Raw genomic sequence first — 1153433 nt, forward strand, 5'->3', positions numbered from 1 at the left:
GCGCTCCCCAGCTTTGCTTCAGCGGTGGCCAGGGTGGGCTCCTGGTACCCAGCGGGGGAACCTTTACGGGGTGCGCGATGGTGCACCCCAATGCTACTTCTCTTGGGGGCAGCCCCCGGGACCTGACCCACCCCGGGGGCACATTCAAGACTGGTGGCGGAACCTCACGTGCTTCATCGTTCGTCTTCTTGGAGGTCAAAGGTAGCCTACCTTCTGGGGGGCAAATCTCAGCCCCCAGGGGCCCGATCTTGGTGATCTTGGCCTCTTTTAGCTCATGGTGGCGCTCTCCAGCCACTAGGAGCACTCTCTTTCTACCTCTGGTTTCTGGGCCCACCCACACCTTGTGAGTCAGTAAGCTCAGGCAGGTCGCCTAGAGTGGCAATGTCCTCTCAGGGACACCATCAACCTCGACTATGGGAACTTCAGGGACTGATTTTCCATGCCCCTTACCCCCTCTTTCTTGTCAGTTTAACTGGACAATTGTTCCAGGCTTCAGACACCCTTTACTCCCTTGGTGAGCAGACATGGACTGTGTGACCATACAGACCCACTCAGGCAATCCCAAAATCTCCAAGTGTGACTTGAGATCTACCCAGGGGCGGTTTCTCCATTAGGGCTCAGGGGCTACGCCCCTCTGAAATTCCTACACATTTACATAAAAACATATGATATAGATTGATTTATTTAGAGATTCGATTGCATCTCTAAATAAATCAATGTATTTAAGTCAGGGCTGGGCTGTCTGTTTTAGGCTGCCTGCCCGCCTCACTCTGAAGCCAGACGGAACCCAGGCACTGCAGTAAATCAACTTTCAGAACTGTGATGCAGGACGCAGAGGGTTTTCTGTTTTGAAGCCCTTCATTGCCATTGTGGTGTATGGTTGTGTGCACTCTGTAGGCCAGTGTCGCAATCAGTGTCACGGTTTTATGCGTCTGAGACTTCATCCCTGCATTATTTCAGATGTCCGACCTTCAAAGGCATAGATCCCACCCGTTCATCATACTTGAGAGTGGATGCAAGCACGTCTGATCTGGTGCCTTGTTCTCTGTAATGGTAAGTGTTTGCAAGGTAATGTTGTGTTATGTATATTGTGCTGAGACCCCTCATCGTACTAACCTCCCACACTGTCACAAATTACAAGCACAGCGAGGGCCGACTACCCTTGCGTGTTGCTGCACCCCATATTAAATTTATTGGTTTAACTAGAGCATCAGGAGTGCACCCCCTCACATTCATTCATTTCAACCTCCCACACTGTGACACCCAAGGCCCTCATTCCAGATCACTCGCTCCTTTAGAAGTGGAGCTGCTGTATTTGTTCTGCCGTGAAATGGATCCAAATAATGAGTAGGGTTCCTGTTCCCTTGCAAAGTTGATCCAAATGTCTGAGTCCATCAAGGCAAGAAATATGTACTTACAGTGTACAGTTCTCTGATATTTCATTAAAACTGTGTCTTCATGCCCCTAAGTTAACACTGATGACAAAAACATGGATTGACTTGCAACTAATGAATGTTAAAAAAGTTAAGGGAATGCATTTTGCCGATTTTGTTCCTCTCTTATTTCACATGCTTTACTTAATCTTGCATCCCCAAAAGTTAGCTATTTCATAATTTTGTTGTTTATCTGTGTTTTTTTCTGTGCATTCTTTGAGGCTTGAGCCATGCCAGCTGTTTATAAGGGGCTTTGATTGAGCACGCAGGTGCTAAGGCTGAAGCCAAACTAAGTGTGTGTAAGTGGATTGGCTTCTCTGCATAGCACACAGAACAATGTTTATGTATTCCATTTGCAACTGAAAATCTGTGGACATTTGTGTGAAGGGCGTGCACAGATGTCAACATATTTGCAAGTCAGAAGTAAGAGGAGTGCAATGCATGTTGGGGTGGTGAAGAGACAGAGATGCGAGGAAGTGCATTCGGGAAAGAATGAAAAGAGGATGCTGAAGAGGAAAGAGAGGTCGTTGAAGATGTGCAGATGGACAACGTATGCAGAAAAAAAGAGGATACATATATAACATAAAGCACACATAACAGAAGGCCAAAACTCCTTCCACCGGCCTCAATGATATTTATTTCACAGACTCACAGTTTCAGAATTGAAACATTTCCAATGTTAATTATGTATGACAAATTGTTGTTACTCATTTATCCTAAACAGCTAACACCCGTTGACAAAGTCAATCGTACTGACAGGCTTTAAATGTATGTCAGTTGTTGTTAGAAATAGCCCTTTTTGCAGGGTTATCCCCAAACGTTTTGCTTCTTCCTCCTATTTTTTCCTGACTTGTTTGTGTTGGTTTAAGGACTCTGTGCTCTTTACCACTGCTAATCAGTGCTAAAGTGCATATGCTCTTTGTGTAAATTGTGTTATGGATTGGTGTTTCCATGATTGGATATTTGATTTACTTGTTAGTCCATAGTAAAGTGCACTGAGTGTGCCAGGGCCTGTAAATCAAATGCTACTAGTGGGCCTGAAGCACTGATTGTGCCACCCATGTGAGTAGCCCAGAAAAGGTAACTCAGGCATGCCATTGCAGATTCTGCATGTAGTTTGTAACTGTCATGTCGACATGGCCAGTGCACACACTTGCCAGTCCCTAACCTTCCCTTTTCTTACATGTCAGGCACCCCTAAGGTAGACCCAAGGTACCCCTGCGGGCAGGGTGCAGCGTATGTGAAAGGTAGGACATGACCTGGTGTGTGTGGCATGTTCTGATAGTGAATTACAGTCCATTTCATTTTTCACTATTGCAAGGCTAGCTGTTCCCCATAGGACAGAATGGGAAGTTTGTTTATAACATCTTATAAACATAATGGGCCCTGGGAACTAGGTAGGAAAATAACATTTAGTATGCCTGAACTAAGAATCTAAGGGTGCATCTTTTAATGAAGGTGATATTTACATTCTGTGTTTGAAGATACCACTTTTAGAAAGTAGTTTTTATTTTTTGCTCAGTCACCCCGTGTGCCTCTGCTGGAATGTGGATTGCCTGTCTGGGGTTTTGGATGACAGAAGTCTGGGGAGCAGGAGTGGCTCAAAATAGTCTAGGTAGGGTCAGGAAAGGGATGAAAAGACCTGGGCTGCAATGGGGGAAGGGGGAGGAGATTTCCTTGCACCTCAAAGGGCCTGGTCTGCCTCTGACAATGCTGTCTCTACCTCCTGCCAGGAATTCATACCAGAGAAGGCTAGACTTGTTCTGGCTGGGCACAGACACTCTCTGCCTAACAGATCAAAGCATTTTGGGATATAAATATTGGAGCCCAGACCCCTGAACTTTAGAACTCTTTTGGATCAAGAAGAAGAGCTGGAGAAGCTGTGAGGAGGGACTACAAGTTTGCTGTGTGCTTTGCTGTGTTGGCCTGCAGTGGCTGCTTCTGTCTTGGGCAGTGAAAGGACTGCACTGAACTTTCTGAAATCTACTTTTGTGAGTTTCTCCAAGGGCTTGAGGTAGAGCTTGCCCCTTGTTCAAGACGTCTCACGAACAGCAAAGACTTCAAGCTCTTCTGCCCTCAGCACTGGGGACTGTGTGTTTTGTGCTGCAACAGAAGAAAAGCAACTTAATGACATCTATGATACCACTGCGGACTACATGCCCGGAAGGCACTGCAGAGGGCACCGTCGCAACATTGCAACGCCGCACCACGACCCTGGTCTCACCGACGATACCTACTGACGCCGCCACCGAGCCGCTGCTTGCACCGCGACCTGTGGGCACCGCCTCACTTCACGACAATGCCTTGGTATCCCTGACGATGCGGCTCCACGCCAAAATCAATGCCACTGTGTGCACTATGATTTAAGGGCACCGCTCGTAAAGATACACAACGCACTGCCCTCATCCGACTCCGGCGCCATCATCTCCAGCTCGTCAGCCGACGACAGCGCTTCAGCAACAACAACATCGCTGCTTGCACAGTGACCTGCCAGCACCGTGACGAGCACCACCCTCATTTTGCACCGCGAACCTGGTCTCACCGACTACGCCTGCTGCAACCGCCACCAAGCCACTGCTCGAACCACGACCTGAGGGCAACTGCACGCCGCACTGCTGCACTGCGCATCGCAACACATGACGCCTGCCAATGCCAGCGGTCCTAACTCCATCAGAGAGGAGATCGACCTGCAACGCGTGTGAATTTCAGGGCCCCGACGACTCCTGCACCGACCTCCGGAACCGACGCCTGCGGACGCCGTGTTTTCGGAAGCTCAACAAAAGGTCATCGATGCCCTGCATTTCTAAAAGGTACTGTTTGTGGGTCTTCCTGACACTGTAGTTGGTCCGCAACGCTGCGGTCAGCCAGAACTGTTTGGATTTGTTTGTTCACACCGCCGTGATAACCCTGGGCAGAGCTATCGACATCAAGGAACTATTTTTAAAGCATATTTTGATAAGTGAAGATTTTGAAGTACTGTATTGTGGATTTGTAGCGTTTTTGGTCTTGTCTTAAGTATATAAAAATATTGAATATTTTTCTAAACTGGTGTGGTGTCCTTTTGTAGTGCTTACACTATTTTAATGTTGGTTACACTGCCTCTAAGATATGCCTGACTGCTCGTGCCAATCTTCCAAGGGGGCGAGCAGGGTTTTTTTAAGGAGTGTAACTCCCTTATCCTGACTAGAGTGGTGGTTTCTGCCTGGGTTTGGCACATGCCCTAGCCCACCCTAAATCACATTTCTAACAGTTGTTGTGTCATTTATCTGGATACAAATACTTCTAAGAGAGAAACCAAAATACCAGTCAGGTGGCACACTATGGGAACCACAGAAATGTATTAGACATGTTCCTTTATAGAGAGCCCCCACTTTTTTCATCCCAATTAAAGACCTATCTGCACATATTTCTATTTGACTGGTTGAACCCAGCAGCTGTGGGTGCTACTCGAAGTCTGGTTAGGGCATATTTTTCCAAAGTTAACGCTGTATGCAGTGCAAGAGACTGGGCAAGCATACATTTTAAAGGGCTAAAGTTGTCATGCTGTACAATTGACACATAGCAGTAACTGTTGGACATATTAATGCAGGAAGATATGGGGCAGTTTTTAATGTGTTTAATATTTCAAGACGATAGGTTCCTACTGCTTTAAAAGCGTTGCTTTATTGCTACGTTGATTTGCTTTAAAATGCACCAATTGCAAATCTTTTTTTCATTTCTTTCTTTGGAGAGAGACTCATCGTGGACCCCAGGTTTGTCCATTGAACTTGTTCACAATGCACGCTATATAAAAGTCATGCCCAACATTTATGCCCACCACTTTCAAATGTCACCAGCCACCACTGGCTTTGCCTCCCTCCAGGCAGTGCGCTCCAGGTCATTGCCTAACCTACAATCTACAGCCATGGCAGGACTTTTAGCTACTTTCAGGGAACCTGAGACCCCCCCACTCAAAGGGAACTAGAGCCACTGCTAGATGGCTCTCACGATTGTCTGCAACTATGGCTGGAATGTGTTTGAAATGACCTGTTCTGGAGACACCAGCTGACTCTTGACAATAGTCATACTCGTTCCTTTGTCCATCAGAACCTCCACCCGTTGTCCATTGATTGTGACCCACTGATTATACTTGAAAGCATTAACTGGCATGTGAACTTTTGACACCTCTTCCTTATCCCCCATGGAAAATAGGTTCACCTCTTTCTGCTCCCCAAAGCTAACTGGGACTACCTCCTCTCCAAGCGCTACATTCGTCAACCCTGGTGTCCATCCACTGGGAGAGGCTGTGCCCTCTTGGGACTTTTGGAGTTGCCTTTGGAGTGCCCATAGTTGTAACACTCAGTATATTGGGGCACAAACCTCCCTGTCTTGTGATCAAAGAACAGTTTCTTCTTAGGATCAGAGTGGGACACATTACCACTATTCTCTTAGGAATTATTTTTGGGCCCTAGAAGAACTCTTTATTTTTAAGTCCCCCCCTACCCTCTGGTTCGAACCCTGACAATCTTTGTGGAAGTCCTCACGATAATGTCTTGGACACCTTGGTATTAACTGAAAGGCCCGCCTCAACAGCAAGCTTCCTGGGGTCTATTTTTCGGACCTATTTTTTGCTAGTATTAGGATTTTGTGCACTTTACCCCTGCTGCCCAATGCGAAAGTGCTTGAGCTTTCCCCCCTAAACATGTAATATTTATTCATCCCTCAATTGGCATATTTAATGTACTTATAAGTCCCCAGTAAAGTGGTACCCCTTGTACCCAGGGGCTGTAAATTAAATGCTATTAGTGGGCATGCAGCCCTGATTGTGCCACCCACTTAAGTAAACCTTTATCCATGTGCCAGGCCTTTCACTGCAGAACCTGTGTGTGCAGGTTTACACTGCCATGTCAACCTGGCAAAATAAGCATTTTGCCAGGCACAAAACGTACCTTTTAAAACATGTTTGTCACCCCTAAGATATGCCCTGGACAATCCAGAGGGCAAGGTGAAATGTATTTAGATTGCAGCACATGTACTTTTAAATGTTAAATGCCCTAGTAGTCAAAAACTCCTAAAGTCTCTTTTCACTACAGCAAGGCCCATCTCTCCCATACAATAACATTGAGATTACCTTATTACATTTTGTAAGTGGTAATTCCAAATGGGAATGTGTAAGACCCCCAAGTCTGCTGTTTCTGGAATCCTAACTTGAAATTCTGACTTCTGGTGAATTCAGATTTTAATTTATCATTCTGGGAATGTCAATTTTAGAAAGTTGGCATTTTCCTACTTTAGCCATTTGGTGCCTGCTGCCTGTCTCTGATCACATGTCTGGGGTGGGTGACAGTTGGGCTTTGTGTATTCCCCTTAGACAGCCACACACAATGGGAGCTTAGGCGAACTTGATGGGCCATTCTGGCAGGATGGGAGGAAGAAGCTGGACCCAGCCTCACTTATACCTAAATATGATGTGGCGTGTCTCCATAAAAAGGCTGCATACCCCCTGTAGTGAATCTGGAGCCTGGGTAAGAAGGGAGGACCTCTCTGCACTTCAAAGACATGTCTTTGAAGTCTCATCCACTTGAGAGGCACAACTGGGTATGAGTACTGGACCTGACACTACAACTTGTGCAGACATCTGGATCTGTGAAGATTCTGCCAGGAACGACTGCTGTGCTGCTGAAACGGCTGCAACTCATCTGGACTGCTGGTTTGCTGTACTCCTGCTTTACTCTGCTGACCTGCTGCCCTCTTTCCTGGGTGAGGGGACTGCATCACTTGAACCATGAGTGAACCCAAGGGCTCATTGGCTGGTCTCCTGATCTGAAGTCTCAGGAACAAAAAAGACTTCCAACACACCTGGTTCTGTACCTAAGACTCTGCCATCTGTGAGTCTACCCTGCCAAATTGTGCCACCCCAATCCTAACCCTTGGAAGTAGTTCTACGGTTTTACTCCAGCAGTGCATCATACCGGACACATCCTCTGTTGAGTGATGCATCCCTGTGCAGAACTGATGCACCTCCTCTGCTGAGCGGCGCATCTTCGAACAGCACCAAAGCATAGCAGCTGTTGCATGAATTAGACCCATTGCAAAAGACTCGCATTGCTGCTGCAACACACATCTAAGACCGACACATCGCATTCATAACCAACACTGCACAATACTTTCCTGGCACCAACTCCTTGCATCTTTCAGTGACAGCAACTTCGACCATAACACTAAACCTCCACATTGAGGCTACACTACTCTTCGGAACTGACGCATTGTCTCCTCTGTGCCTCGCAACCTCGACACAGGCCTTCAGATCGCAAGCTCCGTTGACAGGATTCTCGGTGCCAGTGCATCAGGACTTCGCACCGCAGCCTCATCACATTTCTGAACAAACGCATTGCCTATGCATGCAATGCATCTTCTTTGCAGATCCATACAAGCACTCCCCAACCAGGATTAAGGTACTTTGATTCAGTGAGCCTCACTACATCCCTGTAGCTGGCTCGTTCTCTATCGTAGTCAGCTTGAGATATCAGAAATATCGCTTTTTGCTTCTAAGCACTATTTTTTACTATAAGCATTAAAATTCATTATCTCAAGTTCTACTTATTGGATTTTTGTTGGATTGGTCTTCTTTTATTTATAAAACTAAGCTCTGTTTTTATACCCTGGTGTGGAATCTGTATCTAAAGTGTTGCATTAATGCTTTCAACATTGTCTATCAACTTAAGCTTTACTGCTCTGTGCCAAGCTACCAGAGGGTGAGCACAGGTTAATTTAGGGTGTGCGTGTGCCTTACCCTGACTAGGATTGAAGTTACTGCTTGACCAGGGCTTATACTTCCGTCAACCAGGAACCAAATTGCTGACAACTTTATACAGTTGACGGTATGGTTAGAAATTGTGATACTTTTAGCAAAACAGATTTCAATGCAGTGTTTGCATGGAATAATCAAGTGTTTACAAATATAAAACGTTTCCCTTGTTGAACCCTCTGTCAATACTGTGGGCAATGACAAATATGCATCTGGCTTGATATTTAGGGAGAGGGTTGGCTAAGTAAGGACACTATCGTACATGTAATGTATGTTAACTTAAACTGGTTCCTCTCTTCTATGAATTAATTGAACATTATTGTATTCAGAATTAGTTACTATCATGCCTTGGAATTATCACACCATCGCTATTCACACAATGTCAGGAATTACCCCAATGAAGCCTTGGTAAACATTGTGCTAGGGCAGGCACTATAATGTCATGCATTTCTGCAATATGTCATGAATTAGTACCTTGATGGAGGGGCTAGCATTACAGTAGGTTTGGGTGCAGAGACTGCTCAACACATGTTGAGCATTACCACAATATTGAAATGGATGTACATATGCCAATAACTACCACTATAGAGTCATGATCAGTGTCATAAATTTGCCCTTTCTGCAGGATACCCCAGATTTTTTTACTTCTGTTGCTGAACAATTTTTTCATTAGCCATACCACTCTGGGCACTTTTACCACCATTAACCAGTGGTTAAGTGCTTGTGCTCTCCTATCTAAACATGTTAAAATTGGTCTGATTGGCACTGATAATTTACTTGTAAGTCCCTAGTACATGATTCCACATGTACCTACGTCCTGTAAATTAAATGCTAGGAGTGGGCCGCAGCACTAATTGTACAATCTATTAAAGTAGCACTGTCTAACATGTCTCCAAGCCTCGTGGACGTGGCGTGGAGCCCTCTTTGGCCACAGCCTTCTGCCTTGCCCTATGAGAATTTTGGACTTTCATTCCAAGGACTATGTCAGTAGGTAAAACGTTTCATGGGGATGGGCCTGGCCCCCGTATTCGACGTGTGCTTCATCATGGTCGGCCTTAACTTTTGACTTTGTCTGAGTCAAGTGCAACCATATGACTACAGAAACGTTTAACAATTTTTAGCACTATTTTGAACTTTAAATACTTATAACTTTGATTTTACTTATTCAATTTTTTTGTTGTCATTTTATTTATTACAATATTCTTAATATTTATGAATTGTTTGTTTTTTTTTGCTTTGTGCTTCACTTTATTACTGTAATAGTACTTCATAAATATTTTACACTTTGCCTCTTAGTTAAGCCTGAATGCTTGTATGCCAGGCCACCAAAGGGTTAAGCACTGTTTTATTTTGTGGCTTTTGTAGCTCACCCTGACAGAGACTGAGATTATTATTTGATGTGGGTTCTTGCTCTCCTCAACTAAAACTCCAATTTGTTAAAATCAGCATTACGCAAGAGATAATCACCATCCTACTATGGAGCGCATCAACCAAGGAAATACACATGTTGCCAATAAATACCATTAGTGTGTCGGGCCCAGCATTTTACCAATGGGTACATCATGCCATTGATGTCCAAATGTTGCCAAGAGAAACCACCATCATGTCAAGGCCAGAATTTTACCAGAGGTAGACAATGGGCACAATGTAATGCATGCCTGCAAGTTGCAAGAAAATGCTACCACTACGCAAGGACCTAATTTTCCCAGAGGTGGGATATGGGCATCAGAAAAGGGGGTGGTGATGAACAGAGTGTCTGAATTAAGCAGACCACTCTTACCCAGTCCAAAGATCAGGGCTTGATCCATCACCGTTCTTTATCTCACTGCCCCATCCCAGCTCAGAACCTGGCTATATGCAAATTAGTCTGTCCCTGGCCCAGTGCATCATGGGAACAGGGCAGACCAAACTACCAAGCCAATTCTTCACCAGAAAGGAGACAAGCTACCGGGGACCGGTTTCTGGCATTTCAGCCTCTTCGGCCCGGCTTGCTTGAATCCTGATGGAGCAGTGAGAAAGGGACTCATGTCTGAGTATACCCTGCCACACCTATAGTGGCCAAAAACGATACAGAAAAGGGGGTGGTGATGAACAGAGTGTCTGAATTAAGCAGACCACTCTTACCCAGTCCAAAGATCAGGGCTTGATCCATCACCGTTCTTTATCTCACTGCCCCATCCCAGCTCAGAACCTGGCTATATGCAAATTAGTCTGTCCCTGGCCCAGTGCATCATGGGAACAGGGCAGACCAAACTACCAAGCCAATTCTTCACCAGAAAGGAGACAAGCTACCGGGGACCGGTTTCTGGCATTTCAGCCTCTTCGGCCCGGCTTGCTTGAATCCTGATGGAGCAGTGAGAAAGGGACTCATGTCTGAGTATACCCTGCCACACCTATAGTGGCCAAAAACGATACAGAAAAGGGGGTGGTGATGAACAGAGTGTCTGAATTAAGCAGACCACTCTTACCCAGTCCAAAGATCAGGGCTTGATCCATCACCGTTCTTTATCTCACTGCCCCATCCCAGCTCAGAACCTGGCTATATGCAAATTAGTCTGTCCCTGGCCCAGTGCATCATGGGAACAGGGCAGACCAAACTACCAAGCCAATTCTTCACCAGAAAGGAGACAAGCTACCGGGGACCGGTTTCTGGCATTTCAGCCTCTTCGGCCCGGCTTGCTTGAATCCTGATGGAGCAGTGAGAAAGGGACTCATGTCTGAGTATACCCTGCCACACCTATAGTGGCCAAAAACGATACAGAAAAGGGGGTGGTGATGAACAGAGTGTCTGAATTAAGCAGACCACTCTTACCCAGTCCAAAGATCAGGGCTTGATCCATCACCGTTCTTTATCTCACTGCCCCATCCCAGCTCAGAACCTGGCTATATGCAAATTAGTCTGTCCCTGGCCCAGTGCATCATGGGAACAGGGCAGACCAAACTACCAAGCCAATTCTTCACCAGAAAGGAGACAAGCTACCGGGGACCGGTTTCTGGCATTTCAGCCTCTTCGGCCCGGCTTGCTTGAATCCTGATGGAGCAGTGAGAAAGGGACTCATGTCTGAGTATACCCTGCCACACCTATAGTGGCCAAAAACGATACAGAAAAGGGGGTGGTGATGAACAGAGTGTCTGAATTAAGCAGACCACTCTTACCCAGTCCAAAGATCAGGGCTTGATCCATCACCGTTCTTTATCTCACTGCCCCATCCCAGCTCAGAACCTGGCTATATGCAAATTAGTCTGTCCCTGGCCCAGTGCATCATGGGAACAGGGCAGACCAAACTACCAAGCCAATTCTTCACCAGAAAGGAGACAAGCTACCGGGGACCGGTTTCTGGCATTTCAGCCTCTTCGGCCCGGCTTGCTTGAATCCTGATGGAGCAGTGAGAAAGGGACTCATGTCTGAGTATACCCTGCCACACCTATAGTGGCCAAAAACGATACAGAAAAGGGGGTGGTGATGAACAGAGTGTCTGAATTAAGCAGACCACTCTTACCCAGTCCAAAGATCAGGGCTTGATCCATCACCGTTCTTTATCTCACTGCCCCATCCCAGCTCAGAACCTGGCTATATGCAAATTAGTCTGTCCCTGGCCCAGTGCATCATGGGAACAGGGCAGACCAAACTACCAAGCCAATTCTTCACCAGAAAGGAGACAAGCTACCGGGGACCGGTTTCTGGCATTTCAGCCTCTTCGGCCCGGCTTGCTTGAATCCTGATGGAGCAGTGAGAAAGGGACTCATGTCTGAGTATACCCTGCCACACCTATAGTGGCCAAAAACGATACGGAAAAGGGGGTGGTGATGAACAGAGTGTCTGAATTAAGCAGACCACTCTTACCCAGTCCAAAGATCAGGGCTTGATCCATCACCGTTCTTTATCTCACTGCCCCATCCCAGCTCAGAACCTGGCTATATGCAAATTAGTCTGTCCCTGGCCCAGTGCATCATGGGAACAGGGCAGACCAAACTACCAAGCCAATTCTTCACCAGAAAGGAGACAAGCTACCGGGGACCGGTTTCTGGCATTTCAGCCTCTTCGGCCCGGCTTGCTTGAATCCTGATGGAGCAGTGAGAAAGGGACTCATGTCTGAGTATACCCTGCCACACCTATAGTGGCCAAAAACGATACAGAAAAGGGGGTGGTGATGAACAGAGTGTCTGAATTAAGCAGACCACTCTTACCCAGTCCAAAGATCAGGGCTTGATCCATCACCGTTCTTTATCTCACTGCCCCATCCCAGCTCAGAACCTGGCTATATGCAAATTAGTCTGTCCCTGGCCCAGTGCATCATGGGAACAGGGCAGACCAAACTACCAAGCCAATTCTTCACCAGAAAGGAGACAAGCTACCGTGGAAGGGTATACTCAGATGTGAGTCCCTTGCTCATTGCACCATCAGGATTCAAGCAAGCCGGGCCGACGACGGCTGAAATGCCAGAAACCGGTCCCTGGAAGCTTATTTCCTTCCCAGTATAAGAATTGGCTTGGTAGTTTGGTTTGCCCTGTTCCCATCATGCACTGGGACAGGAACAGACTAATTTGCATATAGCCAGGTTCTGAGCTGGGATGGTGCAGTGAGCTAAAAAACGGTGATGGATCAAGCCCTGATCTTTGGACTGGGTAAGAGTGGTCTGCTTAATTCAGACACTCTGTTCATCACCACCCCCTTTTCTGAATCATTTTGTCCACCATAAGCGTGGAAGGGTATACTCAGATGTGAGTCCCTTGCTCATTGCACCATCAGGATTCAAGCAAGCCGGGCCGACGACGGCTGAAATGCCAGAAACCGGTCCCCGGAAGCTTATTTCCTTCCCAGTATAAGAATTGGCTTGGTAGTTTGGTTTGCCCTGTTCCCATCATGCACTGGGACAGGAACAGACTAATTTGCATATAGCCAGGTTCTGAGCTGGGATGGTGCAGTGAGCTAAAAAACGGTGATGGATCAAGCCCTGATCTTTGGACTGGGTAAGAGTGGTCTGCTTAATTCAGACACTCTGTTCATCACCACCCCCTTTTCTGAATCTTTTCGGGATATGGGCATCACCCTATGATTGCTAGCAAGTTACTGAAGATTACCACCATTATGCAAGGGCCTGCCTTTTATCAAGGGCGGGCAATGGGCATTGTGCCATGGATTCCCACACGTGTTTAAGAATTACCACCATTAGAGGAGGGAGGGGCAGATGATAGCATCTCAGATGGCCATAGAGAGAGGGTAAAAACCAATGTTTGGAGGAAAGGTGCAATCAAGAGTGCTTACTGGGAGCAGGCGTGCCAGATGGGGTGTTATATGAGTGAGTACCTTCTGCTGCAGGACGAGGGAGCCACAAGAAGTGCTTGGGTTGCCCAGAAAATAGGGAAATGTGACCATCCACTGGTCGTGGGGCCTCTCGGGAAAGGAGTATTATTTCTGCAAGTATGAGAGTCTCTGGAGTGGAAACAACTTCCCTGGCTGCCAACAGCTTCCCTTATGCATTTTACTAGTATGAAAGCAATTCTGTAAAACACTGTTACTTTCCCATTGTAAACATATCTATTTTGAGGTGTGCAAATAGTGTCCATTAGCTGAAATATCAGCCTTTGATGGAACTCTACTGGAGAAAGTCTGGACATTGAAACTCACACCCTTGACAGCCTTAGTGCTGAGGACCTGATTGTTAGTGTTGAGGAGGCTGGCCACCCCATGGGAGTAGCATTTGATAAAGGACCAGGAAGTTCATTTATTGATTGTTTAAATTCGGAGGAGGGACAAATGTATCCTGATAACACAAGTCCATCCACCCCTTCTCCTTGGGGGTAATTTCCTAGTTTAAGGCCGGCTAGTCCCCCTACTAGCCCTGAGCCAATTATGACTGTGTTCATAGGAATGGTACATTAATTTCATGGAACATAGCAGGTTTGGGCACTAAGATATCCTCGCCTGATTGGTTATCATTCATTAGCCAATTTGATGTTTGTCTCTTTCAGGAGACCTAGGCGTCTGAACCACAGTTTAGCTCCGGATATCTAAATTTTTTTGCCCCGACAATCAAGGGGGGCAAGGGCCGTCCGATGGGTGGCCTAACTATTTGGGTGCGCCATCAACTCCCTTTGACTGTTAAAGAACTGACTTCAGGGAGTAATGATATTCAGGTCCTAAGACTTGACTTAGGTCCTACGGGTTATTTGGACCTTTATAATGTTTATGCAAGCCGTTGTAAAAAGTTGGAACGCAAATGGCGGCAGACTTATGATTCTGAGTCTAAAACTATTTACAAGTCAGCTCAAAAAAAATGTCAAAAATTAAAACGGTCCAGTAAGAGAAAATTTTTTGCCCAACAAATTAAGAATGCAGATAACTCTACTAAAACCCTTTTTAATATTGTAAAGGACTTTGTTAATCCCCCAGCCATGGTGTTTCAGAGTACCCCCAGCCAGTTCTTATGCAATGGTTTATCGGACTACTTTCAGGATAAAATCATTATTATAACATCTTCATTCACTCCTGTTATGGCCCCCCCTATTTCTAGTGACCCTGATCTACAGAAAGTGTCACTGATTTCCTTCAAAGAGCTTACTATTGAGACTGCATTGAGTCTGCTTGTCCAGTGCAAATCTGGGTCTCCTTTAGATCCTGTTCCAGCTAAGGTGATGGGCAATCTGGCTCCTCTATTGATCAGCCCACTCCTCTCTATTTGGAACACATCGTTATGCACTGGCCAATTTCCGACTGTATGGAAGCAGGCAATGCTAGTCCCAATTTTGAAGAAAGCAGACGCTGATCCTGCGCAATTTGGTAATTATCGTCCAATTTCTCTCCTTCCTAAACCGGCTAAAATCCTGGAAAAGGCTGTCCAGAAACAATTGGCTGATTATTTAGAAACCAACCAATTGTTACATGACTCGCAGTCTGGATTTAGAACTGGTTTCAGTACCGAGACCGCTCTTCTAGAGGTGTCGGAGACGATTCGTGAGTGTGTGGATAGGGGCGAGGAGGCCATGTTGGTCCTCCTCGACCTATCTGCCGCTTTCGATACGGTGTCCCACGAGATACTGTTGGATCGTCTGGGTCAGACTGGAATGGGAGGCTCGGTATTGACTTGGATTAGATCCTTTCTCAAAGGACGGACTCAGAAGGTCTTTCTTAGACCTTTTAAATCAGAGGGTAAACCTCTACTTTGCAGCGTGCCTCAGGGCTCAGCTTTGAGCCCTTTGTTTTTTAATGTTTATCTTGCACCGTTGGCGAAGGTGGTGGAATCTTGGGGGGTCAGAGTGATCTCTTATGCTGATGATACTCAGCTTGTGTTTTCATTTAGAGATCACTCTGACATCAATTTTACCAATTTTCGCCATTGTCTCAGCAATATCTGCTCCTGGATGACTGCTAATCATCTTAGACTTAACACTGATAAGACGGAGGTCTTATTTTTTAATCAAAAATCCTCGCTGCCTGCCATTCAGTGGTGGCCCACTGTGCTTAATCCTCCTCCTATCCCAGTCCAAACAGTTCGAAATTTGGGCTTTCAATTTGATAATGCACTATCCTGCAAATCACAAATTAATAAGGTTACGGCAGCTTGCTTTGGAAAACTGCGCATGATTAGAAAGATTTTTCCGTACCTCCCGCTGGATTCTCGCAGAACCATCATTCATGCCCTGATCACCTCACACCTTCATTACACCAACAGTCTTTATGCAGGTGCCCCCTTGTATCAAATTGAACGCATGCAGATTGTACAAAATGCGGCGGCGAGATTGATTGGCAATATTCCTTACCGCCACTCGGTCGCATCCTATCGAAGGAAGCTACATTGGCTTCCCATTGCCCGTCGCATTCAGTTCAAGGTTCTGATTTTTGCTTTTCGGGCCCTCAATGGGCTGTGCCCGGGATACTTGAGAGAGAGGCTCAAACTGTCCCAGTCGGTTAGATCTCTGAGGTCGAACAACTTGCGCCTCCTGGTTGTCCCTCGCTTTCGCCGTTCCAGAATTGGTGGCAGAGCGTTTGGCATAATGACCGCTAAGCTCTGGAACAGCCTCCCATTGGATCTTAGGTTCATTTCCTCTGAATCACTGTTCCGGAGCAAATTGAAAACCTGGTTGTTCACTATCCCTTAAGTGTCTTTCTTCCTTTCTAGCCTGCAGTCTACAGAGCCGGGACACCCCCGTCGGGGTTGTTCGTGTGCTTTACAAGCTTCAAATAATAATAATAATAATAAGGGGAGTTCGAGGGGGAAAGTCTCAGGTTATAGCGGCCTTGGATTCCCTCATTGAGCATCATTCGGCAGCCAACAATGTGATTGTTGTGGGTGACTTAAACACAACCTTCGAGACCCTGGCTGCTCCCGAATGGAATCTTACAGATGAGGATGAGGATAACAAGTGTCGGGTGCCCATGTTAGACCTGAAACCCGTTAGGAAGTGGACAGAGGTTATCGTTCAGATCAACTCTGTCTGCTACGAGAGGGGACTTAGGGTACTTAATGGTAGGACTCCGAAGGACAGGGCTGGGGCTGTAACATTCAGCAACGGGCGCAGTAAAGGTCGAATAGACTATGTCCTCTGTGGCCTGAGGCTCTGGCATACAATACTCAATATGATGGTTGTCCCTCGTATAGAAAGCGATCATAACCCTCTGTGTGTTACCCATAAGTGGTGGAAGGAAGATGCCCCCCACCCTGTATTGTGCCCCCCAAATATTGTTTCTTTTAATGACATGAGGCGACTCAACTGGGCACGTATAGCACCTAAGAAGGAGGTACTGAATCAAACAACTTAGGAAGTTGAGTGTTTTGGAGACGCTAGAGCAAGTTAATGTCTCAGGTGCTGATTGGAATAGGGTAACCCCAATCCATGATACTTTGTTTGAATCTATTAGTGCCTATTTCCTGGCCGCTACTAAATCCAAGACTAACGCGACTCCCAAACCGCTACGGTGGTACAATGAGGATTGTAAGAGAGCAAGAAAATCCTTGAGTGAGGCTATTAGGGCTGGAAATTTAGCAGCTGTCCGCCATGGAAGACAGGCGTATAAAAAAGCTATCTCCAATGCCAAGAACTTATGGGACGAGCTCCACTGGCAGGAGCTAAAAGAAGCTAGTGGTAATAAGAATTCCAGATTATTCTGGAATATTATTAAGTGGGGTAGAGGGGGCCACTCTGATCAGCCTGAAAATTTTGTTTTCCAGGAAGGGTGGGTGAACTACTTTAAACCGCAGTACGCCCGTAACCCTTTAGCAAGGCAAATGGAAGTCCCTAGTGAAGGACTGGACTTTTAAGTACCAGCGGTGCCAGGGGACAACACCTGAAACCTTCGTAGGATACCTGTTCGGCGCACAAGTGACAGAGACACGGGACACTTCCTTCGGCATCAAAGATCAGCGTTTATTACTGCAGGGATGCAAAAGTCATGGGAAGTACAACAGAGTGTAGGTTCCAAGAGCTTGCTTCAAATTGCAAATGTGCGTCGCTCCTTTTATACACATTTTCAGCATTCAATAACGTAACGAACAAAAGGTTACAACTCAGTTCCCACAATAAACTTAAAAGGCTTCATTCATGGTGTCGGAAACCCGGAACATAATCACAGTAACATTTGTCGGTTCCCAACTGTAAAAGCACATTATCCTGCTGCTATGCACATTCCACTCTAGTTGTAAAAGGACGAGAGTAAGAGACAGGAACAGGTGCAAGGAAGTCAGACAACAGAAGGAGAAGGTGTGATGTATTCCTATAGGTTCTGTATCGATCCCCCTATTCCTGACCCTATTCTGGTTAGCAAACTAACAAGTTAACTAGCAGCCATCCCATGAGGCAGAAAACCCCCATGATGCAGGAACCGTTATCTGATAAAGCCACACTACGGCACAGGAACGTGTTATCTGATTAGGTCATAACGCTTGCCATCTAATTAGACAAGCGATATTCCTCCAGCCCCTGATAAGGCATACGGAGTTCTCAAAACAAATCAAACCTATGACAGACCTGGGAAAAACCCTGCGGCCATTGTTTTGATTTCACCGAGAACTTCAGCAAAAGAATGTGCTAACGACCTGGTCGTATGACATCTTTATTGACGTATCTATGTCCATCCTTACGTCAATCTCGGCACCTTAAAGGTATAAATATTACCGATATTGCCCTATGCAAACACACGCGGTGGTGACGAGGACGGAGCAGCCAGACTTGCCGAAGCCCAGAGCAGAGCAGACCCCGCTGGCGCAGCCCCGCCTTCTTGACGCGCTGAGATCGAGCAGCTGCCTATTTCTCCTGCCGAGAAATCCAGCTCCGGCGTTTCCGGGTAGCCCTCGCAGGCAGCCTGGAATATCGATACCAGAGACGAGAGATACCATCACTCATTCATCCTAACTTCCAGGTACAGAACTGAATAACCCCTCGCAGAGAATTCTTTAGTCAGTCACTTGGCAAAAACAAACTTAACTTAAACTGTAACTTTCTATTCCGGCCCACGTATTAGGCTTAGGTCAGGTACACGGGGTAGGCGTATCTAGAAACACCAGTTGAGTACATTTAGTCAAATGTATATGTGTATGTAATATATTTTATTCATTTTAAACCTTCATATGGCTTAGAAACCATATCAATGTTTTTACAGTATTATTTTATACTTCTGCTTCTAATGTATGCACTTTACTTAACTATAAATATTGCAATAATATCGATCCATTTCTCTTGTATGAGAAAAGAGACTGATCAATAAATAACATCTTTTATTGAACACGCCCGTCTCTTCCTTTTCTCTACAATCTGATGAGACTAAGAATGCACGTACTGACTGAGTAAAATAAATTGCCTTTTGTTCACACGACTCTTGAGATACACTCTTGATTAGGGGAGAGCAAAGTTGTCATGTTCTATGGTTGTCAGAAACTAAATCCCTTCTTGTCTAATCAGGGAAGTTAATTCCTTCCTGAACATTCGAGAAAGTTTCTAGTGAACTCTGAGCTAGCTGGCAAACCCAAAACTTTAAGTCTAATATCGACAGTAGTAGACCTAGTTAACGTCGGGTCTAGGCCTATACTATTGAAGGTATTATTCCAATGCGCAGAGCCTATTGGGATAATAGGAACTACACTACATGGCGCCCAACTCGTTTGGAAGGGCGATAAAACTAACGTAAGACATTTAGAGTAACTCAGTCGTGCTTTCTCACTCAGACCCCTTTTCCCCATAATACTCCAAAGACGTCTGGAGTGGGTGAAAGGTAAATATCCGCCAGACCTCGCAGGAGGGAACTCCTATGTATGGTTCTTGGTTTAGTCAACGTTGAAGGATACACTGTTCCAAAATATTGTGCATCTAATCTTTGTTTCCATAAGAAACCTGATCTGCAAACAAACAAAATAACCTTCTGGACAGTACAATGTCAGACAGTGAAGGAGAAAGAGAGGCAGTTAGATTAGCAGATGAAATAGCAGCAGCTGATACTGCACTACAAGATGCAGACCCGGAGATAATACTCATCCCGGTCATTAAAAGAAAATCTATAACCTTAAAACTTATAGAAAACGGACTGACACCTAGAGGTGGTACAGTCATATTCGTAATTGAGGCACACGAATATCGGCAGACAGAGGTATACTATTCATGGATACATTTTCCAGCAGCAAATGCTGTAACAAAGTACTTCCACTATTACAAAATAGAGGAACCTCCTGAAATGTACACTCCTTTCGAGGAGGTGGAAGTACCACTTAAATTTCAAGAGCATTTGCTCTTATTTAATGGCGCCCTAAAACACAATAATCACATCACCAGGCTCGGTCCTTTAGGTAGACCAGGAGCAACGTGGCCGGTCCTAGCCGGATACACACCACATCCAGACATCAATGGGATGTCTGTAGCAGAGCTGTTAACACAGCTAAAACAATTAATAAAAATACATAGACAATTAGTCCAATATGTGATGCGGACTTCAACAATTCAGCCAGCAATTAAAATTCCACAGCTGACCCCTCACCAGGGGAACACAAATAAAATTACACCACAGAACATACAATCCTGCCTAGGTAAAGTACCGGCTAAACGGGAACAAATACCATTCTGGTTGGCACAAAAAATCACCCAAATAGAGGCGGTGTTTCCTGACACCACCCCGTTAGAAAAACACAGGATTCTGACTATCTGTCTTCCAATGGGAATCGCACCACACATTGAGGACTGTGACACTTGGGGTACAGTCTTTGCTTCCATCTACACAAAAACGCACCGTGTTCCATCCATTTCGGTAATACCAGATGTGCTAAAACAAATTCAAGATGAATATGGTCCAGAACCCGCTTTAACTCTTGGTATGAAATTACTAAAAGACTTCAAGCAGGTCTCGGCTATATTATTAGTCAACATAAAGGGAGAAGCAGCAAACGTGGCGATCCGCCAGAGGTTAAAGGAGACAGATATAGCAGACCAACCAGCTGAAATTGCCAGAATCATAGAAAAATCCTATGAGGAACTAGGTAGAGATAGTTTAGGTGGAATACCAGTAAAACCACAACTGATTGAAAGTCCTGAAAAAATATTTTTTAATAATAATTCAACATCACAGAAAAAGAGCTGGGATGGAAACAAACAATCCAATCCTAAAGAAAAGAAATTCCAGTCAAGAGGAAGGTCTCCTAGGCGAAGAGAAAAATCTCCGAACCAAAGACACAGGTCACCCCAGAGTGACCCCTCTGGGAAAAGATATAACCTTAGAAATAGGGATAATATAAAAAAGCCTGATAGATATCAAGACATTGATATACGTCCCTCTCAATCTTTTCAGACTTCCTCGCAGAAATCGGAAAGAAGAGGACGATCAGAACAAAGAGAAGAGCACGCCAAGTCCAAAGACAAGGAACCTGCTCAGCAAAAAAAGAAATTACAATTTCCAAAAAAGAAGGTAGCCAGTATCAAGGTAGTTAACAATGCCAAGAATACTGAGGACACAACTGAAAAACGGAGAATGGGCTCAGACAATGCTAGACAGCGCAGCAGAAGTGAGCATAGCTCGCAAAGTCCTTATGAATCATCTGGAGACAGTGGACACAAATGAATATCTTCAAGTGGAAACTGCAGACACCAGAATTAGCAAACCTCACAAAATATATGAAATAACATTACGTATAGAGGGGGATAAGACTAGAAAAATAAGGGGACTATTTTGGGATAATCTCTCCAAGGGCTATGACATCCTTCTAGCTGAAAAAGACTGGCCACCAGAGTTTGTCAGGGAGTGCCCTCATGGCGAAGAAATAATTATGCCTGCCTTCTCAAATCACATCCCAATTCATAAAAAATATACACTTGCTAGAAAGTGGGCAGTAGCTCTAGCTCCTGCTTTATATAAAAATCACGTAGGATGGGATGAGGACTCTCCTCCTCACAAAATCCAGTTAAAATCACAACCTACTGCACAGAGACAGTACCCAATTAAGCAAGAAGCTAAAAAACAGGTAAAAGAAATTCTAGATCAGCTAGAATACCAGGGGGTGATTGAAACTTGCACCTCACAAATGAACAACCCTTTGTTTCCGGTCTCCAAACCAGACAATTCATATCGTCTAGTTTTGGATTACCGACACCTTAACTCATGTTGCAAAACTTTTGCAGTGCAAAACTCGCATAGTGCTGCACTAATGAATAACATAGTGCGCAAAAAATACAAAACAACATTAGACATCTCTAATGGATTCTTTTGTCAAAACATAGCACCAGAGAGCAGATATTTGTCTGCATTCTCAATAAATGGCACTCAAAAGCAATTCTGTCGGTTAGCCCAGGGGTACAAGAACAGCCCGGGAGTATTCTCAGCGAGAGTAACAGAATTACTACAAACATATGACGACGAAGCATTATCGTATGTCGACGACATATACTTAACAGATGATGACTTGGAGACTCACTTGAAGAGAGTGAACACCATAATACTTGGGTTCGCAGCAGAGGGTTACAAATTCAACTTTAAAAAATCCAGAATTGCCCATCTGACAGTCCTGTTCTTAGGATATGAATTATCAAGTGAAGGCAAAAGCCTGGCTGACAATTTTCTAGAGAAATGTGCCGTACTCCAAGCACCTAGAACACTAAAAAACCTACAGTCAATTCTAGGCTTCCTAAATTTCGGAAGAACATACATTGCAAATTACGCAGAAAGGGTCAAACCCCTTTATGATCTAATAAAACCAGATTTTAAAAGAGCCAATTGGACTCAAATACACACAGAGATTTTGAGATCCTTACAAACAGACATGCTAATTAAAACAAAATTAGAAACACGTGATAACACACGCAATCTTGTGATTCGAGTCATCCCAGGGAGATGCGGATTCACATACCTGACCTCTAATGAGGGAGAAAAGGTACCAATTGCATTCAAATCACACTTGTACACAGAAGCTGAACAGAGATTCAGCATTAAAGAAAAAATTGTTCATGCAGTTCAAACCGCAATAGCTAGAGAAAAAGATCAAGCAGACGGTAGACGTATCACAGTCAGAACAGCAGAATCAGCCTTTGAGGCATTAACAACACCATGTAATTTACCAACAACAACATTGATTCCGGAATGGATACAATGGGTGAATTCCATTTCAACGGACAAAGTATACTACTACTTTGATCCAGAACTAGAGGAATTAAAAAATCTAGAATATGAAAGAACATTCCCTCTGCCAATCGACATTCTGCCCTTACGACACTACGCTTGTGTAATCTATACAGACGGACATGCTCAACCCTCCGTTTGGGGAGAACAAGCATACAACCCCACATGTGAGATTACAAAAGAAGTGTGGCGCGGAGGTAAACTAAAACCTCTATTAACAAAAACACACCCAGTAGAAACTAATTCAGAACAACAGACTGAAATAATAGCATTGAAAATGGCGCTAGATAATGCGGATCGCGAATTCCCGACACTTATAGTGTCCGATTCATATTACTGCGTCAAATCATATAACAACGATTTGCAGACATGGATTCAAAACGGTTACAAAGATGACATAGATGCCACAATAAAGCAGAAACTGCTTTGGGAACAAATAGCTCTTTTACAAAAAGAACTACCAAAGACTCACGTGACACACTCACTGAGTCATCAGCGTGATGGCGTTCACGTTGCAGGGAATTCATTGGCTGAGACAGCCACAGCGGTAGCAACTAATTCGGCTTCCGTAGTTCGAAAAAAGCGTACAGTGAAGTATATTGACGGTGAAACAGTGCTGGCGGTGAAAACGTCATTAAAAGGCGACTGCTCAGCGCTACCGATCAACTATCCACTCAATTATACATACATAATCGATGCAAACTCCGTCCCTTTTGCTCGAATCCCTGGAGTGGGGGATAGAGTGATTCCAAACATGGACAGGAGAAACTTGTTAATCGCAGACGCACATATGGGCGAGGGTCTCAGACACCTCAAACTAAAAGATTCTCTGGAAGAATTACAATCACGGTACTGGTGGCCAGGCATGAGCCTGCACCACACCATGTTTGTGAAAAACTGCCCAAACTGCAACAGAAATCGCAGTGGGGAGAGAAACAGTGTAATACCTCGTCGTTTCACTCCAGAAAAAATCAAGAGTAAAAAGCAAGGCTTGCGATTAACATATACAGGCTAGTTTCCACTTATAATGTAGCTCACCAGCACTCGGCTGACGTCTGGACTGTTATACAAAGATTTGCGAGTCTAAATGGCATATACGCTAAGAGCATGCTACGTTTGATCATTGTTTTCACTCTAGCCTTCCAGCCTGATGGGAAACATGACCAAATGAGCATAGCACAGCGGGAATCTTCTCACTTCCTTCCTGAGGGATACGGGATGGTGTGTAAAGAAAAAACCAAGGCATAAAGCAATCTATAACGGAAAGGATATTAGGTTCGGGAGCTGGGTGGGTCAAACATCTAATAAGTGTCCAACGTAGTCTAAATAACTTGCCAAGAAATTCTCTGAAGGGATTCAGTCCGTACGAATTATTATTTGGAACTAGGATGTTAATCTCTGACCTTGACAGTCAAACTTCAGTGGTGAAGGAAAAAAGCTTTGATATCAAAGACCGTTTGGCTATTTTGCAGGACTTAAATGAAACAAGAAAAGACCTGAGCAACATAAAGTTGAAACAACAGCCAACAACCACTGAAGAACCACCACCTGTCCCAGCAAGACCTGTCTGGATTCCAAAAGTCGGGGATCTAGTCAGAGAAAAGATCGCGGTAAAGAAGGAATTTGGGCCTTCTTACAGAAAAGCAGTTCCTGTCTTGTCTGTCAACGGGACAAGATCAGTTGTACTACCGCCGCTTGCTGGTAAAAAGGAGAACCGAGTTGTATCCATCGACCTGGTAAAACCACAATCATGTGGCCGATAACAAATAGTAGGCCAAGTGGACTCCCCATAAGTAGCAGAACACCAAGGTTTGCTACCAGTACAGAGGTCCTAACAAAGAGGCTAATCACATTCAAAACGCCTACAGAAGAACAACAAGGACTATGCAACAATGCAATGGAACTTAGACCTCTGAAAACCCAAATAAAAACATTTAGCAGAGACACACCAATCTACAATGAAGTACCAAATGATAATGCAAGAAACATTAATCCTGAAGCAATTGGAACTATTGACAGAACTGCATCCGGCTACTTCATAAACTTCGATGATTCCTCTGAAGGCTTCACTGAATCAAAGACACAGCCATCATCAAAAACCTTTAAAGATAAAGTTAAAGTACTTTTGAAACAACTGAAAGAAACATATCTGATTTCTCCATGGATCGAATTTTGGGTGGGTTTTGGTGCATTTATCCTCATACTTTGGCTCATCATGATACTAACTTTGGGACGCTTCGTTGAGGGAAAATATGCTAAAATGGACACAGCAAGTCAGAAAATCAACTTGATCCTCAAACCACACACATCTTCACACGTCGAGAAAAGAGAACTTTCTTCAGTCAACTTCACAGCCAATCCTATACCGGGTGGGGTAGCATGGGACAACACTGACTACGAAATCTATGGTCCGGTTGAAATCCTGAAATATCCACACCAAATTAAGATCTCATTGAGTGACTTTGTAAAACCAAGCTCATTTGCTGATGATTGGGACTTCGAAAGCATTAATAATATGATGTCTGACTTAGTAATGTCTGCTAAATTTACCAAACATGATTATTTGCAGGGTTCTACAAATTATGATAGTATGTATTGCTACAACCACTATGGTAACCATTTTTTACATAGATCTGCACAACCTAGAAATGTTTTAAATTATAATCAATGGGAACATTGTGCAACCCCTCCAAAAGGAAGCTCAAGAACCGTTTACGACAAATATTCATACTTTTCAGGTTTTAACATAAGTAATGCTGAAACATTTTATTTCAAATTGTCAAACAAGACAGGGATGAAGACCATGATAACCAACACAAAATTGATATATTCAGACTCATTCTTTGAACAAATGAATACTTTTGGTTTTGATTATTGGGACAAAAATGTTGAATTGAAAAGTGTTTGGGGTACAAAAGAATGGCAAGTACAGGGTATAGAATCTTTGTTTAGAGCCTGCATGATCCCAGAACAAATTATATTTTTAAATGACACTGTTCAACAAACCACCTGTCTTGGCCTAGCCAAAATCAAAGACTTAAATAAACCGTCTATTCCAAAACCAACAATGAACAGCAATAGTTCTACAGATGAAGAGATAGACGTAAATTATGTATTTAACCAAAACAGAACACATCCAGATTGGAAACAGTGGTTGATCTGGCCCACAGATACTAATAACTGTCAAGACAGATTCCTGAACAAAACACAGGGGTTCAAAATGACCAGGCCAGACCCTAGATATCCCCAAAGACATCACCCAGGGATAATAACCACCTACAGTGTGGGCAAATTATGCCTTCAATGGCTACAAACTTCCACACTGGCAGAAATTAAGCAACACCTAACTTTACTTACTGATGGTGCTGACTTGCGTGATTTCCCTATGGGACCACGCAAACAGCGTCAAAAGCGTTTCATAGCAGCCTCTGTATATGCAGCATACAATGAGGCCTGGAAGGTTACTCAAATTGAGACAGCAGAGAGAATACGGGAAATTGACCGTATTAATTTGGAAAAATCACTTTCTGTAGTGGACAATGGGTTAATGACTCTGTCCTCCAGAATTTTTTCTTTGGACAGCATTGTGTCTTCAGCAATCAACATATTATCGCAAGACTTACTGTTATTACAACACGGTCAGTCCCAATTGCGTTCTATTGTACAGCTTGGCTGGACGTTACAAAATCTGCGTTCAGGCTATGTGCCTTGGCGTTTAATCAACACAACGTCACTATTCCATATCTTTAACCTTACTGATAGACAAATCAGTATGGCCCAGAAGGGTGCTGATTATACAATCCTGAGCATTGAGAAACTTGAGAGATTACCAGTGACAATGTCAGAACGACCTGTCAGTGAATGGATAATACATGGGATAATAAATATTCCAATATCAACCTTCAGGTTTCAATACTGCCAAAAATATATACAGGCTGGCATGTACGAAAAATTGGGAAAAGGGTACATAAAAACAACATGGAACTTGCCCTATTCACATGCATGTGTCAGTAATAAAGGACAGAAAGTGTTTCTTAGTGGCAATAATTGTGCAATGTCACTAAGCGGTACACTTCTGTGTAACGGAATTAGTTTGCATGGAGCCTGTGAAGGGAACTCAAATAACCTTTCATGTCACCAGCAAGGCGCACCTGCAACAGAGATTGAACCATTCTTTCAAAGACTCTATAATGGGAGTTACATTCTAATTGTAGATCGCAGATGTTGTAGTCTTATGCCCGGGACTCCTTATCTCGTAACTACGACTGCGAAGGTCAAGTGCTGTGGACACTCATTGTTCCCCAGCTCCTTTCCAGACAGGGAGGCAAGGGCATGGCCCAACTTGAAAATTACTTCTATTTGAATAGATACTTTAAGCAGAATGAAAACAGTGCTTCTTCAGACGCCGACAAGGCTCACGTCATCAAAAGAAACGTATGATCTCCAAGTCGCAAGGACGACTGCAGAGATATATTCATTGTTATCAACTAATTCCCCCATACATTTCGCAGAAATCCTGAATGAAATCTTAAATATTTCTGATACCAATGGAGTCTCAAAAGTATTTAAGACAGTATTTTCGATGGCATTAACACCATTCAAAGCCATACTGGGTATTTTTCCAGATTTCGTCCATTCGATTTTTGGCGGACTTCCCCTCATTTTAGGACTGATTGCAGGAATCCTATTCCTAGTCCTTATATTTCGTTATGGCAAACCATGTTACAGACAAAACACCTGCGACAAGGGAAGAAACAATCCTAGCCATTGGATACCGGGACCGGATATCAAAAATCCTGGGACTATCCCGGCTTAGAGACCTGAACATGACTTGGTTTCTATCATTTCGACCAATGTGGCAGCGATGTGTTTTACCTGTATTAACGTGCCTGCTATGCGGAGAAGAATGCGTGTTAGACACCTGTCTGACGCTACAATCGGATGCGCCAATGGATGCAGAAACATTGTTGAGTCCAACAAAGGCTCACGCTTTGTGCTGCCCTCAAAGGCTACCAATCCTGATGACGGCATTCGTGGAAGCTTCACCACTACGATTAAGGGGTAGTGAAGTTCAAGATGAAAGCGGCATCGATCAGGTACGACCTTCTGTCAGCAATCCAAATCAGAATGTCAATGGAGACAATCATGCGCACGAATGCATGGTTACACCTATTTCCGAGTTAGTGGAACTCTCCCAGGAAGCTGTTGACAACTTTTTCGAAAGCCTAAATGATATGATGTTCTCACCAGAGCAGAACTAGAGACTTTTGAACAAGCCCGTACACAGCGTTCCCTGAATTTGGCCTTCAACTTTAATAATAAAGTCACATGAACAATTTTCTCTCCAGTTCACGGACAGCAATTTTTTCAGCAGCCCCAAAATATTTTTGCATATTTTTCGGGACACTATCTTCTGCTTAAAGTAAGAACTATTATTAGAGAACTAAAATTTCTTAATTTAGATAGCTTATAGACATTAGCTGCCCGCTGGTATGTTCATAGTTATTATTATTCTGTGATGAATTGGTCTCGAACCTTTTTTCTGTATTAAGAGCCATTTCATGTGTAAATTTTCATATACAAAATAGCAATAATGTATACAAATGCGTGATTACTTTAGCATTATTCTACAGCTTGAGTGCATACTATACATATGGCTGCATTTTTCCGTATATTTGATAATTTCAAGATGCATTTATGTATTTTGGGGTGGTAAGGTATACACAATACTCTACAGTATGTTTTACTATGCATAGATTAGTAAATATGTCCATAGTTAGCATGGAGTGGGTGTGATGTATTCCTATAGGTTCTGTATCGATCCCCCTATTCCTGACCCTATTCTGGTTAGCAAACTAACAAGTTAACTAGCAGCCATCCCATGAGGCAGAAAACCCCCATGATGCAGGAACCGTTATCTGATAAAGCCACACTACGGCACAGGAACGTGTTATCTGATTAGGTCATAACGCTTGCCATCTAATTAGACAAGCGATATTCCTCCAGCCCCTGATAAGGCATACGGAGTTCTCAAAACAAATCAAACCTATGACAGACCTGGGAAAAACCCTGCGGCCATTGTTTTGATTTCACCGAGAACTTCAGCAAAAGAATGTGCTAACGACCTGGTCGTATGACATCTTTATTGACGTATCTATGTCCATCCTTACGTCAATCTCGGCACCTTAAAGGTATAAATATTACCGATATTGCCCTATGCAAACACACGCGGTGGTGACGAGGACGGAGCAGCCAGACTTGCCGAAGCCCAGAGCAGAGCAGACCCCGCTGGCGCAGCCCCGCCTTCTTGACGCGCTGAGATCGAGCAGCTGCCTATTTCTCCTGCCGAGAAATCCAGCTCCGGCGTTTCCGGGTAGCCCTCGCAGGCAGCCTGGAATATCGAGACCAGAGACGAGAGATACCATCACTCATTCATCCTAACTTCCAGGTACAGAACTGAATAACCCCTCGCAGAGAATTCTTTAGTCAGTCACTTGGCAAAAACAAACTTAACTTAAACTGTAACTTTCTATTCCCGCCCACGTATTAGGCTTAGGTCAGGTACACGGGGTAGGCGTATCTAGAAACACCAGTTGAGTACATTTAGTCAAATGTATATGTGTATGTAATATATTTTATTCATTTTAAACCTTCATATGGCTTAGAAACCATATCAATGTTTTTACAGTATTATTTTATACTTCTTCTTCTAATGTATGCACTTTACTTAACTATAAGTATTGCAATAATATCGATCCATTTCTCTTGTATGAGAAAAGAGACTGATCAATAAATAACATCTTTTATTGAACACGCCCGTCTCTTCCTTTTCTCTACAATCTGATGAGACTAAGAATGCACGTACTGACTGAGTAAAATAAATTGCCTTTTGTTCACACGACTCTCGAGATACACTCTTGATTAGGGGAGAGCAAAGTTGTCATGTTCTATGGTTGTCAGAAACTAAATCCCTTCTTGTCTAATCAGGGAAGTTAATTCCTTCCTGAACATTCGAGAAAGTTTCTAGTGAACTCTGAGCTAGCTGGCAAACCCAAAACTTTAAGTCTAATATCGACAGTAGTAGACCTAGTTAACGTCTGGTCTAGGCCTATACTATTGAAGGTATTATTCCAATGCGCAGAGCCTATTGGGATAATAGGAACTACACTACAAAGGAGTGTGGAGGTTGTATCGGAAGCGTAATCCCAGGATCAAAGGATTCGAGCCGAGCGCATGCAAGGCTGAAACAATAGGCCAACGTGGGAAGATTACCCAGCTGCGGAGACATCTGTCTCTGTCGTGTCATCCCCCAGTCTTGGGAATCACAGGGTCATGAGGCGGACATTTGTCTGTTCGCTGACTACGTGAGGGCAAGAGACAAAATGGATGCCGTATCTAAAATGGAACCCGAGGGTAAAAATGAAGAAACCTGTAAATAAGACGAACCCTTCTAAGTAGCGTAGCGAAAATGCGTACACCTATTAATCTCATCATTTACGGTTCATAGATACCACCCTCGCTAGCATCGTAACGGTTCTCATTGCTCCTCAGACGCTCCTTTTGCCCTCATGTAGGCAAGCACTAGTCGGAATCATAATCAATTTCGATATTCATCAGATCATTCAAGTGTTGCTGGTACATCATCTTATTCATTAATGTCTCGCCGGTAACAGATGGCCTTCTTATACACGTTGTAGCACAAAGGGCACATAAGGCAGGACCACACTGCACACAAAGACAACACGTGAACAGAAACGTCACAACAACCCCTATAATCATCAGAATTTTCCAACCCCAAGTTGACATCAGACCCCAAAACCATCCTAGAAGCGTCCAATCTCCCTCGTCCACGTGTATGGACTCTGAGATTTTATGCAACTTCGAGATGACTTGGTAAACCGTTGGAGCGTCATCAGGTATGAAAATGCAGCAGCTCGAATGGATGACCTTGCACACACCACCTCTGTCTGCTAGTACTACGTCTAGAACCATACGGTTCTGCAGCGTCATAAGCCTATCCGCTTGAAGCTCTGCTGTCAGATTGCCAAGGGCGCTTGCAGTTATGTTAGCAGTTGCTTCCACTACACGAGTTAACTGTCTCAGATTCCTGCTATTGACCATAGGGCCCCAAAACGGTAGGAAACCCTTAAAGAAATCTCCTGCTTCTTGACCGGCAGTATCTTCTTTACGAATGACACCTCTCACAACTCTAGTTTTGTGATAATCTGAGGCAACAGTGAAAGTCGGAGGCAAAAGATTCGCGATATAGCAGGTACCAGAGAAGTCATGAGGTAACCACGTATATGCGCGATCATAACATACAAAATAGGTACCCTTGGCAGTCAGAAAGACAGGGGAAGAGAGCATTGGTAAAACGTAAGTATCAACACAAGCACTCTTCCCAAGCTGAGCTCTCGGATTGCGACCAAGACCTTGCAGACAGAAATGACCGAGATGAGGTACGATCCAGATTGGAGATGAGCTTTTAAACTGCCTATCATTCACTGATGTACTATACTCGACCTCACTCAGATCCTTATAAGCTCGCACCTCTTCCTCTGGGATAAGTGTTGCGTCAAAAATATCTCTATTTAAATCTGCAATGGCTATCGCCAAAGACTTGTGGTACGGGCCAGGACCAAGGTCTGCAGAGAGAGGCTCTCGATGGGGGTAGGAATCTAGTGCACTACGGAACATGGTCTGGAATGCTCGAGCTGACCCCTGGGGGCTATAAGGAAGGACAAAATACGGAATACCCTTATCCATGGTATGTGGCATTAACCCACATACCCAACAATTGGTAGTGTTCATCACTAACTGATGCTGATGTAGAAGTTGAACAAAAGAATTGTTCATAAATTCCGCACGTCTGACCTGTTCATGTTGGGGCAGAAGATGAAAGGAATGTGGGGGCATAGTGGAAACAGAAGTTAAATCAAGAGAAGGAGGAGTAGGTAAAGTAGAAGGCAGCAATGATTGAAAACCAAAATATACTCCACCCACCAGCAGCATAGAAACAGTTAGGAACAACATAAAAACCTGTAACAAAAAACATTTTTTTCGAAATGTCTTGTGCAGTTTGGATCTTTGCGCCACCATTTTCTCAATTTCCAACAGCTTAGAAGGCTCCATCTTCTAAAAACCGTCCATGACGTTCTTGACGCACTTCGTTCTGAGTAGCGATTATCAATCCCCAGGAGTTCCCAGAAATCGACAAAAGTAATCGACCTAGTGTCAGATACCTGCTAAACAGGAGGAAGTACCCGCACTGCCTTACGGTTAACCCAGATGAAAAGGTTTTTAATCAAGAGTTCGTTGAATTCAATATACGCCTCCTAGCTGTAAGGAAAAAGGTACACAATATATATATATATATATATATATATATATATATATATGTAATGTCCACAATTTTTATGGCAACAATAGAGGTGATGTAGATTCAAAAAAATAAAAAAACAGAATTTATTAGTCTGTTAGCGCGGTCGAAGAAAGTATCGACTTCTTCCGGGGCGAGTCTGCTCTTCAAACAGTGGATCAGACGGCAAAGGAGTGTTCGATTGTTCACGCAATTGTTCAGAACTTGAACTCTCCAATGTTGCTGAAAGAGGGTTAACTCCGGATGGTTCACCAGGGGTGTCGGGTCTTACTGTGTTATCTCCTACGAGCTGCGCGTCACTAAACGGCACGTAATTTAGAGGGACGTAAGTTTCAGACGAGCCGAATCCTTTTCTGATCCAACTATCTGCTGGCAATGGGAGCGGAATTTTCTTGGTGTGGGTGGCATGCACCCAATGTTTTCTCCCTTCCAGCCGAACCGCAGTCCTCGTTGCCAGCAACACCTGGTAAGGTCCCACGAACCTTGGCTCAAGATTTCGTTTTTGTCCAAAGTTGCGGGTAAGAACCCAATCACCTGGTTGGAGCCGATGACCAGGACCCTCTGTTTGTGTCGGTAGAGCCTCAAAGACCTGTTGATGAATCAAACTCAATTTAGCAGTCAGATCATAGAGATAGTCAATTAACATTGGATATTCAAGTCTGTCAAATTCTTTAGGCCTCGGAACTCCCCAAATGTTCGCAGGACGGCCGAACACAATCTCATATGGGCTGAGCCCTACTCGAGAGTGCACAGTCGCTCTGGTCGATAAGAGAGCTAAAGGCAAAGCGTCGGGCCATGATAGACCAGTCGTTGCCTGGATTTTGGCAAGTTTCAGTTTCAGAGTGCCATTATATCTTTCCATAAAACCCGCAGACTGAGGATGATTAGCACTATGAAACTTCTGATTTATGCCAAGACCACGACATACACTCTTCATTACACTTCCCACAAAGTCACTTCCGTTATCTGACCATACAATCCGCGGCATTCCATACCTGGGGAAATATTCTTTGAGTAGAACCTTTGCTGTGGACAGGGCAGTATTATCCTTTAGGGGGTAAGCCTCAATCCATCTGGAGAACGCACAAACTACAACCAAGACGAACTTCAAATTATTGCATCTCTCCATGTGGATAAAGTCTAACTGAATAATTTCAAAGGGACATGTGGGAGGAGCAAAATGACCACGTGGAGTGGGGGTGCCCTTGCCGGGATTATACATCAAACATACCATGCAATTTTTAACCACTCTCTCCGCACATTTAGTAATTCCATCATTCTTCCATACGGGCGACAGCAACTTACATATGCCTTTCGTATTAATGTGTGATGTACCATGAGCCATAGTAACAACAGCAAGCACGTATGCATCTGGTAACATCCATCTCTGCTTTTCCGACAAATCAACCCAACATCCATTCTCGTCTAACTTTCCCGTACTTTCTTTCCACTGAGTCTTTTCCATCTCAGTAGCTTCATCCTGTATCTTCTTCACACTCTCAACTGTGTCCTCACACATACTAGTCTCCGCTGGCCATCTTACTGAATTCGCAACGTACATTCGATTTGTCAGATCTCTAGCCGTCTCCTTCGCAATCTCATCCGCAAACGCATTACCGCGACCAACATCATCCGTCACCTTCCGATGCGCACTACATTTGATTATTGCCACCTCTTTAGGCAATGTAAGTGCGTCCAAAAGGTCATTCACTAGCTGTCCGTGTTAAATCTTCGTACCATGCGACGTCAAAAATCCTCTTTCTCTCCACAATCGACCAAAACTATGCGCCACACCAAAAGCATACTGGCTGTCTGTAAACACATTCACCCGCTTCCCTCTGGATAACACACACGCTCTCGTCAAGGCGATCAACTCAGCCGCTTGGGCCGAATTCTGACTCAATCTCGCAGATTCCACAACCGTACTCAATGTTACTACAGCATACGCAGTCGTCACATCACCATTTGGTAACTTAAAACATGAACCATCCACATACAAGGTACCATCGGGATCTACCAATGGAGTGTTTTTCAGGTCAATACGACCCTTCGTCTCTTCTTCACTTCTCAAATAGCAATCATGTGGTGTTACATCACTTAATTCCATGTCGATCGGCAACAACGTTGCTGGATTCAACACATTACACCGTGTTATCCGTATGTGACTTGCCAATAACGTCAACTCATATCCGGACAACCTTGCGCTCGTCAAATGTTGAGTTTTCGTTCGGTTCAAGAGAGTGTCGACTGCATGCGGGACCATCACCGTGAGCATATTATCCATGACCAGACCTGCGGACTGTCGAATGGACGCCGCAGCTGCCGCTGTTGCTCTCAAACAACTCGGCAAGGCTCTAGCTACTGGGTCTAAGGTCGAAGAAAAATATGCGCATGGGCGCTCTTTGTCGCCAAATTGTTGTGTCAGAACACTCAACGCACAACCGTCCCTCTCGTGAACATAAAGTGTGAACGGCTTATTGTAATCAGGAGTACCCAACACAGGAGCCGAACACAACGCATCACGCAATTCAGAAAAACTTTTCTGACACTCTTCAGTCCATGGCAAAGGAGATGAAACATCCTTGCACGTAAGGGCTATCAATGGTTTCGCTGACAATGAAAAATTTGGAATCCATTGTCTGCAGTATGACGTAATACCTAGAAAGGCACGTACATCTCTCTGAGTCTTTGGCACAGTCATTCGAGCAATCGCTGCAATTCTCTCTGGGGTCAACCTTCTCCCATCCTTTGACAGTAAGTGACCTAAGTAGGTTACTTCTTGACAACAATATTGTAGCTTAGAAGGTGACACCTTGTGATGTAAGTCACATAGGTGCTGCCACAATGATACTGTAGCGGTTTTGCAAATAGCCTCTGTATCAGCTGCCACTAATAGGTCGTCAACGTATTGAACTAAGGCTGCGCCTGTCGGCAACACAAATGCATCAAGCTGACTTTTAAGTGCTTGGCTATAGATCGATGGACTCTCACAGTAGCCCTGTGGTGCGCGTTTAAATCTAAAACTGCGACCACCCAGTGAAAATCCGAATAGGTCTCTGCTTTCCTCAGCGATCGGAATACTAAAGAAAGCATTCTTTAGGTCGATTACCGTGAACCAGGAGGCAGAAGCCGGAATCAGGGTCAACAAAGCCGTGATGTCAGGCACCACAGGCAACTGGGGAATCACGATTTTATTTACTTCTCGTAAATCAATTACAAAGCGGTATACAGGAGGTTTAGTTGGATCGGTGCGTTTCAAAATCGGTAACACAGGACTATTACACACATTGCCTCGAGTTTCTTCAATGACATCTTTTTCGATCAGGTCATAAATGATCGCTAATAGTGCTTGCTCACCATCAAAAGAGATACGATACTGTGGTATACGTGGGAAACGCACGTTCGATTTCAACTGAACCACATAAGGTGGGATGTTCAATAAGCCTACATCATTGGGGCCCGTAGCCCATAACGATGCAGGAAGGGAACTCAATTCCGGTGGGAACTTATCAATTGATAAGTACATAGGAGAGATCGCTCTCTGACCTAATGTAAGCTCCACTCCCGCAGGAGAGCAGTACAAAGTCGCATATAACCGTTTTAACAAATCCAAGCCCAAAAGATTCTCACCACAACCAGTAGATAAAATCAATGGGGCCTCTAGCTCATGAGGACCAATCGTAAGGGACAAAGGGCTAGACACAGGATTGCTAACAGGGGCGCCAGAGAATCCAATGGAAACATTTGTTAAGCCGGACAAAGGTGCGCCAGGGAGTTTCGAATGCATGATGGAACTTTTCGTTGCACCAGTGTCTAACAGAAAAGGCTCAACTACGCCAGATGTAGCAACTGCGACGTAAGGCCCACTCTGATCAACCGGAACTGATACTACTCCCTCTCTCTGTCGGTGGCTGTCCTAGTAGTGGTTACCTGCATCAATCTCATGTTCGACGTAATACTCGTCCACATGATACTGTGCTGATTTATCGGACCTCGCATTTCGTTGGTCAAAATAATTATTTGCGTCTGATGGGGTATGAGGGCGCTCATGATTTTGATTTTGAGGGGCACCGCGGCCTCTACCTCGGGGTGCTTGTTGAGGACCACCACGACCCCCTCGTGCCGACACACCGTTAAGCCTGTCACGCAAAGCTGGGCAATCATATTTTATATGGCCCTCTCTTCTACAATATGCACACTGATTATACCCAAGCGTAGATCTAAAGTCGGAGAAGTCAGATCGTGACTGCATCCTGGAAGATTGTAATTGTGGTCGATATTGCTGTTGAGAATCATTTTGATTTGAACGTGGAGGATACGCTTGCTGTAACAGAACCTTCGTTTTAAGCTCCTTCGTTTTAAGCTCCTTCGTTTTCTTGTCTGAACGATCACTTTCTTCCTTTTCCCTATTCTCATAGTATTGAGCTGTCGCTAATATTTGAGCAGTAGTTGAAACCGCCCAAGCACTTTCTGAATTTTTCAATTTGTTGCATAGCTCAGGCAACAAATTCAATACAAATTTATCAACAAATAACCGTTGGCCTCCCTCGGTGCCTATATCCTGACCACTATGATCGACAAATGCCTCTTCGAATGTGGTAAAGAAATCGGAGACACTCTCGTCCTTCTTTTGCTTACAAGCTGCTAATTTATCCCAATTTAACTTCATCGCTGGCATGAGCGTTTTCATAAGTGTAATGATTTTCTGAGGCAGCTCCGTAATTAACTGCTCAGGCTTAGCCCCACCAACTTGTCGTCCATCTGCCGCTACTAGTGTAGCCCAGTCACCACCTAACTCAACTAAATGATTCTCTTGGCGAATTTTCGCCCAAATCGGTTGTGGTACGACTTTGCCAAACAACATGTCGATGTCCGCAAGATTCATAACAGTAGCGTCTACCAGTTGAGACAACTCCTTATAATAACCTGCCGGATTCTTGCGTGGATCAGGTAAAGATTGTTTCACCTGCAAAACTTCTGATCGCTTCCATGGGAGGTGTATCCAAACTCTCTGAAAGTATGGCGGAATCACAGGATTCGCTTGCGGGTCACCTGGCATGTACACTGGCGGAACCTCTCTCATAGGATACTGACCAGAGTTCGTTTTCTGAGTATCGCAATCGTCCTCAAACGACACTCGAGAAAACACTGTGTGCCGTAAGGCTAATAATCGCTCTAATGCACGTCGTACATCTCCACCTACAATCATGCCGTTCGAAAATTGACTCTGAAGTTCAGTCATATCGGGCGGTACATTATCTAAATCATCATTATACCATTCTTCTCTCAAAAAGTTACACATTTCTTCAAACACAAATCTCTGAGTGGGCTCATTAAACTGAGAAAACGTATCAAAGACCACGCGCGGCGGGTAGTTAGCAGGGTGTCTTATCCATCTACGCGCCATAGTTACCAATGTGGCACTCTCCCTTCCACCAGGGATTTGACTGCGCCTCTGAGGAGTTTCAGAGACATCGGGTCGAAATAACGATCCAGAAAGTGGGGAGTAAAGAGTAGCGACAGTATTAGGGATACGATTACGAACAGAAGGAGAAAAAAGAACAGGAGCAACAACATTAGAAGTGAACCGAGGGGCAGCAGAGGTAGCCGGGACGGCTGAGGTAACAGGAACAATTGACTGAGGAGGTACAGGCAAAGGAGCAGTAGGAATAGGACCAGGTGGTAGGACAAACGCAGGACCAACAACAGGCTGACAAGCAGCCGCTGGAACTACAGGAGGAACTACAGGAGGAGCTACAGGAGGAACTACAGGGGGAACTACAGGGGCTGTAGCACCCTGTGCATAAGGAGGTGGCGATTTCATCAAATACGCTAACAGAGGATCCTCCTTCGAGTCCTCTTCTGTCTTATCAAGACTAGTTGATAATACCGGATAACATTTGTCTATTCTCATGTGATGTAGTCTAGTAGAAACTTCTATTTCTTTTTCTTCTTTATCTCGCTGACATTGTTGTACAACTTGCATTATCGGGACGATACCTTCTTTACGATTCTTTTTAAGCTGTTTGATTTCTTTCTGTTTGGCCTCTTTACGCCACAACCGAAGGGAATCAAACATAGCTGGCCTAGCTTTCTTCTTAAATAATTTAGTTTCTAGGTTATCTAAAATCTCCATTTCAAAACTTCCGTGTGGTGGCCAACTAAGGACACCATCCTTTCTCGTATAACGGACCCAACAGTCACTATATATAATAGGGCCCAACACCATGTCGACTATAGAGCTCATATATCGGAGTTCCAGCTGGAGGTATCGAACACGAGTCCTCCAACCGGGAATCCTTGTTGCAACATTTGAAGAAACCAATGAAACCACTACGGCTAGGCATCATGCACACTAACCAAGTATCAAACTTCAAGGGTTACCAAAGTACTAAATCTTCGTGAAAGACAAAACCCTCGGTTTTTGGCAATTGCAACTGTCAAATAACAACTAAGGACCAACAACTAAGCACCACAAATGCAATGGAACCATGCAAACAACTAAGCACCAACAACTAAGGACTGGGAGCAACCCACAAATACTTAACTGAGAGCTCAATGGCGTCACCAGGAAGGCCCGTCTATCGTCTCGCCATACAAAGGACTACGCCAGGCACCAAAACAGGTCGACAGTCAGAGCATCGATCCGTTGCAGCCGTCAGGAGGCGGGAAACTTCGCGGGAAAAATCTTTGGACCACTTATTTCGACAACAGGATCGATGAAGCGGGGTGCACCTTTTCCTCGGAGATTTCACACGAAGTTCCTCGCAATCGTCAGGATTTGGACCGGTACCGCTGATGTCGCCCCGTGTTGGGCGCCAACTGAAGGACTGGACTTTTAAGTACCAGCGGTGCCAGGGGACAACACCTGAAACCTTCGTAGGATACCTGTTCGGCGCTCAAGTGACAGAGACACGGGACACTTCCTTCGGCGTCAAAGATCAGCGTTTATTACTGCAGGGATGCAAAAGTCATGGGAAGTACAACAGAGTGTAGGTTCCAAGAGCCTGCTTCAAATTGCAAATGTGCGTCGCTCCTTTTATACACATTTTCAGCATTCAATAACGTAACGAACAAAAGGTTACAACTCAGTTCCCACAATAAACTTAAAAGGCTTCATTCATGGTGTCGGAAACCCGGAACATAATCACAGTAACATTTGTCGGTTCCCAACTGTAAAAGCACATTATCCTGCTGCTATGCACATTCCACTCTAGTTGTAAAAGGACGAGAGTAAGAGACAGGAACAGGTGCAAGGAAGTCAGACAACAGAAGGAGAAGGAGTGTGGAGGTTGTATCGGAAGCGTAATCCCAGGATCAAAGGATTCGAGCCGAGCGCATGCAAGGCTGAAACAATAGGCCAACGTGGGAAGATTACCCAGCTGCGGAGACATCTGTCTCTGTCGTGTCATCCCCCAGTCTTGGGAATCACAGGGTCATGAGGCGGACATTTGTCTGTTCGCTGACTACGTGAGGGCAAGAGACAAAATGGATGCCGTGTCTAAAATGGAACCCGAGGGTAAAAATGAAGAAACCTGTAAATAAGACGAACCCTTCTAAGTAGCGTAGCGAAAATGCGTACACCTATTAATCTCGTCATTTACGGTTCATAGATACCACCCTCGCTAGCATCGTAACGGTTCTCATTGCTCCTCACTAGATTTATTTATTTCATAGATGATGCTTTTAGTGATGCTGATGTATTAGCTGCTCCTAACGCAGTGGCAGGAGGGAGAGCTCCGGGTCCGGGTGGCGTCCCTGCTGATGTTTTTTTATACGATAAGCTACGATGGGGCAGATATATCCAGTTGGTGGCGAATGCAATAGCAAAAGGAGCCCCGGTCCCGGATTCTTGGAAAGGGGCGGTAATAATTCCTGTGTACAAGAAAGGCGACAGAACATAACCAGGAAATTATAGGCCTATTAGCCTAATCGACACAATTCAAAAAGTAATTGGGAGGATGACCCTGAACAAAATCTTGGATTGGGCTGAGGGGAATAGTGTGTTGTCCCCGTTTCAAGCTGGCTTCCGTGAGTACATTAGCACAATTGATCAAGTCTTCCGGTTTATTCTTATTTATTGGAACACTGTGTGTCTAGGCAAGGGCAGCCTTTATGCTGCCTTTGTCGACCTTCGTGCAGCTTTGATCTTGTCCCCTGTGTACAGTTATGGGCCACACTTAAGAAACTGGGTCTCTCTCTGAAGCTATTTTGACCGTGGTTATGAGGCTACACGAGGCAAATCATGCCAAAATCCAATGGGGGGCCAGGGCAGGGTCACCGCCCAATTCCCGGTTGAACATGGGGTGCGGCAGGGCTGCGCCATGGCCCCAACTTTATTTTCCTTGTACATCAATGGCATTGTTGATTACTTGCTACCAGTTAACACAGATGCCCCTACCTTAGCCGGTGTTAAAATTCTGATTTTAATGTTTGCGGATGACACGTTAATTGTCTCTAAAACCCCAAGTGACCTTAGTTATTTTTGAAGAGTTTTGCATAGCGCGAGGGCTTGAAGTTACCGTGACCAAGACCAAATTGATGACTTTTAATCCGCATCCTAGTTTTAAGGGGAAATTTTATATGAATGGGAAACCCCTTGAAATGGTCAATGACTTTACTTATCTGGGTGTCCATTTAGGAAAGGATCTCAAATGGGATCATCATATAGATTTAGCCGTTCTCAAGCATCACCAGATTGCAGGAGCATTAAGCTTGGAGCACAAAAAGTCGTTAACTAAACCAATTAAGCCTGTCCTCCAAATTTATGAGTGTAAAGCCGTTAGCTCTGCGCTATATGGCGCAGAATTATGGGGGTTTGAGACGACGGCTCCTCCGACACTCTCAGAAAATAAATTCTTTCATACCATCACTAGTCTTCCCCAGAGCACACCCTTACTCCCCCTGAGATACGACCTGGGCAGGAAGGCTATTGCAGATATCACCTAGCTACGCCCTAATGTGTACTGGCGTAGGTTATGGACGACGCCTGAGCTCTCTGACTATGCTGCTGTGTTTATGGATGTTATTAAATCTGATTCCTACCATAAGATCCAGTGGCTAAGGCATCTTAAGGATAGCCTGGTTGCTCTGGGCACGCAAACACTGTGGGAAAGTCCAGATGAAGCCACATTTCCATCTAAGAATCTTATAAAGGAGAACTACTGGGAGCAGGCCACATATCGTGACTGGAGCGACACTGACTCATCATCCATGGCGGGGGTCTTCCGAGGGGCAAAGCTTACACCCAGGCTCGAACCCTACTGGGATACTATCATCAAGCCTGGGGATAGGAAGCTGTATTTCCAACTCAGAGCGGTCTCACTGCCCCTGAAGTCAATGACCTCTAGGTGATCTGCTGAGAGTGCTAACGTTTGCCCGGCCTGTGGCAGACAAAGGGAAACGATTGCTCACCTTCTCTTTGCCTGCCCTGCATATGCAACCCTGAGGCGTGTTTGGCTCACTCCAATGTGTAAACTATTGGGTACCAATAGAAGCTCCGAAGCTGAAAGGCTGATATGCACTAGCCCTTTGCCAGTTATCTCAATAGCAGTAGCGAAACACCTAGGATGGGTGTGGGCCTTAAGGCAGAAATCATAAAGGGGATAGTTGATGGCTTACTTTGCATATGTTTAGTCTATTGCTAAATCTTGGTACCATATCAATTGATTTTAGTTTGATCTTAATAATTTTATCGTTTGGCTAAATGTTTTTAACTTTAATGAAATTTTAAACTATTCCATGTTCCTTAAATCATGTATACTGGAACCAAATTATGCTGATCATGTTGTTTTTTTAACTTAGTATTGTGTAACTCTGGAACTTTTGTTTCCATTATGAATGTTTTGCTATGCTTTTCTGAGTCTTTCTTGAATAAAGCTATTTGAATCGGAATCGGAATATTACCTCTATCTCCCCCAACATACCGGTGAGCTCTAGGGTACATTTTGTCCATTCACTGTACTGCACAATTACAGTTTCATGACATATACTATTATGGCAGAAAAATGTTATCCTGTTTTTATGTCATCTCAATGCAAAACTATTACAGGTTTCATGGGATGCAGTGGCTTGATCCTTTCAAATGTATATGCCTTGCTATGCCCCATGCTTTGACTGTTGTAAGGGTATAGTGGATCCTACTTGCCTGACTCAGTCTCCTGTACTGGTGACGTTGGTAGAGTGGATCATGGCTCTATTCCTGGGGCTTGGGCTGAGGCCACTTAGTCTTCCATTGTAGAGCCACAGCCAAGGAAATCAAGAGCTCTCTTTGCTGCTGTGAACAGGTGGAAATTTGCATTTCACCTAGAGTCTGACTAGGCTGGGAGGGTATTGGCCTGGTGGTGTTGTGTGTCCCGGCACCACTGGAACTCTGGAGCTCTGGTGTTGGAGTTTGGGTCCTCCTGCTGACTTCTTTTTCTGTGGGTTAGCCCCTCTGATGGAAGTCTGCAATTCAAACTGAGGTCATTGTGAGACTGATGCTACTGTCACTTCTCTCTGATTTCATATTGTGCAGCTGTTGCAGTCACCAACCTATAATCACCATCAATATTCCAACATGAAGATGACCATTTTGATTTGATGAAATGCTCTGTCCTTGTGGTGAGCCCTTACCATAGTAACTGAAGTAGGGCTTCCTTCACCTAAAACATTGCCAACAGCCTTGGGGCATCTGCTCAATAATAAAGATAATAAATGACCTATGGTACTGTTTTTGTTTTTATTGAATGGCACTCCTTGCAAGGCTGACCCAAGAAGAATCATAAAATGACCCTTGCGTTGCTTCATACTATCCTTTCTTAACAAAAGAATGAATTTTCTTCTGAAAGACTTCACACATCCTTTTCAGGAATTTACTTGGCCCGTTTTCAGCTAATTTATTTTGGTTCAATTCGTTTAACTATTGTCTGTTTCATGTTTATTTGCTATTTTCTGTTTGTTTGCTCCCACAAATCTAGACTTATTAGTAGATATTCTACTACTCATTAGTTGAGGCACTTTTATGGTGTACCTGTAGTCTAGCTCTCTATCCTAGCTGTGGGTGTATGCTATAGATACTTGAGTACTACACATCTTTAGCAACTTACAGTTTCTCTATGAAATCGCCCATTCTCACAGCCCCCTTCTCCCATTTTTTTCTCATACTTTATCCTCCATTTACTGTTGGACTTGGCCTTTTTTGCAGGGTCATCACTGAACTTTTTGCCTTCCTCCTGGTATTTTTTCTGACCTGGTGTTGGTGGTTTTGGAACTCTGGACACTTTATCACTGCTGTCCAGTTTGTGCTCTCCATGTAAAGTGTGTGTACAGTGTGTGTACTCTCTATGGTAAATGTGGTAAGAGTGGTCTACACCTGTTTGGGGTATTTAATTTACCAATCAGTCCCTTGTAAAGTGGTATCTCATATACCCAGGGCCAGTAAATTAAATGCTACTGGTGGGCTTGCAGCGCTGCTTGCACCACCCACCAAAGTAGCCTTTCAAACTTGTCTAAGGACTCTGCCATTGTAGGGCCTGCGCGCACAGTTTACTGCTGCTGTGACGTGGCACATGAAGTGGGTGCCACTTCTGTGACTCCCCTTTAACTGAATATCAGTCCCCCCAAAGGTAGGCTCTTGCTAGCCCATGGGCAGGGTGCAATGCAGGTAAAAGGTAGGACATGTGCCTTAACTGTGTGGCATGTCCCGCTAGTGACAACCAGCCATTTTGGTTTCACACTACTGTGAGGCTGCCCTCTCATAGGACTGCATTGGGGATTCCCTGATATGTGTTTCAGTGGTAATTCCTAACATGAGAGGAGTAGCATGGTCAGGTTTGGTATGTTTGGAATAGTGGTAACAAATGCTGCGTAATGGTGTTTGTAGATTTATTATCACTATTTTAGAAATGCCACTTTTAGAAGTGGGCATTTCTGTTCTCCATGTGTCTTTGTGTCTGCCTGTTGTGTATTACATGTTTGTCTCTGGATGACAGGGGATGGGGAGGTGCAGTGGCTCCAGAGGGGCTGGGTGAGTCAGTGCTAGGCTGAATAGGCCAATCTGCATTTGGAGTAGTGGGAGGAGTGGCACCAGGACATGAATAGAACTGTGCCTGCCTTCCACAATGCTGACTCCTTCCTCTGTGGTTTGTCTGAGGCCAGAGCGTACACTAGCAAAGGAGATTGTGGTGCACTGTAAATATGTTTTCAAGTGCCCCCAGAACTGGTTTAGACCGGGCACAAAGCCCTGTGCCAGGGCAGAACAAAGACTTGCATGAGTATAAGTATTGGGGCTATGACCCCATAAAAGTGTGCTCACGATGGACTGAAGCGGAAGTGCTGCCAGAGGACTGCTGGACACCAGGAGGTACTGCTCCCAGGGACTACCTGCTGCCTGCTGGGTAGATTAGAGGACTGACCCTCTGCTATGAGCCCCTGCATGCTGGCCTGCCTGGGCCCTGTCCTCTGCCTTTGCCAATTCCTGGGTAAGGAGTGCTGCCTGCTCCCTGGCTGTGTCAGGTGGTTGGAGACAGGCTAAGCGCTGTTTTTCCCCCTCCCCTGTGAGGAGGTGTCAGTCAGCATGGCGCTCCTATTTTTCGGTGTGCTGCAAAGAGCGGTGACTCCACCCCAGAAGCGTGTGGGGTACTCTCCAGTTTTGGGCTTATGGTTTTGCAGAGGAGAGACCAAAACCAATGGAGACTTTGCTCCGTGTCTGTGCCCGTGAACTGGAAGACAGGCAGCAAGAGCCTTACCTTGGGAAGGCCCAGGCAGAGAAAGAAAGCCGGAACAGGAAGACAGGCAAAGATTGCCTGGTTGCGGGCAGGGCCAGGCAGAAGGTGGAGCCCGTGCCTTGCGGGCTCTAGGTCCCAAGATCACAAGAGGAGAAGAAACAGAGCCTTGCTAGCTCCACTCCATAGCTCCCCGCCCCGCCCCCCCACCTGGTAGGAGAGGCGGGTCCCCACTGATCCCCGGACACAGTGAGAAGATGGAGCCTCGCAGGCTCGCTGGACCCAAAGGACAGACCGGAGCCTCGCTGACTCCCTGCCGTGACTGCCCGCCTATTTCCCAGTTACCTGAGGAGAAGAGAGGCCCTGCTGAGTGGGGCCTGTACAGCGCACAGTTGGCACCTGGGTATGCTTTAAGCTAAACACCCAGATCACAGGTAGCTGCAAACGATGAGGAGAAGCCCCGTGAGGGGGGCTTATAAGGCACATTGTTGGTGTCTGCTTGTTTTCACAGGTGCCCCACCAGATCGCGGGCAGCTGCAACATCGGGGACATTTGGTGTCTACAGAGAGATACGGGTGAGTTGCACCCTTGCCCCTTTTTAGTTCAGGCCTGTTGGGGCCAGTACTCTGCTGCATCGGCAGCCAGGAGGCCAGTTTAAAGGGTGCATGCTAGTAGAGCCCTGACTTTTGGACAGAGGGCATTGCGGGGAAGCCCAAGGCGGGCCCCCAAGGTTAAGGCCAGTTGCCCTGATGGTCACCCTATGTGTAGGTGGGGCCTGTTGCGATAAGGTGGTGTAGGATCACCTATGGGGCAGTGTATGCCAAATGCGTTCATGCTGAATGCAATGTGACCAGTAGTTACTGGTTGTTTTTGCTACTTGTGAGCTGTGATATGACGAATGTGGCCCAATTGGGGGAAACATCCTTTACAGCGAAACTTTTACAACGCAGTGCCTTTACGACGCAACTTTTACAACGCAAACCATTACAACGCATTGCGCTGGGAGGCGCTCTAGGATAGGGAATAGGTTTAATGTACTATCCAACACCTTCCCTACTATCCACGGGGACGGGAGTTGGAATAGTAAATTAAACTATTCACTATCCAGCGCCCCAAAGCACTATGTGTTGTAATGGTATGCGTTGTAAAACTTGCGATGTAAAGGTAGGCGTTGTAAAAGTATGCGTTGTAACGTCATACATCCCCCAATTGGCCCTGTAAGTGTATATAATCCCTGTAAAGTCATACCTAGTGCCAGGTGGCACCGTGTACATATGTGATTGCGTTCTAATGTGTTCTCTGAGTAATAAAAGGGCTATTTTTGATATAACCTTGAGTGGAGTTTCTTTTGTGGTGTGCCTAGTGTGTCGCTGCTGTGTGAGTGTGTTGCACAAACGCTGTACACATGGTCTCTTGGATAAGCCTGACTGCTCTGCCAAGCTACCAAGGGGGTAAGCAGGGGTTATCTTTGGTGTGTAACTTACTTGCCCTGACTAGAGTGGTGGTTTCTGCCTGGCTTAGGCGCATGCCCTAGCCAACCAGAAATCCCATTGATAACACATACCCATCCACATACCTCTCCTCAAAACAATTGTCAAAGGGAAACCTTAATTCCTTCAAAATTATCTCCTCCCCAACGTATTTAAATATGCAGCCATAAATTATATACATAGTATCTTCAAAGAGTTATTGTGAACATTTATTATTGACCAACATTATTGTCCCCATAAAGGGAGCCTTAAAAGTGACTTTTCTCAAACAGAGCACTGATTTATCGGTGGAAACCCTCAATAATGACCTGCAATTCAACATCTTCTAAGTATGAAATATAACTGCTTCTCTCCCTCTTTTTAGAGATGGCAACCTCCATCATTAACAATGGTTCAAGAATGGTTCAATCATCCAATGAGAACCTTGCCATATTTCACTCTCACTTTCATTCCCTCTTCTGTACATAATATGACCTTAAGTTCATTGCTACATCTCTAATAAATCAGTCCCATCAATCTTCGATCTATGGTTTCTCTGCTTATGCTCTCTTTGTCATCTGTCCACCCTACATAATACCCTTTCTGGGGTGACTAGAAACCGAGAAGTGACTAAAACCCTTAGTTTCCATTGCTGAGGGGTTCACGTTGTCCCCCACTATTGATTACACCCCTGAAAGCTCTCATTTTTGAAGGTTTAAACATTATATATTGCTCCTTCTTCCTCTCAACTGCTCATAACACTCACCCCCTTATGACAGAATCATGCACACCATCATAGTGTTTCCCTCAGGAATACCCTACCACATACACACCTTGCACCTCTGTGTCCTCTTCTCTCTCGAAGCCCACACTGTGACCTTTATTTTCTCTGTGTGACTAAGTTGAGATCACTCTCGATTCCTCCTCCAGATCTTCCTGTCTTCTCCCACACCCCAAAATCTCTCGCTTTTCCTTCTTCAGCCTTTTACTTCCTTTCTCTTAGATGCTTACCCCTTAACTGAAGGTTTGTTGACCTCCTTCTCCTGATCTTCATTTATCTTTCTTTTCTTCACTGCAAACCTTTTCCTCCTACCACATTCACTAACCTATCCTAATCTTCTCCTTTGGATTTCACTTCACAACCCAGCTGCAGATTGCTCATCTAGTTCTGGGAGAGTGAACCAGAATAATGCTTGATTGCTACTGAGGATTATCCTGTCTCTCTTACATCTTTCATTTGAGTTCTTCTGGCGCAAATTCTCTTTCTCTTGATCATAGCCTGAATTTAGATTTGTTTCCTACTGCAAACCTCTTTGAGTCTATCTTTTTTATCTTTGGATGGTGAGGTTATAACCAAGAAGATCATTCAGCTAGCCCACACCATCACCAGTCCCAGTCTCAATATCTGCCCCCATCTAACCACAATTTAAAAATGTGTGATTCTAGTATGGGATGTAGGTTGGCAATGTGACCTAGGAATAAGCCTGACTCTCGCCCAGTTAGACCACGGTCCTCCCTCTCTGAGGTTGATATTTGTGAATTCCATGAAAGTTATGGCATCATACCCCCTGGACCAAGAGTCTCCCATTTAACCTGTTCCCACTCTCATGGTTTACTGACCTATTTGCCTAAAACATTTGCCTAAGAAAGCATATCCCAGCAATCTCTTCATAATCCCTACTCGACCACTAGCTTCTCCTTTCTTTATATTGAATCCTGCATAATTATCAGTTAGCTGTTACACACAGATTGATAGTGACTGATACCATCATCTTTTCAAATCTTGAGCTCCTTTTTAAACTGAAATTAAACTACAAAGAACCTTCTGTACTTCTTTCTCTGGCCATATTACTCCATTGTTAGACATGATGTTTAAGACAGGCGTATGAACACAATCACTATTATTCTCAAAAGTTCGATTGAACGTAAAATGATTTGCATGGATCAGTATCCTTACCTATAGTTCCTGCTTTAGGAAATATCTTGAGAAAAAGCTCCCACCATTAGAATATACACCACCTACCACTTATTCTTGGTGGACGGTATTGACTACTTTACTAATCAGCTTCTACTTTTGGGGGTGGAACATGTTCCTGTGCAACCTTAATCTCCACTGGGTTGATAACAAAGATGCATCAGTCAATTTACTCTCCATCGCCCTGCAGCTCAACAATCTTCTATGACATTAGTGCAAACCCACTCACAATAATGGCACCATTCTGGATCTTTTCATCTCTAAGGTTACACTGGTGACAACTGATAAACCTATTAACGTACACAGGCCGATCACCTCTTGATTCCATTCATAGAGCCTATGTCTCATTGCAAAAATTTGACTGATAAAAAAAGGAGGTTATGTGTTTTTGTGAAATGAAAATTATTATTATTGACCTCATGACCTCTAGGGTTATAAACCCTTTTCCTCCAATCTGCCCTAACCAAGATGTCAGACCCTCTGCAAATAATTACACTTGTTGTATGAACGGCTTGGTTGACCAACTAGCACCTCTGAAACAGAAAGGGAAGCGGCCAAAATCATCTGTGCCATGGTTCTAGAGAACAGATGGCAACATCACCCTCAATCTTTAATCTAATACAGTTCAGGACAGCCAGGGGAAACTGCAAGAAACAATTGTTTACAGCAAAGTCCACACATTTTAAACCTCTGTTAGATAATGCCAATAAGTGTTCAAAACTCCTCTTTGATATTGTTAAATGACATAATAATCCTTCACCAACTTTCACATTCAATTACCCAAAATTTAAATATGAAAACTTTGTGCACATCTTTGATGACAAAGTAAAGTCTACTTAGTGTTCCCTTCCTACAAATTCAGCTGCTACCTTTGTATTAAACATCATCTCTAAAGTTCAGTGGAAATGGTCCCGCTTTACAGAAGTCTCTGAAAATGCTCTTCCCAGCACAATTGCGAGCCTGAAAACTATAAACCACTTCACTGATGCAGAGTGTAGCAGCAACACTAAGGAAAAGTCCTGTCTGATTTTACCCTACTGGACCTTGTTAATCAATTCATCTCTCTGACAAGGTACATTCCCTCATTGCCTCAAAATCAGCCAGGGATCACACCTGAAGAAATCTTCGATGCATGCTAATGATCTCAATCATGTTTTGCTCTCTAGCCACCCTTTCTTTATTGTTTTAATACATCTTTATTCAGTTTTTGTTTTTTACAAACACTCCTACTGGCACCAGACCAATTGGCAAAATATACAAAATGAGAGAACCCAACAACCCACATTACAGTAATCATGTTACTAGTGTGTTATCACATTTAAATTATATTAGGTACACATTCCTAGACATATTACAATGTTATATGTAAACCTAATATAATAACATATACTCAAAACTAAGCAAACCATAAGACCTTCAAGATGTACCTTTTCTTTTACCTGAACAGGGTGTACAACATGTCATGTGTTACTTGGGGCCCGCTCCTACCTCCCAAAGTATTGGTCCCTGCCATCAGCACTCTACCATTACTCCATGCCTCTAAATATGACAAATACAATCGAACCAAGCATTTCTACAATAGTCATTCACCGCCACTGAGCAGGCTTTTCCTACCTCATTGCTGCAACAGTATCTACTCTCTCAACTATACTTATCTACCAAAGCTGCAATGCACTGATAAGCCCCTGCCTACTGGTTAAGAGCCTCAATTCAGGGTCTCACATCTGATTTTGCTTCTAATCTCACAATATATGTACCCCATACAAATTCCACAGACGTCTTACCATATGTCAAGCTATGAAACTAATCGCAGCCAGCTCAGCCATTGCCAATTTCAAAAAGTCATAAAGCCATACACCCACCCGAGGGGCTGTCACAGATTATCACCCAATTGTAATGCAGCATTTGTAGAGTATGAAAGGCAGGTCTGTAAATTGGTGCTCAAGCTTTTTTTTGTTTTACCTAGGCATTAACCCAAGTATTCAAAGTTGTGGATCCTTGCTCAGCTCTCTCCCAATTATGTCTGACACCTCCTTAAGAACTTCTTCCAATGGTTGTGATATAACTCGGCACTCCCGGGCCATGTGAAAAAATGGGTATCCTGCTTGAGTAGATGCCTCCAATAAATGTGCCATATATGCCTTAGGGTAAGCTAAGACTGATGTGGGGAATTAAACTCTGTGAATATCAGTCTGGGTTACGGGACACGTTTTGGGCACATTTTTTGTTTGCTATTCCTTGCTTCTCTGACACTTCCAAATTCATACAGGTAGTCCATCTAGTTTTGACCCCTGGGCCAAGGTGTTACAACTGCTTGTGTAAGGCAGTTTACAGCTCCAACACCGCTTTTCTCCCTTCTCCAGTAAGCATTTCAGAATTGTCCCATTTACAGGTTCATCTTGCCTTCATATGATACGGGCTAAACATGTCAGCACATTAGTCTCTGAAAATTGACCATGCCCTACTCTATATTTATCCTGGAAAGTGTAAAGACTACGCTGGTCGTACATATCCATAAGTCTAGTCACTTTGCTTCAGTTGACTGTTGTTTACCATATGTCCCCGCTACGTGTCAAAAACCTGGAACTGCCCACAAAATCTGAGGCATATGGCGTTGGCCTCTAGGCAGCACAAACCTGTAGTAGCAAAGCTTGGCTACATTAGCCAGCCTATTCAGGCTTAGCTCAACCAATACAAGTGTCAACAGCCATTCCAATATACCTTTGTGGTCCGGTGTGTTAGTCTGTTCTGCCTTTTCGGGATTGTCTCCTGCTCCCAAACACCTAGGTCTACACTTTCTAAAAAGGTGTTAGAAAGTAGTTCCTCTTCTCAGCTGTCGCAACATATTATTGTCAATGACCTGGTTGTTAATTGGTAAAATTATAGGGGTTGCAACCATAAAAAGGTTTCTTCTATTTACCAAATTCATTTTGTAATGATGCCAGTGACAGATTTATTAGTAAATTCACAGAGGAGACCCTTTTAGAGGGTCCCCTAAAAACCTACCAAGCCTTGGTGTGGTTCCTGACTGGTTTCCGACAGTCTGTCACCATCAGACATGTTTCTGACATCATGGGGTGAAAGCCCACACTCTAGAGAGGACAGAGACAAAGCCTGCTCTGGGCAGAGGTGCTGCACACCTCCTATAGGACAAGATGGCCTTCATGGGCAGGAAGCTTCCAAGGCCATGCCACCTTTGAAATCCAACCAAGGAGCCTCCACCAGATACTGGAGGAGCCCAAAACCCCCCTTTCCTACTTCACTTTTGGCAAGTTGAAAGGGGGGGAAACTAGTGAGACTATGAGGTGGGCCCATCTTCAGCCTTCACAGCCCCTAAGGTGGGGCAGGCAAGGTGAACCCCACTTTTCACTTACCACTATCTTTAAGATGGGGAAAATAGCCTATCAGAGTAAGGCATATGCCCACCCCCCACGCGGGATAAGCATATAGAGGGTGTAGTCACCCTACAGGTAAGCAGCCCATTGGCCATTACCTGGCTCCCCCTCAACAACCCCGAAATTTAGTATTTAGGTGGCTCCCCGAGACCTTGACTTCAGATTCCACCGACCTAAAGAAGACAAAAGAAGAAGATATGCTGCTGACCCAGTGACTGAGGCCTTCTGCAGAAGAAACCAATGCCAAACCCTGGGATATGCAAAAAGACTCCACAACTGTGGTCGGCCATCCCTACCTGAAACCTGTGGAGCCACCAAGAACCTCAGAGCCCTGATAGCCTTGGCCAAATGCCTGGGACCTCCCTGTGGACTAGTGGTACTAGTCCCCTGCACACCACTGGCAAAGACTATCACATGGTGAAGACCAGCATGGACTTTGTTGATGCAATTCGCCTTGTCAACCAAAAGTTGCAGCAGCCAAGGCTCTTTGGTCACCAGTACAGTGGCTGACGCCTTCCATGCATCCACCAGCCAGAGGGATCCTCACAGTACCTGCGACCTACGCTGGAAACAGTCAGCTCCTGTGAGCCTGTACCTGCTTTCTGGTGGCATCAACTGTGTGAAATCAGCAACTTGGTCACAACTGCACTGACTGCAATGAACTACCCTCACTGCATCTGTAGCTGAATGCTGCCTATGAAAAACAAACTCTGTATCCCAAGACCTCCGGCACCTCCGATCCAGGTAACCCAGAACTGCCTGCTGTGCCCAAGCCCTGGGACTTCCAAAATTCACTCTGACTCCCCTAGAGTACTCATTCATTCATTATTTTTTATCGTTTGATTGATTAAAATCATTACAATTCCCCCCCGATGTACATAAAAATCATGGTAGGAATAGCATTACATTTGTAAAATACCCCTGATTTTAACACAATACCGTTGGTATTTAACAAAACTACAATTACTTTTCATTAAAACTCATGTACAGGTATTTCTGCTTGCAGAGTCATTCTCCGAACTTAAAACCCTAATAATTCTTTGATTTATTTGATGTATTCGCTCCCCGTCTTCTGAATAAAAACACAGAAGACGGACTATCTGTTTAACAGCACGTTACAACTCCAGTAGGGGCTACGATTTAAAACTTAGAACAACATACATAAAAATATGGGGACCCTTTAGGAGAAACAATCATATTGATGCAGCCCCAGTGTTCAAGACTATAATGTTCTTTGCCATCTATTAGCGGCCTGCGGCTAGACGTGGATTAGCATGCTGACCGCTTGTTAATATGATGGGTTGACTGTTGAGTGGCAACTTCGATCCTACTTATTTTGTTTGCTCTCCGTCAGCTTTTTATATGAGTCTTCTGACTGTTGTTATATATTTGACCCCCCGGCAAGCCAAGATGATGGACGAGCCCTCCAGCCAGCATATCACCGCTTGCCTGTTTGAAGGAATGTTCAAGTCATTAAAGCTAAGTTTTAAATGCTGTCTCCTCTTTTCCAGGACTGCTGGACAGGCACATAATAGGTGGATTAAGTTTTCTGATTTAAAACCACAAAGTCGACAATTCGCAGATAGAAAATACTTTTTCCAGGTTGGATGCAGGTCTTTTGAGTCGTGCACAACCATTTGGAAGTTTGTAAAGCTCTGTTTTAACTGCAAGCTGAAGTGAGCAGATAGATAAGCTTGGGGCCTTGGGGTTCTATACGAGTTGATGACAGTCCACCCGTGCCGGCGCTTGATAACTGCTTTTTTGTCAGCCAGCAAGGATTTCTTTTTAACTGCAGCATTTGCAGCTTTGCCGAAGTTTTCTCTATCATCCCCGTTTTCGTAAAACTGTTTGAAGTTCCAGCTCTGTCAAAGATGTTATCAGGAAGCTGCCCCATGAGTTTGGTGTTCCTACGTTCATCTGGTCCCTGATTTCGTCACAGCATAATCTGTTCAATGTGTCTGAGTTAGAGAAGCGGAATTTGTGACAAAGTTTGACAAAGCCGCTCTTTCCCTGGAATTTCTTGTGCTGGAGGCCGAATTCCAGTCGAACCTGAGAGGGAGAGGCAGATTTTGGCAGCTCAAAGTCAGCCTTGTAAATCCTTGTCTGGAGCTCATTCAATAAGTTTGCTTTGTTACCGCACCAGGTGACTAAACCATATGAAAGGCTGGGCTGGATTTGGGTGGCCATAACTTTTAGCAGATGACTGTGGTTCGGGCAATCCAATTTTTTACGAAGTAGTCTGTACGCGTAAATTAATGATTGGGCTTTAGCTTTTAGTGCCAATTTTTGTTCCTTATGGGATGCACACTGGCCAATTATTATGCCAAGATATTTATATGAGCAATGCTCTTCCACAATCGCCCCTTTAGCCGACCATTTGAACTTGGTTTTTTTGGGATCCACTAAATGGATAATTTTTTTTTTCTTTGTTTAGCTCCAGTTGTTCCTGATCCAGGTAGATTACTAGATTGTTTATAGAACTCTGTAAGCCAATTGGAGTTTGGCTAAAAAAAAACAATGTCGTCTGCGTATTGTACGATGGCAATGGACTCATTAGCAATATTCGGGGGGTGACAATCGGCTTTTTCGATATATGATGCAATGTCTGAAAGAAACAAATTAAATAGGCTAGGAGCTAAAACGCATCCTTGTTTCAAGCCTCGCTGCGTGTGAATGCTTGGGGTTGTGATGTACCCGTTGCCAGCTTTACTCTAGCCCAGGTATCCGTGTATTAGGTAGGTATAGCGTTAAGCATTGCTCTTGGCAAGCCCCAAGTCTTGAGTTTCTTCCAAAGGTGACTCCTTCTTACTCTATCGAATGCGGATTTGATATCCACGAAACATACGAATAGTCGGTATTTCTTTTTTTAAGCTTTTTCAATAAAAGTGCTAGGATTGCCAAGTTGGTTGTGGTGCCCATCCCTTGACTAAAACGTCTGGAACTTGGGGATTATGTTCTTCTCCTCCATCCAGTCTTGGAGCTGGGCTAACAGGCAAGAAGCGTAAAGCTTATCCTCCACGTCTATCAATGAGATCCGTCTGTAGTTACCCGGTTTACGGTGGTCCCCCTTTTTAAATATGGGGTGGATAATGTTCCCTTTCCAGGAAGCCGGGACATTGGACTGTGTGTAGATCTCATTGAAGACGGGAGTAAGGTGGGAGGACCAAAAGTCTGGATCGTTCTGAAAGATAGCATTTGGAAGGCCATTTTAACCTGCCGCTCCCTCGGTGTTGAGTTTTAGTATAAAAGCTCTTAGTTCCTTAGCGTTGGTCAGGTTGTTCAGCTCATTGCTAAATGTCTCTGGACTTGTTACTCTGCCTTCCGCATGTTCCGGGTCGGGAGCCGATTGGGTTGCTTCTTGATCAAGCTGCTGCCCAATTGGCCGTTCTACAGGGCCAGTTACTGTGTTGCTGTACAAGGTTTTCACGTGGTGAACCCACGTTTCTTGACCGATTCCCGCTTCTTGCTGTAATGTTGGGTCAGATGACAATTTATTTATTATGCCCCAGAAGTCGCTGCTGTAGGGCTTTTTACTTGTGGTCAATAATTGTATCCAGATTGCCCCCTTGTACTCAATTTTCGCGTTCCTCAGGTTCCTCCTGTAATTGCTCCTCGGTTGGCACAGCTTCCATTTTTCTTTTTTTTCCCCATTTTTGATGCTCGTGGATGTAGTCGCACTTCTCTTGTAAGCCCTCTTTTTTGTTCTCTTAGCTCGTGATTGAACCAGGGCTCTCTTTTGGTCGCCGTCCTTGAAGTGCAACCCCGTGTGGCTGGGAATCTTTGGACTAATAACTCGGCCAGCTGTTCCCAAGTTTTGACACAATCGGCTTCTGCTCGCAGGCCCTGTTTGCCCAAGAATTCCCTAACTGTCTCCTGTATGGCTTGTGGCACCACTCCCAGCCATTTTAATTTTCAAGGTTGAACTTTTCAGGGTATTGCACTGTGGATTTAATTTTTTGGGCAAGCTTTACTTTGATGTTCATTCTTACGGTAAGAGGAAGATGATCACTTTCGACTTGTGGTGTGATTTTGAAAGTGTCGATTTGTGAGAGCAGATTGTTGCTGATGATGGTGAAGTCTATCGTTGAAGATAATTTTCCGCTCAAGAATGTGGCTGCCGCAGGAATGTCACCCGGAGTTTTCCCTTTCAGGATTGTCAGACCGAGAGATTCTAGTTCGTTCACTAGCGTTCTGGCTCCCAGATAATCTTGCCTTTTACTTTCGTGCAGGGTACTGGCTATAAGATTGCAATTAAAGTCACCTGAAAGAAATATTTGACAGTGCTGATGACTTTTCTTCATTGATTTTATTAAGTTCGTTAGAATTGTGTATATTTCATTCTGACTTCCCTAGAGTAGAAGTTCCCCTCAAATCTGGGTGACTGGTTTAACCCTAAACTCTATGGCAGACTGTTGCTTCCAGTGACCACGACAGTAAATGTTTTGGCCTGATGGTAGTTACTGCTGTTGCTTAAAACCCATAAACATTTATGTCTTGAACTGCATTTGTTTAACCCCTTCGGTGCTGGTGACGGAACCGCTCCGTCACCAGCGTCGGTTGAGCTGTGCTGGTGACGGAGCGGTTCCGTCATGGCCCGCCCAGCTCGATAGAACGCTCATGCGTGGCACGAATTCCGCGCCTGCGCTGAGCGTTCTATTGAGCGGGGCGGGCCGTGACGGAACCGCTCCGTCACGAGCACAGCTCAACCGACGCTCGTGACGGAGCGGCTCCGTCACGAGCATGCGGCCGCCGTGCGGCCGCGAAAATTCGTCAGCACTGCGGCGGAATAGCCGCCGCAGTGAAGCGGTTAAAACTGTGACAGTTTTTACAGTTTTGGATATAGATAGATCCTAAGGAATTTTTTCAGAATAACCGTTTTTGATATGTTATGTCATTTCATTAATTGGACACAATTGATTGTTATTGTTTTATTGTAACATGAAGGATATTAGAATTCATATAACGAGTTCTGTACAAGAGTTACTTTATGTATAAGATTTTAAAAATATATGCAGAAGCACTTTTTGTAATCTATTTTTGACAGAATGCAATTGTGATGTCATATCCAGTTTTTAATGTAGTAAGGATATTTAATTGTTGCTAAAGAATAAAATGTCTATATATATACATTCAACTCTTTCATGTGATATCTGCTTTTCCATTGCTTTGGTTTATAATTACAGTAATTGTATGTTCACTTGTTTTTACTGCTTTTTATTGGTTTTATCATAAAATTGGTCCTTTTTTGGAACTCACAGAACCGTGGGTTCCAGACTACAGGTTGGTTCTTTTCACTACTGTTTCGTAAATAATATCTCTTATGGTTAGTTTATTGTATAAGTGAAAGGGGAATTTGTTAGTGTTGTTTGACAACAAATGCTTAGCACTACCCTCTGATAAGCCTAACTGCTCGCCTACACTACCTCAAAAAGAGCACTAGAATGATCTGCCTTTATCTGTGCACACCTATTCAGGATCAACTGGACTCTCTGCATAGTGTACTTTATTTGAGTACACTACAAAGAGAGCCAGCTTCCTACAATTGGCATTAAAAAAGGAACTGAAAGGTCTCCCATTTCAAAGACACTTTAAAGACATGTCCTACTTTGCTCTACTTTTGCTCTCTATTTTCCTGATGCTGTGAATTGCCTATACTGTTTTATGTGCGAGTTCCCTTCTGAACCGCGTACAAGGCTTTATTTTCTACTATGTCACATATTGGTTGCTCCTTACTTTGACAGGATACGGTTATCTCCTATCGGTAACTGTACAGCGTTGAGTCCTAGTGGTTGTCCTTGTCACTCACTGTTAGGAAAACGCAGAGGCAGGTAGTTGTGCTGAATATTCATATTCTGTTATTGACATTTATAGATAATGTGGAATCCTGAGAAGCAGACCACCCCAATCTTCTATTGTCCACCTCCTCAACCTGAAAACCTAATTTCTCCTCTCTAAACTACACCCTTCCAGCCCTTTCTCTGTTGGGCAATTTTTCACTGGTCACTTGTCCAGAGTGGGTTTGTAACTGCTTGCCTCCCTCCGGGTCCTAGCGCCCCATTCATCATATTGTTTACTTATATTTCATGTTGTAATATTGTTACCTCTGTATGGTTTTAATTGTAAATTGTTCTAATACATTTTTGGCCATGCCTACACAACATAGGAATCCCAGAACACACCCAGATGCTCCTTCCTGACTCAAACAACCCAACCAGTCGGCTTGGCACCATACACCTCAGACACATGCAGACTCTTTTTGTGGAGTTTCTCAGGGATTATCCCTGAGCCCAACTCTCTTCAAGTAATACATGATCCTTTGAGCCAGCATTATCCGCTATCATGACATCAATGTCCTCGCCTATGCTGATGACACCAAACTCATTCTCTCCCTCATGGACAAGACACGTAGTAGCCAGATGAAGTTCAATGCCTGCATGACTAAAATCGCCCTCTGGATGGAGCACAACTGTTGAATGCTGAACACCACATGATTTTCGAGAGGAGCACTTCACTGTGAGACTCCACCTGGTGGGCAACAGGGCTAAGACTGACATCCACATCCACCACCAAAGCCAAGAATCCTAGGATCATCATCAACAGCAAACTCGACATGACTGCACAAGTCAACACCATCACCAGGCTCATGCTTCCATATCCTGAAGATGCTGAGGAAGATTTTCAAATGGTTCCCAATCAGCCCCTGGAAAACTGACACACATGCCCTGGTCACAAGCAAGCTGGAGTACGAGAACACCCTCTATGCCAGAATCAACAAAAAACTCATCAGAAGGCTGCAGACCATTCAGAACTTGGTGGCCAGAATCACTCCCAACTTACAATGCTGCACTCACATCACACTACACCTGAAAGAACTCTACGGACTACTGAGGTGCCGGGTTTTTAGGAACCCGGTGGTGCCAGGGGATAACACCCGAAGACCTCTGAGTTCTCCCTTGTTCCGGACCACAGAAACAATGAGTCTTCTAGTCGCAGTCAGAGATCAAGTTTTATTGGTAGCTACCAAGTAACACGTGTCCTAGAAGCACGACAAACACGGGTCATGTATTCTCAGGAGACTGTACGTGTTCGTTCTTACAGAACCAGCCTTCTCCTTTTATACAGAAATAATGGCTTCAAGCAAGAATTCTTGAGTTTATGATATGGCTGTAAACATATTTCTGCAATAATACAAAGTGCGGAGTCATGTAAGCAAGCCCACATTTTAGATGTCCAGTTCGTGATAGATTACCCAGCAAGATCCGGGACTCCCATCAGATATCGATGAAACACCAATAAAGGCAGGTACCACCCAGTCATAAAACTGGCCATAAACAAGGAATATGGACAGGTGCATGTTTGTAGAAAGCATGTTCTGTATGGGGTGAATGGTTTGCGGAATGTTATGTGTCGATGTTATCGTATTCGGCCACTGGGCGAGGAGCTGCCCAAACAGGTTTGGCTAAAGGCAATGGAGTCAGTTGGGACAGGTCAGGGGGAAGTCAGGGAAGGTGGACGTGTCCCTTTGGATCAAGCTCGACCTTTAATTGACTTAACATGAGGGCAAGACGTAAGATGGATGCCGTTCACAAAATGGAGTCTAAGGGATTGGGACGGAAACTACGATTTAGGGGTGTTGGCAACCCTCGATTGGGACGCAAATACATAGGAATGATGTCCTAATCATTATCGGTTCATGGACACTAAATTCGTCATGGTACGTTGATATTTTGTGACATGGGTATTGGACCTCGATATTGGGATAACAATAGGGTCCAGATTTTCAGAACCACAGACCCTCCTTTTGCCCTTATGTAAGGCAATAACTCATGTTAATCCGAGTCCAAATCTGTATGAAGGAATTCGTGGAGATGCTGCTGTAACATCATTCTGTTGCTCAGTTCGTCCCTTGACACAGGCTTCCGTACACATGAAGTAGCACAGAGGCCACAGAGTGCAGGAGCGCACTGTACACATAGGCAGAACATAAACAGAAGTGTTAAGATCATCCCAATGAAGATCAGTGCTTTCCATCCCCAGGCAGCGATCAGTCCCCAGAACCACCCTAGCAAGGACCAATCCCCTTTCTCAACGTGAAGGGAACCAGATATTTCATGTAGTTTAGAGATGGCCTGGTATACTGTCGGCGCATTATCAGGGATGAATATGCAACAACTGGATTGGATGACTCTACACACACCACCACGATCGGCGAGTATGATATCAAGGGCAATTCGGTTCTGAAGGGTCATAAGTCGATCCGACTGAAGCTCGGTTGTCAAATTGCCAAGTGCTCCGGCCGTTGTAGTCACGGCGGATTCAACTATCCTTGCTAACTGGCGAATATTCCTGCTGTTCACCATAGGCCCCCAAAATGGCAGAAAACCTTTTGCGAAGTCAGCGAATTCCTGACCCGCGGTGTCGTCTTTACTCACGACACCTCTAGCTGTCCTTGTCCGATGGTAATCTGCTCGGGCCGTGTAGGTGGGAGGCAGCAGAAATGAGATGAAACACGTGCCTGAGAAGTCAGGGGGTAACCATGTATAGGCTTGGTCGTGGCAGACGAAATACGTGCCTTTGGCTGCTAAGAGTATAGGGGAAGTTCGGGAGGCGAACACGTATGTTTCTGTGCAAATGCTCTTTCCTAACTGTGCTGTGGGATCCCTACCAATACCTTGTAAACATAAGTGACCTCGGTGGGGCACTATCCAAACTGGGCGGGATTTCTTTGCTGCTTGGCTCTTGATCAGGTAAACGCCATGTTTGGTTACGTTCCAACGAGTGTATGGAGTCAGTTCATCTTTGGGGATAGTCAGATATGTGTCGATATCCCTACTCATATTTCTTATCCCTGCTATTAGTGCCTTGTTACTGGAATCGCTCTCAGTGGAACGGGTCGGGTATGGTTCTAGGGCGAATAGGAACATGGTCTGAAAAGCCCACAGAGAACCATAATAACTAAATGGCAGGATGAAGTATGGGATACCCTTATCAGTCGTGTGCGGCATGAGTCCGCATATCCAACAGTTTGATGTGTTCATTATAGACTGGTGTTGGTGTAGGAGTTGGATGAAAGAGTTATTTACAAATACGAGTCTTCTGGCAGACTCGTGTTCAGGTAGAGGGTGAAAAGAGTGTGGGGAGAGAGTGGGAGGAGGCGTTGGCAGAGTGTCATTTGAGAATAGGGAAACTCGAAATACGAATAGAGCATAACCAATCAAAAGCATCACAGTGCTACACAGCATTAGAACACATATTATTAAAAATCTTCTCTTGGACAGTATAGTACACAATTGTTTTTCAAAGTTCGTAGGTTTGACAGGTCTCTCTACCCTTGGAAACTCCATCCTCTACTTGCTGCCCGCGGTGGTAGGTTGATTCTGCCAGGGAGTGCGCTCCGTTCAGTCCGGGGTGACTCCCTCGGACCAACCAGAACCGTGGACCTAAAACTTCCTTGGTTGCACTCCCCACACTTCAACCGCGACCCTAGCAGGAACCGGATGGCGGTTCGAAAATCAAAAATGAGCTAGTTCCCTGGGACGAGAGAGCTGGAAGATCAAAAAATATTTCTTGGGGGAAAATGGAAATCACATTAGATCAAGTTTTATTAGTCTCTGGGGCTAGATCTCAGGTCGTACCGTCGCTTCTCAGGTACGGTGTGGTCTTTAAACAATGTCTCAGGTTCGGTAGTGTCCAACTGCATAGACGGTGACACAAGTCCTTGCAAAATACGATCACTCTCCTTTTCGGTACCAGTCTCCTTTAAACGTGCATCGCTGAAAGGGATGAAACGAGGTACGGATTCAGTCTCAGAGTCGGCAAGTCCTTTATCGACCCACCGGTCGTATGGAAGGGGCAGAGGGACCAGTTTGCAATGGGTCCCATGCACCCAGTTCTTTTTGCTGTCCACCCGAACAGCTGACCTCGTGGAAAGAAGCACCAAATACGGTCCGGTCCACCTCGGCTGTCCGTTGCTGGTGCGCTGGAAGTTTCGCACCAAGACCCACGTGCCGGGTTTGATTGTATGACCTGGATCGTCAGAGGCTGGCGGAGAGGAACTGTGAACCTGTTGGTGTAAAACACGCAATTTAGCTGTCAATTCGCACAAATAATCAAGCAGTACGGGGTGTTCTATTTCACGGAGTTTCTTTGGTCTTGGCACGCCCCAGACGTTGGCTGGGCCGCCAAACACTATCTCGTGGGGGCTAAGACCTAATCTGGAATGGACAGTCATCCTAGTTGACAAGAGTGCTAGGGGCAAGGCGTCAGGCCATTTAAGACCCGTACTGGCTTGGATCTTGGCTAGCTTGAGTTTCAATGTGCCATTGTAGCACTCTACTAATCCAGCTGATTGGGGGTGATTTGCAGCGTGGAATTTCTGGTGTATGCCTAGACACTCACACACTCTCTTCATCACTCGTCCTATGAATTCACTTCCATTATCACTCCAGACAATTCTAGGCATACCGAATCTCGGGAAGAACTCTTTGACAAGAGCTTTGGCAGTTGTCAAAGCGGTATTGTCTTTAAGGGGGTACGCTTCCACCCACCTTGAAAAGGCGCAAACAACAACGAACACATACTTTAGATTGTTGCACCTCTCCATGTGGATGAAATCGAGCTGCAAAACCTCGAACGGATACGTAGGAGGCGCAAAATGACCAGCTGGAGTTGGAGTTCCTTTACCGGGATTGTGTTTTAGGCATATCATACAGTTTCTGACCACATTTTCTGCATATTTTGGGATATTGCTATTCTGCCATACTGGGGCCAATAGCTTACATATTCCTTTCGAACTGATGTGTGCCATGCCGTGAGCCATTGTTACTACTGCAAGTACGTATGCATTAGGTAGTAGCCATCGCTGGTGTTCCGATAATTCGACCCAACAACCATTCGTATCCAATCTACCCTTACTTTCTCTCCACTCATTCAACTCATTCTCAGTTGCCTCAGCTTGTATAGATTTCACGCTTTCAATGGTGTCCTCACACATTCCCACATCAGCAATACATCTAGCGGGACCCGCAACATACATTCGACTCATCGTGTTCCTTGCGGTCTCTTTCGCAACCTCGTCTGCAAATGCATTCCCGCGGCCAACATCGTCTTGAATTTTCTTGTGTGCACTGCATTTCATAATGGCAACTTGTAGTGGCATGGTCAGTGACTCAAGGAGCTCATTAACTAGCTGATCATGTTGTATCTTTGCACCATGTGATGTAAGGAAGCCACGTTCACGCCATAATCTCCCAAAACTGTGAGCCACGCCAAAGGCGTATTGGCTGTCCGTGTACACATTCACTCGCTTTCCTTTTGCTAACACGCATGCTCTGGTAAGTGCAATAATTTCCGCAGCTTGTGCAGAGTTATGGGAAATACGTGCGGTCTCTATAATGGTGTGTAATGTTGTTACGGCATATGCGGCAGTCGTATCACCATTCGGTAACTTGAAACATGAACCATCAACCCATAAAGTATCGTTGCATTCAGGAAGGAGAGTGTCCTGTAAGTCTACTCTCCCTTTTGTCTCTTCTTCTGTCTTGAAGCAGCAGTCATGTTTATCAATCTTGTCTGTGTCTGTTTCTGTCAGGATGGGTAATAGCGTAGCAGGGTTGAGTGTATCACACCTCTTTATGTGTATGTGACTTGCTAGCAGTGTAAGTTCGTAACTGGATGGTCGAGCGCTAGTAAGGTGTTGTGTCTTTGTCCTGTTTAGCAAAATGTCTACTGCATGTGGAACCATAACAATCAGAGTATTATTCATGACTAATCCAGCAGACTGTCGAATGCAGACAGCTGCTGCGGCGGTGGCTCTCAGACAACTTGGTAGTGCCTTAGCCACAGGATCTAGAATTGCCGAAAAATACGCGCATGGGCGCTGTTTGTCCCCAAAGTGTTGTGTTAGGACTGATAATGCACAGCCTTCCTTCTCATGGACATATAATGTGAAAGGCTTACTGTAGTTGGGGTTTCCCAACACAGGAGCCGAACACAATGCATCACGCAACTTGTGGAAACTCGTCTGACAATCTTCAGACCAGGGCATAGGATTGGGCGTATCTTTACGGAGTAGTGCCAGCAAGGGTTTAGCTAGTAGTGAGAAATTCGGTATCCATTGTCTACAGTACGATGTAATGCCCAAAAAGGCTCGAACTTCTCTCTGTGTCTTTGGGGCACTCAGTTCTGCAATTGCCTGTATTCTTTCTGGTGTCAGTCTCCTTCCCTCCTTCGACAAGATGTGACCTAAGTAGGTTACTTCTTGTCGGCAAAATTGTAGTTTGGAAAGAGATACTTTGTGCTTCATGTCACATAAGTGACGTAATAATGACAATGTAGCTCGCTTGCAAATTTCCTTAGTGTCTGCGGCGATCAGCAGATCGTCGACATACTGAATCAGAGTCGAACCATCTGGTAGAATAATCGTGTCCAGTTGTGTTTTCAGGGCCTGACTGAATATTGATGGGCTTTCGTAGTAGCCTTGAGGAGCGCACTTGAAGCGGAAGCTTCGTCCTCCTAAATTGAAGCCGAAAATGTCTCTACTCTCCTCGGCAATCGGGATGCTGAAGAAAGCGTTCTTCAGGTCAATCACCGAGAACCAATTTGCTGAAGCTGGAACCATTGTCAATAAAGCAGTAATGTCGGGGACAACTGGAAACTGTGAAATAACTACCTTGTTCACTTCTCTGAGGTCGATCACGAACCTGTATGCAGGCGGTTGTGAATGATCAGTGCGTTTTAAGACGGGCAAAACCGGACTGTTACAGACATTTCCTGTCGTTTCTTTGATGACGTCTTTATCAATCAAATCATAAACAATTTTCAACAATGCTTTTTCGCATTCGCTAGATATTTTGTATTGGGGAATACGTGGCAACCTAACGTCGGCTTTCAAGGTTATGACATATGGTGTTATCTCCAAACGACCTACATCATTAGAACCATTAGCCCAAAGTATATCAGGAAGTGACAATAATTCAGTTGGAATATTTTCCTTTGACAAATACATCGAAGAAATGACCTTCTTACCTAAAGTAAGTTGTACTCCCGAGGGAGAACAGTACAAGGTCGCATATAACCTTTTTAGTAAATCCAAACCTAACAAATTTTCACCACAACCTGTTGTCAAAATGAGGGGTGCTTCTAATTCGCATGGGCCAACAGAAAGGGATATAGGACTAGAGATCGGGTTTCTAACAGGGGCGCCAGAGAAACCTACTGAGACATTCATTTCGCCAGACAAAGGTGCGCCAGGAAGTTTCGAGTGCATAATAGAACTTTTTGTAGCACCAGTATCCAGCAGAAATGGCTCTGACACTCCTGAGGTAATCACCTCGACATAAGGTCCATTCTGATCTACCGGAACTGAGACAACTCCCTCTCTTTGTCCATGGCTGTCCTAGCAATCATTACCCTCATTTTCGTGTTCAGCGTAATAGTCGTCAGCATAGTACTGAGCTGACTTAGACGATGAATTATTCTGTTGGTCAAAGCTATTCATGGACTTCTGAGGCGGAAAAGAAATTGCATTCTGAGTGAAATTTCCACGGCCTCTACCTCTAGGGGCATGCTGTACACCTCTTCCCCTTACACCTTGAGCACCGTTTAAACGTCGCGCAAGAGCCGGACAATTACCTTTAAAATGACCCTCTTCCTTGCAATACGCACATTGATTCGGGCCATATGTAGGACGCTGATGGGAAAACTCGTTACCTTGCGCGTTCCTCGAATACTGCTGCCGTGGTTGATAGTCGGGCTGACTAGCCGTGCGAGGCGGATAGGCCTGCTGGAGGAGAACCTTAGTTTTCAAATCTTTCGTCTTTTTATCTGCCTTGTCTAGCTCGTCTTTACGCCTATTTTCATAGTACTGGGCTGTAGCTAAAATCTGCGCTGACGTAGAGACAGCCCAAGCACTCTCAGAGTCTTTTAGTTTATTACATAGTTCAGGGAGCAAATTATGTACGAACTTGTCCACAAACAATCTTTGGCCACCCTCGGTAGCCATATCTTGACCACTGTGGTCGGTGAATGTTTCCTCAAATCTCGTGAAAAAGTCATACACATTCTCATCTTTCTTTTGTTTACATGCTGATAGCTTGTCCCAATTTACGCGTACTTCAGGCATTATTGTCTTCATGTACGCTATAATTCTACCGGGAAGTTCAGCTATTAACGGCTCAGGTTTGAAACCACCGACTTGTCTAGCATCTGTAGTCGCAATGTTCGCCCATGAGTCACCTAGTTCCTGATCGTGATCCGTATGACGTATCTTGCTCCATAAAGGATGTGGAACAACGTTCCCAAATAACATGTCTACATCCGCTAAATTCATTATACATGAGCTTGCAGTTTGCGATAACTCCTTATAATACCCAGTTGGGTTTTTACGAGGGTCAGGTAGTGACTGCTTGAGTGCTAATACTTCCGATCTTTTCCATGGGACATGTACCCATACACGCTGGAAATGGGCAGAATTGGTGGATTAGCATTCGCATCACCTTCCCTCCAAACTGGAGGAACCTCTCTCATGGGGTACTGTCTCGCTCTTTTCCCACTAGACGTACCACATTCAGACGATGACCCAGAGTTACCACCTGTACTTCGATATGATAATAATACCTCAACTGCTTTGTCGACATCGGGACCTACAATCATGCCTTCCCCAAATTTAAATCGTACATTACACAACTCTCGAGCGTTGCTCTCTTGACCATTATCTTCCAAATCCTCACACAGAAAAACACACATCTGTTCAAAAACATATCTTTGCGTCGGTTCATACCATTGACGGGAGACGTTCATAACGGACTCTACATCATATCTGGCTGTATCCAGAGCCCAATTCCGTGCTAACTTATTCAGGGATTCCCTCTCTTGATAATCAGGCATTTGGCTTCGTAACTGTCTTTGTCCCGTATTAGGGGTCGTTTTAGGCGACCGAAACAGTAGTGAAGGAATGTTAGTAACAATGCTGGCCGTTTTATGCCAGACGGAAGGTGAAAGCAGAGGAATAACTGGTGGCAGAACAGAGTCACGCAAAGCAGAAACAGAAGCATTCGCAGAACTAGTATCAGAAGAAATAGAAGGTGCGCTAGGCGAAGTTGTAGAAGGAACAGTAGGAGAAGTAGATGTGACTGGTGAGCCTTGAGGAGGCTGCACTAGAGAAATAGAAGCCAGCTGAAGAGTAGCTGGTGAGTGCTGTAGAGGAGCTGGTATAACAGCTACCAGAGGTGCAACTAAAGGTTGCGGAGGTGCTGTGGCATTTTGCGCATAGGGTGGTGGCGAACTTAGCAAATGCGCCATTAATGGATCTTTTTCACGCTCTTTTACTGTCTCTTGCTGAAGAGATGGTAAAACAGGATAGCATTTATCTATTGCCATTTTACGTTGCCTGTGCAACTGCTCACTTATTCGATCCTCTTCGTTGTCTTTAAATTTTATCACGGCTTGCATTACTGAAATACCTCTTTCCCTCTTATTCTTCTTTTCTAATTTAATTTCCTTTTGTTTGGCCTCTTTACGCCATAAGCGGAAAGAGTCAAACATCGCCGGTCGGGCTTTCTTCTTGAACAGTTTGACCTCTAGGTTATCTAAAACTTCTGAGTCGAAACTACAATATTGGGGCCATTTTAAAACACCATCCTTACGGGTGTATTTTATCCACACTTCATTATATGTGATAGGACCTACGCCATGTTTTACATAGAGCTCATACGTTGGAGTTCCAATTGGAGGAACCGGACAAGAATCCTCTAATCGGGAGTCCTTATTATAACCAAGACAAAACAAGTTTCCAAGTCTGCTTAAACCAGGCATCTTCGCTCACTAGTCTAGCTTCAAACTTCAAAGGTTTATCTATTACGATATTTCTCGTGAAAACACGAGTCCTTCGGCTTTGGGGCTTGCAAGTACCAAATCAAGTCGTATCTCAAGGATACCAAAAACTAAGGACAAACTAAGGACTTGGAGACGCTCCACTTATACTTAACTGAAGTATTTGAAGATCGGTGACGTCGCTAGAAGACTCGTCTATCGTTTCGCTCTACCAAGGATCACTGGGTCCAAAACAAGGCGATAGTCAGGGCAGCAGTCCTTAGTAGCCGTCGGGACGCGGGGAACCTCGCAGCAAAGACCTTCGGAACCACGTCGACATACAGGGGTCGCTGAAGTGGCTGGCCGCCCTCCGGAATTTTCACACGAAGCTCCTCACGAACATCTGGCTTGGACCGTCGCCGCTTGATATCGCCCCGAGTTGGGCGCCAACTGAGGTGCCGGGTTTTTAGGAACCCTGTGGTGCCAGGGGATAACACCCGAAGACCTCTGAGTTCTCCCTTGTTCCGGACCACAGAAACAATGAGTCTTCTAGTCGCAGTCAGAGATCAAGTTTTATTGGTAGCTACCAAGTAACACGTGTCCTAGAAGCACGACAAACACGGGTCATGTATTCTCAGGAGACTGTACGTGTTCGTTCTTACAGAACCAGCCTTCTCCTTTTATACAGAAATAATGGCTTCAAGCAAGAATTCTTGAGTTTATGATATGGCTGTAAACATATTTCTGCAATAATGCAAAGTGCGGAGTCATGTAAGCAAGCCCACATTTTAGATGTCCAGTTAGTGATAGATTACCCAGCAAGATCCGGGACTCCCATCAGATATCGATGAAACACCAATAAAGGCAGGTACCACCCAGTCATAAAACTGGCCATAAACAAGGAATATGGACAGGTGCATGTTTGTAGAAAGCATGTTCTGTATGGGGTGAATGGTTTGCGGAATGTTATGTGTCGATGTTATCGTATTCGGCCACTGGGCGAGGAGCTGCCCAAACAGGTTTGGCTAAAGGCAATGGAGTCAGTTGGGACAGGTCAGGGGGAAGTCAGGGAAGGTGGACGTGTCCCTTTGGATCAAGCTCGACCTTTAATTGACTTAACATGAGGGCAAGACGTAAGATGGATGCCGTTCACAAAATGGAGTCTAAGGGATTGGGACGGAAACTACGATTTAGGGGTGTTGGCAACCCTCGATTGTGACGCAAATACATAGGAATGATATCCTAATCATTATCGGTTCATGGACACTAAATTCGTCATGGTACGTTGATATTTTGTGACACGGGTATTGGACCTCGATATTGGGATAACAATAGGGTCCAGATTTTCAGAACCACACTCCCCGTACACAATCAAGCAAAATTCAGACTCCACACCCACACTTTCAAGGCACCACATAACACTAGTCCAGCATGCCTCAACAATTGCATCTGCTTTCACAAACATTCCATACACTGGAGTTAAGTAAGAAGAAGCAAAAACTGGCTTCGTGAGTAGCCCTATTAAATCCCATGTTTGGCTTTGATTCAAACCTGCTGAGCGCCAGCATACCCACCTGGGTATGCTGGCGCTCTAAAAATCTGCCTAACATAACATTTTTGTGCCCCTATGAAACTGCATCAATAAATAAACAATACAATGAATGTGTCCTAGGCTGACTGTATGCAAGTGCATTACTAGACATCATGCTGCATATTCCTTCAATCACTGCAACCAGCCACCACACCATCAACATTGGCAATGCATTTTCTGGTGCTATAAGGCTTGAGTGACAGCAGAAAGAGAGGGCTCCAGGTTGTCGGTTTTAGCATCAACCATTCTACTCCAGGTTACAATTGGATGTTGCAAGCTGCTGCATATTCATGAGGAGCCTAGGATGAGGGGGGGTGGCTCAGACCTCCCGCCCGTCACGCTGTAAAGGAAAAGGGGGAGGGAGCAGAGGAGCAGAGGGGGAGGGGAGATATTGCTGCTCAGCGGCACCAGTTCATTTTGCAGTATATTGTCTTGTCAGGAACATACGGGAGGGGAGAATAATTTCCCAGGAGTAAAACAGCTGTAGCAATTGACCTTCATCCGGAGGATAATAACGAGCACTGGCAGCTTTTCGTTTTGACGCGCCCATTGTACATTCCAAACAAAAGTTTGGGGGCTTCCGGGTGCGGTTTCCATCGCTGGTGCAATCACATTCCTTCAATGAAAAGCTATTCCATCTGCAGTCCCCTTTGCTTAGGCGGTCGGGGGAATCCAATGTGTGTCTGAAGTCAGCTGCGTGAAGTGGTCGTCCCCTGTGCACACCTCCCTGCCACCGAGCTCATTCTAGAGGGAGGTAAAGGGCTTTTGTGGGGCAGCTCCTACCCGGCCCCCTCTCAGCGGGTGTCCTCCAGGCAGCTCTTTGAAGCATCGGCTCGAACGGGACTTCAGCGCGTGCTGCTGCTCTGCGCTAGGACGCCTCGGAGCGTGTGTAGCCACGCCGAGGACAGCCCCTGACTGAATGCAATGGTAAGTCACTTTTTTAAGTAAAATCTGAAATACATTTTTAAAGCATTATTTCTATAGGCTGGGAAAAGTGTGTGTGCGCCAATATTGTCGCGGTGTGTATAGCCACAATACTGAATATTTTGCTGGGATGTACATTGAGGTGTGCCGCATTATCAGTTACTATGGGAATATTACAGGATGCGAAATCCTATAACATAACGGAACGTACACGACGGACAGGCTGCTAGAAATTGCAGGGATGAGAGGATGGGTTCGTAATTCTCGTCTTACCCGGAGAGATCGGCGCGATGCTCGGTTTGCTGATCTCACCGCAGAGCGGCGCGTGTTTAAGGATGGGGATCACGTCTGGCACAGGCAATATGTCTGGTAAATAACCAACAACCGCTAATGGTTCTGCGCTGCTATTCGAGGCCAGCGTGCTTCTCTGCAGCTGGAGCGCGGCAGGGCGGCTCGTATCTCGGCCAAAGGAGGCTCCTCTGGACTTACCCGGGATAGAATAAGAGGCACGCGCCCCTTCACACACGTACTCACGCACTCTCTCAGTCTCACACACACTCACGCACTCTCTCACACACACTCATGCGCGCGCACTCTTTCGCTCCCGTCACACACGCACACCTACAGACACGCACACACGCTATATTTGAGTATACAATAATGCATTGTATTTAATGACAACTGTACGACCCGGGGCTGCAAACCCCATTCGCCCATCCCCCTGTTCGTTTTTTGTCAGTGCTTGACAGGATGTAATGATTTAGCCTACATGTTCAAGACAAGCCACGTGTGACAGGCACTTTAATAGGCGTAGCGCTCTGATTGACAGCCTAGTGTTTTACGTGCTGGTGACTAGTAAAATGCAAATGATGAAAACACTGAGCTGGGAACACCGCGCTGACAAAATGTATTTCTACAGAAAAAAACGTGCGTCCTTTTAATTATCTCATTCGGGGCACAGTTCCCATCATAACCCTACGCGTTTCAGTCGACTTGTCGCCCATGGGAAGGAGCTGTCCTTCCTCAGAGCATGTCTGTGCGCTTTGACGGATGAAATTCCATGTGGGTTTTTGCAGATCCGATGTGCAATCAAAACATTGTTCACTCGAATGAGGAGGGCGCACAGAGCAGGTAGGATAGCTTGGCAGGCTGAGCAATACCTTGACAGACAAATTTACAGCCCAAAGACCATAGACTGGAGAACAACTGGGCAGTCTTAGTCTGTCATCCTTTTAATGTTTAGTGCCACCAGTTGGGGAATGACAAGACTGTTGCTGCTGGCAAGAGTGCTTTGTGATTTAACGCTCACCCCAGACGTCAGTTATAATCTCTAGATATAGAATTTGAATCATAGCAAAGTCAATTCTGGCCTCATTCTTCCAAAATGAGAACATTGGGTACCATCACATTGTGTAGTATTAACTCCTGCTATTTACAGCGCTTAGCAACAGCCTCGCTGTGGTATGAAGCAATATATTTGAAACACGTTATTACTGAGTCCTAAAGAGACAATTCAGTTGGTGGTGTGCTTACACCTATTTGAGCTAATAGTCAAGCTTATCTTTAAGATGCAGACTATAGGATCCCGGCTGAGCAAATTATGCAGTTTATACAGTAATGTATATACATCTCAATTATGTTCATTTTTGTATGCATTTTATATTTGCACTGTTTTCACACCAGTCAATTTCTTGCATATATCAATGTTACCAACAACATAAAACGCTATAGAGCAATAATGCACAATTTAAACTGTGCAGTTAAAAACAAATAATACTTTGAGCACTGGGTTGCACATTTGCAAAACTTCGTTTGTCAGCAGTTTCCACAGGATTGGGCCATGCGCGGATTGTTGAGACACAAAGAATCCCACACATCATGGCAATTTTTGGGCCTTATCCAGGCCTCAGTTGTGTTTTAGGTGTACACTGCCCAGCACAATGTTACATCTGCCTTCACAGTGGAGAAAAGTCTGTCTGTCACAAGTGTGCCAGCGAATAAAAATTGGCATCATCACAAATGTTGTGGAAGTGGTGACGTAATCTATTTAAAACCACATGGCATAGGCCAGATTAGATTCATCATGCTGATTTTGTTGTTTGGTATCCTTTCAATCCATGTGCATTCTGTATTTGAAACCTGTTAAAAAAATGTCCACTTCCATTAGTTGTCTTTTATTGATTGCCTTGCAGAACACAGGGCACTGGATACAAGAGAATACAAAATAGTCATTGATTTATGGTGTCCAAGATGTTATATTTATTCGACAAACTCGTAACTAAGTAATTTACACCCGTTTCAGATTTTTTGTACTGAGCTTGCCTTTGAAAATATCTTAAGGGGTGTATATAAATATGTGACTGACATCTCCCAATGAAATACAAAATAAACGTCCTACTGAGTATGGCCAACACCATGTGATGTATGCGTTTCGTTTTTATTTGTTCTTAAGTACTTGCATTCGCCTAAACACGAGGTTCACATCAAATGTGATTTTTTTTTTATTTATGATACAGAAAGCCCTGAATCTCACCCATCTGTGTTTACTTTAATTAATGGCTCTACGGAACATCCCTAAACAGACAGGTAAAGAGAGAAAAACACAGAAGTGTCAAGCATTTACCGAGAGACTAGCATAATGTACCATAAAGGAGGAAAACCGACAGAGACTCATGATGAAGTGCAAAACACAGGGAAAGGTCGAGAAGGAATAAAAGGAGAAGGGTGAAAAGATTAGCGATTAGGAACAGTAGGGACAACATGTTGAATCAAGAAGACACCAGAAGAAAGATGTGGATAAATACAGAGATAGAAACACAGAGATAGGAGACTGAAAACTAGAGCTAGTGATGTAGATGTCGTAAAAAGAAGGGGAATGAAATAAACAAAGACACAAACACACCCTGATGCATAGATATGAACAGATGGCCAAACGACATCTGAGTGAAAGACAGAACACCAGAAAAAGAAAGACATAAGGAAAGCAGAAGCATGAAGACAGCGATATAAACAAAGCATGGGCATCGTGAGCAGAAAGACACAGAAAATGATATTGTGAGAAAAAAAGCAGACAAGGAAAGACAGAGATACCAATCCTACACCACAAGACAAGTACAAATACCGAAAGACGAAAAATAACTGGAGACAGACAGATATTGGGAACGGGTGATGTGACACGCAGCTGGTCAGCTGCTCGGAAGCAGTAAATTACAAGGAGAAGCACGGTTATGTATAGATTGACGCAGTTAGTGATCAATAGGAGGACAATTCAACTTACACATAAGAAGGCGAACATTTAAAAAGATGTAGAGAACAGACACGCATGTAAATAGAGAACTGTAATGCTTACAAGAAGAACGATTAGGCATGGCAAAACAGATATCATGATTCACGTATAGAGGAAGTGAGTTAGATGAATGGCAACAGCAACCTATCACTGATGAAAGTATATATCTAGATGAATGAGTGGAATTATTCAGATGTAGTTAGTACAATGAATTGTTGTGCTATATCAGAGTATCTATTCCGCATAACCGTTCTTCCTCAGTGGCATTTAACTCTTTAAAGAATCACATTGTGTACACAGTGTTGCTTCAATACACGTCTATGCCCGCTCTTATATTTATACATATCCATCATGTCAACATATGTTCATTATAAGGCACACCGCAAAAACCTCGCCCGGGATTGTTGCAAAAATTAAATATCCTCAGTACTTAATTTGTGGTGATAGTTGCAACTGGTAGACACCGGCGCTCTTTTTTGGGGGATCAGGAATTATTTTTCAATATGAGACTTTCATCATCGCAAGAGAGAGGAAGGCAGAAAATGGGAAAAGGAAGAAAAGAAAGATAGGAAAACTGAGACAAATGGGGAAAGCAGGCCATCATATTGATTGGGCAAGAGTGAGATGGAGACAGGAAGTGTAGGGTGGTGGAAGAAAGAGATATGATGTTGACTGGAGACCAGGCAGCCTTGGTATCCAGTGAAATGCTGGCATCCGGCAGAAGCTTTGACGGGCTCCTAAGAAACATTTTTGGCCCCTACAATTACAAATTGTACACTGAATATTCCCATGACATTCGTAAGTAGATTCATTAATTGTCGGAAAACGACCTGTAACGGTGTGCAAACGTTTTCATATAATGAATCCTGGAGTCCAGTATATTGTTAAATGTTGTTTTATTCAGCTGTCTCATTTGCATAATCCTTACTTTTTAGCACCTGAGGTCAATCTTATTGCAATGGCACCTGTTCAGTATTCACTACTGTTGATTTTAGCAACGCAATGGCAATTAGAGAATTATTCCCAGTGTATTGGTATATTACTTTAAACGTTCTGACCACTATAATGTGAATTTTAGGTTAGTGTTTCCTCTGTCTTCAAAATAAGTGAAGCATTTTAATGATTGGCAATGACATGAGTTCTGCATTTGAGCTGTGGTTGCAGGGGCATCCACGGGCACTCATTTTTGGGATCAACACTTATTTTTCATCTATAGACATTGATCAAGAGGAAGAGAAATACGGGAAAACAGTCATAAAGGGAGAAAGTGTGGATGAAAAAGAACCTGTAAGAGTGAAATAAAGAGGCAGGGAGGGTCTGGTGGTGGATTACAGAGACATGATGAGGAATTAAGACTACGAAGTCTTGGTATTCTACACCCTGACCTTCGATAGCGTTGGATACGGGCTTCTGATTAAAAACGTTGGGCCCCAAACCTATTCTTTTATAAATTAAGCACTGAACGAAATGGTTGTTGCTAATTTTATCTCCAAATTGAACTAAGTTAGATGTCTTTAGGCTTATGTCTTCCACCTAATTAAACTCTGTATACAAAAGCAGGTTATTGCTTGTTGAATGAGTATCCTAGTAAAGGCTTGAAATTAAGTCAACTTGGTTATCACACACATCGCTTAACAGGTTGGTTACATCTTGCTTTTATGAACAGGTCCATCTTGTTTACAAGAGAAACATGTCATTTTAGTCTGCCTTTATGATTGTCCCTCGCTAATGCCTAGAGCAATATTGGCTAGCCACGAAAAGCCTAGAGATTGAGTTGACTCCGGATTTTGACTGAATCGCAGGAGTCCAATAGGTTCAAATGTCTCGCAGCTCTGTGGACTTACACAACCATTGCAGGGAACTGTTGAGACCTCATGGCCATAGGTCTGAATCATGGTGGTTACACCCAACTTTTTGTTCTTCAGAGGAGGATACAATCAGGATGATCTCTGCAAATACTCGTATTGCGTTTATTTCACTCCAGCCAATAGGGACAACTTTGAAGAGGAGGTACTACAGTTGTACTTCCTACTTCATTCATGTATGACGTGGAATGCTAACTAAAAGAGCTGCAAAGGCAATCCACAGCATTTTTGCAACATCTTATGGAGCTGCTCAGTTCTGACTGGTGGTTGTTGCACGGAGACCTGTTACAGCTGTTGCCATAGACAATAATGGGTATTTTGGTTAGTCAACGTTCATTGGACCGTGGTAACTTACTAGCTATTATAAACAAGCATTGATAATGCCCGTTGGTTAGATGATTGCAATCAAACGCTGTCGAAAGAAAAACGCAAATTGCCTACTGCAGTGCAAAATAATTAAAAAACAAGGATTGTTTGCAAATACAAATCATTGCCGAGATAAAGAATTAAATGCGTGATGGCAAAAGGAACTTTGTTGATGCAAAATACTCCCTCATGCATTCCAGCAGCGGCAGAAGGATACACACAAACAGTAAATAGAAAGAAGGTGGGACTAAAATACCTCTCAGGCCTGCGCAAAGATGTGAATGGCAATGTCTTAACTCAAGTAACGAAGGATCCTACACTAAAAAAGTAAATGGCTAAAGAAGGGTGTACCAAAGCCCGCTGGACTATGTGTAAAATACTGTATAGTGTCCATGAATTACACGAGCGCCAGTACACGTCAAACCTAAAAACTAGGTAAAAACCATGCTGCAAGCCAGAGTTATGCACTTGTACCTTCTGCATCCTCTCTGATCGCCTCTGCCAAAGCAGTGACCTACAGGCTACTCCACTCTTGTAGATGAAATATGTACAGTTTGTATTTTAACCATGTGCACTACATACATTGCATTACATTCCACAAAATGTGCAATATTGAAAAATATCTCTTCGGTACAAAATGACAGTAAAATTGTTTTTTCCTATATTGTCTGCAAACATCTTGATACCTTTGCAGAATACATTGCAACAAATGATCCGTAGTGAATGCTTTGAGAATGCTGGCAGTTCACTAGTAAAAGTCGCTATTTCTGTCTTCGCCCGTGACCTTTGATCTTTGCCATGTGAGCGATCTGACCTTTAGGGCACCTGCAAATCACGCTGTAAAATAAGAAAATACATTAGAAACGTCTTGGATGTTACTTTACACAGATTAAAAGCGTGAAGATATTACATTGATTTTAGTCCCTTAGTGGACTTGCTCCTTCCACAGGGAAGCGCCATCTGGTAGCTGCCGCTGCTGTCCCCATCAGCTGGTGCTGGTGCTACTGACTCAGAGGTCAGGAGTTCAAGGCCCTCCTCCACCTCCAGGCTCATGCCCACGCCTCTTCCCTGATGGTTCAGTGGTAGAGCTTCACTGCTCTGCTGCCTGACTGCCCTGCTGTTCCTCTTTCTGCTGTTTTTGTCCCTCTTACTTTTCTGCCTCTGCCTTTGGCTTTGTGTTTTATTCTTTGTTTCTTTGCTCTTATTTTTTTTAGCTCCTTTTTTCCTGTCCTCTCCCTCGTTGCTGCTGTGATCCCCTGCAACCCGCCCACCTCCAGTGTCCATTCCCGCTCCGCATTTCCCACCTCCCAGCTGTCCAGCTTCCTGCAGGGCTACTTAATGGTGGCCGCTCCGCGGTGAAAGTGCAGTCCACTATCCCTTAGTAGACTTGCTCCTTCCACAGTGCACCCCCGTCTGGTAGCTTCTGCTGCTGTCCCCATCTGCTGCTGCTACTGACCCAGAGGTCAGGAGTTTGAGGCCCTCCTTCACCTGCAGGCTCCTTCCTGCACCTCATCCCTCATGGTCCAGTGGTAGAGCATCACTACTCTGTTGCTTGACTGCCCCCCTGTCTCTCTTTCTGCTATTTCTGCCCCTCTTGCTTTTCAGCCTCTGCCTTTTGGCTTTGTTTTTGTTTTTTTATTCTTTGCTTCTTTGCTCTTATTCTTTTTAGCTCCTTTTTTCCTGTCCTCTCCCTTGATGCCGCCGTGATCCCTCGTAGCCCTGCCCAACTCCAGTGTGTATTCCTGCATCCGTATTTCCCACCTCCCACCTGTCCAGCCCAAACACAGCACTACTTATTGGTGGCTGTGCCAAAGGCAAGCCCGTCTGCACCCGTTCACGCCTGGACCGCGCCCATCACCAGGGACCCTGCTTCTTGGATGCTCTACAGCTGCGACACCAGCAACCTCCTCATCCTCAACCCTGGACCCCATGTCGCCTGCCATCAAGCATCACCAAACAATACTCTCAGACCCTTCGCCTGCCGAAACTGCAACCACACCTTCTGTCACATCAACACACCAACTATGCTCGCCACTCAGCCGACCAACAGCACACCTGTCCAGCTCAACTGCATTCTTCTCAACGTGCGGTCCCTCCACAAACATGCCACAGAAATCTGTGATCTCCTCTATGCCACCTCTCCTCACATTGCCTTCTTCACAGAAACTTGGACCAACACCTGCTTCAGACTGAACATCGCCATCGGCATTCCAGACGGCTACAAAATCACCCACAAGGACCGCCCCAACTGCCCAGGAAGAGGCATCGCAATCATCCACAAAAGCACGCTCCGACTGACCACGCACTCTAACAACCCAACGGCAACCATGGAACACCTCCACTTCCAGATCCGGACCAACCCCAATACCACCCTTCGTCGCACTATCGTCTACAGGCTCCCGGCCTGACCCTCCTTCACCGACACCATCATAGACCTCATCGCACTCCAAGCTCCCGTTTCCACCAACTACATCCTACTCAGAGATTTCAACTTCCACCTGGACAACCCCAGTGACCAGAACATGACCTCCCTCCTGGAGAACCTTGCCAAGGTCCAACTCAAGTAGCTAGTCACCACATCGACCCACATCTGGATACACGTTCGACCCCGTCTTCTTCGACAGTGGGAACATCAACTACAGCTACACCACCAAACTCTCCAGGACTGACCATCATTGCGTACATCTCGCCTTCACCATGCCCACCGTACACCACCATCACCATCGCCCCCCATTCGCAGCTTGATCAAGGCCACAGAATAACTGCTTGTCAATACTCTCAGTACAACCACTCTGCCACCGCCTAAGGACTCCAACACCGCAGCACCCAATCTCCACCTATGCTTCTCCAAATGTGCCGACACTCTGGCACCCCTCAAGAAAAGACCAGGCAAACAACACTCCAAGATGGCCCCCTGGTTCACTCCCGCCCTCCACGAGTTCAGATGCACCTGAAGATGTTTCGAGAAGAGATGGAGGCACAACAATACCCCGGAAACTCACACTACCTTCAAATCTGCAGTCAACACACTCCACCTACTCCTGAAAACTGCTAAGAAAAAGGCCCTCCAAGACAGATTCAACACCAACACACACAAAACAGCAAATAACTCTTCACCATCATCAAGGAGTTCATCAGGCCCAGCAGCGAGACCACAGATGTGCTACCCTCCCAAATCCTTTGCAACAAACTCGGCACCTTCTACCACCAAAAGATCAGGAAAATCTACGACTGCTTCGACGCCCTAGACCTGGCCACCATGCACGCCACCATTGCACACAACCAAGCTGCACCCCAACAGACTGTGTCTGCTGGACCCCGCTCACAACAGAGGACACACTCAAGATCATGAAGAGCATTGGCTCAGGTGCCCCAAATGATCCCTGCCCTTACCACATCTTTCACAGAGCAACCGCCGCCAATGCCACCCAGCTTCACCGCACCATCAACTACTCCATTGAAACCGCCAGCTTCCCGAAGTCTGGAAACACATCAAGAGCAACCCCCTGCTGAAGAAACCATTCTCAGACCCGACAGACCTTAAGAACTTCAGACCAATCTCACTCCCCCTTCCCAGCCAATGTCATAGAGAAGGCCATCAACACCCAATTCTCAGAGTTCATGGAAGTTCAACACGTCCTGGACACCTCCCAATCTGGCTTCCGAAGCATCCACAGCACAGAGACAGCACTCCTCGCTGCCACAGTTGACATCCACTCCCTCCTCAATTGGGGCGAGATCACAGCCCTCATCCTACTAGACCTCTCGACTGCCTAAGATATCAACTCCCACCGCACCCTAATCACAAGACTCCATGACACCAGCACCCGCACCGCACCCGCACCCGCACCCGCAACAAGGCTTTGGCTTGATCCACTCATTCTTCACCGGCGGGACCCAGCGAGTCGGACTACCACCATTCCTCTCAGAACCCACAGAGATCAGTTGTGGAGTACCCACAGGTTCCTCCCTTAGCCCCACCCTCTTCAACCTCCACACAGCCCCTGTTGCAGCCATCATAGAAGCCAAATACTCAGCATCATCTCCTATGTCGACAACACCCAGCTGATCCTCTCTCTCATCAAAGAACCCACAACCACCAGAACGAACTTCCACAGTGGAATCAAGGCTGTTGCTACCGGGATGAAAGACAACTGTCTCAAGCTCAACTCGGACAAGACGGAAGTACGTATCTTGGGACCCACCCCTTCAGCCTGGGATGACTCCTGGTGGCCAGATGCTCTGGGATCTCCCCTACCATGACAGACCATGCGCACAACCTCAGCATCATACTGGACTCATCACTCACTATGAACCACCAAATCAAGGCAGTTTCCTCAGTCTGCTTCCACACGCTTCACCTGCTTCGAAAGAAATTCAGATGGAACTCCACAGAATCCAGAAAGAAGGTCAGCCATGCAGTCATCACCAGCAGATTCGACTACTACTTTCAAAGCATAGTGACAAAAAAAAAGTACAAAAAAATAAAGCGCTATGACGCATTGACCTTGTCATAGTACCTTTATTTACTTTCAGCCATGTACAACCTGATGAAAAATGCATTCACAAAAACAAACAGCTCTTGCCTATGCAAGAGCTATTTGGCTGTGTCAGCAGGTTTTTGTTTTTGTTTGTGGTGGGGCGTGACAAGATGAGCAAGCAACATTGGATGGGAAGTGGGGAAGGGATAGAAAGAGGGCCAAGGCCTAAAGGAAGGAGAGTGGGACAAGCAAGCAATACAAAGGTGAGGCAAGCAAGACCATGGATGGCAGGAGTAGAGAGGGAGAACGCAACACCATGGAGAGTGGGAGGAGGGTGGGAGGGGGACGGTTCAATCATTTACAGGGGCGAGAGGGAGCAAGCAACATCAGGACAGCAGCGACGGGTCGGAGGGAAATGGGGCAAACAAGGACACAGAGCGGATTGGGGGAGTTGGACTGCATGCTCCACCAATGGACAAGACAAATTGAGACAGTGAGGCATTAGGAAGCAATGACAAATGACAAGCAAGGATAGGAGAGTGAAGTTGAAGCCAACAAATGGTAAGCAACGGGGATCTATGATGTTACAACGCGTTATTTTACAACGCAGACCGTTACATCGCATTTTTTACAACGCAGGATCCATTACAACGCATGGCATTACAACGCATGGCATTACATCGCAGATGCTATTACAACGCATGGCATTACATCGTAAGTATAGGTAAGTATACCTTTTTAAAAAAAATGTAATTATTTTAATTTAATTAAATTATTTTAATCAAAATAATAGTAATTATTTATTTAAATTAATTTTAATAAAAAATGTAATTAATTTTATTTAATTAATTTAATTAATTTAATTTAATTTAAATATTTTTTGATTGTAATTAAAATAAATTATTTAAAATAATGTATTTAATTTAATTATTTTAATTAAGAAATGTAATTAATATAATATAATTATTTTTATTTAACTTAAAAACACCCCTGTACCCCAAAACCCAAACCCTGCCCTGAAACCTAAAAACACCCCTGTACCCCAAAACCCAAACCCTACCCTGAAACCTAAAAACACCCCTGTACCCCAAAACCCAAACCCTACCCTGAAACCTAAAAACACCCCTGTACCCCAAAACCCAAACCCTACCCTGAAACCTAAAAACACCCCTGTACCCCAAAACCCAAACCTGAAACCTAAAAACACCCCTGTACCCCAAAACCCAAACCCTGCCCTAAAACCTCAGTACACCTATACATATACTCCTATACTCATATTTATTTAAAAAATTACTTAAATTAATAAATGTAATTTATAATATTTAAAAACATAAATAAATATTTTTATTTATTTTTATTTATAATTAATATTAATTAAATCATTTATATAATATTAAATAAAATTAAAATAAATTATATACTTACCAATACTTACGATGTAATGGTATGCGTTGTAATAGCATCTGCGATGTAATGCCATGCGTTGTAATGCCATGCGTTGTAATGGATCCTGCGTTGTAATAGCTGCGTTGTAACAGCATTACGACGTAAAAGTTGCGTTGTAAGTGATACACACCAAGCAACGGGCATGCTCTTAGCTCTGTTTAAAGTTTTATTTTTATTTTAAGAAAAAATGGCTAAAAACATAAATATTTTCTTAGTCTCAAAAAGCACAGTTAGTTGTCCCTGGCACTGAGGCAACTAAGCACACAGGACATTGATCATTCGGCTCGGAAATAAAGATTCAGACGCTGATCTTCATGATGGTTGCTTGAGACAATTAATTCCTCCCTAGCAGGCCTGATGAATGGGATCGGTATGAGCAGAACTGAGAATTTGCAACTTCCTGGGTTACACCATATATTCTGAGTATAATTTTCTGTGAAAGTCTTTGAAGTTGTGACATTGAGAGATCCCTTGTAGAACCTTTGAGTTTCGTATCAGGGTTGCTACCATTTTGTTTGTCCTGATAAAGACTCCCAGTGAAGTGGATTTAAGGGGCGAAATTTCAATATATTGCACTGTTGAATATCATTTTGTGATTTCAAAAAAACTGAACATTCAACAGTGTTAATTTGTTCTTATGTCACGTGTGCACCAATTATCACTTTTGTCACTACTCACTTGCACTGTGCCGCAATCTAGAGTGCCTACCTGTTGTTCTATTATTGTACCATGACATAAAGAATATATTTGCCCTAGTATAACTGAATGCATGTTTGCTTATCTCAATTTATTTTGTGTTGCCAGGAGTGTCTAGGCTTAAACCTCTTTCCAAGGGAATCTTTGAATCTTGATATTCAGTATAGTGTAGTTGGCAGAAGGCAAACACTTTGCGAATGTCAACCTGGGCAGACTGGCCTGTAAAGAAAGAGGGAGGTTTCCTGGCAGGTTAGTGTCTCTGAAGTTCCAGTAGATCACTGTTAGAGTTGAACACATTTGGTGCCCTTGACATAGCCTTTAATTCTTCTTTTGAATTCAGTACAATGACTACCACATTTTTAATTATGAGTATTTCGTTGGTCTTTAGCAAGTGAGAAGCCTTGAAGTTTCTTTGGTTAGTCCCAAATTATAATATATCCCTCTTGTGAAAACACTCACGTATTGTCACATCAATATGCTCTTCTTTTTAAAGGGAAACACTCATACATTTATCATCCATAACACTGTCTACACAGTAAATCCTGTTTGATGCAAAATTGTGTCTTTTTATTACATTAAATGAATCCTCAACTCATAAAAATATACTCATTACAATGATGTATAACAAAAAATTCTAAAATCGCATCAGAGCGAATATTTTAAAACATTATTTACAATCTATATATAATCACATCACTTTAAGGCACAACCTTCTATAATTGTGTAAGAACAATATTAGTTATTTTCTATATTTGTGTACTAGCAAAATGTCATAATTTACATAAAGAGAAACATTCCATTACTAATTGTCCCCTGACAGTATAAAGCAGACAATATCACAACGTATCAATGTGATTTTAGATTATTTTGTGATACATCTTTGTAATGAGTATATTTTTATGCATCGAGGATTCATTTAATGTAAGAAAAAGAGACATTCTTGCATCAAACAGGATTCAGTGTGTAGACAGAGTTATGGATGATAAATGTATGAATCTTTCCCTCTAAAAAGAAGAGCATATTGATGTGACAATACGTGAGTGTTTCACGAGAGTGATTTATTATTGTTAATGAATTTTGAACCCTATCCCTTTTGTTAGAAGGGTACTTCTCTCATTATTGTATATTCCCACATAAGCCTTCTGTCCATATGTGTGCAAGACACACTGAAATCTAACAGTTGTTTTTTAAACATCATACAAGGGCTAATTTGTTGGTAACCAGAAAAGCACAGGTCTTCTTTTAAGAGATACAAAACAATGGAATAGATTGCAGCAGGATGATTAAATAAATACGAATCTGCATTAATAAATCAAAAATAAAGGAAGTAGAAATGGATACCAACTATGAAGAACAGCTTGAATGAATACAAAATAAAACCCTTTTTGATTTATTTATGAATCTCTGATCATTGCATCTCACTCATTGAACTTACAAAGTTTGTGTTTAACTATAATTGTATACAGGACCAGAGGCTGTTGTCCTGTAATTCTTTTTGAAGTCAATGTCTAACCCTTTGGAAAACCTCTGTCCCCTCCCCTTTTGAATCTCAGGCCATGATTATAAGTGGGCTGGAGTTTTCCAACCACTGCATAAATCCTTGTTTGCTCAAGGGTGGACATTTCGAGCTGTGTTAAGTTTGCTACACCCTGTAATTACCGGGTGCAATAAAGTCACCAACTTTAGTTAAATTTTGGCAGATCACACCAGATGAATTTCAATTCCAGGGAGTTTGATTTTAACAGATGGAAAAAAATTCATTAACTATTCCAGGGCCCTTACTGTTGATTCGGCACTTCTGAAGAACATACACTAGGAGAGAACTTTTTAGGAAAAGTTAGGCCCACACACCACTGTGCCCAGCAGACCTGTTTGAGGTAACAATGGTGAAGTGGCACCATAGCAATGTCATTCTCTGCATAAAGAGGCAAGGATTCCTGAAGGATTGCCACTAATTTGAACTTCCCCTGTGAAGAAAGGATATTGTGATTACCCCTATAGAACTCGGATATTAAGATAGTTAGCTTCTTGATATGTTTTGGATTGTAATGTACTTTCCAACACTCACATGTGAGTGATGTTTGGCGGTGGATTCTGCCTGAGTGGGAAACACACTGATGAACTGGTGACAGACAGTGCCAAGGAAGGTTAGACCCATTCACGTGGGGGCATGCCCAATTCACATAGCACCCACCATTCCAGTCTGCTGGTGTTCTGATTCTTACGGGAATTATAACAATGGTAAGAGATAAGAAACACCCTCCAGAATTAGATCAGCGATTTGCCAGCCTAAATGTGAACACTGTTGAAGTGAGCACTAGCCACTCTCCATGAAACTGTCAGCAGTGTGGAGAGCTATATCTAACTTCATATCCGCAGTCCAGTGAGTGAAAGAGAATTCCTGCATCACACCATATAGCTCATACAAATACAATACAAAGTTACTAGTCAGGCTTGTCCCGACAAAACCACGAATAATAATTCTGCTCTTATCCACCCACATACACTACTAACAAAAGCTGTCCCAAAATGCTCATTATTCAAAGTCGCCCCAACATCCCCTCCTGTGAACTTGCCTGCAGACTGCCACCCGTATGTTGCTGTCCTTATAAATGTACCCACCCTGAAGGCTGATCAAAATGAATCTCCTCAAGCCTTAAAAAATAAAACGTTGCATTGGCTAGAGTCCAACAGACCCCTTCCGAGGGGCCTTGATGGATCAAATATAGGAGTCAGAAGGGTGGGTTAGGTGGGCTATGGTCACAAGTACTTGGAAGGAGACTGTGTGGTGGTCAATTTTAGGGATAGTAGAGTAGCACAAACCATTTGCAAATATAAACCTAATCCCGGGGGGCTGGGAATTGGCATAGTGGACCTAATCTTTTTTTACCCAAGATCAGTCACTCCCCCGATTGGCCGAGAATTCGGCAGGGTTCGGAGCAATAGCTCTGCCTATTCCGAATTTCCCGCTAATCCACAATTCCATCCTTAGGCAGTCTGGCCATCGCCTGGATGGAGACCCCCGGGTTATTGAACCGACGGCATCGTTGGGGAAGTCCTCGGAGTTGGTAACTCAGGTGATGTCACTGAGCTGAGAGGGCCGACCATTGACTATGATTATGGTACATTCCCTCCTAGTATAATAGTCCCCACTCCGATACAAGAGAGTAATCAGCTTCTCGGGAAGGAAGGTGGGGTTGGTAGCCTAATGACTCAGGACCTGTTGGAGGGGGGAGGAGCCCTGGACTCTGGTGGTGACCCAGTTGTGGCGGATCCAGTCCTTAGGATTTTCAGCTGGAACATCGCAGGAATCTGGGGTTGCTTGACTGGAACGCTCTTGTTGAAGGATATTCCATCTGTATATTCCAGGAGACGTGGGGCAAGGAGCCCTGCCATAAGGTGGGATATTCATCCCACTTTGTTCCAGCTGTCCCCCCTTTGTCAGGGAGGGGTCGCCCTTCGGGGGGTCTCCTCATTTGGGTTGCTATCTCCCTAGATTGTAGGGTGGAGGAGCACCCCACAAACTCACCTGATATCCTAAACATCACGTTGAAGGATTCGCGGGGATTTCTTCTCCTAGACATCTTTAAGATCTATGCTAGAGGCACTAGGGGAGGCGTACAATCACCCACCATCGCTCTTTTGGAAGATCTCCTTAGGCAGCGGCCAAAAAAATCATGCATTTTGGTGGCGGGTGATCTAAATTGTACGCTCGAGCCCCTAGGCCTTGACGACATCCTAGGCATAGAAGAGGAGGATTCGAGAAAGGGGATTCCGGCCCTGGCTCTGCCCCCCATTAAAAGGTGGTCACAAGTGGCGTTGCAGATCAACACCCTCAATATGGAATTTGACCTAAGGGCGGTCAATGGGAGGTCTAAATCTGACTTGACTGGTGCACACACTTATAACAGGCCCAATCATACGTCTAGAATAGACTATATTCTTCTTGACGTATGCTCATGGAGCACCCTGAGGGATATGGAGATTATTCAGACCATTGAGAGTGACCACAATCTTCTCTCTCTTGTCTTATCCCCTGAGTGGCTCAAGGGCAAGGCTGATTTACAATCATTGTCGGCAGTCAACTCTCAGATGGCCAGTGTATCTAACTGTGGGAGGCGACTGAAGTGGGCCAAGCTCGTCCTATCTGTTGAGAAAGTCACAGCCATAGGGGCTCTGCTGGCTGCTGCTCAGAATAATCTAGGCTCATTGTCTCATGCATATGAAGAGGCCACACAGATTTTTTGTGATCTAACTAGGGCCCTAAGTAAGCTTTTTATCTCACCTAATAGTTCCTCCGGTGCTACCAACAGGTCTAAACCCATGAACAGACATGGATGGTTTACAACAAAATGCAGGACCATGAGAAAAGCCTTGATAGGGGCAGTTAAATCTAAGTCCCAACTAGCAATTAGGACAGCAAGGAAGGATTACTCCCACACCTTAAGGGCAGCGAAAAAGGAGTGGGAGGAGAAGTTCTGGGAAGACCTTTTGGTAGCAAGTAAGGGAAAGGATGCAAGGGGCTTTTGGAGTTTGGTTAGAACTAGGAACAGGCCAGATGTATCGCTGGTTACGTGTAACATCCCCGCCCAGATCTGGTACAACCACTTTGAGGCCCTGTATTCTCAACCTGAAGGGGACCTTAGTGAGTCTTTTTCCTTGGAGGAAGTTGTAATCGTTAGTGGCAGTGATGACTTTACCGCAAGGGAGGTGGAGGCCGTAATTAAGTCCCTGGTCCCACTAAAAGCAGCTGGGCCGGATGGGATACCAGGTGACTTGCTATGAGCCGACCCCAAGGAATGGGGACAACTGGTCGCCACGCTACTTAATGCAATCGTGAGGGGCGCATTAGTACCTGATTCCTGGAAGGGGGCGGAGGTTGTCCCGATATTCAAAAAGGGGTGTCAGGATAGCCCCGCTAATTATAGGCCCATTAGCTTGATCGACTCTTCCCAAAAGGTGGTTGGGAAGGTGATTTTGGGGAGGGTCCTTCAATGGGCTGATGACCATAAGATACTGTCTGACTTTCAGGCGGGATTCCGTTCAGGTACTGGGACGATCGAACAGGCCTTCAGGCTGATGCTCCTGTATTGGAAGGTGGTGGTGCTGGGCAAGGGCAGTCTTTATCTGGCCTTTATTGACCTGAAGACTGCCTTTGACCTAGTACCCAGGGAGGAGCTATCGAGGGTTCTGCAAGGGCTGGGGCTGCCCCCCTACATCCTGTCGCTTTTGATTAAACTTCATACAGACAATTATGCACAGGTGCGGTGGGGCACGAATGGGGAGAAAACCAATAGGATCCCGGTGTGTAGGGGTGTCCGCCAGGGATGTGTGTTAGCTCCCACACTATTCTCATTGTATGTGAATGGTGTGGTAGAGCACCTCCTTAAATAACCAGCAGATGCTCCATCCCTGGCGGGCACTCGGATCCCCACCCTGCTCTTTGCCGACGATACCCTTCTCATCGCAAAGACACCTCAGGGTCACCAAAAGCTCCTCAACCGCTTCCAGGAGTTCTGCTCTCTTAGGGGCTTGACGATCAATGTAGATAAGACCAAATTCCTGACCATGAACCCTCCTAAAAAGATAGGGCCTCTCCCGGTTCTAAATACTGTTTCCCTGGAGAGGGTCTGCGAGTTTGATTATTTGGGGATCCGCCTTAGTAATTCCATGAGCTGGACCCCACATATTCAAAAGATGTTGCTCAGCCACAAAAGGGTGACTGGCGTCCTACTCAGGGAACATCGCTCATCCTCTAAACATTGCATTTCCCCGGTTATAGACATTTACAAAGCTAGAGGGGTTACTGCCGCCCTGTACGGGGCGGAGTTGTGGGGCACCTCAAACCTTGAGGTATTAGCTAAGGCGGAAAGTAAATTCCTGAAAGAACTTATGGCTCTCCCATTGAGCACACCCACAGTCCCGGTGCTTCTCGACTTGGGCTGCAGACCAATTGCGGACCAGGCGCAGCTCCGGCCCTTGCTCTTGTGGGCTCGCTTGTGGAGGGTCCCCGAGCTAGCCTCTTATGGAGAAGCGTGGCTCAGTGGTTAGAGGCGGCAGACCCGGAAGCTGAGATCGACCGTGGACCAGGGTTCGATTCCCCGCCTCGGCGGGTCTTGGGCTCAAAATTCCACGGACTCGACAATTCTCGCTCTGGTGCCTACTCAACTCACGGGGTCACACTCTGCGACTCTGGGCAATAGCTTGCTTAATCTCCACTACGGCCCCTCGCGGCGGGATGCCTCGCTTTCACCTTGTGGACACCCTGCTGGGGTTTCTCACAGGGGAATACCAGGACGGGTTCCCTAAGCAAGCGCCGGGACGCTTACGGGCAGCTGTGCGCTTTACAAGTCCAACACATTTACATTTACACATTTACATTTACATATGCAGCAGGCCTGTCTGAGGTGATTGCAATGGAGGGATGGCATTGAATAAAATGGCTAAGGGATGTTAAGACTCTATTGGGGGAGCTGGGGCTGGATGATTCCTGGGCTACTCGTTCCGCTCCTCCCAAAGCCACCCTGAAGAAACTATACTGGAAGTGGGTATCTTCCAAACTCATTGGCAATCCTCGACACTGCAATTCAACCGCAGCATTCCTAAGAATCAAAGATGTGGTTGCATACGAGCCTTATATGGACCTCATCTCTATTCCACTGGACAGGGCTCTCTACTTTAAGCTTAGAGTGGGTACCTTACTTCTAGGCAACTTGGTGTCCAAGTGGAAATCATCTTCCCAGTCCTCGCCCTTCTGTGCTCTGTGTTCGACACGGGTGGAGACAGTGGCACACATTTATTTTGAATGCCCAGACTATTGTGCTCCAAGGAGGTGCTGGCTCACACCATTGTGCAGACTTTTAAGTACGCGACAGCATTCGGTGGCCCTCCGCATCTTATTGACTGATACATCGTCCCCCATTGTCTGTGGTGTTACAAAATTTTTAAAATGGGCATGGGTGATTTGTTCGAAAAGGCTTTCCATTTCAATTTAATCCCCTTTTAATTATTTATTGTAACTGTTTCGATTGTTTTATTCTTTTAAATCATAATGCATTTTATCTTTGGCCTTGAGAATGTCTTTTCTATTGTATGTATTGCTTTTAAGATATTTATGTATCGAAATAAAGCATATATCACTCACTCACAATACAAAGGTGTATAATGCAAGTGCACTGGATAACAAGTTGTTGAACTAGCCATATATGAATTTAAAATGTAAATTGTTGGTAATGTTTTCCTGCATGAAATTGTGCTAAAATTATTAAAACAGTTTCAAAATACTTAGCCACAGAGTTGACAATTATTGGGCACCTAGAAAAATAGGAGGGCAATGCATCTGGGGTCTTGCCATAGATAGAGAGTGCAGAATGGGCATGTCTTGTCTGGCTATGATGGTGGGCGCTTCATGAACGAGCTCCGTACCATCTCAGTCTATCCTCCTTTTATCCTGCCGTCAACCTCTCATCATTTTTACCAGGCTGGCCTTCTCCTTTCCCTGCATCTGTCTGTGTGTATAGTGGTGATCGCCCGACCTCTGGCAGTAACGTGAGCACTAGAAACATTCGAGCCACTGCTGGGGACTGCTGAGATGGCTTGGGCCCTGCAAGTCGTGCGGGTGGCAGGTGTGGTCCCCCTAGGGCTGCAATCAGTGTCTTCTTCTGTGCTGTTCTGGTGGTCAGTTGCCACCTCTACGACCTGCCCTAGAAGCAACACCCACTAATCTGATGAGGAAGTGAATCAGCATGAGATGTGTTCCCCGGCAAGCCCTGAGTTGTGACTGTGGCACTAGATTGGCCATTTTGCAGCTGCTGCAGTCTCACACTGCATTGCTGCCTGCTCTACTTTCCTGCATAACCACGACGGCAGCTGCAGGCTCTGTTTGCGATTACCCGGCCAGAAGGAGAGTGCTGGCTAGGCAGTGCTGCTGGTTACCTTTCCCCTGATCTCCTGATTCTCAGCGGCAGCAACCTGGGCCCTCATGTGGGTCCTGCTGGATGGTGACCCGTGCATCCTCGATCAATTATGACCAGTGGTAGTAAAAACTACCCCCTCCCTGGAATGGCCTGAACGTCCGGCTTTCTGCTTAATCACAGGGGGCAAGCAGATGGAGGCGGTGGGCAGACTGATGTGGTGGCCCACCTAGCTCACACCATTTCATGGACGCTCACACTGCTCTCTGCCCAGTTCAGGCCTCCCATCACCATACTCCTGTCCAATCAGGGCACAGCCTCGCTCAGACTGGTGGAAGATTGAGTGCATTTCAGCTGCGGTGCTCTTGTGGCTGCCTCCTGTAATATGGCCTGATCCAGACTGTTTTGCCCGCAGATACGGGGCTGCGCATGCTGCCGCTAATAGGACTGCTACATGGCACTGGCAAGAGGACCCTTCATGTGCTGATTGAACCTCTTTCAAAAGACGGCTGATTCAACCCAACTGCATTATCTAGCATCACTACTTTGTGATGCTGCAGCCTGACTGCTGTAGTTACAGGGTGTTTTGTCATTAGAACTGCCTTTCCGCAACTCTCATATCTAGAGTGTTCAGTCTGGATTGTATTCTGCTACTCAAGTGGGGCCTCTCGTGCTGCCATGTCAATGGGATTTTTGAGGCACTGAAAAACAGGTCCTGATTGAGACATTGACTGTTTTCCTGTTCAGCAAGTACTTCGGATGTCATTGACACAGGTTGCCTTCATACCAGTACTTATGACACATCTTCTTGTTCCTCCACAATTCCTGGACAGGCGGCCAGCTGTGCTGATACACAACAGCAACCCTCTCCTCCTGCATCCATTTGGGACAAGCTAGACATTGTTCTGGTGGTGGTTGAGCAGATCCGAGCTTCCTTGGAAAGAATGCCAGCATCATTGTAAAGTATGGTAGACACGGTGATGACAGATCTTACACTACTGCACACGTACCATCGCACGTTGGCTGATATGGTTCACCAAATGACCAGTCCCTCATGGACATCCAACCAGGGACGTGCAAGACGGACCTCGGCGGATCAGGTGCACTTCCTGATGTGGTCTGCTGAAGATGCTGAGGGCCGCTCACAACGGAACAATGTCCAAATCACTGGCCTTCCGGAAGGAGTGGAGGGGTCTGATGCTGTTACTTATGTGAAACGCTGGTTGAGGGAAATACTATCATCGGGGTTCTTCTCCCAGTTCTTCTCAGGGGAGTGTGCCTATCGCATCACAGCATGGTGAACGCCACCTGGATCTTGCACTCCAGTACTGAGAAAAGGATCCTATACTGCTTGAAAACATAAGCTTTGCGAAATAATAGATGAAAATACTCATGTTATGCTTTTTCCAGATTACACAGAAGCAGTACAGGAGCACAAACACTCCTTTCTTGCCATGAAATGCCACCTGCAAGAGTTGGATAATACTTACTCACTTCTATTGCCAATATGACTATGGGTTGTTTCCTATGGCAAATTACATTTTTTGACCTTATCAAAGATACTTGGGACTGGCTTGAATCCTTAGGACAGCGGACTGTCAGTCAGATCTCCTGGGGTAGTATGACAAATCACAAGCTGCCCGCTCTTTCCCAGCAGTGCTGTAGGTCCTGCTCATGCTGTTCTGTCTGGCTCAGGAAAAAATCTGGATCTGGCGCAGGTCATTAAGGAGAGGGGGCAGGCTTTACAGATTGCAGCCACAATTTGGGAGACTACTCAAGGATCAGAACTGGATGATGACTCAGTCAAATCTATTAGTGATGATGGTTCCTCAACTACCTGGTCCTCTGGGGTGGGATTGAACCCCCAGCCTGATGTGACCCCAGAAATAGCAGAATACATTATTTGATTGCCCCACTGTGCTCCTAGTTATTCTTGATACATTGTGATGTAATTGTTTACCGCAATATGCTCCTATGACTTTTTCTTCTTCACAGCCCTCTATTGGTAGATAGCATCCCACCCCGCTTCTATTGGGGGGCATTGTGATGTGTTCATGTTCCTCTATGCAGCTTGTGCACGTTTCTGGCAGGGGGCACTTCCATAGGTTAACCCACACTCATCCTAGCCATTGCAGGTTACCTTCCCATCAGCTGTTGTGACAGACCCCCCCATCTTTCTGATTCCGTTGCCTGTTTAGTTGTTAAGTAGTTTGGGTGGTGATCTGTTGTTACTCTACTCTTATGGAACTCATAGTTTTTTTTATCAAGGGTAGTTTTATTCATACTTGTTGTGTTTATTCACATCCCAGCTCACCATCTGGTATATCTATCCCCCTGAAATACCACAGGCCCACTCATATAAAAATACATAAAGAGGTTTTATGCTGCACCCTCCCTCACCATTCTCATGACACACTTTAATGTAATTACTTGGAATGTGTGGGAAATGTCACTTCCCTGTCCCCACTTGGTGCCTACAGGCGGCAGCGTTGGAGGACCCTCCATTGAGCCTCTCTCTGCACATTTATTGAGAACTATTTCAAACACAATTCTGACACTGCCTCCACCAAATTAATAGAATGGGACGCATTTAATGTGTTCATCCGAGGTCAATGCTTAGGGATGCAGTGGAATATAAGGTGTATGTTTACTAAAGATACGTCTACTATTGAACATAATCTTTTAGAGTATGAAATGCAGGTGGCACCCAACACCTTCTCTAAGCACCGACTGGCTGACATGTGCCGCAAACATGCTGGTTTGCTGGAAAGACGGCACTGCCTCATCTATGCCGCTCACTCTGCCCATACACATGCCACAGCTGATGAAACTGGTCGGTTACTAGTTTGGCTTATCTGACAGGACCAGCCTAGACACCCCATGGAGGTTCTCTGCACTGCCGCAGATACCCTTCTCAGCACCCAGCAAGTGATCCGTGATGAATTCACACACCATTACATGCTCATATAGCTCAGCCTCAGACGTTAGCCATGATCATTTTAACTCCTTCTTCTCTACAATATTGATGCCTTGCATTTCCCCTATTCAGTGTATGGCATTAGACAAACCCATTACACAGATTGAGGTCCAGGAGGCAATGTGAGCAAAAGCAATAGGCAAGGCCCCAGGCACAGACTGCTTATCTGCTGAGTTTCATGGAGATGTACGAGGAGGGCTTATCTCTTGACAACCTCCTTGTTTCTCAGAGAGGCCACCCTTATATTCCTCCCTAAACTAAATAAAGATCCTCTTTTATCGGGATCATACAGACACCTGGCCCTACTTAACACTGACTTTGAGACTTTGGCTAATATCATTGCAGATTGGTTGGCGCCGGTAGCCGCAAACTTAGTGCACTTTGACCAGAATGGGTTTGTCCCAGCCGCAACACTTCTTTGAATTTGCATTGCGTTTTCTGTGTCATCACTTATTCTAGACAACAATGGCCACATGCTGGCTGTATGGTCTTGGATCTGGAAAAGGCATTTGACTCGCTGGAGTGGTCCTACATTTTTAACGTGTTGCCTTGCTATGGAATCGGCCTCTGATTTCTCTCACTGGTATGACTGCTGTATGTCCGTCCACTGCTCAAAGTCAAAACAGGACCTCTTATAGCAGCTCCGGTTAACCTGGAGGGGCACCAGACAAGGCTGTCCTCTATTGCTTTTACTTTTCCCTGTTAGCAATTGAGCTGTTAGTGGTGGCACTTCTTGGTCAGGCTCAACTTGTATTCTTTTTTGGAAGATAAAGAACAAGTACCCAAGGAAAGGCACTAGTGTTAGGGCTCCATACAGCACTGAATATAAAACAATACCATACACCTACCTGGAAGTAGACTTCACCCCAAAAAGTGATGACTTGATAACATGAGGAGACTTGACCTCTCAGTATCTCTGTCCATTGGGGTTGCCGATACTGGGTACCAGTAACTCTAGAGGATGGAGTTACTGGGGGTTACAAAAAGGACCTTGAGGGTCTCCTTAGAAATGGGGAATTACTGGGGGAATTGATAACTCCGGGTTTTGGTAATTCTTCTAAACTCTATATGTGTAACAATATCGATCCATGGTGCTCCTGGGGTCTCAATATTCCAGTGTGACTGGTGACTCTTCTTACTGGCCCCAGTGGAATTCATAGGTCACTTGCAGTGAGGGCCTAAGTTGCTCTCTCCCACTGACACTGACAGATCAGTGAGATTTTTACATGACAATTATTCTACTACATATTAAGAACAATCCTAAATCTAAAGACCAAGCCTTCACCCCAGTAAACTATTTTAATATAAATAAATAGGCATATTCTGGACTTTCCAGTCCATTTTAATGCATGCCACTTCCAGTGTGACTAAAGAGTACAATGGTTCAGGGTTGGCCTTACTAAGTCCAGAGCAAGAACTATATATCTATATGTAACCCAGGTGGGGAGGAAGGTGCATTCAATTTAAGCTAGACACTTAATCAAAATGGGAGCAGGATTGTAGGGAAACATATATGGTTTATTTTCCATTTATACACATTGGTATTCAAGAATACGGTCAGGTGCTCACATAAGTGGGAAGGTGCGTATTGTGACTAAGTGAAGGTGAAATAAGAAAACATAACATCACATTGACAACACAAAGGAACTCCGAATAAATGTGTACAATAGAAGCAGTTCCTGTCGTAAGGGTTGACGGCTTTTCGATCTTTTAGTTAGTTAAGATCATCCTCAGGACAAAAAGTGAGCAATCTGAAATCTCCCTTTGGGGGTCAAACAAATGAGGGAGGAAAAAGATATGCCTGGGGATATGGATTTGTATATACTCCTAGAAGGCAACATGGTGGTGCTGTTTCCAGATAAGTAGCGGGAATGTTGCGCACATATATTAATCTAAAGGTCTACAGGTTCCATTCACTGCATCTCTGCCGCCGCAGATGAAGTGAATGCAGCGCATAGACCTGGAAGGTGATTAGATGGCTCTGCTCACCGCGATTAAGTCCCGGTATTGAAGTTTCACTAATTCTGTACGAGCCTAAATGTACTGTTCATCTGATTGGAACCCACATTTAAAGGAAACCTGTAAACCTCTAGATTAATATACGTGTGCAACATTCCCGCTACTTATCTTGAAACAGCACCACTGTGCTGCCTCCTAGGAGTATATACGAATCCATATCCCCGGGCATGAGGTTGAACGCCACCACATGAAGGACCAAGACTCATCCTTTTTCCTCCCTCATTCCTTCGACCCCCAAATAGAGTTTTCAGATTGCTCACTTTTTGTCCTGAAGATGATCTTAACTAACTAAAAGATCGAAACACCGTTGACTCTTACAACAGGAACCCCTTCTATTTTACATATTTATTCGGAGTTCCTTTGTGTTGTCAATGTGATGTTATGTTTTCTTATTTCACCTTCACTTAGTCACAATACGCACCTTTCCACTTATGTGAGCCCATGAGCGTATTCTTGAATACCAATGTGTATAAATGGAAAATAAACCATATATGTTTCCCTACAATCCTGCTCCCATTTTGATTAAGTGTCTAGCTTAAATTGAATGCACCCTTCTCCCCACCCGGGTTACATATAGATATATAGTTCTTACTCTGGACCTAGTAAGGCCAACCCTGAACCATTGTACTCTTTAAACACATTATAACACCAGGTTCGCATTTCGGGGTACGCTTGTTCTCCTACACTACTTCCAGTGTGACGACATTGTTATTCAGTGTTAGTTTTCCTTAATTGATCACCTCTGAAGGGTGAATGGTGTAAATGTTGTACACTCCAGAGGAGGTGGGTTAGTTTGCGATTTTATAATATAATTGTGGGGTCCAGACATTAAGTGTAAAAAAAAGCTATATTTAAGTCTGACGACTTTTAAAAATTGACCTGTGCTACCTGCATAGAAAACAACCCCAAAGCAGATTCATTTATTTACGTACTAAGCACTATTAACCCCTCCCATGCTCGTGATGGAACCGTTCCGTCACGAGCCTCGGGTGGGCTGCGCTGGTGACCGAACGGTTCCATCACGGCCCGCTCGCCGCGTCTGCGCGGCGTGAATTCTGCGCCTACGCTGAAGGTTCTATTAGGCGGGCGGGGCCATGATGGAACCGTTCCGTCATAAGCACAGCTCACCCGCGGGCCGTGACGGAGCGGTTCTGTCACGAGCACGGGTCCGCTTCGCGGCCCCGCCTCCCCCTTAGCGCTGCGGCGGAATAGCCGCCGCAGCGAAGGGGTTAATGGCCCCATTGCCATATAACTGTTCACGTGTTATTTCTCAGATTTAATGATCTTATTTTTGGCCTCAGACCAGCAAGGGAGAGCATTTCTAAAAGGGCGGTATCGTCGTTGTGTTTACCGGTCTGATATCTCATGTTTTGAACTAATTTAGGGCAGATTAGCACCTGCTTTCTCTTCCAGATAAGATCACAAGAGTCCTTGTATAGCGCTTCTTCCCCATTTGTTAACGGAAAAACTTCACACCGCACTTTATGGTTGTAAGTGTGTAACATGAAATTGGACTGCGCCAGCATCTTTTCTAGCATTTGTCATTTTGACACACCGTAATTTAGGTTTACGACCCATTCTTTAAATCTTTAAATTCAGAGGCGAAGCATTATTTACCTTTTCTCTATCAGCAAATTAAATCAATATATATTCACTCTGCTTATCTGCTTTTTTCATGCTTAATTTCCTAATTTCAGAGGATCGATAGTTCTGAATAAATACAGTCGCCAAAGAAAGGTGAGAGCGGGAAACAGTCAGAAAGAAGTGAACAGTAAATCTGTGTTGAAATAAAACGTCATTGCCCACTGGAAACTGTGACGCAGTTTGAAAACCCATTGAAATATTTTGGGAAATGTAAAAGTAAAACGATGCCAATTAAATGTACCTTGGCATGGAAATAATTACTTGTAGACTGCTATTTAAATGGCAAATTCCAGTGGAAATTTAAAAGGCTTGGACGCAACACTTCTTTGAAACACTTTCTTTCTAAATCGAAACAATATCTCTCTCAGGCAGTCAGTATAACAATCTGTAAAAGAACAGGTATTGTTTGAAAAATTCAGATTGTTCTACAGCACCTAATAATGATATTCATAGGAATTTATAAAAAGGAAACGGAAAATTGTGCGTAAAATATAATGCGTATTGTGTTTCGTTTCAAACAAAAAACAAAACAGCTTTCCTTGTGGGAGATGCGTTCTAGCACAATATTCTCACATCACACCATAAGCACTGCCAATAAAACTGGGAATTAATGAACAGGCTCGGCGAACGATTGTTAAATCATGTTGAGTGATGCTTGGACTTGAAAAAATCTCATCCCTTCACTTCTACATTTCTGAATGCTCTAAACAGGTCTCCTCAACGATTATCTCATGCCCCATTGATAAGGGACGTTAAGCTCGTTCTGACCCATGCTCCCAACTACAAAAGCCACACCGCCACTTTTACACAAGGCCAACTCTCCATAAGCCAAGTTAAGAAGTCAATGTTAGGCTTCCACCGTTAGAGAACTCAAACTTGCAAGAAAAGGTCAGAAACATGGGGCCTCATTTATGAAAAGTGACGCATCACTGCGTGAAAACAGCGATGCATCACTTTTCATTGCGCCCTCCTTGTGACACCAATGATGCGTCAAATATACAGTATGTCGCATCATTGCGCAAGGAGTTTTTATTTAATATATATATATTATATATTATATATATTATATATATATATTATATATATATATATAATAAAATAATATAATATTAAAAGATATATATAATAATATAAATATATAATAATATAAAAAGTATTTCTGACGTATCTGTATGGCGCAAAAGTGACGCATTGCTGGAGTGTGTCACAAAAGTGATGCAACTCCAGCAATGTGTCCTTTCACATGGGATGTGCCTGCGCCAGTCTTACGCTTGCTGTGAGGCAGGTGTAAGAAATTGACGCATTTGTGTCCTAGAAGTGGCGCAGTGAAATCTTATAGATTTCACAGCGTCACTTCTATGACCCTTTCTTGCGTCAGAACGCCCACCCTGCATACATTATACCTGGTGCAGGTATAATGTAGCGCAGGGGTTTACTAAGTGACGCATCTACCTAGATGCGTCACTTTGTAAATATGATGCAACAAGGCACATTTTTTACGCTGCTGGTGCGTCACAAAAAGTGACGCACCGGCAGCGTAAAAGTGATGCACGGCCTCATAAATGAGGTCCTTGGGCTTTTTGTTAGGAAACGAGGAGCACCCCAACGGTAAAATCCTCTATTGCCTGAAACCCTTGCACCATTTCTGCTTGTACACAATGTTGAATTGTCCGCTCCTCTTTATGAATTGCTCTTAATTCTGATGGGACTGGTTCAGCTGTTACTGGCCACATTAGATTTATAAGATTCTCTGTGTTCCCACCGATCAGCCGAAATCTCTGTGCGAAAATTTAGGAAAATATTAGAAATAACTGGTTGATATGGACCCTGGAAATGCCAGAATCAACCACTAATTATTTATTTCTAAGTGGACCCTCAGGACCTAAATCATAACGGCCAAATTATTTCCCACCTAAAATGTTACCAATTTTCCCGGTATTGGTAGCACTGTGTGTAAAGAACATCTAGGCCATCTTCTGGCCCACTCCTACTGATGGTTTAGAAATCTCTGCAGTCACTCTGCATGCAATATCAAACAACACACACATCCTTTTTTTTTCTTATTCATTCCTCTGTGAATTTATTGCACTTTTATACATTTCACTGTTTGAAATCTGTGAAATGGAGGATTGCTGGTGGCACTTTGTTAGTGAGTGTAGGAACATGCCTGGAGTTAAGATGGCACTGCTTTGTGACTCATTATATTGGGTTCATGTAACAATTTCAATTTATACCTCAGCTCAAATGAGAAGGTTCAAGGGCAAGGGAATTTTAGGATCATTTCTGTTTGTTGGTCGGATCCATGTCTCTTTTTACATTAGAGATGTTTTTTAGACTAAGCATTAATTTATATGCTGACCCTCTTGGTTTGATCACAGAGAGAGGGGCACTGATTTGTGGAATACATACTTTTTGCATACACATGTTCTCTGGAGATAAAAATTCTGGTGACACTGGCCAGAAGACTCAGGAGCAGGAGAAATAATTTATGGTATGATTTAATGGAATGCGAATTGGCATAGTAACTATATCAGTTTCAGGGTCAAGTCTAATTAAAGTTGATGTTCTTGAAGAACATATGATTGACATTTCAGGGTCTGAATATGTCCTTACCAAAAATAGAATGAAACCCTTAGGGCTGTTTTAGTATCTTGGAGATTTTGGTGTGATATTGGGATCTAATAAATGGGCAAGAGTAAGATTTAATTTACATAACCTTGATGTTTTTTTTAGGTACATGTATCAAGAAATTGGAAGAAGGAGGGTAATTAAATCTTTAGCATATTAGTTTGAGTGCACATGCAGGTAAATATTTTTTTTTATTTATGTAGTGACAAAGATAGGTAATATATCAATAGTATGGATTGAATCAAAGTGTCAATAATATTAAATTAACTCTAAACATACATAGAGATAGAATTGTAAACATTTATCAGACATGTGATAACATACAGAAGAGTTACTTTTTTTACCTTTCTCTCGAAGAGCTCAAGCGAAGTGCTGTTAAGAATTTAGTTTATTCTGATTAACCTTGAGTTTAATATTAATAAATATATGAGTATTGCAATTTTTAATTTTACATGATGCCCGTATGGAAATAGGAATTTCTCCGTTCTAGGAGCTGAGTGATTAAACTGCTGCAGTGCATTTGGTTTGTGAAAAATAATCTTGTTAATGTTTTATTTTACTCTGCAAATATATGATGAAATTTGGCACTGTGATTATGAGATACCTTAAAAAATTGAAATCCAATCACTAAATGTTTTTTATCCTGCAGAAGGTGTAGTTATTTAGTTGACTCACCTAATCGTGAAATAATTTTTTTATCCACAATTGGCTTTGCATTATTCTCATTTAATGATGGATATATTCATATTTGTGTAACAACAAATTTGATGATGTGGTCAGAAATCTAAAGAGTTTATAATCTGTCTTATATTCTTCCATTGGTATTCACAAAAAAAGGAGTATGTTTTTGCAGATCTCTTTGATGTATTTGATTGTGTATGTGTTTTATGTTTCTATCTTTATAATTTTTTTAAATAAATGGATGTATTTAGTTACAAAAAGGGAACATGTATCAGTGGCGGCTCACCGAGGGAGTGTTGCGGGGCGATGGTGCGGGGGAGGGGCAGGGTGGGGGGTTAGTAGACTCGGACATATGACGGAACAGAGTAAAGCAAGTAAATAAATAAATAAAACTATTTACCTTGCACGCGCTGCATCGCCGAGTTGGCAGTAAATAAATTCCCAATTTTAGGTTTCACCTGCACAGTGCTTGCGCTGTGCTTGAGAAATCAATTCTTTTTAATATAAACATAAAATAGACTTACATCCTGCCTCCTCTCTTTCCTGGCTTCTCATTGGTTCCTGTGCATGCCCCTTACCTTGCCTTCATTTCTATTGGCAGTAGCATGTGTTCCTGCATTTACCAATGCTTGTTCCTCTCTGCTTCTCTTGTCAGTTTCTTACCACCAAAATACTGTTAACATCCACTCTGGTGAAACTATATTTTCACGAAGTTTTGCATTTTACTCTTGCAGAATATTTATATAACAATTTATCACCCAGAGAGGTAAAGTGATTTGCATAGAATCACAGGATGTTGCGCTGCGCTAACGAGACTTGAACGGGGATCCCTGTCTCTCGAGTCCACAGCTCTGGCCACTGCACCACATCCTCTCCACTCCCGTGCTATCTGTCAGGGAGCTCTTTCCTTCTCCATGACAATGATTGATGAAAACAATTCTTTATTCATTACATAGGTGAAACGATGCATAACCACTGCTTGTTTCTTTTACTTTTCAGTTATCCTAGTTCGAAGGCGCATGTATGGCCTATGCCTCATATTGATTTTTGCTTTACAATGTCTCATTTTAAAACATATAAATTGACATATTAGCATTTATACAGTTGTATTTCTTGGTGTCATTTTAAAGCATAGATGGATTACTAAGCCAAAGTGTGATATTGCTCTTGAAAGCTGTAATTGTTTTGCATCTACGGACTGTATCAAAGCAAGAAATATATACTCAAGGCTAGCTACACCTCTTTTAGGGGACAGGATTTAGACCTTGGGACCATACTTTTAAACCAAAATAAGCCATACAAGAAGCGTTAAATGAAAAAGTTGTTTAGCTGTTTTTCATGTGATTACCCTGACATAGCCAGGATGATCTGTGTACCTTTAGCAGAAATGAATACCAGCCGCGGCCCGTGCAGGTAGGAGCGGTGGGGGTGGGGGCCAGATGTGGGGGTATTTCGACAGACGACGAGGGAACCCTAATTAATTATTTATTTAATTTTCTCTCGTGGTCGTCTGTTGAATCTTTCTCCAACCCTGCCCCACCGGACCACTGATCTTACCTGCACAGGCCGCTTCTGATTAAAACATGGTCCTGTCATTTGCAGAGATGATATAACTTGGATGCCACCCTGTGTAGTTGTAAATGTAAAGATAAAGACATAAGGCTCAATCATCAAAGCATTTTGTGCACCAGATGATCATTTAGGCATGTATTGGTTTGGTATGGGGACTGTGGGCAATTCTGTCTGGGGCACCTAAAAAAGGCAGGTAGGAAACCACAAGCTCACACATTGTAGGTTATTTACATCTCTCTTTCATCTATGTGCTCTCAGTTAGTCCAGTTAAAGGCTGGAGTTCGGATTGGAGCAAGTGTGTTGTAAGGGTGGAGTGAGATCGAGCTATCCCATATTTAGTTGGAGTTGCAGAAGAAGATACAAGGACAAGGTTTGCTAAGGGTTGATTTGTTTCACAGTGTCAGCTTTATAACATATGGTGATCTACAGTCTTCTTAAGAGTATGACAATCACGTTATCTCCAATATGGACACGTGCTTAAGTTGGGTAGAGACTGATAGAATACCTTTCCTGAAATCCCAGTGATGTCAGAAACATGAATCACAGTCCTTGGTTTGAATACCGAGAGCATTGTAATTGTACAACTGTATGAAACACCTGAGAAAGATACAAGAAAGAAGGTACTTTCAGTGTGATGTAAATTGGAAATAGACATTGGGAGTCGTATCTCAGACAAGGACTAGTCGAAGGAATGGAGTGGTATCTCTGTGGCTTCCATCAATACCTGTGGTATATACTGCCCAAGGCATACCTCACTCCACTGGAATACATATGTAAAGCTTTTGGCATGGTGGCTAATGCTGGATTCTTCCACCTACTCTCGAAATGCCCAAGAGCTGTGAACTTCTGGAACTAAGTGATAGACACATTTTCTAAGTCTCTTGAACTATAGTTAAATAGCACACTGTTGTGAATGCTTGTTGTGATCATTTCTCACGTGTACTAAATCCAAGATTCAAAAGGAAAGCAGTAGTGTTCACATTGCCAAAACACAGACTTGGGATCAAATGGCTTGGTGCTGAAGCATCAGAGAGGAGGACAGGCAGAGGGATTCAGCGAAGGAACTGTAGCAGAGGAAATAGGCATGAGGATAGTCAGAAAAGAGGATCAGGTAAGAGGAGGATTGGAATGACTGGAGAGCACTTGTGAAAGTTTTGTTACACTGACTTTCCTGGGTAGACTCAGCCTTGAGCACATTGGGATGTGTGATTGTACCAGTGGAGTGTACAGCCATATGGACTGAGAGATTGATTTACAATTCCAAAACTCATTGCACAATTCAAATGATTGTATATGCTCGGTGAAATGAGACTAAATAGACCTACTGATTTCTCTGAAACCAGTCCATATATGATTGGGGATCGTCCCTCTCCCTTGTTTACGGTGCCTCTTACCATGGCTCGCCCCACAGTCCTGGTGCTCTTACACTATATCTGTTATGTGTTGCTCTCCAGCGATATGTACTCTAGGTTAACCTAGCTGAATTCTATTGCATTCATGTACATGGTGCTTTGATATGGTGCAATCTTGTAACTTTGCTATGCAATTTTGTTCAATAAAGGCTTTTGAAAACTAAAAAAAAACAACTATATATATATATATATATATATATATATATATATATATATATATATATATATATTTTATGATTGGAGATACTTATTGATTTCATTCTGTACTTGGCATTGTTTAAGAAGTTCCATGTTATTAACTTTATGGCTTATACCCATTCATAATAACTTTAATCAAATCTTTTTATCGATCCATAAAAGTACATAAGATAAAAGAAAAACATCATACATATAGTTAAAAGAGAACTTAATGTCAATTGATACAGCAAAATACATGAAAATGACTCATCTTACGTGGAATTAAGACTTATTCAATGTTAATTCAAACTTCATTTATATAAATCATCTTATTTCCTTACATTTTAATAATTATTTCAGCCTAAAATCATCTTTCAATTGATTTCGTAGACTAGGTTGTCTAACGATGCAAGCGATTTCCTTCTTGGTATAGCCCTGCTTATAGTCCAGTGGCAGCTCGGCAAGCTAATTCATTGACAAGAGTACAAATACATTTCATGGCATCATTGTAAAAGAAAAGTTTCTTTGCCATAAAAATTGGCCGTAAAAATATTCTACTTATGCCTCGACACAACTTACAGAACAGCATAAAATTCATTGTGGATTGGATGGCTTTCCCATCACATGGGCATCTATCAACTATTTTCTGCCATCTTTCATGCTTTGGAAAAGCCACCAGTTCATGGACAGTGCCCAAACGTAACCTGGACAGGTAAAATCTGTCCTGTCCTGATTTGTGACTATGACTAAATAGTCAGGTAGACCAGACAGGTTTATACTAGCCATATATCTTAATACTCTTGATTTTTTCTCATCGCTACTAGTTCTTTGTTTCTCCATGTAAATCTTTTTAATTACATTTTTGCCATATTGCAAAATACCTCCGGGGTTTTTCACTGATAGGTCTTTATCAATTTTCTTCATCAGCTTATCCATATATGCTAGCCATGGGATTTTATTAAAATATTCCAGTGCTAGGCAATCCTTTATTATGTCCCTGGTGCACTTTGGCCCCTCCTTGCACCAGATGTTATGCCAAGAGCATAAAGCTCTTACTTGTATTAAATCGGTAAGATACGGTGCATCCAATTCTTTGTGTAGGAGGTATACAGATGTAGAGCTTAATAAAGCCAGCACACGGCAGAAAAAAGAGTTTTCACAGGATTGTAGTATATGTATACTGGCGTTACCCCATACTACAGAGCCATAAGTTGCTACATATATTTTAAGCATATCGCAAATAGGTTTTCTGCCTATCTTGTTGCAAAATCTAAAGATCGCCTCTATGGTTCTAATACATTTAAGTCTTGACTGGTCTATATGAGGCCCCCAATTACTGTTACAGGAGAATAAAATGCCTACAAAGAGAAACGTTAGACTTCTGTTAACTTAGGTTCCCTCACATCACATGGCTTATACATATGTATGTAAGTTGTTAACATTTAGGTTTCTCAATAAAAACAAATATAAAAAATGAGTAGGAGGGAAAGGAGCTGCTCCATGGGAAAAAGTGTTTGCCCATAGAAAATGTAATAAACACATTGTCAAAATCACATATATGTCACCCTAACACAAGTAGAATTTTCCAAATTGTACAAAATCTACATGAGTAAATTAATGCTTTGGAGTCCTCCGTTTGGCTATGCTGTTGAACCTCTATACTGAACCATTATATATGGAGTAATTACATACGGAATCACTATATGATACCTTTCTATGCAATCTGTACATTGAATTGTTGAGAATTTTGTTGGAGAAGGCAAGGGTTGCCACACATCAATGACATTCTAAACTACCTGAAGACCTTGTCTATTAAAGACATCCAAACATTTAAAAAATGCATATTAAATGGTGGATATCATTAAACCACCTGAAGGAATCGAGAGAAAACAGAATACACCCAGAACATGACACTAAAGTTAACAAATATTAGCTTGCTGAACTATAGCTCAAATATTAGCTTGCTGAACTATAGCATTCACATGCCAAGGGAATTAACCTTAGTGACCAACAAGAGAATCACGGGGCGGGAATTAACCTTAGTGACCAACAAGAGAATCACGGGGCCTGATTCACTAAGGGCCTCTGCCCTCGTGGTGGAGGCCCCGCAGGTGTGGCAGGGGCCCAGTACTTATGGTGGGTCCTGCACATTGCAGTTTCTCATTGTGGAGGTCCCATGGCTGCGGGACCTCCACCACAAGTACGCAGGCTCTTTCTGAATCCAGCACTGAAATTCTCTTGCTGGTCAATGAGGTTAAATCTCTTGGTATGTGTATAGGCTCCGATTTATCATGGTTTACTTGACAAGTAGCATTTAAAGCAGGAGTCTCATTACATTGTGTGAAAAAATCACATCCTTCCACCATACTGATTTCTGGCAAGTTATCCAGGCCTTAGAATTACCCATATGTGTCTGGCGGGCTCAATTTAGGCAGGCACGCCTTTTTCCTTACTAACACCCATAAAGCAGTCGCACAGTCTGCAAGAAGGCATTTCTGGCACCAAAACAATAAAACCATATCGCACCAGTGCTCAAAACCCTTCTTCTCTGGCCCCCATTAAAAGAGAGTATGACGTTTAAACCGGGCAGCATTATCTAGAAAGCACTACACCTTTACCAACCCAAATACCGTTGCAGTGCCATCTAACTAGCTGTTGCTTGCAAAAACCTACAGAGCTTGCAGAGTTATACTCTGTAATGAGGTATTTTTCTCTCTTCCTTCTCTTTTTAAAGAACAACCAGCACCTCCTATCCCAGACTTTTTTTTATCTGAAGCTCCTCTTTTTCTCTAGAGTACTTCAATTTCCCTTCCCCCTGAGCATCTTATTTCACATTTATTTTTATATTTCTTCCTTAGATATCTCATTTAACTCATAGTTTTGTCTTCATTTTCAATTAAATGAAATGTTACATAGTTAAATATAACTCATGTTGTTTCACTTTAACCGATGCATGACGTCTCCTTCTTCTGTGGCTGGAACGCAGATACTTTCGAGTTGAGTGCCTTTTACAAGCATTTACATTTGCAATGCAAGAGGTCTCGGTATTGTGAGATTTTGAGCTATTGGCATTGTAAATGACAATGCCTTTTATTTTTGTGTTTAAATAAACCTGCAATAATAAAAGGCTATCAGCTAGATTCATCATTATCCTGTTTTGCGAGTCCTTAATAGCGATTCATAAGGAATCGCTATTAAGGACTTGCAAAACGGGATTCATGTAGGAATTGCAAAACATTTTGCGATTCCTACATCTTCAATCAATCAATCAATCAATCAATCAAGGCATTTATAGAGCGCACTACTCACCCGGAGGGTCTCAAGGCGCTAGGGGGGGGGGTGGGGTGCCGCTACTGCTCGAACAGCCAGGTCTTGAGCTTCTTCCTGAAGGAGAGGTGGTCTTGGGTCAGGCGAAGGTCGGTCGGGAGGGTGTTCCAGGTCTTGGCGGCCAGGTAGGAGAAGGACCTTCCTCCTGTTGTCGCTCTTCGGATGCGGGGGACGGCGGCGAGGGCGTGGTTGGTCGATCGGAGGTGGCGTTTGGGAGCGTAGAAGTTGAGGCGGTTGTTCAGGTAGCTCGGGCCTTGGTCGTGTAGGGCTTTGTGTGCGTGGGTGAGGAGACGGAAGGTGATTCTCTTGTTGACGGGGAGCCAGTGCAGGTCTCTCAGATGTCCGGAGATGTGGCTGCGTCGGGGGATGTCGAGGATGAGTCTGGCTGAGGCGCTCTGGATCCGCTGGAGTCTCTTCTGGAGCTTGGCGGTGGTTCCGGCGTAGAGGGCGTTGCCGTAGTCCAGTCGGCTGGTGACGAGGGCCTGGGTGACCGTCTTCCTGGTCTCGGTGGGGATCCACCGGAAGATCTTCCGTAGCATGCGCAGGATGTTGAAACAGGACGCGGAGACGGCGTTGACTTGTCTGGTCATGGAGAGGGAGGAGTCCAGGATGAAGCCCAGGTTGCGTGCGTGGTCTGTCGGTTTGGGTGCGGTGCCCAGGGCGGGGGGCCACCAGGAGTCGTCCCAGGCGGAGGGCGAGGAGCCTAGGATGAGGACTTCCATCTTGTCTGAGTTCAGTTTCAGGCGGCTGGTCGTCATCCACTCGGCTACGTCTTTCATCCCTTCGTGGAGGTTGGTTCTGGCGGCGGCGGGGTCGTTGGTCAGGGAGAGGATCAGCTGGGTGTCGTCGGCGTAGGAGATGATGTTGAGGTTGTGTTGGCGTGCGATGGCCGCAAGGGGGCTCATGTAGACGTTGAAGAGGGTGGGGCTGAGCGAGGAGCCCTGAGGAACGCCGCAGATGACTTCCGTGGCTGCAGATCTGAACGGTGGCAGGCGTACTCTCTGTGTCCTTCCAGCGAGGAAGGAGATGATCCACTCCAGAGCCTTTTCCTGGATTCCGATGTTGCTGAGGCGCTGCACTAGGGTGCGGTGGCAAACAGTGTTGAACGCCGCAGAGAGGTCTAGGAGGATGAGGGCTGCTGTTTCACCGTTGTCCAGCAGGGCTCGGATGTCATCGGTGGCAGCGATGAGGGCGGTCTCGGTTCTGTGGTTGGCTCGGAAGCCAGACTGTGAGGGGTCGAGGGATCCATTCGTCTCGAGGAAGGCGGCCAGCTGCTTGTTGACGGTCTTCTCGATGACTTTGGCTGGAAACGGGAGGAGCGAGATGGGGCGGTAATTCTTGAGTTCGGTGGGGTCCGCTGTTGGTTTCTTTAGTAGAGCGCTGATTTCGGCGTGCTTCCAGCTCTCAGGGAAGGTGGCGGTGTCGAAGGAGGTGTTGATGATGTCCCGCAGGTGGGGTGCGATGACAGCGTCGGCCTTGTTGAAGACGTGGTGAGGGCAGGGGTCTGTCGGAGATCCGGAGTGGATACAGTTCATCGTGCAGATGGTGTCTTCTGTGTTGATCTGGGTCCAGGCGCTGAGGGTGGTGGTGGGGGGCGTTGGTGCGGTCGTGGGGAGCGTTGTTTGTGGGCTGAAGCTGTTGTGTATGTCAGCGATCTTGTTGTGGAAGTAGGAGGCGAGGGAGTTGCAGAGGTCTTGCGACGGGGTGATGTCGTTGATTCCGGCGTTGGGGTTGGAGAGCTCTTTCACGATGTTGAAGAGTTCCTTGCAGTTGTGTGCGTTGTTGTCCAGCCGGTCCTTGAATGCTGATTTCTTGGTGGCGTGGATCAGTTGATGGTGCTTCCGGGTGGCGAGCTTGAGGGTGGTCATGTTGTCCGGTGTTGGCTCCCTTCTCCAGGCTTTCTCGAGGGCTCGGCAGTACTTCTTGGAGCTCTTGAGTTCGTCGGTGAACCATGGGGCCTTCTTGCTGCCGGGTCTGCTAGGCGGGGTCCTCAGTGGGGCGAGGTCGTCTGCGCAGTTGCTGATCCACTTTGTGAGGTTGTCGGCGGCCTGGCTGGGGTTCGCTGAGCTGGCGGGAGGGTGTTGGCTCAGGGAAGTGGCGAGCTGGTCTGCTGTGATCTTGTTCCAGTTTCTTCGAGCAACCTGTTGCTGGTGGTGGTGGATCGTGGATCTTCTGAAGGTGAAGTGGACGCAGCTGTGGTCCGTCCAGTGGAGTCCGGTGGCGTGGCTGAAGACGATGTCCTTGCTGGAAGAGAAGACAGCGTCGAGTGTGTGTCCGGCGAAGTGGGTGGGGGTGGTCACCAGCTGCTTGAGTCCGAGGATGGCGAGGTTGTCAAGCAGGGTGGTGGTGTTGTGGTCGTTGTTGTTCTCCAGGTGGAAGTTGATGTCCCCCAGGAGGATGAAGTCAGCGGAGGGGAGGGCGTGCGGGCTGATGAAGTCGGCGATGTCTTCGCTGAATTGTGTGCGTGGTCCCGGGGGTCGGTAGATGAGGGTGCCTCTGAGGGTGGTTTTGGGGTCCGTGTGGATCTGGAAGTGCAGGGGTTCGGCGGTTGTCAGGGTGTCGTCGGTGTTGGTCGCGATGCGGATGGTGTCTCTGTAGATGATGGCGATGCCTCCTCCAGTCTGGTTGCCACGGTCTCTTCGGGTGATCTTGTAGCCCTCTGGGATGGCGATGGCGATGTCGGGCGCTGAGGAGTCGTTCATCCAGGTTTCCGTGAGGAAGGCGACGTCAGGAGCTGTGGTGTCGAGGAGGTTCCAGAGTTCGATGGCGTGTCTGTGGACGGAGCGGGTGTTGAGTAGGATGCACTTGAGGTGGTTGCTGCTGGTGTTCGGCTTGGCGGGCGCTGGTGCGGGGCAGGTCCGGATGCAGGTGAACTTGCAGGCGTGGCAGCTGAAGGGTCCGTGGGTTCGTCTCGGGGTGGCTCGGTAGCATCCCGGGATTCGGCCGGTGTTGAGTGCGTTGAGGGTGGCGGCGTCCTACGTCCGGCGGGGGCCAGGGGTCTTGGCCCTGGGCGCGGTCCAGGCGCGGACGGGCGCAGATGGGCTTACCTTTGGCGCACCTTCGGCGCTCAGTCGGTGCTCCCGCTGCGCGCGTCCGCTGCGCGGTCGCTCTAGGGGCGTCATAAAAAGGGAGCCGGTCGGGAGGGTCTGCGGGAGGGCGGGAGCCAATCGGCTGGCGGGGGGGCGGGGCCGCGGGCTAGGGTGGCGGGAAAATCTGGCGCGGCCTCGGCGGGCCTTGGGTGGCTGGGGTGGCGGGAAAATCTGGCACGGCCTCGGCGGGCCTCGGGTGGCTGGGGTGGCGGGAGGCTGGAGTGCTCGGCGGCCCTCGGTGGCTGGGGCTGAGCAGGCAGGCACAGGAGCGTGGGGGTGACCAGGCCAGGAGGCGCAGTGGGCACTCCCTGGCTCTGGTCGGGCTCCCCTTAAAAAGGGAGCCGGTCGGGAGGGTCTGCGGGAGGGCGGGAGCGGGAGCCAATCGGCTGGCGGGGGGGCGGGGCCGCGGGCTAGGGCGGCGGGAAAATCTGGCGCGGCCTCGGCGGGCCTCGGGTGGCTGGGGTGGCGGGAAAATCTGGCGCGGCCTCGGCGGGCCTCGGGTGGCTGGGGTGGCGGGAGGCTGGAGTGCTCGGCGGCCCTCGGTGGCTGGGGCTGAGCAGGCAGGCACAGGAGCGTAGGGGTGACCAGGCCAGGAGGCGCAGTGGTCTTCCTTATTTGCGATTAGCAAATTGCTAATCGTAAATAAGGATGCGATTTCAAGGGTGCCAGGGGTGTCCAAAGGACACCCTGTAGCACCCCTGAAAAGCAAATGTACACAGGTGTTGCGCACACACATGTCCAAAGGACATGTGTGTGTGTAACATGCAACTGAGAAAAATGCACTAAAGTGCTTTTTTCTATTTTTTCGCTATTTACCACGAAGTCAGACTCCGTGGTAATTAGCGGCCAGAAATTGCAAATTCGCAATTTGAAAATGGTTAATGAATTGCATTTAAGGAATCTCAAATTGAGATTCCTTAAATGCAATTCCTCGCAAATATGCGATTTCGCAAATAGCGATTTTTGCATTTGGGATGATGAATCCCAAATGCAAAAATTGCGCTCGCAAAGGGCCAGATTCTGCGAATCTGGCCCTTTGCGAGCCGATTTTTCGTTCATGAATCTAGCTGATTGTCTTTTAAAATACAAATAGGTCAAAGTTTCTAAAATGCAAGACCTATTGCATTGCAAATGCTTGTTGTTTACAAGCACCCCATGCTGCGCTCCCACGTTAATAGAGGCCACACCACTTTCTTTAGACCAACCATGTCTAAAGAAAGGTCTGTGGCTGCTATTAAAGTGAAAGCGCACATGACGTGCTGAGTGTTACAGGAAAGCATCTATTGCCTGCAGTAGGAGAGACTCATTAAAGAAAATAGAGCTTACAGACTAAATAAGACTACTGTGTAACAACTGAAGTAAAAGGGCCAGTCCTCATGGGAGGTTAAACATGAAGACAAGGCGGTACTAAGGAGGGACTATTAAGCCTATTATTGTATCAGAAGCCAGCATTTACGAAGGACAATGACACAAGCCAAGGACAAATATGGGCCGAGAGTGGGTGGGGCTTCAAGTACAGACTCCAATACAGAATGCCTTGCAGAGCAGCGCATGCGCTGCCCAGGCTCAGCCTAAAAATACTACTGGATATGGATGACTGCTGTACATTTCCCTGAATGTACATGGTGAGTTTTGGGAATTCTAAAAAATCTGCAATCTGATCCATATGCAGGGCCACTGCAATTATGCAACAAGAGAGGGTCATATTATCCACAAGGGTTGACTAAATTATGCAATATGAAACAGCAATTTGTCTTATTGTAACATTATTCACTGATTTGTCATTTGTATTCATGTAAAATTGTCTGGCCAAAAGTTTCACCTCATTAGTTCCAGTTTAACACCCAAATACAGTAAAAAGCAACTGAAAGCTGAGCAGTCAAACTTTGCTAAGGGTCTTCAACTGTGTAGCAACATGTGTAACTCTGTTTCTTTATAACTTTTGAAGTTTTTGTTAAATTCTGCAAATGAGGTATCAGATTATGAGGCAATAAAGGCACATATATAATTATATGGAAAACACAGCAATCACAAAATTGTTTCATTTTTAGTTATCCTGTTAACACGTAGGAGTATAGCTGTCAGAGTAAATCTAACACTTTAAATTTGGCCCTTTTATGAATCATGATTTTTAAAAGTTGCTTTATGTATGGAAGCTAATGGAGAATGTAAGTAGGCATTGGTGCATTATTACCATGCCCACAATTTAAAAGGCGAACACGTTGGAACCGGTTGTGGTTCCAAACAAACTGCACAGCCTTTTTCAACTGAATGAATCAAATCAATTCCATTTTCCGATTTTTTCTTCGTTTTAACTCCATGTTTTCTCCCTTTGCTTTTTCTCCCTGTTCCGTTTATTCCATGTATTTTTCAATTCATTTTATCCATTCCATAACCATGCCAAGCTCTTCAGATAAACGAAAAGGACACCAAATAGTTCCACTTGATACGTCTTTATTTTAGAAAAAAACCAATGCATTTCGGGAAGCCATCTTCCCTTCGTCAGAGGTATCTACAATGCAAGGTTGAAAAATTAAAAAAGTATTCATAGAGACTGCCATCAGCATAAATAATACTTTCAGACATCTAACATGAACCTGAAGACATTTGCTTAACAAACTCATTCCTACTAAGTACTCCCTTCTTGCTGAACCACATGAATTAATCCTTACTTTGTACCCCAGGGCTCAGTGTTATCCCCTTAAATCCTTGGTGGGCCGCGAGTACTTTCCATTAAAACCTCCTGTGTCCTTTTGTTATCTTCCCCACCTGCGCCTATAACATTACATCATGCTACCCTCTCTAAATTCAATAATGTGCAGTAGGTTTACCGTAACATGGATGCTGTATTTCACATTGAAGACCCGAATTCACGTCTTATATAACACATTCCCAAAGCTGAAATGCGTTCCAGATCTTTACATGTCCTGCTTCATAGTGCAAATCACAAATTTAGAAAGAACCAATCCCTTTCTTATTCTCAATAATAAGGAATTAAGAGAAAGAAAAGAAAAAAGAAAAGAGGGAAGCCAAAAGGGGAGGAGGTTTGGGGGGAGTACAAGAATTTTTTAGAAAAATATAAATCAAAGAACTATCAATCATCAATTTTGAAAAAATTACAAAAAATGTATTATAAAATGATACGCTCAATAAATATTTGCTGGTTTATAGAAATGCAAACCATATATACAAGAAAACCAAACAAGTGGCAAACAGATTTTGTGTTCTAAAAGAAGGGATGCAACATATACAGTGATTATGTGCCCTCTAAAATTCATCAGCCACATAAGCGTCGACGGCGTTTCAACTGCTGTCAGGAGTTGCGGTCATCATCAGGACAGAGACAGTTGGAATGTCCTGGACTTTTGCGGCGTTTGGATGCGAAAGACACGGGCTTACAGATTTATCGCTAACTGTACTGCTCCGGAATCTCTTGGACGGACGATTTAGTCTCCCTCCCATTAGACATTTTTACGACAGGAAGAACTAACGCTACTTTCCTGGTCACGCATTTGACTTTTAACCAATTACCGGAATTAATTTGTGATCACATCGAGAACCTACTGGAACACTTGGTTCAGCATTTCCAATATAGACTTTTTAACGTTCATTCCAACTGTCTCTGTCCTGATGATGAACGCAACTCCTGACAGCGGTTGAAACGCTGTCGACGCTTATGTGACTGATGAATTTTAGAGGGCACATAATCACTGTATATGCTGTATCCCTTCTTTTAGAACACAAAATCTGTTTGCCACTTGTTTGGTTTTCTTGTATATATGGTTTGCATTTCTATAAACCAGCAAATATTTATTGAGCGTATCATTTTATAATAAATGTTGTGACATTTTTTCAAAATTGATGATTGATAGTTCTTTGATTTATATTTTTCAAAAAAATTCTTGTACTCCCCCCCCAACCCCCCCTCCCCTTTTGGCTTCCCTCTTTTCTTTTTTCTTTTCTTTCTCTTAATTCCTTATTATTGAGAATAAGAAAGGCATTGGTTCTTTCTAAATTTGTGATTTGTTTTGTGCTTCCTGAACTGTTGTTAGGAATATTCATTTACTACCCCTGGTTCAGGTCGATGGGTTGCCTCTGTTGATGTTAACTGCTTCATAGTGCTCCACCACACGAACCGTGTGCACTGTCTCTAACCTACTCCCTTATTAAACACCCCTCCCCTTCCCCACAGGTGTTCATACTCATGTGTGTTTTTCCTTTACGTTCGAAAACGGACTAAACTCTTTTAATGTTTCATATCCATTCCACTATCAACAGCACTACATCCCACAATGCAACTTCCATCACTTCCTCAAGCCCCAATTCTCAGGTAATCAAAGATAACTAAGACAACAACATAATCAATATATGAAACATCTTGCAGTTTGTTACACCAATGTAGAATGAATTTGAATCGCATTATAGTTGCTTTGGTAACCAATTTACTGTCTGCCACTCAAAGTCCTGCGTTTCTCTTCGTAAAATGCCAATGTCAGTCTTTGATGTCCAAAAAAAACCTCTGCTCCTTCCCTATAATTCACATGGTCATTGATATTTATCATACATGCTTTGTTGTGTTTTTAAACTCATCATCCTCAATATTTACTCAAGGGTGCAAAATCACCAATTATAGGCGGAAAGTCAATTCAATGAAAACAAGAGGTGGTGAACTGCACACCTATTTTCTCCATGCATTTCTTCTTTGTCCGCTCCAGAACTGTAGAGGCGTGCAAGTTTGCTCCACACTCCGCCCCACTGCGCTATTTAAAAGGGGCATCTCCCCCTAACCTTCTGCTGATTGGCTCATCAAATCTTTATACACATATAGGACATGTATTGCATATTTTCTGCATTCTCTTCCTTCTTTGGTTCTCCTCTTTTTTGTCTCTCTTTCTCTTTCTTCTTTTGTTGTACTTCCTTTTTCCCTTTTCTTTTTTACACATTATAAAACATAAAATGCAATTTTGGGAGGGCAGAATTATGATATTATCTTAATAGGTTAATTGTATACTTTATCTCTTCCTTATATTAATACTATTTCTTGTAGGTACTTTTTTTTAATTACTCTATTTCATAACCTTGGAATTTCATTTTAAAAAGAAATTCTGTACATCCGTATTACACTTTAATAAAGCTTTTATTAAACTAAAAAATAAATCTTGATATACAAATTATCTCTTTCATCCTGCCATTTGTTGTATACCTAATCAAGAGCATTGATTAGCTCAATGCATCTTTCATCGCAATCTATTAATGCCTCTTCTGAAGAAGTGGGATAGACAGTCAGACTCTTATATGGTCTGTGCCCCTTCACAGATACACCAGGCCATGCATGTATCTGGCTTAGTAATTATTAATTAGAAAGTGTAACTAAAAACATCTGAGTCAGGAAGTTCACACTGCAAACATTTTATTCCAACATCCAGGGGCACAAATATGACTGGGGAAAAACTTGGGGCCGTTATCATGATGGGCTGCGCTTGCTCAGCACAGAGCCACCTGCCTCTTTTTAGGTCTTGTCCTTTACCATTCCGAAGGAATGGGAAATGGCGAGAATTCAAGTGCTCGAACTGATTGTCAAACCACCGCTTTTTTTGTGGCGTTTTCTTCGAGTGCACGTACAGGCACGCGCTTTTGGCCCATACACTTTCATGGCCATCTGTTCCTGTTCCTCAATGTCCCTCCCACCCTTCGTTTGATCTTGCCGCGAGTTCAAGCTAATGGCCCTCCCCCAGCACAGAGCGCGCATCGCGGCCGCACAGCACATCAAAGGGCTTCTCCCAGCGTGTGCTGTGCGGCTTCTCCTCCCCTAATTATGTGGCCGGCCGTACTTGTGTTTCCTGGCCGCTTCCCGGCCGCTCTTGTATTTAATTAGCAGCAGCAGCATTTCTCCTGCACCAGGCCACATCAAAGGCTCTGTGCCACTTTCACCCACACAGCAACACTTACAGACACGCAACGCCACTCACACCCACGCAAGCCCACTATCATCCACGCAACACCACACTCACCCACGCAACGCCACTCACCCAAGCAACACCACTCACACACGCAACCCCACTCATCCACGCAACCCCGCTCATCCACGCAACACCACTCATCTAAGCAACCCCACTCATCCACGCAACGCCACTCATCCACGCAACGCCACTCATCCATGCAACGCCACTCACACATGCAATGCCACTCACCCACGCAACACCACTCACCCACGCAATCCCACTCATCCACGCAACGCCACTCATCCACGCAACGCCACTCATCCACGCAACGCCACTCACACATGCAACGCCACTCACCCACGCAACGCCACTCACCCACGCAACACCACTCACCCATGCAACGCCACTCACCCACGCAACGCCGCTCACTCACGCAACGCCACTCACCCACGCAATGCCACTCACCCACGCAACGCCACTCACACACGCAACGCCACTCACACACGCAACGCCACTCACACACGCAACGCCACTCACACGCGCAACCCCACTCACACTCGCAACGCCACTCACACGCGCAACGCCACTCACACGCGCAACGCCACTCACACACGCAATGCCACTCACACACGCAACGCCACTCACACACGCAACGCCACTCACACACGCAATGCAACACCACTCACACGCGCAACGCCACTCACACGCGCAACGCCACTCACGGACGCAACGCCACTCACGCACGCAATGCCACTCACGCACGCAACGCCACTCACGCACACAACGCCACTCACGCACGCAACGCCACTCACACACACAACGCCATTCACACACGCAACGCCACTCACACGCGCAACGCCACTCACACGCGCAACGCCACTCACACGCGCAACGCAACGCCACTCACACACGCAACGCCACTCACATGCGCAACGCCACTCACACACGCAACGCCACTCACGCACGCAATGCCACTCACGCATGCAACGCCACTCACGCACGCAACGCCACTCACACACGCAACGCCACTCACACACGCAACGCCACTCACACGCGCAACGCCACTCACACGCGCAACGCCACTCACACGCGCAACGCCACTCACACGCGCAACGCCACTCACACGCGCAACGCCACTCGCACGTGCAACGCCACTCGCACACGCAACGCCACACACACATGCAACGCCACTCACACACGCAATGCCACTCACACACGCAACACCACTCGCACACGCAACACCACTCGCACACGCAACGCCACTCGCACACGCAACGCCACTGACACACGCAACGCCACTGACACACGCAACGCCACTCACACAGGCAACGCCACTCACACAGGCAACGCCACTCACACACGCAACACCACTCACACACGCAACGCCACTCACACATTGTGGGTGCAGATTGTGGGTGCAGATTGTGGGTGCAGATTGTGGGTGCAGATTCAGAGAAAACTCAGCAGCACCACCACCATTGCAATGCAATAGGACTCGTTTTAACGCAAATTTAAGCTATAGGCCTTGTAAATGGCAAAGCCTTTTATTTATGTTCCAAAAACCAGAACGCAAAAATAAAGGGCATAATCATTTACAATGCTAATAGTTCAGACTCGCGTTATTACTAGACCTATTGCATTTTCAATGCTTGCTTTATGTTCCAGCTGTGTGTAAAATTAATTAATTTAAGCTGAGTTCATCCATTATTTTAGACAGCACAACTCAGTAACAGAAAGAGGCAAATGGCGCTCGGGGTTTCAGAGCTGCACTTCCTGAAAATCAAGCCATAACTCGGAGAAACATCGGTGACATTAATTTAATTTATAAACTGCAAGCTCATTAAAGTAGGGTCTGGGCGCTCTGCTGAGACAGCGCAGCCCTTCTTGATATGGCCCCCTGCATGTTTTTTAGTAAACTCATCATGGGAAAGAAACCCAAGTACAGCAAGTCCAAAGAAGATTATCAATTGAGATGAGAGCCCGACGCCTTTAGTTTGAAGGCTTTGCTTAGTGAATGCTTACGATTACAGGTCTCTGTTAAAGTATCCATGAATGGAACTAATTATGATATTAATTGTGGTAAACTGTTTTGACATTTACCCTGTTCAGTTGAGTCAGTGACAATCATCTGCGCCCATTTACAATTGCTAATTACAATGTACACATGTTACTTGTTTAAAGATCCTTAAAGGTACAGAGGACCTTTAACCTGTAAACGTTATGAGCCACGGATGTTAACACAGGTACTATGCATCGCCCTCTCCTCTTTGATAAATCGTCATGACTGTGCTAGGCACTTGGAGCCATATTATGACCCTGTTTGCATCCCTCTTGCACCACACAACATGGTGCAAAAGTGACGCAAACCTTAAATCATAATTTTAAAGTGATGCAAAGCCACTTTGCATGGCTGAAAGTGGCTCCAAAAATATAGAGTAACGCCCCTCAGCACAGGTCAAATCGCAGAGTTGCGCTTCTCTGCCACATGTGGTTGAGTGGATGTTCCTATGCAACTCCCATGGTTTTTAATGCATTCCGAGATTTAAAAGCCCTTGTAAACTTAGAAATGCACCAAAAACACACACCTACCCGGGAGAGGCATAACAAGAAGAAATTTCTTTATTTCTCCTTGTTTTTTCATAGTTATAAGCCTGCTACATTCTGCAGCATGCCTAGAAAGCGGGTTTGCGTTAAGGGTTTAGTTTATTATGCGTGATTAATAAAAACTGTTGCATACATGTATCAATTCAAATTCATTGACACTATGCGAAGCAGAATAAAAACACTGTTTAAAACCATCGTAAAATGCAACGTATAAATAATTCATGTTTTAGGGCCTTTGCATCTCATCAAATTTAAAGTGCTTGTGCATCGAAAGGTGGACTAACAGGAATCTTGACAAGTTGTGCAACAGTAAGACCATGGCTCAGCTATGTTGTTATTCAATGTCTGTTTGCAAAGTGCATTTAAGACTCTCTGCCACTATGTCAAATAATTGTGTACGTCGGCAGTTTAGCTGTGTTTTCACTGGGTAAAAGCACAGCTTTACTGCCTGCCTGCAGTTCCTAATGCCGCTTTTTTTTTTAGCATTGGTCGACGTAAGGTGCATCTTATTGGTTGGGGCAGATGCAGATGACTTGTACAAGGTCTTCATTTCCTTTTTTGCATAGGTGACAGGTCTGCTCTCCTGGTCTCCTCTTCCAGGGTGGCAGGTGCGGAAGAATTGGTAAGATGCCAAAGCGAAGCATTAGGAATTTTTCTTTGATCCTCATTTTAACTCTTGTTTTTAGGTAAAATTGCGGTTTAAGGACTTTGTAGTCACTGAGCACTGTCCAGCCATGAGCTCTTTTGGCCAGTGTTTCCTTATCTTCCATAATGGATACCATTCTTGTTGCTATTGTTACAATTTTTTTAAATCTCTGGTGATCTTTAGGGGTTGCCCAGAGGTTGGTCAGTCCCAATCGTTTTAGGGAGTCGAACAAGTACTCTCTTGCGGGTGATTTTCCACGGCATGACAGCTCGTTCCAAAGGTTCGAATTTAAGGATCCTGACTCAACGCCTCTGATCTTCTGCCAGCTTTTTATTTATGCACCCCTCCTTTCCACCGATTGTTTTTTTTGGCTATATATGACACATAGTTTAGTAGATGGAAAATTGCTCAGTACTTGTTAGCAATTGCTTTGTCCAAGGTCACAGCGTCTTTTCCTTGCATTGATTCGCTCCCATGCGTTAGCACTGGTTGTAGTTTCGCTCATATCACCTGTAATGAGGGATCTAGGGTTAGGTCTGGCAACACTTTTCTCAGAGGCTTCATTGCTAAATAGCTCGTTGTATCCTTCCTGTGCAGAGTCTCTAGTTGAGGTCTGTATGAGCCTGTGCTATCCAACAAAACTCCAAGGTATTTATAGTTTGTAGCCTGGTCTAAGCAATGCCCATCCAAGCACTTTTTCCTCTTATGATATTTTACTTTCATAATTTTTGTTTTCTGTAGATTTATATCTAGGGCATTGCATTTCGAGAAGCTATTAGTGGTTTTTAAAAGATGTTGCAGGCCAAGAGGGGTCCAACTTAATAGCACCAGGTCATCTACGTATAACTGGTTGGGCAGCAATGTGTTCCCCAGTTTCGGGAAATGCGGTGTACTCTTGTCCAATTCCCCGGGGAGGTCGGCCAGGAAAAGATTAAAGAGCAGGGGTGCTGAACGCACACTTGCTTTAACCCTTTGGAGTTGGTAATTCACCTTGAGAGGTGCGTCCATGCTCCTAGTTTAATCCTGACCCAGGTGTTAGTGTGTAGCAGTATCAGCTATTTTAAAAGGGGATTCTGTATCCCCCATTCTTCCCATTTCTGCCATAGTAATAGCGAGTACCTTGCTACTTTAGCCACATCCGTCCAAAGAGCTAGTGCCTTGGTATTGGTAGTGGTTCTTTGTCCTCAACAAAACCTTGTTTGGTTTATGGAGATGATGGAATTTTCCGAGGCCCATAATGTTAGTTCTTCCAGGATTATTCCTGCATAATACTTACCGTCTATGTCAATTAAGGCAACAAGTCGGTACTTGTTTGGAACACTCCTATCACCCTGTTTGAAAAGTGGGCTAATCGTTGATTCTTTCCATGACTCTGGGATTATTTCTGTCCTCTGTATATCCTTAAAGACTGGGGCTAGTGCTTTGCTCCAGTATTCTGTGTCGTGCTTGTACAGTATTGGTGGAATTCTGTTCAGGCCGGGAGCTTCTTCTAGCCTCCCCTTGGCTATTTATGTCATGATCTGTGTTGTGGTTATTGCACAGCGGTCCTCGTTATTATTCGATGAAGGTTCGGGGCCTGCTACCACTTTTTATGAAGTCTCTCACAAAGGAGATAGCGCATTATTTTCAGCGTATTCCAATAGTGATAATATAGCGGGGAGTAGTATTTATAAACAGCCCAACCTTATGTCGTATGGAATCATCCTCATAGAGTGAGCAGAACTATCTTGCGGTTAAGATTAAATTTGCTTCCCTTACAAATAATAACAGGGGCGTGGGAGGGTCTCCCTAGACAAGATAGACTCTGTCACTTATGTGGAAGCTGTGTGCAGGATCTAAATCCTGTTTTATTTGTCTGCCCACCCTACATCCCTCACGTCGTTTTTTGAAACCGCTGTTCTTAAAATATAACATTGCCACTGCTGAGAAGGCTCGACATTTTCCTATGGCACCCCCTTCTGAGCCAGTTTGTTTGAAAGTTGTTGTTTTTAAGCAATTTATGAATATATTTTAGAGAAGGATTATGTTGCTCCATGTAGATGTAGTTGGTAACATAGGGCTCCTTTTGGACAAAAACACAATACATTTTTTAAGTAGACCTCTTTTTTATAGTTCTTCTACTTTATAGCTGAAATTATTGGGGTATTCAATGCTGCAACATTTCTTGCACTGACCAAATTATGGTGGTATCCTAAAGGTATTATAAAATTGGTGCTGTAATTCCGCTTTTGCATAGTGTGCATACTGTGTGCGAGTCGCCCCCCCCACCAAAATCATATGGCCACATAAAAAGACATGAAGCAGGTTGTTGTCGTTCACTGCGTAGTCTTTTATTAAATTTTTAAAGCAGTGTTATTAATCCTTTATTCATTTGATCACGGTACATGACCATTTCTTCCAGGCAAAGGTAAACACAATATTATTTACAATCCAATCATGGCCATACCTCTTCGTCATGGCTCCCTGTGCTTGTTGTGCCAGCAGGCCCCAACTCACACTGTTTCAGTTGTAACTTTCTGTGCTAGTCCTCCTCCCAGAGAGAGGCACTACCACCGGGGACAGCTTCCACCTTGGCCCCACCGTACCGGGGTATAACCCCCTACAATGTTCTTAAACATACACACCGGCATCTTGGGCATCTTGGGTAGGGCAGGAGAGTCCAGGACCACCAGCAGGTCAGTCCCCCCTCCCGCCATTCCAGAGCCCCACAATGAATGCTTGCCCTGTCCAGGGTCAGCCAGTCCAGGCCAAAAGGAAGTCCACACCCTTTTCTTGCCTGGGACCCCGCCATTCTCGTCCTTGTTTGTAGGGATGGGTGGGTGGGTAATTCATCACTGGTCTGCTGCCTCCTCTCTGATGACGTTGCGCTCGCGTGGGCACGCCTCACCTTCTACCTCCCTGTCCCCTTTCTACTTTGGGGACATCTATTCTGGCTCCCGCACGGGATGCCACTAAGGGCACCCCGCCCCTAGGTGCAGGTGGCACCGCTCATTTTCAAAACTTTGTATGTTGTTAGGAATTCCAACGCTCATGATGAAATATTTTTCGTTTTGGAATAATGCACGTGTCTAGTCTTTATATGCAAATTGAACAATAATTATTTTGGGCCAAATCTACTCCTTGACTATAATTATAATCAGAATTTCTTGAGGTTTTTTTAATTTGTTGATATGCTTGAGCACTTGTACTTTCTTCATCTTTTTGCTGCTATTTATAGTGTACTGTATTTAGAATTGTTACTTTCTGTAATCCAATCATTGCTGCACAATATTCTTTTTTATAAAAATGTATTTACAATGTTCTATATCACATAGTTCAAGCTGTGAAATAATTTAATGGCACAATTTGTCTTGTTCAGGCCTAGCTAGTTTTAGTATCTAAAAGGATTCATGAAATTGAATTTTCGTTTGCAATTCTGCCTTTTCCTCTTGTACGCAACTATGAATTTTGCATTGTTTTACGAAAAATTGTAATATGCAATGTTTTTTGTCTCATTTTAGCTTGTTTTTAAGAGTCGGTTGATGTCTGTGTATATTTTTATGTGGAACTCTTTGGAGCTCCAAATAATAATAAAATTCAATTGAATTGCAATTGAAAAATTCAATTGGAAATCCTTGTACCTCTCTAGAAAGAGGAAAAAGCCTCTCAGGATTGTTTTAGTGCAGGAATGCGCCCTTCGTGCACAAAAACAATTCTGCTTACCACACAGGGACAATTGCACCATGGCGCAAGTGTGCCTGCATTGGCACTATGTTGCCAAAACGGCACCAGCGAAAGGCAAAGGGACAGGAATACGCCGTATTGAATAAATACGGCACATTCCTGCCCTTCCCCTGTCACGCAGCTCAGCAGGGTGACTTTATACGCTGCCCTGCACCTCAAAACTCTTAAATATGCTCCTTAAATTCCTAGACTTTCCTCATTAGGGCTCATGTATGTTTTTTAAGGGACGTTGATGGACAATTTAATGTATCAGATTTGAAGGCAACAGAACATGAAATCACCATTTCTATGAATGTAGGATGACCAGACGTCCCGGATTTGCCTGGACAGTCACTGTTTTTCGTCAGCAGTCCCGGCAGATTTCAGGAAATTAGGTTTATGTTCCCTGTTTTTAGAGAGTGTCATCTGAAAACGGTGGGAGGTATCTTTTTATATTTTGCAAAGCATGGATAGTTAGAAGCTGTTATAAGAAAGCAATTTAATTAACAGGCATGCTACTGGCTTTAAAAATGGCATTTTCCTGTATGTTCTTACGGCCTCTTCTGTAATTTTCTGCTAAGGAGCACTGTCATTCTGTGTGCTGGGTTCAAGTAAAATTGTAGTCCTTCTTCTATTTGTGGGAGATGTCCCGGTTTTTGGCTTTAAAACAGCCGCGGCCGGTAGGGGGAGTACCGGCCAGGCGGTGGCGTGGGGAGGGGGGGTAGTAATGTATGAATTACGGATTTAAACAGGTAAGTAAACATAAAAACAAAAAAAACGAATTTCGTTGCACACACTGCATCGCATTTGTGACGCAGTGTGTGCAACGAAATTCTTTTTATTTATTTTTATGTTTACTTACCTGTTTAAATCCGTAATCCATACATTACTACCCCCCACCCTGCACCTCCCCCTCCCTACGTCACCGCCCGGCCGGTACTCCCACTACCGGCCGCGGATGCTTTAAAATTCTGGTCACCCTACATAAATGGTTAACTGAGCACCTTTATCTCAATACATGCTACTAAAAGCATCGAACATCAGGGCCGGACTGGCTACCGGGCAGTTGTGTGTGCTGCCGAGCAGGGGGATGATTTCCTTGATGGGGACCTGTGTGTGCAAAACGTAATTCGCTTTTTTTATTTCAAAGCGCACGCAGGTCCCCATCAACGAAATAAGCCCACACCACAGAGAAATTAGCCCCCAGCTGGGCAGCACACACAACTGCCCGGTAGCCAGTCCGGCCCTGTCGAACATCATCTTCTGGAAACATTTAGTTTTAGCGATGATGGTCGCGCGAGATGTGCCCTGTTTATTAATGAGAGCTAGGCAGGCGTTGTACTAGATTAAGTGGACCGATATGGCCTTTAGGGATGCGTTTGCGATGATGAATTAAAAACCTTCCATTGAGAGTATTGTTCAGGCCGAGGCTTGCGGACCTCCTTTAAATGAAAACTGCGAGGAAAACTGTGTCCTGTCATTTAATCAGAATTAAATGGCGTTTCGCGGAGCATTTGTGGTGAGGCTAAAAGTCCTAATGTTCTGTTCTCCCGGGAAGGCGTTTTGCCATCATTAGCGAAGCAGGCAGAACGTAAAAACATGCTACTGAAATAGACGAACGCCATTACAGAAACCAGGCGCCTTCGGTCGACCATGTGAACGCATATTCATTTAAAAGCTTTTTTTCAAAAGAAATCCAGCCTGTTGCTGTCTCATGCTTTTAAATGGTCGATCTGCGTTTATGAACAATGTGACTACATTTGGATAAGGACACGTACAATTTGCCTCAAAACATGTTTGCTTGACTTAAAGTCAGAGTGCTAGGAATATTTCTTATGGACAATCCTACATACAGAAAAGAAACGCGCACATATATACATTTTGAAGAAATATGTACATTTTCGGCAATGGGATTTTGTTGAGAAAAACCATTAAAAAAACAAATTATTGCTTTTTGAATCTGGTCGTTTGTTGTTTTATCGTTATCGTAAGAAATGTAAACAATTGCAATGGATTCTATCAGTTTTGCTGCATGAATTCACCTTTTACACAACCCACTACGACAAGTCACTAGCAAAAATAATAGGAACACGTTCTGTTAATACATTGATGTAACACAACCCCAGTGCCAAATTTATGGAGGTGTTGGGCGCCAGCATTCCTTTCTGGGGACCTGCCTGGGCTTGCTCTTCTTTCTCATTAGACTGTGACAGGGAGTGCAACATGATACAAAAGGTAAAAAAGATGGAATAAAAATAAGCATTCGTGATATTCATCAAACATTAAACCTGGCAAATCCCCCAAGGGCCACAGAAGAAACATTTGATCCCCTGCACTCTTTTTTCTTGTTAGAAATTCAGTACTACCTACTCTCAATACGTGGTCAATAGGAACCATATCTCAAAACCTGTAATGGTCGCCTGCATTGTTTATACATTTTCGGCAGTAACTGTACTAGTTCGTTTAATACCTTCTGCTGCTCTTCAAGCCATCCCTGGATTCCCAAAATCTTGCCATTTTATTTTTGCCGTGTCTCTAGAACACGTTATTTGGGATTCTTGATTCGTATTATGTGGGGATTATGGATGTATTTATTTATTTATTCGTTTGTCACTGTAGAAGTTCACCTGTGCTCAATTAGGTACTGACCTTTCACAAAATAATCATGCACCTTGGTTTTTGTATCCGTAAACATATCTACTTGGGATCTTAATATATGAGATGTGAGTATCACTATCTACAAATGTTCTTCTTTCAGCAAGTATATCATTGTTCCCTTTGTCTCTATTAGTTTCCCTACTCTTTTAATTTGTGTGCCAACACTTAAGCATTCATAAGTAAATCTTTTTCTTTTGAATCCCTTAGTTTTTTTAATTCTTCTACATGAGGACATACACAATGACTCTTTAAGCATACCTGAACATATTATCTGTGCTCACATTTCTCTGTGACTCCAGTTCAGTAAAGTCTTCATGAATTAATATTTCTTTAAACTGTTTCCTAGTTGCGTTCCTTCATTCTTTCTTAGTAGGTCAAAGACTCCCCTTGATTATTTTATCTACAACCTTCAGGTCGTTTTTATTTTGTACTGCTATCACTCTCTTGTTTCTCAAGATTTCTTTCTAGCAGTATGTAGGGTATAAAATGTGAAATTCGTATCTGTGTAACACAAGACTGGTGTGGTGTCCTTATATTGGAAGCTTCTATAGGGAAATGTTAGAAGCCAAGGTATATGAATCGATAGTTTTTTAATGTAAAGAAACCTTATATTTGTCTCCTACTAAGAATGCCAATTCCAAGAATTGGACGAGGTGGGCTCACTCCGGTAATGTGACATGCTTCATTATAGGCCACCACTTCCCACCCTGATAGGATACTGCCACCAGGGCGATCTATATCTCGGGTTGGGATATCCCAAGGGAGTTATTAGATATTCTTAACTTTTTCTGGATAGCAAGAGTCCAGTTACTAACTAAAAATACCTCAGGGTATACCACAAAGTATCCTTTTATTACTGTGGTACCTGGGTAGCGATAGAAGGATTACCATGAGGTAATGGTGGGGTATAGAGACGGATATTATGATCCTTGCCTATCCCTGGTTTCAACCAACATGTTTCTGCGCTCTCCTAATGGCCTAACAGGTCTTGGGCATTCATCAGGGTTAGTAACTGAGCACGTATCCTATCAAAAAGAGAAGGTAAAATGGGTTTGAGTAAAAATAGAGAGGACCAACCTCTCTGAGGTTAAACATCTAATTTAGATATCTATATGACTGGTAGTTGGCTGTTGGTAAGGGGACAGGTAGGATCCAAGAGGGCACCACTCCTTGACAAGTGTGTGACTATAGGAGGTACCCCCCCCCCCGCAGCAGACCATGAAGGAAATAGCCAGCAGGATATAGATATCTAAATCAGCTCCCTAGTAAAGCAAACTATATGTGCCCAGGGCCTGTAACTAAAATGCTACTAGTGGGACTACATGACCGATTGTGCCACTCACTTATGTAGACCTTTTAAACATGTCTTCAGCCTGCCATTGTGGAGCCATTGTGTGCATTTTTAACCTGCCATGTCAACCTGGGAAAATAAACCTTTTGCCGGACCCAAACCTTCCTTTTTAAGACATATAAGTCACCCCTAAGGTAGACCGTGGATAGCCCAATGGCAGGGGGCAGTGTATTAAAAATTTGGAATGTACTTGAAAGATCTGCTAGATGTGAAAAACTCTTAAAACATGTTTCACTACTGATAGGCCTATATCTCCCATAAACTAACATTGGAGTTACCTTATTACATATTTTAAGTGTAATTTCCAAATGGGACAAGATTCAGTTCATGCTTGGTGTCTCTGGAACAGTAATTTATAATCTTAATTGAAGGTGAAATTGGATTTTAGATTACTGTTCTGAAATGTTTCTTGCCTCAGCCATTTAGTTCCCACACCCTGTCTCTGATCACATAACTGGGTGTAGTTGGCAGTTGGGCTTTGTGTATTACTCCTAGTCACCCACACACAATGGAAGGTTGGGTGAGGAGGGATGGGCCATCACATGCAGGATGGAAGGAGGAGCTGGATCCAGCCTCACTTGCACCCGAATAGGTTGTGCCCTCTCTACACACAAACATCTGCGTACCCCTTGTAGTGAGTCTGGAGCCAAGCTCAGGAAGGTAGGGAATCTTCACTTCAAAGGCATGCCTCTAGAAGCTTCTCCCCACTTCAAAGGAACAGTTGTGTATACACTAAGAACCTCAGACAGCAACTCTTCAGTACACTTCTGGACAAGTGGATACTCTGAATTAAGAAGGATTGATGTACTGCTAAAAGGGTTGCCACTCTGCTGGACTGCTCCTCTAAAGGAACTACTGTCCTGCCACGCTGACCTGCCGCCTTCTGCCCTCTTGTCTAGGGAAGAAGAATTGGACCTTCAACTTCATCTTGAAGCCAGGACCCCCGAGTGACTCAGAGGGCTAGTCTGCTGGCCTCCTGATCTGAGCCTCAGGGACATAAAAGGCTCCACAATAGCTCCTGGACCCATCTTCAGTGAGTTTGTGACCCCCAAGTGGTGCCTTTAAGGTCCGGGACCCTTGGGTGGCTCACAAGCTCTGGAAATAAAGCTTTTGTGCTCTTTTTGATTGTGAACTGGCCTTGATTGTGAACCATACCACTTGTATCAAAATTTAGCGCAGGCCACCACCAGCCCATCTCTTCACACAGCTAGCATCATTTACTCATGAAGGACTGCCAATGCAAAGAACCAGTCTGCCCATCAATTCTGACCACCCTGCACCTCATCCCATGTCGATCACCACCCATGATGCTCTCCTTGTCCCCTGCAACCCTCTACAATGTGAATGGGACTCTTGGCACAAAACTTGAGAAGGTAAAACTTCAGCGGAACTGATATGGGACAGTATATGACCAATTCTTCTTCGTTATTGCTCTTCATCCACGGGCCTGTTAATATGTCATTGACATTTTTCTTCAAACCAGTACCTATTACAGCAAGGAACAATGGATCAGCCTATTTCAGTCATTGGCTAACTTCACTGTGAATGAAAGCATTCTGCCCTTAGTTCAGGGACTACAATGACAAAACATGCTTTTTGAGACCCCCCCAAAATGTGCTTTCAGCCCATGTGTTTTTTTGGATTGACAAGGGCCCACTTCTTCCTCAACATAAAATGTAGCAAAAACCATGACAGAATAAAATAGGCATTACAAAAGCCAAAGGATGTCAGCCAAGACCAGACCCTTTGTCTTTTCCAACATTTGCTATTTTTTGTAACACAGTCTCTGTTCTGGTTGTTAGAAGAGTACTGATCTGGAATCCAAGGTAACAATTCAGAAACAGCTGTGAGTAGTGATCTTCTCTATGTGTCTTGTTCAGTTTCAACTATTCAATGTAAACTATTGCCTCATACACAAGATCTCAAACAAAAACTGCCTGGTTAACACATATCTCAACAGAACCTTAAATGGTGATTTTTAGCATCCTCTTTAGCCCAGTTCAGGATATTGTATTTTTTTTTTACTCTCTTTGTAACGGTGATGTCTTAGAGCACTTTCCGCACTCAAAATAAGATATTGTAAATGACAACTGATCTGAGGAATTGGTTTTATTTTTTGAATATTTTCATCAGTCTTACACCTTTCAACCAAGAGGTACAGTTTGGCAAAGCAAGAAAGATTTAAGATTATTCTTGGCTTTATGTTTAGTCAGCCTTGATTTGAGAGACTTCACCACACTAGTATACAATTATGAGATAGCTCTACCCATACTGCAAAACCTCATTACTGTTTTATCCATGTAACTGTTGAACAGTTTTTGCACTTCAAATCACGTATTGCTTGTTTAAGCATAGAGCTTGGAAGGCTACCAAACTCGAGGTTACTTTGGGGAGAACTTAGCTGATCACTGTCTGTGATTAGCCGAGTCCAGTCATTGTTTAAAATCAAGTACAATATGTTTAGTGTTTCAGGATCTCTTCCACTTCTTTCTCCAAGTGTTACATTGTTATGTACTGTGGGTTCAGACAGGAAACATTTCAATGGGGCATAAGATTCAAATTTGATCTTTAAACTGTGTTAGATCATGAAATTCTTGTCTACTGCTGTGTAAGTTGTGCCTTAAAAACATTCAAAATGCAAGAACATTTAGGGTCTTTTCAATTGGAAACAAAGAAATATATATATTTTTTTAATGCAGTTAAAATTTCTGCATACCATATTCTATGTTGAGATCTCACGTTTTCCAGCAATTTACTTGGTGCTCCTGGGCATGTCAAAAATTACTTCATGGATGTCTCTTCTTGCCCTCAAAAAGTGAAGATTGTTGGGGAAAAAGCTGGTATCACTCACACCTGACGTACAAGGATAACAACTTATTTTAAGGAATTTGCGGCACCCTATAACTGAAATAAATATAATTTTAATATGATGTGCTTGTTTATGAACTGGTTGTGTGTGTGTGTGTGTGTATGCCTCTGTGTGTGTCTGTGTATGTGCATGCTTGTTTGCGTGTGTGGCCCTTCTCTCCTTTATGTTGGTAATCTTGGGTACTGTTATCCCGTTTGCTGCTTTCTGAAGGCAGATGAATTGAGCTATGACTGAGGTCCCTTGACTGAGCTGCTAATTAACTTAGTAGCTGAGCTCAGCACAGACTTTTACCAGCAATGAAAATTACAAGCTTCAGAACCTCCTGAAAGAAAACAGTGATTTCTCTTTCCCCAATGGTAGAATTAGCACATGGGAACCGAAGTTCTAATGTTAGAAACTGGGTTCCTTTTTGACTGGGGTGTGAGCCCCGGTCAAGCAGTAACCACAATCCTAGTCAGGGTAAGGCACTGCCAATTCCCAATATATAGAATCCCTATCTACAAACAGGTAAGTAATACAATATTGAATCCAAGATATAGAATGCTAAAATATAGTTAACTAAAATATCGAATTTTTTAATGTATTAAAAATAATATAAAAGTAATTAAATATTAAAAACAATTAAATAAAACATACTTAAAATAATGTAAAAAAGCTTAAAATGTAAAAATAATGAATGTAATATAAGAAAAGTAAAGATTTTGTTGCTTAGTGAGAGTGTAAAAATTACTATTCCCACTCCAAAGAGTGCAACAGTAGGGTAAGCGTTGGATAGCGGGAGGGTAAAAATTATTATTCCCACTCCAAAGAGTGCAACAGTAGGGAAAGCGTTGGATAGCGTAGGGGTAAAAATTACTATTCCCACTCCAGTGAGGGCAACAGTAGGGAAAGCATTGGATAGCGTAGGGGTAAAAATTACTATTCCCACTCCAGTGAGTGCAACAGTAAGGAAAACGTTGGATAGCGAAGGGGTAAAAATTACAATTCCCACTCCAAAAAGTGCGACAGTAGGGAAAGCGTTGGAAAGCGAGAGGGTAAAAATTACTATTCCCACTCCAGTGAGTGCAACAGTAGGGAAAGCGTTGGATAGCGTAGGGGTAAAAATTACTATTCCCACTCCAGTGAGTGCAACAGTAGGGAAAACGTTGGACAGCGTAGGGGCAAAAATTACTATTCCCACTCCAAAGAGTGCAACAGTAGGGAAAGCGTTGGATAGCTGGAGGGTAAAAATTACTATTCCCACTCCAGAGAGTGCAACAGTAGGGAAAGCGTTGGCTAGCGGGAGGGTAAAAATTTACTATTCCCACTCCAGTGAGTGCAACAGTAGGGAAAACATTGGATAGCGTAGGGGTAAAAAATACTATTCCCACTCCTGAGAGTGCAACAGTAGGGAAAGTAATGATTTAATATTAAAAGACGATTAGATTAATTATCAATAATAATAAAATAAAATAAAATAACATTACCACTTAATAAAAAATAATTACCAATTAAATAAATAATTACCAATTCATACAAAAAATTACCAATTAATAATTAATTATCAATTAATTATCAATACATATCAATAAAAATAAATATTTACTTTATTACAATTAAATTAATTCCCACCCTATTCCCCGATAAACCCACAACCCACTCCAAATAACAAATAATACAATTAACATAGTTATCAATTAATCAATTATTAAAAATTAATTACCAATTAAAAAAATAATTACCAATTAGTAAAAATTATGACACATCAATAATGAATTATCAAGCAAATAATTACCAATACATATAATAAAAAATAAATATTAACCTTATTACAATTAAATTACTTCCCACCATACATAATTATCAATGAATCAATTAATAAAAATTAATTACCAATTAATACAAATTAATTACCAAGTGATAACATTAATTGCCTATGAATACAAATGAATTATCAATTAATAATTAATTATAAATCAATTAATTATCAATACATATAAATAAAAAATAATATTTAATTTACTATAATTAAATTACTTCCCACCCTATTCCCCTATAAACCCATAACCCACTATGGAATTAAATTACACAAAAATTAAATGACATAACATTCATTACTTTAAAAAAATTAAACATGCATTGCTAAATTATTCCATAATTTTAACACATATACTACCATACATAACACACAAAAAAATGTATATTATGGCAATTGATATTTTAAATTTGATATTATGGAAATCGATATTTCCTACCCCAAATTCGATATTCTGACTAACTAGATTTTGGTAATTAGATATTCTGTCCTATTTATATTTTGGAGTCGATATTCTGTCCTGTCTATATTTTGGATTCTATATTTTGGTCGACACCATCACATTTATCACAGACACATAGCTAAATAAATCCTCACAGCCACTCATGGACACACTAGTCCCACTGGGATACTCAATCATCAATAAAGACAGGAAGGACCCCCACGGCGGAGGCAGCACCATTATTCACAAAAACAACATCAACGTGGGTGAAACAGACAACTTCAACTACAACTCATTTGAATATTTGAGCACCACCATAAGGATGAAACACAATACAAATGTGATTTATCATCTCATTTACCACCCTCCTGGCAGCGCACTCTACTTTGGTAGCTACCTTGCAGATCTGATAATACACTGCACACTTAAATGTGCCAATAACATCATCCTAGGGGACCTAAACCTTCACTGGAATGACAATAGCAATACTCTTATCCAATACTTAAATGACCTCTTACTCTCTAAGGACCTCTTCCAGTACTGCAAAGGTCAAATCCTCAACAAAGGCTCAACCCTGGATGCTATCGTAGCCCAGGTAGAAACACTAACTATTGGCAATATCCTCCTTGTTGACTGGTCAGACCACCACATCATTCTGTTCCATAGCAAAAAAGCATTTTACCACCCAACATGCACACAAAAAAAACCTTCAATGGGCGAGAAACATTAGACGAATTCCCCTTCCAGACATCGAATGAAGAACGGAATCACTCCATCCCCCTAATCAGAAAACCTTCAACAAAGAATCCCACTGCCCTTTACAACCCAACAATGCTCTCCATACTGAACCAAGTAGCTTCTATGAAACTGAAAAGGGTGGGAAATACACCATTGAGAGCCTGGTTCAATAAATACCTAAACACTGATGGAAGACAGTTTAGTACAGGAGAAAGACTCTGGCGGACAAATCCATCCACAACCCACCTTCATCAATTCAGGAAAGAATGCAGAAACTACAAAAAGCACATCACGAAAGAAAAAGCAACCTTCTTCGGCAATGGCCTAGATAAGGCTATTACCGCCCACAGAGTTTTGTAATATCATCAAACATCAACTCTCCAAACCACCCCAAAAAGAATGGTGTGCCAACTTCACCAACTTCTTCAAAGATAAAATCACGAAGATTGAGTTCTCCCTTGAAGTTCTTAACTAGCCAACAAATGAGAAACTTTGAACTTCCTTTCCTTTCCTTGGCCTTCCTGTCAACAAACTCTCCGAAAGACAACAGGTGTAATAACATCTAATGGCCTCACACAACTCTTAGAAGTTGGAAGGTATTCAACCCACTCTTAGAGGCAGACATTTCTGCACTACTGGCTATGTTCAAACCACCCTCATTCCTGGTGGCCCCTCTCCCAGCCTCCCTTGCAAAAGAATTCAACCACACCCTAAACCCCACCTGGACTTAAATTATAAACAGCTCCTTGATGACTAGAGTGCTGCCAGATTGCCTCAGCTTGGTCAAGTCATGCCACTGCTTCAAATACCGGGAGCAGACCCTAACGATCTCAATAATTTCAGACACATCTCCAATCTCTCCTTCCCAGCCAAAATTCTAGAGAGATGTGTTCTCTCGCAACTAAACCAATACATAGGCAAAACAATCTCCTGAACCCTATTCAATCAGGCTTTAGAAGGGAATGTAGCACAGAAACAACTATTCTAAACATAGTAGATGACCTGCACAAATCACTGGATGTAGACCGATGCTGCCTGGTCATGCTCCAAGACCTTTCGGGAGCCTTTGACACGGTCAACTACAAGCTTCTCCTGGACTCCCTCCAAAAAAAGATTGGCACGAATGAGGTGGCCCTACACTGGTTCACATCTTTTTTACAGAACTGATCTCAACAAATAAAAATAAGCAATCTGATCTCTGACACAACAGCTATTACCTGGGGTGTCCCTCTTCTCACCTGCATTGTTCAATATTTACATGGAGCTCCTCGCAGTTATTCTCAACCATGCTAATATCCGCTTCAGTCTATACACAGATGACACCCAGCTCTGCATAGATATCTTCTCACTAGAGGACATACACCAGCTACATGCCACCCCCAAAAAAGTACAATAGTGTCTATCCCGCCACCACCCAAAACTCAAACAAGATAAGACAGAAAGTCTTCTCATATCAAAGACAGAGCAGTACTCCCAGATGCTAGAATGGATAAACTCCATAAATGCTCTAAATTGCAATCTAGCCCAGCTGATTCCATCAAATTTGTAGGAATCACACTGGACCCCAAACTGATCATGAAAGATCATATAAAGAATAATGCGAAGAATGCCTTCTACAACCTGAAACATCTGAACAAAAGTAAGTCCTACCTACCACTGAATTATCAGAAAACCGCCACACAAACACTGCAGCTGTCCAGGTTAGACTATGGGAATGCCACCCTCACAGGCACGACAAACAAAAGCCCATATTGCACCCCTGAGATCCACTCTCAACTCAGTAGCAAAAATGGTCACAGGAATCCAAAACTATGACCATATCACCCCTGCACTGATATATCTGAATTGGCTCCCAATTGAAGCTTATAGTAGCTTCAGAACTGCTTGTCTAACACACAAAGCCCTTCACACTGGGAAACCAGCCTAGCTCACCTCTAAACTCAAGAAGGCAGGCCAGACTAGAAAACTAAGAAGCTCAAACACTCTACTTCTCATTCCGCCTAACGCCCACAAACAAAAAACCCTAACGTGCTCCATTCTGAGCAATGCCCCTAAAATCTGGAATTCCATTCCAATACACATCAGGATGAACCCCTCCTTTATGAGCTTCAAGAGGGAGCTAAAGGATCTTCTCCTCAACCAACGTCCCAACCAGCAGAACATTCCCCACACACGTCCCAGTCCCTTCGACTGCTATTTTTCTTCCTATCTTTTGTTTATACTCCGATATGTTTTGATTCAATTCAGCTGTAATGATTATACAAGTGATCTGTTTGAACATGTGTCAATGTAAAGTGCTCTGATCCCCTCGGGTCTTGCCAGTGCTATATAAAATTCTTAAATAAAAAAAAATAAAAAAATCCCACTGTTTAAGCTATCCGTTTCTTCTGTGTTGGTTAACTGTTACACTGCATACCTTTGATTTAGACATTCAACATGCTCTTGTGAGATGTATGTTCATGCCATTTACAAATAGCTCATTAACTATACTACTGAAACCATCTGCTGTGAAAAATGTAATTTCTCTTCTTTACATTTTTTTCTCAACTAATTTGGAAAATGTACTTTCTGTTGTTTTCTTTTACAACGCCCTTGAAGAGCAATTGATGAAACTGTTAATTGCGATTGCTTCCTGTCAAGGGCAATAATAGCCCCTAATGTCCTAGCTGCAATTACGAGCCTGAAATAAAGGCAAGGGTGAATGTGAGAGGAAATAGTAGCTAATTGCCATCAACACCTAGCTGCATTAGGGAAATAAGGTATTTAACATGTTTTGCTCCCAAATACAGATTCGCTCTACCCGTTTCTTCTTCATGACTCTCCTCCAAAGTTTAACTAAATTTAGGCTCACATCTGATTTGAAAGTCAGCATTCTATGCTATTTTATTGACTAAGCCAACCTAAGCACTAGATGTTGGATTCAAAATAAGCCTCAGTCTTCTGTATTAGAGGCATTAACAGTTGCTATTGCCACCTGCTGTGGATATTAATCAGTGGTAATTGCCCATCTAGCAGTAGGAAATAAAGATCATTCCACATCTCGAATATGTGTAGCGGAAGTTTTCCCTAAGTAATGTTTCTGTTATTGTTATTATTTCCTGATATTTAGCCACATTTAACGCCAAGGATAACCCCCTGTGGTTGGTGGGTAATTCTACTTCTACACGCATGGATTAGGCAACATATGAAAACAGTATTAATCCCTTTGCAGTACGAAAATAAAAGTGCTCTTAATAGAAGTTGTTTCCACAGAAAGAGCAGGCATAGGGGAAAGATTAAAACACGAAATACTCAACATATCAATCAAGCTGGACAAAGCAAGGGGTTAGCCATACCAAGCACAAAGGTCGGGGGTTTGAGCAGGCATGAGCTCTGGAAGAAGAACATCTTGAATAGAAGGGAAGATGGATGGTTGGCAGCTATTCTGGTTTCCCGCCAAACCACTTTAACATGCATATCATAGATTGTGGCAGGCTTGTTGTATCTTCAAACATGGCAAAACAAACAAGCATGGCTTTTCCCACAGATATACAGCTGACGTGGCTATAATTCTTTAAATAAATATGTTTATTTTTGGCTGGGTCTGGAAGGCATACCACATTTTCAATGACAAGCTAACGTTTCTGATGAGCTTTCCCAAGCAGCCTGTCTCACATCTGGGACATCAAATCAGGCTCTAAGGGTATCCACACAAGATGAAATATGTTACTGCAATGCTGCATCAGTGGATGAGGCATACAACATAATCTTGTGCTAGGATTGTCCAAAATAGTCAAATTCCGCTCGTTACCCACAATGCCACACATCTCCCTTTTGGAATACCTCAAATAATGTATAAAGGAGAATTTCACTGCAGGTGTTTAGGCAGGGTTCCACACAATTGAACGACAATGTATGCGCCCTTACATGAACCACGGAAAATGGATTGTCTTTTTACATTTACAAAATAAAAATAGGCTTTTTTGTTGCTTACACCAATGGTGCACATGTTATCGACTATAGAAGGATGAAAGCGTCTGAAACTACAACAGCGTGCTGCAAACATATCTATGCAGCAGGTGTTCAACCTCCTGAGCTAATTGGTCAGTAGACCGGAGGCGTCATCAGCTCTCCAATACTTAAGAAAAAGTGTGTTTTTCAAATCAAGAAAAGAAGACGTTTGCTTATTTATTGATATATCAGTTTTCCAATTAGAGTCAGAAGGAGGGAGGGTGAGAAAAACATATATGTTCAGAGAAAGAAGGAGAGAACGGAGTGCGAGTAGGAATATGCATGGGGGTAGAGAGGGATGGCGAGAGAAAGAGACAGAGAGAGACTCAGTAAGCACCCCCCAAACCAGGCCACTCTCATTGGTATCCATTATGATGAAGGCTCCCTGTTTTCCGTTTTTACTGATTTTTATGGATAAATACAGACAGAAAACCATTTACTTTCCTGTCTGTATTTATTTTTAGCTGTGGATAAAAACTGAAATTTTAGTTGTTTTTGAGAGATTCTAAATGCTGTCAACCATCGCTGCCAGGCCAATAGCTGTGTGGATTGACAGGTAAGGGGGTTTAAAAAAAGGACTTTATAGTAAGGAGCCTTAAACAGCGGTTTCAGTTTAAAAATTGCATGTTTTCTTATAAGTGCGTAGCTTATCATCTGAGTGTGGATATCATTGAAACCTGTCAGGCATTGAGGCACGGGTGTACATTATCTGGTTAAATAAATGCAGAAATATATACATTCCAGTTACATCTTTTCACAAAACTTAAAATAAATATGCATAAATACAGATAAAATGAGCTGAAAATAATTATGGATAAATACAGACTGAAATGTAAAAAAGCCATAAAACCGGGTGCCCTCATTATGATGCCTAATGAGCCACTGTTTGACACACACATAAGTACTAAATTCAAAGCAAGACTCTTTGCAAATTTCATACTGAAGAGCCTTGCTTTGCTAAAAATAGATAAGCATAAAACTTATTGTTGCAACAGAGTTAATTAGTTGTACGCATATATTCCCTCTGCCTCCTGCAATGCTTTTGAACCTATTTCTTCATATTCAATAAAAATTCACAGGGGATGCAATTGCAGTCTATTTTTTGGTCTAAAAAAGAAAAGACATTTTCTATTTTATTATTTTCCGCATTCAGCAAGGAGGGAGGATCCCATCACTTTTAATGGGACAATAATAACATGGAGATATTCTTAATTTGTTGTTGGTTTGCAAACTCTTTTGTTCATTTGCATCATCACCAGTCACCAATGTGGGTTATATATTGTAATTTAAGAGAAATTTAACAAGGACAAATGCTTCTCATTCACCCGCTGACATGAAACTAATGATGGTTTTCCTACTAGTTGAAAGCATATGTATTTCGTAAGCAGTCATGAGAACGTCCAGAGGAACAAGTGTAAACGTTTTGGGACTTCTGCTGAAAATCTAATAAACATTTCTTATAAACAAACCACGAACAAAAGAACAGAATTTATGTCGAAAGAACTATTTCCCATTCAAAGTTCTATTTTTAGCACTTCACATATGTTTTACATACATTTGTTTTTCCACTGTGATTCATAGATTACTGCAAGTATAATAAGTCAGTTGCTGATTGAAAATGTAATTGCACCACAGCCTCATGTAGGTTAGCGTTCGCTGTCTTATTTTAAATATTCACAGCGGAAAGGCAGCGTTCCCCTATTCTAATTATTTGCAACGGTGTTGTACTATTTTACTCACAATTAAATTCAACATAAAAAGTGTCCTAACGGGTACACAATGCTGCACTTCAGCTGGGAGTGGATACAATTTAAATCTTACCTGTTACATTTTGTAAACGTTGACAAACGTTAAAGTTAGCAAATGTTGCAAAGTCTTTTCAAACATGCACAGGGGAGGAATACAGGCTGCTGCAGCCTGTGCGGTGCAGGGGCCCAGCAGCCGCGGTCGGAATCGGGAGTACCTGCCGGGCGGTGGCGTGGGGAGGGGGGTAGTAAACTATGGAATACGGAGGTTTACCGTGTAAGGTTATTTGCAACAGTGTTGTACTATTTTAATCACATTTAAATTCAACATAAAAAGTGTCCTAATGGGTACACAATGCTGCACTTCAGCTGGGAGTGGATGCAATTTAAATCTTACCTATGGATTACGGAGGTTTACAGGTAAGTAAACATATAAATAAATAAAACAAATTTAGTTGCGTGCACTGCTTCGCATTTGGGGATGCAGTGCAGTCTGTATGAGTGTAGTGTGAGTAATGTGCCTATATGAGTACAGAGTGAGTGAGGACGCTGGATTAGTAAAGGGTGAGCGGTGTGCCTTTATCAGTGCAGGGTGAGCAGTGTGCCTGTATGAGTGCAGGGTGAGAAGTGTGCCCGGATGAGTACTGGGTGAATAATGCTCCCACAAAGTTGAGTTCGTGCAGAGATATATTTCTGCAAAACTAACGTTTGCTGATTTTTTTCTCAAAAATATTAACTTCCCAGAGTTTTCAGAGGAGGATATTTGCAACTTTGCACACTGTTCCTGTCAAAATATGAGCTCAGTTTTTAAGCCTCACTAACTTTCAGTCACAGAACAAAGTACTCTGTGTGGCACTACATCATTTCTGCTACAAAATGAATTTCTAAGTGAGTAATAGATCCTGTGCCAATTTCTATAAAGGTTAGCATGCACTTTTTCTCCATTTTTTGTTTGAAGCCTTGCTTGTGCTTGTTTGGGAGTTGGGGTATAAGTCTGGACGATACATTTGCTATAAGTGCAAATCCTGGAACCTAGGGCCGAAACATTTTCTGGCTGTCCATATTCCAAGAAAACAAGAATATCAATCGCTTACCCGCAAAAATGCTACATTTCTTGTATAATGTTACATACATTAGCGGTCGGTGGTGGGAGTAGCCGGGCGGTGACGTGGGGAGGGGGAAGGCCAGGGTGGGGGTAGTAATCTATGGATTACGGAGGATTACAGGTAAGTAAACATATAAATAACTAAAGCGAATTCCGTTGTGTGCACTGCATCGCATTTGGGGATGCACTGCATGCAACAAAATTTGTTTTATTTATTTATCTGTTTACTTACCTGTAATCCTCCGTAATCAGTATGAGTGCTTGCTAAGTGTTGGCCAATGATGGAGGTGGATTAGGGCCACTGGAATTATGTGATTCTGTGGCAGCGACATTTTCCACATAGTTGGGGGTTTACTGCATCTGCCATACATTCCATCATCTACTGCATTTCTGAAGAAGTCCAAATACAAGATTGTCTCAATGGCATGCAGCAAGGGGCATTATTCACATGATTCTGCCCAAATGCAAAATCATTTGACATCCATATTGACTCTAACACAACACTCAAAACTATCAATGCAAGTAACCGAGCCAGAAGTGTACCAAACTTCAGAACCACCACAAAAGCATTGTTCTCTCCTCTCTTAACATCAGGCTACTCACAGGAGTCCAGCATTCAGTTCTACAAAAACTAAGAGCATCAATCACCATGCAGTCTGCCCCACCAAGTGGGTCAATAAATGTAGTCATTCAGCTCCCATCCTGAAATACATACACTGGCTTCCACTTCAAGTACTCAGTATCTTCCCAACCTACTGCAGCATATGCAAAGCAGAAGTAGATCATGACATCCCACCTGACTGAAGAATTTCTCAGCCCTGGGTCATCACAGGAAGCCAGACTTACCCCATTACAGTTGCCATTCACAGAAGGCCTGAAGATTTTCAAGGAACTTCTAATAAAGTGATGCAGGTCATCATCATCCTTCCTTCCGGGGTGATTAAAATTAAATTCCCCACCAGCTATTTACACCATCTTGAATCTCAGAGTTTTTGCGCTCTAGTGCCTGAGTCTACAGCTCTTCATTGGTCCCCTATAGGTTTGCACTACATGAATGTCTACACTTAAACATCCTTGTACACTCTCACAGTGGTCTGCAGCAAGCGAAGGTGAAACACAAAAGGCGCACTAAGCATTTTCTCAAATTTATAAGGACTATATGGAAGTCAAAGAGACATGTAAACCGTAGGGACACTCATTAAAAAAGGCAAAATTGACTAGTGAAAGAGAAGAATATTCTTCAATGAGTAAACAAACAATTCCCACATTCACTCTTAAAAAACAATGACTCCAAATTCCGAAATCATGTCAAGTATGGGCGAGAGTGAAGAGTATACCTGAAAAGCTTCACCAACAACCACCACAAACAAATAATGCTACATAGAAATTGAGTGGGTCCTCTCGTAAGAGTGTTTTTCCCAACAGACCTGCAGTGAAGCAAGACAATTACCAACTGACAATGAATAAAAGCAAGTGAAAGTGAGGAACTGGGTCCGGGCTCTGTGGAAAAAAAGAAGCATTGGTCACTCATGAATATGTGAAACGCCCAAATTGGAACATCAGATTGCAAATGCATATCTAAATACTGCAGACACAAAGATGAACAGTAGTGATAATACAAGGGTGTAGTTAGTAAGAACCAGCAAATGACATTTGCACAAAATCTAACAAATTGCATTCTGAATATTCACATTTATCATTAGAAGAGAACACCCCTGTTCGGTCCCAAATATTTGCTCTGGGGAAAATGTAAAAAGGCATTGACAGAGAATTCTGAATTAATGGCACAAAGTAGTCACAGTGTGAATATATATATAATGTTCGTTCAAATATGCAATTGACGTGTGAGCAAAACAAATCTGTTTATAAATCGACCTGATAACAAAGCAAGCCATTTATACAAAAAATGCATTTATTTTTAGCAAAGAAGGATGATCCATGGAAAAAAGAAATGAATACTAATTCACATATCTAATCTGGTTTAAACAATTCCCACAATTCGAATTGTGGCAAATTAGTGCATTTTCTATTTATTTGATATGATTTGCAATTCGCCTCAGCAAATAAAGCACAACTAATCAAATGACTGAATTCAAAATTGGATGAGAACCACAGGAAGACAACATTTCAAAGACTAGACACTCTCAGTGTAGTTAAATGATCAGGAATGAAAGAAGAGGTTCCTAGTTAGGAATGATATTACATTCAGTTCATGCATATGACTAAGGCAGAGAACTCTGGCCCAGGAACAAAACGGTGAAGGCGACTGCTGCTCTTTCAAACCAATTGTGTGTGCAGGATGAGTGAAGTGTAAGTCTGGGGAAAGTCGCTTTGAAAATAAATCCATTAAAATGCTTCTCTGAAAGCTTAAGGCGTCAAGTCTGAGTTCAGTGCACTCCCTCCCTATCCTCCATTTGCTCTACTTTGTACTTTCAAAATGAAAGCATGAGTGCATTTTTCAAACACATGCACTATCAGAAAATAGACTAAACTGTTAATTATGTGGTAGCAAGGTGGAGACATCATGGCGGAATGTTCGTGCTTGCTCAAGCTTAGAACTGAAAACGTTTTGCTATGATGAGAAAGAGAAAGTTGTTTGGTGGTGACTCTTGGCATGTCATATTTACATTTTTGAGATACTAGCTAACCCGGAATAACGATATAGATGACCGAACGTGGCCAGGGTCACATGGGTATATTTTAATACAAATCTGATTTTTGTATGGTACAATGTACTTGTCATTTGTGTTCTGTATATATGTGAAATGTCTACAGTTATTATGTTACAGTGGTAAAAGTAGTTTGTCTGGTGGGAAATTTCGATTTTAAAAAAACGAAACAAAAAAAAAGAATTGACTCATATGATACTTCTCATAATTTGCAGCTTTGACTTTTCCTATTCTGACTATTAACTCAAGGTGAAGTTTGATTCAGCTACTAGGAAAATAACGTCACATTTTATTGACAAATGGTGATTCGCATACCTACAACTACTCAAAACAATGATGTATCAAATGGTACAAAGTAATTTCTAAGATGTGAAACAGAACTTTGATTTGTGATAAGACCAGGCAAGCGAACATGATTGCCCGTGGAGTTTTTTGTTTTTTGGGGAGAAGACAGCTGTGGAAGAGTTCTGCCTAAAGCAAAAACAGCAGCCCAGAAGAGGACTTCTGGCAAATAGTAAATAGAAAAGCATAGCATAAGGGGGTGGAAAAGAAAATGGGTGGATGTAAGTTTATGTGTGGGATCATATTTGTCCAAAGAGATACCCCAAAAGGTAAACCAGAAGAGATGTTGTTTCATTCTACGTACCAAGTCAGGTATGGTTAATACAGCCAGGGCCCGTGCAGGTAAAAGCGGCCGGGCCGTGTGAGGGAGATTCTGAAGGACGTCAAACTCCCCCCTCACCTGCCCCACCACCCCACGTCTCTTACCTGCACAGGTCACGGCTAGGTTACTAAGCTATTCGAGTAAGCAGACACTCACACTCATAAGACCAAGAACTAGATATTTCAGAGTAGAACCATATTACATATTTTATTATTACACACATTTTTGTTTGTGAAGAAGCCTATGGCCTGGTATAGGAGAGACAGAGATAGAGGGATATTGTACTACAGTAAACCTCTTTCCAGAGCACCTGTGGGCTAGATCTAACACACTCAGTAGAACCAATGTATGTCTACTGTTGTCGTGGTTAAATGCTTAGAAGCTTACTCCATGTAAAACAAAACATTAATGTACTAAGTAAAAACATTTACATCAGAATAAATGGCCCAACCAAGTTAAAACAAATACTGACAAAAAAAAATAGCTCTGACTTTTGGCTGCCAGCTTTTTACCTTTAACGAACTTTACAAAAGCTGCCCTTACACTGGTGGGGACCTAGGCATACAGCTTATACACAAAAACGTTGTTCATCTAGAACTTATTAAAACAATTTGTTATTTGGCATTGAGATAATTCAATGCATACAATTAATGTAAGGAAAACATAAATGAAGTCTAGACATGCAATGTTTTTTAATCTGCACGAAGAGAAGGAACATGCAAAAAATAGTTACTCAGGACAGCACAAGGTTTATATACAATTCTGAAGTGATAGAGAGAAAGACACATGTTTGGTGTATCCCAGTGGGAAGACACATATAAGTGAACAATTAGTTAATCTGTTCAGCAATAAGAGCTTTCCAATGTGTTTCTGTATTACACATAACTATTGTCCCTTTTGAAAGGCAGATTAATTAAGCCAAATACATTTGTCTGCAGTAGTATCAACGGCATTTCAAAACCGTATGTAGTATTTAGTTCTCATCAGGACATGTAGATTACAGGGACACCTAGATGATTGATATGCCTTTCATATGGCCACACTTCACCAAAAATACCCTCTCATAAGGCATTCAGGGCAGGATTTCAAGCCTGCCATAAATTGGCCTATGATTCCCCTTCTCCTCCAAAGTTACCAGTACTGTGGGGCACTGGTAACTCAGCAGGCCATATAAAACAACTCAGCATTTCATAGTTTAGGCAATAACATGCAGGAATCAATATGTATGTGCCATTACTGTCCTGAAAGGTATCATGGGGACACTTGGAATGTGGCCCAGAACAGTTTGGGACACAGAAATAGTTGGACCTAAGACAAGTAATGATAGGAAATTACTTAGGTCTATGGGTGTGATGTACAAAACCATTTTCAAATGTAAACATACATTTACAGGCAAAGATAGCTCTGCCAGGTATTCACAAAATGATGTCTTGAAGGTGTAAATGCATCTACTACTGCATATTTGTTTACCACATCTGTGTACAATTATGCAGCAGTAAACTCTATTCAAGGAACTGTAAATAGATGAGTGGTTTGTCTGGTTAGATTGTGAGCATTTGTAAACTCCTCTCTTAACATTTTCACATTGGAAAAGGGCAGACATTTGCTCCAAATCCCCTTGGTGGAAGGGGGAATGCTGAATCAATCATATGTTTCTGGTATCGATAGTGCGTACAACAAACAAGAGTAGATTAGCTTTTAGCTGCATTCATATTTTGCATATGGATTTATCTTAAGTGTTCTCCAGCCCCCTGGTTGGAGCAGGGGGTCACAGATACTGCTTCCTCGTGGAAGAAAACTGTTCAGCTCACCACTGCTAGAATGGGAACCTTTTCTCTCAGCACTCTTGTATACCACTGGCATGCACTGATGTGGAGTTGGATTAGTCCTTAATAGAAAGGGAAAAAGATGGCAGCGCCCATCGTAAAAAGCGACATATCCTACCGCCACATGCCCACAAATCAATCTTGCAGGGATTCTCCAGACTCATCTCCCATGGAGTGTCTATGTTGAGCTGCTCGGTGCCAAGACTGCAGCAAGAGGCGCTGTTTATCAAGCTGTGATGGTGAAGTGATAGTGAGGTGATCTCGTCCCTCATGCATGCCATAGGAGAATGCCTGTTTCCAAGCTGGCTGGCATCAAGACAGTATCCTATTGATAGGATCCCCACGCCACTTGAACTCACCACAATATGCCCAATTGCAACGCAAGAGTTTAATTTCCAATATACTGCACACCTGACTCTTGGTAGGTGAGCTTTTCCATGACATCTTGATCACCTCCTGTGTTCTAATTCAGGAACCATTCAACTCGGTGCCTAACCCTAAAAGGGCCTCTTTGGCTTCAGTATGCAGCTTCTAGATGCTTCCAAACCTCAATTACATGGTGTTGCCCATGAGGCAGTGTAGCGGTACTACTTGAGTAAATATCAGCCTCCTAAAACACCTCCTAATACCTGCATCCTAAATACCATTTGAGTCACATTGGAAGAGCACTCGGAGTAAGCACTAGGAGCCACTGGGTGCTTCGGGGAGCATTGGGAGCCTTAAGTGAGGATGAGGCTCTGATGTGTTGAGGGAGCCCTGGGAGCACTAGAAGCCACTGGGGGCCCCTCCAACAGTGTCATGGTTGGGCTCCTGTGGATCCACACTCCAGTTTAAATCTCCTCAAGCTAATATCCTGGCAAACTATACACATACCCGTCCAGCCTGCTCGCACTATATTACAAAAACATTTTTTTTAAAAAGCACAATTATTTTGCTGTCTGCAACGCAAGATGGTTGTATACAATTGTTTTCATATTATGACATTATATAAGTATAAGAATTTGGATAAGAGGTAGTGATGTCTAGTTAGAATCATTTTGCTTTGCTTAATACACAACCAATAACTACCCTCCAGTGACCATAATCGTATGGATCTGCCAGTCTGTTCAGATCACTCTTTGATGACTGATGCATGGTGAACTGCTATACTACATTTCACAATCCATTGGGAAGCAGACATTACAGAAGAACTGCAACCCTTTGTTTAGCCATGCTGAATAGCTATAGTGTAGGCACACAGTTTGTACTGCAAAAAATAAAAATAACTCTCAATTATTATTATGTCTGTGTGGCTCTGTGCAAATTCTGGAATACCACTTACTGTGTGCCTGCACCATACAAAACATAATTTGAGTTGTAGATGGAGGTCTGTGCCCATTAATCAGAAGTGATGAAAAGAATAATAATTTCCAAAACTCATGTTCTGTTGTGCTTAGTAGGCAGAATAGGCCATTTTAATTGTTTAAGCAAAGTGGTCTTCTTGTTCCGGGACCGCAGAGACCACTGTCCTTAAATTCCTTAAAGGAAGCTGTAGGACTGCAAATTAGACACTTTGCCTTGAGAAAGCCCTCGGCCAATCGGCCATCAGGTGAAACACGTGTCAACTGTTTCTTTCGTGTGATTTCACTGTTGAAAAGCTGCAATTCAAATGGCATGTTCTGCCTACTAAGCAGACAAGGTTGTAGTAGGGTTTAAAGGCATGTGTGTTGGTGCTAGGCAGCCTGATATCTTAAATGAGATGGTGCCTCCCTGCTCTCTGCATCTCATGTAATGCAGTGCAGAAACTTTGGTCACTGCGTTGCATTGTATCACACCTTTGTAAATCTGGGCCTCACTCTCCACTGTCCAAGAGGTGCCACACAATTAGTATACTCTCTATGCCGCCCTTTGAGAGGGCACATGATAAATCCCATGGACCCTTCATGCGTTCACATTTGCACCTTTTCTAAGGTGGTTCCCTGGCACTCCTACAGAGACATGACATAGGAGCCCTCTTCAGTTCCTCTGGCAGATCATGCTGTTAATGTCCATGCAGCTAAATCCTTCACCCTACCTCCTGAGCCAGCATCCAAATGCCCCAGGAGGCATTTAATGCAGTATTTGACTGCACCCACAACTGTGGGCACCTTCAGAACCTGGCTGAATGGTCATGAATATTATCTGGGACAAAAAGCAATAACAAACATTCAATGCAGCCATGCATCTGTTGTTTTCAGTGCCTGCAACAACTCAGGAAGTTAGCAGATGTGATTTTGGGTATGGAATATGACGCATGGCCCATAGCTGGGTGCACCTTGTAGGACACTGAAAACGTGCCTCTCTACCCAGGGCTGGCTTTAGCGCTGGTAGTGACCAGTGCAACAATGTTTGTTGGCACCCTCTAATAACCACATTGGCCAACAATTCCCTCACTCCCACCCTTTAACAGTGCCCCTTAAGTCTCCATAATCACTCTTTCTCAGATGCATTTAATTATTTTTTATAGTGACACTCATACCAGTGTAGGATGGCAGAGCACTTTACATCACACACACTACACAGAGACAACTAATCATAGGTGTGCAAATCAGTGTATAGGAAAGGTTAGGTAAGACAGGACTAGAAGGTGTTGTAGTCCTGTCATCCATACTGGTAGACAGTATAGAATAATAGTGCTTGGTCTGGAGAAGCGCAAACTCAGAATTTAAAACGAAACTCCGTGGTTGGGGGTGCTCTTTAATAATCAGAATTGATTTATATCCAAATGAACCCTTTTTTCCAACATTAGGATAATGAAAGACTGGGATAAAATTCATAATGCTCTAATCTGTACCTTGTAGTTTGGATGCAGCTATTTGATGACGGTTGGTAGCTCATTGTTCTATTTTAGGATTTTAACTTAAAATCTGCAAGTAACAAAAGGATCTCTCAAACATAATGCAGTAACCTATTGAGCGATTTAGATTGTATGCCCTTTGTGATCTGCATGGTACACGTTCTATTTAGCAGGCATATTAACCTACTGCGCTACGTTACCATGGGTCAAAACTTCCACGAGACAAACCTCCAATCTCTCTGACATTTTTATTGTTGCCTGAAAATTGCTGGAGGCCAGTAAGACAGCAACAGCTGCTTTTCAAACCATAATATACTTGCAAACAAGACGCCCCCACTCTAAGTCACACCTGGTGCGGTCGCACCTGTCGCACCGTCCTAATTACCCACCTATTTACATTTCAGTTGTGCTTTGTTCATATTGCATGTTTTGCCACATTCAGATTCTGCAAACTGAAGAACAAACTTCTCCATGCTCATTGGGAAAGTTGTGGACAGATTGCAGTTCATGCTGTTCTAAAGTATTACTTTTGAAATGCAAAATAGTTAAAGTTTAAAAATGTACTTTGTCATTGAGTTGCTTGACTTAGATCTGGAACATGCTTGATTGATTCAAGGGTCTGCGGTGCTTTGCTTTCTTCTGCCCTGTTTTGAGAAATGGTTAAGTTACATGAAGGCAATTTACAGAATTTAACAATAGAGGACTCAACTGTAGTTCAGTTGCATCGATTGTAACATATTTTGCGAGTCAAAGTGGTTTTAAAAGATCTTGATATATAATTTTTTAATGGACTGAACTGTTTTCTGAATAGATTACGTTGCTACTTGCTTTGTTTTGTGAAAATTAATCAGGTTAATAATTTTTTAGAAGGGATAAAAATATCAAAGAGTTTTTCTGTGAAAAATAGTCATTATTTATAACCTCTGAAGATCCTGAATTCATTGCCTCCCAAAAGTGCTTGGAATATTGTCTCTTTATCGCTATGCCTGTACAGAGCGAGGGGGCATATTTATTCCTTTTTCATGCAATGCAGTCCAGAAAACCAAATTAGCCCTGCTGCGTTGCACAATGGGAAAAACACAGTGCAAAGCTATATCTAGTATAATTGACCCACAGTTGCTGGCATCCCCTGCACTGGGGCACTAAAAGACTGCCTTGCATGTCATAACACCTCACAGAGGTCAGGGAGGGCTGTCTAGCATAGGATTTAAACTAGAAGCATTCTCATCCAGCACAAAATCCTCTGTTTAGACATACATAGATGGATCCCATGTCCTAGATGTGTGCTGTGCACTTGAGCATGCATGCAAAGTCTGTTTTCTTTGAGAAATGAAAAGATATTGCCATGTAAGCCCCTGTAAGAAAACCGGGCTTTTTGCAGATGTCCCCCCACTTTTTTCCCCATTTTGACTACTAGATTCTGGTTTTCGACTCTAACAGTGCACTAAAGCCTGCCAACCAGGCTCCAGTGCCAGTTGTCCCTTCCTAAAACTGACAAGTGTAATTGGTTTTTCCAATTGACGGCGATCATGCCTCCCTTGTAAGTTCCTTGTAGGTGGTACTGTTGTACCCAGGACATGGGTAGTAAACGGGTACTAAGGGTTTGCTGCATTGGTTGTGCCACCCTGAGTGACCCAGGTAAACAGATAAAAGCAGGCCAGCCATTGCAGACTGCAGGAACAGTGTTCACTGCTCCATTTAAACGTTGTCCTCACCATGTGTGACAGGGTCACAGCACTGCTCTTAAGTATATGCCAGTCACCCTTATAGAAGGTCTTTTGTCCCCATGAGGCAGGGTGAAATATATTTAGAGTGTAGACATGTAAGTGCAAGCTTATACATCTCTATAGTAGTGGCTTTTACCATTTAAGTACGCTATATGTGATAAGCGGTCTATGAGCTAACATGGGACTTGCACCCAGGCATACTCGGGTTGCTAGCTCCATTATAGGACCACCTAAATATGTTGAGTTTGGTGTCAAACAACATGCCTTTTCTCCCCTGACAAAAATCTGGCACCAAGGAAAGACTGCCATATACCAAGGTGGCTACCTAGTGGTTGCTCACCTGGACACCCTAGCTGGCATGTGCTTTGGCTGGCAAGTCCAGGTTTGCCAGACTCCCCTGGATTGGTGGGACCTGTACCCTGTAAAGTGTAGGTAAAATGACTCTCTGCATCTAAACAATCACTTACCATCGGGCCCTCCGAGGGATCACCCAAAAGTAAAAGGGGAAGTGCATTCTGTGAGTTGTAGTCGTGTTTTACTGAATCTTCAAGCCACTGCCGCACTCCCTCAGACCGCAAGACGTTGAAGTTCCTTTTCATTACTTCTACAGCTATCAACACTTGTTGCTTTCCAGTCAGCTAACTGACCCCTTACATCAACACTACATTCATAGGGCACTTCACAATACCTGTGACTGACATCAGCAACAACCTTGGTGTGGTGAATTTCCATCCCTTTTCTGGTGGCTTCTTCCCTATGGTAAAACCAGCTTGGGAACAAATCTGATTTAAAGACCACTGACAGCCAGGACAACCACTGCACCTGGACTCCATGGGCCAGGTAAAATTTAATTGACTGCTGATCCTTGGTCTTGGCACCCCAAGAACCTCTACCCTGCAAGGATATAATATAACACGACCCCTAAGTGACCGATTGTCACTAGCAGATGTTCCTTTTGACCGCAATGTTAAATGTCTGCACTGTTTAATGACCTTATTTTCTAATGCTTTGAAAATACATAACTCCAATTATATGTATGCTATTTAGTTTTTTTTGGTGTCCAAATTTACATAACAATATACTTTAATTTTTAAAAATTGGTGTTATATATTTCTCGAGTCTTGTCAATTCCTTATGAACCCTTATTCTACAGTGAAATACTTAAATGTCCCTCAAGTAGTGCCTGACTGCTCTTTGCCACACAACCAAAATTGAGCTAGGGATTATTGTTGTGAATCCAAGGATCATCTTTGAGGCATTGTGATAATATTGCATGATAAGAGCACTCACCCATACCACTTAATATTCCACGTTCCTACAGCTCATACTACAAGGAGGCATTTGTTTTGACGCAAAGGCTGGCCTGGCTATTTTAATAGATCAGGCTTTCTGTCAAAACAATAGGGATGTTTGCACTGATTGCACAATGCAGAACACTTAGAAAGAGGAAACAATTAGGAGAAATAAAGATATTTCCACTCATTGCCCCTACATGGGAAGGCATAGCATTGAGGCCAATTGCTAGGTTTACCTGTCTTAGTAAATCTAGGAATGTGCCAAAATCCATAGAGATGCGTGGGAACACCTACTACACTCCATCCATAGAACACCTTCCCTGTGCAGAGCAATACAAGGCAGTGACTTGCAATGTCTTGGCCACTTCAGATTTATCTAGCCACGCAGGGCCAAGCATGGCGATCTTGCGTTGCGTATTTAAATCTCATTCTAGGTTTTATGTGACCCTGTGTTGTGTTGCATGGCTCTTGTGTGACACAAAACCTGGATCAATATGGCCCCTAATGTTTATTGATGACATCTCTTATGCTATTAAGCGTGGAGAAGTGTGGCTCAATGGTTAGAGCGGTAGACCCTGATGCAGAGGTCTAGCCCGGGACCAGGGAGCCTCGGCGGGTCTTGGGCTAAAAAAAAAAATTCCACGGACCTGATAATTCTCGCCTCGGTGCCTATTCCAATCATGGAGTCCCACTCTGCAACTCTCGGCAATAGCTTGCTTAATCTCCACAACGGCCCCGACAACGCTAAGGATGCCTGGCCTCCACCTTGGGGGTGCCCAGGAGTGAACACCTCACAGGGAAAGCCAGGATGGGTTCCACAGCGGTATTTGTACAAGCGCCTTGAGACCCTTGCGGGTGAGTAGTGCGCTATACAGGTATCAATTTACATTTACATTAAGAGAGTAGTAATTCTGGTCCAAATTAAGGGGCTCATTAGCGGACGGACCTGCGTCTGTCCGCCACCCTAGAGGAGGAGGGACCGTCCGCAGGGGCAGCGGCGGTCCCTCCAGTGCAATTAGGATGTGACCGCCAACCTGGCGGTCACATCCTCAATATTTAACATTGCGGCGGGTGCTGCTTGAAGCAGCACCCGCCGTAAGGTTAAATATGCATGCTTAGCATTTGCATGCACAAAGCGGCAGGTACCGCGCGGTGCCTGCCGTTTCGTGCACGCAAATGCAGGGGGGTACCATAGGTGCCCCCCATGTGCACCCCCAACCCCCCCCCACTCACCCTGGGGGCCCGCAATGGGCCCCCAAAGAATTCACCGTATGCCTTTCCACGGCGGAGAATCCGCCGCGAAAAGGCATCTGTTTTTTACCATCCTAATATGGCTGGCGGTGTCTGATAGACACCGCCAGCCATGTTAGAGCTTTTCCGCCGCGGTCGGAAGGCGACCGCGGCGGAAAAGCTGCGGACCGATTTTGAGACCCACCGCCATCCTAATTTGGCGGTGGGTCTTTTGTGCCTCCCCAGCAGTTTTCCCGCATCCTTTGTTTGTAAATTGTGTAATTTAAATATAACTACAATGCAAAATTGTTTCAACTGTTAATACAATATAAAAAGTCAGTATGAATATCATCGTCAGTCTCGAGATATAGGGCCTGATTACAATGTCAGGTGGACCGCCACCGACAGGCCATCAGTGGCGGTCCGCCTGACAGCTCGGGCAGCGTTCTAACCACAGGTCAGCAGGCGGGGGGAATGACAGCCACCTCCGACAGGCTCAAGGAGCCTGTCGTGAGTGGCGGCAATCGAAGCCTACTCCCTACAATGGAGGCGGTGCCTGGAGAGGCACCACCATAGGGATTAGGATGTCAGTTTCTGACAACCTTTTCATGGTGGTCCGACCTCCATGGAAAGACTGTTGGAAACTGACTTTGGGGGCCACTAGCAGGGCCTCCATCCCCCGTAGGCCTCTGCGATGTTGGCTTGGGGGCATATATGGTGCCCCCCCAAACATCCATGCACCTTGTGCCAGGCACCACATGGTGCCTGGCACACACTGCATGGATGTTTAAAAACATGCCTTTTACTGTTGCGATTTGTGCTATGGCCCTTTTCGGGGCCGCAGCATAATCAACAATAGAAAAAGGGATGTTTACAACTGCCTGCATGACGGTCGTATCACAATTGAGCTGTCGATGTCGCCAACCCCTTGTCGATTGGTCTCGAGCCCGAAACAATGGGACCGCCATCTTAATGAGGCCCATAGATTCAGTAGCAAAATAAGCATTCTGTCAGTTTGAACATAACATCAATTTCAAGCATAATAGTGGCCCTCTACATAGACAATTTCATCTAGCTTTATATATTTAAAGCGTATAACTCGCGTGGTTTCACAGTGTACTGATGGTATGTACACTGTGCAAAAAGTGCTGAAAACCATGGATATAAATTAAAGAAATAAATAAAGTCTCCATTTTGACAGCCTTCTTTGAATCAGCAGAATGCTAAGGTTGAACCTGAGCACATTTGTGTTTTTTACTTTCTGGAAGATTTCGTAATAGTTTGAAAGTATATTACATTCAAATATTAATTAGTTTTAAGTTGCTACAGAAGTATATGATTTTTGTTTAAACATGCGTCGTATTTCATTGATTAATGTATATTTTTATAGAGTTTCTCTATTGATAGTGGTTTGGAAAAAGTCAGGAGTGATTTTGCTTTCTCATCAAGAACACAAGCACTTACCTCTCAATTGCACTTTGTGGCTCACAGTTCAAGAGTTGGAGGCAAAGTATTTTTCTGATAGATTATGTTCGGACAGAGATGGTTTTGTAATTTCCATTCCTAAGCTGTCACATACCCCCTTAATGAATCTCAGCACATGCACATTTAATGATTCATTAAATTAATTATAGGGAAGCATCATTGCTAGAATGGGGATAGGTTTTTCAGGATCAACAGGAAAATCTTATATGATTGCGAAGATACATTTATGCGAATGATTACGGATAAATTGGGTGCTGATCATGCAAACCGAGTAACAATCATGGTAAAATATATTTCTGAAGTCTTCACAAGTGAGAAAAATGACGGGCAGAATATAAAAGTAGAAAATGAAAGGGAGTCAGATTAATGTTGTATGATTTATGGAAGCATCTGATTGTGTTAGGTATAAATTATATGCTGAAGTTTGACAAAACGTGTTAAAAATGTAAATCAGAGAATACAAAATCAGGGAACCAATGTCCCTTGCAAGGTATGAAGACAAGAAACTTTTATGTAAAGTGGAGGATATTTTCTTCTAAACGTGGTACATAATAGAATTCAAATGCAGAGTGCACAAAACATCATTCTGTTGCCCTATACATTTCTAGACAATTTCTGATAAATTAGCAATTTCTATCATGTTCTAAGAGAAATATAACAGCTTCATCTTGACAAAAAACTCTTCAGTTTGAGTATCTGACCCAATATCACAGATGTAAAAACAATGCCGAATTGCTTTCACAAGGATGGCCCCCAGAGCCAAGTTAGGAACAAAATGCATGACTCTCCACCATCACAATGAGTTTTGTCTATAAATGTTCTGTATGGGAAAACAAGAGTAGTTCAATTTTCTTCTGAAAACAAGAATACAAGATTTACAGGTGTTAACATTTCATGTAACTTCCACCTGCATGCTTTCTGTTCTCATCTCCTCAACAAAATGTCCACAATTCACAAAGGAAAGTTTGCGTGTGTTGATCTTCAGACTTGTAGATTTACTCCTACACCTAGGTTTAAATCTCTACTTCTTTTCTATTTAACATTTCTGATTGGAGAATTACATCTAGATGTAGACTTAAGATGCATTCTGGATTTGTATCCACCTTTTTGTGGAGATCTTCACCATTGAGGCAGGAATCTCCTTAAATGAAAATATAGGAAAACAATAAAATTCATTATTTTATTTTGTTCAACATAAACATTAATCCAATTAAAAATAAAAATGTAATATAATTTGTATCAAATAATATTAACCTAGGAATTTTTAAAGAAACAGTATAAGATTCTACCTCATATAACTAATGTGCTATTCATGTAATCTTTGTGTGGTATTGTGTGGTATTGTGCTTTATTACATTTCTTTAACAGTGCTAGGTCCCCTTTATTCCATGATGTGTTGGCACTTCCCTCCCTCTTGATTCTATTTGAGAATGTTATGGTTCAAATTTTACTGTTAAGGCCAAGCAGGTGGCTGAAGTGTATTCCTGTGGCTGGAGTTCTTTTATGCTGATACTTAAGATGGCCTCCTGCTCCTCTTTCTTCTCACCATACTGTTTGAGTGAAGAACCTAAAACCTTTGAAACACTTTTTTGTGGTTGTGTGTTTATGCCCCTGAAATTGTAGGCCCTATTCACAAACTACGGTTTTTAATCTTAAAGTCATACTACAGTACTAAAACTCAGGTACTACAAAATGGAATTCACAAACATGCAGCTGGAGACCTTTACCCCTGTCCCTCCTACTTCTGGGCAGAAATTAACTCCATGATGACAGAGACCTCCGCACACCTAGGTCTACAATTTATTGGAAAATGTTGGATGTAACAGTGGCAGTGGTAGGACAATGGGGAATAATTTCTACTAAATGGGAGGAGTTTAAGGAAATTTAAAGGGGGGAGTCATGAGGGAAATGCTGATTTAAAACACACACTCACAAAAGACTAAAACAGTTGCAATTCAAAAAATACACTTCTAAAGTTACCACAGGTCAAAAGGTGTCAAAGAGGCTCTAGCCCAGTCTTGGAGTAAATCAGGCCCTACACAACACCATCGCCTCATACTGCAACACTTTTCCATGGAAAACAATGAAGGGAGAGATTTGAACAAACACCCCTTAGGAACTAATGTTAAATAAATTACATTAACTTGACATTAAATATTTTATATATGTTTAGATAATATCACTTTTACATAATGATTGAATTACTTTGTTATAAGATAATATTGCTGATCTTTATTAAAAAAAATTAACTTTTAAACCTTTTTCATGAAATGAAACACACTTTCATTAATTGAAACTTAAACAATGATTAAAAGCAGGGAAATTACCAGTCAACATTTGCACTCCCTTTCAATACTCTTGGCTGATAATGAGCAACTTCCAACAAAACCGCACCCTGTGATATCACTATTGCACTGCACTTCTGCACTGCTTTGCTTGCGATAGGATGATATTTTTCCTTAATTATGCAATTGAATTCATTAAGTCAATTTCCTAAAACTATTTCAAATAAAACAATTTTTTTTTTTTAAATACTTCATTATGCAGTGATGAAAAACAGTAAAACATGTTTAGAGGCATCAATCCCATGTGGGTTATAGTGGCAGATCACTTTCCATGCATGAACAGGAAAACTCATTGTACCCTTTGTTAACTGATTGATAGAGAATCTGCTGTTGATTTCCATATTACATTCATAATATATATCACAATGCCAACCAAGCGATACAGTAACCTTAGTTATGTGACACTCCCAGCCTTTGCATGTGTTGTTAAGGAATATACACTGCTCCCAAATGCTGTATTATTGTTTAATGCCCATTCACATTCTTTGCATTGGTTACTGTGCATATAAAGAATCATGGTTTTGGTTTTGAAACTATATTTTTGTGTTGCTACTATGGATAAGAATGCTATAAATCATCTGCCTTTTATTCTTAACAGTTTGCAGCATTTGACTGTACGGTTTTCACAATGTATACTCTATAAGCCAGAGTTCATTAGGAGAATTTTTCTTTAATTGTATGTCTTTGCGTGTTCATGTATTGAAATAAAAGGTTTGGAGTTCAAACATTTCACACACTGCATCTTCTGTAAATTAAAGAACTGCTACCTTTTGCTATAAGAGATCTCAGCAACATCAGATAACATTATTGGCAGCTGATGTGGGCTATTCTCAAGGTTAAAAGGCCTTCCTGGGTTTTAGGCCTAGACTGCAAAATAGCCTATAATGAGGGAGCAGGACTTTAATGGCCAGTGTAGCCGGATGCAGAAGTCTGTAATGCTTTCTCAGTTACCCCCCACTGAGGGTAGAATGTTGTAAATTAAATAGGGAGAGACTGAAATATCTATTGCAGCTGTTATTGGCCCTTTGCAACTCCGATGTCTATAGTAGAACTTCCATCAATCCCATGTTATGAATTTAATGATATTAATCAGAAAACTACTCTTCTGGTCCAGTTGAAGCTTTCCTGATCCATTTGTCAAATTCCTGTGTACACTTTGGGTGACAGGATATGGGTATGTTTAGTGCAATATGCACAATTATTTAAAACAAATAAAGACAACATCAGTGTTTTTAAAAACTTTAAGAATATTTAATTTGAATTCCTCTGTAACATTGATCCAAACACATAGCTGAAGAGTGCAGTATTATTTTCCCCTTAGAAAGGGGAGACGTGAACTGAGACAATGATAAATCTATATCTAAAAAAATATTACACCATGTAAGATCAAAAGGAGGGTGACACAGGTGGTGCCGGTATATTATATTAGCTAGCTTTGATACAATCAATAAAAATATTGCTAAAATTTTAACTGGTACAAAGCCCAAAGGTACCGGGACCACCTGTGGGTGGTTCAATAGGGAATGTACTAAATCCCTTCAAAAATTAAAAGCTGCCCTCAATTGTAAACCTAGAGATAGGTAAGCAGTCAGGGCCCTAAGGAGGAACTATACAATTCACCTGAAGGCCAGGAAACAGGAATTAAGGGAAGAAGCCTGGGACAACCTGACTAAGGCCGTAGATCTTAGGGATACTAAGTTATTCTGGGCCACGGTCAATAGTCCATTTCTCCAGAAGGATGAATCCCCGGTACTGTCTGCCCAGGTGAGCGAGGAACAGTGGGTGGCCCATTTTTCTAGCATCTTTAACCCCGATGGATTAGACGCAGGGAGCGAAAGGGATGTTGTGGCTGACACCCCCTTACCCCTTAATATCACAGTCACCGAGGTGGACATGACCATTCGGTGTAGTAAGGGGGGGAAGGCACCGGGCCCCGATAGGGTACCCGTGGACCTTTATAAAGCCGAGGTATCCCTTTGGAGTCCATTTTTGACCAAGGTGTTTAATGCAGCAGCAACGACCTCTGCCACACAGGTCTGGGGGGAGTCCATTATTATCCCTATCTATAAAAAAGGAGAGAGAGGAGAGGCAAAAAACTATCGCCCTATCTCACTCCTTACTGCCTCCCTTAAAATCATGAGTAGGGTATTATTGAGCCGTTTGGAGGACTGGGTTGAAGAAAAGGGTATCCTTGCGGACTCCCAGTTTGGTTTCCGCAAGGGGTTAGGCACAATAGAACAATGCATAAACCTGGACCTCATCATAGGCAAATATACACGCGCTAAGCAAGGCTCACTGTTCCTATGTTTTGCGGACCTCTCCAGCGCCTTTGATTTGGTTGACCATGGTCTTCTGTGGTCAACTCTGCTGGATATGGGCGCCCCACGGGAAATTATTTATTTTCTGGCACAATTGTATAGGAAGCTATCAGCAAAGATACGTTATGGGCAACTGGGTGAGTGTTCCCCTAATATCCCTGTAGGCTCTGGTATCAGGCAGGGATGTGTCCTTGCCCCTCTTCTTTTCTTCCTTTTTATTAATTCCATTGAGTCCGAATTACGTGCTGTCAGTGCTGATGCGCCGACTGTCGACGGCATATCTATCCCGGTACTGCTCTATGCTGACGACACGGTCTTACTTTCTAGAACCCCCGTTGGGTTGCAGAGACTCATGGATAAATTTGTAGATTTTATCAATGGGAGAAAATTAAAAATTAACAATTCAAAAACTTTTATTATGGCCTGTGGCAAGAAAGTCAAAAATTTAAGACCTTTTACAGTTATGGATCAAATAATACAAGTGGTGGACAAATTTTGCTATTTAGGTATTACATTTAATAGTGGGGGCATATGGGCGTCTGAAATGACTAATGTAAGAGCTAAAATGGGCAAGTGTGCCTTTGGTATTTTTAAGTTTGCTTCCAAGCTAGGCTCCAGGCGTATATCCGACATGTTGTATTTATATCGTCATAAATGTGTTGCCTTGGCACTCTATGGTTCAGGGGTATGGGGCCACTGTAATCATAATATGCTTCAGGTGGAGGAAAATAAATTTGTTAAAAAGCTTCTTTGCTTACCACCCTCTGCCTCAACCAACCTGATCCACCAGGAGGTTGGTCTGGAATATCTTTCCTATCTAATAAGCCTAAAACCACTTTTGGTGTGGAGATCTATTTGGTTCAAGGAGCAGACAGGGTTTACAAGAAAGATTATTCTAGATTGTCTCCACATGGACAAGTGTTCCCGTATCCCCTGGCTTAATTACATTATCCGTGTATTTAAGGATGTCTTCAAACTGCATGTCTGTGATAATCCATCTAGAGTTATAGACATCCCTAAGAAAGAACTTAAACAAGTTTTTATGAGGGCTAGGACCCTAAAGCGTAATGTTGCCATTTCTCAGTACTCTACACATGTCTTTTATGATAAGTATAACATGATGGAACCGGGTTTCGCAGGATACCTTAAAATGGTTTCCATTCGCTCTCATCAATATGTATTGACAAGATTGCGGATGGGGACCGTTCATACGCTTGTTGCATGCCCGTATATTAAGACTCACACTATTGCCCCTTGCCCATGTGACGGGACTTCAAAGCAAAGCACGGAGCATTTTTTATTGATATGCCCATTTTATCTTCATCTTCGTAAAACCTATCTGAAACCACTTTTTAAAAGATATAATGTATCCACTATTAAATCTGCCATGAGGCTTTTATTTGCACTTGATTCGCAGGATATTTGTTTTTTTACTGCTATATTTATTTTAAAGTCGGTACACTTGAGGAAAAATATGTCCTTTGTCACATGAGTTTTTATAAATCAATTGCATTTTATATGTATTTTATTGTATCATGTATGTATGTACTTTTATGATTATTGTCAACAAATGATTGAATAAAGTTTTTGAATTGAATTGACAACATCAGTGTTTTTAAAAACTTTAAGAATATTTGTTTTGAATTCCTCTGTAACATTGATCCAAACACATAGCTGAAGAGTGCAGTATTATTTTCCCCTTAGAAAGGGGAGACGTGAACTGAGACAATGATAAATCTATATCTAAAAAAATATTACACCATGTAAGATCAAAAGGAGGGTGAATAAAAGGTGCACAAAAGCGTACAACAATCTAAGTTGTTGAATACATACTGCACATTGTGAGCTCTGTTGCAAGTAAACTAAATAGGAGCAGACAATATGCTCCAGTTGGTTGGAAATATTTTTCTGATACAAAATATTAGAGTTGTTGTCAGGAATCGAGGTTGAGGGTCCGAGGATACACAGGGGGTACCGAGCCCTATTGTAGTAACTACGGTCTTTCACCACTAGTGTAGTATGGCTAACATACTATGGTGCCTCTTTCCGGGAACTGAGTATCCCTTTGTAGCACTTTACACTCAGGGTAACAAGGTAGAGCAGTCCAAAGCTTACTCAGGGGAGGTGTTGTGGGCTAGAGACCTAGCACTCAGACATGCAAAAAGAAAGCACTTAATAAATTGCAGACTAAGCAGTGCCTTTTCTTTTAAAATGTAAAAGCATTTCATTAAACACACTAATAAAAACTATGTACACAAGAGGGAATGTGTATGGTGGTGGTGGCACCATCTAAAGGGTCACCCATCCAAAGTGTAGTTTGCAAATAGAGAGCAACGAACTCCAATGGGTGCAAAATATATCCTACTGGCGGTTGCCAGTAGTTAGTTATAGTTGGGACCTAATTTGTATTAAAAAGGCGTTTTTCAGTTGCTTATATGTTTGGTGCAGGTTGACGAATCTTCATGAACATTTCCCCAAAAATGTGACTCTCTGCTGTCTGGAAGGTATTGGGGTGATCAGTGAAGTGGCGGCCGAGAAATAGGGAGGGGCCAAAAACAGGTCTTCCACATGTTAATTCTCGTAGAGTTTTGAACACTACCGCCTAAACTGCTGGACAGAATTACACTAAATTTGGCAGAAAGCTGAAAAGCAAATTTGTATATATAGAGAAGTGGATCCTCTGCAGATCTTCCTGCGGGGGATCCACAGATTCATTTGCCAAAGCAAAGTACTGATTGGCTGGCTGCACCTTCACAGAAAGTTGCTGCAGTCGTTTTGTTTGTCGGGAAACAGTCCCAGGGGATAAAAAGTTGTTTGCATATTGAATGAAGGGTCAGGTGAGAGGTTTCTTGACCTCTTGTGCATGTTATAAAAGGGGACTGATGCATGTGTCATCGAGTCAGGAATGTGGAGTAGTGTGACTCACTGGTTAGAGGCGGCAGGCCTGAGAGCAGAAGTCAGCCCGGGACCAGGGTTCAATTCCCGACGCCGCAGGGTCGTGGACCTTGGTCAGCGGACTCGATAATTCTCGCTTCGGTGCTTACTATAATCAGGGGTTCCACTCGGCAACTCTGGGCATTAGCTTGCCTAATCTCCACAACGGCCCCACCAATTCCAGGGATGCCTGGCTCCACCTTGGGGACTCCCAGCAAGGGACCATCCCACAGGGAAAGCCAGGACGGGTTCCCCAGAGTTATACAGCGCCGGGACGCCCCGTTGCTGGGGCAGCTGTGCGCTTTACAAGTATACTACATTTACATTTACATTTAAATGTGAAAAAACCTTTTTGCCACTCGTGAAATCCACTGATCCCCAGCAAGTCTCAGCATGGCCCCCATGTAACTCTAGAGTATATATATATATATATATATATATATATTACCTACTGGCGGTCGCCAGTAGGTAGTTATAGTTAGGATTGGCTACCATAGGAAATCCGCAACATTCTATTGGGAATAACTCTGGCGCCGGTTGAGGAATTTGTGTGTAATTTTCCAAAATTTTGGCCAGCTCCGCTCCGCTCCTTCCCTGGAAGTTTCGGGGGGATTCGTGAAGTGGGGGCTGAGAAAAAAGGGGGGTCCCAAAACGTGTTCTCCCCATGTTAATTTCCATAGGACGGTCTGTCAAGTCTAGAGCCCGAACCGCTAAACGGAATTACGCCAAACTTGGCAAAATTGTAAGAACTGGTACGAAGATGTGCCTTTGCTATATTTGGGGAAAATTGCTGCAGTGGTTTTTTTGAAAATGAACTTCAAAAACACATATATATCTATAGGTGCTCTCCAAGCACTCACAGGTGCGCGTACCGGGGAGCGCACCCGGTGCGCTACGGGAGTGCGCGAGCGGAAAGCTGATTGGCTCTCGGGTGTCTGTCAACATTCTAAACAGTCCGAAGAGTCCGCCCTCTTGTGTCTCGGTAGAATTGAGACACAAGAGGTGAAAAAGAAAGGGGGAAATAATTAAAAGGTGGCAGGGTAGATGCCCCCTGACCCCCTAGGTTTTCAGAGGGGGGCCTAGAAGGACTCTGACGGCAATTTTTTTTTAAAAAATTGTAATTTTCGAGGGGTAAGCGCTGGGTGCGTTCCCAGGTGTGCTCTCCAGTACGCGCACCCTGAGCGCACCACGGGGAAAAATAGTGTAAAAAAATAGAGTAAAAAAATAAAGTAGAGTGTTTAGAGGTAAGTTAGCTCTAAAAAGAGCTGTTGTGTTATGTTGGTGTTTTTTGTACCTACAAGTAGGTACCAATGCAGAGTCTTATATTCAAGAGGAAAACTCTATTCCCCTCATCTGTAAAATGCACACCATCTCTCCTATACATGCCTTGCATGTTGTAACGCAAGTTGTTGTGGTAAATGGAACCCATACCATAGTCTCTGAGGAAAGCAGAAACAGTTTTATTTACATGTTTCCTTGCTTTCTCAATCTGTGGACAAAATTGTTTGGACCAGTTCCATTTCTGCCTTTGGCATTTATTAGAAAATACCAAGGCAGTTTTTGGAAAAAGTGACATCAATTGCCCAAAGATGTCCTTTAAAAGCATTTCCAGATCTACCCCAGTCAAAGTGCCTAGGTCATTTCCACCACAGTGCACAATTATAAGGTCAGGGTGTGGTAAATGCATAAAGGATTTTACCAATGGTATCAATTGGTGACTCCTCAATCCTCTCTGTCCAATCCATACAATGTCCACATTTGGTAAATCAAGGTTGTAAATACCTCTGTTAGCTGCGTATTTTTGACTCCAGTGGACATAGCTATGACCCACAAACCAGACTTTTTGCATGTTGAAGGTAGATGTGCTTCTAGTCAGATGAATTGTGGAAAGGAAATGGCAGTTTGATTATGAAAAAAAGTGGTTGGGAATCAGTGCAGTTGAATAACCAGAAATGATTGGAGCTTTCTTAAAAATCTCCACTGAAAATTAGGCTGCATGCTTTTTTTTTGTAAGAAGTCTTTTCAATGGTTGAGAAAAAGTAATTTAAAGAAACATTGCATTTCATTAGCTAGTAGATTGAGAGGTCAAAAAGCCTTGATGGATTTTTTTGCAACATAGTATGATGAACTTGTGGACTGTGTGCTGGTTTAAGAAGGTGTTACCATGGTTACTTGGTGAATGAGCACTGGGGGATGGGTGAATGTTATGTGAGTTTCAACGTCTTGAAATGTACAACCAATTAAAATGTGCAGTTTGGTTTTGAATTTGTGTGGGAACAATTTTAATCGGTTAGGTACAAGAATATGGGTCTGAAATGAGAAAGAATATATGCCATTATTCTTTTCTTCCTCTCTCTTCCCATCCTTTGCTCTTTCACTGTTTTCCCTTCCCTTACTGTCCTTACTCCACTTCACTAATTCCTTCTCTTACTCCCTCTGTCCTCTTACTTCTACACTCCTCTTACCTCATTCTCTCTCTGTTAGCCTCATTCTCTCTTACCCCTTAGTCTGTCACTCCTCTTCTATCACACTCACTCCCTATAGCACAGCCACACTCCCTCACTTATGTTTCTTTCCTCTCTCACTCAGGGCCTCATTTATGAGAAATGACGCATCGCTGCGTGACAGCAGCGATGCATCACTTCTCAGTGCGCTCTCCTTGCGACATTCCTGATGCATCATATTTAATGTATGACGCATCATGTCGCAAGGAGTTACAGATACGTCAGTATTTCTGACGTATCTGTAAGCGCAAAAGTGATGCATTGCTGGAGTGTGTCACAAAAGTGACGCAACTCCAGCAATGCATCCTTTCACATGGGGCCAGCCCCATGTGAAAGGGCCTGCGTCATCTTACGCCTGCTGTGAGGCAGGCGCAAGATTTTGACGCAACGGTGTCCTAAAAGTGACGCAGTGAAATCTCATAGATTTCGCTGCGTCACTTCTACGACCCTTCCTTGCGTCAATATGCCCCCTTTGCATACATTACACCTGGCGCAGGTATAATGTGGCGCAGGGGTTTACAAAGTGAAGCATCTACCTAGATGCGTCATTTTGTAAATATGACTCAACAAGGTGCATTTTTTACAGCACTGGTGCGTCACAAAAAGTGACGCACCAGCGGCGTAAAAGTGACGCATGGCCTCATAAATGAGCCCTACAGTCTTCTACTCTCACTTTTTCTTTCACTTTCTCTGTCTCTTCACTCCCTTACTCACCTTGTCTCACACTCAATTGTCTTTGTCCAGCCTGTATCTCCACTCTTTCCTAAACATCACTGCTCTTTTCTTACCCTTCCACACCCCCGTTCCTTTACCACATTTTCTTCACTTATCCTCATTCCCCATGTTCACTCTCCTTCTCCTCACTCTCCTTCCCCACACTCACCTTCTTTCAGTCCCCCTACTTCACTTCCCTTCCCCTCTCGTCCCTTTCTTTGCTTTCTCACTCATTTTCTTCTCCTCTCTCACTGCACTCCACTTCAGTTACTCTTTTTCATTTTTTTAAGAATACAGCTCTTTTTTGAGAATTGGAGGTAGTTCTAAAAAGAACTTTTTTTTTTCTTCTTTTTTCGTTTTTTTCAACAAAAACAAAAACAGGGAATGGCAAACTGCTCAACAGGAGCAACAAAAAAAATCAAAATTAGGGCTGGGGACAGCAGCGGTGGTTCTCTATTGCTCGAACAATGTTCATAACACTTTCTTCCCCATAACAAAGTAGTTGATCACAATGTTTGCATTTTATTGTGGCTTCATTAAAAACAGGCTGAATATTTGGGATCAGCTGTTCTGGTTGCCCCCTCACCGATACAGTTGCTTCTCCAGTTGAAGTAGAAGCACCATCCCTTGGAGCCTCTCGTGCCAGAGCCCTGACACTCTCCCGGGCATAGTTCTGGGGATGCCGGCGTTGAACATGGCGAATCATAGTTGAGTTTCCGAAACTTTACTTCCTTGTGGGGTCTCCTCGGGAAAGTACAGTTTGGCAGATTTTGCATTCAACTTTTGGTGCATTTACTTTTTTATTTCCCTCAGGTATAGAAAAAAAATTCCAAATAAAATGTTCTTTCACCTTCGGCTGAGGAGGCTCTCCATTAATGAAACCATCTGAATCCTCACTGCTGCTGGATGGTCTGGCAGCCATTCTATCCAGAAATTGTTAGCACAGAAAAAAAGAGGTCTTGCTCTCACCAAAGTGAAAGAAGTGAAGGAGAAGGGTGGGGTTTTCATTAGTTGTAAAAAAAACTGTTAACAACCAATGAAAAGAGTTATTTTAGGGTCACATGACTTGACAAGCTTACGCTGCGCGCACCGGAGCGCTTCCGGGGGCGCTTAAGCAGCGCGAACGTAGGCGCTTCCGGGGGCGCTTACGCGGCGCGCCTGAGTGACGTTTTGGTAGCTTTACGGAAATGCAAAATCATTTTCATTCGGAAAATCAAAAATACTACTTTTATAAGCATGGTACTGAATGTCTTGCATTATTGTTTAGTTTTCATACATATTTTCTTTTACGAACGCAGAAATAGCGCTCTCGGGAGAGCTTATCGGTGCGTGCACCCTGAGCGCTCCAAGTCAAAATGATACGGGTAAGCTTACCGGTGCGCGCACCCTGAGCGCACCAGGAGAAAATGATAAAAAAAAGAAAAATACAGTGAACAAATAATTAAAAAATAATAATAATAATTATAATTAATAGTTATAAAAAACAGCTAATGAAAAAAAATTAATTGTAGGTAACAAAATCGATATACAAAGGAATTAACTTTTTAAAAAACTATGAAATTCACTGAAAAAACCATAGGTTTCACAAACGTTATAGTTAGGAATTAGCATTTAAAAAACCTTTGAAATTCACTGAAAAAACCATAGGTTTCACACTCGTTATAGTTAGGAATTAGCATTTAAAAAACCTTTGAAATTCACTAAAAAAAACATAGGTTTCACAATCGTTATAGTTAGGAATTAGCATTCAAAAAGCCTTTGAAATTCACTGAAAAAACCATAGGTTTCACACCAGTTATAGTTAGCTGAACATTTTACTCATACAAAACCATTGAAATTCCCACGTTATATTTAGTTGGACTCACTATAACTCTCGCGCCCGCAATCCACTGCTGATGATGTCACATATTACATCATTCATGACATGGTCAGTGACATCACTGATGACATCACTGATGACATCTCAAATGACATCACTGATGACATCACTGATTACATCATCCATGTGATAATGCGATGCACCTCCTCACACTCTAATCTAATCTTTTATACATCCAGTGCTCAATACAGACTACGATTCCTGAAACCATTGACACAGCAATACCACTTACTATATACACACTGACTGATTCATAAGTCTACACACACATCCACTCATTCACTCATACGATCACTCATACATACAGTCACTCATCAATACAACGCTATCATATGCACTCATACACCTATACCAGTGATAGAAGTGGGCGGGGACGGAAGGGCACGGCGTGCCCCTACTTCTAATAAATTGTTCAGTCTGTTCCCCTACTTCTTGCTTTCAAAAAAGCATCCCGGGACGGCAAGAATAGTCCAACTTTAAAATGATAACTTTTTTCTTTCCGCTTCCAGGGGCTGCTCGCACTTCTCTTTTGTACTCCAGAGGCTGCAGCAGCCCCCGACCCCCCTGAGCTCGCACAGACGAGGGCAGGCCATTGTCTTTCCGATTGAGGCAGATTAGCCCCTTTAGAATGACAATGCGCCCGCCCTCTGCCTTTAACATATCAAGTGCCCCTGAGATCGGTGTTGGTGATTAGAGAGGAGCTTTCCCCAAGCAGAGTACTGTGGGGAACTTGACACCTTTGTCAATGTTGTACACAGAGTGAAGTGAACTGGGCAGGAGCAACCACAGTGACCAGACAGAAGAGGTGACAGGAAAGGAGAGGTACTAGGGCAGGAGAGATGTCGGGGCATGAGAATTGACAGGGCAGGAGAGGTGACGGGGCAGGGGAGGTGACGGGCACGAGAGGTGACGGGGCAGGGGAGGTGACGGGGCAGGAGAGGTGACGGGGCAGGGGAGGTGACGGGGCAGGAGAGGTGACGGGGCAGGGGAGGTGACGGGGCTGGGGAGGTGACGGGCACGAGAGGTGACGGGGCAGGGGAGGTGACGGGGCAGGGGAGGTGACGGGGCAGGGGAGGTGACGGGGCAGGGGAGGTGACGGGCACGAGAGGTGACGGGGCAGGGGAGGTGACGGGGCAGGGGAGGTGATGGGGCAGGAGAGGTGACGGGGCAGGAGTGGTGACGGGGCAGGAGAGGTGACGGGGCAGGAGAGGTGATGGGGCAGGAGAAGTGACGGGGCAGGAGAAGTGACAGGGCATGAGCTAGAGCAGTAACCGGGCATGAGCGGTGAAAGGACAGGAGCGGTGCAAGGGCAGGAGCGGTGAACAGGGCAGGAGCGGTGAACAGGGCAGGAGTGGTGAACAGGGCAGGAGCGGTGAACAGGGCAGGAGCGGTGAACAGGGCAGGAGCAGGGAACAGGGCAGGAGCAGGGAACAGGACAGGGGCAGTGAACGAGGCAGGAGCAGTGACGAGGCAGGAGCGGTGATGGGGCAGGAGCGGTGACGGGGCAGGAGAGGTGACGGGGCAAGAGAGGTGACGGGGCAGGAGAGGTGACGGGGCAGGAGAGGTGACGGGGCAGGAGAGGTGACGGGGCAGGAGAGGTGACAGGGCAGGAGAGGTGACTGGGCAGGAGAGGTGATGGGGCAGGAGAGGTGACGGGGCAGGAGAGGTGACGGGGCAGGGAAGGTGACGGGGCAGGGGAGGTGATGGGGCAGGAGAGGTGATGGGGCAGGAGAAGTTACGGGGCAGGAGAAGTGACGGGGCATGAGCTAGAGCAGTAACCGGGCGTGATCGGTGAAAGGACAGGAGCTGTGAAAGGACAGGAGCGGTGAAAGGGCAGGAGCGGTGAACAGGGCAGGAGCGGTGAACAGGGCAGGAGCGGTGAACAGGGCAGGAGCGGTGAACAGGGCAGGGGCGGTGAACAGGGCAGGGGAGGTGAACAGGGCAGGAGCGGTGAACAGGGCAGGAGCGGTGAACAGGGCAGGAGAAGGGAACAGGGCAGGAGAAGGGAACAGGGCAGGAGAAGGGAACAGGGCACGAGAAGGGAACAGGCCAGTAGAAGTGACGGGCCAGTAGAAGTGACGGGCCAGGAGAAGTGACGGGCCAGGAGAAGGGAGGGGCCAGGAGAAGGGAGGGGGCAGGGGAATTGACGAAGCAGGAGTGTTGATCGAGCATGAGAAGGAGTACTGACTGGACTGGAGCAGTGAAAGGGCAGGAGCAGGCGTTTCCCAGGTCGACCGGAAGGGTAGGGGGCCAGTTTAGTTTGGGGGGACCGGTTTTGTACAAGTGCAGGATTTTTAAAAACACAGCAAAGTTCTTTGTATATTCAGCAGGTTTCGGTCAACAATACAAGTGCCAAGATAACTTTGGTGATCAATGTACCTGCTGGAGAGAGATGGGAGCATGTTTTGTCTAGTGGCTGTTTTACTCATCTAAGGTAGTGCAGAGTGGTAATATGCCTGCTGCAAAGAACATGTACCATGCATATCAAAGAGCAATATGTTATGTGCATAGTTCAATGGGTACTGCTTTGTGTTCACTTCCCGAATGAAAGGACACTTGAATAAATATGGCCTGGCAGTTCGGGCTGGACTGTTAACATTGGGCGCAGGATCAAGACTGATTTGCATATGGCTCGGTCCAAACTGGAATGTCATGGTGAGCAAAAAACGATGGATTTAAGCCCAGATCTCTGAACTGGGGTGAGTGTATGACATTGTTCTGCCTTCTGTCCATCAATTGTTCTTTTTGCAGTTGTCACCCCGAGTGGGACAGGTACGCTCAGACAATAGTCCTGTGCTCTCCATGCCACTGGAATCAAGCTATCCTGGTTGATTAGGGCTGAAAGCCCGAAACCGGTCCTAGGATACTTGATTCCGGTCCACGGAGGACCTGGCCTGGCAGTTCGGGCTGGACTGTTCTCATTGGGTGCAGTATCAAGACTGATTTGCAAATGGCTGGGTCCAAACTGGAATGGCATGGTGAGCAAAGAAACAATGGATTTAGGCCCAAATCTCTGTACTGGGGTGAATGTATGATATTGTTCTGGATTCTGTCCACCAGTTGTTCCTTTTTCTATATTATGATTGAGCAGCTAGCTGGCTGACATGAATATGAAGGAGCCTTTGTGGGTTTCCTTGAGTCTAGATTCTCCTGAAGAGTCCCTTTCTCTTCTGAGCCTTGCTTAACACGTGTACATAAGGAGCCCTGTATTCATGACCTCCATGTTTGAGACAAAAAATAATCATGGATTTCTGAACAATGAGAGTAAAAGCATTAAGGTAACATGTTGTTCCTGCTTATATTTCACATGCTTTACATAAACCTGTATTCCCTATGCGTGTTTGCTTTTTCCTGAATTAAACCTCACATAAACATATCCATTCTTTTAATTAAATAATGTTATAAGCTGTAACTGGTCAGTGAAATGCTAAACGTACAAAAAATTGGTATGTTTTGCTATTTCTAGCCACACCCCTGACTCCGCCCACTGATTCAATCTTCGGTCATTCCCGCCCCCTGATTCTCCACCCACAGTTCCCCTACTTTTGTTTTCCCACTTCGACCACTGACCTATACAGACATTCACACTGTCACACATCCATGGAGTTACTCTCTAATCTACTCAGTAATGAAAATAAACAATCACACTCCCATTTCCTCATCTATACAGTTATACACACATAACCTTACTTATTCAAACATATACTAACACATACTTACTCTCTTTTACAATCACTGATACGAGTACACATTGATCCATACAGTCACTTACGCAATCACAGGCTCTCATGTATAGTCATTGATATATGCCAACTGTCACATGCACTGTTTTTTACATATGTACTTACTTGGACATGTAGCACTGAGAAATCCATTCACTCACCAACACACCCATGCACACAGTCAACTGCACATACAGCTGTTTCCACATGTACTCTTGAACCCAAACACCAAGTGAATCAACTTCTCACACATCTATGCACAGAGTCACACACCTCCCAGCCACTACCACACCCACTCACCCTTACATACAAATACTTGGGCAACCAATCAATAACCCATATAGCCAGTCATATAGCTACTAATCAACACATGCAGCAGCTTACACAACAACAGACATAATGATGGACACATTCGGACAGTTTAGTCACTAACCTATGCATTTAGTAAGACACATTTAATCACTCACTCATACAGTCAGTTACGCACCTACTAAATCCTTCATGCAGACACTCATGCATACACTCATTCTTCAATATGTAAAACATATTTTAACTTTATAGGAACACACATTCACTGGATGATGTCATTAGTGATGTCATCAGTGATGTCATTTGAGATGTCATCAGTGATGTCATCAGTGATGTCACTGACCATGTCATGAATGATGAAATATGTGACATCATCAGCAGTGGATTGCAGGCGTGCGAGTTATAGTGAGTCCAACTAACTATAACGTGGGAATTTCAATGGTTTTGTATGAGTAAAATGTTCAGCTAACTATAACTGGTGTGAAACCTATGGTTTTTTCAGTGATTTTCAAAGGTTTTTTAAATGCTAATTCCTAACTATAACGATTGTGAAACCTATGTTTTTTTTAGTGAATATATATATATATATATATATATACAGGCTCCAAACTTTGTTCCCATACCCAGCCGGGTTGGGAAACTTCAGAAAACAGCACTCCCGGGCTCAAAAAGATGCAGCAGTAGTTTTTTATTATTTCTTAAGCAAACGCGTTTCGGGACAGCGTCCCTTCGTCAGTGGTTCAACATTGTGTACTACGCAGCGCCATTTTTTAAAAACCACAATTGGTCATTGAAATGAACAACGGACTCAACATGTTAATCAAAGCGGCAGCGCCATCTTGGAATGGTAAATACAATCACAAAATAGACAATAGCAAGCATTATTTACATATACTTTTCAGCTACCGTCTCGCGCTGTTGTTTTAAACATTTGACACTAATTAGGCCGTGTATCGGCCTTGACTCTCGCTGTCATTTCTTACATTTCTATATTTCCGGGGTGTTTTCCTGATGGGGCCAGGCTTGGAAACTGAAAAATTATTCGTCACAAAATTGACGGGCATGGTTTTATCCATGTCAGAAAAGGATAGATACCTTATAATCTTGCCGTGGATCGGCAATTGCAGCACAAACGGCTGCATTATCAGTAACACTGGTCTGGTCCCATTCATGGTTTACCCCCCCGCTTCCAACCAATTAAAATTCACACCTTTAAACAGACAATTACGAACCCACCACCCACAGCAACACCAATTATTTCATAATCCTGTATAGTCTCAATTCATCACAGTTACTAGGTCATATATAGTTTCCTTTGTTGATCAATAACTCATCCTAGATGAGTTGCCATCTCTTCCCCCATGTTTAAGCCTCCAGGTGCCTTAGTTTCAAGATCAATGATGTAACGTGACTCGAGTCGTCTGAGAGTTAAAAGCCTGTTTCCACCTCTTGCATTTTCTGGGACACAGTCCAAACAGAAAAATCTCAATAGGTCCCTATTGCTGTTGTGTTTAATTGCAAAATGGCGGGCAACAGGATAGGAAAAATCCTTATTCATGATGGCTCTCATGTGTTCTAATACTCTGAGTTTTACGGGATTGATCGTGCTGCCAACATACCTCAGTTATATATCACATGAAAAAATGCCACCCCACCTTACTTTTGAACTCTTACTGATAAGCAACACATAAATCTTAGTTAGACATGTGCGGTATATTTATTTACCTCTTTTTTAAATGTTTTTGGAAGACAATCTTTAGTCATATGTCAGAGTAAAAAACACAACATATATAATATATATACACAACAATTTGACAATTAAACAAAAGAAAAGAAACCACTACTACACAAACAATGCAAGTTACTATATACAATCACTATACACAACAACACATATAATTCTACTACCACTCGTTCCAAAAGGCAAGTGACAATCCCTTGCCTAAATAGCCATAAATGAATTGAATTGAATGGAACAATAGTGGAAAAACACAGTTAGAAGGAGATTTCAAGCCTCATTATTTCTGTGGTTCAATAATTATTATTAAAGGGTTTTTAAACTCCTTCTTTGCCGACGCGTTTCGAACTCCATACAGCTGTTATGGGTTCTCTTCAGGGCCTTGTCACTTCTATCTTCACTGTAGCCAGTTGGGGTGTTCCTATCTCTGTGGTTGGATTTAGCGAGCTGCAATCTTCAGTATCGTTTTGGGGTCCGGCCTGGGGCGTCTCCCTATGGTGCGGGGTTGTTTAGACCTTATGACGCACCCCGCTTGCTTCGGGGACGGTTTCAATTTCCGCCTCGCTGGAGATGTATGTCACCGTGCGCACAGCGCACTTGAGTCTGTGTAATGCCTCCGGTAGCAATTATGTCCCCCTCGCTCGTGATCTTAATCTTGCGCTCTGTCTCCGGGCGCCTGTTTGGCAGCAGCCTTCGCTCGTCAGTTCTCCGGTAACTGTCGAGCGAAGGCTGCTGCCAAACAGGCGCCCGGAGACAGAGCGCAAGATTAAGATCACGAGCGAGGGGGACATAATTGCTACCGGAGGCATTACACAGACTCAAGTGCGCTGTGCGCACGGTGACATACATCTCCAGCGAGGCGGAAATTGAAACCGTCCCCGAAGTAAGCGGGGTGCGTCATAAGGTCTAAACAACCCCGCACCATAGGGAGACGCCCCAGGCCGGACCCCAAAACGATACTGAAGATTGCAGCTCGCTAAATCCAACCACAGAGATAGGAACACCCCAACTGGCTACAGTGAAGATAGAAGTGACAAGGCCCTGAAGAGAACCCATAACAGCTGTATGGAGTTCGAAACGCGTCGGCAAAGAAGGAGTTTAAAAACCCTTTAATAATAATTATTGAACCACAGAAATAATGAGGCTTGAAATCTCCTTCTAACTGTGTTTTTCCACTATTGTTCCATTCAATTCAATTCATTTATGGCTATTTAGGCAAGGGATTGTCACTTGCCTTTTGGAACGAGTGGTAGTAGAATTATATGTGTTGTTGTGTATAGTGATTGTATATAGTAACTTGCATTGTTTGTGTAGTAGTGGTTTCTTTTCTTTTGTTTAATTGTCAAATTGTTGTGTATATATATTATATATGTTGTGTTTTTTACTCTGACATATGACTAAAGATTGTCTTCCAAAAACATTTAAAAAAGAGGTAAATAAATATACCGCACATGTCTAACTAAGATTTATGTGTTGCTTATCAGTAAGAGTTCAAAAGTAAGGTGGGGTGGCATTTTTTCATGTGATATATAATTTATATGGTCCAGCCAGCCCCACTGTTCTATGGGCCTAACTCCTTTACATTCAAAAAAAAAAAAAAAAACATACCTCAGTTGGCAGGGACACATGAGGCAATATACAGCGTGGTCTGTCAGACAAGTCATAAACTTACTAATCTTCCTTCCATTATGATATCCTCTTACTTGGTAGACAAGTGTGCGTTTGCTAAAGGCACAGGCTTTGCACTTTCCACATGGAAAGAAACCCTTTGCATCTCTTAAAGTGCCCTTAGTATTTCGTACAGGTTCCAGATGGCTATGTACCATAACATCTTTTAAGGATCTGGCTTTTCTAAAAGTCAGCTGTGGGGTCAGAGGTATATCTGGCCCCACTATGTGGTCAGTTTTTAGAATATGCCAGTGCTTAGTCATAATTGCTCTGAGTTTCGCAGAATCTGCCGAATAGGTAGTGACCATACGAAATTTCCCATCAGCAGTGGATCTTTTTTTCTTTGTAAACAGAGAGTTACGTGGCAGTTCCTTAACACGGTTGAGAGTGTTAAGTAAAAGATTTAGTTTGTAACCTCTCTCAACAAATCTGTCTATACTATCAGAGACCGCTAGGTTGAAGTCTTCCTCATGGGTACAATTCCTTTTTAACCTGAGGAATTCCCCATAGGGGATACTGTTAATCAACTTGCGGGGGTGGCTGCTGGTTGCAAACAGGACACTGTTGCCCGCAGTGGGCTTGCGGTAAAGGGAAGTTGAAATTTTTCCATCCTTCACGGTCACCTGCAAGTCCAAATAATTGACTCGAGTTTCACTAATGTCCCAGAAAATTTGAGATTGCAGATATTATGATTTAGCAGTTCGACATACATCTTAAGTTCATTGATAGACCCATTCCATATTAGGAACAGGTCGTCAATGTACCTGTACCATTTCACCACTTTGTTGGTCCATGTGGCATTAGCTGGTCCCCAGGCTTCCTGCTCCTCCCACCAGCCCACGAATAAATTTGCGTAGCTGGGGGCGAAGCAGGAACCCATCGCAGTACCCGACTGCTGCCTATACAGAGTCTCCTGGAAAAGAAAAATGTTATTGTGTAAGCAAAAGCTAACCAGTTCTAATAACATTTCATTATGTATTGCATATTTTAATGGCTTTTTTCTCAGGAAATAATCTATGGCTTGCAGTCCCTGTCTATGCTCGATGCATGTGTACAAGCTTGTTATGTCGAGCGTTGCCATCACATAGGTAGATTGCCATGTCACAGTTTCAATCTTTTCTATGAAGTCCGTCGTATCTCGTATATAAGACTTCAAACCTAGAACGAACTCGAACAGATAATGGTCCAAAAATTTGGAGAGGTTTTCTGTCAGTCCACCAATGGAGGAAATGATTGGCCTTCCCGGGGGTGTGTTAATGTTCTTATGAACTTTTGGTAAATGATAAAATGTTGGTAAAATGGGATTAGAGTTCTTCAAAAACATATATTCCTCCAATTCCAACATTTGTTTACAATGCCATTTCCTCAAAAGTTCATGTAAAGTCTCGATACTGGAAAGATATTCTTTCTTGTCAATCTCCATATAACAATGAGCATCATGTAGTTGGCGTTTCGCTTCATCCACATATTTCTCCCTTGACATAATCACGATATTCCCCCCTTTGTCTGAGGGTTTACAGATAATCGATTTGTCTTCAGCTAGGGTCTTTATTGCCATTCTCTGTTTCTTAGTGATATTGTAATCTGCAATTTGTCCTTTGTTAGTTGTTCTCATGGCCATCAAATCCTTGATGACAGCATCAGAGAATGTGTCAATAGCATCTATTGGGATTTGGGGTACAAACTTAGATGGTGGTTTGTATCCACTGTTGGGAACTTCCTGGTCAACACCAACATGCGCCAATCTCTGAGAATGCTAGTGCTACAGATGATTCAGGATCATCAGATATATTAGTTTCATGTGAATTGATAAATAGTGTACAAATGCAAAATGACAATATGTCTCAAGTATGAATGTAAAAACTGAATAGAGGTGACAATTTCGTGGACCAATGATTGGAATCATGTGCAAACAGCAGTCAACAAACCCAACACTTCACAGACACCAGATTAAAAAAAAACAGTCAAACCAAAAGTTTAGTAAAACCAGTTAAAATCCAGTAAAAGTTAAGCTAAAAATCTGCCTAAAAACTATTTCCACTTGACTAAAACCTCAATCCATAAGACAGTCATTAAATATAATTGTCATCATAATAACAAGAGCTAAGCAGCAAATACAGAGATTCCAAAATTCATACAAATTCATAAGAAGTTGTATAAATAGTCTCCTGTGTTCAGACCATTCAGCATTTTGGTATCTAGCTGAACAATATACTGACTTTCCAGTTGTAATGTTTTCTCTCTGTTACCTCCTCTGATAGATTTAGGCACAGCATCTATAACAAAATAACTTAAATCATTGAGATTGTTTTGATGTACTAGTTTGAAATGCCGCTCCACTGGGTAACTGGAGTCCGTGTTAACAATCGCACGTAGGTGCTGCAAAATGCGATTAAACACCTAGGGGCGGATTTATGTTGGGAATGCGCCACGTTTGCGTCACGTGGCGCATCCCTACGACCCATTTACAACGTGACGCATCTAGGCAGTTGCGTCACGTTGTAAAGCCCTGCGCCACTTGTGGGCGTTCCGGCGACAGGGTGGGCGTTCCGGGGCAGGTGCGCCTCGCAAAAGTGGCTGAGTGAAATCTATAAGATTTCACTCAGTCACTTTCAGGCCAATGCTGCGTCAAAACCCTGCGCCTGCTTGAAGAAGGCGTAGGTCTTGACGCAGCATTGTAAAGATGGGGCACCCCCGAGCCTTGCTGGAGCTGCGTCGCGCTTGCGACGCAACTCCAGCAATGCGCCACCTTTACGGCACAGATGCGTCACACTTCTGTGGCGTTTTTGCCCCATGGTGCTCCGCATTGTAAATGCGGCGCACCATGGGTGGCGGAGCAGCGGCGCAAAATAACTGGCGCATCCCTGGGGATGCGCCAGTTATCATAAATCTGCCCCTTAGAGGTTTGTGCTGCCTATGTATTTTAACTAAACACACAAACAATTTTTTGTGTGTTTACCACAATAGGGTCCAGCCCTCCCTCAGCCCTGTCAAGGACCTATCTCCTTTTGTGCGCAATTCAGAGCGGATATCATATCCGCGAGAGGTATAGGGGCACAAACGTAGACTTATAGCGCTGAAGGATCATAGATCCTTCGAATAGCATGGCAGATAAAGATACACTCTCTTTCAGTGAGAGTCATATCCAGTCTCTCATTGCCTCTTCACCGTTCGGCTCTATTTCTTTAAGTACCACTGCAAAGCAACAGAACGAGTCTGAAAAATTGACAAGACTTTGCAAAAAACACGTGAGAACCGAACTTCACGGTTACTTCCTATTAAAACATCTGCAGGGTGGAACCATCCCCTGGGGACTCCAGGTAAAGAACACACCTGTGATTTTTGTGGACGACGCTGAATACAAAAAAGGATTCAGCTATATTAACACTAAATGTAGCCGAGACTTGATGGTTCACACCATCGAGACGGCGCAGAGGTTATGCACAAAAGAATTGGAGGAAATAGAGGAGTTGACAAAAGCCATAGCTGACAACCCGGCAGTCACTGACGCCAAGACTCTTCTTAACAAAATCCAAAAGGACATCCAGGTTTTCAAGGATATCACGATCAATATTAAAAGTCTCAAATACGGAAGGATAGTAAATCCTTTAAAATAGAACAAGTGTATCCTTTCCTAAAAGAGGATTACTATATCCAGGTTGAGTCACGCAGAGCATTGTACGCTTACCAAGGCAGATCCAGAAACCACTTTACCACCTTCTCTGAGACTTGGTCATCAGATTCATCAGACCCAGACTCAAGAGGCAATAATTCACGCAAACAGGTCTCTTTTTTAGAGAGGGGCCAGCAGGGAAGAGCAAAATCCAAAGCCCCTTTGGCAAATGCGAACACGCAAACGTTTCTACCAATCCTGAATAAACCCAACGTGGTGGTTAATCTATCCGATCGGGTATTGACAAGACATGAAGAATCCTTATTGAATTTAGGCTTAAAATTTGTTCCTTGTAAACGAACGGATTTTACCAAACTGAAAATAGAAACCTTAGACTTTTGCAGGAAATTAAGGCTCAAAGCCTTCTTTTTCAATCAACCAACCTCCGATAATACAGAGACAACAGGGCTGAGGAACAAATCTAAATTTGTTCCATATCAAAATATTCCGAAGCAGATACAAGCGTTTGAGCAGATCATGCTCTCTTCTATTAACAAAATGGAAAGAACTAAGGGATATGTGCCTCCAAACATCAGTAAGGGAGAGCTACATGCAATACAAAGTCTTAAGGAAGACCCCACCCTTGTCATAAAGCAGGCAGACAAGGGGTGAGCGGTCGTGATCTGGCCTCTTGACAAATATGTCGCTGAAGGACTAAAACAGGTCAACAATACCACTTGGTATCGAGCTCTAAATGAGGATCCTACGAAGCAGATCCAAGGATTGATCACTGAAGTGTCAATACAAGGAAAAGAAGAAGGTTTTTTGGGCAGTAAAGAATTTGAATTTTTGAATAAAAAATTTCCGCGAGTACCGGTATTATACTTACTCCCCAAGATACATAAAAACCTAGCCGAACCACCAGGGCGCCCGATTGTGTCGGGCTGCGACTCCTGTTTGGAGCCAATATCCAAATACGTGGATTTCTTTTTAAAGCCTTTTTTGACGGAGGTAAAATCGTATCTCAGAGATACTACCGATTTCTTAACGAAGGTGGAAGGAATCAATTTTGACCCATCTAAACACATAATGGCAACCATGGACGTTACGTCCCTTTACACACAAATTCCTCAAGAAGAAGCATTAGAGGTAATTGAGTTGTTTTTAGACAAAAGGGAAAGGCCACATAGGGTGCCTACTGCATTCATTCTAAAACTTGCAGCGATAGCATTAAAGAAGAACTATTTTACATTCAATGATCGGTTCTATATGCAAGTCAAGGGCACTGCCATGGGGTGTCCTTATGCTCCAGAAATGGCAGTGCTCTACATGGCCCAGTATGAGTCCTTGTTTGTAGAGAATAATAATCCATACAAGGACAATATCATACAATGGTGGCGTTACATAGACAACGTCTGGCTCCTGTGGCCGGGGAGCCAGACCGAGCTCTTGGCGTTTCATGACTGGATTAACAGCAGACATAGTGACATTAAATTCTCTTGAGAATGACATTTTTAGACGTTGAGGTTACCTGCTAGGATGGAAAACTGAAAACATCCTTATATAAGAAACCGACCGACAAAAATACTATTTTACACCACAAAAGCTACCACCCCAGAAGCCTGAAGGCCAATTTGCCATACGGGCAAATGTTACGTATCCGGAGAAATTGCTCCAAGATAGGGGACTATGACCATCATGCCCAGGTCTTCTGTAATGAGATGATCCATAGAGGGTACCCACGAAAGCTCTTGAAGAATTCGTATAAAAGGGCTAGGTTTACCCCCTCGGGAAACCTTACTACAAACCAAGGAGAAGAAGGAATTAGACCGATTAGTATGCGTTACCTCCTTTGGGCCTGACACGCATAAGCTTAGACAAGCGGTCCTCAAAAATTGGCACCTATTGGAAGACTTGGAATGCCCTTTTCCGCGCCCCATTTTCGCATATAAGAAAAATCAGAGTTTGGGACAACAAATTGTGAGAGCGGATCTCCCGAAGTCCCAACCAAAACATGATCTTCTCGCGTTATGGGACATGAAACCAATAGAAGGACACCATCGGTGTGGTAATTGTGTTTCATGCGGCAGTACTATCGAAGGAAACAAGTTCCAACACCAAGGGGTTAAGTGGAAACACCTTGGTTTCTCGAACTGTAAAACCAAAAACGTAATTTACGTAATCATCTGCCCTTGCCGCAGGATTTACAAAGGCAAAACAAACCAGCAGGTTAACCTCCGAATAGGACAACACAGATTGAGGATCAAAAACAAAATACTTACAGCCCCTATGGTGGAACATTTTGTGGAAATGTCACATAATGAGAATGATTTTAGGTGGTCTGTCCTTCACACAATGAGTAACGTACACCGCTCCGCTGACATTGAGAGGATGCTACTTGAGAAGGAAGCATACCTCATTTTGAAATTCAACTGTACAACGACTGGCTTAAACAATATGTCAGAATTGTCAAGAATATGAGACTTTGCGTCATACTGCCTGGGTTTCTCTGCTAAGACTGAAAGAATCTGTTAGCAACCACGCAATATTAAAAAGAATTTTTGATTAAAATTGCGCGAATTAACATCTAATTGTTATAATACTTTTGCTAATGACACACACCTGCCGCCCATTTTGAAACATTTGGGGCAAATTTTAGAACCCTTACTTGCAACCCATGTACATGTTTTTAAGGTGTTTTGAAAAAACACACTACAATTCCCACAATACATTTGTCTGAACAGTAGTTCTTTTATACTTTGGCAATATGGCCGTCGGCTTCACAAACGAGCAGCGAGCGACTGAGAAGCAACGCTTAGACGTGGCAGAAACAAAGAGACTGCAGAAGCAGGTAATGTCACACACACGGCCGCGCGGGCTGCTTTTTAGTTCATTACAAGTCCATAAACCGCGAGATATCTGACAATTCGTTTCTCCTTTCAGAGAACGATTGATTCTTTGTTATTATCGGAACACGCGAGTACTAAAAGGAAGGCGACTCCGATATACTTACAGCCCCGGACGGGGCGGATAGACGGGGGGTGAGAGGCGGTGCCTCGTTCCTCAATAACACAGGTATGTGAGCCTTCGGTACCTGCTGCCAAAGTTGAACGAATTGCTTTGTGATCATTTTTAAAAAAAATACCTGTGGACTTACAAGTGTATTGCCCAAACAGGTATACGTGGCAACATTTAATGGAAAGACGAAGCAGTTGACCACGACCAAAACGGTGTGCACTACAGGTACGATAAGTAGATTATGCATACTAGGACCTTGAGTTTCATTAAAATAAAATGGGTTGGTAAAAGCAGGTTATGTGTCGTTTTATTAGGATTAAAAGCAAAAGAAAAAGAAAAGACATTCCTCCGCCCCTCCTTGCATCGCAAGATTGCTCAGATTAAGGTATGAATTCCTTAAATACAATATGAGGTTGACATAATGCCCCACGACTATGTCCTGTAAATGTGGACAATTTGTTGTTCATTTCCCAGATTTTTTTGCGTGGAAAAAGTTGTCCCAGTTGAAGACCTGAAGGAAGGATTGTCTCCATTAAAATCATTTCAGGTCAACTACATAGCAACATACAGGTTGTGGAAAAGTAAATTTTGCCATGTTCTGTGTCTCTACGTGTCATCCGTCATATGTTATGCGTGCATGACCAATATGCGTATGTTATTCCCCATGTCCGATTCAAGACGCAATTACAGTTGTGTCCTCCTCTAGTATGCCAGTTTCCAGTCCTCGTGAATACTACGAATATCAGGCCTATGTAAAGCTACGTTGCCACGTTTCTCAGTGTGCACGTTATTTCATTATAAAGTCCCCGTTTCTAGGCCTCAAAAGGGCCTGGACACCAGATTCAGCTCCTGTCTCCTGAAGCCTTGCTGAGGAGCGATCCAGCCCCCACCTGTATCCTCGACCTTCCACTTACTTCCTGCCTCGCAGTGCCCGGTGCAGCTTGGCTCTGCCTCTGAGTCTGCCAAGACTATGTTATGATTCCAGTTATCAGTTTAGTCCTCCTTCTCTGCATTCCTAAGCTACTGAACTACATCAATAGTTTCCGTCATTGTCTAGCCTATGCGGCTCCATGTTAAGAGAAATACTGTATTTAATGGTCATTTAATATTCTTCATCACGCACTATATGTAGAATAAATGCATGCTCCAGTCTTAGAGTCAGTTAGCTTTTCCCCTCATGACTTCTAGTTTATATCAACATGTTCCCTAAACATCAGATACTAGATAGGGTTTAGGTACATGTCGCTCCGACCCTCCAGACTTTAGTCTCTGCTCCTAGCACAGAGTTCATAGCCCCCAGCTTCTCCTCGTAACACGTCATTGCCAGTTTGCGCGCACCACCAGGTTAGAGGTCCCGGCTCCTTAGGTAGCCCCCTCCTATGTTTCCGCCCATTTATGACATATTCTGTTACGTTTGCATCACATGTCTATGTATACGCCCTGTTACACCTCCTTCTCACCCTTATCTTTCGCGACTGCTACGCGTCACGCCTTCTGCTCCACCCACTGCTACGCCTACTGCAATGTAATGCTATGTGTTTGCGTTATGTATATATGCTCATGTATTGTTATTAAAAGTCAGCGCGCTCATCCCAGACCCAGCCCCAGCAGCTGCTGGGCCCTGTCATCCTATTCCTATGCAGGTTGTCCTGTTCCTGTCCTTATGCTGTATTAAACCTGCAAAAACTCCCACTACCTCGAATCTTGACTCTTATTTATTGAGCTATCTGTTATGATATATGTCTAGTCAAAAATAGGGTATTATTTATTTATTTACCACATAATGGCGCCCGAACAGGGACTTGCCCTTTCCCCACGCGTCGGTGAAGCCACGCCGACCCCCTGACCCTCTGCAGTCGTGACGGAACTCTTCTGCGCAGTGGCAGATATTTCTGCTCAAGTATCCCTCAAGCCCACGGAGGAGACGGAGGAGGCGGTCCAGCATCCAGACGAGACGGTGGAGGAACGCGGCGAGTCTCGACCAGAGCCCAAGCCAAGAGTCCAAGGTCCGAGGTATCCGGAGGTCCACCCGTAACTGAAGTCCGAAGTCCGAAGTTCGTCGTCGTAGCAGTCCAGTCCAGTCCGAGGCCTTCCGTTCTTGCTGCCCGGTGAGTACCGTTACTGGGGTGGTATCTAGACAGGGTCAATTTAATTGACTCTGGTCTGTGGGTTGGTGGTACACAGTCCCACAAACGAAGTGTCCACTTCGGTGGATGCGGGTCCTGACGTGTCTCTTTAAGAGACCGGTAAGTTTCGTACTGTTTCAGCAGTGCATCTAGTTTCTGTTCTAGTCAGTTCTGTTCTCGAGAAATTTCAAGTATTTTCAGGTGGTATTCTGTTCGAACTGTTATTCATAATGTTCTTCATGTATTTTAATGTTGTGGTATGAGTGCGACGTGATTTCGTGTTTTCATTGTGTATTGTATTATGTCCAGATTATAGTCCAGTCATGCCGCTCTTCTCAAAATTACGTCAGTTAAAAACTAGAAAGGGTCTGCTGGAAGCAGCAGTTCCCGTCCCGCCCAGGGACAGTCCAGGTCACTTTATGTATCAGAAGCATGGCATAAGCGCCATATTGTATCTAGATTTATGGGTAGAGTATACCAAACAGTTAGAAGAAAAGTATAGATGGCCCGTATCGGGTACATGGGATGCCGAATGCATCATGCGAGTAGAAGAAGCATTATGGAAAAAGAAAGCCAGACAGTCACAGAAAGATGCCATCGAGTTATGGCGCAAAGAAGCTCATAAAAGAACCGAAAAAGAAATCAGAAAGACAGAACTAAGTAGAGAATCCCAAGAACGAGCCCAAGAAAGAGAATTAATCAAGATAGGTGAACGAGTTAGAACTGAGCAATCAGACAGACAGAGGAATGCCCTCATTAAGGGTATGTATCCTCTTCTTGCTGAGGGCTTGCCAAAAGCGACCCCAGAGGCATCCAGTAATTTCCCGCCACCATTAGTTCCGACCAAGCTACGTCACAAACCGACCGCAGCTGATATTTTTATTTCGTCCTATCTGGACGACACAGTCCCCGAATATGCAAATCCTGTTCGCGCTCCGCCAGTCCCTGTAAATCAGGTAATTCCTGCTCCTCCAGACACCGGGGTGCCCTTAACAGCCCCCCCGGGTCAGCCCGCCATACAAGTCCAGCCCACGTTACAATTACCGACCCTGCCAGGACGAAAAGCATCAGTTGATGATTCTAGTTTAGGGGCCGCAGGAGGAGGTCTTCCTCAAACCCCGCCGCCATACAAGCGTTTATCAGCACTCGAATTACATGCTCAAGCATCACAGCGTACTCCTAAAAGTAATAAGTCTGTTGCAGAGATCAGGCAAACCCTTGGCGAATGTGTCTATGACCCAGTTCCAGGCGAGTTTAATATGGTTTTATATTCCGTACGCGTAAGGAGAGTGACCGAGTATCTAGTCACCCTGCCGAATATGAAAGAAGATCTAGACAGGATATATCGTTTCATCCGTACAGGGGATGACCCACAAAGTATTAGTGATGCCATGTCTCAAAGGAAAGCCGAGATTCAGCGCATGATATTAAAGTTCTTAATTAACTGTCTAATAAGAGAACAGGATTACCCGTCTAAAGACCCGGAAGAAATGAAAACTCTGACAAAGTGGAGTGATAATATAGCCGAAGGAAAGCACAATACCATTGGTGCCATGGAAAGTATGTACAAGAAAATCCGTAGAGAGATAATAAAGATACACGAACAGCGTAAAGCAGCACAAGTAAGCGAGAAAGAAAGTACCTCTGATCCTGAAGAGGAAGACGACGAGAATACCGCCAGAATAGCGTATGTAGGAAAATCTAGATTTCCAGATCGCCATTTACGTCTAGAACACAAGTCTACTTTCCATCATTCAGCACCAGAACAAGGTTCCCTAGAACAAGTATTTCAAGCTACCGATCACATTCTGAAATCACGAATCGGTTATAGTGAGTTAAGTACTATGCATGAACAGGAACTAGTCCGATCAGCAGTCAGATGGATTACTGATTCTAGCACTTTTCCAGACGAAATAGTGGCACAAATGTTTCTGAAAATGCCCCCAGCCGAGCAGCGACTGGTGGGTATGTATATGATTCAGCACCTCATTACTCTGTATGAGGGTCAACATTCTGATCCAGGCCCGTTACATGATATCTTGAACGAGTTACTCCAGTACAAATGGAGAGGCCTAGGTACCGATTTAATTAGTGTCATTCTAGAACAGCGCCACAAATATAGAACATTCTTAAACCCGCATTTTGTTCATGTCTCACCCCCAGAAAGTAAATCATTCTACATAGACAGACAGAATCCGTTACGAGAAGTCCACCCAGTCAGAGGAGCGGGTGGCGAAATGCAGCGAGTGTTTGTATACACTCCAATCACAAAGATGGAACTCCTCGAAATGAAGAAATTAATTCCCTGTCATGACAAAGATCCAGCAGGGTTCCATAGAGAATTAAAAGACATGCTCCGTATGGGAGAATACACTTACCCAGATATCATTAAAATGTTAAAGGTTCTGCTGCCCGCAGGGGTGTATGAAAAGCTAAAGGAAAAAGAATGGGAGGTGGGAGAGAAAAAGATAGATTGGGCAGTCCTAGAAGCAGAAGATAAGATACGTGTACCAGGTACTGGTCTTGGAGAGAAATGTAAAGAATTACCAGAATTATTAATTCAAGTTTTACCCAGATTATTAACAACGAGAAAAGAAGACTGGGATGCAATCTCAGCCTGTAAACAGAAACAAGATGAAGATATTAGTGATTTTTATTCTAGGTTTGAAAAGTGCTTTAGTATCAACAGTGGTCTCAAGACAAGTAGTGAGTCATACCCTCACCTTTTCGTTACCAAATTAGTCGAGAATTCAAGTCCACCAATTAAAAACCGAGTTCTGAAAGTCGAAAGTACCTGGCAAGCAAATACTCCGTCCCAGATGCTCCAGATGCTCCAGTACCACCAGAATAGAATCAGGGAAGAGCAAGAACACGAGAGAAAACGTATGAAAGACACGAAAATGAAAGTACTAGTTGCACAATCTGTTCCTCAAGACAGTCAAAAGAGGGGTCCGAATCAAGTCAGTCATCCTGCAGCTCCCGTTAAAGGGAACTGCAATTATTGTAAACAGCCAGGTCATTTTATAAATGAGTGTGCAGTTCTGAAACACAACATAGCTACTGGTAAGACTAAAGAAAGACCACGTCCGCCTAGACAGGAACAAGTTTCACAGATTCCTCAGCCACAGAATGCACAACAGACAGTTACAGTACCGCAGCCTATTGCTGCAACACAGCATGTTACATCGCAGATGTACCAGTATGCACAGTCTGAGTATCCAGAGTACCAGCCATATTCATGAAACAGCCTAGAGAGGGAGGTAGGCTTGCCTCTCATCGAGATACCTGTAGATCAAGAAGGTCCCTATGTTCACAGTCAAGTATTAGGGAAAGACAGAAAGTTTTTGATTGATACAGGGGCAAGTAGGACCACAATTAGTCATGCCGAAGTTCCAGGGGCTCCGCTCTCAGGCTCAAGAAATGTTTCCCTTGGATTTTCAGGAAAGCCTATCGTTAATGAGATTTCAAAGCCAGTCACTCTAGAAGTAGGTCCATTGTCCCGCACTACTGATCTGTTACTTACTAAGTCATGTCCAGAAAATCTATTAGGCATTAAAACACTGAAAGAGTTAGGTGCAGTTATATGTTGTTCCCCAGAGGGAATACGATTGTTCCTACGTGACTTTAAGGGTCACTATGTATTACGAGATTTTGATTCTAGACTGTCTAAAGTTCCGCAGCATTTAGGGGCGCAAGGTCCAACTGATGTAGGTTACATGCAAATCACACCCCATCGTGTGACTCTCAAACCAGGTGTAGTGTTACCACGAATCAGGCAGTATAGATTGCCACCTGAGGCTGTAGCAGCCTTATCCAAAATTATAGACGAGCTCATGGCTCAAGGAGTAGTTGTAGAAACTGACTCCAATGTATGTAACTCTCCGATCATTCCAGTCATGAAACGTACTGATCCAAATGCACCCCCAGTATATCGATTAGTGATTGATTTACGGGAACTTAATAAATGTATTATTCCGCAGTACCCAGTTGTCCCAGATATCTCTTCCCTGTTAACTGCTATTGATTCCGAAGCCACGTTCTTCACTGTCATAGACCTCAAGAACGCATTTTTTAGTGTTCCCATCCATCCAGACAGCCAGTTTCTTTTCGGATTTTGTTTAAATGGAAGGAGCTATATGTTTACACGAGCTCCTCAAGGTTTCACAGAAAGCCCTAGTATTTACAGTCAAGCACTTAAGAGACAACTAGATAATATTCACATGCCAACTGACACTGCCCTGCTCCAGTATGTCGATGATCTACTGATCACAGCCCGTTCTGAACGTGACTGCGAGCGAGCGTCACTGACGGTTCTGTATTTCCTAGCCGAGAAGGGGCACAAGGTGTCCCCTTCGAAGCTTCAATTCTGTGTCCAGCAAGTGGTCTACTTAGGACACTTACTGTCCAAGAGGGGTAGGCAGTTGACACCAGACCGTATCCAGTTAATAGTGAGTCTTCCTCAGCCCAGGACCCAGAAGGAGGTACGTGCCTTTATCGGCCTTACTTCTTATTGTAGACAATGGATTCCCCAGTATGCATTTCTAGCCAAGCAACTGATACAGTTAACGACACAGGAGGCAGCCGTATCGACTGTTCTCCCTTGGACATCTGAACATACACTTAGTTTCAACGAGTTAAAGAAAGCCCTATGCCAAGCTCCAGTTCTAGCTACACCGAACTACAGTAAGCCTTTTACACTTTTCGTTACTGAACGTGAAGGTACAGCATTATCTGTTCTTACACAAGATCAAGCAGGACAATACAAGCCCTGTGCTTATTTTTCGAGCACACTAGATCCAGTCGCCCAGGCTCTGCCTGCGTGCCTCAAGTCAGTTGCAGCCACAGCACTAGCTATCAGACAAAGTGATTCCATAGTCTTAGGACACTCCTTGACAGTACAAGTCCCACACTCCGTGGAAGTTCTTTTAAACCGAACACAAACACAGCACTTGACAATTGCACGTTTAACAGGTTATGAATTGACACTGTTCCAGCCACACATAGATATTAGACGCTGCAACATCCTGAATCCTGCTACACTGTTACCATCAGTTAGTTCAAATCCTGCCGCACACGACTGTGTGGAAGTAGTCAACATTACGACAAAGCCAAGACAAGACCTGACAGACATTCCGTTACCAGATCCTGACCTGACACTTTATGTGGATGGTTCATGTATGAGAACTAGTACAGGAGAACTAGTCGCCGCGTATGCAGTGACTACTGACACCGAAGTTATTGAAACACACCGTATTGATACCCTGTCCGCTCAAGCAGCAGAGCTAGTTGCTCTGACACAAGCCTGTATACACGCCAAGAACCTGAAAGTTAATGTTTACACAGATTCACGTTACGCATTTGGAGTTGTACACGACTTTGGAGTGCTCTGGCAGGAGAGAGGTTTCATGACCTCTCATGGAACCAAGATTCAGCATGGTCTCCTTATCCAAGCTCTGTTAGATGCAATACATTTACCGACATCTATCGCTATCATGAAATGCAAAGCACATACGAAAGTCACTGACATTATTTCTCAAGGTAATGATCTAGCAGATCGCACAGCCAAGTTTACAGCACAGACTCTAGACAGTCCAGTTAACATGACACACACTCCAGATCTGACTACATGTATGACAGTTAAGGACCCTACTCAAGATGTCATAGATATCCAGTTACATGCTACTCCCGATGAAACCAAGAAGTGGTCTGAACAAGGAGGGGTCCAGACAGATCAAGGATGGGTGACGAAGGGTAGGACCACATGGTTTCTCCCCGACTCTATGGTTCAAGTCATCATTAATACCGCACATAGTCCAGCACATTTAGGAGAAAAAGCTATGTTAGACAGTATCCAGAACATTTGGTTCAACAAGCATTTACGAGCTGCAGCCAAGCAGAAAGTCCGTACCTGTATGATATGTTGTCAGTTTAATCCAGGTAAAAGTGTCCCGGTGGAACAAGGTGGTTTCCAGCCTCCTGACCACCCTTTTGAGGTCCTCCAGATGGATTATATTCAGATGGAGCGATGTCGAGGTTTCAAGTATGTTCTTGTAGTTGTATGCGCTTTGTCCAGATGGACAGAAGCATATCCAGTCCCAGATTACACAGCCGCGACCACTGCCAAGCAGTTGGTTCGTGAGTTTTTCCCTCGATATGGACTCCCTAGAGTCGTATATTCTGATAACGGTCAGCCATTCTCATCTGAGTTGATGAAGCACGTTTCCCTGTTGTTAGGGTACCAGTGGAAGTTTCATTGTGTACGCCATCCTGAAGCAGCCGGTCTAGTCGAGAGACATAATCAGACTCTGAAAATTCGAATTGCCAAAATATGTAAAGATAAGGGTGTGGACTGGCTAGTAGCTCTGCCAGTCGCTTTGTTTTATATGCGCATGGTCGCACATTCCAGATCAGGTCTGTCCCCGTATGAGGTCGTATTCGGCCGCCCCCCTAACATGTGGGGTACTCCTAGACCCCGAAGTATTACTGATGTTTCATGTAATATGCTGACAGATTACCTAGCTTCCTTGATGTCTGCCCTCAACTCATGTCGTTCACAGGTTGCCGCCACATTTCCAGACAATACCGAGGTGGCACCGCATGAAATCGTTCCAGGTTCGATGGTGCTCGTACGTAACTTCGACAGATCAAGTCCGCTGGAGCCACGTTGGAAGGAGCCCCGTCAGGTCCTCCTCACCACCCGTACAGCTGTGAAATTGGAAGGACGCCGCGGCTGGGTGCACCTTTCGCACGTCAAGAAATTCTACGGATTGAAACCGGTCTCCAAGAACATTTCCCAGGATATCAAAACTTGTCAAAACATTGTTTCTAAGGACTGTCCCGCAAATGACATTGACACAACCCCTCCCCTGTTAGAGAAAACTCCGCAACAGGAGTATAAACAGAAATTAAGGTCTAGTAAAATAAGTCAGCCAGTTTGATTGTCTAAGTCCTCCCCTAGGTGAAACGGTTAGACTGTTTCTGACATGTATAAAATAGACCCCCATAGTGAGAGAGTCAGTCAAAACTCAATCCGATGTATCGTTTTTCTAAGTTTCATATTATTTCTCAGCCTTTTGATTTCCTGCACTAGTTACGCATTTTTCCTGTGTTTTCCAGTTCCTCATGTAAATAAGCCTTCTAATGTTACAGTAGAGCACACGTTTAGTGATCTGCCTCCTCACGAATATTCATACCGCCTCTCTATGCGTAACAATACATTTATCCGCATGTTGCATTATTCACATCAAACCAGCAATGCCACTAATTGTTGGGTGTGTGGTCGACTGCCCCCTTTCCAGACGTCAAAGGGAGTTCTGCCACTTTTTCCTTATCCTTTTTCACATAATGGTTCGTGTGGAGCATGGTCCACGTTAACGTCATCCTTAACAGATATGTCTTTTCTTAACAGCACATGTTTCCCAGACAAGCAAGGTTTCCCCCACAGAACAGGTTTAGATCTAGAAAATGAAGTGTATAATTTAGGTAACTATTCTTCGAATTTCATGGTCCTGAATGTTCAGTCTGATACTACTCCAGACTCACCTGCTATTTCAGTATTACCAGTCAAAGGCGAATTATGTGTCCGTAATTATGGTTCTGTACACGTAGGACATAGTGATTGTACTACTATTATCCAGTATAGTGACAGTGGGAAATCTATTTTTAAAGCTTCACGTCATTCTTATTTTGTTTGTGGTCAAACTGCATATGTTCGTCTGCCCCTCGATTGGGAGGGAACCTGTTACATTGCCTTCCTACTGCCACCTGTTTTCCTAGCCCCACCTGACTACCATAGGAATTCCTTCCTAGTACATACTAGACACAAGAGAAACCTCCCGATTGTCGATTATACTGAAACTGCTGCAGAGCAATTCATTGATATTGATAAAGGTGTGTTCCCTTATTTAGGTACAGTTGTAAACAGTAAGCTAATCCGTAGGTTAACAAGAACCCTTGAAGCTGTAGTAGATGAGACTGCCTCCGCTCTAGGTAACTTAACCGAAGAGCAATCCTTTATGAGAATTGTTGTGCTCCAGAATCGTCTCGTCCTTGACGTCATATTGGCCGATAGGGGCGGGGCCTGTAGAGTCATCGGATCCAGTTGTTGCATTTTCATTCCAAATAACGCGCCGTCTGTTTATTCAGCTATAACCAGACTTCATAAAATTGCCCATCTATTACACCAGGATCCAGGCACCTGGACATGGTCCGGTTGGTTCTGGAATATAATTTCCGTCTGGGGATGGAAAGTCCTGTCCTTTCTAGGTATCGCAGTAGCGATCATATTCAGCTGCTGCCTCTGTATACAATGTGGCCCTGCGATTTGCGGCATGTGTGCTACCTCTTGTATTCCTAGTCCCAAGCCCCGTTCTAAATCCCGTTCCAAGACAATTCGAGATGAACAAATGGTACTGTATGAAATGATAGATGGTATCATGAATATTGATGTTTCCTGATGGAAACGTAGTGACAAGGAGGGAATGTGGAAAAGTAAATTTTGCCATGTTCTGTGTCTCTACGTGTCATCCATCATATGTTATGCGTGCATGACCAATATGCGTATGTTATTCCCCATGTCCGATTCAAGACGCAATTACAGTTGTGTCCTCCTCTAGTATGCCAGTTTCCAGTCCTCGTGAATACTACGAATATCAGGCCTATGTAAAGCTACGTTGCCACGTTTCTCAGTGTGCACGTTATTTCATTATAAAGTCCCCGTTTCTAGGCCTCAAAAGGGCCTGGACACCAGATTCAGCTCCTGTCTCCTGAAGCCTTGCTGAGGAGCGATCCAGCCCCCACCTGTATCCTCGACCTTCCACTTACTTCCTGCCTCGCAGTGCCCGGTGCAGCTTGGCTCTGCCTCTGAGTCTGCCAAGACTATGTTATGATTCCAGTTATCAGTTTAGTCCTCCTTCTCTGCATTCCTAAGCTACTGAACTACATCAATAGTTTCCGTCATTGTCTAGCCTATGCGGCTCCATGTTAAGAGAAATACTGTATTTAATGGTCATTTAATATTCTTCATCACGCACTATATGTAGAATAAATGCATGCTCCAGTCTTAGAGTCAGTTAGCTTTTCCCCTCATGACTTCTAGTTTATATCAACATGTTCCCTAAACATCAGATACTAGATAGGGTTTAGGTACATGTCGCTCCGACCCTCCAGACTTTAGTCTCTGCTCCTAGCACAGAGTTCATAGCCCCCAGCTTCTCCTCGTAACACGTCATTGCCAGTTTGCGCGCACCACCAGGTTAGAGGTCCCAGCTCCTTAGGTAGCCCCCTCCTATGTTTCCGCCCATTTATGACATATTCTGTTACGTTTGCATCACATGTCTATGTATACGCCCTGTTACACCTCCTTCTCACCCTTATCTTTCGCGACTGCTACGCGTCACGCCTTCTGCTCCACCCACTGCTACGCCTACTGCAATGTAATGCTATGTGTTTGCGTTATGTATATATGCTCATGTATTGTTATTAAAAGTCAGCGCGCTCATCCCAGACCCAGCCCCAGCAGCTGCTGGGCCCTGTCATCCTATTCCTATGCAGGTTGTCCTGTTCCTGTCCTTATGCTGTATTAAACCTGCAAAAACTCCCACTACCTCGAATCTTGACTCTTATTTATTGAGCTATCTGTTATGATATATGTCTAGTCAAAAATAGGGTATTATTTATTTATTTACCACAAGGTACATTTATCCCTTATCCGAACGGTGGTATTTTAGAAAAGAGGCCAATAGGTTGTATTAAAACTTTGGTTTTTTTGCATCCTAACAGAGAAATAATAGAGCCCTGATGATGGTTTGGACATTAATGGCCCAAACTTGAAACGCGTCAGCAAATCCAGCAAGAGCTAACTGTAACATTTAGTGTGTCTTAAGATAACGGTGATATATGCATTTCTTGCTCTTGTGATGAAGTAACTCTTTCCATGTTTTGAATTTGGATCAATGAAATGGTTTAATGTAATGTAAAATTGTTGCATTGCAATCTGTATGATTCGTTGGATGCAATATTGATGTTATTTTCTTTGGACATTTTTATAATATGTTTTGTGTTAGTTGGTAATGTAGTAAGATTGTTAGTAATTGTGTATATTGTGTATTCTCTTTCTGCCATTTGAAATAATTTTTGTATGAAAGAATATGATTAATAGGTATAAATAAATATACCGGACCAGATTCAATGAATTTTCATTTGGTCCCTAACTAAAAGTAAATTGAGAAGGGGCAATTTTTTGTGTGTTTACTACAATAGGGTCCAGCCCTCCCTCAGCCCCGTCAAGGACCTATCTCCTTTTGTGCGCTATGTATTTTAACTGGCACGTACATTCTAAAACATAAACAGCAAAGTCAGTTTTGCATGTAAATAATCCTTTGATTTTGCATGGACTGGGGGAGAAGGCCTCATAAAATTCCGATTTGTTTACTCCAAACATTCACGCACCTCTGGACTGGGTTCAACCAGGGCATCCCTCATAGAAGGAGCCCGTCTGAACGTGATGGCAGGTAAATCTTCCAGTTCTGGTGCTAACATGATGTCAGATTTGAGAATCGGCCAGTACTTATTAATGATGTGTCTGACCTTTCTATGGTGACAACTATAAGTAGTTATTAATCTGACTGGTACTTTCTCAATATTGGGCTCCCTGCGTGCGGATTAAGGATTGACTCTATCTTCTCTATGAGTCACCGCTACATTGTGATGGTTGTGTACTTTGGATAAGGCTGTTTCTAAATCCACCATATGGTAGCCTCTTGCTAGGAATCTCTGTACAGATTCATTTAAACAAATAGTTAAATCATTTTCACTGCTGCATATTCTTTTTATTCTTAAAAATTCTCCATAAGGGATGATCTTGATAAGGTACCTGGGGTGTGTGCTACTGGCATGAAGAGTCGAATTCCCAGCAGTGGCTTTCCTGTGTAATCTGATATGTATGGTATTATCCTTGATATATACCTCCACATCTAGGAATTCGACCCTTTCTCTGCTGACATTGGCCGTGAATTCCAGATTAAGTGTGTTGTCATTGATGGCGTCGACGAACATCTGTGCCGATTCAGCAGATCCCTGCCAAACTACACAGACATCGTCGATGAAACTCCATCATTCAACAATATTCTCCATAAACAAACCTCCTTGGATGTGGCGAAGAACATGCTCCTCCCACCAGCCTACATGTAAACATGCGTAGCTGGGGGAGAAGCATGCCCCCATAGCCACGCCCCAGAGTTGCTGATGTACCTCCTTGTTGAAAAGAAAGTAATTGTTGGTCAAACAAATGCGTATCTGGGGCAACGACATCTTATTATGCTCAATAAATTTGACATCTCTGTTAGAAAGATACTGTTGGACTGCTTTATAAAGGGAGCATATGTCCATTACAATAAAACAATATGACTTATTCCAGGTGGTCTCCCTAATTTTTTTTTTTAAATTACCGGTATCTTTAATATAAGAAGGAAGGCTCTCTACAAATCCTCTGAGGAAAAAGTCCACATATTTAGACATAGACTCTAGTAGTTCTCGCTGTGCAGATATAAGGGGTCGTCCTGGCACTGGATTACTTTGTTTGTGTACTTTAGGTATGAAGCACAATGTGGGTGTAATAGGGTGGTTGGTCTTTAAAAAAATATATTCATCTTTGTTGATTAGTCCCACCCTCTTCCACTGTGCCAGTTCCTTGAATACTAGGTCTTTTACAACTTTTAACTGATAAAAAGAGGCCTTCCTATAGCAAGAAGAGTCACTACGGTGTCTAATGGCCTCTTTCATGTATGCCTCATGGGGCCAAAGAACAATGTTACCCCCCTTGTAAGCATTGTTAACAATTATGTTGTTGTGGTCTTTTTTTTTCATAAGTTTAGAGTATTGTTGTTCACCATAACTTCTATGCTTGTTTTTTACCATTACATTTCTATTCAACGTTTTCAAATCATCAACAACACAGCCACTGAAAATGTCAATGGCATCCCGTGGCATAACTGGAATGAATGTAGATGGTGGATGAAACGGACAGGTGGCTGAACTAGAAGTGGCAAACCCCATCTCATTCAGCTCTTCTTGAGTGATGCCCCCGGTTCCTTCTCCGTGTCCCGCCAATGAATAGATGTCTTGTAATGTAGATACATCAGATACTTGCAACTGAACACTTGGTCGATTTTCAGCACCAATTGCAGTAGCTGTATTATTAGCTCTATTCAGTTTATGAAATTTGAAAAGTTTCAATTTGCGAATAAACGTAAAAATGTCAACTCTCGACTGTACATATTTTAATCCTGATTTGGGCCAGAATGAAAGTCCTAAAGCCAAATGTTGAGTTTCAGCTGTATCCAGGTCTAAATCTGTTAAGTTGATCAACGTAATATTTGTAGTGAGATCAAGTGCTGCAACTACTCCGGTAGAGGATTCCCCCTGCCTTTCTTCCCCCTCCAATTGCCTCTTGCGCCTGCACCTCTGTTTGCGACGCTCATTGCTTTGGATCCTTTTGGTTTCTGTGGCACTCTTGGTCTGAGGGTGTGTCTCCGGTCCTCTATGATAAACCCCAACTCCTCTGATGGGGTAAAGTTTATGGTTTGTGCTATTTCTTCATTGGTTTGCCCACTACTGTCTGATTCCATACTGCTTGTAATTGAGCTCCCATCAGAATCAGACAGAACAGCGTTGTCTTGAATATGTGTTTGTAATGTTAGAACTTTAGAGCCCAGCGCTGGTCTTTTGACTGATTCGAATTTTTTTGAGAAAGGGAAAATTCTACCTGACTCATAGTCTTTCTTGTCTCTGGCAAACTTGTATACTTTTCGCTCTTTGATAACACTCTCATGTTTGTCCAGTCGTTTGTGTATGTCTTCTTTACCCTTTTTAATTACATCTTGTTGATCCATTGTACTTAATTCTTGATTTATTGAGTCTATTTGTCTCACAATCTCAGCTCTAACTATTTCAGCGTATTTCACTAAAATACAAACCATATTCATTGAGGCATCCAAATTGTTAGTAGCCCATTCTTGTAACATCAGGTGGTTGGGGTTCTCTAATGATGGTACGATTAGAACTCGCAACCCCCTGGGAACTCTACCTTCTTCCTGATATTTCTCTAAATATTTCTTCTCCCACCATTGGGTGAGTTCCGTACGTTGCAGCTTTTCCAACTTTTTTAATAAAGATTTTACATCCTTTAGTTTGTCCCCTACGTTTGTAACAATGTCTCTTTTATTGCCGCCGTTGTCTGTGAAATTTAACAATAGTGCATCAGCCGCTGCCTCGCGGTCACGGAGCACGTCAGCTGCTGCCGCCATTAAAGCGATAATTCTTGGAAACTGATTTCGCAGTTGTGCGCGTGAAGCCGAGTATGCTGTTTGCCTGACTCGCGCTAGATATGTTTATGCTGATAACTTTTCACCCGTGTTTGACCAAGAGAGTGTAAACAGTATTGCTGCATACGCGGCTCACCTGGGATCGTCCCGTTAGCTCGGTCAGTCCTCCGACCTCACGATGCCTCCGTGCCATCTCCCGTGGATACGCCGCAGCAGCCAGTTCCTGTTCTCTACACGTGAATGCGGGGGGCTGGCTCTCCTTTACTCCTTCTGTGTACACCACAAGACCGCCGATGCAGTAACTGCCATAATGAACCAGCTGCTTGCGAAAAGGGGTCAGTTTGAAGACGGTCACATCAGAAACTGTCGAATTTTAATTGTATCCACAATCCTGACAATCAACAACGCATGCTCCTATTATCTTCAGGATTAGCGTTATCAGGAACGAACCACCACACAGCAGGTAATCTTTCAGTGCTTTATTTCACCAAGATAGCAGACATGATGCGTTTACACCGGGAACGACCACGCATGTGATTATATCCTATTGATTTAAACATATGCTCCTCCTCAACAATCGTGGAGGTGAACAACAGACTATGCATTGTTGAAAATCTGTAGACAACATACATAACTTGAAAATCCATTCGTAGGTACTTGTTGTTGAATCAATTCAATTTGTACACATATTGAATATATATATATATATATATATATATATATATATATATTATAATGTGTATGCAATTCAATGACTGAATATATATATATATATATAAATATATATATATATATATATATGTATATATATATATATATATATATATATATATATATATATATATTCACTGAAAAAAACATAGGTTATAGACCATATATAGTTAGGAATTCGCATTTACAAAACCTTGAAAATTCACTGAAAAAACCATAGGTTATAGACCATATATAGTTAGGAATTAGCATTTACAAAACCTTGAAAATTCACTGAAAAAACCATAGGTTATAGACCATATATCGTTAGGAATTAGCATTTAAAAAACCTTATTTTACTCACACAAAACCATTGAAATTCCATATATAGTTAGTTGCACTAACTATATATCGCGCACCCGCAATCCACTGCTGATGATGTCACATATTACATCATTCATGACATGGTCAGTGACATCACTGATGACATCACTGATGACATCTCAAATGACATCACTGATGACATCACTGATGACAACATCCAGTGACTGTATGTTTCTGTAAAGTTAAAATGTGTCTTACATATTGAAGAATGAGTGGAAGTATAAGTGTCTGGACAAAGGATTTAGTAGGTGCATGACTGAATGTATGAGTGAGTGATTAAATGTGTCTCACTGAGTGCATGGGTTAGTGACTAAACTGTCTTAATTTGTGCATCATTATGTCTGTTGTTCTGTAAACTGCTGCATGTGTTGATCAGTAGCTATATGATTAACTATATGGGTTACTGATTGATTGTCCAAGTATTTGTATGGGAGACTGAGTGTGTGTGTGGCTGGCTGGGGGGTGTGTGACTCTGTGCAGATCAATGTGTACTTGTATCAATGATTGTATAAGAAGGTAAGTATGTGTTAGTATATGTTTGAAAATGTAAGGTGCTCTATGTTTAACTGTATAGACAAGAAAATGGAAGTGTCATTGATTCTTTACAGGACTGACTAGGTGTGTGAGTAACTCCATGGATGAGTGGCAGAGTGTGAGTGTCTGTATAGGTGTATGAGTGCATATGATAGTGTTGTAAAGATGAGTGATTGTATGTATGAATGATTGTATGGGTGAATGAGTGAATGTGTGTGTAGACGTAGGAATCAGTGAGTGCGTATGTAGTAACTAGTATTGGTGTGTCAATGGTTTCAAAAATTATACTCTGTATTTAACACTGGGTGAAACAGAGGTTATATTAAAATGTGAGGAGATGCATTGTATTGTCACATGAATGATATCATCAGTGATGTGGTCATTGATGTCAAATGAGATGTCATCAGTGATGTCATCAGTGATGTCATTTGAGATGGCATCAGTGATGTCATCAGTGATGTCACTGACCATGTCATGAATGATGTAATATGTGACATCATCAGCAGTGGATTGCGGGTGCGCGATATATAGTTAGTGCAACTAACTATATATGGAATTTCAATGGTTTTGTGTGAGTAAAATAAGGTTTTTTAAATGCTAATTCCTAACGATATATGGTCTATAACCTATGGTTTTTTCAGTGAATTTTCAAGGTTTTGTAAATGCTAATTCCTAACTATATATGGTCTATAACCTATGGTTTTTTCAGTGAATTTTCAAGGTTTTGTAAATGCTAATTCCTAACTATATATGGTTTATAACCTATGGTTTTTTCAGTGAATTTCAATGGTTTTTTAATAGCAAATATCATAAGCTGTCGAATGTCAAGTACGTGGTAAGTAAAAACATTTTCGTGTTTATGCACACTGATCTGCTTTGAATGCTGCCCCCCCCTCATTTCTATTAGGAGTACTCTCTCTTTGCAGATAGTGAAGGGTAGTTAACGCAGGCCTTTGCCCCCGTTGTAATTCGTCGTGCCTGCTTCTCTCTCCATTTGATTGATTGTTCTCTTTGGTTCATTCTCTATTTACAAACAAGCACAGAGTCGCAATACTCTGTTTAGTCTTTGCAGATAGCGAAAAATTGTGTAAAAAAACAAAAGGAATCGAGCAAAATCAGTAGGCCACTAATGGGATCTCTTTTTGACCTCACTAAAATAGAAACATTAGGAACAACCTGTTGAAAATAGCAATGTGTATGTACATAAGCGGCGTTCATTTGTGTTCACAGTACCCCTTGTTGATTGTTTGAATCGAGCATTGAATTGTTCGAAGTTGGTTCTCTTAAGGATCTTCTCTGCCTGCAAACGAGGAAGAATAGGAATATTCTCTCTCCCTTTGCAGATAGTGAAGGGTAGGTAACGCAAACCTTTAACACGTCGTGCCTATTTCGTTCCTCATTGATTGATTGTTTGCCCGAACATTGACTGTTTGGGAATTGGTTCTTTTTGGAGGTATTCCCTGTTTGCAAATAAACGTAGGAAAATCTTTGCAAGTAGTGAAAGGGTAGGTAATGCGGACCTTTCTCCCCCGTTGTAATCTGTCATGCCTATCTACTCCCCACTGATTGATGCACCTGTTTCACCCGGACCATTTACTAGAGATAGGTCATCTGGCCCGACCAGAGTGCACCCCTAGTGAAAAGGACATATGCAATAATAACGAAGTGATCACTGTATCCTGTTAACAGAAACTTTAGCATGAAACAACCTGGAAAGAAAGGAATAGGAAAACGAAAATCAGTAGGCCACTAATGAACTTTTTATTAAATAACAAACAAAGAAACGATAACAATACGTAATGATAAAACCTATTATTGTCCTAGAAACAAGAAACGTTAGAAGTAAGCCCGTAATAAGAAACCTGAAAACAGTAAGAGAAACCAAGTGTGACATTGCAACAGCCACAAGGCAACGAGGCTTCATCGCCCCTCACTGCCCCAAAACGTGTCTGTCCCACCACCTGCCACGGCCAAATAACGGCAAACTGGGAAAGATACAAGTCAGCAGACATCCGCCCCATTCTGGAAACTTCCAAAGTGCAACAGGTTTCCGGCTACGCCCAGCCGGAAGCAACACATATAAGGCGGGTCCTGCTGCCAACCGTCGGCCAGGAGATCATCACGTAGGGGGTAGCCGGAGGAGAGGCCGAGGCCAGCGGGACCCGGCCAGGGGGATTGACAACACTGGAGAGTTGAGTTGCAGGGGGGGAATGTCTATGTCCTCGACCCTCCCCTCTCTCTCCCAGTCCGGCCGCGGTGGCACTTGAGAGTTGCAGGTTGTCCCCCCACTCTCTCTCCCGGTCCGGCCACCAACGGCCGGGGGCTGGGGCCGACGGGATCCGGCTGCAGCCGATGAGCCAAGGAACCCGTTCATGGGGCCAGAGCAAAGGGCGTCCGGCCGCCATCCACCGGAAGTCCGGCCCAAAGACGGACGGGACATTTCTTCTTTCTTTTATAATGGCTGCGACAACACTGGGGGGGGATGTCTTGCACATGCCTCCGACCCCCCCCCCCTCGTCCTCATCGCCTGGTCCGGCCATAACAAATGTCAAGCGAGACGCCGTGGGGTGCACTGGGTGGGAGAGACGGTGCGAACAGGCCTCTCCCGCCTCCCCAGGTGGAGGCTTCCCAGCTGCACCCTCAGCGCTCCAGGCGCCCGGAAAAGGGTTCTTCCACTGTGGCGATGCTGCAACGTCTCGCCCGGCAGGGTGGAGCCCGTCCGCTCATTTGACCCCGCGATCGCCAGTAGCTACCGAACTCTCAAAATGGCGGTCGACCTGGCAAGAGCGGGCCCAGCATAAAGAAATGGCCCGGTCACTGGTTGACTCCACCACCGTAGTCCTCCACGACCTTGAAGATTCTAGAGGAGCCGCGGGAGTCCCCGACCCCCGCAGACACCCCCGATGGGGAATGACTGCCATGATCGCCCGTGGAGTGACGAAACTGTAGCCGGGGGACGCCGGCGCTCCCATGCTGGCGCCAGCCTCAGTTTGAATGACTAGAATCCTGCAGACCTCAGTTCCGGTGAAAGCACAGTGTGACCCGGTAGGAAAAATTGTTGCACCCCCTCCCCTTTTTGACTGATGGTTCAAACCACCGATCCTTTCCTTTGCCCTTTTAACGGAACTTTGGACTGCCTCCACCCGCCCCCCCCCCCGCGGCGCCCCACGCCGTTATTTGCTGGGCGGCAACTTACTAGACATCACCTTCGTGCCACCCAGATTTCAGCGCATTCTGCTGCCTTGGAACTATTGGCACAACAGACCGCTACTGACAACCCACCCCCCGGGACGCCCCACGCCGGATACCCAAATCAGTGTGGCACCCAGGCAACATCTTCTGAATTTTCATAATTTGAAAGAACTAATAACATGTCCTCATCAGGAATTTCCTCTTCAATCATCTCATCAGGAATCTCCTCATGAAAAGTCTGCAATGATGATTCTTGTAACTCTATGGTCTCCACACATTCGATAAATCAGCCATCAAGAGATTGATCAAAAAAATCATTCAAGTCATCTCCTCCTTGTGAGAATATTTCATTATTGGTGCTGTCAATTTCATTAAATGTAGTGGATAATTCAAAAGAAATTGCCACGGTCTCTTCATTGTTTAAATGTTTTTACTGTTTTTGTTTTGTTGTATATATTTATAAGTTATTAAAGTTTTATATTCCTACTACTTTGTTGGAGTGCTATATATTTTTAATGTGACACATAATTGTAAAAACTTTGATGTACAAAGAGTCATCCCTGCAATCTTCCGCTTCAGGCTCGGTCCCCTCCCCAATCACAATACAGGATGGTTTTCAGATAGTAGGAACGCGTGTGGTTTGACGGATCTCATCGGGTGTGGGCCTTGATCTACTATAACTCCTTTGAAGAGGGGTGATTCTTTACAGCTGGGGCCATAAACTACATCTGCAGGGCTAGCTGATAGCCTGGACAATCGGACACAGAGGAAGAGGAGTGTCAGAGGGTGCGGTAGTGAATAGGGCGAAAGGGAGGTGTCGGGCGGGCACAGAGTGTGATTCTCAGGGAAGAGCAGCGCAGATGGGGGGAGGTTTATTGCCGATGCATAAGACAGAGAGCGGGGGTGACCAGTGCCTGGGAAAGATGCTTGCGATGGTGGGGAGCCATGCTACGGATCAACAGCGTGCAGAGAGTGGGTCTGGTCAAGGCATCTAAAATGGCTGCCGTGCACGACAATAGTGTGGCATTTCAAAAAAGGCAAGATGGCGCAGACAATGTTTTTCAACACTTCCTCATTTCCTTCGAATCGAACGTTAACAGACGTTGGTGCATATTACCAAAGTTAAGCGATATTTATCGCTAACGATGCTTAGCAACAAATTTTTTACCGCTAAGCATCGTCAGAAATTATTGCAGATAAACCTTGCTATTATCAAGGTTTATCGCAAATGCGATAAAAAACTGCCGCAATGCATGAATATCGCTAAAAAGTCAGCGATATTCATGCATTACCGAGCTAATGCTCTTAGCCATGTTATCCACCTCCCATTGGATAACGTGGCTAAGAACTGCTCAGGGCAGGTGTTAGTTTTTGGAGATATTCGCTCTTGGCGCGAATATCTCCAAAAGTTGGTAATAGGAGATAGATATCTTGCATGTTGTAATGCAAGTTATTGTGGTATATGGAACTCATACCATAATCTCTCAGGAAAACAGAAACTGATCCTTTTGGGACCGCCTGAGAAGGCCTAGGGGGTGAGGGGTACTCTACTTTGCCCCTTTTTCACGTTCCGAACTATTTTATTTTACTCTCTTCTGTAATTACACAAAATGGCAGCGATAAGATGCATCAGAGACAGACAGTGAGAGAAAGGAGGCCGGAGATGAAGAAGAGATGTCAAATACACATTGGAGATAATATAGTGGGAGAAGGGAAGTAAATATAAGTAAACTTACCATGTAACATAAAAATGTTGCACTCTATACTATAAGTCTCATTTTATACTACAATCACTTCGCTACAACCTCATAAATTAAAAATAAAAATGAATAATGTCTCAAACAATTTTTGATTTCTAAATATAAATTTATTCTTCTGAATTTTCAAAATTTGAAAGAACTAGTAACATGTCCTCATCAGGAATTTCCTCTTCAATCATCTCATCAGGAATCTCCTCATGAAAAGTCTGCAATGATGATTCTTGTAACTCTATGGTCTCCAAACATTCGATAAATTCGCCATCAAGAGATTGATCAAAAAAATCATTCAAGTCATCTCCTCCTTGTGAGAATACTTAATTATTGGTGCTGTCAATTTCAATAAATGTAGTGGATAATTCAAAAGAAATTGCCACGGTCTCTTCATTGTGAGCCATTTTATTTTGAAATTGCTTGCTGCAAATTGCAGAAAAAAATAATCACTTTCATTTATCGTTTTTAGTAATACATAATATAAAACTAACTTTATCAAGTATTTAGTATAACAGAAGGACTGTAAATAAATAACAGAAAACATTTTTCAAATTATCTTAAAGTGTACAACATAGTTCCCCTTACAAATTAACAACTCACCTTTTTAAAAGTAGGAGAAGTGTTAGTACTGTGTAAATCAAACACCAGAAATTGAGCACCAAAAATTCCTCACAAATGTACCTCAGACAGTAGTATCACAAAATGGCTGTGGTTTCCTCTCATTTTAGATATATACATAACCAATTAACTTTTATCACACACAAATACAAAACCAAAGTAACATTTTAATTGGTTCTAAATTTCAACACTTTCAAATGTGTTTTCCCCATGCAATTTTCCATAGGACATTGAGATACGTCTACAGCCTGAATGGCTGAACGGAATTACACCAAACTTGGCAAAATGGTACATCAAACCTAAGAGGTCAGGGAGGATCTACTATGCCCCCTTATGGTCATTTGCCCCTTCGCTTTGGCCTCCTCTTGTCTCTCGATCCTACCGAGAGACAAGATGGCGGCCGCTACGGACTGTTTGGAATGTTTACAGACGCCAGGGAACCAATCAGCTTCGCAAAGCTCCGTAACGCGAAAAGTACGCGAAGCGGAGCGCTGTTACAGATATATATCTTTTTTTGAACGTTAATTTCTCAAAATCCACTGGAGCACATATATTGAGACCTAGCAAAGGCACATCGGGCTACCAGTCCCTAATATTTTGCCAAGTTTCGTGCAAATCCATTCAGCCGTTCGATTATTATTATTTTTATTTTTTTTTGCCCCGCGGGGCCCTTTTAAAACCTCCACATCAAACCTAGGGGGTCAGGGAGGATCTACTATGCCCCCTTATGGTCATTTGCCCCTTCGCTTTGGCCTCCTCTTGTCTCTCGATCCTACCGAGAGACAAGATGGCGGCCGCTACGGACTGTTTGGAATGTTTACAGACGCTGGAGCACCAATCAGCTTCGCTTCACAAAGCTCCGTAACGCGAAAAGTACGCGAACTGGAGCGCTGCCCGGTCCGCTGTTACAGATATATTTCTTTTTTTGAACGTTAATTTCTCAAAATCCACTGCAGCACATATATTGAGACCTAGCAAAGGCACATCGGGCTACCAGTCCCTACAATTTTGCCAAGTTTCGTGCAAATCCATTCAGCCGTTCGGGCTAAAAGTGAGGCCAACCGCCCTATGGAAAACTCAATGTTAAAAACACGTTTTGGGACCCCCCTTTTTTCTCAGCCCCCCCTTGACAAACCCCCCCCAAATTTTCAGTGGCTGCTCAGAAACAAAATGTTCCATTTTCCTGAAAATTTCAGCCAATTCCGTCCACAAACGCCAAAGTTATTAGACATAGAATTTTCAAAAATCCCATAGAGAAAAAATCCTAACTATATATACCTACTGGCGACCAGTAGGTAATATATATATATATATATATATATATATAAACACTTCAGCTCCTCTCGGCTCTCACAGCGTCTCGCAGCAGGCAAGCGACCGCACGCGCCGGCAAACGAGGGAGACGGACCACCAGGTACAGCAGAATGTTGTTTTATTGAGTTTACACAGAGAACAGCTACGCGTTTCGGGCCAAGTCCCACTTGTTCACACTGCAACGTCAATAAATTCACTCGCTTTTTTTATGTGATTGCAATTAGTGAACACACCTACTCCCAGTGACATCATTGATCACATGAGTATAGAAAGTAAAGACGTACTAAAACATTGTGCAATAGCGAGTATTTTGTCGTTATCTAACAGGATAAATCCATTTGATAAAACGCACTAGTTCTTCCCTTAAGGAAATATATACATTTATATATAGATAAATAGACATAGAGTATCGTCCTATATATGTGTTAATACAATTGATTGTTATACCCGCAATCATTGTGATACTACCCGTTTAAATACGAGCACATCTTAATATATTCTAATAGACAAAACTCAATGTTTATTAAAAAAATCTTCAAATGTATGTATGTCTAAAATGACATGTGCAAAACCAGCAAAGCAGCAATAGAATTTAAAGTGCAATAAGACTGTGCGGATATATGTGCAAAGAAGGCAAAAAAGTGTGCATACTGTAAACATCAAGAAGTATATCCATATTGATATCAGCAGTTTCTCAGGTCCCTGAGATAAACTTTCATCCAATTATATGAACCCTATTCACTTCTTAAAAACAGAATATCAAAAATTATTATTATTAAGGTTAAAATCATCAAAATATAAATAACTATCAATATATACAAAAAACTGTATATAAAAAGTATATGAAAGTGTACGAAAAGTGTAAGGAAAAGTTGTCAAGAATTCATCTATATATACAAATTGTTGGTCAATGTCAGTACCAAAAATTTCTAGAAAAAGGTCATTATGCAATAGGATAACAAAATCAATACATGGTTGAAATAATTAGCTAAGATCAATATAAATAAACATATATAAATAAATATATAAATATATATAAAAATATATATAAATATATACATCAATGTATAAACTGAGAGAACCAAGTACATATACAATGTACAACAACTGGAGAATGTATACTCAATAATAGGGATCCTAACTATTGAGAAAGTTGTGTACTGTATATATATATATGTTTTAAACGTCCTCCATTTTACCAAAGGCCCTCAACCCTGCAGGGCAGTATCTGTAAACAGGAACGGAGAATGCTGTTGTAATGGGTTTCACCAGGAAAGAACATTCAGAGCCGAACTCCGACTTAAATCCAAACTTTATTTGTCTACGCTGCAGCATTTAAACTAATCTTCGCTTGCTTACATGTTTCAGCATTATCACAGCCTTGTTCACAGGTGAGTGGCTTTGTATATTCCCAGTGGTCATGTGGCCCATAGTATTGACTACACGCTCCAGAATGCACCATATTTGCATATTATCATAACGTGACATTCTACTTAATTTCATTATACTTAATAGCGTGCTTCTATAAAGTCACGAAAAGTAATGTCATTTCTTGGGGTACACACTGTTATATATACATATTTTTTTTATCACCAACTTCTGGGTAACAGGAATGCTGCCCGGTGCTTAACAGTCTCAGTTATTTGTCTCCACCAGTATATTAAATCTAATACATAAACTACATTTGCAGAATGTTTACCAACATAAGACAGTAAACATTCTCTTAGTAATTTCTTTTGTTATTCTTTATTCTTGTTCTTTCGATGCATCATGATTTTACAGCAAAACTGCGGACAGCTAACACGTGTTTCGCACGTATTCGCACTTCTTCAGGGCCTAATGTTTCTGTTCTTTTCAAGTAATTAAACTTTTTGAATATGAAATCTTTCAATTCTGATAATACTCTATTTTTCTACATGGTGGCTATGTAGCACTTTTCCAATTTTACTTCTTGTAGATCTACTCTGCTCCTCTCATCTGGTTGACTTTATATTCTCAGATGAAGTATCTGCAGTGTACCTTTTATTTACCTTTGTCTGCTGCTTCTATTTTCACTTTCCAACTTAGATCCACTCCCTTTATTCCAGCTCATATTTGCGGTCCCCTTGATATGGGATACCCCGTTTGTTTCCGTCCAGTCTATTCGTCAGTCGGGTCAAAATTCAGGGAATGTAGTCCTTTGTTAATTTGATTGAGAATGTCAATGTAAATGAGAATGGTGGTTCGCGCACCATACCGTGAACAAGGTGAAAGCCAAAATGCGTTGGTACGAGGCAACATTACAATAATATATATAAGAAGCATCTTGGAGTTTCTTGATAATCTCTTGATTAAGGGGATAGCATGGTGGATGTTTGGGGCTACTGGAGCACGACCAGGACCGCAGCACTGCTCAACCCTTGGTCTCCGGATCTATTTTGATATATATACATATATATACATATAAATATAAATATATATATATATATATATATATATATATATATATATATATATATATATATATATATATATATATATATATATATATATAATCCAAAAAGTTGTCCACTATTGAAGACGCACACAAATTCACGCGGCACCCCCAACTACCAGCAGGATCCATACCCGGGAAGCATTCCTGGACAATCAGATAAGCCCTACGCATTTCGGAGCTCCTGCTCCTTTTTCACGGGCTGTCCAAGTGAAACGGCAGTTTGCAAGCAAAATACAAGCCACGTAATTGATTGCTTAAAAGCCCTCAGATGGGAATCACTCGTTAGCCTCCTGGGACTTGTAGTTCTTGCATACCAGATTTACCATAGCATAGGTTCTGCCATAACACAACGTCATTCATGATATTTAAAAGCCTTCCAATAGGCCTCCAAACATGCTGCCGGTTTTAGTATTAATGTCCAAACCGGTTTTTCTGTCACATTCGATTACAGTGAATCCGTAATCCACAGTCCACACTTCCTTTTGGTGGCGGTGCCGTCTTCCCTGCTTGGACGGCCCGAATAAATCATCCCAAAAGTTGTCCACTATTGAAGATGAAACAGTACAAAAATCTTTTGGGTTGATTAAAAGTTTCAGACGATTACTAATATTTTTAAATCCCTTGTGTTCAGCACCATCACCACCTATCCACACTCAATCAATCACAAACTCCGGAACCCTACTAAACAATTACAATATCCAAATATAGTAATGCAGGGAAGTGCATTAAAAAGATTTTTTTTTAAAATAATTTCATAGACCAAGATTCCATAAAGGTCATGGAATCGACAATCAGATCACAATACATTAAACACACAAAATAAAATACATATTAAATTGAGAGACACAAACAACTTAAAAGTGCAAACCATTAATCACATCCTATTTTGGTTGTTTTACATGGACGTCCTTCAATTTTTTGCTAATGTGTCCATAACTCCTATCCGCTATTGAACATTAACAAATTCCTTGAATACCACCACACAGAAACCCAAAGGCGTTGAAGCGTTTTGGTGGTATTTTCTTGATGTGAACCACCTTCTTCAAGACAAAGAGTATATAACGGTCTCTCTTGTATTAAAAATCCTGCTCGGTTGGCAAAGCCCACTATAATGGAATGTTTTGGTGGCGAGGTCAATCCTATACCTCCCTTAAAACTTGATTCTTATAGGGCATCCACGGTTTCATTTAAAATAGATAAACAATGGTGTTGGAGAGGATCTGTAGACCCCTTAGGTCAAGTGTTTAGCCTCTGCAGTATTCTTCACTTCTTATGGGACCTTACTGCTTCCAAATGGACTTGCGTGGTTCCTCCGAGCTTGGATAGTACGACCGTCATGGTGCGAATCTTGACTTTCTTTTCTTTGAGATACCCTTCTTCAGAACTACAATTGCATTTAGCATGTAGTAGTTCACCAAATGGTCTGCTTTGTACAAGACTTCTGGGATGTGCACTTAATGCACTAAGCAGACTGTTCCCGCAGTACTTTTGTAGAGCAGTTTGGTACAGATCATGTTTTCCTTGGTTTCAACCATGATGTCAAGAAATTCTAATTTATTCTTACTCATGTGTTCTCTAAGTGCCAGGTTATACACATTGATGTTCAATTTGGCTACAAAGGCATTGGCAAAGTCTAAATCACCATCCCAGATAACAAAAATGTCATCTATGAAGCGCAGCCACAGGGCACAATGATCGTATTCCACCAATTGGGAGACCACCTGCTCCTTCCACCAGCCCATGACCAGGTTGGCATAGCTGGGGGCGAAGCAGGTGCCCATGGCTGTGCCCTGTGACTGGCGATAGATGACATCATTGAATGGAAAAAAATATTTTTTAAACAGAACTCAATCATGGCCAAAATCATTTCTGAGTGCCCCAATAAAGAGACTGATCTAGATCTCAGAAAATGTCTGATGGCTCTTAAGCCAAAGTCATGTTTTATGCACGTGTACAAGTTGCACATGCCCAAGGTCAACAAAGTGTAGTTGGACTCCCAATGGATCCCATCTATAATTGTTAAAAAGTGGTTGGTGTCTCATAAATATGAAGGTAAATCGACCACATTGGGTGTTAAATAGTGGTCAATGAATCTAGACGTGTTCTCTAATAAAGAGCCTATTGAAGAGACAATGGGCCTCCCTGTAAGGCCTGCAGCAATAGTTTATATTGTACCAGCTTGAACATCAGTAGCTGCAAAAGAGAGTTGGTGATTAAGAAGACGTTAACATGCAACACAATGTATTGTGTTTATGCTCTAGTATGTCCTTGTAATAAGGCATATATAGGAAGCACCATCCATCGGGCAAAAAAACGAGTATTAGAACATGTCAGGGCAATCCGCCATAACAACCGACAATATCCTGTGGCCCGACACTTCTTTGAGAATCATATGCAAAATGAAAAGTATCTAAAATGGTGGTAATCGTTTGTGTGTAGGCCAATGTTCGTGGAGGGAACAGATTGTTAACTCTACGGAAATTGGAGTCCAGATATATAACTGATTTGGATACTATGTCTCCAATGGGATTGAATTCGAATGAAGAATTATCTGTACATCTGCACAACTAAAATGATGCTATTAACTGTCATACAATTGGTAACGGTATTATTTTAATGGTTTTTAATCTCTTTCACTTTTAGGTGTTTTTTTGCACTTATGTCACATGGGGCCTCAAGATACATTGATTTATGCCCACTAGGGCGTAATTGTATTTGATATGCTATGCGAGTAATTCATAATGATCATGAATACTGCCACAGGGATTTGCACAGACTATGCAGACACTTTAATGGACACATTGGAGAATGCAATGGAGATCTTGCCCACTTGGGCTATTGGACTTAGAACTAGCAGACTAGAGACAGTAGTCTATAATCATATTATTGTCAGGCACATTATGACTTGACTAATAAGATTTGCAGGATATGTCCATGAATAGAGTGATATTTGTAAATATGTGGTACACACCATGACTATTTTGTTTATTATGAATTTATTTGTGTAAATATTTAATTTTGCCCCACAACTTGCAGACATTTTGCTAATATGCATTGAAATTATCTATGAAAAGTTGGCTGCCACTTTTTGATGTATTCACTTAACACTATTGTCTGTCTTCTATGTTCACATTGCTGGAAAAAACTTTATAAAAAAAAAATTAGCAAGAAACGCCTGTCACCTAGCGTGAACAAGGCGTAAAGCTAAAATGCGTTGCTGTGTGTGTGGCTGAATAAATCAATTGGCTACTAAACGAATCCTGAGTGTGTCCGTATATCTTCTGGATAACTGGAGTTGGGGCTTGAAATAATACAGGGTTGCTGGTACCCTGGTTACGGACCGCCCTAGTAGTCAGCGTCGTCACGACCGGAATCTTTGTGGCGTGATATATATATATATATATATATATACATCCACGAAGGGAAAATATCTACCAAATTGTTTAGAAAACCCACAGCGGCAAATACGGTGCTTCATGCATCAAGTTTTCATCCTGTTAATTTAAAAAGAAGTATTCCTTATGGAGAATGTATTCAAACTAAATGTAATTGTAGTAAAGAATCACAGACCAAGGCAGAACTTAAGAATCTCGAAGATAGATTCAGATATAGAGGCTACCCTGGAGAATGGATAGGGGCAGCAATTTTGAAAGTTGACAAATTAAAAAGAGAGGAAATTTTATTCGGGGCTCCGCAAAAGAAAAGTACAGACAAAACTAACCAATGCAGACTAATCACCAAATATAGTTTGCAGCAAGGGAGATTGAGAAGTATTCTGAATCGCCACTGGCATTTGATTAAGAGTGATTCGGTTCTGGGTAAAATTGTTCCACGTAAACCAGAGATAATGTTTCGGTGTGTGAAGTCTTTCAGGCAGGCTCTTGTTAAAAAATACAGTGGGGTCTGATCAACGACGTGACTCTCGTGGCAGGCAGCGGTTAATACACAGGAGAACGGAGCTAACATGTATATATATATATATATATATATATATATATATATATATATATATATATATATATTCACTGAAAAAACCATAGGTTATAGACCATATATAGTTAGGAATTAGCATTTACAAAACCTTGAAAATTCACTGAAAACACCATAGGTTATAGACCATATATAGTTAGGAATTAGCATTTACAAAACCTTGAAAATTCACTGAAAAAACCATAGGTTATAGACCATATATCGTTAGGAATTAGCATTTAAAAAACCTTATTTTACTCACACAAAACCATTGAAATTTCATATATAGTTAGTTGCACTAACTATATATCGCGCACCCGCAATCCACTGCTGATGATGTCACATATTACATCATTCATGACATGGTCAGTGACATCACTGATGACATCACTGATGACATCTCAAATGACATCACTGATGACATCACTGATGACAACATCCAGTGACTGTATGTTTCTGTAAAGATAAAATGTGTCTTACATATTGAAGAATGAGTGGAAGTATAAGTGTCTGGACAAAGGATTTAGTAGGTGCATGGCTGAATGTATGAGTGAGTGATTAAATGTGTCTCACTGAGTGCATGGGTTAGTGACTAAACTGTCTTAATTTGTGCATCATTATGTCTGTTGTTCTGTAAACTGCTGCATGTGTTGATCAGTAGCTATATGATTAACTATATGGGTTACTGATTGATTGTCCAAGTATTTGTATGGGAGACTGAGTGTGTGTGTGGCTGGCTGGGAGGTGTGTGACTCTGTGCAGATCAATGTGTACTTGTATCAATGATTGTATAAGAAGGTAAGTATGTGTTAGTATATGTTTGAAAATGTAAGGTGCTCTATGTTTAACTGTATAGACAAGAAAATGGAAGTGTCATTGATTCTTTACAGGACTGACTAGGTGTGTGAGTAACTCCATGGATGAGTGGCAGACTGTGAGTGTCTGTATAGGTGTATGAGTGCATATGATAGTGTTGTAAAGATGAGTGATTGTATGTATGAATGATTGTATGGGTGAATGAGTGAAGGTGTGTGTAGACGTAGGAATCAGTGAGTGCGTATGTAGTAACTAGTATTGGTGTGTCAATGGTTTCAAAAATTATACTCTGTATTTAACACTGGGTGAAACAGAGGTTATATTAAAATGTGAGGAGATGCATTGTATTGTCACATGAATGATATCATCAGTGATGTGGTCATTGATGTCAAATGAGATGTCATCAGTGATGTCATTTGAGATGTCATCAGTGATGTCATCAGTGATGTCACTGACCATGTCATGAATGATGTAATATGTGACATCATCAGCAGTGGATTGCGGGTGCGCGATATATAGTTAGTGCAACTAACTATATATGGAATTTCAATGGTTTTGTGTGAGTAAAATAAGGTTTTTTAAATGCTAATTCCTAACGATATATGGTCTATAACCTATGGTTTTTTCAGTGAATTTTCAAGGTTTTGTAAATGCTAATTCCTAACTATATATGGTCTATAACCTATGGTTTTTTCAGTGAATTTCAATGGTTTTTTAATAGCAAATATCATAAGCTGTCGAATGTCAAGTACGTGGTAAGTAAAAACATTTTCGTGTTTATGCACACTGATCTGCTTTGAATGCTGCCCCCCCCCCCTCATTTCTATTAGGAGTACTCTCTCTTTGCAGATAGTGAAAGGTAGTTAACGCAGGCCTTTGCCCCCGTTCTAATCCGTCGTGCCTGCTTCTCTCTCCATTTGATTGATTGTTCTCTTTGGTTCATTCTCTATTTACAAACAAGCACAGAGTCGCAATACTCTGTTTAGTCTTTGCAGATACCGAAAAATCGTGTAAAAAAACAAAAGGAATCGAGCAAAATCAGTAGGCCACTAATGGGATCTCTTTTTGACCTCGCTAAAATAGAAACATTAGGAACAACCTGTTGAAAATAGCAATGTGTATGTACATAAGCGGCGTTCATTTGTGTTCACAGTACCCCTTGCTGATTGTTTGAATCGAGCATTGAATTGTTCGAAGTTGGTTCTCTTAAGGATCTTCTCTGCCTGCAAACGAGGAAGAATAGGAATATTCTCTCTCCCTTTGCAGATAGTGAAGGGTAGGTAACGCAAACCTTTAACACGTCGTGCCTATTTCGTTCCTCATTGATTGATTGTTTGCCCGAACATTGACTGTTTGGGAATTGGTTCTTTTTGGAGGTATTCCCTGTTTGCAAATAAACGTAGGAAAATCTTTGCAAGTAGTGAAAGGGTACGTAATGCGGACCTTTCTCCCCCGTTGTAATCTGTCATGCCTATCTACTCCCCACTGATTGATGCACCTGTTTCACCCGGACCATTTACTAGAGATAGGTCATCTGGCCCGACCAGAGAGCACCCCTAGTGAAAAGGACATATGCAATAATAACGAAGTGATCACTGTATCCTGTTAACAGAAACTTTAGCATGAAACAACCTGGAAAGAAAAGAATAGGAAAACGAAAATCAGTAGGCCACTGATGAACTTTTTATTAAATAACAAACAAAGAAACGATAACAATACATAATGATAAAACCTATTATTGTCCTAGAAACAAGAAACGTTAGAAGTAAGCCCGTAATAAGAAACCTGAAAACATCGCCCCTCACTGCCCCAAAACGTGTCTGTCCCACCGCCTGCCACGGCCAAATAACGGCAAACTGGGAAAGATACAAGTCAGCAGACATCCGCCCCATTCTAGAAACTTCCAAAGTGCAACAGGTTTTCGGCTATGCCCAGCTGGAAGCAACACATATAAGGCGGGTCCTGCTGCCAACCGTCGGCCAGGAGATCATCACGTAGGGTGTAGCCGGAGGAGAGGCCGAGGCCAGCGGGACCCGGCCAGGGGGATTGACAACACTGGAGAGTTTTAGGGGGGGGGAATGTCCGTGTCCTCGACCCTCCCCTCTCTCTCCCAGTCCGGCCGCGGTGGCCCTTGAGAGTTGCAGGTTGTCCTCCCACAATCTCTCCCGGTCCGGCCACCAACAGCCGGGGGCTGGGGCCGACGGGATCCGGCTGCAGCCGATGAGCCAAGGAACCCGTTCATGGGGCCAGAGCAAAGGGCGCGCGGCCGCCAACCGCCGGAAGCCCGGCCCGAAGACGGACGGGACATTTCTTCTTTCTTGTATAATTGCTGCAACAACCCTGGGGGGGGGATGTCTTGCACATGCCTCCGACCCCCCCTCCCCCTCTCGTCCTCATCGCCTGGTCCGGCCATAACAAATCTCAAGCGAGACGCCGTGGGGTGCACTGGGAGGGAGAGACGGTGCGAACAGGCCTCTCCCGCCTCCCCAGGTGGAGGCTTCCCAGCTGCACCCTCAGCGCTCCAGGCGCCCGGAAAAGGGTTCTTCCACTGTGGCGATGCTGCAACGTCTCGCCCGGCAGGGTGGAGCCCGTCCGCTCATTTGACCCCGCGATCGCCAGTAGCTACCGAACTCTCAAAATGGCGGTCGACCTGGCAAGAGCGGGCCCAGCATAAAGAAATGGCCCGGTCACTGGTTGACTCCACCACCGTAGTCCTCCACGACCTTGAAGATTCTAGAGGAGCCGCGGGAGTCCCCGACCCCCGCAGACACCCCCGATGGGGAATGACTGCCATGATCGCCCGTGGAGTGACGAAACTGTAGCCGCGGGACGTCGGCGCTCCCATGCTGGCGCCAGCCTCAGTTTGAATGACTAGAATCCTGCAGACCTCAGTTCCGGTGAAAGCACAGTGTGACCCGGTAGGAAAAATTGTTGCACCCCCTCCCCTTTTTGACTGATGGTTCAAACCACCGATCCTTTCCTTTGCCCTTTTAACGGAACTTTGGACTGCCTCCCCCCCCCCCGCGGCGCCCCACGCCGTTATTTGCTGGGCGGCAACTTACTAGACATCACCTTCGTGACATCCAGATTTCAGCGCGTTCTGCTGCCTTGGAACTATTCGCACAACAGACCGCTACTGACAACCCACCCCCCGGGACGCCCCACGCCGGATACCCAAATCAGTGCGGCACCCAGGCAACATCTTCTGAATTTTCATAATTTGAAAGAACTAGTAACATGTCCTCATCAGGAATTTCCTCTTCAATCATCTCATCAGGAATTTCCTCATGAAAAGTCTGCAATGATGATTCTTGTAACTCTATGGTCTCCAAACATTCGATAAATTCGCCATCAAGACATTGATCAAAAAAATCATTCAAGTCATCTCCTCCTTGTGAGAATATTTCATTATTGGTGCTGTCAGTTTCAATAAATGTAGTGGATAATTCAAAAGAAATTGCCACGGTCTCTTCGTTGTTTAAATGTTTTTACTGTTTTTGTTTTGTTGTATATATTTATAAGTTATTAAAGTTTTATATTCCTACTACTTTGTTGGAGTGCTATATATTTTTAATGTGACACATAATTGTAAAAACTTTGATGTACAAAGAGTCATCCCTGGAATCTTCCGCTTCAGGCTCGGTCCCCTCCCCAATCACAATACAGGATGGTTTTCAGATAGTAGAAACGCGTGTGGTGTGACGGATCTCATCGGGTGTGGGCCTTGATCTACTATAACTCCTTTGAAGAGGGGTGATTCTTTACAGCTGGGGCCATAAACTACATCTGCAGGGCTAGCTGATAGCCTAGGACCGGCCTGGACAATCGGACACAGAGGAAGAGGAGTGTCAGAGGGTGCGGTAGTGAATAGGGCGAAAGGGAGGTGTCGGGCGGGGACTGAGTGTGATTCTCAGGGAAGAGCAGCGCAGATGGGGAGAGGTTTATTGCCCATGCATAAGACAGAGAGCGGGGGTGACCAGTGCCTGGGGAAGATGCTTGCGAGGGTGGGGAGCCATGCTACGAATCGACAGCGTGCAGAGAGTGGGTCTGGTCAAGGCATCTAAAATGGCTGCCGTGCACGACAAAAGTGTGGCATTTCAAAAAAGGCAAGATGGCGCAGACAATGTTTTTCAACACTTCCTCATTTCCTTCGAATCGAACGTTAACAGACGTTGGTGCATATTACCAAAGTTAAGCGATATTTATCGCTAACGATGCTTAGCAACGAATTTTTTACCGCTAAGCATCGTCAGAAATTATCGAAGATAAACCTTGCTATTATCAAGGTTTATCGCAAATGCGATAAAAAACGGCCGCAATGCATGAATATCGCTAAAAAGTCAGCGATATTCATGCATTACCGAGCTAATGCTCTTAGCCATGTTATCCACCTCCCATTGGATAACATGGCTAAGAACTGCTCAGGGCAGGTGTTAGTTTTTGGAGATATTCGCGCTTAGCGCGAATATCTCCAAAAGTTGGTAATAGGAGATAGATATCTTGCATGTTGTAATGCAAGTTATTGTGGTATATGGAACTCATACCATAATCTCTCAGGAAAGCAGAAACTGATCCTTTTGGGACCGCCTGAGAAGGCCTAGGGGGTGAGGGGTACTCTACTTTGCCCCCTTTTCACGTTCCGAACTATTTTATTTTACTCTCTTCTGTAATTACACAAAATGGCAGCGATAAGATGCATCAGAGACAGACAGTGAGAGAAAGGAGGCCGGAGATGAAGAAGAGATGTCAAATACACATTGGAGATAATATAGTGGGAGAAGGGAAGTAAATATGAGTAAACTTACCATGTAACATAAAAATGTTGCACTCTATACTATAAGTCTCATTTTATACTACAATCACTTCGCTACAACCTCATAAATTAAAAATAAAAATGAATAATGTCTCAAACAATTTTTGATTTCTAAATATAAATTTATTCTTCTGAATTTTCAAAATTTGAAAGAACTAGTAACATGTCCTCATCAGGAATTTCCTCTTCAATCATCTCATGTGGAATCTCCTCATGAAAAGTCTGCAATGATGATTCTTGTAACTCTATGGTCTCCAAACATTCGATAAATTCGCCATCAAGAGATTGATCAAAAAAATCATTCAAGTCATCTCCTCCTTGTGAGAATATTTCATTATTGGTGCTGTCAATTTCAATAAATGTAGTGGATAATTCAAAAGAAATTGCCACGGTCTCTTCATTGTGAGACATTTTATTTTGAAATTGCTTGCTGTAAATTGCAGAAAAAAATAATCACTTTCATTTATCGTTTTTAGTAAGACATAATATAAAACTAACTTTATCAAGTATTTAGTATAACAGAAGGACTGTAAATAAATAACAGAAAACATTTTTCAAATTATCTTCAAGTGTACAACATAGTTCCCCTTACAAATTAACAACTCACCTTTTTAAAAGTAGGAGAAGTGTTAGTACTGTGTAAATCAAACACCAGAAATTGACCACCAAAAATTCCTCACAAATGTACCTCAGACAGTAGTATCACAAAATGGCTGTGGTTTCCTCTCATTTTAGATATATACATAACCAATTAACTTTCATCACACAGAAATACAAAACCAAAGTAACATTTTAATTGGTTCTAAATTTCAACACTTTCAAATGTGTTTTCCCCATGCAATTTTCCATAGGACATTTAGATATGTCTACAGCCTGAATGGCTGAACGGAATTACACCAAACTTGGCAAAATGGTACATCAAACCTAAGAGGTCAGGGAGGATCTACTATGCCCCCTTATGGTCATTTGCCCCTTCGCTTTGGCCTCCTCTTGTCTCTCGATCCTACCGAGAGACAAGATGGCGGCCGCTACGGACTATTTGGAATGTTTACAGACGCCGGAGAACCAATCAGCTTCGCTTCACAAAGCTCCGTAACGCGAAAAGTACGCGAACTGGAGCGCTGCCCGGTCCGCTGTTACAGATATATATCTTTTTTTGAACGTTAATTTCTCAAAATCCACTGGAGCACATATATTGAGACCTAGCAAAGGCACATCGGGCTACCAGTCCCTACAATTTTGCCAAGTTTCGTGCAAATCCATTCAGCCGTTCGGGCTAAAAGTGAGGCCAACCGCCCTATGGAAAACTCAATGTTAAAAACACGTTTTGGGACCCCCCTTTTTTCTCGGCCCCCCCTTGACGAACCCCCCCCCCCAAATTTTCAGGGGCTGCTCAGAAACAAAATGTTCAATTTTCCTGAAAATTTCAGCCAATTCCGTCTACAAACGCCAAAGTTATTAGACATAGAATTTTCAAAAATCCCATAGAGAAAAAATCCTAACTATATATACCTACTGGCGACCGCCAGTAGGTAATATATATATATATATGTATATATGTTCACTGAAAAAAACCTTTTAAACTAAAAAAACAACAGTAATGTAACAGTTATAGCTAAATTTAGTAACCGCACTCGCCATGCTCAGTGATGTAATTAATGATGTCATTTGAGATGTCATCTGTGATGTTATCAATGTCATAATAAAATATGGCGTGAGTGCTGTAATATGTTAGATCATATGTCATCAGCAGTGCATATTAAGTGAGCAAGTTATAGTTATGTTTTAATGTAAAGTAAGATATTTTTGCCATACCTAACTATACTGTCCGGTTAACATCTGTTTTCTACAGTGAATTTCTAGGGTTTTTGTAACTTAAAGAAATATCCTCTTTTCACCCCCCCCCCCCAAATGTGATCGACCTCCCTGTGCGGGGTTGGCCAGAAGGCCAGGGTGGTGGCTAGGACCTGTGCCAAAACAACTTGTGGGTGCCCAACCTTCCATTGTGTGCAGCATGGGGATGGTTACAGGGCCTGGCCTGCACCAAGGGTCACCCACCCCACGTTTATTAAATTTTTTTTTTTATCCCACTGGACTGTTGCAGACGAAGTGTTCAAACTGGCTCCCGCAAAAGCCCGGTGGGATTGTGATAATTCCCCAAAATTGTTTTGGCAAATTTTGCACCAGGGTCGTCTCCCAAGGTCTCCCCCACAAAGTACAGGAGTTCAGTCTACCCCTACCTTGCCCCCTTGTACTTTATTTTTTTTTATTTTCAGGCTCAAGGCCAAGTTTCCTCGTCTTGGCTTCATTATTTATTTTCATGTTGGGGCCAGTCAATCAAGGAGAGACCTCCTGCAGGACTTGTGGGACCTTCTCACTCCAGCTTAAGCGAGGCAGCCAATGGTAAAAAAGCCCCATCAACCAATCAAAACAGTTGATTATTTGAAGTTGTGTGTCTAGGGCACGACAGCAGACCCAACCGTTCAAACATCGATACATTTTTTACTTTAATTTCTCAAAAACAAATTAACTGATTTACACCAAATCACAACAAGCACACTGTATGGGTAAAGATTTAGCTCTATGCTCTATTTGATGTTTTTCTTTTCAGCTGTTTTGGCTGTAGTGCTGTTAAAGAATTCCGATGGCATTTGCAGGAGGAAATAGCATTTTGAGACCCTTTTTTCTCTACCTCCAATTACAGTATCACCACACAATTTTCCAGGAAGGAGCTGAGGTGGATAAACATTTTTGTTTGGACATTTTGTAAAGATGAATTAAGGGGTGCCAAAGTTAGCTAAACATTTATATAGCAAGATGGTATCCTTGTATGTAATGGAGAGGTGCACTCGTGCAGCTGGTGCCAGGCGGGAAGGCGCACCATCCCTTCCAATTTATTTTCTCCCAATAAAGCAAGGTCGCTGCACCCCAAAAACATTTCAGCAAGAACTCTTATTGTACCCCAATATGGCTACTCCGATGCGTTTTGACCTTACCTGTCTTTTTCACAGTAGGGAGTCTTTATATCTTTTTCTTTTATATCTTAGGTCTTTCTTGCCTCTAATGTGCCATTCTGGGGCATGTTTTACCCACAAAAGCAATATATACAATTTGAAAGAAACAACCCAACTTGAGAAACATGTTGTACAGGACCCTATCAAATACTGACATTTTTATTATGACACGAATCATTAATTTAAAATTAATGTATAGTGGGGGGTTGAACCCTGCATACTTCCTACATTTTATTTATATATTTTCGAAGCAAACTGTTTTATAATACAAGATTTAACTTCCCACACCATTTCTTTAACCCTGAAAATCTCTTACTCTGCAATTCTCTGAACCTTAAAGTCCCTCTACTTTCGGTATCCACTACCCATTTCTGATCTCTGAAATACAGATAATGCTTCTTTTCCCTACCCATCAATGAACCCTAAATATCCTATAGTACTTCTGTTTACTACCATTCCAAATCCCTAACCACCACCCATCCCTAAACCATATAAACTCTTTACTATCCCATACACTACCCATCCCTGAACACTTTCAAATTAATTGAATATACATTAAAAAATACATTTAAATTCTAACATAAGTATTAATCACCTTACAATAATATTATGCATGCTTAGTTAAATTATACAGTTATATAAAATGGTTTTCAAACAATTTAATAATTGTAAATATATTTACCTAAGATGTAAATGTCTCCTAATGTAAAGGCATGAAATCCTAACTTCGATGTAAAAACTTGTGATGTAACTTCAGTGATATAAACACCCATGATGTAATGTCTGCAAAAAAGGCTGCACACTGCTGTAACTCTGTTACAACACAAATCAGAATGTAGAACTTTGCAGTCATTATGACTACTCTGCAATTTGTCTCAGGTAAATTTCAGCAGGTGAAACCTACAAAAATTTACGGGAGAAAATGCCTTGTATATACTGATAAAAGTGGAATTTGATGTAGTGAGCACAAAACGTCTCAATGTTGTGCTCCTATTCCTTAGGTAAAATGGGGCTCATAATGTATTTGCTACATGCAAAAAAGATCTCATCACCTGATGTTGATATTTACCGGATGCGGTAAATACCTCATCAACATCTTATAATTGGGCCTGCAATGCTTAGCAACTCCCAGTAGCGGCTCGTGGAGGGAGTGCTGTGGGGCGGCAGGGCGGGGCTGGGGAGGAGCAGGGTGGGGGGTAGTAAACTGTGGAATATGGACAAACAGAGGTAAGTAAACAAATAAATAAATAAAACACATTTTGTTGTAGCACGCGCAATTAAATTTGTTTTCATTATTTCTTTGTTTACTTACCTCTGTTTGGCCGTATTCCGTAGTTTACTACCCCCTACCCTGCCTCTCTCCCATCCTGCCCCACCGCCCTGCAGCACTTCCTCCACGGACCGCTCCTGGCTACTCCTAGTGCTCTGTGGATCTGTTTAAGATTGAAGGAGACCATAACAACTGAATAGAATCTACAGGAAATAGCAAATCTAGAGGCTTTAGCACACGTCCTTCATCGACAACCTTAAGTTGATTTTTGGGGACAGGGTCTACCGGACACTTACTTGGTACCCTAACACATCCTGAATATTCATTTTTGATCAATGGATCAAGATCTATATCTGTATATCGAAAGTGGTGTTTAGATCTGCAGCAAAACTCTCACAATATAGATCTCCTGTACGCACTTTATGTTTATTCTCTCTACTGTCTCTGTGATACGGTCCCTTACAAGGTACTATGGCTCCTTCTTCAATGGCTGTTTTAAAAACAAATTCTATCGGCCTAGTGTCTACCTACAGTGGAGTAACATTATCTTCCAGCCCTGATGGTGCCGGGGTTCCTGAGCATCAGGGGCCCCCAAAGGCACTATGCACAGGTGGCATCTGTGAGTTATTGAATTGGCTTGGTCTGGACCATGAGGGGCCCCCCTCTATGTACTTTGCAGGGGGCTCCCTCAAATTTCGTTACACCACTGCTCTTTGCTGTCTCTGCGATGCATTCTCTTGTCTACTACCATTGCTCCGCTTTCTATGGCTGTTTTTAAAAATGTTTTCTATCGGCCTAATGTCTACCTGCAGGGGCATATCATGATCTCCGGCAGCCCAGATGATCCGGACCCTGAGCTCCAAGGCCCCTCTCCAGCGCTGTGCACGAGTGGTGGTGAGTGCTTGCAATATTCAACACTCCGTCCATCATCCCCTTTGGTTTTGCTTTGTTTGCCCTAAATTGCCCTAAATGAGCAAGGGCCCAGACTTGGGTCACTTGCTCATTTTGCCTTGGGATTCAAGCTAACCTGGCTGATGACAACTGAGCCAGAAACCGGTCCCAGGATGCTTGTTTACGGTCCAGGGAAGACATGGCTTGGCAGTTCGGGCTGGACTGTTCCCATGAGGCACAGGGTCTGACTAATTTGCATATGGCCATGTCTGAAATGGGGTTGCGAGTGAGCTAACGAATGATGATGGATTAAACACAGATCAGTTGACTGGAGGTGAGTGCTCGCAATGTTCAACACTCCGTCCATCATCCCCTTTGGTTTTCCCCTGGCCTGATACCTCCTGACTGCGTACAGAACATGACCCTCCCCTCTATGTACTTTGCAGGGGGGGCCCCCTCAGGTTTCCTTACACCACTGTCTATCTGAATACTAGAAGCGGGGAGAGGATGTGGTCTAACAGCTAGGGTGGTTGTCCCAAAAGCTGGGGGACCGGGTTCGAGTTTCTGCAATGACGCTCAACATCCAGTGAATCTTGGCAAGTCACTTAATCTCCCCATGCCTAACAAAAAAAAATATGAATGTGTAAAGCAACCGGTGCTTATGTAAAGCGCTCTGATACCTGATCCTTTCGGGTCAAGTTCGCACTATATAAAACTACGACAAAAAAAACAAAAAACAGACAAAGGTGACATTTTCGGATATATAACAAAAATAAAACAAGTATTGTGAGCGCAAAAACATTAAGAATTCAGGATTCTATAGAACAATGAAGTAAAGAACATGCGAAAGCAGTTATTTTGATGTGAGACATGTTTTTATCGTCAACACACAAGAGAACGATTAGGGATTCATGCCTCTGGCAGAAACCAGGCGAATATTAAGATATATAAAAAAAAACATTTAATGCATCGCTCATTAGATGGCTTACACAGCTTGATTTTTACTCACTTTAATACGCATTGCTGAATTAAAATTAAGCTCAGGCGGGTTGAAGAGTATTGCACATTGTTCACACAATCAGTCATTAGAACCCCATTATAAGGTACTTTTCTCACTTCAATTTCCATTCGCACAAGTGCTCTAGAGATAGAAGCTTACACATCAACAGAATACTAATTAACCCTGTACATTTATTTTGTCTGCCGCAATCGCACATCAAATGCATGCCATGAACGTAAACAATAAAGTATAACTTCTGTAGTTTTACAGTCCAGACAGTTGGAGCAACGCTCATTAAATTAAGTAAATATTGAAGCAGCAAAAAATAAAGACATAAGAATTCTGTATACATGCCCGTATGTATTTTCATTAGTAAAATGGTGTTCTACAAAAAAGACTAATAGATAGCTGATGCCCAATATTATGATTTTTTTTAGAACTTTTCTTTGAATTTTGGATTTAATGAGGTAGAATAGCATTTTTCCGAATTGAACTGATGTGCACAGTGAACGAACAGCGCATAAGACAAAGCAGGCGGTGTTGCATGAAGCTATGTGGTTGACGGTAATGCAAATTAAGTGTTCAGCCAAAACAACGAGGCGCTGCATCTATTAATACAATACACACATTCCTTATAAATCAAAACAAAAGTAGTGGGAGGGCAGGGGAAGAAGACATCCTTTACATATTTCTGAGAAGGCTATGCATGTTAAAATGACTTGATCGCAGGTTATTAGCTATAAATAAGAGAATCTGTAAATAAGACCCACATTTATAATTATCATATTTCTTCCCTTTTTAAAAGATATTTTAGCATACATTATGCCTTGATTGGCATCAGCGAAATGGTAGAATTCTTTGAGCTAAGGGCACCCATATAACCTCATTGAGTTGTACAATGACATTTTGCCATCAATCTCTTAGCTGAGGTGGAATGATCTAAGTAAGTTCTTAAGATACAATTGGTTGGAAACCAATTATTGGCATAAAGAAAGCAGATAGTAAACTTCAGATTTGTAAAGCTTTAGGTCATAATGGTAAGCTTGTATTGTACTGTACTACGTTGATAAATGTCTCCATGGCAATATTTGTCACCGGGTAAGCAGTAACAGCGGGTCTGATTGCCTCCGCGGTATCGCAGCATCTCCTACTTGCACATATGTAAAGAACTGGCTGAACAGTTTCAGAGACACACATATCTAAACTTTCCTGCATACTAACCTATCAGTATGCAGGGGCCACACGTTCCTCATTTATTGCTGCAACTCTTATGCAGTGCCACAGTTTGGTTTGGTATTCCCTCCCTTCATCCTCACTGAAATGACTTGGAGTACAGTGGTTAATTAAGAAGAAGTAGTTTATTTAATCAACAACCCCAGGAGCATTCAAGGACTAACTTCCTCAGCATCTGTGCATCTCTGATCTGCTCCCTGGATTCCACACTCTGGAATCCAGTGAGCACAGTGACCATGAGACAATGACGTCATTGCTAAGATACAACACTCACCACACACCAATACCATTTTGTGAGGGAGGCTTGTTAGTTCCTCAGTTGCAAGCAAACTTAAATAAAAAATAAATGTAGATTATTGCAATGTTCTAATGTAGGAATATCTTCTCTTCTGCATTTATGTACCTACAGGCAGTATCTTCTGAGAGGGGCTGTCTGTGTCCCATTAAAGGTTCAACAGTCTTACTGAAATTATAGTAATTTGAAAGTATATTGTCCATGCTGAAAAGTGGCAGAAGTGATTGATAAAAAGTACTGCAGTTCCCCATTAAACATACAGCAGTCCTGCTCAGAAATGCTAGCATTTCCCATTAAAATTATCACAGCTCTGAGGTGTCAAAATTATAGTAGTACTGATAGAGCGCGCGAGGCCACCCGACCAATAGTTTTCGCCGTTTCCGGCTTCAGGGCCCATATACTTTTCAAATCACCATATACATCGATCGGGTGACTTCACGAGCTCTACCAAGTTGGTGTGTGTGTGTTCCCTGCTACCAATTTTCGGTGCACCCGACTTACCATCCACCGATGCGGGTGCCTAATGACCACAATGAATCAGGGAGCTAGCTGTAAAGGAAAGGCAGCAAAATACAAACCCAACCAATAACATTCAAATACTGTTTAAATGACCACGGACAACTGGAAGTTTTAAAATGTTTATCTAAAGTTCATTATTTTCTTGCATGAGGTACAATAAAACAAGGCAATCAATAACCAAGATAACGTAAATCACATAAGCATAAAGAAATAATGACAGAGTAATCATCAAAGTACTAATAAAATGTAACGAGAAAAGATACTATGCAAGTCAGTATTATCTAAACAGGGATAGCCTAAGTGTGAGTGACTATAGGAGAGCTTATAATGAATAACACGCTTCACTTAAGGTGAAGGGGCCTTTGAACAATCTAGGCAACGAAGTTCTAGACCATATCAGGAAATGACACACTGCTATGCAAAATATAATTTCTAACAAATGAGAAGACATAGGAATAAACTTATGGAAAAATATAAATGACTTTCAATAGTTGCAGAAAGACATGGAAAATATCACATATGCAATGTTGAACTTTATTAAAGCAAAAGTTAGAAATTCAGAAGGTGCAAGAATTTCAAGAGGTTCAGAGCAATATTTACCTAGAAAGGTGTGGAAACCAAACCCTGGCCACGGGTCAGTTAAGGACAGGAAACCCTCAAGGAAGGATACCCCTCAAAGGACAGCAGGTGCAGAATGGACACCCAGGATAGGACAGGATACCCTCGGAATAGGAATCAGGACAGGACCCTCAGGACAGGACAGCAAACCCTCAGGACAGGACCCTCTTCAGGACAGGACCGGAACCCACAGTTCGGAAGCAACGCCTGCGCTCCACCCGCTCTGCAGCTATCGATCAAGACCCCGATTGGGTCAGCGAACTCCCAGCTAAGTGCTTTGCCAGCACTTTAAGGTTCAGTAGAACCTCAGTCTATGGTCAAATTCGGACAGAGTGCTTCGCAGCGCTCTGTATCTTCAGTCACCTATTGAGTGCGTTGGGTCAGTGACAGGTCAGCTAAACCAGACAAGTCGGACGGTTCACTAGGTGAACCCAGGGTAGATATACAGTTTGGGGACAGTGCACCACCCCCCAATGTTGCAAAGTGTCAGAATCCCTCAATTTGGATTGGTCCTAAGGTAGGATTTGGGTAACACACCAATCACAATACACGATTTGAAGCCTTCATTAACATATTTGGGTACCGCCTAGCAGGTTTGGGGTTCTCATGAGAACTGTGCAGGAAATTAACATTGTAACACATGAGGAGCAACATTCGCCGTTCTCGTAGCGCAGAGGTGGCTTTCCCAGGCGCATCTTGACTGTGGCTGCCAGCTGGCTGAGTTCCACTGTCCAAAGTGGCCACTTTTCAATGCTCCCTGGTCATGCGCAGAAGAGACCGTCAATATGGCTCCCAATCAGTTTGGACCCCCATTCCCCGCGGTACATGAAAAGTAAGCGAAAACAAATTAATACATAATAATGTCATTATGAAAACACATCACAGGGTTTGTACCTTTAACTCATCATCAAGAAATAAACTTATTGCATCTAAATGTTAGCTACATTGATACGGACACAAGAGCAGTGGCACGAGCAGTACCACATGATAAGCACAGCTATGAATTACGCATGCGCATAACTTTCCCTCCACTTCTGCAGACGCGTCAGGACACGTGAGTGTGGCTGACGCATGCGCAGTAACTAAAATACAAGCGGCGGCCATTTTTATAAACACGGATTAAAGTAGTTAGGAATACACATAGGCAAGCGTCATAAACTTTACTCAAACTTAATATAAATGTTAGTAAGACGTACATTTATTACCTTGTTATACATAAACGAGGTTCTTGACTTCGGCAAGCCGCAAAATATGCGAAGCTTTGCTTCATCAATCCCCTCTTTGATGATATTTACTATCATCACAAATTATAATGGAACCAGATGCCAACTTTCTTTCATACTTTATAAAGTTCTATTTCTTCCAGCAGCCGTTCTAACTTTTCTCTCTCAGTTTTAGCAGGGTGAGAAGTCTTCACCTTTTTGTATATTTGATCATTCACCTCCTCTAATTCAATCTCATCCACACTTCGTTTCACTCCTCTTGCATTTACCTCGTGCTTTTTGGTGCGCTTGCGGCATTTACAGCATAAGAAAATGGAAAATATAATAAGACCTATAATACCAATTGGCATCAGAATTTTGAATAATAAGCTTTTACCTATGCTAGCAAGCCAATGACCTACATTTGAGAGACCATCTACCAGTCTCTTCCAGGCACTATCAACCTCGAGTGGTTTGAGTTCCTTTGCCAAATTAGTAATGTTTTTCACATATCTTTTGATCTGTACACTTTTATCCGGAATATAAGTGCAACAATGTTGCGCCTTCAACATCCGGCAGACTCCGCCCTCTTTCGCTAATAAGGTGTCAAGAGCAAGTCGATTTTGTAAAACCATTGATCTGATCGCAACCATTTCGGTATTGACCAGCAGAAATCCATGAGCCGTTTCAGTAGACAGCACATCTACTATAGTAGACAATTTGCAAATTCTGTGAGTGTTCAGAACCACTCCCACTCCAGGTATCAGTGCACTGAAAATACTACCCATAATTTCACCTATACTTTCTCTTTTACTACGCACTAAGCCAGTGTTTCCCAAACTGTGGTCCACGGACCCCCAGGGGTCCGTGACACATTCCCAGGGGGTCCGCAGGCAACAGTTTTAAAAGCACAGAAAAGTTTCTTGTATAATTAGCAGCTTTCCAGCAGCAATAAAAGTGTCAAGATAAAGCCAGTGATTATTGTACCTGCTGGAGCGTGAGGAGAGTTTTGTTTAGTGGCAGCTTTGACTTCATTAATGTAGCACAGAGGGTTAATGTGCCTACTGTAAAGAACGTGTAACATGCATTTTAAAAAGCAGCATTTTATGTGCATAAGTTCGTGGTGACTGCTTTTGTCACAGAGATTCTTTTGTTACTGTGCACTTCATAAGTGACAATCGTAATGTAGCAGAGGGACCTATAAACTGTCATCAAAGAGCTGCTTGCAAACTGCATGGTACCAGTTAGTAACTTTTGTTTTTTCCCAGTTATTCATTATCTTGATGCTGCTAAAAAGATTTATTTGGGTGGAAATACATTTTAATGTTAAAGTCAGTGCTAGCCACTGTGTTATGTTCTGAATCCTGAGTTTGTGCTTTTTCTGACCAAGCACTCTTTAAACATTTTATATACACACTGTTTTACATGTACGATTCAATGTCTCTATATGTGTGTGATGTAAAGTGCTCTGACATCCTACAATGGTATGAGAGATGCTATAAAACAAATGAAATACATGTGACAGAGGGGCTATTACTTCAATATAAAATACTAAGGGCCAGATGGACGATCCGTTTTTACATGCGTGAACGGGTTCGTGAACCCGCTTTCACATGCAAAAACGTATTGGGCCATGTACATTGCCTATTTTGCGAGTCGCAATTTGTTTGCGACTCGCTAAATAGGTTTTGCAACTTGCTATTTGGAAGGGGCATTCCCTATTTGGAAGGGGCATTCCCTTCCAAATAGCGAGTCTTAAAACCATGTACAAATGTTTTGCGGTCGCAAAACACTCGCAATTACCACTTACTTCAAGTAGATGGTAATGCATTTGCAAATGGGAAGGGGTCCCCAGAGGACCCCTTCCCCTTTGCAAATGCATGCAAAATTATTTTTTAAGGGCAGGCAGTGGTCCCAGGGACCTCTGCCTGCCCTTAGAAAATGAAACAAAAACGTTTCATTTTCTTTTTTTTTTAAATGCATGGTAAATGGGCTGCATTTTTTTTAAACTGCTTTATTTAAAAGCAGTCCCAGACATGGTGGCCTGCAGAGCCCAGCAGGCACCATACCTAGGAGGGCTGGCATTCCCAAATTGCGAGAAGCTCATTAATATTAATGAACCTCGCAATTTGCGACCCCATTGGGAATCCGAAACAGTGTTAAACACACTGTTGCACATTTCATTTTGCGACTCGCAATTTGCCACTCGCAATGTGTCGCCAATTGCGAGGCGCTAAATGAAATGGTTGTACTTCTGGCCCCAAAATCCTTAGGGGCAGATTTACAAGCCCCTTGCTCCTCTTTTACGCCACCGTTGCGTCACTTTCGTGATGCAGCGGTGACGCAAAAGATGCGCTATGGTGCAGGGTATTTACAACGTGACGCATCTGAGAATTGCGCCACATTGTAAAGCCCTGCGCCAAAAAGAGGCATTCCGGCACAGGAACGCCTCCTAAAAGCGGCTGAGTGAAATGTACAAGATTTCACTCAGTCACTTTGGGGCCCATGCTGTGTCAAAACCCTGCGCCTGCTTGAAGCAGGCGTAAGGATTGATGCAGCATTAACAAGATTCGGCCCCCAGAGCATTGCTGGAGCTGTGTCGCGCTTGCGACGCAACTCCAGCAATGGGCCACCTTTACGGCACAGATGCGTCATGCATCTGTGATTTTTTGCCCCATGAGGCACAGCATTGTAAATGCGGCGCATCAATGGTGGCGGAGGCATGGCGCACAATAAGTGGCGCATCCCTGCTGATATGCATGGATGCGTCACTTATTGTAAATCTGCCCCTAAGTACTTTGAGTATTTGTTTTGTGTGCACAAGTGTGTGTATTTTTTTCAAATTACTGTTTTAATATTTGAAATTTAACTCATACAAATTGCTTGGGGGTCCCCGGCTTCCAGTGGTGACTCAATGGGGGTCCTGAGGAGTCAAAAGTTTGGGAACCACTGCACTAAGCCATTAGTATCTTCATTGCTTCCAGCTTTTCCATTCACATGGTATATTTTCGGGAAGACAATGCCAAAGTAGCAGCTCCCATACCAGTGATCCGGCAATTTGAAATAAGCCTTGTCCCCACAAATATAATAAATTCCAGGAAACACAGGCTCTGACCCATTTTTGAAACCCCAACCTCCAATTACCTTGTAATTATGTTCGCATTCACTGGAACCAATGAAAACATTATTATAATAGCTAGTCTTCTCGCGGTGAAGACATAGCTTGCCTTTCTTTTCAAAATCCAGCAACAGAGCAGGACCCGCTCCACCAGATGAGGTGCCTTCCATGTTCTCTGCCCACTTTGGCTTTTTCTGACTTTCGTCATTAGCCTTCTTTTGAATTTTAATTCTCCTTTTCTCTGCCATGTTCAGGAACATCTTTTCCTGCTCACGCAAAGAACAAGTCAAGTTATCTCTGTGTGCGTCTGCTATGTCAATGTTACCTATAGTCAGAAAGTAGTCTCCCATATATCTTATGGTGTCAGTTTTGGTATGTACAGGATTCAAGTTCCCACGTATAGGAAGTTCAGAAAAGATCACGTCATTGTTAGAGTAATAGTACTGTAACGGTCCTCTTTTATAGAATAAACTAGCTAAAATGCTACAGGAGATTCCATATGTCAATGGCAGATGATGGTATGTCACGCCCTCAGCCACCGAAGTAGGTAGCTTCATGCAGACATAGCAATCTTCAATTTCCATAGTCTCTACATAGTGTATTAACAAGTTTGCGAAAACATTTAAGTGTGTCCTGTTCTTCATTCCATGATAATGTAGTCCTCCCTCATCTGATGCTTCTAAGTTCTGTTTTGTTTGTCTCAAAGCTCTTTCATGTCGTGCTACACTCTGTGTTGTTAGCTCCTCATTGTCAGTATTTACAACTTCAGTAGGGACAATGTTAGTATCTTTACTTACAGCAAAGGGAATGAAAATTGTTAATCCTATCCAGATAACTATCAGTACTACTACACTACATATACACACTTTGCAACACGTCTTAAAACGGCTGCAACTAGGTCTACCATTCACTGTTGAATCAGACATTTTGGCTCAGAAGGAGTCTCTCGAACCCCTCTTTTTGGCTTTACACAATTAGCTTACTTTGTGCAAATTCACGGTGGTTCGTCCTCCTCTTCAGCTGAGTACTCTGGGACGGGTTCTCCGTCGCTCACGTCAGTTATATCAAGATCTTCAAGTTCCTCCAAAACCAGTGTCCATTCAGGAGATTTGTACTTTTTGTTTTGTCTTTTTATTCGCTCACTCCTTCTTTTGGAAGAGTCTTCTTCTTGCTCTGCTATTCGAGCACTTCTTCTTGCTTCTGCACGTTTTTCTTCCACTGTCTTTATCCTTAGTCTCAATCTTTTTACAAACCTAGGCTCAAGGTTGTTTCTTTTCTTTAGTCTCTTAGTTGGTACTTGGACTTCACTATCTTTTCTTATTCTCTTGTTCTCTTTATCTTGTGGTAATTCTTCTCCACTTTCTTCTCCTACTTCCCTTATCTGACTAGTTCCAGGGCTAGCATCAAATTCTTCTGCCTGGTTGCTAATCTGGCCTTGTTCAGGAATATTTTGTTTTTGGCTTTCGATTGTCTCTGTTTCTGTTTCTGTTTCCTGAACCCGTTCTTTTAACCCTCTCTGATCCTGTTCAAGCACTTCGATCTCTTGATTTTCTTCTGCTCGAACTATCACTCTATTTCTAGTCTCTCCCTTATCTGCATCAGGTGTTAGCGGTGGTGTATCGAATACCTGCTCTGTCCCTGTCTGACCTTCTCCTTCCTCAGTTTTGATGTGAATCTCAAGCGGCTGAGGTTCTTCGCCTGTGCCTTGCTTTTCCTGACTAGTCCACTCTCTACCTTCACTAAGTCGTTCTCTTGTTCTGATAGGATCTTCGGTCAGATCAATCATCGGTATCCATTCTTCTGGCCATATGCTTGGCAGCTCGTCTTCAGCTACTCCTGGCTCAGTTTCCTGGACCTCTTCCAAAGGCTGGATTCTTGGCAGTTCGTAGTCAACTACTCCTGGGCCAACGTCTGCTGTTCCTGCAACCTGACTGGTGCTGGGCTGCTCGTTGTCAGTTGCTTCTGGTCTGGCTCCTTCAGGGTCCTCTGCTGGTTGCCCTTCTTCTTCAAATCCTCTGTCTGGTAATACCTTCTGGGTGTGTCCAGCGTGGATCCACTGGGGAACACCTGCGACTTTCACTGCAGTGGTTGTTACCAGGATTACTTGGCGTTTCTTTCCCCACCTTGGTGCCAGACAGCTTGATCGAGTGTGCTTCTTTATTTTGACCCAGTCTCCTGGAACCAAGCTGTGGAGAGGAGTCGTTGGATTGAGGATGCCGTCGTCTCCAATCTGGCGAGAGATAGAACGCACTTGGTCACCCAATCTTCTGCAGTATTCAAGCACTAAATCATCAGTAATACTCAACAGTTTGCTTCCTGGCACCCATGCTTGTCTCATCACTCTTCCCATAATGATTTCATGGGGACTTAGGCCTGTCTTGCGGTCGGGAACACTTCTCAGTCCCATCAGGACCAGGGGCAGGGCCTTCACCCAGGTCATGCCAGTTGCATCAGTCAGCTTTGCTAGTCTGTTTTTGATAGTTCCATTTACTTGTTCCACTATTCCAGAAGCCTCTGGGTGGTATGCACAATGGAGTTTCTGCCTTATTCCAAAGGCCTTACACAGTTCAGCCAGTATTTCATTCTGGAAATGTCCACCCTTATCTGATTCAATAATGTATGGTATTCCGAATCTAGGTATCAGTTCTTTTAGTAAACACTTCGCTACTGTCAGTGCGTCACTTTGAGGAGTAGGGTAAGCTTCTACCCCTTTTGAAAATACGCAAACAATGACAAGGACATATCGTTTCCCTTCACAACGGGGCATGGTGATGAAATCAGTCTGTATCCTTATAAAGGGACCCCCTGATCTCCCAATCCTGCTCAGTTCAACCATTGTCCTCTTGCCTGGGTTCATCTGTTGACATGACAGGCACCTCTGGCAGAGGGACTCTGCTACCTTCCTGAACTTTTTACTGTACCAAGTCTGTTGAAATACCAGAATCATGGCATCCCTACCAATGTGTGATCCTTCATGTATTAATCTTGCCATTGTGCCAAGCAAGTGTCGGGGTAACACAGGCATACCAGTTGGGCCCAAAATCACACCATCCACACGTCTCGGTCTACACCCCTCCTCCTTCCATTTCTCTCTTTCTTGCCAAGGAGCCGATTCCTGCCACTCTCTCACTTCATCCCACGTAGGCACTTCTTCAAACACCTGAAGCTGGCAGCTGGTTCCTGGCCCCCCTCGTTTTGGATTTACAATATACCGATCTTTGGCACACCATTGGGCCACTCGGTCAGCATAATCGTTTCCCAGTGATACTCTGTCCATGCTCCTTTGATGAGCAGCACATTTTACCACTGCCAGTTCCTTGGGCAACTGGATGGCCTCTAAAAGGTCATGAACAACCTTTGCATTCCGAATGGGAGTACCAGAGGAAGTCATGAATTCTCTCTGCAGCCACAATTGGCCAAAGTCATGCACAACACCATAACAGTACTGACTGTCAGTATACACTGTTATGCGTAAGTCCTTCCCAATTTTGCAAGCCTTTATCATGGCTATCAATTCGGCTACTTGTGCAGACTTGATGTTATATAGGTAACCTGCTTCTTCAATTTTGGTGAAAGACACTACTGCATAAGCAGCACTCAAGCCTCCTAGTTCATGTCTTAGACAGGAACCATCCACAAATAGTTCTTTATCATGCTCAGGCAATGGTACTTCTTTTATGTCTGGGCGTGGCTTAGTACTGAACTCTGTCAGGTCAATACAATCATGTTCATCATCATCCCCACCTTCTATTTCCAAGGGGTCGGGGAGTAAGGTGGCAGGGTTCAGAATACCGCACCTAACAATGCTTACATTTGCTGCACCCACAAGAATCCTCTCGTATTTAGTCAGCCGACTAGGGGTGAGATACTGTGTTTTAGTTCTGGTCAATAGAATTACCACTCCATGTGAAACATACACGGTCACAGGATGTCCCATGACAATGGACTCACTCTGTTCCAAACTTGCACAGGTAGCAGCTACTGCTTTCAGACAGCCTGGTAACCCAGCAGCTACTGGGTCCAATGTGGCAGAGAAATAAGCCACAGGCCTTCTGGTCGTGCCATGTTCTTGAGTCAGGACTGACAATGCGCAATTATCGCGAGTGTCACAGAAAAGGGCAAACTCTTTGGAATAATCTGGCATTCCCAACGCAGGGGCTGTACACAGACAGTTTTTCAGTCTTGTGAAAGCCATTAGACTTTCATCGTCCCACTCTACAACATCTGGCATTCCTCTCGTGGTCATTTTTATCAAGGGCCTGGCTAAGGCTGCAAATCCCAGAATCCACTGTCTGCAGTACCCTAATACCCCCAGGAACATTCTGACATCTTTTTGAGTACGGGGCAACTGCATCTTTTGAATTATTCTCACTCTTTCTGATGTGACTTTTCTGACACCCTTTTCTATCTGGTGTCCTAGATATTTTACTGATTTCGCACAGAACTGTAGTTTGTCAGGGGCCACTTTATGCCCTTTCTCACACAGATGATTTAGGAGGGCAATGGTGTCAACTACACAGTCCCTGTGACTTTTAGACGCCAGTAGAAGGTCGTCTATGTACTGTACTAACACAGAGTTCCCAGGTAAGATCAAAGTCTCTAGACATTTTTTCAAGATCTGATTAAAGATAGAGGGGCTCTCTGTATACCCTTGAGGGACCCGGTTCCAACAATACACGTGACCCTCGAAGGCAAATGAGAAAAGAAATTTGCTGTCGGGGTGCAGGGGTATCGAAAAGAATGCATGACATAAATCAATCACAGTGAACCATTCAGCATCCCAAGGAATCTGGTACAATATCACTGCAGGGTTTGGGACAATAGGGCAGCAAGGAACTACAATTTTGTTAACCTTTCTCAGGTCCTGCACTACCCTATACTTGCCACTAGGCTTTTTGATGCCCATAATCGGTGAGTTGCATGGGCTGCTCATCACTTCCTGTATGATGTCTCCTTCTAATAATTTTTGTATTTCCAGAGTGACACCTGCTTTCACTTCAGCATTCATTCGGTAGGGCCTAGTGTTAGGATATACTGCATTGTCCTTGATGGCTATCTGTATGGGGTCCACATCTTTCATCAACCCCACATCCTTTCCAGTGAAATCCCACACCTCTGGCTTTACGGCTTCCTGTAGTTCTTGGGGCAAGTCCTGCAGGGTCAATCTTTTAATTTCTGAGTCAGGTCTAAGTAACAATAATTTATAAATGCCATCTTCATCTGGGGTCTGTATTTCCACACCTTTTGGTGTGCAAAAGATGGTACAGTTCATTTTGCACAGCAAATCACGACCCAGTAGATTCACTGGACTGGTGTCACAGACGACAAATCTATGCATCTGTTTAAAATTTCCAATTGAAATCTCCATTGGTTCGGTAACAGGAGTACTAATCAATTGATTAGATACACCCACTACTTGGATATTTTCTCCCGAGAGGGGTAGGTTTGGAACGTCCACTGTTCTTACAGTAGAACGGGTAGCGCCAGTGTCCAACAGAAAGGTGACATCATTTCCGTCAACCTTTCCTTCAATATATGGTCCAGACTGGTCTACCGGCAAGGAAGCGCCAAGTACGCACTCCTCGTCCTCCCCTCTCAGGCCCCGTCAGTCCTGATCATTACAAAGGAAGGTATCATTCAGCAGATACTGCGAAGTTGCTGTATTTCTGTTCTCCCCGCTTTCCCAAACCTCTATCTCTTCATCTTCTGCCTGTCTTCCCCTGTATACCTGCTTGGGTGCTCGAGGCACCTGAACTGTTTTTACCTGGGGTTGAGTCTTTCTTGGTCTTTCTTTCTGCGTCTGTGGAGTTAAATCAGGAGTTTTTTCATTAATATCTACTAATTGGGGACACTCGTTTCGCCAGTGTCCAATTTCGCCGCACTGATGGCAGGGAAATTTCTTCATAGCCTCTTCCCTGCTAAATTTGGGCCGGGGCTTTCCTCCACCCCCTCCCCCAGGACCTTTGTTCTCAGCACTTTTAACCATGTTACTCAATTGTTTTTCCTGCTGTTCTGCGAGCTTCACCTGAGCCCACATCACCTTTTCCTTGAGGGCCTTTTTCTTTTCTGCCATCTCGTCCTCGCAGTACTTAGCGTACCGCAGGACCTCATCCATTTTCTTAGTATGCCAACAAATTTTATTATCTTTTATCCACTGACAAATTTCAGGTCTTAAACCATTTACAAACCTGTAAATAAAGTGCGTCATATCCTTCAGGTCGATGTTATCAATACCGCTGTAGGTTTTAAATACCTGCAATAACCTCTCATAGAAGGAGTGCACTGTCTCGTCCCTTTCCTGTGTTGTTCTATCTATTTTTGTCCAATCAGTTTCCTTTGCGGGCACCTTTTCTTTCAAATGCTGAATTACCTGCTCATATTTTCGCATGACATCCTTTGATGGCTCCCCAGTTTCCTTGTTTCTGGGATACTCCTCACTGGGCCAGTCTATGGCTATTTTACACTGGGTCCATAAATCTACTGGAACCACAATGTCGAAAAACCCATCCAGGTCTTTCCACAGACATTTCTGTACCTTCACGAACCTTTACACCTGCCTGTACCAGTCAACTGGTTTCTCTCGTAATTTTGGAAAATCGTTCGTGAAGGACACAATATCCTGCCTAGACCAGGGGACATGCACATATTTCCCTCCTGGAACTTCGCGCATGGGGCATAACTGCTCAGGTTTTTCTACCTCTCTTAAAGCAAACTCAGGAGTCACTTGTCGGGAGCGAACCTCTTCCCTCTTTTTCGCCCACCTGCTTCTCCATCTTTCCACATCTCCCCATTTCTGCAGTACCCCCATTAATTCTTTAATCTGCAACTTCTTCCCTGCCACATTCAGGTGTTCTATATCTTTGTCTGAGAAGTCTGCTCTGTACGGTTTCTGTAAGGGCTTGGATTTTGAGATATCTACCCCCATACTAACTGCTGTTTCGGTCAGTTTTTCGTGGAGCACTCTAGTGTTCCTTGTAAAGCTTTTACATATGAACGACAATTCTTCTTCAGCGTAGGTATTCAATCGATCCAACCCCACATTTCCTGCCATTAATTCTTCTATTTCAACCCTCAGCTTGTAGAGGTCTAAAGGTTTTGTTTGCGGAGTCTGCTTCTCTAATTCACGACTCCAACTCTCAATTTCATCCGGAGTTACCAGAGAGACATTCCTAGTACCTGTTGCTGTCTCTAATTTAATTTCTTTTGTATTAAAAGGGTTATGCCTCTGCTGTATTCCCTTTCCAGTCTGTTTGTTTGGCAATTCCAAAAACGCAACTTCAGACTCGCACTCACTGGACTGATCATCTATGATGATCGGTTCCTGTCTCGGGGCTGCCATGACTGGGGTCATAACTGGAGTAATCGGATTTCCCTGACCATTTCCGTATAACGGGACCACCGGTCCAATAGTTACTGGAATAGTCAATGCCTCAGGACTGGTATTTAACTGGGAAATTTTCTGAATTATTTCTGTTCTTTGTCTAGCTAGAGCCTCTTGCTCCTTTTCCACTAGTACCCTTCTTAAAGTTGTGTCATGTAATATCTGTGGGGTCAATGGAGGAGTAAAACTCGGGGCAGTAGGATGCGTTTCACTTGGTCCTCCCCCATAATTAGGTTTCGGGAATAAAGTTCCAGTATTAAAGGACCTGCGCTCTTCTCCATATGGAGGTTGAACAAAAGGCAGTCCTGAATTCGATGGTTTCTCTTCGCTTTCATACAAGGGTCTGGGAAAAAAGATTTTCGTACGTGAATATTTTTCTTCCTGGCTTGCGGGCACTTTGGGATATATATCCCTTGTTTCCGTCGGTTCGGGTTTTTCAGGATAGGGCAATACTTGACCACCCCCTCCCAGTCCCAGGGACCTGTCTTCTTCCTTTAGGAAGTGGCGTCGGGGAACATCTCCTACACTGGAAGGTCGGGTTCCCTCATTGTAAGGTGGCGGACTTCTGGTACAGATGTCATCTATTAGTTCATCATCTGAATCCCCCAGGGCCCCCCAATGCTTACATTTTTCAGTACTTTTCTCACCCGCTCCAATGTTATGACATGCCGGCATCATGGGAAACAGACCCTCAACAATCATGCTCTGCCTCCACTGTTTCATCCTTTTATCCCTGGATTCCTGTTTCTGCCTGGGGTACCACTTGGTCAAACCCTTGTCCATTCGGGGTCTTTCTCTTTCAAAAGCCTCAATCTCCCATTCCTCTAATGCCTCATACTGCGTTAGTCTCGGTCTGGGATGCAGTTCATTCATTCGGGTTCTTAAATTAAATAAGATCCTACCATTGAAAGTACCATCCAACGGAAAAGCCAATACTCCGTCATCTTTTGTGTACTTCACCCAATTCTCCAACCACACACAGGTATTGTACCCTCGGTCAAACATCATGAATGAGGCGGGAGTGTTGGGTGCTGGGACAAGAACACCTTCCCTAGATTTAATCGGTTTGTCCGTTTTAAAATAATTTTTCACCTTACTTACAAGGGACATTTTTCTCTTGGTTCCGTACATAATATCGTATCTATTAGTCTTCCACTGATCCCTTTCAAACCCTAGGTGCCTTGGATCAGGTCGAGTTCCTGTAGTCTGCGAGTGCCACATACGACTTCTGCGCTAAACTTTGTTTACAAACTACCTCCAATCAGAACGCGCTTCAGAAATTCGTGCAACCAATGGGTGCGCGACACTAAATAAGCTCCGCCAATGGGTGCGCGGCCCCTTCGTGAGACAGTTCCCACGCTCCGGCGCTCACCCCTCCTTTACAATTCCAGCTCCGCTACCCGCCCGCTGCTTCTACCAATCCTAGCGCGGCACAGAGTGACGTCAGAGGTGCTTCGCGACTGACTCCCTCCCTTCACAAGGTAACGGAAACTTTCTTTCTTTTAAAGTGCTCAGTGCTTGGTTATTTTACAACAAATACACATTCGCCACAGTGCTCAAGTGTCTAGACAGAGAAAGAATTGTTTTACTGCAAGTAAACTACTTCCATTTACTTTTCACGCGCTGCGGGCAGATCTCTTCCGCCTACCCTTCACTCTAGCATCGGTGAACCTGTTATTCCCCTAAACTCATCCACTTCTTTCCGGGATATATTCCGAGTTTAAGGTTTCTCAGCGGACCCCTCTGCTTTCACGCTAGCTCCGAGGAACCTGCTACTCTTCCGATGTGACCCTTACTAGGTTACGCCACTATGGGAATTTTGCCAATGAACCCCGTTACTGTCATTTATTCACACATGTATTCAGAAAACCTTAGTTAGTGCTTCCCGGTTATCCTAACCTGCACCTAACTTTCCTCGAACCTGTGACCTCAGGACAATGGATTCTATTCACCACTTGCCCTTTCAATTCCCCGGGGAGTTCGGACAACAAGAAACAATACGGTTTACAAATGCATGGATTAGTACATATAACAATATAATAACAAGAATAATAACAATACAAAAATTCATGAGTTTCAGCAGCGTATTCACAAGAGAGTGATCAGTTCCCTCAGAACAGCCGCTCTTATAGCAGCATTAATATAATAGCAGCTTCCGACTTAACTAGTCCAACTAATCCCTGCCTTACTCTCAACTAGTCCCTAACCATCCTCTAGCTACCAGAAAACTGATAGAGCGCGCGAGGCCACCCGACCAATAGTTTTCGCCGTTTCCGGCTTCAGGGCCCATATACTTTTCAAATCACCATATACATCGATTGGGTGACTTCACGAGCTCTACCAAGTTGGTGTGTGTGTGTTCCCTGCTACCAATTTTCGGTGCACCCGACTTACCATCCACCGATGCGGGTGCCTAATGACCACAATGAATCAGGGAGCTAGCTGTAAAGGAAAGGCAGCAAAATACAAACCCAACCAATAACATTCAAATACTGTTTAAATGACCACGGACAACTGGAAGTTTTAAAATGTTTATCTAAAGTTCATTATTTTCTTGCATGAGGTACAATAAAACAAGGCAATCAATAACCAAGATAACGTAAATCACATAAGCATAAAGAAATAATGACAGAGTAATCATCAAAGTACTAATAAAATGTAACGAGAAAAGATACTATGCAAGTCAGTATTATCTAAACAGGGATAGCCTAAGTGTGAGTGACTATAGGAGAGCTTATAATGAATAACACGCTTCACTTAAGGTGAAGGGGCCTTTGAACAATCTAGGCAACGAAGTTCTAGACCATATCAGGAAATGACACACTGCTATGCAAAATATAATTTCTAACAAATGAGAAGACATAGGAATAAACTTATGGAAAAATATAAATGACTTTCAATAGTTGCAGAAAGACATGGAAAATATCACATATGCAATGTTGAACTTTATTAAAGCAAAAGTTAGAAATTCAGAAGGTGCAAGAATTTCAAGAGGTTCAGAGCAATATTTACCTAGAAAGGTGTGGAAACCAAACCCTGGCCACGGGTCAGTTAAGGACAGGAAACCCTCAAGGAAGGATACCCCTCAAAGGACAGCAGGTGCAGAATGGACACCCAGGATAGGACAGGATACCCTCGGAATAGGAATCAGGACAGGACCCTCAGGACAGGACAGCAAACCCTCAGGACAGGACCCTCTTCAGGACAGGACCGGAACCCACAGTTCGGAAGCAACGCCTGCGCTCCACCCGCTCTGCAGCTATCGATCAAGACCCCGATTGGGTCAGCGAACTCCCAGCTAAGTGCTTTGCCAGCACTTTAAGGTTCAGTAGAACCTCAGTCTATGGTCAAATTCGGACAGAGTGCTTCGCAGCGCTCTGTATCTTCAGTCACCTATTGAGTGCGTTGGGTCAGTGACAGGTCAGCTAAACCAGACAAGTCGGACGGTTCACTAGGTGAACCCAGGGTAGATATACAGTTTGGGGACAGTGCACCACCCCCCAATGTTGCAAAGTGTCAGAATCCCTCAATTTGGATTGGTCCTAAGGTAGGATTTGGGTAACACACCAATCACAATACACGATTTGAAGCCTTCATTAACATATTTGGGTACCGCCTAGCAGGTTTGGGGTTCTCATGAGAACTGTGCAGGAAATTAACATTGTAACACATGAGGAGCAACATTCGCCGTTCTCGTAGCGCAGAGGTGGCTTTCCCAGGCGCATCTTGACTGTGGCTGCCAGCTGGCTGAGTTCCACTGTCCAAAGTGGCCACTTTTCAATGCTCCCTGGTCATGCGCAGAAGAGACCGTCAATATGGCTCCCAATCAGTTTGGACCCCCATTCCCCGCGGTACATGAAAAGTAAGCGAAAACAAATTAATACATAATAATGTCATTATGAAAACACATCACAGGGTTTGTACCTTTAACTCATCATCAAGAAATAAACTTATTGCATCTAAATGTTAGCTACATTGATACGGACACAAGAGCAGTGGCACGAGCAGTACCACATGATAAGCACAGCTATGAATTACGCATGCGCATAACTTTCCCTCCACTTCTGCAGACGCGTCAGGACACGTGAGTGTGGCTGACGCATGCGCAGTAACTAAAATACAAGCGGCGGCCATTTTTATAAACACGGATTAAAGTAGTTAGGAATACACATAGGCAAGCGTCATAAACTTTACTCAAACTTAATATAAATGTTAGTAAGACGTACATTTATTACCTTGTTATACATAAACGAGGTTCTTGACTTCGGCAAGCCGCAAAATATGCGAAGCTTTGCTTCATCAGTACTCCAATATTTCTTCTTCCTTATACAGTCCTTATTCTCAGTTTCCCCTTTAGAAGTGTATTCCCTTTAGCCCCTTCGCCTCTTAAAACTCATTTTCGCCTCCTTCATCAACCTCATCAGTCATACTCTTCAATATTGCATGTATACAGACACAACGGGAGGCTGGCACCGCTGTAATTTATGAATGCATGGTAAATGTTATTGCTTATATGGGAGCAATATTGAACGACATCAGAGGCTTACATTTCCTGTACTTTTCTTTTTTTTGTTTGTGCAATGATTAGCCTGAAAGCAAATACAGTTGCAAAAAAACTTTCGGTGGTGGGTAGAAATTTCAAAAGTTTGTTTTGCGGAATTAAATAAGCATTAAACAATAAAATGTGACATTTTGAAAGATTTATTTTGCTCTACCTTGAGTGAAAATTGAACACCGGAGCATATCCTGCATTCAAAATACAGCCGCTCTCTGCACAAGCAAGGGGACTGGTTCCAGCAGAAAACGTTTATCACACGTCTGTTCTGCTTGAACCAGTCTGCCGCTGAAATAGATGTGAAATTTTGAAGTCACAAAATCCACACAATTCTACACATTTTATATACTGTGAAATGTTCAAAGTTCGTAAATTTCAGAGGCATAATCATTTCACACAGGCCTAGAGGTGGGACAAGGTGAAGACGATTGGAAGCCGAGATGCAAGGTGTAAGTGGACACCTGGATGTGTCATGTAAAAAAGGGAATTCACACCATATGAGCTACCCTGTTTTGGGTCAGCTGCAAGCTATGTATGGGCACATATAAAAGCTTCAGACACATTTCATTCCTATATCAAAATGGGAGAAAACCACTGCATGAGTAGAAATGGTTTTGTGGCATTTTAGGAAGATGGGAAAACTGGTGACAACCTCTAACAATGGGAGTGGTCGGCATAGCCATTGTAGCATGAGCTTTTGCACTTTTCAAAATTTTCAATGCGGTTTTGCTGATCATTTCGGAGAGATGGCATATATCACAAGATCGCATTATCATACCAAAGAATCATGGGCTCTAGGGCACATCAAAGCTCTGAAGAATGAAACCATATTTTTTTTAAAGTCATTTCTTTAGTATGAGTTATTTGGTGTACTGTGGGTCTAGTTCAAATGAGTAGCAAAGCACTTCTTCAAAGAATGCGTTATTGTAGCCTGGACAGTAAAAAACTGTAGCACTTCATATGGAAACATTTGTGGTGTGTAGGGGCAAGGGGTCTGCAGTGGTCCTGTTGATATTTTACTACAGAAACCAGTTTGTATGTGTGTGTGTAAATGCAGTGCCCAAACATTTTCTGAAGACTCCACATTAAGGGGCCGATTATGATCGCGGACGGACTTGAGTCCGTCCGCGATCACTGAGGATGAGGGAACGTCCGCATGGGCTGCGGCGTTCCCTCCTGTGCTATTAGGATGTGACCGCCAGGGTGGTATTTTTAACATTGCGGCGGGTGCAGCTTCAAGCTGCACCCGCAGCAATGTTAAAAATGCACGCATTGCATTTGTATGTAGAAAGTGGCAGGCACAGCGCGGTGCCTGCCGCTTTCTGCATACAAATGCAGGGGGGTACCATAGGTACCCCCATGTGCACCCCCCACCCCCCTTCCCCTAGGGGGCCCGCAACGGGCCCCTGCAGTGAAGATCCGTATGCTTTTCAACGGTGCTAAACCCGCCGCGGAAAAGCATATCTTGGCACCAATCCTAATATGGCGGACGGTGTCTGAGAGACACCGCCACCATATTAGAGCTTTTCCGCCGCGGTTGTAAGCCAACTGCGGCGGAAAAGCGGCGGACGGAAACCAGGAACCACCAGCCATCCTAATGTGGCGGTGGGTCTTTGGTGGGTCCGCTGCGGTTTTTCCGCATCCTCCGGGCCGGCGGTGGCTTCCGCCGGCCCGGAGGATGCGGAAATTCCGCAATCATAATAGGCCCCTTAGTACTACATTGCTGAGTTGTAGAATAACAAGACTATATAGTCTTCATTCTACCTCCTGCCTCTTTCTTCTCCCACTCTACAGTTCCTGCCTCTTTATCTCAGTCTCGCAGGTTCTCTTCAGCCTAGTTTTCTGCCTTTGTCTCTGTATTCTTTTTTTTATCTTCCTCAGTCTTTTTCCCTTGAAGTTCCCATCCTCAAAAATGAGTGCCAGTGTCTGCGACCTTCGTCCAGCAGCATAAATGAAGTCATGGGAATAAAAAATTGTCCAGTTCTAGACAACACGTTCCAGTGTTGTTTTTCACACCAATTTTAATCTATCACATATATTTCCATATGTTACTCGCATTCACAATTTGAGCCCTAGCAAGATAATATGACATGTTCTATTTATCTCAACAATACAAGTGGGTGCTTGGTCTGTCTCTAATCTTTTGATAATGTATGAAAACCAACCGACCATGCAATATACAACCCCTGTCAAATTAAAAGGCTGTTTGCTGGCTGTACAGACACTTTGATCAACACTGACATCTTGCTTTCGTAGGCAACACATTGATTTGGAACTATTTTCGAATGGCTTTGTCCATTTTCAGAGTATTTACTGATTTTAATTATGATGTATAATATTCTCAAATATATGCTATTTTATGTTTTTCTTTTTCAATAATAGAAGCTTATATAATTCTTCATGCCACCCTTTTGCTATTTCTTAACTCCAAAGTTATCAGATATTACTAACACTCAATACTATGGTATTCAATTCACTGATCTTGCAAGGATGGAAGGCTGAATCTACGTTGGCAGTAATTAAACTTGTGACAGTCAGACCACTATAGAGGTCACCTGCAAGCATTTACATCACAGACTTGTAACCATAAAGTCACAGATAACTTTAAGGAATGTATTGTTTCCTGTTCTTTCAATAATGTGCTCATATAAAAAGACTAATAGACTGATTAAAGTGATAATAAATCGAAGCCTCAAAAAGTTAATTTTTCATTTTTTTTTAAATGGAATAGTATTTTTCATTATGTGATAGATAATTGATGGTTCATTGTTTCCCTTTTATTAAGAGTTAGTGAAGCCGATATCATTATATGTAATTTTCATGTGTTTCTTCATGATTCTCTTTATAAATAAATATATATATTTTTTGCACTCTAATTTAATAATGTTTTGTAGTAAGTGTTCAAAGGTTTTACTAATTTAATAGGATTTGTATTCATTTATTCAATACTTTTTATGTTAAACACTTTCCCTACTGTTGTTTAGACTGTATTTCCAACAGTAAATTTAACCCATCTGAAGTCCAACACTTTACTTACTGTTGCTGAGACTGAAGAGGGACTCGTAAATGTAGCACATTTGAAGTCCAACACTTTGCCTACTATCACTTAGACTGGAGCGGGACAAGTAAATGCAGCCCCTCTGAAGTCAAACACTATCCTTACTGTTACACTGACTGGAGTAGAAAAAGTCCAATCCAATCCAAAAATTCTTTATTTCGGCCATTTGAGACCATAAAAGATACAATAAAAACATATAAAACACATGCAAACATACAATATAAAAAGAATGCAAGGAAGCAAAGGACTAATTAATTCAGTGCATATAAGAATCTGGGAAACTAAAGGCCCATTTAACTACAGTTCATTACAGTTCATTGCACATTTAGAGGTTAAAGGTTACCCTTTCAGTATTTTTCCCCTTATCTGCCACATAGCCATTAGATACTTGGCAACAGCAAAAATAATATAGTGCAGGGTACTTGTCTTCAGAATTCTGTATGATTGTAGATGGTTCCTGAAGCCCAAATTCCTACACAGTGGAACTAGCCAGTACTTTCTTGGTCTATTGTAAGCAGGGCAAAAAAACAGCACGTGTAGTTCGTCCTCCACGTTCGTGCTGCACCCAGGACAGAGTTTATCGTCCAGCGTTGTCCATTTGCTTGTAAAGGCTTTAAGGGGCAATGTGCCAAACCTCCACTGGATAAAAAGTTTCCTTGCAGTGATTGGGAAAATGATATCCATATATCCTTCGAAGTAAAAAGAACTTTTGGTGACCAGAAATTGTTCAGTAAGGGTGCCGTTTTTTGAAGCACACACAAGCAAAGTTAGGCTCTTGTCCTTGAAAGTCTTAGTGAGCATTTTGCGGGACACCCCTAGACAACCTCTTTCAGGATCATCCCACAGATCAGCCAGCCCCAGTCGATAGAATTCTCGTTTTACGTATGCCACCCATGGAATTCTGTCAGAACAATTAAGACTAAGAACGTGCTTCAGATCTTGCCTGTAGTGGGAGAGTTCACTAGTAGACCAAAGCCTATGCCAAAACCTCAGTGGCTTTAGAGCCAATTCATCCCCTATTGAGGGGAGCCCCAAATCTAATCTCAGTGGTAGCAGGGGTGTACCTTGTGGTAGAGCCAACAAACGTCTAAGGAAGTTGTTTTCCACCTTGACAAGTTCTGTCCTGACATTATGACCCCACAGCTCACCACCATAGGATGAAGCTGCTCTGGCTTGGGTTTTATACATCTCCAAGGCTGGACTAACTGGTTTGAAGGTTGATGAATTCGAGACCTTCAGAATTGCCCCCACCATTTGGGATAACTTTAAATGGGATCTTGCTATCTGTGGACCCCAGGATAGATTTTCGTGTAGGGCTACCCCCAAATACTGGAACGTTCTAACCCTTTCCAGCCTATCGGATCACAGGATTGGATTGGGCCTAGTTGTTGTCGAGGGATTGAATACCATGAATTTGGTTTTTTCTGCGTTGATCTCAAGGCCATGCGCCCTGCAGAAACCCCCAAACCCATCCAGTATCCGTTGGATCCCCATCGGGGATTTGGAGAGCAGGAGGGTATCATCGGCAAACATAATTGCCGGTACCCTCCTGCCTGCCAACCTCGGGGCATCGTTGTTCCTGACATTGTCAAGGTAAGATATTACACCGTTAACAAAGAGGCAAAACAGGGTCGATGCGAGGACACAACGCTGTCTTACCCTCCTGAGAACTGGAAATCTAGATGACAGCGCCCCCTCCCTCCCGCACCTGACCTGGGCAAAATTTCCATCATGGAGCCTGATTATTGCCTGTAGTAGCTGTGGAGGAACACCTAGCTCCCTGAGCACCGCCCATAGTTTCTTGCGTGGTACCAAGTCAAATGCGGACCTCAGGTCCACGAACACCATGTACAGACTCCCCCTCTCGATCCCCACCGTTTTCCAGTAGAGAAGGACGAGGCGAAAAATCTGGTCCATGGTGGACGTGTTCTTCCTGAAGCCCGCCTGGAGGGGACTAAGGATCGCATTGTCCTCCATCCAGTCCAGGAGGTGGTCCAGCAGAAGACGGGCAAAGAGTTTTTGAGGTACATCTATAAGGCTGATCGGCCTGTAGTTGGCTGGGAGCAGAGGAGAGCCCTTTTTAAAAATCGGTACTATCTCTGCCCCCAGCCAAGTACAGGGGATCTCCATCCCTCTTAAAATAGAGTTGAAAATAATGAGCAAATAGGGACCCCAGAAAAAGCAAATCTACCCCCCACCCAGCAAAGTCAACTCTTTTCGCTGCTGTTGCTTAGACTAGAGTAGGAATTGTATATTTAATATTCTTTCATATCAAAAATCTTATTTTCTTTTACTAATTTAATCGTTTTTTTTATTCATGTATGTAATACTTTTTATGTCAAACACATTCCCTGCTGTTGTTTAGACTGGAGTGGGAATAGTCAACCTAATCCCTCTGAAGTCGAACACTTTCTCTATTGTTGAATAGGCTGGAGTAGGAATGCCACATTTTACCCTTCAAAAGTCCAAAACTTAACCCTACCGTTCTCCTGACTGAAGTAGAAATAGTAATACTAACTTGTCCAAAGTCCAGCGCTTTCCCTACTATTGCTTAGACTGGAGTGGGAAAAGTAAATGTAACTCCTCCAAAGTCCAACACTTTCCCCACTGTGCATACCTTGGAGTGAAAATAGTATAGTTAATATTCAAAGATTCCAATAGTTTTCCAAGTATTGGTTTGATTTTATAGTATTGTTTGTTTGTTTTTTATATTATTTGTTTTTATTTCTAATTGGTATATTTTATTCTGGAATTGTTTATATTTTTATGGTTGTTTTTTGTGGTTGTATCAAATATTTTAATATATTATGTTATACTACATACAAATATATACATATACACACACACACACATACATATATATATATATATATAGACAGAAAAACACACATATATAATTGTGAGTTTATATGCTATATAGACATATACTGTATTACATTTTAGTGGAATTTGTTTAATTTCCATCAAATTACATTTATATATTAAAATATTTAACATTTACTATTCGAAACTCTATAACAAAATTCTATATGTTTGTATGTTTTTGAATGAGATTAGTGGCAACAATATTTTTTCTCTAAATTTTGGTAATCACCATTAAAAGTATAAGAACACAATATTATGGTATATTATATTTTTGGCATAATATTCTTGTCTACATTATTGTTTACCATGAAATTGTGTTGATCCTTTTCTAAACTGTCCAACTTGATTTTTAAGTTGCTCAAAGGAACAGCCCCTGTGCTCATGTATTTAAGGGAAAACTTTCAGGGTATCTTCTGGTAAGAGGGTTTCAATCAGGCAAATAATCATTACAGAGTACTTGAATAACCAGTCTCCATGGAAGAACACCCCATAGGCTGTCTGCATTTACACTCAAACCTGGCACTTACTGCTGGAAGATATGAAACGGCTGCTTACCGTTCTGAGATTCAGAAATGTAGTAACAACCTGTGTTGTTCAAGATATAAATCGCCATTAAGTGTCACAACTTGGTGATCTGTGAGGAAACTTTTAGTTCAGTGCTGCTTTTAGCCCATGGATTTTGTGCTGTGCACTTAAGATAAGATAACAAAAAGAAAGGTGTTTTTAGGTGTCTGTGTTTGGACTACAACTGTCCATAGCTACGTATGAGGAAGGCACAAAAGAAGCAATACTCTCTAGATTCCCTTCCACCAGCATGTGAATCTTCCAGTTTTGCTACTCATCATCATCATAGTTTATTTCAAATTAATATATATTTGTAATGGCATTTCTGCTTTTGATATTTTAGTATCCAAAATACTTTGGAACATAAAGATTCAAATTCCTAATCATAATTCAAAAAAACACATTTCTTTACAGTTTTGTAAACAAGTTTTCCAGGGTTGCCAAGAGCTTGATGTCATATTAAATGAGCTCCCAATAAAATGTATTTAACTTCTGCAATATTAATTTCTTCTGGGATAACGTCTGGACAACAAAAGTGAAGAGGTTCAGTAATGATAAATTTGAGATTGGTGTATATCTCCATCTACCCTCCAGAAAACAACTAAGTTTCCACCAATACTATCTTTCCACAAATTCATATTTCTCCTTTGATAATTAAATTAGATTTGCCTGCCCTCCTGTAATGTTTTTCATCACCACTGATTATTAACAATAATTAAAAGCTGCCTCACATATCTAAACATTTTTGGAAAACCCAGATACGATTGCAAGAAGCACAGACTAATTGAAAAACTTTTTCCCATTAAATATTTTGGGGCATATTCTCAAGGATTTATCGCAAAGTTATCAGCACTTTATCGCAGCCAAAGTGGCGATAAATGTATCGCCCATTCACAAGCTGGTGCTAACAGCCAAAATCATCAGTTTACCTGTGATAGCAGCCGCAAAAAACATCGCCACAGATGACCCTGGCAACTAACTCTAATAAGATGCAGAGTAGGCGTTCCCATTCAAAAAGTTGCGAAAACACCACTTCACAACATTCTCAATGACCAGCCAGATGGGCGATAGGATCCCAAAACAGTTGATAAGGCGCATTAGCAGCAGGGATTTAACACCTGCTCTTACCTGGTGTAAAGTCGGATGACAACCTGCACCATAAAAGGGAGCCCAGCCCAGAGCAACCAGAATAACAACAGATGCCATGGAGCTACTGATCATGCAGCTCAGAGCCCCAATAAAGCCACAACACCTACCGCCACCACCCCCAGGCCCGCAAACCCTCCCTGGATCTGCCCTGCACCCCCCTGCACTACCACATAGGCAGCGCAGACAAAGACATCGGACCTTCAGAAAATGCACCAGCCTCACAGACCTAACACCAGAGGATGTCATTGCCCACTACAGGCTCAAAAGGACAGCCATCCTCCGCCTCCTGAACATCATTGTCCGCAGGCTGATGGTACCAACACAGCAGACAACCAACATCCCTACACAGACAAAGCTGCTGTCTTTGCTGCATCTGGTTGCCTCTGGTACGTTCCAATCAACAACTGCCAGAGTCGGAGGAGTCTCACAGTCAGCCCTATCAAAGTTCCTCCCAACTGTCTTGGATGCCATCATCAGCTTGGTACCCCAGCACCTTCACTTCCCCCACACTGCGCAGGAACAGTTGGAGACCAAGCAAGGCTTCTACGCCATTGCTGGCTTCCCGCACGTGTTGGGGCAATTGACTGCACACATGTCCTACTTGTGCCCCCTGCGGACTCTGCACACAATTACCACAACAGAAAGCACACACATTCTATCAATGTGCAGGCAATAGTGGACCACCGGGGATGCTTCATCAATATCGTCGCCAACTACCCAGACAGTGTGTATGATTCCTACCTCATCCGACAGTCCGTCATCAACAGGTGCTTCCAGGATGGCACCTACGGTAATGCTCTGCTCATTGGTAAGTACCAAATGAACACACCACACACCCCAACTCCACAATCATGCATCTCACAACTCTGGTAATGCACACGTTACAAACTCACATACAACATGCCAAACAACATACCCACCCACCAGACACGACAGCAAAACTTACTGTAGTAACCTGGGCTTGTCATGTACATGAGCCATCAACTGCACGGCACCTCAGCCACACAATAGCAGATTGTGGGGAGAGGTGGGAATCAGGCATGTGCGAAGGAGGTAAGTGACCCATGAATGAGAATGTACACAATGGCAAGTGTGGCGTGGATGTGCTGACCAGAGTGCAGTATGCAGACCACACCCATATTCATGTCGACATACACTGCTGGTGTTTGGAGTGTAGTGGACAGTGGATGCAGCCATGTTACCCCAGGCAGTGGGGAAGATCTTGGAAATGTAGCTTGTTACATCCCCCCTGTAAGCATGAGCGGAATGGGCTTGTCCCGGAGTACGCCGAGCCAGCCTAGGGGTGTGAATAAAAAGCACGTAGCTCTGGGGGTGGTTCTTTTCTGGAATGGCCAACATGTCTGCCAGGGCGGCACCTCTCACCCTGCCACAAGGCCTACGCTTTGAGCGGTGTTGCCTGCAATAATGTGCGCCAGCTGCACCCCGGGCCACTGGTCCCCGAACCCATCATGCCCGCCCCTGCGCACCCAGGCCTCACTTCTCACCTGCCGACACTGGCATATGTCAAAGAGGGCCCACCACATGCCAGTGCAAGCTCCAAGCCCGAGGCCTGCGACCTTGGCAGCCTCCTCAGACCATCGCTGGCCTCCGCAACGCAGGTCCCCAGCACTCCTTACTCGTTGACGTACTCCACCACTGCCTCCGGCCTACACTACGGTCAAGTAGGTCACACATTTGGAACTGAGTCTTGATATCCTGATGGCCGAGTTCATATGTTAATGGGACGTTTGATACCACTGTACTCCCTTTGATATGGTGCTATCAATTCTGTGCATAGCATTCCAACCACACATGTCTGTGGTCCATTGCTGACTACTGCCTTCAGCCCACACTGCGGTGCAGTAGGTCACACATTTGGAACTGAGTCTTGATTTCTAAATGGTAGAGTTCATATCATTGTACGCAAGGAGAGTAGTAAGAGGAATATGTGTTTCAGTCCGGAAGAAAAAAGATCATTGTTACGGACGTGATCGAACACTACCAAGAACTGCTCTGGTGTCACTAACTCTGTGCATCGCAAGCCAACAACACGTGGTTGTGTGTGTCCCTGCTGGCCGCTACCTACGGCCTACACTGCAGTTGAGTAGGTCACACATTTGGAACTGAGTCTTGATTTATTTATGGCAGAGTTTATAGCATTTTACAGGCCTCATTGCAGACTGCATACCCTTTCAGCTCCGGTGCCACTAAGTCTGTGCCCCGACATTCATGGACACTCTCTGGTTGAACATTGGTGGTGTCTTAGTCTATGGCCTGGGGGTTGTCCTCATCATCATGTAGCTGATACTGACTTGGTGGTAAACATGATTCTGTAGCATTCCACTCCTCCCTTTTCCTGTTTCTGCTTGATTCTGCCCTCTGCATCATGCCCTGGAAGGACACCTTCTACTGTCCCCCGCAACCCTCCGCGACATCCAACTTTGACATCGATGACGACCCGCTCAGCTCGCGTGGCCTACCTCAGTGCACATCAAGTCACCGTCCCGTGGCGGTGTGCCTGTGCCGGCCGCAGTGCATTCAGGGCCACTAACTCTGTGCAGCTCAAGTAATGGGCCCTTGCTGTTTGAACTTTGAACTTCAGATTCTCTGATCACTGTTGTAGTTGTTGCCAGCACAACCAGCCCCTGAGGGGTGGCTTACACTCACCCCACACCCATCCAGCACAGGTGTCACTGGACATGTGACCCTGTCAATAAAATGGGCCGGGCGCACGTGCCCATAGCCAGTCCCACAAACTATCTGAGTGTGGCTGTGTGGTCATTATGTATGCATGAGGGCCCCGGGACATACCACATTACATTGTGCTGTGTACAGCGGACGCAACCATGTCACCTCAGGCAGTGGGGTAGACATGGGCCATGTAGCTATGACGAACCCCCCTGTGAGCGATAGCGGAGTGGACTTGCGTACGACAGTCCAGCGTAGGGGTGTGTTTAATCAACCCGGGGCTCTGGGCATTGTTAAGTTTTGGCCTAGCCAAGGAAGTAACTAATGCATGTGTCTCTGTTGTAGTGTCTGCGCCACCCGTCCTGCAATGGGCAATGTTGCTACGTAGCATGCCCCCGGAGTGTGGGCTCAGCTGAAGGGGTAAATGAAGGAGTGCTAGACCGCTCGGGGTCAGGGATCATACATGCCAACTGTTGTGTGTGTCGCTATTACCGCAGCATAAGCCAAAGGTCTACCCTCAACCGCATGGCGAGATCAGCCAGGCATGAACTCTACATCTGTGTCCGCCCTATCCTTACCATAGGCCTACACACATGTGGCCACCCACCTTCAACACCACTGTGTTGTTGTCAGGCTTGTGGAAATGCGCAGACAGGCATGACAATGGTGTGCAGTAGGAGTGCAAGTGATGCAACTGTGCTACGCACAATAGTAAATAGGCCCGGGGGGATGGAGGAGCAGCAATTAGGCTACGTAATACACATTGATGCTGTACATTTGCTGCAAGCAGTACATGTCAAACAGGAGTCACAAAGTCACACATATCACACACCAATGTACCAGTGTGCCTGCCAACACATCATGCAGAACTAACTATTGACTCATGTCTCTCTACACTGTCACAGGTGATCAAGGATATGCACTGTGGGCTTGGATGATGACACCCCTCTGAGCCCCGAGTACACAGGCCTAGAGGCAGTACAATGCGGCCCACAAATGCACCAGGGGCTTCGTGGAATGCATATTTGGCGTGTTGAAGTCACGTTTCAGGTTCCTGGACATCAAAGGTGGAAGGCTCCTGTACAGCACAGACATTGTGTGCAAGATGATCGTTGCATGTTGTGCATTGCACAACATATGTGTACGCACCAATGCCCCATGGATACACGTGCCAGATGCCCCAGACGATGATGAGGAAGATAAGGCAGGTGGACCACATCCCACTGCAGCTGTAGCAGGAATAGCCCATAGGAGCACCATCATTGACAATTTCTTCACATGAGCATGTCACATTGTCACAGTCCTTAGCAGTCATGGGACAGTACAAAATTACAACAGGCACAGCATGTGCAAATAAATGCATTTCAAGACACATTCCCTGAGTGCATGTCACTCATCTGTACAAGCACATCACTCAGACAAGTGTAAGTGTGACATGTAGTGCTAACAATTTCATAATTTGATAATAGATGGTGGGTGTGTCACCTCTGTACAGAGAGGCTGATTAGGGTGTCACATATTTGCAATGCCAGTTCTGTGTGTCACAGATAGTACGGAATCCCACTCTTCTTCGTTTCACATGTGTCCCAAATCATTACATATAGGCTGTCATTTGTGACCTACAAGTGACAACAGGGCTTCTTTTGGGGTCAAATATGTACCACCATGATGCAGGGATGCACCCTGTGACTCAAGTCCCACAACATGAGCAACATGTATGTAAGGGGGAGTCACTGCCCCTACATTTGTCCATGCTTTCATACTTGATTGATCATAGACATGACACATCTGTGTGCAGGAGGTGTTGATTGTCCCTCTGCAATGTGAAGGGGAGATGCGGTTTCACAGTGTGTTCCATGTATGTTTCTGCATTGGCGCAATTTACATGCAGACTGAATGTCAATGTACATTGTGCCTGTGAGGAAATGCCTATTTGATGTGGGACAATGGATATTTGTTCTACATCACCGATGTGGGGTTGTACTCGTACATTGTCATCTCATAATTTTTTTCTTTGCTTTAATGGTGCATTTTCCCGCATGATGCATGGGAATTGCAGGCCTATCACTGGTTATCGCTGATTTTTGTATTGTGGTTTGGGACATCAATGCTTTTTTTGCGTTCATGTTTTGCATTTTTGCGGCGGCGCGTTGATTTTAACGCAGTCATTTGACGCATTATCGTGAGACTATCGCATGCTATCGCCGCGTTGAGAATACGTTAACACAGCATTATTTTCCCATGATAGACTGCAATGTGAAGAGTTGCGTTAAGCTAATTTTGCGATAATTATCACACGTTCTTGAGAATATCCCCCTTTGACTAGTATTTCTGTCTCCAGATCTTTTCAAAGTGTATACCTTCAGTATGATCTTTCTTATGTCATATTTTTGTGTAATATTTTTCTACATTCGACTCATGGAACCATTTCATGGAGCAACGACATTCCTGATTTTCTTTTAAAATATGTTTAATTTTCTTTGTAGTCTGTGGGAGCTACAGCTGGAACTGAACATGTCTACCTCACAAAGCCATTTGAGTTTGTATCGTAGTGTACAAGAGTAAATAACAATATTTATGAGTACGAGATTTTCACAAAAATATATAATGTACTCATAAATCCCTTAGCTCCAGTGAATAATAACCTTTACCAAATAACATTTCAGAGGAGTATTTCCACCCAAGGAGTGGGAAATGAGTATTTCAGGGTGTGTTAAGAGTTGAAATTTGTCAATGCCCGCACACCTCAGTTTGTGGTGATTTAAAATCTTCCCTTTCCACGGTGGAAGGGAAATGGAACACCTCAAGACTTTGTGGGAGTAAGGGCAAGGGGTTTCTCCACAAAGAAAGAAACAAATATGCCATGCCACAGTAGCTTACCAGACTCTGAAAGAATAAGGTGCTCAGTTCCCCATCAAAGATATGTCAACACATTAAAAAAAAATGTATATATATATACACACACACACACACAAATATATATGCTTAGCGAGAGTATTCCCATAAAAGATCCGGTCACATCCACCATGCAGGGCTGGTGCGGTGTAACGAATACGGGTTGTGTATAATTTCAAACAAATACGCCTCCCCAACAGCAAAGAAAGCACGAAACCGCACTCAATGTCTCAATGTCAAATGGATTCATTGCGTCAACGGGTTTCGACCTGAAAGGGTCTTTGTCACAGCCATGGCTATTATATATATATATATTCACATGAGATTCTCAGGAGTATGCTTAGTAACATGTAAATGTTTAAAACTTTCTAGAGGTATACACCTGGGAAGGTTAGTGGATCAAAAATTGCTCAAAATCTGCATCCATGAGGAAGTATAACTGGTGTTCTGATTTTTTTTGTCTTGATTCCAGCAAAATATATGCTCATGTTATGATTACAATAAATAAGCAATATTACAAGCCAAAGTCAGATTCTTCCCAGTACCAGGGCAGCTAATGAGCTGCTTGTAAGTTGCCACACATAGATCCCCCGTGCAGCTTTTCTGGCGTTTTCTTTGTTTTTTATTTTCGTTAGTCTGCAGGAAAAGAGAAAATCAATCTTCTGCAGAAATAAAAGACAAATAAATAATGCGCGCAGGATATTGATTCCTAAGACTGCTGGGAGGTGAGAAATATTGTGTGGATTTTTAAAATGAGGCATTGTGTGGAAAAGGACTCGGTTGCTCGTGTTCACTAATGACCTCAAACGCTGGCTTGGCTGCCGCCACCGCTGCTTTACTTGTACACAGAATGCTTTTAATGAACCAATTCACATTTTCCTGCTTGGCGGTGAATGTCAGAAAGGGCATTTACGTGTCCTCTGCTGTGCAAATGTTATCTATCTCATTATTTGATAAAACTTCAGAAAGCCAGTTAAGAAATAATTGGATTCGGTACCAGAGTAGAGATAGGGCAAAATGAGTTTGTGCAATTTTTTGTCATGGATTATTTGTTGGAATTTAGACAGACGTCGCACCATCCGAAAAGTTCTTATATGTTTTTGTTTTACAACATTTTGAATAAAAATATAAAGCAAGTCAATGTGTCATTGGAAAAAGGACATACAACAAAAGGATTATTCACAAGGCCTTTTTGTACCCTTTGGACAACATGATCAATCAATCAGTAGATTTGTAGAGCGGTAATTGTCACCTGTGAGGTATCCAGGCGCTGTTTTTAACCCTTCTACATTACTGTGCTACTCGAGCATTGATTTCTGAATACAACCGCAGTCTGGAGTCAAATCGAGAACAATGGTAGCTTGGGCAAAAAGTCGTTTATTCACGTTCGTACCTCCATTTTCATACAGGCAGCCACGTTTCTGTGAGTTATATGCCTAATCGTTCATTTGTGCACATTGTATTTGTAATACATATATAATTTTAACGAGGTTCTTGCTAATATGCCCCTGTATTTCTAAAATGTTTCAACATTTCCCTGTGATAAAGATGGGTGGTCCAGGGCTGGCTCGTGCCAGATTCGAATCTAATGTCTGTGTGGGGCCTAAGTCCCCTCTGACTGACAAGGCTAACCAGAGTTGAGCATCGCAAACTTTGATTTGTGCTTCACATTTCTTTCATTCTTCCCATGCCGTTATCTGACCTTGCAGAAATGAAATGCCCCCCCCCAGCGGATCAGCCTCCTGCCTCCCTTTACCCTTTTCTCAGACTGGTACAGAACCACCACTGTCAGATGAAACGATGACCTGAGGAAGCAGTCTCCTTCGAAGAGTGAAAGTCTAATCCTTGGCAGAGTTTGTTAACTTCTAAGCATGGTTTAGTCCTTTTTGCTACTGATCTTTCCCTTACTCATACCAGATGCTAAAACCCTTCAAAACTACTTACAACTCTCATTATTGACTCAACCTAGAAATAGTATTGTAATTGTTATGTATGTGATTTTAGCTCTTTCATCTCAGAAAACAAAGGCAAAGGTCTGTCGCTTGGGAAGATGGGAAGGGAAAAAGAAAGATCCCTAACTCAAACACGTTTCAGTTCTTTCTGGAACATACCTTTCAATTACTCATCCCAGAGGCTTAGATGCCAGAATATCTACTATGCTTCTATAGAACCACAAAAATATCACATCAAAAATGTAGCTAGTATGTATATATATATTCAGAGAGAGAGAGAACCTGAGATGGAGAGAGGGAGAAAGAAAGACATACAGATATATAGATAGATAGAGAGACAGCCAGACTGACAGGCAGATATATAGATAGATAGACAGACAGGCAGAAAGACAGACAGACAGACAGAAAGATAGACAGATAGACAGATAGATAGATACATAGATAAACAGATGCTGCTACCAAACCTTCTCAGTAGAGCTTATCTCAGCAGAATCTTCATGCATGTTTGCATAAAGTTGCCATCTGTATCTATATCCCCTGCTTGCATAAGTATTCATTCTATATTTGCTAAGAAAACGAATCTAGCTTGGGAGTCATCATGTAGCTATTTCTGAGCTAGTGGGGTTGAAACATGATGACTATACACTTTCTGCACCCAAGCACACAAGGTTTTGTATATGCCAAGGCATTGGTGCATTCCACCCTAACCTTTGAGTGTCAATGACAAATCAGGGCAAGATAGTAGCCAATGATCCCATCTGAGAGATCATGGGCTCAAAAGAGCATATTAGAGCAATGTAGGCTCCCACCACTAAAGTTGACCTAAGTGTAAACTAGGAATGAAATGGACCTTTTAGAGCCCCTTTGTGAATGCAAACGACTTAACAAGATTCGTCAAAGGTGACAAAAATGATATTTTTGCAGGTAACATTTATGCAGCACACCCTACATTTTGTCACTTGCAAGATTCTCAAAATATTTCACTGTTTCATTAACACAACAGTTATTTTGATGAGAGGGCTTGTGCGTTGGATCTAAGGGGCTATATATGAGTTCGGAGTCTTTTCTAGTCCCTGCAAAAACCTTTGCTTTTGTCTGAATTGAAATTGTGTGTAATGTGGAGTTTACTGCACCAGGATGTTCCTGGATGCAAAGGAATCCACGCGTCCGCCAGTTTCCTTAGGTATATTTTTATAGGTCCAATCTGCTTACATGCAAGTGGAAATCCTAACAAATACCGGGATAAATGGATTTGATAAAAAAGCACCAACTACACATGTTATTCCCTATTTTTAAGAGAAACCTTCTAACAGGTGGAATTTATGACAAACAATAAATTCATAGCCCCCAGTATCAGATTTTATCGAGTCTGATAAGTATTGCCTATACCTCTAGGACACACATTATCATGGCCGTTGGGTCAAGCCAGAAAACCGACTCCACTCTAAATTGGCTGTCAAATTAACCTTTTTGACTTTTCCACCTCTACTCTGCACGACTGTGCGTACAGTATGTTTTGCTGTTGCTGCATGAGAAATTATGTTAATAGACCAATCATATTATGCATCACAAATCGTATGACAACACCCTTAAATACTTGGTGATTTATTATGTTATTTTCCATATTTCTCAAACTATCGTTTAAGTCTGACCGTTTCAATGCCATTTTATTTATCTCTGCTGTTTTTAGCCAGGCTACAATTCGGAGTGATATGAGATTACACTTGTGTCAGTGCTGATAGGATTTTATTGACGTGTTTTCCTACCATCTGATTGCTTTCCTGTTTTTTTGTATCTAGAGCTGTGAGCTGGGGATTCAAGATATCTTTCATTGGTCTTCGTGGATGTGAATGAACTGTATGGAAAAGTCCCCGTTCCTGAACAACAACTGACTCTCTCCCGTGAGAAGATGGCCGCCACCACAACGCGTTCCCTCGTCGCTTTTCTCCTGTTCCATCTGGTAAGCAGGCAGAATAAAATCCTCCATTCGCCCTTGACTGTTAATCAATGACATTTAACCTTTGGATAGGGTGGGGGGAAATGAACCACTTTTCTTTCAGTTGCCAGTTGTTACTTTAGAATTGACATCATCGACCTGTGCACTGCTCCATGTTTTTGGCTCCAAATGGCATTTAAAACATCTGACTTGTGTGCTTCTTTCGACATGCACTGTACAGCAGGTTTTGTCTTCAGCCTGCAGGCAGAAGCAAGCAGTCAATAAGTAATACTGAGATGTTGCTTCGAACATGTAACATGTAGAAATTTCCAAAATGGGGGCGCAAAATGAATGTGACATTGTGCAATATAACTGGAGCTCGTGTAAAGCAGTAATATATATTCGGTCACGTTTTCTCAAAATTAAACTGCAAACAAAAAAAATGTAGTACCAACCAGGCAGGGCCTGGCGGATGAGCAAGCGCACGGTAAGTGGTTTTATTTATTTTATTTTCCCTATCCCGTCGTATGTCGACTCCCTCCCGCCTCACCGCTCTTACCTGTACTGGCAGTGCCTGGTATAAACAGATAATAAAAATAATTGCCAAAGCCAATAGGTCTGGGTGTTTAATTCTGCAAACCATTTTCTTTCTATATATAAATATGTATGTACACAAGTTGCAGTTATCATGGCTAAGGTCAGTATTTTAAGTGGCCCACAGTTTGGTGCGATTATTATCAACCCAGATAAATAATGGTACCTGAATGATCGGAATGCATTGAATGTGATGAATTGCAACTATTACAAGTTTTCCCCAATAATGGGGAATAACATGTGGAATTTGGTATTATCCACACTTAACTCCTCAGGTCCCTGCAATTACTTGGCATTTTTCCCCCATGTTAAACTCAGATGGGTTTGAACTGCGGAATTTAACAGAGTATGCAAACTTTATCACATCCGGTAATTATTGCGTGTGACAACATTCCCATAACTCCGAAATCTAATATTTCACAAACATGAATTGGAAATCAGTAGACCACCCGTAATGAGGTCCTATGTATGCCTGGTCCACTGATTAACTGATATGCACTACGGATATTTATTTTGTTCCCTGAACTAGCAGGGATTATATACATACTCAAAAATCCACAATTAGTTCTGTTTCATTACGTGTAAAGCAAATCTCCCTTTCGATTGAGCTATATTGTGTGAAATGTGAGATAGGTATTTCTTAACATGACTGGTAAATGTTTACTTAAATAGGGCAGGCACTTCTCACAAGTCTAGCCCATGCACTTGTTAATAGATAGTGCTTGTTCAAGACAAGAGAGTGCAGAATCACCGAGCTATGCGCAAAGGTTACTAGGATCTGGGCCCCAATCATAAAACTCTGGGCCAAGATCATATAGGTACGGTTTAAGAGCACACAGTGCTGGGACTTGGTCACACACCACTTAGCCACAGATAAGCAGCATTGGATCAAGATCATACAGCACTTTTCCAAGATCTCACTACACCGAGTTATGGGTATATAGTGCTGGGCCAGGATCACAGTGTTAGGACACTACCTCAAAGTTCTTTCCTAAATAACACAGAAGCGGGCCAAGCTCGCTCAGTGCACGTTCAAATCCACACAGTGCAAGCCCGGTTTCACCCAGTGTGTGGCTATTTCAAAAAGCACTGGTCAGATATCTCACAGCGCTGAGACAAAATCATGCAGTAGTGACACCATTTCCCATGATGCTGATCCAGTATCACACAATGCTGGGGTAAAATCCCATAGTCTTGAGAGGATGTGGAAAACTCCAGAGCTCGGGACCCAGGTTTAAGTCTCTGCGCCGGCTCAACGTCCTGTGATTCAGGGCAAAAGACTTAGGGGCACATTACCAAGCTATAGCGATAACTATCGCTAAGCTTGGTTAGCGTCCAAAATTATAACGCCGAGCTTCGCCTATTTTTATTGCTTAGGAGCCTGGATATTATCAAGGTTTATCTCCTAAGCGATAAAAATCGGCCGAAATGCATGAATATCGCTGAGAAGTCAGCGATATTCATGCATTACCGAGCAAATGCTCTTAGCCATGTTATCCACCTACCATTGGATAACATGGCTAAGAACTGCTCTGGGCAGGCGTTAGCTTTTGGAGATAATCGCGCTTAGCGCGATTATTTCCAAAAGTTGGTAATAGGGGATAGCAATGTTAGGGACTGTTTCCAGTCGCTAACATCTTGGCACGCCCACTTTGCATGTCATTAGCGATAATTATCGCCGACATGCAAAGTTGGCCCTTAAATGCCCGCTATCGCCTATTAGCTGTCGCTAACTGGTGTTAGCGACAGCTAGGTAATAGGGCGATAAAATTATCGCCGCTTTAGCGGGAAAAATTCCCGCTAAAGCGGTGATAAGGCCCTTGGTAATATGCCCCTTAGTTTCTCTGAGCACATGGACAGCACCTAGATAATCTCACAGGTGATAAATAGCGCTATACAAATCCACAAGTAAAATGTATCAGTCTCAATCTGTCTAATTTGTCCTGAAAGTCTTGTGATATAGAAATAAAGGTTCATTTTGGGTTTTAAATACGACGGACTGCATGGTTGTGGAAAGGCGGGATTTCAACTCTAGAGTTTGTTTACTATTCTCCAGAATCCCGTCACAGGTCGACTGGACCTTTTTACCTGTCATAGAGTGTATTTAGGAAATCTAGGCACAACCAATCAATTCAATTTCAAGATACCCAATTGCTTTCCCCAAGAACCACTGACTAAGGACTGAATTTAAAAGGTTTATTACATAACCAAAAACAACTGAAGATACAGGCACCTCAGCAAGAGGTTCAAAAGATAAACAGGCACTAATACAAACATAATCCTACGGAAAAGTCTCAAGCGACTAAGGAATAACACGAGGATCAATTCCAGAATCATCAGACTAAACAGAATTGCTATAACCTGTGATCTGGTATGCACTGGAAAAAACATAAATTCAGATTAGTCTGTCCCTACACTATACTACGTGACATCCCTACTCAACAACAGCCCAATCCTAACCAAAGGTGTCAGCAGTGGAGACTTCCAAAGAAGTTCACCACTTCTCCCTTAAACTAGAAACTCCATCACCACAGCTAAGCTCCTTGCCCAAGCAATCGCTCTCTCTAGCTCCTCAGCCCATCTGTTCTGCCTCCACCCTCGGGGTGCTGTCCCTAATACCAAACCCCACAAAGTGAATGACATGCCTTCAGGTACGCCCCTCTAGGAGGTGCTGGGTTTCTGGAAATTTCCAGCATGGCGCTGGTCCATCCTTGTCCGTTCAAACGTCTTTGGGTCCCAGACTCTTCATCCTTTCAAGTTGCTTCTCTGAATTCCTGGTCTACTCCTCCATGTCTGAGTCTAACATCCTAACGCTCATACACAATGGGCCCTTCTACTCTACTATCTGCTTGATGATGCGCCTGCAAAGAAATACACGCAAATAGCCTACAGTCTACAAATGTTGCAACATTTTCTAATAGCTCTTTTATAAATTGTTTCTACAGTTTTAAATGTTAAACAAGGCATTTTCAACCAGGCCTGCACCAATTCTATGAACTAGGCCTCTGCTTGAGTTATAGGCCCAACATTTTACATTAGCACTTCTTCTCGTTTCACTAGGCCTCCAACCTTAACAGCAAATGCATTTTCTAATTTAAGCTAATTATCGAATACATAAGCACCATTATACATTTGATTAAAGCAGCCTCTATATGCACAATAGTGCTTCGTTAAAACACACATCTCATTAGTAAAAGACTTCATTTCAGTAACATTTTCTATGTTAATCAACAAGTGTGGATTCACAATTCAGTTAGTTCTCTACCCTTCATTGCATCTAAACATGGTTAAAGGTCCTCTATATTTCGGGCGCTGACTACTTGTACATATGATGCACCCCTACAAATTTCACTGTAAATGGCGCTCTCTCAGTTCCCCCCTTTGATGACCCGTGTCATCACCACCCTCACATCATCCTCAGGGCAAGAACTAAGTTAAACAGAGCTTGTGGCCATTTTCCCTCTCTTGAGCATTTCCAATGCTCTCAAGCTGCAGTATTGATTGTCTTGCAGCCTTTCCATTCGCATCTCTTGCGCTCTCATTGATCTCGCCAATCTATTTGACTTATACCACTTGTACATTCTCACTAAACCCCATAAGGCAATCACACATGCCACTGCTATGATGAGGGGTTTCAGTACAAATCCAAGGAAACCCTTCCCTAGGTTGGCAAACCAGTTTCCAACCTTCACAAATCCCTTGCCAACCGTCTCCCACGCATTCTCTTGGGTCAAGTCCTCAATCTCATAATGGATTGCAGTAATGTTGCTTATATATTTCTCCAGATCCTTAGAGTTGTCTGGGATATAAGTGCAGCACTCCTGAACCTTCAAACGTTTACAGACTCCGCCCTCTTTTGCTAGGATGACGTCTAGGGCAAGCCGGTTCTGTAAAACCATTGTCCTTATCGACAACATCTCACCCTCAACCAACACTAATGACTTGGCTGTATTCATTGACAGTTCATCCACCACAGTTGCCAACCGCCTTATCTTGATGTCATTCAAAATGACTCCCAACATAGGTATCGCCGCTCCAAACACATCTCCAACGATTGCTCCAGCACTCTCTCCTCGCTTTACCCTTCTCTGGGACCCTCCCTCCAAGAGAGCAAAATCCTCAGTATGGTAAATCTTGGGAAAGATAATTGCTAGGTAACACGTTCCGTACCACTTCTCTGGCAATCTCACATACGCATTCTTTCCACAGACAAAATATACAGTAGGGATCACCTGCACCACGCTCCTCAAGAAATCCTTAGTATAATACTCCAATGTGAAGGTGTGCTCACATGTAGTATGACCTACATAGATGTTCTCATAATATGTCTGTGGTCTGTGTAGGCACAGCTTCCCCTTCTGTACCTCATCTAGAGCTATTGGACCATAACTCCCTCTTGACTTGTGCTTCTTCTCTTCTTCCGTCCAATCTACCTTTCCTTGTCCTGAATCTCGCAACTGTTTTTGCTTCGTGTACCTATCTTCCACCTGCTCAATGAACTTCTTCTCTACGTCTGACAATGAACAAGTCAAATTGTGTCGGTGTGCATACGGGGTGTCTAGCTCTTGTGTGGGGATGAAAAAATATCCCAGTCTGTCTTCTGATTTATAATAGTCCGACTTATTCAAGTGCTTGTAGTTAGGGACTTCTGGTAACACTGCATCATAATTGGAAAAATAATATTAAAAATGATTCCGCCCATATAATATGCTAATCAACAAACTACATGAAATTCCGTATGTCAACGGAAGGTGATGGTATCTAATACCCTCGTCTACTGAAGCGGGCAGTTGCATACACACATAACAGTCCTTCGCATCCATCGCATCAATGTATTCATACAACAGCTTTGCATATGCATTCTGCCCAAAATTTCCTTTAGACAGATCTGTATGTAACCTACGAATTTCTGCAGCCAGCAAGGCCTTCTCTCTTCTTTCTCTTTCTTCCTTCTGGCTAGGGGTGGTAGGTGTCGGTGTCCCCTCAGCCTTCTCTACTTGTTCGTGTGGTGCAAAATAGGAAACTGAAACTACTATAACTATAAGGAGGATCACTCCTGCTAAAAGGGTGCCTACTATGCACTTAGCTCTACGATTCGGGTTTCCAGGCGCCATGGCTTCAGCACAAGGTAGTTCGTTCTCGGAAAGCACCCAAAGTCTCTTTCTCTGTTATTCGAGTCTCTTGAACCACATCTGGTAGCCGAAGTCCCGTTTCAGTTCTCCTTTTGCTTCAATCAACAGACAGCCCTAACCCTTCTCCGTCCTCTGTGGAAAGTCCCTAAATTTCTTCTTCTTCCACTCGGCTCTAGGTTAGTTCGACAGCTATTTACAACAGTCTTTCAAAAATCTTTACAACAATCTCTCAAAAGTCTTTAATAATCTATGATGATACTTGATCCGATTGCCTGCAACACATAGTCTAAAAGTTCCATGCGGAGCACAACTTCATCATAGACTGGCATGTCCGGAACAAAGGTAGGAAAAATCAGTCTATCCAGGAGTAAATCACGTATCTTGCTTAGGAGAGGGGGATTAGGAATGGTGAGTGTCAGTATACCTTCTATTTCAAGTCCAGGTACCAACAGCATCACTTCCAGCTTAACATTGGGGATTGTGCTGGTCACCGCCACTGACCTCACCCTCCCGGACCTCAATACGCCTGGCATTTGTAAACGGGTAGGTCCACTCAGGAGTGGCGTATCTTTGACAAGGTACTCTCACCCTCCTTGATCTTCTCGGACCTCCTTGCTCAAGTTCTGGTTCTCCCACTTCTGGATCTGATTCTTCGGACACAGGGGCAAGCTCTCTTTCGGAAGCCAATCTCACATTCATTCACCTCCACCTCTCGGGCCAACAGGCCTCTGCATTTCTTGCTCTTCTGCTTCTCGTTCGCACTCCCTGTTCTTCTCCACTGTCGGCCTCTTCTGCACTCAGATCACCTTCTTCGCCACTTCCTCCTTCTGAGGCAGACTCGGTGTCACTGTCGTCGAAGCTGTTTCCTGCTTGATCAGGGGAGTCCCCAACTTCCACCGGCACCCCCACAGCTCGACTTGTCCCCTCTGACGAATCTTCCTCTTCTTCGTTATTGTTTTCGTCTACGAGAGGAGCTGTTCCTTCCAAGGGTGCTGGAACTCGTCGAGTGTGAGAAGCATGGATCCAGGTTGGCAGTCCACCAACATTTACAGACGTTGTTGTCACCAAGATAACTTGGAAAGGTCCTCTCCAGCGCACATCCAGGCAGCTTTTCCTGACGTGTTTCCGCACCAAGACCCAGTCACCTGGGCACAGGTCGTGACAAAGGTCGCTAGAAGCCGGGATCTCAGCAGCCTGCACCTGAAGGGACACAGAACGGATGACATCAGAAAGTCCCCTGCAGTAGTCTAGAATCAGATCATCTGTGATATTCAACAATGCAGTGGTAGGGATAGATGGTAGTCTCATAGCCCTCCCCATCAGTACTTCATGAGGTGAGAGCCCTGTCCTCCTGTCTGGGGTACTACGCATACTCATTAGTACCAACGGCAGTGCATCGGGCCACTTCAGAGACGTGGATGAGCACACCTTTGCCATTCGGGCTTTCAGAGTTCCATTTATTTGCTCCACTATGCCAGAAGCCTCTGGACGATAGCTACAATGCAGTCTCTGATCAATGTTCAGGGCAGAGCAGAGCATCTTCACAACTTCGCTATTAAAGTGCTTTCCTCGGTCCGATTCCAAAGACGTCGGAACCCCGAATCGAGGCACTAGCTCCCTCAACAACAGCTTTGCTACTGTGAGTGTGTCGCACCTACGAGTGGGATATGCCTCAACCCACCTGGAGAACACACACACGATCACCAAGACATACCTCAAGCTGTTGCACCTCGGCATTTCAATGAAATCCAGCTGCATCCTATAGAAAGGTCCACCGGACCTCCCAATGTGACTCAAAGTGACTGGTGTTCTTTTCCCCACATTTATCTGTTGACATGTCACACATCTCTGGCATACTGCTTCTGCAGCCTGTCTGAATTTGGGATTGTAGCACGTTTGCCTGAAAACTCGCATCATCGCATCTCTTCCCAGATGCACAGGACCATGTATCTGTCGTGCCATGGAACTCACCAGCTCGTTCGGCAACACAGCTCTTCCATCAGCCGAAACCCACATGTCCAAATCTCCCTTGACACATCCAGCTAATTCCCACACTCTTTTCTCATGTTCTGACGCCTGACCCTGCATATTCTTCAATTCCTCCCATGTGTCAGCCACCTCAAGCATCATGCTTAACTCGGTTCTTTCCTTTGGCCCTTCGACAGTTTGTTCAGTGAAGGAGTATCCCTGCTCTGCACAATAACGTGCAACTTCATCAGCATAGCGATTCCCCATTGACCTGAAATCGGTGCCTTTGGTATGAGCTGTACATTTTACTACCGCTATTTCTGCTGGACCCTGCAAAGCCTCCAGCAGTAACCTGATGAATTCTCCTTTTCTGATTGGGGAACCCGCTGATGTCATGTATCCCCTTTGAGACCACAACTGTCCGAAGTAATGAACAGCTCCAAACCCATATTGGCTGTCAGTGAATATGGTTATCCGAATCCCATTGGCTGCCAGACAGGCACGCGTCAATGCAATTATCTCAGCCACCTGCGCGGAGTGTACTCCTTCCAGGCAGGCGGCTTCAATTATTCCAGAAATAGTACAGACAGCAAATGCTAATCTCAACTGACCAGAATTGTCTCTTACACATGAGCCATCCACAAAGTAAATTTCATCAGGGTCTGTCAATGGCACATCAACAATATCCGGCCTAGGTTTGGTGCACAGTTCAGTTACATCAAGACAATCATGGTCTTCCCAATCATCTTCAATATCATTTGGCAGTGGCAACAAAGTAGCAGGATTCAAGACAGAGCACCTCCTGAGAGTCACATTCTCCGCAACAAGTATAACCTGCTCGTAGCGTGTGAGTCTATTGTTGGTCAAGTGCTGCGTCTTGGTCCTGGTCATCAACAATTCCATAGAATGAGGTACATGCACTGTCAGTGGATATCCCATCACAATACTTTCACATCTTTCAATGCTGACACCTGTTGCAGCAATGGATTTGAGACATCCGGGCAACGCTGCGGCTACTGGGTCTAAGGTAGCCGAAAAGTAAGCAACTGGTCTACGGACTCCTCCATGATCCTGCACTAAAACTGCCAAAGCACATCCCTCTCTCTCACAGCAGAACAATGCAAATGATTTGTTGTAATCGGGCATTCCCAGAGCCGGAGCACGACACAAGTCCTCTCTCAACTCAAGGAAAGCCATCATACAGTCTGTGTCCCAGGGTACCGGATCACTCACGTCCTTGTGTGTCAGTTTCTGCAGTGGTTTTGCTTTCAGGGAAAAGTTAGCAATCCATTGTGGACAGTAGCCAACCATGCCTAGGAACATTCTAACTTCCCTTTGAGTCGAGGGCACAGTCATCCTCATGATCGTCTCAATCCTATCAGGCGACACCTTCCTCTTTCCCTTCTCAATTCTGTGACCCAGATACTGCACTTCAGACAGGCAGTACTGTAACTTGTTAGGTGATACCTTGTGTCCATTCTCTCCCAAATGGTTCAACAAGGCAATGGTGTTAATCCTACAAGCGTCTTCGGTGTCTGACGCAACAAGGAGGTCGTCTATGTACTGTACGAGGACTGAGTTCTGCGGCAGTACCAGACTCTCAAGATTCCTTTTCAACAATTGATTAAAGATCGATGGGCTCTCTGTATACCCTTGGGGGATACGGCACCATGTTAAGATGCGACTCTCTATTTTGAACGCAAAAAGAAATTGGCTTTCCTCATGCAGTGGGATAGAAAAGAAAGCTTGACACAAATCTATCACAGAAAACCATTCAGCTTGGAACGGTATTTGAAACAGTATTACTGATGGATTCGGTACCACGGGACAACATGGAACAACTATGTTGTTAATCTTTCGTAGATCCTGCACTATCCTAAACTTCCCACTTGGCTTCTGCAAACCCATTATCGGAGAGTTACAGGGACTGCCCATAACCTCCTTCAGAATCCCTTGTCTAATCATGGACTCAATCACGGGTTTTATACCTGCAAGTGTCTCTGGGGTCAACTTGTACTGGGGTGTTCTCGGGAAGTCAGCATTCGGTTTTACTTGAATTCTGACAGGCTCTACTCCTTTGATCAGTCCGATCTCCTCCCCCGTAAAGTCCCACACCTCCGGTGAGACCGAATCTCTCAAATCCCAAGGGAGTTCCTCCACAGTTATGGCAGGGTACAGTTCAATGCACACATGCGTGTTTGCAACCTTAAAATCAGCATCGTCATCATTAGTCTGCAATTCTACTCCCTTGGGGGTACAATAGATGGTGCAATTGAGTTTACACAAAAGATCTCTTCCTAGCAAACATACGGGACTGGAATCGCACACTACAAACTGGTGTCTATCTCTGAAACTTCCGATCTTCACAGGGACTGGCTCAGTCAGGGGGTTTGTCATCCTTCTATTTGCTACTCCTACCACTTGAATAGTCTGTCCTGAAAGGGGCAAATTGGGGACCACCGCAGACCGCACAGTAGATCTGGAAGCACCAGTATCAACCAAGAAGGTGGTGGGATGTCCGTCTATGTCAGCCTCTACAAAGGGTCCCCTCTGATCTACCTCCAGTACTGCTCCAAGAGTACAACCCTCTTCCCCATCCAGGTACCGTCCCGTCACTGGGTCATAATAGTAACACTCGTCTCCTTCGACTATGAAAGGCATCTGCTTGTAAACCTTGTTCCCTGCTGAAATCTTCGGTGGCTGGGGAACCGGAGCCCTAGGGGCTGACGTCCCCCCTTTTGTCATCTGGGGCTTAGTTACTGTCACCTTCCGTACCGGAGGGGCTTCAACTTCCCCCTCCTCCTCCTCCTGTACCTGATTGTCAGGATTATGGAGGCACTCGCGTCTCCAATGCCCGACCTCATGACACTGATGGCACTTGGTCGTCTTTTTCAGGGTCGCTATATCTATCCTAGGTCTCGGACCTTCTTCATTGTCCCTTTTCTGTCCCCCTGACTTCCTCCCCAAGGTGCCATTGCCTGACTGACCCTGTCCTCCCGCTTGCATCTGGACTAACATCAGTTTATCCTTAAGCTTCCTTGTCTTCGAGTCTATCTCATCACTGCAGTACCTCGCATACCTCAAAATCTCATCTAGAGGCTTGTTTTGCCAACAGATCAAATGTTGCTGTATCATGAGGCAGATATCAGGCCTCAATCCCAGCACAAACTTGGATACGAACTGTCCCATATCCTTCGGATCCATCACATCTAATCCGCTGTACTGCTTGAAAATCAGTAATAGCCTCTCATAGTACTCATGCACCGTCTCTTTTGGTTCCTGCCTGGTACGATCTATCTTCACCCAATCGATGTCTTGTGGTGGTACTTTAGTTTTTAACCACGTGATCGCTTGTTCGTACTTCGCCATCACCCTAGGTGACGGTCCATTCGTGGCAGAATCTCGTTCTGGCTCTGCCGTGGGCCATTCAACACTAACCTTACATGCTATCCACAGATCTCCTGGAACCACAATGTCAAACAGTGTGTTTAAATCAATCCACAGTACCGTTGAGATTTTAACGAACCTCTCTACCTATTTGTACCATTCCACTGGACTCTCGCGCAACTTTGGGAAGGTGTTTGTAAAGGCAGCCAGATCTCCCCTGCTCCAGGGTACATGTACATATCCCCCATGAGCCACCTCCCGCAAGGGGTACGCTTCGGCATGCATCAACCCTCCTCCCGGGGATGTCTCAATAACACTCCGTCTAACAGTCTTTTTCTTTGACCACCTTTCCTCCCATTTCTCCAACTGGGACCATGTTCGGATTCCCATTATCAGCTCCCTAATGTGGATTTTTAATCCGATCACCCTCTTTTCTTCTAAGTCTTGATCTGAGTACTGTAACCTGTGGCCACCCTGTAGGGCTTTAGTTTTTGTCAAATCTACCATATACTTGTTCGCTAATTCAGAGAGTTTCTCATGAGCTGTCCTAGCCTTCCGAGTGACATCTTTTGCCACAAACAACAGCTCATCTGGTTCGTAATGTTCAATCCTTTCTAGTGGCAATGTACCTTCCACTATCTCCTCCACTTCTGACTTTAGTCTCAGCACATCTAACCTTCTTGCCTTTATTGCCGCCCTCAATGTGCCTTGGTTAGAAGTTTCCTTAGAGTCCCTCCCGCCACAGTCCTGACTCTCTCTTCTGTTCTCTTCAGGTGTGTTAGGGGGAACCCTTCTATGTTCGCAACCCTCACAGTCCCACTCCTGTCTACTGTCTCCGGAAGTGTGGTGGGACGCCCCTCTACTTCCCACACTTCCTCGTTCCCATTCCTGCCTGCTTTCGCTAGCTGCGCAGTGAGAACCCATCCTATTCTCCTCATTCCCAGACCCAAACACATTTTTCGATCTGTCACTCTGAGTGTCTACTATCGTCTCCCAAGTTCTCAAATCTGGCCTTAATTCCCTCATCGACCTCGGCCTCGGTCCTCTCAGATCCATTGATCCCCTCCAACCCCCTCTTTCTTCCGAAGAGTCTGCCGATGCTACCAAAGGGGTGCTCCATTCTACGGGTCTGGGTAATGTCTTCCACCCATCAGCCACATTAGTTCTGTCTTCGCTGGCACTCCTCTCGCTCCCCTTCCGTGGTGGACTCTCACCTTGTGCCTGTTCTGGATTATACACTGATACTATGGGACCTATGGTAACAGGTACTGCAAGGGCATCCGGCAGTTTCTGAGAATGGACACCCTCTTCCACCGAACTTTCTGTACTGTAAACCTTCCCACTACTCTCGTCACTGGGGAGGATGGGGGTGCCTTTTCTCCCTTTTCCGGGGTATACTTGTCCCCTGGGGTGTTCCATCCGTTCCCCATTGGGACCCCAACGTCCCCGACGGGTGCTTCCCAGTCCCTTGTCGATGCTGGCGTCCCCTCTAGCTCAGGATTGTATGGGGGTGGTCTTTCTGACAACAGTCTCTCTATCAGGCTGTCGTCTGTCTCACTATCCTCATCCTCGGTACTCTTCTTCTGCCCATCCCCTGCACTTTCCCGCAACGGATACAACCTATCCCCTTCAATGGTCTGTACCCTCCATCTCTTGGCCATGGCATCCCATCTCGCATCTTGGACCGCCCTTACCGATCGTTTCACTCTTTCTTGTCGCCTATCTCTGTTCCTGTCGTGGGCTGCCCTGATCCATGCATTTAGCGCTTCAAACTGTGTTGGTCTGGGCAAAGGTCGCAATGCAGCCATAATCGCTTTCAACTGGTATAACACTTCTAATCTAAACGTTCCATATTTAGGAAATGTCAATTCTTCGTTTCCGTCTGTCATCTTACACCAATTATCAAGCCACAATATGGTATGCAACCCAACATTTGTTGCCATATAATAAGCTGGAGTATCCTCGGGTGGAGCCTCCTCCCCACCCCGAGGTTGTATCATCTTTTCGCCTTTGAAACAATTCCGCAACACTTTAAAACATTTCATGATGAAACCCACAACGTTTCCTTGTTTACAACACTCGTTGTACTTCCTGATGACAATCCACCAATCCCAGCTCGGCTTCACGCGAACCGCCCTATCCCAGCGCGGCTCCTTCTGATGTCACTCGCCTCCGTTTCGCAGCAGTTCCCCTCCTCTCTCCGATGTCTCACTGGTCACGCATGCGTCCCAATCATACACTAGAAATGATCGCTTCTGACCAAACGACCACTTCCTTGACTGTACGGCCACAGTCTAACTGTAATTGTCACCAAACCTGCAAATGTCTGTCCTGAGCGAACGGACAATCAACTGATAGGTTACAAACACACGGCAACTTCCGACCAGCGTCCGTTACCCACGCACTCACACATTCGTTCCCCCTATCTCGGTCCTTTGGGCGATCAATGGTACCTCATGACCCCCTTTCACAATGGTCGACAATTACTTTGGGTGTTCGATACACCCGAACCACTTAAACTCCCCTTTAGCTTAAGATTTCCTCCGGTTGCGCGCGCTCACAACCTGATCTCCTTTCACACTACAGGCATTCAACTCCGCAAGACATTACAACACAATGACACAACATAGCACCGCAATCTACCAACGCATGACCCTTTTCATACTCACTCTCCTCCGACCTGCTGCTCTCTGCCGCACTGTTACTCTCCGTTAGTTTCCATGGAACGCCATCCTCCGTCCGCGACTTTCTGGACACTCTTCATTTTAATCTCTATGGGCCTCGGGAAATCTCAACCTACTTCTAGATTACCCTTACTCCAGAAGGTAAACCAACCATCCTCTGCTACCAACTGGAAAGGCGGGATTTCAACTCTAGAGTTTGTTTACTATTCTCCAGAATCCCGTCACAGGTCGACTGGACCTTTTTACCTATCATAGAGTGTATTTAGGAAATCTAGGCACAACCAATCAATTCAATTTCAAGATACCCAATTGCTTTCCCCAAGAACCACTGACTAAGGACTGAATTTAAAAGGTTTATTACATAACCAGAAACAACTGAAGATACAGGCACCTCAGCAAGAGGTTCAAAAGATAAACAGGCACTAATACAAACATAATCCTACGGAAAAGTCTCAAGCGACTAATGAATAATACGAGGATCAATTCCAGAATCATCAGACTAAACAGAATTGCTATAACCTGTGATCTGGTATGCATTGGAAAAAACATAAATTCAGATTAGTCTGTCCCTACACTATACTACGTGACATCCCTACTCAACAACAGCCCAATCCTAACCAAAGGAGTCAGCAGTGGAGACTTCCAAAGAAGTTCACCACTTCTCCCTTAAACTAGAAACTCCATCACCACAGCTAAGCTCCTTGCCCAAGCAATCGCTCTCTCTAGCTCCTCAGCCCATCTGTTCTGCCTCCACCCTCGGGGTGCTGTCCCTAATACCAAACCCCACAAAGTGAATGACACGCCTTCAGGTACGCCCCTCTAGGAGGTGCTGGGTTTCTGGAAATTTCCAGCATGGCGCTGGTCAATCCTTGTCCGTTCAAACGTCCTTGGGTCCCAGACTCTTCATCCTTTCAAGTTGCTTCTCTGAATTTCTGGTCTACTCCTCCATGTCTGAGTCTAACATCCTAACGCTCATACACAATGGGCCCTTCTACTCTACTATCTGCTTGATGATGCGCCTGCAAAGAAATACACGCAAATAGCCTACAGTCTACAAATGTTGCAACATTTTCTAAAAGCTCTTTTATAAATCGTTTCTACAGTTTTAAATGTTAAACAAGGCATTTTCAACCAGGCCTGCACCAATTCTATGAACTAGGCCTCTGCTTGAGTTATAGGCCCAACATTTTACATTAGCACTTCTTCTCGTTTCACTAGGCCTCCAACCTTAACAGCAAATGCATTTTCTAATTTAAGCTAATTATCAAATACATAAGCACCATTATACATTTGATTAAAGCAGCCTCTATATGCACAATAGTGCTTCGTTAAAACACACATCTCATTAGTAAAAGACTTCATTTCAGTAACATTTTCTATGTTAATCAACAAGTGTGGATTCGCAATTCAGTTAGTTCTCTACCCTTCATTGCATCTAAACATGATTAAAGGTCCTCTATATTTCGGGCGCTGACTACTTGTACATATGATGCACCCCTACAAATTTCACTGTAAATGGCGCTCTCTCAGTTGTGTCATGGAGTTACCGGTTTCTGTACTCCCTTTCTTCCAAAGACCCTCTCTATGACAAGCCCTAGGCACAAACATTATCTAACCAGTAAATGTTCTAGGATATGAAACTAAAGTGACTTAAGAAACTGGACAGAAAATTATACATAGTTGTTTTGAACTTTGCTCCCTCTCCATTTTCCGCTGGCATTAACATTTTAAAATCAACAGAAAGCATGGACATGTTTACATCGCTGTTAACGATAATCCGCTGCTTTCTGGTTCCATACCACACGAGGGTCCCGATAACTAAAAATGTTTTAATGTAATTATCTGTACCTGAATGATGACGTTTTCATTATGGTGGTATGTTCCACTCTTTTTATGATTTTAACAGATCAAATAAAAGTATTTTATACTGGAGTTACCGCTTCCACCTAACCATTAAAAAAGTAAAAAGTTTATATCATCAAAAGAGGGTTCCACATTAAATCTGATTTTCAAACGTGTCACAGCCTACACATGTAAAAAAGTCTTTTGCCACAAATGTCATTTCGTTGGTGAGAAATTCAATGTGCAACTCTGCCCTTCTTCATGAGGGTGACATCACCAAATTCTTGGTGTAGTAGATAGGCCTGGGAGCAAGGACGCAGGCACGGGAAGCACATCACTGTCTAGGGTATTGTCTTGTACTTCTCTCTTCACTCAAGATGGATGAAACTGATCATGAAGAGCAGAACTGGTAGGGCTGGGCTACAGTTGTGTCACCTATGTCAGCTATACTGTTTTTTTGACAGCAGTTTTTCCACTATAACTACTAGCAATAATAATAATTATAACAATAACCATAATAATAATACAATCATCATAGTAATGATCATAACAATAAAAAAAACTGTTTGTATGAAAGATATTGATAAAGGTTTTGATAATTGTTGCGTGCAAATTCAACAATGGCATAAAGAATGGTTAGGCAGTTCTTTATTTTGTTCATATTCAGTACCAACTTGAAATTACAGATTTCAACTCCAGGATACCCTTGCGGGTGATAGTGCGCTTCACAAAAACACATAACATAAACGATGGAAGAGGTACACATGACGCATTAATATACTTGCCACAAAATGTTTACTGTGACATACAATTTGTACCCACTTTTTAGAATATGTCAAGTTAAAGTTCTTAAACATATTTTTTGCAATCCTGTTGAGTTGTGATGCTTGTACATTTACACAAGATTATGATTTTTTTGTTGTGCACTAGCCCCTTATGGAAAGTCTGAAAAATTGATTTCACAGGGCTGTTGACATGTCTTGAGCACATTTCTGAATTTTCAGGTATTCATAAAGAATTCCAGGAACATTTAAGGATTTTGTGGCACTTATCGATGTTATGGAGTACTCCAGCATATAGTATGCATTTTTTCGGGATTTTCCTTTAGGTAAATAATTATGGAAGTAAAAATATGATGTAAGAGTTCTGTTGCACACGTGGGGGCATATTTACAATAGAAGTGGCAGAGTACAGCGTTAGCCTCCTTGGCTTAATGCTGCCCTCTGCCACTTCTAAAACTTAGGGCGTCACTATATTTCCAAGAATATGGTGCTGCCCTGCGTTTCCCCCTGCGCTGGCACTAAATTTAGCAGCCTAGCACCAACGCAGGCACCCTTGCACTATGGTGCAAGGGTGTCTGCATTGCCGGGGAAGATTGTTTATGTGCAGGATGATGTGACTTCCTGCACATAAACGATCTCTAAATGGCATTTTGTATCTTCTATGTGTGCAGCTTCATGCAGCACACATAGAAGTTGCAAAACATCATTTTCTTAATGATTGTTTATGTACAAGAAGGGATACCTTCCTGCAAATAATCAATTAATGGCGTTTTGTTGTTTCCATGTGTACTGCACAATGCAGCAAACATGGAACCAGCAAAACCGAGGAGTATTTAAAAAAAATTCGTTGTTGTGCCAGGGTAAGACCAGGTTTTTCCTGGTCTTAATTTTCATGCTGCCCCATATATATATGCCACCCTTGTAAATATGGGACAGCATCAAAAAATCAATGGGTGTTGCGGTGGAATGCATACCACAACACCCATTGCCTGACCCTTTCACGTGAAATATAGCGTCAAAAGGTGCCTTATTTACAAGGCAGCATTAAGCCATGGCTTAATGCTGCCTTGTAAATAAGGAAAAGCCCCCTAGCCCTATCGCCACAACAACATCGTGAAAAGTGACATTGTGGTGAAAATAGGGGCTTGTAAATATGCTCTGTAATCTCTTGTGGCCACAGGAAAAATATTTTTCCTGGCAGAGAAACACTTTCCACAACACACACAATAAATATATATGGGTGTTCCCTCCTCATGCCTACCCTTGGAACACACTTACGACTGCCTTTGACAGGAGAACATTTACATATGATTCGATTCCAGGGTACAAAACGACCTGAAACAGGTATTTGAGTGCCCAGAGACATATATGTTTGTGGGTGTCCACTCAAATTCGGAACGTTCCCACAGAAAATGCCCTTAACCCTGCCTCATATCTGAGTTTGAAATTTGGCAATTCTCCATACTCACAAAATATTCACAATTTAAATGCACTTTCCGAATAAAACATTCCCCCAATTCTGATTTTGTAAATGAAAGTCGGAATTAATGTTGCAAAATCGCAACTATTGTGAGTAACAAGGTTATACTCAAGTGCACTCAATGATTTGTGAATCAGGCCTCCTCTTGTTGGAGGCTGAGTTAAACTATTGTGCTGCAGATCTTCAAATTTTTAATAACATTAATATTAATATTAATATTTTAGAATAACTCTCATTAACACATGGTTTAATTGTGCTGTATGATCTTCAACTAACAAGGACAAAAGAGACAACACAACTAGCTTCAGTTAGCAATCAGCCATGTGTTTTATTGTTTACATAGGCCAAGAGGTCCAGAGTACCACAGCGTGTCCTCCAAAGGCAGGGCTGTAGATCTGAAATGTCCTCACCTGTGTGGGTTTGTAATAGCAAAATGAATGTCCTACTGTGAAATATAATTTTGAAACAGGTGCACTAAAAATGGGACAAATCCAACACAAGGTTTTTGAACAGTGCCCACTGCTAGGGACATAGTGTGCTGACCCAGTGGCAAACAGTGAAGAATAATCAAGGCTTGTGTGATATTCTGACAAGGGTTTGTCTTATTGTATTTTGGATGAAGTGCATCCACTGTTGACATTAGATTTTGCAGTCAATAAAGGGCTATTTTCTATCCATTTGCTGCTTCATGCCCTCAACCTCCTTTCCCATTCCTTCTTTCCTGCCAACTGCTCTCTTTATTAAAATATTGGCCCTCGAAGCGTCGGCTTGGTCCCAAACCCCCTCACGCTAAGTCTGCCACTGTATCATTTGGTGGCCACCTTTACATGGTTTTTAAACCATTCCAATATCCCATCTGTGTACACACATGCATATGTGAGAACATATGTGCACTAGACATCTTCAAATGTTTTTTTTCTAATCCTTTACACAAAAAACACTGCAAGAGGGCCAACTGGCATGCACACAAATGCACGGTGGCTAACTGGAGAAAATGTATCGGAAAAGACAATATGTCTGTGTTGGACCTAAAGTTGTCAGGTCATCTAGGGTAGCCTGGCCTAGGGTAAGACAATCTCTAATAGAGGCACATGTGTGAAGGTTGCACACCACCCAGCAGTAACTCAAGGAAATTCCACTCAAAAATGACGCCACACCAATCTTTGTGGAAAAATATGGTTTGCTTTATAAAAATAGAATGGTTTCTCCATATATTTTCTTTTATGACTACACCACTATTTCTCCTTATATTTCTTCTTACTTAACCCCTTCGACGCTCATGACGAGCCCAGCTCGTCATGGAGTTTCCATTGATTTCAATGGAAATTGCATTAAAGATCTAAAATAGCCTTAGCATCCAAGTGGTTAATTTCACAGGTATCATTTCACATTTCTTTTTGTATATCCTTAAACAGTACAGGAAAATTGCATTTATCAGTGACTTTATCAATTACTATCAGTCTGCATAAAGATCCCACAATTCAGTTTACCAGCATTAATGTACGTTACATGGGTTTTCAGAAGCAGAGGCTCGCCACCTTACAAGCTCAAGTAGAACCGGAACCTTCAGAGTAGATAAACTCCAGTTATCCCCCTGATTACAACCACAAGGTGGGACGGTTAATAACCCCCCACTCTGCTACTCCGTGTAGATTCTTCTCTAAACCTGCCACAAGGAGATTTGTGTATTATTACCACTTAAACAACACTCCAGATCAGTTTTAATCCGACCGGGTTCCTTATGGAAGTCTTGAAGACACTTGATAGATGTAGTTCACTCTAGCGTGGTAGACCACAAGGTATCGCTCCTCGGCCCTTCGATCCCAAGGTCTCCAAACTCTTCCCCCTACACCCCCTCCTTACTTCGTATCGCTGGGCCTCCTGGACCAAAGTTCCGGTTCGCCAGGGGAGGGAAGTTCGGTGTGCTACAGCCCGCTATTTGACCCTCTTCACCCGCTAATCCAGCCCCAGGTGGTGAGAGCTGATGCGAGGAGAACAGGCCACACAAGCTGAAGGGAGCCGGCGCTTGCCTCACGCCCGGTTCCTCCCTAGACGCTGTCTCCGCCTTCGTTAAAGAAGGCAACCTTACTGGGCATGCGCGAGGGGGGGGTGGTGACTCTCGGATAGAGCCTGCTCAGCTCCGGGGTTCCGCCTTCATCGACAGTTCAGCCGGGAGTTCCTTTAGCCCTCCACTGGACCTGCGTGGCGCACAGGACGCCTTCACTTCTCTGGGGCCGCCCGCCTACTCACGCTGGTTACCGCTTCGCACTTCCGAGCATGCGCGGAGACCAGCGTCTCTTATCTCCTACTCCAGCACAGCCGCTCCGCTGAAATCCCTTGCCTCCGCCTCACAGAATCTTCAACTGATGCAGGGAGTCTCACTGCCCCCTTCTCGGGGGTCCGGTAGGCAAATCAAAGGGAAAGGGTTTTACCCAGTTCGCAGCGAGGCTTAAGGCGAGCAGAGGCCCGAGGATCTCAACAAGGGGGGGGGGGGCAACTGAAACCTCTGAGCTGCCTCACTCAGATAACAAGGTCCCACCAGAGGGTTTAGTTAAAGGCAAAGGGGGGAACGACTACCAGAAGAGGCTGTCAAACTTTCTGTGAAACTAACTTCTCTCTGTGCGTCCACCTCCCCTCACCACCACCTCACTCCTCTCACTCTCTAAACTACACAAAATGGCTTCCTGACCTCTGCCCTTATATAGCCTGTCTACACAGGGTCCAGTAGAGTCCAGAAGGTTCTGGAAGGCTCCAATGTTAATCTATGGGGGCATTCTAGGGACTGGCAGTTGTGACAGTTGGTAGCCACCATTTTGTAGATCCAGGTGAATTCCTGTCAGGAAAGACGCCTAGGCCTAAGGTGAAGAACTGTGAGGGTAAAAGAGCATCTATCCCCCAGGCCAACACCATAAAAATAGTCCAGTGGACACAAAAAGATAGAAAGGGAATGAGGGGCAAAAAGGGGACAAAATAAATAATTAATAGGAGGGACTACCCAAAGGCAGACAGGTCTAACAGTCTGCTTCCCAGTGTCATTGGCACGACATTTCTGCTTTGCCAATACTTATATACTTTATTTTAGCTTATTTCAATCATTGTTTTTCATTGAAAAGAGTATTCTAGTTTATTTTACATCTGGTACTTTTGATTGTATTGTATATTTGCATCCGAAAGATTTTGAGCAGAAGCTTGGTTAGCTAGGTTGCCACTCAAATAAAGCACAACTGACACACATTCCCTGTTTGAGGTTCCTTTTATCTTTAATTTATTTAGAATGTGTGTACAATATTGAAATATCATATCCATGTTATCAGTTTTGGTCTGGAACATTTTATTGCAATTTGCTATTTTTTCACTAGGTCATGAAAATTAAGCTTTGCTATATTTTTGGTAGGAACGGGGGTGCTACCAGCCTCTTGCCAATATAAAAGAAAACATTATCTGAAATCAATATTTTTGGGTCCTACAAAGCCTACATTGTTATAGTGGTCCCAGGCCCTGAAGAGAACTACTTACTGTAAGAATGTGCTCCTTGGGAAAGTGCAGAAAGCCATCTTTCACAGTAAAGATAGCATATGGGTGAACTGGGATGGTCCATTGCCACACGTTGTATGCAGTAGTGGGTGGAAGAAAAATGAATGGCACAGCAGCAGAATAATGAATGAAGAGGACTGGCTATAAGCTCCAATAAGTATGTTATATTTGTATACTTTTAGTAACAATTAAAGTGGCTAACACCAGATTTAAAAATAGAAACTGCCTGCAAGGGTGAAGATATCTGAAATGCGTTAAACACAATGCAAGATCTGTCAAACTGGAGATTTGAGTATCAACATTCCACATTATTTTCCTTGCATTTATGATGCTATGCTTTTACCGATAATGGTAGGCCTCGTTCCTATAAGCTGCACTGCAAGTAACACAAACTTGAATTTTTAATACACTGACTCAAGCTATTATCCAGAAAGCAATAAAGTGTTTATTAATTATTAATGACCATTACATTATTTACAAATATCAATTTAATATGAAGCTCTAAATGGTTTATTGTTAAATGAATTTGGATAAATGTGCCATAGGGAGCAGTGAACACTTTACAGCTCCCCGTGGTCTCGCTGTTCTATTTTTGAGGAATGTATAGCTACATATGTTTTATACAATGAGTTTTCTTGGTTGCATTTTAAAGGTATATGACCAGGCTTGATGGAATGTGTTTGACAAGGCACCGAATATCTGTGTGCATTATATATCTTGACTTGTGTGAATGTGTTTTGATTATGTACGTTCTACAGCTCTGTGTCTGGTTACGTTTTCAGGACACAAAATTAAGATAAGAGCACGACATTATTAAAGTAATATGTGAACACATGGAGTGGGCATTGGGGAATTGGTGAAGCAATGAGCGCATTGATGAGAGACACCACCTTTCAATTGAAGACACAGATTAATTTAATTTAAAGACTTCCTGATGCATCAGTTTGGTGCAAAACCTCCAAATTCTGCACACAACACCTTGGGTACATTTATGCAAGGCTTTGGACTTTATGTATCTTGAAAAAATATAAACTTACTTGGATTTAAGATCTACCACTGACCATGGACAGACTTTTCACCAACAGCGCTGAGACTCTTAGGTGTATGTGGGAATAATAGTTATTCACTACTTTAAACTAACTATTGATTTCCACATTTCATACATCTGCAGAAATTGCCACTTAAGCGCCATTTATTACGTTTATAAATGAATGGCTCTATGTTGCCTTTAATTTACTGATCCCACTAAAGATGTGAAGCATACATTTCAGAGTGTTCACTTTTAAGTGGTACAAAAAGGATGAAATCCTACCCACAGTTACCAATCTCTCTCCGGAAATTCAAAGATGGAATAGGCACAATCTAACATTAAAGAAGTGGTAACTACAACATCTTAAGTTGTGTAAGTCATCTGTTAGGAAGAGTAAAAAAAAATCCTATAGCTGAAAGTGACTTAGTGTTAGACCTGTCAGCCTCAGGGTGGTCTTCACCCCAAAATGTTGCCTCTCCTCCTCCATTTTGCTTTAACTATTTTTGTTGGCGTTAGGACACTGTGCACTTTAACACTGCTAACCAGTGCGAATGTGCTGGTATTACTCCACTAAAAAATTGTACAATTGGCCAATACACAATTGGATTTTTTAATTTACTTGTACGTCCCTGATAAAGTGGCACTACAATTGCCCAGCACCTGTAAATTAAATGCTACCAGTGCAGTGGGCCTGCAGCACTGGCGGTGCCACACATTTAAGTAACACTGTAAAACATGTCTCAGGCCTACCATTGTTACCCCGAAACCGGTCCGAGGATACTTTTTTTGGTCCAGGGAGGACCTGGCCTGGCAGTCCGGGCTGGACTGTTCCCATGAGGCACAGGGTCAAGACTGGTTTGTATATGGCTGGGTCCAAACTGGGGTGGCGAATTGAGCTGAAAACCAATGATGTATTCAACCCAGATCTGTGGCTAGGGGGGAGTGTCTGAAAAGTTTCAGCACTCTGTCCATCATCTGCTTGTGTTTGCCAGGCCTACCATTACAACCTGAAGGCAGTTTTAAACTGCCATGTAGACTTGGCATTTAAACATCTTTGCCAAGCCTTAAAACCACTTTATTGCATATAATTCACCCCTAAAGTAGGCCCAAGGTAGCCCATAGGGTAGGGGGCTGTGTAATAAAAAGGTTGGATATGTACTCTTTAGTTTTACATGTCCTGGTGGTGAAACACTCCTAAATTAATTTTTTCACTACTGTGAGGCATACCTCTCCCATAGGATAGGATTGGGGATTCCTTATTAGATTTAATAAGCTATAATTTTCAATTGGGAGTTGGCAGCTATGTCATGTTTGGTGTCTATGAAATTGTATTGATAAACCCTCTTTAATGGTAAAGTTTGATTTTTCATTAATATGTTTGAAAATGCCACTTTTAAAGAGTTGGCACTTTCCTGTCCTTAGCCCCTTTGTGCCTGTAGTCTGTCTTGGGTCTCATGACCTCAGACACCAACTCTTCATTAAACGGCTGGACCTGTAGATACACTGTCAGCACGAAGGGCTGCTGTGCTGCTACAAGGACTGCCACTCTGCTGGACTGCTGCTGGACTAAGTAATTAGGGGTAAGCAACATATACATTAGCACCAAAGTGCACAGGAAGGTACAGGTGCTAGGGGGTTGGACCCTTGCATCTGCACCTTCCATGGCACATTGTCTCATCATGGCACATAGACCGCAAGATCCTCGTGGTTCCACAATTGGATACTGCGCCCATCCTACTATCGACCATGCAATCCCCCAGATCCTGATATCCAACCCAGACCGACGGTGTCGCCTGATCTCCACCCTTTTGTGACTTACACTGGATCGCGCACAAGTGTCGGTCCATGAGCCCCCTTTTGCCATGCAAGACTCATCCTTACCAGGATCCACATTGTGAATCCTATCTGAAGGCATTTTTTTCAGGCATTGTCCTGATGATGATCCCATTACCCAGTAAAGGGATCAAAACGTCATTGACTCCGGCATGTGCTGCGTATGTTGCCTTGGAAGCATGTAGGGGGAGGCAAGTGCCTGATGTTGTGCATATGACTAGACACAACTAGGCATGTTATTGCTGTAGCTGATAACATGTCAGTCCAGTGACCTAGCTCGGTGGTGTCTGGCCATCCCTGCCATATCCCCTTGCACGTTGGAGGATCGATCAAACCCAAATAATATTAAACCCCAGAAATGCCTATCAAAGAAACACTGGGTTACACCCACCCAGGGTCTATTTAATGTAAAGTGCAGGGTAACATAAAAGAGGAGCAAGCAGGCATTAGTCATCAGAGTGGCCGCTCTGAGAATGTGGTTGTTAGCTATGCAAGGGAGGTCGATACTCAAGGATTGCAACAATTGCTGGAAGGGGGGGTGAAGGTTGTGAAAGAACTGTGGGGTGTATAGGATTTTTGAGGGGGGATTCTCGACCCAAATGATATTGTACCTGCGGTGTCAAAAGAGTTTGACAGTGCACCAATGGTATACAGTTATCATCTCTATCCTAGCCTAGATGCACATGGAGATCTGACTCATGGTTGAGGCCTCCAGGGATCTTTCTCTGTAGTTGTATAATGTATTCAGATTCCAGGCCTCGCAGATGACGTTCCCAATCTCCTCCACGTGCTGAAGCTGGAACCCTGTCAATACCAAAGTATGCGATTTTAGTACTGATTTCAGTGACATTGCAAGGCATTAAGTCAGTGTTTTGCCAAAGTGTAAGACATATCACAATTTCTGATTGCGCGTAAATGTTCTAGGATGCGCTTCTTTACAGGGAAAATAGTGCTCCCCACTTAGCTTAGGCCACAAATGCAAGTTAAAACATAAACAACAAAATCAGTGTTACAGTTGATAAAATTGTATATCCTCCCAGATTTGCCATTAGGATGATTGTATGTTTTCACCTTCGTTCTGCTGCTGCCGGCCTTACACCACCTACATTTGTGGAAACCTGATAGTTCCCTCAACCAGGTACCCTGTGTCTTGTTCTTCAGTGGGAGATGGCCATGTACAAGCATGTCCTTTAAGGAGTTGCACTTCCTGTATGTAATATGTGGTGTGGGGCTGACCAGTTTGCCTATTACCACATCGTTCTTTAGTAGGTGCCAGTGTTTGTGCACTATCTTCTGTACAGCTTGTAAGGCATGGTTGAAAGTGGTAATTAGTCTAACTTCCTGTTTGACCCTGACTTTCAATTTGGGAACAAGGGGGCTATTCCTGTCCCTCTTGGCGGCTTTCTCTGAAGCTATTCTGATGTTTGTACCGGTATACACCCTAGCTTTAAAACGGCCATGCATGTTCTTTTTCCTTTCTATTTTAGGCCTCAGTGGAGCTGCAGTTGCGCTTTACCCTCAGGAGTTCTCCATAAGGGATGCTTCCCTTGAGGCTGTCAGGGTGATGACTATGGGCATGCATTATGCTATTCCCTGAGGTAGGCTTTCTATACAGCCTGGTGTGCAGTGTTTCACCTTTGGCCTCCACCAGGATGTCTAGAAACTCGATAGTATTAGTTTGGGTCTTGCTGGTAAACATGAGGTTTAAGTTGTTCTCAGACAGACATATGATAAAACTGTCCAAATCTTCCTGTGGACCATCCCTTATCAGAAAAATATTGTCTATGTAGGGGTTCCACAGGACGAGATTATTTATGTAGGTTTAATTCCCACTGTGCCACAGGTGCTCGGCCTCCCACTACCCCATGAACAGACATGCGTAGCTAGGAGCGAAGCAACTTCCCATGGCAGTCCCAGTGTACCAATAATCGTCAAAGAGGAAACAATTGTTGTGTAGGCAAAAATGCAACATTTTCATTAAAAGCATGATATGGTCATACATGGCCAGGGGCCAGTCTCTGAGGTAATGCTTGCATGCCTCAAGTACCAAGTTGTGATCAATACAAGTATATAAGGAAACTACATCTACTGTAGCAAGAATATATGAATCCTTCCATGGAATCTCCTGTATCTTTGAATGGAAATTCATAGTATGTCTACAATAAGAGGGCAAATTGAGGACATATGGGCAAAGAAAGTAATCCAAATAAATCGAGGTGTTCTCTAAAAGGCTCTGATTTGCCAAAATTAAAGGTCTGCCTGGAGGATCTGTGAGATGTTTATGCAACTTGAATAGCATGTAGAATACTGGGATCACTGATTTCTTCACCAAGAGAAAGAGAAATTCATTTTGGCTCAACATTTCTTTCTGGCGCCAATCGCTTAGTAAGTTGTGATACTCCTGTACTGTTTTGCTGTATTTGGATAAACTAGACCTCAGATAGCAACCTGAGAATTCCGGTTGCCGCTTGGCCTCTGTTCAATATTTATTTATTTCTCAGAGGACCACATTGCCATCTTATCCGAGGGTTTGATCACAAAGGTTGCCGCTTGTTTCAAGGGCTGTAGCCCTGCTCTTTGTGCTGGTGTTAAGTTTCTAGCAAAATTATTACTATGTTTCTTCCAGAGTTCCAAGAAATCCACTAAGATAGCTTCATGATACGTATCAATCCCATCATGCAGGGTCACAGGATTAAATTTGGATCTAGGTTTGAAATAATTTCTGGATTTTTTATCTATCACCATATCCATACTGACCAATAGTTCTCGATCTGTTGCCCAGTTTCTGGCTCCCGCCTCCATCTCCCTTAGGGTGGCAAGCCTTTCAATGTCGCCAATGGAGAGTACAGCTTGTGAGGGGTCTGCAGCGATATCTGGTTGAGAGGCACCAGATAAAGCTCTGCTCTGCTTGAGGGTGTGAATTTTTAAAAGTTTCAATTTTCTCATTAAAAGAAAAAGGTCAATACGAGTTTTGGCAAAGTCAAAATTAGCACTGGGGCAAAAGGACAGGCCTAGTTCCAAGACAGACCATTCTTCTGGGGTAATCACATGGGGGGAAAGGTTAACAATAGAAAGGTTTGGTTGCTCACCCATCATTTTTTGCGTTTTTAACACCATGTGCCTCTCCCATGTGGCGTCTCGTTGTTTCTGGCTTTCGCTGCCTCTCCTGATCCTTCTTTTTCTTGTTCTTTGCATTTTCCTCTTCCTAGCGGTGGTTTTTTCTTCCAGCTGAGGCTCAGTTGTATAAAATGGTACTCCTCAAGGGTCGTAAAAGGTCTCGGACTGAACTCGATGCTCCTTGTCGTTCCTCATCATCTGAAGGTGCCGTGGAGCTTGATCCTGAGGTCTCCGATTCTTGTACTCATAAGGCTTCAATCTTTTTGTAGTCCTTCCTCACTCAGTCGTATTTGCGACCAAATGTAAGGCTGTGTCCTTGCGCATAATCATTCCTTCCCATACAAATTTACAGCATTTCCTTGCTTTAATCCCATCTTCATATTTGGTCAGTCTGCTCTCCATGCCTTTGATAAAGTTAATTACTTCATCTTGGGATGCATGTTTCATCAGTACTGCACAAAACGTTTTCAGTTCCTCTCCAATTTGCTGTAGTTCAGTTGCAGCATATTTAGATAACAGCCCCAACAATTGCTTGCAGGTAGCTGCCATCGGCGGAGAACATTCTTCCAACAGTTTGGGACTCAGGTTCTGGTACGTGGGGGTCACAAGAATTCTTAATCCTCTTGGGACACGTCCCACTTCTATGTAATTATCCAGCGATATGACCTCCCAACTCCGGTTGATCTCTTTCTTGCACAGCTTTTCCAGTCTGTATAGTTCCTGTTTCAAAGATTTATTTTCTCCACCTTCCACTGCTTTACCCCTCGTTGTCAATAGGTGAGGCTCTCCATCCATTTCTGTGAAGAGTCATTTTGCAACTTCCAGCCTCCTTCGTATCGCCTCACACACACTCCCCATGTATGTTCTCAACACAATGCTTCATGCGCTGCTGCTCATTCCTCCATACCCAGTCCTCACCAAAATACAAATCCTCTTCCGCACTCAGAGCCGAGCACCGCTGTGTTCGGTCGAGATAAGGACCACCCCTGCCTTTATCGTTGGTTAGTATGCTGGAGCTTTAAAGGTTGCTGTGCAGCCCAAAACCGGGTGATCGCCAGCCGCATTCAGACCCGGGGAGGGGTTTGTATGCACCAGCGGCACCCAGAAGACACTTGCTTTGCGTTACCTTGTATAAAAGTCCCAAACCAGGAATTCCTTCCGGGAAGTGGAAACGGCGGCGGGAATCGGGAAAGATGAAGTCTGAGAAACAAAGTCCTGCCTTCCTTCCGATCACATCTACCTGGCGGGATTGGTGCAGGCAGGCGGGCACTGGACCTGCTGTAATATCCAAATATCCTCATGTCGCAAGATCGTAAGCAGGAGTTGCACTCAGGATTCAAATAGTCCATAGTATTTATTGACTGATGTGTTTCAAAAGCACAGTCTTTGTCAAAAGTCATACATTGACCCGGAAGTGGCAGTGACCTTATAAAGCATTTCCTGTGTGGTAATAAACATAAAAGAAATATGCACTGGAATTGGTACGTGTTGCATGTGCTTGCTTCCAAGGCAACATACGCAGTGTGCTCCGCACATGGGAGACGTACCAATTCTAGCAATAGCTCTGTTTGCCATTTACCAATTCCAGTACTACCTCTGGTTGCCATTTGGCAACACGTGGACCGTTTCTTTAACAAAAAGTACCCGTTTGTTATGAAATATTTGTTGCACTTGAATTAATTAACTCAAATTTTGAATGTTTACCATTTGTAGCATTTTGACAATCATGTATGCTAATCATAAGTTGCGAGTCTTTTTTCTGTTTAAACGGACACGCTCCTGCAGTGCATATTTCTTAAAACGATTTGGCGATGCAGCGCGCGCAACAAAATGTGGTTTTTTTTATACTTTTGCTTACTCTAATTGTCTGTAATCCGTAGTTTACTACTCCCCGCCCTGCCCCTCCCCCGCCCCAAGTCAGTGCCCGGAAGCTCTCCCACCACGTGCCGCTACTGGATGCCAGACATGGTGCCACGCAGTGACAGGCATTTTTTCAAAGCTTACCTGGTCACCTTTCAGTTGCTGATTCTTGATTCATGAGTTACACAAGTAATAATAAGGTTAAGCATTTGCTTAGAAAGTATTACTGTGTGTTAAAATGATAAATAAAAAGTGTGACATATTGTAACTTATCCTTTGCCTCTTTTTCATTAGATAATTAAGTCAGCCATGCCATATAATTTGGTTCTCCATTGCCGCATTATACTAGTGGTCCTAGCAATGACTGACAATATGAGAGAAAACAAAAGGAATAGCAGATTTGTGTACCTTAAAAATTAGTGTGGACTTGAAAACAGATTGTTTTCTGTGAGTAATTGATGTGTAGAAATCAGTAAATCGGAAACATGAGTTACTTAGTTATAATGAATATTAACGTGCACCTTCTGCTGTTTAGAGCAAACCCTTGCTACATTTCATAATACTATGACCTTGAAAAAACGAGTGATTTTGGAAAGTTGCACTTTTATGTCATTATTTAAGCCCAACATTAAAACATATTTTAGCTTGCTATCATACTTACATATGCTTTCAAGAATAAATTGTTCAATTTCATCCTCCTCCTTCTGACCCAGTACTTTCAACTCATGCGGTGTGAAAATGGGATTTCAGTCACACGATATGGCACAGCAGTGTCAATTTCAGTGTAATTTTTTCATTTTTTTTACCTGACTGGACCTTATCAGGCGCTCTTCAACAGACTGTGAAATAAAAGGATAATCAATCATCCGTGTTGTCACATACGAAATCAAAGTTTATCTATTTTGCAGCAGTGCTTTTGATAAATCTGATAAATAATGGTGTCTGCCAAGCATGAAAAACATTTGTGTTTTGATTGTCTTAGAGGTAGAACTCCATTGATGCAGCTCTACTTTAACGAGATTCAATATCACATTTAAAATGAAGTAAAAGGAAAAAAAGCCACTGGAGGATGAGCAGAGCCGAATATGTAGTTAACACATGCAAGTTTATACAGTGTTTTCTATGGAAAGTAGTTTGTAATTTTCAGGATTCCTGCTACATCTGTTACTAGGGTGAATCTCCTATTTAGATACTCAGCCTCGTTAGTTTGTTTTTTTTATCACTGAAAAGGAATGGTCCACTAAATAAACTAAGGTAACATTTAAACTGTTTTAAAGCCCAATCTGTTCTAACCTGAATTCTAAAATTTGAAGAATTGTCTGCTTCTAATATTTTGAGCATTTACATTGTACAGCATCGTAAAATCTGTTGCTATATAATGCTTTGACCAAGAGTGCCCATATGTTTTTCTGAGCCTTCAAAGTTAACCGGGGTCAATGCAGCTCCACCCTGTACAGAATGAAATGTATATCACTCTTTATCCCAAAATAGAGGCTGGAATTACTGAATGGCTTCCAATCTCACTATATCACCTGACATCGTTAGAGAAGATGAAATGGCCCTCATCAAATCGGTTGGATTAAACTGTAACTCATAATAGGGGCACAATAAAGCCAAAAAGTCGCTTGAGCAATATAATCCAAACACAACTTCGAAATGATCTTTTTTTTAATGTATTTTAAATAGCACAAACTAGATACATCAGACCCTTTTACTTGAGTACCGGTGTTGTTACATGAGGACACATCAATTTTTAAGGCACAGGGTGATTAAGTGATTTGCCTGGAATCACATAATGTTGAGCTTCGTTGCCAAGACTGTAACCCTGTCCCCCAGCTGGGAGGTTGGCCGGTCTAGCCGTAATGCTACATCCTCTCCCATTAACAGAACAAATACTGTGGTGATTGTAAAACTGTATCCTCAATCCTGCATTGCCAAACTGACCAAGTGGAAATTGGGCCCAAGCTACTTGGTCGCCATGTATGGGCATTCCCACAGGAGAGCCAGTGTCTTTCTGTGTCACTGAGTTCCGTTATATTTCCCTTGTGCAAAAGGGGCTTCTTACATGAGAGACAATTATCCCTCTGAGCCAACCTAGTCAGCAGTCTTTCCCACCAGGCCTGGAATCACAATATCAGAGCATCTATGTTCATGGGAAGGAGTCCTTGTTTGAAGACTATTGTACTCCTAAATGGGCTATCGGAGCAGCTGAAATTAAGGCAGATTTTAGAGTAGAGAATGGGAATGTATGACGTTACAACGCTTACATTTACAATGCATGCCTTTACAACGCAGTTTTTATATCGCAACATCCTTTACAACGCATTCTTTTACATAGCATGCCATTACATTGCATTTTCTGAAACTACATATACAACGCATTCCATTACATTGCATTATACCTTTACAACGCATACCATTACAATGCATACCATTACCTTGCATTTAGGGTAAGTGTTGGATGGTATGGGGTATTAATTACTATTGTAACTCCAGTGAGTGCAACAGTAGGGTAAGTGTTGGATAGTGTAGGGGTAAAAATTACTATTCTAACTCCAGTGAGTGCAACAGTAGGGTAAGTGTTTGATAGTGTAGGGATAAAATTACTCTTCTAACTCCAGTGAGTGCAACAGTAGGGTAAGTATCGGATAGTGTAAGGGTACTATGCATTGTAATGGTATGCGTTGTAATGACTTGCAGTGTAATGCCTGCGTTGTAGAGACATGCATTGTAATGACTTGCATTGTAGTGACATGCAATGTAATGGCTGCGTTGTAATGACATGTCATATAAAAGATGTTGCGATGTAATGACTGCTATGTAAAGGTAGTGCGATGTAATGACTGCGTTGTAAAGGTTGTTTCCCGGGGAATGGCCTTCTGTAGGGGTGTAGGGCCCCACCATCTGACAAAGCCAGCCTCATGACCATGGCAGGAGCCTGAAAGCCTGATGTCATTTAAGTGGAGAAGACCCTAAAGTCGCAAAGGCTGACTTGCAATTCAACATGTGTAAGGGTAGTGTTGCACTACTGTGTCATCCTCCGTCTTACATGTAAAGCTTGTAGTAGTAGAAATCTTGCATTTGTATCCAGCTGTGCCTGTAAGACTTATAGATCGAAGCCTAATAGAGCCTCTCAGCCTACACTGCCCGTTCACACTTCCAGCAGCATAGGAAGAGGGGTGCGATGGGTGAGGGCCGCCACGGGTGTCATCACTGTAGGGAGGTGACAAAATAAGAGAAATATGTGTTTTTCAAATAAAAATTAATATTTTGGGCTCATAACACTTTTCTTGGGAAAACTAAAAATATTTAACCCTTTAAGTGCTGCGCACGTTCAGCGGACATCGCGTGCACTACCTCGGTAGTGCTGCGCACATCCGCTTAACGTCGCGGCCCGCGCAATAGAACGTTCTGCACCAGCGCGGAACGTTCAGCGCAGCGGAGGGGTTAAAACGAGTGGTACGCAGCACAGAAAATACCAGAAAAGCAAAGCTTTAAGTATCTTATTTTTCTTGCTTTTAATAATTTCAATGTGGTGAATGACAAGAAATGTTACCACCTGACCTTGGTATGCCACTGCACACTTCACCTCTAACCCCATCCTTCAACTTCTTATTATAAATTGGGGTGGGGTCCAACAATGTAGACCACAAACCAACCTGTGTTGAAACGGGAACGGTGGTGTCAGAGCTGGCTGAAAGCTTTTTTTTTATTTTAGTGTACTTTCCCCATGCCAATTTCCTGACTGTCCCGGAGCGCAGGGAACAGGATCCTCTAGAGAACGAAAATGTCCAAGTGGGAGTGAGGACAGAATGGACAAATTAATATAAAGAATGAAAAGAGATAGGTTTGGCAGGCAGCATGAATCAGTAAAGTATCTACCAAAACCTCCATGAACTTGAACCCATTCTTTTTTTAAACTTAAGCCAAGCCAGTACGTAAATCAACTATTGGCAAAGACAATACGTCTAGTTTTAAAACAATATTTTTTGCTTGTGCTGTTGAATTAAAGCCAGACCACATACTTATGAATGTTTGTGATGTATGTCACTTGTACAAGCAACATTAAAAAGACAAGTTAGCTTGATTATTATTATTTGATCTGGTCTTTAGGAGGTTATGCTTGAATGTGTCTCTAGTAACGTACTTAAATGCCTTCATTTCCTATGCTGCAAAGTAAAATAAATCATTACTTGAATTTAAATTTTAATGCAATTACCTAAACGATTTAATGTCACAAAAAGAGTGATTATTTATTGTAGTTTTAAGATTTGAAATAGTCTCTTGTGCATTTCATTACCAGCACTTCCTATGGGTTTGAAAGAAACATCCGGTTGCATACGGGGAAAGATGTTTACTCCTCTACAGCACCCTCCATCTAAATGTTCTTAGAGAGTGACAACATTCCTGGTAGACAGCTGCACTCTCAAGCCAGACTTATCGAGACGCAGTTCACGTATAATAATAGAACAAAGCTTTAATGAGGGTTCGCTGGGGGTCACCGTCTTCACATTCCAAGAGATCAAACCATGTGTTTACGCATGAGAGCGATGGAAAACAATTCAAAATGCCGGCAGCGTGACTCAGTGAGTTAAACAGTTGCAGCTAACAGGTGTTGTGATCTGCATGGCATCGGTTTGAATTACAGCATTGACGCTTCTGCCGCCTACACTTCCGCCGTCAGAAAATAGAGTGCCAGCGAATGGATTAGGAGGCTTCTATATCTAACCTGCTGCTGCTCCAGAACAGCGAGGTACACGTGTTACCTTCATTCACTTAGGGAAAGGACGAAATAATAAAAAATAAAAAAACACATGGTAGCCTGGTCTTTCAGAAACCGAGGTCCTCGAGCAAGGTGGCAAAAAAGCAGCATGTTGCTGAAACTCGAAACTCAAAAAGGATAGACATGAGACTAGGGGGCATATTTACAAGGGGATATAGCCACCAGAAAGTCTCTTTTAGTGACATTCTGTTGGCGATATGCCCTTCTCCTTATTTACAAAGCAGCGTCAAGCCACTTAACATGGTTTAACACCCCCTTGTAAATAAGGCCCCTTTACACGCTTCACTTAGCGGTACACATAGAAATAGCAAATGGCCTTTATATATTGTTTATGTGCAGGAAGTTGTCCAATCCTGCACATGAACAACTACCCCTGCAGCGCGGGTTCCCTTTCAACATGGCGCAAGGGTGCCTGCGCAGGCACTAGGGTGCATTTTTAGTGCCAACACTAGGGGAAACGCAGAGGTGCGCCGTATTTATGTAAATACGGCACACACCTGCGTTTAAAAAATGTAGGAGCGTGGAGTTACCAATTTTGGAGCAACACAGCGCTTCGACATTTTATTGTAAATATCCCCCAGGTGCCTTAAAACTAAATTTTGTGAATCTGTGAAGATCGGATTCCCATTTCATTGCCACACAACCCTTAGTTGTATTAGTACACTCAGTGTGTTCACAGATTGTTTCATGGAGCTGTGAGTAACAAGCCGATCAATGGGTTGGGTTCACATTCAGCATTTTATCATGCTGAAATTGATCAAATAAGTGCCATTAAGTGAGTTGCAAATTTTAGTATTTTGTACCATGTAAGCAGCAATAAATACGCCGGGGGAGGTCCAGCCGCGGCCAGTAGTGGGAGTCCCGGCCAGGCGGTGACGTGGGGAGGGGGAGGGGTAGGGTGGGGGCTAGTAATGTATGGAATCCGGACCTTAACAGGTAAGTAAACATACAAAGAAATGAGACGAATTTTGTTGCGCGCACTGCATCACCAAATGCGATGCAGTGCACGCAACAAAATTTTTTTATTTATTTTTATGTTTACTTACCTGTTAAGGTCCGGATTCCATACATTACTACCCCCCACCCTGCCCTCCCCCTCCCAATGTCACCGCCCGGCCGGTACTCCCACTACCGGCCGTAGCTGGGGAGGTACATAGACAAAGTGGCCAAATTCATTGATATTACTAAAAATGATTTCAGTTTTAGGCCTCGCATAGAAATAGCTTAAATAAGAAAAAACATATATACATGAAAGGGCTTTGGGTAAGACTACTTCATCATTCCGCTGCATTTTTCTTCAGACCACCATAACACACAGCAAGGGGTCAACCTACATCATCCCTTGATGACTTGCCCTGTGAGTGATGGGTTTAGCTTGCTCACCAGTGCCCATCCGCCTAACAAAATAGCACTTCAGTGCCAGGGCTAGTGAACGTATTCGTTAATTCACCAATGTATTTTTCTTTCCATTCTTTCTTATTTATTTTTGGCATGTTTGTCTGTGTAAACAGTAATTCAGTCAATAGCATCTCCTTTTTGCATCAATAAGAGTTGTATGTTCCTGTGATGTGCATTAACACTAAACTAAGTTTCTATACCTGTGATAAGTCCACATTTCTGATTGGAAGCACCTATAATCTTCTATTAAAATATATGTATGAATAATTTATTTTTGAATGTAACCTTTTCACTGCAATCATTTGGCCACAGTGTTTGGAGAGCAGCATAACGTCTTTTTCCCCCTTTTTAATATTGCGGCAAATGACTCCCAATTACCCCCATCCCCTGCAATTAAAATATATTTGGCTTGTCTCTGGCCATACAGATCAGTATAGCGTTTCTATGCTGAAGAGAGAGGTGACGTTGAATTGTTAACATCAATGCATGATCTAAGCCTCAATTATCTTCTATGCCAAATAAGAAGCGGTCTTGAAAAGTATGGTCATGTGACTATAATTGTCAATGCTACCAAGTATGAATGTTTCCAAAAGGGGACAATTCATGGATATTTACCCAGTGTGATTAATTCTCCAGGCACGATTCACAAAGAGCCTCCACAGTTGTGGCGGAGGCTCCGCACTCAGGGCGGAATCACCACAATGAAAAACTACAGTGCGGAGGTCCCGTCCCGAGTGCGGATACTCTGCTACGACTGCGGGGGCTCCTTGTGAAACGGGCACTCCGTCCACCGCAGTGAGAAACTGCAGTACAGAGGTTTCGTCTCAAGTGAGGATACTCAGCCACGACTGCGGGGGCTCTTTGTGAATCGGGCACTCCGTCCACCGCAGTGAGAAACTGCAGTGTGGAGGGTTGTCTCGAGTGCGGATACTCAGCCACGACTGTGGGGGCTCTATGTGAATCGGTCACTCCGTCCAACCCAATAAAAAAACTGCAGTGCGGAAGTTTCGTCCCGAGTGCAAATACTCAGCCACAACTGCGGGGGTTATTTGTGAAACGGCCACTCCGTCCACCGCAATGAGGGACTGCAGTGCGGAGTTTTTATCTCGAGTGCAGATACTCAGCCACAACTGCGGGGCTCTTTGTGAATCGGCACTCCGTCCACCAGAATGTGAAACTGCACTGTGGAGGGTTCGTCTCGAGTGCGGATACTCAGCCACGACTGCGGGGGCTCTATGTGAATCGGTCACTCCGTCCACCGCAATGAGAAACTGCAGTGTGGAGGGTTCGTCTCAAGAGCGGATACTCAGCCATGACTGGGGGGGCTCTATGTGAATTGGTCACTTCGTCCGCGCAATAAAGAAACCGCAGTGGGGAGGTTTTATCCCGAGTGCGCATACTCGGAAACGACTGCGGGGGCTCTTTGTGAATCGGTCACTCCGTCCACCGCAATGAGAAACTGCAGTGTGGAGGGTTCGTCTCAAGAGCGGATACTCAGCCACGACTGGGGGGGGCTCTATGTGAATTGGTCACTCCGTCCGCGCAATAAAGAAACCGCAGTGGGGAGGTTTTATCCCGAGTGCGCATACTCGGAAACGACTGCGGGGGCTCTTTGTGAAACGGGCACTCCGTCCACCGCAATGAGAAACTGCAGTGTGGAGGGTTCGTCTCAAGAGCGGATACTCAGCCACGACTGGGGGGGCTCTATGTGAAATGGTCACTCCGTCCGCGCAATAAAGAAACCGCAGTGGGGAGGTTTTATCCCGAGTGCGCATACTCGGAAACGACTGCGGGGGCTCTTTGTGAATCGGTCACTCCGTCCACCGCAATGAGAAACTGCAGTGTGGAGGGTTCGTCTCAAGAGCGGATACTCAGCCACGACTGGGGGGGCTCTATGTGAATTGGTCACTCCGTCCGCGCAATAAAGAAACCGCAGTGGGGAGGTTTTATCCCGAGTGCGCATACTCGGAAACGACTGCGGGGGCTCTTTGTGAAACGGGCACTCCGTCCACCGCAATGAGAAACTGCAGTGTGGAGGGTTCGTCTCAAGTGCGGATACTCAGCCACGACTATGGGGGCTCTATGTGAATTGGTCACTCCGTACGCGCAATAAAGAAACAGCAGTGGGGAGGTTTTATCCCGAGTGCGCATACTCGGAAACGACTGCGGGGGCTCTTTGTGAAACGGGCACTCCGTCCACCGCAATGAGAAACTGCAGTGTGGAGGGTTCGTCTCAAGTGCGGATACTCAGCCACGACTGGGGGGGCTCTATGTGAATTGGTCACTCCGTCCGCGCAATAAAGAAACCGCAGTGGGGAGGTTTTATCCCGAGTGCGCATACTCGGAAACGACTGCGGGGGCTCTTTGTGAAACGGGCACTCCGTCCACCGCAATGAGAAACTGCAGTGTGGAGGGTTCGTCTCAAGTGCGGATACTCAGCCACGACTGCGGGGCCTCTTTGTGGATCGGGCACTCCGTATTTTTTCAGACAATTTATGGTCAGGCCAAAACCTTATAGAGTTCCCTCAGTAGGTCTGTGCAAAGCACACTGATATTGTCAGACACTTGGCCCTATTGTGTGCACCGAGGGATATTTGAGCAGCATATTAATGTATATTATTGCCACATCTTGTCAAAAGACGGCAGCATGCTGGCATATAATTTTCAAGATTCTTCTAGAAGAGTATTTTGTCACAGAGTCAATCTCACGGGATATTCGGTGGCACAGGAATAGTGATTGCCATTATTTCTTCCAGCACTGTAAACTGTTTTCTTTTTTTTCCTGTCAGGCACAAGAATTTATGTTGATTATTCTATGGGGGCAAAATATATCATAGAACAACAAAAATGTACTTATTACTGGCGAGGGATGATGCTCCTGTTTAGACTTTAGAAATATTACTTCATGTCATGAACTGAGCTCTCTAAAAAGCCTACAGGGTTTTATCCAGCACATTTGAAAACTTCGACTGTGTCTAAACCGAGGGTATTCTCATTTTTCGAAACATTTCCGGGAAAAAGCAGCACCTCTATTACCCTATTGTAAATGAGTGTCTAACTTGTTGCCCTTTCACGCCCTGACTACTGTGCCAGAGTGCCAATAATGGCGAAGATGAACGTATTTTCGCTGAGATGTTTATTTTTCCATTTAAACAGCAACGAAAGAAAGAAAACGGGTCAATTGAGGAGGCCCGCAGCCATCTTAAAACTGACTCTGTAACAAATATTTTTACATGTGCTATAAAATTGCAATTTCAGTGTACAGCTCGGTAATAGAAGTTAAAAAAAATTTGTCTGTAGCTTTCTCTGCTTCATACCTTTTCCCATCATCTAAGAACAGTAGAGCATTTCAAGACATTAGGCCGTTTTGTTGTCCAATCTTAACCTGTCTCACTCAATTCTGTGCATCCATTTCTCTAACCAGTCCTTTCCATGCATCACGGTGGCAATCGAGAATGCACCCAGAACGGTCTCAATATGTGTGTGAGAAAGATCTACATAATGGATTTTGCAATAGCAAAAGCAGAAATATTCCATTTTGAAGACTTTTCTTATATCAAAATCAAACATGCTTAGTTATGCTGGAAAGATGGCTCAGTGAATTAATCGTGCACCATCGACTTATGCTGTGATCTAGAAGGTATGGGTTTAAATAATGGCTGGTGCCAAAAATGCAAATCTCTCACTTTCTGGGGGGCCTTGAGTGAAGGACTCGGCAGGTAACTTGAATTATGGTAGAGATCCCACCACTGTCTGGCCCAGAGACACATTGCGAAGAGCCTAAAGGCGTCAATGAGTCCACTGGGTCCACAAAGACTTCTTTCACTCTTGTTATCTATGCCACTGGGATGGTAGGGCCACAAGAAATATAAAATAAAAACAGGAGAGGCATTGAAGGAGTGGGTGTGTTCACCAGGCAGAGTCACAACATCGTTCAACTGCACCTATACTTTTCATGGGTGGCTCTACTCCAGTCTCTGATGAGAGCAAGAGAAGGTTTCTACCTGATGTTTGTGGACTGGCTAAGGGCTTCCACATAAACAAGTTCAGAAGCAGCTGTGTGACAGGGGAGCAGGGCATCAGCTAGAAATCCAGTCATGCTCCTGGACGACAGGAGATGGGTAGCATTCGACTCCACATTCTGGAATCAAAATGCAGATCCAAAACTGTTTAGCAAGCTAGAGCTTATTTTCTCAGATTCATTGTGTTGGCAACTGATCACTGATAATTAAACATTCACGAACAATGAAGTCGACCAGTCCTAGAGAAGGCTTTACAGTACACAATCATTCTAATATTCGCAAAAGCCTACTGAAGCATTGCTCTATAGCATGTTCACCAACATCACATATACACAAAATAGGCCTCTAGCCATTTGACAGTTTATAAGAGTAGACCAAGCTAGAAGGTCACCTGTGTTAGCGAGTGCCACTCCAGAAACTGAGGAGAGGGTGTGGCACAACTGCCAGAGCTGCCGACTTTGCAGCTGGGGAACCAGATTGGAGTCTCGGCATCTGCTGAACAATACGTGATTCTGGACAAATCACTGAATCTCCCCGTGCCAACAAAAAAATAAATGTTTCTTTGTGCAATGTAACTGGTATTCATGTAAAGTGATCCAGTGCCTTCCAGTCGAGTTCGTGCTACATACAACTGCAAAAAATAAATAAAGTAAACATAGGAAGGGCTTGTGTAATAGGTATAAAGGGGGCTACTCCCTTGCAAATATAGGATGAAGAATTGAATTTAGGATCCCCCTCTCGGGGTACAACCATATGGTCGTTCTGATGTACATCAATTTATAATTGGAGGTGTTCCTCAAGATGAAAGGGCCCTTAGCTGTACCCAAAGACCAAAAAAGCAGGGGATCTTTCAGGGACAAAGGGAAAATGGAAGGGATGGAACCAGGCCCGGACTGGCCGTTGCGGGCACCGGGCAATCCCCCGGTGCGCCGCATGGGTTGGGCCCGGTTTTGGGCCCCGGGGGCCGATTTTGCTACAGGGCCGATTTTGCAGCACAGCTGCAAAATCGGCCTTGTAACAAAATCGGCAGAAAACCGACCCCAGCAAAGAGCTCGGTCGGGCCGGCCGAGCACTTTGCCAGGGCCGGTTTTGGTTCTCAGTCCGGCCCTGGATGGAACAGTTATCAGAGACTTTCGTCCTTGTGTATACACAAAGAAATATTTGCAGATTGACAAACTAGCTTAGTATTCAAAAGATAATTGTTGTATTCTGAATGGAGACACTGGTAAAAAGAAGAACATGTGTGAAACCCCAACCGTGGCTTCAGAAGTCCCTATATCATTGGGATGGAGTATGATAGGATACGTACAGTTTTTTTTGTCTGCACAATTTCCCTGTTTCTTTGTCGGATTTTGGATAACATTTTGTTAATGATTACATTCTTGGAGTACAGATGGATCAGTACTGATGCCTCCAGAGATGTTTCCTAATATGTTTCCTCATGATTGGACCACTGATGAAGTGCATTAGAGCACTGAAGCTAAATATAACATCCGGAGTTTATGCATTTCATTGCCAAAGATCAATACGGCTATTGTTTCTGAAAGATGTAGTGTTAACGTATGCAGAACTGTACTTGGATAGATTTTAGTTTGGAGCACTATTGTTTCTGAAAGATGCAGTGTTAATGTATGCAGAACTGTACTTGGATAGATTTTAGTTTGGTGCACAGAATTTGACATTTATGTCAAATAAGAAATTAAGCTAATGATTGGGGGCGGAACCCTACTCAAACAACAACTACAAACCTTGTCAGGGTGAACCACCAAAGTCACTAAATTAATCTGTGCTTAACCAGCTGGTAGCTTGGCACAAAAGCACTCAGGCTTAACTTAGAGGCAATGTCTAAAATATTTATGCAGCACACAAACAGTACTAAAGTGAAAATGCAACACAAGAAAATTTCCACACCAATTTAGAAATATAGAGTAAAATTTAATAAATTAGTATATACCAAAATGACAAATAACCAATCAGTAGATCCAAGGATATGCAATTTCAAAGATTTACGGTAAGTATAGCGCCACAAGCATAAAGCGCCACTCACGGTTTTGTGGTCGTGCCAGACCAAGTGAAAGTCATAAGTTTAGGCCGAACGCCTTGGCGCAAGGGCCAGATACAGGAACCAGGTTAGTTCAGCTGAAAGAGTTCTCAAAGTTTGGCGTGAAGAGTAGTTTGCAGTGGAGGAGGCTGTGAGGACCAGGGAGAGGTCACTGATGGCCGTTGCTGTAGCATGACGAGCAGACCGCGCATCATGGACGGTACTTACTGGAGCTTTGTATTGCCGGTCACTGTGGGTTGCTGATTCTGTAGAGCGAAGTGCAGATCTCGCGTTGACACTGAAACAAGGAGAGTTAGGTTCCCTGGAGCTTTGCATTGGCATTTGATGTGGGCAGCAAGATCTCCTCATGAACCGGCCTGTTCGTTATCAAGAAGAGCCAAAAACTTCAGGATTTCTCATATGTGGTTAGAGTACTGCACTTTGATGCCAACCTAGGGCAGAGGACTTGGGGGCCTGTATATATCAGCCAATTACCAGTGACACATTTTATTGGTAGTACTGCAGAACACAGGCCATATATTATATATCTTAAAGTATTTTTACTAAAATTCTCAGACTTTGTAACTTATTGGCTTCCCTGATCTCTTACTTATTATTGCAATATCGTAGCCTATACTCATAGATTTACACTGGGCTTTGTAACGTGGTTATAATGTAGGAGAAGTCTGTTTCAATTTAGCATCAAGTAGTGTATTATTTAAGGACATAAGGGGTTCACAAACACTCATTTAATGGACATGTGCTGCTGATAGAAAAAAAACGTTTCTTGTGTGAGAGAGCAAAGTTGGTGGTCTGCTGCTCTTTGCAGGCCGACGTCACTACATTTCTAGCTATTCGCAGATGGTTCCAAATTGGTCATTTTGCAACACCATGCAAATGTGCAATTTGTGGCTCAGCATATTAGTACACAGGTCCAAAGTTCTCATGCCTTTCTGCTCTTGGGAAACAGTTGTGGGCCCTTTAATACTGAGGAATCCCTCAAATTACAAATTGGTGCACCTCAGGGTGGGCATTTTGGTGGATATTTGAAATATTGGGTATTGTTTAAACCTTTTCAAGTAAGATCGATGTTCAGATTCGTTATAATGCCGCAACTCTCTCTTTCACCCATGTTCTAAGGTCATCAAGGAGCAGGCTTGCATATATCTTGGCGCCAGTGTCGATTAGAGTAATGAACCAATAGTGACGGGGTCTGATTTGGAACCTTCTTTAAAGATAGGTTGGATAATGGAGCATCTCCAAGAGTCTGGGATGGTGTTAGCTGTTAGTATTTAAACAGTGGAGTTAGTATCTCGGACCATAGTGCAGGCTTGGAGGTAAACAGAGCAGTGGGTAACCCACTGGAGCCAGGAGCACCATCTTTCCGCAGTCATCTGAGTTTGATGATACAGCGTTCTTCCATGTTCCTAGTAATTAAGGGAAAAGATGATGCATTGAAGGAATGACTTGTGTTCTGAGACAATGGCGGTTTGCTTAGCAGTGTGCTGAGAGGCAATGAGCATGTCGAGTGTGTGGAGAAGTGAGCCGTAAGGAATGAGGCCCCCATGGGTTCAGAGATGTTCTCGTTAACAAATCATCTGGGACCTAATGTGGCAAAGTTGATTAGTGACCAGAATTGTTTTGAGTTTTTTTCCTTGCTAGTTGTTAGCAGTTGCATCCAGAAGACCTTGCTTTGTTCCTTTCTGACACGCCAAATAGCTTCCCTGAACAGCGATCTTGCTTTGCTCAGGCTGTGTCTGGCTGAGATTGAGGACGGTTGCTTTACAAAGGATCATATTTTGCAATTAACTTTTCTTTTAAGCGACTTCAGGTTTTCTGTCAGTCTGAGTTTAGTTGAAGGTTGGTTACCAGGGTTGAAGCGTGATGGTGGTTTGCCTTGGAATTCCAGCAGGATTTGTTCGATGAGGTCAAGCCACTGTGAGATGGGTGTGCTGCCTTCTAGTAATACATTCTTTGTTAGGTCTTTTATCTGTGTTGATATTTCTTGACCAATTTCATGGTCCCATTTTAGCCATTTTAGATTTTCTGTCCCCACACCAAAGCTGGTGTGTGGGGCTGCCCCCAATTTCTAGGGAGTTACATTGAAGTAGATGTTTTGTGGCCGGAGGTCACTATCTAAGGGTTTGCCTAGGAAAAAAATCTCTGATGTACTTAAAAAGGCTGGCTGAGCACAGACTGAAGTCCATATAGGAGATGGAGTTACCCACAGTCTTTGTCCAACTGGGTGGGGAATCACTCTGAAAGCAGCCATTGACAAGACTCAGGTCCAGTGCATAGCATTTATTTAGGAAGATGTCTGCAGTGGTGTTCCACCGAGGGTTTGGGGGAAGATTTTGCATTATGAGGTCATACAGTGTCCAGAATGTTGGCCTTGTGACCAATCGCCGCACCAAAAAGATTTGTGTTGAAGACACCTGATATTATGTTTCCTGATAAGTGGTCTAGTTTGAGATCTGTTAGCATTAGTGTGAGGTCTTTCAGTGTCTCCCTTTTCCTTGATTTGCAAGGGTTGATGTAAAAATTGACGATCAGAAGCAGAAGAGCTTTGCGGTGGTCAAGAATGTTTAGACAGAGTGCTTCGGCCCAGGGGTCTTTGAGTGCTATTTCTTCTGATGTATATTGCAGCAATGTTGAGACATAGATGCAAAGGCCACCCTTAGGATGGCCGTACCTGTTGGTTTTAATTGCCATTTTTGGAACTCTTTGAAACCTGTTAGAGGGACTGTTGATTCGGCCTAGGTCCAAGTCCTTCCAAGGTGTTAGAGGTTCATCATTGTCGATTTTTTGTTGGATCCCCTGGAGGGCCCAGGAGCTTAGGGTGAGATTTGCCTTAGGTGGTTGCTGCCGATCCACAGTTGTACTGGTTTTTCAGTTGCTTGTTCTGGTATGTAGGGCGGTTGAGAGGCAACCCCAATTGGCATGGGGTGCCATTTTCCTGGTACAATCGTGTCCTCTAGGCCGGGTTTCATTGTTCGATCGTCGGGTCCCTAGGTGAGCAGTGCAGGTAAAGCAGTGGGTGTTTTTAGGCTCTGAGAGCCTTGGGTACTTTTTAAGATTGAGTATGTTGGCTGAGCGAGCTGGTGCAGGAAGGCTAGTGTGTAACTCTTGGTCCCAGCTTATTCTATTTTTATACCCCAACTTTCAAAGACTAGTCTCTTTCCGTTCTGCCCATGAGGGCGAACGGAAAGAGACCTGGGTAGCTTCTGGCTCTTGAACTCGCTGCGGTTCAAGGAATTTAATTGCCAACATGTCTGATGATGTTCTGTCCTTGAGATTCAGAATTGACTGAAACAGGAGGATCAGGTTACCCCTGCTCAGGAGGTCATGGGCCCCCATTGTATGATATTCCGCGATGAAGACAAGCTTGGTCGACCCGGTGTTGACTGACATGGTGGTGATTATGTCTTCGGTCCCACTGCATTGTGTTGGGGGATCCTCTCATTAATTTGGCCCCCATATTCCTCTCTACCAAGGGTTTGCTTGGGTCATTCGTGTTGTTGGCTAGAGTCGTCACGTTCCCAGCTGTTGAGGTCTCTAGTCTTCCCATTGGTTTGAATATGAGAGTCTGAGGATTTTGATGAATCATGTATTGTTTTGCTGCAACGTGCCCTGTTGAAACTTTCTAAATTCGTGCTTGAGAGGTTTCCAGTTTTGCAGCCAGTCATGTTAATAACGGGAAACTGGTTTGAGTCAAGGTTTGAGTTGGTCAGTCAGTCTGTGTAGGTTGTCATGGGCACAAACAGGGAATAGTGATCTCTTGGGCCATAGATGGAGCTTAGTCCGTGGGCTGCTCGTACTCAAGTATTGGAAGCCGGTTGTTGCCATGGCCAGCCACCTCTGCTTGATGTCGTTGTTCGGCTTGTAGGTTCTGTGCAGACTGGTCCAATAGTTGCAAGATTGAAGATGAGTCTGTTGTATTTGTCTTTTTGTCCCGACTTTGAAGTCCTTGGTCTGGTTTTGTTTTGGTAAAGATAGAGTACAGCCGTTCCTGCTTTGCTGGTCGAAGCGCTTTTTGGATTTTCTTCCTTTGCTTCTTTACCCATTTACGAGAATGTATACTTAGTCTGGCTGGCCGAACGGGTTTAGTGGTTGAGGTAGGTCAGAAGAATGAGGATACAGTTGCGGTCTTATGGACTGGGCAGGAGAGCCAACTACTATGCCTGATTCATCAACATCAGCTCCTGTCGTGGACTGATTTCGTGGTGTTGGGGAGTGTTTTAGAGCTCTCTGCACTTTATCCTGTTCCTTGGTGCAGGACTAAGAGTGTGGGCCTTCTCTGTGCCGTTGGTAGCAGGGAGTTGCGATTTAAGTTCTTGCAGTAGGGTTTATATAGCTTGTGGTAGAGAGGCCAGCTTATTTATAACTGGAGAGCACAGGCAGTCACCTCTCTTTGTAGTCTCGAGAGGGTTGTCCGAATCCACTGTGTTTTGTGCTCACTTTATCAGTTTGTTCAAGACATCTAATTTGCAGTCTATGCCCCTGATAAGTATTGCTAGGGAGCCAAGAATGTCCAGTTTGGCATTGAGCTTGTCTGAGTGGTAGGATAGTGCTGCAGACATGGCGTGGATCGTACTCAACAAGGAGATCCATACGTCGCTTACTTGTGGTACTGTAGTTTGGTTCAATGATGTAGAGCAGTGGTCTTCGGTAGTGGTGTCTAGCCTTGTTGAAGGGCCATTGGTTCTTGAGGTTGATTGGTCTTGGCATCAATAGCCTATTACAAAATAAGCTTCTTCAAGGGGGATTGATGCGGATTAGGGGATCCTAATGGGTATGAGTAATGAGTTAAGATGGGGGCTCCTGAGTGCGATTGTTGACTATTCCCCTTATGTGCCTCATATGCTCTCACTCCTTCCCATGCTGGGGTCTGATTTGCAATTACATGACCGCCTGTACAGCCCAGTTCCGGTCTCCTGCACATCCAAGGTTCTAACTTTACAATTGCCTGAAACTACTGGGCTGACTTGGCTAGGCATGGAGGTTTTGTTGCGTTTAAGCTGAAGCTGCAGTCTAAGTGAATGTGGCCTGAATTGTACCAGGACGTGCAGCCTGACAGAACTGTAAGTCTGCTGATGGAGCTATAGATACAGTTGATAGTATCCCCGTGGATCCTGGGAGGCTGATTAATAACAGTCAGTCCTCATTGATAGACTGTTAGATTGAGTTCCCGGCTGAATGTTTGACATGGGTACAGTTAGACAGGCACACAACGATATGCTCGAGTCTTGCTTCAATGACTGAGAGTGGATACTACTTTGAGTGGCTGGTGGCCGATCCACTGTGGGGTCAGATTGATCAAGAGTTGATGCTGAGATTAAGCCGGGTGTCAGCACCAGGGCTGCTAGTGAAGCCGGGGTCAGTATGGTCAGTGTGGTAGCCTGTGTGATATCTCCTACGGAATTCGCAGTTACGATCTTTGAGTTCCCAGCTAGAGCTTGGGTTATTGAAAGTTGGAAAAAGTCAGTGATCCTTAATCTATAGGCAAGCTAAGAATCGTCTGGTTGACTGCCTGGAGGAATGGCCAGAGACTCTGGAGAGCAGAAAGTTGCGGGTCAGGTTGTTTCTCCTGGTTTACGTCATGGTTTCTGCCTGTCTCTGAATCAGACTGGGTCTTCCGGCTCTTCCGACGCTTGGTTTATGTTGAATCTGCGGTGTTGACCATTGCCCTTTTCGGTCTTAGGATATTTTTTTCCCACCATTCTCCTTCCTTACAGTGGGAACTCGGTCCTTGGCAGAGTTTCGGTGATTGTGTGTGCCATCCAGGTCCGTCCATCTAATGGGAACATCTGCAGACCAGCTGAGTGTCAGGGCTGGAGGTGGTGCGGATTGTGTTGGTACTGCTGCTGAGGTTCTATTTCTGTATTTTTTTAAGAATGGTGTCTGGTGCTGTACAGGTTTTTTTTTTTTTGGTTTCAACTTTGGGGATATATCCTGCTGCGTCTTTCTGTATCTCTGGCCCTATCTAGGCCTCTTCTGCTGCTAGAATGTTCCGCAGATCTGCACATCTCTAGTGCCCATGGAAGAATTCTGGAGTTCTGTTGCCCACGAGCCTTGTGCCTGGTTGCCTTGTACCTCTGTTCTGCCCAGTTCTATTCTGCTCTGCCCCCTGTCCCCCCACACCCCCCAGGCCCTGGCACCCTGAGTTTTGTGACCCTCTGTGGGCTAGGGTAAGGTCTGGTGTTTGCATTAGTGTGGTGCTTGTGGTTTCAGTTCTGCTCCCTGTCCTTCCCTCAACCAGTCTCCAGCACTACCTCCCTACCTCCATCCTCTGGATCCTCCTGAACCTCTAGGTTTCTATTTTGCATCCTCCTGTCTGGTAGGTGAGGATGTGAGATGCCGGAGAGGAGGATGATGGAGGGGCAGAGGGCAATGTATCCCTTATTTCCCTAGTGCTCCCTTGTGCTCCTGGGGCTCTTGCTCTTGGAGCTTTGTAGGCCGTGATTGTTATGCTGTCCTGAGCTGGGGCCAAGCAGAGGCAAGTGGGGCCTCCAGGTGGAGCAGAAGGCTGCACCCGGAACTACCCGGGCTGCCTCCATGTCACGCCAGGGCCTCTCCCAGCAGCCGCTGCAGCCCGCGTGGTAAGAAGATCCGAATCCAAATAAAGCTGGAAACAGGATTTATTGTAAAATGATAGCATCACCAAAGGACATCCAGCCGTAACGCAACCCAGCTTCCAACTGCCCACAGAACAACACGGCATGGACCCAGAGCTGAACCGAGGTCCGTGCCAATAATAAATATATAATAACAGGTTACTTACCAACATAACAACGTGGTTTTCAGTCTCACAGTGTCTTACAGTGACTGTGCTCGGTCAAGCTGATGGTAGCGGGCAACACGGGGTCGGAACTCCCTGGTGTTGAGGGTGTGGCGACATCCCACCCAACGGGTCGCCAACTCGCTGCTTTGCCGTGCCTCCCGTGTGTCTCTGCATCACATCGCTTTGTTCGCTTTTCTGGAAGGAGAATGCTCAATCACAGGTTTATAGGAGTTATGAAATTGTAACTTTTTAGGTAGAAATAGCACCAAGAATCACAAATTGCCTATGATAGTCATTGTTTGCGCTACAACAGGATCTAAGAGTAATTTTGTCATGTGGAGGTATTAGGACTGGTGAAGAAATGCCATCTTTACATGCTCAGGTTCTTAAGTTGCCTTCTCTCCCCTTAAACATCATGGAATTGGACACATATTAATTTGCGTGCACACACAGGATAACATTCCTTGAACTTAGTTTGCTTACAATACCACTTCGTAGGTACCATATCAGAACATCTTGAACACTCTGCACAAGGGCTAAGTTCAGCAAGCAAAATGTTGGTATTTGTTTTTGACGACACTGCGACTGAGCTATCACAGTAGAATAAACTATAGCTGCCTGACTGGGGCTTCGACATGCTGTCCAACTCTACATTAAGACGGGCACCTTGCTGACATCTACCCACAGTTAATGGGGAGTTAGACCACCTGACAGAGATTTGCCAGATCCACCTACCTTAGACATGATAGGGTAGAATGCACTAGGCTAGGTAGGAGTACACTATGTTACAGTGATTGTATGCCATCATATAGTTTCCTGTAATCAGCAAAATGGTTGAATTATTCACCATTCTTGTAATGGTAATCTCAATATTCTGTTCCCTTCTATTACTCCCAACCCCCCAGAGTAACTTATGATGCCACTACTCTCCTCGCCCTCAACCCCGGACGCACCCCACTTTGCCGCGAAGCTACCCCAGGACGTACCCACGGCCCATTCTCCTGCCTCTCCTGTAAGTTCAACTGCGTCAGGACCCTCACCAAACACACTTCCTCCATACACAGCTCCGAACCCAACAACTTGAAATGCATCCTACTGAACACCCGCTCGGTCCACAGACATGCAACCGAACTCTGGGACCTAATCGACACTACATCACCTGACATCGCCTTCCTTACTGAAACTTGGATGAATGCATCTTCTGCCCCCGACATCGCCATAGCCATACCGGACACTTACAAGATCATTCGAAAAGACCGCACCAATAAAAAAACTGGAGGAGGCATCGCCATCGTCCATAGAAACACCATCAAAATTACAACCAGCTCCGACGCCAATCTCGCAACCGCCGAACACCTCCACTTTCAGATCCACACCGACCCCAGGACCACACTCAGAGGAACCCTCATTTACAGGCCCCCAGGCACCCGATCTCAATTCAGCGACGACATCACTGACTTCGTCAGCCCGCACGCCCTCGCCTCCGAGAACTACATTCTTCTAGGAGACCTCAACTACCACCTTGACAACATTCTCGACAACAACACCACCACCCTTCTGGACAACCTGTCCAATCTCGGACTCAAACAACTTGTTGACACCCCCACCCACATAGCCGGTCACACGCTCGACCCTATCTTCACCTCCAGCAAGCACATCTCCTTCGATCATACTACAGCCCTCCACTGGACAGATCACAGCTGTGTTCACTTCAGCTACAAAACAACCCGGACCCACAACCGTCCACAACCCATTCCACAAAGAAAATGGAACAAAATCACCACCGAACAACTCCTCACATCACTCAACCAAAACACTCCCACCCTGGCAACGGACCCAGACCTAGCGGCCACCAACCTCAGGCAATGGATTACCCACAGTGCAGACGAACTAGCACCCCTGAAAAAACACCAGTCGAAATTATCCAGCAAAAAAGCTCCCTGGTTCAATGATGACCTTAAAAAATCCAAGAAGACATGCCGCACCCTGGAGAAGAATTGGAGAAAAGAACCAACCTCAGACAACATGGCCTCCCTCAAGACAGCCACCCGCAAACACCACCAACTGATCCGATCCACCAAGAAATCAGCACTGAAGGACCGTCTCGACAACAATTCTCATAACAGCAAGGAACTCTTCAATATCGTCAAAGAATTCACCAACCCTCCCGCAGCATCCAACGACATCACTAACTCCCAAGACCTCTGCAATGCGCTATCCTCCTTCTCCTACAACAAAATTGCCGACATCCACAACAGCTTCAAGAACACTCCCAATGACCAACTCACCCCACCCCCTTCAGATCCCACCCCTCCAACTAACTCCCTCAACTCCTGGAACCCAATCACCATTGAAGACACCATTCGCCTCATGAACTCAATCCACTCTGGCTCACCTTCTGACCCCTGCCCCCACTACATCTTCAACAAAGCTGACTCCATCATCGCTCCCCAACTCCGCGATGTCATCAACTGCTCCTTCGACTCCGCCACCTTTCCAGAAATATGGAAACACGCCGAACTTAGCGCCCTTCTGAAAAAACCAACAGCAGACCCCTCAGATCTGAAAAACTACCGACCCATTTCCCTCCTCCCTTTCCCGGCCAAAGTCATCGAGAAAGCCGTCAATAGCCAACTAGCAGCCTTCCTTGAATCCAACAACTCCCTAGATCCCTCACAGAACGGCTTTCGAGCTAAACACAGCACGGAAACCGCCCTCATTGCAGCGACCGACGACATCCGAGCACTCCTGGACAACGGTGAAACAGTGGCCCTCATTCTACTCGACCTCTCCACCGCCTTCGACACTGTCTGTCACAACACCCTCATACAACGCCTCAACAACATCGGCATACAAGGAAAAGCCTTGGACTGGATCATCTCATTCCTAGCCGGGAGAACACAGAGAGTCCGACTCCCCCCATTCTACTCAGAGCCCACCGAAGTCATCTGCGGCGTACCTCAAGGCTCCTCACTCAGTCCCACCCTCTTCAACGTCTACATGAGTCCCCTCGCCTCCATCGCACGTCAACACAACCTCAACATCATCTCCTACGCCGACGACACCCAGCTAATCCTTTCCCTCACCAAAGACCCCAACACCGCCAAAAACAACCTTCACGAAGGCATGAAAGAAGTAGCCGAATGGATGAAACAGAGCCGCTTAAAACTCAACTCAGACAAGACGGAGGTGCTCATCCTAGGATCCTCCCCCTCAGCTTGGGACGACTCCTGGTGGCCTTCCGCTTTGGGATCTGCGCCCACACCCACAGACCATGCACGTAACCTTGGCTTCATTCTAGACTCCTCCCTCTCAATGTCCAGACAAGTCAACGCCGTATCGTCCTCCTGCTTCAACGTCCTCCGCATTCTCAAAAAGATCTTCCGCTGGATCCCCCTCGAAACAAGAAAGACTGTCACCCATGCTCTGGTCACGAGTCGACTGGACTATGGCAACTCACTCTACGCAGGAATTACAACAAAATTGCAGAAAAAGCTCCAGCGCATCCAAAACGCATCAGTGAGACTCATATTAGACATCCCGCGCCAAGAGCACATCACCGGTCACTTAAAAAACCTCCACTGGCTCCCCGTCAACAAAAGAATTACTTTCCGCCTTCTTACCCACGCACACAAGGCCCTTTATAATCTTGGACCCGAATGCCTCAACACCCGACTATCCTTCTACTATCCCACCCGCCAACTAAGATCATCCAATCAAGCCCTCGCCGCAGTCCCGCGCATCCGAAAAACCACCATGGGTGGCAGATCCTTCTCCTTCCTGGCAGCCAAGACCTGGAACTCACTCCCCACACACCTCCGCCTTACTCAGAATCACATCTCCTTCAGAAAAGAACTGAAAACATGGCTATTCGATAAAAAGTAAACCCCCCCCCCCCCAAGCGCCTTGAGACCCTCTGGGTGAGTAGTGCGCTTTATAAATGCATGAACTTGAACTTGAACTATTGCAACACCCATATTTTAATCAAGAATCACAATGCTGCAATAAATATTAAGACTGCAGGTTCTGTATTTCTTTTATATCTCTTTGGGTATGAATATGTGGCTGAGTGAAAGGGTTCTAGATCTGTTACCACGATTTCCTTGGGGAATCAGGTTGTCGTGTTCAGAGGTTGCACATCCATTTGTTATCCTGTAAGATTAGGGGTAGAGATAATGCACTATGAGCTAGCAGGAATATAGGTCAACATACCCTGAGGGTTGCTCAGAATCAGTCTTGCACCAGTCCGACATTTATGTTTTCCAACAAACGCAGTTTTACTTGAGAAAGTACAAGCTGTACAACAATTTGATGCTAACTACGATGGAGTGCGCATCGGATACACTAACTAGGTTTTCCTGGTGTAAGAATTTACCATGTGAATTTAGCTCTTTAGGTCCCAATCCACCACAGAAGCAACTTCCAACACCCATTCAGACCTCATGGGAGGCACTTAGACACTCACATGGTGTCAGGCAGAGGGAAACAGGAGAGTCCAGTCGAGGTCCAGTTCCCACGGGTCAGCAGGGGAGTTGCAAGAAAAGGCCTCTTGTAGCTTGTTCTGTCCCTGTAGCTTCAACAGAAGGTCAGCCTTATGACCCTTTAGACTACTTTGTACACTGGACTTGTGGCAACTGGACCTTAACTGGTCTCTCCTGTTTGCCTCTGCCTGACACCATATGTGTGTCCAAGTGGATTGAGACCTGAAGAGCTAAAGTCATGTGGTAAAATCTTTCACCAGACAAACCTAGTTAGAGTATCCTATGCACAATCATAATAATAATACTTTATTTGATTTAAAAAAAAAATCATAAAAGGGTGGACTAACCACCATGCAAGCGGTATTTACATCATAAAACAACACAAGATAAACTTTAAATCAAGTTAAAATTATTATCAAGCTCTACAAAGGTAGCGGAAAGAAGGTCTAAAAGGAAAAGATTAAACAAATGGTGTGAGTTCTTGCTTGGGACGCGTTAATTTTGACACTTGATAAAAGGAACAAGTTTAAATGAGTAATGATTATACAAACAAAAGGGCTAGTTATTTTTTCCATATAATAGAAAAAGACAGCCGTTTGGCGAAAAGGGAGGGGGGTGGAAGGGTCTGTTGTCTGCCAAGGCCTGGTCTATTGTCCAGAGACCTCTGTTGGTGGTGCCCTTTTTTCCAGCTCTATGGCGGCGAGGTTCAAAAATTTTATGGTTTTACATGAGAGTTCTATCCAAGAACCGCTTAGGCATCTTATCACCGCCGCCCTGCAAGTTCTCACCTGGGCTTCTCTTAAGAGAGATCGAAGAAGCAATTTTCTTAGATTTTGAAGAGCCGGGCATATGCATATGAGATGCAGTAGAGACTCTGCGCCATTGCCACAGAGGCGGCAATCGGGAGTTGCCCACAGCCGTAGCCATTTGGGAGTGAGGTCTTTGGACGAGAAGTAACCCAGCCTTAAAAGGCTTAATTTCCTTTTATAATGGTCCCTGAAACGTTCTTTCAAATAATCCTGTGGTTTTAGGTAGGTATATGACGGCAAAACGATCCAGGCATGGTTTTTACCAGCCACTGCTGCTTTGTCCATGAATAGTGATGATTGTTTGACTGCTTTCTTGATTATCAGTTTGAAGGCGGAATATGTCATGGGCAAACGCCAAGATTCTTCTAGTTTTAGTGCCTCCAAAGCTTGCCTCAAGATCTTGTATGTTGAGTCTGGTAGCCCGGCCTGTTTTTCGACTTCTAACCAGCATAGATGGGCCAGGGATTCGTCTTCTGCGTCCCTCATACGCCAATAATATTTGGCGAATGCTCCTTGTCTTGCTGGGAGCTGGTTAGTGAGACCGTAGTGAGACCGAACTCCAAACGAATTTGGGCTTGCGAGATATGTCTCGGAATTGCAAAAAGAGATTTGAACAGCCTAGATTGGGCGAGATTTAACGCTGTGGCGTCCCGGATTGCCAGTAGTTCAGAGCCGTATGTCAGTGATGGCAGAAATTTGGCGGCTACGATGTTAAGGATGTGGCCGGTGGAATGACCTTTTAATTGCTTTTGAACAGTTTTAAAAGCAAATTGGAGCTGCTTTGCTTTGGATTCCCCCTGTTCTAGATGCTGTTTAAACTTTAAGCGGTGGTCCAGTAAAATGCCCAGGTATTTATAATGATTTGCCTGGATTAAAGGGGTAGAATTTATCCTCCAGACGAAAGATTTTTTTTTTTTTCCGGAGCCACCGAAGCATATGATGTTAGTTTTCTTTAGATTTATAATCAGTTTTGCATTCCTATGCACAATCAGTGCTTCTGCCGACTGGTGACATTTAACTTACAGGCCATGGGTAGCCTGTGGGTACCATATACTAGGGACTTATAGATAAGCTAAATATGCCACTTTCATCAGATTGAAATGAGGAGCACAGGCACTTTACCTCTGGTTAGCAGGGGTAAAGGCAGAGAGTTCCGTAAAGGCAGAGAGTTCTACAGCCAGCAAAAATAGGGGTCAGCAAAAGTACAACAAATTCAGGGCAACCCTCCAGAAAGGACAAATTTCCAACACAGTCTTTGTGCAAATTGCACAACCTTTTGTTTGAGAATAGTTCTTTGTACATCAGGCATGTAACTTTAGTTGAGTTTTCAAACTTGACAGAAAACTAAAATTAGGCTTTGAAATGTCAGCGAAGCATATGTTAGAACACTACCAGAGACCATCCTGGAGGCAAAGATTAGTTACAGGGATATATTTCCACACATCTGGTAGTATTCCACATTAGGGGAATTCAACTTGATAGTTCCCCTCCCCATAGTTCCAATTTTTGAGGCATTGGTAACTCTAGGCACAAGAAATACTTCTTAGTATGAGATTTTGGGCAACAACATGCAGGAAATAGTTTATCCATACTGATTCCTCATGTTTAACTCCAGTGTTTTCTCCAGACATCTTGGCTGCTTTCAGCAGTTGAGATCTACTGAGAAAGTATCAAAATGTATAATCCCTATGAGGATGGTAACTACTGGTACTGGCCTCATTGGGATTACCGGGGGCACTCACAATGAGGCCATCAACATTTGAACCTGTCTGCTTATTGTACAAAAAATGTATAAAAGGCTATTTGTAAGGGAGTTAAAAAGGTGTTGTGAAGTTCACGGTGGGCTTATAGGCTGGTTCTGCTTGTCAACCTCCAGCTCTTATTTATGAGTACAGAACAACAAGAGTTGTTAGATTGAGACTCAGTAATCTAAATTATGAGATTACCTGATATGAGAGGCACCCTTTGTGCCAGTGTCATCTTAATGATTTTAGTCCCTTTTGGAAAGACATGTTTTAGGGGTCCCTTTTTGACAACTTTGTATTTTAATATTTAAGTTAAGCCCCATGACGCCAAACAATATTGAAAAATACGTTAAAGTATGAGATAAAGAAATCCACACATGTGGAACAGAGATTACGTTCACTTTCCCAGGGTCTCCTTGGAAAATGGGTCTCTGGGCTAATGCCCACTTTGCCCATGCCTTAAAACGTCTCTGCTCTGTGGCTGGGTGTTGTGTTACCACTTGGAGGAAATAATTTTAGAAGATGAAACATGACACTCTAGATTATTACCTATAAATCAAAAATATAAATATCTTGGAATTATTAGTAGTAAATATTTGTATACTGTATTATGGCATTTGGGGTTTAATGTTGCTGACTAGCCAACACGCTTTTCACTCAGGCTCTGTGTGCCCAACAGAAACTGAGCAATCTGGAAATTCTTAATGTATAATTAGGACAATAAATTTGGGGGTCTGTGCATGTATAGACAAACAAAATGCCTCTTTGACTTGCATATCAGAATGCCAAGCAGTGGTTCCGAGACTCAATCAGGACCCGGTATTATAATTCTGGTAGTTCCCATAAAGGATGATCACGCAGACAAGAAATGCCCAGTTTATCAAGGCTGATGTATTCATATCTCTTTAATGCCATACTCACTTCATGATAATTCAAAAATTCAATAGCAGTTACTGCATAATTACACTAACATAGATGATTGATTCATTGAACATGCCACTAATCCTTTCATACTCTTACACCCAGCACTTGGATTTACCTTATTGTTTTCCCAATTCTATTATAAGAATTCATGGAGCACGCACCCAAGATGGTGGATCAAAAAATACCATATGTTCAAAACCCCCCAGTTTAAGCAGTAAACTGGGGGGTTTGGGCCCCATACTTGGACATGTGTACCCTAAAACACCTGGAGTCAGAGCTATACACTTAGAATTATAGATTCACAGTGCAAGTGTAGAATATGGACTGCCCATAGACCTTCATCACCCATCGCCTTGAAGGAAGCTTGAAGATGTAAGGCAAAGACACTTTTTTCAAAAGAAGAGTTCAGTAAACTCCTGAGCTGACAACACTGAAATAAGAGAAGAGCCTGGAGTGAAGGGAAGCAGAGATTAGACATAATTTTTGGGAGAAAATGTTGTTTGGGAGCAGTTAAAAAACTAATGACATACATATTATTCAGAAAATGAAGCACAATTTGTGGAATATTTATGTGGATGGACAATCTTTTTTCCAAAGCATCTTGATATAGAAATGTGCATGGCATGGAGGACATCACGTATCAGCAGGAAGCATAATGGAGTATTTGAAGCGTCTTATTTGTTAGGTAAAGTAAACTTAAATTGTGTAAAGAGAATTAAGTTGCAGTTGCAGCCAGCATTATTCGCGGGTGGGGGGAGGGGTCACACGGGGAGGGTCGCGAGGGGAGGAGGGTGGATGTAAATACAATAGTTTTTTAAAAAACATACTTGTCAGCCGGCCAAATTCTGCGTTTTCATTACAGCAGTAGCTCCGACTCCGGCCCCGGCTCCTGCTCTCCTCTCTTACCCCCTGCAGGAACAGAAAGCAGGCAGCCTCCCTGTCCTCCCCTAAGTCAATCACAATGCTGCAATAGCAGCGTTGTGGTTGGTGGAGACGCCGCCCAGCAAGGCGCCTATGGGGAGGCCATTTTCTCCATGTAGGCTGCATTACAGCCTACATGGAGAAAGGGCAGAGTGCACTAAACTAGTTTGGGCGGCTACAGATGGCCAACCAAATCAATCATGCTCACTCAGGTGTGGGCACACCACTCCTTTCCCGCCCAGCCCTGCTCATGGAGCAGGTCCGCCCACCCACCTGCCCGCAACCAAACGCTTCTATCAGTGGGGTGAAGCTCCTCCTCCCTAGTGGAGGAGCTGCCCCTGTTAAGTTGACATGGTACAAAGGCACAATAATTCAGAGTGCCAAGATAAATGACCATCAAAAAGTCAGGGTTAGGACTTTAACCCAATCCTCCCAGTTTCTCAGAATCTCCATCATGTTATGATATATGTCACATTATCAACTGATCTTGTTCTGTTTGACTATGTCCCAGCCTTCCTAGCCTACCAGTTTGCCCTATTTTCATTATAGTTCTGAATTTCCCTGTAGGCCTAAGGATAGCTGACTGCATAACAAACAGAGTAGCTTGAAAGGTATATAAGACTTCATTTCAAGAAAAGAGAGATGTTTTTGAGGAATATATAAATTTGCTAAGTAGACTGTTTTGCTGTGTAACACTTTCAGCCAGTCTTGGGCTTTTCAGCAAAAGCTCCTTGCTTACTGGGATTTTTAAACTCATATGTGTGATACTAAAGGAAACATTTATCAGTTTCTGCGAAACCTAATCACTCCTACACTCACCCTACCATCACTCAGGATGTTGCCAGTCCTCCCCCCACCACCTCTGGGGAGGTCCTCACTCTATCTTAATCACTCTTCGCCTTTAGATGATCACAGAGAGGCTCTGTGCCCAGTTGATGTGCCCCAACCCCCTAGACCCCTGATTCAGAAGGTAAGAGACATTTCAGGTGCACTAGGTGCACAGTTACCCGTTCCTAGATTGGAGAGATACCAGTGTGATCTAATCCTCGCCTTCAATGAATTATCCCTCTTCCCTTTCCCCTCTCCCCACACCTTATACTATGCTGGAGGCCGGGCTAATGCCCTCCACCAACGACGTGCTCCAACCCTCTAGACCCCCAACTCAGAAGATGAGAGACTTTTCGGGTTCACTCGGCGCACAGCTAACCAGTCTGATTCTATCCGATCCCCATGTGACCTACTGTAACTGCCGTCAACAAAGGATCCCTTTCCCTCATTTCTCTCCCCACGCCTTACATGGTGCTGGAGTCCGGTCAAATGCCCTCCACCGACCATAATTGGTCAAACCCACTCATTCCGGTTTGGACTGTACCTAACCCTCAGCTCAATGGTCATTCCACCCATGCTAATGCTCCAAATTCGATATCTAAAGGCCATGGAACACTGCTAGTCCCAAATGATCAACCCCCTCCCCAGGAACTATTTACCATCACCATGGACGTCAAGGGCTCACAACGAGGCCCCTCTTCCCCGCTCGCTTCCCCACACTCCCTCTACCCCTTTCCCAACACCCAGACTTGGTTGCGTGCCTGAATGATATATCTCTCCACTTGCACCTTCTCACTACTGAACTACATGACCTGAAAGCCCTCTCAAATGATCTTTTCCCAGTGATCAGCTCTTTCCTCACCTCTGCAAGTCCGCCCAGTGGCTCCCGTAGGGTTAGAGATTGCATGGGCCAGCTTTTAGCCCCTTCCGTCTCGAAAACCATACCCCTACCTAATGCCCCCTCCCGCCCCAGAAAATACGAATCCTACTTGGCATCGAATGATCTCAATGAGCTTCACAACTCTTACTCTACTAGGTCCAACTCCAACATGATCACACCGAGACAAATACAAACCATCCATTCTAACTCGAACAGAGAACCTCCTCGCAATCCTACAATCATCAATAAAGACAACCTCACTAGAGTGAACCTCATCCAGACTCCCTCCCCCTGAATCTGTTACGACTTAAATGTGTATTACTCAAATGAAGGTCAGCCAGCAAACACGCCTCTGATATCTTCCACCTCATCCAACACAATGATTTAGACATTGTCATCCTCACTGAAACTTGGCTAAATCCCGCCTCCACTCCTATCTTAGACATCCTAGTACCTCCTACTCATGACACACTTAGGCTAGACAGAGCTCGGAAGCTGGAGGGTGGCATAGCCTCTCGATTTCTCACTTGGAGTCCTCTACGCCTTCCTCCTGTAATACCTTTGTCTCAGTATCTCGAATAATAACCTGCTGGTTTGCAACCTTCACACCTTTTATCTCGAAAGGGCCGACCATCACATTGGATTCTATTACCCCTTGCGATTGGTCCCACCACCACTGCATCCTCTTTTATATTAAAAGGGAGGTGTCAATGAGGAAGGTTCAACCAATGAAATCAAAGATCTGGAAAAGGGACCTCAGATCAATAAACTCAGATGAACTAGCTGGCCACTGTAAATCTGCCCTCTCCTCCCAAGCCGACTTGGTTGAGGTTCAGTCCCTCACCGACTCCTACAACTCGACCATCTCCAACATCAGGATAACATTGCACCACTCTAACAAAAAAATGCCTCAAGAAAAATATCCAAACTGTGGTACAATGACAATTTAAACACAGAAAGCCCCAACCTTAGGGCGGCTGAACATTCCTGGAGATCCAAACCCTCCTCAGACCAACTAAAACTCCTCAGAGATGTTAGGAGCCCCTACAACAAACAAATCAAGAGCGCTAAGGCAGACTACTTCAGAAACCAACTTGATCAAGCTGCTAACCGCCCCAAGACACTTTTTGAATTGGTCAAACAGCAATCAGTTGTAGGTCCAAACAACCCTGACTCTGGAGGGAGCCCACCCTCATGAGACGAACTTGCTGCTTTCTTCACTGAGAAATCAAGACTTATCACCATTGACCTCGCCTCTAAGAAGGCTCTACTTCCATCCTCTGGGTTCGCACCACCCCTTGATCTCTTGGAAAAGCGCAATCCTATCAGCCTGAACACCAAGAACAATTTGTTATGGGGCACCTTTACCCCACTCAGTGAAAAAGGTATCAACAAGATTCTTCAGAATATCAACCCATCTAACCACTTCAGTGACCCGTTGCCCCCGACCATCTTCAAAGAAATCATGAATGTACTCATCCCCACCTGGACAAGGATTGTTAATGCTTCTCTATCACAAGGCACGATCCCTGACTTCCTAAAAGCAGCTCAGGATTCACCTACACTAAAAAAATTAACACCAACAAAACTGACCTCAATAACTTCCGCCCTATCTCCAACATCCCCACCCTAGCCAAACTCCTAGAAAAATGTGTACAATCCCAACTTTGTGCTCACATAGAGAATTTCCAACTCTTAGACCAGCATCAATCTGGCTTCCGGAAGGGGCACAGCACTGAATCGGCTCTCACTCATGTTATAGATGACATTTTAAAAATGCTTGACCAAAATGAATCCTGCCTCCTGATCCTCTTTGACCTTTCCTCCGCATTTGACATGGTTAACCACGACAACCTCCTAGCCATTTTGAAGAATAGGATGGGTTTCCCTGGTCAGGTGTTACAATGATTCTCGTCCTTCTTCCGCCACAGATCACACAGAGAAAAGGCAAACCACTCTCTCTCCCAGCCCTCTCCAGTACTCATGGGTGTCCCCCAAGGGTCCACCCTATCTCCTAGCCTCTTCAACCTTTTCTTGGAGCCATTAGCTAATTCACTAAATTCCATGAACATTCTCTTCCATATGTATGCGGACGATACACAACTCTATTTGAAAATCTCATCCCTAGATAACATCATCTCATTCAACACTACCCTAACTTCTACTCAAAATTGGTTAACTGAGAACCATCTCCTGCTTAACACATCCAAAACTGAATTCCTGCTCATCTCTCCTCCGAACCACATCCCCAAGCCAGACCTTTGGCTGAATCACCTCACTACTTTCAACTGCACCCCTCTCATCATAGACTCAGCAAAATCTCTCAGAATCAACCTGGACAAGCACCTGAATATGAAAAATCATATCAGCAATGTGTGTAAGGGAGCTAACCACTTGATGAGAACACTTAGAAACCTCAAACTATTCCTTCCACAAACTGATTTCAAGCAAGTGGTCCAAGCGCTTGTCTTGCCGAGGCTAGACTATGGCAGTGCTACGCTCTGTGGCCTTTCCCAAATATACCCTGGCTGCACTAAGGGCATCACTGGACGTGGCAGCTAGATTGGGTACAGGCACCAAAAGAAATGAGCACATATCCCCAGTCCTAAAATCTCGTAAATGGTTACCCTACGAAGCTCGAATTCAGTTAAAGATTGCCGTTCTGGCGCACAAAGCCCGTCACTTTAAAACTCCCAGGTACCTAGCGGAAAAGCTTGAATTATCCTCTGGCTGTAGAGCCTCAAGAAGCGCTAACACTTTCCTCTTGAAATCACTCATCCTTAGCAAAAAGAGAACTTGTCACTGAGCCTTCTCTGGCGCTGCCCCAAAATATGTAATTCTCTTCCTCCGGAAGTACGCAGAATCTCCTCAACTACTGCTTTCAAACTGGAAGCCAAAAGATTCCTAATGAATACATTCTTACCTTAATTGGGCTAGGTTCACCTGCTCGAAGTCATTGATCCTACAACCATTCTACCATCATTTGATACTACTCTTGTTTACAGCATAGTGTGCCCCCCTTCGCAGACCCCTATATACATGTTTATTGTATTACTCTCCGTGACTCAATTGTCCTGTAATTATGCGATCGTTCTTGTTTCTTTTTCTTACTTGATATCGATATTGCATTTATGTCCTTCCTTCCACTCTATTGTAAAGCGCTCTGATATCCTTCGGGATCTTGTTCGTGCTATATAAAATGTTATATATAAATAAAATTACACATTCCAGATTGCCAGGTGTCTTTAGCTAATAAGCCCGCGATGGTTATATAAAAATGCTGTGTCAACACAGTCCCTGACTTGACATTCACACTTTATCATGGCTTCGGTAACTGTTTTGTAATGTACCTAGAATCGTCCCACATACCCTCTCTTGAATTAGTCCTTAGACAGCTAGCCCACTTTCTGCTGCAGAATGGGTTCCATGAGTGCTAACTGCCACAGGCCTGAGCTGTCTCTCTCTTGTATAGAGGACTGTGAGGTTCCTGTAATTGCTGCTGTTGGAATCTGGCCTAATACCATCAACACACCTACAAACTTGCAATCAATTAAGTAAAATAGAGACCTACTCACTTTGTTATTGCTTGTTTATTTGGATTCTCTGGGCCTAATTTACAAAGGTAAATGTATACCTAGGGCCTGATTACGTCAGGTGGACTCACGTTAGCCCGACATCGCCGTGGTCTTGGGATCGACCAATCTCCAGTCGGTGGTCCCGACACTGCCATTACAATGTGAGTACACATAGTGCGGTCGCATACTCCCATCTCTATGGGAGCTTGTGCTGAGGTGTAAACCGGCTCAAGGTGCCTGCCACACAGTGCAGGGATTAACAGAGGGGCACTTGGAGACCATGGAGGAATGGGGGGCCCTGCTAGGGGCACAAAAGTCGCTTTTTGACAGGCTTCCCATGCAGGAAATTCCAACATGGAAAGCCTGTCGGAAACCGCCATTGTAATCCCAACAGCCCAACCACCATCCTCAGCGATTACGTTGGGGCCTCCGATTGGCTTACGGGCTCCTTGAGCCCGTTGGAAATCAAGCTGGAACGACCGTCCGGTTTCAGTTCTGACTGCCTACATTTTTAGGCCGTCGGAATTGAATCCGGAGATGTCGATCGGAGGCTTTCTGACCGACATCATGATCAGACCCCTCGTGTAAATTTATGTTTGTTTGCTGTTCAAAAACGGGTTTTCGAGCACTATATGTACGAGTGCAGAGTCTCCGCACACAAAAATACCTACGATTTTCTTTTCCAAGGCTCCGCACTCATAAGGATACTACTCGCAAATCCCTTTGTAAATAGCAAGCATAAACTTACACAAAAAGTTAAGTTTACCTTCGTGACAAAAGCCCTTTGTCTTTTCCCTTAATTGCCTTTCTGTTATTTGTCCTTTGATCCATTTGCTAGTGAGTAATACAAAGCACAGTTCACCTGACAGGCACCAACTATTTAATATGAGGCTGCAGGTATGTGAAAGAAAATGCATAAACATGTAGAACTGTATTTTTATAAGACAAATCCTCAAGAATTGTTTTTCCATGTTTCTCAAACCTATTAAAAGAGGTAGTCTTTGAGTGCAAAGGTGGTGTGAAATAGCTATATTTACACAGTTTTACTATGATTCAATGTTCTTCACACCTCCACTACTGATGCTTCAAGATCCCTGAAACATATTTGGAATACCTGAAATTGTCAATGCCCATTTTTATTGCAATAATGATAAAACTATGAGGTGGATTTACGAATATTGAATGCATTGCAGCACTGCAATCACATTTCCTGTGCTTTGTTGTGCAAGGGGAAAACACAGCACATAGCCATATCGATTAGATAACCAGACCAGGCTTTGTGTGAAAAATTTGAAGAAGGCACGAACAAGGAGAAAGGTTTTCATCTCTCCAAGCATTTCATACATTGCATGTGCTTGCACTGAAAGGCACCAGTGGCTTAAAGCAAAGTGATAGCCCCCTACAAAATGTGACAAAGCTGTCAATTGTATGTTCATGAAACTTTGTATACCTAATGTCGCAGCGCTCTTGTAAATAACACACCGACACAGGAGTATACTTCTTGCTTCCTTCTTTATTCCCTGCCAGCCTCACACTGACTTACAAACTAGAAAGTTCCTGTGATCTCACTTCCGCTTCCTGCTTGCCTGTCCTGTACCAGACGAAGGTCAGGCGGGACGATGCTACATCTCCCCTGTTTTACAAAGTCTCACTTCCTCTATATCTCCTCGACCAAACGTCGAGGTTTCCTTATCAGACGTTGCGGCCATTCTCTGTGTCTTGGTGCTGGACTGTGGTGATTTGTGATTTCCACCGTTCGCATGGGACTGTGGTGGTTTTGGTCACTGTTGTCACTCTGATTGGAGGAGTCACTTGAGGGTAGATTTGGCACGGTCTCATGGCCGCCGCGCCGGTTGCACTTTCTGAAGTGTGAGATGTTCCTCGTTATTTGCTTGTGGTCAGTTCTGGCTGTGACCATGGTTCCTTTCCTCTTGGTGACTTGCATGGGAGTGTCAAGGTATCGACTGTCTGCTTTGGCTCGCCGATCACTTCGCACTATCACCCAGTCTCCTTCTTGTATGTTAGAGTCTTTGGTGTGTCTGCGTTGATCAGCATATGTCTTCATTCTGTGCTTCTTGGTGTGATCGATGTCCACGAGGGTGTTGTGATCAACCGTGACATTTCGTTGTTGAGGAGTGTCGTTCAGCATGGGCAGTCTTGTTCGAGGTGTTCTTCCTAGCATTACAGTGGCTGGGCACTGATCAGTGGTGTTGTGCGGCGTGTTTCGATACGCTCTTAGTACTTCATTTAATGTCTGTTGGATGTCTCGGTGAGTCAGTTCTGCTTGCTGAATTGCCCTCTTTAGTGTCCCCATAAATCGCTCCACCATGCCATTTGCCTGTGGCCACAGCGGAGTGATTTTCTGGTGTTTGAAGTTGAGATGGGTTGCAAAGTTTGTGAACTCATGGCCGTTGAAGGGAGGTCCATTGTCTGTCTTTACTCGCAGTGGGATGCCCCAAGCTGCAAATATCTCATCAAGCACTGGGATCACTGTCGTTGCTCGAGTAGATGATATTAGTTGTGCGAATGGGAAACGGGAGTATTCATCCATGGCAACAATGATATACTGTCCTGATTGTAGTGGGCCGAAGAAGTCGACCGCAATTTGTTGCCATACTCCGTCCGGCAGTTCTGACATTTGTAACGGTGCTGGCGGTTCTTCCCGGCTGACTACTTGGCACGTGATGCAGTCTTTCAGGGTTGTCTCTACCATGTAATCAAGGGTGGGGAACCAGACTCGTTCTCTCAGAGCTTTCTTGGTTGCGTTGATGCCTCTGTGTCCTTCATGTGCCAGGTTGATGACCCCTTGGCGCAGTTTAAGTGGAATTACGATTCTCCCCCCTCTTAAAAGGAGACCGTTGTCACTGATGGAGAGTTCTTCGCGTACCCGTTGGAATGCGGCCAAATCCTGTCGAAGTTGAGCTGAGTCAGAGGAGGACTGTTTTATGTCCCTCCAGGAGTTTGCGCGAATGCGGGTCATCACGGCTTGGACGAGGGGGTCAAGGGCGGATGCCTCCTGGATGGCCTCCACAGGAACAGTGGGAGGACATGCTGCGTCGACAACAAAATGGAGATATTCGTCAGCCACAGAAAGTGCAGAACGGGCACCTGCCAGCGGATGCCTCGACATGAAGTCGGCTGGGTTTTCAGCTTTCCCAGGTTTGTGGATGATGGAGAAGACGTAGTCTTGGAGGCGCAGGCCCCACCGCTCAATGCGTGGTGGCATTTTTGCATTGGGGTTACCAAAAATTGTAATGAGTGCCTGATGGTCCGTGATGATCGTAAAATGCTTTCCATAGACAAATAGGTGAAAGTGTTCGCACGCCCACACCACAGCTAGGCTTTCTTTCTCCGGTTGGGAGTACGCTTTTTCAGTATCCGTTAGATTGCGGCTTGCGTAAGCGATGATGTGTCGCTGGTCTGAGTCTTCGCGCTATTGGGCTAGAATGGCACCCAGGCCCACTGGACTGGCGTCTACCGTGATTTCAGTTTTCTTTTTCGTGTCGAAGTACGCTAAGTTGATGGCGGACCCCACAGCTTATTTGATCACGGAGAATGCGTGCTGGCATGCGTCCGTCCATTCGAATGGCTGACCTTGGCGGGTGAGTTCCCGCAACGGGTAGCTGATCGTGGCGTAGTCGCGGATGTAGCGCGCGCAATAGCTTGCCATGCCAAGGAAGGAGCGTAGGTCTGTGACATCTCGGGGCTTCTGAGTGTCGGCCAGGGCTGCTACCTTCTCGGGGTCTGGTCTCATGCCCTCCTTCGAGAAGATGTGTCCATAAAATTTTAAGGTGTCTTTGTGGAATTCACACTTGCTGGCATTAAGTGTTAGGTTTGCGGGCATCAGTGCGTGACAGACTCTGTCCAGGGCCGTGTCATGTTCCGTTTGGTCCTTCCCAAATACCAGCAGATCGTCACTGTAATTGAAGGCATTTGGGATGCCTTGGATGACTCGCCTGATGGCCTCCTGGAAGATCTCGGCGGCCGAGGAAATGCCAAAGTTCAGGCGTTTGTAGCGGAATAGGCCTTGATGCGTGGTAAAAGTCGTAATATATCTCGACTTGTCGTGGAGCTCCAGCTGGTGGTAACCTTTATTAAGGTCGAGTTTGGAGAATACTGTGGCGCCATTTAGTTTGGTAATCATGTCACTGATATGTGGCCCAGGATGGCGTTCTCGCTCGATGGCGGTGTTGGGTGCACGCATGTCGACACATAGCCTGACTTTGTTGTCTTGCCCCTTTTTAGGGACTACCACGACTGGCGATACCCAAGGGGTGGGTCCCGTCGTGCGCTCTATGATGTCCGTTCGGAGGAGATCTTGGAGTTCGTCATCAACGGCTTTTTGTAGATGAAATGGCACCTTCCTATGATGTTGAGCGATGGGCGTCACATTTTCATTTATGTGGAGTTTTACTTTGAAGTGGTTAAGCTTCCCGAGTCCTTTGAATAAGTTGGGGAATTTCGCAACGATGTCAGGAGTGTCCTCTGTCATGTAGAGGAGTTCTACGAGTTTGAGTCTCTCTGCTGTGGGTAGACTGAGTAGACAGTCTGCCAGATCTGGTCCTTCCACTACATGGATGTAGGCGTCAATTGTCCGGTCCTTGAACGTGAGTGTGGTGCGGAAGCGGCCTAGACAAGGCAGTGGCTTTCGTGACATCCACGTAAATACGCGGGCGGCTGCTGGTTCCAATTTGGGCTTGTGTTTCATATTTTGATGTTCTAAAGCACAGATATAGTTCAAAGAGGCTCCAGAGTCCAGAACAAATTTCGCTGGGTGGTCACCAATCAGGATGTCGAGTTTTGGATATCGCTTCAGTCGGTCCGGGTCTGCGACCATACATATGTACTCATCACGATCTGGGGCTGTTACCATACATATGTATTCATCACTGTCTTGTGACGAGGGAGTGCGCGATGGCGATTCACTGGAGGTGTCTCTGCGTGACCGATAGGAGTCTGTCACTTGACGCCTGGTGCGGTGACCACTTCCGGAGCGACCTCTTGAGTGGTGTGAGTAGACTGACTGAGTGCTGGAGTTGGATGAGCTAGATGACCGTCTTCCCCTCTCTTTTATGGCTCGGGCGTGATGACGTGGCTCATGTCCTTTGGTCGATGATCTGTGACTTGGTTGTTTGACTTGACATGCAATCTCAAAGTGATTGTCTCTTCCACAACGGTGGCATCGTTGCCCGATTGCTGGGCATTGTCCTGAGTGCGGGTAGTCCTGTCCGCATCTATAGCAGGTGGGCGTGGCTTTTGCGGACCTCGTGTGTCGCGAGCTTCGACGTGAGGGCTGAGACCTGTGAGATTTTGATGTGGACTTGGTGCTCTTGGAGGACCTATGTGCCTGAATGCACAGAGCGTGGTCTTTGTGATCCGATGATTTATGTGTCCCCATCCGCTTCGCGTAGTCCTCCGCCTGGTCATTAATTCTTGTCAGTTCCTCAATTTCTTCTAGGGTATACGGCTTTTTTAGGAGTCTCCGGCGCAAGGTTTCAGATGAGCAGCCGTCAATGATGCGGAGTCTCAAGGCATCTTCCGTTTTGAAATTGTCGAAGTCGCAGTATCGTGCAAGTCTTCGTATGCGCATGATGAAGGCGCTCATGCATTCGTCTTTCTCCTGCATGGCACGGTTGAACGTGTGACGCTCATAATCTACGTTGCGTTTGTGGAGAAAGCGTCTGTCAAGGGCAGCTTTGGTTTCATCATAGGTAGCTGTTGCAGCGTTGGGTAGTTCTTTGATGATTTGTGCAATGTCTGGACCAATCAGATTTCTCAGGGCCACAAGTTTTTGCTTATTGTCTTGCACTAGGGAGCCAACCATATAATCTTCAAAATCTTCACTCCAAGTTTTCCACGATGGGCCCATACTGTTGCCCGGGGTCAGTGGTAGTGGCTGTGGTTGGCGCATGAATGAGGCTCCAATGGGGTTGTTCGCCATTGTGGGCACGTTGGTTGGAGAAGCTGGGCCTCCTGTACTGGGAGTTGGGCTTCCTGACCTTGCCGCGCCTGATGTATTGGGAGCTGAGCTAGCAGTGTCTGAGGAGCTATCAGGGCCCTGATTGGACATCTGCGAATGATTTGCTCTCAGTGGCTCTGACTGGGTTCATGAGACGCTGTTCAGGCTGTATTTGCGTGTTTCTGGCTTCACGCTGTATTTTATATATTTGTTTGTAGCTCCTTGAGCTTCTCTCTGGCTTGGCTGCTGCCTATTGTTGATGTTTCCCCCAGAGCCGAGTGGCGCCTGACTTCAAGATGGCCGCCATGGAGGGTGCGTGGTTCTGCCTGTAGGCGGGCGCCTGACTTCAAAATGGCCGCCGCGCGGGACAGTATGCCTCGTGTCTCGGTCCTGGGGCGGTGCAGGCTGTGCGCGTGAGGGAAACAGCGGGGTTTGAACTCACCCTCGCTCCACGCGCTGTATCTGGCTCTGGCTCCTCACTTCTTGGCCGCTCTGGGGATCGGGCACTGCTCTCTGGTGCCGCGCGGGCCCGACTGCACACTTCTGGGAGCACGCGGTGAGTGCGCTCTGACACACGTGTCTCTCTCTCCTCAGGCAGCGGTCGGGGTTGCTTGGGGCGCTGTCCTGTCACACGCGCTCTCGCTTCTTCGCGCTTTATTCTCCTGGGCAGCGGCGGTGAGCGCTTCACTCGGGCAGCAGTCTGGTGCCTCGTGGCTTTGGCGGACTTTGGTCTCCGCTGCAGGGTTCGGTGGTCGGCCACGTTGGGTGGCTGAGCGATGAGCTGCTTGTGGGTGTTTATAGACATCCCATCCTCGTCGCCATTCTCGCAGCGCTCTTGTAAATAACACACCGACACAGGAGTATACTTCTTGCTTCCTTCTTTATTCCCTGCCAGCCTCACACTGACTTACAAACTAGAAACTTCCTGTGATCTCACTTCCGCTTCCTGCTTGCCTGTCCTGTACCAGACGAAGGTCAGGCGGGACGATGCTACATCTAATAGGCATTTACCTTTGTCATTTGCTATTCTTTGTCGTTTAATTAATATGTGTTTCAAATAATACAGGCAATATAACTACGTATTTTAATCTGTGCAGAACAAGTACCTTCATTAATGTTAATGAGTGCATGAATGAATATTGTATTTATAGAGCGCACAATCACTCAGACAAGAGCATCCTTGCGCTACTCAAACAACAATTCCTCCATGAAAAAGGACAAGAACAGTACAAAAGGGGGGGGGGGCGGAGTCGCAAAGGGGAGGCAGGAAGGGATACAAATATCTACATGCCTATACCCAACTATATTAAAGAGTGGTACAGACGCAAGGGACAGCCAAGTCTTCCGATTGTTTTTAAAGCTAACTCTGTTCTCCGAAGTGGTCCTGGAATTTGGTTCCAGGAATATGATTGTTCTATCTTTTGTTGCTGAAGAAAGGCCCAATAAAAAGTATTCAAACCTGGAAAAAGTGTACCAGCGCAGGGGATGGAAGAAGCAGCAGGCCATTATAGTAAATATGGCCTTGGGCTGCTTTCGTCCTCTTGCCCAACGCAGCAACTTTGATTGCCGAGCTAAAAATAATAAATCTGCCCCATGGTGTTTTTAATATCCAGCCTCGTGCCTGCTTCAAGTGGAGACGGAATAAGCAAGGCGCTGTGTTATTTTTCGCTTCGATAATCTTAATATCTTTCTTTGACTTGAAGGCTTGTGTGGCAGTTCTTTTTCTGCGCTTCGGGCCATTCAAACACGGCATCGATTTTCCCTGTGCTGGTGAGGCGGATCGCTGTGTTTATTAGCCGCCCCCTTCTGCGTCCATGCAAGAATCCGCCATTATAGTGCCAGGCATAGATCACTGACCTGATGGGGCAATCCAAGGAGAAGAAAGTCAGGCAAATGAAACACACCACCCAAAAACACATTCTGCGTTTTTTTCGTTTTTTTGCACCTAAGGATAGCGAACAAGCAGCTATTGAATATTGACTACACACAGGCCTGGCACCATTGCTAAGTTTTCGTCTGATTAAAAGGTCAATAAGTTCCATCAGTCACTGAAAAATCCCTGGATGCTTGAGACAAGTCCTTTCATTGCCCTTAAAGTGTGGGAACATAATTAAACAGGCTAACATTATAAATACACCCCCGAGCTATACTTAGCTTTTGGTAATATTTATATTACATTCTTGGGAGGTTTCCCTCCTCCGTCAGCCCTACAGACTGGTATAACATGGTGTAACGTGCCTTTGAAACCGCGCGCGACATTTTTTCATTAAAAAAAATGCCCTTCCCACCGCATTTTCTAGGCATCAATGTCTGCGCGGCCCCTTGGGTTGAAACAAGTGATATTAAAGCCAAATCCCCCTTGGGCCTGGCACATCTTCGAGGGCTGGGAGGGCAGCCAGTCTCCCTAATTGGCTCTTGCTTTGAAGAGCATTAGCTATTGTCTATCGAGGGAGGACTAGCCGAGCTCTCCTGTTTTGCCCAATCCTCGCTACTTTTGGAGCATGAGAATTTCACCTCTAAAACGTTCCCAGTCTGTTTTTGAGGCAGCAGACACAAGGGACGTGGCCTTAGATACCGCTGAGAAAAGAACCACATTCAGCGGGAACATGCCGAAGTGCCACACATTCGGGGACCAGATTACAAAAGCGAAAAAACAGGGGCATTCCACAAAAACAGAAATGAGATAACAATTTTAAATTGACTAAGGAGTGCAGACTGCTCTCATCAACAGAGAAATCACAGCTAGTAAGTTGCTAAAAGGTAATTACATGCTACTTTTACATGTAGTATCATCTCTGTTATCTAACTTACTTTCTGCTAGGGGTTGCTAATTATTATGCACTTAAACACATGAAAACTCACCCTTCAATCTGTTAAATCGCCCACCCCCTCTGAAAATCCGGACTGATCGGAACAACTGTTCATTCACTCTAAACTGAATGTCGCTGAACACTACCAGCTTGCTGTATTCATTTAGTCATGTTGATGGTATTGTGGATTGTGCTGTAGAGTTCCCATGATTTATCGGTAATGGAATACAGGTATACGTGTCTGTCTCGATATGCGCATAGGTAGCTTTGTCTGCTTTTGTTGGTTTCCAGTAAAACCCTCAATGGACTTCCTTACCCTCAATGGATGTTGGGTGACAAAGAGTTACTATATGTGATGTTTTGTGATTGTGCAGCTGTGCTTACAAATGTTAACTGGATACTGCACAGGCCTTTTGATTGATTGAAGTGCACGTATTGACATATCATGAATAAATGAATGAATGTATTGCACAGTTACTTAAAACCATAACAAATATTATCAGCATTGTTGGACTTGGCCCTTTTTTGCAGGGTCATGCCAGAACTTTTTTCCTTTCTCCTGTATTTTTTCTGACCTGTTGTCGGTGGTTTTATGACTCTGGGCACTTTATCACTGCTGTTCAGTGCTAAAGTGCATGTGCTCTCTATGGTGAACTTGGTAAGATTTGTCTACAACTGTTTGGCATATTTAATTTACCTGTCAGTCCCTAGTACAGTGGTATCTCGTATACCCAGGGCCAGTAAATAAAAGCTATTGGTGGGCTTGCAGCGCTGCTTGTGCCACCCACCAAAGTAGCCTTTCAAACCTGTCCCAGGCTTCTGCCACTATAGGGCCTGTGCGCGCAGTTACTGTCACTGTGACGTGGCACATAAAGTGGTTGCAACATCTGTGACTCCCCTCTTACTACATATCAGTCACCCCTAAGGTAGGCTCTAACTATCCCTATGGGCAGGGTGTGGTGTAGGTAAAAGGTAGGACATGTGCTTTAACTGTGTGGCATGTCCTGGTAGTGGCAAACAGCCTATTTAGTTTCTCACTGTGCGAGGCTGCATTGGGGTTGGGGATAGGTGCTTCAGTGGTAATTCCTGACATCAGAGGGGTAGCGTGATCAATTTTGGTATGTTTGGAATAGTGGTGATACATTTTGTATATTGGTGTTTGAAGATTTATTATTACTATTTTAGAAATGCCACTTTTAGAAGTAAGGCAAAACCTAAGGGTGTCTCTTTTAGAAGTAGGCATTTCTGTGTGCTATTTGTCTTGGTGCTTGCCTGTTGTTTTTTGACTGTCTGGCCATGGATTGACAGGGGCTGGAGAGGTGCATTGGCTCCAGAGAGTCTAGATGAGTCAGCACTAGGCTGAATGGGCCTGGTCTGCATTTGGAGTGGTGGGAGGAGTTGCACCTGCACCCAAATAGGGCTGTACCTGCCGTCCACAATGATGGCTCCACCCCCTGTGGTGTGTCTAGGGCCAGGGCTTACACTAACTATGGAGGTTGTTGTGCACTTACAAAGTGCCCCCCACAACTAGTTTGGAATGGCCTCAGAGCCTGTGCTGGGGGGAATAAAGACTGTAGGACTATAAGTACTCGGGCTGTGACCCCATGTTTTTTGAGCTTGCTTGGAACTGAGACGCAGGCTCACTCACTAAAAGTGCTGCTGGAGACACAGCAGATACAATGTTCGGGCAGGAGCCCACCCGCATTCATGTGCCAGGGCGAAGTCACAGCTCGTTGCTGCTACACCCAGAAGCCAGGAGTGATGGTGCCTGGTTGTGGGCAGGGCCGCCAGGAGCAAGTGAGCTGGAGCCTCGTGCACTCCTGTGGCCACAGGAAGGAAGTCAGGACCTCCACCGCTGTCCCGCGTTGCTGTGTGGGTGGGGTGGTCATCGAAATGAAAGTCCGGTGGCTGTTGCCTGGTTGTGGGTGGGGCTCATGGCCACAATCTGTCCAGTGGAGATGGGAAGCCGATGGATGCTTTGCTCCGTGAAGGAAGACCACCCCTTGGAATCCTGACTCACCCAGAGTTTGGGAGAGTCCGGGCATTGCGGGCAGCTTTACCTTTGCGTGGGGACCAAGTGAGGTCTTCTCGCGCTTGGGGGCATTGCTCTGCCCTTTTCGTTGACATTGCAGGCATTAACCCGACCTCAGGGGCACGAGACCGGGAGAGGTCTCCAATGTATTGGGCTGGCCAGCAGCTGCAACGGGTAAGTCGCTGCAGCTGCCGAATTGTGTACACTGCTGGGGGGCTTTTCTTGTTCATGTGGGCATAAAGTCTCTAAGGTGTGCACCGGGCCAGTGGTTGCTTTGGGGCATGGTGGACTACAGTTATACTGGGCTGTGTTAGTCCCGAATGTAAGTATGCTGTGGTGTTATGTCTACTGTGGGCATGATGCTCCTAATGGGAGCATGATGTATTTATGATGTGTGCCCAGTGGAAAGGGCACTAAGGTGTACTGATGAATATACGCCTATTGGGCTATACTAAGCACCATTGTGATGTTTATGCCTAGGAGGTGCTCATGATATGTGTACTGCAAGTGTTTACTTTGGTGCTCTGGCGCTGATACTTTTGCCTATGCTAAGTGTAATCCTGCAAGTATCTACTGGGGATGCTAAATGTTTATGACAGTGGCCCAATTGGCCAACGATTTATGTAATCCCTGTAAAGTCATGACAAGTGCCTGGTGACACAGTGTATATATGTGATGGTGTTCTAATGTGCTTTATGGATAATGCAAAGGCTATTTATTATATAACCTTGTGTGGAGTTTCTTTTGTGGTGTGTCTAGTGTGTCACTGCTGTGTGAGTGTGTTGCTCAAACGCTTTACACATTGCCTCTGGGATAAGCCGGACTGCTCTGCCAAGCTTCCAAATGGGTGAGCAGGGGTTATCTTCAGTGTGTAACTTCCTTGCCCTGACTAGAGTGGTGTAGTCCCTGTAAAGTCATGACAAGTGCCTGGTGACACAGTGTATATATGTGATGGTGTTCTAATGTGCTTTAGGGATAACACAAATGCAATTTGTTATATAACCTTGTGTGGAGTTTCTTTTGTGGTGTGCCTAGTGTGTCACTGCTGTGTGAGTGTGTTGCACAAACGCTTTACATGTTGCCTCTGGGATAAGCCGGACTGCTCTGCCAAGCTTCCAAAGGGGTGAGCAGGGTTATTTTCAGTGTCTAACTTCCTTGCCCTGACTAGAGTGGTGGTTTCTGACCATAAAATTGAACAGTACAATTATCAGTGGCTTTTAGCAAATTAGTGCCCTGGTCGAAAAATGTTTAAAAGCCAAGTAGTTTTGAGTTTTAAGATTGCGATTCAACTAAATTTATTGTTATCAATAACTTAGGTCCCAAATTTGAGTATGGCAGCCTGGGCACTGGAGGAGGAGTGTGGCTCACTGATTAGAGCGGCAGACCCTGATGCAGAGGTCTGGCCCGGGACCAGGGTTCAATTCCCGACGCGGCAGGGTCCTGAGCCCAAAATGTCCATGGACTCGATAATTCTTGCCTCGGTGCCTATTCTAATCATGGGGTCCCACGCTGCAACTCTGGGCAATAGTTGCTTAATCTCCACTATGGCGGCCCACCCGCTGCGGGATGCCTGGCTTTCACCCTGGGGATACCCAGTAGGGGTTATCTCACAGGGAAAAGCCAGGACGGGTTCCCAAGGCAAGCGCCTTGATGCCTTCGGGTGATACGTGCGCTATATAAGTCGCAATACACTCTGTCACAAACACAATGGAGAACTCTGCCTGTCAAACTCTCTGTTCCCCCACTTCATGGTGAGATGGGGGGACCTTACGCATTCTGTGGATGGAGCACCATGTTGGCTGAGTGAACAGAACAATTCACGGATGGTCTGATTGAGTAGGGGTCATTGGAGGATGGATATTGCACTGCCTGCCCTATTTAGGCTGGGCAGTGTAATATCTTTTTTTTTATCTGTCAATCACCAGCAGGAAAAACTTGGCATTGAGGGAGAAGGAAAAAACAATTATGACCCTGGTAGAAGAGTCCCAGAGGTTGGAAATTTGTTTCTGAAAATCAAAAATATGTAAACATTTTGATGGATGGCCAATAACACTGGCAGTGACCAGACACCACACATTTAGTAAATTGTAAGGAGCTGTGATGGTAGTTCCTTTCACTGCACAGAGATGATAGTTTGGCTGGCAGTCATCTTTAAATATGGCAGACGGTTTACTATCAGGAGGAGGAATTATTATCCTCCACCATTCTAACAGGTGCTACTCCATCCTTCAAACCTCAAATCAGGCTCTTAGTCGAATAGTCACTTCAGGGATGTAGAAAGGAGATACAGTAATTATGCTGGATCATGTCATAAATGTCTGATTTCACTCTACCTGCAAGTGCAATCTGGTTCATTCACAATATTTCATGAAGTTAACCATTGCCGCTAAGGTTTGCTTGGTCATACCAATTTCTAATATTATCCAACAAAGTTTTATTTAGTCAGGTAAGGTGAAAAGATCCCTGGGCAAGGTCCAACCAGTAAACAAATGTTTCAATATTAATATTATATATTGAAATATATAAATTACAGAATGGCAGTTGCCAATCTGTAGTTATAGTTAGGATTCCCGGAAATAGGAATTTCTTAGATTTTTGCTTGCTAATAACTTTGTCACCATTTGATGAATCTCCCAAAAACTGCAGGTCTAGTCTGTTTTTCTACATTGGCAGAAATAAAACGTTTTGTACTGATTAGTTAAGGGGATGCAAAGAATAAGGGGGGCCAGTAGCAAGCTTTTCCCGCAATGCATTGACCATAGACATTTGTATCACACCTAGTGGCATAATGGTTGAACGGCTTTACATGAAATTTGGTAGTAATGTAGATTATGGTGTGGAAAGGGTCCTTTTTGGTATTTAATCTGAATTGCTTCAGTAGTTTTTAAGTTATAAGGGACAAAATTGTAGTAAAATACTGGGCCGCGTTATACCATGGTACCTTCATACATGACAAAACACAAAATTATTAACAGCCCTTACAAAATAAAAAGGTCGCCATATTGTTTACAGCACACTTAGTGTTTGTTCTGAGATTTTATGAGAAACATAGATTCTTACTGTTTTTAACTATATTTAGCAAGAAAAGAGGCACTTTAGAAAAAGGTGAAAAAAATGGGAAAGTATTTTTATTGTTATATATGTTTTTAAAAAGTTTACTTAACACCATAGCAATTCCTCAAACTATCGAAGAAATTATATGGTACATACAAAGTAAAAAAGAAAAATGCATACAACAAAAGAAACTCTAGGACACACCACTCCACTCTACGACACTCTAATTCACTCTTCCCCACAACACTCCACTCTACAACACTCATCTCCACTCTACGTCACTTCAGCCACTGAACTCTGCAACATGCCACTCCACTCTATGGCAAGATATGGATCTCCGCTCTATGACACTCCACTGAATGTAACTCCAAGCCAAGTGGCACAACACTACACGACACACCACTCCACTCTATGACCGGCACTCCACTCTCCAACATGCCACTCCACCCTACGCCACTCCAGTCTACGTAATTCCACTCTAAAGTAGCCTACAACGTACCACTCTATAACACACCACTCTACAGTACTCAATGACACACCCTCCACTTTACGCCACTCCACTCTATGCTATGACACTCTAAGTCACAACACTCTTCGCCACTTCACTCGACACCACTCTACTATGTACTCTGTGCCAGTTCACTGTGCTTCACTCTATGATGCTTTACGCCACTCTATTATACTCTACGCCCCCCACTCTATGACACACTACTGGACTCTATGCCACTCCACTCTACAACACTCTACTCCACTTTATGACACTATACAACACTTACGCAACTCCCTCTATGCCACGCCACCCAACTTTTCTCAACTCTATGGTACACTACTCCTTTCTACTACACTACTTCACTTAATTCCGGCACACTCCATGGTACTCTATGCCACTCAACTCTATGATGACTGTACAAGACTCTACTCCAATTTATGTCACTCCTCTCCTCAACACTCTATTCTACTCTATGTCACTCAACTGTACTCCACTCTATGACACTTCACAACACTCCACTCTACCACACTCTACAACAGTCCGCTCTATGACGCTCCAGATTCCGACACCCCAATCTATGCCTCTCCACTCTAAGAACCTCTATGTTATCCTGCTACTCTAATCTACTCAACTCTACGACATGCCACTCCACTCTAAGCTGCTCACCTTGACAACACTCTTCTCCACTCTATGCTCTCTACTGTATGCCACCCTACGACACACCATTCCTCTCCACTCTTTGACACTCCACTCCTCTCCACTCTTTGAAATGTTACTCTATGACACGTCACTTCTGTCTATGACACTCCACTATACTGTACAACACTCCAAGCCATTCCACTCTACGATACATCACTCCACTCTAAGACTCACAACTCCACTCTATGAAATACCTATACACTTTACACCTCTCCACTCTACACCCCTCCATTCAAAAACACTCCAACTTACATCAGTCTATGACACGTCACGTCACTCCACTCTACTCTACACCATGCCACTCTACTGTAAGCCACTCTGCTCTACTGTACGACATGCCACTCCACTCTATGATATTCCACTCCACTCTACAACACTCCACTTCACTTTCATTGCCACTCATCTTTGCAACACACCACTCCACTCTACAGCATACCACTTCACTCCTCTTTACAACAGCCCACTCCACTCTATGACATGCTACTTCACTCTATGATGCTCCACTCTATGCTTCTCCATTGTAAGACACTCTACGACATGCCACTCTATGACACGCCAATCCACTTTACTCTACGACATGTCAATCCTCTCTGGGCCATTCCACTCTACTTTATGTCATGGCATGCCATTCTATGACACACCAGCTCCACTCTACAACACTCCATTCCACTCTACGACACTCCATGCCACTCCACTTCATAATACTGAACTCCACTCTACACCACTTCACTCTATTCCACTCCATTCTATGTACAACACTCTACCCCACAACACTCTATGCCACAACACTCTACGACATACCACACTATGACACGTCACTCCACTCTTCTCTACAGCATGTCACTCTATTGTATGCCACTCCACTCTACTGTATGACATGGCACTCCAATTTATGGCATGCTACTACACTCTATGATGCTCCACTTCACTCTACAACACTCCATGCCACTCCTATCTACAACACGCCACTCCACTCTACAACACACCTCTCCACTCTACAACAGCCCACTCCACTGTACGGCATGGCACCTCACTCTACACCACTCCACTCTATGCCCCTCCACTGTAAGATACTCTACGACATGCCACTGTATGGCACACCACTTCACTTTACACTACAGCACGTCACACCACTCTGCGCTATTCCACTCTAGTCTACACTCCACTCCACTCTATGACACTCCACTCCACTCTATGACACTCCACCACATTCCATGCCACTCCATTCTATGTTGTGTGACTCTTCTCTACACCACTTAACTCTACTCCACTCCAATTTATGCAAAACACTCTGTGCCACAACACTCTATGCCACAACCCTCTACGCCAAGACACTCTATGACACAACGCTCTATGACACAACTCTCTACACCACTCCACTCTACACCACTTGACTTTACACAGTAACACTCTATGCCTCAACACCGTATGCCACAACACTCTACGCCACAACAATGTATGCCACAACACTCTACGAGACGACACTACTTTATGGCACTCCACTCAATGCCACTCCACTCTACTCCACTTTGCAACATTCTACTTCACTCTACTTTACTCTACACCTCTCCACCCTTCTCCACTCTGTACCAGTCCACTCTACAACACTGTACTCCACTCTACAATTCTCTACTCTACTCTATGTCTCTCTAGGATGTCATGGGGATGAGCCTTGCATTTATACTGTGTTAAGTTGGCATGAGCTTATTAGAAGTTTAAACGCCATTTTTCCTTTCTGCTGCCTTTGCACACGGCACACATTATTATAAATGTTTAGAGTTTAGCAGAGTGTTTTGCTTCACCCAAGAATAATGTTTTTCTATATTAGCAGCCTTGCTTGGTAAGCTTTGTCTGATCAGTGAGCGCCGAGGCCTTCAAGGTTATTTCAACACTGGGGTTGTTGTTCGGACTGATCAGCGCACGTTCTAGACATAACATATATGCAGCTGTGGCCACCTCTGATTTTGGCGCGTTTAATAATGCACTGCAAAGGCATGATAACACACTTGGAGAACATTTGCATGCAGAGAGCGGGTGCAGAAACTGATGTGATCCATTTCTGCTAGGACCAGAGGTATGGGGCCGCCCTTGTAATCCCAAGAGACCTTCTGGAGATATAAAATAACCTACTAGCAAGAGAGGGTGAGAGATAGGTGTATTCTAACCTGTTTCAATTTAGCATTGTAACATGCTTTCTCCCTTTGTATTTTATGGAATAGTAACTATGCTGATAATCTTGTTGCTTATAATATGTCTGCTTGTATTAGCTAAAATACTGCACGTGAGAACACGGCATTAGAAATAAATATTTCAAACTTGCTCGTGTCTCCTTTTACTCCCTGTTTTGGACTGGTATGAGAGTATAACGAAAGAGTGTTCATGTGTTCCACATTGCCTGAGGTATTCTAAGTTCCATGTTCTGGGTTGTCTAATCATTGGGGTTATGGAAGAACCAATGAGACACTGATTGTTAGTCTGGTAGGGGATTTTGGCTACTAAGGTGAGTTTTGGCACACCCTAATTCACTGAGGTTCCAAGTCTCTATTCAAAGTTCTGTATAGGAGCAGAATCCCTGCTACAAGGACACTCTACTCCACTGCACGATAGTCTGTGCAATTCCGTCTACCTCACTCCACAGCACATTACTCCACTCCCCTCTATAACACACTACCCCACTCCAATACTCCACTTTATGCCACTCCGTTCTACACTACTCTATGCCACTCGATTCAAGGACACTGTGTACCAATCCAATCTACCACACTCCACTCCTCTCTATGCCACTCCTTGCCACTCCACTCTACGAGTATGCCACTCCACCCCACCACACTCTCCACTGCACTCTGCGCCACACCACTCCACTCTGATGCACCACTCCACCATCATGTAGTTCCTACCAATCCATAGGATCTGCGCATTGTTTGGACAGTTCCCCATCTGTACATGGCAAGGTCCCAGGGAATGGGGTCCCCTTCGCTGAAATTGACCCGTGGACCTCCCCTAAAGTATATATATTTTTAAACAAAGGCCAGGCCCCGGGAAATAGAGTCCCTGGGGCAAAACTGGCCCAGAGTAGGGAGGTCCCGTGGCCCCTCTTCCAGAGTAAATTAAATCGGACACTTTCCATAGGAAAAGCATTTTTATGTTTCTTATAACTTTGGCCCCATATGACGAATCTCCACAAAACTTTGTAATGAGGTGTTACTTTTTGACTAGTTTGTTCATGGAAAATTTCGGGGTTATCCGTCAAGCAGGGCTGATAAAAAGTGGGGTCCCAAAATGCTAAATCCTCGTGCATTTTCCATTGACTTTTTTAAGAAGGTCTACAGTGAAAACTGCTGAAAGGAATTACACCAAATTTGGGAGGAAGCTAGATCTTGGTCCGCATATTGTGCTTTTTGTGATTTGGGTGTTAATCCATTCAGTAGTTTTTGAGAAGTTAAGGTTAAACAAACATAGATATCTGGACTGTTGTGTCCGCAAGAGGCTTAAGACACTCTCACCAGAGTGCCAGTTTAAAAATGGAGAGTTATGATTGACACAGGGATTTTTTTTCCCTTTGGGCTAATTTGTTACCACACGTGTCGGACTGTTGGGACAGAAAAGTCCCCTGTTTGCTAAGAGACATGTTTCCCTTTCCTGAATCCTTAATGCTGATTTTTTTGTTATAGGCAAACACGGATCATGCTTGTGCTCCATAACATTGGCCTGTCTCATGGATTGCGGTCTTGTTGGACCAGGAGAAGCACCGAAAGTGCTGCCCTCATAGTGATGAAAGGTTACCGCCTTCACCAGGAGTTTAGCAGCACAAATGCAGTGGTGCCAGCATACCATCTGGAAATCAGAAGTGCCCTTTGTCACTGGAGTGAGGCCTACAGGCTCACTCCCCATTTAAAAACGTACACTGCTATGCGCGTAGTCCATCTCTGGCCTACATCGGGTATATCTGTAAGGCCATGCATGATGGAAACATGTGCTGAGTGCAAGTGTGCTCGCAAGAAGAACACTACACAAGGGGTGAAGTGTGGTACAGTACCAGCATGGTAAATGTGTGTATGCTGGAAGTGTGTGTTTTTAGAATAACAAAATCTGGTACAATATAGTAAGGCTGCAATAGTGAAGTGCGTGTGTGCACTGAATGTGTTTGCTGCATGTAGTTATACTTGTGGTGGCATAATACCTGCGATAACAGTGCTGTGCAGTAAGTGTGCTGTGGATCTACACTGAGTGCAAGTGTGCCTTCACTGGTACATTACATGGAGGACCTTGGGTTCCATTTTGGGAAGACCAGGCCCACCTGGTGGAAATCATGAGAAGTACAGGAATCCCTCCAGACAGCTTTGTGCATTGCTGCATTCATGTAAGCTGGGAAGGAATGCACTTGAGGATGGAGGAGCCAGGCTTGCTCAGTAAATTGTAATGGGCTCTTTGATTTAATGATAGATCACAGGGAAGAGGCATGTACACATCTCAGGAAGAGAGATTGGGTTGATAAGGGAATTATAAAGAATAGGGCTGGGAGCCCATGATTAACCTTTTGATGCACATATCACAATGGCTGACAGGCAGGTGGGAACTCTGTTCACTCACATGGATCTTGTTGTGGGTTAATCAGCTTTGGAGTCCTGCCTGCTGTGACTGACATCCTCCAGGAGGAAAAATAAAGTGGAAAGATGTCCATTTAAGAGAAGACAAACCACAACATAAAAATTCAAAGACTCAGATACTAAATTACATTTTGAGTCTGGCAAAGGTCTAAAATTAGGGGAGTTTGAGACTCCAAACTTTTTCTTCTGCTGAGCAGCCAGACAGGCTGTGTGAAGAGGACAACCTCTGCAAGACTTCTGCTTGTGACCAGGACCACTTCATGGAGAAGATTTTTATATAGCCCCACCAGACGGCGTAAGGGCTTCACTTGTTTGTGCAAAAACTATCACATTGAAATTAGACATTTTTTACAGCATAATTTTAATTAGGGTTTCCTTTATTTCAGTGAATAAAACAGAAATTATAATGTTTGATATTTTTTGGCTACGTATCTATTTTAGATATTAAAACGAGTGTTGTGACTTATCAATAGAAAAACACTGACAGTAGAAAGTAGAGATTTGAAAGAAATGCATTTTTTTCATTGCATCGGTTCATGACTCAGAGTAAAATATCTGCAAGGGTTTAATTCTTGAAAAGAAACTCTTGGACAATCTAATATAAAATGATCCTGAGGGGGCTGTAAAATGATTTGAGATAAAGGAAATAAAACAGAAGAGACCTGTTACAGAACATCTTAATGTTTTAATATACTCCAGAGCAGATGGCATATTGTACTGGAAGAATTGATTCTGGGCAATAATGTGATATTCCTATGAGAGACAAATGTGCATATTTTACAGCACTTCTCCAGGCTGTATATCTATTGCTGAAGGCTTGTACATATTCTCTTTGAGTCAACAGTACATACGTGTGTTGCCACTCACTAGTTTAGAGCTGATCAGCAAATAAATTGTATTCAGGGACAATTTATTTTATCGTCCTTGTTATTGGTCAGAAAGATGCGATACAGCAAAGACCATGATTCTGTGGGTAAAACTTTGGAGAATTTAGAGCGTATCACATAAAGCAAGCTCTAGAAGTGCTATGTTAAGGCTCAGTCTCTGTCTCATTGTTGGGATGACTAGGGTCTTAAGCAGTTGAAGAGCTAGAGCAGCACTATTTTACCACCTTAGACACAGTGGCAGAGCCTGAGGACCATGGGCCCTAGTGCAGGCAATGAAACTGGACCCCCAGTCGGTATTAAAATACTGCTATGAATGAGGGTCAGCGCACTCGTCACACCCCTGGACACTAGTGGTATCACTGCACCTCCCTACTACACTAATGTAATTTATGGGCAATTCCTCATACTCATCATTCCTTGTCACCATCCTACCTCCCCCACTCTCCTCTCATATCCACCCATTTAACGCTCTCCTCTCTGTCCACTTTCTCAGTCTCTCTCTTTCTAGCCTTCTGTGTCTTACTCATTATCATCTCCTTCTTTCTTTACTTCAGGCTCCTTTCTCTTTCCCACTTTACTCATCCTTACCTCATTTCTCTCATTCACTCAATCTTATTTTCTTCTCCCATTCTGTCACCTTTTCTTGCCCTCCTTTGCGGTCTTTCACCCTCTCCTTTTCTTTCATCCTTTTGCCCTCTCTTCTCTATTGTTTCCTTATCCTCTACTCCCCTGGCCCCTTGCCCCTTAAAAGTAAACACAGCCAAACCTGTGGCATGCAGTGGGTCTAAAAATTATCAGAACAGGCAGCCTCTGAAAGGACAGCTAGTAAAGGGCAGACGGGATCCTCTCCCACCGCGCCTTCCACCCTGGCAGAGAGAGAATCATGGAAATTCATGCATGTAATGTTGGAACAAAATTGAGGATATAGAACATCTAATATGCTCCTTCACCAAATTAAAAGATGAAAGGGTAGGCCTACTAAAAATCCCATTTCAACGAACGAGGGATTCGAACCCGGGAACAGGCTGTGATTGCTTGCTTCGATCCCAAGGACCCGCAGTTAGATGGGAAGTTAGTAATGTTCCAGTTATTAGCGGCATCTAAGCAAGGATCAGCGGCACCCTGAGCAATTGCAAAATCTGTACAGGACTTTAGCCTTCATAACGGCAACCTGTGAGTACAGACATTGAACTCCAGTACAACGCGAATAAGGGCCTCTCTTATACCAGAGAACCCTCAGTTTTTAGAAACGTATTTTAACCTGTTTTAATATATATGGCATTTACAAATGTGTATTTTTATAAGGGTTTTAACTAATCAAAAACAATAAATTTACTTTACTCCCACCTCTGAGCCCCAGTACAATGCACCAGCTGCACCAATGGTAGCTACGCCCCAGTTGTAAATGGATGTTTGTCATAGGAGCATTACAGGTATGTGTTGCTTTAGCCTGGAAATACAGCAGCAAATGGTAACATATCGAAAATAAATATCAGAACACAACGATAACATGCAAAAAAAACACACCAACACAAAGTATGGCAAGTCACATCTCAACAAAACAGTCAAATCAGAAAGTGACAACTCCGTACAGCACTAAAAAAAATCCTATTCCAATCATGCAGCACAATAAGTGCCCAACCACATCACTATCAGAAAACAATGCCGAAAAATAAACGTGTACAACTGGTTTTCTCACACACTACCACCTCTAGAATCCTCTGTTCATGACACAGTGGCAAGAGGTGGTTTGCACCGAACACTGACTTAACTTACCACCAAGAACATCGAATGAAAAGGGGGGGCCCTCGGCCCCCCCGCACGCATGGCGGCGCGGCGACCGCCTCACCTCCTCTCCCCCTCGGTCCTTCGACGGTGGGGGCGTGCCCTGGGGCGCGGCCCACCGCCGATTGGCCGGCGCCCCTCCTGACCCGGATTCAATGGACTGGTTCCGGGTCGGGGGGGGCGGGCGATAGGAGGGGCCACCCGGCCCCTCGGGAATAAGAGGTGGGGAGCGCCCAGGAGACCCCCTTGTCCCTGGACGCTCCCTCGCTGAACGCTGTGCCCCGCGTTCGGGGCTTCTTTGTTTTATTGATTTTTTCCCGTTTTTCTCTTGCAGGTTGTTGGGGTCGGCGCCGTGGACAAACGAGCCGCGTGGAGCCAGCAGTATCGGCAAGAGGAGCCGCGGCATCGCCTTTTCGGCGTCGGGACGGCGTGAGGAGACTCCGTCGGGGAACTCGTGGCGCCGGTGTAGGTGCAGGCAAGAGCGGCTGAGGAGAGTTGTGCGGGCCGCCCCAGGCTCATCGAGGTATGGTGCGGGGTGGGTTTTTCAGGGACGGTGCATCGGCCAGCCAGTGGGTTTGGTGAGCAGCCGGTTGCGGGGGATATCCGGCTGATCTTAAAGACCGGAAAAAACAGGGCTAGAGGAGCTCCAGCACGGCGCATGCATAAGATATTGCTGGAGCATTTATTTATAACAATAAGGAGCGGGCAGTTTGTTGTGTATCATCTGTTCCCTTGATTCGCGCCTTCCGGTTTCCCGCGCTTGTAGTCACAGGCCGGGGCGGGGACGGTATACTGAGCAAGGAGGTGAAGCAGGGTCGACCAGGGCAGGACCTGGATGGGAGACCCCATTTCGAGTTTAAATCGGTAATAAGAAGAGAAAGAATTGCAATTTGTAACAAAAGTGAATGGGTTCTTACAATTATTAGAGAACGTTAATTGATGTTTATAGATAGCTAATTGTTTTCCAGGGGGGGCGCCTGTGCTTACTTTGAGATGCACGCTACACTGCAGTGTGTTCTTTATAATTCATTGTATTAGGTGTGACACAAAGTGGGCAATTTCCTGAAAGCAAGGTGACAATTTTGAAAGTTTTTCACCAATGTATATAAGTGCTTTGACAATTTGGAAAGATTGTCACCAATATATATAAGTGCTTTATTGGGCATATCCCTACAGTCATTGTGAATAAGTGCAGGTACGGGTTCAGAATTGTCCTGGCCTTCGAAAGAGTGTTATTTTGAATGTCGCGTGTACACGGTGATAACATAATTGTTTAAATTCCAGGCAATTTAACGACATTATCGGGGCCATTCACTAGCGGACAGGACGTAAGAGCATCCAGCACGCAAAGGGGTGTGGACCGGAGCCGCAGACTGTTATCGCAGGCGAGGACAAAGGACTGGTCGGTAAGAGGGGTACGGGGGGCTAGCACTCATCGCTCCTGGTGGCCGCCGGGTGGGTCTACATTAGGTTTACTCACCCCCTTACATAAGCGGACAAGCCGCTAGTGTTGCGGTCGCCGTTGCATGGTGCTGAAAGCCCCCTGGTGACCCTCCATCAGAAAGGTACACACAGTTGCCCGGTTGGGAACTAAGTAGGCAGCGGGTGTTTTTTGGGGTAAGCGTCATGCCAGGTCCAAGGGGTGGAAAAAGGGGGTCCAACATGGAGGCTATGATGCGGGCTATGATGCGGGAGATGAGCGACATTAAACAACAGCTAGGACAAATTAAGGAGCGGGAAGCTCGGTTGGAGGACAGAGAGGGCGAGGCACCGGGCCCGTCCGGGAGACCGATCCGCAAGAGGGTGGCACCAGTGCCAAGAGGGGAATTTGTCACCCCGCAAGGGAAACCTAGGTCCAAGAGACCCAAGGAGGCGGTCCCCACCCCAGGCCCAGTGGATCCGTTACCCGCCGCACCGCCAGCGGTGGTCCCACCCCCGCATGTGCCTACACCCATTGCCCCTGTGGTGCCGGTGCCGGCAGGTCAACCAGTAGACGCTGGGTCTGCTCCCGCACCGGTGCCCACTATCCCGGGTACAGGCGGGCCACACCCGGCGCCCGCCCTGCCAGCTGTGCCAGGACCACTGGGCATAACCCCAGTGGTACCTGTTGTCCCGGGGGGTAATATAGAGTCAATGCCACCCGAATTGTTGTCTCAGTTAACGGCCATGATGCCATGGCTCCAAAAAGGGGGAGCCTTCCCGAATTCTGCAGACCATGCGGCAGAGGCGGCAAGGTTTGTAGAAAAAATCAGATCGGCACCGGTCGCCGACAGTGTTGCATTGCCAATTTCTTCTCCCCTTGCAGGTCCAAGTGTTCCCCAGCTGGACGGAGTAAAAGGGCAGCCGCCCCCGGTGCCCGCACTTGGTAAGGAAGTGGCATTGCCGCTCTTGGGGGACGGTGTGATACCTTCCAGGAGCGAAAATTTAGCTCAGCATGTGTCTTTAGCTGTGAAAGAAATGATTTGGGCTGATAAATACGTGTACATTTATTCTTTATTGTTGGATAATAGGGAAATGGAGCAGGCAAAAGCACTGAAAGAGTGGATGCTCCCAAGTGAATGGAGGGCGCAGTGTACTAGATTCAGGGTTGAGGAAAATCTCAATAATTGGATGCAAGCATGGGCTGTTTTCACTGCAGTTAAGGCTGAGCGTCCTCCAGATCTGCAGGCTGCATTGGCTTGCTACTCGAGCAGGATTGTGGGGTGGAGTCAACAGTATTCTGGGGAAGCATGGAAGGGTTATGATGTCAACTTTAGGAAGGCATTGGAATTCAATAGATCATTGCCATGGGACTCGGTAGATTCCATGGCTTGGCACAAACAGTTCTCTGACACTGCACCCCCCCCTCAGTTCGGTGCGGTCAAGGCGTTCACTAGACCGCAGCAGCCCTTTCGGCCCCCCCAAACGAGTGAAATACCTGGGAAATTTAGGGCAGGTGGGCCAGAGAAGAAAGGGGTGTGCTGGGATTTTAATAGGCGTACCTGCGCAAGGGCCGCGTGTAAGTTTAGGCATGCATGTTCCTCCTGTGGGCACCCCTCTCATCCAGAAACTACCTGTAGGTCCAAGCAAGGTAACACAGGACAGAGGGGTAGGGGAAAGCCATTATAAGTCAGACAGGTTACGCCCCCCCACTCCAGTGGATGTGGTGGCAATGATTCCATTGTTGAACAGATACCCTGACCACAAAGCGGCCACCCTACTCCAGGAAGGTTTTTCTAAAGGTTTTAGGATCCCGGCCGGGGGATACACAGGCAGTGCGCACTGTAGAAATCAATTATCAGTCAAACACAATCCGGCTGTTGTGGCCGCCAAAATTGACAAAGAGCTTTCCTTAGGCAGGATAACTGGCCCTTTTCCCGCAGTGCCAGTACCCAATTTTGTGTGTTCCCCACTGGGAGTTGTCCCCAAGAAAGAGAAGGGGCAATTCAGATTGATTCATAACCTGTCAGCGCCAAAGGGGGCGTCACTGAATGATGCCATTGACGAAGGTATCTGTAGTGTTAAGTACGCCTCTTTTGATCAGGCTGTTACCTTATTGCAGGCCACTGGACCCGGGGCGCTGTTGGCGAAATCAGACATAGAATCCGCCTTCCGCCTCCTCCCAGTCCACCCGGCGGACCAGCATCTTTTAGGTTTCACCTTTAGGGATAGGTTCTACATGGACAAATGCATGCCTATGGGTTGTTCTATTTCTTGCGCCTACTTTGATGTTTAGTTCATTTCTCGAATGGGCCATGAGACAAGTGACGGGCCATCAAAGGGTCATGCATTACTTAGATGATTTCCTCTTCCTCGGTACAGCGGGTTCTCAGGAGTGCGCACTGGCATTGCAGGAATTTTGCGTGCTCATGCGGGCTTTTGGGGTCCCGCTTGCGCCCGGGAAGACGGTGGGCCCGACCACCTGCTTGGAATTTCTGGGCATCGAGATTGACTCAATGGAGAGATGTTTTAGACTACCCAGGGACAAGGTGTGCAAATTCAAGGCATCGCTACAGTTATGCCTCCGGAAGGAGAAGGTCACTTTGCAGCAATTACAGGAGGTGGTAGGGCAACTGAATTTCGCACTAAGAATCATCCCAATGGCTCGCCCCTTCTCTCGCTCCATCGCGCACGCGATGAAGGGGCTGAGGGAAAAACACCACCGCACGCGCCTATCGTCTGAAATTCGCCAGGATATGCTTATTTGGATGGCATTCCTGGAGGATTTTAACGGTAGAGTGGTCTGGCCCGACCCGCTCACGACATCAGCGGAGTTGGGACTATGGACTGATGCGGCCGGTAGTGTGGGCTTTGGTGCCATCCTAGGGAATAGGTGGGTCGCTCAACAATGGCCAGAAGAATGGAACACATGGGGTTTGCTCGGCAACATTGGCTTCCTGGAACTTTTTCCAATATGGGTGGCACTGATGGTTTGGCCCGAACACCTATGTAACCAATCAGTGGTGTTTTGGTCAGATAACATGACAGTGGTGGAATGTATCAATCAGCAGGGGGCGCGGTGTCCTTTCATACTTCGTCTGATCAAAGAAATTGTTCTGCGGTGCCTTAAACTGAATACTAATTTTAGAGCCAAACATGTCCCTGGTGTTTTAAACAATGCTGCTGACTCCCTTTCTCGCTTCAAAATGCAGGTTTTCAGGGAACATCTCCCCACAGCAGACCCCTCGCCAGCACACTTCCCAGCAGTACTTTGGCAGATTGGTGCCCCAGATTACAGGACCTCGTGGTCGCTAGCCTAGCCCCCAGGACCAAGACGGCTTACGAAGGGGCGTTTCTGTCTTATTGTTCTTTCTTGGGGCCACAGTGGGAAGTGCTTTGGGCGAAGGAGGATGGGTTTGCAGCCTATTTAGAATGGATGCACAAAGAGGGGCGCTCAGTGGCAGCGGCGACCAGACATAGGGCAGCAGTGTCATTCTTCGCTCAAGCTAGGGGCTTCAGGGATCCCACTAATACCTTTATGATACGCAAGGCTTTAAGGGGATGGCGCCGTATTCAGGGACACCAGAAGGATAAGAGGAAGCCCATGGGGTTGGCCCGGCTAACAGCCTTACTGGGCACGCTGGAGGTTGTTTGTAACTCGGAGTGGGAAGTGCTTCTTTTTAAGGCGGCATTCTCCCTGGCATTTTATGGGGCGCTGAGAATTAGTGAACTTGTGGCAGGATCCAAGTCTGACATATTAGGTGGCTTGCAGAAGGCTGGGGTGACGATAAGGGGTGACACCATGTGGGTGATTATCCAGAAATCAAAGACCGATCAAGAAGCTAGGGGTCACACCATAGTTCTGCAACGGGCACCCGCCAACCCGTGCTGCCCGGTGAGGCACGTAGAAGCACTCATGGGACGGATGGTCGGTTCAGCAGGCAGGGCGTTGCTCTGTCACGCCGACGGGAGCCCCTTGACCAGGTATCAATTCAGGAGAGTGTTCGAAATAGGGGTTACAAAAGCAGGTCTTGATCCTAGAGATTTTGGATCTCATTCCTTCAGGATTGGGGCAGCAACTGAGGCGGTGGCGGGGGGCCTCCCGGTGGAAAGAGTGAAGACAATTGGAAGGTGGTCATCAGACTGCTATAAACGTTATGTTCGGATTGACATGCTATGATTACTTGTCACTCACGCTTGGTCTCTTTCCGCTCTCTTACAGTTTCTCAGACCTGTTACGCAGGGGAGGAATTTGTCGTCGGGCACCGCCAAGATTCATCGGCACGGAGCGGCGAACAGGAAACAACAAAGAACAATGTCTGGATTGTCGGTCATTCATATGTGAAGCGAGCGGAATGTGTATTCCTGTCAGGTGATAAGAAAGAAAGGGCGGCACAACTAGGGTTGAATATCACGTTCTTTGGCAGAGGTGGGTTGTGTCTTCACGAGTTTAGGGGTTTCTTCCAAGGGCTGTTAGCACGCCAGCGGTCTCCACCGTCAGTGGTGATACTTCACCTTGGGGAGAACGACTTGGCAACACTGGGCAGGCGCATCTTGATTGAAGAGATTATCTCAACAGCGGGTTGGATAGCTAGGACCTGCCCCGGGTGCACGCTAGTATGGTCACAACTCATACCTCGACTTCAGTGGCGGGGGGGTCATTCGGTCAGGGCGTTGAATCACTCGGTAAAGAGGATCCACACACGGTTGGATAGGTTGTTTCGAACCCCCGTGTTACAGTCAATACCTCATGGGTGCATCTGGGGTCACAAGTATTACTTGAAGGACGGGGTTCATTTGACAGAAGAGGGTAATGTCCTATGGTCTGACAATATCTGGGCTTGGCTAGAGGGCTGGGATAGGAGGAGTGTGTCCTTAGGCAGGGGATAGAGGGGGAGGCCAGATCGTCGGTTAACAATACTGGCCTGTGGCGGTAAGGTCATTATCGGTGAGCACATATTTGAGGTCTGAGGGGGCGGGCATCATCCTATGGAGGTTCCCGCCCGGGGGGAGGGGCCTGCGGGCCACTCCCAGTACTCCAGGGGCAAGGTAATATGCAAAGGAGCGCGGGTAGGAGTAGTTCACGCTTTCCTTAGGCTGGTAGCCACCCCGCGCGCGTGGACTCATGACGCCACCGGCGCAGAGTAAGGGCCCTCCTTTAGTGGGTAAATGGAGTTTGGGGCGTAGACCGGGCAATTCCCGGGGTAACACTGCGCATGCGCACTTCTAGGGGGAAGGCGCAGCTTGTAGGACCTGACACCGGTAGTGACCCTGCCATATGGCCAGAAATGTACAAAAATCAAGGTAGGATGTTTAGTTTAAGCTAGGAACAACTTGTATTAGAGTTTTGTTAAGGTCAGGCTCTCAAACTTGTTGATAACAATTGTATAACTGAATGTCCTGCTGATTTTTGTATTCATTGTTGATTATGCAATTAAAACCTTTTTTAATTTCATACTTTAATAAATACGGCCGGGCGACTAGCGCCCGCCTTCCAAAAAGTAAAACACGTCTCGTGTCCACGTTCCTGGGTGTTGGGTGCCGGATTGGGGGGGAGGCGGCAGCTAGTCGCTGACCATGTGAAAAGGGGGGGCCCTCGGCCCCCCCGCACGCATGGCGGCGCGGCGACCGCCTCACCTCCTCTCCCCCTCGGTCCTTCGACGGTGGGGGCGTGCCCTGGGGCGCGGCCCACCGCCGATTGGCCGGCGCCCCTCCTGACCCGGATTCAATGGACTGGTTCCGGGTCGGGGGGGGCGGGCGATAGGAGGGGCCACCCGGCCCCTCGGGAATAAGAGGTGGGGAGCGCCCAGGAGACCCCCTTGTCCCTGGACGCTCCCTCGCTGAACGCTGTGCCCCGCGTTCGGGGCTTCTTTGTTTCCCACCCACCATCCCTTGGTACAAAGTTTAAGCAGCATTAGGTCCGGTTTAATGGTAAGTTTCAAAGGTATGGACCGTGGTAGAGAGTAGGCTGTTGTTGTATTTTGTGATCTGTTGTTAGGACTTTTTCCCCTTTGTAGAAAAGTGATGTGTGAAGTGAACTGTATTTGAAGATATGTGTCTTTAGGCCTTTTTTCCCTTTGTAGCTATACGTTGATATTGGAATTTTGAGTAACATGAGTGAACCAAACTGTAATGTTATGCCATGTGTCGTTAGGCCTTTTTTCCCCTTTTAGCTATGCGTGGATACTGTTATTTATTAGCCAGTGTAGTTGTCCTTTAGAATTTTTCCATAGGTCGTCGTATTTATTAGGTATGGGACATGCGGTAAGGTCATTATCGGTGAGCACATATTTGAGGTCTGAGGGGGCGGGCATCATCCTATGGAGGTTCCCGCCCGGGGGGAGGGGCCTGCGGGCCACTCCCAGTACTCCAGGGGCAAGGTAATATGCAAAGGAGCGCGGGTAGGAGTAGTTCACGCTTTCCTTAGGCTGGTAGCCACCCCGCGCGCGTGGACTCATGACGCCACCGGCGCAGAGTAAGGGCCCTCCTTTAGTGGGTAAATGGAGTTTGGGGCGTAGACCGGGCAATTCCCGGGGTAACACTGCGCATGCGCACTTCTAGGGGGAAGGCGCAGCTTGTAGGACCTGACACCGGTAGTGACCCTGCCATATGGCCAGAAATGTACAAAAATCAAGGTAGGATGTTTAGTTTAAGCTAGGAACAACTTGTATTAGAGTTTTGTTAAGGTCAGGCTCTCAAACTTGTTGATAACAATTGTATAACTGAATGTCCTGCTGATTTTTGTATTCATTGTTGATTATGCAATTAAAACCTTTTTTAATTTCATACTTTAATAAATACGGCCGGGCGACTAGCGCCCGCCTTCCAAAAAGTAAAACACGTCTCGTGTCCACGTTCCTGGGTGTTGGGTGCCGGATTGGGGGGGAGGCGGCAGCTAGTCGCTGACCATGTAGCGCCGGTAAAAGATATTTGTGATCCAGCCCCGTATGTTAGTACTGTTTGCATACCTGTGGTGAAAACAATACAAAAAAGAATAGAATATGTATATTTTCAACAATAGACAAAGTTCAAAAGTGGTATAATTCTCTTGCATGAACATCTGATTCTTTATATACATAAAAAATGTCTTACTTTTCTGTCCGTAGGCTATTTTTTTAATATCTATAAATAAAAAAACTAGAAATGTTTATTACTTTCCTATCACCAGTCTAGCTTGAAAATCTGTTTGATATTCTCATGATGTAATGTACTCTTCAAGTTCTTATGTATGTTGCCTTAATCGACTCTGTTAATCAGCTCTCATATTCAACCTATTACTTTTTGAAAATAATAAAAGCATGACAATTGTTTGATGGGTCTGCACTAAATTGCTTCCCACGTGTACCTATACATACATATTTACACAAGGTATCGTGATGTCCATTTCTAATTAACACATATCTACTTGCAATTTGTATGAAATATAAAAAACGTAGGCATTGCAAAATATTTGTGAATTGCATTTCTGACTACTGATCTGTGATAATGAAACGGCGAGGACAATAAGATTTTCTTTTTTATGATCCACAAGTATTAGCAGGATTTCTGTTAGGCGTGTACTATGAACATCATAAGCACTGACTGCACACATTGCCTTTTAACCTGATCTATACCCATTTTATTCCATTAGTGTGCCTTTTGCTTTAAAACATAGATTCTTTTAGTGTAATCCGTTCCTTCCTCCAAGTGTGCTTGCTGTAAATGCAAGAGGTGGCATTTCTGTCAAAGACTCCGCCATTGCAAGCTGATTGGAATTGGCTTTTAAGCCCTTACCCTTTAAAACTGCATGAAGTGCTTTAAATTATAGTAATTTGATCTCCATTTAGACCAGACGACTGGCACACAATCATATGCTGCTTCAGGACTCTCGTGGAGGGATTTAGTCAGCTGTCATTGCTGTAAGGCGTTTGGCCTCCATTGAACATATTAATTAGTGATCAGATTGTTCTTTCAACAAGCAACCTTTTTCAGAATGCACCATGAAACAGCAGGGAAATACACCACTTGTTAATCATGCAAAAGCATTTTTTTCCACCACAATGGGAAACCTAGAACATTTGCCAATCGAAATAGCTTGTCATATTCAAACCTTTGTTTAAAATGTTCTCTTGTGAAGTACAAATAATCGAAAGGTGTCATTTTAAACGAGAGTAGTGTGAAAAATATGTTTTTCAGCAGCCACCCACCACCTTAGTTGAGGGGGAGGGGGTTCCTGTGTTTGAAGCAGGGACCTACGTCCCTTTTTGAACACCCCAGCCGCTTCCCTTCCATCTTCTACGATTGGGCGGCTAGTGGTATGCTTGGGGGCGACCAATCTGGTGCGCCCCCCCTTTTTGCAGGCTTGAGGGGGGATCCTGCCCCCGGGAGGCGTTCGACATGGCCTCCTATCGGGTCCGGCTATGCCTCTCCTGGTCCATGTTTCTTCCTCGAGGCTTTAAGAAGGTTTTAGGTACACACATTCTGTGTGCTATGCTCCCTTGAGTTGCAGGATAGGAAACAGGCCATACCACCTTTCTTGCCTGTTCACTTTAGCTTCATGGCAAACCAGTCATACATAAAAGCACCGTGTGAGTACTTAGTTGCAAATGGAAGGCCAGCCTAACAGGTTCCTCACCGACTTCCTGTGGACTCCTATTGGTTTGCATTAGAAGTGTATGATAGAGCTTAAGGAGTTAGACTTTTAAAGAGTGGGTGGAATAGGAAGCTTAGATTCTGCTCTGGTGCAGCTATGATATCCTGGCCATGGCACCACCATGCAAGCTCTATTTTATACCAAGAATAAATCTACACATAGTGAAAAGGGTCAGGCACAAGGAATGCTGTTCTTTATGCAAAATAGCCATATTTCTGATTATGCATAAAACATCATTGCTGACTTCTCAATACTTACAGAAACGACTATCATGGATGTTGATAGACTAGACATCAGTTTTCTCAACCTATAACTACAAATTTTCTGTGCAAGATACTTCTCTTAATAACTTGTTAGCTCCTGTATAGGGCCCTCATTATAAGTTATCTGATGAATTCAGATATATTCAGTAAACCCTCTTACTTGCAACAAAATTAAGGTGATGGATCGAATGCTTCAATTAATCTCAGCCACTGGCAATTGCTCGGGCCGCATGCCACTCCATTGTTTTTTCACCAATCATGTCACCTCAGTTTAGAGCCAGCCATATGCAAATCAGTCTTGACCCCCCCGTCATGGGAACAGTCCAGCCTGAACTGTCCGGCCTCGACCAGAATGCAAGCAACCCATGACCGGTTTCACCTTCATTAGGGCTCTTCAGCCAGGTATAACTTGGTTCCACTGGCACAGTGAGCCCAGGGCCCACATCTGACCATACCCAGAACATTTAGGGAGTCAATTGCAAAAACAACAAGGTGATGGACAGATTACCTGAATTAATCTCTGCCACGGGCAGTCACTTGGGCCACATCCCAATCCATCATTATTTGCCCACCATGTGTGGACCCACCGTTATGCAAATCAGACTTGACCCTGTCAGCCTAAACTGTCGGGCAACGTCCTTCCTGAACCAGAACACAAGTAACCCAGAACAGGTTTCGCCAGTGCTTAATTTGTGCCAGTGTTTTCCGTGCTCTCCACCAGCACTTATTTGTACGCACCAGCACCTATTAATGAGAATCCACCACATGGTGACACTGTGTGTGTAATTTTTAAGCAAAGTTTATTAGTGGAGCATTTAACTGTTTAATTTATCCTAAAAATGATCATACTCAAACTTTAATCTGAAGTTTAAAGTGACATATGGGTTGCACCAACTGCAGTGGACCCATGAGAAATACCTAGGGCTCCAGGCACTTATTTGTTTTTCAAATTAAGCACTGGATTTCTCCCTTATTAGTGTTCTTCAACCAGTTATTGCTTGGGTCCACTGGCACAGCGAGCCGGGTCCCATGTCCAGCAGTGCAGCAGCCCGTGCAGGTAAGAGTGGTGGTGCGGTGGGTCCAGGGGGGGGGGGATTTCGATAGACGACCATGAGGGAAAATGAAATAAATAATTCATTTCCCCTTGCTATTGTCTGTCGAACCACGCTCCCCCCCCCCACACACACACACAACCAGGCCTCACTGCCCACTGCTCTTGTCTCGGCAATCCCAGGGCACTTATGGCGTCAAATCCAAAAGCAACAACGTGATGATTGGAATGCTTGAACTAATCTCAGCCACTGGCAATTGTTGAGGCCAAAATAACGTTAACTACAATAAAATACTTATACTTACCAAAATAATATCAGTGTTTTGGTCCCCAGTATTTTGGTAGTTAATGTTTTTGCACTTTACATTTTACAGATGTAAAGTCAATACTTTTGTTAACATAATTTTACAATGACATGTTTGTGCCACACTATTTCATGGTCGATATTTAGTTATTCAATTCCCTAACATTTAATGAGATTCCAAAGCTTACTTTATTTTGGCAAAGCATCTGTCCCCTTCCATAGAATGTTCAGTAACTTAATGTAGACAATAAAAACAACTAATAGATTTAAAGAGCAAGATACTCATTTGACCCTTGGCCCGTATCCATGCCTGGCAATGTAACTCTGCTTATTGAAATGCATACAAACCCCTTCTTTTCTTTCAAAAAGATTAGTGATGCTTCAAAGAAAAAAATATATTTTCTACAAATGTGCTAATTTATTGTGTGTTTTATGGGAATCTCGATGGATATGACAACATCCCAGATTCTTATCATGGGAAAGAACATATTATCTGCTATGTGAGTTATAATATATCTTTATTCATCTTTGTATACATCTCTTCTAATTGAATCATTATGTATCCTATGGGATACAGTCCTGATATGGGCATCACATTACCCTAGGGAACTAACCTTGGATTTAGAGTGCTATGTAAACAAATCTGCAAGTGTTTGTATTGACAGCATAACATAATGTTTTCGCTATCTATTTGGTCAATGCTATGACTACTATACTGCTTGTTGTAGCCTCCAATGATGTCTTCATGATACAATATTGTAGAATTACTTCTCTCTATAACCAGTACAATGTAAAAATTTGCAGTAACTCAGTTACCATAATTGCTACTCATTCCATGAGTCTCTAAGAGCTCAGCAGAAACTGCTCCCAGTCTGAAAATCAGAAATGCTATCACATTTTAACTCCTTGAGTGCTCATGACGAGGTCAGCTCGTCATGAACTACGGCGCTCCGGTGCTCATGACGAGCTGAGCTCGTCATGACCGCGCCCGTTACATGGAACACTCGCATGCTGGGCTGATTCCCTTGCTGTGCTGAGCATTCCATTGGAACGGGCGTGGTCATGAGGAGCTCAGTTCGTCATGGGCACCGGAGCGCCGTAGCTCATGACGAGCTGACCTCGTCATGAGCACCGGGGCGCTGTACGTGCCCCCGCCCCCCCCAGCACAGCGGGGGAAATGGCCCCGCACGGAAGCGGTTAAGATAATGTTTGATTATCAGTAACTCCAGGAAACCCGATTGTTATGGATTCCATGGAACCATTTGCACAGATGAAAATGGCAACAAGCAGAAATGTCATGCCAATGTGCATTTGTACTTGCTAACATTTTCCCTGCGGAATAAAACCCTTCTTTAAACCACTCAAGAATTTGGAGTAGTTAAGCTGCTATCCCAAACCAGAAACAGATTTACTCCTGCCTTCAAATCTTTTCAGAATAAAAAACCTATGGGACATATTTATCAATAAGTAACGCAGCACAGTCAGTCTTCTTGCTGCACTGCATTACAGGGAAATAAGGAATTGCAAAATTTGCGATTCCTTATTTTGTGATTGCATTTAGGGAATCGCAATTTTTGCGATTCCTTACATGCAATGTAACAAGGCAAAATATTTTGCTAAGTGGCCTTAAATAATCAAGTTGTTGGTTGTGCACAGACGTTTTAGTACTATTTAAACTGTTGTAGCGTGCCACAGAGGTCTCACCTCGTCGTTTTTGAGGTGTTGAAATCAAAACATCACTATTGCGTCCCTTCCAATTGAGGGGCGGCCCTCTGGGCGCAACTGAAAATAATTGATCGCAAGTGCGACTTCTTCAATTTGATATGGATGATAACATTTCCGTATTCAATCATGTGGGATGGAAGTATACAATTTTTTCACGTCGATGGTGCAAAGCCATACTTCTTGGTCTTCTAAGAGTGTCACTTGAGCCATTTTTTTCAGGAAATCGGTGGTGTCTTGAATGTACGATGAAGCTTTGATCACAAAATCTTTCATATATTTCAGATCTTTATTAATCAGATGAAATGTTTGAACTTGTTTTTGCTATTGATTAATCTGAAAGTGGGTCCTCATAATGTGAATTGATTTACAGATTCCCCTGACGAAGTGCCACAAGGCACGAAATGCATTGGGATTTTGGAATTTGGGATTTTGGAATTTTGCGAAATCTGAAATATATGAATTGAAATTGTATGTGATGTACAACAATACAATTTAATACTTGAAGAATATGGAATAAATACTTGATTTACAATCAAGCCCGAATGTAATGGTATGATTGAATACGGAAATTTGATCATCCATATCAAATTGAAGAAGTCGCACTTGCGATCAATTATTTTCAGTTGCGCCCAGAGGGCCGCCCCTCAATTGGAAGGGACGCAATAGTGATGTTCTAAATGGCCTTAAGGAATCGCAAATTACCACCAACTTCTAGTTGGTGGGAAGTTGTGAATTCCTTGAAAAATGCAAATGTTTGCATTTTTCAAAGTGCCATGTGACGCACATACATGCCCTTAGGGCATGTATGTGCACCACATGTGCACCTAAGCTTATTTCAGGGGTGCAACAGGGTGTCCTTTGGACACCCCTGCACCCTTGAAATTATTCTCAATTTGCGATTAGAAAATTGCGAATCGCAAATTGAGAGAAAATTCCCATTCCTTTCTATGGGCCTCCTGGCCCATAGAAATGGATGGGAAAGTATTCCTTAATTGCGAGTTCGCAATTTGCGAATTCGCAATTAAGGAATATCAAGAAATCGCTAAAAAATTGCATTTTTCTTGATACATACCATTTTGCGATTCTGAAATAGCGATTTCTTAAAAATCGCTATTAAAGAATCGCAAAATGGTTCCTTGATACATATGGCCCATGGTAATTGAAACCTGGGTTCAACACCTGATATCTATGGCACAGAGCAGATAAGCCTAATTTATGAAAGTGTATGAAGGATTTTGAAGTACCAAACAGCAGGGGTTTAAGGGGGATTCAGACAATGATCTCTTTGTATTGTTCGGTCCTGCAGAGACTTCTCCTTACCCCAACCAATACCTTCCATCACCACACTGTAGCATTCCTCGCTCACTGACATTTGCCACTTGCTTTGTGCAAGTTGTTAAGGACAGCAGAACAGGACCTTGATTTGACAGAATGATATGGGGTAGAGCACCTGACATGGACACATCTGCATGATGTTCCTCATTCTGAATAAAATAACATATGAAGTCTGTTATTTAGACATCGGGCCCAGTGAGGCTTTTCATTTTCAGACTTTGACTGTTTTCCGGAACTGGAAATCAGATTTCCTCAGTGAGGCAAAGCTGTTGGCTGTAGCTGAAAGGGGGTTCAACATCATAGAATGCCAGTCAGCGTTGGGCCCGCTGAATTGGATTTGATACTGCAGAGAAGGTAGTTGCAGAGAAGTCAGGTCCACCAGTGATGCACCCTTGCTAGATAAGCTGACAGGTTGGCTCTGGTCCCACAACAGTTCTGCTTGCAAAACTTTAGATGGAAGGTTCTAAGTCCCAGGCTTGTAGGTTGAGACAGGAGGAGTACACTCTAACACCAGGATAGGATTCCAGGAACTCAGGAACAGCACTTGGGATCAGGGTTTACTCCAACAGTAGCCATCAGCAGGGTCCAGGGCAGGTCCAATCGAAATTAGTTAGCTGGAATCTTCCAGGGAAGTGGGCTTCTTGCAACTTTAGACCTTAGGGTTCTCCTCAAAGGTCACAGCAATATGTGCAGTCCTTCTTCTGTCTTCCACAGGTACAGTAGGGTTCTAAAGAGGGTGCTCTGTGGTGCCACATTTATGCTTGGAACTAGCTTGTGAATGGGTGGGGGTTGACTCCTGACTCCTCTCTGACCAACAGGGAAAAGTTCCCAGTGGTAAACCTATCCCCTTTTGCACCATTTCCTGTGTGACCAACTGCAATTAATCCCACAGTGCCCCTCTTTGCCTAAAACAATGATGACAGCACCTTTATTCCCCTGTGCAGAGCTGGTGTTCCCACCTTAGAGTTGTAGCCAGGAAAATTAGAAACCTCAGCACTATGGTCACTGAAAGCTGGTTCTGAGGGCAGCTCCCCCTTCCACTGGGCTGGTGCTTGATTATCTAGGGGAAGAAAGGAAGGGGGCAGGCCTAGGTATTATCTACATCTGCCTGTAACAGGGCAGGCCTCTTTGAAGAAAGCGAAGTTCCTTGGCACTGCCCTGCTGGTCACCCTCCCCACACCCAAGGACTTTGACAGCTCTGAGACCAAGTTCAAAACTCAGTCAGCCAGAAAACTTTATTTTGCATCCGTTAAAATGCATAAAAATACAACAAAAATAAAAACACACTTTTTGATACTCGATCAACATTACTAATATCCATACATGTAGGATAACATTGTGGTTAATTAAACACACTTCACTATAAACAAGCATTTACAATGCAACGGTCTCGCCTTTGCAAAAGTAGAGCTATTGGCATTGTAAGTGACAACATTTTTATTTATGTGTTGGTTTTAAAAACAGATAAATAAATGGCATTGTCATTTACAATGCCAATAGCTTAATCTCTCGCAAATACCACACACAAACACACAGACCCACACACACACACACACACAGACCCACACACACACAGACACCCACACACACACAGAGCACCACACACACACACACACACACACACACACACACACACACACACAGCCACACACAAACACACACAGAGCCACACACACAGAACCACACACACACACACACACACACACAGCCACACACACACACACACACACACACAGCCACACACAGAGAGCCACACACACAGAGCCACACACACACACAGAACCACACACACAGAGCCACACATACACCGACACAGAGCCTCACACACACCCACAGAGCTACACACACAGAGCCACACACACAGAGCCACACACACACACAGAACCACACACAGAGAGCCACACACACAGAGAGCCACACACACAGAGAGCCACACACACACACACAGACACACAGAGCCACACACACACACGGAGCCAGGGCTTTGCTGTAGAAGCACGGTCTGCTTTCACTTTCTCCCGTTGTGAAAGCTTTCTCATCTTTATGGAACACATGGCCTCATAAAAATGAGGATCCTTTTGCGACGGGAGGTGCACAAATGCAATTGTCTTTGTACCAAGGAGGCCAGGCCACACAACCTTCAAGAAAACGCAGTGCTTCGCGTTTGGGGTAGCGGGCTGGGTGTTGAAGCTGCAGAGGCCTTCCAGAGCTCCCCGAGGCCCTCCCCCCCGGGGCCTATACAATTCATGCCTGCCCTGGAGTCCATGGCCCATCCCTCCCAGGTCAATGCGACCACTTTAGATGAAAAAAGCGGGGGGGAGGAGGGGGCGGTGTGCAGCGCTGCTGAGGTCTCACCGCGCCGGAGGCCCACACCCACCTCAATCAAATCCTAAAGTAGAGGGCCTGATCGAATCGGTCCGGAGGCCCACCCCCAACCTAATGTTAAAACAAAATCACTATGCGGCCTTCTCAAATAGTGCCTGCCTTTTCTGAGGCTGTGGACCACTCATCTCGGGTCAACACGACTGCGTTAGATGTACAAAAAAAAAAGGGGGGGGTGCAACGCTGCTGAGGCCTCACCGCGCCGAAGGGCCATTCCCACCTCAATACAGATACAAAATTGTTGGGCCTGATTGAATCAAACCTTCCCAGGAGGCCGTGTTACCCCTTCAAAACAATTGCACACACTGCTCTCACTCGATCCAAACCCCATACCAAATTAACTAATCCACATTCGGGGGCCTCACTCGGTTCAGGCCATCCCTGCTGGTTAACTCCGTTACTAACAATCCAATACTGGTGCAACCACAAGCTCGCGAGGGGTGTAAGGGGGGGGGAGAAGATACGGGGTACACTGCAGGGAGGGGGAGATGGGGTACACCACAAGTGGGGGGAATGGGGTACAGCGCAAGCGCTACACCACGACAAGGAAATGACAGGCAGCGTCACGGTGGGTTAAAGCCTTTTACGAAAACTCGGGGGCCTGATGAAGTCGGGCCTGCCTTGAGGCCACATCGCATAACACGGCAAGAAAACCTTACTACCTGGACAAGAATTAAAAACATCCGAAAGCCAAAAGAACCTGGTATCGCTGAGGGAAGCACCCAGCCCACCGGACTAAACCTGTTTTGTCAATATGTGACAATCACACACGGAGCCAGGGCTTTGCTGTAGAAGCACGTTCTGCTTTCACTTCCTTCCGTCGTGAAAGCTTTCTCATCTTTATGGGGCCATGTGTTTGAAGCACAACGCCTCATAAAGATAAGGATCCTTTTGCGACGGGAGGAAGTCAAGGAGCCCAGTCTGAAAAGGACGGGGATTAGAGAGAAAGAAGGACGTCACTAGGACCTCTTCTCCAATGGCTGGCCACCGTTTAGGACGCCAGCCAATGGAAAAGAGGGGCGGGGCTTAACCTCGCTAGTGAAACTCTCTCTACATCATTAAATCTCGCCAGCTCGACTGTGCATGTGCGCAGTCTTTCGCAGGCCGAGACCTAAAAATATACAATAAAACCATGCTCAAATATACCTCCTATTTAGGCTTAAAGAATTATTCATCTATGTCTAATCTCATGTGGACTCAGTTCTATAATTAATATGACCATGTATTTCTCACGATTCCAAAAGCTGGATATTAATTGTGGGTCAGCCTCAAGGATCACAAGCATAGTAAAAATAAACAGAGTTTTAGAGCTGCCCAGAGGAATGATAACAATAAGACATACATGGACATCTTCCAAATGCTATATAAAAATGATCACTATCTATCTTCTTGATCCTGACTCTCTAAATTATATCAGTGGGTCCTTATTTTCCTGCAGGCCAGCTCAGCCCTCAATATAACGATGTATATACTATAAGTTTTGAATCTGATTTCGGCAGACTAGGAAGAGCACTACCATCCTTTAGGATTAGCTTAATCCTTAAGATTGGGTAGCCTCTTTAAACACAACTTGAACTATTCATAATAATTCAAGGCCATTTCTAATGTGGCACTATCTTTTAGTCCCAGGGCATTCTTGTCCTGATGAGACCCTCACATCACAAGCAGAGTTGAAACGTTGTTGACAACATTAAAAGGTTATTCCATATAGTGAAGCTCCAGAACAATCTCATTGATCTTCCCTTCATTGAAAATCGAATAATTGGACATCCCTTTTTAAATACCAATAACTGTTTCCTTTGTCCAAGTCACTTTATTGTCACACATTTTTAGGTTATGGTTTCTTTACTAAAGATTCTCTTTATCACTCTCTTCTTCTCTTCTCAAGAATATCACTCACCAAAAATGTTGTGAAGAAAAATCAAAATATATGTATAAAATATGTAAATAAACCATTTATAATTTTCTCTTTTTTTTGGATTACAAGAATAAAAACTTGATTCAGCTAAATCGAGTTAAAAGAAAGTAAATTGTTGAGGCTACTTCTTACTGTTGCATAAACCATTTCGAGACAGACGCGCTCTATGTCATTTTTCCTGATTCATTCAACACAGAAACTACCTGTGATAAGTATTTAATTGTTACTAAAAATGAGTTCCATGTGAACCAAGTTTGCATGGACATAAGGGTTCCTCTTGTTGTTTTGATAACATTAATTGTGTAGTGATATATGTGGCCTTCGTCGACTTGAAAGCAGCTTTCGACATGGTCCCTAGGGCAGACCTATGGAGGACACTAAATAACATGGGCGTCCCCGGAAACATTCTACAGCTACGAATTAGACTGCATGAGAACAACTATGCACAAGTCAGATGGGGACCTAATGGGGAGCTCAGTGGGAAATAAATATATCAAAAGGGGTTAGGCAAGGGTGCGTTCTGGCACCCACCCTATTCTCCCTTTATGTTAACGATATCCCTGACACCCTTTTGGGCTGCGAGCATGACTCTCCCAAATTGTGTGGTGAAGCCGTTCCGGCATTGTTATTTGCAGATGACACGATTTTAATCTCTCAGACACCTAGAGGACTTCAGAATCTTTTAAATAAATTTAATTTGTATTGCCATGACAAGAAATTAGAAATTAATTCCTCAAAAACGAAGGTCATGACAATTAATCCCCATAAGGGTTTTAACAAGGTTTTTAAAATAAATGATGAAATTATTGAAGAAGTCCCCAATTTTAAATACCTTGGTATCATTTTAGATAGTAAATTAACATGGAAATCACAACTTGAAAATGCTAAATTGAGGCTGACCCAAAACCAGTTTCCGATTGTAAAAAAACATAGGAACAGTCACTTTAAAGCTGTCTCTCCGGCCATTGAACTGTTCAAAGGCAAAGTACAATCATCTTGCCTGTACGGGGCGGACCTTTGGGGTTATGCACTGAAGGATACTTTCTTAGTACGCGAGAACTCCTTCATCAGACAGCTCCTAGGTGTACCGGGCTCCACACCATTGACTCCCGCTTTGTGGGACCTAAATTTTCGACGCACTGATGACTATGCCTCCCTTCGCCCGCTGCTCTATTGGGTTCGTTTGTGGTCCACAGAGGAGCTGGTGGATTATAGAGAAGCATTGAGGGAGATAATGGCTATAAAAAATACTACCTATTTGCCATGGTTAGTGTACGTCGAAAAATGGTTTGGGAAATTGGGCCTGAGTAATTTTTGGTTTGACCCTGAATTGCTAACCAATTCTTCAAAAAAACTCCTGAAACAAAGGTATTGGGAGTTTATAAATGATTCCGTGTTAACCAAACCCAACATAGGAACTTTGACCTCAAAATTTTTCGAAATAAAAATGACTATGCAATTGGAGCCTTTTTTGGATGAAATTTATCCCCCGTTTGCCAAGAGTCTATATCTAAAATTCAGGTATGGCATTTTACAAACGAGGGCCATGACAGCCAAATGGCATTGTAATAAGAGTGCAAACGAGAATATTGACTCTAACTTATGTGAGCTCTGTGAAATGGGGTTGAAAGAGGATGAATCCCATGTATTATTTATATGCCCTGCTTATTCTAGCGCAAGGAAAAAATGGTTAAAGCCTATATGCAAATTGATAGGCTTTCACCAAGTTGAGGTTGGGCTTAGAGTATTCAAGGGTGATACCTCACAACCAATAGTGTTTAGCTTGAGTCGTTTCCTCTTATGTGTAGCCCTGATTAGAAAGAGAAAAGGTTTTAAAATCTAATTCTACTTACCCTCACATGGATTACTGGTGGCTAGAACAGTATCCGCATGTTAAGCACATGAGGAAAATAGAACTGGTCTCACATTGCCACCATGCCCGACTCGGTAACACCTTTTACCACCAGGCTCCAATATGTAAGAGATGCCCTTATTGCCCTACGCTCGCCCCACCCTATTAGTTGTAGCTATGCTCAGATGGGGACCATTCCATTCTTACCGTGTAGAGCTTGTTCTTCCGGTCACAATTCAGTGGCCGTGAAATCTGTCCTTTCCATGGCTTTACTAAACTGCCGGTCTTTACCGAGCCACGCCATTGAAATTAATTCACTCATTTTAGATCACGAGCTCGACGTGCTGTTTCTCACTGAGACCTGGCTCTCCCCCAGCTCTGGCCCGGACATGGTCAGAGCACTCCCCCCAGGCTTTCACATACTCCATCTTGATAGACCTAAAGGGAGGGGAGGAGGAATTGCAGTCCTCTACAGAGACACGCTTGCGTGTAAGATTCAGAACGGAGGGGTGACGGACTGTGAAAGCTTACAGTTCTCCCTTCGGCTGTCACCTACAGTATCTTTGGTAGGCCTGCTGATTTATCGCCCGCCCGGACCCTTGGGTAGCTTCCCTAACTCTCTCCTGGAAATCACTACACTTCTTGCCTCCTCAACTGCCAACTTTGTGGTTCTCGGGGATTTTAATATCCATCTCGAGGACCCCACTAATGTTGCAGGAATCGATCTGCTTGATGATCTTAAATCTTTCGGAATCAATTTGGCCAACTCGGGCGCGACCCATGAGAAAGGCCATTTGCTTGATCCCTTTCTCTCCAACCTGGACCATCTTACTCCTTCTCCGGCTCTTGCCCTACCTTGGACAGACCACTTTTTGGTGACCGCGTCATGGCAATTCAACAGCCGAGCTGTGGTGGTCCCACGAGTTCACACCCTAGAGAGAGCCTGGTCGAGGCTCCCAGTTGACATCTGGGCGGCACATTTGGAGGCCACGCAGCCCCCTCAGGGTGATAACCCGATTGTCGCTGATGCGAATTTCCATACCTGGCTCGTGGACTCTTTGGACACTCTTCTACCCAAAAAGAAACAACTTATGAGGGGGAAGAGAGTGGGTTCTGCACCTTGGTATTCTTCAGAATTAAGAACCTTGAGGAAAGGTTGCAAGAGACTGGAGCGGTCCTGGAGGAGAGACTGGAGTGAGGCGTGTCGTAAAGAATATCGCGTGGCGCTGAGTAGGTATAAATCCGCTATTCGGGTGGCAAAATCAGGATTCTTTGAAGAGCGCATTGGCTCTGCGGCCAACTCTTCTAAAGAGTCATTCAGGGTCATTAAGGAGTTACTTAGTGTCCCTGATCCTCTGGTTTTCCACGAGGACCCCCGCAAAAAATGCACAGAACTGGCCTCGTTCTTTAAAAGTAAAATCGACAATATATTAGCCTCCCTTCCCCGGCTAGGTGAGGTCTCCTCTTTGGAGGACAACTCCAGCTCTCAACTTAAGTTGCAAGCGGTGGAGCTGGCCTCCCTTGGTCCGGTTACTAAGGAGGAAGTCTTGGCAGTTCTGAGGTCTATGAAGAGTGGCTCCCCGAAAGACCCAGCACCTATTAAATATCTTAAACAGGTGTCATCTACCATCGTCGGCCCTGTGACGGATTTGATAAACCTGTCTCTCGCCCATGGGGTAGTTCCCCCTAGTTGGAAAGGGGCGGTGGTTAAGGCTCTTTTGAAAAAGCCTAACCTCGACCCCGCCGATCTCGCCAACTTTCGGCCAATCTCCTTGCTGCCGGGTATCAGTAAGGTGGCGGAGAAGCTGGTGAACAGCCGCCTTTCGAACTTCTTGGAAGCCAATTCCCTTCTGGGCGATTCCCAAACGGGTTTTCGCCCTGGTCAGGGGACTGACACCGCCCTACTGGCGGTCGTGGAGAATGCGAGGAGCATGCTGGATTCGGGGGGATCAGTGGCAGTGATCCTCCTGGACCTCAGCGCTGCTTTTGATACCGTGGACCATCTGGTGCTTCTCCAACGGCTGTCGGGGGTGGGGGTCACGGGTCTGGCCCTCAAATGGTTCGCTTCCTTCTTGGAAGGTCGTACATTTGAGGTGTGGGAAGGCCAGGAAAAATCATCGTTAACCCCTCTCCAGTGCGGTGTGCCACAGGGCTCTTCAGTGAGCCCTACTTTATTCAACGTTTACATGGCCCCCCTGGAGAGTGTGGTTCGGCCGCTGGGTATTAAAATCATCAGTTATGCTGATGATACTCAGCTGGTGGTCGGCCTTTCCCAGTCGGCGCACCATCCCGACCGGCTGCACTCATGTCTTGAAAAGATCTACACGTGGATGTGCAGCTCAGCCCTAAAGTTAAATGGCTCCAAGACGGAACTGATGCTGCTGGGGAACTCTTCCCCATCTTTGTCCCCCAGCAGCTGGCCAGACTGTCTGGGTCCGATGCCTCCCCCCAAGCAGGAGATCAAGAGCTTGGGGGTATGGCTGGAGCAGGACCTATCGTTTAAAACCCACGCCAAAAAGACTGCTGGCGTGTGCTTTGGCCTGCTCCGCTCAGCCCAGAAGATCTTGCCCTTGCTCCCAGTGGCCACTCGAAGGCTCCTCATCCAGGGACTTATCATCTCGCGGCTGGATTTCAGCAATGCGCTATTCCTGGGCGCACCCGAGTCTACCCTGAACAGACTGCAGCATGTGCAGAACGCGGCTGCTAGGCTTTTGACGGGTCTCCCTAGGCGTCAATCTGCCCGTCCAGCGTTGAGGGCATTGCACTGGCTCCCTGTGAGGGACAGGGTGAAATTCAAGTCACTCTGCATTGCCCACAAAGTTCTGCACGGAGTCGGTCCACCCATTCTGGATGAGATGGTCCAGCCCTACAAGGCCTCTCGTTCACTTCGCTCTGACCACCAACATCTCCTTCAGGTTGGCAGGGTGAAAAAGGCAAGAACTGGTGGCAGAAGGTTCTCAATAAATGTGGCTTCCTTGTGGAACTCATTGCCCTTACATCTGCGCTCGGAGGCTAGTCTTCTTCGCTTCCGTAAGCTTTTAAAAACTTTTTTGTTTTCCGTTTAATCCTTGCATCTTTTTAGTAGTGTTATGTTCTGGTAAGCGCTGGGATGCCTATTGGTAACCAGGCGCTATACAAAACTCAGAATAATAATAATAATAATTATACGCTAAAGTACTGCTGTTTTTACTGATCCTGGTGCTTCTTTTAAACTATATTTATTCCATTATGTTATACTTTTTATTCAATAAGTGATCCCGCTAGATGAGACAGGCCGACTGTAATGTATTGTCTTCCATTTGAAAAACATCCTTGGGACATGTAAATACTTTTTCCTTCTTTCATGTTACAAGAATCATGTGCTGCTATCTGTCTTCAAATCTAACTGTGATTTTGCATTTGTTGTATTTTTTAAATGTATTGTATCTTATAAGGTTTTTAACCGAATAAAGATTGAAATTGAATTGATTCAATGCAAGAGCGAATGATATTGCTCCTTCCATCAATAGGTGGTTTAGTTTTTTTTGTTATATTGTCCCTTTCATGTTAAAACTGACACCTTATTCTTCTGATATTATTGATACACCTACTCTAATTCCAATATTACTACTACTGTCATTTTCTAGATGTCAGACAGCAGTGGCGGCTGGTGACATTTGAAATTGGTAGGGCGTAAAAGTTGCGGATGAGACGCGTTGCGAGTGTGCAAAGCGAGCGTGAACGTCATAAGAGGGTGGGGGAGATTATCCCGAGAAAAAAGAGTGCAAATGGTGCATTTTTCAAAGACCATTTGACAAAGCAATGCAAAACGGTTTATAAAGCAATTGTGAAAGTGTAGACATACATACTATAGTTGACATCACCCGACAGGGCACAGGCCAATTGCTAAAACAGTAGTTAAACACTGCTCCATGCATTCCGTCAGTCACTCTTGAACTCGTTATTTTTAGAGCTGAACTATGTCTACGATATTTGTTAATTTTTTATTCATCATCTCAAACTACCTTTCAGCTGGGATATGCAAGTATCCAGTCTCTGAAAAATTAAAAGCTGGACAGACTAGAACAGAGACATTGGCAGGCATTCATTCTTTGCAAGGAAACTGATATGTTTGGACAACAAGGAGACTCTGAGATAAACGTTAACCTGTTAACCTCTTTGTGTGGCCATACCCTGGGGAGTATACATGAAAAAGCCTCCGTCCAAACCCAAAAATAACTGGAAAGTAACACTCTACAAAACACACAGACCATAGCATACAACCCCCCAAAGGCAACAACTTATCCACGAGGCCATATCTCCAGATTCTCCCTTTGTTATGATGCCCCCGGGGCCCAAAAAGGGCCTCGTGTCTATGTTCCTGCTTATCTCTGCGTGCAGCCATTAAGAGGATTCACAGGCGGCATTTCCACTACACCGCGCTTCTTTTATGGCCAGCACTGCAAACAACAGATATTACTAGTATTACCCAATTTAATGCAACTCACTATGACAACCTATCCTGTTGCTCCTCGTCTCTAATTCAATTTCAAAATACCTTATCAGTGCTCCCTTTGTATTTCCGAATCACTTGAAATAATCACACCATATGCTACATCTCGGGTGACCTTTCCCCTTAAGAAGTGAACATATCGTGGTGATCTTTTTGAACTGTAAACATTTTAAATCATTCTTTTAGTTTTCTGATTTTGAATCATTTTTATTCATAATTTTCATTTTACAGTTTCCTTCGTGTTTATCGTGTAATTTGTTATCAGTAGACTTCGACATTAACAAGTACACTAGTAATCCAACTCGTTTCGAAAGAAAAGTTCCATCATCAGAGGCACATTATCCTGCACTTTTCCCATTGCTGAGAATTATTATAAATAAAAGGTGTTACTATAAGGAGGCAAGGATGAGTTGGTCGGTCTTTACTGTGATTCAAATTGGTGACCTGCAGATCGAACGCGGCAGCATTGAATCATGAATAGACTGACCCGTGACCCCTCTTCCCGGCTACTTAAAAACGACGACCTGAGGGGATGAGGGGGGAGGCGGGAGGGGTTTGGAAACAAACAAAATATATATAAAATAAAAGTAAACTTACAATCGATCGGAGACTCCGTCCCGACTCCCGCCGTCCTGGTTCAAGTCCTGCAGGCAGCACGTCATCAGGAAGGCGGCGCGGCAGGCAGCCTCCCTCCCCTCCACCGCCTCGTTCTTGATTGGTGCGGCCGGCTGCCCCAGGCTACGTCACTTTCTCTCTGTATGCCGCTGCTGCAGCATACAGAGAGAACAGGGAGAGTGAGTGGATGGTGTTACTCGAGGGCAGGGGGGAGTGGCTTGGGGGAGTGGCTTTCCCACTGTTGTGTTGATACTGTCTGTTTGGGCAGCCTCAGGCTGCCCAAACAGTCAGTATTAACAACAGTGGGCAAGCCACTCCCCCCTGCCCTCGAGTAACTCTAAACCAGGAAGTTCTTCTTTCTCGCCGTGTGAGAAGGCAGAAACAAACGGTAGTTATATTAAGGCAATAACTACCATTTGTTTCTGTCTTCTCGCACGGCGAGAAAGCAGGGGGGCGGCACCCAAACGCCCCCATGGAGGAGCCGTCACTGTCAGACAGAGAGGTCCCCCTTTATACAGAAGAATACATAGCCAAAGTTATCAGTGGACCATCACTCTTTTCATCAAATAGTTCTGCTATCTCTACCATTACCAAACAAGTGATTCTTGAGAAATTAGAACAAGCAAAGAAAAAGCATGTACGCACAGAGTATGCTAAAAGAATATCTAAAGACTACTATTATACAGAATGTGTTAGGAATTTTTAAAGGGGCTTCAGTCATATTTCCACAACGTGTTCCAGGCACTGGATGGTGCTAGGAATAGAGATCTCACTCGAACATAGTAAGAGAGATACAAGAAATAGAAGAGCTAGAAAAGGAATTACTGGGATGTGATAACCTTGAAGAAGCTAACAACTCACTCAAAAAGCTTAACAAAACAATCAGTAAATTCAAAACTTTCGAACTAAAGAAAAAAGCAGACAAGATCCAGAAAGATATTAACAACTTCACCAAACAGAAGGCATAACCATACTTACATGAAGAATATTACTCGCAAGCACAACCAACAAGGAAAAATATTACCTTGGGTAGATACAAAAATAATAAATTGGTCATCTTTTCAGAGTCATCAGCAGACTCCAACTCCTCTGACGAATCAGAGGAAGGCACACGTTTCGGCTCGGGTAATCCCACACAAATCGGTTTTTTAGGCCAGAGAGGGAGGGGCAACAAACGGAACCAGAGCAGGGCATGAAACCAATTTGCGGGAGAGAGATAGACACGCAGAAAATACCGGTACAGAGGGACAGTAGAACACATAGAGAACAACTCTAGTTCTCCCCGGTGTATTCCCATCTTCAATCTCTCAAGACGTGAGCTCAATACAAATGAGATCCCTCCTAAGTAAGCGCTTATCTATCGTAATAACACAAAAAGCAGATTTCTTCAGAATCCAATTAGAGCTTTATAAATTTTTCAGAACCATGCTATGAAAACACTTTTTTTCAGAAAAGGAATGTACACCCTCTCTTTCAGTCTCTAATTTAAAACCCAAGTCCACATTTATACCACCTGTTGGACTTGGCCCTTTTTGGCTAAAGTTCCCCAAACTTTTTGCTTTCCCCTAGACCTTTTTTTCTAACATGGTGTTGCCAACTTAAAAAGATTTAGGGCCATTTTTATCACATCACTAATGAAGTGTAGGCCATCTTCAATATGGCAGATGAAATTCAAGCAAGCGCGAGGGGCAGATAGTAATCTTTTACAAAAAGAGTCCTCCACACGCTGCAGCTCTCCAACTTCTAACATACCCCAAATTGCCTCCCTGTATGTAGCAATAGCTTTTGTCTTGGCCAAATATATCTTCAGCATTTCCGGGATAGGTCTTGAGCCTAATTTTTTGGCATGTACTGGTGGGGCTCTTGGACTCAGCCGTGGGTGTCAGTTGCAGAGGTGGTTGACTTTGTGGTTCCGCAAGCAGAGCACTTGCTCTGTACAGTTGATTTTCTTCTGGACAGGTCTGCTGTCTACGGGAGATCAGAAGTCTTTGTAGAAGGCACGCAGTCGTCCTAGGGTTCTGGAGGTTTCTGGGATGCAGGATGAGTTGCTCTCCTGTATCAGGGTCATTTAGGGCTGCAGACAGGCTGGCAGGGTTGGAGCCAAGTCAGTTAGTGTCTTCAGTCTTTGCTGCTGCATGGCTCTGCTTTGTCCTCTTCTTCGTAGGTTGTTGGCAATTTGAGGATTAAGGAAGTGTACCACTAAATACTCAATTTAGGGGTGTTACAGGGGCTAGAAGGTAGTATCTAATGGGCTGCTTAACTTTAGGGTGACTAAATCCATTGTATGTTCACTCCCTCTGAGCATAGGGCATACCCCTAACCCTATTGTCCTCCAAAACAATTTAGAGGATTTTCAGTTCAGGGAACCTTAGGGTTTGTCCTGGCTGAGAGGGGGCACACCCCTCTTGTCTACTAATGTTCCAGCTATCATTGCTGCCAAAAATGGGGCTTGGTCAGGAGAGCAGTCATCTTGACTAGCTGGTGAGGCCCTGGTCATTATACCAAAGGATGGGAAGCCTTTGAGGCTCACCGCCTTTCTATGCTGTTCCTGTTCGGGGTTAGGTGTGAAGCACCTCTACCAGTAGCAGACTTTGTTCCTGACCCACGAGTGCAAAAGGCTCTCACCTCAGGGGGTCAGAAACATGTCTAGAGGTAGCAGGTCTGTAAGGACCAGTCAGGCACACACTAAGAAATTGGTAGGATTTCAGGGGGCACCTCTGAGATGCCATCTGAGTGCATTTCTTTAAAAACCCAACACTGGCATCAATCTGGGTTTATTAAGCTGAAATGTTTGGTGCAAACATCTTGGAATTCAGTTAAGCCATCATGGAGCTGTGGAACTCGTGATGACAAACTCCCAGCCCATGTACTCAGTATATCTTCACTTTGCACGTATAATGTCTAAGAATGAACTTAATACTATAGCAACATATCTCTTCATACAGTTATGCCCTCATTCGAGGTATAGTGCACCCTGCCTCGGGCTGTAAGGCCTGCTGTATGGGTGACTTACCTATGCCTCTTGCAGTGCTGGTAGGCCTGGCACTCATGGATGTGTGTCAGGTGGGCTCCAATTTTATCTACACCAAAACATGCAGGCTGCAGTGGCAGTGTACCTTTGCCTGTTGAGGGGTCTCTTAGGGTGGCACAATACATGCTGCAGCCCTTAGAGACCCTCTCTGGTCATAAGGCTCTTGGTAACACAAGTGCCTTTTACTAGGGACTTATAAGTGAGCCAGAGGTGTGCCAATTGTGGAAACAATGGTACAGTTTTGGGAAAGAACACAGACACTGGGAACTGGTTAGCAGGAACCCAGTGCACACTCTGTCAAAAAGCATCAGAGTCAGGCAAAAAGTGGGAGGTACTGCAACAGAAATCCACTTTCTTCCGAAGGTTACAAGTGTATTCAAATCCACGTGTGTACGTTTTTATGTGCATGAAAATGAGTTAAACTTACTGAATGAAAGGATATCTAAACAATGCTAATCTTTCCAAAATGAACTCTGAACAACAGAGCAAATGTTGGTGTGCCTGTGCTCTTTCTTAGGATCTACCATTACAGCATATGGAAACCATTGTGGTATGCACCTTCTATGGGTCTAGCTTCCAAGTAAGACACTGCAAAGAATGCAAGCAGCTGTGTCACCCATCACTCAGTATGTGGATGTGCCCTGGATTTCGGTCACTGCGTGTGGAGTTTAATATGGTCATTAGCAGATGAAACAAAATAGTATCTTTCTCTTCTCAAAGATCATGTAGACCTTTTTTGTTTTTACCACAAGTGCTCCTGCACTGTAAATACAACACAAGTGGTACATTTACAGTATCACTGTCCACGTAAGCGGGACCTTAGTTTGCAAAATGTGTTTGAAATGCTGCACACTGTGGCTGAGTGCAAACAGACACATGCAATGCATTTTATGTGTTAATTGATTACTAGTGATCCACATTGCAGAAGCAGTAGTAGTAAGCAGCAAACAACTTGTTTCTTATTGCCACTCTCTTGAAAAATTGCCTTCCTAAATTATTGGGCTTTAGTCAATTGTTATTTGTATAACATGCGTATCAACAAGTTCGTTACTAACAAGAATCCTTGGGTAGAAACCCCTGCACTCACTTTCTTTGTTTCCTATGAAGTCTTGAACAATGCCAATGCTTCAACAAACTTTAACGTGCACAATAACTTTTCTGCTGGATCATTAGGACCGGACCAAAACCCGACCTCTAGAAAGTATATCCCAGAGAAGCTTCAACCAACTTTACCCTCTGAAAGAGCACAGCTCGTTAAGCCGCTACTAGACAGAATTAATACAATAAAAAAAAAACATAAAATAAAAAATGCAGTGTATGCCGAAGGGCCTGCCCTTCACTTCAACCACTCCCAATTGTGAGCTGGTTTGCCCAACTATGGCACAAATAGATCCAGCTATTTTTTTTTATAGTCTTCAACCCGCACTCTTGTCATGGTGGCCACAGCCATTGTGCTGCCATGGTCTTTTCTTTCACACCTAATCAACTTCATTCTCTCGCCATTTCTTTCACTATGCTCATCTCCCAGTGGTTTTATATCACCATGTAGCCATCCACAGCGATAAACATTTATTTTCTATCCCAAGAAAAATAATACATAATGGGAGACAAATGGGGCCTACACACAGAAATTTTGGTTTTCATTGAAATGTACTCATTTACTTACTCTTGCACAGGATTTTGACTCTGCCACAAAACGTCTAGCTCCCTGTTAATAAAACTGCAAAGAGGGTACAGGCCTTTCTGTATGTACTAATTGTATATAACTATTCCCTGAACTTTCCCATTTTAGATGTTTTGGGGCTAATTTAAAAGGTTTTTAAGAGTATGTGAAGGAGTACTATAGGAGTACCTTTCAGGCTTGGACCAGCCCATTGGGCAATCAGGCAGTGCCCAATGGGCTGGTCAGACAAGTCAGTGTGTGGGTCTTTTTTTGGGCTGCTTGTGGGCATGTTAGGTTAACTTCACTGTTGATTTCCCAGGTATTAAAACAAATATTGGCTGCAGCAAGCATACACGTATGCAGTCTTCCATACTTTGCAAAACACTCATGCAGCAAGTCGGTTCAGAACTGGGCCGATTTGCAACCAATAGCCTCTTTTTTAGCTTTATAAGTCGCTAATGGGGCCACTTTTATTTTGGAGTCGGATCATATTTTCTGATCCAGTCCGACCCTGATACATTTTATATACTCCAAGATGCCTTTGTTAATATGCCCCTTTATCTTAGTCTGGTCACCAACCCACATTGTCCTATCGCTCGCCTTTCGCCTATTAAGAACACATTCACGCATAATCTTGTGAAAAAGGCTTTTTTTTAGCTTTATTCATCACATAAGGCTGATTGTAAAACAAAACATTTATGACAAGAGTAAAAGTAACGTCAACATTTTTTTTTAACGGCACAGATACCATTTTTAAAAAAAAGCATTTGTATATTCATCTCGCAAACGCATATCTATCAGCTTTTCGAAAATATTTAACGCATTTTTATTTTCCTGTTATTCAAGTTGGTGGACGCTATATTGGCAGAAACCAAGCAAAAGGCAGAACAGCTAAAAATAAAAGCAAATAAAGGAAGCCTGAATGTAAGCTAGTGCATGCATCCGAACAAGGCAGCACATGATTGAGTGAAGTCAACAGTTCGCCTTCAGTGCAAATTACTGTTATTTCCCTTTGTTGAGAGTGTTTCTTGTTTCCTGCCAGAACACAAGCTAAGAACAGCACGATTTTCAGACAAAAAGCACAGTCTTGCTGCTGCCTGTCATCGGTGGATCATCCATTTTATTATATTCAGTCTTTGCTCTCTATTCCACCCTCAACAGAATCTTCATTTTAAAACCGCGCTTGACATTGCACATACATTGGATTTAGTTATGTTTTAAAAGAAGTGTGATTTTTTGTTAATGATAGTCATAATGATCACATAGAACATTCTCTGTAATATTTCAGTCTTCTAGTTTTGGGTGATGAAATTTAAAGTCTATAGTGTCTATTTTGTATTACTTGTTTTTGCAATGTTTATATTGTATAGAATGGCAAATATGTGGCATTTACAATTCCGGTGACCACAATTATGTGTATTAGAATGACAGAATATAAAAACAGATTGTAATCGTATGTCCCAATAAAAAGCATTCATAATAAAAAAAAATTATATACAATTAATTCATGCAATAAAGCTGTAACAATTACAATCTACATAAACAACTACAGACTGAACCCACTTAAGAAAATAGCCCCCTTCTCTTTTTTAGGCATTTAACTAGGCCTGTGTGGAGTTCTGTTATGTGGAACTCCACGAAGTGCCAAAAAAAGTCTCTAGCGGGCTCCACACAGTTATGCAAGCGGCAGAGTGCGGTAAGGCTCCCTGCTTGTGCTGATTTTTAGCAGTGGGTGTTTGTCCCGCACTGTAAAATCAGCGCAAATGGCACCATGCGCAGTGCAAGAGGGCACTGCTTCTTTCTGTCGCTTGAGTAAGATGTTCTACTTGAGTGGTAGCTTCATCAAAGCGAGCAGCAGGTTTCTCAATGCAAGCGGTCTGGCTGGCCAGGACACCCTGTACCCAGAAATCACACTGGGAGGTGGTCTAGCATTTCATGTTCCTCGCTCACCATCGCCAATTTAACATTCGCGAGCCGCGCAAGAGGAAAATTTCTGTTCCGTGCTGCTTTGCCGGTTCTCTCACTCGTTCAGGACTTTTTTGTTCTGTGTTTAAATCTTTCAGATGTTTTAGTCTTTGCCATTTTAGTTATTGGCTACACATTTTTCTTTTCAATATTCTTAAAATAATCTCAAATTCTCTTTGTTATTTATCTTTTTTCATTCAACCTATTCCAATTCCAATAAGTAAATAAGCAATGAACAGTTTCAAATCTATTTATAACCCACAAAGCATTTCACATTTCCCTGACAGGCACATAGTTCAATTATCAATATAAATTTACCACATGGTATGAATAGTAAAAGGGAACTATTTAGTAATATTAGCTAGCCTTCGAAAATAAATTCTTAGAATTATTTTTAAAAATGCTCCACACAAAAAAATCTAAGAATCAATGTTATTGTTGCCAACTCTGTTATTTCTATGATTATATATTTGTTACAAACAACTCCTTACTATGCCTATGCAGCTGGTCTCAGCGCACTTCCCAACTCCACCTACCTACCCCAATCTCACAACAGCTCTCGTCCATGCGTTGGACACACCAACAGAGGGTGGGTGGCACCAGGCACCGCAAACTAGAGCAGGAACTGAGAATGGGTGGGTCGAATCAAAACAAGTTGCGGAGGGCTGCAAACATATTATGAGGCTGTATGATACTATAGAAAAGTATAGAGGGTGGAACACAATGTTTGTCGGCTGGAGTACTAATTCATTGGTTGTAAACTCAGCAGGCAAGCAGCTGAAAGTCAAGCTGGAGAGGTGCAAGCACATCCAACAATCTTGACAATCCTTGAAGCTATTCAGGGAACATACAGAGTCATGCACGGTGGTTGGAGTCATGGTAGGACTAGTGCAGGTGTAAGGACAGATTTAAAAGTACCAAGGTGAAATCAAGCAATAAAGGGCAAAGAGACTGCAAGCCCCAACTGCCCATTTACATCTGTGTCCTACTGAAGCCTTTAGCAGTCCCTTTCTGCCCAAGCTCCAATTCTCGCTATAGTTTTAGAGTACAATGCGCCCTCATGTCCAGAGAGGATACGGGACACATTTTGCGTTAAAAGGCAGTGCATGCGCTCGCACAATTTCACATAAAGTTGCCAAAATTTCACATACTTACACAAAAGCATATTACTCACATTTTGCACACCCCAAAATTGTCACTAGGGCCCACTAACATAGGAGGACAAGCATTTGCAATGCAATAGGTTTTGCATTAACGAGAGTTTAAGCTATTGACAATGCAATACCTTAAACTCGCGCAAATGTGAGACCTATTGCATTTTCAAATATTTGTTTTACTAGAGCCCATGTGGCGCTTTCACATTTATGGAGGCCCCGCCACTTTCTTTAGACAAGTTGCGTCTAAAGAAAGGGGCGTGTACTACATTGAAGTAAAACCATGGCATGAGCGCTTTGACCAAAAAAAAGCATCAAGTTGAAGAACAGATTTTTCGGGGGAAAAACACACATGCTGCGCTTTCACTATAATGCCAGCCACATACCTTTCTTTAGAAGTGGTTTGTGTAAAGAAGGGATGCTACCTCCATAAATGTGAAAGCACTGCATGGTCACTAGTTAACAAAATAAATAAATAAATACATAAGCGCGGCCCCTAAATGCGGACCACGCTGGTAAAATAAATACATTTAAAAACACGGCTGCTATATTTAAAGCAGACCACCATTAGTAAAAATGTCAATAAAGGCGCGCTGCTAATACAAGGTAGTGGGTGGAATAGGGGAAGAATATTAAATAAAATAGTGCTCACTGACCTTCAAAGCAGACCATATAAGAACACCAGTAAAAGGTCCAGTCGTTATGGGTGGTAACAAATGCAGACATGACGGTGCCAAGGAGGAGGGACTAGCTAGCCTAATAACCACTCAGAAGCCATCGTTTATGAAGGACAATGACACAAGCCAATGAAAAATATGGGCACAGAGTGGGCAGGGCTTCAAAGCCATACTCCAAAACTGCATGCCTCACAACAGCGCATGCGCTGCCCAGGCTGGATTTAAAAAAACACCTCATATATTGCCATAGTTTCTGGAAATTTCACGTATATTTCTGGAGATTCCTTTGAAAATTCCATTCTTGAATGTCAATACACAAATTAGATTATTATGTCCTATAATATGTCAAACTATCTGTTCTATTCTTCATTGTAAGCACAGTGGGAAAAATCCCTGAAATAAGCATAGTTTCAATAGCAGCAGTACACAGAATCCTACCACCATCTAACCATGTTCTAGTCAAATCTGTAATGACACCCAACTTGTAGAGCAAGATAGGAGGTATGAAAGGCTGGATAACTCTCGTCCTTTTTAGTTGCTGCTTCTAATTGTATCTTGAATTGGCTCGTACCTAGTTCTAAGGATCATTCAATTGTTCAAAAAACAAGGATGAGGTCTTAGCTCCAATCAACAGCTTGATGAAAACACTGCTCTTTTTTAGACAAGTTTAGCATCTCCTTTAGGCTAACAATGGGCTTTCTCTCACTGTATTAAATGCGATTTCTGTGTCATTGCCTTTCCAGTTAATTTGCTTTCAACCTCGTGTATTTCTGAGCTGTATTGTTGTTTTGGCTAGTTTTTGCAAATTTTTCGACAAATATTTTCTGGGAGGAATGCTTTGCAATTCATTCCAATCTAATAAGGTCGAGCAAGAGCGTCTTCAAATAAACCATTTTATGTTTGCCGTTCAAATTGTTTAGGATTTGTGGTAGCTTGGCCAAAGCTCACATCAAGGTTGTGGAATCTCTCTTGCCTAGCCTAGTACTCTGATTACCTATCCAATGCCATCCCAGTGATAGCATATAAGGGAACAAGCGAACAGGGAGATACATTGATTTACCATGTATCATAGAATGTCCGTCAAGGGGTAAAGTCTGGCTCCAGAATCAAGCCAATGAACTCTAATGTGCATCACCCTGCATATCAAACACTCATTTTGATTTGTTTATATTTTTTCACAGATTGCAACAGTTACAGCAATGCATTTAGACTGCATCTTTAAAAGGGAGGAAGAAGCATGTCGTGAAAAAATACTGATGGAAACTGCTTCCTTGAATGATTCGTTTGAAGGTAGGCTTCTGTTTAATCAGATTGGCTCTTTTTATTTAAATAGACAAATCAGTACTATGACGTTTAACTGTTTCAAGGAGTATGATCCCTTATTAAATAAATCACATTATGTACAGCATACATCAGCTGATGAAATGAAAAGGACACTTCATTACATCATCAAGCAAAAATGTAAACTGCAGATAAAACATCCTGGTCGTGGCATATTCATATACAGTATTTTTGGATGAACTAGCAAAGACCATTATTATGAACCTGTGTAGAAACAACAAGAGAGGAAGGGATCAGGGACACTCCTATACCCCAGTCAAAATATCAGTTAAACAACAAAGGAGTGACTCAAACAAAATAGAATGAAACGTAAAAAGGAGCACGTGAATGTGTGAAGAAAAAAAGAAGAAGAAGAAAAATCACAGTGATTTTTTATATAAAACCCTCACTCACCCAACTATTGGGTGACAATAGTTGGGTGAGTGAGGGTTTTATATAAAAAATCACTGTGATTTTTCTTCTTCTTCTTTTTTTCTTCACACATTCACGTGCTCCTTTTTACGTTTCATTCTATTTTGTTTGAGTCACTCCTTTGTTGTTTAACTGACATTATTATGAACCTGCCATTAAATGGACAGTGTGAAAAAAATGTCTTTAATCCCGGGTTACTGTATATGTTTGCTGACAGCTAAATTACAAACATCTGCTATATTTACCAAGCTATATATTTGTGATAACTGCTTAAACTGCACACCTCCAAACAAGTCTTAGAGATGTTGCTGCCAGCTTTTACATAATTATTAGGGAATTAGCAATGGAAACAATGGCTCAGATTTACTATGATTTTGCATCAAGGTTGTGTCACTTTTGCGGTGCAGCCCCGATGCAAAATCATGTTTGGTGTTTGGTATTTACAAAGCCACACAAAGGCACTGCGCGTGATTTAACCGCATGCGTGCGGCCGTTTTTCCCGCGGTATGCGGCATTTTTAGAATTACCGCGTTACATGACGAGCTCAGCTCGTCATCAGCACACGGTAGGTAACGCTGATGACGAGCTGAGCTTGTCATCAGCATGGAAGGGGTTAATAAATACAAAGTAATGCAACACAGTATATAGTGAAGCCTTGCATTACTTTTCACCAGGTAGAGCATTACATGGGTGGAGCATGGACATTCACAAGCATGTACCAATGTATTTTGATGTTTGCATCAAAACCTTGCGCTTACCCAACAGAGGAATAAGGAGGCAAAATAGCTTTATTTGTCCTTTTTGCAGGTTTATCTCGTTACTTTTTTTCCTTTTGCCTCCTATTTTTCTGAACCTCTTTTTATTGGCTGTAGGACTCTGGGCGCTTTACCACTGATAATCAGTGCTAAAGTGTATATGCCCTGTGTAAATTCTAATTATGATTGGTTCTCCATGATTGGCATATTTGATTTACTGATAAGTCCCTTGTAAAGTGCACTGTGTGTCCCCAGGGCCTGTAAATCAAATGCTACTAGTGGACCTGAAGCATTGGTTGTGCCACCCACTTGAGTGGCCCTGTAAATTTGTCTAAGGTCTGCCATTGCAGTGTCAGTGAGTGCAGTTTTAAACTGCCATGTCGTCCTGGGAACCCACTTGCCAGGTCCTAACCTTCCCTTTTACTCAGGTAAGGCATCCCTAAGGTAGGCCCAGGTACCCCCATGGGCAGGGTGCAGTGTATGTGAAAGGTAGGACATGTACTGGTGGATTTTACATGTCCTGATAAAGAAATACTGCCAATTTCGTTTTTCACTTTTGCAAGGTCTAGCTCTTCCTTAGGCTATCATTGGAGCTGCCTTTTAACATTTTATTAGTGCAACTTTCAAATGCGAACAGCTAGAGATTTGTAGTTTGGGCTCTCTGATCTCAGAATTTAGAAACACATCTTTTAATTGAGGTGATTTTTAAATTGCATGTTTGAAAATACCCTTTTAGAAAGTGGGCATTTTCTTGTTTTACCATACTGTGCCTCTGGCTGCCTGTAGAATCAACGTCTAGTTTAGACTGACAGAGGCCTGTTTGTGCAGTCACTCTAGACAGTCACACAAAGGGGGTTGAGGTTTGCCCTGCATATCCTAATTGCCTGTCACCAGGCTGATGGGTCTTCCTGAGCCAGAGTGGTGAGAGTAGTTGGCACTGACACCTGAATACGGTTATGCCTGGACGTTCATATTGCTGTCCTTATCCCCCGGGAGTGTGTCTGGAGCTACGATTGGGCAAGGCAGAATTTGTGCACTACAAAACTGTCCTTTGAAGAATGCCTACTTCAAAGGCCAAAAGGGGAATAAGTATGGGTCCTAAAACCCCAGACTTTTAGAATACTCCTGGATCAACTTCTGAGAAGGAGAAGAGCTGAAGAGCTGTGAGGAGGAGTAGTGGCCCTTCGCAGTGTGTTACTTTGCTCGGTTGGCATGCAGTTGCTGCTTTTGATTTGTAGAGGAAAAGGACTGGACATTTGCTTTGTATCCTGCTTGTGAAGTTTCTCAAGAGCTTGTGTGTGCTTGACTCCCATTAAGAAGTCTCAGGGACAGCAAATACTTCACCTGCAGCATCTCTGAAATGCAGGGAGTTCCGACCTGCCAAGTGTTGCCCATTCCAGTTGAGGGCCCTTGGAAGTTGTTGCTGCTGCAAGGATCTACTGGAAACCATCAAAAAAGCTGCATTACCCTTCCAGTGCCTGTTTTTATGATGCAACACCACCATGTGGGGGACATTTCCACACACAATTGGCCTGTGGCTGAAGAAATCGACGCAGCACCTGCCCATGGCTGAAGAAACGGCTGCATCCCGAGTTCAGAGCACCAGTCTCCAAAGTCCAAGACCACTGCACTGATTCGGACACAGGCCCTGCTGTGCAGCTGACAAGATTGATGCAACGTGGGACGGCAGCTGAAGAAACTGCCTCAGCGCCTGTTTACCACCAGCAGATCATTCTCCAGCACTTTCAGATTTCCCCGTATCGCACATGTACACCACGTAGCTCTGACGCATTATCCACAATCCAGAACCATCTTGGAATTGACACCTCACTTCCCCCTACATTCTGGATTCGATGCAACACTGCAGCAGATCTGATGTATCACCTCCCTGTGCACTCAGGAACCAATGCATCACTGTGTTTTTCGCCTCTTCCCTCCTCTGCAGCTGTTTTTCCTTTGTGTATTTTGATACATCTAAGGTAATGTGTGTAAAATAACAACATCCATAGAGTTTTGTGGACAGAATTGCTTGAAACCTTTTGAAAGTCATATTTTGAGTTGCATATGTTGGAGTTTTGTCGTTTTGTTTGGTTTAGGTAAAGATACTGTGTTTTTTTAAACTGGTGTGTTGTCCCTTTGTAGTGTTTTCACTGTGTTACTGTGTGTGTTATGTAAAAATATGTTACACATTTCCTCTGAGATACGCCTGACTGCTTGTGCCAAGCTACCAAGGGGGTGAGCAGTTTTTATCTGGGTGTGTAACTCCCTTATCCTGACTAGAAGGAAGGGTCCCTACATGGACATGATGTATACCACTGCCAACTAGAGACCTCCGTTTCTATCATTCCTGATTACTTCATCTTTCTGTGTGTGCTGCATTCTGCAGCATACATAGAAATAGCAATATGTCTCTAAGCACTGTTTTTGTGCAGGAAGGTTGCTGTTCCTACACAAAAACATTCCCTATAACGCGGATAAACTTGCACTAAGGTGCAAGGGTGCCCGTGTTGGCCCTAGGCAGCACATAATGTGCAACCGCAAGGAGAGAGCAGAAATGATCCATAACTTTGTAAATATTGAGCATTTCTTCTCTCTCCCCTTCACAAAAAGCAGAGCAGCTGGTTTCCTGGCTGTGCCACATTTTGTGATATAATAGTATATGTGCCCCAATGTGCCGAGTGGTTATTCAAATTACCAAGATGATAAGCAAACACAGTGCAAATAATTATTGGTATCTTTCCTGCCAAATCACAGCGGGGCTATAGCCACTTAATCAGACATGCTTTTCAACAGTTTTTGCATATTTTGCAGAAAAATATATGCCTTGTGTTTGTAATGCAAGTCACAAATATGGTACCATGTACATTCCAAAGATAGGTCTCAGTTCATCTTAGCATAATGCATTTTCTTTCGGTTCTTTTGTTTCAGAGGCTCTTTTGTTTATGTATACCTCCCTTTGGTGAAATGCAAATATAAATGAAGAACATTTAAAAGCTTGAATTTGCACTTGAACTTGTAGGAACTCTTAGCAATTAGATTTTCAGACTATAGAAGATCCCTGCTTTTACATCCTATTGGTGATGTGGAGAAAGCTTGTCAGGCGGGTATTGTGGTTGCTGCTGTTCAGATTCTAATGATGAAATAAGCTATCCAAAGGAATTTCTTTAAAGAACGTTTTTATTTATTTAAGGGTTTCAATAGAATAACTGCATTTTCAGAGGGAAGAAAAGTGTATTGTAAAAGACAAAAGGACTGATTTCGAGTTTGGCAGACGAGTACTTGGTCACAAAATTGACGGATATCCCATCTGCCTCATTACAAGTGCATTGTATCTTAATACTCTTGTAATAAGGCGGACTGGATGTCTGCCACATTAGTGATATACTTCTCTGCCAGCATTTTGCACTGCAGGCTTTAGAGGCAGGCACTCAATGTTAGAAAACACACTCCACACTTTGACCCCTCATTGAAAGAACACTATATTTCAAGGACGTTAGTCCTACTTGCTTTGACCTATCACAGCTTGGTTGAGATTCTGGTCTCTGTTGTTTAACAATATAGGGAGCACTCTGCATTCCCCTTGCGCCTGGTTTGATTGCAACATTATGCAAGCACTACAAGGGGCTGGTTGGGGGTTGAACAGACAGACCTCTTTGATGGGTAGCTTAAAGTCCTTGGGGATACTGAGAGCCCTCTACATTTCTTTCACATGTGAGTTGATTGCAACGTTGGACGGCTGCTACACAAGAAGACCACACAATTAACCTTTCTCTTGAGACTTTGGTGCAACCTATATCAGGCACGTGGGGTGGTTGGTTGTGACGTAATATCACATGCTTCAGTCTTCGGCTCTTGAGTACAGAGGTAGGCAGATTTTCTATGGCCTATCACAGCTCCATAAGGAATTGATTAATGGTTCTAGAGAGGACAGAAAGTACTAACAACCAGTTGAATACCACATTAAGGGAAATGTAATTCTGGAAGTCGAGTAGAAGAATTGTTTGGGGCGAGCCCACAACACAATCCGCTTGAGGCATCTGAGTCCGACATTCAGTAACACGAATGAGCATTCTAAATTTTATTTGCCCTTGATTTGATTACAACATTGTGATAAAGTCATATTTAAGGTACACAGACCTGATTGGTGTGACTTAAAATTGCTTACTTGAGGCTTTAGTGCTTGATTAAGGGAGAATATACTACATTTCACACACACCTGATCTGATTACGTATTCATGGAATGGAGAATGTAGAAAAGGGGTAAGCAGGCTCTTTTGTTATGCTATGAAAGACCTTTTATAATGCTTTTGGTTTACGACACTTATTGCACAGACACCATTGAACACTTGGCTTTCTCTTGCTTGGGATGATTGCTGGTTAACTTTGAAGGTGGTTGGGCTAGTACAGGTCTTGAATTGGCAGAGAGTGAGAAAAGCAAACACATTCCTTTAGAGAAGTTAGGGAATCACCCAACACACAGAAACAGGGCTAAATGATGTATTCTACAGAACAACTTTGTGACAAATTAGCTAAAATGTAAATGCTTTGCAGTTAAATGTTAAAATGTTACAACACCTTTGTGGTGAACCAAGCAAGCTTCTATCTCCAAGGACACGTTAGGGCTCACCCTCCTCTGGAAAGCTTTGCAGAAGCCAAGGCGGAAGCTCTTAAATAATGGTGTAAGACCTGTATGCATCATGGGAAAATAAAACATCTGACTATGGAAAGTCTTTGTTCACATCATTCTTTGCATCAAATACTGTGCGCCCGATTCACAGAACTAACTTAAGACAAAATCCTAAACTTACTTTCATTTTGGTATTCACAGTAGGCACTTACTCATTTTGGTATTCACAGAAGGCACTTTCTCATTTCGGTATTCACAGAAGTTAGGAGTCCTAACTTTAGGACTTCTAAATGCCTTCTGTGAATACCGAAAGTCTTAAAGTTAGGATTTTTCTCAGTTTAAGAGTAGTAAAGTTAGGACTCCTAACTTTAGGACTCCTAAATGCCTCTGTGAATACCGAAAGTCTTAAAGTTAGGATTTTTCTCAGTTTAGGAGTAGTAAAGTTAGGACTCCTAACTTTAGGACTCCTGACCTGAGAAAAATCCTAACTTTAAGACTTAAAGTTAGGATTTTTCTCAGTTTAGGAGTAGTTAAGTTAGGACTCCTAACTTTAGGACTCCTGAACAGAGAAAAATCCTAACTCGGTATTCACAGAAGGTATTTAGGAGTCCTAAAGTTAGGACTCCTAACTTCTGTGAATACCAAAATGAGTAAATGCCGTCTGTGAATACCAAAATGAGTAACTGCCTTCTGTGAATACCAAAATGGTAGTAAGTTTAGGATTTTGTCTTAAGTTAGTTCTGTGAATTGGGCCCAATGACTGAGAATCAACAGAACTATTCAAATTCTACATGTTCAACTGCTTAAACTGTACCGTATTAGATACAAGACACATTTACATCTATCTTGCATGCTCAGAATCAGTAATATCATAGAAAGGTTTTAGTATGGATGATGAAATGTCAACCAGAGCTGTATGGGGTCTCGGGTACTAAGAAGTATAAGGAATCCACATCCGCAAAATGTCTGCTGGAGTTAGTATGCACTACACTTTAAATATCAGCTTTAAATATATTTATCATCTGCCTCCATTTTGTGAAAAAACATACTGCCATTATCTGAAATTCAGATATTACACAGTCGTAATACAGAAGTTTCATTTATTAACCATTCAGTCTGCATTTATATAGTGCAGCACCGTCACCTCTAGGGATATCTGGGCGCTGAACAATTAATCTCAAATATTGCATGCAGAACTTGTCATTTTCATGCAAAAGTGTATTTTTGTCTCGAAATGATGGATTTTCATAATAAATGCATGTCTGGTCTACAAATATCAGCTTATCATTTTCATTAACCACTCGACTTTATAATAATAATCTTTATTGCATGATTAATTAAAATCTTTGCAATTACTCAGTAAAACAAGAAGGAAGCTGTAATGTGAATATAACAATTTTGCGAGCAATTAAAAAACACTTTTAGAAAAATTTTAAAAACAAGAAAAAGAAGCAGTGCAGCTAGTACGGTACTGTCCGTTAATAGAAACGGTCCTTCGCGATCAGTAGTGACTTTAGTTATCAGAAGAAAATCGTCTTAGATTGCGAAAACTAGTCACAGTAGTTCAAGTTTAGTTACTGGCCTCTTGGTTTAGGGCCGTATTGACTATTTTCATAAAGCGCACTAGCCTGCTGGCTAGTTGAATGTCTTCTCCCTTGAAGCTCATCAGCAGGGCTTGTCTGCAAGTGCGCACACGTCTTTGATTCCAGAGCTGTGTTAGTAGGTTTTTTCGGGCGCTATCTAGAGCTTTACAGCTACACAGCAGGTGCAGGACATCCTCCTTTGCGTTATCACAGAGCCTACACTCAGGATTACAGTCCAGTCGCATCCAGGGGGGGAGATGAACTTTGGATGGTATTACCCCCATCCTCAACCGTAAAAAGTCTTCCTTCGCCTTCTTTGAAAAGCCGGTACAGAGATATGGCTGTGGTGAGGCGCTGGTGTAGCCTTGAATCACAAACCACCCATGGGACCTCTTGGTTAGTGCTGCTTTGTCCTCTTCCAACGAGATTGTTTTCACAGATTTGTTGACAAGGCGCTTGAAGCAATTGTGAGTACAACTCGAGACCCAAAGATCTTTTAGCACCAGGGAGTCAATGGCTGCTTGGAGGTACACCATTGCGGGCGAGTCCTTGTTTGTTTCCATCTCTTTCCAGAGATGAGCATTCAGGGAGTCTGTTTCAGCGTTCTTTACTTTGTACCAGCATTTTACGTATGCGCCTTTACGTGCAATTTGCTGCTTCTGTAGGCCAAACTCGAGCCTAAGCTGTGCTGGGGAGGTGTATGGAGGGAGCGTGAATAGTATTCACAATGTTTTGCTGACCACGTTGTCTAAGATGATCTCGTCCTTCCCTCTCATACATTCACTACCATATGTTATTGACAGCAGCAGTTTCGCACGAAATAAGTCTAGCAAGGGGGTTAAGTTTGGGCCCGTTATTTTGTTTTTGATGCTTTTTAATGCGATGGCCAGTGAAGTCCCTCTGTTCCTTATTGCTGTTTCTTGTCGCTTGAAGGAGCCATTTGAATCAAAAATTATGCCCAAATACTTATATTCTTGAACTATTTCCATTTTGTTCTCCTGAAGGGTCCATTGGAATATTTGCTTTTTTGATTTTTGATTTAGTGCCATCACCTTCGATTTTTCCGTGTTTACACGTAACCCGTTCTTTCCGGCAAATTTGCTTGTGGTGTTGATGAGGTGTTGCAAGCCTACTGGTGTTTGACTGATTAGTATCAAGTCGTCCGCGTATAGTAGGTTAGACAGCGTAAAACCCCCTAGCTTTGGGGCATGGTGGTTGCAGTTATCTAGATCTTTGGAGAGGTCGGACATAAAAAGGTTGAACAGGGACGGTGCGAGAACGCACCCCTGTTTCAGCCCTTTAGTAGTTGGTATTTCTTTGGACAGACGGTTGCCGGCCCCCAGTTTTACTTGGATCCAGGTATCTGTATGTAGTAACATCAGTAGTTTCAGCAATTTGGGGTCCACTCCCCACCTTGAGAGTTTTGCCCATAATTTTCCTCTATCAATGCTGTCAAATGCAGCTGAAAAGTCGATGTAACACACATATAGTGGCTTTTTCTGTTTGATAGTGGCATCTATCAGCAAGGAGAGGGCTAGGATGTTTGTCGTGGTTCCCAGATTTTTTTGAAAGCCGGTCTGATTTATGGGGATCAGTTTTTTGCGTGACGCCCATGCTGTTAGTTCTTCCAAGAGAAGCCCCGAGAAGTATTTAGCGTCTATATCTATAAGGGCTATAAGCCTATAATTCTTTGCCTCGTTCTTGTTGCCCTTTTTGTAGATTGGGGCAATTACTGAACCCCTCCAGGAGGATGGGAGTTGTTCGGTCCTCCAGGTTTCCACAAAAAGGGGAAGCAATTGTTCAGCCCAGTAAGTTGGATCTTGCTTATAGAGGATGGGAGGAATTCCATTTGGACCTGGAGCTCCATCCTTCCGGCCTTTTGCGATTCGACCCTTTAACTGGGCGGTTGAGCCTGGGAAGTTGGACTCTTCGACTAGAGTCTTTGGAGCCCTCAGATTTGCCTGACAAAATTTAGAGCTTTGTTGGTTTTTGCATTGGCCTTCGTCATTAAAGTGTTTGAACAGAAAATCTGCCCACGTGTCCTCAGTGATGTAGGAATTCACGCCGTGGGCGTTCGGATTCTCTATTTGATTGATAGTTTTCCAGAATCTTGCACTGTTGTTTTTTGAATCATACAGCAGTTTGGCCCATGTTTGTTCAGTGGACTCCTGCTGACACTCGACTTGTTCTACACTTTCTTCTGACACATAAGGACATATTTTGTATTTTATTCGCATTGATCATGAATTTCCCATATCTTGGACTTCCATCAATTGCCAGGATTTTAACCTCCATTTTGGCAGAAAAAGTCACAATTATGTTAAGAATAGTCACAAAAAGGTTGCAGAGGTTTGTACCAGGGCTACCAATGGGCATCAGAAAGCCATCTTTAAGAACAACCACAATTTGTCATTGCTGGACTAATATTATGATTGGAAATTCAAGAAGATTGTCAAGAATGGCCGGAATATGTTAAGTTTGGCCCAATATTATGCTAGGGATGGCAGTGGTTAATTTATAAAATAAAAAGTGCCGGGGTTCCCCTCAGAAGGCAGCGCTAACAGGAGAAATCTGCTGGTGCAAACTGCCTCCTGACGAAAGCACTGGCACTTATTATTCTGGGGAGGACTTAGATTAATGGCTAAAGCTGCCGATTTCGGAGCTGAGGAACCGGGCTTGAGTCTCGTTGTGCCTCAACATATTGTGATTTTGTGGAAAATCACGCCTTCCAAATGAGTGTGTCCTTATCTGGTGCTAGGATTAGGTGCCGGTGCTGAGCATCGGAAAGTACCTGCTCAAATTAAGCCCTGAGGGATAGCTAAAATGTCAAGAATGCCCTAATAAGTCAAAAACGAGTATCGACTGTGGTATGGTTAGCGAGAATGTTGCCCACAATATGTCACCGAAGGGGCCCTTATATGACAGGAATAGCCAGAATATAGCCCAAAAATGTAATTATGTGTAAAGGGTGGGTCACTATTTTGTCAGACATAGCCAAAATGCTGTCAGAAATGCCCACTGTGTGTCAGTTATTAACTACTTTCGTACTATGAATATCTGGAATGTCATGAGAAATCCCAACACTGCATCACATTTGGGCCACTGTCATGGTTTGAATAATCAAAATGGCTTGAATTATACCCTGAATATCTCATGGGTTACCCACAGGTATGCCGGGAATAGCCAGAATTATGCCAAAAATGTCTGCCACATCTGAAGGATATGCAACAATTACTCGAGGGACTGCCAGCATTTTGTCAATCAGGCCTACAATTAGGCCAGGGGTAGACACAATGTTATTAAGGAGTTTGATGCTCTTGAGCTAGGTTTGCATCGTTCTGAAACTCAGGTCACACTTTACAAAACCCAATACACACAAATACATGTATACATTCAAATCAAGTAAAATCACATTTGTTAGTTATTGTAAGTTTAGGGCACCACTGAACCAATGTGAGCCCCTGCCCATACTTCAGTGTTCAATCCTAAACCTCCCACAATGACAAACACAGGCACTCTCATGTATGAACACTCAAACATGCAGAGAACTACAAGTTCTCACATTCACACAAACACATATATAAACACAGAGTCAGATTTACTTAGGGCTTGTGTTGCCTTGGGTTGACTTGGCTCTGTGTGGCACTCTCATGTTAAACATACTCAAACACGTAGAAAACTACATGTGCTTGAATTCACACAAACACACATATAAACTCCGGGCCAGATTTGCTTAGGGCTTTAGTTGCCTTGGGACGACTTGTCTTGAATGGATTAGTAAATCCAAAATAATGAAAGTCAGTGGATATCACTGCCTTGCGTTACCATGCGGCAGGAAGGCATTCCATAGATGAATTACCAGCATTCCCACGCATTCACCCGTGGATTTTGGTGCATTTCCAGACTTACAAAGGTTTGTAAACCTGTGATTGCGTTAAAATTGTACGCCTCTCAGACTAAGGTGTAAGAAGAAGAAATATTTGTATTTCTACTCATTACTTCCTTTTTCTATATGTGATGCATTTAGCATCACACTTGGAAAAACGAAAATGTTTTTTAGTATTGTTTTTAAGGCTGGAAGGTGTTCCTTCCTGCACAAAAACAATCCTACTGGTAATACAGGCACCATTGCACCATGGTGCAAGGGTGCCTGCATTGAGGCTAGGCAGCACACAGTGCACCAGTGCAAGGAGACAGCAGAAATGCACCGTATATTTGTAAAATATGTCGGATTTCTGTTGTCTCCTTTACAAGCAACGCAGCACACAAGTTGCCTTACTGCGCTGCATTACATAAAATGTTAGTAGATCTGGCCCACAGTCTTTTATTTACCCCTTCTGTGTTACCTTCCAGTAGCACTGCAGGTAGTTCCCCTCTGTACTGAAGACAGGTTGCATCAGGAATTTGCAGCACCAGGGTCAAGAATGGCTACCTTTTATACATTCAACAAGTACATCACTGGACACCATATAAAATATGCTTATGTTTCCTGTGCCTCATGCTGAATGGAAAGATATCTTTACTTAAAACCCAAATCCAGCAATAGATTATGCACAAATAGTTAATGGGCTGGAAGATGGTAAATTAAGTATTTCAAATATTATTTAGATGTATGGGTTTTAAGACTTTTCCAGAATAAATGCAGTTTTAAATTGAATTTGCGAAGCTTAAGGAGATGGTCCCAAATACTTGATAACAAAAGAGAAAGCTTGGGTCAACATTTTAGATTTTCTAGTTTTTGTGATTTCTTGGAATGAGCGTGATTTGCTTCTAGTGTTTAACTTGCCTATTGCAAAGTGGAGATAGCCTCTTAGACAGTGAGCACTAAAGGATGTGGGCACTCATTTATTCCTTTATAACCTAATTGCAAAGCAAGATTTCTCAGTGAGGAAATGTTATCAGCCCCTACACACATCGTCTAACTTGGGAACAAAACAAAAATGATGGCCGCTGCATCTTCGGGGTCCGGTCGAGGGTAGATGCAGGTACACAGCGGGTGCCGAGCGTCGAGGGCGGTGTGCCAATTACGTTCCCACCCCCCTCCTGTGACCCATGGTGCGAATTCTTAACACCAGGAAAGTGCAGAAACCCTTAAGCTGGAAGCCTCCTAAACCAGGAGTAATTAGGAAGACATTCTCCCCTTCCTAATTTTTTTGCACTTTTCACCTTTTTGCTAATTTTCACTTTCACGCCTCTAGGTAAGGGTGGGCCTTAGCACATCCATTCCACCAGGGTTTAGCACACGCAGAGTCCTGATGAATGCCAGGTAAAATCACACCGTTTCGTGGCTGAAACATGTCGATTGATATTTAGGAAACTACCACTCAACTAATTGTGGACAAATTTCCAACACATAATTTTTTATAAACCTATCCTTAGTGATCATTAAAATAAAGTTAATTTTGATACACTACGGACTGTTTTTTAACCATCCACCACTAGTTTCTTTTCTTTGCACAACACTGCCTGAACTCCGCAGTAAATCTGGCGTTGCAGCACACCAAAGAGACATTCGGTCTCTTTGGTGGGGCCCGATGATGAAGCATGTCATCACTAGGTGGTGAGTGAGGGCTTTCTTTAACGCCTTAAGTGAAGCCGTCTATTTGCTCCTTCTTGTGGTCGAAAATAACCATTGGACACTCTTTTTTTGTTTATTCGCTGCATGATTAACCATGACCTCAAAGAACATCTTGCCTAATATATAGTTCATCTGCTTGCAAAGGTGAGGAAGAAGGTTATATCACCCAATGCTTATTAATATATGTATAAACTTTGCTTATAATTATTATTAGCCTGATTGACTCATAATACCAGGGGTGGCATTATACATGCGGCACATTTTCTTTCAATGCGCTGGGTTCACCTTTTAAAAGGTGCGTCCAGCTCAGTTAAGAAAAATGCACCCTATTATGATAAATGCAATGACCTGGGGCAGCTACACGCTTGTGCTGCCCTGGGAGCAGTGCATTCATGTGAAAAACAGAGCAGCTGCTTTGAAGCTGCTCCGTGTTTTCACAGTGCAGACGGCAACTCGCCTGCACTTTGCAGGGGGATTAGAGATCCCCTTTCAGACGGGTGCAGTCAGTGACTCCATAGGACACCCAGGGTTGCACTGACACACTCTAATTGCTCCTCCTGAGAGCTTCTTTGCCTCTGCACCCGTGTCTGTAATACGGCAAGGGCACAGAGGGATTCTCTCATTTCCATGAGGCATGCCCCCATGCAAATGAGAAAACGCCCCTGAAGCTATTACTGGCGCTTTATGCGCTCTAGCGCTATCGGTATTACAGAAGGGGCCGCACAAGTTTCTATGGCCCTTCTGTAATATCAAAGCACAAATGCCTGTTGTGCAGCTGGGGTACGTAGTGTAATACAGCCCCAAGGTTGTCCGCAGAGTTTGGTTTTCTTCCCTAAAAGCTAGTAATATTAGTAATCCTCGGACTTCAGTGCCATAGGAAACAGAGTAAATATACTCACTTCCATGGGGAGCTGGTGGGATTTGAAAATGAAGGGGTGCCTCTCATGCGCTTTTAACATGCAGGAGTTTTTTTACTTTAGTACATTCATTAATTTACCTATACTCAGAGGCATTTATTAACAGTTTTTATAAATCGGTCTCAATATAGTGATATAAACGGCTGTCCTAAAGTGAAACACTCCTGCATGTTAAAAGAATACAAGAGACTTTTAAGTGTGTGACTTCAGGACACACACATACAGAACTGGCATATTTAAACTAGCTTTTGTGTATGCTTTTAACATGCAGGAGTGTTTCACTTCAGTACATGAGTTACTATCACTATACTGAGAGTAATTTATTAGAACTGTTAACAAATACCTCTGGATATAGTGATATGAATGGATGTACTACAGTGAAACACCCCGGTATGTTAAAAGCACACAAAGGTAACACTTTTAAATACTATAATTACGTGCTATAAAAAGATACTCTGTGCATGCTAAAACATGTGCAGTGCATCTGCTTAGAGTATGCATGTGGCTCAAGCTCACACAGTCTCATAACTCTGTGACCTCAAGCCTGAAGGAGCAGGGTTCCATCTTCTAGATCAGCTCTGGAACCTCAGGTCGAAGGTACTTTTTGTCAGCATGAACGCTTGAAGGGGAGAGAAATCATTAGCCAATCAATCCTTACAGTTCCAATTTACCATGACTCCTAAGAATCACAGACTCCCAATTAAGCTTAGTTAGTTTATTACAAAGTCAAGAACAGCTGGACGTACAGGTATCTCAAGGTGAGGGTGTAGAAATGCATTGGAACTAATTCAAAGCCAAATCTATGGATGAAATTAATGATTAGTTCGAGAATCAGGATGCAAAGGATAACTAAGCAGACATCGAGATTACTCTTCATTGGAAGTTCGTGGGTATAAAGCATCAGTCTGTTCCTACAATACCACTAGCATGATATCCCTACATAGCATTTCCCAAGGAAGATCTATTAAGGTGTCAGCATGTGAAACCTTCCTAAATAGTCTCTTCACATTAGATGGGTCAAGTAGCATAAAGCTACAGACCTCGTTATGAGATACTCTCTCTCCCAAGGCAAGGCAGAATTCCCCGGACACTTTCCCTATCTTTGATACATCGATACCACAGTAGTATCCCAAGATGCATTGTAGCATCACACCATCCAGTCAAGCCCCCTCCTCGTAGGTGATTTTCCATTAGGCAGCGATGTGCCCAGGCGAGATGACCTTGCGAGATGACCTTGATTCCCAAGCTTTCTCCAATGAGAAAGTACAACAGTTCTCTATTATCAGTATCAACACTCAATGTATCCTCTTCTCCCCTAGCCTTGCTCCTAAAACAAAGACATTATTCTAACTAACAAGGATGAATTTTCCATCTGCAACAGAAACATGAGAAAGAACAGATCCAACATTCACGTGAAATATGCCTACTAAATCTAATGTGAGATCTTCCAGGGAAAATGCATTTCAGACTACAAAAATCTGAAAACATAAGAGAATAACACACAGACTTCATAAAATTACACATAGAATCAACACTTTTACTTAGCTCTTTTAAATTAACACGTTACATAGGCACACGAAATATGTGTATAATTGTCAGCAGCATGTACCAAATTTTACACGTTAATGCTTTCAGCTAAACAAATCTAGTTTCAACGGTCAAGCTTCATTGAAATTATCCCTAACATCACCTTTCACGTTATTACAGTACATGTTCTACTGTCTCACGTTAATACGACAAAGGATTATATGAGGGCGCCAACTACTCATGAGTATGATGTACCCTTACAAGTGAAAGAGCAAAATGTGCGCTACATCAAGCCACATGCCCTCAATCCTTCACAGACTGCAAGCAACAACTTTTCCCAACACGCCACGGGTGATGAGTTAGGAAAGGGGGTTGCTTGTGGCCTGTGAAATAATTGACAGGCAGTCCTGGGAATGCAGAGCGTATGCCCTAGATGCCCGGGATTGCTTACAAATATGATGCTGCTACACTTCATGAATGGGAGGTCTCTTTAGACGCTCGAACATTGCAGGACAGGGCTGGCACTAGGTCAGCCCTCAGCCTGCTGAGGGTTGACCAAGTTGAAGACTTGGCTTTTTGCAAATTAACGTAACCTAAATATCCACCCCTGGAATTTTGGCTCTTCCTCCGTTATGAGCGCCTAGACGCCCACGGGCATTAACGCGCCATATAAATCTTTCTCACATCACATCACATCAAATATTGAAAAAGAGCACAGGTGTCCCTCTCGGTAGTGCCTGGCTGCCTGATTCTTGTCTCAGCAAGTACAAGAGGCTGCCAGCCACTGAAGGCAGCACTTGGCATGGGCTTAAAGCCCTTGTTTTAATTTAAAATAGCAACTTATGTGGATGGTAATTGCTCTTCCCAATTACTATCCACATAACTATAAAACCGATGTGGGCTGCACCATGGAGCCCTCTCGTGGCAGCCGCTGTAGCTTGCTGCTGTAAATATCAAACATATATTTTAGTGGCTTGTTAAACAGCCTAGATGCAACATTAGAAACAACTACTGAGTTTGTACGAACCTGATCCATTTTGAAAGAAGTGAATCTGTCTATCAAATTGAATTATCAAAAATTATTCCTAGATATGATTAGGCCTGAACTTTCTATGAGATGTAATTTTGTATGGAATACTTTCTAAAACCCATGGTCTTAGGGGCAATATTCAGGCCATGATTATTGGCATGGTTAATGTCTAACCCATGGTCATCCACAACTGATATGTAGCTACCAATCAAGTTATTGACTCCGGCATCATTGGTTTATAAAGAAACAGCAATGGTCTTTATGTCTAACTGAGGGGTATCCTGTCCCTGTCTCATCACAAAAACCATCAGATAGTGTGTATATAAGGTAAAAAGGCCGGACTACCAAAATGTACCCCTGAGGAAACCCTTAGCAAGTTCGAAACTATCACAGCACTCTCCTCCAGGTCCAAGTCTAACTTTGAAAAATGTAAGTGCATCTGATAGAGAAAATCAATGATTGCAGGATCCTACACCATGGTGGCAAGCATAGCCCACAACTTGGAACAATTTGCTTGCACAAAGGCTAAGCTGAGGTCCATAAAGGCACGATGCAAGGATTTTTTTGTCTTTTGGACAACAGTATATATACTTACCTGCAAGTGCACATTCAGACATTGCTCAATATTCTCCAAACCAGTTCTAAAACAATAGCTGGTGTCAACAAAAATACATTTTCCTTATGCCAGAATTTGAATTCTAAACATTTTATCTCGATCGCTATATTGATGATAAAATCAATCTATGAAATTGGCTGATAACAATGAGGATTCCCCTTTACCCTTCCCATAAATCAGAGTAATATATTGAGTCAAAAAGGCCAAAATATCAAAGTTACTGGTGAAATTAGAAAAAACCTTGCAACAATCAAGGCCTACACATCTAAATTATTATCAAAATGGTCCACACTGACACTGTTAGCCAGATGTAGAAGTCTAAAATAAAGAATAAACAAATAATACCAACTGTCTGTCAGCACATAAAATGAATAGAATTTATTATAGTGCAAATACGTGCAGCATGGAGACAGTCAGCATAGCGTCCAAAGAGGTGACGTTTCTGACAGATTTTATTGATGCAAACCACAAAAGGAAAGAGCATCCTAATGCATGTAACACAAATTAAGCATTGAATATTTGTCCAATCAGAGGAGGCCTAAGCTGCATTATACCTTTCATGGTCCGAGATATATTGTTGCTGACCATATGTCCTGAGTACGTGTCAACTTTGGGACTTTCCGCTCTAGTAGACTGTATTAGCCTTAGTACTTTTCCATAAAAATAATTGCAATATCATAGCAGGCAGCAGGACTATTTCTAAATATGATGTGCTGAAAACTCTTGTGGCTAAGCTAGCACCCAGTGCTGTTCTAATGTACTTCTTGAGCAAAGCTTGTGTTACGAGAACAGCTTTATTTCTGAGCCATGGAAAAGTACATGGGGCAGATTTACTAGCTCCTTGCGCCACCAGTGCGCCCCTTTTGGGATGCACCGGCGGCGCATTTTTGTGCCCCAGATTTACAAGGACAGCAAAAGCCACCCTGTGTGATTTTCCTGTTCTTGTAAATATGGCCCCTTTGCTCGCAGCACTTTGCGTGAAATGGGCATTCCATGGGTGTTGCTGTGGGTGTTCCCACACAACACCCATGGAACCCGACACATTTCCAGATTTATGAGAAATTGTGAATCTGGAAATGCGCCAGAACGCTACGCCTCCTCAGGGGAGATGCAACGAGGAGAAATGCATTTATTTCTCCTTGTTTTTCCCTCTTTCTATGCGTGCTCCATTCCGCAGCACACATAGAAAGAGGAAATTACCTCTGGTGATTGTTTATGTGCAGGAAGGGAATCCCTTTCTGCACATAAACATTCTCCCCACGATGCAGGCGTCCTTGCACCAGCGCATGGCAACAGTTTGTGGGCCAGCGCAGGGTAAAGCACAGAGATGAGACAAATTGTTGTAAATATGTGACATCGCTGTGCTTTGAAAGTTGCTCAGTGCGGTGCAGCAAAATGGCTTGCGGCACGCACTGAGTCACTTTCCTTGTAAATCTGTCCCCAAGTATTTGTCTGATGATTCCATGTCAACTTTGCGAGGGCCTGAAAACTTAAGCATTTGGTATCAACTGAGAAAAGATGGTTTCCACACTGATACTTTCTCAAAGGACTTTAAACTGATGATTTTAAATAACTTCCACTATACAGAAAAAGATTTAGGCCTCAGATAGAAGGGTGTATTCCAAGCAGAAACTGCAGAGTTATACATACACCTGAAATGAAATAGGGAATTAAAAACAGTAACATGCTGTTTTCTAAGCTTCTCTACATTGAATACGTTCCACTTAATTTGGGGGCAAATACTTTCGGGGGACAGTGTAAATTGTGACTATACAGAAAGCAGTAGCATTCAAATTATTTACAGGCCCTTTAATTAGGCTATTTAGTCCCTGAAACTTTAAGGAGTTTAGACAAAAACACCAATATTAGTTAAATAGTGTTAAAGCTGCTGGAATCCTTAAGGCGTGAGATAATATGATGTTTTGTGAGATCCTCCAATGGTTTCAAAACTATGGGCCCAATCTATAAGCTGGAGGAGAGGGAACTCTGTAGCAATGGCAATGAAGTTAACTGCCCACCAACAAATTGTCCGCCCAATTAAAATTTCGGTGGACCATAGTTTGACAACTGTGGAAACTACTCCATCGCCACCATAGTCAAACTTCTCCGGTGGCCTGACAGAGTAAGGGCCATCGCTTTTGTGACTGCATGTCCACTCACCTAATTTAGATAGGCATTTGTTCAACCATTTTGTAATGCCAGTCGCCACCAGTAAAAACCTGCCAGTAAGGCACAGTGAAAAGTGCTCAATGCCCCCCCTGCCATGGGAGGAAAATCCCATGGTGAGAAGGCATAGTTATTTTTAGTTTTCACAAAGAAAATCCAACTTTGAGATTTTCTTTTGAAAATAAAAAAAACATTGTAAGTTTGATATATGGCTCTGTCACGTTGACGGAGCTGTACGTTAAACTCACAATGCATTGATTGCCAGTAACCGCCATGACTGCGGTTCCTGTCATTGCTTGAGATTGTCTCATGGGCCAGCCGACATTTCAATATTTGGTGACAGCGCCTCCTTCAGGGAGTCATAGTAATTTACGTCATTGCCCTGGCGAAGAATGAGCCATCCACCAAAAACTAAATTGTGCCCTATGTCTGGGTTAATCAGTTCCCACCACATCCTCAATCTGCCATTTTAATCATTTAATTGCATGAAATAAATTTACTTCCTTGATTTGCAGACTTGCATAACTGGAGGACTGCAGTTAAAGAACTGTGAGCACTGAAGTCACTCGAAAGAATAGTAGTGTCAGTTATACACTCCACAAGATCACAAGGAACTGAGATATATTGATTAATACTCCACCAGCCTTAAGCAATTAATGTTGGAGGGGGTACACGAAGCAATAAATTCTCATTAGCATCCATAAGATTCCATTTAACAACCAAATCAAAGAGGATCTCTTCTTGACTAACTGTGCAAGAAGGCAAAGTGTTTACTGAAACTACATAGATGTCATTTATAGATTCAAAACTATTGCTCTATCTACCTTTTATCCATTAAAATCACCAGTAACAATGATGGAAAGATCCTTCTCATTCTATTACTTGACAGAAACGGTTGTTTTCTCTTTTAGGCATGATAACTTTCCAGGTTTGACTACTCTATTGAGCTGAAATTATTGTTATAAAAATTATTTGAAATTGGTCTATGGTCATTCCTAAACTCTAAAGTGAGAGTTTATATCTTTGACATCCCTGCAGGTAGGGCGCTAATTATGCAGTTAAGGGAAATCATCACCCACATAATAAATCCACCTTCTGCACATCATGATGAAGTGGGTATAAAAGATAAACAGAAAGAAAAAAACAGCTAGATGATCTTCAGTAGTCACCGAACACTCCTTCTGTAAAATGATTTTATACTATTTGACACAATAAATCCATTCTTTCTCCAATATTGTCTAGCAGATACCAGCAATGTTCTAAGAAATCACTCTAAAAATGCTGTAATCGGACTCATTAAAAAGCTCAATAAAAGCAGAACATTTTCAATTGAGTGCCACATCAACAAAATGTTGATGTAGGATCATATCATGAGAAACTGACAAATTTTGCAACAATCATTAGATTCCAAGGATTCCAAAGGGGAAACCCTATTTTAGAGAGGACATGAATCAGGGGGGATAAGAATGACTGCTGTGAATGAGTTCTGATCTGTGTTACTTATAAAGTGAAAAGTAAAAACATTTATATTGGACCTTCTTGTAAGTAGGCTGTTTATTGCTAACAGCAGATGAATGAGCAGCACTTATTTACCAGGTAGATACAATCCATATCAGCCGTAACAACAAATCACTTCCAAGTGAAAACAATCATGAAAAAAACACTGGGGTTGGCTGTGTTAGAATGCTCAATTAAAGAAAGTATTTGATCCAAAATGCACACCTAATTACTGGTGTCATGATCTGCATTAATATGTAATTAAATCGGAATATTATCATTAGCAGCCCCCTCAGGTCATTCTTGAAACTTTCCAGTCATCAAAGAGGATTTATGATTCTTACATGTTGATCTTGCAGGAGAAGGAAAGAATCCTTCTTCTTTTTACCCTGTTGCTAAAAGAAGTCAAAAGAAAATGTGATACTCAAAAGTCCAAAAAGGGAGCAAGGATGCCAGTAAAGGGGACAAACCACCCTCTTCCCTCATCTGCGGGGCCTTAGATGGCCTCTCTTTTGGTCTGGAATTTGCACAAGTGACACTACCTGCACACGACCCATGGAGTGGGAGAGATAGCCACCTTTTTGTCATGGCAATGGGGGCTGTTTTTGGGACAGGCTGTCATTGCATTGGGTAATTCTTGTTTTTTGACTCCTTCTTCAGCCCAGAAATGGAACTGTGCCTCAAAATCTAATCTCTAATTCTCCTCATGTGTCATGTGATGAAAGGCAGGCTCAACCAGAATCCTCTCTTTGTAAAACATTGGACCTTTCTGAAAAAATTTACAAATTCGGAAGTGTAAACTGAAGTGTGTTCCTGCCCTCTTCTTATTTAATATTTATATGGATTGTACATCTAAGTATTGACACCAACAATATTGTGATAAAAGCATATCAAGGAAAGAACATTGATGGACAAAATATCAAAAGTTAAATATTTGCTTTTCCTTCCCATATCTACGTACCTTGAAGATGTATGGCGTTGAGGCAATGGACAGAAAGGACAAGGGCAAGTGCATGTTTGAGCCTGTTCGGGATTGGTCAGGACTAGGGCCAGAAATGGTGTCCAATTTCATATACACCAGGACCCACCCTACCCCGTCCACAACCAGAATAACACACTCACAGCACATGTACGCTACTCATTTACTACAAACTAACTCTACATAAAGTTCAATGTCTCAGAACTCACTACAAAGCTCCAGAAATCAAACCTACACCCCTTCTTTTCCAGCAACCACACATTTGCACCATCACCTACAAACAGAACACAACTCTATCCTATACCACTCACCAATCCACTTATCACTAACACAACCCAAATCCACACCATACTTAACTATATCCCATACAGACACACTACCTGCTCTAATTACTCCTAACAGACCCCTTTTTGTCACTAACAAACCTAAACTCAGCCTTCCATCATTTATCCCACCAGCACCCTCCTCTTCTTTCTACCACAATAACTCAACCACACAACACTTACACTCCATTGCACCACACATATTACCTCTTGCAGTAATCAACTTACAGACAAACACTCTTAAATCTAGTTCATCCCCTTAATTCTAGTTCATCACCTCTTACACACAACATGCACTCTACTCACAAACAGTTCACCACCCCTTTACCTTACAACTCCCTCTCACAAACAATACTATAAAAAACAAATCTATCTCATAAAACAAATACATCAGTTCCTCATTTCACTACTCCTCAAATCCAAAACATAACACGCACACCAGCACAACAAAATCTCTCACATGCAACACCTTCTAATACTTTCCATCACAAACTGCAAACATACACACACCTTTAAGACTACACAAATGAACACAATCCAATGCCAAGCTTTCTCTCTTCCCCCACACCTAAAACATATACAGCAACACAACAAATCTCTTTTAACCACCTCTCATCCAATAGACAATTTAGAACCTTACTACATGACCCACATGCTGCATCATCATGACTAACTCGTACACCTTTTGCCATAAACAGATGCTAACAAAATAAGCAAGATGCCACAACTCACAACTTTGCTTCTCCATGTCTACTGCACAAGGTTTTGCTACAAAAACAAAACAGCGCACCAACTCACTCTCAACCACTGTCTCTTCCACCTACACATGCAGACCCATCAAAATGCCTTCTTTGTCTGCTGGACGAGGAACACGATACAGAACAGCTACGTGATTACTATCCTACTATCCTCATGCAGCTAATATTAACACTAAGAACACACCTGCTACAAACCCACAAACTACTCCTCACTCGTCTACCAAACAAAGTCACACTATCGCCAATGCACATTCTCTAAACTATCTACTAATAAATGTTTGACCGCTCTCTAAAACAAATATCACATCTACGACCTTCTCACTGACGCAAAACCTGATATACTATTCATAACTGAATCACTGTTGGGAGATGATAAGTCTCCAGTTTGTCATGAAGCTGTTCCTCTAGGCTATCAAACTATCATGCAAAATCGGATAGGCAAAAGGAGTGGTGGGCTAGCTGTTGTGTTCAGACAAACATTACATATCCCTAAAGCTGACAACGTCCCTATAAAAGATTATGTGGCCCTTTTCACCAGATGCACTCCTGCGCAATCTTCTTCCTACTGTAACTTCCTGCTCCTTTCTAGACCTCCACCAAGCACTGCCACATTTCCAGACACACTCTCAGACACGGTTTCAAACCTGATAACACTACACTCCAACCTATTCATTCTGGGTGACCTCAACATTTTGTTTGACAAACCCAAAAGTTTGCATCCAAAAACAATCATCACTGGCCTAGACGCACTGAACCTGCATCAGATCATCCACAAATTCACACCCATCGCTGGACACATCCTAGATGTCATTTTTGCTAATACAGAACTAGTTCCCTTTCAAACAATGACTCCAGTCACAATCAAGCCAATGGTCAGACCACCATTGGCTTGCTTTGCAACATAAAAGAACACAAGGCGATGCACCTAAAACCCCCTTACGTGGATCCATCTATCAACTGTGGAACAAACTCAATTTGAAACACTTAAAAACACAACTAACATCCAGTTCAGATCTAGACAAAATAAATTCTGTTCAAAAACTATATGAATGGCTACAGGAAGCTTTTGATATCCTAATACCACTAGAAATGACAAAACAGAACAAAAGAAAACAAGCACCTTGAAGAAATACAGAGATAAAAAAGATAAACAACAAATTAGAAAGCTGCAACGTGCCTGGCTCAAAACAAACACTGATCAAGACAAACTTCACCTACAGAGACTTAACAGATTATACAAGTCCGCTATCAAAAAAGCTAAGAAAAGGTACTATTCAGACAGCATTCATAATGATAAATGTGCAAATCAAGAATTCTCAATGAATTTCATAAATCAAATTGCCTAAAAGGGACTCATATTTAAAAACAAAGACATAGCACCAGCACCTACCCTTTTCCAAAAATAACAATCCAAGAATACTCTAACCCAGCCTCTCCGTTCCTTCCAATACATTTCACACGATTAATTTATGAACCGGGTCAAAGCAAGCAGGCCTGCCGGCTGCCCTTCTGACCTGTGTCCACCATAAACCTACAAGACAACCTCTACTGCCTTACCAGTGAGAAGAATCATTAACAATTCTTTAACAACTAGAATATCTCAAAAAGTCATACATACACCATTACTGAAGAAAACCACTTGGACCCGCTGAACCCTTAAAACTCCAGACCAATTGCAAATGGACCTTTACTGGGCAAACTGATTGAAAGGGCAATATTTGCCCAGATGTCACAATTCATTGAAAATAATGCCATACTTTAAGACCTCCAAGTTTGATTCCATCCAGGAAGAGGCAAAGACTCTGCACTTGTTGCCATCTTGGATGACCTGAAGAACACAGTTGACCGCAACAGGGTTGCTGTGCTACTTCTCTTGGACCTCTCTGCTGCCTTTGACATGGTTGACCATGGCACTCTGACACAAACACTCAACCTAGTCGGCATAGAGGGGACTGCTCTAGACTGGATCAGATCCTACCTTCACAACAGGACTAATGTAATCTGTACCTCCCCCGTTCTCGTCCAAACCGTACTTTACAAAATCTGGGGTCCCTCAAGGCTTTATCATCTCGCCAATGCTTTTCAACATCTACATGAAGTCATTACCGGCACTGATCTATCAATTTAACCTCACGACGTGCTATAACAGATTACACACAAATATTTCTTCAGCTGGATTGCCACAAAGACATTAGAAACTCAGCAATTTTCAGTTGTCTCAGAGCCGTGGATCAATGGATGACATGGAACCATCGTAAATGGAATACTTCCAAAACGGAAATACTAATGTGTGACGGTTGGAAAAATTATAACCCACTCGCTGCCTGGCCTGATGACCTAGGAACACCGCCTAAAGTATCGAAGGAAGTGAGAAACCTCGAAATGACCATGGACTCTGAGCTTTCAATGAATGCCCAAGTGGACAAACAAGCAAAGATCAAACTTTGTTACCATAAAAACTCTGGGACGAATCTTCCCCCATCTGGGATATCTGCACAAGGTCCAGGCTACCATCTTTCTTGTTCTGTCCAGATTCGATTACACCAATAGCCTCTACAATTGATCACCTTTAATGACTATACCACAACAGATTGTGAACTCGGCTGCCAGACTACTCTTACATATAAAGCCAAAAGACCACATCTCCCCCGCCTTGAAAGCCCTGCATTGGTTACCGGTTGCCAGAAGATCCAAGTTCAAGCTACTTTGTAACACCCACAAAGTGGTACATGGACCGGGACCGCTCTTCATCAGGAATAAAATTACCAAAGACATTCAACAAAGGAACCTCCACTCTATAGTAGCACTATGCCTCAAAATCCCAAAGTACAAGAAAAAAAATCATGGGTGGCAAATTCTTCTCTGGTCAATCAGCCAAGCCATGGAACTCTTGACCCTGACATAAGATCCACGGATAACCACCTTATCTTCAGAAAACTACTCAGGAATTGACTCTTCTCCACATAACCACCATATGCAAACAGAAATATGCAGCATATCCCTCTTTATATGAGCATTTATTCGGACTATAAATATGTACCTATATATGTGTATTGCTTTTTAGAAATGTATATAGTAATTATTTTTTTAGAAATATAGATATTCGTTAGTTCTGTTTAATAAATGTGCATATTACTGATAGATATATTAGGCTATGTTTTTAACATGTATATAAGTGAATGCATACATAAGTAAATCCTTTATCATAACTATTTATCTACAAATGCTTCACTATTGAACTATAAAAAATTTTTTAAAAAACAAATAAATTAATTTCAATTACAACAACACTTGAAAGCCAGTTAATAAATGCATCTTTAATCTACATATACTACCTTCCTCATGCAAATATATACCTTTCATCTACTTACGTATCTATATATTTATTACTTTTCTTCTAATTCAGCATATTCATTGCACTACCCTATTTCTCACCCGATATCGCTCTCAGTATGACCTCTATCTCATCTCTCTGACTCATCTCAAACCTCATTCTACTACTATTTCCAATACACTACCCTATTTCTCACCCTATACCTTTATCAATATATTCTCTTCCTCCACTCTCTCATTCTTCCCAAATCCCATACCACTACTATGATCCCCAAAATAAACCTTTCTAGACGCTTCCCTCCGCTACCTCTCTTTGCATCACCTTATACATCTTTTACTATTCAGATCTCACAAACAAGTCTTTGTGAACCCTTACCTTTGACTCCTCACACTGTACCTCCCTTTTACTTATCCCAAGCCCCCTCCTACTGTTATGAAAGGAAAAAAAAAGACTCTACACCCTTACCTCTTCTATCCCTCCTTCCATCTTTGATCACTCCACTATTATTAGTCAATCCAAAAAAACAGAATAACATGTCCACCACTCAAATTAAGGTTATATTCCCATATACTAACTCCCCTCCACTTCCCCTTTACACGCCCCAATCCCCCTCCCACGGCTATAAACTAACACAAAAAAAATCTAGAACCTTATCCCTCCACTATTACTTTTCAATCCAAATACCAGACTAACATGTCCACCACTCAAATTAATCAAGTGCATATTTCCCTATAGTAATTACCAATAATCCTGTTTGGGTTCTGGAGTAGCGTGCTACTCATTGAAAAGCACTTCAACACCTCATCAGAGGTAGCAAGCGCTATATAAATGCAAACCTTTTTCCTCTTCTATCCCTCCTCTATCCTTCTCAATTAAAAAAACTGACTAACTTATCCACCACCTAAATTACTTTCATATTTCACTATACTAATTCACCACTGAACCTTATCTGTTCCAGAGTACTGGGCTACTCGCCAAAAAAGCGTTTCAACACCTCATCAGGAATAGCAAGCGCTATACAAATGCAAACCTTTTACTTCTTTTATCTCTTCACAATCCAAATAACTGACTAACATAACTACCACTCAAATTATTTTCAAATTTGACTATACTAATTCACCACTACTCCTTTATGGGTTCCGGAGTAGCGTGTTACTCTCAAATAAAGCTCTTCGATGCCTTGTTAGGGGTTGTAAGCGTTATATAAATTTAATTACATTGTATGTACCACGTAGGTACATATATGTGGAGTTAGGTATAGAAACTCTAGACTTACCAACCTGTCGATATATTTTTTCAATATTTTGTCCTCGATATTCTGTCCCATCGATATTGTTCGTTTGATATTCAGGGGGCACACCTTTATGCATTAGATTTGACTGCTCTGTTGACGAAAATCAGACTGAACTCAGGAAGATTTTTTGCTCATTAGAATATTCTTTTGGTTCCAGGAATTTGTTTCACTGGCGACAGGCAATATGGCAGTAACAATTCAACATACAACCAATGCAAAAACACTATTTGCACTAACTGGCAGGCATGAGAACACAATGTTTTACCAATTTATGTTTGCTAAGGTCGAATCAAACCTAGGGCTAAATTGCCCAGCACCTGTTGCGAAACTGTGCCACTAATGCAATGTATTTGAACTGGACTTCCGGAGCTGTCTGTTTGAATTGCCTACATGTGCCCATTAAAGTATATGCAATTGCTGTACTGAGAGTGTGAGAAAATAAACGAGTTTTTGTTTTAATATTATTGTATTTTTAAGTACCTTTTCATTTATGATTAGCTTTTCAGTGTATATTTCATTTGAAAGTATAATTATTGTTAATCCAGCAGCTATTTAGGGTACAGTGAAGAGGAGTTCTCATGATGTGATAGATGTAGTGTACCACCTGGCCTAGCCAGGCAGGGTGATGCCACCCCAGTATCTTCTGTCATATCTGGGTCCAGCGCGCAAACACGAGGTGCAAACAATAAGCAATGAGTTGATTATTATTTGTGTTAGGTACGTGTTGCATTATTTTAATAAAAAAATAGCATTTTTTTAATTAAATAAGTGTCTTTTTTTAATGTAAATTATTTGCGTCCACCTTCATAATGCACTTGCTTTGTTTGGAAAGTGGGTAGTAAACAGCGAGCATCTAGCCTCCTCTTTCTGCCGTGCACATACTACTGTATACTTTGCTGGAAAAACTCACCCTCCACGCGCACTCCCGAAGAGCAAGATGGGTACGCGGTATGAACATTTTCTTCCCAACGCTTGGCACATGTAAGCAGCAAGCAGCCTCCCACGACGTGATTTGTCACAATTCCTTATTAAGTATTATACCCTCGGCGCCATTGTGTGGCTGCGCGTGAAAGGATTTCAAAGCGAATCTCCCGTGGAGCTGTTCGTGTTTCCCTGACCACTGCTCTTGTTTCCTCTTCAGCTGCAAGCTGCATTCAACCCTCCAGGATCCTTGCTTGATTCTTTTCTGCTGTTTTTCTCACAACATGCCAACTCCTGTCCCCTTTGGCATTTCAAATCCGCCCAGCGAGCGCGAGGGCGCAGTGTCTCGCGCTCAGCGCATACGTGACATGGCGGAGGACCAATTCATAAAGCAGGATGGCAGTGTTTTTCTGCCTCTTTCATTTGGAAGGAACATTCTGCTCTTGTAATGTGAAACTTCTCACACTTTCTTACAAGAAATACTCATGATAACAAGCTACTCAAAGCATTTGAGGGTAAATCGTTTGGACCTATCCTTTCATAATGGATGTTATCTAGGAAGGCGGTGAATTTGTGGCAAAAAACTGCGTTTTTTTCCACAGAGAAAAGTATCTAATTTTATTTTTGGTTTTATCTACAACACCGACTGAAATTTCAGGCTCAGATTTCCTAACTTTTTTGTGGGCAAGTCACGCAAGGTCACACACAGTGGGCCCAGTCAATGCAAGGGTGTGTGCTGTCAAGCGCAAAAGGTATACGGCGCTGAAAAGGTGCCCAACAGAGGCATATGTTTGCTCTTTGCATTTCTACCCTAGGAACAAAACATTTGCTAAGGTTTTATAATGGAATACCTTTTGATATGCCCACTGGAGCCTTGGGTGGTAGTTCTTATGGGTATTACCACCCTTTTTAGCACTAGCACCATCTAGGAGTTGAGCACAAATTGTGCTGGTTTCGTTGTTATCCCAGGCACTTATCAAGTTTTAGCTGGTGGTAACTGCTCATGCAGAAGTAAAAAAATGATGGTTAGCCTGCGCAAATGATCACAAAAATATTTTGCGCATGTTGCTTCCTAAGTTTTATCGGCCAGATTCATCAATGTCCCGTTTTGCGAGTCCTAAATAGCGATTATTAACGCCTTCGAGGCTGATGACGAGCTCAGCTCGTCATGAGCGTTACCTGCCGTGCGCTTATGACGAGCTGAGCTCGTCATGAACCGCGGGGTTTTCAAAACCGCCGCGCACAGCGGGAAAAGCCGCCGCAGCGATGCGGTTAAGGAATCGCTATTAAAGACTCGCAAAACGGGATTCATGTAGAAATCGCAAAAAAAATTGCGATTTCTACAGCTTCCTTATTTGCAATTATCAAATTGCTAATCGCAAATAAGGATGCGATTTCAAGGGTGCCAGGGGTGTCCAAAGGACACCCTGTAGCACCCCTGAAATGAAAATGTAGACTGATGTTGCGCACACACATGTCCAAAAGACATGTGTGTGTGTAACATACAACTTAGAAAAATGCACTAAAGTGCATTTTTCTACGTTTTCGCTATTTACCACGAAGTCAGACTTCGCGGTAAATAGCGGCCAAAAATTGCGAATTCGCAATTCTGAAATGGCTCATGAATAGCATTTAAGGAATATCTAATTGAGATTCCTTAAATGCGATCGCAATTTGATAAATCGCAATTATTTGCGATTTTTCAAATTGCGAGTTCATGAACCATTGATGAATCTCAAATGCCATTTTTGCGGGCGCAAACGGCCGAATTTTGCGATTCGCACCGTTTGCGCTCGCAAAAATGCTTGATAAATCTACCTGTAAGTGCCCAGTTGAAATTTGAAATGCACTGATGTATTTTTGAGTCTGACAAAACAGCACCCTAAAGGACCCCTTTAATAGGTCATCTGTGTGTGCCAAAAGCCATAAAAGTGACATCGTGAGACTGCATTAATAAAATATGAACATGTATGGCTTATATAAGGATCATTAAATCCTTCTGTCTGCCAGCCTTCATATGAGACTTTATCCCCATTTGCAAGCTGGGCGTTATATTCTGATCCCTGTGCAAACAGAAGTTTGCACCTGCATTGTAATCTATATCGATTGATAATTATCACACTCCACTACGCTTCCCTAATACTTGTCCGGAGGAAAAATCTGCTGAAATTGATCAGGGGATTTCCTGGTACAAAAGGCGAAACATGTGGAATATTTTATGTTACAAACTGAGGGGGGGATTTAACAATTCTCCCCGCAACGCAACGCAAGGCAACGCAACGCAGCCCAGCCCAGCCTTCAGCAAGGCTGAGATGCATTGCACAACAGGGAGGGAGCAGGAGAGTGCCATATCTTCAAAGATATGGCTCTCTCCTCCCCTTTCCCTTGCGCCGGCACTGATTACAGCTGCCGTTCACCACGCACACACCTTAGCGCCATAGCGCTAGGGTGTGTGAGACTAGCATAGGTTTTGTACAGGAAGGGTACGACGTTCAATGCCTGCTGCACAATGCAGCATGCATGCAAAGTGGGAAAAAGAAGGGGAAATGAAAGCATTTCTCCTTCCTTGCGCCTAGTTTAAAAAGGTGCAGTTTTCCCACGCTAAACCCATTGTACTGTTTTCAGTAAATTGGGTTTAGCGTGAGAAAGCTTGGGTGGTTGCATGGGAACGCCCATGCTCCACCCTTGGTACGCCCCCATGGCGCAAAGTAATGCGAAGCAGCGCTATGTACTGCTTGGCATTACTTCTACGTTATTTTCAGCGCTAATCAAGTTTAGCGCTGGAAAGTTGATCAGGAAAAAAAGATTTTGCGCCTCTTCGCTTCACTTTTGTGTTACAAACACAGCGCAAAGTCTTAGTTAATCTATCCCTGAGTCTGCAAGTTATTCCTCAAAATATCAGAACAGGGGGTATCTACCACACCCAGAAAATACCTCAGCGTGGTCCAATGCACTTTACTGGGTGTGGTCAATACCTCCTCTTCTGATAATCTAAAGTGGACCCTATACAATATATTGTCACTATATTCCCCCTTGCTCTCAATTCCTGTTTTCTTAGGTAAACTGAAAGGCAATTGTGAAATAGTGTGCTCTTCTTTGCTTAACAACATTTGCTGGTATGTTGATCCTCATATTCTCTGAAAAATGATTAGGCTGCCATAATAGTGTGCCTGGTCCAAATGGCATAACACAGGATATTTACAAAGAAAATCCCCAGTTTTGGGTGACAAATCTACCACTCTTTTTAATTATGTTTCCATCTCAGGTACAATTCTAACCGACTGGCGTGGCTGTATATTAAATCCAATCTTTAAAGGTATTGATAGGTCCACACCAGAAACTTACTGCCTAACAGCCTTTTTGGATGCAGAAGAAAAATATTTTGCATCAGCTCTACTGGCTGAACTAACCTCCTGGCCCCTCACAAATAACATAATTCCTCTAAATCAAACAGAGTTTATGAGGGGGTTGGGGACAATAAGGAATATTTTGGCGTTGGCGCTTATAATTGATCCACTGAAAAAAAACAAAGCAATCTCTACATCTATGTTTTGAATTGGCTTTTGATTGTGTTGATCACGGGAAATGATGGTCAGCTCGTCAAATGGGACATCCCCCATCCCTTTTGAGAGGGATATAACAACTGTATACCCATACCTGTATCCCAATAAAAGTAGGCAATGGTACTCGTGTTTCGGTAAACAGTCATAATATCGATTCCAAAATATAGAATGGACATAATATCGAAGTAAAAATATAGAATGGACAAAATATCGAATGGACACAATATAGTGGTTAAAAATATCGAATTTAAGGTAAGTAATATCGATTTTCAAAATATAGAAGTCAAAATATCGAAGTATACAATATAGGCATTAAATATATCGATTTTTTAATAATATCAATTTTTTTAAAGTGTTTTGTATGTTAGTATATGTGTGAAAAGTGTATATTAATTTTTGTAATGTATGTTTAATGTATTTTAAGTAATTAATTTTATGTTATTTAATTTTTGCGTAATTTAATTCTGTAGCGGGTTGTGGGTTTATAGGGGAATAGGCTGGGGAGTAATTTAATTGTAATTAATTAAATATTTGTATTTACTAATTGGTATTCATTTTGAATTTATTGTTATTTTATAATTGGTAATTAATTTGTATTAATTGCCAATTAATTTGTATTAATTGATTAATTGTTAATTATGTTAATTTTCTAAATGTATTTTCTGTAGCGGGTTGTGGGTTTATAGGGGAATAGGGTGGAAAATAATTTAATTGTAATTAAGTAAATAATTTTTTTCATTTATTGGTATTGATTTTTAATTTATTGTTAATTAATTTTTAATTGGTAATTAATTTCTATTAATTGGCAATTAATTTTTATTATTTAGTAATTATTTTGTATTAATTAAATATTTGATAATTATGATAATTGTATTAATGTATTTTCTGTAGTGGGATGAGGGTTTATAGGGGAATAGGGTGGGAAGTAATGTAATTGTAATTAATTACATATTAAAAATACTTTTTGTGTATTGATAATTAACTTACTGTTAATTTTTAATTGGTATTAACTTTTATTAATAATTAGTTTTTGTTATTGAAAATTAATTAGTTGTTAAATAATTATGAATAGGTTATTAATTTCAATTAATGTTTTATTGGTATTGATATTTAATTTATTTTTAATAATATATTAAATCATTACTTTCCCTGCTGTTAAACTCACTGGAGTGGGAATAGTAATTTTCACCCTCCCGCTATCCAACGCTTTCCCTACTGTTGCACTCTCTGGAGTGGGAATAGTATTTTTTACCCCTACGCTATCCAACGCTTTCCCTACTATTGCACTCTCTGGAGGGGAATAGTGATTTTTACCCCTACGCTATCGAAAGCTTTCCCTACTGTTGCACTATCTGGAGTGGGAATAGTAATTTTCACACTCCCGCTATCCAACGCTTTCCCTACTGTTGCACTCTCTGGAGTGGGAATAGTATTTTTTACCCCTATGCTATCCAACGCTTTCACTACTGTTGCACTCTCTGGAGTGGGATTAGTAATTTTTACCCCTACGCTATCCAATGCTTTCCCTACTGTTGTACTCTCTGGAGTGGAAATAGTAATTTTTACCCTTCCAATATCCAACGCTTTCCCTACTGTTGCACTCTCTGGAGTGGGAATGGTAATTTTTACCCCTACGCTATCCAACGCTTTCCCTACTGTTGCACGCTCTGGAGTTGGAATAGTAATTTTTACCCTCCTGCTATCCAACGCTTTCCCTACTGTTGCACTCTCTGGAGTGGGAATAGTAATTTTTACCCTTATGCTATCCAACGCTTTCCCTACTGTTGTACTCACTGGAGTGGGAATAGTATTTTTTACCCCTACGCTATCCAACGCTTCCCCTACTGTTGCACTCTCTGGAGTGGGAATAGTAATTTTTACCCCTACGCTATCCAACGCTTTCCCTACTGTTGCACTCTCTAGAGTGGAAATAGTATTTTTTACCCCTACACTATCCAACGCTTTCCCTACTGTTGCACTCACTGGAGTGGGAATAGTATTTTTTTGCCCTCCCGCTATCCAACGCTTTCCCTACTGTTGCACTCTCTGGAGTGGGAATAGTAATTTTTACCCTTACGCTATCCAACGCTTTCCCTACTGTTGCACTCACTGGAGTGGGAATAGTATTTTTTACCCCTACGCTATCCAACGCTTTCCCTACTGTTGCACTCTCTGGAGTGGGAATAGTAATTTTTACCCCTACGCTATCCAACGCTTTCCCTACTGTTGCACTCTCTGGAGTGGGAATAGTAATTTTTACCCCTACGCTATCCAACGCTTTCCCTACTGTTGCACTCACTGGAGTGGGAATAGTATTTTTTCACCCCTACGCTATCCAACGCTTTCCCTACTGTTGCACTCACTGGAGTGGTAATATTAAATGTTACCCTCCTGCTATCCTACGGTAAAATATTGTACATTTTTTATTAATAACTTAAATTAATTATATCTTAATTTTAAGGTTATTTGAGTATTTTTAAGTATGTTTTAGTTAATTATATTTATTATTTCATTAATTTAAATTACTTTTAAGACATTTAAAAAAATTCGATATTTTGACTGACTATATTTTTTACAGACTATATTTTGGATTCGATATTTTTATACTTACCTGTTTGTAGATAGGAATTCGATATTTTGGCATTCTATATTTTTGTGACGATATTTTGGTAAGTCTATATTTTGTCATTCTATATTATGTCAGTGATCCCGTGTTTCAAGGAAAGCATGGACACATCAAGGCCTCAAACAGGGTTGTGTAGTAGCACCGTTTCTCTTTAACCACTTTCTAGAAGACCTAACAAAGCCTCTTGATCAGATAAATTGTTACCCCCTTTGGTTGCACTACGTTTTAGTAATCTATTAAATGCAGATGGCGTGCTCCTTTGATTGGACTATAGTACCTTATGGATGCTTTTTTTCAATATGCTTGTGAAAATATGCTGGAAATGGACAGAAACAAGACTAAAGTTATGGTAATTTTGGTCAGTAACTTTCACTCCCAAAACTGGTCTCGAAATGGGCAGCTTCTTGACTTTGACTTATTTTTGACCCCAACCTAGTGATTAACTAAGCCACCATACAATGGCCTACACTAATTCATAAATGTACAACGTATTAGTAGCTACAGGAAACAGAATTAGTGGCCATTCTGAGCTTCATGGAGCTAGATCCTTGAAGGAAACTCTGAGAACTTTACTACTCCGTTCAAAAATATGACCTCTTTAACTATATTCATGACAAGGAAGCCAGTACTATTTAAAGAAGAACTCAAATCTTGAAAGCATTCTCATTTTAATTCATGTCTTCATGTCAAAGCAAAATTGAGCTAAGGATCCCCAGCTATACAAGTCATCTCCACTGGTACCTACAAATGATGGGACTGTATCTGTTATTTTTTTCTATGTACGGAGGTGCACCTAAAGAATCATGCTTCCCATTATGGAGCAACTGGATCTTCTACACGATGGTTGGGGGAAACATGTGCCCAATGTACTGAATTTCAGATAAAGCCCATCAAGTCGATAATTTTCACAATTTAAACATTCTTTATTTTTATTATGATGAATGCTTTTCTGTATCCGAATCCTAAAAATAATTATGATCCAGACATGAACCACAGCTAAATCAAGACTTTGGAAAATTTTCCAATATTTTAACTTGGATGGAATGCTGCACAATTCATCATAAAAGGAAATAGCACATGACATTTCCATATGGTTGAGTTTGCTTGGGGGGGAGTTTCTTCTGAGAGGGATTGTTCACAAAAGGAAAAGCGGACACGAGGTCTTCCTACTAGATGGCTGCGATTGACTCTTGCTTTACGTCCTTTAATCTCTCATGGTTAACGCCGCCCGGCCTCCGGGATGTGGGCACACGGGCTCTGTAACGAGATGCTAGGAGATTGGTACGTAGCAGCCACTACGTTTGGAACTGTAAAAGGTGAATACATGTAACTTTTATATTGTCTGCAATAAAAATATATTTAAAAAAAAATAAAAAATGGTTGAGTTTGCTTACATGCTGTGTTTGTAATGCAGCCACTCTTTCGGGCATCAATTAGATGGGCACTTTATAACACGTTTCATTTGGACCAATGTCCTGAAGGGATATTTAGCTGCATTAGATGATTAGAATTGTTTTGGGGAAATGCATGTTTAGCAGAATAATTGCAGTCTTAGCCTTTAAAAAGACAGGGCACCTGTAGTAATAAATATACACAGAAATGTTTTCGGACATATACACATCAAAACTGCAGGTGTGAGGTAGCCCTCAGCAGTGAAACCGAGACAATCTGTGAATGGGTGACATGTAAATAAAAACAAGCCGGTTGCAAAACAGTTGCTGTGTATCAAGCAAATTTGATGCTAATTCATCACTGTATTTTGCATTTGGATACTTTACTCCACATATCTAAGGGTATCATTAAGTTAGCAACTTAAAGGCTTACCCTTTGGTGAAAGGTAGACCAACTCTATAATACACCTGGGTAAGAGATGATGGTGCCTTAGTATTGCCAAAACTTGACCTCTAGACATTAAGCAACTCATCTAAAGAATAGGGGTGACGATACATTACAAGTAGCCTTGGTCATTGGACTAAAGCTGAAGAGCCCCAGCAAAATCCTTTTTCCTCTCAGGTGGTTCTGTCATTCTAGATCTGGCAGGTTGAATTGCCTTCGTTCATCCCGTGTCATAGGGAATTCACACAGTATATTCTTGACAATCCTTGACAAGGTGAAGGTAGACTACACAGTGGCCCCTGAAGTCTCCATGTAAACCGCATATGTGAAAAACTTGAATCTACAGTCTGGTAAGCAATTTGATGTGGAAATGCATGATGTTCTCCCACCCCGGCCTGCTGCTAGAGCCTAAGTTCTCCAGCCAACTAGAGAGTAGTGTAACAATTCCTATGTTGATTTTGGATCTTCATTTTATACTTATAGAACAAAGTATGATCTTGAAATGTATAAATGAAATCCTGTATTTCCTTCAGACACTTTAGTCAAATATAATTGTATCTCTGGCATGATTGTACACATTGCATTCTCCTCAGCCACATGTTTTGAAAGCCTTCTCCTTAATACGTATTCTCATTTTCACCATGAGACAGGAGCAGTACTTTTCAAATGGTTCAATATCATTTTTGTCACCATGATTTATATAGCCCTGCCCTGACTACAAAATTATTTGCAAAGAATGCACCAATCATTCTGATGGTGACCTTGCTATTATCTATAAAGATACATTATACAGTTCCACGTCCAACACTAATAGTTTCGAAGAGCTAATTTATTTTTCCATCCTTTAAGGCCCACATTTCCCACAGCAGTTCTCTTGCTAGGTTTGCAGTACTCCAAATATTGAAGTCAACAAATTATAGGATTCCAGGTGACTTCAGTATGTACATAGACTGCTCAAAGAATCAATTTATTCAGCTAAATATCTTTCCTCTCTCCATCCTAAGCCTTCAGTTACTAGTTAATCTTCTAACCCACTCAGCAGCAGTGGCGTAATGAAACTTGAGGGGGGCTCCCCTGCAAAGTACATGCAGGGGGACCCCCACACTCCAGACCCAGTCTAGAGCTTTCAAGCCAGGGACCTCCCAGTGCCAAAGTGGGCCCCCGGAGCTCGGGGGCAGCGAGGCCTTTTATTACGCCACTGCTCAGGAGGCCATGGAGTCAATCCCATTTTTATTCCGAATTCCTTTATCACTGTCACAGCTCCCCTTCCTGCCCTCTGGTCAGATCATCATAGGGTGCCTTTTAAAATTTCTCTCCTGTCTTTTCTACGGGTTCTCTCTTATGTCTCATGCAGACGATTGGCTCTTTTCAGGGCAATATGGATAACACCTCTGAACGATTCAATGTCTGTCAGCAGTTGCACACTTAATGAATAACAACACTCACAAACATAATGACAAAACTGGGATTTTCATAATAGGAACTCACTCTTCCCTCTGGTCCGCTCAGTGACCACCCCTAGGTTTGGGTCTCCTGACGTCGCCTTCAGATTATATATTAAGAATTTAGGGTTCAATTTTTTTGAGAGCTATTTTTTCTTTCTTAATAAACTTATCCTCTGCTTCCCATCAACTGATGAAAATCAGTTGTTCAGGCTATTGTCATGTCTTGTATTGACGGTTGTAATTCCTTATATTTTGATCTTCTCAAAAGCTTTTTAAAAACTTTAGCTCATTCACAATTCTGCTTCTAGACTTTTTTCGAGTCTGCCAGAATGCCTGCAATATTTTCCCATCTTAGCAGTCTTCAACAGCTACCCCTAGCTGAGCTTATTTTATTCAACACACTCTGCTTAGATTACTATACACTAGATAATTCAGGCCATTCTGTATTTCAACACTGTCTTGTTCCTTACACTCCACCTAGGGTTCTCCGCTCTGTTTCAGCTCATTTTGGCAGAGTCTCTATATCTTCAGGGTAGTCACCCCTTTTTGTACCTGTTTACTAAATGGAAATTTGATCTGTCTAGCAAGTCATCCTGACAAAATCTATATCTTTTTCTGTAAATAGTTCAAGGTCTGGATGTTTAGAAAGCTTATTCAGCTAGCTGCCTATTCTCTTGAATCCCAGCACCAAAACACCCTCTTAGGATAGCAGAGTGCTCTATCAATTGTCATTGATTAATTGACTTATTCATTAAAAAAATTATTTCAGCAAAATTGACACAAATTAAGCTCCTACATCTACCAAAGCCAGATCCTTGCCGATCATAGTCAGAACCTTGCCTGGCATGCAGTAACTCTATTTTAAATCCACTTTAAATCTTCTTGGGAAACAAAGTTACAATCCATTGGAGCAAGCAAATTGTGCAGAGAAAGTGTGATCAAAAAAGTAAGCTAACTTCCTTCCGGGATGGATCTGTTATAGGTAGGAATTCTGAAGCCAATTACAAAACTAAAAAATGGCTAATAATGAACTTAACACTCACTATCCCCTTAAGGAAGAGAAGATCTCAAATGAATAAGACAGTAAAAATGGTTTACTGGCAAGTATCTAAGGCCAGTGCAATCAAACTTTGTTAAAGTTTTGTTCAAATCATCTGGGTCTGAACGTAAAAACACCTAGAAAAATGTTTTCATCAGTACATGAAATTGAGAAAACTCTTGTATTTGCTTCCTTTGTTTGAGACACCTCTCATTTTATAGCTTGAACAGTGGGAGCAAATAGGGTAATTTCCAATCTCCACCCACAGTGAATATTCGGAGGATTAATAATGATATGCAATTGGCAGAATTTGTGTCACCAACTACAAGACCTTGCAAGAACTATTCAAAGCATTAATAGATTCAATCCTGAAAAATAGAAAATATTCATTAAACAATACATCAGTTTCCTACTTATAGTCACTACACTGAAACATAACAAAGTATGAAAAAAGCAACCACTAAAAAGCAAAGAATAGCTAATCTTCTTTATCACAATGTCCAATAATCAATTTAATGATCCCCTTAATTGAGGCAAACAATCAGGTTCCCAAAGTTATGTCCATCTAAACTAACGTACAATTTTTTTTACAACATTATGTGTGGATCAAAATATGAGGAGGGTGACCAAGCAGTCATAAATGGAAGATATACTGCTTAACTATTGTTTGTTTAAATCTTCTATAGTGTGTACTAAGAAAGGAATAGAATCTACAAAAGGCAACACTGATACAGCCAACTCTTTAGCCCAGCACCGAAACCTAATGCCCCACCTTAAAATTACATTGGTGAAAGCCCTCTATGACAAAAAATATTGTGTGGGTGAATCATTAAACTAGTATCATAACACACACCACCCAGGTCTTCTTCTGCCCTCCAGCCCAGCTTCTCTATTTCACTCTGGGACAGTGATGCTGTCTGCTCTAAATGCCATTTCTTTACTGCTCTCTGCATTTACTGCCTTCTGGAGTGCTGCAATCAAGGGTTCAGTTCTATATCAATTTGTTGTAAATCTGATTCTCAAAACAATGATTTGCTCCATGTAAAGGTATTTGATGTAATCCCCGTTCTTGGGCAAAATGTAATCTCTGATTGCCAGTATGTCACCTCCAATCCTAAAATGTCTGACCATCATTCATTGCCTTTAAATGAGCTAAATACTGATGACTTAAGAAGAAGCTTGTGTTTCTGTAGCGAATGGAGGGAGATCAGTAAGGCATCTTGGGTCCATTGTTCCCGGAATCTCTCCCACTCTAGTAGAGGATGAATACATAAAATGTAATGGGCTAGCCGGTGCACTTAATGGTGCCCATCCATCTGTTTGTGATTTAAAGCCCCCGTGTTAGCAATAACATAAAAGTGGTTGCCTGGAACGCTGTTGGCCTAATCAATACCTCAGAGAAAATAAAAAAAAATTTAATCAGCTTAAAGGCAAATAAGATCTGCATTCAGGAAACCTGGTGTGCTTCTGATTTTTTGTGTGATGGCTATTTTGTTTTAAGTTTTAATGTTCTCCCTTCTATGAAAAGACATTCAAAAAGTAGGGATAGCTATTCTGTTGAGTAATGAGGTAATATTGACATATAATATCTTTAATGGCCCCTCTAATTTCTTCCAGGTTAGTTCCAATAGTTCTAATAGTAGACAGGGGTGTGAGACTAGTAGTGGTGAATGCTTATATTCCCCCAGACAAAAGCTACAATAACATGCTTTTTGACATATCCTCTTTCTCAACAAACATTGGGAACAGTGAGTGGGATCCTCAAGGTCTGTTGGTTGGAGGCTTAAACTGTAAAGTATTCAACAACTCCATTAATTGTTTCTCTGACACAGAAAAAGAAGCTGCATTTAAAATTTCCGCCTTTACTTTTTCAACCCAACTAGAGAAATTATTAAAGAGGGCTTTCACTTCTAAGTGATTTAGGAAAGAATGATTATGTGATTTTAAATGATAAATTTACTCAGGATTCTCCAGCTCAATATACTCACAAATCCCCCCAGGGAACATCTATCATTGATTATAGTATTGTTTCCTACACTACTGTTACATTTTTGAGAGATCTGAAAGTTGTTGTTTCCCCATGTAGTGGCCATATATTACTTGTTTTTTCCCCTAGAATTCAGCCTGTCCCTTGAAGGGCCATGGAAATGAGATGGAATACCCCCTAAATTTGATAAAAAATTCAGGCAGGATGCAGTGGCCCCCTTCTATAATCTCCAATTGAAATAGCTACTTGAGGGGGTTGTCCATGACGTAGACCTTTGGAATATGGACATCCTTAACTTCTATTCCCAATCTATGAAACAGATTGTAAAGGATGACCGACCGATACACCCCAAGTACTCTCGTAAAGGGCTTCGTCAACCATTACTTTCCCTGAACAGGAAAATTAACAGATTGACTCGAGTGCAGTTTGTTTTCTTTTTGAGGGAAAGAGACAGACTTATTTCCTTATTGAAGAGAAGAAGGAGGCATTTGAAGGCTGGTCTTAGAAAGCAGAATGTCAACTGACAGCTTCAATGAAAAATGCTAGAAATGTATGGGCCATCATTGCAGATTGTTGTGGTTCTAAGGTGAGATCTCATTGATCTCTTAATCTTGAGGACATTTCGAGACATCTTATTCTCTCATTATAATCAGAGATCTCAGAAGTACAAATTCAATTCAAAGATCCATCTGCTGATTGTAAGATGGTAACTGATAGCTATGGTCCCCCACTCGGTTGGTGAAATTGAGTCCTCAATCAGTGCACTGTAGTCCTCGGGCACAACGAGCCCTGACGAGGTTCCAATTTCAGTTATTAAACAAGAGGCCACCCTCTCGGTAATAATTCTTCAAGCAGTTTTTGAATATTGTTACAATCATCTGCTAATTACTGTCAAATCACCCTCTTAGATGCAGTTGGCAAAGTCTTTACCAAGTGCCTATTAAAACACATTACTTCCTGAGTAGAGGGCTGTAATAACATCCTGTTGCAACAAAACGGCTTCAGGAAATACCAAGGCATGTTAAACAATATTTCTGCTTTGTAGCTCATTAATGAAAACTATGTAACGATCATGGGCTCCTCAGTATATGCTGCATTTACAAACTTCTTCACAGCCTTTGATAAGGTTGATCATCCAACACTGTGGAAGAAGTTACTTAAACCCAGCATTCAAGCAACTTTGCTATATTTAATTATTGCTTTGCACTCTTCAACCTGGTGTAAAATTCTGATGGGAGGTGATTGGGCCCTATCCATGGATTTTAACTACAAAAGAATGGTCTGAAGCAAGGATGTTTACTTGCTCCTTTGCTATTTACATTATATATATATGCACAACATTTCCAGCTTCATATCGAAAGGCATTGGTTTTCCACCAAGTATTGGAGATTGCTCTTTAACAGGTCTGCTTTATGCAGATAATATTGTACTCTTCAATCTTTCTCTGAAAGTTCTAAACAGCCGCTTTGAGGCTTTCCAACAATATGCCAAATATTATGCTTTCAGGGGGAAAAGCATGTAAACATATTAACTTCTCCTGGCACCTGGGCTCTCAAAAACTAGAAAGGGTTAAATTATATCGCTTTCCAGGGAAAAGTATGTCTAGCTCCGACATCGATTCTGATCATATATCAAACAATGGGGTTAAAGCTCTGACTCAAGCCAAAGACTTAGGTGCTTTTTTAATGCAGGAGGTAAAAGAAAATGTTCCCATCTTCTCACTGTATATCAGGCCAAGCGCCCTTCCACCTTATTTTATAAGGTGGAGCTAGATGTGGCAGCCTGGGCTTTTTGGATAAGACCGACAGCTAAATTCTAAGATGTCTGTCCACATGCAATCGCTTAGCCATGACCGGCGCTTTAAGACGTTTGGGATGAAAAGTTATTTTGCACAAGGATTGGTAGGAGTGATATGATAAGCTTCTTGTCTGATACCGAAGCGATGTTTCATCACTAAGGCAAATTATATTAAAGGAGATTTTTGATTTGAAGAGAGAGAAGACGCTATTTTAAAAAAAATTAAGTACACACTGGAGCAACTGGAGTTCGATCGAAATGTATCTTCAAGCCAACTAAAAGCATGCCTAAAACATGTTTCTATAAATTTAAGTTAACGCCTGGAAAATTGATTTGTGTAGTCAAAAATAGAGATATGCAGTTTTAGTAAATTCCGCCATTACATAAAGTCCGCAGCTATACTTGGCATACAATTTGCCGCAGGGAGTTAGGTGTTTTTGAACTTTATTAAGATTGGACAGGCTTCCATTAAATGTTTTAACTTCTAAATGGTATGGTATTTCAAAGGTTTGTAATCTATGTCAAAATGGGATCCAGGATCTGAAACATGTCCTATTTGTCTGTCCAACACGGTTGTTATGGCAACAAGGTGGCAGAGACCTCTTTTTCTGAAGTTTTGAATACGAACTACAGCAGAGGCTCTTCAAATGTTATATAATACTCATAATGAAATGTTTTGCTTCCAAGTTTTGAACTTTAAAAAATCTTTTTTATATTTGTACTGAACATTTTAATGTGAATCTCCGTGCTTCTGATCTGCTAATTTTTGACGGTCTAAATTGTGGGTAGCAGCATAATTTGTTTTTAAAATCTATTTCTTACGTGTTTTGTATTTGTATGTTTTTGCTATATGTGGACCTCCTAGGGTTTCCAAAACATGAAATAAAAATTTTAATAAACCCTTACTGTTTCGAGGGTCACACACATAACAATTGTGTTGTTAACACTCACCCAATTCTACAAAGAAAAAAGAAGATTGGCCTATTAAAGCTACAGAAGGGGATACGCCAAATGAATATCCATTTAAAAGATAAAATACCACATTGAAGTCCATATAATTAAATAAACCAGATTCCCTTACAAAAAGATTATGTTTTCGAAGAAGAGGGCATGCTTATTATTAAGCTCTATATTTTTGTTACATATATCAAATAAATAATGAGTTTCTTCCTGTATACAGTTTAGACGTTGATTCAATTACAATCAGGCATTTGTCAGTAAAATATTCACATTAGTGCACCACAGTTAAACAACAATAAATTAATGTATGCTCATAATTTACTTCCAACTTCTAATGAATCAATAAGGTGTTCACTGTAACTACCACCACCATGTAAACATCTGTGCTAATCACAAAGTATAAAAAACAGAGAAATTAAAAGCTACAATTCAAAATACACCAGAGAAGGTTAAGAAACTGAAAAAAAATTATTTGGCACCCAATAATTGTTATAATGTCTTTGTGCCAAGATCAAAAGTCCTACCAAAGGGTATGCAAATGTGTAAGGCTGAGGTAAACTAAAGAAAACAACTCCTGTCCTCCCCTGGTGGCGACTGGAGGCGCGTGGGCAGTCGTGTGGTGGCCGGATCCTTCCAGCTCATCGTTTGGGGCCCTACGATCGCCCGGCCGGAGGAGGGCTGCGAAGCTGGGACCCACAGTTTGGTGACTCCCAAAGCGGTATCCTGGTGAGGCGATACTTCGTGAGGGCTCGGGGGCAGGTCGGCCCTCGTGCGCAGGTACCGTGCTGGGACCCGAGAGGTCGGGGAGGCACTGGACACCCTTGCAGTGCGCAGTTGGGGGTGATCTGAGGCCCGATGGTGTGCCAGAATTGGGGGGCGCCCTCATAGTTGGTGGAGGCCTTGGGGGCCCTGGACTGGTTCTGCATGGAGCAGCGCCTACAGTACTGGACATTCGGCATGTGATTTGTTGCCCATGGAGTGTGGCATTTGGAGGTGGTGGCGGAGGAGGCCCCCAACGACAACTTGTTGACCGGAGGCGGAGAGATCCTGAGGACAGAGGCCTGCGGTGAGGCCAGGTCTGAGTGTCGGAAGGCGCGGTTTGGTGGCTGGGCCTGGCACACCTACTCCGGAGACAGTCGGCTCCTGAGAGGGGCCCATGACTATAGTGGCAGCCCTGCCAGTGGAGCAGTGGGGCTTGGAGTGTTGGCCTCTGGTGTTGCGAGGGACCTGGAACCGGCTACAGAGGGGTGATCCTACAATCCGACCCATCCGGAGGTCGAGCAGTGTGGGCCCTGGTCGACGGACCGTTTGCGCTGGTGAGTGCCCCAAGGTGCCGGCCGAGATGACACGTGGTGGGAGCGGAGGGAGTATCACGAAGTATGGCCCATAGACAAGTATATGGAGCCAAATGGAGGGGCCGGGGCAGCGGGGGGACTCCCAAACCCTGGTCCTGATAATGCAACGCTGCTGGCTACTATAAATCAATCCCGGGATGCTCTCGATGCCAAAATTGGGGCTGCGGAGGCGGACGTTACCCTGCTGCGCCAAGATCTGCGCAATGCAGTAGCCCGCATCACAGAAGCCGAAACAAGGATATCGGGGGTAGAGGACGATGTGACGACCCTGAAGCGGAAAGTTGCCAACATGGAGAGTGTGCAAAAGAGTCTGGCGCTTTGGGCTGAGGAGGTGGAAGGCCGGGCCCGACGGAACAACCTGCGCTTTGTGGGACTCCCGGAGGGTTGCAATATGGAGACATTTTTGACGCAATGGCTGACGAGCTGGCTCCCTCCGGACTCCCTCTCAATTTGCTGTATCATTGAGTGGGCGCACAGGGCCCTGATCCAGAGGCCGCCGGTTGGGTCCCACCCCAGGCCGGTAATTGCCAAATTATTGAACTATCATGACCGGGACACTATCTTACAACAGGCACGGGCAAAGGAACCTCTCCTTTATGAGAACCAGCGGATACATATCTTTCCTGACTATACAAGGATGGTGCAACAGCAGCGCCAATCATTTATGGCGGCCAAGGCTCGGCTGCGGGATCTCAAGCTTCCATACGCTCTCCTGTATCTGGCCCGTCTGAGAGTGGTATTCCAGGCTCGCACACACTTCTTTGATTCTCCTGAAGAGGTTTTCCAATGGACCGACGAGACAGTGAAGGTGCGGGCCCATACCCCGCCGGGCCTAGACTCCGATGCCGGGCAAAGTTGAGAACAGTCGCGGACGGCCCGAGGGTCGAGGAATAGGGGGAACTGGCTCTCCAGGTCCCAGAAACGCTCAGACTCAAGGGGGGCGGAGGGGGGCTCTAAGAGTGCTGCAGATCCTCCTATAGTTGCACCCTGACTACCGGTCCAGTGGGTACAGAGAACACGGCTATGCTGGGGTATTGCACTGCTCTGTCTCCTTCGGCCGGGGCCAGATTGTTGTTGCTATAGTGGAGTACCTGGCCAGGACGGACTGTGAAAGTATGTGGTGAAGTATTATCTGTGGTTTGCGGGGTGGATGGGAATAGGGGGGCGGGCTCTACCCCTGGTTGGGTTTTGTTGAGGGGGAGGTTAGAGGATGGGTTGCGAGGGGGGATCTATTGGTGGGGCTGGGCCTGGGTCCTCTGTTTTGGACCCTGGGCTACCTACGCCACGATAGGTACTTCAATGTTCTTGAGGTATGGGGTTGGGAACCGGGAGTTGGGGGGGGCAGTTTGTTGGTGCACAAGGGGGGGTGGATTGGGGGGGGTCACACGACACTAGAGGCGTCTCCTTAGTTGTTATGCATGCATGTGTGGTGCTCAGTGCGAGGGCATTTCCCTTTGTGGTTCATTGATGGGGGTGCAGAAGCTAATGTGAGTGGTGTCGGGGCTTCCCTTCACATCCTCAGCTGGAATGTGAGGGGTATGCTGGATCAAATTAAGAGGGGCGCTGTGTTGCGACAGGCCAAGGGAGAGCGCGCAGATATTTTACTGCTGCAGGAAACTCATCTGATGGGTAACAAAACCCTTTGTTTACAGCGCTTTGGCTATCAGCAAGTCTTTCATGCAGGATTTACTAGAGGCTCCCGGGGGGTGGCCATATTAGTGCATCTCAGGCTCATGTACGTCCACCTCACCCAGTGGGCAGATCCACAGGGCAGATACATATTTATTAGAGGTACGATTGGGGAGGAGACCTTTGTGTTTGGCAGCGTGTGTGCCCCACCCCCTCTGCAATGGTCCTTGATAGAAAAGTTGTTCACACTTTGGGCCGACATTCCCGAGTCATTGGCAGTGGTGGGAGGAGATTGGAATGACGTCATGGATGGCCTGGTGGATAGGTGCAGGCCGGGGGGAGGTCGGGGGCCTGCAGTAGCTACTAGGCTGGGGGGTATGGTTACCAACTTAGATTAAATAGATACGTGGAGGTATCTGCACGCGACTCAGCGGGATTACACTTATGTTTCAGCAGTCCATAACTCCTTCTCCAGGTTGGATTATATTTTTGTACCTCGAACAGTTATAGGCAGGGTAGGTTCGGCGGCCATTCTGCCACGGGGACTATCCGACCATTCGCCGGTGTGTATAGCGTTCCAGCTGGGTAGGGCGAGGCAGCCGGTGGCGCCTGTCCACCTGGCACCTCCACAAGGAGGATTATCAGAAACGCATGAGGGAGGCCATTACCCACTTTTCGACTGATAACTTTGGATTGGTGCCGGCGGCTGGGACGGTGTGGGAGGCCCTGAAGCGCACGCTGCGGGTAGTGGACATTGGGTGGTGTGCGGCTGTGCTCAGACAGCGTAGGGTAGACTTGCAGCGCGTCGAGGCAGAGGTAGAGTCCCTGGAGCGGCGCTGTAGTGCGGGGGGAGAGAGTCAGATGGTGGCACTACTTCTTCTAGCTCAGCAATCCTATTCGTCGCTGCTCCTAGACGAGGCTCGCCAGGTTTGGCTGGCGACGCGCAGTAGAATTTATCAGTGGGGGGACAAGCCTGGAACAATGCTGCATCGACTTTGTCAGGGCACATTCCAGGCTCAGACTTTGCCGGGGCTTCTGGATGTCGCTGGGGGCCCACTTATGGACCCAAGGCTTCTGACCGAGAGCTTCGCATCCTTCTATGCGGATCAATATGCCCTGAATGAGTGCCTCCCAGTGGAGATGGTAGAAAAGTTTATAGCGGACCTGCTGCCCCGGGCGGTGACGGACGAGGTCAGGGAGGATCTCGAGCTTCCACTGACAATGGAGGAGCTGGGGAAGGCCTTAGGTGAATTGAATACCGGGAAAGCTCCAGGACCAAATGGGTTTCCCAGCGAGTTCTTCAAGAAATACCACACTCAATTGGGCGTGCATTACAAGGCAGCATTGGAGGAGGCACGGGACCGGGGCCGCCTCCCTGCAGATTAGAGGCATGCCGAAATAGTGGTGTTCCAGAAACCGGACAGGCCGCCAGACCAGCATGCTTCGCATAGGCCGATCTCCCTATTAAATGTTGCGGCAAAAATGTTGGCCAAAGAGCTGGCCAATCGTCTTTTGCCCCATATTTCGGGCCTCGTCCACCCTGATCAGGCTGTGTTCATGCCTCATAGGGCCACTAGGCATAACATCCATAGGGCGCATGTGGCGGTGGCGGCGGTCCGGGGCCTCGCGGTGCAGCCGGCTCTTCTCCTAGCCGATATTGATAGGACCTTCGACTCCCTAAGTTGGGTCTATTTATTTGCGCTGCTGCCCCGGCTAAACTTGGGGCCTCGTTTCCTGTCCTACCTACGGCTGCTCTACACGGATCTGACGGCTTCAGTGAGAGTGGCGGGTGCCATTTCTACTAAATTTGCAATCGGGCGGGGAACCAGGCAGGGCTGTCCTCTCTCGCCGTATCTATTTGCTTTGGCAATGGAGCCGCTGGCGGCCTGGGTCCACATGGACGCACAGCTTAGTGGCTTTGAGTGGGAGTTGGGTCCAGCTGACAGAATAGCCCTATACGCAGATGACGTCTTGTTCTTTCTTACTAACCTAAATAGGTCCGGGCCTCTTATTCTTGAAATAATGCAGATCTTTGGTGAGACCTCTGGCCTGTACCTAAATCCTCGTAAATCGACGCTATGGATGCTGGGGGACCGGGCCGGAGTGGGCGACCGGGCTTCGGCGCTGCAGGTGGCGGTTGGAGGTATTAAATATCTGGGAGTGTTTCTGTCCGAGGTCCCTGCTGTCTCCTGGGAGCGCAATATGGTACCGGTCTGGGATAGGGTCCGGACTGACATGAAGACTTGGTCCCGTATGCCTCTCACTATATACGGCAGGTCTGCCATGTTTAAAATGGTGGCACTCCCCCGATTACTCTACCAACTACAGAATCATCCCTATCCTATATCTCCCCAGTGGTTTCGCCAAGTTAATTCAGCGCTGGGATGATTCCTTTGGGAGGGAGGTGTGGTGCAGGTGGCGTTGCGGACATGTTTTCTTTCAACGTACTGTGGGGGTCTAGCGTCCACGGATGTCCTGTCGTACTATCAGGCCTCTCATCTCCTTGTTCTAAATGACTGGTGGTACGGGGACAGGGGTGACCCAGCATACGCCCTGGAATGCCATCTGATGGGGAACAACTCTTTACATCAGATACTATATGCGGCACACCTTCGCAGGGGGCTGCCGCTGGCAACTCAGCAGGTATTCCAGGTTTGGAGGCAGACATTGCGTCGTATGGGATGGTGGGGCAAACTGACTGCGGAAACCCCGCTGTGGCAGAATGGACGTTATCCGGCTCTGGAGTCCCTTCGGCGGTTCAGGGGTTGGGATGACATCGGGATCTCGAGGTTAGGGAATGTCATGTTGGGCACTACGCTTAAATCCTTTCAGGACCTCCAAACGGAATATGGTATGCCCCGGTCCCAATTTTTCCAATATTTGCAATTCCGTCACGCTTACACCAAGTCTGGTGGGTTTGGATCCCCTCCCAGAGTTTAGTCCCATGGAGGCCAAGGTCTTCATGGGAGACTTAGGGGAAAAAAATATATCACGCATCTACCAGACTCTCACCACACATTGCTCCTCGACACTACAGAAGCTTAGGGAGTCGTGGGAAGGGGATGTTGGGGCATTAGAGGAGGAGGATTGGCGGGAGGCACTGGAGGCCCCTAGAGGTGCGGCGATAGCAATGAGATTGAGGCTTATTCAATTTAAATATCTCCACAGAATTTATTATACTAGGGAGTGTTTGTGGAAGGCAGGTCTTATTGCGAGCCCGAACTGTCTGAGATGTGGTGGGGAGGTGGGGACACTGCTTCACACGGTGTGGAACTGCACCTCACTGGATATATTCTGGAGAGGAGTGTGGGGTTGTCTGGCAGAGGTTGTGGGGTGGGAACTCCCGCGTACGGCACGACTGGGTTTGCTACATGTGATTGAGGGGGTTTTGGGGAATAGGTACAAGAGGCTTTTATTGGTCTTAGGCTTGACCCTCGCTAAGCGGGATATTGCAAAAGCTTGGAAGGATCCCCGAGCTCCTTCTGTTCCGGTGTGGAAGAAGGGGTTGGACTTCTGCATGGGTTAGGAGCGGCCTATTTTTGAGGCCCGGGGCTGCCCGCGTAAACACTATCGGATTTGGAAGAGGTGGGCCGACTACATGGGCTTGTGGCTGGACCCTCGGGTAGAGCGAGTGGTTACAGTGGGGAATGTGTGCTGAGCCATAACTACGGATGTATAGATGGTACTGGCCTGAGACACCAAGTGTTGACCAAGGGGGACGGGGTTGTGTGACCAGGGGGGGTTCCAGGGAAGGGGGGTTGGGGGGGAGGGGTGGGAAGGGGGGAATTTCACTGTGTTCAGTTTGATATTGTTTCCGTATAAAATGTTGTACAGATTGCTATGACAATGATGCTTTGTATTACTTGGCGGCTACCTTCGACATGCGGGGGGTCGTGATATATGTGCAATCTATCAAATAAAATCTGTTTTAAAAAAAAATTACACACAGCTCATAGGGACTCTGTTTTAACTTTTCTTCTTTATTCATAATTGCATGATTCCATATAATCAATTGTAACATTAAATGTTCATACTTTGCATATCAATTCTCGCCCCCAAAAAAATATAAATGCATGAAACACAGGTCACAGGAATAACTGAAATGTCTCATTATAAAAACACACTGACACAGCAAAGATTAATGATTGTTTAGACAATGTCAATGTGCGGCCATTTTGTTAGTGATAAAGTCACAGATGTTAGTATGGGAATTAGAAAGTGCTACCATTGTCTGCACCAGTTGGGGTATCAAATTCAACTGAGAAGTGTGTTATGTGTTTGTGACAAGTTTCAGTAATGTTGATCAAAAGTACTTCTTAAGAAAGCATGTCATGGCAATATTTTTAGGGCATATACTTAGGGGGGAGATTTACCAAATCTCCATGCAATGCAGCGCAGCCCTGCGCGAGACTGTGGTGCATTGCGTGACAGGAAGGAGCAGGAGAGTGCCATATTTTCAAAGATATGGCTCTCTCCTTCCCTTTCCCTTGCGCCGGCACTGATTACAGCTGCCGTGTGCCACCCACACACCTTAGCGCTGTAGTGCTAGGGTGCGTGTGTGAGTCCAGCCTAGGTTTTGTACAGCAAGGGTACCCTTCCTGTACAGAATACTATGCCTAGACACGAGGGAAAGCTTTTTTAAATGTGTATGCCTGCTGCACAGTGCAGCACGCATGCAAAGTCGGAAAAGGAAGGAGAAATGAAAGCAATTGTACTTCCTTGCTCCTAGTTTAAAACGGCACACTTTTCTCACGCTAAACCCAATCTACTGTATTTAGTAAATTGGGTTTAGCATGAAAAACCTTGGGTGGTTGCATGGGAATGCCCATGCACCACCCTTGGTATGCCCCTTGGCGCAAAGTAATGCAAGCAGCGCAATGCGCTGCTTCACATTACTTTTACTTTATTTCCAGTGCTAAACAAGTTTAGCGCTGTAAGGTAAATTAGAAAAAACTATTTTGCGCCGTTTTGCGTCACTTTTGTGATCGAAACACAGCGCAAAATCTTAGTAAATCTCCCCCTTAATGTGTTTTGATTTTGTTGAGAGCACATCAATTAACATGATGATATGTTGAAGGCAAATATTTATAAACTAGCTTACCCGTCGCGCGTTGCTGCGATCTCCGAAGAATGGAAATTCAAGGAAACTCGTTATGATAACATTCAATTTACATTGTGTCATTTTTATTGAAACGTATTCATTTTAATATGGACAACATTTAAAAGTGTCTTTTTAATTCTATTTATTTATTCGAGTGCTTGTGGATACACGATTTTTTGTTTTTCCGTCTTGTGCGTACATCAGTATTCAAAAGATTATGAGGGCCCTTGGGGCCCGATATTTTAAAAAAATTTATGCCAGAAACCTTCCCGGGAGTGTACTCAACAACTTCCCAAAGTTTCCTGGCGATCGGATGAATGCTGTTTTAATTCTATTTATTTATTCGAATGCTTGTGGATACACAATTTTTTGTTTTTCCGTCTTGTGCATACATCAGTATTCGAAAGATTATGAGGGCCCTGGGGGGCCGATATTTAAAACAAATTTATGCCAGAAACCTTTGCAGGAGTGTACTCAACAACTTCCCAAAGTTTCCTGGCGATCGGATGAATGCTGTTTTAATTCTATTTATTTATTTGAGTGCTTGTGGACACACAATTTTTTGTTTTTCCGTCTTGTGCGTACATCAGTATTCGAAAAAAAGATTATGAGGGCCCTAGGGGGGGCCAATATTTAAAAAAATATTATGCCAGAAACCTTCGGGGGAGTGTACTCAACAACTTCCCAAAGTTTCATGGCGATCGGATGAATGGCGTAGTAATGTATAAAGGACAAACAGACAGACAGACAGACATACATTCGTTTTTATATATATAGATATAGGGGAGACTGTACTTTGCAATCACATGCATGCAGTTAAGTTTACATCAATTGATCATATTGTGACAGTGTTATGCGAGACTCATATTCAAGACAATGAAGTTAATTAGCAAATCGAAATATTTTAAAAGTGTGATTTATGCGGGCCGTGGATATTTATTTATTATAGTCATGCGCTATTGGTATGCCCACACTGGGCATTTGTGTGCATCTCTATACTTAAACCTTCGCAGATATGTTGTACGGTCATGTCTGGAGTCCATCTGGCCCATAATTGATTGATATTAGAATAGATGTCTTATTGTTTTTCGTACAGTACCCACATCCCAGGTGGGTATTAGAACTGGACATTGTTGCCCTGTCATAAAAACGTTGGTTGAAGCTGTCTTGGCCCTAAAGGGCTTGGATCCCGTGTTGGAGGGGAATTACACCTTAGTTGTCTGAAAATACCTCCCAAAAACGTCTTTTAAAGGTACTTTAACACAAGTTCATCAACATGACAATTAAAATAAACACGATTACTACTATTTCGTACTAAGTGAATTGAAATGAGGCTTCTTTCAAAGTTGGAGTAAATTCAATGATTAATTAATGTACCCAGAACAACATTTCAGGTTCTTATGCTTAATCTTGTTCCGTCTTCACTCCTTGGCCCTGGGTCAGGTCTAGAACAATTTAGATAATCTTTCATGGCATTTAAGTTGGAACATAAGTGATGTTGTTAAATGAGCAGGTCTCTGAGCTTGCGGCCTCCATTTCCAGGAACACTGGGTGAGTTCTGTCTTCCTGACGTCCTGAAATGATTAGCTTTGCCACGCTTATTAATACAGTAACTAGTAATTTCGAATCTCTCAAAATAAAGATAATTCATCCAGGGAATCGCCGTGCAGCTGCATATCACGCTGAGAACAATCCTCTGCTGAAGAATAATTTAAAGTTAGAAAATGTGCATGAGCTTCAAATCATACACTGCACCTGCTGTTACCCGAAAGAATTAGATTGCTAAATGAGATACAATCAAGGCACACCAATCAAAATGTGATTTTCTCACTTAACTGCAGCTACCGCATCCTATTAATCTCAGTGCAGCTGCAACTAAATGGCAGAAACAAGGCTGTGGTGCAATTGTCCTGAATACCACCTACTGGGACCCACAGTGACTGAGCTTAACACAGAATAGTTGGCATGGGTTTCTTAGTGTTCCCGATGAGCGTAGGGAGCGGCTTGTCGGATTATAATATTGGTGGTATAAGTCCATAAATGCTAATGCTTGTATATTGAGGGCCCAGATTTACAAAGACTTTGTATCTGGTCTGTGCTATGTTTTAATGCAAACTTGACACAAAGTGTTCGGTTGGCTTTTAAAATCCAACGCAAATTGCGATTCACATTGGATTGTAACCACAAGTGTTAGACCTAGCATCTCTGCTGTTGTTTCCCCTGTCTTTTTGGCTTCTGCATCCTGTATTTTTGACTGTATGATGGCCGTCATTTTGTTGAAGTTTGAACTCTGGGCACTTTACCACTGCTGTTCCGTACTAAAGTGCACGTGCTCCTTGTGATGTTTTGTTATCCATGATTGGCATATTTGATTTACTGGTAAGTCCCTAGCAGGGTGCACTGTGTGTGCCCCCGGGCCTGTACATGAAACGCTACTCGTGGTCCTGCAACACTGATTGTGCCACCCACATGAGTAGCCCTGCAAACATGTCTCAGGCCAGCCATTGCAGAGTATGCAAGCGCAGTTTTAAACTGACATGTCAACCTGGCAAGTGCACCCAGTTGCCAGGCCCAAACCTTCCCTTTTATTACATGTAGGGCACCTCTAAGGTAGGCCTATGGTAGCCCCTTGGGAAGGGTGCTGTGTATGTGAAGGTTATGACATGCACATGTATGTTTTACATGTCCTGATAGTGAAATACTACTAATCTTTTTTTCACTATTGCAAGGACTACCTCTCCCATACGTTATCATTGGAACTGCCTTATAACATCTTACAAGTGTAACTTTCATTTGGGAAGAGATAGAGATTTGGAGTTTGGGTTCCTTGAACCCATCATTTAAAAACACATTCTTTCTGTGAAGGTGGTTTTTCAATAGTGTGTTTGAAAATGCCACTTTTAGAAATTGGGCATGTTCTTGCTTTACCATCCTGTGCATCTTCCTGCCTGTGGAATCCATGTCTGGTTTAGACTAACAGTTGGACTGTTTATGCATCCCCTCTAGACAGTCACACAAAAGAAGCTGAGGTGTGGCGTGCATATCCTGATTGCCCATCACCAGGCTGATGGACCTTCCTGAGCTAGAGTGGTAGGAGGAGTTGCCACTGACACCTGAATAGGGCTGTGCCTGTCCTCTCACAATACTGTCTCCCCCCTCCTCCCCCTCTAGTGTGTCTGGAGCCAGGACAGGGCAAGGCAGGATATGTGCACTACAAAGACTATACCTTGAAGTATGCCTATTTCAAAGGCAAAATGGGATAGCATTGAACCTGCATTTCTAGAAGGCTTCTGGACTGAAGACTTTGCTGTGATGTTTTTCTGGGTTGGCCTGCAGTTGTTGCTTTTGTCTGTGAGCAGTGAAAGAACTGGACTTTGCTTTCTGGAAGTCAACTTCCCAAGTTTTCCGAGGGCTTATGTGTGCTCGCCTCCTGTTGGAAGTCTCAGGGTCATTAAAAGCTTCATCTGCAGCTCCCCTGAACTCCTCTGCTGGGAGTTCTGACCTGCCAAGTGGTGCTAACTCCAGTTCTGGGCCTTCTGAGGTGTTTTTGCTGCTTCAAGAGTCGAAAATCCACACGTCGCCCTTCAAAGCCATTTTTTGCGCCGCAATTTTGCCATACGGTTGAAAACCAACGCATCACCGTGGTGTGGCTGAAAAATCGATGAAGAACGAGTAAATGGCTGGAAGTACTGTGGCAGCCCGACTACAGAGCACAGTGTCTCTGACATCCGAGACCCCCACTCTGACTATGATGCAGGCCCCGCTGTATGGCTGAAGGAATTGAGGCATTATCTGCCCACGGCTGGAAGAATCGACGCAGCACCTGTATTTCTGCCGCATCGACCCAGCGCGCCTGGATTTTTCACACAGCAGAACTGACTCTCCATTCCCTTGGTACTCAAGAATCAAAGCATTGCTGTGTTTTTTAATGCTTCCCTCATTCGCGGCGGTTTTTCATCTTGGATTTTGATGTATCAAAAGTACTTTGTGCTAAAATCAACACATCCATAGAGCTCTATTGACTGAATTGCTTAAACATTTAAAAAGTAATATCTGGAGTTTTATTGTTTAGGTCTTGGTATTGTTTATCTAAAGATTCGTTATTTTTCTAAACTGGTGTGGTGTACTTTTGTATTGTTTTGACTGTGTTACGGTGTGCTTTATAAACAAATACTTTACTCATAGCCTCTGAGATAAGCTAGACTGCTTGTGCCAAACTATCAAGAGGGTGAGCAAGGGTTATTTTGGGTGTGTAACATTCATGCCCATACTAGTAGGAAGGGTCCCTGCTTGGACAAGGTGCATACCAATGCCAACTAGAGTTCCCCATTTCTAACAACAAGTTACACAATGCTGCCCAGTGCATTACTTTGTGTCAGGAGGGCGTTCCATGGTTGAGGCATTAGCGTTCCCATGCGGGTACCCATCGGTTTTGACAAAAATCCCTATCTACAAAGTTTTGTAGACCGGGATTTGCACCAACATTTTTTTTAGTTTGTGTGCTGCATTCTACAGCACACAATCAAAGGGCGAAATGTCTTAATGCAGAGTCTTTGAACAGGAAGTGAACCATTCTTGCACAAAAACTAGGCTCACCACATCAGACACCCGTGATCTATGGCATGGGGGTGTCTGCCTTTGCACATGGTAGCATTAACTGTGCCAGCCCAGGGAGAGAGCAGAACAACTCACATCTTAATAAATATGGTACTGTTCTGATCACTCTTGTTCACAGTAAAAAGCACAGCAACTTTACTTGCTGCACAGCATTGAATGATTCCTTTGTAAATCTTATCCTGAATTTTTGATCACTGGAAAGTTCAAATACTCAGTGCTGTATCATGGCCATCACATTCAGCTACCTTACTGTCATGAGAGGGTGCAAAGTTCTAACACATAGTCTCAAAAAAGCTTTTTGTGTAGGGCAAAGCAGGACAAGAATGGAAAATATTTCATTTTCTCTTAGGTTTGAACATTTTTGGTCTGGGACTGGTCAGTGTCTAGTTGGCCAATTGTTTTAAACCTTAAATCAAATTGTGACAGTTATATTGCATACCACCTAGTAATGATTTGCCTTTAATTGCTTAGAGAGAACAGAGGAAGGTTTGCTAATGATTTTTTGCAAAAAGCTATGGACTAGTTGACCCACGAATCTACAAAACAGAAATGTTTCAAGGTTACGAAGATGAATATGTATTCGATGAATTTACTTATAATTAATTAAAGAAGAAATGAGATGCATATTTGTTAGCCGTTTTGAAAATCCAGTGGATTTAACTTTTTTGGGTGATTGTCAGGCCCAAACGTAAATGCAAATAATATACGAATTGCAGCAAGCAGGTTACATCGTTTTATGGACCAGATATATGCACAGATTTTCACAGCGAAATGTATGACTTTTTTTATGAGACAGAACATGGGTGTTTTAATGGAACAGCAAGACGTGCTTGGTTATACAATTTCAGTGGCACTTTATTTTATGTCTTCACCTTTGAAATGTTCCTGGTAAGACAAAATGGAGAAAAGAAACTGATAGAAGTTTCTGCAATAACATTTGATTGATAGTTTAGTGCCTTCCCCAGCCTGGGTACTCTCTAATGTCAACCCCACACACAGAGGTTAGTAAAGCATGTCTTTAGTCTTCTGTGTTTAACCACAAACTGAACATTCTAAACCTGCAATCACTCCACCACGCTCTAATGCTTACGTCACATTTTTAAGGAGTCCATCAGAAGCCAAAAGGGTTCCGTCATTGCTACCTCACAAAACAAGACAGACAATCAGACAGACAATTTGTTTAGATTGGAGAAGAGATGGATCAGGCAGGATTTAATCAGAACGCCTTTGTATGAACAGAAAAGGTCAAATGATCTCCCTTCTATATATTATTCCTATCCTGCTGGATAAGTCTCTTTCAGAAGTATATGTTCTTCTCTTTTGGGAACATTCTCCTGTAGCACTTGTGGAGTCCTGGCAAAAATATGTTTTCTTTTTATCCAACCAAGTGAAAATCATAGTATTAATATCTCATTGATGAAAAGTTGAATCAACCTACCATGATCAGCAAGTTATACACAGATGTCTGTAGAAGGCACATTAATCCACAGAACTGTCGTGCCTGGAGACATTCTACTACAATTCACCTTTATTTGGATATCCAGACTAAGGATTTGGCCCAATTATATTTCAGAAAATTCACCCCAGAAAATACTCAACATGAGCGTCCCCTTAACATCCTTGTTATTTCCATAGATTACAATTACATAGGGTTGAGAATAACGAGGATTATAGGGTTTTGGGGGAATAACATAGAGGAATCTGTGTTTTTATGCCAATTCCTGCATAATTCCCCACTGTCACAAAGTGATATTTTGAATGCTTTCCGCAGCGGATGTCTGTGGTTGAAAAAACAATAATTGTGACTGAGATGGCCCTTTAACTCCCATTAGGGTCCATCAGAATGTACATCGTAATCGTAATGAGCTCATGGAAAGTCAATTTGCTAGGCCTATGGATTCGAACAAGGTTCCAATCCTGATGGCCCTATTATTCTGGAAGGCAATACCACACCTGAAAAATATGGTTTGTGTCCTGCATGCCTTGCTATGAAACATATTCTTTCATCTTAGTGCCTTACATTACCTACCGAACTAATAGGTTCTTGATTTTGAATCTTTGTGCCATATACATATAGCACTCCAAATATCTACCCCTACTTTCTTGCAGCAGGTCAATCAAGATATTCTTCTTCCTCTACACTCTGTTGCTCAGGTTTGCTTCTTCCTTCATTTCCTCTGATTAGGTGGGCTTCCCACTGAGCCTTTAAGTCCCGGAAGGTTCTACTGGCACCCTTTATGATTATTGTCTCCCGTATTCACTTCAGAAAAACACTTAGAAATTGGTCCTTTACTAAATCTCTCTCAAATTGAGCCATGAACAGACTTACATGTGTGAGGTCCAGCACTTGGATGTCCGATTTGAGGTCACTGATAGCACTTTAAAAAATGACACTTTTATGTGGCACGAAGGAAATTATACTTGGTACCAATGCAAAGCACTTTGAGTTTTAGACAATGTAGTTGTGCAGTGAGGCGACATGAGCGAGTGGTGCCATGTAGATGTTGAACAATTTTTGGCTGAGGGAGGATGCTTGGGGTACATCGCAGATGATCTTGTGGCTTTGGATCGGAAAGGGGGAGGCGGATGCTCTGGGTTCTGCCGGAGAGGAAGGAGGTGGTCCAGTCCAGTGCTTTGTCTCAGATCCCAGCGTTGTGGAGGCGTGTGCGTAAGGTGCGGTTGCAGACAGTGTCGAAGGCAGCTGACAGGTCCAGGAGGATGAGGGCCGTGGTTTCGCCATTGTCCAGTAGGATCCTGATGTCATCAGTGCGTCGATGAGGACAGTTTCGGTGCTGTGGTTGCTGCGGAACCCGCACTATGATGGATCAAGGATGCTGTTCTCCTCGAGGTAGTGGGTCAGTTGTCTGTTGACGGACTTCTCGATGACCTTCACTGGGAACAGGAGCAGGGAGAAGGGTCAGAAGTTCTTTAGGTCCTTGGGATCCGCCTTGGGTGTTTTGAGTAAGGTGTTGATCTCGGCGTGCTTCTAGCTTTCTGGGAAGGTCACGGTCTCGAAGGAGATGTTGATGGCCTTGCAGAGATGGGGTGCAATGGTGGAGCTGGCCTTGTTGCAGATGTTGTGTGGGCCTGGGTCTGACGGAGAGCCGGAGTCGATGGTGCTCATGATTTTGATGATGTCGTCTTTGTTTATGTTGGTCCACGTGAGCAGGGGATCGGTGAGGATGGTGGCCGTGAGGTCGGAGGTCTCAGTGATTGTCGGGGTGGTCAGGGTGTTGAAGTTGTCGTGGATGTCAGCAATCTTTCAATGGAAGAAGTTAGTGAGGGCGTTGCACAGGTCTTGCGAAGGTGGGATGTCGTTGGTGTTGGAGCTGGGGTTGGAGTGCTGCTTCACAATGTTGAAGAGCTCTTTGCTGTCGTGTGCGTTGTTGTCTAGGCGGTCTTTGAAGGAGGCCCTTTAGGGGATCTGATGGCATTCTTGTGGGACTCGTGGCTGTCCAGTGTCTGTTTGCGTGCCATTTCTTCTCTAGTTTTTGGCAGGTTTGCTTGGATGCCTGGAGGTCCGTGGTAAACCCACTGGCTTTCTTGTTGGTGTGTCTGTTGGAGGGTTTCTTGAGTGGGGCGAGGCTGTTGGCTCAGTTGTTGATCGATTGTCTAAGGTTGCGGGCGACGGTGTCGAGGTTGGTGGGGTTGATGGATGGGCTTCGGGTGAGGGTGGTGTTTAGCTGGTCTTCAGGGACTTTGCTGCAGAATCGGCGAGGGGTCTGTTGAATGCGGTGGTGCGTGGTGGGTTTCCGGAAGGTGAAGTGGATGCAGCGATGGTCGGTCCAGTGGAGTTCGGTGGTGTAACTGAAGGAGACGTGGGAGCTTGCGGAGAAGATGTGGTCAAGGTGTGGCCGGCAGAGTGGGTGGATGTTGTGACGAGCTGTCTGAGTCCGATGTTGGTGAGGTGGTGGAGTTGGTGTCGTTGTTGTTCTCGAGGTGAAAGTTCAGGTCCCAGAGGAGGATGTAGTCTGTGGAGACGAGGGCGTGCGTACTGACGAAGTCGGCGATGGCATTGCTGAACTGTGGCTGTGGTCCGGGGGGGTCTGTAGATGAGGGTTCCTCTGAGGGTGGTGTTGGGATCAGTGTGGTTCTGGAAGTGCAGATGTTTGGCGGTGATTAGGGTGTCGTCGGTGCTGGTCGAGACTTTGGGGGTGTTCCTGTGGATGATGGTGATTCCTCCTCCTGTTCCGTTGGTGCGGTCCCTGCGGGTGATATTGTAGCCGTTCGGGATGGCTATGGCGATGTCGGCTGCTGAGGAGGAGTTTAACCAGGTTTCTGTCAGGAAGGCGAGGTCTGGGTAGGTGGAGTCGAGGAGGTCCCAAAGTTCGATAGAGTGATTCCTGGCGGAGCGGGTGTTGAGTAGAATGCATCTGAGGTAGTTGGGTCCTTTCTCGGTGGGTGGTTTGGTGGCTCAGAGGCTGGTGAAGCTGCAGCCCCGGCAAGAGAAGGGTCCTTGGGTTCGCTTCGGGGCGGCCAGGAAGCAGGTGTTTGATCGTCCGGCGTTCAGTGCATGGAGGGTGCTGGCATCATAGCGGACAAGGGCGTTGTGGCGTTCACGGGGCCAGGGGTTTAGCGCTGGGCACAATCCAGGCGTGGGCGGGCACAGATGGGCTTGCCTTAGCGGCATTCCAGCTGAGCCATAAGAAGGGGAGGTGGGAGGGAGGAGCAGCTAGGAGGTGGGAGCAGACGAATGAGCGAGCAGGGACGCAGCGGCGGGAAAAACGGGAGGGGGAACGGCGAGGGATACAGAAGGCAAAAGGGCACAGGACACAGCAATAGTACAAGAGGGAAAGGAAGAATAAGACAATAAGACCTATAAAACAATTAAAAACAAATTACAATACAAAACACAAGAAAGAGCAAAACCTATGACCTACCACTGGCCACCAGGGAGAGGCGCAGGTGGGCCTGTGGGTGGCGGAGGGCCTCAAACTCTTGTCAGCAGCGGCAGCTGGGGCTCAGGACACGGGCACACAGGTGGTACTACGCGGTGTGGGGAGCGACCTACCTGTAAAAGGGTCAAGGGTCGCTTGTTATGATTAATGTGCACATGTTATTTAATATGCAGATCACATTTTGCTAATAAATATGTTAACTATGCAAGTGTAAATGTAAGCTCTCCAAATTCCCCCCTCTGGTGACTAGAATAGTGATCACACCAAACAGAAATGGATCTCCAAGGAATACTTAATCTGTGTGCTGAGTCGTCGATCTTACCTTTTGAGTTTTGCAACTCCTTTATTTCATTGTATGCCTTACTCTTTCTCTCTTCCATTTCTAGTTCCTCTTTCCTTTGCCTTTCTTCACATTTTGTTCTTCCTTTCAGACATCTAAAGCACTTATACAAAGCAAATAGGCAAATCAAGCAAATACTATACAAATAGGTCTTAAAATAACACCTAAAGGTCCATTTCTAATGGTTCCAAACCAACTACCTATAGCTGAAACTACTTTCCCTAAAGGTCATAAATCACTAGATGCTTCAAATGTTCTAATTCAGGTTTCAGATCATAAATGGTCTTTACAAATTCTTCTATTTCATGGCTCTTATCCAGCATATAAGAACAACAATGCTGTACCTTTCTCTGTCAACAATATGTCTAAAGATAGTCAGTCTTGCAAAACCATAGATCTAATAGCTATGAATCTGTATCTGCTTCCAATAAAGCACCTGATCATTTGGTATTGTGTCCACTTCTGTAGAAAGCTTTCTAATATTCTCATCATTTAGGACTTCTCCTATGGGGGAATAATAGCAACAAAAAAATCTCACGCTAATTGAGATCCTTCATTACTACTATGTCTAGGTCTGTAAGATGGATTCATCTTTAAGGCTTCTAAAATTATATGATACATTTTTGGAGATACTGAAGCTAAGTAACAAGTACCTTTCCAATCAGCAGGCATGGAAATAGGCATCCTGTCTGCAAGCAAAATATACTCCGGGGATGACTGGTTGTTTTCCAATTAATATTTGAACAGGCCCTCCAAGAACTTTGAAAGTGTGTTCACATCCTTTTTGGCACACTAGCTGTCCCAATGGTGGGCAACATCTTTCTTGATGGCCAGCTTCTTTCCTTCGACCGCCTAGTTAACAACTTCACTCTTTCCAGGGGTCAGTTTATACAGTATCACCGGATATGACACAACCTTCATAGCCAATGGTCTGTAATGGACAGTGAACCTCCCACACATACCGTTCAGACTTTATTCACTATGAGGACGGGATGCTGCCTCATCATATGGCTCTAGAGAGTTATAGGGGATCACACAGGAGCCCGCTTACATCCTTCCGAGACAAATGGGATACGGATATAGGCAGGGAGCTCCATGATTCTGGATGGATTAGAGCCCTCGTATTCCAACACAAAGTCTCCCATAAGGCCCAGTTTAAGAGCATACAGTTTGCTATACTCCATATAGCATACCTCACACCACATCAACTTAACAAGTTTTTCCCATGTCCCACCTCAAAGGCCTGCGCTACCAGGAGTTCTCTGCGGGTTTTTAACACATGCTCTGTTCCTGCCCTGATCTCTCACAGTACTGGTAAGCTATTCACAGTACACTTTACGAGGGGACGGAACACCCAGACATGCCAACTTGGGAAGCCTGCGCCTTGGTATTGTAATAAAAAAATAGAAGCATGTAGTGGCCAGGGCATACTTTCAGAATTAGCTTTACTCTTTTCTAAGTGCGCTATTACCTTTATTTGGTGGACCTCTCAGACTCCCAGATTGGGATCGTGGCATGGAGGTGTGCAGCAGTGGGGATGGGTCGAAAGTGAGGTACTACACCTTACAAAGGTTTGGTGCATCCATAGGTGGCCGATCTCCCTGACATGAGATGCCCTTCTTGAGCATTTCCTCACCCTTACTAAGGAAGACACATTATTTCCATGAGCCATGTTCTGTGCTCCACTTGTGCTGTGCCTCCCTCTTCCCTGACGGAGCCCCAGCAACACTCCCTCCTCCTCCCCATATCCAGTGAATCTGTTGTTTCCCCTCAATCCTGTCACTGCTCGCCTGGTCAGCCCTATTGATTCCTTGTGCCTAGACATTGTTTTCACCCTATCACCAACAACACCTTGGTCTTCAACTCCTACCCGTTCTCTGTCTACCTTCTTTAATACAGTTTTAACGCAAGCTATGCTTTGTGGAAATTCTCTGCTGCCCCTTTGTACATCTTGCTCAGTCAAAATGTTTGCTGCCATCTGTTGTTAAGCTCAATAAAAATACTTGTTGAAAGAAAATCAGGTCTTGGCTTGATGCACAAATCTGTGACATCGAGACTGTCATGTTCAACTTCTCCCCTATCAATTTCATTTTCAGGCATTGGTAACAGTGTAGCTGGACAGAAAGTCTGACACCTCTTCAAAGTAACATTTTCAGCAGTTATTATCAATTGTTCTTACTTTGTGGGCCTGCTATTTGTCACGCACTGCTTGTGTGTTAACAAATGGTCCACCGAGTGTGGTACCATTACTGTAAGAGCAAGTCCCATGATTATACTCTTGCTTCTCTTTAATATTGACACCTAATGCCGCAACCACTTTCAGACAACTGGGCAGTCCTGTGGCTACAGGGTCAAAGGATGGCCGGCAAGTAAGCCATGAATCTTCGAGAGTCTCCATGTAACTGGGTAAGTGCTGAAAGAGTATAGCCCTCCCTCTCAATGCAAAACAAAGTACACATTTTACTGTAGTCAGGCATTCCTAGTACTGGGGCACTACAGAGACTTTTTCTCAGCTCTAAGAATACTTTTAAGTGTTCGTTAGTCCATAGAAGTGGATCCCCTCTGTGTATTAGTCTCAGTCAAGATTTAGCTATTGGGGAAAAGTTGGGTAACCATTGCCTGCAGTAGCCCACCATTCCCAAATACATTCTGACTTCTGTCTGCATTTTAGGTGGATTCATTTTCAGAATAGCAGTTATTCTCTCTTGCGACACCTTCCTTTCTACTTTCTCGATGTGATGTGTTTGCTCTTGGAGCTTGATTCTCATCAAACCTGGGATCACCCATGTTCTGTGAGTGTATTGGAGCTAGTGGGGCTTTCATTACTGGGGATTGTGACTGATTTGGGGTTAGTATGTGCTGGACCAGGACATTTTGCATTTGTGTCTGATTAACATGCTTCATTTTCCCATCACTGACTACTCTATTTGGGTTCTGACAACACATACTCTTCCAATGTCCAAGCTTGGTAAAATAATGACAGGTTGTTGACCGCTTCGACATCGCAATATCTACACTAAAATTCGGATCAACCAGAACACCTTGACTTCTACCTTGTGGAATACCATTCCCCCCTTGCACCATTTGACCTCTGCTCTGATAACCAACATCTTGCATTCCACTAACATTTCCCATATACATCTGATTTTGAAAATCTTTCTGCACCAGCTTCATCTGGGCAAGCATGAACTTTTCCTTAAGTCTCTTCTTCATCTCGTGCTCATCATTGCAGTACTTATCATACCTCAAAATCTCATCCGAAGGCTTAGTCAGCCAAAAAATCACATTCTGTTTTACATGCATACTGATCTCTGAGTGAAACCCAAGAACGAACTGTGATGCATAGCTTCTCATATATCCCCTTTCAAGGTTTTCTTTACCACTGTGATGTTTAAACACCTGCTACAACCATTCATATTAGCCATGCACTAATTATGTAGATTCATGAGTCATTCTATTAATCTTCAGCCAATCAATATCCCTTACCAGGACATTTCCTTTCAAGAAACTAAAAACCTCATCATATTTCATCACTGTAGGAGATGATCCACGAGTACATGAATCCCTTGGTGGTTCTTCATGTGACCATTGTATAGCTATTTTACATTCAGTCCATAAATCTCTCTGTACTACAATGTCAAAAAGGGTATTAAAGTCTGTTCACAAATCCTTCGAGATCTTAAAACATCTGTCAACCTGGGTGTTACCTTGGGCAGGTTTTTCTCGCAAGTTAGGGAAATTCTTCGTAAATGTTGTAAGATCACTTCAATTCCATGACTCATGGAAATGCCCTCCACCTGGTATCTCTCTTATAAGGATAGTTTGAGTTTTGTCTATGTCTGGAGGTGCTAGAGGTGGTTTACTATTCACCACTAAACTATCTGATTGCTTCTTTTTCTTTTACTCCTTATTTGCCCACTTGCTCTCTAACCAGACAAAATTACTCCTTTTTCGATTCATTTAACCAATTCAGCAATATTCAACTTAATTTCCAAAGACCACACAGTAATAATCGCTTCATCAACTAATTCTGCTTGGACGTTTTTCTGCAAGGGAAGACTTTTAGAAAGATCCCCATCATATTTTCCTGCTAAGTCTGATAATTTCTCATGTGTTGTAGCTGCACACCTAGGGATTTCTTTACTCATACATAGCAGCTTGTGTTCTTGGCTTTGATTCATATGTGAAATATTTAAACATCCCCTAATGATTTCTTCCAATTTCACCTTCAACGTTGGCACATCTAAGGGTCTAGTTTGAGTTTGAATCACTGATGGTGACTCAATCTCATATGTCCCTCTATTCTTGGTAGACTCCTCAAACCATGGAGGCAAAATGTAACTATCAAAATATTCCATCCCACTGTGGGCAATTTTTTCTCCCAGGGATTGTATGTTCTGCGGTGAGCTCCAAGCAACAACTGTTAATTCTGCGATGCTGGGATGAATCTTTTTGTGGCCACTCTACATACAGCTCTTGGGATGGCAGGAATCAGAGCAAGAGTTGAGGGTGTATATGCAATGGGAATAGCTAACATCTGAGTTAATATGACTTGTGACATTGGTGCATAACAGACACAACAGGGGCAGAAACATTGAGGGCAACTACAGTAGTAGCTGTATCAGTAGGTGCAACTACAATCAAAAGGGTTGGAAGTGGTCCTTCAGTTTGAATCTTATTCAGATCAACAGGAACTGTTGCAACAGTACCACTACTAGCAGTAGTTTTGCTCTGTGCGGAGGCAACATAAGTTGGTGGACATGAGGCCAGAAAAGCATCTAAGAGATCATCACTGGAATCCCTATCAGTCTTATACCTTTCTGCTTCATTAGCATGTTCATTTCCTTGCTTTCTTTCATTTTAAACTTCTCTATCATTAATGTGGGGGTACATTCTAGCTCCCTCAACTATGCATTTTGTACAATTATGCTGTTCTTCTTCCTATTTTGCATCAACATAATTACATACTACACTTACCTCTATTCTGGTACTTCTCTTTCTCATTTGCATGTGTTCCCAAACATTTGAAGTCTCATACTGTGCTGGTCGAGGTGATGGTTTTATTTCATACAATATTACCCTCATATTTTCAATATTTCCCAAATTAAATGTTCCATATTGCAGAAATTTCAATGTTCCTTCGTTCTGTTGATTCGGTGCCATTGACAAAGCCTTGAACACATGTGAAGCACTACATTTGTCACCATGTAATGACCTGGCATACCTTCCAAATCAGCTTCCACGCCTTCACGGACAGAAACTTGCACATCAGCCTTCATTGAATATTTAAGGGCTCTAAAACACCTCATGATTATAATGACTTAGCAAAATGAACACATCTTAATTTAAATATGTAGAGTATTAGTCTGCATCACAATGCAATACAGATTGATGCCCGCACCCAAGTGCAATCCTTTTCTCCATGGACCTATCACAGAGCGACACTTGATGACACATCAACCAATTCCAGCGTGACACTTCACATGCAAACTGACCAATTGCAGCATGGTACTCTATGACACAATCCTCACTCCTCAGAGTGGTTTACCATCCTTTAGAATTTTCCTGTTCCTCAATGTTTCGCAAGCACTACAGCAAGCACAGTGAACAAATAACTTGTGTCTGCGCCACTAATAAATTCAAAGTAATCATGCACACACAAATTAGCTGGAAATAACACATTCCAACTTACACACACACACACACAGATTAAATCATGACCATCAGGGAATTACCCTGACTAATGTGACTTACCCTTTGCGCAATAGTATCTACTAGCCCACATTCTCTAGTCTTATTATTCATTTATATACCCCAGGATCTTGGACTGCTGTGAGCCAGGATAACAACTTAAACCTATCAGAATCAGACTCATATGCACTCCTACACAATTAAGTCATGAATATCACCACAACACAAATCACACAACTTTGACAAAACCCGGTAAGCTCAACATAAACAATCGCAGCACAGAGCCCTATTAATATTCACACTTCCACCACTGCAAATGCCTTCAGAACCGCCAAAGCACACCAATCTTCAAGTTGTGCCAGGGACTTTAGGTATATGGGCTATTTTGGGCTGGAGCAAGGTCCAATTGAAATTTTGATTATCTGGACTCTCTAGCTCCTTTTCATCTGCGACAACACCATCGCTCTGCTACCACTGAATGGATTAGAGGTGCTTAAACCTCAAACATCTGGAAAAAAATCACCATACAAACCTTGCCACTAGTCATGTAAACCTTTTGTAGTTGAGAAGGAGAGGAAGTTAGGAGCGATCATTTGCATACATTTGCATAAGAGTGAAAACCAACTGGGCTCCCAGGAAATGTCAATGAGATTTTAAGAGAGTTTTGAGGGTTTTATTAACAAATTTAGGGCCTGATTTAGATCTTGGTGGATGGGTTACTCCATCACAACTGTGACGGACATCCCGTATGCCAAAATATAGCTCCCATAGGATATAAAGGGATTTATATTTCGGGCGATGGCACATCCGAAACAGATGCGATGGATTAACCTATCCGCCAGGATCTAAATCAGGCTCTTAGTCAGGTTAAAGTAATTGAAAATCAGATGTTTACATTCCAATCATTATACTTACAAAGTTAAGGTGTCAAAAAGCAGATATTTTAGCTGAATTGGAACATGACAGGAGCAAAAATTATATAAAGAATACAGAATATCCGGAAAGTGTGTTCTATAAGGGAAGTTCCTGAATCTAAATTAAGGAAGGATAGATCAGAATGGGGATTTGAAGCGGGTAAATAAGGTAAGGTATGAGCTTCAGAAAAACAAATCGAGGTTTCTAATGAGGGAACAGAAATGCCTAGGCATGAAGCCCTTGCATAAAGACAGTGGAGATCAGCAGGGGCAAGAAGAGTCTTCTCAGCTTGAAGTCAGTAAGCATCTCCCCTACATAATCTAAGGAACACATACTATCATAAATCAACACAACTCATGTTTGCAATATCACAGCTTGTTCCTACTCTACAAAGCCGATCATCTCCTCTGCACTCTGCGAGCAGGTAAACTTCCTTTGTTTTCGTGTTACTACAATGGTCCATGCATGGTTATGTCCTTGAATTGTTACACTGGACAGAATATAGGGTACAGACAGCTCTTCCCACGAATCTCCCTTCCTGGCATCTTCTCCTCGTTCTGACGGGAATCTCCCTTTCAGTCTTCTAATACTGAATAAAACAATGTTTTACTAACTAATAGAAGGCCTTTGGAAAAATACAATGATGGGAAGAAAACATAATATGCAAATAAACCACAAACAGAGAAAAATGTGCAATACTCTTTCCTATATTCTGTCAATACGACATTCAAAATGGCTTTAATATTAGGCTAACTTAATCCATTACAACATGTTAACTAATGTGCTCCTTATAATAGCTAAGTGTGGTCACCTACTAAAAACGATATGATGAATGTGCAGATGTTATTTGATAATGCAGATGACATTTTGCTAATAAATGCCTTCACTATACAAGTGTAAATGTAAGCTCTCCCAAGAGCTTGTGCTTGGTCACAGGCAGCATGTGTAGGTGAAGCCGGTATTGCCAACTCTGATTTTTTCAGCCTCAAAGTATCGAGTTTAATGTATTGTTAAATCTCCCAAGCTGATGCTTTCTGATGTTTGAATGGAATGATTGAATGAATAGATGAATTAATGGTGGAACTTTTAGAGCACCTGCTACTACAGTATCCCTGCACCAGACCAGAGGCAGGAGACCAACTTAGGGGCATATTATCAAGGGATTTATCTCCGCTTTTTTGGCTTTAAAAGCCAAGAAAGCGGAGATAAAATTATCTCCCTATTACCTAGCTGTCGCTAACACCAGTTAGCGACAGCCAGTAGGAGATAGCGACCATCTTGGGCCCCGCTTTGCATATCAGAGAAATGTATCACTAATGACATGCAAAGTGGGCGTGCCAAGATGTTAGCGACTGGAAACAGTCGCTAACATCGCTATCTCCTATTACCAACTTTTGGAGATATTCGCGCTAAGTGCTAATATCTGCAATAGCTAACAACTGCCCTGAGCAGTTCTTAGTCATGTTATCCAATGGGAGGTGGATAACATGGCTAAGAGCATTTGCTCGGTAATGCATGAATATCGCTGACTTTTCAGCGACATTCATGCATTTCGGCCGATTTTTATCGCTTAGGAGATAAACCTTGATAATATCAAGGCTCCTAAGCAATAAAAATCGTCGCTACACGGCGATAAAATTATTGCCGCTAAGCCAACCTAGCGATAATTATCGCTAGTTGTTGGTAATATGCCCCTTAGTCCTTGAAAAGGTGGGTTTTCAGATGTTTACGAAAGGTGGTAAAGTCCTTGATGCTTCTCATGGATAGAGGGAGGGTATTCCATGATGAAATCAAACCATTTTCAAAAACCATTTGCGGCCAGATCGTGTACATTCCACTGCTTTTGGACAATTTGCCATTGCATCTGGAACATTTTGCAACGGTGAAAGGCAATTTTGCAGTTCCATTCTCACCAATGACCAGCGCAAAAGCTTGATTTGCTGTCACTGACCAATGTAGAAACAACATTTTGCACCATTCAGTCAGTACAACGGCGGTGCAATGACTGGTGTACAAGTGCAAAATTGATTGGCATGGCATTAGTGTAAAATTGCTCGTCATTGATGTAATTGATATGATTTTGTCTCCTAGTTCAAAAGGGTTGCAAGGACAAACCCCTATGTTTATCTTGAGAAGGATGGATACAAGTTTAACATTGCTCAGCATTGATGCAGTAAATGTGATTGTGTCTCCTCGTTCAAAAAGGTAGGCAAGGACAAACCACTATGCTTATCTTGGGAAGGATGGATAAAGCAGTAAATAATTTACATTTTACACTTATAGGTAGCTTTAATATTATCAAGGTGGGGGTTAGTAAAATTACTACACCTCTTGTGTATTTCAAATTGCCTACTATATGGTTCAAGAAAATAAACTCTACATGCATTAGTTGTATATGGGACTTAAACGCCCTAGAAGAGTAATTACATATTTCAGATTACCTCTAGCTAAAGGCGGTCTTGCAATTTCCAACTTTAGGTTTCATTTTTTTCTGCTATGATTTATATTATACGTATTTACTTGTGAGCCAACATCTTGAAGATCCCAGGCCACAGGTATTGCCGTCAAATTATAAATTAAGTTTAGGTAAAGCCACCAACAGCTTTTCTCTCAATTTGATAGAACACTGCCAGTTTAAGAAAGTACTGGTTCACTAGTCCGCAGTGCCATTAAAATAATAAACATCTCGGCCAAAATGTTTAATATTGTTTCATATATGTATTATACTTTCCTTTGGACCTTGTCATTAACCTTGCTTATTTTGCGAGAATCATATACGAAGTCCTGGGACAGTGACGGCATCAAATGTCCTGGTGATATGTGGGACCAAACAATAATGGGCTCAATATTTGACTTTAAGAGAGGTTTGGGTTATCAAAATAATAGTTTCATTAATATCTTTATATTTAAAATTGTATCAAAAAATATCTATACTAATAGTAACCTATCTTTTATGATTTCTTTTAAATAGCTTGTTTTAAATCTAGCAAACGAAAAATCTGACATTTTTGCAAAATATTTTTAGCAACCGCAACCATGTCAGATGACTTAAAGGCTCAGGCAACAAAATGTACATTATATTAAAATCAAATATTCACATTTCCTAATTAAGTGAAGCAATTAAACAAGGACATTTTGTTATTATTTTCCTCAAACCTGAAAATGCTAAACTACAAGACCATATGTAATATTTATTATACACTGCAAAAACTATCTTTTGGGGGGTGCAGAACAAATCATAATCGTCGGTGCTGGTTAATTACATCGGACAGATATGCTTAAGTTTGCCAGGTGCCCCAAACTGCAAGCTTATTGGTGGGCAGTTTGGGGGTTTCTTGGCAGTCTAATAAATCTACATATTGAGGGAACCCCCTAAATAATAATGCTAGGGCCTGGGATGCGATCGATAATGTAGTCAAAGATATATCCACATTTCGTAAGAGGATTTTTATTGCTATTGTCACAACCTCCATCTGCATTGCAGTATGCTGGCTGGATACAGATCCACCAACATTTTCACAAAGGCTGTTTGTCTTGATAGCTTATACATTGAACATGCTTTACATAAATGTAAGGTTAAAGCCACTTGCAAAAGGGAATCCTTATATTTAACAGATGAACTCAAAGTTAAGTTGCTTTCTGCGCCTTGCCAGGAGCCTGGTGAAATGGTTCTGTTCTCTACTATCACTGAATTTAGTCAGGTTCTTTGCATCAATAGATGAATGGACTTCACACACAGCTAAATTGTGCAGACACAGTTTTCACCTTAGAAGTAAGCACAGTCTGTACATTTTCTTCATTTTTTTACAAGACCGGAAAACAATATAAACAAAGATTGACTTGTTGGACTCCACCTGCCAGACAGCATGCTTCGGAGAAAAAATAACAGATAAATACATGACTATAATCAGGCTAGATGTCTTGATGGCCCATGATGCGGAGTATCACTAAAAGAGCTAATAATGATAGCTATCTTCCGTGCTTCAGCCATGGCCGACAACAAGTCTGAGTCTATATCTAGTGCAGAAAAAACACCATTTTGATAAGTATCTATTAAATTGCTATTCTCTCCAGAAATAAGTAGGTCTATTCTAAAGGCCCATTTCAGCTATTCCGTTCAAAAAGTATGTTACATGTTGGCTTTTAGACATAGGTTTTTGCTGCGCACTTTGGGCCTGATTCACAAAGGTAACAAACACATTTGAGTATGTTTACACTTTTGAATACATTTACTGTTTTTTCGGTATTTACAAACTCCGAGTGTAAGTCATTACTAAAAAAAATAATAGTAAGCCTAACACTACACATGGCCAACCATGGTACTGCAAGACTCTCCCATAGAAAATATTGGATGTATGGACTTAAAATAAAACACCATAAGAAATTATGTTCAATTAAATTATTGAAAATAGTTACAAATATAAATGAATATAATGTTAAACATATATGCAAATAGTATATATTTATTATTTCATTATACAATATTTGAATAACCTATAAAAAATAATTTAACAATATATTTTAAAATAAAATCATTAAATTGATTGTCCCTAATACAATGCAACAGAAATGTCGCGCTGATTTACAGCTTTCAGATAGCCCTGCTCAAATGACACCATACATTCTAATGGCACGGGCAATTTCTACATGAAAATTAAGCTTCATAAATGCGCCATGACATATAAAGTAATATTGCACATGTTAAAAGACACAGGGCCTTATTTATGAAAGCCTTGCGCCACCGGTGTGTCACTTTTTCCCATGTTAAAAGTGACGCACCGGCGGCGCAAGGCCTTCATAAATAAGGCCCACAATGTTTAGTCTGATATAATGTTACCCTGCTGTGTTGTGCAATTTATGTTTTTATATGGTTGTACTCTGTAGGGTTTAGTTATTGCCACAGATACTATATATTTTTTATCGGATTATTGGTATTCGATTTGGCATTCATATTTGCTATTCTTTCATTTGAGGACTTTACCTTGTAAGTTTGTGAAAATAAGTTCTTGCGTAAATGTGATTTTTCTATTTTTATTTTTTTCACTCTGAGGGAAGCATACTCTGGTTTAATTTCTTAATGGTAACTGAATTGCCAAAAGGCATCCGAAGTAACATAAGTAATATAAACAAAGGAAATTCTGCATTATAGATCATGGGAAGTCTCACTCTAACTAAACAAAAGAATTTCTGTATGCTAGTAAGCCAATCAGATTGGCCACTTCACTTCGGTGACAATATCAATAATAAAAATATCTCCAGTGGGACGATACAGAGGGCTGTATCAAAAGACAGTTCCACGAGGTCGGATACCCCTTTGTCAAAGGCCCCTAAAGTTAATGTGCTGCTGCGGAGAATAAAATAATGGAAGAAGCCTTGAAGTCAATCCTACTGATGATGCACCTCAGGCGAGCAGGTTGGTTCTGGTCTGCTCCTGGTTCTCAGAGCAGTTTCTGGTCAGAATTTTTCACAGTGTGCAGTTTTGGGATTTGGCCATCTGAACACCTTTAGCACCACAACCAAGGGTCCGGGACTGGTGGTCACCTCTTCAGGGTCCAGGACTCATTCATGCTGGGTTCAGATGCAGGTTCAAGATGGTGGGAGCTTTTGATGTCCCTGTGGCTCTGAACAGGAAGGCAACAAACTAGGCTGTGCAGTCACTCTGGTAGTCCTGGATGCAGGTGAATATATAGGACTCAACAGAAGGGTTGGCCTCTGAGGGTTCAAGGCAGGCTCCAGGCAGCACAACATTCAGGTACAGCAGCCATCTGGCAGTGTGCACAATAGGTCACAGCAGCAGGCAGTCCTAAGAGAGTCTTTCCACAGGTCCAGTATTGATCTGAAGAGTGAGTCTGAATGTCCTATTTTTTATACCCTGGTGCCCTTTGTTGGAACTGGCACTTTTTGTAGGGTTATCCCCAAACCGTTTTGCCTTCCTCCTGTATTTTTACTGACCTGTATTGTTGGTTTTATGGCTCTGGGCACATTACCACTGTTGATCAGAGCTAAAGTGCATGTGCTATCACATGTAAACTCGGTAAGATTGGTATACACCTGTTTGGCATATTTAATTTGCCTGTAAGTCTCATGTACAGTGGTATCCTATACACCCAGGGCCTGTAAATAAATGCTATGAGTAGGCCTGCTGCATTGCTTACGCCACCAACAGAAGTAGCCTTTCAAACCTGTTTCCGGCCTCTGCCACTGCAGGGCCTGCGTGCGCAGTTTACTGCCACAGGGACATGGCATTCAAAGTGTTATCCATGTCTGAAACGCACCATTTACTACATATAGGTCACCCATATAGTACACCCTAAGTAAAAGTTAGGACATGTACCTTTGTTGAGTGCCATGTTCTGGTAGTGAAATACAGCCTATTTGGTTTCTCACTGCTGTGAGGCTGCCGTCTCATAGGCTTTCATTGGAAATTACCTGGTATGTGTTTCAGTGGTAATTTCTCATACAAAGGGGGTTGCAAGGAATAGTGGTGATAAATCCTGCTTGTTGATGAAAGCGGATTTGTTGTTACTATTTTAGAAATGAAACATTTAGAATTGGGCATTTCTGTGTGCTTATGACACTTTGTGCCCGGCCTGGTTGTGTATTCAATGTCTGGTTTTGAAGTGACAGGGGCTGAGGATGTGCATTCACTGTAGACAGTCACAAGGGGGGTTGAGGCGTGTCCTGCCTTTCCTGGGTGACTAATAGTTGGGCTGAATAGGCCTTGTCTGCATTTAGAGTTGTGGGAGGGGTTTCACTAGCACTTGAATAAGGCTGTGTCTGCCTTTTACAATGCTGTCTACGCCCCCCTGTAGTGTGTCTGGAGCCAGGGCTGGGGTTGACTGACTTTGGTAGTATAAGAACAGGGGTTGTGACCCCATGATTTTAGACACTGCATGGGATTTATAACCAGAAGACTGCTGGACTGCCAGGAGGTACCGCCATAGGACTGAAATACACTGTTGTACTGATATGCTGTCCTGAGATAAGGACTGCTACTTTGCTCTGAGGACCCTTGTGCTGGCCTGCCTGTCTGCAACTTTCTGGTGTGTCCCAGTGCTCTCAAGGAGTGCTGTTATGCCCCTTGCCTCTGTAAACGCTAGCGCCTGGTGAGTGCTTAATCTTCTCTTTATTTTGGTTGCAGGAGCTTAGAGTGGGTGAGCTCTCTTTGTTTTGACATTAGAAAGACCGTGCAGCCATCCTGCTACCCCCGTGGCTGTGCCTACTTCAGCGTCAGCATTGGGAGTACAGCGTTTTTCCCCCTGTTGCGAAGTGGCTTGGGAGAAGTGCTGGGGTAGCTGCTGGTGGCGTCCCTCAGGAGCGGAGGAGGCTGCGTTGTCTACGAAGGTGCCCCTCCACAAGAGGCCCTGGGTTGAGTGTCTCGGGCCATGCCTCTCTACTTCATTTATGCAGCATGAGTGCACCATGAACAGATGTCTCAGCGAGATGCACAGCTCCACCTTGTTGGTCTGACAACCCAACATGCTTTGAGTGCGCATTTCCCCAGAACAGGGCAAGAACTCGATGGAAGACCCGACCATCTGGATCGTGCCAGTGTTGGACCACAGATGTCCAAGAGAGGTCCCCTGCACCAGCAACCAACAGGGTTTTGATCGCCCCCCGCAATCCCCAAGATCGTTACATGACTCGGGAGCTTGTGTGTGGAGTTGTGGGACATTCCCCTCAATGAGACAGTTTATTTGTTGATCCTGGACCAGGATCACGGTGTAGGACCATACTCTCCCTGAGGAAGGGGCCTGTTTAGTCCAAGAGTAGCAAGCCCTTCCCCCTCCCTTTTTCCAGTAGTGAGGAGGGTGGCGCTTGAGCAGCAGCTCTGATGAGTGGTCTCGGGCAGCTGCCTTTTGACATACCTTGGGGCATTTTGCCTAAATGCTGCAATATGATGCAAGACCTCGACAGAGGCCCCCACTTCATGCATTAAGGAACTTCACAAGTTTACCAAAGGAACTTCATGATAGTACTGTATTCCTCAGAGTAGGCACGCAGCTCTTCTACACCGCCGACACCTTAGCACCACTGAAAAAACGTCAAAACAAACCTGGCAGCAAGAAGGCCTCATGGTTCAACGATGATCTTAAGAAATCCAAGAAACTCTGCCGCTCCCTTGAAAAGGCCTGGAAAAAAGACCCAACCACCAGCACCAAGGACGCCTTCAAAAGCGCCACCCGCACTCACCACCAACTGATCCGAAAAGCCAAGAAAACAGCATTCAAGGATCGACTTGACAACAACGCCCACAACAGCAAGGAACTTTTCAACATCGTCAAGGAATTTTCCAACCCCTCGGCCAACTCCAACGACATCACCCCCTCTCAAACCCTCTGCGACTCCCTAGCCTCTTTCTTCCACAACAAGATTGCAAACATCCACAACAGCTTTGACAACCAACCCGGAAACCAACCCACCCCACCATCTGCTGACCATCTTCCCCCCGTAAACACCCTTAACGCCTGGAACCCAATCTCCACTGAGGAAACCATCCGCCTGATGAATTCCATCCACTCTGGATCCCCCACAGACCCATGCCCTCACCACATCTTCAACAAAGCAGACTCCGTCATAGCACCGCACCTCCGAGACGTCATCAACTGCTCCTTCAACTCCGCTACCTTCCCAGAAGACTGGAAACACGCTGAACTCACCGCCCTTCTGAAAAAACCAACAGCGGACCCCACCGAACTCAAAAATTACCGCCCCATCTCGCTTCTTCCATTCCCGGCCAAAGTCATCGAGAAAGCCGTCAACAACCAGCTCGCCGCCTTCCTCGAAGCCAACAAATCCCTCGACCCCTCACAATCTGGCTTCCGAGCAAAACACAGCACTGAGACCGCCCTCATCGCAGCAACAGACGACATTCGAACTCTACTGGACAATGGAGACACAGTCGCCCTCATCCTCCTCGACCTCTCTGCAGCATTCGACACGGTCTGCCACAACACCCTTCTACAACGCCTCAATAACATCGGAATCCAAGGAAAAGCACTTGAATGGATCACCTCGTTCCTCACCGGAAGAACCCAGAGAGTCCGCCTTCCTCCATTCAAGTCCGAGGCCTCTGAAGTCATCTGCGGCCTACCTCAAGGATCCTCACTCAGTCCCACCCTCTTCAACGTATACATGAGCCCCCTCGCGGCCATCGCCCGCCAACACAACCTCAACATCATCTCTTACGTGGATGACACTCAACTGATCCTTTCTCCCACCAATGACCCCAGCACCGCCAAAACCAACCTACACGAAGGAATGAAAGAAGTCGCAGAATGGATGAAACAAAGCCGTCTGAAACTGAACTCAGACAAAACAGAAGTCCTCATCTTAGGTACATCCCCCTCTGCTTGGGACGACTCCTGGTGGCCGGAAGCCCTCGGAAAAGCACCCATCCCGACAGACCACGCACGGAACCTTGGCGTCATCCTGGATTCTTCACTCTCAATGAACAGACAAGTCAGCGCCGTATCCTCTTCCTGCTTCAACATTCTTCGCATGCTCAGAAAAACATTTCGCTGGATCCCCTCCGAAACAAGGAAAACAGTCACCCACGCTCTGGTCACGAGCCGACTGGACTACGGAAACACCCTCTACGCAGGTACCACCGCTAAACTCCAGAAGAAACTCCAACGAATCCAAAACGCCTCAGCCAGGCTCATATTAGACATCCCACGCAACGAACACATCTCTGGTCACCTTAAAGACCTCCACTGGCTACCCGTCAATAAGAGGATCACTTTCCGACTGCTTACCCACGCACACAAATCACTCTACGACATCGGACCAGATTGCCTCAACTCTCGACTGTCCTTCTACACCCCCTCCCGCCAACTACGTTCTTCCAGCCAAGCCTTCGCCACTGTACCTCGCATCAACAAGACCACCATGGGAGGCAGATCCTTTTCATATCTGGCTGCTAAAACATGGAACTCACTCCCCGCTTACCTTCGCCTCACCCAGAACCACCTAGCGTTCAGAAAGCAGCTTAAAACGTGGATATTTGACAAATAATCCTCCTCCCCTTCCTAAGCGCCTTGAAACCCTCTGGGTATGTAGTGCGCTATACAAATTTTATGACTTGACTATGACTTGACATGGTGCTCAGGAAATTACTGTATAGCCTGTTATGGGGGAGCAGGAGCGCTGGGCCCAAAGTTAAATGTAATATGTGGTGATTCCCATGTTTTGGTTATCTGCTGCACTGTATGCCCTGCCATAATTATGCAGATTGTTGGGGTAATTTGCATGCTCAGGCATGGACAGTAGTGATAATTCAAGTTCCAATACAAGCTGTATTTGTGTGTCCATGGGGTTATGTCATTCTTACCTTGCAGTCACAGGGTAACGAGTGTTCTTTCAGGATGTACATTATATGCACAGTGATGGTATGGTCTTGATGACGTGTGCAACATATAAGTATTTACTTTATGCACTAATTGTGATGTTATGGCAAATGGCTAGTGGCCAAGTCATTTTTTGATCAATGTGATGTCATGACAATTTCTTAATTGGCAAAGTGATTTATGTGATTGTGGTCTAAGGTGTTTTATGTGAAATGCAAAATATATTTTTATATAACCTTGTGTGGAGTCTCTCTTATGGTGTGCCTAGTGTGTCATCATTGTGTAAGTGTGTTGCGCAAACGCTTTACACATTGCATCTGGGATAAACCTGTCTGCTTTGCCAAGCTACCAAGGGGGTGAGCAGGATTTATCTTGTGTGTGTAACTCAATTATCCTGACTAGAGTGATTGGTTCTGCCTGGCTTAGGTGCATACCCGAGCTAACCAGAAACCCCATTTCTAGCACCCTTCTTCTGGAAAGTGGGAGAAGCTTTCTTAAAAGGTTTTTTGAAGTGCATGGAATTTCCTGATTGCACTGTCCTGGCTTCAAGCCAGCTGCAGTGACAATGCAGGGTCATTAGACCATTTTGTGAAGGCAGAGCACAGGCTATTCAGTTGTATGTGGGCTGTACTCAGCTCTGCACAACACATCCTGCCAGCAGATTGCCCATTGATGCACACCTAATCCCTCTACTGTGTCTATCTGCAAGGAATCCACAAACTCTGTTAGCTACACCAAGTTGTGTGCCCCAAGACACACTGCGGGCATAAAGGGCTAAGGGTAGGAAAATGCCAACTTTCTCTATACCATCTTCAAAAGGGGTTGCGCCCTTATCAGTCAGTAAGGCTGAGCCACTGGTTACTCAAACACCTCAAAATTGCCGGTACTGAGTTAACTCCTACACTACCCTATTTTCCTTCATGACCACTATATTCAATAACAAAGATCACCATTTAGTCTTTTAAATCATTAATCATAACACCTTTTTGGTAGAAATTGGCATTCACAAAAGAACAGTGTTGGAAATGGCCCTTTTTGCAGGGTTATCCCCAAACTTTTTGCTGCTTCCTCCCTTGTTTTTCCTGACCTGTGGTTGTTGGCAAAAGGACTCTGGGCACTTTACCACTTCTGATCAGTGCTAAAGTGCATATGCTCTCTGTATAAATTGTTATTGGTTATCCATGTTTGGCATATTTGTGTTACCAGGAAGTCCCTAGTAAAGTGCATTGAGTGTTCCAGGGCTGGTGATTCAAATGCTACTAGTGGGCCTGAAGCACTGATTCTTCCACCCACATGAGTAGCCCTAAAATAGTGTCTCAGGCATGCCATCGGGGTGCCTGTGTGCAGTTGCTAACTGACATTCTGACCTGACCAGGGTCCACACTGGCCAGGCCTAACCCTTCCCTTTATGTACACATTGGACACCCCTATGGAAGGCCCTAGGTATGCCCCTGGGCAGGGTGAAGTGTATGTGAAAGGTAGAGCATGTACTAGTGTGGGTGAAGAGAAGTAAATAATACCCTGGTTTTAACCAGTGCAGCATTGTTAGGTTGCTTTGCCCATTGAGCAAGGAGTGCATAGTTATTTGTACAGTGTGTAATAAGTATTACCTCCTTTTGGATGGAAGCATTCTTGATGGTCAGAGAGTGAAATGTTTCATTTTATGAAGTCAGAGATCTGAATGAAGAAAGCTCTTTGAACATGTTTTGCTAAGAATGGATGATTGGACATCTGGAATGATATGCTGGGTCAAAGTTATTTTTCTTGATAAATGGTCATATGTCAGGGTTTTGAGAATGGAGGGGAAGGTGCCTGAAAGTAGAAGTTGGTGAGCTTGTCTCTTGCTATGGGGGAAACATTACTGGAGAATAGGATGCCCTTGAAGATTTGCGCCTGGCAAGTGACTGGCCGGGAGTCAGATGAACCGCTTGCCTTGACTGATTTCTTGAATTGGGACTCTGAGAGTTATTTAAATTATGGTGTAACTGAATAGGCAAACAAAGGTTTATGTGAAGGATCTGTTGGGGGGATTATCCAACACAGGTGTCATATAGACAACAATTGAACGTCAAAGAGTATCTGATCAGTACTACAGAAAAAGTTTTCTGTTTGTTTAAAGACGTATTGTATTGTATGTATTCAGAGTCGACTTTAGTGCATTGCAACCAGTGCAGTCACACCTGGCCCTGACCTCTATGGGTGTTGTGCCCAGAAATAACATATGGGTTTGAAAGCGCCCGTTGTAGAGTTTCTTCTGTGTACAGCACCTTTCAGGCAACAATAAAATGTCAAGATAACTCTGATGATTAGTGTTCATGCTGGAGAGAGATTAGCATGTTGTCCAGTGCCAGTTCTGATGCCTCATAAAGTAGCACTGAGGGTTAATATGCCTGCTGCAAATAACTTGTACCATGCAGATCACAAAATTGTATTTTATGTGTTTAGCTCAGTAGAATACTGCTTTTGTCACATAAATCTTTTTGTTACTTGCACTTTACAATTCTATTATAGCACAGTGACCTGTGAACTGTCATCAACGATCTGCATGTGAACTGCTTGGTACACGTTAGAAAGTTATGTTATATATTTCACTATTCTAATGTTGCTGAAAAAGGTTTGTTTGGGTAGATATACATTCTTATTAGTGAAGCCAACCCCAACCACTGTGCTACATTTTTAATCCTGCTTTTCTGCTTTTCTACAAACACTGTTAAAATATACCACCTACTGGTATGGATGAAAGTACACCACTTACTAATATGGATGACGTGATTCATAAACCTTGTATCCTCATTATCTTATGGAACATTTCCTATAAACTGATTTACACACTTGTGATTCATTGTCTCTGTATAATGTGTGTGTGACATAAAGTGCTGTGACATCCTATGCTGGTAGGAGTAGGGTTCTAGTAAGATAACGGTCATTTTGAACGCTTCTCTCTTACTGACATCTTTTTTACACATCAATGCTAACATGCACTAGAGCATTAAGACTTGTATGCGATATTAAAATATGAAACTATGGGTGAATATCTGTCAATGACAGGATTGTATTCCACCAGACATCATAAACGAGAGAAAACTCGAGTTATGGATTATTTCCTATGGATCAATCAATCACAGCATTTATATAGCGCACTACTCACCCGGAGGGTCTCAAGGCGCTAGGGGAGGGGGGGTCCGCTACTGCTCGAACAGCCAGGTCTTGAGCTGTTTCCTGAAGGCGAGGTGGTCCTGGGTCCGGCGGAGGTGGTTCGGGAGGGAGTTCCAAGTCTTGGCGGCCAGGTAGGAGAAGGACCTTCCTCCTGTGGTGGCTCTTTGGATGCGGGGGACGGCGGCGAGGGCGTGGCCGGTCGATCGAAGTTGGCGTGTGGGAGCGTAGAAGTTGAGGCGGCTGTTGAGGTATCCTGGGCCTTGGTTGTGTAGGGCCTTGTGTGCGTGGGTGAGGAGACGGAAGGTGATTCTCTTGTTGACCGGTAGCCAGTGCAGATCTCTCAGGTGTCCGGAGATGTGGCTGCGACGGGGGATGTCCAGGATGAGTCGTGCTGAGGCGTTCTGGATCCGCTGCAGTCTCTTCTTGAGTTTGGCGGTGGTTCCGGCGTAGAGGGAGGTGCCGTAGTCCAGGCGGCTGGTGACGAGGGCCTGGGTGACCGTCTTCCTGGTCTCGGTGGGGATCCACCGGAAGATCTTACGTAGCATGCGCAGGATGTTGAAGCATGACGAGGAGACGGTGTTGACTTGTCTGGTCATGGAGAGGGAGGAGTCCAGGATGAAGCCCAGGTTGCGTGCGTGGTCTGTTAGTTTGGGTGCGCTGCCCAGGGCGGGGGGCCACCAGGAGTCGTCCCAGGCGGCTACGTCTGTCATCCCTTCGAGTAGGTTGGCTCTGGCGGTGGCGGGGTCGTTGGTGAGGGAGAGGATCAGCTGGGTGTCGTCGGCGTAGGATGATGTTGAGGTTGTGTTGGCGTGCGATGGCTGCGAGGGGGCTCATGTAGACGTTGAAGAGGGTTGGGCTGAGCGAGGAGCCTTGAGGAACGCCGCAGATGACTTCAGTGGCTTCTGATCTGAACGGGGGAGGCGGACTCTCTGTGTTCTTCCGGCGAAGAACGAGGTGATCCATTCCAGTGCCTTCTCCTGGATTCCGACGTTGCTGAGGCGCTGCACTAGGGTACGGTGGCAGACAGTGTCGAAGGCCGCGGAGAGGTCTAGGAGGATGAGGGCCGCTGTTTCTCCGTTGTCGAGCAGGGCTCGGATGTCATCGGTAGCTGCGATCAGGGCGGTCTCGGTGCTGTGGTTGGCCCGGAAGCCAGACTGCGAGAGTGGAGCCTCCTCCTATACTGTTTATCAGGAGGAGTGCTCCATATCATTGACAGTTAACCATCTACAATGGTACGCAGTGTAGTGACTCCTTTACTTACAGGTGATCTTCTTTACTCCGAGCCATAGTCTTCCTAGTCACAGTCCTAGGTTCCTTCCCTACCCTGCCCCCCTAAAAAGAGAAAAAAAAGAAGAAGGTGTATATAAGAGAGAGGGGAGGGGATTGCGTATTATTTTTTCAGCTAGAGAATTACAGGAAGTTCTCTTCTCGGCCCCTTCCATTGGTTCTCAGTTACACTACTTTCTGTAGCACCATATTAGGAGGGGCACAAGGGGAATGCAGATTTTTTTAAAGGTTGGTTAAATGGTGTAGGAGGCGAGACACTGCTCATGTTTTGAGGACTGGGGCTAGGAAGACGGATGAGGTATTAAATGCTATTCTCCCACAAATCACCCCTGAACAATTGATCCATGTATCAGCTGTCCAGGTGCAGCAAGTCCAGAAGGAGTTGGGTCCTTTTTCCGATGCTTCTCTGAACAATTGGCTCAAACATGGCTTTTATTCCTGGGTGTACCCTAAGCTGTCAAGCAAAGAAGTAGAATGCAAGGCTTCCCTGAAGTGCAGGCAAGGTGAACAGCTCTCAATACACTCTGAGGTGCTAAATAAAAGTGCAGCAGCCCTTCAGAAATAGGTTGATAGTCAAAACGCCCTAACAGAACCTAATGCCGCCCCTCCTCTCCTCAGAAGAGCTACCTCTGAAAATGTTCCTTCATCATTAACAGAAATGGTGTTATAGAGTTTTTCTCTTCAGTTCCTCCCCATAAGTGTGAAGTTTACAGAATCTGTTCTATCCCTTCCCAACAGCGGTGGCTGGCACCGATCGAGGGTGGGGAGGGGGGCTGGCCTGGTGGAGGGGCGGGAGATGGGGGTGAAGTTAAATAAAAAATTTAATTCTACTTACCTCCTCCTTGCCGCTCCTCCTGGTCACTCCTCTCCTCCTCCTGCCGGCAAGAACAGGAAGCAGCCTGGAAGCACTCAGGCTCCCCTGAGCCAATCCCAACGCTGCAATGAAGCGTTGTGATTGGTCTGAGCGCTGGGCTCGGTGCTCAGACGGGGAATTGGGGGACTGGGCATGTTCTTCACCCAGGCTGTAATGGAATCTGGGTAGAGAAGAGGGAAAGTGCGCATGACTGTTATGGTCAGCCCACAAGGGCCGGCCAAACAGTCATTTGCACTTAGGGGTAGGGCAAACCACTCTTCTGCTGCTCTGTCAGCCCTGCCCCTCCTCACCTCGCAAAGCTGTCACTCACAAAATAGGAAAACATAAATGATAATAACTTAGGGGCATATTATCAAGGACGGGCGATACATTATCGCCGCTTTTATCGGCAGGAAACTGCTGATAAAGCGGCGATAATGGGCTTGATAATATGCTCTATGGAATTCCTATCGAAGCCTATGTTAGATGTCTTCACATCTAACATGGGCTTCGATAGGAATTCATAGAGCATATTATCAAGCCCATTATCGCCGCTTTATCGGCAGTTTCCTGCCGATAAAAGCGGCGATAATGTATCGCTGAGTTATTATCATTTTATTTTCTCTTTTTCTCTTATACTGCTGAAAAAAAGCAGTGGGCGAGCTCCCCTGCCTTAGCGGAGGAGCCGTCGCTGATTCTCAAGAGCTGCTACTCGTAGGCTCTAAGATTGCGAATTTTAGCATCTATCTCTTAGGGAATTTCTACCTATTATGTTTTCTGCTAGAACACAGCAGTGACCATTGACACAGCAGTTACAGTTATAAACAGCAAAACAAGGTGTCATCAGAGCCACTTAAATAGACTTCATTATAAGGCGAAGAAAACGCCCTGATATACTCCGAAAACAAGACATTACTCCATACATTCTCGTACAAGATTACAGCTATAAATGGCTGTGAATGGAATGCAATGCATGAAATGTCACATCAGTGTACATGCATTCACTTGCCCATCTGTGGGACAGCTAAAGATGTGAACATAGCTACATGCCAGGAAAATCACTCCTGAAGAGAGAATGAGAACTACATCTTCGACAGAAACTTAGGAATAACGCCTCTTGCGTTTGTGATTTACGATCAAAACAATTTTCTATAATATAATTCAAACCCCTCAAAATGTCGGAACCATCTGCGTTCCTCTTCTGGCTGGTCTGCTTAGTGCCAGCAGCAGGGATGGTTGCCAGTGTGCTGTGATATTTATGTATTTCCTGTTTTTTTGTTGCATTTAATATATTCGTGTCGGAATGTTTTTCCCCATCTGGATAACTGATACTTTATCCACTCCAATAACTTCTTAACGTAGAAGCCAGGCGTGCCCGTGTGAGAAACGTGGGGTACTCTTCATATGTGCCAGCAGTATTACATAACAGCCTTGTTCCTCTCGACCAATCTTCTTTTTGGACACAAACACTTCAGTAGGTGCAGTTTTAACGACCTAAATTAATGAACTGAGCTAGGCCTTAATTATAAGTGTGCCATAAAGGGGTATGCATGTGTAGACCCTATTAAACATTGATACACCCTGTTGCGTTAAATACTTCATATTCCAACTTAAAACCCAGAAAATGAGGCATAACATGCAGACGAGGCATTCTTTTTTTCCCAGGCATTTCCAGCTGTTACATTTCAACAGCCTTGAACTCTCTGACATTTGTTAGGGGAAAATTGAGAAAGTTGTGGTAATTACACCACGAGGTAAATTCCCCAGTTGGGCTCAATACCTCACACGGCAAATACGGCATTACCCAATATTTCAATCACTGCAATCTTCTGTTGCGCAGGGGATCAAACTTTATCGCTGCATCTTCAATTGGGAACTTATACTGTTTATCAGGAGGAGGCTTCGAAGCATGAAAGATGCAATGTGGCAGTTAGAGACGGGACTCGATCTAGACATGTATCATTCCTTAGCATGACTTAAATTAAAGTTCGACATAAAACACAGGTGCCAAAATGAAGGCGAATCACTGTGTCAACATTGCATTTTGATTTGCAGTTTAAAATATCTTTTTAATCTGTATCAGTGTTTTGATTATCTTGTTGTTCTGAGGTCATATTTTAGAATAATTATGTTTTAAACCGAAATCCTACAAAGATTTTAGGATAACAGCTATACTCTGGCAGCAGTTCAACACTTTGGATTGTTTGGAATTCAGCAAACATAACCTGCCACTCCGCTTTGATTCTTTTAACTCTACTCACAGCACTAATACTGTAAAGCCAGTTTGTTCTCTGAGCTGTTATGTTACCTTTGCTAAATGGGATGGTGACAAAAAATCCATCGCCATTTTCCTTTATCTATGGCAGGTCATAGGTCGTGGTAGAGTATTCATTTATTATGCCTAGTTGTTACTGATTTCCCTTTAATGGCAAACTTTTGTTGAATTTGTCACACTGTAGCGCATTTGTGCTCTAAGAAATAAGGGGATTCATGTACAAAGGTGTTGTACGGTCCTAAGCCTGCGATTTACAAAGGTACAGGTTTTGCGACTGTAAAGCACCTTTATTAATGCCCTTTGCAAGTCAGAAAAGGGCTTTTGTGAAACTCCCAACCAATAAAAAGGTTTTTATGATCCATTATTAAGGATGTATGACGTTACAACGCACACTTTTACAACGCACACCTTTACAATGCATTTTTTACAACGCAACATCCATTACAACGCATTCCATTACAACGCATACCATTACAACGAAATTTTAAAAACTACATTTACAACGCATTCCATTACAACGCATACTACCTTTACAACGCATACCATTACAACGCATTACATTACATTGCATGTTTGGTAAGTATTGGATAGTGTAGTGGTAAAATGTACTATTCTAACTCCAGGGGGTGTAACAGTAGGGTAAGTGTTGGATAGTGTAGGGGTAAAAATTACTATTCTAACTCCAGGGGGTGCAACAGTAGGGTAAGTGTTGGATAGTGTAGGGGTAAAAATTACTATTCTAACTCCAGGGGGTGCAACAGTAGGGTAAGTGTTGGATGGTAATGTTATGTGTTGTAATGGTATGCGTTGTAATGACTGAGTTGTAATGACATGCGTTGTAGTGGTGTGCGTTTTAGTGTCATGCGTTGTAATGGTTGCGTTGTAAATGCATGCGTTGTAATGGATGTTGCGTTGTAAAAGTTTCGTTGTAATGGTAGTGCGTTGTAAAAGTTACGTTGTAAAGGTTGTTTTCCATTATGAATTGCAAATCCGAGGGCGCATGACAGGGACGTTCCTCTCCTATCTGGGAGTCACAATAGAGGTGCCAATGATTTGCAACAATGATTGATTAATTACCTGCACTTGACATTGGGTGATATGTGTATCGTAAAGGGGAAGATGCCCAGGTGGCACTACTTTCCCTTTGGGAAACCACTGTATACCCACCATTGTGTTCCTAAATAGGAAACATTTTGTAAAGCCATGCCTGTCCCTTTAGAGGACAATGGCACCTTAAAAAAAAAGTTTCCCACTTTGAAAATGAAGTGCACCCGCTTTTCCTTTCACAGCACCATCCCTTCATTCATAACAATTCACTAGGGCTCAAAAATTGTGACCTTCCTAATTAATAATCAGGCAGGTCGTTTTGCAGCCCTTTCTAAACTAACACTTTGCTATACTAAATGTATTTCAAAGCTATCTTTGTCCTGAAATCCATAACCTTGAATGCTGAACTGCCAAATGCAGGTTGCCTAATACCAAAGTTGATCAGTCTTAAATCCATTTTATGCATTTCTTCGACACCTTACAAAATCTGTCTCTTTGTCTCACTCTTGCAGGTTTTGTCATTCATGCTTTCTCCCTCTGTCACTTTTTTCATCTTTCTCTTCCTCATTATTTTTCTTTCTGTGTTTCTAATATCACATATGTGTTAGAAAATCAACAAAAAATAGTTATCAGTAAAAATATTGTGACCTACCTTGTGAATGTATTAGCCAGATCAACTCTACTAATAAATGTACAATCACTTGTGGGACATGTGGCTTTAAGTGGGTTGGTGGTTCACACAACTCTGGTCTTATTAGCACCTCACTAAAAAGGCCTATGAGGGTCTCCCTAATTTCGGCAGCCTTGATCAATGCCCGCTCCCTCAGGAAGCACCATTTAGATGTGTTTGACCTCCTTGTCGATAGACCTCTGGACCTTCTATTCATTACAGAGACATGGCTTGATTCCACGTCCGATCCCATTGTCACCCTGGCCACGCCCGAGGGTTACAAGATCTCTAGAGCGGATCGCCCAGATGGAAGAGAAATGGAGTGGCTATTATTTATAAAGACAAATCGGACTTTCAGAGAGGAGATGTCTCTTCTTGGGGGGACTGTGAAGCACTTGATTACAGCATCCGCCTCTCGGCCCATTTCACCCTGGGTGGGTACTCTGATTTATAGACTTCCTGGCCCCACGGGGCCCTTTCTTCAGTCATTTGGTGACGTTGTTGTCCCTCTGGCTCTCCGATTCTCCAACTATGTTGTTTTAGGAGATCTTAACCCGTTCCGTGGTCCAGCACTACCTCGCGGGTGCTGCTGTCGACCAACGGCCGACGGAGCCCCGCCTACTCAGTAGAACGCCCGCACCGCGGCGGAAAAAGCACTGCGGTTAAGGCGTTAATATTCATCTCGACCATGCAGAGGCCAGGGAATTGTCTGACCTTTTCGATATTCTTAATCTGGCCCAACTCTCCTAGTGGATAAGCAGTCCCACCCACTAAGCGGTACACATTCTGGATCCTTTATGCACTAATTTCACTGTTACAGTAGAAGATCCGTGTTCGGTCCCCTAGTCGGACCATTTTTTAACGTATTTTTCGCGGGCAATCACCAATGCTGACCCCCCTGCTCGTAGCCACCATAAACCAGCATTCAGCAAAATGTATCCGTTTGCGTTCAATCAGGTCTTGGATGCTACTAGACCTGTCCTCCCAGATGATCTTGAGGGAGGCCTTGCTAGATTTACAGACTGTGTGATTATGGCCTTGGATATGTTAGCTCCATCTTTTCCCCCCAGGTTTTATAGGGAGTCTCCGTCTAAACCCTGCTTAACCCCCTGAACTTAAAGTGCTTGAACATTATTGTAAAGTACTGGAGTGAAGGTTGCGCCACAATGCCTGCTGCCCAGCAGCCAAACAGCAATTTAGGCATAAACTAAAAATCTACTATCAGGCCATAACCCAGGTCAAAAGGTGCTTCTATTCAGCTCACATTGACTCTGCTAATAATAATGCTAAGGAAATCTTTGCTATTGTCCAGAGATTTACATCGCCTACTGCTCAATTAAATTCATCTCCTTCGACTGACTCCTGATATGAGAATCTTTCCTGTTTCTTTAGTGATAAGATCTGTACCATACAGGCATCTCCTGCCTCCTGTGATAGTGCCTTATGAGTCTCTTCGGCGCCCTCATCGGCCCACCCTATTTACTCCCTCCAGGCCTTCGGTCCTGTGGATCTGTCTGATTCTTTTAAAATCTTAAAGGGCCTGAAATCTGGCTCTCTCACGGACCCTTGCTCAGCTAGACTGCTGGCAGCAGCTGCTTAGACTATCAATGCAGAAGTGAATGGAATCAATAATCTGCCCCTGCAGAAAGCTTGTGTTCCTGAAGTCTGGAAGCAGGCTAAGATTCTCCCTCTCTTAAAAAAAGTATTTAAACTCCCTTAGCCCAGGGAATTACAGCCCCATCTCCCTCCTGCCTAGCTTAGCGAAGGCTTGTGAGAATATGGAGACTAAACAACTCACTAAGTTTGTGGAAAGTTGAGGCCTCCTGCACCCGGCTCAGTCAGGGTTTAGGGCCTACCACAGTACCGAATCAGCCTTGGTGGAGGTCTCAGAAGCCAACAGAAAGCGTTTGGAGGCCGGCGGCAGGGCAGCATTGATTTTGCTTGACCTGTCGGCTGCGTTTGACATGGTCCTGCACTCATGGCTTCTCATGCGCCTTACCGAGATAGGGGTCTCTGGCACAGCCTGGGGGTGGATCAGGTCCTTCCTGGATGGAGGGGTCCAGCAGGTCTGGCTTCCGCCGTCCTCTTCTGCTCCCCAGACAGTGACCAGAGGGGTCCCCCAGGGGTCCTTCTTTAGCCCCCTCCTTTTTAATGTTTACATTACACCTTTAGTTTACTTGGCAGAAGAAATGAAGGCGAAGATTATCGCCTACGCTGATGACACCCAGCTTCTTTTTACATTGGAGAAAAACACGAACTCAGTCTCTTCTGCGAAACACTGCTTGTCCTCCATTTTTAAATGGCTTGCCTCCACACAGCTTAAATGTAACGAAGAGAAGTCTGAGATACTCCTCTTTGGAAAATTTCCACCTAAGTTTAGGGACTCTCTTTGGCCACCTGAGTCCCCCCTGCCTACCTGTCGTGGAAAGCCTGTTAAGAATCTGGGGGTGTGGTTCGAGGAGAATCTTTCCTTCTATACTCAGGTCAAGAACCTTGCTGGCACTTGCTTTGGCCTGCTTAAAACCCTAAGGAAATGTCTCCCCCTTCTACCTAGGGCTGCGAAGGAGACAGGCATTCGGGCCCTTAATCCCTCTATGTTGGCATTCCTGGCTACCTGCTGAAAAAGCTTCAGCTGGTCCAGAATGCCACAGCTAGGCTTCTTCTGGACTTGCCCTCCAGAAGTTGTATGAGCTACCATTAGCGCTCACTGCACTGGCTGCCCATGGCTGTAAGGGTTAAGTTTAAATCTTTAGTCATTCCCCATTGGGCTCGCTACGGTCAAGGCCCTACCTACCTGCAGAAATGCTTCTCTTTCTATGTCCCCCAAGACAATTACGCTCTTCTTCTCAACTTTTGGCTTTGGCCCCTGCTTTAAATGCAAGAGGTTAGGTGGCAGCTCTCTCGCCCAGAAAGCTGGTGTGGCATGGAATGCCCTTCCCTGTGCTCTTTGCAACATCAAGAATCCTTTAGCTTTTAGAAAGCTTCTGAAAACACATCTCTTTGTCTAAATTTCACTTTCCAACCCTAGTTATGGCTCCGCGCCGGGACACTCCTGAGTATCTGGGCGCGATTGTTTTCCAAACCCTTTTAGGATGGCCTTTAGAACTCGGAGCACTTTACCACTGCTAACCAGTGCTAAACTGCCATTTTGACAGGGCAAAATAAACCATTTAACAGGCCTAAGCCTTCCTTTTAATACATACAAGTCACCTTTAGGATTGGCCCGAAATGGCCCACAGGCCAGAGTGCAGTGTATTTGAATATTTAGCCATGTACGTTTAACCTTTGCATGTCCTGGTAGTATTTGAATATTTAGCCATGTACTTTTAACCTTTACATGTCCTGGTAGTGAAAACTCATAAATTAATTTTTGCACTACTGAAAGACCTACCTCTCCCATAGGATAACATTGGGTTACCGTATTACATTTAATTAGTGCTAACTTTCCATTGGGGTGTACGGAATAAGGGGTTTTACCCAACAATAGTCACTGGGACCTGGGTTATCTAAGTACTAAGAGGAGAAGGTCCCAGCCTAAACAGACAATTAATATGAAAAAATTGAAATAAAAAAAATCTTACAAAGAATGAATCCGTCCACATTGTTTTATTCACAATGGGATAAAGTAATGCATATCACTTTTAGAACAATAACAATTGGTTGAAAAGTGCCCCGGTAAGGGAAGGGAAGGGGGTGAGTGATTTCAAGTGAGGACAATGTGGTAGGGAAGGAATTGAGTGACAGAATAATCAATCAATTGGAGGTAAAAGGTAAAAAGGAGTTACATATTATGTACAAGAAAATGGACAATAAAGTTCAGACTGTCTATTTACATGGGTCATACTCCACAACGCTCAATCAATGGACAGTTAGGACATAGAGTTGACATCAAAAGAACAGGTAGTTGTCGACGTTTCGACCCTCTGAAAAGCGCAGGTATTTCTATTATCCTTGCCATGGGGTCTTCATCAGGACGTGTATTGGGGCAGGCAACCTAATCAATATATATAGGTTTATTAATGAACTAATCGGAAATGTGTGAAAACATCAACTTATTATGAAGTAAAAACATAAATATGGCACACTGATGTAACTGCGGAATAGAGGTGGAGGGAACCATTAAATCAAACTAGAAAAACTCATTACAAACACTTAAGTATGACAGTTAATTAATCATGGATATGAATCAATCCCATTGAGGCATAACGTGAAATGCCGTCGTTTATGAAATGATCTAATCAGTTGTTGAGAGCGACGTGAAAAAATTGGTCACGAGATGATACAAGTGGATGGAGAGGTATAAACAAGGGAACTATACCTGTATCTTAAATGGATACGATTTGGTTACAAGAAGCTCGTAGCTGTGTCTGAAAGGAGCACAAATCAAAAGTCACAAGATCGGGATTGTTATCAAGAGTCATTAACATATTAAAAACCGGACTGGGGTTTATTCCATGAAAAATGACTCACCCAGTAAAACGTTCAAGACGCGTTCCTCGAAGGGGAACTCGTAGCTGTGTCTAAAAGGAGCATAAATTAGGAGTCATAAGGGTTTGTGACCTAGAATCATCGAATTATTCTGAACCGGACAGGAGCTGATTGCATGGAAAATCACTCACCCAGTCACTGCGTTCAAGACGCGTTCCTCGAGGGGGAATAATTGCTTTGAAAAACTCAGGGACCAACGATGTCTGTTGAATAATTATTCTGTCACTCAATTCCTTCCCTACCACATTGTCCTCACTTGAAATCACTCACCCCCTTCCCTTCCCTTACCGGGGCACTTTTCAACCAATTGTTATTGTTCTAAAAGTGATATGCATTACTTTCTCCCATTGTGAATAAAACAATGTGGACGGATTCATTCTTTGTAAGATTTTTTTATATTTCAATTTTTTCATATTAATTGTCTGTTTAGGCTGGGACCTTCTCCTCTTAGTAACTTTCCATTGGGAGCAAGTAGGGAAGTCGAGTTTGGTCTAGCTGCAAGATGGGAGGGAGGTCCAAGGAGAAGTGTGGGTAGGGGTGGACCGAGGTACAGAATGCGTCCTACTCAGCTCATCAACGAAAGGCTCTTCCCTAGTGGAGGGAGAATAAGGGGGGCATCTGATATACGTGTTCTCTCAGTTCAGGATTTGGGGGGTACCCCTCCTCATAGGGCCTTGCGAAACTTCCAAAAAGGGGCACAGGGGCAAAAGAACTCGCCCCTGGCCTCTATCCAGCTTAAGGTTCTCAACCCCACACTGGAGGACAATGTTCAGGAGATCACTTCTGAGCTGGTGAGAGGTGGAGCAGAAAATGGTGGTTAATGCACCCAAGTATATCAAGCACCCTTCTCGGCAACCACCCAAGACAAAGGATGTGGGTTGAACAGGAACCTGGTTCTGGACACTGATGGCTGTTGGTGACCCTTGCTGGGTTGTGTATCAGTGAACTTGGGTTGCCCGTGGGTAAGACGGGAGTCAGACTCCTGGGCCTAACAGGGGCACTGGGATGAGCCTGGGGTAAGTTCCCAGGGGAGGCTTAGCCGGACCTGGGAGTAGGTGAAACAGATCTAATGAGGTTCCTAGGGGGGTGTGTAGGACCGACGAGTTCCACTAGGGGAGGTGGCCCATTGTCTTGGGTCTATCACTTGGTGCAGGTAAGTTTTTCAAGGTATTGATTAAACTTCCCTGGTTTTCGGCTGAGAAGGAACAGTGTTGGGTGCTTTCCCTCAACGTTTTGCTTTTCTCCTTCCCAGTTGTCCACTGCTCTAGATGCCAACCTTAGAACTTTAAGCCTGTTTGACACTGCCATTCAGTACTAAAGCGCTGTGCTTGTCATGTATATGATTGGCTGATTTGAGTTAGCTGTAGGTCCCTTGTCAAGGGGTAAGACATATACCCAGGGCACGTATCTCAAATGCTCCTCAGTGGGCCTGTAGCACCGGTTGTGCGTACTCGGAGGTAGCTCATCAATTGAGCCACAGGTTTGCCCTGGGGTTGCCTGTGTGCACATTTTACTGTTAAATAGTTTCTGCATATCTCTTGCTATATCGGTGTTCTCCCTGATGACAGGGTGCGGTGTTGGGACGAGGTAGGGCATGTGCATGTGTGTGTCACATGCAAGGGTCGTGAATGGCACCTAGTGGTATATTTGGTACGACAAGGCCTGCGTTTCACATTGGATTAGCATGGGGGAATGTAGAAGCAGCTATTGAGAAATATTTCTTACGGGCAGAGTAGTAGCAATATCATGTTTGATATTGCTGACTTTGTGATGGCGAATCCTGCCTGTCTCCAAATTATGTGGGGGAGTGAGGGGGACAGCTTTATCTGTACATTCCTGATTGAAGGCCATAAACAAGGGGCTCAATGGAAACTGCAGAACTCTGACTCTGAGGGACAATCCTGGGATGGTTACATGAGGGTGGATTTTGCACCTGCATTACAAGGGGCAGGGTCTTGGCCCCACTAATGAGAGTGATCTAACTTTCCTGGATAGGATGGCAGACAGGGTAGAATTTAGAGAGGGCCTGTGCATTTCAAATGTGGCCTCTTGAACTGATTGCATCTTCAAAGGCCATTGTGGTTATAACTGCTGGGGCTCTGGCATCAGCAGTTAGAGAGTCTTTTGGATTTGGAACCATACTCTGCAGGTTCAATGCTGGGACATTGACACGATGAATCATTAGTGCTAGAGGAACTGCAACTGGATTATGTGCAGACTTGTGGTTACCTAGAGCTTGTCCTGCTCCAGTTATGGGACTATCACTTGATGGATTTTGCCTGGATGTTGCTGGCCTACAGCTAAGTGCCAACTGTCATGGCCCGGGTCCCGGAGTATTCTCCAATGGCCATTTAGTACCTTCCTGTCTATGAGATCCTAGGGACACATAAGAGCTCACCGATTCCACAAGATTGTAAGGACCGCACTGGGTGCAGCAGAAATTGGTGGAAGTGATCATTGGTTGGGACAAGGATTGTCCTGATGTATACCATCATCACACTGTGCAGAGGAGTGTGTTCATAAAGATCAGCAGATGCCTGAGGTGCTTTGACACGAGGAGTTCAAGGAGTGCTGAGGAAGCTTGCAAAGTCCGAGGAACCCACACTTGGAAGCAAGGGGACCTGTGCTAGCTTGCGTTCCAGAGCATGTGATGTCCAAGGGGTGTTGTGGAAACCTGAGCCGGGAGCTGAGACTGTCTTTGACCTCCAGATCGGGAGTACAACAGTGCCTAACATTGCGGTCTCTGCCCGAGGTCGTCGGCTCCCTCTCCCTGGACCCACGCCACAAGGTACTCTGTTTTTTTTTTTTTTTTTGTAATCCTCATCTGCCCGACACACGTTCTTAGATACAAAGCGAACAACCAGACCACCTCCCTGCCAATGGGAGCAGGCCCTATGAATTGAGCCGCAACACAACTAGGCAGATGTTATTACGAGTTGGTATGAAATTCAATGCATCTTGTTAACGTTTCTCCAAGCAACTAATTGCCTGACAGGCCAGTATGTATATATTGGAATCGGGGCAGACCACAAAACTGAGCCATGGAGTAAGTGGGCTTAATCATCGGATCTATGGGGGAAAAAAAAAAAAACCCCAAGAAGATGAAGGAGGCGTCACTTCCAATCTGTCAAAAGCTTCCAAAATGTGAGGTTCTGGGCTCTACAAGATCTTGTCAAGTCAACCTTGGATGTTACATAAAGTGAGGTTAGCCAGGCAGAGTGAGTGGGGGGGTGGTATCTACCCAGTGCATACATATCTGCCGTCTTGCCAATAAGATAGCGTAGAATAGAAAGGACCGCGCTACCCCTGTAATAGTCCGGTCATACCCAAAGATGACAAGTGATAAAGTTAAGGGAATATTAATGTTAGTAATTGAGTCTAAAGTGGTTTTGATTTCTTTCCAAAAAACGGATATATGGGGACATTCCCAAAACATATGTATATCAGAGGCTGCTAGCAGTTGGCATTTGTTACAGCATTTTCCTTCTTGATATTTAGATAAACGTAGAGGGGAAAGGTATGCCCGGTGTAGGGTAAACAAATGGTTTCGTCTAAGCCAGGCCGGTTTAACTAGTTTATACAAAAGGGAAAAGGATTGTATCCACAGATCTTCATCTAATGCCACTGTTTCTCTACCCCATAGTTCCATTGGGAGATTGAAATCCCCATCTATCTCTTCCACTATGGACCAATACCAAAGGGCCACCTCCTTGCCTCCTGTCTGCTTTTCAACTAAATTTTGTTCTAGTTGGCTAAGTCTCCCGATGTTAGGATCTTTCCTAATTGATTCTCTAGCCCAGCTCCTAATTTGTATATATTTAAATCTTGACAGGGTCGGCCCTACCTTCTCCCTGAGCTCCTCCCACTCTATCAAGGTGCCTCCAGATGTCAATTCGCCCCATCTTAAAAGCCCTGCTGTTATTAGGGGAGTTGCAAGAGAATCTTGCAAACACGGTGGAAGCCCAGGAGAGTCCCATATCTGTGCATAGTTAGAGTAGTATGCCAGCCCCACCCTGCGTTTAATTAGTACCCATGATTTCAATTGTGTTAACAAAATCTTCAACCTCACCTTTTTGAAACATTTTCGATCTCCAAACTTAAATAGGAACCCATCTAGCGGGAGGTTTGCCCCTACCAGCATTGCCTTGAATAATCTCCCATTTGAAGAAAGATCTGGTGTTTTCAAAAGCATTCTTGAGTGGGAAAGCTGGAATGCCCAAGAGTAATACTGCAAGTCTGGAAGGGCCAATCCACCTTTTTCCCTCCTCCTTCTTAATTTTTTCCAGGCCAATCTCGTAGCTTTATTGCCCCAAATAAAAGAATTTATTTCTTGCTGACATTTAAGAAGTTGCTTGGAGTCAAAAGCAAAGGGAATAGTGTTAAAAATGAAAGTCAGTTTCGGAAGGATGGACATTTTTATGATGTTAGTTTTCCCAAAAATTGAGAGTTGAAGGCCAGCCCAAGATCTCAATAGGGCCCTACATTCTCTGGACACCAAGTCTAAATTAACTTTTGCTAAAGTGTCTATGTCTTGCGTAATTTTAAGTCCGAGGTAGCGGATTGAGGATGCCACCCCAGCGCCCGGATTAGCAATGTTCCGAGTCATTAGCTCGGTCTTCTCAGCATTGATATCATAGCCCGATAAGTTTCCGAATTCCTTAGCCTTTTCCACCACAATTAGAAAAGCATTTACTGGGTCGCTGGTGAAAATTACAATATCATCAGCGTAAAGCCCTACCTTCCTTTCCCATCCACCAAATTCAAATGAGGAAATTTTTGGGTCATCCCTAAAGGATTGTGCAAGTGGCTCGATATATATGTTAAAAAGTAAAGGGGACAGGGGACACCCGTGTCTTGTTCCCCTAGTAATCTGAAAGGGCTGTGTACATGAACCATTGACCATAATGTTTGCACTGGGATTAGCATATAAGAGGCCTATTGATCTCTGAAAGTTAGGTCCAAATGCAAATTTTTTCATGACCTCAGCTAAGTATGCCCAGTTTACTCGATCAAAAGCTTTTGTAGCATCGAGGGTCATAATGGCCAAAGGAAGTGAAAATTTTGAGGCTATGTCCACAGCCCCTATTAGATCATAGGTAAGGTCAGAGAGCTGTCTACCTTTTATAAAGCCCTTCTGGTCGGCGTGAATTATTGAGCCAACCTCACGTCCCAGCCTATTCGCCAACACGGCCACAAAGAGCTTATAATCGCTATTTAAAAGAGAGATTGGCCTATAAGAGCCACATTTAGCTGGATCTTTCCCGGGTTTCGGGATCAAGACAATTGTTGCCTCCCCCCATGATTTCGGTGGAGTCACACCATTGACTAAAATGTCGTTAAAAAGTCTTGTAAGCACAGAGACAATTTCAGGTGCCAATACTCGATATAATTCACAGGGAAGTCCATCAGGGCCCGCTGCCTTACCCCGCTTCACTTTTTTAATAGTTTCATTCACTTCATCCTCTGAGATAGGCCTATCAAGACGATCCCTTTGTACTAAAGAAAGGGTGGGGAGAGCGGTCTTTTCCAACCATCTAATCTTTAATGTCGGGTCGTCCGGGATCTCCTCCTTGTAGATTTGCTGAAAATACTCCAGAAATGCTTCCCCGATGTCGCTAATAGAGGATCTTTCGTGGGTCTCCCCATCTACTCTGATGAGCTTTATGTATTTTTTAGCCTGGTCTGATTTAATTTTCCAGGCTAGGACCCTACCCGCGGATTCCCCATACTCAAAGTTGGAGAGCTTACTCACTTCCCATCTCCGTGCAACCCTCTCTTGAAGAATACTATCTAGCTCCTCTTTTAAAACTTTATGTTGCTCCTGCTCTTTGTTGGTCCCACATCTGGAGCCAGTACGTTGATCAAGCAGTGCAATTTCCTTTTCGATATTAGCGATCTTTGCCCTATATATTTTCCCTCGATATGAGGCCCTGTTGGTTATATGACCTCGCAAATAAGCCTTATATGCCTCCCATACTATACTTAGCTGGGTTGAATTTATGTTGGTGTCCATAAACATTTTTGTTTCTTGGATGAGAAGATCAGTTTCTTCAACCTCTAGAAGAATCGTACGGTCAAATGACCATGATGTATGCGGGGGTTGCTGAGCCAATTGAATGGAAAAAGAAATAGCAGCATGATCTGATAAGTGTGAGGGTATATATATTAAATCCTTTAGGGGATCTCTTAGTGAATAACTGAAAAGAGCATAATCGATTCTCGATTTATGATTATATTTATGATTATGATATGATACACCGAGTACATCGCCTGCTCTCTCTCTCCATGGATCCGCCAATCCGAGCGTTGACATGACGACCCCCAATACCCGCCTGGAGTTGTTATAGGTTAATGCCCTTGAGTTGGGGGATTTATCCAGTTTTGGATTGAGTACTAAATTAAAATCTCCCATCCAAATTATTGGACCTTGAGTTGTTAAGAGCTTGCTTTGAACTTTGTTCAAATATGAAGGGTCATCCTGATTGGGACCATAATAACCGACCAGATTGTAGGGTTTGCCCTCCAGACTTACGTTGACATAAAGCCACCTACCGCTAAAATCTTCTTCATAATTAAGAATCTGTGCTCTAACTTGCTTTTTAAAGATAATAAGGATGCCCCGGATATTCGCGTTGTGGTTGGTACAAATAAAACAATCTACCCATCTCGTTTTCCTCAACATGTCTTTCACTTCTTGTTGGAGAAGATGTGTTTCCTGTATGACAATGACCTGCGCAGGAGAGTCTCTCAAGTATTGTAATATTCTGTACCTCCTACTCTTAACACGCAGGCCATTGACATTCCAAGACAAAAATGTTATTCCCATCATATAATAATTTTACTCCGACTCTTTAGGGTTAAATATAAGAAGCAGCTCCCGAGGCAGATTAAGCAAACCTGAGGTGTGCCAAGTAAGGTGTATAAGTGTCGAACAGTGTCTGTCAAATGAGGATATTTTACAGTTATGGCCCTTCCCCCCCCACCCCTCCCTGGAAACCCCCCCCTTACTTAATCTGGCCGTTGATGCCAGAATTGTCTCTCTGAGGAGTTCCCTCCCGCCCAGCCAATTGCGGATGTTTGTTTGACATATGGACCGGCTTAACCATAATCGATACCCTTAATCGATGCCCCTAAGGGAGAATACTTCATGAAAAGAAACAGTTACTGAGGGTTTTAGCCTTCAAGGCAAGCAGGGATCTTAGGGGTTTCCTTTAATTTCTCCATATGTGTTTATTTATTTATTTATTTATTTACTTATATTTATTTTTTATATATATATTTTTTTTATTTATATATATATATATTTTTTTTAATTTATTTATTTATTTTTTTTTTTTCCTTCCTTTCCTTCTTTTTTCTTTCTTTTTATATTTGTTTTTCCTTTCCTTTTTTTTTTTTTCCTTCTTTCTATTCCCTTCCTCTTTTCTTTGATCTCTTTCTCCCCTTTCTCCCCTTTATCCCCTTTTTATTTTCTTTCTTTATTTGAAACACCTTCCGTGAAATCTTCCTTTTTCCCTATAAACATCTCTCTTTTTTTTTTTTCCTTTCCCCTTTTCCCCTTTTCCTTCCCCCATGTCCTTAAGTGAATCTCTGCCGTGGTAAACTATCAGATAAAGTTAGTAGCGGGGTTATCCCGTATAAGGAGGGCAAAGTAGAATGATATAAAGTGGTTTAGAGAGCTAGGGTATCCTTATCTTTTAACTCTTCTTAAACCCCCTTGTCTACAGAACTACTACTCTATAGGGTACCAACGACTACACGGCTCCCTGTTGGTGGTCACTAATGGAAGCCAATAAATCGTCTGCCTCCGAAGGGGAATGGATGTTGTGCATTTTATTATTATACTTTACCCTAAGGAAGGCTGGGAACCTCATCTGGACGGTGGCGCCTAGTGCCCTGAACTTCTCCATTTTCTGTCCTAATTCCCATTGTCTGTCAAGGGTTGTTTTTGACAAGTCAGACCTAATAACATAGGAGAAATCTGAGGCTTTTATGGCCGTGAATTTAAGCGCTAAACTCAGGATCTTCTCTTTGATAGAATAAGTTAAGAAGTTGACTAAGATCTTTCTCGGTTTAGATCTCCCCTGCTTTAGGCGAAATGGGTCCCTATGGGCTCGTTGGATGTCCCTTTCCAGGTCTTCGACAGACTCCTCTAAGTTCAAGGACTCTTTAAGCAGGCAGGCAATACATTTTTTCATTTCACCTCCTTCTTTCCCCTCTTCTTTTCCTTCCGGAACCTTCAGAAGTCTGATGTTATTCCGCCGTGAATAATTCTCCAGGGATTCCACTCTTTCTTTTGTTGCATTTCCATCCCGTCTTAGATAATTTATCTTTTCTTGAGCGGATTCCAGTTTGGCTTTTAGCTCGTTGACTGTGCTTTCCAGAGTATCCGTCCTTTCAGTGAGCACATCTACTCTTTTATCAAGAGCTTCAAATGCAGCTTTTATCTCTAGCTGGTTGCGCTTGGATTCAGCAAATCCATTTTTTATCTCGTATAGGAGATCATCCATTGATGTCTTCTCTTGCGGCTCCGGCTCCGGCTCCGGTGTTCCATCCCCGGGGGGGATAGTTTCATTATCGTTTCCCTCAACATATAAGATTGAAACTCTCTCCGGGGTATTGTCAACTGGGACAATTAGGTCCATGGTTGACGGAATAGCGGGGAGGACTTCGTGGGGGCTGCCAGTATTACTCATGTTTTTTTCTTCTTGAGGTCTATCCCCTCCTGCACCACAGGAAACTTCAAGGACCTGTGGCAGAACCTTGAAAAATGACCTAAGCGAAGGGGTAAGTCTCACAGCGCTACTTTTGATATTTTTTTTTGCGGGTTTAAGGTTCTTCAGTTTTGGTTTAGTACCCGAATCTAAGTCCTTTAAACAGAGAGACCGGGAATTAGCAGTTGTAGCGGTGGAGGCAGTGGTGGCGATGGCAGCGGCAACGGTAGAAGCAGTGGCAGTGGCGGTGGTAACAGTGTGACTCCCCGTGAAGACAAAAATCGAGGGCCCTAGAGTGATCTCGTTAGACTCAGACCCTCCTTCAACTACCCCCTCCTTCAATGTGCTGGGATTTACTTTACTGGAATTGGACCGCTGCTGATCAGTAACATCAGTAACATCAGTAACATCCCTATTGATATCAACAGCGGCTGCTACTCTTATCACACCACTTGCAGAGGTATTAGTGTCTTTATCCCCCCCCCTCTCCTGCCCGTTCACCTTACATGAAAACACTTCTTGGTCTGTTACAGATCCTTCCTCTGCTGCTGCCTTACCTTCTATCTTTGGTTTAAGGCGACTTACCCGCTGTTTTACTTTATCAGCGCGAGGTGGGGGTTCGACGCCCAATTGCGTTACCTTTGATGCTGCAGGACGGTTCCTTAATAGTCGCGGATTACCAGCACCTCCAAATGTCCCACGGGCCGCCGCTCTGCGGCTCCGTCGCAGCTCCACGGCTGTCTCGACCCACCGGGAAAAAGAGGCGGAAGGTAAGACCCTGACGCCGCACATCCACCTAGGCTTCTCCTCCCTCTGGCTTCGCTGATCCCAACTGCACCGACTTCCTCCTTTGTCATAAATCCAAAGCGGGGGCCACCAACCAAGAGTACACCCCAAGAGTACCCCTCCAATGAGCACCGGAGCAAAAAGAGCAAAAAGAGCTGTCAGCGCCGCACGGCACCGCCGGTACCGCTGTGCACTGCAGACGCCCCAGACGCCGGATACTGAAAGTGCCGAGACTCTGTTGCCCGCAATCCGCGGTTCTCAGCCCCAGTGCGCGCTAGAAAAAACAGAGGCACTCTGTTGTGTATTTGGTACGACAAGGCCTGCGTTTCACATTGGATTAGCATGGGGGAATGTAGAAGCAGCTATTGAGAAATATTTCTTACAGGCAGAGTGGTAGCAATATCATGTTTGATATTGCTGACTTTGTGATGGCGAATCCTGCCTGTCTCCAAATTATGTGGGGGAGTGAGAGGGACAGCTTTATCTGTGCATTCCTGATTGAAGGCCATAAACTAGGGGCTCAATGGAAACTGCAGAACTCTGACTCTGAGCGACATTTCTGGGATGGTTACATGAGGGTGGATTTGGCACCTGCATTACAAGGGGCAGGGTTTTGGCCCCACTAATGAGAGTGATCTAACCTCCCTGGATGGGGGAGAAGGAATCTAGAAGCATCTCCCACTACAAAGTGGGTACCAGTAATAAGTAGTGGACCCTCAGACCCAACTGTTCAGATCACTTGTGGACCTGTGGACTCTGCCAGGAAGAAGGACTGCCCAGCTGTGGAGTATGCCCTGCTGATGTGCTTGCTGAACAAGGACCGCTATACTACCCAAAGCATGCGGTGGCTGCAGCAGGACTTTTCTGCTGCTGTAAGCTGCCCTGCTGTACCCAGCCTACCTGTGTGGACCCAGGACTCCAAAGAATTTCCAAGGGTCAGTCAGCTAGTGCCCCTGTCAAGCCACAGGGACATAACAGGGTTTTTCAATGTCAACACATCTCCAAGCATCTTGACATGGCGCAACACATCCTGCCATTGATGCTGGTTCAACACAACACTGCTCATCCTCGATGCTGACTCATCTCAGCACAAGTCCTTGCAAGCCCGGCGGCTTCTTCAATGCTGATTCAGCTCGACCCCAACACTTGCCCTGTGGTACACATCTTGTCCCCTGTCCAAACACATTGCAGATCCAGACTCCACAAGTTCTCTTGGCTTCCTCGACAACAACACAGAACCTTGCATCTCAGCTCATTATCAACGGTCAGCGGCTCCACTACTGCATGGCGTATCTCAACACCATACCTCACATCACAGCTCCTTGTCAATGGTTCAATGATACCTGTCAGCTTAGCTCGATGCAAGGACTTTACTTCTCGACAAACAGGTCAAAAGATACTTTTCAGCAGACTGAAACCAGTCCTGTATGCGTCCCAGTCTCCATCGCTATTGGCATGAACTTGTGACTTGGACCCGGTCTACCATGACGAGGTAACTGCAGTTGGTGCTTTTTGTTCTTAGCTTTGGATTTCTACAAAACCTTTAAAAGTCCATACCACCAGTTCTAATAATTGGATTTTTGTTGTTTTTTTGTCAAGTAATTTATTACATTTTACTCTATCTATCCATCTATCTATCTATCTATCTATCTATCTATCTATCTATCTATCTATCTATCTATCTATATATCTATCTATCTATCTATCTTGTATACATCTATATACCTTCATATCTTAATATACATTCATTAAAATACAAATGTTAAAGTAATGTTATAGTTAGGTGAGAATTTCAGTGTTTCAATGACAGTGTAACATTTTAAATTTAAAAAAAACTTCTGAAATTCACAGGTTATGGTTATCTTAAGTAACTAGGGGCCAGATGTATCAAAGGGTTTTACCCATTCTGTGTCCATGGGAAAATGTTTTTATGCATATGGCCCCAGAACATCTTCTCATCCCACAAAAAGAAAAAACACTTCTTACAGGTTAAAACATACAAAAACATAAACAAGGAATTCCCACAGGCAAAAACCTGCGTAAAACTATCACTTCACTCAGCTAATGGCACTGTGCAGATGGGGTAGGCATGATTGTCTGTATAGGATTAGACACTGGTAGAGGCTTATAAGGCCGAACCTATTTTGACAAGTTGATTTGCAACTAATACAAGCTGAGTTAAGCCTTTACCCTTGTTTAAGAAGAAGATACTTTTTGCATTTGAATGTTTATTTATAGTTAAATCGTATACCACATACCTTTTGCATTGCAGAGCCATACTTGAGTCTAGAGCATGCATTTTCATTCTATTCTTCTGCACATGGTTTTAGGTTCTACGTCACTGTGAGTAGCTATCAATCAATTTTTTCAATTTAATCTAAAGTTATATAGAGTAAATTTAGTAACAGTATTGTTGATGTTCGTATCAGTGATATCATCAATTATTTAATTTGAGTTAGTATAAAAAGTGTAGAATGGTGTGGCAAGCTGTAGTTAGTTTACTGTTCTATTACTGGCAAATGTTTGTGCTTTTAGTTTTTTAACTATTAGTTTTTGAGGATATTGGATGTGGATGTGGAGTTTAGAATAGTATCTCTATAATTCTATGCATGCATACATACACTTTTTGTCAAAATATTTTGGTAGTCAATATTTAGATCAGTATATTTTTCCACACTGATAATCTGGTAGTATACCCTCTCGTTCTTGCTATCTGTCAAAATCTGATCATAGAAAATGAGCCCCTGTCCCAAAAAACGAGTGACTATGCTCACCACCTAGAGACACAAAGTCAGCACAAAGTGGTGCATGGAAACAGAGGGAATGTCTTGGACTGCATTTAAAATGTAGATGAAAGTATAGGCTGTTGGTGGCACTGGCCACAACACTTTCCTAGTAGATGTACATTCCATGCTCTCCTTATTAAGTTGAGCAATGACACAGTGGGGTTTGTGGTTGAGGTACATATGGGTATATGTTGTTGACAGTGCCTTGACTATGCATTAGACCTTCCATTAAGCCTTGTAAGGCAATCCTTTGTGTTCCACTGCTAGATGGTGCCAGAATGCAAGCCACAGCCTAAAATCTAACTCCTTTATTAGAGGAGTGGGTACACTCCACTGCCAAAAGCGTCTTTGTCTAGAGTGCTAAAACCCTTGCGCTCTATGTCCACTCATCCTTCGTCTTTGACATCAATCCCACAGGGACTGTTTTGTGTGATCCTTAAACCAATAAGCGGTTTGAGAGATTCATTATAATTGGCTCCTTTTAAAAAAAAAGGTTTTGATATTATGAGGTCATGAACTTATCACTCTCTCTTTCATTTTACTTGGAACCAGGCTCTGAACTAGTGGTGTCCCAGCAAGCCCCATCTTTATGGTCTGTACTCCCACCTCCTAAGGAACTACATCAACACACCTGCGCCTACATCATCTGATGCTCTCTCACAACACTATGAATGGAAGAAATGGTTATATAATATGGCTATATGCAACAGCTTTCAAATTCAAATTATTTTTGAGGTTCAAATAATGTATACCTCTTTGGTATCCATGCCTATCTCTCAGTAGGTGTATGATTGTATGATGTTTTATCAACAGAAATGTTGGTTGAAGTTGGAACAATAATGTAATGCACATATCTTCACCGCATGCAGCAACAGTCAACGCACCTACCGTGACACTTTCCTACTTTCTCTTTCAGTTTAGTCCTTACCTAATATCTACATTTATATCACCAGCCTAGCGGTTATTGAATTAGCTGCATGTTTATTGGTATTTACTAACTAATTACATGCCAAGCCATGTAAGGATGACAAATGGCAACATTTGCATGTCTTCCATATGCTTCTGTAACAGAGGCTCTGCTAGTGTTACGAAGTGATGACACGAGAAGCACTACAGGAGTTGTCACCATCCCCTCTCCATAGAGATTAATTGAAGGAAAGGGTATAAAGACTAACTTGGATTTGGGTAGGGCACACATGAGGGCTGATTACTAAGAGGGCATAGCTTTCTAAGCCAGGTTCAAGATTGATTTGTATATGGCTGGATCCAAACTGAGGTAGCATGGTGGACAAAAATCAAATGGATTGGGATGTGGCCCTGAAGGATTGCCAGTGGCTGAGAATAATTCAAGCGTTCTATACATCACCATGTTTTGATGTTCTAAGTGTGATGGGTATGCCTAGATGTGTGTTGCATGCTCACTCTGCCATTGGAAGCAAGCTATACCTGGCTGATGAGCCCTAACAAGGGCAAAACAGGACCTGGGTTGCTTGTGTTCTATTTCAGGGCGGACCTGGCCTGGCAATTTGGCTGGAATGTTCTCACTGGCGCAGGATCAAGAATAATTTGCATATGACTGGGTACGAACTGAGGTGGCATAGTGGGTGAAATATGATGGATAGGGATGCAGTCAGAGCGATTGCTAGAGAGTGAGATTAATTCAAGCATTCCAACCATCATCTTGTTTTTGATGCTCTACAACAACAAAACATGAATTTTTCAATGGTTCAAAATCTAGACCAATAGGAACATGTACAACAATTGAGTTAATGTACAGCTCTCCGGTGTGTGCTCAGTATAAGAATTAACAACCTTTATTTTTGAAATGGGGTAAAAGTCTGATTCCTGGGCATATAGGAGTATGCACAGAGATCAAAGATTTGAGTTATGTGATAAATATCCCACCGTCACGGATTCCTCTTGACAGATTCGACATGTCAATCAAAGGGACAAAGCCAAAACATGCAAATCTAGGGGGGAGGGGGTAAACGTCTATTCCGTATGTTATGCCTAATTTCCAAGTGAAAACAGAACGTATATTTTCCGCACCCAGCAATTTTTTCACCCTGAAGAAATGGTATTTATCGGTTGTGGTAAATCCTTCAGCCTATTCACAATCATAGCCTAAATATCTCATAATCCACACCTCACATTCCTAAACAATTTTTCCTTTGGTCCAGGATGTTCTTTTTAAATTCAGCCTGGCTCAGTGGTGTGTGCTTTCCATTTGTTATTCTGAACATGGCAGCAGGTTGTCTGCTTTCATATCCGGCATGTCGGAACCAGTCCTGAAGGGAAAGAAAAAAACAGGTGGGACCCCTACTGAATAACAATAACAAAGACCTCTTTACTCTGTGTTAACTCGACTCTCTGCACAATGACGCACCTGGAATTGAAAATTGCTAGGCGTCTACCCTTCCATTTGATGGGAATGCTTGTTTGAGCATTTCTTGCTTATCTAACAATTTCCTTACAAATGTCATTATTTCCAAATCCCGCAAGTTGGTGGAAAGAAAGGGTGCCTTCCTAACGGTCGAGTTGATCTTTTAAATGTGCCCTGCCTTTGTTGGTCTCACTAGCACCTCAAGGGCATGCTAGTGTCGAAGAAAGTGCTGAACATTGTGAACATGCGCCACATTCATAACACTAACAAGGGCATACTTCACTCTTTGTTTACTGCTGCTTCCATTATTTTTTATCTTGGTTGACTTGTTCTTCCCTGCTGAATCAAAACTGCTTGAAATATCAGAGAACAGTTAATATCAAAAGAAACATCTCTGGACACGGTTGCGCGGTGTAGGTGAGAAGGAGGAGCAAACGTGTCCAAACAAGTAAGACGGTGTAACACTAAATGAGGGGGTCTCTTTTAGTCAGTGGTGAGGTGTCTACGAGACTCCTGTATCTTGGAGATATTTATTGGTATTGCGCTGACTGGTGGCGGCCTAAAGTTGGACGCCTGTACTAGCAATTTTCTTATGTGATCAAACAAATCCTTTGTAAAATAATGTGCCTTGGAGGCTGGCTTCAGTATCAATTTTATAGGCCTAGACTTGTATGAAAAAGGTGTTAACAAAATCAATATATGGTACACACTATACACATTTACAAAAGTGATTTCTTAAATTGGGGGGGTTGCAAAGAACTCAAATTGGTATTTCAGGCATCATCACAGTTGTCCTAATTATAATACTAGTAATAATAATGATACTAATAATAATATTAATAATAATCTCATTTTGGAACAGTCACCACATGTAATAGAAATGCTGTCTGGAAAATAGCGCATCTGGGATACCTTTTCTCACAGCGGATGATGGACCTATGAGATTTGTAGAGTATTCCACTGATGGAGCTAGGACTTGTGAAAAAGGAGAGTTGCTTGAAAGCAGTTTTCTCATGTAACTTTAACCTCGTACTAAACCTGTATTGTGGAAATAATATGCAAGACACAACATTTACGAGAAAAGAAGAAGCTTGCCTATGTGTTTTACTAATAAGTGATTGGAGTGAATTTCTAAAAAGGCCGCTAACCGAAAATCTTTAGTGCGCGTGCGTCTACTGCATCTACGTAGTATGACGTACCTTTTTGATTGGAGGGAACTTTCTGCACTTGCGCAGTAGTGAACAAAATGGCCCCTTGAAACTCACATGCTTGCCACCTGCTTGCTGAAAACTAAACCCAGCTATTTTACTAATGCTAATGCGGGAAGAATAAAAATAAGTAAATGGGATAGAGTAGAGAAAGTGGTATACAGTGAAACCTTTTATTTTAACATTTGACTCTTTCAATAGTGCTTATTATGGGCCTAGCAACATGAACCATGGTCTATTCCCTCTCGTTCTACCGCACATGCGTAGTGCAACCAAGCTGAAACACACAATGTCAACTTGAACGTCATGCAAGGTTGCGAATGGTTACTTTCCTGAGAACCGGAATGACAGTCTAATGAAATGGATGAGAACCTGCAGACTTTTTTATAATTTGTGACAACTACAATGTGAATGCGAGTGGGAATAAAGATTTAAGCATGAAAATTAAGGGGTGGGATTTCAACCCGGTACGGGCGTTCTACAGAGTGGGCGTGGCTGCATCGGCCAGTGGTCATGCGCAGCACCCAGAAGGTAGTGCTCGTGTCGGCCACGGCCAATGTGAGTGCAGAACGGGTTAAACAAAGAACTGAAAGAAAGTAATGGGAAATAAGCAAGGTGTGATTATCACCTCCCCTTGCCTGTCCAATCAGAGTTAGAAATGTCATAAGTTTGAAACATTAATGGGTGTTAGCAGCTTACAGAAAGGTATAATTGAGGTAGCTTTAGGTAGTTAGTTTAGTCTGGAGACGGAGATGCTGTAGTATGAGACTGGGATGATTACGGACTGATGAGTGATGCTGAAGAAGAATTGAATTGCTGAACAAATTATCTTAAGCAAATTAAGTTAGAAGAAGATCGTAGAAGAATCTCAAGAAGGAAGAGAGTGTCAGAGAGGGGTGCTATGCAAGCGTCGGTGATAGAGAGGTCATCTGTCCTGTCCTGAATTCCTGTCCTGATTCCTGTCCTGAAGCCTTTGTTCACCAGATCTTCCCTGGGGGACCCTTACCAATTCCTAGGCCAGGGAGTTGGTTTCCATATCATTCTAGGTAACTATATTTATATCTGTGTATGCGTTTATGTGCTCTTCTCTCTATCCTCTCCCTTTCATGTAGTGTCATTGCAAAGTATAAATGAATGCAATTTGATTGATTGTTTGAATCTTCCTTCTTGTGAGAGACGGAGCCTGTTCTGTACTGTGTAAGTGGTTCACATGAATTTGATCTGAGATCAAATTTAAAAATACATCCCGACTCTGTGATAATTTCCAATGTGTAAGTAAAATTGAAATCCTATGTCATTTCACCATCAACTAGTTCAACTAATGGTCCATTGACCAGAGGAAATAACTCTTTGATGAGTGAAAGATTAGTTAAGGACCAGAAATAACTAATCTAGATATTTACAAAAATATGACCCCAGCGGATATTGCCAGTTTGTTGTGAATGAATTCATGGGCCCAGGTGAGTATGTGGTATTGGGTTACCTGGTGATGGTAACCCGCTAGATCACCACTGAGATTAGACTAATGACATTGAATGTTCATTGAGGTCGAACTTTGTCAATGGTGATGAAATGCAACGTAACAATCAGAATTGTGCCGTAATTCATTCTAAAAAACTCAAACTGAAATGTGTTTATATGTTTGTTATTAAACTGAGTAGTCATATTTGAGAACTCTTAATTATTATACTATGAGGTGAAATGCAAGCTAAACATTTCAAAAGATTTCACCATTAAAGACTCTAGTACTCATCAATATGTTGTCTGGGAATACTTTAAAACAGTGCTATGAGGGCAATCAGTTCTTAAAAGTGGCCCAAAAAAACAATCAATCAAGTGTGCATCTAAAACAGCAAATCCGAGTAGGCATGTACTTTGTGAGACTGCTAAAATATTATTTTCACTGTTAAAAGTTGTTAAATGCAAAAAGCTATTTACAATGTTCCCATGAGGAAGTTCTGAAAAGCAGGAAGTTTGTGCCCGTGGAGGCTGGAAAGATGAAATCTCAAAATGTAATCCAATGACTCCTCTGGACCATCACAGTGTATTTGAAACTCGTTTGAGCTCCATGGTTACTATTTTGACCTTCAGAAAGACCCCCTTGTCCTTTTCACACTTTGCATGAACTTGTTGAATTGTCCTATCAACAGTGCATCATCTCCAAGTATGAATACACCCATCACAAGATGATCTATGTAGACATGTTGCCTTTCATGACATCCACGCCAGACCAATTGTATTTGAAATAAAGAAGATTGAATGCAGCAATTATTTATTTGTCTAAACTGAATAAAGACTTATTTTCTAATATTATCCAATGTCTTTGTCACAGTCGTAGTTTATGAATGGCATTGCCTGCACACTGGTTTCTTGACTTCACATTTCTACAGGGAAGCTGCAGTATTGGTCAGAAAAGTAATCACGCAAAAATATATTGTTCATTGTTCACATAATCAAATGACAGCCATTAATTTGTGATAATGAAAGTGATCTAAGTTAGTTCTAATATTTCATAGTTTACATTTCCAACACAATCACCTTGAAACATGTTTTAAACTTTTAAATCAACTTTAATAATGAACCCTTTCTACCTCAATGTCAACCACATTAATTTGTACTCATATTTCTGGGTATGTAGTGTAAATGCTGTTCCATCCAATCTGCCACAGTACAATCAACATACAAGTATTTGAATAAAGTTAAACAATATGATAATAGCAATGCTACTCTGAAGAGTAGTTAAAAACATTTAGGGCCTCTTTACGATATTGGTGGTACCGAAACGAACTGCACGTCGGTGTCAATCCCACAGACGTCTGAGGCTGTGATCAGACCGCCGCATTACGAGGCAGTCAGTTGGACCGCATTGGTGGAGGGACTGATCAACAGCATCTGCCAAGCTCAAAGAGCCCATTGGCCGGTCAGTCGGATCGCATTCCCTACAATGAAGGAGTTGCCTTCTCAGGCTTTTCTGTGGGGATTACGATCCATCTTTCCACCAGCCTTTTCATGTTGGTTCTTCCAACATGAAAAGGCTGTCAGAAAGAGCCTTTTGGGTCCCTTATCAAGGCCCCTGACCTCCGTGGCCCACAGCTATGGGCCCCCCCAAACATCCATGCATCTGCGGCAGGAAACACATGGTGCCTTCCTCACAGTACATGGATGTTTCCTAGGTGTATATTTTCTATTTGCTGCTTGTGCTGCAGCTCGCAGCACAAGCCCCAATGGAAACTATTCACTTTCTGGCTGCTATGAAGGTGGTCACATCCAAATAATGGAACTGGGACCGCCAACTCCTTGTCAGGCGGTCCAGCTTCTGCTATGGTGCCGGTCGGACGCTCGTCCTGCAGGCATCGTAATAGGGCCCTTTGTCTCAATCAGCTATCAGAAATATATCAGCATGGAGTTTTTAAAATACAAAACCATATTTAGTTGTCTCAGGGATATGGGCTGTGTCTGTTTTTTTGTAAACTAGGGGGCAGATTTACAAACATGTCATGCTTCAATGTGTTGTGTGAGAGGGAGAGAGGAAGCAACATACCTATAAAAATATTGTTCTATTTTTTCTCCTCCGTGCTTGTGGGCTATGAGCCTGCTTGTGCCTTGCACACACTCCTGCACCAAAGTGCATAGGTATCTGCCTTTTGTCTAACATAGTTTTTTTATTGGATGGGCATCCTTCTACCAATCAATCATAACATTTGTAAAGTGCACCTCTTACCCATGAGGGTCTCAAGGCGGTGGGGGGTGCTGCTTTTGCTCAAAGAGCCAGGTCTTGAGGCGTCTTCTGAAGGACAGCAGGTCTTGGGTCTGCTGTAGGTGGATGGGGAGGGTGTTCCAGGTCTTGGCGACAAGGTGGGAGAATGATGTGCCGCCGGAGGTCGCTCTTTGGATGCGGGGAACTGTGGCCAGGGCGAGGTCGGTGGAGTGGAGCTGGCGGGTGGGGGTGTAGAAGCTGAGTCTGCTGTTGAGATACGCTGGTCCGGTGTTGTGAAGTGCCTTGTGTGCGTGGCTGTGGAGCTTGAAGGTTATCCTCTTGTTGACGGGGAGCCAGTGCAGGTCCTTCAAGTATAAAATCCTAGGCTTTGACTAACTTTAAAACATTTCCCACATGGAATGTGCTGTACAGTATAGCTCACATGCAATGTTAGAAATGGTAAGAGAAATAGAAAAAATCCTCCTTTTTAGCAACTTTTTGGGCTGAATTCCCTGTCCCCCATTGTTAGTAGATTGGGGGTTGCAATTAAATCCAGGGTGATTGCATGGGAACACCCATGTATCATCCAGGGAACACCCCTGTGATGCAAAGTAACATAAGGTAGCGCCTAGCACTATTTGCTCTCCTTTTGGATAAGTTTCCAGAGCATAACCAGTTTGCGCTGGAAAGGTACTAGTTAATCAAGACTTTGCACAGGTTATACTAATTTTGTGGCACTGGCACAAAGCCGTGTTAAATAAATGACTCAGTGTTAGGAACGAGCTCCATATCCTCATATATAAAAATAGCAACGCCATCATTCATCCAAATAGATCAGATAACATCAATACATACACATTAAGTAATAAGATGTGTCTCCTTGATAATTAATTTGGCCTTCAAAATCAAGAGACCGAGTCGTTAAGGTACTTTCAGCATAAACAAAGATTAACAGCCAAAAATACCTCTGTTTACACCTGCCTAAAAGTCACTAAAGGATACCTTGCAAGCTTTTAATAATTTACTGCTACAGATTTCTCCACCACCAGTATGAAGAAATCCACAGTAGTAAATTCTACTCAGGTGTGGGGAAGGGGGCATTCCAAGGAATATTTGGTCTTGGAAGTGTGGCAGTGTCCACAAATATGTACAGCGGTAGGCATTCTCATAGTCTGTCCATTTCTCATCCTGGACATGGCCGAAAGGTTACTCCATCTAATATTTGGGGAAACTCACATTCCTGAATATGAAGGTCACTGGCTCACCCTCACATTTTGTATTGGTATAGGAGAAGAGGGAAAATGTGTTCTCCATGGAAAAAAAAAGGCCTGATTGCACAGCGAGCTATATTCCCCAGTGTAGAATTCTGTGCTATTCAGGATTCCGCACAGTGGGAAATACCCTCTTTGGCGATGTCACATGCCATTCACAGAAGAACACATAGAAACATGCACCTGCCATGGCTTTTAAGCTATACTTTCAGAATGATTGAGAACAGACATATACTGTAAAATATGCCAATTTTTTATGATTGCGGGCCTGTGTGTTGGTGTAAAACACAATCCATTACCATGATATGTTATTAAGTAATATATTATCTATGCAAGAGCCGCCTGTGGCATTGTCTAAATGTATATCTAAAACTGATAGATCTACCGGAATTCGTTACCCTTGTGATGCCAGCCCGTTATATGTTATTCAATACAATATTTCAGTGGCTGTTATTCCTATAGAGTACAGGGTGCTACTATATCCATATAGTTTATCTGCCATGCTGCACTTGTTTCTTTGTATAAATTCCTGCCTGTAGATACATGTAACAAAACTCCAACCTTGCAATCTAATCAGGTTCACAGTAAGACCACAATAATTAAAGAGCTTTGTGAGCACATTTGTCAACAGACCTTATTGTGTGCCGTTCCGAATTCTTCTTAATGATTGCATTTTGGCCTATATAGTAAGACACATGGATACATAATAAGGTAACCAAACTACTTGCAATGGAAAGCTGTAAAATGTGCCAACACTATTTTTATATCTACATGAATGTGAAGCTGTGAACCCTAATGCTGTTGTTGCAGTGTTGACAGTTCAAACGTGGATACGTTTCTGTCTGTCTGAAAGATGATATGGTCTTAAGCATCCTGTTTCATTTTCAAAGATCGGCATCTTCACAAAACGTCATTGATTGTTAATGTACAGGAAGGTGACCTTTCCTGCACATAAACAGTCTTTAAAAAAAAAAAGAAATTTTGCAACTTATATGTGTGCTGCTTTAAGCAGCACACATAGAAGTGACAAAACGCCATTTAAAGACTGTTTGGGTGCAGGAAGGGACACATACACCTCCCTGCACATAAAATATCTTAACCTCAATGCAGACACCCTTGCACTATGGTGCAAGGGTGCCTGCGTTGGCGCTAGGCTGCTACATTTCGCGCGAGCGCAGGGGGAAACACAAGGCTGGACCATATTGTTGTAAATATGGTGCAGCCCTGCATTTCTGAAGTGGCGGAGCGTGGTGTTAAGCCAAGGAGGCTAAAGCCACGCTCCGCCAATTCATTGTGAATATGCCCCCTAATTTGACAGTTTCCAAAAGATTACGCAGCAGGTTATTGTGCACCGATGCACGAATCTTAGTAAATATGTCCCTAGGCGTAAGGGATGAATGTAACTGTATCCTTTTAGTTGTCCATCACAACGTAATTGCAACATTTGGAGAGGAAAGCTAAAACAGTCAAGAGTTCTGAAAATGACACTTACAGGGTACAGAAATTAATGTGTATAGGTTCTTTTAATTCACTGAGATGTCTTAGCACCTTTGCCATAAAATGTAGTCGTTTTTTTGCTTATTTTAAATCTAATTTGCCCTCCACAAACAGAAATATTTGAATTGAAGTGTAGATGTTCAACAGCATGGCCGTCGGTCAAAACATACATTGCATGATTGCCTGTTTAGGCAGTCCTTTGCATCTGTATGCCTTAAAATGTTCTTTGGCAGTAGAAAGCGTTATTCAAAATACAAAAAATTATAAAATATGAAATGCGCCGACATGTTAATGAACCGAAAGACAGAAGGAGTGATTCATTCAGCAAGTGGATAAGTGGGAAGTACAAGCTGTTCGTAGAGAACTTGCTTCGTGAATTTGCACGTGAAACCCAAAAAGTAGATTATTAAAGAACTGCAACTTCCTCCTCCTGGTAGTTTGCGGTAGTACAAAAGGGTGAAAACGATTCATTTTTATTTTTGGGGTGGTTCTAGATTTCAGAATACTTAGGGGCATATCATCAAGGGGCGACGATAAGTATATATTTACTATTCTTAACCACCTACATCTACCTACACTAGGCTTAGAGTTAAGTCGATTTAGCGGATGGAATACTTTTTTAAAGCAAAAGATTGCAAAACGTTCAAGGACCATGGGGGCAGATGCATCAATGTAGGCTTTTGCGATTCCTTATGGAATTGCAAAAGCCTACGCATGTAGGAATAGCTATAAAACTAGTGATTCTCAAACATTCCTTAATTGCGACTCAAGGAAAGCCTTCCCATTCATTCCTATGGGCCTACAACTTTGAAAAAGTTTTTGCAAATTACCATCAAGTTCAAAATCATGGTAATATGCAACCCTTATTAGCAAAATCGCCATTTGCGATTTCATCATGCATTGCATTTAAGGAATCTCAATTTGTGATTCCTTAAATGCAATCACAATTTAAGAAATCGCAATAAATTGTGATTTCTTAAATTGCGAGCGTCTTACAGTTTGATGCATCGCAGAATCCCATTTTGCAGGCCCAAATGGCCGATTTTAGCCAATCGCACCATTTGCGCACGCAATAGGGTTGATGCATGTGCCTGCATGCTCCTTGAAATCCAGTCTCTCCTTGTTATTTTTGTTCCTTTCGTAATTAAATGTATTTCTTTTAAAAATATTGAAACTATAAGGATTTGTTAATGTAGTTTCCGAAGTCAGCACGGCTGCCTGCCCCATGGTTGCCTGAATCCATATACAATGCATCGGAGGTAAAAATGTAGATCAGTTTCTATGCCATTGCTGTTGTGACCTCCGTGCTGAGACTCCTAACCATAACTATGACTGCTGTGTGAACAATTTGAAATGGTGTATTCCCATAGTACAACGTGCAGGGCCATGTGTTCACCATTTAATTTCACGTAAGCAGTCAAACAAACGATATGGGACCCTATTCACCGAAGTGATCGCAAAAAACACTCCATAGCAAAGAACTCTGTACCAGGGGAATGGACCCTCTTGCACAAATGCTTTTTTACTACGCCTCATGCAAATACCCCACATCCACAAGAGCAAGACCGGAAGATCCCCCTTTTTCACCATTGCTGGAACAAACTTCCACACCACATCAGGACTTCCCCATCCCTTCTCGAGTTCCGCAAAAAAAGCCATGAAGACCTGGTTTTTCGACTAGGAGCCCGATCGGCCTACTAAACTAATCCAGTGCCTGGATACCCCTCGGGTGATACACGCACTATACAAATCCTCTTAACATAAGATAAGATAACACTACATAACATAAACATTATACCCCTTTTAACAAAGACTTATACCCATAGCAATTCTGGGGAAGATTATTTCCAATTCCCATACTGGAGGGCAATAATTTCTGACAATTTGCAGAGTGGAGAGGTGTCAGAGAGGATATCAGATATGCCCACCAATATTAAGGGCAGTTCCAAAGTCATAAGACAAGCTACGGGTATCACTCACATAATATCGGAATAAACAATATTGTATAACGGAAATATTGTGTCAAAAATATCTTTAAAAAAATATCACTTTCCTATCCTTAATAATAAGTACAAAACTATTGAAATAAAAAAAAACTGACTACCAGGCTGTTTGGAAAGCTGCCGAGCTGGGGGCTGATTTCACTGCGGTGGAGGCTGATTTTGTTCATGGAGACCTGCGTGTGCTGCGAAATAATTAAAGCAAAACAAATTTCGTTTAGCATACGCAGTTCTCTATTAACAAAATCAGCCCCCGGTAGCCAGTCCGGCCCTGCGTGTATTAAAACAACTTCAGTGTGCCCAAACCCTAGTGATTTAAGAATTCATCACATCTGATTTCTTAAATCGGGGAAACTTATCACCTATAGGATACAACATCAACTGAACCCAGTTGATGAATATCCTAGCAACAGGTCAAATGACTTCTATATGTACAATCATGATTTGTTGGTTCAGTGTTATTTGTCCTGTGTCCCCCCATTAATTCATTACGAGTGATCATATTGTGGAGTCAGAAACTCAGTGAAACTAGCAAACAGGTGGTATACTAAAAGGAATACCCTGATTAACACTCGTATTTCTGTTTCGTTTATATACACGTATACTAATGTTCCAACCAAGGGATCCCACCTTATGAAAGACTTTGGTCTGTAGTCACTTGACACAACCAAGCAAGTACTTAATATTGCTACATCTTTTACAGATTCAAGGACTAAAACAATAAGTTATTATAAAAAAGGTAAAACCAGCAGGTAAAACTACTAAGATAAAAACTACTGTTGGGCCATATATACATATATGTATCAGAACAATTGTAAGTACAAGTAATGTAATATTTATCAAGGTTTGCTTTCATTATAAATAAGATGTTAGCAGATTCCCCAAAACAGGCCCAACTGATAATATTTTAAATAATTGTAGTCTGTAAAGTAACCGTATTGCTTGTTCCAAAAACAATGTTAGCTGTTGGCAATCCAGGTATTCTCTGTAATGAAGTTTTAAGAGGCCTGATATGAAAAACATAGCAAGTTAGGAAGCATAATAAGAGCCTCCAGTCTTGACAATAAATTAGTATTCGGAATATTTTGCCAATACTTATGAAAAACATGAACACCTACTTTTAAAGAGGTATTTACAAATATCAGCATTGTATGCTTTCAATATCTTACTGCACAGCTTTTGTATGGGTTCATCTCAAATGCATCAGTTTTATTCATGGCACCAGAAGGATGAAATAAAGACAGATAATGGTGAAAAATGATCCATCTTACTTATCAAACAAATGCAAACGGTTAGCAATAATTAACTTGCAGGGTTATGACATTGCATTTGTCACCCCGAGTGGGATGGGTATGCTCAGATGTGAGTCCCATGCTCTCCACACCACTGGAGTCAAGCTATCATGGCTGAAGACGGCTGAATCCAGAAACCGGTCCTAGGATGCTTGGTTCCGGTCCAGGAAAGACATGGCTTGGCAGTTCGGGCTGGACTGTTCCCATGAGGCACAGGGTCAAGGCTGATTTGCATATGGCCATGTCTGAACTGTGGTGGTGTGGAGTGCAAAAAAAACGATGGATTTAGGCCCAGATCTCTGTACTGCAGTGAATGTATGACATTGTTCTGCATTCTGTCCATCAACTGTTGTTTTGCATTTGTCACCTCGAGTGGGATGGGTATGCTCAGACGTGAGTCCCATGCTCTCCACACCACTGGAGTCAAGCTATCCTGGCTGAAGACGGCTGATAGCCAGAAACCGGCCCTAGGATGCTTGATTCCGGTCCAGGAAAGACATGGCTTGGCAGTTCTGGCTGGACTGTTCCCATGAGGCACAGGGTCAAGGCTGATTTGCATATGGCCATGTCTGGTGTGGAGTGCAAAACAACGATGGATTTAGGCACAGATCTCTGTACTGCGGTGAATGTATGACATTGTTCTGCATTCTGTCCACCAACTGTTGTTTTGCATTTGTCACCTCGAGTGGGATGGGTATGCTCAGGCGTGAGTCCCATGCTCTCCACACCACTGGAGTCAAGCTATCCTGGCTGAAGACGGCTGATAGCCAGAAACCGGTCCTAGGATGCTTGATTCCGGTCCAGGAAAGACATGGCTTGGCAGTTCGGGCTGGACTGTTCCCATGAGGCACAGGGTCAAGGCTGATTTGCATATGGCCATGTCTGGTGTGGAGTGCAAAAAAACGATGGATTTAGGCCCAGATCTCTGTACTGGAGTGAATGTATGACATTGTTCTGCATTCTGTCCATCAACTGTTGTTTTGCATTTGTCACCCCGAGTGGGATGGGTATGATCAGGCGTGAGTCCCATGCTCTCCATACCACTGGAGTCAAGCTATCCTGGCTGAAGACGGCTGATAGCCAGAAACCGGTCCTAGGATGCTTGATTCCAGTCCAGGAAAGACATGGCTTGGCAGTTCGGGCTGGACTGTTCCCATGAGGCACAGGGTCAAGGCTGATTTGCATATGGCCATGTCTGGTGTGGAGTGCAAAAAAACTATGGATTTAGGCCCAGATCTCTGTACTGGGGTGAATGTATGACATTGTTCTGCATTCTCTCCATCAACTGTTGTTTTGCATTTGTCACCCCGAGTGGGATGGGTATGCTCAGACGTGAGTCCCATGCTCTCCACACCACTGGAGTCAAGCTATCCTGGCTAAAGACGGCTGATAGCCAGAAACCGGTCCTAGGATGCTTGATTCCGGTCCAGGAAAGACATGGCTTGGCAGTTTGGGTTGGACTGTTCCCATGAGGCACAGGGCCAAGGCTGATTTGCATATGGCCATGTCTGAACTGGGGTGGTGTGGAGTGCATAAAAACGATGGATTTAGGCCCAGATCTCTGTACTGGGGTGAATGTATGACATTGTTCTGCATTCTGTCCATCAACTGTTGTTTTGCATTTGTCACCCCGAGTGGGATGGGTATGCTCAGACGTGAGTACCATGCTCTCCACACCACTGGAGTCAAGCTATCCTGGCTGAAGACGGCTGAAAGCCAGAAACCGGTCCTAGGATGCTTGATTCGGGTCCAGGAAAGACATGGCTTGGCAGTTCGGGCTGGACAGTTTCCATGAGGCACAGGGTCAAGGCTAATTTGCATATGGCCATGTCTGAACTGGGGTGGTGTGGAGTGCAAAAAAACCGATGGATTTAGGCCCAGATATCTGTACTGGGGTGAATGTATGACATTGTTCTGCATTCTGTCCATCAACTGTTGTTTTGCATTTGTCACCCCGAGTGAGATGGGTATGCTCAGACGTGAGTCCCATGCTCTCCACACTACTGGAGTCAAGCTATCCTGGCTGAAGACGGCTGATAGCCAGAAACTGGTCCTAGGATGCTTGATTCCGGTCCAGGAAAGACATGGCTTGGCAGTTTGGGCTGGACTGTTCCCATGAGGCACAGGGTCAAGGCTGATTTGCATATGGCCATGTCTGAACTGGGGTGGTGTGGAGTGCAAAAAAACAATGGATTTGGTCCCAGATCTCTGTACTGGGGTGAATGTATGACATTTGTTCTGCATTCTGTCCATCAACTGTTGTTTTGCATTTTTCACCCTGAGTGGGATGGGTATGCTCAGACGTGAGTCCCATGCTCTCCACACCACTGGAGTCAAGCTATCCTGGCTGAGGATGGCTGATAGCCAGAAACCGGTCCTAGCATGCTGGATTCCGGTCCAGGAAAGACATGGCTTGGCAGTTCGGGTTGGACTGTTCCCGTGAGGCACAGGGTCCAGGCTGATTTGCATATGGCCATGTCTTAACTGGGGTGGTGTGGAGTGCAAAAAAACGATTGATTTAGGCCCAGATCTCTGTACTGGGGTGAATGTATGACAGTGTTCTGCATTCTGTCCATCAACTGTTGTTTTACATTGTATTTAAGAGGCAAAAAACATTTCGCTACTGTCTTCTTTTCTATGAAAAGGAATGGGTATCTAAAAAACGTTTCGCACAGGTTATCTAATGCTTATAAAACAGACTGTATCATAATTAATCAGCGCTTGCAGGGATCAAGAAATTACACTGAGAAGACTTGTTTACGATAACCTGAAGGAGATTGTTGGGCAATATCTTTGGCCAGTGTTGATCAAAATCTTCTCTGATGCATGCATGATAATACAATAGTTTAAGGATATGGAGAGATTGGTTGTTAAGTTTGACGTTATGGTTGTTGTTTTTAGGCTCAACACAGCAATACAGAAAAAAAGAAGGGCAGGGTGAGCTAACAATCTCTGTGCTGTCACAGTCTCCCTGATTTCACTTCCTGGTTGTTAGATTCCTATACCAGGCCGAGATGGAAGTTGGGAGAAAGTTTGGGGTACTTTTGGTGACGCAGCACTCCCTGGCCTTTATTTTAAGCTGAATAGTATTTATGTGGGGGAGAAGAGTTGTGAGAGTCAAGTCAACATCCCTGACTGTTTGCAAGGCTGATAAGAATGCAAACGCAAAGTCTGGAAGCACACAGTGGTGGCTCGCATAGGGCATGCTGCGGGCGGTAAGGCGGGGCAGGATGGGGGTAGTAAAATCAGACCTACGACAGAATGGAGGAACGTAATAATTACTTTCCTCCGTTCCACCGTATGTCCGAGTTTACTACCCCCCACCCTGCCCTCCCCCGTCCGACCGCCCCGCAGCACGCCCTAGGCAAACCATAACTGGAAGCACACCATCTCTCACAAACTTAAAAATATAATTGTTCAGTAGAACTTGTTCTATTGACAGATCCTTGGTAAAATATCCAAATAAAGACTCAGTCACTCAGATTCCTTTAATTGAAAACCTTGCAGGTGTTTGTGATCTTCCGGAGAGATTAAAATATAAGGAAACAATATAAAAGCGCTCTGTAGTTTGGCAATTTCAATAACATGTACTTATTTTTTTATCTGTTTCAATGAGCACAAACACTGAGACAGGAAAAAATAGAACAATGTGTTTTTCTTTTTTTACGTTTTCTAATAATAGGGAGAATAAATCCCACAGAGCAACATCTTTTTTATTTTAGTCTCTGGTGGATGTCAAGCCCCGTACACATTTGGTGAACTACTGGCTCTTGTAACATTCGTACATGCCACCACCATGATTGTCCAAGTGTTGAAGAGTGTTATCTTGGCTCCTGCTTACTACAGGCAGTGTAAGGTTGTGGTTCTGCACCTGGCATTGGGGCTGCTGGCAGCTGGCTTCAAGTCCTTCTGGCTATTTTAATGGTGATAACTTGGCACGTGTCAGCTGACCCATTCCTTTCTCTCCCAGATGTTTTTGCTGGAGAAGGAGGACTGCTAAGTTGGAAGCTGCCAAAATCTCCAAAATCACTTGATACTTGCAGGCAGAGTTTTTGGGATGTTGGAATTACACTTCTCACCGGCCCTTCAACAAGGTTGAGGGTTTTTGAGGGGTATGGAAGCAGGGGCTGTGACAGCCCTACCAGGCTCTCGGGCAAAGGCATGGAAACTTTTTGGTGGGGCACACGAACAAGGCTTAGGGAGAGGTGATAACAAAGTCTACAAGGGCATGTCATTCCTTGTAAACTTTAAAATGAAGGATATGCTTTGCGAGACTTACTTTACACACATAACAGTAATAAATTATTCAAGAAGGCAATATTTTTGTTCTTTTTTATAATACATCTCAGTGTTTACGAACCACCATGAATATTTCTTTTAAAAGGGGATCAAACTTTAAAGCCAATGTGGTGTGTCCTCAGCTCTTCCACTTGATTCTCGGAGCCAGGAGGATGCAGAGGGTCAGAAACAAAGATAAGGAGCTCATATTTTTCACGGCTAGAATACCCATGCAGAGCTCAGGAAGCATCCTTACCAATTGGATAAGGGGAATTTTGCTAGGTAATGCTCTCTGGACTTACTGCTGCACACGGACCAAACTCATTTCCATTAACTACTAACACAAATTACAGCAATTTAAAATTGTAAACAGGATGCATTGCCCCTTCAAAAACAACTCCTACTTACTATAGATCCTGTAGCCCCTGCACAATGCACTCGCTGCTTTACTGCTTTACTGACCAAGCTGGCTTCTTCGATTGGTGTTGCAATGCCTACCAGTCAGAGCATACAGAAATGAGATTGCGAGGACCATAAGCCTGATCAATGAAAGACAGACTGACTACTCACCCAGACTTGTGTCATTGAGAGACGTCAAATCTCTCCCAAGAGAATAGCTGCTGTATTATTATTACTAGCAAAATGCTGCTTGCTCTTTGCATGGATGAAAGGAGAATTACTTGTAATACAGAGCTTAAAGTTGCTGCATGTTGCAGCGAGACAGAAGAGTTTTTGCCAAACTCCAAGGCATGATCAAAAGACTTTTGGGGGTCTTTGAGAAGGTACTTGAACACCACTCTTGCTTAGAGGAGTTATGATGATATTAAGTGCTTGTATCTACCATTTTTGCATGATACACATAGAAGACCATAGACCAAGCTTTTGCAATATTAAGTATGCCTACAAAAAGTGTTAACATTAAATATGTCAAATGTTATGTAACATGCATGTATTGAACTGTGCCTTGTGTACATAGTTGCTAATTTTACAATAAATTTATATATTTTTTAAAGATACTGTTAACACCACAAAGGAATGGTGGTTTCAGCACCATATGTCTTCCACACCACACACTTACGTCGGAGATCCACTGGTTTACCTCTCATTGGCTGGCTTAAGCCCAGGAGAAGCAGGCTAGTGCTTTGCTCATGTGCCCCACCGCTGAATGTTTCAGTGATGTGGCTATCAAGTCTGGCATGGGCAGATTTGGATGTAGAAACCCAGAAAAAGCAAAGAGAATCTCCTACTTTGGTAGTCATGTAATGTATCCAAAAGCATTTTCACTGTTCCGAAGTATTGAAGTACTTAATTTTCTATTATACATGTTGGGTACAAATATCAGAATGCAAATTAATGGACATGCAACACCAATACAAGAACAATCTTTATTTTGCATGAACAGGGAATGCTGCCGATTTGAAACATTTGAAACAAATGTCAAAATATGATGCATGTGTTGATATTTCTGCAGTGCTGAACATACCAAGTTGGGGGATCCATGACGCATATACATTGCATTAGGATTTGCACAGGAATATAATCAGGTAAAGGGAAGAATTAAGGTGGCACCAGAGTTGCCCGTTGACGACACTAGACTACCTCCCATGTAAACATATGGGACCTAACTCAAGTACTGCCCATAACCTTTTAGGAAGAAGTCCAAGTGGAACCGCCTGTAAACGTTTTACCAACATTTTTCTGTTCTACCCTTCAAATCTGCAAATGGTGGGACAGGAAAAAATGCATGAAGAAATGCAGTATTATCATAAACTTCCAAGATTCAAGAGTAGTCCCAACGATCTGTACTCCGATTAAAAGTATGGGGATCCCGGGGATAAAGGTGGTAGACCTTTCTTACTTTTACCCCAGGCAAAATGCTAGCCCAACTGAGGGAAGTTTTGGTTCCCCTTTGACTGGTCAAAACTGGGCTGGGGTCTCGGGGGGTACTAGGGAGAACCAACTGTGGGCATTAGGCCCTCAGTGACTGGAAACTGGGAGCAGAGTAGAGCCCGCAGGAGTACCACTTACCCAAGTAAACCACACTAATGAAATAGGAACCTCTGTAGCTTCCCCACAGGGTTCTTCTTCCCCCCAGATGCTGGAGAGGAGGCCCCTAGATAGAGGCTTTGTAGTGCCCAACTGCACTCCAGCTGGGACGGACCTAGTCTTTAAGGTTTTCAGCTGGAATGTGGCTGGGATTGCAAGAAAACTGGCTCTACCAGATTTTAATGCTTGGGTTGATGAGTACTCCTTGTGCCTCTTTCAAGAGACATGGAGCTCGGCCCCGGCCCATAGGGTGGGTTTCTCTTCCTACTTTACCTCAGCACAAGTCTCGCCATCAGGGAGAGGGCGACCATCGGGCGGCCTCCTCATCTGGGTCGCAGCATCCCTAGACTGTAGAGTAGTGGAGTTCCCCACAGGCTCCCCGGACATACAAAACATCACCCTATTAGATCAAAGGGGAAGAACTGTCTTAAATGTTTACAATGTTTACGCCCGGGGAACAAAGGGTGGCAGGAAGTCTCCTGTAATATCACTCCTCGAGACTTTGTTAAATAACACCCCTCATAAAACATGCACATTGGTCGCAGGTGATATGAACTGTACGTTCGAGCCCTTGGGCTCGGATGTCTCCCTCGACCAAGATGAGGAGGATTCCAGGAAGGGGATCCCGGCACTAGAAATCCCACCGATTAGAAGCTGGACAGCAGTCGCGCTCCAGTTATACTCACTGTGCCTCGAATTTAACTTGAGGGCAGCAAATGGGAGGACACCCTCGGATAGGGGGGGGGCCCACACCTACAATAGGCCAGGACACTCCTCTAGATTAGATTACTTTCTAATAGACGTATGTTTATGGCCTTATGTAAGGGACATGCAGGTGGTCCCTTCGATTGAAAGTGACCACAATTCACTCTCTCTAAGTATGGTCCAGTGGTGGGGCACTTCAAATAGGGTTAATATTAACCTGGTAGCCCTATCCCCAGATGAGTCCGAAGTCTCCCCTTGTGGCAGACGAATAAAATGGGCGAAACTGGTCTTATCCGAGGCAAAGGTAGGGGAAATTCAATCCCTTTTAATCCAAGCAGTAACAACCCTTGGAACCTCCCTAGAAGGGGCGGGTGGAGCTAGTGGGCTTTTTGTCTCCCTGGTAGAAGCCCTAACCAATGTGTTTACCATGTATCCAAACCAGTCGGGCAATAAAAAATCAAAAAAACTAGTCGATGGTTGGTATACCCAAACCTGTAGGGTCCACAAGGCAAGGCTAGTAGAGGCGGTTAAACTTAAATCCCGAGGCGTGATTCAGGAAGCTAGGAAGGCTTATAATAAATCTATTAAACTTGCCAGGATGGAATGGGAAGCAAAATTTTGGGATGACCTCCTCCAGGCTAGCAAGATCAGGGACTCAAGGGCCTTTTGGAATCTCATTAGCACACGGAATAAACCCGATGCATCAATGAGACCCTGTAACATCCCGCCCCAAAACTGGGTAAAACACTTTGGGAATTTATATCTCCCTCCAGATGGGGAACTGATCTTGGGGATGGACCTTACACGTGAAATTGAACCCCTTGCCTATGACCTCTTCACTCCCCTAGAGATTGAGGGGGTTATAGGTTGGGTAGCACCGCGTAAGGCAGCAGGCCCTGATGGCCTACCGGGGGACCTTATGAGGGCATTCCCAACGGAGTGGGCTAGGGTTATAGCGGCTCTCCTGAATGATATTATGGCGGGAGGGGCAGTGCCAGATTCCTGGAAAGGGGCAGTGGTGGTCCCGATTTACAAAAAAGGGTGTAGGGAAACACCGGGGAACTGCCGCCCTATAAGTCTGATAGACTCCACCCAAAAGATAGCTGGGAAAGCTATCCTTGGTAGGATTCTTCATTGGGTGGAGGAGAATAAAATCCTATCTGACTTTCAGGCAGGTTTTCGGACAGGCATGGGGACAATAGAGCAGGTGTTTAGGCTGGCACTATTGGGGTGGAAGGTGGTGGAGCTAGGCAAGGGTAGTCTTTACTTGGCCTTTATAGACCTGAAGACTGCCTTTGACCTGGTTCCCCGGGAAGAGCTTTGGAGGGTACTCTATGAGATGGGACTACCCCCTTATATCTTGTCCCTTCTCATTAGCCTTCATACCCATACCTATGCACAAGTCCGCTGGGGTAAGAACGGAGAGCTCACCGAGAAGATACCAGTGTCTAGGGGCGTAAGACAGGGCTGTGTCTTGGCTCCCACCCTCTTCTCGCTATATGTGAACGGGGTGGTCAAACATCTTCAGCAAGAACCAGCCGACGCCCCCTGCCTCGGAGGAGTTCGCATCCCCACCCTACTCTTTGCGGACGACACGCTCCTGATTTCGAAGACCCCACAAGGCCTACAGAAATTGCTAACACGATTTCAGGAGTTTTGTACAGCAAAAGGGTTAACAATAAATGTGGATAAAACAAAATATTTAGTCCTAACCCCTCCTAAGAAACTAGGCCGCCCACCGTCACTTAATTCGATCCCTTTAGAAAAAGTAGCCGAATTCGACTACCTCGGCATTCGAATTACGGATAGGTTGTCCTGGGCAAACCACATTGAAAAAATGGTCCTTAACCATAGGAGAGTTGGAGGAGCCCTTATGAGGGAGTTCAGGGCCTCACCTAGGAGATCTCTTACCCCAGTAATCGACATCTACAAGGCCAAAGTTGTGTCATCGGCCTTGTATGGGGCTGAACTGTGGGGCCACTGCCGAATGGACTCCCTAGTGACAGCGGAGAGTAAGCTACTGAAATCCATTATCTCCGTTCCACTGAGCACTCCATCTGTACCAGTGTGGTTGCACACGGGCTGTAAAAATATCAAAGACTAGGCCCAGCTCCGGCCGCTCCTATTATGGACACGAATATGGAGGGCCGAAGAATTAAAGTCTTATGCTGATGCCCTTGGGGATATAATGAGCCTGGGGGGTTGGCCAAAGATAAGATGGTTAAGTGAAACTAAAAACCTCCTGGAGAAGATCGGTCTTGGAGATTGTTGGCCATCACGTTCAGCCCCTCCAAAAGAAGTGGTTAAGACACATTATTGGAAATGGATTTCGGAGCGCTTAAGTACAAACTCCAACCACTGCAAATCCACGGTTGCCTTTTTACAAATTAAAGACATTGTTGCCTTTGAACCCTACCTGGACATGATTACTATCCCCTTTGATCGAGCACTTTATTTTAAATTTAGAGTTGGATCCCTCCCAGTAGGTGCTGTGGTATCGAAATGGTCATCAGTGGGCCGCACTTCCCCTAATTGTGCATGCTGCCCGAGCAGGGTTGAGTCCATTGCCCACGTCTTATTCGAATGCCCGGATTATGCAAGGCCTAGGAGCTCTTGGCTGAAACCTCTATGTCGAAATATGGGCACACGTAACCACCTAGTAGCCTTGCGTATCCTAACCACAGACACTTCTCCCCCTATAGTGTGTGGAATAGCTAAATTTTTAAAGCAGTTTTGGCTTATTCGTTGTAAGAGATTGTCAGTAGCTGTTTAATTCATTTTTTTAGCTAATTTATTAACGGGCACTTTATGCCCTTTTATCCCTCTTAAATGAGTTTTATACTGGCTTCTTGTACGCAATGTTTTTCTATTTTTGAAACTGTAATACTTGTATTTAAATGTGCTTACAAGATATCTTGCATATCGAATAAAAGCTTATGAAAAAAAAAAAGTATGCATAGCTTCAAAAGACTAGAAGAAAATAAATGTCCTAAGCATTATATGAAAGCATCCTTAATTTATTCCAGCCATTGTTGTTAAGTATAATACCTATAATTTAATATTTTCCCTATAAGCACATAATGAAACACTCTTAAAAACAGGGACCAAGCAGTGTGGTAATAGGTGCCTTAATAATTGCAAGTATCAGAGGATAAGATCTCTTGGTTTTTAGCTCAAACAATGACCCTCGTTGTCTCCATTTTTCTAGAGTCTCTCAGCGATGAGTACAGTGGCACAATCAGCGGGAATAATTAGCAAGGAGGACATTTTGCATAATCCCCTTTCATACACTAGAGCCATCAGGAGTGTCCGCGGGAGCACATTCAATCTTCTTGCAAAAAAGCACAATAATACGCATCAAGCAGTATTCACTGCTTGTGATAGACATTAATCATGCCTTTCTCTGCAAGCGGTGAGGTCATACTTTTCACAGTGGCTCTGTGGCACTTAGTAGATTTTTTTCCAATCGGTACAGAATCTGTATACCAGCTTTTCTTTTTGAAAAGGACAATAGGGTAAAACAGACATCCCCCTTGACTAGCATAAAGAAGAAGTTGAATTATTCTGCCTAGCAGTTCTCTTTTTCACAATTTGCATTTTGGACGGTTTCCACAATATTGATAGTAATTAAGAGTACAACAGTACACTGGGGTGACGTGATTGTTTTTTTCTAAAAGATTGAGCCGCTTTATAAAGAGTTTACAACCTGAAAGTAGAATTTTTATGTGAAAACTGTGAGGAAACATGCAGATTGAACAGAAATTAGCTTCCAGACTCAAAAGTTTATCAGAAGTGGACAGTACAACATGTATGTGTTTGTGAATACTTGCCGCATGCCTAATTGGTCTGCTGTCAGAATATCGGGTTCTAAATATTTTTCTGCAAACAGTGTAACAAGAATATCAATAACAAAAATATAGTGGAGGTAAGTACATATATGTACATATAAATGTACTATACTTAACCCCACATATACATACCTTTGCACAATCTATATTTCACACATACACATAAATATATATACCACAGTGGCGGTATTTAGGTCTGAGATTTGATTGAAACGTGTTTTGCTTTGCCAATAATTTTGGTACCATTTGTCCAATCTTCTATACACTTTCACAAAAAAAGGTAATCCACCTTGAAAAGTCGAAAGTTAAGTGGGGATCCTTAAATTGGGGGCTGAGAAGGAGGGGTCCCAAAACATCATTTTCCAATGTTATTTCCCGTAGGAAATTTTAGGAAGCAATAAAGAAAAAGCAGCTAAATGAAATGACCCCAAATTTTGCAGAAACTTATAACATTACTCAGAAAGCCTGCTTTTCATTATTTGGTGTCAACAGTTAAGCCATTTTTGAAAAATGTGAGTTTAAAACAGTGCTCGGGTAGGCTTGAAAGGGTTAAAAAAGTAAGTATATCTGTTTGGTCGGTCCAAGTTTTTCCTGACCGAAATGGGAGCAGTGACAAGAGTTTGGGAGTGCAGGAGGTCTGTATAACTTGTAATTTCAATAAGAGCAGAAACTCCCTTTTCTGGTTTCAACTGGACGCGTAATGAAGCCCGTTTGCAATTTGCAATGGGCTAGCGTACATTTATATATATATATATATCGATGAACCTTTTCTGATTTTGTAAATATTCCAAAAGAGTGTGTATAGTGAAAAAATTTTTACTTTTTTTTAAACTGCTCATTACCAGAAATTCTTCAGTTTATTGAGCAAATCGGTATAAATTGTTTTACAATATTTTCAAATATTAAGTATTTGAAAGGTTTGATACCATTATTCTATTTTACTGACTTCCTTGGTGAATGAAAAGTGTTTAACAATTATTTTCAAGGAATGTTAAACTAATAAGAAAGACAAATGCAATCAAATTAGCTGGATTCCTTAGTAAATCAACGCTACCACTAAAGAAATGCAGTATCGTAATGACATAGTTAGGCATAAAAATATAATTATTAATGATTTAAAGTGCTATGGATCAAAAATAGCATTGCAGAATTGAAATATCCGTACATATACTTGAAGGATATATTGTGAAACAGAATATGTATGAAAAATATAATTACAATATTTTTGCTCTTCATTTAGGATGCCCTGGAATGTGGGATAATCTCACCTGTTGGCTGCCTGCACCTATTGGCAAAATTGTGTTTGTCCGCTGCCCTGCAGTGTTTGAATTGGTCAACTCTGAAGATGGTAGGAATCGTTTTATACTCTGTCAAAATACTTTTGATAGTATAGAAAAATAAATATTGGCCTTTATGTTGTTCTCAAGTTAAGGAATATCATTAATATCTAACATCATCGCGCTGTGTGCAAATAATACTGATTGTCTTCTATTGAATAGTATATCCACAAGCAGATGCAATTATTATATATTGTCTTGTGTTGTGTTATTGCATTCTATTTAGAAATATAACCGATGGCTCATAACTCATTTTATTGCACATCTCATGTAGTTCCAATATAGCCTGTAGAAACATATCAGCGGGAATAAGCCTGCGTTGAATCCTTTTGCATATTATTAACTCCTTAAGTGCTCATGACGAGGTCAGCTCGTCATGAGCTACGGCACTCCGGTGCTCATGGCGAGCTGAGCTTGTCATGACCGCGCCTGTTACATGGAACGCTCGCATGCTGGGCTGATTCCCCTGCTGTGCTGAGCATTCCATTGGAACAGGTGTGGTCAGCACCGGAGCGCCGTAGCTCATGACGAGCGAGCTGTATGCGCCCCCCGCCCCCCAGCACAGCGGGGGTCACAGCCCTGCACGGAAGGGGTTAATTACATTATGTGTTTTTAAACCTCACTGCTTGTTATACCCACCAACAATAGCGGCTGCATGTTGGTCCTGTCATCACTGTTCCCTCCTGCTCTACATATTTCTGGGCAGGCATCGTGTGTAAATTGGCTTAATTCTGCTATTTTTTTAGGCCATTTTACAGACCAAAATCCACCAGAGCTTTGTGAGTATAGATGTTTGGCAGGAAAAAAAAGGACCTATACTTTTGGTGATGACAATTAATGTTCCTCCCCACCGTCTCCCTACAAATGATGTTTCCCCACCAAATTAACACTGTCAAAAAGGTATTGTCATAGAAATGATGATATTCAAATTGTTTTGTTACAAAGCAAGGAACTTTGGCACCTGCTCCATGCTCTAAACAACATCAAATTTGAACCTGCTGTTATGCTCCAGATGGAATGATTCTTGATGGTTTAAACCACTGCATGGAGACTCGTGGGCTGCCAAAAATAATATTCAGTGTCACGCGGTGCATCAGGTAATCCCTTGTGGGCACTTTTAAATTGAGAATTAAAGACCTGCAATGATACAAACTAGAAAGTCAAACATTCATTGATTGCATTGTGTTTAAAGTTTCCTTTCCAGTGTTGGAGATTAGGAATGATACAAGCCCCTTTGGTTGCTCATCCCTCTATTTTGCTCTCAGCACTGAATTAAATAGATCAGGGGGATACCACAAGGGATGTTAATTAAGTATCATAGCAATCACAAGGAGATGATGGACGGAGCGCTGAAACTTTTCAGACACTCACCCCCAGTCACAGATCTGGGTTGAATCCATCATCGTTCTTTAGCTCACTTCGCCACCCCAGTTCAGACACAGCTATATGCAAATTAGTCTTGACCCTGTTCCTCATGGGAACAGTCCCGTCCGAACTGCCAAGCCATGTCTTCCCTGGACCAGAAACAAGCATCCTGGGACTGGTTTCGGACTAACAGTCCTCATCAGCCAGGCTAGCTTGAATCCAGTGGCAAGGTGAGCAAGGGACCACGTCTGGTAATACCCTACGAATTTAGGGCAAACAAAGCAAACATAAGTAGAGGAAGGACAGAACTCTCTCAGTAGAGTTCAGGGAAGCTGGGGGTGAAGTCCTTTTTGTTCCTGGGACTTCAGAACAGGGAGCCAGCTCTTCTCAGGCCCTTGGAGATTCCTTCAAGACAGGGAACACAGCACAAAGCAAAGTCCTTCCCCTCTCCTTGGCAGCAAAGCAACAGCAGGTCAGTCCAGCAGAGCAACAGCAGGACAGTCTTCCTTCTTCAGTTTCAGCTTTCTCCTTGGCAGAGGTTTCTTCTTAATTCCAGGATGATTTTATTTTCTGTAGTCAGGGGTCCTGTACTTATACCCCTAAAAGTCTTTGGTCCCTTTGGGCAGGAGGGCTCTGAGCCCGGTCTGAACCAGTTCTGGGTGTTCCTTGAGCACTTTGTTTTCCTGGCCTCTCCCTTCCTTTCAGAGAGAGGGCCAGGGTCGTCAGCCGCCAGGCAGGAGGTGGAGCCAGCATTGTGGAGGGAAAGCACAGCTCTGGAGCACTTTGTTGACATGATTCCTTCTCTCCTTTCACAGTGCAGGGCAGAGACATCAGACCCACCACAGGGTGTGGAGCCAGCACTGTGGGGGGTGGGCACAGTCCTATTCAGGCCCAGGTGCTATCTACTCACACCACTCAAGTTGCAAATGCAGTCATTCAGCCTAGGGCTGACTCAGCCAGCCTCCTGGGGAATCCCCAGCCCCTGTCACTCTCAAACCAGACAGTCAATTCACAAACAGGCCAAGGCACTCAGAAAGGTCAGACAAGAGAAGAGCAACTTTCTAAAAGTGCTATTCTCAAACACAGGAGTTAAAAACCACGTTTCCTAAAAGATATGTTATTAAATTCTGAGTTCAGGGATACCAGACTTTTATGTCCTATCTTGTTCTTATGGGAAGATATGCTGGTAGCCACTGTAGCCAGCATCCCCAATGATAGCCTATGGAGCAAGATAGCCTTGCAGCAGTGAAAAACGAAAATGGCTTTAATTCACTACCAGAGCATGGAACCTGCACAAGTACATGCTCTACCTTTCACATACACTGCACCCTGCCCAAGGGGGTACCTTGGGCCTTCCATAGGGGTGACCATTGTGCAAAGAAAGGGAAGGGTTAGGCCTGGTCCGTGAAGACACAGACCAAGAGGACATGGCAGTTCACAGACTGCACACAGGCACTGCGGTGACAGGCCTGAGACACCATTTTAGGGCTACTCATGTGGATGGCACAATCAGTGCTGCAGGCCCACTAGTAGCATTTGTCATTACCAGCCCTGGCACACCCAGTGCACTTTACTAGGGACTTCTTGATGATAAAAATATGCCAATCATGTCTATCCAATCACAATAACAATTTACACTGGGATCACTTACACTCTGACACTGATCAGCAGTGGCAGAGTGTCCAAAGCATCTAAACCAGCAAAAACTAAATCCAGCACAGCACCAAAAATACAGGGGGTAGAGGCAAAAAGATAGGGGGAAACCACGCCAAGGATGCCAGGTCTAACAAGAAGGTAGACGTGAAATATATTTTACAACAAAACAGAACTAATCCTGATTGCTAAAAATGGTTAATCTGGCCCACATACACGAATAACTGTCAAGATAGATTCCTGAATAAGACACAAGGGTTTACAGTAACTAGGCCAGATCCAAGATATGCTATTTGTAAAGAAGGGGGACCCCTACTAGTGATGCATTCACTACTCGTAGGGAAACATATGAGAACTTTCTTGCAAGGCAATAAGTAGTGAAAAATATTATAGCGCCAAAAATCCAAGACAGCGACAATTAATTACACAGTTATTGTGACATGTAATTGAAAGCTGATAAAGACAACAATTATTCTTATGATATGAATTGATATTTTTGTTTTATTTCAATATTTTTTAGCATTTTTGAAGAACATATTTAATTTATAAAAATATACATTTCTAAGTTAAAAAGTACGTGATAAACATGTTAATTTGTCAGGTGAAAAAATACAAAAAGAAGAAAAATACAAGGTGGGCAACAAAGATGACTCCGATGTTAAATAGGGCTTGATTGTATTAAGCAAAGCGGTAGATAGGACTCTACGCGCGTTTCGGCATTAGCCTTCTTCAGGAGTCCGTCAATTTGCAGTGAAAACATAGACACAACAATAGGATTATTAAGGTGCACTATTATGCTGTTGATGTTCGTTAAAGGCAACTCTTGAGGATTATCTTTTTCTTTATTCTTGTCTTATTATTCTTTGTTGACAGAAGAAGGGTGTACACTTAATAAGAGACTGATCCAAGTTGTAGGTATGATATAGCCTACTATAACTCCTTTTAGGTATTGATTCCTGTCTTTAAACATCTGAGACAACTCAGCTCTCTGGATAACTACAGGCACAGTGACCGTGTCCTTGATATAGATATAGTAAAAGTTGGGCCCCGTGCGTAGGTAGTCTCCAGATTAAAACTTGTTGATTGTAGGTTGCCTAATATAACCGGGAGTCAGAGCTGGTCCATCGTGATGGTCGTGCCGAAACTTAGAAATGTATATTTTTATAAATTAAATATGTTCTTCAAAAATGCTAAAAAATATTGAAATAAAACAAAAATATCAATTCATATCATAAGAATAATTGTTGTCTTTATCAGCTTTCAATTACATGTCACAATAACTGTGTAATTAATTGTCGCTGTCTTGGATTTTTGGCGCTATAATATTTTTCACTACTTATTGCCTTGCAAGACAGATCCAAGATATGTCCAGAGGCAACATCCAGGTATAATAACAACTTACAATGTAGGAAAAGTGTGCCTTGAGTGGCTACAAAAATCCGCATCTCAGATATAAAACAACACTTAACTTTACTTAAAAATGGCATTGATTTGAGAGAATTCTTACTAGGACCTCGCAAACAACGTCATAAACGTTTCATATACGCCGGTATTTACGCTGCTTATAATGAAGCATGGAAAGTCACGCAAATAGAAACTGCAGAACGAATACGAGAAATTGATCGTATTAATTTAGTGAAAGCTCTCTCTGTAGTTGACAATGGGTTAACAACTCTGTCATCCAGAATTTATTCTTTGGACAGCATTGTATCCTGTGCCATAGACATAATGGAACAGAACTTGCTCATGTTACAACACGGACAGTCTCAATTGTGTTTTATAATGCTGCTAGGCTGGACGTTACAAAACCTTTGTACAGGCTATGTGCCTTGGTGTTTAATCAACACCACGTCATTGTTTACTGGATTTAACCTTACAGATAAACAAATCTCTTTGGCACAGAGGGGAGCAGACTCTAAGGTGCTGAGCATAGAAAAACTGGAAAGATTACCATTAACCGTTTCTGAGAAACCAGCCGTGGAATGAATAATACATGGCACCATCACGATACCAGTGACGATTTTCCAGTTTCAGTATTGCTTAAAACACATACCTGCAGGCTTGTATGAAAGATTGGGTGAAGAATACATAAAGACGAACTGGGATTTACCATACACACACAAATGTTGGAGTAGGGAAAGGAGGTATTTCTTAGTGGTAAAAATTGCAAAACCACGTTGAGCGGTACTCTTCTATGTCAGGGAATTAATTTACATGGAGCCTGTGATGGTTATTCAACCAACTTATCATGCCACCTGCACGGTTCCCTGGCAGCAGTGATAGATCCAATTTTTAGGCAGCTTTCCAATGGGAGCTACATAATGTTGAATGATCACAGCTGTTGTGGAATGATGCCAGGAATAGCCTATCTAGTTAGTGTGTCAGCCAGGGTCACTTGCTGTATGCAAGTATTGTTTCCAAAAACTAAGACAGACGGGGAGTCGCCGCTATGGCCTTCACTGAACATCTCTTCTATATGAATTGATACTTTAAGCAGAATGAAAGCCATTCTTATACAAAAACTGTGCCACTGACCTGGTCCAGAGAGACGTATGATCTGCAAGTTGCAAGGTGCTCTGCAGAGATACATGCCTTATTATCAACAAACTGCCCCATACATTTCGCGGAAATATTAGGTCATATTTTAAACAGGTCTGATACCAGTGGTATTGTACATGTATTTAAGATGAATTTTTCGGGACTGTTAGCACCCTTTGAAGCAGTCCTAGGCATTTTTCCAAACTTCGTGCACTCTGTGTTCGGCGGCCTGCCTCTTATCTTGGGACTTGTACCAGGGATACTATTTTTGTTCCTTCTGCTCCGATATGGCAAGTCCAGTCACCAGCGATACCCAGATTACCATGGATAACACTCTTCCGGCAATGCAGTATCGTGAGCGCATAACACAGATTCTTGGCTTGGCTCGTTTGAGAGATCTGAATACCACGTGGTTCCTATCGTTCAGACCAATCTGGCAAGATTGCATCTTACCTGTTCTACAATGCCTGCTTTGTGGAGAGGAATGTGTGTTGGATATTTGTCTGACACTTCCATCAGCACTGCCAACGGATGTTGACGCTTTGCTAGGTTCTGTAACGGCTCATGCATTCTGTTGTCCACAATGGCTACCAATCCTGATGGCGCATTCATTTGGTCTCACCAGCAATTCCAGCTTAGGGTGAGATACGCGGACCAACAGGCACACAGGTACCATCTACTGCAAACATTGCTAATGCGACTGACGCTAATGGCGATGCTTCTCATCTGTGTACGATTGATCTACTTAATGAAGTGGTTCAACTCTCACCCACTGTGGTAGATGATTTCTTTGCCAGCTTAGAAGATTTCATGTTTTCTCCTGACACCGAGAATACCTTTTGCAATTAGCACACAGCGTTCTATCATCTTTGAATTTGACCTTCGTTTTTCAAAACAAAAAACTTCTAAGTTTGGAATTCTATTTTTCTACGATTCGATTTGACTTTTTTGCAAAATTGAACTTTGGCACAAGGTAATCTGCTTAAAGTAGAACTATTCTTAGAGAACAATAATTCTTTGAATACTTCCTAGAAACAATATTGAACTTATCAACAAACCAAAACAGAATATATATTCTGCTATGGGATGGTCTCAACCTTTTTTCTGTATTTAGAGCCATTTCATAACTGTACATGTTATGATTCATTCAGTTAGCATTGCCAAATATCATACTTTATGCTTGAATTGAAATCATTGAATTTAAATGTGTACAGTACAAATGCTCATTTTATGTGTACAACCATTTTCAAAAGCATTTTATGTATTTTTGGGTGGGATTGTAAACACATGCTTTAGATATGTTTTAGTGCTTAATTTTAGTAATGTCGAACATAATAAAGTGGAGTGGGTGTTGTATAGCATTTTAGGACCCTGGTGTAATTTTCCCGATTCATGCCCTAATATAGGTATAGAGAACCTTGTCCTTATATAGGCATAGAAATCATAACCATATTTAGGCATAGCCCATGCAGTCCAAATACGGCATGGCTACTTACACTAGTTCAGAAAATCCACACCGATTTCTTGGAAAACTCGGCTTCAGCACTTAGGGACTTCCCCTTGCTTGAATATTGATTTGTCCAAGAACTCATGGAGTTTTCAAAGAACTGAGAGTCTTTGATGACGTTATTATGTCCACCTTTACGTCAAACTCAGTACCTTCAAGGTATAAATATGCCCACACTTGCCCAAGCAAACACACAGTGGTTTGGAGCAGTCCGACTATCTGCTTGCCCGACACATCTCGCTACAGCAAGTGCCGAAGGAAGCTGACCCTCCAGCAGTCGCACTGAGAGAGACGCTGTCTTTTCTCTTGCCGAGAAATCCAGCTCCAGTGTTTCCAAGCTCCCCTTGAGGGGTGTTGGGAAATCGAGTCCTGAGACATGAGAGATACCAGACCTCCTTCATTCTAAGCCAAGGTACGGAGCTGATTAGACCCTAAGAGAAATCTTGGATAGATTCTTGGCAAAAGAATACTAAACTTATGCTATACCACACTTACTTCTTCCTTCGTACTAGACTTAGGTTAGGTACATCAGGGTAGGCATATTTTAGAAGCACCAGTTGAGTACTTTTAGTCTTTGATTATTTATGTATGTTTTTATGGCTTAGAAACCATACCATGCTTTTACAGTATATTTTTTAATACTATTCTTGCTGTACGCATTATACTTTACAGCCAGTCTTAGGATTGTAGCAATTCATTTCTTCTGCATGAGAAAGAAGACTGTTCAATAAATACTTTTTATTGAAAACGCCCGTCTCTCTATTTCTCTGCACCTCTGGTGAAACGAAGCATGCACGAATGACTGAGTAAAATATTTATCTATTGTTTCCACGACTCTGAAGATCAGTTTTATCTTGGGGAAACAAAGTTGTCATGTTTATGCGGTTGTCAGAAACTAATCCCTTCTTGTGAATTCGAGAAAGTTTCTAGTGACCTCTGAGCTAGCTGACACTCACAATTAAGTCTAATATATTCGATAGAGAGCCAGTAGACATAAGTCCTACGTCACATCTATAGGATATATTATTTCAATGCGCAGAGCCTATTAGGAATATAGGAACTACACTACAGGGGAGTATGATGGTGCTCCCCAACCCTTACCCTTTTTTTTACTTTTTGAGGTGTCTGTGGTCCAGGGATTGGGTTCTAGCCCTCTTAAAACAGGAACACGCCAGGTGATGGGGTCCCCAGGCAGAGTGAAGAAATGGGCAAGGGAGAACCATGCACGCCCTCTCCCTGAGGATACGTTTACATCTTCCATGTGCTGACCCCCAGGCCCTGGCCCTCCCCGGGGAATTTGCAGGTCCTGCAGTGGAACTCCATGCGCTCTGTGGCAGAAAAGGTCAACGGTCGCTAAACATTGCAAAAAGCCGTAACTCAGGCCCCGTTGAGCTGATGTGGATGATCCTTGGCTCATTTTACTTCTGGTGGCAAGTTCTAGTCACCAGGGGCAGTTGCAGCAAAACTTCGCCCCTCCAAAGTGGTGCAGTCCTCAAGAATCTGGTTCTCATGGCTCCCTGTACAAGCTTTCCTCTTGATCTTGGTTTGTGGGCACAAAAAAGTCCAGGGCTTTATGCCAGCTGGTCCTTAAAGAGTGTAAGGGGGCCAGCCTCACTGGCCCGTGGTAAGACCCACTGGTCCTGGTCCCAACTGGTCCTGATTGAGAGTCAAAGAGTTTCTGCTTTCAGTTCTCCATGGCGGTCCAAGGATCCAGCAGTGAAGAGTACAAAAATCCACACGCATGAGAGTGTCTCCCCCTTGTACAAGAGATTTTAGGGGAGCGGAAGGTTCCAGAAGACAGGCACCCCTTAGCCAATCCTTGGGTGTTACATCACCTATCCATCCCTGTCCCAACCCTCATGCACAGAAAGCCAGCCCAGTCCAAAATGTCATCATCCACAAGCCACTGGTCACAGCAGCTCCTGGGGTCACAGCTCGACCCCTCACTGACATCACTGAAGAAGACTTACACATTAGAATTTCAAAGAGAGTCTCCTGGTGAGTTGGCTTCAGTTGTCTGGGCACTCTCCTTTGTTCAGTGGGCTTGGGCAGGCCCATCCCTGGTAGAGTGAAACAGCTGGGTGATGGACGTAGATCATTCCGCCCCACCCCTTTCCTCCTCAGGAGCTGGGAGAAGTACTGCTAATTGCTCCTTTTGTGTGGGGCAGACTTTGTTATTGCTGCTGGGTAGAATGTAATCAACTGGGCACAGCAGGATGATACAAGGCCTGGGCTCGGATCCTGACCTGAGGCAGGGGAATATGAAAATTCTGGGTTACCCATAAGATGTATAGTTATCATTTTAGAAGTTACGTATTTGGTTTTCTCACACAGGTCACACTCCATTTCAATATGTCAATGGTCTCTGTAGGCCAAGGGGAGTGAAACTGCACTCTAAGGCAGTTCTCTCCTTATGTGTATATTGGGTCCCACTACAGGCAAAACAGTAAAGCACACTGGGTTTCCCTTTTAGTGTACAATACCCTTATAAGGCCTATCCCATGTGAATACCTAATACTGCAGAATCCACATTGCACCAGGCTAACTGTGCACTCTTACAGGGCTATGCAAAATAGTAGTCTCCTACTCACAGCCCGCATGTGTGCCTACGTATAACCAGCCCAGTGCTCCTTACCCTTGCTGCATCACAACAGCCTTATCTTAAAAGGCAGCCACTGGTGCTAAATATGCGCTGTCTGTTTGCCATGTGAATACTGTGTGTGAGACACTGGTAGTGAGGCTCACCCAGAGCAAAAAACTCACCGACTGTTGGTGAGACTCACCCTCAGTAAAAAAAACTGGGTGATCAGAAAAGCAAAAAAATCTGGGCATACTGAAAGGGCAGAATAAATTACAACATTAACAGAACAAACTGAAGAAAAGACGTCTACCTTACAGAGTGAGATTGAGACTCTAAAAGTAGAAATCAAGCTCTGTAATTTGCTAGAAGGAACAGAAAAAACTATGCTATATTAGAAAATGGCCTGTTCTGGCTCCTTGTGGGCAGTTTAACGATGGAAGGTTGAAGTTTAGATTTATAAATCTGTTTGTTTTTAATTCTTCTGATATATGAATGTTGGTTAAAGGAATGATTAATACAATATGAAAGGTGACAGGTACAATATGTTTTAGATCTAAATCTAAATGTTTGATGTATGGTCTACTCTTGAGTCTAATATTTATTCTCTTTAGAATGTTGTATGTTAAAGTTTCACAATCACATGTGGGTTATATACAAGTGCAGGGCCATGGAAAGTCTATATGTAATGCTCAACGCATTGATTGATTAATGTGAAATTATCAATGTCATTGAGAATATTTGCTTTCTAGTTATGATGATCTGCTAACAAAAGTTCTTTTTATAAACCTCTACAAAAGATATTTATTTAAGTGACTAGCCACCAATTGTAACACTTTTTGTTATACTTTAATCTCTAAATTAACTCCATAGGTTAACAATGAAATTCAGAGTTTTTATAAAAAAATGCCACAACTTTAATGGAGCATTTGTTTGCCAATTTGATTGAAGTGCTCAACCATATAATGAAATCATATCAAACAGACATCCAAGCTAATGACAAAAGTACATAAACAACCAGCTCTACTCAGGCTTCAACTTTAACTCAAGTGATTTGTTTAAATCAAAGCCTGTTATTTGAAATTGCTTCTTTTCATGACTGGGAGCTATACATCATCATATTAACCATAATCACCATTTGCCTTTTCAATATGTGAACAATTTTCCTTCTCAATATGTTTATTTCATAAAAGAGTGGCAACCCAAAAGCCACCTCGAACCAGCGGGATATGAGCAGAGGTTCCTTGTGGTATGCTCAATAAAAATAATAAAATTAATAAATAAAATGTTATTTAACCACAAACAATGTAGAAATTCAAACCATCAAACAAAGACAAGAGGGTCTACTTATAGACTCTCATACATACATTTTGCAGCTTTTAAAGTACTCAGTGCTCCAGTAATCACACACTGAGTGAAAAACAGACTATAGATCAGTGGTATGTATGATACAAAAAACAATAGAACAATATTATTTTTCTGTGCACTTTGTGTCCTTAGGTTTTTAGGTACCACAATGCATCACAAATAATTATTTCCTATTGCTATAGCTTTTGAGGGTGTTTTCGCCCATAGTAGATTAACGCTTTAACCGCGGCGGCAATTCCGCCGTAGTGCGGCCTTTCTAATAAGTGGACGGGGCTGCGTCGCCCGTTGGCCGTCTGCAGCACTGGGGAGGGAGTGCTCCCAGCACGTAAAGGGTTAAGGGTCATTATCAGGACAAGAACACGTAAATTGAAGCAAGAGAGTTCGAAAGAACCAATTTTAAAAATGAAAAGCAGCTTAACAAAACGGAACCAAATCTTGTCCAAATGCCTGAACGACCACGCTGATCGGCATGAATCAGCAAGCGATAGGATGGCACATCCTCTGTTTTACACTTACTGTGTGATCACCAGAACGCTGAGCACCTTTTTAAATGCTGCAAAATATATGTATGAAAGCCTTCAAGAGTTCTCTCTTCTCTTTCATTGATGTTTTGAATTTCTACATTGTTTGTGGTTGAATAGCTGTTATCAATCTGTTAGACAAAGTAAATAAGAGCCTGTGCTGTGTCTAGACTTTGTAGACATGTCATTCTTAATTCAGGCAGTTGAAGGGCAATTTAGGTTTTTGAAAAAGCTGAAGAGCCCTGGTCAGCCTCATGCCTTGCAGGCACATGTTAATGTGGCCATACCGAATCGAATTTTAATCAAAATGCATGTTTATTAGTCGTTTTAAATAAATCATAGAATTCATATGGTAACTATGTCATACCACATGAAACCCCACCATTACAACGTTTTTTAAAAGGTAGACTGGCTAAGTTCAGTAAATTCAAAATCCATACATCATAGGATTGTCCAATATACTGGCATACTCATGATATATTTTTGAACTCTGTCAAAGTCAACATTCCTGGATTTAGAATTGTGATTTAGTACAAATTACAGGAACTTGTCTATGAATTCTGTCCAGTTATATAGCACAACTTTGGAGGCAGAATCCCTCAGACTAGTTAATCCTCAAATAGTTGAGGAGCTATGTTTAAATAGTAGATCAAGGTCCAAACTCATTTTTGTTAATGCCCAATATACTCTGCTGACAGTGTTGTAGTCTATGTTTGTACCCTTGTCTTGGGTCTTGTTTAAAGTCTACATATAGCTCTTGGAACGCTTTGACATGCCATCAACTATTAGGTGGCTGATATAACAAACATCCTCACAGAGTCAGTCAAGGCCAGAATCTGTAAGGCCACCTAACAAGAGAGCAGAATGATTCCGTAAGAGTCTGCGGCATGGAGTAAGTGGTCAATCATTAGCTTTCTTTGTATCTCTTTCCACGTGCATTGTCAAATTGAATGATTGGTCTATGTGTAGGACTTTTATTGGTGAAAACATGGGATAAGAAGTTTGGACCCACTGGGTGTTAGAATAGGTGTCAGGAACAGGTCTTATGTGTTCTTCTCTCTGAGTTTAGTCACAGCATGGATCCGCAAACTCCCAAGACCATCCAACGGCCAGAGAATTCTAATTAACCGAGTATTTGCTTATACTCCCAAGGGAAGGGAATTTGGGAACAAACAACAATACTAATTAAAATAATAAAAGACAGACATGCGCTTATTTTTGCCTTTGAAGGAAACCAACTGTAAGGCCACTGGTTTTGTCTTGGAGTTTAAGCTTGCACAGTCTTCAAAACGACTTTTTGGAAAATATCTCGATAATCATTTCCATTTTCAGAAGCACCTAAATTCGTTGCAGGATGATTATGTCCTATTAAAGATGACACATTAGCATAATAAACTAGGTCCTGCCATTCTGAGGTTAGCACACTGTTCCAAGGAATCAGGCGAAGGTTCTCTGATTATCAGTGCTTAATTTGAGCTGGTAGTTTCCGGTGCTAGGAACGGGCACTTAATTGTCAATACCTGCACTTTTGGGAGTCTACCTCAAGGTGGCACTGGCTGGCTAATTTAGAGATGACTACAACAGCAGGTAATAATTAATTCAATATACATTAAATAATGGCTATTACCTGCTTCCCAAGCCATTCTTAAATCTTTGGAGGCCTGAAATACTACGAATTGTCACAATTGGAGTGTGATGGTTAGTAGTTGTGTTGTTACTATCATTGGCAGTACTGGCAAGGGAAATGGGTGGTACAAGCTGCAGTGGCCTCCTGACGAGAGCCCTGGCACTTGTTTTCTTTTTACAAATCAAGCACTGGTGATTATGTGTTCTGCCCCTGTTAGATCACCAGGAGGAAATGCCCTGCTCTCAGCGATGTATCCATTTTTAAAAGACACACATAGATACGACAACGCCTTACCAATATTAGTGCCAGAATGTCACAGATTGCTCTTTTATACTGACAGGTTCAGCATAGCATTGTAATGTACACTCGTACACATATTAGGTATACAGTTAGTAACAGAAAATAGTGTTTAAGTTTGGTAATATGCGCCACTGTACACAAAGAACTTTCTGAAGTCTAATCACCACTCCAGAGAAAGTTCCCACAGTATCCAGCGCACCAATCCTTTTTATAGTCCGTGCTGCACAAGTCACTACATGCACTCAGGATTGATACTGTTCCTTCTTTGTCTATAATTAGTCTCTCACGATCTTCTAGGGCTGCTGAAGTCTCAAATAACGAAGCCCTAGCAGCTAAGGGCCTCCAAAGTCTTAACCCCTTGGCCGCGGGGGTCATTCCCCCATGGTGCTGGGGGGCGGGGGCACGTACAGTGCCCCGGTGCTCGTTACGAGCTCAGCTCATCATGAGCCACGGTGGCCGTGTGCTCATGACGAGCTGAGCTCGTCACGGACACACCCGTTTCCGTGGAACGCTCGCACAGCAGGGGAATTAATCCGCGTGCGAGCGTTGGAGCCGTTATGACGAGCTCAGCTCGTCATGAGCACACGGCAACCGTGGCTCATGATGAGCTGAGCTCGTCATGAGCATGGGAGGGGTTAAAGCGACATGACCCCAGCGGCAAAGGGCCACCCAAGCAAACAAAACAAACCCAGTAGCAAAGGGCCGCCCAAATTCAAAACAAGCATTTGCAATGAAATAAGTCTCAAGTTTGCAATAGTTTAGGCTATTGCCATTGTAAATGACTATGGGCCAGATGTAGGAGAATCATATTTACCGATTCATAAATACCGAATTTTACCGATTCGGTATTTATGAATCGGTAAATATGAAGGAGGGAGATTTAGGAAGAATCGGTAATTGAATTACCGATTCTTTAAAATTCGGTATTTACCGATTTGGTAAATACCGAATCAGTATTTCCTATTGATTCCTTTGGGCTGTGAAGCCCTTAGGAATCAATGGGAAATACCGATTTGGTAATTACCGAATTGGTAAATACCGATTCCTGCAAGGGTGCAGGGGGTGTCACTTTGACACCCTCTAGCACCCCAAATACAGGCATGTGTGCCATGTGGCACACGGGCATGTCTGTCTGTCACATGGCATAGGTGTGCATGCACAAATGTGTATGCACACCTGGATTCGGTATTTTACCACCCAATTGGGTTGGGTGGTAAAATACCGATTCTGTAAGGCCCTTGGGACTCAGAAGAGTCCCACCTACATCGGGAAGTTACCGATTCGGTAAAAATACCGAATCGGTATTTTACCGATTCTGTAAATTTACCGATTCGGTAATTTTACTGAATCGGTAAAATAGGGCCCCTACATGCCAATTCTTAAATACCGGTCGGTAACGGCTGAAATCGGCCGTTACCGACCGGTATTTAGGCTTCTACATCTGGCCCTATGCCTTTTATTTATCTGTTTCGATCATTAACACATAAATAAAAGGCATTTTCATTTGCAATGCCAATAACTCAAACTCTTGTAACTGTGAGACCAATTCTATTTCAAAGAAGCTGCCGCCATTTTCCCAGACTGCTTTTAAAGTGAAACCGTGCATGGCACGCTGAATGTTGCAGGAAAGCAGGTCGTGCATTCAGTAGGTGACACTCAAAGCAAATAGGGCTTACAGACTAAATAAGACGTACCGTTTAGCAACCGAAGTAAAAGGGCCAGTCCTCATGGGAGGTTACAAATGAAGACAAGGTGGTACTAAGGATGGACTAAGAAGCCTATCAATGAATTAGAAGACAGAAATTAGGAAGGACAATGACACATATGGGCCGCCTTCACGTCCACACTCCACTACTGCATGCCTCACTGAGCAGCGCATGCAGCTCTCGGGCTCGACCTAAAAAGGACCATCCTACACCTACCTGAGCGTGGTCACACTACATTTGGTCAACTACACCGCAGACTTTTGGTATATTCCTTAAATAAAATTCACTGGACTGTTATAAAAGTGCATGTGTATTGATCACTAAGAGAGCTTCCTGATGACATCTGATTTTCAAAAAAGTAGCAGTAATGTAAAAATATTATGTGCATGCTTTGTGTCAGGTATGCAAAATAGAGCCAATTTTTTGTGGACAACTGAGGCAGGTGCATTAAAAGTTATCACAAAAAACATGTTTTGCAGCAAGTATTTATAGAATTCGAAGAACAAAAGGCATCTGGGGATGCAATATAAACAAATGTCATATCTAGGAGAGAACAAATATGACTGTAATTATCTTCTAAATCCTGATCAACTTCATCTAATTCGAGTGATGGATACAAATAGATATCAAACCCCTTTAAAAGTCACTAAGAACGCTTAGTGTTACAGTTTGTAGTGATCATTTCTTGCCTGTGTAATCCCTAAATTAATCAATACACTATCTTTCGGAGTTCAATCCATACACTACATGTATTCTGATCAAACCTAACACCAGTGCATACAAGCCAGTGTCCTCACTCTTGCAGATTCTGTTTTCACCTCACACCAGGTAAACACCATTGTCTATCTAAAGGTTAGCACTGATTTAGAGTGGCTCTCTGCCTCAATGAATCACCATGGTGTTCTTGGCACTAATGTCCCTGTACTAAAACCTTGAATAGGCTACAAAGCACACAAAATCATCTTGACTTCTCATAGGCAGGAAACAAAATACACATACTAGCCCTACATTGAAACCACTACACTCGCTCCTTAACCTGCTTCGAAGCATTGCCAATACTACTCACCGCGACACTCTAAGCTACATAACCAATCTGTTACACCATTATTTGCACCACAGTTCCTCCTGTCACCACTGAGCAGCAAGTGCAACCTCCCCAAACTCCTAGGAAGATCTGAAAGCTAAGGTGGAAGATATTAAAAAGTGTGCAGAATGTGCACATTAGGGCATCCAGTGCTGAAATACAGTGGGATCCAGAAGGTTTCCAGATAAGGACCAATATGCATTATCCTGTTTGTTTTCCAAAAGAGTACATTAACGTGCGGGACACAGTAGCAGCACCACCAAACATTCAGTGTAGATGTCTCTCTACCTTGCTTGGTTGAGGCAAACGCCTCCCTTAATGGACCATCAACTCCTTTTGTACAATGTGCTGACCAAAAAGTGAAGGACTAGAAGGAATAAGAGGACCCAGAGGAGAAGAAGCAGAAGAACCAGGAGGAGGACTGGTAAAAGGAAGAGATCAATGTGATTCTAGGTTAATATATAAGGACATGCCCCAGGTTACAGATGGCGAACCGTTAACAAATTCTTACTCTCCACTATTCTCACTGTCACAATCCTTTTAAGTGGCCTCCCCTTTTCAGTCTAGTTAAAACAGTACTTAATCTCCTCAACCTCCTTAAAATGCAGTATGCATGTAACCAGGGCTTTAAGTGTGACGAAAAAACTTGGGGGTCTCTCAAAGGGGCGTGACTAATGTAATTAAGCATGTGGCTTAAAAACACAACCTAAAAATATGTGCATAGCATAGTGTGCCCCCTCCAGTGTTTTACTGCTTCAGTTATTGAATCCAGATATATAATACAACAAGTAATATTACACCTACAACAAACCTGGACTATTGGTTTTGTCAATTGTTAGTTGTTTAAGATAAATCCACAACAACTTAATTCTATATAATATTGAAAATGTCTCAATTCTTGTGGGAGAGATTGTGGCATAGCAGCTAGAGCTGCCAACTTTGGTGCTGAGGAAACAGGTTAGAGTGTCGGCTCAGTATCCAGTGTTTCAAAAAAAAATGAATATGCCCTTGTGAAATGAAACTGGTGCTCATGTAAAGTGCTCCAGTGCTTTAAAAAGTTCTGACATGATGAGACCGAAAGAACTTTAATGAGTCTCTGTGAAGTTACATCATAAGCAGTGAAGGATGGAACTGCTCCAGAGTTATCATTTTTTTTCCACACCAAGCGTGTGGGGGGGAGGGAGAGAAGGGAAACAATGGAGGGCCCAATAGAGACCTGTCTCAGCACCTGCTTTTTATAGCTGCCAGTGCTGAGCATGGACAGGACGCTGTTCACTTAAAGCCCTGCATGTAAACCAATTTACTAAACCCGAAAAGGTCCATGATAATTATTTTTTTACTAGTTGCGAATGTCTAGTACACAGTTTGTCAAAAAATAATGCAAATGCAAACTGGCTAGCTCCACTCCTCATGGTACTCCCCTATGAATCCGCCCTCCTTTCTGTGGAGCCCAGTTTATGAGTTTCTCGAGGCAAACATTTCCATTTCTATCACTAATAACGCAGGACAATATTTAGGCCTTTGTAACCAGTCTACTTTGACTCCAGTTCACAATGTTGGCACTGATGATATAGAACGAGAAGTCGCTTGACAACAGTGATCCCCAAAATGCTACTGCCTTGGAAGGTGGATTAAGGCACAATTTCTAAAGGGTAGCAGTGCTCATGCTTCTCTAGGATTTCAATGTCAATCATGTTGGTAAGGGAGGGGCATCATGATGTGCACCTCTCAAAACTCAGCAACGATATATGGTATGTTCAGGAAGACCTCAAGGCACAGACCTCGTAAGTAAGGCATATCAGCAATTGAGTGCTTGACATGCTGGGGTATTGAAGAGCTTCTGCTTAGCCATGGAGGGGATAATCCTGACAATGTGAGAATTATACTACTTTGCGCATAGGGCATTACACGTTTATGGCATCTTGCGTTGAGGGAAGGAATCACTGCACTCCTTCGAACCACTCCTCATCTAAACCTACAGGTGGCTGCTGCCCCGGCTCCATTGTCGGTGCAGGTTTGGCATTCGGTGCATACAGGTGGGCAGTTCCACCTGGTGATCCCTGCAGTATGGCTTCACATGGTACATAGCTGCCTCCCAGCACCTGCAGTGTACAAAGTACTACACACCAGCTGCGTGCACCAGCCACATCACGCCGCACAAGCACACATTTGGGGAAAAAGGGAGGGGCAGCTACCAATCAGTCGTCTTTCGGACCTCAGTGGCCTATCAGAAAGAGCGGAGCATGTGTTCCAAGCCTCGCATTCGAGTTCTTTCGTGATTAAACAACTTGAAGGTATGAGCTAAATTGTCAATACAGCAGTTTGCTATTAAAACACCACTGCAGATCTATTCAAATAGGACATGGGTCAGAGGCCAGAGCTATTGACTAGGGAGCTGGGATACTGGTTCGAGTCTGGGTGGCCCCAGGGGTGCTAGAGTGCGTGCTAGCCTGCAATGACTCAAGTAAGTTCCTGATTGTGCCCCGGGGCCAGTAGGTCATGCTTGCTTTTCCGGAGCACGGTAAACAATGAAAGGTACCGTACAGAGGATCTCCACTGTGGAAACAAGCAGCGTTGAGAGCACTTGCAGTGTTTTTGTATAACACATACAATTAAAGCGCTCTAAAGAGGCAAATTATTCGGTAAACCAAGCAAAATGGTTCAAAAACAAGTTTATTTAGACAATTGTCCATAAAACATTCTAAAAAGTACACAATAATTAAAACCTTTAAATGAACCCCCCTCCTCGCCGCTCCATCCCATTACATTTCATTTTTTAATGAAATAGTTTGTTGGTCAATAATTGATTAATTAATTGCGTTAATCTTGTGACACAACAAACGTGTAAAAGTGCAGTTGTTCTTTACATAGAAACCTATGTGGGTTGTGAAGGGAAGCAGCGATTCCCCTCCCACTATAACAAAACATTAGGGCAAACAACCATAATCTTTGGAGGGATCAGGGTTCCTCTCTGGAAAAGGTGCAAGGGGATACTCTGCACCTCGCGACTGAAAAAACAAGCCCAATCCTCCTTAAAACAAAGCCCAGATCAACCCATTATCCTACTAAAAAAGTCCAACTGTCATTAAACATCGAAAAGTATTAAAAAGCTCAAAAAACACACACAGGCAAAGGAAGTGGCCTGGGGACAGCACTAACACAACTGTGGCATTAAGAGAAGGTGGGAGGGGGGATTGCTATAGTAAAATCTAAACAGCTATGGCACCAAAGCTAAACAGAGGCAGATGGCAACAGAGAAACCAAAAAAATAAAACTACCCCAAAAAACAGATACAGGAGTATAGTGTAATGAGACCGTACTTAGTCCCTGCTGCATGGGAGGAACTGAAAAAATAAAGAGGGACAAAGAGTCAGGACTGACCACTAGCAAGCAAGGATTTTTGAAGGACAGTGAAACAAACAAATCAATAGCAGGGGGATGGCTTTAACCCCACAAGAGAAGTTTCAACAGGTCTCGAATGCTCGACTTAAAGAGTAGCCCCAGCTGTAAAGGGCCATCCAACACACTGCAAAACATAACACCGACCTGGATAAGACCTTCCAGAGGGTCTTCAAGCTTGTGGATCTTCAGCCTTTGGGTCTGTGACATGTATGGAATAAGGAAAATGCCCAAATGTGTGAATGGCTTTCAGTTACGTGTACCTGGTTCTGGTGTGAACCTGGGCTTCTATAGGAATTCCCAAGGGCATATTATCAAGCCCCTTATCCCCGCTTTAGCAGCAGTTTCCTGCCGCTAAAGCGGCAATAATGTTATTGCCGTTCTTGACAATATGGCCCCATGTTTTTTCCTCACCCTCGGGTGAAAAAAACAATCTTAACTCTGCAGCAGTACCACACTTCCCTGCCTTTGAGAGAACTTCAAAGAGACTTGTCTAGCTTGCTGTAGGTAATCTTACTTTTTGCATCATATATCTGGATTCAATTACAGAAGCAGCCCTATGCTAAACACAGATTTTTAGCTTATGCGTTTTAAGCATTGGACACGCCTCTTTGAGAGACCCCCCAGTTTTTTTATCCCACTTAAAGCTCTGCCTTGAGCACATTACACCAGGAAAAAACAGGCGAGGGGCTTATTTACAAGCTCCTTGCGCCACTTTTGCTCAATTTTTAATGGGAAAAGTGACGTATGGGTGGCTGGTGCAAGGGGCTTGTAAATAAGCCCCAAAGTGCGCATGTTGAAAAGGCCGCAAAATTATGGAAACACGTGTAGAATCCGCAGTAATATGCATCTCATTAGCGTTCTACACATTACCAGTGATTATGTGTGGGGTATCACCATTTTTTTCCCTGTGAAAGGGCGAGATTTTGATCGATACCTTATATCTATTGATCCAAACCTCGATCTGGTCGACTGAACCTTTGTTGCCTGTCTGTAAGGAAAGAAAGTGCACCTATTTCCAAGCTAGTTCACCCAAGAAAGGACTCTACTCCCAAAGATCACGGACAACTTCTGGTTTTCAAAAGTTTATTGTAAAGATATAATGAGCTGCAAATACAGGCATCTCAGAATGAGATTCACGAGATACACAGGTCCAATTACATACATGTGCTCTCGAAAAGCCCTCAGACGAGCAACAGAAATCACTAACACAAGTTCTAAGAATAATAAGGCTATCAGCATAGACGCATATCTCTCCTTCATTTAGGTTGGAGGAAAACAAACACAGGTTAGGCGTCCCTACCCTGTTCTAGATGGTATCCCTACTTAACCAAATCCCAACCTAACAAAGGTGTCAGCAGTGAATGACCCCCAAAGGGAAGTCACTCACTCTAAGTCTCTTGGTGAAAACCTAAAGTTCTCCAGTCATGACCCCTCTCTGCCTACCCATCCGCTCTCTAAAGGGTCCTCAGGTCTCTGCTCTAACTCCACCCAGGGGTGCTGTCCCTAATACAAAACAGTCAACAACATTTGAGACGCCCCTTGCGGAACGCCCCTCACGTGGTGCAACTTCAGGCTTTTTCCATGATGCTTTGTATTGGGCCTCAGACGTTAGAGTTGACCTTGCTTCTCAGGCTCTTCTCCGGCCCGCTGATACCCCTTAAACATTCCAGAACCCTCCTCCATGTCTGGGCCGTCTACTGAACAGGCCTCTATTCATTCATTTATAATTGGATCCCCCCTTTCCTGTTGCAGACAGATATCTGTAGCCAAGAACCCAACTCTCATATACTTCTAAAAAGAAAAAGGCTTGCAACATTTCTCAGCCCAGACATGTACGTGTAAATCAACGTTAAAACATTTCAGACCTACAATATTTCTCATTATGATTATAATATTCAACTTCTTCATTTAATTAAAGCATGTTAATACTCTTATTCTATTTTAAGTAAACATTTCTATAAATCATGGCCTATTTAATGCAATGACCAAAAACCTTAATATAATCTGTGTCGTGAAAAGAACCATCTTCCCTTTCCCTCCAGCTCTGGCCCTGAGGCCTACCACGTTCTGCGTTTAACCGCATACCATCTTATGTTTTAGCAGCTTCACGACATGGATTCAAAAATAATCACGACTAATAAAGTCATATAATGTCACACATTTCTGTATTAGTTCCATTTCTACTTGAATCTCTACATTAGCTATACATTCAGAATATATTTGCAGATACTATTAGCACTCATGGCATTTCTCTTCATGATTTGTGCTTACTACAGGTAAGTGTGATGTACTCATACATTTAAATCAGTTTGCGCTCTCTCAGTTCCCCCCTTTGATGACCTCTCGGGGTCATCACTAACATTTAAACTGAAGTTATGGGTAGCATTCTCTGCGCTTCCAGAGCTCTCAGGCTCCTGTACTGATTATCTTGTATGGCAGCCAATCTCTGCAGCTGCTCTCTTTGGGCCCTTTCTGACCTTCTTGCTCTGTACCATTTGAATACCCTCACCAATCCCCACAATATTATCCCACAGATCAATATTATGATGATAGGCTTTAGAATATACCATACAAAGCTTTTGCCTAAGGTGGAAAACCACCCTCCAACTGTACTCATTCCGTGGCCCACCTTTTCCCAGACATTTTCTCTACTCAAGTCTTCGATCTCCTTGTGAATACTAGTTATGTTCCTAATAACTTTCTCAAGGGGCTTCGAATTGTCTGGAATGTAAGTGCAGCATTCCTGGACCTTCAAAGCCTTACAGACTCCGCCCTCTTTTGCTAGTAGGACATCTAATGCAAGACGATTTTGAAGAACCATAGCCCTTATCGATTGCATCTCTCCTTCTACCAGCATTAAGGACTGAGCAGTGCTGGCAGACAACCTGTCGACAACTGTTGCCAGTCGTCTAATTTTAACATCATTAAGGATTACTCCCAAAAGAGGGAACATAGCTCCAAAGACATCTCCAACCATTTCTGCATCGCCTACATCTCTCCTTCCCCTCGAAGATGTCTTGCCCTCAATGATCACTAAGTCTTGTGCATGATATATTTTGGGGAAGACAATTGCCAAGTAACATGATCCATACCAGTTGTCAGGTAGTCTCACGTAGGCATTTCTTCCACATACAAAATACACATTTGGAATCACTTGCATTCCCTTTAGGAAATCCTTAGTGTAGTACTCTAAATTAAAAGCATGCTCACAGTCCACTTCACCCACGTATACATTTTCATAATACGTTTTGGCTCGGTGAAGACATAACTTTCCTCTCTTCGCTTTATCTAAAGCTATTGGACCACTACTACCCTTTCTCTTATGTGACTTCTCTTCCTCAGTCCAATCTATTTTCCCTTGTCCTGATTTTTTCAAAATCTTTTGTCTCCTGTAACGATCATCCACCTGCCCTATGAACTTCTTCTCGACTTCTGACACCTTGCATGTCAGGTTATTTCTACGGGCATGTGAAGTATCTAAGGTAATCCAAGGAATGAAGAACTTGGCCAATCTGTCTTCACTCTTCCAGTAGTCCCATTTGTTCATCTGCTTATAATTTGGGACTTCTGGCAACACTGAATCATAATTAGAGAAATAGTATTCAAAACTATCTCTCTCATAAAATATACTAAGCAATAAGCTACATGTAATGCCATATGTCAGAGGGAGGTGATGGTATCTAATACCCTCGTCTACAGATGCCGGCAACTGCATGCAGACATAACAATCCTTAACCTCCATGGCATCCACGTATTCATACAAGAGTTTAGCATAAGCATTCGACCTAAAGTCTCCTTGGGACTCGTCTACATGTAACCTGCGGGCTTCTGCAGCCAATAACGCTTTCTCTTGAGTGTTTTCCCTTTTCTCACCAACAACAGTAGGTGTAAGCGTTACTACAGAATTCGCATCAGTTACCTTTACCTCCTCTTCATGTCCCTTTACATAAGAAATTGTTACCACTAAAGCTATTAATATTATCACTCCTACTATTAGTGTACCTATTATACATTTAGCTCTGCGGTTCGGGGTGCCGGCCTCCATTTCGTCAGACAGTATGGCTCTCTCTTATCTTAGCAAAAAGTTCTTTTCTTCTCGTTCCTTTACAGTCTCTTTTAATCCTTTTGTCTTTCGAATCCACACAACTGGAGGCTGACAACCTTCTTCGCAAAAGTCCTTTAACAGTTCAAAAAGACAACCCTAGCCCTTCTCCATCAACTCAAGGGAAGGTCCCTAAAATTCTCTGCTTCCTGGGCGCTAGGTAATCTTCTTTTTCTGCTTGCTTTATTTACAAAGTTCTTTAACAGTCTACTATCAGATTTGTGGTTGCAGCTTCAATAGCATAGTTCAGTATTTCCAAACGAAGATTGTGCTCTTCATGTGCTGTTATCGTTGTACCAAAGTCGGGGAATTGCAATTCTGTAAGAAACATGTGTTTTAACTTGCTGAGGCGGGGAGGTCTGGGGAGCATGAATGTTAGTGACCCTTCTTGTTCGACACCGGGTACCAACAGTCGTATTTCCACGGTGATAATGGGCTCAGAACTGGACACCACCACCGCTCGGATCCTCCCTGTCTCCGGTTTCACAGACATTTGTCGCCAGATATGTCCACTCAGGTGTGGAGTATCTTCTGTTAGGCACACGCACTCTTCTTGACCTTCTTCGGTCCGGTGCTTCAGCGCCCTGAGCACCTTCTTCTGGGTCTGAGTCTTCTGATATCGGAGGAAGGGTTAACTCTGGAGTTGACCTCAGGCTAGAGCTCCTTCTTTGCGGCCAATTAGCTTCTCCACGTGCCCTTCTACTCCTTCTCCTTCTGGTCTGTTCTCGCTCTCTTTCAGACCTGTCAGGGTCAGACTCGTACTCCCAGCTGCTTTCTCCCTCTGTAGCGTCGTCTGTTTCGCTGTTGTACTGACCGTCCTCAGCTTGGTCAGACTCGTTCCCTGCTTCCGCTGGCACCTCTACAGCTTGGCTAGCCCCCTCTATGGCTTCTCGGTCCTCTGCTGGACGTCTATCCGAGAGAGGAGCTGTTTCCAGAGGTGCTGGAACCCTTTTCGTATGTGACGCGTGGATCCAATTGGGCAGGCCTCCCACCTTTACAGCTGTGTTTGTGATCAGGATGACCTGGAAGGGCCCACGCCAACGAATATCCAAGCAGCTTCTTCTCACATGTTTCTTCACCAGGACCCAGTCCCCAGGATACAGGTCATGGCAAGGGCCCTGGCACGCTGGAACCTCGGAAGCCTGTACCTGAAGAGACACAGAACGCATTGCGTCAGACAGCCCCTTACAATAGTCCAGGATCATATCATCTGTGATATTTAACAGTGCAGTAGCTGGAATAGATGGCAGCCTCATTGCTCTCCCCATTAACACCTCATGTGGTGACAACCCTGTTCTTCTGTCTGGGGTACTACGAAGGCTCATGAGGACTAATGGCAGGGCATCAGGCCAACTCAGGGTCGTTGAGGAACAAACTTTTGCTATCCTGCACTTGATCGTTCCATTGATCTGTTCCACAATTCCTGAGGCTTCTGGTCGGTAACTGCAATGCAGCTTTTGGTCAATATTTAGTGCTACACAGATCATCTTCACAAGCTCGCTGTTAAAATGTGTTCCCCTATCTGATTCCAAAAAGGCCGGCACCCCGAAGCGAGGAATGATTTCCCTGAGCAGTAACTTGGCCACTGTGAGGGTGTCGCACCTACGTGTAGGGTATGCCTCAACCCATCTGGAGAACACACAAACAATCACCAAGACATAGCGGAGGCGGTTGCACCTTGGCATTTCAATGAAATCTATCTGCATTCGATTGAATGGACCTCCAGACCTTCCTATGTGACTTAGTGCAACTGGTGTTCTTTTCCCTACGTTCAGCTGCTGGCAGGTCACACAACGCTGGCACACTGCTTCTGCTGCTATTCTAAACTTAGGATTGTACCAAGTTTGTCTAAACACTCTCAGCATAGCATCTCTCCCTAAGTGTACGGGACCATGTATGAGTCTAGCCATTGGACTCACCATCTCATTGGGCAACACTGCTCTGCCGTCTGCTGAGACCCAAAAATGGGTCTCACCCATTACACATCCTGCCTTTTCCCATGTTTCTTTTTCAGAATCAGGAGCATTTTCTTGCATGGTTGACAGTTCATCCCAAGTATCAACAGTTTCCAGTATCATGGCTAATTCAGTTCTTACATTTATTCCACCCACATCCACCTCTGTGAAAGAGTAACCTTGTTCCGCGCAATACCGCGCAACTTCATCAGCATATCTATTGCCTTTCGAAACAAAGTCCTCATTTCTGGTATGTGCGGTGCACTTTACAACTGCGATACTTGCTGGGCATTGCAATGCCTCTAACAACAGGCGCACAAACTCTCCATTGCGAATGGGAGAGCCTGAAGAAGTCATGAACCCTCTTTGAGACCATAACTGCCCGTAATCATGAACTACCCCAAACCCGTATTGGCTGTCGGTGTATATGGTGACTCGAATTTGATTGCTTGCCAAGCAAGCACGTGTCAGGGCAATGATCTCGGCTACCTGAGCGGAGTGTACTCCTTCCAGGCACCCAGCTTCCACAACTCCTTCAATTGTACAAACAGCATAAGCTGCTCTCAACTGCCCAACTTCGTCTCTTACACATGAGCCATCGACAAAGAAAACTTCGTCTGGGTTAGTCAGTGGCTCATCTACGATGTCGGGTCTGGGTTTGGTGCATAGTTCAGTCACATCGAGACAGTCATGGTCTGTATATTCATCATCATCCTCAATATCATTTGGAAGTGGCATCAAGGTAGCAGGGTTCAAAACAGAGCATCTCTTGAGGGTCACGTTCTCTGCAGCAAGAATAACTTGCTCATAGCGCGTGAGCCTGCTGTTGGTCAGATGCTGTGTTTTGGTCCTGGTCATCAACAGTTCAACAGAATGTGGCACGCACACCTCTAACGGGTGCCCCATGACAATATTTTCACATCTTTCAATGCTGACACCCGTTGCAGCAACGGATTTGAGACATCCGGGCAACGCTGCGGCTACTGGGTCTAAAGTAGCCGAGAAATAAGCAACTGGTCTACGGGCATTCCCATGGATTTGGACCAACACAGACAACGCGCAACCTTCTCTCTCACAACAGTAAAGAAAAAATTGTTTATTGTAATCAGGCATTCCCAATGCCGGAGCACGACACAGGTCCTCTCGCAGCTGTAAGAATGCCATCAAACAGTCTTTGTCCCATGGTACCGGATCACTCACCTCTTTGTGCGTCAGTTTTTGCAAGGGCTTTGCTTTCAGTGAAAAGTTCACGATCCACTGTCGGCAATAACCCACCATCCCTAGGAACATCCTGACCTCTCTCTGTGTCTGAGGCGCATTCATTTTCATGATCGCCTCTATCCTGTCTGGTGACACTTTTCGTTTGCCTTTCTCAATTCTGTGTCCCAAGTACTGCACTTCTGTCAGGCAGTACTGCAATTTTCCCGGGGATACCTTGTGCCCATTGGCAGCTAGGTGATTTAACAAAGCAATGGAGTCTTCCCTGCAAGCTTCTTCTGTTTCTGACGCCACAAGGAGGTCGTCTATGTACTGGACCAGAACTGACTTCTGGGGCAGCACTAGACTTTCAAGATTTTTCTTCAAAAGCTGGTTAAAGATCGATGGACTCTCTGTATACCCTTGAGGGATACGACACCATGTTAGGACGCGATTTTCCAGCTTAAATGCGAAAAGAAAATGGCTTTCTTCGTCCAGAGGGATCGAAAAGAAAGCCTGACAAAGATCGATCACAGTGAACCACTCAGCTTGGAATGGAATCTGAAACAGTATCACTGATGGATTCGGTACCACTGGACAACACGAAACGACTATGTTATTAATCTTTCGAAGGTCCTGTACTATCCGAAATTTCCCATTTGGTTTCTGCAGACCCATAATCGGGGAGTTGCATGGACTACCCACGATTTCTTTCAGTATTCCCTGTTTAATCATGGACTCGATCACGGGTTTTATGCCTGCAATCGTTTCTGGAGTCAATTTATATTGGGGTGTTCTTGGGAACTCAGCATGCGGTTTCACTACAATTTTCACTGGGTCCACCCCTTTGACCAATCCAATCTCTTCCCCAGTGAAATCCCATACTTCTGATGCCACTGTCTCTCTCAAGTCCCAGGGGAGCTCCTCTACTGTTAAAGTAGGGTACAGTTCCACGCATATTCTTGAGTTTGCAACTTTGAAATCTGCATCATCATCATTGGTCAATACCTCCACTCCCTGGGGTGTACAGTATATAGTACAATTCAATTTACACAACAGGTCTCTTCCTAGCAGACACACAGGACTTGAATCGCAAACCACAAACTGGTGTTCATCGCTGTACTTCCCTATTTTCACCTGTACCGGTTCTGTCAATTGGCTGGTTATTCTCCTGTTTGCGACCCCTACCACCTGTATGGTCTCTCCAGACATGGGCAGGTCTGGAACTGCAGCTGATCTGATCGTGGATCTAGTGGCTCCTGTGTCCACCAGAAATGTCGTAGGGCACCCTGCTACTTCTGCTTCAACATAGGGTCCCCTCTGATCTACCTCCAAGGCTGCCCCAAGGGTGCAGTCTTCTCTTTCCACTCTCTGTCCGGTTAATGGGTCCACATAATAGCACTCTTCCCCTTCCACAAACAGGGGCATTTGTCTATAGGTCTTACCCATACTCCCTACTCGAGGAGGTTGCGGGAACTGGGCTCGGGGAGGAGCCCCCCCCCCTTTGAGCACCTTTCCTTGGTATGGCGTTACCCCTCTTGTAGGCGCGCTCTGGACCTCTTCCTCCTCTATCTCTTGCTCTCCTATCTCTACATTGTAAGGGCACTCGCGTTTCCAATGCCCCACCTCGTTGCACTGGTGGCACCTAGTCGTTTTCTTCAAGGCAGCTATATCTATTCTGGGTCTAAAGGTGGAACTCTCCTCATTGCCCTTGTTCTGACTGTACTGCTTCTTTCCTCCTGTACCTGTTCCTTGCTGCTGTTGCTGTTGTCCCCCCTTCCCTGCTGCCTGCATCTGTACCACCATCAACTTTTCTTTTAGTTTCTTAGCCTTGGAATCTATCTCATCACAGCAGTACCTGGCATATCTCAGTATTTCGTCTAGGGGTTTAGTTTGCCAACAAATCGAGTGTTGCTGAATCATTAAACTAATATCCGGTCTCAGTCCCAGGACGAACTTGGACACAAATTGCCCTATGTCTTTTGGATCCATTACATCCAAGCCGCTATACTGTTTAAACGCCTTCAGCAATCTCTCGTAATATTCGTGAACTGTCTCTTTGGGTTCCTGTCTCGTTCGGTCTATTCTGACCCAATCTATGTCTTGCATTGGCACCTTCTCTTTCAGCCAAGTCATCACTCTCTCGAATTTTGCCATCACAATCTCGGACGGCCCATTAGTCTTGGCATCTCTCTCTGGCTCCGTTGTGGGCCACTCAGCGCTAACCTTGCATGCTGTCCACAGATCGCCTGGTACTACAATGTCAAACAGCGTGTTCAGATCTATCCAAAGGACCTTTGAGATTTTTACAAATCTCTCCACTTGCTTGTACCACTCCACTGGGCTCTCACGTAATTTGGGGAAAGAGGTGGTAAAAGCAGCTAAATCTCCCCTACTCCAAGGGACATGTACATAATTCCCATTTGCAACTTCACGCAAAGGGTAAGCTTCTATTCCCTGTTGTCCTGGTGTCATACCAATCATGCTTCTCCTGCCGGTCCCTTTCTTGGACCACCTCTCTTCCCACTTATCTAGTGCCCTCCAGGTCCTTATTCCAGTAATCAGTTCCCTTATGTGTGTTTTCAGCCCAATCGTTCTCCTCTCATCTAGGTCTCGATCTGAGTAATGTAGCCTGTGGTTACCCTGTAATGCTTTGGTTCTTGACAAGTCCACCATATATTTGCCTGCTAGTTCGACTAACTTCTCATGGACCGCTCTCGCTTTTCGAGTAATGTCCTTTGCCATATACAGTATTTCATCCTGTTCATACATTTCCATTCTTTCTAAAGGCAGGGTACCATCTACCATGTCATCCAGATCTGACCTTAAGCTGGAGACATCAAGTCTCTTGGCTTTCATCTCAGCTCGCAATATGTCTTTCGAAGGGGGCTCACTGGTCTCCCTACCATCCCAACTTCGAGCTCTACGTTTGGGCTCGGGAGAGTTAATGGGTGGCCTCCCTTGCTCCCATCTCTCCAGGTCCCATGCTCGGCCATCTGATCTTGGAAGGTGATGGAACACGGGCCTGTTACCCCTACTCTTGCTCTGCCCACTCTCTTCTTCTTCTCTCCTCTCACCGCACATCTCTCTGTTATCTTCCCTCTGGTCGCTACACTCCCTTTGCCTCGTATCGCTCAGTATCCGATACGATCCTTCCTGGTTCCCCATATTCCCTGGGCTGCGCTCATTTCCATCATCACAGGGTCTATGGTGCGACCTCTCACAACTCCCATTCAGTTCTCTGGTGCCGGGCACACAGTGTGGACATTTAAAGCTGTTTCTGTACTCTTGTGCTCTCCTCTCTCCTTCACTGAGTATTGGGCGCGCCACCCCTTCACTCCCGGGGCCCCCGTTTTCCAGGTCTGTTCTACCTCCATTCCGGGCCCAATGGGTGACTCCCCTACTCCCTCTACAGTCCCACTCCGGGCTACTCTCTCCAGCCCCGCAGTGAGTCCGTGCTCTGCTGTCCTGACTTTCCCTTTCTGCTTCTGCAGCATTGATGCTCTTTTGAGCCTTCACTGCCTCATCCCACTGCTTCATGTACTCATTTAGCTCTTGAAAGGATTTTCGTCCAGATCCCCTCAGATCCATTGGCCATCTAGGGCCCCCAGGATCTCCTCCTGGGTCCCCTGCTGTGTGCATCGGTGTACTCCACTCTCTGGGTATCGGCATCTGACTTGGGGAATTAGTGGTATCGTTCCTCCTTGCCTTCTCTGCTCTTTCTCTGTCTTTCCGTACCCGTTCTTCCCCTCTTGCTCTCTCCTGGTCATATATCGATATTATAGGACCTATGGTGACAGGTACCTGTAGTGCGTCTGGTAATGGGTAGGATGTGGCGCTTTCCGTTTCCGGCGCTCTTTGTACCACAAACCTACCGACTACCTGTTGCACATGACTAGGCTGGGACAGCTCTTTCTTTGGCTCAGGATCCCACTCTGAACTGGGAAGCGGTCTATGCTCTCCTGCATTGCCCCCCTTTTCTCCTTCACTCTTCTCGACCTCTCCCCCTGCTCTATTATACGGGGGTGGCCTGTCTGTCAATAATCTGTTTATCAGGCTATCCTCTGTTTCGCTCTCATCATCTTCTTCTATGGGGCTTTTATTTGCTGGCGCCTCTAACACTGGGTACAGTTTATTTATTTCCAAATTATGCACTCTCCATCTTTTAGCATCCGCATCCCACCTGGCATCCTGTACTGCCCTTACCGATCGTTTCACCCTTTCTTGTCGTCTGTTCATATTCTTTTCATGCGCTGCCCTAAGCCATGCATCAAGGGCTTCAAACTGGGTTGGTCTAGGCAAGGGTCTCATTGAGGTCATGACTGATTTTAATCGATGTAACACCTCTAATCTGAACGTCCCGTACTTCGGGAACGTCAGTTCCTCATTTCCTTCAGTAATCTTACTCCACTCTGATATCCAAAGGATCGTATGCAGCCCAACATTCACTGCCATGTAACGAGCTGGCGTACCCTCCGGCGGGGCTTCTTCCCCTTCATACGATCCCCGCTTCTCTTTCTTAAACACCGCTTTTAACCATTTAAAACACTTCATAATTATGCGCACAAAAGCCAGCCTCGCTACTCTGTTTACTTCCTGATGACAATCCACCAATCCTGTCGCGGCTTTGCTAGCTTGGCCTATCACAGCGCGGTCTTTCTCCTGTCGGCCAATCACGTCGCGACCCTGTCTGACGTGTTCGCTAGCTGGCCTATCACAGCGCGGTCTTTCTCCGGTCAGCCAATCACTGCGCGACACCACCTGACGTCACTTTTCTCCGCTTCGCAGCAGCACCCCTCCTTTCTCAACTCGTCTCCCGGTTATGCATGCGTCCCATTCATACACCGAAAAATGACTACTTCCGACCAAGCGGTCACTTCTCTCGACTGTACGTCCACAGTCTATCTGTAATTGTCAACACAACTGACGAGATGTCTATCGTCTCTCTGATAGGTTGCTTACACACACAGTAACTTCCGACCAGCGTCCGTTACTCACGCACTCACTCTTACGTTCCCCCTATCTCGGTCTCTCGGGTGATCAATGGTACCTCATGACCCCCTTCACACTAGTTGACAATTACTCTGGGTGTCCGATACACCCGAACCACTTAAGCTCTCCTTGAACTTAAGATTTCCACCGGTTGCGCGCGCTCACAACCTGTTCCACAGTCACTCTACAGACATTCAACTCCGCCAGACATTACAACATAGATACAATACAAAACACCGCAATCTAACACGCATAACCCTTTATACTCACTCTCGACCGATACTGCTGCTTTTTCTGTCTCACGTCATCCGGATCTTCTCCAGCGGGCTGTTCTTCCGATCATCGATCTCTAGGGGCCTTGGGGTAAGCTAACCTGGCCTAGGTCACCGTCCTCAAGAAGGCAACCATCCTCTATAGCTACCAACTGAAAGGGCGAGATTTTGATCGATACCTTATATCTATTGATCCAAACCTCGATCTGGTCGACTGAACCTTTGTTGCCTGTCTGTAAGGAAAGAAAGTGCACCTATTTCCAAGCTAGTTCACCCAAGAAAGGACTCTACTCCCAAAGATCACGGACAACTTCTGGTTTTCAAAAGTTTATTGTAAAGATATAATGAGCTGCAAATACAGGCATCTCAGAATGAGATTCACGAGATACACAGGTCCAATTACATACATGTGCTCTCGAAAAGCCCTCAGACGAGCAACAGAAATCACTAACACAAGTTCTAAGAATAATAAGGCTATCAGCATAGACGCATATCTCTCCTTCATTTAGGTTGGAGGAAAACAAACACAGGTTAGGCGTCCCTACCCTGTTCTAGATGGTATCCCTACTTAACCAAATCCCAACCTAACAAAGGTGTCAGCAGTGAATGACCCCCAAAGGGAAGTCACTCACTCTAAGTCTCTTGGTGAAAACCTAAAGTTCTCCAGTCATGACCCCTCTCTGCCTACCCATCCGCTCTCTAAAGGGTCCTCAGGTCTCTGCTCTAACTCCACCCAGGGGTGCTGTCCCTAATACAAAACAGTCAACAACATTTGAGACGCCCCTTGCGGAACGCCCCTCACGTGGTGCAACTTCAGGCTTTTTCCATGATGCTTTGTATTGGGCCTCAGACGTTAGAGTTGACCTTGCTTCTCAGGCTCTTCTCCGGCCCGCTGATACCCCTTAAACATTCCAGAACCCTCCTCCATGTCTGGGCCGTCTACTGAACAGGCCTCTATTCATTCATTTATAATTGGATCCCCCCTTTCCTGTTGCAGACAGATATCTGTAGCCAAGAACCCAACTCTCATATACTTCTAAAAAGAAAAAGGCTTGCAACATTTCTCAGCCCAGACATGTACGTGTAAATCAACGTTAAAACATTTCAGACCTACAATATTTCTCATTATGATTATAATATTCAACTTCTTCATTTAATTAAAGCATGTTAATACTCTTATTCTATTTTAAGTAAACATTTCTATAAATCATGGCCTATTTAATGCAATGACCAAAAACCTTAATATAATCTGTGTCGTGAAAAGAACCATCTTCCCTTTCCCTCCAGCTCTGGCCCTGAGGCCTACCACGTTCTGCGTTTAACCGCATACCATCTTATGTTTTAGCAGCTTCACGACATGGATTCAAAAATAATCACGACTAATAAAGTCATATAATGTCACACATTTCTGTATTAGTTCCATTTCTACTTGAATCTCTACATTAGCTATACATTCAGAATATATTTGTAGATACTATTAGCACTCATGGCATTTCTCTTCATGATTTGTGCTTACTACAGGTAAGTGTGATGTACTCATACATTTAAATCAGTTTGCGCTCTCTCACCTGCATATCTCCTAATGACAACCGCAGTTGCAGAATAACAGGTGTGCGTTTTATTTCTTATTGATTAGAACTATCTGCGACAACTACGTCACAAACTTCCAAAGAATGTTACTGCTCTAACAATCAATTCCCTGATACTGTCCTTTGTGTCTTTAAGGGAGAAACCGCTCCTGTCAAGAAATTTCCGGTTCCGATTTGTGGGTTGTAATGTTCTGCTTTCCGTGTCCTTTTAAAAATGAACGAAAATAGATGCTGCATTTCGAGGTGCCTGAGGACTAGAAATCATTAAAGCCAAACCAGGCCACTGGTCTTTTATGCCACCGGGCCACAGAACTAACGCAGATTAATGTTCTGCCAGGCCTGCAGTTATTATATTTTCAATTGATGTGTTTCACTTGACCTTTGTCCTCGCGATCTTCGCTCAGTCTAGACACTTCAATTCTGGCGAACCCAGCCAGCAGCCAGCCTCCGGTAGCGTTTCGCCTTTGGGAGAAGAATTTGTATTTGTGCAATTTGGTGAGCGGCCGGGTTTGGACACTCTGGTGATGTAACGTCTGCCTCTTAAAATCGATATCTCTGGTTTGCAGAGGTGAAAAATGCTCACCTTCTCCCAGCCTCCTCCCAGGCACCGTGAGAGTCAGTGGCACGAAAGAGCATCTTTCTCCATCGAACATTCTGTGAAAATCTATCACTAAAAGAAACCTATTCGGATCCAGTTCAGAACAGCAGAATCGTTTTTAGGCAATACGAAAGCAAATGTAACCAACGAAGGCACTTTATGCATGCCGAAAAATAAAACGAGTTTGTGACATAAACACCTTCAATGGCATTCTAATTCTGACATAAAAGCGTTTTGCACACAACAGTACCAACGTTTCCAAGGAAAGATATCTAGCAAAATGATGTGTTTCACATCAGTATTTTGACACTGAATATTATCATGACTGATATGGTGCTTCGTCTTAAAATAAGGAACCGAGTACATATTATCAAGACAGGTGATAAAATTATCACAGTTTTAGCGGCGGAAAAATGCCGATAAATGGCGATAATGGGCTTGATAATATGCTCTATGGAATTCCAATTGAAGCCCATGTTAAATGTGAAGGACATCTAACATGGGCTACAATTGGAATTCCATAGAGCATATTATCAAGCCCATTATCGCCGTTTTAGCGGCAGTTTTCTGCCGCTAAAACGGCGATAATTTTATCACTTGTCTTGATAATATGCCCCCAAATTCATAGTTAAAATGTGGCGAAATTGATTTATTTTCTTACTTATGTATACATTTATGTATTGTATTTGGAAAGAGCTCCATGCAGGGAGAAGTGTGTGGGATGACACAAGGATTGTTGGTGTGCGAGTAGGACCCAAAGTAGGTAGCAGTGTCACTTTTCCCATGTAGCCAGGACACAAGTCGAGGGGGACACGGCGTCCACCCACTCTTTTTACAGGGTGGACGCAGTCCACCCTGCCAAGAAGTTGGGCCCCACTGAAAAACATGCTGCATTAGTCCCGGTGTAATTTGCAAACATCGGGACACATTCAGCAGCATCTGCACGTTCGTGTCTGCTTTACACTGGCAACAAGGTGCAGACGGGGCGGGGCTTTCTTATTTAAGACTCCTGCTGGGCCCATACAAAGGCTGTATATGAGGGGTCAGGAGGCCTCTTTTTGTTAGAGTCTCCTGGCTGGGAGCAGACAGAAGCCTCACCTAGAACCAAATGCAGCAGATGGGAAACAAAGGCTCACACCTTGTTAGCACTTCACACATTCTTAAATGTGGCAGCTTTTCACATTGTTCAGACTCTGTTTTGGAGATACGCATGCACTCTAAGAAAGTCAGATGTGTAGGTCTTTCCCAGTATTTACACACAAAAAATAGCATTAATATAATGCTTAAAATGCCTGAGGAGGTGTTGTAATAATTTAAATATCACTATTTTTCTTGTAAATCACTATGAGTAGAGGAAGTTTATGCTGACAAGAGGCAACATTGTTTTATGTGTAGTTTACAAAAGTATGAATCTTCAGGAGAGTTTCCCTGTATACTGAAAATGTGCGCCAATGCACTCATGATGGACATGTTAAACATATATGAGAGGGCTTAGTTCTGATGTCACTTCTTAGGATGCCACTTCCTGTGATGTACGCGCCGTGATGTCATGCGCCGTGATGTCACTTGCATATTGATGAACTAGGTCAGCCCCCCACTTCTTTTGTTAGTACTTGTGCCCTGCATGTAGCTGAGAAACTTTAATCAAGCATTGATGAAATAAGAAAGGGCTTGTAAAAAACAAAGGGATCATATACTGACGAAGATGAATCTGGTATGAGGCACATGAACAAAATATACTGATGTGGTCATCCTTTTGTAAACAAATTCCTATTAATCCGGTTAGGGGAGGTGGTAATGTCCTACGAATATAGTTAACAGCATGTTACATGTTGTAGCGATGAGTTATTTTGCAAATTTCTTTATTTACGGCGGTCATTGCTGTTTTGCAACACCAAACACTTTAGCTAAAATTTACAATAAAGAAAATATGAGGATTGCTTTTTGCTGCTGCAAAACAATACTGGCTGTATGCGAGGATTTTGGTGCATTATATGATATGGCTGTGGGGCCCTATCATGCAATAGACTAGCAAAAACAGTCTTGGATCCAGTCAGCCTTGTTTGCAAACCTTAAGCTTAACCCTGGGTAGCAGCAATGCTTAGCAAAGGAACCATGTGTAAAGCTTTGAACAGCACCAAACAACAGAATAAGAAAGCCACACAGCAATTTTAATGACGTTTTAGAGTCCTTGATCATCAAAACCCACTGGAGGGTTTGAGAGATACAGATTTTAGAAAAAATAAATACTTTCAAATCCAATCGCAAACAAGCATTGGTCAACCAAAAATAGCAAACTTTAGAATAGTTTGAAACATTTAGATAGGTGACTCCGACCAGGGAGGCTATAGTTTCTGAAAGCACTCCCGGGTCCAGCAGACACAAATGCAGCTTTTGGCTATCTCGGATTGGTCTCTTAGCGTGGCCTATGGCGACCAGCGGTGATCCCTCAGGAGTGGCTCCTACTTTGTCGAGTTGGGCTTCGACAGCTTGTGTGTTCCAGAGGCAAGTACCTACACCGGCCAGCCGACTGACATTTGGAGTCACTGCTTTGATCTGCAGCTGGGAATCAAGATTTCCCTGAGCCAGGGACCAAAGGCACAGTCCAATCTCAGTCGTCCAAAGTGCAGCAGGTGCAGTCCTTCTCATGTAGCAGGATCTCTTCGGGAAACCAAATCCAACAGAGCGGAGGTCTAGGGGCCCAGGTTACTTTGGACAGTTACCTGGCCACCAGAGCATTTCCAGTCAAGTTCCATCCCACAGGGCACAACAATCATAGACAATAATGGAGTTGTTCTGATGCTGGGGATGCAGACAGAAGAGATGCTCAATGATGCTCCTGGAGCTTTGCAATCAACAGGGTTGAAGTGGGGTTGATCCCTTGGTCCACATGTTGGTTAAAGCAACTTTTACCACTGCACTTGGGGTCCCACGATTTCCTATTTGCAACAGTAGAAGGCAAGCTGCAACAGGGCTTCCATTCTCGCAAAGCAGCTATCACAGCAAATAACCTTGTGGAGGTTACTGTACCTCTTGTGTGATGAATCTGGTTTCTGATAACACTCCCAGGTCCGGCAGACACAGATGCAACTTTGGAGTCACTGCTTCGATCTGGGGCTGTAAATCAAGCTTTTCCTAAGCCAGGTGCCAAAGGCCTGGTCCAATCTCAATAGTCCAAAGTGCAGCAGGTGCAGTCCTTCCAACATTGCAGCCTTTCTTCGTGTGACTTTAAAGGCAGAAGGACACTCCTCTCTTGGTCTTGTCTCCAAATCCACAGTGTACTGAAGTTCAGGGTGCCAGGGGCGCCCATCCTATCCCTATAAAGTGCCCAAAGGTGACAACATGGTCACTAGCCAATGGGCTTGTATGTCCCCTCCTCTTTGGTGACAAAGTTCTGGTAATGTGTGTCATTTGGCAATCGCAAAGCGCAATATTCTTGCCACTCTCAAGATGTCTTTCTTGACTGTGAGGAGCTTGGTAGCTACCCCAGAGGTCTGGCTACATAAGGGCTACAAGCCCACGGGAAAACCAGTTTGGGGACAGGTTTTCCCTGTCTCCAACTTATCTGCAGGGTGTGTTGTCACAGGCAGCCCTTCAAAAGAGGCTTCGCTTTTGAAGATCGCCTTTTGGGCTTACACCCCTTGCATCCTTTCTGGGAGAGGAGGTCACACCTCACACTGTGGCAACTACATTTGTTCCTGAGCCTGGGAGTCATCTGTAGGTGGGAAAAAGCTGTCTGTCTGGCAGAGCTTTTGTGATAGTGCTGTAGCCCTGGTTGGGACCCCTTGCTTTAACAGCCACTGGTATCCTGGGTACCATATACTAGTGACTTCTAAGTATTTCAGCACTTTCCTATTGCGTGTAGCCAATTCAACATAACTTTTGCAATGGGTCAGAACACTGGCACTGGGGTCTGGTTAGCAGGGCTCATTGCACTCTCAGTCGAAAACCAGCAGCTAATAGTCCAAATGGTGGCAAAAAGTGGGTGAGGAAACTTGCAAAAAGCCAGTTTCCTTCCACTGCTTCATAAAGAAATGGAGAAAAATAATACAACTTTATAATATGTAACGGATTATAGCAGTGGCAGGGAGTGAACCTGCAATGGTGTAACTACGCCCACAGAGAATGCTCTATTAAGAGAATGAAGAACTGCTTTAAAACTGCCTTAACTGATTAATACCTCTCGGACATCCAATGTTGTACCCTGTGTGAAGGCTGCTTTGTGCTAAAAATGAGCCCTACCTGATGTTTTTTTTTTTAAACTTACATCATAACATGATGTGCATTTTATGAAACCGTTTGATTGTCAGCCATCAAAGTGCAAAAGAAGCTGTTTTGTAAGAATTTTGGTTTCTGTTTTTCAAAGACTGTTAAGGAGCGAACCCTTGCTTGACCACTGACCGTTCCTACTGACTGGACCTGGACGTAGTAGGGTCGGGAAGAGGTCCATGGCGACATGCCACACAACAAACAGCATATGGATGGATAGATGGATGGCAGGCTGGCTGGCTGGGTGGATTCCCTTTGGCTTCTTTTATACTGGAATTGTTCTCTAGCCCATTGCATGCCCTGCGAGCGCCGCCCCCACCTGAACAATGTCCATATGTAATCATTATTGAACAAATATACCGATTTTTCAGCAGCCTCAGACCTTCGTTTTTTAAATAGATTGCGATTACACTATTTTCATCTAATTTTTTTAATGGGTTTGAGCAGTAAAAACCTTTTGGATAGCATATCTTTTACAGAAGTATTTGATAATCCTTCTCAAATGTAAAAAAAACATTTTTTTTCCAAAGAAATATTTTACATATGCTGTTCTTGCTTACGGACGGAAGGGTTTGCTTTCTTTTTAATATCGAACACCTATTTTTTCTGTCCGTTTTCCCGAGTAGGTTTTTGAATGAAATGATTGGTTACTGCTCTAGCGCCACCTACTGGTTCTACGACGACAGTTTAGGTGAAGAACAGAAGATGCCACAATTGAAAGCAAGGACTCTCCAGTGCAATAAAAATCATGGCCTGACTGGCCAGCCGGGCAAGCGGGCAATCCCCCAGGAGGCACGGTATGCTTCCTGGCGGCAACTTGAAAGAGCTGCTTTGGTTCTAGCCCGCATTAGCACATCTGCACATGTGGTCTGAATGAATTTATCATTTTTGCCAGGGCTGTTTTAAGATCCCACTCCGGTTCTGATAAATATCATACACAATGTACATATGCAGCAGTGAAGTGCTTTGTTATTGCCTTTTGGATAGTGCCATTTCCACTATGCAAAAAGAACCAAGGCGAGGTTTCCTTGCTAATCGTTTGGATACGCCACATATTTATCCTACAGGTGGCATGTGGCAAAGCAGTCAAGGTTTCAGATTGTTAATGTGTGACATTTTCTATGTTTCCAGTGTGTTTATGTGAGAAATTTTTATGTGCATGTGTGACACTCCGAGTGACAGTTTGCAGTGAGTAGAACAAAGCAGTTACTTCCTTGTAGTGAGATGTTTTTCGGAAACTAGCTCCTTATGTGCAATTTAATGGACTAGAAAAAGCTTCAAAACAGATGCACTGCTGGTATAAAACCTACACCGACCAAAAGCTGGACTACACTCTGTGTCCAATCATGCAATACCAGCAGCAGTTCATTTCATTTCATGAAGCTTTATTCGGTACATGTTATACAAATGACCATAAAAGCATACAGGCAAAAGAAACAATTAAATGAAAATATACAGGGAATAGATAAAAACTTGATTAAAACATCATACTTTTCCGATGGTATGGATTTACATATAAAAGTTGCATTAAAAATACCAGCAGCAGTTATTATTATGTGAGCATTTAAAAATGTAAACTTGCATAATATACATATCCAACTCATGTGACTGGCTGTCCTTCTTGGATGTCCGTGGTGGCAGCAGAGCTACAACTGTCCTTCCATTCCCCTTCTCCACCTTCTGTGTCAGGCTCTAGGAGCTCCAAGTGTGGGATCCAGACACCTGGGGGTATATGTACAACAAAATGGTGGAGCGCGGTGCTAGCCTCGTTGGCTTAATGCAGAGCTTAATGCAAGTTAGCGCCAAGTACCCTTGCACCATGGTGCCTATGTTGAGGGGAAGATTGTTTATGTGCAGGAAGGTCTCCCTATCTGCACATAAACAATAAATGGCAATTTGCTATTTCTATGTGCGGTTCACAATACTGCACATATGAAAACAGCAAAGACAAGGGGAAATGAAGAATTTCTCCTCATTTTGCCTGTTGAAGACCATGTTTTTCTTTGGTCTTCATTTTGGTGCTGCCTCCTATTTACACCACACTTGTAAATAGGGGGCAGCGTCCAAATCAATGGGTGTTGCGGTGGAGCGTGCACCGCAAAACCCATTGCCCTCCCCTTTCACTCTAAGTACAGCGTGAAATTGGGCCTTATTTACAAGGCAGAGTTAGGCCACATTAATTGGCTTAACAGTGCCTTGTAAATAAGGCAAAGTCTTTATCGCCACCACAACGGCACTAAAAGTGGCGATAGGGGCTTGTCAATTTGCCCCTGTGATCAATATCAGGCAGTGTTATAGCTCCTCACGCAGCTCAGCTCGCAAGCATTCAGAGGTAAAGGCTGGGCGAATTTCCAATTCCCATGCCTTAAAAGGGAGACGCCGCTCTGCACTGTGATCCAGGGCCCAGTTTCACGAGCCCCAATTTAAGCAGTGAGGTTGATGAGTGGGCTAGCCCAGGTAGAAGCAGCAAAAAGGTACAACAATCTGTCCTGTTCCCATGGCAACCTCTCCTCTCACTCCGACCTCTCTCTGCCTTGGCCACACAGCAGCGGAGACAGAGCTTGGGCGGGGAGCTCCTTGAGCATTATATAGAGTGTAGAGGGGATAGCTCATTTCAGTGCAATGATTTTGGGTCCGGCACTGAGATGCGTTAGTCTACCCACGATGCGTGGCACTTGGTAGGACTTGGTAGGAATGATCGTGAGAAGAAAGGCTACTTATTTTTGTTAAGCGAAGCAAGTGTTATATATTATCTGCAAATTGTGCATATTTGTCTACTCCCTAGTTCTCATGTGAATATGTAAATCTATGCATTACGGAATGTAAGACACACTCGCAGCAGTGGCACAGCTCAAAATGATGGAACCTCTGTGCATGATGTGAAGAGAACTCCTTGAGTCTGACATATTTCACGAATATTCAATGGCCTTGGGCTGAATGGGGGCCCCTGAAGGGTTTGAGCCCCTCCTGCAATGGTGTGGCCTGCGTTGTGCCCCTGACAACCTCCTGGTCTGCTATAGACTGACTATGCAGTTTAGTTTGTGATTGCACACTAGAAACATACTCAATACTTCTAATTTATATGTCAGAATTCTGATTCTGGATGGTAATGCTCACACTGCCTCGGGAATCTAAATTAGGTTATGGATTAGTCAAACGTCGTGATTGAAACAAAGGGCACAGTCATGATATGAATCCTATCCTCAGTTACACAATGCAAACATTTTCCCAGTCTCCATTTTCTGCTGTTTTCTTGTTTTACAGCTAGTAAAATATTTCATAGAATGCGCCTTTTATAGCACAGAAGGCGCCATTGGAACTGATTCAGCAGCCCGCTCACAAGACATTGGTATAGCAAGGCTGCCATGGGCCCTGACACAAGCAAGGAAAATGGACCCTCTCACCTCCTGGGAAAAAGTCATAATGGACAGCCCTAATGGAAGCGCAGTGGGTCTCGTTCCCCTGGATGCGGTGCCACTACACCTGCCGCACTAATGATAGCTATGCCCTGCCTGAGACGGCATTCCTTAGTGTGGGCATGTCACCCACACAATTAAGGGTAGACCTACTGTTGCATTGGCATGCCAGCATCGGTGCGCCTTCCTTGTGATGCACTCTGTAGACCAGCCCGCAGGCAGGGCCTTTGGCAGCAAATCTGGTGGGGCCAGGAGCACTGGCCCCTCTGCAAGGTACGTAGTACGTGGAGGGGCCCTCCTCCGGACTCAATCAGGAGCTCTCCGTACAGAGTACTGTGCTGAGGAGACCTCCTGGAGCTTGCCCCCCCCCCCCCCGCGCACCGCGGGGGCTGCGGGGTGCTGTGTTACGCCACTCGGCTAGAGTTTTTAAACAATCCCTTTGGTTTCAAAGGGATTAAAGCATTCAGGAGTCCAGGGCCAAAAGATGGCTGTCAACATCTTGGAAAAAAAAATGGGACATGCATGTTTAGGTGTAGTAGTTATCACAACTGGCATATTGTGCCTCATTTTAGGGGGGAAATCTGATAATAGGTGCTACTAATCGCATCTGATGTGTGGAATTTGCGTAATCGCGTTACGCAAATCTCTGCAAAACGGTAAAAAATCTCCGCGAACACGCAGAAATTCCACGAACGCGCGGAATTGCTTGTTCGCGATGCTTTTCTACTGTTCGCAATCGCTGTTTGCGTGCTCGGGGGGAAATATCTTGCGAACACGCATTTGAGAACGCGAACAAGCAACACATTTTGCAAAATCGCGGAATGCAGAATTTTGGGCAATGTGGCGTTCTCCGCGGAACGTGAAATTACCCAAATTCCGCAAATTCAGAGAGCGGAACGGAATTTGCTGCCCAGGCCTAAACATTACCAGCTGTCTCCTAAACAGGTGCGAAAAATATCACACCTCACACCAGGCCACTCATGAATGAATGAATAAATGAATGAAAGAAAAGTGTGCTAATACTCGAGGGTGTCTAGGCATGATAACGGCCTTAGAATTGCTTCCTGACAGTGATGCATGCTGTATAGCTATTTGTCTTATCTCCTCATCTTGACAATTCGACACCTGATAATTCTAACGATGAGATGGTGAAGAACAGGGGCCAGTCATCTCTGCCACTTTGTATACGACAAACCCATGTGCTTGTATATTTCAGTAAATCTTCAGTTCCACTCATCTTTTAGCCTTTCCTTATGCGACCACTCTAGTTATTTTCTCACGAGTGCTTATACTGGTTAATTTGTTTTGTGTAATTTACAGTAAACGCATTATTTCGAGGTGATTACACATTAACAGACGTGTGCTATCGAGGACAGGCGTGAAATAATAAACATCTGTTCTCTGTCATGTGTAAGGATTTCTCCATTTAATAGTTCGCAAAATGTTAGTGAATTCTAGCAGGGGAATTGACACCACAGAAAGTGTGACTTTAATGGGATCCATTTTAAAGAGTGTGTGTTAAACTGATAAAAAAAGCAGCGTATTTTTATCTTGGAATCAAACGGGATTCATTTTTACCAGTTGAAACTGCAGATAGCGAGCTGCGTTCAGTTGTGAAAGTACTACGCTAGTAGAATTATCAACTAGTGTTACATGTGGTGTGGGTTATTGATTCATTGAAAGGGCCCAGTTCATCTAAACCTTCCAGTAATGAGCTCATCGAAAGCCTGTCTTTATGATCAAGTTTTACTATTAGTGATACCGCATTTAAATACCCAAACCAATATGTCTGGTGCAGTGATTCCATCACACCACATGGTGATGCTGGTACAGTGGGATCGGAACGCAGGGGCATATTACCAACAACTAGCGATAATTATCGCTATTTTGATTTAGCGGCGATATTTTTATCGCCGAGCTGCGGCGATTTTTATCACTTAGGAGCCTTGATATTATCAAGGTTTATCTCCTAAGCAATAAAAATCGGCCGAAATGCATGAATATCGCTGAAAAGTCAGCGATATTCATGCATTACCGAGCTAATGCTCTTAGCCATGTTATCCACCTACCATTGGATAACATGGCTAAGAACTGCTCAGGGGCAGGTGTTAGCTTTTGGAGATATTAGCGCGAATATCTCCAAAAGTTGGTAATAGGAGATAGCGATGTTAGCGACTGTCTCCAGTCGCTAACATGTTGGCACGCCCACTTTGCATGTCATTGGTGATAAATATCACTGACATGCAAAGCGGGGCCCAAGATGGTCGCTATCTACTACTAGCTGTCGCTAACTGGTGTTAGCGACAGCTAGGTAATAGGGAGATAATTTTATCTCCGCTTTCTTGGCTTTTAAAGCCAAAAAAGCGGAGATAAATCCCCTTGATAATATGCCCCGCACTTCTTTGCGTGCTTAGTCAGCAGTGACCAGGCGCGGCTTGCACAGGTGTGAGCGGTGGGGGTTGTGGGCTGGGCTGGTAAGTTGACAGACGACGGGATAGGTAAAATGAAAAAAAAAATCAAACCACTTAACTTGCACTCACCGCATCACTGAAGATGTGGTAAGCTCAAGGTAAGTGTTTTTTTTTTTACTTCGCCACTCTTACCTGTGCCGGTCGCACCTGGCAGTAACACAACATCTCTCCATATTTTAAATGGTGGCAGCACTATGGTCTCCTTCTAGTGTCGCATATGTGAATGCTCTCAATATTCGGCGCGACGGAGTCCTATTTGCATTTTAATTGAAAGCAGTCTTTTGATTCTTTACTGATAATATCCCTTCCACAGACTCCCCTCTTTCCCTTATCGCAGATGTTAGCTGTGCGGTTATTAAGCAACTGAATGGTAAAAGTGCTTGTAAATTGCAATGCGACCCATATACAATTGAGTTGTATCACAAAATCTCCAGTTGCAGGGGATCTCAGAAAGACTTGCCTAATGAATGTTCATTAGGCAAGTCACTGTTTGCGACTCTCTGGCCCAGATTCTGAAAGGTGTCAGGCAAGATGCTGCACTGCGTTGCGTGACATGGAGAGAGCAGGAGAGCGCCATATTCACAGAGATATGGCACTCTCTCCCCCTCTGCCTGGCACTGATTTCAGCTGCTGTGCGCCAGGCACACACATTAGCCTCACAGTGTTAGGGTGTGTGCCTGAGTCTAGCATATGTTTATGTACAGAAAGGGTACCCTTCCTGTACAAAATATTGTGCCTAGACAAGTTTAAAAGCTGTTCCTACATTGTATGTGTGCTGTTCAGTGCCTTTCTCCGTTGAATGCCAGCTTTTCTGCAGCGTTAATTTTTGGCACTAAACCCTTTCTACCAATGATAGTAAATAGGGTTTTGAGTCAAAAAGCCTGGTGGTTGCATGGGAATGCCCATGTACCACCCATCTAACACACCCTTGACGCAAAGTAATGCAAAGCAGATTTCGCTGTGCTTTGCGTTGTTTTTACAATAAAAAAAACACGAATACCAATTAGCATTGGTTTGTAAATCCCAAACTTTTAGCATTGGGTTTGCATTGAAAAAGTACCACTAACCTGACGCCTAACCTATGCCCCTGCATGCTACAAACACAGGGATGGTGGCATGCAAGGAACAACAAACTACCACTCCCGCATTTTCATTCACAAACAGGATTTTTTAGCAGCTCATGTGCTGCTTTAAAAAAAAGAATCATTTTTTAACATATTTGGGGTAGCAGGCAGGGATCACATGGGCTATTGGCAAAGAGGAAGCTCTCTAAAGGGAACAGTTTCCCCCCTAGTACATATCAGTTGAGACCTTTGAGGAGTCTGTAGCTGTTCATTAGTTTGCAAGCTTGATTGGGGTGACAAATCATTGATACATCCTATACCGAATTGTAATTAGGACAGGACAGGACACTCCTTTGGCACCCTGTCCTATTTGCTATTCAGTAGGAGTCGGGAAACCCATTTTGAGAGTAATAAATGCTTTTCGGACTCATTAAGTGGATTTCATTCATACCATGAAGCAATTCTGCAGTTGCTATCCCTTTACTTTTAGAAATTACTGGGCTCATGACTGCAGAATTCGGGGTACATCAGGGCCTAATTCCCTCTGTGGGTAAGAGGGGATACATCCCTTCTCCATCGATACTCCATGGCCTGTACCTCTACCCAAATAGTAAAATCTGTTCAGGTAATTGGCGGCAGATAAGGTGAGGGAGAGAAGTGGGAAGAGAGAGGCTCCTATAAGAAAGATCACAGGTAAGTAAGCGGCACATTAACCCATCAGCTCTCTTTCTCATCCTTTTGCATTGCGGGCATATCCAGGAAGTAGACCTGGTAATGATTGACACTTATTGTAAAACATCTTAGTTAGTTTACAAAGCAATACATAAGACACACTATCCTATGGTTGCCCTATACAGAACTGAGCTGAGCACTGCACTGTGGAGAAGTGTGGCTCACTGGTTAGAGGAGGCAGACCTGGAACCAGAGATCAGCCTGGGACCTGGGTTCAATTCCCGGCTCGACGGGGTCTTGAGCCCTAAAATGTCCATGGACTCGACAATTCTCGCTCCGGTGCCTACTCGATTCACGGGTTCACACTCTGCGACTCTGGGCAATAGCTTGCTTAATCTCCACAATGGCCCCTCGCGGCGGGATGCCTGGCTTTCACCTTGCGGATACCCTGCTGGGGTTATCTCACAGGGGAATACCAGGACGGGTTCCCTAAGCAAGCGCTTAGAAACCGCTTGGTGATAAATTCCTGTACATTTACTGCTGCAATATGCACCCTATAGATACCCGGTCATCAACCTAAAATATATCATGAAGATGTAGGGGGCAGATTACAGTCATATAGAAGTCTGGTATCGAAAACCCCTCTGTAACCACTCATTAGGTTTCCTGGCTTCTGGTGGTATGACATGGAGGCAGGTACCTATGTCCATAAGCCAGGATTTTGATTTGTTTCCTCCAATGACTTAATGTTTCTGCCAATGACTTTGTGTCTCTACGGATCAAGCTCCAAGTCAAAAACAAATGCTCAGAGCTGGAAGCAGCTTCAGGATTGACCTGAGCACTCTCGATTAACGCTCCAGAACAGACTGGGAGTCTGTGCCTGCTCTCTCCAACCCCAGCAATGCAACTGGGGTTGGAGAAAGGTACACTGCGGATGATGATTTGGCCAGCCTGCGACAGCGAGCCAAATCGTCATGTTCAGTGAAGGAGTGCGCACACCAATCCCCTCAATGTTATCACCCCTCAGGCCCTGCCATCAAGAAGATAGGAAAGGAGAAATAAAACTAGTGTTGTTTTATTATTTTTTTCCAGCCATTTTTGGGGGGTGACTCTCCGCCACTATGATGAGGAGCCACCACTGATGCTCAAACGGGACACCTGCCCTCGCCCAGATAAGCAATCCCCAGCGTATGCCGAAAAGGAGGTAGCAAATATCTGCCCTTTCCATCTCCAAAGCCATTTCTCCACCTCGCTCTGTGTAAGATGTGTCTCCTGTAACAGGGCTATCTGCACTCCCCTCCTCCGTAAATATCTATACACATTATGCTGCTTAGTTTCTGGACCAATCCCTCCAATGTTCCACATCATCAACTCTAGTGTGTAATGTCTTGGGGCCATAGCAGAGCATTCATCGTAGAGCCTCTGTTTCCTCTGCACTCCACCCCCCCACACCCCCAGTGAGAAAATTCAAAGCCCCCATGCAAGTAAAACAAGCTGAAACATAACAAAAGAAAACCACCCCCAAACATTAACTCCCCATCCCAGGAGCAGCCTAGCAACAGCCAGCCACCCAAACTGTGAGTAAACCATTGACTTCATTAGAAGGCCTGAACCAAACTTAGGCACTCCCTTCCAAGAGGGGGTAGGCTATGATGCAAGTACAGCAGTTCCTCCCATCAGCCGTGCCTGACAGGACCCTCAATAACGTTCAACAGGTCTGCCCGGTACAATATCAGAATAATGTATATGTCCCAGTGAGATCCACCGGTGCCATTTGGCTCCCTATCAGATAATATTGTCAGCGGTACCTGGGGTAACTATTGGCAGCAGGGTGCTGTCTAGCTGTGTGGAGTCTGATTCTGAATCTCCAGTCCTTTTCACAGATGGGGAGCCAACCTCTGAAACACTCCTCTCTGTCCTCTACATAATAGCAGCCACGGCCTGGAGGGCAGCAGCCCTCTCCTTTTCAGTTTGAGACATACGAGGCTTTTTTCATGGACCCCTTTGAGGTCTCCTCCGAGACCTCTTCCTCGGCTTCCATTCTTGTGGGGCAGTGGCAGAGTCCTTCCTCGGAGGCCATTACCTGACTTGTGAGGCACAAGCCACTCCCAGGCCGCTGCAGGATCATCACAGAACTAGGTCGTTCCCTCCAATATAATTCAGAATCGGGCAGGGAACATTAAACAATACTGCCAGCACTCCTCCCGCGGAGCCTTCTTGACCTCAATAAATAAGGCTCTCCTCCTTTGCACCTCCACCATCTAGTCAGGGAATATTAAGACTTTACTGTTATTAACCACAAATGGACCTGAAGTTCTTGTCTTTTGCTGCAGGGCATCTCTATTCTCATAGTGCAGAAGCTGCACCACCACAGGACTCAGGAGACGCTCCAGTGCCGGCAAGTGGGCCAGCACTCTGTGTGCTTGTTCTAGTGTGGAAAAGTAAATTTTGCCATGTTCTGTGTCACTACGTGTCATCCATCATATGTTATGTGTGCATGATCAATATGCATATGTTATTCTCCATGTCCGATTCAAGACGCGATTATAGTTGTGTCCACCTCTGGTATGTCATTTCCCAGTCCTCATGAGTAATATGAGTATCAGGCCTATGTAAAGCTACGTTGCCACGTTTCTCAGTGTGCACGTTATTCCATTATAAAGTCCCCGTTTCTAGGCCTCAACAGGGCCCGGACATCAGATTCAGCTCCTGTCTCCTGAACCCTCGCTGAGGAGCGATCCAGCCCCCACCTGTATCCTCGACCTTTCACTTACTTCCTGCCTCGCAGTGCCCGGTGCAGCTTGGCTCTGCCTCTGAGTCTGCCAAGAGCATGTTATGATTCCAGCTATCAGTTTAGTCCTCCTTCTCTGCATTCCTAAGCTACTGAACTGCATCAATAGTTTCCGTCATTGTCTAGCCTTCACGTCTCCACGTTAGAGAAATACTGTATTTAATGGTCATTTAATATTCTTCATCATGCACTACATGTAGAATAAATGCATGCTTCAGTCTTAGAGTCAGTTAGCTTTTCCCCTCATGACTTCTAGTTTGTATCAACATGTTCCCTAAACATTAGATACCAGATAGGGTTTAGGTACATGTCGCTCCGACCCTCCAGACTTCAGTCTCTGCTCCTAGCACAGAGTTCATAGCCCCCAGCTTCTCCTCGTAACACGTCATTACCAGTTTGCGCGCACCACCAGGTTAGAGGTCCCGGCTCCTTAGGCAGCCCCCTCCTATGTTTCCGCCCATTCATGACATATTCTGTTACGTTTGCATCACATGTCTGAGTTACACCTTCTTTTTACCCTTATCTTTCGCGACTGCTACGCATCACCGCTTCTGCTCCACCCACTGCTACGCCTACTGCAATGTAATGCTATGTGTTTGCGTTATGTATATATGCTCATGTATTGTTATTAAAAGCCAGCGCGCTCATCCCAGACCCAGCCCCAGCAGCTGCTGGGCCCTGTCATCCTATTCCTATGCAGGTTGTCCTGTTCCTGTCCTTATGCTGTATTAAACCTGCAAAACTCCTACTACCTCGAATCTTGACTCTTATTTATTGAGCTATCTGTTATGATATATGTCTAGTCAAAAATAGGGTATTGTTTATTTATTTACCACATAATGGCGCCCGAATAGGGACTTGCCCTTTCCCCACGCGTCGGTGAAGCCACGCTGACCCCCTGACCCTCTGCAGTCGTGACGGAACTCTTCTGCGCAGTGGCAGATATTTCTGCTCAAGTATCCCTCAGGCCCACGGAGAAGACGGAGGAGGCGGTCCAGCATCCAAACGAGACGGTGGAGGAACGCGGCGAGTCCCGACCAGAGCCCAAGCCAAGAGTCCAAGGTCCGAGGTATCCGGAGGTCCACCCGTAACTGAAGTCCGAAGTTCGAAGTTCGTCGTCATCGTCGTAGCAGTGCAGTCCAGTCCGAGGCCTTTCGTTCTTGCTGCCCGGTGAGTACCGTTACTGGGGTGGTATCTAGACAGGGTCAATCTAAATTGACTCTGGTCCGTGGGTTGGTGGTACACAGACCCACAAACGAAGTGTCCACTTCGGTGGATGCGGGTCCTGACGTGTCTCTTTATGAGACCGGTAAGTTTCGTACTGTTTCAGCAGTGCATCTAGTTTCTGTTCTAGTCAGTTTCTGTTCTCGAGAAAATTCATGTGTTCTGTTCTCAGTATTTCCAGGTAGTATTCTGTTCGAGCTGTTATTTTAAATGTTTTTCATGTATTCTAATGTCGTGGTATGAATGGGAAATAAGTATCGTGTTCATTGTGTATTGTATTGTGTCTAGATTACAGTTCAGTCATGCCCATATTTTCCAAGTTACGTCAGTTAAAAACTAGAAAGGGTCTGCTGGAAGCAGCAGTTCCCGTCCCGCCCAGGGACAGTCCAGGTCACTTTATGTATCAGAAGCATGGCATAAGCGCCATATTGTATCTAGATTTATGGGTAGAGTATACAAAGCAGTTAGAAGAAAAGTATAGGTGGCCCGTATCGGGTACATGGGATGCCGAATGCATCATGCGAGTAGAAGAGGCATTATGGAAAAAGAAAGCCAGACAATCACAGAAAGATGCCATCGAGTTATGGCGCAAAGAAGCTCATAAAAGAACCGAAAAAGAAATCAGAAAGTCAGAACTAAGTAGAGAATCCCAAGAACGAGCCCAAGAAAGAGAATTAATCGAGATAGGTGAACGAGTTAGAACTGAGCAATCAGACAGACAGAGGAATGCCCTCATTAAGGGTATGTATCCTCTTCTTGCCGAAGGCTTGCCAAAAGCGACCCCGGAGGCATCCAGTAATTTCCCGCCACCATTAGTTCCGACCAAGCTACGTCACAAACCGACCGCAGCTGATATTTTCATCTCGTCCTATTTGGACGACACAGTCCCCGAATATGCAAATCCTGTTCGCGCTCCGCCAGTCCCTGTAAACCAGGTAATTCCTGCTCCTCCAGATACCGGGGTGCCCTTAACAGCCCCCCCGGGTCAGCCCGCCATACAAGTCCAGCCCACGTTACAATTACCCACCCTGCCAGGACGAAAAGCATCAGTTGATGATTCCAGTTTAGGGGCCGCAGGAGGAGGTCTTCCTCAAACTCCGCCGCCATACAAGCGTTTATCAGCACTCGAATTACATGCTCAAGCATCACAGCGTACTCCCAAGAGTAATAAGTCTGTTGCAGAAATCAGGCAAACCCTTGGCGAATGTGTCTATGACCCAGTTCCAGGCGAGTTTAATATGGTTTTATATTCCGTACGCGTAAGGAGAGTGACCGAGTATCTATTCACCCTGCCGAATATGAAAGAAGACCTAGACAGGATATATCGTTTCATCCGTACAGGGGATGACCCACAAAGTATTAGTGATGCCATGTCTCAAAGGAAAGCCGAGATTCAGCGCATGATATTAAAGTTCTTAATTAACTGTCTAATAAGAGAACAAGATTACCCGTCTAAAGACCCGGAAGAAATGAAAACTCTAACAAAGTGGAGTGATAATATAGCCGAAGGAAAGCACAATACCATTGGTGCCATGGAAAGTATGTACAAGAAAATCCGTAGAGAAATAATAAAGATACACGAACAGCGTAAAGCAGCACAAGTAAGCGAGAAAGAAAGTACCTCTGATCCTGAAGAGGAAGACGATGAGAATACCGCCAGAATAGCGTATGTAGGAAAACCTAGATTTCCAGATCGCCATTTACATCTAGAACCCAAGTCTACTTTCCATCATTCAGCACCAGAACAAGGTTCCCTAGAACAAGTATTCCAAGCTACCGATCATATTCTGAAATCACGAATCGGTTATAGTGAGTTAAGTACCATGCATGAACAGGAACTAGTTCGGTCAGCAGTCCGATGGATTACTGATTCTACCACTTTTCCAGACGAAATAGTGGCACAAATGTTTCTGAAAATGCCCCCGGCCGAGCAACGACTGGTGGGTATGTATATGATTCAGCACCTCATTACTCTGTATGAGGGTCAACATTCTGATCCAGGCCCGTTACATGATATCCTGAGCGAGTTACTCCAGTACAGATGGAGAGGTCTAGGTACCGATTTAATTAGTGTCATTCTAGAACAGCGCCACAAATATAGAACATGCTTGAACCCGCATTTTGTTCATGTCTCACCCCCAGAAAGTAAATCATTCTACATAGACAGACAGAATCCGTTACGAGAAGTCCACCCAGTCAGAGGAGCGGGTGGCGAAATGCAGCGAGTGTTTGTATACACTCCGATCACAAAGATGGAACTTCTCGAGATGAAGAAATTAATTCCCTGTCATGACAAAGATCCAGCAGGGTTCCATAGAGAATTAAAAGACATGCTCCGTATGGGAGAATACACTTACCCAGATATCATTAAAATGATAAAGGTTCTGTTGCCCGCAAGGGTGTATGAAAAGCTAAAGGAAAAAGAATGGGAGGTGGGAGAGAAAAAGATCGATTGGGCAGTTCTAGAAGCTGAAGACAAGTCACGTGTACCAGGTACTGGTCTTGGAGATAAATGTAAAGAATTACCAGAATTATTGATTCAAGTTTTACCCAGATTATTAACAACGAAAAAGGAAGACTGGGATGCAATCTCAGCCTGTAAACAGAAACAAGATGAAGATATTAGTGATTTTTATTCTAGGTTTGAAAAATGCTTTAGCATCAATAGTGGCCTCAAGACAAGTAGCGAGTCATACCCTCATCTTTTCGTTACTAAATTAGTCGAGAATTCAAGTCCATCAATTAAAAACCGAGTTCTGAAAGTCGAAAGTACCTGGCAAGCAAATACTCCGTCCCAGATGCTCCAGATGCTCCAGTACCACCAGAATAGAATCAGGGAAGAGCAAGAACACGAGAGAAAACGTATGAAAGACACGAAAATGAAAGTACTAGTTGCACAATCTGTTCCTCAAGACAGTCAGAAGAGGGGTCCGAATCAAGTCAGTCATCCTGCAGCTCCCGTTAAAGGGAATTGCAATTATTGTAAACAGCCAGGTCATTTTATAAATGAGTGTGCAGTTCTGAAACACAACATAGCTACTGGTAAGACTAAAGAAAGACCACGTCCGCCTAGACAAGAGCAAGTTTCACAGACTCTTCAGCCACAGAATGCACCACAGACAGTTACAGCACCGCAGCCTATTGCTGCAACCCAGCATGTTACATCGCAGATGTACCAGTATGCACAGTCTGAGTATCCAGAGTACCAGCCATATTCATGAAACAGCCTAGAGAGGGAGGTAGGCTTGCCTCTCATCGAGATACCTGTAGATCAAGAAGGTCCCTATGTTCACAGTCAAGTATTAGGGAAAGACAGAAAGTTTTTGATTGATACAGGGGCAAGTAGGACCACAATTAGTCACGCCGAAGTTCCAGGGGCTCCGCTCTCAGGCTCAAGAAATGTTTCCCTTGGATTTTCAGGAAAGCCTATCGTTAATGAGATTTCAAAGCCAGTTACTCTAGAAGTAGGTCCATTGTCCCGTACTACTGATCTGTTACTTACTAAGTCATGTCCAGAAAATCTATTAGGCATTAAAACACTGAAAGAGTTAGGTGCAGTTATATGTTGTTCCCCGGAGGGAATACGTCTGTTCCTACGTGACTTTAAGGGTCACTATGTATTACGAGATTTTGATCCCAGACTGTCTAAGGTTCCGCAGCATTTATGGGCGCAAGGTCCAACTGATGTAGGTTACATGCAAATCACACCCCATCGTGTGACTCTCAAACCAGGTGTAGTGTTACCACGAATCAGACAGTACAGATTGCCACCTGAGGCTGTAGCAGCCTTATCCAAAATTATTGACGAGCTCATGGCTCAAGGAGTAGTTGTAGAAACTGACTCCAACGTATGCAATTCTCCGATCATTCCAGTCATGAAACGTACTGATCCAAATGCACCCCCAGTATATCGATTAGTGATCGACCTACGAGAGCTTAATAAATGTATTATTCCGCAGTACCCAGTTGTCCCAGACATCTCTTCCCTATTGACAGCCATTGATTCCGAAGCCATGTTCTTCACTGTCATAGACCTCAAAAATGCATTTTTCAGTGTTCCCATCCATCCAGACAGCCAGTTCCTTTTCGGATTCTGTTTAAATGGAAGGAGCTATATGTTTACACGAGCTCCTCAAGGTTTCACAGAAAGCCCTAGTATTTACAGTCAGGCACTTAAGAGACAACTAGACAATATTCACATGCCAACTGACACTGCCCTGCTCCAGTATGTCGATGATCTACTGATCACAGCCCGTTCTGAACGTGACTGCGAGCGAGCGTCACTGACGGTTCTGTATTTCCTAGCCGAGATGGGGCACAAGGTATCCCCTTCGAAGCTTCAATTCTTGTCCAGCAAGTGGTCTACTTAGGACACTTACTGTCCAAGAGGGGTAGGCAGTTGACACCAGACCGTATCCAGTTGATAGCGAGTCTTCCTCAGCCCAGGACCCAGAAGGAGGTACGTGCTTTTATCGGCCTCACTTCTTACTGCAGACAATGGATTCCTCAGTATGCATTTCTAGCCAAGCCACTGATACAGTTAACGACACAGGAGGCAGCCGTATCGACTGTCCTCCCTTGGACATCTGAACATACACTTAGTTTCAACGAGTTAAAGAAAGCTTTATGTCAAGCTCCAGTTCTAGCGACACCGAACTACAGTAAGCCTTTTACACTTTTCGTTACTGAACGTGAAGGTACAGCATTATCTGTTCTCACACAAGACCAAGCAGGACAATACAAGCCCTGTGCTTATTTTTCTAGCACACTAGATCCAGTCGCCCAGGCTCTGCCTGTGTGCCTCAAGTCAGTTGCAGCCACAGCACTAGCTATCAGACAAAGTGATTCCATAGTCTTAGGACATACCTTGACAGTACAAGTCCCACACTCCGTGGAAGTTCTTTTAAACCGAACACAAACTCAGCACTTGACAATTGCACGTTTAACAGGTTATGAATTGACACTGTTTCAGCCACACATAGAAATCAGACGCTGCAACGTCCTGAACCCTGCTACACTGTTACCATCAGTTAATTCAAATCCAGCCACATATGATTGCGTGGAAGTAGTCAACATTACGACAAAGCCAAGACAAGATCTGACAGATATTCCGTTACCAGACCCTGACCTGACACTTTATGTGGATGGTTCATGTATGAGAACTGGTACAGGAGAACTAGTAGCCGCGTATGCAGTAACTACTGACACCGAAGTTATTAAGACACACCGCATTGACACCCTGTCCGCTCAAGCAGCAGAGCTAGTTGCTCTGACACAAGCCTGTATACACGCCAAGAACTTGAAAGTTAATGTTTACACAGATTCACGCTACGCATTTGGAGTCGTACACGACTTCGGAGTGCTCTGGCAGGAGAGAGGTTTCATGACTTCTCATGGAACCAAGATTCAGCATGGTCTCCTTATTCAAGCTCTGTTAGATGCCATACACTTACCGACATCTATTGCTATCATGAAGTGCAAAGCACATACGAAAGTTACTGACACTATTTCTCAAGGTAATGATCTAGCAGATCGCACAGCCAAGCTTACAGCACAGACTCCAGACACTCAAGTTAATCTAACACAGACACATACTCCAGATCTGACTACATGTATGACAGTTAAGGACCCCACCCAGGATGTCATAGATATCCAGTTACATGCTACTCCCGATGAAATCAAGAAATGGTCTGAACAAGGAGGGGTCCAGACAGATCAAGGATGGTTAACAAAGGGTAGAACCACATGGTTTCTCCCCGACTCTATGGTTCAAGTCATCATTAATACCGCACATAGTCCAGCACATTTAGGAGAAAAAGCAATGTTAGACAGTATCCAGAACATTTGGTTCAACAAGCATTTACGAGCTGCAGCCAAGCAGAAAGTCCGTACCTGTATGATATGTTGTCAGTTTAATCCAGGTAAAAGTGTCCCGGTGGAACAAGGGGGATTCCAGCCTCCTGACCACCCTTTTGAGGTCCTCCAGATGGATTATATTCAGATGGAGCGATGTCGAGGTTTCAAGTATGTCCTTGTAGTTGTATGCGCTTTGTCCAGATGGACAGAAGCATATCCAGTCCCAGATTACACAGCCGCGACCACTGCCAAGCAGTTGGTTCGTGAGTTTTTCCCTCGATATGGACTCCCTAGAGTCGTATATTCTGATAACGGTCAGCCATTCTCATCTGAGTTGATGAAGCACGTTTCCCTGTTGTTAGGGTACCAGTGGAAGTTTCATTGTGTACGCCATCCTGAAGCAGCCGGTCTAGTCGAGAGACATAACCAGACCCTGAAAATCCGAATCGCCAAAATATGTAAAGATAAGGGTGTGGACTGGCTAGTAGCCCTGCCAGTTGCTTTGTTTTATATGCGCATGGTCGCACATTCCAGATCAGGTCTGTCCCCGTATGAGGTCGTTTTCGGCCGCCCCCCTAACATGTGGGGTACTCCTAGACCCCGAAGTATTACTGATGTTTCATGTAATATGCTGACAGATTACCTAGCTTCCTTGATGTCTGCCCTCAACTCATGTCGTTCACAGGTTGCCGCCACATTTCCAGACAATACCGAGGTGGCACCGCATGAAATCGTTCCAGGTTCGATGGTGCTCGTACGTAACTTCGACAGATCAAGTCCGCTGGAGCCACGTTGGAAGGAGCCCCGTCAGGTCCTCCTCACCACCCGTACAGCTGTGAAATTGGAAGGACGCCGCGGCTGGGTACACCTTTCGCACGTCAAGAAATTCTACGGATTAAAGCCGGTCTCTAAGAACATTTCCCAGGATATCAAGACTTGTCAAAACATTGTTCCTAAGGACTGTCCCGCAAATGACATTGACACAACCCCTCCCCTGTTAGAGAAAACTCCGCAGCAGGAGTATAAACAAAAGCTAAGGTCTAGTAAAATAAGTCAGTCAGTTTGATTGTCTAAGTCCTCCCCTAGGTGAAACGGTTAGACTGTTTCTGACATGTATAAAATAGACTCCCATAGTGAGAGAGTTAGTCAAAACTCAATCCGATGTATCGTTTTTCTAAGTTTCATATTATTCATCAGCATAATGATTTCCTGCACTAGTTACGCATTTTTCCTATGTTTCCCAGTTCCTCATGTAAATAAGCATTCTAATGTTACAGTAGAGCACACGTTTAGTGATCTGCCTCCTCACGAATATTCATACCGCCTCGCTATGCGTAACAATACATTTATCCGCATGTTGCATTATTCACACCAGACCAGCAATGCCACTAATTGTTGGGTGTGTGGTCGACTCCCCCCTTTCCAGACGTCAAAGGGAGTTCTGCCACTCTTTCCTTATCCTTTCTCAAATAATGGTTCGTGTGGAGCATGGTCCACGTTAACGTCATCCTCAACAGATATGTCTTTTCTTAACAGCACATGTTTCCCAGACAAGCAAGGTTTCCCCCACAGAACAGGTTTAGATCTAGAAAATGAAGTGTACAATTTAGGTAACTGTTGGAACTGGCCCTTCTTGCAGGGTCATCCTCAAACTTTTTGCTTCTTCCTCCCTTATTTTTCCTGACCCGTGGCTGTTGGCAATAGGACTCTGCGCACTTTACCACTGCTGATCAGTGCTAAAGTGCATATGCTCTCTATGAAAAGTGTTATTCTGATTGGATATACATGTTTGGCATATTTGTATCACCATGAAGTCCCTAGTAAAGTGCACTGAGTGTGCCAGGGCTGGTGATGACAAATGCTACTAGTGGGCCTGCAGCACTGATTGTGCCACCCACAGGAGTAGCTCTAAAATGGTGTCTCAGGCCTGCCACTGCAGTGCCTATGGGCAGTTTAGAACTGCCATGTCCTCCTGGTCAGTGTCCCCACTGACCAGGCCTAACCCTTCCCTTTTTGTGCACATCAGTCACCCCTATGGAAGGCCCAAGGTACCCCCCTGGGCAGGGTGCAGTGTATGTAAAAGGTAGAGCATGTACTGGTGCAGGTAACATGTTCTGGTAGTGAATTACAGCCATTTTCGTTTTTCACTATTGTAAGGCTATCTTGCTCCATAGATTAACATGGGGGATGCTGGCTACAGTGGTTAACAGCATTTCTTCCCATAGGAACAAGATAGGACATAAGTATCTAGTATCCCTGAACTCAGAATTTAATAACACATCTTTTAGGAAAGGTTGTTTTTAAATCCTGTGTTTGAGAACAGCACTTTTAGAAAGTTGCTGTTCTCTTGTCTGAACCTTCTGTGTGCCTGGGCCTGTTTGTGTATTGACTGTCTGGTTTGTGAGTGACAGGGGCTGGGGAACTCCCCGGCAGGATGGATGAGTCAGCACTAGGCTGAATGACTTGAGTGGTGGGAGGAGTTAGCACCTGGGCTGAATAGGGCTGTGCCTGCCTTCCACAATGCTGGCTCCACCCCCCTGCTGGGCGGCTGAGGACCCTGCCCCTCACTCTGAAAGGAAAGATGCAGCCACCAAAACAAAGTGCTCAGGATCCACCCAGAACTGGTTCAGACCGGGCACAGGGCCCACATGCACCAAGAGAACAAAGACTTTAGGGGTATAAGTACAGGACCCCTGACAACAGAAAATTAGATCATCCTGGAAATCAAGAAGGAACCTCTGCCAAGGAGAAAGCTGACCCTGAAGAAGGAAGATTGTCTTGCTGTTGCTCTGCTGGACTGACCTGCTGTTGCTTTGCTGCCAAGGAGAGGGGAAGGACTTTGCTGTGAGCTGTGTCCCCTGTCTTGAAAGGAATCTCCAAGGGCCTGAGAAGAGCTGGCTCCCTGTTTTGAAGTCCCAGGAACAAAAGGACTTCACCCCCAGCTTCCCTGAACTCTGCTGAGTGAGTTCTGTCCCTCCTAGAGTGCTTGATCCAGTTGTGGGGCCTCTGGAGGTTGGACCTGTGCTGGGAAGCTTAAGACTAAAGCTTGAGAGACTTTTGAAATTGAAAAGTGTCGCATCGCTCGCTTGCGGAGCGCATCCCCGACAGTGCGAGAAGTTTCCCGCCGCTACGGAGGTCGAGATCGTCGCAGCGCCTGACGCAGCTGCCAGAGACGTCGCATCCTCCTTTTGCGGGACGCACCAGACCGGTGCGGGAGAATCGAACATCGCTGCGAGTATCGTCGCAGAGCCTGTCGTCGCTGGGTGAGAACGCCGCACCGCTTGCTTGCGGACCGCATCACGTCGCTGCGAGTGTCGTCGCAGAATCATCACATCGAGGAGCTGCGAGAGAAAGGATCGCCGCTGGACCGCGCATCGTCGCCCCGGAGATCGTCGCAGCACCTACGAGATCGTCGCATCGTGCCTTTGCGAGAACAGACTTCCTACGGAACCTACGCACCGGAATCCATACAAGTGGCCTTCCTCCCCATACAGACCGGATTCGTCGCAACACGCCCGCTGCTGCAGCGGGGCTGTCGCATCGCCTCCCCAGGGTCTCAGGAGCAACGCATCGCTTGTTTTCCACCGCACCAGCTTCTGCTTTTGGAACTTTGTTGCAACTAAAGGTACTGTGAGTAAACGTGACGCAACTGTGAACTTTTCACGCAACGGTGGTTTATTTTTACCGCAACTTGAAGAACTTTAACGCAACCTTAAGAACTCTTTGAAACCATATTCTTGAACCGTGTATGTTGGATTTTTATCGTTTTGGTCTTGTGTAGTTTTAGAATAAATACCTTTATTTTTCTAAACTGTTGTGGAATCAGTATGTGGTGTTTTCACTGTGTTACTGTGAGTGTTGGTACAAATACTTTACGCATTGCCTCTGATTAGCCTAGACTGCTCAGGCCAAGCTACCTAGAGGGCGAGCAGGGGTTATCTCAGAGAGTTATCTCCTTGTCCTGACTAGAAGCAAGGGTCCCTATTTGGACAGTGGTACCTACCTCTGCCAACTAGAGACCCCCAGATCTAACATTGGTGGTCAGGCGGTGGGATTTGAACTTGTATTTGTACTTGACCCACAGTAATTGGTGTACATCACTAGTGAGTGCAGACCACTACGCCACCGCATACTACTGGTTTTTGGTTTTGATTTTTCTATTTTTGAGTAACTCTTCAACACATCATGTCTGTGCATGGGAAGGCACCCAGTAAAGAGGCAGAAGTAGAGATGGAGTTTGCCATTGGAGATTTGTATTCATACAAAGTTGAGCAACTTAGGAAATTCTGCCTTGAGTTTGAGTGCCCCATAAAAAGCGCCTACAGAAAGGAGGAGCTGCAGAAAATCTTGATGGCCCATTGGGAGGCACAAGAGGGAGAAGATGATGTGGATGTAGAAAATGGTTTTCAAATCAAAGATCTGCCAGTGGGCAGAGTAGGCTCAGGAGCTGGCAGCCACCACTCCGGTAGGGGCCTCACCCCAGAAGAGTTACAAGAAAATCAGAGAGTAAGAGAATATGAATTGGAAGTCATGAAAATGAGAATGCAAATGAAGCAATTTGAAATGGATAAAGAGAGAGAAAGGGCGGCGGAGGAGAGCAAAAATGCCCGTGCCCTGGAAGAATTGAAATTGACCTTGGTCCATGAATTAAGAATGAGGAAGCTTGAGTTGGAGCTCAAGAGGCGTGAGGCCATGAGGGTCTCAGCTGAAGAAGAAACATGGGTAGCTCAAGAGGTGAGCTTTGCTGAGTTGGAGGTGGAGTCCAGCTCAGATGGTGGCAGCATGATTATGATTTCTAGTGTGGAAAGAAAGGTACAAACACCCAGAGATGTGGCGCCTGACTTGAGGGAGGGGGTCGACATACACCGGGGGGTTCAGGTTTATGATGTAGTTCCAGTGGAGTGCAGTGTCCCTGAAATAGATTGGGGGACTGGCACAGGGGACCATATTCCTAGTGGAGGGAGGGACACTCTACTGACTCTAGATGAGAGGTACAGGGAGAGGGGTTCCCCCATGGTAGAAACCTTGGTGTGTGTGTGTGAAGACCAGCCAGAAGAGTGTGGGTTGTGTGACAGAGACAGTCAGATACTGTCTTGCCAGTCTCAGGAGAGTGGTGTGGGGTACTTGTGTGAGGCACTGGAGGGTGAGGTAAAGGGTAGCGTGGTTAACAACTGTGGGGGGCTGTGTGATTCATTTGTTGGAGAGCATATTTTAAGTCCCTGTTTTCCAGAGCTATGCCAACACCCGGTGGAGTGTGAGTTCTCTGATCCCAGAGAGCTTGCGTTGGAGGCAGACCTCTTGGTGAATTCCAGAGAGTCTGAAGAGGCATTGGGGAGTGATCCCAAAAGGAGTGGCTTAGATATCTTCCAGACCTGTGAGGTGGAAGAGGTTCAGTGTAGCCCAGTTAGGTCCCAGTGTAGTGGGAGGGGTGTAGGGGCTCATGTCCGGACTCAGCGGAGAAGGAATGAGTGTGGGACGGTGTGTCCCATGGTGCCCGAAACCCAGTCTCAGGGCCTGGAGGGTTCCTTAAGGGAACACCAGGTTGGGGACCTAGACTGTACTTGCAGGCCATTTGAGGAGGATCTCCTAGTGTCTGGCGAACGGGGAGTGCCTGTAACCAGGCCTCCATCAGTTCTGGTATCTGGCAGTGCCGCTCCATTTGGGAGGGTACCCAAGTCCAGACTGAGGGGTGAGAGGGGGAAGGAGTCCCCAGTGGGAGAACCAGTGGGTCAGGGACCAGTCGGAAGGGCTGAGTCCCCAGTGAGTGACCATGGTGACCTCACTTCTGTCCTGGGGGATCTTCCCGCGCTGTCAGGTGGACAGGGGTCGGGAGATCTGCGCCAGGCAGACTGTCACAGGACACATGAGTTGTGTATCACCCTCAAGGGGGTACTATGTAAGTCCCCAGAAGTCCTGGCGTGCCAGGCAAATGCACAACTGCAGGTTTTGGTCCCTGGGTGGGGATACCAGGTTCAGGTGTTGTCTGACCTGGAGGCTTTGGAGCCTAGGTTTGAGGGCCAGGCCCGGGGTATCCCCCCTGACCTGGAATACCAGTTGCAGGATAGCACCCCTGAACTGGTGGATGAATGGTGCGGGACACCTGCCACAGGTGCCTTGGCTATTCTAGAAGGGGGTACCGCTCCAGGTGGGAGGGTACAGAGCCCCAAGGAAGAGGAGGACCGGGTGTGGAGAAGCCCACCTCAGCCTCCTGTCCAGCCGCCGGATACAGGTCCGGGACTGGTGGGTCAGTGCCAGGATGTTAGACCTGACTTGACAAGAGAGGGAGTGGACAAAGGGTGCCAAGCACCTGGGGCTACTGCCCCCCACCCTCTGATGCCACAGGGGTTTGAGAGCCATGAGAGGCATGAGGCCTGGGTCTCATCCCTGATCACTGTTGGTGGTCACTGTGGCTTGCTGTCGGTCTGTTGGGACACACCTGTGGGGAAATTAAGGTTAGGTGCTGCACAGGTGGTGTCCACAGGTGAGGAGAAGGGTTCCACATGGATTGGCATGGTGGACCCTGAGAGTATGGATAGAGTGATTCAACTGGGTTTAGGATGGCGTAGAACAGGACTGCCCTGCTGTGTGGGCCAGTTTCCGTGTTCTATCGCCTTAAGCAGGGAATACCATCGAGGTATCGTTTGGTCTACCCTGGCTTTAGGCTGGAAGGGGGTTGTGTTGGAACTGGCCCTTCTTGCAGGGTCATCCTCAAACTTTTTGCTTCTTCCTCCCTTATTTTTCCTGACCCGTGGCTGTTGGCAATAGGACTCTGCGCACTTTACCACTGCTGATCAGTGCTAAAGTGCATATGCTCTCTATGAAAAGTGTTATTCTGATTGGATATACATGTTTGGCATATTTGTATCACCATGAAGTCCCTAGTAAAGTGCACTGAGTGTGCCAGGGCTGGTGATGACAAATGCTACTAGTGGGCCTGCAGCACTGATTGTGCCACCCACAGGAGTAGCTCTAAAATGGTGTCTCAGGCCTGCCACTGCAGTGCCTATGGGCAGTTTAGAACTGCCATGTCCTCCTGGTCAGTGTCCCCACTGACCAGGCCTAACCCTTCCCTTTTTGTGCACATCAGTCACCCCTATGGAAGGCCCAAGGTACCCCCCTGGGCAGGGTGCAGTGTATGTAAAAGGTAGAGCATGTACTGGTGCAGGTAACATGTTCTGGTAGTGAATTACAGCCATTTTCGTTTTTCACTATTGTAAGGCTATCTTGCTCCATAGATTAACATGGGGGATGCTGGCTACAGTGGTTAACAGCATTTCTTCCCATAGGAACAAGATAGGACATAAGTATCTAGTATCCCTGAACTCAGAATTTAATAACACATCTTTTAGGAAAGGTTGTTTTTAAATCCTGTGTTTGAGAACAGCACTTTTAGAAAGTTGCTGTTCTCTTGTCTGAACCTTCTGTGTGCCTGGGCCTGTTTGTGTATTGACTGTCTGGTTTGTGAGTGACAGGGGCTGGGGAACTCCCCGGCAGGATGGATGAGTCAGCACTAGGCTGAATGACTTGAGTGGTGGGAGGAGTTAGCACCTGGGCTGAATAGGGCTGTGCCTGCCTTCCACAATGCTGGCTCCACCCCCCTGCTGGGCGGCTGAGGACCCTGCCCCTCACTCTGAAAGGAAAGATGCAGCCACCAAAACAAAGTGCTCAGGATCCACCCAGAACTGGTTCAGACCGGGCACAGGGCCCACATGCACCAAGAGAACAAAGACTTTAGGGGTATAAGTACAGGACCCCTGACAACAGAAAATTAGATCATCCTGGAAATCAAGAAGGAACCTCTGCCAAGGAGAAAGCTGACCCTGAAGAAGGAAGATTGTCTTGCTGTTGCTCTGCTGGACTGACCTGCTGTTGCTTTGCTGCCAAGGAGAGGGGAAGGACTTTGCTGTGAGCTGTGTCCCCTGTCTTGAAAGGAATCTCCAAGGGCCTGAGAAGAGCTGGCTCCCTGTTTTGAAGTCCCAGGAACAAAAGGACTTCACCCCCAGCTTCCCTGAACTCTGCTGAGTGAGTTCTGTCCCTCCTAGAGTGCTTGATCCAGTTGTGGGGCCTCTGGAGGTTGGACCTGTGCTGGGAAGCTTAAGACTAAAGCTTGAGAGACTTTTGAAATTGAAAAGTGTCGCATCGCTCGCTTGCGGAGCGCATCCCCGACAGTGCGAGAAGTTTCCCGCCGCTACGGAGGTCGAGATCGTCGCAGCGCCTGACGCAGCTGCCAGAGACGTCGCATCCTCCTTTTGCGGGACGCACCAGACCGGTGCGGGAGAATCGAACATCGCTGCGAGTATCGTCGCAGAGCCTGTCGTCGCTGGGTGAGAACGCCGCACCGCTTGCTTGCGGACCGCATCACGTCGCTGCGAGTGTCGTCGCAGAATCATCACATCGAGGAGCTGCGAGAGAAAGGATCGCCGCTGGACCGCGCATCGTCGCCCCGGAGATCGTCGCAGCACCTACGAGATCGTCGCATCGTGCCTTTGCGAGAACAGACTTCCTACGGAACCTACGCACCGGAATCCATACAAGTGGCCTTCCTCCCCATACAGACCGGATTCGTCGCAACACGCCCGCTGCTGCAGCGGGGCTGTCGCATCGCCTCCCCAGGGTCTCAGGAGCAACGCATCGCTTGTTTTCCACCGCACCAGCTTCTGCTTTTGGAACTTTGTTGCAACTAAAGGTACTGTGAGTAAACGTGACGCAACTGTGAACTTTTCACGCAACGGTGGTTTATTTTTACCGCAACTTGAAGAACTTTAACGCAACCTTAAGAACTCTTTGAAACCATATTCTTGAACCGTGTATGTTGGATTTTTATCGTTTTGGTCTTGTGTAGTTTTAGAATAAATACCTTTATTTTTCTAAACTGTTGTGGAATCAGTATGTGGTGTTTTCACTGTGTTACTGTGAGTGTTGGTACAAATACTTTACGCATTGCCTCTGATTAGCCTAGACTGCTCAGGCCAAGCTACCTAGAGGGCGAGCAGGGGTTATCTCAGAGAGTTATCTCCTTGTCCTGACTAGAAGCAAGGGTCCCTATTTGGACAGTGGTACCTACCTCTGCCAACTAGAGACCCCCAGATCTAACAGTAACTATTCGTCGAATTTTATGGTCCTGAATGTTCAGTCTGATACTACTCCAGACTCACCTGCTATTTCAGTATTACCAGTCAAAGGCGAATTATGTGTCCGTAATTATGGTTCTGTACACGTAGGACATAGTGATTGTACTACTATTATCCAGTATAGTGACAGTGGGAAATCTATTTTTAAAGCTTCACGTCATTCTTATTTTGTTTGTGGTCAAACTGCATATGTTCGTCTGCCCCTCGATTGGGAGGGAACCTGTTACATTGCCTTCCTACTGCCACCTGTTTTCCTAGCCCCACCTGACTACCATAGGAATTCCTACCTAGTACATACTAGACACAAGAGAAATCTCCCGATTGTCGATTATACTGAAACTGCTGCAGAGCAATTCATTGATATTGATAAAGGTGTTTTCCCTTATTTAGGCACAGTTGTAAATAGTAAGCTAATCCGTAGGTTAACAAGAACCCTTGAAGCTGTAGTAGATGAGACTGCCTCCGCTCTAGGTAACTTAACCGAAGAGCAATCCTTTATGAGAATTGTTGTGCTCCAGAATCGTCTCGTCCTTGACGTCATACTGGCCGATAGGGGCGGGGCCTGTAGACTCATCGGATCTAGTTGCTGCATTTTCATTCCAAATAACGCGCCGTCTGTTTAGTCAGCTATAACCAGACTCCATAAAATTGCCCATCTGTTACACCAAGATCCAGGCACCTGGACATGGTCCGGTTGGTTCTGGAATATAATTTCCGCATGGGGATGGAAAGTCCTGTCCTTTCTAGGTATCGCAGTAGCGATCATATTCAGCTGCTGCCTCTGTATACAATGTGGCCCTGCGATTTGCGGCATTTGTGCTACCTCTTGTATTCCTAGTCCCAAGCCCCGTTCTAAATCTCGTTCCAAGACAATTCGAGATGAACAAATGGTACTGTATGAAATGATAGATGGTATCATGAATATTAATGTTTCCTGATGGAAACGTAGTGACAAGGAGGGAATGTGGAAAAGTAAATTTTGCCATGTTCTGTGTCACTACGTGTCATCCATCATATGTTATGTGTGCATGATCAATATGCATATGTTATTCTCCATGTCCGATTCAAGACGCGATTATAGTTGTGTCCACCTCTGGTATGTCATTTCCCAGTCCTCATGAGTAATATGAGTATCAGGCCTATGTAAAGCTACGTTGCCACGTTTCTCAGTGTGCACGTTATTCCATTATAAAGTCCCCGTTTCTAGGCCTCAACAGGGCCCGGACATCAGATTCAGCTCCTGTCTCCTGAACCCTCGCTGAGGAGCGATCCAGCCCCCACCTGTATCCTCGACCTTTCACTTACTTCCTGCCTCGCAGTGCCCGGTGCAGCTTGGCTCTGCCTCTGAGTCTGCCAAGAGCATGTTATGATTCCAGCTATCAGTTTAGTCCTCCTTCTCTGCATTCCTAAGCTACTGAACTGCATCAATAGTTTCCGTCATTGTCTAGCCTTCACGTCTCCACGTTAGAGAAATACTGTATTTAATGGTCATTTAATATTCTTCATCATGCACTACATGTAGAATAAATGCATGCTTCAGTCTTAGAGTCAGTTAGCTTTTCCCCTCATGACTTCTAGTTTGTATCAACATGTTCCCTAAACATTAGATACCAGATAGGGTTTAGGTACATGTCGCTCCGACCCTCCAGACTTCAGTCTCTGCTCCTAGCACAGAGTTCATAGCCCCCAGCTTCTCCTCGTAACACGTCATTACCAGTTTGCGCGCACCACCAGGTTAGAGGTCCCGGCTCCTTAGGCAGCCCCCTCCTATGTTTCCGCCCATTCATGACATATTCTGTTACGTTTGCATCACATGTCTGAGTTACACCTTCTTTTTACCCTTATCTTTCGCGACTGCTACGCATCACCGCTTCTGCTCCACCCACTGCTACGCCTACTGCAATGTAATGCTATGTGTTTGCGTTATGTATATATGCTCATGTATTGTTATTAAAAGCCAGCGCGCTCATCCCAGACCCAGCCCCAGCAGCTGCTGGGCCCTGTCATCCTATTCCTATGCAGGTTGTCCTGTTCCTGTCCTTATGCTGTATTAAACCTGCAAAACTCCTACTACCTCGAATCTTGACTCTTATTTATTGAGCTATCTGTTATGATATATGTCTAGTCAAAAATAGGGTATTGTTTATTTATTTACCACACTAGGGTGCAAAAGGCAGAGAGACCCTCCGTGGCAACCACCATTTTAAACCAGTAGGCAATCATGCCCTTGTCCTCCACCCCTTCCGGCAGCACAACCACCCTAATATTATTCAGCTGGTTGTGCCCCTCAGCAATCTCTGCCCTGTGTTCAAGCATTTGAACTCTATCTGAGAGCTCTGTGATTTGAAGTGATAGCGTAAGCTGTGCAGGGTGGAGATCAGCAAGCGAGGACTCTGCCACCTTTAACCTCTCAGCACGTTTGTGATGCTCAGTCTTAAGTAGCACATCCCCACAGACATTGTACTGATGTCCTGGTGGAAGGTGGCTTTAGTATCGGCGATGGCTTCAAGTATTTTAGTTAGTTGTAGTTGCACTGGATTCTCTGTGGACACCTGTCCCTGCCTCTCCTTCCTCTGTTCAAGGGCAACCTCCTCTTGATTGGGCGGCGCCCCCGTCATGCCCTGGTTCTGCCCATTCTTGCGAGCTGAGGCTATCAAGAAAAGGACAATAGGGCACCAGTAAATATTGGGTACACATCCAGGAAATGCCCCAGCAAGGCTTCACATCAAATGAGCTAGAGCAACTTTGAGCGGAGGGCAACGCCAGGTGAAGGAGCGCCACCTCTGCCCATTGGGCTCCAAAGTCATCCAACGCAGGGTTGGGCAATCACCTTCACCTCTTGGCTTTATGTAGTCCACACTATCACTCACAGCCATGCGTTGGCCACAAATCTCATGGGCCAGATGACACTCAGCCAGAGCCAAAGTCTCAGTTCAGAAAGGTGGGGGAGGGAAACCAGGACAACACTTGTCCCCCTCCCTGGCAGGGAGAGTCACCAGTTCAATCACTGGTCCCCAAGCATCTGCTTCCACAGGGGATCCCTCCTCATGCCTCCCCTGTGATCTAATGCCCATCTCACCGGAGTCCCTGTGGGGCACGCTTTGCTTGTTCGCCTCCTAATAAGTGTTGTCCTTGTTACTTTTGGTCCCTGTCTGCTCCGTTAATTTAAATCATGCTGATCTACACATCGGCTGAGCTACTTGCCTTACGCCTCCCTCGAGGCTATTGTTCCCATATTTTCCCTGGTGGTCGGAAATTAAGAAAAGGCTGTCCGTCATGTGGTTGGCGGTTTCCGGCTGTAGACGGTACCGTCCATGACAATACATTCGCCCCTTTTCAATGTCTTCTCCTTAACACCAGGTCTGTAAATTGTCACTCTCTCGATATATGGAATTTGTTGTATAATTCCAATATTACGTGTCTATTTTTGACTGAGACCTGGTTAGGTGAGTGTTCCGCACCGGACTTGGCCAATGCTATCCCTCCGAATTATAACATCTTTAGGAGGGATAGAACATTGGGCCGAGGAGGTGGAGTAGCTCTTATCGTGAAAAAGAGTATTTCTTGCTCCACCTTTCCGGTGGAGAACATCCAGGGATGTGAAGCCATTGGCTTCACCGTACATCTTTCCCCTCTCCAGGCCTGTACCGGGATACTCTTGTATAGAACCCCTGGTTCGACGGGACCTTTCTTTGACGAATTGCAAGTAGCTCTATCAGTCCCTCGTCTTAGGTCTGATCATTGCATTTTTCTTGGAGATCTCAATGTCCATATGGACAATAGCTGTGACCCTGATGCTACCAAACTTCTTGATATTATGGCCTCGTTAGGGCTATCCCCGTTCGTGAAAGGACCAACTCATAACAAAGGCCATACCTTAGATCAGGTATTTTCAACGAGACCCATTTTTGTTGGTTCTTTACAGCCAGTACTTTGGTCTGATCATTTTTTAATTCCCTTCTCCTTGCCTGTCACTGCCCTCATTCGGGAGAGAGAAGTAATAGAGGCCACGCGGACCTTACGCCCGTTTCATCTTCTCTCCGGGGATATGTTATCGGAGGCTCTCATCACTTCTCCTTACCCCCTTCTGGGAAGTTTGGAAGAGAATCTTGCTCTCCTCCAAAAATGGCTTCTAGCCAGATTTGAGACTCTAATCCCCGCAAAGAAATCTAAATCAGGAGAGCGCAGAGCGTCGGCCCCGTGGTTTTCTCCTCGGTTGAGGATACAACGACAGGAATGTAAAAGGGCTGAGAGGGTCTGGAGACGGGCTTATGATCCAATTGAGAAATCGAAATTTCAAGCAGCACTAAAAGCCTACCATCGATCAATTTGGGATGAAAAAAAGGCCTATTTTGAACATCGTATTGATGAGGCTGATAATATCTGCAAAGAAATTTTTAAAGTGGTTCAGGATTTTACTTCTCCTGCCGTTTGTACTCCTAGTCATACCCACACGGACTCTTGGATACAACAATTAGACACCTTTTTTGTCAGTAAGATCACAGCTATTCAAGCCTCTCTCTCCGGCCCTCAATCGAAATCGAGCCATTCAACGCCACCATCTTTTATGGAAGGCCATGGCCCTTTCCTCTTCGAATTCCCTTATATTGATCTCAATACATCCTTGGAGCTTTTGTCAGGCTTGAAATCTGGTTCTCCTCTGGACCCATGTCCGGCCAAATATCTGGGGAAAGTGGCATCTGCCATTAATATTTTGGTGAACCCCCTGCTGAACACTTCCCTGTCTACTGGGGAGGTGCCTCTGGCATGGAAGCGTGCCATGATTTTACCACTACTCAAGAAACCTATCTTGGACCCCCTCATCCATGCCAATTACAGGCCAATCTCCCTTCTCCCTGCTCTGGCGAAAGTGGCCGAGAGATACGTGCACAGGATAATTTCCAGTTTCATCGAAGGAAACGACCTGTTGCACGCCTCGCAATCCGGTTTCCGTGCTAATTTTAGCACGGAGTCGGCTTTGCTTGAGGTCACTGATGCCATCAGGGAAGTACTCGACTCTGGGGGAAAGGCCCTGTTAGTCATGCTTGACTTGTCGGCGGCTTTCGACACCGTTCCTCACGAAGGCCTCCTTGTAAGACTCTGGGAATGTGGCCTTCGCGGAACGGTGTGGAACTGGCTTAAATCCTTTCTGTCCGACCGCCAACAAACGATCTGGGCGCCGCCTTTTTCCGCTGATATGGCTCCGCTAGAGGTGGGAGTCCCTCAGGGCTCCATCCTTAGCCCTATGCTATTTAACATCTTTATGGCCCCTCTGGCGGAAGTCGCGGAATCATTTGGTGCCCAGATCGTGTCATACGCTGATGACACCCAGCTCCTGTTCACATGCGATAGGGGCGGGTCATTCAATGGCATACAGATCAGGGATTGCCTTGGTGCGGTGTTTGAGTGGTTCAGATGTCATGGCCTAAAATGTAACTCAGCTAAGTCTGAGCTCCTTTTTTTCGGCTGCGCCCCGTAACCCAATTGGAAATCTTGGTGGCCACAAGACATGTTTCCCCCTGACAAGGTGTCCCTCAAGGCCAAGAATTTGGGAGTGATAGTAGATTGTGAACTATCTTTTGGGCCTCACATCTCGTCTCTTTCAGGGAAATGCTTTGGCATTCTACGGATGTTGAGGAAATTTCTTCCTCTTCTATCACTTAACCACAGGAAAACAGTTGTTCAGGCATTGGTCGGTTCACGACTGGACTACGCAAACGCTCTTTTTTTGGGGCTACCGAAATATCTTATGACCCGTCTGCAAGTAGTCCAGAATTCGGCAGCCCGTACCATCTTTGGACTCCCGAGGAGAGCTGGTGCCTCTGCTTTACTGAACACCTTACACTGGCTACCTATCTCCAAGCGAATTCTTTTCAAATGCCTGACTATGGCCTTCAAGGCCTTACATGGTATTGGCCCCAAGTATATTGGGAAACGTCTTTCCCGGTATACACCGAGCAGGACCCTGAGGTCATCGGGTCTGTCCATGATGACAGTCCCTGCAATTCGACGGGCAAGATTGGGAGGCCGGTCTTTCCGCCATTTAACACCTAAGGCTTGGAACGATTTACCACTGTCCCTGAGACAGGCCCCCTGTCTTCTTGCTTTTAGAAAGGACCTGAAAACTTGGCTCTTCACGAAATAGATCTCTGTCTTTTTTCTGCTTTTCTCTGTTGTGTGGCTGCTTTTATGCTGATATTCTTCGCCAAAGCGCCGGGATGCTCTTTGGAGTTGCTGTGCGCTATAGAAGAAATAAATTAACATAACATAACATAACCATCTCTAAAGAAGCCTGTGCAGTTCGAGGGTCTGCCACCAAGCCCAGATGGGGGCTCCCAGTTCCACATCCAGTCGCAGGCCAGCAGAGCCTCTCCCCTCTCCGCTATGTACTCTCAGGCAAGCCGGCTCCTCTGCTCATTGGTCGGCCACTCTCCTCGCTTCTGCAGCATCGGGCTGGGTTGGACACTCATCTCACCTCTGCGGTGCCGCCCAGCTGTGTCCTAGCTGCACTGCCCTGTTGCAAGTCACCCAGGTACCAGAGGCCCAGCAGATCAGTCACCCGAGCCACCATCTTGTCAGTGTTAGCCCACTACACAGCACCGGCAGCTATGGCAATCAGGCTCTTCAGGAAGCTCCAGTCCTGCCCTCTCATGACACAGTGCTCACCCCAATCGGGCAGGCACTCCACATGCCAAGGCGCTTAGTTTGGGCTCGGATAAAACAGGATAGCAAATGGGCCGGCGCAGAGCATCAGGCTCACGCATCCGCCATCTTTTGCTGCCAAGCCGTGCTCCCATGATCTCTGCCTTTTGATCATTTTCTAAAGCAGTGGCACATTTAGGTCTGAGTTTACTAACACTTTGCCTCAGGTGTACATCATAACCGTGACACACTCCGGTGCTAAGAGTAGAATTGGGATTTGGTAAAGTAACACAAATCAGCGATATGTGCTACTTTCTACTAAAGGGGCCTACCAAGGGTATTCCCATGTTACCCCACATTTTTTTGACACAATGCCCTATGTACTGAAAAAGGTTACCAGGGCTTTGCACCAAAATATTTCCATTTCCTTGATGCAGGCATCACATTGAGGAAACATTTCCAACTTGACAGTTGTGAAGTACATGGTTATGTGCTGTATGGCACAGCACACATACAAACTTGAAAACGTTTTAAACTATGTCCAGGATATTTTTGTACTAGAAGGGTACCTTACCAGTGCAAAACCTATTGTAGACATCACTTGAACCCTTACACTATGGGGTTTGTATGTGTGTGGCGCAAAGCAACCTAAAGTGCACCAGTAGAGGGGGAGAGAGAAATAGCACAAAATCTCAGTTGATATGTCGCTGCTCTAGTCTTTTCTTTTCACACAAGACGGTGCTTCAACTTTGGTTGCTGCAATGCATGGCAAATTAGTCAATTTGTCCCCTAATTTCTCAAGATTCAGTTGGAGGAGTAAAGTTGTGGATGTGCACTAAACCAGAACTTACCAAAGTAACGTATTGGTACTCACACCACCAAAGAGCAATGGCTTCCTCACTAAGCAAGGCTCAGTTGTCAGCAATAGGTCCAACAGATACCCTTTTCTTCGAAAGTATTGAGGTAAACAGTTGAAATAAACAGAAATAAAAAATAAAAATTCAGGAATCTAAGCTAAAAGTACAAAAGCACACTGTGGCAAAGAAAGAGGGGCAACATGCCAAGATAACGTGGGGATGATATGCATGGGGAAATCAATTCAACACTAAAAAAAGAGCAAAACGTTGTCCAATTGCTGAGAGTATGTACAATGCCAAATTCGGGTGAGCCCGATAGATGGGATCAGGCTGACTGTGAGGGAGCATCGAGGGAATATGCAAAGTAGAAGGCCAACAAACTCAGGGGCATGTTATCAAGAACGGCGATAATATTATTGCCGCTTTAGCGGCAGGAAACTGCCGCTAAAGCGGCGATAATGGGCTTGATAATATGCCCTTGTGAATTGCCATAGTAGCCCAGGTTAACACTAGAACCTGGGCTGCTATGGGAATTCACAAGAGCATATTATCAAGCCCATTATCACCGCTTTAGTGGCAGTTTCCTGCAGCTAAAGCAGCGATAATTTTATCGCCATTCTTAATAATATGCCCCTGACTCTCCTCACAGACATTTGGTCGAAGTTTGAGAAACCTGCAGCAGTGGAAATGTGGAGATTAAGGGGCGTATTAGAAAGAACCTTGTTAAAATTATCGTCGTTTTAGCGGCAGGAAACTGCCGCTAAATCGGCGATAATGGACTTGCTAATATGCGTTATAGAATTCCAATAGAAGCCCAGGTTAGACGTGCAGGACATCTAACCTGGGCTTCTATTGGAATTCTATATCGCATTTTAGCAAGCCCATTATCGCCGTTTTAGCGGTAGTTTCCTGCCGCTAAAATGGCAATTATTTTAACAAGGTTCTTGCTAATATGCCCCTAAATTAGGGCAGTTAGAAATCTTCCAGATAAAGGATGTGCTGTCTGCCCTCCTCTTCCCTATTAACGCATTTGTCCTCGTCATCAGAGACCAAAACGATGCTGACAGAACACAAGCAAATCCGGGAATGTGTTACCACATGAGTCCTGCTCTGAAATTGCGGCTGTAGCTGCTGACGGATAATTTCATATCATTTAATGCCTCCTTCGTGGCCCTTCATGGTCCATTCAGGGGCCCACCCGTTCTTTCCATTTTAGATCCAATATTCCTTTCGTGAACGAACCTTGGGGCATATTATCAAGACTCGGCGATAAAATTATCGCCGCTTTATCGGCAGGAAACTGCTGATAAAGTGGCGATAATAGGCTTGATAATATGCTCTAGGGAATTCCAATCGAAGCTCATGTTAAATGTCCTTCACATCTAACATGAGCTTCGATTGGAATTCCCTAGAGCATATTATCAAGCCCATTATCGCCACTTTATTGCAGTTTCCTGCCGATAAAGCGGCGATAATTTTATCGCCGAGTTTTGATAATATGCCCCCTTGCACTTAAGAAATACGCATATCAAGACATGCATTTGAAATTACTCTTTATAGAATATTCCTCTTTTTTTCAATGATCAGCATGTGGGCATGGAATTTAAAACCTCTGCTGTTTGTTTGCTATTCCAGATAACAAATTTGATGCGGGGCTGCACCGTCCACAACACAATGTAGATTTGCTATGTCCATACAAATGTCACTTATAATTCCTCACAAAGTGTCTATAACTATTGTTACAAAAAACGAAGACCCTAACTCATTATGGAAATTGCTAACTAATTGTTTTTACTAAATATTATGTTAAAAAAATATATGTAATTCAGAGGTAAAAAAATTAATTTGCCAAAGTGGACAATTCTTTTTTTAAACTCGACTAAAAGAACGGGCATTTACTTTGTGCACACGCAGCAGGTACATGGAATTTCAAGAACACCTATAAAATGGCCTGTAATTTAGTAATGAAGAAGTTTGTAAAATCCAAAATTATGCCCTATCGAAACGTTATCAGTCTGTCCGACGTTTTAAGAAATTGTATTAAAATAAGCTAAGTGAGTTTTTTGTGTACATGTATATAGCACGAGTTCAGACAACAGTTTTTGATTTGTAATTCAAGGATACTATAACCTTACCTAAAAACGATGTCAAGGAAAATACATTAATTCAAAAATATGTGTTCTCTGCTTCAGGTTAGGGCTCAGTTAATGGCTTGGCACACCGAGGTATCAAACATTCATGGAGACTTATTCAATATTTGTGCACCCCGTGCACCATAGCTACAAAATCACATTTCACTTCACATTCTGTTTCTTAAGAGAACCTCTCAAGCTATTTTTTTCCTAGACTTCTTGTCTGCCACACAATGGTTAATGCACGGTGTGACAAGCGAGGATGGTACACACTGGAGGCTGCAGCGGGGCACTAGACTGCACTGCCTGTCGATCATTACCATCTTCCAATTTAATTGCATGCATTCTGATCACTTGTGAGCATGATAAACAGAACTGAAAAATTGATGCATGACCTACAGCTATTTTCTGCTGTCAATTACATAGGCTTTCTTTGCCATGGTAACCATGTTGAGGTCCACACCATCAATACCATATATGCCTCGAATAACAGCATAAAAATGATTTTTACATTGTTGTCATAGCAACAGGATAGTCATAAGATAAATGCACAAATAAAAACAAAGCTTCCGTGCTACTGGAATTTGGAACTGGAGGTCAAACGGTTTATTCCAAGTTATTGGAAACGGACAAGTGTGTATAATACATATGTGTGTGTGTGGGTGTATGTATGTGTGTGTGTGTGTGTGCGTGTGTGTGTGCATGTGTGTGTGTGTGTGTGTGTATGTGTGTGTATATATATATATATATATATATATCAAACAAACACTCCGACCACTTCCACTAAATCCTCGGCGGCGAAGGAGGAGAAACGAACTTCTTTTCCAGGCAAGATGTTATTTATTCAACCATATAAATCCAAATCAGCATTTGACAGATGACGCGTTTCGGGCTCGAAAGCCCTTGATCACATAGAGACTGGATTGGTTGTAGCCATTTTTAAATGCTAAGCAACATCCTGATCTAGTCACATGGTCATATAGGTTTACATGGAGGTGGAAAACAGACTCAAGAAATGACATATATAAATTGCTGTTTCACATGCATTTTTGCAATATTACAACCGCCATATAAAATATATATATATATATATGCGTATGTATATACATATATAGATACACACACACACATATATATTGCACAGTGTAATATGGTATTTATTGCCGTTCTTTCGGGAGGTACCATAACTCATGAGAGGCAAAGCCCCCTCCACTCTCTCTTCTCTGCACCTGGGATTTTTCCCATGAACTTGTTTCAACAAAAGGTATTTACCCAAAACCAAGAGGCAAGGAGTTACATTTGTTCACTATGGTAAAATCACATTGAGGAAACTCTGCTTCCCCGTCTATAACAATAGTTGTATGCAATCTATAAGGAAGCAAAACGTGTTTTCTAATGTCCATGATGCGTTACTGTGGTAAAATCAGCGGCGGCTCCTCCGCTGTGGCGAAGGAGCATCACCCCACTGCTTTCTCGCAGTGCGAGAAGCAAAAACATGAAATGATAATAACTTTCAGTTATTACCATTTTATGTTTCCTTTGTGTGCGGCCGGGTGGTCAGTGCTGCTCTGCTACTGGAGCAGGGCAGGGGAGGAGTGGTTTGCCCACTCCTAAGTGTGCAATGACTGTTTTGGTCGGCCCACTCGGGCTGCCCAAACCATTCATGCGCAATTTTCCCGGTTCTCCGTGCAGCCTGCATTACTGCCTGCATGAAAAATATTCCCAGCCCCCCGCCCCTGGCTGAGGGCCACGTCACTGCGTTCAGACTAATCAGAATGCTGAATTGCAGCATTGTGATTGGCCTAGGGGAGGGAGCCTGGATCCCTGCTTTCTGTTCCTGGAATCAGAGACAGGAGAGCAGTAGCAGAGACCCGGATCCGGCCTAAAGATAATTTATTATTATTATTTTTTTAGTAATGCTCCCTTCCGCGCAACCCCCCGCGTGATCTCCCCCCCACCCTTGAGCCATGCCGGCCGCAACTGGTAAAAATAAAGTCAAATGTGGCCTTTGCACTAGTAATAACTGTGTGTTTGTGCATTTATTAGTATACTACTTGCTTGTAAGAACACACATTATATTTGTATTTGTTTTCACTGCGATGGTATATATTTATGTATATATATATATATATATATATATGAAAATTTCATGAAAGAAGCTTGATTCCTGTCCGGGAAGGACCTGGCCTGGCAGTTCGGGCTGGACTGCTCCCATGGTGAGCAAAGAAATTATGGATTTATGCCCAGATTTCTATAATGGGGGTGCATGGTTGACATTGTTCAGGATTTCATCCATCAATTGTTATTTTTGCATTTGTTGCCCTAAGTGCTAAGGGTATGCCCAGCTGTGGGTCCTGTACTCAAAATGCCACTGGAGTCAAAATAGCCTGGCTGATGAGGGGGTCATACCCCAAAACCAGTCCCAGGATGCTTGTTTCCAGTCTGTAGAGGTCTGGCCTGGCAGTTCGGGCTGAACTGTTCCCTTGGGGAGCTGGGCGGAGACTAATTTGCATATGGCTGGTTTCAAACTAGGATTCCTTCGTGAGCAAAGAAAACTATGGATATAGGCCCAGATCTCTGTAGTGGGGCTGAATGTTCGACATTGTTCAGCATTCTGTCCATCAATTGTTCTTTTTATACGATGGATAATTCAAAATATTCAAAATTGGTCTTTTTTTAAGTCCCACAATAATCCCAATTGTGGCATTGCAATCTGAATACTAGAATGTGTGAAAATTACTACATAACAAAGGTTTTTCCTGCAAAACATTTCCTGCAAATATATGTGTAGGGTAACACCACAATACTTAGAGATCTGCACTACAGTACTGGTGTTATAAGTGGTCAGTGTGATGTGGAACAAGGACTCCTGTGGTCATACCACAGCTCACATCTGAGTATTTACTGGGTGCAGTATTAGTGCACCAAGATACCAGCCAAGGAAGAATAAGGGATTTTGACTTTTCACTATCTACCAGTGCTGAGAAATTCACCACTAGCTTTGCCAGTGTTATGTTTCTATGCTTTTCCAAAAGGTCAATTAAAAAATTACAATATTGCCATATATAAATGACGTATTATCGGGGATTGAGATGAGATTCTGGCATGTTATCATTTCACAAACCTACTTTTGGGGGTATTTGGTCCAAGAGCATCTAGAGAAAGGAAATGTACTGGTCATTTCTGAGAACAACTGATTTTGTGAGGAATACTGCAAGCCTGATGATGGAGGACCAATTAGGGCTTAGTCAGTGCATTTCTGAACATCGTATGGCAGAAGCAGGTTGCATTGGTAAGGCTGCAGAGCACAGTAAGTTAAATTCAACATTAACAACAGTTTATAAGAAGCATTAGCTCAATCCCAAATAAAGTTGGGACATTTTAAGAAATCATAATCTTCCAGTAAAATGAAAGCCCTTGAGTATCCCTTTTCCAATTTGAAGGAAATGCAAATACAAGCGAGCATACAAATGGAGTGCCTATGGGGGTGGGGGTAGTTAGTTAGCTTCTTTAGCTGGAGGAGTAATTGCTCCAAAGAAAAGAGGAGACCCTCCCTAGACATCATAACATGCTGGACCTGCAGATTGCCAAAAGAACACTGTTAAAGGGTATTTAAGATGGCCTTGCTTGTCATTGCCAGTGCAAATATCGCATAACACATGAACAGCAATTTCCCAGTCCCACCTGTAGAAGGATTCAACACTATCGTGCTGTTACAGAGAAGTAACGATATTTTAGTCTACTTTCAGCTCACACCTCCTCCTGCCTGCCTCTTTCCCCATATTGATATTGAGTCTATCCCCTTGTCTTCTGTGTTATGGTAGTGCTGCTCCGTTCCCTCTGCAGATTCATTTTTTCCTTCTTCTTTCTTACTTTACAAGAGCATCTTCCACTTTCTCACGTTTGTTTCCTCATTGTAATGTACCTCTACAAGAGCTTAACCTGTTCCCTGCAACATAATATGTGTCTTAGTCAACTTACACATTTATAGTCAAAATATGTTTAAAATATGCAAAGCGCATTTTAGGTTTCTGCACCTATATAATTTATATTTTTCATACCCATGCACATGGCAAGGTTAATGCAAGTCTAGTGCAAAATACCTTTGGAGATTTTGATAAAGTGCATATTTTGCTGGCTTATTTTAGGCTGCCTTTCGTTGGACTGCTTGACAGTACCAGTGAAGTAACTGATCATAAGGTGGTTTAGAAGTAAGAGTATTGACAAAGGGGACATTTTTTTCAAATTTTGTGAATCGGCAAGTCAGAAATGTACCCAAAAAAAGCACAGGCTTAAGGTGTAAGCCACGTTCTGACTGTCAAGAGTTTTGGGGCCATATGTATGAAGAAGTGGTGGAGTGAGGCGTTAGCCGTCATGGCTTAATGCATCACTCCGCTACTTCAGAAACGCAAGGCTGCACCATACTTACACAATATGGTGCAGCCTTACGTTTCCCCCTGCGCTGGCACTTAGTTTAGCAGCTTAGCACCAATGCAGACACCCTTGCACCATAGTGCAAGGGTGTTTGCGTGCAGGGGAAGATTGTTTATGTGTAGGAAGGTGTCCCTGCACATAAACACTCTTTAAATGCCATTTTGTCACTTCTATGTGTGCTGCTTAATGCAGCACACATGGAAGTTACAGAATTTCATTTTTTTTAAAAGATTGTTTATGTGCAGGACAGGACACCTTCCTTCACATAAACAATCCAAGGCGTTTTGCTTTTTTCATGTGTGCTGCACAAGGCAGCACACATGAAAAAAGCAAAAACGAGGAGAAATAAAGCATTCCTCCTCGTTTCAGCAAGTTAAGACCAGGTTTTCCTGGTCTTAATTTTGGCGCTCTATCCTATTTACGCCTATTTACGCCACCCTTGTAAATAGGGGGCAGTGTCAAAATCAATGGGTGTTGCAGTGGAACGCCCACTGCAACACCCATTGCCCACCCCTTTCACGCTAAGCATAACGTGAAAGGGCGCCTTATTTACAAGGCAGCGGTAAACCACGTTAACCTTAGTTTAAATTACTGTTCATCAGTTCATGTCGAAGTGCCAGAAAATCAGGGCAGTGGAGGTCAAAGCCACAGTGATCCAACTCACAGCCAGTTCTAGCATTAAATTGTCAAAGTTCCAGCTCAGAGAGCTCTAAGCATCTGATCAGCACTAATCCAAGCAGCCGGGTGTCGTGGAGCTTGAATTGTGAATTATGATGCACCTCCTATTGAGGCAAAATTGAAGAAGTACAAGGGTTGGGCTGCCACTTGAACCTGCACCTAGATTAAGATGTATTAGGTAGCTTTAAAGGTAATAGCCTCTTCCCTCATTATAGTGCTCCCAATATTAGTACCTGTTCTGCCCAGTCTGCTGTAGAAGGATCCCAACACCATCTGCCAACATTATCTCTGGAAACACTGATGGGTATTAAAGTCTCTGGGTTTGACAAAAACCTTAATTAGAGAAGTGGTTATGATGAGATTAATTTAGTCACAAACATCTTGGTATGAAAGGCCTTAGCAAAAGTGTGCATCCTATTAGATAAGGAGGATAGTCACAGAATCTCACATCTCTGAATTCACAAAATAAAAACAACTGCTTATAGATTTAGGTGTTTCAGGACAATGTACATTTAACATACACCTTTGGCATTATTTGCATTTACCAAACATCAGTTTCAAACAAATAAAAATAAAGAAACTATTCTATTTAACAGAGACATCAAAAGTGCAGGTAAAGATCTCAGTTTATCTGTGCATTATACAAGCTGATAAAAAAAGTGTGTAGATGATTTATATTGCATCATAATAACTGACCCTGTAGCACTATGGCAGATAATCTGTACTAAGGGGCTCATTAGGATGGCGGACGGACCTGCGTCCGTCCGCCACCCTAGAGGAAGAGGAACCGTCCACAGGGGCAGCGGCGGTCCCTCCAGTGCAATTAGGATGTGACCGCCAGCCTGGCGGTCACATCCTCAATATTTAACATTGAAGCAGCACCCGCCGCAAGGTTAAATATGTATGCTTAGCATTTGCATGCACAAAGCGGCAGGCACCACGCGGTGCCTGCCGCTTCGTGCAGGCAAATGCAGGGGGGTACCATAGGTACCCCCATGTGCACCCCCCACCACCCCACTCACCCAGGGGGCCCGCAACGGGCCCCCAAAGAATTCACCGTATGCCTTTCCACGGCGGAGAATCCACCGCGGAAAGGCATCTGGTTTTTGCCATCCTAATATGGCTGGCGGTGTCTGATAGACACCGCCAGCCATGTTAGAGCTTTTCTGCCGCGGTCGGAAGGCGACCGCGGCGGAAAAGCTGCGGACCGATTTTGAGACCCACCACCATTCTAATTTGGCGGTGGGTCTTTTGTGCCTCCCCAGCGGTTTTCCCGCATCCTCCGGGCCGGCGGTGGCTTCCGCCGGCCCGGAGGATGCGGGAAAACCGCGATCCTAATCGACCCTAAGTTCTTAATTAGAAGGTGATTAGTTTATTATTATATTGATAGGTATCAGCGTCACCTTAGTTCCATGGCAGAGTCAGGACTAGCTTTGAACAGCTGAACCACTGCTTGTAGGACAAAGCATTCTGGTTTTAAAGAGCGTTTGCACCCGGAACCTTGTATGTCTCAATCTACAGCAAAACTCAAAACTGAAGAAAATACGGAAACCTTTAAATTGTTGTTCCAGCTATTGATAATCAGCATGCAAGCAATAGGGTTAACAATTCAGTAATGACACACTTCTTATTTGGGGAATGCCGAAGTGTTAAGAGACCTCAATCCTAATGATGTTTCGAATTAATAGGTTCGAGTATCAATAATAAAATGCATACAATAGATCAAAGAAACCAGTAACAATCACCATAAAATGTAACCTGGGGTAATAAGCCAAAGAGTTGGTATATGCATATTTATAACTTCGGTATTTGTAAAACATGTGCCAGAAGCAGATTGCCAATTAAATATGCAGTAAATAACAGTTTTATCAGTGGCATCCAAAGTCACAGGGGCAAATGTTCATCAAGGGGAGCTTAAAGGCTAACTAGTTCTAGAAGGAGCATGTACCTGATGATCAGGTATGGTACCTATTTATAAACAACTAACTATGCCATTCCTTGAAATTCAGATTGTCATACAGCAAACAAAATAAAGAGACACTGTCATGGATGAACTGAATTATATTCTCCCCACTAGAACCTAGAGGATATGATGAAATATTACTATGGTTGATAAGCGGAGTTAGACTTAACTCACAAGTACTGCCTCAGGAATATACGTATCAGCAATTTACCAATTTGCCATTCAGGCAACATAACAGTAACTGACATTAGTATTTTGGGTATCATAACCATTTAGTCTGTTTGGCTTGCTATGAAATCCCAAATTATCAGAATAAAGCTCCAGTGGGATATGAGAGATTTCTCCAGATTCCCAACATTGTTACAATTTGAGGGTGCAGAGGTAGAAAAATAAAGAGCATCCATCATTGGCTTGCATCCAAGAACACCTCCATTGGGGAGATATAACTGAGCAGCTGAAGTATCCCTCATTGTCCAGATATTGAGCAAGAGATTAGAGAGACAGTAACCTGCACTTTATAGACTCCCAACCTAAAGAGAATTAACAGCATACAATAACAATTCAGAATGATTGATAAAAGCATCCATCGCTCCTTCTCCAAATCTGGAGAGAAGGGGAAGGAAGGTGATATGGAAAGCAATGATTTAGCAGTCACATGTTACCCTAAACCACAAAAGCTTATTCTTAATGAAGAGGATCCCAAGCTTTGCACCCAGATGAATGTAATATGGCACCCACCTCCCTATAAGCCTAATCGCTCCCCATTTAACCTTGTGGCAGGTAAAATACATGATTGCAGAAGCAGAACTCCAAAGACCACAACCCAAACATAAAGAAAAAGTGCATAATAAACAGCATAAAAACGAAGTTAACTTATCTAGATATAGAGGAAGATATAGTATTCAGTGAGGTGCCTGAATGAGGAACCAACACAGAGGATTTCCAGTTGAGTTGTTTATTAATGTCCCCTCTGAAAAGAGGTGACATGTTTGATATACTTAAAGTACTAGCATATCTTCCTGTTTCTTGGGCATGGCTCACTCTCTTGTTAAAAGCATTATGATGAGTAAGATTGGCAGCTAAAAACAAACATTTGCTCAACAACTTCAATTGAAAGGGCATTGTGGCTATGATTCAAAACCTACAACCACCCAAATTCACCAGTACTTGGTTAGCTCAATAGGATTGTACACATAGAATCACAGATACCATTCAACCATAACCACAGTTATGGTTGAATAGTGTTAGAAATGGGATTTCTGGTTGTCAGAGAATTCACCCTGTACAAGCAGGACCACCACTCAAGTCAGTGTAAGCTAGATGCACACTAAAAGACAACCTGTGCTCACCCTCTGGTAGCTTGGCACAGAGCAGTGGAGCCTATCTAAAGAGGCAATGTGTAAAGTATTTGTGCAACACACATACACACACTCACACAGTAACACAATAAATACACCCCCAAAAGACTCCACACATGTTTATAAAAATACATTATGATATTATAAACAAAACAAGACCAAAATGACAAAAATCCAACAGGTAGAAATCAAGCTATTACATGTTAAAGGAATAAAGGCAGTTAAGCGCTTAGAAGCAAGTAGCACTAAAAGGGTTACTTTTGGTCACGCTGGACAGTAACAAAGTAAATGTTTGGCCCAACCACGATCGAGTGCTGGCCAGCTAAAGGACACACGCAGGCCCTGGTAAACAAAGTATCTTTCCCTGTCACAAGCAGTGAGATGTGTCAATGTTGAGTCCTGCAGGGGCAGAGTGCGTCAATCTTCTCTATGCAATGAAAGCGATTTGTCAGGTCTGAAGATGGGTGCTGGAGTCGAGAGACATAGAGCGATGTGCGGGATTCTGCTACAAGGTTGAGGGATATGTTGATCTCACTTAGCTACAGCAGTATCAACATGGTGTGTGATGCATCAATCTCTGCGACAAAGCGCTTGTTCTGATGCGATGCTCCGATTTTACTCCTGCATCCAAATTGATGGGCCGGCTGTACCACACACAGGCAGGGGATGTGTTCGTTTTGTAGCAACCCAGTTGTAGCACCCATATCTGAGGTTCAGAATCGTAGAGGCACCTCAGGCAAGGTTAGGACTTGTAGATGGCAGAGTCCAGCAGCACAAGCAGAATTGCAAGAAATCATTTGTGTCCCTGAGACCTCAGAAAAAAAGGAGGTAAGCCAGTAAGCCCTTGGAGATCACTTTGGAGGGAAGACAGAGTTCATCTCTCCTTCAGCAGAATCAGAGAGAAGCAGGCAATAGGTCAACAAGCAGGCAACACTCCTTTACCAATGCAGTCCAGTTGAGGCCTTTAAGAACAGCAGTGTCCTATTTGATAGGGCCGAAGTCCTTTTACCTATACCCAAAAGTGCCTGTGATATAGGGGTTGACTTCAAAGGAACTCTCTGAAGTGCACAAGGATCCCTTTCAGCCCAGTTCTGGCTCCAGCTACTAGTAGGGGCAATCAGCCCTTTGTGTGAGGGTAGGAGACAACCTATTCAGATGTAAGTATGAGCAATCTCTCCCTCTTCCTGCCTAGTAAGGCTTTTAGTATGTAGATAAGTCAGATGAATCTCCTGTCGCACCCAGCCCTTCCTTTGTTGTGGCTGTCTAGAGGGAATGCACAAAATGTAGCTGTCATTCCACTCAAATGTGTATTCGAGGCAGGCTGTCAGGCACAAAGAGTGATAAGAACAGAGAAATGTCCACTTTCTGAAACAGTAATGTGAAATTCAACTTCACCAGTAAGGATGATTTATCATTACTCTTCTAAAGATAACAAACATGACAAAGCTACTCCTTTCTGATCAGGAATTGACACTTAAAAGTATATTTGGGGAGAGGATGTAGCCTAATGGCTAGGGCGATCAATCTCTAATCTGGGGAACCAGGTTTGAGTCTCGGCAATAACGCTCAACATCCTGTGACTATGGTCAAATCACTTAATCTCCCCATGCCTACAAAAAATGAATGTGTCCTTATGTAATGCAACTGGTGCTCATTTAAAGTGCTCTGATACCAGATACAATCAGGTCAAGTTCGAGCTATATAAAACTATGGAAAAAAAGAAAAAATATATAAGGGAATTCCCAATGCTAGCCAATGGGAAGAGTAGGTCTCCCAGAAGTGAACATTTAAATAGGCTGTCACTACCAGGACATGACAAACATAAAAGTACATTTCCTGTCTTTAACTTACAGAGCACCCTGCCCGTCGGGCTACCTACGGCCTACCTTAGGAGTGACCTATGTGTAATATAAGGAGAGTTTAAGGCTTGACAAATAGTTTTAAAGGCCAAGTCGAAGTGGCAGTAAACTGAACACACAGGCCCTGCAGTGTCAGACCTGAGACATGGTTAAGGGGCTTCTTATGTGGGTGGCACAAGCAGTGCCACCCACATAAGAAGCCCTGAGACATGGTGAAGGGGCTTCTTATGTGGGTGGCACAAGCAGTGCTGAAAGCCCACTAGTAGAGTTTAATTTACAAGCACTAGAAACATGTAGTGGACTTTACTGTGGACTCATAAGTAAGTTAAATATGCCAACTGGGCATGAGCCAATGTTACCAGTTCTTGGGGGAGAGTACATACACTTTAGGACTGGTTAGCAGTGGTTAAGTGCCCAGAGACCTAAAGCCAACAAAAACAAGGTCAGAAAATAGGAGGAGGAAGACAAAAGGTTTGGGATAACCTTGTACAAAGGGACATTTCCAACTCATGGCAAATTATAAGTGGGGTTATTTTGAATGATAACCATTATCTCCCTTTAGCTAGGGTTTTTCTAAAAACTGTTTGATATTTTATCTAATTCTGATCAAGTACTGTAGCAGGGTTTCTGTTCTCCCACAGAACTGTGCACAGAGGATTGGAACCTCAGCGAATTAGGGTGACCCAAAACTCACCTTAGTACCCAACAAACCCCTTACCGAGCTAGCTACAGTGTCTCATTGGTCATAACAAACTCCCAACGTTTAGACAAACCAGAACATGAGCTTACAATACCTCAGGTTACTTGGAACACATGAGCACTCTTTCGTTATACAATCATTTCAAACCAGAACGTGGAGTAAATGAGGACACATGAACATTTGAAATATTTATTTACTAATGTCGTCTTCTCAGGCGCAGTATCTTAGATAATACAAGGAAACATATTATCAGAAGCAAAGTTATCAGCATAGTTACTAGTCCATAAAAAGCGAATGGTGACCGCATGTTAACATGCTGTAATGAATAAGAGTTAACAACACTTATTTCTCACCCTCCCTAACACATATATTATATTAATAGCTAAGAAGGTCTCTTTGGGTTTTAATTAGGGCGGGCCCATACCTCAGGATCCTAGAATGAAGAGATCACATCAGCATACACCAGCTCTCTCTGCATGCGAACAGCATCAAGTGTGTTGTGTGTGCCTTAAGCAAAGCAATATAAAACCCGCCTAAAAGCCAAAGTTGGCAGAAGCTGCACTTATGTTATGTCTATGAAGGCGCGAAGATCAGACCTCATAACAATTCAGTATCTTGTTGTTCCTGAAGCTTCAGCACTCTCTGTACAGACATAGTTTATTAAGCAAAGCTGATATCAGAGTAATAACATATTATTCTCATGTAAACCACAACGAACTACTAGGTTGAAAGCCAAATCAACAATTAAGTGTCGTGTGCAGAAGCAGCAAAAGGAAAAATGGCGTTTAAACATGTAATGTGCCTATGCTAACTTAACGCATTATAAAGATATATAGTAGCTATATGACACCCCCCCCCCATGATCCGAGGACGGATAAGATAAGATAAGATAAGGGCAACTTCATGAAAGCAGAGTTCAAGAACCATGAACAACCCTATAAGTATAAAAAACTGCAGAAATCAAATTAAAATATAAAAAATGTTAATTTTAGAATTCCACAGCACTCAAGCCAATAGGACTGGGAGGTGAAAAAATGCAAAAAGTTGGGCATCATCATAAACCAAGAAGGTTCTTCAAGGCAAGAACGAATATGCAAAATATGCAGCTACAGCCTCCAACAGGAAATCACCGTCTTCATCCGAAAACAGTTCAGCCATCCAATTCAAAAGAGGAAAAGAGCAAACGTGTTCTCCCAACACTGGAGCCTCTATTACCATCAGAGGACAACTCGGTGGGTTTTCAAGGTAGCTCAGTGCCAAGAAATCTTGCGCCGCTGTAAGAATGTTCCAAGGACCAATTAGTCCATGCATCGCTGCTAAGGCCATAATCCTGTCGCCAGTACAAACCAACTCGTGAGTAACGATGGGACTCATCAGCTGATTGAAGTCGACTTCAGGAGAAACCGGTCCGCAGAGACACAAATCAATGGCCCAATCAAAGTCACAGCTTAGGCAAGGAAATACAGGCTGGACACAGGTGAAGTAGGAAAATCGAAACGATAATCCATATGCCGTGCTTAAAATCGCAAGCGGCAGCGTGCCATAATATTCAAGCATTCGGTCCCGAAACAGCGGTAGGAGGGGCTGGGCTGCTCCTTCCACATGTGGGGCATCCATATTTAAGGAAGCAAACAATCACTAGAACGGCTGCCGCTAGTGCCAGGATAACCGGGAATCCACCAAATAAACTTGAAAAAATGGAATGGAAGAAAGCAGGGATGACTCCAAAGATTTTTTCAAATGAAGTTACAAGACCACTGCTAACAGATTTTAAAAAAATGCGCCAGCCCATTTGTGGAGAACGCGTTGAAGATAGAATGTACCATTTCGCTGAAATGCAACGGTAAATCAGTATTTAAAAGGGCCTGAACTTCTGTTCGTGTATTAGCAATGTGAAGAACGAAAGTTTCCCTAGCCGAACTCAAGGCCACTTCTTTCTGGGACAATAGAGCCCTTATTCTGCTCATGCCGCTGAATTCTGCTTTCAAGGTTGGGATGCGTGGCCAAATGGAAACCTCCCTATTTTCATGTGTGGGTGGGTACAGGACATTTCTGCAGCAAACGACACGCTCAGTTACAGTTACCACATAAGCTACACCTTTAACTAACGCGCAACAATCTTCATTATTTAAAAGTAAATAACTTCCAATCCCTAGTAAGGAAAAAGTCGGGGTGATTGCAGGAACTGGAGTCCCTTTTAAAACACAGGCCAAGTTCGGCCGGTCTTGGTTACAGGAACCGTGCAATTGTATATGCCTACACATTAGCGAATGGTCTGGTGTTTCTGTACACTCCTCCCCATTCAGATAAACCTCCTGTCCGTCTTTCAAACATCTATAAGTGAAAGGAAGGGACCAGACTTCATGGAGAAATGCACTACCTAAGGGTTCATAGCGACCTATGGCAACATATCGCATACAATTTGTAAATTTATACAATGCAAAAGGTAAAGTTATTAAACCGTGGATAAGCCACGTTGCATCGTTGGCCTCTGCCACCGAAAAAGGCAAGGACTCCAATCTCTCAATATGTAACATAGAAAACGAAGCATCTCGCATGGAAAGCAAGCGCTGCTTGTCAGTCAAATTAAAGGGGGCAAAGAGAGAAGAAACATTCATGTAGCTCCATGGCACCTTGCCAGTTTTCAATGTTTGAAGCGTCCATGCAAATTGCATGATAGAACGTAATTGATTCTGACCATGGTACAATACAGACACTTCATCATGCACAATAGCCACTACAGAAGACACAATATTATCCAAAGTGTAAATGCGGGAAGAAAGCATGTTAATACTATTATCTACCACAGCAAGCACCTTTTCTAAATTCGCCTGATCAATAGCTCTAAGGCGTGTCGCAGCCTCAATCTGCGATGTCTTCCAGATTTCATTGTAAACAGCATATATCCATCTTTTTGATCTACCACTAGCCGGGCCCTTTATGAAGTCATTCAAATCTATATCATCATTCAGCTTTGCAAGATGTAATTTAACTGCAGACAATGTTGAATGTTTCAGCCAATTCTGACACAATTTGCCCACAGAGTAAGTCGTGACAGAATGCTCAGTTTCAAAACGTGGATCAGGTCTAACCTGTGTAAAGCCATCAGATAAACCCAGAAAACGGTGCTGGCATGATTCCGCACTTCTGTGCCACACTAGCCAACCTTTCGGATCCATACTGGATATGTTAAAGGATGAATTTAATAATAAGGTCTGAAAGTCCCTAATCGAAAACTGAGTATTATTACTCCAGCCAGAATACTCCTCTAACTCAGGGATGGTCGGAGTATTCAATTTTTTAGAAGTAGCCAATCCAAAGCAAGTTGTCTGTGAAATAGAAGAATTCAAAAACAACATCTGATTCGGGATGAGACAAGCACGGTGCAAAGCCTCAGTGCCTTGTACCTGCCAGCCTTTAGAACCCCAAACTGATTTAAGGTCAATAGTATCCTTCCACAATTCATAGCCGCCAACAGCCAGCTGATCAAGAAAGGACTTCGAATACAATAATTTGGTATCGGTAAGTCTAACCTTGGACATAGGCTTCTGTGTCATTTTGAAATAAAAGGACTCGGGATTGGACTGATTGAAGTCAGTAAAATAATTGTACTTTTTCAAAAAAGTACTCGAACTGCCTTGTTTAGGAGCTGGGCAATGCTCCCATTGTGTATAATTTACAGTATTCCTTCTTGATGCTGTTTTATGTAAGAAGTGATTTCCAAAATGTTGAAAGCAAAACAAATCACCATAATTAGCAGATTCTAAATACAAATCCTCAACATCAAAGGCATCATAGTATTTCAAATCAGAAAACAAAGACTCCACGGCCTGAACATCTCAATCATCAGAACGAATGTTTTGTTTCACAACATCTCCCATGTTAACCCTAAGCACATTGGGGACATTAACAACCTCGGTAGGGCCATGAATTTGAAACCTAACGGCATCCCACACTATCCCATCAAGGACAGGCCAAGCAGTGATGTTAACAAATGTCAAGTCTCTTTTCAATCTGTGTGCAGAATGCGATGAGGAAAGGGGGGCCAAAGTTCCATTTAGATGTCGAATGCACGTTCTTTCTTCGACATAGTGTCCATTCATAAGGCGGAAAAAATAAAACACAAACCCAATAGACATAAAAAGGTAAATTGAAAAAAGCACCAGCCAAATATATGTCCAAGGCGGAATTAACAAATGTTTTTTAAACAAGCTGGCATAAACTGCAAAACGTGAGGGTTTCTTCGAGGCATTAGAAACAGTGTCAAATGAAAATCTGGATTCTGTGGCCAAACGGGCTTGCAGGTCAGGCATGGACAAGTCAGCGGGGTAAGTATAGTCTATTTCAGCAAGCTCTGTACCGGGCAAAGTACTTAATAAAGGACTGGAAATAGCAGGCAACTCGATTGCCACTTCAGTTTCATGATTTGAAGCAGTGGGCAAAACTGAATTTCTCACAATGGAAGGACAGGACACAGCCGGTGTCATGCTAAGAAGAATCGGCCACTCTGTGTATCTTGACATTATCAATTGAGATAAACCTGTTTTCCTTACGACCAGGAAGTGGTGGTAAAATGACTGTTCTTGTGCCCTTCACTCCAAGGACTGGAACCGGCGTTCGATAGGAAGGACCAAATTCTTTCTTGTTGTCGATCTTCTCTCGAACCAGTTCTCCAACGTGGGGTAGCCAGCCGACTACCGGGATCTGCAACGCAACATCCGACGTGGAGGGCAAATGTTCCTTAGCAAGACTGTCTCTGGTCGTTTGTAGATTCTGTAAAACAGTAGAATGTTCATCTACGTCAAAGGTTGTGGCGCGAGCCACGCAGTCTATACCGTCAAGGTCAGGGACGAACATCTTGATGCCAAAGAGCATTTCGTATGGGGTCCGCCCACCCAGAGACCTTCTAGGGAGATTATTAAGAGCACGCTGCACGCCATAGAGGTGGGCTAGCCAGTTTCTGCCAGTGCCTATAACTCGAGCTGTCAAAGATTGCTTTAAATCACGGTTCATTCGCTCCACTACACTATTACCCTCAGGTCTGTATGGAGACGAAAACTTGACTTGGACCCCCATCGAATTCATGGCATCCTTATATGCCTTAGAGGCGAAAGCCGGACCCTGATCCGAATGGAAGGTACCACAGGCAAAAATCCTTACAAAGATGCGCAAATCTCTAATGACAGTCCGTGAATCAGCGCTGCGATGGGGCCAGACCCACACAAAGCGTGTGCATGAATCAACTGCAACTAAGATGTACTTATACGCAGTATCAGATGAAAAAGGACCGCAGTGATCTAAATAAACACAACCCAGCGGTTTATTAGAAATGTACAACTGAGTCTGTGGCGGACGCGCAGCAGTCGAAGGTTTAATCTGCTGACATATGTCACAAAGAAGGACATAATCACGCGTCTGTTTGTACAGTCCCCGCCACCAGAAACGTTGTTGTAATTGAGTTACAGTGGCTGAGACGCCCGCATGTGCAGACGCCACACCTTCATGAGCTGCTGTAATCAAGTCTGCCCTGCGATCCGAGTTGGGAATCAAACGTTCACCAACATCAGGAATTTTCACAAAAGGAACCTTTTCGGGACTTAAGTGGTAGTGTACTTCGAAGGGAACCCCGAAGGATGTTTACCTCCCTTCTCAGTTGCAGCAACTGCTGCCAAGATGTCACTATCAATCTTACTTCTGGACCGTGTAACTGCTGCAACTAAGTATGTAGACACTGCTGATTTCGCTGCTTCATCAGCAAGCGAGTTACCGACAGTGTGGACTCCCACACGCTGGTGGCCAAGAGTATGAATAACAAAAACGAGCGGCAACATAGCCTTAAGCCCCGCCACTCGAACCCAGATCATCTTATGTTTTATTGTGCTACCCTTGGAATCACGAAATTCATTCTGAATCCAAAAGAACAAGTTTTCATTGTAAGACTGGACACAGTAGAAAGAATCACTCACAATTAGAGTAGTAACACCAGGATCTGCGTACTCCAACGCTAGTAAGAGAGCACGAAGCTCTGCCAATTGTGCGGTGCAATCTCCCAGTGGCAACGTGTGCACTTCCCTGGAGATGAACTCATCATTCAACATAGCACCGACCACAATGGCGCATGCGGAAACGTAGGCATGTTTAGAGCCATGCGCAACCTGCGCCGAACCATCAGTGTAAATGATGCAATGGAAGTCCTCCAAAGGTCGCATAGCTAGAGGAGCAGGATTAACAAACTCATACTGCAAGTACTCCTGCGACCGCAACGAGGCGTCAAAAATAAACGTGACATCCGTGGACGTCAAGGACGCAGCCCACTGAATCCACCGAGGGTGCAAAGCTTTTGAATTTGGTACACTGGCTTTCGGGACTGCCTCCAAATGAGGACAGGGTGTTACAACCAATATGCGTTTTCCTTGTGACAGAGCCCGTTCCTTAAGAATAGCCATCTGCACAGCTGTTAAAACCTTTTCCACAGTGGGAAACCGCATCTCAGCCGATGTGTACAAGTGTGACTTGTAAGCAATAGGTACTGTGTCTCCTTCATTAAAAGTGAGATAGTGAAACCCACTGTCCCTGGTATTATTCTTGTCACCAGGTTGGTATGGTTATCACGAGTCAGTAAGAACTTACAAGCGAGCAGATCAGCCTGCAAGGACTGCAAGATGGCTGAATGCTCAGGCAGCCAGCATGATTTCGAAAAAGTTGGTTGTATCAAAGCATACAAAGGCTTGATACGCTGGGCATATTCCGGAATGTATGTCCTCCCGAAATTCAAAAAGCCCAGCAAAGACTGTAATTTTTTCAGTGTTGTAGGAGCGCGCAACTGTGCGCATTTCTCCAAGAAGTGAGGAGCCAAACCTCTACCTTCATTGTTGAGCTCATAGCCCAGAAACAACACTGTGTGCTCAGCAATGTGCGATTTTGCAAAGTAAAATTTGTAACCCATGTCTGCAAAGTTACAAATAATAGAATTTACACGACACAGATGCTCCCAAATATCGTCGTCTGTGAGATATATGTCATCCACATACGAACAAGCATCCGGGTCGAGTGCCTCCAAAATAGAGACTATGCGTGCGGTAAATATACCAGGAATATTCTTATAGCCCATTGGGAGACGCCGGAATTGTTTTTGGACCCCAGCGCATGTAAAACTGGTCCATTGGGAGCTAAAGCTGTCCAATCTGTGGGCATAGAAACCGTTGGATATGTCAAGCGTTGTTTTAAAACGCTTACTCACTAGACTATCCACTAGGGCAGAGCTGTGAGTATTCTGTACTGCACAGTTACGGCAATGCGAGTTCAAATGCCGGTAATCCAATACCAAACGATATGATCCGTCAGGCTTGGTCACAGTAAAAAGAGGATTATTCATCGGTGACACACACGTTTCAATAACTCCCTGATATTCCAATTGTTCAAGGATTTCCGCGACGGAAGCTTTCGCTTCACGATGAATGGGATATTGCGGTTGAGGCTGCAGCTGAGACCGCAACGGAATTTCGTGGCATGGGGATAATTTGTCCCAACCACATTGGTTACGGTACAGAGCCGGTGCGAGAGCCCGAGCCCACTCTTCTGCAAAATGCTGCGCATGCTCTTTCGAGACAGTGTTCGCTAAACTGGGGAGGATCACCTCCTCCCCTCGCGGCGCCGCGAGCACAAAAGGTGGGGGCCAGTCAGCCTCCAAAAGCAAAATATCATACGTAGAAGACAGATTTTCCCAAAATACCCCTTTGACGGTACGCTGTATGTCACCTTCAATTAACAGGACAATTTCATAAAGTCTTCCAGGGGGAGCAAGTCTCGTATCGGCTGTTTCTATTACAACGTAGACATCAGTCGCTGTCACCCTCAGTAGTGGACGCAGCGCCTCTCTCACTATGGTAATCTCCGCCGCGCTGTCCAGCAAGGTCAGAGCCCACGTCAGATTCCGAAGCAGCGTTCTCACTATCTGTGGCATATCGATGCGCTGTTAAGGCCGCGACTTTCTTTTTCGCAAACTGCGGTCTTTTAGGCGTAGAATCCTCCAGCTTAGCTGCGCCGTCTGTCTGGCGGGACTGGCCACGTCCTTGCTGGCCACCACGTCCCCTACCGCCTCCTCCTCCACCGGTCTTCGGGGCTGATGAGTCCTGAAAGTAATGAGGAGAGCGTTGTTCAGAAACCTGAAATCTATCAGGCGATTTAATCATCGCGCGATCGCGCAAATCATATACTCTTTCAGTTGGCGCAGGAACTTGCGGCGCAGGATATGAATCCCGAGTTTGCGATTGTTGATTCCCCTGTTTCTGTTTTTTAGGCCAATTCTGTTTATTGGAATTGGGCTGGACATCTGCTGTTACAGACTGTCCCTGTGGTTGTTTTTTCTCCTTGACTGCAAAATATTTCAGACCTCTACTTGTGCGGCCAATCGTCTTATATGCGGCCACAACTATCTTCGCTAACTGTCGGGGTTTATCGGCATCAGGCAGAGCAGCCAAAGCATTCGACACCTGAAAGTTCACTGCATCTCCCTTGATATTGGAGAGGATGAGATCGCTAACAATCTCAAAAGAACCACACAGGCGCATACCCAATTCAACCGCTGCTTCCGGTCCGTGATCATCCTGAACACATTTAACGATCGTAGGCAGTACGGTCATAGACGGGGTGCCGAAACACCTCGTATAGATGGCCGCAAAAGTTTTTCCCCAGCTTTCACAGTCAATGAGCTCAGGAGTTAAATCCTTAGGCAAAGTAATCGTCAACATTCTATGTTTATCAGCAGGAGTAGAATTCAGAAACACAGCCTCCAGTTGATCAAACTTCTCGGCAAGCCAGAAAGGAAAGTCATCCTTATCATCGGGACGCTTACCAAAAACCGAATTGACCATAACTGGATTTAGTCTCAAGCCGCCATGTTCCGTTTGAACGGCCGGACCCCCCGGGGGACCTCCCGGGAGATGACGACCAATGTATTGCACTAATGCACGAATCACGGCAATCGAGACAACATGTAGTCTGCGAATATCAGCAAGGGGACAAGCGCCGTGATTCGGGTGCGGGGTAAATCCACCCTAAGCAGGCCAATTCGTGCCTGGAATAGACAAAGGACCTAACCTCGCAGCGGACAAAGAGTGGGGGAGGGCGCCATCAAACCAAACGCGATGCTGCCAATGATCAATAGGTATCTCCAGTGCCCTGTACGGGGTGTATTCAGCCGGTACAGGGGAGGGTGTGTAGGTGTGGAACACACCAGAATTTGCGTCCACTGCCGGAAACGTTACCCATGAGTAAAACAGTTCGAATGGGTACGCCGGATCTGCACACACCACTAGAATCACAGCCATGCCCTCCAACGGGACCTGGTATGTCTGTAGATGGGTGCGCACCGCAATGCGACTATGCTGCGCAATGGCCACAGCCATGATTACACCGGAACCACAGAAAAACAAAGTCAACTTTGTAGCACAACTGGGTAGTAATTCAAAGAAACCGTTTTAGATAGAATCAAGCTTGAAAAGACCTATTTCAAAAAATAGGTAGGTTTCACCGACACCACCGTTTTCCGGAAACGACAGTGAAGGGGTTAAGGTTTGAATGATATACTACTCGAGTGTCATGATATAAGACCGCCCTACGTTGGGCGCCATGTAGCAGGGTTTCTGTTCTCCCACAGAACTGTGCACAGAGGATTGGAACCTCAGCAAATTAGGGTGACCCAAAACTCACCTTAGTACCCAACAAACCCCTTACCGAGCTAGCTACAGTGTCTCATTGGTCATAACAAACTCCCAACGTTTAGACAAACCAGAACATGAGCTTACAATACCTCAGGTTACGTGGAACACATGAGCACTCTTTCGTTATACAATCATTTCAAACCAGAACGTGGAGTAAATGAGGACACATGAACATTTGAAATATTTATTTACTAATGTCGTCTTCTCAGGCGCAGTATCTTAGATAATACAAGGAAACATATTATCAGAAGCAAAGTTATCAGCATAGTTACTAGTCCATAAAAAGCAAATGGTGACAGCATGTTAACATGCTGTAATGAATAAGAGTTAACAACACTTATTTCTCACCCTCCCTAACACATATATTATATTAATAGCTAAGAAGGTCTCTTTGGGTTTTAATTAGGGCGGGCCCATACCTCAGGATCCAAGAATGAAGAGATCACATCAGCATACACCAGCTCTCTCTGTATGCGAACAGCATCAAGTGTGTTGTGTGTGCCTTAAGCAAAGCAATATAAAACCCGCCTAAAAGCCAAAGTTGGCAGAAGCTGCACTTATATTATGTCTATGAAGGCGCGAAGATCAGACCTCATAACAATTCAGTATCTTGTTGTTCCTGAAGCTTCACCACTCTCTGTACAGACATAGTTTATTAAGCAAAGCTGATATCAGAGTAATAACATATTATTCTCATGTAAACCACAACGAACTACTAGGTTGAAAGCTAAATCAACAATTAAGTGTCGTGTGCAGAAGCAGCAAAAGGAAAAATGGCGTTTAAACATGTAATGTGCCTATGCTAACTTAACGCATTATAAAGATATATAGTAGCTATATGACAGTACTGATTACTATATCGTCTTTTTGTCACATTTTAACAAATGGATGTTTTTACAATCATATACTATATCAGTTGTCTGGAATATCCCCACAATCTCTCTATTCCAGTTCATGCTGGATAGCACCTGTAGCCATGCCAAGAGGGCAGTGGTCATAGCCTGTGCCGGTTTTCCTTGCCCCAAAGCCTGATGGGCACAGCCACAAGTCACAGCCAGAAGTGCTTAAAGACAAGCTAAAAAGTTATGTTATGTTATGTTACGAGAGAGGCCACAGACTTCTGCCTTGCTGCACTGTCTAGGCACAGGGTATGATCCTCAATCATGAAATATGTGCCGGCAATGCCTTAGCACTAGTACCCCAACCGAAAGCTCAAAGTAGCCAATCTTCGGCTGTGCCCAGCAGTGTTGGAATGCAGGGCATTGTTCTCAGCCACACTCCTTGATCATCCCGCCTAGCCCCAGAGCCATCAGAGCACAGCATTTGGCAAAGCCCAGTAGACTTCGGGCTCAAGGCATGGCCTTCGGCGAATTCTCCTTCACCAAACTCTTTTAAGCCCGCCATTTGTTTTTTTTTCTTTCCTCTTCCGTGTGCCCATAAAAGAGTTGAAGTTTTGTCACAGTAAGCGTAAAACTATTTTTAGAAATGCATATTGGTTTGCGAACCTGGAAAAACAGTTAATGAACTAGGTAAAGGTTTGCAAACTGGCTTAAGAACCTTCACACTTGCTGTTTATTTAAGAAATAAATCACTGTGCTTAGGACCCCATTGTGAGTGGGCGTGTTTCCACTTGACTCATGACTTTAACTTAGAACAGGAGAGGTGGTTTATGGCCTACCAAACACAACTGGTTCACAAACAGGGGTAGTGAGTTAATGAATCTTGCATCATAGTTCTGATCCATTCTATGAGAGAAAACATAATTTTCACATTTCTGGGGTTTATCATTCTTTGAGAGGAAACTTAATTTTGCAAATTTCTGGGGTTTATCCTACTTTTCCCTAGGCTAGAGCTATGCTCACCCTACCCCCCACATGGTGGCAGCAAAATATCCTTCACAGTGAGGTCTGTTAACTGGAAGAATACATTCACAGTGTGCAAAATGGCTATTTGAAGAACAATCTATCATTCATTCAGATTGAAGTTTAGATAAAAAATTGTGGTACCTGAACCACTTTATGATCATTACAGGTTTTATGTCCTTAAAAAACTTATGTGACTATTTCAAAAACCACTTTGCAGATTTAAACAAAAGCAAAAAAGGTGTGCAAAACCATACATTCCTGTTACATTTGGTGCAAATCTGCCCAGAGGCTTTCAGTGCAGGTTTGAGCAAAATGTCCAGTAGGTTATTCAATTAGAAAGTTTTGGAACACCCCAACCAATCTGCATAAGACTTTCCAAGAGCATTTTAAGGCGCATGCAGATTTTCTTTCGAAATAGACTTGTGAGGATCAGACAAAAGAGGTCAAAGTTATTAGCAATCCTGAAAAGTGCTTCTGTAGTCTTTTCAACCATAACAACAAAGCCTATATCACTGACTTTTAGATTTAATGCCTAAGAGTTTGCTAGAAAGGCTTAAAAGCAGCAAACTTTCATAATACTAACAATAATGGCTCTGGTGATGTAAACAAGGGAACAAGTATATCGATTCTTAGCACACAAATCATGCTAGTGTGCTGCATTAATTGTTTATCCATATCCCTCAGTAAGTAAATGACACATGGAATTCTTTTGACTTCAAAGCTAATCTTGTAATAGCCGTAAGCGTGTGTGATTTTAATTCACCCATAGATGGATTAGGCGAATTGTTGCCCAAACGGGCTCTGCTCAAATTGTAGTTTGGATCTATTTGGTCTATTTTGTTCAATACAAATGGCTCTGAAGAAACATTGAAGAATGTTCCATAAAATAATTTCCTATGAAAAACAATGTCACTTAAAATATCAGTTTATAATTAAAAGTAATACAAAAATAAAGATTTCTTACGAAGAAAAAAAAAAAAATTCATCATCACCATAAAAGCTTTATTTCGATCACCAGGATCATAAAACAGTTAATTTCACATAATAGCCATACAAATCAGACAAAGTGTAGAGCGTATTCAATGAGAGCTAATTGATCATATACAACAAAGTCAATCAGATTCCTAGTTCTTTTGGACAAAAAGCTGTCAGGAATTGGTGAAGACCGTATAAAACCGGCATGGTGATACACACACAAAGCCATACATGTTAGGATAACCTACTAAGACGTTGTGGAGGAGGGTAAGATTGTCACACACATATACTCCCACTAACTACACATGCAGCTAAACAAGAGGACCTAAGTAATGTATAATAGGCTGCATGTTTTTCTTATAGACCACAAATAGCCCAAATTTAACAGTCCTTTTAGTCCCTTTGGCCCTATGGGCATATACACAGTGGCAGTAACATAGCAATAAAATAAAATGTTCCATATAGGCTCATCCTAATTATTCTGCCATACCAAGGAGGCAGGGTAATCTTAGGGCACCTTAAACAAAAAGAAAGCAAAGTGCCTAGCAAAATTATCTTAGACAGGGGTTGTTTCCCCATGCGAGAGTCAATGTTCTACCAATACACTTTTAAAGTGCTAGTTGAATTAAGGTGCATCATTTTGTAATGAATAAAATACAATCGCACACAGGCAGGCAGGCTTGCAATGCAAAGCAGGTGGAAAACATAAGCCTCCCTGAGGTGAAATAAAATGCCCATAAAGTTAGATTACAACATTGTAAAATATTTGTTGGGCTACAATTGAGCCAATGGTGTTTTAATGGGAACTGGAAATGCTCATGGTATCACAGCCAAATGCATTCACTTACGTTAACCTAGATTTATGGTATTTTCTGTTTCCTTCCTTGTAAACATCTGGGGGCATATTATCAAGACAGGCGATAAAGCTATCGCTGTTTTAGCGGCAGAAAACTGCAGCTAAAACGGCGATAATGGGCTTGATAATGTGCTCTATGGAATTCCAATTGAAGCCCATGTTAAATGTGAAGGACATCTAAAATGGGCTTCAATTGGAATTCCATAGAGCATATTATCAAGCCCATTATCGCCATTTTAGCGGCAGTTTTTTGCCGCTAAAACTGCGATAATGTTATTGCCTGTCTTGATAATATGCCCTCTAGAGTGCCAGATCCAAGCAGACATAAGGTATCTCACAACTGTGAATACCACCAACCTGGAGCCTCCAGGTGTCTACTAGTACCCAACTTCCTCTACAACGGCAGTATTAATTTCTTCTTATGAGTACCATAGGCTGGGCAAAAGAATACGATGTGTGGTAGAGACTACGATGCCCCTCTGCAAGCTGGACACCTGTCTCCCACAGATTGGCCATTTGCCCACTTCTTGCAAAAAGATCTAGTGAGCAGAGACAGATATTGAAATTGTAAATACAGTTTTCCGGGGCAATGGGGGTTGAGTAGCACTTAACCTTATGGTTTACCTATCCAGGGGCTCAGTCCTCCTGGAGCTAATATCTTTGCTAAAATCTTCAGGGGAAACTTGAGAGAACCAAAGTAACTTTCCAGACCTAATAATTGCTTATGGGATTGGTAACAGGGTTACAGGCCCCACCTGAAATGACAGGCCTCTCATAATGAGGACTAAATGGCTTAAACTGGAAAAGTCAAGAAATATTATTGCGAGGTATTTCTTTCCGAGAGATATTTTCAATTAAATCTATCGTAAGTAAAGGTAAAAACTGCAAAGACTTAAGCATTCTATGATGACTGTATTCTTAATTTTTTTCCCTAACACTTAGATTTTTTCTTTTTCAATTCAGGGTGGAACCAAAAGGAAGATATTGGAGACTCCAGTTCAGGTAGGAAGATGGTCGTGTATTGCTTGTCCACTAAGCATGTGCATGCACGCACACACAAAACATAACCTACATGCATTCTACTTAACATCATTGTGTTTTGTCATTAATGACAATGATACCTACTACTGGATCAACACAAGCAATATATTGAGCTACAAATATATGCAGAACCTGTCAGGGCCTCACAGCAGCAATAGTTTGTTTATATCACTAAGTCATGGAAGAGATGATTTTTTAAGGGATGGGGTTGGTCTCATATTTGTAAATTATAGCAGAGAGGCTGTATAAAAGAGCTTTGTGTCAGTATTAGATATCAGCTGGCATGATTTCTGCTTTCAAGGCTCTATTTTTATGTGGACATTTGGGTATACTCAATGATCATGTGTGGCAGAGGCGCTATTAACCCTGTGAAATGGTTCAATATTGCAGGCTCAGAAAATCTTTTGCCCGTGATAATATTACATGTGTTGGTCGAAATAAAGGTTCCAATTCCTCCAAAGAGTCCTCACTAATTGTTTGTGTTTCCCGTAAATGTTTTGAAATCTTTAGAAAATCTTTTTCATAAGAGCCTTTTTTCCGGGGCATGGGTAAATCCAGAGAAAGGGATAATGGGTTTTTAGTGTGTGGCCCTGTTAGTCCCCTAACAAATAAGGAATTGCTGAGTTAATTGGTAATTCTGTCCGATTCACTTGGTTAGTCCTCTTTTCCTTCAGTATTTCACCCAGAGACTCCACCTGTTGTGGTTGAATACCACATTATTGAACCCACAATTATCGACTTTTCCATATATGATAATCATGATACTGACTCCAACGATACTGTCAAGTGTACATTTACTATTAAAAATTCCACCACTATGATATTTCCGATATATGTGTAGGTCACTTACTCAACTGTGAAATTCTGGTGCAACACCCCTGCTGCAAGTAGTAGCTGGAGCCTATGTGGCAAATACTCCCGATCTGCAGCATTACAATGGTTCTTGTAGTCTGATTGTCTTGTAACTGCTGTTACCAGGGACCTCATAATGAGGCCTTTTTCATGTGCAATCAGGTATGTAATATGTTTTTTTGCCTTTGGAATTGTGTCACTATAGTGCAGAGAGGGAGTTGTTTTCAGCCTTACAAAGAATAGATTTCCAGCTGCTAAATGATTCTTAAATGCTACCCTTTTTTTGATTTCAAGAAAATTTTATTGAAAAAGAAGTGATATAAAACAAAAGGATCAGAATACAATTCAAGTGATACACTAATGCAAGAGAGCTATACAATCAGGGGCTAAACGTGAGAAAAAATCAAGGTAAATGCATATAAAATTAAAAGTAGCCAGTTATAAAGTAGAGAAGTCAATTAGGGAAAAGCTATTAGCTGGGTACTAAACAAACGTATCACTATCAAATATGGAGATGGGGACAGGGGAGGAAATAGGATAAGAGAAGAGAGGAAAAAAGAGAGAGAGCAATAGAAGGATGAAAGGGAGTAGAGGACAGGAAAGAGAAGAGAAAGAGGAAGAAAAAAGAAGAAAAAGAGGAAGGATTCCCACAGGACTAACCAACCAGGAAAATTAAAGGACAACACTTAGACAGACATATCAAAAGGAAACTGAGGAACCAACCCTTTTGAGGACAACTCCATATAATCATCCAAAGCTTTCCAAACCCCCCTAGAAATAGATGGAGAAAGGTGAGCTTGATCAACCGACGTGTGAGCACTACGTAAAAAGGAAACCCAGGCCCACCATGTATGATAGGAAACCAAAGAAAAGGATTTCCATTCCATAAGAATGATTTTCACAGCAATAGAAAGGAGAAGATCCATCAACTGTAAATCCAGAGGATCCAATGGGAGAGGAGTAGGGGCAGCCAGTGGGCCCAATAAAATTAAAGGAAAAGAAAGTTGGAACTCAATACCAAAAATAAGAGAGAGATGTTTATGGATGAGGTCCCAAAAAGGCTGAAGCAAAGAGCAACCGAAAAACATATGGGGAAAATCGCCTGGCAACAAACCACAACTCCAGCATAGGTTGTCATCTTTAAGATTTAGCGAATGAAGACGCGCCGGCGTCCAATGGAGGAGATTGATAGAGAAAAACTTAGATTGCATTAAAGATGGTGCAATTTTATTACGGAGAGAGAGTTTACCAATTAATTGCCAAGTCTCCGAGGAAATATGATCTGTAATAGCAGGATCAAAGTGATGTGTCCATTTTTGCTGAGCAACCGTCTGCGCGGGTAGAGAAGCAGATGACAAGAATTTATAAATTTTGGAGGCGACGTGACCAGATTTGATCCAAATATGAAAAAGTGAGATGAGAGAAGAGGTAGAATGAAGACGGACTTTAGCAAGGGCCACTTTAATTTTTAGAAAAGTATAAAAATCAAGATTTGTTAAAGAATGCTTTTGAGCCAAGGTGGAAAAAGGTAATGGTTGATCAGAAGCATCATACAGATGTTTAACAAGCGAGATCCCTTTATCTACCCAATAGGCCATAAGGTTGGGAGTAATGTTGAGTTTAATTTTGGAATTCCCCCAGATAGACGACCACCTAGTTTTGTGTAAAGGAATTGCCACTTTCTTGTCTACTTTGCTGACCGCAGCAATTGTATCAATAATGATAGAACGAGAAAACAGGATATGTAAACTAGATGTCGTGCAAAAAGAGGCAGTAGGCAAAGGGGATGCTAATTCTTGTTCTATGAGCAACCAAGAGGGAACATGAAGAGATGGAGAAGAGAACCATAAAGCTCCTTGAGAAGCCAGAAAGGCAGTTTGGTATTTTTCCCAATCAGGAAAATTGCAGCCCCCCATATCGCAAGGCCGATGCAAAAATTTGTATGCAAGTCTAGCACGTTTGTCATTCCACAGAAATTTAGAAGTCAGACCATCGATTTCACGAAAAAAGGAATCTGATAGTTTAACCGGAAGCATGGATGAAACAAAATTAATAATCGGTGTGATCATCATTTTGAGAGTCTGGAGACGACCCCACCATGAAATATGTTTCGGAGACCATGTATCCAAAAGACGACGGACTTTAAGGAGAGTCTGGGATTCATTATAGGCAGTGGTAGCATAGAGAGTAGAACAGAAATAAATCCCTAAGTATTTCAGATGTGTAGATTGCCATTTAAAGCCCGCAGAGCCGATATGAGAGGAGAAGCAATAGGCATTCAAAGGGAACATTTCCGTCTTATCTTTATTTAGGGTATAACCTGAAACCGATGAAAAGAGGAAAATGGTATTTGAGATAGCAGGGATTGCCAAAGCAATATCGTCTGAAAAGATGAGGACATCATCCGCGTACGCAGCAGTTTTAATACGGTGAGGCCCGAAACAAAAACCTTTAATATCAGGGTGTAGCTCTATCAGACGAAGAAGAGGGTCAATAGATAATAAGAATAAAAGTGGGGATAAAGGACACCCCTGTCTAGTGCCCTGACGAAGATTAAAAAACGACGACGTTGCACCATTAACTCTAATGTTAGCTTTAGGTTGAGAATATAAGGACATTATCATATTAATAAAAGAGTCGCCAAGATTGTGCGCACACAAAACTGCACGAAGAAATGGCCAAGAGACCTTGTCGAAGGCCTTTTCCGCATCAAGGGCCAAGGCCGCGGCAGGGAGTTGAGATCTCTTGGCAGCACCGAGAACGTGACAAAAAGTACGTATATTGTCACGCGCAAGACGGCCTTTCACAAAACCAGTTTGAGAAGGATGAACAAGATGAGGGATAAAGGATTCTAATCTCTTGGCCAGAATTTTGGCAAAAATCTTAGCTTCCATATTAAGGAGAGAAATAGGACGGAAGTTCTTGGGATCCGAATGATCTTTCCCGTCTTTCGGGATCACTACTATAGTAGCTTCACCAGCCGTACCAGAAACAGATCCATCCTTAACAAAAGAGTCAAAGAGAGACTGTAATTTGGGAACAAGCGTAGGGAGAAAAGTTTTATAAAATAAAATTGGATAACCATCAGGGCCAGGAGCCTTGCCAGAACGAGTAGCTTTAATTGCAGAAATAATTTCTTCGGGGGAAATAGGCTGATTTAGAAAAGTACGATCATCATCAGAGACCGACTGAATCGGAACCAAATTAAAAAAAGCCTGACACTGGTCAAAAGAGGAAACATTAGAGGGAGTGTACAGTGTATTATAATAGTCACGAAAAACTTCAAGTATTTCCCCTGTTTGAAATTTTTTAGAACCTGTGTGATCAGTAATAGAAGAGATTTGCGAGGACTTAAAGGAGAAATCCTGAAATTTTAAGGTAGCAGCCAAAAGCTTCCCAGCACGATTTTTTAACAACAACTTCTTAGATTTCTGAGCTTGTACTCCAATATGAGCTCTTTTAGTAACAATGGTATTATATTTGTATTTTAGTTGTTTTATTATCTGCAAACAAGATGAATCTTTAGATTGTCTAAAGTTGGCTTCCAGAGTTTTAATTTGCGATGATAAATCTGTAAGCTCCTTTTTAATATCCGAGTTTCGTTTAGACATACACTTAATCACTTGACCACGGAAAGTGCATTTAAATGAGTCCCACAGAACGACTGGGGAAGAGACAGAGCCTTCATTTTCATGAAAAAAAATGTCTATAGCTTTAGAAAATTCATCAACCTGAGAGGCATCATGTAAAACTTCGGTATTCAATCTCCATGAACGACCGCGCCCTTTAGGGGCAAAGGAGGATAGTGTAAAGGTGACCGCCGCATGATCGGAAATCAAAATAGGATGTATAAGCGGAGAGGAGGAAGATGAAACAAGCGAAGAATGCACCAGGAGATAATCAATACGAGAGAAGGAAGAATGAGGCGAAGAGAAGAAAGAAAAATCACTACCAGTAGGGTTATGGAGTCGCCATAAATCTTGAAGATGAGTAAAGGAGCACATATTAAGCATTTGTTTGTGAGATTTGGGAGGACGAAACTGAAATGCGGAATTCCTGTCTAAAAGAGGGTCCATTGGTAAATTAAAATCTCCGCCAACAATAAGATTGCCAGAATGCGGGGTGTCATTTAGTTTCTTGGTAACCGACTTCCAAAAGGCAGGATCATCAGCGTTAGGAGCATAGATATTCATCACATACAATTCATGTTGACCATCCGACAACTTACACAACAGCCAGCGACCCTGAGAGTCATGATCAGAAGAAAGTATAGATAAACCAGAATTTTGGGAAACTAATGTAATGACCCCATTTCGTTTACCAGAGGCATCCGAACAGCAAACATCCGAAACCCAATCCCTCTTCAAAAACAGCGCCTCTCTGTTAGAGACCTTGGTCTCTTGAAAAAGAACCAGGTCAGAAGACAGGGATTTACAATAATCTAAGACTTTCGACCGTTTCACCGGATGATTCAAACCCTTAACATTAAGGGATAAAACATTTAAACCCGGCATGGAAATACAGAATAACAAAGAAAAGATGACATGGATGACAGAAAAAGAAGCAACCCTACACAAACAAGGAACAAATCTTCAAACCTAGGAAACACGGAGGGAAAATCCATGTAGGGAATCCAAGAGAAAAAGGAAGAAAGAAGAAAGGAAAAGAGAAAAAAAAGGAGGGAGAGAGGAAGCAGGAGGGGAGGCCTAAAACATACCAACATCATACTAGGGAGAACGTGGAAAAGGCGAGTACAGGTCCCGTACTAGGAGGAAAAGTAATTGATCACAATAGCCCCAAAATATAGCAAGCTGATAGCATTAAAATAGAAACTGGTAACAGAAAAAATTAACAGCGCAAAGCTGCATAACCATTTGGATAGGCAAGAAATAACTGAGAAAATTGTATAAACACAGTTAATCATCAATCTAAAATCAGAGACATAGCAATAATAGTTAAAACTAGCAGAGAAACTGATTAGAAAAACAAAAATCAGAGGTAACACATTAACAATAGATGAGTGTATAACGATCAATATGCACATTCTGAAAATAAAAACATAGTTCATGAACAAACCATACCTGTATATAATAACAATATATGAGAGAAGTAGAAAAAAACCGGAAAATACAAATATGTAGGAAATAAAGGAAGAAAAGCAGTAAAATGGATAGAAAAGAAAGAGATAGAAAATGACCAATATGAGAAAGAATAAGGAAACTAGTAAGAGAGAAGCGTCGAGAAAAAAGAAAAGGGACTTGAAATAAATAATGACAGAAAGTAAGAGCAAGAAGAGCAGAATACAAGCTGAAGAGCATGACTGTGGAAAGAAGGAGAGAGCAGAAAACAGTAAGGGCCCAGAAGAACAGGAAAGGTCTATCAATTAACCTTGGAAGTTAAACCGACATATAGCGATAACATGAACAGGCATAATGTACCTAAACAGAATGTCTAATGACATTTAGTTATTATTCTAAAATCAAGCAATAAAGCAATACTAATTAATATTAGCAGAGAAACTGATTAGAAAAACAAAAGCCTGAGGTAACTCATGAACATCAGATGAATGCCTGACGAACGGAAATGCATAACCTACAAATATAGTTAACGAACAGACTATAACTGTATATAATAAGAATATAGAGTTGAAGTAGGAAAAAAACTATGGAGGAAAGAAAGGAAGAAAGATAGTAACATAGATAGAAAAGAGAAAGACAGAAAAAAGACAGAAATGAGAATAAATAAGGTAATTAGTAAGAGATAAGCGTCTAGAAAAGAGAGAAATGACTTGGACTAAACAACGCCAGAAAATAAGAGCAAGAAAAACAGAATACAAGCTAAAGAGTATAACTCTGGAACAAAAAAAGGAGAGAACAGGAAGCAGTGTGAATACTAGAAGAACAGAAAAAGTCTAACAAACATCCTTGAAAGTCAAGAAAAACTTATAGGCTCAACATGAGAGAGGAGAGACCCAGGCATGCAAAAGAGTACATCCAGACGAAAGAAGAAGACAAATCAAGTGCCCGATGCACCAGAAGACTGCGAAGTCGCTTTCTGAATCTCCATCTCTATCTCCAACTGGTTGTCCAGAAATGTAGATAAGTCTGCCGGTTCATCAAAAATTCTAGAACGTCCTTTATAAGTAATGCGGAACTTCGATGGACCAGAAAACGAAAAGGGAATATCCAGTTCAGAAAGACGTTTCCGAAGATTAAGGAAGCCCTTTCTCCTTATAACCGTATCTCTGGCAAAGTCCTGAGAGATTGAGATTCGATGACCATCCCAGATGACTTGTTTAGCTTTGCGCATATGAGAGAGAATCTGTTCAGTATGCTGATGTCGCAATGGCTTAAAAATAACTGCTCTTGGCTGGGTTGCCGATTTAGACCGAAACGTTGGAACACGATGTGCTCTTTCTATTTCAAACTCTCTGAGGAATGAGATTTGTAAGGTGTCCGGAATCCAATGAGATAAGAACTCTATCATAGATGAAGATGATTTCTCTGAATCTTCCGGCAGGCCAAAAATGCGTAGGTTAGATCTACGGTTGCAATCTTCCTGCTCAGTGAGATCTCTGCGCAATGCCGCCATTGAGCGCTCCATGTGGTTGATGGATCTGGAGTGTTTCTGCATACCATCCTCTGCAGAACTGATTCGTGATTCCGTGGCAGATACACGAAGAGAGAGGGCTTTAAAGTCATTCCTGATAGCAGACACCTCCACTTGCAGCAAATCCGTATTAGTTTTTGTTGACTGCGCAATATCATGCACCTCATTAAGGCGCGTTAAGATGGTGTCCAGCGTGGAGGTAGTGTCTGACTGAGCAGACTCAGGCGTAGGAGACACCGACTTAAGTCTTTTCAGTGACGTGCCAACATCTTTAGCGTCTTTGTTACTCGTGGAGCGACCCATACTTGTAGCCATGAAGGAGTAACCACAAAGAAAAAATATATAGCCACTTGAAGGAAAGAGAAGAGCAAAAACTGCGCAGACTTCAGCCCAAAATAAGAAATACAGCACACTGAGCTCAATGGGCGCTTATAATATAATAGCGGCGGACTTATATGCAGGGCAGACAGGTAGCCAAAGAATGATAGAGCTACAGTTAATTCAGGAGGGCACAGCACGGAGTTCGCAGGAAAAAGCTCCACACCTGAATGAGAGAACTGCACTGAGAGAAAATAGCGCGTAGGCAGCTTAATTCCCAGCCAAGCAGCAAGAAAATAGCATAAAAAAGGAAAAAATGTTACCAAATGCAGGCATCATAGAAGAAACTCCCTGGGCAACCACCACGACCTGCAACATTGTAGCGAAAACGGCATTCCTGAGGAGAAAATGCCACTGCGTCAGGGGAAGGAAATGGCGGCCGTCCGTGAGGAAAACGAGCGTCAGATAAAAATCATGCAGCCGGTGCCAGAAACAGCAGGAAAACCTCCTCAATCAGCTCCCCTCATAATCCGCTGTTGAAGGCTGCCTTTTCCGCTCACAGGGGCAGTCGGGGACCGGAGAAATCAGCCCGACGGGAGAACTCGCCTCGGAGCTCAAGCGCAGTCCGCCATGCAGAAGCGGCGCGCAAGCCACGCCCCTTAAATGCTACCCTTATTGTCACATTACTGTATCAGGGTCGGGAAGAAACACTGCCAATTTACATGCACACGTTTAGTAAGATGCCTTCTTTTCAACACAATGACTTTTGACACATATTTACCTGCGTCAAAGTGCAGGATTCTTTTTTCTGAAAACCATATTGCTTACATTTCCAATTTGTAAGAACACTATCATGACACCTTGAACCTTTAGTACAAGGGCAAACATACATTGTGCAATTGTTGCTGTTTGTTTTTCGTCCCTAAGGCGACATAGCTATCATGAGAGGAAGAACAATGATAACCTGGCTGAGGCTTTGGCATGGAAGCATGGCTATTGTTATTATAAATTCACATGCATATCCGTGTTCAAATTAGAGGAGCACTTTACTGTCACTACGAGGTCACTGTTGTCGGGGTCTCAGCCCAGCTGATTCCTCTGTCCCTCTGAGACATGGGATATCCAACTTATGAATAAGATGGGCGCCTGCATATACTTACCTACAGGTAATAGGGAGCTAGATCATCCAGGAGGGGATTTTGGCAGATTACCCGCCCTAGCATTTAAGTTAGGGAGAGCACAGTAAGAGTGCCCTATACATATTTAGTTTATGCCAGCATATATACACACTGCTTTAGCAAAATTATGGAATTGCTTATCCTTTTAACTGTTATCATAGTACTGATAACTTTCATCTTTCTGTAAAACAATCATTGCAGCGCATATATTTTGCCCATGAATCAAAATGGTTCAATAAAGATTGAAACGCCTCTTGGTGTATTTTTTGTATATCTCTCTGGGCAAGCCAGAGTGACTGAGCATATTAGTTTTAGATCTTTTCCACAATTCCTTGGGGAGTCAGGGTTGTCATGCTCTGAAGTCGCCCAATACATTTGTTACCTTTTGAGATTTAGGGGTACTTATGATGGCACTGTGAGCTCGGAGGACTACAGGCCAACATCTCCTGAGGGGATACATAGAATCAGTCTGGCATCATTCTAACGTTTATGTTGTCCAGCAAACGTGCAGTTCCTACTAGGTGATAGAAACTGTATGACATTATGGCTTTAAATTTGATATAGGGGAACCCTTAAGCTTCTCTGAAAATGGACTTCCTCTCTTTTTTGATTAGCTTTTGTGAACTAGGAGGACTGTGCACCACCTCGCCAACTAATATGTTCAGTCCTTCATCTATTTTATCTCCTTTGTAAACTAGGCCATGACACCAATTAGATTTCCAGTTTCTACATGGAATCATAAAGTCAAAAACAAATCACTCCAGCGTCCGAAACCACTGTTTCAGAATTTTGTTTGGCAGGCAATAAACATATATTGTGGCAGGTTTGTTATCTGTCTGCATCATTAGAGCCCAGACTCACAGTTTAGTGGCTGGTAACTATTCAAAGCTGTACAGGTGAAAAATCCCAGCCTTTAAGTGCATTCTCCAGCCACTTCTAATTGTCAAGGTGTTGGAAATTGTGATACCGGTTGATGGGAATGAAACTCTACTCAAGCAGAAACCACAGTCTCTGTCAGAGTGAAACCCCAAATTAACCTGTGCTTAACCCTCTGGTAGCTTGGCACAAAAGCATTCAGGTTGAACCAAGAGGCAATGTGTAAAGTATTCATGCAGCACTTCAAACAGTAATAAAGTGAAAACATAGCACAAGAAATATCCCACTTGAATTTAGAAACATGTAATACATAATTTAAGACCAAAATGACAAAAATCCAATCAGTAGAATTGGAGATATGCAATTTTAAAGATTTAAGGGAAAATAGAGCCAAAAATCACAAAGCTCCAACTGTGGTTATCTGACCGCACCGGACTGGAACAAAGTCACAAGTTCAGTCAATCCATGATGAAGCGTGGGACAGCTACAGGACAAAGTTAGGCCAGCTGAACAAAGCTCCGCAAATCCTAGTATACAGTCTGCTTTATGAAGCTTGGCATCGTCCGGCATCGGTTCTGATGAAGCTGTTGTTGAGGCTTTGCGTCACTTTGCATCAATTCGAGTGAGCTTGGTGTGACTTTGTATTACTTTGTGTTTGTTCAGATGTAGCTGGAAGTTTAGCTGCGGGGCTTTGCATCTCTTGACGTCTATTCCATAGTGACTGGCAGCTGTTCAGTGAGGCTTCAAGGGACTGTGCCTCGGTTCTGATGAGGACCACAGCTGGGCTGGCAGAGCATCTTCAGTTCCACTTCCAAGGGTCCAGACTGGGGTGGCACCATTTGGGAGGGCAGGACCCACACCTGGCAGAGTCTAGGTGATGGGTTGAAGATGGAGGATATCCTGTTCTGTGCCTGAGGATTCTGACCAGGCTGCCAGCCAACTAGCCCTTAGAATCACTCTGGATGCCCTGGTTTCAAGATGCAGTTCCAGTTCTTTTCACTCAGGTAGGAGGACAGCAGGGCAGCAGAGTGGCAGTCCTCATTGCAGCAAAACTGCACAGCAGTTCTTCTTCTGAGTCTTCCACAGGTCCAAATGTGTATTGAAGAGTTGGGGCTAGAGGGCCAACCATTGTACCTCGTGCCCACTTTGGCAGAATAGGTTTCAAGAGATTTCTATGCTGCAGAAGTGCTTGAATGTTCCTGCCTCCCTGCCCTGTCCCCAGCTTGTCTAGGGTCACAAAAAGTCATTGTCAAACCCTTTATGAGAGTGCTCATGCAGAGCCTTTGTGATATGAAAGTGTGGTAGGTGACAGCTCCTCCCCTCGTTAAATAAGAGTGGGCCATCGTGATAACACCTAGCTTCTCTTCGTTTCGATGTCTTGGAGCAATGCAAAAAGACCAACTGCCAACTACACTTAGTCATGTCACCCAGGATACAGGCTACAGGGATCAAATGGTTGGGTAAAAAGCCAACTTTCTAAAAGTGGCATTTTCAGAATTGTGACTTAAAATCCAACATTAGCATTAAAGAGGGTGTTTAATCACAATTCCTAGATGCCAAACTTGATCTGTCCACCTACTCTCAATTGAACGTTATCACTGATTAAATGTAATAGGGTAACCCAATGTTGTCATACAGGAGAGGTAGGCTTTGCAGCAGTGAAAAAGACATTTAAGAGTTTTTCACTACCAGTACATGAAACACTTTACTTGTCCAACCAGTTATATACACTGCATCCTGCCCTCTGGGCTTCGTGGGGCCTAACTTAGGGGTGACTTATATGTATAATAAAGCAATGTTTGGGCCTGACAAAGGGTTTATTTTACTAGGTTGAAATGATCCTTAAAACTACACACACAGGCTGGAACAGCAGGCCTGAGGCATGTTTAAAGGGCTACTTAAGTGGGTGACACAATCAGTGTTGCAGGCCCTCTAGTAGCATTTAATCTACAGGCCCTGAGTACAAGTAGTACCACGTTACAAGGGACCTATAAGTCAATTAAATGTGCCAATGGGGTATATGCCAATGTTACCATGTTTAAAAGGTAGAGCACATGGACTTTAGCACTGGTTAGCAGTGGTAAATTGTGCAGAGTCCTTAATCCACTAAACACTAAGCACTAAACACTAAGCCAGCAAAAACAAGAAGCTGGAAGACACAAAGTTGGTGGAAAACCACGCCAGAGATGTCAGGTCCAACACAAGGCAATTGTGGCAAGACATACAACAAGATAAGTGGCCCTGTCTAGTTATTTATGCACTAGAGCAGTCAATATGGCAGGTCAGGTCACCAGGTCTCCCCAAAGGTGTGCAGTCTCATCCTTTATCCCGTAGTCCAGATGTCTTCAAACTGTGGGGAGCGCCCCCCCAGGGGTCGGTGGCTGTGTTCCGAGGCGGGGGGGCAAAGGTCTTTGTAACTATATGTAAATGAAGATGGCCTGGAAGCCCGTTTTTCTTTATTTAGCGGTTCCAGGCTGTATTCATGAAAATCATGCAGTTGAAGTACATAAAAATGTATGGGAACTGTTATTCTTGGAGTCCTGGTGAAAGGGTTAAAGACATGGCTAAGTGGCTAAAATGTAAATATTTTTATTAACCTTTAGCCATCTGCATATAATATAATGCACATACCGTAAATTACAAATAAATTCAAATTAAACTAATCATTCGGAACACTTTATTTTAGGTTGTGAAACTTCAGTTGGTTAATGTGACCATTGCAGATGCCTAATTTCTATGACCAGAGAGTTACACAACTGAATCCTGGTTGACGCAGTGCGTAATATTGTCTTGTATATTTATAATGCTACGAAGTCCTAGCTTGTCACACAAAGCACTTTGAATATGCAAGTCCTTATTTAAAAATTGTACTGAATTCAGTTTCAGCATGGCCACTGTAATTATGCGGCATGGTAGGACTAAATTATGCGGCATGTCTGAATAAATTATTCATCAAAAACAGGCACAACATGGGGCTTAATGTGGCTCTTTTTGAAATGGTATTATTTTGTCAGTTTTACGCATGCTAAAACTGTCAGGGCAAAGGTTTTTCCTAATTAGTGCCAGTTTAGCACTCAAATACAACAATAATCAAATGAAAGGTGACCAGTCAAACTTTGCAATGGGCCTTCCACTTCTCACCAACATGTATAGTTCTGTTTTAAGTAACTTTTCATCTGTTTGAGCTACAAACACATTTTTTGTTAAAATCTGAAGATTATACAGCAGATGGTGGATTACGTGGCAAATCCATAGTCATGTGGAAAATTCTGCAGCCGCCAAATCACTTATTTCCAGTGGTACTGAGTATAAGGTAGGCTGATCAAAAGGATTTCATTTTTAAGATTAAAAAAAAGGGCTTTCAAAGAATATCTTTAGGTAATAGTACACTGTAACTAGTGCAACCATTTCCACTAGCACATTAAGAGGATGCTTTCCAAAACTTAACATTCCTAGATCACCTTTAACAAAGAATGCATCTTTGTCACCATGAAGCTTCTAGTGAATCCATAAATGAAAGCCCTTACTCGGTGTCAAGAAGCCTTTACATTTGGGGGCACATGCATCATTGGTTTTTGCATTCGTAAACGGTGCGAATCGCAAAATTCGGCCGTTAGCGAATGCAAAAACCATTTTTGGGATGCATCCTTTTTTTCCATTTTTCGCAATTAAAAAATCGCAATTTTTTGCAATTTTTTAACTTGCTATAGCATTTAGGAAATCGCAAATTTTGCGATTTCTTAAATGCTATGCATGATTTTTTTTAAATTGCGAATTCGCAATTAGGAAGGGGAAAATTATCATGAAGTAAACCTTCATGGTAATTTGTGAAAAGTTTTAAAAATGCACAAAAGTGCATTTTTTAAACTTACATTTTACACACACACATGCCCTTGGGACATGTGTGTGAGTAAAATGTACTTACGTGACATTTCATGGGTGCAGGGGGGGTCCTTTGGACCCCCCCCTGCACTCTTGAAATTGCATTCTCATTTTGCGAATCCTTAATTACGAATTCGCAAAATGAGAATGCCTCTAGGCCCATAGGAATCAATGTAATGTGATTCCTTAATTGCGATTCGCAATTAAAGAATCACAAATAAAGAAAATTAAGGAATCGCAAAAACTTTTGCAATTTCTTGATGCATAGGATTTTGCAATTCCTAAATTGCGATTCCTTAATTTTCGCAATTTAGGAATCGCAAAATCCTACAATGATGCATGTGGCCCTTGGTGATTAACCAATGGCACACATTTACCCTTCTTTCCGATAACAAGTACCCTGGCGAGAAAGCCTGATTCTTCTTTAGTTCTCTGTCTGTGGATAATATCTAAGAGATGGCCCAGAGGAGAGGGTGAAATAAGAGGGGGGTGATTTTTTCATTTAAAAATGGAGAGACTCAGCTTCCTCAGGCAGATCCACTGAGGAAGGTGGAGACAAATCTTTACAAATGGCCATCACTGGCATCAATGCAGCAGGTGCAGTGATACTGGGGCAATTCTATGAGGGACCACTTCACCCAAATTATGTCTGTGATACTAGCAAAAAGATGGGTGGGAACCCTATTTCGCTGTTAGCATTATGGCCAAGTGACCCTTGCTGTGCAGGGAAGAGGTCCAACCAACAGCAGGCGAGATGTGCCCACCCCCCAATTCACCATTTTTGTACGCAAGGAGGCAGACAGCTTGGCTTTGGGACTCCAGTCTAGGAGTGATGGCCAGTGGAATGGGTAGAGGAGTAGGTATCATTTGTGCAGCAGATGCAGTGTTACAGGGGCCCAGGGAGGAGAGGTGCCTTCAAAACCCCAATTAGTATGGTTTTAATATCCTTTCTTGCTTACATTAGGACCCAGTGCTCCACTGCTGTGCAGGTGTTGCTTTGGGCCTTGGAGCAACGTCCCAGGAGAGGGGTAAATTGATGCTAGGGAGACATATGAGATTAGGTATCAGAGAGATGGCAGAGCAGAGAATGAGTCAAGATGGAGCACAATGCATTCAACAAGGTGCAGAGGAGACTACCCTCTTCATCAGGCAGTTGCTCTCATTACTGAAGCAGCTGCAGTGGCACCAGGACCAAGAGTTTGAGAGGCCCGCAATTATGACTGCCTTCATTTATAAAAGAGGATTGAAGGCTGGTGTTGCTTGTTGGCATTAGCTGAGGGCACCCTTGCTACAAACTGGTGGGCAACATGTGGAAGATCATTTCATTCTGACAGAGACAGAGAATCTGATTCAAGATTGGAGTGATGGCCAGGCATGGTGGGAAGGGGTAAAAGAGGCAGATAACACCATCTGCTTCTTAGGACTGCAGCTTTCATTGGAATACCAGGTGCAGTTGTATGGGGTTCAAGGGGTGTGAGGGCACACAACATCCAAATTCTATGCAGTAGTGGTTTATCATGACATATTTACTCCTTTATAAGTCTTCAATTTACTGTGGATTGTGAGCTACAGAAAGAGTACCCCTGACATTATACGCCCAATCCCTGGATTCAGGCATGACCCTCCACTCTCCCAAGTACAGCAACGTTTTGGAGGGGGGGCTGACTTAAAAAGATCAAATTCACTTAAAAGATATTGTAATCACGCCTTGAAACTATGAGTTTCAGGGCACCAACTATTTTGCCGTTCACTAGAAACTAGTGCGTTTGTCACCCTAATGTGTTTCTTTGTGGTGGTCCTGCAAGGCAGCTGCCTTCGCACGCCCCAATGTGCCACCAGCCTGGCTAATGCTTAAGGTTATAGCATAGGCAGGGAGTTCAGGCAGTCTATCAGATCAGTATGAGAAAGGACAAGTGTACGAATCATGTTAAATGTAGAATAATTTTTCACATCACAGAGTGGATCTTTCGAATATTTTAGAGATTGTGACGACACATACACATGGCAGTAGCGCTTGGACAAGATGAGCCTAATATTATGTGTGCACACACACACACAGACACAGTGAAAAAGGTAAGGATAGGGTGGAGCAAAATAGTGAGGTCCATAAATACTTTGAAGGATGAAGAACAGAAAATTAAGAGGATTTTAAAAATGTATCCGAAATAAAATGCACGGAATTAAAGAAAACATATATTAGATGGAGGAGACACAACTGGAATAAAAAAGATCGAGATTTGCTAGGTACAGTGAAAGCGTGATATAAAGGCCTGATACAAGAGGCCTTGTATGGGTATATGTAGAAAGAGGTCTCCAAATTGTAGGAAAAGGTGAAGAGGCCAGATGTTCAACTGAGAATCAGCATGAGAGCAGTAGGAAAGGTTAAAGAAAATCATGAAATAACGTGGCAGCTTAGATGGAAAATGGAGAGGAAAAGTCAATGAAAAATCACCAGTGGTACTGGCTGTGAAAACAGACACAGTTGGTGACATGGAGGGATCGCAGATAGGAGAGCTAAGTGGTCAATAATAGATGTGACAGATGAGGGGATCATAGAGCAATGTGATATTGTAATAGATATGTATTTTGCTCTTAGTGACAACTAAAATATCACTCTTGTACCTACTTGGAGTCCCAACTGAACCATGAATTTACTTAATGAGTGAAGCAAAATGATAATGCTGATAAATGTAATTTTGCCTAGCTGTAGATTATGTTGTGATTATTCCCTCAAACTGAAGGAATGTATATGATATGTTCCCCCCCACAGGAGATATTAGCAGGAATTGCACTGAAGATGGGTGGTCTGAACCCTTCCCTCACTACGTTGATGTGTGCGTCGTTGATGAAAATTCAACAAGTTCTGAAAACCAGGTAGGTCTATTAGGTTCTAGAGACCAAACAATTGACAGTGAAGTAGTGGACGATTGTGGAAATGATGGAAAATGTATGACACTACCTGCGTGCTTGAACCTGGCACAGCTATGTATGGACACTAGCGTACATAATATGGGTTATGACGGTGCTATTTCAATGCTGGCCTACCAAAAGTCGGATTTTGCATTCTTTAATGCCTCGGCCAAGGAGAGTAACTTTATTATATTTGATAAATGATAAATTCTGCTCACTTTGGGCCTGATTACAACTTTAGTGGTGCAACACTGGGTCCAAAGCTGTGACCGGGCCGCAGGCCAGATTAGGAGTTCCCTGCTGTCAGCTGACTTTTTGTTGGCGTTCACACATTGGTGCCTCTAAAAATGGTCACTGCAATCGGAACGCTAAGAACAGTTCCTGCATGGAATGGACTGAAAAGTCAATGCTGTGCAGGAACTAGGGTTCAGGCACCCGGGGGGGGGCACATGTTGTACCCACCTGTATGCACACCAGGGCGAAGAAGCACAAGGGTGCCCTATAGGGCCCCCTTTGTTTCCTCTCCGTCAGGGTTTTCATGGAGGAGGAACAGCCATTAAAACAAGGATGGAGAGGAAACTCCTAATATGCTTTGCAGGACCGCTTCAGTCCTGTCAAGCATATTGATGCCTCCTGACCGCCGCAACACCGCCAGGGAATGGTGGTCCCCTGGCAGCTGTTTTGGGGCAATGGCGCTCGACCACCCTACTTGTAATAGGGCAGTCACGAGAACGCCCCACCCCCACAAGTCTGGCAGTCAGGGGACTGCCAGACTTGTAATCAGCCTCTTAGTTCATTGTCCTGGCAATGAGGCTGGCTAAAACGCATATTGCCTAGAAGTGCTCTGAAGAAACGGATAAATAAAGAAGAATTCAGACAAAGAATCACCTTGCGTCCTTCAGTGTGCATTCAGGGACCTTTTACTCTTTGTTACACTTTGTTTATTGGTTTGATCAACTTTAGATGCCTTACAGGACCAGAGCCCACACAGAGAGTACATATAGCCAAGGCCAATTTTATTGGACTAAAACAGGAGAAAAAATGTTGCCGCAATTTCAGTTTGGATAGGTAGGTGCATATCCCCTGCACTTATACTGGAAAGTTACCAGTTTACTAACCAAACTCCTTGAAAGCGGAAGCGACATCATGCACCCTTTGGTCCCCAATAAAATTACAGCGTTAATTTCTTGTCTCACAATGATCTGCTCAATAGCCTCTTATTTGTTGCTAAGGGTATCTGCAAGAGTGGAAAATGCAGAAAGTAAACAGGTAACTTAGAGCTTTGTTTACCTTCTGTTCCCAGTGCTGCCTTAATTACTGTTGGGACCAGAGACAACAAGGAAAGTGCCGGGGGTACCAGGAGATGCTGGGAGTAATAGCTGATAAATCTGGTGGCCTAGCTTGGTCTAAGTATTGGTGCGTCTGCTAGGGAAAACAACCCCACATCAGTGCTTAACTTGTAAAAAAACAGAAGTGCTGGTGAAAAAAACATCTTTCATAGGAACTCGCCTCCCACTTCCACTGTTGGTGCAGCCCATGTCCACCATGGTTGTCAATGATACTCATGTTGTTTTGCACTCTACCCAGCTAACCATCCAAGCTATCTATGTACAAGTCCTCTTATCCTAACTCTTGCTATGCTTTCTCTAATTTGCCTCTCTCCTAGCATTGATCTCTTTGCCCTTCTACCTCTCCATGTTTTATCCCTGTCTTTTTCTTCTCTGTCTCCCTTCCAGGTCCGCTCAGAGATTCCATAAGCACTAGACCACTTTTAAATTTTGAGACTCAAGCTATAATTATACAAATAGTTATTGAAAAAACTATAATTTTATGAAATTACAAAAAGATAACAGATCTCTAATTTTGAGGCCCTGGTGAACACGAAGCACACGACAATGCCTCCTAGCTGACCATTGGGTGGGCCTGCTGCCCCACCCACATTTTTTCTGATGTTTCCAATCACCTTCTACCCTGTCCCGTGATCATCTTATCAACCTGTATCAAAGGAATTTATATTTCTGCTCAAATGAGATTGAAAACTGTAACCAGCATGACACCTAATCCCCTCAACTGTCTCTCACAGCCATCTTCCTCCTGCCTCCCTGTTTCCATCCTTCTGCCAACTACCCACTGATATACCTGCCCTCTCTTTCTCGTATCTCTTTTTCACCTGCCCTTTACCTTTCTGCCCTTTTCCTTCAATCTAAAGAAGCCTTTAGCTTCTTCATACCATCCTTTCCTTCACTCCCCTGTCGGTATATTCCTTTTTCACAATCCCCTCACTACCTCTCACCTTCCTGCAAATCATCCTTCTCTTTGCTACTCCCTCACCTCTTCTCACCCTTGTGCCTCTCTGCAAAGTCGCATTTGATCTTTCAGGTGTAGTGCCCATCCCCTTTTCATTGAGGTTTTCGCAAAAGCATTTCTTAAGTGCATCTACACGCATAGACCAATTAATCAACAAGTGAGTTTCATTTTTCAAGATGCTGACTAGACATACTAGCTGGCAGAGTACTATTGACATACTACTGTAATACTCATACATTTTTAACTCAGGAAAGTTCCGACCTTAATTTGAAGAACCTGTTTCTGGCTCCCAGATAGCTGATTGATACTACCAACTCGCAGCCCCAAACTGACATTTCACAAGCGAAGACCACTAAATCAATCCCTTCATCTCGACCGGCCACTGGTGACACAATCAGCTGTTTCTGTGACGGTCATTTTAAAACAAAACATCCCTCATAGAAGCCAAGAAAGACACTGGGTAATTAAATGAAAATTGTGCTTCTCTACACAACTATTTCAGGAACACATGTTCTGCTTACAAGCAGGATCTGTTCAAAGCCAAATGAAACTCTGGGTTCTACCTGACTCTATCACTGTAATCTATATTAATTTCAACTATATGCTTTACAAAGAAATTATATACTAAAAAAAGATACACTTATCTTCGATATTCTGTTCCACAATATTTTTGTCTTCACAATATTTTTTGCGCAATATTTATTCAGCACAATATTTTTTATTCAATATTTTGATATTTTGAAGAAACACCTCTCTGTAGTGAGCTGATAACACTAAAGCGTTCTTGGAGCCTCCTTACAATGCCTGACCATACACTAACTGCCCTACACTTTAAGGAAGTTCGCAGTTATGCAAACGCCAAGATCAGTGTCTGCACAAATGCTAGTGATGGGTATTATTGCAAGACAAAAGGCCCTGAGGACTACACACATAAGGCCTAATGATCACACAGTGATTCTGGAAGGGTGCAAGTTCTCTAAACCACGTGGGAAAAATCAAAACAAATATAAAGAGAGCCGAGAGGGAGCTTAATTAAAGAGATACAACAGTATAAAGTTAACGTTTAATTCGGCAATTGCTTTTCTGGCAGATATATTTATATTTGGTAAATGTTTGCGTCAAAAATAAATGTAAGCAAATCTTTTACGAGAATGGAAATTTGTGTCCGCAGCTTAGGGCAGATATGAGAAACTGAACAAATTCTACTAGCTTTGCAAGTCGCTTGCAAGGTTCATTTATTATATATATGTTTCAATGCTTCATTTTATTAGTAAATATATCTATAGCCTACAACTTTGTAAATATCGAGTTTAAAAATATGAAAGAACAAAAAACATAGATACAAAGGAAGGAAGCCATATTGCTGCTCAGAAGGAGAGAGATGGGTGGAGAGACAGAAGAACAGGTGGAAAATAGAAGAGCAGGCAGACGGTGAGAAGGTCAAAAAGATGGACAAATGTATGAATGAGAGAAGAGAAGATGGAAAGACAGGGAACAGGCTGACAAATGGATGGATAGAAAGAGCAATCAATGGACGGATAGATAGACAACTAAACAAGCAAATATAAAGGCAGAGAGAACATAAATTGACATCAAGCTATTCAGATAGAAATCAAGATGGATGGATGGATGGATGGATGGATGGATGGATGGATGGATGGATGGATAGATAGATAGATGTGTAAGCAGGTGGGCAGAGCCATAGGAGAATACATAGTCTAGAAAAGACACACATTCACCTATAGAATTAAATCATTTTTTATTGTCATGTCATGATGACATTTCCACTAATCCTCCCCTTTAATTTTATACAATATGCTTGCAAATGCTTTAACTTGAATAATGAATTGAACTATTGATAATTATCATTGACTGTCCTTTTTCATGGCCTTGTTCCTTCTTTCCCCAGGATTATTATTATCTGGCTGTGAAGGCACTTTATACAGTCGGATACAGCACTTCACTAGTTGCACTCACGACAGCGATGGTCATCCTTTGTCGTTTCAGGTGCGTTCCACTGAACTACGATGATATATTAAATGTGCATTTTCAGTGTTCTGTCTGCGTATTATTGTCTCTATGTAAAAGTAGATAACTGAAATAAGCAATAGAGGTATTTTGGGAACTTGAAATGTCAAGAAACTTCATATCATAGACGAATGAAAATTAGGCTTGGGCCAAATTTTGTTGAAATCTTCAAAATTCCAGAATATTTGAGATAGATGTAGTCCTTGAAATTTCTCGAAATTTCCCATAATCTGATGTTTCGTAACTTGTTTTTACCTAAGTAGGCACTTTGTCTAAAACATTCTTGCAAGCGACCAGAGGAAGACTCATTCACACAGAAAATATTTCACTAGGATACATTTTCCCTCAAATGAGGATTCCCTTGATATATTATGAGACTTGTTATGCGAGCTTGAATAAAAAAGTGTCTTGAGCTACCAACCAACCTCATTCATTAACAAGAGTCATTTTGTGAAATTATTATGGGATGTTACTCTATTTTGCAATCCCCTCCAAACAGAAAAACATGTTTTCTAAATTACGATCAAGTTATGGAAGGGCAGCAAAGGAGTAAGTGATGCTCAACATGGTTCTCTGTGAAACTGATTACTCTGAAAGCTGGCTATACAAGCTTGGAGAGACGCCGGTGCCATTCTAAAACCCCAGCTGATAGAACTGCTTACAAACGGACATTATCCTAATACCATGTCTATATCAGGAATTCCAGGAGAAGTTATATATCAGGCAGAATCGAGAAGGTGGTTTATTCTACCAAAGAGGTTTGTAAGTGTTCAACGAGTTCACGAAGCCTTGTGCCTGCATTGCAGATATCCCAGTTTCTCAACAATGATGTGTCTCTTTGGAATACTTCTTTTTATGATAAGATTGAAGCCCTATATAAGAAGTTCCCTTCTAGACAGACTCTGACTAATTCAACTTTCTTAAGTCTGCTTCCCAAAATCGCTATCCAGAACCTATATAGGTTCTAACCTTACATCTTGGACCAAATTTGACAATTACTGACTAATGCCAAATCTAGTTCACCTGCACACCCTTGTCCCTCCTAGAGGCTCTGTGAATCTTGCAAATCTTGATAGCCCTTTCTATGTTTTCTCTATTCAATCTCTCGCTAGAATCGGCCAAAATTCCACTAGCTTGGAAGGCTGCTCTGGTTTCTCCCATACTGAATAATTTGAATGCCGATCCAAATAGGCTGTCCAACTACTGGCCCATATCACGTCTACCTTTGCTGGCGAAAATACTAGAAAGCTGTGTCAATAAACATCTTATGGCATTCCTGGAGAACCATAAGATTCTGGATCTCTCCCAATCTGGAATCAGAGTCGCTCTCAGCAGAGACTGTGCTGGTGGCAGTTATGGATTCTACCCGCCTTTCTTTATATACTAGTCTCCCTGCCATGCTTGTGTTGTTAGACCATTCATCAGGGTCAATCCACCATTTGCCATGCAGCATTGATCAACACTCTGCTGGTGATTGGTGTCGGGGGCAAGGCTCTTCTGTTGCTCACAGACCTTTTAGAGAGCCGCAATCAAACAATCAGTTTGGGTTCATCTAAATCACACACTATTCCCACCAACAAGGGGGTGCCTTTGGGCTTATCTTTGATCCCGACTTCGTTAAAAATCTATATGTCCCCCTTGGCCCAGATTGTTAAATCATGTGGCTTTGATGTAATCTCTTATGCCGACTACACTTAGCTGATCATTTCGCTGGGGCAGAACATTGACGATGTTAAACATCGTTTTCAAGACTGTCTGAGGAAAATTGCGGCTTAGATGACAACTAATTGTCTCCAGCTGATTGGTGAAAAAAATGAAATCTTGCTGTTAGGAAAAGCTCAGCTCCTCTGGACCCCCGACTGGTGGCTCCTTCTACAAGTCATGCCATAAAATATCTGGGTGTTAAACTAGACCAGGAACTTTCCATTAAGGATCACATTGTTGCAATTTGCTGTTCTTGCCTTGCGACTATGAGACTTTTGAGGGGGGTTGTTCCTTGGCTACCATCTTCTGCCAGGCCTTGGTTATATGCCACCTTGAGTGCAGTAACATGTTGTTTTTGGCATTTAATGGCACCTTACTGTTGGGCAGGCTCCCCCTCAGTTCCTATTCTCAGAGATCTTCATTGGCTTCCTGTCAGAAAGCGTATCTTGTTTATATTACCTACAAGTCCTTGATGGGCAATGCCCCTTTATAGCTAAAGGATACAATTCCTCGCCATCTGCCTTCATGCACTTTAAGATCTGCAATAAGGAGCTTCTGATTATTCCTCATGTCTGCACTTCTAGATGCAGTGGCAGAGTCTTCTCTTTCATGGCCCCCATTGCCTGGAACCAACGGTCTGTCCATCTTTGTCATTCTGCAGATTTCGATAATTTCAAGAAAATGTTGAAAACATGGTTGTTTTAGTCTCTGGTTGTTTGTTATGTGCTGGCTGAGTGCTGAGATATACCTTCAGGTATGATTGATTGCACTTTATCAAGTTATATTAACATAACATGTTGTTTGTGATTTGCTTTGGGTTTTCATTTGACTTTAACACGTTGCAGGTTTGGTTTAAATTCTATTGCATGTTAGGTGACTTTATACATGAGCTCATGCTTTCAAATACATTTGGAATTTTTTTGCTAAACATGGAATGTATTTTTCCTAAATTAAGTTCCACGACGTACCAGAATTCACATCACTTAAATACAGTGCTGTATGGTGCCCTCACATTTTGAAACTAACTTATTTTTCCTGCTCATACTTTGACACAGAGCAAGAGAGAGAAAGTCTGCAAAGTTACATAGGAGAAAGAGAAAAATATATGAGATAACTTACCCCCTCCTGAACATTATTGTATTGTATTGTATTTATGAACATAAAAGGCTCTATTGAACTGTAACACACACAAAAGGGGAGAGAGGACCAACTCCTTTTCTATCTTCCCATTAATAAGAAACTGAATTCACACAAAAGAGAAAAGGAGGTGTGTGTGTGTATATATATATATATATATATATATATATATATATATATATATATATATATATATATATATATTTATATAAATATATATATATATATATATATATATATATATATATATATATATATATATATATATATATATATTCACTGAAAAAACCATAGGTTATAGACCATATATAGTTAGGAATTAGCATTTACAAAACCTTGAAAATTCACTGAAAAAACCATAGGTTATAGACCATATATAGTTAGGAATTAGCATTTACAAAACCTTGAAAATTCACTGCAAAAACCATAGGTTAGAGACCATATATAGTTAGCTGGACATTTTATTGACATAAAACCAATGAAATTCCATATATAGTTAGTTGCACTAACTATATATCGCGCACCCGCAATCCACTGCTGATGATGTCACATATTACATCATTCATGACATGGTCAGTGACATCACTGATGACATCACTGATGACATCTCAAATGACATCACTGATGACATCACTGATAACAACATCCAGTGATTTTTTGTTTCTATAAAGTTTAAATATGTCTTACATATTGAAGAATGAGTGGATGTGTAAGTGTCTGGACGAAGGATTTAGTAGGTGCATGACTGACTGTATGAGTGAGTGATTAAATGTGTCTCACTGAGTGCATGGGTTAGTGACTAAACTGTCTTAATTTGTGCATCATTATGTCTGTTGTTCTGTAAACTGCTGCATGTGTTGATCAGTAGCTATATGAGTAACTATGTGGGTTATTGATTGATTGCCCAAGTATTTGTATGGGAGACTGAGTGTGTGTGTGGCTAGCTGGGAGGTGTGTGACTCTGTGCAGATCAATCTGTACTTGTATCAATGATTGTATAAGAAGGTAAGTATGTGTTAGTATATGTTTGAAAATGTAAGGTGCTCTATGTTTAACTGTATAGACAAGAAAATGGAAGTCTCATTGATTCTTTACAGGACTGACTAGGTGTGTGAGTAACTCCATGGATGAGTGGCAGACTGTGAGTGTCTGTATAGGTGTATGAGTGCATATGATAGTGTTGTAAAGATGAGTGATTGTATGTATGAATGATTGTATGGGTGAATGAGTGAAGGTGTGTGTAGACGTAGCAATCAGTGAGTGCGTATGTAGTAACTAGTATTGGTGTGTCAATGGTTTCAAAAATTATACTCTTTTTAACACTGGGTGAAACAGAGGTTATATTAAAATGTGAGGAGATGCATTGTATTGTCACATGAATGATATCATCAGTGATGTAGTCATTGATGTCAAATGAGATGTCATCAGTGATGTCATCAGTGATGTCATTTGAGATGTCATCAGTGATGTCATCAGTGATGTCACTGACCATGTCATGAATGATGTAATATGTGACATCATCAGCAGTGGATTGCGGGTGCGCGATATATAGTTAGTGCAACTAACTATATATGGAATTTCATTGGTTTTATGTCAATAAAATGTCCAGCTAACTATATATGGTCTCTAACCTATGGTTTTTGCAGTGAATTTTCAAGGTTTTGTAAATGCTAATTCCTAACTATATATGGTCTATAACCTATGGTTTTTTCAGTGAATTTTCAAGGTTTTGTAAATGCTAATTCCTAACTATATATGGTCTATAACCTATGGTTTTTTCAGTGAATTTCAATGGTTTTTTAATAGCAAATATCATAAGCTGTCAAATGTCAAGTACGTGGTAAGTAAAAACATTTTCGTGTTCATGCACACTGATCTGCTTTGAATGCTGCCCCCCACCCCTCATTTCTATTAGGAGTACTCTCTCTTTGCAGATAGTGAAGGGTAGTTAACGCAGCCCTTTGCCCCCTTTGTAATCCGTCGTGCCTGCTTCTCTCTCCATTTGATTGATTGTTCTCTTTGGTTCATTCTCTATTTACAAACAAGCACAGAGTCGCAATACTCTGTTTAGTCTTTGCAGATAGCGAAAAATCGTGTAAAAAAACAAAAGGAATCGAACAAAATCAGTAGGCCACTAATGGGATCTCTTTTTGACCTCGCTAAAATAGAAACATTAGGAACAACCTGTTGAAAATAGCAATGCGTATGTACATAAGCGGCGTTCATTTGTGTTCACAGTACCCCTTGTTGATTGTTTCAATCGAGCATTGAATTGTTCGAAGTTGGTTCTCTTAAGGATCTTCTCTGCCTGCAAACGAGGAAGAATAGGAATATTCTCTCTCCCTTTGCAGATAGTGAAGGGTAGGTAACGCAAGCCTTTAACACGTCGTACCTATTTAATTCCTCATTGATTGATTGATTGTCCGAACATTGACTGTTTGGGAATTAGTTCTTTTTGGAGGTATTCCCTGTTTGCAAATAAACGTAGGAAAATCTTTGCAAGTAGTGAAAGGGTACGTAATGCGGACCTTTCTCCCCCGTTGTAATCTGTCATGCCTATCTACTCCCCACTGATTGATGCACCTGTTTCACCCGGACCATTTACTAGAGATACGTTATCTGGCCCGACCAGAGAGCACCCCTAGTGAAAAGGACATATGCAATAATAACGAAGTGATCACTGTATCCTGTTAACAGAAACTTTAGCATGAAACAACCTGGAAAGAAAAGAATAGGAAAACGAAAATCAGTAGGCCACTGATGAACATGAACTTTTATTAAACAACGAACAAAGAAACGATAACATAACGTAATGATAAAACCTATTAATGTCCTAGAAACAAGAAAACGTTAAAATATGCCAGTGGTGAGAGACCAGAAAAACAGTAAGAGAAACCAAATCACCCCTCGCTGTCCCACCGCCTGCCACGCCAAAAAAATCGATAGACTAGGGAAAATGCAAGTCAGTAGAACATCCGCCCCCACTCTGGAAACTTCCAAGGTGGGGCAGGGTTGCGGCTACGCCCAGCCGGGAGCAGCCCATATAAGGCAGGTCCTGCTGCCACGCCTCGGCCAGGAGATCCTAACGTAGGGTGTAGCCGGAGGAGAGGCCGAGGCCAGCAGGACCCGGCCAGGGGATTGCCTTTACAACGCTGAAGAGTTTCAGGGGGGGAGAATGTCTCCTCGACCCTCCCCTCTCTCTCCCAGTCCGGCCGCGGTGGCCCTTGAGAGTTGCAGGTAGTCCCGCCACATGCTCTTCCGGTCCGGCCACCAACGGTCGGGGGGCCGAGGACGACGGGATCCGGCTGCAGCCGATAAACCAAGAAACCCGTTCATGGGGCCAGAGCCAGGGGCGTCCGGCCGACATCTACCGGAAGCCCGGCCCGAAGACGGACGGGACACTTCTTCTTTCTTGAATAATGGCTGCGACAACACTGGGGGGGGATTTCTTGCACATGCCTCTGACCCCCCCCCCTCGTCCTCATCGCCTGGTCCGGCCATAACAAATCTCAAGCGAGACGCCGTGGGGTGCACTGGGAGGGAGAGACGGTGCGAACAGGCCTCTCCCGCCTCCCCAGGTGGAGGCTTCCCAGCTGCACCCTCAGCGCTCCAGGCGCCCGGAAAAGGGTTCTTCCACTTTGGCCATGCTGCAACGTCTCGCCCGGCAGGGTGGAGCCCGTCCGCTCATTTGACCCCGCGATCGCCAGTAGCTACCGAACTCTCAAAATGGCGGTCGACCTGGCAAGAGCGGGCCCAGCATAAAGAAATGGCCCGGTCACTGCTTGACTCCACCACCGTAGTCCTCCACGACCTTGAAGATTCTAGAGGAGCCGCGGGAGTCTCCGACCCCCGATGGGGAATGACTGCCATGATCGCCCGTGGAGTGACGAAACTGTATCCGCGGGACGTCGGCGCTCCCATGCTGGCGCCAGCCTCACTTTGAATTACTAGAATCCTGCAGACCTCAGTTCCGGTGAAAGCACAGTGTGACCCGGTAGGAAAAATTGTTGCACCCCCTCCCCTTTTTCACTGATAGTTCAAACCACCGATCCTTTCCTTTGCCCTTTTAACGGAACTTTGGACTGCCTCCCCCTCTTTTACATTTTCTAGAGAAAACAAAACATTAACCACTACATTAGCATAGCAGTTGACACCAGAACTGTTTTCAAATTTAAAACCAACAACATCTTCAACAAAATCCTTTTTGTTTCTGCTGTGACCCTGCTACAGCACAGGCATTGTCCCCAGCAGTAATTCTGCGATGCCGGTAAGAATAGCTGTGGTGCCTACTGGACTCACTCACCCCCGCGGCGCCCCACGCCGTTATTTGCTGGGCGGCAACTTACTAGACATCACTTTCGTGCGATCTAGATTTCAGCGCGTTCTGCTGCCTTGTAACTATTCGCACAACAGACCGCTACTGACAAGAATATTTCATTATTGGTGCTGTCAATTTCAATAAATCTATTGGATATTTCAAAAGAAATTGCCACGGTCTCTTCGTTGTTTAAATGTTTTTACTGTTTTTGTTTTGTTGTATATATTTATATGTTATTAAAGTTTTATATTCCTACTACTTTGTTGGAGTGCTACATATTTTTAATGTGACACATAATTGTAAAAACTTTGATGTACCAAGAGTCATTCCTGGAATCTTCCGCTTCAGGCTCGGTCCCCTCCCCAATCACAATACAGGATGGTTTTCAGATAGTAGGAACGCGTGTGGTGTGACGGATCTCATCGGGTGTGGGCCTTGATCTACTATAACTCCTTTGAAGAGGGGTGATTCTTTACAGCTGGGGCCATAAACTACATCTGCAGGGCTAGCTGATAGCCTGGACAATCGGACGCAGAGGAAGAGGAGTGTCAGAGGGTGCGGTAGTGAATAGGGCGAAAGGGAGGTGTCGGGCGGGCACAGAGTGTGATTTTCAGGGAAGAGCAGCGCAGATGGGGGGAGGTTTATTGCCCATGCATAAGACAGAGAGCGGGGGTGACCAGTGCCTGGGGAAGATGCTTGCGAGGGTGAGGAGCCATGCTACGAATCGACAGCGTGCAGAGAGTGGGTCTGGTCAAGACATCTAAAATGGCTGCCGTGCACCACAAAAGTGTGGCATTTCAAAAAAGGCAAGATGGCGCAAACAATGTTTTTCAACACTTCCTCATTTCCTTCGAATCGAACGTTAACAGACGTTGGGGCATATTACCAAAGTTAAGCGATATTTATCGCTAACGATGCTTACCAACGAATTTTTTACCGCTAAGCATCGTCAGAAATTATCGAAGATAAACCTTGCTATTATCAAGGTTTATTGCAAATGCGATAATAAACGGCCGCAATGCATCAATATCGCTAAAAACTCAGCGATATTCATGCATTACCGAGCTAATGCTCTTAGCCATGTTATCCACCTCCCATTGGATAACATGGCTAAGAACTGCTCAGGGCAGGTGTTACTTTTTGGAGATATTCGCGCTTAGCGCGAATATCTCCAAAAGGAGATAGATATCTTGCATGTTGTAATGCAAGTTATTGTGGTATATGGAACTCATACCATAATCTCTCAGGAAAGCAGAAACTGATCCTTTTGGGACCGCCTAAAAAGGCCTAGGGGGTGAGGAGTACTCTACTTTGCCCCCTTTTCACGTTCCGAACTATTTTATTTTACTCTCTTCTGTAATTACACAAAATAGCAGCGATAAGATGCTTCGGAGACACAGTGAGAGAAAGGAGGCCGGAGATGAAGAAGAGATGTCAAATACACATTGGAGATAATATAGTGGCAGAAGGGAAGTAAATATGAGTAAACTTACCATGTAACATAAAAATGTTGCACTCTATACTATAAGTCTCATTTTATACTACAATCACTTCGCTACAACCTCATAAATTAAAAATAAAAATGAATAATGTCTCAAACAATTTTTGATTTCTAAATATAAATTTATTCTTCAGAATTTTCTAAATTTGAAAGAACTAGTAACATGTCCTCATCAGCAATGTCCTCATGAAAAGTCTGCAATGATGATTCTTGTAACTCTATGGTCTCCAAACATTCGATAAATTCGCCATCAAGAGATTGATCAAAAAAATCATTCAAGTCATCTCCTCCTTGTGACAATATTTCATTATTGGTGCTGTCAATTTCAATCAATGTAGTGGAATCATTCAAGTCATCTCCTCGTGACAATATTTCATTATTGGTGCTCTCAATTTCAATCAATGTAGTGGAATCATTCAAGTCATCTCCTCCTTGTGACAATATTTCATTATTGGTGCTGTCCATTTCAATCAATCCAATGGAATCATACAAGTCATCTCCTCCTTGTGACAATATTTCATTATTGGTGCTCTCAATTTCAATCAATGTAGTGGAATCATTCAAGTCATCTCCTTGTGCCAATATTTCATTATTGGTGCTGTCCATTTCAATCAATCTAATGGAATCATACAAGTCATCTCCTCCTTGTGACAATATTTCATTATTGGTGCTCTCAATTTCAATCAATGTAGTGGACAATTCAAAAGAAATTGCCACGGTCTCTTCATTGTGAGCCATTTTATTTTGAAATTGCTTGCTGTAAATTGCAGAAAAAAATAATCACTTTCATTTATCGTTTTTAGTAATACATAATATAAAACTAACTTTATCAAGTATTTAGTATAACAGAAGGACTGCAAATAAATAACAGAAAACATTTTTCAAATTATCTTCAAGTGTACAACATAGTTCCCCTTACAAATTAACAACTCACCTTTTTAAAAGTAGGAGAAGTGTTAGTACTGTGTAAATCAAACACCAGAAATTCACCACCAAAAATTCCTCACAAATGTACCTCAGACAGTAGTATCACAAAATGGCTGTGGTTTCCTCTCATTTGAAATATATACATAACCAATTAACTTTCATCACACACAAATACAAAACCAAACTAACATTTTAATTGGTTCTAAATTTCAACACTTTCAAATGTGTTTTCCCCATGCAATTTTCCATAGGACATTTACATACTGAAGTAGTGTGGCTCACTGGTTAGAGGTGGCAGAGACCCGAGAGCAGAGGACGGCCCGGGACCAGGGTTCAATTCCCGGCGCGGCAGGTTTCTGGACCAGGGTCAGCGGACTCGATAATTCTCTCGCCTCGGTGCCCACTCTGATCAGCGTTCACACTCGGCAACTCTGGGCATTAGCTTGCCTAATCTTCACTAACGGCCCCACCAGACCGCCGGGGATGCCTGGTCTCACCCTGGAGATACCCATTAAGGGACCATCTCTCAGGAAAGCCAGGAAGGGTTTCGCAGCGGTCGAAGCGCCTTGGGACCCTACGGGTAAGTAGTGCGCTATATAAATGCCTATACATTTACATTTACATACGTCTACAGCCTGAATGGCTGAACGGAATTACACCAAACTTGGCAAAATGGTACATCAAACCTAAGAGGTCAGGAAGGATCTACTATGCCCCCTTATGGTCATTTCCCCCTTCGCTTTGGCCTCCTCTTGTCTCTCAATCCTACCGAGAGACAAGATGGCGGCCGCTACGGACTGTTTGGAATGTTGACAGACGCCGGAGAACCAATCAGCTTCGCAAAGCTCCGTAACGCGAAAAGTACGCGAAGCGGAGCGCTGTTACAGATATATATCTTTTTTTGAACGTTAATTTCTCAAAATCCACTGGAGCACATATATTGAGACCTAGCAAAGGCACATCGGGCTACCAGTCCCTAATATTTTGCCAAGTTTCGTGCAAATCCATTCAGCCGTTCGATTATTATTATTTTTTTTTTTTTTGCCCCGCGGGGCCCTTTTAAAACCTCCACATCAAACGTAGGGGGTCAGCGAGGATCTACTATTCCCCCTCATGGTCATTTGCCCCTTCGCTTTGGCCTCCTCTTGTCTCTCGATCCTACCGAGAGACAAGATGGCGGCCGCTACGGACTGTTTGGAATGTTGACAGACGCCGGAGAACCAATCAGCTTCGCTTCACAAAGCTCCGTTGCGCGAAAAGTACGCGTCCTGGAGCGCTGCCCGGTCCGCTGTTACAGATATATATCTTTTTTTAAACGTTAATTTCTCAAAATCCACTGTAGCACATATATTGAGACCTACAAAAGGCACATCGGGCTACCAGTCCCTACAATTTTGCCAAGTTTCGTGCAAATCCATTCAGCCGTTCGGGCTAAAAGTGAGGCCAACCGCCCTATGGAAAACTCAATGTTAAAAACACGTTTTGGGACCCCCCTTTTTTCTCAGCCCCCCCTTGACGAACCCCCCCCAAATTTTCAATGGCTGCTCAGAAACAAAATGTGCCATTTTCCTGAAAATTTCAGCCAATTCCGTCCACAAACGCCAAAGTTATTAGACATAGAATTTTCAAAAAACCCATAGAGAAAAAATCCTAACTATATATACCTACTGGCGACCGCCAGTAGGTAATATATATACATATATATATATATATATATATATACATACGCACAAAAATAGCCAGACTGCAACTCCAGTTCCCCAGAACGGAACAGACGACCAAACAAATCCGATATGAGGCAAAGAAGATTTAATGAGGCAAACTGAGCAGCAAAGCGAACTGACACGTTTCGGGCGGATGCCCTTGATCACAGTCACACACACACACATATATATATATATATATATATATATATATATATATATATATATATATATATATATATATATATATATATATATATATATATATATATATATATATATATATATATATATATATATATATATATATATATATATATATATATATATATATATATATATATATATATATATATATATATATATATATATATATATATATATTCAAAAATAAGATTCTCCTTTTTCCTGAAAATAATCGTCCCGCACTCCAGAAGGATTAGGTCGCTCAGGTCTTTATTTAGATGACAAACATCTACACGTTTCAGCAGTCTCAGCTGCCTTGTTCACGATGTTGGAGCGCCATTATTTTTTCATTAAAACACTCGGTTACAGAGTAACAACAGTGAGAAAGGACTACCACAGTTTCAAAATGTTTGCCTGCACACTCCTCTCGTTGAACGTGGCGGCCATATTTCAGTTTATAAGGTGCACACATGAACAGCTAATCACTTGGATAGTTCCAATGTGTATTCGGCCTAAATGCAAACGCAGAATATTATTCATTCACAGATGTTTGTGCCATATTTCAACTTCATCTTCCTAGATTTATATACATCACAGAGGTATTACACTCCTTGCAATTCATAATCCATAACGAAAAACAAGAAATAATAAAGGCTCTATTGAACATCCGGTAGTAGCAAAATCACATCTATATATGTGCACCTCTAGATTTAACAATGAATGTTTTTCTTTGTACATTTTTTCAACAATAAGAAAAAATGGTGTTACCAGGGAAATAAAGATGGTATTATTTTTCCATTCTGTATACCAACAAAAAATATAATACACCTTATAACAAAGTGCTAATGCTTTGTGCAAGTCAATCATTGAAAGTGCCAGTGCTTCACAATGTATTCTTATACATGTTTCATCAATTGGTTTACAAGAAACCCCTTATCAAATAAATACATAATTAAAATATCATTACATATTTAAAAATCGATTTATATATTTTGAAATGTTTATACATTCCTATATATAATTCATATACTTCATTAAAACACTTTTTCCCAAAAAGTAAAAATATACAATTAAAATAACATTATATATTTCACAACTATTTTTGACACGCATATTACACTTTCAACATAATAAAAAATATCCACATTTTATGTACAGAAGAAAACCATCACCCCATGTCCTTTATTGCTCATCATCTCAATTTCTCTAAAAAACAAAAATGTCTCATTTTGTGCAGTTTCTACCCTTCGCAGTCCTCATTTAACTACCTCAGCGCAAACATGTATACAAATCCTCATCGACATTAAGGGCCCCATTAGGATGTCGGGCGGATTGCCTCCGCCAGGGTGGCGGTGGCCACCGCCACCCTGGCGGAGGCAATCCGCCCGACATCCTTCCCTGCATTCCCCCCCCGCCATATTACGATGGCGGAGGGGACCGCAGCGGTGGGAAACACCGCCCGCCTGTTTTCCGCCCCGGTCGCCTGGCGGCCGGGGCGGATAAGTGATAACATGGTGGCGGTGTCTATCAGACACCGCCAGCCATATTAGAATAGGCATCTGACAATGCCTTTCCGTGGCGGCAATGCCGCCACGGAAAGGCAGGCGGACTTCACTCTGGGTGCCCCCTGCGGGCCCCCAGAGTGCAGCACAGTAGGGGGGTGCACACAGGGGGGTACCTATGGTACCCCCCTGCATTTGCATAATGAAAGCGGCAGGCACCGCTCGGTGCCTGCCGCTTTCGTCATGCAAATGCTGCAAAGCATTTTCAGCATTGTGGCGGGCGGTGCAGAGTGCACCGCCCGCCACAATGATGGGAATACAGGATGCGCCCGCCACTGTGGCGGGCGCATCCTAATGCTGCCAACGGGACCCCCGCCCTCATGGCGGCCGGTCCCTAGTACCGTGAGGATGGCGGCCGGGCAAAGTCCGCCCGCCATCCTAATGGGGCCCATATGTCCATGAGGTTCCTTACTATTAAACTCCAAGATGTAATATGTCTCCAATTTCCTGAGTTCCTTTTCCCTATCTCCGCCTCTCTTTTTACGGGGGATCTCAGCTACACAGCTATATTGGAGACTTGAGGGATTGCTTTGATGAAATTTTTCAAAATGTCTTGCGACTGGGTATGTTCTGTCTTTGTTTAAAATTGCTCTTCTATGTTGGAGAATTCTCTTATATACAGGTAGAGTAGTACTTCCTACACATACTTTCAGACAGTCACATTGCAATAAATAGACTACAAAATCTGATCTACAGGTTAGAAAACTTTTGATGAAAATAGTTTTAATAAAAAATGTTTTAAAATTTGTGCCATTCAATCAATGCTGGCACGCTTTGCGTTTAAAACATTTCTTAAAACCTGACTGTGGTTGCAGCCAATTAATAGCCTCCCTCTTCCTATCATGAAACTCACTACTCACAATAAGATCTTTTAAAGATTTTGATTTCCTGTTAGTAATGTTAGGTTTTCTATTCAATTTTGAGCCTATAGAGGGGTCTCCCCGAACCAGATACCAATGGTTTTTTTAATTGCTCTGATTTCCTTATGATTGGTATTAAATGTCATAATAAATCTCGGATTCTCTACATTAATATGGGTCTTCTTTTTCTGAGTTTGTGATGGTCCAAAGAGTGCCTTTTGTCTATCAATATTCCTAGTTTTTTGGCTGCGCCTTTTATTACTTGTGGAGAGTATCCTCTTTCCCTGAATCTATTTGTTATTTCTTGTTCAATTTTCAAATACTCATCCTGACTGCTGCATGCCCTTCTGGCCCTGTAGAACTCCCCAAAGTGAATACTAGTATCAATGTCGCTGTGTGGGCACTATCTGCATGGAGGATAGTATTCCCCACAGTAGCTTTTCTGAATATCGTGGTCTCCAATTTATCCCCTACTGGTTCAATTCTGATATCCAGGAAATCTATGGTGGTCTTACTCCACTGTCCCACAAATTTCAAATTCAATAAATTTTGGTTCAGATCCATGACAAATTGTTCTATATCCGTTTCCGTGCCCTGCCACAGCACGAAAACGTCATCTATGAATCTTACCCAAAGTAAGGTATTATTCGACCATTGCTCCAGGTATGGACCCCCGAGCACCTGCTCCTCCTACCAGCCCAGATGTAAATTAGCATAACTGGGGGTGAAGCAGGTGCCCATCGCCGTTCCCTGCTCTTCTAGGAAGAGTTCCTCACCAAACAAAAAAATATTTCTAGTTCGGCACAGCTCCATTAATTCCAAGAGCATTTGATTATGTTTCTTAAATCTTAACTGCCTCCTATCCAAAAACTGCTCTGCTGCTCTTAAACCATCTACATGATGCAGGCTTGTATATAATGTAGAAATATCTAGAGTTATTAAAAACATAGTAGCGGCACATATATTCCAAATGTTAATCACGCTGTATCCATAGCACGAAAGCAAGCCACTCCAACCAAACACTTTAAAATAAAGGATTTATTCCACAAGCAGAAAGATAACGCATAACACTTTTCGATCCCAACGGATCTTAATCATAAGCATCCATGAGGATACAGCGCACCTGGGCGGTTTTAAACACAGGTTATCGAAACAAATGAAGGACAACAGCATTTAAAGCTATTTTTCAGTTCTTTTTTTAAAAGTGCTGTGCTCGTCTTTCATCAGCCATCAGACCCAAAACAATAATATGATTCAGATACTCTTAATAATGTTGTGCTAATGCACTCTTTCACAAAAAATGTCCGAGTTCTAAGTTTGGGTCCGCACTTTTTACCATTACTGGACTTCAATGTCCATCCTGCATTGCAATAGTTCGTAAAAATGAAGTAAAGGTCCTTCATAGTAAATTGTTTCAAACATTATTTTTCGCAGCCTTGGTAAGTATAAAAGAATCATCCTCAGCTATAACATGCCTCAAAAGGATCTAGTTCCATGTAGTGCAAATGGCTCAATTGTCCCGTTTTGCTTTCCTTGGGTCATATTATCATGAATGGCATTACCATTATCGCTGCTTTAGCGGCAGGAAACTGCCGCTAAAGCGGCAATAAGGGGCTTGATAATATGCTATTGAGAATTTCCATAGAGGCCAGGTTTATTTATTTTTATTTTTTTATTTTTTTGTTCCACAGTAAAATATTCAAACAATACATCTTTTAAACAATGACACAGAATCAAGTATGGTCACCAAAAGCACCCCAAATACTCAACCCAATCTTAACAGAAAATAAACTCATTTCTAAATTAAACAAATTATACATTTTGGCCCACCATACTTCAAATGCTGGGGGGTCATTTTGAAGCCACTTAGAAGCAATGCACAATCGAGCAGCAGTCATTGCGACAAAAATCAAATAGCGATTTTTATACAGTGGAGTACCTTTATCAATTTCCGACCCCATCCCTAATAATATTATGGCAGGTGTAATCCGCATCGGACTATCAATAATTATAGACATACATTTCTCTATATCCATAATAAATCTGGATAGTTTACAACAGCTAAAAAAGACATGTAAGCTGTCCGCATCATCTTCCTGACAGGGAAAGCATTTACCATCATAAACTCCCCCCCACTTTAGCATACGAGCTGGGGTATAATACAGGTCAAACACTGTCTTAAAGAATTGCACTTTCAAATTAGCAGACATTAACACAACCCTAGATCTGACAATAGCGTCTTCAATAGATATGTTCTGCTCTCCAAGAATTTTAGGCTATTTGGCGTTATGTTTCCCTAGATCATCAGATCTATAAGATATTATTAACTTATACAACACCTCTATCTTTTCATGCCGCCTTACTGCCTCCACAAGAAGATTGGATACACACAAAACTTTCATGCGTAATAAATAATCCCGAATTTGAAGAAATTTGAAGATATGAAGATTCGATAAATTATACATTCTCCCTAGTTCCTCAAAAGACATAAGAAGCCCCCCCCCCTTGCATACAAATCCCCTAGTCTTGTAATATCTTTATTCTTCCACACAAGGGATACATTGTCCCAGAAAATTGGGGGAAGATTCTTTTCAGCATTCATAGGTGTGTAATAAGATGCCTTCTCCAATAAGCAAAGTTTGCGAATTTGTTTCCATACTCTAAAAGCACCTACCAAAACTTTAAATCTTGTTCTCTTAAAGTAGCTCCCATCAACTTCTTTAAATAAGCATTTTCGTGCCTCAGATCTAAGCAAAATATCAAAAATTGAATGGGCCTCTGCTGCATTAACCACTCCCTCCCCAGTCAATAAAATCCGCATTTTTAACAAAAAACATACATCAAAATATAGGGCAAAATCTGGTATGGCCAAGCCACCTCTCTCCACTGGAGGGTCATAAACCTGCTAGAAGCCCAGGTTCTGGTGTGAAGGACATCAAACCTGGGCATCAATGGGAATTCACAAGGGCATATTATCAAGCTCCTTGTCACAGCTTTAAGGCAGCGATAATGTTATCCCCGTTCTTGATAATATGGCCCCAAGTCTTTCCCCTCTTACCTTAATTCATCATGAAACTCCGTGTGACAGTCTGTACTTTTTCGGCGTTTGGAGGTGAAAATGTAACAACCACTTGCATACTCTAGACAGGGGCTGATTGGCACTGCGGGCACTCAGGCATGGGTCGAAGGGCCGGTGTCTCAGTGCACACTGTGGGCCGTTTTTTTCCTTTTCCCAGTCCACAGAGAGCACTGGCAGGGAAAGAAAGGAGCTTCGCTGGGAGGCCGTTCAGCGATTACCATATGTGGCCTCTCCTTGGCCCCTTGCCCTGCCAAGCAATCATGCTAAAGGTAGGCTGGGGAGGGGTGATTCTGTGCAAGAATCGATCTGCCAGGGGGCCAGGTGTTGCTCAGGCCATTGAGCCATTTTCACCTTGGCCCCCCCGGGGCCGACGTAGCCCTGAAAAAGTGTTTGCATTAACACCTCAACCACAACCCTTCTCATTCAGGGTATAGTGGGCGAGGAAGAATGGTTCTCGCTGGGGGGCCAGGTGATGTTGGGAACTCGCAACATATTCACCTTAGCCTCCCCCACCCCCATGGATGCCCCAGCAGCTGTGTTTTTTGCTTTATCCCGCTCCCCACTCCTGCCAGGCCATTGCCCTGAGGCAGTGAAGGGCTGGGGAGGGCTGAGTCATTTACAAATAGCTGGGGGCTCGCTGTTTGTCAGGTGCTCCTGTGCTGGAGGGCTGGGAATAATTTTGTGGTAGAAAGGGGCCTCACTATTTTCAGATGCTCCTGCACTGGAGGGCTGGGGAATAATCTTGTAGTAGAAAGGGGCCTCGCTGTTTTTCTGGTGCTCCTGCCCTGGAGAGTTGGGGAATAACATTTTTATAGAAAGGGGCCTCACTGTTTTCAGATGCTCCTGCGCTGGAAGGCTGGGGAATAATTTTGCATTAGTAAGGGGCCTCTCTGTTTTTCAGGTGCTCCTGCGGTGGACGGCTGGTGAGTAATTTTGTAGTAGAAAGGGGTCTTACTGTTTTTAGATGCTCCAGCGCTGGAGGGCTGGGGAATAATTAGAAGGGGGCCTCGCTGTTTTTCAGGTGCTCCTGCCTTGGAGGGCTGGGGAATATTGTTTAATGGAAGGGGGCCTCGCTGTTTTCAGATGCTCCTGTGCTGGAGGGCTGGGGAATAATTTTGTAATAGAAATGGGCCTCGCTGTTTTTCAGGTGCTCCTGCCCTGGAGGGCTGGGGAATAACTTTTTAATAGAATGGGGCCTCACTGTTTTCAGAGGCTCCTGCGCTGGAGGGTTGGGGAATAATTTTGTAAAAGAAAGGGGCCTCGCTGTTTCTCAGGTGCTCCTGCGCTGGAGGACTGGGGAGTAATTTTGTAGTAGAAAGGGGCCCCACTGTTTTCGGATGCTCCTGCACTGGAGAGCTGGGGAATAATTTTGTAATAGAAAGGGGCCTCGCTGTTTTTCAGGTGCTCCTGGGCTGGAGGGCTGAGGAATAATTTTTTAATAGATAGAAAGGGGCATCGCTGTTTTTTGGTTGATCAGCTTGTAGAACTTTGCCACCTTTGCCCTGTGTCCTTCCCACGAACAATATCCTCCCACTTACATACCTTCTGTATATTCATGAAAGGGCATGCCCGAAAATGTGGGCCACACCCCATGAATAAGGGCCATACCCTGTGAATGTGGGCCACGCATCGTGAATGTGGGCCATGCCCCGGGAATGTGGGCCAAGCCCCGGAATGTGGGCCACGTACCACGAATGTGGGCCACTTTTTTCATCAGTGCCCGGGCCAAATTGTGATCCCAATCTGACCCTGACTCTAGCTGCTTTCAATGGTCGAAAAGTTTTCAGCCTTCTGGCCACATTAGAAGTGTAGGAGAGCCTGCTGTGTTCTCCACAGGCTCCGTTTGGCAAATTCCTTGACTAGCAGAGCAGCCGGCAGGCTCCCTTGCACTAAGTAATCTAAATGACAGTTGACGAAAGGAAGCCACAGCCTAGCGAGCTGGGGCTTGTGCGCGACATCACCACAATACATTCCAAATGTCAATCACGGTGTATCCATAGCGTGAAAGCAAGCCACTCCAACCAAATGCTTTAAAATAAAGGCTTTATTCCACAAGCAGAAAGATACCGCATAACACGATTCTGAGATCTGTGTTTGTACCTACTTCCCCCTTCTCTTTGCTCCATCCCAGGCTTTGGTCTGCACAGGGATGTTGTAGCAGCCCTAAGATGAAGCATGCCACTAATAGTGAGTGAGAGCACTTTTAAGTAACTTTGCGCTTTTTCTACCGCTTTGTAATCTTCACAACCATATATATATTTCCCCTCTTTTCCCTTTTGTGCGGAATCACTCTTGAAGTGTAATCTGATCTGAGGAGTCTACAGTCACTAAATCGTGCTGACAACAGTCAGACTAACACTATCACTTCACCCCTGCCCAAAACTCCTAACCTTTTAATATCCCACTGGAAACAAGCATATTTTATGCAACAAAGTGCCGGGCAGTTTTAATATTCACAGATGATCCACTGCATCGCCATTTCTGTACTTGCCAATGTGCGATGTAGTCAATAGATTCTCTACTTTTTTTGTATAAACTTTCCTTTTTTTCTATCATAACTTAAAAGTCAGATGTGCACTCACCAAATGCGCTGCAGCGCCACAACGAAATTTGTTTTATTTATTTATATGTTTACTTACCTGTAATCGGCCGTAATCCGTAGTTTACTACCCTCCACCCTGCCCCTCCCTCGACCCACATCAGTGCCCAGCAGCACTCCCACTGGATGCAGCACGCGCAACAAAATGAGTTTTATTTATGTATATGTTTACTTAGCTGTAATCAGTCGTAATCCGTAGTTTACTACCCCCCACCCTGCCCCTGCCCCGCCCCACGACAGCGCCCAGCAGCACTCCCACTACAGGCCGCTACTGCCAGAAACATGTACACTCTCATTAATTTACATATTTACCTCGGTTTTTGAAACACTGAAGACCTAATTATGAGTGGCTTGTTAAATTCAGTCCTGTACGTAAACCCTTGTCTAAGCGAGGGACGGAATTACAAGACTGGTTTTATTTCACGCATCCGATACTATTGGTTACAATAAATAACCCAACATTCGTGAAATGTTGGTGTGTCAAACCTGCTGAAATATAACAGGGGGAAACATATGGTATTTACAGTGAGGATTTTGATGTTTCAAACACCAAAATCTGTATGTTATTCCGCATAAACTCATAATCTGTGTTATGTTTTGCACCGGATAAATAGTGTACCTCTTAATATTCTTGTTTACCAGGGGCAATCAATAATGCCTCAACTCATATTCAGGTCCTTATTCTCATGCAAGAAAGCAATCATTGCCACGAAACGTTAAAGTAAAATAGACGTAAATCAGTTGTTTCTTATGTATTTGTGACATACTCTTACTTCCAAACACACAAGATGATGGACGGAATGTTGCACAATGGCAAAACATTCACCCACAGTTACAGATCTGGGTTTAATTCATCGTTATTTTGCTCACCAAGCCACCGCAGCTCAGACATGGCCATATGCAAATCAGTCGTGACCCTGTGCCTCATGGGAACAGTCCAGCCCGAACTGCCAAGCCATGTCTTCCCTGGACCGCAATCAAGCATCCTAGGACCGGTTTTTCGCTATCAGCCGTCTTCAGCCAGGATAGCTTGACTCCAGTGGCTTAGTGAGCACGGGACCCACGTCTGGGCATACCCTTCCCACATAAGGTGAACAGCAAAACACACAAGATGATGGACGGAATGTTGCACAATGGCAAAACATTCACCCCCAGTCATAGATCTGGGTTTAATCCATCGTTATTTTGCTCACCAAGCCACCCCAGTTCAGACATGGCCATATGCAAATCAGTCTTGACCCTGTGCCTCATGGGAACAGTCCAGCCCAAACTGCCAAGCCATGTCTTCCCTGGACCGGAATCAATCATCCTAGGACCGGTTTCTGGATATCAGCCGTCTTCAGCCAGGATAGCTTGACTCCAGTGGCTTAGTGAGCACGGGACCCACGTCTTGGCATACCCGTCCCACATAGGGTGAACTTCAAAACACACAAGATGATGGACGAGATGTTGCACAATGGCAAAACATTCACCCCCAGTCACAGATCTGGGTTTAATCCATCGTTATTTTGCTCACCAAGCCATCCCAGTTCAGACATGTCCATATGCAAATCAGTCTAGACCCTGTGCCTCATGGGAACATTCCAGCCCGAACTGCCAAGCCATGTCTTCCCTGGACTGGAATCAAGCTTCCTAGGACCGGTTTCTTGCTATCAGTCGTCTTCAGCCAGGATAGCTTGACTCCAGTGGCTTAGTGAGCACGGGACCCACGTCTGGGCATACCCTTCCCACATAGGGTGAACAGCAAAACAATGTATTAAACCCAGATCTGTGACTGGGGGTGAATGTTTTGCCATTGTGCAACATTCCGTCCATCATCTTGTGTGTTTTACTGTTCACCCTATATGGGAAGGGTATACCCAGACGTGGCTCCCGTGCTTACTACGCCACTGGAGTCTAGCTATCCTGGCTGAAGACGGCTGATAGCGAGAAACCGGTCCTCGGATGCTTGATACCGGTCCAGGGAAGACATGGCTTGGCAGTTCGGGCTGGACTGTTCCAATGAGGCACAGGGTCAAGACTGATTTGCATATGGCTATGTCTGAACTGGGGTGGCTTGGTGAGCAAAATAACAGTGGATTAAACCCAGATCTGTGACTGGGGGTGAATGTTTTGCCATTGTGCAACATTCCGTCCATCATCTTGTGTGTTTTGCTGTTCACCCTATGTGGGAAGGGTATGCCCAGACTTGGGTCCCGTGCTCACTACGCTACTGGAGTCAAGCTCTCCTGGCTGAAGACGGCTGATAGCCAGAAACCGGTCCTAGGATGCTTGATTCTGGTCCAGGGAAGACATGGCTTGGCAGTTCGGTCTGGACTATTCCCATGAGGCACAGGGTCAAGACGGATTTGCATATGACCATGTCTGAACTAAGGTGGCTTGGTGAGCAAAACAATGATGGATTAAACCCAGATCTGTGACTGGGGGTAAATGTTTTGCCATTGTGCAACATTCCGTCCATCATCTTGTGTGTTATACTCTTACTTCCCTCGAGATGTGTAATTTACACATACAAAAATTGGATAGTTCTGTGCTTAAGGTAGAGTAATATAAACTCATGCAACGTTGTAATTCGTGCATGGTTCAATTTATTCATTTGCTTTATTTCTTTATGTTACTTATGGAGCACAGCCCTAGCCAAAGGGGAGACAGGGTACTTTACATATAAAATTAAAATACACAGAAAATGCCTAATATCAGTTTCCAATAACTACATCAGTGATAAACTGTGGTAATCTTCTTAGACTGGACTTGCTAGAAGAAGGAAGACCTATGGTAGAAAGAGCCTGATAAAGAGTGTTGTAACATTTGTATGGAATATCCAGAAGGTTTGTTGGATCTTCTGAATTCAGGCATCTGGTTCAATGCCCTGGCGTAAAGCAAAATGTCTTTTCATGATCTCTGCCTTCTTCATTTTGTAGACCTATTACACCTGAACTCTCAATAAAATAGTAACTTTACACTTACGGTAGAAATGTTATGGATGGGTGCAGATTTACTTATTTTTGCAATTTTATGTCATTTTCAGTAGTAGGCCTTGAAAGCTGGACCAGGGGCAGTTTTCGAGTCCTTCTACTGAGAATGTCAAGTGCCATATTTTTCATATAGCTATTTCCCCAATGAGGAATTGTACACAACGTTTGATACCATATTGGTAATGTGCACCTGCATACATTATTTTACTTTTATTTTTTTCATGAGGAAAATATTTTCCCCTTGGAGGAACCCCTTCCACTCAATCCACATGACGATCTTCCACCCGCTGAAGAAGGGGATGTACTATACTCCTTTGTTACAACAAATACATTTACAGGGTGGAAACCGGTCACAGAGGAGTTTTTAGAAGCCCCGTTTCATATGTTTATGCCGGTCACAGACTATGCAGACCAATCAAGCCTCATTTTTCTTTACACAGGTATTAGCACTTTGCGATTGTATGCATTTGTGGCGGCAATTACACATTTGTAAATACCTTTAGCTTTCAGAGAATCCTTTTGTGGTTACCTGATAGTCACGTAAAAGAATCTGCAAACAACTGCAGACAAAGTTGTACAGCCCAAAATGGCTTCACGAGTCGGGCCTGCTGCGTTGCCACAACTCCCCTTTTTGTTTCTCTACACACCTGCATAGTGAACTGAGTGCTGCATGAAGGGAGCAAAGAGCAAGTGTGATCTTATCTAAATTACTTTGGAAAATCCAAGAAATTGTTGTCCACCTCCATTGCATTTACATGACTGCATTGCCCGTAGATGGAAATTACATATATGCCTTTCTTTTTTCTCTACTCTTTCCAGGAAATTGCACTGCACCAGGAATTTTATTCACATGAATCTATTTGTTTCCTTCATTCTCCGAGCGATATCTGTCTTCATCAAAGACGAAATGCTTTATGCTGAAAAGGACAGCAACCACTGCTCCGTTCCTACTGTAAGTAGCAATCTGCGAAATGGGTGACAGTTACTGGAAGTGTCCTTATTTTCTGCAACAGGAATTTTAGCTCTCATAATTCATAGCGTGTTTTGCAAGACCAAGAAAACTTTGTTCCAGCTTTTTATTTTCATGTATTGTGGACAGGGGGTGCTTGAAATGTTCAGCTTTTGAGAGACAATGGAGCAATGGACATCTGTATTTACATTTGATGAAATGCAGTGCGACGAGGGAAGTTATGGCGCTGCAATTTGTGAAGGGAGAGAGCAGAAAGGTGCCATATTGACAACAAAATGGCACAATTTTGCTCTCTCCTAGTGCTGGCGCATTTGTGGCTGTCTATAAAGACGGCAAGATTCTGTCATGTCGCAAAGGTGCCTGCATTGAGGCAAGGATAGTTGTGTGGTACAAGGACTGCCACTCTGCTGGACTGCTTCTCTGGAAGAACTGCTTTTCTGCTCTGCTGCCCTGCTGCCTGCTACCCTCTGCCCTGCTGAGGAAAATGACAGGATCCATCTCACTCGTACCCAGAGTGACTCCAAGGGCTTGTTGGCTTGCCCCATGTTCTGAAGTTTCAGGGACATCATAGACTTCTTCCAATCCTGAATCAGCATTTCGACTCTGCCATCTGTGATTCCTAACCTGTCAAGTGGTACTAACCCAGTCTTGGGCCCTTGGAAGTAAGTTTTCTGTGCTGATACAGCAGATTCAACGCCTCTTCTCCAATGAGCCGATTGGAACCGGCACATCCTCTTTGATACATTGCCGCTCAAGGACATCAATTTGATGACTGTGTGGTTCTATGAAGTCTGACTGAACAGCGCTACAATGCAACACCTGCATTGCAAAGAGGTTCTGTTATAAAGCTTCTCTGACTACGTGGATTGGAACCGATGCATTGCCTACATCCAAAGGAATCATCGCATTCCCTGCTCCTTGCATCAGGTCTTTGACCTTGATGCAGCCCTCACCAAAGGTACTGTTTTCAGTTGCCCAAGGCTGGTCCTTGTATCCTACCAGCGCTCCATTGCGGTCAGCCTGACCTTTCGGATTTGCCCTAATCAAGCGTGGCCGCTTGGTGCTTTATGACTCTAAGGACTATATTTTCACTTAATAAATCATAACCCCAGTCCTACTTATGGGATATTTGTTGTTTTGGTCTTGGTTTACTCATAAAAGTCTTGTCTATTTTCCTATCCTGGTGTGGAGCCGACTCACAGTGTTTTCATTGAGTTAATGTGTTTTAGTTGTACAAATACTTTACGCATGACCTCTTTAGGTAAGGCAGATTGCTTTGTGTCAGACTACCAGAGGGTGAGCACAGGTTATCTTCTAGTGTGTATCTAGCTTACCCTAAATATGATTGCGGTTCCTGCTTGGACACGGTGCATACTTCTACCATCCAGTAACCCCAATTACAACATATTTCATCCTGCACAAAACTATTCCTTTACATATGTGTGCTGCAGAATACTGTGCACATGCAAAGAGGAAAATTAAAGATATGTGAGAACTAACTGAGCTGTAAATTCAAAGTTTCTGAAAAGTAGTGTAATAAGTTTACTATGGACCCTGAAACTATGAAGAGAAATGGATCAACTAAATTCCAATTGGACATTAAAAAATGTTTTATTAGGGATCAGAGGGCCACCACTAACACTGGGCCCGGTGCCACTGTACATTTGATACCTACACCCTTGTATCCAAATCAACGATGTTTTAACAGAATTAAATGTATTGGTATGTTTTCTTCTGCCAAACAATGACTTTTCTTAAGTACATTCAGTGTTCCTTGATTATTTAAAAAAGTTTGCTTTAAAACACTTTTGCCATTTTGTCAAGTATTTGTTGATATTTCTGAAGACACCTTCTTTAGACAGGGAGTCTGCCATGTGGAACGGTCCTATACATCCTGACAACATGTTACAATTGTCACCTGAGTTTGTCACTTCTGGTATTGGATTCCTCAAGAATCTGCAAATTAGACCTTTCTTCCCCCATAGTCAAAACTGCACTTTTTTTGTATCATGATGGAAACTTAAGTGCTATCAATCATGAAACTTTACTCCTAACTTTTTTTATGTTATGGGTGGGTAAGTAGTCACGGTATACTGCTACACACATAACCCTAGAAGTGATGAGTTAATCCATAGTCGACTACCCTTAGCCTCATGTATCAAACTCCAGCAATGTAAATCCCGGTACAATTACTTCTGTATCCCAGAGAAAGTAGCTAAGAGGTGTTCTGGAAAAGGAAATGTTGCAGATGTACCTTTAAAGAGACAGATAGGCCACACATGTTCACTTCTTGTCAGAACATTTGGAAGATGTTCAAATGGTTGAACCTGAAATTTGTCTCACACTGACACTCGATACTTGACCACTTTAGTACACTCTGTAGAAATAAATCACTCTTTCCCATAAGTGGCATGCAGAATGCCATCTAGCTTAACAGACTGGTGGACATGATTTTGGATTGTCAGGCATCAGAGCATCACGTTGCAACTAGGCAAGCAGATCCTACAAGTTACTAACAGTCATGGACAAAGCTTGAGTTGCAATACTGAAATTATAAACCTGGGGTTAAAAAGTAAGTGCTATGTGATATTTTAGATTATGCCTAATAAACGTTTATGTTTCATACTGTACTTACATACTTATCACTAGTATCCTTGTGTATGTTACTCCTGTTCCCCCAATATCTACATGATCAATTTTTTTAATTGTATGTAGTATATAGGACATATATGGGGGTAGTAAAGGTTATATAATTTAATGATATATATGTTTAAAAAGCAAAAAAATTATAACCACAAAATAACTAATATGAATAAATATATATATATATGTTTGCATGTGGCAACTCAGAGAAATGCATTTCGGTTGTAACCACAGCCTTTATCAATCTGATTTACGCCATTTTGTTTAACAACTAAAAAATACTCTCCCAAAATCATGAACATAAAAGAAATACCCCTTGCATTCAGGCTCGGACTGGCCATAGCGGGCAACTAGCGTTTCCCTGTGGGCCATCATGGTGAGGGCCAGTTTTGGGTTTTGGGACGCACAGCCCTCCTCCCCATATTAATGCCATGTGGCCCAGTCCTAGGGCCTAAAAAAGGCTCCAGGAAGGAAGGCTATGCGGGCTCTCTCCCTTTTACTATGGTAGTCGACCCTTGGGGATGGGGGTCTATGGGGCCTAATAAGACTGTAGGCCAGGCCCTGTGGCCAAACACCTGCCATATCCAGTAGGAGATTGGCTTTACATAAGTTAGAAAAATATTACTTTACGTTAAAAATACCCTAGGAATGGGGGCGTGGCTACGAGGGCGACAATGGCGGACGTAGCTTCCTAGAGCTCCCGCCGGCCCGTTACTAATCCTTCCATTTATCCTGACCCCGAACCTACCTTTGGCCACACAGCGACTTCTGTGGCAGTGGTAGACGAGGTGCACCCTCCGGTGTCACGTTTGGGATCCCTGGTCCCTGGCCGGAGTGATCGGCGGCGGCGGCAACCCCTGGGCCTACCTGCCGCATGGAGAGCCGGGGCCTCGATTTTGAGCGGTCCTGGCCGGGGGCTCTGACCGTTGGCCGGCTTGCTCGCCGGCGGGCCCCGTGTTCCGGTGGATGGTTGGCGGACGGCGGCCGGAGAGAGGGCAGCGGAGCTTCCTGCCGCCTGGGGTGCACAGACGCTGCTCGGGGCTGTGAGGCATCGACCCCCGTGGCGGGCTCCACAGACAGGGGAACCAGTCGGGTCCCCCTGGGCTGCCGGCGGCCATTGCTGGATCGGAGCTGTGGCGGACCATCGGCGCGGGGTGGGGCACGCTCCGCCCGACGGCCTGAGTGTGTGCCCCCCCGCAGTGTGGCCCCCCGGCACGAAGAGATCCGTGACCCCGGGAGCAGTGTGGTGCTTGCGCCATCCTGGGGAGTGCTTTGCTGCCGGATCTACTGGAGGAGTCTGGGGCCTGCCTCGCACTTGCTGTGCTGGAACCCATATAAGGGCCGGGGATGCCCGGAGAACCGGCGTTGCCTGGTCGCCCTGTGATTCGGGGCTCTGCTGTGCCCGTCCTGGCTCACGGTTATCGGCGGGTGCCCGGGCTTGGACTTTCGAGACCCCGTGAAGGTGAGGAGTCGGATCTAGCGCTACAATTCTTGTTGGGGCGGGGGTGCCCTGCCGAAGGTCCGGGGCCCGGAGCCTTGCTGTGGCCCTGGCCAGAGTGACGACGGGAGCATCTGCTCGCTGGGTGCCTGGTCATTGGAGGTGTTCGGTAGTGACGGTCCGGTGTGGCGTAGTGCCCTGCGGGCCTCCCGGCCTTGGCTGCGGTGGGCTTAGGCCCTCCGGGTGGACTCTGACTTTGAACTGCAGTGAGTAGAAGGTCTGCCACAGGCACGGAGCAGCCCGCCCAAACTATCCTGATCATGACCAGAGGCGGGGGCGGCACTGGTTCCACCAAGCAAGGACCGATCGACAAATTTACTGGACCCAGCGGTGGGGCCGGGGCCTCCGGGGGCGGCCAGGGCACGGGACCAGATAACGCGGCCCTGATGGCCGCCATCACACAATCCAGGGACATGCTAGATGCTAAGATTGGCGCAGTGGGAGCTGATGTCATGCTATTACGACAGGACCTCCGCAACGCAGTTGCTCGCATCGCAGAGATCGAGACCAGCATCACGGGAGTGGAAGATGATGTAGGCACCCTGAAAAAGAAAGTGGCAGAGATGGACAGGATCCAAAAGGGGCTGGTGCTCCGCGTCGAGGATGCAGAAGGGCGAGCGCGCAGGAATAACCTGCGCTTCGTGGGCTTTCCGGAGGACTGCGAGAAGGGGCCCATGGATGTGTTCCTAACACGGTGGCTGGAGAGCTGGCTTCCCCCGGACGTCCTGTCGCGCTGCTTTGTGGTGGAGCGCGCACATAGAGCCCTGATGCAGAAACCGCCGGTGGGAGAACGGCCTCGTCCGGTCATAGCTAAAATCCTCAACTTCCACGACAGAGACACTATACTCCGGGAAGCGAGGGTCAAAGAGACTCTGCTGTTTGACAATCACAAGATTATGATCTTCCCAGACTATACCAAGCAGGTGCAGCAGCAGCGCCGTTCCTTCCTGGAGGCGAAGGCCAAACTGCATGGTCTGAAGATCCAATATTCATTGTTGTACCCGGCCCGCCTTCGCGTTGTCTTTCAATCCAAGACCCACTTCTTTGATACCCCGGAGGCGGTGTTCGGGTGGACGGACGAGACGACCAGGCTCCGACCGAACGCCCAGCCGGGCTTGGGCTCTGGACCATCGCGTGGATCGTCGCAGGAGAGGGGCGACTCTGTCGTCAGGGGTAAAAGACACAGGAAATCTCGGTCACGACGACGCTCCCGGTCCCGGGGCGGCCTCCCGGATGGAACGCAGACCGACACCGATCAATCCGGGAAAGAGAATTGACTACCATGGGAATTCTACCTTCCTTACTTGATCCTTCTCCGCTGTTGGACTCTGCGGGGGGCCCGGTGCGGCTGCCCCATTGGTTGAGTGGATGGCATCTGGTGTGGTGAGACCTGGAACTTGGTTTGGATCAAGGGGAGCGATACTGGCGTTGCCTGACTGCCTCGCTCTACTCGAGTTCCAGAAAACTGTGGTACAATGGGGTTCGGGGTACTGACCTGTAGGGCGGCCTAGTCCTCCCACGTTAGGGGGTGGCCCTGAGGGAAGGTCCTGTTAGTTGGGGGGTGTAGTGGGGATCCATTGGTATGGTTGGCTTTGGGCGCTCTGTTTTGGGCCCGAAGCTCCCCATGCCGCGACAGGTACTTCAGTGTTTCATGAGGTATAGGGGTGGGGGGTGGGGAACGGGCGTTCGGCAGTTGGGGGGCAGTGTTGGTGGGAAGGGACGGGGGGGTGGGGGGTGTTTTGAAAGAGGTGCACGTGATTTCTGCTGCATTGACATACATGGTGATGGGTGCCTGGGCTGGGTCCTGGGGTCCTCAGAGACTTTTCCATCAAGACTATGGTTGATATCCCGAGGCAGGAACTCGCTGGTGATTCTATGCGAATCTTAAGTTGGAATGTCAGGGGGATGTTGGACAAAATTAAGCGTGGGGCAGTCTTGCGCTGGGGTAAGAGGGACTCAGCTGATGTCATGCTATTACAAGAGACGCATATGTTGGGGACAAAGGCACTGAGCTTGCAGCGCTTTGGCTACCATCAGGTATTTCACGCAGGGTTTTCCAGGGGCTCGAGGGGGGTGGCCATTCTTATTCATCGGAGGCTGTCATATACCCACGAGCGTCACTGGCTCGATCCCCAGGGTCGGTATGTGTTTGTTAAGGGTATGGTTGGTACGGAACCAGTGGTGTTTGGCAGTGTGTATGCCCCCCCTCCTCTACAATGGTCCCTGGCAGAGCGACTGTTTGAATTGTGGGCTGAGATCCCAGACTCCTTGGCCGCGATAGGTGGCGACTGGAACGATGTTGTGGATGTGTGCCTGGACCGAATGAGGTTGCAGGGGACCGTGGTGGCGACCTCCCCTACACGGTTAAAAGCGATGATTGACGGGTTGGGCTGGGTGGATGCCTGGAGACACTTGCATGCCAAGACGCGTGAGTACACGTATGTGTCTGCTGTGCATGGCTCCTTCTCCCGGCTGGACTGCATGTTTGTACCAGGAGCCTTTCTTGACAGTGTGAAGCAGGCCGCAATTCAGCCTCGAGGGCTATCTGACCACTCCCCTGTCGTGATACGGATTGAATTGCGCAAGACGCGCCAGCCATTCCGGTGGCGGATGTCCTCGTGGCATCTCCAGCAGGCAGATTATACACAACATATGCGCAGCGCGATTGCCCACTACTGGCAGGAGAACCTGGCGGAGGGGGTAGAGGGAGTGACGGTCTGGGAAGCCATGAAGCCCACGCTGAGAGGCATTGACATTGCATGGTGTGCTGCTGCCCATTGTAGTCGCCGAGAGGCCACTGTCGCGGCTGCGGCACGGGTGGGGGTGTTGGAGAGACGGTGTCAGGGGGACGGTGACGGAGTAGCGATACGACTGCTCCTGCAGGCGCAGCAATACTACGCTTCGGTCTTAATGGACGAGGCTAGACAGGCTTGGCTGGCCACACGGAGCAGGGTTTACCAGTGGGGCGACAAGTCCTGCACCATGCTCCATAGGCTGTGTCAACAAACTCTGCAGCCGATTACTCTACCGGGCCTCACGGACGGGGAGGGGACTGCCATAACGGACCCTGCGACCCTTGCGGCGAGCTTTGCCGGCTACTATGCGGAGCAATATGCCTCTCGGGTAGTCTCCCGCCGGATGCGATTGACAGGTTCATCGCTGACCTTCCCCCCCGTGCGATATCGGACGATGCCAGGAAAGCCCTAGACCTTCCCTTAACGGCGGAGGAACTGGGAGATGCGTTGGGGCAACTCAACACAGGTAAGGCGCCCGGACCGAGCGGATTCCCCAGTGAATTCTACAAGAAATTCCACCTGCAGCTGGGACCGCACTATAGGCGGGCGTTGGAGGCAGCGCGGGAACGTGGTAGCTTGCCGGCGGACTGGCGTCAGGCCGAAATTGTAGTTTTCCAGAAGCCGGGCAGGCCTCCCGACCGACACGAGTCGTATCGCCCCATATCTTTACTCAACTTTGAAGCCAAATTATTGGCCAAAGCGTTGGCGAACCGCCTTCTCCCATATGTAGCAGACTTGGTTCACCCAGATCAGGCGGGCTTCATGCCGCATAGGGCGACACGACACAACATCAGACGCGCGCAAGCGGCGGTGGACGCTGTGGGGGCGACGGACGAACGGGCGGCGCTACTGCTGGCAGACATTGACAGGGCGTTCGACTCCGTTAGCTGGACATACCTCTTCGCCCTTTTGCCGCGCCTCAACCTGGGTCCGGTATTTGTCTCATATGTTAGGCTGTTATACACAGACATCACCGCCTCGGTGCGTATCTCAGGAGCTATTTCGGAGAGATTCCCGGTTGCTAGGGGGACCCGACAAGGATGCCCCCTATCCCCTTACCTCTTTGCACTGGCCATGGAACCGCTGGCCGCGTGGGTGCGCATCGATGGCTTCGTGTGGGGGGTGGGACTCTCGGACAGAATCGCACTATACGCGGACGATGTCCTCTTCTTTATGACCGACCTTAACCGCTCTGGCCCTCGAATATTGGAAATAATGCGTATCTTTGGAGACGTGTCGGGACTCTTCCTCAACCCGCGCAAATCGACCCTGTGGGTACTGGGCGGAGAGTCGGAAAACATACCCCTGGGCTTCGGCCCTACAGGTGGCGGTCGGTGGTCTAAAATATCTGGGAGTCTTCCTGTCTGAATCTGCCGCAATTGCATGGGAGCGCAACGTGCTGCCGGTATGGGACAAAGTCCAATCGGACGTCAAAACTTGGTCTCGTATGCCTCTCAATATCTATGGCAGGTCCGCAATTTTTAAAATGGTCGCCCTCCCTAGACTCCTGTACCAACTGCAGAATCATCCACACAGGATTGACCCGCAATGGTTCCGTCGAGTAAATTCAGTACTGGGTCGCTTTCTGTGGGCGGGGGGTGCATCCAGAGTGGCGCTGCGGACTTGTTTCTTATCCACGTACTGTGGAGTCTTGCTACATCGGACATTCTGTCCTACTATCAGGCCTCCCACTTGTTGGTTCTGAACGAGTGGTGGTACGGCGGTCACAGCGACCCGGCATACGCACTAGAACACTTCCTGATGGGGGATGCCACGCTACATACGCTGTTGTACTCGGCCGGGCGGCGGAAGAAATTGCCGCAGGTCACTAAGGTGGTCTTCATGATCTGGAGACAGGTGCTGCGCCGCATGGGCTGGTGGGGTCGGCTGACAGCCGAAACCCCACTATGGAACAATGGACAGCTCCCCGCACTGGCCTCGCTGCCGGGGTTTGGTGGCTGGGACTCCATTGGGATCTCGACACTTGGCCATGTTCTTACTGGAACTACCCTCAAATCCTTTCAAGACCTCAGCTCCGAATTTGACATGCCCAAGACCCAATTCTTTAAATATCTACAACTTCGTCATGCTCTTGCACCGAGTCTGGTGGGGCTGGACCGGCTCCCTGAATTTAGCCCCGTGGAAGCTAAGCTTTTCATGGGAGATCTGGGGGATAAGAAAGTCTCCAAAATATACCAAACGCTTGTCACTCATTGCTCCTCTTCCCTCCTGTCGTTGAAAGCCTCCTGGGAGACGGATATTGGCCCTTTGGATGAGGATGACTGGAGGGAGGCCCTGGAGTCCCCCCGTGGGGCTGCAATAGCTGTGCGCCTCCGGTTTATACAGTTCAAATACCTGCATAGGGCCTATTACACCAGAGAGAGACTGTGGAAGGCTGGCCTCATTGCTACTCCAGAATGCCTGCGCTGTGGGACTGAGAGAGGCACGCTGCTGCATACTGTGTGGTCATGTGTGGGTCTGACCCGATTCTGGAATGGGGTATGGAATTGCTTGTCAGAGGTACTGGGGTGGGACCTTCCTCGTACGCCCAGATTGGGTCTCCTGCATGTCCTGGAACAAGTAGGTGGTAACATCTACAAGCGTCACCTCCTGCTGCTGGGCCTAGTTGTAGCTAAGCGGGATTTGGCGAGGGCATGGAGGAGCGACCGCGCCCCCCCTCTTAGCGCCTGGAGGGCGGGCTTGGACTTTCTTATGGGGCTAGAATTGCCAGTGTTTGAGGCCAGGGGTTGCCCCCGGAAACACTACAAGATCTGGAAGCGGTGGGCGGATTACAGGGAGTTGACCTTGGAGCCCCCCATTGACCTAGATGATGGACTGCCTGCCGATGGTGACCTCGGGGCCTAGGAGGGTACAGGATGCCTATTTTGCTTTAAATGTATACTGCAGCTGACAGTGAACACGTGCACCGGGCTAGGGTGGGATAAGGGGTGGGTAGCGGGGGGTTTTGGGGTTGTTGGCGGGGTGAGGGGTGTGGGAGGGGGGCGATTTAAGCATTTAGGCTGTACATGCATTCTGCTATATGTTGACCACTGACAGTGTCCTTCTGATTATGGAGAACTGTACATATGTTATGCCTAAACTTTAATAAACGCAGTTGTGAAAAAATACCCTAGGAATTCATTGATTAAACCGAAGCTGAAAGTAAAGTTATAGGTAGGGGAGAATTTTGACACCAATGTAAAGTTTAAAACTCATGAAGCCCTTCAATTCACCAATTATAGTTATCTCTAGTAATAATGACTTGTGCCCTAAATTAACTATAACTCGCGCCCTTGCAATGCACTGTTAATTTCCCCACACATTACATCATTCATGATATGTTCTATGACATCATTGATAACATCACTGCAACATGTGAAATACCATCATTATTGACAAGACTGTGCATGGCTGGGAACTCTCAACAAAACCTATATGTGGGAGAAGGGTGAAAGCTTTCCACCTTTGAAAGGAATGGCTAAATTTCAAGAGGCCATTTCAGTGAATAATAACATGAAAATTGCTTGTAAAGTTGTTTTCTGCATACAAGGTCAAATCCTTAACAAAAGCCTATATCAGTGACAGGGCCTCCCTCTTCTGCCTCTAAAAACAAGAGATGTTATGAGATTAATGCACAAGGTAGTATTTTCAATAGACATAAATGCAAAAAGCAAGAGATGTATTGATTGCAATCAGTGGCAGCTCTTGTGGATACCACGCCTCATCGACATTATGCCTCCAAACAGTAAAGTAGATTATTCTGTCACAGATAAAGAAAGGGAATCCAAGCTGAGACATGTAAAGTGGGCAGAAACCGCTGAGATGAGGAGTCACATAGGATATTTGAAAGAGACAAAAGAGGTACCTTCCTAGACTTTGGATTTAACCTCATCTGCTGAAACTGAATTTGGAACTGGTAATATTAGTAAAGCCAGATCACTCACTTTATTATCATCCTCAGAGAACCAAGAGTGTGTATTGCACTATAATATAGATTCCAATTATCGAGAAGGTAACTGCATGTAGGTAAGTATATATTTGCTATTTTTAAAGCTATCAATAGTACATCCATACTTACCTATAAGTGGATTTGGTTTGAAGCCAAAATACATTGATGTTGTCCATGAGAATGCACAAAAACCTAAGGGATTTTAAGCCGCAATAGAACCACAGTTGACCACTAAGGATTATACCACGCTAAATCAGTAACAGTGGTTCTACTAACTGCATTTCTATGGGGCCTCATATAGTATAACTTTGTCCATAAAAGGACTTATGTCTATGCTGACACACTTAATAGGCTATAATAGCATTTCAACAGTTTGGTGCAGGCGTTTCTTTCACTGCTGCCACTACTATGCATGTATGAATTATCATCTAAGTTGTGCATTCATCTTTTTGATATCTGCTATTTGTTTAAAGGTCATATTTGGTGACCAAAAAGGTATTTCTCCACAATTTACATCTACATTGATGTTGTGAGTGATTAACGATCCATAGTCCTTGAGACACTGTTGGACTCGGCCGTTTCTACAGGGTCATCCAAAAACCTCTTGCCTTTGCACTCCTGCTTTCTAATCCTATTTCTGTTGTCTTTTAGGACTCTGTGAACTTTACCACTGGTAACCAGTGCTAAAGTGCATGTGCCCCCTCCTTAAAGCTTGATAGAATTAGTGTATACCCTGTTGGCACATTTAATTTACTCGTAAGTCCATAGTAAAGTGACACTACTTGTGCGCAGGGCCTGTACATTAAATGCTACTAGTGGGCCTGCAGCACTGCTTGTGCTATCCACTTGAGTAGCACTTTAAGCATGTCGCAGACCATCCATTCTAGCCTGCTTGTACAGTTGCAAGCTGCCATTTCAACCAGGCAAAATAAACCTTTAACTTTGTTTTGGGGCAACATCTCACCCCAACCAATCGCACTGCGATATTTCGCCATCCTAGGCGACATCTTTATAAACGTACTCCTTTTTGTTTGAATGTTTATCGTCTCTTATTTTACTCATTATTCTTATTCTTGACATTGCTTAAATTCCACACGCTGAGTGAAAAAGCTATTTCCAAAGTTTCTTGTGTTCTCACTGTTTCCATCCGGACCTCTAAGAAAGACCACGACTAAAGCATATTTCATTCAGAGCAGCGTTTACTTTCTAACAACCCAGTGCATTTCGTGCTTAAAAGCACTTCTTCAGGGGTCACTACAATCAATAGAGAACAACCAATAATTAATACAGTAAAATTTGCTACTCACATATTTTGCTTTATTCTCAAATCTTTCAATATTTTATAACCAAATAGTCTTTTACTGTTGTTAAAACGTGAACCATAACCCTCCCTTCTTCCCAACCAGCAACAGCTTCCTTCTTGCGCTCAAAACATGCTGATGTCACAACCCTCTCTCCCTCCTGATCCTATCCCTCTCATCCCTTTTTCTTGGTACAAGACACATTCGCCTCTGCTTTCTGCAGTTTCAGTGCAGAATATTTAGGCTTAACAGTTCCCCTCACCCCCTCCGTTAACAAAACCTTGTTTCTAAACATACATCAAACACTACATAACTTCACCTTCAAACTCTATTCTAACCCTCCCGCACCTTCCCTTGTACATATCCTTGTTGTTAAAATCACCTTAAATACACACTTTTGCCTATCTCTGCTTTTCCCAATTCACCTTGTAATCAATAATACTCTGAATTTACTCCCCTCAACAATATTTCTCCTGACGAACTCTACATACCTGCCCTGAACCGTTAAAAATCTTCCATCCTCGAGGCAGCTGCAGCCCAAGCATGTCTGCGCCCCACCCTCCCTCTCGCTTTTAACCTTCCTTCTACCCACCCAATTAGTCAGACCCCCCAGGATATAGCGGCATGGACTAGCAAATTTAGCGGCACAAAAATGGAAATTTAGCGGCACAAATATGGAAATTTAGCGGCAATTTTGCGGCATTTTATTTGGCCATATTTCCTACAACAAACACAGATATCTTAGTTTTTTTCGTTATTTAACAACATGAAGCTATGTAGGTATACTAATGTAAGCATTTCTCCCTAGAAACACTCTTGATTGTGGGTTTAAGTAATTCCCTTTTCCTACAGCTTGACAGTTACACGAAATGAATGTCCACAATGTAGTGGTAAAGCTCTGGTTTAGGGGTTACTTTTTGTTAAAACCTCCTGAACCTCCATCTCTCCCTTCATTCTCTGCTCAACCTGCCCTTCTTTCTGTACTTGGCCTTTCCATCCTACCTTCTCTCTTCCTTCCTCCTTTCCTCTCCTCTCCCATCCCCTACCCCTCTTCTCCTCTCCTCCTCTGCCGGTCACCCTCCCCAGCCCAGCCCGCCCCTCCTCTCCTTAGCTCCACTTGCTTCATGTACTCTCCTCCCCTTCTCTACCCTTCCCACTACCCTCCTCTCCTCCCCTCCCCTCAATTCTCCTCTCTCTACTCTTCTCTCTCTTCTCTCCTTCTCCTCCCTCCCTCCCATCCTGTCCCCTCCCCTCCTCAGCTCTCCTCTCCCTCTCTTCCCTCCCTTTCTTCCCGTTTCCAGAAGGGGCCCTGGCACTCGTCTCGCAGGCCTCAGTCAGTTTTCCAGGCCTTATCTTCAGAGGTGCGAGCCGGCAATTAGTCTGCGTGAGAGTTTTTATGAAGGACAACATAAATAGAATAACTTCAAGTGTGAAGTTATTGCAAGATAGAAAAGTTGAGGTGGTCACAGTGACGACGTGACACACTAACACTCACCAAGCTAAATCTCACAACAACAACAACAACCAAAATAATATTAATCACAAAGGCGAAACTGAAAGCATTTAACAATGCTTCTTATCCCTTATTGTGTCCTTTGCACCAGGCATTTCACTGTTTTCAACCTTCAGAGAGGCCGGGTCGGCCTTGCACATCTGTATGTTTCACAGGGTCACTAAGCTGGGAATAGCTCCTCAACCACTCGAGGCCCCTGTTTGAGTGACCACAGCATTAGCACCTCACCTTCCTGAATAAAGCTTTGTTTGCTACAGTCCTGCTGCTTGTACCCCCGATTCTGCTGCCTTCACGGATTTATCAAGGATGAGCAGAACAGCTACCGCAGGGGCAGAAACGTCAGCAGGCATGGTGTGTTCCACGCATGGAAGACACGGAGAGATAATAGCTGAAGGTGAACCTTTTCTGTTTGCCTGGCATAAGCCCTCTGGAAATGACTGCGCCTGATGAAAATTCCACATGCCCCACATAGAAGAGTCCTTGACCCCCTTCCAGCACATGGTCTAGCGTGACTGTGTGCGCGCCGGTGACATGGCTGTACTGCGCCTGGGGGGGCACAGTTAGCATTCGCCCTGATCGCCCATCAGGGCCTTTCATTCCCATATTGACCCTCGGATCCAGGGGAGAGGGCGGGGGCTCGCCCCAGTCACCGGGAGGGTCTCCAGCGGGGAGCCAGGCGCGGGAGGGGCACTTCAAAGCCCTTCACAGTGAGCTGCTAATGCCCCATTAAGCTGCCCCATTAAGCCCGGAAAGTTATTCTTTTGTGTCCTTCCCGCCCGCCCCAATAAACAATGTAAGTGGGCCCCCAGGATATGGCGGCTTTTGTAAAAACGCCGCGATTTCAACAAAAGTGCCAATTTCGCGGGCACTTTTGTAAAAATCGCGGCATTTTTACGAAAGTGCCGATTTCGCGGCAAATCGCGAAATCGCGAAATCGCGATATCCTGGAGGGTCTGATTAGTGCGCTAATTACGTTGATACCGTTCCCTCAGCCCTGTGATTAATCCCAACCATTGTTGTTGCATGAAAAAACTCCATTTCCCATAAAGCAGTTCGTGTCAGCCAACCACACCAATGCAAATCTCATTATTTCATAACATTGATGCATCGTAAACACTGTGCTGTTCATAAATGAACTGAATAATATAATGTCCATCTGTTAATCATTAAACTCTGTCCGTAATGAATCATGATGGAATTCCCAAACGTGTGGAATCTCACAATATGAAAGCAGTGTTTAACACATAAATATGACAAATGAACTTGTTGTTTGTGGCATACACTAGAATGGCATACAGCAGAGTGGGCTAGAGTGGAGTTACATACAATGGAGTGGTTTAAAGTGAACTTTTATACAGTAGAGCGGCATATATTGGAGTGGCATTCAATGCAATGGTATACAGTAGGATAGCACAAAGTGGAATGAGGTAAGGTGGAGTTACATTCTGTAAATATTGTAGAGTGTATTCACGTACACTGCACTGGCGTGTAGTGCAGTGTTATACACTGAAGTGTTGTACAGTGTAGGGGCATATATTGGAATATTGTATACAGAAATATCGTACAGTGGAGTGGTGTAGAGTGGAGTGTGGTACAGTGGAGTGGTGTAACTGGAATTGCCTACACTGCAGGGGCAAATATTGGAGTTGCATAGAGTAGAATGAGGTAGAGCTCTTTGTGTTCAGTGGGGTTACGTAAAGTCAAGTGTGGTACGGTATAGTGTTGTAAAGTAAAGTTGCATAAAGTGGAGTGGCGTATATTGAACTTCCTTATAGTGCAGTGGTGCAGAGAGGAATAGTGTACCATACAGTGGGGTCCAGTGTAAAAGAGTACAGTGTAATAGCATGTAGTGGAGTAGCATAAAGTGTAGGGTCATATAGTGGAATAATGTAAAATAGAGTAGTGTTCCGTGTAATAACACAGGGTCTATTGGGGTTAAGTGTTCTGACCTAAATTTGAGTGGCATATACTGGAGTAGTGTACAGCACAGTGTTGTACATGTCAATGGGTTAATTATAGAAGCATAGAGTCTAGTGACGTACAGGGAAGTGTTGTTTAGTAGAGTGGCACAGAATGTAGACTTGTAAAGTGAAATAGTATACAGTAGATGGTGGTACAGTCCAGTGGCGTAGAGTGAATTTCAGTACAATGGAGTGCCGTGTGATGGAGTAGCATACACTGGAATAGCGTACTTCCCAGTAGTGTATACCATCAAGTGGGGTATAGTGGAATAGCATATAGTGGAATGGCATTAATTGGGGTTGTATATAGTATAATAACTTCCAGTTATGAGCAGTACGTTTAGGGACGTCCAGTAAACTGACATACACAGAAGTGTAATAGAATACAGTTGTGAACAGTATGAAAGTGTAGAGTATTGTAGTGCAAACTGGAGAGGCATACAATGGAGTTCGGTTGACTGCAGTGGAATAATGTACAGTGGATTTGCGTACAATGTAAAGGACTATACTGGTATGTCTTAAAGTGAAACAGCAAATAGCGTACACTAGTTTGGCCTAAAGTGAACAGTTATACAGTACATAAAATACGAGTGTGTAAATTAAAGTAAACGTACCATTATAGTGTGTATAGAGATGAATGTAATATCTCCGAAATATATATTATAATCTTTAAATGTACATTTTCTGAATGCATATGAAAATAGTGTAATTAATGTTAAACTTAGGAGTTGTGTACAATGTAGGTCTGTATTGTCCTATGATATAACGTGGTAAGTTCACAATATACCACAGTACATGGTGCTGAGAACTGGTTATCTGATTAGCTTGGCTGTGTTTACCAAAGGAAGAAATCAGTCATCTAGTTATTAGCACAATTTTGCATTATTGTACAGTCAGCATTTCGAAGCATTCTTGGTTAGGGCCTTACATATAGCTAAATATTAGGTTTCATTGTTGTTAACAACCTATTACCACTTTATTCAAGTGGTAATAGGTTAACGTGTTTGTTTATGAATTTGTAAAAATATTATGGACATATGTATTTATTTGATACATTTTGTCCCTTAATAACTGTGCACCTGTTTGACAAATGTCTGCCAACTTTTAGAAACCTGCTGTACCTGTTTTGCTGTGGGAGGAGTACAGGTTTTGCTGGGTTTGGTCAAGGAAGTGCAAAAAAAGGGATGTCCCAAAACATGCTTAATTCCAATGTTTTTATATACACGTTTGGAGCTTGCGTAGAGTGAAAACCATCATTCTGATATTGTCAAAATTTGGCAGGATTACCTATTATGGTGAACAGATTATTATTTTTTAGAATGCAGGTAAGTACTGTAAGTATTTCATAGGTTTTCGGGTATTTAAACTTAGTGAGATCTGTTGCAGCAGTGCTTTAGGAAAACAATGGGGTATTTTGCTGTATTACCACTGTACATAGTGATTACAAGTCATTGTCTGATTGGCTAATGATTTCCTTTACAAAAGTTGAAGACAAGCATGTTGTTTTTCAGTACCCTTTGCCTGTGTTCTGCATTACGCCTTCCAATATAGATAAGTATAACGTTTGGAATGTTTGCCCTACCAAGTCAAAAAAAAAAGTCAAAAAAGTTTATTTTTGTTACGGTACTCTTTTGAGGACCACAAAATAAAATATATGCTTTATACATTTTCATTTAATAAATTTTCAATGAAATTTTCAAAAACTTAAAAATTCTATAACAGACATATTCATTTGGGGGTTTTTTGCAAATTGATAAAAAGTCCTTTGAGTTTACAATCCTACAGGACCGATAAATGGGCGTAAGACATGTTAACCTTGCGTTTACTATTTCTGCGTTAGGACATATAAAAAGAAGATGTTCCAAATTCTGATTGCCCCCTTGACAAAAAGTACAAAGAGCTAAGTTGTCTGATCTCCAGGAAGAAGTAAAAGTTAATACAGGAAGAATTCCCAGGCGCAGCATCATAATTGCACGCCTTGCACCATGAATAAGAGTATAATCTAGATAAGACTGATTTTGCTTATATTCCTGGGAGTCTACATAGTTCTTATACGAGGATAGTCTATCACAATGTAAGTGGTCAATATCATAGCTCAGTTTGGGGGTGAAGTTTTTTAGAAATAGTCTGAGTTGGGCTGGAGACCACATAGACAAAATTTCCACATTAACTTTTGCAAGCTGAAAAGCCTCTCGCATATTTTTGGAAAAAGTGAGATGGGTAGAACCGATGTTAAATGTCTCGACTTTTAGTAAACTTCATAGAGTGCCTTCTTTTGAATGGAGAAGGTTATAGGCCCACCTTATGATGCTAGCTACAGCTGTGGCGTAGGCACTCGTGATGGTACATTCCAGTCTCAACGCCTGTACTGGGGTAGATGTAGAGATTTTCAGTAAATTTTTTAATATTTTACCTTCAGTTAAGTTCATATAGGTCCATTGTTTAATAGGAATGTATTCCGAAGCATAAGACATGACCGGTGGAATCTTGGCTCGGTAGACTTGTATTAGTGCAGAGAAATGCCTATGTCCAGTAGCTGAATATAGGCGAGACAGAGCCCCAGCATGTAAGTCACTTTTCCTTTTTAAGTGATTAATTTGACTGTTGTTACTCATATTTTGTGAGAAGATTCTGCCCAGGTAAGTATATTCCTTTACCTGCTCTAGCTTCTCACCTCCCAACTTCCATTCGTATCTCACCCTTTTCTTCTGATTTGCAAAGGCAACCACTTTGGTTTTATTTATGTTTGGGATTAAGAAATTTTTCCTAGAATACTGATGTAAAATGTCTAGGAGATTTTGAAGTCCAAAGGGAGTTAGGTCAAACAAGACTATGTCATCCGCGTACAGCAGGGAGTGAATATACTCAGTGGCTATCTTTGGCGGAGTACTTAGCCCTTGTTGTAGTTGGGATGGTAAGTCACTTAAATACAAAGAAAATAAAATTGGAGCCAAAAGGCACCCTTGTTTTAAGCCATTTGATGTGTGAATTATCTTCGATAGACCCTTATCACTCCCCATTTGGACACGGCACCAGGTGTCACTGTGCAGATTCACTATTAATAGCAATAGCTGTTCCGAGATGCCCATTCTTCTTAATTTTGACCACAGGGTCGGTCTGTCCACTTGGTCAAAGGCTGTCGAGTAGTCAATGAACGCTGCATAGATGGATTGCTTTTTCCCTGATACATACTTGTCTAAAATGGTTTGGAAGATCGCTACATTGTCGGTCACTGCGTGGTTTGGACGAAATCCAGACTGAAACTTAGGAATTAAACCCAATGAAAATGCCCAAGTTTTCAGCCTATCCAATATTTCTGCTGCAAAAATCTTCCCGGCAGCGTCCATGAGGGCAATTTGTCTGTAGTTTCCCGGTATGGTTCTATTTCCTTTTTTGTAAATCGGGATAATTATACTTCCCTTCCAGGAGTTTGGTATTTTGCCGCTATCGAATATATAGTTAAATAGTGGCGAGAGCAACCGTCCCCACTCTTTATGGTCGATTTGATAGACCTTGATAGGTATCTGATCGGGGCCCGATGCACCCGTGCTTCTTGCCTTTCTGATATTCATAGAGACCGACATTGCCGACGTTTTGTTGATTTTTGTGTCATTCGTTCCCAAGATTTGTACTTCAGCCTCACCATTATTAATAGACTTGTTCGGTCTATATAGCTCACGCAGGTAAGTTTCCCAATCTTCTTCTGAAACGGGAGTTGCTTCCAGCTTTTTTTTGGATCCTGTCATTATTGCAATCAGGGCCCAATATTTACGCTGGTTGTTTTGTTTAGCTGCTTGTTGGATTTCAATCCAATTAGAGTCCTGCTTCAGTTTTTTCTGTTTAGTTTTTTCTCGTTGTATTTGGTTCTTTAATCTGTTGATTTCCTTTTTATTTGTAGATGAGAAATTCAGATACTGGGCGCGTATCAACCTGGTGAGTTGTTTTACGACTGGTTTATTTGAATTTTTATGATTACTACTCCGTCTGCTTTTTACTGATATGGTATGTTCTAACGTACTTTGTAAAGCATATTTGAGTTTATTTATTATGTAATCAAAGTTCTTTATAGGATCGACTTAGTATATGGTAGTCAACAGATTAGTTTGGGAGATTAATAGCCTCAAATGGTCCAGATTTTCTGTCCCCCAATAAATTCGGCGCCTCATTGCGTTTACTTCCAATTTGGTTTTATGAAATATTGGCTGGTTCTGGAAAGTAGACTGTGCAATCCATTGAGTTGATAGATATAGAAGAGCATGATCACTTTCCTCATTAAATGTAATCGAAAGTTGACTCATTTGTTCTTTTTCTCCGATACCACATATGAAATAGTCAAGGATAGAGGGAGATCCGTTTCCCTGCCTTGTGTACGATGCTGGTTTATCACCGTGGATATTACCATTTAAAATTGTCCCATTAATACTGGGGAGAAATGATATTAGTGCGCGACCTCTCCTGTCTGATTTCGTTCCTTTTGGGAGTACAGGGAGTGATGTTTCCAAAGATTCCTCTTTAAAGAGAAGAGCCCATTTCTTTATTTCGCAGTTTGAAATTTTTGCATTCAAGTCTCCCATTATAATGTATGGCAAATAAAGTTGATCTTCGATGATGTGAGTGATATTCTCCATTAGGCGGTCAAACAGCAAATCACAGTTGTTACTGGGAGGTGCATAGATGTTAAAAAGCAATATTTTTTCAAATGTGGCTGACCTTTGGGTTTTAAGTGATACCTTTAGACATTGTAGATTATCTGTGTTTGTATTGATTATTTCCTGTGACCAAGAGTGATCTTCTTTTAATAAAATTGCTAGACCACCCTTGGCGTGCCCCCTTCTAGATCTTTTTGCCAGAGTTTCATATACGTAGTATCCTTTTTGTTTAAAGGAATTAATGAACCACGTTTCCTGTAAACCAATAATATCTGGGAAGTTTTTAGTTGCATGCTTCATTTTTTTGTCAGTCTTCCCAGCCAAATTCCAAGACAGTAGCGTCAGACCTTTGCTAAACTTGATATTGCTGAGGTTTAACAGTTTTTTTGCTGTTTAAAGTTTCTGATAACCATGCCCAAGATTTTATTAAGTTCTCATTATTACTAGAGCTTGAGTCCCGAGACCATACTGACCTCTCACCTTGCTTTACTTGTATTTTAAGTGAGTCTTTTCTCGTGATATTTAATACTGATTCTCCCCAGTATGAACTGATATTTTCATTTCTTCTGTTAGATTGTCCTAGTATACCTTTGTTCTGATTATTGTTTTTAAGATCTACTACAGAGATTACGTCATAGCCATTCTTATGTAGAATTTCCCTCTCTCTGATTATTATTCCGGGCAAAACTGGAGAAAAAAAGGATACCTGTACTAGTTTATTATTTTCTTTTTTTGGAAAGAGTACTAGGTCGATTTCTTTGCTTGTCAGAGAGTTCAGGGATGGTATTTCTTGTAAAAGATTAAGTATTCTACCACGGTTCAATGGCATCTTATCTGTGGGAAACAATTCTTCAATGATTATGTGCTTAGATGGAATTCCTTCCCATGGTTGAGATTTATTGTCATGAGGTTCTTTAGTATCCATGCAATTTCGTGCTGTTGTTCTATTTTCTATCAGTGGACAGAATTCTTCTGCTTTTGGATTCAGAAGTGTTGCCAACGGTGTTTTTTGAATTTCTGGAGAGATCACCAAGTTTATGGGAGTGGATTTTTGAAATTTAAGTGTATTCCCTTTTTTTCTCTGTATCCTTCTTATTGATTTTCTCTTCTTCTTCCCCCTAGCATTTTCCCTGTTATTACTTTTTTCAGACCTTTCTTGTTGACTACGATTCTGTTCAGCAGTAACTCCCAGTGACTCTGCTTTATTGTCCCCTGTAACCTGATCTCGGTTATTGTCAGATACTTTGTTCGAAAAGATAGGAAAATGCTTATTATTATTTTCGGTGATGTTTTCCGATTCTTCTTTAAACAGTTTTTTAAGAGAATATGTGATGAGAGGTTTTTTCTTCTTTCTTAATTCCTTAGTTTTAGTCTCGATTTTTACTATGTTGTTCGTTTGCGTGCTTGCTTCCTGTTGTTTTGGAGTCATATTTCCATATTTTTGGAAATCTTCAGTTTGTAATGCTTCGACTAGTTCAAGTTTTTTTATTGTAACTTTATTGTGTTCTTTTTTCTTTTTTTCTTCAACCAGGAATTTCAGTATTCCTATTTGTACGTCTAAAGTATCGTCAGAGTTAGCTAGGATTTGACCAAGATGAGTAAGTACTGATTCCAAGATTTCCTGCAACGTAAAAAGTGCTTTTGACAGGGGAGAGGTAGTGTTTCCAAAATTTAAATGTGAAAAAATTGGGTCAGTAAGATTGGTCTGGTTAGAGTATAGGTTAGGGGATTTTTCTGGTGAACTGGTTAAAGGGTGTATTTGGCTTAGTAATATTTCTGATTTTCCTTGTTCTATCTTCGTATTGTCACTTATAGACACGTCAAAGGGTAATTCATTATCCTGGTTTATTGTTGGTGTTATAGGTGTTATTTGTGACGCATCTAGGAGCGATTTTTGACGTTCTCCAGTGAGGGAGATATTTGCCAAATTACTTTCAGTTGTTGTCTGTCCTTGTTTGTAGAGATTCTGGTCGAGGAAAGGTAACGAATCGTGATCTACCTTATTTGTAGAAAGTTCCAGCTTATTTTGATCTTCAGTTGTAAATGAAGATAGGGATTTTTTCTTGGAGAGGGTAGAGAAATATTTGTTTATAGCTGGAGTACTTGATATTTGACCAGGTTTCAGTGATTTATCTGCAGACTTTCTGACAGCTGCGTCTGTCCCCATACGCCTCATAAATATTGTTCGTGAGCGAAGTTTTTTTAAAGCCCTCATATTTGGGATCGGAGATCTACTTTTTGTTATAGTAATCGCAGTTGATTTTGTGTGAATGTAATGACTTTGTTTCAGGGTCTGCGATAAAGATTGATCAGTAAAAATTGAGATATATTTTCAAATCAGTTTCGGAGTGTGGCTATGAGAGGTCCTCATTGGCTAAAGGTAAGTGGGGTGGCCCGTCCCGTCCTCAGTCGTCCCCGGACGGCCACAGACGGCCCGCCCTTTGCCCGGGCTTCGCCCCGCGCTTGGTCCAGGCGCGCGTCCCGCTGCGCGTTGACCCGGATGTTATTTATAATTGTATCGCCGATGGGCGTGTCGCCTGGGGGAAGAGGAACCAGCTAGTCCCAGCAAGGCTTGCTGGTCCTCGCAGTCACCCGGGCTGAAAGCGCTGCTCCGCCTGGCCTCTACCCTGTGGACTCTAGCTGGGAGCGGGTGACAGAGCGTGCCGAATGCAGCTCTCGCTCACACCAGCGAGTCCCCGGGGAGGCAGCAACACGGAGTGCAGGGCGCTGTTGATTTGCGCGATTCCAGCCCTTCAAAAGACACTGAAGCAGGGATTCAGTCTTGCACGCAGTCGAGAGAAACAACAGCAAGTCCTGGTGAGTGGCGCCCGCGAAGCGGGGGTCACGAAGCTTTATGCAAATTAGGCCCGCTTCCTTATTCGCCGATGGGCGTGTCCGTGGGCGTGTCGCCTGGGGGAAGAGGAACCAGCTAGTCCCAGCAAGGGTTGCTGGTCCTCGCAGTCCCCCGGGCTGAAAGCGCTGCTCCGCCTGGCCTCTACCCTGTGGACTCTAGCTGGGAGCGGGTGACAGAGCGTGCCGAATGCAGCTCTCGCTCACACCAGCGAGTCCCCAGGGAGGCAGCAACACGGAGTGCAGGGCGCTGTTGATTTGCGCGATTCCAGCCCTTCAAAAGACACTGAAGCAGGGATTCAGTCTTGCACGCAGTCGAGAGAAACAACAGCAAGTCCTGGTTTGCCCTACCTATTACCACGTTAGTAAAGTGGTAATAGGTAGTGCACAATATTTATAATTTTCTATAGTTTTTTTTTCTCAGAGTTGCATGGTACTAACCCGATACCCCCAAAATTATTTGAATGGTTATAATTTTTGTTTATACATTTCCATATACTTTTCTAGCAGTCTGCGATGATCTGCATTTTTCTTAAAGTAGCACTTTAATTTTTAGTAATTACTGGGTTACTCAGAAGAATGTTTTCAGCATATTTAAATATGTGAAAAAATAGAAAGTACACTTTAACATACTCTATTTATACAATTAAGTGTCTTATGGTATATTTCTATTTTGTTTATTGGGTGCTGTGGTACTCCTGTGGTGCTCCCACATAGATATAAACTTATAAATATTTTTCTCTACCTATTTCCACTTTACTAAAGTGGTATTAGGTATGGAAATAATGCCAAACCTAATACTTACCTACAAAGAATGGCGTAATGCAGAACACAGGGAAACTCAAGATGAAAAGAAGATGGCTGCCTTTTATTTTTGGAAAGGCAGTCAATAACCAATCAGCTAATGATTTTTATCACAATCGACCTTGAGAGTACAGTTGTACTACTGCAACCACGTATGTACCTACATTTAAAACACTAAACAACCTATGAAATACTTTCCCTACTTCTGTGAAGATCCCCACAGAATCATCGGTACAAGCATAACACATAATCAACACAGATTTTCATCAAAATCATACTGATGTTTTTTTGCGCTACGTGAAATACAAAGGTCTATGTAAAATGCATCTGATTTTATGCCCATTTTGGGCCCTCCCCTATTCCTCACTAGCACCCTCTCTGTGAATCGTCAAAAAATTTTGAAAACTCCAAGAATGAAATAGGGGCAGCAGGACTGCAAACTTTTGCGGACATTCTACAAACGGGTGCAATGTTATTAAGGGCCAAAAATCCAAAAGAGACAGATCTCTGGTCACCCTAATTATAACTACAGAGTGGCTACTCTTTCTATTAATTACATTTTTTAAATGTCATCATTATTTGCTCACAAATAGAATCCATTTCCAAAACTTACAATGTTTGCTTTATTTTGTATTTTTAGGTGGGTTGTAAAGCTGTGATGGTCTTTTTCCACTACTGTGTCATGTCGAACTACTTCTGGCTTTTTATTGAAGGCTTATACCTCTTTACTCTGCTTGTTGAAACCTTTTTCCCTGAGAGGAGGTATTTCTATTGGTACACCATCATTGGCTGGGGTAAGTTGCGATCATTTCTTTTTCATTTGTCTTATAAAGAGTGGATTGTTAGTTTGTTCACATATTTTTTCATACCGTGCATCATAGTGGACTTTGTGATATCAAAGTCCGATAATGTCAATAGTGATTTATTAAAGGTACACAAATAAGCAGCATGTATTGGTTTAGGCTAACAAACTACGTTTAGCCTTTAATAATTGAGTCAATTCCAATTCTATTCATTTCTCAGAATTTTTCATTTTCTAATTTTCATGTGAGACTATGTTTTTATCTCATCTATAATCTTTTATTCTCTTGTTTTCAGTTTATCCATTTTAAATAAGTTTATTGAAACATTAAAAACAAAATATTGGCAAGACTTTGGGCCTGATTTTGATCTTGACAGACGGGTTACTCCTTCACAAAGTTCCCTCAGCCAAAAAGAAAACGCCCATACGATATAATGGGATTTATATTTCAGTTAACTGGATATCCATCACCGTTGTGATGGAGTAGCACATCGGCTTAGATTTAAATCAGGCCCTCTGTTTATAAATGTGATCATCAGCTTTGTCACAAATAATAGTATTGCTACTTCGCTGAGATATCATGTAGCCACTATTTAATCCTTACCACACAATCCAGAAATGCACACACATCAGTGACATACTCACCTTACTTGGAGAATGGACACATTTGGATATTTTCTGCTTTTTGTTAATGTTTCTGCCAAAAGAGCATCTTCTTTTCCTCTGCTTCATTCTTGGAAGTCGAGTTGGCTGTCGTTAAATTTAGCTCACCATCTGAAGTTTAGCTTCCTAAAATTTAAAATTCTCTTTCCACCATTTTTCCACTCTTGCTTAAGTGGTGTAACTCATCATCGAGATCTTCCATAGTGCCTAAAGCCTGAAAGTAGGTCAGTTGAGAGTATTTCCTTTGGTCAAGAAACCTGGCGCTGATCCCGCTATCATTCCCACCACTTAATTTCACTGCTGGCCTAACTGTCTAAAATCATTGATAGCTCTATGAACTCTGAATTATCTACTGTCTTAGAATGAGAACAACCTTTTTGATGCTGCTCAGGCAAACTTCTACCCTCAACATAGCACTGCTTTATTATGCTTGTAGTTGGTCTCAGCCATATCAGAAGGAGGTAGTATAGCCCTCTTAGATCTCTCCTTTTTGCCAGCTGGTAAGAGGCAGTTTCTACCTTATCTTTTTTTCTATAAAACCAATTGTATTCCATGAAATGTTATTCGGGGTGCAAGTCTCAGCTCACCCCTCTTTAATGCCTATGCACTGACTCTGGCAGCTTTAATCCATAGCTTTTAGTCACATTTTTAGCTTTTCTCAGTTGTGCTGATGATGCCCAGAAGATTGTTAGACGAGGCACAGAGGTCCCAAAAGTAATCATAGATTTTATTATTGTTTGACTATCTTTGAAGACTGGAAGAGCCTATGGGCCTTATGTATCAAGCAAATTCGCATTCGCAAAGGCCGAAATTCGCAGAATTTCAGCTTTTGCGAATGCGAATTTGCTAAATGCAATGTATAAAGCAAAATCTGGTGCAAAACAAGGATTCGCAAAATTTGCGATTCCTTATTTTGCAATTGCATTTAAGGAATCACAAACTTTGCGATTCCTTAAATGCAATGTATGAAGCTAAAAAATTTGTAAAATGTCCTTAAGGAATTGCAAATTACCACCAACTTCTAGTTGGTGGTAAGTTGCGAATTCCTTGAAAAATGCACATACATGCCCTTAGGGCATGGCATGCATGTGCGCCACATGTGCACCCATGCATACTTCAGGGGTGCAACAGGGTGTCCTTAGGACACCCCTGCACCCTTGAAATTATTCTCAATTTGCGATTAGCAAATTGCAAATTGCAAATTGAGAATAACTTCCCATTCATTCCTATGGGCCTCCTGGCCCATAGAAATGAATGGGAAAGTATTCCTTAATTGCGATTCGCAATTTGCTAATCGCAATTAAGGAATTGTAAGAAATCGCAAAAAAAATGTGATTTTGTACATACATACCTATTTGCGATTCTCAAATAGCGATGTCTTAAAAATCGCTATTTGAGAATCGCAAATAAGGTTGATGATACATATGGCCCCAAGTTCTTTAAGTTTCATTTATGACTAAACTGAAGTTTTATCAAAGAACAAAATGTAACCCTCTTATCAGACACTCTGGGTCCTCTTTCTTGTGCCATAGAATCAGGACTCAAGTCAGGGGTGGATGTGGGTGTATTGAGTCTCTCCATTATTTTTAATGAGAGGACTCTGTTCCCCTTACCCAATAGTAAAGGAAGCTGAGGGGTGCCTCCTTGTGCCACAGAAGTAAATTAAAGCTGGTTATATTTCACAAACACAATATGCATGTAACCATGCTGCGGGGTGTTAAAGCCACTTTGCACTGGCAGCGTTCTCTTTATCTGTGAGTGAGGCCCAGTGGGAGGAATTGTCTTTGAGTCACTTATCTGACAGGAGACAGAGAGCTTCACCCCATTAACCCTTCCAGAACCTAAGAAACTGCAAATGTGCAGCGCTTTTGTGCTTTGAAGATAGAAAAAAGAACACCAGCAGAAAAAAACATGAAATAACGCCAAGATTTAATGGTCAAAAATATACACCTAGAACATTTCGTTTACTCTCTAAACACAGTTTAAAAATGCCATATCAAGTTCTACGTTTATGTTCACAAACTTGTGTCTCTTTCAGGTGTATACAGTTTCGGAGCTCAATTGCTTCTTTATATGTGCATAACCTGTATGTGATTTATAAAAACGAACAAAAATGTTCTTTATTCAGATTCAGATTCATACGTCTTTATTTCGATTAATTCATCATAAAAGACAAGCATTAAAAATATACATAAACATCATCCTTAGTCTTATTGCACACTAATTTTAAAAACAAATTGAGCATAACAATTAATACTAGAGCATAGCCATAAATACTTACTAAAACATTTCAATTCATAGTAAAGTGCAAAATGTAATATGCAGAAAGGGTTCAACTACCAAAGTAAAACAGCAGGTAATTTGAATAAGCATATAATAGCGATCTCAGAAAATATATTAAAACAATTCAAGTAACTACTGTTAGGCCTTTATCTAAGTGGTCGGCTCTGATTATCCATATCCAGCCCAGGAATTTTGCTACTGCAATTACCACTGGTTCCTTTGTATCAGCCCTCATAATCCTTAGAGCCTCCAGTCCCACCCGAGTTCCGATATTTCTGCAGATTGGTTTAAGCCATTTGGTTCGGGAGGCTGAATAGGCAGGGCATACAAAAAATATATGGCCAAGAGACTCCTTCTTATCCTTACAACAAGGGCAAAGCTCTTGCACATTTCCTTTCCATTGTTAAGTAAAGGATCTTATTGGAAGTGAACCAACCCTAAACTGGTGGTAAAGCTTCTTGTCAATACTCTTGGTGAATATATCCCAGTAGTCTTCAAATGATGGTTCAAGTTTATGTTCCAGGAACCTACCGGACAGTGAAGAGGGGTTTATCATATTAATATGTTTTTGACGTACTGTCAACCAGTATAGGGCCTTGTAGTCCTTTTTTGTTGGAAAGGGATTATTTGCCGGGTCGGTCCATAGGTTACTCAAACCTATATTTTCTAGGAGCAATCTTACTTTTTTAAACCAGGAGATATTACCAGAGCCCAACAAGGATCTAACATCCAAAATTTCTTTGGCAAATAGTGCCAATTCAGGCGTTGTCCATATTCTCCTCAATAAAGCCACTGGTTTAAAGCGTGCCTCATCGTCAATTGCATGGCAGCCCAGGTCCATTAATAGAGGCTTTAGTGCGCTGGAAGGGGGGAGACCCACAAGATTTCTAATGAATTTGCTTTGAAGTCTAACTAACCGGGAAAGGTCCGCAAAAGCCCATAGGACCGCGCCATACAAGATCGCTGAACTTATCTTGGCTTTGTAGATTTTCAAAGCAGGACCTATCCTTTTAGTTAGGGAGGTTCTCTGTTCCTTAATTAAACACCCCGATAGCTGCGCAAACTTGAGAGAGAGAGTATCAATCTGGGGTTTCCAGCTAATCCTACTTTCCAAGAGGACCCGTAAATATGTCGTAACATTCACCTGCTCTAATTTAGATCCGTTCATGTAAACATGAGCAACCATAGGTCTATATTTTTATAAAACCATAAATTTAGTTTTCGATACATTAATCTCTAAATCATTAGATTGGCAACATTTTTCAAATTTGATTAGGGCTGTCTGGAGACCCTTATTAGTTTTTGACAATATCAGGGTGTCGCCCGCAAACGTAAGTAGCGGAAACTTGGTGCCACCTAAGGCTGGTGCGTCTGTTGGACATGTAGCAAAGTACTGCACCACCCTGTTAATGAACAATAAAAACAGGGTCGGTGCTAGTACGCACCCTTGGCGTACACCATGAGACACCGGAAATCTCTCTGTTACCTGCCCTGGTTTGCCCCATCTAACCTGTGCAAAATTAGCTTCATATAATATAGTTACCAGTTTTAAAAGTTCCTGGGGCATCCCCGTGGCTCTTAGAGCATCCCATAGCTTGGCTCTGGGGACTAAATCAAAAGCAGGCTTGAGGTCTACAAATGCAGCGTAGATAGTGCCCCCACCCAGGCTAACAACCTTCCAATAAATTAATATAAACCTGAAGACCTGTTCGATCGTACTAATGCGGGATCTAAATCCAGCTTGAAGGGGGGATAAAATGTCCTCTGAATCCATCCAACTCTGAATCTTTGCAAGCAGCATCCTGGCAACTATTTTTGGGATGGCATCTATCAGACTTATCGGGCGATAGTTCCCCAGGACGGAACAGTCCCCCTTTTTAAATATGGGCAGAATCTCAGCCCCATGCCAAGAGTCCGGGATACCAGCCCCCCTCGAGATAGCATTAGCTAAGAATGTGATATATGGTACCCAATTTATTAAATCATGTTTAAAAAGATCTGCCGGAATGCAGTCCATTCCTAGTGCGTTTCCACCTTGGACCTTTCTTAATGCATCCTCTGCATCAAACAATAAAGGTTGACTTAGAGTCAGTGGTCTAGGAGGAATATCGCTCTGGCCAATTTCTGTTTCTAATTCTAGTCCCCTAAACTGAGACTGAAAGTGCTCAACTCCATACTGCAGGGGTAACATGATTAGCAGGGACTTGTGAATAAGCGGAGTTCCCCCATTTAACTATATGCCAGAACTTAGTCTGGTTTTTCAGTCTATTGGCCTCAAGAAGCTCTTGCCAGTGCTGGTCGTCCCAGTCTTTTTTGGACTTGCTTTGGATTTTGCGATAGGCTAGCCTCGCCTTTCTAATCTCCTGGGTATCTCGAGATTTTATAGCTATCACCAATGAGTCATGTGCATCACGGCATTATTTATTATACCATGATTTCCCTGGTGGTTGGGATGGCAAGTTAGTGGGTTTACCGCTTTTAGTGAAGTGGAATTTCAGCTCCCTGAACAACTGCTCATGTAGTAAAATAGTCTTTTTATTTATCTCTACTTGAGATGGGAGTGCTTGCAAGGCACACAGAGTGCGGGAGACATCATGGGCGATTTTATCAAGGGATGAGGGGTCGTCAATTGCCCTAGCCCACCGTACCCCTCGCATGTTGTTTGTTAGCAGAGCCTCCGCAGCAGATATCTCAGATGGTTTAATTCTCTCAACACCCCCATCTATTTTTAAACTCAGTAAGAGCGGATTGTGATCGCTCTCTGGACGGTCAGGAATTTTCAAGTCTCCGAGGATAGACCAGTACTCGACCTTAATAAGGATATAATCTATACGGCTTGTGCTAAAACCATTGTCAAAGGTTGACTTGCCAATTTTATCTGAGTCAGAACAGCCATTTACTGCTCTCAAACTCCACTCCAAGCAGAAACCCATCCACTGTATGGCTGCTTCTGTCCACTTCTTTATTGGGTTCAAGTCAAGGGGGGGGATATTCCATTGAGCATCCTCCTCTGCAAAAATGGTTACCCCTTCATAAATTAAATTCAAATGTACAGTTAAAATCCCCTGCCACAATCACATAACCATCCAACCCAACAGTATTAAAAAGGGAATCCAACTCATTAGGAATTCCCGATCCCCTCCCTCCCGGCAGACCTCTAGCATACACATTTACAATGAGAGTCTCTAATTGATTGGGCCGTTTCCACTTCAAGGCAAGTATATCTGGGCTTTCTATCACAACTTGGCAAGCATAAAGATCTGTGGGGCTCTAGACACTGGCCCAGTGACATGGGTCCATTGCCTACCCCCGTGCCAGTTGCTCGTAACCTCGGCTTTCTAATCGACGAGAAACTTTCGATGCGACAGCAGGCAACTAAGGTCGCTGCAATCTCCTTTAATACCTTACGCTGGTTGCAGAAGATCCTATGGATGTTGCCTGAGTCCACTCGTCGAATGGTTGTTCAGGCTCTGGTAATGTCCCGTATCGACTACGGTAATGTGCTTTATCTGGGAGCCGATAAAGCCACTATGAATGTTCTCCAGGTTGTACAGAACTCAGCTGCCCGCCTGTTGTGCAATGTCCCACGTAGAATGTCTGCTACGCAAGCCCTGTGTGACCTTCATTGGTTAAAAATTCCCGACCGCGTGGCTTTCAAAACTTTGTGTTTTCTGTTCAAGATTCGCCAGGGCTCTGCCCCTACTTATCTGCACAATCTTGTTCAGGATTACCAGCCCTGTCGTTCCCTCAGGTCATCTAACCAAGCCAATCTTGTAGTTCCCAGAATTCGTTTGGCAAAAATGGGTGGCCGCTCATTCGCCCATTTGGGGCCGAAGATGTGGAATGCTCTTCCGCTGGCGCTAAAAATGGAGACTAATCTTCTTGTTTTTCGCAAAAAACTGAAAACTTTGTTGTTTAACTGATCACGGCTCTGTGTATTCTTTATTCAGCAATCACCTGTCTTTTCTTCTCTAGTCTGTCCCTGGCGCCGGGAAACCCATTACGGGTAGCTGTGCGCAATATAAATTTAATAATAATAATAATAACTTCAATGGGCCTATAATTCAGTGATTGCCTAACCCAGATGGTTAGGCCACCGGAAGCTCTGCCTTTTTTCCCTCTTATTGCTGGTTTGTAAACATTCAAATATCCAAGGCGATGGATGGGGTCCACTGCCCAAGTCTCCTGGAAAATCAGGATGTCCTGGTCGTCCACCAATTCCGACCACTCAGCAATGGATATTTTACTTTTTAGCCCTGCTGTATTCCAGGAGGCCATTTTCACCATTTGGGCGTCATCCATTTTGTTTGTCTGTTTATATACATTAACAGGCAATTTAATCTTATTATTCCACCATCCATTAATCGATGCCCCACAATCGGGGGACTCTATGTTCATTTTCGCCAAACTTTGACCATCCTTCCAACCTCCCATAGTGTTCACTGGACTATACTCACCAAAGAGCTCCAAGTTTTGCCCAGCAGAATAATTGCAACCCAATCCAAGCCCCGGAAAATCACTATCTAAATACATCGCCCCACCATCAAGTTCCACCGACCTGCTTTTTCCTCCACCTGCTTTTTCCACACTCAAGAGCTGGACCGCTTTGGAACCTATAATATTATTATCATGTCAATCCACCCCCTCTAGCCCAGAAAATACCTCGTACCGATTTGAGAACGAGAGGTGGGACTCAACCCTATCATATGGGTTAAAGCTATAAGGTCTCTTAGTGAAGCCATCGTAAGGGTAAGTGGTTGGGCATGGTGGAACTCGAACATAGAAATAGTTCAAATCGAGCGATTGAATTTCTCCCACTCCTCTAGACCCTGCTTCGTAACATATGTACCTGAGCACCCAGGGATCTCTAAAGTTTACAACTGTGCAGTCGCCCTCTATGTCCTTTTGTTTACATCCCACCCAACTCACCCTTCTGACATTTAGAATTTCTGCATTTGTAGATGGTGGGAGTGTTCTATTTGTATTTAACCAATAGGAGACCTTCTTTTTCAGCACTCTATGGGTTTCCAACTTTTCCTTGCTAATCCCGGGGACTCCAGCCAAAATTACCGTGTATGGTACAGACTCTAGGGAGAGGTCAATACAGGGCCACCTCTTATTACCACCTTCTTTGCCCAGTGCGGTTCTTTATTCATTTCTGCATTGATATGTAAAGTGGTTGTTTGAAAAAAAAAATGCCCGTTAGGTGTAAGTGGTGAATTTTAAAATGGTAAAATAGTACGTTGTGATGTCATGCCCTGTGATGTCATTGTGTTGTGCATATGCTAATTAGTCCCCCAGTATTTTTCTTCGAAATGGTGCTATGCATAGAATTGTTGTTCAAGAAGCCATAACCTCCTAGCTCTGCCATGGGAACTCTTGGGCTGATCAAAATATTGTTTAACTAACCTACAGATCTCCAAAATACATTACTGAGGCTTCAATTAGGCCAATCTCCTTGGCTCTGTGTTCACAATCACCTGTCCAGGTTTTGCTGTCTTCCTGGGATGAACAACATTGTGTTCAATAGCCTTTGCGTTTGCGAACAGGCTTTGTGCCACACTACACAACTCTTTTGCAGTAAGTAATCCTGTTGCTCATCCACATCTCCCCCTTCTGAGATTCAACACCCAAAAAGGAGCTTTAGTAAATTTCAGAGCTGTGCAATAATTCCAGGCCTCCTGTAGGTCTAGTTATAAGACTCATTATTCTCAGTTTTTCTCAGTACATCCGGGTGCAATTGGATTTGGAAAAAAATGCCTGACACACTTTAATTTAGTACAAACTCTTGGAATTTCCTTCGGAATCCTCCCAAAACTGCCTAATCCTAATGCCAGTAAATACCTGTTTGACAGAACTTTCTCCCATCACATGGTATTTCATAAATACAATGTCAAGTGGATTCGAGAACAACTTGGAAATGTTAATCTTTCCAGTAGTGTATCAGTGAAACAAAGAAAACTGCTCTTTAATGTGTGCCCTCCCATCTCGCATTAGGCCAATCAAGTACTGCTTTTTAGAATACACAAGATGAGTTTCCTTTCTGATGCACTTATAGGGTTTACCTCACAGCACGTGCTGGGCTACACATGCAGGCCTCGGATGTTAGTGCCTCTTTCAAGTTAGTCTGGGATCAGCGCCTTTTTCCTGCAGCATGCAAATAAAATCGCCAACAACCCACAATGCAGCTAGTCCTATATTGTCGAGGGAATTTACCATATAGGTCTTCTTCTGCAGATCCACCAGTGATGTGCACGTGTGGTAGCAATGATGTAATGTAAATGGATTTTCTGATTGTTCTTCCATCTTACCATTGCAGGTACACCTACCATATGTGTCACAATATGGGCCGTTCTGAGACTTCATTTTGATGACATTGGGTAAGTATGTCAAGTTATTTTATTCACGCATTTAATGATGAATTGTCTTAGGTTGGGCATGAGCTCCTCCCGCCCAAGTTGCAGGGTGCTTTATATATGACATATTGAAAACAAACATCTCAGTCATATATTATTCACATTTGTCATTTAAATTTATGAGCATAGTAAAGAAACAACAAGGTTGGTACCAATGCCAACTTTAGGGGAGGTGCCACCGCTGCCGCCAAACCAGATGCCAAGCTTGTTGCCTCCCTGCCACATGCGCTGTTACCCAAATAAATGCTGCTATCCGTCTTCCATTTCCACGACGTTGTTCGTCATGGAAATAAAAGACAGACACCTGTGCCACTGCCAACACTGTTATTAATGGGATTCAAAAAGCTGCATGCAAACTGCAAGGATTTTGCTGGTTTTCACAGGAACTGACCCTATGTCAGATATTGAGATTCTGAGATTTGAGTATTAACTCCTGCTTGCTGGCAATGGGCAGCTGGGACTGTTTTAAGATTTCCCTTGGATTGTGGCCTGGCTGCCTGTCATGGATGCTCTGAGTGCTCCCACAGGATGAGGAGCCATTGGGGGTTGTCAGTTCTGAGAAATACTGGGGACACAAGCAGTGTGATCAGTAGCACCACTGGTGAACTCCTGACTTGCATGACAGCCAAGATCCAGGCACTGTTCTACAGAGGCCGCAGTAGGTAGTGTGGCCGGATTAGTGATGCAGCATCATTCTTGCTGGAATTTACTTGTGACTGCACCAGAGTACGTGGTCGTGTTCCTCTACTGCAGCAGTTGTTCCAGCCGGGAAGGATGGTAGTGTTTGTGCACAGCAGGACCATGAAAATTTCTGTGGTACCGGTCTTGGGGTTGAGGAGAACTTTGTGAAGCAGTTGTGGTTGGGGGTGAAGTTGCTGGAGGTTCTGAACGTGTGAGGGTCTGAGGCTGTAGGGGTATCAAGCTGCCAACAATTACAAGACAGAAGGGGGGTCCCAAAGCTGCAAGAACTGGAGTGAGGCTATCTAGGGTTGAGATTTCCATTGCATACGAGACTGTAGGATGTGCCAGACTGCAGGAGAATATACAATACGCGGGGTGCCAATGTGAAGGAGGAATTGAGGCTACAGGAGATACAAGATTGTAGGAGATTGTGAGGCTGTAGGAGTTACAGGCACCTTTATGGGAGGAGTTTCAGGTGGGACAAAATGAATGGGACATTTACAAAAAGGACTAAGGATAACAAAAGTGCCAACCTGCAGGAGGGTGCAAGACTTGAGGGTGCCACAATACGGCTTCAAGGGCAACAGATTGCTGAGGTTTCCAGGCTGCAGAGTAGTGTAAGACTGCAGAAGGGTGGGGAGCCAGGGGATAACCAGGCTGCAGACTGAAAGAGCCTTGAGGGGTAATTGGTTCCCATGATATAAGGCAATATATGTGCTGTCAGGTTCCAGGAGGCACGAACTTACAGCAGTCACCGATTGCAGTGGATTCAACACTGCATGGGAGGTAAAGCTTCAGGGCTGTCCAACTGACTGGATATTAGGCTGCATGTAGTGCCATCAGCCTCAAACTGCTGCTGGTGTCCCTATTTCAGGGAGTAATACATGTCCATATGGAGTGCGCTGCCCCCATATCCACCCTGTGCTTTGGCCAACCTAGTGCTGTCCCATCCCATTAGCATCACCCTCTTAAATGCCTGACTTCATCCTCTCATTTGAGTTGACTGGTATGCAGCATAGCTTAAGAACCTTACTGTTTTTCATCAACCTTTCATGGGCCTAAGACTGCTAAAAAGGGTTCCCAACCAACACCACCGTGTTACATTTTGAATTCTGAGTTTGCGTTTTTCCAGACCAAGCACTCGTAACAAATAATACCTCCTAGCATGTATAATATTCGTGTGAGGTAATGCACTGTGCCACATTACATTGGAATGAGTAGCACTATAAAAGAAATTAAATGTAAGCCTGGAGCTATGGACAGATGAGGGGCACCATTTGCAGGGTGGTAGTGAGGGAATCCACGGAGAAGGAGGTCATAGGTAGATAGGGCCGTGGCCGTACCGGGCTTCGGGTGTTTCCCCTGTGGGCTGCAGGTGTGACCGGCACAGTTAAGAGCAGTGGGCGGGACAGGGGGGATGTTGATAGTTGACGGGCTAGGTAAGATTGAATTAAAAAAATAATAAACCTCTATACCTTGTGCTTGGCGCAACGCCGACTCCGCGATGTGGCGAGCGCATGGTAAGTGGTTTTATTTATTTTTTATTTCATTTTACCTATCCCATCGTCTGTCGACTCCCCCCACACCGTTTGCACCCGCCCCACTGCTCTTACCTAGGCAGGCTGCGCCTGGTGCGCTGGCCAAGTTTCACCTGCCGGCGGTCGCTCTCACCAAAGGACTTGAATGGAGGCAGTAATTTGAGCTGCCAATGCAGGAAATAAAACAAGCCTCAGCACAGCCGAACGGAGCTCCCTGATACTGGCTGTACTGGGCTGACCTGGCAGCTAATCAGCACAGTGCCCAGTCAATGAGAACCTATGAGGGCAAGACTTGGTGAATGGCACTGCAGACTAGCTTCAGTTCTTTCAGTCATTAGGTGCTAGTGAAGCAAGTCGTGAATGCATCATGGTCTTAACAGAGAAAAATCTAATATTTGTAACGTCCAGGTAACATTTTGCCCTCTCAAATCTTTCATTAAAATAAAGTATCATGTAAATATAAATCCTTGTGTTGACTGCCTTGTGCATGATACCTCCGCTCTCTAAATGAACAAAGTATGCATTTAAATGAACTCAGTATCAATGTGTGTTTATTAATACCTGAATGCTACACACTAACATAAAAGTCAAGAGAAGGCACACGATTGGCTAGCCACTCCTCTCACACATACAGATCATTACCAGTCACCTGTGTGCTGTGTAAAGGAGGGGGACAACCAAGGAGACCACAGACATGGGAAGAAGGGAGGGATAAAAAGGTAGAGTGACGAAGGTGGTATAAGTAACAGGACAAGGGAGAAAGTAGAAAGGGGAGGTAGCAAGAAAAAGGGTCAAGAAAGGAGAATGAGTAAAGATGAAAAAAGCTAATGTGGAAACAGAATTGTCCAGGAAACGAAGAAAGACGGTAAGGCAAGCAACGGAAAGGAGACGGGTAGAGAGAAAAGGAGAGAAGAAAGATTGAAGAAATCATTAGGAAGGTAGAAGGACAAAAAAAGTAACTAAGAGGGAACATTAGAAAGGAAGAACTAGACGGTAGTCATTGAGATGTTGTAGTTAGAGAATCAGTGGGATTAAAAGAAAGAATGAGAAGGAAAAAAAAAAAGGAGTATTAAGAGAGAAAACACATGCGACCAGGGCTGGACTGACCACAGCGGGCACAGGGCAATCCCCCGATGCGCCGCACAGGTGGGGGCTGGTTTTGGGCCCCTGTGGCCGTTTTTGTTACAGGGCAAAATCGGCCCTGTAACAAAATCGGCCGAAAACCCGCCCTGGCAAAGAGTTCGGCGGCACCCCCAGGGGGGTCGGCGGAGCACTTTGGCAGGGCCGGTTTTGGTTCCCAGTCCGGCCCTGCATGCGACTATTGTAGAATATGACAAATACTAGGTTGCTAAATTCAAAGTGGCATAACAAGGACAGGGGGGGGGGGCGGTCCACCCATGGCAGCACTGGCTATTGTGGCGGCGGCTCCCCACTTTGACATGTGCCCGTCGTGGGGCGGCAAACGCAAGGACCGCCATGTGCGGCCAAAGGTCCAGCTACGCCACTGTAAATGCATATTTTTTCCCCAGTTTTAAAAAGTGAGTGACAAACCTCTAAAACCTGCCACGTAGTAGTTGGGGTCTCTCGCTTCACTTCGCTTTATCTCTATGCAGTGTGTGTAGGGGGGGCTGGTATGACAAAACTTGCCAGGGCTGCTTTGGTTCTCAGTCCGTCCGTGTTTGTGGAGGATTGTTGCACCGGGCATCGCCACTACATTAACCCCTTGCATGCTGATGACGGCCCCCAGCCGTCATGCACTACAGTGCTCGTGTGCTGATGACGGCTGGGGGCCTTCATGACCACACCCGCCCTTGGAATGTCCAGTACAGGAGCAGAATCGCAGCAGCATGGAAGGGGTTAATAAAATACCGAGTGTGCTGCTCCACATCCTGATATACCGTGATGTCACATTTGTCTATAACAAGACAATCGATAATCCCAGTATAGAAGTCATATTAATGTGAAGACCAATGTACAGGCACATTTGAATACAATTCAGGTTGCCTGATATTGGCCTTTTAATGGTTAGGAACAGCACATGCATTAATACAAAACAAACAACAGAAAGAAAGCCTTGCCCTGATTAAAATATGCCTGACATTTTCAAATGGAAGCGGCAAGATAGTGTCCAATTTAATGCCAGACATTTTAAAAGGCCAAAACTGATCGTTTGACATATATAGTTGCTTCTCTACTATCATTCTTATTGCGCACATTCCTATTAAAATATATTTGCCGAACATTCATCGGTGGCTAGTGATCTGAAAAAAAGTTGTTTTAGGTAGTGGTTATTTTTAGCTAGATAATAGTACATTTTCTTTGTTAATTACCCATTCACTCGCTAAATAGTAGGGATTATTCAGTATTAGGCTTGTGGCCTAGCAAATAACAGGGAAATTCACTATTTACCCAGCTGCTGTTACATAGTAGAGATTCTGCACTAGTTGGCTGGTGGCCATGCAAATTGCAAAGAAGCTTCAGTACTTACCACTGGCTAAGTAGTTGAGATTCTGCACTCTTTGGCCTGCAACGATGTAAATGGCAAGGGAACTTCACTATTTACTCGACCGCTGCCCACGTAGAAGAGATTATGTACTGATGGGCTGGTAGCCATGGAAATAGCAAATAAACTTTACTATTTACCTGACCTGTGCCAAAATATCAGGTATTATTTATTATTTGGCCAGATGTTGAGCAAATAACAAAGAAACGTCAGCATTCTCCTGGTGATTTGCTAAATAGCAAACATTATGCACTGTTTGTCCAGCGGCCAGGCAAGTTGCAAATACTTAGTTGTTTACATGGCTGCTGGCTAAATAGCAGAAATTATGTACTATTTGGCCAAAGGCCTTACAGGTCGCAAAAAACCTTCATTAGTTACCTGGCTGCCGATTATATAAAAGAAACTATGCACTGTTTGGCCTGCAGCCATGCAAATGGCAAAGAATCGTAATTGTTTACATGGAAGCTGGCTAAATAGCAGACTGCAAAATGCGGACAGTCGACAGGCATAAAGCAGGCAAACTTCACCATTTACCCGGTTGCTGTCTAAACCAGTGGTTCTTAGCCTATGGTCCCGGTACCTCTGGGGGTCCGCGAAGTCTACTCATGTGGTCTGCATTTGCTTAGAAAATGAAATAATTTTCACAGATTAATAAAGTATAAATACATCTAGATATTACACTACATATAAATCAAGTAGCAAAATATAAAGTTTTAAAACGTTCAATAAATGTGAAGGAATTTGAAAATTTGAAATTGGAGGCTAAAAATTAAGTTTGTATCCCAGATTGATTCATGTGAGCAGTGCAAACGCATCAAACAGAATATAGGTTCTGATTTAGAGTTCGGCAGATGGGTTACTCTATCACAAATGTAACGGATATCCCGCTCTGCCATATTACTAGTGCCACTGGATGTAATGCACTTGTAATATGACGGAAAGGATATCTGTCACTTTTATGACGAAGTAACCTGCCTGCCAAACTCTATATTATGGACAATGAGAGAACTTAATTCGACTTAGAATTGCTTCAACCTCCCCACAAAAGTTTAGATTTTTAAACATTTTTTGTGAATTAAATCAAATATGTCATCATTTGTGTGTTTGTTTTATGAATGCTTGTTTCTGTATTTTTTTTGTATATTTTTTGTGGTTCAAATAACCAAACATGCTTAGGCCGGACTCCCTGACTTCCAATAAAGACTGAGTGGGGAACCCTGGAATCCAATAATGATTCAAAGGGGATCCTATATCCAATCAATGATTAAGTGGGGGTTCACAGAAGTCAAAAGGTTAAGAACCACTGGTCTATAGAGTTGAAATGATATATTGCTATGCCTAGTGCAGATTTAAACAGACACTTAGCACCACGTAGAACTTTTAACATGGAGTGAACACAATATGCTCCCATCTCCTTATGCAGGTTAGTGCTAAAACTGGTTTAAATGCAATTTGCAACCAAACAGCATAAACTCACAGATGTAAAGGTCCTAATAGCCATTGAAGAGAATGTTTGAAATGCTCAACTTAATTTGGAAAATATGGCACAGAATGTCATTCCATTATACAAAGGGCCTAGACACAGCGATTTGGGTGGTCCATGGAGCATGTGACTTAATCCACAAATGCTCCTTTAAGTTAACCTGAAGAGGTAGCTAATGAGAAAGATGCCTAGATCATTTGCAAGACTAGGTGCAGCTGTTTACTAATCTACAGCTACGTATTACAAAGTCATGGGAATGTACCAGGGCCTGACATAAGATTCCCAAAATGCTACACGTTGTCAGAACACCTCTTTTTATGCCCTGGGTATTCAAGCAACAAATTAGTGCATTCCGGAATTAGTAATTTTGGTGTGGGTTTATTAGACAAATCATACTAATACACCTAAAAACAATGATTTGTCAACGGCAAGGGCCAGAACTGGAAAAGTTGTTTCCCAGTGAAATGAAGCCATCTGATATTCAAGGTGATCTTTTCAAAATAGAAACACTTGCATAGGGCCCCTTATGTAAACCATCAATGCAGTATAATTGAGGTTGTCTCATTTTAATCTGAGGACAGAAGGAAAAACAATATATCTACATAAACAATATAATCTATATACTTAGCCAATGTGTTGTCAGATTTAGATATGTTAGGGAGATAAATATGAAATGTAACAAAATGGCTGCATGGTTGGTAGTGACATAGGGCCATATGTATCAAAAAGTCATTTTGCGATTCTCAAATAGCGATTTTTTGCGAATCGCTATTTGAGAATCGCAAAATGCTATGTATGTAGGATTTGCAATCAATTTTGCGAATCCTACATATTCCTTAATTGCGAATCTCAAATTGCGATTCGCAATTAAGGAATTCCTCCCATTCATTCCTATGGGCCTAGAGGCCCTTAGGAATGAATGGGAAGACATTCTCAATTTGCAATTAGCGAATCACAAATTGAGAATGCAATTTCAAGGGTGCAAGGGTGTCAAAAGGACACCCTGTTGCACCCTTGAAATAAGCATGGGGGCACATGTGGCGCACATACATGCCCTAAGGGCATGTATGTGCTTCACATTGCACTTTAAAAAATGCAAAAAAGTGTATTTTTCACAGAAATCGCAAATTACCACCAACTTGAAGTTGGTAGTAATTTGCGATTTCTTAAGGCCAAATTGCACTTTTTTGGTGCTTCTTACATTGCATTTAAGGAATCGCAAATTTTGCACGCAGATGTGCCTCATACATACCACAAAGCAAAAATGTGATCGCAAATGCTGAAATTCTGCGAATTTCGGCAATTGCGATCGCAATGTTGCTTGATACATATGGCCCATAGTCATCCAAGTCTAATTCCTTTAAAAAAAGTGACAGGGACAGTGAATTAGGGATAAATCCTTAATAGTCCAATTTCCAAATATGTTATTCTTAAAATGCAACCTATGTACATTGCCTTTATTGAACTGTTGTTGCAGTTGATGTTCTACAGTGTTTCCATGAATACTAGGGGGCCCGTTATGATGTCGGGCGGTTTGCCCCCGCCCGGCTGGCGGTAGCAACCGGCAGCCGGGCGGGGGCAATCCGCCCAACATCCGCATTTGTTTCCCCCCGCCATATTAGTATGGCGAGGTGGCCTCGGCGGACGGAAAGACCGTCTGCCGCTTTTCCGCCCCAGTCGCCTTGCGGCCGGGGCGGAAAAGGAATAATATGGTTGCGGTGTCTATCAGACACCGCCAGCCATATTATGATGGGCAATTGTGGATGCCTTTCCGTGGCGGCAGCTGCCACGGAAAGGCATGCGGAGAATCCCTGCGGGGGCCCGTTGTGGGCCCCCAGGAACTCGGGGGGGTGGGGGGTACACATGGGGGTACCTAGGGTACCGCCCAAGAGTTCCATGCACAGCATGGCAGGCACCGCGCGGTGCCTGCCATGCTGTGCATGGCAGTGCACAGCATGCTTTCCTGCCATTGTGGCGGGCGGTGCTAAGTGCACCGCCCTCCACAATGGTAGGAATGCGGGATGCGCCCGCCACTGTGGTGGGGGCATCCTAATGCTACCGACGGGACCCCCGCCCTTATGGCGGGCGGTCCCGACTACCACAAGGATGGCGGGCGGGCAAAGTCCGCCCGCCATCCTAATGGCCCCCTAGTTATCCTTTTGTTAAATGCATTATAGTTCTTTATCAAATAGTGTAGCATTGAATTCATACAGCCAGTACTTGAACTGAAAAATAAACAAGTATAGTCATGTAGGCGAGCTGAGATTGAATCTCAGCACTTTTTATATTTACTACATATAAATAAGATGCATGTCATCTTTAACAGTCCACTCTCTATGCTTGGTAGAACAAAATGAAATAAGTATTTCCTCTGCCGGTGTTGGGGTACTTGTGGCATTAACAAAGAATGTATTGGAGAAACATATAGAAACATTTGAAATGTACTCAGAATAATCATAGGAAGCTGTGAGTTTAAAGGAATCCGATTACTTCATTATTTAATTGCACTCTGGAGATTGAAAAAAAAAGAACTGATATTAATTAGAGAAAAATCATCTGCATGACTTGGAAATGCTATACCCCCATACACTGTACATTATTCCGGCTGACCCGGTATTCTACTTCTTTTGTATTTCTGTTTGGTGAGACGCTGGTGACTAGAGAACACTCAAACTGTATCCATTATGAGTAAGGTTGACTATTGGCCTATCAAGCTAGGCAGTATGGTAACAGGTCCTAGTAGCAGCAAATTAACATTGTCTGGACACAAGATTTTTTATCTGTGTTGCTGGGGGACGATTGGCTATTGGCTGTCCAAATCCCCAAACTGTGGTCTCTTGCCTTTCGAAATCTATATAATTTCTGTATCTATGGTTAATTGACATTGGGTGAATAGTGGGGCACATTTGATCCCACGTGTTTTTTGCATAAGTTGATGGCCCTGCCGCAGTAGACTGTTTTAGTCCATGGTGGACACACTACTGTGCACTTATCACGTCCTAAACCCACCTGCCTGAAAGCAGTTGTAGTTGATGGATGAGGAGAAAGCTACCAATGTATTCCCTTTGCCACATTAGGTAAAGCCCACTTATTCACTTCATATGTTGCTATGTCCCTGAAGTTTGGGTCCCTCTGACAAGTATCAGAGCAGCTTCTGCCTAATGATTAGCTTACCAGGTAAAACTAACAGTGGGGTGAGGTTTAGCAGGCACCAGTGATACAATAAAACCCAAGAACAGACAGATGGAAAAAACTGGCAGGCCTGGAATTGACAAAACAACTTTGACCAGTCCATACTAATCTGATCACTTATTCTTGGCTTCACAATCCAGGAAAACTTAGACAACAAAAGGAAAAAACACTTGCTAAAACCTCAAAGTAGTTCTTGGATCGCCAGCTAAAAAACAACCCTGTTTGTTGTGCATGATTGATGTTGTGTGGCCTATGTGAGAAAAATTGGATACCAATCAAGAGGGTCAGAGAAGGGCTCCAGTCATTTCATAGCAAATTTGCAGTTGTGCCTAAGCATGAAGTGAAGCAGAGAGGTTTAAGAGAGACAGAGTTGCCTTTTCAGACAAGCACCATCTTCAAGGTGGTTGTGCTTGGTTAGTTGTGGGTTTGTAGTCTGGCTTATATGAAAAGTACAATAGACAGTGGTACAGTTATAGGTTACACGTACTCCAGGACTGGACATACTGATCTAGTTGCGGCTGTACTACGGCGCGGAGCGGGGTGCTTTTACTGAAAATTACAGATTTGCTCACTTCGAAGCAAGGATACTAGACTCACTCGCAGTCCATGTGGGATGGAATCATCACCACATGGAAAGTTGCTACCAATGACATTGAAGCCTTGAGAAAGTCGCTGGACGATTTCCCAATTTGTGTGACGAAACACGTGTTGGCTGATTAGAAAGAAAAGAATAAAAGAAAAAGAAGATTTCTGAAACTGTGTTTATAATTTGTGTATACTTGTATTGGTATTTATTATTACTCTACAGACGTGTGCTGAGGATTTTGTGAATGTATATCAAAAGTATTAGGTACTGAATGGGGGTTGCTGAGGAATGCTCCATTCATATGACAACAAACTTGAAGGTGTGCTTATGCATAACGTTGATAGAAAAGTGTATGATGGATAGCATCAAGCTTGTGAATTAATACTATCCTCTGACGTATGTGACATCATCTAGTGGAACAGCAATGATAACCCCTACAATATTAACTGGAGCTATCCTACACACTAGTCCAGGCTACTTAACTTCAGACATAAAACAGAGAGCATTAAACAGCAGAAAATAGAGCCATCTGACCAACAGTCATTCACTTTCCATCCTCCTCGTGACTCTGGCATAATATAGACATACAGCGAATACAATCATTGTCAATGTAGCTGGGTCCTAAACCAACTACATTGCATGCATATCTCACAGTAACTGACTCAGATGCTCCTTCAGTTCCCAATTTCTTTTCTGTTATATGGCAGTTAATATAAGGTAATCAAACACTAAACACACTTTCTTTTTTTTTTAAAAGGATAAGCTAAGGAGTGCTCTCCAAGTGTTGCGCTGTTTGTGCAACCTATTAAACTTGAATTTTTGTGGGAGGATTTTGGAAATATCGAAACAGTTGATATGGCATTCATATGCATTCATATCTCCAGCTATATCATCACCAGTACACAAGTAGATAATGTTAAAAAGTAGAAACCAAAACATTTTAAAATATTTGTGATTGTGATTATTAATACTGTAATTGGAAACACAATAAAAAAACATATATTGAATTTCAAGGCTTTGTTAATATTTGATAGACACCTTGGCTCCCTGTGTGTGAGTATCTCTAGTGAATAGCGCAAACAACCCCAGCCTGTCTAAACCAGGCGTGGAATCCACAGACAGGCTCAGAATATTTAAGCAAGAAAATACCCACTTTCTAAAAGTCACATTTTTAAACACGTAATTCAAAATCCATCTTTACTAATTTATGTGTTTTTAAATTGTGAGTTCAGACATCCCAAACTCCAACTTTCTATCATCTTCCAATGGGAATCTGCATTAGAAAAATGTTTCCAGCCAGACCCCATGTTAACCTGTGGAAGAGATAGCCTTGCAATAGTGAAATACGAAATGCACAGTATTTCACTATCACGACATGTAAAAACACACTAATACATGTCCTCCTTTTTAAGTATATCACATCCAGTCCATGGGGCTGCCTTGGCCCTATGTTAGCGGTGACTTATGTGCACCGCCCGCCACAATGGTAGGAATGCGGGATGCGCCCGCCACTGTGGTGGGGGCATCCTAATGCTACCGACGGGACCCCCGCCCTTATGGCGGGCGGTCCCGACTACCACAAGGATGGCGGGCGGGCAAAGTCCGCCCGCCATCCTAATGGCCCCCTAGTTATCCTTTTGTTAAATGCATTATAGTTCTTTATCAAATAGTGTAGCATTGAATTCATACAGCCAGTACTTGAACTGAAAAATAAACAAGTATAGTCATGTAGGCGAGCTGAGCTTGAATCTCAGCACTTTTTATATTTACTACATATAAATAAGATGCATGTCATCTTTAACAGTCCACTCTCTATGCTTGGTAGAACAAAATGAAATAAGTATTTCCTCTGCCGGTGTTGGGGTACTTGTGGCATTAACAAAGAATGTATTGGAGAAACATATAGAAACATTTGAAATGTACTCAGAATAATCATAGGAAGCTGTGAGTTTAAAGGAATTCGATTACTTCATTATTTAATTGCACTCTGGAGATTGAAAAAAAAAGAACTGATATTAATTAGAAAAAAATCATCTGCATGACTTGGAAATGCTATACCCCCATACACTGTACATTATTCCGGCTGACCCGGTATTCTACTTCTTTTGTATTTCTGTTTGGTGAGACGCTGGTGACTAGAGAACACTCAAACTGTATCCATTATAAGTAAGATTGACTATTGGCCTATCAAGCTAGGCAGTATGGTAACAGGTCCTAGTAGCAGCAAATTAACATTGTCTGGACACAAGATTTTTTATCTGTGTTGCTGGGAGACGATTGGCTATTGGCTGTCCAAATCCCCAAACTGTGGTCTCTTGCCTTTCGAAATCTATATAATTTCTGTATCTATGGTTAATTGACATTGGGTGAATAGTGGGGCACATTTGATCCCACGTGTTTTTTGCATAAGTTGATGGCCCTGCCACAGTAGACTGTTTTAGTCCATGGTGGACACACTACTGTGCACTTATCACGTCCTAAACCCACCTGCCTGAAAGCAGTTGTAGTTGATGGATGAGGAGAAAGCTACCAATGTATTCCCTTTGCCACATTAGGTAAAGCCCACTTATTCACTTCATATGTTGTTATGTCCCTGAAGTTTGGGTCCCTCTGACAAGTATGAGAGCAGCTTCTGCCTAATGTTTAGCTTACCAGGTAAAAGTAACAGTGGGGTGAGGTTTAGCAGGCACCAGTGATACAATAAAACCCAAGAACAGACAGATGGAAAAAACTGGCAGGCCTGGAATTGACAAAACAACTTTGACCAGTCCATACTAATCTGACCACTTATTCTTGGCTTCACAATCCAGGAAAACTTAGACAACAAAAGGAAAAAACACTTGCTAAAACCTCAAAGTAGTTCTTGGATCGCCAGCTAAAAAACAACCCTGTTTGTTGTGCATGATTGATGTTGTGTGGCCTATGTGAGAAAAATTGGATACCAATCAAGAGGGTCAGAGAAGGGCTCCAGTCATTTCATAGCAAATTTGCAGTTGTGCCTAAGCATGAAGTGAAGCAGAGAGGTTTAAGAGAGACAGAGTTGCCTTTTCAGACAAGCACCATCTTCAAGGTGGTTGTGCTTGGTTAGTTGTGGGTTTGTAGTCTGGCTTATATGAAAAGTACAATAGACAGTGGTACAGTTATAGGTTACACGTACTCCAGAACTGGACATACTGATCTAGTTGCGGCTGTACTACGGCGCGGAGCGGGGTGCTTTTACTGAAAATTACAGATTTGCTCACTTCGAAGCAAGGATACTAGACTCACTCGCAGTCTAAAGCATGTGGGATGGAATTATCACCACATGGAAAGTTGCTACCAATGACATTGAAGCCTTGAGAAAGTCGCTGGACGATTTCCCAATTTGTGTGACGAAACACGTGTTGGCTGATTAGAAAGAAAAGAATAAAAGAAAAAGAAGATTTCTGAAACTGTGTTTATAATTTGTGTATACTTGTATTGGTATTTATTATTACTCTACAGACGTGTGCTGAGGATTTTGTGAATTTATATGAAAAGTATTAGGTACTGAATGGGGGTTGCTGAGGAATGCTCCATTCATATGACAACAAACTTGAAGGTGTGCTTATGCATAACGTTGTTAGAAAAGTGTATGATGGATAGCATCAAGCTTGTGAATTAATACTATCCTCTGACGTATGTGACATCATCTAGTGGAACAGCAATGATAACCCCTACAATATTAACTGGAGCTATCCTACACACTAGTCCAGGCTACTTAACTTCAGACATAAAACAGAGAGCATTAAACAGCAGAAAATAGAGCCATCTGACCAACAGTCATTCACTTTCCATCCTCCTCGTGACTCTGGCATAATATAGACATACAGCGAATACAATCATTGTCAATGTAGCTGGGTCCTAAACCAACTACATTGCATGCATATCTCACAGTAACTGACTCAGATGCTCCTTCAGTTCCCAATTTCTTTTCTGTTATATGGCAGTTAATATAAGGTAATCAAACACTAAACACACTTTCTTTTTTTTTTAAAAGGATAAGCTAAGGAGTGCTCTCCAAGTGTTGCGCTGTTTGTGCAACCTATTAAATTTGAATTTTTGTGGGAGGATTTTGGAAATATCGAAACAGTTGATATGGCATTCATATGCATTCATATCTCCAGCTATATCATCACCAGTACACAAGTAGATAATGTTAAAAAGTAGAAACCAAAACATTTTAAAATATTTGTGATTGTGATTATTAATACTGTAATTGGAAACACAATAAAAAAACATATATTGAATTTCAAGGCTTTGTTAATATTTGATAGACACCTTGGCTCCCTGTGTGTGAGTATCTCTAGTGAATAGCGCAAACAACCCCAGCCTGTCTAAACCAGGCGTGGAATCCACAGACAGGCTCAGAATATTTAAGCAAGAAAATACCCACTTTCTAAAAGTCACATTTTTAAACACGTAATTCAAAATCCATCTTTACTAATTTATGTGTTTTTAAATTGTGAGTTCAGACATCCCAAACTCCAACTTTCTATCATCTTCCAATGGGAATCTGCATTAGAAAAATGTTTCCAGCCAGACCCCATGTTAACCTGTGGAAGAGATAGCCTTGCAATAGTGAAATACGAAATGCACAGTATTTCACTATCACGACATGTAAAAACACACTAATACATGTCCTCCTTTTTAAGTATATCACATCCAGTCCATGGGGCTGCCTTGGCCCTATGTTAGCGGTGACTTATATGTAATAAAAGGAAGGGTGAGGCCTGGCAAGTGGGTGCACTTGCCAGTCTGACATGGCATTTTAAAACTGCATGCAAATATACTGCAGTGGCAGGTCTGGGACACCTTTAAAAGGCTACTGGTATGGGTGGCACAATCAATGCTGCAGACCCACTAGGAGCATTTGACTTATAGGCCCTGATCACAACTGGGCACATTACAATGGACTTCCTAGTAAATAATGCATGGCAATCACGGAAATATCAATCAATAACAGAGGGAGCACTTGCACTTTAGCACTGATCAGCAGTGGTAAAGTGCGCTGAGACAGTAAACCGTGAACAATTAAGCCCAGGGTCTCATCAAAAACAGGAGGTCAGAAAGTAAAAGACAGGGGAATCATGCCAAAAGATGCCAGGTCTAAAACCTACCATATGCCACATTTAATTGCTAGGGAAGAACTAATCAGCACCCTTTTGGTAACTAGCACCTCATTTCATTTATGTTGTTACTTTTCTCCATCATTCCTCAGTTCAGTGTTGGGGTCTCTACCCTGCATCCACAGGAATGCAGCCTATATTGCTCCACTGTCTGTTGATGTCCAAAATGCATCCACTGGTCCCAGCACTCAGGCTTTCACCATACGTGAAATCTGATTACTTCATGCTTGCTACAAATTCACTGCATATACATGCTCCCACAAACACACAGACTGTGAATACAAAGGTGCCCTCTTAACCCTGCTCACCGTGTCCTGGTTCTTTTCACTGGTACCTCCTAGTTAGGGTACCTCAGGTCCTGATTCTTTATGTACCATTAGTCCATCTTCAATCAATCAATCAAACAGTATTTATGAAAGGGCAGCTTGTCACTTGCGATGGTCTCAGGCACTGGATTGCCTCTTTTCTTCTGGCCCTTCTAGTCCTCGTCCCACCTGGTGTAGGTTTTCCTGGTCCTACAGGCCCTGTTTCTTGTCTTCTTGGTCCTCCTGGTACTGCACCCTCTGATCCTTGCCCTCTTGATCCTGGTTCCGCTTGTCCATGTCATCTTGAGCTTGGTCCCTTTGGTCCTTGGACTCCTGGCTGACCTTGTCCAACCCCATTGGTCTTCCTGACCATGGTAGTCCTACCAGTCAATGCTTAATTTGAGCCGGTGCCTTCGGGTGCTCAGCACCGACACTTAATTGGTTTCCGGTGCTCGGCACCTAATTGTCAACACCATACTTAGAACAGTCTACCACATGGTGGCGCTGCTCATCTAATTTAAAGATAAGCAGAGCAACAGTTGTTTAGGAATACAATATACATTAAAGTAGTGCTAATACCTGCCTCCCCAGGCATTCCTTTAGCTTTGGGAACCTGGAATAATCTGAACTGTCGCACTTACAGGTGAGCGAGATGGTTAGGAGTTGTTTTGGCAGTGATGCCTAGGGCGATGGGTGTTCAAGCTGCAGTGGCCTCCTGGTCAGAGCCCTGGCACTTAAAATTTTACAAATTAAGCACTGGCCGACCTACATTTGTTTCTATTTCTCCTTTCTTTCCCCACAGTGCATGTGTGCTGCACTGTACAGCACACATACAAAGCAGGAAAAGTTTTAAAACTTTTCTAGTTACAGTACTTTGTAATGGAAGGGCACCATTCCAGTACAAAACTTATGCTAGACTCACACACACACCCTTGCACTATGGAGCAAAGTTGAGTGCATGACTCTCAGCAGCAAAAGTCTGCGCCAGGGAGAGGGGAGGAGAGTGCCATATCTATGCAGATATGGTGCTCTCCTGGTTTCTCCCTGTCACCCAATGCAGTGCAGCAACTTTGAGTGCTGCACTGAGTTGCGTGACGTATTTGAAAATCTGGGCCCAGGAGTTTCTATTGCTTCTATTGTATTGCCATTGTTACAGCTTCCACAGAGCAGCACAGACTTCCCAGCACACTGTTTTAAGGAAGTTAACACAGCAACATGATTGGAAATTAATTGGATCCAACCATGATTTGTGAACAATGTAGGAAGTAGAAAACAGTAAACTCAGAATCAGGTTTAGAAATACTCCATGAGTCAGAGATACCACTAAAAATAATAGAAGATCTAAATACTTGAGATTTACTTTTGTCATACTTGTACGATTTCTTAATACAAAATAAATCGAACGTTTTGCGGCTATGAATAGCATTCGTAGCATTATTAATATTATATTTGATATTATATTTATACGTCTTTTAAATTATGCATACTTACTAGATACTCTGTATTGTCTGTTTTAATGTTTAATATGACCGATTATTAGCCTTATATAATATTCTAATAAAAATGACTAAATGGAAAAATGTAGCGCCCTCCTTTTTCCTAAACTTGGCAGATTTGTATGGGGAAAACCTTAACAGCTATCTTGGTGCATTATTTTAAAACCTTCAAAGCATTTGCCTCAGTAGACCTACGCTCCTTTTTCAGTGCTCAGTGACTTTGTTTAGGGTTGCGATTATTTATTAATTATTTATGAAGCGCATGGTGACCTAGATTCATCATGGCACAAAGAAAACCTTAACCTCAGAACAGACCACAGGCCATAGAAAAAGATGAAGCAGGCAGGGGCACTATGCAAACAGATGAGGTTTGAGCCTGTAATATCCAGTACGTTAGTGGTCTGGAAAATGTGAGGCCGTACTACAGTTAAGGTCCTAAGGGTCCTATTATCAAGAACAGTGTTAAAAATTATTGCCGGTTTAGCGGCAAAAAACTGCTGCTAAAACGGCGATAATGGGCTTGATAATTTAAGAAGGTGAGGTCAGGTGGCAGATCCTTTGGGGTGGCAGCTGCAAAGCTGTGGAATATCCTACCTCTGGAACTTAAACAAATTAATGAGCTTCTGCCGTTCAGGAAAAGGCTTAAAACCTGGCTCTTCCCGACAATTTAGTTATCTGCTACTGTGTAGCCATACAACTGCGTTTTTCTCTGAAAGTGGGCAGCGCCAGGGTGCCTGTAAGGTGACAGTGCGCTTTAGAAATATAATAATAATAATTATAATAATATGAACTTGTGAATTCCCATAGAAGCCCAGGTTCTGGTGTCAACCTGGGCTTCTATTGGAATTCTCCAGGGCATATTATCAAGCCCATTATCGTCGTTTTAGCTGCAGCCTTCTGCCGCTAAACCGGCGATAATTGTAACGCTGTTCTTGATAATATGCCTCCTAGATCCCCAAGGATCAACCTCTGCATTTCTCCTTAACAAAGAAAAGGTCTTTTCTTTGAGGAGGGAGGCTGACCTGGACAGCATGTGTGCAGCAATCTGATATGCAAACAGCATGGTGCCAGAGTGCTGGAGAATTGTGATCAAATTTACACAGGCCTGCCTCACAAATTTGTTGTGAATGCTCTGCGGCCTATTGATTTGTGAGGCTGACAGTCCCAGGAAGATGGCATAAGAGTAGTTTGTGTAGGAGGGGAAAATGAGTGGGCCAAGTACCTGAGCATGTTGGTCAGGAGAATGTAAGGGCAGAGTTTTGCAAAGCTTGCATAACATCAGGGCGCATGAGGACCAGAGCATCTGGCTCTGTTAGTTAAAGATGAGTTTCATGATGAAACAGACACCAGGGACCTTACTACACAAAGCGCACACTTTTCCTGTTTGCACCATGGTGCACCCTTAAAGAAGTGCACCGTCCACAAACAGGAAAAGTGGAGCATCTTACAGAGAATGTACTGCCCTCAAGGTACCCACAAACCTGTGCTGTCCTTGAGGCTGCGCATTTAAGTGAAATACAGAGCAGTTGTTTTAAAGCTGCTTCATATTTCACTGTGCAGGAGTCAACCCACTTGCACTTTGAGGTGGGATTAGAGCTCCCTTTGCAGTTGGGTGCAATGTGCGACTGAACCTGACTGCAACGGGATGTTAAGGGAGTTCCATGGAACCCCTCTGCTGACAGTGCACCACCTTTTTGAGCCACACTTTCAGTGCACCTCCTGGCAGCTTCTTTGCCTTTGCACCCAGGACCATAATATGGCGCAGGCGAGGAGGCAAAGATATTCCTTCATTTCATTGAGGCCACACCCCCATGCAAATTAGAGAATGCCCTCTTGAGATAGGGCTGGCACTAAATCTGTGCCAGCGCTTTCAGTATTACAGAAAAGGACGCACAATCGTCTATGGCCCCTTCTGTGATACCTAAGTGTATAAGACTGCACAAAATGGGTACACTGCCCCTTGTGCCCCCGGGGTACTTTCTGTAATACAGCCCAAGATGTTCTTCACTTGTTGGACTGCTGCACTGCTGAGGGGGAGCTGTTTTGAGAACGGAGCCAAGAGAACGGGGCCACACCACATATGCCCAACATGATGGTACTTTTCTGATTAAAATGATATCCATTCATCAGTCAGCTCCAAACAGTGCCTAATTTGTAAATGAATAAGTGCTGGGCCCCAATGTTTTCCTCAAGAAGCTGGAAGCTGGTGTTATCAAAAGTCAAAGGTGCCGAATACCAAGGCGTGTTTGTGATTACACTTCTCTATTTGATGCAGCATCAGATGCCCCTTCATCTCATTCTTGTAGACTTTTTATTGTCCTTGTTTTCTCCCTTGATTCCAATTTTTCTTACTTTCTCTTCCTCCTATTTCCCCCTATTTCCCCTATTTGTGCTTCAAATTTAGCACTGCTGCAATTCGAGGTTGTATCTCGAGCTTTCTAAAATGTGGATTGTTTGCCTTCTTATCTGAAGGTGTAATTTTCAAACTTTAACAAAATATAATTTAGCAAAAAGACCATTTTACATTACAATAATCAGAAAGGCAGGGCCTCCCCCCACAGATACTCTGATTTCTTATTTAGGGGTTTTTAAAACATTACCTTATAGCAGTGCTCAATTTAAGCCAGTGGTTGCCAGCACTTATTTTTGCAGCCCCTACTTATTTTTCATGTGCCAGATATTTACCAAGTAAAAAACAGGGAAAAACACAGGGGCAGATTTATTGACGAGTTGCGTTGCACTTGCTCCACTTAAGGGCGTGCAATGGCAACCGAACTACTAAGTCTAATTTATTAATCCGTGCAAGGCCACCTTGCGTGGCCCTGCATGGCTTGATAAATCTAGAGTAGAGCAACGTAGCACAAATCTCTGTGTTGTGTTACTCTGCCCCAGGGAGGCGTTCCGCGGGTGGAGAGTGGGTGTTCCCACACATCCACCCATGGATTTGGGTGCTTTCCCAAATTTATCATTACTGGTAGAGCTGGAATGGGCCCAAATGCTGCGCCTTCCTGAGTGAGGCGTAACAAGGAGGAATATCTTCACTTCTGGTCGTTTTCCCCCTTTTTTATGTGTGCTGTATTCTGCAGCACACATAGAAAGAGGAAAATGTCTCAGAGGATTGTTTTTGTGCAGGAAGGTGTCCCTCCTGGACAGAAACAATCCTGTCTGAAATTCAGCCACCCTTGCACCATGGTGCAAGAATGCATGCATTGCCGTTATGCAGCACATAGTAAGCCAGCACAAGAAAAGGACAGGAATGAGCAGTATAAAGTTAAACACAGTGTATTCCTGCCCTTTCCGTTTCACACAGTGCAGCAAGGTGGCTAGCTGCTCTGCACTGTGTGAAATGTTGATGAATGTACCCAATAGATCAGAAAGCCGGAGGAAGAGAAATCGGACAAAACCGTCAAAAAGAGAGAGACAGCAGGGACGAGCAACCGGAAGAACAAGGGGAAGGGAGTGTCTGGTTGTGGATTTAACACTACCAGCCATGATTTTCAGTACGGATGTTTTATTGCACAGTCAGCTAGCTTCTGAGTTGAGCTTCGGACACCGGTACTCTTTCTTTCACAAACTAGGCGCTGTGTATAGGTCTTGTGCATAACGTAATAATCAGGGAGCAGGGAGAGGTGTGGCGCCGCGGCCAGGGTGACTGACGCTGGAATCTGGGGATCCCCAGCGCCGGCGGCAGATTAACCCAGCACCATGTGACTCTGGACAATAGCTTCCTTAATCTTCTTGACGGCCCCAGTGTCTGGAGACCCTTACGGGTGATTGTTCGCGGTTTACAAATGTGGATTATTATTCATTGCATAGAAGAAACATGTGTGGCATGTGAGAGCTGAGACACAAACACGTCTCAGACAGATACAGCCGAGTATAAATCTGGATGTTAATGGCAGGCAGATGGGAACATCCACTCTAGTTTTACACCAATATAGTTTCTAACATTTTCTAAAATTATTTAGCCGTGTAGAATAGTTGGGATGTGTCTGCCAAGGCACACTAGCAGGCTTGACAACTCCAAGTCACGCTTTCTAGAAAGGCTGGTCAGCTATTTATAAATTGACTGAGTAGGATCTTTTCCCCTCTTAGTCATTTGGATCTTGGTTGCAGAGGAATTCACACACAAATTGTACATAATTCGGCAGAACCCAAACCAGTCCTAGCGAAAATGTTGTATTGTATGATAGCCAACATTGAAAACATTTGTGGAGGAAGCATCAACCAGGCTCTTTTATATTTCTGAAGTGCACTCTAATGCTAGAATGGCAAAACAAATATACATCCCTCTACTACCATAGTGCTATGCAAATATTAAACATATGTGCACAAATACATTCAAAAGATGAATCTGTGTGTAGTGAAGACACAGTAGGTCTAATTACAGGAGTGCCGGTTGATTTTGGCCCTCGCAGAAACCCTAGTTTGTGCAGGGGTTGGAATTATAAGTTTATTGCACCAGTGTGATTAAGTACACATCACGGTAATTTTCCCCTGGTACATATTGGCTGGTTTGATCTGCCAATACATACTGGCAGCAATTGTAGATAAATAGTTATGATGAAAGATTTACTTATTTATGCAGTCACTCATATACATGTTAAAAACATAGAATAAAGTAACTATCAGTAATATGTACATTTGTTCAGCAGAACTAAGGAATATCTATATTTTTAAAAACAATTATTATACACGTTTATACAAAGCAATACACATATATAGGTACATATCTATAGTGCATATTAATTGTTATATGCAGAGGTATATGCTGTAATTTTCTGTTTTAGTATGGTGGTTATGTGGGTAAGAGCCAATTCTTGAGTAGTTTTCTGTAGAGATGGTGATTATCCCTGGATCTTATAATGGGGAGTAAAGAGTTCCATAGTTTGGCTACTTGGAAAGAAAAGGATGTGCCACCCATGTTTTTTGTTCTTGTATGTTCGGATTTTGAAGCAAGTTGCTAGAGCAAGGGTTTCTTTGTTGAATGTGTTTAGTGATTTTATTCCTGTTGAAGATTGGTCACGTTCCATGTACCGCTTTATGGGTGATGCAAAGCATCTTGAACGTGGATCTTCTGGCAACTGGTACCCAATGCAGGGCTTTCAAGGCAGGAGAGATGTGGTATTCCATCTTTTTTTTTTTATATTTTCTTTTTATTGATATAAAACAAAACACAAATCAGAACTGATACACAAAGCATATTCACAAGTTACAATAAGGAGTAGGTCATTCAGAGACATTTCGATAAATCTTAGAAGCAATCAGATTAAAGCCCTAAGGCACTGTGGTTACATCTTATGGTGCGGAGAGGTCATCCAGGTCGACACTACGGGGCGGACTACAGATCTCCCCACAGTACATGTTCCAGGCCCCCCAAATCAACAACCATTTCTTTGGGCACCCCCTCGCCACATAGACAGACTTTTCCCGGAACATGCCCCAGTCCATGTTTTTTTCCATTCCAAAGGTGTTGGAAAGGACGTGGCCCCCCACTGTTGAGCAATATTCCTTTTCGCCAACATCAGCCCCAGCGTCACGCAGGTCTTGCCCATTCTTCTGTGGGTTCTCACACATTCAAAAGACACCTCTTTGCCTCAAGCCGGATATCAAGACTCAGTACCTCAATCAGCACCGTATGAATTTGGCGCCAGTATCTCTGGATACTCCCAAATTATATGCATGAACGTTCCCTCTGAGCCACACTGTCGTCTGCATTCACTCCCCTAACTTCGCCCCATTCGGACCACACAGGGCCCAGTGACATACACCCTGTGAAAGATTTTAAGCTGAACCTGTCGCAACCTAGCCGATACGGCCACTTCCCTTGGAGAGGATAACACTTCTTGCCATTCCTCATCATCTTGCTCGAGGCCATCTCTTTCCCACTTTGCCCTGAGTCCCTGGAGGGGTTCAGCTACGTTATTAATGAGTTTTCTGTATAGAGGGATATAGTTTTATCTGGTAGGTACCCATCCAGCAGCCTATCCTCGAGAGGAGTATAGTCCGGGAGAGTGGAGCATGTGGGTATGTTTGTCTGCAGTTCATGACGGATCTGGAGGTAACGGAAATATTCTTAGTTTGCTAGTTCATATTTCTGCTGCAAGTAGTCAAAAGACACCACTGCCCCCCCAACCCACATATCTCCAACGGTCGAGATCCCAATAAGGTCCCATTTGTCAAATCCCTTTGACTTCCAGAGATCACCGGGGTCTCGGAGTCCCAGAGTGGCGTGGCTGATGTCAGTTTCTTGTCCCACCCCAAACTCCTCATGGCATGCCAGATATGTACCAAGTGTTTCATCGGCCAAGTTAGGGGAAAGCGTTTTGGTCTGAAGTAGAGTGCTCTGTTGTAGTTTCCCCCTGGGAGAACCCAGCTATCCATGGCGTAACCTGGGTTATCCAATCTTCGATACGTGCCGTGATTAATAGCTGCTAGATGTGCTGCCCAAAAGTATTTCTTTAGGTCGGGGAGACTGATTTCACCATCATACCCGTTAAGGGCAAGTTTGTGGAGTGCTATTCTAGGCTTCCCTTTCCATAATAAATCCCTCTGCATGCCTTCGATTTCCTTAAAATAGCTGGGAGGCACCAGGTCAGGGAAATTTTGTAGTGCATATAGAAAGCGAGGCAGTGACATCATCTTGAAGAGTGCCGCTCTGCCAAGCAACAATAGTGGGAGCGCTCTCCATGCTGTGATATCTCGGTTCAATCTTTGTAGTGACGGGAGTAGGTTACGATTGTAGCAAAGCTGGGGGTTTGATGTCACATAATTTCCCAAATATTTGAAGCCCTCAGTGGTGTTTTGAATTAGACAGTCCCTGGGGACTGCTGGGTGGTCCCCTTTCAGAACATAGAGGAGGGGTTTGCCCCAGTTAATGGAGTATCCGGAGAATCTCCCAAAGATTGCGAATATATCCAACACTACAATCAGCGACTCCGTGGGAGCAGCTAGGAACAATAGAATATCGTCGATGTATAATGAGATGCGGTACTACCATGACGAAGCCCAACACAATCCCCGTATGGCCGGGTCCCTCTGGATCCATGCAAGGGGTTCCAAAGCTATGGCAAAAAGGAGGGGGAAGAGTGGACACCCCTGTCTGGTACCACGCCCCAATGCAAAAGCATAGATCTTCTATTGTTCACTACGACCTGTGCTAAGGGTTTGGAATAAAGGAGCCTGATCTACTGAATAAATCACTCTCCAAATCCAAATTTCTCCAGCAATGTGAAAAGGTAGGGCCATTCTATAGTGTCGAACACCATTGTGGCGTCTAAGGAGACTACAATTGCTGGCTCCCACAACGTGCCCAGCTGCCCCATCACCCCATGTAGCCTCCGGAGGTTTCAGTGCTGTGTTACGGTGGTGCATGAAGCCCGACTGATATGGGTGCACCAGGTCACTGATTACCTTAACAAGACGGTTAGCAAGTAGTTTAGCAAGGATTTTGGGCTCCGGGTTTAGGAGGGAGATGGGTCTATATGATGTACAGTTCGATCTGGGTTTACCCTCTTTATGGATTGTGACTATCGTGGGTGTTCTTCCATCGTTATATGTAAGAGTAGTCTGGTAGATGAGTTCTGAATCCTTTGTAATCTTTTCATAGTCATTAAAGGTGATCCATGGTAGAGGCTTTTGGAGTAATTGAGTTTGGACAGAACAAGAAAGATAGTAGCCTGGACCTTGTGTGGGAATCCCAAATGGGGGAAGATTCGACACAGAGTTTTTTATAGTAACAAAGGTTGATCTTGCCAGTTTGTACACCTGGGCATTCATTGATAGCTTGGAGCCCATGGTCATTCCAAGGTGTCTTACTTCCTTTGATACTTTAGTCAGTATTCCCAGATCATCAGGCCAGGCGGGAAACAGGTCATCATTTTTTCAATCGCCACACAAGAGTTTTCCATTTTGGAGGTATTCCATTTGAGATGGCTCCATGTCATCCATTGATCCACGGCTCTGAGACAGCTGAAAATAAGTTACTTGCCAATGTCTTTGGGGCATTCCAGTTGAAGGAGTATTTCCATGTTTTCTGCATAGTTATAGCACGTGAGGTAAAATTGATCAATCAGTGCCGGTAATGACTTCATGTAGATGTTGAAAAGCATGGACAAAATGAAAGAGCTTCGAAGGACTCCTGCTTTTGTGGAGTACAGTTTGGATGAGAATGGGGAGGTATGGATGACATTAGTTCTGGTGCGTAGGTAGGATGTGATCCAGTCTAGAGCATTCCCCTCTATGCAAGATTCATAGAGTCTTTGTACTAGAGTGTCATGGTCAACCATGTCAAAGGTAGCTGAGAGGTCCAAGAGAGGTAGCAAAGCAACCCTAATGTGGGCAACTGTGTTCTTCAGGTCCAACCAGATGGCAACGAGGGCAGATAATATGTACCTCTTCCTTGATGGAATACCGTTTGGCAGTCTGAAAGTATGGCATTATCTTCAATAAATTGTGACATCTGGGCAAATGCTGCTCTTTCTATCAGTTTGCTGAAAATAGGCGGCTTTCCAATGTCTTTGGGGCACGAGTTGAAGGAGTATTTCCATGTCATCTGCATAGTTATAGCACGTGAGGTGAAATGATTAATCAGTGCCGGTAATGACTTCAAGTAGATGTTGAAAAGCATGGACGAAATGATAGAGCTTTGAGGGACCCTTGCTTTCATGAAGTACAGCTTGGATGAGAAAAGTGGGGCATGGATGACATTAGTTCTGTTACGAAGGTAGGATGTGATCCAGTCTAGAGCAGTCCCCTCTATGCTGGATTCTTAGGGTCTTTGTACCAGAGTGTCATGGTCAACCATGTCAAAGGCAGCTGAGAGGTCCAAGAGAAGTAGCGCAGCAACCCTGTTGTGGTCAACTGTGATCTTCAGGTCAGATTATGGTCCTCTTCCTGGATGGAATCCCGCTTGGCAGTCTGAAAGTATGGCAATATCTTCAATGATTTGTGACATCAGGGGAAATGCTGCTCTTTCTATCAGTTTGCCCAGGAAAGGTCCATTTGGAATCGGTCAGTAGTTGTCAGGGTTCAGTGGATCAAGGTTTGTTTTGTTCAGTAATGGGTGTATGTATGACTTTTTGAGTTCTGCTGGATGCACCAAAGTCTGCATGTTGTGCCCTATTTCAAAAGGCAAAACAAGCAATTGCAGGTATTTGTTGCACATCACGAATTCCCCAGGGATGAATTTATCAGGTGTATTAATTATCTCATCCTAAACATAATCCGGATCTATAGTTGATTTTTGTGGCAAGTGGTGCATGAACTAAAATTGAAAAGCAAGTGTGATGGTGGTCCAATTTTGCCTTTTTTTCAAACAATAAAACCATCTGGAAAAATTGCACCATTAAAAAGTGATTTGTATATCATGTGCAGATGATCTGGCTATTCCATCTTACTGAACATAGTTTTTGTAGCACATCGTAATTTCAACAACAAACCAAAGTAAATTGACCACATATGTACCTTTGCATCAATTATATTACCACTCTAACTGATACAGTCAAAGAACATCTTATCTCTGCGGGTATTATTTCGTTGAGAAATTAACATTATTTTGAAAACAATCTATTTAATTAAAGCTATTTTAACTTTCTGTTCAAAATCTTTTTATATTTTCAGCTGCTGGGATATGAATGATAACACTGCATTGTGGTGGGTGATCAAAGGCCCAGTGATTGCATCAATAATGGTAAGTCAAATCAGTTGGAAATATTAATTAATTTACTAACATAAATTATCTACATACTAATAAATATGGTGTGCCCAATCGTGAAGAAATAACTTTAATATTAAACAAATTTGAACTCCCTCGCCAATTGTCCATCTAACCAACTATGAATGGTTTCTCCTGGACCCAATTGCTGTGTGTCCATCATTTAACATCAAATTAAGTGTGATATAGAGTTACATACATACATTTATTATGGCTGTTCATAAAATTGGTTTGAGGATTTTCATGGCACAAATTGGATTCAGATGGTATTTACAATCAACTACCAGAACTGTCCTTGTTTTATTTCTCTGGGCATATGCAGGGCTGCCATTTCTACTGCAGCATGTGCAGCGTTCTGTAGAGCTCTGGGCAAGTCATTTATGATGTGACCTAGCGACTAGAGCTGCTGACTTTGGAACCGGGGAACCCAGTTTGAATCCTGGCCTTGGCTCAAGATCCTGTGAATCTGGCCAAATCACTATGCTTGTTAACCATGTATTCAGTTATAGCCTCTGAGTAGTTATAGGACACTTCTGGTAGCTACCATCAGGGTGGTTAGGGTTGTGACTGCCCATTGAAAAGGGATTTCTGTAATGTGTGTGCCTAACAAGATCTTCTTTGTAAGAACAGAAGATGGTTATTAAGTGTTTTCCAGCTATGAATATTTATGTTACTCAACTCAATTTAATTCATAATCTTTATTCAAGTTTATAAATACAATCATAAAAGCCAAGTCATAAAAAATACATACGATTATTTATTACCAAACCCATTCTATTTTGATACACCCATCAAAAAGCGCACCCTAATGTGCGTAAAATTCATTAATTTTAAAATTGGGCATAACTATTTATGTCTCAGATTTTTGTTTTTGGGGCAAATCATAACAATATGTAATGTATTGTTGATTGATGTATTGTCACAGTTACACAGGGGTGAGTCAGATTTCGTAAAACAACCATGATTAAAAGGGATCAAGCAAGGGAATAAATTTAGCCAGAAGTAAGTCAATATATGGTGTTGATATCGTGTTACATTCTAGGTCAAGTAAGGTTTGCTATTACTTACAGTTTGCACTAATATTGCACATTGCATGGAATGTTTCATTAGTGCAGAATCCTCACGTTCTGATGCCAGCTTATCCCTAAAGACAGTTTCAATCCATTTCCCATCAGGGTGGGTTATGGTAAAAGGATTATCATACAGATCAGACCTCCCCAAAGGCCGAAGATTATGCTCCAAGCATGCCAGTCATGGTATCCGGGAGGATTTTTCTAATTTCAAGCAATTCTGCAAAATCAGTCTATTAAGACTAAGGGGGTCATTAGGATGGCGGGCGGACTTAGTCCGCCCGCCATCCTATCAGATTATGGGACTGCCTGCCATAAGGGCGGGGGTCCCGTGGGGGGTATTTGGATGCGCCCACCACAGTGGCGGGCGCATACTGCCTTTTTTAAATTGTGGCAGGCGGTGCTCTCAGCACCGCCAGCCACAATGCTAAAAATGCATGTGATGCATTTGCATACACAAAGCGGCAGGAACTGTGCGGTGCCTGCCGCATTGTGTATGCAAATGCAGGGGGGTACCACAGGCACCCCCCATGTGCACCCCCACCTTGCCTTCACCATGGGGGCCCGCAGGGGGACCCCAAAGTGAAGACCGCCTGCCTTTCCGTGGTGGCATTGCGTTCTGCCCGTCATCCCAATGGGCCCCCAAGTTCCTCCTTTACCCAAATTAAGGTATAAAGCTTTAGAGGGCAGAGGTGCAACTGAGCTGTAATAAAATCTAACCTTAATTCTTCATGTACAATTTCATAAGGTACACTTTGTGGGACTCCCATGAGGCCCCTTAAAAATGTGTTTTTCGGCTATTTGAAATGAAATAACTCCACCATACCCTCAGATTCCACTGCCGTAGCTCGCTAGTGGGAAACACTTGCCCCTATAGATTTCTAAAGTATATTGTATATGAGTGCACCCAGGCCTATGTGAGGAATCGCCAATACTAAATTTCGCTCTATTAAAGGATAAGACATTCAGATTTATGTTACTTAACTTTCTATAGAGCCATGGCGAATAGTAGATATCTTTAGGCACTGCTACAATACGGCACCATGTAAATAGATTACAAGAGTATGTCTTTTTCTACTTTGCTTATTTTGCCAGACCTAGGTTCCTCTGCATGCACATTCGAGAGTTTGTAGCTGCACCTTCATATAGATCATGGCTGTAATTGTACAGTGCTGTAACTCATTCAGCCCCCAGTGGGTAACTCTGTTATGTTGCAATTGCACTCCATCATGCCCAAGATGTCCTCCATTTTATGCAATGTCTGTTCCACATTCATCACTCTCCTATTGAATAGCTCCTTCTTAAATTCCACTGCTTTTATAACCAAGTTACGTTTTCCAGTGTTTGAGGGATCTTCACTCACATACTTTATAAATCGCTCTCTCATCTATTGACTTCATTCTTGTCCACTGATTCATCCAACCACCTAGCCTACAGAGGTTTAATTGTGAGAACATGTTAGAAATTGGGTTATTGGTTGACTGTGGTGTGAGCCCTGGTTAAGCAGCTACCACAATCCTTGTCAGGATAAGTCACAAGTGTACCCCAAATTAACCTTTGCTCTTACCCCTGGTACCTTGGCACACATCAGTCTGGCTTAACTTAGAGGCAATGTGTAAAGTATTTGTGCAACACACCAAACAGTAGAACAGTGAAAACACAACACAAACCCCCCCCACACAAGGTTAGAAAAACAGCAGAATTTAAGAAATAAAATAAAATCAAAACAACAAAAATCCTATCAGTAGAACCGGATTCATGAATTTTTTTAAAGTAAAGTGTATGATTGTGCCTAAAACCACAAAGCGCTATCTGGTCGGACTGGACCAGGTCAAAGTCAAAAGCTCAGGCCAACAACGATGGAGCGCAGGTTGGATAGAGTCTCAGATTTGTCCCGCTGAAGGTTTACCTTCTCAAGTTTTGTGCCAAGAGTCCCATTCAGGTTGGACAGCATCGTGGGGAGCCAGGAGAATGTCATGAGTGTTTGTCGGTTTGGGGCGAGGGGCAGGCTGGACATCATAGACTGATGAGTTGGAGCTTTGAATTGGCAGTCCCCTGCAGGCTGTCAATGCTGCATGGATTTTACGGTCTGATGGTGGCTAGTGCTGGATTTCAATGTGAGCAGCACTGTCTCTGTATGAACAGGTCCATTTACATTCACGAAGAGCCCAAAAGCTTGATCTCAAGAGCGCTGAGCCCCACCAACGGTCCAGGACCTGCGGAGCAACACTTGGGTATTAGAAACTCACTTCAGCTGGGGCCAGGAGTTAGTTGAGGAGCCTTGAGGTCAGTTCAGGAGGCCAGCAGACTAGCTCTATGAGTCACTTTTCGGTCTCTGGTTCAAGATGAAGTTGCATGTCTAGTTCTACTTTCGCAGGAAAGAGAGCAGGAGTCAGCAAACCTGGGCAGCAACTCTTTTAGAGGAGCAATCCAGCAAAGTGGCAGTACTTGTAGAAGCACAACAGTCTTTCTTCCTGCCAGAGTATCCACAGGCCCAGAAGTGTACTGAAATGGTGTGTCAAGTTCAGTATTTATACCCAGTTTGGCCTTTGAATTGGGGGAGATACTTCTAGAGGTTTCCCTTTGAAGTCCCTGTGCATCCTGCCTTCCCTGCCCTGGCTCCAGACTAACTACAGAAGGTATGCAGCCCTTTGTGTGGAGTCAGGACACATCCTATTCAGGTGTAAGTGGGCTGTGTACATATCCTCCTCCCATCCAGCTAGTGATGGTCAATCCAGACACATTTAAGCTCCCTATTGTGAGGAGGAATACACAAAACTCAACTGTCAGCTACACCCAGTCATGTGACCAGAGACAGGCTGCAGGCACCAAATGATTGAGGCAAGGAAATGTCAACTTTCTAAAAGTATACCAGAAAGGGGGAATACCTATGCCTCTTGTGGGAACACGTTAATGTACAGCAAAGAGAAAACCACATTAATTAGTTAACTCAGACATTTAATTTATGTCATTTGCTTTCAGACTTTTTCTGATGTGATTATTTTTTAGAAAAACAAGGAAAGATACATAGTCAACTTCACATTGAGCAAACAAATTTCTTGCAGGGAAAAGCAGCGAAACATTATATACAATCAATAAATTGAAACAAGTGCAATTGTGCTATCAAATTATAACAGTGATAAACAATTATTTCAAAACAGTGAGAAGAAACAGTATCATCAAGGTGTGTTTGATGGATGAAAATGAGTTTAAAGTCTTATTCACTAACAGCCCAATTTCCTGTTATCATGTCATTACAAAAGAACATTTTTATAAAAGCACAGGAATGGGAACCAAAAATGAATTTGGACAAGCGCAATGACTTATTGCCGACGCGTTTCGAATCCCAATGTGTGAATCATTGGATTCTCATCAGGGCGTGGGAAATTATCCGCAGATACTGTTTGAAAAAGGAGAAAAAGGGATAGTTTTAGGGTGATAAGCCTTACAAATTAGTGCAAAGAGCTTTGTCCCAATGAATACACCCAAGGGTGTAACATACCTCATGTAACCAATGATTTTGGTCACTTTGTCATTTTTAGAGCTTTAGTCATCATGCAACATGGATGTCAACCTGCAAAGGAGCAACGTTGTTGGAATAAATAATTTATTTTAATGTAACCAAGGGCTAGAACTATTCAGGGGTAGTGGTGAGTATTTAGGCAGAAAAAATTACCTTCGAATCTGATGCGTCCGCTCAGAACTCGAGGTGGAGGAAAGTGGTTTCGATCCCAATATTCTGTCCCTCACACGATCTACAAGCGAGAATTAACATGTATTCTTAGCCACCAATTTTTTTAAGTCACTATCAGCGCCAAGCCTGAAAAACAGGGTTTCTTACTTAGTTCGCGGTTACTTGCGAAGAGGAGTTGTATTCGTCAGCAGTCCAAAAGTTTGGGCCCCCGGTATGTTGTGTTCACCATCTACTATGAGGGCTAGTCACCAAATATCCGAATGAATCCTAAAGGCAACGAGTACAGAATTACTGAAAATGCCTCGTGCGGTGCAGCGCGTGTGTATGCGCCAGCAAGGACGCGGGTCTTACCGTGAGTCCTTAATTTGCCGCGGTGTCTACCAGGTTTGGAGCAGGAAGGCGGTGCGTTTCCGCTGGTGTAATTCTGAAAAAGCACCCGGAGGTCACGTGGGGCCGCTGGCCAATCTGAGTGTGTGGAGGCTTGGGTTGGTGGCGCTAAGGTTTGTGGGACTGGTAGTTTATGTGCAAAATGCAATTACTGGTGAAGGCGGTGGAGCCATTCATATCCTGTTGACTTCACTCAATACATTTAGCCCATTATTTACACAATTGAATTTCATGATGAGGTACGCCTCTTTGCGTAAGAGCGCGGCCTCAATGTCTTGTGAGCAGTGTTTGGGGTCTACCCATGTGAGTACTGTCCATTTGAATTCACTTTCACCATGGTTGTTATTCATAAAATGTTCTACCATGGGTGCAGAGGTAACTTTCTTCTTTATCCTCGATCGGTGTTGCGTGATCCGTACGTTAACTGCTTGACACGTTTTTCCTATGTACACTCTATTGCAGGGACATACCACGGCATAGATGACATTCTTAGTCCTACAATTTGTGAACATTTCATGTTTCCATTTGACCCCGTCATGATCAAATGTGTTGCCTTCCAAGGTGGTCGAACACGATACACAATTGCCACACTTGTGTGCCCGCTTATTGGTTTTAGGTTCCACTGTGATATAAGATCACTTTTTTGTTTTGGAATGTAGCTGTCAGCCCTGATCAAATGCTGACCAATGCTACTATTTTTGCGCATGGCGAAAATGGGTTTCCTTAGAGGTTGTTCCAAATCTTCCAATAAATGCCAATTCTTCAGAATAATGCGTTTGAATTGATTTGTGTGTGATCCATAAGTCGTGACACACACTAGTTCGTCCAATTCATTTTTTTCTTTATTTTGAAGGAGATTCTCCCATGGGGTGAATCTGGCCCGTTTTTTCGAATGCTTAAGGAGTTTTTTGGGGTAACCCCTTTTCGCCATTTCCGCACAAAAATTGGTTGCATGTTGTTCAAAATCTGCCAAATCTGTGCAGTTTCTTCTGATTCTTAACATTTGCCCAAAAGGGAGGTTTTCTTTCAAGCACTGTGGATGCGAGCTTTTGAAATGGAGGATGGTGTTCCTATCCGTGGCTTTTTTGTGCAAGGTAGTTGTTAGGATGTCATCGCTGACGCCTACTGTGATGTCCAGGAAAGTCATTTTGCTTTTGCTTGATTCAATAGAGAAACTGATGTCTCTATGTCTTGAGTTTAGCCAATTGTAGAAATGGTCAAGTTCAGTCTGGCTCCCCTGCCACAGGAGCCAGACGTCATCAATGTATCTAAGCCATTGACTTATGTGGCCAACAAATGGATTGTTATTGTATATGAACCTCTGTTCATATTGTGCCATATAAAGTACCGCCATCTCAGGTGCGTATGGGCAACCCATGGCGATGCCCTTTAATTGGACAAAGAACGCATTTTCGAACTTAAAGTAGTTACTACGTAACGTGATTTCAGCTAACGATAGAATAAATGACACCCATATGATGGTTACCCTTGACGTTACCTCACTTTATACTCAAATCCCTCAAGATGAGGCGTTGCAGGTCTTAGAAATATATCTTGATCAACGAGAAAGACCGCATAGAGTCCCTACTTCATTTATTCTATCGTTAGCTGAAATCAGAGGTTCAGCTAACAATAACAATCCATTTGTTGGCCACATAAGTCAATGGCTTAGATACATTGATGACGTCTGGCTCCTGTGGCAGGGGAGCCAGACTGAACTTGACCATTTCTACAATTGGCTAAACTCAAGACATAGAGACATCAGTTTCTCTATTGAATCAAGCAAAAGCAAAATGACTTTCCTGGACATCACAGTAGGCGTCAGCGATGACATCCTAACAACTACCTTGCACAAAAAAGCCACGGATAGGAACACCATCCTCCATTTCAAAAGCTCGCATCCACAGTGCTTGAAAGAAAACCTCCCTTTTGGGCAAATGTTAAGAATCAGAAGAAACTGCACAGATTTGGCAGATTTTGAACAACATGCAACCAATTTTTGTGCGGAAATGGCGAAAAGGGGTTACCCCAAAAAACTCCTTAAGCATTCGAAAAAACGGGCCAGATTCACCCCACGGGAGAATCTCCTTCAAAATAAAGAAAAAATTGAATTGGACGAACTAGTGTGTGTCACGACTTATGGATCACACACAAATCAATTCAAACGCATTATTCTGAAGAATTGGCATTTATTGGAAGATTTGGAACAACCTCTAAGGAAACCCATTTTCGCCATGCGCAAAAATAAGAGCATTGGTCAGCATTTGATCAGGGCTGACAGCTACATTCCAAAACAAAAAAGTGATCTTATATCACAGTGGAACCTAAAACCAATAAGCGGGCACCACAAGTGTGGCAATTGTGTATCGTGTTCGACCACCTTGGAAGGCAACACATTTGATCATGACGGGGTCAAATGGAAACATGAAATGTTCACAAATTGTAGGACTAAGAATGTCATCTATGCCGTGGTATGTCCCTGCAATAGAGTGTACATAGGAAAAACGTGTCAAGCAGTTAACGTACGGATCACGCAACACCGATCGAGGATAAAGAAGAAAGTTACCTCTGCACCCATGGTAGAACATTTTATGAATAACAACCATGGTGAAAGTGAATTCAAATGGACAGTACTCACATGGGTAGACCCCAAACACTGCTCACAAGACATTGAGGCCGCGCTCTTACGCAAAGAGGCGTACCTCATCATGAAATTCAATTGTGTAAATAATGGGCTAAATGTATTGAGTGAAGTCAACAGGATATGAATGGCTCCACCGCCTTCACCAGTAATTGCATTTTGCACATAAACTACCAGTCCCACAAACCTTAGCGCCACCAACCCAAGCCTCCACACACTCAGATTGGCCAGCGGCCCCACGTGACCTCCGGGTGCTTTTTCAGAATTACACCAGCGGAAACGCACCGCCTTCCTGCTCCAAACCTGGTAGACACCGCGGCAAATTAAGGACTCACGGTAAGACCCGCGTCCTTGCTGGCGCATACACACGCGCTGCACCGCACGAGGCATTTTCAGTAATTCTGTACTCGTTGCCTTTAGGATTCATTCGGATATTTGGTGACTAGCCCTCATAGTAGATGGTGAACACAACATACCGGGGGCCCAAACTTTTGGACTGCTGACGAATACAACTCCTCTTCGCAAGTAACCGCGAACTAAGTAAGAAACCCTGTTTTTCAGGCTTGGCGCTGATAGTGACTTAAAAAAATTGGTGGCTAAGAATACATATTAATTCTCGCTTGTAGATCGTGTGAGGGACAGAATATATGGATCGAAACCACTTTCCTCCACCTCGAGTTCTGAGCGGACGCATCAGATTCGAAGGTAATTTTTTCTGCCTAAATACTCACCACTACCCCTGAATAGTTCTAGCCCTTGGTTACATTAAAATAAATTATTTATTCCAACAACGTTGCTCCTTTGCAGGTTGACATCCACGTTGCATGATGACTAAAGCTCTAAAAATGACAAAGTGACCAAAATCATTGGTTACATGAGGTATGTTACACCCTTGGGTGTATTCATTGGGACAAAGCTCTTTGCACTAATTTGTAAGGCTTATCACCCTAAAACTATCCCTTTTTCTCCTTTTTCAAACAGTATCTGCGGATAATTTCCCACGCCCTGATGAGAATCCAATGATTCACACATTGGGATTCGAAACGCGTCGGCAATAAGTCATTGCGCTTGTCCAAATTCATTTTTGGTTCCCATTCCTGTGCTTTTATAAAAATGTTCTTTTGTAATGACATGATAACAGGAAATTGGGCTGTTAGTGAATAAGACTTTAAACTCATTTTCATCCATCAAACACACCTTGATGATACTGTTTCTTCTCACTGTTTTGAAATAATTGTTTATCACTGTTATAATTTGATTGCACAATTGCACTTGTTTCAATTTATTGATTGTATATAATGTTTCGCTGCTTTTCCCTGCAAGAAATGTGTTTGCTCAATGTGAAGTTGACTATGTATCTTTCCTTGTTTTTCTAAAAAATAATCACATCAGAAAAAGTCTGAAAGCAAATGACATAAATTAAATGTCTGAGTTAACTAATTAATGTGGTTTTCTCTTTGCTGTACATTAACGTGTTCCCACAAGAGGCATAGGTATTCCCCCTTTCTGGTATACAATAGGCCCTACCTACCCTCTTTCCCACAGGGCCAAACCCCTCCTTTTCTTTTGCAACTTTCTAAAAGTGACATTTTCAGAATTGCAATCTAAAATACAACTTCACCTTAAGTTAGGATTTTAAATTTTGATTCCAGAGACACCAAACTTGAACAAGTTATCTCTTCCCATTTTCAAATTACACTTATAAAGTATAAAAAGGCAAATACAATTTTATCCTATGGTAGATATGAGCCTATTGTTTGCGACGTGCTTTAATTTATGACACTGGGATCCACACTGAAGTTTATGTTTGTTGCACTGATGTATTGGTAACTTTGTGCTTTACTTACACTTAGGAGGTGTCAGAATGTATAAAATTTTTCCATAAAAAGACTGTAAATTATAACTATTTCTTTAGTTTATACTTTGTTTCTTTGGATTACAGCCCTGAGGAAGTTGTTGTTACAACGAAACACGTGTTGGCTGATCCATTTGGTTGATCCATTTATGAATTTAGAACTACGTTGTGATAATTTAATTTGGAATTGATTCATATACAAGAATATTTGTGAGGACTTGAATTGGATACTTCATTCGCAAGACTGTTCTGAATTTATAGACTATTGTGAATTGAGAAACTCTGAATTGAGAATAAATCTGGACTCAAATTGAGAATAATTCTGGACTAAGTGTCATATAGATTGATTAGTAAATATTTGACTTGGACATTTAATTCATATATAGTGTAATATATGCTGTGTGATCAACTTGTGCTCGGCAAGATATATCTGTTTCTAGATATGAGCCTTGTTGGAGTAAAAAAGAGATTTAAGGCAATTTTTCTGGCCTTCTTCTGCAAAACCTAGGAGGCCCTGAATTAGGCCGATGTGCATTACTCTGAGCACAAGACACTTAAGTGATGCCTATCGACTCTTACAATGCGATAGCACTAAGCAGCCAATTTTTCGGAGTCAGGCATATAAGGAAGTCCTTGGGACTCCGTCTATAATCAAATAATATGACCCATGGAGACAGATGCACATCAAGCAAATCTGGTTGATACACTATAGGGCTTATTGATAGCTAAAACTCATAAAGTCCAGCCTGGATACATTTTATTTTGCAATTGTTGCAAGTTTATTTTTAAAACTATCTTAGTTATGAATTATATTTTTTAACATGATGGGAAATGTTTTGTTAATTTGATGTACTTTTCTAGCCCTGTGTATAAGAACTAGAATGACTTAACCTGCCCCTAAGTACGTGCTTGCTTATCCGGTCTTAAATATTATCTACATCTGTATGTTCTCCTTTGGAACTTCGACATTTCTAGTACTGTGCTGCATGGATTTCTTTGACTTCTCATGCTGCTTTGCTTACTTTTAAGTTTAACTATAATGTTTGATTTGTATTTTTTACTGTAAATGTTTTTATCTGTTTAATGTGTGTTTTTTTGGGGGATGGTTTCTAAAATAAAGAATGTTTTACCTGATTGATGAATTTAAGAATTTCTCACTTCCAGGACATGTAAAAAAAACCTAAAAGGACATTTCTTCTTTTTTAAATACATTTCACCCTACCACCTGTGCTATCCAGAACCTACCATAGGGCTGACTTATAAGTATTAAAATTGAAGTTTTAGGCATGGCAAATGTTTTATTTTGCCAGGTCGAATTGACAGCTTAAATCTGCACACAGAGTTTCTGAAATGGCAGGCCTGAAACATGTTTAAAGTGTTACTTAAGTGGTTGGCACAAACAGTTCTGCAGGTCCACTAGTAGCATGTAACTTAAGGGCCCCAGGGCACATGTAGTGCCACTTTACTAGGGACTTATAAGTAAATGATATATACCAATTGGGTATAAGCCAAAGTTTCCATGTATAGAGACGTGAGCACAAGCACTTTAGCACTGGTTAGCAGCGGCAAAGTGCACAGAATCCTAATGCCAAGAACAATTACATCAGCACAAAAATGGAGGATGAAGGCAAAAAGTTGGGGGAAAGACTACCCTAAGGCTGACAGGTCTAAGCGAGGTTTAAAGAGAAAGTTTGACCTTAAACCATTTTCTTTTGGGACCTTATTAATTTCACATTGTTCTACATCTGTCCAAATGCATCACTAATGGCGAGTAGGTGATAACTACAGCATATGATAAAAATATCACTCCTGGGGGCATGGCTTGTGTGCTGAACATGGCTGTTACCCTTTGTTAGAGCTGTTCCGCAACACACCAGAAATGCAACAAAGTAGCCTGCTCCCCTTGGCTCAATAGCCCGGGGTGAGCACAGACTGGTGGCGTTTTAACAGCACCTGATCAGATCCCTGTGCATGCACTCCAGAGGTCTCCGGCTCGATGCTGATAACCTTGGAGGGCCGTTGGATCATAGGACTGCAACCGCGCTGGTGGGGAGCTGAGGAAGAGACTGCATGCCAATCTGGGAGCCCGCTAGATGGTCTCAATGAAAGGGGGCTCTCTCGATTTCCGCCTGGTGGCCTCTTGGATGGAGCTGTGATGATATGAGATTGAGATGTTGGCCATGCCTTGGCATTGAGCCTGCCCTGAGATGGGCAGGAGAGCTGCAACATGCTGGGAGTTCCCCTCCTGGTCTGGGTTTGCCCCCCTCAGACATTGCTGTTTCATGGGGCCTACTGAGAGAGATGAGCGGTCTATGCCCCGAACTTATAACCAAATAACATGGATGTCAAAACATTTGGCAGCAAGATCTGCAACCTCTACAGAGGCCCAAAGTGGGGGGCTTCCTTTACTCCGCTCCACACCTGCATTTGGCACTTGAAGACATTTTACGGGACACATCCTGCCCTGCACTTGGCCAGTGGGGAGGTCATTACAGTGATGCTGTGCTGATATGAAATGGTGGTGCCCTTTCCCTCTGAAAGATAGCCCACGAGGAGGTAAATCAGTGGGCCTATCTGCTTGGTGGCCTCTCCCGGGGCCCATCAGCTGTGCTGATTGGGGTACCTCTACCCGACCACCCTGTCCAACTACTGGCCCCACATCTGTAAGACTGGGCCTGCAGTCCCCTGATAATTTTGGCCCAGAGGGAGAGTTTCCCGCCCCAGCTTTATAGCAGTGATTCACCTGGGGTTCCCACAGAGGACTGAGGGGCCGATTGCTAGCGCTGCAACACTCATCGAGCTGCCTACAATGTGGTCACGTTCGGTGACACAACTGGCCACGTGGTGCTTGGCCTCTGTTGTGGATCAACTGTAGTTGCGTGGCCCCAAAGCCCTCTGCAGCTGAAAAACTCTATCTGCTGTCTCTACATCACACGAGGTGTGGGTTTTGGGCCTGAGCTTGATCCTGTGCTGCTTCTATTGTCAGTGATGTTCTGGGTCATGCTGCTGGTGCTGACCTCTTGGGAGTGATGATGATGGGCATCTACTGCTGTATGACTTGGGGCAGATCAGTGGTGGATCCCTTCACGGGCTTAACTTTGTGTTCCCATTGCACTGTTGGAGTGTGGAGCATCTCACCTTTAAGAGCCCCCATCCTGGCATGAAGCCTCTGCCCCCACAACTAGTGAGTTTAAATGTTGGGACTGGGACGGGCTTGGCCGAAGCAGATCTGAGGACGCAAGAAGGTATGTACGAAGTGAAGCATTTGTTCATAAAGTCTGGACCCATTACGTGTAGCGCCTTGTAAACCGCACACAGAGCTTTGTAATCTATCCTTTGTTTGACCGGGAGCCAATGGAGCTTGTCTATAAGATTAAAGACAGATCGGCGCTTGGGGATATTAGCTAGCAATCATGCTGCCATGTTCTGTAAGGTCTGCAGTTTATTTAAAAACTTGACAGTGGCATTGAGATATAGCCAAATTGATTTGTGATACAACTAGAGAAGTGACCACTATTTTGAAAAGGCTTTTTTACCTTTTCAAGGTTCAAAAAGCTGCTGAAGTGACTGCATTTGCTTAGTCATTGTAGGATAGATTATTATTTAAAAGAACTCCTAAGTTTCTCACACACTTAGAAGAAGTAGGGAGACGACTGAGCTTGGTGGACCACCACTTTGTTATGTTATAAAATTCTTATAGAGCGCACATACACCAATTGGTTTCATTACGCTGTTTCTAGGACTTACCTAACCCGGTTGGAGTTATTCATATGCTTGGGTGAACAGCCATGTCTTGAGAGATTTTCTGAAGATCAGTAGATCAGTGCATGAACTGATTTCTAGGGGAAAGGAATTCCATAGTCTAGGTGTAAAGGTTGCAAATCTGCAGCCCCCTTGACGCTTCAGCTTAAATGCAGGAGTTGCCAGGAGATGGAGGTGAGCCGAGCGTACGTTGCTGGAGGGAGTGTACCTTTAGATAAGGCTATCAATGAATTTGGGGCTCTGTCCATTTAGTGATTTAAAGACCAACTATCCTACTTTAAAAGCACAATGCTGGGGGATGGGAAGCCAGTGCAGCTTCCTCAAAAGTGGGGTGGCATGTTGCCACCTGGGTTGCGGGTGAATTAATCTAGCCGCTTGATTCTGCACCATCTGTAAATGTTTAGTTAAGAACAGTGTCATACCAAGGTAGACTGAGTTGGCGTAGTCCAAGTGGGACATAATTGTGGCTATTACAACCTGTGTCAGTGCTGCCTGTGTGAGTAGTCTTCTGATCTTTCTAATCTTCTGTAATTGGAAGAAGCAGGTAGAGATCACAGAGCCAACTTGGGTTTTTAGTGACAGGCCATTATTTATTGTGACACCAAGGCTTTTAGAAGAGGAAAAAGGGGTGGGGAGTCCTAGTTACGTTGGCCAAAAGTGTTGGCCCCAAAGATTGTGGCTGCCCCTCTTCAGGACCAATTAAGTCTTGCCTGGGTTAAGCTTTAAATGGTTACAATCCATCCAATGTCGGATGTTTATCCTGGTGGACTGAAATTCAGAGGCTGATTGCGGTGAGTTGTCGATGGTGAACATTAGTTGTGAATCGTCGGCATAATTGAAAGTGGCAACTTTAATTTCCTTGAGGGACCGGATCTGAGAGAGAAGGTAGAGGTTAAACAAATGGGGCGATAACGAAGAGCCATGTGTGACCACACAGAAGGTTGTAAACTTTAGCGCCGTGAACTGGACTATGCGGACTGACTGGGAGTGGTCCTCTTGAAAGGAGCTAATCCAGCTAAGGGCTGAGCCCTGAATGCCAGCCGCCTTGACATGGTCCACAAAGATACCATGGTCGACTGTGTCAAAGGTGGCCGAGAGATCCAACAGTACCAGGGCCTGGTGGGTGCCCTATTAGCCTTCTCTTGCAAGGGGTCTAGTACCGCCAGTATTACCGTCTCTGTTGAGTGCGCAGGGCAAAACCCTGCTTGGTGGGAATTAAGATAGTTGTATTGTTCAATGAAGTTGGACAGGCACTTCGCCAGATGGGCCTCCAGTACCTAAGCCAGGTAAGGGAGCAAGGAGATTGGTCAGGAGTTCAACAGTATCTGGGGGTCAGCCCCTAGTTTCTTCAGAATGGGAACCACAAGTGTCAGACAGCCCCATCCTATGTCCCAGAAGGCTCAGGAGGTTTGTCATGTTTGACCGTATCAAAGGCTGATGAGAGGTCGAGTAGGATTAATAAGCAGGATTTTTTCCTGTCAAGTCGGGTAAGCGCGTCATCAACTATGTGACTGATGGCTGTTTTGGTGCTGTGGCCTTGACGGAAGCCCGATTGAATTTGATCTAGTAGCGGGAATTCCTCAATGTGGTTACATAGTTGTACCTGCACACATTTCTCAATGAGCTTTGCGAGAGTAGGGGTGTTAGTGATTAGTCAGAAGTTATTAAGATCCTCAGGGTCCGCAGTAGGTTTCTTAAGGATGGGGAGAACTAGCCCCGACTTAAGCAGTCAGGGATCTCACCTTGAAGTAGGGAGGTATTCACGATTTTGGTCCAGAGCGGAAGAGGCCTTATCAATTCTTTAAAGAAATATGAGGGAAGGGGATCATTGAAGTGATTCGAGGGTTTCAGAGTAGAGAGAATGTTGAGAATGGAACTGTCATAGTAGGTTGAGAATTGATTCCAATGTGCATTGTTTTTAGAGGAGTGGAAGGTAGGAAGAGGGGACTGGGGAGTTAGGTGAGAGTCTGGTAAGGATGATAAACCGTGCTAGGCCGACCTTAGATCAGATTCAATGTTGTTGGATTTTTCGATGAAGAAGGCAGTAAAGTCCTCACAATTAGGTTGAGGACTGGCGGGGATTATCAATTGAGTGGGTGTGTTGTTGGTTTGCCATTTGATCAGTTCAAACAGGATTTTGGGGCAATTTCTGGCTTTGTCTAGTTATCTTCTGAAGAAGGACACTTTTGCAAATCTGATGTGTTTGTTGTACAGAGTCCTTCTTATTCTCAAAAGTTTGAGGAGTTCGGTAGCTGGAGAGGATCTCCAAGCTCGTTCTGCTAGTCTTAAATTGCGCCTGTCTGAGTTTAGGCCGTCATTGAACTAAGGATTGGAGTCTTTGTTAGATTTTCTTTTTAGTTGAAGGAGAGCAATTGCATCCAGAACGTTTAGCATGGTGTTGTTGTAGTGATCAGTGAGTTCATGTACATCTGCCATGAGCATGGGTGGAGACAGGGACAGATTGCTGCGTGATATGAGTTCGTCCATGTTAGCGTTTTACATTGATATTTTCCAGTGTTTCAATTTCTTGAGTTGAAGTATTTGGGTGTTCCATCGTTCAAGTATAAGGAAGGTGTTAGAGTGGTGATCTGACCAGACACAGGGAGCTATTGATTTAATCCGAATGGTGTCAGGGTTGGAGATGATTAGATCAAGGGTGGAGCACAAGTTGTGTGTTGGGCTGTCTCAGAATTGAGTCAGGTTGAGGTCAAGTACGATTTTTTTAAGACTGTTCACAGCTAAGTCATTTAGGTCATTCCAATGTAGATTGAAGTCTCCCAGGAAGATCATAGGGCAATGAAGACCTAGATTGGATGAGATGGTTTCCATAGTTTCTTCAAACAGAAGGAGATTGTCACCTGGTGGATGGTAGAAGATGTGTTGGTTGCATAGGGGTCTTTGTTTGCATGAAGATGTTGATGCTTAGGTTTTCACAAAATGAGACAGAAGCGGATAGAGATTGTTTTGTTGGGAGACTGTTATGGTAAATACACATCACACCTCCCCCATGCTTTTAGCTCTATCAAGTCTGATAATGGTGTGAGTGGGAGGAACAAGGATGTCCAGGACAGGACCTGAGGAGTCATTGAGCCAAGTTCCAGTGAATATCAGGAGTTCAAGTTCCTGATCAAGCATGAGGTCAGCAATATCTGCTGCATGTTTCACTGTGGATCTGCAGTTGAGAAGGATGCATTTCAGGTGAGTTTTGGAGTCAGTGGGAGTATACTGTGCAATGTGAACTTGCATGAGGTTCGCTGTATTTAGTGCATTGGAGTTAAATGTGGGGGTTCTATGTGGGTTAAGTGTAATGGTTTGAATAGTCTCTGGAGTGACTGTCAGATTACTACGATCTTTAAAAGGGGCTAGCGGCATAGCTTGGATAGGTCTGAATGTGACTGGAGTGTCAGGTTGAGTGGTGTTGTAAGTTAGAAGAAGGGAGAGGACGTCCGGGCCCGAGAGGTGTTTCTTAAATCTGATGCGTCTGGAAGTGGTGTTGGGGTAGGGAATAGTGTTCCAGGACCAGAGGGGGGATGTGTGCTTAGGGTGCCTCCTCATCTCGGCAGGTGGAGTGGGTGTCTTAGGGTAACGGGTGGGCATTTGCGGGTACGACTGTTGGGCCATGTTGGGCGATAGGTCTGAGGCCAGCTCTGAGTTGATGGTTGAGCACCGAACACCATTACCTCCATTTTGGAGGCATTCAATTTAAGACAATTATTCACCATTCAATTTCCTATGGCTCTCATGAAGCCACAAAATTGTTCTGCTGCCGCCCGGTCAGCTGTACCAAGGGAGACAACAATTTGGGTGTCATCAGCATAAATAACGTGATTTTGAAACCGAAGGATCTGATGAGATACGCCACCGGGATAACGTAGACATTAAACAGAAGTGGGCTGATTGAATACCCTTGTGGTACCCCACAGGGTAGAGAGATAGAGAGGGAGGGGAATCCCTCTAATCTAATTGTTTGCACTTGTCCAGATAAGAATTAATTATTTAGCTTCCAGGCTGTACCAGTTAGCCAGATCCAACTAAAGCGCGCCATAAGCAGCCTATGGTTGACTGTAGCGAAGGCCGCCGATGAGTTGAGCAGGATCAAGGCAGCCCAGACGCTAATGTCCAGGGATTGCCTGATCTCTACTGTGCCCTTAATGAGTGTGAGCTTGGTACTGTGTACGGCTCAAAAGTCGAATTGTGAGGAGTCAAGGAAGTTGTTCTTGGTAATATACTCACCCAATTGTGTATTTTAGGCTTTTTCAAATATTTTGGCCAGGAGTGGAATGCAAGAAATAGGCTGGTACTTATTTGGATCATCTGGATTGAGTGATGGTTTCTTAATCAGCGGTAAAACAATAACTTTCTTCCAGACGGAAGGGAATGAATCGGAGTTACACAGCAATTGTAATAAATCTGCCTACTTTAGGGCTGATAACATCAACTGTCAAAGTGGCTGTTCTCGGTGGGCAAAGGTCCTCCGGAGAACCTGATTTAGCAGCTTTAAATAGCTTGACTACTTTGGTATGGGAAGTGGGTCTGAATGAATTGAAATCTGTGTTAATGCTAGATGTTTTAGGAGGATGATAGCTGGTTCCTTAGCGTTGGGGGTTAAAGAAAAGGTATTAAAAACATCCTCTACTTTCTAGCATAAGGCTTCGGCCACTGAATTGCAAAATACCTGGTTACAGGGAGTGGGCTGAGGTGGGGGAGCTTGGGTGAGCATTTGTACTGTGGTGAATAATTCCTTAGAGGAATTGGCTGTATTATCAATTTTAGCGGTGAAGAATAAGGTTTTCACTTTGCGAATAATGGCCTTATATTTGTTGGGAAGGTTCTGTTTTGATTAAACCCACTGATGGTTATTTACATATACATGACACATCAATACACCTGACTGAGACTTGGCAGCCTGTCAAGCATGGGCCAATATTCAAGGCGGTTCATAGGTCCAACACTAATATCTTCATACCATAAGAAACAAGAAACGCTTATCATGGGTAACAACTGCCCCTTTCTGGCCTGCAGAAGATATTCCCAGGTATATCATTCAGGCTTCCATCGTGGCTCACAAAGCCTGGCCATTCATATCCATCAACCTGTCCCTATGGTGGTGTCCAGAGTGTGGTATGACAGCCTCGGCTGGTATGTGGTGGTCATGGGGACTCAGCGGGGGTCTCCAGTCTCTTTGATGTGTGTTTACGCCCCTCCCACCCTTTCCTCTAGGTTGATGGAGAAGCTGTGTTACCTCTTTGGGAGTTGCCCAATGTTCCATGGATTTTAGGAGGTGTACTCTGTGGTATTCTCCTTCTGTGCTCAGCTTGTGATGTGACATGTGTTGTGAGGTGAGCACGAGAAGGTGAAAGCCAATGATGGATTGTTGAGGTAGAATGTGGAAGACAGCTGTGATGGTTAGAGTAATAGATTGGCAAGTTAGAGCCTGCTGGGGTGTTCATTAAATATACTCGCTCTTCGTATAACTTACTTTGTGTTGAGAGCGTGATTAGTGGATCTTCCCCAGTGAACCAACAGTCAAGTGGAGCAAGTGGAAGAAAATCTTTAGAAACTGGGAGGGTGTGCAAAACTAATATTAGTGCAGAGAGAAAGCATGCTCTTTTGTTGCACTGTCTGGGAGGAGAGGGACAAGAGGTACTTTAAAACTTACCAGATTTAAGCCCTGAAGAGAAATGCCATTTAAATGAATACAGTTAGTATTCATCAACTTGATGAACATTATTTGCCAAAAACCAGCACCATAATGGAGAGGTTTCTTTTTGTGTTGAGAGCACAAGGTCAAGGCAAAACCATTGAAGAAGATGTTACCAGCTTGAGAAAGCTTGCTTCTACATGCAAATTTGGAGCAGCACTGTAAGAGAGAATAAGAGACCAATAATTGTTAAAGCGTAGTAGTGATAAAATACGTGAAGAATTGTGACTCAAAGAGTAAACCACCACTTGATGAAGTGATTATAGTGGTAAAAAGGGTGGCACACATGGTAGAATGTGTAAAGGAATTGAGTATCACACAGAGAGTAGAACAAAAGGAGGAAAAATGCAGTGGCACCTCCTCCACTGAGGCGGAGGAGCATCCCCCACTGCCTCGAAGCAGCAAAAGAAAGGAAAAAATAAAATGATAATAACTAATGTTATCATTTTATTTTGTGCTCCTGCTGCGGCAGCTTGAGTAAGGGGGTGGCGTGGGGCTGAAGAGCAGGGGAGGAGTGGCACAACCCTCCACTGTGAGCAATGACTGTTTGGTCAGCCGCCCAAAACAGTCATGCCGACTTTCCCTGTTCTCCATGCAGGCTGCATTACAGCCTGCATGGAGAACATGCCCACCCCTACAGCCCCTGGCTGAGCGCGGAGTCACTGCACTCAGACCAATCACAATGCTGCATTGCAGCGTTGTGATTGGCTGCGGGGAGCGTGGGAGCCCTGTTGCTTCCTGCTTCTTGTTTCTCACAAGAAGCCAGGAAGAGGACGCAGGAGAGGCAGCGGCGGCTGGCCAGCCAACTGGCCGGCTATGAGATAAGTGATTTTTTTTTATGTGATATTCCCCCACTCGGTCCCCCTCACCCGCCCCACTGCTGCTTCTGGGCATCAGTCGCAACTGAAAAAATAAGTTCTGATGTGAGTCTTATTGATAAGAATAAGGTTGAAAACAAAGGGTCTGCAAGTAGGTTTTTGGGTAAATGTGTCAGATGTGACAGATCAGGTCACAAGGCAAATTCCAGCACCTGTGCGGCCTTACATGTGATTACAAAAGTTCAGAATATCATCCTGCGACAAATGGTGCCATTGAAAGGTTGAATAAAACTCTCAAGGAGAGTATGTACTTGGCCAAATCATATGGTTTGGATTGGAAAGCCTTACAGGATAGGATCACTGCATATAGAATTACTCCTCATTCATCAACAGGAAAAATTCCATTTGAATTATTTTAAGGGTGGTCACCAAACACTTTATTGTGTCTCAGGTGAATGCTGTGGAAAAAGGTTTTAAGAACCCCACATTGGGGGATTGAAGACAAAGAGACAAATGAAAGCAGGAAATGAGGAAATAAGTGTATGATCAACAAAAGAGAGTTAAGAAGGTATTTGTCAGAGTGGGTGATTTGGCAAAAATAAAGGCATCAATGGGTGGTGCACCATGGTCATAATACACAAAAGTGCACAAAGTCATAAAGCTGTTTAAAAATGCAGTGAAAATTGATGATGGCAGGGTGTGGAATCTAAGTCGCTGTGTGGGTGTGAAACCTATGGAAAATGAAGAAGTGAGAAAGAGCATGAGAGAAAACATAGATTTTCTAAGTAAAAGTGGAGAGGGAGGCCAATATAGTAGCTCATACAAAGGAATTTATGAGGTACAAAGGAAAAGTATGAGAACACAAAAAGGTCCAGAATATCTTAAGGATTTTGTAGACATGTTAATGTTGTTGTACTTTCATCAACATGTTTCTTGAATTGCTCAAACATATATATAATAGTTTTATGTATGTCATTGAACCAAATATTGAGGTTTTATGTATAGATCAATATAGGGACTCCAATGGAGATTCAAATTGGGGGAGGTGTGTGGTATGCTTCAGTGGGCAGCTTGTGATGTGACACCAGAAGGAGAATGTCAATGATGGAATGTTGAGGTAGAATGTGGAAGACTGGTGTCACACCGGTTAGAGGAATAGGTTGGCAAGTTAGAACCTGCTAAAGTGTTCATTAAATGTACTCTCTCTTCTTATACCTTACTTTGTGTTGAGAGCATGATTATTGTATCTTCACAACCTCAATGGGGTGGGCGATCTTGACTTGGATCCCTCCTCTGTCCTGGCTGACACCGGATATGCCCAACTTTGCACTCCACCTTTCTTCACAACATGTCCCTATTCAATATGTGGCATCACATTAACTGACTGCTCATAAATATACCTTTTATTCTGGGGCTCGCAAACCTTTTTTCCAGTCTGGATAATTTTCTCCTACCCCAGCATGATGCCCATTGTGTACTTGGTGTGCATATCCTGATGAGAAGCTTCTCAGATCACCCACTGGTGAAAATGGATCTGGCATGGGTACAGATACACTCTGGGAGGGCAGAGGGGGGGGTGGCGATTGAGCTGCTGGTCCTCCAGGACGAGGAGTTTCAGCAAATAGTGTTAGGAAATGAGCCAGCAATTTCTGCATGAAAATCAGGAGTTGGTGTCCTCTGCAGGAACCCTTTGGGAGTCTTTACAAGTCACCTTTCGTGATGTCATTATTAGCTATTACCAGGGGCAGAAGGCGCACGCTCGACGGAAGGTGGAAGATCTTGAGACATGATTGCTAGATCTTGAACAACCATATGTTGCAACGATGGAGGAGGCTCTGATGCGTGACTGTCTCCACACATGAACTTTACTTAAACAAAAACTCACGCAGAGGCTTGTGAGGCGTGGCTGGCCACCCGCAGCTGTATCTACCAATGGGGGACAAGTCCAATAAAACATTGCATTGGCTCTGCACTCTGTGGGCCACTGGTGCTCTGGTTGGGTACATTGGAACCAATGCTAAGTCTCGAATAATAACTGGTAACAGAGACATTGCAAATACATTTTCAACCTATTATGAGGCCATTACAGGTCTGATTCTTATGGGCCCCAGGCAGACCTTCACCAATTCTTAGTTGACAAAAAAGTGCTGTGCCTCGCTCTGGTGGAACCTGACTCCTTGGAAGCACATGTCACATGTGATAAGCTCAGAGTTGCCCATGCATAGCTTTAGCAGGCAAGACACCGGGACCATCGGGTATGTAGCCAAATGTTGACTCCTTGGAAGCACATGTCACATGTGATGAGCTCAGCGTTGCCCATGCATAGCTGTAGCAGGCGAGACACCGGGACCATCGGGTATATAGCCAAATGTTGGCACCTCTTTTGGCCCCAAGTAAGCCCCTTGGTGCTTAAAACCTTTGTTGAAGCTCTGGCAAGTGGTGAATTGCCTCAGGATCTCTGATCAGTGGAAATTGTGGTGAGCCCAAAACAAGGCCTTGATGGCACACTCTCTGAGGAATATCCACCAATCTCCTTATAAAAATCGGAGGTTAAGATCTGGTCAAAGATGTTGGCTAACTGGTTCATGGTAGTGATTCCCCATCTGGTGAGCCAGGACCAATCTGGATTCATGCCCCACCGGGCCACTCAACACAATATACACCGAGTTCACAATGCTATAGAGCTAAGTGGTCGACTACCTCCGAACTCCAGGCCATGCTTATGGTGGACTTTGAAAAGGTGTTGGATTCTGTCATCTGGGCTTGCCTCTTTGCCCTTCTGGATCACTTAGGTTTTGGTCCCAACTTCATTGGGTTTGTGTGCCTCATTTACACTGACCTCCTGGCGAGTGTGTGAGTTGGAGGAGCGGTGTCAGATTGGTTCCCCATAAGACAGGGCACCCGATAGGGATATCTCCTTTTCCCTTTCCCCTTTAATATTCACCATAGCCATAGAGCACTTGGTGGCATGGGTGTATGTAGATGCCTTGATCCATTGGTTCCAATAGCCTCCAGATGTGGTTCACAGGATCTCCCTTTATGCTGATGATATCCTGTTGTTTTTGGATAATCCACATTAGACAGGGCCTCGGGCTCTCCAGATCCTACAGGTCTTTAGTTCATACTCATAAATAAGACTTAGTCCTCCATATACCCCATTGTCCCATGCCCTCTGGCCATGCCCTGGGTGCCTTAGATGTGTGTGCTTCTGCTGGGCTTTAAATATCTGGAAGTTTTTGTTACCAATGATGGGCAAAGGGCATACGACTCTAACCTCCAAAATCAGCATGACAGTCTCTCCAAAGATGTAAAGTTTTGGTTCTGCTTCCCGCTGTCCATGTTGTGTTTCTCAGCCATCCTTATGATGGTTTCCCTGTCCAGACTTCTTTATCAGCTCCAAAATTACCCATTTCCAGTGCACTGGACCCTCTTTGTTAAAGTTAACGCTTTTGTTTATAACTTGCTGTAGAACAGGGAAGTTCCCTGGATTTCCCTCAATAAATATTTCCGGCATACCTTTAACTGAGAAATAGCATCTCTCGACATCCTCTGCTACTATAGGGCTGCACATCTTCTAATTGTGAATGATTGGTGGTTTGAGGAGGTTGAAGGTCCAGCCTATGCGACAAAGGGGTAGGCCATAGTTTGTGGCAACCTCCCCTTCTTGCTTTGTGGGGGAACTATCTCACACACTTTGCCATCCGCCATGAAAGTAGTGCCAAAAATCTGGCTGGGTGCTGTGAAATCCATGGGATGGGGACATAGACTTACCTCCTGGTCGCTCCACCTGTCGCACGGTCCCCGTGTACCAGGGCCCCCTGCTGCCTGACGCCTGCCTGCCAGGCCTCCCTGCTGCCTACCTCCTGCCCCTGCCTCGCACATTCCCGCGTGCCAGGTCTCCTTGCTGCCGGCTGCCTGACCCCCGACCCCGCCATCGCACGGTCTCCGGGGGCCAGGTCACCCTGCTGCCTGTCTGATCCCTGCCCCTGCCTCTTGCCCGCTGCCTGCTAGGGACTGCCCGCAGGCCTCCCCCCTCGCCGCTCCGCCGTTTTTTCCCACCTCTCCTTTCCCGCCACCCCTCCTCCTCCCGCCGTTCTCTTCCCTCCCTCCTCGCCGCTGCCCCCCTGCGGCCCGCCCCCTTACTTTCCTCGACCCTCATTCGCCGCTCCCTCCCGCCTCCCAGCTGCCCCTCCCTCGCTCCCCCCCCCACTCTCCACTTATGGCAGAGTGGCAAACGCGCAGCGTTGACGCGCAGCGGGCGCGCCGATTGTGCGCCGAAGGTGCGCCAAAGGTAAGCCCGTCTGCGCCTGTCCGCGCCTGGACCACGCCCAGTGCCAGGACCCTTGGCCCCCGCAGACACCAGCCCACCCGCCGGACCTACGACGCCTCCGAGCTCAACGCACTCAACGCCGGCCAGATCCCTGGTTGCTACCGAGCCACCCCGAGGCGCACAGCAGAGTTTATTCCCTGCTCGCACTCGTCTGCTGTAAGTTGGTGAGCATGAGATGGTGCTTGGGTAGAATTTCTACCTGAGCGGCAGGAAGGTCAGACTGAACAGCATTTCGTGCCTCACTCCACCACTTGTGGTACTTCGCAGAGTTGCAGAACTCCGCAAACACTGCCCAGGCCTAGTTTAATGCTGCTGGGTGTCCTTATGTTACAGATGAGAGCAAATAGTGACTGCACAGCAGTACTGTATCACTCTGGGCCCCATACATAAATGACTTCTGCTGAGCATGTGCACCTTTTTCACTCTTTTTAGATAGCTGTAACTTTTCCTACCAACGGAGGATGGGTGGAAGTTTTACCTACCCAATAAAGGATCCATAGCAACACCAAGCCCTACAAATGTAAGCCACAAAATTATAAATAACAAATGGCTGATCTTTATTATGTTGATGGCCCTTGACATTGGCCTCTTCCATAATCTGATGGAGATGGAAATTATCATTGCCAGAGAAGCAATCTGATTGAAGCATGTGAATAGCTGCCATTTGTAGGAAAGATCCCTTTTTGTATGCCCCCCCACTCTTTTTTTCCCATTGCTGATGGGTATGACTCTGAAAGAGGACTGGAGCCTGCTACCCAGGCCCCAGGGCCAGTGCTTTCTCCGTAAAACTGATATTTATCAATTGGTAACCCCAAAAGGATTTTAATCCCCTTGTAAGTACCTAGTATTTGGTATCAGTGGTACCCAGGACATGGGTGTTAAAGGGACACACGGGCCTGAAGTACTGTTTGTGCCATCCCGAGTGGCTAAATTAAACTACTGCCAGCAGGCCTGCCTTTGCAGACTGCAGTGGCAGCCTTATCTTTGTTATCTGCCCAGCAGGAGAAGGTAACGACGATAAAATGAAAGAGCCTTCAAAAGGCCCCCAAAGTTCTTCTCAGGAGGGTGGGCCCGAGACGTCTTCCAGACCAAAGGCAAAGGGTATCAGGGTAAGAATTGACCATGTTTTACCTTGTGACCAAGGCCGTTCATGTTCCAGGATATCATAGTTAAGGGGGAGCCCTGTGCTGGTGTGTTATCTAATCTTAAACCTGTGGTATCTAACACCATTGTTCTGGGAATTGACTGACAGTTGTATGGCAGTGGGTCTTGACCAGTGGAGTACAGAGTGCATATAATAACGGTCGCATGACTATCTCTGTCTGCTGTAGTTGAGCTTGTGTGTATAATGTAAAGTGAATAACCATGAACACAAAACAATCCCCCACCTTCCCCTCCCTACTCCCCTGCCAGACAGATTCTCAACTACCTGCCACCCCAACATTGCAGAGTACTTCAATCCCATTACACAGTACTTGCGTGTGTGGTGGGAGAAGTTCAAGAGGCGTCTTAGTCTACCCTGTCCTCAAAGACACATTTGCAGCTGTGGAATGTAACGTCTCAGAGTTTGACTATGCTGCCTCGGGTCTTTTTTCTGGGGGGGAAGACCAGTCTGGCCAAGTCCCTCGCCTTCATCTGGATGCGCACCTCATGGCGGCTCTAGCTGTGCGTGTGTCCCTTGGTTCGAGTCAGGCCCAACCATGGAAGGTCACCTCACTTCACTTCCTGGCTTCCGTCTGTAGAGTGCCTTCTGCCTCGTGTTCGTGTCTGCGATCCCTGGATTTGCCGCCCTCTTGGAGTTGATGTTGGCGTAACTCCGACCGTCTGGATCTTTCCATCTGTCTCCATCCTTCGAGCCAGTCGTGGGCCTCCTCAGGCATTTCAAAAAACCAAGTTTTTCCAGCCGCTACTCCTCGCAACTTCGCCAGAAACAACATTGAATAGGATAGCTCTCTGCGTCTGAGTTCTGTTTTTTACATCAAGGAAGCTTCTGTGACGCTCTGTGACTGCCACGTGTAATCTGGAAAGAAGGAGACCACCGAGTTTTGAACACGTAGCAGAGGGGCCACCCTTGCTGTTTTTAATATGGCGTCCCTATCTCGGAAGTTAAAGATGCGGGCCAGGACGGTTCTAGGGGGAGCCCCGGGCTTAGGCCTGCCCCCCGGCACTCTGTGCGCTCTTTCCACTGAGAAAAACGTGGAGAGCCCTCTGGGTTGAAGTCTGGTTTTTAAGAGGTCCTCTATGTAGAGATCCATGGCTGGGCCACCCTCACTTTCCGGAACACCCGTGATTGTTACGTTATTGCGCCTGGAGCGCCCCTCCTGATCGTCCAACTTTGCTGCCATGAGTTTATTTTCGGCTTCTAACTGACTGACCCTCTTGAGCAGTGTGATAGTGTCTTTAGCAAGGGTCTTCGTCACCTGCTCAACCTCAGTGACCCTGGTGGCCATTTTTTGGAAGTCCGTTCTCAGAAAGGAGACATCATAGATGTTCGATCCCACCGTTGTGTGCACATTTGTGAGTGCGGACATAATATTCTCCAGCCTGACCTTGGCCGCTCCCTCCGGCACAGGGACCTTGTCCGATGGGGCCTGTCTTTCTGGCAAGGCTGGAAAGTCTTTTGAGTAGGTATGTTTATCCAGCTTGACCTGGGCGGTCGTGCATGGTAAGTTGTTGCGGCACATGCTGGTACTCGCTGCCGCCTGCCGCGTGACCGCAAGACACAAGCGGCCTCTCGGTTTTCTCGCCGCGCCACTAATACGTGGTAAGTAGGGCCGAACGGTGGTGGGCAGCGCCTCTTTTTTGCTGGCCCCCTGCGAGGCAACACTGATGTTAGTCTTGCTCACTCCTTCCCCGGGTACCCTCTCTAAGTCTCGGAGCCCGCAGCTACTTGGTCTTCTTGTTATGCAGCGTGTGACCTTGGGCATCTTCCGTGCTTGGAAGCACTTCTGCTGTGGGTGTTGATTAGTGAGCCGTTGGGGCAGGGCTATCATTACGAGTCTTTGGGCCTCCTCACCTTGTCGTGTGTAACACAGTATGTCTTCTGCCCCTGAGTTTGCTGTCTTTGGAGGCGCTGGATATCAGGTCCCGTCCCTTACCTTTGTAATTAGGGAGAGCGGCAGCAGTCACTGTCGGCACTCAGCCTCGCACTCCTCACCCGGTATTTTGGGCTCCGTCTCTTGCTGGGGCCTTACTCCACCGCTTGTGCTGGGAGGGCTGTCTAGCCTGGATGACCGCCTTTTCATTGAGTGCCCCCGGTGCCTGCAGTGCCTGCCCTGAACGCCGTATTCGCGCCAGTCAGTGTGTGTTCCCTGCACTAATTGAGGCCTCGGCTTCTGTTATGTGTGTAGGCCGCTTCGGATTTTTTGGCCCCGTGTCTCGAGCGGCGCAGCTTTGCAGCTGGAAACTGGATCGGAAGGTGCTTATTGGTGTTTTGAAGGGGGTGGTTATGCCAGGCTTCCGTCACGCGTGTAGGACGCTTCAACTATTTCAGCCCCGGTGTGACTGCAGCTATGGCCGGCTCTTCGTCCTGCAGCCCTCTCCCGGTATTTCCGGCTCCGTCTCCTGCTGGGGCCTCACTTTGACATTCTTTCACTGGTGGTGGCAGGGCTGTCCACCCTGGGCAGTCGCCTTTCCGTTGGATGCTGTCCGGTGCCTGTAAAGACCGCCCTGGACTCCCTAAGTGCATCGATCTGTGTGTGTTCCCGCCGGGCCCCTGCACTAATCGAGGTCGCAGCTTCTGTTACTCTTGTGGGCTGCTTCAGATATTGCGGCCCCGGTTTCTCGTGTGGTGCAGCTTCGGAGCTGAAACCAGGATCAGATGGTGCCCTTATTATTCTGAAGTCCACTGGTGTCTGTGAGGGCGGATTTATGCCAGGATTATATGCCGGATTGATTGGGGTACTCGCACCGGTCTCTGAGCTCCTCTAAGCTGCGGCCATTTCACTCGGCTGCAAGCCACGCCCCCCAAAGTACAATTTTTAATATATGCCAATCACCCCTAAGGAAGCAGGGTGGATTATATTAAAGGCGTGGATATATAAGTGCAAGCTTATATGGCCCTGTAGTGGCATTTAGATTCAAGGACGCTATAACTGATAGATAGTCTATAGGATAACATGAGCTGACCCCCGGGCAAACAACATGCCTCATCATCCATGACAATAATCTCATGTCAGGTATGATGTGGCATGCACCAAGGTTGCCACTTTAGAGGTTGTCCACCTGGTTGCCGCAGCCTTTCCTATGCCCATGGCTGCCAGCCCTCACTCGCTGCCTCCAAGACAAGAATCTTTTCCCCTGGCAGAATATGGGAACTCTCCCAGGAGTCAGAAAGAATTGCCTGGATGGGAAGGAAGTCACACCTCCATCCTTGACAGGCTGGCTAGTGAAGTGGGACATCCCAGCGGTGGGCTTCAGAGGCTATATTGCCTGTGATATGCAACCAGACTGCCTCCCAAAGGAGTAAACAGCCCTCCTCCTGCCCACAGGTACATTTGCACCCGAGCAGGTAGGAAAAATAGGCATTCAGGAGGTGTACACCCACAGAAGACTAGCCACACCTCTAGATTGGGCTACCTGGTCTGGACAGTTAAGGAAGACTCCTGCCATTTTAAAAAGTGTTAGAATAGTGGTTTATGGGTAGAAAAGGTGACCAACACCCCCAGCTGTGGTCACCTCAGGGGTGGATTAGCTGCTGGGGCTAGTAGCCTTCTGGCCACTTGCACCCACACCACTAATGCCCCTAAATCTAGGATTTAAGGCTGCCCCTGACACCAGAACCTCAGTTCTGATCTGGCTTGCAACATGGATAAAAGAAGAGACCCGTGTCTGTGACCACAGGAGCTGCAGAAATCAAAAGCATGATACTCTGCACCCGTGGAAGCTTTCCTGAACCTGCACAAACAGGGCTCATCCTCCAGACAGAGTGATCCCTTTGAGAGCCAAAGGCATCACCATACTCCCTTGGACTAGTATCACTAAAACCCTGCATCCACAAGTAAAAATAATGCACCAGACCTGAAGAATCACTGGCCATCGGACCCTCCGAGGGATCACCCAGAAGTAGATGGTTCAATGCATTGTGGGAAATGTAGTAATGACCACCACTAAGTTTCAGGTGGCTACTATGTTCCCCAAGACCTCCGGATGTTGAATTAACTTTCCACTGTGCTTACTGCTTCCAAGGCTTGATGGTCGGCAGTCCGGCGCCCACAACCTTTACTCGACTCTGCACCCCGAGGGAACTCCACAAAACTTTCAGCCGACATCAGCAGGTTCTCCGTTGTTGACTTTTCACACCCTGTTCGCCATCAGTATTGTGCAAGTCATAAAGCCCCATCTCTACTGCTGCTCTGGCTTCAGCACCATGGACAACCAGAACAACTCTCTACCTGGCTACTCTACCCAGGTAAATTGAACTGACTGTCTTGGCTTTGTCCTGGGACCCACATCCCTTTTACACTCCTACTAGTTTTTGGTATTGACCGCAATAGAAAAGTCCTGCAAAATCTGCAGTCGTGCATTGCTTTGATTATGTTTTCTTCTAAAATCCATAACACTGGTTATATGTATCTGATCTTGTTCATTTTGCTGTTTAAATTAAGATAAAAATCTGCTTTATTTTTATAACTTGCTGTTGGATTTCTTTCGAGTCATGTCAATTACTTATCATCCATGTAGGTACTCTGAAATGCTTAACACATTTTCCTCTAGTCAAGTCTGACTGCTCTTTGCTTCTCTACAAGGAATGAGCTAATGCTTTATTATTGTAAATCCATCTGCTTCTTTTTGCGGTATTGTGAGAGTATTGAATAGCGAAGTCTAACTAGCATCACCACATAATACTCCACCTTCCTGCATCATTGTTATAGCCATGTGGTGTACAGTGGCAATATAGTTGTCACGTAATGAGGCATCCCGGCATTAATCACCTGCTAAAATGTGATTGACTCCAGCTACCACTATCATTAATCTTACCAACCATTCCAAAAAAGAGGCATTGTCAGCTTGCTTTAATGTTTGTTGTAACACTCCAACAGAGTAAGATTAAGTATACAATTAACAAAGAGAGCCAGGAGGCATTCTTCCATGGTTCTGGGTGAGGACGTGGGTGTGCTCATCAACTACCTGATGAACTGTCCCTTTTACAAGGTATTGGATAGAATACAATGGATATAGAACCTCAAATCTATAATGACATATGTAACTAAAACCAGTGCTTAATGTGTAAAAAAGTAAGTGACAGGGCCCTCGTAAGGAGTCCACTGTAGCTTGCACCACCCATTGCCCCTGCCAGCGTAGCCAATGACAGTACCAACACAGCTACTAACCGTTACACTACTACAAGTATGACAATTTAGACAATTTCAGCCCCTCAAATAATAAGAATTGCTTGGGCTACAAGTATTAGTAATTTGTAATGTATATTGAATTAATATAAAACTTTTGTGCTCATCTCTAAATTAGACAAACATTGCCACCATGTGGCAGACTGTCATAAGTGCTGGCGTTGACAACATAGGGCCTGATTATGATGTTGGGCAGAAAGCCAACTGAAAGCTCGTCTGAGGCTTTCCAACGGACATCATAGGTTTCCGTCCTGGCGGTCGGAGGGAAACACGCAGGGCATTCCGCTGCACTTACGACGGGCTCAAGGTTGGACAGATAATCCCCAAATAGCGGCGGTGCCATCAGCATTATGATGTACGTTTCCCACAGCCTTTCCATGTTGGCCTTTCCGATATGGAAAGGCTGTCAGAAAAGGATTTTCGAGGCCCCCTTACGTACCTGTACCCCTGCAGCCTCCGCTATGAGGCCTTTGGTGCCCCCACAAACATACATGCATCATGTGGTGGGCACCGCAGGGTGCCTGCCACAAAGTGCATGGATGTTTTAAAAGTTTATTTATTCTATTTCAGCTTGTGCTACAGCCGGCAGCACAAGCCACAATAGAAAAAATTACACTTTCTGACCGCCGTGAAGGTGGTTGTATGTAATAGTGGAAGCGGTACCGCCAACTCCTTGTCGGGCGGTCCAGTTTCCGCTACGATGTGGGTTGGACACTCGTCCGACTGACATCGTAATTAGGTCCTTAGTGTGGGTGCCCAGTACAGGAAACCACCAGCTCAGATTAAGTACTGACTATAACTGCTAACAAAGATTATTTTCAATTGAGAAGGTAAATTCATGCCCAAACACAGGTATGCTATTTAACAAATGCATATAACTACTGCATAAATAAATAATTTCCCTTAAATATCTTGTTGAGTGATTATTAGTGATATGTTGTTCTTCTCCATAGGCTATACATTTGAAAGAACCAACAGTATTCGTTTTACTGCTTGGCCTCCACTTTAAATACAAAACGAATATGCATATGATGGGGAAAAGCCAGTAAAAAGTGACTGATTATTTTCCCTCTGTATTTTTTCCAGATCAACTTTGTGCTATTTGTTGGCATAATAATCATTCTTGTGCAGAAACTGCAGTCTCCTGACATTGGCGGTAATGAATCTAGCATTTACTTGTAAGTATGGTGCTTATGAAGCAAACAAAACCTAGGTTTTAATTTTAAGATATAATATACACATAGTAAAACAGAGACACTCCTCATTTTGAATTTATTTTCCTAAATCCACCAAACACATGCTGTTTGGAAATTTCTCTTCAAATGTATGATTGTATGCAATTCACTCAAAAATATGAAACATGTTCATTCTGTGTGAAAATGTTAATGTATATGATAACTAAGAATATAATATTAACTGTTCATGGCATTAGACACACACACACACACATACTAAAAATACGGCAGTAACGACTAAGTACTGCTGTCGTTTTTAGGAAGCATTTTACTAATATCTTTGGCTCTGTTTGACGAATGTGCACAACATTTTCTCAAAATGTTACTCACAATTGTTTGATCATTGAAAATTCATGAACTTTAGTCAAGGGGCGGGGGTGGCAGAGCTATAGAAAGGGGGGTTCCAAAACACAAGATCTTTGTTTTCTTATGCAGTGAACCACAGAAATAAAGCACTAGGTGTAATGACACCAACTTTGGCAGGTGTACTGAGCCTAGTTTCTTCTGTGTTCTGTGCATGTTGTTGAATTTATGACAGAGTAATGAGTAGGGTTCAAGGCGTTTGGTTTATGTATATCTCACTTTTAGGTAGACAAATAGACAAGAAATCTAAGTGACTATTCACAGATGAAAATTTGTCCTAATCTGTCATTTGATGATGTTGCATTATGTTCACAGACTACTGTGAAGTCAGCAAATAATTGATCATGCAGATTTAGATCTCGGGGACGATGCATTACCCGACTTGAGAGCTGGGGTGATCCCCGAAAGGGTGAAAAATAATATTTTCTTCCAGAAAAAATAGTTTATGTTTAGCAAATGAGTTGTCAAACAAACTTTGGAGGATAGACAAGGGTTTTCTTTTCTTGAAAACATGGAGTGAATGGCTTTATTGTACCTCTCTCCCCTATTTCTGTATTCCTAACTCAAACGCGAATCTCCACAACATGCTTCTATCTCCAACAAAAACTCTGGTCTGGTACAAGTATGTACTTTGCACAAAGGCATGACCTGTTCCAGTACTAGGTGCTATTGTTGTTACTGGTGTTGCATACAAGAAAACATGGGGACATTTCTTATAACATTTGCATTATGTGACGATTTTTTGGACAACCTCTCAAAATAAAGAATATATCATCTTAAATGTCATATTATAATGGGTGCAATTTGCTTAAGGAAACACATTCATAGGGGGTTCACATTTACTTTTTTCATAGGTTTATATAAATAAGTGAAAGTGCAAAAAAGGAACATAGACAGTTGATACAACTGGATGGGTAGGCACTGCTTGAAGTTGAACTCAGGAAAAACTGAGGTGGTGTTATTTGGAAACCTTTCCCCTCAGTGGTCCCCAGTTTGGTGGCCAGACACTCTGGGCCCTACTCCTATACCAGTAACCAAGGCAAAGAATTTGGGGGTCATCAAGTTTCTAAGGTGGTCTCCTCCTCCTTCCTCACTATCAGAATTGTATGTAAAATTCTGCCTTTTATTCCCATAAATACAAGAAAAACAGTACTGACCTCCCTTGTTCTATTCAAATTGGAGTACTGTTATGGACTGTATATTAATTTACAATCCAATTTACTTAGAAGGTTGCAGGCAGTACAAAGCGCCGCGGCTAGACTGGTCTTGGATGTTCCTAAATACCAGTCTATCAGAGCCTGCATTCAGGATTTGCACTGGCTACCAGGTGGTCAGCAGATAAAATGTAAGGATCTTTGCACTGCTTATAAGGCATTGCATAGAGAAGGACCGCGATTTCTTCTGGACCTCTTTAGCTGGTACTCTTCCAACAGATTGCTTCGTTCAGCCAATGCCTATCTGATGCCCACCCCTAAAAATAAAAGGACTAATTGGGGGGGAAGGAGTTTGAGCTGCAACAGTATAAAGGAATGGACGCTCTTCCACTCTCCCGTAGGAAGACTTCATCCCTGCTTGAGTTCAGGAAACTCCTCAAAACATGGCTCTTTAGAAATGAGCTTTTCCTGACACAGCATTGCCGACCGTGAGCGCCTAGACACCTCCGGGTAGTAGTGCACATAATAATTTGTTATAACTTAACATACTGGGGGTTGGAGAAACCCCTAGGCACATGCAAAAGCAGTAATTAATGAGTATTCCTGGTGGGGAGACTGGCAATAGTGTATAGTTGAATGCAACATTGTGTGCCTCAGAGTCACTGGACACAGCCAAAGGCTTTGTCTACTGGACACTGAGATGGGGTACTGGATGCAAAGCGTTACCAAAGGCTACATCTAGTGCATCATACTCCTTGGACAGTGCTGACGCGTCAGTGTATTTTGTGAGCCCAGAAGGAATTAAGGTGACATACTGGGTGCAGTGTGTGCCTAAAAGTCACATCTTGAGAGCAGAGCTGGCTGGTAACAATAAAACTAGCTAATTTTCCTATCAGCCAGTTTGTGATCACAGCCACTGGTGGTCTGATTAGCTATCACATCGAGATATTTTTTGTAGCAGTTGTCATTTTCTCTAGGTGAAAGTCCATAAACAATTCACTAACCCAGAACAGGAAAATGTAATTGTTGGGTGTCATGAAGAACACAATATAACCCCCCAAAAAATTGGAGGGCACACAGAGGCGTATAATATGGTCCTAAATAAAAAATAAATATATATATGTATATATATATATATTCTAAGGTTGTTTGCAGATTACAATATATAGTCTGAGAGCGCAGGTATCCGCCTGGGGCATTCTGAGTATGTCTTCAGCCGACTCCATGATGGCTGCACAGTGACACCAGCTTCAAAGCCAGCCGCGGTCCATGCAGGTAAAAGTGGTGGGGCGGTGGGGCCGCGTGGGGAGGACTTTGAGGGACGATGGCGAGGGAGGATTAAATAAATGATTAATTTTCCCTCTGCATCATCCCTCGAAATTCGCCCCACGCGGTCCCACCGCCCCACCGCTGTTACCTGCATGGACTGCAGCTGTTCAAAGAGTTATGTTCATGGGCCCCAGACAAGAAAGGGCCAGTGGATACGTCCAGGAATTATCCAACTTCCCAGAACTAGTTACCAGAGGTGATGTACTTCTGGAACTATTTTAGTGAAGTGCCATCTTCCAGTAAGCTTCCATGGGCCCTTCTGGGGCTGCTGGCTAGTGACCGCAACCTTTACAATATGGTGGCAAAGCAGAGTCAAACCGAACTAAAAATAAAGGTGTCTATTTTCATTTCATGTTCAGTAGTTTTTGCTTTAGTATAGAGCAAAAAGTGTGATAGGACGTACGTGGGGAACGGTACTTTTAGAACATCTACAATAACTTTGGCTACCTTGAACAATCTGCAAGAGACGTAGAACCTTAGTTCAGCAATTTTGAGCTCTACCAAATGTGTTGTAGATTCGTCAAAACAGTGCACATTTATTATCTTTTGTGTATCCACTAATCATCCCACCCATCGCTATCATCATTACTGTTATATAAGTGTATGTATGTGAGTGTGTGTGCATATATATATATATATATATATATAAAAATATATATATATATATATCATAGATACATTAAGAGATACATATACAGAAAAACAACACATGTATATATAAATATATATATATTTATACATATATATATATATATTTTTTTTTTTTATCGCAGCATGTAACGTGCAATTGGGCTAGTCCAAATAACCACTTAAATCAACTGTAAATATTAATTTAAAACAGCATATCATTTATTTTGTTTTGTTTTACTCATCTTATGCTACACGTATTTCTGATTTTGACCCTTTTCTCACTTGAGAGGAATTTATGAAGTTATATCCTATTTTTTTTATGTTTACTCTAATGTGTTGCCTACTTAGAATTTATTAATTGAATGATCAAGCGCACATCATTCTTGCCCTTCAGACGTCTTAAGACATAATTATTTGAGTAGCTACAGTCAGTTTTATATTGCTCTTTACTTTATATTTAATGTAATTATTGTTATAATAGCAAGAACTTTAATTGACCTTTGAATGACCCTTTGAAGGACCCCCAAACATAATTAGGTTGAGCACATAGACTTCAATAAACGAGAACGAATGTTTCCTGATTTAATAATAAAACAATTTACTTTCCTACTGGCCCAATAGAAATGTGAAAGTTTTTCTGTAACATCAATCACAAGGACATACACGTATGGCGTGAAATACTTGGAGGGCAGATGCCCATGAGCGAGGACATTATGTGTTTCTGCCATTAAACTTAAGCCGTTAAAGCAGCAGAAACTATTTAAAGCCAACGTAAACTTAAACTTGGCAAGTCTTTGCTTGACAGATGGGGACTCATATCACAGGCAATTAGTCACGCGATATTTCACTCTCGTTTCTTCATGAGATACTTTGCAAGGCAGCACATTATTGTTTTGTTTACCTTGAATGACATTAGGTGGTACATTTCTATTATTTCCACTGGAAAACGTGGATCTATTTGTTAGGTGTGGATAGGAAAAAACACATATTGTTTGAGAAAAAAAAGTCTGTGGTAATGTCTCCTACTGAAAGTGAACAAAACTCCAACGGAGTGGTAATTCAAGGTCTTTTAAATAGACCGTATGTTCCACATTTGACATGTTGATTGAAGTTTTCAACGTAAAAGGTTTCTGTTTGAAAGTCATTTGCTTTCAATTTATGTAGTGATACGGTTCACTAGCAGTTGCTTTGCATTAAACATCATTCCAATGTTACTTATCCTAAATACAATGAATGCAAAATGAAATAGCCCAGTGGAAATTCCATTTGGTCATTTGTTACAAAAGTCTACAGTATCCAGTACATTTCAACTGGGAATTTGGATATTTAAGCTCTCTTCTAAGGTGCTCTTGCTAGAATGATGTATTTTCTACGTGAGAGGCTATGTGAGAGGCAGGACTAGCGAACCCATGGCAGAATCAACGCTGTATAATCACCAGCTCAATGCCAAGCTACTCTGCAATGAACAGCCCCATGCCCTTTGCTACCCCGGACTCCTTAGCCTCATCGAGCGTCCTGCACCCTCCCCCCAGCGGCTGGGTTAGCGGCTTTTGTAGACCCTCCGACATGCAGCAGACTGATAGTTGCAGGGGAGAAGACACGAGGTGCAGTGCTGAGCAAGCAGTGGGAGAAGGTGAGAGGAGAAGGCGGTGTAGGCCTGCCACTTAACCTGCAAGCCCACGTTCCAGGAATTTGGCAGCAGTAGTCTTACAAAAAACAGTGACCAGGAAGGTGAGATAGCCACCATGCGAAGCCATGGGGCATAATTTTAAAGGAGGGAGGGGCTTAGGCGCACAGGGGCATACGAGCTCTAGAACAGCTGCAGTCATCACGCAATGCAAAGAGGCAGCCGGCCTTAGGGTGCTGCAGCTTGCGCATGCTTCGCGGTGCCCACTATGCAATTGCCTAGCCAACCGCCACCTCGTCCTAGTTAGTCCAGCCACTGAACAATCAATTGGACAGTCCTCCTAGGACCCACAGAGTCTGTGGCATGGAGGGCCAAATGGCTGCCACATGCAAACACCAGAACACCTACAGAGGTGTAAACGCACCAAAAAAAGTGCTTTAACATCCAACAGCCAGTGGACTAGACCAGCATTTAAAGAAAAAAAAACACTACTAAATCTAAGGTGCTTTCCAACACCTTAGACTAGACCAGCTGTGCAAAAAGCCCAGCCCATAAAAATCTAAGTAAATCTGTAAGTGCCTCGAAGGGATTAACATGCAGTCGGGACGAGAAAGGGCACTGCAACCGCTGACACCGAGAAAGGAAAAGTTGCAAACTCTTCTGGCCACAAAAAGGATCAAAACAATCTGCCTGGGAGAGCCAGTGTCTAATCTCACCAGTGCCCTGCATGTTTGAAAATCAATAAAGATATCATCAAAATTTGACTTCATAAAGGACCCAGTCTGGGCCATTTTTTTTCACCTCAGTCGATATGGAAGCCCTGGCAGCACCAATTTCTTCAACCACAAGTATAAACAGTTCCTTTTATGAGACAATCCAAAACACTGAGCCTCATAACCGGGATGTGGGCATCGAAGTAACGCTTGAGAACGAGGAGAACAAAGAGATGGGGCTGGGGCCTAATAACTGACATCGAGTTACTCTCATTTAGCTCATTATCACCTCCAACACCACTCAGACAATTATTAACAAACAGTGTCCCAATACTGATTGAGGTCAGGGCAATAATTGTCCAGGGTCAAATTAGCTTGGAAAGTTAGCCACAACTGTATGCAAAAAACATATCGCACCATGAAGCACACAGGGTGTGGAGACAACAACCTCTGAGCCCAAGATCTAGATCTTCGTGGTATGTGATTCTTCGTTGTTCAGACTTCGTTGTTCAGGTAAGTCGTTTTTTGATCTTCGTTGTTTAGGATGTTTCCCCAAGATCTACTGGGCTCACCCCAGTCTGAACCTATCTTAGACATGGCACATAGCCAATGTGAACAAATTATGGGAGAGTCACATTTCTATAGTCTAACTCCATCAAGGAGAGATCAGTGGACTGACAAAACAGACCCACAATAGAAGGGGGTGGAAAACCACTCCTGGGATGCTCCGATTTCACTCAATGACTCCAATGTGATACACCATAGTATGTGGACCACAATAGACATGGGGGCATGAACAGGGCCACCTACAGAAAGTAAGAGCTTGGAAACAATACCACCGAGACCTTGCAAAATCAAGAGCCCATTGCCTCAACAGTGCCATGATCCATATGGGACTTGTTGTTCAGAACTTCACAGCAGGCATTGATGCTTTGACCTATCAGTTAAACAAAATGGATGTGCAAGTAAACCTGTTAAAGACACTGGCTGTATTTTATCTAGAATTGATCATAAGTTGGCCAACTTAAAGAAACTGATATCCAGGGCCCAAAACTATGCAGCAGCAACATATGTACACTGTACCTGCGCACTGGACCCTATTTTATTCAGTACAGCCATCCTCTCAGTGTAACTCTTGTAAAGCGAACATCAGAGCAACAGGGGAAAAGGAAGACTGCTTACTAATCACGCCATCAGAGGAGTCTGATGAGCCTGGCAAATAAGAGGTCAACCCAAGGGGGGAATCCCCTGACAGGGCTCAACTGTCCCCCCAAGTATTATCTGGGAATATAATGACAAACAAATAGAGGAAGAAGCAACGCAAGGCTAGAAACAAAATGAAAAGCATTTCAGTAATTGCACCCTTTATAAGCACAAACCAAATGGTAGTACTTAAAACTCTGTCTGATATAGAACCAATGCAATTGGGAATTCAAGTCAATAGGAACCCATCAAAGAAAATGTAGTCCTTTCCATCATTCAATAAAAATCCAGGAAAAGCAGCATCAATTTGTGTCACCCTACGCCCTGAGGTCTGTGACACTGTCAAACAGGGCCGGACTGGGAACAGCAACCAGCACTGGCAGGTTGCTCCTCGAATGGCCCTGGGAGTGGGTGCTAACAAAAAGCACTGTTGCAAATCCGGCCCTGTAAGAAAAGCACACCATATGGGCACAAAACCGTCCGTCCCCCCCCAGCCAACTGGGGTGATGCCTGGTGTCCTATACAGCCAGTCCGGCCCTGCTGTCAAAGGCGAGAAATCATTTTTGAACCAAGCAATGATAACACTTATTCCAGCTTCCACAGGTATTGGTTCACATAGGCACCAATTTTGTTGGAAAACCAGCAAAGGGAGAATGGCTCAATCATATTTCTACGATTAGTAAGTGTGTAATCTTAAAAGTCTCAACAATCAACCCAGAATATGTTCAGTAATGATCTGCAGTTCAGTGGCAAACACAAGAAGCAGCTGGCACCCATAGCATGATGGATGATCTTCTGCTGGTTTACTATCAAGGAGTAAAGGATACTGCAAACCAAGGGCAAGTGTGTACTGCACAACCATCTGGAAATTCAATAGAAAGCAATCAAACGGTCTTCACCATAGAATATCAGTCAAGGGGCAGACATGATATTCTAAACCGTGGTGACATCTTAAAACTATTACAGGCCGTGCCAACCCTTGAGAAGACGTCTACGGCAGGTATTGAATCTTCCTAATTCCTAGCTCTCATGGAGGACAAGACACAAGAGGCCACCATTGTGACCTGTGTCTCAAACTTGATGGCCAGGAAAGTCTTCCTGGAGAGAGAGCATTTTCTCAGATGGGGAATCAGGATCAGCATGCATACCCGGGCCCCACTCGCTTACGGAAAGGAACCAACTCCACCATGAGTCTCAGAAAACAACAAGTAAGTATGCTCAATTCTTAGAAACCCCATTGGCAAAACGGTGTTATCTTCTCCCATAAAATATAACATGCATTCCCCAATTGATGCATGCAGAACCACACAACTAGACCATGGTTGGGTATCAGCAATTCTGCATGGTGCCAGGCAATCCTGGCACAATGATGCCATCAGACACAATACAACACAGTCACCCAAATCTATAAAACTATGCTCATGGAACATAAATGACTTTCATGATAAAAGTCATAGTAAGGACTTGTTAGACCTCCTGAGGGATTATCAAATTATTATGCTACAAGAAACATGGTTAACATAGCCGTTTTTCATTGATGAATTTATACTATACTACAGCCCAGCACATAAAATAAGGAAGTTTAGTTACCCAAAGGGGAATCTGACAGCTTTTGTGGCAGCCGTATTAAAGACAGAAAGTAAATTGGTGCAACCAGGTGACAAAAATACCCTAATGATCAAGTTGACAAAGTGTAAGAGTTGGGAGACCCCTTTTAATGATCAATTTATATATTCACCAGGGCCCATAATCCAGGAAAGCCTTGTAATTTAAACCTTCAAACATCCTACTAGACAGTTTACAAGACCCAACATCCCCAGAAATGCTGGTTTGAGGTGACCTTAATATGAACCTGATGTGGCCTTTCACCAGAGATGACCATATTATACACCACAATCATCTCTGGCTTGTCACCAAACAATCTGCAGGAACGATAGAGATACAAGGCAGTGCCACTGGTAAATATCTAGATTATTTGTGTTAAGAGTATTAAATGGCAGATATCAACAAGATGTCCCACCAGCTTTGACCTATTACTCATCTGACTCACACTTGATTTCACAGCAGCATCTTTCCCTCTACTTCACTTAATTACATCATTCCAGATTAAAAAAATGGATTAAAGTGATCATGGACAACAAATTATAGAGCCTGTTGTTAAATGCATTCACCATCAGCAATCAAGTATTCTGTCGGGGGAAAATGGAAACGATACATTATAAGAGATTTTATGGTGGTTTGATGATACTATATGTACAATCGAGGAGTCTGCAGCAGCACGTTTTAGGTATTGTTTAGTAATGGACACCTAACCCCAATCATCAAATCGGCACTCTTTACAAATAAATCTAATAAACAACTACTATCAAAAAAACGCCCAAGCGCATACCAGGTTACAAAGTGCTCACAAGACTTAAAAAAGATCCCAATTTCCGCCTTATGTCATATTGTAAAGAGGAATCGTAATATAATCCTGAGAATGGCTCAGTCGCTCAGCGGCAGCCTGGGATCCGACTGATACAAGCGGATGTATGACATTACAATGCATGCTTTTACCACGCATGCCTTTACATCGCAGTTTTTACAACGCATGCTGTTACAACGCGTAGCGCTATGGGGTGCTGGATAGTGAATAGTTTCATTTACTATTCCAACTCCAGTCCCCGTGGATAGTAGGGAAGGTGTTGGATAGTAAATTAAATCTATTCCCTATCCTAGAGGGCCCCCCAGCGCAATGCGTTGTAATGACATGCGTTGTAATAGTTGCGTCGTAAAGGAACTGCGTGGTAAAAGTTGCGTTGTAAAGGATGTTCCCCGATACAAGCTAACCTTAGGTTTATAAATAAAGCTTAGCGTAAGATGGTTTGGGAGGAAAAATTAAGAACGAAGCAAAACCTCTGGGAAAAATAATTGTATCTCAGTAAAATGAAAAACTTGAGAGACTTCTGGAGGATGGTGAACAAACTAAACAGGACCTACACCTTGCAACTAGCTCTAGTTTAACAATAAGAAGTTGGGTGAACTTTTGAACCTTAATACTTCAATCAATTCTCAGAGGACATAACACCCTCTAACCATGTGACAAAAAGCACCAACTCTTTAAACTCCATAAATCTAGACTAAAGTACTCTCAGCTTTGCTGAAGATCAAGTATAAAATCGTTTCAGAAGTGGAGACTGATGGAGCGCCGGGCCTGTATGAAATACTCCAAGGATTGTATAAAACCAATCCTACCTCCTGGTCAGCCAGCCTGATGGTGGTTTTCAAAAGTGCTCTGCAGTTAAAAACTATCATGTAAAGGCTCTATAATTAACTCAGTCTTCAAAAGGGGTGATCACCAGCAGCCTGAAATTTACTGTCTCATCACATTGGTAGATACCGAGTCAAAGGATTTTGAAGGCCTTCTACTAACTGAACCAATTGCAACTGGTCCTTATGTAAGGCGCTCTGACACCTTCGGGTAAAGTTTGCGCTATATAAAATCGCATTAAATAAAATAAATAAATAAAATGTCACTTTACAATAATGGATAAATTGAAGTTAAACAAGCACGCGAACTATCTCTGTTTTATGGACAAGGAAGCTTTTTACTGTGTGCAGTGTAATCTCAGCTGGTAGAAATTGTCATGCTGGGCATTCCTGAACGTCTCTTGAAAGCAAAACAGTTGCTATACATGGACCCATGGACCAGAATGAGAATAGGGGATGGCTCTTTCTTGTCCAGGAAAATAAACACCTCCCAGGGCTTAAAGCAAGGATGTGTATTGGCGCCATATGTGTTCAATCTTTTTTTAGTATACCTGATCTCAGGTCTGACGAGGTAAATACTCACACGCCAAAGCTAGGAGATTTACACATTTCACATCTTTTGTATGCAGATGACATGATTCTCCTCAGTCAAACAAAAATCTCTCTACAACACCTAATTGGCAGACTGTCTAATTTCTCAGTAACCGAAGGCATGCCAATAAATCAAAAGAAAACCAAGGTCATAGAAGTGAGCAACAGGATACCAAAAATGCACAAATGGTATCTGCAAGGATAAAAACAAGATAAGGTGAAAGCCTATAGATACCTCAGAGTATTATTTGAAGACAAAGGCTCCTTCCACCAACATAGGCAGGAGCTACAAAGGAAGGGTAATGCACTACTTCTGTCATTTTCGAACGCTGTAGAGATCCTTGGGTGACTCAAGCTCCATCCCATTTCTAAAGGTAATAGCAGCAAAGCTAACTCCAAGCGTAACCATTTGGAAGCGAGGCGTCATGAGGCAAAGACATAATGACCTAACACTTGATTATCATGAAAATATTCAGATTGCTTTACTGTCTTCCATCTAACGCCTCTCTTTCCCAGATAAAACTTGAATTTGGCCAAGTGAATGAATGAATCAATCTCTAGAAAAAGGGCATACATTAAAGTATGGAAAAGAGTACAGTCCTTGTTGGCCAGCCAAGTTTGCAAAGCCCTCTGGCGTGAACTCCAAACAAGCACAAATTTACTCTCTCTCGGTATCTAGACTCCGCCATTGACGACCTGGGTGTTCGCCCAAGGGTCATTCAAAAAAACGATAAATAGTGTAAAGAAGGACAATGAGGCACTGTCAGATAGATCTAATGCCTGGATGGTACTAAACGACTATAAAGCCCTCAAACCTCAGCCCTACCTGGAGCCCGGGTGGTCCCTGCAACTAAAAGAGCACTTTATCAGATACCGCTTGAGCCTACTCCCAGGACGTGCCCACACTGCGCCCTGACTCAGAGAAGCGAAAATAGCATGATGCAGACTGTGAGAATCCGGGGAAGAAAATATTGTTCATTTAACTTGCGCTTGTCAAGGTCTTATGAACGAAAAGAGGGCAATGCTGAGAGCACTTCTTAATCACGTGGATTTCGAACCTGCAGACAGGTCGTGATTGCGTGCTTAAAGACAATGGACAACATCTTGAATTATCATTTTACAACATTTTTAAAGCATGCTGCAAGAAAACTGAAAGGGTGTGAAATAATGGTGCCTTAAACTCATGGATGCCATTTTGAATGACTTTTTAAACGAAATTTCAGAAACATTGTAGTATTTTATTATTTATGCTCTTTCAATATCAAGTCTTAGAGCTTTTAATTGTGTAGTGCTTTATGAAACTTGCTGTGGCAGTTGCACAAATATGCCAATGTATGCTATGGTTTTTAATAACTATGCATAAACAATTTACTACTAGTGTCATTCTGAGTTGTCCAGTAACATGAAGTTGTATGGCAGTTTAAATGCTGCTGATTCTAGCCAGTTTCACCAACCCTTTCTACCCTCCATTACAAGTTTGAGGCCTAGAATGGGAAATAACGTGGGGCCCAGTATTTCTGGGTCATTTCTTTATTGCCTGCTTGCATTTTCTATCTGCTTTATGGTTGGTAGAAAACGTGAGCAGAATGGTTTACTCGGTGGTTTTACTAGGTGCAGTTTCACACCATGTATCTTGTAATTCTGCATAGAGGTATTTCAGCAGAAACCTGTGGAATTACCAGTTTACCTCCATGATCAATTTTGGAATGTGATCTTGGTAAACAGATGCAGAAAATATTCACTCGATTCCAGCCGTATCTTAGACATTTCTTATTCTGTGACTAGATGTTTGGCTAGTGTTCATTGGAAAAATTCATTTCCCACAACTGAATCGGGTTATAGAAATTTCCAGCAGGGCATTATTTCTGTGGCCAGCACATTAATCTTTATATTGCAACATTTTGAGCAATCAAGTTATGTTTTGTGGGACATTTGTTTGAAAACGAAATGTTGAGGATAAAGTGATTTCTGTTGCTCTGACAATATTCTGTAGGGAAACACAAAACAAATTCAAAATATTCTGAACTGTATTTTGCAAATAACACTCCTTGCTGGCCTAATTCCCAATATAATGTAGCTGTTTTAGCTGCATGGTTTTCTCATCCAAGTGTATGCTGGCTACAAGCTGACAGCTGTGTATTTGATTAAGGAGAGTGGGTAGTGCATCCTAAAATTATATTAATGACTTGACAGTTGACTCATCCTTCTTGCAATTCACTGGCAGATTGTGACTCCTATATGTTTGTTGCCAATCCATCCACTATGAAGCAAAGCATGCCATAAAATTGAATGATTTGAAAAACCAATCTGAACATTTTGCCATTCTTTTGCTCAATATGGTGACTGAATGACCTCACCAATATTTTCCCTATGTGTATAACTGACAGAGCATCACATTGTATGTTCATTCACCATCATTTTGTTGTATTTCTTTGCAAAATATAAGTGGACACATGAAGTATATTGAGCATTTATGTACATGTTATGAAGTGGAGTGTCATTTATCAAATGAAAATAGCAACTCAAAATTGCAAGAAGCATGTTAACAATTTGTTGCATGTTAACAATTTGCAAGTAGGACATAGAGATGTTATTCAAGATTATAGGCATTACATTATTTAACACCATTAGAATTTTAGAGTTATTTATCAAATTATTCCCATTATGTTATGCACATTCTACGTATGAACATATTTTCTCTACTAATTTCTATTGTATTCATTAATGGTGCACTGAATAAGAAAAGTAAGCCTAAGGTGCTGATTTCCATCTCCTGGGCCATTTTGGCTGCAAAATCATGTTTGCACCTAAAAGTGGAGTCCTAGGGCCCGATTCACAGAATGAACTTAAGACTAAATCCTAAACTTACTACTATTTGGTATTCACAGAATGCACTTACTACTTTCGGGATTCACAGAGTGAACTTACTACTTTCGGGATTCACAGACTAAACTTACTACTTTCGGTATTCACAGAATTGATTTAAGACTACTAACTCTAAGTCTGAACTCGGGCCGGAAATTCCGGCCCGGAGGCGGAGCTTCCGGCCCGGAGGCAGAGCTTCTGGCTTGGGGGCAGAGCTTCCGGCCCTGAGGCGGAGCTTGCGGCTTGGAGGCGGAGCTTCCGGCTCGGAGGTGGGGATTTTAGCCATGGCTGAAATCTCCACCTCTGGGCCGCAAGGTCCGACTCCGGGCCGGAAGCTCCGCCTCCGGCCCGGAAGCTCCGCCCGAAGCCGGAAGCTCTGCCTCCGGGCCGGAATTTCCGGCCTGAGTTCAGACTTAGAGTTAGTAGTCTTAAATCAATTCTGTGAATACCGAAAGTAGTAAGTATATTCTGTGAATCCCGAAAGTAGTAGGTGCATTCTGTGAATACCAAATAGTAGTAAGTTTAGGATTTCGTCTTAAGTTCATTCTGTGAATCAGGCCCCTAGTTTGCAGCAGCGGTTTCTCCGCTATGGGAGTGGAGCGCCGTCCCATCTGCCAGCAGCCAAAAATTTCAAATGAAGCAATAATAAACCATTGTTTATAATCATTTTATTTTTGCTCTCAGAGCCGAGGTTTGAAGCCGGGCCAGGAGGAGGATAGACTGGTTGAAGAGTGGTTGCACTGCTATTCATTGTGCATGACGGTCTGGCCGGCCGTGTCAGGACAGCCAAACCGTCATGCGCACCGAAGCTCTCTCCAACCCAAGCTGTGTAGCGGGGTTGGAGAAAGCAGGCACAGGCTCCCAGTCTAAATGGGTGCAAAAATCATAGGCACTCACGTCAATCCTGATGCTGTTTTCAGCAGCATGAAAGCAGCATCAGGATTGGCCGCAGAGGACTCTGGGGGCGTGTACGTGCAGTGGAGAGGAACGCAATGCTGTGATGGGGAAAGTAAGTGTTTTTTTTATTTGTCTCGCTATCCGTCTGTCCTCCCCGCCGTCCCCTCCTGCTCCACCACTATATCGACACACGACTGCTACTGCAAGTTGGAATATATTTTGCCATGCACTAATTGAAAAAAGTTACTTGCCCATGAGCAAATTATGTACCACACACTCTTTGCCCACATATGTTTGCAGGTAAAACCTGACACTTATCTTCTTGATAAATATTGCAAAAATGTGATTTGCTCCAGATTGCAGTCAAGGAAGCAAAAATGTGGGATTCACACTCTGAAACACGTTCTAGTGTGCGCAGTTCATAATTTCACAAAATGCTCCCAACAAGAGCCTTACCAGGTTTTGCTTGCCAAAATCATGTGGCTAAATATCACAGGATACAGGGACAAATAGCACATGTGCAATTAGCACAAGGGTGATTTCTGCCGAACCTGAATTCCTATTGTAGATGCAAACAGGAATTATTTGTACCAAAAATAGGATCAGCACTTAGAAAGCTACCTAATTGTTTGGCTGAGCATGTCTTATTTAATATGTACCTAGAAGGAAACTCTCAAAACAAAGTGTAACTGTTCCAGGAAATGTATCTGGCAAAAGAAGAGCAATTTTTTGAAAATACAATACCATTGAAACTCTAAATACTATAGTTCATACAGAAGACACTGCAGTAAATTATTATAATAATCATAGAAATATGTGACTTGTGAATTTGTTTAGAGCAGGCACTGCAATAAAAACAAATCACAACTATGTAGCACTTGCAATACCTGATACAGCATATGAATCTGATACCTCTGAAGCTTCCATGAAATACTTTGAAGCCGTAGAGTCTACGGGGCATATTATCAAGGGCCTTAATTCATGTGTTAGCGACCTTTTCCGGTTGCTAACGCATGAATTAATTATCGCCCTATTATCAATGCGTCGCTAACTCCGGTTAGCGACGCATTTCATGCGTTATTCATCGCCCCCACGCTGGGGGCGATGAATAACGCTAATGAGATGCAGGGTGGGCGTTCCCACGTCCAACCACATGTAAAATGTGGTTGGAGGTGGGATTGCCTTATTCACAAGGCAGGCCTTGGGAGAAGGAGACCTGCGATAAACGTGTCTATTGCAGTTCTCCCAACGCCTGCTTTTAGTACGTGTTAGGCATTGCTAACATGAGGGGTGGATCATAAAGCTGAATCCACCCCCCCCCCCATATTATCAAGGCACACATTAGCGCGTGAAAACAGCGCTTGTTTTCACGCGCTAATGCGACCTATCGACGATTTCACATCGCCTGTTGGCTTTAGCGTTGAGAATACGCTGCTAACAGGCGATGTGAAATCGGAGATAGATTTTTCCACTTTATCAACGCTGTGCGATATTTTTTGCACAGCGTTGATAATATGCCACTACATTCGGTAAAAAAAATTTCGAGGCAACCACAGTATCTACAAGATTGAGATAATGAGTAATACTCATTAGTTGCATATTGTCATCGTCTGAATATGCAACAGAGTGAAACCAACGGATTCAATCAAAGAAGCCATGTTACAAGATAGATATTGGAAAAGTAGGACTAAGGCCCGATCCCTCAGGCACTTCTTATGGTAATGGATTATTTGGTGAGTGATATGGGGCCATAGACACTGCTCGAGATCAGTCCAGTACTTAACGTGTTTTCCAAGATACTCACTACTGTAAATTGTCCCAGAAGTGTGCAATGTGAGACCAAATGTAGCAGACATGTCTAAAAGTTCTGCTTATTCCTTCCACATCTGCCGTCATTGATAAACCTTGATGAAAGAAGCTCAAACGTCAGACTGGTAAGAGTTGAGAATGTTATGATCTTCGAGGGACATTTTCCAGATGAGTAGGAATTGAACGATTGTCAGAAGAAAGATACAAAGATTAGTTAGAACAGTGAAAAGAACAAAGCTAAGCTCTTTTGCCATCCTTTATAGGGATTGAGTCTGGAGAACCCAAGGAAAAAGTAGCATTTTGTGAGCTGATGAAACTTTAAAAATTATAGACAGAAGTATAGTACCCTTTTTAGTGGATAGTGAGTCTCTGATTTTTTTGTTTCAGACTGAAAGAACTCTGATAAATCCTTTGCACAACTGAATAAAGGAAGAAATAGATGAGTAGTTACTTTTAGCTCCCTGGAGGCACGATTCCTGTAAATTAGAAACGTGTCTTTAGTTAAATTTAAAGATTTTTGCTGTCTCAATATAATTTAAAAAGTAATTGGCTCCAGCATTACAAATGTGTTTACTGTAGCTTTTAAGCTCATACAGATAATCTTATCTTGAAAGGCTCGGGGGCCGATTACAGTGTCGGTCGGAAAGCATTCTGACCGAATCGTCCTCCTAATGGTTTCCGACTGCTTCGGATTCGGGAGTCCAATCGACCGATTACAATGGTTCCGAACGTCACTCGGTCGGATTCCCATTGACTTCAATGGGATCCTCTGTTCCGACCGAATACACAGCTTGCCATTGAGGAAAGGGGTGAGTGGGGAAAATCATGCAGTCTGTGGCAGGTACCCCTTGGTCCGTAGACCTGTACGAGTCGGCTCCAAACAACTCAATTTCTCTGAATGCTGTTCGGATCTGAGTCAGAAAGTCCGAATGCTTTCTGACTATCATAACCAGTCGGTCGGAAGGCTTTCTGAATCAGTCGGAAAGACAGGTTCCCAATTGGATTCGGCCGACACGAATGCCGTTCGGAGCCTTGCCGACCGACATCGTAATCAGCCCCTTAGGTCGTATTGTGCTTTTTTTAATTCACTTAGTTTACACCACTTCTGTGCTTCTCAGAGCAAGCTTGCATACCAGGGTGCTGTGCTATGACAGATTAGGAATGTTGCCAGAATAGAGAAATCTTGTGCGTGACATATACATAAATTAAATTGTAGAGCACAGAAACCGTCATCCAGGTTGTTTTCAAAACTGGCGAACCTTGCTAGCAACAATTATAGAAGTGTTTTGGAATGTAGTTGACCCATGATGCACCTTTATGTACCTCTGGCTCCTAGGATTTGTGAGGGTGACGAATCAGTAGAAGAGTCTAGAAACTGCCCATATAATGGTCTATCCAGCTTAGGTCTAAAATGTTTTGAATTTTGATGGGATTCAACAGAAAGAAAACGAGGTTTGCACGTATTCTCCATTGTGGGCACATTGGTAGATATAAGAATTTTGACAGGATTTTACAAAATGTGTTGCCTCTTTAACTATAGGATCATTGGCTAACATGCTGAAGTCACCCAATACTGTATATTAGAGGATTGTAGCCATATTAAGGAAATCTCTTCCAAAACGGAGCCAAGTAAAATTCCAGGCTGTGCTGGGGGGCTGGGGTTAGCCTATAAGCAAGAATAGCTTTAAAAATGACAAATGACATGTAGGGCTTGTGCAATATTAAGTGTCAAACCTTAGGACTATAGTGGAAAAACAGAGCCTGTGATGGTGTTTTTATGGCTTAAGCAATCCCTCCTCCAGGCCAGTCTTATCTGCCCTTGCGAGTTACGTTGAAGACCTGAGGAATTTCTATTGCTACTTCTGGGTCAGAATGTAGTGTAAGCCATGCTTCTTTTATAATCAGAAGGGTAGATATATCAACACTTTGCAATGGTGCAAAGCCATGCAAAGGGACAGAAACCAGCACAAAGTCTAGTTAAAAGTATTTTCTTTCCTGCACAAACCTTTTTCTGCCATGGAAAGTAGTCCTAAAAAGAACGCAAACAGCATTATGGGCTACTTTGCATCAAGTTGCCCTTAAAGTAAAACAAATTGTGCTGTGCACTGCTTTGAGCTGTTTTACACCAGGTTGCATCAAAGAGGCCTCCCTTTGGTGGTATGAGCATTTTCCATGCTACAACCCACGGATTGTCACTCAAAGGCCTAGCTTATAAAATTTGGAGACAGGGTTTTGTGCCAAAAAACGAACACCTTCTTTAGGGAGGCACCAACACGAAGATTTTATTTCTTCTAACTTTTGTCACATTACATGTGTACTGCACTGTACAGCACACAATCAGTGTGAATAGGTTTAAATCAGGTGTCTCCAATCAATCAATCAATCATGAGCTACCATTAGTTTGCAGATACCTTCAGAGCAGCTTGCAGCATTGAGTTCATTTTTAACCCCTTCAGGGCTGATGACGAGCTCAGCTCGTCATGAGCGTAACCTGCCGTGCGCTGATGACGAGCTGAGCTTCTCATGTAACGCGGTAATTTCAAAATTGCCGGGTACAGCCGGAAAAGCCGCCGCATTGATGCGGTTAAATAAGCACAGGGTCACATTTTCCTTCCAAAGTTTAGGGAATGCTGTGATTATTTTCCATTATTATCATCAGGCTGCAGATAGCAGGGCCTAATAATGTGCACTGCTCAGCCTGATTTATAAACCAGGCTGGGGCACAGAGCTGAAAAACTGAAGCACTGCAGCATTTAACTCTTAAATAAAAGTCCTTGTCAACTCAATATTAGAGCATGCAAATCAAAATGATGTTGCTGAATGCTTTTAAATGGGAGACCATTAAAATGAAGAATTAACCTAATGATTAAGTTAACTCTTCATTTTAATTTTCTCCCATTTCACAGTGTCCCATTTACAACAGAAGCCGTCTTACACTCAGTGGCCAGTAGACACTTTGCCATATTTATAACTGAAAAAAGTAATTTTTAAAGTGAAGAAAAATATGTCTATGAAACATTAAGTTTTAATGTCTTTCTCCACTTTCAATTAAGCCAATTACCTCTTAATGTTTTATGAAGCATGTTTCTTCCCATTTAAACAAATGGCTGTATTTTTATGTTATAAATATGGTACTGTGTCTACAGGCCCTGAGAGCCTCAAACCTGGCAAGCCGCAGTCACGCTGTACCTCTTGTTAGGGTTAGCCTCAATCAGAGGTTTTTAAACCCAACTTTTGCAGGTATCAGAGAGGTGGATTTCCTTAATCCTTTGGTAATCACCATCTGTACCCTTATTTTTCTTTCATTACTATTGCACATTTGCTCTTTTTGAGCAGAGTGATTTCTAAAGGCCCTGATAAATGCTCCCTACACCTTGTTGAAGAGTTAATTTAGGGCAGAATCAAGTTAACCCAGAAGACCTAGTCAGAGATATATGTTTTCCCTGTCTCACTCTACTTGTTTTTAATCCTGTCCCTAATAGACAAGAATAAAAGGTTAAGGTCTGATTAGGCATCAATTTTAGTTCCACTTTTTATACATGTTCACACTATGCACATCTCACCAACACATTCTGCTCCTTTAGGGTAGGATTCAAAACATCCAAGAGCCCTGCTTATTTTAGGAGTTGTAGCCCACACTTCAAATATTGCTTGGGTGTGAGAAGGAACCCAATGATGAAGCATGTCACCTTATGGTGGGAGAGTGTTTTTGTCCTTGAAAGAGTGTCAGCTACATGTATAGTCATACCCACACTTTTAAACCCTGGTATATTGTAGTGTGTGTATAATTTCTTGGAACGTTTACACCCGCTGGTCTTTAAATATCCCTTGCCATTTTTGTGTTTTGACACACGTGAATATGCAATAAAAAAATATAGCTAATCCTCAAAGTTTCCTGACCTCTTTAAGAAAAGTGTATTAAAATTAAACAGACGCTGAGCTTGATTCGTACTTTCGTTAATGCCAAAGTCTAAAAAAAAACGATATTGCCTTATAACTATTAAGCAGAGTCTCCCACCCAGCTTAACTGCCCCAGATGCGCAGGCATACTCATTTTGTTCTGAAGGGGCTAAGAGCTAGGGTTTGTGAATACCAGTGCGCAAACCAATGCTTCTGAGAGGAAAAATGTTCTGCATGGCAGGAGTGAAGAGAGAAAAAGGAAAGATTAAAATTATGGGGCATATTAGCAAGAAGCTCGTTAAAATATCGTTGTTTCAGCTGCAGGAAACTGCCGCTAAAGCAGCGATAATGGGCTTGATAATATGCGTTATAGAATTCCAATAGAAGCCCAGGTTAGATGTGCAGGACTAAAACGGCGATAATTTTAACGAGCTTCTTGCTAATATGCCCTGTGGTGAGCGCCATCGGGGTAGCAGCCCCCCGGATTATAACACGTCCTTTAATAGTGAAGAAGAGCAAGGCAGATATATTAAAATAACTTAGCCCCTAATGAATGTGTTAGATAACATGTGCAGTACACCCACTTAAATACACCATATAAAACCTAGTGATCTCCCAAAGTTTTTCTGACCTCCGCAAGACTTGTGCATTAAAATGAAATACACGTTGAGCTTAAATCTACTGCTGCAAATGCTGAAAAAACACAGATATTGATTTTAAATATCAGATCTCCAATATCAAATATATTTCACATCGCTTCCTACCATCTTCAAGATCCACACATTCTTCAAGATAAGCTGCTCCACATTTTAGGCCACTAAAATTGGCACCTTTCGCAGGTGGCAGAGAAATTAGCTAACTCAGGCAGACACCCCCATACTAGATGTCAAAATATCGCTAGGTTGAAAACAAAAAACTAACTGCAAAGTCGAGAAAACAAAAAGGCAATCTCCCTCCATCTTTGTCCTCAGGATCTACAACGATATGCCCTTAGTATCAAGCCTTCACTATCAATTCAGAAACCCCCGCACTTGTTCAGGATTTCGTTGCTCTCTAGCTATGTTTGCACTCTACAAATACCTGTAAAAACACTCGTACATATTTTAATACATAACTTTGCCGTGTCCAATACTAAACGCACCACTATTTAATTCAGCGGTGCCCGACACTAACATGGCGCCCGCGGTGGACGCCATGCCTTGTGGGAGCACTGGGTCCCCTTACACGTCAGCAGATCAGCACTAGAAGAGGAGTATCTCCCGCTCCACACGTCACTGGAGCGCCTTGCAGTACACAGCTCCAAAGGAGCATAGGGACCCAGTCTGCAGTGTCAGTGGTGACTTAATGATCCCCGGCCGCGCCTGACTCCAACATGATTCCCATTTTGCTGCAGCTACAGGAGGGACAGTGGTGGCCCACTCCAACTGATGTTCCACTTCCTTCACCACCGGGGAAGCTCATGATTGCTTATAAACCCAATCCTGGGAACTGGCTTATCTCCAACAACAAGGGGCATGAGCATCACTCTGCGCCTGACCCCAAAATGGCTGCCACTGATCCCATCCCATCAGGATCCGGAATCTGTGAACCTACCTCTGACCGTGGAGACCTAGCTTTTTGACCGAAGCCCGTTGGAGCTACTTGATAGCTAAAGAGGAGATGGGCTGTGGACTACCCCTTCAGCCGTCACCTACTCAGCCGGTCTTTGGACAAAACTTACTTCATCTCTCCGTTCTATTCTCCCTCCTACCCCTTTACTCTACCCCTTTCTCCTTTACGCTCCATTTATCCCTCCTCTTTGCTCTTTAAGTGTTTTCCCATTGAGACCTAGCTGTTTGGCTGATGCCCGGTGGAGTTACCCAATAGCTAAAGAGGAGATGGGCTGTGGACTTCCCCCACAGCCGTCACCTACCCAGCCGGACTTTGGGTAGACTCTCCTTCGTCTCTCCATCCTATCTACCTCCTGCCACTTTACCCCACCACCTTAGCCTTCTAAGCTCCATTTATTTAGTCTTCTACTCTCTTGAAATGTTTTTCTAGTAACTGATGTAACGTGTAACAGATGTAATTTTGTAATTTCTGTCGAACCTTATGTAAAGCGCTCTGATACCTCCGGGTCTAGCCAGCGCTATATAAAACTCTCAAAATAAATAAATACAAAGTTATTGTGCTCATCTCTGAATTAAAAAAACAGCGCCACTATGTGGCAGACTGTCATAGGTACAGTTGCTTGTATCAAACAAGGGTTCCCTGTAGTAAAGATAGTAAACCCCTAGGTCAGGGAAAAAGCAATGTGTAAATATCAACCCAGGCGGTCAAGGAACAAAACTTGTCCACATAATAGTGATAGGACGCAACAACCTACTTCTGTAAACAGGACAGTTTATTTTAATAAAACAAAATACATAGAAAGCCACAGGGCATTCGTATTTAAAAAAAATTCTTTTTGGTTTAACCAAAATTATAATACACATAAAACCAATTAGAAATTACAAAGAAGACAAATAGAACACAATAATTACAATTTCATATAACCAAGGACAGAATATCAATTCTGAAATTAATCATAAAATATGTTGTCGACGCGCGTTTCGGCGACCAGCGCCTTCTTCAAGACAAACAGATTTCCAAGTTCTTGTAAACTAGTCCGTGGACACAGACTAGTATTATTTGACACGACTTATCAATTAGGGAGACCCTATGATGAATTTGGAGTGATGCGTATTAAGATAATACATATGTTGATTTCAACGTCCGTGACTTTTAATTGCAGACAGGGTAATCTTTATGGTTTTCTGATATCCTATGTATGGAACTAGTATGCCTCGCCTCCACTGTCCTGAACCGGCCCTGATAAATTAGCTCTGGTTCGATTTCTCCGTTTCTCTGAATTTGTACGTTAATTAACGACGGGTGGTTTCTTGTCAGTTAGTGCGTTGCTGAATTGCAAAGATGAACGCGCCAATACTCTAAAAGTTTACGTTTGTTTCACGAGATATTTTATTTTCGAGTCTTTGTGCAGTTGGTTAACGAGGATAGACGCACCAATACTGCTTTAAAAGAAACGGAATGGCGTGTGAAGGCTTGCTCGTACGGTAAACGTATCCGGGTCACAATGGACGACGGGATAAACAGGACTGTTTATCCCGTCGTCGATTGTGAATTGCAAAGATGAACGCGCCAATACTCTAAAAGTTTACGTTTGTTTCACGAGATATTTTATTTTCAAGTCTTTGTGCAGCTGGTTAACGAGGATAGACGCACCAATACTGCTTTAAAAGAAACGGAATGGCGTGCGAAGGCTTGCTCGTACGGTAAACGTATCCGGGTCACAATCGATGACGGGATTATCCCGTCGTCGATTGTGACCCGGATACGTTTACCGTACGAGCAAGCCTTCGCACGCCATTCCGTTTCTTTTAAAGCAGTATTGGTGCGTCTATCCTCGTTAACCAGCTGCACAAAGACTCGAAAATAAAATATCTCGTGAAACAAACGTAAACTTTTAGAGTATTGGCGCGTTCATCTTTGCAATTCAGCAACGCACTAACTGACAAGAAACCACCCGTCGTTAATTAACGTACAAATTCAGAGAAACGGAGAAATCGAACCAGAGCTAATTTATCAGGGCCGGTTCAGGACAGTGGAGGCGAGGCATACTAGTTCCATACATAGGATATCAGAAAACCATAAAGATTACCCTGTCTGCAATTAAAAGTCACGGACGTTGAAATCAACATATGTATTATCTTAATACGCATCACTCCAAATTCATCATAGGGTCTCTCTAATTGATGAGTCGTGTCAAATAATACTAGTCTGTGTCCACGTACTAGTTTACAAGAACTTGGAAATCTGTTTGTCTTGATATTTACACATAGGTACAGTTGCTGACAATTTAGTGCTGTGTGGACTGCGGAGCACCGGAAAACCACCGGCTCAAATTAAGCACTGAACTTATCCTGTATTACAGGTTGAGCACTCATTTATCACTGACCTAATGCTATTCCCTCCGCACAATTTTATCCAAGCAATGCATGCCAAAATGGGTGGAGAGAAAAGCCTCTAGGTTCCAAGTTTTGCAGGTCTGAAACCTGCGGATTAACCACAGTTGAATGATACTGCCCATTTCACCCTGCAAAACGCATAAAGGAGGGATTACGGGGGGATTTCCTATAGAGAAAATACTATGCAGTAAAGGTATCTTCCCAAGGCAAATTGCCCACATGAATAGTCCAACTGCGTGAAATAAGGGCTAAAGGGAGGAATTACAGATGTGCTGATATGTGAAGTGCATGTGTCTCTCCCTACAAAAATGCATCTTTTAATACAACTAATATCTATATTTTTAATTGAAACACATTTACCACTCTTCTTGTTAGCGTCATGCTTCCTATTTTTCTCAGCGTTCATATTACTTAAGTAGCTACCATACCTTCTGTGCTTGTTTTTTAGATTGTTCCATGTCAGATGCATGACTCCACATATATTTGAATTCAGTATCATACAATTTTTAAACTGTCCACCTTTCTCATTTCCCTACACCTTTATAACATTTTTATCTTCTCCTTGTGTTTAGCCCATTCCACAGTATTTTATCATTACAATTTATGCATAAAAATCTATGGAATTTCACCTCCAGTATGTCCATAAGTACGATAATTTGTACACTGTGTACTCTGGCACTAAAATCAAATATTTCCAGTCCGAATAATGATCCCCGAACCATCTATGAATCCACTGAGCCTGATTTTGCTACATATGCCTTTTCATCAGACTGAGGTAATTTACTTATGTTTGCCGGATGCAACACAAGTCTAGTTTTTGAGATGAAGAAAAACCGCTTTGACTTTATTTATATTTTCTTTTTCACTTGGTCCGTATTCATGTACAACATCCTAATGTTTGATGCTCAATTATATCTGGTATTCATCAAGCTTAATGATAATAATATTCAGTATGAATTGTTTTGCACGTTTTAATAAAGCTGACGGTATTCTAGCACTTCAATGCTAGAACTTCTCCATAGTCCAGTTTTTAGGTGTGGTGTTAGCCAAGACCTTTTGATTTTACTAAAAGTATATATAATATACTCAGGTACATGGTTTTAAGCCAGCCCTCTTTATCCATTGGTCTGTTGTTGTGTTATTCACATTATTCTTCCACCTTTGTTACAGCATACAGCATGGGGCAGTTTGTTTGTCCTCTTAAGCCATTGATTTAATTCACTGTGAGTATCAGCACTCTACGCATTCACTAGGAGCACATCAAAATACAAGAATGTGTGATAACTACCGCATGAGAAACGTAACACAACTTTCAACATCGCAGCCTATCGTGGGACAATAACCCAGTGTCAATGTGGAATTCACAACGCGGCTGTAGCATGCGATAGACACCAGATAACGCAGCAAATGTCCGTGTGAAAAACAATGCCACACCGCTAAAATGCGATAGGCGAACACAAAAAAACACGCAATGAGGCCAACCGCGGTACAAAAAGTTGCAAAAATCAGCCACAGGCCTGCAAATCCCACACGTCTGGCGGGACAATGCACCATAAAAACCACAGAAAGGATACACCAGAAACAAGACAAAGCAGGTAGCAACATGGATGCACCCTGACCCAGCACAGAGGCCAACACGAACCTCACAACCCCCACAGACTACCTGCAAGGAACAATGGGGTCGGGGAAGGGCAAGGAAAAGAGAGAGAGGAAGACGGGGTGCAGACCGCAGGAAAGCAAGACCAAATTCATGGAGGTGACAGAACACTACCAGCAACTGACCCACTAGCAGACCACCTGGATTGCAGTCGGAGTGCCAAGGAGGCCAATCCAGGAGGCCAATAGGTGACGGCATGACCTGACTACCTAAACCAGGCACCAACCCGCTGCCAACAGGAAGGCAGTCCAGCGCCACCGAGGAGCTGGAAGAAACCCAGGCCACAGTCATCAGTGTGGAGACGGTGCAAGGATTAGGGAGTACGGACACAGCTCAAGGGGACCTGACACAACATCAACAGGAAGTGCAACGAACAGGGACCTGGGAGGACGGGGGAGATGGGCACAATGGCATACATGCACAACGAGGTGTAGCACACTGCACACCCACAAACACCCTGGATCATGTCCCAGATCTCCTTGGCACACTGCAGCACATACACATAGCACGAACAGCACACCCACATTGACAACAACGTGGTACAACGCGCACATCCGACACTGCAGAACAGAGGACACAACTGGCTCTGCACATGCAGAGAAACATGGCCACTGCATCTGACAGAGCCGGAAACAGTGAAATGGAAATGTACGCGTATGACCTCACATTCGTCATGTAGTCAAAATGTAAACTTACCCTCAGGAGAATCCAGCACCCCGAAAAAGTCAGAAGGTACTTTACCAGACAGCCTGCATGCAAACCAGCACAATGCGCCAACATATATGTCAGCACAATGGCAACACGCACCTCCCCTTCACATCGCAGAGGGGCACACAACACATTCAGCAGAGCACAGAACACAACACATCCGTGATGCCGGAGTGGACCACCACATCGTTGACACCAAAGCCCTACAACAGCCCATGGATATCCCGCACAACCCCCCACCAGGACACGGCCAGCCAAGATACTCAGAGAAGAACACCGAGCCTGCAACAGACCACACAGCAGGAAGCACCCGCATGCACAGCTAGCTCACGACATTTCACCCACCCACACATGACACCCCAATGCCATGTGTCAGCATGCCAAAAAGAGGTAGCCCAACAGGTGTGGGTGGGGGGCCGAACCCATGGAATACGAACAAGGACACATACGTAGGGGTCTATCATCATTCAGGGCCCACCCACAAACCACTGACCCAAAATGCCATAGATACACATGCAGATGCACATGCACAGCACAGATCCACGCCCAGGGGTGCTCAAATGGCAATCACACACCCTTGTTGGCTGTGCGTACGACTGCCCTGGCCACTCCCCTTACAAATTGAGTGGGTGACGACAAAGCTACATGTCCAAGCTCAAAACCGCTGCCTGCGTTAATATGTCTGCATCGATATACACAGCACAATGTAATGTGGTAGGACCCAGGTCCCACGTGCATACTACAAGACCACAGGGACACACGCAGATATCATGTTGAACTGGCTACGGGCATATGCGCCCGGCCCATTTATAGGCAGGGCCACATGTACTGTGACGCCTGTGCTGGATGTGTATGGGGTGAGTGTAAGCCATTCCGCACGGAATGTCTGGGGCTTGCAAACACTTCAACACTGGACACCAGTGCAACGGAAACAGAAAACAAATGCAATACAGTCTCAACTGCTGAGCAACATGGAGTGAGCTGGAGAAAGTCCAGAAAACAGCCAACATGCAAACACTAGTGTCCGTGAGTTGCAGTGCACTGGGGTTTGGACACTAGAGATGAGCGTGATCATGTGAAGAAAAAATCTCAGATTATGTCCCTTCAATATATTCCGGATGCAGATGTAGTGGGGTGTGTTAGACCTGCATCATCTTCTCCATCAACGTCTCAGGGCCCCCACACTGTCTGAGGTGACATACCTGTTGAACCGGTCCACAGTACAAAACACAATCAGCAATGAACAATGGCCTGCGGTGCACTGAGTCACTGGCACCTGAAGTGCTGAGCAGGGCATCAGGCCGATGATGGCATCCACGACAGGCCTGAGCAACTCTGTAAGTCTGTCAGGACCACCATTTCAACTCTGGCAGATGGCGGTTGGAGGTGGTCCTTTGTTTGGTGGTGTGTGCCTCCTGTGGTGATGCGTCGTCTGGCCGGTCTGAACTCGCTTTGGTGTGTGAGCCCTGGTGGGACGCTTTCGGGCCCAGGGGCTCTGTACATCGCTAGGCCACAGAGAAATGGCGTTGATGACAACAAGGCCAACGCTTTAGGTCCCATCCAAGTTCTCTGGAGAAGGGGTTCTGGACTTGACCAGCACAGAGTTAGTGGCCCCGAATGCACTGCGGCTGGCAAAGGCACCTAGCCACGGGACGGTGACTTGCGGTGCAGTCAGATGGGCCTTGCGACCTGAGCGGGTCACCATCAATGTCCGAGGTGTATGTTGCAGAGGGTTTCAGGGGCCAGTGGAAGGTGTCCTCCAGGGCAAGGCGCAGAAAGGTTTGATTTTATCCGGAAGCAGCAAATGGAGGAGTGGGATGCAACAACCTCATTGCCACCACCAATTCGTATCAGCTATATGAGGATGAAAACTGCCCCCTAGTCCATAGACTCACACTCCACCAAAGTTTGACCAGAGAGTATCCATGAATGTCAGGGAACAGACTTAGTGGCACCGGGGTTGAGTGGGGATGCGCAGCGCTAGTGACACCAGGGCAGTTGTCAGTAGTGTACAAACACCTCCGTAAGGATGATAATTTTTTCTCCATCAAGATGCAAGTCGTCAACCTCTTACGCCTCTCCTTGCGTGCAATGATATGTAATCTGCATTTGCATACTTGATGTTCAGTTCAGAATCTGTGACCTACTCGAGCGCAGCCTAGGCCGAGAGCAGTGTAGCCAGAGGCAGCGGTCAGCATGGGCCATTCACCTAGTGTCGCGGGCATTGGTTGGTGGTCCCTCCGGCCTGTGTAGTTCAGGTTCAGTGGCACCACGTCTTCGGTCACCTCAGTGACTATGACCCGGCTTTCGTCCGGACTGACCCGCATATTCCTCTTACTCCTCTCTGGGCGACCACTGGTGTGTACTTGCCATTCGTGAATCATGACTTGGTGCTGGATGTGGGACCTACTGGTCCGAAGGGTCGTCCTGGTCCATCATCACGTGTCGTTGGCTGATGTTGAACAGGGTTTGTGGCAGCACTTGTCGCCGATGGAGTTGAACAGGGTTTGTGGCAGCACGTGTGGCTGGATGGTGTTAAACAGGGTTTGTGGCAGCGCGTGTCGCCAGCTGGCGTTGAACAGGGTTAGTGGTACCACGTGTCGCAAGATGCCCATATGGAACTATGCCTCACTGATCGGGGGGGTCTGGTGCTGTGGCCGCTGGCCCAGATTTGCGGTCATTGCCATTCATGAGCAGGACAAAGTTTCACATATGGGACCCACTGGGCCACAGAGGATGCCGGTAGAATATGTCAAATAGGAAGGAGTAATGTACGTTAACGTTGGGAGACAGCAGTGGTCTGAAAGGCTGGCCGGATCGCGGGCCTCAGGCTGGGAGCTTACACTGGCACATGGTGGGCCCTCCTTGACACACGCCGGTGTTGGTTCTGATCAGTGTGGCCTGGCTGCGCAGGGTCGGCCCAGATGGATTTGTGCTCCAGCGGGCCGGGGTATGGCAGGCGCACAGGATCTCATGCAACTCCGCTAACGAGGAGGGCGTCGGCCTCATGGCGGGGTGGGAGGCGCTGCCCTGGCATAGACATAGGGCTTTCTGGAAGAGGACCACACCCAGGGCTACGTGCTTTTTATTCACACCCCTAAGCTGGGTTGGCGTATGCCGGCCCGTCCCACTCAGCTCACGCTTACAGGGGGCGTAACAGGCAACATTTACGTGAGGACCCACACTGGCTAGGGTAACATGGTTGTGTCCACTGTCCACTACACTCCATACACCAGAAGTGTATGTCAGCGTGTATATGGGTGTGCTCTGCCTACTGCGGTCTGTCCAGCACTTCGCCGCCACTCTTGGCATTGTGTTCTTTCCCTATCGTGGTTCTACTGCATCATTCACACATGCCTGGTTGCCACCTTTCCCCACATTTGTCTATTGTGTGGCTGAGGTGCCATGCCATTGATTGGTCATGTTCACGGCTTGCCAAGGTTACCATTGTGTGTTGTTCTATCGTGTCTGTTGGATGAACATGTTGTTGTGCATATTGATTGTGAATTTGTGATGTGTGCTTTGCCAGAGTTGTGGATTTGAGGTGAGTGGGGTGTTAATTGGTAACTTGCCAAGGGACTGTTCATTTCCCTTGGTGCCATCCTGGGAAGGCTGGTTGCTGAGGGACTGTCGGAGGGTGAAGGGATCATGCACTCTGGCTGTGTATTTTGAGGCGACATTGGTGAAGGTCCCACGGTGTTCTGATCTTGCCTGCACATAGATGTGTGACGTGTGCTTTCTGTTGCACTGATTGTGTGTTGTGTCACCAGGGGGCACAGGTGGGACATGTGTGCAGTGGATTGCCCCCAACACGTGTGTGCATATGGCTTTGGTGTATGGTCCTTGCTTGGTCTCCAGCGATTCCTGAGCATTGTGTTGACCTTAAGAGGCCTGGGGTGCCAGGGTGAATGTAATGGTGATGTCCAGCACAGGTGTGGGGGACTTGGATGTGGCTGTCTGTGAGACTCCGCCGACTCTGGCAGCTATTGGTTTGGGTGTGCCAGGGGCCAACAGGTGCAGCACGGCCAGCAGCTTGGTGTGGGGTGGGATGTCGGTTGTCCGCTGTGTTGGTTCCGTTGGCTTGTTGAGAGATGACGGCCAGGATGTGTAAGACGGTTGTCCCTTTCAGCATGTACTGAACAGTGACATTGTCAGATGTTGTGCCTGTGTGGCAGGTGTGTTTCCTGGGGGGCTGCTGTCTTTGTCTGCGCTGCCTCTGTGGTGGCCCGGGGTTGGGGGTGTGTGCTGGGTGGGTGTTGTGGCCCTCTTGGATGTCCGGGCTACATGTTCAGTTGCTCCATGGCATCTGTTGCCCTTCCGATGATGCCCTGGGCTGGGCTCCCTATTGTGGTGCAGGCTGCCGTCCAACTTTACACCAGGTCAGAGCAGGTGTACATTTTCTGCTGCTAACGCGCCTTATCACGTGTTTTGTGTTCTTATTGCCGATCTGTCTAGTCGTTGTGAATGTTGAGGTGTGGTGTTGTTGCTGCATTGTGCATGGGAATGCCCACTCTGCATCTCATTAGCGATAGTTGCGGGGGTCCTCTGTGGCGGTGTTTTTTGCGGCTGCTATCATGGGAATACTGTTGCCTTGGGCTGTTAGCATCAGCTTGTGAATGGTGGGGTAAATTTATCACAACTTTGGCTGCAATAAAGTGCCGTTAATTCGGCGATTGCTCCTTGTGAATATGTCCCTAAGTCATTTCCTTCAGCACCAGCAGCTACTATGACAATTAGTGCTTTTTTAAAAGATTTTTGCTTTTAGGGAATTTAATTGTAATATTGGTCAGGGCTCAAAGGATCCTCCAACAATAAAAGTTTACAAAATCCAAAACATGTATTGACGAAGCCAAAAAACTTTTAGCCAACACTAGACTTTTTAGCTTTGCCAATTCATGTTAATTTTGTTATCATGATGTTTCCATGATTAGTATCAAGTAGTAGGCCTTACTCATCCTTGCTTGGCTTGTCAAATCCATCTGTCAAGTGAGAAGATTCGTAGTTGTTAGCTACCAATAGGAAATTTCTTACCATCACCAAACATCCCTACACTGGAAATTGGTGGTGCCAAAGGAACCCTCTCCAAAATACAGAGATGCACAAGGGACCTTGACTACTGCCCTAGTGGCTGTGGCCTTTCAATATAGGTGCCAGCCAGGGGAGTGTATGTGATGAAACATAGGGCCTCATTACGATGCCTGTCAGATGAGCGTCAGACCAGCATCGTGTAGGAAATGGGACCGCCAGACAAGGAGTCGCAGTCCCACTTCCCAAAGTACAATACGACCACCTTCACAGCGGTCACAAAGTGCATGTTTCCTATTGAGGCTTGTGCTGCAACAGGACGTATGGATGTTTGCGGGCACCACAGGTGTCCCCCAGGCGTCATAGCGAGGCGTCTGGGGCGGGGGCCCTGCTAGGGACCCCAAAGTCAATTTTCGATAGCCTTTCTATGGCAGTCTGATCCCCATAGAAAGGCTGTCTGAAAGGGACATCACAATCCCTATAGCGGTCTCTGAGCAGGCACCATCCCATTGAAGGAGATTACTCACCAACCAGTGGTCGGCTGGTGCGCCTTAAGCCTGTCAAATGGTTGGTCGGTCCCTCCGCACGCTGTGCATCATAATGCGGTGGTAAAAATGCGGCGCTAAATGTCGGTCGGACTGCAACCGTCAAGCCATTGGTTGCGGTCCAACCAACATCATAATGAGGGCCTTAGTGTTGTGTCCACTGATTGTGTTTGGAGGCCTCCTTCTGTGATTAGACACAGACTTTGCGCCTGTTCTGGAAGCTGGCTGTATCAGAATTTAATATGTGCATTTGTCACAAGCGTCTTAACAACAACATGAGAGTGAGTCGTCTCCTAACCTTATTTAATGAAAATAATTCAAACGTGATAGCCTTCTTCATTGAAAAGAGCTCCAATGCCTGCTTTAGGGTTTTGCCTTCTATTGTTGCTATTTCTAAAACTGGGCTTCTCTCACTCATTTATAATGCTGTGCCTAATAGATTTTATTGTATGCCTCTTTGGCGTTCTTTTATGTGGCTTGGGTTACTGTTTTAAACATTTTATGAGAGCATAAAAGAAGGTTTCCTTCATATATGAGCTGGATTAACCATTCCTTATTGGTGGTAGGACTTGTTATCTACAATATATGCTATCTCAAAAATACATTTAACTCGATATTCTATTTGAATTGAGTTCCTAGGACCTCCCACTATGCCATACACTCTTTCCCATGTTAGTAGTTAGTAAGTGGATACATAGTCTTGGGTAACACAGAAAGCAGAAATAAATACTAGTAGTAACTCCATTCTGGGCTGTTCACCCAGTGTGTCAGATGTGAGGTTCAGTGCATCAACTAAAATTCAAAGTGCTATCAGCAGTGAAGCAGTGAAAGGAGAGGGCGAGCATGGTCCCTAGATGCATCTTTGTTTTTTTAAAAGGCAACCCAGAGATGACCTAGGAAAGGCAATCTCACTGAGCAAGAAAATCTAGTATTGCAATTGGGTTAGGGTGCCATGCAAGTTGAAATCTGGGAAAGATGACTTGCACCACAGCACACTTCGCAGAAAATGGGACTTAGAGCTATAAGCAGACCAACTTTGACCTAATTTACTTCCCTATAATGGGCCACAATCAGCGACATTGCCTTGGCCTGGGTTTGAGTAGAACCATATAGTAAGGCTGTAATTGTAGAGTTTGGGTGTCATCAAGAACTTCACAGGAGTTGCATATACAAAGAAGAGTGACATGAAACATGGTCAGATCCCAAGTCAGGGCACCATCCTCACCCCACCATACCCCAACTCCCAGTAACATTATTGTGCCTATACTGATATAGAGATGGGGCAGTAAAAGGCCACTGCTTTCTTCAGACATTTGCTGACATACACATGTTTTTATCAATTTTGCTTTTCCAGAGCCAGGAGGTGAAGGGTAATTTCAGAGAAAATAGTGGGGAGGATGAGAACCCTCATCCAGTGAAAGAAGAATGAAAATAAACCATTTAAAAACAATGGGGGGTAAAGGGCATGTGAACAAAGGAGGAGGATGAAAGTTGACGTATGGTGGGAGTTAGTGAGGTAGGAATGTCGTATCATTGTCAAAATGTGTACTCTACTGAAATCATCATACAGTCTGCTTGCATTACCATCTACTGGTATCTAAAATATTTTTTAAGAATATGGTTTTAGATAGTAACTTTTCTCTATAGAGTTCAAACACTTTGATCTACTCTGACATTGTCCAGTGTCAGTACATATCATTACATATCATTCACTGCTTATCACTAGATCAGATCACCTCAGTAACCTCAACAGTGTTCAAGTAGGAACGTTCGGAGACTAAAGATAGTAGTTTCAACCCTGAATTAGTCTTTGGGCTATTTATTATATCGCTTTAACATGTGTTATCATATTTGCATCATTCTTTATTGATGAATTAATTAATTTGTATTGATTATTTGACAGCAGCATCAACCTTTCCGTCAGGAACATTTTGCAGTAACACCTGTGGAAGTACACAGATCAAGGAAGAATGGGATGGTTACGATAGTGTGGCTAAATTGGGGTTGGTTGTACGGGTTGATTATGCCTTATCTATGGCTGAGCTGGGCGACGACTAAACACAATTTAAGCTTTGAATGCATTATTTCTTAACCGATATTAGAGGTACAAATATATATGGTTTGTCATGGTGAAGCAAAAGCAAGGTAATGTGAATTTAACATATTTACATTTAGTCGTGGAGCATCTACTCACTTTTTTCAAGTTGAAACAATTGACTTTTCAGGGCATTGATAGCAAGCTTCATACTTTCACAAAGAAACACAGGATAACAGGATTCAATTTGGAGAAAATCTGCATGTGGGTTATGCCACAATTATCACATTTAACACGCAAAAAAATGGTTATCAGTCATTTTCAAGTGAACTTGCCTTTTGCAAGAGCACTCAAAATTGAGCCCCTGCCAAGTCTCACTGAAGTCACCTAATAGGTACTCTCATGTGCAGTCAGTAATGAACGCCTTAAATTAATTATTACTACATGTATGCATTTGACCTGGGGGTTTCAATTAGTCTGCAGTGATGGTCTGGTTTGTCTTATGATAATTTGGCTAATTTTGCTTGCCTGCTGAATGTTTCTGGTTTTCTCTAACAGTTCATGGTGTTCCTAATATTTTATTCCCTGGCATCATCATATGCATAAATTTTTTGTTTTGTCGTTCTTTAAGTTGAACATCTTTTTTGTTCTTTATATAACAAAGGTAAAAATAAGCACAGGAAAATAAAAGAGGGAAGAAAAGAAAAGCATACACACGTATTTGCAAATGGGGGTGGGGTCGCACACTACTCACACACCGGCGGTGTCGCCCCTAAGGACTCCGGTCAATGTAGTAAAGTGTTTGCGATGCATCATCTTTCGATCTTCTACTATCTTCGCTTGCTTGCTTCATGGACCACAATGCTTTGGGGCAACACACTGATAGGACAAGCAGTGTGCGACCAATTGGACTTTCTTTTATATTCAAGCTCCCTTGAGCTGGTGGGGCTGACGAGCCCGGGTTACACACCTGCGTGCCACGAGTGGTACCGGACCTGAGGATATTTTTTGGCAGCCTACACAGCACCCCTACATATATGCCTATTCCCTGCTGACGAGAGGTAACAACCTCGAAACACGTGTCCAGGGATGGCCAACGCGACAGTGATTTTTTGCTCAAGACCCTGGCAGAGGCGCACCCGCTGATGCTTACTTCATGGACCACAATGCTTTGGGGCAACACGCTGATAGGACAAGCAGTGTGCGACCAATTGGACTTTCATACACACGTATTTGCATTTAAGGCACTACCATGTAAACTACCAATCCATCGGTGTATATATATTGGAGGTATTAATACATCATGCAGAACAGAAAAGGATGTTTCACTTCTATTATAATATCCACATTCGAGTCAATAGAAATTTCCAAATAGGGGGACTTAACAGTTCTAATACAGTGGGTATAAGTACCACAATGATCACCTCCTGAGAATATTTAGTCTGCATAGGGTAGAGCAAATACAACTGCTATATAACACTGCTGTTGTCATAAACCAGGAAATAGAGAAGATGGGGGAAGAGGGAAGGTACAGGGAGCCCAGTTATAAAGATAAAATATTTAGCTCACTAGTAATGTATGTTTCAGCTGTTTCCCAATTGAGTTCAGAGTGCGCAGTGCTTCCTATCACACATCGTTGCCACACAATAACCATATAGTCTGACAGCACATTGTTGAAGATATTTTCTTTTATATAATAGTGGAAGCTGTAAATTTGTAAAGTATCTATCAGTTCGCGGTCAGGAAATGTTGGATTGTTGGAGGTATACGTCAAAACTATCCCACAATCTGCATCATGGAACTTGGTGTATATCATATTTTCGTAGATTCTTGAGGTACAAAGTAGAGCCCACCATTTATTGAAAGATACCAACGTTGTTGATATCCATTCCAATAGTCCCTAAGGAAAGGAGCAGATCTAGTAGGGATTCATCTTTTTTCGATGTGGTAAGGGAAAGAGGGTGAGCATGTATACTTAATGCAGCAGTCAGGAAGTTGAGCTCAAAACTACCCCCATGAGTATGTAGAAGGGTGATTGAAGTCTGTCCCATAAATGTTAAACTTTATTACACTTGTATAACATGTGGTCTATGGTGCATTGATCGGTATCGCATTTACTACAATTGTCTGAGTTAGTCACTCCCAGTTTGTGTAGACATGAGGAAGCCCAGTATATCTTGTGTAGGTCCCAAAAAAAGGATTTTGCCATGGCACGGGTGATTTCAGCATTGAAAGAAGCATTCAAGGTCCGGCCTGTAAAATGATTAATATGTGTGGCAGGGATCATCAAATGCATACTTTTGTATTTTGGCACTTCTTGAACTTCATGCAACAATTAATTGTCGACCTACCTCCTGCTATATTCGTAATTTTATTTATATTCATATTAGTGTGATTAATGTAGCATCTGAAATGGAAATACAAAAGCATTATAAATGTGCTGGAATTTCCAATGTTCAGAAGTTGTTTTACATAGCCTTTCCACTCTACGCATCTAGCACACAGGGTTTTACAGGTTTTCCTGCTTTTGCCTGGTCTATTGAAATCTATGTTAAACTATTTACATGTTACTTATAGCCCGGGCCTGCTAGTCTGCACATACACTGATAACACTTAGACTGTCCTACATTTGGGTGCAGATCTGTAAGTGGCAGTTCCTCAATTTGATGTTGTCGGACCAACTTGATGAGCAGCAAATGGCTCAAGCTCAAGCTTGATGGTGAGAAGAGAGAGGTTTTGGTTATCACAAGAGGTGTTGCCCTGTTGAGCCAAACATTTGGCCTTGAATTGCCCCCCTACCCTCATGGCTCAGAAACATAATTGTTCTACTCTCAGAAGTGTGCTCTTGATGTTTTTGACATCTAAGAATCTTTACAAAGATTATTCCTTATCTCATATACGCCTGCGCATCAATCATATTCATGGCCTTGATCCACTCAATTGTCTGTCATGGCAGGCAGTCTAACCTGGTCTTCCCAAAAAGTAGCTGTGCTATTTCTCTGTGGAGCAAACTCATGTATGCCTAATATTCCTCCAATGTGATCTTTGTAAGGGCTCACAGTACATGTCCGAAATGTATTCTAGGGTATGTTTATCATGTATCAGACTTGCTATCCCTTTTTTTTTAACTAAATGACACCCTCACCCTCTCCTAAATGATTGACCGCTGCTCAGTGGATCAACAGTTACTCCATCAAAGGTCCCAAAGTATATACAAAAATGTTAAATGTGTCTGCTAGCACACTCATCATCCTTTCCATGGTGATGGCTTGCCACAGACAAGAGTGCCATTGGGTCACGGAGGGAGCAACTTTCTGTTTCAGCGCGGCCGCCACTAGCATTTTGACTGCCCCTAGGCATAGCCATAAAATAGATCTATCGCTAACTGTTTGTCATTTGAAGGTGTCAGACCTAAGACCTAATAGTGTCGATCCCAGGTCAGTGGTATGGGGTAGCCCAATGTATTTTTGATCTGCACTAGAATTTCTGTCCAAAAGGGTCTTATCGTTGGGCAATCCCACATATATGTCTAAAATCCCCTTGGAGCCCACAGCCTCTCCAACATAGATTAGAGGTCTTGGGGAAGATCAATTTAAGTTTGGTTGGGTATAGGTACCAATCATAAAGTACTTTATAATGGGCCTCTCACCTTCCCATTGATTGATTGAATTTGTGTATATATACAGTTTGTCCCACAGCTTAGCTGTGATGCTCACCCCTAGAATGCGCTCCCAAAGAAGTTTGTGCCTTGGTTGGCCAATGTACAATGTAGCTTGGAGGATCTTATAAAGGTGTGAGATCGTGCCTTTTGTGCCGACTTCCAACTTTGCCAGCTTCTCTATTGATTTAAGCTCTCTGGTTGCTGCTTCTCTAACTCCACGGCTGAGGACTCAGTGTCTAAGTTCAGTGTAGTGATAGTTTAATTAGCTGACAGGTTAAGCTACCACTGGCAATGTTAAAAAGTGAGAATATCCCAATTGTTGAATAAGTCAAAGATGGTACAGCAGCCCCCCTCCCTCCAGCTATCGAAGGGGCCCAGTGTCTGTGCGGGAGGAAACGATGGGTTATAGTGTTTAGGCTTGAAGGGGAATGGAAAAGTGGTCAGGGCAGAAGTCCTGTGAATGCGGTCCACAAATTAAGGGTAGTTTTGGTGGGCGTGCTTAAGTATACATTGGGCAGGCGTTCAGCTTTGGGTTCCTACAATAAATCCCAGATGCTCCTTCCCGCCACTGCTCTGTCCATATGCAGTCAGTGTTTGTCAGATTCCCAATGATGACCATTCTGTGATCACACGTAATTGGGCTGCTTTGTAATGTAGATTCATGTCCGGTAATGCCAGGCCTCCCCTGTTTTTGGGTAGACTCATTTGACAGAATGAAAACCTTGCCCTTTGTCCTCGACATATGAAGCGGATGATCATGAAGTTTAATGCGGTTAGGAGCCCCTGCTCTATCTCGATCGGGAGGCCCTGAAAAAGGTACAGCATTCCGGGCAACACCATCATCTTGGTCGTCTGGATGCGACCTATCCTTGAGAGATACATGGGAGCCCATCTATGCAGGACCGCCTTCAAGTGTTGAAGAATGGGGGGAAATTTACCTTAAATAGATCTTGGAGTTTGGAGTTTAGGGGTTATCTTTATTCCTAAGTATGTAATTACCTTTTTGGACCCACTGGAAGGGTGCAGAGGTGACTAACGATTCCATATCCGACAGTGTGAGGTTTAAGAGATACGATTTGGTTAGGTTAACCCGCAGACCGGCTACCTGTTCAAAGCACCTCATATCTTCCTTTACCGCTGCTAATGAGGATTCGGGGCCAACACAGATAAAAGCATGTTGTCTGCAGAAAGAGAAATCTTATGTTCGTCCACCCCAAATGAAATACCCTGTATCGCAGGTGTTGTGCATATTTTTTGCTGCAATGGGGTTCTATACGTTGGGCAAATAGGAGGGCATCCCTGGCAGGTCCCCTTTCTAAATGGAATGATTCTGAGCTCACCCTATTGACCAGGACTCTAGCGCTTGCACATGCATAGTTCGCTCTTATGAATGTTATAAATCAGTCGCAGAATCCATATCTCTTTAAGGCCTGAAATATAAAGGGCCAATCAACTCGATCAAAGGCCTTCTCGGCATCCAGCTCCAGAGGGACTGCCAGTATTGATTTTTCATTTGCCTTTTCCACCAGGTAGATTGTCACGAGTCTGCCTGCCTTGAATGAACCCGGACTGATCCGGTTGTATGAGTTCTGGCATTGAAGTTTCCAATCTGCTGGCCAATTTTTTTGTGTAGATCTTATTGTCCAGGTTGAGGATCGCTATTGGGCGATAGGAGCTGTATTGGTGAAGATCCTTCCCTGGCTTAGGCAACACCTAAATGAGGGCCTCCCCCATATATATTATCACCATCCCCGTCTCCGTGAACGAGTTGTATAGGTTTACTAATTGTAGGATTATTTTAGATCCAAATGTTTTATAAAACTGGGGCATCAGTCCATCTGAGCCTCGTAATTTGTGTTATTTAGGAATAGCTACAGCTCTGCTCCCTCATCTTCTGTGGTTATCAGCGCCCCGTGTCTCATTCTACATTGCCAACACTTTGGAAGGTCCTCCTCCCCCAAATATTGTGTTTGCTCTATTGTTTCGTAGCTATCTGCCTTATATAGATACGTTCTTGTAGAATTAGCCGAAGGCATCTGCTTTATCTGGCTCCATGGGCAATGTTTCCCCCCTGGCGTCATTATGTCTCCTATATAGTCTCTTTCCCTTGTGAGCCTCTACTGTCTAGCCAGGGGTGTGCCTACCTTATTTCCTTTCTCATAAGTGGAGTATTTTAGTTGTAGGAGGGCTAATTCTGCCCTATGACTGTGTATAGCATTCTATTTTCCCCTGAGGGCTTCTACTTTTCTTTGTATGCTCAAAATAGGCTGCTTCTTATTTTCCCGTTCTGCCTCTTTCAATTCTGTCTCCAGTGCTAATCTCTCTTGGGCTCTGCGTTTAGTCATCTCTGTGCTAAGGGTAATGCACTGGCTTCTAAATACTTCATTGAAAGCATCCCAGTTGGTAGCCTTGGAGGTGTCTTGGGGTAATTTCTAAGAAAATAGTCCTTAATGGACTTGCGCAGCTAGTCACAATGTAAGCGGTCCTTAGTAAGAACTACTGGAAAGAAACATTGCTTGTATTTTGGAGATGGACTGTCCCAAGCCAGTGTCAGTGTAACAGGGGCATGGTGTATGTAGGTGCCTGTAGTGCTGGAACCAGGGTCTTACTTGCAAAAATGTAGGCAATGCATGAGAAAGAGTGACCGTATGGGAAAAGAAGGTATAGTCCCTATCAATGTTGTGCTTCGTACACCATGTGTCTATTAAACCCAATAAGGAGAACTTTTTTTCAAAGATTTGGTACTAGTGCTTGAGATTACCCATTGCCCTTTGGGATTGCATTTTGTCGAGGCCTGCATCCCATGTTAAGTTAAAATCTCTCAATAGAAAAATATCTTCCTCAGCAAACCCCCCTAGTAATGATAAGCCCATAGATATAAATGTGGCTTGATTAGTGTTAGGTGCATAAAGGGAGGCATAGGTGCAAAGGTGATGCTGTAATTGCTGTAATTGCCCCTTCAACATTATTATCCTACCCATTTTGTCTGTTTTACTTCCCTCTGGATGGAACTTCTGAGAAGTGTGAAAGAATAGGGCCACCCTGTTTTTTTTGTTTTTTTTGTTTGAGTATTTTTATTGCATTTCTTATACGAGATTACATGAGGGAAAAAACCATAGGAAATCAGCAGTTGTTACAGGAGAGACTTGCTTTTTAGTATCCGTCCCTCATACACCATAATAGGATAGAACATGGCAAGATTATCATACACAACTGGACAAGGATATGCATATTCAACAACAGTTCGCTTAGGTAACAGTTTCTGCCACATGTGTCCTGCAAGTCAAACATTCGGTTGAGGGCACCTTTATTATTAAACAAATAAGTCAGGGATAAGTGAAATCACTTGAATACAATCAGGATTACCCCCAGCAGACCAGTTTGGGTACAGTCCGGCAAATAGGCACCATCTCAGTTGGAAAGGTGCATTATGTAAGAGGAGGCCAGGACATTCTGTGCGTTTCGGTGTGGCAGGACATGTACATCGTTCAAAAGCGTCCCATTCCCAAAATGTGCCTCCTGCTCCATTCCCAATAGAAGCGCGCTCATCCCCGGGGTTTGCATCGACAGCATATTCAGACCTGCATTTGCGGTCGCTGGGTGAAGCCCGGAGTGAGCCGCAAGTCAAGCAATATTCAATACCTTATACTCATGGTAATAAACTTTGAACAAGAACTCATCAAGATAGGAACTGAAAACCAAATGAAAGCAAAGCAGATAGGAAGCAACATGAGTGAGGGTAGGTGTGTGTGTTTCACTGTCAGCAACGTAAGTCGTCTGATGTGGCGTGCAATTGCATCAGTGGGAAGGGGGGAGGTTCCGATAAAGCTCTTAACCCAGAGGAGACAGGGGGGAGGAGTGTGCAGGCAAGGGGGGGAGGGGAGGGAGGAGAGGGGGGAGGGAGCGGGGTGGGCCCCATGGAGGGGGAGCCAAAGGGGGCAGACATAGCCTTCTCCCCAGTGCCGCGGAGGGTCGCGACCCCCGGGGCTCCGCAGGTGTACCCATCGGGTGCATACCGTCAAAATCTGCCCTCCCACGGAGGCGTGAACACAGGTGCGCCGCAATGAGTAGCCGCCGGTACAGGCGTTACTGCCGGGGCATCGGTCAAGGGGGGGGGGGTGCGACTAAGTAATGCCTCCCTGTAGACATGCCTGGTGGAAAGCGGCCTAAGTGTTGTCCCAGGCCTGGGCTATGGGATACACGCGGAGCCCCGCAGTCTCTTCCCTGTGCAAAACCACACTCTCCGCTCTCGCCCAGTTATCAAAGGAGTTGCGCCAGTGGATTGCCTGGGGGGGCTCGCCGTTCTTCCAGCACTTCGTAATAAGTCTTTTCGCTGTTATCAATCCAAGGTCCCAAAATTTGGCCGGGACCTTCGTCTGCTTCATCCTCTTATAAAGGCCCAGCAGACAAGCTTCCCACGTATGTGGCAAACCTCCCCCCGCCCCCGCCGCCAGAGAAGTTGATACCGCTTTCCAGTAGTCGTGTAGTGATGGGCAAGACAAGAGCATATGCAAGAAACCAGCGGCCACTAAGATACACCTGGGACATGCCGTTGTGGCGAGTCCAAAATAGCGGTTTATCTTGTCTGGAGATAGGTACGCTCGGTGTATGAGGTAATATTGAATGATTTTGAACCGGGAATTGCGCGGGATGTTAAGTGCTCCGGCCAGTACCATCGCCCATTCCTTGTCGGTTCAGTCACGTCCCCTGTCGTCAGTCCATTTATCGCGTAAGCGCTGTGAGGAAAAGTGTGTATGCGTATGTAAGGCCTGTGCGAGCCAGTGCACCACGTGAGATTCATTCCCCATCACATGCAGGTACTGTATTAGTAAGTGAGTCGGTGGTTCTTCCGCAAGGTCACCCCAGGTCCGTGTTAGCATGCGCAGGAGCACAGCGTGCGTTAGAAATTGTCCCACAGGTAGCCCCGTGTCTGCAGCCAGCGCCCCGAATGGGATTAAGGCCCCCTCTGCAAACAAGTCCTCCAGCGCATCCAATTCAGCCCGTGTCCAGCTGCTCAATGCCGTTTCCATGAGCGCGCCGTCTTCCCAGGGTGTCCCTAGCAGTCGCAGATTCGGGGCATATGGAGAAGTGGAGCTCGTGAGTTTCAGGCTTCTTACGTAGCACTTTTGCGCCACCACCAGGTGCAGCTGCTCGGGGCAGCGGGCCTTGGCTAATGGGTGAAAAAGTGTGTGCACCTGTGCAGTTGTCATGACCGTAGTGTCTGTGGCAGTGTCTCCCAGGTTCTTCCCGCTCAACCAGTAGGTCACCCACTTTAACTGCGCAGCTAGGTAGTTCCTGGTTAGGGATAGCTAGTCCTCCATTTGCCACCGACGCATACAGCGTCTTCAACGCAACCCTGGTCCTCCCCGTATTCCATATCAGCTTTCTGATCAGGGGCTCCAACTCACGAAATATACGGGCAGAACCATAGACTGGCAGGTTGGCATATAAATACAGCAGTTTAGGCAGCGCTATCATTTTCGTCAAAGTAATGCGACTCGGGACATTTAGTGGGAGAGAGTTCCAGAAAGTTACCTGCGCCGTGAGCGATGAGATTGCTCTTATTAAATTGCCTTCTAATACGTCTGCGGGGTTACGATACATGTATACCCCCAGATAGCGAAAAGTAGTTGGGTACCAGACCCGTCGTTCGCCCAGGACCGTGATGGCACACTCCGGCGTGGCTGCGTCGGAGGAAAACACCCCGGACTTTGCCCAATTAACGTGAAGTCCCGACATCTCTCCGAACGCACGGAATATGTCAGCAAGTACCGGCTGGAAGCGAGCCAAGTCTCTGATATAGAGCAGTAAGTCGTCGGCATACAGTGACACTGCATGAATCCCATCAGCCAGAAGGATGCCCCAGTCCTCACGAGAGGCACGAAGTTGAGCTGCCAGGGGCTCCATCATTAGAGCGAAGATTAAGGGGGAGAGGGGGCATCCCTGTCTGGTACCTCTGCACACCCGAATCGGGTCAGAGAACAGCCTGCCCGTTCGGTCGCATACTACGGGTCGCTGGTACAGTAGTTCCACCATCTGGAGAAGGTCGTCACCCAAACCAAATTTCCGCAGCACCAACACCAGGTAGGGCCATTCCACTGAGTCGAATGCCTTTTCAAGGTCTAGTATCAGGCACCCTGAATGATGCAATCGGGGCGTGGCTAGACTCTGTATCCTAAACAGACGTCTGATGTTATATGACGTGCTGCGAGTCGGTACAAAACCGTTTTAGTCAGTGTGCACAAGAGCAGGCACTAGGGGCGCACGCCGCTGGGCTAACGTGGATGCCAGGACCTTGTAATCAGTGTTGAGGAGGGCCAGTGGCCTATACGAGCCCATGCTGAGCTCGTCTCTACCTGGCTTTAGGAGAGATATTAGGTTCGCCTCGTTCAGTGTTGGCGGGAGAGCAGAATCAGTGATCGCTGCCTCAAACGCACGCAGAAGTTCTGGAATTAGCATAGTGGAGTAGCTTTGTAAAACTCCGCGGGTAGTCCGTCAGGCCCTGGGGATTTACCGTTGGAGAGGGAGAAAATGGCCGTTCGGAGCTCCTCTGACGTAAGCGGAGCACCCAGATCCTTACGCTGCACGTCATTGATCTCTGGCAGGGGCAGGGCAAACAGATATGCCGAGATATCGGCGGTGGAGACCCGCAAACGAGAGCGGTAAAGGTCCTCTTAGTGTGCCGAGAAGGCTTTGTGGATAGCTCTCTGAGTGTAGACAGCGGTGCCTGGAGCTGTGCAAAGGGACGTCACGGGGGTGCTCCGGGTGTCTCGCCCGATCAGCCACAAAAGCAATTTACCAGGCTTGTCCCCAAGGTGATGTGTACGCGCTGAGTGGGTAGCATAGTTTAAACTTTTCAGCCTGTCAAGTAACTGTGCGTGTCGTTCCCTGGCCGCAATCAAGGCCCCGTCTCCTCCCTCCGTCGCCTCCTGCTCCCTAGCTAGCAGGTCAGATTCAACCTGCATTAACTCTCTCTCTATCAGCTTCCTCATTCCCGCCTGCGTACCCAGACAGTGGCCTCTCGTGATAACTTTAAATGCATCCCATTCTAATTGCGGAGTGAAGGCAATGTGGCTATTTTCTTCAAAATATTGCAAGAGGCGGGTCGAGAGTGCTTCTCTGAACGAGGCATCCAGCAGCACGTCCGTTTGGAGTCGCCAAGTGGGCACCGGCGGGAGTGGACGCTTCCATGCTAAGTCTAGAGTGTGGGGGTTATGGTCAGAGTGAGTTCGGCCCAGGTAACAAGTGTCCATAACATGTGGGAGCAGGTCGCTTGTTAGCATGTACCTGTCTAACCGGACATGCAATGTATGGGCACCTGAGTAGTATGAGTATACCTTTGCTTGTGGATTGCGACCTCACCAGGCGTCGTGAAGATCCCATTGCATCGCCCAGTCCGTGAGTGCCCTCATGGCCCCATTCACCGGTGCGCTGGCCAGGGGGGGAAAGGACCAGTCCAAGGTGGTGTCCAAAACACAGTTATAGTCACCCCCTAGCAAAAATGGAACACCATGCCATGGTGCTAGCACCGAGGACAACCGTGTGAGGAAGTGACCCTGCTCAGTATTGGGGGCATAGAGGCAAGCAAGGACCATGAGCTGTCCGTCCAATTTACCATGAATCACTACATATCTGCCCTCCGTGTCGACCCTACAGTGGTAGAGGGCAAAGGGGACCCCAGGGCGCACCCAGATCAGCGCCCCTCGCGCATAAGCTGAAAACCTAGTGGCATACAGTTGACCCCTCCATCTGCGGTGTAGTGCAATTGTCTCTGGGCCAATCAGATGGGTCTCTTGGAGCAGCGCTATGTGTACATGGTGCCTTTTGAGATATGAATAGATCTGGTAACGGCGTGATGGCGTGTGCATACACGCACGTTCCATGTGCAGAATTTAATCACAGCCATATACATCCAGTCCGCCATTTGTCCCCCCGTCCGCCCACCACCAACAGCCAACACCACCATCCGACAGACCAAGCACACAGCCATAGCAGCGAAACAGCTTCGCACACATCCGTAATACGTGAGGAAAAAAAAGGGGGGGAGAAAAGGGAGTCAACCGACCCCGAAAACGTCGAAAACAACAATACAATACCAAGAGGACGACAGCAGAACATGTCATCGTCCAAACGCTCTAAGGAGCTGATGCAACCGTAAGTTCAGGGGGGGTCGCTGAGCGCTTGGCTCTGTCTCTACAGGCACATTGAGTGGTCAGGGTAGGGGGGTGCCTCCCCCCCCACAGGCATCACACGGCATTCAGCCCAGTTCCAGCGAATGTTCCTGTAGTGCTGGGTCTTGGGCCCTCCAGGCTCAGCTTCTCGCCACCTGTCAGCCCTCAGGGTGGCCCCCGAAGTGTCACTACTCACCTCCAAGGGTCAGATCACCCCAGCAGTGCCGTACCATGGCCAGAGGGCCAGAACTGTGCTCGCTTCATGGCCAAAGTGGCGGTGCCATACTCACAGTGTCATGACAGCAAAATCCAAGCACCTCCCTGGGGCAGGGCGGTCTCACCGGCGCCCCGGTGATGTTTCATGGAGGCAAAGCAACCCAAGTGGTGATAAAAGTCCACGGAGCCAAACAAGAAGAGCCAATTGTCCCGGACTGTCCTCAGTGAATGAAGTCGGCAGTCTGCGGAGTGACATCTGGCAAATCCGTTGATACTTGCGAGTTCGGCAGACCATAACTACGGTCGTCGTCACTTGGAATGTCACGGGAGCTGGCCTCCAGAGTCGGGTCCACTTCCGGAGAGCCGCTGATTTCCGCCACCATCCGAAAGGTTTCCTGGTGCTCGCTATGTACGAGCTCGGCCGGGGGACCCAGATCCGTTCCTGCACGCATCCGTCCAGTCGGCGAGGGTCTCCGCCTACGACGTCGCCGGGGTCCCCGACTGCGTCGCATGGTCGATATCGATGGCGACACACTGGGCTCCGTCAATATGCCCGAGTCCAGCCAGGCCTCAACCGCCTCAGGAGTGTTGAAGAAGTGAATCTTGTCCTGAGCCACCACACGTAGATGGGCCGGAAAAAGAAGAGAGTATTTGAGAGTGAGGCCGCGGAGTCGCCGTTTCACCACCAGGAAAGAGTGCCGTTGGCGTTGTACCTGAATGGTGTAGTCGGGGAATAACATGATCTTGGCGTTTTCAACCCTGACATCCGACAGTTTCCTGGTCTCCTGCAGTATGGCCTCGCAGTCCCGATAGTTCAAGACGCGGATGAGCATGGGTCGTGGGTTGGAGCCTTCAGGAGGGGGCCACGCCGGCACTTGGTGGGCCCGTTCCACCACAAAATGCTGAGAAAGGGTGCCTTCAGGAAGTAGGTCCGTGAGCCATCGTTCCATATTCACTTCCATCTCCCTACCTTCCCACCGCTCCGGCAGTCCTATGATACGGACGTTATTCCTCCTCGCTCTTCCTTCCGCATCCTCCGCGCGGTCCTCCAGGAATTCCACTCGGTTGAGGAGGTCTTGGACATGTCTGTCTGTTTGTGCGACCTTGGCCGTGACGTCAGCCATAGTGGCCTCCAGGGCAGTTGTGCGCTCCGGTGCGTGAGGTCAATGGCGACGCTATCGATTTTCGTTTCCAAAGACGTGCGGGTCAGCTGCAATGATTCCTCCGGCCGCTCCATTGCTGCGAGCATTGTGTCAAGTTTGGAGGCAGTCTGGTCCAGTTCGGCCGATTTCGCCATCTTCCCCTTTACCTGAGTGCCAATAGCACCAGTCCTCGTCTTGGGCCCCCCAGACATGGGCAGCGCGATGTGGTTCGGTGTGCGGGCGTGGCCGGGGAGCCCCCCCAAGGCTCCAGAGAGGACGCAGCCCGCCACAGGGTCAGAAGAGTCCAGTTCCAAGGGGGCGTGGGACAGCAGCACCACCAAGCGTATGAGCAATCCTGTCACACACAAGGACGAGTGGCCACGTCTTGGCAGGTGCAGAGAGGGGAGTGAGACACCTCTCCTTCGCGTGGCCTATGCCCACCAGTGCGTTCAGGTAGCAGGTGTCCCCACTCCACGGAAGTCCAACATGGGAGCCGCGGCCCCCCGGCTGCCTCCAGTAGATCCTCCCGCAAGGCCGGCCGCCCGGATGACCCAGGGCACCCCGGTGTGCACTGCAGGTCCGATGGAGATGACCGTGCACCTCTCTAGTGCCCCATGCAGTACTTTCAGTTCCCTCCGGAGGGATGGTGACCCCAGTGGCAGGGCGACTAGGTCCAGGGCCCCAACAAGGCCGGCGGTGCAGCCCACCACTTGCCACAGCTCCACGTAAGCGTCTGCCGCGAGGTCGGAAGACGGGTGATAGACGTGTGGAAAAATGCTCTCACTCCAACAGGGGGGTGTCTTCTGTCCACGGGCGGAGGCAAACCTATCCAAGGCCAGGGAGGCTGACACCCCGTGTGCATTCCACAGTTGCCCATCCCGCCGTCCAGTGCGAGGGGTCCCGGGCACAGCCGTCAGCAGGGGGGATCCCCCGGGCGTTGCTCACCCCGGTCGCGCACCAGCTCGCACTCCAGCTAGAGGAGCCAGTCGGGTGGACAGACCCCCCCGGCGCAGACCAGGTAGTCAATGGGCGTCTCGACTCCCCCCAGGAATGTTCGACCGTGTGGGGCCTCCCCACGTGGCACCAGCGCTTGCAGGGGTAAGGTCCGTGGCGCCGATTCACAGCCGCTGGGTCTAGACCCGGGAGTCTCCCACGGCCAGGCTTCGCGATCCTGCGGCCCAACCCCAGTCTCGCACCGATTCGCACGCCGGTCGAGAGGGCCAGCAGAGGGGGGCTTCTCAGCCACGCCGCCCCTGGAGTCACCAGTAGTCCCCGTCCGCTTCCGCAAGCAGCAGGGGCCCGGGTCGTGCTTCAAAGCGGCTCCGTTGATCACGGGGGGCAACGTCGTGGCTTCAGTCCGCAGGCCCCACACAGTGATCCTCAGCAGCCGGGCCTTGCAGGCCCAGCTCAACACCGGCCTCTCGTAGGTGCTCGCGCCGGCTAGGGGAGCCTGTTGAAGGGGCACATAGTGTTCTTCGCCGTCTGAGCGATTAGAAGCCTTCACTCAGCCCCAAATTCAGCAGGGACATAGATAATGACCCCACACAGCTCCGCTGACAGTTGGGGCCGAATCCGAGCAATTGTTGCGGAGAATTGGCCTGTGGTTGGGGAGCTCAGCTCATAGGGCCACCCTGTTGTGTTTGGTCGAGGCTGATGAGAGGTAAATAATGGGATAGGCCTTGTGTTGTAACTGGTGTTTTTCCGCCCTTTTCATGTGTGTTTCCTGTAGGGCTATGACATCATGTCTCTCATCTGGGAGGTATATCCATATTTTGTAGCATTTCACATTCGACGTAAGCATGGTGAGCACCATCCTTACTTAGCTTGTAGCGCTAAGCGCCGGTATTGTTGATACAGATTCAGCCCTTTTGTGGGATTCCTCCCATCTTGGCCCTGTCACTGATGGTCACCTCGCCAGTCTCGCCCTCCCTTCCATACATGCCTGGTGGAAGTGTGACAGCAGCCATGCACCCACAACTAGAACAACAAACAATTCCTGAAACAACACATTGAGGGCCATCCTGACCCAACTTCCCACAGTATACATCAGCAATGTACATTGTAGTATACTTAGTGTGGACGTATTGGTCCATAACCGCATATGGGGAGCTGCAGAGTACCATAATCAAGTCACTTTCTAATGAGTAGCTTTGGGGGAGTCTTTGGATAGTTGACCCCAACCCTTCTACAGAACGCTATCACCACCCTTACTATTGTTTATCATCACACAAACTAGTTTTTGATACCGCCGTTGCCCCTGAGTGTTACCAAACCTCTTGACAGTTCCTGGAAGGCCAGTCCAGTCCAGTCCACTAAGGACAGTACTTGGATAAATGTTCAGTTGTCACTCTTCTCGATCTCTCCATGGAGCCACCATCGGCTGTATCAAGTAATTTCTTCTTTTGTAGCTTTGGCAGTTTCTGGAGTTGCCATTGCCCTCCACCACCTGCCTCCCTCAAATTTCCCCTTGTGTCAAACCAGGCACTTTCATTTCCCGTTTCTTCGGGGGGTGGTAGACCCAGGTGTTCAGCCACTTCAGCATGGGAGGTACAGTGATGGTGTTTATTATGGAGGGAAAAAGAAATTCTAAATGGGTATGTCCACAGGTACTTTATGTGATCTCTTCACAGCTTTTCAGTGACTGGGAAAAGTTGTTGTTGTCATTCCAGTGTAGCCGTGGTCACATCTTGGAACAGTGAACTCTTTAACCCCTGGAAGGATACTTAGTCCTTTGATCTTGCTGCCTGAAGAATTGCCTCCCTCATCTTAAAGGAATGTAACTTAGCCAGGACGTCACGTGGTTGTCTATTTCCTCCAGATATGGGTGAACCCACCCTATGCACTCTTTCTATTTTTATTGTCATGCCTTCTGAGCTGAGTACCTCTCCAAACAAACCCAGGACAAATGCCACCAGATCTGTTCCTTCTGCTCCTTCCTCCAAATTCTGCAGGCAAACGTTGTCTCTCTGGGACCTGTTCTCGAGATCTTCACATTTCAGGACATTGACTTGTAACTGCTCGTGGAGCACTTTCGTCAAGTTTTCCATCGCAGCTGTTTTGCGTTCCAGGTCTTGTACCTTAGATTCGACTTTTAGTGCGTGACTACCCACTGACTCAACATCTTGTTGCAAGGACATGAGTTTACCCTGAATATCGGAACAAAGAGCCTCCAGCAAACCCTCCAGGTCTGCCTTGATTTCTACTCTGAGCTCTTTCTTGAAGTCTCTCAAGGAGGCCAGAAGGTCTTCTTTAGTGAGCGCCATTCCTCCCTCCTGTCCTCCTTCTGCTGCTGTCCTTCTCGTCTCCGTGGGTGGGAAGTAGTTGGAGACCCTATTTGTCTGTGCCTTTTTGGGTGGCATAGAGTCGGCAGTATCCACTGGGCGTCCCCTCTAGGACCGAGTGAGGCTACATTGTGTGCTGGAGGTCTCGGTATCCCTGCCCATCACCTTGAGTGCTCTTGGTGAATCCACCTAATCGCTGTTCCCCCATACCCTCTGTTACAATTCAACTCCTGGGATGAGACCACTTGTCAGTACCCTGTGGAGATGACTGTGCGAGGTCTCACACCCTGTTCTGGATATTAATCCTAGCATAACAAGTCTCAATATATGGTCCCCTCCTGCCTGGACACCTTCTGCCTCATTGTTCGTGTCGCTATGGGGGGGTAGCCACATTCAATATCTTGTTTGCCTGGCTATGTTCAGCCTTTCTGCTACCAAACATTATTTTATTCCTGTAAATAGGTTAGCAAGTCATAATTTGATAACACTATACACATTTACAGTGAACAAAGAAATGTAAAATCACCAATAAAAACCATGGCCTATAAAATTAATAAAAAAAGTATATATATATATACATAAAATCAACTATTCCTTTTTGTCATTTCACAAACTTCATAATATATCAAGAATTTCTTTCCTGGACTTGATCATACTAAATCACTAACAGGAGATGGGTCATCCTTGGCATTCGCTCTAACCCCTATGGTCTGATTTTTTATAAACTTTTCGCAAATTCTACAAGAACAACTTCAAAATTTGGCAATAGATATAACAAATAACTCATTAGTGTTGGTCATAAGAATGCGCAGGACTAAAACACTTGACTGTGTGCCCATTTTGGAACAGATTCGTTTTAGCCATACTTTACGGGGAATTTTATATATTGGGCAGACAAATAGAATGTGTAGTACCATTTCATCCTGTTCTTTGCAGTACAAACATTTACTATTACACGTAGTCGACCATTTTTGGGTGTATACGTTAACTGGGAGGCTGCCTACCCTAAATTGGAAATATAATTCTCCTATCGCTGGGTATAGCTATAAAATCCCAACATTTTTCATATTTGGGAGCAGTCTAGTGCTCCAAAAATAGACCAATCAATGAATTAGTCTTTGTAGAATGTATGTGCTCTGCCTTTACCATCGACCAATATGCCTCCTTAAATTCTTTTTTGGATGGAAACTGGTTACCAACCTGTTCTTCCCACAAATAATACATGCTCATATCAAACAGCATGATTTTAACCCTCTGGAGCCAGACAATCTTACAGAATTTATTCGCCTCTACTACGTCCTTCACTGCCATTGAGTAATGGGTAAGCTCTGGTGTTGACCATAATCGACGCCAAAATACTACAGGTCTAAATCGTATTTCCTCCACCAGTAAATTACAGCCCAAATCAGATAGCAAAGAAGTTAGTGGAGGGCTTTGTGGTAATCCAGTTAGGGCTCTCACAAATTTGTTCTGGGCTAATATCATGGGAGAAAGATCGTTTCTGGTGGTGTCTTCAGTTCATTTAGATGGCTGCCATCTTAAGGCCACGTGACCAGGGGTGCGGGAGCCACGAAGTGAAGCCCTTGGTCGCAAGTAGAGCCAGGGGTATAATCCTCTCACATCTCCTCTCACAGAAGGCTCAGCTCTCTGTCTCCGGCTAGACCCTCCAGCTTTTTGTGGCACACCGGGCCGTCCGAGTCTCATGCTGCCACCATTTTGAGGTCAGACTCCGGCCTTCACGTGTCCTCTCACGGGCATTGCATAGTGGACCGGCTACAATGCAAGTCCATCTCCCCCCTCTGGCGTTGCTCCTGCCCCCGCAGTCTCTGCTTTCTTGTTCTCTCCCGGGGGGAGGGCTCACCCGCAGTCAGCACCTCCTGCTTTTCTCACCTCCTGCTAATGGGAAAGGTTCACGATCCGCTGCTGTGTCATTCTGCGATCTGTTTCCTGTACCGGGGCCATTACTTATTCTTGGGCCTCAGTGACGCACAGCGGATCTGACGACACTGGCATCCATTCCGCCCTTCTCAGGTGAGTCCCCTATTTCCCCAATGTCACTAGCCTCTCATCGTTAAACTTAAAGCACGATTTCCCCTTAGTGGGCTCGCTTAAGTGACCGTTTCTGTCATTTCGCCACAGAGCCTTGGCGGGTTAGGCCTGCTCAGCCACCTTGCCTGCCATGACCCTGGTGTCCTCTGTTAAGATTTTATGGTAGATTTTCAGAAAGATTTCCAGAAAGATCAGAAACCTATATCCATGTTTCTCTACTCTAAAGAAGACATTAATATCCCCTTTAATAAGATACAGCTAAATGAGAAAATATAAAATTTGAGAGAGCAATTATCTCATAGGGGGAGACTTAGACCACTTTCTCCTTTCCTTTTACGCATTATGGTACATTGAGAAAGCATACATTTCAATTCTTTCAATTTTGAAAGCATTAAGTTTTTTCTAGACAAGATGCCAGTGAGGAGTTTGTTTTGACAAATAGCAGGAGACATGCTGAATTTGTACCATAGTATAAATTATTGTCTGATGTAGGGTTGAAAGTTCTAAACATCCTTGAAATCTTTAACCTGGAATTGCTTTCATGTATTTAATGGTCATAAAATACAGTTTTGGAAGATTATGAAATGTTAACATGTATTATTCACATGGCTTGTTTGAATTCTGAAAATATGTTTATTTAAATTATGTGTTTTATCATAAGGATTTCAAAAGGAAACACAGTACCACAACAATATCCAACAGTACATAGTTGTGAAACAGTTTCCCATCTATAACAAAAAAGGGAGTGGAGAGAGGGAGTGTCCAGTGGGACAGAGGGAGTGGATTCAATCTCCCCTTACTTTATTTCATAAACATAAAGAATCCACCCACAAGGCATTGCGTGAAAACCCAATGGAGGATCTCAGATGGTGAGGTGGTTCCTACTTTGGTGAGAAGCACATTGTGTTGTATAAATACCCCTCACACACACCAAAAGGGCCCTTGGTGTCATGCTTCATCATAGGGGTCTTCCCACCCCTCTACGGAGCGCGGTGTGCTACTAACCAGCGAATACGCGGGAACACTGAAACAGTTTAAGCAAGTACATATATAGATTCTGTAGGGATTGTGTGGATTCAGATAGTACAAATAAAGGACATGATTTAGCAAATTTAGATTTGACAAATGTTTGATATGCTATGCAATCGTGTAATCATGCTACTTTTTTGATGTTTCTAAAGGGCAGTCTTGAAAGAGTTTAGCACTGAGACTGAGCACAGCTCATAGGGAAATTAATTCCAGTGTAGAGGTGCCAGTAGGTAGAAAGAAAGTAATCCATATAAGGCACATGGATGTTTTAGTGTTACAAGGATCTGTTGTTGGTTAGCTGATTGAAGATTGTGCACTAGGGTACAACCAATGGTAGTTTATGACTATGCCAAATATGGATTTGCAGCTCTTAAATAAAGTTTGTAGAAAGGTCTGTTTCTTGTGGCTAGCTAGCTGACTCAGTGATATACTGAGGTTACTAATCACTGAACTGGAGAACTGGGAAAATGGGGTTAGTATCAATGAAAATAGCCAAGCGCGTAGGTAAAACGAAGAAATCAAAACTGATATGTGATGCTAAGGTCAATGCCTGTTTTACTTTAAATTTGTTATCCTGGAATGTGGCAGGCATAAAAGGCAAGTTGAATAATCCTGGATGGCGTGATTTTGTGACTAAATATGACATATGCCTATTCCAGGAGACTAGGGAAATTGAAAATCTAAATAGACTGGGCTGTTTGTCATTTTATGCTGCTGCCAGCCCCTCTAAGTTTGGTAGGGCTCCAGGTGGTTTGGTAATTTGGCTCAGACCATCACTTGGATGTAAGATAGAGGTTCTGGATTAAAAATCACCACCTATACTGGGGCTTGTTGTAACATTGCCACATGGGTGCACTTATAAGTGTGTAGTTGTTATTAATATATATGTTCAGAAGGTTAGGGAAACCTGCGAATCAAACACTGTACACCTTTTGAATGTCCTGCTAGATTCTTTAAATTCTAAATGGCCAGTATTAATAGCAGGCAACTGCAATACAACGTTTGAGCCTTTTGATGCATCACCATCTTTTTTAATACAAGAGGATGTGCAGTGTGAGATTCCTCAATTAGATATCAGAAGCACCAAGAACCGTACATAAGTGGCAAGGAAGTTGTATATTACAATTGTAACTAGGGGCCACTTAAAGTCAGATCACAGGGTGAAATACACTTTTGAAAGGGGCAATCATACCAGCAACATTGGTTACAATTTCTAGAGCTTTGACAGTGGCCATAGATGATAGATATAGCTGTTTTAGACTGTATAATAGTGATCATAATGCCCTTGCCCTAAAAATGCGCTTAGCCATGTTTTGTATGGCCCACATAGAGGTTAATGTCTTTACACATTCCTTAGTGGCCTACAATAACCACAGGAGCATCACATATGGGCTATGTTAGCAATTCGACTCTAAGATCATAGCATGCATCTATAAGTATTTTTTAACTGCTTTTGAACCTCATGAACCACAGAGTCTAGTGAAATCTCAGTCACTCTTCGCCAGTTATAATTAATTGGTGAGTTAAAGGATTTTTTTTACAAGTGGTTATAAAAAAATCTCCAAATAAAAATATAAAATTCCATAGTATAACAAGTAAATCAGTAGAGCAAAGCTAAGCCCTGTAGAGGCAATAAACACTTTCGGTAAAATTACCGAATCGGTAAATACAGACTCGGTAAAGTACCGATTCTGTAAATGCAGATGTAGCTGGCACATGTCAGAGTGCCACAGGGCTTTAAGAATCGGTATTTTACCACCCAATCCAATTGGGTGGTAAAATACCGAATCCAGGTGTGCATGCACATGTGTGCACGCACACCTGTGCCATGTGACACACAGACATGCCCTTAGGGCATGTCTGTGTGCCACATGGCGCACATGCCTATTTTTGGGGTGCCAGAGGGTGTCAAAGTGACACCCCCTGCACCCTTGCTGAAATCGGTATTTACCGAATCTGAAATACCTACATCTCCCCTCCTCTTTTTTACCACTTCTTAAATACCGATTCGGTATGAATCGGTATTTAAGAAGTGGTAAAAAAGATTTACCTACATCGGGCCCAAGGTCTTTCTGGCACATTTAGGGAAATGGAAAACTAGATACCCATGTACAACCATAAAGCTTGGGAAGAACATTTGGGTAATATATATGATCATCCCAATGTTACCTCTTCCCCAAACAGTAGTCTGGGAGGTATTCCTCCCTTTGAGAAAGAACTAACAAGTACATGTAACTTTTGGTCTATTTCTTTTTCCTTAAAAGATACTGAGGAAGTTGTATTCTCCTTGAGAAGGGGACCCTGATAAGATCTCTAGGGGCCTTTTATCTATCAGAACCTATTGTTTTCGTCCCTATAAAAAAGATGTTGTCAAATGCTATAATTGCAGGTGAGGAAATCCCGGAATCATGGAAGTGAGCAAAAATCATTCAGTTCGGGGAGAACTAGAAGAGCGCAGGATGTAGTCCGGTGGGTACAGAAAAAGCAAGCCAGGGCTGCTTCTAACATAGGGGACAATGAAGATAAGACAGTCAACGTGACAAAGGGGCCTTCTATGGAGGCATCCGAGATGGAGGCCCCTCCCCTGGTGGTACAAAGGGATGGATCAGCAACCGGCCCTGTTAGATCCCCAAATGTTAACCTAAATAAAAGGGTGAGGAAAACAGAACTTTTGAAGAACCCAGTGGATGTACTGCTTACGTATCGCAAGGGTATGCATAGCAAGAATCTGCAAAGCCTGATACAACCACAATCCACATTTAAGCTGTCTGAGACTGCTGAATATTTCAATCTGACCTCCAGGGAGGCTAGGAGTAACAAGATGAAGTTGGAATGTGCTTCCCCCTTTGGGGGTCTAAATACAAAGAAAACCATGTTTAACTGGGAAACCTGGGCCTTAAATAGCGAACGACAAAAAGGGAAGGAAAAATAGTGTGTCAGTGGCCTTGAAAAAGGAGGCGCCAGTCGCTAAGGAACCAGGCAATAACAGTTCCCCACAATGGAAAACAGAATCTCCAACTAGGATTAAGATGCTAACGAGGTCAAGGGACCCACCGCTGCCGACAATGAGGCCAACTATCTTGGGGAAAGAAATCCAGAATCAAGCTCAGGTGCATCAACAAATAGATAATAACTTGGTAAACCCGGTCAAGACGGACGATGAAGACGACCTAGAAGGAATAGACCCTAAAAGGAAACTTAATCTAAGTCAGGGTATGGAGCTAGTGGGAGTCCTTGGGGGTAAAACTTCCCCTGTAAAAGGAGAATCCCAAGTAGAAAATGTATATGACCAATTTCACGAAACACCGCAGATAGAGGACAAGGCTAAGGGTGTAAAGCTGTGGGGGGCTCATCCAACTGGTTCCCATATAAAGGACCTCCAGGGTATCGGCACTGAAGTCGGTTCCCCAAATAGTCAACTAATGGGAGCTCATGACCGGGAACAAGTCCGGAATAGTAATACTTGGGAGATCTTACTTAATTAATTTCAATCGGTCGTCAATGCCCTGACATATCAATCAAGCAAGTTGGACATCCAGGTGGATCTATTAAATACAATGGCATTATACATCACAGCTATTGACACAAAAATTGGAGTATTGAACCAGTGGGTACAAAGGGTGCAGGCGGTGGCACAGGTGGAGATAGTGCCCACTAGCAGTTGTGCCTGTAGCCCAGTTCTGGAGAAATTGTCCACTCTCCCTGGAATGCTGGATCAGGTTCTTGCAGAGATAAAGGGGCAAATGCAATCTGCCAAAGTAGGGAGAAGCTTGATAGGTTATTTATACACCAACAGGTGGGGGACAGACGAAAACAAATTGGCACAATTAAGCAAACAGGAAGAGAGGTCCCTTCGGGGGGAAATGTCCTGTGCAGAGAAGTTACAGCAGAGGAACGAAGTCGATCTTACTCGGCAAAGTGACTGGAAAAAAAACGTAGCCAATGGAAAAGGCTCACAAATGACCAGTCATCCAGTACACCAGGAAGGAAGGGGGCAGAGGAGGATGGAGCATCTGATCCAGCCTTACAAAGGGAAGCGGTTAAGATAAATAAGCTTTCTAAGAGACAGCGCAAATGACTCAAGAAAAGCCATAACAAAAAAGAGGTGGAGAGCACTTCAGCACATTAAGGGAAGGTATACCCAATTTTCTGTTTAAACACAGGTAATCGAGTGGTTTGTCAGGAAAAAAGAATGAAGACTGGGTAGGAGATAATAAAGTGGAAAAGGAGATTGGGAGGATATCTGCTTGAGTGGAAGTAAAAACGATGACAGAGGAAATGGATGACAATCTGTCGAGACTCAGCGGGGGTTAGACCAGATCAGACGAGGAAAATATTATCTAGCAAGTCAAAGTAAAATAGTAAAATCAGTGGGGGACCGGGAAAGAATACAAAAAGCTCTGGGAGCAGAGAAAGGCATGGAAGACAAAGACAAAATGGAAATTAGAACGTGAATAAGAGAAGAAACATTAAGGACTGATAAGGCCCTAAAAGATGAACAGATGCAACGTCAGTCAGGAGGCTCTCAACTTGGATACAAAGTCCCAGAAGAAGCATTGCAGGTTAAGATCATACAGCAGGACATAGTCTGTACTATAAAGCAAGGTCAAAGAGAGTGGTTGATTCACCCCAGTCCGCCTTGTAGTCACTGCAAATTTACATTTTTTCCTAAATACAAATCCAGGGGGCATTTTGATAGAATAAATAGAGGGTCTATGATTCGAATGACAAAATAAATACCGGAGTTATGTCATATAGAGTCTACAGACATATACTCAGTCACATTCGTAAATATTGCAACTTGGGGAGGTGAGGAACCAACTATGATTACATGGGCTACTCCAGAGTTAGTGGACCAAGTTTGGGCGGAAAAGGAGGAATTTGAAAAATGGGGCATTGAGATGACTATGGAAAGGGAAGAACTCTGCCCGCAGTTTTTAGATCCTGATGGTTGTGGCACTCGTCGAAAAAGGGTAGGAGATAAGTGTGGTAGGGGAAGTCAAAGCCAAATAAAAAGTCCATTATTGTGTAAGGGGCAATTAGGCTTAACAGCGATCCTGAAGGGGGCAAGCAGTAGTTCAATTACACCTTTAAAGGACTACACAGCCATTCAGGCAGGTAACCATATAGACAATATGACGAGCGAAGGCCATCACCCTAAATCTGAGAGGTCTTGGCTCCCGAGTATGCTGAGTGCCAGTTCAGACAAGGATCGAAGACCCTGACGGAAGAAAGTCGGCAACGATGGTCGTATAATGAACAAATAGACATCTGCTCATGGAATACAGAGGGCCTGGCAGCAAAGGCTGATGATGAGGAATTTTTATCTTATATTAAATGGTTCCAGATAGTCCTCTTTCAAGAAATATGGGCTGAAGGGGCGAGCAGCAGGAGGTCTGACTTTATATGTAACAGTGGACCTGAGAATAAAAATTGAAGAAGTAGAAATTGATAATACGAACATAAAAGCTATTAAGGCATGGCCGCATAGTCCTGCTAATAGGATCCCCTTGATGATAATAAATGTGTATACACATCCCCTTGGAAGCAGAAAAAAGAAACAATCAACAAGATTCTGAGTTTATTGAAATCACAAAGCATAACAAACCAGTTCCATGGATTCTCTTGACGAGTGATTTTAATATGAATCTCTTCCAGGTGACTCCTAGGGATAAAAACTATGGACCAAATCTGGCATATTCCGGCAACGGAAGTACCCAAACAACGATCCGATAGATTGGGCAAAGAAGTGGTGAGAAATTTGGAGCACCACGGTCTCCGAGTATTGAATGGCCGGATGTATCTGGATATACCAGCTCCAGCGACTCATTACTCGGTAAAATTGAAAGCCGTTATAGATTACTCGCTAGTATCACTCTCACTATATAAGATTGTAACAGGTTACAAGTTGGGCAAATGGCTGGAAAGTGATCACCAACCACAAATGATTAGGCTCAAGTTAACTATTCCTCTACATGACCAAACTGCCCCAGAATGTGGTCATACCATTGGACTTAATTATATGAGACTACACTGGTCAGTAAATAGTATACAAACTATCGAACAGCAAGCAAGAGCCCAATGGGAAGCTTCAAATAAAATAGATCAAAATCCTTTGACGCAGTGGGAGCAGTTTTCAATCTGTCTAGTAGAGAAAAATGCTGTTCAGTCAAAAGTCAGGGCAGCAACAGTTACGTCATTCCCAAATAAGATGTTTGCACAACTTAAAACAGCAAAGAAAAAATGTAATCATGCCTTAAACGTTTTAAGAAATGACGCATCCTCCAGAACCAGAAAGGACTCCCTACCAAAATTAAGGTCACTTTATAAAAAAGAGGTATGGTTACAAACAAAAGCGGAGCTCGATCTATATTTGTGTAAAATTAATTATGCAGCTAAACGTAAAGATGCACATGTGTTTTGGAGATTGGTAAATCAAGCAAATGGCAGGAAACAGCAACTTATATCTTCAAATATATCTGATGAAATTTGGGAAAAGCACTTGGGTTCTACATCAGGTACCATAAACAACATATTAAAGCCAGTGGAAGATGGATCGGGTGATCATTTAAGGGACATCATGCAGTTAAAAATCCAGTACACAACAGTGGAAAAAATGATAAGTACTAGTCGTCGGAGTGGTGCACCAGGACCAAATGGCATCCCTCAAGCCTTATTTAAAGAAAACTCGCAATATTGAGCTAAGAATCTGACAATGCTATTTAATTATGCCTTGCAGAATGAAGAAATCCCCGGTAAATGGAGGGTCTCCATCTTGGCCCCGATATTTAAAGCTGGCCAGGCCTCGGACCCTGCGAATTATAGGCTAATAGCCTTAATGGATTATGAAGCAAAGTTTTTTGCTAAATGTCTGCTGGCAGAGCTAACGGCTTGGGTGGGAGACAGTAAACAGCTGCCAATGAATCAAACAGGGTTTATGAAAGGCATAGGTACTATTATTAACATTCAAATGTTAGCTCTAATAACTGGAATGGCAAAGTGTCGATCATTGAAACTGTATTTATGTTTTATTGATTTCAGTTCGGCCTTTGACACAGTACAAAGGAATATTCTTTGGAACAAGTTATCGAACAATGGAATTGCACCTAGTTTGTTGAGAGCAATCCAACTGCTGTATACTAATACCTGGACGAGAGTAAGGTTGGGCCAGGGTACAGTAGTGTAAAAAAAAAATGATAACAAGGAATGGGCTGAAGCAAGGATGTGTGTTGGCTCCTACCTTGTTCAAGCTGTATTAGGCTGATATACTTCCTAGGTTGAACGATAATAATTCTCATTTCCCGTCGGTGGCCGGTTTTAAGGTTTCCCATTTATTGTATGCTGACGACATTGTATTAATAAGTTTCCCGAAAGTGGGGCTGCAGAGACTAATAAACAAAACGGTTCTATATGCTTTGTTTCACGGGTTAAAAGTCAATCTAAAGAAGACTTAGAATCAGTTTCAGAGTATAGATATCTGGGTGTCATACTAGATGCTAGGGGGTCGGGTAAGAATCAGTGGGCTGCACTACAGAGAAGAAATAACTCATTAATTACAGCATTTGCAACTCTAAAGAACAATTTAAAAGGCCTTTCCCTCAAACCATTACTAGAAGTAATATCAGTAAAACACGTTCCTTCTCTGACATATGGTTACAGACTTTTAGAGGACGTGCTGATAATATTATAGGCAAGCTGGTGACAGGTACCTATAGTCGCTTGTTTCATCTACCTCAGCAGACATCACCAGCTCAAATTCGACTGGAATTTGGCCTTAGATGACAGACCTTAAACCGTTTAGGAGCATATTTGAAATGTTGCCACAAACTGAGACGGGATAATAACGCAACGCTGATGACAGTGATCTGGGTGTTATGGTTTAGAAGCCTTGACTTGTGTGATTACTATTGGTCTGATATTTCTCCCCTACCCCTCAACTTGTGAGCAGGAACATTTGTAGACGCTCCCTAACGAGAATAAGGAGGAGCGGCAGACAGTAGCCGTTGCTTGGCTTACTTCCCCGTGACCACGCCCCCTCTCCACTTCCTGGTTCCTGCTCGCGTCTTGCTGGCGTCTTTCGGACCCTCAGGTTGTTTAAGGAGGATTCCTTCGCCTAAACTTGATGCTGCCTCCTTGCCCAGCTTGATTTCAGCCCTGTGTATGCTCTGTGTGAGTGTCTGCCGGTCTTCGGCATTTCTCTGTGTTTACGCGAGCAAGTGTATGCGGCGTCCCTACCAAAGCTCACGCATTTCGCGGGCGTCAGCTGCTCGTTGCCTTCATTTACTTCCCGCTTAGTGGCTGAATTCAATCTTTTTCTTTCTTCATTCTTTGGTTACCCTGTGAGAGTGAGCGCTCCGCCCTGGTACTCCCTAGGGGCCGGGTGTCTCGCCTCCTGAGTGAGTACTGCTCCGCTGCAGTGGCCCCCTTGCAGCCGGTCGGTGCTCCTCACTCCCTACATTCATTTTGTTTGTGTCTGAGGTGTGGTTGTACTGCTCCGCTGCACTTGCCCCCTTGCAGCCGGTCGGTGCACCGCACTCCCTTTATTCATTTTGTTTGTGTCTGAGGTGTGGTGAGACCTTCGTGAGTTCTGCTTATCCTGGCCTGTTCAGGGGCCTCCTGCCTTCCCCTGATTCCTGAACTCATCGTTGAAGCACGCCCGACCTACAGTTGGGGTAAGATTAACGGATTAATCACACATGTCAATGTTTTCTTATTTATAGTCAGAGTAACGGTGGGATTGTTACAGTTTATGACTTGGTTTTGTTTCCTAGCCTGGACTATCACCTGAGACGCCTTCTGTTATCCGTTGACCCCTCGTATGAGGAGAGTGGTGGACACTCCTTGGGTAAATTCCCTCATACTTTTAGGGGACAGTAGACAGGAGTGTGTTATTTTCGCATTCTTGCTTCTGTGTCCTGGAGGTGGAGGGATTCTTCTTCGCTCCCGTGGAAGCTGGTCCTTCTCCTAACAGAAAGCCAAGCCCACGAATTATCCTTCCCCCTGAGCGAGGATGAATCCCGACCCTTCTATGGAGGCTACTGGCCTTGAACCCCAGACCCCTACCATGGAAGACCTAACTGCTGCTTTAGTGGCCCTTCAGACAGAAGTAGGCAGATTAGGTACGGAAAATCAGAGATTACTGGCAGAAGTACATCAGTTGAGAACAGGGGAGAGAGAAACAGGTACAATCCCTAAATCACGCAAAAGTTATATACAACCTGCCAGATTTACACTAGCTCCCTCAGAAAAAGACACAAGAGCTAGCGGTGATCCCACGGTTTCCCCTGTTCAAGTCACGGTGAATACCCCTAACCCTGTTCCTTTAGCAATGCCCGAAAGATTCACAGGAGATAGTACCAAATTCAATGTCTTTATGAATCAATGCCAACTCCAATTCCTATGCAAAGCTGCCTCATTTCCAGATGATTCGGCCAAGGTTGCTTATATAATTTCTTATCTTGCAGGGAATGCAGCAGAATGGGCAGTACCTCTAGTGCAGAATAATGATCCCTTGTTATACGATCTTGATCAGTTTAAAGAAAAGATGAGGAGCCTTTTCGCTAAACATTCGTATATGCAAGCTAGCGATACTGAGCTACTCAATTTTAAACAGGGGATTGTGCAACCGCTCTTCTGGTGACAAGTCCAAGAGTAGTCCCTTGATTTCTTCAAGAAGATTGAGATCTTTTTCCCCCACCCCAAGGATCTTGTTCTCAGGAATTATAGGAAGTGGTTGTTCTTCGGTTGTGCTTTTTTCCTGACCGAGACGCGACAAGGCATCAGCTTTTCCCTGTTGTGTACCGGGACGATAGGTGATCAGAAAATCATATTCACTAAAGAACAACAACCACCTCATTTGTCTTGGCGTAAGAGCTCTAGCAGACTTAAAGAACTGAAGGTTTTTATGGTCGGAATAAATGGTAACCACATGGGGAGATCCTAACAAATTATGTCTCCATTCTTGAAAGGACAACTTGATGGCCAACAGTTCTCTTTCCCCTATGGTGTAATTTCTTTCCGCAGGTAGTAATGTTTTTGAGTAATATGCGATAGGATGCATTTGACCTGTCTCAGTATCGCGTTGGAAAAGTATACCCCCTACAGCATATTGAGAGGCATCCGCCTCCACATAAAACGGTTGAGTATTGTCAGCGTGCCGGAGAATAGGGGCTGAGGTGAACTTGTTCTTTAGGTCACAAAAGGCTTGTTCTGCCTCGGGCGTCCAAAAAAAAGGTACCCCTTTTTTCAGAAGCTTTGTGATTGGGGAAATAGTGTCAGAAAAACGGTCAATGAATCGCCGATAAAAATTGGCAGATCCTAGTTCCTGCTCGCGTCTTGCTGGCGTCTTTCGGACCCTCCGGTTGTTTAAGGAGGATTCCTTCGCCTAAACTTGATGCTGCCTCCTTGCGCAGCTTGATTTCAGCCCTGTGTATGCTCTGTGTGAGTGTCTGCCGGTCTTCGGCATTTCTCTGTGTTTACGCGAGCAAGTGTATGCGGCGTCCCTAACAAAGCTCACGCATTTCGCGGGCGTCAGCTGCTCGTTGCCTTCATTTACTTCCCGCTTAGTGGCTGAATTCAATCTTTTTCTTTCTTCATTCTTTGGTTACCCTGTGAGAGTGAGCGCTCCGCCCTGGTACTCCCTAGGGGCCGGGTGTCTCGCCTCCTGAGTGAGTACTGCTCCGCTGCAGTGGCCCCTTGCAGCCGGTCGGTGCTCCTCACTCCCTACATTCATTTTGTTTGTGTCTGAGGTGTGGTTGTACTGCTCCGCTGCACTTGCCCCCTTGCAGCCGGTCGGTGCACCGCACTCCCTTTATTCATTTTGTTTGTGTCTGAGGTGTGGTGAGTCCTTCGTGAGTTCTGCTTATCCTGGCCTGTTCAGGGGCCTCCTGCCTTCCCCTGAATCCTGAACTCATCGTTGAAGCACGCCCGACCTACAGTTGGGGTAAGATTAACGGATTAATCACACATGTCAAGGTTTTCTTATTTATAGTCAGAGTAACGGTGGGATTGTTACAGTTTATGACTTGGTTTTGTTTCCTAGCCTGGACTATCACCTGAGACGCCTTCTGTTATCCGTTGACCCCTAGTATGAGGAGAGTGGTGGACACTCCTTGGGTAAATTCCCTCATACTTTTAGGGGACAGTAGACAGGAGTGTGTTATTTTCGCATTCTTGCTTCTGTGTCCTGGAGGTGGAGGGATTCTTCTTCGCTCCCGTGGAAGCTGGTCCTTCTCCTAACACTGGGAGGCGATAAGAGACAATAAACATAAGCAGGCCAACAATTACTTCAAATTGGCTATAGATATGTTCAAGGCTGAACAATTACGCGTTTTAGCCCTTTCACAGGTAGCATTTAACAAAGTGATAAATGGGTGTAGCAAAAAATGTTCTTGCTGCTGGATAAAGCAGTATTGGCTAAAAGAGCCCATGCATGGACAGTGATTGCCTCATATGGTATGATTAAAGCTCAGAGCTATCTAGGTGGTTTAAATAGCCAAAGGGCCAATTTGAAATTTATGAGTCCACGGTTAGGCAATAGCCTATTCCATGGGAAGACCCCAATGTGGAAAAAGTCAAGTGGTAATAGGATGTGTCGCCTCTATAATCATAATAGAGAAGATATTTGTCATATCATCTGCAGTTGCCAGGGGCTTTTAGTGGAACGTAGGAGGCTGCTGAGGCAGGATTTTATTAGTCAATGGATACGATCATACCGACAAGCAGTCATTGCCAGCCTGCAAGGGGAAGGTTTGCAATTTACTGGCAGATTTGTTAAGTTGATATAAATAGCAGAGAGGAAATTGATAAATAGTGATCAAAGAAGAGATTTTTCAGTATTCATGAATTGAGGAATTGTACTTTTAATGATGTGGTTTTTAAATAAGGGATTGGGTATGGGTATGTATGAAAGGTAAGGAAACTGCATAAAGAGGTTTTGTTTTATGAATTGTTAAGACATTGGTATTAAGATGTTTTTACTGTAAGTTTTTACTAACTGAACAACACATTTTCATTCATTCCTCTTCATAAAAAAGGTTGTGAAGATAATCTCACAAGCTACAAGCCCATAGGCATAATTGGTAATCTTCCAAAATGTATCTGCACATAAGTGCTATTGAAACTGAATGAATTATGGCCTAATTCCAAGTTTGGGGGTCTGTGGACCACCAAACCTGGTTTGACCGCCGTATTTCAACTTCGGCAGTTTGACTGCCATGGGACCACTGCAGCGACCGTGGATCTGCAAAACCCTGGCGCTGCTGTCTTGAGGCCAAGCCAAGCCAAACATATTACAAGTTTCCTCACTGCAACCTTAACCACAGTGGTGAGCCCACATTGGAAAGGGTGATGGTGAGGAAACAAAGGGGGCCCTACAGGGCTCCCTGTTCCATCATGGCCTCTTGATGCATGCAGGGGGGCACATGTTGTGCCCCCATGCGCATGCACCCCCTATTCCAGCACAGCATGGACTTTGCAATCCATGCTGTGCTAGACCATGCTGTGGCTGTCCACCGGCACTGCCTTTCTAAGGCTCACCTATGAGCCTTTGAAAGGTAGTGCCATTGACCAGCAGCTGCCGTTCTGCCTAACCTGTATTCCACTCGGAATAAAGTCTCAGTAGGGGTTTGGCGATTTGGCAGCAGGGGCTGGTATGGTGGCCCACAGCCACACCACCAAACTCGTAATCAGGCTCTAGGTTTCTTATTTGGGTAGGGCTAAGGAACTAGGGCATTTCAGAGCCTTTATTGTCAACCTTAATGAAACTACACACAGGTACCTACGCTTGTGTTAGATGGGGAAAGAATGGGGAGCTTACAAGAATGTTTCCTATAAACAAGGGTGTCAAACAGGGATGTGTTCTGGCATCCACATTATTTAGTATTTACTTCAATGGAGTGGTCAATTAGCTAAATGTATGCCAAAATGGCACACCAAAATCTTGGACGTTACCCATCCCCACTTTAATGTTTGTCAATGACAACCTACTGATATTTAGAACCCCTATGGGATTGCAAGCATTGTTAGATTCAATCAATCAATCATTTGTAAAGCGCACTACATACCGGCGAGGGTCTCAAGGTCCTGGGGGGGGGGCTACTGATCGAACAGCCAGGTCTTGTCAGGTCGGTCATAGGCTCAGTGGGAGGATGTTCCATGTCTTGGCGGCGAGGTGGGAGAAGGATCTCCCACCAGTGGTTGTTCTTCGGATGTGCGGGACGGTGGCGAGTGAGAGGTCGGTGGAGCGTTGCTGGCGGTTGGGGATGTAGAAGTAGAGCCGTATGTTGAGGTAGGCTGGGCCAGTCTTGTGGAGTGCCTTGTGTGCGTGGGTGAGGAGCTTGAAGGATATCCTTTTGTTGACGGGGAGCCAGTGCAGGTTTCTCAGGTGGGGGTGATGTGGCCATGGTACGTCGAGGATCAGTCGTGCCGAGGCATTTTGGATGCGTTGTAGAGGGCGTTTCGGTAGTCGAGTCTGCTGCTGACGAGGGCCTGGGTGACTGTCTTTCTTGTATCTGTCGGGATCAATCTGTAGATCTTGCGGAGCATGCGGAGGGTGTTGAAGCAGGAGGAGGAGATGGCGTTGACTTGCTTGGTCATTGAGAGCGTTGAGGCGAGGATGATTCCCAGGTTGCGTGCGTGCGTGGTCGGTGGGTGTCGGTGCTGCCCTCAGTGCCGTCGGCCACCAGGAGTCGTCCCAGGCTGAAGGGTTGGAGCCGAGGATGAGGACGTCCGTCTTGTCCGAGTTCAGCTCAGCTTCACATTGTTTTTCATGCTTCTGCTCCTGCCAGGGTCTCGAGATTATTGCAGGAAAAACTAAACATGTGTCTCTGGATCCTCGGAATTCTAACTTTACTGCTCCTAAATGCCTTTTGTGAATACCGAAAGTCGTAATGTTAGGATTTTGTCTCAGTTTAGGAGTAGTAAAGTTAAGAATCCTAACTTTACTACTCCTAAATGCCTTTTGTGAATACCGAAAGTCGTAAAGTTAGGATTTTGTCTGCGATTACTTTTGCGAATTGAGCCCGAAGCTAATTTTAACAGAAATCTCTGATCCTAAGGTAAATGTTGTATATTTTAGCTGTTTAATATATTTTATAATTTTATTGATCAATTTTATGATTGTACAAATTGTTGTACGTTTTATGAGGAAATACCCCAAAATAAACTATTGATTGATTGATTTATTGGGGATGATATAGTAATATGATTAGGGGTCACGGTTTTATGGTTGTTATTTTTTTAACATTTCTGTCTGTATTTATCCATATTTATTTTTGGGCCATCTTTTGTTATTTATCCATATTTATTTTGTGTTTCAAGAATAAATGTAGCTGTAAAATTGTATGTTTCTGTGTTTATATAACTCTTTGACGTGCACTCATACATGGATGCCTGTCATATTTTTGCAAACTAAGCAGCCATGTATAACGAAAGACTGCACTCACAGGTACATATCAGCATCATACTACAAATATATGTTTTCATATGCCTGTATTTAAGGAAATCTCACCCTGTATTTTTACCCTCCATGCTTTCAGCCTGCTCAGCTGTTGCCTAGAATTCATGAAAGACAGCAAGAAAAGTTTCTCACAAGAAGCACCATTTTCAGTATTTTTTCGCTTTTAAAAATAAATACAGACAGGAAACACATTCTTTTCTGTCTGTATTGATCTGTAAAAATCAGTAAAAACGGAAAACCGGAAGCCTTAAATATGATGCAGCAGTCTGTTTGGGAACATTGCAAATTGTAGTATTAACAAAGTTTCAAATTTTGTCAAGTGATGTGATGGAAAATAGGAGGTGTCCAAACTAGTAAGCTGTCATAATAATCCAGCTTGCTGAGAGCTAATAAGGACAAGAGCTATTTGGAAGTGTGGAAACAAAGTCTTGACTGAATTACACACATTCATACTGCTGCATATGCCATGACTATGAACCTTCCCATGTTCACTACAGGGTTACTATGCCAAGATTTCCGGTTGAGGATGATGTTGAAGGGTGTCTGAAACCAGAAAGAGAAGCGAGACCGCGACCTTCCCAGAGATCTGGAAACATGCTGAGATCAACATCCTACTCAAAAAGCCTAAGGCAGACCCAAGGGACATCAAGGCCCATCTCTCTGCTCCCCTTCCCGGCCAAGGTCATCGAGAAAACCGTCAACAGACAGCTGACCCGATACCTCGAAGAAAACAGAATCCTGGACCCTTCCCAGTCAGGGTTCCGCAGCAACCACAACACCGAGACTGCCCTCATCGCCGCCCCCGAGGACATCAGGACCCTGCTGGACAACGGCGAGACCGCAGCACTCATCCTCCTAGACCTCTCTGCCGCCTTTGCCACTGTCTGCCACCGCACACTATGCACACGCGTCCATGCCACAGGGATCCAAGGCTCTGGATTGGACCAACTCCTTCCTCTCCGGCAGAACCCAGAGCGTCCGCCTCCCCCATTCCATTCCAGGGCCTCCGAGATCATCTGCTGCGTACCCCAGGGATCCTCCCTCAGCCCGGCGCTGTTCAACATTTACATGGCCTCGCTCGCACATGTAGCTCGACAGCACGACCTCAACATAATCTACGCCGACGGTACTCAGCTGATCCTCTCCCTCACCAAGGAACCCATCACCGCCAAAGCCAACCTCCACGAAGGAATGTAGGCCGTTGCCGACTGGATGAAGACCAGCCGTCTGAATCTGAACTCGTACAAGACGGAGGTCCTCATCCTCTGGCTCCAACCCTTCAGCCTGGGACAACTCCTGTTGGCCGATGGCACTGGGGGCAGCCCCGACACCCACCGATCACGCCCGCAACCTGGGAATCATCCTCGACTCAACGCTCTCAAAGACCAAGCAAGTCAACGCCGTCTCCTCCTCCTGCTTCAACACCCTCCGCATGCTCCGGAAGATCTACAGATGGATCCCAACGGATACAAGAAAGTCAGTCACCCAGGCCCTCGTCAGCAGCAGACTCGACTACGTAAACGCCCTCTACGCGGGAGCCCCGACCAAGCTCATCAAACGACTACAACGCATCCAAAATGCCTTCGGCGCGACTGATCCTCGACGTACCACGCCACGGCCACATCACCCCCCACCTGAGAAACCTGCACTGGCTCCCCATCAACAAGAGGATATCCTTCAAGCTCCTCACCCATGCGCACAAGGCACTCCACAAGACCGGCCCAGCCTACCTCAACAGACGACTCTCCTTCTAAATCCCCAACCGCCAGCTATGCTCCGCCGACCTCTCACTTGCCACAATCCCGCGCATCCAAAGAACGACCACCGGTGGGAGATCCTTCTCCCACCTCGCCGCCAAGACATGAAACACCCTCCCACTAGAGCCTACGACAGATACAAGACCTGCTGACCTTCAGGAGGATACTCAAGACCAGGCTGTTCGATCAGAACCCCCCCCCAGCGCCTTGAGACCCTTGCAGGTATGTGGTGTGCTTTACCAATGATTGATTGATTGATTGATTGCGTTAGGTTCCGAAGTGGCTGGAAAGTATATTATTTCAGTTTTGATGCAGTCAGCATGACAAAGTGATTGGCCATCCATTGGCAGATGGCTGTCAGGAAGTTTGATATTTATTCCTCTAATTGAGAGGTACAAGTATGAAATAATAGAAAGAGATAAGTATCATCTGTAGATGATTGAAGAAACCAAAGAAAGAGATTATGTTGTAATGGAGAATATGTAAAGGGGAAAGAGAGACTAGTTCTTAGTCTTGTGGAACACCTACTGAGAGAGACATGCCGGTAAATAGTGAGGAGAGATTACAGACTGAGAATGCAAAGTCATAAATATTGGGTAAAAACCAGTTGTGACAATGATACAGAGATTTGTTAGAATGGAAAGCAAACACAATTCTTACTACTGCTACTACAGCAAATATGCATTTTTATATGAGTTGCATGGAAAATGAGATATGGGGTAAACTTTTCCAATGAGTTCCTCTGAAGTTTCTCTCTCAATGTCGAATTCTAGCTTTGTTTTATATGTTGTGAGATATTTATTTATTTATGCATTTTTATATAACACTAGCTTACCCGTCGTGCGTTGCTGCGATCTCAGAAGAAAGGAAATTCAAGGAAACTTGTTATGATAACATTCAATTTACATTATGTCATTTTTATTGAAACTTATTCATTTTAAAAAGGAAAACATTTCAAAGTGTCGTTTTAATTCTATTTATTTATTCGAGTGCTTGTGGATACACAATATTTTTTGGTTTTGCGTCTGGTGCGTACACGAATAAATCAGAAGGTCTTCCGACGCGTGCGCTGGCCACATACAGTTGTCCATGTGAGAAGCACGGATTCTCCAAATGGAGTCCACACACTTGCGGAGATTGTCCTTGTGCTTTGTTGATGGTCATTGCAAAAGCGAGTCGCACCGGAAACTGTAAACGTTTGAATTCAAATGGCATATCTGTTGGGATCATTGGAATACGTAACAACAGTACATCTTCCCCCTTGAATTTCCCATTCAAAATTGTAGCTTCGATGACATGAGTCTTGTACCGTTGCAAAGTCGTGGTGGATTGATGTTTCGGAGAAGAATGATAGGCACGCCAATTTTCAATGTCAAAATGTGCGGTGGCATACCGGGCAAATCCAGTGAATTCAAGAATTCCGTTGGGTAATTGACAACTTCGTCTTGATTCATCACAGTATCGATGGACTAATACGTTGTCGCTTCGCCTGGTATTCCGTTTTGAATGCTGAAATTGATGGCATTTACATCGTTGTTCGTAGCTGCTAATATAGCACGTGCACTGAGCCACTGATGATTTTTGTAATTCCGCGCGATACTCGAAAGATTATGACGGCCCTGGGGGGGCCGTTATTTTAAAAAAAAATGTATGCCAGAAACGTTCGCGGGAGTGTACTCAACAAATTTCCAAAGTTTCGTGGCGATCGGATGAATGGTGTAGTAATGCATAAAGGACAAACAGACAGACAGACAGATATACATTCGTTTTTATATATATAGATAGATAGATGAATGAGCCCCATAAGTGTTAGAGCTCTTAACATTAGTAGTAACGCTACGAGGTGCAACATAGAAAGTACAAATTGGAAAATGTACAAGTATATCATAGGTATAATGAATATCAATCATTGAAGCATGCAAGCACTGTTAATGGGGTATGGATTGTAGCAACAAAACTGTGATTTATGCTGAGCTGAACGTAATTCACAGAGTAGAGTGGTGTTCCTAAGAAAATTATGCGAGGGAGCAATAGGCTGAAAAGTATGAAATTAAGGTCGCAAGAAATATGGAATGAGAAGGAAGTGGGGGTACACAGGATGGAGTTAATGCTAAAGAGAGAATTCCATGTTGTAAAAAAAAGGTTTTTTTATTGAGAGGGGTGAAGACTCATCTCAAGCAATATCGCCATCCCTGTTAGGGTCAACCACAAAAGTCCCTAAACTAACCTGTGCTTAACCCTCTGGTAACTTTGCACAAAAGCAGTCAGGCTTAACTTAGAGGCAATGTATAAAGTATTTATGCACACTCAAACAGTAATAAAGGGAAAACACAACAAAATAAAAAGCCCACTCCAATTTAGAAAAATAGAGTGACATTTTATAAATAGTTGAAAACAAAATGACAAAAATCCAATCAGTGAAACAGAAGATATACAGTTTCAAAGATTTAGGTAAGCATAGCACCTAAAAGCACAAAACTAAAGTTAAGATAATAGGCCAACATGGGAAATCATTTGGGCGTATATTTTCTCACCAAAAAAAAAGAAAATTATTGTTTGTCCCACAAAAGATGACAAGCAGATTTAATCATAAGGTGCATGTCTTGGATGAGTGGCCATATAAATCAATCAGAGAGCGAGAGAACAGGCGTACACAATGGTAGATTTGTTTGCAAATATTTGTATTCTTTTAAGTAAGGAATCATATAGAGCTAGGGGAGCATAACAAATACAACAAAATCCTACAGACACCGATCATTTACAAATATGGTAAACAAACACCAATGTTCAAGTCTCTAAATGAATGGATGTAAAGTACACTCTTTATATACTTTGAATGAGTCCATTGCCGGTATCAACTGATTCAAATGCAAAGACCCCAAAATTATAAGAAAAAATTGGAATCAGCATCAACATTATGGCCTTCAATGTCAGCAGTATGTGATACCATCTTCAAGACCGTGAAAGTTAAAGGAGTATAAAGTTGAACCCAACTGACAAACAAATCCAGTTGTGAAGTACATGTGGACCTTCTTTAGTACTATGAATTGCTGAGGTTATCTTAAGTGAATTGATTGTGAATCAATCAGGTAACGCAGCTTATAATGAAATGTATTTGTGACAAAGTCAATGACTTGTTTATCGAAAGTTATTTAAGGCCACTATGAGGAATAAATCAACAAGGAGCAAACAGCGGGCCAACACCACTTTCGGCAAAGTACAAAGTGCCACTAATGTTATCTGGTCATTCCAGACCAGGAGAAAGTCACAAGTTCAGGCCGAACACGATGGAGCGTGGGCTGGATATAGGGACCAGGTTAGTCCTGCTGAAAAAGTTACCTGGGAACAGTGTGGTGCGAAACATCCAGTTTGCAGTGGCAGTTTGGCTGCAAGGAGAGCGTTGCAGATGTTTGTCACTGCAGCATGAAGATGTTGTTGTAGCTATGCATTGGCTGTCTCTGCTGTTGGACGAAGGGCAGGTTTCTCATTGCCGGTCATTGCTGTTGGTCGCAGTAGTGCAAAGAGTGTGGTTTTCTGGAGCTTTCTGTTGCCGATCATCACAGGTGGCAGCATCTCGGTGTGAATGGGACAGTTCACAGTCACAATCCTCAAGATTTCTCCCTTTTCTTCAGAGGAGTGCACTCTGATGCCAGCCAAGGTTCCAGAACCTGGGGAGGCACCTATTAGGGATCAGGAACTCACTCTAGCAGTGGTCAGAAGGGCTCAGGCAGGTCCAGTTGCACATCCAGTCAGGTCCGGTTTCAGAAGATCAGCTGGGCAGATTTAAGGAGGATTCTGGTGCTTGTTGTGTCCTTATAACTAAAAACAATAGGTCAGCCAACTGGCCCTTGGAGTCACTCAGGTTAGCCAGGGATAAATGGAGCAGGTCAAGTCTTCATTCTCAGAGAGCAGGGCAGGCCTCAAAAAGGAGGGCATTCCTGTGGCCACAGGGCAGTCTTTATTCTATGATGACCACAGGTCCAAGAGTGTACTGAAGAGTTTGTCTGAGGGTCCACTAATTATACCTGGTGCCATCCCTGAAGTGGAAGATCAGTCTAGACGTCCCCCCACAACTGGTTCTGAAATTTCCTTCCCTCCCTTGCCCAGGCTCCAATGGCCCTTGTGTGGCAATAGGCTGGTATTAGATTCTTTGAGTATGCTCGAGGAAGTACCTTTTAAATGTAATTGGGCAGGGAAGAGCTCCGCCCCTACCATTACAGCAGGATGGCCCATTCTGCCAACATATAGTCCCCCTTTGTCTTACTGTCTGGGAGGAATACAAATAGGCCAACTTCCACCTACACCTACTCATGTGACGCAGGACACAGACTGCAGGCATCAAATGGTTAGGATAACCAAATACCAACTTTCAGAAAGTGGCATTCTCAGAATTGTTGTTTAAAATCCAACTTTACCACTAAAGAGGATTTTAAATTACTATTCTTTTGAGTGTAAACATGGCATTCCCACCTGCCCCAATCAAACGTTATCACTTATTAAATGTAGTAAGATACCCCAATGTTATCCTATGGGAGAGGTAGGCCTCTCAGTAGTGAAAAACGAATGTAGGAGTTTTTCACTACCTAGATAAGTAAACCTAAAAGTACATGTCCAACTTTTTAAATTCACTGCACACTGCCATATGGGTTGTTTAAGGCCTACCTTAGGGGTGACTTACCTGTATTACAAAGGAAAGATTAAGCCTGCCAAAAGGTTTATTTTTCCAGGTCACACTAGCAGTGGCAGGCCTGAGACATGTTTTGAAGGGCCACTTAAGTGAGTGACACAATAAATTCTACTTGGCCACTAGTAGTATTTAATTTACAGGCCCAGGGTACATGTTGTACCACTTTACTAGGTACTTAAAAGTAAAATAAAGGTGCCAATCAAGTGTAGGCCAGTTTTAACAGGAGGTGAATAAGCAAAATGTTTAGGTGAAGACCATCCTAAGGGCAGTCAAGTCTAACAAGTTTAGAGAAAAGAAAAGGGCAAATAATTAATGATTATTTGATATAATTAATGGTATCTGTCGCTTGACTACATCAACTGCTCCTGAAGTTAATATATCTGGCTATAGCACTGCTGCGATGGCTTGGCATATTTACCAATGAACAACAAAGTGCCAATACTGTCAAAAATTATTATTCTACTTAAATTGTCAAACCATAGGACTTATACACCATGGTGCATCGACACCCAAATGTCTGATTGAATCTCTTTTTTTATTATTAAATTATAAACAAGGATTATTGGTTATTATTTCACCAATTCATCTTACATTAACAAGACCTCATAAACATGTATGTATTTACACAATATTCACAAAATATATACAATATCAACAATGTCAACAATATTACAGTTATCAAAAAATATATCAAAACAATCACACCCTTACCTATTCACAACCATTCACATCTTCATTCACACCACCTGGAATAAAAATATAAATATATTCACAGCAAGCCATATACATTTAATTTTTATCAATGAAAGATATTTTGGTAAACTGCTCCTTTGTTTAGATGGCGTATATTGTCAATATTGTGAATATTGTGTAAATACATACATGTTTATGAGGTCTTGTTAATGTAAGATGAATTGGTGAAATAATAACCAATAATCCTTGTTTAAAATTTAATAATAAAAAAAAGAGATTCAATCAGACATTTGGGTGTCGATGCACCATGGTGTATAAGTCCTATGGTTTGACAATTTAAGTAGAATAATAATTTTTGACAGTATTGGCACTTTGTTGTTCATTGGTATTTCGTGGCTCAGCCTTACTGTTGGGGGCCCAGACCCAGTGGTGATTTTTTGTTGGCATATTTACAGCGTATACACTTAACACATGTACATGCATTAAGGCTATATCTAAATCAATTACGCAATCAATGATTAGTCTGAAAATCTGGCATGGATTTTGCTATCCTGGACTAGTGTTGAATCCCTCCACTTCTCATGATCACAGATTGTGCCTCAGACAAAGACTTTTTAATACATGGCAACTACAATTTAAATTCCAATTGGTTTGGTTACATTTGGCTGTGATTAATGTCATGTAAGGCTTCTACAAAGTTGCTTTCCTTTTCACTCTCTACCTATTTTTCATTTTTGTCATCTATAGCTTAAAGAAGGGATTAGGCATTGGAACACTAAAAGGAGTGAGAGCAGGCTGGGTTTTATTCTAAAGACAAAAGGGACAGTACCACAGAACAGTCACATTGTCCTTGTTTGCCCTGTGGTTCACCCTTAACTGGGTGCAGTCTGTGCAGACCAAGACAGTGCACCCTCGTACATTAAATGTGCTGTTCCCAGTGCAGGTGCAGGCTTGGGCCTGCACTGAGAATAAAGCAGTATACCTGCAGATTGAAACCCCTAGCCAGTCTGTCTTTCAATACAGGCAGAAATCAGACTCCCTTTGAAAGGGGAGGAGGGATCCCCCTTCAGACAGGTCTAATAACCTGACTACATTGGCCTGCTGTGAGGCGTCTGGGGATCTGTGTGACCCCTGTGATCCTTGACAAAGGCAGTCCTCAGAGAGTGCATCAACTGTGCTAGACTGCTGTGTGGCGCACAATCAATGCTCTTCCTGACAGCTTCTTTGCACTTGCACCCTCATCTGTAATAGGGCACAAGTTCAATGGCAAAGGGTTACAAGAGCCCCATCCTTAGGCAAATGAGAGAATGCCCACTTGTACTTATGTTGGTTTTTTATGTAGCACCTTCATAATCAATATTACAGAAGAGGTCACGCACACATCTGTGTTCCTGTCTGTAATGCCGAAGTGCCGCAGGGGTTGGCTGTTCGTGGTGGTTTGGGTGCAACCTCCGCAGTGAATTGCCAAAAGTCTAGTGAGCTGGGCCTGGTTAAACAACAGGAACAAAGTTTAAAGTGAAATGATGGTTGTTTTTCATATGGTATTCAAGTTATGGTTTGCATGACTATCATGGCAGTTATGAAATTATGAAGCTAACCATAATTTGCAAATTTCGGAAGTTTCTCAGTTTTAACTGTACTTTCACTGTGTATTTTTATGCGATTATACATATGCATCTATACATACGTATACATGCATGTGTTCATGGGCTTTAAGTACTTCCGTTCAGGGTTTCCATGTAAAAGGGATGATTGCCAAAGCCCCTCCCTGGTGTCTCTTTTAAACAGTCCCTTATGAGGGGGCTCTCACGGTCAGACCAGAGCAAATTCAGACAGTGCAGTCTATACCACAATGTCAGTGTCACCTGTATTTAAGTGAACCCAGTCCCCTGTTGGACTTTCTGTTCTTTCTCAGGCCTGGAGCTGTTAACCTATAGACAAATGTGGGCTGCCGGTTGACCCACTACTCACAATTACACTGTGAGACATATGCACTTTTGGAGCGTGTGCTGAAGACAGCATTTAATGTTAACAGAATGCATTGCCCTGGTCTGCATACCTAGTTCAGGTTTGATCATGCACAAACTTCATTCTGCGCTTGCTCAATTACAGAGTACTAGATATGGTTCCAGTCTATCCACATTCCCATTCAAGCACCATTTTTTTTATTCTGATTTGTTTATGTTAATTGGATGCCAGCCTCATATTTGATTTTGATTTCCCTTGTGGATAGTCATCACATCATGCATTTCATTATAGAAGACACATTATTTGTAGTTCATCTCTCTTCATGATCCCTCCTTCAAATGTGTTTCCTTTCACCTCGTTCATGCTCACTTATACACTGATGTTAATTTCAGGAGCAAAAGTTCCACTCTGCAAATAGCATTTGCACTCAGCATATGGAGTACATTGCCTTTAATTAGCACCAACATTTTTAGCAAAAATAAAAGTTTCTCTTGTTTTTTCCCATTTCCCTGAGCTAATATCCCATGTTTTAATTCTATATGTGGGATGTTTCAACCAGTTACAAGCTGGTTAGTAGCTGTTCATATATATCGTAAGCAATTATCAACTGTGCTCAGCTCATCAAAGTTGATGCTTCAAAATCAAAAATATTTGCGCTTCTGTTTGCACACACACACTTGGATGTAAATGGCCCCTTCTACTTCTCTGCATTCCTCTATATCTCTGTATATCGTGAGCACATCTGAAACTTGTTTTGTTGTCAGTTTATATTGTCAATGTTCTCCTTTACTCTCCTTGCTGGAAGCACTTGCTTGCCATATTCAATCATGCCTTTTCCTAATCCCCACCTTGTCCTTTGGAACATCTTAAGCTGAAACGTTATTTTACTGTCTTGTTAAGACCATAAATGTGAGTGAATCAACATTCATTTATGTACCAAGGAGACACCAAAAACATTTGTGGCACACACTTCTTAGGGACATTTATGTAGAACATTTATATACAATACAATGAGCACCACCTTACTGCACACAGCTATGCCCTTTGCACCCAGTTGTCTACACATACTTGAGAGTTGACAGAATTGAAATTAAAAGCAGAAAAGCAACTAGTTAGAGTATTCAGAATTCAGCATATCCCCTGCCACCATAGACACCAATAAAAACTGTTCACCTTAATTAAAATCTGATAATGGAAGTGGAAGGTTCACAGTTCACTCAAACAATAAGGTAAACACATTAATTTTTTACTCCAATAAAACTAATTGCTGTTTTTCCTCATCCAGTATGCTTATAGTGACGGTTGTGTTCTGCTGGTGTTATAAAAGATGACATTTAAAGCTGCCACAATCTTCCAAAATGAGGCCATTATTAATGTAGGATCTTAAATGAAATGTCACACCGTTGCAATAACACATGCTAAAATTATCACAGTCTCCTATATCAAGTCTAAACCCCACTTGGCTGCCTAAGATCCCCCAATTTAAGGCATTGGACAGAATCTCCAGTATCCTTCTGCCACCTGTAAGATCTCAGTACAGAGGTAGCACTAAGGAAATGGTTAAGTTAGGTAAGGATAGGGCAGCAGTTTCCTAGTTTTTGATCCCCAAAACACTAAAGCACTTCTCCCCAATTGATCACACTAAAAAGCTATAATCCTTGTCACCTGGCTCTACTGTTTTGTTGGTACTCATAACATTGTTGAACACATACCGTCAGGCACAAATTAGCCACAATATCATCAATAGTTATAATATGCAGTATGATCTGCAGAACAAAACTATCTGAAAATATAAGCATTGAAATATAGAGCACAAATACAACGGCATTCCTACATAAACGAATGGGATTATGCAACAAACAAACTCCAAGATTTGTGTCAAAATGCCTTCAATAAGTACAAAGTCAAGAATTGTTAGCTTACATCAAAACAAGTTTGTATTTATTTGTGCTGTATTTCAAGGTATTGAGATTTGTTCTTCATTCTCTTTAAATAACAGTAGAATGAATCTATAACAACATGACTAGAGAGTACATAAATATTATGACTGGGTGTTCTACCACAATATTGAACTTTTAATATTGACCTGCACTTATGTCCACTCCACAATAGAGACTATCAATATATCATCAAGGTAAGTAGATGTGGAGATAGAACAGTAAATCTAAACTTCCTTATATTTGGTTACAGTGACAACAAATTTGTAGTGGATATTGGAAAGTTGATATACGTGCAGATCAATGTGATTGACCTTGAGATCTTGATATTGTGACATACACCCCAGTAGGGATCCAGATGAAAAGTAATTATTAAGTATTTTTAGCTGTGGATAATGTAAACTGAACTTTAACTTTACTTATCAAGCACGTTCAAGAGATATTTGCACAGTCTGATGTTTTTGAAGAAATCATACATAATACTTTGTGAAACTGTAAACACAGCCAGTGGAATTATTATGCACCACTGTTAAAACATCAAATGATACTCATTGAATATTTGCCAAATGTTGGTTAGGGCCAGAATAAACTGAAAGAAAACATTTAAACAAAGAAATACTATAGCTTTTGCACTAAATCAGCTATCTAGATGGTCCAAAATATAAAAAGACCTTTAGTGCAATTCTTTTGGCACACAATGGGATGAATGCCACATGCTGGAGACAAGGTGAAAAAGCTAGTGCCCCTGGCAAATTGGTATTTCTTTGTGGTACTGAGAAATAGTTCATTACTATTTAGAGCAGTAATACAATATGGCAATATGCAAAGTTATCATAAGATCCACTTCCTAACATGTCATTACAAACCACATCATCATCCTCATTGTCATTCTTGTCCTGTCTTTTTGATTTTGGTTCAGTCGTTAGATGGTGGCTGAATGTCATCTATTTCTTTGCTCAAACTCCATTGTGTGCTTTGTATCTTGAAAAGTGTCACACCTTTTGTAGCACTGATCTGCCTCAGCTCATGGATTACGCTTAAAAATGCTAATTTTGTCATATTTAGCAACTGCTTTCAGAAATGCTACTGTATGCCAAAGAGGGCTAACCAGCACTCTTGCAAGATGTCTGAACTATCCACCATTACGCTGTAAGTGTACGCAATCCTGTGGCATTATTGTGTTTGTGAAGCATGATACAAAGATTCAAATATATGGATATTTCTTTCAATATTCTCTTGGTGTGGGAGGCCTAGGACTTTTTTTGCACATATTCTTTCATGCATGTTGAATTTGTTTTGTACCCTGATGAAGTATTATAATTTGGCATTTTTTTTACTATTACGGGATGGTGAATTTGTCAAACACATATTTTGCGAAAAACAAATAGAAACAGTAAACCTTTGTGTGTTATTCTTTTTTTGTGGTGTCGTAATGACATGTATTTTGGTTATTGTTATATCACTAAAGAATACGACTGTGTGTCTACGTGCAATATTCATTTCTAAATAATTGTGAACACTTATACCGGGAAGAATGCATGAATTTACATTGTATTACTCTAACATGTAATATGACCAACATAATATTAATAATACAACTCATAATCATTTGTAGTTTGCCTCCAATTAGGAATATAAAGCACACAGCCTTTTGACTGTTCATTTCAGTTGATGTATTATCTATTAGGTCAATGGACAAAAGATTAAGGGCCAGATGTAGGTAGCCTAATACCGGGCGGTAACGGCCGAAATTACCGAATTTCGGCCGTTTCCGACCGGTATTAGGCTTTTGAGATGTAGGTGGCCAATTTACAGATTTGGTAATTTACCAAATCGGTATTGCAAGGAATCGGTAAAATACTGATTCCTTAAAATACCGAATCGGTAAATTACTGAATCTGCAATGTAGGGAGCGCTCAAATGAGTGAATTGCATAGTTAAGGATCGGCATTTACCACCAACTAAAAGTTGGTGGTAAATATCGAAAACCTTTGGAAAAGCAATTTTTTGCATTTCCCAAAGTGCCATGTGGCAGACATACATGCCCTTAGGGCATGTATGTGTGCCACATGAGCACACATACACGATTCAGGGGTGCAACAGAGTGTCAATGTGACACCCGGCCCCCTTGAATGTGTTCCCCAATGGAATGAATGGGAATTACCGAATCGGTATTTACCGATTCGGTAATTCCCATTCATTCCATCCGTAATACTTACCGAATGTTTTCCCACATAGCATTTACCGATTCTAAAATACCGAATTGGTAAAATTCGGTATTTTAGAATCTGTAAATTAGGATTACCTACATCTGGCTCTAAGACATTTATTTTAAAGCCTGCAATATTTCATTGCAAAAAATGTTTGTTGTACACTGTAACCACAAATTATTTTATTGTGGGGGTGTAAATAAAGAATTGTAGAAGAGTGTTCTACTCTTACAGGATATCGCATGCACTATACCAGTTGCATTTGGATTGCTTTTGTGGAGTGTTAGTCGAAGCCGTTTCTATTAATTTTCTATTTATTTTCCACATTACGTGCAGAAAAATATAAGAATACGGAATAATAAATATTTAACAAGCCCCAAAGTTTCCCTCAGAGAAATGATTTTGGGTCTAAAATACAGTTATGGAACACCAAGATCCATCAATATATATGTTTCTCTGTTGCAGAGATTTCATGCCTGTTTTACCATATGGTAAACATGAAAAATACATTATATTGTCTTAAATCGCCTTAGAATATTTGACACTTTATGCAAACATAAAAAAAGTTGCTGTCCCAGTAAATGCAAATGCAATCATATAGCAATGAACTCAAACGTTAATGTCAACTTATTTTAAGTATATTTCAATATCAATATATTTAGAAATGTGTCTGTGCCTTGTTCAAACTGATAAATAAGGCCTCTGGCATTGTAAACGCTTGCAAACAAACAATATCATTACCATATATAGTAGGATATAGAAACAGGTATAGATTAATTATTGTCGGTCCAGTACCACTAAGTACCCAATTGGATTCACTGTTTTTCATTCTAATATGAATAATTGAAACCTGCGTTTCTTAGTTCATATTCTGTTCTTTAAAGTCTAAGAAGGCTGTTACATAGCTATATAGAGTTCATCCATCAACAGCATAACATTCTATTTGTAATTTGGTGTTTTACATAGCTATTCAACTATCTACCTTTTAACCTGGGATCTTTTTTAGGTATGGCTTCTTTTATTATTTAATCTACATATGCTAATAAAAATCCTTTGAACTTCGACACCTGTTTGCCCAAAACAGCTCCTTACTAGTCATTACTCTATTCTGAACTTGTTGTTTCCTATCCAACAGCATCAAATTTTTCATTTTGGAAGTATACAAGATTAATTTAGAATAAAGAGTGCCAAACTTCAAATAATCAAAAGTGCGTTAAATGCCATACAGAGGAAATATTTTCTTTAGAACTGGCAGATAATAGGGTTGACAACTCAAGTACTCATAAAGTGTAAGCAATAAATCAAATGATTCCTTTTCTCATACTAAAATACTGGGCTTGCTTTTTAAAGGTACATAACATGTTTAATATCAGACAGAATAAAAAATATGCAGTTTTTTGTTTTAACTTTCTTAATTGATATTTTTCACTAACCCTGGGCGTAATTCGCGTAGTAGCGCTACGCGTAGCTACGTGAAGTGCGCTTCGCTCTACGCGAGATACGTGTAGCACTACGCGAACTGCATAGTGCGCTGTTCGCAATGATTGCACAATGCCGGATGCTTGTCCGCACTGTGTAATCATTGAAAATGGCATCTTGCACAGTACAAGCTGTCGTTTTCTGCTGCTCAAGTAGATTTTTACTCGAGCAGCAGCTTTCTCAACCCGGACTTGTAGTTTCTCATTGCGAGCGGTCGCGAGCATACGCGACCACTCGCAATGAGAAACCTGACCTTGCCGCGTTGAGAATTTTGCCGGGAGGTTTATTTTCCACACTTGCGATCGGCAACTTGATGTTGCTGATTGCGAATGAGGAAAAAGTCTCGCCAGGATGTCATTTTGCTCGCTCGCGGTCGGCAACTTGACGTTGAGGACCGCGAGCAAGCAAAAAATTACCGCGATGCTACGGTACGCGTGTTTGCACTGTGCTATGTGCAATTCACGTAGCGCGAAGTAGCGCAAACTTCGCAAACTATGCGAGCGTGGCGTAGTGCTTCGCCCAAGCTTCATTTTTACATACATGCAGGTCATCATTTTACATCAAATGTTTAAAAAATAACATTGTGCAACAACTCAGTAGTATTGAATTCCATCGAAGTAGGGTTTTACATCAGCCTACCCTTTCTTATGTTTTACTGTAGGTAATGAGTACACCTAAACATCGTTATGTCTGATGTCTATGTGCTAATCTTTTAATTTGTGTCCACAAATGTGTGGGGGAACTACCCAGGTCCCTGAGCCATCACAAACTTCCTTGCATATGTCATCCAAACAATATTTACGTTACAGTCACTGATCATCAGGGTAAGCTGCACAACGCTCTCTGGACCGGGAACAACCCAGTGTGGTTTTTCAGCATTTTATCAAGTTGTACCCTCAGTCTCCCTAGGTGTCTGTCTAACTGGGGATGTTTTTAGAGGGTTCCATATATCTAAGGGTTTTGAGCTAGGGGGTAGCTGTTCAGCATATGTAATGAACTGGTCTTTACTGAAAGTGAGGTCCAGTAGCTACTCCTTGAATTTACAGGCACGTCCCATTCCCCAACTGTATGCAATTCTATGCTTGCCAAGGAAAATTGCAAGTGCCTTTTACTTCCTAAAACACCCCTCTGTGTCATGCCAGCTGTGACCCAACAGTGCCACAGCTGGCATGAGGTCTTTACCCTGACCAATCATGATGGCCAGTGCACCCGGTATCTCTCCCCAGTATGCCTTAATTGGTCCGCAGGACCAGGCCAGGTGTAAAAAGTCCTCTCTCTGCCCCACATCTTACACCTGTCGTCGGGGCACAAGTGGTATCAGCACAATCTACCAGGCGTGTAGTACATATGATCTAAAAACGTAAAGTGTATTACACGCAGCTTACTACTGGAGATTATTTGCCCAGTCTGTTGACAATAGTAAAGCCATTGTTTATTTATAAGTGCTGTGCCTAACTCTGATACCCACCTGGCCCAAGCACCCCCCATCATGGCTGGTGTCTCAAGCTGGGACGAGTGGTATCGAATAGAGACTAGGGGCCTTGTTACGAGTCTGGCCGTTTAAGGACCTCCAGACTTGAGGAGGTGTGGTCTCCTAGGCCAGTCGGACCACCATTGCAGTGCAGATGTCGCCAGGGAACTGTCTTTCTCTGGTGGCAGCATGGTGGTGTAGAGGCAGTTATATGCTTGGCAAGACTTCCGCGATCCCACTAAGCATATTACGAGTTTCTACTCTGCCACGGTTTTCATGGTAGTTACTCCTCCATGAAAACTGTGGCAGAGGGCCATACGGTGCAGGCACAGGGCATAATATGTGCCCCCTGTGCGCATGCACCCCAGTTCCTACATGCCATGGACTTTACCGTCCATGTCATGTATGAACTTTTTTGGGCGTTTCCATTGGGGTGCCCATTTTGAGAGGCATGGCCAAACAAAAGCCCACCAGACACGAGAAACAATAGTAAACTGGTGGGAAGCCCGACCATGGGTTTGGCAGTGCAGGAGCAGGCTGTCAGCATGGTGGTCCACTCCTCCACCGCCAAACTTGAAATCAGGCCCTAGTTGTCTAGGACCCGAGGAGCCCAACAGTATATGCAGTGTGTTGAATGTAGGGGGCTCCTGTGGGAAATCAGGGGTGATCACCATAACATAGTGTCTGTGTCTGAAGTAGTGTAATATGTCTAATGGAGTTGGTATTTCCTCAGCAAAGAAGTCCTCATGGCTGATGAATATGCCATATGAGTAGATATTGCCTCATGTGCTGCGCCCTGTCCTAAGGAATATGGTTCTACAGGCCACCTCATGCATAACTAGTAGGACAAAATGATAAGGCAGTGGCATAAGCGGTGAGTAGAGTAGTGGCTTGACAAGTTTCCTAACTATCCTCTCCCATGCCGCTGTAGTACATGCAACTGTGGAGTTCACGTCACCAGCAGCCCCTTCACTCATTTCCAGGTAGGCAGACATTGGGATACGTGCCATGTAGCCCTGTTAAATTGCCAGATGGGGCACGAAAGGGGTGGTCTTGTGCCCGTATGTGGCATAGTTAGCTTGGGCACATAGAAAATAGAGCTCCATGTCAGGTGCCTCAAAGCCTCCCCTCGAAAAAAGCTGTGTGAGGATATTCCAATGCATGCTTGGATGCTTGCCCGCCCAGGCCAAGCGAATCAATTAAACAAATATATACAAATTCAAGTTGACTCTGCTTAAAATCAAACCTCCAAAACTGGAACAATGATGTGTTTTTCTGTGGAACATTGTGTTGCATAATAAGAAAAGCTTTTCCTGTGACATATGAACCAACACAATTTAATAACGAGTTGCCAAACTGTGAAGCCCTCTTGACATACAATAGAAGAAGACTGAATCTAAATCTGGTCTCAATGGCCCAATTCACAAATAATTTGCAGTGACTTACTCTTGAAGCACTCCTGTCTTCTTCCTAGAACTCAGGAGTACGCCAGTAGTACTCCAACAGTATTCAAAACTACTTACACCAAAATTATTGTGAAATTTTGAAATGTTGTTCTGAAACTATGGATCCTTTTATTAGATGATAAGCCCTTGCAGAGGCTTATGTGGTGCATTGTTTTATCCTATTCCATTTTTCTTGACAATATGCAAATGACTTTTTTGGGCTTTTAGTGTAAATCTGCTGTACCCATTTTCCTAACTCTAAGAATCTTTGCATATGCATCTCTAATAATATACTGAACAAGAGTTTATCCAAATTTACTTTTTGTATCTAAAGGTGACAGACTGGTTTGGGCTACAACTTAAACCAAGAAGTAATGTCGGCTCAATTGATAGAGATTTGCCCAAATATTTCAAGATTATTTCAGTGAATAGAGTTTACCAATTAGGATTGCCATACCATTTAAAGCACACTTGTGTAACCAACTTGCAAGTTTCCAAAAAATACTGTCAACCAATTATGAATAAATGACAGCAGCAATTGCTTCTTGATCAACCAGATCCCCAGAGTCATGGTCTTTTACTTCCACTGTAACGGGAATGGCGGTCCTTATCAATGGGCCTTAAGAACAGTAATGTTGCAGACACAAGCAGCTTGGTGAAAGGTGTTCCAAAATACCCATTGCTTGAATATTATTTTAAGGTCACTGTATGATAAACTAAACATTCTATTAGTCTAAAAGTCAGACAGCAACAAAATCCTGGAATAGTCATACCTAAAGATCGGTGAAAGGCATACAGTCAACCATACCTGAAGGATTGAGCAAAGACCTCTTGGTGCATTTATGTAACCTGACTGATGTCTAGTTCTGGGCAATTACCCATACGACCATCTCGGTCTTCCGCTGCTCGATGTGCACATAAAATGTTATAGGGCAACCCGGTATCCCTCTGAACCTACTTATATATTCCGATAGCAACAATGATTCCCCTGGCCAGAATAAAGATATTTCTCCTTGTTGCGCCTCTGTTGGGAAGGTGTACAATTTTGCTGCTGTGGTAAAAAGCATGGGTGGATGTGTGGGAATACTCACGCTCCACCCATGCAACACCTTCATAGCGCAGAGAAACGATAGGCAGTGACTTGTGCTGCCTTGCATTACTCTGGATTTACAAGCAATGCAGGACCATGCAAGGTGGCTTTGGTTGCTTGGTAAATCTGGCATACGGGTTGCGTTACCCTTGTATCACCCTGCATGAAACCAGGGCAACGCAATCCTAAATCTGGCCCTTAATCATTATTACACATTTTTGATGGCCTGAAGAGACATGCATACCCAATTGGAACTGAATTGGTATTATGTTCCCTGTAAATTCAGTCTCTCAGTCTCTCAGTAATGTGCCTTTTTAAATATTATAAAGGCTATAACATCAGCTACACTGAAAACTTTAATTCACAGATTAAATCACCAAACGGATAAAAATGGAAATGACACAGGAAGCACTAAAACAAGCTAAGTAGGTCCATAAAAACATTGGCAAATCAAACCCAAAATTTCAATGCAAATCTAATACTCTAACATCAGTTAATTTGAAAAACAGGATTTAGGTGTGTTATTTCAGATGATTTCCACTGTGGTTTAATTCGTGGCCAATAGCAATAATTTCGGGGTGTACACTTTGGATCTATAATTATGTTCAATGGATTTGGGGCCAGATGTAGGTGGCCCAATACCGGTCGGTAACGGCCAAAATTACCGAATTTCGGCCGTTACCGACCGGTATTTGGGAATTGACATGTAGGGGACAATTTATTTACAGAATCAGTATATTTACCGATTCGGTAAATTTACAGAGTCGGTAAAATACCGAATCGGTAAACATACCGATTCTGTAAATCAATATGTAGGTGGCACTGTAATCAGTGCCACAGGCCCTTACCGAATCGTTATTTACCATGGAATACTATTCCATGGTAAATAACGAATTCCAGTGTACATGCACATCTGTGCACGTACACCTGTGCCATGTGGCACACAGACATGCCCTAAGGGCATGTATGTGTGTCACATGGCACACAAGCCCGAAACAGGGGTGCAACAGGGTGTCAAAGTGACACCCTGTCCCCCTTGTAAATTTGGTATTTTTAGCGATTCGGTAATTACCGAATCGGTATCTGCCATTGAATCCTATGGGCTTCAAGGCCCATAGGAATCAATGACAAATACCGATTCTGTAATTACAGAATTGGTAAATACCGATTCCTACCGAATCGGTAAAAATTACCGATTATTTACCTACATCTCATTTACCGATTCATGAATACCGAATCGGTATAATTCGGTATTTATGAATCGGTAAATGAGATTAACCTACATCTAGGCCTTGGTTCCTTGACTTACATTGTAGATTAAATACCATTGAATGTTGTTATGCTTGAAATCAGGAGTGTTTCAAGAAAATAATACAGATCTATTAAAGAAACTGTATTGTCCTGTTCAAATATGACATTACCCTCTTGACACAACTTAGATATAGCCTTTGGCTTAAATTTAAAATGAGGGTAGGTAGACCATCCATAAACATATTTTTACAGTTTAGTGCAATATCTTCTTTAGTTAGGTTTGGCTCGATTTTGCGCTATCACATTAACAGATTTCATTTGTGTGCTTATGCTGTTATTAAGGCACTGCAGATGGCTCGTTTACAATACAGATGGAAGTAATGAAATTAGAAATGGCTTTTCATCAGCAATGTACAGCCTGCCAAAGGAGCACTTGACTACAGCCACAAAAACATTAAAAATTACTTCAAAATATGGTTTTCACATTGATCAGTACCAAGTAAAATTTGTCAAGCGAAACATGACACAAAAGATGCATTACAAAATCTCATATTATCTCTGTCAGCTCTTTAAGGAAACATAAATTGCATTAATTCTATCCTCCTAATTTGGACACAACTGAAAGGGTTTTTCATTTTTTCTGTGACGAAGTTTGTGTATCATGCACCATAATAAACAAAACTCACAATGTGTTTCATTTTTTTGTTTGAATCTGTTTTTTTTACTGTTGGGTTACATGTATAGTATAGGCTAAATACTCTTAGAACTGTCCATGCATTAGATCACAAAGCAATAGTGAATACATATTGCTGGTACATGGATTCGAGCATTGCAAGTATACATGAGGCGTCTAGTGCATCTGGATGCGCAAAGTCCAGTATTTAGCTCAGTCCGTCTATAATATAGGATACAATCCCACACTGACATGGTTCCATTAGCCCAGTGTATAAAGTCTTCCAGATGGGTCATTATGGACTTCCGAACAGATATCATATAATGAAAACATTCTGAACCAACAACTACAACATAGACCGGTGCTAGTGCAAATGCCCCCCCCTTCCCTACCCCTTTGCCCCCCCAAGTCGCCACAGCGTGTCAGTCTGGCTGCTACTCTCCTACGGCAACGTCCTCTGTGATCACCCATAATGACCATTCGGATTTGCTAATGTACATAGAAGACCATGGCTGCAAGTGAACCCGGCCCAGGTCACCTACTCTGCGCCTTCATCCCTCCCCTCATGTTGTCCACCTGGGCATGTTTCCGCACTTTGCTGAAGCGTTTGGAGCAGTCCCTCCCATTGAGTAGCTATGGGCACCTTCCTCAGTCCCAGGGTCTCTTCCCGTCAAATGGCCGTCCCCTCTGCCCTGGCCCATGCAATGAGTGATTGTCTCCATGCTCGTATGTTAGGAGGGGCTTGCGCCTTCCACTTCCTGGTAAGAAGTCGCTTAGCGACCACTATCCCCAGGTCAAGAAACCGGTATGTTACTTTTATGGCTGGGGTCCTACGGAAATGGTGCAGTAGATAGACCATCCATTCAAAGGGTATGTCGCGCCCCGTGCTTATGTGCAGCAACTCGCTGATTGTGTGCCAATATGTGCACAGTGAGTGGCAACTCCATAGCATGTGATTTAGATCATCCCCGGGTTCATCTCATCTGGGGCACACTGCATCGGTGCAGTGAAAGTACCTATTGATCAGCGCAGGTGTAAGGTATGCCCTATGCACAATGAACGGTTGGATTTGTCGGAACCTCATCTTTCTGGGAATGCGCACTGGGCTCTTCAAAACCTGCTCCAATTCCTTGTCTTCTAGTGGCCTCCCCGGATCTAGCTCCCATTTACGGCAAAGGGACTCCAGGGTGATCCCTGCATGAGCGCGCAATGACGCCACAAACCAATGGATCAGGTGACGACCTCGCCCCATAACGTAGAGATATTGAATGGTGAGGTGTTGGCTGTGTTCGTGGACATGTCTCCCCATTTGGCAGTCAGGGTCGTAATTAGTGAGCAGTGCATCAGGAATTGCCCCGTTGGTAAGCCCTCCTCGGCAAACAGGGAGTCATTTGGAATGAGTGTGCCATCACAGTATAGATCTCCCAAAGTCTGTATGTCAGCGTCCCGCCAGATCACGAGTGTGGAAGATGTAAGTGTCCCCATCCCACTGGGAGAGCCCTCTAGTGGTATCGCTGGCGCATAAGGGGCCAAAGCCTTAGTAAGGAAAAGGCTCCTGCGATAACATCTGTACGCCACCGCTAGGAGGAGCGCGCCGGCACCACAGACCTGGCAGGGCGATGGAATAGCACCAGTATCTGCTCTAGGGAGCCTGGGGATAGTGTGGAGGCCGTATCTTCCCGACCCTTATCCCCGAGCCTGCGGGCGACCCACTGCTGTTGCGCAGCCAAGTAGTAGTGCTCAAAGCAAGGTGCTGACAGCCCCCACAAGACGTTGTAAGGTTTAGCTTTGCCAGTGTCATTCGGTGCCTGCCACTCCCCCAGATAAGGACTCTGAGCAGCCCAGAGAGTGCGGCAAAGAAAGGCGCTGGGACATATAAAGGCAAATTAGTAAAGTAATACAGTAGCTGGGGGAGGATCACCATTTTGGACAAGATCACCCTTCCGGTGACTGTTAGCTGTAATGTGCTCCAGAAACGTACTTGTGACTTGATGGCCGTGAGGGCCCTTACCAGGTTACCGTCAAAGAGATCTGCCGGCTGACGGTATATCTGGATTCCCAGATATCGGAAGGTATCTCCTCTCCACTGTACTCTCGTACCATTGAGGGTGTATCCCGGGTCCTGCCTCCCCTCCCCGAACGCATAGAGACAGGATTTGCTGCCGTTCACCCGGAGTCCCGAAATGGCTGCAAAGTCTTGTAGGATGTGGGCTAACTGGGTTCGAATATCGTCTATGTCCCGCACGTATACTAGTAGGTCGTCTGCATATAGCGACACCTGATGTACTGCATCACCTAGGGATATTCTGTTCCCCAATGTTGCGCGCAGTGCCGCCGCTAGGGGCTCGATCGGCAGCGCGAACAGGAGCGGCGACAGTGGGCATCCCTGCCTGGTACCCCTGCAGATTGGTATGGCATTAGATATATATGGACCCAGCCTTACCCGAACTGTGGGATTCTTGTATAAGAGGACCACCATTTGAAAATATCCCAGCCCCAGATCGTATTGTTGTAATAATGCAGACAAGTAGCCCAACTCGAGCATTAGGCAACCCGCCCTTTGCCGTTCCTGGACACTGCCTGCGGCTACTCCTAAAAACCTCCTCACGTTCAGTGATGTGCTCCGTTTCGGCACAAATCCATTTTAGTCACTGTGCACTAGGTTGGAAACCACTGGTGCAAAGCGCTCCATCAGCACTTTGGCATGTACCTTATAATCCCCGTTGAGGAGCGCTAACGGCCTATAAGATCCCAAGGATGTGGGATCCCGGTCCGGTTTAAGCAGAGACACTAAGTATGCCTCGCGCATCCAGGGGGTGTAGCGCACCTTTCTCTAATGCTGTTTTGTAAAGTGTGTGTAAGTATGGATCAGAGACTCCTGGTAGGCCTTGTAGAATTTGGTAGGCAGGTCATCCGGGCCCGATGTTCTCCCGGATGCCATGGATGAAATCGCGTCACCAATCTACCTCAAATTGAGGGGGCCGTTAAGTAGCTCCCGATGTACGTCGGAGGCAGTGGGCAGTTGGGCTTGCACGAGGAACCTCTCCAGGTCTTGGCCTGTGCAGCGGACTCTGAACTGGTACAGTTGTGTATAGTGGTCCGCCATGACCCTGTGAATCTCCGGTTGTTTGTACACTAACTCTCCCTCTGACGTGCGTATGGCTGCAACCGGCCCGTGATTGCTCTCTTGCTTTAGTAGCCAGGCGAGCATGCGGCCCGCCCTATCCGCTGTGGCGTGTGCGCGGGCTGTGTGAGCTGCATAGTTATGACACCGCAGGCGCTCCAGAAGTTCAGCGTGTTGTATCCGAAGGGTCTCCAGACGGGCTGGATGTCTGCCACCCCCTCCCTCTCGCGCTCATAGTTCAGCAGCTGCGACTCAAGGTGGGCTATGGACGTCGCTAGCTGTTTCTGTATGTTCTGTGTGGCTCCTAGACAGAGTCCCCTAATTGTTGTTTTGAGTGCATCCCATTCCACCAGCGCATCACTCACGTACCTTAATTGAGTTCAAAGTAGGTAAGGATAGCAGTTCCTAATGAGGAGCGGAATTTGGAGTCCTCCAGTGCAGTAGACTGGAGACGCCACATGGGTTTAGTGGGCCAGTCTGCTTCCTAACTGAGCTGGAACCACAGTGGATTATGATCGGAGTGTGTTTGCCCTAAATACTCTGATTTCACTTCCAGTGGCAGCAGGGACTGGGATCCTACCACCCTATTCAGGTGTACGTGTAGGTCGTGTGTCACTGAGTAATAGGAGTAGCTACGCTCAGTGGGGTGGAGGGTCCGCCACATATCTAGCAACGTCCAGTGCGATAGCCAGTCCGTGAGCGCCTGCGCGTTGGATACAGCTGATGTTTTACGGAGAGGGGGGAAGGATCTATGAAGATGCACGTATAGCACCAAATTAAAATCCCCTCCCAGGAACTGAGGGAGCCCAGCATAAGGGGTCAGCACCCGTGACAGCTGTGTTAAAAATGTTGTCTGATGTCCGGTATTCGGAGCATAGATCGAAGCCAGCAATATTGATTGACTTTTGAGCGTACCATGTACTAGAGTGTACCTGCATTCGGGGTCGATTACCATGTCCGTACTAACGAACGGGACGCCTGCTCTTACCCAGACGAGTGTGCCTCTAGCATGGGCCGAATACACAGTGCCACATACTTGTCCCCTCCAACGCTTGTGCAGTCTTTCCAGTTCCAGCTGTGTCATGTGCGTTTCCTGTAGTAAGGCGATTCCGACTGAATGCCTCTGGAGATAAGCAAATATGGAGTATCGCCGTGTGGGTATATGCATGCCGCGTATGTTCCATGTGATCATGTTAACTCGAGTCATTTTGAGAGTGCAAGGTCAGCAGGGAGGCCGGGGGCGAGGCAAGGCCTGGCAAGTACGAAATTTGGTCGAGGGTGAGCGCACTGGTCTGCTGTAACAATAACAATATACAAACTGTAAACAACATACGTCCAGGGCGTACTTTGCGTGGATGTCCGTCCAAACTTCTGTGACTATGCATAGGCATAAACTAGGTCAAGGTGCAGCCTGATGGGGTGCCTGTGTAGGTAGTCCCCAATTGTAACTGTCCCAACCCTATCCCACGTGTGTGGTGTTCCACTGAGAAATCCCGCCATTGTAACCTGCGGACTGATTGGTGTTCAAGTTGAGAGTGCAGCATCTTCGCATATCTGTTGGTTGCCTGCGCAGAGGCCCACTGGGCACCCCGTCACAAGGTTAATGATACCTAGGGAACAGGTAATAGATGTGCACAGTCAGCAGCGCTGTTGACCCACCCCATGTGCTATAGGAAAAAGGGGGGGCCATGTTAACAAACAATTGGCTACGTGCGTGAGCAGTCTGCCCCAGAGTCCAGCACGATAGCTTCTCATCCCAAGATACTTTCTGCAGTCTGCGGGGTGACCACCGGCAAGTGAAGATCCTCGGACATGTCAGTTGATGGTGACGACGAGCCGCTTGTCACCACCGTGGGCTGAAAGAAGGATTCCAGCCTGTCGTTAGCGCTTGGGGTGCTATGTGTTGTGACCGCTTCTGCACATTTTGACGCTCCAGTCGCATTCTCTCCAGGCTTGGAGCCGCTGCCTTGGGCTCTACCTAGCGCGGTGCCCTTCGTCGCCCACGCCGTCTGGGTCTCTTGCCTACTGGGTTGTCATCTTTTGGATCCGTCGGCCTAGTTCCCGTCCACAGTCCTGATTCTTTAAGCCAGTCCCATGTCTCTGCTGGGAAATCAAAGAAGCGGCCTTTACCCTTCGCAACCACTCTCAGCCTGGGGGGAAACAGCAGCGAGTACAGCAACTATAGTTCCCTGAGTTGGCATTTCACCACCATGTAGTTGTTTATGCGGCGCTGCACGAGAGCATTATAGTCAGGAAAAAGCATGGAGAGGTTTCCACCTACTGCAAGACTATCCAACTTCCGGGTCTCACAGAGCACCGCATCTGTAGTTAAGGAGTTTGAACATAAATGGGCGCGGTCTGGCTCCCGGCTGAGGTCTCTGCGTTGGCACCCGATGGGCCCTTTCCACTGCAAACTCTTTCAACAGTGAACCCTGTGGCATACGGTCTCGCAGCCAGCTTTCAATATTCTGTTCTGGGTTCCTACCCTCCACTCCTTCTCGCAGTCCCACCGCACGGATGTTGTTGTGACGAGACCTTCCTTCTGCGTCGTCTGCTCTGTCCTCCAAAGCATGTATACGATCCATCACATCTTGCAATGCCGCAGATTGACTGTGAGTGATCGGTTGGAGCTCCTTGAGCCCTTGACCTTGAGCTGCAACTTTGTCAGCTAGCTTGTGGTGGTCCGCATGGAGGAGCGTGAAGTCCGAGGTGACCTTGTCGATCTTGGTCTCCAGAGGTGTCCTGGTGTGATCCAGCGTGGCACCTATTTTCTCCACCATGGCAAGTACAGAGTACATTTTTGCCGCCAGTGCTGCAGACATCAGCTCCACTTCACCCTCGTCTCTCACAAGTGAAGGATCCGGGTTACCTGCACGTAATGGCCCTTTCTGCATCTTGGCTTGCATATGGCCCATTACAAGTTGTTACGCCGTGGGCATTCGCAGCCCGCACCATGTTACGCCGTGGGCATTCCCAGCCCGCACCCGGTGCTTGATGCAGAAACCATATGACTGCATTCTGGTTCAGGATAGAGGGCGGCTGCCTCCTAAGCGTGTGCTTCGTGGATCAGATACATGGTCTAGGGCAGTGAGTTTGATTCCAGCATGTGAGGTCATTGCGCTATCAGTCTCGTGCGTGCTTCATGATCTGGCTCCCCCACAGGTGCCAGCCAGCGGCAACCCGTAGCACCAGGCCTCCGCTTGTGGTGGCGCTTCCGGATGGTGGTAGTTGCCAATTGCTCACTTCCCTGCTAATATCTGATTCCAATGCAAGGATCTCTTGTGTTGCACCTGTGCCCGCCTTCACCCAGTCAGTCTGCTGCGCGGTGAAGGAGCGTTGAAGGCCAGGGGTTGTGTGTGCATCCAGACCGGCAGCCGCGTCCTCCCCCACTGGGGCATCCAGCAGAGGTATAGCCGTGTGTGCAGGGACTGGTGCCCGGTGGGAACTGCAAGGGGCTCGGGTGAGGAGGCGGTGACCGGCTCCACAACTCTACTGTACGCCACCAGGTCAGGCCACCTCGCAGTTTCCTCAGTCGGCTCGCTGCTTCAGTAGCCGCCTGCCCTACCCATTTCTTGGACGCCTCTGCGAGCTCGCTTCTGGTAAGAGCCTCGTTTGGTGTCCTATTGCTGCCCACGGGCACCTCGACTTCGCACCGGGCACAGGCGATAGCTTTGCACACCTTCTGTCACTCCTCAGTTCCCCACACTGTTGATGCCATTCAGCCCGGCCGCACAAGATGGAGCGATCCACAAGATGGTGCCTGCTTGGACTGTCCGTGTCTTCCAGACTTTCGCGCCACACAACTGCTACCGGGCCCCACTCACAGCCGCCTCTGCGCTTCAGTTTGCAGTCTCCCGGGAGCATCACAGCAACTTGATGTCCCACACCACAATGCGTTCCAGGGTACGTCCCCGCATCACTCTGCTTGCAGTCCCTACAGGGGTGCCCCCCGTCGGGAGCCCACTCCTCACCTCTGTCGCAAGGCACCTCGTCACCGGCAGCAGCTCGAACTCCGGTCTCGCCCACAGTCCCGCAGCCTCCACAGACTACTATCCTCACCTCCACCAGGGGTCGCAGAACACTCGCTCGTACTTCTTTGAGCAATCCTCTCACAGGAGCCTGCCTGCCGTCCGCGATCTTCGGGAGGCCCCCACCTTGCCAAAGGCCGTATCTCTTGAGGGTTACTTTTCAATCTGGGTGCACTCTGCCAATGTTCGTCTTTGCAGGTATGTCTATGAGCAACGGCCACGGTCCGAGCTCCGCAACGCACTCCACCTTTTCGCGTGCTTACTCTGCCTGGGCTGCGCTCTTTCTCCGGGTCACAACTGCGGGTCAGTCTGACAGATCGATGCATCGAAAGGCTTCTTGGACTCCTCTCCTCCTTATCACAGCAGTCCCGTTCGTTATTGGCCCCAATGGCACCCCTTAAGGATTTGTGAAGGATAATAAGGGGATACTGGACAGAGTGCTAAAGATTCGCGTCCACCATGTTGGCTGCCTAGCCACGCCCCCCTCACAATTTGTTTCATCTCCTATTTTAAGATTAACTCACTGACTTCCCAACCACAATGAATTTAGTCAACATACAGCAAAGGCAAAGCATATTAATTACCAGAATGTTTATTTTGGTAGCAAGAGAATAATGTTTTGTGTCTTGCATGTTAATGCAAGTTTGCGACAATTACAATTTCTAAAATTTGAATAGAAATGTTTGCATTCTGCATGGATTACAATTGAAAAGAAATGACTGCAGTAGACTTCTTGTTGGAAACAAATATATTGCTGCAAGGTATTGGAGTCTCTCAAACCTCTTGACAAGAAGCAAGTAATTTTCCTACTCATCTCAAACATTAAAAGTCTGCAGGATTTTAACTGCCAATAAGTCTGATGCCTTTTTTATATAGTTTGCTCTTGGAATATACAGACCGTAAAAATCAGAAAAGGATAACTCTACTGACTAACTCCCATGTGCAAACATCACACCAATTAAGAAACACAGGAATAATTGAGTAAGTGTGTGTGTGTGTATACACACACATATGTTCATGTATGTATATATATATACACACACACACACATATAAAAGAAAATCTATATATACTCACTGAGAAAGTTATTGGAGTCTCTCAAATCTCTTGACAAGAAGCAAGTAATTTTCCTACTCATCTCAAACATTAAACGTCTGCAGGATTTTAACTGCGAATAAGTCTGATGCCTTTTTTATATAGTTTGCTTTTGGAATATACAGACTGTAGAAATCTGAAAAGGATAACTCTACTGACTAACTCCCATGAGCATACATCACACCAATTAAGAAACACAGGAATAATTGAGTAAATGTGTGTGTGTATACACACACATATGTTCATGTATGTATATATATACACATACACACACATATAAAAGAAAATCTATATATACTCACTGAGAAAGGCGAAGTTACAGGGACATTATAGATAGGCTCAGATTTCCTTTCTAAAAAACCATTGAAATTCATCAGTTATTGTTATCTGAGCTAACTATAAATTACACACTGCTTATGACCTCACTTATTACATACCTCATGACATGGTCAGTGACATCACTGATGACATCTAAAATGACATCACTGATGATATCATCCAGTGAGTGTAGGTTTCTGAGACTTTAAAGATATATACTAAGCTACTGCATAAGTTAACTTACTATTCTTTTTGCACTACTAACAAGTGATGCTGTTTCTAACATATGTCACCTGAGTGGTTCCGTCACTATCTGTATCAGTGTGGGAGTGGGTGTCTGAGAGGCAGTATGGGTGAGTGAGTGGCTGTCTGAGTGGCTGTGTTGCGGTGTGAATGGGTGTGTCAGTGGCTTTATAGGTGGGTGAGTGGTTGTGGGAATGGCTGTAAGGGTTTGTGAGTGGCTGCTTCGCTGAGTGAGTGACTGTGAGTGACTCTATGGGTGGGTGAGTGTGTGTTACTGTGGCTGCATAGATGGCTGACTGGCTGCGTGAATTGCTCTGGGTGTGTCAGTGGGTGTATGGGTAGGTGAGTGGCTGTTTGAGTGGGTGTATGGGTAAGTGAGTGGGTGTGTGAGTGGATGTTTTGTATAGTATGTATCAGTGTGAGTGGCTGTATAGGTGAGTGAGGTGATGTGTGAGCGCTTGTATTGATTTGTCAATGGGTATGTAAGTAGATTTGTGGATGAGTCAATGGATTTGTAAGTGGCTGTATTAGTGAGTGAGTAGCTCTATTAGTAGGTGTATGGGTATGTCAGCGGATGATTGAGTAGCTGTATGGGTCTGTAAGTGGCTGTTTGAGTGGCTGTATGGGTGACTGAGGGATTGTGCGAATGGCTGCAAGAATGAGTGAGTGGGTGTGTATTAGTATTTTATAGGTCTGTGACTGGGTTTGTGAGTGGTTGTGTGAGTGTGTGAGTGGGCGGGTGTATGAGAGGTCATATGGGGGTGTGAGTGGTTCTGTGGATGATATTATCAGTGATATCATTTGAGATGTGATCGGTGATGTCATGAGGGATGTCACTGACCATGTCATGAGTGATGTAGTAGGTGAGGTCATAAGCAGTGCAGTGCAGGGGCATTAGTTATAGTTAGCTGAGATAAGTAGAACTGCTAAATTTCTATGGTTCTGTATGAGAGAACTGAGCCTAACAATAATGTCACAGTAACCCTTGTTTCTTCAGTGAATTTGTTTTTTTTTCAATTTCCTAACGATAACATCCCTGTAAAATTTGTTTTTTTCTGTGAATTTTTATGTTTTTTTAAATTACATTTTCTCACTATTATGTCCCTCTTACCATTTCACTTTACATTTTTGGAGAATAAATCAACGCTTTCTAAGTTTATTTTTTGGATGATTTATTTTTAAATTACATTTTCTCACTATTATATCCCTCTTACATGTGCTTGTCTCAGAGAATTCTTTTAATTTTAGTTACCATTTCACTTTAAGTTTTTGGAGAATAAATCAACGCTTTCTTAGTTTATTTTTTGTATGATTTATTTTTGGATACTTGTAATGTTAATGACTTATTTTTAAGAATATATAATAGTATGTTTAAGTAGTTCTAATTTTTTATAATTTCTGGTTACTTTTTGGGGTTAATTTATTTTATATATTTTTCCATTTGCAGTATTTTCATAAAAAACTGTATTTTTTATTTACAGATTTAATTTTAAACTGTTTTTTTAATACAATTTGGATTGTTTTTAAATAAAAATATGTTGGTACGTTTACAAGATGATTTTTTATTTTTATTTTTTACTCATTATTTAAGGTGTCTGGTACCTCCACGGTACCAAAATACACTCTAGTCAGCAAGAACAGTATGACTTTCTACTCCGACCACGTGATTGCAATGTATCCACAGTTACTGAACCGCAGATTCACTCAAAATGAAATTATTTATACATAGAATATTATTTAGGTTTTTGAAATGAGAGTCGACATATCCGAGATGACAATTTCAGAGTATATATTTTATTTTACAATAACTCACTTGAGTGACGCATTTTGCGGTCTTGCGAATCTGCTGACGGGCACTGCAGATTTGCATGCTTGCTTAGCCAAACCTCCTTATTTTATTGGCCACATAGAGAACACACCTTTTTTTTTTTAATTATACCCCTCCCAATACCTGTTAAATCTATTAGAGGAGAGAGAAAGCAACAGATAGATTAGAACGTCTGCTGTTTTCTGTGTGTAATATGTGACCGGATTTCCGCCAGAGTGTGCACATAAAGATAGAAGTTGTAAATCCCCTTTGTGGATTCCAAAAGTCATAAACTTAGACGTTGGGTCTAAGCTTTGACCAGACATTTAAGTTTACCTTTGTGAATTGGGCCCAGTAAATGTATCAATGACTGTCTGAGTAAGTCAGTGAAGGCATCATTGTATTTACTTGGGTGTGACAGTATATGATGAGTAAGTCCTGAGTAAGTCCCGGGGCCCCCTTCCCCCTGGCCCTCTGCTATGGGGCCTGGGGGGCACCTAGGGTGTATGGTGCCCCCTACACATCCCTGCACAATGTGTAAGACACCACATGGTGCCTACCACACGGTGCAGGGATGTTTCCAAACATCCATTTCAAAATGGCAGCTTGTGCTGCAGGTTTTTCTGCCCACTGCACAAGCTGCTATTGTAGAATAGATGTTTACGACCGCCCTATGGGCTGTCGCATCCAAATTCTTTGGATGGAATTGCGGACTTATGGTCGAACGGTTCCTTTCCACAATGGCGTCTGCCCTTCATCGTAATGAGGCCCTAGGTTTTCCTGCAAACAACATGTCGTAGTCTGTTCGTAAAATGTGTTGCATTCTCAAGTAAATGAAGGCAAGCATTAAGCTTTAGACCAATCTTAGCTCAGCGATAATTAAAAGCTTCAGTTTCTTTATTCCTGTAGACACCTCATGACAGGCTTCACTGGATACGTTCTGGTATGCAGTTTATTGTCATGTTCAACAGGTAGCATTTGTAGTTGATGTAGAGTCATTCCTTTAATATTGTGTGCAGCTAATCCAGTTGGTGCTGTTACTACACACAATAAATTTGAATCTGTTGTCTTCTGTAGATAAGCAGTAAGCACTTTAATTAAAAAGCTTTTCTGGGTGCTAGCTTGACCACTGATGTATAGTAGTATTGGCTTAAACTAAGAGCATTCACATTCTTTCTTGTTGTGCAGAAATCTCCTACCATATCTACTTCATCTCTGTCTTCTCTGATTTTGTAATATATGAAGTAGCGTACTGCGCAACAGCATTGGGGTTGTCTACAACAAATTGGAGATCCATTTTTGCATTCCACCTCATCGGAATCACAGGGTAGTAGTCATTAACATACTTGGAAGTCTTCTCAGATTGTATGTGTTTTTTAGTGATTTCCGTGTCAGTGTATGACAAAAAGCTGTTCACTCTTCCCTGAGAAGTGACAGGTCATGGAAATCCAAATGGACATCTTGCATCAGTATTTTCAACGAAAGTACTTCCCATATCTATGAGTTTGAAAGCTTAGAACTAGTTGTCTCAAGCCCTTTTCACCACTGTCTTTTGGGATGGCACACATCACATACAGTTCTATGAAAAACAAGACAGACTCATCACTGTCTGGTCCAAATTTTGGTGCATCTTTTATCCATAACGGCATTGTGAAAATGAGGAGCACCTCTTGCTCAGTACACTTTTCACCAAAAGAAATAAGTTACTTTGCCAAGAGAAGGATTTATTTTGTTGCAGATGAAAGACAGCATAGCTTGAAACCTGTGGTTAAAATATTTACAAACATTAGCAGGACCCAAGGAGCAAAGTTAATCTGCTGTCCACATTGATGTCCTTAATGTTTAACTTTGCTTTTCATTCAAGCAGGTCATCCCATGTTTACTCGGTACAACTGAGTGTCAGAAACCAAGTAGGTGCACCTAGGTTTCTCAATTTACATTTGAGTTCTCCATGACGGAAATACAAATTTTTCTCATCCTTTTCATGAACTTTCTCACTAAAATCCTTTCCAGAAAGATTTTGGAGAATAATTCTATGTGGTTAACAGCATATGAAAGGCCAGGCAAGTCACTGTCAAATAGAAGATGGAAAACGTATGGAATGCACTGGCAAAATCTTGGATCCTCTGAATATAATTATGTTGACTGGTATTCAGCTGCTTCTATCTGTATCTAAGTTTGGCAGGGTATGCTCAGGCTTGAGTCCCTTGCTCACTTGGCCACTGGATTCAAGATAGCCTGGCTGATGAGGATTATGAATCCGAAACCGGTCCCAGGATGCTTGTTTCCGGTCCATGGAAGACATGGCTTGGCAGTTTGGGCTGGACAATTCCCATAAGGCACAGGGTCAGACTGATTTGCATATAGCCATGTCTGAAATGGGGTGGCTGAGTGGGCTAAAGAATGGTGATGGATTAAACCCAGATCAGTTGACTGGGGGTGAGTGTTTGATTTGCTCAAACGCTCCGTCCATCATCCCCTTTTGTATCGCTTTGTTCGCCCTAAGTGTGGCAGGGTATGCTCAGACGTGAGTCCCTTGCTCACTTGGCCACTGGATTCAAGATAGCCTGGCTGATGAGGATTATGAATCCGAAACCGGTCCCAGGATGCCTGTTTCCATACCATGGAAGACATGGCTTGGCAGTTCGGGCTGGACTGTTCCCATAAGGCACAGGGTCAGACTGATTTGCATATAGCCATGTCTGAAATGGGGTGGCTGAGTGGGCTAAAGAATGGTGATGGATTAAACCCAGATCAGTTGACTGGGGGTGAGTGTTTGATTTGCTCAAACGCTCCGTCCATCATCCCCTTTTGTATCGCATTGTTCGCCCTAAGTGTGGCAGGGTATGCTCAGACGTGAGTCCCTTGCTCACTTGGCCACTGGATTCAAGATAGCCTGGCTGATGAGGATTATGAATCCGAAACCGGTCCCAGGATGCTTGTTTCCGGTCCATGGAAGACATGGCTTGGCAGTTCGGGCTGGACTGTTCCCATAAGGCACAGGGTCAGACTGATTTGCATATAGCCATGTCTGAAATGGGTTGGCTAAGTGGGCTAAAGAATGGTGATGGATTAAACCCAGATCAGTTGACTGGGGGTGAGTGTTTGATTTGCTCAAACGCTCCGTCCATCATCCCCTTTTGTATCGCTTTGTTCGCCCTAAGTGTGGCAGGGTATGCTCAGACGTGAGTCCCTTGCTCACTTGGCCACTGGATTCAAGATAGCCTGGCTGATGAGGATTATGAATCCAAAACCGGTCCCAGGATGCTTGTTTCCGGTCCATCGAAGACATGGCTTGGCAGTTCGGGCTGGACTGTTCCCATAAGGCACAGGGTCAGACTGATTTGCATATAGCCATGTCTGAAATGGGGTGGCTGAGTGGGCTAAAGAATGGTGATGGATTAAACCTAGATCCGTTGACTGGGGGTGAGTGTTTGATTTGCTCAAACGCTCCGTCCATCATCCCCTTTTGTATCGCTTTGTTCGCCCTAAGTGTGGCAGGGTATGCTCAGACGTCAGTCCCTTGCTTACTTGGCCCCTGGATTCAAGATAGCCTGGCTGATGAGGATTATGAACCTGAAACCAGTCCCAGGATGCTTGTTTCCGGTCCATGGAAGACATGGCTTGGCAGTTCGGGCTGGACTGTTCCCATAAGGCACAGGGTCAGACTGATTTGCATATAGTCATGTCTGAAATGGGGTGGCTGAGTGGGCTAAAGAATGGTGATGGATTAAACCCAGATCAGTTGACTGGGGGTGAGTGTTTGATTTGCTCAAACGCTCCGTCCATCATCCCCTTTTGTATCGCTCTGTTCGCCCTAAGTGTGGCAGGGTATGCTCAGACGTGAGTCCCTTGCTCACTTGGCCACTGGATTCAAGATAGCCTGGCTGATGAGGATTATGAATCCGAAACCGGTCCCAGGATGCTTGTTTCCGGTCCATGGAAGACATGGCTTGGCAGTTCGGGCTGGACTGTTCCCATAAGGCACAGGGTCAGACTGATTTGCATATAGCCATGTCTGAAATGGGGTGGCTGAGTGGGCTAAAGAATGGTGATGGATTAAACCCAGATCAGTTGACTGGGGGTGAGTGTTTGATTTGCTCAAACGCTCCCTCCATCATCCCCTTTTGTATCGCTTTGTTCGCCCTAAGTGTGGCAGGGTATGCTCAGACCTGAGTCCCTTGCTCACTTGGCCACTGGATTCAAGATAGCCTGGCTGATGAGGATTATGAATCCGAAACCGGTCCCAGGATGCTTGTTTCCGGTCCATGGAAGACATGGCTTGGCAGTTCGGGCTGGACTGTTCCCATAAGGCACAGGGTCAGACTGATTTGCATATAGCCATGTCTGAAATGGGGTGGCTGAGTGGGCTAAAGAATGGTGATGGATTAAACCCAGATCAGTTGACTGGGGGTGAGTGTTTGATTTGCTCAAACGCTCCGTCCATCATCCCCTTTTGTATCGCTTTGTTCGCCCTAAGTGTGGCAGGGTATGCTCAGACGTGAGTCCCTTGCTCACTTGGCCACTGGATTCAAGATAGCCTGGCTGATGAGGATTATGAATCTGAAACCGGTCCGTGGATGCTTGTTTCCGGTCCATGGAAGACATGGCTTGGCAGTTCGGGCTGGACTGTTCCCATAAGGCACAGGGTCAGACTGATTTGCATATAGCCATGTCTGAAATGGGGTGGCTGAGTGGGCTAAAGAATGGTGATGGATTAAACCCAGATCAGTTGACTGGGGGTGAGTGTTTGATTTGCTCAAATGCTCCGTCCATCATCCCCTTTTGTATCGCTTTGTTCGCCCTAAGTGTGGCAGGGTATGCTCAGACGTGAGTCCCTTGCTCACTTGGCCAATGGATTCAAGATAGCCTGTCTGATGAGGATTTTGAATCCGAAAGCAGTCCCAGGATGCTTGTTTCCGGTCCATGGAAGACATGGCTTGGCAGTTCGGGCTGGACTGTTCCCATAAGGCACAGGGTCAGACTGATTTGCATATAGCCATGTCTGAAATGGGGTGGCTGAGTGGGCTAAAGAATGGTGATGGATTAAACCCAGATCAGTTGACTGGGGGTGAGTGTTTGATTTGCTCAAACGCTCCGTCCATCATCCCCTTTTGTATCGCTTTGTTCGCCCTAAGTGTGGCAGGGTATGCTCAGAAGTGAGTCCCTTGCTCACTTGGCCACTGGATTCAAGATAGCCTGGCTGATGAGGATTATGAATCCGAAACCGGTCCCAGGATGCTTGTTTCCGGTCCATGGAAGACATGGCTTGGCAGTTCGGGCTGGACTGTTCCCATAAGGCACAGGGTCAGACTGATTTGCATATAGCCATGTCTGAAATGGGGTGGCTGAGTGGGCTAAAGAATGGTGATGGATTAAACCCAGATCAGTTGACTGGAGGTGAGTGTTTGATTTGCTCAAACGCTCCGTCCATCATCCCCTTTTGTATCGCTTTGTATCTGTACAGGGCAATCATCATAGCGTCTACCTGCTTCAGTGAGAAACTGTTGGGGAAAACAATGAGCTTCTAAGTTTTTTTCCCAGACACTCATGGGAGCTCCTTTTGCTTGTTTCACAATCAATCAATTGTTTATTATGTTTTGGCTCTCAACCGAGGGCCACATAAAATGTACAAAGATACAAGCAATATAATGCATTATACAAACAAAATCTGCCCTAAAAATACCTGCATTGAATACAAGCTAACATACACAACAGAACTGAGAAAATTGACAAGCCAAAAAACATCTCCATGGATTATTAATAAATAGCTAAAAAACCTTTAAAAAATTTAAAAATGTGGAAGCAGAACATTTCATTGGGGGGACAATAAAGTGCATGAACAAAATCATTCAAAGTGAGAATGCCCAGACGGAGACAAATAACTTTTAACCATCTAGTGCGCAATTTACATAGCGCCGGGCAAATCAGTAAAACATGCATACAGTCCTGAGTATTCAAATTACATAGATTGCACAAAGAGGAGGTGCCATACCATTTAGATAACAAAAGATTTAATGGTATTAGGTCGTAGCGTAGCAGAAACCAAAATCTACGAATACCGTGAGGAAGGGACCAACGCACATAAAATTGTGGCTGCTTCATCAGATAAGTGTCGAAAAGGATATCTGCATTCCTTTTTCCACGAATTAACTTTTTATCCGATTGAAAGCAAAGGTCCCAAGAGGCTGCTTTTAAAACAAGTTTTAACTGTAAAGGGGAATACACAAAAAGAGTGGTTTCATCTAATTTTAAAAGAGTTACGGCTTTTCTAAAATTACGAACCAGTTGAGAAAACTCTTTGAAATTACCCAATAATTCACTTTTGAGGAGAGCTCTCAATGTCCCGACTTCTGCTCTCGCAAGACAGGCCACCCATCTTACTAGGGCACATAATCCCTGTACCCAACTGCTCCTTAGACCATAGTCGAGCCTGCAGGCAGACAGAGAGCAAGCAGTATTTAAGGAAGAAAGCGATCTTAAGAGTTTCCCCTCAATCTTATGGCAAAAGTCCCACTTTTTCACCTCTATTAACTCAATACCATAGAGAATAGTTGCGGGGATTTTTGATCTGTACACTTCCAATAGAATCGGAAAGTGCCGTTTCCCCGTTGCATGGTATAAAGAGTTTAAACCTTTGCCATGGGCTAGAGCTTTACGAGAGCAATGCTCTATGTGCAGCTTCTCACTCAAATTAGCCGTAACGATTTTCCCCAAAAAAATATAAGACTTTACAACCTCCAATTTTTGCCCCCCGATAAACCAACCAAAATCTGCCGCTCGACACCTCTTCTTGCCTACTATACACATGACTTTACTTTTGGTTATGTTAATCTTCATGCAATGAGCCACAGCATAACTATGGAGAGCATGCAGCCGATTTGAGAGTCCTTTGGGAGTTAAATCAAGAATAAGAACATCATCGGCATACATCAAACAAGATATTGGGGTCCCCCCCACCAGTGGGGCGATGCCCTCTGTGGCAGATAAAGCGGCGGGCAGGTCAGCCGTATATAAGGAGAACAAGAGGGGGGCTAATAAACATCCTTGTTTAAGGCCATTACCCGATGGAATTGGGTCAGATAGCCCCCCTTCACCCCCGAGCAGGACCCTACACCAAGTCTCTGTATGGAGAGCCCGCACCAACTCCACCAGATGAGGCGGAAGACCAAGCGCAGCCAATTTTCTCCACAGGATTCCACGGTCCACTTTGTCGAATGCCGTGGAGAAATCTATAAAAGCTGCATACACTGCCCCCCGCCTCACCTGTACATATTTATCCGTAACCACATGAAGAGCGGTAAGATTATCCAGCGTTCCGTGGTTCCTACGGAAGCCAGTCTGTTCAAGCGGCAGGATATTATTTTCCTCAACCCAAGCGGAAAGGGATACTAAAAGACATTTCGCAAAAACCTTTCCGATTGAATCGAGGAGAGCAATCAACCGGTAATTACTTGGGCAATCCCTAGTTCCCTTCTTAAAAATGGGGACCAGGATACTCCCCCTCCAAGAGGCGGGTACCGTTCTAGACATAAAGCAAGCTTTATACAAAGGGTACAGAATTTTACTCCACCTTACAGGATCCTGTTTGAGCACCGTCATGGGGAGTTCATCTGGGCCCATTGCCCCGGAGACACGCATATTTTTTATGGCGATCTCAATTTCCTTTTCAGAAGGATAGTTCATGAGGCCATCTGCAGTTAAACCGATAGTGATATCATCACCTATAATATCATCAAAGGCGATAATATCAGAAGAACAATTCCCTGCATAAAGGTCCCGGATATAAATGGACCATACCTCTTCCGCTATAGGGATAGGGGAGGGGCTCAATCTAGACCCACACCCCTTACCAATTATTGCCCAAAAATCTCTAATCCTACCGTGAGCAACAGATTCCCTTAAGTCAATCCAGACTTTGTCTTCCTTGCCCTTTTTTAGTTTTGACTTAAGTCTGCTTCTCTTTCTTTTTAGCCTGGAGATCTCTTTTCCACGTTCCGTACCTCGATCTAGATATTGTTCCCGGACTAAATTGTTAATTTCTTTATTTAAGATACACAGTGTACTAGGAACTGCAACCCCTCTTCTCGATCTTGAAGATTTATTAGCACAAGAAATAATCTTCCGCAAAAATTCTTCAAAGAATACTATTTCATTTCCACGCCACTCATTTAAAACTAAAAGGGTATCGGATAGCAAGTCCTGCACCCCATTAATGGCTGATGAATTCCAAAAGCACCTTCCCGATGAAACATGAAAGGCAGGATCACTGCCTATAAGGGACCATGGTGCAGTAGGCAGGGAATTTAAGGAAATAGTTACAAATAGTATAGTATGATCACTCAGAGGGGTAGGTATAGTCTTAAGGTCAAGAATAAATGGAAACAGGTCATAGTCAGCAATGACATAGTCTAAGATGGAAGACCCAAAGGGAGACTTGTGAGTGCATTTTGCAGGGACGTCCGACGGGAATCTCCCATTTAGTATAAGCCCATCGACAGCCAATAATTCTTTTAACAGGATCTTCCCTCTTTTATTTGTCACTGACTTTTCAGGAAAGAGAGCTTGAGGAACAAAATACGCCTCTTCCTTGGACTTATTCCTAAAGAGCTCCAGACTAACGTTGGAAATCTTACAATTCAGATCGCCCACAATCATAACTTCCGGAGGAAGTGGAACATTTTTAATTTGGTCAACATAGCGAAACACCTGCTTCATTAACACATTAAAACGCTCTTCTGGAGGAATATACACATTTAAAATCACGATGGGCGCTTTTATGCCAACATTAAACAGGTTTTCAATAGTTATAGCATGGAAAAGTTTACTGGAATCAATATAATGGGAGAATCTCCATTGGAATTTATTAGACAATAAACAGGCGATTCCCCCCCTGGCGTGCCCTTTCTTGGAAGGGGCAGCAGGCACTTCCAAGACATAATAGTCCTTAGAAACATTCAACATATTGACACACCAAGTTTCCTGTAAACAAATCACATTAGCTCCTAACGAAAAAAGGAGTCCAAATTTCTCTGGGCTGCTATGAATCCCTGACGCGTTCCAGGAAATAATTTTCAGCGAGGTGTTAAAGATGCTGAAACAATCTGGGGTTATCTTTAGTTTTTGTAGTTAAGGCACTATGCAGCCAGTTCCACCGATCATTATCCTCTGTAAGAGAGGCAGTCTGCGTTAGCAGAAGTGGCTTTACTTGCAGGACCGAGCGTTTTCCCTTGGAGACCCGAATCTTCAGATCCTCAAGGGAAGAGGCTACCCCCTTAATCTTATCTCTTCCTAGTACCTCCCCAGAGGAGTGATTAATATTTCCCAGGTTACAGATCGGGAGAATATCAATACCTGTACGTTGGAAGAACTCAGCTTGCTGCAGTATCAGGTCTACAATAATAGGTGAATAAAATTTAACCCTTATACTAGAGACCTTGACTTCCCCAAACAGGGTGACCAACTCAATATCCCTAGTTTGGATATGGTGGAGACTTTCACTCTCACTGAAGCGCTTAAGTAGCCAAGCTCTGTTTAGGGGAAGGTCCACATCAAATAGAGGAAGAAATTCTAAAACAAGAGTGTCCACTGGAGCTTTTAATGTTATTTGGGGGCGATCCGCTATAAGGCCATCATCCGTCTCTAGAACTATAGAGAAAGGAGGAGCCAAGGGGTTTAGAAGGCCAGATGGACAATAATTTGGATCTCCACTCGCAGGCGGTAGAGTCGGACGTGGAGAATGACCCCCTATTTGGGACAAAACTTCCAGAGATGTTAATGGACACGGTACACTATCACTTTTTAAAGGTGAAGAAATGATGGAGTTCCACTCAGCATCCGCCTTTGCGGATAATGAGCAGGATTCCAAAGCCACTACTTCATTCTCCACTTCGGTCGAACAATTTTGGAAAATTATTCGACGCTGCCTTTTCTTCCTATACTTTCGAATTGGTTTCTTTCTATTCCCTTTATTGTTTCCATGTTTAGCAATTTTTACCTTTACCTCTTGTTTAGTGTCAGTCGCGTCTTTTCTATTCTCAGACGTAAAGATGGGAAAAAGATCTTGAACCCCTTTAGACCCAGAGATGGATTTATTTTCTTCCTCAATCTCTAAAACTGAGTTCTTAATACAATTTGGTGCTGCAGTTAAGGGGATAGCTACAGTATGCATTTGCAAAGATGCCGCCACATCCTTTGTGTTAGCGACTTCTAAAGGGGCATTTATTTCTCCCACAGGCTGACTATGTTGAGTCATAGGAGAAAAAACACCTCTCATATCAGATGATTTTTGCAACAGAGCCTTCAAGATTTGGGTAACTGAATCCAAGATGCAATCTGAGCTGCCAACAAATTTCCCCAATAGGGCTAAAATCGAGGATAATAATTGTTCCAAGGCAATCATGGATTCAGAAATAGGTTTTTCACACGCCTCCTGAGGATGGCATATACCCGATAGATTAAGACCCAAAGACCCAGAAGCATCTAACAAATTAGACGTGTCCTGACCATTTAAAGAGGGGGTACTACTATACAGCATAAGCCCAGAAGGAGTCGCACCCCCCGACAATCTAATAGGGGCCTGACTTTCCACTTTAGCTGAATTTACATACCGACCACAGAGTGCGCGGTCGTTCGATAGACATAACGAGCCCCCGCCCGACCTATCATTCTGCGGAGTATGAGACAGCAATCGATGGTTCCTGGGATCCCCTTCAGATTCAACAAGATCAACCCTACTTTCTCCCTTCCCCTCAGCAAGAACAAGAGGAGAAGACACCACTAGTGCAGATTGTAAGACAGAAGGCTGCACCAAAATGGGCGGGGGAGACGTAGAAACAGAGGTAAAAACCTCCTGGGCCGTCACACCAGTGGCTTTATTCGTGGACAGATTAGCGATCTTGTGAGTCGGGAAATCCCAGAGATCAAATAATTGGCATTGACCCTTCAATGGGGGGTTATTTACAGATTTGTTTCTTATGCGAACAGGTTTTGTTTGTGAGGCTAATATGCCTCCAACTTCCCTCCCAGAGCGCAATTTTTTAGACATCTTATAAAAAAGTAACTCACAAACTGGTGGAACAAAAAATGCTAAACCTCCAGAAGAGTTAATATAAAATAATTAAGATAGTACTCCACAATAAAACAAATAGTCCTGGAGATCCAATAGAGGCTGACGAAATAAACAGTTCAAGAAGATGGCGGCACAATTTCAATAGGTAACTCTTCCTCTGGCCGACCAGCCAAAATCAAAAAGTCTCGAGAATACACAATTAAAATAGCGCAGTCAATGTAAGTAACCGGGCCCAGCCCAGCCTACCTCGGCCACTGAGGGCCACAGAGGGCCCGCCCTTTGCCCGGGCTTAGCCCGGCGTCGCCCGCGCGCGTCCCGCGATGCGGGATCTTCTGGAGTTAATGAAGCCAGGTGAGGGGGGCGTGGCAGGGACTGGTCCTGTCCGTCGAGGCTTCTGGTCAGTGTAGTTTGGTGCAGACCTGCCTTTCACTGGCACACCAAGGCGAGTGTTTCCCGCGAAGCGGGAAACGCGAGCTGTAGTCTGAAGATAGCGCTGCCAAAATGCGCTGCCAGGGATTTTCAGAGAGCGCTGCCAAAGTGCGCTTTTTCAATCAGATGCACTGAGGCGGCTACGGCGCTTTTAATTGTTCCGTCCTTCACTCGCTGCAAAGACCCACTCAAAAGAACTGCACACCGGCAACAGGAAAATACTTCTCCCAGATCAGTTGACTGGGGGTGAGTGTTTGATTTGCTCAAACGCTCCGTCCATCATCCCCTTTTGTATCGCTTTGTTCGCCCTAAGTGTGGCAGGGTATGCTCAGACGTGAGTCCCTTGCTCACTTGGCCACTGGATTCAAGATATCCTGGCTGATGAGGATTATGAATCCGAAACCGGTCCCAGGATGCTTGTTTCCGGTCCATGGAAGACATGGCTTGGCAGTTCGGGCTGGACTGTTCCCATAAGGCACAGGGTCAGACTGATTTGCATATAGCCATGTCTGAAATGGGGTGGCTGAGTGGGCTAAAGAATGGTGATGGATTAAACCCAGATCAGTTGACTGGAGGTGAGTGTTTGATTTGCTCAAACGCTCCGTCCATCATCCCCTTTTGTATCGCTTTGTATCTGTACAGGGCAATCATCATAGCGTCTACCTGCTTCAGTGAGAAACTGTTGGGGAAAACAATGAGCTTCTAAGTTTTTTTCCCAGACACTCATGGGAGCTCCTTTTGCTTGTTTCATTTGAAAGAGATCAATAGCGTCACTGAATAAGTCTATAGAATGCAGAGGATTGGTGCTGTAGTGTTCATAAATGTCTTCTGATCTCAATTGATCTACATTTTCAATCTGACCACTTGATGGCAATGTTTCTTTCTCAACATGTGTTATATCTTGAACAGCATCAGCATTTGTATAACAAATATTATTTTCTACAAGGTATAATATTGCCTTTTTTACTTTATTAACGTCCACTAACTCTTGCAATATTTTGTTGCTCTTAGAAGGGACACCATTTACTAGAGTAATATGTGTATAATCAAAATCTCTCTGTATCCCTATAGTTTCAATATTATTTTGAAAATCTAATGGCAAGCACACTACACTTGAGTTTGCTTTGTTTGCCCTCAGTTAGCTTGGTATTCCCAGATGTGGGCCCCTTGCTCACTTTGCCACTGGATTTAAGCTAGCCTGACTGATGAGGGGTATTGCCCCAAAACCAGTCCCAGGATGCTTCTTTCTGGTCCAGGGAAGATCTGGCTTGGCAGTTCAGGTTGGACCGTTCCCATGAGGAATAGGGTCAGACTGATTTGCATATGGTTGGGTCTGAACTAGGGTGGCGAAGAACAATGATTGATTCAACCCAGTGTTTGCTTTGTTCACCCTACATTGACAGGTATGCCCAAATGTGGGTTCCTTGCTCACTGTGCCACTGGATTCAAGCTAGCCTGGCTGATGAGAGGTGTTACTTCTAAACTGGTCCCAGGATGCTTGTTTCCGGTCCAGGAAAGACCTGACTTGGCAGTTCGGGCTGGACTGTTCCTATAAGGAAGAGGGTCAAGACTGATTTGCATACGGCAGTGTCTGAACGGGGGTGGCAAAGTAAGCCAAAGAATGATGATGGATTCATCCCAAAACTGTGACTGGGGATGAGTGTCTGAAAAGTTTCAGCGCTCTGACCATCATCTCCTTGTGTTTGCTTTGTTCAACCTAAGTTGGCAGGGAATGCCCGGACATGGGTCCATTGCTCACTTTGCAACTGGATTGAAGCTTGCCTGGCTGATGAGGGGTGTTACACCAAGGCTTGTCCCAGGATGCTTGTTTCTGGTCCAATGAAGATATGACTTGGCAGTTTGGGCTGTACTTTTCCCATGAGGAAGTGGGTCAAGACAGATTTGCATATGCTAGGTCTAAACTGGGGTGGCAAATTGAGCTAAAGAATGATGTTGGATTCAACTTAGATCTGTGACTGGGGGTGAGTGTATGAAAAGTTCCAGCGCTCTGTCGAACATCTCCTTCTCTTTGCTTTGTTCACACTAAGTTGGCAGGGTATGCCCAGATGTGAGTCCTTTGCTAACTTTGCCACTGGATTCAGGCTAGCCTAGCTGATGAGGGGTGTTACCCCAAAACTGGTCCCAGGATGCTTGTTTCTGATCAAGTGAAGACCTGGCTTGGCAGTTCGGGCTGGACTGTACCCATGAGGAACAGGGTCAAGTCTGATTCACATATGGCTGGGTCTGAACTGGGATGGTGAAGTGAGTTAAAAATTATGATGGATTCAACCCAAATATATGACTGGGGGTAAGTGTCTATAAAGTTTCAGCTCTCCGTCCATCATTTCCTTGTGTTTGCTAAGTACACTACTTCATGTTTAAGATCTTTCTGTAACTCTGTTGGAGGTAATTTCCCAATTGTTGGTTCCATGCGAACCATAGCTTGGAAAGGATGTATATACTGTATAAGAATTGATTCATAAACATTTAAATCTCGTAGTTCTGGTGGAAGTGAAACTAATTCTAACTTGTTATGTACTGCTCCACCTGGCATTTTATTATCCTTTAACTTATCATAGCAGTACTTACATATCATTTACTGTGTGCTCAAATCAAATCATTCTTCTATACAGCAAACTCTTGACACTTATATTTGTTCTCCTGTTCAGTTTATGTGTACAGAATTACATTATTAGTTTGTCTTTTTTAGTGAGTGCATCAAAAGCAAATACAAACACGGTTTGGTTTCTCTGAACAATCTGTGTTAAACTTTGCAATCTATTGTGCAAAGTTTTTTAGTACTAATTCTTGTATCCTTCTCTTCTAAACCTCCCGAAATCAACTCTTCATTTAGGACCAAATAGACTAAATTGAACTTTCTCACATACTGTATCTAGCTCTGCTATTGTACCATGCAGTAGACTTAGATTCATCTCTCCTAAATATAAGGCAGGAGTTTTTACATAGTAAACTCTCCTAACCAAATTTTGAATTTTAGAGTGGTGAACAGCTAACATCCTAAAATGATGAAATGTTTTTCTGCAAACCTTCCTCAAGAGACATGCCAGTGAAAGTCCTTGTCATTTAGTATACTTTCTCACTTTGTATGGCTCTAATCCTTTTAAAATTGCAATTTTCTGTTTCAGACTTCTGCATGGAAAGTCACGTATGATAGTTCTTAATAAATCAATTGATTCCTGACAAATACTGCAAATACTACTACAGTTCCATTTTTATACTGGGCCTGCCTACACCTTCTTTGCACCTCTTCAGATATCACTTCTTCTACATTTCTAGGAACCATCTTCTCTTTTGCAACAGGAGTAACATAGTTTACCTCATAACAACGACCAAATCAGCTGCATGCACTAGTGTGTTCTCTTGGAAATAGCTTTCCTCATTAAAATAAGGTTCAATACTAGAAGTAGGCTTCCAATTCACAGTTACAAATCTTGCAAACATTAATTCTATTAATAAGCCTCTTTCTATGGGTTTTTTCTTCATGCACAATACTGTTTTGTCTCGTGTCCTCAATTTATTCAATATTAGGATAAATAGTTTCCTCTTTCAAACAAACACTTTCTCAACAATGCTCTCAATATGTTGCTTTTGCTTAAATGCAACACTTCTCCTCTTATATTACTTCCTCCTTTGTAGCAAATTCTGTTTTACTCTAGTATGAAACATTTTTGCTTGCAACTACTTCAAGTGCTTCTGTCTCCTTGACAAACTTCTCATTTTCTTAGTACATTTTCTACTGCCAGAAACATGTACACCTTGCTATTTTGCAATTGATGGGAAAATTCCATTTTTAGATAAGACTTTTCCCTCATTCTGCATTTTATGACACATTTTATTCAGAAACTGTTTAATACTCTTACCAGCTTCTCTTTGTTTCCTCAGGACATTCTCCACAATATTTTCTTTTTCTCTCTGGTTTGAAGATGGTAACATTCTTTCTTCTGTTTCTTTCTTCTTTGTCTCTATTTAGGCATGGTAATTCATAATATTTATTTACAGTAAATCACTTTATTACTAATTCACTATAACTGGTGTATTTGTTACTCTATATTTTGTAAATAGTTATACGAGAGATCATTTCCTTTTCTTCTCTCCTCTCTTTTCTACAGTAGGCAGATGTAACTGTATATCCATCTACCTCCCGTGGTCATAGGTGATACACTGAGTATATTGCTGTATATATTATTGTGTGCATGTGTGTATCACTCCATATATAACTGTTCCTGTCAGTCTATTATTGTGTGACTCACTCTATATATGGGCCTCCAAATACCAGTACTATTCTTTAGGTGCCTGTGTTTATAGATATTTTACTCTCTACTTTGGTATGTTTCTCCCTGTACTGCTGTGTCTGGTTTGGTTTTGTCAGTATCTACACCTATGTACATAGCTTTACTTATGCCCTGTTACTATGGGACTCTCTGCATATGTGTGTCACTCTGTGCATAATTCTATACTTTAATGTCTCAGTCTATGCTTCACTATCTTTGAATATATTAGTATATGCATCATTTTCTCTCTGGCTACATCAGGATACACTTCACTGTGTACCTACTTATCTCTCTATATGTATCAGTGCCTGTTTGGACGTATTACTGTACACATCAGGTTCTACCTCACTGTGATAATGAATATATTACTGTATGCCTGGCTCTCTTAGTGTACCCATAGGTGTATTTTTATGTGTGTTAGAGTATATATCAGACTATACCTGGCCACGTTACTGTAAACAACAGTGTGAGCCAGGTTGTCTCAATCTATATATCAGTGTATATCTGTGTGTATCAGTATGACAGAATTCCTGGGTATCTCACTACTTACATCAGTATTTCACTGCTCGTGTCAGAGGCTACATTGGTATATACCTACATTCTGTTCCTTTTAACATATTTTTATTCCCCATTGTTGATCACTGCACTTTTCCTTACTTACTCTCTTTTTATATTCTTTTTTACGTTTTGTAAACATCCTACTCACATTTATCCACCTTATATGCAGTCATTCCTTCTCAATAAAATATATTTTCGTGCTTACAGCTTAATTCGCACACCTGTTAAATGTGATTGTTGGTCTGTATATTTGTTTCTCAGTATCAGTTAGAATATCTTCAGTCAGAAAATACCCAAAAGCCAAGCACAAGAATGGTACACTTCTTTCATACAAGGGAGCCATTCATGGCAACTTTTTAAACTTTGCTTTCAAAGTTGCAGAGGCTGTTAACAAATAGAAACACTTCTTTTATATTCTACTAATAATACAACTCTTCTGAATTGTCAGAATTGCTAACCCCTTCTTACAGTCATCTAAAGAGAGCCCAATTTGGTTGGTGTTTTGGGTGGGTCAGCGTATCCACCACAGCTCTCAGCGTGGCCCCCGTGTAACCTTGCAGCGGATCCACGTGGAAAACCAAAATCTTTTTATTAAACTGTTCCTAAACACTATCACTTACACATCACTTGGGGGCACATTAGGATGGTGGCCGGACTCTGTCCGCCCGCCATCCTCGTGGAAAACGGGACCGCCCGTGACCTGAGCGGCGGTCCTGCCATGCAAATTATGATGCGCCCGCCACACTGGCGGGCACATCATGCATTTGTAACATTGCGGCTTGCGGTGTTTACACCAGCACCCACCGCAATGTTACAAATTCATGTTGTGCATTTGCATACACAAAGCGGCAGGCACCGTGCGGTGCCTGCCGCATTGTGTATGCAAATGCAGGGGGGTACCACAGGTACCCCCCATGTGCACCCCCACCTCACCTTCACCATTGGGGCCTGCAACGGGCCCCCAAAGTAAAGACCGCATGCTCCTCCACGGCGATCATCAGACCGCCCTCATCCTAATATGGTTGGCGGTGTCTCGCAGACACCGCCACCATAGAAAAACACTTTTTCCGCTGGTCGACTTCGCGACTGGCAGAAATGCGCGGACGAACTTTCCGTCCACAGCATACCCCCCAGCCATCCTAATGTAGCTGGGGGTCATTTTGTTGAGGATGGCGGGCAGATTGCCCCCGCCGGGCCGGCGGTAGCTACTGCCGGCTCGGCGAAGGCAATCCGCCCCTCATCCTAATGGGCCCCTTGGTATTAATGGCTACATTTTGAGTTAAACACTCCATATTCACCAATACTTATAAAAACACTCTCCCTTCACATTTACATTGTAGGTTTTTTTCTTCCCTTTCCCCATGTTTTTGTACCTCTGTTAATATAGTGACCAATATTGTAACATTCTCTGCTAGCAGTATGTCGCAAGTTCACAACAGTTTTTGGAGCAGTTTGCTAACTCCTAATCCAAATGTAGGAGGTTTGGTTGACTATATGCAATTAGAAATATATCCCAAACATCATTACTTCTTTGTAATATCTGCAGAGCCACATGTGTTTACTTTTATCGTAATATCACAGCCCAGTTTGAACTATTAGCATATTTACACCATTCAATGAAATGTGATCTTTTCAATTTTCCTTGGTAGAGTCTTTTTTTGACTGCCTTCATTATGAAAACTACCTCATTCATATACAGCCTTTTCCTGTGTGCTAGTTTGCCTTCCTTCAAAATTGTTAGAGTGTGGACTGTGGGTCATAGCTTTGTGTTTTGGGCTGGAGAATATACTAGAAAGAGTGGCATTGACAGGTACATGGGTTTGCCTAATGTGGATATTACTTGGGTTGGCCAGAGAGGGTAAATTGACATCAAGTGCTTCCATTGCGTGAACGCATTATGGACTGCCAACATCCAGACCTCATGATTGTGCACTGTGGTTGCACTGACCTGGACACACTGACTGGGGTTTCACCGGAAATCCAAATGAAGGATTCCTTTGTGTTAGAACTGGGGGTCTCCTGTTGGCAGAGGTAGGTACCACTGTCCAAATAGGGACCCTTGCTTCTAGTCAGGGGAAGAAGGATGCAGTCTTTAGATAACCCCTGCTTACCCCCTTGGTAGCTTGGCACTAGCAGTCAGGCTTATCAAAGGCAATGTGCAAAGTATTTGTACGAACACTCAGAGTAACACAGTGAAAACACCACAAACTGACTCCACAACAGTTTAGAAAAATAAAGGTATTTAATCTAAACTACACAAGACCAAAATGACAAAAAATCCAACGTACACAGTTCAAGAATATGGTTTCAAATGAGTTCTTAAGGTTGCGTTAAAATAATCCACAGTTGCGTCACGTTTTAGCCAACAGTACCTTTAGATGCGACAAAAGTTCCAAGTGAAAGCTGTAGTGGTGAAAAGCAAGCAATGCATCAATCCTGAGACCCTGAAGAGGGGATGCGACAACCCCGGTGGATGTAGCTGGCGTGTTGCAGTGACTCCGGTCTGTATGGGGAGGGATGCAATACCTTGCGTGGATTCCGGTGCACAGGGTTCGGTGGAAGTGGCTCGCAAAAGGTACAATGCGACGATCTTCGGGGTGGCGACGATCACCGTTGCGACGACGATGCGTGGCTCAGCGGCGATCTCTTCCTCTCGTGGCCCCTCGATGCGATGGCTCTGCGATGACTCTCACAGTGATGTGATACGGTCCGCAAGCAAGCGGTGCTACAATCTCACCCAGTGATGACAGGCTCTGCGACGATACTCGCAGCGATGGTAATCTTCCCGCACCGGACTGGTGTGTCCCGCAAACGAAGGATACAACGACTCTGGCAGCAGCAACAGGTGCTGCGGCAATCTCGGCCTTCGTAGCGGCGGGAATTTCCTCGCACTGACGGGGGAGCGCTCCACAAGTGAGCGATGCGATAAACTTTGCAGAAAGTTCTTTAAATCTTGGTTTCCAGCTTCCCAACACAGGTACAACTTCCAGAGGAACCACAACTGGCTCAAGCACTCTAGGAAGGACAGAACTTTCTCAGCAGAGTTCAGGGAAGCTGGGGTGAAGTCCTTTTGTTCCTGGGACTTCTTATAAGGGAACCAGCTCTTCTTCAGGCCTTTGGAGTTTCCTTCAAGCAAGGGGACACAGCACAAAGCAAAGTCCTTCCCCTCTCCTTGGCAGCAAAGCAACGGCAGGTCAGTCCAGCAAAGCAACAGCAGGACAGTCTTCCTTCTTCAGTCTTCCAGCTTTCTCCTTGGCAGAGGTTCCTTTTTGATTCCAGGATGATCTAAAGGTCAGTGGTCTGGGGTCCTTTACTTATACCCCAAAACGTATTTGTTCCCTTTGTGCAGGAGGGCTCTGAGACCGGTCCAAACCAGTTCTGGAGCACTCTGTTTATATGACTCCTTCTTTCCTTTCACAGTGCAGAGCAGAAACATCAGACGCCCCACAGGAGGTGGAGCGAGCATTGTGGAGGTAAAGCACAGCCCTGGCGCACTTTGTTGACATGATTCCGTCTCTCCTTTCACAGTGCAGGGCATAGACATCAGACGCACCACAGGAGGTGGAGCCAGCACTGTGGGGGGCAGGCACAGTCCTATTCAGGTCCCAGGTGCAACTCCTCCCTCCCATCTAGATGCAAATCTCTCTATTCACCACTGGGCAGACTCATTCTGTCTCCTGGAATCCCCCAGCCCTGTCACTCACAAACCAGACAGTCAATTCACTATCAGCCAAAGGCACACAGAAAGGTCAGACAAGAAAGCAGCCACTTTCTAAAAGTGTTGCTTTCAAACACAGGATTTAAAAAACATCCTTCCTAAAAGATGTGTTATTAAATTCTGAGTTCAGGGATACCATACTTCAATTTTCTATCTTGCTCCTATGGGAAGATATGCAGGTAAACATTATACACAGCATTCCACAGTATAGCCATTGGGCAAGATAGCCCTCGCAATAGTGAAAAACGAAAATGTCTGTAATTCACTACAAGAGCCAGTCACACACACTAGTACATGCTCTTTCTTTCACATACACTGCACCCTGCCCAGAGGGGTACCTTGGGCCTCCCATAGGGATGACCAATGTGTATAGAAAGGGAAGGGTTAGGCCTGCTCAGTGTAGGCCCTGGCCAGGTCAGCATGTCAGTTAGCAACTGCCCACAGGCACTGCGGTGGCAGGCCTGAGACTCCATTTTTGGGTGGCACAATCAGTGCTGCAGGCCCACTAGTAGCATTTGAATCACCAGCCCTGGCACACTCAGTGCACTTTACTAGGGACTTCCTGGTAACACAAATATGCCAATCATGGATAACCAATCACAATAATAATTTACACAGAGAGCATATGCACTTTAGCACTGATCAGCAGTGGTAAAGTGCCAAGAGTCCTATTGCCAACAACCACAGGTCAGGAAAAACAAGGGAGGAAGAAGCAAAAAGTTTGGGGATAACCCTGCAAAAAGGGCCATTTCCAACACTTTGGTTAATAAATTAAACGTTTAGGTCACACTGCCTTTGTGTTCCCAATACATGCCAGAGGCTGAAATGGAAGTGGCCAACTGAGTTTTGTGCACAGATTGACAAAGCCATGAAACTTGCAAGAAAAATGTTTCTGCATTCCTCAGTGACCATAACATGATCTCTATCTACTAAAATTAACCCTGGGCGAAGCACTAAGCTACGCTCGCATAGTTTGCGAAGTTTGCGCTACTTCGCACTACGCGAATTGCATGTAGCACAGTGCAAACACGCATAACATAGTGCAGCGGTCATTTTGACATCCCAACGAGACTTTTTCCTCCTTCACGATCAGCAACATCAACGTGCCGATCGCGAGCGTGGAAAATAAACCTCCCGGCGAGATTCTCAATGCATGGAGGTCAGGTTTCTCATTGCGAGTGGTCGCGAATGCTCGCGACTGGTCGCGATGAGAAACTACCAGTCTGCGTTTAGAAAGCTGCAGCTCGAGTAGAAATGTACTCAAGCGGCAGAAAACGACCGCTTGCATTGTGCAAGATGCAGTTTGCACTGATTACACAGTCAGACAAGCGTCCGGCACTGTGCAATCAGTGTGAACAGCATTTTGCACAGTGCACTACACAGTTCGCGTAAGCTACGCGTAGCTCACATAGTGTAAAGTGCACTTCACGTAGCTACGCTTAGTGCTACTACGCGAACTACGCCCAGGGTTAAATAAAAATATCCTGTGCTGTAACATGGACAGAATTTATAGTTATGATGGAGTGCATTTCACAGAAAAGGCAACAGGGTGTTCCTGACAACAAACACAAAGGCGCTTATCATAGCCTCTGTATTTCCCGAACATGTGTTCATTTTCTTTGCAAAACGCTTTCAATAAATGTTTCACTAATCCGCGGACCCATCGCAGATCCGCAAACCAAAAGCACATATTTAATACCAAACAGCACATATAGGATCCTGGTTGTAACAGTGTCTGAATGGATATGTGAGTGTGTGGGTTAATCTTTGTATGGGTGTGTGAGTAGGTGTGAGAGTCTCTGTATGGGCATGTGAGTGGGTGTGAGAGAGGTCTGTATGTGTATGTGAGTGGGTATGAGAGTGTCTGTATGGCTAGGGGAGGGCGGGTGTGAAAGTGTCTGTATGGGTATGTGAGTCTGTGTTTGAATGCCTTTATAGGTTTATGAGTAGGTATGAGAGTATCTGAATGAGTATGTCAATGGGTGTGAGAGTATCTGTATGGATGTAAGTGTGGGTATAAGAGTGTCTCTATGTGTATGAAAGTGTCTGTATAGGTGTAAATGTGAGTGCTAGAGTGCCTGTATAGGTATGTGAGTTGTTATGACAATGTCTATATAGGTGTAAGTGTGAGTGTAACAGTGTCTGTGTAGATATGTGAGTTTGTGGGTGTCAGTATGAGTATGTGACTGGGTGTGACCATGTCTTTATGGGTATAGGTGTGACTGTAACAGTGTCTGTATTGGTAGGTTAGTGTGTGGGTGAGTGTCTATATGGTTTTGTAAGTGGGTGTGACAGTGTCTGTAATGGTGTGTGAGTGGGTGTGACAGTGTCTATATGGGTATGTGAGTGGGTGTGAGAGTATCTCTATAGGTATGTAAGTGGGTATGAGCGTGTCGGTATGGGTATGTGAGTGGGTATGAGTGTCTGTATGAGTTTGTGACTAGGCTTGAGAGTATCTGTATGAGTATTACAATGGGTGTTAGACTATCTGTATGGGTGTAAGTGTGGGTATGAGTATCTCTATGCATATGTGAATGGGTATGGGAGTGTCTGTAGGTGTAAGTGGGTATCTAACAGTGTCTGTATGGATATATGAGTGTGTGGGTGAGTGTCTGCATAAGTGTGTAAGTGGCAGGGAAAGTGCCAGTTTTTTGAGTTACCCGAGGTCTATAGACCCATTGCAGATTTACACTGGGGCCATGCTGAGCCTTGCAATGGGTCAGTTGATATTGTGAGTGGCAAAAATGATTTGTTAAGTATTTTCAACCACAGTACAAATGCTTCGTTGTTAACATATACAAGGAGTCAGGAAAGCTCTCACCTGACACTTTTCTATGAAGGAAAAACCAGGCAATCAGAATCTTGCTTTGGCTAGAAGATTCGCAAATTCACTGTGGGTGGACACATGGAGGGTACTTGTCCCTAGATATACACATTTGGTTTTCAGTTAATATCTCTAAAACTACTGAATGGGTTTAATCCAAACCACAGAAGCACGCTTTATTGAACAAGAGCTAGCTATCTGCCAAATTTGGTGCACATCTGTTCAGTGGTTCGGGCTACGGTCATGTTCAAAATCTCAATGGGAATTAACATGAGGAAAATGCATTTTTGGACACACCCTTTTTTTCTCCCCCCGCTTGACGGACAACCCCGAAAGCTTTTCAGACAACAATTGAAATGTGATTCAAATTTGTGGGAACATTTTTGTGGAGATTCATCAATAGTTGCCAAAGATATAGGCAAATCAAAACATGCTTTTCCTATGGAAACTAGTTGCTGGCTACAGCCTGTAGGTAATGTGTATATATCTAGATAGATAGATAGATAGATAGATAGATAGATAGATAGATAGATAGATAGATAGATAGATAGATAGATAGATAGATAGATAGATAGATAGATAGATAGATAGATAGATAGATAGATAGATAGATAGATAGATAGATAGATAGATAGATAGATAGATTGTTGAGGGTGGCAGTCCATCACATTTGTGTCAAACAGTGTGCCGCTGATAAGGTTGTGCACATAGCATAGTCTACAGAAGATTAAGGTGCTTCATATTATCATTATGTATGCATCCTGCAAAAATATGGATTTCTAGTAATTTCTTCTCATCCCAATTTATGGTAGGTGTTAGGGTTCTGTATATGGTTCATAATAATGCCATCCTACTTTGAGCCAATTGTTCAAAATGTTGCCTCAAATGGTACCACCTACAGTACACTTGCATTTGCTATTGTTATTTGTATTGTTGGAACCATGCATGCCATTACAATGCATAATGATTAATTATACAAAATAAAAATACTGAGATTTAAGCAAAAGTCGCTCATTAGACATTCTTTCATAGTTCCTTTTTGTTCTTCTTTATTAGTTTTCTTGTTGTATAGATCAACAGATTTCACGTACCTTGGAGGATATTTACAAAGAAGTGTCAGAGTGAGGCGTTAGCTATCAAGGCTGAACGCCTCACGCTGCCACTTCAGAAATGCAAGGCTGCACCATATTTAGAAGGATATGGTGCAGCCTTGCATTTCCCCCTGCGCTGGCACTACACTTAGCAGTGTAGCGCCAATGCATGCAGGGGAAGATTGTTTATGTGTAGGAAGGTGTCCCTTCATGCACATAAACAATATTTAAATGCAGTTTTGTCACTTGTATGTGTGCAGCTTAATGCATCACACATGGAAGTTACAAAATGTTTTTTTAAAGGATTATTTATGTGCAGGAAGGGTCCCCTTCCTACACATAAACAATCCAAGGCATTTTGCTTTTTCCATGCGTGCTGCATAAGGCAGCACACATGGAAAAACCAAAAACGAGGAGAAATAAAGCATTTCACCAAGTTGAGACCAGGTTTTCCCTGGTGTTAATTTTGGCACTGGCTCCTATATACGCTGCCCTTGTAAATAGGGGGCAGCGTCAAAATCAATGGGTGATGCCGTGGAACGCCCACTGCAAAATCCACTGCCCACCCCTTTCACGCTAAGCATAGCATGAAAGGGGGCCTTATTTACAAGGCAGTGTTAAGCCACGTTAAGTGGCTTAACACTGCCTTGTAAATAAGGCATACCTCCTATTGCCACGGAAACATTACAAAAAGTGACGTTCCTGTGGAGATAGGGGCCACAAAATTCAAAAAAATACCATCAGTAAACTTTTCATAAAACAAAGAACAATCAAAACCAGCTACACCTTGGAAAGGAAAATGGAAGATCATAATATAGATAAAAGAAAAAAAAGCCATTCCATATGTTTGTAAATTTTAATCCAGTGTTAACATTATCACACTGTTTTAAAGGGTTTTACAAGAAAGAATAAAATATAAGATACATTTATTATACTTTAACTGCATTGTCTTTACCCAATGTGTAAAAGCAATGCTGGCTCCCTCAGTGACTGTGGGGGCCTTCAGCCCCCCCCCCCCCTGCGGTCCCCATCAGTAGTGAATGGGTGCCCTGAGGGGGACCACGACACCAACAATGAAGGCTGGGCCCCTGGGGCTGAAATTAGCATGAGAGGGGGCCCATGCAGGCCCCTCTCCTTATTCATTTAAAAAAAGAAAAAAGAAGTACGGACATAGGGGGATGGAGTACCCATGGCCAAAATTCGCCCAGGAGTGGGGCCACTCAGCACCCTCGCTTCAACCTTCACGTTTTTTTTTTAAGTATGGGCCTTGGTTCCCCGGGGCCGAAATAGGCACGGGGAGGGGGCCTGTTGGCCCCCTCCTCATTCAAAAGAGGCCTGACCCTGTGGGATGGGGTTCCCGGGGTCGAAATTGGTCCATGGAAGGGCGACCACACAGCCCCCTACGTAATAAATATATATATATATTTTTTTTAAATGACCAGCAAGTCACCGGAGGCCTCCTTTTACCACCACTCTGCAAACTTGCCTCTTGCTGCACAATTGGCTAGGAGATGAAGTCCCCTTGGCTGCGCAAGGTCCTTGGGGACCAACAAGCCCTTCTGTTACCTCCAGTAAGACCCAAACAGTGGGATTGCTGAGAGGATGTTGTAGGCCACGTTGTCTTTCTCCACCACTCTGCAAACATGCTTCCTGGTGCACTGCTAGTTGGGGAATGAAGTCCCCTTGGCTCCAGAGGGTCCTTGAGGGCCAATACATGCTCCTTTTACCTCCGGTAAGTCCCCACACAGCAGTATTGCTGAGAGGTGTTCGGAGGCCATGCCCCCTTTCTCCACAACTCTGAAAACGACACTCCTGGTGAGCTGCTGGTTGGGGAAGGAAGTCCTCTTAGATGCTAAGGGTTCTTGGGGGCCCAGAAGCCCTCTTGTTACCTCCGGTAAGTCCAACACAGCAGGATTCCTAAGAGCTGGTCAGAGGCACCGCCCCCTTTCTCCACCTCTCTGCAAACATGACTACTAGTTAAAAAAACACAATTTCACTTTACTAGTTACCTTAGGGCGCAAATTGTAGTTACATCAAATAACTCTAACTATAAACTGCTGAATTTCTATGGTAGCGTGCAAGTAAATTCAGAACCTAACTATAAGGTTTCTGTAACCATTGTTTTTTAAAGTGAATTTGTATCATGACATTTCAAATGACATCACTGATGACATTATCAAGTGAGTGTAATTGGTTTTAAGAGTTTATGGGTGTTATATATACATATATACAAGCATACTACAAAAGTTAAATTAGTTTACTAGGTGCACTACTACTGAGTGATTCTACTTCTAACATATATTAGGTGAGTGGCTGTGTGACTGTATGTATCCTTGTGTGTGCCAGTGTGTGAGTGGCTGTACGGGTGTATAAGAGGCTGTGTAAGTAGCTATGTGGGTGAGTAAGATGCTGTGGGAGTGGCTATATTGATGAGTGAGTAGGGGTGTATCAGTGGATGTATGGATGAGTGAGTGACGGTATGAGTGGCTCTATGTGTGGTTAACTGGATATGTAGTGACTCTATTTGTGAGTGAGTAGGTTTCTGAATGGCTGTATGAGGGAGTGACTGGGTGTGTAAGTGGCTGTATGGGCGAGTGTGTGGCTGTAGGAGTGGGTATTTGGTTAAGTCATTTGGTGTGGGATTTGGTGTATTGGAGAGTGAGTGTCTGTTTGAATGACTGTATAGGTGAGTGAGTGGATGTGTGAGTGCTTGTATGGATGTGTGTATGGGCATGTAAGTGATTGTGTGGGTGTGTGAGTGAGTGTGTGAGTGCTTGTAATGTTGAGTAAGTGGCTATGTTTTGAGACTGTATGAGAAGTGACTGGGTGTGTGAGTGACTGTAGGTGAATAAGTGGGTGTATGAGTATAAGTATGGCTGACTGTGTGGCTGTATGGGAGAGTGACCGGTTATGTGAGTAGCTGTATGGGTGAGTGAATGGTTGTGTGAATGCCTGTATGAGCAATTGATTAGGTATGTGAATGGCTCTATTGAGCAGTGAGTGGGTGTCTAAGTACTTGGATCGGTCAGTGAATGGGTATGTGGGTGTGTAAATGGATATGCAAGAGGTTGCATAGGGGTGTGTGGGGGTATGAGTGGGTGAGTGGGTGGTTCTGTGGATGATGTCATTAAAGATGTCTGCAGTGATGTCATCAGTGATGTCACAGACCATGTCATGAGTGATGTAATATGTCAGGTAATAGGCAGTGCATTGTGGCGTAAATTATAGTTAGGTCAGGTAACTGTAACTGCTGAATTTCTCGAATTTTGTACGTGTGAAATCTGAGCCTAACTATAATGTCCCTGTAACCTTTGTTTTTTTCAGTGGCTTTCTAAGGTTGTTTTAATTCTGTTTCCTAACTATAACATCCCTGTAAACTTTGTTTTTTTAAATGAATTTCTTTTTAAAAAAAGTGCATTTCCTAACTATAATGTACCTGTAACCAGTGTTCCCCCTAACGTGCGCGCCTGTGCTCCAGCGCACCTTTAAGGTACCAAGCGCACAGTGTCCCCTGTGAAGCGCGCACATGTTCTTGCCGCCGCCCGCTTTTAAAATGCAAGCGGCGAAAAACGGCAATTTACCGGTTGCCTGAGGCCTTTGGGAAAGTGTTCCTGGTAATCACAGCACCCGTCATGCGCTGTGATTAACAGGAATATTTTTACAATGGCCCACAATCAGCACCCACAGCTCTGTATTTAGAAACGAAATGAAGCAAGTCTGAAAGCACGACGTGTAAAGCACACGTTGTGCTTTCAGACTTGCTTCATTTCTTTTCTAAATACAGCGTTGCTGGGTGCTGATTGTGGGCCATTGTGAAAATATTCCTGTTAATCACCGCGCCCGTCATGCCCTGCAATTAACAGCAATATTTTCACAATGGCCCACAATCGTCGTGCTTTCAGACTGGTGGTGGCGAGATGAGGTTTCAAGGCCGATTGTGAAAAGCGAGCACTGCAAAGTAAACTTTACTACACAGCTAAGCAGGGGGCTTCTTTGAATCTGCACAGTCCAAGCAGGGGGTTCTTGGAATCTGCAGTAAAGTTCACTTTGCAGTTTTTGCTAGGGCAGACTGCTACTATTTCGTCCATAGTTCTGTGATCCTTATTTGAGGTTTCTAGCAGTTCCAGCGTCTTTGGTGAAGTTTTGAACTGACGCTGGCTGTTACGTGTTATCGGTCGTTTCCTGCATCCAAGCTTGATGTGTCTGTTTACGATTCAGAAGCTGTCGGATCCCAGCGGGTAGTTGTCTCCCTCTGTTTCTCACTTGTGTTCTCTTCTGCATGTTCTGGCACCTGGCCACTTCAAAGTCCTGTATCATATTGCTGTATTTAACGCGGAATTCCCCTCTTGTGTCATACCCCAGTGCCACCTTGTGACGCCTCCAGGCCAGCCCAGCTTTGTAAAGAGTACTTTTTGGCACGTTAGCACTTTAAGAGAGATGCTTATAATCAGAAATATAAAAGTGCATATATTCACTGTCCCAGGGAACCCGTCTGCTGCTAAGTGAGGGTGCTCTCCTATGAATAATATTTCACCCCTGGGGAGAAGTGCTGGTATCCTCCCCTTCTTAATGAAGTGCAGCTACTCAGAACCTGCCGCTTTAAGGTTCAGTTTATAACGGGAAGCGAAGCGACAAGGCTTAGATTGGTCAGCCCCTGGGTGGGCTCACAGTATCACTTGGGATATGGAATCTATCTATCTATCTATCTATCTATTTTGTGGCCCCTTGTACTAAATATCTGTGGTTTCTAAAATGAGATTTTCTCACCTGCAATCTGTCAGTGGTCTGTCTACCTTTAGACCATTTGCAATTAGCAGACACTATTTTGCATTCATCAATGGGGCTTTAGTACCCACCAGATTCTTTTATGTATATGAAGTGGAATACAGTTTCTGACAGAATATTCCAGTGCATTCTGGGAGTTGAAGTCTCAATTTACAATGGATTAATATGGATTGCAGCACACGAGTGGCAGGTAGCCCCAGTTATTTGCCACCTCAAACCAGACACGGGTTAACATCCAGCAGCAGTTTGTATTCTGAGGCCTGTAGTTTAAAGTTTCCATTGTTAGTTTTCGCCTACACGTCCTAGCATACATAGGTTTTGTAAAAGCACTGGCAGGACCTCCTCGCGGACAAGTCACCTGGTAGCTAGGTTGCGTTTGCCAGCCACCATAAACATTACTTCTAAATGGTCCCATATTAAGATTATTTAAACTCGTTTTTAGCCAAAAGTGCTTAGCATTCTGGAGCTTTTTTAGCTAATACTTGGCTGATAAAAATGAAAGTCCCAGAGCTGCAGAATCCTTCGACCCATGTCATACAAAGTTCCTGACAGGATATGACGCATCTTGCACATCATTGTGAATCAGTGGTACAATCGAACAGGACTCCAAACAGACCAATCTTCACATAGCCACATTAACAGACCACATTAAAAGACCACCACGGCTGCAATGAAGGAGAAATAGACGTAAAAATATGCGGAAATATCGCCCAGGCCCATGAAAGTGCTACGACTCTTCTACGAGCAAAGGTATTTCTCCTGACCACATACTCATCTGCATAAAAATAAGCGCGCTTCAATGCAAGAGATGGTGGGCCAATACTTTACAGTTCCAATGCTATTTTCTTTCCGTGTTTTTCTTTTATGATTTTAATCCACTATAAGTTTTTAACATAGCTCTTCGGGGTCCAGTACTTTAAAACACCAATATGGATCATTTTCCTATGATGTGCATCAAAACTAGGCCTCAGCGAAGTTTAAGTTAAGCTGGTGTAACTTGTAATTTTGGACAATTTTGTGGTAAGCTTGTTGCACATAATTGCTCAAATTATGCCACTTCACGTAGTTATGCACCATCCGCCGTAAAGATTTAGAAGCAAACGCACAACAGCAACCGAACACAAGCGGCTGTTGTGCGCAGTGCCCTTGTATAAATGCACCCTGTGTTGAAATTTGGTGCAAAGGTGCATTTCAAGCTAAAATATAGCCCAAAATGACAGACTTGCATTTTGCAGAATTATGCACATTTTTACAAAAGCAAATTGCAAGAATTTCACACATCCCTAATTAAAACTAGACAAGGCTTCTACGTCTACCTGCTAGAAAGTACCTTACTGTTCTATTATATTTACATTCAATAGTTTTCTTCAATGTCATTTTTTTCAATAAGCATATTTCCACTATATTTAGGGGCATCACACTTCTTTAAGCCAGCCCCCTTCGGTTTTCTAAAACCCCGCCCTGTCTGTGTAGTTAAAGGGGAAGGCCCAACAATTCACTGAAGCTCAACCTTTTAAGTGCTACAGGCTCTATTATATAGATGCAGATTTGCAAAGCGTAGTAGGATATACACATTGCAGTGTGGACAAGAGGCCAATGGTCACAAGAGGTGAAGCATTTTTGGTTAGGATACCTTTCCTTCCATCAACAATGGTAATAGTAGGCTCCTACCTAATATGTACAGGCAGAGTTTGCAGCATGTTATTTCATGGGCTGTACTTACAAGAAGCAGGAACATAAGCAGACAGACCTATGCAGCGAGACCAAATCTCATTAGATTTGACTTTGGAGTACTGGTGCTGTAGCTTTGGGTTAATAGTGAGGACTTTGGGGCAGTAGGAAACGGTGCCTTAACTTAATCAGGCTTTACAGTGGTCACCACATGGAATTTGACCTGTGCACTTTGCACTATAGTAATAAGCATGTGAATGTAGGTCTATTAGCACAACTGTTTTTCAGCAACGTTTTATTTGTCAGAATTTACTCGGATATTCCATAATATTTAGACTACAATGCTTTAGAACCCCAAACTCACATCAACTTTTGTGACTTTGACGTAACACCCCAAGTAGCATGGGTGTGCCTAGACGTGGGTCCCGTGCTCACTGTGCCACTGGACCCAAGCTGTACCCCGTCTGATGAGTCCATAACCAGGGCTAAACCAGAAGCAGCAAAATATCAGTAGGGTGACACACTATGCGATGCACATATTTTTAGCCTAATTGCTTTTTTTAAGCCACACCCTTAATTGCATCGGTTACGCCCCTTTGAAAGATCCCCGAGTGTTTTCATCCAACTCAAAGCCCTGGTCTACACGCGCGGTCAGGTTCTTGGCGCGCATAGCCTTGGCTGCAGCGCACAGAGACCTTACTCTGCCGCACACAGAGGAAAATAATTAGAGGGAACATTGCCTGTAACTTTTGTTTTTTTCATTGAATTTCTAAGTTTTTTTTAATTCTATTTCCAAAGTCTGTGACTGTGTGCATAAGTCTCAGTGGGTCTGTTAATGTGTGTATATGAATATGAGTGAGTCTGTGAGTGCTTCCATCACTGTCTGAGTGTGTCTGTAAGGTGGGCATGAGGGTCTGTTAGTGGGGCATGAGTCTCTGAGTAGGTTTATAAGTAGGTGCGTAATTTGAGGTGGGTCCGAGGTTGTGCATGAGTCTCTCAATGGGTCTTTGAGGGGGTACATGATCCTTTACATGGGTCTGTCCTGGGTGTATGAGTTTTTGGGTGGGTCTCTGAGTAGAACATGACTCTTTGAGTGGGTCCCTGTGTGGGTGTATGCGTCTCAGAGTGGGTCTGTTAGTGGTTGTATGTGAATATCAGTGAGTCTGTGAGTATCTCCATGACTATCTGAGTGGGTCTGTAAGTGGGGCATGAGGGTATGTGAGTGGGGCATGAGTCTCTGAATGGGGTTGTGAGTGGGTATGTAAGTCAACGTGGGTCTGTGATGGGATGCATGAATCTCTCAGTGGGTCTACGAAGGAGAGGCATGAGCCTCTGAATGGGTCTGTGCCTAGGTGCGTGAGACTCTCCGTGGGTCTCTGAGTGGGTGTATGAGTCTCTGAGTGGGTCTGTTAGTGGGTATATTTGAATATACCCACTAACAGACAACTAACATGACAACTAACAGACAACTAACATGACTCTCTAAGTGGGTCTCTGTGTGGGTGTATGAGTCTCTGAGTGGGTCTGTTAGTGGGTATATGTGAATATGAGTGACTGAGTGCCTCCATAACCGTCTGAGTGAGTCTTTAAGTGAGGCTTGCGGGTCTGTGAGTGGGGCATGAGTCTCTGAGTGGGCTTGTGAGTAGATGTGTAAGCTGGTGTGGATCTGTGAGTGGTTGCATGAGTCTCTAAGCAGGTCAGTGAGTGGATGCATGGATGTCTCAGTGGGTAAGTGAGTGGGTGCAAGGGTATGTCAGTGGAGGTGTGAGTGGGTAAGTGAATCTCTGACTTCATCTTTGAGTGAATGTAGTAACGTTTGAATGAGTCTCTGAATTTTTTTTAATTTTCACCCATATTCGTGGTTTCTTCGCAATATGCCACTGGGAGCCACAACGAAGGTTGTGACAACTTTGTGAATATTGCATCTAAAAAAAACAAATTTTTTACACATAGCTTGTAATTAACACCCCTATATGTCACATATGAGATCAGGGTATTTCTACTCTGATCCCTTATACCACTTTTGTTGAGAATTTTCACCCACAAGAGTGTGTCCCATTTCTTAAAATGGTGGCCGGAACTTTCTGCTCAGGTTGTGGCCAGCCAATCACGGCATTCCAATTGGCCCATGCATTCACAATGAATCATAAAATAACAGTGAATTAGCTGCAGCCAGAGATATCACTAACTCTATTTTCCTAAATTTCTCAACAACTACTAAACGTATTTGCACTAAATAACTGAAAGCATGATCTATGTAACCACATTTTTCTTTCTGCCAAATTTGGTGTAATTACATCTAGTGATTCAGGCTGCAGCTTTGACTAAAGGTCCTACAGAAATTAACATGGGAAACACTTTTTTGGACCCCCCCCCTTTTTATCTGCACCCGCTTGACAGATCACCCCAAAACTTACCATGTACAATAAGAATCACTGGGGAACTTTTTTGAACATTTTCATGATGATTCGTCAAGCGCTGTCAAAGATATAGGCAAGTCAAAAAACGCTTTTCCTATAGATACATGGTTCTAACTATAAGTACCTACAGGTAGGTAATATATATGTATGTACATATACATGTTGTGTATATATTACCTACTGGCGGTCGCCAGTAGGTATATATAGTTAGGATTTTTTCTCTATGGGTTTTTTGAAAATTCTATGTCTAATAACTTTGGCGTTTGTGGACGGAATTGGCTGAAATTTTCAGGAAAATGGCACATTTTGTTTCTGAGCAGCCCTTGAAAATTTGGGGGGGGTTCGTCCAGTGGGGGCCGAGAAAAAAGGGGGGTCCCAAAACGTGTTTTTAACATTGAGTTTTCCATAGGGAGGTTGGCCTCACTTTTAGCCCGAACGGCTGAATGGATTTGCACGAAACTTGGCAAAATTGTAGGGACTGGTAGCCCGATGTGCCTTTTGTAGGTCTCAATATATGTGCTCCAGTGGATTTTGAGAAATTAACGTTTAAAAAAAGATATATATCTGTAACAGCGGACCGGGCAGCGGCCCAGGACGCGTACTTTTCGCGCAACGGAGCTTTGTGAAGCGAAGCTGATTGGTTCTCTGGCGTCTGTCAACATTCCAAACAGTCCGTAGCGGCCGCCATCTTGTCTCTCGGTAGGATCGAGAGACAAGAGGAGGCCAAAGCGAAGGGGCAAATGACCATAAGGGGGAATAGTAGATCCTCGCTGACCCCCTAGGTTTGATGTGGAGGTTTTAAAAGGGCCCCGCGGGGCAAAAAAAAAATATAATAATAATAATCGAACGGCTGAATGGATTTGCACGAAACTTGGCAAAATTGTAGGGACTGGTAGCCCGATGTGCCTTTGCTAGGTCTCAATATATGTGCTCCAGTGGATTTTGAGAAATTAACGTTCAAAAAAAGATATATATCTGTAACAGCGCTCCGCCTCGCGTAACGGAGGTTTGCGAAGCGGATTGGTCATTCTGTCACTGGGCTATAGTTGGGCTACATCTGGCTGATATTTGGGCTACATTTGTTTTTTTGTGTGTCTGGCGGCCATCTTTGGGCTACATTGGGCTACATTGGGCTTCATTGGGCTACATTGGGCTACATTTGGGCTCCAACATACATATAGGCCAATGTAGCCCAATATATATTTTTCAAAGTTAATTTTCGTAAAAACCACTGGAGCATATATCTTGAGACATAGCAAAGGCACATCGGGCTACCAGTCCCTACAATTTTGCCAAGTTTCGTGCAAATCCATTCAGCCGTTCGAGCTAAAAGTGAGTCCAACCGCCCTATGGAAATGAAGGAAATGAATGGGTAATTTGTAATTAGCAAATAGCTAATCGCAAACTAGGAATGGTAAAGAATCGCTATTTATTCCTTAAAGTTCGCTATTTAGGAAATGCAAAAAACTTTGATGATACATATGGCGGTTCATCTCTAACAAGATAAGAAGCATAGGGATACATTTATGATGACTGGCGCATCACCAGGGATGTGTTAGTCATTCTGTGCCGCTGTTCCGTCACCTATGGTGTGCTGCATTTACAATGCGGCGCATCATGGGGCAAAAACAGCACAGATGCGTGATGTATCTGTGCCGTAAAGGTGGCGCATTGCTGGAGTTGTATCGCAAGTGTGATGAAGCTCCAGCAAGGGTCGGGGGTGCCCCTGTCGCAGGGTTTCTGTTCTCACACAGAACTGTGGACAGAGGATTGGAACCTCGGCGAATTAGGGTGTCCCAAAACTCACGTTAGTAATCAAAAACTCCTTAGCAAGCTAGGTACAGTGTCACATTGGATATAACAAACTCTCAATGTTTAGACAATCCAGAATATGAACTTATAGTACCTCAGGATACGTGGAACTCATGAACAGTCGGTCGTTATATATTTCTTAGAAACCAGAACATGGAGTTAAGAAGAACACATGTGTATTTGAAATGTTTATTTACTAATGCCGTCTTCTGAGGCGTAGTATCTTAGATTATACAAGTACACATATTATCAGTAGCAAAATTACCAGCATAGTCAGTAGTACATAAAAAGCGAATGGTGACAGTATGTTAACATGCTGTAAATGAATAAGAGTTAGCAACACTTATAAGCAGCCGCGGGCCGTGGAGGGAGTTACGGTGAGGCAGGGAGGCGGGGAGGGGGAGAAGCAGGGTGGAGAATACAAGTACACATATTATCAGTAGCAAAATTACCAGCATAGTTACTAGTACATAAAAAGCGAATGGTGACAGTATGTTAACATGCTGTAAATGAATAAGAGTTAGCAACACTTATAAGCAGCCGCGGGCCGTGGAGGGAGTTACGGTGGGGCAGGGAGGCGGGGAGGGGGAGGGGCAAGGTAGAGAGGGCTCCACCCTGCTTCTCCCCCTCCCCGCCTCCCTGCCTCACCGTAACTCCCTCCACGGCCCGCGGCTGCTTATATCTCACCCTCCCTAATACACATATTATATTATTTGCTAAGAAGGTCTCTTTGTGTTGGTTTAGGGCGTGCCCATACTTTAGTGTCTTAGATTTGAAGGAATCACATCAGCATACACCAGCTCTTTCTTCATGTGAACCGCATCAACTGTTGTGTATGTGTGTTCGGCAAAGCAATATAAAACCCGCCTCATGCCCAGAATTGGCAGAAGTTGCACTTATGTTATGAGTATGAAGTCGTGGAGATCAGACCTCATAACAATTCTGTATCGTGTTGTTCTTGAAACTTTAGCACTCGCTGTACAGATATAGTTTAACAAGCAAAGCAGATAGTAGAGCAATAACATATTATTCTCATGTAAACCACGATGAACTACTAGGTGGAAAGCTAAAGCAACAACTAAGTGTCGTGTGCAGAAGTTGCAAAAAAGGAAAAATGGCGTTTAAACCGGTAATGAGCCCATGCTAACTTAACACGGTGTAAAGATATCCAGGACCTAGATGACACCTCCCCATGATCCGGAAACGAACTGAATAAGATAATAGAAGTGCCATCTCATGAGAGTAGATTGCAAGTTTATATGTGGACGGTCCGCAAGGTAAAGCATTAAAAACTAGGAAAATTTAATGCTAAAGAAAAATAAAACAGCCAAGTACTTTATCGAGTCTTAAGCCAATAGGCAAGGTAAATAATAAAAACTTGACAAATAAGTCAATGAATTGTCAATGAAATGCTAGTACTCAGCATATCAAACAAGAAAAAGGTCTATGACATAACTGTGTATGCAAAATAAGCTGCAACAGCCTCCAATAGGAAGTCACCGTCTTCATCCGAAAACAGTTCAGCCATCCAATTTAAAAGCGGAAAAGAACATACGTGCTCTCCCAGCACCGGATCCTCTATCACCATCAGAGGACAGCTCGGTGGGTTTTCAAGAAAGCTCTGTTCCAAGAAAGACTGTGCTGCCGCCAGTAAATTCCAGGGACCAAGTAGTCCATGCATCAATGCCACAGCCATAATCCTTTCGCCAGGACAAACCAACTCGTGAGTAATGATAGGAGTCATCAGCTGATTAAAGTTGACGTCAGGAGAAACCGGTCCGCAGAGACACAAATCAATGGCCCAATCGAAATCACAGGTCAGGCAGTGAAATACAGGCTGGACACAGGTGAAGTAGGAGAATCGAAAAGATAATCCATATGCCGTGCTTAATATCGCCAACGGCATTGTGCCATAATATTCTAGCATGCGATTGCGGAACAGTGTCAGCATCTGCAGGGTGGGAGGTTGCATAGGAGGGACATCCATATTTAAAAATGTAAAAAAGCACAAGAGCGTCCGCTGGTAATGCAAGTAAAAATGCCAATCCACGAAGCAGAGTGGAGAAAATATAATGAAAGGAAGCAGGGATGACTCCAAAGATTTTCTCAAATGAAGTCACGAGACCACTGGTAACAACTTTAAAAAAGTGCGCCAGGGCCTTTGTGGAGGATGCGTTAAAGATAGTCGGAACCATCTTGCTGAAATTGAAAGGCAAATCTTAATTGAAAAGGGTCTGCACCTCTGTACGGGTGTTCGCTATGTGAAGCACGAAAGTTTCACGGGCCGAACTCAAGGCCACCTCTCTCTGAGACAAAAGAGCTCTTATTCTTGCCATGCCGTTGAAATGTGCTCCCAAGGTTGGTATTTGTGGCCAGATTGAAAACTCCCTATGTTCATGTGTGGGAGGAAATAGAACATTTCTGCAGCAAATAACCCGTTCACTTACTGTTACGATAAAAGGAATACTTTTAATTAACTCAGAACAATCTTCATTATTGAGCATCAAATAACTACCATTTTCCAACAACTTGAACGTGGGGATGATAGCAGGAACTGGCGTGCCTTGCAACACGCAAGCCATATTTGGTCGGTGTTTGTTGCATGAACCGTGTAACTGTATGTGCCTACACATTAGTGAATGATCTGGCGTCTCAGTGCATTCCTCTCCATTCAGATAAACTTCTTGATCATCTTTGAAACATCTGTATGTGTATGGAAGCGACCAGACCTCATGAAGAAAAGCACTACCTAAAGGTTCATAACGACCTATTGGTATATATTTCATACAATTTGAAAACTTATATAAAGCAAAAGGCAGCGTTATTAAACCGTGGATAAGGCACGTTGCCAAAAAACCCGCAATCCTCTGCTGATGATGTCACTGAGCATGTCATGAATGATGTAATATGTGACATCATCAGCAGTGGATTACGGGTAATAGTATCTCTAGTTTACTCCCCTATAGCTGTCTTTCTTTTAACATAAGTGTCTGTTTCCTTCCCTTATACTTACTGTTTTTGGTTCGCTTCCGGTTCGCGTACCGGCGAGCGAACTGGGAAGCGAACTAAGAGAAATAGAGGTTGGCACAGTTCCAAATATTGTACCAATTTTTTAATAACGGGGAGGTAGTTCTGAAAATAACTTTTTTTTTTATTGTTTTTGTTGTTTTATATTTTTTTAATTTTTTTCGGAACATTTTTTTACTTTTTTTGAATTTTTCTGAACAGTTTTATATTTTTTTGGGTTTTTCTTGGAGGGGGCAATGAAAACGATTCATTGTAAAGGGCTCAACAGGAGCAACAAAACAAAAAAAGAAGTATTTATTATTTTGGGCGTTTCGTACAAACTTGCATATGATAGTCAATAGCTCTGTTGATCAGAGTGATGCTTCTTTCTCCGTAGGAAATGAATCCATCGCAAAATACGCAGATGTGTTTTACTTCACCAAATTTCATTTGTATATTTGGCACCATCTCCCTGCCCTCTGGTCCCGTTACTTCCGGTACAACAGATCTTCTGGCCATAATAGGGAGATTATCTAGGTCGTTCCGAAACTGTGCAGCACTGTAGTTGTTAGGATGCCACCTAGTCATATGGCGATGCATTGTGTAGTTTCCGAAACTGTATTTTTTCTCGGTTCCTCTGGACAGTCTATCTTGACATATAAGGCAAGTTACGTATCTTGCATTTACTTTTTTCTGACCTTTGGGAATTTAAAAAAATTGCCAAATGAAGTTTTCTTTCCGGTGAGACGTCTTGGGCTGCTCAGGCAAAAACTGCCTCTCTTCGTGCTCGTCGTCCTGTTCCTCTTCTTCCTCTTTTTGTTGAATTATAACTTGAGCAGGTGGTCCACTCTTCCTTGGATGTGGTGGAGGTGGTGGGGAAGCACCAGCTGAAGCTACTAAAGAAGCCATTGCTCAGTGATCACAAAGGGTCTTTCTCTCACAATGATGAAAGTCAGAGTGAGGAAAGAAGGAGGGATTTTCATCATTTGGGAAAAACAAGAGTTCTCAACCAATCAAAAGTGTTCATTTTAGATTATATGACCTAGTCTTACATCATTAGGAAACCAAAAGTGAAATGAACCAATGAAAAGTGTTATTACCAAGTCACATGACTTGCTGTGTTTACGTTAAGCGCTTTGCAGGGCCTCACGGTTTGCTTCCAGAAACCTGCGCTTTGCGACTCGCTTCGCGTACCAGTTCGCTAACGTAGCACGTCATATGACGTATCACGCGACAACGTGGAACGTCATGCGGACGGGAGGCGTCACGATGTTGTTTTCTAACGCGGCACTTGCGGTAAAGAAACGTTTACCGGCTCGCGGTCTATTTCGCGGCATCAAGGTCAGCTAACGGGAAGCTTCCCGATTCGCGAAGCGGGAACGTAGAAAAAAAAATATAAAAAAAAAAAATTATTCATAAACATATAAAATATATTTTTGGATTTAAAGAAGAATAAATTTTACAGCTACAGATATTAGCTGTTAAAAAACCAATGAAATTCACAGAAAAAACCATAGGTTATAGACCATATATAGTTAGGAATTAGTATTTACAAAACCTTGAAAATTCACTGAAAAAACCATAGGTTATAGACCATATATAGTTAGGAATTAGCATTTAGAAAACCTTATTTTACTCACACAAAACCATTGAAATTCCATATATAGTTAGTTGCACTAACTATATATCGCGCACCCGCAATCCACTGCTGATGATGTCACATATTACACCATTCATGACATGGTCAGTGACATCACTGATGACATCACTGATGACATCTCAAATGACATCACTGATGATATCTCATTTGACATCAATGGTCACATCAATGATGATATCATTAATGTGACAATACAATGCATCTCCTCACACTTTAATATAACCTCTGTTACACCCAGTGTTAAATACAGAGTATAATTTTTGAAACCATTGACACACCAATACTAGTTACTACATACGCACTCACTGATTCCTACGTCTACACACACATTCACTCATTCACCCATACAATCATTCATACATACAATCACTCATCTTTACAACACTATCATATGCACTCATACACCTATACAGACACTCACACTCTGCCACTCATCCATGGAGTTACTCACACACCTAGTCAGTCCTGTAAAGAATCAATCACAGTTCCATTTTCTAATCTACACAGTTAAACATAGAGTACCTTACATTTTCAAACATATACTAACACATACTTACTCTCTTATAGAATCACTGATACAAGTACACATTGATCTGCACAGAGTCACACACCTCCCAGCCAGCCATACACACACTCAGTCTCCCATACAAATACTTGTGCAACCAATCAATAACCCATATAGCTACTTATATAGCTACTGATCAACACATGCAGCAGCTTGCACAACAACAGACATGCTGATGCACACTTTCAGACAGTTTAGTCACTAACCCGTGCATTTAGTAAGACGCATTTAATCACTCACTCATACAGTCAATCACGCACCTACTAAAACCTTCATTCAGACACTTATACATCCACTCATTCTTCAATATGTAAAACATATTTAAACTTTACAGAAACACATAATCACTGGATGTTGTCATCAGTGATGTCATTTGAGATGTCATCAGTGATGTCATCAGTGATGTCATCAGTGATGTCACTGACCATGTCATGAATGATGTAATATGTGACATCATCAGCAGTGGATTGCGGGTGCGCGATATATAGTTAGTGCAACTAACTATATATGGAATTTCAATGGTTTTGTGTGAGTAAAATAAGGTTTTCTAAATGCTAATTCCTAACTATATATGGTCTATAACCTATGGTTTTTTCAGTGAATATATATATATATATATATTAATATATCAATATATATATATATATATATATATCTAAATATCTGTATATAAATATATATATATATATAGATACAGGTGCATATATACATACAATACACTTAACTTTATACTAATATCTTTCATGGTATTGGCATCCATTGTAAAGGCAGGTCAGGGTAAAGAACTGCATGGTAAAGATGCATGCTTTGTTAAGCTTTTGTTATAATGGCATTTGTGGTTCACACAGCATTGTAATTGCTGTTTACCTCTTCTAAGGATGGTGAATCTTATTTTTTTCATGTCACTATAGGATGCATTTAGAACAGCTAAAAGGGTTTATGCCTACTGCCTACATAAGCATGTGGCCACAGCCAGAGATATCACTGCCTGTATTTTCCTAAATTTCTCAACAACTACTGAATGGACTTAAATTAAATAACTGAAAGCGTGACCTGTGTAACCACATTTTCCTTTCTGCCAAATTTGGTGTAATTCCATCCAGTGCTTTGGACTGCAGCTTCGACCAAAGGTCCTATGGGAATTAACATGGGAAGTGCACATTTGTGAACCGCCTTTTTCTCGCCCCGCTTGACAGATTGCCCACAAACGTACCATGCACAACAAGAATCACCGGGGCACTTTTTTTAAACATTTTCAGGAATATTTGTCAAACGGTGTCAAAGACATAGGAAAGTCAAAAGGCGCTTTTCTTTTGGTAACATGGGTTTAACTATAACCACCTACTGGTTACCGCCAGAAGGTAACATATATGTATGTAAATATACATACATACATATATATATATCTATATATATATATATATATTATGCGAAAACTCCAAACAACACCACTTCCGGGTCAGACCAAAGTCGGATCGGCGAGGTAACAGAGGAGACGGACCACCAGATGCGCTTCACAGGTTCTTTCTTTATTGCAAGGTTGTCGGTAGGCAGGAGGGCACTACGCGTTTCGGGCTTGAAAAGCCCTTGTTCACATGCAAGTGAGCCAGCTTGAATTTTTTAATTTTATAATGCAGTGCACACCCAATCAGCCCGCCCAGTCACATGGTGTCCCAGTGTCATGAAAATAAAAGACATACTACTCCTATCTATTGGAGTATAGTGCAAAATACGGCATTTTTTAAAAATTCTCAATCCACAATTATTATTTGTATAAATCCACAATTATTATTTGTAAAAATACCATACACTTAATTCCGGGATAAATCCATTAAAAAAAACGTACATTTTCACACGAAATAGTGACTGGGATCTTAGGCTGATCCATAAGTGCAAATATATACAAATTAGACTGGTTTCAAGCCTGCGTCGAGTGGAGTATATTAAAGTGCATGAGGGAATAAGGGGAAAGGGGGATAAAGTGCTAAACCTACATATTGCAAAGTACCCTGTGTATTCAATGCATGAATGCAATCTTAACAGTTAGAGATAGGACACTGTCCTTCTACATATCTCTTTAAAAAACTGTACAAACATTTGATACTGTCATAAAACTACAATATGTAAAATTCCTTATAGCTAAAAACACCCAGTGTAAAAAAGTGATAAAATATTATACAAGAATTTTGATAAAAAGTGTTTGCTAGATTTTAAATAGCAATCAGTGTATATTTACAAAATTGGAGGAGGTAAGGAGCTAAGTCTATTAATGGCCAAGTGGCCAACAAGGAACTTGACTGACCACGCAACTACCTGACTGGACAAATGCTATCTCTGTTCACCTAGGGTAATATGTTTGACCTACTAGATAACAGGGAACCTGACTATCTAGAGGGGTTAACTCCTAGATTAAATAAGAGTGCTAGAGACTCAATGTTCAAAAAAGCATAGCATATCACAAAAAACCATAGCATATCACAAAAAATGGCGAAGGTCCTCTGTGATGTTAAGCCCATTCGGCCATTTACAGTCATATTCGAGGATCATTCGTGACTCTAGTTGATGTAGTTTGAGCTCACGGTTGCCCCCTCGTCTTGGTTTGGGGACTGCGGCCACCACATAATATGTTAGGCAATTGATGTCTTTGTTGTGTGAGCTCAAAAAATTTCGTGCCACCGGATATGCAGGATCAGAATGCAAAATAGCCCGAATGTGCTGTACAATTCTGACATGTACTGGCTGTTTCGTACTGCCTACATAATTGAGGCCACAGGTACATATCAGTACATATACTGCATATTCCGTTTTGCATGTATGCTGGCCTTTAATTGGGATCTCAATATCATTGAAGGGGGTTTTATAGTGTGTCTTATTTATTCCGAAATTACATGCTCTACAAGTAGAGCATTTCCGGAATCCCTCCTTGATTAGCCAATTAGGTTTGAGTTTGAGCTCAGGGCTACTCTGGTCGAGCACAGCACCCATACTAAGTGCCCGACGAAAGGTGACCAGGGGTTTGTCAGGAAGCATGCTGCCTAGTACACTGTCAGTTAGTATAGTGGGCCAGTGGTGGTTGATTATTTGCCTTATCCTGTTTTGTTGGCTACTGTAATCAGTGATGAATCTGGGACATTCCTGTTTAGTGATATCTGATGTCTCATCGGGCAATTCGGTATTTTCAGAAGCTAGATTTAAAAGACTGGCACGTGTTCTGCCCTGAGATTTCACTAACGCTTGGTTGAACATTTTTTCTGTGTACCCTCGGGCTTTCATGCGGCTACGCAAGTCCTTAACACAAATCTCAAAGTCAGTAGCAACACTACATATTCTTTTCAACCTGAGAATTTCTCCATAAGGAATACTTTGGATCGTGTGCCTCGGATGTAAACTAGAGGCATGGAGGGTAGTGTTACCCGCAGTACTTTTACGATGAAGTGTTGTCTGCACCCTGTCATGATCATCAATATAAACAGTGACATCCAAAAATTCCGCTTGTTTAGTACTCATTTTAGACGTGAATTTAAGGTTAAATGGATTGTCATTGATTGCATCAATAAAAGCACAGGCTTCTGTTTCATCACCTTGCCAAACTATGAAAATATCATCGATATAGTGAAGGTATCGAACAACTTTTTCTCGCATCCACACTTGATGCGTGACGTTGAGGACCCGCTCCTCCCACCAGCCAACGTGCAAGCACGCATAGCTGGGGGAGAAGCAGGCCCCCATCGCCACGCCCCTCAGTTGCCTCCAAATTTCTTTGCCAAATAAAAAATAGTTGTTATATAAACACCATTCAATCAGGCCCAGAATCACTTTGTTATGTTCATAAAAGTCAATCGGCCGATGGCCCAGAAAATGGGAAACTGCATTCATTCCATCAGTGTGTGAAATACTGGTGTATAACTGTTCGACATCCAAAGTAATAAGCAGCATATCATTTTGCCATTCTAGATCCTCTATTTTAGCCAGAAAGTCTCCAGTGTCACGTACAAAACTAGGCAAGCTGCTTACCCATTTTTTCAGGAAAAAGTCCACATACTGGCCTACCTTTTCTCCACAGCTGTTTATCGCGGAGATAATTGGCCTGCCTGGCACCGGTGACTGTCCTTTATGTACTTTCGGAATTAAATAAAGAACTGGCAAAGTAGGATGTTCATTAAGCATAAATTTGTATTCCTCCTCCGACATTAGGCCTTCTCTACGGTGTTTTTGTAGGAGTTTGCTTAAATTTTCATTGGCCTTAGTATATTCCTTGTTTGTTGATTTTTTATAACAAGCTACATCCCATAGTTGTCTTTGGGCTTCCAGAATGTACGCTGCTTTTGGCCAAATAACGATGTTTCCACCCTTATCTGCCGTTTTAATTATGATGTCTGGATTGTTCTTTAGTTTCTTCATCAGTATATGATATTGCGCCTGTTTCACATCATATTTTTTTCTTTTTTTATTATTTTTGATGTTACCTGTTTTGTGCAGTTTTTTCATTTCTGTAATGACACAATCCTGGAAAACATCAACTGCATCACGAGTCATAATAGGTACAATTTCAGATTTTCTCTTGAATGGGGTTATGCCCGCTCCTGATTTGGATATATTGATTCTTTCGAGTCGGTTTTGTGTGCTTACCGCTCCACTTTCATTGATTGTCCCGCTATTGTCTCCATCAACTAGATCATGGATAGCCAGAAGCACTGACGCATCTGAAACTGACAAAAGTTGTTCCGTGTCAGTGATATCCAAACTGGCAGAATTGTTGGAGCCGGCAGTAGCTTTAAGACGTTGCAAGGCTAAGAATTTACGTAGCTTTAATTTGCGGATGTAACAATAAACATCCACTCTGGTGGAAGCGTAATTGAAGTTTTGGTCAGCACAGTAGTTTAAACCTAAAGCAAGAAGTTGTTGCTCCGCTTTAGTGAGGACCACATCGGATAAGTTGATGATAGATCTATCCATTATTGTTTCTTTTTCCTCCACTGTTGATTGTTTTTCTGTTTCTTTGCTCCTTTGTTTGCGTCTTCTCCGCCTTTCCCGGCGTTTTTGGTTGCGGCGGGATCTATTGCCGCCCTTTGGCGTGGTCGAAGTGTGCGTAGTCTTTCTGACACTAAAAAACCCAATTCCTCATCGATATCCAAAACGGGCAAAGTTTGATTGATGGCATTTAGATCCGTGCTTGAACCACTTGACCCACTGTAGCTTGACATTGTGTCGGTGCTAGCACCAACTGAGGCTTCGTCACAGGCTTCATTTTCGACTGCTGTGGGTTGTGCATTGGGTGTGGATTTTAATGCGCCTCTGAATTGTTGTCTCTTTGTTGCGTTATATTTTCGTGCGAAGGTGAATATTTGGCCATTCGCATAATCTGAAGCGTCCCGGGCAAATTTACTAATTTTCCTCGCCTTTATTTTTTCAGCATGCTTTTTTAAGCGATCATCCATTCCTTCTTTCAACTTTTTGACCCCTTCCACTTCACCCAATGCATTTATTTCTTCCTCCAGCTGAGCAATGATTTTCAAAATAGCATCTCTGTCAATGGCGGCATATTTGATGAGAATAAGAACTGAATTCATAGAAGCTGCGAGATTATTTTGACCCCATTCTTTTAACATTAATGGGTTTGGATTCTCGAAGCTTGGGGCTAACATGAATCTTAGCCCTCGTGGCACCCTCTTGACTTCTGCATACTTGGAAAGGGAATAATGTTCCCACCATTTTGTTATTTCAAGACGTTTTTGTTTTTCCAATGCTTTGAATAATGTCTTAACGTTGGATTTTTCTTGTGACTCCACACTTGCTGCTGGTGCACTAGTACTGTTGCTTGGCATCATAACTTGATTAAACAGTAGCTCCGCCTCCTCCTCCCTCGCACGGAACTCCTCCGCAGACATAACCTCCGCTTAACCCGACTTTTGTATATTGCAAATTACACCACTTAGTATCTAGTTGGTTCAAGTGGCGTTTATGTTATGCGCTATTCCCCAGAATAGGGAAACCTTTCCACCTCCGCTCTACCAAAGACTTAGACTCACTGCGTGCACCACTGTCACTCTTCCGGCAGAGCCTTCCGAATCCGCCGATGAATGCCCGGGTTGCACAGCTGGTCGAGGATATCTTCTTACAGGTCGCGTGAGGGGGCCGCCACAATTGATTCCTTTCGGGAAAACTTTTGAAAAACAGTAGCTTGATGGTGGCGCCACAACCAGGAAAGGGAGTCCGGAACGAAAGCAAGCCAGCTTCCGTAATTAATTATGCGAAAACTCCAAACAACACCACTTCCGGGTCAGACCAAAGTCGGATCGGCGAGGTAACAGAGGAGACGGACCACCAGATGCGCTTCACAGGTTCTTTCTTTATTGCAAGGTTGTCGGTAGGCAGGAGGGCACTACGCGTTTCGGGCTTGAAAAGCCCTTGTTCACATGCAAGTGAGCCAGCTTGAATTTTTTAATTTTATAATGCAGTGCACACCCAATCAGCCCGCCCAGTCACATGGTGTCACAGTGTCATGAAAATAAAAGACATACTACTCCTATCTATTGGAGTATAGTGCAAAATACTGCATTTTTTTAAAATTCTCAATCCACAATTATTATTTGTATAAATCCACAATTATTATTTGTAAAAATACCATACACTTAATTCCGGGATAAATCCATTAAAAAAAACGTAAATTTTCACACGAAATAGTGACTGGGATCTTAGGCTGATCCATAAGTGCAAACATATACAAATTAGACTGGTTTCAAGCCTGCGTCGAGTGGAGTATATTAAAGTGCACGAGGGAATAAGGGGAAAGGGGGATAAAGTGCTAAACCTAAATATTGCAAAGTACCCTGTGTATATATATATATATATATATATATATATATATAATACACTTACCTTTATACTAACATCTTGCGTAGTAATAGCATGCATTGTAAAGGCTCTTCGTGATAAAGAACTTGCTTTCATTTATAAGCTTTTGTTGTAAAGGCATGTGTGGTTCACACCGCATTGTAATTGCTGTTTCCACTCTTCTAAGGATGGTGGTTGTGATTCTTTCATGTCACTATATGATGCACTCTGAACAGCTAAAAGAGTTTATGCTTACTGCCTAAATAAGCATTAAAGCATGTGTTGTAATGCAGCATGCATAATATACTTTAGAATAGCCTAGCTCCTTGGTTTGATCTGCCCTAGGGAATGTGTGCTGAGAGATCTTCCTCATATATTCCTTTTGGCTACAGCCCACGTAGAGGGAATCAGTAATGAGTACCCCTATATTTCTTCATGCTTGATGATATGTAATAAATTACTTCTAAGTCTTTTCTCCTGCTCAGTGTGGCTGCAGCAAAAACACCTACTTTTTTGTTCTTGGTTTCACATTGGTTTTATTTGATCAAAATGCCAGGGATAGCACGCTACACAATGATGTCACAGTAAAAGCAAAGTGACATCTAACCCCAGTGACATGACAAAAAGTGATCACACAGAGCCTCAGACATGTTAAAAACACAGGAAGTTTAACACTAATCATTTACTTTAAACGCTCAGAAATGCCTGTGTAAAACAGGCTTAGCATTTAGAAGGAGCTGTATGGATCACAGCTGTCATGCCAGGTCACTTTTAAATGCAACTTCGTGTGTCATTAGTGTTTCACTTTGTTAAACCAGAAGGTGGTTCAGGAACTGCCAAAGAATAAGGGAAATGGTTAAAATGTATGGTACCCCATTAGATCTGTGGGACTGGGTATTAAATAATTTTAAGTAAACATCTACAAAAGGCCTGAGATTCGATTGTGGGCATATGTTAATTCAGTGCCAAAATTCTCCCACTGAGTTAATGTATAAAGATTTCACAAATGTTAATATACTCCAATTATTACTTGGAACACAAAAATAAGGTCAATCAAATTGTCACTAGTTGTATGATTAAAAATATCCCTCTGCTTGGCAATGGGTTGGGTCACAGGTAAATCATGATTGTCTATCAAAGATATTTATAGAAATATAAGCAATCAAAATATATTTTTGGGATAAAGTATTTGGCTTTTCCTTTAATATATGGTGCATCGGCTAATGTTTCTAACTTGAAACAAATGTTTGTTACTAGTCATCTGATGTTCCCCAACTGAAAAACTATAACAGGTCCTCATTAATAAAAAGCAAGTCCAAAGTTACCTTATTCCAAAGTGGATCTTCCATTGTCTTCTTTAGAACTTTTCTACACAGGATGTAGAGGATTTTCTTGATCCTTTGCACTAAAACAGCTGTGATTCTCCAATAAGCAAAACTTGATAATTTTCAATGAATGCTGATGCAAATTTTTAAGACTTAACTCATGAGCGACTGTTAATTGTCCAAGGTGACCACATTCATGCTAGATTTTCCACATATTCACCTAAGAATAATGTACATACATATATATCTGAATGCCCATAGTCTGTAGTCCATAGTCACAGTCTATAGTCTATAATCATAGTCCATAGTCTATTTAGTCTATAGCTGACTGGAACATCTGGCATGGATACAGATTTCCAGACCTACAGTAGACACTCCAGACAATAGAACGAGCCAAGGATTCACGGTAAAGTTAGGACACACTGCAATATACCATCCTGCCAGTATTCTACCATCCAAATCTAGTACGGTGTTTTTCATGCACTGCAGTGTTCACGAAAGAGCAGGAGGCAAGTTACTTACAGAAGTTCGTACCTTTCTTTGGAACTGCCTTTTCCCAGAAGTTCATTAAATAGTCAACCTGATACCAATTTAGCTTACCTGAGCATTTGTGTAATCCTTAGGTGTATGTTCATGCCTAATCAATGCATAGACTATGGTCTTCAGTCTGAGTTCTAATCAAATATGGTACATTAATTTGGGATAGCTTTCAGGAATTGTTTATATTTTAGGGGTTAGATTACATAGATTGCAATGGTAACAGTGCAATTGTTCTCAGACATTTCTGGATCACACTTATGTCTGACAAAAAAAATCACCTCACCTCAAACAACATTGATGAATGACCTGTGCTCTGCCACTGGTATAATCAATGTAATTAAAGCCTTGATTTCTTTGTGAAGCCATATATTAACTTTGCTAGTAGGAACCCATCTACTAGGGTCTATCCCTATGGAAAGCCATGAACTTGTCCCTCTTCCCATGGTAATTAAATGTTTTATCTTTAAAGAGGACTCTGCTAACACTCCTATTCACCCTTCCCTAAATTAGGTGACATTCTTATAATTTCTCAACATCGATTGCCACTACAACATATTTAATGATGGTGATGTTATCTAAGTCATCAGAAACTATCAAGGCATGAAACAGCAAACACTGTTTCAGTTGAGTTTTCTTTTCAAAATGTTATAATATGCCAATTGATGGGTGCCTCTCTAGTGATACCACTTCAAAATAATATTTAACTTCATAATGTGAGGGTTTAGCTGTAAGACATGTATGTATGCAGAGACATCATGATACACCTACAGATCTCTATTGACGTGAATGTCGTTTACTGAAATATAGGAATAATAAGCAACAACAGCATTGTGTCTGTATGAATGAGATCAGCCACATTAGCCATCTCAATTGCAACATTAACTTTCCTCCCCAGAGTTAAACCATCTGAGAATTGCGATATAGTACAGGCACCAAATAAACATCCAAAATAGTAAAGATTTAAAGAGTTGGAAAATACATCATTGAGACACATTGTTAAGTTGTTGCAGTTCCAAAAAAGACTGCCAAAACATAGCACTGAAAGTCACAAGAAGAAACAAGCATTAACAACCAGAGGATTTGGCTTCCTCCCTTCCTTTCCAAACCCACGGAAATCAAATGCGGTGTCCCCCAGGGATCTTCACTCAGCCCCGCGCTCTTCAACATCTACATGGCTCCCCTCGCCGCCATCGTCAGACAACATGGGCTCAGCATTGTATCTTATGCTGACAGCACCCAGCTCATCCTCTCGCTCACTAAGAATCCAGAGGACACCAGACTATGTTTCCAGGGAGGTATGAAGGATGTTGCAGGCTGGCTGAATGAAGGACAGCTGCCTGAAGCTAAACTCAGAGAAGCCAGAGGTCCTCATCCTCGGACCCTGCACCACCGCCTGTAACACTTGGTGGCCTTCTGCCCTTGGGAGCCCACCCACCCCCACGGACCACGCACAAATCCTCAGCATTATTCTCAACACCTCCCTCTCCATGAATCCGCCAGATCAACACAGTCGCCTCCACTAGCTTCAGCTGTCTGCGCACCCTCCATAAGACTTTCAAGTGGATCCCCCCAGGCTGCAGAAAGACCATTCCCCTCACACTCATCACCAGCAGACTGGACTACGTCAATGCCCTCTATGCCGGAATCAACAAGTCTCTGCTGTACAGGCTCCAGACCATCCAGAACGCCGCAGCCAGATTTGTCTTCGGGACACCGGGCCAGGAGCACATGACCCAACACCTACGAGGCATCCACTGGCTCCCCATCGAGAAGAGGCTCACCTTCAAACTCCTCACCCACGCCTACAAATCCATCACAACATCGGACCCAAATAACTCAACGACATTTTCCTTCAACGCACCCAAGAGGAACCTCCGCTCCGCCGACCTCTCCCTGGCAGAGGTATCCCGCATCCGCAGAAACAGAACAGGAGGGAAAGATTTCTTCTACATCGTGGCTAAAACCTGGAAAGAGCTCCCAATGAACATCAGACGCTCCCCGATCCTGCACACGTTCAGGAAGGACCATAAGATCTGGCTCGTCAACTGATCCGGAGCCACTCCCCCCCCATGCCTTGAGACCCTCACAGGTGAGTGGCGCTCTACAAACCCCTGATTGATTGATTGATTGATTGATTATTTTTTACACTTTTTTATTTTTTAATGCTACAAAGTAAGATAAACAGGGCCACATTCTTGTAATAATGGTTTTAATCCAAATATAAATTAACCTTTGCATATAATTTTAATAAAATAGTAAAGGTGCTTACTAGCAGGCAGGTGTACTCAGAACAGATATTAATACGGGGAATCATTTATGGCATTTTAGCGTAGGACAGTAAGCCATAATGAAAGTGCAGCAATATACCATATTTAAGCAATAAAATGCATAACTGTCCTTTCTGCCTGCACATGCGCCGTTATGGCAGCCTAGTTCCAACATAGACATCCTTGTACCCCGGTGCAAGGTTGCCTACATTGCAGGCAAGATTGTTTTGTGCTGGCAGGGGCACCTTCCTGCACAGCAACACTGCTACAATGGGTTTTCCTCTTTTTTTAACAATATTTGTATTGTCATCTAGGGAGTTTCATTGTTCGTTATATTGATAATTAGAAAAGTGACAAAACCAACTTTAGAGGTACATCACTACACATATACAAACATATCTATAACAACATGTTTGAGAGTAACAAACATAAACTTAAGACTATATCTAAGTTCCTGATCCCTGAAGAAACAACTACAGATTAAATATTATCCGTCCCCTGTTCTAATCTAATCTATTAATCTTATGTATCCATGCTGAATGGATTCATATAGTCTCTAATTTCATCAAGGAGCGAGTTCCCCTTGCCCTATCCAGGGCTTTCTCCATTTCTTAAGTCTCCCTTACTATAGCCCACCATTCACCCACAGAAGGAGGTTTAGGAGAGACCCCAACCCTAGCAATAGTAAGTCGGGCATTACCAGCATTATTGTGATAAGCCATCTCGATCCTTGACTCTCTTTTTTGTAGCCAAACAAAATTTCCTTGAATGTAGGAGGGGAAACTATCCCTAATTGTTGCCTCATTACCTGGCATACTTTCTGCCAAATAGTTTCTAGCTCAGGGTAAGTAGCAAACACATGTACATTACTTGCGGCATACACACCACATTTGGGACATTTGTTCTGGTCCCGTCCTTGATCCCTTTGTGCTGCCTGAGCCAAGCAAGCAATCTTCTCTGGGGTGTAGTAATACATGCAAATTGTAAACAAATTGTTATAGTCTCAGGCTAACAGAATGAATTGACCAATCTGTAGTACCTAGTGCTTGACTAATAATTGTGAAGGTAACATTTATCCCCAAGGCATTACTCCATTTTGTAGCAAGCTTTTCACAACTATTCTGTCTAAAATTACTGAGGCGCTGTGTTTCTCTCTTCCTATGTGTGCTACAGAATGCAGCACACAAAGGAAAAGGAAAAAATAAGGAGAAATAAATATATTTCTCCTATTTACGCCTCACCTCGGGAGGCATACGGATCTAATGCTTCTTCAGGTTTACATCACTTTGTAAATCTGGGACAGCATCAAATTCCATGGGTGTTGCATGGGAAAAATTACTGCAATGCCTCTGAAGCATCTTTCAGGCGCAGAGTAAGGCGACACAGCAATTTGTGCTTCAACCCTTACTTATGATTTATGCGGCCACTCAAAGTCATGCAGGGTGCCATTGCATGGCTTCATAAATCATTATGAGAGCCCTGCATCATGCATGTACCACTTCACATGGTGCAAAAATAATGCAGGGCTCTCATAAATAAGTCCCACGTTTTTTAGTTTTAATGCACATCACAAGAGGAAAGGAATCTTATTGGTGCAAAAAGATACCACTAATGGCTGTGAGTTACTGTAACCTTACCTCATAGTTGAAACACGCAAGAAGACTATTTTTTTTAATGAAAAATATAAACATTGAACAGAAAAAATGATCCCCAAAATAAAATATTGGACCCAGAGTCACTTGAGAAAAATACTATCATATTCAGTGCAAGGCAGTCATTGGCTATAGTGGCCCGACCCATGTTGAGGGAGGAAGCAAAATGTGAAAGACAGCAGAACACAACAGTGTACGGAGAGGGCTGCCTTGAAGCCCATCTATGTATTTATTAATATATGTATTTCCAGTAGCGGTCGGCTAAAACTCCGTGATCCATACATTACTACCCCCACCCTGCCCTCCCCCTGCCCACGTCACCGACCTACAGAAACACCTACTGCCGACCGCTACTGTGTATTTCTAAGTTATTGTTTATTCCACAAGTGAAACTGCTAACACTCTCTGTAAGCCAAGGCTAAAAATGTTGATTTACAAAATTTCTGCATTGAGCTGTCAAAATGGACCAGGGCTCAAGCATCAAATCCTATACTAAAGTTTCAAGACAGTAAACATGTATTCTGTGAAGAACACAGGCGTGGGAGTTAATTATGTTATTAAAAAGAGATTGTAAATGCATGGGTTATTCTCCAAGCAGGAACTTTAGAGACATAGGCCCTCAATTCAAGTGGTAATTTAATTCTAATGGGACCAGTTACAACAGTTACGGTCCACATTTGAATTACACTTTCTGGAACACCATGGACTTGTTTACTGTCACCATCAATTTTTGGCGATTGAAAGGCAGCCAAAATCGCTTGATGAAAGTGCAAACCAAATTGAGGAATTAATGGAGAAATTGACCCAGAATTACGAGTGCTCCTGGTAATTACTCATTTCTTAATATACCCTCTGGGTCCAACTCATCATGGGCAAGATTTTCTACACCCCTAATATTAGGAATACCCTCAGTATCGGTAAATGAAGATGTGGGGAAATATTGGCCACCCCTAATGAGAGCCTTAGAAGTCCAAACATTTAAAATGGTTCAAAGAAAGAAGATGAGCATAAAAGTGCTAAAAGAAGGAAATCCAACAGAAAAAAGAGATTTTGTGATACCTAGATCATTAGGTGTAGGAGCATGCTGTGCTGTCAAATTTCTCTATATCACATGGATATGAACTTTTGTGAAACAAAAGTATCTATGTATACATTGCCCCTTGGATTTAAAAACAGTATAATAGCAATAAAGCTTAAAAAATTCTAGAAAATAGTTGAACAAACCTAAAATAAAAAGTATATGGAAACAAGCCTTACTATCTCACTTTTCATCACCACGGGGCTAATTATGATGTCAGAAGGACTGCAACAGACCCAAATTCGGTTGCAGTCCTTCGGTCATCTGCCCCTGATGTCTGCCTGCGACATTACGATGTGGCAGGCGAAGGCATCGGGTGGAGGGACCATCCGTGTTGCTTACGACGGGCTCAAGGAGCCCCTCAATGTGGCAGAAAACACCATAGTCCCATAATGACGGCGGAGCCAGGATAGGGTCTGCCGTCGGGATTATGATACCACTTTCCGACAGCCTTTTCATGTCAGCCTTGCTGACACAGAAAGCCTGTCGAAAATGTCTTTGGGGGCCCTAGGTGGGCCCCTTTCCCCCTGCCCCTCCGCTATGGTGCCTGGACATTCCTGCACTGTGTGACCGGCACCACATTGTGCCTGCCAGACAGTGCAGGGATGTTTGCAAACATCCATTTTGCAAAGGAAGCTTGTGCTGCTGGCCTTTTCCGCCCACCGCACAATGTTCCATTGTAGAATGGATGTTTCCTACAGCCCCATAGGCGGTCACACACTTAATGCTGAGGTCGGAACCGATGACCTAAGGTAGGGTGGTTCCTGTCTGCTACGGTCTGCCCAACATTGTAATGAGGCCCTTAGTAGGTAGGCAAATGCCACACTTCACAACTGCCTATGTGGTGTCTGAAAAACCTGTCACCTTTAGGAGTCCTTTCCCACACCTATATTAGAGATGTGCTGGGAAATTGCAATGACATTTATACAGCGGGTACTACCCCTAACGAAAAGTGGACGCACTAAGCTACAAAACAGTCAATTAATTAATGTGTGAAGTTACAAAAGTTGACATCTATGAAGAGTTGATCCATAAATGTGCACTAAACGTGACAATACATCTCAATTTTATTTCATGGGTACCCTAATTAACTTACTACGCTTTGATTTAGCTCTTAATCATGTTTGGGGAATCTGTTTCTTTCAGAAAGACAAGAGGGTGGTTTAATTATCATTTCTGGTACATTGGTTCTGAAACATTGCCTACATACCTCCAGAAATATTGCAAACTCTATAGTTACGTTGCTGGGGAGCTAAAAAGGCTCAAATGAAAAGTAAGTTAAACTTATTTTTCTAATTTTCTTTGACAGGAGGCTGGCCCGCTCAACACTGCTTCTGATCCCACTGTTTGGAATTCATTACACTGTGTTTGCATTTTCCCCTGAAAATGTCAGTAAGCGAGAGAGGCTGGTGTTTGAATTAGGACTGGGATCTTTTCAGGTGATTATGCAGGGAATGCTATTTCCTCTGTTCATTGGTTGCATCATTTTCCATTTCATAATGTTGAAGCCATTGTTTTGACATCTATTTCTTGCTTCTCTAGGGTTTTGTTGTTGCTGTTTTATACTGCTTCCTGAATGGGGAGGTAAGCATTAATATTGAAATATTATACTTGTTTTGTCTTACCAGTTGACACACGAACATGTGTACATAGCATTACACAATTGTAAAAAAAACACATTTGCTTTGTATCCATGAGCGTTGACTGAAGTGATTTATCCAGTGGTAGAAGTAGGGAAAAAAAGTAGGAGAACTGAGGATGGAGAATCAGAGCGCAGAAATAATCTGAGGAATGGGTCAGTGGACGGAGTCAGAGGTGTGGCCAGAAAGAATAAAACATCCCAATTTTTTGTATTTGTTTGGCATTTCACTGACTAGTTACAGTTTATTAAGGTATTTAATTCAACCAATGATACACATGTTTATTCATGGTTTAATATGAATCCCTGACAGTAAAATACATTCACACAGTGGGATATGTTTCCAATCACAGAATGCCCCAAATAAGCTTAAAAGTGGAATCACAAGCCATTTGTCTCCGACCCAAGCAGTTTCTGTCATCAGCACTTCTCCTCACTTTTCCCACAAGGGCAGTGCAAACAAGAGCAACAAAATATCCTAGTTTGCAAATATTTTCCACATAATTATGGCTCTGCATCTTTTCCACATAATACATCATCTGTTGCATAATCTGGCGATTTTAACTAAATAATTGTTTGTAGCTCAAACGGAGCAACAGTTAGAACAAAATATGACTTGTGTTGCTGCAAAGTGGAGGGCCCTTTGCTAAGGTTGACTGGTCACCTTTCTCACAGAAGCATTTGCTCATTACGCTGGTGCTGAGTCAAAATCTTTGCAGAGACTGTTAGTATGTGTTACAATGACAAAATAATAAAATATCAGAAAATGAACCACATTATGCTGCAGCCTTTATTGCTGCATAATTTAGTCAGCACTGTGAAATAATGTTGTTCTCCATTGCTGCATAATTCCAGTGCCCCCAAAGCAGGCAGCACATGCTAAAAGTTGCAATACGACTGCGGAAACAAGGTCAATGGAGTTACCTATGAGTGAGGTGGACTGGCCTCAAGTTTCCTGTGACCTCAGTGACCGGGCCATTGATGCAATAGGGTGTGCTTCGTAGGCCTGCCTGCCAGTGAAGATTGTGGTGGACAGGCCTTAAGGTTAACCCACACTCGCCACAGCTAGGGTCCACCTCCCGGTGCTAAGATACCTGGGCTTGTAGTGTCTAGCGGGGCCTTTTAAGGTCTAGCATAGGAATGTGTTCCCTCAGGAGAGTGGTCTGGTGGACTGGTCATGAATGCTGAACTTGGTTCCCCAGTTCCAAATTTGGCAGCTCTGGCCATAGTGCCACAACCTCTCCCCCACTGAACACCATACTGCCCCACTGAGAGAAACTCACACTGCCTTCAGCTACAACCCAAGTATGTCCCTCTATAAACACCTGGATGTGACTCAATTCAAATTATTTGAAGAATATATGTTGTGGTCGTGCACTGCTGTGGTATCTATAGCTCCTAAATTGTTTGCCGTGCTCCCGAGAATCACTCGGGAGTGTAACTGTATCAATGCGTGAGTTGCAGACTCAAGAATCCCTGGTCTATATCCCATAATGCATCAATCTTCATTAATGAAACGTATGTCCAAGTATTTCACTCCCAATGCATTTCGGCTGTGTTAGCTTTTGTCAGGGGACAATTCTACAAAAATAAATAAATCTAGTTCAAGTTTTCGGAAATCATCGTTTATCAAGAACGTAAATTCAAGATCAGACTTAACGAACACAAAAGCAATATCAGAACCAAAATGGTGAAATCCACAATTACCACACACTTTGTGGTAGCCCAACACCACATAAGCCAATTAAGAGCATGTGTTTTAGAAACAGTAGAGAGAAGAGAAGGCATGGGCAATAAGAAAATCTTACTAAGAAGAGAGAATCACTGGATTTACTATCTTAACACCTTGAAACCACACGGGTTAAATGAGAGAGTTGAATTGTTATGTTATCTATAATTCATGGTACCGTTTGAAGAATGTAAACATACTGCATATATACCATTATAGGAATGTAAGCATGCATGCAACTAGTACGTATACACTTGATATGTTTCGCTATTGACTGATTCACTTATTCACACAGCACGTTTTTTACTCATACAGCAGCTTTTATTTAGCACATCTATAATACATACAGCTTCCACCCACAGTAGATCACGTAACCGCGGCGCGGAACACACTCACACGAGACGTTTTTGTGAGTTTACTTTTCAATTAACTTTACTACATAACATCATAGCCTGTCGACATTATCGGGTAGACACGCTATCCCTTTAAACACACGTCACCGCAGACATGTAAATACGTAACGGCTACACGTAGTGCCGATAGCTGACACAGCGACCACACACACAGAGCAATGATGGGAAGCACATTTTAACGGTAAGCGAGCACGATAGCCGTCAGCATGCCTTAGAGATAGCACGTAAACCGGCACCTTCAGGGGTCTCACTAGATGTAGTTACAACTAGCAGCGGCATAACCAAAACCACTATCGTCATCATTTTTTTGTGCTTTCTCGTATTTAGAGCAACGCACATGTTCATTTGAATGGTTGTTACCGTTCATCGAAAACGACGCACATGTCACTCACCTTTAAATCTAACACGATTTTCTAACCTCATGCACCGTTTACACTAAAAAACACCCGGTGGTGGCTTGATAAACGATGATTTCCGAAAACTTGATTTAGATTTATTTATTTTTGTAGAATTGTCCCCTGACGAAGGCTAACACAGCCGAAATGCATTGTGAGTGAAATAATTGGACATACGTTTCATTAATGAAGATTGATGCATTATGGGATATGAAGTTTTGAATGCCCAAAGAGGAACATGTTATCGTTTGGTGTGAATGTAACACTACGATAAAAATAAATTAACAGACATACTCAAACCACAAAGGTGTAATGAACATTTATTGAAGGTTGGCTGGAATTCCAGCATTCATTCAACCAGTCCCCAGGGAGACAGACCAGGGATTCTTAAGTCTGCAACTCACGCATCAATTCAAATTATGCAATAGACAAGAGTAATATGCTAACTGAAAAAAAAAGTTCTAATATCCTGGAAAAAGGAAACACTCACAGGGAATGCAAGATTAAGTAAAGCAATTTGAAATATAAGCAGGGACAGCAGGGTTACCTTAATGCTTTTGCACTCATTATTCAGAAATAAATGAGTGTTTTTTCCTGAAAAGTTAAAGACATGAGTACATGGCCTGGAAGGAATCCGTTTCAAAGTCCATTGCTTATATCCGTACAAAATATAAGCAAAATATAAGCAGTATATAAGCAGTATGGTATAAAAAGACCACATCCCTGAAACATTTTCCATTCCACGCATCAACGAGGTATTGCAGTACCTCCAAGAATGATGACCTACCCCACCCGGTGCAAACAATGCTGTTCAAAGAAGAGGAGAAAATAAAGTAGCACTTCACTGGCAAACTCTGTAAAGTGGCACTAATGTGTTTGGGTGTGAATAAAACCAATCTGGTCACTTTGCGACAACTCTGTCTTTCTTTAGTTAGTTATTTTTCATATTTTGAACCTTTTTTTCTCTCTGTTCTGAGGCTGCACTTTGGAATAGAAAAATGTCAGAAAAAAGCATTTCAAGCAAAAGTGTTTCTTTCTCTTTTGAATCCATTTCACAGGTGAATGAATGAAGGAAATGGTAGGAAAAAGAGAGAGAGCTGTTTCTTCAAGTTACAGCTTTGATTCAGCAAGTGAGGAGGAGCGAGACAGACAGAAAGAGAGGGAAGAAGAGGAAGAAAGAGAGAGAGAGGGGGCAGCTGACAGCAGCAGAGCATGAGAAGTGGACACTTCCCTTGTCTTTTCTGGTCAAGAAGGAAGAGACAGAGTAGTTTTCTTTCGCTGCCCACCATGTCCGTCCCTGAACCACCAAGCCTTATCTTTAGGCCATGGCTATTTCTGCCATCTTGTGACCGGATAGGGGAACATATTCTATTAAATTGAAAAACTAGGGGCATGGTATGCCCTGCTGATCCCACCCGCTTCGGTCACTGGATTTATCACACACGACTTCCAATATCTCAGAACATTGTTGCTGCGATGTATTGTGGCTGCAACAAAAAGGATTATTTTTCCAGTAATAAACCTCATTTTATTTTCAGGATATTTATATATATATATATATATATATATATATATGGTTGCCTTCGCCAATAGACCGCTAGGTGAATCAGCTGGGTGTGCAGCCTGGAATGCTTTGGGCAGTTGTTTTGAAAATACTTACGCGGAGCCCTTCCGCGTAGGATAGCAACATCTCAATACCCCTGAGTGGCTGCGAGGCGGGAACGATTCCACGCACGGAAAGCAGTGCAGCTGGTTCGGCAGAATAAACACATTTTGGTCTCCTACAAGAGGGATTACTTTGACTGCAAAGAGCTTGTCACAGAACCCACTAAGGGAGAACATTGCTTATAAGAATAGACTACTATTCCCAGCATGCATTATTGAAAGAAAAATAGAATTGCCAATTAACAACGCCCACTGGGGGCGGGGTTATAAAATGCATGCACCGCCATTTATGTACATTCATTCAAGTCGCCCAAGAAGAAGAGGCTCAATGCCTCGAAACGCGTCGGAACATACTTAAGACCGAACTGTTGCTGTTGGTTGCCTTCATCAATAAACCGCGAGGTGCTGATTTGTGGCATTGTTTCGCTGCTGGAAAGCGGGGCAGGCAGCATCTTTGGTGGTATTTCTTTCCACTTGGAACTCTAATACAGGTTCAATTTGTAAGACTTGGGAAGCTACCCCACTTGGGGAGGAGTGTTCAGCGCACTGCATTGTCCAGAAGGCCTTGCGAAACGCCACGCCTACTGTGGCAGGCGTTGAGAATATCTATTTAGGTGTGCGAAGAAAAGCTGCTTCTTACTCTTCTCAAATATGTCTCTGAAGAAAGAATGAGACGATCTTGAAACGTGTCAGGCAGACGATTATTTTGAAATACTGCAATTGTGTGGTGTATCTGCTGGCAAGCGGTGAAATGGATGCAAATTTCGAATGTGCCTATTAAACTTCGTGTGGCTTTACTTCAACCTTGTGGACTGACCTGCTTTGTTGTATGTATATATATATATATATATATATATATATATATATATATATATATATATATATATATATATATATATATATATATATATATATATATATATATATATATATATATATTTATATGGAAAAAAGAGGCTCAGAACTCTGGGTAGTTCTCAAGTTTAGGTGGAAAGCAGCTCCTGTGTAGAGCACCCTCAACACCAGCAACACCCTAAATATATTCACCTCAAATGTCTGCTTTTCTATCAAAGTCTTTAGGCATAGGATTATCACAGTGCCATCTAAGCTGAGATAGAAAGGGGCAAAGTCTTTTACCATTTCTACAGCAAAGTCTTTAAGAATAGGATTAGCACCATGCTATCCATGCCGAGCTGTAAAATGGCTAAAACCTTTTACCACTCCAGCCACAGTATTACAGCTTTGGATTCGTAAAGTACCATCCAAGCCAACCTGAAATGAATAAAAGCAATGCCTGACATGTGTTTCGCTCTCATTAGAGTTCTTCAGAGAGGTATAGCTTTGTCCAGACACAAGGGAGCACCCAGTATAAGTCAAAGCGAAACCCTTTCAGGCATAGAGTGACACAAACATTATGGGTAGTTCTCAGGTTTAGGTGGAAAAGAGCTCCTGTATAGAAAACCCACAACACCAGCGACACTCTAAATTTGTTCAACTTAAATGTTAATTCCTCATATAAATCCAACACACAACCTTCTCCATCTAGTGGTTTCTATAGAGGAGGGTACAGAGGAAACAATTTCAAGGGTAGGGGTAAAGGTACGCCAACACATAACTCTCCTTCTCCCAATAAGCAGTGCCTTGCCTACATGTGCCCCAATCATTTTACACCTGTCGGGGGAAGACTTCAACAATTTCTACCCATTTGTCATTCAATGATAGACTAATGGGTATTAAACATTGTCCAACATAGTTATTGCCTGGAGCGTACCAGCAGTCCTCCCAATATTTCACCTCACACTCACAAACTCTCGTCAAAACACATACAGCTCCTCAAACAAGAGGTACTAGCTCTTTTAACAAAGGGAGCTATAGAACCAGTTCCATTACAACACCAAGAGTCAGGGGTGTACTCGCTGTACTTCCTAATCCCCAAAAAGTATGAATCCCTAAAACCAATTTTGGACATAAGAAGGTTAAACCTGTTCATACTGTCAGAAGATTTCCATATGGTTACCCTTCAGCAAGTGCTCCCACTTCTACAGCAAGGTGACTTTTTTGTCCACACTACACTTAAAGAATGCATACTTCCACATTCCAGTTCACCAAGCACATCACAAATATCTCAGATATGTGATAGCAGGAAATCACTGTCAGTTCAAAGTACTCCAATTCAGAGTTACTACTGCACCCAGAGTGTTCACAAAATGTCTAGCAGTAGTTGCAGCTCATTCCAGAAGACAACAAATTCATGTCTTGCCATATCCAGACGTTTGGCTCGTCAATGCCAGCACATATCAAAAGTGTTTTCAACACACTCAAACTACAATAGACCTTCTCCATCAATTGGGCCTTACAGTCAATACTCAAAAGTCTCAGCTTCAACCTTCACAAATGCAGTCCTATCTGGGAGCAACTCAAAACACTCACAATGATCTAGCCTCTCAAAATGCAGCCAAAATTCAAAATCTTCAAACTCTGTTACTAAAGTTTCAGACCAACCAATACTTAAGTCAGGACTTTCATGCAACTACTAGGGATGATGACATCATGCATTGCAACAGTGTCTCATGCAAGATTACACATGCGTCCCCTACTTGAATGCTTAGCACATTTGTGGAATCAATCACAGGGTGAAATAACAGATCTAGTGTTGGTAGACAATCACACCCTTCGCTCTCTGCAGTTGTGGAACACAAAAAATTTATCAAAAGGGCGGCACTTCATCGACCCTGTTCCAAAGATCATACTTACAGCAGAAGCATCTCTCACAGGTTGGGGTACCCATCTATAGAACCTAACAATTCAAGTCTCCACACCAATTATATAGAGCTTCTAGCTGTGTATCTATCCCTAAAAGCTTTCCAGCCTCACCTCATCAGGAAAGTTGCCCTAGTCCACACGGACAATATGACAGCCATGTACTATTTACAAAACAGTGGGTGGGGACACTCTCTGCAACTGTCATGCGTCTCTCAGACCATTTGACTTTGGGCAATTCATCACAGAATTCATCTCCTGGCAGATCTTCTCCCAGGAGTGAACAATCAAATTGCCGACCTCCTCAGCAGGATGCAGCAACATATACATGAATGGGAACTTCATCCCCAGGTTCTCTTTCCATACTTCCAAAAATGTGAGTTACCACAAATAGATCTGTTCGCCACAGTAGACAACTCAAAATGCAAAAATTTCGCCTCCAGGTAACCACAGGTAATGCCCTATGGATGGATTGGTCAGGAGTATTTGCTTACGTTTTTCCGCCTCTCCCTCTCCTTCCGTTTCTCGTTCGGAAGCTCAGGCAAACATCCCTCACACCAATTTTAGTGGCTCCCACATGGCCCGTCAATCATGGTTCACCACACTCTTGGAACTATCAGTGGTTCCACATCAAAATCTGCACCTCAATTCCAGCCTTCTCACTTAGAACCATGGAGAAATCAGGCATCCAAACCCAAGGAGCTCAACCTAATGATTTGGCTACTGAAGTCATAGAGTTTGGATACTTAAATTATCCACCAGATTGTATGACAATTCTTAAAGAGGTAAGAAAGCCTACCACCAGGGCATGTTATGTGATGAAATGGAAGAAATTTGTTGTACATTGTACCAACAACAGTATTGCTCCGTTAAATACATCTATACAAAATATTATTTGTTACCTTTTGCATCTAAAGTAAGCTGGCTTAGCCTATACATCCATTCGACTGCACCTTGCAGCAGTAGCCGCATATTTGTAAAACAGACACTTATCTTTTTTCAAGGTGTCAGTAATTAAAGCCTTTATGGAAGGCTTTAAAGAGTAATACCACCCAGGGTACCATCTGCACCATTTTGGAATATTAACATTGTTCTTACTAGACCCCTGGGTCCACCTTATGAGCTATTACACAATTGCCCTTTACAGTTTTTCTCACGGAAAGCTGACTTCCAGATTGCGATCACTTCATTAAGGAGAGTTGATGAGCTACAGGAATTAACTTTAGAAGAACCCTTCTTTCAACTTCATAAAGGTAGAGTAGTTCTTCGTACAAACCCAAATTTCCTGCCAAAAGTGGTTTCTGCTTTTCATTTTAACCAATCAGTTGAGTTACCTGTGTTCTTTCCTCAACCTGATTTTGTGGCAAAAAGAGCTCTTCACACACTTGATGTCAGAAGGGCGCTATTATACTATATTGAAATGGCAAAGGATTTTCGTACAACAAAGCACCTGTTTGTTGCATTTGATACACCTCACAAAGGCAATCCTATCTCTCAATCTGGAATTTCTAGATGGATTGTTAAATGTATTCAAGCTTGCTAAGCTAAAGCTAAAAGAACTTTATCTAAACCCCCTAGAGCACATTCCACTCATAGGAGTGTCTATATCCTTTTTAGGTAACATTCCCATAGCTGATCTTCATAAAGCAGCAATATGGTCTACACCTCACACCTTTCCTAAACATTATTTTGTGGATGAGTTAGCACATCAACAAGCTAATGTAGGACAAGCAGTGCTAAAGATACTTTTTCAAACAACTACAACACCTACGGGGTAGCCACCGCTTTGGGAGAATACTGCTATATAGTCTATGCAAGGCATGTGTATGTACAGCACACATTCCTCAAACTGATTATATTACTTACTCTGTAAGCATCTGTTCTTGGCATGTAGAGCTATAGATTCATAGGCACCCTCCCACCTCCCCGGGCACTTGTAGTTGTAGCAGTTCTTATTATTTACATTAAATATGCATGAACATCTCTGTACTTCACTCACGTACTCCATTGTCACAATCTTGCGGTAAAACAATCTAACAATGGAGTTGATGCCCATGTGCCCGACACCAAAAGGAGGAATCACCTTACCTCATGACAGAGAAAGACTTCATCGAAGAAAAATAACTTGCAAACATCCGGACCCAACACTAGATGGCATGAGTATGCAAAGCAAGTGGATCTACAGCTCTACATGCCAAGAACAGATGCTTACAGGGTAAGTAACATAATCCTTCTCTATGGCAACTTGTGCTGCACCCGGTTTCCGACCATCATAGAAAAATGGGAGCTTGCTACTGCACCATGTGCGGTTGCATCGTAGTTGCGGTGTCGGGACTGCCAACTAGAGGTCGGTTGGTCCCGAGACCGCGGCGATGTTGGTCAGAGGCAACTCCGACCGACATCCTAATGAGCCCCTAAGTGTACTACAAAATGCTGTTTGTGAATAGACCCTAATATTTCTAATGTAAGAAGTGCACCTGGCAAATTGACCCAGGACAGAGCCTCAGTATACGCAAAACAGATGAGTGAGCAAATGCCCAGGGTTTGGAAAGAGTGATTAGAGTGGTATTGAGCAAACCACAGTAGTGCCTTACTCACCAAATAAAAGGCAGCAATTAGGAGCTTGGTAAACTGGTTCACTTTGTCAAATGCAGCCACGAGATGAGAAAAAGCCGTCAATTTAGGAGAGGTGGTTCTGCTGGAGAGAGGTGTGAATGTTTCAGATGTGGGAGGGAAACATTTTGCTAGATGGTTGTGTATTTAGTAGATTATAGCCAGAGAAGTAATGAGTGATCTCATTAAACACCAGACATTTGAGGGTTTTGTAGAAGAGAAGCAGAAATACCAGTACAGTGATTGGAAGTCTGAATTCATAACAGGCATGACAATCAAAGTAAATAGAGGTTGAAAGAGAGATACATTGATGTTGGACACTAAGTAATAGGGCTAGCGGATTAGCAACTCGAAAAGAGAAGAGGTGAGAGGGGATGCAAAAGGAATAATAATGCAGAGCACAAATGTAGGTTCAAAGAGGCAGGTTATGGCGAATAAGTCAATGTGGACGGCAATGAAGATGGGTATAAGTGGCCTTTACCTAGGATGTTTACAGCTCTCATTGCATTTGTCAGTACTTAGTTTAAATACACTCTTCTGATTATTTTGAAAAGGGTAGGCCTCTTAATATAAGATGCCTAATATAAGAATTAACATACTCATCTTGTTGCACCTTACTTGATTCTATAAAGCCTTAAACATTTTATGAGTAATTGATGCACTGTCAAACTAAAGTAAAGCCAATGTGATATGGTATATATGTGCAAACAATAAATGCAGAATGCATTTATAAATGAGAAATGTGCACTCAATTAAATGAAAACACAAAATGCAATTGTAGGTACCTATGAAGAAAAACATGAAGATTATTTCTTGATGTAGGAGATAAAGTTGAGGTAGTATGCCAATCTGGTCAGACAAAGGGAAGAGGTCAAAGAACTAACAGTTGTCTTGTTGTTTAGGGTTCACTGACAAAATATGACCCTCAAAATATCGCCATACCAAAATATCATGACTAAAATATTGATTCCTAAAATATTGTCATCCTATACTTATAATGGTAAGTACAAAAATATTGAAATAAATACCATTGTAATAAATATTTCTGTATTAAATATAATTTTTAAAAGGTATATATACATTAAAATAATAAATATTAAATATATTAAATAGTAACATTAAATAAAAAACATAAACTAGATTTATTATATTTTAATAACAAAAATAACAAATAAACTTAATTAAAAATCTTAAACACACATATATAAAAATGAATATATATTTACATATATTTACTTAAAAAACAATTATTAATTTAATAATTTAAATTTATATTATAATTTCAAAGGTTTAAGCTAATATAACAATAACAACCTGAGGCACACTGGAGGGCTTGAAGAACTTTATTTAAAAATCAAGGAGCCACGCAGAAACCCACCGAAGGGCAAGAATGTTTGGCAAAACAGTACAAACTCCATCATGCATTACAACAGAGGTGCTCACCTGAAACCCACTAGAGGGCAATGATGATTTCAGCATGTGACTTAGTAAGAGTTTGTAGTTTCTCTGCACAGTTGCTGATTCACCTCTGAATAAGGATCTGGGGGCCCGAAACACATCAGGTGTTAATCGATCAGGAATGCAAGTTGCCGGTTCCTCATAAATAAAGAATTCAGTTGAATTGGGATTCTGTGAGTGTGTCCTTGGGAACAGAGTAAAATGGAGACATTAACCACCGCTGCTCTGGTCGTGGAGGACTGCATCATCATATGAAAAGGAAAGTGGGGCCCTGGGTTGGAAATGCACTTCAGGCCGCGAGTGCACTGCAGTTCTGTGATTTAAAACAGACAAATTGCCTTCCTGAGGCCTACTGGAGGGCTTGAATAATTTTATAGAAAAATCAAGCGCCATACAGAATCCCACCGAAGGGCAATAATATTTGCCGGAACACTAAAAACTCCGTCATGCATTGCAACAAAGGTACTCACCTGAAACCCTCTAGAGGGCAATGAACTTTTCAGCATGTGACTAAGTAAGAGTGTGTAGTTTCTTATGCAGTTGCTGTTTCACCCATGAATAAGGAGCTAGGGGCTCCAAAACGCGTCAGATGTTAATCGAGCAGGAATGCAAGTTGCTGATTCCTCTTAAATAAAGAATGTAGTTGAATTGGGCTGCTGTGAGTGCATTCTTGGTAACAGAGTATAATGGAGACAGTAATCACTACTGCTCTATCTATGGACGACTGCACCATCATGTGAATAGGAACATGGTGCCCAGGCTTGGAAATGCACTTCAACCCTCAAGTGGCACAGCAGTTCTGTCATTGAAACTGAAAAAATTGCCTTCCTGAGGCCCATTGGAGGACTTGAAGAATTTTTGGGAAAAATCAAGCAGCCATGGAGAAACCCACCTAGGGCAAGAATGTTTGGTAAAACACTACAAACTCTGTCATGCATTGCAACAAAGGTACTCACCTTAAAATCCACTAGAGGGCAATGATGTTTTCAGCATGTGAATTTGTAGTTACTCCGCACAGTTGCTGTTTCACCTATGAATAGGGATCTGGGGGCTCCGAAACGCGTCCGGCGTTAATCGATCAGGAATGCAAGTTGCTGATTCCTCAGCCCAATTCAATTGAATTGGGCTGCTGTGAGTGCGACCTTGGGAACAGAGTAAAATGTGTATACATATATATATATATATATATGTACAACAGTGCGCATTGAAGCACTACATTGCTCCTCATTTTGGACTTCTTTTGAAATGCATTCTGGGATGTTGAGTCCTGTAAACAATGGACCACGGCTGCAATCAATGAAATCTTTAAAAGACAAACCATTCTAATTACACTAAAATATTAAACAACTTAAAAAGTAGTCTAAATATTTTACACATTAAAAACATTATTTAATATAAATATTATAATTTTAAATTAAAAAACATAATATTATAAATTATAATATAACATAAATTATAACATATACAATTTAATACATATACAATACCCACTATAATTTATAGAAAACTATGCGAACTATTACAGTAAATATTTAAAACATGTCTTACTCCCACTTCACTCAACACAAAAATAATAAAACTGAGTAAAATTAACAAATCTCCCTTGAGTAAATGCAACAGTAGTGAAAGTGTAGGATTGCGGAGGGATATAATGTACTATTTGCACACTCCAGTCAGTAAAGCCATAGGAAAAGTGTTGGATTCAGGAGGGGTAAAATGTACTATTTCCACTCCAATGAATGCAACAGTAGAGAATGTGTTTAATTACAGAGGGGTAAAATGTTCTATTCCCACTCCAGTCAGTACAACAGTAGGGAAAGTGTTGGATTGCGGAGGGGTCAAATTTACTATTTACACTCCAGTCAGTACAACAATAGGGAAAGTGTTGTGTATCAGAGGGGTAAAATTTACTATTCCCTCTCCAGTCAGTACAACAGTAAGGAAAATGTTGGATTGCGGAGGGGTAACATTTACTATTCCCACTCCAGCCAGTACAACAGTACAGAAAGTGTTGGATTGCAGAGGGGTAAAATTTACTATTCCCTCTCCAGTCAGTACAACAGTAAGGAAAGTGTTGGATTGCGGAGGGGTAACATTTACTATTCCCACTCCAGCCAGTACAACAGTACAGAAAGTGTTGGATTGCAGAGGGGTAACATTTACTATTCCCACTCCTGTCAGAGTAACATTAAAAATGTAAATAATAACAAAATAAAATAATTTCAAAAATAAAGTAAATTAAGAAAAATGGAAATATGTAGAAAAAAACCGCAAATATATTTATTATGAAAAATAAAAAAATAAAAAAACATAATACAATGTTAAATAAAAAATAAAAATAAAAATGCATACAAACTAAATACATATTTTTATCTACAAAAAATGAATAACAAAACACATTTACAACATTAAAAAGCAAAATGTTTACACTATTAATTTTTCATTATTGAAATATTATTAATTGATGAATTCTAAATTATTTGCTTCTCTCAATATACCACCACAAAACACACAACACACTTATAAAATCTAACAGAACATGATTTACACAATGAACATAATTAATCCTCAATTTAATAATTAATATGAATTTATAAATGACTTAATTAGAATTAATTTATTCCACACCCTATACCCCTACAAACCCCACAAGTCACTTCCTAAATTTTTTAAGAAAATTAATTGCACATTTAATATAACTAATCATCAATTAAAAAATAATATTTATTAAAAATAAATATGAATTCATTAAAATTAATTAATTTCCCACCTTTTACCCCTCAATCTACATAACCCACACCTAAAATGAATTACACAATTCAAGTAATGAATTGTCAATTAAATGATTAATAGTATTTAACAATTTAGGGGCTTATTGCGATGTCGGTCAGAGTTCCCTCTGACCAACACAGTTGTGGAAACAAGACCAACTGACCTCTGGTTACCGGTCCGGACCGCCTAATTTCGGTGCGACCCACATACAGCCTGATTATGATGTCAGTCAGAAACTAAACCGACCGACTCCTTGTCAGATGAGGTTCCAACCAACTCCCGGTCGGAGGTTCTGCTCGGCCGATTATGATGCTTCCGAACACCGTTCGGAAGGATTCCCACTGATTTCAATAGAAGCTTGTATTCCGACGAACAACACAGGCTCCTATGGGGAAAATGGGTGTCTGCGGAAAACCTATAGGGGGCACCCCATGGTGCCTGCCACTTTGTGCATGGGTTTACAGAGGGGTCCCTTGGGTAACCCCTCACACCCAAAACAGAGGACTCAGGATGAACAGGGGCCTTCTAGGGGCCTCAAATTCAGTATCTGACAGCCTTTTCATGTCGGACAGACTGTCAGAATCTGACATCCTAATCGGTCCCTCAGAAACACTGTCCGTAGAGCTGCATGAATCCGCTCCGACTGACTCGGATTCTCTTGTGCCTTCTGACTGCAAGCATCGTAATCGGTCGGTCAGAAGGGTTCCGGCAATGTCTAGGAGAATCTGACTGTCGGTCGGAGGCTTTCCAACCTATATTGTAATCAGGGCCATGGTGAGGTTGCATTCCCACATTTGCCTATTGGAGCATGTGTTACTGCCATAAAAAGGCCATAACACAAGCTCCCATGGAGAAATGGGAGATTGTTTTATTCCCTGCACCCCGTGGCAGGCACCTCAAGGTGCCTGCCACAAGGTGCAGGGATTAACAGGGGGTGCCATTGGGGCTCCCTCTGCCCCCAACCAAAGGCCACAAGGAAAAGGGGGTCGTGCTAGGGCCCCCCTAACATGCTTTCCAACAGGGTTGTCAGAAAGGCCAGCATGGAAAGCCTACCAGAAAACTGTGCCTTGTAATCTGTACGGGTAAAACGCCGTCCATATGGATTACAAGCCGGTTCTGACTGGCTGACGGGCTCCTTGAGGCCGTCAGATGCCAGCTGGAATGACCGGCCAGATTCATTTCTGACCGACTGTATTGTAATCAGCCAGTCGGAAATGAAACCAAAGATCTCAATTGTAAAGCCTCTGACCTAAGGTTGGAGGCTTTTCAACCAAGATCATAATATGCCCCTATTTATTAATTAATTTAAATGAATTTACTCCCCACCCTTCACCCCTACAAACCCCACAACCTGCACCAAACTTTTTTATTAATTACACAATTATCAATTAATTAATATTAACAACTAATTATTAATTAATTAAAAATAAATTACTTCCCACCCTTTACCCCTATAAACCCCACAACTGGCACCTAAAAAATGCACAATTAGCATATTTATTATCAAATAATTAATATTAATTTACAACTAATTATTGACTAAAACTAAATTACTTCCCACCCTTTACACCTATAACCCCACAACCAGCACATAAAATGTACATTAAAAACATTGACAGGACAATTAACATGATTAAATATCAATTAAATAAATAATACTGAATACAAAATGATCATTAATGTATTGTAATTAAATTACTTCCCACCCAATAGCCCACCCAATAGCCCTATAAACCTACATTCCACTGTCACAAAAAATCACAAAAAATAATTACATTAAATGTAATGGGTGCGAAAATTTAACAACTATATTAAAACACATAAACAATAATTATACAAAAAAGTTACATCATATACATTTAAAATATATACTAAAATACATAACAATAATTAATAAATGAAGTCCAGATGGTTCCATCTGGACTTCAACTTACCCGACGACTTCAACTGCAAAGGTCTGGGCCCTCGACTTATAGCGTGAGCAGGACTTAAGTGCCAACAGCGACTTCTTCCTGTGTTCCGTGACATACAGCAGTCCTGTATTCCTTTCTTGTACATTAGGGAACACTCATCGCATGACTCCATGTCATGAATGTTATACAGTATGCTAGCAGGAAGAGCCTTGGAATGGAACAAAAGGGTTTCCTCCATCGAGTTCTTCGAGAACAATATGTCATACAAAATAAACAGAGCACATCTTGCTGTGTGTGGTGTTAAATGAGAAGCATAAACACATAATGGATAATATGAAATAGCAGCTTGTTTACAAAGATGGAGTTGAGGCCTAACGGAGGCCTGAATTAGCCTTCAACAGAAAAACACATTTAAACAAATCATAACGATTCTGTTTCAATTGCAATTGTTGAAACTATTGAATTTTGGAGAGTTCAGATTTAGATTTCCCACTCCAATGTAAGCAACAGTAGGGAAAGTTCAGAACTTTTGGAGGGGTAAAATGTACTATTCACACTCCAAATTTAGCAACATTAGGGAAAGCTTTGGACATTGGAGGGGTATGATTTACTGTTCCCACTCCAATCAAAGGAACATTAGAGAATTTGTTGGGCCTTCGAGGTATCTGATTTACTATTCCTACTCCAACCTAAGCAATAATTCTGAAATCATTGGACTTTGTCGGTGTGCAAATCACTATTCATACTCCCACCTAAGTGTCAATAGGGAAAGCGCTGGACCTGGAGGGTTAAGATTTACTATTCCCACTGCAGCTTAAGAAGCAGTAGAAAAAGTGTTGAAGAAATATGTAATAAATATTCTAAAACACATTTGATAAGTCATAGTATTAAAAAAAGTTACATTTGTATTTAGAAAAAAATCTAGAAACAGCCAAAACTAAATTATACCAAAAAATTGTAATTGTTAAAAAACACTACAAATTAAATTAGTTAAATAATCTAAATATTACCATATTTATACAATTCAAAAAGTAGCAATCGAAAAATTTAAATAGTTAATTAATTACTATTTTACATTAATATTACAATCAACTAATTATAAAATTATTTAAAAAAATTGTAATTATATAAAATAAAACAGCAACAGTTGAATAATTTTCATTAACCAATTAAATTTACAAACTGCAAACACCTAACAGTCCGCCAGTACTGCAAAACAAATTAAAATAAACTCTTGAAAAAGAGTACTGAATCAATTAAACTAAAAAATTAATCATGAAAAACGAAAATTAACATATTAAATAACATTATTAAATACTTAAAAACAACATTATAGCCTGTGATACAACTTTTGGGGTTATGGTCCCACACTTCCTGCCTGTATGTTCATGTTTTCTGAAAAGCAACTCTTATCCACTCTGAGCCACACATGTGTTGTAATTAATAATTAATTCAAACAAATCTGTACCTTAGTGCTAAGTGCAAGGTTGGTTTTTGAGGTCCTGGGCTACCCTTTCAGTGAACAGCTGAATAAAGGGCCCACAACCTTCGTATAGCCAGACATAAGCACTACGTCATATGAGGTATCCCACTGGCATGAGAATAAAAGAACAAAAAAACAGCTTCTCTAGCAACTGATAGCTATCTTAATCTAGCCTGGTCTCAGGCAGAATCAGGATAATCTCATTGGTTGCATCAATCCTCTCCTCCAAACAAACCTAACATACCTGGCCTCCTGCCAACCATCCTTCTATCTAAGAGCTGTACCAGCATTGCTTTGAAATCCCTCTAACACAGTAGGTCTGCAGAGTCTAGTGCTGACAGAAGAATTTGAGGTTGGCATAGGCCCACCACTCACATTCTCCAGCCTCCCTTGACCCTGTGGAAGGACATTCTGCTGCCTCGCCTGGGACTTAAGAGACCTGGGTGAGCCAGGGGAACACAGAGGAAATAAGTGAGTCCCCTTAATATGTAAACAGCAATGGGATACATGTTTTGTATCCCTGTATTGTAGCATAGTAGCAGTGAATAACCACATTCAGTATCCAGTATTTGCAGAGCTACCTCTCTATGACAACCATACATAAAAATTATATATGAGTTAACTGTAGGTCACTCCACTCAATGCTCTAGAACAGGTTACATTTTTATAAAATCTTAAATGTTTTGCTTTTTCAGTTTGTCACATCACTTTCCTTATTGCTATATGAGCCTGTTAGAGCTACAGTGTCTCCTTTTGGGTTTAAATTTCAGTTCATATATGTCCCATGATCGCAACATCATCTGTGTGCAAATATTCGGAAGGATCAATGCATGAAAGTTCATGTTTGCACATATCAAACGCACATGACCTGGGAAATGTATTTCACCAGTTTCTACTAAAATGTTCTATTTAAAAACTAATTCTGTGTTGTGTTGGTTATATAGCAGCCCAAACAACACTGATATCATTTTTGAATGACCTCATCACACCTTTTACAAATGTATGTTTCAGTTCAATTATTGTTCTAACTTGCAACAACAACTCTTTTTCCTGCCTGGGCTGACACCATATGAGCCTCAGGTTAATTCTGACAAACCGTAATGCACTTACCACCACTATTTGATGTTACCCCAATTAGCCCCCAATTTATATTATTGTTTCCCACCATTTAGTACCTGCTGCCAGGAATTCCAATATCAGCTTCATAAGTGGGATTGTATTTCATAGTACTTTCCTTTCTTTGCAAATATATTAATTTTCAGAACTACTAAATTTGTTCTCACTTTTCAACTTTCCACTTTGAAGAGGAAAGTCTTCTATTGTGTGCCAGGAGGGGAAAATCCATGCCATACTTTCTAGACACCCACCGACAAAGTAGATACATTCCATTTAGATTCAGTGTGCATAAAATATCTTCCTCAGCTGTCAAGAGCTGACATAGATCCGGTCTTTATGGTCCTTCACTGGAAATCCCTTTCTCAGTGTGCTTGTGCATCTGAATTCACTCTGTATGACCTGATATAGATTCTAATTAAGTGTCAGAGAAACATTATTTTGGCTCACAGAGATTTGTGAAAGTGTTGAATTCACCTTCTGTTTATTGATAGAATAATGCTGAATTAATTTATTTCATGAAATTTTGTATCTGTCAGCATGTGCTCTAACAGCTAAGTACAAATATAATGACCATTTAAAGTTTCTCCCTAAAGGTGCAATCAGAAATAAAGAGAAAATGGCGGAGTTGGAAAGTCAACCGGTATTTTGCTGTGGATTTCAAACATCGCCATCCATCTCTGGCGAGCAGCGGAGTGAACGGGGGGACCCAGCTGTCCATTCTGAGCAAGAGCAGCTCTCAGATCCGGATGTCAAGCATAAATGCGGAGAACCTAGCAACTTGAACACCTAACCCCACCAGCATGTTTAGAAATCATGTTTTCTTTAATTTTTTGAGGGAAATGAGTAGGTGTGTATACGCATGCAGCAAATCATCACTAGATGTTTTGAAGAAAGGAAAAAAATGTGGGTTTTTAACAGAAAGAATATTTGTACATACACCTCTCTTATGAAATCTACTTCATTTGTGAGGAGGGAGGATAAATATACACATTCCAGCATTTCACAGGTAGCAAAATGAATACCAGTGTTGGCTGTGAAGTTCAGAACTGGTTACAAGGCTGTCATCTATCTGTGAATGGGTGTATTTGTTAATTTCCAATGTACACACCTCATACGGTATCTCATTCAGAGTGTTTGTCTACGTATACCAGAGTTTCTTGAGCTGTTTTCTTTAGAGCCATTTAGCCGCTGCTCATCAAAAGAGTTAAAGGGACATATTGTTAGTTTTGTCTCTGGTACTAACATCAGCTAGAAAACTATGAAATATGTTCTTGGACTATAGTGTCACAGATATAGATGGAGTAACAAAGAATAATTCACCCTCAAGACAACATTTGTTGTTTACTGGTGCTTTACTACAAGTACACCAGGCCAGCATTTCTAGGGACAACTACTTTAATTTCATGGGGAAATCATAAAACAAACATTTTTATGTGCAACCCTGCTGCATCAATTTAACCTGCCGTGGATGTATTTGAGGGATTGCTGTTAGTGGTCAGTTGACATGCTGTCCCACTGTTCTGCCCACTAAAAAGCAAGAAGGAAAGAGATATTTTGCATCATAAGTTATGCACAATGTCAATAAAAAGTTCTGAAATGAATATGTCCCAAGAATGCCAAACAAACATTCTGAGAAATAAATCACCTTAGAGTTTTTACAGGAGACAATTCACTTGAGTACAGATTAGCTTGCCACAGCCGTACTGTTTTTCTTTATATAAAAGTAAAGAAATCTCATTGATCCAATTTTTCTTTTAGGCTAGACATTTGTTGCTCACGGTCAGAGCTATGGCTGCATGTTCTCTAATACAATGATGTCAATGGATATTGATAAGCCGTTATGCAATGCATAATGACTTTGATTATTCAAGTTGTTTCTGTTTCTTACAAAACAACAAGATACCAATGGTTGGAAATACCTGGTATTTACTTGAAAGATCCTTAACAGAAGTATGTCAAAACAAATGATGTCTATACATAGACTAGTGCCAAGACATGAGGTATACTGTTGTTTCCTGCATATTGAATGTATTGAAAATGTAACTTGATGAAGCACTGGAAAATCTGTAATTGCCAAGTTTAGTTACCAGCATCCGAGAACCAGAAGGGATCAACAGAGAGAATGTCTATGAAGTCTGTAAATATTAGGTTTTGTAAATAGTTATTCCTCTTGCCAATGTTTTCCAAGTGTGAAAATGTTTTGGGGTAAAAAAGTACATATCATTAGAAGATGTATTGTGCAATGTGTTGTTGAGCCATTTTGGTTACTTAACCACTATTTTGGTCAAATACTTGTGTTTTGTTTCTTTTTGTAATAACTAAAATAACTGTACTAAAGATATTGTGATTATCTACTGTATATATTTGTGTAGGGTTAGCTATTGTGAGATGTGTTCTAAAGGCAGCTGGTAAAGAATGTTTTTAAAATGAAAAGTGTCTTGTCTAAGCTAAGCTTTTTGAGTACTAAATGAGTAATGTTAGGAGTGCGTCTATTATTTTTTGTTGTAGTATGAACTGTGACTCTACAGATAAAAAACACTAATGAAATTTATGAATTGCTTTGCTATAAAAAAAGTGTTGAAAAATGCAGGATTTCAGAAAATCAAACAATTGTATAAACAAAAATAAAGTGCAAACTGCAGAACTTTTTTATAGTCGCAAAACAAAGTGAACTAAGGACATGGCAACATCAGTGAGTCTGTCAATATTCCAGGTTTCTTCCTGTACGCAAAGACTGGCTAATCACCATGTTTAAAAGACAATGTGTACATGTTGTGACTACTGTCTACGTTATACATTCAGTGATTAAAGATCTTGTTTTGCAAGTAATTTGTAGAGCCAATAGCCGTGGTCTCTTAAGTGCCTTTTCATTACAATAGACGCTAAAAGAGCATAGGCAAAAATATAACTGTACATTCACTGTTCATTTCTTGCACTAAGTAAGCTCACAAGAGGGTACTGCAAGCTGAGAGGCACATACCATAGGGAATATTCCCAGATATTACTTTTTGCCAAACTATGAAAGTTACCAGCAAGTTATGGGAGAGATTCAAACTGCAGGAAATTAATGGTGTTTTTTCAATTTTATTTTCCTATAATTTAGGCCACAAATTGGTCACTTCTTAAGAGTTGTTAGCATCTTGCAGACATACGCTTAAGCAAATCATTGATTAACACCATTTGAACACTAATTTGACAATACTGAGGATGTATCATTTGTGAACACTTTTCTACATATCTCAACAGCTTTAGTTTATGCACCTGTCAAGCAATTAATTTAACATGACCACTATTTTGACATGTTCTTAGGTAACATAAATATGTATAAGAAGATATAGCTCTCACTTATGAGTGCCATCAAAATATTGGCAACAATCTATGATTTGTGCTTCCCTACAATTTCCCCTATCTTCAAAACTGTTACATTTAGCAAACAAATTTAGCACCATACAGATTTTTACTTCACTTGCTTATTTAAATGTCACTAAAGATGATTCTTGAGTAACATAAGTATTTGAATTACTATAATTAGAGACCATGTCTAAGTGCCTCACTTTGAACCTTAAACATCTGGTAAGATTTTAAAACAAATTAAGTCCTGTAAAGGAATTATACCGATCTACTTTGAAAATTGAAAAGCTCTTATTATGGGATAAGATTATCAAAGAAAATCCTGTGTTAAATCAACATTAAACTCATTAACTGTAAAATCAAACATATAATGAATGTGAAGAGGTTGTAAAGCAAGACACACAGTATGGTGATGTCATCTCCAACGGAGTGAAGACTGCCTTTTGTATACAGCAGGGTTTTCCAGAGTCAGTTCTGGGGGGCTGGATCTATGCCAGATTATATGATAACAACATTAATCTCAATGGGAATATGCTAACAATTTGGCATGTATCCAGCCCTCCAGGTCTGACTTTGGAAAACCCCGGTATGCCTTAATGCTACTATGATTCAGGTCAACACAAAAATACATTTTTCTATTCAAAATCAATCCACATACTGTTTCTGATGTTTCCAATATTCAATAAGAGGTTACATACATATATCTTCATCAGACATTCATATCTCAAGTCATAAAGTTCTAATGTTCCACCATTAGCTGCTCTGAAGCCCAGTAAGAAAAACTATTAGCAGACATGCTAAATATGAAGGCATTCAAATTCTCTTAAACAATTCTTAGCAGTTATTATTAATGTACTACCTATTACGTAATACCCAAAAATATTAAAGGGATTTTGTTCCTTATTTAATATGTTAAACACAGCAATTCTTCAATTGGGTTAAACTACAGCCCTACATACAGCCGTTTTAAAAAGAAATTTGGATGGCAATGGTAGACCAGTTAAGAAAACAACATACTCAACATCTTTTTACAAATAAAGGTACTAAGCAGTTTTTCCAGAGATTTTAATTCTGGTGACTAGTGTTTCTGGAGAAGGCCTAGTTTTGAAGATGTTGTGATGGTACGTATATTTTCCTCTATTACTATGTTATGGTCTTGTTTCGAAATGCCCAACTTTTAATCAAAAAGAAGCTTTTAATTTTGAAGATTCTTTTTATCTTTGCAAAATTGAAATACTCATGAATTAGACATGTATATGACACTTAAAAACAAAAGTGTTTGTTGAAAATATAATTTCCAGTTAAACTGTGGGTTTGGGTCGAAATGGATATTTTCCACAAATTGCAAGACATTTTGTAGTAAGCGCACCTGCTACTATTAAGCCCTTATTTCAAAATATATATTTTTTACATGTAGCATGCATAGATGAGTCCCAAAAGGTGGCAGATTTCTCTTCCTATGCTTGTTTGGTATAGGCTTACTTGTGTTTTTTCTCAATCTGCTTTGGCCGTCAAAACTGCACTCACCTCGCTGTGTTCTTCTTGTGGTAGCAACTTTATGTGCCATTGTAATCCACAGGAATGACATTACACGTTTGCAGAACTGCTTTGCAAGACAATTATTTTGTTCCCATATTAATTATTAGTTTCATTTACCGATCCAACTACCTAACTTGGGAGCATATTTACAAGGACATTGCACCACTGTAGCGCCCCTTTTTACGATGCTGCGGTGGCGCAAATGACCTGCTCTGTATTTACAATGTAGCAGTAAGCCACTTTGCGCGGCTTAATGCTGCATTGTAAATATCGTACCCTTTCATGCAGTTTTCTGCGTCAAAGAGGCATTCAATGGATGTTGCTGTGGACATTCCACCGCAAACCCAATTGCTTTTTGGTGCTGCCTCAGATTTACTTGGGTCTGTAAATCTGAGGCAGCGCCAAAAACTAATGCCATTGAAAAGCATGCACTAGAGTTGCGCAATGAGCAGAAATACTTTTATTTCTCCTCGTTTCTTGCTCCTTCTATGTGTGCTGCATTCTGCAACACACGTAGAACGAGCAATTCGCCTTTTATGGTTCTTTATGCGCCGAAAGGTGTCCCCTCCTGCTCATAAGCAATCATCCCTGCAATGCAGGCATCGTTGCACCATGGCGCAATGGTGTCTGCATTAGCACTAGGCAGCTTTTTTAGCCCCGGCACAAGGGAAAACACAGGGGTGTGCCATATTCTTGTGAAATCCGTCATCCCCGTGTTTTTTAGATGCTGCAGTGTGGCTCTGCTAGATTGCTCCCAGCGCCGTGACATTTCTTTGTAAACATGCCGTCCAGTTGGATAAATGCTATCAAAAAATCAGCCAAAGAACAATAAATCAGCAAAAATAATATATGTTTTTGTCTTTTCACCTATCATAGCGATGTAGTGTCTTATGTCTCAAGACATACAAACCTTTGCAAATACAGATGTGCACTCAAAAATGCATGATGCACACGCTTATGCATTTGAAGGACCAAACTAAATAATTTTCAGTCAATACCCAGTGTATACTTTCCTAATAGAATAAAACAGCATTCATTCATATCAACATATGTTAACGTCAGAAAAGTTGTTTCTACAGTGCCTTTTTATTACTTTGTTGATGTACAGGATTTATTTAGGTCGATCACAAACGTTGTTTGACAGAGAGTGTATTAGGTAAACATCTGGTTGCATTAGCATGTCTTCACTAACAATGCATCATGAAAAACAATCAGACCAAGCTAAGTAACCTTAATTGGTAAAAGGTTTCTCTGACTGCATTCTGGGACACCCTCAAACTCTGAAAGCGGCCATGCTCGCTCCTGCACTGAGCAGGAAATAAACAAAGCAGTTTCTACCCTGTGCTACAGCATTTAATTGCAAATGTGTCAGTCAGAGCAATGAGACTTTGGCCACATTAATAAAAAAAATCTTTTAGAATAGGATAATTGTTTAGAATAATAATAGGATGTCAGTGCCAGGGGAATTAATATTTAATCAAATTACCTGGAAAACAAATAACAGACAACAAAGCTAAAACACACAACAAAAAAACAACAAAGCTAAAGAAGGTTTGAAAAATGAAAGCTTCAAAGATGTTATTCTGTTTGCTAGTCCAACTCTTGCATTTGCTTTTGAGAGTTCCTGTGATAAAGAGATAAGTCCTTATGACTCTAATGAAGTAGGTTTTGCAAATTAATACTTGGAGAACTCCGAAGACGACCTTTGTGGGCATGAAATTGTTAAGAAGGTACAATATACAAACGTATTATTCGAGATAAAAGATGACACTGCAGCTTTAAGAAAATGTTCGCATACTTCTTTATGTATGTGTTGAAGAAATACTAATAACAATGATTAGCTTTGGATCATGCCTTGGCGTTCACTGGTCTTATGATTTTGAAAACTGTCTACGTGTTTTTTTAAATACTGGGCTCTGACTAAGGAGGTCAGCATACTTTTAACAATGTGCCATATTTCTAATTTTGTATATTTTATTTTGTATGATATTATTACACTTGCCTTCGTTTGGGAATTAATCAAATGGTGAACAAGTGACCTATAGGAAGAACTCAGCAAATGCTAAAGCATGTCTTGAAGGTAGGCAGCTCTCCCGAGACATCTAGAGAGGGTCTTGCACTATATATCTAGATATATAGATATAGATATATATAGATATAGATATATAGGATCTAGAGATCCTTGCACTGGTGAGTGACCAGTTTCGCTTTGGTGACAAGCCAGTTTTCAACTCGCCTTTGTACTGACTGGCCAATGCAAAATGTATTTTTCTCTCGGTGCAAATGTCGTTCTTGCACTAAATGTTTGGTGCAAATGTCATTTTGCACTGGTTGATCAGCGGAAATACTATTGCAAAATTGTCTGGTCAATGTAGCAATATTGCTCCGTCACCATTTTAATGCACGTAATTCAGCCCTGTTCTGTTTAATCACTTTAGATCTGGTGTGACCATGTCACTACCCAAGGAAACTCCTATTTCCAAAAATTCGAAATTGACCCACAGTCTATTATGCTCTCTATAAATTTCAGGCAGTTCAGTGACACCAGAATGCATCATAACTTTTAATTAAGAAATTGTGTTTTAAATCAGTAGATTGTAAGAACACATGAATGTACCAACCAGCAGATTTTAAACTTTAACTTTTATTAAAAAAGGGAAAATCTTTCACAGAATGTTGGTATATTAAAACAGAAGAGTCAGTATCTATATATAATCTGAAAAGCATTAACAGTATTAGATTTTAAAATGTATATTGCTATAGATTACATAAATAAATGTATTACCATTTTTGTATTTGCTCATCTGTCGTTTTTAAAAATGTCTGTTTAAAGCATTAACTTGTCTGTTTATTTTTGAAAGATTTATGTTCATACTCATTACAAGGGTACATTACATTCAACATTTACTATAGAGAAAGAGACAAATAAGGTTCTCTCTAACATCACTGGATGTGTGATAAATTGACTTAGCTTCCACACCAGAGTGTATATTAACTGTGGTGGCCATATGGAGTGGTATTTACGAGACAACAGAGAGAATGTGATGTGACGGGTTCTCAGGCTCCTTGGGTGACACAAGTGAGGGTGAATTTTCTTTTTCTCTCTAACATCACTGGATGTGTGATAAATTGACTTAGCTTCCCCACCAGAGTGTATATTAACTGTGGTGGCCATATGGAGTGGCATTTACGAGACAACAGAGAGAATGTGATGTGACGGGTTCTCAGGCTCCTTGGGTGACACAAGTGAGGGTGGATTTTCTTTTCTAAATATGAAGTCAAAATTAGAAATAATGGCCTTTTCTAATAAAAGTAATAACTTACCAAAACCATTGAGATTCATTTTATCTTTATATTTTCCTAAATCAATATAATCTCTTTGTTTATAGTTCTGTACTTTTCATAGAGGTCAATCAATATTGCACTGTTTTCTTGGGAAAAATGTTATATGTAATAATACATTTTGTATTATATTTCTGGATTTCTCCTTAGACATTGTGCTGCAGGAGAAAACAACAAGTATACAAAACAGTGATGGATAGAGCGCTTGAATTAATCTAAATCACTGGTAATCACTCAGGCAAGGGGAGCCAGAAATGTAGGGAGATCCTTGGTCATAGAGGTCTCTGTAGGCATGTCTCAGCATCTTGAGTAGGCATTTTTCTGGATGGCGAGCCAGTGGAGTTTCTTGAGGTGTGGATCGATGTCTGTCCATTTGGGGAGGTCCAGAATGAGTCAAGCAGCAGCATTCTGTATAATCTGGAGTCCCTTCAGGAACTGGGTGGTAATTCCTGTGTAGAATGCATTGTCATAGTTTAGCCGGTTGCTGACTGGGGCTTGAGTGACATTTTTCATGGTGTTGATGAGGAGCTATTTGAGGAGCTTGTGGAGCAGGTGAAGAGTGTGGAAGGAGGTGGAGTAGACTGTAGTGATCTGGCTGTTCATGGTGAGTTTGCTGTTCAAGATGATGACCAGATTGCTGGCATAGTTGGTCGGTGTGGGTCTGAATTTGGAGTGCCACCATGAGGCATTCTGGGAGATGAGTTGTTTCCAGAAATAAGCATTTCCGTCTTGTCCATGTTGAGGTTTAAACAGTTAGTTTTCATCCATTCTGTGACGCTCTTCATGCAGTTGTGGAAGTTTGTCCTGTTGGTGGAGGGGTCTTCTGACAGCGAGAGGATGAGCTGGGTGTCATCTGCTTAGGATATGATGTTGAGGCCATGGGTTCTGGCGATGTTGGCCAGGGATGTCATGTAGAAGTTGAACATAGCGAGGCTGAACCTTGAGGCATTCATAGGTGAACGGTGGTAGATGGATTCTCTGGGTTCTTCCTGTGAGAAAAGAGCGATCCATTTTAGGGAGTCTCCCTGGATTCCGATGTGATGAAGTCTCCTGATGAGGGTGTAATGGGATACGGCTTTGAAAGGTGATGAGAGATCAAGGAGCTAACCTGGCTGATGAGCAGTGATACCCATAAACCGATTCCAGGATGCTGGTTTACAGTCCATGGAGGACCAGGTTTAGCAGTTTGGGCTGGACTGTTCCCATGAGGAGCAAGCAAGGTCAAGCCTGATTTGCAAAAGGCTGGGTCCAAGCTGGGGTGGCATAATGAGCAAAAGAAACATGAATTTAACCCAGATCTCTTTCCTGAGGTGAATGTTTGATTTATTCAGCATTCTGTCCATCATGTGTTGACACAGTATTTTTTGCCCTAAGTGGGATAGGTATGCCCAGCAATGGGTCCCTTGCTTGCTGTGCCACTGTATTCTAGCTAGCCTGGCTGATGGGTGATACCTCAAAACGGGTCCCAGGATGCTTGTTTGCAGTCCTGGGAAAACCAGGCTTGGCATTTTGGGTTGGACTGTTCCCAAGAGGAGCAGGGTCATGACTGATTTGCTTATGGCTAGATCCAAACAAGGGTGACATATTGAACAAAACAGCAATGGATTTAACTCAGATCGCTTGACGTTAGGTGAATGTTTGATTTATTCAGCATTCCATCCAATATTTGTTGCCACAGCATTTTTTGCCCAAAGTGGGATGGGTATGCCCAGACATTGGTTCCTTGCTTGCCGGTTCACTGAATTCAAGCTAGCCTGGCTGATAAGGGGTGATATACCAAAACCTGTCCCAGGATGCTTGTCTCCAATCTAGGGAGAACCCGGCTTAGCAGTTCTGGCTGGACTTTTCCCACGAGGAGCAGGGTCAAGATCAATTTCTATGTGGCTGGATATAAATTGGGGTGGCGTAGTGAGCAAAATAACAATGGATTTAAGCCGGATTTCTTGGCTGGGATTGAATGTTTGATTTTTTCAGCATTCCATCCATCATTTGTTGTCACTGCAACTGTAAGTAAAAACATCTAACAGGATGTCACCAATATTGCTGCTGAAGTTCTTATCTTGCTGTTATTCCACTTCACTCTGAGCATCCATGACGGGACATTTGAATAGAAACCAAACCAAGTACCCCATAAACTATGAGAAGAGTGATTGGATCAAATCCTACTTAGAGATAATGTGATTATTACACAATAACAGCTGAACAAAAAGAGTACACATTCCATGGATAATGTTTCTGCAAAAGATACAATTTGCTAATCAAAATAATAATTGCTGATAACAAAGTAGTGGCATGTGGAACAGTGCCTGATCTCTAAGGAGACCTATAAAGCTCACCCAGGATCACACAATTAACATCGTATATCTGCCAGTATCATTTGTTTATCAGGATATGGGGTGACCACTTCTTGCAATAGATATGCTTGGTACAGTGGAGGCATAAACATTAAGTTGGCAAATGTCTTATCTGTCCAAAGTACCAATACACATCCTCTGACTTTTAAGAAAATTAAGTGTTCTGTGCCACTTCCAGATATTTTTTCATCCTTGTCTATTCCAATTCAACATCTTTATCTGACCCTATATACTGTATATTATATTTCAACTGCAGTCTTGTGTCGTTCCTCACACACAAGCCCCACCCACAACAATGAATGTGAAATAAGGAACTGACTTATTGAGAACACTCACATATTAAGTAGGCCTGGGTATAAAATCTGCTTGCAGAGTTTGCAGAGTTTTTATATCTGCACTCAACATAGAGCAGGGAGTTCCGAAAAACTCTGCATAGTTGAGTTTTTCCTCTCTTGCGGCTCGCCGTTAAGTTGGCAAGCGAGTAAAATCATACAGTAGACCTCCTCCCGGTGAGATTTCTCAATGTGGGCAATCACAGCAGGTTGCTACAGCTCCATTTGATAAACCTGCCACTCTTGTTGAGGAAGCTGCTGCTCGAGTTGAACATTTACTCAAGTGGCAGAAAGAAGCAGAACCTTCTTGTGCTGTGTGCGTTGCAGTTAGCGCTGATCTTACAGGCCGGGACAAACTCCTGGCACTAAAAATCAGTGCAAGCAGCATGACTGCTTGCAGAACTCTGTGGAGTGTGGTAGAGTTTTTCCTACCTAATAATAAGGTCATGATAATATATCATGAAAAGCCCAGTCATTTGATAGGACAGAGTAACCTTTAACCCCCTCCCTCGCTAATGAAGCTAAATGATTATATATCAAAGATCTCTGGGATTACTGCCAGACTCCGTACCTTAGCATTCACAGATGCCATGTTCTAGATATCGCGCAACAAAACATTGACCGGATAGGTTATTACTGGTTCCTCAGAAATGAGATTAGACCAACAATTCTAAGTTCATGTGATTTATTTCACATCACTTGTGACTTATTTCATGCAAATGTAGATTAAAACATTCATTAATGTCGTAAGATGGATAACACATCATTTATATGCCATGCTTATGAAAACATAACAAAATTCAACATTACAACGAAAACACATAAATGATAAACATGTAAAAATAACATACACGCCAATACAATTATAAATGTCCTACAAGTGTCCTACAAACAACCAGTCTATATTTAACTATTTAAAACATAGATCGCAGGCGGACCATTGACAGTTCCAGCTGTCCTTCCTGTGTGTGGGGTAAAGGGCTACACAGTTGTCATGAGGGTTATCTGTCCACTGCTCTGCTCTGCTTTTAGAAATAGGATGATGGCACATGTAGCAGAATAATGCTGCTTAGAACCTATAGTTGGTTGTGCAGATCCATCCATATAAATGATGAATTTATATTGGGTGAGAGGCAGAATTGAAGTAGGCAAAGGATAAACATGCGTAGGGCTTTTACATTAAGAACACTGGCTTTCACGACTGCCTCCAGGGCATGCAATTGAATAACTACAATAATGTGTGTACCTTGAGCAAGTGGACTTTCCTTCAGGATTTCCCTTTGGACAGCAGTGAGAATGTTTTAGTAGAAGCAAAATGCAGTTCTGCAGAAGAATATAAATGTGATTTATATGCAATGGGTACTCTGTCACCTTCATTAAAGGTGGCATAAGCAAGCCCAACCGCACCAGCAAAACCCAGATGACCAAGTTCATAGTATTGACATGTGTATGTAAATGGTGTGTTTCTAGTAAATCAGACTGTAAAGAACTGAGCTTTTCAGTATGCTCCAAAGCCCAGCAGGAAGTGGAAAAATCAGGCTGTGTTAAAGCATTGAGAAGTTTAATATGTTGTGCATAAATAGGCATGTACGTTCTGTAAAAAGTCAAAATTTCAAATGTTTGGTTCATATCCTAAGAAAAAGGACACTGAGTAAAGCTATGTAAGACTTTTTGAAGTTAAAATTGTAACCAAGCTCAATACTGTGATCTACTCTTGCCAAATGGGGGTCTAATTCTTTATCAGTTAGATATCATCAACTTAAGAAAGTTCATCACAGTCAATCTCATGAAGAATTGACACAATCGCATGCTGCAAAGACACCTGGGCTGTTTTCATAGCCAATAGGAAGTCGGGTGATGCATCTCCGAAAACTGAGGGTGCTAAATGTGGACTAGTCGCAAATCTCTGGAGCTAAATTGTGACTGAAAAAATCATTAGAAATATCTAAAGTGGTTTCATATATTTTGCAAATTATATTATTTATCAATGCAGTACTGTGTATTTTGCACTTCAAAAGTGCGTGTATGACTATTCAAATGTTTATAATCTAAGACAATGCAATAGAAATAATCAGTCTTCAAAACCGGAATAAGAGGATAATTCATTTCAGAGATACAGGGCTCAATTACTCCCTGGTCCTCCAGTTGGGAACGAATTTCATTAACAGGTACTTTAGCCCCCGTTTGATAGGATATTGTGGTTGTACCGGAGGTGTAGACTATATAGGAATAACATGGTAAGGAGAATCCTGATCCCAACCTGTATTGTTACGATAAAGTGCAGGGGACAAAGCAAGGGCCCATTTGGAAGCATAAGCATATTTAACTTTATCAGGTGGATGGTGTGAAAAAGAAGGGAGAATGACATCCTCTCCCTGGGAGCAGGCAAGAACAAAAGGTGGGGTCCAATAGACGTCCTCCAAGAGAATATCATACGATATAGTTAAATTGTCCCAGAAGTTTGCTTTAATGGTGCGTTTACTGTCACCTTAAATTTGAATGTCCAAAAGAAGTAGTCTATCTGGTGGGCCTATGCGGGTATCTACAGTTTCAACTCTAATAAATCTTTCAGTTGATTCACTACCAGAAACAGGTGGAGATTCTGGCATACTATGATGACTTCAGCCACACTGTAGAGTCGAGTCACCACCCAACTACTGGTCAGAAGTGGGGTTCTCACCATCTGTGGCATATTTAGCTGTCAACGCTGCAACATTCTTTTTCTGAAAGGAGGTTTGTATGGAGGAGGCTATCCTCCTTCTTCATCTTTACATCAGACGAGCGTTGTTTCCAGTTTTGGTTGCACATACTCACCATGTCTGCGAGCAGATCACCTTCTTCTGTCATACTGTTGGTCAGATGAGCCCTGAAAGGAACAAGGAGAAGGGGGATTAGGAATCTGATACCTTTCCGGAGTTCTAATTTTTGGGCACTCACAAAAATCATATTTCCTCTCAGAGGATTCTGGGGGAGGAGTGCCTCTGTGTTGTCTAAGTTTTTGTTGTTGCTTAGATTTGTCCCATGTTTTCTTAGGAAACTCACAGCAGGTCTGCATCCTTGTCAGAAATAGGCTTTTCAAGCTGTGGTACAGAAGGTTTTTTTCCCAAACTATTACATCCGAAAGACATATATACCTTATCGATAATGACTGGCAACTCACGTTAGCGATCAGTTACTGCCTCCGCGGCAAGTCACTGGAGTATTACCAAAGATGCTGCTTCACCTTTAACATTTAAAAGAATCATTTTGGCGACAACTAGAACATTTCTTTAAAGTTTCATCCCAAAATAGAGGGCAGGACCTGCCCCATGCTCATTCTGTATCTGTTTGAGGATGTTCAGTAGAACGGCCAACAAGAGAGTGCCGTGACAAATAGTGAAGACTGTAGAAAAAATACTCCCCTAGGTGTTGTAGTTGACCAGAGGGGGAACCAGGCCATTGGGTAAGCACATAGTCAGAATTCTATGCTTGTCTTGTGGTCCCATAAGGGGAACACATCTTTGAGTTGATCTAATGTTTGGGCAAACCACAAAGGTATTTCTTCAGGATATGTGGGTTGTTAGCCCGTAACTGAATGACCAATTACAGGACTAATAACATGACCTGCAGGCATATGTGGTAGTCCTGCAGGACAACCCTAGCTGGTCCAGTCAGGAAGTCTCATGCAATAAAATAGGCCATGCAATGATATGAGAGGACAAGACCAGTGTATAAAGCTCTGGTTTGTACTAAATTACTATTAACTAAGTCTGGGTACAAGGTATAGACCGCTAGTGCCAGACAGGTGGCCCCTTCAAAACTCAAGGGGCCCATCCGGACAGTGCCAAGCATATGGGGTAGGGAGCCATTAAACTAAGTCTGGTGCTCCCAGACTGTAGGTGGAATTTCAGTAAGTGCATATGGGTAATATGTATTAGGATCTGCTGGAAGTATGTATTTGTGCATCGTATTGTATTTAGCGTTGGCAGCCAGGAAAGTGACTCACGAATAAAAAACTTTGAAGTGGAACGCTGTGCCCGCGTCAATTACAAAAATCACAGTAACACCTGCATTAGGAATTACCTGTAGCATTAAATGCTGATTTACTGCTGGGCAGTGTTGGAAAGTGGATTATTAGTAGTCGTAAATATGCATCTACCACCTGCAATAAGGCCACAGTCTAGGGCTCAAAATAGTTCTCAAAAAATTAGTCCCATCCTCAACCCTTGGAATTAGCTGCGAGCAGGCAGGCTTACCATCGGAGACAGGTGTGTAAAGCATTTAAAAACAACAATTCAGTAAATGATGAATCCCCAACACACAATAAAAATCCAACACCAATTTATTAGACTAGGAAATCTGTTAATCTTTAAAATGACACCAAAGTGAAATAAATCCAATGAAGGGAACCGGAGGTATGAATTTTCAAAGATTTAGCGCTATATAGCACATTGACACCTATTGCGCATATTTGGACAACTGGTCATACTAGACCAGGTTATAATCAAAGTTTCAGGCATAACATGATGGAGCCCTGCATGGCTACCCCTCGAGGTAGGCCTCAGTCAACGTTTTTACCTTCTAATTTAGAAACTTTCCTGGAGCTTTTTCTGCCAGGGTCCCTCAATATCTCTACCAGTCCGGGTTCAATGAGAGTTCACCGGCTTGCCTTTCGACAAGCTCCAGTTCAAACTATGGAAGTCAGAACCCTGCCCTATTATGTACTGGAGACTTAAAGGGGAGGTCATACAAATCATAGGGTTACCCTAACCCATAGTGTACCCTAGTGTGTGTGTAGGTATTATCAATGTATTCTATAGGCCTTATGTATGAGGCCTTGCAACACTTTTGCTCTGCCGGTGCATCACTATTTGTGATGCACCGGCGGCGTAAAAAATGCACCATGTTGCGCCCTATATACAAAGGGACGCTTCTAAGCAGATGCGTCACTTTGTAAAGCCCTGCGCTATATTATACCTGTGCCAGGTAAAACGTATGCAGAACATTCCCACGTAAAAAGCTTGGTAAAAGTGGCGCAGTGAAATCTATCAGATTTCACTGCGCCACATCTAGGATGCCACTGCGTCAAAATCTTACACCTGCCTCACAGCTGACAGAAGACTGACACAAGTCCTCTCAGATAGGGCTTACCCCATGTGAAAGGACATATTGCTGGAGTTGCGTCACTTTTGTGACACACTCCAGCAATGTGTCATTACTATGCCTACAGATGCATCAGAAACATTGACGTGTCTGTAACTCCTCATGACATGGAGCGCCGTACATTAAATACAGGGTATCCATCATGACGCAAGGAGGATGCAGTGAAAACTGTTACAATGCTGTTTTCATGCAGTGATGCAACAGTTTCCAATAATGAGGCACTAAGTATTTTCAGCACAGCACTGGCCCTGGGCCTAGTTATGCAGAGCCCGGGGAAATTCAGAGTCAGTTACCACCAGCAAAAGTCAGCAAAAAATAGGGGTGCCCGGGGCTTAGGATGACTTTGCAACATAGCCACCGAAACGAGAGGTGATGGGTTACTAACCTACACCCTGGTAGTCCTCATCATCTAAGTGGAAAACCCCGAAAAGTTCATCCACATTAGCATGGGCTAACCCAGAACTGTGTTCCACTGTAAAGTTCATTCCCTACAGGAAAATGGACCACCTCAATTGCTTGGAATTCTTCCTTCTCATCTGCATGAACCATCTGAGAGGCCGGCAGCCAGTTTGAACATGAAAGTGAGTTTCAAATAAATATGGTCTCAGATTTTTCAGGGACCAAACCACAGCAAAAGCCTCTCTCTCAACTGCACTCCATCTCTGTTGTCTGGGGAGAAGTCACCTGCTAATGTCCGCTCAAGGCACTACTCATTTAACTGTGACAACACTACCCCAATCCCTTATTCTGAAGCATCTGTCTAAATCACAAATTCCCTTGTGTAGTCAGGGGCCAGTTACACTGGTGCTAAACACATAGGGCCTTATTTATGAAGGCCTTGCGCCGCCGGTGCGTCACTTTTTCCCATTTTAAAAGTGACGCACCGGCAGCGCAAGGCCTTCATAAATAAGGCCCATAGCACCTTTCAGAGTATCAAAAGCCTTCTGACACTCTGGGGTCCAATCCACATGCTTGGACCTCTGCTAAGAAGTCAGTTCTGTTAGGGGTCCCTCAATTGTCCCATAGATTTGAATAAATCTTCTATAGTACTGACTCAGTCCAAGGAATACCTTGACTTAGGCCCGAGTAACAGGAGGTTTCCAACCCAAAGTAGTTTGAATCTTGGCCTGGAGAGGTTGTACATGGGCTACACCTACCAGGGCGCCCAGGTACACCACAGAACTCTGCCCTATTTGGCACTTACTGCCTTAATAGTCAGGCCTGCCTGCTACATGGCCTGAAGCACTTCCCTCAGATGGCTTACCCCTGGGTAGAACTCTCTACAACTATATCATCCAGCTAAGCTGCACTGAACTGATCCAACCCAGACAAGACCGTGTTCATAAATCTTTGAAAGGTGGCAGGTGCATTCTGTAAGCCAAAGGGCATTACCTTGAACTGATAATGTCCCTCTGGTGTAGAGAATGCTGACCTCTCTGTTGCTCTATGTATGAGGTTAGCCTGAAGTCATATCAAATGTACTCAGGTACTTAGAAGCTCCTAATTTGTCAGTTCAGTTCAAAAAGCTTTATTCAAAATGTAAAAACAATTTCATAAAAGCATACAGTACAATCACAATCATTAAAATTCATTATGGTTACATTATAAAAACACAAGGCTCCAATGGTTAAAAATCCATATTAACAATATTTTAAAACAAGTAGCATTAAACAATCAATGAAGGCAGATAAATTAAACGTGGCAAGAGCATAGCATTAGTTCATCAGTGTTACAAAACTTATTCAGATATATTGGTCCGTCTTATTTTCATTATTGCTCTTAAGTACATCATTACAGTGTTAATCGTGTAGTGATCTTCCAAGGACCGTAATTTGTTATAAGCCTCTCTCGATTTTCTTATACCCCATGTTAACAAAAGAGGCCTTAGTATTTGACGCCTTGGGTACAAATATAAAGTGCAATATAAAGTGCAATGGATGTTCGATTGAATTGATGTCTCATCACATGGACAGATAAGTTTATTCTTGGACCAATCGTTACACCTTGGGAGAGTTATAAATCTAAAAAATGTTTCAAATCAGAAGGATGTTAATATTCTACGATAGAAAAAGGGTTGATCAACAACAAGATACAGCTGGATGTTTCTATGCAATGTCACTTCATCGTGAATTATAACTGATATCTTGGACCTTTGACTTTTCCACCTGATCGATTCAAAGTGCTCACCCAAAGTTTTTTTTAGGCTGGATCTGGAAACAAGGTCCAATGTGGCTGGATTAGAAGAAGTATTCTGGATGACCAATATCAGAGAAAGAGTTCTTAATATAAGTGAGCCAAGCAATGTGTTTTACCCCATTACATAGCAAACAGTCCTCTATTACAGTTCTATTCAGTATTGTGGCGGGATTTGTCCAGATGTTATGCCACAATAAAATTGGTGCCATCTTAATGGTATCTGAGATATGTTGTATGGCAAGCTCAGCATGAAGTACGTATGTTGATGTGCTGGGAGGCATTGCCAAAACATACCTTAAGAATTTATTCTCTATTCGTTTACTAGTTTCCAGGGACTGTGTCCCCCATAACCCTGCACCGTAGGTGCCGATGGAGACGCATTTAGATTTATAAATTTGAAGAAGCTCCCTGGGTGGCCTTGATCCTATTTTCTTGGCAAAATTTAAAAGTGCTCCTGTTGCTTTAGTGAATGCTAAAGCTCTCGCTTTAACTGCAGGTTTCCAATTGCCTTGTCTATCCATGTGGACCCCTAAGTAGCAAAAAATATCTGCTAAGGCAACACGTTTATTTTCCAGAATTATATTGCATGGTGCTCTGGCTTTCCTTGGGCCACAGGACATAGTGAAGGTCTTGGAGACATTTATAGAAAGCCCCCTTTTACACATATATTGGGAAAATGTATTTACCACTTTTTGTAGGCCTCTCTTAGTCTGTGACAGGATTGCCGCATCGTCGGCGTAGAGGAGTATGGGTATGGGTTTTCCTTTTATAACTGGGTAGTCATTATAATTTTTTGTTAGAAAGGTCCCCACATCGTTTGTGTACAAGTTAAAAAGCAGGGGTGCAAGTATGCACCCCTGTGTTATCCCTCTATGGATAGGGAAAAAATTTGAGCATTCTCCTTTTTTACCAAATCTCACGCGAGCACCTGCCCCAAAATAAAGTTCTTTAATAAAAGTTCAGATCCTGGCATCTAGGCCAATGTCTTCTAAAATTTGCCACAAAATCTCATGCCTCACGCAATCAAAAGCAGAGCTAAGGTCTACATATGTTACGTATAAATTGACCTTTTTGGCATGAATATATTTTGACATAATAAGGGCGAGATTTAGTCCTTGTTCGATTGTACCCTTTCCTCTGCTAAAACCATATTGCATTGTGGATAGAATGTCGTTTTCCTCGAGCCATTCCTGAATCCGGGTGAGGATGATCCTGCCTGCTGTTTTCATTAGGCCATCTAAAAGCGAAATGGGCCTATAGCAGGCAGGATCATTTCTATCCCCTTTTTTGTATATAGGGACCAGGATGGCCCCTTGCCAGGTCTTAATGAAGCCAACTTTATTGGAGGAATTGAGTACATTTGTGAGGATTGGGGCCCAGAGGTCAGAGAAATTTTTAAAAACATCTATTTGAACTTTGTCAGGTCCAGGGGCTTTAGCCGCTGAACTTTCTTTTAAGGCTTTTTGAACTTCATCTAAATTAAAAAAGATATCTATCGGATATCTAGATTCCCCTTTTTCATTTATAGATTTTTTAGGGGTAGGATCAGCTAAGGGAACAGTGAAACTATAGAGTGCCTGAAAATGTTGGACCCATTCCTGTGCCGAAATTGCATTGTCTATTAAAGGGCCTAAACGCTCCTGATAGAATGGTGCGTTCACGGCCTTCCAAAAGGCAACATTGTCCTTTTTTCCACACGCCTCATGCAGGTTGGCCCAGGCTTTTAATTTCAAATCTTTTTTCCTAGAGATTAGTGCAAGGCGATAGTTTCGTCTAGCAGTTCTAAACTCATCTCTCGTAGATGAACTGCTATGAAGAGTATTTTTAAGTGTAGTAAGTGCCCTTCTACAATTTCTATCGAACCAACCTTGGGAGCTTTTTTTGATATTACGAGGGGTTCTTAAGAGGAGCTCTTTGATTCTGCCACAGATATTGCAGAAAGATTTAATAACAGATAATGGATCCTCTTCTAAGGACAGGCAAATATTAAAGTCATCAATGGTGGAGCTCACCAAACTTTTAATAAAGTCTTCTGGGATTACCTTTTCCCATTTAATTGTAAAACCATTTTTTTGCCCAAGAATCGGAGTGGCATCGTAGTGTATGTCAGGGGATTGAAATTGGTTACTAAGATCAAAGTTATAGGAGATCAAGATGGGAAAATGGTCGCTCATGGGTGTATCGAGGGTGCAACAATCCGTTACCTGGGCTGCATACCAAGATGAATATAGAGCAAAGTCTATAATTGATTTTGCTCCTCTTCCATTGAAAGTAGGGGTGAACATTTTAGGTGGATTACAGAGCTCATTTGTAAAAGCCAAGGAGTAATCACCCATTATTTTGTTCATTAAATCCCCAAACTTCGTATGGCAGAAATGATGGTATATTACCCCATGATCTTCTCCTTCCAAACCACACACCCCCTTTGTGCTCATGGGGCATAGGGAACAGTTAAAGTCGCCCACCCAAATAATTGTCATTTCCCCATTTAATGACTCTTCGATGGAATTAAGCGTGGTAACCAGTTTCTTAAGTACGTTTTCCACTTCTAATGGTAGAATATTATTATAAAAATTTATAAATATTAGATTTTTTTGGGGACCCCATGTGGAGATTAATATTTGGAAATAATTACTGTCCAAATAACTTTTTAGGATAGTTGGACCCGTAGTTATTGAGACGTATAGGGCTAGTCCTCCCCTTGGTCTGCCTCTTCTACCGGGAATAGCAGGGGTAAAAAAAGTTTTATATCCCAATATATGAAATGCCTCAGTCGCCCAAGTTTCCTGGACAGCAATCACAGAGTGGATTGTTGTAATTGCTTGCCAGTGCATATCATCTATTTTTCCCGCTAGACCTGCCACATTCCATGATACAACAGAAACCAAGCTTTCAGTACATGTCATAGAAGACAAAGTATTTTGGGGGGTTTGAGATTGTATAATGTTACTATTTTGAGGACGTGGTTCAAGGACTCTACTCTCAGGGAGTCCCAATAGTGGTTGGGGTGATATTTGGTGATCTGCAGAGTGTGATTTTGAATCAGAGGTAAACTTAGGAGAGGAAAGTCCCTGGGTACGTCAGTCTACACACTCTAACCCCATCAGTGCATGATATCTGTTTGATGAGGAAGGCGAGTAGTAATAATCCTCCCGCTGTCTCTGATGTACCGGCTCATGATGACGCTTAGGAAATATCAATGGCCTAGGGTAGAAGTATGTTAGTTGCTGTAGCTGTATACCCAAGTTATCCCTCTCCTGGTACCACTCATTTACATGGTTCACTACTCTATAGTCTCTAAAATTGATGATTATGACATCTCCGCTGACGTCTTTTGGTCTAACAATTGCATATGTAACAAGGACCCCCTGAAAAGACGAATTCGTAATTCCTAGGTCAGGGAAAAAGAGATATTTGAGAAGTAACAGCCTAGGCAATCGATCTCGAATTTTCATGCCACCTACCTTAATTAATTTTTTAATGTCTAGAAAGTGTTAATTTATGTTTGTCAATTGTACCTTATGGAATTTTTATATTTGTATTGTTATTTTAATGTGATATAAAAAGTTCTCATTTTTTACTTATGTTAATTAACTAATAAAAACATGTTTTTTAAGCAGCTGTAGTCTATTGCTATATATCTTTTGATCCTGTGGAAAACTATTGTGCTCAATTGCCTAGGCTGTTACTTCTCAAATGTCTTTTGGTCTAACACCCAACCATTTTGCCCTTCTAACATGGAGGATGTCTCCGTTTATATTTAGAGGAAGGGGTCTGTTCTTTTTGAGCCAGTGTATTGTTTTGTTTTTAAGGCTCCCATAGTCCTCATAGTGGGTTGGAAGAAGCTCAGGGAGCCTGGAGCTGATTCCGGGAGGAGCGTGATTTGGATTTCCCGTCTATGTCTGCTTCCTTGGGTATTTTGGGCCATAGAAGTGTTCTTAGCCACTACAATATTAGAGTTATTTTTGGGGCCTGGACCATCTGGTATGTTTTTATTGGAATCTTTACGTGCAGTATCTACCCTTGTAATTTTTACCCCTGTGTTTATTGGACTTTGTTGGGTTTCAGTTGAATTGCTGTGGCTGTTTTGAGACTGGCCTGGTTGTGGTTGAACCCTCCCTGTTTTTTCAGAAGTATGTTTTGGATTATTTTGGGCTGTCCCTGTTTTAGTTATAGGTCTAGGAGGTTTTTCCGGGAGGACTGGTGTAATGCTAGGTGTCCTACCTACTGTGGGTTTAGATGTCTGCTTCATAAGTTCTCTAGTCAGATCTACATTGGTTTGTGTTGTAGTCTCTAGTTCACTAAGTTTTTCCGAGATAATTTTTAATCTGTGAACTAGTGGTAGAATTAAAGATGTAACCATGTGCCCAAAATTCTCTACCAGCTCTTTAATTGGGGCTGTTTGAACTACTGGTTCAATAATGGTGTTTGTTTCATTAGGGCTAAACTCGTTTGGAATGATCTTGGTGTTCCCACGTTTATAGTCAATTTTCTTCCTTAATTTAGCACTTCTACCTTGATGAATTTCTGCCTCTCGTTTCCTCTTTCTGTAATCAGGGCGGTTCTTAAAGTTTACAATTGGGATAGTGAATTTTTGCGGTTGTAACAGTGAAGACGAGGCCTCTTCAGATGGGGCCTCGTTACCTACTAGATCTATGATAGGGATAGGTGAGGTGATCTGGTCACGTAGCTGAAGGGGGATACTAATATCTCCCGCTTTTTCCTGTAAGACAGGGGAATATTGAGACGGGGTAATTTTCTTGGCTATCTCTACGGAGACCATGATGTCGTTGGTCAAAGAAGGAGATAAAGCCGTGGAGTGCTGGGAAGGGAATTCAGTGGAGCTGGTATCCTTATATGGAACTTGTGAATGTGTTTCAGATGGAATAGGGGGAATGCCTGGGAGGGATACAAACGATGGTAGGAGGTAGGAATCCTGAGAAATGTTAGTAATATCAGGTGAGTTAATATTGGAAATGGGGGCAATGAGCCAGAAGGTAGCGACAAACGTCTTTCAGTATGTTTTATAGCAGTTGTCACAGCTCCTATAGTCCTTTGCAGCATATGATCAATAGCAGTAAGGGATTGCAAGTTCGATTTAGATGATTTAACTGGTTTGACGGGGGGCATGTTTGCCTGAGTAGGAATTGCCGGGACAAATAATTCCAAAGAGCGTAGGGATCAGTCCTTACTTACTCGGGGCGTGTTATCAGCAAGGTAAGGGAATCCAGTATCCAAAGGCCAAAGGGGGGTGGCCCAGCCCGGCCTTCTTCGGCCCCCGAACGGCCACAAAACGGCCCGCCCTTTGCCCGGGCTTCGCCCGGCGCTCTCGCGCAGCGAGCGTCTGGTGCTGTTATGTTGAGTTTCGATGGCGTCTGGGGGGCGGGGCTAACAGGGGGCACAGACCAGGTGGCAGAGGTCAGGCAGGGACTCCTGGGAAAGCGAGTACCTGCAGAGCAACACCCCTGTGATGGTGACGGAGCCTCTCACCCCAGGCACACTCAGGAACCCAAAGCAGTGATTCTATGCGGCAGTTCTCAAGCCGCGCAGCGGCACCCGCGAAGCAGGTGCGGCCAGACGTAGCTGTGGAGGCTGTAGAGGGAAGGGTGGATGACGGCGTCCCAAGTAAGGTCTCCTCAGTGAATTCGCTGTCAATTTGTCAATTATCTCATCAGCTCAGCTCTAGGTCCCAAGTAAGGTCTCCTCAGTTAATTCGCTGTCGTTTTGTCAATTATCTCATCAGCTCAGCTCAGCTCTAGGTACAGGGTGAGCATCAGTCTTCATGATTGCATTAAGTCCTCTGTAGTCCATACAGAACCTTAAATCTTTTGTCACCCTCCTGGGGATTAGGTTTGGGCACAAGCATTACTAGACTGGCCCATGGACTATCAGACAGTTCAATTGCCCCCAATTGCCCCCAACTCCAGCATTTTGGCTTCCTCAACCTCATTATTTGTTATTTTACAGATTATTATATAGTGCGAACTTGAACTGAATTGGGTATCAGAGCACTTTATATAGCACCAGTTGCATTACATGAGGACATATTCATTTTTAGATGCGGGAGATTACGTGATTTGGCCATAATCACAGGGTGTTCAGTGTCATTGCAGAGTCTCAAATCCAGTTCCCCATATTTGAGGTAAACTGCCTTAGCCGTTAGTCCAACTCCTCTCCCCTCAGCCTTAATGCTGGTTCTGACATGGTCAGACAACCTGTACAGTTTACGTTTAGCAGGTAGGCTCTAACCAGTGTCAATATGGTGCACACACCAATGAGTGATGCATGGGTCAAAGAGAACAGGCCAGTATAATCTCATTCTGTTACTGCTGTTCTGTAATGGATGCTCCTTCTGCAACGCCCCAGACCTGGCATCGGTCCAGCACAATTGGGAGCGCATGCTTAAGCATTTTGACATGTTTCTGTTGCAGGCATTGAATGTGGATTGGTGTTTAACCTTCCGCCGTACTTCCATCACCTGTGTGCAAGCTGTATTTCACTGCATCTGGTGCCCCTTTCAATGGGCACTGGAGATATGCCTGCCTCTACATACACCCACTGCCTTGGATCTCGAACTGCTGACGAGTCTCTTAGTAGCCCATTATAAGGACTGTTCATTGGTTGTGCGACATCTATAAAATCTGAGTCTGGAGCAAATGGACAATGGGAGTTCCTGTGCATCAGCACAGCGATTACTAGTTCAGAGTCTCATTGAAGTCAACACAGGTTCCTGGGTGATAGTATCTGTATCTGTTCGAGCTGAGGATCATGTATGTTCTTTGGAACCTATGAACTGGACAGCTACAGACCTGTTTATCTATGTGGACTAGGCCCCCATCATGGAGTCATTTGCTTCTACTCTGGCTGCTTACATACTTGAGTTTCCCTATTCTAATTTCTGCCATCCCTGTGCATGCTTCCTTTCTGACCAAGGGGAGGGAATAAATGTTCTATAAAAGGCCCATCATAGTTTTCCCTATGTTAGACTAAGGGCCCGATTCTTATGCGGTTAGGAAAGCATTTCCACATAGGGCCTGATTCTGATGCGGTTAGGAAGGCCTCCTAATGGTATTTGCTCCTTCCATATCGGATCGGGAACGTGTCTTCCCAACCCAGGGCCCAATTATGATGCGGTTAGGAACATATGCTCCCATTGAAATCAATGGGAGTCCAACCAAATCGTATCTGGAAGCATCCGGATGCATTGTACTCCATCGGTCGGACTCTCCCGATCCAAGTGGGTCAGAAATCATTTCCAAACCGATCCGGGCGGTAAGCTTTCCAACCCGCAGCAGAATCAGGCCTGTGCACAACACAGGCTGCATTAGCTTTTCACAAGTTACTACATAAGCACGCTGGCTTCTGAGCCACATTTTATTTTCACACAGTTGTTTTCTACTTCTATTATTTCCTGGGATTTAGTCTGAACAGCAGGCAAGGTCATACAATAATGTCTCTTATTATTTTTTTGGGTCAGCTACTCACACCTAAACACAACACAGAAATCCAACTGTTGTTTATGAACATGTGAACCTTTTCATATAGATATTCACAGTAGTGCAACACAGAGAGAGAGTGATATTTCCTGAGAGAATATCACAGCTGCATCTGAGATGTAGAACATACATATGTGTATGCAAAGGGTACAGGGTCCGCATTATAAACCTAGAGATACAGTCAAAAAATTGAACATTAAAAGATTACCATTACTGACCATCTGGAGAAAATTCGAGTGGTCCGGGATCATCATTTTTTATCAGAAAATGTATTTTTTTGACTATACAAAAAATAATTCAAAATGTCAATTGGATCATACCTAATGTTGAATTACCACTTTTTTAGGCCTTACTTTATATTTATTTATTAATTTGATTTCTAAAGCGCTCTATCACCTGACAGGCATCCTGGCGCTGGCAAACTCAAGTAAATGGCAGAGAACGTGCAGCAGAGAAACAAGGAAGGAGCTAATCCAAAACAATACAGCACCTTAAATATTCGGAACAGCAATGTTTTTAGTCTTCTTCTGAAAAGAAAAAGATCACTGACTTGCCTCAATTCCAGGGGAAGCCAATTCCACAACCTGGCCGCCACAGCCGTGAAGGTTCTGCCACCTGTTCTGAATTTCCTAAACCTCGAGATCTTAACTAATCGTGCCGTGGCGGAACGAAGGTTTCTAGCTGGAACATACCACTCACATTTCCTCTGCAACGAGACCGGACCCAAACCATGCAGGGCTTTAAACACTAAGCAGAGGGACTTAAACTGAATTCTCTGTCCCACTGGGAGCCAATGCAATTCTGCCAGGGCCCGGGTGGACGAAGACCTTCTAGGCCAGCCCAAAGCAAGTTTGGCTGCGGCCGACTGAATTCTAAGAAGTCTATCCAAAAGAGACTTTGGAGATTCTAGCAGAAGGGCATTGCAATAATCCAATCTGCTCAGGACTGTACTCTGTACAACCAATGCCCGTGCCTGAGGGGGTAATAAAGGTAGAATTTTACGTAAGGATCTAATAATCACAAGGCAGCTACCAACCATTCTAGTAACCTGAGCCTCCATGGTCAGCTTGTTATTAGACAAGATGCCCAGGTTGCGAACCTTATCCACCGGTCTCACTGCGGTTGACATATCGCTAGGCCAGAAGTTACTGGGCAGCACCGAGGGAACCCTATCCGCAGAGCAGAAGAGCACCTCCATCTTGCCGGCATTAAATTGAAGTGAGTTGCCCCTCAGCCACTGAGCCGTATCACGCAAGCAGCAATGGAACTCCTCAAGAAAGGTAGACTGCTCTCCCTCCAATGAGAAAATGAGTTGCGTGTCAACGACGTAGTTTGTGATGTTAATCCTGTACTCTTTAACGACTGCAATCAGAGGTTTCATATATATTAAAAAGAATCGGACTGATTGCCGAGCCCTGTGGCACCTCATGTGTGAAACTAATCAAATCAGACCGATAAGGAGGAAGAGACACTGCCTGCGTACGACCCGTGAGGAAAGATTGAAACCACTGAAGAGCACAGCCCTTCACCCCCACCTTCTCCAGCCTGCTCAACAGAGTCCCATGATTGACCATGTCGAACGCGGCAGACAGGTCGAGCAGAATAAGAATAACTGCCTGACCCCTGTCTGCCTGCGCCGAAGTTCGTCCATCACGGTCACCAGGGCCGACTCTGTACCATGTGCCGGCCGAAAGCCAAACTGAGCCTCATCCAACAATTTATACTGCTCCAGATGATTGGAGTGCGTCCTACTGACCACTTTTTCTGTGATTTTGGCCGGAAAGGGCAAGAGGGAGATCGGCCTATAATTCTTAGGGCATTCCGGATCCAGAGAGGCCTTTTTGAGCAAAGGGGTCACTAAAGCTTGTTTCCAATGCAATGGCACTACACCACTGTTGAGGGACTGATTGCAAATTAGCCGCAGAGTAGGAAACAATTCTGTCTCAAAACTCTTCCAGATTTTGTGAGGTAAGGGGTCAAAGGGGGAACGTGATGAAATGCCCTGTGCTACTTTACAAAAATCTTCCGAGGTCAAAGGCGCAAACTCGGTTAAGTAGTTATAATTTATGATATCAGGATAGGAAATAGAGACATCATCAACCTTCTTCCCCGTATCACTAACACCCACAGTGTCAGTGGTTTCAAGCACCACCTGCTTTTTCTCCTCTCCCAACTCATCAATAATAGTTTTGCATTTAAGATGGAAAAACGTAGCTAAATTATTACACAGTTCCTGGAAGGGGGGTATCTGCTTTTTTGTGCACTTGGGGTTAGTGAGACTGTTACGAATATTAAAAATACTTTTTGAAGTATTGGGGGCATTGAGAATCACATTAGAAAAATATTCTGCCTTGACCCTAATTATCTCCTTTTTATAACACGTGATCTTAAGTATCCACGTATGTTTGTCCAAATCTGAATAACCCCGTCTCCACACCTTCTCTGCACATTTACAATCCAATTTCATGGTTTTTATGTTGTCATTGAACTACAGAGCCGAAGGTCTGCCCCTAGTTCTATGACTTTTTAATGGTACAGATGCGTCTAAATCTGCTGTGATCTTCGCGCAAAGGGAGGTATAATTTTCGCCTACCGGCTTAATTACTGAAAAGCAATCATGTCCCAAAAACAAAGGAGCTAAGCCCCGCTTGCGTAAAAGCGCCTTCCAGTCTCTACCAACATAATTTTTCCTAACACCAGTTATTCGGTGATTCTGCTTAGCCATGTCCACTGCAAATGTAATCAAAAAATGGTCTGACCAGACCAAAGGCAGGATTTCCGTAATATTGAGGTGATACTCTTCAGGGAAGATCAGATCAAGTATGTGGCCTCCCTTGTGGGTTGCTTCTTCCACCCGCTGGAGAAGGCCAAGACCCTCAAACGAATGAAGGTCATTAAGATACCCTGAATCAAGGGATCCATTCAGCCAAAGATTGAAATCTCCCAATATAACCAATCTGTGATGTACGGCGGCCAGGTTAGTGAAGATCTCCAGTAGTAGCTGTTGTTGAAGCACCGAAAACCCCCAGGGGGTCTATAGCAAATAATCCCTGTTAAAACATGGGCATGGACGTTTTTAATGGCAAAGCCTAAGAGTTCACATCCCTCAATCTCATCGATATCGATAGTGACCAGATCCCAGGAGTCTTTATAAATCACCCCAATCCCCCCCCCCCCCTCTCCCGCCCAGTCTTGGTTTATGACAGAATTTATAGCCGGACGGACAAGCCATACTCGGGTCAACATCACACTCCGGACGAGTCCAGGTTTCCGCCATGAACAGAACATCCAAACCATGATGCTCCAGCAGCAATTGGATTTCTACACAGTGTTTGGCCAAAGATCTTACATTCAAAACCCCACAGGGCAGCAGATCTTTATTCACAAAATCTGAGGTTGCTGAAGCTGATTCTGCAAATCTAATATTCCCCATACCTTTACCCCACTCCCCTATGTTGCGTAGTTCATCACTAGTATACCTAATGGTGCGCCCACCTGCAACAGATCCAGAATTTCCAAAAGGAGTGGCAGCATGGCTGGCGCTGAGGGCGTCCTTGGCGCGGACGGGCACAGCTGGGCTTGCCTTTGGCGCGCTATTGGCACGCCCTCTGTGCGCTAGCGCCTTCATCTGTTTTTATGCCCAGCCAGCGTCGAGAGCTGAACCGCTAACTCCAAAGATGGTGGGTCTGCTCGCATGGACGGGCCCCGCAATAAGGAGAGCGGTGATAGAGCTAACCGTGTGGGAGGAAGGGAGATCGCCCCCTTAGTCTGCCTGGAGTAAGTAGATTAAAAAATATATTCACAGCCCTTACAATGCAACTTTAAAAAACGACTCAACAAAGGTTTAAAAATAAACGTAATTCCCCTTTCTCGGTCTGCACCTCAGCGCCACGCACTCACAGAGCCTTGTTAATGGTGCACGCTTGCGCCGTCATCTGTTTTTATGCCCAGCCAGCGTCGAGAGCTGAACCGCTAACTTCAAAGATGGCGGGTCCGCTCGCACGGAGGGGCCCCGAAATCAGGAGAGCGGTGATAGAGCTAACCGTGTGGGAGGAAGGGAGATCGTCCCCTTAGCCTGCCTGGAATAAGTAGATTAAAAAATATATTCACAGCCCTTACAATGCAACTTTAAAAAACAACTCAACAAAGGTTTAAAAATAAACGTAATTGCCCCTTCTCTGTCTGCACCTCAGTGCCACGCACTCAAAAAGCCTTGTTAATCGGTGACCAAAATTAAAAATGTTTACAGACTTTTCCTCCTACTCAGACACTTCTATTCTGACCATTTTGATTGATTTCAGGCAGGGAAGTGACTATAAACATCCTTATTTCATTTCCAAAAGTGATAATTCACATCCAATAGTCATTCACCGTCAAAATATTAAACATTCAAAAATCAACACTACTGACAATCTGGAGAAAGTTCGACAGTTCAAGGGTCATCGTTTTTCATGAGAAAATTGATGTTTTGTACTGTACAAAAAATGATTCAAAATGTCAATTGGATTATGCCTCAAGTTCAATAACAACTTGTTAAAGCCTTACAGTGAGTAAAATTGCCATTTTTACAGACTTTTCTTCCTACTCAGAAGCTCCTATTCTGAACGATTTTAAGGAGGGAAAATGACTATAAACACAATTATTTTAGTTTCAAAAGTGATAATTCACATCCAACAGTCATTTACCGTCAAAATATTAAACATTCAAAAATCACCATTACTGACTATCCGGAGAAAGTTCGATAGTTCAGGGGTCATCATTTTTCATGAGAAAATTGATGTTTTGGACTGTACAAAAAAATGATTCAAAATGTCAATTGGCAAACTGCTAAACTACAACTCCCAGCAGCCCTCAGGAGCCAGTCCCGCAGCTGTGACTCGGGTATCTGTGTCCGCTGGCGCCACTTAAGCCCTAAGTGCCCCCCGCAGCGTGGGTCCCGCGAACGCCGTGAAGGAAACAGCTCACCTTGCCTTCAGTTGGTGCTGCCAGACGCCGTGAGGGAAACGGCACAGTCCCGTTTTTTTGTGCCGTGAGGGGAACGTCAAACTGCTAAACCACAACTCCCAGCAGCCCTCAGGAGCAAGTCCCCCAGCTGTGATGTGGGTATCTGTGCCCGCTGGCACCACTGAAGCCCTAAGCGCCCCCAGCAGTGCGGGTCCCGCGAAAGCCGTGAGGGAAACGGCTCACCTTGCCTCAAGTTGATGCTGCCAGACGCCGTGAGGGAAACGGCACTGACCCGGTTTTTCACGCCATGAGGGGAACAGCAAACAGCTAAAGCACATCTCCCAGCAGCCCTCAGGAGCCTGCCCCACAGCTGTGATGCGGGTATCTGCGCCCGCTGGTGCCACTTAAGCCCTAAGCGCCCCCCGCAGCATGGGTCCAACGAACGCTGTGAGGGAAATGGCTCACCTTGCCTTCAGTTGATGCTGCCAGACGATGTGATGGAAAGGTCACTGTCCCGGTTTTTTGCGCCATGAGGGGAACGGCAAACTGCTAAACCACAATTCCCAGCAGCCCTCAGGAGCCAGTCCTGCTGCTGTGACGCGTGTATCTGCACCCTCTGGTGCCACTTAAGCCCAAAGTGCCCCGCAGCGTGGGACATGAACGGTCGGCGCCCGGGCAAAGCCCAGGCCAAGGGCGGGCCCGTCCTTGCCCGTCAGCGCCGGACTGAGACCGGACCGGGCCAACTCTCTTCCATCGTGATCATGGGTAAGCGAAAGGACCCATGTTCCGCAATTTCTACCAAATCTAAGGCAAAGATACCACGCAACTGTGCCTCCATTATCTCTTATTTGACTACAGCTGTGGGGGCCATAACCAACGAGATTTAGGACGTGGAGGCTCAGCTGGGGTTGGGGACTGATGGAACGGTTGTTATTGCCACCGAGGATGCTTTATGTTCAGATCCCGTCCCCAGCCAAATAACAGACGTGGCTGCAAATAATAGTATTAGAGACAATGACATTGCTTCTACTTCTTGCCCCAAAGGTCAACTGGAGGATAAGGGGAGCACGAATCTACCAAGAGACGGGGCCGTAGCCTCTGGTAAAAAAGGGAGGAATTTTTTAAAAACAGGCCCGCCACAAAGAAGTTATCAACACGGACCGGGTCCACTGATCAAAGGCCATCAGAGGTACTGACATCCTTTAATTTGACTAATGTGAATGTGGACCCGGTTCTCTCACACATTGACATGCTCATTGGTTCACTAAAGGAGGACTTATTTAAGTATGTTACATCTGGTTTACATTGTGTGATGGATAGGTAAACTAAAATAGAGTCCACACTTGATGACCTGCGGGAGGGAGTCAGGCTAACAAAGTAAATATCGTGGGTAACAGATCAGGTAAAGCTGAGGATGGCAGGAGTTTACAAACACCTCATATCACAATCCCCGATGACGCTAGGGCACCGACTTCTATGCCCTGGGGGCCTTTTAATATAAATGATGTATGTAATGGCCCAACAGGGGTAGCGCTACGGGAGCTGTCAGCACTACCCAGCGGAAATCTAATATGCCATCTTTGACAGGGTTAAATCTAACATCCTCAGGAGCACCTGCCAAACAAGTAGGGCTGAATCTGCCACCGGAGGCTACTCCTCTAATGGCGGTTTTAGTAGGGGTACCCCCTCTTAAAAGTAAAAGCACTGAGACAATTGAGGAGCTCATTCATAAAGTTATGTTCTCGTGCAGTAGGGCTTCTGAGGGGGGTTTAAGAGCATCTACACATATTATAATGGCCAGGCGGGTAGGCTGGGTGGGAAGTTGCCCTAAAACGAAAGACGGCGATTGCATATAGATCATCTTGATCGGACAGATGTGGCAGGTTGGCTCCTCCATGGGAGCTCTAATCGGGCATGGGGAGAGATTACAGCCTTACCCCTGGGCTTTTTTTATCCCCAGACATGGGTGCTTGGGGCAGAGACTGCAAGGGACCACAAAAACACATGGTAGGAAAAGGGCCGTCTACATTCATTGCTCAAACTACGTATAACGCTGTTCATTCCTCCAGGATAAATACTGTTGACCAAACCCGAGGCCACCTACAAGGGTCCACTATTGCGGACAACAGACCTAAAGAGAGTAGGGTTGTGACACCAAATAGATTTGCCCCATTAAGCCAGCTGGATAATAATGACTGACTAGACCCCTGTTCTGAAGGGCATAATGGAGTTAGAGTTAATAACATGACCTGTTTGAGTAAACCTACCCAGGGGGTAAAAAATTATCTGGGACATTGTTCTAAGATATTAAGCTGGAACATAGCAGGACTTACCAATAAGTCAGATGACGCTAGGGCGAAAGACTTCTTAAGTCAGTTTGAATAATTTCTGGATGGATGGTTATATCACCTATTCAGAACCAGCTAAAGCATCTGTAACTGGCAGGGCAAAGGGGGGTCTATTGACCTTGATTTCTTTGAAAGTTGCAGCTAATCACTGCAAATTGGACTCACTGAACTGTTCGGCGGGACAAATCACTTTCCCTATTGCACCAAATTTGCTTATTGTTAATTTTTATAATTCATTTGATAAAATTACCACAAATGAACATTTGGTTAGTCTGAATTGTTTCCTTGAATTGTATAATGGAAAACAAACTACTCCTTATTCGGTTAATATTTTAGGTGATTTTAATGTACATCGTTGTTATTTACATTGTTATGTCACGGACAGCTTAGGCCCTGCTAATCATTTAGAGATGCATTTTGAACATCCATTTTGATCATTCATTGCAGGGTGGTTTTTTGGAGACCTCCTTGGCTTATTATGGTCTATTTTATTCTAATATAACGCATGACGGTGATGACGTCCCCACCTCTAAAGGCAGGGGAATGCATTCCACTATCGATTATATTTTTATTAGTGTAGCTCTGACCTCTCTGGTGATAGGTTACATTACTATGTGGTCTCAGTATAGTGATCATAATCCCATAAACTTGATACAGGCGGGAGGTCTCAAGAAAACCCAAAAACCTAATAGTTTTGCTTGTACCTCTAATATACGACCCAAAGACCAAGCCCGTAGACTCAAATGGTGCTCGGTAGTGCAGGGGGATTTCCAGGCGAATTTGTCGCAAACTGTTGGATGGGAGATGAACCTCTGTCTAGATGACAACTCGAGAGACAAAGAGGTCCTTATGGCATATATTAAAATTTTTATCCAGGTGGCCTCTGATCTTAAACGCCCTTTTAGGGAACATCAAAATAAAGGGGAGAGGTGGTTTGATCGTAATTGTTCTACTGTCCATTGAAAGTTGCATGCGTCCCTAAAACTTAAACCACAAGATAAATGTGCCATAGCAGCTATAGGGAAAACATATAAATTGGCAATAAATAAACACAAAAATGAGATTAAACACGAGGCATGGAATGATCTATTGTCTATTGATGTTATTAAAAATAGTGCCAAGTTTTGGGAAATTGTTAACAAACCCTTTTTTCAAGAATCTTTGGCTTCTCCCCTTGACTGTAACATACAGGAGCTGGATTGGCATAATAATTTTAAATCTATATATGGTGATCAGGATAATCGAGGATCCTCAGGTACTACATTTGAAGTTGAGGCATACACCTTGATGTTTACGGAGTCAGAAGTAGTGGAGGCCATAACCCAAATGACTAGCAACAAACCCCCTGGACCAGATGGCTTTCCTGACGATCTTTTTAAATTTGATATAATGCTCTGGTCTAAAATATTGGCCCACGTTTTTAACATGGCTTGTGAAGTAGGTCTACCTAGATCATGGTCAGAGTCAGTGATTGTCCCGATCTATAAAAAGGGCAATAGAGGGGATCCAAGCTGCTACGGACCAATATCGCTCATCGACTCTGCCGTAAAGGTGATTGGAAGGGTGGTTGTTAGTAAACTCACAGCCTGGTTAATTGAATCCAATACTCTATCAGATCTGCAATACGGCTTCAGGAAAGGAAGAGGCACTACCGATCAGTGCCTTAATCTGCACCTATTAATTGGGAAGTACACCATTGCCAAGAAGGGAACACTCTATCTGGCATTCATGGACTTTTCCTCGACTTTTTCCCGAGTGAATAGGTCCAAACCATAGGTCATACCTCTCAAGCTAGGTGTGGATAGAAATATTGTTCATTTCTTTGTCGAGTTGCATAGGGATCTGACAGCCACAGTGAGGTATGATCAAAGGGGGAACTGCACCCAGGGAATATGCATCGCAAATGGCGTTAGGCAGGGGTGTATTCTGGCCCTCTTACTCTTCACCCTCTATATTAATAACTTGGATCAAGTTCTAGGGGTAGCCAGCTAAGATATTCCGCGTGTGGGGTAGTGATTGATCCCGGCACTCCTATGCACGGATGATGCTGCCCTTTTAGCGAGAACGGCGGTTGGCTTACAACTCCTTTTAAATTCCTTGCTGCTTTTATGAAATCCCTGGATTTAAGTGTCAATTTCTCAAAATTTCATACAATGATAATTGCCTCCAAACCTAAAAGGGTGAAAACTCTCCACTGCAAGGGTAATGTGATTACTAGGGTCACCACTTTCCCTAACCTAGGCGTCTTATTTGATGACCGAGGCATATAGATCCCACAATTACATGCAAAGAGAAATGTACTGGCTAGATCCACATCTGCAGTTTTGGGCTTTGCACGCAGGTTAGGGGCCAAACCAATGCAAGCTTTGTTAAAAATATATGGAGCAAAATACACCTCCATTGCAACCTATGGAGCGGATATATGGGGTTTTAGAGAGGCAAGGGAAATTCAGGTAGTCGAGAATACATTTTTAAAAAATGTGTTATTGGTCCCACAATCTACGCCAACATATATAATCCATCAAGAGACTGGGACTGGCTTTGTGGGGGATTTAATTGTAATTGCACCTCTTTTGAAATGGATTTCAACCTGGTTAAACCCCGAACTAGAACCAAATTGTGAAGTTATGAGAGATTGTTTGGCTCTAGATCAAGTGAGTCGTATCTCCTGGCTGAGTCATGTCAAAAGACTGGCAGTGAAACTGGGACGGCCAGAGCTATTTAATTCACCAGACAAACTAGTAAAGGGTGACATGCAATGGGTAAAGAAATCTTATTTATATATGGCCTCTATGGAAAGAGAAGAAAGGGAGTTGGTAAAATCAATTGTACGTGCCCACCAATTGTTAAAAACGTCTCGTGCAATTGAACCCTATCTGAATGTGGTATCTAATCTTAACCACCACTGTCTGCTGGTAAGATTCAGGTTGAACCAGCTACATTTTATTCTTGCTGACCCTCCGGGATGTAGAAGGGTGGAGGACTTGGGTGTATGTTCATGCGATAATTTTTCCACCCAGGACACATTGCATTTTATTTTATTTTGCGAGCATTTTATGCACATTCGGAAGCGTTTTATCCTCCCAATTCTAAAAGACAAAGGCTTTCTACAAGTAAAACCAGCACTTATGTATTTACAGCTGCTGTCCAATGTCTGGGATATTTTTAGTATAGCAAGCGTTCTTACCGCAGCAGTTAGAACAAGGAGGAAAAAATTACAGTGATTTTTATGATCTAGCTTACATTAATTATTTTTAACAAATTAAGGTTTTTTTATAATGTACATTTTAGATTGTCTGTCCTTGATCATTCAATGTTTTTAATTAGTGTAATATGTTTGCTGCTAATTAATGTTATATTGATTTAAATTTTGTGTATAGAATGCTTTTATGGTTTTAATTAACCGAATAAAGTACTTTTGACTGACTGACTGACTCTAAACGTGCTTATTTTAGTTCCAAAAGTGATAATTCACATCCAACAGTCATTTACAGTCAAAATATTAAACATTAACAAAATCACCATTACAGACCATCTGGAGAAAGTTTGTGAGGTCCGGATTCATCATTTTTCTTCAGAAAAATTATTTCGTTTTCAAAAGTGATAATTCACATCCAATAGCCATTTGCAGTCAAATGATTGAACATGAAAAAATTACCATTACTGACTATCTGGAGAAAGTTCAACAGGTCCGGGGTCATTGTTTTTCATCAAAAAATTGATTTTGTAGACCGTAGAGAAAATTATTCAAAATGTCAATTGGATCATACCTGAAATTGAAAAAAACACTTTTTACAGCCTTACAGTGACCAAATTTGTCATTTTTACAGACTTTTCCTCCTAATCAGAAGCTTCTATTGTGACCGATTTCGGGCAGGTAAATGTCTCTAAACACCATTATTTTAGTTCCAAAAGTGATAATTCACACCCAACAGTCATTTGCAGTCAAAATATTAAACTTTCAAAAATCATCATTACTGACCATCTGAAGAAAGTTCGACAGGTTTGGGGTCATCATTATGATCAAAAAATTGATTTTTTAGACTGTACAAAAATAATTCAATATGTCAATTGGACCATGCCAAATGTTGAATAACCACTGATGGAGCAAGGACTCGCAGAAAAGAGAGTTGCTCAGAAGCAATCCACTCGTTTAACTCACTAACCTGTTATTAATTAAGTATTGTGTGAAACTAACGCGCACCACATAAACACATGAATTAGTGAAGCTTGCATTTGTGTTTGCTAATGCTAACCAACTCGAACAAATTACTACAACTACTCTAACAGGGAAATCTTTACTGCGCATGCATCAACTGCATTTACGCAATATGACGTACTAAAGCTTGGAGGGAAATTCTTGCGCATGAACAGAAGGCACTGAAAAGGAGTCTTGAAGACTCGCGTGCATGGCACCTGCTTATCTGAAACGAAATCGAGGTATTTAACTAATGCTAATGTGGGGAAATTATTAATAAGTAAAGTGGCTTAGAGTAGAGACGGCTGGTATACAGTGAAACCCTTTATTTGTGAGAATAACATTTGTCTTTTCTGACTTTATTACAACTGCGCATTTGGGCCTCTCGTGTATGGCTGAAGTAAGCTAAACCATGTGACAATGGCAAATGACAACTGAAAGTCATCCCGGAAGAATGACGTGTGGGTCGAGAAGAGGACAAGGTCGCAGTATGCCTGAGCCTGAGAACCGGCAGTGAAAGATCCAAATTCATGAATCTACATGCTCAAATTAAAGCATTTGTTGTAGATGAAATGTGAATGAGGGTGGGAAGATAAAATATGAATAGAAATTAAGGGGATGGGTTTGTTAACAATGGGCTAACTGAAAAAGTGATATGTAAGCATGGTGTGATGATCTTCTCCACTTGGCTGACCAATTGGATGCCTTATTTTTGCGATATTGAAACTTTAATGGGTAGTACATGAGGCGCGAAAGGTATAACTGAGGTAGCTTTTAGTTAGTTAGACAGACGCCGTTGCTGAAATGCTGTGAGCCGTGGGTGTTGTCGGAGTAACAGGAGATGCTGATGAAGAAACCGAATGCAGAGCCCTCTATCCTAATTTAATTAGGTTAGAAAAAAGATCACGGAAGAATCTCGAGGTGGGAGAGAGTATCAGAGAAGGGGTGCGACGTGACCGTCAGTGTTAGAGAGGTCATCTATCCTGAATCCTGTCTTGAAGTATTTGTCTCCTGAACTATCTCAGGGGGACCCTTACAATCCCTTTGGCCAGAGGGCTGGGCTTCACACCATCCTAGGTAATTATAATTTCATGCATTTGCAGATGTCCTTTTCTCTCTGTCCTCTTCTTTCTGAGCATAAGTCATTGCAAAAGGTTGAAGTATGTGTTTGATGATTGATTAATTTCATTTTCCCTCCTATGAGTGATGGTGACTGTACTGTATTATTGAATTGGTTCACATGCAAATAATTTATATAAAGACTTAAAACTTACCCGAGTCTGCGGTTATTTACTTCAAGGTATAGAAAAGTTAGAATTATGTTCATTATCACCATCAATTAGTTCAACTAATGATCCATTAACCAGAGGAAAGAACTTTTTGATCAGTGAGAGGTTAGTTAGGAATGGTGAAGAACTAATCTTGATATCTTGATCACCCACATTAAACTTTGATTTCAGCGGCTTAGTAGACTAGTTTGGTGATGAGTACTGATTATTGATTCTGTATTTGTGTTTAATCAAAAGAGTTAGCATCTTTTTTTATGTTGTCTGGAAAATTCCTGGGGAATGAATAGCGGATGGTGACAGAAGCCACACTGCAGTGAAGTTACTCATCTGTTGGAATAGCACTGAGAAGCTACGCAGGGCTGGCAGTGTTAAATTAGGGATTATTTTGTATAAAAGTTGAGTGTGAGGGATAGCAGAAGGTTCGCTGGTGAAACTTTGGTCTTATATCTCCTAGTAAGGGTAACACTGATGGAGTAACATATTCTCCTGCGCTTGAATGAAGGGTAAATGGAGGTTTTTACTTGCAGTGGAAGAGGAGCAATTCTGAGACTCTAGAATAAGTCAGAACTCTATCCTTTGTTTAGTGGAGCAGGCAGAGTAGCAAATGTTTTTTTGTTGTTACTAACGGATTTCATTTTAAAGAAGAAAAGTAAAGAAATGCGTTTTCATATTACCTTGTGGAGGGTCAATTGCCGGAGTTGCACTGACGTCACAGAGATAGGTTGAAACAGCGGGCGTGTGACAGAAGCAGATTGTAAAGGAGAGGTCAGTAGTAAGGAGCAAAACTGACATCACAAAAGGCAGCGCTGGCATTGGTCAGACCACAAGCATCAGCCTGAGTCTGGTTGATTGTTAGATAGAAGCTGCACTAGTATTGGCTAAAGAAACAGTGCACGTTTGAGTTTAATTGGTCATAGATGGAAGCTTTGTTAGCATTGGTTAAGATGAAAATGTATGTTAGATTCTGATTTGACTTTTGGTGTGAGTCGCACTGACAGGAGATATTAAGGGTTTGCGGATTATTATTTCATATATCGTGCATCTAGAATGTATGGAGAAAAGAGAAAAATGTTGTTAATAAAGAAAATTAAGAATTTATTTAAGAAAGATAAGCCTGTGTTGACTAGAGAGGGAATTCCTATCCCGCCACCAAAAACGCCTGATTCCTTTATGATGATAGAAAGAGGATATCATACTTGTGTGTGGTTGGCAAATTGGATAGAATATACAAAAGGTGATGGAGTTCTAGCTTTCTCAGAAAATGGTACCTTTAATGTGATAATTCTACAGAAATTGAGAATGAGAATGAATGATTTGGAATCAAGACCTAGGTTATCTCAGTATGAGGTTTTTAAAGAACGGGAGACTGAGTCATTTGAACGAGAGAAATGTAGAGGTGGAAGGTATAGAAGAGTTTCCCCCAGATTTTTGCATGCATCTCGAGAAGGTCAGATGAAGTAATGGAGAAGATCAATGGTATCAGATGGTTTATACCCAGTATTGATGGCTGAGGAACAGTCAGGGGGCAAGTGTAAAGAGAAAATAAAACATGTGAATTTGACAGGATATGGAGAGTCAGATGATAAATTATTGGAGGACATTTTAACTAAAAACCCTCCACCGTATCAAGAAGGACCCAGTAGAGTCACCCGAGTGCACCAATAATGGGAACACCCTTAGTTCCACAAATTTTACATGATACATCAATAATAGGGTGCTTTCAGACAGAAATAGAGAGGAATTAATACAGAAAATAGGAAAATTGAGTTTAAACCTCGAATCATTGACTATACCAGTGACTATAGGTCTTGTTATTCCATTATATGGAGATAAAATAGGTTGCCCAAAACCCCAAGTTGTAACAACTCCTTTGAGTAATCCTAGAAAGGAGGTAGTAATATCTGATGATCAAGCCATTGAGTGCGATTTAGTCATTTCATTAATGGACCTTCCGATCAGAGACTCTGTAAGTAAAACCCCAAAAAGAGTTACATCTAGTAGTTTGAAAGAAAGAAAGTCTGAGGTACCCTCAGGAACTAGAAGCTCAGCAACAGTATCCCTAGAAGATTTGAAGAGATGGGCAAAGGGAATAGAAAAACAAAGCACACCCCGAAGATTTTAGATATTTACAAATTGAAAGTAGAATTGGAAGAGATGATGGCTGGAAATGTGGGAATAGAAGGATTGAACCATTACAATGAAGAAGAGTAGTTGTTTATATGTAGGAGTATAACCAGAAATGCAAAATTGTTTCATGAGAAATTGACAGAGCTTGCTTCAGAGATGGGAATAGATATAAGGAGATCAACTTTGTTACAGAAACCATATCGAGGGGAGTTTATTGATAAGGATTTTGAGAATATGAATATGGCTGGTAAGAAACTACAGGTAAAGGAGTTAATGAATATTTTGCAAAAATGGGGAGACTTGACAAGTGGAAAACTAGGTAGACAAGAAAGAAGGAGGAAGCTCAGACAAAGGAAGTGTCGACTGCATTCTTGTTAAAAGAATCTCAAAAGACAGAACGATTGTGTCCCATTAGAGAGGTACCTGATAGTGGATATATTCATATTCCGTGGAGCAGACAGGATATATTGCCATTTATGAATGATATACCTAGATTAAGAGAGAAACTAGTTGAATGGTACAAACAATTTGAAAGATTTGTGAAAGTTTTGAAAGTTCTGTTAAAAGATCTGGATGGTCTGTTTGACATAGTGGTACTTACTGATTAATGGGCGGAGTGTAAGATTACAGTTGATTGGCCAAGCGAGGAGTATCCGAGAGACTCGAAAACAGGAGCAAGTTCAGATGAGGCGATGAAGAAATATAATCAAGTAATTACTTTTCTGAAAGGGAAAATCCCACCCAAAGAAACTGATTGGGTAAAGATAGATAGAACAACTCATGAGCTGAATGAGTCTGTACATGCATATTATGAGTTTCTACAGGTAGTATAGCTTTATTTCGATACGGTACATATCATAAAAGCAGTACAAAGAATAAGATCATTGCAAAAATGCATAATATAAAATACCGTGGGGAATCATGATAAAAACAGTAAAACACAAAATACACATTTAACCTATCCTTACAGATTTTTACACTAGTATCTAAAGCAGGTCAGAAAAAAGGGCATTACTGGATCAATGACTTTCTTGCAGATCTTATACGCCATGCCCAGCCAAGAAATGTTGCCATGCAGCATGCAAAGAATGGGCGGGCATCAGAGCGCAATATACGTAGGGCTTCTAGGTGAGATCTTGTTCCTAGACTTCTACACAGGGGCTTTAGCCATTTCAATCTAGGAGCTGCATAGACACTGCACTCGAACAAGAGGTGGGCGACAGACTCAACCCTTGAATCGCAAAACGGGCAAAAAGGGACCGTTTGATAGGGAGGATTCCAAGAGGAAGTTAACATTCCTAGGGGGAGAACACCCACCCTAAATTTGAAGTAAAGTGATCTGTCTCCAGAGCTGTGGATTAGGTCCAGATAAGGTTCCCTGAAGGGGAGATCTTTAACTAGTAAGAACTGGGCGACAGATTTGCAATGGTTGGTATTACGCATTCTGTTGTTATTTACCCATAACCAGTAGGCGTTCTTTAGGAACTGCTTGGGCGGTGCTGTTTTATTGGCCCAGGCATCTCCTAATCCCAGCTCATAAAGCAAACGTTTTACCTCCCTAAACCAGGGTATCTTATTGCAACCTGGGAGAGACAACAGATCTTTCAGGGCGTCAGCGTAACTACACAGTTCTGGGACATTCCATACCCGGGACCAAAGCAGCAGGGGGCGTAATTTAGCTTGCTCACAAATTGGGCGAGTACCTGCATCCAACAAGAGGGGGATTGTAGGAGTGCTGTGGGGTAGCTTCATCAGATCTTTATGGAAATTATTTTCCAGATGGGCCAAAGTATCGGCTCTCTGCATACCCCACAGTTCAGCGCCGTATAGAGCTGCGCTTACAACCCTTGCTCTGTAGATATCTAGCACTGCCCCAACTGGTTTCAACGAAGAAGCTCGTTGTTCCTTGAGCAAGGCACCTGTGACCCTTTTATGAGTCAGAAACACCTTTTGGTGGTGTGCCTTCCAACTCATTGAGTCACACAAACGTATTCCTAGGTAATCAAATTCTTTGACTCTCTCCAGAGGGATGGAGTCTAGAACGGGTGGGGCGACGGATTTCTTGGGGGGGTTAAGGACAAGGAATTTGGTCTTGCTTATGTTTATAGCTAAACCCCTGCTATCACAAAAGGATTTAAAGCTAGAAAGCAATTTCTGAATGCCCGCTGGGGATTTCGAGATCAGGAGGGTGTCATCCGCAAACAGGAGCGTTGGGACTTTTCTGCCCGCCAGGGTAGGTGCATCCACAGGGTGTTGCAGCAGATGCTCCACCACTCCGTTGACATATAGAGAAAACAGAGTGGGGGCAAGCACACACCCCTGGCGGACGCCCCTGTCTACTGGGATGCGAGATGTTTTTTCTCCCTGGACACCCCACCTGATCTGGGCGAAATTGCCTTCATGAAATTTTTTGAGCAAGGACAACAGGTAGGTGGGTAACCCTAATCCATCGAGAACATTCCAAAGTAGTTTCCGTGGGACCAGGTCGAAGGCCGTTCTCAAGTCTATAAAGACTAGATATAACGTACCCCCGCCCAGTACCACCACCTTCCAGTATATCATCAGAAGGCGGAATGTTTGCTCGATGGTGCCTGTCCCTGTTCTAAAACCTGCCTGAAAATCAGACAGGATCTTTCCCTCATCGGCCCACTGCAGGATCCTACCCAGGACAACTTTCCCCGCAACCTTCTGGGTTGAATCCAACAAACTTATAGGGCGATAGTTGGCTGGGTCGTCCCTGCTGCCTTTCTTAAAGATAGGCACAACTTCTGCACCCCTCCAAGAGTCAGGAAAAGATTCTCCTAGCAGAGCCTCATTTAAAAGTGAAGCAATTAGTCTGCTCCATACTGCTGGGTAAGATTTCAGTAGGTCCCCTGGGATCCCGTCAGGCCCCGGAGCCTTATTGGGGACAATGCCCCTGATAGCCCTTTCAACTTCCTGACTAGTGAAAGGGTGGTCTATAGCAAGAGAATTAGCAGTTGTAATGAACAAAGATCCCGGACATGGAGGAGACAGGTCCAGTGCAGCAGAATAAAGCTTGGAAAAATGGGCAAACCAAACGTCACCCGAGATATTACAGGTTATTTGCTGATCAATGGGCTTGTTCCTTGCTCTTAAGAGATCCCAGAACCCTTTAGAATCCTTCATGCTACTAGCTTTGGTTAGGTCACACCAAAAATGATAATCATAACCCTCCTTAGCCTCAGCAACTATTTTTTTGTAGGATTTCCTTGCAGAACTAATAGCGACCTGGTCCCTACTCTTTACCGCAGCAATAAGCTCCCCCTTAGCAATACGACATTTAGGAGAATACCATTTGTCTCTAGCATTAGAATCGCTTTTGGAACCTACCCTAGGCTTGGTATATTGAATAATAAACAGTTTACTCAGTGATACTATGGTCTCTAAAAAGAGTGGTAAGACTTTTGTACTAGATGGGGTTAAAGCGTCAAGCCGTGGCTCCACCACAGACAAGATGGACCCGGCTTGCGCCAACCTTGCCTCATCTGCTTTACCTTTTGCCCACTTCAAACGCCTACCACAATTGGACGGAACGATTTCATGGGATGACTTCCAGATATGGACTTGCTTGTCGTGCTCCTTAGTTTGCCAAATGGGAGAAAGGGTTAAGCAAAGAGGGTTATGGTCACTATCGCTAGATGCTACAACCTCCATATCTAGGTGAAAAGACCAAAGATTGTAATTCAAAATGATAAAATCGATTCTGGAGGAGTGGCCCGGTCTGTTATAGGTGTGAGCGCCCATAAGGTCCGATTTTGAACGCCCATTCACTGATCTCAGATTATGCTCCAAACAGAGTGCATTGATGTCTATCGCACTTTGTGTCCATTTGGGGATCGGATCAAGGGACAGGGTCGGGATACCCCTTCTTGCATCTTCTTGAAAGGAATCCAAAATATCTTCTTTTGCCAAGTGTTCAAAACAACAGTTAAAGTCGCCCGCAAGAAGAATATAGGAGTCAATCTTGCAGGCAGCTAGGTCGTTGCTAAGACCTGTCTGAGGTAGGCTTGATGTCCCGCTCCTAGCACCCCTCAGATACAGGTTAAAAACCTCTAACATCCTTCCCCCCTGGCAATATAATGAGATCCTCTGCAAGTCGGGAGAATGTGTGGACCTATGGCTCACTTTTAGGCCCAAAGCAATGCTAACCCATATTAAAAGACCTCCAGACGGGCGGCCCTTTGAACCCCTTTGTTGAAGAGCTGGGACAAAATAGGTGGTGAATCCTACTCTATGTTTTGGTTCCAAGGTCCAGGTTTCTTGCAAAATACAAATATCAAATGGCTCTAAGAACACATTCCATTCGGGATTATCAAAGTTCCGATTTAGCCCTGCCACATTCCAGCTTACAACCTTTAACGGGGGTACAGCTATGGTAGGTTGACTGAAAGAATGAGCAGATGCAGGTGGAATAGGCACAGCCAATAAAGGTAACCTTCCAAGGGGCTCATCTTGGAAAATTTTGTGGGAGGTTGTAAGGACCATAATTCCCTCAGACTGGGCTCGTACCGATGGTGAGGCAAGTATAGGGGCCTTTGGTGGGGTGTAGGAAGGTTCCAGCTGGTCATCCCTACCTTGTGGGTTAAAAGCTCCAAATTCAATCAACTCAGCTAGATCTACACTACTCTTAACTATCAAACCCCCCTCAGAAATAGAGCTATGTGATGTTCGTGCTAGGCCAGAAGGATGGACAGTGACTAAGGATTTGATGCCTACACAAAGGGGATCGGGACGCCCATGGACTGGCAAGGATGGTGCATTACCCGCTGTGTAGGAACCAAAATGCCTGAGGAGTCAATCTACTTCCTCCAGGCCTCCGAATCTATTGGAGATTGGAAAACCATTCCAATGTGAGTGGGGATCCACTTGATAGTTATAACGGTTTCTCCTTGGTTGGTGATGGACAAATGACCAATTGTCCGTCTGATTATGCACGGGTCGTGGGGGATAGAAAAAGGACAAAGGTCTCGGGATGACAGAGGACCCTTCACTGCAGGGCCACGAACATATATGCTTAGCCGTGTACGGATCATCAAAAGTTACAACTATACAATCCCCCGCGTTCGTTTTCCTAGTTGGGCCCACCCAAGAGGTTCTGCGCACCATCAGAACTTTACTTCTGCGGCCGTTAGGAATAGGTCTATTGACATTCAGCCAATGCATTATTTTATTTATCAGGGACCTGTGATTCTCATATTGGCCATTGCTAATCTGTGGAACTCCCGTCAGCACGACTACAAAGTCATTAGCTTCCGGGGGAAGGTCAATATAGCCCCCTCTAAAGTTATTCTTTACCTGGAAGTCCTGGGTAGGCGGTATAGTAGCCTCGCCAGGCTGAGGTTTTGAAATTATACCAGTTTTAGTGTTAGCAAATAAGTGGGTTGGAGCCCGTTTAGGGGCATTAGGGATTGTAACAGTTGACATTTGGTCCACCTTCACAGTCCTCGGTTTGGGAACCGGGCGTGCAGTGGTAGGTATAATAGGCAGACTTTGGTGTACTTGTGCTGTGGTAGCTGGAGAAGTAGTATCAGCTACAGGGAGGCCTTGATTCTCAAGACTTCTCAAACCGAGAGTGGCCAGAGCAATAATGCTCTTTTCCATCTCAAGTAGATTATTTTCGATTCGTGAAAGTCTGAGATCTAGAGGAGAAAGAAGCTTTTTAAGGGATTCCCATACCAGATCTACAAATTCCCTATCGTTGTTGCCCAAACCATCTATCTGTAAACCTTCGGTTACTGGGGTGGTACCAGGTAATTGCTCGATGATTAACCCCGCCCCAACTCCCTCCGGTGGGGGCTGCTTCCCAAGAGGCCGGACAACTCTGATGGTAGGTGTTAAGCCTTTCATCAGTGTCAAGTGTTGCGACACCGCGATTTTCGCCTTCTTCCGTGAATAAGCGGAACGAGGGCGAGGCTTCCGGTTCGGTTGAGTAGCACTAGGAGCATTGAAAACCACTAGGGGGGGAAGAGTAGTAGTGACAATCTGAGTGCAAGAGGTGGCAGGTATACTCGATTCCACGAGATTAGATTGTAAGGTGTGGTGTGGGGAAGGGATATGCTGAGGCGCAATGGAGTGAACCTCAGCCTGTGAAATTATACAGTGGGGAATAGGAGGGCGCTCTGGAGTGACCGCCGCAGCTATAGGGCCCAAGGAGGATTTTTTAGAGGTAGCAAAAACTTCAGACAGTCTTCTAGCCGCTGCCAACTCAAGAGATACCCGGGTTTGAAGCTTAGATATTTCCTGGTCAATGGCAAAGTTGGTGCGAGTAATGAAGTCGTCCATTGGACCATTGATTGAATGACCACCTTTAGAGGCCTTACTCCTGGTTACTCTGGTGCACATGTCTTATACAGGGGGCAAGGCCAAACAACAAGTTATATATGAAATGGAGGGCAAAAAATAAACTTTGTGGACCTCTGTGGTAGGGAGCAGTGGGCGAAAGAGGGTGGGCCAGTCCAGACCGCTCAGACCTCGAACGGCCTCAAACGGCCCTGTCTTTGCCCAGTCTTAGCCCGGGCTGCGTCCCGCGCTGCGGGAGTTAGTTGGCTTTTAATAGGAGGAGCAGAAGGGCGGGGGACGGGCCAGCAGGGAGAGCGGACCGGAAGCTCTTCCTTGGTCTCGCAGGGACTTCTGGGAAATGAAGTCCCTGCACGCCCGCAGCCCTGCTGGTGCCTCGCGCCCCTTACCGCCTTGCCGCAAGACTCCTCGCGTCTTCTCCCAAAGGGCTGCTGGCGCTGTAACCCAGCAGCGAAGCGGCACCCGCGGAGCGGGTGCGGCGAGGCGTTGACAGGAAGCCTCGAACGCTGGTCAAAGTGTCGTCGTGCGCTGGAAAGCCTCGTTCCACTGTGCCTGTGTCCTCTGTGAGTAAGTGTCCCACTGTTGGTCAGAACAGGAATGCTTTTCAATGGTCTTTGATGGGCGGGGGACGGGCCAGCAGGGAGAGCGGACCGGAAGCTCTTCCTTGGTCTCGCAGGGACTTCTGGGAAATGAAGTCCCTGCACGCTCGCAGCCCTGCTGGTGCCTCGCGCCCCTTATCGCCTTGCCGCAAGACTCCTCGCGTCTTCTCCCAAAGGGCTGCTGGCGCTGTAACCCAGCAGCGAAGCGGCACCCGCGGAGCGGGTGCGGCGAGGCGTTGACAGGAAGCCTCGAACGCTGGTCAAAGTGTCGTCGTGCGCTGGAAAGCCTCGTTCCACTGTGCCTGTGTCCTCTGTGAGTAAGTGTCCCACTGTTGGTCAGAACAGGAACGCTTTTCAATGGTCTTTGATGGGCGGGGGACGGGCCAGCAGGGAGAGCGGACCGGAAGCTCTTCCTTGGTCTCGCAGGGACTTCTGGGAAATGAAGTCCCTGCACGCTCGCAGCCCTGCTGGTGCCTCGCGCCCCTTACCGCCTTGCCGCAAGACTCCTCGCGTCTTCTCCCAAAGGGCTGCTGGCGCTGTAACCCAGCAGCGAAGCGGCACCCGCGGAGCGGCTGCGGCGAGGCGTTGACAGGAAGCCTCGAACGCTGGTCAAAGTGTCGTCGTGCGCTGGAAAGCCTCGTTCCACTGTGCCTGTGTCCTCTGTGAGTACACTACAGGTGTTTAAGCAGTATAGTGGCTTTGAGAACATTAGAGATAAGGATATGGGACATTTTGTGTATCGGTTTGTGTATGGTCTGAAACTGGAGATTAGTCAAATGATTCAGTAGCACATGTTGTGTTGGCAGAGCAAGCCGGTCGATGATATTTTGAAATATGCTAAATACTGTGGGGATGATATTGAAGCAGGGCATAGAAAACTAAAAGAGAAAATGATGTGGGCACAAGTAAAATTGGCAGAACAACAGGAGAGTAAATTAAATTGTCAGATTGATAATCAGGTGCAGTAGCAGAATCAGAATGATCATGCAGTGAATGGTGGTAAATCAAGAGGATGAATGAGAGTAAGCAAAGAAGAAGTTTCCTTGTCATGCATGCGGGAAGCTTGGACATTGAAAGAACGAGTGTAAGAGTATTCAGAATAATAATGGGCCAAACCAAAATTTAAATCCACAGATGCAGAATGAAGTGCTTATGAATCAGCCGCAGCAGGTAGTTAATCCACAGTATCAGGTGCCACCAGCTGCTATGCCAAATTTTGTGAACCAACCAAAATACAGTGCGGACGCCAGATTTCAAGGAGGAAGTGGTAAGAAAAATTCTGTGGTTTCACAATATCTTTTACAAAATAATAATGATGACTTAAATTCTTTGCAATGACGGTGCCTGAGGGGAGTGCGTACTTGGCGCATCCTTGATGGTAGATCAATCAGGTTCATTCATTGATGGGAAAGTGGAAGGTAATGATGTCACTTTTCTATTGGATACTGGTGCTACCCCTTGAGAGAACAGCAGACATCTCAAACCTACCCCTCTCTGGAGATTCCATCCGAGTTGTAGGCATTTCAAAGAAACAGATTGGAACCCCAATCACAGAACCAATGAAAGTGCACATTGGACATTTTAAAGACATGCTTAGATTCGTAGTTTGTGATTGTAGTCCTAGTAACTCTATTAGTAAGGGATCTGTTGTGCAAAATGAAATGCACAATCTACTGCACACTGGGAGGTGTTGCTTTTCAAACCCCTGATGAAGATATTGTATATAAAATAATGCTTGCTAAACAAGGCACGGAAGGTGATGAAATGTATTCTTTAATGACCGTAAATGATTTACCAGAAGAACTTAAAACAGCAGGGAACCCAGAAGTATGGGATTTCACAGGAAAAGAAATTAGGCTAATGTCAAACATAGATCCAGTGAAGGTGACAGTGAAAGAAGGTGCAGTTTATCCCAACAACCGACAATACAAAATGAGCCCAGATGTGAAAGCAGAATTTGCTTCAGATATTGACTGAATGATTAGACAAGGCATTTTAAAGGAAATAATGAATAGTCTTTGTATTCCTTTGCACCCAGACAGTCAGTATCTTTTCGTATTTAAGTTTGAAGACCATATCTTGGTATGGTGCCGAGTTCCTCAAGGATATACTGAAAGTCCCTCAATTTTTAGTCAAGTCCTTAACAAGTGTCTAGAGACATTAGTCATGCCCAGAAATTCAGTCCTAGTACAATACATCGATGACTTACTAGTAGCATCCAAATCACAAGTAGATTGTGTCACTAATTTCATTGCGTTACTGAACCATTTGGCTGATTGAGGATGCAAAGTGTCGCCAGAAAAGTTGCAATTTTGTTGACAAGAAGTTAGAGATTTGGGCCACAAAATAGAAAGAGGAGTGAGAAAAGTGACCCCAGAAAGAATTAAGATAATCAAGCAAATGCAGTTACTGCAGACGCAAAGTGAGATAAGAATGTTTCTCTGAGTGGTCGGGCACTGTCGGCAGTGGATTGCTGGATTTTCCCTGCTGGCAAAGCCATTGATTCAGTTAACATGAAAAAGAACGAAGGACCCAGTTGTCTGGAACGATGAATGTGTGGAAGCATTTGTGAAATTGTGAAATTGTTTGTGTGAGGCCCCTGGTGTAGGCATGGCTGAATATACGAAAAAATGTGCACTGTTCTGTTGCGAGAGAGAAAGTTGTGCACTTTCAGTCTTGACTCAAAGGCATGGACTAAGCCGACGTCCAGTGGCATATTTTTGTGCTACTTTGGATCCTCTGGCTTCAGCTTTACCTGGCTGCTTAAAGGCAGTAGCTGCTACTTGTATGAGTCTGGAGCAAAGTGAGTCAATTGTAATGGGACATCCAGTCAAGGTTAATGCCCCACATTCAGTCGAGATTCTTTAACAAGAACTCAAACACAGCACCTTACCCCTAGTCGGATGACTAAGTATGAAAGAGTGATTCTTGGAGCAGAAAATTTGACAGTGATTAGGTGTACAATGGTAAATCGTCCAACATTATTGCGAGATCCATGTTGTGAAGAAGTGAAAGATGAAGTGGATCATGATTGCTTGGATGTGACTGAGATGTGTACCAAGCCTCGACCGGACATAAAAGAAGAGCCCCCTGAAAGAGCCAGATCATGAACTATTTGCTCATGCCTGAGAATAGAGGGAGGAGGACTCAGTGCAGCATACGCTGCATGCAAGGTTTCTAGGGTTATTGAAGCATCCTGTTTACCAGGAGTCAAGTCTGCACAAGTAGCCAAATTGGTGGCCTTAACAAAGGCATGCAAAATTGGGAAACATTGGAGAATAACCATATTTATGGACAGTCAATATGGTTTCGGGGCTGTGCGTGGATGCAGAGGGGATTTCTGACTTCTTCAGGAACCCCCATAGGAAATAGTAAAAATGTGAAAGAATTGTTGGAAGCAATACAATGGCCGAAATAAATAGCAGTGGTCAAGTGTGCTGCTCACCAGTCAGGAAATGACTATGTAGCGGCAGGTAACAGATGCGCTGACCAAATTGCTCAATATTGTGTGAGAAACAAAATGGCGTTAAACAGAAACATTTAAATACGTGAAATCAGCTGCCAACTTATGTTTTTCTCAGCTTTAGAAACATGGGATAAGGTGAGACAGTTGCAGGATGAAGTTGAGGTAAGAGCAAAGGAAAACTGGATAAAATCAGGTTGTGAAAGAAGAACACGCCAGACTGCTTACTCTCTCAAATGGCAAGAATGTATCATGGGGACACACATGTTGGTAGGGATGCTATGATAAGACTTTTTAGACAACATTGGTAAAATCCAAAGTTTAGGGTAGTTTCAGAGAGCCTTTGCAAAAGATGCTTATTTGTCAGCAGCAAAATACAGGCAGGAAAACAGTGGTTAGTTGGGGGAAAATTGGAAAAGAATAAGGACCATTCACAAGATTGCAGCTTGACTTCATAGAGTTGCCTCCAAGCAACAGACTTAACTCCATTAGTGCTAAGGCAATTCCCCCCTGGTGCTGAACTCTGCAGATCCCCATTGTTGATGACGAGCTCAGCTCGTCATCAGCACAGGAGCAGTGCACTGCATGACGAGCTGAGCTCGTCATGAGCATGGAAGGGGTTAAGTATTTCCTTGTCATAGTGTGCTTGTTTTCACGATGGGTGAAAGAATACCCCACGAGTAGAAATGACAGCCTGACAGTTGCCAAACTACTGTTGAGGGAATGAATACCTCATTTTGGTTTTCAAGTCACTTTATAATCAGATAGAGGACCTCATTATAATAATAAAATAATTTGTTTATTATGTGAAGCATTGAAAATTGAGCTACAACTGCACTGTGCAAACCACTCAGAGGCTTCTGGAGTGGTTGAGCAATTAAATGGCACAATCAAATCAAGGTTAAGTAAAGTGTGTGCGTCCACATCACTGAAATGGCCAGATGCATTGCCTCTTGTGTTGATGGGACTTCGAAGTGTTGTAGTATAATTCCTATGTACCTGATAGGCTCTGCGCATTGGAAAAATATACACCATAGATTTGACATAGGACTGAGGTCAGTATGTCTCTATCGAGTACATTAAACTTAATTACTTGTGTGTGCCAGCTAACTCAGAGGTCACTAGAAACGTTCTTGAATGAACAAGAAGGGATTAGTTTCTGACAACCGCATAAACATGACAACTTTGTTTCCCTTAGAGTCAGAACAATATCTTCAGAGTCGTGGAAACAATAGATAACCATTTCACTTAGTCAATCGTGCATGCTTAGTTTCTACAGAGTTGTCGCACAGAAATAGAGAGACAGGCGTTTCAATAAAAATGTTTTATTGAACAGTCTTCTTTCTCAAGCAAGAGGTATGAACTGCTACAATCGTAAGATAGAATGCGAAGTATAATGCATACAGCGTTAACAGTAATATAAATTAATACTGAAATACCATGGTCTGTAGCTATGAAATATATAAAAATACATACATAAATAACATAGGCTAAAATACTCAACTGGTGCTTCTAAAATAATCCTACCCCAGTGTACCTAACCTAAGTCTAATACGAGGGAAGAAGTAGGTGCTGTTTTAGCTATAGTTTAGTTTAGCTTAGTTGTGCCAAGTTGTGAAAAAAAGGTTTCTCTAGCTTCTAATCAGCTCCATACCTTAGAATGAGAGAGGTTGGTATCTCATTCCCGGGACTCGATCTCTAACACCCCGCAAGGGGAGTCAGAAGCACTGGAGCTGCATTCTCGGTGAGGAGAATGACAACGTCTGGTCAGTGCGTCAGTTGGGAAGTTGACTTCCTTCAGGACTTGCTGTGGTGAGCTGCGTCATGCAAGTAGGTAGCTGAACCAAGCCATGCCTTGCCATAGCAAGTGAAGGTATTTATACCTTGAAGGTGTTTAGGAATGCCTGTATTGATGTAAAACTCTGGCATAAGAACATCATGAATGAATCCCTAAGGAATAGATGTTCATGCATAATAAATGAGTTCTTGGAGAAATTAAAATTCGAGCAAGGGGAAGTCCTAAAGGCTTAAGAGTCTGGTTTTCCAGGAACTCGTTTTGACGTAGATGAACGGATGTAAGTAGCCATGCCTGTAGTTGGGTAGCATGGACTATGCCTAAATAAGGGCTGGATTTCTATGCCTAAATAAGGGCAATGTGAATTGTACCTATAAAGGGCATGAATCGGTAAATTCATACGGAATCTAAATTGATACACAACACCCACTCGACATTCGTATGTACAACGTTACTAAATTCTGAACATGTTACACATATCTAAAATATATCTACACATGAAGTGCTAAAAACATGTCAAAAATACATTTGTAAATTGCATTAGAACTGGTTGTAAGCATCGAAAATGCATTGGTGCTGTACACATTAAAGCAATGTTTCATTCTAAGCATATGTTGACATTTAAAGTGCAAATTGAAGGACTCATGAAAATATACATTTATGAAATGGCTCGTGAATACAGAAGAAAAGGGGCCGAAACCATTTCATGTCAGATTACATCAAACTGTTTGTTTGTGGACAAGGTCATATATTGTCTCTGGAAGTATTAAAAAAATTCTTGTTCTCTATGAATAGTTCTACTATAAGAAGACTACTTGCGCCAAAAAATGAAAAATATAAATTTGGAAAACAAAATTCATCACAGCAAAAAGTTCCAAAGTTAGTCCCTTGTTTTTGAAAAATGAAGGTCAAATTCAAACTCTCTCAGAACACTGTTTGCCATAATCAAAAGTCAGTGTTAGGGCTGGGAGAAAACATGAAATCTACCATATCTGTAGACAAAAAGTTGTCTATCATTGTAGGTGATAGTTGGATTACCTTGTTTCGAAGATTAACCGCACATAGTTGTGAAGCATCACCTACAGCATTGGTTGCATCAGCAATGTTCATATCGGATGTTCCCTGTGTGCCTGTTGTTTCCTCTCATACCTCAGCATCCGCATTTTGCATCTGTGAGATCTGAATGAATGCTTTTATCAGAATTGGTAGCCGCTGGGGACAACACAGAGCATGTGCCGTTACTGGGTCCAGCAGAGTATCGATATCTGTAGGCATGACTGATGGGAGTGTTAGACAGATGTCTAGTACGCATTCTTCACCGCAAAGCAGGCAGTATAGAACAGATAAGATGCAATCTTGCCAGATTGGTCTGAATGACAGAAACCACGTGGTATTTAATTCTCATAGACGAGGTAAACCTAGAATTTGAACAATGCGCTCACTACACTTCATCTCCAATAGAGCTCCATCTATGATGCTTGGAGTGATGCTGGTGATGTGACTTGCCATATTAACGCAACAGAAGGAGCAAAATTAGTATCCCTGCAACAAGTCCAAAAAGCAGTGGCAGTATGCCAAACACAGAGTGCACAAAGTTTGGAATTATTCCTAGGACTGCTTGAAAAGGTGCTAACAGTCCTGAACATATGTTCTTAAATAGATGTACAATTCGGCTCGTATCAGACATGTTTTAGATACGACTTAACATTTCTGAGAAATGTATAGGGCAGTTTGTATTCAAAAGGGCATGTATCTCGGCAGAAGTCCTTGCGAATTGTAGATCATAGGTTTCTTTGGCCGAGGTCAGTGGCACAGTTTTTTGCAAAAGATTGGCTTTCATTCTGCTTAGAGTATCAATTTATATAGCAGAGAAGTTCAGTGAAGGCCATAGAGGCGACTACCTGGCTGTCTCGGTTTGTGGAAACAATACTTGCATACAGCACGTGACCCTGGATGACACAGGAGTTACTAGATATGGAATACCTGGCAACATGCCACAGCAGCTGTGAACGTTCAACATTAGGTAACTCCCATTTGAAAGTTGTCCAAAAATTGGATCAATCACTTCAGCTGGTGATCCTTGCAGGTGACAGGATAAGTTGTTAGAGGAACCATCGCAGGCCTCATGTAAATTAGTACCCTGGTAAAGGAGAGAACAGCTTAGTGCATTTTCACATTTTGTATTGCTAAGAAACACTTCACGCCTCCCACTCCAACATCTGTGTGTGTATGGTAAATCCCAGGATGTCTTGATGTATTTTTTACCCAACCTTTCATATTTGCCTGCTGGTATGTGTTTTAGGCAATACTGAAAATGGAAAATTGTAACCGGCAGAGTGATTGTTCCATGTATTATCCATTCAGTAGCTGGTTGTTCTGCCACTGTGAATGGTAATTTTTCCAGTTTTTCAATGCTCAGCACCATATAGTCTGTTCCCCTCTGTGCCAATTTGATCTGTTTATCAGTGAGATTGAATTCTGAAAACAGTGACGTAGTGTTGATTAAACGGCAAGGCACATAGCCTGTACGCAAGTTTTGTAGCGTCCAGCCTAATAGCATGATAGAACGTAATTGATACTGACCATGTTGCAGCATGACCAAGTCTTGTTCCATGATGTCTATGGCAGAAGACACAATGCTGTCCAATGAATGTATCCTGGATGACAGAGTCGTTAACCCATTGTCTACTACAGAGAGAGATTTCTCTAAATTAATATGATCAATTTCTCGTATTTGTTCTGATTCTCTGCTTGGGTAATCTTCCATATTACCTTATAAGCAGCGTAGATACCGGCATATATGAAACGTTTTTGACGCGTTTTTCTTGGTCCTAGCAAGAATTCCCCAAGGTCTGCACCATCTTTAAGTAAAGATAAGTGTAGTTTTACGTCCTCAAGTGTAGATTTCTGTAGCCAATCAAGGCATAGTTTCCCTACACTGTATGTTGTTACTACCCCAGAACACTGTCTTTGAACATATCTTGGGTCTGGCCTATTGATAGTGAAACCCCGTGTTTTGTTCAGGAATCGATCTTGACAGTTGCTTCTGTCTGTGGGCCAGAGCAACCATTTTTTCCATTCTTGATCTGATCTGTTGTGATGCAAAATATTATGTAAGTCGACCTCCCCCGTGTAGTGCTATTATTTGTAGGTATAGGTATGGTCAGTGTGTTCATGTCTTTGATCTTGGCTAGCCAAAGGCAAGACATTTGTTGGACAGTGTCATTCAAAAACATATTTTCTCAGGTGTAATACAGGCTCTAAACAAAGCTTCTACCCTCTGAACTTGCCAATCTTTTGTACCCCAGACAGTTTTTGTCTCAATATAGTCTTTCCAAAAGTCAAAACCCTGTCTAGACAGTTGGGCAATAAAGGCTGCAGAATAAATCTGTTTTGTATTGGTTAACATATTTTTCGTTCCTGTACTGTTCACATTTTTTAAATAAAATGATTCAGCATTGGATAAATTGAACCATAAAAATTATGAAAATGTCATTGCAAACGGTTTTGAGTTACCCTTTGGAGGTGTAGGACAATGTTCCCATTGGTTATACATATATACATTTCTAGGCATTGCAGATTTGTGCAAGAAATGATGACCATAAGATATAACAATACATTTGTTCATAGTCTGATGAACCCTCTAAATATTCATGATTTGGGAATACTGCAGAGATTTCTAGATCAGACATCATATTATGAACAGTCTCAAAGTCCCAATCATAAGAAAAGGTACTAGAGGTAATATAGTCACTTAATGAAATCTTGAAAAAGTGTGGAATCTTCAACAGCTCCGACAGGCCAAAAATGTCATATTCAATTCTGTCCCAAACTATACCATCTGGTATTGGAACGGCTGTGATGTTCACTGCTGACAAGTCTCTTTGTTCACGATGGGATGATTTGTGTGGCTGGAGAAGTAAGTTCACTTCTTTACTTGCTGTGTCCATTTGAATATATCTTCCATTTATCAGCATACCCAGAGTTATTACCAGAGCTAACCAAAGTAGAAATAAGAATATTCCCAAAACAATCCATAGTTCAATCCTTGGTGAAACCAGATAAGTGTTTTTCAGGTGATGATAAATGTCTGTTGCTTGTTCTTTGAAAGTTCTTTGTGCTGGCGTCAATTCAGGTTCACTTGGATCCTCAGAAAACGTATCAAAGTTAATGAAATAGCCAGAGGCAGTTCTACAATGGTTGGAATTGCATCATGATTTGTTGAAATCGCTGGAACCACGTGATCACATGTTACTTCGTTGTAGACAGGTGTATCAGGACAAACTGTTATTTGGGTCTCAGAGGAAAGAGTTCCATAGATTTGTTGCATAGTCCTTCTTTTCTCACTGTAGAATCTTCAAAGGTGATAAGTCTCTCAGTTTGAACATCTTGAATTGTAGCTAGCGGCGTGCATCTGCTACATTGTCAGAGACCACTTGGCCTACTGCTTAGTATTTGCCACATAGTGTGGTTTGATCAGGTCGATGGACACAAATCTTCTCTCCTTTTTACCAGCAAGGGGTAGCAGTAAACCTGTTTTGATCCGTGGATTGCTAGGACAGGTACTGGCTGTCTATAAGAAGCCCAAATTCCTTCTTGTCCGTGATCTTTTCTCTGACTAAATCACCAAGCTTTGGGATTCAGACAGGCCTTGCTGGGACAGTTGTTTTTTCTCCAGTGGTGGTTGGCTTCAGGAACACGTTGCTTTGTTTCGATCTTAGTTCATTTAAGTCCTATAAAACAGCCAAACGTTCTTTGATATCAAATTTCTTATTTTCCACCACTGTTCCATGACAATCAAGATCCGAAACCAACATTCTTGTCCCAAATAGGACCTCATATAGAGTGACACCCCCTAGAGAACAATACCGTGCATTGCCATAGCAAGTGAAGGTATATTTGAAGGTGTTTAGGAATGTCAGTATAGACGTAAAAGTCGGGTATAAGAACGTCATGAATAAACCCCTAAGGAATAGATGTACATGCATAATAAATGAGTTCTTGGAGAAATCAATATTCAAGTAAGGGAAAGTCCTAAAGGCTTAAGAGTCTGGTTTTCCAGGAACTCGTTTTGATGTAGATGAATGGATGTAAGTAGCCATGCCTGTATTTGGGTAGCATGGGCTATGCCTAAACAAGGGCTGGATTTCTATGCCTAAATAAGGGCAATGTGAATTATACCTATATAAGGGCATGAATTGGGATATTCATACAGAATCTAAATCAATACACAACAGGGTTCCTGATAGGAAAACAGGATTGAGTCCCCATGAGATACTTATAGAAACAAGCTTTTATTCCTGGTCACAAACTGATGAATATAACTGATGATCTGGCTGACCTAGTGCATTCTGTCTCTCACCAGGTTGGAGAAGACCCAGTTGCCAGTTAGCTAGCACAAGCGCATGATTTGAATCCTGGAGACTGTGTGGTAGTGAAGAAATACGCCGGAAAGTCGTGCTTAGCACCCAGATGGGATAAAACACGTCAAGTCATACTGGTCACTACTACAGCAGTGAAGTGTGCAGGTTTACCCAATTGGATACACGTGAGTCATACCAAAAGAATTCCAGGCCCCACTGAAGAAGAAAAACAACTGAGTGAACCAGTTGAAATAGCTTTTCCTCCTACTCAGAAGTTTCTATTTTGGCCAATTTCGGGCAGGAAAATGACTCTATATACACTAATTTTAGTTCCAAAAGTGATAATTCAAATGCAATGGTAATTTACAGTCAAAAGATTAAACATTAAAAAATGAACATTTCTGACCATCTGGAGAAAGTTCGACAGGTCCGGGTCATCATTTCAAAATGCCAGTTGAAACAGTTTTATGAGTTCTGGTTTTAAAACTCTCCTAAATATTCAATAGAATTCTAGTGGAATACTGTCTGGCCCTGCTGCTTTACCAGGAGGCAACCCCATTATTGCTACTTCGATTTATTCCCATGTAAATATAGCGCTAAGAGGCTCCCTCTGATCTTCCGTTAACCAAGTTACATCTATACCCTCCAAATATTGAAATGTTCTGGCTTCTATGTCAGCTGTATTATTAGGTTGACAATATAAAGACTGATAAAATTCACTGAAGGCAACTAATATATCCGTCTTGGATACTCTGACAGTCCCACTGAGATCTCGAATTTTAAGGATTTCGTTTGCTGTTGTTTTTTGACGTAATCTTTGAGCCAATATTTTGCCTGTTTGCTCACTTAGCTCGTAGCTTTCAGTTCTATGTTGTCTATATTGAGAAATCACTCGCTCCACAATATGGGAATATACTATACTACGTTTGATAGAAAGATCAGTTTGGTATTCTTCGATATGGGTGTTAGATTTGATACTTTTGGCTAGTTTTCTTTCTGCCTGCAGAACCATATCACAGTCTTTTGTAAATTTATCCCGTTTACTTTTACCTTGAAAGTTTGAATACTTTAAAGTTTCTCCCCTTACTATAGACTTGAATGTGTCCCGAACAACTGGGATAGGCGCACTGTAATGGTTGATATAAAAAAAATCCTGTATGTCTTTGGTCATGTATTGTATATATTCGTCATCGAGTAATAGACTCCTCTGAAATGACCAAGTTGTTTTAGGCCCTTCCCATACAGATGGTAGACTAACGTACATTACTAAAGGATTGTGATCCGATAATAATCTGGGGAGAGCCTCCATTTTTACTTTATCAAAAAAAAATTGGGACACATAAAAATAGTCAAGACGGACATGCTTCCGATGCGGGGCAGAAAAGAAACTATAACCGGGGTCATTACTATACAGGAAAAACCAAACATCCATAAGACAATTGTCCGTCAATAGGTTCCTCAAGGCTCTGAAGGTCCGAGGTTTAAGGCCCGTATATTTATCGTGTCTGATATCAAAATTAGCTTCTAAGTGAATATTTAAATCCCCACAAAGAATAATAGAAAGAGTGCAAACAGATAGCTCCTGATTTAGGAAATTAAATAGCTCCGCGTCGTCCAGATTAGGACCATAAACAGTATATATTACGACCTTCTGTTGGAATAATAACAGCTCTGCGGAAACCCGTCTTCCCCATTTATCGGCAGTTGTTTTTATACAAGACCCTAAATTATGTCGCATGAGGATCACAACTCCCCGCTTAATTCCCGTCTGTTTAGAGCAAACCAATAAATCTAGTCCTAAGTTATTACATGAGTTTCTTGTAGGCAGAGAATGTCGGGCAGTAAAATGACACTAAACACACATATTTTTGTTCCAAAAGTGATAATTCACATGCAACAGTCATTTACAGTCAAAAAATTAAACATCAACAAATTAACATTTCTGGCCATCTGGAGAAAGTTCAATTGGTCCGGGGTCATCGTTTTTCACCAGAAAATAGATTTTTTGAATTGTACAAAAAATGTTTCAAAATGTCAATTGGATTTTGACTCATGTGGAATAACCACAATTTAAAGCCTCACAGTGACCACATTTGCCATTTTTACAGACTTGTACTCCCACTCAGAAGCTTCTATTTTCACCAATGTCGGACAGGAAAATGACTCTAAACACACTTATTTTAATTCCTAAAGTGATAATTCACATTCAAAAGTCATTTTCAGTCACAAGATTAAACATTAAAAAATGATCATTACTGATAATCTGGAGAAATTTCGACAGGTCTGGGGTAATCGTTTTTTATAAGAACATTGTTTTTTGGACTATACAAAAAAGGATTCAAAATGTCTATTCGATTGTGCCTAATGTTTAATAACCATTTTTTAAATCCTCACGTGACCAAAAATGCCATTATTACAGACATTTCCTCCTACTCAGAAGTTTCTATTTTGACTGCTTTTGGGCCTGAAAATGTCTCTAAACACACTTATTTTAGTTCCAAAAGTGATAATCCACATTCAAAAGTCATTTTCATTTAAAAGATTAAACATTAAAAAATTATCATTTCTGACGACCTGGAGAAAGTTCGGCCTGTTCCGGGGTCATCGTTTTTCATCAGAAAATTGGTTTTTGGACTACACAAAAAATGATTCAAAATGTCACTTCGATTGTGCCTCTCATGGAATAACCACTTTTTAAAGTCTCACAATGATCAAAATTGCCAATTTTTGCAGACTTTTCCTCCTACTCAGAAGCTTCTATTTTGACCAATTTTAGAAAATGACCCTAAACACACTTGTTTTAGTTCCAAAAGTGATAATCCACATGCAATAGTCATTTACAGTCAAAAGGTTAGACATTAAATAATTACTGTAGGATAGTGGGGACTTCTGTCCATGGTTACCCCCACTTTTTGCTGTGATTCACTGGTTTTTCAACTTTAGTATGGCTGTGGCCCTGCTAATCAGGCCCACAGCCTAGCTGTTCTCTCACTAAATTGATACCATGAACTTTAGGTACATATCAGATTGGCTACTGGGTCACTCTTGGTCTCACCCTGTATATGGTACTCTAGGTACCCAGGGCATAGGTGCACCCTAGGCCTACCAGGGGCTGCAGCATGTATTGTGCCACCCCTGGTTAGCCTTCCAAACTGACACCACAGGTCTGTTCTTACAGCTTGGGTAGGGTGGTGTAATCACCCCTTACTTAGATATAGTATATACCTATATCTACCTTATATATAGGCACATAGTAACCTATAAGTCACTCCTATGGCAGGTCTTGACAATCCTGGAGGTAGAGTGCTTGGTTTTGTGTGAGAAGGTGCCCTAGCATGAGCTGAGTCCCTCTGCAGCTTTCGGAACCATCTCCTTATAGCTGTTCTATGATATAGCCATACCATATACTCTTAAGTGCATTATAATACTCGGAGTTAATGCTAACTTTGGTTTGGCTTTATCAAAACATGTCATGTAATGTGTCAAACACTTTGGAATACTACCCCCCCCCCACCAATTCTGGTAGCGGGGGTAGCATTCCACCCTTCTAGAGGGAGAAGACATGTAGTTACTGTTAAACCCGGTTAAAGTTAAACAGAGCCCCAGCATCACAAAATGGATGATGCTGCCACGGACACAAGTCTGCCCTCCTGCTGCTGGATGAAACTCCAGAAGGGGAGGCCTGGACAATAGGTTACCTGTCCAGTGACGTGCGGGCTCCTCCCCAGACAGGCTTTAGTGTATTGGAGCAAGGAGGGCTGCATTCAGTAAATGCTTTCCAGACACTGCCTGGGGCACACAAGGTGCTCCATTCATTTCCCAGTTCAAACCAGTTGCTGTGGCACTCAGTCCCAGCTCTGGCGTGAAACTAGACAAAGGGTAAGGGGTGTAACCACCCCCTCCCCAGGTCCACCCATAGGAGGGACCTTAGAGTATGTCCAATCCCTAAACTTACTATAAATATAGAACCCCAGTCCCTAGGACTTTAGATTAGCCTGGATGAAACTCTGCAACATATATCTTGGACCTTAGACATTCCATATCGACTGGAAGATGGACAAAATCTCCCTTGTGGTCAAGGAGGGATCACCCTGTTTAAACAGGCACCAACAGCTTTTTTGCTGGTCTGCATTTTTGAGGCTCCCACTGGATCCCAAAGAATCTGTGACACAGGACTCAGACTTCCAGACATCTCTAATGCTGACCTGCTCTCCCAGCAAAGCTGAGACCTGTGGTGGACACAAGAGACGTGGGACCAGAAATCCTGGACATCCTGCATTTCTGCTACTGCACTGACTTCCTGAGGTATCCCAAAGTTATGCATTGGGGTGCTTGAAGCCCCAGCCTAGAGCACCTTTTGCACTGAAGCTCAGAGGCCCACACTCCACGAGTGTCCCGTGGGCCCACTTTGTGCATTTCAGATTGATGTGTCTTCGCAGTTCCTAGTCCATTGGCTAGTGAGCTCCCAAGAAGAACAATCCTTGATTTACTCTGCTTTCCTGATTACTCCAGGCTTGCTCCAACTTTTCCCCAAAAGAGAAGTTCCTCAGACCTTGCTGGTCTGCACCGAAGCCCATCTCAACATCCTGCAAGGATTGTATTTGCCAAGGCATGTTGGGTCCAATCAGGATACCAACACCGCAGTCAACTAGATTTTTTGTGGGACAGCTCGAATCCAGCTCCTGGTTGTCGTTGACACCTCTTGGTCCTCGTGGCTGAAGAGACAAGCTTCACCTTTTCACCTGAACTCATCCGACATCTGGTGGCATCTTCCTATCACCATCCTGTTCACTGACTAGTGGCCCAGACTCTGTCTCCTCTGCTTTCAGGTTCTTCACATCTTCGATCCACCCAGACACTTTTCCTCTGGTCGCCTGCAGCACTTCCTCACAGCTCTCCATTGGAATCGACGACAAAACCCGACACCAAAAGGCACCTATGCACCCGGCTTCCCAGGGTGAGGTAATACGAGTACTCCGGTGCCCCCGTGGGTCTTGACTCTCGAAGTGTCCTAGTCTAAAAGGGTTGCATCGTAGTTAACCTAGAAGTGTCCTTCAATGGTAAATTTGTAACTTGTTTGTTTCCCATTGAAAGTCAATGGTAACCCGCAGCTGTGTTTAAACACTGCACGCGTCTCCCGTGGGCCTCCTACATCCTAACTTTTGTATGTTCCTAGAAGCCCCAGAGATTCTACAGGCCCTAGGCCTGCGTTCTATTCCAGACGTGGTTCTTATACCACTATTTTAGTATATGGTTTGTGAGGCCCCAAGGGCATAACGTATACTGTGCAACTTATCGTATGCTAATTAAGTTCCTTGTATTGTACTTTTACCTCTGACCTCATAAAGAGTGCAGAGGGGTTGTGTTTACAATAAATACATATATATTTGATATATACCTTGTGTGGTGTGCTTTCATTTGGTACTCAAGGGATTATAATTGGTAAAACAACTTGCTTAACTCGCCTCTAAAGTCTTAGCCTGAAGGCTTCTCTCCTCAGCTACCACTAGGATAGCTTTCTATAAGGTTGACTTTACAACCACCATCAATAAGGGTTGTTTGGACTGGTGCAAGGTGCCCACTAGAATTGTGGGCATCATATACCAGGCCAACTTCTCACACTGTCCATAAACTGGTAACAGAATCAGTGGGATAACAAGCTGTGTTATCCCCAAAGAATTTTCGGTGGGTATCCAGGAAACCATGATTGTGCTTAGTGTGCTTCTGACGGTCAGAGGGAGCTGCTTGATACAAAATACATTATGATGGAATCCCAGAACACCCCTTCACCCAAAGCAAAACCCCTCCCCCAATAGGAACAGTGACATAATTACAACCCAAAAGATATTTTTCCTGAGCAACCATTCGAAACCAATCCACCCTGAACATAGAGCAACAAGACCTTGTTCATCTGCTGCAAGAGGGCGAACCAAAACATTTTTCTACAATAATATGCACAGATCAAAGTGTCAAAGAAACAACGACTTAAAATTGAGCCAATTATAGAGAAAAGGCACAGAAACACTACAAAAATAAAGACTAAAAAGAAAAAAAAACCATAAAGGTCAAAAATCAGGGTCTGTTCTCAGCCTCCCTGGCAGGCTTCTATTGTCCAATCCTCTGTGGTGCTATTAAGCACGCGGCGGTGGAGCTACACCCTTGCAGCTCATTGACAATTGTTCACTGTTCTCAAGATAGGCACTCTCCCTCCTTGGAAGATACCCTCAGCTTATCCTGTCCTGCGTCACGGGCAGAGCACCAGTTTTCTGATCCCTAGTCTAACAAGGTAGAAGCAAAAACAAGGGACATTTTACTTGCCTTATGCAATGAAGTCCATCCCAAACTACACTCACTTTTCTTTTGGTGCACCACCTTTCTGTCGAGGACGCAAATTGTACCTGTCTTTTCCAGGCACTGTCTCATCTTGAAGTAGGATTTGAAATTCAGGAGACGTTGATGACTGTAGCTCAGGTTCCAAGAGGTCAGGTGAAGTGGAACCCTGAGCAGCCCGGGGGTATGGCTTCATTCAACACAGCATAATGTTCTGCTTCTGTTTGCGTCCAAACCAATAGAGCATCCAAGAAGGGTAGGTATAGCAGAACTTTTTCAGTTTCGTGGACTCCGATGCCCTCTCTTACCCAGGCATTGTAGGGCAGGGGCAGAAGCACTCTCTTACAGTGAGAGGCATGCACCCAGTTCTTCTAGCCTTCAACTCTCACCGCTGTTCTTGTGGCGATGAGGACTAAATAAGGGCCCTTCCATCTTGGCTCCAAGACTTCTTTTCTTTGAAAACTTCAAATCAGTGTATAGTCACCAGGCTGAATCATGTGCCCGGGTGCCTCAGGTGCTGGAGGTAGCGACTCATGTATCTGTTGGTGGATAGAACGTAAGCTTTTAGTAACAAAGGGTACTCAGTATCCAAAACTCTCTTTGGTCTAGGGACACCCCACACATTCGCTGGACGACCGAAAATTACCTCATAGGGAGATATTCCGGTCCTGGAATGGGCAGTCATTCTAGTGGACAACATAGCAAGGGGCATTGCATCTGGCCACTGCAACCCAGTGCTCTCTTCACCTTTGACAATTTTAACTTGAGAGTACCATTGTGCTTCTCAACTAAACCTGCTGACTGAGGGTGGTTAGCTGCATGAAACTTTTGCTGAATGTACAAACATTTGCATATCAGCTGGATCAGTTTGGCATTGAAGTGACTTCCATTGTCACTCCAGATCAAGTGGGGCAAACCGTAGCGGGGGAAAAACTCCTTGCCATTTTGGTGTTTTCTTTCGTGGGGTAAGCCTCAATCCACTTACTAAAAGCACAGACTGCCAGAAGTACATATTTCACTACCACTAGTACATATTTCAAATTGTTAACCTGTGGCAATTCGATTTAGTCCATTTGGAGTACCTCAAAAGGGAAGGAGGGTGGTGCAAAATTACCAGAAGGTGAGGGGGTACCCTTCCCAGGATTATGCCTAAAACAGATCATACAGTATTTTACCAAGTGAGTGGTGTGAGAAGTTAGCCTGGCATATGATGTCCACTAATTCTTGTGGGCACCTTGCACCAGTCTAATCGACCCTTATTGATGGTGGTTGTAAAGTCAACCTTATAGAAAGCTATCCTAGTGGTAGCATGGAGCAGCAGTCATCAGGCTAAGACTTCAGAGAGGGTATTAAGCAAGTTGTGTTACCAATTTTACAGCCAGATTCATCAACCAAAATTGCGATCGCAATAGCTGCGAATTAGCTATTGCAATCGCAATTCAATGATCTGCAATTCATGATAAGAACAAGCATTTGCAATGCAATAGGTCTCGCATTAGGATATTTTGAGCTATTGGTATTGTAAATGGCAAGTTTTTTTATTTCTGTGTTGGTTTTGAAAATATCTAAATTAATAGCTTAGGGCCAGATGTAGGTAGCCAAATACCGGTCGATAACGGCCGAATTCGGCCGTTACCGACCGGTATTTGGCTACCGAGATGTAGGAGGACAGAAACTGGGCAAATCGGTAATTTTACCGATTCTGTAAATATACCGGTCGGTAAATTTACCGACCGGTATTTTTACAGAATCGGTAAAATTGATATGTAGGTGGGACTCTTATGAGTCCCACAAGGCCTAAGAAATCGGTATTTTACCATCAAATTCAATTTGATGGTGAAATACCGATTGAGGTGTGCATGCACATGTGTGCATGCACACCTGTGCCATATGACAGGCAGACCTGCCCTTAGGGCAGGTATGCCTGCCACATGGCCCCCGTACCTTTTTTGGGGGTGCTAGAGGGTGTCAAAGTGACACCCCCTGCACCCTTGTCAAAATCGGTATTTACCGATTCGGTAAATACCGACCGGTAATGCCCCATTCATTCCTATGGGCTTCAAAGCCCATAGGAATGAATGGAGCATTACCGGTCGGTATTTACCGAATCGGTAAATACCGACTTTTAAAGATTCGGTAAATCCACATCTGGATTTACCTACATCTCGGTACTTCTATTTTACCGATTCATAAATACCGAATCTGTAAAATTCGGTATTTATGAGTCGGTAAAATAGAATTACCTACATCTGGCCCCTAGTCATTTACAATTCCAATAGTTTTAACTTTGGCAAATGTGACACCCATAGCATTTGTAATGCAAGATGTGTTGTATTTACGTGACTTAGATTTATTGCTTTACAAATAACAATGGCTTTTAATTTTTTTAAATAATTAATACTTAAATAAAAGTTATTGTAATTTATAATAGAAATAGCTTAAACTTTTGTAAATAACGTTTGTGAAGATTGTGTTCAGTGTATTTTATTGTGACGAAAATCCAAGAACAGAAGTGAAATTTTAACATCTTTCTGTGACATTTGTAATAAAGCTTAAAACATTGAGAGAACATATTTGAACCAGTTGTTTTTGAATGGTTGAACAGATTGATGCTGTGATGGTGCAAAGTGATGTTGTGGTGGCGACGAGTGAGGCTGTGGCGTTCAGTGATGCTGTGGTAGCGCATAGTGATGTTGTGGGCCCCTGAGTGATGCTGTGGTGGTGCGGAGTGATGCTGTGGTGGTGCGGAGTGACGCTGTGGTGGTGCGGAGTGACGCTGTGGTGGTGCGGAGTGACGCTGTGGTGGTGCGGAGTGACGCTGTGGTGGTGCGGAGTGACGCTGTGGTGGTGCGGAGTGACGCTGTGGTGGTGCTGAGTGACGCTGTGGTGGTGCTGAGTGACAATGTTTGTACGGTAGTGAGAGAGACAAGAAAAATACTAGCTATTTACAGTGAAAGGTACAGACCTAGTAGATTAATAAGCAGAGTAAGCAGGAGGTACTACAGCACATGTCTGTGAGCGATGAGCAGCGTCGTACACCAAGAAATTTTAAATCGCGCTTACAAGTATTTTTTAAACATACTATAGTTTAACATTTATGACATCTTTGTTATCACCGAAAATGTCCCTTACCTGAGTCACCAGCAATGAACAGTCGCTTTTGTAAAACCAACCTCCTCCAACGGTAAAAAAAGGAAATATTTTGCTTTAGTAGTATGCAGGTTTAAAGAGGAACCGGATTCGAAAATTCCCAAAAGAGTAAACACAAAGTCGGCAATAAAATAGAGTCACTAGCAATGAACTGGCGCTTTTGTAAATCCTACGGTTAGAACAAGACTCAGAGATTGAGTTGTTTTTTGATGGAGTGGGATGAAGCCAATCCAAAGCCAATGGATAAAATTGGAAGGAAGAGTCATCAGGACCCAGGAGAAGGATCTCAATTTGAAGCAGGGCCTTGGAATAGGACCTCTTTCTTTGGACCACTGAACCAGGGCTAATGAAGCAGTATCCATCTTATAGCTTAGATGTGGTATTGTGCAATCTACTAGTTGCCTCCTGTACCAGGGCTTTGTCTCTGGAACCCTCCCTAAAAGGTTTAGAGCCCGAGGCAGATTGACCCAAGACTGGTTAAGAATAGGACAAACATGAGGCTGAAGAATGGCTCAAGCGAAATTCATTGGTACTGTTGGGGTACTGAAGAGGATGATTGTTGTGAGAAATAAAATTAATTTGCTGCATATTTTGGGAGGGATCGCTAGTGTCAGAGATGCAGGACTGGAGTGTAAGCATACAGCAACTGCAGTGGGTGAGGTAATTTGTGATTTTACACCATCCAAACTGCTTTATTACCAAAATTGCCACTGAGATCGTTCTGTAAGTTGCAATTTTTAATGACCTATTTTTGAGAGTATTGGACAATTTGACCTTCTGTATCATTAAATGAACAATGTGGGCAATGCTGCGTGTGTACCATTTTATATTTGGTCTAGGAGATGCAAAGGTGTGCACTTGGGATGTGGTGAAATTTAAGGCTGGAGATGTTTTGCATGAGAGCATCAGCATTGATGGTATTTTCCTCTTGGCCCACAGTGAGGCGGGCCTCACAGAGTTAGGGTTGGCCTCATTGCAGCGTGCAGCATGAATGTTGAAAACGAGGACATGGACAGACCTTGCGAAGAGCTGCCAGTCCCAGAGGCGAAGATTGGGTATCTTTAATTCTGAGATGTCGGGGCCCTTCCACTTCACTGGTGAACGTATTGACCACTTGAGTAAAACTAAAGGTGCTGTCATATCTTAATGCCCGAGATGGCTCAGTTTAGGCTGATCTCTGGCTCACTCAGGTGAGAGTTTACGTGACTTGCCTTGTGGGCTTGATGACTCAGAGCCCGCTCGCCCCTCCCAGGTGGGGTTTGAAATGCCCAGACCCAGAACTCGGGGTTTATTTCTAAGCGCAATGAACATTTTTAAAATCAAAGCAAGTTCCCCAAAGTCAACCTTTTAACCGAGGAGAACATGTTACACACCAGGCAGCTGTGCAACGAGGGTCTGTAGTGTTCAGCCATTAGCACCGCCCTCAGGGCAGCACTGACGGGAAGTGCAGGAGTAAAACACTTCACACCTGCAGGGGCTGACTGTTCACACCGCCCCTTTAACACCCCGAGGGCCGCAGTGCAAGGAGGGACAGGGTCGACAAACCTGTACATGCAGACCAGTGCACGGAGGGGCAGGAACACGACTGTCACCCCCACACACAACACCTATGACAGCAGTGCACAGAGAGTAGGAATACAACTGTGCATGCAGAGCAGCAGTGCACAGAGAGGTACGAAGAAGATAGTGCATACGGGACAGGACAGTACCCAAATGGGTTCTGCCTACTGTGATCACAGGACAGCCGTGCATAGTGGAACAGGCACACTGTGCATAATGGAATGCTACAGCGATGTACAGACTTTGCACAATGAGAGTAGTGTAGAGTAGGGCCCCCTGCCAAAAGGTGTACGCGGGAGCCACCCAGCCACAAATGTGAGGGGAGTACGCAGCTCTTTTTTTTTCTCCCCAACATGAAGTATTTATTGGCTTAATTGATAGAATGCAGCTGGGAGACACGTGAGGCTGAAACCAGGCGGGGTCGTCATCACTGTAATTACAATGACAAAGTACTGGGGTGCTAGACAGCACCGGTGCGAAGAGATTTCTCTCATTACAAAGCCATGTGTGGGTTGGACCCAGAGCCTGCCCCATGTCACGGGCTCTTGCGTCATAAGTACACACAAGCAGTTCAGCAGGATGCACATAGAAACTGGTGCACGGGTGTCAGCCCTGCACACGCCTGTGATGTGTGTGTATATATCCGAATAGGATAGAAACGGACTAGGAGCTGAACCATGCTGTGTGACATCACAGCAAACCCACTGGCTTCTGGGAACTTTAATAATTGGTGAGTGATGTCCCAGCATAACAGAAGACTTAAAACACCCTTGATATTACACTATAATTCAGACTTTTTGGAGCTTTGGCATTGTATATGCGATTTAACAATAGCATACAGGGCTTCGTAGCGCTATAATGGTGCATGTAATATGAAACAGTTTACAGGCTTCAAGGAGCTTTACCACTGCTATGTGTATGGTGACATCACTCTACAAGGCTTCTAGAAGTTTGGTCACTCTGTCGTCATAGCTGGCACTGCAACAAGATACAGGGCTTCTGGGAGCTTTACACCTTTTCTTTCCGAGCCTCATGTCTTGCAGAGAGGATCTGCAGTTTGTGAATTCGTTAAATTGTTGGAAGAGCCTCATGTCTTGCAGAGAGGATCTGCAGTTTGTGAATTCGTTAAATTGGTGGAAGATTGGAAAGAAACAAGTGCTGAAAGTCTTGAAAAAAGCAGTAAGGGACAAAAACATCTCACCTTAAAACACCAACATTAAATCCTAATTGCCTATCAATAAACGTTGATGTAACTGCATCATTTATGAAGTCACTACTACCTCGACGCCGGAGGGTCCTCGCTCCATTGTTTTTTTTCTCCGCTGTGAACAGGATGCTCCTTTGAATGTTTTAAAGGACTCCCTGGGACTGCTTTAAGCTAACTAACACATCACTGGATTTTAAGCCCAGCTCTAATGACGAAAGTAAACATGGCTGAGATGAGCAGACGACGGCCGGGGGCTGTGTGCGAGGGCGCTGGGCAGTTTATATCTCAGGGGGAATTGATGGGGGTGCGTGTGTGGGGTCCGCTGCTGGGTGTGTCAGGGGGGGTGCGTGTGAGGATCAGCTGCACAGACGGGGGTCTTACCTGCAGGACACTGTGATCCCGATCTTAGTGGCCGTCACGTTGGTGGTCACCGGGTCAAAGTTCTCTATGGATGCCATGCTGTCCCTGCCTGGGCTCCAGGCGCGGGGATCTCCGGTGCAGGCTGGTCCACGGGCGGGGCGGGGCGGGGGTCCCATTATTGTGCATTTTGGTGTCACCCGGTCTGCCCACGCTGTGACGAGAGGTGTTTCCAGTTGCGCGCATGCGCCCAGAGCTACACACGTCATCCGGCCTCCCATTGGTGGATATCGCAGAGCGAGCTGAGTTTGTAGTCTGCTCTTCTCGTGCACCTGCCCTGGTCTCTGCGGCAGCGCGTGCGTGCACCTCAGCTGTACGGGCGCACACTCAGTCACGCGCTGCAGTGAGCGTGCAGATCTTCGGACGTCTAGGAAACTCGTCCTGGATAGCCCCGATGCTGCTGAGCCTGAGTCGCTGACCCTACACACCTGCGGAGGAAAGACCGGCCTGGAGGGCAGCGGGGGAGTCCAGAGTCAGCCTGGTGAGTAGGGGGACATGTAAACACTGTGTAAACACTGTGTTTGGGTGCATCAGGCTAGCGAGACAGGAGATGGCCACTTCGAGTGGGTGGATGGGTGTGTGTGACTGTGAGTCCGTGAGTAGGTTTGGGGGGGGGTGTGCACGTGTGTGTGTGTGTGTGAGCGTGTGTGTGTGCCTGTGTGTGCGCGCGCGACTGAGAACTGAGAGAGGCATGGCTGACTGAGATAGGAGATGTGCACGGCTCCGGGGGGCTGGGCGTGCGCGCCCACGCTGGGACATCGACGCTCGTGCACCTGTCTGTAGCTGCTCGTGCACCTGTGTATGTCGCTTCACAGGCAACTCAGCTGCAATAGGTCTACGAGACCTAAAAATGACCAATTTGCGAAATCGCAAAATCGATTTAGCGAAATCGCAAAAAAAGTCCCAGAATCTAGGTGGAACCCCCTTAGCGAATCGGAATTTGCGAGAATCCATTGATACTGCGATTTTATTTGCGAATTCGCTAAATAATCGCAAACCAAATTCATCAAAAATCGCAAATTGCGAAAAATCACAAAATCGCTATTTGTGAGGCGCAATTTAAGGAGAACCCAAACCAGGTGGTAACCATGAAGTCAATAAAAAAACAAAAACTTTTTCCCAAACTAGCCACAGGTGCGGCCCTGACCAAACACACTTAAGGAGACACAGTAGGAGCATGAGGACATTCACAATGCCAGGACTCTACATGGTGGTTAGGCGGCGAAGGCTCAAGGCTGCAGCAAGGATCAGACGCAGGATCCAGGAGCTAATTTTCCGCCAGCGGATCACACTTCTGGGCCAAACTGAGGAGCAAATCTACTCAAAGTACCGGCTGAATGGGGCAATGATTACAAAGCTCATCCGGGACCTTGACCCCCTGATGCAGCACCCAACAAGGAGGACCAATGCCGTGCCCACCCATGTCCAGGTCTTGTGCAGCCTGCACTTCCTGGCCTCGGGAAGCTTCCAGGGGATAGTTGCCGAAGCAGGGGGGATCTCCCAGAGCACCATGTCCCGCTGCCTAAGGAGTTTCCTGGAGGCCATGCTGACCCGGCTACACCATTACATCACATACCCGACCACCCAACAGGACTTGAATCAAACCAAGCTTGATTTTTACAACATTGCGCCATTCCCCCATGTAATTGGATGCATTGACTGTACCCACATCCACATCTGCCCACCTGCACAAACAGAATACATGTACCGGAACCGCAAGTCCTACCACTCACTGAATATCCAGATGATGTGCAACGCTAAGACAATCATCACGGACATAGTGGAACAATACCTGGGGAGCATATATGACTCCTTCATATTCCGGCACAGCGGCATGCACACACGACTGGCCAGGGGAGACTTTGGTGAAGGACACCTTCTAGGTAAGTACACATGCCAACAAACAGTACATTGCGACCATGTAGCTGCGCATAACAGGCACTCACCCTCTGCTCCTTTCATTCAGGTGACAGAGCCTATGGTCTCCGTGAGTACCTCCTCACCCCATACCTCAACCCTGCCACACCAAAGCAACGGGGTTACAATGCTGCACACATCCGCACAAGAAATTGCATTGAGCGGACATTTGGGCTTTTGAAGAGCCAATTCCGCATACTACACAAGACTGGTGGGGCCCTCAATTACCAGCCTGAGGTCTGCTGCCACATCGTGGCTGTGTGTGCAATACTCCACAACATTGCTACCAAGCGAAGGATACCTGTAGAGATCTCTGGCAGTGAGTCGGAAGGGGACAACCGCCCACATGCACATGTGCCTCATGCACGCGGGGAGAATCCTGCTGAAGGACACAGGCGCCGCAACCAAATTACGATGAACTGTTTCTAGTGCACCCACTCCCCTCACCCAACACTTCACTCATGCATGACAAATGAAATTATGACATGAGTCATATTAACTTGTGCATATCAAATCTTATTGTTTTTTTCTCAATAAAGTACTTATATTTTCTTTATATTGCATGAGAGCTGTATTAACTCATACATCCCCGTGTTTGTAAAGAGGGCATGCTTGTATCATCAGCATGGCCCTGCAAGTACATTACAAAGAGTCGGTGGCGCCTCCGGGTGGACGCTCCCAGTCGCCTTTCGAATTCCTCCACATCAGCATTAGCCCGTGAGGCTGCAGTGGACCTGGTGCTGCGGCAGGGTACAGTCACCAGCAGCACCAACAGGCTGCTGTGGCTGGAATTGCCCTCACTGGCATTATCCCCCCACTTGCTGGCCCATGGTCAGTCGCCTGCAGACTCTGCACTGCTGTGGTGACTTGCTCCAGTGCCCTAGCGAGGTCCTGGCAGCATTGCACCATTTGGATCTGCATCGCTAGGGAGCGATGCGATAGTTGGGAGGTGGCATTCCCGATAATATGATTGGAGCGTGTGTAAGCTGACATGCGGGTCAGCAGCTGGCGGTGGCGGCGGCGGTTGACATCCTGCTGGGACAACAGGACCTGGCTGTTTTCACGGACAGCAGCAGTCATGATTTGCATGCTGTCAGTGAGCTGTCCCACATTATGTGCAGTCTTGTGCAGCTGCAGGTGGATGGCTGCCAAGTAACGTGCTTGCTTCTGATGGACTCGGAGCATCCGACGTTCAATGAACAGGCCAGGATCCCGGACATTTAGCCCCCTACCAGCGCGTGTTGTTGGGTCGCGCTGCTCCCTCACCAGTCCGCTGGACTGTGATCGCACAGTGGCAGTGCGCCTTGTCTGCTTCCGGGCTGTAACTGTTGTGGCCTGTGCCACTGCCATGGGTGTTACACCGGGTGGTTGTGGTGCACCTGTGGCTGCAGGGGTGGCACTGTCCACAGGGGCAGGTGTTGGTACTACTGCTGCTGGTGCTGCCTGTGATGGTCCTGGTTGGTGTGAAGGATGGCCCTCTCCCTCGGGGTTGTCGTCGATGTCGTCGATGTGCAGGGCCTCACTGTTGGTGCTGGGTTGTTCTGTGCCACCTGTGATGTAAATGGGAACGTGATTAATGACATGTTTCTTGCACATGGGAGGTTGCTACATGCATGCAGGCTAGCATTTCCTGACTGGCTTTAGGAATAACTCTCACTTGACAGGTCTGGCTGTATGGGGCTATCTGGCAATTGTGGTCACACTACAAGTCCCACAATGCAATTGGGCATTTCTGGTGTGCATGGCCTGCATGACTGGGGTTTTCTAATGGGTAGCTCTGGAGTCATGGCAATTGTCAGGGGACAGGATCGCAGTCACATGGCACTTACCTTGGGATTGTTGGGTTGGTCGGGAGGAGTCCAGCCGGGTGACCCCCACGCATGCTTCGGGATTCAGGGTGTCCTCCACAAGGTCCTCCAGTGGGGTGTTGGGTGGTACAGTGGGCTCTCCTCCTCCAGTTGCAACCCGCTCCCCCACCCTCTCTGCAATTCGTTATTTTGCACCCTCTCTGAGGTCATACCACCTCTTTTTAAGTTTGTCAATGGAGCGCTGGGTCACTCCCACTGCATTGACCTTAGCGCGGATGCGCTGCCAAATGCACCTCTTGTCCGTCTCGGGCACCCTCCGTGAATCCTTACCGAAAAGCCGGTCACGGTCCTTTCTGACTCCCTCAATTAAATATTCAAGTTCCTGCTCGGAAAATGTAATTTTCCTTTTTCTTCCAGGGGTACTGCTCCCTGCTGCTTCCTGGGACATTTTCTGGGGTTGTTTGTCTCCTGGTTTGCTGCTGCAGGTGGTCTGCAGTGGATCTCTGGCCAGGGCTGCTTCCACTTTCAGGCTCAGTGAGCAGTATGAGGGAGGGAACTGCCTACTTCCTGGTTGTGATGTCATCATTGTGCTCGAAATGCGACTTCCCGTTTTTGCGATCTCGCAATTAGCGAGATCGCAATTTGCGATTTCAGTAATTGTGAGATCGCAATTTCAGCACGGAAAAAGGGCGATTCTGCGATTTTTATACGATTTTGGCAAAATCGCAATCGGCAATTGCGGCCGATTGCGATTCGCTTTTTTTTATCGCATTTCTTCATTAATCCCATTCTGCGAATTCTAAATTGCGATTCGGTAATTATCGCAATTTGGAATTCGCAGATTGTGGCTTTGATGAATCTGGGGGTTAATCCCTTGAGTACCAAATGACAGGACACCACACAAGGTATATATCAAATATATATGTATATATTCTAAACACAACCCCTCTGCACTCTTTATGAGGTCAGAGGTAAAAATACAATACAAGTCACTTAGTTAATATACGATAAGTTGCACAGTATACGTTATGCCCAAGGGGCCTCACAAACCATATACTAAAATAGTGGTATAAGAACCACGAGAGAATTAGAAAGCAGGCCTGGGGCCTGTGGAATCGCTGGGGCTACTCTAAACAACCAAAGGTTAGGAAGTAGGAGGCCCACGGGAAACATGTGCAGTCTCTAAACACAGCCGCGGGTTACCATTGACTTTCTATGGGAAACGTAGAAGTTACAAATATCCAATTTAAGGACACTTCCGGATGGACTACGATGAAACCCTTTTAAACTAGGACACTTCGAGAGTCAAGAGTTACGGGAGCACCGGAGTGCTCGTGTTACCTCACCCAGGGAAGCCGGGTGCATGGATGTCTTTTCTTGACGGGTTTCGTCATCGTTTTCAATGGAGAGCTGCAAAGAAGTGCTGCAGGCGACCAGAGGAAAAGTGTCCGGGTGGATCCAAGGGTGGATCGAAGATCTGGAGAACCTGAAAGCAGAATGGACAGAGTCTGGGTCACTTGCCAGTGACCAGGGCGGCGATAGAAAAGTGCCTCCAGATGTTGGGTGATTTCAGGTGAAGATGTGAAGATGTGAAGTTTGTCTCTTCAGCCACGAGGACCAGGAGGTGTCAACGACAACATGGAGCTGGATTCAAGCTGTCCCACAAAGGATCTAGTTGACTGTGGTGTCCGTATCCAGACTGGACCCAACAAGCTTTGGCAAACGCAACCCACGCAGCACAAGCTAACCTTCTTTTTAAAGTTTCAAAACACACTTGTTTGTTTTATTTTCATTCTTTGCACTGCCGCCGAATTTTAAAACTGTTTTGGAGCTGATTTGGGGGGCTCATAACTTGCTATTGTATGCTGTGCCATACCTGCTTCCTTTGTTGGGCACAAGGGGTAGTAGTTGGAGATCATTACTAGCGGGGCTCCACAGAATGGTTTAGGGTCTCCAGCGTATGCTCCCTGGTCCACCACAGCGTTTGCTGATTGAGTGGAGGGAGCGTGACGCTATAGTTCACCCACTTCCGGTGGGACAGTCTCGGCCGCCATCTTTGAGTAAGAGACGGTCTAGTCTCTGGTATAAAGGCGGAGACTGAACGGACGCGCGTTTAGCAACAAGGTCAGCCGCCAGCACAAGCTAACCTTCTTTTTAAACTTTCAAAAACGCCCTTGTTTGTTTTATTTTCATTCTTTGCACTGCCACTGAATTTTAAAACTGTTTGGGGGCTAATTTGGGGGGCTCATAACTTGCTATTGTATGCTGTGCCATACCTGCTTCCTTTGTTGGGCACAAGGGGTAGTAGTTGGAGATCATTACTAGCGGGGCTCCACAGAATGGTTTAGGGCCTCCAGCGTATGCTCCCCGGTCCACCACAGCGTTTGCTGATTGAGTGGAGGGAGCGCGACGCTATAGTTCACCCACTTACGGTGGGACAGTCTCGATCGCCATCTTTGAGTAAGAGCGGTCTAGTCTCTCGCTTCATTCGTCATAAATGGAGGGCTGGACGCGGAAGCGCAGCGGACGCGCGCAGCGGGCGCGCGCATCAGGCGCGCCAGCGGCGCGCCATAGGCAAGATCATCTGCGCCCGTCCTCGCTCGTGACACGATCAGCGCCAGCCACCCCTCCCGTTTAGAACCAGGTAGGAAGTATTCAGTCAGGCACCTATTAGATCTAAATCCTAGAACCGAGTGTGAACACTCCCTGGATGTGGACAGAATTATAGGTCCATTGTCATGCCTTAAATGTAAGACCCAGCTTTTCTCTTAGGCTAAGGAGAAGAGAGTTGAGGAAGCCAAAGGAGAAGGCCTTCAGTGGCTCATCAAGGGAGGTTTGATAAACGCACGTTCATTAGGCCTTCATGCCCTAGCGGTCAGGGAGCTGATTATGGACAACGACCTGGATTTCTTGTGTATAAATGAATCCTGGTTAAAAGAGGAATCAAACCCGGATATTGCAGTTGCTCTACCACCAGACTTTACAATATGCAGGGTGGACAGGAAAAGTGGGAGAGGGGGAGGGGTAGCAATATTACATAGATAGACCTTACCATGGAAAGTTTTCTCGCTCCCAGGTATTAGCGGAGCTGAACATATGGGTTTCTGCTGTACCATTGCTCACACCTTCTCCTTTTCAGGGGCACTGGTGTATCGCCCTCCAGGTAACAGCAAGGCCTTCTTGGATTCCCTGGGCGATGCGCTTAGTGAGGCCCTGCTTAGGTATGGCAGCTTTACGCTCCTCGGTGATGTTAATTTTCACTTGGAATCCAGCGACAGCCCAGGGGTCTCACCCTTTGTGGAGATGATGCAGCTGTTGGGTATGAAACAAATGGTCCAGGGGCCAACCCATAGGGCAGGGCATACTCTGGATGTAGTTTGCACTAATGTCAGTACACTCCAGATTGGAAAGCCGTCCCCACAGATCTGGTCTGACCACAGCTTCATCCCACTATATGTCCCGATCCCGGGCAAGGGGCACAGAGAGGGGAAGTTAGTGGCAGGGCCCCCTAGAAAAGAGTGGCAGCGCCTGCTCACAAACAACTTGCTGCAAACAGTGGCACAGGACAAGGTTCCTACTCTCACAGGGGCTCCTGGTGAGGATACCAGCAGGTTCCATGATTGGATGTCGTTGATAGGGGAGGAATTGCTTCCAGTGGTCGTCCAGCTGGACTAAGTAAAAGGAAACCTCATAGGGACCCCTGGTTCTCGAAAGAAATAGAAGAACTCCATCTGCAATCCAAGAAGTTGGAGAAAGGGCTATGAGGAATCCAATTGTCTGATTTTTAAAAAATTCAGGAAAAAATACCATGCAGCCATCAAGTCAGGAAAAAAGTCTTATTTTTATAATCAAATCACCAGGGCAAAACACAATCAAAAAGAGATTTTCACAATTGTAAAAATCATTCATTGACCCCAAGGGGGTACATGCTGAAATTCCCCCCTCTCAAAAGTTATGTGAAGACATTGCAATTTATTTTGAGGAAAAGATTAAGGCCATTCAAAAGAACTTTGTGACCCAAGACCATTTGGAGCCTTTTGAGGTACTGGGGACCTCGAATAGGGATGGTTGCGCAGATCTTCAAGCTTTTGAATTGGCTACGCTTTCCCAGACTAAGGAAGCAATGTTGGCCTGTAAATCAGGTTCCCCTTTGGATGCCTGTCCACCGATGCTTTTACATCACATAATTGACATCGTTAGCCCGGTGATTAATGAGATTGTGTATTCCTCTCTAGCCACGGGGACAGTTCCAGACGAATGTAAATTTGCTATAGTAAAACCTTTAAAGAAAAAGCCAAACGACGACTCCTCAGATCTAGCAAACTACAGACCTATATCTCTGTTACCCATTTTGGGAAAAATTACAGAGAAAATTGTGTACAAGGAGCTTTCTAATTACCTAGAGGCAAGACAGGCTCTCCATCCCCGCCAATCTGGTTTTCAACCAAAATACTCTACTGAGTCGGCGCTTCTCGAGATATCAGATACCATCAAATTCACTCTGGACGAGGGCAAGAGAGCAGTTCTGATCCTCTTAGACTTGTCAGCAGCGTTTGATTCTATCTCACATAAAATCCTGCTTACCAGATTAAGATCGTGTGGCATATCAGATCAGGCCTTGGCATGGATTATATCTTTCCTGACCCTCAGGACACAATCCATCTCGCTGGGACAATTTATGTCACCAGTACAAGTTATTACTACAGGGTTACCGCAGGGGGCTTCTTTAAGTCCTCTGCTGTTTAACGTATATATGGCCCCTCTTGTCTCCCTGATCTCTAACTATGGGATCGAGATCACGTCGTACACCGACGATACCCAATTGATCCTTTCCCTCGACAAGACCAACACTAATGCAGAGGGAAACTTTAAAATCTGTCTTTCGGCTGTGTTGCAATGGATGAGGGAAACCATCTCTGTTGCAATTCCAACAAGACAGAAATCTTACCAATTGAGAAAGACAATCCCTTTCATCCAAAGGATTGGTGGCCAGACGATGCCACAGCACCGCCATCAACGGTGGAAGTGGCCAAAAACTTAGGCGTGTGGTTTGACTCTGCTCTGTCTTTCAAGCCCCATGTTTTGAAACTGACCGGCACCGGTTTTGGGTTCATAAAAACATTGAGAAAGTTCTTCAATTTGATTCCCCTGGTGGCTAAAAAGACTGTAGCAGTGGCCCTCATATCATCGAGACTGGACTACTGTAATAGCCTCCTTGCAGGAACCAACAAAACTATCCTGAGGAGACTACAGGTAGTCCAGAATGCAGCGGCCAGACTGGTTCTAGGACTACCACGCTGGGCGTCAGCTTCAGTTGCGTTGAGGACCCTCCACTGGCTTCCGGTCTGTAAGAGGGTCTTGTTCAAACTCCTACTGACAACTTTTAAAGCCCATCGTCACTTAGGCCCAGGATATCTCTCAGCAAGATTTAGACCTTACACCACTGTAAGAACATTAAGGTCAACCACAGCTAACCTGCTCAGTGTCCCAGCATTCAGATTAGTCACCAGAGGCGGAAGATCAGCGACCGTCTTGGGAGCCAAAGCCTGCAACCGCATGCCCAAGGAGCTCAGAGCCATGGAACATGAGGGGCACTTCAGAAAACTGTTAAAGACATGGATTTTTGGCCTATCAGATGCTTGTTGCCAAAAGCTAATTTAGGCTTATGTCATCCACCTGATCTGTTGTTGTCGATAGCACCAGGAGACTCCGTTAGGAGTGACAGTTCGCGCTTTACAAAATCTCTTTTCATTTAATTTCATGTCGAGATTGGCTTCGGTGCAGACCAGCAAGGTCCGAGGAACTCCTCCTTTGTAGGGAAGTTGGAGCAAGCCTGGAGAAACCAGGAAAGCAAGTTAGATGTAATGGAAAGTCTTCGGGGGGCTCACTAGCCAAGAGACTAGGAACCGCAAAGATGTGTTGAGCTGAAATACAAAAGCGGGGCCCACGGGTCACTCATAGAGTGGGGACCTCTGAGCTTCGGTGCAAATGATGCTCGGGTCTGGGGATTCAAGCTCCCCAATGCACAACTTCAAGTTACCTCATGAAGTGAGTGCAGATTGCAAAATGCAGTTCCGGTCCCACGTCTCTCATGTCCGCCACGTGTCTCAGCTTTGCTGTAAGCGAAGGTCGGGGTCAGAGATTTCTGGAAGTCTGTGTCCTGTGTCGCAGATTCTTCGGGATCCAGTGGGAGCCTCAAAAATGCGGACCAGCAAAGTTGCTGTTGGTGCCTGTTTGAACCAGGTGGTCACTCCTTGACCACAAGGGAGATGTCTTCCATCTTCCAGTCAAAATGGAATGTCGAAGGTCCAGGATTCATGTTTCAGAGTTTCGTCCAGGTTAATCTAAAGTCCTAGTGACTGGGCTCCTATACTTATACTGAGTTTATGGGCTGGACTACCCTTAAGGTCCCTCCTATGGGTGGACCTGGGAATGGGGTGGTTACACCCCTTTCCCTTTGTCCAGTTTCACACCAGAGCTGGGGCAGAGTGCTCCAGCAACCGGTTTGAACTGGGAAATGCATGGAGCACCTTGTGTGCCCCAGACAGTGTCTGGAAAGCATTCACTGAATGCAGCCCACCCTTCCCCAATACAAAAAAGCCTGTCTGGGGAGGTGCCAGCACCTCCTTGGACAGGAAACCTATTATCCAGGCCTCCCCTACCGGAGTTTCGTCCAGCAACAGGAGGTCAGACTAGTGTCTGTGGCAGCAGCATCCATTTTGTGATGTTGAGGCTCGGTTTAACTTTAACCGGGTAAACCAGTAACTACATGTCTTCTCCCTCCGGAAGGTTTCCCCCGCCGCCAGGACTGGCGGGGGGGGGGGGGTAGTATTCCAAAGTGTTTGACACCTTACATGACATGGTTTGATAAAGCCAAACCAAAGTTAGCATTAACCGCGAGGATTATAATGTACTTAAGAGTATATGGTATGGCTATATCATAGAACAGCTATAAGGAGAAGGTTCCAAAAGCTGCAGAGGGGCTCAGCTCATGCTAGGGCACCCTCTCACATAAAACCAAGCACTCTGCCTCCAGGTTTGTTAAGGCTTGCCATAGGAGTGACTTATAGGTGTATATGTGTCTATATGTATATATAGATATAGGTATACTATATCTAAGTAAGGGATGATTACACCACCTTACCCAATCTGTGGGAACAGACCTGTGGTGTCAGTTTGAAACGCGAACCAGGGGTGGCACAATACATGCTGCAGCCCCTGGTAGGCCTAAGGTGCACTTATGTCCTGGGTACCTATGGTACACTATACAGGGGCTCACAAGGGTGACCCAGTAACCAATCTGGTATGTACCTAAAGTACATGGTATCAATTTAGAGAGAGAACAGCTAGGCTGTGGGCCTGATTAGCAGGTCCACAGCCACACTAAAGTAAAAAAAACAGAGAATCACAGCAAAAAGTGGGGGTAACCAAAGGAAGCAGACCCTACTCTCCTACACAACCCCCCACCCAAATGCAGGCACATTAAACTAACCTTGACCAGTTGAGTCTTCATGTTCTAAGTGGAAATATCTGGAGAGTCCATCTGTATTAGTATGGTTACTCCCAGGTCTATGTTCCACTGTAAAGTCCATACCCTGTAGGGAAATGGACCACCTGAGCAATTTGGGATTTTCACCCTTCATCTGTTTTAGCCACACGACGGGCCTATGGCCTGTCTGAACTTTGAAGTGAGTTCCAAACAAGTATGGCCTCAGCTTCTTCAGTGCCCAAACCACAGCAAATGTCTCCCTCTCAATAGATGACCAGCGTTTCTCTCTAGGGGTCAGCCTTCTGCTAATAAAAGCTACTGGCTGGTCTTGGCCATCTTTATGCAATTGTGATAGCACAGCCCCAACCCCCAACTCAGAAGCATCTGTTTGAACAATGAATTCTTTGGAGTAGTCTGGACTTTGCAGAATTGGTGTAGTGCACATGGCCTTCTTCAGGTCATCAAATGCCTTTTGACAGCCGACTGTCCATTGAACTTTCTTAGGCATTTTCTTGGAAGTTAAGTCATTAAGGGGTGTCACTATGGAACCATACCCCTTGACAAATGTCCTGTAATACGCAGTCAAGTCAAGCCAAAGAAAGCTCTGACCTGAGTCTGGGTGGTTGGAGCAGTCCAGCCCATTATTGTCTGGATGTTGCTCTGCAATGGTTGAACCTGGCCTCCACCTACAAGGTGGCCCAGGTATACAACCTGACTCTGCCCTATCTGGCACTTGGTAGCCTTGATAGGTAGGCCTGCCTTTTGCAGGGCCTCCAAAACATTTTTAAGCTGGATCAGGTGATCTTCCCAGGTGGAGCTAAAGACAGCAATATCATCTAGATAAGTAGTCATCCAGGCCTGAGAGGACTTGGTTCACCAACCTTTGAAATGTGACAGGTGCATTTTTCAGACCAAAGGGCATTACCACAAATTGATAATGTCCACCATGGGTTGGAAATGCTGTCTTTGGCTTTGTATCATCAGCTAGTCTGATCTGCCAGTAGCCAGCTGTCAGGTCAAATGTACTCAAAAACGTGGCAGATGCCAATCTGTCTATGAGCTCATATGCCCTGGGTATTGGATGTGCATCTGTCCTAGTGAAAGCATTGAGACCTCTGTAATCCACGCAAAACCTCATCTCACTGTTACCATCTTGGGTGTGAGATTTAGGCACAAGGACTACTGGACTGGCCCAGGGGCTCTCTGAGGGTTCAATGACTCCCAATTCCAACATCTTTTTGACCTCTGCCCTGATACAGTCCCTGACATGATCAGGTTGCCTCTAAATCATACTTGTAACAGGCAGACTATCCCCAATGTCCACTTCATGAGTGTACCAGGTAGTCTAACTCTGAGTCAGAAAAAACATATGTCTGTAGGCCTGCAGAACTTGTCTGCTGTCCTGCGGCTGTTGGTCAGTGAGGCTGTCTGCCAAGGCTACACCATCAACTGAACCATCATCAGGGTTCTGAGAGAACAGATCAGGGGGAGGGTTACTCTCTTCCTCCTGTCCTTCATCAGTAGCCATGAGCAGGCCCATGTCTGCCCTGTCAACATATAGTTTCAGGCTGTTGACATGCAGCACCCTGTGGGGGCTCCTTGGAGTTCCAAGGTAAACCAAATAGGTGAATTCTCCCTTTTGCTCAACAATAGTGTGGGGTCCACTTCACTTGTCTTGGATAGCCGCTGGGGCCACAGGCTCCAACACCCACACTTTCTGTCCTGGCCGGTAAACAGTCAGTACAGCCTTTTGGTCATGCCAGGCCTTTTGCAATTCCCGACTAGCCTCAAGGTTTTTGGATGCCTGTTTCATGTACTCAGCCACCCTGGAGCGGAGACCAAGTACATAGTCCACAATGTCTTGTTTGGGAAATTTGAGAGGTAACTCCCATCCTTCCCTCACCAGACAAAGGGGTTCTCTTACAGGATGTCCACACAAAAGTTCAAAAGGGCTGTAGCCAACCCCCTTCTGTGGGACTTCTCCATAAGCAAACAAAAGGCAGGGCAGCAGGATGTCCCATCTCCGCCTGAGCTTTCCAGGGAGACCCTTAATCATGTCCTTTAAGGTCTTGTTGAATCTCTCAACTAGACCATTGCATTGTGGGTGATAGGGTGTGGTAAACTTGTAGTTCACTCCACACTCCTTCCACATTGCAGTCAGGTATCCAGATATGAAGTTTGCACCTCTGTCTGAGACAACCTCCTTAGGGAAACCCACTCTTGAGAAAACTCCCAGGAGGGCTCTTGCCACAACAAGTGCTGTTGTGGTCCTAAGGGGAATAGCTTCTGGGTATCTGGTGGCATGATCCACTACCACCAGAATAAATCTGTGCCTAGAGGCTGTTTGGGGGTCCATTGGTCCAACAATGTCAACCCCTACACGTTCAAAGGGAACCCCAACCACAGGTAGTGGTATAGGGGGGGCCTTTGTGGTGCCACCTGATTTGCCACTGGCTTGGCAGGTGACACAGGAGCGACAAAACTCCTTGGTATCTTCTGACATGTAAGACCAGTGAAAGTGAGGGACAAGCCTGTCCCAAGTCTTGTTCTGGCCAAGATTTCCTGCAAGGGGAATATCATGGGCTAGTGTTAAAAGGAAGCCCCTGAATGCCAAAGGTATGCCCAACCTCCTGGAAGCACCAGGCATGGGATCTCTACCCTCTGAATACAGGAGCCCTTCATCCCAATAAGTTGTATGGGTCCTACTAGCATTCCCTGCAGCCTCAGCAGCAGCTTGCTGTCTGAGGGGTTCAAGAGAAGGGCAGTCCAACTGCACCTGCCTCAGATCTGCCCTGGAAGGTCCCCCTGTCCCAAGAAACTCAACCTGATCAGGCTCAAGCTCCTCTAGGACAGTTCCTTCCTGGGTGTCACAATCAGCTTCCTCAGAAGGCTGATCTTCTTCCTGAGGCAGGGGGAAGGCACTGCCTTAACTCTGCTGCTTCTCCTCCTGGTAGGCAACTGGTCCATTATTCCAGAATCCAGTGCCTGTTCAGTGTTGCAATTTTTGACCTGTGACCAAGTCACAGCAAGGACATGTGCTGAGATTCCTAACATTTCTGCATGGGTCCTATACTCCACTTCAGACCAGGCTGAAGTCTCTAGGTCATTACCAAGCAAACATTCTACAGGGAGGTCTGAGCTAACCACAACCTTCTTGAGGTCAGTTACCCCTCCCCAGGAGAAATTAACAACTGCCATACTGTGAGTGGTAGTGACATTGCTAGCATTGGTCACTGGGTAATTTTCACCTAGTATGATCTGTCCATGGTCCACAAAGCTGGGTATCACCATTGTGACACTAGCACATGTGTCCCTGTAGGCCTGAGCCACTTTATCATTAATAAAAGGAGTTTGTCTGTACTTGCCCAAGTTATTGGGACTCACAGTGGAGGACATAATTATGTCCCCATCACAGATCAAAACAGCTTGAGTTGGTATACTGACTAGGCCAGAATCCATCTCAGTTCCCAGGGTTAACCCTACTACACCCTTCTGTTGAGAACCACCACTTGGAGCTGAACTAGGGGGAACAGTTGCCTTAGGGGCAATAGTGGCTGGAGCTGCCTCCTTCTTGGTGCAATCACTGGTCCAGTGAGTATTTACTTTACAAACTTTGCACCATGGTTTATTTGGGCCTTCTTTCTTTTTAGACTGTAGGGAACCCCCACCATTAGAAGCTTTTTGGGAGCCCGGGACTTTTTTGGTGATGCTGTCGCCTGCAGGGAGAGTCTCACTGGATGATTTTGCTGAAAAGTCTTTTTTAACTACCCCTTTATCGGCGCCCCTGCCCGTAGCTGTCTGCAAGCCTGGCCTCAGCGCGTCTTGTTTTATAGCATCCTGTTTTTTCTGAAGGGTGAATGCAGGGGCTGATCCGAGTTGTGTGGCAGGGATCGCGCTACTCTTGGGTTTAACGACGCGGCTTCCCTTACCAGACATTTCTCCTCTTTGTTCTTGTGTGGCAATGAGGATGACAGCTAGTGCAGTCCTTCTCCTTCCTTGCACCTGGTTGCCCTTCGAGAAGCTGCCAAAAGTCAGTCTGTTACACTCAAGGTACGAGTGACCTTTCCACGGCGTCCGTCTCTGCCTGCTCCTCGCAGCCCCTTTGTGATTCGATCTATCGCTCGGTTGACCTGTAGGGGGCTTGTTCATCCTGGTATGCATCCGGGATGTCAGAGCTCGGACCAACTCCTCGATACACGGGACCAGCGGAGGATGCTTGCGGCCGAACCCATGCAGACAGGTGAGAGGGTTGGATAGCCGCTTCTCCTGTAGTAGCATATCGTTTTTAATTTCCTTCAAATTTCTTTGTCCGTTATTCCGGCAGTTTTTTCCTTAATCAGTTCCCTCTTTTCTTGCCATTTTCATGCCTCTGTACTCGGGTTTACCGAGATGTCGGGGGACACTCATCGGAGCGTCACAGCGGCGATGTTAGCCGGACGCCATCTTCCCTCCCATCACCAAAAAAGTCCCGGGCTGCCTCATGAAAGAGACTGACTGCTGCCAACCTTTGATTACAGCCAGTTTTGGGGCCCTGAGTGTGGAGGGAGCTCCGATCCCACAGACCAAACCAGCAAAGGGGGATGCAACTAGTGCTGTTCCAAGTATGACAGACTCGTTACCAGAGGCTTCCTCGAACCCAAGCGGCCCGGCTTCACCCTTGGCTTTTCCTTTCTATGGTAGCCTTGATGAAAACACTGCCTGCTCATCTCACCTTCTCCCTCCAGGCCATGCTCTAGGGGCTGAGGGATTGGACCCTGCACAAGAACTGTTAGAGAAAGAGCAACAGGAGAATATACCTAGCACTCCGGACAATCCAGATCTTTACTACTCTCTCACAGACGAGTCACTGATGTCGGATGTAAGTATCTCCCTATCAAGTGAGGAGGAAGGAGGCAACTGGTGTAATAGCGCCAGCTCTAACTCGGATGTACAGGAGCAGCGGCTCTCTAAAAAACTGCAAAATAAGAAAGACAGAGACCGTCTCAGGAAAAAGTAGGACTTATCGGATAAAGAAACCATCCCAGAGCTGAAATGGGATTACAGCGGTACACCCCCTTTTATGATCTGCTCCAACTCTATGGATGTCTCCGGGGGGAACCAAACAATTATAAGTGCAAGAGTGGAGCCAAAGGATCCTTTGGGTGAGAAGGGAAAGGAACTAGATCTTGGTGATATCCTCCACTCTATCAAAAGCTTTCTAGCCGAAGTCAAATCCGACAGCCGCAGATCCCGCTTAGTGGCAAAAAAGCTTCAAGGTGCGGTCAGGAAAGTGAGGAAGGCCTGTGCCGAGATCGTTGACCGAATGACGACAGTTGAAGAAAGAACGGAGCAACTGGAGAAATATGATACCTCCCTGCAAGCTAAATCCGAGGAACATGAAGAAGCTGTTAAAGACATTATGTGGAAGCTGGAGGAGCAGGAAAACCGCCAACGACACAATAATCTCCGCTTCTTAGGAATACCCGAAGGTATTGAAAAGGACGATCCAAGAAAATTTATGATCACATTCCTTCGGAACGCATTTCCTGACCTACAATCCTGGGATTGGGATAAAGAGGTTCAGAGAGCCCACAGATTCCCTTTGATGACCAAGAACCGCAATACAGCACCACAACATCCTCGTGCTATGCTAGTGTTCTTTGGGAACTTTCTACTCCGAGAGGCTCTCTACGACTTAGCCCGACTCACCAACAAAAGATCCTTTGATGGCGTATAATTTTTTACCAGACCAGACTTTGCACATGCCACGGTGGAGGGGAGATGGCGACTGAGGCAACTCTTCGATCCCTTTCAGAAATTAGGGGCATCAGTCTTCCTTCAAACCCTGCTAGATTAAAGATTGTATATAAAGGGCGGACCCGCAGTTTCATCTCCGAGATGCAGGCTAAAAACTATTTAGAAGAGCTCCTGGAACAAAAATAATGCTGTATCAAATGCAAATGTAAAATGCTCTCATTCCTTCTTTTCCGTTTCTTTTCCATTTCCTCTTTTCAATCATGCCTGAACAGGATACTAGTTAGCTACAGGGGGGCTCACACCGGGCTCACTTGGTCCTGAAACGGCGGATGACACATCCCTGGCCCCGCCAGGGTCAGGTAACCTCCAGAGGTGGTGGTGGGTGGGGGATAGGGAAAGGGTGGGGGGGAAAGGTCCTGTCAGGCAGATCTTCTTGTTTTTCTTGAGAGAGGGGAGATTCTAATAACCTAGCTGTTTTTTTCTTGATGAATGGGGGAGTGGAGTTCAATGTATTTAAAGCACTAAATAAAATAATGAATAAAATAATGAAGAAATATGTAAGGATACATAGATTAATAAGATGGGGATGTTAAGAATTTTATCACTAAACATTTGTGGATTAAATGACACCAAAAAAAGATCGATGGTTTCGGTAGGGCTACAAACTATGGGTGCTAACTTAGTATGTCTACAGGAGACTCATATTGAAGGGTCGCAATCTCATCTGCTAAAATCACTGGGATACAATCTGATTGGTGCTACTACACAGGGAGCTCGGATAAGAGGGGTGGCAATTTTAGCTAAAGGTGTAGGGAATAGCTTTACTCAGACGAAAACAGATAAACATCGTAGTTGGGCGATCACAGAGTATCAGGCGGGACATTCTCAATCAATGTTCATCTGCTCAATTTATGGGAGCAATTGTGATTACCCCTCTGTAATTAATCAGGTCTCTTGTGAACTCTCTCACTGGCCATTACCATTGCTTATATGCGGGGACTGCAATATAAACCTTCCTCCTGACTGGTCAGCGGGAGATGACTGGCAGTATCACGGTCAGCAACCTAAGGTCTTTAGGGCTATAAAGCAGTTATGCATCACACATGGGCTAGTTGATGGATGGCAAAAGTCCAATCCTAATGATCCAGGTTATACTTTTTATTCAAACACGCACCATACACATGTTAGGTTGGACTATTTTTTGATGTCTAATTCATTAAGAGCCATATCAGAAGTAAAAAAGCTACCCCGTGTTCTTTCAGATCACAACCCTTTGTTATACCCGGGTGGTTTGACCCAAATGAATCAGACACAAAGAATATGGACATTTGAGAGATCCCTGCTTCTTGAAAATGAATATTGCAATCATATGAGAGGCTGGATTAGTATTTTTACAAAAGACCATTACGGGAGTTCCTCGGTAAACTTTGTGTGGGTGCTCTAAAGGCAGGGATAAGGGAAGAAACAATGCAGTATTCAATAAGAACTAATAAATTAGCAAGAGAATCTCTCAGAGAACTACAGGAGGTTTTGAAGGAGGCTGAGGAAAATCTTATAAGGGCCACACAAAACTCCTTAACCACAGAAGATATCACGAACATTCAGTATCAGGTGGCAATTGCTAAAGCAGCTATCACTAACATCTTCACTACCAAAGCAGTTAAAAAAGCTGCTACTCACAGTGAAAAAGTTTATGAGGTTAGCGAGCTAGTTGGTCATCAGTTGGCCATTCGTATGAGACAGCTAGCATCACAGAATAATATATGTGAGATGCAAGATCCAGCAGAAGGCCTGATATCTGACCCAGTGAAAATCAGAGAGGCATTCTGGCGCTTTTATAGCACTCTATATATTGAAGAGGGTGTAGCAGATCTAGAGACGATTAAGGAATACCTTGATAAAGATGCATTCGACAAACTTAATGAGGAAGATCAGGGAAACTTAGAGAGAATCCCGAACATTGAGGAAATATTAAAAACCGTGAAAGACCTTCCCCGAGGGAAAGCAACTGGATTGGATACTATTCCTTTGGAATTTTATGTAGTTTTCATGGACCAACTTAAAGATATAATACTAGACCTTTGTGTGCATATATTTGTAGGGGGGCAGCCCCCAACCTCTTGGTCCAGGGCTAAAATAGTGATCTTTCCGCAAAAACACAAACCCCCGGATCAGATGGGGTCTTACCGACCTATCACTTTGATCAATGTTGATTCAAAAAACAAGAGGGATATCTTGAAGGCTCCCAATGGGGCGCCAGGGCCTTTAGTTCTAAAGAAACATCTAATATACTAACCCAGTGAAGTATCATGATAAAATAGAGAAATCTTAGAAATGTGGGTTTAGTCGGAGCTAAAAAGATTGATAATTATAATGGTGCATTTTCTAGTCATATAATGTAACATCAGAAGCATAGAGCCCACTAGGGACATGTGTACATGACATATCTTTGCTGATCCTAGAATGAATATGAAGGGGCAATAGATACGAAAGTCAGCCATTTCTCTAGGAAATGATTACCACAGTGTGAATGTGGTGGAGAGATAAAGTGGGTTCACATAAAAGAAAACACACGCACAAAATAGGGACGGGGTGACCACTCAAAGATGGCGAAGTATTGTAAAAGAAAGTTTACACGCATGCGCGTTGAATCAACTGTACGGGCATATATTACATATGCTTATTAAACCCTGAGTCGGCGAGTAAAAATAAAATTAGCAGTGCCTACGCACACAGAGAAGACTCTATAATATGAAAACATAAAAGGGAGAACAGGGAAGATCACATAAAGCGAAAATTACACCCGATTTGAGGGCAAAAACTCCATCTAAAGATGGCGACACGTAGCGAGATGGAAAAGTCAATGTGTACGCATGCGTGCAAAAACCGAACAGCTGTAGAGAGTTCAGAGCAATCAACTGCACTTTAAAAAGGGAGCCGGAGAAAGCGGTAGTTCACAAGGAAAAACGAGGCAGAAGCACGGATCCACGATCTATCAGGTTAGTGTCCGGACTATTAGCAAGGCACGACAGGGTTCACCTCAAAACTAGATTTTGGTAATATTTAAGAGAGACTAAGATATAGGAACGACCAGTGGGAGGTAGAAGACGAGCGCAAGAACCCTTCTTACTCAAATCACCTCCTCGAGCAGAGACAAATTAAGAACAGGAGAGAGGGTAGGGTCAAAATAAAAGTTGATGGGGGCCCAACGAGGAAATTTTGACTAGTGAGTGTAAAAGAAAAGGGTCATGAGGGTGATACGGCCATATAATATAATGGCAATAAAATGATAAGGGCGGTAAATACACTGATAAAGTGATAGAAAAAGAAGGTATAGAATGTGGGAAAGGAGACAACAAGGAAAGCCCCGCCAAACAAGGATGCGAAAGGGAGTAAGACAGGAAGTTGTGTGGGCATATAATAGTCCAATGAATTTCATCGTTCTTTCACAGAACACATCCAGTTCAAGGAGAGTGGGGACGATCACAGTGGAGAAAGTTCCAAAACCACTTTATTCCTTGTTGAGAAATAAGACCTGTTTAAATAAGGTAAGAACAGATAAATCTTAGAAGGAAAAAATAAAAATAATTTCGCGCATAAATGCATGGGAACAAAGGTAATATGGTGATATCTATACCCCCACAGTAAACCCCAGGATTCAACATACAAAAAGCCTGGAATACAGAAGAAAATAGAAACAACATAGGACTAACGGTCCACTTGTAGAGTCCAAAGGTAAATTACATAAAAAAAAGCCTTACTGTGCCAGTGCGAAAAATGAAGGGAATATTTAATATCCTATATTTATACATATAGGTCTAATTTAACCCGAAAAAATACAAGAAGAGAATAACTCCACGGAAGAGGACCACTCTGGCTTTATATGACTAAGGCAAGTAAAAAACAGAAACAAGAGTGGAGTGAATGTGGGTAAAATGGAAAATAAAGGGAAACATCTAAACCATTGGTTTTTATGCCCAGATTGACTTTGAACCTGAAGCAGATCAGCAGAAAGGTTAGACGATTAACCCCAGAGAGGTCCCCCCCCCGCATTTCTCTTAAAGGAGGGCGAGGAGGAATGAGAGGTGAGAATGTGTATATTAACTGAGTGAGTCTATATTTGAAACCACCACTAAAATGTAACGGAGGTAGTAAAAAGTCCTTTCTCAGGTCTATCCAATGCAAAATCATGTAAAAGGGATATGGAAGAGATGAAATGTAATTTATCAAGGGATGAAATGTAATTTATCTGTCTAACAAAGAGAAGATGTTTAAGATGTTTAAAATGTTAAAACGTCTCCTTGAAGTTTATACAATTGCGAAAACTAAGAGGTTAAATAAATGACATGTGGTGTATAATGACAAGAAAAGTCTTTTTAACATGTTACCCCCACTGATACCTATCTTTCTATATATACAGAAGGATATCCTAAATGTTGAAAACGATGACCCCAAGATTTGTCCTGTCCTGAAGAAGGTGTTACGATATCCATGTTTTTTGACACCGAAACGCGTCGACGCATTGTTTTGAAAATACAATCCAAGTAGAGCCCAGGGAACAACAGATATCCATAAATTATTGGTACTGTGACCCTTAGAACTAAATACAAAAAGGCTTTCTGGATCTAGTATATTCGTAGCAAGAATATCCTGAGCTACTGATAGAAAGGGGTTTTGATAAACTGATGTACTGTGATTTTGTGATGATTAGGTCTTTTTTAAGTCTTAAATTGTGATAAAGTGATGTACTGTATCTGTTTTAAATGTTATGTACTGTTATCTTGACAATGTTTTAATTATGTATGCTTTCAGGAAGCTTTTCTGAATTTTAATTTACATGTGGAGGATAACGTTTTCTTGCATGTTGTATGATCAAATAAAGAAGATTGTAAACGTTATATTTTAGTGTGGGAATTCAATATTTGCATGTATAATCAGGCTTCATTGGATGCATGTGATTTATAATACACGAGAGAGTGAGTAAAAAGATAGTATTTCCAGGGATTTCCCTTTTGACTTTGTTGTCTACTGTACCCTGTTCCCTGGTACAAGTGGGGTCGTCTCTCTTCCCTTAACTGATTCAAAAATCTATTCCAAACTAATAGCTAATCGCATCTCACCAATCATTCATAAAGTCATTTCCAAGTTTCAGCACCGCTTTGTCCCCGGGAGGGAAACCACAAATCATATTTGGCGAGTGATCAGTCTATTTGACAACACCGAGGTGGCAGGAGACCCTAAGGCATTAGTACTCCTCGACGCAGAGAAAGCTTTCGATAGGGTCTCCTGGCCATTCCTGTGGCTCGCAATGTCCCGGGTGGGATTCAAGCAAGGGTTCATACAAGCTGTCCAGAAACTATACATTAACCCACGAGCTGTGGTCATGGTTAATGGTAGTCTCTCTAAAGAGCTGACAATATCAAGAGGAACTCGACAGGGGTGTCTGTGCTCGCCGTTGCTGTTTGCAATCTACATCGACCCCTTCATCCATCGATTGGAATGCAATGGGGGCATAGTTCCTATATCGACACAAGGATACCTAACAAAAACCCTTACCTATGCCGCTGATATTGCCATAGTGACCGCTGACCCAAACCTGGCTATGCCTATTATTGAAGCAGAAGCGGAAGACTTTGGGAAAGTGGCAGGGTATGCACTGAATCAAGGGAAAACACAAATAATCCTGAATAACAAGTTTGATATGACAGACGCTCGTGTAACGGAAAAGGCCACATATCTAGGTATCTGTATTACCTTTAAATTAGGGAATCTAGTTGATATAAATATGAAACCCATACTAGATACACTGCAAAAAGATCTTCGCCACATTGATAATTTACATTTGTCCCTGATCGGCCTGGTGAATGCATTAAAAATGGTGTATTTTCCTAAACTTCTTTATATCTTTAATGCAATAAATTTAGAAATATCAGACCAATCGTTTAAAGTGATGGAACGTATCTTTTCGAATTTCATTTGGGCATACTCTCAACCCCGGCGAGCATATAAACTACTGATGCTTCCCAAAGAGAAAGGGGGACTAACCCTTCCAAATCTAAGGGCATATTACTGAGCTTCGGTACTGTTATATAGTCACAAACTCTTCCAGCTCGATGGGACGGAGAAAGCCCAGGTCGATGATGGTCCCTCTAGCTACCAGTTAATCTTGGGTTATAAAAGCACTGGTTATCTCTGGAGATATCTTTACGACAGTTATCATAAAAAAGTAAGACTAAAAACACTAATAGGTAGCTTTAAGGTGTGGAAAAATGTGAGAAAAGTGTTGGGTATAGGGCGTCTGTCATTTTACTCACCTCTCCTAAAAAACCCAGCTCTTCCTGAAATATTTAGTGATGTTTGTATTAACAGGTGGAATGCCGCCGGAATCACCCATATTGGATGTCTTTTCTCCACAGAAGGGCTATTCTCTTTTGAAGAAGTAAGAGAAAAATATCACTTGGAATGGAGAGATTTTTTCAAGTACCTCCAAATTAGAGATTTTTTTCTTACAATATACCAGGGGAAATACAACATTGGGTAAATAGACATAGTTGAGATACTTAGTAACTCCAAAAAAAGATTTACGATTGGAGGGATGTATTCTCTTTTGTTGATGCAATTCCCGGATGACCTTGAGAAAACAGTACAAAAGTGGCAGAGTAAAATAACTATTACAACAGCACCACACGTCATCACTACTCTTCTTCACCGAAGGACTACTGCTGGAGCCTGAGACTGTAACGGAGTGTGAACAACACTGCAGTGATCCGCGTTTGGATTGTTGCCGACCCTGACTGAAGCACCTCTCACCTCCGTGAGGTAGCTAGAGACCTTCCTGCACCCGCCACGCCTCGCCGGACCCGCTGCGCGGGTCCCGCTTCGCGGTGTGTAGCACTCTCTTCATTTTGCTAAGGGGCATTGCTTTCCATCAACCGGCAGGGCTGCGAGCACAGCGGTGGACTCCGAGGACCAGGAGTCCCCGCGAGCCCTTACTCCAGCTGGGCTGCTCTCCCTGCCGGCCACGCCCTCACTTACCAACTGCTGAAATTGCTGTTTCACCTGGACTCCGGCGGATTTGTTGCCGACCCTGACTGAAGCACCTCTCACCTCCGTGAGGTAGCTAGAGACCTTCCTGCACCCGCCACGCCTCGCCGGACCCGCTGCGCGGGTCCCGCTTTGCGGTGTGTAGCACTCTCTTCATTTTGCTAAGGGGCATTGCTTTCCATCAACCGGCAGGGCTGCGAGCACAGCGGTAGACTCCGAGGACCAGGAGTCCCCGCGAGCCCTTACTCCAGCTGGGCTGCTCTCCCTGCCGGCCACGCCCTCACTTACCAACTGCTGAAATTGCTGTTTCACCTGGACTCCGGCGGATTTGTTGCCGACCCTGACTGAAGCACCTCTCACCTCCGTGAGGTAGCTAGAGACCTTCCTGCACCCGCCACGCCTCGCCGGACCCGCTGCGCGGGTCCCGCTTTGCGGTGTGTAGCACTCTCTTCATTTTGCTAAGGGGCATTGCTTTCCATCAACCGGCAGGGCTGCGAGCACAGCGGTGGACTCCGAGGACCAGGAGTCCCCGCGAGCCCTTACTCCAGCTGGGCTGCTCTCCCTGCCGGCCACGCCCTCTCGGCAGCCAGCCGGATAGCCATATTAAGGGCCCGCCACTCCCGCGGCGCGGAGGGCGCCGGGAGAAGCCCGGGACAAGGGCGGGACCGTCTGTGGCCGTCCGCGCCCGACAGCGGCCGGGCTGGGCTTACTCTCTGTGTCCTTTTTATTTTTTTAGCCTGGTTTCACCCTGTTGAGATTCATTGAGTGTGTGCCCTTGATTTGATCCTACCATTGCAGTATTAGTTACTACTGTGCTCTTATAAAGGTTATCATAATTAGTTCCTTTCCCCTCAAGATGCTTAGTCCCGAGGCAAACTCTGTTCTAGGCATGTCAGGGTCTACTTCTTCCTTCCTTGGCCCCCTGGACAAATTTTTTGCAAAAATAAAGAATGAGGCCGGTAGGGAGCTTATTCTCGCAGAGAAACGAACCGAGCGACGTCTCTCTATCGAGAAGTTAAAACAAAGACCCCTTCAGTTCCAAGATACAGTCACAGGTCCTTTAATAGATTTGACCACACCTACAGATGTTGTCAATACCTCTCCCCCTATAGAGGATATCCCTCGTATTTTTCTAACTCAGTCCCCCGATCAGATAGACACTATAACTATTTCTGACTCTATTCCCCCTTACTCACCATTCATACAACCTACAGTCTTAAGTACTAATCAAAACGAACTGGCTCCTCTTTATGACAAAAGCATACCTTCTCCTGTATTTACCCCAACTGAGCCAGATCAACATCTTCCCAACAGACCCGATGGAAAGTCCTTAAAATCACCTATTAAGGTCCCCAGTAAACATCTTAAGGGTGCGGGTGGCTCTCCGCCGAGGAAGAAAAGAAGAAAGTATGTATTAAAAAGGAGAATCGTCCCTCCTAATAATCCGATAAATCAGACACATTCTTTGCCTACTACCCCCCTAGTGGATGGAACAACGGAGATATCGGAAAATACGATCCCTAACTCGATATCTGTGCCTAGTTATGCAGGGCTACTGAACGACATTGACTGCCTTATAAAGGCTTTAATTCTTCCTCTTACAGAACGGATTATTAGAATAGGTGAGTGTGTTGACCAAATCCGGCAAGAGCAGAAGGGTATTTCGCCCGGTATACCTTATGTCTCTACCAATATTAGTCAGCGTATAAAAGCTCTTAAACAACCGAATACTGGGAGTAACACCCCTAAATCAAATTCTCTGTCATTAGCGGGGGCCAATAAACCAGTGCAGGTTAATAAATCCAGTGATAAACTTACAAATACTCTCGCTACAGCTACTAACACCACAAGCAAAAATATAGGGACCCATAATATTCATTCTAATAAAACAAAGTCTTTTCCTACTACATCTAACCCTGCCAGAAGAAGCCCAAGGGACACCGCTGATCTACCCCCAGAGAGCCTAAACTTTGTCATTGTACTTACAGGGGTTCCCCCACTGTCACCCGGCAAGTATGAACCTCAAGACAATTTAAAAAATAAGGTCATCTACTGGCTGCGGAAACATAGACCACTTCCCTCGCATCTAAATGGTGACATCGTCTCGGTCAGGCGATGTAATTGGGTAGGTACTAGACCTAAGGACGAAGATGGCGACGTGATCATTGTCAACTTCAAAGACCACAGACTAGTCACTTTTATTAGTGATTGGTTCCCCGGGACGGGTACAGGGGGGATTTCAACGCACAACTTAGGTTATTTCTATCCTGAATCTATGCTGAAGCCACCTCTTCCTAATACATTACCACCAAGGCACATAATTCCCAACCCTAGGAATAGCTGGTATCAAAAAAACACGTATGGAGCCCTAAAACCACGGCTGTTAGCCCAAGTGCCGAATATGGCACAAATTCCATCTTCCTTTCAACCTAGGCTCACCCCACTTCAACCCAAGAGCCATAGACCATTTGTTCCCCATAGAATAGATTTCCCAATGATGACAAGGGGGCAGAACCCGTATGACCCTACTTACGGTTCTCATTTCCCACTCTGCCAGCCAATCCAGCAACCGCCAAAATATCAAAACCCTATTTTTGGCGGTAATTGGGATAATTCTCAATCGTATAACCCCAAGGATACCTGGAGCATACCTCTGGCCAATCTTTTTCACCCTTTTTCACAACTGGATGAAAATGAATGACTTTACGAGCAAGTTACAAGAGTAAAGCGGCCGGAGGAGCCCCAGAAACATCTGTTTTCGACTATCCAATATCCTCTGGTAAGCCCATTGAAGGCGACTAGAGTTTATACATGGCCGAGGGAAAATTCATCTGGAGATAGCCCGATGTTTAGTGTTGCTCCTTCCCACCTTCAAATAAATACCCTGAATTATTCCAGTGTCACTTCTAGGACTCCTTCTCTCACCACAAATACATCATCCCTGCGATCGCAAACTTCCCCATTTAGTGAAGGCAGCTTACTTGTGGTTGATAGCAGAGTACCTTATTTGAACACCCTTCTATCATGGAATGTGGCAGGGTTAGCAAGTAAAACCACTAACTCAGTTTGGCTGGACGTGATACACAAGCATGATATCCTGTGCTTTCAGGAGACATGGTGTAACGAAGAGCTACACTTGCTAGGGTATCAGACTTTTCATTCTCCGGCCAAGCTCTCAACATTGGGTCATAATAAGGGTGGGCTATGTATATATGTCTCAACATCTGCAGAGGTAAAGGTTAACCAAGTGCTTTCCAGCACGTTTTTCCAAATTTCATCTCTTACCTGGGGCTACAGAGGGAACATTGTATTGGTGAATTTTTACAACAATATCCCTAATAGCGAATTGGAGGTCACTATGACTAATATGTGCCGGCACATTGCTGCAGCTGTTGACCTATCCAAGGGGGCAAGAATAATCTGGGTCGGTGATTTTAATTGTACCATCTGTCCACACACCGACTCGGGTTTATGCGGCCTGGACGACTATGGGGGGGAGGAACCGACACATTTTGTTCATACAAAGTTGGGGACATTGTTAAATGATATCGTCTTCAATTTTGATTTTTCCTTTGCCAATCAGAACTGTGTCCTGCCTGCATCCTTTGAGCCAACCTTTTTTGGAAGGGGTTGTAAATCAACCATCGATTTCATACTAATAGCACGTGCTAACCAAGGTTTTGTAACCTCGTGGGAAGTCGGAAAAGATGTATCCAGCGACCACTATCCCCTGATAATCAGTTTAAATATAAAAGGACGCACTGAAAATAAGGGAACTACCTACTCGTACCCATATAGGGTCGATTTATCTAAAACTAATGGCTACGTGCTAAAATGGGAAAAAATTATTCCTAGTACGTTCTTACAGAAGCTAATCACTAACTGTGCAGCGGACGTGAACGTATGTCTGGAGCAACCTGGGGCGCCAACCACTGTTTTGGCAGCTTTTGCCAATATCGCTAGCTATATTAAAAAAATGTTGACCCGTCCTCCCAAAAATAATCCCACTAAGTCCGAAGGATGGTTCAACGGAAAGTGCACAAAAGCCTTAAAAACTTTAAAAGAGGCACTAGCCCTGAAACCAAGATCCCCCTGCAAAATTCGGGAGGCCAGGAAACTATATAAATCTGCAATGAATGAAAGAAGACTGGCCTTAAAAAATCAGGCCTGGGAAACACTGAGAGTTGCTTCAACACAGAAAAACAGCACTCAGTTTTGGAGGCTGGTCAAAACCCTTTACCAACCAAGGGATGACGGAAATATAATAGACCTTGCTATAACTGCCGAAAGATGGTTTACCCACTTTAGACAGCTATACAACCAATCTAGCATAGTAGATATTCCCTTATCCCCGGGGCATAGATCAATAGTGGATAAAAGTATAACCAGCAGTAGAGGCCCAAACTCCACGCCCCACCCATTTCCGATAGACTTAACCTTTACATTAGGAGAAGTCCAAGAAGCCATTAGGGAAAGCGCACCAGGCAAAGCAGCTGGTCCTGATTGTACCCCAGTAGATGTTTACAAGGCCGAACCAGATTTCTGGGCCCCTTTGCTCACTAACGTTCTGAATTCGGGAAACCGTAATGGGTTCATTGAATCCTGGTCGGATGCCATAGTGGTACCTATTTTTAAAAAGGGCAGGCGAGATGATCCGACCTGCTATAGGCCAATATCCCTGCTGGACGGCCTAATGAAAATAGCAGGAAGGATCTTATTAAAAAGACTCCAAGCATGGGAGGAAGACAATAATGTTGTGTCACACTTGCAGTATGGGTTTAGGAAAGGTTTGGGGACACTTGAGCAGTGCCTAAACCTTTCTCTCCTCACCTCCAAGTATACACAGGCTAGAGGTGGAGCACTCTTTATAACTTTTGTGGACCTGAGCTCCGCTTTCGACTGCGTCGACCACACTTTATTGTGGTCTACGCTGGTCGACCTGGGTATTGATGACCGAATAATCATCTTCATCAAGGAGCTGTACCGCAATGCGGGGGCAAGAGTTAGATATGGCAAAAAGGGGGAGTGTACGGACAAATTTGCATTGTCAAGAGGGGTAAGACAAGGATGCATCCTGGCGCCGTTGCTTTTTACGTATTTCATAAACTCTGTGGGGCAATATCTTTCCCTCTTTCCAAATGACTACCCCACCGTGAAAGGCTCACCAACACCTATTCTCCTTTATGCCGATGACGCGGCAATAATGTCCCAAACGCAAGTGGGCCTACAGAGGGCGGTTACCAGGTTTGCAGGTTACATGCAGGAGAGAAACCTTAAAGTAAACATAACTAAAACATACACCATGCCATGCACTAGTAAATTTAATAGGGCCCCTTGTACCATATTCCTGGATAAACAAAAACTAGCTACCATTGATAGGTTTTGCTACCTAGGGGTCGTGTTCGACAGGAGGTGTGGCTGGAAGCCGGCGATTGCAGCCAGAAAGCTGGCTTTCACCCGATCCATAGGTGCCTTGCGCGCCTTTTCTGACAGGCTAGGTGGTAAACCAATCAGGGAGCTGATCCAGATTTACCGGGCCAAATGCGTCTCCACAGCCACCTATGGCGCTGGCCTATGGGGCATTGAGAAGGACTCCACCCTGCAGAGCAGTGAAAATCAATACATCTGCTATTTGTTAGGAGTGCCTAAAAGTACTTCTACGTTTTTGACGCATATTGAGACAGGTGTGAGACACCTGAGTGACATCATTAAGATGTCTCCAATTCTTTTATGGCACAAGGTGTGGACAACACAGGAAGCTGGGTTCAATAGGGACCTCTTAGAAGATTGCTTAGCCCTAGACGGGGTTGCTAATTTTAGATGGCTATCCTACGTAAGATCATTTCTAACAGAGTTAGGACTACAGGAATACTTTGAAAATCCAAGTTCAATGGAGAATGTCTCTAGATCAACTCTCAAAAAAATAATAACTACACACCTGGATACTATGAGATGGAACCGTGAAAAACTTAAACTCACTGTTTTAAACTTTCAGGAAATTACCCCCAACGAAGGTTTGCAAACTTATTTGAAGGTTGATCCCAGTCCATTTAACCGAATGCTTTTGTCCCGCTTGCGCCTGGGGATCTTCTACCGTATGGTAACCCTACCTGAAGCCAATAACTGGTCGCATACTAAGCTGATCTGCCCTTGTGATAACATCGCGGTGCAATCTAACATCCATATATTGTTCTTTTGCACGCTGTACTCTAACCCTAGAAAAGTATATTTGATACCCTTACTCAAACGGTGGGGTTTAAGAAACTGTAGGCCAGCTTTCTTGAAAATGTTAAGATTAGAAAATGACCATGTGATATTTGCTGTCTCATGCTTTTTAAGATCAGTCATAAAGTATCGCAAATCTATGTGATATAACATCTCTATTCTGGGTCTTATATAGATCTCTGCTGTTGTGTGTTGATATTTTATTGTAAACTTTTTTAACGATGTTTCTTTTTTCTTTTTTTTTTTTTCTCTTCTCTAGTTTATGTATATGTTTAGATGAAAATGTATTATGTAGTAGCAAGATGATGTATTTGTTGTGTTTTTTGTGCTTTTATGATTTTATGTTTAAAATCGAATAAAGCTTACTTATTATTATTATTACTATTACAACAGAAGAATTTGAATATGCTTACGGCCTGTCACAAACTGTGCTTATGTCGACTAAGTTGCAGACACAGTTTTACAAAATGTGTTTTTTCATGAATTACACTCCGGACAGAATTGCTAAATGGGGGAGTGGGAAGGGCACGTGTTGTTTTAGATGTATGTTACCTAATGCTGACTGTATTCACATTTTTTCCTCCTGTGTAGGCCTAACGTCTTTAAAATCTAGCATTGAAAATTTTTTGCCATTAGTTTTAAAAATGGAGGTAACTTTGTACAATAAAATGATTGTTTTGGGGGTGATGAATTCCACAGACCCGATAATCGGTTATGAATTAATTTTTATTGCAATGGCAGTACTAAGAATCTGTATAGCTTCAGCCTGGCTACATCCCATTGCTCCTTCATTCCAACAGTGGTTTTCCAGACTGTTAGCAATTTTTAATTTAGAAATGGCTATATACAAAACAAAAGGCAAGAAGCGCCGGATAAAGGGACAAAGAGTATGGTCCCCTCTAATTGAGTGGTCTCAATCTCAAGGTAATACTCAGTCGTATGTTCTGTTAAGTAATGGAAATTTGAACTTAATCTCAGAATATAGATCAGATAAGAACAATGGTTTGTAACTAATAGTAACTACAGTTATGCTGGTAAATGATGTAATTTCAGTAATTTATTGAGGGAACATTGTATTTTGCAATGATTTATACTTTTGACCCCTTCTGGGGATTATTGGCTTAATTCTGTCTTCCTATGCTTCTCTCTTCCTTTATTTTCGCTTCTCCTTCCTTTCTTTTTATCAAATATATTATTTTAACCATTTAGTTGACACACGTGACACATAGACCAATAAACCGTATGACTAAAATAGACAATTTTTCTCAAGCAGGGATTAATTATATTAATTGTGTGTATTCCTTTTTTAGAATCAAGAAGCCATGTTTTTAAAAGTTCTGTCCTGAGGAAGGTGTTTATACAATTAAAAATAAAGCACTGAAACACATCGACATAAGGACCTAATTTTATTTTATTTAAAAAAATATATATATATTGTGATTTTTGTATCAATTTGTAATGTGATTGTTCATTGAAGGATATTGAGGAGATACTCAGTGAATTGTATTCCAATGAGATGTTATAGACAATAACCTTGTTTTTAAAAGTGTTAAATTAAGTTGACAACTGAGTATTTGAATGTATCACGGTTCATGAAATGTGTATTGACACAATTTTAAACTAAGAGCTTTTTATAAAGAATAAAATCTTGAGATAAATAGAAAATTACAAGTTTTTTACTAATACTTAACGGTGTCACAATATAGTGTCAGAAGGTCATCTCTTAATTGTGGGCTGAATGATCAGTATTAACTTGAGTAACACAGAAAGGAATCTTTTGTTCTTTACCCAAATGAAAGGACACGACACAAGGTATATATCAAATATATATGTATTTATTCTAAATACAACCCCTCTGCACTCTTTATGAGGTCAGAGGTAAAAATACAATACAAGTCACTTAGTTAATATACGATAAGTTGCACAGTATACGTCATGCCCAAGGGGCCTCACAAACCATAAACTAAAATAGTGGTATAAGAACCACAAGACAATTAGAAAGCAGGCCTGGGGCTTGTGGAATCGCTGGGGCTACTCTAAACAACCAAAGGTTAGGAAGTAGGAGGCCCACGGGAAACAGGTGCAGTGTCTAAACACAGCCGCGGGTTACCATTGACTTTCTATGGGAAACGTAGAAGTTACAAATATACAATTTAAGGACCCTTCCGGATGGACTACAATGGAACCCTTTTAAACTAGGACACTTCGAGAGTCAAGACCCGCGGGAGCACCGGAGTACTCGTGTTACCTCACCCAGGGAAGCTGGGTGCATAGGTGTCTTTTCATGTCCGATTTTGTTGTTGTTTTCAATGGAGAGTTGCAAAGAAGTGCTGCAGGCGACCAGAGGAAAAGTGTCCGGGTGGATCCAAGGGTGGATCAAAGATCTGGAGAACCTGAAAGCAGAAGGGACAGAGTCTGGGTCACTTGCCAGTGACCACGGCGGCGATAGAAAGATGCCACCAGATGTTGGGTGATTTCAGGTGAAGCTGTGAAGTTTGTCTCTTCAGCCACGAGGACCAGGTGGTGTCTATGACAGCCAGGAGGTGGATTCGAGCTATCCCACAGAGGATCTAGTTGACTGCGGTGTCAGTATCTGGATTGGACCCAACAAGCCTTGGCAAACGCAACCCATGCAGGATATCGAGATTGGCTTCGGTGCAGACCAGCAAGGTTTGAGGAACTTTTCCTTTATAGGGAAGTAGGAGCAAGCCTAGAGCAACCAGAAAAGCAAGTTAGATTTAAAGGAAAGTCTTCGGGGGGCTCAATAGCCAACGGACTAGGAACCACAAAGACGCATCAAGCTGAAATGCAAAAGCGAGGCCCACGGGTCACTCGTGGAGTGGGGGCCTCTGAGCTTCAAAGAAAATGATGCTTGGGTCTGGGGCTTCAAGCACCCCAATGCATGACTTTGAGTTACTTCATGAAGTGAGTGCAGCTTGCAAAATGCAGGATGTCCAGGAGTTCCGGTCCCATGTCTCACGTGTCCGCCACGTGTCTCAGTTTGCTGTGAGCTAAGGTCGGGGTCAGATATGTCTGGAAGTCCATGTCCTGTGTCACAGATTCTTCAGGGTCCGGCGGGAGCCTCAAAAATGCAGACCAGCAAAGTTGCTGTTGGTGCCTGTTTGAGCAGGGTGGTCACTTCCTGACCACAAGGGAGATGTCTTCCATCTTCCAGTCGAAATGGAATGTTGAAGGTCCAGGATTTATGTTTCAGAGTTTCGTCCAGGGTAATCTAAAGTCCTAGTGACTGGGCTCCTATACTTATACTGAGTTTAGGGGCTGGACTACCCTTAAGGTCCCTCCTATTGGTGGACCTGGGAAGGGGGTGGTTACGCCCCTTTCCCTTTGTCCAATTTCGTGCCAGAGCTGGGGCAGAGTGCCCCAGCAACCGGTTTGAACTGGAAAATGCATGGAGCACCTTGTGTGCCCCAGGCAGTGTCTGGAACGCATTCACTAAATGCAGCCCTCCCTCCCCCAATACACAAAAGCCTGTGATGATTGAGTTTGGCGCGGAACCACGGATGTTTTGAAAGGTATAAAAAGCAGCATTTAAAACCGCTCGATCATCGTGTAGGCATGAATGGAATTGCGGAGACCAGTACGTTGTGGACTTTAATCTGAACTAGTAAGTGACATGGGGCTTCGACAAGTGTTGGGGTGCAACATTTAGGGTAGTCATTGTTTAAATATTAAATGTCGAGGGTTAGAAGAGAAGAGAGGTCCAAAGTTTCTTGGTGCAGGATGTTCGTTTCAATTAATTATAAAGGATGTTAACAGCAAATAGAGAAAAATGAATCTTGCCTTTACGCTCTTTTGGCAGGGATTATGGGAAAGTTGTGGTGATCTTGTTGCGATTATGTCACGGAGCTGAATACTGCAGGACTGGGCATTTACACGTTGGGAAGGAATATATTGAAGGTATTTGGATATATTTATAAGAAGTATGTTCTTAGGTTTGAATAATAATTGATTAGGCATTGTGGATGCTTAAATAGATCTATTTTTTATATTTTTGACACACAGGTTGTTTCAACATTTGAATGAATTCTGGTAGCAATCCGTGTCTATTACTGGCAGATTTATTTGTGACTGTCCTGAGGTAAGACATTGTGAATTACAATGATCGGTGTATGGGCGATGAATAGTATGGAGTTAAGGTGGGATAGAGGTAATAGAACTTCCCTTCTCTTTTCTTTTTGTCACCATCCAGGAAACAGGTTCCCCCATATATAAAAAAGTATTTATCTGCAACACCGTTTTAGATTCCCGACATCCTACATTTCTCTCCAAAGATTTAAGAACAGTAAGTGTATATATATATGGTGTAGCTGAATGAAGATGTAAAAGTGAGGTATATTTAGAAAATGAAAATATAGATAAAGTGGATAACTAAGGTATCTCACAATGCTTAGATAGTACTGGCAAAAGAAGTAAATACATGAAAAAACATTTTCATCATTCGGTTTTAATTGTGATGGACATCACTTGACTAACATTGGGATAGAGTTGACAGCATTTCCCCCTCTCTCACTATTATCTAGGAAATAGGCTCTTTTGGACACTGGAGTACAGATTTGGAATATCGTCTTAGACTCTCGATGCAGTAGATTTCTCGCCGAGGATTAGATAACAGTAAATATCAAAAAAGTACTGTTTAGTTTTCATGTAGAAGGGATTGATGATGATATAGCGAGAGGAAAGACAAAGAGGTTGCCTAATACAGCTTAGGAGATCGAGATGTGATTGACAACAGGATGTAAAACTGGCTCTTTGTGTTTTTATTGGCTCTTGTCGCTCTTGCCGCAAGTAAGTGGGGGCAAAAATAAAACAGATCTGGAATTAGCTCAAGAGAGACAATTATAGTCACTATATGGTAGAGGTGGCACGGGTGTATTGAGATTTAACATGGCATGTATTGAAATTGGTCCAATCAATGTCTTTTGTAATTGTTATGGCATGGGCATGTAACTTATTATAGATTTTTATATATATATTTCTGCAGGAGATCTCTGGGTGTAGAGAACATGTTGCAATATATCTGACGGGTCCTGAAGAAGGTGGCTTTGAAGTTCGTTGTATTCCACCGAAACGTGTTGACCAAGTCTTTTTGCATAATCCTACTGAATGTAGTAACCCTGCTTTGGGCAATAGACAAAAAACAACAAAACGTGTTGAACTTGTTCGGATAGATTGTTCTGTGATTTGAATGTGTATGAGGTATGAGTGAGTAGTTTGTTTGTGTTGATTTTCTACCCAGGATTGATTAGACTGCAGTGTGGATAATAATTTGTATATCAGATCTCTGGTGAAAATATGTTTTTGTACTATTTTGATAAAATTTTATGCGGAAAATAATAACATGTAAAAAAAGTATTTACAAATAAAAAACGTAATTAAATAAAAAAGAAAATGAGAAAGTAATACATGTTTTTGGTACTTTTATGTTGTCCATGTTGGAATTCGACTTGAATCCTTTGATAAAATAGAGAGGTCATGAGGGAGTCTTTCTATAAGTGTGGACTGTTCTTTTCCCCTCTTCTCCCTGACCTGAAAGTATCTTCATTAGAGGGGGTCCCCCCAAATACTAATAGTATTCACGGTTTTTGCAACTGTGGGATTCCATTACCCATATGTGTGGGCTAGATAAATCTGTGACATTTTGTATTGGATGTTAACATACGTGCCTTGTTATAGTTTGTTGGTGGTGGGGAGTACACTGTTTTGTTTGGTGAGTGATCAATTTTTTGCACTGAGGTGGTTTTTACATTTCTTTCTGAACATTATTGAACATTATGGAGGGCTTCAAAACTTTTGGATTTTCAGACGATGATTTCACGGCACTAATAGGAAGGGCATTAACAGATAACAGTGCTACCCCTTTACAATCTAGTGATAATGGAGAATGGAACAACCTCCTTAATTTGAGAAAAAACTAAAGCGCATGGAATCTCATGCTCATTATATGCTCCAATATCTACGATCAGGGGTGATTCCTTCGGGCCTAAGAGTGCGGAATGCTCCGGCACTATTTGTGGAAGTCCGCAAGTTCCTGGAGCCGTGGTCGCTCATTGCGAACCGCTGCTCCAGGTGATCCTGATAATAGAAACTGCCAAGGAGATGATGGAGGTCCTAAGTCAAGAGATTAAATCATTGGAAGAAAAACTTAACACCTCCACAGCTTTAGAAGAAGCCAAAGCAAGGTTAGATAAAATAAATACAGATATGAAGGACTTTGAAATTTATCTAACTAATAAGAAAACAGAGAAGCTGAAAAAGGATATCAGGTGGTATACCCAGGAGAAGGCTTATCCATATCTCAACCCCAATTACTATCAAGACCCAAACTTTAGTCAGGGTTATCAAGGTAGTACAAATAACTATTGTAGGAGAATTTTAAATTTCTCCGATACATACTCTTCGGATTCTGACAATGATACTGTCCAAGATGCGAGTGAGGCACAGTATGATAACCGTCCCTACAGGGGAAGACAAATGGGACAGTAATCCTTTCGAGGTCAATCCCCTATTTTATCGAGGGGACGTTACAGAGGGAAGAACAGGAGATGGGTCTCGGACAGATGGGAGCCACAACAGATGGCCCCTCAACATCAGCAGACCTATCTGAAAACCAGGCATGTACAGTATTGGCGCTGAATGCCTCAGAAGAACGAGATCAGGAGAGAGTGGACACCTTGCCTATTTTCAATCTGTCATCAGCAAACTTAGACCATGATGAGCGTTCAGTTCTTAGTCGGGGTTTGTCATTTGTTCCCAGCACTCGTCCACATCTGTTCAAGTTACATGAGGACTTGTTTTCCTTCTTCAGGAAAGTAAGATTAAAAAGTACTTTCAGGATAGATCTAATGATATGGAGGAGGTCAACCAGTCCAAATGTAAACCCCCATCCCAATTTACACCGACCTTAGAGATGGTGGGACCAGAAGTTCAAATCTTTGAACAGAATGTCCTAAAAGAAATTGCTCGAGTGGTTAAACATCTACCTGTGGTACACAGCAATTTGTCCCCCACAGAAAATAAAGCACTACAAACCTTCAAATCGAATAAGGACTTGATCATAAAACCCTGCGATAAGGGTGTGGGCATCGCAGTTATGAGTAAATTGGACTATGATGACAAGATTAATAAAATGTTGGCTGTTCCGCAACATTACAAAAAATCTCATCCGAGGGAACTATCTAAATTGAAAACTAGCATAGAGGAAACAACAGCTAGAGCACTAGAGCGAGGTGATATTTGTCAGCAAGAGTATGATTTTTTGAATAAAACCTATCCTAAAACTCCAGCTTTGTATGGTCTCCCAAAGACGCATAAAGATACAGTGGATCCACCCATGCGCCCCATTATATCAACCATTGGTTCCAGCACGGAGCCCCTGTCAAAGTATGTCGACTCATATCTTTGTCCCCTAACTCAAACATATGAATCCTATATCCGCGATACCGGGGATATCATTAGCAAACTTGAGGGGATGTGCTTTAATCCAATGACCGAGATACTAGTAACGCTTGACATTGAGGCGTTGTACACCAACATTCCTCAATGTCAAGCGTTACAGGCGGTGGCAGCTCTTTTGCAGAGGACCCCAGGGGACAGACCGGACGGCTTCCTGCTTTAATGTCTGGAAATAGTTCTCATGAACAATTATTTTGAGTTTAATGGGTTATTACATCAACAAATAAAGGGGACCATCATGGGGGCTTCCTGTGCTCCCAGCATCGCTAATATCTATATGGGAGAGTGGGAAAGGAAAAATTTCTTCAATGAGGCGGCCCCATTTTTTGACAATTTCAGAACGTGGAGACGCTTAATTGGCGACATTGTCTTTATTTGGAAGGGACACAGTGACTCTCTTGAAGAATACATCATGTGGTTGAATGCAAGTGACCATAATCTCAAATTTACAGAAGAGCAGTGCCCAACATGTAGAATTTCTGGACATTTTGATCTCGGGATCTAGCTTGATCCTGGAGGTCAGCTTATTCAGAAAACCTACGGCAAAGAATACCATCCTGCAGTATCAAAGTTACCAACCTACTATCCAAAAAGACTCAATACCGTTTGGTGAGTTCTTAAGGATAAGAAGAAATTGCACAAATTTGACTGAATTTCATAAACATGGGGATGACCTTAAACAGAGACTGTTAGCTAGGGGTTATCCCAATAGATTAGTCCGTCATGCATATAAAAGGGCGAAATATTATAATCGTGACGCCCTATTAGAGGGAACACATCGTACCCTCAAAGAACAAGTACTATGTGTTATTAATCATTCACCCCTCAATTTTAAGATCAAAAACATCATCCAGAAGAACTGGAACATTTTAAACAGTAATGACGATGAAATTCAGTTAGAGCAACCTTTGATTGCTTTTCGAAGAAATCGCAATTAACGTAATATTCTTGTACACACGAGATTAAATACACCACAAATGCGTCAAATTCGCATTACTGGTCTCTCATTGGTGTTGAGGAATCACAGATGTGGTTCATGTTTTGCCTGCGATTCAGCTTTGGTTACGGACTGCTTTGTACATCGAAATGTGAGTTTTAAGTTGAAGGATCTTATGAATTGTAGAAGTCAAAATGTCATATATATTTTGACCTGTCCATGCAATTTATGCTATGTTGAAGAGACCTCACGGGAATTTAGAGTGAGATACTGCCAGCATAAATCAGTGATACGAAATAGTAGGACTGAAGCTCCGCTTGTCCAACATTTCCTCGCTAAACAGCACTCTGAGAGAGACATTAAGTGGTGCATTTTGGAGAAGATCAAGGGATTTACAGGAACACCAATGGAGGTAATTCGTAAGAGAAGAGAGACTTTCTGGATATTCACTTTAGATAGTGTAAAACATGGATTGAATATGGAAATCCAGTGGAACATTACGAAACCATGGTAAGGTGGAAACATCTGCTTGGAGTCTAGTAAGATGATTGTCAATAATAGGATCCCCATTCCAACAGGAATTATATAATTGGATAAAGACCTAATTAGATACCATAGGTCTGCGAGGGGACAATAAAGCAAGTTGATTAGAAGATAGGTGTACTGCCTCTGATATTATTAAGTGTAGTTAAGTAGACGGCTGTCTACTCTGAAAAAAATATCTTGTCCTTTATTGGACATGTATCAACTTTAAATAGATGGCTGAAGTCATGTTGAATTACAACTTTATGAGTATAGTTGTAATAGAACTGGGTATTGGCCGTTTCGTCTTTGTCACCCTTTGCAAGATAAAGGTGTATTTTTGGAACAAAGGATGGTCAGTTCAATTTTGGGTGTGGTATAAAATAGAACAATGCTTTGTTGTATTTGAATACCGTGATTTGTATGAGATCTTGTATTTCAAAGTGTAAAGAGCAGAGTTTTTGTCCGGGGCCCTTAACAAGAGATTGCTCTGTTATATAGAGGCAAGGGTACCTTAGTATTTTTCGGCAGGTGTAATGTCTTGTTTGTTCCTATGCAGTCGTAACAGCTACCAGGACATAAAGACAATAGTAAATATTGACTCGGTGGAATGTTGTAATACGTACTTTTTTATCTTCACATGCCATTTCCAGATACTTGATATATGCCGCCTTTGTGTATTTATAATTTGTGCACTTTATGATGTAGGATGGAGAAGTAAACATAGAAGTTTTTTAGTTATTTTTTAAGGATGCCTTTTCCAAGATGGCGTATCTAATCGGGCAGGCAGTTTATAAGTCCATCATTGATTTCCATGGCACCGATTGGATTGTAGACTGCAGGGAAGTGAAACCGCTCGAGTGACTAGGTTACAAGTAAATAGGAAAGTCCGCAGTCAGTTTCGATGAATACACAGGTGTGGATAATGATTGAGTTTGGCGCGGAACCACAGATGTTTTGAAAGGTATAAAAAGCAGCATTTAAAACGGCTCGATCATCGTGTAGGCGTGAATGGAATTGCGGAGACCAGTACGTTGTGGTCTTTAATCTGAACTAGTAAGTGACTTGGGGTTTCGACAAGTGTTGGGGTGCAACATTTAGGGTAGTCATTGTTTAAATATTAAATGTCGAGGGTTAGAAGAGAAGAAAGGGAGGTCCCAAGTTTCTTGGTGCAGGATGTTCGTTTCAATTAATTATAAAGGATGTTAACAGCAAATAGAGAAAAATTAATCTTGCCTTTACGCTCTTTTGGCAGGGATTATGGGAAAGTTGTGGTGATCTTGTTGCGATGATGTCACAGAGCTGAATACTGCAGGACTGGGCATTTACACTTTGGGAAGGAATAGATGGAAGGTATTTGGATATATTTATAAGTATGTTCTTAGGTTTGAATAATGATTGATTAGGCATTGTGGATGCTTAATAAGATCTATTTTGGATATTTTTGACACATGGGTTGTTTCGACATTTGAATGAATTCTGGTAGCAACCTGTGTCTATTACTGGCAGAATTAATAGTGACTGTCCTGAGGTAAGACATTGTGAATTACAATGATCGGTGTATGGGCGATGAATAGTATGGAGTTAAGGTGGGATAGAGGTAATAGAACTTCCCTTCTCTTTTCTTTTTGTCACCATCCAGGAAACAGGTTCCCCCATATATAAAAAAGTAATTATCTGCAACGCCGTTTTAGATTCCTGACTTCCTACTTTTCTCTCCAAAGATTTAAGAACAGTAAGTGTATATATATATATGTATGGTGTAGCTGAATGAAGATGTAAAAGTGAGGTATATTTAGAAAAAGAAAATATAGATAAAGTGGACGACTAAGGTATCTCACGATGCTTAGATAGTACTGGCAAAAGAAGTAAATAAATGAAAAAACATTTTCATCATTCGGTTTTAATTGTGATGGACATCACTCGACTAACATTGGGATAGAGTTGACAGCATTCCCCCCTCTCTCACTATTATCTAGGAAATAGGCTCTTTTGGACACTTGAGTACAGATTTGGAATATCCTCTTAGACTCTTGATGCAGTAGATTTCTCGCCAAGGATTAGATACAGTAAGTATCAAAAAAGTACAGTTTAGAGTTCATGTAGAAGGGATTGATGATGATATAGTGAGAGGAAAGACAAAGAGGTTGCCTAATACAGCTTAGGACATCGAGATGTGATTGACAACAGGATGTAAAACTGGCTCTTTGTGTTTTGTTGGCTCTTGTCGCTCTTGCCCCGAGTAAGTGGGGGCAAAAATAAAACAGATCTCGAATTAGCCCAAGAGAGACAATTATAGTCACTATATGGTAGAGGTGGCAGGGGTGTATTGAGATTTAACATGGCATGTATTGAAATTGGTCCAATCAATGTCTTTTGTAATTGTTATGGCATGGGCATGTAACTTATTATAGATTTTTATATATATATTTCTGCAGGAGATCTCTGGGTGTAGAGAACATGTTGCAATATATCTGACGGGTCCTGAAGAAGGTGGCTTTGAAGTTCGTTGTATTCCACCGAAACGTGTTGACCAAGTCTTTTTGCATAATCCTACTGAATGTAGTAACCCTGCTTTGGGCAATAGACAAAAAACAACAAAACGTGTTGAACTTGTTCGGATAGATTGTTCTGTGATTTGAATGTGTATGAGGTATGAGTGAGTAGTTTGTTTGTGTTGATTTTCTACCCAGGATTGATTAGACTGCAGTGTGGATAATAATTTGTATATCAGATCTCTGGTGAAAATATGTTTTTGTACTATTTTGATAAAATTTTATGCGGAAAATAATAACATGTAAAAAAAGTATTTACATTGAAAAGAAAGTAATTAAATAAAAAAGAAAATGAGAAAGTAAAAAATGTTCTTGGTACTTTTATGTTGTCCATGTTGGAATTCAATTTGAATCCTTTGATAAAATAGAGAGGTCATGAGGGAGTCTTTCAATAAGTGTTGAGTGTTCTTTTCCCCTCTTCTCCCTGACCTGAAAGTATCTTCCTTAGAGGGGGTCCCCCCAAACACTTTTAGCCCTCCCTGCCCCAATACACAAAAGCCTGTATGGGGAGGTGCCAGCACCTCCTTGGACAGAAAACCTATTGTCCAGGCCTCCCCTGCCGGAATTTTGTCCAGCAACAGGAGGTCAGACTCGTGTCTGTGGCAGCAGCATCCATTTTGTGATGCTGAGGCTCTGTTTAACTTTAACCGGGTAAACCAGTAACTACATGTCTTCTCCCTCTAGAATGGTGGAATGCTACCCCCGCCGCCAGGACTGGCGGGATGGTTGTATTCCAAAGTGTTTGACACCTTACACGACATGTTTTGATAAAGCCAAACCAAAGTTAGCATTAACCGCGAGGATTATAATGCACTTAAGAGTATATGGTATGGCTATGTCATCGAACAGCTATAAGGAGATGGTTCCGAAAGCTGCAGAGGGGCTCAGCTACTGCTAGGGCACCCTCTCACATAAAACCAAGCACTCTGCCTCCAGGATTGTTATGACCTGCCATAGCTACTGTATTTATATTTGCCTAATAATTTTGCCTTATGCCATTGCCCGGCCCCACAGATGTTTGGATGGCATTCTGCATTCTATCCTAGTTTTTGTAGCCAGAGTTGGCTTTTGCGTTGCAGAGCATGGAAATAGTCTTATTTACCAACTGTGAGGCTGCGCGGTTGGTTGACCTCCATGAGGCTCATTGAGCGCTCCACTACCGCCCGCACCTGGTCTGTTCACATAGTCTTGACCCAGTGCCTGTGCGACAGGTTATGGAGAGATGACCTCATTGAGCAAGGTGAGGCTCTGCTTTTTTTCTTACAACTTCCTCTAGCAAAGGCTGCGTCCAAAAAAGTTGCCTAGTTATTTTTTACCAAGTTAAGACTTACAGCAAGATGCATCAACCAAAATAGCGAGCGCAATAGGTGCGAATTAGCTATTGCGATCGCTAATAAATGAAAAGCCATTCATGAAGCGAAAAAGTTAAAAAATGCGAATTCGCAAAATCAAATATGCGAATTCGCAAAATAAATCGCAGAATCCAGGTTGAACCCCCTTAGCGAATCGTAATTAGCGAGAATCCTAGGATACTGCGAAAAATTTAGCGATTTCGCAATATCAATTTTGCGAAATCGCTAAATATTCACAAACCCGATTCATGGAAAATCGCTATTAGCGATTATACCAAAAATCACAATTTTGCGATAGCAGTTTAAAGGGAATCACAATCAGGTGGTAAAAAAAAAATTTACTCACCTGCTATACATCTGAGGTCTATTTAAACAGACCCATGAGGCCATAGTGGCCTCCCACAATGGCAGGACTCTACATTTTTGCGAGGAGTAGGAGGATACTTACAGCAGGCCAGGCCAGAAGGAGAATCCAGGAGAGAATCTTTCGCCTGCGCATCACTTTGTTGGGACAGACTCGTGAGCAAATATATGACAAGTACAGGATGAATGCAGCAATGATTCTATACTTAATAGATGAATTGGACCCACTATTGCAGCGCCAAACACGTAGGACCCAGGCAATCCCAACTCATGTCCAGGTTCTATGTTGCCTGCACCTGCTTGCGTCAGGTAGCTTCCAGGATATAGTGGCAGAAGCCGAAGGGGTATCACAGAGCTCCCTCTCGCGGTTCTTTAAATCCTTCCTGGCTGCCATGATGTCTTTGATCAACAACCACATCACCTTCCCCACAACCCAACAGGAATTGAGCCAAACAAAACAGGACTTCTACCAAGTTGCCCAGTTTCCACACGTGATCGGATGCATAGATTGCACCCACGTAGCCATATGTCCCCCTGCCGTAAATGAGTATATCTTCCGCAACCGGAAAGCTTATCACTCAATAAATGCCCCAGCAGTGTGCAATGCTAAAAACATCATCACCGACCTCGTAGCACAATACCCTGGGAGCACTCACGATTCCTACATCTTCCGCCACAGTGGCTTGTACACACGTCTGCTCAGGGGTGATTTTGGCGATGGACACCTGCTAGGTAAATTGAATAACATACTCAACACAGAATAATGTAATGGCAATGCATACCTGACAGTACCATATTGTTTGTAACTCTGTAAGTGACAGTGCATACGCGGTGAGGCATTACATCTTGACTCCATACCTGAACCCAGCCAGCCCACAGCAACAGAGGTACAATGCAGCCCACATCAGGACACGTAATGTAATAAAGCGGACATTTGGATTGCTCAAGAGTCGCTTCCGCATCCTGCATAAAACTGGAGGAGCAATGCTGTACCAACCGGAAACCTGCTGCAGGATAATTGCGGCATGTGCTATGTTGCACAACATAGCAACAAGGAGAGGTATCCCCATTGAGGAATCCGACACAGAGGGCAACCAGCCCCCAGTACACCCACGCCGGGCACATCTTGGGAGTTCAGCGGAGGGACAAAGAAAACGTATAGACATCACCCAGCAATATTTCTAAGGTATGTAATGATGACACACAACAACCAATTGCATTTGAAGATGAAGTATTTATTACCAAGTCAGGCGGTAGGGGTGTAAAATTGAACAGAGCTGGTGGCCATTAGCACATTAACTGCATGCACTGAAGGACACAAGAGACACACAAAGGACTTGATATGCAGTCACAAAGAATGTCTTGGACATGGTTATGTCACCATGATGAATTACTGTCAAACCTGTCCACGTCGTCCCTTACCTTGTCCGTGAATGAAGCCCTCTTGGATGACGCAGATGATTTCGCAGAGACGCAAGGGACCAACTTCCCAAACCGCTAACTAAATCTTACTGATTCTATTTATTTACAGCAAGGTTTAAACTAGGGATTAGGGAGGAGGGCCGGTACTGGACGTTGCGGTGTAGGGTTTTGTTCTTGCTGTCGACCTGCGAAGCAACAAGCACAAAGGACTTTAATAACCTAAGCAAACAGGGATTCTCCTAACTATCTTTAAAGTTTTTAACTATTCTATCTAGCTGTTCTTGAAACCAAAGTCATTCAGGGTTTTCGGATATTCTCCTACCTGCGATCAGCGTAGTGTTGGCTTTCGTCCAGTATTTCTTTGGGTAGTTGCGATAAGGAAGTCGTCAGACGTCCTCTTAGGATAGGCAGTCAGCTTGTAATGTCAGGTGGTTGTTGTTTAGCTAAGAAATAAAAGGAAGGATTACTTTTGATCTTTAAAAGTGTTTTCGCAACTTCTCACACTAGTACCTATCACTTACTTGTATATTACTTCTAGATTCTTTGTCCTGGGGGTTCTTGTCTTTTCTTGTGACTGATAAAAGATAACACAGACCTAACAATACAATAACCTAGACGTCTTTCTTCACATATCTTTCATTTAGGATCAAAAGCTATATTCACTCTTAGTCTAGAAATCAAGATTATTCACAGCACACAAACACTTTCACGGTAACCAAAAGATCTGAAATACAATATTCAACATTAATCAAGAGTGTCCAAAGTCTCTTCCTTGCATCCTTTCTGCAAGTCTTTTAGAGTTCCCAAAAATTATTGTCGACCTTTCTTGCGAAGGGCGCCTTTAAATATTCAAAAGTACTTAGCTTTCCAACTTTAGTCTTTCAGGATTCTTATTCCGGTGTGCAGGGAAGAACCACCTTGAAGATGAGCAGCAGTGAAGTCCTGACGAAGCCGGAATGCCATCAGGTGAGTACTCAGCAGAGCTGCCACTAGACGCGACCTTCGCCGGAAGAAAACCGAAGGCAAAGCGCCTTCCAGAAGGCGGGGTGCGGTTTAAATACCGAACCGCACCCAGCCGCTCCCTGCTACGCACAGGAACGTGCGTGAAGACGGAGATTTCATTTCTCCTTGGATGCGCACCAAAAAGGTGCGTGTGAGGGATGCGGGGAGAGAAAGACTAGACCTTCAAGCACAAGGTCACAATTTAAAACTAGCGCAATTGTCCAAAACCCCTGAAATAAAAGGTACACTATGAAATCAGGCTACAAGACCAAAGTAATACTCATATTAAAAGAACCGTTGAAGGCATGGTTGGACATAATACAAGTGAAAAGGCTTGAAGCATAAAAAGTATCATACACCCTACCACACTGACTAAGAAGCGTGCGGGGTGCACGGGACAGGGGTGGGTTTTAATGAGGGGAATACTACATGTGTCTAGAGGGCATGTGTAGTAAAATGAGTCTGAATAGTCATGAGTAAAGTCATGAGCAGCGTGATTCATGACAATTACACCCTTCTGATAATGTTTAGCGTCTCCTCCCTCTTGCACCCAAATGTCTTTCTCCTGCATCTGCATCTGCATTCCCGGATGCAGCGGGAGGTGTTTATCTACGGCTACTGCTCCTCCTGACAGTGGTGAGTGGCGCAGTGATGCTGCTTAGGCTGGATGCCTCACTACCCTTTTCCCTGTAACATTGCCCTGACCACCAGTGCTAGACTGCATCAGTTCTACGGCAGTGGTAATTTGTCCAAGTGCCTTGGACACATCCCCACAACAATGGCCCATATGAATCTGCATTTCCACCGACCGACGTGACAGCTGTGCCATGCTGGCGCAAATCTTGTTGTTGGACCTGGTATAGCCACCCTCCTCTGTGTGGTGTGTCCCTCCTGCATCACACGCGCCACCTCCTGCAGTGTGTTGTTTGATTGTCTGTTTGCTTCCACCAGTGCAGTAGTGAGCTCCCTCACACTCTCGGCCATTACTGATATGTTTTTGTTCATTTTCGTCATCTGCAGGTTGATGGCTCCCATATGCCTCGCTTGCAGGCGCTGCACCCACACCATCTGTGACTCCACGCCACCCCACTCATTGGGAGTTCCTGCCTCCTGTTCCCATGTATGGGTCCTTGGCCTGCGTCTTGTTCCTGGACAGACATGTGCCTGCGGTCTAGTTGTGTGGCTCGCACTTGGACGGCTTGTCCCAGGAGCAGTAACTGGTTCCTGTTCTGACTCCATTGGCTGCAGTGGTGTAACTGTGGCCCTGCGTTTTGCTGGTGCCTTGGATTTTGGTGGCGGTGTCACAGGTTTTGACACGGTAGCCTCTTGGATGACCTGTGTGCTGTCTCCACTATCACTGTCATCAGTGTGTACTTCCGCTGCATCTGTGATGTGAAACAGTACAATGTTATTTTATGTTGTTGATTTCGTTGAGCAATGCTTTCACTGTCTTTCATCAATGACTGTACTGCATTTTGGTAGCATTTGGGCTTACTATGTTGGATTCTGACAGGCAATTGGGTTCTACAGACTACAGATCCCATGATGCATTAGTGTCCCTATGTAAAATGTGGACTGGATTATTTCTACTGTGAGTTTGCAGGTTGATTTAAATTTGGGCACTATCAGTATGTACATTGATATGTTGATATTCATGCATCTTACCTAGTGTGCTACTGGCTGCCCCGGATGTATCCAGCTGCATTACTCCCACCACTGCTTCAGGCTCGATAGTGCCCTCAACCATGTCCTCCTGGGCTGTGTTGTCTGGGACTGTTGGGCTTCCTCCTCCGGTCCCCTTTGCCTCCTTCAGCCTTTCCGCTATCCGCTCCTTGGCACGGCTACGCAGGTCGTACCATCATTTCTTTAAATCATCTATGCTGCGATGTGTGACCCTCGCAGCATTGACCTTGTTTTTAATCCGGTTCCAGATCCTTCTTTTTTCAGCCTCTGGTACTTTGAGGGAGAGCTTTCCAAATAGCTTCTCATGGTTGTTTGCCACCTCCTCGATGAGGTGCTCAAGTTCACTCTCACTGAACTTGATTTTTCTCTTCCTGGCCACTGCACCCTCCTCTGTAGCAGTTTGGGACATTTTGGCTGTCTCCACCTGTGAGCAAACTACTGTTTGTTTTTTCAGCTCTCTCTCCCAGCACTCAGCTTCTGCCTCTCTGTTCCTCTGTGCACAGGTGGCAGCATGGGCTGATTGACTTACTGGTTGTGATGTCATCAGCCTGCTCCCAATGCGACTCTGTAGTTTTCACGATCTCGCTATTTGCGAAATCGCTATTTGCGATATCGCTATTCGCGATATCGCAAATAGCGGAATCGCTAAATGCGAGATTGGTGGTTTTTCGCGATAGCGATTCCTTAACAAGGAATCGCTATTGTATTTAGTGATTTTTAGCGAATCTTTATTTTTTCGCTATCCTCATCATGCATAGCTAACAGCGAGTCCTTATTTGCGATTCCTTAATAATCGCAAATAAGGAATCGCTATTTCTTTGCATGATGTATCTGGCCCTTAGTTTGGCATTTTCGGATTCAAAGCAGGCACATTTTCACCATTATTGTTTTTACTATACAGAAAAAAAATGTGCATCGTCTTCTGATTTTCTTGGCTGGGGGTTATTTGGATGTTGGTCTGAGGAGCAAGGTTTTTTTTTTTACTACCTGTGAGGTGGTGTGATTGGGTGACTGCCATGGATCCTGCTGACGAATGCCGCCAACAGCTGGCCGGGTCACCTGGTCTTGCGCCAGTGCTGGCACGACCAGTTTTGGAGGCATGAGCGCCGGTTGCACACTGCTTTCGCTGCTGCCGCTAAGAAAGGGTTTGAGACTGACTTCCACACTGGGAATCTTCATACAGGCCTGCTCGGAGTTGTTGACCAGCGGCAAGCAGGAGCTTTGAGATCTCCACCCCCATCGGTGGAAATGGGTGCCAGCTTTGGATTTTGCAGGTGTTGAACGTGGTCCCCAGTGTTGGGGAGGGGCACATGATTGTTTCTGCTGAAGAAGGAGGATAGCCCGCCGGGAAGTGGTGGAGTGGCATCACTATGGAGGTGCCTGGGGACCCCCTCCACTCTATATTCTAAACCGAAATATTCCTTACAGAGCCCTATCAGGACAGACCCTGACCTCAAGATGGCACCTGGTTTTTGTTCGGACTGCGGTATCTCATCTCTCCAACTCCTCTGCTTTATTATGACATTCTCTGATTGCACCTGATCATTATCCTGACAGCGGAGTCCGAACTCTATGTCCGATGCCCGGTGGAGTTGCTCGGTTCAGCTAATGAGGAGTCCGGCCCGGGTTCATCCCCTCAGCCGTCACCTACCCAGCCGGACATTGGGCACAGTTTCTCCCCGTCTACCTGTTTTTCTCACATCCCTCCCCTGACAAATGTCCATAACTTTGCTTTCTTTTTTCCCATGTTTATTTTGCTCTTGGAACAAATGTATCTTGTAACCTGTAACTCTGATCCTTATGTAAATACTGCCTGTACCTGCCTAAAATGACGGCCGCAACAAACCCTCTTGCGTCTCTCCTGACCTTATCTCCCTCCTCCCCCTACCCCTCTCCGCTCCACTCTTCTCCACTTTCCTGCTACTGACCTTTGCCCCCACCTGTCCTAGCCCTTGGTCCCCACCCTGTTTATCTGTGAATTTTCACTCGTCAATTGAGATCTAGCTATTTTGTCTGATGCCCGATGGAGCTACCTGGTTTAGCTGTACGGGACAGGCCGGGTATTCCCTCCTTGGATGTCACCTACCCAGTCGGTCTTTAGACAGACTTCCTTTTGTCTCTCCTTGTTTTCTCTCCCCTTATCCTCCCTTTCTCACCTCCCCTGCCCCTCCACTACTTTTCTCTCTCCTTTCTCTCCTCTCCTATTTATATTGCCTATTTTTTGATGTATTGTGCAATTGTTGAACTTTTTCTGTTACATTGTTGATTCTCATGTAAAGCGCTCTGATACCTTCGGGTCTAGCCAGCGCTATATAAAACTCTTTGAATAAATAAATAAAATAAAATAAATAAATAAATATGTGTCTATATGTATATATAGATATAGGTATACTATATCTAAGTAAGGGGTGAATACACCACCTTACCCAGGCTGTGGGAACAGACCTGTGGTGTCAGTTTGGAAGGCAAACCAGGGTTGGCACAATACATGCTGCAGCCTCTGGTAGGCCTAAGGTGCACCTATGCCCTGGGTACCTATGGTACAATATACAGGGGCTCACAAGGGTCACCCAGTAACCAATCTGGTATGTACCTAAAGTAACCCTGGGCGAAGAACTACGCTCCGTTCGCGGAGCTTGCGGAGTTTCGGCAACTCTGCGTTCTACGGAGAATGCGAAGCTGTCGATTACTCCGCGATCCGGTGCGTAGCGTAGTTCTCGCGTGCTGAATAACATTATCGCGTGTGCGGCAATGGCTTACCTTGGTTCTGCGTTCGCTTTTTCCCAGTCGCGTGTGCCACCATGTTTGTAAACACTCTCGCACAATCCCGTGCGACTGTGCGAACGCGATAACGTCATTTGGATGCGCGATAGCGTCATAAGGATGCGCGAGGATGCTTGTTGGTAAGATCGAGTTGCCGAACACGCAGAAACTGCATTCTTGCACAGAATAACTCGCGAGCATGTTAAAACCATAATAAATTACCATTTTGGTTAGCAAAAAAATGAAAAAAAAACTTAAAGTTGTACCTTTGGCTGTATTTTTGGGGGGGAAGGAGTCCTCTTTTTGTTTCTACTCTTGTTTTGAAGAGTAAGGAGGAAGGGCCCTTGAGTTTACAACTTCCTGTTCCTGTCCACCAGGCTCCTCCCAGTGCTTTGTCCATGTGGTGCTCACTTTCCTTTGGATTTTGAGATGGAAGGATCACTTTCTGTGTGTGTTGGCTGCATTACTTATTTTTCTTGGATTTATTGAGAACTTTTGGATTTGGAATTCTCTTTTTCAAGTAAGTTTGTGTAATGTATGAGTGTGTATGATGTAGACTTGTGTTTGTTTGATTTGAGGTTTTTTTAACTACAGTATTGAATCCTGGAATTAAATTATTGATGGAGGCCTGTACTTTTATGAGGTCCCAACTTGTATTTTTTTTTTAAATTTCATCCAGGCTACATAGAGAGGTACCCATGGGTCCAATCATGTTTCTGTAGTCTGTGTTTAAATTTTTATTCCAGTTTGTAAACAAACATCATGGATGGCATTGGATTATGTTCATTATGCAATAGCAATGTCTGTTGTGGAATTTCTGTTTGTGGAATTTAAAATGTTTTTATTTTTTAAGCCAATAGCTGACCCTAGTACTCCATGTAGTTAGTGTGTAGGCATGCTTGAGTTCATTGTATTAACTTTCTGTGGTTGGCCTGGCCATGTGTTGGCGGCCATTTTATGTTTCCAGCCACGTTGCTCTTGCCATAGGCCTCCAACCTTGTGGCCTACTCTGCCAGTAGGCCAGAGGTACTACTCATAGGGTAATGAAAGTTAATCAACTATTTTTGTGGTGTACCCTTAATTTGAAAATCATGGATGGCTTGGATTGAGGTAGAAAATCTTATTTTTATGTGTGGGGTATTTCATGTTTTGGGTGTGTTTAAATACTCTGTCAATTTCTGCCATTAGGTAACCCTAGGAATACAGCTTGGGTAGTTTTGGTAACTTCGCACAGTGTGAGAACGTGACCTTACATTTTTTGTCTTGTTCGCGCACTCAATGTACTTGCTCGGGAACGGAAAACGACGTTTTATTCCATTCGCGCTGCCGAACACGCCAAAAATGTTTAATGTGTTTCTTGTGCTACAAAAAGTCCTCATTTATGTTATGTTGTCATTTGGTTGTAGTTTTCTCTTTTTGGAGCATGGACCACTTCCATTTTCTGTCCTCTATGTAATGATTTCTTGTTTATGGGTGGGGTGACCAATTTGGGCGGTGGTGTGGTGTGTCCATTTTGTGAAGCAAAGCATTGTCACTTTGCCATAGGCATTATTGTCTGCCTTCTCTTTCTTTTCATGTTGTTGTTGGTGGCCAGGCCATGTGGTGGCGGCCATTTTGTGTATGCTTCCTTTGTGATTTTGCCATGTTGTTGTTGGTGGCCAGGCCATGTGTTGGAGGCCATTTTGTGTATACATCCTTTGTGATTTTTCCATATTGTTGTTGGTGGCCAGGCCCTATGGTGGCGGCCATTTTGTGTGTCCTTCCTTTGTGCTTTTGCCATAGGCATCCAAGGTTTTTGACTATTCTGGCAGTAGGGCAGAGGTACTACTACTCATAGCCATAGGTGCATTAAAGTTAATCAACTCTTGACACGCGACATTACATTTTTTGTCTCGTTCGCGTGCTCAATGTACTTGCTCGGGAACGCGATAATGATGTTTTATTCCATTGGCGCTGCCGAACACGCCGATTTTGCATTCTCGCGAACAATATGTCCCGAGTTGCATACAAGTTTCTCGAAAATGTTGCATGTGTTTCTTGTGCACCCAAAAAAACTGAAGTTGTCATTTGGTTGTAGTTTTTGGAGCCTGGAACAATTCCTGTGTCTGTCTTCTGGTTTGTGGGTGGGCTGACCACGTGGGCAGCGGTGCAGCTACTTTGTGAAGCAAAACAAAGCATTGTCCCTTTCCCATAGGCATTTATTGTCTGTCTTCTCTTTTCTCTTTCTTTTCATGTTGCTGGGGGTGGCCAGGCCATGTGGTGGCGGCCATTTTGTAGGTACTTCCTTTGTGCATTTATCATTGGCTTCCCAGCTTTTGGTCTGATCTGACAGTAGGCCAGAGTCCCAGAGGTAGTAGTTAGCGGGGGTGCTGCCTTTATGTAGCTGTTTCCATTCGGTGTATTCAATTAACATCATTATGGCATGTGTGTATGGCATTGCATTCCAAAATGTGTTGTCTGGGCAGGGGTGTATTAATAAATTTATGCCTTTGTATGTGTTTTTGCGGTGTAGGTTTACAACCTCTTAGCCATGGGGTATTTTTATTCCTTGCATTAACCTGTCATGTGCAGCAGGCATCCTCCTTTTTCTGTCCATATTGGTATATATAGGCCTGCTTGACTTTATTGGTTCTTTCTGGACTTCATGTGGCTTGGAGATGTGGTGCTGGACTGGTAGTATTAGTCTTCTGTTTTGTCTTTTATACATTGGCCTGTGTGTCTTTCAATTGTTCATGTTGGCTTACTGCTTGTTTGACTGATGTTGTTCTGCCTTCTTTGCTAGTAGGTGCACAAAAAAAGACTGAGGAGGTGCTGGATGTTTTTTCATCCATCGCCCGTTCTACTGCCAGACGGACGTCCTTCAGTTGTACGCCACGTGTGGTGTGTGACTCATCTGACCAGACATCTCTGCAATTTGTGCTGCTGTGTGCTGACATCAGAAGAAGATGGGCCCTAAGGAAGCTACCAGGTCCTCCACCACCAAGAAAGTTGCTGAGAAGAAGGAACAGAAGAAGGAAGTGTCACTTAAGTCTGGTATGGACCCCAAAACCTTTTTTGGGACCCCAAAAGGTACGCCTGCAGCAGCGGTGTCTGGGGTGCAAGCTGGGACCAGCACATCCGCATTAGTGGGGGCAAGCCACCAACCCAGGGCCAAGCACATGATGAGGGTCGAAGAGGTAGCCAGCCTAATGTTTGCAAGCAGTGATACTGAGCCTGAACTAAACTTATCGCTGTCTCAAAGTAGTACACAATCCACGCAAGATGGAAGTGCTCAACAACCACCGCCAGCAGTAGATGTTCAACAACCACAACCACCGCCCGCAATAGGAGTTGTTCACCCACAACCACTTCCCGCAACAGTTGTTGAACAACCACAACCACCGCCCGCAACAGTTGTTGAACAACCACAACCACCGCCCGCAATTGGAGTTGTTCAACAACAACAACCAAATCCCACAATAGTAGTTGTTGAAGAACCACAGCCCGCAATAGTACTTCCTCAAGAACAACAACCACCATCTCCGCACGCAATAGTAGTAGTTGTTCCTCCCGAAGTCGGGGCAGTTCAGGAAGTAGAGCCTCATTCCGAGCAAGAAGAAGAGGAAGCCACTTCTGGAGGTCATCTATTGTCTTTCAATTCACCAAGGGAAAGGAGGGTTAGTGCATCGAGTTCTTCGCCAAGCATCCCTTCCGATGACCTTGATAAGGATTGGCAGCCACAACTATCTGAGCATTCAAAGGAGAGACATCCCAAGACCAGGCTAGGAAAAAGGAAGTTTCCAGCAAGGCTTGAACTTATGGAGGCCGATGTAGGTGAGCAGGATACTGCTGGTGATAAAGACAGGTCTGACACTGTCATCATCACGAGCATTATTCCTGGTGCAGAGGATGTAGAGACCAACATTTTCACCCTATCCAGAAATGCTGCGATTAGTGATGAGCAGGTAGCACGCATAACTCCTACACACTCAACACCCAAAGTAACACCAGCTCCCATTTTTTCATCAGCGAAGGCCCGGCAGCATCCGACATCCAGCAGAAGCGCCACTTCAACAGAAGGAGGTAGTGGCAGTACTAGGACTGAGCTGTCACATAGGGAAATTCAACAATCCTCCAGTCCATCCGGCATTGGAAGTGGGTCCTCCTCTTCCTATGGCAGGAGACAAAAGTTTACCTCCCCAGTGTGGGACTTCTTTACGGTTCACCCAGAGCAGGAGAACATTGCTGTATGCACCATTTGTCATGTCAATGTTAGTCGTGGTAAGATTGGTACAAACTATGGTACTGGAGGCCAAACGACCCATTTGAAAAAAACACACTTAATCAGGTGGGAGAACCACCTTGCAAGCTTAAAAAATGTGAGCACTGGTATTGGTGGGGATACAGTGCTACAAGGTCCACTCATGGTTGACCAGGAGGTAGAAGAAGAGGGAGACGATGACCTTCTATCTGGGAGTGGTACACAAATGAGCCCTGTCGCCAGCACTGGAGTGGTAAAGTCCACATCCTCCGCATCAGCAACTTCTCAGTGGCACCAGAGTCAGCTGGAGACACCAAGGAGTGCAAAGTCTGCGATGCAAGGTGGTCCGTCTAGCATAACTGAAAGAAATACAAAGCAGCGTACCATTACTAGCATGTTTAGGCAGGAGGGAAAGTACGAGCGGAACCACCCAATAGCACGTTTGTACAATGCGAAACTTGCAAAAATGTTGGCACTGGACCTTCTCCCATTTTCATTTGTTGAGGCTGTGGGATTTCGGGAATTAGTGGCAACCCTCTGCCCAAAATGGAACGTTCCCAGTTGCTACTATTTTGCCCGAGTTGCTGTTCCAGCACTACACCACGACGTGCTGGAATTGATTGGGAAAGCCTTACAACAGAGTGTTGTCCATTGTATCCACCTGACAACAGACATGTGGAGCAGTTGCGATGCTACAGATTTCATGTGCATCACCGCACACTGGATCTCTTTTGCAGGTGTTAAAGACAAGTTAACTTCAGGCCTCCTTGACGTTGCTGGGATTTTTAATGATACGCGCAGACATGCAACTGTAGCCATGTTTGCTATGGAGAAAAGTCCTACTGCTGAAAACATTTTGTCTGAGTTTAACACCAAGGTCTTTGAATGGCTGAAACCAAGAGGCCTTAAGATTGGTTTTGTTGCCACCGACAATGGCAGTAATGTAGTGAAGGCAATGAGAGAAGGACATTATTTCAGGGTACCCTGTTTGGCACACTGCATTAACTTAGTCGTGCAAGACTTTCTGAAAACTGAAGCCAAAGTCAGCAACATACTGACCATCTGCAGAAGAATATGCACGCACTTTAACCATTCTTTTAAAGGACGGAAGCTGCTACGGGTCATTCAGCGTGAGCATAAATTGCCAGTCAAAGCACTGATCCAGGAGGTCCCAGCACGTTAGAACTCTACTTATTTCATGCTTGAGCGTCTCTTTGAGCAGTACATACCACTGAATGCTTATGTCATGTCAAGAAGATTAGGGGATCCTACTGTTAATCTTAAAGCCCTGACCGTTGAGATGTGGCAGTGGGACCTCATTAAATGCATCACAGAGATGCTACTACCCTTTGAGGTCTTCACACGTGCAGTTAGCAGGGAGGACTGTACTATGGGCCAAGCCATCCCATTGTTGTACATGCTTGAGCAACAGGTGAAGGAGGTCTGTGAAACATACGAAGGTGACGAACAAAAAGTTGATGCATATACCTTGGCCAAGGCCTTAGCCAACCGCTTATCTCTAAACGCAAGGCTTCAAATGATTGTGTCAGGTGAACATTACATAACTGCAACAATGTTGGATCCACGGTACAAATTATTTGTCAGCAGTAGCGCAGTAATTCCTTTTTCAGATGAGGATGTTGCCAAGTACAAAACTTCCATAGCTGCGGAAGCTAATGATTTAGAAACTGAACGGCTGTTACTTAAAGGCCTGCCAGTGCCAGCCCAGGCCAGTCAAAGTACTCCTGACGCAAGTTCTTCAGAGAATGAGAGCAGTGCGTCTGCTTTCCAGCAGGCACCAACAGTACCAAAAGCAGCACCTACACGATCTGATTCAGCAGACCCAACCAAAAGCATAACTGCTTTTTTTCTACAGAAAGGGATGGGTAAGTCCGTTGCTGTTGCAAAGGGGAAAGAGGACCAGCAAAGCCGAGCCCCAATGAACACTGAGCGGATGGTTCAGGCCTATCTGGATGACACAACAGAGGTGTTCATGGAGCAAAGCCCATTGGTCTATTGGTATGAAAGAAGGAGACAGTGGCCAGTGCTGAGCAGGCTGGCGATAAAGTATCTGGCTTGTCCTGTAGCCAGTGTCTCTTCTGAGCGGGTTTTCAGTGCTGCTGGTGCCATTGTGACATCGAAAAGGACTAGTCTCTCCCCCAAAAGCGTGGAGGGGCTGACAATGATAAAAATGAATCAACACTTCATACCACCAGACTATAAAGTACGTGAATCAGAGCAGGATGAAGAAAGCGAGTCAGAAGACCTCATCACTACTGGGTTACATGACCTACTTCTGTCCGAACGCACAGAGTTTGAGGACGAGCTCCTCTTCCCTGACAACTAGGCTTGTAAATTGTTACTTTCTCCCTTCCTTTATTTGTGTTATTTTCTTATTAACAATGGCTTTCTGGTGCAAAACTGCAAATAAAAACCACAACCAAATCCATCCCCACCACTGATTCTTTTTATGTACCTACTGGAGTTGCACGCCTGTGCATTTATTTTCACTGTATCTTTTTATTTACCTACTGGAATTGCACGCCTGTGCATTTGTTGACTGCAGCACTCCTCAGAGTCTTGCTCCATCTTCTTGACTCCCACTCAAGTCAATACAATTCCATCTTGCCAGCCATACATTGGATGTTGTAGATGGAGTATAGTACAATAATGTAGCCTCTAACAGTCCCTCCATAACAAGTGAACCGTACAGTCATGACTACAGCCATCCTCTATATCATTTGAAATCTGCAACTCATCACTGTCTTACTCTTAAGGCTACCACCTCTGTCTGCAGGCATTCATAGACGACTCTTCAGTGTCAATACTTGAGCAGGCATCCACAACTGAAGTCAACTTGTTGTGACTCGTCATTATTTTTAAAAGGCTCGGCAGCATCTGTGATCAATCATCTGACAGTGAAAGACAAGAGCAAGACAGGTATATTAAATGAATGATGCAATGCATTGCATAGGATGTTTAGCTGACTCTGAGCAAATGTGCATGGAATTGAAGTATACTAGTAACTTCAGACTCACGTGATGGCCAATTTTTCCATGTTATAATATAAATTATTTACGCACTTGTGTTCCTACTACTACAGGCGCAGTCAGGACTTAATTTATCGTTCGTAGTCACTCACTACAGAGTAGACTGAGTTGCTGTTGGACTAAACGTGCCACACCTGATAATGATGGTGACACCACCCATATCTTTGCACGCTGTCAGGCAGTTGGATCTGAGCTGATTGATGTACGATGTTTCTTTGAGTGGAATACAAGGTAAATACAAATAAGAGGCACAGCACAGTAGACCCAGGCTACTTTATGTGTGTGCACTGTGCAGTGGTACAGTACAATAGTGGTATGATTGATGACTGAGAATGATGCATTGATTTTGTTGATTAATTTTGAAAACGCTAGGTTGCTTTTTTAATTTTTATGCCCCTTTCTCTGGCTCAGTCAAATTGTTAGGTAAATGCAGTTTGTGTTACTGGCGACCCTGTGTCGTGGGTCTGTTCTGTGCTGGCTCCTATCTTTTCTTGTACTTCTAGATTAATAATGATGTGCAACTAGTAGACTTATACATAACATATTGTATCGAAGCCGCCTCAGTCTGAAAGTCCTCTCTTTACGACTACTCCGCTTGTATTATTTTTTTGATCTTCACTGTATTTCAAATACACTTTGTTTAGGTCATTCACATTCTTTTGTGTTTGCCTTTTCTTTTTCAATCCACACAGGCTGGACGTTTTTCACCCACTGCTATTAGACTATGAGCATCTACTCACCATTACCACTAATCATCATCATCAAGCAATTGGATGGCGGGAAACCAAGAATGATATTCAGCGTATCCTGTTTCTACGTTTATTCCTTACATTCATTGGCTAGTGGATCAAATTCAACATCATAAATCATCGTCTTCATTGTTTTGCTTTTGTTGTCTACATGCGTACTGTTTTTCTTTCTCAAACCTTTCCCAAAATCCCCGTACCCATCCATTCAACAAACCCTAACCCTCTTCCCCCGGGCTGCGTGGTTTCATTGAGGTGCGATGTTTGTTACATTAAATATACACCAACAATTTGATCACGCGCTTGCTGGGGCAGATGTGGTGAAAGCAACAATAGTGTAATTTCAACAAGGCATGGCCGGGATCTTCTTCTGCTTCCCAACTCAAGCTCTGTGTATAATGCCAAATAATTTACCATTACCATCAAACAACGAATACGTAATGAATTGGCGTCATTGTTTGGGTTTAAGTTTACAGCATTATGATTTAGAAAAGTTTGACGTTGACGTGAGTACTACAACTACAGTTGAACTTCTTATCTTCTCTTGCACTTACTTTCCAGTCCCCAAAACCATTGTTTTGTTTCAGTTTAGCAGTTGCAAAATTGTATTGGGTCAGTCGTGTAATGTACTGTACTTAATACTTATACTACCCCCACATTGTCTATCACGCAAATGACTGCCTCTTTCTTTTTGTCTCAAAATGCTACTGGCAGGGTCTGTCTACTACTACTATCACAGAAGTTCAGAACAACAGATTCTTATCCATTGTCTTGGGAAACAAATGCGGCCCACTTCATCATCAGCAATCACAGGTAAGATAAGTTTGCTGTGAGGTATAACGCAAGACAGACTGGTAGTTCTTCTAATACTACAAATATAACTCGGTGAGGGTTTACCGCATCTATCTGTCTGCATGTTAAAGATGTGGCCAATATATTTTTTTATTCGAAAGCACTGTCCCCTGACCTGCATGGCCAATTAAACGTTGCGATGTTGCACAACGTACATTATTTGGTGAAACAGTCCCCCCTCCACCCCCCAAACAAACACACATGAACTTCAAATGTTTTCTTTTGAAAATAACTTTGTGTCTCATTTTTATTTTAACATAATATAAAGAAAGATGATACAAAAATAAAATATATATGAAATCTTACCCCACAGCTGTCCCTACCCTCCCCTAACCCCAACCAAATTTCTGTAAACCCCAACACCCAAATCCCACCCACCAACAAAAGGATTGAAAAAGGGGCAAACAAACAGGGTCCATCTCAAAGCCGGCGGGCTTTCAGGTGTTTGTCCACAATGAGCTTCACCCGCTCCTCTATTCCATCCTCAAGCTTCACCCGCTCCTCCTCAAGCCTCGCTACCCGGCGGAGAATCGTTTGTTGAAATTCCCGGCACCTACTTTGGCACGCATGTTGTGGGGGGCCGCCGATGATGTAAAAATTCGGCGGCGGGCGGCTGCCTGACCACGGCGACGTACTCCTGCAGGCTTGGGGGCCGGGGCATTGGAAGAGGCAGCAGCTGCTGCCGCCGCCTCCTCCTCCTCCTCCTCGGCCTGAGCCACCAGCCGACGGTAGGCCTCAACGATGGCCTGCAGTTTCCGCTGCCGGGCCCGGACTGCCAACTCCTTCCTTGTTGGTTTTGAAGGAGTAACTATAAAGAAAGAAACAGAATTGTTGTAATCCAAAATCCCAGCAAATCAAGAACACAAAATTGATTCAACACATAGTGGCACAGTAGCACTAGCAAGCAAGCTGAGTACAAAAAATTGTGTTGCATCTATCTTGAACATTCTACGGCCTATATAATTAATTTGTTGGACTTTTTGGCACGGCATTATGCCTGCCCTAGTAGCATGGATGTACTTCAACGGTCACACACATACGAACGAACACCTGTCTTTTTCATATCTCGTTTTATATTATATACTCTGCTTCAGGGAAGGCGGGAACAGTCTCAAACTAACATTAATTAACAGGGGGCAGCTGGTAGTAAATGTCTAGTAGAGACTATCATTCTTTATATCGCGCAACAAACCTTTTTTGGTTTGTGTTTCACCAGCAACGACCCATGCATCCAGTCGTCCCCTCCTTCCCTTGCCTTTGGGTTTGACCAAAACACCGCTGCTGCTGAGACTATCCACTAACCACCGATATTGGGTGTGTCTCCCAACCACGCAGGCAGCTGTGTTTTCCCCTTTCCATGCTTCAACAACAACCCATGCATCCGACTGCTATCAGCCACCTGCATTACTGTAGTGGTAATGCTAAGCATGGTAATGACAAGTAAAGGTGGCGTCATATATTGTCCAGTAGAACTTCAAGTTCTTAATTCTCAGAGTACAGTGAGGAAGTTTTCCCCTCCCACCAAGTAATGCGGATCACTATTGAATGTAACTTACCATCGCCCACCGCTGTTGGCTCCTCCCCCACTGCTGCTGGTGCTGGTGTAGGTGCCTCTGGTCCTCCTGTCCCCTCCGGGATCGCCTCTGCTGACGCTGCGCCGCTGTCCCCGTCGGCACTGGTGGATGGTACGGGTTCTGCACCTATAAAAATAAGTACACCTTTTTAGATGGATGCACAGCCCCCATTGTACTTGTTCACCAAGAATGGAGTTCTGCAAAACAGTTAAGTACAACGTACGTAATCAGTAGTAGTCCACATTGCATAGTACAGCAGAGTCACTACACACATTAGCATTCATTTGTTATGGTATGGTACCCAAGCTCATCTCATCTGTACTGCTACTCTAGTCCTTGGAAATTTGAAGTGAACTATGTAACCTTTGTACATCAATGTATCCAGTTTTGCGCATGCTACCTCGCAGCTTGTTGCGCAGTACGAGAAGACGCCTTTGAGGCCACATGATTGTTCAATGCATACACCTGAAGAGGTTGGAAAATAAAAGGGCCCGTATTTACGTTTTGTATGTGGATTGTGGAATCGAGTTTGCTTACAGGTTACAACTTTTTTTTTAGCATGGCTGCATAAAACTTGCCTAAATGTATTTCATACTGTCTAACGTGCACCACTTTTGTCATTATTTTTCGGCAGATGAGAAGATTTCCTTCTACGAAGCTGAGATTTCCAGAGCTTACCAAAAAGAGGCATATGTAACCAGTATACGTTCAATGGTGAGGGGTCTCCGACATTTCCCACATTTCCCTATCGTGCACTAGTAGCTGTACAAATGTTGATTACTTTATTCAGCCTTTTTTAACTCTGGATTTTTTCTGGTGGGCCCCTCGACGTATTTCACGGAACAACTTAAAAACATTGATGTTACTTACTTACTTCTAACAAAATAAAGCTTTTGAAGTACCACTTTGACTCTGAAGTTTATTTTCAGTGTCTGTTGTCTTGTAGACTTACACGAGTGAGTGAGCAAAAGGGGGTTACTTAGGTTATGGATTGTGTAATAAAAGCATTGGGCATCTTGGTATTGGGGTTCAGGAGTGTGATAATTGAATAATTGACCAATGACTGAGCCCATATAGGTTGTCGTTCAGTGAATTGTGGGTTCCTCAGAGTTCTGTGACTGAGGTGTAAGTAAGGTCCAACCTGCCTATCAGCACCAACATCCAATTTTCTGGTGCATACATAGTTATGTAATATGTATATGACTCCATAGAAGATAGAATACCCACAAGAGTAGTAGTGGTATACTAACGTTTACAAAATACTAGACCAACATCTGGATGCATACTTGGTTGGTGTCAATTGCCAAAGCAGAGACATTACAGAGGAAAAAGCATAAGACAGGAGTGGACCCTGTGCCTACAGCTATTCTAATTTTTATCACATATTTATGGAAAAGATTAATACCTTAACTAAAGAGTCAAAATTTCTTTAGGAAGTAAATGTAATTAATCGGTTGAAAAAAAAAAGCTCTGTTACAAAGTTAGGGAAATATCATTGTTCCAAAAGAAAGCACTGTTGGACTTACTGGGGACAGCAGCAGGATCCTCAGTAGAGGAGCTCTGTGCCTGTGGTGGTTCACCCGCTGACTCGGCCCCAGCATTCTGCTTGCCCCTGGGTTCTGTGGTTCATGTAAGAAATAATAAACAAAGAGAAAAACATTGAGTGCTGTGAAACATAGACATCATTTCAAAAACCACTGCTAGAACATTAAAAGAAACAAACATTGATCTACCAAATGACTACTGCCTTGCAGGATTCACTGACTGTATACTTGGAGAAAACAACTCAAATGTTCTATAAACATTCTGCTTGCAGATTACTAAGTAACACAGAGGCAGTAACACCTGAACAACACCACCGATTCAAGAATGGGGTAAGCAATTATCTGTAAGTAGGCATTTCTTTTTTATTTTTCCCAGCAAAATGCATAGATAGTTCGGCTAGTGACTGAATGCTACTGCTGCTAAGCCTACCCACTAACTAAACAAACTACATCAGTTCTATGGAGGGCTGAGGCAGGGGTAGCGCTAGGCTCATGGTGGTCCTGGGCATGGAGCGTAGGTAGGGGGCCCCGGAAGAGGAGGTCGGGCGGAGCACGGAGGCCAGTGAAGTGGGGGGAGTCAGGGTGTTTGGAAGTGGAACAGAGCCGGAGGCACCAAATCCCTGCAAGGGGCCGCCACGCAAATATGTATCCATCCATCCTCAGAGGATTATTAAATTAAGGATATATATTGATGTGGTGGCCCCTGGCGTTTGGTGGCCCTATGCACTTGCACAGCTTGCACATGCGAAAGCCGGCCCTGGCTGAGGTAAAGTAACTTTAGCATTCATTGCCAGAGGAGGATTCATGCAGAAGAGAAGGCCGTGACAAAAATGATACAATATGCAAAGTACGTACAATTATCCATCCACCGCTATTTCACTGACGGACAAAGGAAGGACAAGACTCTATTAATAGCATTAACTAACTTCAGTTCTCTACAATAAAGAAAATCTCACATCAATAAACAGCAAAAGCTAGCGCCAAGTTGAAACAACACCCAAGAGTCAGTGAAGAAGAGCAGCACAGACCAGTGTCATACAATTACAGTAGATATAACGGAATACATCGGAAATGTAACTAGGAGCACCACTCATCGCGTTACTTATTCAGCCAAGATTTAGAAAGATACAATAACAATACTTATACTACAATAGATATATATATATATATTCACTGAAAAAACCATAGGTTATAGACCATATATAGTTAGGAATTAGCATTTAAAAAACCTTATTTTACTCACACAAAACCATTGAAATTCCATATATAGTTAGTTGCACTAACTATATATCGCGCACCCGCAATCCACTGCTGATCATGTCACATATTACATCATTCATGACATGGTCAGTGACATCACTGATGACAACATCCAGTGATTATGTGTTTCTGTAAAGTTTAAATATGTTTTACATATTGAAGAATGAGTGGATGTATAAGTGTCTGAATGAAGGTTTTAGTAGGTGCGTGATTGACTGTATGAGTGAGTGATTAAATGCGTCTTACTGAATGCACGGGTTAGTGACTAAACTGTCTAAAAGTGTGCATCAGTATGTCTGTTGTTGTGCAAGCTGCTGCACGTGTTGATCAGTAGCTATATAAGTAGCTATATGGGTTATTGATTGGTTGCACAAGTATTTGTATGGGAGACTGAGTGTGTGTATGGCTGGCTGGGAGGTGTGTGACTCTGTGCAGATCAATGTGTACTTGTATCAGTGATTCTATAAGAGAGTAACTATGTGTTTGTATATGTTTCAAAAATGTAAGGTGTTCTGTGTTTAACTGTATAGATGAGAAAATAGAAGTGTGATTGATTCTTTTCAGGACTGACTAGGTGTGTGAGTAACTCCATGGATGAGTGGCAGAGTGTGAGTGTCTGTATAGGTGTATGAGTGCATATGATAGTGTTGTAAAGATGAGTGATTGTATGTATGAATGATTGTATGAGTGAATGTGTGTGTAGACATAGGAATCAGTGAGTGCGTATGTAGTAACTAGTATTGGTGTGTCAATGGTTTCAAAAATGATACTCTCTATTTAACACTGGGTGTAACGGAGGTTATATTAGAGTGTGAGGAGATGCATTGTATTATCACATGAATGATATCATCAGTGATGTGATCATTGATGTCAAGTGAGATGTCATCAGTGATGTCATTTGAGATGTCATCAGTGATGTCATCAGTGATGTCACTGACCATGTCATGAATGATGTAATATGTGACATGATCAGCAGTGGATTGCGGGTGCGCGATATATAGTTAGTGCAACTAACTATATATGGAATTTCAATGGTTTTGTGTGAGTAAAATAAGGTTTTTTAAATGCTAATTCCTAACTATATATGGTCTATAACCTATGGTTTTTTCAGTGAATTTTCAAGGTTTTGTAAATGCTAATTCCTAACTATATATGGTCTATAACCTATGGTTTTTTCAGTGAATTTTCAAGGTTTTGTAAATGCTAATTCCTAACTATATATGGTCCATAACCTATGGTTTTTTCTGTGAATTTCATTGGTTTTTTAACAGCTAATATCTGTAGCTGTAAAATGTATTCTTCTTTAAATCCAAAAATATATTTTATATGTTTATGAATAATTTTTTTTTTAAATATTTTTTTTTCTTCGTTCCCGCTTCGCAAATCGGGAAGCTTCCCGTTAGCTGACCTTGATGCCGCGAAATAGACCGCGAGCCGGTAAACGTTTCTTTACCGCAAGTGCCGCGTTACAAAACAACATCGTGACGCCTCCCGTCCGCATGACGTTTCACGTTGTCGCGTGATACGTCATATGACGTACTACGTTAGCGAACTGGTACGCGAAGCGAGTCGCAAAGCGCAGGTTTCTGGAAGCAAACCGGGAGGCCCTGCAAAGCGCTTAACGTAAACACAGCAAGTCATGTGACTTGGTAATAACACTTTTCATTGGTTCATTTCACTTTTGGTTTCCTAATGATGTAAGACTAGGTCATATAATCTAAAATGAACACTTTTGATTGGTTGAGAACTCTTGTTTTTCCCAAATGATGAAAATCCCTCCTTCTTTCCTCACTCTGACTTTCATCATTGTGAGAGAAAGACCCTTTGTGATCACTGAGCAATGGCTTCTTTAGTAGCTTCAGCTGGTGCTTCCCCACCACCTCCACCACATCCAAGGAAGAGTGGACCACCTGCTCAAGTTATAATTCAACAAGAAGAAGAAGAAGAGGAACAGGAGGACGAGCACGAAGAGAGGCAGTTTTTGCCTGAGCAGCCCAGGACGTCTCACCGTAAAGAAAACTTCATTTGGCAATTTTTTAAAATTCCCAAAGGTCAGAAAAAAGTAAATGCAAGATACGTAACTTGCCTTATATGTCAAGATAGACTGTCCAGAGGGACCGACAAAAAATACAGTTTCGGAAACTACACAATGCATCGCCATATGACTAGGTGGCATCCTAACAACTACAGTGCTGCACAGTTTCGGAACGACCTAGATAATCTCCCTATTATGGCCAGAAGATCTGTTGTACCGGAAGTAACGGGACCAGAGGGCAGGGAGATGGTGCCAAATATACAAATGAGATTTGGTGAAGTAAAACACACCTGCGTATTTTGCGATGGATTCATTTCCTACGGAGAAAGAAGCATCACTCTGATCAACAGAGCTATTGACTATCATATGCAAGTTTGTCCGAAACGCCCAAAATAATAAATACTTCTTTTTTTTGTTTTGTTGCTCCTGTTGAGCCCTTTACAATGAATCGTTTTCATTGCCCCCTCCAAGAAAAACCCAAAAAAATATAAAACTGTTCCGAAAAATTCAAAAACAGTAAAAAAAATTCAGAAAAATAAAAAAAAATGTTCTTTTCAGAACTACCTCCCCGTTATTAAAAAATTGGTACAATATTTGGAACTGTGCCAACCTCTATTTCTCTTAGTTCGCTTCCTAGTTCGCTCGCCGGTACGCGAACTGGAAGCGAACCAAAAACAGTAAGTATAAGGGAGGGAAACACACACTTATGTTAAAATAAAGACAGCTATAGGGGAGTAAACTAGAGATACTATTACCCGTAATCCACTGCTGATGATGTCACATATTACATCATTCATGACATGCTCAGTGACATCATCAGCAGAGGATTGCGGGTTTTTTGACAACATGCCTTATCCACGGTTTAATAACGCTGCCTTTTGCTTTATATAAGTTTTCAAATTGTATGAAATATATACCAATAGGTCGTTATGAACCTTTAGGTAGTGCTTTTCTTCATGAGGTCTGGTCGCTTCCATACACATACAGATGTTTCAAAGATGATCAAGAAGTTTATCTGAATGGAGAGGAATGCACTGAGACGCCAGATCATTCACTAATGTGTAGGCACATACAGTTACACGGTTCATGCAACAAACACCGACCAAATATGGCTTGCGTGTTGCAAGGCACGCCAGTTCCTGCTATCATCCCCACGTTCAAGTTGTTGGAAAATGGTAGTTATTTGATGCTCAATAATGAAGATTGTTCTGAGTTAATTAAAAGTATTCCTTTTATCGTAACAGTAAGTGAACGGGTTATTTGCTGCAGAAATGTTCTATTTCCTCCCACACATGAACATAGGGAGTTTTCAATCTGGCCACAAATACCAACCTTGGGACACGTTTCAACGGCATGGCAAGAATAAGAGCTCTTTTGTCTCAGAGAGAGGTGGCCTTGAGTTCGGCCCGTGAAACTTTCGTACTTCACATAGCGAACACCCGTACAGAGGTGCACACCCTTTTCAATTAAGATTTGCCTTTCAATTTCAGCAACATGTTTCCGACTATCTTTAACGCATCCTCCACAAAGTCCCTGACACACTTTTTTAAAGTTGTTACCAGTGGTCTCGTGACTTCATTTGAGAAAATCTTTGGAGTCATCCCTGCTTCCTTTCATTGTATTTTCTGCACTCTGGTTCGTGGATTGGCATTTTTACTTGCATTACCAGCGGACGCTCTTGTGCTTTTTTACATTTTTAAATATGGATGTCCCTCCTATGCAACCTCCGACCCTGCAGCTGCTGACACTGTTCCGCAATCGCATGCTAGAATATTATGGCACAATGCCGTTGGCGATATTAAGCACGGCATATGGATTATCTTTTCGGTTCTCCTACTTCACCTGTGTCCAGCCTGTATTTCACTGCCTGACCTGTGATTTCGATTGGGCCATTGATTTGTGTCTCTGCGGACCGGTTTCTCCTGACGTCGACTTTAATCAGCTGATGACTCCTATCATTACTCACGAGTTGGTTTGTCCTGGCGAAAGGATTATGGCTGTGGCATTGATGCATGGACTACTTGGTCCCTGGAATTTACTGGCGGCAGCACAGTCTTTCTTGGAAGAGAGCTTTCTTGAAAACCCACCGAGCTGTCCTCTGATGGTGATAGAGGATCCGGTGCTGGGAGAGCACGTATGTTCTTTTCCGCTTTTAAATTGGATGGCTGAACTGTTTTCGGATGAAGACGGTGACTTCCTATTGGAGGCTGTTGCAGCTTATTTTGCATACACAGTTATGTCATAGACCTTTTTCATGTTTGATATGCTGAGTACTAGCATTTCATTGACAATTCATTGACTTATTTGTCAAGTTTTTATTATTTACCTTGCCTATTGGCTTAAGACTCGATAAAGTACTTGGCTGTTTTATTTTTCTTTAGCATTAAATTTTCCTAGTTTTTAATGCTTTACCTTGCGGACCGTCCACATATAAACTTGCAATCTGCTCTCATGAGATGGCACTTCTATTATCTTATTCAGTTTGTTTCCGGATCATGAGGAGGTGTCATCTAGGTCCTGGATATCTTTACACCGTGTTAAGTTAGCATGGGCTCATTACCGGTTTAAACGCCGTTTTTCCTTTTTTGCAACTTCTGCACACGACACTTAGTTGTTGCTTTAGCTTTCCACCTAGTAGTTCATCGTGGTTTACATGAGAATAATATGTTATTGGTCTACTATCTGCTTTACTTGTTAAACTATATCTGTACAGCGAGTGCTAAAGTTTCAAGAACAACACAATACAGAATTGTTATGAGGTCTGATCTCCACGACTTCATACTCATAACATAAGTGCAACTTCTGCCAATTCTGGGCATGAGGCGGGTTTTATATTGCTTTGCCGAACACACATACACAACAGTTGATGCGGTTCACATGAAGAGAGAGCTGGTGTATGGTGATGTGATTCCTTCAAATCTAAGACACTAAAGTATGGGCACGCCCTAAACCAACACAAAGAGACCTTCTTAGCAAATAATATAATATGTGTATTAGGGAGGGTGAGATATAAGCAGCCGCGGGCCGTGGAGGGAGTTACGATGGGGCAGGGAGGCGGGGAGGGGGAGAAGCAGGGTGGAGCCCTCTCTACCTTGCCCCTCCCCCTCCCCGCCTCCCTGCCCCACCGTAACTCCCTCCACGGCCCGCGGCTGCTTATAAGTGTTGCTAACTCTTATTCATTTACAGCATGTTAACATACTGTCACCATTCGCTTTTTATGTACTAGTAACTATGCTGGTAATTTTGCTACTGATAATATGTGTACTTGTATTCTCCACCCTGCTTCTCCCCCTCCCCGCCTCCCTGCCTCACCGTAACTCCCTCCACGGCCCGCGGCTGCTTATAAGTGTTGCTAACTCTTATTCATTTACAGCATGTTAACATACTATCACCATTCACTTTTTATGTACTAGTAACTATGCTGGTAATTTTGCTACTGATAATATGTGTACTTTTATTATCTAAGGTACTACGCCTGAGAAGACGGCATTAGTAAATAAACATTTCAAATACACATCTGTTCTTCTTAACTCCATGTTCTGGTTTCTAAGAAATCTATAACGACCGACTGTTCATGAGTTCCACGTATCCTGAGGTACTATAAGTTCATATTCTGGATTGTCTAAACATTGAGAGTTTGTTATATCCAATGTGACACTGTACCTAGCTTGCTAAGGAGTTTTTGATTACTAACGTGAATTTTGGGACACCCTAATTCGCCGAGGTTCCAATCCTCTGTCCACAGTTCTGTGTGACAACAGAAACCCTGCGACAGGGGCACCCCCGACCCTTGCTGGAGCTTCATCACACTTGCGATACAACTCCAGCAATGCATTCGCCGAGGTTCCAATCCTCTGTCCACAGTTCTGTGTGAGAACAGAAACCCTGCGACAGGGGCACCCCCGACCCTTGCTGGAGCTTCATCACACTTGCGATACAACTCCAGCAATGCGCCACCTTTACGGCACAGATACATCACGCATCTGTGCTGTTTTTGCCCCATGATGCGCCGCATTGTAAATGCAGCACACCATAGGTGACGGAACAGCGGCACAGAATGACTAACACATCCCTGGTGATGCGCCAGTCATCATAAATGTATCCCTATGCTTCTTATCTTGTTAGAGATGAACCGCCATATATATCATCAACGTTTTTTGCATTTCCTAAATAGCGAACTTTAAGGAATAAATAGCGATTCTTTACCATTCCTAGTTTGCGATGAGCTATTTGCTAATTAGCCGAATGTAGCCCAATGAAGCCCAATGTAGCCCAATGTAGCCCAAAGATGGCCGCCAGACACACAAAAAAACAAATGTAGCCCAAATATCAGCCAGATGTAGCCCAACTATAGCCCAGTGACAGAATGACCAATCAGCTTCGCAAACCTCCGTTACGCGAAGCGGAGCGCTGTTACAGATATATATCTTTTTTTGAACGTTAATTTCTCAAAATCCACTGGAGCACATATATTGAGACCTAGCAAAGGCACATCGGGCTACCAGTCCCTAATATTTTGCCAAGTTTCGTGCAAATCCATTCAGCCGTTCAATTATTATTATTATTTTTTTTTTTTGCCCCGCGGGGCCCTTTTAAAACCTCCACATCAAACCTAGGGGGTCAGCGAGGATCTACTATGCCCCCTTATAGTTATTTCCCCCTTTGTTTTGACCTCCTCTTGTCTCTCGATCCTACCGAGAGACAAGATGGCGGCCGCTACGGACTGTTTGGAATGTTGACAGACGCCGGAGAACCAATCAGCTTCGCTTCACAAAGCTCCGTTGCGCGAAAAGTCCGCGAACCAGAGCGCTAACCGGTCCGCTGTTACAGATATATATCTTTTTTTAAACGTTAATTTCTCAAAATCCACTGGAGCACATATATTGAGACCTACAAAAGGCACATCGGGCTACCAGTCCCTACAATTTTGCCAAGTTTCGTGCAAATCCATTCAGCCGTTCGGGCTAAAAGTGAGGCCAACCGCCCTATGGAAAACTCAATGTTAAAAACACGTTTTGGGACCCCCCTTTTTTCTCGGCCCCCACTGGACGAACCCCCCCCCAAATTTTCAAGGGCTGCTCAGAAACAAAATGTGCCATTTTCCTGAAAATTTCAGCCAATTCCGTCCACAAACGCCAAAGTTATTAGACATAGAATTTTCAAAAAACCCATAGAGAAAAAATCCTAACTATATATACCTACTGGCGACCGCCAGTAGGTAATATATATGTATATATATATATATATATATATATATATATATATACATATATATATACAATTATACACACACTTTTTTTTTTGGGTAGCCACTCACCAAGACCCACGACCTCGACACCAAGCAGGTCCAAGAGGTCCTGCTCCCGGTCCAAAATGTCTGCCCAGCGGTGGGTCAGCTGATGGTGGGTACGCCGGATACCGGAGCAGCGGAAGACTGCCCGGCGCACCTTCGCCCACCGCCGGAGACGCTCTTCAATCCGGTAGCCGGAGCGGGGCCTGCCGCCTGCTGCCAAGGTCAAGGGGAGGTGGCGCTGGAGAAAAAAGACCAGGGCAGCCACCTCCTCCTCCCCAAAAAGTTGGCGGGGCGTCACCCCTGAGGGGCGCATTCTGCCGCAAGGCAGCCGGGTTTTTTTTGGGCACAGGCGCCTTGCCCTTTGAGCCGCCGATGCTGCTGGCGCCCTTCACCATGGTTCTGGGTGGAGGGGAGTAGAAAAGTTCAAGACAAAAAGGTAGGGGAAAGAAGAAGCAAGGTAAAAGAAGGAAGTAAAATAAAACAATAGAAAAGTTGAAAAAAAGTTGTAAAAGTAGAAATAAAATGAAAAATATAAACCTAGGCACAGAGAGAGATAGGTAATAACTAAAGAAAGTTTGAAAAAGTGGGTAAAAAGATCAGGATTGAAGAGATATCAGCTAGATGCTAAAGTAGGCCCAAAACCATAGCCAGAGTGTGAAATCCAAGATAGCTGCGCCCGTCGCGAACGCGTGGGTAGGTTCGCGCGATATTTAGCGCGATCACTCACTTTTGTAGTGCGAACGAGAAGATGAGTTCCCGAACATGTCTTGCACAACGCGAACACGTGACTTGTGACTCGGAATAGGAAGTAAGGGAACGCAAGCGGGCGGGACAAACCTCTTGGGTAACTTAGCGCGCTAGCCATCCCGAGCATGCAGGCAGCGCCCCGAACAAGCGCACCGCGCTCCCGAAGACGAAAAACGGCGCGCGAACGGGTCTAGCAAGCAACTACGCATGTCCGCGGAGCTACGCATAGCTCGCGGAGTGCAAGTGCGTCTTCGCGTAGCTCCGCGGAGTACGGCTCCGTGAACTACGCCCAGGGTTAACCTAAAGTACATGCTATCAATTTAGAGAGACAACAGCTGGGCTGTGGGCCTGATTAGCAGGTCCACAGCCACACTAAAGTCAAAAAACCAGAGAATCACAGCAAAAAGTGGGGGTAACCATAGGAAGCAGACCCTACTCTCCTACAAGTGGCAGCCTTTGAAATATTGGCGTTGCTCTACACAGGATCTAACAGTTTGAAAATACCCTTAGCGCTAATCTGAGCTGGACCATGTGCCATCGTAACAACACGAAGTACATATGCATTTGGTAACATCCATCTCTGTTTCTCAGACAGATCAGTCCAACATCCCTCATCATTCAAACAGCCTGTTTTCTCCTGCCACACTGCCAACTCCTCCACTGTTGCTTCACTCTGAATCTTCTTGATGCTGGGTAGTGTGTCCCAAAACATCCCATTGTCGGGCACCTAGCAGGACCTGCTACAAACAACTTTTTCATCTTTGATCTGGCTATCTCCTTAGGTGTCTGATCTGCAAATGCATTTCTGTTCCCAACATCATCAGTAATTGTTTTCTGGGCGCTGCATTTTACTATTGCCAATCATTTGGAAGAGTCAAAGCTGTCAGAAGTCTCTCTATCAACGGACCGTGTTAAATTTTGGTCCCGTGTGATGTCAAGAATCCTCTCTCTGCCCAGAGGTGTCCAAAATTATGGGCGCACCCCAAAGGCATACTGACTGTCAGTCCAAATATTGACAGTCAGTCCTTCACTTAACTCACATGCCCACATGAGGGCTACCAGCTCCACAGCTTGTGCTGATTGATAAGGAAAGTGTGACGTCTCAACTACAGTGCGCAGCGTGGTAATAGCATACGCTGCTGTAGTAGTGCCATCTGGCAATATAAAACAAGAGCCCTTGACATATAGTTCCCCTTGCGGGTCATATAAGGGAACATCAGTCAAGTCTACCTGTCCCTTCGTCTCTTCGTCTGTGCGAAACAAACAATCATGAACGTCTGGGTCCCCTTTTTCGGAAGGGAGGGGTAGTAATGTGGCTGGATTCAGTGTGGCACACTGTTTGATAGTAATAGGAGTTGCAAACAATGTCAATTCATATCCAATCAGACGAGCACTGGCAAGGCACTGTGTCTTTGTTTTATTCAGGAGTACATCCACAGCATGCGTACCATTACTGTGAGATCATGAGTAAGAACGAGCCGTGCCAAATGTCGAATAGAGAATGCCACCATCACGGTGGCTCTCAAACCGCTCGGGGGGCTCCGACGACAGGGTCAGGCATAGCAGAAAAATAAGCACACAACCTCTGTTTACCCCCAAAGGTTTGTGTTACCACAGAGAGTGCACATCCAGCCGCTTCGTGTATGTACAGCACGAAGGGCTTCTTGTAATCCGGCATGCCCAGCACAAGTGCAGAGCAAAGTGCAAGTTTAATTGTTCAAAAGCATCCTGACGTTCATGTGTCTAGGGCAAGGGTTTATTCACATCTTTAGTGGTTAGGTAAAGCAAAAGCTGTAATAGTAAAGAGTAAGCAAGTATCGAGTGCCGACAATACGAGGTGATACCTATGAATGCACGCAAATCCCTTTTAGTCTCGGGGATGCACATCTTAACAGGCATCAACTCGTTCAGGTGTTAGTCTCCGACCCTCCTTCAACATCAGGAGACCTAAATAGGTGACCTGCTGTTAGAAAGGGAAACTTTATGGCCATTTTTCTCCAAATTCATTAACAATTGTACCTCGGCATCCTGACAACCCTCTTCGGTGTTGGAAGCTATCAAAATATCATCCACATATTGCAATAATACATTCCAAGCGGGAAGAGAGAGAGAGTCCAATTGACCTTTTAAAGCCTTACTATAAATACTAGGACTTTCTGTATACCCTTGAGGAACTCTACAGAATTGGAAGCTTTTACCAGCTAGAGCAACACCGAATAAGTAGCAGCTATCAGGGTGAACAGGAAAGCTAAAGAAAGCATTCTTCAAATAAATCATGGAGAAATATTTTACCGAAGAAGGGATCATGGTGAGAAGGACCGTTATATCAGGGACTACCGGAAACTGGGAAATAACTATTTTATTAAGTTCCCGTAAATTGATTACAAATCAATAAACATCAGAGTGTGTATCAGGGAAATCCACAGGGGCCTTTTTAAGAATAGGAAGAATGGGGCTATTACCCACATTTGCTACTGTCTCCTCCACGATCCCCAACTTAATCAAATCCTGCATAATCTGCATTAGAGCCTGTTCCCCAGCTTGCGATATTTTGTATTGAGGAATGCGAGGAAGCACAGCATTATCTTTGATCTTGATGGCAATGGGTGGTATTTGTAATAACCCAACAACAGAGTCCCCGGTTGCCCACAAAGAAGACGGGACATCCTGAAACTCAACAGGAAGTGGAGCGTCATTTGCAAAACACTGTCTCGCACCATCCATATTAGGTCCAAAGGTTATATAAACACCATCCAGAGAGCAATAAATAGTAGCACATAACTTCTTTAATAAATCCAATCCTAATAAATTTTCACCACAATTTGATGTCAACAAAAATGGAGAATCTATCGTAAAAGGACCAACAGTCAAAGCTAAAGGTTTGGAGATGGGTCTCACAATCGGTACTCCTTGAAAAGCCTACTGAAACATTATTGATCCCAGACAGGGCGGCCCCAGGGACTAGCGAATGAGAAGCAGAGCTATTCATTGCACCTGTATCCACCAAAAATGTCTCTTTCGAAACATGTAGGTCCAATGTTTCATAAGGACCACACTGATCTACTGGAATCTGAACTGGTCTCTTACCCTGTCCCTTGCTGTCCTAGCTATAGGTCATCCCTGTAACCTCATCAATATCATAATCATCATGGTAATACTGTCTGCCTCGGGATCATCATAATAATTCTGCTCAGACCGACCCCCTAAGGGCGCATCCCCTTTAGTCTCATCCCTGTTACCTGCCTCACAACCCCTTCTATTCCATCCCCTTCCTCTCGGTGAGGCAAACTTCTGTAACAATTCTGGGCACTCACTTCGCCAATGCCCCTCCTTGTTATAATACGTACACTGATTCAGCCCCAAAGGCACAGCATCTCTAACAGCACTTCGTGACCTCTGAGCCGGACCAGAACCCCAGCCCCTTCCTGATCCCCTTGGCACTTGCTGCAACAACACCTTTGTCTTCAAATCCTTACTCTTTTTCTCCACTCTATCCTTCTCCTCATTTTCTCGGTGTTCATAATATTGGGCCATGCTCAAAATTGGTGAAGTGGAAGAAGTGGTCCATGTACTCTCAGAAGTTTGCAGCCAAGCTACAATCTCAGGAAGCAAATTTGTAACAAACCTGTTAACAAACAAACAAACCTTTCCTTCCACTGACAGATCCTGTTCACTAAAACCCCAAAACACCCCTTCAAACCAAGTAAAAAAATCAGACACACTCTCTTCTTTCTTCTGGCGGCATGCCGTCAACTTATCCTAGTCTACTCACCTGGGTGGAATAAGAGAATGCATATAAGTAATAATGCGAATTGGTAAAGCCAATATCTCCACCCTTGGTTTGTCATTAGGCTTCTGTTCCTTATCCCATGCCTTGATCTCTCCCCAAGTACCACCCAATTCCACTCTGTGATCCTGTGTATTAACCTGCCTCCATATATCTACCGGCACTAATGACCAGAAAAATATATCAATATCTGCTAAAGTGTTAATTGACGAGGAGGCAGCTCCCGTTAATTCTTTATAGTATGCAGTAGGACTTATCCTGGGATCTGGTAACTGACTCTTAAAGGAAAGCACCTCACTTCTCTTCCACGGGTATAAATCCGATGCTCCTGAAAATGAGCCTCTACTCGCTGCTGAGTAAAAGCATTTGCTGCATTACGCTGCTCTGTAATCTCAGGGTGATAAATGGGATGCACTTCCCTCATTGGAAACGGGGATACTGGAACCGGAGTGCTTTTATATAATTTTGCCCGATAACTGAGTAATGTCCCAACGTTACTGTGAACTTCCGCAGGAGCCATATCAGCAGACTATGTACGATCTTGAATATCATAAACAATTTGCGGATCCTTGCCTCCAATAAACTGTTCCCACAGACCAATCAATGTATTAGACATGTGCTGAAGGGCATGTTGTTGCACAAATTGATCAAAATCCTTCATCACACTCCGTATATATCTTCCAAACCATAAATTGCATTTCAGACCCACTGTGTTGCCTGAATTGCAACAATCCTTTTCTCTTCTTCACCCACAACAGATCAAATCATTATCCGATCTAATCGTTCCCGTGCCTATGCCCAATTTCCACCATCCGACCCTCGCACTGGAGTCCCAACACTACTCAATGCTGTGGGTGACATGGTCAGGGGGAACGAGACAGATACCAACGCAGGTGACATTGTCAACAATGGCAGTGTGGTAGGTGTAAAAGAAGGAGGAGAAACGGAAACAGAAGCAGCTGATACTATGGGGGTACCCGCAGTCACTGTACTCGTAGTTTGCAAGACTGGGGAATAGACGGATAGGGCAGGAGCCAAAGCTGTTGAGGCTGTGGAGGGATCAGAGGAAGACGAAGAAAAAGCTTCAGACTGAGACGGCGGAACAGCAGGGTATATTCTTAGAGGGGCGTAGGGAGGTGAGGGTGAGTTTCCAACAAATCCTCCATGAAGACATCCTCTTCCTCTGTAACAACATAGGATCTCTCACACTGTAATCGAAACTTCCTATCTGCACACTCAATACCCTTCTCTGTTCTTTCCTTAGCATAAGCTACTGCTTTCTGCACCACCATTTGCATTGCCTTCTTCCTAGACTCCTTCTCAGCCCTTATACGCCTCGGCTTAGCTTCCTTCCGCCATACCTGTAAAGTATCAAACATTGACTGTCGACTTCTTCTAGTAAACAGTTTATCCTGTAAATAATTTAATTTTTGTTCATCAAAGGTACCATCCCGTGGCCACTGAAGCTTGGCATTGTCCCTCGTATACTTGTGCCACAATGTACAAAACATAATAGGGCCAATACCATGCTTCACGTACATATCAAAACTCTGAGTGCCTTGCAGGGTTGCAGGCTGCCGCTCCTCTAAGTGACGTTCCACAGAGCAGCATAGGCACCCCAAACACTACACTTTACTACAACAAGGCATCCTGGCATCAGGCACATCCACATATTAACTTAATCAACATACACACACACACAACAAAACACACATAATCAAAGAGCTCTCAAAAACAGTCCATAGACTGTGCCAAGAAAAGTCAATCCTCAGACGGCACTAAGACAAGAAGATAGGTTCTAGCCCCAGACTGTTTCAAAAGTAAACCATATTCCCAGGTGGCCTGGCAGAACATTCAGCAACTCTATGTATCACAAGGGTCTGCAGACCTACCAAATTAACCAAGAAGGCGTCACACTTATCAAGGATTCTAGATAGACTTACCCGTGCACACAAGTCAGACAAGACTATTCTCCACTACCGACCCTTTGAACCAAACAGTCAGATCCAAGGGTTTTGCCTTCTCAGGACCCCAGCTAAGACAGGCGGGCAGCTGCGAGAACCAAGCTCGATTGTGTGGGGATCCCCGATCCACCCATCCGACCAGATGCAACCCCGACTTCTACAACCCGACTACGGGTGAGACAGGTCACTTGTGGGGTCCCTGGTTGGGCACCAAGTGACCCGATTAGGGTCACCCGGGCCACTTTCAACCTCCTCTAGCCTTCCAAGAAAGAAGAGTCGATGAGGCAGAAGAGAATACAAGCAAATTAGTTTATTTCCAGAATACACTGCAGTGGAGTCCGATCAGACCAGCCTCCTATGATGGCTGATGAGGGACTGACCTTTACTAGCATAAAGTTACATTATGTACGTTGCAAAGTCCACAAAGACCCACCCATTATGGAAAAACACTGGCAGATGTCAGAATACAATGGGGATACAGTTTGCTTGTGCAGCCTGGTACAAACTATCTACATTCAAGGTTGTCTGGCCTATCCTCCCCTCTAGATAGGTGGGAGAAGGCTTTGATCTAAGGGGAAAGGCATGTGCTAACGAGCTAACATAGGCATTAAGGAAACAAAACTTACCATGGACCATTTCTCGTAAATGAGCAAAATACAGTTTCGAGTAGGCAAGCACAGTTTTGATTGCATCAGAACATGGCGTCCTTTAACTAACATGGCGGCACAGGTGTCAACCTAACTGATGTGACATTTTTATCAACTGATTAAGTGTTACACTTGCTACGAAAATGTAATGTATTAGTCACATGAATGCTAACATACTAGAGAGCAAAACACACGTGAAATATAAAAATTACGTCTCTATTCGATCAGCGCTGAGGTGGAATCAAAAGCGTGTCTTATAAAATAAAGCACATCTTAACTGAAAAAGAAGTTAAAGTTGACCCAATCAGTGGGAATTGCACTATTTTATGTTATCAGACCTTTAATTGGTTAATGCGAACATTACAGATGTCTATGTGCACAACCAGAGACACATAGAATTGAATCCGGTTTTGTACAGCAGGGAAAAGTGACGTGCATTTTTAGTGCTCGGAGGTCCCTAAAAGCACTGTTCAAGTTGCTATTTTAAACTTGCACTACAGACAGTATTATTTAGGCTGCCACTAAATGCACATATAAATTTATGTTAAAAGTAAAAAGTGTCGGGTGGCCAACATGGTGGTCCAGCACTAGAAAAGTTCCAAACACCCGAGGTGGAAATGTCCTGACCCGGCCTGGCAACAATGACTTTCAGGCCCACTGGGGTGCCGGGGCTACTTGCGGGACTTTGAGGCACTCTTCCGTCATTCGGGGGCCGCCGGACCAAAGCGAGGGCATAGAGGCTTGACGTACTACTGGGCCTCTGAAGATATGGCGTTTAGGAGCAGAGCTGCCGTGCTATTTGGAAGCGGCCGGCTTTGTGGACTTGCCCGAGGGTGGAAGACCCCCGGTGAACATGAGCAGGCCTGCAGTACGTGACTGGGGAGAGGGCCTGCAGGACGCGGCTCTGGCCGGGGACGGGTCCTGTCCTCGTGTGCTGGGCAGGAGCCTGGCGGCGATCAGGTGAAGACTGACGCAGGCTACATTGCTTCCTGGTGTTGAGCAACGCAGGCCAGGACGAGGCCAGAGGTGGGACCGCATTGGTCCAGCGAGGGCCATCTCATCCTTCTTTCTCCTGAAACCCTCTGTCTCCAGTTGGATTGCATCTAAGAGGTCGCAGGCTCCGGGAGGGGGCCCATGGCGTGGAACCTTGGTGACGTGGGTATTGAGCTCAGAGGCTGCAGAAGCAGTTGGCTGACTCTAACCACTGCAACATACTAATTGCTTCACTGGCTGGAGGCCAGACTGGTCCAAGTTGAGCAATAAAGAGTGCCGCAGGCAGCTGTAGTGCTAAATTAAGGGTAGCCCCTCGAGGGGCTAATGGATTGGAATGGCCCTGGCAACTTTGGATCGAATATGGCAGGGTGAGTCTCATGGATTTGGCTGCACTCCTTTGAATTACATGGCAGGGTCATCCTGTGGTGGGCGCTTGGTGAGGCATGGACTGATCCAGTGTAGAGGCTGAGCAGGGGCCTGGGTGTCAACAGTGAACTGGTGGCAGACTGCCTCCTGTGAACTGAGGAAGCTGTGAAGTGCTCCTGGGGTGTGGACTGGGAGCAGGGGCCCGTGTGGAAAACCCTTACCGTGTTTGACAGTGTGGGTTTTGCAGGACACACCTTTTCTTTAATAGCATTGGCCCTTGAGGGCTTGCTGCCTGGTGCCCGGATTGGTCAGTGGCATCCCTCCGCCCTCCCCAGTTGGGGCCGCCGGGGTTGTGATCTGGTGGTTCCTGTGCTCCCGCCCTGGCCAATCTTTGGGCTCTTGTTGCCGGAGGATTCGAGCTTGGGAAGGGTACGCCGCTAACCCCAGCTCAGACAAAAGTAGGACCAATACACAGTCCCACAGACCACCTCTCCTGAACATAGGGAGGACTCAACAGAAGGCCTGACTCAGCGCAGTGAGGGGAGGCGGATAAGGAGGTAGTACTGAAGGCAATACCGGACTCCAGGTATGCTGTGGAGTTTAAAGTTGATGGTCTTCAAGTTGATCTCTCCCTGCTGCACCAGGATGTTGCAGCTGTCCACATCAGTGTCCTCCCTGATGGAGAGGACGGAGGATGCCGAAAATAGGTCTCAGCGTAACAACCTTCAACTTTTTGGTGTGCCGGAGACGCAGGAGCAGAAAGGCCTGGCGAGAGTGCTGGAGGACTGGTTCAAATCATGGATGCCCAGACAACAAATTGCCCCCTTTCTTTTGTTATCGAAAGGGTGCACCACTCCCTGGTCCGGAGGCCACCAACAGGGGCCTCTTCATGGCCTGTGATCCTTAGGCTGCCTAATTTTAAGGACCGAGATGTGATATTACAGTTGGCTCGAGCCCGCCCTGATCCGTGGCTCGACAACTCATAGATTAGTATAACAAGGCAGTGCAGCAAAAGCGGAGCTCCTTCACGGAAGTGAAGCAGAAACTCTGTGTCCTAGACGATGTAAAGTGAGCTTTTTGGAATGTAATGATGTATGTAAAATGTATTCTATTGGTCAGAATTTGTCGCAGTGGGTGTGCATTTATAATGAGTAAAATGTGTATAAATAATGATGTCTTGCTCTATGAAAATTGAGCAGTTTCTTGAGTTGTACACCGTGTTGTATTGCTGGGATTTCTGCTACTAGCTGCAGCTAATACATTTGATCTCTGACGCCACCTAGAAGTATACCGTGTCTCTGTATACCAAGGCAAGGGAACCCAGAGGACTTCGGGCGTGTCCCTGGCGCCGCTGGGTACTTGAAGTCCCAGTTCTTCAGTTGGCGCGGCCAACGTGGGGCGACTTCAGTGGTACCGGTCCAAGCCCGAAGATTGCGAGGAGCCACGTGAGGAAACTCTGGAGGAGGGCCCCCACTTCATCGACCCCTGCATGTCGATGTGGACCGAAGTCTTTTCTGCGAGGCTTCCCGCTTTCCAACGGCTACGAAGGACTGCTGCCCTGACTGTCGCCTTGTCTTGGACCCTCTAATTGATGTTTGTAAAGCGAGACGTTAGACGGTCTTCTGGTGGCGTGACAGATATTTGGTTAAGTATAAGTGGGTCGCTCCCATGACTTTGTTTGGTTCCTTGGTTTTGATTTGGCTGCTGCAGTACCCAAAGCCGAAGGGCTTGTATATTTACGAGTGTATCATTTTTTGATTCCCTTTGAAGTTTGAAACCAGACTAGTGAGCAAGATGCCTGGTCTTGGTAAATTTGGTAATTGGTTTGTTTGTGGTAGTAACAGGGATTCCCGATTGGAGGATTCATGTCCGATACCTCCGGTTGGAACTCCGACTTATGAGCTCTATTCAAAACACGGAGTGGGCCCTATTACTTATAATGAAGTATGGGTCCACTACACTAAAAAGGATGGTGTTTTGCAATGGCCCCCTCATGGTAGTTTTGAAACAGAGATTTTAGACAATCTAGAAGTTAGGCTATTTAAGAAGAAAGCCCGGCCGGCAATGTTTGACTCTTTCCGCCTTTGGCGTAAGGAAGCCAAACAGAGAGAAATTAAGCAAGCAAAAAGAGATAGGAAAGATAAGAATATGTCAGTATTACAAGCTGCTAGGCAGTTTAAGGAAGATGGAGAAGAGCGTGTGAATGAAGTCTCAGATAGGCAGCGTTGCATGGCCATAGATAAATGTTATCCGGCCTTGCCGTCTTCTCCTCCGAAAGTGATGGAAGACCCTGAAAAAGATCCTTTGATCTCTCATTTACTGAGATTGCCTCCTCCCTATGTGCAGGGTGCTACTGCGCCTCTATTACCCCCGGTTGTTCCACCCTTTGTTGTTCAACCTCCTGCTGTTGTTCAGCCACCCGGTGCTCCACAGATGGTTTTGCCTCCTCCTGCGCAACCCATTCTAGGGTCGCCAGCTTTGCTACCAGCTTTGCCTCAAACTCCTTTGCCTTCTGCTTCTGCATCTTCGACTTCTACTGTTCTTGTCCCTACACCTTCTTTGCCTCAGAATACTTATTCTCCTGTTCTTATGTCTACTTCTTCCCCTTCTGCTCGAAAACGAATGACCGAGACTGTTGTTAATTTGTTGTCACCATTGTTTGGGTCACTGAATATGACCCCTGTTTCGGAACGTAAGCAGAGTCGTAGTCAGTTTCCTAGTTCTGAAGAACGGACAGTGTTGGATTTGTTGGCTCGTAGGTGGATTTTAAATGCTCCGAGGTATGATTTGCCAGCAGTTATGGATGTTTTCTTTCAGTGGGAGCCGCCTAAGCAAAGGTATGTTTTTGATGTAATGTGTGCCTTTTTGAGGCAAAATGGGAAGATAATGAGTTGGGTCCGATTCCGCAGGAAGTGCTTGATGTTCAGTCAGAGTTTGCTACAGGGGCGATAGTGGAATCTGATGTTACAGATGCTGTAGAGATGATACTTGCCTTCAGGTCTTGGTTACCGCCTCAGCAGTTGTACGAACCTGATCCTTCTGTTAGGAGGAAAGTGAAGCAGTATCCTATGAGAGAGGTTCCCCCTGTATGGAGAGACGCAGTTCAGGCTGATGCCGTTTTGGGTATTGTGGCCGCACCGGCCCATTTTCAGCGAGTGTGGGTACATGTTCCTTGGAAGCGAGCAGAGGTCTTAGCTCTTAAGCAGACCTTACCTGACCCCCGTAAGAATCCTGCCAGTTATTACAAGTAGTTGTCTCAGACAGTTGAAGCATGTATTATGAATTTAGCTGACATCGATATGTTGATGGGTAATGTAGTCCCTCAACCGTTGTGGGCGAAGATTCGTCATGAGAATCATGCTGCTTAATTAGGTGATACCTGGGCGAATATTGTTGCTGCAGATGGTAGACAGGAGGGAGGTGCTAAACCTGAACCTCTAGTTTTAGAATTACCAGGTAGAATGATTAATTTGATGAAAACGATGATGCCCGCTTTACGAGTGAATTGGGATAAGTTAGCAGCATGTAAGCAGAAGAAAGACGAGAGTGTATCTGATTTCTTCACTAGGTTTGAAGAGACGTTTATTGATCATAGTGGTCAGGATATGAGTACAGAGGGTGGTCAAAGGTTGTTTGTGGATAAATTTGTCTTTAATTTGCTTCCCGAACTTTCTAATAAGTTAAAGGACTCTGACAGTTCATGGGCTGTTTCTTTGTCGGCCCAGATATTGGCTACTGCCCAATATTATGAGAATAGGGATAAAGATGAGAAGGATAAAGCAGAGAAGAAAACTAAAGATCTAAAGACTAAAGTTCTTTTGCAGCAAGCTTATCCGCCTCATCAGAATCAGCCACAGTTTCAGCAACCTCCACAATTTCAGAGATTGTTACAGAAGCCTGAGCCTTATGTTCAGCGATTCTTTCCTGGCCCTAATCGGTGTGCTTATTGCAGAGAGGAAGGTCATTACAAGAATAGTTGCCCGGCTTTGTTACAGCGTGCGAATGGTGTATCTGGTCAGAGAGGTCGTGGTAGTTTTCAGCAAGCTCCTAGCGGTAGGGGACGTGGTGTGTTTCCCCAGAATGAGCGTTCCTCTTCCCTACAGACTTCTGCGAATTATTTTGACAGACAGAATGTTCCGAGTGGTCAGTCTGCCCAGTATTATGTTGAGGATTACTATGTCGAAGGTGAGAGTTCTGGTTATAATGATAACTAGGACAGCCAAGGACAAAGTGAGGGAGTAGTGTCGGTTCCAGTAGATCAGAGTGGACCTTATGTTGAAGTGATTACATCAGGTGTGGTAGAACCTTTTCTTTTGGATACTGGTGCGATGAATAGTTCTATTATGCACTCTAAACTTCCTGGCGCACCTATGTCTGGCTTGACCAATGTTTCAGTAGGATTTTCAGGCGCCCCAGTTCGTAATCCGGTTTCTAGTCCTTTGTCCCTTACCATTGGCCCTTGTGAATTGGAAGCTCCACTTATTTTAACGACTGGTTGTGGTGAGAATCTGTTGTGTTTGGACTAGCTGAAAAGATTGTATGCGACATTGCATTGTTCTCCTTCAGGAGTACAACTTACCCTTGGTAAGAAAGTGATTTCTCCAATGTATTTGTCTTAGGATTGTTTGCCACTGGAATTGCGTTCGCTTCCTGATACACTTTGGGCCACAGGTCCAAATGATGTTGGTCTTTTGCAGATTCCTCCATATATTGTTACCCTTAAGTCGAATGCTAGGCTACCTCGTATTCCACAATACAAGATTTCAAGCGATGGTGAGAGAGCTCTTTTAGCGATTGTCTATGATTTGGTTGAGAAGGGTGTAGTTGAGGAAACGAGAGGCAATGTGTGTAACAGTCCTGTTTTGCCTGTCCTTAAACGTACTGATGCTTCGCAGCCACCTGTGTACAGGTTTGTGAGGTCAATAAGATAGTCGTGCCACAGTTTCCTGTGGTACCTGATATCACTGCTTTGTTGACTTTGATTACTGCTTCGGCAGCTTGGTTTTCTGTCATCCATTTAAAGAATGCTTTCTTCAGTATTCCTATTGCTGAGGAGAGCAGGGATATTTTTGGCTTCTCATTAGGAGGCCGAAGCTTCCGGTTTAGGAGAGCTCCCCAAGGTTATTGTGAAAGTCCTTCCATCTATAGTCAGGCGTTGAAAACTCAGCTTGACGGTTTTGTGTTACCTGTTGGTGCTACTCTTATTCAGTACGTCGATGATTTGTTGATTACTGCTGATGATGAAAAGATTTGTAAAGAGGCTACTCTTTCTTTGTTGCGGTATTTGTCTGACCTTCATCATAAAGTGTCACCTTCAAAGTTGCAATATTGTCGCCAAGAAGTGACCTACTTAGGTCATCTCTTGTCGAAGGAGGGAAGGAGATTGACCCCAGAACGAATTCAAGCAATTGCACAAATGAATGTACCATCCACACAGAGAGAAGTGCGTGCCTTTTTAGGTATTACATCGTATTGTAAACAGTGGATTCCCAATTTTTCCTTGCTAGCGAAACCTCTGTTAGCATTGACTTTGAAAGATACTCCGCATCCTCTTCCTTGGTCTGACGAATGTCAGAAAAGTTTTTCTGAACTACGCGATGCATTGTGTTCGGCTCCTGTGTTGGGTACTCCAGACTATAGTAAGCCTTTCACGTTGTACGTGCACGAGAGAGAAGGTTGTGCGTTGTCAGTGTTGACACAACCATTTGGGGACAAGCAGCGTCCATGTGCGTATTTTTCAGCAACGTTAGACCCAGTTGCTAAGGCGTTGCCGAGTTGTCTGGGAGCTACAGCTGCAGCGGCTGTTTCTATCCGACAGTCTGCTGGTTTGGTATTGGACAATACGTTGATTGTGATGGTCCCACATGTAGTGGATACCTTATTGAACAGGACTAAGACACAGCACCTTACTAGTGCACGTCTTTCAGGTTATGAGTTGACATTGTTGGCTAGTCATGTTCACATTAAAAGATGTAATGTGCTGAATCCAGCTACGTTGTTACCGATCTCTACAGAGACGGATCCTCAGGAACAGCTTGATTGTTTTCTTCGTACAGAGGAAGAAACGAAAGCTAGAGTTGACCTGAGGGATACTTCCCTTACGGATGTTGATGGTACCCTATGGGTAGATGGTTCGTGTTTTAAGCTTCCGAATGGTGAAACGACTGCAGCGTATGCTATTACAACTTTACATACAGTTGTTGAGACAGCACGCATACCACAGAATTCTGTGCAAGCAGCAGAGTTGATTGCACTGACTAGAGCGTGTGTGTTGTCAGAAGGAAAGCGAGTGAATGTTTACACCGATAGCCAGTAAGCGTTTGGTGTTGCCCATAGTTTTGGGCGTTTTGTGGAGCGAGCGTGGGTTCCTTACTTCGCATGGGACAAAAATACAGCATGGGCAGTTGGTAAATGAACTTTTGGAATCTCTCACTCTCCCAAAGCAGATTGCAATTGTGAAGTGTAGTGCGCATAAGAAAGTTGTGGGCGATGTTGGTTGAGGGAATGCGTTTGTGGATGAAGTTGCGAAGGAAACGGCGAAAGACATGATGAGCCGTATGTATGTTGCAGGCCCAGCTAATTGGGTTATGGCTGGTGGAATGTGTGAAGACACAAAAGAAAGTGTGAAAATGATTCAGGCTGAAGCGACTGAGAAAGAAGTGAGTGTTTGGAGAGAGACTACGGGTATGTTGGATTCGACAGGTTGTTGGGTTGAGTTGTCAGAACACCAGCGATGGCTATTGCCAGATGCATATGTGCTCCCAGTGGTTACAATGGCTCATGGAATGGCTCATATAAGTTCGAAGGGAATATGCAAGTTGTTGGCTCCAGTTTGGCAGAATGCTGGAATTCCGAAATGTGCAGAGAACGTGGTGAAACATAGTATGATTTGTCTGAAGTATAATCCTGGTAAGGGAACTCCAACTCCAGCTGGTCATTTTGCTCCTCCGACGTATCCGTTTGAGGTGATACAGCTAGATTATATACATATGGAGAGATGCAATAATTTGAAGTATGTTCTTGTGGTTGTTTGTGCCTTTTCCAGGTGGATAGAGGCATACCCCCTAAAGGATAATACTGCCTTGTCTACAGCCAAGCTTTTGCTGAAACAGTATTTCCCTAGGTATGGTTTGCCCAGAATTGTATGGTCGTACAATGGGAGTGAATTTGTGGGTCAAATCATGAAGAAAGTATGTGCTGGTTTGGGAATAAATCAGAAGTTCCATGCAGCAAATCACCCCCAGTCTGCTGGACTTGTTGAATGTTACAATGGTACCTTGAAGCTGAAATTAGCTAAGGTACAAGCAAGCACTGGTCTTACATGGCCGGATGCCTTGCCGTTGGCTCTTTTGTCAACAAGGACGACTGTGCATTCTCGAGTGGGACTTAGTCCATATGAAATCGTGTTTGGTCGTCCGGCCAATGTTTGGGGTGTGCCTTGTCCTAAAGAATACAGCAGTATTGAGTACCCTATGTTGGTGGATTACTTACATGACTTGACTGCTAAATTACGTGTTCTCCACCAACAGGTCCATGACAGTTTACCGACAGCTACTACAGATCCAGGACATTCCATTGAACCTGGACACTACGTTCTCGTTAAGAATTTCCAGCGCACCAAGAATCTGGAACCGAGATGGACTGGTCCCTACTTAGTTCTTCTGGTCACTAGAACTGCTGTTAGAGTAGCAGGGAAAAAGAACTGGGTGCATGCCACCAACTGTAAAAAAGTTCCATTGCCCTTACCATATGACAAGTGGGTGAGGGGAGGTATAGCCGATTCTGAATGTGAAAAAACTCCTAGATTTGTTCCATTTAGTGATGCTCATTTGACATGGACACGGTCAGAACGCGAGGAGGATGATGTTCTGCAAGCTGCTGTGCCTCCTCATCTAAAGATTGACACCACCAATCCGGATCTTCTATTCAAGGACCAGACTGTACCTGATAATGAACGCTACGATTTGAGACCAAGAAAGCTTGTACATATGGACAAATAAAGTGAAACTGAAATATTTTTTTAGGTAGTGAATTTACACTTTGGCAGATCAAGAAACTTTTTTTTGCTTTTTCCTTTTTCGAGTCACCATCCGGACTCCGCTGCAGGGTCACGGTAGGAAGTTCTTAAGGGGTGAACCGCGCAGTGACACAAGGTCCGTGGTCCAGGATCGTTAGTATGATCTTGGCGCACACTTAAGTGAAGAAGGTAACGACCGTGAGCAGCACGTTAGAGGATGGAGTTTTCTGAGTCTGACCAGAGTGTTAGGAAAGTGGATTCTAAAGTCCGAATATGTATATTGATTTGTAGCAAATGTTTTTTAATAATGTGTTTTCTTATGCTTGTGAATATTACGTTAGCTTGTGTGAGTTGGATTTTCTATGTCACACAATTGCCGCTCACATCTACCTCCCAACCTACTCTTTCTTTTTCTACTGTTTCTCCACATGAGTTTCATACGTTGCCTGAACATGAACAGACAAGAAGATCAGAATTTGTGAACAATTCGTTTATACAGATGTTGCATCAGCATCAGCTAGTCATAAATACCACGAATTGTTGGGTGTGTGGTCTTATGCCACATACTACAGACAAGGGAATGCCATATTTGGTTTGGCCTTTTTCACCTAATGGGTCAGTTTGGGCACTCCAAGCGATGTTTATCTATGCGAACGAAGCCTCTCCAGTGCGTTCTGTTAACTATAACGTGAGCAAGAATGCTTTGATACGGGGAATAGTCAATATGATTAAAGATATTGACGCGTATAATGGTATCCCTAAAGATGAGGTACGAGCATATGTCGGTTGGAATAAGACGACATATAGTGTTAGCTTGACGGAGAAAGAAAGGCAGCGAAGGTCTCCTCCTATTTGGATTGTACCCCACCGAGGTCATCTTTGTTTGCAAGGTAATGGTCAGAATCCGAGAGCTCAGCTTGGTAAGAGTGTGTGTGTTCACACATACGTTTATACGTCCCAGAAATCTCCTCCGTTCGTGCCAGCTAAAGGCGCGTATTTTGTTTGTCACGATAGAGCATACACATGGTTGCCATCGGATTTTTCAGGTACATGTTATGTGGCGTTTTTGCTTCCCCCTACATATACTACGGTTCCGAATTACCACAAGACTAGATATGGTAGAGGTGTCTTCGATAAGGAAGATACTGCAGGTCAAGAAGCAGGAGATTTCTTCAAGGGTTTCCTGCCCTTTTGGGGTCCAATGATCAATAGTGGGCATATTCGACAGCTTGTCCGCGTTGTTGAAGCTACTATTAATGAGACAGCAGGTGCTCTTAGTAATGTTACAGCTGAGCTGCAAGCGGACCGCCTTATGACCTTGCAGAACCGTGTAGTTCTAGATGTCATACTTGCAGATAGAGGTGGAGTTTGCAAATTGATCGGATCTAGTTGCTATATTTACGTGCCAGATAATGCCCCTACAGTGTACCAAGCCATCTTTGGTTACATAAGATCTCTGAGTCTATTCATGTGGACGAAGTAGATTGGTCATTGACGGGATGGTTTTCGGAAGTACTGTCTAAATGGGGATGGAAGATTTTGACATTCCTTGGCATGGTTTTGGCTATCCTCTTCTCTTGTTGTCTTTGTATCCAGTGTGGTCCCGCCATTTGTAGTCTTTGTGCTACAATGTGTGTGAGGAGACCCGTCCCGAGAGAAGTAGAGGATAATAGGATGATTTTACAGCAACACCTTGATGGCCTGATGAGAATAGATATAGACCTGGATTCAGATTGACATGAGTTTAGGTCATTGCCTACGTAATGGCAAAAGGAGGGCCTGAGGTTCTGTAATTCTCAAACCTGACTCCATTTTTTTGTGACTCCATTTTAGTCTTGCCCTCACGTAGGCCTGTGAAATAGGCCCAACGAACAAGTGGCCCGGCCTTCTGAGTTCGTGCATATATTAACTTGGGTCTTTCTGACTCTGAATGAACTGCAGAGAGACTGACCTTTTCACCTGAAACCGACCTTTTGCAAAACCAGTTTCACTAGTTGATCGTTGTCTGAAATTGGCAATCAATGTTCAGGAGATCGTTAACTTTTAGTTTCCTTGCACATGTCTAATCTCACTCAGCATCTAAATTGTTTCTTTTCCTACGACTTTTCATTTCATGGGGAATGCTTTTAATTATGGGTTTTGTCCGGCTTGCAAAGATCGAATTTGGGACAGTCCTAATAATTAACCTGTGGGTTGGAACGATGTAAAGTGAGCTTTTTGGAATGTGATGATGTATGTAAAATTTATTCTATTGGTCAGAATTTGTCGTAGTGGGGGTGCATTTATAATGAGTACAATGTGTATAAATAATGATGTCTTGCTCTATGAAAATTGAGCAGTTTCTTGAGTTGTACACCGTGTTGTATTGCTGGGATTTCTGCTACTAGCTGCAGCTAATAAATTTGATCTCTGACGCCACCTAGAAGTATTCTGTGTCTCTGTATACCAAGGCAAGGGAACCCAGAGGACTTCGGGCGTGTCCCTGGCGCCGCTGGGTATTTGAGATCCCAGTTCTTCAGAACTCTATCTTTATTTGTGCAGTTACTTCAGTTAGGTATTGAGGGGCCATGCATTGTTATGTAGTCAACATTAGTTGCCAGGCGTAGGACGCATATATATGGGTACCAATCGGCCGCAGTGGTCTTCAACCCCTCTAGTTAAAGTTTAAAAAGAAAAAAAATTAGTTAGGGCAACAGATGTTTCATGGGGTGAAGTGTGGGGTGGGGGGAGTTGAGGGAGGGTAGCTTAGTTGGGCAGTTGTGCCCGGTTTGCCTCTTTGTTCCTCTTAACTGTTCAGTCTTACTATTGCGCTTCCTTTTTAGGCTAAGAGCTGCGAGTACACAGACAACAGGGTTTTGCTTGATAGGGCATGTCATGGCAGGCCCTTGGGATATTATCCCCCTTTCTGTCCTGAGTTGGGGCTGCTCCTAGTTCTCTTTAATCGAGCTCTGATCTACTCTAAGGTAACAGTGCTCTCCTAGAATGTGAACAGACTTCTGGACCGTATTAATCACTGCAGTATTATGGCATATCAAGAGTCACAGGCCAATGGTCAGTTCCCTGCAGGAGATTCAACTCTTGGTACAAACTGCCTTTCCTAGGCCCTTTTGGCTATGATAGGATTTATCACTCGGGTTTTACTCGTGGCTCCAGAGGAGTCACCATATTGCTGTATAAATAATTCCCCCTGGCAGTCACGGCGCACCACTCAGACAATCAGGGATTCTACATCGGTACTGAGGGCCATCTGGAAGCGAGGCATTCTAATTTTATATCCTACTATATCCCACTACCCTCATTACTACCTTCCTTCCAATCCCTGAGATCCTTTATCTTAACTCTCCCGCAGGGCGTCACAATGATTGGAGAAGACTTCAATGCACTTCCTGGACCAGTCTTGGATGCTTCCCCCGCCCCTCATTCTACCAGGTGCTCCCGGTAGGCCTGCTTGTCCTCATGGGCGGATTCCCTGAGCCTATGTGATGCCTGGCATTCCTGGCCTCCAGGGCAATGTGCTAAAACCCATCAGTCTGTGGCACACATTGACCTGATGTGGTTGCTAGCTGCAGTCCTTGTCTCTGTTCAGTCGGTCTGTATCCTACCACGTGGGATTTCTGATCATGTCCACTGCTGTACGCATGTGGAGCTCAACTCGCTGCTGTCACCCAGCCTAGAGGTTTAACACTTGGCACTTGCAAAATTCGAAATGCAAAGCCTTTGTTGAGGAGGAACTGCAGCAGTTCTTTTAGCTCAATGTGGGTTAGGTGGCTTTGACTACAACGCTATGGGTGGCTAAGCAAGCCTTTACTGAGAGGCCATATTAAAGGCTATGCCCATCCAGCTGAGGCACTCCGTATGGCACGCCTGACTGACCAAGAGGCCAAAATCCTACAAGTGGAAGCTGTGCTCCGTCGTCAGCATAATGAGCATTCCTGTCAGGTTTTAGCAATCGCCAGTACAGAAGTGCTGCAGTTTTATTGGAGGCCACACAATGTTGGAGAGCTTCAACTCAGAATACAACTAAACCATTGTATTGGCTGGCGACCAATGCAGTCTCCATCCAAGTGGTTCCGGTGATTTAGCACTTGGCAGGACATCCCCAGAAGAAGCTCCCTGCAATTTCCCGAAACTTGCAGACTTTTATCGGGGGCTATATTCGCAATGCCTTCAGCCACCAGCAGAGATAGCAAATCCCCTGCTGGACAGTATACCACTGCAAATTATACCAACTGATGTGACTCAAGAGCTAGACCAAGCTCTGATGATTGAGGAGGTGAATGCTGTGGTGTCAGGTTTTCAAGCTGGAAAGACGGCTGACCCAGATGGTTATCTCACTGAATATTACAAATGCTTTCAGGAAATTCTGTGCCCCTATCTTCTGAATTTTTACACAGCTACTTTGAGGAAGGGGTCCTTTCCACCCGAACTGGATTGTGCCTCATATTACGATCTATGCAAAATCGTTGGCCTGCGCAGTTGGAAAGGGATTTGCCACACCTAGTCAACCCGGATCAGTGTGGATTCTTTTAAGGTCGTTGCACACACCACTCTATTAGGCGAGTCCATGTGGCGCAGACCAGAGCGCACACCCTTGATGGCACACTGGCCCTGTTGCTAGTTGATTTTATTAAAGCGTTCGATACAGAGCCTTTATGGATGGGGCTCTTCAGAGTGCTCACCTGGGAGAGGGGCTCTGTAAAAGGGTGTTGCTGCTGTATCACTCCTGAGAGCTCAGGTTCGGGTTAATGGGGTCCTGCCCACTGTTGCCACTGCTGTTTGCTTTGGTGATAGAGCCCCTGGTGCTGCTTATTTGCTGCGATGCCCAGGTCTGTGGTTGGCGGTAGGGGGTTGGCCTGGAAGACCATGTGGTGTTACACACAGATGATATACTTCCATTCCTAAGGAATCCACAGTGTTCCAGACCTCGCTACTTTAAAACTCCTCCTACTGTATGGCGAGGCATCCGGGCTTTGGGTTGATGAGGGGAAATCCTGCTTGGTGGAGTTGAAAGACAATGCTCTGGGGCAGGTTTAGTGCCCCAACATTCCTACTCAGCACAACTCCTTTAAGTGTATGGCAGTACACGTATCTCTCCTCCTGGACTTGGTTTGGGCACTTAATTTCAGAGATTTGGATCTGCAGCTTGATCGGGCCTCGGCAGCTGGATCACTCTACCTTTGAACTCAATGGGGCGCATGGGACTCTTTAAAATGGTGTGCTTACCATACTATTTGTATGTGTTGAGTAATGATCCCTATTCTGTCCACCGTAAGTAGTTCCACTACCTTACCATGAAGGGTACCAATTCTGTAGGGCTGGAGGCTAAAATAGAGTAGCTTTTCATACATTAGTCTTCCTTTGATGATGGTTTGGGGCTATCTGACATTTATTAATATTATCTACCAGCACATATGGTGCCGGTTAATGACTGTTTCACAGGGGTAGAACGACCCTGCATGTCGTCTTAAAATATATTAGTTGGGGACAGACGGCCTGCTTGATCTGCTACATGGAGCGTGCCTACCGAGTACCCTGCTGTCTCCGATGAGGGGATCGCCCTGTTGCTGGAGGACGGCACTTCGCGTCACTGGTTGGAGCCTTATGGCTAAATGGATTGCTTGGTCTCCTCTCGACCGCAGAGGGGTTCTGTTCTTGTACCAGGGAGACGTTTACAGGGGGGATTATTATGCCATTTCAGGAGTTGAAGGCCAAGTACTCTTTGTCCAACTCGCTGTTCTTCTGGTATCTCCAATTGCACCACGCCCTGCTAACTCAGGATCACCTGGAAGATTCTTTGCCTGAATACAATCCGCTGGAGGTAAAGAGATTTCAAGGGAAGTTCAGTAAGGGGGCGACTTCAGCGTTTTATCGCCCACTAGTGATCCACGCCCCAGACGGCCTGAAGAAGGTCCGGAAGAGGTGGGTGTCCTGGGTGGGGGATTTGGATGAAGCTAACTACACAGCCTGGTGACTGTGCACCAGTCCACTTTTCCTTTTGAGGTACTTCAAATGGATTATATCGACTTAGAGAGATGCAATAATTTTAAGTATGTTTTGGTGGTTGTTTGTGCATTTAGTAAATGGGTTGAGGCTTACACCACTATAGACAATACATCCATTACGAATGCAAAGGTACTCCTCAAGGAGTTCTTTCCTCGTTTCGGCTTGCCCCAAGTAATCTGGAGTTATAACGGAAGTCATTTTAATGCAAAAGTGATTCAATTGATTTGTGAAGGTCTGCACATAAAGCAGAAATGTCATGCTGCCAATCATCCACAGTCAACCGGTCTGGTTGAGAAGTACAATGGTACCCTCAAGCTCAAACTGGCAAAAATTCAGGAGAGGAGGTTACAGTGGCCAGATACTTTGCCATTAGCACTTTTGGCAACTGGAATTACATCTCATTCTAGAATAGGATTGTCACCGCATGAGGTTGTGTTCGGATGCCCGGCAAATGTCGTGGGTGTCCCGCGTCCTTGTCGGGACTCAGATATTGAGTACCCAGTGTTGTTGGACTATCTTGGCAAGTTTACAGAAAATGTACGTTCTATTCACCAACAGGTGCATAAATCTCTGCTTTCCATACCAGAGGGACCTGGCCATGATATCCAGCTATGTGTTATTAAAAAACTTTCAGTGAAAGAAAAGTTTGGAGCTGCGCTGGAAGGGGCTGCTGGTGACCCGAATGGCTGTGAAGGTCGCTGGCCGAAAGAACTGGGTGCATGCCACCCACTGCCGGAGGGTTCATGTGCCCCTACCTTACGATCAGTGGGTGAAGGACTGCTTTGGGGACTCCGAACCTGAACAGGTGGCTCGCTTTGTTCCTTTCAGTGATGCTCAACTTGCATGGATCCAAACAGATAAGGAAAATGATGGTGTGTTGAAAGCAGCAGTTACTCCGGAAAAACGAGCTATCCAGGAGCCCCTTATTTGTTGACTATTCTGTGCCGGGGGCCACCAGGTACAGTTTGCGCCCTTGGTCAAGAGAAAGTGCACCAAAGGAGAAGAAAGATTAGTAAGGGATGGACTGTGTAGTTCAGGTGGATGAGAGTTTTGTGCACTGTTTGAACATTGGACAGGATAGATTGAAGTATACCTTAGAGGTATACAATCCTGATCGACGTGGGATACGAGCTTAGGACAGAGCAGGCTCCACCGCCGGTGCTCAAGAGTGACAACATATTGATAGACAATAGGAGCCTGAACTAGTGAGGATCTGACGGATACTGGAAACTTGCATATTTTCTTGAATCTTACCCCCATTTCCTCATTTGTTATGCATCCCTTTGGTAGAATGGTTGCTGCAGAAGAGCAACCAGTGTTTCTTGTTGCCCAGCACAATATGATGTGGACCCGGAAACAAAAGTTAACATGTGTTGCTCCTGTGATTTTGCTGTTAATCATGTTATGCAGTGTATCATGGGTTTTGGAAATTGATCTAAGTGTACCTTTACGTAGTAAGGGTAAGGTTATCTCCCCAACAAGAATTAAAAGAGCAGCCAGAGCAATGTATTCCTAGAGACACATAAGAGGTTCTTTGGAGAAGGAACGGCCTGTTACCCCACTCAATCAGTCACTAGTCTATGGACTTCATAGCCTTTATCAATTATGAATCATACGTATAATCGACCGCCTGATTTTGTAGAAGTGAAAGGAGTGTTTGGGTTTGGTTACGCAGGGCCATGTCTCCATTATAGAAAGCCACGGGGGAAGGTTTATCCAGTTTGTAATGATAGTGCGTACTGTGATAATTTTTATATGGAGAAAGAGAATATAATTCTAGTGGGTTGGCATTGCAAGGAATTGACAGTTCCACGAGAAGCTGGTTATTATCCAGTGTGTTGTCCGATTATCAACAGTACTGATACTTCATTGTAAGTCAATTGCTTAGGGATAGTATTGTATAAGGAGATGTTCCCTTTGGTGAAGTCAGAAGACTCCAGTACCTTTGGGTGAAATTCTAGATATTCTGCAGTGGATTATGATAGATCGATCTATGCCCACCCGGGGTTTTTCTTTTTGTCTAATGGAAAATATTCTAATATTCATAATGGAACAAACGATGTAGCACTTGGGATGGTGCTGCCTTTGGGTGTACCTTGTAAAAGTGCAAAGCCTAAAGTGAGATGGATTAAAATAACATCGACCAGGGAATTCCACGAAGGGGTGACAGACATGGAGGTCAATAATTATAGTAAAGGCATCACCTTTGGATACATTCTTCCCTCCATTTTCACTTTGAGTGGTACTTCTATTGCCTGAGGTGAGAAAGCCAGAAAAGATTTTGGGTGCAAGCTCCAAATTTTATCCAATACTACCGTAACAGCTCTACGTGACATCACTACTCAACTGGAGAGTTTGCAAATATATTCAGAACAAACCAGATAGGCTGTTGATTTTATTTTATCCAAGAGTGGTGGTGTATGCATAGTACTGGGAGATCAGTGTGTTATATGGATAACAAATATGGAAAAGAATATCACCCAGCATATTTTAGACAATCTTGACAATGTCAAGGGAATGGAAAGTGGGAACTGGAGTTGGTCTCTTTTCGGCAGCTGGGACTGGATTCTTGAAAAGTTGATTTTCTTAATAGTGATATTGGTGTCTTTTTGTGCCCTTATTCAATGCCTTACCTTCTGTTGTTCTTATTGAACCACTCTTCTCACTCCTAAGAGGAAAATATCGATTCATGACACCAATGCTGCAATTATGGTCCAGAAAGAGATCGATGACTTATTGCAGATAGATGAGGGCATTTTTTAGACTTCTTCCCTCCTTATCTCCCTTCCTGATGCTGACATTATGGAGTGCTCCCAAGCAGTTTACCTATGATTTTCTGTTTTATTGATTTATATGTTCTTTGCAATTACTAGAAACGGTTTAGCTCATGTTAAAAGGAGGGTCTGTTAGAATAGAAATGATTTTGTTTATGTGTTATCATATGTAAGTTAGCATTCACTGCACCATTTTCTATTTGGGTGCCAATTTGAATAATGATCAAAACTAATCCTTCGCTATTTCTGAAAAAAGGCCTCTGTTGAGTTGCATTTCTCCAAGGTTGAGTTTTGCTTCACTAATGAACACACAGTCCTTATTAGCGCATACCTTTCCCGCTAGATAGAGGCCTTCTCGGACTTGTCTTGTGGCGCGCACGGGCAGAGTGACCTTGATTAGTAGATAGTATGTGCCCCGCCTCAGAATCAAAACTTATTCTCTGTACTTCATTGTTTAGCTGCCTCTGCTTGGAAAATTCCATTGTGGGTGTGCCTTCATTGGTTCTGAGATGTACATAATCTATCTCTATGCTTGCTGATGTCAGTCCCACTGCAGCACTCCTAGCGACTGGGCAGACTGAGCTCCACTCTGAGTGTACCTGAATGAACAGATATTGGTTTGTATTCTCTACTGTCTGACCAACTCTTCATTTGGTATGGAAGGCTGAGAGGTGGTCGTGAGTGACCCGGGTGACCCAAATTGGGCCACTACCTTTATGTGGCCCATCTCCACTAATCTGTCCCACCTCTGCCCTCCTTCTCTCCTTAGGGATATGACTCCTTTGGTTCTCCATCCATCGTAAACATTAGGGGTGGGCGGAACTCATAGAGTTTCACTCAACGGAATTCATTGGAGTCACTCAAAAACTCTGAACAATTCGGCAGAGTTCCACCCTCCCGACTGCTGTGCACCTGTCACACAGTAGAGATAGATTTTACGTGAATTTACTACACTAACGCGTAACACAGTTCTTTCTACTTTGCAGAAAGAAAGACAGCCATGCAGGCTTGTTCTGTAACATCAACAACTCTTCCCTGCAACTCAGCACCCCCAGCCTTTGCACGCTGCAGCACTGGATGGTGAACGCCTTGAGTTTATCAACATGGCCCAAGGCTAGACAAATAAACAAGCTGAAATAATGAACAGTGCCGCAATACGCAGGTACATGGTAGAGGTGAACCTGTACCACACTGTACAGCGGCAGGTGTGTCCTGCTGCCCTTAACTTGCAAAATGTGTGCCCTCTTAACTCCTGCCCACCCTCCATACCCCCTTAATTTGCACAAGTAGATGTTGTGTGTGCTGTACATAGGGCTAACTTTTAGGATTTCCTCCATGGTCTGCTATCACTTTCACCTCATTTTCGTGCCTCTCTTTAGCTCCCTCTCAAGTCAGGAGAACACCGAGCTGGTGCACAGGGCAGCCAGGGTCAGCATGTAAGGAACACACTGGTAAGTCTTCAGTGAAACCGAGAAGTAATAGCGTTGCAGTGGTTGGAAATTGGAAGGTGGCATGACTGGTAATAATCTTTTGAATCTCAGGACAATTTTGGCTTTGGGATTACCTAAGTGATTCTGAATTCTCGCTATTAATTAGCTTGCGGATGTCGGACACTATAAATTGTTCTTTGATTTGCTAGGGGACCGCTTGACAGTTTTCACTTGTTGCAGATGATACCATGTGTCCAATTCTGTGCGTTTCTGTTAAAAGTTATTGTTATTAGTCATGTCATTTCAATTCGTACAACACAAGCAGCTCAGGACTGCAACTCCCAGAAGACAACAGGTGCTGAATGCAAAAGGACATACAAATTTCTGATAGCCTGCAGTGAGGAGGCTAATCTTCTCAATTAGGTGCTCATCTGCGTGCACATGATGCAGCCCCTCCAGGCACACACCTTCCCTTCGTTATTCCTCATTTTGCCAGGGATGTCCTTGGCCAGAGAATTTTTGCTCTCTGTGACTGCAAGCGAGAAGGCCCATCCCGCCCCCTGGTGTGAATCTAGCTGTTCTCTATTGCTCTCTAAACCAACAGCCTTGGCAGATCACTGTTGTTGATGCCCTATGCCCCACTGACAATAAGACCTGGTTGCCATAAACTAGGAGCTCAACCCTCCTAATGGGGATGCAATTTGTGGTTGACTCAGGTCTTTCCAGAATGAATCAGCCTTGTGAGGCAGACATGGGAGGTGATGGACCCAGGTGTCAGCCATTGGTCTCAAGACTGACATAACCAGATGTTGAGTGTGATACTGGAATTGGAAACCAAGCATTGGCAAAGACAATAGATTTCGCTTATGTGAGATCACTGGTGTAGTCAATGCTTTTTAGTATGGGTAGGTTGTAAACGCCGCCATGTTGTGTAGGTGGCGTTTTTGCTGATCTCCACATGGAGTGGCAAAACTCCATGAACTCTGCCTGTGTAGCGGAGTTTACTGCCAGGCCTAGAAAAATGTGTTACTCCTAAAACAACATTGCCTCGTCTTACCTCTGCCCCACCCACACCCACTACCCTGCTTCACCTACAGCCTCCCTCTACTACCTTGTCCCATCTCCCATCTTGATCCCTTCTTCTGCTGTCCCATTTCACATGAGTCCGGTCAAGCCTTGAGTGTTCCTTTCACCTCTTGACTCCTCACTGTTTAACCATGTGTCCACCCTTTTTGCACCAATAACCCCATTTGACTATGGCCTATCGCCTAGCTGCCGTTACACCAATTGCCTGTCCCAATGCCCCGTCTCCTATGACCCATGTTATATTATAATATGATAATAAAATGTATTGAGCGCACTAATACCCGGAGGTGTCTAGGCGCTAAGACTACGGTTAACCCATTAAGAGCATCTAGTCCCTAAATAGCCACATTTTTAGCCCATTTCTAAAGGAGGTGAGTGAGCTTGCACTTCTGAGCTCCATTGGAAGCGTATTTCCTAGTTTTGCCGTGCCATACGAGAGGCGTTGGCCTCCCCCGCTTGCGGTCCGGATCCTTGGAACTTTCATAAGTCTGGCGCCTGTGGACCATAGCTGTCTGACATGTTCATACCAGTAGAAGAGGTTTCTTAGAAATAGTGGTCCTGTATTGTTCAGGCCTTGTATGCTAGACATAAGGCCTTGAATTTAATTTGTTGAGCCACCGGGAGCCAGTGGAGTTTTTGAGTTCCCTTTGCTACTGATTCATGCTTAGGGAAATTCAAAATAAGCCTTGCGGCTGCATTTTGTACCATCTGGAGCTTTTTTGCTATTGTTTCTGCATGTTCAGATACAGTCTGTTACAGTAGTCTAGTTTGCACTGTTTTAGTGTAGCTATAGACATCCTTCTAGAGTTGACGGGATGTAAGGTAGGATCTTCTTAAGTTTCTTAATCAGAAAATGGGAGGTGGACACGATGGCATTGGTCTGCTGAGTTAAGGTAACTTTGTTATCAATCAGCACTCCAAGGTTTTTTTGCCTTTTGAACTGATTTTGGTGGTTCCCCCATTTCCCCCGGCCACCAAAGGTCATCCAATCTGGGTTGCAAATTCCCAAAGATTACTACCTCGGTCTTCTCAGAATTAAGTTCAAGATAGTGCTTTCCCATCCATCTGTTTATTTCAATCATATAGATCTGAAACTGTGATGTAGTGGAAGGCTTGGTCTTTATACACTGTCACCACTATCTGGGTGTCATTGGCGTAAGATGTAAGACTGAAAACAAACTCTTTGATAAGAGGGGCAAGTTCTGATACATATATATCAAATAGAGATGGATTAAGCGATGAGCCTTGTGGAACTCAACATGGGAGGACATAGAGATCTGATTAGTACTTATCCAATGTCACTGTTTGTCTCCTTTCTTTCAGAAAGAAGGAAAGCAGGATCAAAACTGTACCCTTGACCCCTAACATTTCCAGTCGTTGCTGCAGTAGGTTATGATCCACAGTAGCAGTGATCCATGACTTAGCAGTGTTCTGTCTCACCCCTATCCTCCTTCCTGGTCTGTTCAAAACCTCTACCCCCTCACTCCTGCTGCCTTGTCTTACATCTTGCTATTTTCTCCGTATGCTTTCTTCTATTAGCTCCTGCTCATTAGAGCTCTGTTCACCTCTTCACCCCTCCCTCTGATACAAGATTTCTCGCCATTGCAGAGCATGTGTTTGCCGTTTGAAATGCCATTTCGATATGTCAAAGAAAAGCTTTTTGCCAGGCCCAAACCTTACTTTTTAAAACACATAAGTCAGGCCCTAGAGTTGGCCCTGGACAGGCCAGAGAGCAGGGTGCAATATATTTAGAAAGTACAACATATATTTTCAAGTTTTACATATACTGGTAGTGAAAAACGTGTAAATTTTCTTTCTCTACTGCAAGGCCTATCTGTTCGATAGGATAACATTTGAGTTACTTTATTACATTTTATTAGTGTAATTTCCAAATGGGAAAAGAAAACTGGTTCATGTTTGATGACTCTGGAATCCTAATTTAAAATCCCAATTTATGGTGAATTCGGATTTTGAATTACAGTTCTGAAAATGTCACTTTTAGAAAGCTAAACACACAAGATGATGGACGGAATGCTGGACAATGGCAAAACATTCCATCCATCATCTTGTGTGTTTTGCTGTTCACCCTATGTGGGAAGGGGATGCCCAGACGTGGGTCCCTTGCACACTACAACACTGGCATCAAGCTATCCTGGCTGAAGACGGCTGATAGCCAAAAACCGGTCCTAGGATTCTTGATTCCGGTCCAGGGAAGACATGGCTTGCCAGTTTGGTCTGGACTGTTCCCATGAGGCACAGGGTCAAGACTGATTTGCATATGGCCATGTCTGAACTGGGGTGGCTTGGTGAGCAAAATAACGATGGATTAAACCCAGATCTGTGACTGGGGGTGAATGTTTTGCCATTGTGCAACATTCCGTCCATCATCTTGTGTGTTTTGCTGTTCACCCTATATGGGAAGGGTATGCCCAGACGTGGGTCCCTTGCTCACTACGTCACTGGAGTTAAGCTGCACTGGCTGAAGACAGCTGATAGCCAGAAACCGGTCCTAGGATGCTTGATTCCGGTCCAGGGAAGACATGGCTTGGCAGTTCGGGCTGGACTGTTCCCATAAGGCACAGGGTGAAGACTGATTTGCATATGTCCATGTCTGAACTGGGGTGGCTTGGTGAGCAAAATAACGATGGATTAAACCCAGATCTGTGGCTGGGGGTGAGTGTTTTGCCATTGTGCAACATTCCATCCATCATCATGTATGTTTTACTTTTAAGAAAGCTGGCATTTTTTCACCTTAGCCATTTGGTGCATGCAGCCTGTCTCTGAGTCACATGACTGGGTTTAGGTGACAGTTGGGCTTTTGTGTATTCCTCCTAGACAGCCACACACAATGGGAGCTTATATGTGACTGGATGGGCCATCACTGCAGGATAGGAGGGAGCAGCTGGGAACAGACCCACTTACACTTGAATGGGCTGTGTTCTGCCGCCACACAATAGGCTGCATACCCCCTGTAGTTAGTCTTAAGCCAGGGCACATGTGGACTTCAAAGCAATGCCTATAGAAGATTCTCTCCACTTCAAAGGCAAACTGTGTATACAAGAAGGACGTCAGACACTAACTCTTTAGTACACTTCTAGACCTGTGGATTATCTGCCAAGAAGAAGGACTGTTGTGCTGCTACAAGGACTGCCACTCTGTTGTAATGCTGCTCTACAAGAACAGCTGCCCTGTGGTGCTGACCTGCTGCCCTCTCGTCCAGGGATGAACTGGATAAGCAACTTCATCTTGAACCCAGGACCCCAGAGTGACTCAAAGCACTAGACTGCTGGCATCCTGATCTGGGCATCAGGGACATAAAAGGCTCCCCACCCAGCTACTGCAGTTAGCTGCTGTGAGTTCCTGAACTCCAAGTAGTGCTCCTCAGTTCCTGCGCCCTTGGTGTGGCTCACTAGCTCTTTAAATCAAGCTTATGGACTCTTGGTGACTGCAAATGGGCCCATCTACACTAGAACAGTGCTGCTTTTCACAAAATCAAGCGCAAACCGCCACCATCCCATCTCTTTGCACAGCAGCATGGAAAACCTGTAGGAGACCAACGTGAAGCTCCAGCCTATCCATCTGTGATGCCCGGCCTGCTTTTCACACCACACTGACCACCACCCATGGCAATCTCCTTGCTATTTGCAACCCTCTTCAATGCAAACAGGATTCTCGGTGCAAAGCTCAGAAGGTAATCCTTCAGCATGACTAACTTGGGATTGTGCTCCATTGCAGTCAGCCTGAATTGTTGACTTTGACTCAGTCCAGGGAGACCAGATAGCCACAGTTGATGCTTTTTCTCCTTTACAGTGCTAGTATTTATTCTTTACAATTCATAACTCTGATTCAACTGATTGACATGTTGTCATTTTGGTCTCGTTATCTTTATCAAATACAGCTCTTTGTTCTAACATAGGGCCCCATTAGGATGTCGGGCGGATCGCCACCGACATGCGTCCCCGCCCGCCACCCATTTCCCCCCGCCATATTACTATTGCGGGGGGACTGCGGCGGACGGAAAGACCGTCCGCCACTTTTCCGCCCGGTCAAGGAGTTGACTGGGCGGAAAACAGTTTCATATGGTGGCGGTGTCTGTTAGACACCGCCATCCATATTAGGGTAAGGCAGGGACATGCTTTTCCGTGGCGCATTAGGCATACGGGAATGTCTTGTGGGGGCCCGTTGCAGGCCTCCAGGGACTCCGGGGGGTGAGGGTGCACATGGGGGGTACCCCCCTGCACATCACTGTACAATGTGACAGGCACCACACGGTGCCTGTCACGTTGTGCATTGAAGTGCACAATGTGCATTTTTAGCATTGTGGTGGGCGTTGCTTTCAGCACCGCCCGCCGCAATGTTAAAAATTCGGGATGCGCCCGCTAGTGTGGCGGGCGCATCCTAATGTACCCCACGGGACCGCCGCCCTTATGGCGGGCAGTCTCGTTTTACGTCGGGATGCCATCCTAATGGGCCCCATAGTGTGGGATTTTTTTGTGGGGTGTTTTCACTGTTTTACTGTATGTAGTTTTGCACTAACACTTTACACATTGTCTTAAAGTTAAGCCTGACTGTTCAGTGCCAATCTTCCAGGGGGTTGAGTACAGGTTAATTTGGGGTTTGCTTGTGTCTTACCATGACCAGGATTGTGGTTGCTGCTTGACCAGGGCTCACACCAGTCAACCGTCAACCCAATTTCTAACATTAGTGATGAGCAGTGAGGATCCGGACTTGTATTTGTGCAACGCCATACAGTGATTTGGTATAAACTACCATCCCATATCTAAGATCAATTTGAGTTTTAAATTCTACCTGATTGGCAGTTGTGCTTTTTTCAAATTAATTCCTACTCTACTCAACTGATTTTGTCTGTGGCCTCACGCAAAGATGGAGCTTTGCAACCTGGAAGGCTACATTGTGGCTGAGCTCAAGGAATTTTGTCAGGAGAAGAGATTGTCAGCCAAGAGGGAACCTAGAATGTAGAGCTCCATAAAGCATTGAGAGCATTGAGAGAGGCCCACCTGTTGCCAATCACAGCTGAGGACCAGAAGGGAGAGAATGAGGAGGATGGATCAGAGGAGGGTCTTCTAATGCAGCCTGTGGAAGAGAGGAATTACTTGCCCCCAGGATTGAAGATCCGTCTCAGTGCAGGAAGAAGTGTGTTCTCTTGCAATCTGTTCCCAGAAGAATGGGTGGAAAGTAAATCAAAGAAGGAGTACAGGCAGGAGATGCTCAAGTTCAGGATGATGGAGAAAAAGGCTGAGAGGGCCTTAGAGGAAAAGAAACTGGCCATGGAGGTAGAGACTGGAGATAGAAGAAAAGAAAGTCTTGTTAGCTCATGAGAGGAGCCTTAAGGAGCTTGACATCAAGGCCAGAGAAGCAGAGTCCAGCAGTGATGGTAACAGCAAGCCTGCAGTGCCAGCTTGAGATAAGAGGGTCCACATTCCTAAAGGTCTGGTGCCTGACTTTGTAGTGGGCGTCAATATTGTCAAATAGCTTGAGGCTTATGAGTTTGCCTTACAGATGCACAAGATGCCTGGAGGGAATTGGTGGGCTAGTTTTTGGAGGCATATCCATAGTGAGGGAAGGGACACCCAACTGCTGCAAGAGAAGGGAGACAGGATGAGGAATCTCCACCTTGAAGGAAGCCCTTATCAGAAGTATGGTCTAACCACAGAGAAGTATAGGCAGAAGTTCAGGGACAGTCAGAAATTGGCTCAATAGACCCAAGTGGATTGTGTGAATCATTTATGCAAGGCACTGGATGGTTGGGTGAAGGGCAGTTAACAAAAATATTATTAAGGGGTGTACAATTAGATTGCAAAGAGCACATGTTCAGTCTTAGTTTTCCAGATCTGAACGTTGATTGACAGCAAGCTCCCTGACCCTGGGGAGCTTGCTAAGGAGGTGGAAAGCTGGGTCAGCACCAGGGTGCCCAAGAAGGTATCTTGGAGGGAATCAACACAAGGGTGGGTAGGGTCCCAATCAGAAGAAGGCGGGGGAGATAAACATAAAAACAAGGAGTTCTCTAGAAGGCCTCAAACTAATTCCATGGGTCAGGACCCTATCCCCCAAATGAGAAAAAGAAGAGTTGGTTCTCTGAACGTAAGACTTCAGGGAAGTTACCCTCCAAGTGCTGTATGTGTCAATGGGAAGGGCACTTCAAGGGGAATGCCAAGTGTTCCATGCGGGCCAAGCCCCGCACTGGTGGGCAGTTACTGGAGTTAGCCAGTGTAGCACTTGGAAGGAGGTTGTCTCAGTTCGTGGGGGGGACAGGGTAGAAGATACCCTAGTGTCCCTGGGTAATAGAGAGATGGTGCAGAAAAATCACATACCTAATAATACTAGGAAATACAGTCAGTGTGTCACATCAATAGGCAGGTAGTAGAGGCTCTGAGAGACACTAGAGCCAGCATGACAACTACCAGGTGTCATATGGTTACCTCAGAGCAGGCAGACCCTAATGCATTCGACCAAGCTATTGGAGGAGGGGTCTCAGGTTCCTTGAGGGTAGCATTGAGTACATCCATAACTGTAGATTGTCTGCTTGGCAATGGCCTGGAGCACACCATCTGGAAGGAGGTGGACCTGAGGTCCCACTTGCAGAGGTAGGGTGGCCTGAGTTGGTGTGCCTGACCACACTGTACATGACTATCTGAAAGGTTAGTCAGAAGGACCTGGAAGATGGCCATGTGCCTGACAAAAAGGGAAAGGTTAAGGGGTGCTGGAAACCCACTCCTGAAACTCCCATGGTCTGGGAGGAGGCTGACCCTAAGGGGGATGCTCTGGAGCCTACAGATGAGGATGTTGTCACACTGGGAAACCTTCCTGAAGCAGCCAACTGTCAAGAAGGGGGTCCCACCAGGAAGCAGTTCTGCAAGGTGCAGAGGGAATGCCCTACTCTTGTGGACCTATGGCAGCAGGCCAAAGGCCCAGGCGGCTACCACCATCTCTGATGATCACCTGAATTACTGAAAAAATGGTGTCCTGAATAGTGAGCCTAAGCTTGCTGAGCCTGGTGCAACCTATGGGTTGGTGGTCCCCCATTCCTACAAGGTCTTCCTACTGGAGCTGGCTCATGATGTACCCCTGGCAAGTCATTTGAGGCAGAACAAGACATTTGATAGGATTGTCAACCACTGGTATTGGCCTCAAATGAAGACGGCCTCAAATGCATTCTGAAAGTCCTGCCCTACCTACCAGGCCAGTGGCAAGTCAGGAGAGAAGTGTAGGGCTACACTGCATCCTTTTCCTGTCATTCCAACTTCTTTTGATTGGGTGATCATCAACATTGTTGGTCTTCTTGACACCAAAATGGACATGACAAACAGTTTTATCCTGGTCTTCATGGACCATCCCACTTAGTGCCTGTTGGCTATCTGTCTGAGAAAATGACTGCACTTGCAGTCACCAGGGCATTGATGGGGATCTTTACCCATGTGGGATTTCCCAATGAGGTGGTATCAGACTGTGGTACCAAGTGCCTGTCGGAGTACAAGAAGGCCATGTGGAAGTAGTGTGGGGTAAATTGGAGGTTTACCACTCCTTACCACCCTCAAACTAATGGGCTTGTTGAAAGGTTCAAAAGGATTGTAAAAGGCATGATAATGGGCCAGTCGATCCCATGAGGCAGAAGTGGGATGTCCTCCTGCCATGTCTTTTATTTGCCTATCAGGAGGTAGCACAGTAGGGGGATGGCTTGAGCCCCTTTAAAATTCTGTCACTCTGTGAAAGGCCCTCTCAGTCTGGTGAAGGAGGGCTGGAAGCAAGCTTCCAGGAAGTCCCCCTGGTTGTGGGTAACTTTATGCTGGCACCCCGTAATCAGATGATGCGCTTCTGGAAGCAAGCACAGGAAAATCTAGAAGCCAGCCAAGAGGGCATGAAATGGTGGTATGACCAGAACGCCATTCTGGTCACGTTTCAGCCTGGCCAAAAAGTGTGGGTTATTTAGCCGGTGAAGTCTAGGCCCCTACAAGACCTCTGGTTCCAGCTAGGTGTGGGCGCAAAATCCATTTCGCTCGCGGAATTTGCGGATTTTCTGCAATTTCGTGATCCGCAAATCTCGCAAAATTGCCGAAACATCCGCAAATCGGCTCGCGGACGGATTTACATTCTGGCAGGATGCTCCTGTCAACAAAATTAAACCTCCACAGGAAGCGCTTACAGAGTTAAGGCAGGTAATGGTGCCGGCAAGCTGCCAGAGTTGAAGTTGCTTACTTGTTGCAACTATTCTCTGACCCTGTCCTGACCCTAAACAGCCGGGTGCCCGAGGCAGGGTCAGAGAATAGTTATAAATGGCGCCGGAAAGCTGCCAGAGTTGAAGTTGCTTACTTGCAACTATTCTCTGACTCTGTCCTGACCCTAAACAGCCGGGTGCCCGAGGCAGGGTCAGGGAATAGTTACAACTAAGTCATGTCCGAGTTGAAGCTCAAATTCAGTAACGCATTCATCAGCCCAAAAACAATTGTGAGCTTTGTCGAGGCTGGGCAGGTGTGCTTTCTCCCCATATCTACCGTCGAAAATTAGATGTGCTGCTGGATAGAGGCCTTTGCATCCTTGACTTTCACGAGCACAATCCCTGTGCAGTTCCTGTAACCAGGAGCTTCGTTCTCCTCATCTGCTGCTCTGATCGGTCTCTGACCTTTTATACACACAAGAGGCATGTGAACTCGCATAGAAGGCCCGCCTGTTTGGCCCTGCCCATACACTAGCGGTGTGCACCGTCTTCCTGCCATTTACCCAATATGATGGACAGCTCACTCAAGGGACCCCTGCGCCCTTCGGGGCAATGGCATAGTAACACACACATGGTCACTGGAGACAACTCTTCTGGCACTTTACGCAGCTGTAGTGTAGGAAAAGCACTATATATTTACCCAACGAGGTAGCACTTACTGATTAGCCAGTAGAAAGTACTCCAGTAATATATTTCTAAAAATCCGCGAGTTCGTGGATTTTCCCGAGATTTCACGCGAATTCGCGGACTGCAGATCCGCAAAATCGCCCATACTTAGCTCCAGCCTTATGAGATGAAGAAGCGCAATAATTATACCACCAACTTGGTGAACCTAAGACTCCCAGGAACCCTTTATGGGTCCTACTTGTCAATTGCCTCAAACCCCATTTTGAGAGGTCTGAGTTAACTATGTTCTTGGTCACAGATGATGGGTGGAATAGGGCAGTGGACCTCTATCTGACCTCCATTCTTCCAAGATGCAGGATGTGTAAGTGGAGACACAGTCGGGCAATTGTTGGGGCTGTTTGCCTCTTTATTCTCCCTCATCCCACTTACTACATTGTGCATCCATGAAATTGAGACTGGGAACAGCATACCTGTGAAGAGCCAGATTTACAGGTGCCCGATAAGGTGAGAGACAGCATTAAGGAGGAGGTCAACAAGATGTTGGAGTGAGGGATATTGAGGCATCAAACAGCCCTTGGTTCAGCCCAGTGGCGTTAATCCCAAAGGCTGCCCCTCCAGGTGTCACTCCAGACCTTAGGTTCTGTGTTGATTACCATGGTCTCAATGCGGTCTTCAAGAGTGATGCATACTCTATCTCGGAGCTGATGAGCTAATAGATCAGCTAGGACCTGCCAAGTTTTTCCGCATGTTTGATTTAATGTCTGGCTACTGGCAAATTGCCTTGACTGAGTGGTCCAAAGAAAGATCTGCATTCTCTACCCCAGAAGGGCACCTGTAGGGCCACGTAACATCCTTTGGGTTGAAGAACACCCATCCCACTTCCAATTCAGGTCGGAAATCGGCCCGACCGACTCGTACCGGGACGGGAGTCTGACCGACACCTAGATTACGAGTCCTAGGCAGTTAAAAGAAGGGTGGAAGTAGCATGTGATGAGTGACGTTGGTGAGATGAGGACGGACTGATTTTAATGCCGTGGCAGGTATGTGAAGCCGTGTGATGAGACTTTTTGCTCAGAGATTGTACAGGATGTTGAGGGCTGACGATAAATCGTGTTTATGAGGAGTCACGAGTGTTGGTGAGTGAAAGTGTGACTGATAGTGAGTAGAGAAAAAGCGGGAGGTATAATTGTTGGCGAATGAAAGTGTGATTGATAGTGAGGTGAGAAAGGGCGGACAAAGTCGAAAAAGTACATGGTTAACGATGCAACACTAATGGTCATAGGATTAATGGGGGTCATTATCAGAGTTGTTTGCGTAGGGGTATATTAATGGAAAAACATGAATAGCAGTTATAAACAGATGAAAACGAATACTGCAAAGCTAAGATTAACACCATAACATGAAATGTAACAAGAAATAATTGAAAGTCAATAGCACAATAGTGTATTACAAGAGAATTTGAAATGTTTTATTGTTATTTTCAGTTACCCCCGAAGAAGTGCTTTGTTAGCCCGAAATGCATTGGGTTTTTAATAAACACTGCCTGGATAAATTTGCATCAGTTCGTGTTTTTGTCAGAGGCCTGGAGGGCACAGCTAAACATGCGAAACTTTGGAAATGGCAATTATTCCTGCGTGTGGATTATACTGAGCAACCAAAAGCAAAAAGATGATGATAAAAAATTTGGAAAATGTTGATGAACATGAGTATAATGAGTGAAAGAATAAATTGGTGCTAAAGAAGCATAATTAGCAGTGCAACTGGGAGAGGGGCGTATTGTCGCCCCACATAATGTTGTAACAAATCCAAAAGCCATGTGGGCAAGGCTTTTTTGCCAGTATGCACGCATTCAAGGAGAAAGAGGAAAAACATGGATATACTTTGGAAAAACAGGAGTGCATCCTACAGTTATAATTGACCTGCCAAGTTTTTCAGCATGTTTGATTTAATGTCTGGCTACTGGCAGATTGCCTTGACTGTGTGGGCCAAAGAGAGGTCTGCATTCTCTACCCCAGAAGGGCACTTGTAGTGCCACGTAACATCCTTTGGGTTGAAGAACACCCATCCCACTTCCTATTCAGGTCAGAAATCGGCCCGACCGACTCGTACCGGGGCGGGAGTCTGACCGACACCTACATGCAACGTACGAGCCTCACAGTCCGATAAAAAGCCCATTATTTACAATCGAGCCATACGGAAACCAAGCCGTACGACCGAGCTGTACAAAATTCAGCCATCCGACCGGAAAATTGACACAGCCGCACTGACCGAACTGAACCGGGAATTAACCCGACCGATACGTACCCGCGACGTCTGAGCCGCACAGTACGATGCCAAATGCATGAAATCCGACCGAATAGCACGGAGCCCAAGCTGCACCACTGACCCAGACCGAAAAACATACCTGAAGCTAGAGAGACCACGGCGATAGACTTGCATGCAACAAAGAACACAATCAATGTTAAATACAAGGAAGATAGAAAAGGAAAAACGGTAGTGGTGTATCCAAAAGGAAAAGACCGCACATTCACTAATGACAGTTGAATGTATAACAAGTACTGGGATAGTAATGAATCTTCAGTTGCGAAGACGGAGTGCTGCATAGACCGCTATCCCCCACTACCAAGAGAGATTCAATGACAATCAATGATTGGCAAAATACAAGTGAAGCAAAAGGGGCAGCCCGCACAAGCCAACATGAGCGTCCAACTTGGTCAGAAGAACGTCTCCTACTTGCCCACCAAAAGCAATGCCAAAAACACAAAAAAAGGACCTGTCAAGCCATGACAAAGTCAATAAATACACAAAAAATCAAACAAACACAAAGACACACCTACAACTCCACCTATAAAAAGGCAAAACTACACTACCATGATCCTTTGCAAATACAACAGAGCAGCCAGCACAGAACTACTTGAGACACCAACCACAGACACACACAAAACTCACCTATCACACAACCTACTCACCGTCAGCACCCCTACAAAAGCACTCACACATACACCGACACAAACAATCACTTGCACCCACGCACCCACCCACATCACTCCTCACCACCACCCATAACCATGCCCCCTAAGAAGAATCCACCGTTCACAGAGACAGAGTTAGAAACATTGATTGATGAGATCCACATTTGTTTGGCACATTGGTACAAAGGACCCCCATGTCACAGAAAACCAAGATGTGGGACAGAATCGTGGACAAGGTGAACGCACAAGCACCAGCATTTCGCACAAAGACCGACATCCAGAACAGGTGGTATGACTTGCGCAGGAGGGTCAAGAAGCTCCTCTACTTGAGCCAGGTCACTGGCAGTGGCCCTCCTGCCAAACTAGTCTACTTCAGGTCCTGGGAGGAGAAGGTGCAGGACATCCTACCACCAGAGGGCATCCATGGCCTACCTGACATACCAGAGCCTGGTGAGTACACAACCAATATGCCCAATATTGTGTCGCAATATACACACAGCACCGTTAAGGGGACTGTGAAACCATAGCAAAGGCATAGGAAACAAAAGTCAATCAACCCAAGAGGTCTATGCTAGTCAGACAAACACAATAATGGCCACATCATAGTGAATTGTAACTGTGTCATGACATGTAAGAACCTACCAACAAATAGGGCAAGGCAGTGGCACTAATCTGAGTTAACACTGTCAGACATCCCTGCCACCACAACCAATAGTCGTAGTCGTAGGTAGTAGCACGCCGCATCCCGTAGAGGGGTGCGAAGACCCCAATGATGAAGCATGACACCAAGGGTCCTTTTGGTGTGTGAGGGGTATTTTAAAAACACTAAGTGCTCCCCACCATTGTAGGGACCACAGTCACTCACTAGTGGATTCTACTTTGTTTTTGACACCACAACCAATAGCTCACAGTGAAGCTGACTGACAGGAAGGAAAAATGGATATGCTTGTGAAGTGGGTGTATACAAAAGCATGATGGTGTTGTCACAGGTAATGCACCCCCTCCTAATTGCACTATCAACACCTCTCTGAACAATGCTCACCTCACAGGGGCTGGAAATGGGCTGGCAAGTACTCTGGGAGTGGGCTCTGTTGTGGGCAGCACACAGCCCTGCTGGGAATTGGACACCACCAAACAACAGAACTCCACTGTCAGCCATCTTGTCAGCACAGGCACATACCCTCACGGGGAAGCAGAGTCAGAAGGAGGGAAGTGAGGCCATGCTGGGAAGGGGGTGTAGCCAAGAGCATGCTGCGACTTGCAGTCACTCACAATATCCACCCACCCAAATGGCCCAGCAAGCTCACACTGAATCATGCTCACCTCACGGGGGAGCTGACAATAACTCTGGGACTGGGCACTGTTGTTAGGAATACAAAGCTCCACTGTGAATTGGCCATCAACAAACACCATGACTCCACTGTCAGCCATCTTGTCAGCACAGGCACACACCCTCACAGGGAAGCAGAGTCAAATGTTAACAGGAATCACACTCTTGTGTCTGCCACCTGGTGGCCCTTTAGTAACAATGACCATGTACATGGAAATCCATACATGATCTGGGTATGTGCACACATCAACATGCACATTGAAAGGCTCCATGTTGGCAGGACAATGTGCTACCACAACATCAAACTCTGTCTGTGACAACTGAAGACAATGCATTGTTCAGGCATGTATCCTGACGTCACATTGCAAATGTCATGTATATCAAACATTGTAACAAAGATCAAGGAGGGGTGAATGGTCTACTCCTCCTGTGCAACCTGGTTCATAACTGATTGTGTTGCCTCCATTGAAAGCCACACATATGTACACATGCGTAGTAGGTGACATCATGTTTTTCGGCATCAGTGTACTGTAGCTGCAGCATCATTGGCTCCCCCTTGTTGCAAATATGCTGTGCCTTCACCTGGAGGTAACTTGGCTGGTTCCCCAGTAGTGCCCAGAGGAGAAAACTGAGAGTGTATGTTTGTGCTCAAGTGCTGTGAGTCAAAAACACACACAACACCCAAAGGCAAAGGAAACATGTTGAACATTGTCGTGTATGAAGCTACAAACAAAGGTGTTGTGTGTGGATCCAGCTACTGATCCACTGCGCTAGGGTCGGTCACTGTTGGTCAAAATATAGCAGCCCCATGTGATCCTAGACCTAATGGTAAGCAGACAAAATATCGACTTTTTATTATCGATGTGACAGAATATCGAAGTTTTGATATCGATGGAAAAGTATATCGAATAATTAAATATCGATTACAAAAATATCGTTTTAAGTATGTGTAATTTAATATCGGATGCAAAAATATAGAAAGACACAATATCGTTGTATAAAAATATCGATATATTGTAATTATTAGTAAAATTTGTTTATTTTTTAGAAATGTTTTAATTAGTCATTTCAATGTGTTTCTAAAATGTAATTTTTATATAATTTTTTTAAAATAATATATAATTTTAGGAGCAGGATATTGGGTTTATAGGGGATAAGGGTGGGGAGTGTTTTAAAAAATTATAAATTTGAAGTAATGTTTATTAAAATAAATTAAAAAATATAAAAATGAAATAAAAAAATATAATAATTTAGTAATGGGATGTTGGGTTTATAGGGGATAAGGGTGGGGAGTTTTTTTTAAAAGTATAAATTTGAAGTAATATTTGTTAAAAATTTTTTTAAAACATTTAAAAATAAAAATGAAATGTAAAAAAAAATATTTAGTAGCCAAATGTTGGGATTATAGGGGATAAGGATGGGGAGTTTTTTTAAAAGATTATAAATTTGAAGTAATATGTGTTAAAAAAATAAAAAAGATTAAAAAAAATAAAAATTAAATAAAAAATAAAAAAATTGTAGCGGGATGTTGGGTTTATAGAGGATAAGTGTGGGGAGTGTTTTAAAAAAATATCATTTTGAAGCAATATTTGTTAAAAATGTAATAAAATTAAAAAAATTAAATAATGAAATTTAAAAATAAAAATATTTTTTGTAGCGGGATGTTGCGTTTATAGGGGATAAGGGTGGGGAGTGTTTAAAAACTTATAAATTTGAAGTAATATTTGTTTAAAAACTTTAATAAAATTTAAAAAAAATAAAAATGAAATTTAAAAAAATAATAATTTAATAGCGGGATGTTGGAATTATAGGGGATAAGGGTGGGGAGCGTTGTAAAAAATTATAAATTTGAAGCAATATTTGTTAAAAATTAAAAAAAATACAAATTAGAAATTAAATTAAAAAAATAAAAAGTATTTTTTTAATTGTTTTTATTTTTTAATTTTTTTTTAAATTTAATTCACAATTTATAATTTTGTAATTTTTTTTATTTTTTTGAAAATTGAATTAATTTTTTTTAAATAAAATGTATGTTTAGAAAACACATATTATATTACTATATTATTTAATTCATTTGTATAATTTAATTTTTGATGTATTATAAATATTTTATTGGTTTACAGCTACTTCTCAAATTTAATGTAGACTGGAGTGGGAATAGTAAATTATATTTAATTAGTGTTCAGCACCTACCCCAATTTAATGTATACTGGAGTGGGAATAGTAAATTATAATTAATTAGTGTCCAGCACTTACCCCAATTTTATGTAGACTGGAGTGGGAATAGTAAATTATATTTAAATAGTGTCCAGCACCTACCCTAATTTTATGTAGACTGGAGTGGGAATAGTAAATTTTATTTAATTAGTGTCCAGCACCTACCCCAATTTAATGTAGACTGGAGTGGGAATAGTAAATTATAATTAATTAGTGTCCAGCACTTACGCCAATTGTATGTAGACTGGAGTGGGAATAGTAAATTAAAATTAATTAGTGTCCAACAGTTACCCCAATTTTATGTAGATTAGAGTGGGAATAGTAAATTATATTTAATTAGTATCCAGCACCTACCCCAATTTAATGTAGACTGGAGTGGGAATAGTAAATTATATTTAATTAGTGTCCAGCACCTACCCAATTTAATGTAGAATGGAGTGGGAATAGTCCTTTTTATTTAAATAGTGTCCAGCACCTACCACAATTTAAAGTAGAGTGGAGTGGGAATAGTAAATTATAATTAATTAGTGTCTAGCACCTACCCCAATTTAATGTAGACTGGAGTGGGAATAGTAAATTATAATTAATTAGTGTCCAGCACTTACCCCAATTTAATGTAGACTGGAGTGGGAATAGTAAATTATAATTAATTAGTGTCCAGCACTTACCCCAATTTTATTTAGAGTTGAGAGGGAATAGTAAATTATAATTAATTCGTGTCCAGCACTTACCCCAATTTAATGTAGACTGAAGTGGGAATAGTACATTATATTTAATTAGTGTCCAGCACCTACCCTAATTTGATGTAGACTGGAGTGGGAATAGTACATTTTATTTAATTACTGTCCAGCACCTACCTCAATTTAATTTAGACTGGAGTGGGAATAGTAAATTTTATTTATTAGTGTCCAGCACTTACCCCAATTGTATGTACACTGGAGTGGGAATAGTACATTTTATTTAATTAGTGTCCAGCACCTACCCCAATTTAAAGTAGATTGAAGTGGGAATAGTAAAATATATTTTATTAGTGTTCAGCATGTACCACAAAATAATGTAGATTGGAGTGGGTATAGTAATTTATTTATGACTATAAATAAATGTATACAATTTTTGTGTAGTTGGAATCTTTTATTTTTTTAATATGACAAAAAAAAGAAGAAACATTAGTATTACATTTTTATGTCATACTAATTTATTTGGTTACATATATTTGACAAAAATTGTTATGGTCAGTTTACATTTTTATATTTGTTTGAAATTGTACATTTTATTAAAAAAAATGTAATACAGATGTAAGTATGGTTTAAAATGATAACAAAAAAGTACAATTTGTTCACATATTATATAAAATGTTTATATTGTTATACATGTTGGTTGTACATACTGTTTTTATATTAATATTAATATTAAAAGTATTAATATTAATTTTTAAAACAATATATTTAAATGGAAAAAACATTATATACAAATTGAAAATTTGTTTCACAGAATTTTGTACAATTTTTCCAGGTTTTAATAATTATAATAAATATTATGTATTTTATAATATTTATTTTTATAATTTTACAAAATATATACATTTTGTTAAGTATTTTAATACAAATAAAAAAAACATTTTTTTTACATAGTATTTATTTTTAAATCTGTAAAGAAATATTTAAAAAAATGTAATAATATGTTTGTAAGGTTAATCTATTGCATTACCTTTGGGTCTTTTATTTTGTAACCGCTTTAGGTCGTTTTGTGTCATTTGGATGAAGACCAGCTCGCGGTTGGGAGACACTTCACGTCGCTAAAGGTAAGGTTTGTTTTATATGTTTTAGGTGTGTTTTAAAGTATTTTTGCTAGTAGTGTGGTACTATTTAGTGTTGTTAGAAGTAAATTAGTTATATTAAACTCTTTGATATGTTGTATTTACGTATGGTGGATGTACGTATTTTTAGCTTGTTTTAGGCTTGTTTGTCGAGTCAGTATTTCGATGTTTAAAGTATATTTAGGTGAAATATAATGTTACTAGTGATGTTAGTAGGTGTTTATGTGTTGTTTTATGTGGGTGGGAATGTATGTTTTATATATTTTTGTTGCAGGTGTTCGTGATATCGGAAGCAGTCGTTTTTTATTTTTAAAGAAGTGTTTGTTAGTTTTATTAACTAATGGATTTTGAACACTTCTTTAAATTTTTCGGGTTTCCTGGAGCGTTTATTCTATATTTTATACATTTTTAGGATTTTTATGGTTATTCGAAGGATATTCGTTGAAAGGATCATTCAGTTTTGGGACAGTGGTATTTTTTCTTTTTTTTGGGGCAAACTTTTTCCTAACTGGATTGTTTTGGTGAAGATGGATTCTACAGCACTTGGAATATGCTTGGTAAGTTTTTTATATTGTATTTATTGTGGGTGGGTAATGTTATTATCATTATTGTTATGTTTTATTTATCTCAAATTTAATTAATGTGTGTATATATATTTAATAAAATATTACATATATTGCACACATTTAATTTTAGATAAAATATATTATTGTTATTTATATTGTATTGGTTTTATTTTTTAGGACTGGTTTGTTGTTCACAGTAATTTAGAGTAGTGTTTTGGCTATTATGTTGAGGTATTCAATGCCTTTTGTGCTAGGGTACAACTTTACTTGTTGTTCTAGGTATTTGTGCATTTGCTTGTTTGTTTAGATGTTTTTGTAGTTAGTTCAGTAATGGATTGTTCCATTCTGAACTCTTGATAGCTTTGTTCTTTTTGTAGGCATTTAATAATTTTTTCTAAACTTGGTTTAGTTCGGCCAGTTGATTGTAGGAAGGCATTGTGCCAGCCTTCAACAGCGTTGTTTGTTTTTGATTCACTATTTAGGGTGCTTCGGTAAACGTTCCACCAGGGTATTAGGAATTTAGGATTTCTTCTGTGGCCAGATCTGTGGAGTCTGCCTACCCAGGTATCTTCAGAGTAGTCTAAAAGTTGACTTAATTTAGCTTCATTTTGTTTATAAAAGGTGCTATCAATTAAAAGGTTGTAGTGTTCTACTACGTCTGTTTCTAGAACGTAAGCCAGTGCTGTGAGTTTTTTTATTTGATATGCAAAAGATGAGTTTGTTGCATATTCTATGCTTAAAGTTGTCTTTTGTAAATGTCTCCATAGACACTGGTTAAAGTGATAATAGCAGCCTTGAATACAGGTATGGGGGTGTATTTTTAAAATACTTGAAAGCATTGCTTGTTCAAAATCAAGTATTATTTTTTCAGGGGAATAGTCATTAGTTTTTTATTTGATTGTGTTTAATAATTCCATATATGTGGAATTAGTTTTATTTGGTAGCAGTGCATAAAGTAGAGGTATGTTGCAGTTTTTATATAGGCCATGTGTTGTGTATAATTGGAAAAAAGGTTTGGGACAGATGTTAAAAGTCCCATCCATCCTCCAATATTGGCTTTGCTGAAGTTTTATGAGGTTTATAATTGTGTCAAAAATTATGAGTCTTTTATCATTGCTTTCATTGTCAATGACAAATGGTTGTTTGTTTAAAGTTATAGTTTGGTTAGGATTTAAATTTATATCGCTATATGTTCTAGGAGGTGGAGTGGTAGTAGTAGTTGTTTTAGGTATTTGGGGAATGTGTTCTTTTAAGATGACGCTTGTTGCTTTTTGGGAACCTGTGCTTGCCTCTTTTATGTTTTCCGATGCTGTTCTAACTTCTATTTCTGTTACGTTTTGTGGGTGGTTGTGTTCCCTAGTATAAAGTACTGTTGCTTCTCTAGTTGTTGCCCTTCCGTAACATTTGTTGGAGTAATATTTGCAACATTTCCAATTAACTTTCAACCCAAATTGTTTCTCTTGGGTAAAAGTGTAACCCATGTAGCAGAGTAATAGTTTTCCTTTCTGGCTGGTAACAAATTCAGCTCCTTCAGTCATTTTGTTGTTTGTTATTCCACAAGAAATATATTTTGTAGTTATTTAAAAAATAATGTATGTATTTTAAGTTAATTTAAAAAACATTTCTATAGTATATACTTACATTTTTAAAAATTCTGTCTTTGATTTTGATATACTTGACTGTTTAGTTATGGCCTTTATTTTCTGTGTTTTCTTAATCTGTTAGGAAAAAATGCATTTATTTGTGTTAATTGTTCAGAGATATTTTTTAGGTTGCATTTACAGTTTTTGCTATAAATTTAGCTTAAACTTATTTTATGTTTTTAAGAAAATGTTTGAACATACTTACTTTGTTAGTTGTATCTTGGTTTTCGGAATTTTGTTCTCTGTTCTTTGTCAGTAGAGTATTCTGTAGTGGTAGGAGAAAATAAAAAGTAGATATGCATTAGTAATTTGAACATGTTTGTTATTTTTAACATTTTAGCAGTTAGTTTAATGTTTGAACATACTTACTTTGTTAGTTGTATCTTGGTTTTCTGAATTCTGTTCTCTGTTCTTTGTTAGTAGAGTATTCTGTAGTGGTAGGAGAAAATAAAAAGTAGATATGCATTAGTAATTTGATCATGTTTGTAATTTTTCACATTTTAGCAGTTAGTTTTATTTAGTTTATTTTAGTTACTTACTTTTAGTCCATTGAATTTTAGGTTCAATCTTGATGTTCTTGTAGGTGTAGTCGAATTTATCCAATGTGTTTTCTCCTGTAGTTTTTTTCTTCATGTGGTTTGTGTTTAGTGTGTAATTGTTTATATAGTGGTTTGGTTTAGTAATTAGTTTGCTATTGGTTAATTTATATTTTCAGTGTTTTCATTGGTCAGTTTGTATTTTTGAATATATGTTAGGGTTTTTTTTCTATATAAGGCAAAGGTAAAATAATAATTTTGGGTGTTAATTTTATATAATTTAATTAAAATCTTTTATTTAAATTTTTTTAATTATTAGATGTTTTATAAATCAGAAATTTAATTATATTTATAGTTTGTTATGAGAGATGTGTATTTTGGTGTTAATTTAATTTTTGCATGTTGGAAAGTATTGTTATATATATATAAATAATTTCGATATATATAAATTAACGATAATATTGTTGATGATAAATGTGTTCTCGATATTTTTGACTTAGTGTATATATTTTAATGTAGTCGATATTTAAATCTTTCGATATGTATGTTGTCGATTTTAGTGAGATCGATGTTTATGTAGGTCGATATTGTGTATTCGATATTTTTGTATGTTTTTAGTTATGTATAGGATGTCGATATTATTGTGCTCGATAATTTTGTGCCGATATTTTTGTAGCACGATATTGTGTCTTTCGATAATATGTCAGTGATTCAGACCTAATATCTCCTCTGGACACTATTGGGAAAGCAGCCAGTCTACCTCCAGGTGGAGGCACATCATATTTGCAGTAAAGGTGAACCAAAGTAAATGCAGCTACAGTACGCTGAGGCGGCAATCCAAGTAGCACGGCCCCATTCATGTATACGTATAGGAGGGAATTTACTAAGGAACGTACCAACCAGTACATGGGGTTCGGTGCATACACCCATCGTACATGGGGTAAGTTGCGTACACCCATTGTGCATGGGATATGGTGCGTACACCCATCGTACATGGGATACGGTGCGTACACCCTTCATACATGGGATACGGTGCGTACACCCATCGTATATGGGGTACGGTGCGTACACCCATCGTACATGGGGTACGGTGCGTACACCCATCGTACATGGGGTACGGCGCGTACACCCCATGATCGCAGGGGTACGCACCGTACCCCTGTGATCATGGGGGGTAAGCACCCTACCCGGGGGGGGGCGTTCCATAACTGTTTTGGCACAAACTCTGCTTTTACGGCTGTTTTCAGCTCCCGTAGTAAAAGGGTCGTACAGTGCGTACCCGACACGTATCGTACTTGCTGGGTCGTAAAAAACAGCCGCGAACCATACAGATGTCGCGTACAGCGGGTTCCGAGGGAGAATCGTACGGAGATTAGAGTCGTACGGTCTCTGTACGACTCGTACGGAGTACGGCTCCTGGTATGAATCGTACTTCGTCGTACGTACGGGGGACCTTGCAGGGTACGATTCGTACGGGACAAATGCTCCGAACGGCTATTCGGAGCATTTTTTCCCAAATCGGAATCGACCCCTTCATCTACCAATACTTCAAACTCATGTGTGAACTTTGGATTCTAAACCTCATGTACAGCACTATCTCCAAATCAGGGACTCAATAAGATCCAGAAGGGATTCTAGTTTAGGTGCAGGCTTCACATCCAAAAAAGTTTCCGTCACGGTGCCATGGTTCTGATTTCTTAATGCAGCTACAGAGACCCAGTCCCAATAGGCCTTCTTTACAACCTGCTTGGGCGGTGGGTTCTGGCTCACACAGGCCTCTCCCAATCCAATGTCCCCCACTAGCTGTTTCAACTTGGATAGCCAGGCTATCTTATGTCCTCCATCTAATTGGATCAGCTCAGTCAGTGCAGACTGAGGCATAGTGGCATAGTTCCGGGGTCTTTCTGAGGCGTGTCCAAAACAGTAGGGGGCGCAGCCTTGCCACCTCATTTATTGCGTGTCTCCCGAGATCATAACGAAGCAGGACTAATGGGGTCGATGGAGGAAGCGAGACCAGATCCCTAAGAAATTTGTTCTCTGATCTTATTAAATCTGTAACATTCTCGAAACCCCACAGTTCCGCCCCGTATAGTGATGACGGCAGGGCTTTTCCCTCGTAGACCTTAATGGCAGAAGCCACAGGCCGACTATGGGAAAGGCGCTGGTGTTTTGCAATGGCCCCCGACACGCGTTTGTGATTAAGCAGCATTTTTGCCAGATGGGAGGCCCACTTCATCCGGCTGTTAATCCGCACTCCCAGGTAGTCAAAGGCTTCGACAAGTTCCAGAGGGGAATCGTTCAGCTTAATGTTTTTTCTAAAACTTTTCGATGGTGCTAGTGCCATTAACTTTGTTTTAGATGTATTTATAGTCAGGCCTCTGGCGTCACAGAACTGGGTGAAGCGTGCGAGGAGTTTTTGTAGCCCCATGGGACTTTTTGAAACCAAGAGGGTGTCATCCGCGAAGAGCAACGTCTGGGTTTTTCCCCCGCCAGGGTTGGGTCATCGGCCGTGTCCTCCCTCAAATGGTCCACCACCCCATAAACAAATAGGGAGAACAGGGTTGGGCCATCACACAACCCTGGCGGACCCCCCTCTCACCCGCTATCCTCTCAGTCAATTGGCCTTGGCTACCCCACCTCACTCTGGCATAGTTCCCCTCATGGAGGTGTTTAAAGAGGTCCAAGATCAGGGGGGTACCTAGATCGGACATTACCTGCCATAGCTTGGCACGAGGGACCAGGTCAAAGGCTGTTCTTAAATCTATGAATGCCAAGTAAAGGCTGCCTTTTTCGATAGTAACAGACTTCCAGAATATTGCAAAAAATCTGAAGACCTGGTCCATCGTGCCAACCCCCTGTCTGAACCCTGCCTGGAAGTGTGACAGAATGCCAACCTCATCGATCCAAGACCTCAGTCTCGTCAGGAGGACCCTGCCAACCACTTTCTGAGCTACATTGATCAAACTGATCGGTCTGTAGTTGGCAGGATCCTCCCTATTCCCCTTCTTATAAATGGTCACCACCTCTGCACCCTTCCAGGAGTCTGGCACTGGATGCCCGCTCACAATGAGGTTGAGAATCCGGAGAATAAAAAGCGCCCAGAGGTTTTTGTCATAAAGCATTAGATCACCAGGGAGTCCATCGCGACCGGCAGCCTTCCCCGGCGCGATTGTTGCAATTGCCAATAAGACTTCTCTTAGCCCAAACTGATCCCCCTGGACAGTAGGCAGGTGTTTGGGCTAGTGTGACATACTTCCTATACATAGTGTTGAGGACACTACATGGACTCACCTGCTGCATGGGTATGTTTTGATCCATATGCTTAAATGCCCCTGTGGCAAAATCTATGTCGGTCAGACTGAAAGAAAAATCAAGATCAGACTAAATGAACACAAGTCGAATATCAGAACAAAACAATTCAAATCTACAGTGGCTCAACATTTCATTGAAGCTGGCCACAATGTTAGCCAAATCCGGTGTTGTGCATTAGAGACCGTTGCAAAAAGTGAAGGAAAGGACAATCACAATTCACTTTTACAAAGTGTAAATTATTGGATTTCACTTTTGTCTAGCATGAAACCACACAGACTCAATGACCGTATAGAATACACTTGTTACTTATGAGAAGTTGTTCCCTTGTTCGTCCAGTACCGAATAGTCTTCAAGCATGTTATCAGCAAATCATTATGTTCACTCGTTAGTCATCCACAAATTTTATTTTAATGTGTTAATGTCGTCTTCAGAACTTTTCTTAGTAATCTTCTTTCACTTTTTTTCTAGTAATCCCTTTGTTTACCTCTTTTCGTTTATTTCTTCTATCTTCATTTACCCTTGCTTTGCACACGCCCTGACGATACCGCATACAACACTGGTATTGGCTTAGACGCCTAGCAACGCCCACAACCACATATAACACTACCGTGTGCCTTTCAGTTCCACTTCCGGTTCACACACGGAGAGATGGAACTGTAGAAAAACAGAGGTAAGCGCCGTTTTGCGTAACTCTCATCTGGGAACGGGTTCATCACCCCTTTCACCTTTCGTTGTTTAATTTTCACTAACGCGGTATGATCTGTTTGCTTCTACGAAGAATACTTGCGCTTTAAATACACTGTGATGTACATACTCGCGTTTTCTATAACTTACGAGCACAATCCTGTTTTCAACTCCATTAGTCACTAAACTCAACGGTCACGCCCAACACGTTAGTATCTGTATATAAGTTAAACTTTTTCACGATATCATGCACATATAACTCACCTCTTCAAACCATCACTGACGCCTCTTTTCTAAAGTATTGTTACACCATTGTTTTTCTAGAAATATCCCCGGATGAAGGCATCTCTTATGCCGAAATGCATTGGGAAATTTGAACATGGTCTAATTACTGGGATATAATCAATCGCATGAGTCTTGTGAATACAACAGGATTTTTTGTTGGAAATAAACCTTTTTGAAAATTCAATGCACGTCTTATCATATGTGAATAAACGGTGAAACCTTCAGCTTGAAGGACCATAACGAAGCCCGGGGACATATTCCCATGTGTGAGGGAATGCTTCCCACTTGATATGTTTTAAGAAATCCACACGCATGTTGTGACCCAAACCAGCAATTAGAACACATATGAAAGGCACACACAGAACACATGTCAGAGACCACATGTCAGGCATAGCGCAAAGAATAGACCCACCCACGATGCACACATCAGAGACCCAGTAACATATGCTGTGCAGGACCCTCAGCATAGCTGATTGAAGGGACACAGTGCCAAAGTGAAAAAAGTCACAGACTGTAGGGGCCACAACTGTGGATCAGATGAGGAGTATGCTAACACAATTGAGGGACACAAGTCCTGGACACCAAGACAAACTTAGGGGTCCATTAGGATGACGGGCGGACTTTGTCCGCCCGCCATCCTGTCGTAGTAGGGGACTGCCCGCTCTAAGGGCGGGGGTCCCGTGTGCAGCATTAGGATGCGCCCGCCACAGTGGCGGGCGCATCCTGCATTCATTCCATTGTGGTGGGCGGTGCATTCAGCACCGCCCGCCACAATGCCAGGAAGGCATGTCGTGCACTTCCATGCACCGCGCGGTGCCTGCCATGCTGTGTATGGAACTGCTGCACCCCCCACCACCCCCGAGTCCTTGGGGGCCCGTAACGGGCCCACACAAGCAATCACCGCATGCCTTTACGTGGCGGCATTGCCGCCACGGAAAAGCAGCTGCAGACAGGCATCCTAATATGGATGGCGGTGTCTGATAGACACCGCCACCATATGGTCCCATTACCGCCCCGGTCTTTCCGTCCGCCGCGGCCAACCATGCCATGTTAATATGGCAGGGGGGGGGTTTTAGTCAGGATGGCGGGCGGATTGCCCCTGCCAGGCCGGTGGTGGCTACCGCCTGCCTGGCGGGGGCAATCCGCCCGCCATCCTAATGGACCCCTTAATGTGGGAGTATGACCAGGCCAAAAGACTGCAAATAGCATGTCAGACGTAGTTCACAGATTCAGCATGGACTTACCCCCTCCTTGCTGCTGTCTGGCCTTCAGTTGCCCATCCAGGTCCGGGAAGACCACCGCCAGTATCCTGAGCATGTGGGGGGTCAGGGTCCGGTGTCTGCCCCTACGGCGAGGAGGCGACAGCTTCAGCTGGATCCTCGCGATCCTCCGGGTCCAGCCACGTAGGTCCTGCCACCTCTTCTGGCAGTTGCGGATCGGGCGCTTGTAGACCCCCACTGATCTCGCTGCCCGGCCGATGGTCAACCAGATTTCTTGCTTCTGGTGGGCATCTACCTGTGAGCATGACAAAGTGAAGAGGACATTACCACACATGCCACATAATTGTGCTGCATACCGTTGAAAAAACATGTAGTCATCACAAAGCTAAAAGAGGTACACAGGTAGTGCACCTATATAAATGTGCATTTTGGCTGCACCTCTGTCATGGTAACATTGGCTAGGAATTTAGGGCTACCACTACTGCAATACTGCAGCAGGACACCTGTTCATCACATGTACCCACATAAATAGGTAGCTGAGAGTACTCAGTGTATATGCCTCACACTGCTGTGCACACTTCTATTACTTTTAGGCAGACAACTTGCAGAAAATGATACGCAGTGGAGTGCACACTCACCTGCTCCCCTGGTTTCCCATACAGCTTGCTGTACTGTGGGAGGACCCCATCCAGCAGGGCCTGGTTCTCCTCCTCTGTGAATGCTGGGGCCCTCTCCAAAGTACGTGCCATTGCAGGATCCAGAGGAAGCAGAGACAGCAGCAGCAGTGGATTCAGAAAAGTTGTCTTGTAGCATGTGGTGCAGGCAAGTGAGCTCCCTGGGGGCCTGACAGCCTTATATCAGTGCAGCAGAGCAGATTCTGTGACATTGCCCCTTACTGATAGGCCAGATATGGTTGCATTCTATGAATCTGCCAAACCATGGAAATGTAAGACTCCTACATGTCTTCCGCATCGTTCAAAACTCTCACCTTCAGGACACCCTAGGATTGCAACATTGTTGTACACATCCAACTGATTTTCCATTACACGACATGAACGATTTTTGAATTTGCGTCCGTCTCCATGACAGCCCGTTGCCAACGAGTGTGCACGGCTCGTTAAACTGACTATATGGCGCGTATTTTTTAAACCAAACGCATCCGTCTCTATACGATTCCATGGGCTATGCGTCCGCACGCCTCGGACCATGCCTGTACGAAGCGTCTGCTCAGAAGTCACCCGCGTCGGTTCAGATTGCAATCAATGGCTAAGCCATGCGCACGGCTCGGTCCAGAACTGCACGATGCGTCACTGTAGGAGTCACCCCCGTCGGGTCACATTGCATACGCGTCCAACATGCAAGGACCGAGCTGTGCGCACGCATTGCCTATTGGCATCAATGTGATCCGATGCGGGTGACTGTAATGCATACAGGAAACATCCTTAACCACGATCCTTAAATAACGACTTACCTCAACAACAAAGAGTTAACAACAGAGCGTGCTGAACCACGAACGAAGGAACATCGAAGGATGAAACCACGAATGGCGGAACAACGACTTTCAGAACACCGGACTTGCACGTCACTTCTCGCCGTCTTAGACTCTCCGCCTACCTTCCCCTCATACTCATTTCGATTGGGCTTTGTTGGAGTGATACGTCACTCTTCTTCACCCAATCAAAGATCAGCATTTGTTGCCACGATAGGTTTGAGAAAGAATGTTGACATTGGCATCGACTAATGATAATGTCAGCCTTTTCGTTTTGTATGCACCCTGGAAGATCTCATAAAAAGTGTCTGTTTTTATTCTGCTTGGTTGTTAAACTTTGGAAAAGCATCGCTGGAATTCACTGACATTCTAAGGTAGGTCATTCAATAGAATAAATGTTTTTTTAATTCTTAAAAATTATTTTTTGCAGTTTTTTTTTAATGGTTTATTATACATGTGTATTTAATATAAATTATTTAATATCTTGAATAATACTTTGGTATCTTTTAAATTACTCAGGTATTAATTACTTTTATCCTATTTTTTAAATTATATTATTATATGATATCCATTCAGCACAAGGATGTAATTTAATACTCAGGTTTATTTTTTTAAATTAAATTATTTAAAAAAAAAAAACTTAAGTTTTGTGACGGGTTGCAGGGATGAAAGGGGAAGTGGGTGGGGAAGTATTTTAATACCTAGGTAACCATTTTATTACCCTGGAATTACATTTTGGTAACGAGGTATGCTGAGTACAAAAATAATGTCATTCTTCATCCTTGCCACATAGTGTCACGTTATAGCACTCCCCTACCCCACCCCTCATTCATACTTATATGTGGCATAGTTGGAGTGTTACGTCACTCATCACAATCCACTCAACCCTCTATACTGTATAGGCTTGACTTTATTCTCTTTTCAAAGCACCATTCTTGGCACATCATTCACACATCTCATCAAGCATTATGCTTGCAAGAATTATTGGTTAGGGATATAATTTAATACTTAAAGAATTTTTTTGATACTTTTTTTTATTATATTATTCAATGTATTTACATAATTATATTTAATAAAAATATTATTGTAGTAATACTTTGCTTTAGGTACAGGATGTAGGGATGATAGGGGGAATTGGTGGGAACTAATTTAATACTCAGGTAACACTTTTATTTTCAAGTTATTACATTTAATATTATTGATAAAATATATTTATGAAACTATAATTTTTTTTATAAATGTATGATTTTTTAAAAATTTATTTTACAATCAAGACTTTAGCAACGGGATGTAGGGATGCTGGGCACATGGGTGGGGAAAGTAATTTAATACTCAGGTATTTATTATATTACCCAGGTATCAATTTTTAAAAATTGATAACTGGGTAATATAATAAATACCTGAGTATATATTTTAAAATTAAATAATTTTTCAAATTTTTTTATTTACTGAATGGTTGTATGTTCTGCTAGGAACTGGATTTATGGTTGTTGCAAGAAATGGGATGCACACTAATTTTATAACCTGGTTTCATTTTTATTACTTATTGTTAAAAAATAGAAAAAAACAAAATAATAAAAACCGTATTACAAAATGTACGTTTTAACTCAAAAATATATCTCTAGGGACGGTATGTAGGTATTATAGGGGTAATGGATGGGGCAGAAATGTAATACTCAGGTAATAATTTAAGTACTCAGGTATTAATATTTGTAAATTTTATTTATACAATTTTATAATAAATATTTCTAATTTTTAAAATATATTTTAAGGAAGGTATTTTTTAAAGCTAAAAACTAACTTTTAGGAATGCATTGATATGATGTTGTGTTAAATGGTTTGAAAACCAATTTATTACACATGTTTCATTTTTTAAATTAATCTTATTGATTCTTGTGAATTTAAAAAAAATAGAGGATGTACAAAAACTTTTAATAAATTTAAAAAGAAAATATTTTTCAAACACAATATTTATTGATTGATGTACTTAAAAATTAATTCAAAAACATTTTCGATTACTAAAATATATTTATTAACATCTTTTTCATGATAAAATTGTAATTTTCGAAAACAATGTGCAGTTGTATTTTTATTATAATTTATAATACAGTAACATTTCAATTTCCCACGCTTTACAATGGTTTTATATGGAAATCCTTGTCCGTTTTCAATTTCTGTCGAATCTGCTGCCGTTTGCACAAGATTTTTTCCCTTGTTTTCCAGATTGTAGTGCCTTCTGGTGAAGAGGAGATGACGGACGATTTGCTGACAGGTAAGACAAAACTTGTTTTTATAGATTTAAATATGGTGGGAACCTCAAAAGTAAAGATTAATCTGAGGGAAGTGTTTAGCATTTAAACGGGTATAATTTGTGAAAAACTCTGTTGACCCGATTTTGCACACAGATGCATGTCACCAATAGTATTTTCTCCATTGGAATGGTTTCAAATTTTTTTACATATCTTTGATTTTACAATGATTTGGAATGCTTTTTAATTTTATAAGCTGGGATAGTTTGGAATATATACTGATTAAGGGCATTTTTTTTCTTTTTAATGTGCACTGCGAATATAGGCACTTTAATTGTTGTTTTCAATGCATCTGTGAACATATGGAAAAGAATAGCTGTGCCAGATGCACTAGAAGATCATTTTTTGTGGAAAGCTCATTTTAATTGTTTTGGTACGCTGCATATCTTGCAACTTTTCGGATTTTCAAAGAATTTAGGCTATTATAGTTGCCTTTCTTTCTTATTCAATATTTAATTACAGATTAAGACACTTTTAAATTCTTATCCTTCAAAAAGCATTCTTTTTTTCGGTTATTTGGCAAATAATATTAACATATGCAAGAATGAACATTTACAATTTCTTGTTGGAAGATTGCTGTTATGCAATGCATTGAGGCATGCCTTTTTAGCATATATGCCTGGTTTAAATTTTAAAAGAACAGTAAAGGATTTTCCAGGGAGATTTTTTTAGATTTGGAAACAAATAATGATTTGGGCAAAGATTGTGGTCATAGGAGTTAATGAGCAATGGTAACTTGAGGAATTATTTTGCAGTCCCATTTAAAAAAAAAAAAAAGGTTGGAACCCCAAAAATGTAAGTTAAAAAACAATTTCAAAAATTCCAAATGAATTGTTGTTAGATGAAAAAATGACAAGTAATTACCTATAGATGTAAGTGTATTAGTAATGTAAAATAAAAGCAATACTGTCAAGGTAGTCCGAAGCCACCATCAATGAAAATTGTTGAAGTTTAGCTAATAGTCTCTCGGACATTTCCTTGCTTTTTTGGGAAATCCGTGGATTCAGACTACCTGACAGTGATTGCGCTAGTCTCATTTCCTGGAAACTTTGTTCTTTTTTCAAAATCTCCAGAAAATGATAAAGATTAGGATGATGCTTACCAATGGCTTTATTAAATGAATTATGCCATCCCTCAATGGCATTGTTGGTTTTTGCACCACCCTCCAAGCAGGTTGAATAGCAGTTCCACCATTCTATAGGATACTTGGGTTTCCTCCTGCGGCCCAATCTGCTTAGACGGCCAATCCATGTATCCTCAAAATAATTTAGAATTGGTGCCAATTTATCTTCATTCTGGGTAAAGAATTCTGATTCGGTAATTGCAGTGTAGTACTCATCTACACTCTCTGGTGGTACAAAACACAACGCAGTTAGGGGTCCATTAGGATGTCGGGCGGTGGCACTACCGCAACGATGGCGGGGCGGAAAAACAGCTTTTTCCGCCCGCAAGCAGTGGAATTCACGTCCGCCACATTAGGATATGTAAACACAGGTCATTTCCCGTCCGCCGCGGAGCGCCGCGCTCCGCCATCAAGGTGCGCCCGCCACCGCGGCGGCTGCAGCCAATCGAGACCCTCCGCCGCGGCCGATGACGTCCGCCCCGCTCGACAAATTAGGATGGCCCAAACAAGCTGACGCACCGCAGCGGAGACACCGCACAGCTCTAGCAGGCGGAAAGTCTACAGCGGAGCACGCACGACGAGACCCGACATGAACCCCATGGACCTAGCCCTCCACATGCATCCGGTCATGTACCTGCTGCAACACTATCGCCAGATGGGCCGCCGCGGACGCCGCCGCAGGTACGTCACTACACATATACACCACACAACACACATGCCGACACAGGGCCCAAGCACCACACTGGCATCCTGCTGGGGGGCACAACACATCCACATGGGCACCCACACATCACCCACCTCACAACAAGGCACCCCACGGCATCCGGAACACACAACGTCGGCCAACCTGCAGCAACGTCACGGTCACGGACACGTCACCGCCGCGGTCAACACATGCGCACTATGCAGAAGGCAGGGCAACACCAAGGCATGGACACTTTCCAAACATCACAGCGACACACCACCCCGACCAACACTGCACACCACCCGAAGTAGTCACAGGCCAGGTGCCTATCCCGTGCACCCCCATGCACATCAACAAGCACTGTAACAACAAGCACAATACACACACACTGCGACACACAACCAGGGACAAAGGCACAGCAGGATTGCCTGACAACGGACACACAACACCAGTGCACTCCCCACAGCCCACACAATTGTATACAAACATCCACACAGGGCAAGACAAAACATACAACAGGCATACAACTCCTGCCTGACACATGTGTGTCTCACACCATACAGGGGCACACATACATACACTACAAACTAACACCCTTCACACTGCACACCTCTGCCACACCCAACACCACACATGCCATGTAAGCCATGCCACCAGGACCAAGGGGCAACACAAGACGACCATACACATACACGCCAGGGCACACAGAAAGGGAAACACACACCTCATCACATCATAAACATCGACTACACCACAGCACAGCTGCACACCCTGTGCTGCCAGTGTCCCCCAAGGTGACCTGTGAACAGTGTATGCAGCAATAGCAATTCACCCACACGAAAACTGCATGGCCTGCCAAATAACCATCACAGAGTACAACATCAGCAGGGCCACAATGGACTGAAGAACCTGTCCCCCTGTCTAAAAATCATATGGCCACATAGAACCTTGCAATGGTAATGTACAAAATAGACCATGGAACTCAGTCAAACAAGAAAATGACTTTAATCAGTAAGGAGACAGAGAAAACACACCATAATGTACTGTATTTATTCACATATTGCACAGATGTAGCTACACAACATTATTAGACACCAGCAAGTCTCAAAATCATGTTCAAATGCCATAGACTATGCACTGGTGAATCACAATCGGGAAGTGCAAAGTCCTTGGCAGGGCAGGGTACAGCACATCAGAGCAACAGGCCCAGAGTCCTTGGCAGGGCAGGGGAGAGCACATCAGAGCAACAGGCCCAGAGTCCTTGGCAGGGTACAGCACATCAGAGCAACAGGCCCAGAGTCCTTGGCAGGGTACAGCACATCAGAGCAACAGGCCCAGAGTCCTTGGCAGGGTACAGCACATCAGAGCAACAGGCCCAGAGTCCTTGGCAGGGTACAGCACATCAGAGCAACAGGCCCAGAGTCCTTGGCAGGGTACAGCACATCAGAGCAACAGGCCCAGAGTCCTTGGCAGGGGAGAGCACATCAGAGCAACAGGCCCAGAGTCCTTGGCAGGGCAGGGGAGAGCACATCAGAGCAACAGGCCCAGAGTCCTTGGCAGGGCAGGGGAGAGCACATCAGAGCAACAGGCCCAGAGTCCATGGCAGGGCAGGGGAGAGCACATCAGAGCAACAGGCCCAGAGTCCTTGGCAGGGTACAGCACATCAGAGCAACAGGCCCAGAGTCCTTGGCAGGGGAGAGCACATCAGAGCAACAGGCCCAGAGTCCTTGGCAGGGCAGGGGAGAGCACATCAGAGCAACAGGCCCAGAGTCCTTGGCAGGGCAGGGGAGAGCACATCAGAGCAACAGGCCCAGAGTCCATGGCAGGGCAGGGTACAGCACATCAGAGCAACAGGCCCAGAGTCCTTGGCAGGGTACAGCACATCAGAGCAACAGGCCCAGAGTCCTTGGCAGGGTACAGCACATCAGAGCAACAGGCCCAGAGTCCTTGGCAGGGTATAGCACATCAGAGCAACAGGCCCAGAGTCCTTGGCAGGGTACAGCACATCAGAGCAACAGGCCCAGAGTCCAGGGCAGGGCAGGGGAGAGCACATCAGAGCAACAGGCCCAGAGTCCATGGCAGGGCAGGGGAGAGCACATCAGAGCAACAGGCCCAGAGTACTTGGCAGGGTACAGCACATCAGAGCAACAGGCCCAGAGTCCTTGGCAGGGTACAGCACATCAGAGCAACAGGCCCAGAGTCCTTGGCAGGGTACAGCACATCAGAGCAACAGGCCCAAGTCCTTGGTAGGGTACAGCACATCAGAGCAACAGGCCCAGAGTCCTTGGCAGGGCAGGGGAGAGCACATCAGAGCAACAGGCCCAGAGTCCTTGGCAGGGTACAGCACATCAGAGCAACAGGCCCAGAGTCCTTGGCAGGGCAGGGGAGAGCACATCAGAGCAACAGGCCCAGAGTCCATGGCAGGGCAGGGGAGAGCACATCAGAGCAACAGGCCCAGAGTCCTTGGCAGGGTACAGCACATCAGAGCAACAGGCCCAGGAACACACCCACATCGCTAACAATGGTCTACTGTAGCACACCTATGTGTGGCACAGGCGTCTGAGGGTGTTGACAACTCACTCCTGGCTGTCATGTGGAGTGGAACCTGGCTGTGTGTCAGGGACTGCAGGTCCACTTGACTGGTGTGACAGAGGGACATGTGATGTGGCTATAACAGAGGGCCTGCAAGGTGGAGGGCTGTGCGGACCAGGTGGCACCGTGGCACGTGGAGGTGGAGTCATGCACGCCCTTGACACAGTGTGGGTGGGAGAGGTAGGAGGGGTGCCCTTCCACTTCTTTGGAATATGAATTTGCTTCCCTGTCATGGGGTTGATGGGAAGTGGCGTTGACACCACCTGCACACCCCCCAACTGTTCCACATCAGGGGCAGACACTGCCACTCCCTCTGGAGAAGTGCTTGATCCTGCAGTACGCTTGGGCTGGCTACGCCTCCGGACCACTTTACCCTCTCTGGAAGGTGTACCCCCCACAGTGACCACCTTCCCACTTACCCCAGGGGTGGTGTCTACACTGCCCTCCTGTCCCTTCTTGCCAGGGATGGCCACTACACTGCCCTTCTTTGCCACAATGACTGGGTTGGTCACGACAGGGGTCTCCACTGCCACAATGACTGGGCTGGTCACGACAGGGGTCTCCACTGCCACAATGACTGGGCTGGTCACGACAGGGCTTCCCTCCACCTGCCTCGATGTACTTTGTTCTGGGGTTGATGTGGTAGGTGGGTGTGTCCCTGTGTTCTCCCCAGGTGTAGTCATGACATCCCACACATCCTCTGTGGGCATAGCAGAGTCAATTTCTGGTGATGGCTCAGCAGCATGTGAGCCTGATGTCTGACACAATGCTCTTCTGGCCTTGCTCTTCTGTGACTTCACCTTGTCTGTGCATATTGGGGGGTCCCTGCCCTTCTTTGGGGATGGAGTCTGTGGACGGGATTGTTTGCTTTGGGTCTGAGCTGTGCTCCTAGTGTTGTAACGTTTACTTGATGTATGTCCCAAGTGCTCACTGTCATCTGATGTGGCCACTGACTGGGTGGACGTCACAGGCACCTGAGCTGCAAAGGGGGCATGTGCTTGTTGGAGGGCTGACGTCACTGTACCTGACAATGACAGGAGTGTACGATGTAGGCCACCCACGTCAGAGTGTATGCCCTCCATGAATGCCAGAACCTGCCCTAATTTGTTATCGTGTGCACTGAAGGCATTCAGCAGGGCGGTCTGGCCCACGCAAAGTTGCCGCAGGAGCTCTACGCACTCTGCACTGAGGGCAGCAGGGGGGACAGGTGCAGGTGCTGCGGTGCCATGTGTGAATGTCACACGTCCCCTCTTAGTGACACGGATACGGCCAGCCCCAGAGGAAGTGGATGGGAGGGTGGGCAGTGGCCGTTGGTAGTCAGATGCAGCAGCAGAGTCCCCATCCCCTGTGGCTGCTAACAGGGACTCATCCCCCCTGCCATCAGATGAAGTGGTACTCTGTGTCTCAGCCACAGATTCCTCATGCATACTCCTGTCACCCTCATCAGCGCTGGTGTGGTCAGTGTCACTTTGCTCCGTCTCACCCTGCTCTGCTGCCGCTGTCGTGCTGGTCTCGCCACCACTTTCAGGATCATGTTCCGCCGTGGTGTCTTGCGAATCTGCATTAGCGACAGAAACATGGTTGTATAAGTGTCATTGTCTGGTCACACGATATCAGAGCAATGCAGCACATGAGAGGCCTAGAGCTACATGGTAACCACCACACCCTCAAATCATTGTGCAGCTACACACCATTTAGACCACAACTGTGCCTGTCATGCGGATAAACAGGCAGGAGTGGACCAATGTCGATGACACACAGCACTACACCCTGCCCACGGATGGTGTTCCCCCAGCCCACATGGACCTGCCCCATGGACATGATGTAGCCACAACTAACATCACCACTTACAGAGCCTAAAGGGATCCAGAGGGGAATACACACACCTGTTTTGTCTACACATGCCACATTGTCAAATAGGCCATTACAATCACCATGTGCCAATGTGGGTTCACATTGTTGTCAGATGTGTGGCCCACTACCATGCAGGTGCATGCAAAGTAGACTGACATGGTGTAACACTCATTAAGTGGACACAGCTGTACAGCATAATAGGGACTACACCCACCATCACAAAGAAGAGTGACCATGTGGACAACAAAATATATGTCAAGGACTGAAAACTGCAGCCAGGAGCTGCAGAGTAAGGCCATGGTGGGCCAATGCCTCATACAGACACACATCACAGTTGCCACTCACATCACATATCACAGCATGGCAGCACACGCACATCACATGTGTCACCGCAGACACAGGCACTCTACACATGCATCCACTCCCAGACAAACTCTCCCTCCCCGGATACTCACCATCTCTGTCTTGCTGCTGAAGCCCCTTCAGACGTGCATCCAGGTCTGGATAGGTCACTGCCAGTATGCGTGCCATCAGCGGAGTCATGGTACGGCGTGCCACACGCCCTGTGCGTGGTACCATCCCCAAGTTCATCTCTGCCACTTGCTTAGCCAGCCGGCTGATGTCGTCCCACCTCTTGTGACAGTGTGTGTGTTGTCTGTTTGATACACCCAGGGCTCGCACCTTTGCTGCTATGGCCCTCCAGACAGCCTTACGTTGGTGTACTTTGAGCTGCAGGTATGAGAGTAAAGAAGGACTAATGAACATTTACACATTGTCATATGTCAGCATCTATCAGTACAGCAGCCAGACACTGAATCTGGACGCACAGTGACCTCCCTCCCTCCAGAACTGGGGGTACCCTCACAAGGCCACTCTGCATGGCATAAACATTAGTGAATGCATGCACACATTGAGCTTCGTAGTCTCCATGATTATCACACTGAAGAATGATGCTTCAACACAAATGCATCTACAGCACTGTGTAAATCAGAAATTGTACAGGGCATTGATGTGGCATATCCACTAATCAGTGTGCAGCAACTGTAGCATGTAAGTTGGCTGATGGACAAACTTTGGAAGGGCAGCCTGACTATGACTACAGGGGCACCCTGAAATTACATCACAAGCGGACACTGTCCAACCAGCTACAAGGCAAACAACCGTTGGTCATGTCTGCCCCAAAAAGTAGCACATCCCACTCACACATACAAGTATAGGCCTAGGACAGAGTCATAATGCAAAACACACACTCCCACCACCTGGAAACATCTTGTCTGTCAGTGTTTGTCTGCACCCCACATCCAAAATAACATACTGCAGCATCATGAATACACGTCTGACACCACCCTGCCCTACTGCTCCCTACATGGTGACTTACCACGACATTGGGGCCACCAAACAGCCGTGGGTACTGTGCCAGCACCTCGTTCACAAGGACATCCAGCTCCTCACTCGTGAATGGACTGGCACGGATCTTATCTGTTCTTGACATCCCTGTGGATATGGCAGACCTGTGGCGGAAGTGAGTTCTGAGGTGTCCCAGGCAGCAGCAGGAGAGGGTCCCAGGCAGCAGGCTCTGTGAGCAGCAGGAGAGGGCCTCAGGCAGCAGCAGGAGAGGGTCCCAGGCAGCAGGCTCTGTGAGCAGCAGGAGAGGGTCTCAGGCAGCAGCAGGAGAGGGTCCCAGGCAGCAGGCTCTGTGAGCAGCAGGAGAGGGTCTTAGGCAGCAGCAGGAGAGGGTCCCAGGCAGCAGCAGGAGAGGGTCCCAGGCAGCAGGCTCTGTGAGCAGCAGGAGAGGGTCTCAGGCAGCAGCAGGAGAGGGTCCCAGGCAGCAGGCTCTGTGAGCAGCAGGAGAGGGTCTCAGGCAGCAGGCTCTGTGAGCAGCAGGAGAGGGTCCCAGGCAGCATCAGGAGAGGGTCCCAGGCAGCAGGCTCTGTGAGCAGCAGGAGAGGGTCTCAGGCAGCAGCAGGAGAGGGTCCCAGGCAGCAGCAGGAGAGGGTCCCAGGCAGCAGGCTCTGTGAGCAGCAGGAGAGGGTCTCAGGCAGCAGCAGGAGAGGGTCCCAGGCAGCAGCAGGAGAGGGTCCCAGGCAGCAGGCTCTGTGATCAGCAGGAGAGGGTCTCAGGCAGCAGCAGGAGAGGGTCCCAGGCAGCAGGCTCTGTGAGCAGCAGGAGAGGGTCCCAGGCAGCAGGCTCTGTGAGCAGTGGGAATGTGTGGCTCACTCCCACAGATTTATAGGCCCATGGGGTCGTTAGGAAGCTGATAAGGTGCTACAATTGGTTGTCTGGGTCAGCCTTATTCAAAAGCATCCAATGACCGCCTCCGCGGCGGCGGCGCGCCGCTTCCGCATTTTTCAAATCTGCATCATGCCACATTGAACACCCATGCCATTGGCTGTATGCAATGCACCATGGCTGTGACGCACCGCGGGTGTCCGGGGTGCGCTACCGCGATGGTGCAGTATTCAAAAGCATCCAATGACCGCCTCCGCGGCGGCGGCGCGCCGCTTCCGCATTTTTCAAATCTGCATCATGCCACATTGAACACCCATGCCATTGGCTGTATGCAATGCACCATGGCGGTGACGCACCGCGGGTGTCCGGGGTGCGCTACCGCGATGGTGCATCATTCAAAAGCATCCAATGACCGCCTCCGCGGCGGCGGCGCGCCGCTTCCGCATTTTTCAAATCTGCATCATGCCACATTGAACACCCATGCCATTGGCTGTATGCAATGCACCATGGCGGTGACGCACCGCGGGTGTCCGGGGTGCGCTACCGTGATGGTGCATAATTCAAAAGCATCCAATGACCGCCTCCGCGGCGGCGGCGCGCCGCTTCCGCATTTTTCAAATCTGCATCATGCCACATTGAACACCCATGCCATTGGCTGTATGCAATGCTCCACGGCGGTGACGCTCCGCTGGGGACCGGCGGTAGGTACCGCGACTGATGCGGTGGAGCCTAGCCAGCGGCATGTACACAAGTCCATGTGCCAATGGCTACCTTGGCTGGGTAGATGGTGGTGCTGGGGTCACACCGCTGGGGACCGGCGGTAGGTACCGCGACTGATGCGGCGGAGCCTAGCCAGCGGCATGTACACAAGTCCATGTGCCAATGGCTACCTTGGCTGGGTAGATGGTGGTGCTGGGGTCACACCGCTGGGGACCGGCGGTAGGTACCGCGACTGATGCGGCGGAGCCTAGCCAGCGGCATGTACACAAGTCCATGTGCCAATGGCTACCTTGGCTGGGTAGATGGTGGTGCTGGGGTCACACCGCTGGGGACCGGCGGTAGGTACCGCGACTGATGCGGCGGAGCCTAGCCAGCGGCATGTACACAAGTCCATGTGCCAATGGCTACCTTGGCTGGGTAGATGGTGGTGCTGGGGTAACACCGCTGGGGGCCGGCGGTAGGTACCGCGACTGATGCGGCGGAGCCTAGCCAGCGGCATGTACACAAGTCCATGTGCCAATGGCTACCTTGGCTGGGTAGATGGTGGTGCTGGGGTCACACCGCTGGGGACCGGCGGTAGGTACCGCGACTGATGCGGCGGAGCCTAGCCAGCGGCATGTACACAAGTCCATGTGCCAATGGCTACCTTGGCTGGGTAGATGGTGGTGCTGGGGTCACACCGCTGGGGACCGGCGGTAGGTTCTGGCATTTTCGTACACATTGCTGTGTATGTCAATCATGGACAATGTATAAGTGCCATGCAGCTACATGGTGTAGGGCACATCATTGTACACACGATGCCACAGAGCCATTGCATCCACAGGAGGACGCACGTTCAGTCTGAGCCACTTTAGCATGTGTTTGTGCCATTTTAGTAAGGCTTTTGATGGGTAATGATTGACAGACGTCAGGTGCTCTACATAGATGTAGTGAGGTTTAATGTGTTGTTGGTCAGTGCAGACCTTGACCGGGCTGGGGGCACTGCATTGTATCGTACCTGACTTGTGCATTCAGAACTGATCATGCACACAACCAGAAGTGTCCCTGCTATTGTGATCATTGTGTTGATGAATGCTTCCACAATGTACATGATGCATTGAGGTCTGGCAGGTACGGCAGATGGGTATGACAGACATGTTAAGTCACATTAGATTTGTGGCTCTTGTAGCTCCATGTCTGCGCATGTCACTAGTTCAATCATTGTATCCACATTAATGTCACTTGGGTATTGTCACTGGAGAGGCCTGCCCTCTGTGTGTAGCTATTGGGCAGCCATGTAACCAGATGTGCCATGCATCTCTCTGGCCATTGTTGTTTTCCCATTACATCATTGATGCTTTGTGCTATGGCCATCTCATGATGCTTGTCATTGACCTATTGTTTTTAATCCTAAACTAGGAGGAGGCCAAATCTCCTACGTCAGTTGATTGTGCTTGAGGACATGGAGAATGAGGCAATCATCAGGAAATTCCGGTTGGACAGACCGACATTGAAGATCTTGTGTGATCTATTGGAGCCCCACCTGCAGCCTCACCGTCACTATCCTACGGCATTCACACCCACCTACAAGGTAATGGCAGCACTACACTTCTTTGCGACTGGTTCCTTCCAGGAGACCGTGGCTAACGCTGGGGGAATGTCGCAGCCCATGTTCAGCATGGTGCTGAGGGATGTACTCGAGGCCATGATGATCTATCGGAATCGCTACATCCATTTCCCCCGGGGACGTGAATTGGCTGCCGTTAAGGAGGACTTCTATCCACTTGGGCACATCCCACATGTAGTCGGTGCGATCGATTGCACCCATGTGGCTCTGGTGGCACCGCAGGCGACGGAGCACATTTATCGAAACCGGAAACACTACCACTCCATGAATGTGCAGGTGGTGTGCCTTGCAGACATGACAATTTCACATGTGTGTGCTAAGTATCCCGGTTCGGCACATGACTCTTTCATCATGAGGAACAGCATGGTGCCACGGATGATGGAGAATCTGCATCCCGAACGTGCCTGGATTGTGGGTGAGTTACACAACTGCTATCACGTGCTGTGTGTCACTGCCTTTACTGTGGCCGTACAACATTGCAATGTGTGTTTTTTATTCACAGGGGACTCTGCTTATCCCAGTAGGCCATGGCTGTTGAGCCCACTCCGTAATCCCCAGACACCAGCAGAGATCCGTTACAATGAGGCCCATGGCAGGACACGACGGGTAATTGAACGTACTTTTGGGCTGCTGAAGGCAAGGTTCCGGTGCCTTGACAGGACTGGAGGCGCACTTGCATACTCGCCTGGGAAGGTGTGCAAGATCGTTGTGGCATGCTGTATGCTACACAACCTGGCCATCCACAAGGGGGTCCCCCTGCTCCTGGACGACGGTGAGGAACCAAGGCCACAACCTGCTCAGGGACCTGAATCCAGTGATGAGGAGAGTGGAGAGGAGGAAGGAGTTGACCAACGGCAGCAGCTAATTGAAACGCTACTTCACTGTGACGAGTTACAACGTCTACATAGTCTAGTGTGTTAGCTTATGTTGTCAATGGATATGCGCAGATGTTCCCAATAGCCACATGTTCTGTCACCTATGTATGGTATTGTTGGAATGGACGTTACGTCCGGAGATGTATTATGGACGGTATTAAAGCATATCAGATAGACACTGTGTAGGGTACCTGTGATAATTAGGATATTTGTGGATCAGTGATCTGTGTGTGTTGCCACGATGAGACCAGTGACTGTAGTTCTGTTGTGTCTCCCTAGGTGCTCCAGCGTGTTCCTGCCCTGCATACTGTACATCATGTTTACATATCATGGACATTATCATCATTGTAAATAATGCACTAAAGAATTCACTACACAAAATCTGGATTGTAAGGTATTTTATTTACGGGGTGGACATGTGAATTGTGCGTGAATATTTACAGGAAGGTGGGGAATGAGCAGTGAGTTGACAGTCATGGTCGCTGAGATGCAAGAGTAGACACCACATGAATGTGGTGACCCAGTCCAACAGACAGGTGCCATTGCCAAGGCAATGTGGGGAAAGATAGTCCAAAAAGTCAATGCAGTTGGGGAGAGGGTTGTCTTCAAGGCTGGCTCCGTGACTGGCGTGTGGTGTGGCAGGTGCTTGGCTTCCAGAGACTCCCAGGCTCTTCTTCGGACGCCCCCTAGATCTTTTTGGCGGTGGGGGGCCTGCTGAATGGCCAGCGGCGTCAGAGGACTCGCCCCTCTCTGTTGGCGCAGGGGAGGATGGTGGACTGTCATCCTGCTGCACAACAGGAGGGGACGGCGGTGATGGTTGGGACACAGGCCTGTCCCTCTGCAACGCCACTTGCTGGCCCATGAGGTCCACCATCTGTCCCAGGCGGTTATCGATGGACCTCATCAGCAGGATGAGCTCCCTTAAAAATTCATCCGACCGGCCACTTTGTCCCTGGACCTCTTGGTAGGCATCCACAACTCTGGTGAAGTGGTCCAGGGATGGTGTCCACTCCTCCCGAGGTCTGGTGTTGGCCCTGGCCCTCCCACCTGCTCTGCTGCCATGGACCTCTTCCCTCGCCACTGGTGCGCCACGCACTGGCTCCCTGCCCTCCACAGTTGTTGGTGTGGGCTGGTCATCCCTAGGGACAGGGAGGGTGCTGCAGGTGGTACTGGTGGTAGTGGTGGTGTTGGTGGCAGTGGCTGCGGTGGTGGTTGCGGTGGAGGCAGAGGCCGTGACAGCAGGGGTCTGCTGCGTTGTCGTTGCAGCAGAGGTGGTGGTGGGGAGGATGGGGGCCTGGGACCTCTGGGTGTGTGGAACACCGGATGGGCCGGCCTGGAGCTCATCGTCCAAACTGTCCTGGGAGTCTGCATCTGTGAGTCCATGTGCCGGAGGTGGAGACTGGCTCTGCTGGTCGTTGGTGTTGTCCCCAGCAGTGAGTTCTTCATCACCTGTGGAGTAGATGGGGAGTGGTCAGTGTTTGTGTCATCTGTGTATCATCAGCTGTCTGTACACTAGTGCATTGTGCTGTCATCAGTTGTACAAATCATGGCAACATCGTGTTACATTACATAGTGGATAGTTAGATCATGGTGTCCTAAAGGTTGATTGTCTATGCATTTTGTACAATACTAAATAGATTAATACACACACACACTTCATGTAGATAAACGGTAGTTACATACCTGTAAGGTGAGCGTGCAGGGTATAATGGCTGACACTTGCTCCTGGGTGGGGGAGGCCTCCATGCTGCTGGGCTGTGGGACAGGGGGGCATGCTGGGAGTAGTGAGACAGGCCTCCCTCCCTCACACCCACAAACAGCCTCCAAGTGAAGATGGCTACCAACCTGTAAGTTTGTTTGTTAAACAGTGCAATGGCTGACACTTGCTCCTGGGTGGGGGAGGCCTCCATGCTGCTGGGCTGTGGGACAGGGGGGCATGCTGGGAGTAGTGAGACAGGCCTCCCTCCCTCACACCCACAAACAGGCTCCAGTGAAGATGGCTACCAACCTGTAAGTTTGTTTGTTAAACAGTGCAATGGCTGACACTTGCTCCTGGGTGGGGGAGGCCTCCATGCTGCTGGGCTGTGGGACAGGGGGGCATGCTGGGAGTAGTAAGACAGGCCTCCCTCCCTCACACCCACAAACAGGCTCCAAGTGAAGATGGCTACCAACCTGTAAGTTTGTTTGTTAAACAGTGCAATGGCTGACACTTGCTCCTGGGTGGGGGAGGCCTCCATGCTGCTGGGCTGTGGGACAGGGGGGCATGCTGGGAGTAGTGAGACAGGCCTCCCTCCCTCACACCCACAAACAGGCTCCAAGTGAAGATGGCTACCAACCTGTAAGTTTGTTTGTTAAACAGTGCAATGGCTGACACTTGCTCCTGGGTGGGGGAGGCCTCCATGCTGCTGGGCTGTGGGACAGGGGCTATGGTGGGAGTTGTTGTACTGACATTCCGGCCCCATACAGGCCTCCTCAGCAGAATGGCTGGCTACATCTTGCTTAGGGATGGACAGTGTATTGGTGGTTGGGTATTGCAAGGAGGTAATAGTCAATGTGGTGTTAAACATTTGTCTGTACTTACCAGCCTCCGCTCCCCCGGCTACTCCTGTGTAACTCTCAGGTAGCAGGATAGCAAGCACCTTCTCCTCCCATGGTGTGAATGTCTTCAGTGGGATGGGAGGGCCACTGCCAGTCACGTTTGCCAGATTCCAGTTCTTGCTCCTCTTCTCCTTGACAACCCTCTTGAGATCATGCCACCGCTTCATGATCTCCTTCTTGGATCTTGGGGTGGCCCCAACTGCATTCACCCTTTGGACAATCCTTTCCCACATTTGTGTCCTGGTGGCTAATGGTGTCTGTTGGACTAGGTTCCCAAATAGTTGTGGTTCTACTCTCACAATCTCGTTGACCATGACTGTCAACTCACTCTCTGTGAATTTTGGCATTTTTTGTGATGTCATGGTGTGGGGGTGTTGAGGTGTTTGTGGGTGCAGGGGTGTGTGGGTGCAGGGGTGTGGTGATGAGGTGTGTTCTGTGCTGGGGGTTTGATTGTGATGGTGTGATGGTGGTGTTGATGGTGGTGGTGGGTGGGTGGGTGTGGTGTGCGATTTTGCCTCTCCTCTCAGATGTGGTGTGTGGCCTTCTGTTCTGGAAAGATGCAAAGGATTGTGGTGAGTGGAGGGTGTGGCTTTGTACTCAGCTGTGTGGGTGTGTCCAATTGGATAGTGGTTGTCAGGTGTGTTGTGGGTGTGGTTATGTAGTATTGTATATTTATTTGCCATTTCTGTATCTGTGTGTGTGTGTTGTATGTATTTGAGGCTGGGCTACTTTGTTTATGCAGTATTTGGCATTGCTGCGGTGCTTTGACATCGACCGCCATGGATTTCATGGTCGTCCGCTGCGGTAACTTTGCTGGTGCTTGTTCGCCATTTATCCCATGCAATCCTGCCTTCGACCGCGGCGGACGGTGCCTGCGGTTCCGCACGCGCCACCCTCGGGGATATCGTAATGTCCTGTGCGGTGTCTCCGCTTTCCCTGTGTGCGGTTTTGTATTTTCCTCAGCTTTTCCGACCGCCGCGGTCGGAGTTTTGTCATCACCGCACACGTCGGGCGGTTTCATTTTCACCGCTACCGCCGCGGTCGGTCTCCAGTGGCGGTCGATCCTAATTTGTCTGCCGGTTGCACCGCCTCCATGGCGGGCGGTTGTTTCCCGCCTCCATGGCGGGCGGGATGGTTTTCCGCCCGCTATCCTAATGGGGCCTTTAGTGTTCTTAATTCAAACTGTAGTTTGCTGCTTGCTAAATAATCCTCAACCAAGGATGATTTCTTGATTTTACGCCAATAAGCCTGCGAAAAGTGAAAGAAACCTCCTTGGATTTGCGTTTCAGGGCATAATTTTGTAATTGTACTAATCATTGCCAATTCAAAATCAATTATTACCTTTGCAGGACTTTTATTTAAGGTTTTACTTTTTAATACTGACAAAAATTCAGTGTACGTAGAGGATTGTTTGTCAGGCAGCAAAGCATACACTAAAGGGACTGTTGTGTTATTTATATTTGCATGAACAGTGTAAATTTGGGAAAATGGATGGGGTGTTGATTTGAAAGTACCATCCATCATCCAAATTTGACTGTTCACAAGGGTTAAAATGTTACGGTTAGTGGTAAAAATGTAAATTCATTTAAGGACATCTAAATTATCATACAGTAGAAAGGTTTCGTTAGCGAAAGTTAGTATTAAATGCTTAGGGATGTTAATGTCTTCAAAGGTACGGGGTGTTATGTGGTGTGGATTACTTGCCACTTTTTCGCTTTGAACCATCCGTCTGAGGTTGGGGATGGAGGGCATGCTACCAGCAACATGCATTGGTAAGTTTTGAGCCACTTCCCTAAGTATTGTACCACAGTTTTCATTGGAGGTGTGTGCTAGAAGTTTTATCTGTTGTACATTTTCACGTACCTCTATTTCCATTGCAGAGGCAGAGTGGTTATGGTCTGTTGCCCTAACCACGGTTTCTTCCAGAGTAACCTCTCTGCCTGTGCAATGGGACGAGAAGTATTGCACAAACCTCCAATGAGATCTGGGTTCAACAGATTTATCTTTACAGTAGAGGTACCCACCATATTTCAAAAGGTTATTTCCGGTACGTGATTTAACATATGTAGTTCTGTTGTTGCTTGACATTGTTGAGTTATCGGTTTAAAACAAAAATATATATATAATTGTGCATGTTTCCATATATTTTCATATTTTTATTTGCTGTGAGGTATGGTTTCTTCAAACTATTGGACATTTAAAATTGCACACAGTCACTGTTATTTATTTGCTTTTTTCAGAAAATACTCTCTGTGTGAGAAACTCCTTAAACAATTAGCCTTATTTTCTCTCAAAGTTTTAAACACATATGAGCCCATCTGGATGGTGATTGGACTTTCACCCGCCCGCCTCCTTAGCAGTGCCGGGAACCGGCAATTAGGATGTATCCTCCATTCCTAGCATTGTTACGGGCGGTGCTCTCAGCACCGTACGCAACATTGCAGGAATGAATGCGTGCATTCACATGCACTTGGTGATAGGCACCGCATGTTGCCTACCTACATGTCCATGACATTGCTGATGGTGTACTTTAGGTACTCCACATGTACACCACCAAATACCTAGAGGGTCCGCAACGGGCACCCGTAAGAGAATTAAGCATCCATGCCATCTTTTTAAACACTTTTCATCACATTTTTTATTTTATTGTACGCTCGCTTTTTCAAAGTATACCTTCCCACGTATTGTAGGGAATATGGGGGGTGCACTTAGTCTCCCCTTACAAATATCTATGCCTTACAATGTATTTATGGGAAGATGGGTAGTGCAGGGTGTCTCCAATCAAAAATATCTGTGATGTTCCAATTATTGTAGGATTAAAGGGGAGCGTAGTGTGGTTCTGAAAATCTGGATTCATATTATAGTACCGGACTCGAGAATAAAAACTTCGTCGAAATAGGACGAATTTGGTATCAAAAGACCGAGAATGACGAGTACATCAAGTACATGTATTTTCGGCATATTCGAGTGACGATTTCACCTCGAAATCGTCATTTGCCTTCTGAACCCTTAGTTGCATGTTGCCCTCTACATAGGCCTTAATCCAGTCGAATTTAATTCCACAAGGACACATACTCCTTAATCGACTTCTCTCTGACCCCAGTACAAGTTAGAACCATTGCCCCAGGCCGAGCTCGTTAGGTCAGTTCCCTCCCAGTGGCCGAACAAGATAGCATCTAGGCTCAACCAGCCATAAAACCATTTCAGCACGCACACCTGCCATATCTCGCTCACATCTTTCTTCACTCCTTTCCTTCATTTGCTTTATGATGGGGAGGTGACCATTTTTATTAGGGGTCCAGCGATATCTGATGAAATGTTGGGCCTTGCCGGATGATTTGTTATGGGCAGCACGATGTGAAATATGTACATGTCATCATGACTCTGCTTTCTTTTGTAATCAGTAACCATAAATGAAATACCGCGAATCCAAGGAATGTTTCGCCCAAGGGAGAATATTGTGTATAAGAAGAGAAGCCTAACTTTGTGAAAGTGTGCAGTCTCCTGAATATACTTGTATCGTACTTCTAGGACCCTGTCACCTTGGTTGCAGCCAATAAACAAATCTTTGACTTCACCTGAAAGACTCTGAAGTTTCTGTCGGTCTGACTCAGGAGAACCCGAGGTCTCTGGTGTGTTGATCCCCTGGCACCGCTGGGTTACCGGTTCTGTGCCGGTTCTTAAAAACCCAGTACCTCATTTGGCGCCCAGCGTTTGGGGCGATTCCAGTGGTACCAATCAGCCTGAAGATCGTGAGGAGCTTCGTGTGAAAATTCCGGAGGAGGGCCCACCACCTCATCGACCCCTGCATGTCGACGTGGTCCGAAGGTCTTTACTGCGAGGTTCCCCGCTTCCCGACGGCTACAAGGTCTGCTGCCCTGGCTATCGCCCTGATGTTGGACCCTTGAAATTTTCTGTAGAGCGAAACGCTGAGACGAGTCTTCTGGTGAAGCCATCGATATTTTTCAGTTAAGTATAAGTGGAGCGTCTCCCAGTCCTTAGTTGGACTTACTTTTGTGGTATCTTGGAGATACATAAAGGTTTTTATTGGTTCTTGCAAGCACCATAACCGAAGGACTCGTGTTTTCACGAGAAATATCGTAGTCGATAAATCCTTTGAAGTTTTGGAACTAGACTAGAGAGAAAGGATGCCTAGTCTTAGACTCGGGAATTGGTTTTGTCTTGGTAGTAATAATAGGGACTCCCGATTGGAGGACTCATGTCCGGTTCCTCCAGTTGGAACTCCGACTTACGATCTATATGTTAAACATGGGGTAGGCCCCATCGTTTACAACGAGGTATGGATTAAATACACTAGGAAAGATGGTGTTTTAAAATGGCCCCAATATGGTAGCTTTGATTCTGAAATCTTAGACAACCTTGAAGTTAAACTCTTCAAAAAGAAAGCCCGGCCGGCGATGTTTGACTCTTTCCGCATATGGCGCAAAGAAGCCAAACAAAAAGAAATTAAATTAGCTAAGAAAAATAAGAGAGAAGGGGGACTTTCAGTAATGCAAGCTGCCATGCAGTTTAAAGATAATGAGGGAGAGCAGATAAATGAGCAATTGCACAGGCAACGTAAAATGGCAATAGATAAGTGTTATCCAGTTTTGCCGTCTCTTCAGCAAGGGACAGCAAAAGAGCGTGAAAAAGACCAATTAATGTCGCAATTATTAACTTCGCCACCCCCCTATGCGCAGAATGCTACAGCACCCCCGCAACCTTTAGTTGCACAAACTGCGCCTCTGGCTCTTCCACAGCACTCACCAGCTGTTCTTCAGCTGGCTCCTACTTCTTCGGTGCAGCCTCCTCCAGGCCCACCGACAACTTCTGTTTCACCTGTGTTTTCTACGATGTTGCCTACTGTACTTTTAACGTCTCCTAATGCTCCCTCTACGATTCTGCCTAGTGCCCCCTCTATTATTCCTCATACCTCTTCTGCCATCTCTACCCCCGCCTTATCTCACCCCGTTTTTTCATCTGTTTGTTCATCCGTTTCACCTTCCCTTCGGCAGAAAGTGGCCAGCACCGTTACTAATCTTCTTTTACCCCTTTTTGGGTCGCCTGCTACGACCCCTAACATAAGTAGAAGACAGTTGCGAAGTCAACTGCCTGATTATCAAGAGAGAGATTCCCTGAATAGTTTAGCTCGGAAATGGGTCTTGGACACTGCAAAATATGATTTACAGTCTGTCATGGAAGTTTTCCATCAATGGGAAACAGCGACACAGAGATATGTGTTCGAACAGATGTGTGTTTTTCTTTGCGAGGATTTAGAAGACAATGATCAGGATTGCCTCCCACAAGAGATGTGTCGTATAAGGTTTAAGTTTAGTCAAGGTATGATTGTAGGTCCCGATGTGGAAAAAGCAGTTGAAATGCTATTATCATATCGAAGTAAGGGAAGCAGTTCTGGGTCACCATTCGAATCCAGTACATCTAGTAGGAAAAAGGCACGACAATACCCTATGAGAGAAGTTCCCCCACAATGGAGAGAGGGTGACGCGACAGCTGTCCCACCTGTCCTGCCCCACTTTCACCGCGTATGGGTACATGTTCCATGGAAGCGAGCTGAAGTTTTAGCACTCAAACAAACACTACCAGATCCGCGTAAAAATCCCGCAGGGTACTATAAAGAATTGTCGCAAACTGCTGGGTCATGTATAATGAATTTGGCCGATATCGATATGTTATTCGGGAACGTTGTTCCACAACCTTTATGGGGAAAAATTCGCCATGTAGATCATGACCAGGAATTAGGTGACACGTGGGCTAATATCACTGCTGCAGACGCACGACAAGTTGGTGGTGCCAAGCCTGAGCCTCTGATAGCGGAACTACCTGGTAGAATAGTAGATTACATGAAAACGATAATGCCTGCGATACGCGTAAATTGGGATAAGTTATCTGCATGCAAGCAAAAGAAAGAAGAAACTGTTTCAGATTTCTTCACCAGATTTGAAGAAACATTCATTGACCACAGCGGTCAAGATATGACCACAGAAGGTGGTCAGAGATTGTTTGTCGATAAATTTGTGCATAATCTACTTCCAGACTTGTGTAGAAAATTAAAAGATTCGGAAAGTTCTTGGGCAGTCTCATCTTCAGCCCAGATATTAGCTACCGCACAGTACTACGAGAATAGAGACAAGGATGAGAAAGATAAAGTAGAAAAGAAAACTAGAGAACTCAAAACGAAGGTTTTGCTACAGCAAGCCTATCCTCCACGTGGTGGTGGTAATAAAAATAATGGTCCGAATCACTACCAGAACACTTTTCAGCAGCCTCAGAGAAACTTGCAGAGATTCGATTACAATCAAAACCGCGTAGGTCCCAACCAGTGTTTATACTGCAAACAAGAGGGTCATTACAAATATGACTGTCCTGCCCTGCCACAACGTACAAATGAATTCCCTGGCGTAAGAGGTCGTGGTAGCCAGCAAGCGCCTAGAGGTAGAGGGCGTGGAAACGCCCCTCAGGACGCACGTCCCCTTCCACCACAAAACTCTATGAACAGGTTTGACCAGCAAAATAACGTATCTGACAGGACAGCTCAGTACTACGTTGACGAGTATTACACGGAAAATGAGCAGGGGAGAGTAATGATTGCTAGGACAGCCTTAGACAAGGAGAGGGAGTTGTTTCAGTTCCAGTAGATCAGAGTGGACCATATGTTGAGGTGATTACATCGGGTGTGTCAGAACCTTTTCTGTTGGATACTGGTGCTACAAAGAGTTCTATTATGCACTCCAAACTCCCTGGCGCACCTTTGTCTGGCGAAATGAATGTTTCCGTAGGTTTTTCTGGCGCCCCGGTTAGAAATCCGATTTCTGACCCTTTATCTCTTTCTGTTGGTCCTTGTGAATTCGAAGCACCCCTTATTTTGACAACAGGTTGTGGCGAAAATTTGCTAGGATTAGATTTGCTAAAAAGATTGTATGCGACTTTGTACTGTTCTCCTTCAGGAGTACAACTGACTTTAGGTAAGAAAGTGGTTTCTCCCATGTATTTGTCGAGGAATACGCTTCCAGCAGAATTGGTACTTCTTCCAGATATTCTTTGGGCTACTGGTCCGAATGATGTAGGTCTTTTAGAAATTCCACCATATGTTGTAACATTGAAGCCGAATGTCAAAATGCCACGAATTCCCCAATACAGAATATCCAATGAGGGCGAAAAAGCTTTGCTAGCGATTGTTTACGAGTTGATTGAGAAAGACGTAATTGAAGAAACACGGGGAAATGTTTGCAATAGTCCTGTTCTGCCTGTTTTAAAACGAACTGACCCTTCTCAGCCACCTGTGTATAGATTCGTGATTGATCTTAGGGAAGTGAATAAGATAGTGGTGCCACAATTCCCAGTTGTCCCCGACATTACAACATTATTGACTATGATTCCAGCCTCTGCCTCCTGGTTTTCGGTGATTGACCTGAAGAATGCCTTCTTCAGTATCCCGATTGCTGAGGAAAGCAGGGATATTTTTTCCTTTAGTTTAGGTGGTCGCAGTTTCCGCTTTAAACGCGCTCCTCAAGGCTACTGTGAAAGCCCCTCAATATACAGTCAAGCTCTGAAAAGTCAGCTTGACACAATGGTTTTGCCCAAAGGTTCCACTCTCGTACAGTACGTGGACGATTTGCTCATCGCTGCGGATACTGAGAAAATATGTAAAATGGCCACGTTGGAATTACTGCGTCATCTATGTGATCTGCATCACAAGGTGTCACTTTCCAAGCTTCAATATTGCCGACAAGAAGTGACCTACTTAGGTCATCTCTTATCGAAGGAGGGAAGGAAACTGACCCCAGAAAGAATTCAGGCAATAGCAAAATTGAATATGCCAAGAACGCAGAGAGAAGTACGCGCTTTCTTGGGCATTACATCGTACTGTAGACAGTGGATTCCAAATTTTTCGTTATTAGCCAAACCCTTATTGGCACTAACGTGTGCAAATACACCCAATCCCATTCCTTGGTCTGATGAGTGTCAGAAAAGTTTTCTCGAATTACGCACAGCATTATGTTCGGCCCCTGTGTTAGGTAACCCCAACTACAGTAAGCCTTTCACATTATATGTCCACGAGAAGGAGGGTTGTGCATTGTCCGTGCTGACTCAGTTATACGGAGATAGACAGCGGCCATGCGCCTATTTTTCGTCAACTTTAGATCCGGTAGCACGAGCATTGCCAAGTTGTCTAAGGGCCACAGCAGCAGCAGCTGTTTCTATTCGACAGTCTGCAGGTCTAGTAATGAATAATACACTAATCGTGATGGTCCCGCATGCAGTAGACACGTTGTTAAATAGGACCAAGACACAGCATTTAACTAGTGCTCGACTGTCCAGTTATGAATTGACGCTACTAGCGAGCCATGTGCACATCAAAAGGTGCAGCACCCTGAACATAGCCACATTGTTACCAATTGCTGAGGAATCGGATGCTTCAGAACAGCACGATTGTTTCCTCAGAACGGAGGAAGAGACAAAAGGAAGAGTTGATCTATTCGATACTCCTCTCGCTGAATGTGATGGTACATTATGGGTGAATGGTTCCTGCTTTAAACTCCCAAATGGTAACGTGACTACAGCATATGCTGTCACAACTTTGCACACAATCGTTGAAACCGCGCGAATACCACATGGTTCAGCTCAAGCCGCTCAACTCGTGGCATTAACAAGAGCATGTGTGTTATCCAAAGGAATGAAAGTGACTGTCTATACCGACAGTCAGTATGCTTTTGGAGTGGCTCACAGTTTTGGACGATTGTGGAGAGAACGTGGGTTCCTGACTTCGCATGGAGCTAAGATTCAGCATGGTCAGTTGGTGAATGAGCTTCTTGAATCACTGACGTTGCCCCTGAAAGTAGCGATCGTGAAATGTAGTGCACACAAGAGAGTGATTGATGATGTTGGTCGTGGAAATGCATTTGCTGATGAAACTGCAAAGGAAACTGCAAAGAATATGATGAGCAGAATGTATGTTGCTAGCCCAGAAAGATGGACTGGTTATGTTGGAATATGTGAAGACACGATAGAAAGTGTGAAGTCCATCCAAGCTGAGGCCACGGAGAAAGAGTTAAGCATGTGGAGAGAAAGTACAGGGAGAGTGGATGCAAATGGTTGTTGGATTGAATCGACAGAGCAACAGAGATGGTTGTTACCCGACGCATATGTGCCTGCAGTGGTTACAATGGCTCATGGGATGGCCCATATCAGCGCGAAAGGGATTTGCGAGTTGTTGGCCCCAGTGTGGAAGAATTCAGGGATTCCCAAGTGTGCAGAGAATATTGTCAAGAATTGCATGGTATGTCTGAAGCACAATCCTGGTAGGGGAACCCCAACTCCAGCTGGTCATTTTGCACCTCCTACGTATCCGTTCAAGGTTTTGCAGCTAGATTTCATACACATGGAGAGGTGCAACAACTTGAAATATGTGCTCGTGGTTGTTTGTGCCTTCTCAAGATGGGTAGAAGCCTATCCCCTAAGAGACAATACTGCCTTGTCCACAGCGAAAGCCCTTGTGAAAGAGTTCTTCCCCAGGTTCGGAATGCCTAGAATGGTCTGGTCGGACAACGGAAGTGAATTTGTGGGTTGTGTGATGAAAAGAGTGTGTGAAGGGCTAGGCATCAGGCAGAAGTTCCACGCTGCAAATCACCCCCAATCAGCTGGATTAGTGGAATGTTACAATGGCACGCTTAAACTTAAATTGGCCAAAATCCAGGCGAGCACAGGTCTTAAATGGCCTGACGCTCTACCCTTAGCACTCCTATCCACCAGAATGACTGTGCATTCGCGAATGAAACTCAGCCCCTATGAAATAATCTTTGGTCGGCCAGCCAACATATGGGGAGTGCCTAGGCCCATGAAGTTTAGCGAGCTGCAACACCCAATTTTGCTTGACTATTTGTATGAATTGACGGCTAAATTGCGTGTTTTATATCAACAGGTCCACAACACCTTGCCTCCGGTCTCTGAGACACCGGGTCACTCCATTGACCCTGGTTCCTGGGTACTTATCATGAATTTTCAGAGGACAAGAAACGACCAGCCCAGATGGACCGGGCCACACCTCGTCCTCCTGTCTACAAGGTCGACCGTTAAAGTGGAGGGGAAGGCCAATTGGGTCCACGGGATCCATTGTAAGAAGATACCCTTCCCTCTGCCACATGACCAATGGGTCCGACAAGGAGGCACTGACTCAAAGCGCACAACTGATGAACGCGTAAAAGAAACTGAACGTGATTGTGAAAGTGGGAACATTTCTCAAGAAACTACGCCGCCATCAGAACAATTGAACTCTGTGGAACCTGAGCTACTATTTCTGGACCAGACAGTATCCGGGAAAAGACGCTATAATTTACGACCAAGAAAAAGAGACTAAAAATAAAAGTGATTTATTTTATGATCCGAGAGAAAAATGTGGACTAATGTAAAATGTGGTTTTTTTTCAAAAATCCTATTTTTGAAAGTGCAGATTCTCCCATCTAGGTAACTTGCTTATTTTTGTTTTTTCTTGAACCGCCATCCGGGTTCCGCTGCTAGGGTCGCGGTTGATTAAAGACTTTTGGGTGCAGCTGACGGCAATAGGTCGCTGGTTCCAGTCGGTCAAAGGGAGCCACCCTAGACTGACGGAAGCATCCTTTAGCAGAAACAACCTACCGCCGCGGGCAGCACCTTAGAGAGGATGGAGTTTCCTGATGTGGAGAGAACTGCCAACCAAATGAACTTTAAGCAGAGACTTTTGAAAACAATGAGGAAGAGAATTTTTATAATAATGTGTATTTTTATGCTATTTAGCGTAATGGTCTTTTTGATAAGCTATGTTTTATTCTCTTTTCATGTGGCATTCACGCCCACTACATCACCCATACCTCCCCCTACTGTTTCCTCTCATTCTTTCCACTCCTTACCTGACCACGAATCAAATAGGAGATTAGAGTTCATTAATAATTCCTTCGTTCAGCTATTACACCAACACCAACTTGTAATGAACACAACCAATTGTTGGGTGTGTGGTCTCATGCCCCACACCACGGATAGAGGTATCCCCTATTTGGTCCTGCCATTTAGTCGCAATGGGTCAGTATGGGCATATAGGACAATGTTCATATATGCACGAGAAATCCAACCCCTACGTTCTGTAAAAGACAACCTCAAGACTAGCGCCCTAGTCAAGGGTATAGTTGACATGATCAAGGAAGTAACTTCTTACGAAGATACCCCGGATGATGAGATACTTGCATATGTGGGTTGGAATGTGACCGGATATGGCACTACAGTAAGTGAGAAACAGCAAGCCAAGAGATCGTCCCCTATGTGGATCGTACCCCATCAAGGTCACCTGTGTCTGCAAGGTATTGGTAGGAATCCCAGAGCTCAGCTAGGGAAGAGTGTCTGTACAGAAACGTACATTTTTGGATCTCAGACTTCCCCTGCCTTTTTAGCCGCTAAGGGTACTTATTTCATCTGCCATGATAGAGCCTATACATGGTTGCCCCCTGACTTCTCGGGCTCATGTTTTGTTTCATTCCTGTTACCTCCCACCTACACAGCAGCGGCGGATTACCACCGGACAAGGGTAGTTAGAGGTGTTTTGAGTAAAGAAGACACTGCAGGTCAAGAATTTGGCGACTTTGCAATGGGTGTTCTGCCGTTCTGGGGAGCCATGATTAACAGCCGAAACATAAGGCAATTGACAAGGGTAGTTGAATCCACCGTGATTGAAACTGCTGGTGCCCTTAGTAACCTAACTGCTGAGCTCCAGTCGGATCGACTGATGACTCTTCAAAACCGGGTCGCTTTGGATGTGATACTGGCGGACCGAGGTGGAGTATGCAAATTGATCCAGTCCAGTTGTTGCATTTTTATTCCAGATAATGCTCCAACAGTGTACGGGGCCATCTCCAAACTACATAAGATTTCCGAATCAATTCATGTGGATAAAGGAGATTGGTCATTAATGGGATGGTTCTGGGGACTGATATCTGGCTGGGGATGGAAAATTCTGATGGTCATTGGGATGGTCTTAGCCATTCTCTTCCTGTTCTGTCTATGCATACAGTGTGCTCCTGCAATATGTGGCCTCTGTGCTACATCGTGTGTAAGGAAGCCTGTGTCAAGACATGAGCTCAGCACTAGAATGATGTTGCAGCAACATCTCAATGACTTTAGGAATATAGATCTGGACTCAGATTAACACGAGGATAGATTAATTGCCTATGTAAGGGCAAAAGGAGGGTCTGTGGTTCTGAAAATCTGGATTCATATTATAGTACCGGACTCGAGAATAAAAACTTCGTCGAAATAGGAAGAATTTGGTATCAAAAGACCGAGAATGACGAGTACATCAAGTACATGTATTTTCGGCATATTCGAGTGACGATTTCACCTCGAAATCGTCATTTGCCTTCTGAACCCTTAGTTGCATGTTGCCCTCTACATAGGCCTTAATCCAGTCGAATTTAATTCCACAAGGACACATACTCCTTAATCGACTTCTCTCTGACCCCAGTACAAGTTAGAACCATTGCCCCAGGCCGAGCTCGTTAGGTCAGTTCCCTCCCAGTGGCCGAACAAGATAGCATCTAGGCTCAACCAGCCATAAAACCATTTCAGCACGCACACCTGCCATATCTCGCTCACATCTTTCTTCACTCCTTTCCTTCATTTGCTTTATGATGGGGAGGTGACCATTTTTATTAGGGGTCCAGCGATATCTGATGAAATGTTGGGCCTTGCCGGATGATTTGTTATGGGCAGCACGACGTGAAATATGTACATGTCATCATGACTCTGCTTTCTTTTGTAATCAGTAACCATAAATGAAATACCGCGAATCCAAGGAATGTTTCGCCCAAGGGAGAATATTGTGTATAAGAAGAGAAGCCTAACTTTGTGAAAGTGTGCAGTCTCCTGAATATACTTGTATCGTACTTCTAGGACCCTGTCACCTTGGTTGCAGCCAATAAACGAATCTTTGACTTCACCTGAAAGACTCTGAAGTTTCTGTCGGTCTGACTCAGGAGAACCCGAGGTCTCTGGTGTGTTGATCCCCTGGCACCGCTGGGTTACCGGTTCTGTGCCGGTTCTTAAAAACCCAGTACCTCATTAGTGGGTCTCCCCCCATAAATTTGTATACATCACTACATATTTAAGGAAAGATGAGGGTGTGGTGGGTCTCCCTCACAAATACGCACACTTTAACTTCATTAATAAAAGTAGTTGGGGGTTGTGGGAGGTCTCCCCACACAAAAAAATAGATATATATGTTTAAAAAAAAATAGAAAATTGCAGTAAGGTATGCATTTTAAAAGCATGCTTGAGTTAAAAGTTGAGGATGCCTTTCATTACACGGTTTGAACACTATTATTGTCTAATCTACCACTGTGATTCATAGAAACTCACTATGTATATCTGTTGTATTGTTCGTACTTCCTTTTAGGCTGCTGCATGGTTGTTTGTTGAAAAGTAATGCAGATTAGATTTCTGAAAAATGATTAGAAATAGTCCAATAAGTGATTTGTTTAACAGTTGATTTGTGATGGTTTTTTTTTGAGTGAGATTCATATGCATTATCTATCTTCAGCAATAAGGGGAAATAAGTCTTGGTACAGGCATAATATATCTTTAGTTGATTTGAAATTTCTTGTATTATGTTGCTTCCCAGATACTTAAAAAAAACCACGTTTTTTAACACAAGCATGCTTTTACAACGCATGCTTATACCACGTTATTAAGGGAAGATTCGGGGGTGTGGGGGGCTTCCCCCCCACTAATACGTTGGGTTTTTAGTAAAAGCAATACATGGTAAAGGTATGCATTGTCAATGCATTTCTGAGCAAAAACATGGGTGGTAAAAAGTATAAAAGGCATGGTTGTGGCATACAGAGTTTTGTTATAACTCAGTTACTACGTATGTTTCATCCAGTTGCCCTTGCTCACAGTCTCTGTTATTTGTAAAAGATTTAGTGGTTCTTACTGTGTTTTTGTTGTTGTTCTTTTTGTAGTTTCCTTTAGGCCACTGCGTGGTTTTAGGGTGGATCAGATTCCTGTGAATAGATTAGATATGTCATTGTACATTAAGTGATTCAATTGATAAATCTTCTGTGTTGACTTCCTGGTTGATTTGCATTGCTGGTTGGGTTTTCACTCACTATTTTTCATTTCGCAAGCTAAAACTATTCACACAGGTATACTATTTCTATATCTACTTTTAAATTGCTTTTTTATGATGCTTCCTAGTTACTCTTATGCACTAGCTTCTTTGCTACTCACTGTTTGTCTCTATAATACAGAAGCTATTTAATCAAAAAGTTTTATCACTCATTTTTTTATTAAAACATGTTTTCAAATCAAGCATGCCTTTTCAACGCATGCTTATACCACGTTATTAAGGGAAGATTGGGGGGGGGGTGGGATGTTTCCCCCCACAAATACTTTGGGTTTTTAGTAAAAGCAATGCGTGGTAAAGGTATGCGTAGTCAAACCATGTTTTTTTTCAAACTTGTTTGTTAAAAAGAAAAAAAGGCATTGTAGTGGTATACATGGTTATAGAAACTCAGTTCTTACTTGTGTGTCTTCCAGTTGCCTTTGCACACAGACTCTGTTATTTTTAAATGATTTAGTGGTACTTACTATGTAAAACAGTTATTATTTTAGTAGATTCTTATAGGCAGCAGCTTGATGGTTTCAATCAAGGAATTGAAGGTTTTATTAATTTGTGATTGATTTCTGAAATTTGAAAAGAAATTGTACATTAAGTGGTTTATTTAAATAGGTTCTGTTGAATTTTTAATAGTTTTGCTTCATTGTTTTGGTTCTTGGTTTCTGACCAATTATTTCTCTCTAGTCCTTTATGCTTGAATGAGAAACGTTTTACTAATTCAAATTAACTTACCGTGTCCTTTTTCTCTTTATTATGATCCTTTTCAGAAAATCTGCACTTTGTTATATAAACAGGCTACATAACACGTTTTATCATATTTTAAATGAATCATTTTTAAAGTGTTTCAATTACTTGTTAATAATGTTGTAGTCACTTTCAATTCCTGTCTATATAGGAGTTAAATAGTCGGATTCTTAATGTAATCTGCATATTTTATAATATTGTTATTCGAAATAATATTGTCGTTTTCCTACTCATTTAATGCTGTTCATGCAATTGGTTTAGAATATGGTTACCTTTTTTTGCCAGTAGATGGCAGTGTTGGCTTGTTTTACACCTTGGTGAAGCCTTTCTCCTTTAGATGCATCTGAACTCGATGGTAGTCACAGTTGAAATGACATCAAAATGGTGGATGTCCGCTTTTTTTATATGTTTCATTTATTTATAATTATTTTGTGAATGACAATATGTACTGCATTTCATTTTTAAAATAATGATTATTTATGTGTGTACATATGATTAATGTCTTCGTTTTTAAAAGTGCTTTTCTTTCTATTTTAAAGTTTGTTGTGACGCCATTTTAGTGAACACTGCAGACAGCTGTTTAAAAATTGATGATGGAAAGTTAATTCAGTGACTATAATTATTAATTAACTTTACATTTTCGACCGGTATTTAAAAGTATTTCTTTCATACGTTTTTAATTTAGTAAAAGTAATCTTAGTCTAAATGATTTATAAAATGTTCACCTATAATTATATTTTTTTCAAAACAACATGTTTAATTTATTTTAGTCTTTCAAGTCTACTTTCAATGTTTGCGCTTCTGCAGAGGTGCTCAGATTAATGTCTTTGTGCTCGTTACTTGTTAGGAGAAAAAAACGATAATCACAGCATTTCATTTTAAAATGATCGTATTGAGCAAGATGAAAGACACAGAATAAACATGAGGATTTTATAGAAAAGAGTCACTGAAATTAGAAATTGGATATTCAAAGGAATTTCGTTGTTTAGGAAGTCGTTATAAGATAAGTAGTGGTTATTTATAGATCGTTGTTAAACTTTCGTGGTTTAGGCAGTAGTGGTTCAGGCAGTAGGTGTTTAGTCATACAACCAATGCATACACATCGTGCAGTCAATGGACAAGGTGTGAGCACTACTCGGTCCATGCATGTAAGGTGCGTCTGCATACAAGTCACCCACGTCGGATCACATTGGTGTGATTTGCAGGCGGTTTACACACAGATTTCATTCCCATGGCCACACCTTCAACACCACAGCCTGTCCCACACTGCATCACATGGCATGTAAGGCTGCATCAGCTGTGTGTGTATGGGGGGCCAACATTACTATTCTTTTGTGGCACTTAGGTCAAGCCACTCCCTGGCTGGGCAGGTATTCATGGGGACAGATCACTTTTGGTGTGGTGCACCTCACAAATGTAATGTCCCAGTGTTGGCTGATGGGCATGAGTCATGGACCCAGTCCCAGTTTGGATATGTGTATGACCTGTCACATACACTATGAGTACAGGGTTGCAAGTCATGTACATCACAGCCAGACCCATGGCCACAATCATGATGTACCCACACAGTCTGTGTGCATGTTGTGTCTCTGATGTTTGTGGTTCCATGTGCCCAATGAGAGACAGGGTCCACCATGTGCCTTGTGCATTCACATTTATGCTGTGTGTGTGTCTCAGGGACCTCCATGTATGGCCTGCAGGGATCACAGGGGCCATTGACTGTGGGACTCATGATTGGTTGTGGGATGTCCATGATACAACATGTTATTCCAGTGCACATGTGGCAATACAGGGACCATGGCTATCTCCCTTACATGGAGTTGTGATGCCTGTGAAACATCAGTCCTCACTTGTCACTGTGTTGTGTGTTTTGAATGTGACAGCAGTCCATATGTACTGTGCCACAGCCCAATGATTTGCCATTGCACCCCAAGGAACTTATGTACACATGTGTCATTGATATGTGAGATAATGGACATGAAGGTGACATATGTGTACATAACCAACAGCACACACCTCAGTTACTTTTGTATTGCTATGAAGTATCATTTGATGTTTTGAAAGGTGAGTGCCACATGGGTAGCTGAAATTATAATGTTACTTTACACATCTCTGTACTGCAGGGCGCCAGCGGTCCATAGACCGTTCCCTGACCTCGAGTCCATGGTGGAACACGACAGCATCCGATGTTACCGCTTCACCAGGAGTCTGATCGATGAGTTGGCGGAGCAGTTGGCGCAACATCTGTTACCTGGCCGCACATAACCGACAGCACTGACACCAAAGGTGAAGGTGATGGCAGCCCTGCACTTCTTTGCCACCGGTACCTTTCAACACACTGTGGCTAGTGTTGGTGGTATGTCACAAACTATGTTCAGCCGTATGCTATGAGATGTCTTGGAGGGGATGTTGATTCACCTAGATTCCTACATCAAGTTTCCTAGACCTGGTGAACTCGCAGAGATTAAGGATGCATTTTATGGACTGGGGAGGATGCCACACGTGATAGGCTCAATCAATGGGGCACATGTGGCCCTGATACCACCATGGGCACAGGAACAGACATACCGCAACCGGAAACATTTCCACTCTATCAATGCTCTGGTGGTATGTCTGGGGGACATGGTGATTACACATGTGTGTGTACGTCTCCCTGGTTCGGGGCATGATGCGCACATCTTGAGGAGGAGTTGCATACCGTTGATGATGTTACAGATGCCAAACCAGCGTGCCTGGCTTGTTGGTGTGTACTGTTCACCATTGTTTCTGCCTTGCAATTTTGTCTCCCACCCCCTTAGAATCCTCAACTACTGTGTGATTCATTGTATGTAGGCGACTCTGGATACCCCAATATGCCGTGAATGCTGACACCCCTGAGGAACCCTGTGACAGCATCCGAGATGCTCTACAATGAGGAACATGGCAGAACCAGGCGAGTCATTGAGCGTATCTTTGAGCTCCTGAAAAGCCGCTTCCGCTGCCTGGACAAGACCAGAGGTGCCTTACCATATGAGCTTGATAACGTGTGCAAGATCATCCTCGTCTGCTGTATGCTCCACAACATGGCTGTGCAGAAGAAGGTGCCTCTAATCCTGGACGACAACGATCAACATCCACCACCTGTGGAGGATCCTGGCCTGGGCCACCAGGCCAGTGATGATGATGATGAGGGTGACGTCTGCACACAGCTCATCAACAACTTCTTCAGCTGAATGTGAGTTCACAAGGTTGTCATGTCAATGTCCTGAGTTAGCCTGTGATGTGTTTGTGCAGCTCAGTTGCTGATAGAGTTTGTCCGGGTGGTACTTGACTGGATGCGTGCAGTGATGTGTCCTGTCAGATAGTCTGTAGTCCACAATGGTGTTGAAATGGTAATTTATTACTGTGTAGGTTTCTTGTGACATGTTTATTGCATTTCCATCCTGTTCTGGTGTGCTCCTGACTGTCTCATTTCTGTCCCTCTCAAGGTACTTTGACAGTCGCTTAGTCAAGTCTGACACCGACAACCAGAATCCAATGCCAGGGTGGAACTTCTCGTATGCCATCATGTGACGTGCCTGACATCCCGGAAGCGCCATTTGAGGACACTTGGTGACCGTGTGCCCACTGTCATGTGGATTCACCTTGATACTGTGTAATAAACTTGTTTCTGATTTGTAATGAACCTGTGCTTCAGTTAGTTATGTGTGTCGCCTGTCTTCACACATCTGACTGACATTTGGTTACCTCACCTGTGGGCTTGTTAGCAGTGACTGTAGAAAGGTGTGGCATCTGTGCATTCCACCGTATATCTTGCAAACATCTTTGTAGTCAATGTGTCACATGTCCATGGTGAGCATGTGTTGTGGTGCCCTATTAGTGTGTCTCCCTTATAGGTGTCACATCCACATGAGTCATACTACGGTAATGACATTGCTGTAGTAGTCGGCATGCACTATGTACTTAGGCATTTCATCATCTCCATGACACATACCAAGTTTTAATCACAACATAGGCAAGTACAGTGTAATAGTGAGTTTATTTACATACATGTGAGGACATAGTGCTGTATATGAGATTTAGAATCCAAAGTTCACATATGAGTTTGAAGTATTGGTAGATGAAATGTCCAGAGTGAAGACCCCATTCATCTTCTACATTAGTACAACATGGACCCTCCATGTCATGTGGGGAGTTGTGTCATGTGCAACAAGGTGAACGCTTAGCACACAAAGACCAATATCCAAAACAGGTTCTGGGTTCCTGGGGGATGTGCTGGGACAACTGTGGCTCACTTGTCCTTCTTCGGACGACCCCTCTTCTTCTTCTGGGGGGATCCTCAGGTGGTGGCAATGTGGCATTGGACTTTCCACCAGATTCAGCTTCCCTCCCTGTGGCATTTGCTGATGTTGTTGCAAGAGGTGTTGTGGGCACACAGGGAGGTGTGGACATATTGCTGCTGTTCTGGCTGAGACAAGTCAATATGTCGCTTAGCACACCAGTAACTTTGTCCCACTTGGCCTCCATGCGTGCATGATGGCCAGTCTCCTCCTGTTACATGTCCTTGAGGACCCCCACTACCTGGCTGAATCCTCCGGTGCTATCCTGGTACGCATCTATGATGCGTACCAGTTAGGGGCCATCAGGCAGTCCAGGCCCCTCTGCAGACTGTGACCTCTGCCTAACACCACTCCCACCACCCCATGACACACAGGCTGTACCTGTGGTGGCAGGCACAGTTGACCTGGGGCCCCCTTGGCTGTTGCTACTGGTGTAATTGTTCGTAGCTTCCTGGGTGGCCGGTGGCCCTGTGCTGTTAGTACTTGGTGTCCTAGGTCTGGCGGTGTTGGTGGTAGGGGTTGGGTCTGTGGCCAGATGTTGTTGGTGTGGCTGCAGGGGGTGCAGGTATCTGTGATGGTGGGGCTGCCTGATGACTCACGCCGGAGGTGCCAGGTTGATCTTTGTCATCCGAAGAGGACAGAGCCAGATCCACACCAGAGAGCTCATCCTCCATCAGAGTCTGGACTAGGGACTCCTCTTCACTTGCTGCTGTATCCCCAGTAGCACTTGTGTTTGGATGAGAGAGACAATGTCAGTTATGTTACTACAGACATCAATGGTTAACCTAATAATATTGCAACAGGGAGGGAGGAAGAGGTACTGATACATTCATCTTGCAATGGGTAGTACTAACAATGAAGGAGGGGGCAAGGTATCACTCATCCTGTGCAGCCATGGTATGTACTTGATTTAATTCCTTAGTAAATTTCCTCCTATATGTCTACAGGAATGGGGTGGTGCTTTTTGGATTGCCGCCTCAGTGTGCTGTAGCAGCATTTCATTTGGATCACCATTACTGCATATATGATTTCCCTCCACCTGGAGGTAGACTGCCTGCTTTCCCAGTAGTGTCCAGAGGAGATATTAGCTCTAGGATCACATGGAGCTGCAAGATGTTCAACAACAGTGACCGACTCTGGTGCGGTGGATGAGTAGCTGGATCCACACACGCAACACCTTTGTTTGTAACTTCATACATCACAAAGTTCAACATTTTTCCTCTGCCTTTTTGTGTTGTGTGTGATTTAGACTCACAGCCCTTGAACACAGACACATACTCTCAGTTTTCATCTCTGGGCACTGCTGGGGAACCAGCCAGGTTACCTCCAGGGGGAAGCACAGCATATTTGCAACAATGGGGAGCCAATGATGCTGCTGCTACAGTACATTGATGTGGAAAAGCATAATATTACACACTACGCATGTGTACATATATGAGGCTTTCAATGAGGGCAACATAATAAGTAATGAACCAGGTTGCACAGGAAGAGTGGACCATTCACCCCTCCTTGATCTTTGTAACAATGTTTGATATACATGACATTTGCAACAGGACTTCAGGATGCATGCCTCAACACTGCATTGTGTTCAGTCGTCACAGACAGAGATTGATATTGTGGTAGCACATTGTCCTGCCAACATGAAGCCTTTCAATGTGCATGTACATGTGTGCACACACCCAGCTCATGTATGGATTTTGTGGTACAAGATGGCAGACAGTGGAGTCCTGGTGTTTGGTGGTGGCCAATTCCAAGCAGGGCCTTGTGCTCCCCACAACAGAGCCCAGTCCCAGGGTACCTGCCAGCCCATTTTCACCCCCTGTGAGGTGAGCATGGTGCAGTGTGAGCTTGCTTGGCCATGTAAGGGGCTGAGGTTTGTGAGTGACTGCAACTCCCAGCATGCTCTAGGCCACACACCCCTTCCCAGCATGCCTTCACTTCCCTCCTTCTGACTCAGCTTCCCTGTGAGGGTGTGTGCCTGTTCTGACAAGATGGCAGA

General features: G+C 43.7%; 1 protein-coding gene, 3 long non-coding RNA genes and 1 pseudogene across 9 annotated transcripts; 1 reads left to right on the forward strand and 4 right to left on the reverse strand.

Moving 5' to 3' along the window:
- Positions 1-69558: 69558 nt before the first annotated feature.
- On the forward strand, positions 69559-926814 carry ADCYAP1R1 (ADCYAP receptor type I). 4 transcript variants are annotated; one of them, XM_078665292.1, is made up of 16 exons: positions 69559-70057; positions 257765-257925; positions 378315-378423; positions 508466-508573; positions 608815-608853; positions 625378-625481; positions 629734-629831; positions 653223-653355; positions 677977-678130; positions 687404-687464; positions 714053-714122; positions 745841-745932; positions 826411-826494; positions 900487-900616; positions 900720-900761; positions 919714-926814. In XM_078665292.1, the coding sequence occupies exons 2-16, from the start codon at positions 257875-257877 to the stop codon at positions 919921-919923; spliced, it is 1485 nt and encodes a 494-aa protein (XP_078521418.1). In that variant the 5' UTR covers positions 69559-70057; positions 257765-257874; the 3' UTR covers positions 919924-926814. The 4 variants fall into 4 exon arrangements, with proteins under 4 accessions (XP_078521418.1, XP_078521419.1, XP_078521420.1 ...); XM_078665293.1 differs by having other exon boundaries at positions 919727-926814; XM_078665294.1 differs by lacking the exon at positions 826411-826494.
- On the reverse strand, positions 279014-342663 carry LOC144786248 (uncharacterized). Of its 3 annotated transcripts, none has more exons than XR_013602093.1 (4): positions 342647-342663; positions 306170-306364; positions 287806-287983; positions 279014-282971 (listed from the first exon to the last, which is right to left on the reverse strand). It is a non-coding gene; the product is annotated as an uncharacterized LOC144786248 (long non-coding RNA). The 3 variants fall into 3 exon arrangements; XR_013602092.1 differs by lacking the exons at positions 306170-306364; positions 342647-342663 and adding exons at positions 290194-290357; positions 299395-299537; XR_013602091.1 differs by lacking the exons at positions 306170-306364; positions 342647-342663 and adding an exon at positions 299395-299537.
- On the reverse strand, positions 350992-407052 carry LOC144786249 (uncharacterized). Its single transcript, XR_013602094.1, has 3 exons — positions 406780-407052; positions 405852-405959; positions 350992-351042 (listed from the first exon to the last, which is right to left on the reverse strand). It is a non-coding gene; the product is annotated as an uncharacterized LOC144786249 (long non-coding RNA).
- A 3946-nt stretch (positions 926815-930760) lies between the features above and the next one.
- On the reverse strand, positions 930761-990136 carry LOC144786250 (uncharacterized). The gene is made up of 3 exons (XR_013602095.1): positions 989958-990136; positions 955836-955947; positions 930761-932917 (listed from the first exon to the last, which is right to left on the reverse strand). It is a non-coding gene; the product is annotated as an uncharacterized LOC144786250 (long non-coding RNA).
- Positions 990137-1118812: 128676 nt separating this feature from the next.
- LOC144785223 (uncharacterized) lies at positions 1118813-1134301 on the reverse strand (annotated as a pseudogene).
- Between the last annotated feature and the right edge of the window lie 19132 nt (positions 1134302-1153433).

This window comes from Lissotriton helveticus, chromosome 10, assembly GCF_964261635.1.
Source record: "Lissotriton helveticus chromosome 10, aLisHel1.1, whole genome shotgun sequence".
Taxonomy (NCBI): domain Eukaryota; kingdom Metazoa; phylum Chordata; class Amphibia; order Caudata; family Salamandridae; genus Lissotriton; species Lissotriton helveticus.

Excerpts from the sequence above, each read along its gene's own strand:
- ADCYAP1R1 (XM_078665292.1), top strand. The coding sequence starts at position 257,875 with ATGGCCGCCACCACAACGCGTTCCCTCGTCGCTTTTCTCCTGTTCCAT. Across the intron at positions 508,574-608,814 it reads ATTGGTCAACTCTGAAGATG|GGTGGAACCAAAAGGAAGAT; the intron begins GTAGGAATCGTT and ends TTTTCAATTCAG. Across the intron at positions 629,832-653,222 it reads GTCATCCTTTGTCGTTTCAG|GAAATTGCACTGCACCAGGA; the intron begins GTGCGTTCCACT and ends TACTCTTTCCAG.